Source organism: Pseudopodoces humilis, chromosome 6 (genome assembly GCF_049639895.1).
Source record: "Pseudopodoces humilis isolate 2021_Gansu_Grassland_sample_001 chromosome 6, ASM4963989v1, whole genome shotgun sequence".
NCBI classification, from domain to species: domain Eukaryota; kingdom Metazoa; phylum Chordata; class Aves; order Passeriformes; family Paridae; genus Pseudopodoces; species Pseudopodoces humilis.
In genome coordinates, this window is record NC_142205.1 from 53,915,413 (window position 1) to 55,068,845 (window position 1,153,433).

At 41.0% G+C, this 1,153,433-nt stretch overlaps 1 protein-coding gene and 3 long non-coding RNA genes across 21 annotated transcripts; all 4 read right to left on the reverse strand.

Annotated features, from left to right (window-relative positions):
* Positions 1 to 32,333: 32,333 nt before the first annotated feature.
* On the reverse strand, positions 32,334 to 41,483 carry LOC148184186 (uncharacterized). Its single transcript, XR_015772634.1, has 4 exons — positions 41,407 to 41,483; positions 41,230 to 41,290; positions 32,593 to 32,659; positions 32,334 to 32,428 (listed from the first exon to the last, which is right to left on the reverse strand). It is a non-coding gene; the product is annotated as an uncharacterized LOC148184186 (long non-coding RNA).
* A 182,918-nt stretch (positions 41,484 to 224,401) lies between these two features.
* Positions 224,402 to 263,154, reverse strand: LOC148184187 (uncharacterized). Of its 2 annotated transcripts, XR_015772755.1 has the most exons (6): positions 263,030 to 263,143; positions 236,742 to 236,911; positions 235,707 to 235,896; positions 231,332 to 231,448; positions 230,263 to 230,374; positions 224,402 to 225,989 (listed from the first exon to the last, which is right to left on the reverse strand). It is a non-coding gene; the product is annotated as an uncharacterized LOC148184187 (long non-coding RNA). The 2 variants fall into 2 exon arrangements; XR_015772756.1 differs by lacking the exon at positions 236,742 to 236,911 and having other exon boundaries at positions 263,030 to 263,154.
* A 20,817-nt stretch (positions 263,155 to 283,971) lies between these two features.
* LOC148184188 (uncharacterized) lies at positions 283,972 to 311,142 on the reverse strand. 2 transcript variants are annotated; one of them, XR_015772787.1, is made up of 5 exons: positions 311,013 to 311,142; positions 302,359 to 302,528; positions 300,019 to 300,427; positions 298,561 to 298,710; positions 283,972 to 284,163 (listed from the first exon to the last, which is right to left on the reverse strand). It is a non-coding gene; the product is annotated as an uncharacterized LOC148184188 (long non-coding RNA). The 2 variants fall into 2 exon arrangements; XR_015772786.1 differs by lacking the exon at positions 283,972 to 284,163 and adding an exon at positions 296,240 to 296,845.
* A 4,558-nt stretch (positions 311,143 to 315,700) lies between these two features.
* ADGRL3 (adhesion G protein-coupled receptor L3) lies at positions 315,701 to 802,349 on the reverse strand. Of its 16 annotated transcripts, none has more exons than XM_088056046.1 (26): positions 802,296 to 802,342; positions 714,173 to 714,239; positions 671,749 to 671,888; positions 627,759 to 628,007; positions 574,464 to 574,677; positions 521,262 to 521,371; positions 484,830 to 485,630; positions 454,854 to 454,934; positions 417,346 to 417,651; positions 415,548 to 415,651; positions 406,569 to 406,754; positions 403,813 to 403,851; positions 391,153 to 391,336; positions 390,210 to 390,332; positions 387,854 to 388,062; positions 386,999 to 387,175; positions 377,516 to 377,725; positions 376,945 to 377,165; positions 370,109 to 370,175; positions 368,613 to 368,704; positions 355,740 to 355,766; positions 352,217 to 352,385; positions 349,324 to 349,449; positions 346,595 to 346,691; positions 330,792 to 330,920; positions 322,452 to 325,254 (listed from the first exon to the last, which is right to left on the reverse strand). In XM_088056046.1, the coding sequence occupies exons 4-26, from the start codon at positions 627,811 to 627,813 to the stop codon at positions 324,449 to 324,451; spliced, it is 4,533 nt and encodes a 1,510-aa protein (XP_087912172.1). In that variant the 5' UTR covers positions 627,814 to 628,007; positions 671,749 to 671,888; positions 714,173 to 714,239; positions 802,296 to 802,342; the 3' UTR covers positions 322,452 to 324,448. The 16 variants fall into 16 exon arrangements, with proteins under 16 accessions (XP_087912183.1, XP_087912172.1, XP_087912174.1 ...); XM_088056048.1 differs by lacking the exon at positions 802,296 to 802,342 and adding an exon at positions 801,903 to 802,037 and having other exon boundaries at positions 627,759 to 627,912; positions 671,785 to 671,888; XM_088056044.1 differs by lacking the exon at positions 802,296 to 802,342 and adding an exon at positions 801,903 to 802,037.
* Between the last annotated feature and the right edge of the window lie 351,084 nt (positions 802,350 to 1,153,433).

Genomic DNA, 1,153,433 nt, shown 5'->3' on the forward strand with positions numbered 1-1,153,433 from the left:
CTAGTCAATCATGTCAATTCCCTGAAAGATGTACCTCGAGTAAAATAGTAAAATCCAGAGAGAGGATGAGAAGTTGATTTATCTCAAGGACTTTGCACCTTAAATAGTCAGTAAAATATTAAACATCCCTATCAATAACAAGTGGACTGTATTATAAGCTTCCTCATAACTGGAGTTCTTAGGAACAAATTGACATCTTCCTGAAAAGGTGTCAAGAATTTCATTTAATCCTTTTTATAGCGGTGACCATCAATCTATCTTAATGTTTATTGGAGAGAAAATAATTGTCTTTTCTTTTTGGCAATGGTATTTCATTACAGGCACTAGGATAAATAACTACAATTCAAAGCAAAATAAGATGAAAATGTCCCTGTATTTTTTTTCCCGTTGGTTTCTTTTCTTCTTCTTGTTTAATTTAATGATGAAAAAAATTATAATTAAATTAAGCTTGATTCTTATTTAAATGCGCATCTTAAAGTGAAAGCAGAGAAATTACTTTCTTTTTCAAAGTTGTTATATCCCAATTGATCTTCCACACATTGGCATTATTATCTGATTGTGAAGATATATGCATTTATCAAAAGCTAGAGCCATCTGTCTCAATTCTATGTAATTTCATTACATATTCATCATTTATCTAGTCTGAGTATGTGACATGAGACCCTACTGACTAGCAATTCTATACTTATTATCATTTCATACTGTGTTTGGATGGACACAAGGCTGTCAACTTCCATTAATCTACTTTTGATGTAAAAATCATCATCTTGGGATAAGCCTCAGAGCTCCTGCATAATCAGGCCTCACTACTTCCTAAGTGTAGAGGCACTAACATTTCTATAAAAAAGCCTGCAGCATTTATTCCTGCTCGTCTTTCACAACATGCAGACGTCGCCCTGCAGACGCGTCGGGGGAATGGAAGCACAAACCCCAGATGACCAGCACACCTGAGTGTGCAGGCACACACTGCCCAAAGATGACTGTCACTCTGCCAAGCGTGAACGTGGAGCTGGGCAGGAGCTAATGGATGCAAGGAGAGATTTTCTAACTTCAGTCACAGCTGCTGGAAGGTCCAGCATAATTAGAAAATAGGGGCCGATCCAACCCATTGAAAAGCCAAAGGTGCTGAGCTTCAGCCCATCACAGTAACGCCAAACTGCTTGGTCATTTTGGAATGCACTTTGCAGGACCTGTTGTCTGTGCAACAGTATTTTGGAAGCTTGACAATGTAACCAGTCATCTTCTTAACCTTTCTAGTCACACAATGCAGCCATTCCTATTGCTCCGTGTGTCTGTCAAAGTGGAGAGACGTGCTGCAGCCAGTTTCTCCCTGGGCACAAACAGCTGGCACCAGCCACAGGCCTCCCTGCTCATCTGCTACACTGAAACAAAGAGATGACAGAGATAACAAAAGCAGCTCATTATTCACGTGGACCTGAACTTGGACTTTGAAAATTAGGTAAATTGATTGCAACCACAGCGCAGGCAATTATTTGTCTGCTCCACATGAATTTACTTTGACTGTGTTCAATTCCAGGTTGCCAGTTATTTCTGTGAATGCTGTAGTGAGCAAACTACCAGGCACGAATGTGTACTTAAACCCACAGATATTGCAGAACACTAAGGTGGAATTTGATTTTGTGAACATGAATATTCTCTGGAAATCTCATTTTAGAAAGAATCAGGCTCATCCTATCTGGAAACACAAAGATAGGCTTTGATTTGTCTGTCAAAAGGATATATATCAAAACATATCTCAAACTGCACATTAGGCTCACTTGAAATTTATGAAGCATCCGCAGGGATGGTAAGAGACAAGATTTTATTCCCAATGGCTAACTCTCAGCTCTGCTGCTTCTCAGAAATTGGTTTTCATTGCTGTTTTCCCATCAGTTAAATGGGGATGAGAGCACTCACCTTCATCTGCAAATTGCTCTAATCTCTACCAGACAAAAAAGTTCTGTATCACAAATCAACAGCAGAAGCAGCCAGCTCAGTTACACGAGTGACAAAGACTGATTAACTCATGAGCAGGAAAAAAGGGCTGCAGTTGACAAATGTACCTTGTCACTAACCAGAGGTCTGCTTGAGCGGTTCAGTGCACTGAGAAGGAGCCTAAGCTCCCAGGACAGCTGTTGAACCCACTGGTCAAATATTCATGCTGGATGCAGGGAATTGCACATGGAAAGAGAGTGCACAAGTTCACATGTGGTAAATTCATATCCCAGTTGATGTAGCTTCACCCTCTTCATGCACAGACCTCATGCTGCCAGCTTCTCACCCAAGGAAGCAGAAAATTTGGGACCCACCAGGACCGTCTAAGTCAAACTCCCGGCCCTGCACACATCAGTGCCCAAAAACCACACCATGTGTTTTGGGGCATTATCCAAGTACTGCTTGTTGAACTCTGTCAGGCTGGTGCTGTGACCACTTTCCTGGGAACCCTGTTCCAGAGCTCAGACACCCTCTGGGTGAAGAACCTTCTCCTAATATCCAGCCTAAACCTCCCCTGACACAACTTATGGCCATTCCCTCAGGTCCTGTCACTGCTCACCAGAGAAATCAGTCCCTTCTGCTTCCTCTCCTTCCAAGGCAGCACAACACATTTTAATACGTGGAAACCAGGACCAGGAAAATCTAAGTGATGCTGAAAAGAGTGATGGAGCCTGCTCCTAAACCACAATGTGGGAAGTCACATTTTGGCCCCCTTGAAAGCGTTAGGTCAGCAGAGAAAGCAAAATCCCATCACCACCTATACTAGACAGGTCCAAAAACTAGGACTTGAGTCCCATGGAGAAGCATTACCTGATCATGGACAAGTTGGCTGCATGTGGTGCCATGTGATCTGACTTGATATAAACCATTATGAGGTGTCTGATCCCAGAGGTCAGTCAGAGAAGACAGAGCTACAGGGTGAAAACCAGCCCCATGCCCAAAGCAAATGGATTATTCCTATGGGAAGTAGTGCAGGGCTGCATACAGTCCTCAAGGTCTGAGTCTGCTAATACATCTTCACATGTCAAGGGTCTCAGGGCTCTCTAGATCTATAGCAGCACTGCCAAGAGACCTCAGCTTTGCATTCAGCTCTGACAGCAGAGCAGATGACGCCAGCTTGGGGCTCCTCAACACCACAATGCACTGTGCAGCCTACAAATGCTGTAAATCACTTGGATGCTTTGGATGGGTAAGAGTTTTCTCACCCACAATCTTTCTAAAACCAACTTCCTGACCACTGGAAGCTATTAAACACTCCATTACATCTCAAATTAACTGTAACAGAGTGTTCAAGTGCTAGTTTGGATAACTAAAGTACTTTTCCTCTCCTTACTGTATAGGGAGTTTCTTTCTGTGATTTCTCAGTCGGATGTAGGTATACTGAATGGCCCTATTCTTCCAAATAATGGTTGCCTTTACCCCAGCTCTTTAGGTAAATTTTCATGACTGAGCAATTTCTCCTCTGCTCAGGAAGGGCTCTGCTATCTTTGCAAAGTACTTCACTGTTCTGAGTGTGAATAAAGCATATTCTAACATTTAAATTATTTAACTCAATGATCTGGTTCACTTCAGTTTATCCCACTTATGCTTGTGAATACACACTGCATATAAAATGTCCTTCCTGTACCAAAGTCAGAGATTCTGGCAATGAACCCTTCTGTAACTGTGAGGTTTTGTCACATGTCGGTCAGAAGCAGGAAGGGAATGTGTGCCAAGCATCATCAGAAAGTTGGTAATTTGTGACTGCAACTGCTACCTCTTATCTTCAATTTAATTGCAACCCAAAGATTTGTTTTTCCCCTTTGCCAAGTGTCCCTGTTAGTTCTGATAATTATAGTGAATAGTTCCTAAAAATTAAGCCACCTACACAAATCTGTCCCCAAAATAAGTGCTGGAAGCACATTATGACATCTCCCTGTCACTTTATGGGCATCTGTATCATCACTAGATTTATGTTCTAATGCTACATTATTACCTATTACCATAGTTGTTAAAACCTTACTTTTCATGCTAATGAAAATGATGAAAGACAGGGGGTTTGACATAAATACTGTAATAAGAACCATATTAATGTGACAGACGATTGCTCCTCTGTGACAGACTATGAAATCCTGTGCAAGAGTTACAGAAGGTTCATTTACATGTCTGCTCATCTATCTCTCCCTACAGGGAAGCAAGGGACTCATGCTCAACACTGAAACAGAATGAGAATCAGAAGATGGCAAAAAGGCACAAATGGTCATCCCTAAAAGAAATGCATCCCAAGGCATATTCTTCCTTTCTCAGGCAACCATAAGCACAAAATGTAAATTGCAGGACCTAAGGTCAGACATCTAAGACCTCTTTTCAGGCATGAAATTACACTCCTCCAGGCAAAATTTCCAAAATTTAGGACAGAGGCAGAACTAATAGCAAAATGGGATTTGTGCTCCTAATTCTGTTTTGAAGTTGCAGCATTTTTCTTTCATTAATTTGACCCAAGTGCAACCATCTCCCAGTCGTGCCACCACCCCAATTCTTTCCACAGCTTCACAGGTTGCAGGTGTGTTCTCCTCTGAGGTGTGTGTGTTTACTGTCCTCAGAGAGAGAGCTGGGTAACTGGCAGAAAGGGAGCCAAGGTAGTCTTGTATTCCCAAGCAGAGATGATCAGGAGAAGGGCACTAGAAGGCAAAGTGCAATAGTCCCAGAACACACACAAAGATCATCACATCATATGCCAGTGACTCCCTTTTTGCTGATCACACTCAAGTTTTTTGTCAGTTGTGTCCCCACACTGGTTTTGGATTAGAAGACTACAGTTTTATTCCAACTCACAGTGCTCCCAGATCTGCTAATGCCACAGTATCTGTGACAACGGTGCAAAATTCACATTACTCCATCATGAGACAACAATTCTCTCTGTCCACTCAAAAAACCCCTAAATAATCTCCACAAAAATCCAACACCCCATAAATTAAAGGCAATAATAAATCCAGACTTGTTTCTATTTGCTGTCCACTAGTGAAAGGTTTTAGTCATAGAAATACTTCTTTTCATTTTAGAGCCTCTCTCCTTGCAAAGGGAAAAAAAATAGCAATCACATAGATAATTTATTATTAAAACCCTCATTTACTGATAACATGCAGACAAAGATTGCTTTCCCCATTTTTAACAAAGTAAACACAATATCTGTTAGAGGGACTCTCTGAAGGCTCCTTGTCTTTTCACATCTTTGCTGTCTCTCTATTCCCTCTTGCTTAATTTAGATTACCTTTCCCCAAACTTGGCCATATTAGCATCCTTTTCTACACTTCAAATGTTCTTTTGCCCTCCTTGAGCAAGTGGCTAGGACTGATTTCTAATTCATCTTGAAAGGTGAATTTATTATATTCCTCAGTGAGGAGAGTAACCAGAAAAAAAAAAAAAAAAAAATGGTTTTCTTTCATCTGTTTCTTATCCTTGAAAAAACGAATGAAGTGAAATTTCTAAGGCTGATTGTGGCATCACCTTTCACTCTACAGTTTAGCACATTTTGCTTTAGCAGCAGTTCAAAAGATCACTATCCTACATCTGATGCCTTCTGCTCGCTACAAATGTCTGCAGTACAGCAAGAAGTCAAAAAAAATTAAAATGTTGCAGCACACAGGAACCCCCAGACCCCATAAAATCTGCACTAGCATGCTTAAGCTGAAACAGCATCACAGAAAATTCCCACATTCCATTTTCAGTGAGTATGTGGGAATTTAACGTGATCAGTTAAAGCTGAAATTTAAGCTTTTCTGGTTTTCATCTAGTTTCACCAAATGCATCTGTATTTTAAAGCTTTCCTCTGCAGGGTGCCAGGTCTGAAATTTCAATGTTTGTGAAAAGGGGAGAAGGCAAAATATTTAGCAATAAACTAAAGCATCCTCTGAGGTTCTAGCAAAACCCTCAAAAATATCACTGGAGTTATGAGATGCCATACATAGGTAAACACAGAGACAGAAATTGGCCCCAAAGCTATCAGAAAAAGACAGTTTTTCCAGTATGGCTTACTAGCACAATCTGCATGAAATCAGACAGGTAGGAAAGCCTAATATCAAGGGGCCTGCTCTTTACTCCAAGTATGCAGCACCTCTGTCATGAAGCAAGAATGGAAACTGAGCTATGATTACAGGAATCTGCTTGCTCAAGGTCACAGAGAACATCCTCACATTTTGGTCACCCGGCTCATTCTGCAGCGCTTAACCCATCAGGTCACGTGCCCTGCAAAAGGAGTCGCGTTGCCCGCGTTAAATTCTCTATTTGTGTGGCACCTTGGTTTCCAGTCTGTTCTGAGTACAGAAGATCCTGCCTTTCATGTCATGAGCTTCCCTTCTCTGTGGGGTGCTGTGAAGTCAGCAAGCCTTGATAAAGCTGTGAAGTAAGGACCTCTGCATGACTGCAGGGTTAGTTTGGGACTCCTGACTCGTGTGCACTGGGGAACGGAGCCCTGACAATGATTTATTTGTCAGTGCACTACACTGACAGCCAAATCAGCCAGGGAGCAAGTAAGAAATAAAAGGGTAGAGGGAAAATATTTGGGTTTGAAATTGTTCTGAAAATTCCTCATAAAAAAATCAATTACAACCAAAAAAAAAATGTTGTGTAGTGGCTAAGGCTATGTACACTGGCCTACAGCAAGGAGCAAAGTCATTTATCTTCAAGGCAGTGATCGCAGACAAAAATACAAGTGCACTTTCTTTTCCCCCACTTGAAAATCATAAGCAAATTGAGTTGCTAATTTGATTTCACAACTTTCAAGAAAACACTTCAATTATGGGCCCTATAAGTTTCTGATACCAATTTTCAAGTAGCTTCCAAGGCTCCCTTCCCAGACAAATTCTGAGTCATGAGTTTTAAATTGCAACTCAAAAAAACCAAAACAATACCAAACAGAAAAACAAAAACAAGAACCAAGCAAATAAAAACCCAACCCCCTCATAAAAAAACCCCAACTGAAAAATAACTTTATAAAATAGCAGGGAGGAAATCTGAGGGCACAGCAGACTAAGGCTCAGCTCTCTGAAATATTTAACAAAGCACTTTCTCAATTTTCAACCAATCTGTGAGCCAACAACCCTTTCTGGGGAGGTATATATATATATATATATATATATATATGTATATATATACATATATATACTCTTTGAGACACAGCTCTGACTCTCTGCTCATGCAGGTGGGGGAACAATGGCTGCTAGCACCCTCTGGAAAATCAGCAAGAATAAAAAATACTTGTCTTTGTGGGGGGAGCAACCCAGGCAATGCGGCTGGTTGCAGACTTCATCTCTAAATGTCTTTTCAGTGTTTTCAGCCTTGCTGCTGAACCAAGCATGTGAAGGATGTTTCTGCTCCAGTCAGCACAATGCACATCTCTGCCAAACCCCTTAACCCCTGCTAGCTCCCTGTGTATGGTCTGAAGCTCTTTAGAAGAAACAGAACTCTGAGTAATGATTTTCTCATTTTTAGAGCGAAATATGAGTTCTCAAAAATGAATAATACTTACTAGGAGCTTTACACCATTTTACTTCTACAAAAAGTTGTCTTCTTAATGTTCAATCAAAAGACTTGTAATGCGTAACTCAATGCAGCACTTACATTTCTCATTAACAGTTCTTCTTAAGCTAAAAGTTCAAACACCAAGAGGCATGACCCTGTCTTTATCCCTCCAAAGCGCAGAAGCTTAAAGCAGGAGTGACCCATGCAAGAACCTTAAATGAGGATTTGCCCTGAAAAATAGTAACATAAAATCAGGATCTTCTTATTCAACAGATTGGCTCACCTCTTGCATTCAGACACACCTGCTCATTTCCTTATGAAAAACTGACTTTTTATCAGTATACTCTGACAGCTATTGGCACAACTCCCTGGGAATGAGCCACATACTCATTCCTGGAATCACACTAATCCTCTGTATTTTTCTATCCATCCCTGTGCTGCTGACTGTAAGTATTCTAAAATTACAAGTTAGGCTGTTAAATTAGGAAACTTGCTTCACAAAATAAACCCCCCAAAAAACAATGAAACAAAAACCACACAACAACAACCCCAACAAAAAATAAATAAACAAACAAATATACTCCAAATTTTAAATGCGCTGAGAAAAGAAAGAAGCAAAGAAGTAAAGCCATTTTTTTTCCTTTTTTTTAATCTTTATGTTAAATATGAGGTGATTTCCATGCAACTCTTTGGGGGCTACTGACTTTATTGATGCGATTCAGAAAGACAAGATAATGGATAATAAATCCTATGGATAATAAATCTTGTGGAATTTATGGTGGAAGAACCATGATAAACCCATAAGAGATGGGAACACCGTGCTCAGAGCAGTGGATCCCAAAAGAGGCCTGGTCTGCTGATCCTGAAGGTATATGTGAGCATGGCACTGAACAAGTAATTTTCAAAGGAAACCTGCTCCTGTGATGTGGCCTATGAAAACTTCTGAGCTAAGGTAACTTTTTGAGGTAAAGGACTTGGTCTGGCATCTCCCACCTACAAAATTTCCAGCCTTAAATGATGCTACAGGGACAATCAGATCTGAGCTCAGCATTCTACTGAAATATAGTGCCTAAAATGGTACTCCAGGCATTATACACCCAGCAGACCATGGAGAAGAAACAGCATCTCCACAGGGTCAACTGGCTTTCAAGTGGCATCTGAATACTTTCCTTCCTGCTGTGAACAGCAGACCTGGAGAGAAAGCAAGGTGGGATGGCTCCAAAGCCTCATTGCTCTATAAATGCAATTTGTTGTAAATTCTACTGAAATAAACACAGCCAGGAGCTTACCTTTTACAGCAGACTTTTCTGTGCATGGAAGTACTGTAAAATAAACCTTTTTTGATGTGGAAACTATTTATATAAAAGGTAAAATTACTATGTTTATATCCATGTCATGACAGAATAATATATTTGACTAAAATAGTTACAGTAAATTTTTATACCATAAAATGTTCTGCATATCAGACAGAATTGCAAGTTTCTTTCCTTTCATATTTGTGAATGCCAGTGTGGAAGCTAAAAAGCAAGCAATCTGAACAGATGTGGTGCTGATGGGACTCTCCTCGTTCTACAATTTCACACTATATTATCTGTAAATCAGCTGAGAGCCTAAAGAAACAGCCTTAAAGCTGAAATTCCTTCAGCATGCTGGTGTGTGGCATGTGGGATGTACAGTTCTTGTGTCACATTTCTTCTCTTTTTTTCTCTAAATAGCAAAGTATTTGTAGTACATACACACACAAAGTCCAAAGAAATGCAAAGCTTTGAAGAGCAATATGAAATAATTTCTTTCCAAAGGATCAATGAGCAATTTCAGTCACCCTCACATAAAAACAGGAAAAAAGTATAATCCCCTTGAGTAGCAATATGGAAGTATCTCTATTACTGATGAAATAACAGGAACAGTACTCTTTCCAGGCAGCAACAGAGCTTTCACAGGACACTTCAGAATTTTAATAAAGATAAGCACAGCTAACCTGCAGAACTATTTACATTACCTAAACTTTCCAACAGACAGTCTGATTGCCCAGTGCTGTCACAACAAAAATATGGGACATGAACTCTCTACACTCTGATTAATGTGGCTGCAAAACTGAAAAATCTGGAAAATTGAAATTTGAAATCTGAAATCCAGAAAAGTGATTACTTGTCAGGATTCTTAGGCAGGCACTGCACTGATGGGAGTTTACAACTACTAGACAAGCAGAGATGGTGTAGACGTGGTCCTCACCTCAGTTCTAATCATTAGGGCATTTTGGTGACCTGTCTCATTTGCTTCCAATGAGCTGGAGGGAGATAAATAGGAACAGACTTCACAAAACCCCAGAATGTTAAAATCACTGTTAAATTATTCACTGTATCAAAGGAGATGAAGTCGCATAATAAAATCTGTGAAAACCGTACTTTGCTTTGTAAAGCCCTATTATTGTAGGGTTAAGGAGGAATTCTCCATCTTAACATTTAATTAAACTTAATGGGAAATGTTTAATTAAATTAAGAAACGTGAGAAAATCCCCTTAGGCAACAAGATCTGTGATTACAGTGTTGCAGTAAGACTAAACAAGGTTTAACATACTGTAGGGCATGCAGGGCCAAAGCCCCTGGACTATTTTTAACATGTTGCAGAACATTGGTAATTACAAATAGGAAGTGTTAAATATACTCATGCCAGGTTCACATGGGGAATCTCATCAGATAAAAACTGAACAGCTTCCGCTACTACAGGGTGATGCTCACTCAGTTTTAGGAAAACACCAGCCTACATCATCAGCATCTGGATTCAGACTTTGGGGGACTGGATTTTCTGGATAGTAAGACCGAGGGAGCAGGCCTGCCATTATTATGAATAAAACAGATCCAAAGAGAGAGTCCACTCTCTTCCCAACACTCAGGTCCATCTCTTACAATTATGAAGGTTCTATATTTCAGCTTCATGATTTCCTACAGTGAAGACTATATGTGCATTAGAGGGAAAAATGCCTAATAACTGTGAGATGGAAAGGAAATTGTGAGATGTTTATGAAGCAGTTTAAGATCCAAAATCTAAAGCAGTTATTAAAGTACCCATTAAAAAAAAAACCCTAAGCAAGCATATTATAGAAAGATGAATATACAGGAAAATCAACAGAAAACAGAAAAATTACAGATAAAAAGGTCTGACCAAAAATTCCTCGTGTTCCCCTTGGGTCAAGTAGGCAAGTTTTCCCTGATATAAGCTGATACAGCCCCACTAGCAGTACAGCTTTCTCTCAAGTCCTGTGGATTCCACACAGACCCAATGCCATCTGTTCTTTTCACCATGGTACATGCTGAATTCAGCTGGGAGCCACAAATTTATGTGATGACCAAAACCACCATGAATTCACCACAATGAAGTAAAAAACCCAACCCAACCAAACATATACCTGAAGCGAAAATAAAACTTTTACCTGGGTAAATACACATTTAGCACAGATCTGATCAAAGATTTGTATCACACTGAAACACTGTACAAACGTGTGCTCTACAAAATAGGAAAGCACTGCCAAGCAAAGCTATAGCTATGAATCCCTTGGTCCATTAAGGGCAATCATTAATCTCTCACTAGAATTCTGCCTTCTCTGCCATTTCACAAATACTCATAAATCACCATAGCATCAAACAAAACCCCTAGTTTACTAAATTCAAAGATAATAAAAGGAAGACCATTTTAATGAGACCCATAATTATGCTGTAGTGTGAAATTCCTAAAAATTCTTTAGATTTTTTTTTTTTTTCATTTGCTCATCTTCCTTCTGTGATCTGCTTGGGGTTTGGATTTGCTGTTGTTGCCTGCTTCCCCAGTCTGCTGGAAGGACCTCCCAACTCTGGGAACTACCTTTTTTTGATACAGGAACCTATACAGCATCACTTCCTCAGCATGAAGTGCTAAGGGAAGCTAGTAGTGCATGAAGGCACCTAACTCAAATGGAAAAATCTACAGTGATGAGCTCCTGTCAGTTCCTTTTGGATGGATAAATAGAGGTGAAGCATGTGGAATATCTGAAGACAGAAAAAATTGTTAAAGTGTTTTTGATTATCTAGGCTTGTTTTCTTTTTTCACCTTCTTCTCTGGTTTTCTACCTAATTGGTTTTTTTCTCTTCAGTGCAATATGTAAATGAAATAGATGTTAAAGCAGTAAGGATACATTCAGATTTCAAAAGTACTTAATTTAAAAAGCAGTAGATTGTTTTTGCAGGGGGGAAAATATCTGTCATCTTTAAACAAGAGATTGCAATCATCATCTCTGGTTACAACCTTACACTGAAGAGTTACTTGAATGTACAATAAGCATGCACAGTTCTTTTGTAACAATAAGAAGAGGGAGAATTAAATTTAACGCCTGCCTCCAGCAAAAAGATCCTAAAGTAGCACAATTTTCAGCAGTATTACAGCAGTTGCAGCACAAACTGTGCTACTCAAAAGAACAGATATGCTTTTTTTTAGTTTTTAAATAAAAACAATCATTTGTGTTTTTCACCTGGACAGAGTCTGTACTCTTCATTCTTTTGTCCTCACCCTCGACCACACTCAAATAGGAGGAAAAGAATAAATGCCTCTTGAACTTGGGAAAAGAGGGTATCAAGATCACAGAATGCTGGGTTTGAGTGTGCAGTAATACTTGAATGACAAACTCGCTTCACCCTCAAAAACTCCCTTTTAGCTGTGAAGTTCCAGGAGAAAAAAAATTTAAAAATAAAAAAATTAGCCAGCCCATCAAGTGTATTAAGGATGTTTGGTATCTCCAAGTCCTTTGGGTTTGTAGGATCTCATCAAAACATACTGCACAAGCTGGCCTTGTGAAATCATCACTTACCTGAAGTCAGACACTGTTAAAACATTATAGTTTAAGCCCCCCAAAGCTCTGCAGTCTCCTGTCCACATCAGAAGTACTGTGTGTATTTTCAGGGTGCAGTCAGACCCCCAGACACAGTGCAGGGTTACATGACAGGTAAAGCAGAACAAGTTTTGCACAGGTTTCCATGGTACAAACCTGAGTCACATTTTGTGACTTGCAACATATCCTCCCACCAAAACATAATCAGTCAGGGGCACAAAAATTGTGTGTAATAAATTTTCAGCCTCCATGTCCTTCCTGCCTTTTGTACCTACATGCCCTAGCTAAATGTTGGGTTTGAGATACTGTGCCAAAACTTATGGAACTGATAAATTATTCTATGAAACAGCATAAGAAAACCTTAATGGTTCAGGATACCTTTGGGGCATTGTGCTGGCTGGAAAATCATGACCCAGTCTCAGCTTTTAACTCATTTCACATCATCTCCCCTGCATTAGCAAGTTTAAAATGTACTTATTGTTCAGCTATAACAAAGGAGAATTGCTGCTTCTTCTTGTCACACTAAAGTCTAAGTCATGGCAGAGTCTAGTCCAAACACGCCCTCATAAAAAATGCTATTATTTCTATAACCTTTAATAGGGATCAGATTTATGGAAGGGTAGGGTTTTGTCTCATGGCAATGTGGGGCTTCTGAAAAGACAGCAGAAAGCAGAAGCACCTTTGAAAGAGGAGAGGTCTTTGCCTCGCCTCATAAAACCTTGGGCTTCTAAAGATTTAACTTTCTTTGACAGTATATTTCCGGTTTGTGCAGCTTTAAGCTTAACTGTCTGTCAGAAAATTATATAAATCTGATTGCCCCTGTCACAGACAGATCTACTTTAGCTTTCAAGACTTCCCATAAATGATGCTACTTATCCTTTAGAGATGGAAGTGCACTGGCAGTACAGCCAGCATCTCATTACAGAGCCTGCTGCTGCTCCTGCCAGCCTTGCACGGCACAGCATTCACACAATAACAACTCAAGAGGCAGCAAGAGGCACCCAGCACTCAGGGGAGTGGACCTGTGTGTGGTCAGGAACCATGGAAGGCAGGAGGGAGAGATTTCTGAAAGGCCCAATTTGGCCAGACAACTGTCATTGCAAACCCAGAACAGCTCCATCTGCTCAAAAGGGGAAAATTCTTTGAGAGGGATCAGCTGGACCAAAGCACATTCCCATGGTGGCCATGACACAAACCATGGCCTTTCCAGCTGCTAGGCCTGGAGAACATGCCTCCACATGTTGGCTTGCACAATTTCTGCACTGCAGCAGGGCCAGACTGATGGAATATTTGTCTTTCCAGGTAAAGTCAAGGCATGCTTGAGCATACATCACACTAAGAGCATGCCTCCCTCCTTTTTATTATGTTCTGTTCTGTATTGGCTGCTCTTGGATACAGGAACCACTCAGTACCTGGCCCTTCACTTCCTTCCCATCCTCTTCTCAAAAAAAGAGCAGGAAGAGCTCCAGGAAGGTCCAGTTAGCTCTACTGCCTCTGAGCCAAATGTTAACATATCCTCTCAAAGAAAAGGTCTCCAGCAGGGAACAGCCTTGTTCGTATTATAAAGACTGAGTCAGGAAGGGGAAAATAGCAAGACAAGATCTAGAGCAGATTCATGCAGAATTTTCCATTTGTTTCACCGAAACATAAAATAAATGTTTCAGTTCATGTTCAAATTACTTCTTTTTTCCCCAATGAGATCTTACTTAGGTCCTGTTGCACATATACATTTTGACAGCCTCTAACAAAAGAACCAGATGTTACACTTCTACAAGGTCTCAAATATTACCTTATGTAGACCCCAAAAATTTAAAAAAAACCTTGATAAAAACCTGGTTGAGTGACCTACATAACCAGAATGATTACACGCAAGACATTTTGACTGATGTATCTGTTTGAATTTGTTTTGAGGTTTGCCTCGTCAGAGGGGATATCACATATGAGAAGAGTCCTTTAAACAAACCAGTAAGTGATGAGAATTGCAACACTGATAACTGTTCTATTAAAGTTTCTTTCTAGAAATAAAAATAATGTTAGTTTTTATCACATGCTGTGTTTTTTTAGCATAATTTTCCATGTTTGAGCAATGACTTGGGTATAAAATAAAACTGCTAATTTGCTACACTCCAATTTTTACTCTCACAAACTGCTCTGCTTTAAGCCATATCTGCTGAAACCTGTATTTTGTATATGCCTCAAAAGTACTGCAAGGTATTACTGTACTGCTTCTGAGGGCTCAAAAATGGTTAAGGTCCCCCAGTGATAGGCAATACCACATGAATTCTCCACATGCTGGCAGAGCATCTGCTAAAACCAATTAGGTCATTACTCAATTTCTCAATTTTTTTTTTTAAGATGAGGGAAAAAATATAAAATTTAAAAGTTTCTTATATTATTCCAATATAGCCAATTCTTTTAGCATATAAACCCAGTGAAATTATTGGAATGATGCCTGTCAACAAAACTTTTACATTAAAAGAAGGATAAATAACAACAAGATGGCATGCAGTTGAGAGAACACTTCATCTCAAGACTACTCAATTTGAAAAGGTTCTTGGACACATTTTAGGCTGTATTTAATCCTGTAAGTCCTAGTGCATTTGAGTGTAATAACACTGAAACCTTGATTGTTATCTGCATCTCATTTCCCCACCTTAATTTAGGTCTAAAAATAACATTTTAAAGCCCTAACAGCTCAAATATTTCCCCATTAGCAAAAAGCTAATTCCTGAGCTCATTCCAGGGGCAATTAAGCTGGAAAAGCAATTAAGGTTTCAGAAATCCCTGACAGTAGGAAAGGTTCAGCCTAATATCCACAAGCACATGAAAACAAAACATATTTCAGGGTTATTAGAAGAACATGGCCTTAGACTGTGGCCAAGAGCTCACAAAAGTAGATTTATTAATAGCCTTGCTGTGGGAAGCACCATTTCCACCTCAGGTGTCATGTAGGTCCTGGAAAGCAAACTGTCAGCTCAGTGCAGAGTTAGCCCAGCCACAAGGTCAGCTGAGGAAATTTCTCGCTCGAGAGCAGCCCTCTAAAAGACCTGTGCACTGCCCAGACCATCCATCGAGATCAAGTTGTGCAAACTGCCCAAGAGCTCCTCTCCTTTTGCAACGCCACCCTACAGAGGTTCCCTTCTTCAAAAGGCCTTGCTGATGGCTGAAGCTTTTGGTCCTCAGACCCATCATCATCATCAGCTAAGCTACATCATGTGAAAAATCTGGGGTTTTACCAGTTCTTCCCATTCTTCCTTACTCACATGCTCCTTCTCCCTGAGTAGGATGAAATAGGAGGGCCTGGGAAGAGGACTGGAGCAGAAATATTTGAGTAGGGTTTATGTCAGAAAAGTCAGTCGTGCCCCAGTAATTATCTGAATGATCTAAGAGGTGGGGAGCAGAAATATGAGGTTCACAGGAAAGTCTTTGGGCACCTCACAAAAAAAACCTATTTTTTCCCCCTTGAATTTTCCAACACCTACACACAAGGTAATTGACCTTCAACCTTGTGTAAACTTCCTCACCAGTCTGACTGAAGTAAATTTGAAGTCAGTTAAACCCTGCTTCCTTGAACCTTGCAGCCAGCCTGAACTTTAAAGGTAAACTGAGATGGCCACATGAGCTTTCTTGAAAGAGTGCCAGTATTTCGCATTAGCAGTCAAACTGAGAACCCAGTGACATATGCTCCACTCACCACTTCTGCCCTTCTGTAGTAGGTTCCAGCCAGCCTCAAACAACAACAAATCAAAACCGGAAAGAGGATAGCAGTTTTGGACTTCAACTGCAAGTGGTGGAACAGTGACAAAGAACAGGCTACAGAGGTGTGTAGGATCAAGAACTCCTCTTAATGAATGCTTGACATGTCACAAAAACAGAGAGAGGAAGTGTATCCCAACTCAAATTTCTCAGCAGTTCAGAAAAACCAAGTGTGTGTGTAAGAAGAGAAGAATTCTTGCAAGGAGGGTGGTTGATTTTGGTAGCTTGTTTCTCTGGGTTTCTTAATCAATAGAAAAACCCCAAATCCCAAAACCCTTGCTTGTTGGTGTCAGTACTTGCTGGTGTTTCTATCTGAGCAGAACTTGACCAAAGCTGACCAGTATTTTTCCTGGATGCCAAGCTGCAGCAATTTTCACATTGCTGATGCCATAGTTCCCTTATTAGCTCCAAGACTGCTAAAGGCCCCTCCAGAACTAGGCAGTTATCATCTAAAAATAATCATCCCCAGCACGCACCCATGAATCGAGCCATGTTAGCACACTGCAGAGAAGAGATGCCATCTGTGAACCCAAGCCAGTTTATGCCAGCTGAACCTCCAATACAACCTCCAACCTCCCTGTCCCAAAACATGACTCTTGGCACCGTGTACTCTAGGGTTTCCTTTGCAGCACTCATTATAAGCAGTATTTAAAAACAGGAGAGAAAATCTTATAGCCTAGATGATAGCATAGAACAAATTAGTTGTGCTTTTAATCTTCTTGTTATATCTTTTCTAATTCAAGAATCTTTGCTCCTGGCACTGTTGCACACAGATTTAAAACATTCAAACACATGCACGTACCATCTCTCCTCATCTTGTTTTCAGCTAAACTGCAGCTTTCCCATACCTATTAGCCTCAGAAATACAATCAGCAGGAAGGCACCTCCATGCTCTCCTCACAGGAATAAAGACATTTGAACAGCTCCTGGGTATGCATGGGTGACCAAGATTGTGTTGTCACTTCTTTCTCCAGTCAAGTCCCATAGAAATGACTTGAATGAAGATGCCAGCCTGATTGGCAAGGATAATAAAATTGATGAATAATGATACATCTTCTGTGATAGCAATTTCATTCACTGAACAGATTTGACAGTACAGTGAGGTTATTATGCATTATTTTTAGTACTAGAAATCAATAGCACTATTGTCCTTTTCAGTTAAATTTGATTTAGATGAAGCTCAGTGTGCAGAGAATAATGAGGAACACTGTCTCACATTAAATGGAAACAGAAATCATGTTCTTAGCAGGGTGTGTTTTATGATAAGGTGATTGTTCTGTGAACAGCTTCTTATTTCAATATTTTGGATGTTTAAATAAAGCATGTGCTCAAGACAGATGGAAATCTTCTAGGAAATATATTTCCCCTGCACAAAGATGACAAATTTTCCTGTGAGGAGAGCTACTGTTAATATGGCTTTCAAGGGCTTCCTGCAGAGAAGATGGACACTGAACTTATAAGGGAGGAAGACTCCACTGGAGAAAAATTGTGTGATGTGGGCATCTTTCCTAGCTTGAGTTTGAGTTCCTTGTTCTAACAATGGCTTGAGCCTGGGGCTTCCGTCATGGCAGTGGGTACCCCAGTCTATCCTAGTGCCTCATTCTCCGTGAAGAACTTTGCAAAGCTGTCATTTTATTTTACTGAAGAATGGATTTTTTTCATATACTCTTTTCAAACATTTTTGCAAGGCAGAAAAACCACTTTCTCCTAATCAAGGGAACCAGCAGGACAAACTTTCCTTAGAGAGCTCTGTCAGAGGCCTTCAGTTTTCACGTGTTGATGCAAACAGTTATAAAGGTCACGGTTCCACCCTCCCCAAAAATCTGCAAGTTGCCTCCTTTTCTCTCCTGAAGAAAATAGTGTCTTTGTACTGTAATGCTGAATGACAAATTGCCAACGATGCCTGGCTTTTCCCAAGTCCTAGAAGATCTACTTGCTTCCTACTCAGGGCTTGGTCCCACCCTCTTTTGAAACTGTACTTGTGCTGCACAAAAATTTGCTCTGCATGAAAAATAGATGAATGAGAAGCCTCCTGGTGATGATTATCCTGATATGGCTCCTATTCCATTAAATATATTTATTAAATTAATTAAAGGACAGTAATAGTCCTCTGCCCTGCTGTGCATTCCTTTAGAGCTGCAAATGATTTCCCAGATTCTCTACATGAGTTTATAAAGACCCAAGGGAGCCTGCTGGCATCTGAGGACATGTGGAAGAGTGGCAGGACACGCAATGCTTCTGTCAGAGGCTAGCTGAATGTGTACACCCTTCTGTGAGATACCATGCCAGTTGAACAGGGTCACTCAACAGTATGCATTGACCTGCACTGTCCATGCAGCTCAGTCAGGCAGCAAGAGGTGGTTCCAGTCCATGAGCTCTGCCAAAGAGAGCATGAGGGGATTTCCACAGTCATTGAAAAAGCTGGAATAGGAATAAAAGTAGTGACCAGAGTTAAAACCAGGCTAGCACCTTGCATTCAGGGCTCACCTGGAAGTGAGACAGCATGAGCTGCAGCACTCATTTCTAGCGTTAAGCAAGCAGACAATAAAGACCTTTGTGCCAGTAGATGGCACTCAGTTAATGACCTTCACACACTTATGAGCCAATTCTGCAGTATTCTGCACAATTTCTGCAATAAATACAGAGCCTGCAGCTCCTTCTGTCTGCTCTGTGGAAGAGGCAGTATTTTGTTGATAGAAGACCCTCAGCTCCATCCCTAGACCCTTTGCTTCACACACGGGTGAAGTTCAGCTCCTCTCTGTACTGTCCTAACCTGCGCTGGTTGATGCTCATCCCACCCATATGCAAACCACTCCTAGGCACAGACAGAAGGATAATTCCCTGCTAACCATCCACGCTCCTCCTCACATATTCATCTGCAGCATGCAACTGATGTGGGACCATTTTGTCTCCCAGACAAACAGAAGGGTGGGTAGGCTGGACTTGAGGAAGAAGTTGCACAATTACTGTTCAAAGGAGAAGGTAGCAACTTGCAGAATAACGCTCTCCTAGACACAAAACACATCTGAAGAAGATCTTGCTTCCAAGAGCAAAGCAAGGTGCTGTAAGTTTTGAGTTACACATGGCCATCACTCAACACCAGCACACCCAGAAACCTCCATCTCCCCTTGGCAAGAACCCAGGCCCCACACACCAGGAGTGCAGTATCTTGGCAAGGCACTTTCTTACTGGACCAAGCATGATCTACAATAAGATTTCAGTTCTGTCACACAGATTCAGAACAAAACAGCTGATCCTTTTGAAAACATGACGTGAAGCCATAGTTCTTCACAAAAAAAAAAAAAAAAGCTTTGCAACAGATGTTCTCTTCAATAGAATTGTCAGTTCTCTCAAGGCTTTTCTCAGACACTGCTGAAGGACAACTTCATGGCAATTTTAATTCACAGGGACATTATACCTGCAACATTATATTCTTGCTGGCATCACTGTAATTAAGAAATTAAGACCACTTCTTCCCTGCTAAGAGGCAGCCTTGACTGTGGGCACCACTGGACGCCTTCAAACAGAAGGCATTTCCTCAGGAAGCAACATTCCTGTGTCATAGAACAGCAGACATCTCACTTGTTTGCTTACAACACTTTTCTCCTTTGGATTAGAGAGTAGGAAGGGATCCTCCTTCACTTTGATCCCATTTTGCTATAGTATCTTGCTTTATTTTTGTGCTAAGTATATAGGACAGAAGAAAAAAAAAATTAAAAAAGGAAGAATGAAAGAAGGCTCTTGGAATATAGGACACCATGAGTGTCTCTACTGGAGTGAATATAAACTAAACACCCAGAGGCAAGAGGGGGTGACAGTTTCCACATGCTCATGCTTTTTTTTTTTGTGTATCCCAATAAACAGCCTCACTTTGATGTCCTTCCCAAGCTGAGGTGCCCAATAACAGACTGCAAGCTGCATCCCATCAATTATGACAGCTAAGTTCTCTTTTAAGGGATATTGTTCACAGAACACAACTCAGGGCACACAGAGCTGACATTCCAGGTCTGTCATAAAAGGATGATACAATTTATTGATTTCTCAGTTTGGAAAAAACCAGCCTCCAACCAGAAAGCTGATTTTTCTCCATCAGAAACTGAAATCACTTACTTCTGGTAGCTATAAAGCTTTCAAGTAATGAGGCTTCAGGCTGCATTACCAATCAAAATCCGTTAAATGGTATACTAAATACAGCATAAAAAAATACATAGGCATTCAAATGAAGTTTAACAAAAATCTAACCCACTCGGAGTAACTGAAATTCTGCTAAAGCTTTAATAGAGCTTGCATTTACTCAATCCAAGTCAGTGAAAAGCTACAAACAATGTTGTTTAGAGCAGGAATGAAAAACTTTTTCCATTAGACAGCAGGTGCCTATTCGAATTTTCCACTCCTGTGAATATATGATTTATGGTTGGAGTGACAGATTCAAAATCTGGCCTGGAGAGTGACTGCACAAGAATTCCACTTTGGGGAAGTAACTTCAAATTCTAAGTACTGGCAAAGGCTCTCCCCCTCCCTCAGTCTGCCTTCTGTGCATGTGTAAAATGCCCTCTAATGAGCACAGATTAGATCACAAGCTGAGCATGTCAACAGCAAAATTGTTGTGAAAAGAAAAATGTCTAAGACAGAAAAAGGAGGCAAGTCTCTGTGGTGCAAAACCTTATCCTCCTTCCCTGCTCTGCATTCCTTTTAGCACTGTGTCTACTTTTAGGAGCCATAATGCAAAAAAGCTTGTCAACAATATCAGGCAATCCAAAATAAGTTACTTAAAAAGAGTTAGAAAACATGCATAGAAATATGCATCTCTGCAGGTATTTTAGTACAAAGCTATTTTTCCACATGCATTTTTCCATAAGCATGAGCATAAAAAGTGATAAGCCAAAAATTCAGACATTTTTACACAAAAATGTGAGCTCATTTAAAGAAAATACATATATTTAAAACCTCTGCAGCTGCCCATAAGAACACAAGTGCTTGAGCATGCAGGAAAAGACAAATATTAATGGAACATCACTATGAAATACTGCAGTGGACCGTGTTGCTGTTAAAAAAACAAAGAGCTGGCAAATATAAAGAGAACTGCTTCTGGTGTCCAGAACTTTGGATTTCAGTGCCCATTTCTGGATAAATTATTTCTTTCTCCTGCGTGGCTTTGTCTTTGTGGTACATGAGGGCAGGGTCTTTGCAAACACAAGAGAGCACAAACCCCAGGTGTTTTCACAATTGCTTCTGCAGCTGTGCAAGATGCACGCAAGTGGTTGGTCAAACCTCGAATTCTGGAGCAGTTTCAACCTTATTTTCTCTAAGAGTTGCTTTTCACCTCTTACTTGCTATTGATTTTGAGTGACCTTAGTGTCCATTTGTGAAGGACCAATGATGCCTCTCATCCCACACCCATTTGAAATGGCTGATATCAGCAGGCTTTATACAACTGCAGATACACGGCTATGCACTTTTATTTGTGGATTTGTGCAGTCAACCAAGTGGCTTTTCATGGCTTCATAATGCCCCTCTCAAAAATTCTCTGGGACTGTTTGGCTGTACGGACACATGCTGAAAAGCAGAGTAATTTGTATAGACCTTTGGGCAGTGTCAGAGGGATTAACATTGCTTGGGCGCAGCACACAGCTGTTACTGAGAAAATGGACCTTGCTGGTGAGGCTGACTGCATCCTGGTTTGGGGAACCCCTTAGCCACCCCTGAGGTATAACTGAGATAAAGGTACCCTTATCATTTCAGTAGCACTGTCTTTGGCCTTCCACTGCCATGCAGTATGCTCTTTCCCCAGCTTCCCTCCATTTTCCAAGCAGCAGCATGCTGAGAAGGGCAGTTCTTCCCCCCACAGCTGGCCCATCGACCCTGCTGAGGCAGCAGCAGTGCTGCTTTAGCCAAGCAGCTCCAGCAGAAGGAATCTGGGGCTTGTAGTGGCTTAACACCAGCTGGCAACAAAGGACCATGCAGCTGCTTGCTCACTCTCCCCTCTCATGCACCGGTGGGGAGAGAATCAGAAAGAAAAGGTAAATCTTATGGGGTGAGAAAAAAGAGAATTCACCAGGACTCCAGGCAATGTCTCTCATATATTCTCCCCTGACACTGTGCCCATAATAGAAGAAACATGTAGGAGGGATACCCTCTTTAAGTGGCTTGTAGGAGCACAATAAACTAGGGTTTGGTTTACTAAGCCTTTTAAATTATTCCCTGCCTTCACTGGCTGTAGGACAGAGCCCTAAATCCATACAAGTTACCCCACATGGGCAGTTCTGAAAATGTTCTGTTTGCTGAATCTCTCTAACAAATGGCTTATTTCCCTTGTCCCACTACACAGTTTCTGGTACAGATTTGCTTTTTCTCTTAGTAGGTAAGGCCAAAAGACTTGGATAGTAAGTTTGTCTCAGAAACCAGACTTGAAATCTTTGCTGAAGGTTATTTGTACCCACTGAATGCAATGTCCCCGCTGCAAAATTTGACAGATGAAACCTGTTATGTTGACTTTTTAAAATGAGTTTTCTAGAAGAGGTTGAGCAAGCAAAGAGGCACTTAAATTAGCACTCCACTGAGCTAATATACTACAGTTTTACTGAGGTAATTAAAGACAGAACAATCTGATGATCACATTAAGGTCATGAGTAAAATCAAATCAATACATCAAGAAGCTCAAGTGATGAAATCGTCAACAGATCACGATGTAAAATCTAACAACACGTACTGCAGTAAATGCTAACTTTTTTGTTCAAACCCTCCTTTGGAAGAGGGCAGTAAAACAAATTTCTTCCTGGTTTGAAGCCTCAACCCCACTTTCAGCATACAGTGCACTGACCTGACTGAGGAAAGCACAGATGGATGGATGCTTATGTCCTACAACATGACTTCAGCATTAGTTCTGGTCTAATGTTCTTGCAAGCAGCTTTAAGCAAGCACCATGTCTTAGACACTATTCTGCCTCCTCTCATCCCCTGACCTGATTTCAGGAAGTGTTTCGGAATGCTGTATCCTCATGGATGCAGTCTTTTGTAATCCTCGCCAAGCCAAGAGAAATGCCTTGCTCCACTAAACTCATCTAACCAGTTGCAAGGAACACCAGTGGTAAAAGAATAGCCATAGTCTAACTTCTGCTATGTTTATCTCAGAACAATTTCTCTCTACCTTAACAACTGATTTCTTGTCCTGCCCTTATACCTGACCTGCCAGATGTATGTCCATGAATAATTTATGCTTTGGTGAGTATCTAGGAGGAGCTCTCTTAAATACACCCCTCTCTGTTGGGAGTTCTGTAACCCCCTACCCAATCTCTCCTCTCTTCTTCCCTAAGGGATCAGGATAGCTTTAGGGATACAGGCTACATTAATTTTATCTTCTGATGCACTGGCTAGACTGTCCATTCTTTTCAATAAAAGTGAAGGATAATTATTTTCTTCTTCCATACCACAACAAAGGATTTTAAACCACACACAGAAAGAGTTTCCAAGCAAAGGGTATGATAGGTTATGAGTTACCACAGAAGTAAAAGTAAAACCTTGCTAGCAATGGAAATAGCAATAGAAAGCTTTCATTTATTAATTTTACTCCTCACTTACCTGTGCATCACTGACATGATGAGGTACAAAGGTACATGACTGACATAAATGAGGTATGAAGCTGTTTGAAAGTAGTTTACAGAAGAAACAATAGATTAGGTGCCCTTGCGTCTCATAATGACTATTCACAAAATACTCAGAGGAAAGTGAAGAAATATTGCTGCAGACAAGTTTGGCTAAACTTATATTCTGTAAAAACCCTCCTTTTTATCCCAAGTTATTTGTTTAACCTTGAAGTGCAAGGTCAAGTAAGTCTCTCATGATTCTTCATAATTCTGCACTGCTCATAAACTTTTCATTTTTAGGACTCTAAAAATCTTCTCCTTTTCCAGCACTTTTTTTTTATTCTACAACAGCTTAAATCTGGCGCAGATCAGAATGTACTCCTTATTCCTAAGCTAACTCACCCATTATTTGTGGTAAGTCTCTGCATTCACAGTGGAAGCCACTATATCTCAGAATACTTATATTCTTAAGTCACTTTTTGAGTAGGCTGCTGTTTCCTGAATGCATTAGTACATACAGAACTGGTAGTTGACTTATATTGTCTGTCATGCAGACGTTGCTGTCTGCCACAAATATGCTGCAAATTATCAACATTCCTGACTTCTTGATAAAAAATGAGAAATTAATCTGATGAATGCCAAGTTTGGTTCATGTCACGATGCTCTTGGTGTTATGATCCATCATATGTAAGTTTAAACAGAGGTATGCTATGAATCAGATTCATTTCAGTCAGTGATCATGATGCAAATCCTTCCACTGAATAACTGACTTCTGCCTGGGCTACAGTGGCTTTCTGTGTTTGGATCTACTTGTTCTGGTCACGGTTGCATGTCCTGCTTCTGGTCATCACATCACAACTAGCTGTGTAGCTACCAGACAAAGCAAATACCATGCACCTCCCATTGACTACAGAAATAACCATGCCTTTCAGCAAATCAAACACAGGGCTACAGATATTAACCCTGCAAGTATCCAGCAGAAATATTTTTTAATCTAAGGTGGGACAGGATCATAAATAATTTACAAGGAGTTATGACTTTATATTATCTGAGTAATATATCTGGGGGAAAGACCAGAATCAGTGGTGTGGGTTATTCCCCTCTGAGATCTGCAGTAAATTTCTTACATTATAATCTGTTGTGAAAAATATTCTGGTTGTCACGCTCCATACACTGGAGGCATTCTAAGTGGCCTGCCACTGGCTCCCCATTGGATGATAACACTGTCCATATTTCTCATCATTTCACACTTTCACTCCATAGCTGTGTGCTTGTTACAGCCTGCTGCTATAAAAGTGATTTTTAATGGAAAAGATCTGACAGAAACTTTATGCTTTCTTGACAAAATTTTTATTGGGCTGAATACTGGAACATTACTGACGTAGCTTTGGACAGGCAGCTATGAACTGGGGAATTGCTCTGGGAAGAAGGTGTGGAGAAAGCTTTTATTACTATCCTTATATCCCTGAAATGAAATGTCCTCAGAGCTGAGGAAGGAACTTGAATGCTGCTGTCAGAGGATGGTATGATCCCCTGGGGCTTGTCACCACTTGCATTATCAGGAAGAAGAAAAATCACATATTTTTTTCCAGAAGTTTAACATCCCCCAGAATCTCATGACCCTTTATCACCATAATACATAAATGCCTCCCAGTCTTGTAGTCACCCCAGCTGACACTTTCAAACTGGGAAATGGGCAGAGACTAAAGAGTCCTGAACACACGGGCACACTCCTTGCCCTCTCCCTAATGAATGTGGGATTCAGGCCCTGTTGCACCCCCTTGCCCTCAGCCACCTGGGGCTCCAGTGCAGAGCTAAATCTCATGCTGTAGCAATGCAAAGTGAAGCCAAGTGTGAAGCTGGGCAGCACAAACCATCCAAATCACTGACAACCAAAATCCCCTCCACATCTTTGTCCACTCTCCCCATGCCCTTGCGCAGCTCTTTGTTCTGACAATTGTTTCAGAACACCAAAGGAGATAAAAGACAAAAAGGGGGGAAAAAACAACCCAGAAGCCATTTTTATTCAGCAGTAGGGTTGTAGCAGTCATTGGTTAACTTGCTCAGCTGCAATGAAATGCCCTAAACAGCAGCACCTCAAAGCAAACAAGTTTAATTGCACTCAAACTAAGTAACAAACCTCAAGTAACCAACCTCAGAGAGTAAAGCTTATTTGTAATCATAGTCTGACCTTCAGAAGTTTTGACTAACTCCTGCTGACTTCTGAGAAGTAGGACATTCATTTAGTTTCACCAGGAAAATTTTAACGTGGAAGTCAAACATTCAGATGCAGCCCAAAGATGTTAGGTCTGGATTTATGGAAGTATTTAACAGCTTAAAGATGCAGATTCAGACAGCAGCAGAATTCTGAAAAATGCCTAAGTACCACATATTATGAAAATCCTCTGAAAATCACACTAGCTAGATATCTCTATCTTGAAGCTTCTAATGCTGAAATGACCAAAGTTCAGAGTCCCTCAACACTCTCTTACAAATACTGCTGAAAATCTGGCCTTAAGTAGCCCAGGGCTTTTTAAAATACTTAGAGAGTTTGATTCAGACGCTGAGAAGGATTTAAATGGCTACAGGACATGTAGGTACTTTCCTGTCTTAATTCTGGCCCTTGGTGTACATATTACTCTTTTCCTGTTTTTTAATAGTTGTGCTTTTTGGTAGCTGCAAGTGGTATGCAAATACCAACAATACTTTTGCTGGCATCTGTAAGCTGAAAAAAAAGATAAACACTCAAAAGAGCTTTCTGATAAAGCCAGATAGACAGTAATTGAAATTATGTGCTTAATCAAAAGTACTGCATAAAGCAGCAGACTGTATAGGGGCCTCTCACTGTTCACTAAGTATATGTTGACCTAGTAGAAATCAGTATCTATTGAAATAAAGATTAATTAAAATTTATAAGCAGAATTTACAACAGTGAGCTGTCCCTCAAGGGGCTACCCACTTATATGAAAAGTATCTTTCACCAATAGAAATATTTCAGAAATTTCAACTAAGAAATGAAGAGCATGGAGGTCCATCCCTTAATTCAGAATCTGAACTTTTGGTCTAAAGACTTCTAACATGTCTCCGGAGACTGCCATGGGACTCACACTCCTTGCAACACCATTGGCTCAGCTTTGTAGGGTAAAGATGAGCCATGGCCATTTGATTCCCTCCATGCAGCTCAAATAGCAAGAGGACAGTCATTTATCTACACATTTACTTGAGGAATCTTAACACAGCTTCCAGAAAAACAAACAAACAAAAAACAACAAAAACAAAAAAACAGCCCAAACACCCACTTGCTAAAAACCATTATTTCCCTCTTATGAGCACTGGCACAAGGCTGTTTACCTCACATTGCTTGCCACACTGTGGGTTACAGCAACACAGAATTGCTGGCAGCTACTAGAGGCACTTCTTTGTCAGTAGTCAAGCTACTGATATACTTCATTCAGTACCTGCAAGTAAACAGGGCTGCATTGCTGCATTAAAGGACATTTAAAAGGAAATTCTCAACTGTACACTGCCCACTGAAAGAATACACTTAAGGCTGGCTCTTGCTGCTCGTAGTAGCCCTAAAAGCTGTGACAGCAGCACACCATTTGACTTGTCCAGAGTAAAGCCCTGCTCACTGGAGCAGCAGAGGAAATCAAGAAGAGATGTAGCAGCATCTGATCATATCTGAAAAGCTTTCACTCTGTGGTAGTCTTGTTACAGTACTCCCTGGGTGTCAGGCCTCTTAGCTGTGAGTTAGTGGTGTGAGGTTTTATGGATACAAGCAGACCAGTCAGGCAGCAGCCACTTGGACACCTGTCACCAGAAGCCCAAAGTGGTGAAAGCCCAAGGCCCAGATTTATTTTCCTGACAAGCTGTGTCACAATAGTTGCTTCATGCTGCCAGCATTTATATGTCACAGGCAGGTCTGTCCGTAAAACAAAAACTGTATTTCATCACAAACACTCAGGCTCTGACATTTGGTTCTGTTGCACAAACAAGAGGATACGAAGAAATCTCGTGGAAAAAATCTGAAGCAACCTGCAAACTAAACATGCTTTTCCAGAATAGCCATAACAATTTCCTGGGATACAAAAGACAAAGAAGAAAAACACACAGCACTACGCTGCAGCTGAAAGCAGTCCTGGTGAACGTCCACAAGCTGTTGAGTCAATCACTTTGTCCCCATCAGTGTTTAAATGTCCATTGTGTCCACAAAGAAGAAACCCATCAAGACAGACTGCAATAAAGTTTAAAAAAAATTCAAGTCCCTGTTCCAAATAACGGTAAGCAGATCTTTATACCTGGCAGCTGTGGGCAAGAACACCAACAAACTATCTGTGCAGAGAAATCTCTTTTCTCTTACTGTCTCTGGCCTGATGTATCATATTGGATCTGGTCTTGAAAAAAATCTGATTCAGAGTCTCATCAACTCCTTGGATTTGAGAGAGGATTTTCTCCTCTCCTAAACACCAACTGGAACCATTAAGAAATGTCACTTAATAGACTCAAAAGCAGTCAGGAAGAGAAACCAAGGCCAGCAAAAATCGCAGCAGTGATATAAAAAGCAAAAGAACAGCAATTCAAGGGAATTTATGTTTTCATTTATTATCATAGTACCTTTCTCTACTCAGAGGGAGATTGAAAATAAATGACATGCTCAAGTGAAATACAGAATGGATCATGTTTTTGTGTTGTGAATATAAAATTATGTCTGCTTTAAAGTACTCTGGGAGAACTAAAGCTTCAGATGAAATTCTGTGTTTTCATTTTCACATGAAGTTCCTGCTAGAATGGCAAGAGGATATGCACTTTGGAGATCAGAGAAGACAGTTCTAGGGTGATTTACTTTAAAACAGTTGACTCATCCCTCACCAATCAGCCTACAGTCAGTCTACTGGCTGAGAAGTTAGGTCCATTAGAGAGTTCTGTACTGACAGTCTTAAGCTACAAAACACCAAGCTGTAGAACCCCTGTCTTAATTCACAGATGGATCAAAAACTGCCTAACAGCATGGAACACATATTTAGACCAAACATTCTATTCAGAATCCCACCTCTGACAACAGCCAGTATGGATGATTAAGAATGTAGATGTGGGCTTAAACACCTACTGTGTTTAAGAGAGTTTTATCTTAATAACGGCCATGTACAGTTTAAAAATCTTCAAATTAGGAGGTTAAGTGAGAAATATGTTGTTTATTGGTCATATTGACACAAATTTCTCTAATGCCAACTCCATAGCATCCTGAGGCACCAAGATGCATGAAGCATAATTATAACCTGGTGTAGAGACAGCCTTCCTCTTATTTGATTTCGTCATTTGTCTTCCCAGCCAGTGAGTCACAGTTGAGTCAGTCTCTTCTGAAGGCATTCAGCATTGCATGGAGCCTTTTACCACCTGGTCAGCCAGGTTAATACACTAATTCAGGTTATTTGTGCATGTTTCACAGGCTAAAGTGAATTCACCTAAATACCAGTCTGGCTGTCAAAGTGTGAAAGGGATGAATGGTGTGGAGGGACAACCTCTGCACACCTTTAGCTATGGGCCAGATCTTTTGTGACTAAGGAAGAAGCCTGAGACAGCAGGGCGTGGTGTGGAGGGACAAAAGGTCTCACACTGATTTCCTACTGCTTTACAGCTTCTGTATTTTGGCCCACACTCTGGAAAATGTGATCACTCTCCTCCTCCTCTACTGGCTGGCTGAGGCACTCATTACCCTGTTTCTGCCCCAGAATAACAAGCTTTGCCCTTTCATGGCTCACAAATGCCCTGAAAGCCCTCCTGCTGTTGAACCAAGAGAGGTGAGTCAGAAAATCTGTCTAAAACAGGTTGAATTGGATGGCCCTTCAGTCCCCCTGCAAGAGCCATGTGCTGGGAAGGTTGACAGGTTTTCAGAGATAATGGTGATTAATGCAATGACAATTTATGTGTGTGGAGCTGAGTCACCAGCCAGCCATTTTCATTTGCTGCTGCTGAACAACCACTTTCTAGAGGTGCTGAGTGTATTATATTGTTGGAAGGTTTAGTACATGTCATTATGCCATGAACTCCTGGGTCAGCTGTGTGCTGCAATAAGAAAAGGAGGAGCTCAGAAACAATCAACACAGGCCAACAAATTCAGTCTGTAATGCACCCAGGAGAAATTAGCCCATACTGAGCTCTGGACTGCTGTGACATGACACCTACTGAGATTCCCAAAAGACACCATTTTGGGGGATCTCTTCCCCTCTGCCATGACCTTCTATGTGTGAAATACACAGGAAGGATTAACAATCCCTAAAACATCAACCATTAGAAAACAAAAATATAGATTGCTTGACTTGTGTATAATAACCCTTAAAACCATGCTTAAAGGGATGGACATCCAAGACACACTGTGCTCCTTAAATCCCTGCAATTTCCAGGGCACATCTTGCCCCAGCACATACAACATACCACTAAGATTTTAACTTAATCTTCCCAGGTAACTTCATCCACTTCCTTTCTCCAACTCTCCTCCACAGCCCATTCCTCTCCTCACCCAAAACAAGCTCTTTAAAAGTTTATTTTCTTAATACAAATGACTACTCTTTAAACACATCACAGTTTTAAGCGCACAGCCTCACGGAGTGGTTTAAATAGAGGTAGGTGGAAGAGGTAGAGCAGGTAGAGCAAGCTGGGGAGGTAGGCTTGCAGTAGGCTGGCAACCCCCATACACCACCCCTGAGCCATACAGAATTTACTGACTTTGGAATAAAAATTTGGTTACTTTACCATGATACATAGCCAGATGTGACCACTTCCAGGGCACAGGAATACAGGACCTATCCTTAGGACTGAAAACTGTTATTCAGAACCACTTTATTAATAAACCCAGAACACCCAGGAAGGGTCAATGGTCTTTTTACTCCTATTCAAAATTTGGGTTCTATTTCACAGGAGAAAGAAGCAGAAAACAGAGTGTGAGAGCACAAATTAACTTTCACTTACCCCACCTTGCAGCAAAGGTTACTTTCCTCAATTTCCATTTCAGAAGGCACCCACAGGACCAACTGACCAACTTACTGCCTCGTTGTGACCCTGAGATTCTGTGGCTGATTTAACAAAATGGAAATGATGTGTCTGTGTGCAGCAGATCAATAGCAGAACCGAGAGCCCAGACCACTGCCTCCCAATCCCAGAAAAAAAACCCCACTGGCATTCTCACTGGCTTTTCCTCCTTCATGTTCTTGCAGAGTTGAAAAGTCCTTACACTGATTCACATCCGTCTGTATTTAGGTATTATTTTGCCAGTGACATCTATTTGTGTTCCAAACCACAATGTTTTGCACTGATGTTGCATCTGGATTTTTTTATATAATGAATCAAAATCCACCCTTGTACCTCTACCAGGTAACACTGACTGGAAAGCAAACCTGGTATTTTGATATGCTTGATGTGTTTTTATAAAGCCCACACAGATATACATGGTAAATGACAAAGAGAAACTATTTTCCCCCTGTTTTCTGCCAGGTAAGCAAGGCTCCCCTCTTCCTTAGTAAACAAGTTGTTTTATAATCAGTATGGGAAATGCATATATGAGTTTTATAGCTTTGATGATTTACTTCCAAATCTTTTGTTATTACATTAAAGTATTCACTGAAAGATAGAATGGTTAATATTTGTGTTTGATAGGCTTGCTTTGTCTAAATTAAAGAACAGTTTGTTGATTGCAATTTCAAACAAGTGAAACTTCACACTCTTGCAAATACATCTCCAGTTGTTACAAAAATATGTGTGTTTCACACACTATACACAAAATAACCAGACATTCTGTAGCAAAAAAATCAGACAGGTCACAACTGAGAGCACAGTCCAAAGTAAGACTGAATTACTCATATAGTTAAATACACTTACCAATTACATTTAAACTTACTGAATCCACATGTGCACGAGCCATTCTTGAAATTAGAGTAATTTTAGAAGTATTCTAAATGAAGTTGCTTTAAGGGGGCAAGGCAAGTCACTGCCAGCTGGAAATAGTAGCCAGAACTGCATTCCACTGGGTAGAAATCCAAAAGCAGCAGATCCTACAGGGCAGATCCTACCCTCTGCTGTCCAGAAGAAAAGGTCTACCTCATGCCCTTGTCTTGTCACAACACCCTACACAGAAGATCTATCTCCTGGCAGATGTCGAAAGAAATTTCATCCCCGTCCTCAGGCTCTGACCCTACAATGAACTTTCCTTACCTGTATCAAGTCCTCCATCACCGGATGCTGGCTGGGAATGAGATTTTAATGAGGTCTGAGCCCCTCTGTATGACAAACTGTCTTTCAAACTGTTACATGATAAATGTCATTGTCAGTGCTCTGGATTACATTCCTTAAATTACATGACAAAACCAGGCAGCATGGAAGGAAGATGGTCATATCTGTCAATATGTGTGTACAATTGATTCAATCCTACTGCTTTTTAAAATTTTTTATTCTGATGGGAAGGACAGGAACCTGAAACTATAAACATTTGTTTGTCTTGCATGACTATGAATATGGGGAATAAAAAACAAGAGATATCAGAACCAATTCATATTTGGGTGGCTGGATAATATACATAAAAAGGCTCTATTTTAAATCTTTTCATTTCATGGATGACATCCATTGTTTAGACTGTAATTAGGAGCACCTCCTGCTCCCTTGACTATTCACTGACCAACATTTGCTGTGGTTGCATTCACATTCATTTTCTACTCCCTCTCTATGGATACTTCTGGCAAGTGAATTTCCTGGAAAGGATATTATGGAAGCAGAAAGTTTTAATTTAACATCAGAGAAACACAGACAGAAAGTGTATTTTAAACTCATAAACACTAACTATGCATAGCAGAAACTTGCTTTAAAGAGCTACTCTCATTATACTCTGGACTCAGTAAAGTGCTGAGGAACATACCTGTAAGCATTTTATGAAGTCCCTTTGAGTTCTCTGTTTTAATATTTTCCTGAACTGGAACCTCCATCTGGGGAGAGAAACAATACCTTGCTGTAAGTGATGTTCCTAATAAAAATGAATCAGCACAGCTTGCATTGTGATTACCAATTACTTGCAATCAACTGCTTAGAAAAACTCATGGATCAGGAAAATGCTTAGAAGTATTCATTAAAAATATTTGTGAACAATTTCAGGTTTATACCAGAAAGAATATCTATAAATAAGTTCAATTGAATATAGGAAATAAAACGTAAAATTGTTGCCAAATCAGCCATGAGGTGAGAATTCAGGTACTTTATTAGTTTCTATTCCATCAGTGATTTATTTAGCTCTTATTTTAAGGCTATACAAGCTGAGAGTTCACCTTGCTGTTTGAATCTCTAACACTGCAATTAATACCACTGGCTAGTTTTGGAATATGTTACAATAAAATGTTTTATTTGAATGCATCTATATTCACCATCAAAAAACTTCATTAAGTCTCAGTTACAACTGCTACTCAGAATTGAAGCTAGGCAGAATGTATCATAAATACCGAAGGAAAAATTAAGCCTATAAAAAGCATGGCAAGTAATAGAAAGGGAAGCAAGATAAATATTCAAAGCCATTTCCATTTCATGCACACTTCTGAATAACTATGAGAGTGGAAAGTACCAAAAATGCTAAAACAGCCATTAAAAAATAACTCTGACCCTTAAATCTGGCCCTCAATCAAACTGAAAGAACATGCTTACTCAGCATCTTTGTTATGAGAGGATATTTAAAAGGTTCAAAGACAGAAACATTCAAGTTACAGTGAAAGATGAGAAGCTTTGCAAACCTAATTCTCATTTGGGTCCTAAAAATCTTCCCCTGTTTCTTGAGAAGCTGGATAAAAGATTAAGCACAAAATTAAAAGTTAAATTGCCCAGTTCTTCCAGACACTTCTTTTTCAAAAAGTGCTTTTGAAGAAATTAAAGCTTGTAAGGGAAAATTTCCTATTTCGTAAGAATTGTTTCAATTCTTTCAATGAAGGATAAGAGGAAATGGAACATCTTCATGGGCTTTCTAAAGTCTGAAAAATAGGGGCTTTTTCTTTCATGGAAAATGAAAAGAATCACTCTGCTCAGGGATACTGGATGATCTATTAAAAACACTGTCTAAACAAACAGCTGCTAGAAGTGTGTTTAGTTCAGTGGTCTTTCCATGTGAAAGTCACCCCATCGGCTAAACTGGCAACCTGGGCTTCCCATCTGCTGTTGCTGATTGAGCAACACTTGTGAAACCACCTCACTTACTTCCAGATGTGAAAATTTTAGCTGACCTTAAGGGCATTTCTCCTTTCTCTCAAAGTTACTAACAGATCAGCCCACCACCTATTCTCCATAGATGGACAGAGAGGAATAATTTGGTAAATGTAGGTGTGGGAGCTGTGTCACTGATTTGGGAAGGATTTATCCAGTGGATACATTTGAGGGGCTATGTTCAGTCACAGAGTAGAGGTGAGCAGAGAGATCAACAAAAAGGTTTTATTGCTGACTCAATCTTGCAATTGTCTGCTAAATGGAGCAGGCCATAGCACATTACTGTTTCTTGTCATACCAAAACCACGGTCAAATTCAAGGCATATTTTACCATGAAAGTAAAAAAAAATCTTTCGCTGCTGCTCCTAGTGACTTCCTAATTGTTGTCTTACAGTTTTTGGCACTATTTATTCTTCTATTATTTCTTTCCTAAGAGCAAAATATAATTTGTATTAAGTAGGTGACAAAAATGTTAACTTCTTTTAAGGAGGAGAATGAAATTAGGAAGAAGGCGAATTGGATAATGGCTGTATTATCCATGGGAACGCATACCTAATTTATGTAGTGCTGCTAGTATGCCACCTAAATTTGCTGTAACTCCAATAAAGCCCATTTCAGTAATGAAAAGAAATGCTCTACTGTGTCTGGTTATTAATTTCATGGTGTGTTTTACATTTCAGAAAGTAAAACCATATTCCTAACTGGTATGATCGTTTTATAACAATTACTAGCAAAACTTTCCAAGGTGCAAAAGTCTTCCCAAACAATATTATTTCTGGATCCTATGATCAGATTTCTAAGTACTGGACAGAAGCCTTGGACAAAAATATCACAGATAAATTAAATCTGCATGAGAGTATTTAGCTGTCTGTCTGGAGGAGATGGAATTTTTAGCCATGTTAACTAACCCCCAAGACACAGAACTTTCTGCAAAAAATCAAGTCTGTAAGTGTCCCTATAATGGAAATCCATAAAATCAGATAACAACTTTAAAAAACTTGGACATCTGAAACCCTTTTAAAATACAGAATAAGTAAAAAATCACTTCAAGTTTTTCTAACAGGATTTTAAATGAGGTTAAACAATCTCAGTTCAAGATAATACCAAATCAAATACCACTCATACTTGGAACCAGTTCTGGATAAGGGATAACCTGTGTGGTTTTGAAAGACAGTATAAGGAGAGTAAAAAACCATTAAATTATATATAAAACTAATGTTTGTTTCTGCATTTTAACCAGCTGAAAGAAGGCAACTCCCACACTTACCACCACGATGAAGTGGCATAAGACTGCAAGATGGGGTCCAATCTCATCAAGGACACGGACTGAAAAAAGAACTGCAGATGGAGTGATAAGGAAATCTACAAGCAACTCTCCATGAAACTAAAGGCTCCAACCATGTAGGAACTCAAGCAGCTGTTATTTGTATTAGTAGTATTGTCACACTCCAGTGTTTGCAACTCTATTTTCAATCCATTAATCCTTTGCTAAGTCTTACACAATTATTTATTTTACTTTCTCAGCTTCTTATCCCTAGAACTACCTTTAGCAGGCATTTCTCCTCTTCCTAGCTACCAACAGATAAAGTAAATCTATTGAGAACAGTTAACCATAACATTTTGGAAAGCTTGAAACTTTCTCCACCGAATATATCACAGCACTAAATGTTACATCCAGCAAGCAGGGGACAACAGAAGCTAAAGATAGGATTGATGCAGTGAGAGCTAGTTATGCAAAGAGTTGGGATCTTAGCACCTGCATGTCTTGTCTGTTTGCCTCTGCTTAGACAGCCCAAGTCTTTCCAAGGGGAGCACAGGAAAGGGAGGTGATTTGAGGGTCAGTGCTGACACACTGCTTGCCCTTGCATTCCTCAGGGAAATGAAATCATCAAAACTAGAGGGGCATAGGTATATATATATTCCTCATTGCTTAAGACTTGATACTCCTGGGTCAGTACTTTTCACTGGTGGTAGAATAATTTCCAGACACTGAAATTTTTAAGCAGCAAGTAAGAGCAACTTTCTTTGAGTTTTGGTGGCTCAGAAGATGACCTTGGTGCTTCAGATTTTGTTATCAAAAAGAAATTAGGCAGGCCAAGGAAGGGAAAAAATACTCAAACATACCTGATAGTATTAGAAGACTGTACAGATCCACATCTATATATGGAAACTGGGGAGCCAAGAGGGCAAAAATGATATATGCCGTATTTTTTCTAGATCTTCTAGTGCATAGAAAGGCTCAAGTTGTCAGGTCAGCTTTCAGTCATACCCACTGTCCTCAGAAAAGTGTGTCCTCACAAAAGGCACAGATATGTTTTTGGCTTTTTGATTAAGATCCCTTTCCTTTACCTCAAGCCCTCTCTGTCATAAATCATTTAGCTTAATTTTTCCTCTTGTCCCCTTCAATTAATGCTTGTGTATGCATGCAATGCTCTTATTACTTAGGTAGGGAATTATGAAAAAGGAGCTTTTAAAAATCAGAGCCAGTGTTCTCAGGCATAATCTTCCACTGGTCAGGTCCCACAGCCTTCAGTCTGTTTTTATTGGAGCAAGGGCCACCTCCAAATTATTGCAGTTTGGCTGGGCCTAGAGGGGGGATTGCTCTAGCCCTCCTTTCAGACACCCAAATTGGCAGGCTGATACAGGCAGCAACATCAGGCGTGCCCCTCCAAAGAGGGTTTCACAGAAAAAAAAAAATCCAGCTCTTCCTCCACCATGTTCCTCACCCTGCCCACACAGTGCTGCCCAGTAGGTCAGGAAATACAGCACCTGGTAATAGACCATGGGCTTTGTATCGAGGTTGCCACGCCCCAGGACAGAGGCATCTCTGGCTTGGCTTTTTTGGAATCAATATTCACTTTTTTATCCAGAGGGGCTTGACAGAATAATAATTTTTATGAAAATTAGAGGACAGCAGAGCCAGCTAAGAGGAGGATGGGATGACAAATACAGATACAGCCCATCAAGAGTCTGCTCATCTCAGAACAAGGTCACATGCACAGATCTCCCAGTTTCTGAGAAGCTGGGACACAGCAGCTAAGAGGGACAATCACAGCCAATACATGAGAATAAGACCAAAAATAACTGAAATTTTAATGCCTGGTGCCACAACCATGTGCCAAGAATCTAAACCCCACTCTTTGTTCACCTAACATATTTAACCTCTGCTGCCCTTCTACGAGGCTCCAGGCCTGCCAGCAGCATAGCAATGACTGAGACTGCTTCCGTCATCAGCTCTGGGCTAAGTCACTGTTAGCAAAAGTGCCACAGCGGGACAGATGAGAATACAAGCTGAAAAATGTAGAAATGTAGTGCTGCAGTCAAGTGGTCACTGCAATTGCAGCTGCCAGAGCAAGCAATTTTAAAACAACAGTGTCACTACCATATGGCCATCAGATGGCTTATTTTGTGTGCATAGGCATCAAAAACTGCACTGGGTACCTTAAAGAATGAATTAACAAAACTCTGCCCACACTGCCGTGCCTCCAAGCATCCCCAGTCATTCCCCAGATATTGCTAGCCAAGAGAAATGAAAGGTAGGGATGACTAAAATGTAGAGAGGAAAAAAAAATCCTAGTTATATATTAAATACTGATTAAAACTCACACTCTAGTAGTACAGGAGTGAAAGTTAAGGTCACTCAAGCTCTTAAGAAATGTGATTATCTCACATTTGTGCCAAGAAAACTTTAAACTAAGCAACACTACTTTGTGAATTATTAAAGAGAGGTCGAGAATCGTATACACATGTTCATCACAAGATGAATGGATTATAAATAGACTTTTAAGATAGCAATAAAATCATTCATTATACTTTTAAAATGAAAAGATGGAGTGAAAAAAGCAACCAATGTAATAATTGCTATGAATATCCACAGCTGGCAAGCAGCTGGATTTCAAATGGGCTTTCTTTCCCAAATGCCAAGAGCACTTAATTCATTGCTGTGACTGCCTTTGTGAATTATAACTTCTGCAAACACTGTCTATTAGGGTGATATACACAGCCCCTGCACATTCTGTGTGCAGCACACTTTATTAATCTGTAGAATAGCAAAACAGAGGGGATGGCTATGACCTACATCATCAGAGCCATCTCTACAAGCACAACACTGACAAAACATTTCATCAAAGATAAGCCCACTTCTGGAACTGTTCTTCTGGAAACAGAAGTTGTTTGAAGCAAAAGGTGACCTCTAGTAAAATTAAAACCTCACACCCATGTGTTGGGAAAAAATACCTCATTCGTGAAGCCTGTGATTCTTCTGCATACAAGAGTCATGCACACAAACCCAAATTCCCACTTGACCAAAGAGAACAGGATTAACTCAAACCAGCAAAGCCTCAATGATTTACAGTGGTGTTTTCTCTCCTTGCATTAAATGGCTTTCTACACTTACTGCTGTAAGTATTAATCAGCGTCTGTAAATGTGAGCGGTACCCAAGATATATCATCTTCCTTCCTGAATAGCAGGAAATAAGCTCCATGTATCTGCTGGCAAAGGTCAATGTTGCAGCAGCAGGTACAATATCCCCAGGAGCCAAGTTCCACTGAGTGTTCTGGATAAGCAACAGAACAGATTGCTTTGGGCATCTCCAGACCTAAGGGGTCTTCAGAGTCATCTGCCACAAATAACATCACAATAGTGCTGCTGTGGCTGCAGTGCTCTAAGAGTACGGGGGCATGATAAAGTTTGCAATTACAGATTTCAAGATCTATTTTCCAATAAAGCTCCCCTATTCTTTCTCTGCTGTGAAGGATAATAGGTTTAGCTGGCCTTGCACTGCATCAGTGCAAAGATTAGAGGAGCTCTTGCCGTTCCTTCCAGTCCTAATTTCTGTGGATCTTTGAAACCACAGCACAGAATATACAGCCTTAACGTTCCAAGATGAGCAGTGTTTAATAAGGCGTAGGATTCAGAGGTTCTAAGGAAAAAGCAGCACAGATCAAAGAATTTCACCCTACTGCTACACAAAGTCCCTGTGGGCTGATGCAGGAAAGTTACCGTGGCTGCTGAGACGATAACTGAAGTGCAGGGCAGGCACAGGCTGTGCCTGTATTATTTCACCAGCCACAGCGGGACTTGGGCATCTGTGTTCCACTGCAAACACCAGTGAGAGCAGCAGCTGCCTTAAAAGCTCTATTTAAAAATAGAGCATGCAGACGCATTTGTAGCGTGGCAGCATAGTATGTTCAGGAAAGATGCCAAATATAAAGCTATCTTTGAGGAATAAAATGTCCCTAAAATAAAAAGGAGTAAAGTGAGTGAGGCATCTTCTGAAACCAGAGTCTGAGTTCACATTTATTCAAGACACCAAAAAAAATCCTTTTGTTTTTATTTCTACAAGCTGTCCTAAACCAAATAATTTGGGGCTTCTCAGAGGTGTCTTCTAACTAGTATAACAGTCCACCTGGCTAAATAATATTAACTTATCATCACTATACTCAAATGGCAATTTTTGACTCAAACCTACCGAGTGAAATTACTATCATTTCAATAAAGAATTCCATCCCTGCAGGTATTGAGCACACAGAGATACACTCAGATAGAAGCAGACAGTGTACTCTTCATTGCAGAGACAGAAGAGCCTTGTAGCATTGCCTGTTACTGCCTGTGGTACTTACATATTCATTAGCACTGTACTAGGGCACCCTGTGGTCTTCTGCTTTTTCCTTGCAGGACTCACATCCCCACGCTGGGGATTGACAACACAGGCAGCTGACTTGCTCACAATCACATGAGAGCACTGTCTGAGCATGAAGCTAAACCTGCATCTCCAAACTACAGACAAGCCTGCTAATGCTGGCTAGCTTCCTTCCTTGATTACATGGCTGTGTAAAACTTTGACACTGAGCTGGTGTGGTGATGGGAATTTCTGCAGTGTTTACATAAACCTTGGGCTTTAACAGTTTCCCTGTCTGGCCATCAATCCATTCTCCTGGATAAGAAATAGTTTAATATCTGTTCTGCGGCAGAGATAAAAGCTCTCAAATAATCAGAATGGAAATGTTTCTGTGAGCATAAGCACTACTCTGAGAAGAAGGAAACACCTTCTGTAGAATGCAAGCCTCAAAGGCTGAGCATTGAAAGTAAAAGAGGAAAGACAAGTGAATTTAAATTTATTTGGCATCTCAGAGCTAAGGGAAAGAGGCAACAGGTTCCCAGACAGCCTCTCCCATTGGAGGCCAGTTGGAAAGCACTAACACCACACTGTTATAGTAATTTCTGGATGTATTGCTGTCCCTCAAGGTTAACTTGGATATGGCTCACTCTCTTCTCAAGCCACCTTCCCCAGAAGGTACTCTCAGTCTCACGAGATTCAGACTTCTTGAGTCAGAGGTGCATATACCAGCCCCATAAATTCCTCCAGTTTCCTTTAAAATCACATAAACTTTCAGCATTTTGGTTGAGACAAGAGTCCCATGGGAACCTGGGTAAAATAGTCCATATGATATATGAGAATCATGGCAAGGGGAGGGAGTTTTATTTTTATGTAACCTAATTTATAGCCTCTATGTTGCAAACAAAGCCTTAAAGATGTTACTACAAAGCCAAATTCATGAGCTTTAAAAGAACTCATACCTTCTCTATGGTAAAATAGTATCCTTAGCTGATTTTTATTACTTTTCTTTATTTTTTTTTTTTAGTTTTAGCCCCAAAGTACTCCAACTTTCCAGTTTCTATCATGATACCAGGATAACAGAAAGCCTTGGTTCCCAATACTGCTTCTTAATTCTGCTCAACCAGGTTTATACCTTGTGGTATGTGGTAGTAAGAATAGAGAAACCAATTCAAAGCTGAAAATATAGGATATAGCCACAGGATAGAAACAAATCAACAGAGTCCAGCAAATTGCATTTCTACTGTCAGAATTTTCTTCTATCTTAACTTTATTTGGAAATCTTACTGAAACCTAGGTATGAAAACCAGTCTGAAACTCTCTAAGACAGATCTGTATTTCATAATAACTTTTTTCCCATTAGTCACTAAATTCTTTATAATCACATAATTATTACTGCATTCCTTTTTTTTTTTTTTAGCCTCAAAAGATGACCTTAAAAGTGACAAAAACACCAGCTCCAGCACTTAAATGAAACAAATTTAGGTATTTTCTCTTAATGAATTCAGCACCAAAACAGTTCCCTCTGCTTACATACTACATGTCAACAAACAGAGAACTAGAAGAAAAACACATATATTTTTATGCCCCTTTTATATCCTTTCCACAACTGAATTTCTTAGAGGCTAGGAAATCTAGGAGCCAAGCAAATCAATGTTATGACACAGACCTTTCAACAAAAGACAGTTTGAACTTACCCTTCAGGCTCAGACACATTTTTTCATTTCCCCACTGAAGAAAAGTCAAGACTGACCATTCCTATGTTTGAAAAGACAGACTGTGATCTTCTGATGTACTTTAAGCTGACAGTGCCCATGCATGCAGCAAGGTGTGAGGTACAGGTAAGCAGCTGAGACAGCTGTCTGGTTGCTTACTTGGGTTTGGGTTTTCTTGTAAAGATAAAAAATGCTCTATAAGCACAGTTTTAGTCTCAGGGTCTTGCAACAGCAGCAGCCCAAGCTAGGTTGTTTTTTGCTTGTTTGTTTCTTTAATGAAAACAAGCTCATTAGAACAGCTGATGAAAATTAGCATCATGGCAAGTTCACAGTGGAAAGTGCAAGTCGGTAAAGCAAATTCAGCCTGACAAGGGAATCAACAAATGATACAGGGAAAGGTATTTTCTCAGCTACAAGAAGAAATGCAATGGAGCATTGTTTGCAATTGAAATGCAATGCTGTTTGGAGCATTGGTAGCACATATTTTGCTGGTTAATGAGAGAGATGAAGTGTGGTGAAGCTTTTGCTAGGCTTTTTTTGCTAGGAAGTTTTTAATTTCTTGCTTTCCTCCTGATTCACTACCCATCAACACCATCCTCTGCATGGAACCTAAACTGTCAAAATGCCATGGAGATGGCTGGCTTATTTGGACAAGCCTCAAACAAGGGAACTCTGGCTGGCTGTAGACTGACTGTGGTCCTTCTAGAAACCCTTATCCATTCTGTTACTTTAGAAAGAGCAAAAATGTCCTAAAAAACACCCTGTGTGTAAAATTCTCCTCAAGGAAAGGATAAGCTGTGAGTGAGAGATATTAGATCTGTTGCTTAATACAGCATTGCAGAATGTTAATGCAAAGGAGCTGGTAAGGAACATGTACAGAATACAAAGAGAAGCACACAACTGTTCAGAACACCTTAGCATAAATTTAAGGGCACTTTAGCACTGCATAAATTGTGGAGGCTCTCTTCACCTGAGCCTCCCACTAATAGATTATTCTAGGCCAGAAGGAAGGGCGACACACTAAGAGCACTGCCAAACATACCACACCAAAATCAGCATATTTAGAGATTTAGACTCCCTGGGCTTCCTACACAGTCAATGAAGAGAGATTTCTGCAAAAAACAAAACAGAGTGCTTGCCAAAGTTCCCTTTACAGTCAGAAGAGAAAAAATAACCTAATTTGTGTGCAAGGAAACAAAACTGGTTGCATTAAACCAAGAGGTATGAATCTCCCTCTGCAGTACAACACACAAGCAGCTGTTTCAGCATACACATCTGGGAAGACAAGGAATGAGCTCAAATATTTCCAAACAGCAGGACAGAACATGGCCCAAGGTAGACATATCAAAATATAATGGTACCAGGACTTCCAACTTTTGCCTGCCTTTTTTATATCCCCTCTCTACCTTTCTAGGTGGGATAAAGAAGGAAAAAATGTACAGCTTTGTTCATTTCCAGCTGAAGCACCCAATCCTCTTCTCTGTATCAGTGTCCAGCTCTAATGTCTGGTGTACAATAAGTAATTGCTAGCCAAGGTTGTACTTCCAGGAGAAAATCCATAGTGCCTCCAAGAAAGCTAAACAGGGCGAAATAATGTGCACATCCTTTAAGATTTATGAGGATTGCCTCTAACACATGGTGTGAAGATAAAAGTAGAGACGACTGCAGAGACAACATTTGTCTTCTCTGTTGCAATTCTGAATATTAAATATGGATAGCTGAGCTCAGCTTTTATTGAGCACCATGCAGGACATCTGCCTAGTGTTTTTAGCATATTTAACTTTCCTTAATACTGCAGATTTGGAAAGGCAAATCATGTTATTACTATGCTCAATTACATTCATGTCCTTTCAGAATCAAGATTCAACTATCTTCAACACATACTCAGTTGCTCCACTTGGCTGTATCAGTTAGATTTCATCAACTCACACTTTCAAATGTCTTTAGGCAGAGACTTTAATCCTCAACATGGACACAATGGTACCCAAATGGGACACGGAGCCCCTCATTTTAAGGGAAATTAATCACCAAATGAAAACAGAAGTGGTTTCCAGACTCAAAAGGCAGTCCATAATTTGTTGGGGAATTGTTCTCAGTGGTGCATAAATAAATTAAAAATACATCACTTTTAAAGGAGAAAGGTTAAATTTAAACCTTTAGCCCTCCACAGGACTCCTGGAAAGAGACAGGTATTGACATCTAGCAAGTCACACCAGAGCACCGCCACTCTGAGGAGTACTATGTAAGATGTAGAGCAGATAAGAAGATCAAGTTCCTGGCCACATCAATCAGCTGTTTTGTAGGACCCAAACAGAGCATAGAACAAAATCTCCCAAGTCAACAAGCAAAACAAAAGCAAATAAAACTTTGGAGGTAAAAAAAAAGTCAAAATGCCACCTTAAACCTTCTCATAGTTACAATCTGAAGCCAGTTTTCCAATATTGAATTTGATTTGGATTGAAATTACATAGAAACAGTAGGTAGACCTTGGATTTAACTAAGAAAGAAATTAAAGCAAAGACTGGTCTGGAAAAAGTGCATTGCACTGAGGAGGTCTCAGCAATTATCAGAACTTCACTAATAGCAGATACGTGATCTCCCCTCATCCATTTTCTTTTCTGTTTTTTGTCTTCTTCAGCTGATTAGTTATTAGTTGATTTTGTTCTCCAAGACTGGGCTTGGTTGTTTGGTTTTTTTTCTAAATAAACAAAGCAATTTGCACTAGGGTGCTCTGTTTCCTTGCAGACTACAGACCCTTCCCTAACTGATTATATATTCATATTAATGAGAATCTGTTTTATCTGCCTGTAATCGGTGCACTGTGGGCCATGGCCCATTCTTAATGTCACCTACGCTGAATTAATAAAGCAGATATACTCAGCTTTCAAAGTAAGAACTTCAAAGGTGAGAAAGTAAAAGAATGATTTTTTTAATGTAATCAGGAAACTGCACTGGAAACAAGGGAAACAAATTATGTAAATTAGTGACTGTTTATTCTGCATTATTGAATGAGAAACTGCAGACTGTAGAGGTTTCTGGAATCAGCTGGACTGTTACTCAACTGAATATAAGCAGAACAAAGTCCCAGCAGCTTAAGAAGCTGTGTTTTAGGAATCAAAAGAGAATTTCAGAATCAAAGGAGAGGAAAATCCTTCCTGCAGTTGGTTTACCTTATTTTTTTCTGCTTAAAAAAAAAAAAAAAATATGAACAAACAGCACTAATTGATAATGACTGACACGTGAAATTTAAAAAAAAATAAAACAACACAACAGAACAGGAACACTCTGAACTGCCTGTGTATTGTTGATGGGTTGAATAGGGGCATTTCAAGAGATGAGATCCCTGACCAGAGGAGAGGGTTGATGAAGATCAGGATTACCTGAAAAACCCAATTCTGCATCATAAATATAAATGAGACTATTTTCTGCAAAGAATTTGACCATGAAGAGTTGTTGCTTTATATGTAAGAAAATCTTGTCTCCTTCTCAGGAGTTAAAAACCTACTTGCAATAGACACACACTCATTTCAGTTTTCCAGCTGAAGTAAGAAATCAACATTTGCCTTATTTTTGGTAACCACTCAAACTTCAAACATTGCACTTCTCCAGGTGTAAGTGTAGCAGCCAAACTGTACCTCAATTTTTAAGGAAGCCAGAGGAAGTTTAGCAGTCCTACTCTGTCTGTGATTCAGTACTGCAGTTGCAGAGACTTCTTTCCTCAGATGAATCTTTCTTCACTGCTTTCTTGATGCCTGCAGGGTGCTTCTTCCAACAATCTTCTGACATTCGTTACTCCTCAAAAGATATTCATCCAAACACAAAGCCTTCAGTTTTCAGCAATTCCTGACAAAGGGACATACAAGATTCTCTGAGCATCATGTGGGTGACCAGCAGCCTGTGGCCTTTGGTTCATGCATTGGAATTTTGGGGTGTGGTCTCTCCTTTTTGGTGCTTTGCCTGGAAGCCACTGAAGCCATTGCAATCTCCTGGGGAGGGAGATCTGGGATATCTAACAACACTTCTCGAGCACTGGCTTTACTACCAGACAGAAACACGCCCTCTTGGTTTCACAGAAACCTGCTAGTTTTGCTTCATTGCCCACTCTTGCTTGCACATTCAAGGCTGAGCACCTTGCAAAGTATGTGGTTTCTCAGAACAGAAAATAATTTTGACTTTTCCTATTCTGTAGCTTGTGGCATTTTCCATTGTCCGCATTACATACGTGTTTTTGAACCAAGGAAGATCCACAGGGATAGAGGTTTCTGGCAGTGCTCACACATTTTCTTATCATTTTATAGTGATACATGGGTTTTGGCAGGGCCAGAAGGTACTTGAACTTTTTCAAATGTCGTGTCTAAAGGCACCATATTTGAGAATATGATTTATATGCAAGTGTCCTAATAGGAATCCACAATGTGGGCAGCTTCTGTCATTCTGTCCTTTCTCTTAACACCTGCCAATTTTTCAAATGCATTCAGAAAATAGAAATAAACCACATTGCACACAAAAATCCACACAAAAAATTACAGCCTCCTCCTGCTTGTGAGAGTGTGATAAACTTAGCAGAATTCAATTAAAGTTTATAGTGCACTTTACCAGGAGGGCAATTTTGATGTAATCATAGACAAAATCAGATAGGAAGGTTGTCATAATGGCATCAAAGTATACAGAGACAACACAGCTAAAGGAGGATCTTTGCTGTGCATTCCAGATCTAAAATACATTTCAAACTACCCCTGAAGGCCTCTGCTTTGACCTATTACCCAGATAAAGCCAACCTCAACAGCAGGAGGAAATATTCTACCCAGACACTGGAGTTTCAGATGCTTTGTCATAAACAAAAAGAAATCAAAGACAGAATTTTGTTTTAGATTTTCTCATAAGATTCTCTGAATGAACATCATGATTCTGATGTTAAAGATTTAAATTAAAGTACTATAAATTAAAATCGAACAATTCCCTACCATCTGCGCTAGATCTCATTAAAAATATAAGGCTGCCCTTTGTCCTCCCTACCACCTCCTGGATTCTGCCTTCCTACAGTCACTGCCAGAAGAGATAAGAAGTATCCCTGGACATTTTTTTTCCTCTGCATCAACATGTAAAATATTTATTCAGGTCTTTTCAGGGACTTTTGCAGATTCAGGGATAGCAAGATCACAGACACATACAAATGATATACACAATTAAGCACAACCTTCAAAGAGAAGCTAAAACACCATGGTGATTTACTGATTATTTTCAAAAGCAAAAGGTCAGAGGTAGATGGGATATTTTTTCCCAAAAACACAAGGGGAAAACACAGATGGGTTTCAAAGAATGCCAGTTGCTAGTAATGTTGCATCCCCTGATAATCTTGCCTCAGCACATGAGGAGTGTTTGGGACTGAAGGTCCAAGGATAAAACACCTACGTGCATATAAAGATGTGTAAGAGCTGTGCACCTGCAGAATGATTTCCCACAGGATTTTTACCTGTGCCTTAGCTTGATTTCAGCTTCCCAGTGTGACAGAAATGTTACCAAGGTCCCCTGCACAAGGAGGAGATCAAACACATGCCTGTTAGAGAGAAGATAGCCGGAGACACACCCAGAGTACCCCAAATGAGCAAGAGGAGCACTGTGGGCTCATGCCCCAGTCTGTGTGCTGTTGGCTATGAGAGCTCTTGGCCAGTTTATCTATCTGTTATTTCAGCAGAGCAGAGTTCAATTTTTTTCTAGAAACCTTTAAACAATTCAAATATCTTTTGGGGAGAACAACAGAGGGACCATGAAGGTGATTTTTTTTTTTTCATGAAATCATGAAATGTTTTGGGTTGGAAAGGGACCTTTAAAGCTGCTCTAGTCCAATCCACCCACAGTAAGCAGGGACATTTTCAACCAGATCAGTTTCTTCAGAGACCTATCCAGCTCAACCTCGAATGCTTCCAGGGATGAGCATCTACAATCTCTCTGAGCAACCTGTTCCTGTGTTTTATCACACATATCATAAAAAATTATTTCCTTATATCTAATCTAAATCTACCTTCTTCTTGTCTACAATGTTAACCCATGTCTTATTGCAACAGGCCCTACTAAAAAGTTTGTCTCCATTTTTCTTACAAGCCCCCTTTAGGTACTGGAAGGCTTCTATGAGGTGTCCCCAGAGCCTGCTCTTCTCCAGGCCAAACAACCTTAACTCCCAGTCTGTCTGCAGAGGAGAGGCGCTCCAGCTCTCTGACCAGTTTTGTGGCCCTGGTCCAAGAGGCCAAATCCTTCTTGTACTGAGTACCCCAGAGTCAGATGCAGTATTCCAGGTGGGGTAGAGGGGCAGAATCCCCTCCCTCACCCTGCTGGCCATGCTGCTTTTTGTGCAACCCAGGATATGCCATCCACTGAATAGTATATACATCAAATCTCTCCAATTTAGAGAGAAGGCTGATAATATTCTATTTCTTGCCCTCAGTTTCTGGAGCAGCAAGAATTTATGAGCATTTGTTTATAAGTGCCAGAGACACTATGCAGCCCATCTGTTTAGAAGATAGACATAAGACAGTGGGTAAGGCCAAAGGTCTGTCTGAGCCAGTATCCTCGCACTGACCACTACCAAAAGCAGATGTCAAGGTAAAAAGGTAAGAAGGGATCAGTGATATTTGGTACTTCCTCCTGCTGAGAAAATTCCCCAGGACTCTGGGGAACCACTTGTCTCCTGCATGAATTCTTCCAATCTTCCAGAGAAACCATGACATTTTTAGTATTCATAGCATCTTTTTACAAAGGCTTTTAAGGCATAATTAAACCTCACATGAAAACTATATTTGTGTCTTTAGAATCTGGACTGCAGGTTCTGTCATCTTTCCCATACCACTCAGTGTTGTTCCCCCCCATCATATGCCCAACAATGCCCCATCAGGCCCTGACCATTCTCTGAAACTTTTCCAAGTTGCATCATGTTCTTTTTGAGATGAAGGGACCAGAACCACACAGCTTTCAAAATGCAAGCCACAGCTTTGTACAGTACCATGATTTTGTTTTCCTTTCTATTCTACTTTTAATAATGCCAGTACTGCTGGGCTTTTTGACTTCTGAGCTGATGTGTTCAGGAAATTCTGCTCTAAGCTCAGATCTGCCTCCCAGGAACTTAATGGCCAGTCCAGAGCCCATCATATAATATGTGAAACTAGGATTGTTTCTCCTCCATGCATCACTTAACATTTATCTATGTTTAATTTGATCTGCCCATCTACTGCCCAGCCACTGAGTCTCATAAGGTCCTTCCATAAATTTCAGTCAGCCTTCATCTTTACTATTGTGAATAATGTTTATTGATAGCACTAAATCATATCCTTAATAACAGTTCTCCCCTTTTCCATTTCATTTATGAATATATTGAGAATGAATAGATGAATATGAACGAGGATCTGCACTGATCCCAGCACAAACCCTTTGGAACTCCACTGGAAATTTTTTTACTACTGTGAAAAAAGACCACAGAGCCTTATTTCCTTTTTATACCTTTTAAAAGTTCCCTTTGTGTTGCTAAATCAATGGCCATGTATGTAAGCCTCACATGCCATGAGTGCTCTGTTTTCTTACAAGATTCCAGTTTTGAGATCTTTTTGAAAGGACTGAAAACATCATTTCACACCACCTTCAAGTGGGGAGAATTTCAGTTATGAATTTTAGTTTAGTTGTGCAGCTGGACTGAGGCTTTTTAGGTTGTTTTCTGAAACAAATCAATTAGATCTAAGAAAATAAAGCTTTGCTAAAGCTTACTTTAACAAGGAGCTTTTTTAAAAATAGATCAAATCCACAAAGACATGAACTGACATCTTGGTCTACACCCAAAATTAAACAAAGTAAGACTGAGGCTGTCTGCAACTTCAGCAAAGCCTTGTCTTTTGTCTTATATGCACAAAACTGTTCCTTGCTTACTGTACTGTGCTTCAAGGTATTTCAAAGCGCAGCACTGAGTTGGATGTTGCACATTAAAAAAAAGTCAGGCTCAATAGAAGCATTTATTTCAGGAGTTGAAAGAAGATTCCCATGTATGAAAACATTTCAGCAAGGCAAAAATTTACATTGACCAAGGCACAAAAGACCAATAATCAGTCTGATACTCCTCTCCCACATCAAGATCAATGCCAACAGAGCTAGAGTAGATAGAGCTCCAGCTGTGTAAATGTCTAGGGTTAGGGAGATTTTCCTCACAATCCAGGATTTACAGTCATTATGCTCGACCTCCTCCTGCTACCTAATTGTTGTGTTCAGTTCACACAGAAAACACATTATCTTCCATGCTCACATGACAGCATTCATCTCTACGTGACACCAAACAGCTAAACAGAGTGGGAAGGCTGATATTCCCCTTCCTCTCCCATGTGTCTGGAGCCATCTCAAACAAATGTGTCAGCCGCAGCACTCAAATTGGTTGGGGTTGGAGAGGGGTTTATGCAATCTGGTCTAGTGGAAGGTGTCCCTACCCATGGCAGTAGGGTTGGAACTACATGATCTTTAATGTCCCTCCATCCCTAACCATTCTTTGATTCTATGAGATGATAACGTGAACTTATTCAATATACAATTTGAAGGAAACCCTTAAGGATCTCTGTGAGCAGCAGCAGCAAAACAGATAGCTGCAATTAAAACAATATGCCTGGGTGGCAGTGATAGCAGTCCAGTGCGGTGCAGTGTGGTTGTAGCCGGCAGCACCACTGAGAGAGAAGCCAGAGAATGATCAGGATGATTTTATGGAAGGTGGATGCCAGGAACGGTCCTACACTCATGAGCAAGATCACAAATTCCCCTGTAACTTCTGTCCTACCAACACAAGACTGTGAGTTTGGGGTCTGCATTGCTACGTTGTGTTTCTGGATGTGCCAACCACATCCCATCCCAAAGGAATGTGTATCAAGTTAGAGTCAGTAGAGAAGTGTGCAAACATTGTATTTTACCAATTTCAACACAAAACATCTTTCCTTTTTACTGTCCTTTATCACAAAGTCAAAAAGAAACACAAGTAAGTTAAAAAAAGTTATGTTTGATATGGGTATGTGCTGCTTCAATTTCATAACCAAAATCTGAAAAAAATGCTGATTGAAATTCCCCTGCACTTGCTTACTCTGAGGAAATTTGGTTTGATTGTCCTCTCACTGACACTACTCTGAAGTGTCAAGTAACTCTATTAAAGTCAATGGAGCTGTACTTAAATATATCCTCTGGGAACAAATTAGATCTGTGATTTTCATAGCGTGCAAATTTCCAATCTACTTCTACATGGTTGATCATATTTTTAACATCTGTGGATAATTTTTTCTTCCCAAACTAAGCATCATTGCACTGGCCATTGCTACCCTTTCACAAACACCTTTTAGACAAGTTTCACACCTACAGCGCATCAACGTGGGAGGTGAGATATCACAGGCTCCATGAAATCGAAGTTCCTGAATCTTTAAACTCTAAAGATTTTACCCTGAAAAAAAAGCATATATTAAATTAATGAAAAGTAACAGCAGTTCTTCTAAGGTTCTTTCCCAACCTGTCACTGTCAGATTTTTAATATATTAGAAGGAAAACCAGAAAATTTCAAGGCAAACATCAAAACTGTAATTAAGAGGAAATGTTTGGGTTATTTATAGCTGGCTATTCCCACTTAGTAGCCTATACTAATTTACTTTTTATTACATCAATCTCTTTTTTGTTAGGAAAGAAATGAGAAAGTTAATCTTGGTATTAATGCTATCAGATACTGGGGAGGAGAATAGTTATAATATCTTCATCTCTGAATATGGAAATAATATTCAACACAGCCATGCAAATTAAAGATTACTGGCTACCTTCAGCATGGCAAGTGCCTATATTTAAATTGTCATTATGTACTTATGTTGTGCAATCTTGGTAAAGCATTGAAGAAAGCTTTGTTTTGATTAGAAAACCACTCTTTTAAATTCTGCATAATCTAGCACTATAGATTGCACCAGTCCCTTGAAAAAATTTCAAACACAAGCCAAAAAATTCCATTTTTTTTTCTTTTTCCCTAAAAGAAATAATTACACTGTAATTCCTTCCCTCTCAATTTATATTCTTTCTCCCATAAAACACCTAATAGCCACATCTGTCCTTTAGGAAAAAAAAAAAAAAAAAGCAGAAGACTGTCACAGAGTATCTTCACACACCTTTTCCCTCTCTCTCCAAAGGCAGCAGAAGAAAAAGAAATATGCCTGAGATTAATTCTTATCACCAACCCTGCAGGGCTGTCATTTTAGGAGTTCCCGAAGCTATTTCTTCTGGCTCTTCCACCTGCAGACTCTGGAGGTGGCAATAAGGAAGAAGAAAAAAAGCCAAAGGCTTATTCACCAAACAGCAATTAAATATGAAGTGGCAGTGCCTGCTTTTACTTGCAGCACCTGGCAGCAAAAGCCGAGACTGCAGCAGGACAGAGGTTTGCTTTCCAGCTTCTAGTTGCTCTCTATAAGCCTTTCAGAGAGTGACAGAAGACTGAACAGTAGCTGGTACCTTAACCCCTTCTTTCTAGCTGTATATGTCCTCCTCTTGGCTTTCTCCTCCATCTCCCCTCCTCTGGCTCTTGCTGTCCGCAGCTTTCCCTGTTCATGCAGCAAATCCCCTCCTGCAGCCAGGCTAGAGGAGGCACTGATGCCCTTCCATGGACTGCCAGGCTGGACATGGAAGGGCATCAGTGCCTGCTCTGGCACTGGGATCATCACATGTGCTTGGGGAACCTCAGCAGGAGGCTGCAGATCCTTCTGCTGAAGGCAAAGCCCAGCATGACACATCTGTCACAGCGATGCTTTTCATAGCTGCCCTAATCCTTCAGCACTAGAGCCTGTCTGTAGGCCTGTGTTTCTTTCCTATGCTAAGGAGGCAAGGGGAGATGCATTTTGCACACCTTTTCCCAAGCATCAGGATATGCAGCTCTGACACTTTTAAAAATTGCTCAGAAACTGTTAAATCCCTTATTAACACTGTTTGACTTCAAGAGCAAAAACCAATAAGAAAATCCGTAAGTCAGAGCCAAAGGAAGTCAGGCAGGGTTCAACAGAGATCCTGTGAAGGGACATTATTTCACTCAGTCCCAGACAATGCCCCTCCAAACTCCCAATACCACAGGTGCCCAGCACTACTGGGCACGGAACAATCTCCCTACTGGCTGCTGCTCTGAGCCTACATGGGCTCAATGCTCTGCAGTGTAGTAGTGGTGTGAGGAGGAGCAAGAGGTTCCCATTTCACTCTTGAAGCAGACTGAAGGGGTCTGAGGCTTCATTTCAAACATCAGCAAACTCCTGAGAGTTATATGCTGCAGGGGACAAATAAATGAAATGGGTAATTTTGGGATAAATCAAAAAAAATAAATCCAAAGGAATGGAGTCTATCTGTGCTGGGCACCTCTGTTGAGAAGGGAAGATGGGGGTGAGGGAGGGCAGAGGGGAAAGAGGGGACAACACAGGTGTCATTCAATAGCATCTGTGCCTTCTCCACCTGTCTAGTAAGCAGGACTGCCTGCTATTCCTTGGGAATATTCTGAAAGCCACCTTGAATGCATCCAAGAGGACGAATGCAGTAGAGGAAGGCAGGGCTCAACGCAAGAGTTGGGCATGGGAACAAGACTAAACCACAATGGAGAAGCTTCAATGGAAATTTTCCTGCAAACAGATCCAGATGTCAGCCCTCCTCAGGTACCAAAACATCAGGTTAGGGTCAAATACATAAATAACAGCCACTCTCCTGAGGTTTTTCTTAGCAGCAAGATGGATTTCCAGTTGCTGTCATTAGTTTGCTGCTGCATCTGAAGAGGACAGCCAGGTTTTAAACCAACTCTGGCTCCTAATCAGAGGAAAGAAATCTGCCACATGAAGCAATTATATTTCAGTTTTAGAGTGTGTAATTTGTTCAGCATTACCAGAACTGGAAAATCAAGATTGAAAGTTATTATAAATAAAGTCTATGCCAAAGTATTTTTTTATTTTCTGTAGCTTCAAAAACATATGGGTAGCTCACATGCCACTTTGGAAAGGTTAAATGAATAGGAGAGTTTGAAACACCTCAAATTTCTTCCATTTCATCTCATCTCCTTTATCATCATTTCTGCAATGACTCAAAAATCCCCATGACATTTAGAAAGTGCTCAAAAGGGCAAGAAATGTTTTAAGACATCACTCCTTGAAAATCAATTGAAACCAAGTGAACAAATGCCTTGTTTTAGTTTGGACAGTTGCTCAGAAATTTTCCTGGCCACAACTCTACTTACAGATTTATAATTCAGTGCATTCCCAAGAACGAGCATAAGCAGCTGCTGAAATGAGATTAGTCAGGCTCACATCTCTGCTTCTCATTCCAGTGGTATCACTTGGCCATGACCCCTAGGATGGATGTGGCAGCCCACATTCAGTCAAGCAATCCAGGCCTGCAGATGATCTGAAGGACCAGATCCTCTGAAATTCATTAGCCAGAAGACGCTATCTCTATACCATCTTTTTCCCATGCAATTTCTGACAACGCTTGTGCTATCTCAGATACTTCAGACAAGCAGAATACTCCAATATCTCCTTTTTGAGACAGTTAAATACAATTCAGCTTTTAAATAAAATCTCCCATGTCACTCAGTAGAGATAAATGTGGTGAAGACAAAGGAGGAAACAAAAAAAAAAGGAAGAAAAAGCCACACAAAACCCACCACAGCAAAAGAATGACAACAGAGATGTGGTCACTTTTAGAAAGGCACAAGCAGTAAAACATATGCAACCATTCCAGATTGCAAAACATGTGTTCATGTTTCACAGATTTAAAACTAAAAGTTAAAACATAAAGACTGAATGCAGCTTATGGAGTTTAACAATTTGAGGTAACAGCTAAACTAAGAATCACATGCATCCATCATCAATTCATTAAAATAAGCTATTACAGCCAAGCATTTCCTAATCAGATAATTAGTAGCCTCTAATGCAATTAAGTTTACACAGCCAACTATCATAATTAAAAGACACCACTGAAACAGAACCATTATCACAGAATAAGTATCTTTTGTCTGATTTTTATTTTTCTTTTGAAAGCTCTAGCCAAAATTGAATGTCCGAGGGAAGCATGTAGATTTCATTTAAATGCTAGATGCATTTCCATGGAAGATCAGAGGTTATTCTCAGAGTGGAAAATGAAAAAAATCATCCAAGTGATACAGAAATATTTTAAAAGTTTATTATAATTATGCTGTTCCACAGTTTTGCTGGGGATGTAGGCTGAATTTGCCATCTAACAGTCTGCTCTCCACAGAGTTGGCATCTGGTCTTAGGCCCCACATCAGGGAAAGGCTTACAGTGCTAGGAGGCAGCCAGGGACAGCTTGCGGAGCAGCTCCTTGAGGTGTGGGACCTGCGAACACAGGAGCTGTGTGTGGAGCTAGAGAGCAGACGACACGAGCATTGCATTGAGGGCTAAAATTTAGCAGCAAAAATCTCCCCACAGTAACAGCATACAGGAGAAAGCAAGCAGCTTTTGCCACTTGGACTCGTGGAAAACCCCTTTACTCAATTCCTGAACTGAGGAGCTCTGCTGGGATCTACAATAAAGACAGAATTCTGCACACAGCCTTTGGGCTGATCAAAGTTTTAGGTCCCACAATTTTGTGTTCCTGGCTCTCTCACATTCCTACTGCTTCCACTCTAGCGGATCCTTGCAAATACGGTCCACTGCTTTTCACTGCCCCCCTCAGCCTGGGCTGCAGTGAGATTCACAAGCACAGTTGGCTCTTGTTTTAGTGATTAATTCTGGATTATACTTCTCTTTCTGTACAGGGAGAGCATCTGTATTTTAAGACTTGTGTCACACTCAGAGCTTGTTTTCTGGTGCATCAGGACAACCCACTTACTTCTGACTGACTAAATGAGAAGAAAAACCCTCAAAAAAGCAAATGTGAAAGACTGCATATTCTACAGAAAGTTTTCTTTGAAAGTCAAATCCTGCAAAGTTCCCAGGCAAATTGAATATTTGTATCCAAGTCTACAATGGCAGGTAATGAAATGGCCTCAACCTCTTTCACAAAGTAGAATATATTTTTTGTTTTTTTAAAGAAGGGTCTATTCCTGAACCTAAACTAATTTGCCTACACCTAGACAGCTAGTAAACCAAATATTTGGGGAGAGGGATCTCATCCTACCTACTAATGTTGTCAGAACTGACCCATCTTTGAAGCCTTCTGCCCAGAATCTCTCTGGAGATGGGCCTGTAAAGTGCAGTAATCTCTGCTGAACATGGAAGCCAAGATACCTAGCCTAGAACAGATGCCACACTTGCTGGCATGGCTCATAGGTGACTTGCACACTCTGCTTCAGTACAGGAGGATGTGAAGACTGAATTAGGGCAGGTGGACAGAAGCACCCTTGCTGTAGAACATCCATGAACTTGTACAGGTATCTTTGCACTGTGACAAAGAAGCATTATTTTCCTAATGACTATTTGTGAAAAACATTAACATAATTTTTACACTGTAGAGCTGTTGAGGTTTATTTGTATCCCCCTAGAGCTGAATCAGGCCCAGCTGCCACCCTTGATAGTGCAATTTGAAGCTGTGGGATGCTGTGCAATGCAAAAGGAAGTGAAACGAACCTTGGTAAAAATGCAGAGCTCAAAAGGAACCACAACAGCCATGAATGTCACTGGAACAAGGGCAACCTGTGAATAATCCCATTTTTAGCATTTTTAAGTCACACAGATGAGGCAGAGCTGGGCTGGACTTATGGAAAATACCACATTTTGTGTCTGTTTTGTCACCCATGTAGCCAAAGCAGTAAAAAGAAAAGATTTCTACCAAGCAAACATTTGCACTGGATTCACAGCAAGAGACAGGACCAGAGCTAAAGTGACATCAACATCTACAATGATTTAAATTTAGACCAAAATTAAAGAAATTAAGCCACAGAAGGTGGTATTTAATAGCTTTCACATAGCTTTTCTTGTGGGACAGTTGAAAAGCTGAAGGATCAAAAGAGCAAGATAGATCTTGTGAACTCTGCACATACAAAGACCTTATCCAAAAGGCTGCCTAGATGGAGGAGTTCTCAAGAGTCACTAAACTTGGCTGTCTTTCCTTCCCTGTAAAAATCTAGCTAGACTTGGGAAACCTCAATGGCAACAGGACAATCCTGTTTTTCACTGGAAGAAAATACGAGCACTACTTACTTTTTATTTTTGGTATAATTCAGAGGCCTTATGAATGGTGGGAAATGAGCATGAGGATGTAAAGCAGCCACCCAAATCTTTTTCCATATCATGTTTCCTATGATTAATACAGGAGAGATACAAATCAAGAGCAAAGTTCCTCTGATTAGCAGCAAGGACAGCATGCTCTTGTCAGCTCTTCTGTAACTTACCACATGTTCTGGTGCTGAGGGTGGAGAAAAGAATCACTCCCCTTACAGCACTGTTCTTGCTAGAAAGGGCTCATTTAGGATCCAGCCTCGGAGGCTTTCTGAATTTCCATTGGTGGGGCTGGTACACTACTGAAAAAAACACCAACCAACAAAAACAAAACAAACAAACAAACAAAACAAAACCAACCCAAAACTAAAAAAAACCCGGAGCTAGCATAACTACTGGGTTAGTTAAAAGCAGCAGGACCCTAATGAGATTTAATTTCATTCACTTTGTTCTGGCTTCATCAGCAAGTGTTTAGAAGGATGGCAAAAAGCCAACAACTCTTCAAGCTGTGTACCTGTCTGTAAATCTTCTTCTTCTCTCCAGGAGCAGGCCTCCACTCCTAAGACAACTTTCTGTCCTTGTGCTCCATTAGGACTGATTTGTTGGACAACAGGAGCTGCAGGGAGCCTTATCCAGCCTGCTTTGCAGCCTCCTAGCTCTTTTGGAGATTAGCACAACAGGGAGCCAATAGACCCAGACAAGCAGATCTCTTGCTGACATCCCTTCTACGTGCTTTGTCAGACTAGAGAATCCCCTCACCACCACCTCTCCAGCCAACTTGATTTTAACTCTTCAAACTGTCTATTTAGGATCTGTCTTGGGGTGTGGAAGGGACAAAACACCACTGCTGTCTTCCTTTATTCCTGGTGTATGTCAGCTCCATCTTCCCTGAAAGCAACAGAATCATGATTAAGGTGGGCATTCCTCTGTTGGAAGAAAATTGCAGTTGTCAGAATGTACAAGTCTCAGGAAGCCAACAGTGCTCGTTAAAATGAGCAGGGGCCACAATCTGTGTTATTTCTTTATCTGGGGAGTTTTTTTCCTAGGCTTCTTCACCCAAAACTGTGATAGTTTGAAAAATTGTGCATGTCACATTTGGTCCAGTGAGTAATAGAGATCTTCTGTGCCTTTACAAAACCCTCAGCTCTCCAAGAGTTGATGCACATCTTATGAAAAAGGGCCAACCTCTATTCAGAGATTGCATTAAAAGATTCCAGAGGGAAAAAAAGCAGCTAAGAAGGAGAGGAGGAAAAGCTGTCCCCTACCCAAGGGGTTCCCCTTGCTTTCTTCCTGTTTCCTCCTACCTGCAAAGGGAATGCATGAGATCTTTAATCTGCTTTTCTCCTTTCACCTGTCTTTCCATTGACCTCCTCCGGACCAACGAGAGGGCGGAGCAGCCCTTCCATTATCCCTTAACACAGTGATTTTCTGAACCATTATTTCCCAGATGGGTTTCCTCATTTTGCAGCTTGATGCACATGGAAATGGTGTTTTACACTTTTCCATGCTGTTGGAGCAGTGGCATTTACTTCTGCCTTCCAATTACCTCTTTCTGTTAAGCAGCGTTCTCCAAGCCTTAAACAGTATAACCTTCACCAAATGAAGAGCAATTTGAAGTCCAGCTCCTGATTTCTCACAAGCATAAAACAACTAATGTTGCTAGTAGAGTTCTGATATTGATCTTCTCCCTCTAGCTAAATTTGGGAATAAGAGATTGCAAAGTCAAGATTTTATTGGGTGGAAATAATTCCTCTGCATTTTTGTACTTGCTTTCATATCTTTTCTCTCATCTAGCAAAGCATCTGACAAGGAATTTTTTTAAGTATTTCTTGCTTCATCTCAGCATGTGGCAAACTTCGAAGAAACAGCTGAAGTTTCATGTGAGAAAATGTAAGCAATGTTTCAAACACATATTGTGTCAACACCTTCCTCTGTCTCAGTAAACCTGGGCTAAGGCGCTCAATGCAAATCATCCCTCAAGCTGCTGAAGGAACTTTAATATGTTGACTGCAGTGCAGGCTTCCTCAGATTTGTAAATACAGATTTGTTATGCTTTGTTTTACTGCGTGCTTCAGAGAGAGCGTGCCCACACGCCTGCCAAATAAATACTACTGCTCCCTCTCGTACAAACATTGAGAGATTAAAATTAATTTTGTTTCACCCAAAAGGATCACAGAAGCCTGCATGATTAATTAGCCTCTGCACATTCAAATCCTTTTTATATTTATATTCAAATAAAAATAAATTAAATAGCTCTAAAACCTCATGAAAGCAGGATCTGTTACCTATAGGGAGATTTTGCTGCCCTATCTCTCCCCATCAGGCTGGGGATCATAAAATTCCCGACCATAAGTAGCTCTTTTGCTCTGACAAGACAGCTTGGAAAAACCAGTCATGTTCACAGAGTGTGTGTGACCCACACCACTCATAGGGAACAGGTCTCAGGTCAGAGACAGGGAAAAGCTGCAAGAGCAAGAAGGCAAGGTTAAGAGAAAAACAGAGACTCAGCTTTGCTGTGTGTTTTAAAGTAGAACTGGACTCAGCAAAGAGTTAAATTTGATTTCTAAGCCACATCCAGGCTTCCCTTACAGCAGACTGGAAGAATGTGCTGCATTATAAACAAACTTCGGCAGCAAGCCCTAAGCCCCTGCAGGCTGCCCTCCTAATAACAAGTAGTCTGTGAACTTCCCAGCCTGCTTTCTTGCAGCGTGCTCCCATCCACATCCTCCAGTGCCTAATTAAAGTATCTGGGCTCCTGCTGCCCTCTTTTCCACTGTGGAGACTTCAATTTGGATGTCATTCTCCTCCACCACATCACGAGCTCTCAGTTATGTTTCAGGGGCATTTCATTTTCCAATCCCTGCCCTTCAGCTAATTTTGGTTCTAAGTGGCAAGCAAATTCAAACACTGCTGGGGGGGCAGGGAGTCAAACAGCCTGTCCAGCCACATGAGTCTCATATCTTTGGGAAACTGCTCTCAAGTGTGGCTCAGGGACCTGCTGCCATTCGGAAGGGAGACTTGCCATCCCTCACCCTGCCTGCACCCTTGGACAGCCTTGTCACCCTCTGATTTCACAGCAGTCTGTGGCCCTGCTGTGTTTCCAGTATTTTTTCAGGTTTGCTGAAAGGCAGGGAGCAGCCAGGCTCTGAATGAATCATTTTAGCAAGGATGGTCTTGTATGGTACGGGACTTACAGGAGCAGACAGACATTGCCACATGGTCAGCAGCTGGGAACGTATCATGGCTTGCTTCAAGAAACATTTGGGGTCTTTTTGCAACCAATCTAGTCTGTTTTAGAGCCTTTAGTCTGAGTTGGAGAAGCCAGTCAGTGTCACCACGTCCCCTCCACCTCCTGGAGGACAGTACCACTGGCCAGTTCCTGAGGGCTGGATCTGACAGTGACAACAAAATGCTACCAATGCTTTCGGGAAATGGTGTGGCTCTTAACTTTCAGAAGGGAATAGACTTCTTTTGTTATCTATGGCTTTCTGCATGAAACTTCATGTGCAGAAGTCATCTTAAGTCATCAGCCACTTTTTCATAGATATGCTCCTTCTGGACCCACAATTTAAGGTTTGCAATTTCCAAAAGAGATCTTAAACACTATTTTTCAAGTTTTTCCCTGTGTGGCAAATTCTCCTGTCCTCACTAAGCCTGAAAATTTACGTACAGGTATTTGAATAATCAGAGGAATGAAACTTACTGCACATACTCAGGTTGAAATCTCACTTCTGGATGGGGAAATATAGCTGCAAGCCTCAGAGTAGATTCCTCTGGCAGTTTTTGGATCAGAGTTATTAAATTATGACTTAGGGTCTCAACTTAATGAACTGTTGTGATATATTTAAAAGGATATTTTGCAATGGCATAACTTCAAATCCCCAAACATGCCAATAAACAGAAAACTGCTATGCCACAGCAGAGAGTGACAGAAGATTATCAACTTGACTTGCTTTGTTCTCTCCCCTGGTGGGGGGGATTTCACAGAGCCCCATCTGGTATCCATTCAATAAATAAACAAACAGGAGCACAAAGGGGTTTGATTGAGCTACCTGTAATTGGAAGGATGTGCCTCTAACCCTGTGGTTCAGTGCTGTCTAGCTGCTTTAATTGCAGCCAGCAGAAAAGCTCCCTTTGATTTTAATGGGAACTAGCATGACACTGATGCTGTACAAATCTCTTCCTAGATCTTGTAATATGGTGACTGCAAATCATCTAAAGTCTGCAGATGCAGTATGAGAGAAACTGCACTACATAAGGCAGCCTTTTATTACATATGTTTACAATACCAAATACAAAGTATTAGTATTATGTTTCCAGTCCAGGAGTTTCTGTTAACCTAAGTTATATGACACAAAATCATTATTTAGAAATCACACAGCAATTTGACACGGGTAGGAGGGGGCTCAGTGTCCGCCTAATGGTCTCAAACAGCATGAACAAGAATTGATGAATAGGAGTCGTTAGCTTATTATTTACACAGCATTTCTCAAAAGACCAAGGAACTCTACCAACTAAATGAAGACAGCAAACTATAACACGAGGAAAGGGAAAATAATGAGTTTTAAAAAGAAATTTAAATTATTCACAGAAATCTCAATAATCCTGCTGCCTGCAGAGAACACCAACTACTACTGGTTTGCATGCACACAACACACACATTCCTGTCCTGAAACAAAACATGTCTCCTTCAGACTCTGCCATCTTCCACAGTTAATGCCTTATTCTTTACCACACAGTATGTTCAAAATTATGAGCACAGTGAATTGCATTACTGCATAGGAATTCAGGCTCCAAAAGAGAGATTTGCCTCATACAATGATCTAAAAGCTCTTGAGGAAGAAACATTCAGAAGAAGCAAGCCATGACAATGACTTTTAGTAAAAATTTAAATAAATAAAAATCTCTTTTAGCATTATACAGCTCTCCTCTACTCCCCCCCCCCCCCCCCAGTGAAACAGAGATATCTGATATCAAAAAGAGGCACAACCTTATCTCCGTTTTGGACTACAGTGTACAGGTTTATAACCCTGGATTGCAGGAAAAATGTTTCCAGCTGAATTCAGGAGTTTGAGTTTTGCTTTAAAACTGAAAAACAAAATGAAGAAAAGCCAGCCTATGCACCAGGCTGGCAGGGACTGTCACAGCAGGGAGAAATGCCATTGTCCCAACTCCATTATAAGCAGCACAAGGACATCCAACCCACCAGAGCTCAGCTTCTGGACTGGATATCTGTTCTCAGGTTCTTGCTACCCAGCCCTCCACAGGCAGAGAGGCAAGGTCTACTTGGGTCACCTGTCCCAAAACAGCTGCAGTGGCACCTTGCAAATAGGGCACGTAGGGCACGTGGGTGACTTATGCTTGAAGGTTTCGTGGCAGGAGAGGTGAATGCACAGCCCCAGAGCTGTATGTCAGAGGGAGCAATGGGGAGAAGAAAGCCCGATAAGCAATTCAGCAGATGCAGAAGGATGGTCTCCCTGCCAGAAAGAGGAAATACCCAGCAGTGCCTCCCACAACAGGTACCTGGCCCTGAGGTGGAAGCCAGAATCTGAGCAAGAGAAAGAAACAAGCAAAGCTGTGAAAGCTGCCCTCACCTCAACTAGATTTCCTCCTAGCAAGGGCTCAGCTAGTAATTGATTTTTTTTGGTTGAATAACTGGACTGGAAACCTCTGAAAATGTTGGTATGTGCAAGCATGTGCAGAAAGATGCTGATCCTAAAAAAAAACGCATTAGTTTTGCACTAAAAATATTTCTCCTTGAGAGCTAATGTAAAAAGTAGGAAAACATTGTGCTTTTTCCCAAACTTGCCTTTAAATTAAAAACTAAACAAACGAAACCTTAACCTGAAATCAAAATATTTTGAAACCTAATGGCACAATCCTTTGTTCTGAAAATATTCAAATCACATGGGGATTTTTTTTTCCATTTATGTTTGCATTTCTGTTTCTGAGAGTGCAGAAATGCCATGATTTTCAAAAATTAAATTGCCTAAAACATTCATTTCATAGTTTTAGTTTGCTTAATGCAGCATCAAGTACAACAGGTAGGTTGTGTGAGACACCCCAAAGAGCCTGAGGGATGAATGTACATGGTCAGAAGCCCTCCAGGCTCTCTCATGCCGAGACACCTCTCCAGTGCCAAAACTCCCAGTGCCTTCTCTAATGCAGATTGCAGTAATGGCATCACTAAGGCAACAAATGGTCAGTACAAGGGAGAATTTTCATTTCAGGCAAAGCTTGGAGCATCTAAATAGAGCTCAGCATGTTCTTTGTGTTTGCAGTCTTAGCACAACTGCCATTCTGATTTCTCATAAATAGTCTAAGCGCTTGCTTTCTCAGAAATGCATCAAAGGCTGTAAAAGAAGGGGCTAGAACACTTAACTGCCAGGGCCCAGGCAAACCAGTATCATTGCAGTGTATATAAAAGTCTCCTGGGGGATAGGTTGGACATAAAAATTCAGTTGGATCATTAGGAGTCGATGATTTAACTGAGAAAGCAGTGTAAGTCTCAAAGTTGGCAACAGAAAGACATAAACTGAGTTGGAGGAATTATTTAATGACTGGTAGACCAATAAGGGAGGTATTTCATTGCACTGTAAGATACTCCACATGATAAGAAAACTGCAGTTTATCAAATATGAATTGTTAGGGTTTTTCTACTCTGCAGCTAATTCTGGTCACGTCAGTGGCCTAAAAATCTCAAGACAAACAAGCATGAACTGAAGTCAGAGGAGGCCAAAAGCCCTGTTGAGCCTCGCTGGTACCAGTCAGAACAGAAGAGTTTGGGGCCTGTGTAAGTTCTCTGTAATTCTGCACATCTCTTTGCACCTATACAGGCTGAGGCGGAAGAGGGTACCAGGGTCAGGTACCAGAAGGCTGCATTCAAGTCCCCAGAGTCACTGGGATGAAATCTTGTGCCTTGACTCACCCAGGGTCCTGTAGGTCACTGATCTGCATCCCAGATATCTGCTCCAATTTCTTACCTGAGTTGTTCTGCATACACACCACAGCACCTGACTTGGTGTCATGCAGACGTGCAGCCTGTGCTGCCACTGACATCTCTTCCCCAGGGCTTCAGGAGATAGGAAGTCCCTGAGTCCCTGCACTTCTCTTCCTCAACCTCCCCATCCTCATGCACAGAGAAAACTGTCACTGCTGCAGAGCACTAATGGGAAACGTGAATGAGGCTATACCTAGTGCATCACACTTAGCACATTTAATTAAGACAAAATAATAAAAGCTGCCTTTTTCTTAGACAGCTGCAGAAAATATGTGCTCAGTCAGCTCCCAGTGGCTTTGAAGGTGAATATAAGCCCAAATGTCGTTTTAAGCCTTAGAGAATGCCACCCCAGAAAAAAGCAGGTATCCATGTGATGTACACACACACACAAAGGGTAAATAAATAAACAAACACCAAGCCCTCATTTTTTCCCCCCCACTATCTATGTACCAAAGATTGGCAGGACATGGATTTTCAGATCCTGTCCTTTTCCTCTCTGATTCAGATTAGCAAAGAAAAGGACACAGTCCCAGTGGCAAGAGCTCCTGGGTGGTAAGACAGTGAGGAATTCCCTTGCTTCTCACACCACGGAATGGAAGAAGGGTGCCACAAGAAATGGGAGAATGTTTGGACATGAGAGCCAAGTAGCCCAATTGGGCTGCAGAAGAATCATACTGGAGTCCTTGGTTTTGGAGTGATTTCTTACTGTCTGTGATGCTGTTAGGCTTTTCCACAGCCCTTTTTGAGCCAGGTCACTCTCTACATGTATATTCTTGACTCACAGCAAAAGGAGTCACATTGGGGTAGCTTAATGTCATCCAGTGGTGTGAGGAGGAAGTTTTAAAAACGGCCAGCATTTGTGCACTGAGTCCTCTTGAATTTCAGAATCAACTTTTAAGAGAGATGAGTGAATGCAAAATAGGAAAATGGTACTCTTGGAAGAAACCTCAGACACAAGATTGTCAGACTGAAAAGAAGTAGAATACAGTTACTTCTGAGCTATTACATTTTTTCCTCTGTCCTCATCAGAGAGGATTCTTGGAAGAGAATAAATTGTTCCTAAGAATGTTTATGGGAAAAAACCCAAACAATTCTCTTTGCAAAACATGTTTGGTTCATACTCTTTCAGCCATGCAGACTTTTAATGAGTTCTGTGAAGTCTTCATTCCTGGCATTTTGAGGATACCAGATGCAGTCTTGGTAATTGAACCATGACTTAGATTCCCAGAAATCCATATTAATATGGGAGGCATGTGAGCACTAGAGAGACCAGTAATGTGAATAAGCATACAGAGCACAAAATTTTCAAAATACTACCAGCAATATGCATGTGACAAATAGAGATCTTGGAAGATTAGGTAGGTGTATCTCTATTGCTCATAAGAGCATTGATGATGATAAGTCTAAATGGAAAGGCTCATTTTCTACATGGTCCTCTATGCTAAATGTGTGTGTTTTGCTGTTTGGTCAGTACTTGCTCTTCCTAGAACTAAACTTTTTGATTTGGGAGCTCAAAACATCATTACCGACTGTATGGTTTTAATTCTCTGTAGACTGAGACTCTGCTTGCTGCCATTCAAAACACAAATGAGCTAAAGTCAGAAAAAAATTGTGGGCATTTGATTTTACAGTAACAATGAAGATCTTGCTATGTGCCTATGTGATAAAACATGTTCTTCTGGGATGGACTGCCTGCATGTTTATAGCTTCAAAGGTGGGCTTGCTTCTATCCATCATTGATTCATAGGTGCGTTTTGCCAGGGAATTTTCCTGTTTGTTGCAATGGAAATTGTTACTAAGCAAAGATTTCCAGTTAAAATAAAGTATTGAAGAGTTTTCTTTTTAATATAGTTAAAGAAGGATAAGAGAAAAAGAAGTTTCTGAAAGAAAAAAGTTTTCTGTGAAACATTTAGAGAGTAACACTTCATTCAAAACAGACTAAAATGCAAACATTGTTTTAGAGTAAATGCTTAAATTCAGTGTTATGACTTTGTTCACTGAAGCTGAAATGTCTTGTACTTCACAGGAATAACTTATTAACATTTGGAACAATAATTCATTGTCTTCCTTAAAGATCTCAAAAAAAAATCTATCAAGCAAACATTAGGGTTTTTAAGTGCATACAATGACAGTAAAACTCCATCTTCTGCTGGAAAATATATTTAAGAAATGAAATGCACCTGTTCCTTTAGACTGTCATTTGATCTCCATTTGGAAAATTAAAATGTCACTGCTGCTTCAGAAAGGCATGTATTACTATTATCACACATTAGGATTGAGTTAGTATCCCAAAACTCCCAGCCAGGACCAGGCCATACTGGAGAAGATTGTGTTAAAACACAAAATTGTACATAATTCAAGTACAAATTTTATGGTGATTTACTGCTATTTTTTTCCCTGCACTGCAATGTCCACAGATTTGTTACTTTTGTTAGGTTTGCGTGACCAAGGGAAACAGTAAATTAATTCAGTACCTAACTGGAATAAAAATCTCGCAGCTCAGCAGTTGTTTCCTGTGTACCTGAGCTACTATATTGTGCTGCAATTTTTTGTTAAAACAACATTAAAAAGGACTTGCTAGGTGTTTTCTAAATAATCTAATGGAAATGGGTTCTGGTTTTGGCTGAGTTAATTTTTTCACAGTAGTTGTTAAGGGGCTGTGTTTGGGATTTGTGCTGGAAACCATGTCACTAATTCAGGGGAATTTTGGTCACTGCTGAGCAGCTCTTGCACAGCGTCAAGGGCTCTTCTCCCTCTCACCCCATCCCACCAGTGAGGAGGCTGTGGGTGCACAAGGAGCTGGGAGGGGAGCACAGCCAGGACAGCTGATCCCAGCTGACCCAAGGGATATTTCATCCCAGATGGCATCATGCTCAGCACATAAACTGATGGAAGGAGGAAAGGACACTTGGAGTCATGATGTTTTCCTTCCCACATACCCGTTACACATGATACAACCATACTTTCCTGAAGATGGCTGAACACCTCCCTGCCCACTGGAAGAGGTGAATGAATTCCTTGCTTTGTGTGTGCAGCTTTTGCATTACCTATTAAACTGCCTTTATCTCAACCCACAGGTTTTCTCACTTTTCTGATTCTCTCCCTCACCCCACTGAAGTAGGAGGCAGTATGCAAGCAGATGTGAGGAGTTTGGTTACCAGCAAGGTTTAAACCACAACAACAGGTCTTCAAAATGATATGAAATCTCACAGCTAAAGGACACTTTGGTTGTTAGTTATTATGATGACACTGCAGAATCTGGAGCATCAGAGGAAACAGTTAATGATTTAGTTTTTCCTTATCATGGTCTGACTCTGTTCTTATGGTCTAGTTTTACAATTAATTAGTAAATGTGTTTGAATGAATGTAAAAGCACTTTCTCTTCCATGTCTGCTGGATGCAGCCAACAAGCAGATGGATGTTCCAGATTTTGAAATATTTTTTTACCTTATAACAAAGGCATTGATTTAATTTGGGTTGGATTTTCACAAATATATAACTACAGCTAGATTGAGAGGTGCCTTGTATAAAATTCCTCCAGCTACTCCAGACAGAGGACATTGCTGCCTGGGCAGGCTGTGGCACAAGAATAAGCTCCATCCCTCTGGCACAGAGTGCCTGGCGTAATCCCTCTCTGGATGACCTCAAACAAGTTAGTCTCAGGAAAGGTTTTGTTGCCTTCCTGCTTTTCTATGGTATATCTTTTAGCAATGATGGGAAACTTTCACCATTCTCCTTTGGTGTTTGTCAGAGTTTCCTAACAAATAATCTTTTCTGTCTCTGTTTGCCCTAGACTTTTCTTTTCCTCTTTCCTTTTCTTTCTTTCTTTTTCTTTTTCTTTTTTTTTTCATTTTGGACTGAAGGGAGAGTGGGGTGTGTGTCTGTACTGCTTGGTATTATTTTCTTTTGCTTTGGAAAAACTGAGCAGAAAGAACAAAACATTATTACAGTAGTCAATTCCTTCAGTGTAGCTATTACAGCTATCAAATATTTGCAGTTCTGATAGCAAATTCATTGCTTTTGCTGCAAGGAAAGATCAGGCCTTGCTGGCGTGAGATTGTTGTTGTTCCTGCTGCTATGTATTGGTACAGTGGGATTTTTATTTAGTGATTTTTATTAACAAGGGAAAAAAATGGGCTTGAAGCTTTTCAATGACCAGACTGGAAGAAGCACAAGCTGAAATATGTTTTGGTGCAATAGTATCAGCCTGACTCAGTGTTGCTTACCTACATTGTGTTAATATACCTGCAGCAGGTGAACTTGAAATGGAAACACATACATCTCTCCTTCCTGTTAAACTTTTCATACTTTCCACCACAATTTTAACCCAAGATAACCACTTTACAACCAAGGAGCAAACCAACCTAATAAAAAAACCCCACATGAATACCCAACATATCCAGAGTATAAATACTTAGGGCCTCTGTGTTCTGTGTCGACTCTTGCCACACTCTCTGCCTTCCTCTACCAACAGCAGACATCTCTGACCAAATCCAACAGGATGCACACCTTCCCTAGCTCCCTGCCATCTGTAAGGACTTCACAGCTGCCTGTCTCAAGCACTGTTGGGAACACAGAAGGGTTTTGCTGCGAGATGAGCACAGAATGGAGGGCAGGGTGGCCTGGTTTGAGGCCTGGCTCCATCTGGCTGGCACATCCTGGGCAATGATTCCAGACAAGGGTTCCCATTGTGGCAAACTGTGTGCAGGGGCCTCTGCCCACGCCCGTATCACCAGTCAAACAGAGCACCCAAATTATGGGACAGATGGCATCATTGTCCTGGTGTGGGGAAAATTTTGGGAGGAAACCTCCAAAAGAGGTCCCTCTAGAAAAAGCAGATTCAAGAGGCCCCTGCCACAACTGGTTCAGGAAAACATTTCCTTGGAGAGAAGTGGAAAAAAATGTTTATTTAACAAGCAATGTATTCACAAGCATAAAAAAATGAATATTATTGAACAATAAAACCTCTTGCAGTTCTGATGAGAGGTGAAACTTGGAAAGTCCTTTTTGTGGGGTGTAGCTCGGCGCAGTCTCTTATCAGTCCCTCTGGTGCTGGAATGCAGAATCCTGGGCCCTGATGGGCCACAGGTGTGAGCTCCCGGTGATTTTCTGCATTTTCAGTCCAGAGCAGGTTCAAACAGTTCCAAGAAAAAGAAAAGCCACAGTCCAGGGAACTTTTCTGCCTCAGCTAGCTAAAACCTAACTAAAAGACAAGGAGAGCTCTGTCCCACTGTCTGTGCTGCAGACAACACAGTCCAGGAGCAGAATGTGGAGGAGCAAGTGCAGTTTCTGCAAACAAACTGTGCCTTCTTTGCCCCCCTTCACTCTTGGAACCAGTCTTAGAGGTGTAAAACCTAATATCCTGAATAAACAGAACAGGCAATTGGGGATACAAGCATCATAAAATCACCCCAGGAAAATCATCCACCACCAAAACTCCCCACCTTCCTCCTCTGAATATGGGTGTTATCTTAGGCCTAGGGGGAGAAGAATGAATCACTGCAAAGAACCCACAAGAAAAGTCATCTCAGCTACCGTGCTGAGCTCAGCTCCAACAGGGTGGAAGGCAATTCCAGCAGTGGAAGATTGCTCACAACCCACCAACTCAAACAAACTCAAAAGAAGAGAAAGACTAAGCATGGGACTATTTGGCATTAGGAGCAAGAGAATAATTTAACTAATAAAATAGGAGAAGCATTATCATTAATCATTAACTCCTTTGTTTGCTAAAAGGTATGAATAATGAAAAGTTCTTAGTGACCTTGGGACCCCTAGCACTGAGGAGCCCAGGGGGAAGAAGGACCAACAGGTTGCTACTGGATCTATGGGCAGTGAATACCTTCTGCTTTATCTCTTTGTCTCTGTTTCTCTCTCTCCCTCACATTTTCTATTTCTTTATCTCATATTTTATTGCTAAATAAAATCTGTAGTACTGATTTTGGTATATGTTCTCATTTGCACCTTAATTCGGGTAGAGACATCTCTCAACAATCAAATCACTTTACTCTCAAGTCCAGATATCCCTCTCCATACGCTTGCAGAAATCATAATCCATTTGCCCTGCTGAAATTTAAACACACAATCCTGGCAGAATTAAGACAGAAAAATACCTCAAGCTGTGTGACAGAAAGCAGCATAAGCACAACTGAAGTGCAAAGAGACTATCTCATGTTCTCACATTTAAATGTGCCACAAGTTGCTCATGCCTGTCAATCTTGTTTTTATTAGAACAGCTTCCAGGGCAGTCCCCAAAGCATTGGTAAATGACTCCTTCAAACAAACAAATATCTCACTGATGCCAGTAGTCCAGTTAAGTCCATTTCTCCTCTGTAGAAATCTCTGTAAGCTCTGAAACAACCAAAAGTCCTGGAAACTCAGACAAGAAACACATGAAATATCTTTTTCAAGCTGTTTTGGGACTGATCAAAGGATGAGATAGACAATAACCTTTTAGACAATTAATGGAAAAACAGAATAGGAAGTGCCTGATCAGGAAAGATAAATTGGGTTATATCCAGATTATGCATCTAATTGCTGGGGAGAAATGAATTGTGCTGACACGTGTGCTGGGAACATTCCTCCTGCCCTTCCTTGAGCAACCAGACATAGACAAATCAAAAATATTTCTGCAGGTTTCTACAGAGTTGAATCTGCAGGTCTGAGTACAAGGAGGGTGCTGTAAAGAATATTTAAGCTTCATGAAATTTTGTTCTGGAGTAGACCATAAAAATAGAAACAGTGAGGGTGTGGTCCTTGACAGTTTAGAGATGATCACAACATATGAGAAGCAGAAGATTTGAGACTTCACCTGGAACTATATCAAAGATAGAACTTTGACACCATGAAAAGGGACTCAGCACAATTACCTAATTCTGTAACTTAATTTAAAATAAAATGAAGTACTTGACTGAGGCCTAGTTCAGGAGATGCCTCAGGTTGGTTGCTGCCTACCCCTTCTGCCCAAACTCTTTCCCTGGCAGATGAAGCTGTGCTGTTGCAGACTCTCAGACAGCACAGGGAGGCACAGGATTAGGTTCACCATCCCAAGATAATCGCTTGTGCACCAGATCATCATATAAATGGCAAAAACCATACCAGCAAGTTGCTTCTCTTCAGGAAACTGAGGAGCCTTGCTCTTGGTTCTGAAATCCACTCAAAATGCCAGGCAGATTTTTAAGGCATTTATGCTCCTCACTGGACATCACTCCTGATGCATATTCAGGCCTGATCTTGAAATACAAGCTAAAGCTTATAACAGTTGAGAGCCTAGATATTTGGAAATTCAGACTGGAAGTTCTGAAACCACAAGATAAACTGGAAAAAATGTCCCATTCCAAAGTCTTCTACATACTCTATCTTTGCTACTAGACATTTCATAAATATATTAGAGAGTAGAGTCATATGCATGCAGCTTGTAAACTATAGAGGAAAGAAAGCACTACAGAAAGACACATCCTGGATCTCTGATTCAGTTCACCACTCACTGGGTTATTTTTGTCCTTAAGAAACTTTGAAAACTCCAGCCTTGGTCTCTACCACAAGGTCACAATTTCCAAGTAACCTGCAAAAACAGCACACAGAAAGAACAATGGGATATAAACAGTGACAGGACATGAAAAGCATGTGGCACACAAACCTAAGAAAGGATGGTCTGTTCTGATACATTATTTTTCCCTGTAAAAACTAAATAGTAAATTAAGCATGTGTGTTAAGCAACTAAGAAACCATATACTAACAAAGAGGTCAGCAACATGGCAGAAATTTAGGCTGCCTAGGGAGGAATGCATTGCACTTGACATGTTTTAGAGGGTGCAATTAGCTTTCAGATCAGCTGAAAACTTACTTTGCTGGAGGTTGAGAAAACACATGTATCAAGTTATCCCCAAAATGCAGAATTTGCATGTTTATGTGGTATCTTGACTAGAATGGGTAAATTATCGAAAATTGTATATATCAGTTAGGAGAAAAAAGGCCTGTTTGATACACAGAAATTCTGAACACCCTCAAGTTTGCAACCCAAAGTATGCCACTGATGCAGACATAGCAAACACGTATGTAGCAACAAAACAATCTGTGGGGATATTGTGAAGGAAATCTGAAAATGTCAAGTTTTTTTTATTATCATTATTATTATTATTCAGTTTCCTAAGGCTCCAAGTTACTGACAAAATTTAATCCCCTAATTAAATTAGATTGGGTGTTACAACCAAATTGGAGAATGCAATCATATTAGTCTGTCAGAAGCATGGGGTTTATTGCTGGCCAGAGGACTCACAGTGAGGGAACCTTGTTTTGCTGGAATTACACAGGGTTGCAAAGTGCCAATAGAGACTGTATTTCAGACTTCAGCACATCAGAAAAGAACACAGACCCATTACCATGTCCAGGGCAAGTCTCTCATCCCACCGTGGGATCTGCTAGTATAACTTCAACTGGTCAAAAATCATGGTTGCTAATTCTCTGGAAATTCTATTTTCCACAAAATACTGTTTCAATTTCATTGACTCAAAGCCTAAAACTCAAGAAAATTTGAGTGAAGTTGAAGCTCCCTAGGAACTTGAAATTGATTAGCAAAATGGATTTTCCAGTTCCCTCTAATTCCAATCACAAAACAAACACCAGGATTTCTATTAAGCAACCAAAATAATATTGGACAGGGAGGAAGGTGTCCACAAATTCTTCCTGGTATTGATTATTGTCCAGAAAAATATTCTTTGTCAAAGGCCCCAAATCCTCAATGAATTCATGTTGATTCACCAACATTTCAGCCACTGCCAGACACCTTAAACTTAAGAAATCAACACTTTGCAGTAAAACTTCATTTTTTTTCTGTGGAGATTCTGACTCCCCAGAATTAGAGAGGTTTTTGTGAGAAAATGTTATAAAATGGCTCTTTGATGCTGATCAAAGAAAATCGATTGGTGGATATTTCTTACTGAGACCACTAACAGAAACACTATCAAAATCCATTCCAACAGCTTCAGCCACAGCAGAGAGACCAACAGCTCAATAGGCCACAAGATTTCCCATTTTCCTTTTGCAGATTGCTGCGTGGCACAGCAGCTGTCTTGTCCTCCCTTGCACAGTCCTCTTTGCTCTGCTGTTTGTACGAAAGCAGGGTGTGAACCTGCAGGTCTGTCGTTCCAGTTTTCTCTGGGAGGAGGAAATTGTTGGTCAGCTCCATGGAGTCTACAGGTTGCAGCCATGTATTAATTCTGTGTATGCCATCTACACTCCACTCCTCTCAGTTAAAACAATGACTGACATTGATAATCAAAATATGTAGGTAACATGGCTCAACCAATGACCTCAGAGCCTTGGAAAGAGGTACTTCATATGCACGACAGACTAAAGGGGTAGAAAAAATAATGACATAAACCTCCAAGTTGTCCCTTTTAAGCTCCATTCCAAAATAGCACACTGACGTGCCTCAGAGATGTAGTGATTATATTATCACTAGAGAATATGGTATTAGTTTGGGGAGTTGTGCAGACATTATTATTTCTTTTATGACAGCAGTTAAGGAGTTCAAATCATGCAGTGTGAGACTTGAAATGGTGATTATACAGAAAGTGGGAAGAAGAAAAATCCCCACCCAGGGAGTTTATATTCTAAATGATTCTCAGATACACTAATTATTAGGTTGCCTGACATTTAATCAATCACTGAATAATTTGAATGCTTGACAGAAATGAAATATCTGTCTTTGATTTAAGTGTGAGCCGGTTTCTAGCAGGAAAAACTTAAAACTGAATAAACCAATTATTATTCCCATTACCTCATCCTGAGTGACTCTCTGGGATGATAAAGCCATCTTATTGGACTTATAGCTGAGAAATAGACTTCTAAGGCATAAAGTTCTCCAGATGGATGCTTTTGGGGAATTAGTTGAATAAGAGAGATTTAATCCATCGAAAAGTCAGTATACTTAAATACATGATGAACATAAAAAACTCTCTGCTAATCCAAAGTGACAGGTACTAATAGGGTACTTAGTAGATTAATAGCTAGCAGGCTGTGTTTGGGACCATGCTGTTTATTTCTATCATGTGCTTGAATTGATGCAGAAAATAAACCCAGTCCCTTAGGCACATTTAATTCAAGTGGACAAAAATGCATGATTGTACATCTAAGCAGGCAATTGAACCTGTAAGTTTATCTTTAAGATGCCATATTCCTTCCAGCTTTTGGGAAAAAAAAGTCATAAACCAACCCTGGAAGAACTTTCTAATCACTGCATGTGGGGGTTTGCTGGTTTTCACTACTCTACCTTTTGTCAAAGGGAATTTTTCAGCTTTAGGGCACTGTCTTTTCAGGTCTTAATTAATACCGTGCACAGGTGCCATGCAGGATAATCACAGTAAATCACACAAAGGGTTATGAGTCCCTGAAGGACTTAAAGACAGTCACATCACAAAGCAAGAGGCTAGAATGATGAAACTGTCACAGCCCCTTTTTGGTTAGGGTTTTTCATGTCTTCAATCTTTCCTTCTACAGAAAGAATCAAAATTTATTTAACCAGAGGCACAATCCTTTAAAAAAATGGGGAGATGGACAAAAATGCCTGAAAAGACTCTGTCTCACTAACAGTCTTCTATAATGTACGCTGCAAAGAGTGCACTTGATGAACAGAAGATATTCCTCATATCCCTCATATTCCTACTGTATTTTTGCAATTACAGTTTGGATGAAGATAATGTCAGAGTCCAAACATCAGCCTGAAATCTCCCAGGTTGGCACCAGAAGTTGCAAGGGACTAGTGAGTAAAATGTAAAGGCAATGGTACTCTCTCTGGTTAAGAAAGAACCACCCCTCCTTTTCTCTGACTGTGTATTACACAGGGTTCCAAATCTAAGAACCTTCACAATTGGTAGTCCATGCTTTCATATGGTCACACACTACAGAAAATATTCAGTATGGCAATTTCTTCAAAACTGACAGGCTGCTACCTGCTAGCACTGCAGCTTGACAGACTCCTCCAAAAAGGAGCCAGATATTGCAAGATCTTTCATATTTAAAGAACAAAATCAGACTTCTCCTGTTGTTGGAAGATTTAGTAGAAGGATGCTCAGTGCCTCTCAGTGTGCTCTTGGGAAACTACAAGGATTGTTCTCTCTAGGCTGCTCTGCTCCCTGGCAGGCTGCTCGGAACAGCTCTACAAATCCTTGGGGGAAAAAAGCAACAAACATCTTTAATTTTCTCTAGGTACCATTTCAGGTCTTCTGTTCTCAAAGGATATTTTTCCTTCTGCTAAGAAACTTTGTCCTTGAAATCAAGCTAACAGATTTTCCATGCAGTGGGAATTCCAGTTTCAGCACACTCTAAGCAGTACTAATGCAGTAGCACCAGAAGATGCACAGAAGACTGAAACAAAGAAATGCCAATGATGATAATAACAACCACCAAAATATTCCACCCTCAAAATCTGTCACTGTAAGCAGAAGCAACATTTGTAGCAACACACCAAAAGTTTAACTACCCCAGTTTTCTGTATCCAGAAATGGCGAGCAGAAGATGTATAAAAAGGAAAATGCATGAATTTGTTAATAACTTAAAATGTTTTAATTTGCACTGAAGAAACTGAAATGTAAGTAGTAAAGGCCTTATCTACATTTTGACTGCTTCCACTTCTATGGTTCTCTAACACTTGTGCAACCACTGCATGCTGCCAAGGGTACATTTTAGAGTCATAGAATCATTTAGGTTGGAATGGCCTATAAGATCACTGAGTCCAAATAAATATGCCAAGGTGGAGATCACAAATTTACAAAAAATATGTATGCAAGATGCTTCCTAAAAATAGAAAAGGCATAATTGGTTTGCCAAGGGTCATGTTGGAGATTTAGGATAGATAGAGCATTTTTTTCTTAAGTACTATTATGCTGCATTGGCTGCCAAATCATGTCTCCTTTTCACCCATAAAGGGAAAGTGAGGTACAGAACCATAAACAAGAGCAAGTGGAATGTGATCACACTGTCATGAAAAGGAGCATGAGGATTAAAACCTCTTGACTTCTGTCAACAGAAGCAAAAGAACAGTAAACTAACAAGAAAGAAAGGAAACATTGACAAGTCAGGTATGCCACGCTTTCCTGGGCTTGGGTTTTTCAGGTGTTCATAACCTAGGCACTACATAAACTATAAAAAACCCAGCAAAACAAAACAAAAACAAAACTGAAGAATTGCCTCTGAATATCTGCCAGATTCATGATATGGAAACAAATAATTGTCTTTGCTTACACTGAGAAAATAGAGGAGGTAAGTAAATAGGCAGAAAAGGTTTTAAGACAGTGTCATCAGAGTTCAGACATGAGCAAGAGGAAAGCAAGCTCAGTTCCTAGATCAGAAAAACAAAATTCTCATTGTACAGAGTCACAGTGGTGTAAAAGTATAATAAAACAAAACACAGCTGAGTTTTCATCAGCTAATACTAGCATACCAAAAAAGAAAGAAAAGCTTCTCAGGAATTTTTTTCTATTTGCTGGCCATGCAGCTGAAAGAAAGTAGTAAGAATTGCTAATTAAAGTAAAAGCAAACTGTCAAAAACCTTAAAGACAAAAAAAAATAAATAAAAGAAAACAAACAGATCATCTGTGACTGTGAGGAAAAGCTCTACGATTTCCTTTTTTCCGTAGTACCATATTTTAGTCATCATTTCAGGAGAACCCCAAACTTTGGCAATTTGTATACTTAGTTCATGGAGCAGAAGTAAAGACACATATACTGTTAAGGAGGTTTTAGCAGAACTACACCCAGGCATTTATAATCCACAGACTCAGGACTCTGGAAACAAACTCTGTCACTGAAGTGGAAGATGCAGAATTCCATCTCTGCAACAGATTTCAATCTCCATGTGTCTCAAATATTTCTCCCTGAAATGAAGACCATGATCATTTAATCTGGTGCTCAGTGTCTAAAAGCTGTTGTTGAAAGGCATTTTTTCTCAGCTTGAAAGGTTAGATGTTTTTCAGAAGTTTCTGCATTTTCATCAGTGAACAAGAGCCCTCCAAACAAAAATTTACTGGCAGAATGTATTAACAGGGAATTTCCAGGTAAAACTATAACAGATTCCAATCACACACTTAAAAATGTATCATTTTCTGCTGCCCCATGATCAAGTATGTGCCACTATTCAAACACAAAAACCTGCTTTTGCAATTTCTGGCTAATAAACCAGCCCATCATATTTTAGCAATCTACTTCTTGTGCAGGTGGGAAAATGGGGTGGGGTTGCTGATGTGCCCAGGACAGCCTGACAAACAGAAAGCTTTCTATAAACAGGTGTTTGCTGGTTTGGTTTTTTTTTTTCATGATACATAAAAGGAGGGAAAATTTTGTCAAAATTAAGGCAGCCTGTTTTGTCAACCACATCTTCAAGAGTCCAAAGTGCCAACAGGCCTACTCCACGTAGAGGCACATTCATCACAAAAGGTTTGTTGCAACTGAGAGACGCATCTATATTTGCAGATCTGATCTTAGTGCAGATGTTTTGCAAGACTTTTCCCACTTTTTACTCTTGCTTCCTAAATGATCTCACGGCAGAAGAGACTTCCCTTTGCCTGCCTCATAGATACACCATGTTTTATTTATCTAAACACATAGGAAACAGGACACCACCTTTGCTACGAGATCAAACTCATCCCCTCCCTCCCAAAAAGCTATTTGGTGAAGTGACAAAGTATCAGTTGTACCATTGCAAGCCCTCAGAGGCAATCAGCAAGTACAGCTCTTCCTCAATGATAATCTACTCATCCAAAGACTACACAGTAATTAGGAAGAACTAAATATGTTCTAAAGAAACTTGGTCCAAACTGCCAATTAAATGTAACCTGAGCTTATTATGATTTTCACAAAACTAGGAAAAAATGATTTCATCAGCTTTATTCACCTTCACAGTCCTTTTTCTGGTTTGAGTTCTGGCCAGAGATGAAAAACAAAAGCAGCAAAAATGCCTTAAAAGGGGCAAAATACTGTTCTTGCTGAATTTATAATACACAAAGGGTTCATTATCTCAATCACTCTCATTCTCTGAATGACCATTCTCTACCAGGCCATACCAACCTTCTCTCTAATTCTAATTTCTCTTAATTTAGGGAAAGCTCTGGGATAAATCATCAAGCTATAGCTCCAGGGCTCCCTCTAAGAGGTTTTAAATGAGGGAAGACAAAGAAGAAAATTGTTCTAGTACTTCCTGATTGCTTTTTAAAGCAATTTAAAAGCATTGAATGGTCTCTATTAACAATTCCCACAGAGAAGAGTAAAGCAGTGGAGCTACAGCTCTACTTTCCTCTCTTTGGACAAAGGAGAAGATGTTAAAAAAGTGATTGGGTATCCCTCACCCTAGGGGCACTAGGGAATGCTAACACCTCTCCTATGGAAATTAGTGTAGCAGCAGTCACCTCAGAGAGCTGACAGACCAAACACATCTTTGTGTTTTAAGTCTATAGAGATCAGGAACTCATAAGATCTGCCACCCTGAGTAACAGAATTTCACCCACTGAACTAAGAAATGCTGTAGCAAAAGAAGAAAACAAACAAAAAAAAACAACACTACACCTTGATTTGAGATGTTTTTCCCATGAAGAATCTTTTCTTATCCTTCCACAAATCCTTCTGTTGCTGAACATCCTCACTCCTCAAACTTGCTCCCTTTACCAAAGGGGATTTCCCCAATATGAACTTCTAGTCTCTCCCTGCATAGTGTCAGACCTGTGCCTTGACAGAATTTTTCTGTTTCATCTCCACAACACACTTCCAGCTGGCAGAGCTTTCAACTAGCCACAATCACAGCTCTGCCAGCTCAGCATGACACTGTTTTCTCCTCTGTCTGGAAAAGCTAGTAATGGACCAGAAACTGGATTGATGCAAAATAGAACCAAAAAAAATAGCAAACATTAATTAGATCAGAACAGCTTAAATGTTCTTTTTACCAGACTGTAAATTTGTTCATCATTTGATGTATTACAATTTGTTGAGGAAAAATTCAATTGCTTTGTGTTCAATCAACCTTGGATGGTCAATTGTTATTATCTCATATTTCCCTTCATTGTTGTCTGTTATGCTACTTGAATTGTCTTCACAATTAAACACATTTAATAAATGTCTACTTGTCAAAAAAAAAGGAAAAAAAAATAAAAAAGCCATCCAAACTCAAATACCAATAAAAAAGTATAACAAACAACCCAAACAGTTTCAGGTTGAAACAGCCTGGGAATCAGAGTTGCATGAATCCCATAATGGTTGATATCATCATTCTATATATGTGGTAAATTATTGATGTCACAAATACATTTCCTAAAAGTTTTTGCCATTCTTCAATGCTTAATTTGTGAGGATTTGTCACAAAATGAAACACTTATAAATCTCTGATGAGTTCTAGGTTCATCCCCAGAAAATTGGAAATGTCCCACTGGCTAAAACCCAGGACTTTTTTGTTTCACAAAACATTTTACATTTCTAAAACCAATCTTATGCAAACTCTCTGCAAGCCAAAAAGCAACACTGTGAATTTAAATAGCCCTGGAAGTGATTATTTCTTTTTTAATTGCTGCTCCACAGCTGGAAATCTTACAAGGTCACCCTGTTAAAATTATACAAGTGACTGACAAGAAAAACAGAAAGAGCTAACTACAATAACTCAGAAAAAAAACTCCACCCTGAGTAATCTCAATTAAGTATCTCAATCTACTGGAGATGCTTAACCTAGCAACAGGCTTCAGGATCTCGGAAGACAGAAAAACAACACAGTCTGAGGGGAGAGACTCAACACAATAGAAACTGGCAGGTGATACCAGCTTCATTAGAGAAACAGCTAATTTGGATTCAAGTGTCATAGTAATGAAACTATCCTCCAATACTTCAGTCAGTAACTCCAGTTAAGGTTTGTACAGAACTTTCTAGCCTGGAAATTTTGCAGTTTGACTCATTTCAAAGCTCTACATCGACTTTCTAATGATTTCCTTCTGTAAGGACATGCCATACAGAGACAAAAGCAGAAAAAAGATACAATGCAGAATTTAAGTGAACTTTTTTTACTGCACTGTGACTGCATTCCCTTGGAGTACTGGCAGCACAATGCTTCCCAGTACAAAAGAGATTTAAATGTACTACTGAAAATTAACATGTTATATACACTGAAATATAACTTAATTTTTCTCATAAACCATATACAAAACAGCACTGTTCATTAAAAGCAATTCCTTAAAAGCTGAAGGCTTGAAAGACATGGAGTGCAAATGTTATGTGGCCTAAGCACAGCTATTGAGTGGCAGGTCTGAAGCTGCCAAACATGCACACAGTAAGTCAGCATTTTTGTTTCAGTGACAAGACCCATGACTGGGGCTCTGAATAATCCTGAAACTCACAACAGGGTTGTTTCACACACACTGGATGCATATTGCTCTCCCCTTAAGCATCCCCCTGAAGTCAGTGCAGGTCTTTGCTCTTAACTCAGTGAGACAGTGGCTAAGGCTCTGGGGCTCATCTATTTGTGAACAGCTCTAGGACTCTGGTAATAAGAACAGAACTTGAAAGCTCATTGTGGATGGCTAAAAACATTTTAGGCATTTGATAGTACAAACACTACCCCAGAATTCTATGCTGTGTCTCTCCTTCCACTGGGGTTATCATATGATAATTATTATTAGGAAAATAAAGTACCATCTCTGAAACAGAATGATGTCCAAACAGGCTGTTTTGATGAACTTTCCATTGCAAAAAGAATCAGAAAAAAGAATCATTTCTTGGAACTCACATGCTATGTACCAGAGAGGAACATATGAAAAATACATGTATCATTGCTGTGAAGAACCCTTTGCTGTGTGCCATGGTTTAAAAAAAATCTAGTTTCATCCTACCTAACTTCTTGTTTTCCATTCAGTTTCATCACTTACTTGAGCACAATTCAAGTAAGGCCTATGCTTATTTTTGAATTCAGAGCAAAGACTGCTCTGTCTTGAGCTCCTACTGTTCCAGCACAAGTGTGCCTTGCTCACAACACGTATATTCAGTTCATGTATCTTATTTATTCATTTGTTATTCTCTGCTGTTTTGACCCTCATTGCTCTCTGGGGGCACTGAATGTACTTGCAAGAGAAAATAAGTTTCCACAAGAAAAGCAGCAGCAGTTCTGGGTTTCTAGGTCCCTGACAAAGAATTTAAACCTACCTGAATCAGATGTCTAGTGAATTTTGTACCAAATGGAGTGTAACTGTTTGTGTTCATTCCTGCTGAAATACAGGTCTAATTTAAAAATAGGACCAGCCTGATCTTTGGATCATCAGGGTTGTCTAGAAGAAGCCTCCCTTACACTTCTTACTGCAAATCAAGCACTGATTTCCCTCCTTCTCTAATTTTTTTGTGTCTTTCTGAAAGTTACTTACAATCAAAACAATAAACAAGTAAAACTCCATTACTCTGGTCTCACTCAAAAAATCAGAGGGAAGAAAGGCAATGGGAAACCCAAGTCTTTGGTGAGACTGAAATTTCTCAACAATTTCCCAACTTCTCAACAGTAACTGACAGCTAAGAACAAGTATTCAGTGACATTTGGAAAATAACCTCAGCTTCACAAACCAACTTGCTTTGCAGCCTACCATTTAAAGCCTGTTGAAGCCAGTGAGATCTAGTTGGATTAATGGAAGACATTTAAATCTCACATGAGATTAACTTTTCTTATTTTGCAGTTCCATAAACACTCAGACAGCAACTTCTCTGATCTAAGGCATTCAACAGGCATGCCTTATACAGGGGTGTTGGTCTCTTTTCCCAATTAAAAAGTAGCAGGATGAGAGGAAATGGTCTCAAGTTGAACCAGGGAAAGTTTCATTTAGCTATTGGGAGAAATTTCTTCAGAACCACCATTCCTGGAGTTATTTAAAAGATGTAGATGTGATATATCAGGGGTGTGGTTTAGTGATGGACTTGACATTGTTAGGTTTATAGTTGGACTCAGGGACCTAAAGGGTCTTTCCCAACCTGAATGATTCCATGGTAACAGATTGAGCCAACTGCCTGACACCCCTTTTAGACTATTTTTCAAAGAGGACTTTCACAGGTCTCCCTGCCCTCTGAAGGGGCTCTTTTCACTGATGGGGAGCACCCTGAGAATGACATGGCTCATCATGCTATTCACAGACACAGCCAGCATGCCATGTCAGGTTGATTTTGCTCTGTGAAGCTCAACTCCAGCCTCCTAAGGCCTACTGGGGAGTGCTTTGCTTCAGGATTTGGCACTGCCTCAGCTCTGGAAGCCAGGACTCAGCAGCAGTATCTATGCCACCAAAGGAAACAAAGAGAGCCCTAGCACAGACACAGAACCATCTAAACAGCGCAGCTATTGCAATGGTTTGGGCATGGATTTGGCCAGGTCAGTTAGAATTGTGCCAGATAGTTTCAGGACACAAGCATTGTCAGGACTTGTTGGTGGATTTGATGAGGCTGCCCAATATGGTGACAGAGGAAGATTTAGCAAACTGTGAACTGAGCCATGCCCCTCAGCTTTACTTTTATGCCTAAGGAGTACACCCCAGCCTAGTTTACTTAAAAACAGGGACAGAAAATTGGCATAGTCAGCTGTTGCAAATTTTGACCCGAATACTCTAGGTCTGAGCAAAAGCTCAGGAAAGCGGTCTGAAGTCATCACTGCTACAGCTGCTGTTCATAATTTTGCACCAGTAGAGTGCAGAACCCCTTGCTGGGATGGACCTAGCCACCCACAAATGTTGCCATATAAGTGGGGTTTGTGTCATTTCTCCACGGTCTGCTGACTGCAGTCACCCAGCTTCCTCACACACTGGATCTCTGTGCAGATCTGGGCAGCAGTCTGGGGGAAATTGTGTTCTGCCCTCACTGTCATATGGTAGGGAGTGGCCAGCTGCAACCCAGAAGCCTCCCAGTCCTGGTGGAGCCAAGGTCTCAGGCATTTCCTAAGGCAACTGGGAGGTCCATGAAACACACAGAGAGATTTTGCTGCCTGCCCACAGCCCTGAACGCTGACATCACAGCTCTGCAGCCAGCTCTAACTCATCTCTTCATCTTACAGATCCTCCCAACCAGCGCACTCTGCTGCAGCAATAGCAGGGCCCATGAGCATTTCTGACCACTGTTCATTTTTCTTCAGAAAGATGCTGGAGCATAAACATCATTCAATGTGAGCAGCCTTTTCTTTCCTTTCCACAAAGAGGCATTTAGCTAGGCTTGGCAGAGGGAGGTAAGCCTCCGGGAAGACATTATCCTGACAGCAAACACTGGTGACTGGCTTTGTGTGTATGTATGTGTGTGTTTGGCAGACTCTGGATGCTAAATAAATATGGGTTATTAATAAAGCGCTAGCTGGAGATGGAAAATAAGATTGAATGCTTCATCTTCCAAGAGCTGTTTCAGGATCTTAGGGGGGAAATAAAGAACTAAGACAATGGAAAATGGAGAGCCACAGGGGAAGGAATGGGGTGGAGAAGGGAATTCAATAAAGAAGAAAATAGCAACAAGGAGAAGGCAGTAAATTTGGTTGGTTGTAAAAGAGGCTCAAGCAAAAAAAAAAGGGGTAAGAAAATAGCACTGGTATAAACAAAATGTCAACCACTTCTTGCCCTGCTGTGATTCAAAGCAAGATATGAAAACACACTACATTGGCCAAGAACACTTGTGAGAAACTGGAGAAGGAGCAAGAGACAAGCAAGTAGTCTGAAGGGGAAAAAAGAAAATGCAAGAAAGTCAGGCAAAATGTGCCCAGAGAAGGAGCTGCCATAACACAGAGGGGCTTTAAAGTGCTGCAGGACTCCACAGAAATGACATGAGCCCCAGAAGGGCTCTGCTCCTGCCTTCACCCCATTGACATCCTACTTAGCACAACCACAGGTTTCACCACCTCATCTGTGCCACAAGTCAGTGCCTGTGCTTGGGAGAAAAGTGCTGGCAGGTTTTCCTTTTACCTTGCCATGTTTATGACCTAGTCCAACTCACATACTGCACATACCTTGGAACCACATCATCCCTCCTAGGAGCCAACCCCAGCATGGTTACTTCTGTGGCAGTGCTGAACTGTCATACAGTGACACTACAATAACCTAACTTCACAAATTTCTAATAAAAGTAGTTAGTACTACAACAATCCTTAAACTTAGACTGCGTGGATTTTAGCCTAACAAGTCTTTACATTTTATACTTCTTAATTAACAGCAGGGCTACTTTTCTGGATCATCGCATGACAAAACTGCTATATCTATCTTTCCATAGGTGTAATTCATTTATTTTTGCCAAGCAACAAAGCATTTCATTAATTAGATCTCTTGGGCCTAGTTCTCTTCTACTTGTGCTACAATAATCCTAAAGCTGCCATACAATTAACAGGCTAGAGCTCAGAGTTACTGTCATATTGTTGACCACAGCTATAGAGAGCTGCTTAGACTTAATGGTCCCAGTGAACAGTCTTGATTTCAGAGACAGCATCTACAACTCTCCTGGTTTAGTGGCAGGCTTGCAGACATAAGTTATACAGAAACTGGATCATTTACATTCTTTATATGCGGGAGTGGAGACCCTTACCTCCTTGGGCTCCTGAAGCCTAACCTGCAACTATTTCTTTAATTCTCACAACCGTAACTCACCAAAAACCCCTTTTTTTGAAAAGCACATTGTCATTAAGTTTTGACTTAACTCATGCATGAAACAATCTTTCAAGACAATGGCATCAGAAAATGACCACAGAAAATGACCACATTGTAAAATAAACTTATTAATTCCACGCATCCTTTTTCACACACAACTCAATGCACTCGTTACATAGGTGGGCTCACTGCCTCATTTTGCAGAAATCCACACATGCTGCCTCATAGAACACTGATCCAATGGGCCACGAATATCTCGTCTGCACATTTATGTGGAGGCCAGGACGTTTGGGATGCCATGTCCTTGCTTCACAAACCTAGGTCAGCTGTGACTGTGTGTCAGGGACATGCCAGAAACCTGTGTCAACCATCAAAATTCCAACTACTCACTGCCACCCAGCAAAGATGTAGGGTATAAAAACCTAAAAGGTAGGGCAGTAGGAATCCTTCCTAATGCCAGCCTTACTCTGGAGCACTCTTACCAGCAGGGACTTATTGAAAAACTGTTCACATTCCAACAAGTGCTGATCAAACAGAGAAAATGTATTATGCCTTTGCCTTCCCCCTCACAGCAGGAATGCATGATACCCCTGTAAGGACAACACAAAATGGGGCCCTTCTTAAATGGCTCTCAGCCTTAGTTCTCATTTAAGCACTCGTTTCTACCCCCATTATTGATGTTTTCTTCTTCTCAGGTGTAGGACCTTTGCATGAAAACACTATGATTTAATTTTTCAAGCACTGTATGATGTAGCATGTACTTCATAGCTCCTAATTTAAAACATATTAGTGGGTGCTTATAGTTGTTTTGTGAAGAAATATGAGCTGATTTTATAGAATTATATGAATTTGTATATATTTTGATAAATACACGAGCTGAAACAAAATATACTAATATGGCAAGCATTCATTATCCCTTGCCAGCTAATTAGGTGGTCATTTGTATTTTCAACTAGTTGTGTGTACGATTTAGCACTCAAAAATCAGTCTTATGCATAACAATTCTGTTTGAAATGACATCAAAAGCCTGAAATCACAGCATTGCTGCACACAGTGTGAAGGCAACAATGACAATTCTGTTTTGTTTTATTATTCAAAGAAAGAATTTCCAAGAAAGATGCCACTGGAGGCTAAAACTCTATTAGAGATGTCTAGCATACAAAAAGCTCAATTCTGTGAAGGCTAAACAAGGGGCTATGCAAAAATAGCTATTAGCTGCAGAACTGATTTCAATCTTTCAGGCAAAACACTTGAAATACCTTTTCCACAAAAAACCAAAACTCATTGACAAAGGATCTCTTCTGCAGGATTTACTTTCAGTTCTGTCCTTTATCCAGCACAAAGATAATTTCTCTCTTCAACAGACAAGGAAAGAATAGCTCAAAGCCCATGAAACTGAAAAAAATAAAAAATCTTCCCCTCTTCTCAATTAGATATCAGTGTACTTCAGCATCACTACATATAAATATTTTTGAGCCCACCTTGTAAGCAGCATGAAGGATTGCAGCTAGTGTTTTTGCAACAGCTTTCTCTTCCCTAGGGTCATCTGTATTTCCTAATGGGTGAAGGAAGTGACCATTGCAGCTCAGAGAGCCACATCAGCAGCACTTACCATGCTACTACAGGTAGTTTTCCTTGGTGTCCTGCCCTTGTTTTTTAGGGCAACAGGAAGAGGACAACACCTCCTGTTTTTCTCTACTTCTGCTGGTTTGCCCTCCAGGAAGGGAAAGAAAGCTTTCATGTGTATTTCTCCAGCCCAGCACAGGCAGCAGAGCCCTGCTATCCTGCAAAGTCCAGGCCACAGCAGTCTGGGGCATCAAGGGTGAGTGTGGAGCTCCCTAACCCATCACCCTGCTGAGCTACTCGCACTCCTGAATGGAGCTAAGGGCAAACATACCAAGTGAAGGGCCTGAGCCAGGCAGGCAGCCACTCCTGCTGGCAGGAAAAACTCTGCTGCAGCTAAGGGACTATTCACATGGGTACAGACTACTCCTGTGACACAGAGCTTGTGGAGGGAAGAGCTGTGTGAGAGCGCTGTGCACGTCACATGCAGACATTCTCAATTACCCTCACACCTGAGGACATGCTGCTGCCATCACCAAAATCTATTTTCACTTCAGGCATTTAATGTTACACTTCTGCTGCCAAACAGTTCCTGCAGCCTAGGGATGAGATCCACTTTCTTCTTTTCTCTTCTGGTTTTTTCTGGGTTTTTTTGGGGGGTTTGGTTTTTTGGGTTTTTTCTTTGTTTGTTTGTTTTGTTTGTTTTTGTTTTTTTTTTTTAATTAATCTGGTTACTAGCAAAGGCATGCATATTCCACAGAGTAACATGCAAGGAAAAAAATTAAAAAGATTGCCAATGAATCCCAAGACACAATTCTTCCAGGTATTACACCTCCAATTCATCAACTTTGTAGCAGATGCTGCCTGCAGTGGAGAGCAAATCTTCAGATGATTCATGGCTGGGGATTTCTAGCTGCCACTGCTTGTCACCACATTGCTCAGAGGAGCTTATAAGCTTGCTGAAGGCCATAAATAGCTTCCTAAACCCTGCTCATTCATATAGTTTCTACTTTGGTAGCATGAAAGAGTAGAATCTACAGCCAACACAATGCAAACAGAACAAAATTTTCTCTACACTTTAGCAAAAGATTTTTCACTTCTGGAATTCAAAATGTATACCAAAGGTGAAAAAGCTTGGTAGTTGCTCAGAAGGATTCCCTGTCTGGGAATGGATAGGGTTGGATTTGTTTCTCAAATCCATGCTGCCTAACCACACTGTTCTTACCCAGCAGTGTTGTTTCCTTGTAACATATCTTGAGTTTAAAAATCTCTATGCCAGTGAAGGGAGCATGGCTTGACAGAGAAAAGCTGGTGACAGGCTCATGGAAGAGGAGTCCTGCATGGCACGTAAACCTCAACCCAGCTAAATGCTAGGTCCAGGCTCCCCAAAGCACACCTGTCCACAAGGTTAACTCATGCAGAAAACACACAGGAGACAGGAATCAAGGGCAGTGGCAGAAACACAGTCATGCTGAGTGATCCCCTTGCTGGAGGGGAGACCCTGTGGGAACAATCCTTTGAAACAGCAAAAAGCCCCTGGCCCAAAACAACTATCAAATTCATCACTTTGCATATCTCAGGAATCTGATCCAAAGTAACTGGTCGAGCCGAGTAAACCAGCTGCCTTTGAAAACAGGAATTACTTTCAACTCCTTGGGGAAAAATATGTTCATGCCCTTAATACTGATCTCAGTAGGCAACTGCAAGTGTAACTGGTTCTGCTTATTCCTCCCCATTCCTACGGATATATTGAAGCCTTTCACAAGCAAGTGGGTTCTCTCTGTTGATGGGAATATTCACATTACGAAACATATCTCACAAAAGAAGGTTGAACATGAGAAGCAGAGGAATAGCAGCACCTCAAAACATTATTCCTGGGAAGAGCAGAGGCTGTACATAGGCTCTGCATGAAGCTGTATCTCAGAGTGCAGAATATCTTGGGAATACAAAGACCATCTGTTTAAACCCAGCCAGAAGTTAGAGCAGACACAAAGGCCAGGCTTTCCTACCAGCACTATAAAAACTTCAGTCTGTGCTCAGGACTCTTTCAAATGCAAAATGTTAGCTAAAACATGATAGCAACATTGATCTTCTCTACCTGCAGTCAGCTAACAGAGTTTAATTCTTTTACCCTCAGTCTTCTCTGTACCAAAATGACAGCCTCACTTCCCCAATTCTGGATACTGATACCCTTAAACAATCTCTGAGCACATCACAAACGTCCCACAACCACATTCTCTCTCCATATTCTCTTCTCTGCTGCACTGCTGGGTGACCTACAAGTTCCCAAGCTCTCTGACCCTGGGCCACAGAGGCTTATCAGGGCTAGCCCTTTGTACTCCTAAACACAACAATGCAGTTTGCTGAAGTCTGTATCTGTGTGCCACCTATCCTTCTGCTCTGACCAAGGAATCGGCTTCTCTAAACCTCTGCCCGGGCTTCTGACAGCAAACATCTCACAAAACCAGGTCACTGGATCTCTGCCATTGCAGCTTTCCATGAGAACCTGCACCAAAAATGTTGGGTGCAAAGTAACACTATGTGACCTCTGAGGCGATGCCTGTGCAGTATTATCAGAAGGATGGTACCACTGCTTACTGTGCCAACAAATATGTCATTCAACAAAGACTCAGCAGAAGAGTCTGCCAAGTACACCCACTCTCAGAGCAACACCACCAGTACTTTTTACAAGAGATTAGATAAATTGAAAAGAGTGCATTTACTTCATGTGCTTCCTATCTCAGTCTCTGGGCTTATATCTGCATTATCTGATTAAGTGACTGTTAAATAACCCAAGCTGCCAATATAGGCTCAGGAAAACTCTTTATCTTGATCTGGAAGTGTTGAAGTAATCTCCTAATATGAATTTCAACAATGAAGAGCATTATTCAAGGCATAAATGAAGCTCTGTGCTAAATCAAATCTAGTTACAGCTGATAATGTAAAAAGGGAAAAATACTTCAAAGAAAGATGCAGCAAACTCTCTTGCATATTGTCTCTTCAGTACTCAGATCAGGTAATAAAACTCAGCTCAGTCCATGCTACCAATGAGGAAAAAATTATAAGGAAAGGGAAAAGGTTTGTAAGCAGGAAGAGGAACTAGATTCCCTCAATCACCTCCAATCAGTTGTTTTCTCCACCTAGGGAGGGCAAGTCTCTAAATATCACATCTTCTTCCAACACAGGCAGGGAGAGGAAATATCCCCAAACCCTCCTTAAGAATACGAAGAATATCTTCAGAACATAAGTTAAAATATTCTTATTACCCATACAAATGCAATTCCCTTTGAAAGAGCATGAAATGATAAAACAGTATTAAAATATTAATGGGGCACTAATCTGGTAAACAGCTTCATTAGGAGAAAACAGCATTCATGGGAAAAAAGGCACTTCTTCTTATTGCTCATTCTGAAAGGAATTGGAAGCACAGCTGAATAACTGGTTTTGAAAACATTTGCTACACACCTAGCCCTAAATCTCTGCCTGCAAAGACATGGGAAAGCATTTGTTCTGTTTGTGAAATGAGAGTGAGGCTTTTATCCACACATTTTGGCAATGGTTTCTGGTTATATAATGATTTCCATATGCTTATCACATCTGAACAAGAGCAAAACAGCACAGTACCAACTGGTTCTGTTTACTTTATGATTTGGGGTTATATTTGGGGTTTTTTGTTGGGGATGTTTGTCAGGGGCGAGTGAATTCTTTTCAAAGTACCTTCCACTCTCTGACACCAATATCAAAGCCATTGCCAATGAGAAAGGGAAAAATCTGGGTTCATTAATGAAAAAAAAAGGTCAGAACAGCGTGAACAGAATGCTGGATAATATAGAAGGAACTGGCAGTAACACCAATGTTTACAGTGGTCTGACATATCTCATGTTAAGTCTTTGTTTTCAGTTAATTACAACATTGCCAGCAAATAACTGGTTGACCAGCAATTTCCTTTGCTAGGTGTCTACCCCAGGCTGGGAATTTTTTGTTTTGTTTTTCTTGGGAATGGGGCTTCAGAGGAAAGAAAACCTGTTCCATTGTTTCTGAAAGTTGGAAACATTTTATTACAAACCCCACATTTGTTTCTTTTGCAAATAAGCAAATCAGATTTGAACAACTTTCTGACTGAGCAGCAAGGTTGTAGAACTGGACCTCACAATTTTGTGGTTGTAGTTCTGAAGATAAGAAGTTTTAATTGACGTCAGAGGAAAAAAAGATCCTGTGAAGTAACATATTTGGTTGAGTCTTACAGAAATTCAGCAACATCTTGTGCTGTTCACCGAGCATTCATTACTGGACTATGGAATTTTTGTATTTTATAGTGCTATAAATAGTCATAATAAACAAAGCTAAGGAAATGACATGTGAACATACCTTTGAGTGAAGCACTCAAAATCTAAACAGCGCAACTTTAAGCTTCTTAATGTAATCTTGATAAGGCCCTTTTGTGACACTGCCGTTGCTGCACAAGGTACTATTACAGCTAATTTCTATTCTCTAGGACTTCTGAGAGCACCACAGGCAATGTTTGCCACTGTGGCAAGCACTGAGGACTTCAGTTAATCCATAAGCCAGGCTTTAGGAAACAGCAGGAGCTTTAAGGACTACAGCTCAGTGCCTCCACAATAACTCAGGCCCAGAAATACATTCTTTTCAAACTACACCATAACAAATTCTTTCCTTTGATTTTTCCCCTAAAATTATAACCTAAAAGGTGCCATCTCAGCAAGAAAAGACTGATTCTCAGCAGAAATAAGAACAGAATTGTGATTATCCAGACACTGAAGAGCTGAGTGTAAAAGTAAAAGCATAGGAGGAGAGCAACGAAGGAGCAGAGAAGGATTCCTGCAGTACATAGCTTGGATCTGGCTGGTGACCACAGAGGAAATGCTCAGATAATTTGGCTGTGTCAAAGCAGGCAGAGGACAAAAAGCAGTGCCTCAGTTACTGCAAACATTGGCATTGCCACTTCACTCAGAAGAGTCCTCAAAACATCCTTTTTATATAAATCTAAATTATATCACCCAGCCATCACCCTAGATTAACTTGAGATGCCCAACAAAACAGATCACAATCCACAAAAATGATAAAATATTTTTTTATGCAGAGCTGGTGACACTGAACATAGGAATAATTTCCTAGGACCAGGCAACATCAGTAGACTTCTGACATGGAACTGCCCAGTTGATCCTTAATCAGCTCAGTCTCACAGAAGCTTCAAGGAACACTTGAAAGGCTGAATCAGCTCTAACATGTGAAGAAGTTCAAAGCACTGCCATGTTTTCTCCAGCTCCCCTCGAGCTGGGACAGCCACAGCAGCAAGAAATACTTTCCCCAGACTGAGCACACCTGGATGTGGAAATAAGTAGCAGCAATCAGACACAGCCACAAGTGAATTCCCTTCCTGTGCTCTGCTAACATCACTAGCAAAAAATTTTGGAAGGGATTAGAAGTGTATGCAAAATATTTTATACCTAATGGCATGTATCTCCTGCAGCAGTCTTTACAGGAGGAAACAAACATACAACCAAAATCTTCTTCACCAGTCTCTCTGAGAAAGAATTTTTCCAGTCTGAAAAGGGAAGATCATGTTGTCACTGCAAGTGAAACACATTTTCTGTTTTAATGCACTCCTAAGACAGTTCTCAGCACTGCACATAAAGGAACAGGCTGAATCCAGCATTGCTGGTGCTGTGAACTAAGCAAACATTTTGGGGATTTTCATTTCTACCAAGCAAAACCACTTAATTATGGCAGCAGAGGTAATGAAGAAAAGAAAGGCCATTATCAGAAGGCTGAAATTTACTCAACTGGAGTCCACACCTGCACTGGAAAAATTCCAAAGATCTGCAAACTGTGAGGGTTGTAAAGTCAATACTAGGAAAAAAGCACAGGTGTAGGAAAAAAAGAGACAAGCCTCACAGAAGTTACTCACTTAAATGAGAGGACAGCCCTGTTCCAGAAAGCTGACGAGCCAAACAAACCTGGTGATAGAGAGAAGAAGTACTGAAGGTAAGATCTCCAGCCAGTGGCAGAAGAACGACCCTGGGGCTTTTAGTTCCCAAATCAGTGATGCTTCCATCAAATCATGTCCAGAGAAAAGGACTAGAGCAATGGTTTGCACACTGCCTTTTTGCATAATCAACTGGAAAAGGCCTTGTACATTATACATGACTGAAATGTATGCACATACAGAAAGTATTGTATGAGAGCTACACCGGCAGGCCCAGGGCACTCTGGGGAGCCCTGCTGCTTACTGGGGCTCATATCAGGGACGTCACCAAGAAACTGGAGGATTACACAGCAGTGGTGAGGGACTCTGGATCACATCTAGGGCTTTTTTATCAATCCTCCCAATCAGAGGGAAGGGGCTTGAAAGGGCCAGTCAAATCTAGCAAGCAACAAATGGATATGGGACAGATGCCACAGCAGCCAGCAATTCAGCCATGGGACTTGCTTGGAGAAACCTGGCGTGTTAGGGGCTGATGAGGTCCCCATCTGTCAGAGAAGAGAAAGAGCAAATTTGTTCATTGGCCTGCCCAGATGGTGAGGAGGATTTTAAGTTACAGTTGCTGAGGAAGCTGAACTTCAATCCATCCCACTCCTACAAGTGTGATGCCTGTGACAGTGGAAGATGCCCAGAGTGTGGAGATGGATCACGGGTCAGCAGGAGAGCACCTGAAGCCCAGCACAAAGGAATTTCAGCAGCTCCAGCCAGTAAGTCAGCCTCATCCAAGTCCCAGCTTAAATGCCTCTATGCAAACACATTTAGTATGGGAGATAAACATGAAGGGTTAGAGATGTGTGCACACCTGCAGCAAAGCAGTAAAGCCTGAGTCACCTGCAGGACTGTGGTCTCACTGACATCATGGAGAAAACTGGGATGCCTCCTATGATTGAAGTGTCGGAATAAAAGGTTATGGGCTCTTTAGGAAGGACAGGAAGAGGGGGCAAGGAGGGTGTGTAGTCCTCTGTGCCAATGAGCAGCTGAAGTGCATGGAATTCCACTTGGGGGTGGATTAGGAGCTGATTGAGATCTTGTGGGTCAGGACTAAAGGAGGGCAGGGACAGGTGACATTATAGTCAGGAGCTGCTAAAGGCCACCCACTCAGGAAGACTGAGCAGATGAATCCTCTACAGACAGATAGGTGCAGCCTCACCTTCACCAGCCCTGGTCCTCCTGGGGTACTCTAACCACCTGGACATCTGCTGGAGGTACAATGCAGAGGGCATAAGCAATCCATGAGGTTCCTGGATGCACTGAAGTTCCCTGTCCAAGTGACAGAGAAACTCACAAAGTGCAAAGCTTGCAAACAATCATGGTCACAAGTATACAAGGTTTCAATAAGAACCAAAACAGCTCAACCAAAGCAGCACGAGTAAACATGGATGGAAGGAATTCAGTGAGAGCTGTGTCCTGTCTGACAATGATTTCCCATACACATCGATGCACGTGTTGAATGTTTAGTTTTGGAAGAAATCTGCCTGCAGAGAGAGGAAGAAAACCAAAAAGTAGTGACACTCAACAGGTTCAGAACTTCCTTCCTGACCTTGGTACCACAAGCCAAGATAGATTTGGGAGCCAAGCAACAGAGACCAGAACCTCTCACACATAGTTTTATAACAGGATGAACTGATGCATCCTTAACATCTCAGAATGCTTAAAAATCTGGCCCTTCAAATAAATACAGCAATGAAACTGCACACAAAAAATTAAAATTAAACACATGCAATACTTCAGGGAAACGAGGGTGCTGGAAGAGGTTAATACACATCCTTCAGTAGTCAGAGTGTTGTGACTTCTTAGCTGCAAAAGCAGATGGCAGATACCTGCCTCTTGTACAGTCAGCCAAAGTATGTTCAGTGTACCTGAAAAGACTCAAGTTCCTACACGATAAGCCAGGCACAGGTCAAGCCCAGCATGATTAATGAATAGAAAATCTGCACCTTTCCCCTGTTTATACATCAGTCTTCAAAGCCCTGTGCTTTCTACCACTTTGTTGGATCCATTAAATAACCAAAATGAGACAATGCAGATGTGAAAAGCTAAATAGCACCATTCCAGGTAAAAAAAAATACACAGATTTGGTGGAAGCAGTAAAGCCTGAGTCACAAGTCCTCAACCACTACTGCTGCACCCTTATAAAGGAGTAAAAACAGCACCATTCATTTTGTAGTAGGTGATGGAGATAGACCTCAAATCCCAGAAGTTTATTGGGAACTGGAAGAAACCGCATTCATGTCTGTGTATCCTGGAAAGGTCGGGAGCTCTGGCAGGGCCTTGTGGTGCCTCTGAAGTCCCTTCCAATGTGCTGCTTTTTTTGATTGTACTTTAAACAGTGCTTATTTAGACATTGGCTGACAATGGCATGGGAAGGATCAGCTGGGCCTGCTTTGTTTTAGTACAGAGGAACACTATGGTCTCCCATGAAGATATTTGAGGGGCTTTCCCCTCATATGTACTATTCCTTATTCCTACACTTCCAAATTATCCTGTCTCAAATGTGCCAGGCTCTTAAATTAAACCTTTTTAAGGAGATTATGGAGACAGGAACTACATTCAAACCCTTGCCCTCTTTCAGAAACCTAATCAAATGGATGAAACTTCCTTCCTTCTCATCTGTGATGGCAATAGCAGGGAATTCTACATGATTAGTTCAACATTTCAAAACCTTTTGGAACCTTTTCTTTTTCTCTTTTTTTTTTTTTTTTCCAAGGCAGACATTATCACAAAATCATACTCTAAAACATCAATGCATTTTTCTACCATGGTTGAGGAGAGGTAATTTTTAATAAAAATGTGAATTACAAAAAAAAAAATAAAAATCTCTGAGTTTTTCATACACCGAAAACTTCACATCAAGGGGGGAAAGATGAAAAATAATTTCTGCCAGAGCATGGAAACAATGTTAAGGCTTCCCTCCTTAACACAGGTGCATGTGAAAATAGACCCAAAGAGCAGAGCCTTCCTGACCAATTTGAACTGTATAAATGCCCTTATTTTCTATTATGGAAACAAGTTTCTGTCCTCCCAAGTGTTTGGAGAACTTACATGGAAGATTTATTATTAAATGGTTTTATAAACAATATTCAACATTTTTAGGGATTCATATAAGAAATAGTTCCAAGACTTAACATCCCACAGAGACTCCTCTACTTTGAAATTATCCATTATTTTTAGTTTCATTTAATTAATGTTTCTTCATTTCAAGTCAGTTACTAATATGAAAGGTAATTTGTGAAATTAGGCAACCCATTAAAAGGACTGTTTTTTCTTATTTCTCCCAGGATATCAATACTAAATTCACAGTCAAACGTTCTTTCCTTTGTACTTTGGTAAAAGACTCTATTCACCCTCATAGATTATTTTGGAAGAACTGTGTAGGAGCAGTTCAGTTCAATGCTACTTTTTTCTCTAAATATTCAGCTCTCCTAAACAAACTTTCAGAAATAAATAGAGATTGAAAAAAACCCTCAGTTAAGCACACAATAGAGGATCACTTAAATGATACTCGAACAAAGACAATTACACCAAAAAAATATATAATTCAGGGGTTTTCCATCACAGTGAAAAATAAGTATTTTCAATAAAGCATTCCTTTTGTTACTTGCAGGTTTCATTGGTGTGGAGTGCCTGAGTGATAAGGAGAATACTGCAGAGCTCCAGAGAAACAAATCAATAGTCCCATCCCCAGCAGATATAGTTTCCATGTGCCCCAGGTAGGGATGCTGAATTCTCCAAATTAGGACAGAGCTGCAATTTTCTGCAAGAGCTTCATGGGCTTAAAGCACCAGGGCTCTCCATAGTGTTCCTGAAGCAGAACACTCTTGTATAAAATGACAGCTGAAATAAAAATTTCAGCTTCTTCCCAGCCAGGATAAGTCTTTGCATAATGATTTCCATTTTTCTCCTTTATAGATGAAATTGTGAACAGTATCTTAGCATGCTGGGAAAAAATGCATTTTTCAAGTAAAGCATTTGACCTTCAGTTACTCATTTTCTTTCAGTAATTTTTAGGTTTACAGAATATAAATACTCTTTAAACTCATATCAGCATATTGGGGGAGGATATAAAGACTGTATTCTGAACCCCGCTCTCTGTCTGTCCCTGGAGGGACTTTAATTCTTTGGCACCTAATATCACCAAAACCTGCTAGTTTTCTGTGTAGTCCTTATAAACTGACCAGACCAGGCACAAGAAACAGCACTTGCTGACACATAATGACTAATTCTTACACTTGGTAATTTACAAGCACATTCTTCACCAAAGATTTAAGCAGATTGATGGGTGACTCTATTGGTTGCAATAAGGTGTATTATAGGAATTTCAAGAAAATTCAGTAAATAAGTTTGCATCCAATATTCATCTCCTTTTTTCGTTTTGAAGTATTGCATATTGGATCAGCCCTGGCACTAATGGCAAAGCTACCTTTATAAAACCTGACAAGACACACAAATTATTCAGGAAAGTAGATTCCATTTTCAGGTATGACTTCAAATGACCTTTCAAGGTAAATTTAAGCACAATGTGAGTGAACAGCTAATAAGATGGGGTTTTCAAGGATGCAAGGAGTTAAAATATTGGAAACTTTTCAAGCCTCCGATAAATGTTTAGACACCCCTGAAATGCTCAAAAACAGCTGTTCAGAGTCCAGATTTCTCTACAGAAAACTGCTCTAAGTCCTTCAATGTTATTTTCCACCCAAACTCTCAGACTATCAAGAAGACTCCCAGGAAAGTCTTTCCTATTCCTGCATCATGCTATGACTGACAACCTAGGCAACAGAATACAAAGAACTATTCTGAAATCCTGCAAAATTTAAAAGAAAATCATTATCAGTAATATAAGACTCCCAACTAGCTCTAAATAAGTCAAAATACAGGAACAGATAAGGCAAATGCTACTCCAGGGGATGTAAAGAGAGACTACCCAAACAGGTGGGAAGCTCCTGACCTCAGCAGCTGCAAGGCCACAGCAAAAACACTCAGCACAGTTTAGAAAGGATATGGACACAGCAGGAGAAGGCATGAGGAGGAAAATAAAAATTAGGTATGAAATAGGTAAAGAAAGACTGCAAGGATATACATGTCTAGGCCACTGCTGAGAAGTTGCTAAATACACAAAAGGTTGCTGCAAAGGAAATGATCTATTCACCACAACCAAGGGAGAAAGGTCAAGAAACCACTGCAGAGATACATCAAGCCCTAGGGAAAATACAGCATTGGTAAGTAAATTAAAACCCTTCAATAGCCAGACTTTCAGCTGGGGGAGTTTAGAAGGCTGGTTCAGACATTCATATGTGCACAATGGCAGAAGGAGTGCTGAAGGGAGTGAGAACAGGGGAGAGCATGCGTGTGAGAAGAGAGACCCAAAGGGCCATCAAATCAGGGCCAGACTCCTGTTCTATAACATTTTCTGCATGTAAAAAGAACAGCTTAAACAAGAAAGTTTCACTGGACTGTGGAAACGAATCCACTCAGAAGTCAAACAATAAAAACATATCTAACCCCTTTTTTTCACAGCACTTTCCCCACATTAATACAATTGAGATTTACAGTCCTACCGAGCATCCCTCATTATTACAAAGGGTTTTCCATTTGTAACCACAGCCTCAGTTTGTTCTGTTAAATATTTAACCTTTGAAACATTTAAACTGCAGGAGCCTTTTGAGTTTCTCAAGTTCAGAGTGAAACTGAATTGTTCTGGTGGAACACAAATAATCAGCTCAGGAGAAGATATCACAGAGAATTCACAACAATCCTGTTTACTATGCCTTCTTTGAATAGCCACATAATTTAATAACATCTTATTTGGCATTTCCTAGTTATTAGTGCTGTGCATACTGTCAAATGCAACATTTCAGTACTGGTCACTCCATCATTAGGCATGGCCCTGTGGCCTTCCTGCTTGCCTGGTTTATTGCAGTTCCCTATAAGGAAAGGCTGAGACAATTGGGATTGTTCAGCTTAGAAAAGAGAAGGCTTCAGAATTACGTGTTTGCAGTCTTCCAGTACCCGGAGGAAATCTACAAGAAAGACGGAGAGTGACCACTTACCAGGGCATATAGTGACAGGACAAGGGAGAATGGCTTCAAACAGAAAGTATGGGTTTAGATTAGGTATTAAACTCTTTACTGTGAGGATGATGAGGCAAAAGAACAGGTTGCCCAGGAAAGTTGTGGATTTCCCATTACTGGATGCATTGAAAGCATGGGGCTATGAACAACCTGGTTTAACAAAAGGTGTCCCTGTCCACAGCAGAGGAGTTGGAACTAGTATATTTAAAGATAATATTTATTTTCCTTGCCTGCCCTTAAAATAAATCTTTCACTGAATTAAGAACTACAGTTATAAGCCGGATGTATTTTCTTCATTAACATTTTTTTTTCCCATTGAGAGATATACTAATAAACATGGGGCTTTACTTTCAGTTGGTGTTTTTTTCTTACACAAAATCATGCCTGGAGAAACAATTCAATCACTGCATCATTGTATAGGGGTGTTATTTTATTTAGAGATTTCTCGGAAGTCTGGTAACATTTATTGTTTAAGGGTCATTCCTTTACATGCAAAGTGTATTAATCACCTCCTCCAACTTCATCATGTTCAGAAAAATCACAGCTGGGTAAAATCCTCAGCTGCTAAAGCTCTTTTATAACAAGATGTTAATTACTTTATTTTGTTGTGGGGTGAAAGATTAATTATTATGGATTTGTAAGCCCCTGTTGGGCACTTTGGAACAGAATTTGTAGTATTCTTTCTATCATCAGGGAGTCAGTCTATGCCATACACTAGGGAGTAGCATAAAACAAAGGCAGAATCCTTGTCTAAGGCGTTTAGAAGTGAAAAAGTCATACAGAAACATCGTGGTCTCCAGTACCCCTTTCCTGCCTTTCACGAAACCCCTATAGAATCTGGATGCACGTTTTGGATTACACTGTCCATGAACATAAGTAGCTTGTTTTTACTGACTTAAGAGAGTAGTGGCAATTTCTATCCACTCCATGTCTGAGCCAAATAAGAGTACTGAATGCTACCTGTATTTACCCATTCTACAATGTTCTCCCTTCACCTATTCAAACATCCTCTATGCAAACACAACAGGAAACTACCTTATTCCCAAGAAGCCACTCCTATACTCCTTTTCTACTTCTCTTGACAGATCCATTGGTGATCAAGCTGGAGGGTCTCAATGGGATAGTGTTCTTTGTGATCATTCCATATATAAATCCTGACAAATGAACTCTGGATGAAGCCATGGCTACTTTCTTGCTGGATTTACTATAATCCTTAGGCTGTCTTCTTCAAGTGTTTAGTGTAAAACTCACCTTTCAACATAAGGACATTAGAGATATAGGGAAGGAAAAAGAAATCTTAAAAATTAGCACAGTGCATAATATTGCTGCTTGGATTTCAAGTGAAGAATTTACATGCAAGTCACACATTACTGAACAATAAAAAAAAATCACCAGCAGCCATACTGTTTGCATTTTTGCTTCATTTTTTTGCTGCACACCCTTAACAATCTGCTACCCAACTGACCACAAGACTTAAGATTTGGCCAACAGGGTGAATACTGCTGCCTCAGAGACCTATGAAAGGTACAGTGTCACATCACAGGCTACAAAGGCAGCCTGGCAATGCTAAAAATACTTAGTATCACTTTTGACACCTGTTAACTGTGTCTGCACAATCTGTAAACATTTTTGTAATCTTCAATGCTAAACTGCCTACGTGTAATCTTACCCTTATTAGCTGTTTTATTGTCTCCAAGGGGTTCTGTCCCTCCACGTGGGAAAGATATATTATACTTTCAAATCAAGACCAGGGACAGAATACAGATGCCACCCCATGCAGAGAGGGTAGCATTATTTCCTGTTATCTGGAGCTGCGCCATTTCAACCCCCAAAAAGTCCTTGGTATGAAGAGTAGGCAGGAAGCTTTTTCTTTACAAACTGAATTAACTCCAGCAAAAGGGGCCAAATGATATAAAATCAGGACTGACTGAATATCTTCTTCATTTTTAGCCGAAAGGATTTAACATATGCTCCTATCATTCCCTGGAGAGACTAATGAACCTCATTGTTAGGAAATCTTACTTGACATTTTCTTTAATTCTCTTTCAGCCTCTTTCTATGAGTTACTTTGCCTGAGAACAGCCCAAAAAGCAATTCTTGACCTTTCCTCCACATTAAACTCTTTTAATTTCATTTTAGAAACACTTTTTCAGAGGCAAGTTGACCTCTGGCAAACATACACAGAATCAAACCTAAAATCCGAACACAAATCATTTCAGTTGAAAGCACGGTCTGTGCCTGACTGTAGGTTCAGCCCATCAGGCCTCCATCCTCACCAACAACCTCAGCAGAGGTTCTTTGAGGAACCATGACCCTCTCTCACCTGGCAGTGCTCTGGGGGGTGTGTGTGGGGGGATTTGCAGAAGGAAACAGGAGGGTGAGTCACCTGCACAGCAACATTCATTTCAATGGATGTGTGAATTATTTGTTCAGGACTGCAATAAGGATGCACACACAAATCCTTTGAAAAACAAGATATTTAACCATACCAAATACTTTTTGTTTGAGAAAGCAGTCAGATGGAAGAACTCCAAACTGCTATAATGAGCATTGTAGCTTGTAGCTCAGAACTATGCATCTGGGTTATTTAGCTAAAAGGCAGCTGTGTGGAGTCACAAATGAACAGACCTGATCAAAATAGCTGTGTCATCCCAAATAGCAGAGAAAGAATTAACATCTGCAAAATGAGAGCTGGTACCTTTCTTTTTATGGGTTCCTTTTCCTCAAGTCTTTTGTCCTTTCCTTGCAAGAGACAATTTATCAGGTTTGTTTCATGCCAAATAGAGCATTATGAGCTATATCATGAGACAGCAAGTGCAGCATAATAACCACTCTGAACATGACCTTTCTCATACAGGTACAATTTATAATGTATACACAATTTAACAAAGTTTTCTGTAACTCATACTTCAGAAAGCAAAGGTGAAAAATCTAACCATGGATAGCCACTCTTCTATTTTTAAAAAATACATTTTATGTGATAGATCTATTCTACCTTAACTGAACTCTGTGCAAGCTCCAGTTTTACTAAATCCCTGTATTCATTTCATTAAAAAAGTTTTATTTAAAAATATTCTTCTTTCCCTAGCATTCTCCCCTCAAACCATCAATATTTCAACATGAAAACTATATTTTTGTTGTATAATTAGATATAGTGCCTCCTAAAAGGCATCCTTGTCACACATCTCCTTTACAGTACAAAAAGACCAAGCAGTGAAGAGCCTCTTAGCTTTACATTTGGTGCTATTCCTCAGTCCCCTACCTAGACAAAGCACCTGTTTTGACACATTCTCTGAAAACTCCTTTTTAATGAGCCTTCTCATTTCTACTTAAAAGCTAAACACTAGATTGTTGATTTATTTTTCCCTGTGTTAATTTGAATGTGTGTGTGGGGGAGTTTCTGTGGAAAAATGGCCACTGAATAATTCTGCCTCCAAATACTGGAACTTTATAATTTGAAGTAGAATGCATGCTTTACTTATCAAGAATAATCTTGATTATTCAAGGGGCTATATCAAGAATTTTCTCCCTTAACACTCAGCAGAGTTGCTTCCCATACTTATTAACCGGGACAAAAAATGGTGTCTTGCTATCATTCCCTGTGTATTCCACATAGGTTCCCATTATCGTGGCATTTCTTCCCCCACAGGCTTTTTGACCTATGTACCTCACAAATACTCTGACTAGCTGATACAATGGCTTTGCAGGGGTTTCTTCCCATTTTCAGGAGAAATTTAATCCATAAAGATACTTCTTGATAGCTTGCTTCCTTCGTTGCAAGCTTTCCTTAACATGCAACTTCACTTCCAAAGGATTACCTGCTCTATCATTTCTATAGACCTTATACCTAAAGATAGCAGTGTCCCATTTTTTTAAATATTCCACTAGCTTTCTAAAAAAGCTGTTATATAAGTTTCTTTAATTATAACAGATACTTCCCAGTCTTCTCAGGAAGGACACACATATTTGAGGTCCTGTTGGTTGAGTATCCATGTCCTGATAAATTGAGACTTCACTTTTTCAAACTTTTTGTTATTTTTTCCCTTATTCTTACCAACTTGTGTCCTAGTTTTTTTCCAGAATTATACTTTCTTAACTTCTCCTTGAAAAGATGTTTCTCCCCTCAACAAGTCTATGTTTCTTAGCTTTTCTTTGCCTTTGGTTTTAAAACTCTCTTAGAATTTTTTTTAAATTTCCATTTCAAGTACTGCCTGGCTGGTTCTGCATTGGTTCTCTCTCCCCATATGGCCCATATCCATTCCAATTTTCCCTATTTTTCTCATGGGTATGGTATCCTTCCCCTATACTATTTTGCTTTGAGCCATGACCTGAGATTCCCCAGCTCCATCTGTCCCTGCACATGACACAGGCAGCATGTCAGAGAATGCTGTCTCATAGACTCCTATTTCAAATCTACTACCTAAAATCATATTATTATATGCAATAATTCATCATTATTTCCTTCCATATGATGGGAACACACAGGAAGCACAAATCGTAGCTCCACTGCAATGTGACCCAAACTCTGTGCCTGCTGTGTTCACACACATATCAAGTTAGTCCTTGCACAGTTCACAGTGGCATTAAACACCCTGATACATGCATCCCTCATAGAGTCCCAGTTGAGTAACTTATCTCCTTTGAACAGCTGAGATATGTCCCTGGGTGTGTGTCCATATTACATGATAATGTCAGACCATCACCCTGAGCTGGGGTTACTAGGCAGTCTTTCCCCCGCTTCACCTGGCTGCCTTCTTTTCTGGAGAGTTTATTCATTGCCACCAACACAAGACCTGAAAGTCATGTCACGTGAAGGTTGGACTGCTCCATGATGTCTTCAGGTCTCCTTCACATGTTTATCAAATTCTCTGAATTTCTCTTGTTCATCTTGGCTAAATCAGAAATACTCTGAAGGCCATGAGCTGCTGAGCACTGACTTGATGTAAATCCCATCTACCGACAAGACAGGTTCCATTTAGGATTGCAGGAGTCACCCAATGCCCTGAATGAGCCAAACTCATTGGTATTTCTTTATAAAGCAGCTTTACTGCAACTAGGCAGATGGAAAAGCTTGATTCATCCACTTCATTTTTCATTAGGTGTCCTTGTCAGGTGTTACCTCTAATCTCTTTAATTGAGAAGATGTTGCTTCTCCGTGTGCCATCGACCCTGTTCCCTGCTCACAGGTTTTTGTACTTGTAAGGGTGCAGCTGCCCTTTCTGAGACTGTCACTTTGAGGGGATGTCACATGGCCTTAAAAACAGGAATGAAGTGAGAATTTCTGAGACACATACATTTGTGGTCTCCACAGCAACAGAGTAATCAAATCAGTGTCCCATGTGATATTTCAAAAGGACACAAATATTGCTGGAATAATATGAGGCTGTAGAAGCATCCACTACACATCCATTTGGTTTGAAATCAATGGTCCCTTAGCCTCCTTTCTTCAAGATAATTACTCTTACCAATGATAATACCAAAAATTAGCCTCCTTCTTTTGCCTCTGGTTTAACTGCTCTATTCAGACTCTCAGGTATGAATGGAGTTCTTCTATAAATCATAACATGCACAAACCCCTTGTAAATTGGTCAGAATTCTCCAAAGAAGAGAGAGCTTTTGAGGTCTGGCTCATTTCTGCTAATATTTTCAAACACACAAAAACAGTAGCATTAGAAGTTATATCAGAAATCACATAATGAGTAAGGTTAAATTAAAAAAGAAACTTTTGAGGGAAGAGTGGGCTGGGATTCTTGTGACAGACAAATGTCAGTGTTCACCAGAGAGCTGTTTAATGAATTTTTTACTTTATCTGCTAAACACATTAAATTAACTGTTCTGCAGCAGACTAAGCATAAAAAAATATACATTATTATTAAACCTGAGATATTAGCTAAAGTGATAGATGGAATCAAAACATAGGGGTCTTAAAAAGGAACTATTTTTTTCCATATTTGAACGTAACTTAGATGGATAAATGCAATTGATATAATTTACCTAAAAGGGGAACTCAGCTTTCAGAAATTTGGAATTATTGCCATTAAGATGTCTCAGGTTGGCCAATTAAAAAAAAAACCCAACAAAACAACAACAACAAAAAAATAAACAAAAAAAAGGAACTCAAAAGTCAATAGTCCTATCAATGCTGATTTTAAACACAAAAGCCATAGCAAGAGATCAGGCGTAGTGTGCAAGTAAGCTGGTATATTTAAAAGTTAATAGACACCAAAAGTCTTTGCCTTCAAGGAGAAACACTTCTAAAATTACCCCTTTCAGGCATCAATATCACTACTGCAGGGTCTTGCTAATCTCTCCTTCCCAAAATCACAGTCACCTACTTTAGATCACTGCAATTAGCACCAGATGTTCATTTACACCTTCAGAGATCCAGGTTTGTAAACTGAATACTTCTGTGCTACGATAATGTCATTTTAACACCCTTAGCAGGCTTCTGGTTTCCTTCACCTCCCTATTTTAACATCTGCTGATAATTTTAATCCAAAAGTATTACACCCAAAGCTCTAGAATAAACTTCAGTCTTTAGTGTTAATTGTTGATGAGACCCAGGTTCTTTAAGGAAGGTGATCATCATCACAACACATCCTAGGTACTAAAGAATATCTACTCACAGCTGACAAATATAACAGATGTGGGAGACCTGTCCCTTTCTGGATAACAAAACCTATTCGGTGAAACAAATGCTCTCTCTGCTACATATGTCAAATGCTTCTCTGAAATCCTGGACAACCATAAGGCTGAATCATATTAATTTTTCAAGATACAAGAAGCTGAAACCTCAGTACTATGCCAGGGGCCCATTTTTTTTTTTGGGCAGAAGACACGAATGTTTCAATTTCCATATTTCCTACAGGCTGAAACCTGGTATGCTCCAGCACTTCTGAGCATTTTAGGATATTTCTTTCTGTAGGTTTCTAGGCTGAGTGTTTCAGACAACCTTTAGTGGAAACTGAAGATGGTGTCTCACACTGCCTCAGAAGGTGTTTTCACATGATTTATGAAACTAATTAAGACACTTCTCAGTTGCTTTGTTGGGGATTTTTCAAATTTAGTTTTTACCCTTCATGTTTTAAAAGTCTCTTCCAAAAGCTCGTTTCCCCTACTTCTTCAGATATTCCGTGAACAGAATGCCCCCAGCTACTCAGAGCTCTCTCATGGGTTAACTCTGCAGAAGTTAATGCTGGGCAGTACAGAACAGACACAAGACCCTTTTAGGTCCCTGTCAAGTCTAAGATTATTGGCAAAAGCCAAGGTCCCTTAGTGGGGGTCATGAGAAACAGTTCAAAACATACATTTCCCAATTCAACATATAAAATGACAGGCATTTTGATTAAAGCCTTGGGATATAAGAAGCAACCTTATTGGTCTTACAAAATCAGCAACTTCAAGTTTCACACCATATTCCAAGTTTGTGGCATGGATAGGAAACAAAGCATTCCCCCCCAAAAAAAAGCAAGCTGAAGGAGCTCTCTAAAGAGCCCCAAGAATTATCAGCCTGGGGAGTCAGTCACCAAATAAACTATTTGTAGAACTGAGCACTTACACCTGAAAAAGGAGACACAAAACATAAAAGAAGGAGCACTCAGCATTCTTTCAGAGGTATGAAACCACATAGCTAAAGAGTAATATGAAGGATTTCACTACAAGTAATGGGATGTGCTACAGTAGTGAAAATGTAGGCTTAACATCAGTTGAAAACAAATGCTATGCAATAATTTCATAAAGCAAACAAGAAACAAGTTTCTGGACTGGCACACCTAAAATTAGACTAGATCAAACTTTACAAAGGATCATCTCCTCAAAGAAGCTCAGCACCCAAGAGTTCCCAGCCAATCTTCTAGAAAGCCAGAAAAGCCAAGTCAGAAAATGCTGAGATTGTTTAATTACTCCCAGCAGGGATTGCAGTGTGCAAGCTGGCCCCAAACATAACTATGCAGCCCACACAAAACTGACTTCTCCAGCCAGTGTTTTACCCCTAAAAAGAAAAACTAAACACTCAGTGAATTGTGTGATGGCACTGCTTCTTTTTCCCATCAAGATGTTGTCGAGGTTTGATTAAAATAAATCAAATTGTATGTGACAGAGAAAAAACAGTTTCTACAGTTTTAGACTGACTTTGCAAAAACCTGTTCAGTTTGAACATGATAATGATGAATTAGATAATTACATTGCACTGAAAGCATTATGATTACTGAAATAACCTCTCTAGAGCAGCCAGCCCTGTGAGTAGGTATGCCTGCCATTTTAAGGTTTAAACCAGTGGTGACCACAAAGATGCACCGCCTCAACAAGTTGTTCAGTTGCATCAATCATTGCCTTTGTGGCTCTGCAAACAAAGGCAAAGGAACAGAAGATAGAATATAATTGTAGCAAACTGTCTCAAAGATTTGGTAAAAATATCAGGAGAGGGTTAAACCATGAGTACTGAGTCCCATGCCCAACCTCTCGCAGCAGCTAATGCCAGGCATCTCAGAACAAAATTCAAGGAAATCTTTCAAATGAACATAAAGGATGGCATCCTCCCAACTTTGAATAGACAGATGACAGAACTTGCTGTAGAAGCTCTTTCCCTCTTCCAAAAGCCTTGTTTACTATTTTCTCTTACCAGTACACAGCATAGTTACCCCTGCAAAATCCCAGTTTGTCTTTAATTCTGTTAAAAATGTCACCTATCAGCTTTTTGACAAAATGGGTTTCATAAATGAAATAAAAATAAATTACTGCCTTTATATAGGGTTCTGCCATGTTTGTTACAATGGCTTCCTGTGTCAAAAATTCTGCTGACCTATCCACAGCTTTATAACAGAGAAGAAAAGTAATTCCTGGAACAGGCAAATCCTCTCTGGGGAGATCCTGGAGGCTTTTCAGTGGTCAGATCTTAGCCTGCACATATCATCTTCCTGGCACAAGCCTGTGACAAGAAAAAATCTGTCTGTGATACTCATTTTGGGGGCCTTTTAATCTTGGAAAGCAAAAGGCTTAGACTGAGCAGTTTCTGAATTTACCAGGCTTTTTTAGGTAGGTATTCCCAATGTGAGAAAGCAAGGTGTGTTCATGCAGAACAACCCTATGATGCTGGACCACAGAAAGGTTGTAACAACCTGCTACTTTGCATTTATTAGGGGCACTTCTATCACACACACACTAATGAAAAAAAGGCAGGAAGGCCAGGCACTCTCCAGATAAATAGCTAGTAATTTCAAATAACAAACCAAAGAAACAATTAAAAGGCTTTGGCAATAAAAGCTTAACAGATGATGCACCAACAAACCACTACAATTACAAAGCATATTTTCAGCTAATGTGGTTAGCATAATGTACTTTGCAAGCATTAATGTAATACCAAGGTGGCTGTAAATCACTTTATCAATTATTGAACCACAATAAAATATTTATAAATGGTCTCTTATTATCAAATGCAACTGTGATACTTTTAAACTGTGGCAAATGTAAGGGAATATTCTTATCTTTTTCTTAACAGAAACTTGTGGGGTGTTAATAAATGGCTTTTCTTTAAATCATGCTTTGCTTGCTTTGCATCTCCAGTAGTTCTGCATTAGTGGAATAATACAATTGAACACTGACTCCATTTTTCCACAGTCTGTGCAATAAAACAACCCATTTATTGATGTGAATTAGAGCCATCATGTATAAAGAGTCTAACTGGTTTAAGATGTCTCTTCCATGAAGTCAACTGGGACTCAGTACATTACATGAAATTGTTGAATGATCTTCTATGAACTCTCTTTTTTTCATGTTACAGTAAGAAATGGCTTTAAATTGCACATTTTTATTTAATTTTTGGGCAATCATCGGAACGAAAGGAACATTTTTAATTAAATGTGTGTCTGAAGCTAAAATCAAGTTTTCAGAGAAGCCAAATAAATGTTTGGCAAATAGCACGCTGAAAAGCCTTAAGGGGTGCAGGGTGCTTCCCTCAGCCTGCCTGACCACCACCTGACAAAAATATTCCAAAAGAATACAAAATACACAGGGTAAAACTGGACCTTCATTCCAAAAAGGAAACTTTGGCCAGAATATGTATCCCAAAAAAGGCTTTTCAAAGGCTCTACTTAAACTCCAATGAAAAAGAAAATAATTTTTGAAGCCTTGAGAGTCAGAACCACCATCCAGCCACAGTAAAAATGATTATCAAGAGAAAAGGATAAGAGTAACAGTTAATCAGGTGTCTCCTGCGACCCTGAATGGAAATCACATACTTGCTTTTTAATGTTACAAGGTTAAAATTTTGAGGATATTCTTTTATAGCATAAGATGAAGAAAGCAGACAGGCTGATATTACATTGCCCTTGATGCTGCCAATAGCAGGACAAAAGTGAACTACATTACCAAGTTGTCATCTTCCAAGCAAGAATTACTTTGGATTTCAGAAGCAATCTGCTGGTGTTTTCAGCACAGGGGGTGTGAAAGGGCTTTACTTATCCTGCTCTCAGGCCAAGGAAACCATATTTTGGTTCATAAAGAGGGTATGCAGGGAAAGAGGGCTCAGGTGTCCCGTGTTGCAGCAGGTAAGGAGCCAACATAGAGATGCAGGTCTGAGAAATATCCACAGTCACTGCCAGACTACCAAGGCACACAGCCACACAATTTCTTCCTGTGAGGCCTTTAGCCAAGGTTCAAATATTAATTACAAGATGGCACTGTCAGAAAAAGTGTTGCTGAGAACTACCTTTGCTGCTGCCACTACAGCCTCAAAATTGCAGCTGTCAGAGCGCTTCTGAACTGTAAACCACCTAATCACACTCTGATTGCACAGTCTAAACATCATCTAGAAACACTGAAGTGCTGCAGACAGCATTGTTATACTTCATAGAACAAATTGCTAAATATCGGTCTACTTGATAGGGCCAAATCACTACAGTAGAAAAGCCTGTGTTACACTCCTCCTGCCCTCCCAAATGCCAGATGAAAAGCACAGTCCTGTCTCACAGGGCAGGCTCAGGAGGCTCTCTGAAACGTGGGGCAGACATTGTCTCTAATTTATGCCCATTTGGCTTATCAGAAAAGAGAGCAGTAATTTTACTGAGTGCTGGTCATTTTTTTTCAACGTTTCCTTCAAAGCATAAAACCTTGGAAAACCACAGCTGATACAAAAATACATATCTGAGGCTCTCTGTTGTGGAGAAATGCTGCTTTTGCACTACTGCCAACGAGGTTCCTACAACGCTGCATCGGCATCCACGTCCCAGCGCCTGCCAGCCGAGCGCAGAGAGGGTCACAACAGGGGACAGAGCAGGAAAGCTGCCTCTGGAAAAGAACAGGAGGCTGTCAGCAGCCTCTGAGCCAGCCAGCACACGGGGTTACAGATCTGCCTTCCTCCCACAGCTCCCCATTCAGCCCAGGGACGGCTGGGAGCCTCTCTCAGTACAGGTCTGTCAGGAGAGTCCTTCCTGAAGGCCTTCCCTGGTTCAGCTTGCCGCGACCAACCCGAGAGAAGGCCTCGGGCTGGGGGAGATGAGATGGCAGCACTCTCTGTCCCTGGAAACTCTTCCCTGCCGGGGAGAGCAGCAGCATATCGCAAAGCCTGCAGGAGAAAAGCTCTTGGATGAAGGGAAGCCTGTTCAAGCACAAGCAGAGCAGCCCAGCCCTGGCAGGATCACCTGGCCCGCTTTGCCTGCCAGCTCCTGGAAGGGTGTCACATCTGCTGGGTAACATCTTACATTTGGAAGTACACAGACCTTACGAGCAAAATACCTCCTGGCTTTTGCCCTTTGGAAAGGCTTCCCTTAATGTCTTCCATTTCAATCTCCAGCCAAAGAATCGCATTTTTAATGGAGATAAGCAAGGCAACATAGAAAATACGTTTGTGGCCACTTCATTGCATCTCTTAAACACTGGGCCTAACTCAATAATCCTTCATTTTTGTAGCTAGATAACAACATGCTTTTCAGAACACCCCTCATCCTGATAAAATCATAAGGATGATAGCAAACTAACCATGTTCTTAAGGTAAGTTTTTCCAATAGTTAGGACCCTTTGCATTGTAAAATTTCTACATTTCTACAGCTTTGGTGTCCAGCCACTGAACTGTCACATTTAGACAGCACTTTCAAACACTTTGTTTCCACTGAAATTCATCCTGAGGCAGTAAGATCACACATCTATCTCAATTTCTCCTTCTCCCAGTCCGTACTCACATCTGGGATTGCTCTGACCCAGGTGCAGCACTACTCAGTGGCTCTCTTGAGGTTCTTCTGGGCACACTTCTTGAGGTCAGGTCCCTCTGAATGGCATCCCTTCCCTCTGTTGTGTCAACAGTCATGGTAAAACAAATCAGTAATGATCTGACTTCATGCACTAAATGGTAAAATCCAAGCTTTTCAGGTAATTTCACAAGAGCTGCAGCTTCTGTGCAGCAACACAGCAACCTCAGGGTGGGAGGCATAATAGCCAGGGACAGCAAAACAAGTGTAATACCTGCACATTACAAGTGCAGATGTGCCCTGCCATTCTGCATAACAACTTTCACTCAAGCAACCTGACAGCTGAGCAGTTCCCAAAACAGTCCAAATCACCAGTGTACAGTGCCTGCCCAGTTACTGGCAGAGTAAATGGGCTGGAGACATTGAAATGTTAGTGTCATTCTGCATACAGAGGGTCTGCAGGTGAAACAGATGCTTCCAAGACATGTTTTCAGTTACTGCCATCTCCCTTGTCATTGTTTGTCCTTGCCAGCACAGGGTGTTTGGGAGAAGGGCTGATACCTGTCAGAGAATGTCATGCTGCTCATAAGCCCCAGTAAGAGGTTGACCCAGCCCAAAATCTTTTGATAACTCACTTGCTGCTGCAGTGTCTTCAGGCTTGTTGTGGAAAAAACAGAATGGGCAGAGAGCATACTGCCTACCACTCCAAGGCCAACATCCACACAGCTTTTATCTTGCAACAAGGAGGAGATTCCCTTTAGAACTTGAAGACTTAGAAAATTACTACCATTGCAGTTCATCTTCTTTTTATTAGGTTTGCTTGTTTGTTTAATTAAACCTCTGGTCTGAAATCCAATTTTTTTTTTCTAATACAGTATTATTGTTTCAGAAACATCACAAAAAAACCTGTCTGCAATTTTCTAAGTGGAACAGAGTCCTTTTATTTTCCTTCAACCACTTCTGCAACCTTTGTTAAAGAACTCATTACAAAAACACTTCTGAATGAATGACAGGACCTAATAACGTTCTTCATCTACCAGCAATACATGAGTGGGACTAATATTACTTAATTTTTCTACAATGGTAGAGCACCCCTGCCACAAAGTTATGCTAACTCAGCCTGGTCTTCTCTTCCCTAGTTATTACAGTGACACTTTAAATGCAGATCTTAAATAAACCTAGCAATTATCTACTGTTTACCTAACAATGGCTACATGATAGGCATGTAACACAGTAAAGATTATGCATACTTTTCATTGCAGAACAGCCTCTGCTTCACTAGACAACTATTAAGTTAGAAAAGGGGCCCTGTGTACTTAATGAAAGTACGAGAGGGAAAAAACTGATCAAGCTTAGTATTAAAATGATCCCAGCCTACTGGTTTTTCATTTTCTACTTTTACTTTTTTTTTTCCTAGTAGCTAAAATCAGAATTTTTTTCTTTATTGAAAACATTTTTGAAAGTTAAAAAGAGTTATTGCTTTGCCTCAAATGCCTAAAGTTTAGAGGAAAACACCAACAAAAAACATAAGTTTAAAAATAAATCCTTTGGAAACCACTGGTGCTTCAAACAAGCTTTAACTCACAATCTTGGAAGGTAGGGCCCTGGTCACATTTCATTCTCTGTAAGATCTATGTAAAAATGTTCTGGCATGGACAGCTCCTGATGAGGGAGGCATGTGACAGTGCAAGGGTTCTGCTGCACCCAAACTGATTCTACACAGTGATGCTTAAATCCAATGTTTTAGCTAAAAAAATTAACATGCCCTTGAAAATAAATCATTCCACTTCCTAAACAATATAAATTTCTAAGAGAGAAAAGATGCATTATACTTTCCATGCTTCAAATATCTCAGTAATGTTTTAAGTACATAAATAAAGCTTTTTAGAATTCCAGCATTGAAGACACATTCTCCTTGCTCAGAGTAATCCCATTTCCTGTCTGCTAATGTTGTGATAAGTCTAAACTGCTCTAACTTAGAAACTCACTGTGCCATATTTATAAGCCTTGGGTTGGAAAGTCTATAATAACCCTTTGAAAAATAAATTCCATAATACTTACAAGTTACTACATAATGTGAAAGAAGCTTTGATTTCCCAAGTTTTTTCCAACCTTTCCCAGAAAACTGTTATCTCCTCATTAACAAGTTTTTATCCAATTCACCTTACCTTCTACCCTTGACACATTGCTCCTGTTTCATTAGATATCTGCTACCTTCATGTTTTATAAGATAAGGACACAAAACAACACTTTACAGAGAGACAGAAAAAATACTTCCATGAATAAAGAAACCAAAATAACATCTATAGCAACCCAATGTCCCATACAAATAACAAGAGGCTGACACTTTGAATGTTAACCAAGCTAAATCTGTCCACCCCCAAGTGGCCCCCCTTTTTTTTTATTCTCTCACTTATCTATAGGTGGGTATGACAGGATGTTCATTAAAAACACAGAAAGACTGATTTTCAGCTACTGATATGGCACAGTCAGATCAAACATTCAGATATTCAGAGTTTGCGACAGAACACTGTTAAGGAAACTTTGATGCATACATTAAAGACCACATTCAAAATATTCACTGTTTCTTGTGGATCACAGTCACGGATATTATCCATGTCCAAGCTCTCCTACTGTCACTAAGCTGACTGATCCTTAGACCCTTCCATCCAGGTCTCACTGAATCTCTGAAATGCCAAGCAAGTACTTTTATAAACCTGGCTTTATGCCTTGAACTATCATCAGCACCTGGAAATCAGGAAAGCTATAACATAAGTAAATCTACACTAAAACTCTTATTATATTCAAATGCTTTATTCATAAAGCTTCACAGTGCATTCCAAAACTTTCAGATCACATAAAAAGACTGTTCAGAGTCCCTCAAGGTGTCCTTCAGCCATGCTGCCACTCTGAAGGGTTAGATGTGTTTCAAATATACAATGTGTAATTGTCAACAATCAAAATAGTTATTAAATTGGTTTATGAAGAAAGGACCCTTGAGACCATGTAGCTTTGGTGTAGTGTTAAAACCAGGTCTTTATGAATACAGAATTCTTCACAGAAAACGGCACATTACTGGAAAGGAAACAAACAGCTAACACACCATAAAAAAATCATACTCCTTTGTCCCTGCTTGGATTGTGCCTCACAGCTGGAGAGCAGTATTATGAAGTAAAGGTAATTGTCCACCAGCAAAGAAATAAGATACATACAGTCAGCATCCATTAGCCCTAGATATCTAACTGTTGGTTTCCCTTTCTCTCATCATGAAAACCAGAATCTAATTTGTCAATTCACTTCTGTATTCGAAAATGGTGACAAAGGAGAGAAAGTGGGACTGGATAGGAAGTCATGAACATATTAAGTGGGTATTAACCTTTGAAAACTCGAGCTACTTTTGTTTTTAAAAACCTGTGGATTCTGAACATGAGTTATTGGAAGTAAAGCGGTGCCAGATCAAGGAGGCATCTCTACACAGTGGTCATTTCAGAGCCATTTTCTCACAAACTAAAACAGTCTGTTTCCTCAGCTGTTAAACCAGAACCTGCCTGTTAAGGGAACCTTCCTGTCTGAGCAGTCAGGATCCACTCTGCCTGTCACCTTCCCATCACCAGAAACTGTCACTGCTGGGACTGAGGCTCCTTCACCATGGGAAGCTCTCGGTGGGTGCCCTGCTTGACTCCCCACACTCCTCACACACACACACAGAGTCAGACAGGTTTCTTTACTCTTTGTCAAATGGGTCAGTGACAGGTCACAGCCCCTTGCCATGGCCTCCAGTCACTTCCTGACATCCTCAGGACAACCTGCAGCTTGCACTCCAGCTGCACACTGAGCTACCTGCACGATGTGTATTCCACAGCAATGCCCTGTCTAAGGAACTGTGCCACTCAGGAATGTGTAGCCCTGGATACATGCAGGTCAGCTTGGGACAGTGGGGACAGAGGACTCTGTGCATCTTAGGGCTGTGATGCTATTAGAGGTTACAAAAGGTGAGTCCAAGAAAAGATGTCCTACAAGAGAAAGCAGGAAAACATGACATGTAAGAGCAAAAAAATCTTCCCTCGAAAAAGCCACATAGATTATATTTAAATATTTCAGTAATTCCTCACTGCAGTATGGGCATTGTCACTGTCTTTGTTCTTAACATTTATCCTGTTCCAATCAGGAGTATAAATACAGATAACTGAGAAGGAAGTTAAACATCTGGTCTCCCTTTAAGACATTAACACTCAGGATGCTTAGCAATTTCTAATGCTGCAAGACCTTTGTGATCTGAGCTTTAAAGCACTGTTTAGCTTTTCTAGCCACATGCTCCTCATCACCAGAGAACCTGAGCACTCTACAACACTAAAGCAGATATAGTCCCAATATTATTTTGAAGCAGAGAGGCTTCTAAATATCCTTCTAGAGTAACTGCCACATTGTACATTTCATTGTGGCACCACCCCGCTCGAGATTACCTTCAGAGAAATCTGCCTTGCTGACAGTATGAATAACACCTATGCTTTGCAAAATACCTCAGTGCTGCTGTTCCCAGGCCTGTATAAATCTCTAGATCTTGTTTCTAGAGATTCAGATTTTACACCACATACCAGGGCCTGATGGTTGTAGATTTGTACTGGCTCCTTCCAACTTCCTTTCCAAGAAGGGTCTGAAATGCAAATGAAATGCAACCCTCAAGGTCCTCCACCTTGACTGCTGCAGCAGTACTTCAGAATCACTTTTAAATCTATTTAGCATAAATGACTGGTAAAATGGTACAATATCTCCTGCTTTATGGGGAGATGCAGCATGGAATGCACACTTAAGAGACATCCTGAGCTCCCATGAAAAAAAAACAAAACAAACCCAGGCAGTCATTTGATCTACACCAAGGCACCTAGTGTGACACATTGCCCTAAATCTCCTGTCCAAAATCACATAGACAGATGCACTAGCCACAAGCACGTCTCCAGACCTTCCCAAGATGCCACTCCTATTCAGACATGCTAAAGCATCTCATGGAAGCATTCCCTCAAGGAATCATCCTTCTCTATCGTACAGCTTTCATCTCTCTGACAGCTGAGTGTCTCTGTAACACAGATAAAACTGACAAGGTCACCCAGGCCTTGATGTGAATCCTGTAATGAGCAACAAGGATGCCAGTATGTTTTCTTAAGGCTATTTAAGAAATGGAGACTCTAATCAATTATCATCAGCTCTGGAAATGAGGCTGATACAGAAGATGAAAGAAAACTGCTAGAGAAGCACAAAGATCCCCACTGCACTGTTTTTCAAAATTCTTGGAAATAGTTTCATTAGAAATTTTTTTCTCTCTTTTGACTCCCATAATAACACTGAAATTCCAAAGACTATTTCTTTAAAGACAAGACATCAGCTTTGATAGGAGATTAGTTTGGACGTTTGGAAGTAAGGATACTTGCAACAACCAAAACCAAACCAGCCACTTTCCACAGCAAGACAAGAATAAATGAAAGGGCTGCAGGCAACTGGGAATTGCTTAGATGTAAAGGAAATTTACTGCCATGTTTTTAAGATATGCACCAAACAAAAAAAAGAAAGCAGTGAAAAAATCCCAAGAGAAATCTGCTTTAAATTCTTTTGACATGTATACAAAAAAAATCTTAATCAAGGAAGTAAAAATGCCAGGGGCGATTCCACTATGACTAAATCCCAGGTACTCATCCTCTTTGTGGTACATCCCTTTATTGTTGTGATGGGTAAGTGAAAACAGAGCTCAATTTAAAAAAAATTTAAAAAAAGCTTTACAGAAATTTTATTTGCAAGGCTTTCTTTAAGTTGGCCTGTGATCTCACAGTAGGTTTATTTTAATGCATATTCAAAATGCAGAACTTGTGATGATGCAAAAGTATTAATTTCAGACTATTTTCCAATACTGCTTAGCAGTGAAAACAAATAAGAAACAAGAAAAAAAAATATTGTATGGTTTTGCAACAATCCAAGAGCTGGATTCTTTCTTAAGATAAGCGGGCACAAATTTAGCAAGGCAGTGGAGCTGAACCCATTTACACTGTCTGAAACTCAGTTCCACCTCAGCCAGCGCAATTGCAAATGAATGTTTCAAAGTAGCACTAAAAAGGAAGCACAGTTCTGTGGTAAAGCCAGCCTGAACAAGGCAGTAGAATTTCTGCTTAACACTCCTTTGAAAGAGGTGATGAGGATTCCCAGACCTAGGATAGAAGGTAACATTTACAAATTAGGCCAATCTTTTTCCCAAAACATAAACATTTCAGGACATCAAGGAACTCACAGCATTAGGAAGGGGAGTTTTAAAGTTCCAAAATTCACAGACTATCAAAGAGAAACATTTTTCCCATATAATTCCTTTTGCAAAGACAGAAAACTGAGCATTCAGATCCACCAAACTGCTGTGTACAAACTGAACTGGGGAACTATATCAGGACAATAGGTTGTAGGAAGTGCAAGATAAAATACAGCTTCATTCTCCTTGATGATAAAGGCTTCACTTTGCCATGGTCTAAGCACATAAGTGTTACAGCCCAATGAGGAGTCTGAATTTTTAATTGTTGAGCCAATCGGCTGCAGATTGGGGCAAGTTTTTCACAGAATATTTTGGTAAGAAGCAGACTGACTAAGCAGCTCTGGTCACTCTGCTGTCAAACAAAGCCTCCTGTGATGGTCCTCTCAGATGCTCTCCATTTTGAGCCCATTTTGGAGGGGAAACCAGTGCTTATTTTTATCTGTAGTGTCAACATGTCTGTCTTGGACTGAGCAGTCCAAACTCAGCACTCTGGACAATAAAGTCTCAGGATGATCAGCAAGCAGAAAGTCAGTCAGGTGTGCCATTTTTAATGAAAAGACAAATCACAAACAAAAAGTTTTTGAAAATTCTTCATCACAGGTATCCTATTTTAACTGCTCTCCAATGGCCCTCAGGCATTTAATTCCCTTTGGTTCCTTGAAAAATTCCAGCAGACATTGCGCAAACCAGATCAATTGGCATATATGACCATAATGCTGCAGCTCTGCTGGAATCCTCATCCTACTCTTTCACTCCTTCAGAATGCAATAAGCTCCATGACTGATTGCAGCTGGGAAAAATACAGACCTGCAGGAAGTGACAACTCCTCCCTGATGCAACAAAACTGTGTGAACTGAAAGGTCTTCCACAAACTGCAAAACCTATTGGGAACTGCGAGTGAGTTTGTGCGTGCTTAGCCCAGACTGACCTCTCGTTCCTATTTGGCTGATTGAACACAACTGGACCCTTCACAGCTACTTCAGCTTCACAGGGCAGAGTGAATAAAACCTGGACAGTCACTTTGTTTTGATGCATAAGGTTTTGAGAACAAAACTATAAGCACAGCACAGAGTTCCTTTATTTTGGGGTGCCCTAACAAGCAAACAAAACTTCCTTTTACAAAGCCTTTGCAGGGGAAGAAGAAAGTTACAGTACATCAGTTAAACTGACAAAGGAGCATTCCTTGTTTACTGTAGGAAGAAACAGGATTAGTGTGTTCTAACTCATGATGTCAAAAGGGAAAAATGATAATTCATAAATTCTCATAAAAAATTATCATCCCATGATAGCTGTTAGCTTACAGATGAGAAGTCTTATTGCTCAAAACCCTCCTGAAATAAGACATTAAGTTGATATTTAGATCCAAATCTGCCCTGTTTTGCATGCACTGTTTTATACATTAAATAACTCGTTTTGCTGCCAATCTTCTCCCAAGGATGGTCTTTGCTGTTCACAGAACGTCACACCTTTCTTTTCATATAAATACCATGTAATCTTTATTTATTTCTGTTTTCACAGACATTCTTTTCTCTATTAGAGCTGCTATGCAATATATACTCAAGCCTTTTTTGTTAGATCAATCAATATTTTATTTACAAGAAAAATGCCTTATTTAGAATGTGCCAGAAGCAAGATGTTTGCTGAAACACTGGCACATAAATAAACTGCTGAAGAAGCCACCTGAATAGGAAATTTTTTTCTCTATAGAATGCTGTTCCATGAGGAGTGCAACTGGTGTTGTAACCAAATTCACTGGATGAGCATGACTTCACATTGCTGCATCTGCCTTAGGGGCCTCACAGCCTGTATCGTAAGCAGTGAAAATCCATCTGTTCCAACTAAAACCATACAACAACCAGCATGAAGAACTACCTTGGCATTTTCCCTACAGCTCTGCAGGAAATAATCTCCCTGCCCTGGGACCCTCTTGAATTTAGGTACCTTCTGTCCTGTATCTGGGCAGCATGGATGTTTCTGAAAGGGTCTTTTATGTTTTGAGAACAGTTGTTTTTGTGAGAAGGTGTTAATGATGGAGGGGGGGAAGGTCAATATAGAAAAAAAGGAGGAGAAAATAAAAGACTAAAAGAAAAGGGTCAAGAGGTACTTCCCAGACCTGCAGGTAGCTTAGCTGATGACATTCCCTTTCATAAGGCAGTAGGAAAACTCCTATGAATTATGTGCTATGACAGCATGTAACTTTCCTTTCCGTATCCCGTACAATTAGCTTATTTCTTTTGGCACTCCAGAAGACTCGTTAGTTTGGGCTTGAAACACTCTTTGGAGCTTGAGAAACTTCTCGTCAAAAGAATTTTCAAAGCCAGTACCTTCCAGGTGTAAATTCAAAACCATCTCATCAGAAATTTTCCAGTCAGTTTTAATTCTACTACCTTATAGTGCCAGGAAGACATGATGTAGACATTACTGAAATCAATTATGTAAGATTAAAGAGTCCACTTAGTGCCTAGTTTCTTCTTCCCATAAAGGTCCTTTGGTGTAAATCAGGTTACCTCCAACTCGTTTTTGTAAGCTGGAGAGATGGAGTTCTTTAAAACTCTCACCACCAGAACTTTTCTCTAGCATTCAGCCCATTTTTTGGGGGGGGTTCTTTCCTGCATTTTCTCCAATTTTTCGCCAATTTTCATGGTACATATTTAAGTTCTTAAATGAGAACTTTAAAGGGATCTCTTATTAGGGAAATTTGACAAGGTTTATCTTTAGGTAATTGTAATTAGTGAAGAATCTTGCATTATGTGTGGCTTGACTTAAGCCTTCCAAAATGCACTGCAGTGCATTTCTCACCCTACAGGTACCTCCACCTTTTCCCATGTTTACTCACTGTGTTTTATAAGCTAGCCCAGAAGCTCTTGACACTTCTTTAGACACAACTTTGAATAACATGAGTAGTTTATATTCAACAATCTACTGCCTCCAGATTTTAATCTGTTTGGTTTTTAAATCCTGTTCTATTTTTTCCAAACGTAGCATAACATAGAATATTTGTGTTCAGACCTAAATACTTGGAGTCCTGTTTCAAGTATTTATCATAAGCTGTGACATAGAAAAAACTATGCTCTGTTTCTTAAACCAGTGTCTGCCTATTCCATAGTCCTAGTTTTCCCATTAGGACCAGACTTTCTAGAGCACACACACTCTTCCTGGTTGTTGGGTTCTGTTTGCTAGTAGCTGGATGGACAGGATTACAATGAAATAATTAAGGAACCATAAAAGTGCTGATGAGTAGTGCCATTCCCTCCCCCAGAACTACTACAGGCAAACACGGTTTTTGGATGCACAGGTTCCCCTGCTGGTGGAGGGTGGCAGCAGATCAGGAGAAGGAACAAGGATGCTTTTCTTATACTTAGGGAAGAAAGCTCCTAAAAAAGTTCCCTGGATCCTCTGGTTGTTATGTGTAATGGCATAAAAATCCAACATTGCTTTACAATGTCTCAGCTCTCTTAGAAGGGAGCAATTTAACAAGGAGTGATGTTACTGTCTCCTTCATAAAACATTTTCTGATATCAAGGGGCTAGACACAATTGAATAATGAACTGTATTACATAGGATGTGGCACCTGTGCAATTCTGCAGCCTGGTCTCAAGAACTCAGCTCTCTTCTGTTTGAGAAAGTAGCAAAAATGAACAAGCAGGAATGAGTGGAAGATGAATTTATTGATGATATTCTGCAGCAAATGGAGTTAGCACATCTGAAAGTACCAACAGTGAATCCCACGGCCTCTGCTCCCCAGATTCCAGCCAAAACAGTAAGAGGAGCTTGTGGAGGTAACCTCATTTCACTTGCTTAAAATGTTTGCAAAAATACTGCCCGAAATTTTTCAGGGTTTTTGGTTCCTAATTCTGCTTCTCTACTGCAAGCAATATGTTTCCCTTCTTGGTGATTTGATACACGGCTCTAATCCTGGTGGGAGTTTCAAATTTACCAATGGAATGGAATAATCACACATTCAGTTCTGTTATTATTGTTGGCTGCCCTGTCTATGCTATTCTGTGAATACTGTGTGAGATCTTGGGAACTGATCTTACAGCAGCTTGTCTTTGGAAGCAGCAATAATATTAAAATTTTTTGATCATTAGGGTGCCAAATGGTTTTTAGGCAATTTTGGATGATTCCTGTGCCAATAGGTAAAAGCAGCACTGCTCAGCAGAACATTCAGCTAGGAATATAAGCCTGAGTAACAACAGAATGTCCAGGACTTGGGAGGGGATGGGGCTCTACAGGATGGTGCACAGAGGGCAGCCACAGTGCAAGCAACCTGTGTAGAGGTCACCTGAAACATGAGGACACTGGGACCTGGACTCGCTCCATAAAACTTCAGGTGATTAGTTAAAACCACTTAAATGAGAATCAATGCAGATCAAGAGCAAAAATGGTGTGCTGAATTACCCACTGAAATGGCTAGAAAGAAACAGGACATGAAAAGCAGTTCAGGTTTCTCTCTGTTAATGGAAGGACGAGCAGAGCAATGCAGAAGTGCTCCCACTTCTAGCTAAAGCGCTCCCAGTGAAGTATGCAGCAAGGAATGAGATAAGCCTCAGCTCACTGCCCAGTCCTCCAGGGACACCTTGGTGAGAGATAATGCACTGCTGCAGCCCTGTTACCTCAAGGCATCTACGTCATATTTACCACACAGGCGCAGAGGACTTAAGCAGCAGGGTCTATATAACTCAAAAGCATCAGCCTCAGACCCTCAGGGGAAAAATAAAGGATCAAGATATTCATGGAAAGACTTATATTCTTAGACTAACCTCAGTATATGATGAAGGTTCAATATATTTTTCTTTTCCACAACTCAGGAACTGAGACTCTGGGAAGGATTCCATTAGACAATCCCTTCTCATTTTCTCCACTGCTGCAGTAAATGGCTGTGAGAAAATTAAGCTCAAATGGCAAGTTCCTCTTCAGGGCTAAACTCTGTGGAAGGCCATATCTTCTTATGAAAAGGAAGCCTCTCTTTGACATCCACAGCCAGAAGTGTTAGCATCTTTTTCCCTCATTCACAAGATAAAGAGCCCTACATCCTCTAAATGCATTGCAAATGGACTTCACTGTTTACGCCTTATCTTTATGCCTGGAGGAGAATGCAGGCCGCAGCATCTTGGTGAAATGACCTTTAAAATCATCTTATGCTGCAGTGGAAAGAGACAAGATGCCCCAAGGCAAGCTGAGAATCCTCTGGCTCAACCTCTAAAAGTTCACCGTGGCAGAGGGAATAGAGGGCAAGAAAGAATGCAGAAATTCACAGGGAAGATGGGCCAAATCAACTGACCTGCCAGGTTATTTGAGATGGGCTCCCCCCTACAATATAAAATGGGGGAAATATTTTGAGTGGGCTTGGGTTGAGAATATAACTTTCTTCACAGAAGACGAAGAAACTTCAGACAGAATTGTTTGTTCACCAAAACATTTTTTAGAGAGCCAAACACAGGGATTTAAATCCTCCTGAAAATGAAAAAGGACCAGGTATGTCTCCCAGCAGCCTAGCAAGTGCTGTGCACATGAAACCCTGAGGGAAGCTGGGAAGGATCTAAGAGCACTAAGTGTGAAGCAAGGACAGTCTTTTGAACTGGGTCAGTCCTGGACATGAGAGTCACAGCTATATTTCCCCGAAGTCCTTAGGGAAAAAGAAAGCCAGTACTTCAAGAGGCAACATCTTTGGTGCTTGCGTTCAGCCGGCAGCTTTTTGTAATGACGTTTTTGGGCTCTGATCCCTGAATTACTGTGAAGTTTTGCCTTCAGCACCTAAAAGTATTAAGAGGCTGTTTCCATAACACAAGGCAGCTCAAGACTCCATGAAGGACATCAGGACTTCAGAGTGCTTGGTGCAGAGATCTTTTCAAAATAGGACAGAGACTTCTATAAATAGCCCTGGGCAATCAGAAAGCTTTGGCCATTACATATGTTCTCTATACTAAGTCATCAGCAAAGGTTTCAATCAGCATAAACCAAGGTTCAATAAAGGGTTGAATCAAAGGCCTAGCCCTATAAACAGTCAATTTTGTGCCATGAAAGATGACATTTATTGAACTCCTATTTCTGTCCAAGCAATCCTATGGTGCTTGAATTTTAATCCATTCCTCAACGGATGATTGGAGCAAGCATAAAATAAAATGTCTGAATAAAACAGAAATATCAGTCATCAAATCTGCTGTCAAGGTTTCTTGCGGCCAGTGCAACCACAATAAAGCTGAGGGTTATGTCAAAGTACACTGGAAATTTGCTGCAGCCAAGCCATTTGTAAGCAGCGTTCTCTAATAATGCCTCAGGTTTCTTTTTCACCTTACAGAGGACAGTTTCAGAGCATCATTGCAGTGGCATAGACTTTGTTCCCTTTGTCACTGTAAAGCTCCATTTGTAACAGGCAAGCTTAAAGTCTCTCAGACCATTTTCTACTGAGAGTTGTCTGGCATTTTCAATTTCTTATCGAGATGTGATCAAACCAACAGAAGTTGCCTATAGCATCTATTTCTCCAGCTGGCTCTGGGAGGGCTGCAAAAAATATGCAATACATAGCAATCATAGCACAAAAAGATCAATGACTGAAATATTTGCAGCTCTGCTGCAGCATTCAACAGCCTCTCAATTACAGTGTATCTGCATTATCTGTCGTGCAGAAAGAAGCATTGCACACCCGTTGCATATGTCCTTTATACTGTACTTTACCCAGCTTTAGGGTCAGTTCATGGATTATTCGTGCAGCCCCACCAAAAGCACAGACCTATCAAGTCTGTGGAAAATCCTGCTCCAACTGCTGCGACTCTGTAGCTGCTAGGAATTAGCACTTGTGAGCAGGGGTCTGTTTGCAATGGAGGAGGCCAGAAGCAGTCAAAAGATGGGCCCAAATATTGCATCTTGCTTTCTCACCCTGAGCCAAAGAAAGACTGTCTTCAGGATGCTCATTGTAGTCTACTGTAATGGTACATACAAATCAAACTCAGGTGATCCATGCCTCTCTCTTGAAACCTACTCCAGACACTCTGAGGTTTCTGAAAAGCATGAGTGCATCTGATGTGCCTAACAGTGCCAGCTAAACCATGCCCAGGCACACATTCAGGGAGAGCTGTCAGAGAAACTCTTTGCTAGATCATTCTCATGTGCTATTTCAGTGCCCAGCGAAGAGTCCTGGAGAGAGCAGAGCCTGCACAAAAGACTCTGGTATAAAAAAGGATGCCATAGGCCTCCCTCCCCTTCCCCTAAAACAGAAAGGAAACACACCCAGCAGCATCTACTGGTCTGGACAAGCCCAGTAGCTTGTCCAGAAGTAGGAAGTAGCTGTTTGAACAACATATTAAATGGCACTGACCAATCTTTCTCAGCTGTGCAGCAGGGTAAGAAAGTAATGATCCCAGTTCAGGAATACCAACAGCAATTATGCATTTGACATCAGTGACATATCAGACCCTTGAGCTTAAAAGGCAGCACCAATTGCAGACCCCTTCTGTGTATCATTAACAACCTGCAAGTTATTAATCTACTTAATTGCAAGCGTAGCTTGGTGTCTGAGGACAGCACTTTGATCATTAATATTTGACAAGCACAGACTTGTCCATTATTATGTTTTGGCGTCAAATGGAAGTGTTGAAAATTGATGGGCAACTCTTAGGCCGTCTCTTGCATTGCCTAAGGGAGATCTTTTTTATTCTCCAATCTTAATGTCCTATCTCCTAGCTCTTATCCTGGAACAGCATCCCTGTATTAATCTAGTGCAAGATCAATGTTCCAGCATTCATTCTCAGAAATATTCTTGTTTATCACCTGACCCTTCACCCCAGAAAAAGCCAAAAACAGCCAACTAATCAACCCAAAAGAGAAAACTCCAAACCACCCACAACAAACCAACAATGGTCAGTTGAACTCTGCTATCAAAAAAAGAAAAACGCCTAGGATAAACAATTCAATTTTTAAGTTCCAGCAGGTATAAAAAATTCAGCATTGATATGAACTGAGATTGAAATTCAGTACCACATAAATTTGTATTAATGAAGAATCAGTTAACAGGAAAATAGCAAATCAATCAATTGGGAGTGTGTCTTTATGGGCTCAGTCTTATATAAACCCTGTGGAAAAGGTTACAACAGACCAGCAATGAGTACCCTGTGGCCTGTGATGTTCATTCAGAAATCTGAAGCAGCAAAGAAGAACCATAGGCAAGGAAAATCTACATGTGAACTTTTGAACTCTCCACGTAGGCAATGTTTTCAGGGGAAGAACAAGTTAGGGTTTGATTTTCTGAGAAACAACCAATTTTCATATGGAATTGGAAAAGTATTCATTTCAAATTAGAGAAACAAAATTGAATTCTGAAACTGTATTACAAAAGCCAGAGGTAGAACTAGGACCCAAATATTAAGACAATATTAACAGAAGCCCTCCCTTTTTAAAAGCCATCAAAAGGTGGTACAAATATGACTTTTATCTTCTTTCTTTTTAACGTAATAGCCACCTGACTTCCCAGCTGCTTGAAAGAACTGTTACTTCCTGCATTTTTTATCCTTTTATTATTTTACTGCACCACATGGCTGCACACATAATTAAGGATTTAAATAATGAATAGATATTAGCATTATGTAAATCATCATCATTTTCCATTAATAGGAACTGGTGGTAACTGCCTGTGAATCACAAGCATTAGAAGTCACACAGATTTATACATTTTAAAATTTGAGACTATATGCCTATTATAAATTACAATCAAAGCAGCTCTTTTGACTACCCTTAGACTGTTCCCAACTCATTCTGTTGCACATCTGTTAGCTAAACTTTACGTCCAAGGCCCTTAAGAAAATATGGAATATATTAATATCTTGAACTGGGAGAGCACAGAGTGCTCAAACTGTGATTATCCTAACTAAAATTAAAACCTCCAAGTTAACATTATGCATGTCTATTCAAATTACACTTAGCTAAGGTCAGTTGTGAAAAACAATTGCCATCTCACCACTTACTGCTTTCATCTGTCCTTTTTAATAAACTCATTACCGAGTTATAATTGGAGCAGTTCACTTAGGCCAGGTCTGGAAAGCATTGCTTTTCTTAATTCTTCTTGCTCTGCCTATTTCCACTGTGTCTTGGGGCTTAATCCACTGACACTCCAAATAATGAATTCAACAAACAGGCAAGACAGTGCACAGTTTTCTTGTTTTATATAGACATGTTTTAATACCAGCGTCAATAAAATATATAAATCAGCAGCAAAGGCTAATAGGACAGCCTTGTACGTCACCCTGGAGCACTCAAGAGTCAGCCATGAGGTTCACTGCACAGCCATCCACATGTCTACGATATTAATGACGAATGTTCTTAAGCTACATTTCCTGTAACATAATTTCTTTCCACAGTTTATGCAAAGAGACCAGAAAATCCAGTGCTAAAAAGATTGGACTGTTGATTAACAGGATCTGGAGGACACAGTCTAGAACTGGAAGCTAAGAACCTCATCTGCTCTGTCTCTTCAACTTCTCCCAGCATAACAGTGCTTCTGTTCTGTAGGATAAGGCTGCCAGTGGTGAAGTCTATTGGGAGAAGTTCCATGTTTCAGCCATACATGTACACAGACCCTCAGTGGACACTTTAATATTACTCTGCTTAGAGCTCCTTCATGTCCTTCAGAATTTCTTTTCCCTGCTACACTTCCTTTAACCATCCTCCCTATTATTATGTCTATTTTTTAAACATCAAAACCCAAGATCTGAATATTTCCAAAAATACCAATTTCCTGAATATCAGATTATGAAATTAAGTTATTGTTAAAAAAAAATATATTGGTCAACAAGTAGACAAGTAGAAAAAGACTTGCCTAGCCTGTGTTTTATTGAGAAATGAGAGAGAAAGTAAATATTCATTTGTAGTGCTAAGGCAGGGGTAACTTGGCTGTATTGTCCATGATACATAATGCCTGGCTGAAGACTGATATGAAAAGAGAATTAAGATAATATTAGCTGTTCAATGGCATATATGATATATGTCAGTTCCTCAAATCTTATCTCAGATCTGCTTTGGTATAGCAGGACAGCATTTTGAAATCAGAGCCATGAGAACCATTAAAACAGCACTGAACTGTATGAGTTGCTGAAACAAACTCCTTGCCCATCAGCTCAGCAACCCAGTACTAGTACTGGTAGTACTACGGGTTGGCTTTACACCCGTGGCAGATGGACTTGTCTACATGACATCAGAAAAAGAAATAACACCCAGAGAAATTAACAGGTTGAGCTAATGAAAAGCAGACATTAGATGCTGGTTCCTAATTTAGGCTGCTGCTTCTCCTGACACAGCCCCCATACCTGATGCACAACAAAACACCAAAGGGAAGTTATGCAATCATGCTCCAAATGTTACACAGGGTTGACTGCCAATAATATGCTAATTCTAATTGGGAATATCAAAACAAACATTTGCAAAATGTCATTCAATGAGCCAGTGTTCCATAAGCCCCTACTGCCAGTTAGGATCTAGACAGTTAAGCCTTTCCAGCTCAGTTTAGTTTGTCCTGCTTAGGTGTAATTGCCACATTAGTGACTTTCAGCACAAAACAAAAGCAGACAGATGGTGATTGATAACTCTAGACTTAAAAAACCTCCAAATGGAGAATTTACTGGTTTGTTCAAAACATATGTAAGCCACTTGAATTATTTAAACCCAAAAGATATGACTGAAGGACAATCTATAGTGTAGTCTGTCACATTTCCAGATTCCACATAAAGAGGCTTATCTCCTTTCTCCCTTTTGTAAGCCCTTCAGGTTCTTGTCCATAAGGATGGTGAGACTGAGCTCTGTGTTTAATGTTTCCTTTACCCAGCACATATATGCTCAGTACTGATGGTAGAATGTATCTGCTCTGTATTGACCACTCCATAAAGAACACTCACAATAACTTCCACCAGTCCAGAACAAGACCCTCTAGGGATGGGACACCCTTGCCCATTTTATTTCAAAAATTAACTGTTTTTTTTTCTGAACAGAAATTCTGCTAAGAGAACAACTGCAGTTCTCACTTGTCTGCAAACTTGTGGAGTGAGAAAGAAAAAGAGCTCTTTGGCTTTCAAAAGATGCAAGTATCTTAAATGTCACTGAATCTATGCCAGAACACAGCTCCAAGGTGGTCTTTGACTGCAAGAGGAGCAAGATCAGTAAGTGGCCAGTTCTTTCAGAACAGTCTTTTTGGGATAGGCCATTGCCCTTGACACGGGTGCCAAATGAAAAAGAGAATCAGCCCTCTCCAAAACGTATCCTAAGGCTGCTTCAGCTCCAGAGAAAATCTCATTATCAGACACATGCAGGCAGTATGGAAAGTTCCACTTCTCCTGCAAAAGGAGCTAATGGATCTGCCCTGAAGGTCTCCTGAGGGAAGAGCTGTTATGACAACTGGTAATAGTCACAGCCACGTCACCTCATTCAGAGGGTTCCAGTACTTCTGTTTCTGGACCTGGAATTAACCCAGGACAGCAGAAATGGAAAAATGAGTGTTAATAAACCTGTCATCAATATGAGATGCATGACTGAGTCCAGGGAGGCCCACACCAGCAGCAAGGGCCATCCTCCCCAGCATCATACAACTAAATTGTGACCTTTCCACACATACAAGTTAGGCCTCAAAAACTACAGCACACAGCAGAAAGAGAGCAAAAGAGGTCAAAACTACCCACTGATGTTAAGAACTCTGAATTGGCAGGGGAGTTGTTAAATGAAAATGCTTGAGCAATCTTGGCAAGCAGACTCAGATACCACTATAGAGAGGAAAGAAAGCAAGTTTGGACTGGCATTCAGCTGAGACATTCCCAGTATTGCATGGGACTAATAATTTTCTGTACGAATTTTTATTATTCCCTCAGAGTCACAGAAAGAATAAATATGAGGTTTCATTTCACTTTAATGATTTTCAGAATGAGGCTCTGAAGAGAAAGTCAGAAAGCAAAAATTAGTGTTTAGTTATCTCTTGTAGTCTGCTCGGTGATACTGCCTCTAATCCCCAGTTCTGGGCAAGGAGTTCTGTGAGCTAAGTCATCAGCTTGGAGATGGAAAGGGGCTGCCCAACCTGTAATCTGTTAGGTAGGCAATGGACAGGCAACAAACCCCAAGGGAACAAACTTGTCAGCAACATTTGGTGGATTGAGCACACCATGGGGAATATTACATTGCCTTAAAGTGTTTCATTAAGAGCCCTGGATAAGTAGAATGGGAAAGACAATGTATTTAGGTGCTTTCAGAGCAATAAAATCAGGATATAGCTAAACCAGATTTTTCTTTACACTGCCCAGGCACTGCAAAACTACTAAGATCAGCTGAAATCCAGGTTGCAAACATAATATAAAGGTCGTGGTTTTAAATACTCCTATCGTGACTATTGACGAGATCAGAAAATGCTTAGTGATGGATGAATACTTATCAGTGCATCCTTGGACAGTACACAGTCAGGCAAATAACTACCTTCAGTCCTGCCTGATAAATGTGTACCACTGGTAAGTGAAGAATTCATGGAAACAAACTTAAGTCCCTTAACTGCAGTGAGAAAAACCTCAGCTGGTAACAGAGAGCATCACTCAATGCCAAGCACAGTCTTTTACATTTAGGCCAGCTCAAACTCAAGGCCTTTGAAGATGAACAAATAGATTTATTCAAAAATTAGTTCATTTCACAAAGAATGACTAGGATTATTTTTCCTCTAATGCCACCAAGTCCAAAGTATGAGTCATTCCCCATAGTCCAGGAATCCCTGGGAAAATTCTCAGTCTCTGAAAGATCACAGAGATTGGAGGATATGGCAGACTAGGAAGGAGGTGAGAAACAAGAACACCCCTCTTCCCATTTCAGTGCTTTCCTCTCCCCTGCCATTCCCTCTGGCAGGGACATGAAAACAATGAGTGTGGCACGTGTAGCACTCAAGGAAATCTCAGTGCACTAATGGCTGCCTTTTCCACAAGCCAGCCACACAGAATTTGATCTGAAGGATGCAACACATCAATGGAGGGTTTGGGGTTTTTTGGCTGAGTTGACAGAAACAAATGAGCAGGTCATGTATTCAATCTCTGAGACAGCATAAGAATGCTTCATTTGGCATAAAAGTCAAAAACAGTGACCTGGTTAAAGGCTAAGTGTTTTTCTAAAGGTGAAACACTGACAAAAGCAAAACATCATCTATTTTTAATTAACTACCAGGATGGTATTTAATTCTTCTCTAAGCACAGCACAAGCACACTATTATTCCTGCACCTGCTTATCTCTAGCAGAAAGGTATCTCTGCCTTTGAGTAGAAATCTAGTGATCTGGAAAGTGTTCTGCAGGCAATAGGCAGAGCAACGCCGCAGAGTCACCACTGATGGAGGAGCCCATTGTCACCTTCCCAACCATCTCAATTCCCCAGGGTGAGCTAGGCACAAGAGTGGCAACAAAAAGCATTCTGTGTGTTTAACTAAGAGCTTTTCCAGCTTTGCTCCAAGGCCATGTCTGTGGCAGCTGTATGAGAGATGGGGCCAAGTGGCTAAGAGCCCTGTTCCCATAATGGGGAAGGGGCTGCCAGGTTCTCACATCCCAGCTGTGTGGATGCTCTAGCACTAAATACAGGGACAGGACCCATAAGCCAGCAATTTTCATTTGTCCAAGATGAATCAACTCTGACAAGAGATGCTAAAAGATCCATATTTAAAATAACCAGCTTCCCAAATCTGTACGAACACTTGCACGATGGGTACATCCCCCGCTCAATCTCTTGTTAGGACTGGTTCAGAGTTTGGGGCTCCCTAACCTCAAGCCAGTGCATCAAGGTGTTTGACATTCAACATCTGGCTTAATTCTGACAGCCCTAAATTTCAGAAACACATATCCCTTAAAAACTTAGCCAAAGTAGATAAACTAATGAAACAATTGGCAAATCAATATTTTCTATTTCACTAAAAGTATCCCAGACTGCTCAAATTGTGAGACTGTCTTCAAATGCTGCTGATATCTCCTTGGGAGAAATATCTTTTAGTATTCTTCTCATGAGGCACCAGACTGTGACTTAGACCTGCAGCAGGGCTGAAAAACACAGGTATTTAATATGGATGCATAGGCATATGTGCAAAGTTCTACCTGAAATTCAGACTCAACCAGGTGATGCTCAAAATTACTTTTTATAAGTTCAAGTATTAGAAAATTAAAGAGATATTTCACTGCACTCTATATTGGCCACAATGCTGATAAAAAATCACAATGCCTTTTAAAAGGGGCCATTTTCCTTCTGGTCTCAGAATTCTTACAAAGAAAATCTTATATGCAGATTTTGATCTATATACCACCTAAAACCAGATGTAGCTTGCTAGCCCTTCTTATTAAGAAAACACTGTTCTGAAACTTGACATTCTTAAAACAGAACATAATTTTTTTGAGAAATGCAATGTCTTGAAATCTCACAGAACCTTCCCATCCATGAGCAGGAAGCAGGGGACATTTCATGTCCCAGGACGTGCAGCAGAACAGTCTTATCTGAATAGCTACTATTTTTGTGAGAATTTGCTTGCATTCAGACAAGATTATTTCCCTGATCTTGTCAGGCCACATGAATACATGAAATAAACAAAGACAGACAACAGCTCACATAAATATTGCAGCCACAACCTGTGATTAAAGGTGTCCCAGACACATCTTTGTCACTGGCAGCATTCAATTTTAAGTATTTTCCCCCTAAACAAACCTTGTCTCTTCTTCTCTGTCCTCTTATTTAATTAAAGCTTGTCTTTAAGATAACCTTCAGATGCACCAAGGAGTGCTCCTCTCTGGTATTTTATTGTCAAGTAATGAACTACTCTTGGTGGTTTCCCAGATCTCTTGCCAATGTAACCATGGAGACCTTGCCAGCTGCTGCAACATCTTGAGGAATTTTGTTTCTCTTACTAGCTTCCCCCATGGCAAAATCATTATCCAAAACTGGCTGCAGGACTTTTTTTTTTCATTTTTGAAACACTCACTAACTTACCTGCTCATTATTCCAACAGTTGGATATATTGCTCATTACTGAATAGCAGCATTTGCTATTTATGTAATAATAGCATGCAGAGGAAATGTACAGATGTTATCAGGGAAATGCCTATATTCTAATGTGTCCAATGGGTAAGACTCCACGACACCCCATTTTCATAAAATAGTACCTAAAAATAAAAATGCTCCATTAGCTGAAACAAAAAGCTGTCTACATGCACTTTCAGATGATGTCAGAGCACAGCTACTGAACGAGAAGAGCACGGACTCTCGAGTCAGAGGATACAGAAGCATTGCTAGACTTGCACTTAACTGGTGCATGTACAACCATAGAAACAGGTCCTGATTACTACCACTTCTTTGCAGCATTCTTCATCTGGTGAAGGTCAGAAGGAAAATTCAAGCAGGATGTCAAGAGGGAAATAAAGGTGAGGAAAGGAGAAAGAGCACCATTCATTCTCTTAGACCTTAAATCTCATGCTTTTCCTCTTTTTCTGTTACAGAATGTCTCACTGAGAGTCTGATCACATTACAAGGCAAAGAAAGGGAAGAAATGAAGGGGGAGAGCGAAAGGACTAGACAAGAAGATGTTTCTTACTGCTCACCTTGTTCCACAGTAAGAGCATGGCCTCCCCAAACCAGGAGGAATCTTTTGCAACACTTCTATAAACCAATAGCTGAAAGTACAGGGAAGAACAAAACAAAAATCCCAGCAGAAGCTAGTCTGGTCTTTGTTTGGATGATGGACAAGTTCTGCCCATTTCTCTGATGCTGAAGTTACCGGTTGCAGCCAACACCAGGTGCAGAAACCAAATTTGTTAATTTTGTTGCTGTTATCTTAGCCCCTCAAGAGACATTTATTTCTAATTCCTTTCAAGGAAATATGATCATACTTCAAGAACAAGAATTCCTGCAGTGTTAGCCCATCTCACCCACTTTATGCTCTTTTTCAATTTTTAATTTGAACAAAGGTGTCTAAAGCATCCTTCCTCTAAACCAGTCCTAAGAAAAAATAAAACAAGAAAGTAAAATTGACTGATTATACCTTATTTGACTCTTTACATTCCAAGCACTGCAATTACTTTTTTTTTCTTTTTCTATTGCACTTACAGATTAAAAGTAACAAATATTTCTAACAGGCATTGAAAAAGAACAGAAAAATACCCTGTGAGGGTATCTTAGTGTTTGGAAAAGCTGAAGACCATTCCACCTAAGTGAGACCAAAACCAAGCAGTTTTCCACCAGCACTTCCAGTCAGATATGTCACAGAATCTGCTGGAATTGCAAAACACTACTGCTAGTCCAAGACACTCCAGCTTTTACATATTGTTTCTTGCTAGATATTCCTCCATTCCCACGTGGTTTTAGGGAGACTATAAGTGCACAGCTTCTGGGGCCTTTATAGCAAAGAAGAGCTTCTCCTATACTGTGCTGTCCAGCAACTGGCACTGTCACTCAACAGCCCTAAAACATAGTGCTGGATATCTTTTACAGGTAGTGGAACATTTGCTGGAGCCCTAGTTTTACTTTCAGAGTACATGAAGATACCTAGTTGCTACCAGTTTTATGTGATAAGTTTAGAATGTATTCTAATGCAAGATATAGAGTGTGCACGCTGTACTAACATGCTGCAGTGATGTAGAGCTGTCCAACTTAAAGCAACCCTTGTTCTACTTCAAAGCTCTCAAAGAAAGCTGAAGTACACCTGTTAAGTGCACAGGAGCTTGCTGAGCATGGGCAATATTGGCTGAAGGAGTTCTCTGCCTGCATTTTATAAAGGTATACATGTCAGTCAAGAAGGAAGAAGGGGGATGTTACACCTATTTTTAAAGCTCACAAGGAGAATGTGCTAAATAACAACACCTCTGAACTTTCTCTACCAGTCTAGCCTATGATCAATTTATTACTGAAGAAGTTTGACAGTGGTGCTGTGAGCAGGTCCCTTGTGCCTACTGAATAGTGAACTACAGCAGTAGCCTCAGATTTTGATTTGGTTCCTCCCTCCCTCAAACCCTCCCCATTCTAGCCTAAGAGCTGTCAGGGTCTGGTCAGAAACAAAAGCCAGGAATGATCCTCACCTACCATAAACATTATACCAAATGAAATTGTTTAATTACTTTGATGAGCATCTCTAAGTTTAGGGTAGGGAAATACTTTGTACATATGGCTTTACAAGTGGAAGACAGCAGGCAAACACCTTTCAACATTTCAGTCATGTCTTGGATGCATGTGTATCAGGGCAACTAGGTCACCCTTTCAGGGAGAGGAAAATAAAGTAGAAGAGAAGGGAGGGAGAAGTCAAAAGTGTATGCTGAGAAAGAATCAATAATCTGGAGCAAAGGATAAGAAATTGAACAAACCCCTCTGAGCATATTTTCCTGCTCTAGCCAAGCATCTGTACCGCAGAGAAGATAGAGCATGCAGTAGGAGCAAGCTTCCTGCCCTGCATAGCTTGGCATGAGCTCCAAGTTTGCCAAGTGGATACAGGGAGAGCCAGAGGCTTACCACAAGCACCTTTCAAAGGTTATCTTGAAGTGAAGGAGTGAGCATCATTTACACTGGCTTTGTCCTTTTTGCATCTCATTAATATACACACATTTACTTTAGATTTTAGCTTGGCCTGAGCTAAAAGTTCTGTGAAGGAAAGTGCATTCATCTGTGTTTGGTGACCTTTCACAGCAGATATTCAAAGGAGAAGCAACTTATGGTAAGGTGCATTAGCCATGAAAGCTCTCTGACAGGGCGTGGGGTATCAAATAGAAAACCTAAAAACTGAGACTCCTAGGAGAGTACATAACCCCTTAAAATCAATGATGTGTTTTTAGGGTAAAGGGCAAAAGCCATACTTCCACTGTAAAAGCAAAGAAAGACATACACATGAAAAAAGTAAACATAAACCAACAAAAACCAAACAGGTCCTCTAAACACCCTCAGCCTGGGAGAGTTAATTTTCTACTACAACAACTTATTTTTAGAAGGAGAGTAAAGCAAGCCACAATTTTCACATTTCAGTGAAGGTAAACTCTTCATTTTAACTGACCCTGCTAACTCACGAGGAGATTAAAAACTTCTCTGGCATTGCTAAGATTTTTAGTGAAGTTCACTAGGCTTAAATTAAGGACATCCTATCTTCTCCAGAGAACCACCCCCCTACCCCACGCACTCGTGTCAGCAATGGGAAGAAGCCATTCTACTTTGAGAGCTGTTGAAAATGGGCTTCTCACAGTGCTCATCAGCAGCCTGCCAGGGCTGCTAATCCCAGCAACTTCAGTGAGCACAAAGCAAGAGCAAAGCTGACTGCTTCTGAAAACCCTGCCTTGTCCAGGTACCTGCAAAACTCTCACACTGCCCTTGTCTCCTAGGAGTGGCCCCTACCAGTCACAAGTGTAGTACAACCTAGAAACTTTTTCTCATCAGTTCATATAATCCACATAGCACAACTTAAGCTCAAATAATTAAACCAGAGTTAAATTAACATGTTAAATGTGGTGGGTTTTTTCATTGTGAAAATATCAATTGGGCAATGTCAAAATGTTTAGAAATGTGTTTGAGCAAAAGATAAAAAAAAAATTCAGAGAAATTTGAGAGAAATAACTTACATTTTCAATGACTTTTTATTTCAATCCTCCTTTCATTTAAATTTTAAATATAAAAAGGTAATTTAATTTTAGGTTGTCCTAAGACAAAATGCAGTTTGTCCTGAAAACAATAGCCCCCTTCTATTCAATTCAGTTTCTTTTTAAATGGGTGCAGATATGGCAACAAAAGAAACTGTCTGGTTTTTTCCCCCCCAGCATCAATAAGAAGAGAACATGTCAAGTATGCCACGGCCATCTGAGCTTCCTTTAGTTAAAGGGTAGCTATGTAAAACATATTCCCAACATATAATATTTTTATTTGCAACAGATGATAAAGTACTAATCAGACTTACTGTCTTTCAGGAAGCAAATGCAGAGCTAAGCTCCAGATCAAAATCTATCCTGAAAGAATTTGCACACTCTCCTCCAGCAAACTACTGATTTTGCATCCCTTTGGACCACATATTCTCCAGCTGTTTATCGCTGAATTCACAGCAAATGAACCCCTCATGCGTTCTGTCCAACTTCCAATCTTATTTTCTACCTGCAAGCTTTCCCCCAGTGATCACTAGCTCTAAACACTACAGCGCTTGAGTTTAATGGCACTCCAGCTTAACAAAACTCTTCATGGTCATTAAGACAAAATGACTGAATTAATTCAGAAACTCAAGAGCATTCAGCTGAACTGATATTAAACCTCAAAAATACATGAGCCAAAGTCCATTTAGGAAAAAAAGAAGGCAAAAACGAGTAATAAGAAGTAGGCACAATTCAGTTTTAATCTAACTAAAGCAGCTTAAGAAGAAAACACTCTAATGAAGCACTTAATGACTAGCTAAAATTATTTTAACAACTGATGAGTTCAGAGAGAATTTAAAAGATAATTTCCCATCAAAAGCCTTATGTAAAGTCCCACCTCTACCTATTAAGTCCAAGAGTTTGGGTTAAGTTACGCTGCAAAGCCACATCATAGAAAAAGGACAAGCAAGCAGTCTAGGGAAAGACAGCATTCTGCATTGTGTGTTTATGCACACACAGTATGCAAACAGAATTACTTTCACAGGGGCATGAAATCATCAGACCAGATACCAAACCCAGCTCTTCCCAGGAATCTCCACAAGACTTACCAGGTTGAGCATGGCCCAGCGTAGAAATTAGTGCAAACTCCCCCTCCTTCCCACCCAAATCTCACAAGCCAGAAAATTTCTCCAAACATAGTATATAAAAATTTTAAGTATATAAAATTTTTAAGTAGAATAAGTGACATAGAATTAAAAAGGATCAAGAATCATTAAAATCCTTGTAATATCACAGACTTTGTCAGATGGAAATACTAAAATAATTCAAGAAATGAACCAGGATTCACATTACAGAAAAATCTTGCAACCAATTTCAATTTGAACTTAGGGCACCCTGGGGCTTTTTGCGCATGCATAACATAAATAGGTTGTCTACTCCCACCTGTTTTCCAGGTGATACCAATATGTAAATCTTTCCAGGAAGGAGGTGGGGTGGGGGAACGCCTGCACGTTAATGTTACATGCATTTTTGTGATACGTGTGGTTGCAGCATGCTCAGAATAATCAGACAATTTCTTCACGTAAACTCACACCCTTTCATTCTGGTTTGAGCCCTGAGCAAAATATTGTATTGACTACCTCCTCTTGTACACATTTTGTTCGCTCCTGTTCCTCCAGTAGCTTGAAAAAGTAAAATGAAGAGAGGTCAGAGGTCTACCCACACCTGCTTGGTGCACTGGGTTAGCAAGCGCAATACCTGTTTCCATAGTAATGGAGAAATCTGACCAGCACTACAGCTCATCCTCCATCCCCTACTCCCAATGCCTTGCTTCTCTTTCACAGCCAGAGGAGCTGCAGGTGGTTTTCAGCAGGAGCAGAAGTCACTCACCAGAGATTCTCAGCATAGGGTTCTGCCCCACCAGAGCCACTGAGAATGCAAGTCCCACATGGTGGCTCCAGATTTATTCCCGTCAGCCTAAAAGAAGGAGAACTTGCTCCTTGGGCCAAACATTTAAATTTTTTGCATATTGCATGGTAACCCATTCTCTTTTGTGTTTCTCCTAAAAGGCAGTTCCTCCAATCCTCAAGTACAACCCTCCTCCCTCTAACTCTGGTCATATTACAAAGAGTGTAAGTCTTCTTCCTAATAACCACAGGGCCTGGAGTTTTGCTGCATGTGGTTAGCTCAGCTCTGCTTAGGCAAGCATCCAAGAATCTGGACTCTAGGTACCATAAATTTGGCCCTGAGCTCATGTGTTTGCATTAGAAATATGTTATATTACTTCACAGTATGAGAAACGCTGCTCAGCAATTCAGCTTTTCATCTAAGCTGGCCGTACTAAAGCGGCAGCTCTGATACCTGATTCTCAGCAAGATAATTCCTTTACAGATGTTTTCATGGCAAACTGATTTCCCTCGTGTTTCACTCCAGTTACAGTCAGCATTGTTAATTTATTTTTCCTTCTACAAGGCAATAAACTGTTGCACATTTTCCCTGGAAAGGAGAGATACTACTGATTTATTTTGCATAACAGGAAACTGATACCAACCATTGATACAGATGAGCAAAACCACTGCAGAATCTTGGAGGAATCCACATGGCAAATTGCAGAATATCACTAGTTTAACACATGACAACAGCATCCTCTGCCTTAACTTATATATTTGGTATCTTCAGAGCAATTTATTTGCACTACGTAAGAATGTAAGCTGTATCTTTAGAGAGACCATGATGTTTAATGTTTCGTGATTGCCAGCTGTATGGAATTCAGATTGAAAATATCCAAGTTACAGCAGCTATTCATAGCACAGTTCCATGAGAAGCTGGATTTGCCATGCTTGCAGCATACAGGTGCCAAGGACATGTAAAGCACTGGCACAGAAGAAATCCTCTCCCAAGCATCACTACAGAAAGACCAGCCTTCCCAGGGTCTTCAAAGAAAACAGGAAAAATGGCTTTCCAGAGGACCTTTCACATCAGACAGGGCAAACTACATAGAGGAAAAGCACTCTTCACTGACTGACCAGAAATTCTCTAGTTAAAGTTCAGACATTTCTGGTATCCCACAGAATAGTAAACCTCTGCATCCCCTTCAAAACCCCCATGTTTACTCCAGGCACTGAACAAATGAGGTAATAGGAAGAACTGAGGAGGAGGAACTGATTTAGATTGTGATTGCTGCTAAGACAGGGTCCCTTCTCAACTGTAGTCAGGTCCTTTAATTATTTATAATTATGTGGAATTGCTGTTCTAGAACAGCACACAGAACTAAAGATGTGGGACCAGTCCATATGCTCCGTGGGAGGGAGTCACTTGAAATATTTGTAATGTGATGACACAGGGTTAATTCTTTGGATTCACAGCATCATCCTAAGCCTGCTAGAAAGCAGCCTGGAAGGAAATACAACAGCTGCAGATAAAATATTTCCTGGTAAGTGCATGGTGAAGGGCTTCTCTCCTGTATGCCTGCACCCAGAGGACAGGCACACAGCACAGACAGCCTGCTGTGCCCTGGTTTTCAGATTACAAAAACACAGGGAGCCTTTCATTACTAGACCAGTTAAAAATGTCTAAAGTACTTCCTTGAAAATTAGTCAGAAATAAGAGAGAGACAGAGAGGGAGGTTTCTGCTGCTGGAATATAATAAAAGCAAGACTATTTCTTCCAGACTTTTCCCTTCTGATTATTTGCAATAAGTAAAGGAAATAACAACAGCAAGAAAAGCGAGAGCAGAGACCACAGATGACTGAATCCAAATCATTAATCTGACAGCATTTACATTTTTGTCAAACTATTTAGTTTAAAAAAATGTAACAAAAAATTCCAATGCTTCACAAATTTTATTTCCCAGAAAAATGGTTTTTCAAATAGAGTGCCTCACCACTAAACCGAAACATTGCATTCTGCAGAAGGTGGCAAAGCTGAAATTACTGATCTGCTCAAACAGAGATTGTAGAGTTACAGTGTGGAATTCAGTGCCTGAAAACATTAAGATGTCTGAATTCATCAGGAAAAATCATAGCAAAGTCTGATGATCTTTAGAGCGTCTATTTGAGAAGTCATGTAGGCTTCATTGGAGCAATTCACCCAAGAGTTCTGACACTCAATCTACCTCTTATTCCCATAATGCCAGAGTCACAGTCTCCTGTGTATGCTTCCTGGAGCTTCAACAAAATTAAAAAAAAGTTGTAAAATGTGTGCCTCTTGGAAATTAAAGTCACTAACATCAGCACGTCACATAAATGAAGCAGACAAATAACAAAACTGGCCTTTTTTAGTTCTCCAGTTTTATAAAACAAATCCCTCAAAAATATTTTTGTAAAAGTACTGTTACAAAGATGCTGCGTTCTGTTTATACACAGTGAGCCAAAGAAGTTGATTGATCTCATTATAATGTATTATTTTCTTGCTCTGTGTCCTAAGGAATAGAAAAATATACAATCACTGCCTGTCCCTACCAGCCTAAGTAAGTTCTCAGCCTATATTAAACAACACCTGAGAGAGGTTTCAGAGAGACACAGACCTGCTGGAGGGCAGGAAGACACTGAAGAGGGATCTGCATAGACTGGATCAATGGGACAAGACCAACAAGGTACAAGGTTCAACAAGGTCAGGTACTGGATCCTCCACTTGGGTCACAGTTTCATTCAATGCTAAGGGCTGGGACATGTGGCTGGAAAGGTCCCAAGAAGAAAAGGACCAGGAGCTGCTGAACATGGGCCAGTGTGTGCCCAGGTGGACAAGAAGGCTGATGTAATCCTGGCCTGTGTCAGCAATAGTGTGGCCAGCAGGAGCAGGGATTGTCCCCCTGTACTCAGCACTGGTGAGGCCACACCTCAGATCCTGTGTCCAGTTCAGGGACCCTGACCACAAGTAGGACGTTGAGGTGCTGGAATGAGTCCAGAGAAGGGCAACAGAGCTGGGGAAGTGTCTGGAGCACAAGGCTTAAGAGAAGTGGCTGAGGGATCTGGGGGTGTTTAGCCTGGAAAAAAGGAGGCTCAGGAGTGACCTTATCACCCTCTACAACTGCCTGAGAGGAGGGTGTAGGGAGGTGGGAGTGGGTCACTTCCCCAAGTAACACATGACAGGACAAGAGGAAAGGGCCTCCAGTTGCTCATGGGAAGGTTTAGATTGGATATTGGGAAAAATTTCTTCACTGAAAGGGTAATCATGCACTGGAACAGGCTGCCCAGGGAAGTGGTACATTGACCATCCCCTGAGGTATTTAAAAAGCTGTGTAGACTTAGGGACACCACTTACTGGTGGACTGAGCAGTTAATGATTGGACTTGATGATCTTAGAGGTCATTTTCAACCCAATCAGTACTATGGTTCTATGATTATAGGGTTTGAAGGCTTGAATTATTTAAGCAATCTGCATGAACCTCTCAAATATGCAACCTCCAGCTTCCATTTATGATACCTAGAAGACAGATGGCATCCTTTGAAGCTGAGTTCTACCCCAAACCAAGGGTACTATGAACATAAAATTCTGTCCCACAGTGTCCCCAGACAGATTAAGGATTCTGTGCTATCAGCACTTCACAAAACAGTACTGAAGGAGAGAAGTAACATCTAGGTCTATAAATTTCCCTGGTTAAAGAGGGTAATGAGAGTAGAAAAGAGCAAGGTAAGTGAGCAAGCTTAGTGATTTAGCAGTGGAAAAAGGCAGAACTGCTGCCTCAGAGATTTACCACAAAGATCATGGTGCATGATCTGCAATGTACCAGAGCCATCATCTCTATGAAAACTGAGCTTATCCTCAGAGAATCTTGGAGAAGCAACATTTTGTGCAAAAGAAGTAGACCAGGTGTTCCAGATGCCCATGAACTGCATTTAAGGTGACCTTTCACTGCAATTCCCAGGTAATTTCTTTGCACTGTGGGAATTATGATAACTCAGAGTTCACTGAACTTTTATGATGCCACATGAGAGGAAGATTTATAAGCAGTGGGAACACATTCAAGCAGTCATTAGCTGTCTGGGAGAAAACTTGATGAAAAAGAAGATAAGATATTAGGAGGATTCCCTCTGTTCTGTCCCACTGCTCCTTGTTCACTTGATCCACCACCATTTTACATTGCTGCTTCCCCAGCAGTGCTGTTGCTACTTGTTCAAATATAGTGTTTAAGCAACATCTAACCATTTTATGTGTTTTCTAGAAGTGCCCTGTAAAAGTAAACCAAAACCAAGACTACAATCCTTTGCTATCACAGGCTCTGATGAAATCAGAATCAGCTCTCATAAAATCTGTAAAAGGCAACCAGCAGGCTCAATAACTCAAAAGCAAATAAAATAAAAAGGACACTTTCCAGCAAGTTTTTGCATTGTTTCCCTTCTAGTAATATTTTTTTTCCTGGGAAAAGAAAAAGGGCATGGGCAGGGAGCCTGAGAACAGAGTGTGCCTCCTTTTAATTAATGAATGCTTGTCAAACTGTGTGGTATCCTAGTAAACCCTACTGTGCTTTGTGTACCCAAGGCTTGCAGAATAATCTCAGATGGAACATTCAATATATGAAATATCAACATCTTCTCCATTGGAGACTGGTGTGTTCCACATGTATCTGGAGCATTCTAGAAGAACCAAGTTTATTATTTCTACATTCAACTCATTGTGACCGCCTCAAAAACTGCAGCTCTTCCCTCTTCCTCTTAAAAGCTTTTTCTTATGAGCACAGCCTGTATAAAAGTTTAAAGCATTACTTCAGGTTTCTCATAAAGTATTCCCACAAAATTCAGTGCAGCTTAGTGGTCTCATAGCCTGGGCAAAATGGCCTGTACTAATGAAGAGAACAATGTCCATAGCAAGCTCTGAAGCCAAGACCTCCAAAAAGCCTCCTCCTCCTGCTTTGCTTACCATAATACATTTTAGAAACAAATAAACACAAACCAACAGCAGCAATAAAACCACAAATAAACCCACAAAAGAACCCCCCACACCACTGAACTCTCGTCTTGCACACATTCAGTTGCACAGCACAGTCCCTGAGGAGCTGCTAACTCAATAGCTTGCTCAATACTGCCTTAAAAGCATGGCATGGAGCCAAAGAACATAAACTCTGCCTCCAGGTTTAGTGCTATGCTGACATGGTTGTACTGCCTCCAGACTTGGTGATAGGTCTGTCAAATCTAACTCCTTATTTTCTGCTTTGCAACTTGTGCACAGAGAAAGTGTGTCCAGCATCTGCCAACACACACTCAGTCGTACCAGTTTGATTTTACTTCTGATGAAATATTTCATTGTTCAATCAAGTGGGTACAAAAAAGAAAGTGTGCGTTGAAGTGCAGCTCACAAATCAGCTCAAGTGCATGTCTTCCAAGCTGGAATGAACCAATTTTGACCAAAATTCATAGGCAGGCACTCTCCTCTGAGACATAACTACATTAAAGAGATATGTAGATCCCAGGACTCCTGCATCTCAGCTCTCTCCCCCTTTCCTTTTGCTCCAGTGAGGTTATTATTTTCTGATGGCTTATAGCAGAAACAAATCTCCCCACTGGGTAACTAGAAAAGTACAGTCACCATTAAAAGACCCCATTAATCTTCTTTGCCCACCCTATGCACTTCTCAGCAGAGCCCTGCATAATTTGCACAGCTCATGCAGAATCACAGAATCAACAAGGTTGGAAGAGACTCTCAAGATCATCTAGTCAAGCCATCAACCTAGAACCATCATAATCACCCCCGAAACATATCCCAGAGTGCCACATCCAGGCACCTCCTGAACACTTCCAGAGGCAGTGACTCCACCAGTTCCCCAGGAAATTTATTCTAGTGCCTAAACACTCTTCCAGGCATTTTTATTTTATTTTATTTTCATAAATTCTAATCCAAACATTTCCTGGCAGAACACAAATACAGAAGTGAATTTCTCACCCTGTAATCCAGTTCACAGTGCAGCTCTGGCTGACTTGATGCTCTTAATGCCAAAGTTTATCAACACTGTTGTGAATCCCAAATAATAGAGCAGAGATCAAAAGGCAGCATAGTCTCTTGCTACTACTGAACACAAAGACCCTCCTTAATTGCAGGGCAGAATATTTTGCTCTCGTCTCAACTCTACATTCAGCTATGTGCTGAAAGAAAGGGCTGAATGCTGGCCCTGCCCTGACTGTGCACCCACAACACAACAGCTTCTTCAGCCAGCACCACTTTTGAGTCTCACACAAAGGATAGGAAGGAATGAAGACCTGTAGCTGTGTCACTTACGTGTCAGTTCATACCTGCATTCGCTTCATTGGTAATCTCAACTACACCTGCTCCTTGGAGCTGAGAGCCTCTCTGCCATACACAGACAATTTAACCTGCAGCATTCCTCATTTCCACAATAACCTGGGGAAACTGCAGTTCAAATAACATGGGAAAGGCACTCCACAGAAACATGGGGAGTCTTGTGATCTTTAGTATTTCCACTGAAGACCAAGCTCCTGGAATTCAGTTCCATGGGAATCTGAGCTTTTCCAAAAATGAAACTGCTAGTCTACCTAATTGCAGGGAAATTTTGAAGACACATTCTGAAGCTTAAATGGTCAGAGAAATGATAAATAAATAAATGGTCTGAGTGGGATCAGTTTTCAGCAGGTTATTTTATGTCTGTCATCTTCTTTGGGTTCTGTGAGAGCAGAGAAGGAAGCAATAAGGTGTTTGATTAGACAGTGGGAAGCTCTGACTAAACAGGTGTATTAGAAACAAGGAGTGCCTCCAGAAATGTGACATAAGGTGACATGCAGCCTTGCCACAGCCTGTATGCTCCAGCAAAGCACAGGAGCTGGTCTGGGAGCATTGCCACTTTGGCACCGTGTAACAGATGAGTGCTATGCACCAGGGCTCAGAAGGCAAAGACAGTGAGATTGGGTATTATTAATACAAAGATAAACAGCCTTCTTTGAAAAATGTGCCTCCCCCCTACTCAGTAATCAAGGCATGGGTGTGGAATGTGTCTATTGGATTACTTGGTTTGTTGTTTTTTTCTTTTTTGGGGGGGACTTTTTTGGCAGGGGGTGCTTTGGATTTGGAGTTTTGGCATTTTTGGTTTTGGGATTTTGGGTGGGATTGGGTTTTTTTTAGAGAGATGGTGAACTGCAATTCAAGATCCAATTACCCTTTTGCAAAAATCTGACTACATTATTGCTACTTTCTTTGCTTCAGTATTCCTTTGACTGTGGAAAAATGTCTTGGCAACTCAGTGAGCTGGACTTCATGATTTATTAGCCATGCTTGGGACTTATGGGATCCATCCCCAGTTGAAGTGCTTCAGCTCATTTCTAGAGACAACAGGTGCCAGCAGCTGGAATTTCAGAGCCATATGAGCAATGAGAGTCCACCCATATTTAGTCTAGCAGTTAAAAGAGGTTCATTCTTCTGAGTTCATTCACCAAACTGATAAAAGCCATCCTGAATTTTCAGAAATACCTAGCTCATGAATTTCACTGAAGCATAGATTAAGCTGCTAAAAATGAATTAATTTCTCAGTCTGAATGAAGGTGGTTTTCCCCCATTAGAAATTAAATATATATGTATATAATTTATTTTACTGCCCCAAGGTGATGTTTTTAAAGCACAGAAAACCAAGAAAAGCAGGATTTTACTGAAAATTAATTCTGTCTGAATCAATTTTCCTTTTTAAGAAGTTCTGGTTTTGATGCAGAACTGACTTTGAGCTAAAACCTGCTCAAAAGAACATAGTGTTATATCATCTCCATTCTTCTGTGTCAAAGAAACTGAAAGTTGTTATTGAAAAGGACAATGAAGAGTTAAAAATATGCACCATTTCCTGAGAAAAAGTGTAGAGTTTCCATAGAGAATAAAGTATAATTGCCAGGCATTGATAAATTGTGTAAGAAATACTATTGATGATTCATACCAGTAGAACTTGCTGCTAAATAAACTCTGACCTTGATACTCAAGAGACCCACTTAGAACATCCTGCAAGACAATGATATATTTCTCCACACTAACCTTTGTTAGTAGTCTGCCTCTTCAGCTCCTTGAAACAAGCTAGTTCCAATTAAGGAGGAGAAGTGGAACTGTTTCATACATTTGTTTTAGTGACAGGACACACAGGGGTTATGATGTCATAGTGCCAAGAATATTGGGCAAGAAAAGCTGGGTTTGGGTTTTCTTTAAATTTCAGATATATATTATTGCAACACTGCAGAAAGTATTTCCTTCTTTATGGAAAAAAAAAAAAAAAATAAAGTAGAGCTGTTAAAAGGAGAGAGAGAAAACGGCATTAGAAGCCAAAGCTTAGAGCTGAAAGGAGGCAGTTGTGGCCACTTTCCCAATCAGCTCTCACCATGCAGAAACAGGGACATTATTTCTGTTCCCACAATTCAGTTTCTGAACTAAAATGTGGAGAAAATACAAAATTTCTTCGAATTCCAGCTTGTTAGGTCTTACCATCTGCATGGGGAATTCACCTACAACTCAGTTTGGATCTATCCCATCCAAAGGGCAGCTCCCAGTAAAGGAAGAATCACCAGAGAAGACCACCACGAGATGGCAGAGTCTTCAAGGACAACTCAAAAACTGAAGTCCCTCCTGAGGACGGCAAGACAGACACTGGGGAAAATGAGAACAGAAAAAGACCAGGAGGTTTAGGATGCTGACCTGAACTCTGAAGTGGAGCGAGTCAAAATTTAAAGGAACATCTACAGCACATTGGGGAAAAGACTCCACGCAGCTCCTCAGCTAGCTTTTCTTAGTGGCATTATTTTCCCACACAATATTAAAGATTCATGTCCAAACAGCCCCAGCAGTAGAAGTAGAAATCATTATTTGCCAGTCTGGGGACTGAGGAATGAACAATTTCATTGACTCCTCCATGTCATTCTGTTGAAAACACTGTTCACCACAGGAAACACCCAGCAAGTGCTTGAGAACAGAACATGACACATGTCACAGAACACTTGACAGCACCAAAAGCAAACCAAAGCCTTCCCAGAAGTCTTTGTACAGACCTTTCATACAAAACACCAAAAGTCACACCACTGACAACAGAACAGGAGAGGTGCAGCATCACACCTATAGCCTGTGTCACTTTTCCTTTGCAACTGGAAAATGAATCCATAAAAGTCTTATTAGATATATTTAAGGTCCTCCATTCCTTCTTTCTTAGACAATCACAGAAGAGAGACAAGACTTACAGTGGGGGAAAAAAATGAAGACTTTTATCTACATTTCTTAATCCCTGAAGCAGGAAGAAAAGTGGGGTATTGAATCTGCACTGTGACACGTAAACTTCATCTCTGATGAACAGAGACTCTCATCCTTTGAGGAGGAAGCAAGCTGTGAAACACGGTCTTTTATCCTAGAGCTTCAGGCAATTTAGTAGCAGGATACAAAGAACAGCCAGGATGGACCTGTTTAGTGTTGAGCAGGAAGCCCACACAGCAAGTAGAGGACAGAGGCAATGCACTCATGGAAGTGAACAGCTAGGAAAATATGCCATGGTACGGTTTGCCAAAGGAGATGGAACACAGAGGGAGGCAGGAACAAGGGAAGAAGAAGCAGTGATGGAAGCAGATGGAATATAGGGGATGCTTCATGAGAGAGACATTAACATGTTTAAAAGCAAAGGGAAAAGACAATGGCTGGTGCAGAGAGGCAGTGAAGGGATGTAGGAAACAGCATGGCTGGCGAGGAGAGGGAACAAGCAGAGTCTAGGGATTTGCTTTCATCCTCACATACGCTGAAAGGAAGTCTCAAAACATTTAGTTTTTCCTCTGAGGGGAACTTTGTTCTCCAATCACATCCAAAAGGGAAAGCAAGCCTGGTGAGGAGTCAGTTCTGAACTTCCCTAGTGTGCAAGGCAATTTGCTTCAGGCTGACTTCCCTTTGTTTTTAAAGCCTGAGCAGCATCCTGCTACGCCTGTGACTATCAAATAATGATGACAGAATCAAACCAAAAATGAAAGAATGAAAAAATCCCCTGTGTCATGGCATTTCCTTTATGAGTAATTGGTGCCTGCAAATGAGGACTACTTGTCGTACTCCCAATACACAGGCAGTCATTAGCATTTCTGGTTCTTGCCTCAGTTGCAGTCAAACTGAAACAGGAAAAAGAATCAGCTATGGGAAGAGGTGATGAAGTTAACTGACAACTGTTCTTGTTACCTTGCTATTTATTTTTTAGGATCAGTTCTGCTTGCTATTAAAAATGAATTTCAGATATTCAGGATGGATTCCGCAGTAACTCTATTTGTTTAAGTGAAATAAATGAAACTCTCTTTCTCCTGCAAACATTCAGTGACGAAAAAGGCTAAAAAACATTGATTGCTTGTTTTACATATAGAGGTATAGCATGCATAAACAATAATGAGCAGTAAATAAATTTCTTCCTGGCTGCATAGAAAGAGTAATTTTAGCCAGCTGAATACTAAATCTCTTTCCTCCACCTCACAAGTTTTGTTCTTATTAAGGGCACTGCAGGAAGTTTCATTATGAAATGAAGTTGGTAAATGAAACTTCAGCTACTAGTTTCTGTAGAGAAACGGACCCACTGACCTCTTTGAACCCAAAGGCCCATATTACAGACACTAATTGTTACTCTTTCCTACTTTCCAGCTCTACTGTGCCATTCTCAGAAATTAATTCACCTCATTTGTCACTAGCCCTTCTCAGAACAGACTTTAATACATTGTTGATGGTTCAAAAACTGTTGCAGTAGGTTTCCACAGTGACTTTTATGTTTTTAAAAGAAAAAGTGCACTTGAGGAGTACATATAATGCAAAGAAACCTACTATTAAGCACAGGCTTTTGGGTAATCTTCCATATATTTTAAGGGATTGTGCATTTTCCATTTCACTTTATCACAGTCTTCAAATCTTACAAGCTCATGGGTTTTGCACTGGTATTATTAAAGAGAATAGACTTCCTTATTTTTCAAGTCTAGAAACAAGACAAAGACCAAAGACATCTCTAGCTATTAGGAAATCATGTCCTGTTGAAACTCCATGTTCACTTTAAGATGCAATATTACAAGATGCCCCATTTTTCAACAGTATGTACAATATATTTCTCTTTCCACAATATTGTTACTTCAAGTATATAACATTCTGTATAATTTGGTCCATGAAAGTTTCCTGAAAAACTGTTGGTAGTAGTCCAAATAAGTGTGGGAGGAAGGCTGAAAATGCATGATCTTTTGAAGAATTTGAACCTTTAACCTAAGAATACAGGAGGACTTTCAAAACCATAGGCTTGACCTGTAATAAAACCAAAACATCTCACCAGTTACATCACCTTGGTAGTGGTAAAGACAAACACCACCACACATATACAAATATGGTTCAAATAAAATAAATAGAAAAAAATAGTACAGTTTGTTCTGGACTTCATCACTAACTCCACCCCCAAATTAAAGAATTCTGTAGGCCACAGACTGTGAGACATGAACTGCATTAATTTTTTCGGAAAGGTGCCACAGTAACAGCACACAGCTACATCCAGACCAGCAAGTTCCAAAGCTTCCCAAGTACCTGCTTTATATCCCCAAAGCAGTCTGCAGTTTCCTTGGCTAAAGTACAACATCCCTACAGCAACTTAAACTTATTCCCACATTACTCTAAGCACCTCAGCTGCCTATTGTCAGAAATTAGTTTTAAATAAGTGTTGGACATTTTCATACAATATAAAGTCAGAGAAAGGTAATCATTTCAGTGTCAAAATATGGAGCCAAAACTATCTTTCATGTCACATCCTTGCATGTACATATGGCAAGCAAGTTTGCTAGCACAAACCCAGCAGACTGCAGAAATAAAAATTATTTCAGATAAACAGTAAGATAAAAAGGAACTTCTACTTTGACAACAACGTAATTACAATATCCTGCCCAAAAGGTCTGCACAAAACAGCAGATGCAGGAGCCATTATGATCCCAAGGAAACACTTTAAAGGGGAGATTTTTCACATATTAGTCTATAACTTCACAATAAAAATGTGACACCTTTGAGGCAGCATAAATCTTAGTACCTTCTATTTTGGGGGAATATTAAGAGAGTGCTGGACCTCTTGGAGAGTTAATTTAATACAACATAAAAAATTATTCTCACAACAAGAAGAATCTATGGAGATGAAATAATGAGACAGGATGCAGTGAATTACAGACATAATATTAATAGTGTTGACATTATTGGTGGTAATACTGTAACATGCATTTCACAACATCATGCCCTAGTTTATTACAACGGAGAAGTGAATCTAATAAAAGCAAATCAGCTCTCACTGGGTCTGAAAATATTTTTCATTCCCCAAAGGAGCATTTCAATCCTTCAAGTCTTCTCTTTAAGGCTAGATCAAAATTGCTGTTAGGAATGCTGGCCAAAACAGCGTTGACAGCTGAGGAAATGTTAGGGGCTGGAGCTGGAAAGCAGAGATACCTGGTGGGTTTCTATTTCTCTTTAAACTGTGTTTAAGGCTGAGTTGAACACAACTTTCTCCCTCAGAAGAAAATAAGACATCCATATGAGCTCCAGTTCCATGCACACACACAGGCAGGGCAGAGAATTTGTGCCTTTTACTGAGGTCTTCTGCCATCTCTCAAAGCTGCTTGCCCTTCACCAGGGGACCCCAAAAGTCCTGGAAAAAAACCTAAACAGCTCGAGAGAAGCAGGGTAATTTCTTTTCTACATCTACTTTCAGCCTAAGCCATAAAACACAGAGAAGGCAGCATGGCCAGTAACAACAAACAAGAACATTTGTCTGCAATCTCAGAGAGTTTTGAAGTGGCTTTGTAGAAAAAGGTCAGCCCCTAATGATAGTGGTTTTACATCCCTACTAAGGAGGCCATACATATGAATTTGGTAACGCTTATCCCAGAAGGACGAGCCAGACTCTCATGGGGACTAGGTTTCACTGCAGCTGGAGCTTTTACTACCAGAGACAAGGGAGTACTCAAGTAGATAAATGCCCTTCTATTATAAATCTCTTTCCTTTTTGGACACAGTCTCAAAAAGAGCGACATGAAAGATTTAATCCATATGTAGCTATGGAAACAGTGGTATATTGTTTCTTTCCATAGCAAGAAACAGCACAAGGACAGAGGGGAAGACAATAACCTGGCTGTGAGCAAACCTACATTTGGAGGGAAGACAGGGTATGGTCCCCCCCAGTTGCCCTGCTCCTCTGGAGACATGGTACAAGGCCAACAAGGCAATAGAGTGCAATGCATCTACTCTCCTTGTGTCTCTGACTAGAATAGAGATGGGGGGAGGGGGAAAAAGAAGGAAAAAATACATCTGGAAAGAGAAAATGAAGTTAGAAACAGATGCAGCATAGCCTGGTGGACTTCCTTTGTTAAGCATGCTTGCTTGTGTTTTCTGACTAAGTCAATTTATTTTTATTCATTGCAAAAAGAACAGAGAAGACTCTACAATTATTCACTAGATACAGACAGAATAAATTGATCTTTCAAAATCATATCACTTCAGACTTAAAATACAGAGAGACATGTGATTAAATCAATATTCTCAAAGTAGACAACACTCTCTAATAGCTGGCTTTAATAATCATAATTTTGCAACCCACTGTGCTTTGAACATAGGAATGAATTAGCCACGTCAGAGCCAAGAAATTGCAGGAAGAAGGTAGGCATTGGTAGATCATAGTCTTTTCTCAGCTGTGGAAACTGAGGCCAAGGGTTTACTGGCAGCATTTAAGAAGGAGGCACTTAAATACCACGATGCTCCTCACTTTCAGTTTACTCTTACAAGAATAAACGTCTTCTGAAACAAAAGGGTTTAGAAAACAAAGCCTAATAACCCAATATCTGTAAGGATGATTGAAATCACTCAAGATACAGGGAGTCATCTGAAAGGTAACAACTTCTTTAGCTGTCTAGTACTACCAGGTACACTATTAGCATCTCTATTACCTTTAACAACACACCTGACTCTAGAGACCAGGTTTGACCATACTTTTAAAAACATTACTTTTTCTCTGTCTCATCTGCAAGACACCTTGCCAGGCAACCCTGGACACACAGTTTAGATATCTGGTGGAAGTTCCTGTTGGTGAGGCTCCCTAGTGCCAATGTAAGGAGATATGTACAGCCTGAAAGCTCAGTTCCTTTCTTCCACACGGGTTCTTGTCCCTCAGTCTTTACTCTAATGACATCTTAGGTGTGTAAACCAAACAGCTAAAAGAAATACATCTACTCCACACCCAGCAATAGGGACAAATCCCAGCTGTGTGCATGTGCAAGGTTTGAGAGAGAAGGAGAAAAGGAAGATGTCATGCTGGAGGTTAAAGAGCAAACTCAGTATAACAGGGGACTGTAACTTTCAGGTGATGGTCTCTACCGCAGCACACCACACTTCCCAAACATCTGCAGAGCAGGAATGACTGCATATTCCCCTCCTCCAACAGTGTCTTGCCCTGTAGTGCTCAGGGACCTTGTTATTCTAATGGTAATATCTACATGACATACAAGCACTTCTTTTGCCCTGAATATTTTGTGGGGGAAACGCACACTGTCTAAGCAGCAACCAGATCCTGGAGGTCTGTGGTTGCCAAGGAGGAACATGCCAGAGATGCCTGTCCTCACTGTGACTAGGCAAGGTGTCATACTACTAAACATACAGCAGTTGCAGAGAGAAGTCTTGCTATGCACCTTTCTTGATTAACCAAAAAATTCGCTCCTAGAGGCATCTGAAGTAAGAGCACTGCCTGTGAACTGAAACTGGATTTATCTGTGTTTCATTTTTTTGCCCCTTATCTCTGCTTGAATTATGCATTCCAGTCTGGAGATGTACTCACAGAGGCTAATCTCCCACTGGTTCCTTTGCTAGGCAGCTCAGACCCCATCTCTAGTTTTAATAACTATCAGCATGTGACATTTGTGGATCAGGATGTAAATAAATTTAATGAAAGTGACACCAGAGCATGTAGATTCCAGGACAGAAACAGCATTACCAGAAAATTTATCTGAAACTTTCTGTAGAGACAACAAAAAGAACAATAAAAGTCAGAAAAACCTGAAAATATTCTAAAACTGAGCATCTTGACTACACACCACAGTGTAAAAAAACCTGCACTATCTTCCATATGGAAATGTATTAATAAGAAACAGTTACATCTAGGAAGATCTTAACTGTAATGCAGGAAAGCAAACACTTTTTTGTTCTTGCTTTGTCCTTTAATCCTGAGCTCAGGTCTCCATTTTTTGCAATGCAGTTTACTTGGGACAATTTTGGGTTGAGATAAACAGGACCCCAATTCTCTCTCTGCTTTGGTCCCAGCGTGATGCTTGCCTTGTTTTTAAACACTTTCTTGGTCTCTTGCTTTTCTAGTATGGCCTTTATCTTTTAATAAGCACCACAATAAAGGCTTTAAGGCTTTAAGACAGCTTGTTTTGTAAATGCTGATGTTAGGATGATCCTGCTGAGACATGCTGAAATTACAATAAGGAAGACATGGCAGCCTGTTCAGAATTCAGGCACAAATACCAGTGACAGTACTATGAGGTAATAATACAATTGTATTGTTCAGTAGTTAACCCCAGCTTACTGGTTTCAGAGATTCTTGGAAAGTGTGCCTGTCTCCCCTAGATATGAGCATGTGGAGAATTAGAAGAGAGGCAGGGGCCAGCTGTGCCAAAAAGTGGGGAAGCCATGGGGAATATCTTCAGGGAATATCTGCCCTGTGCAATTGGCAACAATTTACCACATGAGAAGAGGTTGGTGTTTGCAAGCAATAAGAGGCAGAAAAGAGCAAGCAACAGAATCACATTTTCAAAATGAAATATCAATCATAAAACATAATCTCCAGATTACCTATATTGTAAATCCAGTTTGATCCTGTATGTGTTCAATTTTTAATAGTGAAGATAAGCTTCCAATACATCCAAAAACTCTATATGTATTCCCTGACTTTACAGCTAAAATTGTTTGAGATGTTCTGGTAGTAAATGAAAGCAGCAAATGTTCTGTAATCTCTGCAGCCATAAAAGATCTCACTGAAGGAACCCGCTGCTATGTCATGGACATTTGCAATAATCACATTTAGGAAGGGAATGTGACACCACTTGTTCAGTGTGATTGAGCTATTGCAGAGGCTCGTGCTAGCTAATTAATCACCAGGACTGCTGAAGGGGAAGAATCTTTTCCAGACAGATTTAAAAGCATAGCTGGAATGAGGCTGAGAACCTTTTGTGCTTTTCCAGTGTGTGTGCAGAAAGCAGCCAACTGTGAGGCTGGCATTGGTCCTTGGTGATCAGCTGTGGGCTAACAGTGAGGCACTATTCTTCTGGAGCTGGAAACCCCACCCCAACACTGAATAAACAATACTCTGCTGTGAATTTCCTCTGCAAAAAGAAAAACCAAGATGGAAAAATTACAGTAAATATCACACTCTGAAGCATAGTGACAGGTAATCTGTGCAGTATTTAAAATATTTTAAAATTCACTGCTCTTTTTAAAGATCCTGAGTTTTTTTTTTTTGTTCTCCTTAAGAAATACATGGATTGACAGCTTCCTGTCATTAGTTTAGATAAGGTCTCCTTTTGTTATCATTAACAATTAGGTGTGATGAGTACATTCCAAAAATCTTCCAAAACACTTTTCAGTTCTTAAGGGCCTGATCCTATAAAGCTTTTATTCACATGCACGTGAAGCTTACAAACAGTGCTTCTCTGTGCAGCAGAAACAGCAGTAATCCAGTTTTCAATACATTCCTATAGGGTAAAAATACTCTTCTTCTCAGATGACTGAAATTCTGGTTGGTAGGGGTTTTGAACTGCATAAACTGAGTGTGCTTTCATCAATGCAGTAATAACAAACCAGGGAAAGCATTGTATCAAAGAGGAAAAGAGAAAAAAATGCTTTCTAGAAAGGATAAACACCCAAGCAATGAGTCTGACGCCAGCCCCTATCTTTGCTCAGCAAGCTGTGTACACACCTACAGCTCTTAAAAGGCTGCACTGGTTGGAACTTGTTCCATCATCTTGCAAATTCAGAAGTTCTCCTATTAAATTAAGTGGACAGCAGATTAGATTTAACACTTAGCTGACTACTTATTCCATACTTCATGAGACACCTGGTACATTGAGCCACTAAAATCAAAACAATCTGCCAAATCAAGTAAATATCAATAGAGATGCAAAGAAGTAGACCAAAGCTTTGGGACTCTGATGGAAATGTCTTTATTGTAATCCCAGGGAGACTTTCCTGTTTAGTTCAGGTGTACACACATGTTCTCAGCCTCTCAGTCCTCCTTCCTGCTGGCTGTGGCTGCATTCATGGACTTCTTCTGAACTTCTCTTCAGTTCTACCTTCAGACTGCAGAATTTTTGATTTTTTTTTTCTTAGATCAAAATTTCCTATGACATCCCAAAGTGGAACTTTTATTTTTCCAGATGACCACTGCTGCTTCAAACCAGACTGTACAAATTTCAATTATGGAAACAATATGTCTGATTTTCAAGAAACGTGACAGCATTTTCTCATAGAAGTTGATCTTTTCTTAAGGCAAAGAAATTGTAATTTTTTTTTATTAAACCACACAATAAGTATCTCAGGGTTTATATTCTCTTTTGGATTTAAAATACTCTGCCAAATTGGAAATGGGAAGAAGGGGGGCCCCTAGTCTACTTCTCTTTCCTCTTTCCCTTTCCTCACCTAACACACACTATTCTGTACCATTCTCCAAGTGAGGACCACCAACACCTGCTTGCTCCTGAAGGCTCCAGGTAGAAATTAACACACCAAAAGATATATTACCTGAAGGCTAACTCCAAGGAAACATTCTGTCTGAGGGAAGCAGTCAATAGCATGCCTTTTCCAAAAGACATCATTACATGCTTCAGTAACTTTCTTACAATGAGGTTTGAAGGATATCATCTCGAAAAAATTCTCATGCCCATATCTAAGTCATTTTCCTAACAGGCAAAAGATATTTGCTGTTTCAGTATGTACTGCAGTCCATAGCAGGTTAAGCTGGATTCTTTCTGAAGAATTCTTTCTTTTCCCCAAAGAAGCACAGATTTCCTTTATCCAGGCACACTGATATGGCCACTCAAGTGGAAAGACATTACTCAAGTTATTGATCTAACTCAGATGAAGCAGGATCTCCTAATCCCACATGAATCAATCCCTTCATCAGCTACCAGAGATTGCGGGGTGGGGGACGGGAGACACTTCTTGATTTCATTCACAGACTCCTCTCTAGGGATCATCTTGCACCAGAGTTAGGTGCAATGGGAGATAACCACATAGCATTCAACTCTCCAGCCATCTGTATGAAAGAAGTCAATGCACAGGAAGAGTTTGTGTTCTAGCTCCTTAACCCTATTCCAGCAAAAGACAACTATTTTAAGCGTACTCCACCTTTTGGGAGGAAGAGGAGGATTATCTGTGTTGCAATGCACAAACAAGGAGACTGAAGTAATGGAACATTCTACAGTTTTTTGGTTTCCACCTAAAAAACTGTAGCATAAGAAAGCACCTCTCCCCAAGAGCAATCTGTGAAAAGTATTTAAGATGCATTGAGAATGGTTACAATCACATTTCTGAGCCTCCTACTGGTGGCAGCTATCAGGATGAAATAGCATCAGTGACACGAACAGCATGACAGCATTATGTAAGAGATTATGAAGCCCTTTCAAACCTGCTTTGATACGGCATTAACAATCAGCGGGAAAAACTTTGTTTAATATTTCAACAACATGTTTAAAAGTTAAACACTTTCATTCCTCTGATGGTGCAAAAGCCTGAGCAGTACAGAGACAAGAAAAGAAGGAGGCATTTCAAGTCTTTTGCCTACAGTGTAGGACTATGACGTAAGTCTTGTAAAAAAACGTCCTTGCATCCCAATGGGACAGCCAGCATCAGCAGGAGACCTGATTTGCACCCATTTCCAATGCATTTCCTTATGGCCATACATTTCATTTTTTTTTTCCTTTTCATTCTCATGATTGAAAATAACGTTTAGGTCTAGGCAAAGAGAAGAAATTTTATAGACCCTAAATAGGGACAGGGAACCTGTCACTAGGTTCTGATATCTCCTGGGTCTGGGGCCCAACCACAGACAAAAATTATTTCCTTTAGAACCTGTAGCTCTTATATGAGAAGGACTTACCCTTCCACCTCAGGAAAATCTGCAGGACAGTAAGAGGGCAAGGCATAATATTAAACCCTGGGGAAGATGGGACAAGGAAATGTACCCCTTGAAACATATTGGAGACAAATCAGTCAGCTCACTGCTTAGAGACTGTGAAACCATAAATCAGTCTAGGTGAAAGTGAGAGGACCATCATTCCTTTTAATGATTCCCTTTCTCCACAGACACACTGGTAATTCAGGGCAAATATCTAATTCCCTTATGATGTTAGAAATTCTTCCAGATATCCTCTGCATTCCTCTTAACTCAAGGCATGCTTCCTGTCCCAAACAACTCCTTTTCTTTTCCAGCTGTTCTGTGCTTTCAAAATGAAAGCACAGAAATACTCTGAAAATGCAGACAGAATTTTAGAGGAGTAATGATGGAAGTAATGAGGCTTAGATGGAAGCTATGAGTCATGGCAGCGCTCCACATAATTTCCTACAAATGCCAGATATGATGAGAACAGTTAATTCTGGCCGTCATATCCGCAGCCTCATCCAATGTGTGAGTGATGGTGAAGAGTATCCTCATGGTATCTTTCATTCAACAGGTTTTTTTTGCCCCATCATCTCTTTGGACTGATCCCCTCATTCTAGATGGTAAGTACATATTCTCTCAGTATTTTAACCATATGAAAGGCAATATCTATTTCAAAATGGTGTCAGGCATTTTTAAGCACCCTGATAAACTGTATCACATTCTGAAGCCATTAGAACTGATTTCCTATCCAGAATTTCCTAGCAAAATGAGAGTAACCTACAGATTAATATGTGGGATTTTTCTGCTACTGTGGGTGAGTAATGAAACAATGAGCCTACTTCATCAGTAAAGTTTACCAATTTATCATCTTGGGATTCGAAGGATATTTCAGGTCCGTTCAAAAATCTAACATGTCTGAAAAACTGTTTCTCTCCTCGGCATAAATCTGGTAAAGTAAATTCATGCTGTGAGCATGAAGTGCACTGAATTTGTTTCATTGCTGTTACCACTGGAATTGTGATTACTAGAGCAGAGATCTACCTACTATAGAAAAGGTCACAGGTCTGAAGTCTAGATCCTGGTGGGGATTAAGGAACACCACTGCAAATATTTCCCTGTCATTTACTCATGGAAACACAGCTTCATCTTTTCAAATGTAGTTGTCATACTTTATTCTTGCACTCTATTAATCAAAATCATCAGTCACAAAACCATGATCACATTGTTGTACAATTAACCGAGTTTAGATAATTTGGGTAATGACTGCTGTATTATTTGGGTATTGTTACTGCAAGGAGATATGTGAACAGTCAATTTCCTACTGAATGTTTAATACATTTCTAATAGGCAGTTTATGCAGTTTTTGATGGCACACTAAATCATCCAGTATTTATCTGTGGCACAAAGATTGATTCAGCTTTGCAGTGGGAGTAGAACAACAGACTACAAGCAAGAACTGAAAAATGTGTAAGTTAAGATATAAGGCTGCCATGCTAGACCTTAAAAGAATACGGAATATTTTCCTATATAACTAAGATCTGGTAGGGTAAAACCACTTTCTGGGTCTAGATGATGAGTCATGGCCAGGATCTTGACATGCTCCTGTTTTCTTTCCTTCTCTCCCCTCCCAGTCTGTCCATTTTGGGATATATTTATTTTCCACAAACTGAGCTTCTTTTGACAACGTGACAAGTAAGGCACAGGTAACTGGTAAAATATTATTTAAAAAAAAAATAAAAATACAAATGTCAGTTCTGCGTTATTTGGCACTCCCCACAAATCATGGCAGTGCTTTTAGCTACCTCTGTCTCAGCTGTGTAGTTGGAGGCAGCAAAGGTGGCACCAGGTCTATGCTCTTCCACCAGGACAATGCCTACGTGGCACTTCACAAAAAGGAAGTGTACAGCAAGGGCATCACTCGGATACAGTCTCACCCTGCCCCAGCCTGGCTGGCACACAGGGTATCCCAGCACGATGCTTTACCTTGGGCTCAGCTCACAGTAATTGCAGTCACACAGGTTCTACTCAGCCCCAGGTAAAACTTGAGCAGAAATCAATTATGCCTTTCTCATGCCATATCAACCAGCAAAATGAGTGCTTTCAATCTCCCTCACTGCCTTGCTGGTCAAGAATGTTTTGTTGCTTTCCACCATCCATGTCTCCCTACACCTTGGCTTGCTCACCATGTGATATCCCCAGACAGGAGCCTCAGCCCGGCCACTCAGCTAGAAGCCTCCAACTTCATCCATCTTTCCATCCTGATTGTATTAGGAGCTCAGTGCCCCAAAGATTTCCAAAAAAATTTTTGTTTTCCCCTACTTCACAAGAGCACATAGTGACAGGAAGAGGGGTAATGGCTTCAAAGTGAAAGACAGTAGGTTTAGATTAGATACTAGGAGGAAGTTCTGCACCATGAGGCTGGTGAGGCACTGGAACAGATTGCCCAGAGAAGTTGTGTTTGCCCCATCACTGGAAGTGTTCAAGACCAGGTTGGATAGAACTCTAAACAACCTGGTCTAGTGAGAGCTGTCCCTGCCCATGAACTAGATGATCTTTAAGGTCCCTTCCAATCCAAACCTTTCTAAGATTCTATGATCCTAATGAGGAAAGTGCAAGCCCTCAATCAGAATTAATGAAATCCTGATGCAGCAGTGCATGCCACAATTTTTCTGTACTGCAGAAAAAACATCACAATTCACTTGTACAAGGACCACATAGTGAGAGATATTTAGATACCAAACTTTTGCCTATTTATCAAGTACCTAAATATCTGGAAAAAGATACCTACCCCTAACTGTCAGGGCATAGTTATTAAACAGTACAGCTAGAATTCCTACTGATTTCACTGGGAGCTCTGTACAGTGAAGCCTTCCCTCCTCCACTGGCACATTTTATATTTCTCTCCTAGGGAGCTCAATTGAAAATGTCAGTCATCCCCCACTACAGAAAAACTTTGACACTCTAGGTTTAGAGGATGCACAGAGAGAGTCGGTAATTATTTATTCATTTATGTATCTTTTATTTTTCATCCTTTGATTTCTGAGAATCACCAACTAGATTTCCTGGCACAATAATTATAAATACTTCATGATAGTGTATGGATGTAAAAATTCTATTTGAAGTTTTGATGAGAGTCTGTGATGAAATGTTGGCTCATTGTTTTTACTCATCTAGGGACTTCGATGCTACAGTAATTTTCAGAGCATAAAACTTCTGCATTTATACATAACTTCCCTCATTACTTATCATTCACTTTTTCAGCTTGGAGTGTCATCTCCCAGCAGATAATTCCACCGATGTTTTTAATGTAGCACATACTCTTAAAAACTAGAAGGAATAGAGCCAGACACAGGAACATATACTTGGCAAGAATGCACACATATGAAAGCCTATTGCAGCACTAGAAACATCAAGCAAATGACAAGCTGAAAGTTACCTGTACCCCTGATAAGCAGAGGATGTTGTGCAGTGCAGGAGGGAAATGTAGCCTGCTTTGTACACAGCTCCACAGAGGAAAAGAAAAGCAGTTTCCAAGACTAAACTGCTGTTTAGCCCTGAAAGTCACCACAAAGGTCTATACTTTTGTTTCCTACATTTCCCCCTCTAGTTTCTAGAGGCTGGATGACAGGGTTCTTAAATATGTGACACCAAAAATCAGAAAAAAGCACTTTAAATTGCAGCTTCTGAAATAGGACTATAAAGTTACGAGCAATGCAAGGCTGGTTTTTAGTTCTGAAATACAAGTCAGAGAAGCTCAGGCTATGGCTGGAACTGGAGCCTGTCATCTCCCCTGCACAGCTCTTGTAAAAGGCATGCAAGAATATTGAGAAGAAAACTCTTCCTAAAAGAGACTTGGACTAGAAAAATACGGCAAAACAGTGGAAACCCAACAGCCTGGCAAATGCAATATGGAGCAAGCTACAGAACATGAGAGGGAAAAGCATAAACAGAATATGAACTCCTAAGTTTTTGTCACTGAAAAATGCACACAGCAATTAACTCTATGCTGAAAAACATATTCAAAGATAAAAAAGACTCAGGTTTTAGTCATGAGCCCACTGACACAGCTGATAAACACATCAGAGACAAGACAGAGCAAGATAGAGCTTAGCAGATGCAGCACAGGAAGAAAGCTGCAGAGATCCGATGGGCAAGGACAGTAGGGTCAGAAAGTGAGCCAAATCTGGCCCTACTGCTCTGCAAGTACAGCTTCAGCTGAACCAGAACCAGAGGTGACTTCCCTATAAGAGGGAAACCATTTACACAGTTGCCCATCTTGTTTCAGAAGCAGCCTTTGGAAAAGATGCTGCTGAAGCCTGAGGTGAAGTGAAAAGCTCAAATGAAGCCCCTACATGCCTTTTTTTTCCCATTCCATATAAACACCCATTCATCAGGCCACTAAAAACGTGCAGATCACACAAGCAAATGGCTTGAAATAGGGATGTAGGAGGATCAGGAGCATGGGCATCTGAAGTAGTTATAGCAAAAACATTGGATGCAATGACGTGCAGTAAAAGGAAACATTATCTTAAACAAGGGCAATGACAACATGGATTTCAGGAAAGGAAAAAAACCTGCTGTCCTGGGGTCCCAAATTTGCCCTAAACCAGGACACCTGGTTTGCTTCATCCCTTCAAAAGCCACATCAGCAATTCTGAGGCAGAGACCAAAGTGTATGTGTAACTAACTTTATCTTTCTTCCCACAGTTAGAGATTTTATTACAATTGTCACCTAAACTTAGTAGTTAATTTTTACATTTTACTCAGTGTTTGTGATTTGTTTACAATGCTGGCACTTTCAGTCCTATTTACACAAAATATGAAAACAGAAAGAAAGAGATAGTGTACAACCAATACAGAAACTTCCAATCAGTCCATGTAAGCTCTTCGAAAAGGTACCTAAATTTGTCAGAGTTCAGAAAGAAAGATGGCAAGAAACAGCTTTTCCCACTTCACAAATTATTATCTCTTTCTGTTTCTTCCCTGAGCTGATCTACCTCAAATGCGCTTTTTAGGCTTGACTCAAGAAAACATTTCTGTCATTTTTAAATTAAAATAATAAAAACAGTTCCTCCTTTGAAGTCTTCATTAGCATGCATTATATCAATTTCCAGCACAGTAGTGACACTGACACTTTTAGATTTTCATTATGAATGTCATGCTCAGAAAGAACTAAAAACCACAATGAGTTGTTTCCATTTGAAAACAGTCTTTAAAAATAAAAGACAGAGAAAATCTGATGAGAATGGTGAAAAAACAGCCAAATCTTCATGGGAGAAAGTGTTATGCAGAATGGAAAACCTTATTAAAAGACTGTTAAAATCATACAGGCAGTTGCAATTCAGTTGCTTTCTGTCTGAGTCATGAAAATTAAATGTTCAATCCCATATGCATCAAGGATGGAAAAATCAGAGGCACTTTTCCTTATAAAGCACTCGATTCACTGGACCTTTACATAATTCACTGAAAGTACAGGGGATATCTAGAGAAGTGTCACTCAAGGCATTTTCCATTGCCCCACCTGTAAAAAAGCCCTTACATGGGATTATGTAAAGTATGTGAATATGAACACACTCTTATGTATGAACACAAACCTGTGCCATTTCTGAGGCACATGTACTCTCTCACATTTTTTATTTCATGAAGAACACAAAAACACCACTGCCAAGTTTTCAAGTTATCAACACTACAAATGAGCTTTTTCCATTTGATCATTAATAAAAAAAATATAAATGGTAATGGAGTATATTCTACTTTCAGCCCATTTAAAAATACCTTTAACTTGATGCATTATGTTTTCATATATCCCAGTCAAATTAAGCAGAGGCTGGCAACTGCATATGGCAATCTGATTAATGCCATAATATGATTTATGTGCTTCATTTTAGTACATTGGGTCATTCTGATTTTTTAAACATATTCCTACAGATGTGAATGAGTACCACATTAAATTCTGTCTCAGACAAAAGTCTCCCATTGAGATTGAAATGGCTGAACATTTTCATTTAACGGGGATTGCTTAAGGGACCTGAGTCAGATATTTTTTTAAAGGCAGCCCAAGTGCCATCTAAAGGAACTTTCAGAAAAGGCAATACTAGCATATATCAGACATTTTAAAGACACTAAATAGCCATTAAACTGTGCATGTAGGCACATGAAACCTGCAGAGGATCCAGATATTTTCAGACTTGTCAGTCTTCTGGGGCTTCACCAATTTGTTCCAAAGTCCACTGACATCAGTTTATCCCAGCTGAGATTTTGATACAGGCCCCAGTGCATTTTCACATTTGCATGAGCAACAGAACCAAAGACCATGCAATCCAGACAAAGATGAGATTCCAAATCACTCTGCACTGGGATCAGCTAGCAAAGGCATCGAGGCAGAACCACAGTCTCAATGTATTTCTTCCCCCTTACAGCAGGTACTAATGGCCCAAGATGAATCTGCTGGATGAAGCATCCCTCCTCATCCCTCAACCATTTTCAGTTACCGCTTGTACTACACAGGTGTAGGAACCTGTCAGGATCAAATGAAATGCCTCTTCATACTGCTGAGTTCTTGGAATGTTAAGAGAAGTAATAACTTGGAGTAATGTGACTTTTTTTTTGCTATGAGATTCTGTCTGGAATATTTATTTAATGTTAATTTTTATTTTTAACAATTCCACAAAACTGAATGAGAAAGAAAAGTTTTCTAGTCCTTACCTTGGAGTTTTCTGCTGGCCCTAACACTGCTTCTTCTCATGCTGAATGGAAAACAGAATTAAGCCATTCTTGAGAGCTTTGGAAACCCAGCTTACTGGTAACTACTTGAATCATCCAAACACCTTCCCATTACAATAGCTTCAGAAATAACAATGGAAAGTGAGCTAAAAAGAGAGTAGGAATGGATAATCAAAATATTTCTTAGAATTCTGAAAATTTTCAAGCCTTTATAACCAGGGGATGGAGGGAGACAACCGGCTAAAATACAACAAGACCATTCTGTTGACATTTTTTATTTTATAAATAAAATTTAAAAAAAGCGTGTTCTGTTCTATTTCAGATATTTGTGTTTTAAAGAAAGAGCATGTCACATTATCTTTACACTATCCCTGCAAAGGCTTCCTGTTTTATTTCTTCTCCTTGTAGTTTTATAAATGTTTAGGCCTATCTGATACTAAAGACAGCTCAATTCATTAACCTTAATTATAAGGGATTGGAGTCAGGAATTAGTTTATTGCTTAAGTGTACACAGTAATTATTACTGATGTTAAAAAGGATATTTAATCACTAAGAGGCTCCTATTGAATTATTGCTGGCAGCATTGGCACCAGATTACCAAAACTGTGTCTTCAAGGTTCATCAGGATCACACAGACATATGGGATTTTTTCATCTCTTTATTTTTACATTTTTCACTTTCCCTGGTTTTGTGAGCCAACAGAAATTTTGGCTCCTTGTTGCTGAGATGCCACTGCCAACCATCAGCAAAACCATCCCTCACTCCTTTAACTTTTAAAATTATATCTGAACTGTTATCCCAATTGATTCCCTATCATTAATAAAATTATTTATTATTCCTGTTTTGCTTTCCAATGCTTTCTCCTCTAGGAAACTCAACACATAAAGTAGTCAAAGCAATACAATCTTCTCTGCAGTACATGTTATCTTGGTCTGACTGGTAAAATTTGTAATCTCTTGCTTATTAGACATATCTGGGTTAATTAAAGGACCAAGAGACTGTATCAGGAGGGACAACAGAAAGTTACTACAGCTGCTGAAAGCAACATGTGCAATGTCTCAGCAAGACCAAATTTTGAACTGTTGAGCAAGCAAGAGATTACTCTGATACTTTGCAGTGAGAATCATCCATCAGGAATCTACAGTTCACCCTTATTCCCTTGCCTCTGTCATAACAGGAAGTAGCAGCTCGAAATAAGTGAATAATTTCTTCCATGCCCTGGAACTTTCAAAGTGTTTATAACAAGACCATTATGATAGTGCCTTTTTTTGTTTTATGAGAGTGATGTAATATATATATATCCATTTCAAAGGGCATACATGAACAGAACCTCACATATCCAGTTCTATCTTGTCTAATTTGAAGTTGGTGGAGATTTCTACCTAATAGAGATTCAGAGCTGTATAGTTAGGTTCAAGAAAGTAATCTTTTTGTAAGCTCTTAGTCTAAAAAGAAAACTCTTTTTTCAATCCTGAAATCAGGATGTGTGTTAATATTCTAATGCAAAACTGAAAGTGCATCATTCTTATGTACTGTAGAATTAAGGGTGAGGTTATTTAGGGAGTGTGTTCTGACAGCAGGTAGTGTTCCAATTTGCTATTCCTCTATTAAATTACAGAAGTAGTTAAAAACCAAAAATTATTCTTTTACTCATCTGTAATTAGTAAAAGAATCATAAATTCACTTGGCTGTCAGCAAGCTGGAATATGTTATACCAAGTGATGGTAAGCCACTTTATAGACAAAAGCATTATACAGAATTTACAGATTGTTTTCCCTATGAATGAGAGGTTGCTTAGTTGCTTCATTAAAAAAAAAATCCAAAAAATATAAAAGAAAAGTAATTCTCAAAAAAATAGTTTTTAATATTTATGAAAGATCAAAAAAGTAGTCTTTTTGATTTGTATATATAAGGAGTTCAATGCTAAACTAAATCTTGCTGTTGCTATTATTCTTTAACTGCTTCTAAAAGCTCTGTTCTATTGAGATAATTTTTAAACGAAAAAAAAAAATCCTGATTAATGCAAGCAACTAAGATATTTCTAAACTCTTTCCTTCATTTTATTTTTATTAGCTTAGCCCTCTAGCCAGTTCAGAACATATTCCTCCATTCCCTTTTGGGGAAGTGGGAATATTAGACTGTTGCATTTAGAACTAGAAGATCTAGGAGAAAAGCCCTAAAAACATCTAGATTCTCAGTCTCATTTTCCTTTCCCTAGAGACTGATCACTTGCATGTTTTATCTGGTTTTCCTGCAGATACATCACACAGTTTCTCAGAGGCCATGAAATGGCTCAAGGCATGTCTGTGCCAGGCACAGGAGGAGACTGGTCAGTTCCTAGGGGAGTAAAACCAAGTGGAAGCCAAGTCAGCTATTCCTGCTTCTGGTATCAGAAACATCGTTTGTAGAGGCTACAGCTGCTCTCTTCTCCCCCTCAAAACCAGACCCAGTTTGCTTCCACTCCATCCTGGCTTTGTCATGGGCCAGTAGCATGATTTTCCCAAAACCTAGAATAGGCAAGGAAGGGAGTGCAAAAGTTGTGGCAATTCTCTGGCCAGAGCCAGCCCTTCCTCTCTGCACTTTTGCTGAACTTGAACCAATATCAAGCTTAAGTGCCTGGCTATGAACATGATATGTCTTTGGCAGACATGTTATTTTTCTTTAGTCTTCTGGAAATTAAGCAGATCTTTTTTATTTAGCTTAATAAAGATATGCCAAATCAGAAACAAAAATATTACTCTGGGGCAAATAAAAAACCCTAATTGCTCATAAAATGGCTCCTTGCAAATAGATAAAAAAAAAAAATTAAAAAGAGAAAAATGAAAACAAATATTTTAAACAGTGGATTCCTTCTTTCTATGTTTTATGGGAAACTAGACAAGTCAGTATATCTCAAGCAAGTCAGTAATAAGAATCAGAAATCACACTTCTTAGTAAGAAACTCTCTACTGCAGGGAATTCCTCACAAAACCTTCCAAGCTTAGGAACCAGCATGTGTATGGTATTCCAGTATTTGCCAATATGCCTCAAAGTCTGCAGAGGTACATGACAAAACTGTGCTTCTCTATATCTGTGTTTTCTACCACAGCCACAACTAATAGAACTATTAATAAACAAAAGATATGAGCTCACCACCAGTCTACTATTATTCCACAATTCTCGTAACTGGTTGTTATCAAGGTGTGTTATTTCCTACACACTACACAGCCAGCCTGTCATTTTTGAGAATGCTTTTTTGGGAAAACACAGACTTGGCAAAGCAGCCCTACTACATCACCTCCCAGAGGGCTTTTTTCTATGGGTCTATGCTCACTCCTAGTCAAAGGCTCAGTGTGTGCTAACTTGTGTCTGAAGGCAAACAGTTGACATTGCTTTGAGAACTCCCTTCATCAGACGCGAATTTCACCCATAATAAAATTCAGCAGAACAGAAAGATGCCTTAAAGCTTCACAATGGCACCCATGGAAAATAGGAGTTGCATCCCATTAAGTGTGGCTTCTGTCACAATGTGTTGACAGGAGAGCCACATGACTTTCAAGAGCACGTTGAAAAACTCAGGGACATAAAAAATCAGGGAATGCATAAAAAAATGGGAACACTGTCTGAGATTAGGAAGCCAGAAGAAAGAAGGTGATCACCATCTCCTTCATTTGATCTTTCTTCATGCCACCAACCATGGCCCCCACCTCCTAACTACCAGAAAAGCTCATGATGTCTGTCAGATCCTCAGCAGTTATTTTAGGAAGTTTAGAGACCATCCACATGACAGTTATGTTTTGCTGGTGCTCAGTTACATTCCCTGCCAAAACAATGTCTGCCTTATTCCTAGCTTCTAGCTAGTTTGTGTTCTGCAGAAACATGTAAACTCCAAATTAGTTTTTTCTGTTGTTGCCAAGTTTACTTGCCTGTGAATGAATAAAATGCATCCATTTAAGTTGCAAAATGGTTCCTATTGGGATAATAAAATCTCTGTATCAGCTGACACGGTGACCTGTAATTCCAGTGCTGAATTGGACATCCTGGATGAGGACAATGCTCAAAAGAAAAGAAGCAGCCAAGTGGTGGGGAGGGGAAAAAAAAATTAACAAAGTGATTTGATAACAACTGCAAGTGATATAATTTTTGCACAGGTCCTAGTGACTTGGAAATAAGTTTGATTAATTATCTTCACCTGCCAATACTTTTGAAGAAAGTGCAAAGTATGTGCATGAAGTGTGCAGATTTTATATAAATGCACATACTTGGCTATATAAATGCTGTCTTTGTCCCCCACTTAAGAATGAAGGCGATAGCATCATCCAATCAAAGGAAGAAGCAAGAACAGTTCAAGGGGAGAATTATTTTTATTGTAAATTTCCAGAGGGAATTAACCAATTTTCTGTATTATGATAGAATCAGCATATTGTAGATTGAACCTGTAGATAATGTCAAAGCAGAAGAGACGCTTTCAGCTTTGTGTGCCTGCTGAATCTCAAACACAAAGAGCTGCCGTACTTCTGTTTGCTCTGCAGTTTTCTCATCAATGTGCACATTATTGGACCTTACTGTGGTTGCAATGAACACTTCAGCCTGGCTGATGAAAGAAGTGAAAATACCCCTTGGATCTCATGCGATTCAGAACTTGGCAATGACTGTCCCTCACTTCAGTGCATGTGTGATGGTGAAAGAACAGGAAGGAAATGAGATCATGGTCATATTCAAAGAATTTTTTGAGCATGGATATATGCCATGCTGTTTAAAATATTCAGAAAGTCTTTTATTATTATGATTATTATTGCTATCCTGCAATCTAATGCTGAATATGATTACTTCATACAGAAAAGAAGTTGGCAGGGAACTGACATGAAAATAAGGGAAATACTGAATAGCTAGGCAAAGCAAGAGAGAGCTCATAACCTTCAAATCCTGCTTCCCTACATTCAATTAGCATATACATTTTAATATGTCTCCTGCAATGCTCAGGAAAATGACACAGTGCCCTTCTGGATATATTTTATTGAAATTGGTGGCTTCAGTCCTAGATGTAATGAAATAAGCATTAGAGATGATATTTTACTCTTCGGGTTTGAATGAATTTTGAGACAAGCAGGTGTGAATGAATAGCAAAGAGGGTGGTACTGGGCTACTCACATAGCAATCACCTAAATCTGGTATACAGGTAAATTTGGTTTCACTGCAGAAAGGGGATGCCTCATAGTTTCCTACTGGTTCTCCATATTTCTAGCTGTTATCCTGGTTTCTTAAGAAGCAGATATGGCAGACCACCGCAGCTTCTAATCTTGAGGGCACTGAGATAGGTCCAGTTTGTAGGGCTGGAAATAGCATGTTGGATGTTGCATCCAGGTGGCTCAAAAAATAAGGAAGGAAAATAAAATTGAGAAGCTCCAGCCTTGGGGGTTACTTGTTAAGTACTGCCCCCAAGACTCAGGTGTTACAGCCTTACTAGAACCAATTCTACCTTCTAATTTCAAGTCTGGTGCAACGCACACTAGCAAAACTTCCTTATCTAATCTTCAGTGTGGAGTGAATCTGTAATTACCCTTGCATATTTCAGTGATTAATTATCTTGATCATTCAAAATGAAGCAGAGCTTTCAACTTTTCATTACTGTATGTTGTTGTTCCTTCGCTTGAAGGCTGGACACCTGTTACTGTATTTCTCAGACGTTCAAAGATGCATTGCTAGACCATGATCTGATTGATCCAGGCTTTCCTTGAGGAAATATAATTCATAGCCAAGTATGCTTTTAAATAATAACTTGGTTTTCAGGTCCTCAATTATCTTCCTCACAGTTCTCCTCAATTTTCTCACAGATTCTTTAGCTATTAACATGAAAATCAAAGATGTATTCCAGCAGCTGTCCCAACAGCAACAAAGCATAAACAGTATAAACCTTGTACCCCTATGGTACAATTCATCTTTATACATTTAGAATTCATTTAAGTATCTTGACTCATAAGCACTGTGGGGCATCCATCATTCAATATCCCATTCATCAACCATCAGAGTCCCTAGCTTCTTTCTGGAGACCTGATGTCCTAGGACACAGCCCCCACCCATGCAAGTACAGGGAGCATTCTGCACCTTTTCACAAGATCCTGTTGGAACGCACAGTGTTTGCAGATTTGGAATCAGCTGCATGCAGACTGCTATGATTTCCATTTATTTTTTATTTGCTATTCCTTTAGCCTTAATGTCATCTGTAGATTTTATCAGTAAGGATTTTAGCTTTGTTTGATGAAAATGTCATACAGGCAGAGCCAAGGACTAACTCATCCAAGCCCCTACCCAACAATCTTAGATTTACGCTTTCATTATAAGTTGTTTAATATAGACCATATTGATATCACTTATTTCTGCTTCTTAAGTAAAATGTCATGCAATACCATGTCTGTACTACATCTTTTCTGCAAACTAGATATGGAAACACTTTTCTGCTTTTCAGAGATATGAGAGTCTGTACTGAAGCACTTTGATACTGTGACATTAACAGGCAACAAAGAAACGCAGATACTTGCTTTTAAACTGCAGCCATTCAACTTTCTCACAGGAAAGTACATGTTGAAAAGCATTTACTGCCTTAGCACAAGACTTTTTGGGTGGGAAAGCAGAGTGAAGAGATCAGTATTTCTGAAAAGTCAGCCCCAAGAGTTTGTGTAAAGGAAGAGTCCTGAAATGAGAGAGACCAAGAACTGAAGGTAGGATTCACTGGTAAAAAAGCAGGCAAGGACCTTGTCATGTCAGAGTGCAAATACTGAGGGAGAAATATACATATGTGGAAGGCTGGGGCTTAAAAATAGGTGTGAACGCAGCAGGCCTATACTAAGCAGCAGCGGTAATTTTTCAGGCTGGAAACAAAATAGTTCTTCAGGTCCTGGATTCTTGGAGTCATGCTTTCCTGTATGCCCTAGTTTGCCCAACTGAGGAAAAATAAGCATCAATTCAAATCCCTTGGTGTTATTGCCTGCTGAAACCAAGCCTTTCTACTGTAACCTTCAGAGAGAATCCTTAACAAAATGCACAGTCTAAAGCTGTATGGATCAAGTTTCAAAACTGCTCTGCACCTCACGAGTCCCTTTGTTCACGATGGGGGAGCTCTCCTCCCTTGTTCTAAGGGAGAGCAGCTATGAGCACTTCCAAAAGACTAGTCCATAATCTCAAAATTCCTTCAATCTGCAGGATCAAAAATAATTACTGCAATGCATAACTTTACAGTGAAAGGGTTGAAATTCACACCAAAGCTGGTAAATAATTAATTCATTTATCTATTTTGTGTTATCTCTTAAGCAAAGTAACAAGGCAGTTTCAGTACCCAGAAATAAATTGCAATAAATAAAAGTAATACAGTAGACACTTCAATAATAGCAATAACTAAAAAAAAAAATTAAAACAATTTCTTTTTTCTGAAATATAGTGCATAAGCTTGTAGAATTGCTTCAAACATAGAAGCTGTTTACCGAAAGAAGTGATTTCCATAAAAAGACAGGGGCATTTCTAACATTTGAGAGATTGTGCAGTAAGCTGTCCTTGTAACAAAGACACACAAGAAGATTCTTGCAGTCTCCCTGATCAGCAGCACCAAGAAGTCATGCATCAGGCTAGCAATAAAACTGGAAAGAAAACAGGTCCCTGTATGCACCCATTAGTGCTCTGTCCACTACTGAATCAATAATTCTGAGAGGGCATCATCTCCTTGAGGGCACAGAAAGGCAGAGACACAGGAGAGGAAAGCACCTTAGAAGAATGCCTAGAGTTCTCTTTATCCTCTGCAAAAGCATGTCCAGGCTTTTCCTGCAGTATCTCTGCTACTTGAGACTCTGCATCGTACCCAGGCAGCACAAGCTCTTACCAGTCTTATGGTGTTTCACCTAACACATCTTGTCTAAATCATCCTTTCTGAAGTTCAGCCTTATCCCTGCTTGTCCTATCAGTGCAACAGCCTTTCATAAACCTGCAAACAGTGACAGCTCTCCTTCATTTTCCCTTCCCAGGGAAATCCTTTCCAATCACCAATGGTAGAGCATTACTTCTTCACAGTGAAACAGAAGAGCCTATGAAGTGAAAAGGCAGAAGATGCAGTAGGTAGGGCAAGGGTCTTGTTCCTCTAGGACCTGTGATGAATGTGCTTTCTTTGTGTACAGAACCCAGTACTCAGGTTCTAGCACTCAGCTAGTGCTTCTAGATGTCATTTTAGCAAAGAAACCCCAAACTGTAGGCTGGTGTTTCATTCTTGCTGGAGAATTGTGACCGGCCTCAACCAGCTGAAAATACTGTTTAGATTGTGATGTATGCAGGTCCCACTCTCACAGAGCACCTACAAAAAGTCAGGCAGAGTCAATATTTACTTAAGAAACTGTTTTTGTTTCTGCTTTGTTTCCTCCACAAATTCCAATATCGCCAGCTTCTATCTAAAATTTTCAAGCTAGAAACATTCTACAACAATAAAATTGGGAGGTGGGGGACATGGTGCAGGTGGAAAGGAGACAATTCGCTCAAGAATCCACTGTATAATGTGCAAGGTATGTGAATAAGCATGCTAATCCTTTCCTGGATTTCTTTTGTAGGAACTCAGCACCAGCCTATGCAAATGCACTGCAATTATTCTTGTAGTCTACAAAGAGCTCAGGTGTCAGTATCTGGTAGAAAACCCACAGAGCAGGTAGCTGTGATTTTTCTCATTTGACACGTTCCTTTTTGCTGAGGATATTTTTTTTTAATTGGAAATTTCTCTGGTGTGGGAAAAAGGTTTTAATCAGGCATCAGTCTTCAACTTAAAGATGTAAAGTAGAAAAAAATGAATTGTGAAACTGAAGTACTTCAACGTGATAAATTTCCAAATAGGACCATTCAGGGAGAATTTATGAGGAAAGATTTATATATTTAACTACCTTTTTTAAAAATTAAATAATATGTCTTCTGAACATCTTGCTTTTTCTTTTCACCTAGCAAAATATACTATGGCATATTGTCTGAACATTGTCTCTTATCTTGCTATGTGGGTAAGGAGAGCTATGATTTTAAAGACAGTTTTTAGGTGAATTCCAAAAAAAAAAAAAAAAGGAAAAAAAAAGAAGATATCAGTTACCCTCATAATCAGGTCTGTAAAAGACAGGTACATAGATTACACCATATTGCATGAGACAATCTTGCTCTGGGCAAGAAATCATGCTTGACATTCACAGCTCCTCTTCTATATCCAGCCTGTTTTATGAAATCACTTTGCAAATGGGATTTTCCAGACTAATTTATGGCAAGAGGCTCACAGTCAACTCTGGATGCTTTGGAAAATTCCTCCAGCACCACCCATATCTTCATCAATCATAAAATGGCTTTCAGAATCTGCTGTTCTCCTTACTTATTCTGCAGTGTCTCTGCCATGACCAACAAATTTAGGTTTTCCTGTGGCTGCCAAGATATAAGTTCACCTTTCCCCACAATAGCTGGGTTCAAGGAAATCCTTTCACCAACATGTGTAAAGAATGGAGGCCAGACAGAGGAAGAGGAAAAAACATGTAATTTTGTTTTCCACCTTAGATGCAGCCCGAATGTTTGTTTGACACATGGAATGGTTAGAATACTGAATATCCTCCAATAATATTTTGGATTCTGGGATGAAAGAATCTGATTACCATAAAAACAAAGGGGCTGTGGAGCTCCTCAGGCTGTAATCCTGATAAGAGAGCTGCTGCTCTAAGGAAGCCAGACTACTGTCATAAACTGGATTTCATAAATTCAATTTTTTTTAGAAATAATTTGATTTTTCTTTTTCATACAAGATGAGATCATGGGAGTGACCTGAAGCCGAATAACAATGATAAAAGTACAGTCAGTTGTTTACAGAAGCTCAATATAGCTGAGAAAAATATAGAAGTGCCAAGAACCAGGGCTGCTATCCCCCTTTTCATGCTGTTCTAGTGCCATTACACATCTCCCACAGCAGATGACAGAAACTGGAGCTATTCCAAAGAAGCACCACCCAGGCCAATGGACGTGACCTTCACATCCCTGGTTCAACTAAAATAAGGAGGAACAAAGTCTATGAAACCATATTCCTGGACTGGTCCTTCCAAGTGCTGCTGCCTCTCTGTCCCTACCTTTTATCCCTTTAGACCTCTCATTCAGCATCAAGCTCAAGAAGCAGCCTAAGCATGGCTGGAGTGTGCGAGCACACTGTGACATTTGGAATAACACGAGTACAGAAAGCTAGAAGGAGCAACTGAGGGCTGGCAGAAGGAAAGGCACCTCAGGTGAAGAGCTCCCCTGTTACACATCAGAATGGCACAAGCCAACCTGGGGTTGCATGCAGCTCAGGGCTAACACAGGGAATACACAGTGATCTTCAGAAGGAAATTGTCAGTTTAGAAGACACCACAACATTCTATTTGTATAGCAAATCCATGAATTTAAACAGCAAATCTGGAGATGAAATACCAAAGCACACCTCTGTCTCTTTGGAGTTCACTTCCACAGTCTGCCTTTGAAGTTCTAAAGCCAGACTTCAAAGATATATGAATGCACAAATCCTATTCCTACTTGGGCAATTTTTAGCATCTTACCTTGTGACAATTAAATGAAATCTAGGTTTTGTGATTCTCTGGAGCCCCTTTCTAGAGGCAGTATTTCCAAAGCATTTAAGTAATTTAAGAACTTGGGTAACTTAAGGTAAATAGCTTTTGGCAGAACTAGGAGGCTTACAAAGCTTAGATTCCATTTGAAAAACCCACCATCTTCACATGCGATCTATTTTGATCACTATCAACAATTTTCTATTGTTGAATTGTCTTGTCAAAAGCAGCAAACTAACTAGCTTTGCAGACAAGGCACTGCACATATCAATCATTTCAAATTGCTGTGCTAATGTTTCTGCTTCAACCTGTGTAACTCATCTCAGCATAAAAGTCTCTCTGTTGGTAAGGACAGGGTAACCAGTGCCAGGAAATCGTAAATGTTTGTGAAGAAAGATACACAGATACCCAGGGGTTGAAGTTAATCCTGATGAGATTTGACACATTGACACAGCAGAGAGCTGAGAATATTTTTCCTAACATTTGTCTATTTGTTCATAAGAAATACAGCAGCAGCTCTGTTTGCAGATGTGCTTAATTTATTTAGATTTCTTCACCTGTGATAGAGACTTACAGAAAGTTCTTATTTGGAATAATGAGCCGATGAAATAAGTCAGCATGGAATAAAGCTGTAAATAGTGCTCAATTCTCAGATAACATGTAAATGCAAAAGGAGAGAGTGATCAAGTTCTTATGAAGCTAAGCAAATGCATTATTCAGTTATCTGTTATTTAATTCACCCTCCATTTTCCTCACCTCTTCCCAGCAACTGCTGGAGCCAACAGTTAATTTTGATACATATCTCTTCCAGACACAGGACCACCTGACTGCTGTCAGATAGAACTATCCTGTCTGGAACATTTAAAAGCTCCCCATTAGGAACCAAGGAGATGTCACCAAAAGCCAGCTAAGTTCATCCACTTTAGATGTGTTTTGCACTAAGAGAAAACTCCATCAGTGACAGAATGGGCATTGAGTGTTAGCTTAGGTGATGTGACCAATATTGGGAGAGATCAGTTTGACTCTTGGTGACTGAACGTGCTCCCTGGCTCCTGCAGTATCAGCTGGGACCATCTGCTGTCACCATAGCAGAAAACTGATGGGTCATTTCCTAGGGCAAGGAAGAAAGGAGCAGGTATTTTCCTGTATTACAGCTCTTTTCCAGCTGTTCTTCAACATGTATCAATGTGAGTCTGGAATGTACACAGGGAGAAAATGACCTCTGCAGTGCTCCACTTATCCTCAAAGTTGTTAAAACTCCCTACTGCTTTGACTGCATCTAAAATCAGTGTATCACTTGCATTATTAATGTTTCTTTTTCGTGTGCTTTCACAGTAGAAGTATCACCCCACATCAAGAACAACACTTTAGTTCTGTCAGTCTTGTTACAGTGCCATTGCCAATTTTCCAATGCATCAGAATATCATCATCAAAACTAATGACTTAATCTTCTTTGCAATCTAACACTAAACCATGACACGTTTCAGAAAACTCAGCCCTTCCTCAGTAATTTTTCCCTGTGCCACAAGCCCGGGGTGCATCTCTGCAAGGCAGTAAAGATGCATGCTTCTAACCACTCCATGCACCCTTCTCCTCCCATCCCTAATCAAAATAAGGGAAGAGGACCTTTACAGACCATCTCCTGGAAAATAAAGACACACTTCAATAAGTATACCTGTGATGAATGAGGTCTTGGGGGACTGCCACATCCTATTAAAACTTCTGTAGTTTATAAGGAAAAAAATATATATAAAGGGAAAACACATATATGACACAAAATGATAGAAGCTATTTAGGCAGGTTTCCATACATCTGGGTTAATACTACACATTAATGATTTTTAGCATTATTGCCCATTTCAAGTTGCAACACAATACTTACATTGTAATCACTTGCCTGTAAAATACGCTATGGGACAAATCACCACATTTGACCAAGATCAGCTGTGCTGTGTTTCAGAGAACAACACGTAACTACAAAGAAAGGCATCAAGGACTCTAAAATTGTCAGATTGATTTTACAATGGGCACAGGCAGCTGGCCATATCAACAATGCAGGCCTTACACACAAGGCAAGACAGATGGAACTGAGACACAAAAATATCCTCCTCAAATCCTAATGGAAATTTTTCTGGATCAAGTCAACTCTCCCAGAAATTTGAATGTGACAGCAGAATCAAAGCCCAATTTTAGTCCTTCCTTTGGCTGTTTTAATGCAGATAATTCCTAACAGTAGGACACAGAGGCATGTGCTGCCACTCTGGACACGGCAGAAGGGCTGGAGAAGCTGGTTTCAAGGAAAAGAAGATAGGAGGTAATTGCATCAGCTTCAGCTGGACCAAGATTTCCATCCAGTACTGAAGGAGTTGCACTCAGAATTCAAGCCTTGTTACAAACACCTGCTACTCAGGTTTGGGTACTTCAGAAACACTCCACTCGACCCAGAATATCTAAAATTAGTAGGAATAAATACAGAATGACTATAAGGTTACTATATAGTGAAGTAATATAAAGCAGGCATGCTTAAGCAACAGTTTAGGAAGATTGGCTTGCTGCTCACTGTTTTACAGTGAAAAACACATAACTTGCTTCGTCGATAAAGTGAGCCAACAAAACTCCAAATTTTGAACTACTACACGGTCAAACAAAACCATGGTGAAAAAAGCTGCAAGAAACATGTCACTGACCCACACAAAATGAAATTAACTCCATGTTGATGCAAAGAGAATTGTCTATAAAAACAGCACATTCCAAGTAGTGCAGTCATTTGTGTCCCATGTGAATGTCCTACTGATAAATCTAGAGCCTCAAATGTTTCAACTTTTCTTGCTGGCCTAGTAACATTTACCCAAAGCTTAGCGATTTTATTTTATTTTTTTTTTTAATAGGTCAGTCAGCTGAGAAAGTCAAATAGCACAATCTTGATTTTCAAGAGTAACCAGAAACATCTTTAAGATAAGCTACAGAGAAAAATAATTTTCTATGTACCTAGAGACCTGTGCCTTGTCACTGGATTCTCCCTGCCAGTGGCACCAAGAGAAAGTGAGGATACTTGTGTATGCCACAATGCAAAAATCACTATGAAAGGCTTTCAAAACATATGGAAATACTGGAGCAATTAAACTTTGTAATACCCACTGTTAAAATGTTAAACAAGTACCTGCTGTTAAAATGAGTAAGAGATTGGCAGCAGGAATTTTGGGCTTTGTTGTCAGTCAGGAATCCACAACTTCATTAGGAGTAAACTTGAAAGAAAAATTAATATTTTCACCTTCTCTGCTAATATAAATACTCCCTTCCACATTTGATTATGTACAGCTACAAGTGGATTTCTTTCCTAATTATCCTTACAAAACACTTTTGCAGGATGCTTCCTTTAAGAATTGTTTGATATTTGAATAGCACTTTTCAATTTTTCTTCTTCTGTTCAGTCTATATTATTAGATTAGATGAGCATCTTTATGGAGTGTTCTCCAAAGCTGTTTCTTCATCTCTGGCTTTTATCAGCACCTTTAAGTACAATCTATAACAAAGTAAAGGGTAAGGGAGCTATTGATTAGAGCACTATAACCACTGATAGCATCTCCATAAAGAAGAGATGTTAACAAACTGACCAGTGGTCAAAATTTACAGGAGGAGCTCTGTCATGCCAAAGCATCCCCATGCATGCAAGGGCTCGGGGGCACACAGTGTACACCTGCAGATCTACCAGTTATGTGTGCTGCTATGGAAATTAACATAAAATCCCAGACAGCAGCCTAAGAAAGCAGAAAGGGATAAAATTGAGGCAGAATGAATAAACTAAAATATCTGGAGTGTTTGCGCTAGGTACCCACATCATTTTGTTCTTTCTTTCTTGGATCCTGCTTCAGGAAGCTGAATGTGCAATGCCATTATCCATCTGAAAATATTCTTCCCTAAAACCTGAAGTTCTATGGATATCTTGGGAGAAGCAGGAAGAAGGAAGTCCAGAAAGGACATGCTGCTTGATTTTACTCCTCAGAGCACATAAGGTTATGCAGCCCTTGGTGCACCGAAAGCGCTGCTCCTTTCACATCAGCTGTAAAAACTGCTGACCACTCAGCACTATAATCCAGGCAACGAGACACACTGAATTGACAAAAACCTGCTGGAAAATGTTACTTTACAGCTTTTTATTTACTGGGCTAAATCCAAATGCATGCAAACCTTTGTAGCATCATGCCCTAAACCCAGCAGCGGTACATCAGCCAGCCGCTCCTTTTTATGAGACCAGCAGTATTTCCAGCTAATAAATGTGGAGTCCTGGTAGCAGACGAGGTTAGTGCTTGCACAGCAGAGAGCTCAGGGTGCAGAGGCTGTTTCTGTGTCAGGGGTGTGCTGACCTCCTCACTGGTGGAATTAACTCCGCAGCGTTTGAACCTACCAAGAGGTGGCACTGGAAGGACACTTTATGGAAAGAGCCATAAGGCGAAGCTCTGCTCCACGGAAGGGTGCTGAGGATCAGCCGGCACCCACAGAACCTCAGGAGCAGCCCATCTTCCAACAGGTAGCTGAAGGCAGCCTTTCCACCTCCTTCTGCAATTTCATCACACTAAGCCTACTGGCACAGAACAATACACACACACACACCCCAAAAAATATTATCGGGTCTGTTTTCCTGTTTTTAAATGCTGCTGATAATGAACTGAAAAGAATAAAGCCACTGCCAAAATGTTCACAAGTAATTCAAAGCTGCTATCAACTTTATGACTCTGCAAATCTGTGACGATTGCAAAACCCACCAGGAAGAGCAGACTTGTTTTCAGAGACCTTAAATCTACCTCACAAGGGGATCCACATCTCCCATGGAGAAATGCTAGCAATCTACAAATAACAGAAGAAAGAATAAAAAATTGCAGATCATGGTACTAGAAGAGGACCTGTAATATTACATATGGTATGACACTCATGCTTGTAGAGTGTATTTTCACACATATCTATGCACAAATCTATAAATACATTATGTAAATTCAATTTTAGACACTTTCCCAGTGAAACACTTTAATACTGCCCATAATAATATGGGTAGTAGTCCTGATTTAATATACTGGATATTTGTATTCTGTGGGAAGTTTCAGAGTCAAGTTTTTCTTATCAGCAGGTAAAGAACAGCTCTCATTTTACTCTCCATACTCCCTCTCTATACTTCCTCAGATTCTCCACCAAAGAGAAAAAAACAGCTTCTGGGTAGCCTAGTTTTGTTTGTTTTTACCCACTCTAACAAACGAATTTATCACAACATATTTAAGGCCCAGTGCTGAGTGGATTTACGCACACACTTTAGTTCATTGTTAGGTAACAACCTGCTGCAGTTAATGTACTCATAAGTAAATCTAGGTGTGTACATTTACATGACTGGAGTCTAAAATTAGATTACTCAAGGCAAAAATGTGGCTAGGTACAACCTAATTGCTTAAAATATCTTCTGCATATAAAGCATTTTAATTTATTTTTTTTTAATAGTTTATTTCTGAATAAAGGTTTGTGTGTGACTTGAATGCTGTGGCCCAGTCACTCCCCAGACCTAAGATGGAGGTAAAAAATACTTATTTTAAATGATGTTTCACATAAGCTTGGTCATTCTGTTTCACTGGAAAAAGCTGTAACAGCATTTACAGATGTTTACTGAATATTGTACAGCTCTGGAGCCTTTAGGTTCCTGCAGAGGTTTACAATTCATCACAGCCAAGAATTACTAGGTATCTTATTTGTGAACACTACCATATAATAATTTCAATGGCACAGTTTTGAGGTGACATAAGTTCATTAAAATCTACATCTAAGTTGCTAAAGTGCACTTAATTCTGGTTTACTGTCACTGGGCAGCAACAGCTCTGTTGCTGGATTTATTAGCTGGGGAAATTGAGGTTTGTTTGTTTGGCTTTTTCCTTCCAATAGACATCACAGTGAAAAGAAAAATTAAGACCCAGTGCAAAAAGATTAAATTCCTCATAAGTATCGGTATGTCAAGAAGCTGAAAAACTCTCATTTCTTTTGCGTTTATGAAGGCAAAAAAATATAACTGAGAAAAAAGTTGAACTCACAGATTTCTTCCAACAAAATGTTATCAGAGTTTGTCACATTTCAATTACCTGTGTAATCAAATCATAAATGAAAATCACACAGCATTCAAAATACCTCTAATGCTCCAAGTCAAAATATATTCTTTATAGAGAGAGGCAACTCACATCGTTATGCTTCAAATTGATTACCACAAACTGTACCTATAATTAGATGTAACTAATGCAATTTAAGGAAGAGAAAACTAATATTTGGAGCTAAACACTGAAAGTAATCTTGTTGCCTTCCAGTCAGTTACCAATCAGAAAATGCACTGTCTCGCTAATTTATTATTATTAGAAACATCAGACTCTTAATCTATTCTAAGGACTTAGCTACATATTTAAGGTAGTATTTCCCAGCTGTATTTCAAAACAACCAGCTTGCTTGATTTTTGCTGAAATAAAAAGGACAGAACTCCTCCACTATCACAATAAATGGATGAACCAGAAGAGTTGGAGTAGGAGCCAGCTACAGTATAAATAACCAGTAGGAACTCATTTTAGCCATCTGCATAGAAACAAACAAAAAAAAGGGATTAAATAAAAAAAAGTATAACCTTTGTGAAGTGATGTGTTATAGAACCAAAGCAACATTTGGCACAATTTCACCTAACACATCTTAGAATCCCTAACTAATTGTTGCACTATGCAAACGATGGGACACATAAATGCGCAGGCAATATTCCATGACAGTGTGTCCCTCCAAGTCTTTGGGATTCTTCTCTAGGATTCTCAGATAGTCTTTTACACAATTAGGCCTTTACCCACCCAAAATTTTACTTCCTACAGCAGGCACTACAGGTCCCATTACCTTCTTGCTGATCTAATCTTATGTTTTTATCCACCCAAAAGGCTTCTATAGATACCAGTACCACATGAAGACTCATACCACAGCTTCATTCCCTCCAAATAACTGCAGGGTGAGCACATGCTTTATGGTCCCCCTGGCTGAAATATCAAGCACAGATATTTGCCAGTAACCTCTCAGGTAGGAGGATGGGCAGAAGTTCCCCACCACTAGGACAACAGGAACAGCATCTACTAAGTGTGAAGGTTTTCTCCTCCCCTTAGCCACCTCCCAAACCCTGCAGAATCCTCTCCTTGCTCTCTCTCAGCCATGCCAGGAGTAATAGCTGAACAAGGAATTGCACTGTTCTCCTCTGAGCAGCAGCTGCTGTTGCTACTCCCTGCTGCCTCCCAAGGGCTTTTCTATCTGGTAACAAAACACAACACATAACCCAAGGCCACAAGGCACATAGAGCTACCTTAAACTGCAGTTCTCTGGAGCAGCAGTACATGAAATTTCAGCATAGCTTCAAGAAGTGAGTGTGCTTGCCCCAACACACAATTTAGATTCAATCACACAGAAGAGCCTTACTGATGCTTTGTACACATTAGCAACATGGTATTTATCTCACTTATTGCTGGATGATGGCATGTCCCTTCCCACACTCTAGGAATCATCATCCCTGTCTAGTTGCCCAGCGACAGAGAAAAGTAACATAAATATCATGTACCACTGGTTACCATGACAAAAGGAGCCTAAGAGGGAGGCAGAAGGACGTCAGTCCAGTTCTTCAGATTTATCCTGGGAAACCTTAAAAAGGTCCAGAACTTAGTCGGACTAGATCCAGAAGACTGAAAAAACACAGTACTCTGTTATCAATGCACAGCAAGAGGGTTTTATCATGCTAGCACCATAAGTGGTCTGTTCTCTAGAGCTAAGTTTCTCTAGCTCAGGAACACTGGAAGCCTCCCCTACAATCTCCCAGATGACTCTCTGTGCTGTTACACTCATTGCTGGCTGGTAGGCCTGAGGAACTGTGGTTTCCAAGGTGATTTGTGGGCTGAGGGCCTTGCACATACAAGCAGGAATACCAGTCAATTAAACTTGCCTTATTGGTCTCAATTTCCAAGTCTTGAAATACAAGCCCACGATGCAACAGCACTTCATACTGAGCATGAGTCACACACCTGTGAGGAAATGGTCCAAGATCACTTCTACAGAGGCCATTAAACAGCATCTTCCAGAATGTAACTCACCAGCATGACTAATTGAAACCCTTGACATCACACTTGATGCTGAGTTTTGTCACTGCTTATAATAGCAACAACATTCTGAATAGTATGTTCACAATCTTTATTTAATGATCAGTATGGCACGCAGAGCCCTCTTCCCACACAGTGAGAAGTGGAAGACAAAATCTTATTACAAAGAGGACTGTCATATGAACAGTATTGAGCTCTTGTAAAGACACAGATCTCACTTTAAAAAGCGGTTCTACATCAGCAAGAGAAAAAACAATGTTTTTCCACATTTTCCATACCCCACATTCTGTAAAATTTAACAGGGAAGATTACTACTGTGCTGATGTTTAATTTCTTCCTTTATGCAAAGTGCCCAAAAGAAGAAGAATTGCCTTAAAGATGCAATCTGGATTTGGTAGTAGGGCAAACAATTCAGTTATAAATCCTTCCTATTGCACCCTCATGGACTGATCCAACATCCCGGCTATGGGATTTTCTGGAGGTGCGTAGTGTTCCCTTTTACACTCTGCAAGAGTAAACACCTGACAATCCAAGGAAAATAGCTGTGGTGGCAGCAGCAATTCTGCAACCTTTACTGTAATCTGAGCTTCAGCAATTTTTGTCAACTGACCCACAATTTCACATAGTGCCATCAGCAGCTCTGAGTAAACACCGCTGCCTGCTGCCCAAATCTAAAGTCTGCCAAGTCACAGAGTCACAGAAGCATTTGGGTTGGAGATGACCTCCAAGACCATCCAGTCCAACCTTTGACCAATCACCACCTTGTCACCAGACTATTGAACTGAGTGCTACATCCACACATTCCTTGAACACCTCCACCGCCTCCACGGGCAGTCCGTTCCAACGCTTAGCACCCCTTCCGCGAAGGAATTCTTCCTGAATTCAAGTGTAAGCCTGTGTCATGCAGTTTTAAGAGCAGAGAAGCTGACAAACAAGAGCATGCACATTTGTGTTCACATGTGCATGCATGCAAATGTTTGAGAGCCGCAGATGTCGAGATGTACAGAGAGATGTTGAGATTCACCCTCTGTGCCGCACCCTCAGAGCTGGCCTTGGGCAAAGCGCATATGAAAGTCACGCATGTGAAAATCTGTTAGGAAGCTCAAAAAGATATCTTTAGTCCTCTCCTGTTTAAAGGCATCTAAAGGTTGCATATTTAGTGTAAGTTCTTGTTTCTACAAGTGTACTGAGAATATTCAGAAGAGGAGAATACAAGGACACCTTGTTGACTGAAACTGGGAGCGCGTAAGGACCAAGGTACAACATTAACCTTCTCAATACCTCAGTTCCACTGTTTCCCTGCCTCCTTGTGGCAGGAGGTCACTCAGATCTAAGCATGTACTGAGGAAATCAACTCAGCATCCACCAACAGCTTTTCTGCTGGACTGGGTTCAATCCCATAGACAGCAAGATAAGAAATACAAGAAGGTTCAACAACATAGGTTCAACCCCAAGCTGAAAATCCCATTCGTCTTTTACCAGAGAGGAAACCAAACAACACAAAAACACAAAGCAGCACTATGCATGTACATATAATTTAAGAGATGACCACAGTAATATGATAAAAATTAGGCATCACACACTGATATGAGGAATATAACCAGAACACTGTTCAATAAGAAAATATAATTTTCTTTTATATAAATAGGGTGAAGAGGAACAGCCATGGAAATGTCCTTTGGGAAAAAATAAAAATAAACTGGCATGGAAGACGAAGAAGCTACTGAGGATTATTATTGCTCCAATACTTCATTTGGATACCATTGAAGCTCTTAGGAACTGCAACTCGTCAAACTTTAACACACTTTGTCAATCTTTTGAGCAAATCAACCTTAATCTAACTGAAGGTCGCCACTCAAAAAAACACCTAAAACCAGAGATTGCAATTAGGGACTATATGCAAAGAAGAAAAGGCAGATGTGGAGAAAATAGTGTGCTTTTATAGCTCCCATGTTGATACTCAACAGCTGATGTTGAGTTTTAGTGGACACACCATTGATTTGTTAACAGAAGCAGTCATAAAAGCCCTAATGAAGCCCCATGAGCACCCTGACCACACAAAATCTTGTATTCTTGTGTCAGCACCTTGGAAAAATCACATCTTTCCTCCATGATCTGCCTTTTAATTATTATTTTGCTGTGGGGGTTGGGTTCCTACGTTGTTTTCTTCTTCCTGTCACTACCCTTCACTTCCAGTATTCTGACATCTTGAACTGTCAAGAGTCAATGTGTAAAAGCTCTCAGACTTGATTGTCAAAATACTGAAACAATTTTCTTGTGTTTATCTTCTTTGCTCTCTGAGTGTTTGCAATAAGCCTGCTTCCAGATTCAATGTTTGTGTTTAAGAGGATGTAGTATTAGCTAGAAAGGTTCAGAGTGCACTCCTAGTGGTATTACAAACTATGAAGCAAGCACAAAAAAAGTCCAGAGCTTTCTACAGTCAATTTTTACCATATAACCTAGTGACAAACACTTTTTTTTCCTCTCACTCTCTCTTGGAGACAGTTCATTAAAAAAGCATCAGAAATTGCTTGCTTTTTTTGTGACGGATTTTATGCTCATGAGAAGAGATGATCATGATACCAGATAATGCTGGTAGGTCTCTGGGATGTTAGCCTGCCCAAGAAGCCATCCCAATTCCCAGTTCAACCGGCAGGTTTATACACTGGACAGTGGCAAACCTTGTTAAATGGAAGCAGTCTCAACACAGGACAGACTAGTCCACAGTCATGATGGCTGGGTAACATCCACACGCTGTATGATTTATGTTAATTGTAGCAAAGCCTCAGTGGTGTCAGGCCCTAAACCACAGCATGGGGCTGCAAAATGCACTTAAGATATTCCTGCCTCCTGAAGAAATCTAATAATTAAATCAGTTTGTGTTTATATGTTAGTGTGGAGGTAGAATAGTGTTTGCATTGACCTTCTCAGCTGGCTCATCAAATCCATCCTTCTGCCACTGTAAACATAGTGGCATTAAGTGATTTATCTCCATTTAGAAGTGGTTTAGCAAGCCTGTTGTCCCCTTTACACACACATACTCACTGGGAAGTTGTTTTAGAAGCTCATTCCCCTCCCTCTGCTATATCAAAATTTCTACCAGTTTCCAGTCCAAGCTAAATTTTTAGACATTTATGGGCTTTTCTCCCACTACAAAATGCTGTCATAGGACATGAATGTCCTATGCACACATAACAATTAACCACATGAGTGTTTAATTTCTTTCCCCAGCATTTAACACCTGCTATTTAATGTTTTGTTTTTTTTTTTTGTCTCCATATCATAATATTGTTGGTTAGAAAGTCACTTTTTCTAGTTCCCTAAAATGAGGAAGTTTTTTCTTTCCAGCCTCCTTGTCCTTGTTCTGAAATCCACCTTCCTTGATCAAGAGACCAGAATAGTGCAGGTGCACACACTCCCCACATCACCCCTTTCTCCTGTGGTTCTTCTGTAGTTAATTACATCATTTATTGAAGAACAAAATGGTACACTGTGGGAAAAGAAATAGTCTTCAATGGTGGAACATGCCATGCAATAGTGATCACTAGGATCTTTCTCTCAACCAACCCTTCCCATACATAACTAGTATAAAGAACCTTGGGCTTAAAATTTTGGGACAAAAAGTGTCTTGGTTAAGGCTTTTGGATTAGAAGTGAGGAAAGGGCTGGGAGTGAATTCCTGAAAGAAAGCAAAAGAAGATTTGCATTTTTAAAAAGAAAAAAAGAAGCATCTTGAAAAATCTCCTTTGAAACCATTTGCTCATGGAATCTCACACTGAATCTTGTTGCAGAGCTGTCTCTGCACAAACAAGGCAGTGTACACATGAACACAGCAGTACAAATGTGCCTTTTGTTTGCATAGCAGAACTAAATTCAAGTAATGGGTAAGCACAGATAGGTTGGGTTTGAACCAGGAAGATAAATCAGAGCATAGATATAATCTAAGTTGTCTAAGTTCCATAATTAGTGATCACTTTATTAGAAAACTATTGTTATCAGCAGTCAACTTCTTTGGAACCTAGGCCGCCAGCACAGGATACAAATGTTAGCTGCTTCAACCCATACCAGAGAAATCCACATAAGAAGGTTTGACTGCTTTTTTTTTTTTTTTTGCTTTTTTTTTTTCATCTATCAAAATTAAAGTGGATGTGTGAAATGCTCTTTTTTCTCCATACGAGCACTTTAACTCTAGAATGCAGGAACCCTTAAGGTACTCCTCATTTATCCACTGACACCACAGCAAAATTTTGAACTGGTGTCTCACAGAGACTAGAAACTGAATACTATTTACACTGCAGAGGCACAGGTTCACGAGCCCTGCACTTTGTCTTTAAAGCAAGCCCCCCATTTATCCAGAACTGTGGAGTGTGCAGTTTCACACATCTATCAGCCAGAGTACAGCCTGCAGTGAAGTGCTGCGTTTTCTGAGATAGGAACATTCTGATGAACAGTGTGTGTGGCCAGTGGGATCACCTGTGTGTCCAAACAAGATGTACAGCACTCCGACTCGCATCTCATCCAACTCACATCTCATCCATAAGGGGAATCACAGAGCATGAAGGGAGCTCAACAAGTCACTGCTCCCACCTCCCACGTGGCAAACAGTTCAAGTGCTTAATACACTTGCTAATGTTTTATTGCATAGGTGAACACAATGAAGAGTTTTTGCCTATTTTGAGAACTCTCCCTTGCATCTAATTTACTTTTTTAGAAGAGAATTTCCTTCTCTAAGGGTGACTGAGATGCTCTGCAGAAAGGATGATGAGACACCAAATAATGAAGAGGAGAGAAAGTCTGACTGTGGCATGCAGTACAAGTTCATGTAAGTCCTTAAAGATATCAGCACACCATTCTGTCTTAGCAAAACAAAGCCATAAGGACCAGAAGTCTTCATTTATTATTAATTACTATTAATTACTATTAATTATTATATATTATTTTAAAAAGCCAATCAAATAAACAGAGAAGTGCAGGATATGACCAACCTAGAGACAGGATAAAATAGGGTGGGCTCTGTCCCTCTTTGTGTGCAGTGTATTCAATTCTTCTGCCTGAGCATGTGGGCAACATACTTTCAGTGCTTAAGGTGAGGAAGTTTTTCCTAATATCAAGCTAACATCTCTATTGCTTCCAATTAGATTAATTACTTCTTGGCTTAACCTCAAAGACAGGTTAATTTTTCATTGTATGTTGCCCTTCTCTTGTGAGTTCTCGATACACAGGAAGGTTTTTATTTTATTTTTTTTTTTTTTTAGATTAGACAAGCAGCTTTCTCTTCTTAAAGGTAACATTTACAGCTTCTAGTTCTTGGTAAAAATTATAAGGCATCACCATGGGACTTTAAAGATGAATCTCCATTCTCTCAGGAATACCTGAGTTAGGAATACCTGAGTAGAAACCAGTAACACATCCAGGTTCACACTTATGTCAAGCAGAGAAGAATAACTACAATTACCTCTCGCACCTGATATTTTTCACTCTTATTAACACATTCCAGAATATTAACAACTGAATTTCCTGCAGTGGCATCACCTTGCTGCCTCTAGTGTGCATGCAAATGCAACAAAGAGATGGTTCTCTCTCCTCACTCCATATCCCAAAGAGTTTTGAGATTCCAAGGGATTATGTGTCTGAACAGAAAACAAATGTCTGAGTGCCTTTAAGTTCAGACCTTCTCTGTGGCTTCAGGTAATTGTTTTGTACCACTCATCAATTTGCAAAGGCAAAAAGCAAAATGAGAGCTTTTTCTTATCCAAGGAGATCTAGAGAAAACATGGCAAAAACTGATGGTGTGGCTGCACTTAAATGCAGTTTTTAGCAAGGGGTGCTGTAACAATTCCTCCAAAATCACTCAAAGCTGACCACTTCTTAATACTTGTCAGACAAGATTCAGAGCTGGCAGATAAGTTCACCTGGCCATTTCTTACATCTACTACGTGTCCACAGAATTCATGCAAGCAGATGTCAGGAAAAATATCTTCACTAATACCTAAATGAGTTCTCTAAACCAAATTCACTCACCTGTCTGAGGTCAAAATAAGGCTTCACAACCTCCATGTTTGAAAACTAATTAGCTCCCTGGAACTTCAGTCCTTTCTTCTATTGTTGCAATGATTTCTCTGTGGGCTCCATTTAGAGAGCATCAAGGTAGCTGTGTGAAATAGCCAGCAGTCATACTAGAGAAAAGCTACTTCCATTTATTCTGCTGAGAACAAGTAAATTGGCTGGGAAGGTGTCAAGCATTGAAAAATCGTCCACAGGAGTTTGTCCTTACTTTGAAGAATGCATTAGTCATTTGATCTAGGTTTTTAAAAACAATGAGATTTTTCAAAATATCAGAAATATACACATTCTTCATTTAGACACAAGACATATAATCCAAGTATTTGAATGAAATGTTATGTGTTTTCAGTGACAAACTAGATCCAGGAATCTGAAAGCCTCTGTCACCCTTTAGAGCACCCTGGAAAACACCCCCACCCTGATTATAGTCCAAATTTGAATTACTCCACTCACAATTTAGCAACTGGGGCTGCCTCAGAGCAGGGACCATTGTGCTCTGAGTTTTACTGCAGTTCAAAAGGCAGGATGTTCTGGCAGCAGGAGCTGTTAGACACTGGAAGATGATCTTTTCCCCATCATAACCTTTCCAAATTCCCACCTCAACAGCAGAAGCATGAGAAGAAAGCTGAAACCCAACTATACAGCAAACCATGGCCCTGGGTTCTGAGAGGCTGAGCAACACCCCCATGCAAGCCTACTCTCATTTGTTGTAGCAGAGAAGAGACAACATTCAATCCCCACAAGTGGCAGCTTTTCAAACCTCTGCCCTTGTGACACTTCTGTGAAACAGCTGAGAACTGCTATCCCTTTTTCATATGGGGCAAATGACACAAAAAACAAACTTGTCCACATGTTAGGATCAAGAAGATACAGAAACTTAATAGCTTAATGACTAGTACATTTAAAAGCCTATGTGGAACATAAAAAGCAAAGGTTCTCATATGCTGTAGCTTTTCTGCAAGATAATTAACACAGTTGCTCACTCCTTAGCTACTCACACATCACTCACTGGCAATTTCCCACACAGAGTCCAAGTAAAGCACCTGCAATCCATACGAAATCTGTGCCAAAGCAAGGGCAAATGCCAATATCCCAAGGAAAGGCCATCAGTACCGTGCCATTTTTCAGTGCAGCTCAAGTGTATTCCAACAGTATGTGGTAGGTTCCTGGCTTGGAAATCTATTTGTAGATCAGTTCCAAGAACAAGGTTCTCTCTTGACCAGGATAGTCTGTGTGCTGCTCCAGACAGGTGAATATAGCTCATATGACAGCAGTTTCACCTCCTGAAGCCTCCTATTTTCACTGCAAATAAAATTCAGAGATAAAAGGCTTGTAGTTACAGCTTGATTTACGAGGCTTGATTTATATTGATGGCACTAGAAAAATCAGACTGCAGGTGTTGTGCAAACTCCTCAAAAGGGAAAGGTAAATTGAGGCTTAAATTTGAGGTGCTAGCTGTAGAGCAGATTTGGACACATTTTCGCTTTTTAACTGAAGATTGTTAATGTCAAAAGTTAAGCAGCTCATCATTAAAATCAGAATTTTAATCTTGCCTCCTAACCACCACTGATATAATAAAAAAAGATGGGCAAGAAACTCTAAAATGCACTTTGACTCCTCAATGTTATAATGCAGAGCAGTTAAAGGCTAATTTGTCTCAAAGCACCACAAAGTTAGGACCCCATCATTAACAAAGCAAGGGATGCTCAGGTGGAGGATCCATCTGATATGTCCAGAGGAGCAGAAGAGGGAACACAGCCATAATATCCGACACTTTAGGAAAATTTACTGTGGACTTCAGCCTGCTCATACTCTACCCCAAGCAGATGGAAGACCATTTCTGTGTGGATTAGACATGTGAGATGAGCAAATGATGATCAAGTTCAACATATGGGCTCCACAGTCTATACCTTGGTAATGAGTTGAGCTGTAGAAAGGCTAGAGAACTGGGTCTGAAGGACTAGACACAAGAGTCCCCATGGCTGTTTCTAATCCATTAATATGCTCATACTTAATGTGAGGTTGTGCCTAAGCACCAAACAGCCTCCTGCAGGACATCCCAGTGTCAGATGGACTGCATGCAGACCCATCTCCATGTAGGCCAGATATCATTTCCACTGTGGGATCTGAAAGGAGGGAAGTTGGTATTTTCAATGCTGTCTCAGATCAGCAGACACTGGAACAAGAGTCCAGTTAATTTTACAGCCTTTACACCACTGAAAAGCATTGAGCTAAGAGTGATTTCTTGGATCTCTTCAGCTGTGGTTTGGTTTTAACTAAATTAGCACTGAACGGAAAGTATTTCAAGTACAGAAATTCACTGTCCAATGCCATTGCCAAGCAGAAGAGAAACTTATCCAGGGAAAAGATAATTATCATCACAACAAGCCCTACAGAAGATTTCCTGAGGCATTACCACAGGGTAATAAGGTTATAATCACCAACAGTGATAATTACAGCTAACACAGGACTCCAAATGCAAGCTTGCCTTCATCTATCCAGCACCAGCAATCTCAGGTCATTGCTATGGACAGGACATGATAATCTGGAAGAATTAAGACATTTCAACAGTGCTTCATCACAACCTGCTTGAATTATTTAGATCAAAACAGTTGCAGCATGTCAATCATTTACCATAAGTCTTCTAACAGAAGGGATTTTATTATTGTTCGCTAATAAATGTGGCAGTCTCCAAGGCTGGAGCGTAGCAAATTGCATCTGTATCTGAGCCATTTCAGCCCTTGTTTAGCATGTTTTCTTTAAGCTCTAAATTTCTAAAAGTGTGACAACAGAAAGAAGCAACATTTTCCAGTTCTCAGAGAAGGAACGCTGAGGTGTGTGTAGGCAAGAGGCCGGGGAGAGGAGGGGTTCATCCTACCTGAGAGAATGCAGTCTTAAACATCAACAAGTCTTCAATCAGAGTCATTTGTAACCCATCATTCCTGATCACTGATTGCTCCCAAGTTACATGGTACACAGAGCACTTGATAACAAATTATCCCCTTCATCTCTGTGCCAGAAGAAGGATGCCACTAAGTCAGTACACAGTACATTTACTACAGAAAATACATTTGGTCCCTTAAAAATGAAGCCTCCTTACCCAAGTTTGGACAAGATCTGAAAAAAAATCTGCCATTCACCTAGCTCAGTTTTTAAAAAAAAAAAAAAGGAAAAAAAAAAAAGAAGTATATATTGCAATAGTAAAACATTAAAATTTTATGTTGAAAAATGTCGCTCTATTAGGAACGGCGAGAAGAACAACACAGACTCTCTAGGGAGTCGATCAGGAGAATTTCTCCTAGTTTATTGCTTTAGATCTTTTTTATAGACCGATACGTGAAAAGTACAGAAAATAAACTCTTATTGGCTAGTAAACTAACACATCACCATCATTGGTCAGTGGGGTACACCACCCCTCGACCTCCACTTGCAAGAAAACAAGGAACAGACAAACAGCACCTGCAAGGCTGTCTTCTGTCTCTGAGGATTGTTTTAATTCCTCCCCATGATTTCCCAGGCCATTTTCTCAGGGAAGACTGAGAAAGCTATGCGGCCTGCAATTTCTACAGGCACCGTGCTCTCTGTTTCACAGTTAGCATCCATAATTCCCCCTTTTTGTTTTAAAATAAAAGAGCAGTGTTTGTAATCTCCTGCTGGGCCCTTGCAGGAAAGAGAACAAACACAGCACAAGAGGTCTCCTTCAACAGAACCTTGAATGGATACTGATTTAGAATGTTTTGGCTTATGTTCTTGATGTCTAAGGATTTTGTTCTTTGCAAGGACTTGATGGTTGACTCTAATACAACTAGTTCAGTGAACTAACACACACAGCAAATAAAACATCGTTAGTCTGCTCAAACTGACAGTCTAACTTGTCAACAGGGAAGTTTAAAAGAATACCAAAGTGACAAGTTCACCTTAAGAACACTCATATCTAGACCTAGTGAAACTCTACTCAATTCTACTATGCAAAATCTATAAATTTTTTACAGATCAGTTACCAATGCAATTCACAATGCTTTGATCCCCCTTTTTTTTTTTTACCATTGGATTTTCTCCTCAAATATGATTGAGGGACTTATAGAGTTCACATGGCAGTGGTTAAAAGTTTCCCAACTCTCTGCAATCAGTGAAGTAACCAGGGAAGCTATCTGTGGTGTAGAGATGGTTGCTTCATCAGGATCATGTTGTTGTTCGTCAGGTTCTGCAGCTGTGTTGCTGAGCAGTTTGAAGTTTGCATGTTCTGTAGTTCTGTAAAGTTGACTCCATTGTAAAGTTGTCGGTGCTGTTGCTCGCTGAAGCTCTTGCTCAGCTGCTGCTGTTTCCAGCGGTGGTTGCCCTGGCAACAAAGTTGCAGTGGCCAGCACGGGCAGCAGCTTTGCTTGTGGACCCATTTGCCCCCCCCGCGCCGGGCTGGGCACAGAGGGGAGAGTCCATGCCCACCTCTGCTGTGGTGGGCAGCGCCGCTGCCGTCAGGGGGCTGCGCAGAGGCGGTGCGGAGGCCGGAGGGGACACCTCTGATGAGGGTAGCAGCGATGGGTGTCCCGGTGAGGTTCGTGCATGCGCGGGCCCCGCAGCTGGACGCAGGGGGGCTGAAAGCTGATCTCCCCCCGCCGCACCGGTGGGTCCCGCAGAGGGATGCGGGGGGGCCACTCCTCTCCCCGCGCCAGCAGGCTGCAGCGGGGGCGTCCGTGCTGTCCCTTGCGGCACAGGAGAAAGAAACGCAGAGGGCGCAGGGGGGCTGAAGAACACCATTGGCAGTGAAGGGCCCCCCGTGGCCGCTTGCAGTGGTGCTTGCGGCGCTGGTGAAGACGCCGCAGACGGAGACGCAGGCGGGGACAGGCGGTCTCCGTTCCCCCGCCACCTCTCTGTTGGCGAAGTTTGCGCACCCAGCTCCACGGGTGAAGAGTTCACGGTCTCACCCCCCAGTCTCTCTTGGTGTACAAAAGAGGCACCCCTGGCATCTGAATCTTCCATTCCGGCATCACTGTCCCCAGACTGGCACTTTAAAGCTCCAGCGCTTTAAAGAGCACGCCCCAGGTGGCTGCCAAGCTGCACACGCCGGTATCTCCTGCAGCTAACTCAGACCACAGGCGGTCTCCCACTGACAGCCAAATCTCGAGGTTAAAGGTATCATCAAGAGTCACAGTAAAACCTTGCGCTTTTACCCACTGGAACAAAGCGCGCATTGCATCTTCAGAAATACCGAGTCCCATGCGCAGCAAAGCGTCCTGCCATGCAGAGAAGACGAGCTGATCATTAGTTGAATTGCAGTTCCCCATTGTGAGAACTGTCTATCTTGACGGCCCGCGAATGCAATGATGCAGACACAGTGGCTTAACCCGGGACTTTAAGCTCTAGCTTCACCAAGATAAGCCATTCCAAGCCCACTCACTGGCAGGGCTCCACTATCCCGTTGGTTTAAAAACCAGCTCCCTCCAGGAGAGCTTGGGAGATTCTCACTTACCCCTCCTGTGGGGGGAAGCGGCTGGTTCGTTGTCCGCTGGTTGCACCGAACCTCGGGGGTCACTAGATGCACATCACATCGGGGTCACCAGATGTCGCTCTATTAGGAATGGCGAGAAGAACAACACAGACTCTCTAGGGAGTCGATCAGGAGAATTTCTCCTAGTTTATTGCTTCAGGTCTTTTTTATAGACTGATACGTGAAAAGTACAGAAAAGAAACTCTTATTGGTTAATAAACTAACACATCATCATCATTGGTCAGTGGGGCTCACCACCCCTCGACCTTCTCTTGCAAGAAAACAAGGAACAGACAAACAGCACCTGCAAGGCTGTCTTCTGAGGATTGTTTTAATTCCTCCCCATGATTTTCCAGGCCATTTTCTTAGGCAAGACTGAGAAAGCTATGTGGCCTGCAATTTCTACAGGCACCGTGCTCTCTGTTTCACAGTTAGCATCCATAGAAAAACTTATGTGGCTACTGCAGATATAGGATCAGATTCTAATAACTCATACCTGATGCATGGATTGAGTAGAATACACTCCCAAAGAACACATGTCAAAATACTGAAGAGATGAGAATGAAGAAGCAAAACAAGCCTGTCATTCCCATTCCTATTCCTGTCATTACCACTCCTGGTAATCTGATCCTATATCTCCAGTAGCTACATAAGTTTTTCTATGGATGCTAACTGTGAAACAGAGAGCACGGTGCCTGTAGAAATTGCAGGCCACATAGCTTTCTCAGTCTTGCCTAAGAAAATGGCCTGGAAAATCATGGGGAGGAATTAAAACAATCCTCAGAGACAAATGCCCAGAATTTGGTCTCAAGAACTGGGCAGGGGCCAAGAAAAGACTTGCCTTTCTTTCCATTTCCATTGCTTTAGAAATCCCCCTTTTGTTCCTCAGAACCAAGATCACCCCCTGGGAGAGTCACTGAGCTATGGGAAATGAAAATTTTAGTCCTGCTGCAGGCTGGACTCGAGGGCATACTCCGGCAGTGACAAAGGTACCTCTAAGACAATCAGTGGGGGGAGAGGGTCTGCCAGTTCTTTGCAAATGTCCCATTTAGTACTTCAGACTTGTTGACTTGGTCTGTTTGCACTCAGAGAATCCAGAAAATTCAGAAGGAATGTATCAACTTCTAGAAAATATTATGGTGACTCATGACCTAATGGAGCAGACTGTATTGAACACCTTTTTATTGCAGAGGAAAAGAGGTTGATATCAAAGAATGCAAAAGGATAGGCAGAGGTTCTGGGGTCCAAAAGGCCTCCCCCACCTTGAGCCTGAATCAATGAGCTCTTTGTAGGCAGTGAGGGTCAATTAGAGGATGTTAACATAACGATGCTAGAGGATTCTGATGAATGAAGGAGACTGGGGGAAAGTATCAAAGCATACCCAGCAGATGCTGTACTTCCAATAAATCTGGGGAACAAAGCAATAGAGCTTTTAATAGACAGCAGAGCCTCATACTCAATAATAATGAGCAGAGAGGGCCTGTAAGTAGTGTCACAATAGTGATGGTTGGAGCAATGGGAAAAAGAACTTTGCAGCCATTCTGGCAACCTACAAAATGTACAATGGAGATATTAAACTGCCTCATAAGTATATATATATTTTTTTTCCAGAATGTCCTTTCCATTGTCAGGATGCATATTAAATGCTCAAAAAACTTTTTTTAAGGAAGTCTGTACAAGTTATACATCCCACAGGAAACAGCACAGAAGGTTTAAATATGTTTACTAATGGACCAGATCTCAGATGAGCCTGAGACTGACATCCCAGATCCAGTACTGAATGTGGTAATCCTTCTGGGGGATGGGCTTCAGAGAAACCAGGCAAAGCAGGGAACGTGAACTCCACTTCAAGTAGAGCTCAAGCCAGGAGCACAACCAGGGAGGGTAAATCAATACCCTATTAGACTGGAACGTGTAAAGGATTGGAGCCCTTGATAAATACTGCCATGCAGTATGGACTGCTTGGGGAGTATCAGTCTGAATTAAATACTTTTATTTTACCAGTAAAGAAGCCTCATTGTCAGGAATATGGATTGGCACAGAAGTTAAATGCCATAAACCAAATAACTATGAATATATATATGTATACACATACCCCACCATATTACTCCTTACACCTTGATAGCCTCGGTTCCAGAAACAAATGCTTATTTTACTGGTTCTGGATATAAAATATGCTCTTTTTTTTTTTTATCTTATTTGACAACAAAGAAAAACTATTTTTGCCTTCAAATCAGAGAATCCCATAATGGGAAGAGAGATGCAGCTGTGCTGTACTGTGCTCCCTTATGAATTGAAAACAGCTCCACTCTGTTTGGTAACACATTAGCAAAAATATATTGCCTCTGGAACAATGGCAAGGTTACAATAACAATGTAATTTTGTTGGAATACGTTGATGAAAGAAGAAAGATCAATGGGCAGAAATACCAAAATGTTAAAAAACAAACAAACAAATAAAAATCAGAAGAATGATGGAGAACTCCAAATCAACACATTGCCAGAACTGCTGAAATTATGAGATCCTTCTCAAGAAGCTACATGAAAAAATCCAGATGGGAACAGATGTCCAAGAAGTATCAAAGTTCCTGCAATTTAGTGGGATTTACCCTCTGTAGGCCCCAGTCTAGCTAAAAGGTGAAGAATATGATTGAAAACAAACAAAAAAAAAATTCAAAGTTTTTCCTGGCAATCCAAATCAAATGTGTAGAAGCCTTTCTGACTGTCTTCATGAAACTCACTTAACGAGTCAGTGAAAGAGTGAGTCCTTTTGAAGTATTGTAGGGGAAGTCATATCCAGCTAAAACATTGAGCAATTGAAGCAATCAAATGCATGTTAAAGGGAAAGGAATGATAAAGGCTTATTTGCTGTCTATTTTGCACATTTTATCATCTTTATGTAGTTACTTCAGTCAGCAAGCACCTTTTCTCCTGGACAGCACACAACTTTCAAGATGGAAACTTTATATCCACACTTGGAGAGATGGGCCACAGAAAGAAAAGTGAAAAGGACCATACACTGTTCTGGTGGTTACACATACAGCTATAAGGCCCGTAAAGAATATACTGATGCACCAAAATCTATCACAAAATCTAAAACTATATGTTTATTGTGTTCTTTCTAGTTACAGGATTAACTGTGTTTTTTTTCAAACACAGGGTGTGACTTATAAGAAATGTTCTGCAGATAACTCTCAAAGGGGAGAATTTTATGTCAGTTGAGGTTAAAAATCCACAAAGAAGTTCACAGTAACTCTGGGTTGGTTTTGAAACCATGACAACAGTGTACCAGAGCAATGGAAGAGTGAAGTGTCCCCAGGAACAGAATATTATAAATCCTTATTTCACTGACAATTAATTGTTCAAATAGACTCAAGCAGAAACTGTAATTGAGTATATGATTAAATAATAACTTGGTCTTAGCTGATAGGATGAAAATATAACCTCAAGTTACCCCAGGTGATTGTAATGCTAAAAACATACATCCAGGGAAATTTATATATGCAGGTGATAACACAAAGAACCAGACCAAGACCACCACACATACATAAAGAATTTTGTTATATAATTGTGAGTGAACAGATATCGCTTTCTGTATTATTCATTCTTTATTCCCTTTTTGGATAAAAGACTGCCTGCTTCCTAGAAGGTGTGCTGGCAGCATTTGATGCCTGGCACCTTATTCTGCAGAATGGTAATTAAATCAAATATCTCAACCTCTTTTGTAGATTGGCTCTTGAACACGGGGTGAAAGAACCCTGCTTCAGGGACAGCAGTATTAACTGTTGCCCTATTCAGTGGCTCCATCAAAGCAAACATCACAGTTGGATGCCTCACTTTGGTTCCAAATCAAAGAAATGCGCTGAGGAAAGCACCAGTGGCCAGATCAGGCTGGCCACACTAAAACAGGAGGTCAGAAATAGAGAGGTTTATTTTGCAGAAAGCATTGTGTGATGCTCTTGTTCAACAGGAGCCAAAGATGCTATTTTTTGACTGCTACTAGGAGCACAGTATGTTTATTTCCATTTCCAGAAAAATTTGGAGGGTGCACATTTCCTGTGTCAAACCCTGCAGTTCTGGGTACCCTACCAGCAACTACTGCTGCAAGAGCTCAGCATATGAAGGACAGGAAAGAGATAGGTGTCAAGCTTAGCCCTAGTCCTCCTGTGGTCATTTCACAGTTAAAAATACAAACCAGACACCAACAATTTTTTTGTTTTTGTTTTGCTTCCATAAAAAGACCAAAAAAAATCCCAACAAACCCAAAACTGCTAAATCAATAAATTACCTCTGATTCTGGTTTTATACTGAGCTGTTACAAATGCTAAATAGTTATCATGAAGCTTTTGATTTTTCTTGAAATATACAGACACACTGTCATATAATGTCCAAACAGCTTGTAATTCCCAAATCACTTTCCTCCCACCTATTTCAAAGTTTATTATGTTATAGGCTTTATACCAAGGTCATCAGTTCGCACACAATGTAGATGTTAGGCTATGTTATTGGCGTTTCTGAATGGAAATGTCTCATGACTATTGATTTGCAAACTTTTGCAAAATCTACTTTCTTTAGCAGCTGAAAAATTGAGACGATACAGTTGACACTAACACTTTATGATGCCAGGTACACACAACTATTATTGTGGAGAACTGTGTTTTAGTGGCTTTCAGTCTGGACTTCGTTCAGCACAAATCCTCTTGTCTATGTCTTTCTTGTGTTTAGCATCCCCTGAAACCGTCTACTTAACTGCCTATAGAAATGTAAACAAAGACATGAAATACCTCAACGGTTACTGTACCTGACCTTTGGAAAACTATTCTCCTAAATTAAAGTACACTTGAATGAGGACATCTTGTGGAAAAACATGCAGTAGGGATTAAAAAATGTCTAGAGATTCTACCAAAGTCTTTGGTAAACCATGCTGTGTCCCCTTACCCTGTAGTAGGGTTCTCCTTCGGTTTCTCTATTAAATGTCTCACAGAATCCTACAAACAGTGTCATCCTACAAACAGCTTTCCATTCCAGTTTGCCGTAAGTCATGCAGCTTGAATGTGACTGTGCTTCAGCAAAGGGGTATTTGAAATGAGCTTTTGAAACGTGTGTAAAACGTTCTAACTCTCCATGTGAGTCTCAGAGCAACTGAACGCTCAGCTCTCGTACCTGGTGAGGAACAAAGAATACCAGGACACTCCTCAAAAATTGCATATTCATCAAGACAAAGAGACCCTTAAGTGAAACATGGCACTTCCCAAATACAGCTGGCAATTCTAGAAGATAAGGGATGATTATAGACTGCTGACCCAGGAGAATAGCCTGACTTATTACCTTCATTTTTCGAGGCAACTCCTCCATCTCTTTTTTACACTCCAGCCTTCCTTTGCCCTTTTCTTTCTTTCCTCTCCCTTGAAGAAATTTACCTATCCACTCTGTAATCTTGCTTTTTGTGCAGACAATTTGTGCTTCACAATTTATTTTCCTCTGTGGAATATGCTACTAAGTAGCTAAGGCTAGGGACAAGAACAACAAATAAAAGCTCTCGGAAAAAAAATTATTGCACTGAGAGCAAAGTAGAAAACAACTTCCATTCTAGTCCAGAAATCTCTTATTACTACAGAGCTGAAAGGGTAGCTAGGGAAATTAATAATAATAATAATAATAATAATAATAATAATAATAATAATAATCCCATTCATTTAAATAAATGGAAACACAAGTGAATGCAATGCCACCTTTAACACTAATGTCAAAATAAATGTTTAAAAAGCAACCCTGCTGAGAAGTCAGAAAAACACAAGGATCCTTGTGAATACGTGATCCTCTATGACATCCACAGAAATAAGTAGAACAAATCCCTGGATCTAGCTGCAGGGCACTTCTTAGCTGAACAACCTTTCCAAACAGAAAGGGACTCAGTTACCACTCGGGTTCTGCTGTGAAACACCCATCTCTATCTACAAACTGTCAGAGGCAGAGAACTTCAGTCTCAGGAAACATCCTGATATTTTGGTTGATGCCAGCACCTCAGCTAAACCAGCATGGTAAATAGCAAGGAGTTATGCAAGGAGAAAGGAAAACGTACATCTTGAAAGAGCATGTGAGCCTAGGACCTGCAAGTCAGCCAGCACAGCACCTCCACTGAAGCCTCAACACACTGAGTGTTACAGATCGACTACCATTGCTCTGTGGCAGGGGAATGGATTTAAGCACATGCATTAAACATTTTGTTAAGCTTCAGCCTGACCTGCTGAGATGTATAAACAGACAGCTTCCACTCTGTTTAATCCATTTAAAACATGTCTGACACCTTCAATGCTCTTAACTCTGGTCTTCAGTTGCATCACTCAGCTCCAGTGGCTGAGCCAGCATTCAGGGTCCTACACACATGTAATTATCTCTGCTGAGAAACAGTAAGCACAGGAAAGCCCTGCTGGCCTTGGGAGTGGAGCTGGGGGGAAGTCTGGGGGCCTAGAAACCAACCTTTTTCCTATTGCTGTGTGCACACAATTCCACCACCGCCCGTCTGATTACTACACAAAAACCTTCTATAATGGGTTTACTTTATATCCTTCTCTTTTCCCGAGTATTCTTGTTAAGGAATCTCAATGCTCCTGTAAAACCAGAGCACAATCTGGTTTCTGTCAAAGAAATCACAGTGCAGAGATGGATTTGTTTTCTATTTTGTCTATGTTACCTCTTAGACTACGCTTTTTATTCCTTCAGATACTTTAATTGGGCTTATAATTAAACCCTGCCTCCCTACCTTTGTGCACCTTTTCCCAGCTTCCTTTTCTAAGTGCGAGATCCTAACAATATTAACATTCTCCTCTGGAACCTCTTGAGATCTTAGCAGTAATTTCATGCACCAATAATGTTTTACTGAAAATAAACAGACCTAAAACATGGGTAACCTGGGAATAATCAAGAAGTCACACGTGTCCTGATATAGAGCCAGGCTGCCTGGTGACCTCTGTAATTACGTCACTCATTACCATATCCCCAGCCAGCCACTTTCCCTCTGGGTGATGGAGTGAATACCTGTCCAGCTAAGCAGACTGAAAAGGTGTGACCGACAAATCAATGAAACCTAATGGGATAGAACCCAGGTGCCACAAAGGTTTAGGCTCACTGGAGTGGTTTTGTTGTAGGAGCTGACGATCAGATTCCGGGTCCTGCAGCAGGAAACTGATTTTTACTCTGGCACAGCTCTAGCATTATGTTTCAAATGATTCTTGCATTCCTACCAATCACAGGTGAACCTCCATAATACCATTGTGGACACAGGCATGTGAGCCTCCACTACTGCCTGAAATAAGGCAACTATTCCCCTTAAAAGCACAGATGCTTCCATATCCAAATATCTGTCCACAGGCAGCAAAGAAACCTTGGTCATGTGCCAAGGAATGTGAAAATGTCAAAATAATGTATTTAAGACACAACCAAAATGAAACACCACACACATACACACCACAACACACCATGCACCTGAATTTTAATCCTCCAAACACCGAGACACATGAAGAATGAGACAGTGTTCTGTTTTGGTACATACAGTAAATCTCTTTGCAATAACAAAGCACTTCCAGGAATCCTTTACAGCATCGATGCCTGGTGGTTCTACAAATTACAAAACTTGGCACAAGTGCACACAAAAATAGCACAAGTTAGCTTTTTGCTTTTAAAACCATCTTCCTAATTGCAACTGGAACTTCAAGGGGCCAGAGACCACCGAAACAAGGAAACCGATTACACTGTGGTATTTGGAATCTTGGATGCTGGCAGGTTTTTAAGAAGTTTTCATACAAATGTGCACCAAAAAAGCCTCATAAATATATCCTCTCTCAGATAGGAGGAAATGACTACCTGATCATTGAGATTCATCCCTGAACAATTTTTTCAGGATTCCACGCAGTTTCAAGGATAGAAAATAAATTAAAAACCTAGATGTGCAATATTTATTTTCCCAGAAATTATTCCTTGTTTTCCTAAAGCTCAAATATAAGACATTTCAGTCCTAAGCATTCATGTACTGAGGATTAACGTTCTACTCCAAGGTGGTCTAAGAGAGAAAGAAAATCTATGCCAGAGTTCAGTTCATTCATGGCCTCCTAAGACACACAGGTTGAATCATCCTCTGGGACTGATCTCTCCTGTTCACTGGCTTACACCAAAATCTAACTGCAAGCACAAAGGATCTCTGCTGGTCTAAGTCAACAGGAAACTGGAAAAGGTTTGTAATGCTAAAAGGCAGAGAACAATACTTTACATCTTCAAGCAAATTACCTTATTCATAAAATATTTTAATTCAATTCTGTTTCTTCGGTCTTGAACACAATGAAGCCACTTGTCTTGATTTCAGTGAGCAGCTATATTTCTGAATGTGCCATTAAACTAAAACAGAGAGAGTGAATTTGTGGTTTTCAAAGTTTCTTTTTCCCTTGTTTTTAATGGCTTGTTGAAATCCACAGAAGAACAATCATTTGCTCTCATTATGTTTCAGTGTTCAATTATAGCATGACAGAGGAGCAATCTTATTTCAGAATTACTTTTTTAATGGAAATAATTCAATCTCATAATTTATTGAATTCTCAAATTTCAGCTACAATGGCAAACACTGTACATAAGTTAAATCAAGATAACAAATTACAGTAAGCAATATAAAAACAGAAGTGTAATTAGAGAGTTTCAACAGTTTTTCTTGTTAGGGCAATGGAAAGCATGCGGATGAATCTGAAATTTATACTGAATTTTGTTGAGTTCAGTCTAAGAAACACCCCATGTGAGAGTCAGAGACCTCTGGTCCATGCCTTGGGGTCAAGCTTTGACAAACAACAAGTGCTCCAGGAAAAGCTGTTAAAACAGCCCTCACATCCAAGCCTCCGTGGATTCATTCCCACTGGCACAAAATGGATTTTATTTCTCCTCCTAGACTTCTTAGCTCTATTACATACCACTTTGGGTATTCAAACAAACCTGCAATCTGTCATTAAAAAGATGACAACTTCACCAGAGACTTTGCTATAACCCCAAGCAAACTGTTTCATCTTCTTGCTTCTATCTTTATCACAGCAACTAAGTTTGCAGCTTCTTTAGGAAAGAACTCCATCTTAGCAGACAGAGTAAGAGACCCTCAACTTAATTTGATCCTCTAGGCACCACTGTAATTATAAAACAACAATAATCAGGGGAAATTATCAAATAATTAATGTGAAAAAAACAGAGATGCATCTTATAAATTATTCAAGTAACTGCAGTTATTAAAAACTTCCTAGATTATTGAAACTAAGACAACAACAAAAATTGAATTTATTTTTGCTACCACTTCCTTCTGTTACCATCACCCTGTAAGACTGAAAACTACAAAGGCACATTTAACCTAAGTGAGGAAACCACGACTGCCAAGTGCTGCCTCTGGACAGAAAACCATGCAGGGGAGCTTTTCCATTGCAAAGATTTGCAAACTCATAATAATATTTCTATGTCCATATTAAATTTTATAGAAGCCATTTTTTTATTACCAAATGTAAATTTGGGGCCTCTATTACCTGCCATGCTGTCTTGAAATAGTTCCAAGGTTATTTTGTCATCGCATAACTCTAGAAATTTGTAACCCTAAATCAAGCATGGGAAATATAACACAGAATGTACAGCAAAAGAAACAATGTAGCACCAAGCACAATTTTCTCCTGCAATAAGCTGGGGAGTGTCTGAGCAGAAAATTCATCTTGCATATTGTACACGTCAGCAGCCCATAAGTGAAGATCGCGCTTCTATCAAATGCTCAAATGCTAATGGCTCTTGTGGAGCCGCTGCTGAAGTGTCAGAAGACAAAAGCAATAGTTTTCTGAAGTCCTGAAGCTAATTGTTTGGCTATCTGGAAACGAATGTAACAGAGAAACCCGCTTCTGCTCTCATTCACTGTGTTCTCAGTGGACCCAGTCTCAGCTCCAGGTCCTCTACCCTCAGCTTGATTTGTGAGACCAAAGACAAAGCAGCACTCCTAAAAAATGCAACTTTCAATCCAGTGCAGAATAACAGGAGAAAGCAGCGATGAAGCTATAAAGTTCCTTGGTTGCCAGATATTAAAGAGAGCAGGGAACTTTTTTGGGCTTTGCGTACCAAGACTGCTAAAAGGTCAGGAACTCCATGGAAAACACTCCACAGACACATTGTCTGGCAAGCAGCTTGTTAAAGCTCGAGTTTTGCCAAGCAGGACAGACCTTGTACTAAGCTTTCACAGCCCCACAGTTCCGGTTACCGTACAACAGAGGGGACCAAGGACTCGAGGCTTCTGTCGTACAGCAGCCCACCACACACAGATGAAAAGCACCGCTCATGAAGAATCCTCACCACTGTATCACACAGAAATATAGCTTCACTTAGTGGTGAGACAGCAAGACACACCAGAGAACCTGCTGGCAAGCACGGGGTTCAGCCAGTAACTCATAAACAGGGCTGCAAAGGTCTAAATAGACTCCCATACAGCAACAGCTTTACTGGATATGCTGACCTACGGATGCTACACGTTTTTGCATGGTGAAACAGCGTGATCTGTGTCATGTTAAGAGCTGTCTCTGTGCACAAATCTGAAAGACAGGGCCCTTATGTACATATTTCTCCAAGACAGAAACAATTTAAAATGCTAAAAAGAAAACCAAGTGAAAATGTCTGATAACGCTCTGTTTTACTGAGTCAAAATTGTTGGCTGCTACAGTGGGGATAGTTCCAGTCCTCTTAGCAGCCTAGGTTTCATAACTGTGCATAAAACATGCTCAAAATTCACCTAAGAACAGCATCTCTGCCTCCATCCCAAGACAGTAAAAGTGCTATTAAGTTGTTTTTCATTATCATGCTGGAGCTCTAACTGCTGGAGTAGAAGGGCCAAACCCTGACCACCCACAAAAATACAAGAAAATCTCAATAAACAGAACAGAGGAAATGAAGCAAGGGAAAAAAGCTCTGCTCAACAAGACAGCTCAGCAGAACCTAATCATAGTAGTAAGAGAACCTGCAGTCTTACAACAGAAAGGGCACTCTTTCATGAGTTGTACATGAGGACAAGGCTCTGTGCTAACACCACTTTTTCCTACAGCATCAAACACCTAACAGAAGGTAACTAACAATGAAAAGAACCCATCAAGTGAACACTGGGAAGAGACTTGTCAGCAAGTCTGACATCAGATGTACTGAAAAATAATAGCACAATTTTATTCCCCCTGCTTTGCTTCAGTCTGTGAATTTGCTTTAATGTGTTGGCTAGGAACATCCACCCAAAAAATGGCACACATGGTGACATCACTGTTGTGGTTTTAAACCAGTAACTAAAAATTACTTATTTCTTGCTGTGAGATATGGATTAGAACAAGAGCAAAACAGGCTTAAAACTTAAAAAGGAATAAAGAAAGTTTATTAACAAACTACAAGAATAAGAACACCAGAATAAACTTCCAGGAAACCTTTTCATCTCCCACTACTTGACCATTTCTTTGTACACATGACAACATAGAGACAAAAAAAACTTTAGAACTTTGGTGGTTAAAAACAGTCACAATTCTTGCTACAGTCTTTTCATCAGTCTTTGTAGAGAAACAGAAGTCTCTTTCTGCTAATCCATGGAGTTTCTCACAAGAAAACTATTTTTGTTATCGTTTTCCATTCTTCTGATGTCAGCTGCCCGGAAATCTGTCATCAGATTTTCTCCTCCCATTTCACATCACTCTGAGGTGTGTATGGGCCATGAGTCTAGGGATGTCATTTTAAGGATGAGTTATTCAAAGGCAAAAGTCTTCATCTGTCTCTGTGAGCTTTCCTGGAAAACAGTTTTCTCATTGTCCCCAAGGCTTCAAATTTTCGCTCCACTCTGTTCCAGCACTTCACTGTATCACAATTACTCTCTCTTTTGCTCAAAATCCACACTTTGAACACTCCATTCCTCCCAATATATTTTGTCATGAATTAAAGGAGTCTTTTTAAACTACTATTGTCCATCTCCATAGCTTTAACAGAAAGATATTTCAGCTGTAAAGCATCTCCTTATTCTCTCTTCCCCATTTAAAACTTAACTCTTTTCTTCACTGTTTTAGTGGTTTTATGATGTCTCTTATGTTGATTGTTTCTCTCTCTCTCTGGGAAAAAGGAGTAATCTGTACGTTTTATCCAGGTAATAAAAGAATTAAAAGCTTTAGAAAAGCTGCAAGAGTTCATGGTGTCAGGTTTCAGTCCAGCAGCAGAAACTGAAAACTAAACCAGGTTGGCCGGCTCTGCTTTCTTTTCCTGCCCCCCCCACCCCGTCTTCTGCGGCCTTGTCCGGCCTAGGGGGGCGGAAGGAGGAGGCCGAGACAGAGCCTTGTTACCTTGTCAAAAGCCGAAAACTAAAGAAATCAAGAGAGCTCTGACTTTACATCTTAAGGTAGGGTTCACAAGTTGATCTCCCTTTTCAATGGTCAAAACTGCTGTCAATTCTTAGAAATGACTGATAATTGGTCAGGAGGAAAGACTCCCATCAGCCACCAGCAACTTCAACTTCCTTAGCTCCCAAAACCACCTTAAAGGTAAAGTCACCCCATGACAATCACCCTTTTCCACAGAGCTGCTTTTCAGCACTGCAAGGAAAATAAAACACATTAGCATCCATGTTAGCTCTTTCATTTTTGTCCAGTAGGACCTTAGTGGCATGAAATAAAGAGCATGAAGGCCATGACTTGGGACACCACATTTTTATATTTATAATGTTTGGCAACCATAAAGTTTTGCATGATCTTTAACAGAGTAAACCTCATTTTCTAAACACTCAGGTTGAACCACTTTGTCAAAGAGCAGCAAGTAACTCAAACTTGTGCGTTGCCTAGAGACTGCTGTTTGACACCACAGCAGAAAATAAGAATTTGCACTATCAAACAACTGAGTTAAAACAATAAATTTACATTTTTACTTATTTTAGCTTGTCTGTCTCTCTGACTATCTCAGGCAGGATGAAGATGATAACAGTGAGTTGCACTCACTGATAATTCACTTAACCAATTACTCAGTATTACTGTAGGAAGCAACACTGGAAGTATCTTTTGGAAAATAAAGATGCCTTGCTTTCAGAGTAAGATGAAGTGTGAAGTAGAGAATGTACAGGAACTGATTTTGAACATGAAGAACAACCAACAGTAAGCTTCTACCAGTTCTGCAAGCACTGCCCAGGCTGAGACGGATTCTACAGGAAAAACACTAAAGCTAGATCATTCAGCTAAAGCTCCATGAGAAAAATATACACAGAAAAAGACAAAAGATCAACATGAACCCATGCAGAATCAGAGAGTTTTATAATTAATTAGCATTTGATTTGGTAATTCATCCACTTTTCCCTTTTTTTCCTTCCTAAATAGGTCCTCAGTTTATTAAGCATATAGCTTACTCTCTGTGTAGGGAGACAAAAATCACACATATCCAACGAGAAGCAACAGCTGTCAGGAAGATAAGTCCATAGAGTATGGAACTATCATGCACCCACAAGGATGGGAAGGACTTCCAGGAGTTACAGGGCAAACTTCCATCTCAATACAAGCTCAGTTTTGCCCACGTCATTTCTGATCAATGTCTCTGCCTGTCTGGCAATTAAAGACCAGCCACAGAGACTTCAGATCCTGAGCAGAAAGTCTAATCCCCTGCCCTTTTCTGTTGGAATGCTTGTTCTTAATCTTTTCTTCCAGAAATGTAAACAAATTCCCATGTTATCCACTACAAAACGGGGGGATAATGGATGAGTTTCCTCCTTTCTTTAAAAGGAAAATTATTTCAGATATGCTTATATTCTGATAATTATCAGTACCCTTAAAGTGGAGAATTATACCTAGAAATTGTAATACATCTCCCTAGAATATCAGTGTAAGATTAAGCAGGCAACAAAATAATAATTTATGTGGAATGTCCACCTTATTTAAAACTACAATATTTTCACTATTGTTAAAAAAGAAATATGTACATCAGGGTTTTGCCTCTTATGGTTAATGCCACTTATTTTCTGGTCAGCACAAGATCAGTTACGAAATCTATTTCCATAAGACAAAGATACATTTATACTAAGAATAAAACAGAGCCATTTCATGTTACAAACATAATGTGGCCAGAAGTTTCTGTTCTGCTTTTATCAACGAATGCCCCCAAAAGACTAAACATCTTTAGCTATTTGAAGAGGTCTTTAAATCTCAGAAGACAAATTTTCATCAGAAATAAGCAGGACTAGCCAACTTTCTCATTTGAAGTAATAAAAAAAAATAATGAAAAAAATCTGAAGAGAAGCAGGTCATAAATAATCCCCCTGTTTACTTTGCTTTCACTGCATTTCTCAAGGGGCTTCAACCAAACCTCCAAGGCTCTCTGCAAATTCTGTGTGAGCCTTGGGGTCCCTACAATGTGTCCACCTGTCACAGCAGAGGCCAAATTGTGCATTTCCTCCCTGAACTCTGCAGACCCTGTGGTGCCCTTCCCTCTTCTCAGCAGCTTGAAGCCTTCTAGCTTCCTCTCCAAGGAAGATGAGCATCAACTCTTCTTCAGGGACTAATTCATGCATGCAAGAAAAGGTAAATTTCTGTGCACATTTGTATAAGCAAGCTCTGGGTGAGGGAAACGAAGAGGGGGATTTTCTGGGAGGCTTACTGCAGATCTGAACAGAAACAGAGCTAAGCCAGTGATCTCTACATCACAAAATCCACCAGTGTTAATTGTAAAACATAGCACCAGTAAAGCCAGGAAAGCTCAGTGAAGATTAAAGGAGAGCATTTTTTAAGAAAAGCTATCCATGCTGTCAGTTCTCCAAAGGATCTAATAAACTTCAAGGCAAACAAGCAGTCCAAATTCTGTCCCTCTGGAAAAGTTAGAGCAGCAGATTCTGGGAATTTTGTCACATATGTTGTAAAAAGGCTAGCAGCATGTTTCAGACTTGACTTATGTCTACACAGAAATGGCAACAGGCCTTGTTAAGGCAGATCTTTTGTTCTTGAATCATCATCAAAACTCTCCAATTCCAACTGAGTCGTCTAGAGCCAGGAGTATTCATTGCTTAGATGAGGTCTTTTCCCTCAAAAGCATATGCCTGGCTTGTTTAGCCAGACCCCATTCCTCTGGGGAACGGAACAAAAGTATCCTTGTACAACAGCAAGAAAGAAAGGCAAGCATTTCCATCCTGAAGTAGCTCTGCTCAGAAATACATTTGCATGTGAGGATGAGCTACACACATAGCACATACATAACTGTCCTCCATAAGCAAGAATTCAAGAAGCCTGCTTTTGCAAAACAAATGTGGAATAGCACAATCCAGCATCAAGGACAGCTGTGGCACTGCTGGCCCAGGGCCACAAGGGACAGACCCAGCTCTCCAGTTCCACCTCCCCAGTGGTCTGAGTCTGGACACCCATTGTATCCACTGCATCTAGAGCAAACCTCACTGGGACAAGAGCACTTATCTGAGACAATACAAGGCCTTTAACAGCTTTAGTAACAATACTTCCACATTTCAGGAGGACAGAACAACATTCCAACAGTGCCCAACATGGAAACTGCGAGCTCTTGTAAAATTCTGCATTTGGAGCAGTGGCGGTCCCCAAAGAGCCAGGCCCAGTCAGCTACTAGGGAAGGGAGCATTCACACAAGAAAATGCCCTTCCTTCTGAATGGAAGGGCTTTAACAATTTAGTGGCACAAGAAATGCAATTCTTAAGTCGAGGGTACTTATTTATAGCCTATTTGATTTAGAGATCATAGAAGACAGAAACTTATTTTTCTATCCTAATATAACCCTTGACCAATCTCCCAACTGCATTTTAAATTTGATAGAGCCCTTCTTTCAATTTGACACCAAAATGAGGCTGTGGTAATTCAAGATTAGCTTACATTAAGATTAGTTTACATTAAGTGGAAATTCCAGATTAGCTTTCAGTCAAAAATACCGTGGGACTGTGGTTCACAGTTCTACACTCAGCTTGCAAACATACTCTGGAAATATAAGACCCTAAACAACAGATGATATGGCAAAGCTAGTGGATGCCACATGGTGAGATGCAAAGCCGTCAAGGAAAGAAGATGTCTCATAAAAAAACTAAATAAAAATGTAGTACCAAAAATTGACTATATTTATTTCATACTCCATAGGATTTGGTTCCATTCCCAAATGTTGCTATACCAATAAATCCTCCTTCCCTAGGAAGTTGCAGCAACACAAAGGATAGAGGAAATGACACATAAACAATCTGTGTGTTGACAAGAAGGCAATTTTATAATATGTTGTTATTTATGGCCAACACTTAAGCAGATGGAAGATGCATCAGAATGAGAGTTTCATTTAGAACATGCAGGCCAGGAGGGAGAAGTCTCTGCAGGAGATGTGCACCATGGGAAAACACGAGGCACTTCACAGCTACAACTGCTTTACAATGTAGAACTGTTTTACAGCATTTGTGGTGACTTGCTGCAGACCAGGTAAAGATGCAACAGAGAGAGTCTCGCAAATAGGTGGCAAAAGGAGAAGTAAGGAGTGAAACCTTATTCAAAAGTGCACATACCCTGAGCAGCCCCCTCTTGCTTCCTGAAGGAAGTGGCATATCCCATGATCTGTCCCGCTGGAAGTCTGCCCTTTTTTTATTCCTTCCCCTAGGGCTGGTGACATCCCTCACTTTGGGCCCCCAGGGCTGGTGACATCCCTCACTTTGGGCCCCCAGGGCTGGTGACATCCCTCACTTTGGGCCCCCAGGGCTGGTGACATCCCTCACTTTGGGCTCAGGTGCTGAAACACAGTCATGATGGAGAAAACAGCTGAACAGCCTGGCCCTTGCTCTATGTGCTGACCAGACTTGCATTTGTCACCACATTCCTTACCCTTCCCAGGGGCCTTCTGCTGGGAGCACATGGTGATACAGTGCAGGAAAGGAATGGGCTGGCCAGTGAGTGATTTCCAGCCATAACTCACAGCACAGCATGCAGATCCCAACAAATGCACTTATTTTAGCTGTATTGCTTTCTATCGCATTAGCTCATGCACAAAAGGGGAAAATAAGTTAACAAGGGAAAAAATAATTATGCCTCCTCTTCTCCCTTCCCACTATTTCATTTCATTCTAAATCAGTTTGGAAGCCCTGCTGGCATCAGAGCCCTGAAGTACTGACAGCCTCAGGGAGCTTTCACTGTCTGAGAGCCCAACTCTCTGTTTTCCTCTCCACTGGCAAGGCCCCTTAATCATACCATGGGACACAAGAGGGAGCAAAGCAGTTTTAGAAAAGCAGTCTTTTTTTAATAACTGATTTCACTTCCCAGTCAAAGCTGAGGTTTAGGAGTTTCCCACCCACTGAGGCATCCCCATGTTATGTTAGGGTAATAACCCCCTCAACTCCCTCCCACGCCCTCTGGCAATTCAACTCCTCATGCCACATGACTATGTTCTCCAAGGATTAAGTTTGTGGTTTGGCTTCCAAACCAGTTAAATGCTCTGTATGTGCCTTTTTGCCTCCCTCTGCTGACTCTGAGCTCATTAGCCAATTTCCCTTGCCTTTGGCAGGGAGGAAGCTCCCTCAGAAACATTCATGTTTTTTTTCAGGAATTAGCAGGAGAGCAAGTGAAAATAGTGTTTAAGACCCTGACTGGGAGAAGACTGTACCATGAACGCTCCCTCTGACCAAACCCCAGCAAACCTATGTGGAGTTGCTCCTCAAAATACAAACACATAGGAGGTTAGGATTCATTAGCTCTGCTTCTCTCTGAGCTTTTCCATTTTTGTTTTTTTTCTAGGCTTCCTGCAGCTTCATCCAAACTCCATGAGGCTCACCACAAATTCTGCCTGCAATATTTATCAATATTCTCTCTGCCTGGCAAAGTAGTGAGGTGTCCTCCTTTCCCAGCACCCCACTGCCACTTATATGTGGATATAGGCACGGTGTTCCTGCAAAGATGCACATAACAGGAAGAAGATTCAACACAAGTGTCACATGGACAAAACAAGGACAACAGGTAGAGGTTGCACCAAGAGAGGTTCCATCTTGATGCAGGAAGTTTCTTACAGTGAAACAATCAGGCAGACTCTGGAACAACCTCCCCAGGGATGCAGTAGTGTGTCTGTCACTGGAGGTTTTCAAGGTGCAATCGGACAGCATGCTGGATGGTCTCATCTAGGCTCCCCTTCCCTCAAAGGGATGGACCAGATGATCTTTCAAGGTCCTTTCCAAACTTTTGTAATTCTCTAACGCCAAAAGAAAGGCTCTGTCCGTTGCAACAATACCCGGTCCCTCACACACCCCCAACCACAACTCATGCTGGAACAGAAACACCATAAAGAGGTTGGGGGAAAAGCCAGGACTAGGGAGGGACTTGTTTTCTTTTGGTGATGGAAGGTGGCTCAAATACACAGCAAATTTCAGTTTCAGAGGTTATTTCTGGAGGTCATACCTCAGCTCTGTTATGCTAATAATTGCTAGACAACAGTCTTCATGTGAATATAAAATCAACTACTAAGGAAAAGAAGTCTAAAATATTGCTCTGGTTTATCTAGAAATACCTGAAAATTCAAATTAAATTTAGCTGACAGGTATGTTCAGGTAAAAGTAGAAATTAAAGTGTTCAAACAAACCACTTTCAAAATTAAGCATTTTGATATTTCTTGCCACAATGTTTCTCTCTCCTCTGAGAAGTGATTTCTTTTTGGTTTTGGTAAAGTGCACAATTTTCCCGTTTTTTCCACTGGGAGAAACAATATTTCTAATACTTTTTCCAGGTTTTGATAGGCAAAAAAGCTGCATTTCCTGCTTTACAAAAAATGCAAGAATAAAAATTTCTCCATTCAGATCAATGAGTGGCTTAGGCTTTTCTTTAGGAGAAATTTGAAATTCTGTGAAAGTTTCTGTTTCTCTCCATACATCTCTTCACAACTTTGCATAATTAAACTGCAAATTAGGCTTGGAAAAGTTACGACTTCTACTTTGTAAAAATGCAAGCAGGACATTTTTAGGTCTGAAGCCTCAGCAGACTTAGCTTCACTTTAACTGGAGTTAGGGCACTGTCAGTATTGAGACTGCAAGGATAGAGATAGAGCCAAATGCCCGAGCTACAATAATTGAGCTGAAATGAAAAACTTACAGTGTTATGTTAACAGCTAGAGTGGAAAATACAGACATCACAGCTTGTTAAAAAAGATTAGTTAAAAAGGTTAGTTGAAAAGCTTGCCAGAGTTGTTTTGGCAGTGAACACACTGATAAGCACCCTCAAGGTGAATTACAGCAATGCTGCAGATGTCAGGGGGACATTTTGCAGAGAGCACAGCCTGATGGCAGGGCAGGGCACCTCACCTAGGCTGCTTGGAAGAGACAGCAGTAAAATGTGCCTTAGCAGTTAGCATAGAATAGATGAAGCAAAATTAAGGTTGTTGCTTGTTGTTGGGTTATTGTTTGGGTTTTTTGTTTTGTTTTTTTTTTTTAAAGTCCCCTTTTCTCTGGGGATGATGATTGAAAGTCTTATTTTGCTAATTATAAAGGTTAACCTAATTTCAAACCCATGGAAATTAATAGGAATTAAATTTTGTAAGCTACCGTGTCTTGTTATCCTACACATCTTGATGGCATTGACTGCTCTGGGTTTTGCCAGGATCAGGAACCCAATCACCACCATGCCAGTGCTCTGGTTTCAGCCAGCCCACACAACCATCTTCGACCTCGGTTTTCCTGCAGCAACCCCAGAGGCACCTGCTTGGAGGAAACAGGGAAAACCCAGGGGGTGCCTGCCCCTCTTTGGAGGAGGAGTGCCACCCTCAATCTGTGTCTGTGTGCAGGAACAGTGGCAGCTGGTGGCCCACTCAGCCAGGGTCCCTAGGTGGTAGGTGCACAGAGCAGAGCAGCCACAGGGACCTCAGGAAGTTTTCCAAAGCTACAGGGGTCAGAAAGCCTCATTCCCACTCCCTCAAAGCAGAATAAATAAATAACTAAATCCTCACACATGTCCTACCTGCAAATATTCTTTTTACACAACTTCTCACCAACTCTGTACAACCATCTCCATGATTTTTCATGGCTGCATTTCTCTACCCTGGGAAATCTTAAGCATTCAGATGTGGATGGGGAAAACCACAACAGCCAAAAAAGGCTCTAAATCATGGCAGAACCCAAACCAGTGGCTGAGTTACTCACATTGAACCTTCAGGCAGTGTAGCAGCTTCCATGTGTGTAAAGCAGAACAAGGGGATACTCATCTACATGTTTAAAAGAAATAAAAATACTTCTGCCAGCTAAACAGCCAGAGAAGCAGACAAACCAATACATTTTAATGCAAACAGGAATTTAGCTGTTTTAGCTATTTTCACCTCAAGGATTTATAACATACCCTTCCTCCCAACTGCATTTCCTTCTCCAGTGTAACTGTTAGAATATATGAAAAGGTTTACCAAAGTTTTTCAGATGAAAAATCAGAGAGGGGAGAAGGTCATGTGCTGCCCATGTACCCAACATCTCACATCAGGCAGCAAGCCAGATTGCTTCCTCCCATCCTGTCTCTTTTGTTCATCATTCCTGCTGTCCCAATTTTTCACATTTAAAATGCACAAAGCAATTTTTGGAGGCTGAAACCAAGGGCCAGAATGTAGAGAAAGCAAGCTGGTGTAAATCCAGAGGTGTCATGGAGCCATGGTGATTTACACGAGCTGTGCCAAAGGCTCGCTTTGCCTCCTCCAAAGCGCAGCACTACTCGTGTGACCACAAAACAATAAATAACAATAATAAAAATGCTCTGCACGTATTATAACTTGAATAATTGCTTTCTGTCTCTTTCCATTCCCCTCAAAGTGGCAACAGGACACAGCTACTCCCATTACTTGCTTTGTTAACCCAAAGAAAACCAAGCTCTTAAAGTCATACATCCCGAGAAACATTAGGAATGTATTTACACAACAGAGCAGAGGCACCTTGGCAGCAAATGCCAACATCTTTGTGCCTTGAAAGATCCAACAGGGATGCAACAGCAGCAAAGTAGGTTTTGGCACATCAGCCAAGTATGAATTTCTGAGGGAAACCAGGAAGGCTTTCAGGACTTGCTGTAAATCTCCACCTCTTTCTCCTCAACTTCTAGCGCAGAACCAGTTTGTTGTCTCAGACACCAGTAAGTGCCTTACCGGCTGGTCACACCAAACTTGCCTCCTTAGTCACCAAAACAGATATCCAGCTCACTGGAAGCATTTGTACCTCGGCTGGAGGCATCTTGCTGGTACATCTTCAGTGGTTGTCTTACCTACATCAGTGAAGTACACTACACATTGGCTTGGGCTTGCTGTGATCACACTTATTTTGTTACAAAGAGCCCAAACAAAATTGCCTAAAGGGTCCAGACAGAGAAATCACTGGCAGCCCTGTCACAGAAAAAGTGCCTCATTACACGATGACAAATGGTGACAGAGGACTGTGCTGGTTCACTGACCTCCAGCTGTTGCTCAAACCTATCCAGGATCAGGAGGACAGAATTGGTATCTACAGCTCTAGAGGTCTAACTTTGGCCTAGGACATTCACAGCTCCTCTAATCCTTTCCCTTCTTCTGGCAAACCTGTGCTTCCTGACCTGACCTCTCCTCTCCTGTAAGTGCAGACATGAACACAATGAAAGGAAAAATTCAGTAAAGACCCCTGGGAAGCAGAAGAGGAAAGAAAGTCTAAGGGCCAGAGATTCATGAATGTAAATATTGCAGAGAAAAAATAGATTGGTAAGAAATGGTGCAAGGAGGGGAAGAAACCCCCTTGAAATCCATGCAGATTTATACTGGAATGCAGCTGAGAGATGCAAAGTGGACTGCCAGAAGCTCTGTGCACTGGTCTGGCCCTTCTGTTTATCTCTGTGATAGTGCTCTTACCAACATCAACCCTTAGGTTAGTGGTAAAGAGCTCAGGAGCTCCTTGCAGGGAATGTGCCACAGAGATTAAAATGAGAGTAAAGAACTGGAGGAAGAGGGGCTGGAGAAAAGATAAGAGGAAGAACAGAATCCTGCTGCTTCAACAGGCATGTGTCCCTGCATTATTTTACCTGCTCAGTGACATACTGTTAAATTTCCTCTCTGTCCTCCAGAATGGAAAAGTCCATACCTATGCAACCATGACAACAGCATACAAATACAATTATCTGCACAGTAAAACATGAACCTTAGGAGACTGATGAAGGCATAAAATCCTCTACAAGGTTTGCAGCATGAGTCTCTTCAGCCATTGGATCACCAGTATGAAGTCAACCACCACTGTATGTTTGGAAAAATTTTAGAGGCTCATTCAATATTGTTGGGAACAGCTGAACCTTTTTTGATATGTCTAAAAGAAACAAGTAAACAGAAAAAAACTCACAGTAATACTAAGCTATCACTTCTCTCTAAACCTGGAAATATACTGATATTTTTCGGTATTGTCATTATAGCTTCAGACTGGTACAAGTCTTAACATCTGGAATAACAGCATTTATCCATTCACCATCACCTGCTGCCAGAAAGAGTTACAAAAAATACACTAACGGCACTTAGCTTTGTTGGAATACTGTAGGAAAAACAAAAGCCACCGTCCCCAAGGTGGGAAACACCACAACAACTCAGACTGCAGTTTTCCCTCTGGCTACAGGAGGACATCTGGCAGTCGTGGTTTTAAGGACCTGAGGTGATTTACTGACTGCTCAAACCTGCCAGAAGCCAGTGTGAAAGTACAGCTCTGCATTAGGCAGAAGTATGTGAAGCCAGTCAAATACACCTCAGAGACGACCCTTCTAGGACTCTTTGTGGGAACAGCTTTGCTAGGCTGTCTGTAATGAGTTATTCTTGCTAACCTTTATATTGCTTTAGCAATCTAGAAGCTCTGAGCAAGATCGGGGCCCCAGTAAATTTCTGCACAGTATTCTCAGGCAGAATCCCTGCTGCAAGCCTCTCTGGCTGAAAGCCTGGCACATTTCAGTGGAGCCAAGATACAGCTCTGACCCAAGCAGAGAGCAGAAAGCCACACAACACTGCAAGCCTCTAGAGGAGCTTGACATAGAGCACAGGATGCCAGGTTTTGCACCTTGATGCACTGCCTGGCAGACCACCTTCCTTCACAAGACCCACATGGTGGGTCAATAGAGCGACCCCTGTAATAGCAGCTTTGCAGAAGGGCAGCACTGGGCAATACAGGTAATTCTCATGAGCACAGAGACATGAATTCAGGTACAAAACACCGTCCACCCCTGACAACTTTCACATCATAAGTGCTTCCCAGCGGGGCAGCTCCAATGCCAACACACACCTTTTGCATTATCTCACCACAGGGTGCTTTACATTTTAGCGTCTCTGAACAGTAAGAGTTACCATGGCTTCCAAGATCCTATATTGCTGTTTTTAAATATCACCATGTCAACTAAAACTCTAGAAGGGGTTGCTGTGTTTCTCAAGGGGATTGGAAGTCCATGCTTTATGGCACTAATTATGTCTTTTTTCCTGCCATTGGTACACAGTGAAATGCAAATCAGAAATGGCACCATGCACAAAATTGCACATTTGGGCTTTCAAGTCACTGCGATTATTTTTCATGCCTTGTCATCTTTCCAGATAAACCATGTCACATCCTCCTCCATAAAGTTTAGCTAGCATATACTGATAATTTTTTACTACACAAAGGAAAGGTTGTTGTTCCTATGACAATAGAGTGAAAAAACTGAAGGGTGACTTCCAAGTCCATGTAAACCCTTCTCATTCATCCCCATATCACTTCACATTTGAGGCACAAGCTTACTAAGAAGGTGCACTTCTTTTAAAGCCAGAGAGGGACTGAAGGAATGTACAGGCTTTACTTGCAGGACCAGGAGATTAAAGCTTGGGAACTCAAGGAGGGATTTTCAGAACAGCTCAGCTCAGCTTTGGAATTACTCTGCTTTTAACACAGCAGTGATAAGACTCCCATTGTCTACAAAGTGGGACGTGCTACTATTTCACTTGGAGAAAGAGGATCAGCAGCATGCAATTTAAAAATGCCCAGCAGTTTTGAAGTCCTTGGTACCAGGAAAACATGTTTTACCACTTCTTACACAGCCAGCAGGTTGGGAAATGTGGATTTGGGGGGACTGCCTTGTTTTAAACATGAAAGCTCAGAGGCTCACTGAAACACCTGCCTTAAGAATGTGGAATACTGAGCTGCCCTTCAACTACTGAGACATCATAAAACCCAGAAAGTCAGCAACCATAACAGTGCAGAACAGTGGCAGTTCATAGCAACTTGTCCTCTTCCTTTTCTCAGTCTTCTCTAAGCTAATTCCAATTGGTATGCTCCAGGAATAAAAAAACAACAAACCTCTATATGAGAACACTGTGACATTATATTTTGCCCTTGACCTTATCTTGGGTAGAGACAAACTAAATGAAAAGACTGGAAAAAAATGTCTTTAACTTCTGTGTCTTTATGGGATAAAGTCTTTCCTCTACTTTTCTAGCCCAACAACTTCTTGGGCTGAACCAATTCTATCAGTTGCTGAGTGCCAAAAAAACACCAAAGTCAACCTTGCAGATAAATTGAGAAAGAGCAGCAGAGCACTGTTAGCAGCAAGCTATTTTATCCTGTAGCCAACTGCAGGGGTGGGGAAAATCTTTCAATGGCAGCGTGGTGAAGAGGAGATCAAACAGAAATTGGTAGGAACAATCTCCTTCTATTCCCAGCTCTGTGTCCTATTACACAAAGATGGCAAACCTTGATCAGCATAAAAGAAGGTAATAAATGGAGGAGCTTCTGCTCCTGCACAAGTTCCAGGTTAGCTGACTAGGGAGAAAGATAATAAAAAGGAGCCTATTTGTTTTGATATGTTAATTCATCTATCCAATTTCTGTCAAAGATCAAAGACAAAATTCTGATCCAGAAAGACTAGTGGACAAGAAGGCTTATCAGAGCACAAGAACTGTAAGACAGAAACAATTCTTTTAAACCACAAACCTGGGGAGTCTGATGGGGGAGCAGATCAAAGCATGAGACCAATTTGCATCTCGTGCAGGTGCACTTTTTGCACAGAGACTACCACAGAGTGTGGTCCATAACTTGGGTCAAATAATATCCATGTCCTGTTGTGGCCACAGAAGTGACTTCTGGGTACCTCAGATTCCCGAATGAAAGGTTTGCTTTCTTCCCTGTGTTGTTTTCCCCTGCCATATCCTTGCAGTTTTTTATTTATTTGCTTAAAAGGAAATGAGCCTAAGGCTGTGCTTGGTTTCTGCTTATTGTATTTGATCATGCTGCACTTCAAGTATTACATCCCTTCAGTGACATCAGGCCTCAGCAGCTCTGCTGGAGCTCTCTCACACAGAGAGGACAGATTCACTGCCTCCTGGATTTTCAAAGGAATTTTTTCCTCTCCTTTCACTGAGAATTATGCAGGAAGCTCAGCAGAACCTTCATATATTCTGCAGAGACCTTTAATTATAAGTTTCTAGTAGGTTTCCAGCTACTATATTGTATCACCCAATGACAAAGTAAGAGAACTTGGTGTCCCTTTGCCCTCCTGCTTATACAAAATCACTTTGAGTACTTAAATTAACATTGCATGCTTGCCCTGAAAGGAGTGTTCCATCTACAACCTCAAGGTACGTACATCCCCAGTCTTGTCTGTGCAAGCCTCTTGTTCTCACCCTAAATGCAGCTCTACTTAGCTTTCCCCATTAAATTAACTTGGCATTTTCCACGTGTGATACAGGACTCTTTTAGCTTGTCCCCAACACAAATAAAGAGAAGCCTACTGTACCTCACGTTACGTGGATTTAGAGATTAAAATTTTGCTTTGATCCATTTCCATGTGAAATCATGGAATTAGAGACTGAATTTTTGCCTTGATCCATTACCACTGGAGATCAAGACCATTCCAGAACAAGGTCAGTGTGAATTCATTGCTAAGGTTAAATCTTGATCTTGCCTTTTTTCCCCTCCTTTTTTCTGTCAGACTAGGTTCTTTTAGATAGTCCACACATGGCAGGTTAAATATTTAATTTCAAATGTATTTGCTTGAATATAGTTGGTGTCACATGGGATTTCTGATTTAGTGGAGTAATAGAAAATGTACAGAAAGTATAATACAAATGTACATTATGCTTAGTAAATGATAGCATTTCCAATACACAGTCCAGTCACAATTCCAATGTGATTCCCACTGCTGATCACTGTAATATGCCAACTGGCATAACAACAGGCATCCCTGATCACCAGGAAGGAGAAGGTGGGCTGAAGCCATCTCGAACCCATTGCACTCCTCAAAATTATTTTTTCTGGTTGTCTAGTTTATTTATCGTATGTTGGGCTGGCCTACAGATCCACTCCTCCCCCCACCCCTGCAGGAGATGGTCCCCTGCAGAGAGAAAAATCTCTTTTAATGAGGTCAGGAAGAAATTCTGGCAAAATGGACACACAATACCTGCAGCTTTCAAGCAAGCTGATAAGGAAGTCAAAATACAGTAAAAAATAAGCAGACGTGAAGAGTAGCTTTGGAGAAGAGAGAGGTCCAGGGACAAAGGGAAGCAAACACAAAACCTGTCTCTTTTCCAATTTCCAGCCGCAGCAAGAAGCTGCCTCTGCCTTGAAGGCAGAAACAGCCACTCTAACAGCAAACAGCAGAGCACTTAATACTAAGGAACTCCAAGTTAAAACAAACTTCCAGGAGTTCTTTGCAAGAGCATGCAGCTACAATTGCACTGTGGCACGCATGCATTAATTTGAGATCTTCAGATTATTTGTGTGGGCTAGAGACAAGTTTAAGGGAGACCAAAGAGCAAAAAATTATTGTAGAGACCTAAAAAAAAAAATCACACTGCACGATACAGAAGTTACATTAAAATCCAAATTATTATTATGAGAAATAAAACTTAGAGCACTGATGCCAAACTGACTTTTAAAGCAAGCTTGATTCATATGCTACATTCAGATTTATTGGGTCAATTTAGACATATCCTCCTTTGCATCAAACAGAAATCTATTCCCACCTTTTGCCTTGGCGGTGCCAGACAAGGAGCAAAGATTAGTCCAATCCTCTGGAAGTCCACAGGAAACACAAAGCTGGTCAGGATGTAGAGTTACATGTTCCAGAGACCTTTGTTCTCAGCATTAGCACTGACCTCACACCCTGTTATACACTTGAGTGAGAGCTGTTCAGGGTTTTCTTCTGCCATGGGGTCCCCAGCTGATCACCATCAGGTTCAGGTGAAAGCAATCCACAGGGGCAATGCCCTTGCTGAATGCTTGAGAGGTCTGGAAGGAACCTAGTTTAACTTATTTAAAATGCAGGGCAGCCTGAGAGGAGGTAAAAAAAAACAGGAAATAAGATTTCATCAGTTTAGCTTCTCATAGGTTCTCACACATCCACAAATAAGAATTTCACTGGAAGATCTGATGAGCCTCGTTATCTGTATAACTTTAGGCAAAAGAGCTCTGCTAGAAGTAACCAAATCCTTAAGGGCTCTCCTTGTCTGTTTTTGAGTTGAAATGACCTGAAATTAATTTCATTTTTACATTATTGAAAAAGTTAATTCTGTATTCAAAGAGGAAATACTGCTGGTTTGGGAATATCTTCCAGGCATAACAATAGGATGAGCTATTTCCTTTGGGAATTGAGCACACCTGTAAAAGCAGCATTCCCAGCCTCCATGTCCATCCCCACCCACTTTTGCTTGCAGCTCCACGGGGAAGTTTCAGACGTGCTCAAAAGCTCAGATAAGAGGTGGTTTACTCCCACCTTCCACTTTTAACAGATTAAGTTCATTTGATTAATTTTGTTTCATGTTGTTTAATCATTTCATTCCTGCTACTCCTCATTGGGTGAATTTCTTCCAAAAGTTATGCATTAGCAGTGTTTCTTTAGGAAAAGGAAATTAGATCTATGAGCTGCAGAGTCTACTGCTCAAAACCAAACAGTAATATTTTTACTAACAAAACCACTGTTCAATTGAAAAATTGGCCATTCCATTAAGAAAAATTAAAACATGATTTTGGTATAACTAGAACAAAACTGTAGCTGAAAAGCTTATCTCTATAAAGAGCGGTAATATTATGGAATTATATTGTTGCCATCACAGAGTTGAATTTCACACTATGTTGGCTGCTGCATCCAGAGATTAACAATTTTCTCTTTTCATGTATTTTGCAGAGACTCAAGCTACACCTCTTAGGGGTTTTACAAAGAAAAAGAAAAAACTTTTATTTCCAGTTTATTAGGAAATATGAGTAAGTCTAGTTTTAACAATAAATGCTAGTAGAAATAATATCAGTTGTTGAGAACAACTAAAACTGGACTCAAATTCTTGATCAAGAACTAGAACTGAAATTCTTTACTGGCTATTGAGAGACGGGGACATCTGAGTTGAGATCAGAAGCCAATTTTATTGAGTATACAAGGTGTTAATATAGGGTTTTACTTGTATGGCACTTACAAGGGTTCTATTTTTGGTAACAATTTCCCACTGGTTATATGTTCTTCATGGCATCAGTTACCTGGTAATCATTACAAAGTTTCACAACATATTTCTTGGTTACTTCTATCCCAGGGAGTAGTTATCTGTATATAGGCTCCTTTATCAGTTCCATTGTGCTCGCTGTTTTATTCCCCATGCTTCTTGATACCTGAGCTAGGCCTGAACTGCAGAATGTGAAAAGAGCAGGTAAAACCATGTGGAGGAAAGAAAAGTGAGAATGGGATGAAAGGGAGGATAAAAATGGCATCCTAGTAGCAGATGACAGTCATGTAAAACACATCACCCTCTTTTTTCCTTCAAGCTGTCCCAAAAATACACACAGAAATGACTACAACAGAAACTCAGGATTAGAAACATACATACCATTGCCTTTGTCGCTTTGAACACTGCAGTGTGCAGATAGCACAACATAAATGTTTTCTCCTGCTCTCTTGCTACAGAGCCTGCATTGAAGTGTTTTCTGTGGGCTCAGCACACGGCGTTGCTGCATCAATCAGCGTGACACCCTGTGGGTTAATGCACAGAAACTCCCAGGTTAAGCCCTCCCTGTCTCAGTTCCTGATGTCAATATACAACAGAGCCATCTCATTGCATCTAAACTTGAGTTGCTCCACGGGTGGATGAACAGCATAAAGCCCTGTGCCAGGTCTGAACTCAGCCTCACACTTTTGAAATTCTCTGGGGCTTCCAAAACTCTCTGATGGATTTTGATCTCCAGCTTTCCTGAATGGTTTCAATAATAGCCATCCAGAGACTGAAGTCCAATTCTAAGGCAGCCTATGTTTTGTGAGGGCAAACATATATATATATATAGATTGTAGATTTTAATACCAAAAATTTGCATTACACCTACATGCATTTGCCAGTTCTACTTAAGTGGACATGGCTCAGAGATGATGTGTTAAAACATCGTCAGTGGGGGCAAATAATTATGACTTATCTTTTCATTGATTGAATGATTTCATTGATTGAATGATTTTGACTTCAGAGATAAAAATACAGCCATAATAGAAAATCTGTCTCTAAATGCTGCAATGTGACTACAATCTGTGAGGTCAAGTTGACCCTTCCCAAAATAATTAACTTCCACTCTCATCTGGAGGGAAAAGTAATTGACTTACAGCACAAGATAAAGAGGGCTCCAGCATATATGCTATTTTATATTGTGAGCACTTAGCAAACCTATATGGCAACTTTGTGCTTAGCAGCATAACTATCTCTGTACAGCCATGTAAAATAACACAATTATCTTTGGAGGTAAAGGCAAACTGTCAGCTAAACCAAGGGAGCTGTTATTAACTTTTGTGATAAAAGAAGCCCTTCTCTCCACCAACATATTTGATTTTTCAATTCAAATTGGAAATTCCTCTTCAGAAACCACTGCTGTCAGTAATCCTTTTAATTTATGGTATCCAGAATACAATAATTTCTATATTCTGTACCTTAAATCAACTGAACTTTTACATATTGCATTTCTTTCACGACTTTAACTTTCTGGTCAGGTGCTTCAAAAGAATTTAAAGATGAGGAGCACTACCCAAAGAAAAGCAACAAATAATGCTTCAAGGTCAATCTTCAAGCCACAGTGTGGAATGAATTTGGCATTGACTGGATGTCAATGGAGGTCTGCATTTTATCTGTATGCAGGAGATGGATGTGTGTTATTTTAAAACTAGATCTCATTACTGATTTTATTAGGATAATTTTGCAGGTTTTAGTGGGGATGGCTCTTTTCCCAGTATTATTATTCAGTGCCTTTTGGTAGCTGATAGAGGGAGCTGTTATCACAAAATGTCAAATGCCAGTAATGCAGAGACAGCGTCCATTATCTCTCTCACTGCCAGTCCAGGACAGAGGTAGCTTCAATAAGTTTGGTGCTCAGTCAGGGCTGGGAAGTGCAGGAAATACTGAAGGTAGTTGCAGGGATGGCAGCAGTGAGACTGGCACGAAGAGAGAAAGGTTTTGTAGTGAAGTGGAACATGCTGAACTGATGCTTGGAAACCATGAGAAGTATCATGTTTAATTAGTGTGGCTGTGCAAATGATGTAATGAGGCATTTGAGAATGAATTTGAATAGCAGTTGGATAAAAGATTAGTAATCAGGATGCCTGCCATCCATCAGAGGCTCAAGAGCGGGGTGCACAAGACACGTTGCCATATGCATCAGAAATGTCTAGATATAGAAATACACACTGACACAGGATGCTGCAAAGAGATGGTGGAGCAGCCAGCTGTAAGGAAAATCTGGGCAGCTGCAAAGTGGAAAGCTGAGAATGGGGCAGGACCCCATAGCACCTTAAAATCCAGTAGTCCCTGATACACCAGTAGTTACCAGTGTGACAGAGCGCAACTGTGGACAGAAACTTATGGTAAAATTCAAGATTTCACAGAGTGTCTTACAGCAAATGAACAGTTCAAGGAAGTGAGGGATAAAAGATGAGATTTCCACGGAGGTAGCTCAATGAGGATATTGCAAATTTCTGCTCTGAAGAAATTTCAAAGTGGTAAATGTGTCATTATTCATTCACTAGCCAAAAGCAATGGCCAAAAGCTGGCAGACAGCACCATCCCAATGCTCTGCAAGGTCTGCAAGTCAAAACAGATAGTGAGTTATTTGGTGAGGGAGGGAATATCTTTATTAATATTAAATAAATTACACCACACCTCTGTTAGAATTCAGCTGATGGGCAATGACCAGGCCTAGCAACAGTGATTAAAAGACCTCATTCATATCTAATGATCACACAGAGTAATAATCTCATTGTAAAAGGCAATCAGACACTTGTTCACTCTTCTTATCTCTGCTCCACATTTGTAGTTACTAAGAAAGGATCTGCCTTTGATCATCTTTTCCTGTGCTGCTCTTTAAGCCATTTCATTAAAGGGCCAGAGTTTCCTGGATTAATGGCCATTTGTCATTTCCCAAATCAATCTTGCATGGAGTCTGTTGAGACCTTACAAACATTCCCTCAAATGTTTTTTTCAGAATTACAGTAGTTACTAATGCTGTGCTCAGATGAGGTGGTTTTGTTTGAAAAGGCAACAGAAACAAAAACAAACAAACAAACACAAAACAAAACGACCCTGCCAGAGCAGCTTCTGTTTTTTATTTAATTTTATTATTTTATTTATTTAATTAATTTTTATTTATTTTTTATTTATTTTATTATATTATTTTTATTTATTTACATTTACATATATGTATGGGGATCTTAACTGAAATTTTATTTAAAAAAAGAAATAACTATATTGATTGAGTCCAGTTTTGCCTGCATACCTAAAGTCTTAATTCTTTCAACTTTTCAATCTGATTATTTTTTTGAGTTGCCTTCAGAGCCTGGGCTCAGCCCATCTGTCACTGTTGAGCTCTTTACTATTTCTATTTCATTTATATCTACCACATCTGCTTTTTAGACTCAAGCCTGGCTGGTAAACTTTTTTTAAAGAGCCAAGTATTTTGATAAAATCAGTGTCATGCTAAAACCTCTTTTTTTGAAGGCTCCCCTTCAAAGACTACTACCTCCCCTGTCTCAGGGAAGCATAGCCATTCTGGTTGCTCATAAAGGAAATTCAGTCCTTCATACCAGTGGAGGGCTGGAGTTCAGTGGCACAGCTTTTCTTCAGGATTCAGATTTACCAGGGGACTGGTACTACTGCCATCCTACGGTTGAGGGGGAATTTTAGTATTTATCTGGGATGTGAATTTTGATTTGGGGTTTGTGGCTTTTTCCTCTACAGACAGAAACAACTTTCCAGTTCTTCAGTGGCACAAGACCGTGAAGTGCCATTGGTCATCCCCATCCTATGCCAAGATTGCTTCCCATACAATTCTAACATGCTAAGAGGCACAACAAATTTAATACAAACTACACAGAGACCTCTTACCCTTTTCAATCAGTCCATGCATTCCTATCCAGCAGGTGTAAATCACTCCACTTTTACAGTGGTGGCATAGAGATGACAAGACACTAAACATTCAATGACTGTGTCTCAGCTCTTGGAAACTAACACAAGACACATGCCACTAGATTATCACAGTGCTCTTTAGGCAGGTAATTCCTTTGCACATGGATTTTCAGAACTGCTAATGTGTTAGTCATTAGGGTGACACCAGAGACCTAACTGAGGCTCTCAAAATGTGAATTCCAGAGCTGCTAGGCTGTGACTCGTATCAGCTATTAGCAGACCTTTTTCCCTAAGCAAGGAGATCCAGGCAGAAACATACTGGGCCATTCACCATCCAGCTGAAGCTCCTGCAGATGACAAGCATTTCTCACCTCTCCAGATCAAGTGCTTGCTGTGTAGTTTGGAAAGAGAGGGGTGATAAAGGTGTAGCCTTGGTTTGAGGTTCCAGGTCATGAGACACTATTCCTGTCCTTAAATGGGGTAAAAGCACAAATGCTGCTGCTAGCAAGCAATAATGGGACATCACAATTTGACTTCCTCCAGGCAGCCCTCTTTGGCAAGCTTGTGCCACAGGGGCACCCACACATTCACCACATTCAGTGTGAATTGGCCCTGCTGAAAAGCAGACCCCTCAGTTTGCTCCTGCACAGCCTCAGCACTGTGCAAGCCACAGCACTACACCCTGGATGTCTAATTAGGTACCTCCACCAAATGCAGCTTCAGTTTGTAAATGTGATTGCATTGCTTTGATTTTTACTGTTTTAACATTAATTCACCTAAGTGACTCCCATTCAATGGAGAGGTGTACACAGGTCACGCTTCACTCAGCTGGGGTGGTTCAGTTCGATCAGCATTCAATTCTTGCAATGAAACCTTCCACAGTTAGGCTGACCAAGACCTGCAAGATGAAATTGTGATAACAAATGACATTCTTTCTGAAAGAGGCTTGAAATGCCTGACTGGCAAGACAGAAGGCAGCAGAGAGCTGAGGAATCAAACCTCACAACAGCCCCTGTTAAACCTACGGTGATGTAGCTACCATGCATCTTACTGAAACAATAAAAGTTGTTTTATATGGACCCAAAAAAACAAGGGATTCAAGGAAATGTTTCTCACAGCTGAGTGGGTATTTCCCAGGATTTGTTGGTTTTATTACCTCATCTGTGCCCTTAGCTATGAGCAAAGTAGTGCTGAAAGCTCCCCATTTAAAGCAGGCCACAGCAAACAGAGATTTACCAACTCTCTAAAGCATGTTTAAATTTACTGTGGGCACAAGCTCAACAAAAGCTTATAAAAGAGGTACCTGTGGCTTCCAAATTAAGCCCATTTTCTCTAATTAGCTTCCTTCTTTGCAATTTTCCTTTTTCCTCTACTCTTAAAACAGAAAAAAAAAAAAAAAAAAAAGCAACAGCAATATTGTGAAGGCCATAAAATCCATGTGCTTTCACTGAGTGGGGGCTTGACATGCTGGAATTCTTCTGGAAGAGAAGTACAAACTTCATCTGCAAAATGGACAAGGGAAATTAAGCGTTCTGGTTCACTTGGTTGTGAGAAACCTTATCCATTTGCCTAACATTAATTTCCACCTGGTTATATTCTGAAGGAGTTTGTCCTCTCCTTGGAAGTTGATTCCCAGCATAACTGTTCATTGTTTACAAGCCAGCTTCTTTTAACTCCTCCTGCTGACAGAGCAAAACCTCATTTCATACTGTAATCTGATGAAAGTCTGACTGAAAGCAACCAGCACAGAAGTAGTTTATGGCAAGTGCTGTCCTTGCTGTCAGGTTATCGTTGCAAAGAGCAGGAGCAGGTAATTTGTTTGTTAAGGTGAAGAAAAAGCAAATAAAAGACTTCTTCTAGGACCATGCTATAACAGAGGAGCTCTAAGCTAATAATTTTAATAAGTAGACTATGAGGAGTGAGTGGCTCTAATAATTAGGAATGGTTGCAGAGCAAAGAACTCGGTTCATATACCCTGTGCTGGGCTCAGAATTAAATCTGGACTCTCCACAAGCCCAGTTCATCTAGCCCTGCTTTAAGCTCTCTCTACAGCACAGGGAGATTGTGTCCAGAGAGTGCAAGATAAAAATCTTCAGTTATCTTTGGATCCCTGTTTGGATTCTTCAGGACTAAGAGCATCTCATCTTTCCCAGCTCTGTCACACAGGCAAAGGACTTCTGCTTCCACTTCCCTAGGGACCATGAAGCATAAATTGGGTAACCCACAGCCTGTGCCAAGCAGCAGAACTATTCCATCCTTTATTTTCAGCCACTTAAAATTTTAACCAGTTCTCCTGGAAAGCAGTGATATTTAGGGATCAGAGAGATAGTGGGTGGGGGGAAGCAATTCCCTCTAAGACATGGACATTCAAAGCCAAGGAGGTGTAGTTTCTAAATCCAGATTAAAGGGCCTAATAAAAAATGCTTCAGATCTCGACAATGGCCCAAGCACTGCACTAGGAGTTATTACTGTGTTTTATTTAGCTGAGCAAGAGACATGCTTCTCTGGAGAAGTACACCAATGCCTCAGATAGATCCTGCTCCTAGGTAAGTATCTCAGAGAGAAAGTTTCTCTTCATCCTCTTGGCCGGTAGATTTATGCACGCTTATATAAAAAATTCCTTTGTGTTGGGTGTGCACAGTTGTTTGCCTCAAAAGAAGGGTGAGCATGGCCATGGCACCTGGACCATCAGCTCTTGGCAGCAGTTCTGGAGAGGTTGGAGCCCTTCACTGCCTCCTTCTCCTCACTGCAGCTAAGCACAGTGAGTAGCCACCCTTTGCTGACCATATTGCTGCTGGCTGGAGCAGGGTGGATGGTACAGTGATGTCCAGGCAGGAGAGGTGTTAAACAGGGCAGACTGGCATCTCTGTGTGCAGCACCTGCAGCCCTGGGGGCTGACCCAAACACAGTCAGTCAGCCAACAGCCATTTGTCTCCACAAAGCAATGGAAAAGCATTGTGCTTTCAAACAGTCCTCTGTCAGGACTTAATTGCAGGAGGAGAAAAATAAGTTCTACCAGAAGGACAGATAGCTGAATCACTCACAACTTACAGCCTGCAGGGATGAGCCTGGATAACCAGGGAGGCTCTTTCTGCTTCTAAGTACACATTGATCTATTCACTGCATGCTGAAAAACTTCAGGCTTTTATTCTGTACCAACAAACAGTGCTGTCATTTAGGTTGTAGCAGGTATTTACCCCCTTCCTGCCTTTCCTCAGAGGCATGAATAGTGTTATGAACGCAAAGAAAATATCTGTGAAAAATAAAAGGCCTCACAATCAGTGGAGCCCAAGCTGAACTAAATTTAACAGAGCAGGCCTGGAAAATCTTCAGTTCTCCATAAAGACATCATACAGAGGCAACAGATATATAACACCTGATGGCTTTTTTGTTTTAGCAAAAAGAGTTATTATCAAATTACTTAGAAATGCTTACACTACATGTGAGGTTTTTCTCTATTTGTTGTTTGCAAAATATGGTCATCTTTTATCTCCACACAGAGGTCTTGATTTTCACCTTTATTCAAAGTTAACAAAGCTAACCCAAAAATTAATTCAATGAAGGTTCTTAACAGGACAATAGCTATAAATTCCTTCGAAATAGCTGGAGAAATTAAGGACTATTAAGACATGGAAATGATGGATCAAATACAGTTTAAGTGATCATCTAGTAGTTGCTAAGCCTAATTTAAATACAGGAAGAATATCACGTTTCATCAGCTTCCATCTTCAGATTTAAGAGCTTCTCAAGTCCTCATTTATACCTGAAGTGTCACTGGCACATACATTAAAGCCGACAAAATCCATTTACTGCAGCAAGCTGTTCGAGTTCATCTCCTTATTTTCTCCAATCATGTTAATTTTCCTTTAGTGTTCTTTGTTTATAAAAAAATAAATAAACAAGCACTTTGTGTTTACTACTCTGAAGTTCTTCCACAAACATTTATGTGCATTTAGGAGCTGCACTTGTGAGCATTGCTGTCATTCAGTCCAATTGTTCTTTAAAATCCCCAACATCTCTGATCCTCTTGACACTGCTCCTCCCTAACTCGCAAAAAACCCAAACAAACCCCCATCCTTATAAAGCAACCTGCCCCCAAATGAACACATTTCTTTAAAGGATGCTCAAAGTCTTATGAAGCCTGCAGCCATCTGATGCATAAACAGAAAATTAAATGAGAGCTTTATCTGAGGCTCCTAGGCATTACTGTTCAAGGAAAGTCATGCATCCTTTCTCATCCTCCCTTAGCCATGGGAAGAAACTCTGGAGAAGACAACCCACACCTTCTCCATCGTCCTCATTAGAATCCTAAGTTTTTTCCCTAAGAAAAGTGGAACTTTTTCTGCTCCTATCTGGGAAGCAGAGACAGCAGCAACCTTATGACTTGATTCTTTGGTATCTAGCAGAGCACATGCTCCAAAGAAAGCTCAGCACTGGTCTCCTGCCCCTGCTTGGGCCCCAGGTCCCATGAAACCAATATCCTAACACATCTGCCACCTCACATACCTGTGTGTGAGTCTGACCAGTTTGGAAATATATTCTTGGGGAAGGACAGGAGGGAGTCAGATATAGAAAGAAATGTCATAGCAGCCTCATATCCTCAACACATTGATTAAAAAAAAAAAAAAAGGTCTTTTTCAGGGTCTTTGGGTATTTCTCATTAGGGAAAGATTATTTTCCCCCAACATAGGCAAAGCCCTCCAAACCCATTTACTTTTCAGAGAATCAGCCAGAGGGGTCAGACCAGCCCATCCCAACAGATATATGTAGAAAAACAAGGAAACTTTTTAAATAGTGTCAATTCACCACTGCATCTAAACTCCCTTGCTAGAAAAACAGCACCTCACAACAGCTGAAACACTGGGCTGTGTCCCTCGCTGTTGTTAATTAGCTGCCCTCTGTTGATTTATGCTGGCTGTCATCTGCTCCATCCAGCCATATTTTCAGTGCTGTTAAGAACACACTCCTGGTAAAAAACTTCAGAAATTCCCTGTGGTAACATGACCATCTCTCATCTGGGTATCCTATCTGCAGGTATAAATCCCACTGTCTCTGCACCAGCACCCCACAGCCATCCCTGGCACCCCAGTACCCACCCCCAGTCACTTTGCAAGACTGTTTTCTTCCTTTTGTTCCTTTTTCCTTGTAGTCTTACCTTTGCCCAAACCCACCTATCTCTTGAAGGGAGTCCTGCTCCTCTCTCCTCTGTCTTCGCATCTTCTTTCTTGGGAAGTCAGCAATCAGGTGAACTTGAAAATGCTGGAATTTTTCACCCTCAAAGATCTGTAAAGTAGGTTAAATCTTTTCTTTTAATTTACCTCCTGGTGGTTGTACTTTGTGAATGAAAGCCTACAAGAGACCTGAGCAGTGGGCATCTCTACCAGCTGTACCTCACGCCATGCATTGCCTTGAGCAGAGACCAAACTCTAAAGCCTTATACTGCATCCCATGTCTCATTATTTGTGCCTGTGGCTATGGCTTAAAGCGGTGGTGCATTCCCACCTTCTCTATCACCTCTACATGTTGTCTACATAAAAATCTCAGTTCTCCAAAACATTCATTTCTGTCTCAAGCCTGAGCTTGCCCCTTCCTCTCACACGACAAGCCTTGCTGGGATCTCTCTTCAGACTACATGTGTGGGAACACATTTTGCTTGCATAAACAATGCTGCTAGGGGACAGTTCATCTCACTCACAAGGGGAAAGAAATGTGAAACAAAATCTAAACAAAACCCACCAAATAGAGGGATCTTTTTGACCCTTAACTATTTCCTTTTTTTCCAACAGCTTCCTCTTTCCTTTCCTTTCTTTTCCCCCCCACCCCTGTATTTATTCACTGCTCTTCTCTTCCTGCTATCTCCAAAAGCTGTTATGCTCAGATCACATGTAGATCTATCTACATGTCTGAAGATAAGCACCAACAGAAGTGCTCATAAAATCAGCACCCTGACAAGATGAGATCATTTCACACACACTGTTTGTTTCCTGTTATACTGGGGAATTTACAGTGGCTGCTGGCCACTATAAATACTGAACCATCAAGACAGCTTTTTCATATATTTCACTGCAATAGTCATTGCTGCATTTTTGTCCTAAGAGTAATTTGATTTGTTGTAATTGATTTGGGTGGGTTTTCATTCTTAATTAACTGCTGTTATGATGCAATGATGCAATCCTTGTTCACAAACCAGAAATTAAATTCAGAGCAGGGTAATGGCAAGAGGATGGAGGAGATCCTTACCTGCCAGGAAGGTGAAGCAGTGGACTGAGAAGCCAATTAGCCACGGTGTTGATTGGTATGCTCTCATTAGTGGTGTGAGGGGACAAGCTCAATCTTCTCAGGCTTGTGGCCAGCACCCTGCAAAATTCATTTCTTTGTAAGTCTCAGTAAGAAGGACATATATCAATAAGAACTCTCTAGTGCTGTTTTGGCAGAGCCTGCCTTTTGCTGGCAGTTGGGCAAATCTGCCCATCACTAGGTCATGCAGTGGAAGGCTGAGGCCATGGAATTTTACAAGCACACATTCACTGCCACCTCAGCAAAATCCTCACTCGCAGTCAGAGCCCCCAACTGCTCATGGACACATGGATGCAGGGCAGAAGCACCTCCCACCATCAGTCTGTCAGTCAGGCCAATGCGCTTACCTTTGTTACCTGGAATTTATGCTGTTAAATCTCTGCTCTTTTTCTGTTTTTGTTTGTTTGTTTTCATCAGATTATTAAGATTGCTTAAAATTTCTTAGCTGGAGCCCTTTTCAGTTGCTAACCTTGGTTTTGGGAGTGGACCGAAACCAGGAGTCACACAAATTCTTCCGGAATACATTAACTCTGAGTGTTATTTCAGAGATTCCTTTTGAAAAGATTGTTGTACAAGTCAGAAGGTTCTGTAAGCTCAGACTTGAGATGAAAGGACTTTATTGGCAGCACTCTAAAATTCTCCACTGCTTTTGCAATGCTGTTGCAGCTGCTGCTGTATTGATACAAGGCGTGTTCTGTTAATCTTTTCCTGGTATTTCTACTTCGATCAGATAAAAGTAAATGCAAAAGCACTTGTGTATATCACTTGAGGAACTAAACTAGGTATTATTGATCACAAACAGCACCTAGTTCTCCCTTTTTTTAACCCCATGGAGAAACCAGTCATTGAAAACTAGGTGTCTTAATCAAACCAGAAAAGGTGTGCACTTGGCAATGATGTTTGCATAGTTTTTGACGCCCTATGGTTCCAATGCTGTGGGTTCTCATTCCTTTGTGCAGAGAAAGCCCTAAGCTAGTTTATATGATGCACCATGGTGAGGATGTTCATGATGCCACTGCCCTCTCTCCCTGCTCAGGAGTCAAGAGTGGCTACACAGATAAAGCCAAGTAATTTGTGTATCTGATCTTTCCTGTTTAGCCCAGAATTGCAGCTTCCATAAAGAAAAAGAGAAGTATTTATAAATTAATTTCTTTGTGGATTTAAGCCACAATATTTCTGTTTCCCACTAGAACATTCTAATACACCATTTTCCACAGGGGAAAAAAATAATCTTGCTGAAAAAAAACCCACAATACTTTTGTAATCTTTCCTAATAACTAGCTCTGGGCACAATTGTCCTTTGCCTAGAATGAACGACATTATGGAAGTTATTTTTCCTCTAGTTTCAAACAGATAAGCTAAGCTGAGCTAAGATAATGGTAAGTTTTCCACAAATCACAGCCTCCAGAAAATGATCCATTTTTAACTTCCATGGGGTTGTCCAGGTGAAGAGTAGACAATTGTCCTCATTTGAAACATTAATGGACTTAAAAGAAAGAAGTAGTAACATTAACAAACTATTTAAGCCGTGTGTCGTAAGGAGCACAAATGATGCTTTCCTCTTGGAAAAAATATCCCTTCTGATCTTGGTTTTCAAATTGTGGTGTGTTTGTGAAGGAGTCACAGAATAAATAAATGCAGATACTCCTGCTCTGTTTCAAACCTGAAAAAAATGCTGCTTAAGTAAGAGGAAACCTTTGCATCTCCAATGAGAAGCTGATCATCTCTTCTTATTTCCTTTTGCTCCTCCAATTCCTTAATACCAGATGGCCACACAGGTGTTAATAATATTCCCAGCATGCCCAATGGCCATACTGAGGAGATCTATATGCTGCTATTTACATTAATTGGCAACATTGCCCCAATGGACAAGCTATTATCTTCCTGAGCTTTAGTTGTCTCTGTCTGAATACTTATCTTTATCCAACCGGTAAAGTCAAGGTCCCACTCTATTGTTTTCTACCACAGAGGCTGATTTATTTGATAATGTGGTTTCAAACACAATCTCTTCCTAAATTATCCTATCCATTCCATTATTTCTTTTCTATTATCCTGAAAGTCCAAAAGACTAGGTAAAAAAATTAGGTGCCAAATTCACTGTAAGTTTAGGAACTCGGACTGACACCTCTAAATCCCTTTGATGAGATTTTGTGATGTCATTCTGTCTTTCCAATTAACTTGGAGTGGTGTACTGGTGATAAAAAGATTTGGTCAGTATTTGTCTTCCAGATATTGAGTAAATACAAATCTGTCTACTTCATCTACACTTAGTCTTTGTTGCAGAAGCAATGAATATTTTTTATTTGATAAAGGTCATGCTTACTTTCTTTCCATGCCACAAAGACACATTCTGTATGTGTGGAAAGTGTCATAACTGAAGAAAAAATAAAATAGTCTGGAACAGGGACTAGTCAAAAATGCTCTTGGGGAAAGCAGTTACATTTATATTATCAGGACAGGCAAGTCTTTTAATGCTGTGATACTGTCATAGCAATTCAAAGCTAAGCCACTTTATAAATATTAAATTCCTAAGGAAATAGAAATTCATGGTGTACTAGTTTCAGAATGTTACTTCCACCTGTCACTTAGATCCTGAACGTACGGTGTCTGAACAGCAAAGGACTTTCCAATATTAAGATGTAGGTGTCAGGTATTTCCTTGTAGCTATGTTTAAGAAGATAATTTTTTTTTTGTGTTGCTCTGCTTTTCTCCTGAAGGACATGTAAACTGCTTTCCTCTCAGCATCATCCTCTGCTCACAAGGTGTGATCTGTGGCCCTGTTCTGCTGTTGCGTATCTCAATTAACATCTAACACTCAAGTATTAGCAATAAATGGTAAAAAAACCTCTCCTGGTTATTCAAGGAACATTTATTTGAGACTAACACTTTTTGTTGACCAGTGCTCAAGGCCAAAAAGCAAATCCACTTTGTCTGTTTAGCATAATAGCGGCCAGGCTGGAGCGTGGATCCTGCAACTCTGCACCCTTGGCCCCGTTCACTAGACTTTGCTCAAGACAAGCCATTACAGAACAGGCAGAAAGGCTGGCAAAATTACAGCTTGAAATCTCTGCAAAAATAACTATGGCACCATCCCAGAAACAGAGTGGTACAGAAACATCCTTTATTTGTCATATGTGTAGAGGTACTTGTAAGGGGACCTCTGACTTGCCTGAGCAGCACGTGAGCACCTGCCCAAAGAACAGCTCTTAAAAGCCTCATCCAACTTGTGTCTTTCACAAACACAGCCCCCAGGTGCACTTAGTTTGTCCCTTTCACATATTCACCCTGAAGGACTCAGTCTATTTGTCTGTGTTGTGCTGAGTGGAACCCTTTGTTACTGCCTTGAAAGCTGTGAAATAATGCCTTACTACTTCTTGTCTGGGGTGAGAGCCTTTCTCAACTTTCAGGCAACATATTGCAGACAAGCAAGGAGAGAGATCTGTGTGCTCAACATCTTGTAATAACTTGAAATCTTTGCCTCGAACCCACAGCTTTCTCAAGAGCAGGGTCACTGTACTGAAACAGAAGAGAGCAAAGCCCCAAGCTATCAAGCAGAGTACAAGCAGATTAGGAAGAAATGAAATTCATCAATACAGTGCCCTCTTGGTCAAAAGTTCACTAAGAGAGAAGGGAGCTGTACAATGCACCCATCTCCTTTTAATTGGCTTGAAGCTGCTTCCTACCATGCTCAAGCAGATGTGGTGTCAGTGGAAGCCATGCTAAGGCAGAAACTTTTAATTATTTTAAAATAGCCTGCTTCATCTTGAGGAGCTGTGGTTAGGACTTCACAGGGAGAGAGAGAAAACAAAAAAAAAAAACAAAAAAAAAAAAAAGAAAGTGAGAATAGGCTAAAATTCTCTGCAGTAAATCTCTCTGGAATTTACTTCCAAAACTCTTGTGCCCAGAGTTTATTAATGCAAAGGTAAGTTGTTCAGTAGCACATGAGAAGAAATAAAAAATGCTGTCAACATTTTTGAAACCACACATATTTGTGGCTGAATCATTGTGTGATTACGTGGGATTTATTTATATCCTTAACAAAAAATTGCATCTGTCAGGAGGGAAGAAAACAGGAAACATAGAGCCTATAACAAACCACAAAACAACTGGCTGTGGATTGGATATTTGAACCATTAGTTATAACGCAGAAGTTAGACTGAAATACTATCACATATAGATGACAACTATTATTCTTGAGCAGACATAATCTCTCCTAGATAACTGATGGACAAACAAACAGTAGCTAAGTCAATTAAACCTGTTACTCACCATGAGTAGGTCTGCAGCGGATAACATGGGCTAAAATAATTTTCATTACCTTCAATCTTCCAAAGTATTATGTGGGGAAGCAGAGGGAGACATGCACTTTTGCTGAGGTGCAGTAGCTGTTCTCTGAGCCTCTCCTTCCTTCTGAGATGGGCTGTGTGTGATCAGAGAGGGGGTGCTACCACAAGGCAAAGATGTGTTGGAGCTCTGAGTCCTGGGTGGCAGGGAGAGTCCAGAAGAAACTAAAGTAATTGAAATGTGAAAAAAAAAAGACACAGAAAAGAACTTTGTGGCTCTTTTTGCAGTCAGGAGGCAACAAAAAGCTGCTGGTCAGAAAGAAAACCCTCTGCAACAACATCTTATACAGGGCAGAAATATTTTTATAAACTTTTTGTTGACTAAATTTTCTCTTTTAAAGTGCAATAGTTGTAGTTCCACATCTAAGAAAGCCTAAAAGCTGAAAATAAAAGTCCCAGGATGTGCCTGGGATGTGTTCTTTTAAACCTACAGTTCTGGAAGACCCATCTTAGAGATGAGACCATTGTGGAATGGATCACAGGCCCATGGTATGTTCATGTGGCAAGTATGAAACTTTGCTACTGGTGCCCCATGTAATGATGAATAGCTGTAGGTCTTACCATGGACTATAATGTGTGACAAATGTAGAGTTAATAAATGTTAAAAGGCAAAACCAACTTTCACTCTACTATGCTGTCAAGTTTTCACATATTGATTTGGCATTTCTCTCAAACATTTTATCAACCCAACCTTCTTGGCGCTGTGAAATTAAGCCACAGCTGATACCCTTTGGTAAAACTCCAAGTCCTACTTTGTTCTGGTACCTATAAGCAATAGACTGTAAAAAATGTGTTTACTGTTGGAATAACTTACCTCCCACTGGTGCTACAGGGCTTTATGTCCTTGAGTTCAAAAAGAGATTGAGACTAGCCCAGTGAACTTTGATAGATCCCAGCCTACCTTTGTTGTCAGTTTTATGAAGCAAGAGTGAGATCAGAGGAAATACTTATTGTTAATCAAATATTGATGTATTACAATAAAAAAAAAAAATCCGGCCAATTATGATGACCTGTTTGTCGTGTTTTTGCAGGGCTCCTCTTGGTAGCTGTGCCTGCTGGGATTCAGTTTAGCACATCAAAGTGTCTGTCAGGATCAGCATTTCTTCATAATGCTAACAGCATCAGTTGAACACTAACTCTCCTTCAGTGCACATGTGTGGAGCATCCTAGAAAAACATTTCTAAAAAAAAAAAGACAAATTTGTACTGGAAGGGGAAATAAGACAGAAAAAAACCAGGAAAAATCCCTGATGGCTAGAACCTAACTAACCTGACAAAATTAATGAGCACTTGCTACAAAGTCTCCATAGATTCTTTCCCATGACAAATACTCTCCTTTTAAAGCCCAGAAGTTCCCTGTAATGTTCTGCTTTTTGGCAGCATGATGTAGCTCTGTACCCTCTCAGACAAGTATCTGCAAATGTCCCCATAACAGACGCCTTCAGGCACGCCCTTCTGCACTCTGCAGACCATCTTGTCTATCCAGATGGAGGAGAAGGTGCTCTCCTCCCCATGGGCTGGCCATCCTGACACCACATGAAGTTGCCAGCTGTGCTGAGGCACCCAGATGGGTCTTGGATTGTCTCGAGGTACATGCAGTGATGCCTGAGCCCGGACTCGTAGCTCACACATCTGTTCTGAGCACAAATGTCCTTTCAAAGATGGCCCTGGTGGCATGGGGGGACTGGGCCAAGAGCAGCCCTTGCCTAATGTGTCAAGTGCAGGACATCCTTAAGAACTTAGAGAATTAGGGCGCTGCTTGCCACTAGACACGCTCATAACCATCCTGAAAGCTTAGCTGCTCGATGCTATAAATAACTGGTTTCCCTTTTCCCCTGTGACTGTTACTGCATTTCTTTAAGCTTCTCAGTTTAAAATAAGCACAGACAAAAACAATGTGCTCAAAGGTGCCAAACTGTACATAAGGGAAAGGCATGTGCAAGAGTGCAAGCTATTCCTGAAAGTCTGACAGACTCACGCAATGTTTCCCTTAGTTTAATAATAAATAATCATAACACTCAAAGCACACGTATTACATTAACAAGCACTGGATGACACAAAAAAAAAAAAAGATGCTCCTTTTTTTTTGGCTGCTGAGACTTAGTTACACAAACGACTTGCCAGAACTGACAGCCAGAAAGAAGATGGGATGCATCTTCCTGGATGCTGTGGGCCTTTCATCTAATTTCTGACTACTGCAGGTGCCTCTCATTTCTCTGCTCTCTTCTTTTGACCCATTTAGGTTGATATGGCTTCTGGAGTTATGTGATAAGGATCACTAGGATAGATGGAGAGACTGCAGCTGAGTGAGGACCTTCTAACCCAGAGGAGAATCCAATACATTGACCAAGGTGCAGCTGAGGCCAGAAGTCTGAGCAGTAAGGATGGCCGGAGGTCATCCAGTGGTCAGGAATGGTCAGAGACCTTCAAAAGTCGTCAAGAAAGGAGCAAGGCAAGCACACACTCTTGGTAAAGGGAAACCATGGAGAATACAGTATAACTAAGTCAAAAGTAACACAGATAAACCAGGTATGAGGAAGGACAAGCCTTCGGCAGCAGAAAGCAACAATAAAGACAGATCTGCAGAAATGCAGCTATAACCAAGTAGTGGATTGAGCAGCCCAGAGGAATTGCTCTTGCCAGGGGAAGTTTTGTCAGACTTAATGGACAAGAGACACAGCATTTTAGGCTCCCAGGTTCTTTGTTCTCTCAAGTTGTGGAGCTTTATAGATCAGTACATAAGCAGATGGCTCCTGGCCCCTTTGGACAGAACATCTGTTATCCATGACAGCAAAATTACTGACTGGTCTGTGACTAGGTTGTGTCACTGGTTGAATTTCAATCCACAGAGCTGTGTTGCTGTTACTCTGAATATTCACTGAAGGCAAAGACATCACAATGCACTCTCGTTCTTGTCCCACATCTTCTCACGTTCTTTATGGTCTCAGAGATCCTGGGAACATGCAGCAGTTGCTGCTCCCAACTCACCTTCCAGTTCTTTTCCTTCTGACTTTTCTTCCACCTCTAGAAATCGGTGTGGCCATCTTCTTTTGCTCCACACATATGGCTTTGCATTTTGTTAGGCAGAAAAGCCTGCTGGCATTAATGTTGAGTTTCTTTTATTCAGCTGTTTTCCACTCCCATACGTACAAAAGCTGCTTTCAATTCTCACCTCTCATTCTGATGCTTATATATGCCTCTGCTTTTCTGAGTTATACTTGCTTTATGACCTTCTGCTCAGTCAAAAAGTTGGCAGGTATTTGCTGTGTTCCTGTGAGGAATATTCCTCTTATCTTCAGCAAAACTGCCCTGGAGATTTTTATCTGGATTGCAGGAGATTTTTATCTGGATTATACCTATGAACATGTTGTCCCTGTGAAAGATTTGGGAGAATTTTCACTAGTGATGGACTGCTTTCTGGGTCTGGATTTCTCAGTCCGTTTCAGTAGTTCATGAATAATGAAGACTTGCCTCAAACAACAGAGACCATCAGGTGTGGAGGAGAACACTTCAGAGAGGGAGTGAGGGAAGCAGGAATAGTTTTGCCTTCAGAAATGAATGCTGAGAGTAATATCATACTCTGACACTTTACTGGCCACAGCTGGAAAACATTCTCCTGCTTTTTAAATATGAAAGTCATTGTATAGTTATATTTCATAATCATGCACGCCTTACATTTTTAACATTGCCGGGAAGACTGTTTAAATGTCTTAGCGCAGAGGGAGTGTTTGCCATAATAATGTCTCCTGAAGAGACATAGCCCACAAAGCTCAGGATGGTCTTTGCTGCCAGCTGTCCTTTTAGCAAATGAATTCCCATCTGTGTGGGGTGAGGGCTGTGCTGGAAGAATTTCATAGAAGGATCAGAAGATATTTCTCCACCAGAATTACAGTTAAATAAAATTTGGTGTAAACTCAGTCTGTCTAACTTAAACACCAGCTCCTCAGATTTGCTAACTAGTTTGTCATAGTTATCATAGTTACACACACACACATGGTGCTTTATATAATTCTTTAAAACCTTTTAAATTACTGAGAACAAAAATAGTACATTGAAATTCAGATTTTGCAATCAGAGCTTCTAACTGTACTGCTTCCCTGCTGATTTTATACCATTTATGCTCAGTTGTACCTTCCTGCTTTTATATAAGAAAGCATGAGCACTATTGTACACTAGATTTAGATAATGCTTTGAATATAAACCTGACCAGACAGGAAGCTTGTACACATTTCATGGTGGGTCTGAAGGTCTTGAGCCATAGTGTGGAGCATGACCGGACCCCACTGGGTAATTTTTGTAAAAATGGAATCCCATCGTTTTGGGTTCCCTCACCTTTGTACTAAACAAAATTTAAGCTTTTCCTGCATGCAGCCTTATGGCTACAGCATTCTTCTAAGTCTTCTTTATATTCTTTAGTCTGAATCAGGGCAATTTTTCTCTTTGGATGACTGCAACTCAGAGGGGAAGGGAAGGGTTTGAACCTGCTTTTTTTTTTTCATCCAAAGCTGGTGTGCTAAACCCCATGAGTTTAAGAAAACATAAATATGTGGAAACATGACTAAAAGAAATACATAGCTCAAAAAAGTTATGATGTGGCATGACATCATATTCTCACAGCAACTAATTCAGTCAGAAATGTTCCTATTGGTCCCTATATGGTTTGGCTGAGGGCACCTCCTGCAAGCATCAAAGGTGGTTATTGAATTGCAGACCATGAAATCATTTCTTTGGTACAGCACAGGTGCAACTGCAGCAAATCAGGATATCTCCATGCAATTTCTAATCTAACCCAAGGTGTCCCCCTGTTTCTGTTACTTATTAAGCTGAAGGGTGAAATGCAGATATTTTGAGGATGGGGTGTGTACTATATTGAGTAGCCCACAAATGCTTGCTTGCATCCCTTGGGTATTCACCCAATGGCAGATCTGTAGTTTCTATTTGTATCTGACCCACCTCTGAGAAATTTGCCTGGCCATGACTCTCAGCTGGGTTCCCCATTTCAGTCAAAAGCAGCTACACTCTAAAAGCCATCCAAATTTGTTGGGAAAAAGACTCCACGTTCTGCCTTAAATAAGTTACACAGAGGGAAAAACGCAGCCCAGGTCTTTTATCATTTGTTCACGTTGTACAGACAGGAGTCCTTAGCATGCTGGAGCAGAGATTGGAGTACCAGGATTTTACAAAGTCAGAGTAAATTAGAAAGAAAATGGATAAAATCCCCTCGTAGTTCACTGTTAAAGAATAATCATACAGCATCTGCCTTCATGTCTATAGCTGCATTACAATGAAGGACACAATCAGTCTCTCAAACATACATTGCTAGTTTGGCTTATCATCTCCTACCTCTCAAACTGATCCTTCTGCCTCTATTAAGTAGTTTTCCATTGGCATTTTCTGTTCTTTTTCAATACACTAGGAGCTTTTGATGACATTGGCTGTTACAGGACTTTCAAAACTCCATCTTTTTTAATATGAGGACAATCTGACTTTCTGATATCTTTTCTTCTGCCTTTATCCTTACACAGTGCAAATTTTTTAAAAGGACCAGATTTCTCTTAAAGGATTTCTTTGGAGTTCCAGTCTGCTTCTGTAAAGCCCAGAAAGCATAGGATGGGAGGAAGAAGAGGGTATTGCTGAATATGAGCCTTTTTTGAAATTTGCCCTCTCTTAGGGTGGGGAAGTGAGGTGAGCTGATATGCTGAAGTATTTTTAAAACCTCAGGGACACAAAACTTTGCATTGAATGACATTTTTTAATGGGATCTTCTGCCTGTGAAGTACCTGTAACCTCTCCTTCTAATTTAACCCTCATTTTACCTCATGTATTTATTTACTTATTTTATCTAGCTGGTTTCTCTTTAACATTACCTATTATGAGGAAGGTTGCTAACCTGTTATAGATCAGTTGAGTCATTATACCCACCCTTACCTGCCCTTAATAATATTGCAACTCTGAAACTGGGAGTTTGTCATTCTAGACTTCATTTCCCAGATATTTTCTTGTCACAATGCTGTTACAAAACTGCCCAGCTGCTTTCAAGCAGTCAAGGTTTACATGTTGGATCACAAAAAACAAAAGGCAGAGTCTCCATAAGATTGCCACCCCATTCTTCTTTAGGTTCACAATGGCACTAAAAGGAAAACACACAGGATTTTCCAAGGCTGTAGCTCTTCCTCCTCATGTGCACTGCTGAGAAGAACAGAGTCCCTTGCCCTTGTTGAGCTGAAGTGCTGTTGGAAGCTAGGGTCAGCTGGCACTGGGGAAGGACAAGCGTGGCCTGCAGCTTGCACACCGTGCTCCTCTGAAGGGCTGTGGCACTAAAACCCCCAGGTCGTGGCATTTGCTGCAATCCAAAATGCAGTCCTCCACATACTGCTTTAAGGTCACAATCAGCAGAAATCAAGAATCACAACTCCTTTAGCCAGCAATGATTCTCTCTCCGTGCTCAGTCTAGCTTGGTAATAAACCTTCATCCTGAGTTGTGACGTGTATCTGTGATTTAAGGCCACTCTTTACTTTGCTAATTGTCAGCACTTGGCATAGGTCTTGTGTTTGTGCAGCATTACCAACATCTATTTGGATGGTGTTACAGAATAGGGTACAGCATGGTCAGTAACACTGCAAAGACCTTTTCCTCTTAGCCATCATAAAAACACTGGTGGATTGAGAACTGCCTGAACGGCAGATCCCAGGGCTGTGATCAGTGGCACAGGTTCCACTTGGAGCCCTGTCACTACAGGACAATACCAAGCCCAGTTTTGTTTAACTTGTTTACCCATGACTTGGATGAAGGGGCAGAGGCCCCCCTCAGCAAGCTCACTGATAACACAAGGCTGGGAGGAGTGGCCAATTCACCAGGGGGATGTGCAGCCCTTCAGCAGGATCACTACAGGATGGAGAGATGGGCAGAGAGGAACTGTCAGAAATTCAGTGAAGGTAAGTGCAGGGTCCTGGTCCTGGTAAATAACCCCAGGCACCAGCACAGGCTGGGGATAGCCTGCTGGAAAGCAACTCTATAAAAGGACCTGGGGGTGCTGGTGGACAACAAGGCACCCATGAGCCAGCAGTGCCCTGGTGGCCAAGAAGGTATCCTGGGGTGCACTAGGAAGAGCGCTGACAGCAGGTTGAGGGAGGTGATCCTGCCTCTCTGCTCATCCCTGGTGAGGTGCATCTGGAACGTTGTGTCCAGTTCTGGGCTCCTCAGGGCAAGAGAGACACGGAACTCCTGGAGCAAGTCCAGTGGAGAGTGACAAGGATAATGAAGGGACTGGAAAACCTCTCTTAGAAGAAAAGACTGATGCAGCTGAGCCAGTTTAGCCTGGATCAGAGAAGATTGAGAGGGACCTTATCAATGTATGTGATTAACTGGAGGGACCATATCAAAAGGATGGAAGCAGACTCTTCTCAGTGGTGCCAAGCAATAAGACAAGAGGCAGTGAGCAGAAACTGATGCACAGGAAGTTTCACCTGAACAAAAGTGAGTTACAAAGCACTGGGGCAGGCTGCCCAGGGAGGTTTGGAGTCTCCCTCACAGGTGATATTCAAGAGCAATCTGGACACAATCCAGAGCACAGTGCTCTAGTGAAACCTGCTTGAGCAAGGAGGTTGGACCAGATGTCTTCCAGTGGCCCCTTCCACCCTTAAATCACAGGACCTCAGAATCAGTAAAGTGTTGACAAGTAGGGATCAAAAGATTTTGATTCAGAAATGTGGGACAACGAGTAAGGACATGCCTAAATATACATATATGTTTAAATACCCTCCTGAAGCTGAGCCCAAACATTTGCAGATAGAATCTGAGCTGATTAGTACCCATGTTAGATTTTTACTGAGCCCATAATAAGCTCCTCCTTAATGCTGTGGCAAGGGACTAGCATACATTCACTTACTTAGGAAATTATTTTGATTCCAGAGCTAATTAACTGGACTATATCTTAATCATCCTACTAGTATCATACAGACGTAAGCAAACTATCACATGATTCCCTACCAGCCTGATATATTTTCAATTTCAACATAACTAAATAATTGCAGTACCAATTAGTTAAAATGTAAGTAGGAAAAAACATTGGATGGAGACATCTTAATTTAAATATAATCCATTAAGTAAAAACTGCTATTCTAATTAGTGATAATGTAGCACAATTAGGAAATAAAATTTGATTGGTACATTGGAATTTAAACTTAATTAGTAACTGCTATCCTCATTAGTAAATGCAATACGGTTCGAGCAGTGTTTTGCTGGGGAGAAGTGCACGTACAGTAGAGACGATGGTGAGGAAAGAGGCACTGGGAGAGCTGAGGTGGGGAGTGTGGGGTCCAGGAGTTCAGCCAGAGTCAAGCCCAAAGTCCTGCTTCTGAACCAACACTGACCTCAGAGCAGAGGAGTTTGATCTCGATCAAAAAATTTGATGTGAAGGATGGTTTGCTGTCACCTTTGGGCAATCTCTCCCTGCAGTTAATTACTTCCACTGACCAGATGGAGTGTTTCACTTTGACTTCTACAGTTTTCTGTTTCCAAATCTGGACTGGTAAATTTTGATAAACTAGGAAAAATATATGTGGTAGTCAACTAAATTGAAGAGCTCAGCATTTTGAATTAGGAAAATACAAAGTTGTCCTAGACATAAAGGCACAACAATACCATGGGTCTGCACTCTTACAGCAGGGAGGATATTGGAGGAAGGAGCTTGAGACCTAGCAGGATCTACAGCCTTCTTAGAAAGATATTATAACATTTCTTTCAGTGGGAGAGAGGAGGTGTAAAAAGAGTTTTGGCTGTTGTTTCCATTGAACTTACCATAATTTCAACCTCTTTTTCCTGGAAAATATTTCACCTAAGCCTCTTATTATGTACACATACTTAACACCATTCTCCATTGTATTATATTACATTTATTGACACCAAATTCTGTCTGCTGTTTTATCAGCCAGTTACTTAATGTCTTCAACATTTCAATGGCAAGTTTAGATCTGCGTTTCTGGGCTAGCATGAAAATACCAGGAAATTTTATTGCTTCCTAATCGCTCTTTTTGCAATCACCTGTGACTACACAGAACATACCAGGTCCTGAGAGCATTGTATAGACAGTCATTACCTCTTCGCTTCATTACTTATTTTTTGAGAGAGAAAAAGAAATGTATTTGGAATAAACGAATTACAAACAATTAATACATAGGAACAAGATATAAAAATTACCTAACCTTTTCTTTCATTCCCTGATACCTTTAAAAGACTAGTCAGAGAATCCCTGTCAAAAGATTTTTAAAATCTGGTGCTTTGTATTGATTGGATTCTTGTTATTAATACACACATTGTAGACAGTTTCAATAGATTCGTATGGTAATGTTTTCTTTTTATAAAAACTTCATAGTTTTTGGGTTTTTTTCCTTACTGGATCAATTTATCCAAGTGCCTACTCATTCCATTCTTAATTACAGTTTACACCAGATGCTCCAAGACTTTACTTCAAAAATATTTGTTATATTTACCACTTTCCATCCCTGTGGTACCAAGAGCTATTTAAAGAGTTCTTGAAAAGAACAGAGCTGGTAGGTCAACACTTTCATACTTATATTCCATGACACTTCTTGTGTGAATATTAGTTAGCTTTTGCAGTTGGTTACTACTCTTCCTGCTAATTTACTTGGAAACCTTTTCTATCAGTAATTTAATTAGAGTTAGACTGTCAGAAAAGCACCCCAGAAAGAGATGTTGCAATATGAGAAAGATCCCTTACTTTGCTCAAAGTGAATGTTTTTAATGCCTTTTTATTACATTGTCTGATCCTCTCTGGGTGCCCCTGACTGTGCCTCAATCATTTATTATCCCTACAGTACTGACAGCAACATCCCTTTTTCTGATGTATGTAGGAGGTGGAAAGTGCATTTAGCAGGCTCAGCTCCACACCCACCCCCTTCTCCCCCCCTTTTTCCCCCCATGGCTCTTCTTCTCAGGGTTTAGCAATTTCCAGAATTTAGGCACGTCTTTTTGTGTGTGTACATGAGTGTTGAAACATAATTTCTAGCTTTCATTTGTGGCTTTTTTTACTGCACTGACTGTAATCTCTTTATTTTTTATTTTTTTCTCATGGGTAACACAGTTAGTCTGAGCTTCTACTTAAAGCATTTTTGCTATAATCCAAGAATTTGACCCTTTTGACTGTTCCTTTTATGTATTTATTCCTGTCTGGTTTGCCTAGATGGCTAGAGAGTAAGCTTTTTCAGTCTTCCACATTCTCTTTTAATTCTCCCCTTTGAAGTTGAAAATGAAGCAGCACATTTTCTGCTTCTGAATGCGAAGGTGGAGAAGCAAAACACCAGCATGCACCTGCCAAGTACAGTGTGGATGTTTTCTCTGCTCAATGTCTTCATAAATGGGTTACACAAATATCAATCAGGAATTTTATCAGGATGACTGGATTGGCTTTGAAGTGAGGGTAAGGACTACTTAACCATGAATGTTCCCCTGCAACTCTGTTTTTCTGCAATTTTACAAAATATATGAGGGCAATAAACACCAGGGGAGAAAGAAAAGCTTCTCATTCTGAGCGTTAAGACTTGTACAAGAGCAAATATATTCACCTAAGTCATGAATAAATTAAGACTGGCAATTTAGAAGGTGGTTTATGTCTGTCAATAACAGATTTCCAACCAGAAGAGTAGGTTAGGAAAACGATAACTAGTTTTCATAGGGGGATTCCTAAATCCTTGGGTAAGATCACAAGACTCCTTTTCTGTGACAGCAAGGGCTTAATTTGCTAACTGAAAAAGATCTTTTCTTGGTGGTTCAGGACATTTTTGTGCCCTTGTCTGTTAGAGGATCCTCCCCTCTGAAAACTTCAGTTCTTGCTCCCCAGCTTGGAAAACAATTCAAGATCTGATTCCATTTTGGCAATGACTTTGACAACATCATTTACCCCTGTCAGAAAAAATCCAAAGGTTTCTTGTAGTTTGTACCATGTCTGCTACTCTATAATCCCATTTGATGTTCTGGACTCCTGAGCTGTAAGACCAACCAACTTCTCCCTCTCCACCAAACTCCTATAATTTTCCCATTCATCTTCACCCCAGACACCTTATTTTTTTACCCACACCAAGCAGCCTTGGACCATTTAATCACCCCTTTGAGAAAGCTGTTCTGTACTACTGATAATCCTTTTTGCCTTGCTTTGGAGGTTGCCCAGATCTGCTAGATCACTTTTCAGCTAAACAAACAAATTTCATGCAGCATTCAAGATGTAAAAACACCATGTATTTAAACAGCAGCCTGGGGGCATTTTCTATTCACTTTTCCTAATAATTTTTAACATAACTACTAACAAGGACTGAGCAGATGTTGAGGGTCTAAAACCTCTTTTCTTACTGGCAGCAGTGACTTTAGAGCTCACAACTACATGTGTAAAGTTTTGAAGTTTTTTTTACCCCATGCTGTTGTTTCCAATGTGTTTTTCCGCATCCTGAGAAAAAAAGGCTTTGAGTCACCCCAACTGGCAAATTGTCATCTGCAGCATATCAGTCCCTCCCTGATACAGACCAGAAACCATTCACAGACAGACAGCTGCACTCACCCAGTGCTCCAGACTGCTTATCCACCCAGATTTGGGATATTTTCCTATTGCAGTACCCTCTCAGATTTCCATTCAAGAAAGGCACACAAGCATCTGTTTAATACCACTCTAGTTAGCTAAATCTTTAAGCACAAAGCTACCATTACACACCTAACAAATCCTTTTCTATTTAGCAGGAATTCTGCTTTTGCTTGAATTTAAGTATAAACTTTGGCATTTTGCTGAGTGGAGATGCCTTCTTGAACAAAGCTTTTATTGAATGAATTAACCAAACAAACCAAGGACATTTCCTAAATCCTAGGCTTTCACCTACTGGAAATGGGTTGAGTGTGTGCACAGCTTAAGAAATAAACAGATGTGGGAGTTGTCCATCAGAATTATTTTCTGCCAGCAAACACAAACACTGCCTTGTTTGTCTTATATGTGAATTGAATTGTATTATTTGTGCCTCACCTGAGTCAAGCTTCACTGAGCAAGAGATGCAGAGCAAGGGGAGGTGTGAAAGAGAAAGGCAGGAGCAGCAGCCCACTAGGCACACACATTGCCATTACCAAATTTGAATTGAGATAAAACATCTTGAGAACGCCTCTCTGACCTTGGCTTAGTGCCACAGGAGTCCCTTGAGGTGCATGCACATCCCAGGAATTGCACCTAGGGTTTTTAAAAATTGTAATTACTGAGCTTTAGATTTCCTCTGATAAGTCAGTATTGAAGCCCAAATGCTGCCCTGAAGTTCTGCCTGCCCTTTGGATGGGAGAAGCAAGAGACATTTAATCTGCCAGTTTGTGTTTTAACAGGGAAATGTTTCCTTCTGGTCTTATTGTACTGCCCAGGACATGGGAAACTGCACTCTGCTGTGGGACCTACTCTGGTTTGGAGCAGGGACAGAGGGTCTTCCTGCAGGATTTCTAGTGCTGGCACCACAGTACAATAGCAGCAGGCACAGAAAACACAAAAATCTTACCAAAGAGGAAGGTGTTGCTGTGACTGGCAGCTGGAAGCCTGCATTGGGTTACGCATGTGTCTATTTGAATAAGCTTCGATTGTTTTACCAGTTTTGCACATTACTGTTATTTCCAAAATCCTCTGCAAACTCCTTTTTTACTGTGTGTTTTTATAGCCTCTAGTACAACAGGGTTTGAGCCCCTGACCTCAGCTCTTAGGTAAAAACCAGGATTCAAATACCTAATGTGCAGCCAACAGGTCCCTGCCAAACTGGTGATGCCTTTCTGCAGAGTGCCTGGGAGAGCAGGGGCACAGGTAAGTGGGAGTAGGGATCTTGCTTAGAGTCCCATCATGAACTAATGCTCGAGGGAAGAACATTACCTGCCTGCTCTGGGCTGTACAAATTGCATTTCTACTCCATCTGTGCGAGCAGAAATTAGAGTTTGCCTCATACAATGGATCTGAAATAAGCAGAGTGCTCACAGCGAAGGGTTTGTACCATTAGGCCCTAGTGGATAAGTAGTATTTGTTCCTAGAAAATTATGGTCATGCCCTCTAAATGCCCTTTACTGTAACACATTTTGATTAAGCATTCTGATGAATCCCCTGATGAAGAGTCAGCCTGCCCTCATGCCACACTAAACACTGTGGAACAGCTCAGCTAATTTCAGCTGTCAGAAAATTAACTACCTAGACACAGCAGTCACTGGGGTACGCTGTGCTCAGGCGAGATTCAGGGCTCAGGCAGGCTTCATTTCCCTCAGAGCTACCTGCCTCACCACAGGAGAGGGTGATTCATCCTATCCTAAAATAAGTATGTAAACCAGGGATTTGCATCATGCTCTGGTAATGCTCTTCTCTCCTCCTCAGCTCCTGATGACTCTCCCAGGATCCCAGATATTCAGCACTGACCAGCCCTGGGGCCAGCTGGCTGAAATAATTTAAGATAAGTGCCAAGCAATAAGCTTTTCCCCACCCCAAGTAGCCAACTATCTAAATTAGCAAGAAGATTTTCAGAAGAGAGGTTTGTGGCTGTCAGGTCTGCTCCTCAGTGCAAGACAAGTGCCATCCTTCCTTACAGGCAGGGCTTGCAAGCAATTGCATTTCAGACAAGATTTTCTATCCTCATCTCTGCCGAGCCACAGGGGGATGTTCTCATTTCAACATACAACCGAGTGTGGCTTTGGCATGTTCTGTGCAGAGTGTATTTGACATTTTAATTGATGCCATTTGTTAATTAAGAAGGATAAATGATGACAGGGAGAGAGGAGGAGATCTTATAAAGAATGAATAATAACCTTGTTCAAAAGCAGGTAATGAGAGACTGGGTTAAAATTATGTAAGCACTTGCAAAAATGTCTAAATGTTTTTCAGAAATTAGGTGCTGCCCATCTTTTCCTTATCTCAGACATGTCAGGGAGTGAAATTCATCAGCTACTTACAACATGTGTGCTCTTTACTGAAGGATTTTCTAGCAGAAAAATTTGTGCATCCCTGAGTTAGTAACAGCTGGTCTCCTGCCACGGCGTGGACTGGAGCTCACCCTTCCCTTTGTCTCTGCTTGCCATTACTGCAGCTACCACCAAGGCAGAGGACGAGGTCACACCACTGCCAGGCTCAGTCTGTCCAGACTGGGCTGGCCCCCAATTTAGCACAGAAAGACTCCAGGCAGCAGCAACTCCCCTCAGCAGTGATGAAGAAAACAGTGGAGTTGGTAGCATGATGCTCAACACTGATCCCCTTTTCAGATGCACCAGCAGCTGTGTTTGGGGCTTGTTTTCCCTAAAAGCTGTCTGTGTGTTATGCAAAGCCCTTTAATAGAGGAGAACAGAGCAGAGTCTGTTAGCCAGGAGAGCAGCTCTGCAGAAAAGCAGATCCAAAAAAGCCCTGGGTCTGGCTCCTTTCTGTGCAGATGCACATTTAAAACAGAGACAAAAGGAAAGACCAAGCAGAGGCTGGAGACGCAGGAAAAGCAATTTTCATCAGCTGATGTAGGGAGTAGAGAGAAAGGCTGTCACATCCAAATTTCCAGTGTCAATCCCTGGAAACAGGAAACTCCCAAGCTTGGTGTTTCGGACTGAGAAGGGCTTTTGACATCTAGCAAGAGACAGATTTAATCTAGACTTTCCTGTCCAGTTTGAAGTGGCCTTTCTGTCTCCTGCTCCTCTGCCCACCTCAGCAGAAGCACTGACACCTATGTCAGCATCTGTACAGAGCTGTGCATAAGTCCCTAATTCTGATAAACACCAGGAAAACTATACAGGTATGGGAGCTATTTACTATGGTCTATAACAAGTATATTGTGTGTGTCTCCTAGGATGAAACATGGGAGAGTTTACAGAGGGTTTCCATGTCCAGGAGCTCAGCAGCCAAGCCACAGTTTTGGAGGAGCCACCAGAGCACCCAAAAGATGCTGAGTCCCTATTCTGACTCTCCTACAGAATCTGGGTTACATCTTGAGCATCTCTTCTGCCATCCCAGCTCTCAGTTTGCTTTAGGGGGGTGAGAAGGCAGCAGTGAGTGTTACAGCAGCCTTGTCTGGATTCTGAGATGAGCACCAGCACTGGGGCAGTGGCAGGGATTTCCACACAAAGGTATACTGCAAAATTCCTAGAAAAGTTAATTTTCAACTTCCATTTTTAAAAATAAAAAAAAAAAATCTGTGAAAAGTTTGGGGAGGTGATTAATGCCAGCTCCAGACTGGTGCAGGCTGATTGTTTGTGGGTTTTTTCCTATTTGTTTTAGGTTGTTTACTCAAAGTATTCATTTGTTTACCTTGTTGTTTTCCACTCCTTGCATCTGTTCATTTGTTTAAGTGTGAGCCTCTGTGTTTTCCACTTCTGTTTCCTCTCATTACAGCAGAGCATCTGCTTAGCACTTAAAAAAATAAATCAAAAATAATCTTATACCATGGAGAAGAAAGTTTTGTGAACTATGAGTGAAGAATGATTATTGTCTGCATAATCCCTTTTATTATTACCATTCATTTAGACTTCGGTCTGACAATCTCAATGACCTTGACAAACATTTTTTGGGGAAGAAAGATAGGAATCACAGCCTAAGAGAACATCTGAGATAATCAGCCCTCCCTGAAAATCAAGGAAATAAGACTATTGTCTTTTCCTCCCTCTGTCAGTCATTTTAAATCCAGTCTTGAGATGGGGATAGCCTGCAAAAGTTTACATTTCCCCCTTCTAGCCAGAAATCCCAAGAGAAGATGAACCTGGCTAGATGTGACCTGGCTGCAAAACCTCTACAGCAAGCTCAGATGGGCGCATTTGTGCAGTGTGTCACAAGAAATGCAGCATCACTGTCACCTTCACCAGCCCCCCCACAAACCTGGACAAAATTCTCCTTTCTTCCTTTACCAGCAGCTGCTGAGGGCTCTCAGAGTCCTGTGCAGTCTTCCCTCCCTACAGGAGGAGAGCTGGGGAAAGCATCCCCACGCTCCTTTGCCTCTCTGCCTGCACAGGCAACCTCAGCCCTCCCTGGTTCCTCACCATGAGGAATGTCATTTGACCGAGTGACATTTGGAGGAAATTGTCTTGCTGATTAAAGGAAACACGCAGTATCTGTGGAAAAGACATCAAGAGCACATAAGGGGGTGACATGAGGCTGAGTGTCCTCTTGCTGACTAACAGCTGCAGGCAAGAGTTATTCATTAATGTAATCAAGTCACACAAAATTCCATGACAACGTTGCCGAGTTTCGTGCGAGTGATTAAACCAAACAGCAGGTAGATGAGCCTCTGTTGGGTTTTCCAGCAGCTGCCTGAATTGCCTCCAGGTTCAATTTTAGGTCTAAGAGGTGATCCTGTTACCAGCGATCCGTCACAAGTGACTCTGAGTTCCCTTTCCCCATCTCCCCCTGGTGTTACAGCCATCCAATAAACCTTTAAGAAAGCAAGCAAACAAACTAAAAACAACCCCAAAAAAACCTCCCACACAGCAACACTGTTTGGACATCATCACATTAGGAAACCCCAGCACCTATGATGAAATATTCAAATAAAAAGCACCTGGGTTGAGGGTGGACCAAAACTTTGTGAATCAAAATAAATTCTGTGTGTGCTCCTGCCTGTTTATGCAAACATTTATTTCTCCCCTCACCAGACACAAGAAAAGGAAGAGTTTCTACATAACAAGATAATACTTGCTGCATAAAAGTACTGTTTTTCTAATTAGCAGAGATATTCATTGCAGTGAGTGGAAGAAAGCTTTTTCCCTTGCCCTATTCTGCTGTAAAGATGTGCTATCATTTAGAACATCACTTAATTAAATACTAGAAACGAGGACACTTTGGAATTGAATAATTCTTTTCTCCAACAATTTTTTCTAGTGTTCAAATATTGGTCAGAAAAAAACCCTAGCCTTGTCACAGTCATCTGGTACTTAATTGGTTTTTTATTTAGTTCAGTAATAAAGCATGAACTTTGAGGAAAAAATTAATTCATTGCTCTCTAGTGTGGACAACAGGCAATGAGTGATTGTGTGGGAAGAAAGAAAACAACTCCAAGCCTTTTTAAAGCCCAAGATCTGATCTTGATATCATCTCTCATCTTTTACAAAACTCTAGCTGACACAGGAAGTACATATTTTCTCTGTTAGTGTTAAAAAGTAAACTGAAGGTAGGATTTTTCAAAGGCACTTCTTGCTGCTCTCTTGATTTCCATTGAATGGCAAAATTCTTTACTCCCTGCCCAGAGACCAGGGCATGCCAAGCACATCTGAGCACCCCCACACACACAAAAATCAATAAACGCTTGTTTGTATCATCTAGATTGTGTTAGGTCCATGATGTGGAGACCCAAAGGTCATTTTGACCAGCCAAATCCACTGGGGGGACTCCTCCCTTCGAGTTGCCTCTTTATCCCCACCTCACAGCCCTTCTCATGGTGCTCTTTTTTTGAGAAGCAGGAGAGCTCCTGCTGGTCCGGCCTTCTCCTTTCAGCTTTGCTGCAGTGTAGACAGCTATGGGAGAGGAGTGTCAGGATTCCCCATGGCAGGAGAAGGGAATGGTGGGATTACTTTGGCCTGTCAGTGCACAGGGCAATGCCAACCTCCATGCCAGGGCTGGGCAGAGCTACTTGGTGCCAAACTGGGAATCAATTGCAGAAGCTGGCAGGGTATTTGGGGGCTGGCCTGAGGGGCCATCATTGCACTGCTTTTAGACAGCAGGCACAGGCACAAGCCAGATCCACTGGAAAGTGATAACAAGACTTGTATTGACACCAGGAACAGAGGGCTTAATACAGGGGATAAAGGACAAAGACCATCACAGGCATCCAGGGAAGCTTGATTTTGCAGAGCAGCTGCTGTCCCCATCCTCCCCTCACAACTGTCTTACACAGATCTGTCACAGAGATGCTGGTCCCCACCCCTGCTCCTGCATCAGTGATGTCTTGCCAGGCAAGGGTGACTGAAGGGAAGTCACATGTGTGAGACTATTAACCGGAAAAAACCCTGACAGCACATGCCTCTACCAATGTGCTCCTAAGAGAAAGGCAGCTTGATGGGGATTTCGACCCAGTGCTGAAACCAGGCTAGCAAAAACAAGGTGAGTCACAATTTCTGCACAATTGTGGGTCACTGTGATCATTAAAAACTACAGACCACCTTGTTTTATTTGGCTGGTTATTATGCAGTAGCTAGAATGGACTAGGGACAGCACTCTTCCTGGAAAGAGGGAGTAAAGGAGGGAACAGGGATCAAAAAGACGCTGCAGAATCAGTGGAGAGTTAACACACAAGGAGACTGCAGTCTCTTCATTATCACCAAATAAGAGCAGTTTTGAAACACATGAAACACTTTGCTGCACCATCTGTTTTGTCCAGCTAAATTCTCACATTAATCATCTTTCTTCCTTGTGAGTAATTCCCTTATGGGAAATCTACTGAGCATGTTTAAATTTATTAAAACTATCACAATTTATTAAGAGTCCATACCCAGTGTCTTCTGCCTTACACACCTGATGAAGGGGAGAGAAAAGCAGCTGTAATCACAAAATGGTTTCTCATCTCTGTACCTCTCAGTGTAATTCATGGCAGCAGTGTGTATTGGTTGCTGTGACATTTCTTGCATGCCCACTGCAGTGTGCCAAGCACCATGTTTCCCCTGAAACCATGTGCCAAAACTTTTAGAAGAGGTGCAGATGTGGTTACATCTGGTTTAAAGAGGAAAGCTCTCACCTGGAGAGAGCTCTTCTCCAAGGTAAAGTACATAAGCCCGTTCCTAATTTTTAACACAGACAGATTTACCAGCTAGCCTAGGTAGGCATCAGCCACTTGATCAACTCTGGATCACATCTCCCAAGACAGCAAAAAGACTTTTTGTCTTCATTACTCTGTGCAAGTACCCAAAGGGAGGCAAAGAACAAGGCTGGCATCATGAGGACCAGGGGACATTTGATATATGGCAGGACTTTGCATAGAGGTCTTCAAGATGTTCATCTCTGATAGGACAAGGAAATGCTGAAATGGTTTCCACTAAGTTTGTGTTTTGATGCAGCTGCATCAAAAAGCAGGGAATTTTTAACGACAGAAGAGTGACTCATTTTTCTGGTGTGAATCATCACACTATCTCAGTTTCCTCATAATAGGAATACCAAAACATTTTTTTCTTGTAACAGAAATTACTTAATGTTTGTCAACGGCTGTCAAGCCATGGCCAGGGACTGAGCAAGACTGAAAAGTCCAAGCCTGAGGCCCCTTCTCTTAAGCCTGTCAAACCCACAAGTGCTGTCAGAGGAGGAGCTGTGCTATCCCATCACTCACACTGGCAACACAAATCCATCTCCCACGGACAATAACTGCTTCACCACTCCCTTGGCTGGAGCAAGGGCACTGCAGGGGCATGGCTCTTTCTGCCCACTTTGCACCAACACCAGTAACCTCTGTGAGCTGCCATGTCCCAGGTGTCCAGCTTTTGTCCTCCCTAAACCACAGCCCAGAGCTGCCTCACGCACACTTTAGTAAAGCTATCTCAGCTTGGCTTGCATGGCACAGAGAAATAGGAAACTTGAGCACAGCCAGTTTTTTCCAGCCAAAAGCAAACACAGAGGCAATTATCCCTGCAAAACACCCTTTGCAAGCTTAACACACTCCATCCAGGCAACCTCTTTAATCTGTGCTGGCTAGTGACTCCCTGCTGAATAAGCTTACTTCTCCTTGAGGGGGTTGCCAGCCTAACTCAACTCATGTGCCTAAACTGGCAAAACCTACTGAAGTGTAAACAGTCCATCCAGAGACCCATTTCTGTGTAATTGGCTTCCATAATGATGCATACGCACACAAACACAAAACACGGCAAAGCTTCCCCTCAGGTTTGCTCAGAGTACAGCTTTTCACCTGTGATGAATAATAAAGAGCTTGTCCTTTCATTCCCCTGCCCATGAATTAATCAGGTAAGGAAAAAGGGGGCTCTGGATGAGTGCCATGGGCTAAAGGATAAAAATCCCATGCACACTCACACGGAGCAGGGACATGCAGAAGTGCCATATGGAGGGTAAACAAGCTGTAGTGACCTTCTCGGGCTTTATCGAGTATTCATGAGAAGCAGGCTCATGGGGATACAAAACTAATAATAATGAACCCACCAGCATCCTGGCATGTTCTGGTTCTCCCTTCTGGCAGCGTTGCCTCCCCGTTTGCCTGCCAGCCCAGCCTGCCTGGTGGCCTTCAGCCCTTTGCTATTACTTGGAGCTAAAGCAAAGGAGGCTGCAGCCACGCAGAGGATTTATTTGTATTCAAGCCTTTTTAAATAGAAAAGAGCAGACAATGTCAGACCTTCAGGGAGACCTGGTAATCCATGGACTCCACTAATTTAAAAGGTGAAGACTAGCACCTTGCAACGCCAGTGTCAAATTTTATGCTCTTGTGCCTTCAACACAGACCTTGAGGTTTTTTTCCAGCGTCTGAGGACCATGGTCATTAGGCACTTTCTGGAGATCAGGGATGGCATATGTTACCAAGTTAGTGACCTCAGACGTGAAAGGAGTCATTTTATTAGAAGCTGGCCATTCGACCATATCAAATTACTTTTCTTGAAGGATTTCAGCCTTGAATTTTCATTTCACAATATATTTCAGAGGAAAAATGGGATCTCCTAAACAGATAGCTGGAAGAATGAACTATGCAAGATGGGGTGATTTTTCTAAAGGACAATGATCGACTTAAAAGCAAAACAAATACACTGAGTGGAAACAATCCAAGTTATGTTGATGTGACTACTTAAGAAAGCCAAATGCAGGCAAAGTCTTTACATCATCAGTGCTTTCAGTTTTAATCGCTCAGAAGTAAAGAGAAAAAATGTCATTTCTTGAAAGACAGTGGCAGTATCTTGATTTTGGTATTCTTTGCTTCTCTTTGAACTGTTTTTTCCTCTCCTACATACTTTAAATCTCAAAAAAGTTATTTTAAAATAACAGATGTAATTGCCTAGAGGTGAGAGAAAGGAGACAAAGAAACCTGTATAAAGACTGAGGGCAAGAATGGCTGGACAGCCTCTATAAAAACAACCTGGTCACCAATAAAAACAGAATTGGAAGTTTCTGAGGCCTTATATGCTGCAGAAAGCAACTTAGGTCAATTGCAGTAACTACCTGAAGGTGAGCATTAAGCCATTTCAAAGAGGTTTTGTGAGCTCAGAAAGCATTTATGGCTATGTAGGGGTAGAGCCAAAGCCTTCTGGAGCTGCCATCCCCCCAGCCTTGCCCCGCTGGGCAGCAGGGGTTTTCCAGGGTGAACAAACCACTCTAGCACAGAGCTGCTGCTTTGATTTCCCCTCTATACTCTCGAATGACTCTTGTGTCTCACTTTGTCAGGCTATAAAGTGTCTCTGTGATAAGTTAAACAGTGGAGCTGTTCAGCACTGAGATCTATACCTTGTGCTTGGGTGGCTGGGGGTAGGGTGAATATGTGTCATGGGATAAACTGCATTTCTCCTGTACTTTTTACCACCTCCCTCATGCTTAGCCCATTAATCCAATATATATGGACAGACTTCTTATATTCCAGGCACCTGAACAGGTCCTGCTGCTAATAAAAAAACCCAAACAAAATAAAGAAATGGGGATAAAAGCAGATTTTTTTTTTTTTCTTGGCCCTCATGTGAAATTGCTTCAACAAAACCACATTCGTTTGTGTTTTATGGGTGAATAAATTGGTATTACAGTGCTGGGAAATGCTGAGTGAAGAAGGCCAAAGAGGAGGCAAAACAAAACTCAGCCCTTTAACTACCTGGGGGGGGAAAAGCTCGAGTAGAGAGGCAAAAAGAAGATGGTAGGAATGGATGGACATCTATGAGGTTCTAGGGATGAATGGGAAGACAAGGTCAAGGAGGCAGCAGTACACAAGAGAGAGTGCAATAACACATTACTGATTATGATTTTAACTCTTGAGGTGTTTGCTCTTACTCATTACACACAGGAATTTTTCCTCATGAGCAGGCACAGGCACTCAGGCACACATCTACATCCCGACTCAAGACCAGCATCCACCACCTTACCAGAAGCAGTCTCTGCCTTTGGACTGGCACAGCAGCACTCATGTGATAACAACATCATGTCATAATTCCTTGTTTTGTTCAAACCAGCTCCCCCTTCCCTGCACCAGGGGCTCCTAAGCACAGAGTTGTATCCCATCTGACCCATGGGAACACTACGCGCTTCGGTTTTAATTCAATCCAACCCTTCCGCTTGCTTTGGTGTTCTTTGCTCAATGTCACAGCAAGAGCAGCTTCCCGATTACCTTGCTACATGTTTATAATTAATTTCTCTCAGGAGGATTACAGCCAATATTATTACCAAATGCATTTCCTAAGTATTGAAGCAGGATTGGTTCCAAAAAATACATGTGATTTATTTTCTCCCTAGGGAGCAGACATTTGTAAGTAGCAGATTACTGACATGCCACAACCAGAAAGCAAAACATAATAGCAATTAATACAGCATTGTGAAGGAAAGCCTGCCTGCTGCAGAGACCTCTCAACAACAGCAAGCTGACAGCACCCGTGTCACAAAATCTGTCACAGGACTCAAAATACCAAGAAAGATTAAGAAAAGGAGTGTGGCATTTAAACTCCTTGCAGCAGAGACTATCCTTTTATTCTGCTTTTGAGCAGCACTGGGCAGGAAGAGGTTCTGCCCCACAATGGGCAGCATCAGCACTAGGAACGAGGGGTAACACACACCCGTATTAAAGCTCCGTGGGTATTTCAGAGAAACTGAGGCCTTTTGGTGGAATAGGCTTTCAGAATAAATTTCAATTTTTTTTCCTATTTTAAGCCTACATTTTTTTCAGAGAGAAACCGAAGAGAGATGTTTATCTTTTTTTTTCTTGAAAATTCATGATGTCCCCCCTCTTCCCCTGCTTTCCATACTCATTTGCTTAAAATTCCCTCAAATGTGTGACATAGTAACTTCAGCTGAGATTGTCCTTGGGCAAAAGTAGCTTTTCCTAGGAATATTGGCTTCTGGAGAATATACCTTTGACCAGCCCTGAAGTAATAAAACAAGTGGCCATGGCATGATTCAAAATCACTAGTCTCTTAACACAAATCATAGGAAAACGTGTCATAGCCTCACCCACTTCAATAGCCTTTCAGCCCTATGCTTCCCTGATGAGCCACTCCGTGAAAGGAGTAGAGGGGTCTTTCTTAGTCAAAAAAACACACACTGCCTTGCCAACCCAAGCCACAGGAGCTTGCCAGAGGCATCTCTGCACGCACAGAGAGGAGCCACAGCATCACAGCAAAGCTTCAGCCTCACAGCCAGGTGTCCCCTTCAGCACAGCTCCAGGTCACATCCCAGGCCCTTTTGTGAGGTTCCTCCAGGAACCAGTTTGTGCGTGGCTCCTCTTCTCCCCCAGGGCTGCCTTTGTGCACAGGCACTGCAGGCTGAAAAGGGCCCTGCAAGGTGCCTCTGGCTGACTTGGTGAACCTGAGCCCTCTAACTCTCCAGCCTCTCTCCCTCATTATTTCCAAAGACAACACAAGGATGGTGACAGAGCATGGGCGCAAACCAGCTACCCTGAAACCCAGAACTGCAAAAAGCCACCTTAATGAGGGCTGGCAAGCTGCTGCTTGTGGATGATTTGAAAATCAATTTCTAATTGCCCCTGCAGGTATGACCTCAATTGTTTCCCAGACAAAATACTTGAGATCTTGCGCAAGAAAACTGCTTTCACTGAAAAATTACCAGTGAAGATTTTCAGCTCTTCCCAGCAACACATGGCCAGGTGGACTGAAAAGGAATAAAGAGGATCTGCCAGAGGATGGGAAGATCCTTCCATGTTTCTCGAATTTATTCACCCACCTGTAAAAAGAACCACTTAGAACTTTACTATGTGAAGAGGGTAGTTTGCAAATATGTTGGTATAACATTTTGCAAGCCACAGAAAAGAGAGAGAATCAAATTTTTAAAGTGATTTTTCCCTATTCCATTGTAGCTTTTACAATTGTTTCTATGGACAAGCATGGGGCCGATGATAATTGGGGTTGTAGAAATTCTAGACATTGCTGAGATCTTTTCACAGATATCCCAGTTATTGCAGCATGAAAACTTTCACTTAAAGAAAGTGTTTCTGCCTGTGAAAATAACTTTCTGAATCTTAATGGAAATTTTCCACCTCTGCTTTCCAGCATAATGACCTAAAAGGCTTTTAGAACCAAATTAATAATGTTAAAGTGTCAACAGCCTTAACCTTTTCAGTACCTGATTCAGAATATCCCACCCGGTGCTGGCAGCCTGGGGTTGCCACAGTTGCCTTTGATGAGCCATGCATTTGAAAGGATGGCATGCTACAATTAACTCTGCGGATCTGGACTATGAAAAAAGTGCTGGGATGGCAGGAAAAAGTGAACTCTTCACCTCCAAATTACACTAGCGGTACTGATTATGATAATGCCAATTTAAAAATATAACAGCAGGCTTGCTCTTCCCCTTTCCTGACTCAAAAGTCCACTTTGCTTCACAGTGTCTTTATTTTGAGAGCAATGAACTTAGAGCCTGGCTCTCAGCCAGGTTTGTGAGCTTGTCCTACCTTTTCTCTTTTTTTAAAGTAAACTTCATTCAGTAATGAAAGTAGATCCATAATATACCCATGACAACCCAGCTTTTTTTATATCACTGACTACCATCGAATTATGTCAAATTGTGGCTATTTAACCTGGAGATCCTTTGGCTTTTGGTCTTAAGAGTTAAGAGTACTAGCTGGGAAGACACCACTGTATTCAAGTCTGGTTCTTTATCATCTTCTCCCATTTCCTTTTAAATTGGGATAGTGGGTCAGGTGGACCTATTGTCTCACCCTGTAGGGCTATTCTTCCACTTTTCAAGACAGGACAAAAGTCACTGGACTTTTGATTTGGGTTAAAACATTTTTCCAAATGCCTCAAGGTTTGCCTGATCTTTTCCTTAGTTTAACTAACTGAGAAGATTTTCTAGTTTGTGATGTCTTGGATTATGGCATAGGCATGCGCTCATTTTGTACTACATGGCAGGGGCTACAGCTTACCCAAGGTGTACAAATGTAAATGCTTCCCTCTGTAACCTGTAAAATAGGGGGAACTTGAAATCCTTTAGGACAATTAAAAAAGAAACAGATTTGTTAATAACTCCACTGCTTGCTTGGAAGCCTTAGATGAATTTCTCTGCTGTTTGTGAAGCCAGAGTAGGAGGGTTTTGCTTGCTTCCTCAGCACTGTAACCCTGAACATCTCCCAGCAGCAACAGCACAGTTTTGTATTGAAATCTGGACTCATGAATACCTTATTTTTAAAACAGCAAGTTGATCCTCCTGGAATCAGGAAAACAGGGCAAAGTTTCAAAAATAACACATTTTGGGTTGTCTGAATTATCGGTCTTTGACATCAACATTTTGGAATCATATCAGTTTCCTTCCTACAGTGTAAAAGCAGCCCCTGGCTAGCAAGACCCCTAAGCTTTGGGTCTTCCCACCTCCTGTCTGCACTTGTAGCATTCCTAAAAGACTGCAGAAACATGTGGGAATCCTTAAGGGGGAGGTAGGTTTTTAAAGGATGCCTCTGGTGGATAGGAGTGCAGGTCTCTGCCCTTCAAGTGGTAAAGCTACTTTTGCATGGTGCTTCTCTGACTTAGGTTCATAGCTCCTGTGGTTTGTTTTAGTTTGTGTTTTTTTTGGGTTTTCTTTCACCCCCTGGCAAATAGTTACAAGGACAGGAGAATGATGCATGTTCTGTGGGTATCTCTGAGAGACACGTGCATTCTTTTTGTCATAGGCTGACCTCATTAATGCTTGTAACACCCAGGTTTTTCCCTCATTTATACGTGAAGGCTCACCTCCCCATCAGTTTTCTAGAGATAAATATTATTTTATTAATTTCTAGTCAATTTTATGTACTGGTACCTAAGACTTATTCTAATTAGTCTCAGCTTAAATAAGGAAATGAGTGAAAATTCAGCATGTTAAGACAAATGAAGCTGGATCAGTTGCAATCTATATCAATGTATGTACATTACCCCATATAGACCCATCTCATAACCATAAGTGGCTAATCTAATTGCTTGAGTCCAATTATTTTAAATACTCCTGGCAATCAATAGAGATTCATCCCTATAAACCTATCTGACCCCTTTCCTCAGCGAGGCAGGATTACACACATAACAGTCCTCTATTAACCTTTGACAGAGGCAGGAATTAGTGATCAAGTCCGACATACAAGTGGTGGAAAGTTGCCAAGCAGTCTCAAAAACATCCATCTTCAGAATGGACCCAACACTGTGGCCTTCTAAGAGAATAGAAATTCACCTCACAAGGTGGATACTAAAAGATAAGAGAGGCTTCGTTGATCTTTCATTTCTCCCTACTGTACCACTGTTAATTGCAACTGATAAGAGGAAGAGCATTCAAAGTAAGCAAAGCTTTTCAATATTAACCTCAATAAGTGAATTAAGCAGCAATACTTTGCATAAAATTAGAGACCACTAATGGGTCAAGAAATGCAATTCATTCTTGCTCTGGGCAATCAGGACTCTCTGATGATAGACCTTTGCAACTTACTGTGAGCCTGGTAATTGCTGCCCATTACTGCAATAATCAGAGCCTGACCTCAGGGAAGAGCCATACCAAAATCTTGGGTTGAGCCACACCAAAATCCTGCTGGATTATGGCATCAGGGCAACAGCCTCCACCAGCAGTCCCATGCTTTGAAACATCCCAGCCAACAATTCATCCTATGCTCTTGAATAAGACTAAGTCATTTAAACTGTTTCCAGAAGAGCAAGGGGTTAAATCCATCCCGAGGCTATCCTGTTGAAATAATGGTAAATCTGGAGCAGTGTTAATTAACAACTGTGAGAGATTCTTTTCCTATTAGCAGTAAAAAAACCCATGACTATTCACAGGCAGCTGTATTTCAGCAGTAAAGGTGTAATTGATATTGAAAATTTCCAGTTAGCTTCTGAATCTCTTAGGCATTGCAGAGCTCAAGGGAGAGAGTAATTCTCTTTCTACAGGGGAAAGCATCAAGAGCAGCTGTGCAGAGGTCAATGAAATAAAACTAGTGGAGAAAGAGATGCAAAGCCTAGAGTAGTAAATATAATCTTATTCCCTATCCCACTGCAACTTGGTTTTGCATCATGGGGAATTTGTCATACCTGATTCAAAGGTCCAGTGATACCAGTAAAACAACCTTAACAGAAGCCAATGTCTCATGCTTTGGAAAAAAACCAGAAACACCCAGTACCTGTTAAAGTACTCAAAAGACCCCCCACCATTCTCTAATTCCTGAGAAAAAGAGAAAGAACATACCTGCAAAAGTATATTGCAATGTAGGAAAATTCCACCACAGTCACTGTTCACCACCACGTTCACTGTGGTGAGCACTGACTCAGCCAGGTTCCGAGGGCTGCTTCAGAGCCCAGGCCTGGGCACAGGGTGAAGGGACTGGAGCATTCCTGGCCTCAGCAAGAAGGGAAGCTCTAATCAATGGGTATTGAAAACAACTGGAGCTGCCAAAGCAGTGCTTGTAACAGCTGAAGGCTTCTGCTGGTGCTTCTTCTCTATATGGCCATGAGGGAGGCAAAGGAAGACTGGAAGTTTTTTTCTAATTAGATTGGTGATGACTATGTAGAAAGTGTAGAAGGACTTCAGTGACACACATGGGGCAAGTCTGCATTGATTTTGTGCTTGGTTTGGCTGTCAGAGGTGAAAAGCAGCTGCAATGTACATTTTCATGAGTTTTACATGTTGATGGTACCTATAAGCTGGCATGTTATGGCACTGAGCCAGTAAGGTCAGTTCTGTGAGGAGAAACCATAGGAGAAATATTAATCTCTGAGGTAAAAATAAGAAATAGATTAAATTAACAGCATCCACCTCACATTTGAGTGCATACTTTAGTATTTGGGTTGAGCTGTGAACAGCAGATGAGGAGTAACTTGATCCAAATTATTTTCCTCATCTTTCACAGATTAGATCCTTACAGTTCTGCCCTAAAACCAGCTTGATAGCTCACATACTTGTTGATGTGCAGTGAGCTTGCTCTCTCCTTTCCAGTGCCCTAACCAAGCCTGACAGCTTTTGATATTTATCCTCACATCACCCTGTAAAGTAAAAGAAAAGCTATTACTCCTCCCTTGTGCAGGTGAGAAATTCATACACAAAAAAAGACCAAGCCCAAAAAAAAGAGATAAAAGGATAGGCCATCAAGTATTTTTAAATTGATGAGAGTTAGACACCTAAATAACTGGGTGAATTTGGACATTAAGGAGTCATCTACTGTCAGGCAGTAATTTCTATTAATTTACAGATTTGAAGGTCTACCTTCCCACTTGCTCTACTTTTTTTTTTTTTTTTTTTTTTTTAATCCTGCAGTCCTGGATTTGATTTGTGCCTTAGATTTGTGTCCTAAGAGCCATATTATGGGCCCTTCAGCCCACAGCCAAAACCCCCACCTCTCTGTGCTGCTTGAAGAACTGACAAAGGGTACACTGCTGTGTTTGAATGATGTTGAAGTCCTGGAGCAATTGTCTGGGACCATGGGAGTTCTGGGATAACCTGGAATACTTCCTGTCATTTACAAGCCATCCAGGAGAAAGAACCATAATAACTCCCTGCAGACTAGGGAAAGGCTTGACTTTTTTTTCTGTGCAAACACAAGGGATGTAGAGGTGCTTCATTTCACTTTTTAATTCTGTGGATATTTTTCTTCCTTGAAGCTGTTGTTTAAAACATGCAACACTGTGCTTTAAGTATGCACACTCATGTTGTGCTTGCAGACCCTTGCAATAAAACTGATGGTGCCCTCAAAAAAACTCATCTAAAATTTTCTTTCCAGCAGTACTTTAAAAAGAAAATAGCCAGGTAACAATTCTAGAATTCTGCTGTGAAATAATTACATGTTTTATATCTTTTATCTTCCTCTGACACTGATCTTTTGGGCTTTAGCATAGTGGGGTTCTCTACAGCTGAGAGGCATGAATATTCATGTATCATTTCTCTCCAGCTATCTATGACCCACAAGACAGTGTCCACTTACATTTGAGGTGGTCACAGAGGCAGGTACCCTTGCTGATGTTCAGAGAATGTGTTGTTCACTACAGCAAGCTCTGCAGGAAATCAAAGAGCTGTTTTACATCCACCTGTCTAGCACTGTTTTGTGTATATGACTAAATCCCCTATTAACTTCTTATCTCCAGTGTCCCAGTTTCATCTCCCCCTATTAAATTGTCTCCCTGCCAGTCAGTTATGATTTCAGAAAAGTCTTTCAAAATGGTATTTTTTTTCTTTGGAAATCAATCCTCTCACAACGGATCAACTGGGGAAAGCAGGCACAGGATGGTGGGAAGTCTCAAGGGAAAAAGAACTGAAAGAACATGTTAAAAAGAAGTTGCTTATGAAATTCATTCATTTCATACCTGACTGCTTCTCTTCCAATAAATAATTGCACTATGCCAGAGACAGGAAAAGTTCTCGTTAGATCTCTTGGCTCTTCAAAATTTAATACCTGCATAGCACAGACATGGTTCATAAAGGGCTTTAAGACAACACAAACACACAGGCACGATGGGATGCTCAGCAACATGGATTGAAGCACGTGTAGAAATCATGACAAAAGCACATAATGAAAGCCTCTCAGAACTGTGTGTGTTCCCACCTTCAAAGTGGATAATAAATCCCTTCTGCAAGATCTCTGTTCCTCCCTCCCTGTTTGCACTCTCTCCCACACTGCCTCTCTTGGAAAGGACAGCAATTTGTTGTGTGTGGGCAATGCCAAAGGTGCCTCAAGAAACTGCTCTTTCACACACACTTGTGGTGTTTTATCTCTCCCAGTCCTGCTCATTTGGTTGCATTTTTCAGCTTCCAAGAACTTCAGAGACAAAGGCCCTCATCCTTCTAAATAACGCAGAAATTTTTCTTAAGGTATTTTGCTTTCAAACTGCTTTTCTTTTTCCATGTGTTGTGTCCCTCATCCTACCACTAAACTGGTAAACTCTTTTCCAGCTCTTACATGTAGTCAGATTCAAGTACTGGACAGCAGCGTCCTAGGAAGTCCCAGGATGTACACTCATTATTCCATGTTTTGTGCGGCCTGTGGCACTCTGCAGCTGCAAATAGGGTGACACAAGTTGTCTAGGGCATTTCACTACAATTAATCTCCCCATCCATCCTTAAGGACTTTCCTCCTCCTCTTAGCCTTTATTGTATGTGCCTATACATGGGCAATGACTGATAGGGGTCATTCCTGATTTGCATTGGTGTAAAGGAAAATAAAATCAGGGTCAAAATCCAGTAGGTGCTTTGGGTTCTTCTGACAGGTACTAAGGGCACTGTCAGTGTAGCAAGCAATTTTATTAGTGAGTCAGTCACACACTTCTAACCAGCTTTCCACTAAGTGGTTGTTTTAGTATGTTTTGACCCACGAAAAAATGTCATATAATTAGGAAAATGATCAACTGAAGTGCAGGCACAGGTGTCTCTGCTTGTTATTCACCCATGCGGAATGATATTTAGATGGGAAGCAGCAGATGTGTGTGTGGTGCAGCCTGCAGCAGCCCCAGCATCACCACGGATGAAAATGCTCCTCTCAGGAACACACAGAGGTGGGTGGTGGGTCCCACCCCACCCTCTGCAGAGTCTTTTCTTCTCTCTTAGGGATCCAAAGCCCCAAGGAAGGCCCCTTCACATCTCTCCTTGCATTTCACATTGGAGATCAATCAGACCAGACTAATCTCTCCTGCACATTGAAAAACAAAAGTGTCTTGGGTCCTTTCTAGCGTGTGCCCATGACATGTCAGGGATTGCAGCAGAGCAATGGGCTGTGGCATGCTTACATCATCCTGCCCATGCAGGAATCCATCCTGCAGTTACACAAGGCTGCTGCCTTGCCCACCTCGCTTGGGAATAACTGATCACTCTGCTCATAGGACTGGAGAAATGCTTCTGGAGCTCCTCCTGCACCCAGAAGGATGGGTTCTCAGAGCTGGGAACAATCCTCTATGATAACTAGTGTAACAAAAAAAAAAAAAAACAAACACATTTTAATCAAACTCTATTCACTACACTAGGGAGCTGCTTGGAGCATATGGCTTCTGGCCCACATAGTCTCACCAGTCCCTTCCTGCTTCCTTCTCAATTTCTTACACCACAGAATTAATTCCTTTGGAAAGAGGAGAGAATTGCCCTTTATACTGTCTTTTAAAGATGATCCTGTGATTAAAAAGCAGATCTTATTTACTTTCAGATCCCAGCAGGACAGAAAGCTATACAATTTCCTGTGCCTTGTCCCTGATTAAGTACCCAAAGAGATTCTATTTAATCTTGTAAAAAAGTACTAAATAATGGCTCAAGGCCTCTGACACAAGGATGTGAAATGATGTCACTTTTCAGACCTGCTTCTAGGAGGGGAAATGAAGATACAAAAGCAAGATTCAGCAGCAGCTCCAGGCTGTCCCTGACATGGTCAGTGTAACTTCTCCCAGTTCAAGGATTCCCCATTCACTTCAGGATGAGAGCAGCACTTCCAAGTAGCCTTCTCTGAAGAGAAGGCATTTATTTCAGAGCTGCTTTTGTCTCCTGCCTGCACAGAGTAGAGAGGCAGTGCTCTCTTAGAGGCCACTAAATACAAAGAGGAGGGATGGCTGCAGCTTGAACAAAAGACACAAACCAGGGGGTGGCAGACACACCAGCTTCCCTTCCTGGACTGTGTCCTTCTAACTGTAGCATCTGTTGTCAGCGGGCATCATCAGAAGCTGGGAGGAGAAGTAACATGGAAGAGACTTCATTTCTACCCACTGTCACATATTTGAAAGGAAAATTTGGTCTGTTTCTCTCATCTCCACTACCAGCAGGATTTCTGTTGAGCTGGCTACGAATTCCAGACTGTTTGTTTGACATGTTCCTTGCCAGCATCTAGGAGTCCCTTGGTCTCTCCCTTAGCTTCATCTTCTGCTTAGCTCTTTGAAAAAGAAAAAATCAATCATTCACATGCAGCAGCTCCTACTTTGGACCCAGCCTACTTGGTTGATATCCTGGGGCCATAAAGGGTGACACAGTGATCAGACAACAGCAAAGCTGAGGATCAGGTCTGAGATCCATCTTCAGCCATACAAATCACCTTTGATGTCCCACAAAGGTTCTCCCCAGAGGCAACTTTTTTCTCCAGAGCACTTCCAAGTTGCTTCACCAGCTTCCCTAGAGCCTGCAGTGCTCAGCCCCTTTGGGAAATTGCTCTCTGTCAATGTTATTCCTCTTCCCTTATTCATTCCTATTCAGAAGCTGGTTAAAAGGAAAGAAAGACTGAATTTGGGAGCAGGGAGCTGGAAGATCTGGTTTCCTGGTCTCAAGTCCTGCAGTGTCTGGACATAAAAGGAAATGACAAAGGGAAGAAGGGCAGGCCAAGCTTTATGCTTGCCTCCTGAGCAGCAGCAGCTCCCACGCACTCTCCTCCAATTTACCTCACTCACCGCCAGCCTTGATTTCTCCATGACTTCTTTCCAAACTCTCTTCACATCAGTGTGTTATTCACCAAGCCACTTTAAATGAGCAACTCAGCAGCTTATACCTGCAGAAATCTCTAAAGAAAGCTTTGATCCAAATTTAAAGGTCATTTGCTTAGTATAAATGCAGAAAACTTTCAAAGTAGCACCTGGAATCTTCAGTAATGGTGTATAACATTTCTAGTGAGGACTACATTGGATCCGCACAGGTTACACTTCACTGCAGTCCAAAACACCTCTGTGAAAAAGATGACAATCTCAGAAACAAGCTGTTGAGTGGACTTCAGGGAGAACACTTGTTCAGGAAAGAACAGACCAAACCTTTAAAACCCGGACCCTGATGCTTCCTTGTTGGAATTGCAAATGTGACTGTAATTGGAAGCTGTCAGCTCCCAGGTAACAGTGGCAAATTAAGGTGATGAACCAAGGTAAGAAAGTGAGGTTATAAATGGAGACACGCTTTGCTGTCGGCAGGCTGACACAGTCATATGTGAAGGCTGCATTGCAGAGCACTATTTATAACAACACTCATTTGGAATAGTGCTTAACACTATGCCAGGTAGATTTAGGTTTAAGGAAAAAAAAAAAGAAAAATAAAATGGGAGAGGGTGTATTTTTTTCATTGAGTTTCCTTCAAGTCTCTTTTCCTTCCTTCCACCCCCAATGTGGAATTTTCCCTGTACCTCTGCTGTGTCTTGTTCCATGGTGTTGGACAGGCGCCTTCACACCTGATTTCAGTCTTTGCCCTCCATCCCCTGTTTGTGCAGGGCATAACACAGGTCCCACATTTTTTCTTTGCAGAGGCCACAAGAATTGAAAATGGAATAATGGCTCATTTTCCTCCAAAAATCTGTTTTAAATACATATTCACACACTCTAGAGGCTTGTGGTTTAAGCTAGAGTATATCTTACCAAGATCCCGGTTTTCTGAAGGAGGATCAAGGGGTTTTCATGAGGCACAGATAGGGGGAAAAATATAAATTCCTTCTCATGCTGCTTTAAGCATTTTTTCTCAGCACTTGGCCCAGAATGAGTCTATCCATTGTATGAAAACTGCTATGGATAGAAAGCCTCTGAATGCTGTTGTAGATGAAGAACATCAGTAAACAAGGAAAGAGGGACTTGAGTTACAGTCACAGTAACACTGTGGGTAACACAGTTTGGTGGTGCTACCACCCAAAGAAAGCCATCTATGTCCAAGCCCAAATTGTGCCCCTATGGATACACACCACACCTTTGGCTGCTCTTAGAGGTGCCTTGAACTATGCATCAATCACATGGGGAGCCTAAAGGCCCATGGGGTACAGTACTATTAGATGGCTGATATTAGGTTAGATGGCTCCCACTGTTTTAGCCAGGTCCAAAGGCTCCTGAATTTAAATGAAGTATTTTCTCTGGCAGTCTGGGCTCACACACCATTAATGTGGTACAGTCCTACCAGTTTAGTACCAACCTGGCATTGCAGCAAGTGTTTATGTGAGGAATGAAGCACTGGAGATGGACTTTAATAGGGGAACTTATTGTGGGGAATAGAACCTTCCTCCTTCTAGGGTGGGACCACTGTCATGTTCAGCCTCCTTGTTTATGGCTGGAAAATGTCTCAACATGGTAAGGCTATAATATTTACAGAGAAAAGCTATTCAAAAATTTATTAACACAGTAAAGCACCCATTTCAGAGTGCATTTTATTAGTAACAGTAATTACTAATCAGTTAACTTGCTATTTCATACTACAAGACCTGCATTTACCATCCACTGTCATCTGCTCCCTAAGGCTGGCATAGGTCAGGGATGCAACTCTCATTTTACATGGCAGTGCACACTTCTCCCAGTTTCCATTGATTAAGACTAATTAAAATTTATCTCATAGAAATACCAGAAAAAATACACTTAAAAGCCATTCTAAAGCTTATGCCAGCAGTAAAATATTTTAAATTAAAACTGAAGAGTATTTCCTGCAATATATTACTATACTGGTTATGCTTTTGGGCTTCCCCTGCTTTAAAGAAATTTATTAAGCTGGAAAATGTCCAGCTTTGAGTCATTTTTATCCCAGATTAGTTATATGTAGATAATTATGTAGCCAGAAGGGCTTGCAGATGCACATCCCCATGGAGTGGCTAAGTCTCTTTACGGGGTGACACAGCAGTAGAAAGCTTTATGGAGGGGAGAAAACTCTCAGAAAGGAAGAGGAAAGTTTTTATCTTGCCCTGCAAGCATGTGCAACTTTTACATCCCAACAGGCCACAGTAAACTGCTCCCAGTAAATCCAGTAAACATTGGGATTTCTTCTTAGGAGCCAGCAGAAGACCCAGTGTGCATTTCTGTCCCCTGCATACTTTATTTCATTCCTCTCCTGTTCTGTGTTAATACCTCAGCCAAAGATTTAAGTGAGCTGAGAATGTCCCACCAATTTCTGTGAAAGGAATAACACAGCTGTGGTTTCAGGGGATTCAGCAGGCAGGTGCTCTGGGAAGCTCACTCCATCTGGCATTGAGTGTCGCCCATGGAGAGGAGCTCGTTGCACTGCTGCTTTGATTTTAACACTGCTTTTACTGGTGGAGGTGATGGCCCTGGGGCTGTGGCTTTGGCTCTCTGTGCACTTTTACATCTCAGCCTCAGGCTATCGTTCTCTTCAGGTGGGACCTGAGCTACTTAAATCCATCAATGGTTTCTAGAAACCATAAGGTATACTCAACACCAAGGTCCCCACAAGCTCTGACGGGTTGAAGATCAGACTGTGAATGGAGTGTGAGGGTCTCTTAGAGCCTTAAATACTCCTCTTGTGCCTGTATTTTTCCCTTACTTAAAGGGAAAGGCCTCTTTTTCTAATTTGGTGATTTCATGTCTCTTTCTCTCTGGGCTGGGCACATGACATGAATGTTTCAACAAGAAACGCTGCTCACATGTTGCATGTACACAGTCCCACAGGTTGAAGGTATCTCATAATAAACATTACTGTTTGTTATCAGTATATGCCAATTTCCTGTTTAATTTAAAATATCTCTTCCTTCCATATTGCATAAAACTGCAATAACCTCTACCATTACTGTTTTGAACATCAAAAGTTACATCAATTTTTAACAGCTTTCCTTGGTTTAGTGACAATATTTAAATAGTGCATATTCTATAGCACTTGCTGTTACTGAGCTGAGTTTCAAAGTGTTCAGCCCCCCCCAAAACATTTGCCTTCTTGAGCACAGTGCTAGAGGAGAGCACACCATACGGGATCTTGGGCTGTGGCTGCATTTTCCACCACAGCTCTCCGCAGGTCCATGATCCATCATACAGCCAAGGGTAAGCACAGATTGAAAAATAACTCGACCAATCTCTGATCAGGGTCACTCACAGTGATTTCACTTTTTTTTTTTCTGGGCTGACACAAAGCAGGAAAGCATTTATTTGCTTTACACCACGGAACTTGGCGTCCCAGGCAAAAACGCAATTTATTGGATCTTCCTATAGCTCTCACCCCATGAATGTCCTGTACTCAGGAGTTCTGTTGTGCAGATTTTGTGAATGGCTGTACCCTATGCTATTTTTCCTTTCAATTTTTTTTTTTTGTTTGTTTGTTTGTATTTCTGCTGAAGACATTTTTTTAAGCATCTTTTTCTTAAAAGGCTAAAAAATATTCAGGCTATATGTATTGGTGTGTGTATACAGATAGACTGGAATGCAGCCACAGTATCATCCAGGAAACACTTAATGATCATATTCTTTCCAGTTCCCCCAAATGTCCAGTCTATAACACCAGAAAATGTGTTAACAGTAGCCTCCACAAAAGAGGCATTTTGTGCCTTGCACCACCATTGTGAAACTGAAAACTACGGCCCTACAGCACAGTCCTGAAGGATATTTTTCTAGCAGACTCCATAATATTACTAATTAGAATTGCTAATTGTTATCATATGGAAGACACTCAGAAGCCATGGATAGGCGTATAATACCAAAAAATTAAAATTAAAATTTAAACTCAAAATGGTTTTGAGTTCAAACCCATCCATTTTCTGATGCATTGCAAAACTCATTCTCCTTCAGAAAGGCTTCCTCCCCAGGAGACTCCTGCCACCAGTGCTATAGCAGAGGAGGTCAGACTGGTAGGAGCAGCATGAAGCAGGCAGGAAAAGGTGCAAGAATCCATGTCTGTGTCTATTCACAATGAAAAAAGAGACAAATTTTTCTGAACATAATTACAAGACATGCTGGAGCCTGCACATCCTGACATGGGTGAACGTACCTTTGCAAAAGCAGCTGAGAGCCTTGCCAGCTATTGGGCGTTTCTCACAGAATAAAAAAGATTTCTCTGGCCCTCCTGTGCCACCTCCTTGGAGCATCCTGCTGGGAAATATCATTAATGCAGCAGCCCCACTGAGAGAAAAACCGATGTGGACTCACCACACAGGGCCACTGCCTCGGTGCCAGGCACCTCTATCTTGGACTGCAAACATCCCCCTCCAGTCTTCTTTTTCCCTGAAAGGAATCATTGTGAGATCTCACTGTGCATAGTCTTGCCTGTCCACCCAAGGGTCGCTTTTTAAACTCTCTGGCAATTTTTAGCTATGTACAACAGACAGATCTCTTACACACACTTAGCTCCTACACGTGTGCAACAGAGTTGGATTGTAGGTAGGGAAAAATTCTGCTCTCCTTAGCCCCTGGGGAAATTTCTAATGAGTTTTATTAAGCATCAGCATATCTGCACAGGAAAAAGGCAGTGGAAACCAGGCTTCATAACTGTCAGCATGTGCAAGGAAATCTGGCTCAACATACCTATTTCCAAAGGCCTGTCTGGGCAGCCCAATCCTGGAGGGACTGCAGTGAGAGTGGATTAAGTGTGCATCAGAGGTCCTGTGGATTATAAAGATGCTCAGCCTCAGTGGATGGAGATCCTTACTTCTGCACACCTCCTCTGGCTTTCTCAACATACAGCTGTGAGGCTGGGGTTTGCAGTGTGATCTCAACTAACATCTTTCTAAGAAATCCCCAACGTAATGCACAGCTTGTGTTTATTTTGCCTGATCTAGCAAAGGGCTTTACCTGGATAAAAGGCTGATTGGTTCTGATGAACTGTCTGCACATACCTAAATAGAAACAGGGGTCCAAGGTTGTTATTCTGAACACAAGAAGTTTCTGTGCACTTTAGAAACCCTCATGTTTCTTTTATGTTGTTTGTAGCAGCAACATATCTGTGACTCTGGAAAAAAAGATGACTAGTCATACACAAAATATCCAAATACTGGAATATGAAGATGACTGGAACGTTAAGACAGGGTTTATCAAAAGTCTACTGCAAACAGATGCTGTGTGGTTTTCAGCAAATACTTTGCATTTTGGTTCTTTTCAAATGCAGCTCTGTAAACAGTGAATAGTCCCACTGTTAATGACTGGCTTGCTGTATTTATAGAAAGCCAGATGTTATTCAGCTATGGTGGGATTTAACAAGCAGTCTAATAACTGGGGGCTTTTTTTTTTTTTTTTTAATTCCCAGCAACTAAATCAGTAAAGCTTTGTTGCACCAACAACCTCAAATGAGAGGGCATCTACTCAAGGTTCAGCAATACCAGCATGACATAAGACAGGGAGGTGGTGCTTTTTCTAGAATAAGTTATGCAATTTGGAGAAAGGAGACACAAGTGTAAATAGAAACAAATGTTCTAATCCTGCAGTGATTTATTGTAAGATAATTCATCCCCTCTCTGACTCTTTCCTGCTTTCTCTGAATACAGGCAGTGTTCCCTCAACAGATACACAGGAGCATCAGGCACATTGGGGCTCTACTATTGATAACATCATTTGACATTTCTAGGATACTGATAATAATCACTTACCTCTTTCCACCAATCCATCTGGGTGTGGTTACTCCCAATTTATTTGCTTTGAAAAGGATTTGAGGCCCCAGCATCTCTAGGCAGCTGTTCATTTCATACACTCTTCTTCCAAACAGGTAGTGCCAAGACTCATGACAGAGATAAGGAACAGATAAGGGGGTAGGAAAGAGTAAACAAATGAACAGCAAAGGAGAAGAGGTCCTCCACATTGCAAGAGAAAAGGAGCAAACAAAAACAAAGGTCTGCTGGCTCTGGTCTGGACTGGTGAGATATTATTTTGATAATGCTCTAAATCTTAAACCCTCCAGGACCCTTCACCTTTGCCATCCTCAGGAGAGGTGGCAGCCTCCATGCTGCAGGAGCTGCAGCTGCCTATGGCACCCCAGCAGCATTTTCTTCATGATGTTCCTGCCTTCCTAACACAGCACCACTGAGCTAGCTCTCCTGAGGCCAGGGCTAACTCAGGCAGCTTTCTAAAATGCCACTTCAACCTGCTACACTTATCTGACAGGCAGCATCTCTTCCTTTGATAGGGGGAAGAACATTAGCTCTTGCTGTCCTTCTCCCACCCACAAGGAGGAAGACGTTGGGGTCTCATCACTTTTACTTTTCAGAATTCACTGACAGAGCACTTCCTCCACCCCCTTCAAGGCCACAGTAAATTTGCCTTTTTGAGTGCACACCTCAGGCTTTTGTTGATCTCAATGAGGTGAAGCAGAGGAGTCCTGCTCTGGTTGAGAAAGGGTTTTTATTTTCAAAGAGCTAAACTTTTTAAAGCAAGGCTCTATTGCCATTTACTGGCATTTGCAGGGCTCTTTATACCAGCTTGAGCTCCTTCATTTGGTGGGTTTTCTTTTGTCTCTCTAGAAAGTCTTGCTCAAATATATTCATGGTGTTTTGTCCCAGCCCTGAGCCTTACAAACTGAAAATATTGCTGCTTCTTCTCAGTCAGCTTCTGGCTGGGTATGTACAGAAATAGAGCCCCCCCTTTCACAACCTGAAGCTGATTCCTTTCCTTCACACAAGAAACATCCCAGCAGATATTAGCACAAGGCTGCCTTTCTCTCTGGGTTTACTCTGAACAAAGCAGAAATCCATACCTCAAATCTGTGATATATGTGGCTCACACTATCAATGTGTTAGCCTGGATTTAAAGAAAATACTTGATCACAGCTCCCAGGGGGTCTTGAAGCACAAGCTAGGAATGATAGGCCATCTGTCCCCAGATCAGGGGAGAAACCTGATGACAGGAGCTGTGTTTGCCCTGCTGCCTTCAGTGTCTCATTTTGCATCCTGTCTTTCATTCCACTCCTTTCCTCTGTTTCTTCAGACTCTAGCACTCAGGCTTTTTGTTCACTCCTTGGCAGGTAGGGTACACTGGTGCCCCTCAGCACAGCACCACTACCCCATGGGAGAAGGATGTCAAACAGCAGCCAGTCTCGCTGGGTTCAGAAGGTGCTGTACTCCATTAAATAAATTATGTGCTCAGTCTACAGGGGAAGGCACTGAAAAACAGTTCAGAAACTAAAAGGAAGCAAAGCAAGGAAATGTAAATGTGGAACTGAAGAGCCTGCTGCCCTGTTCCGCAGAACAGGACTTTCCTTGTCAGGCAGCAAGTCATCTACCAACAGTTTCATAACAGCAGCTATTAGCTGGATTGTGCTCCTTTTTCTTAGTCTTCTACCCCTTTAAGCTCAGCTGATTTTGCTGCTCAGTGCAGGGGAGTCACAGGCAGATGAACCTGTTGTTAAGAGCCCGGCTTCCAATCTTGAAACCCTCTGTTCATGCACCTACATCTGCACTTAGACCTAAAATTGGCACTTGACACCCACTGTAAGAAGTAAGTGCTGACAGGCTTTCTGAATAATCAGTGTGCAGGTGTTTAATTGCTGGATTAAAAACCTGATTTTGAAAATTGAGCTCTAAGTATCTGTGTTTCTGTAACCAACTCTACTATCAGCTTCAGACATGCAGCATGGGAAAATAGTCTGGCTATGAGGGGCTCACTTTTTGAGCACTTAGCCTCATTTTAGTGCCTCTCCCATTGCATTTTCCACTCCCTTTTCTGCCTGCTCAGTCCCGGGGTCGAGAACAACAAAGGGAATAACCAAAAGCAACTTAAAACTCTCATCACTTCTGCTTCTGAAAGTCTTCCCATGGATTCCTGTCCTTCCCAGCCTACGTGAAAACTTGGGGGAAGCAGGTTGAACCAGGGTTCATACCTCAGTTACCATTTCAGTGTTGCTTTTCAGCTGCTCTGAATGGCCTCTTTTTTGTTGAAAGACTGCAAATGGCATATGAGAAACCATTTTTTTTTTCTTATTCCAAAGACAAAGCATTAAGAATACTCATGACTAAAATCAAAGCTGGAGGAGGTCAACTAAGACTGAAGTACAAGATTTCTAATGGCAAGAACCAGTAAGCACCAGACATGCCAGAAAACACTGTGACTTTTCTCCTTTTGAATTCATACAGTCAGGACTACTGATCTTCATGGAAATTATGTTTTAGGTAAAGAAGCTTTGCCAGGTTTACTGACAGGAATAGCAGAGTGTTTTCTGCCCCGTGTTTTGAAGGGGATCAGCAGATGATACTGGCTCTATTCTGGCTCATTTTAGCACTCTAAAGAAAAAGTTGTTCTGGCCCAAAAAATGTTTAAAAATAAACAAAGCCCATTTCACCATTAAACAACACAAGATTTCTAACACTTCTCTGGAAGAAAACTTCATGATCTGCCTATGAATGTTGGTTTGTCCGAAGATGAACTGTCTGGAGACACTTGTTATTAAGAGAAAAACATGAGATTCATGTTACCCAAGAGCCAGTATAAATAAAGCAGGGGAAAGGAAGGAAGATTTTAGAAAGGAAGATAGTGATGTAGGTAAGAGTGTGCTACAACAAAATCAAAACCATCTGTACAGCTGAATGTGATCTCAGTACAGAGAAAAAACATTTTTTTTAAAATATCTTTTTGAAGCAAAGGAACCAAAACAGTTCTGCTGGCATTGGGTAGGCACATTTGGGAAAAACTAAACTCCAAGTGCTAGAGATGTGAGTACATAAATTCCTGAATCTTTGCTGAACATTCCTACATCAGACTCATACTTGGGATGCTGATTGGTATGATAAGTCTGTTTTTGAAGTTGTGTAGTTGTGAGTGTTTTGGAATTATTTTTAACTAAATACTGGCATAACATTGGCCATTGCTGGCCCATAACTCCAATCAGCTGCTGAAAAACAATATTCTCCTGTTTCAGTGTTTGCCCCTCCACCCACACACATGCACCTAAGTTTAACAGCAACTATGTCAGTATATGCCAAGACTTCAAAGGCTGTAGATAATAAACATTCTTAGATTCATGACACACTGAAAACAAATGGCTTAATTTACATACTTAGCTTTACACATGCACTTAAATATACCTGAGTGGAGCAAGACCTCGTTTCGTATTCCAAGGCTCCTGCAGATGGCTTAAGATCAGGGCAGTACTAGCCAGTTGCCAGGAACATTTCCTCTTGTTGCCATATCAAACTGTCTCTCCTTGTCCCATCCACCATACAGAGCAGCTCATCTCCTGTCTCTTCACAGCAGCCTTCATACCTGGCCACACAGCACATCTTAAGGCTTGAGAACAAAACATGGCTCCAAACTCTGACCTCAGTCACCTGCTTTAGCAGCATAACTACTACCTAACACAAGCACTGCTTCTTACAGTGGGGAGCCTTCCTCCATCAGACCATTGTGTGAGAGTGACCACATTTGACTCTGTATTTTATATTGTTCTCTTCTGACCGTCTCTTTTTTTTTTAAACAAGGAATTTTTTTTCTTTTTAAGAAATGCCCTTCCAGTGCCTCTGTATCATGCTTTATTATTTTACACAATTGCCTTTGTAAAATAAAATAAAACGCACACTGCTGTTACAGATATTCCTTCCCATCCTGCATAGCTACTACTCAAGGTCCCAAAGGATTTCCTCAGCCCCACATCTTGGCTAGTCCTTTCAGCAAACCACAACTCCCTCCTTTACTCTTTTCCTCTTATTTTTGAGCCTTATTTTGAGTCTGAAATGACTCCCCACAGTCTCCAAAACAGAAAAATTTTGAATTGGTTCACCAGGAAGAGGCAGATGTGTTTGAAGGAGAAACCAAAACAATGCATGGCATGGGCCTAAAGATTTGTACTGGTCTTCCTTGACTTCTGAACAACCCTTGTGACAGAACCCTAATTTCAACTGCTAAGGCCAAGATTTTGCACCTTCTCCCACAGAATGGACTAGATGTAATTATACAGACATCATGGCATCTGACACTACTTGTGCCTTCACAGAGGACATGCAGGGAGCTGCCCCAGAAAGTGAAAGCAGAGCCCTGCCCAACCCACTGCTCATTGTCACTGTTGTAATGCCAATGGCATGGGACCAAAGTCAGCTCATTTATCTCTGATTTAGACTGCTCACTGAGGTGGGAGGGACATGTGCAGCCTCCTGAAAATAGATAACTCTCATCCTTGGTGATGAGGTACACCTCTCCTACCTGAACAATGAGGTCAATCCAGTCTTGTACACAATGTTTTTTAACTTTGAGTTCTAAAGGCTAAATTCAGAGTCTCCTTTTTTTTCCCCTTTCTAAACAAACTGTTACCCTCTTTCTCCCAAGCACTACCTTCAGGTTTTCTCACTGCTGCATCCTCCTGGCAGTATCCTAGCTCCCTGAGACAGACTTAAAGTGTTTGTCCCTTAGGGCTGAGAAGGTAACTAATGATTGCAATAAGCAGTGTGTTTTTACAGTGCCTTGTTGCTCCTCCCTCCATTTCTAAAGTTATTTTAATACAAATAGCAAACATATTTCCTTTAGTAACACAATGCATCCCATTTTGATGAAATATGTACTAAAATTATTCCAATTTATTCAAGATCTTTGTTGCTGCTTACTTTCTAGTAATTTTTCTACAAGGAATAAGAGCCCACTTTATTGTGTATAGCTCACTCTGCATAGTACTTGTTTAAATTTAGCTTAGTCGTTCTTTATATCCATTTAACTTTTCTGAAAGTTTCAGAGCAGAGATATCACTTATTCCCTTTGTTCCTTACACAGATAGATGTCTCTAAGTGAAGACTCAGACAGTGGCTAATTCAATCTTCTGGGTCCTCTGGAGCTTTGATGTGTTGTCAGAGCAATAGGAAAGCCATGGCTAATCTGAATTTGGTAAGGGATTTAATATCAAGCTTAGATGAAATAAATCAGATGGAAAAAATATGGCATCAAACACACATGGTGGGGAGATCATGGGGGTTAATTGGCAACCTTTCCCTTTGATCGTGATCCAAGCATCATTGAGACTAAAAAACAGATGTTTGGTTTGCTACCTTAGGAAGAGGCATGGGGTATGTATAGTCATAAAAAAAAAAAATAAAAGTTATGATTTTTTAAATACTAACTACAATGCAAGAACTTTTAAAACTTTCTTTGTACAAGTCCTGTCAAAGACCTTTGAAATCAAGCAGGCCACAGATGAGGTGAATTTAATTGATGGTTTGGGTTGTGTGCAACTTTTCTACATCAAAGTTCTCTTTGGATAATAAAACATTGACTACTTTCATTCCCTTAGGTTCATATTTTTTTAATTTTAAAACTTTGCTATTCTTGTCAGTAAGAAACTTTTTCAGGCGCACATGTGGGATCACACACCTAATTATATTCTGAGGACAAATGCAGGAAGAAATTCTGCATCGTGGCCCAGCAGCAGTTCTTGTATGCCACACTCCACACACTGGTGGGATTTCCTTTCAATGTCTCTCATGCTGATCAGTTCTGGTTCTCATGCCTTCCTACAGCTGACAGTTCAGCCATTAACACAGTGACTTGCTTTGCTCTATAGGAAGAATAGACATTTGTGGTTGTAGGATGGGACAAAAAACACTGCTGTACTGTGTTGGTTTGGAAGACAGGTGTCTGCTAGGGAGGGCAGGAGCCTCCCTTGGAATGAAAAATGTAAATCCCCTCCCTCCGAATTATTATAATTTTGAAATCAAGGGGCTTTCAGGCAGAGATCTGGGGATAGGAATAACAGTTCTTTGCTAGTATAACCAGGCAAACAAACAAACAATAACCACAGCATTAACAAGAAAACAGAACCAGGGACCCCGTGACAGCTTTCTCGGCTGAGAGGGATGGAGGAGAGGTTTTGTTTTCACAAACCCCTCGGGCAGTCAGTCCCGGTGCTCCTGCAGGGCTCCGAGGAACGGTCGGCTGGAAACAGCAGGGATGAGCTGAGATCCTGGGCTGGTGGATGAGGTGTATCAGCAGAGGAATGAGATGAGATCCTGGGCTGGTGGATGAGGTGTATCAGCAGGGATGAGCTGAGATCCTGGGCTGGTGGATGAGGTGTATCAGCAGGGATGAGCTGAGATCCTGGGCTGGTGGATGAGGTGTATCAGCAGAGGAATGAGCTGAGATCCTGGGCTGGTGGATGAGGTGGATCAGCAGGGATGAGCTGAGATCCTGGGCTGGTGGATGAGGTGTATCGGCAGGGATGAGCTGAGATCCTGGGCTGGTGGATGAGGTGTATCAGGAGCTCCGCGGCGGTGCCTGGCACTGCCACATGTCCCAGCAGAACAGGGGGTGCGAGGCCACCCACAAAGAGGGGAGAAGGAGAAGAAGCAGGAGAAGCACAAGAAGCAGAAGCAGCAGCAGCAGAAGAAAAGATAAAGCAGCAGCTCCATCTGGGTTATGGTGAACTCCTTTCCCCAAGCAAGACCAGCTCCGAGTGCGTGGAGCTGTGAAGATGAAGAAGCCAGCCCCACTGCAGCTGCCCCCATCCTCCCTTTTACCTGTCCCCCTTCCCCCTGGGCCCAGCCAAACTCTTTGCCTTCTCAAGCACCCAATAAATACCAGCAGTTGGGTTTCCCCGAAAGTCAGGGGGAAAATGCTATAGGTGAGAAGGAACAAAAGGAAGGACATCAAACCCCCAACATGTACATATCAAAAATTGGCAGAATGGATTGGGTTCAAAGAGACTGTAAAGATAATCTAGTTTCAACATAGGGGAAACTACTAGCAGCTTCTCAGAGAAACCACCCCTGTAGCCCCTTTGCTACCGAAACCTTGTAACACAAACTTAATCCAGTGGGTTTCTCTTCCAACAAGGCAAGCTCAATAATTATAATTCCATAAAATACATGGACTAGTTCTACCTCTAGAAACAGGAGAATGGAAATGTTGCCTTAGATGGCAAATTGTACCTGCAGCCTCACTGCTGACCTCCTTCCCTTTATTTATGCCTGCTCCAGGGACCATGCTTATAAGAGTTGTCTTAAAAATGCACAAGTTGAGACTAATAACCTATTACAAGAAGATCCATGCAGTGTATCTCTAAAACAGAACAACTGTAAGACTTTTGGTGAGATATTTGCAAAACAGGTCATAGTAGATACAAGAGAAATGTTCACTCTCCATAAAAATGTCTCCTAGAACATTTTAGAGGTCTGAACACATGACACACAGGGTGGAAGCCCCAGCCTTTTCCTGGGATGCATCAAAACACTGGTTATAAGATCCCCTCAGACAACTCCTAGACAATCTGATAACAATCTGAGCTTCTGGTGCTCATCTGAACTGAAGCACCCCAACCCTTTGATGTTTTCTCATCATTAATTAATTCAGCATCAATGTTAATTGCCTACACAACACACAGAACTGACAGTACATCGAGGACTCAGCCTGCCTGTTTTGTAGCTGGCTAACTGGGGGATGCAAGTGCTTTGCCGCTCTCATTATTATTCTTGTCAGGCCAGACATGAAATAAAAGCAGTGACACTTTTCCCCCCACAAACACAGTCTGTTGTGGGTGCAAGTCAGATCTGATAGCTACCAACAAGAGAAAATGGACTCAACTGGCATCACGACAGAAATACACAGACAGTATTTTTTCCCTTTTAATTATTAGCTTCAAAAGATAAACATTGACATTAAGGCAGGCTTAGAAGATGCAGCACAAAACCTTTGTACAGACTCTCACTGTGGGGACCAATTTGCAAAAATTAATACAAACTGGAGACAAAATAATAATATTTGACAGATGTAAAGCAAAACCATCCTGAAACAAAGAAAGGACAAAAGGCTTCTTTCCTTCACTGCAAAGAAAGTGCATCATTAACACCATGAATCACACCAAAGTTAGCCCAGGCTCAAACAGCTCCAGCAGCTCAGCAGCCAGCACAGTGACCCAGTGTGCCTCACATCTCTAATTACAGGCTCCACAGCTCCAGATGTGCAGCTTTCTGTGCTCTGCTCAGCGAGGTGAAGCCATTCTAAGCCACAAGGTTCGTATCCCACGGGTCATGGCCCTCCTGTGTCTCCCCCATGCTGAATTGCTGGAGCATCTGACTCCACAGTAGCTCCCCTTCAAAACTCCTCTTTGGCAGCTCAGACTGCAGGGGGGCTCTGCTCCTGTCCAGACCTGGCTGATGTTGGATAACCCCACAGGCAACTTGGCCTCGAGCTCCTTTGCCTTCTCCAGCAGTCTCAAATCATCCTTCCCCAAACCATTTCAGGGCTGTGCCATCAGAGACTGACCAGGTAAATAGGTTTGTCTTGATCTGTATGTTTTACTAAGCCTGACTGGGTACAATTACACTGTGGTTGGTAGTTGCCTTGGCTGCATGAAAAAAATGAATGCCTGGCAGCAAGAGGTGAAGAGAGGGGAGGGAGCCCAGGATGGGGGAGTGAATGGCTTCATCCATAAAGCTGCAGCTGGAGCAGGATGTGTGAGCACAGCCTGGATCCTGTTTTGCAAGCCCTGTGCTCAGCCATTCCTAACTCAGCATGGCAGATGAATAAAGCAAGCAATACTGAAGCTATTTCCTTCTGCAGAGATTGCAAAAGGTTGGCAGCCAGATTCTCTTCAAATAACCAAGTCAATCTTTTGCCCTGGGAAGCAAGGTTTCAATCTTTCTGGAATCTAGGAGTCTGAAATCCCTCTAATGTTTGTGTGCCCGGTGGCAGGGGAATGCAAGCTTCAGAGGAGGCTCTGATATCTTTTATACTCCTTTTAGACTCCGAGGAGAATAGCAGAGATACTTTATGGTATAATCGACTTTCCACTGTGAGAAGGGCATGGAGGGACAGGTCCAAGATGCCCAGAGATCATCAGTAAAGCTGGTTTCAAGAGCTAGACAAGCCAGCAAACTGTACTTCTGGACTCTGCTTGAATATACTCTAAATGCCACAGCAGTTAGTACAGGAACTACTCAAAGGCCTCATTTTCCTGCAGAAAGGCAGTGTTTCACACTGTCACCTGGTAAGCCAGCAACATTTCTCCCTATTCCAGAGAACTTGAAGACAGGTTTTCTGCCTTCACTCACAGCACAGAGCAGATCTACACAGCTACCTGAGTGCCACTTCTGTCCCTGTTTGCCTTTGGGTTTTTCTAAGGCTTCATTGCAGAATCTCCCTGTTTCTGCCCTCGTGTCTTCCTTAATGCACAGCTGAGAAGCAAACACACACTCATTGCTGTGCTACCTTCTTCCAACACCTAATTTTTGTGAACCAGATGTGGGTGTGCGGGACCATCCTTCTTACCACGCCAAATGCATGGGGAAGGATCTGAGGGGCCACAAGAATTTAACTAGGCATGGTTCACACACCTTGGCACAATCTTGTTACAGATTAAATCACTGTAACACTGGGCTGACTGCTGTAAACTTTGGGTTTGTGACTCTTTTCACCACACCTTTCCTGCTGTTATTAAATCAAGTTTCTAGACCATTGTGTCAGCTTCTGTTTAGATGCTTGGAAGGCCTTGAAGTTCTAGATCTTTTAATCTATCCCAAATTTGGGGGGGTTCATCTCATCTACTGTGGCTCAATAGCAACCCAGTAAACCTTGCAGCCCTGAAGCCAGTTACTATGACATCCCACTTATGGTGTCTGTGGGTGTTCAGCAAGTAGCCAATAACTAACTGCATTCATTTTCCCCAGCCTAGGAGAAATCCCAGCTCCAGATCTCAGGGATTGTTAGCAGAGGTTGTCCTTTTGTCTTGGAGACCTTTTGTCTTGCTTTGGTTTCAGGCTTTTATCATCACAGTGCTACTTTGGTCAGCTAGCTTGTATCTTCCTCCTGTAAACAAAGGAGGTGATAATTTGCAATGTTTGCACATAATTCATCATCTGTAATTGTTTGTGTCACCTGAAGCCTGTGGCACAGCATGGCATCAGTTTCTCCACTCTTGGCACATATGAACAACACATACACTGGAAGAAATACCTGTGAGCATTCCATTTGGTGGCACAGTGTACTTTCCTAAGTGCACTCTGAGCAGGATATAGGTGGTCCTTAACCTTTTCTTGCAGCAGTTGCAAAGCCAACATGTGCCAGAGCAGATGACAGAGCTCTGCCCCAGACAATACAACAGCCCAGGTAAATATTGAGTGTTGAGACAGAAACTTTGTCTGAGTGCTAACTTCCTCTCTTTCCTACATAAGAGCATCCACTGAGGAGTCACTTCATCCTTCCAACTCCCTTGTGCCCCATTCCTACACATCTAAGCCAGCCATGGACAGACCAGCACTCAAGCTTCCTGTGCAAGGAATGAGCAATTAGAGCTACAGCACTAGGCTGCAAGCCCTCAGAGTTCCAGCTCTAGAAAATAAGCTGCATCCATAGGCAGGATGGACAACCTGCACATTTGGACAGAGAGAGTCCCTGGCTTGAGGACCAGAGGACAGAAAGCCATTCTGGCAGGCAGACTGAAGGGACTCTGGAAAATTGCCTCCAGGCAGAGTGGGTACAAAAAGGGAGGACTTGAGTAAGGTCACAGTAAAGTCACATATAAAATATACCATTTTTGAGTCCTAAGCAAACAAAGATCCTGTTCACCCACTTTGTTTAGGAGCAGGAAATCTGCATCAGCATCTGTTCTGGGTAATACCTGAGTGTCAGACATGTAGCTCCACAAGAAGGGAAACCTTCATTTACGGCTCAGTCAAAATGGCATTAAGCCAAAATCATGCTGGTCCATGCTCACAGAACCAAAACAACCTTCCCCCAAAAAGACATACAAATCCACAGAGGTCAGCTCCAACAGGTACTGTCTGTCCTCTTAAAATAAACAAAAAAGTGATATCATGCTCCCCAGCTGATTTAAGGGAATTCTAACCTCATGTATGGCAAGGAGCTCCTACAGGACACAGGTTTGGTACAAATGAGTGAAGTCACCATCATACTTACCTGCCAAGACTTGCTGTAGTCACAGAAATGGATGATTTGGATTTGCAGGAGGATGCACCTGCTTCCCTTTTTTGATTAAATATCTCATATATTACATGCCTAAAGTCTGCGTGCCATGATTATCCCCTTTTGGGAGTTACAGTCCCTGACAAATAGGTATCACCATTTGAAAAAAAAAACTTGAAAAGCCAAGGTAAAGTGGCACAGAAAGGTTAAATGCTCTCTCCAAAAGCATCCAAGAAACTGGTAACTGTGCCAAGTTATTGCCTGTCTTCTTTTTCTGCCTCATGCTGCCTTTCAGCATGAATTAGCCATCTGGCCTTCCCTTTCCTTGTGCTTTGCTATGCCAGCAGAGCTCGGCTCCACCATGTGCGCAGAGTTATATTTAGAGAGAAATTACTTCAGCCCTGTCCAGCCAAACGGGCAGGAACAGGGGGTTTTGATGCCTTGCTCCTGAACAATGAGACAGGGACAGCAGAGCTGGCCCCAACACTGGGAATGCTCCACTTCTGTGACCTCCAGCCCTGAGCAGTCAGGAGGTGGAAAACAGTGTGCTACCTGATGTAAAAGCAGATAAAAAATAGGGGGGAAATGGCAAGAAAGGGCAGTGGCTGTCATGTGCTTTTTCAGAGAGCTCTGGGGAAGAGGCATCTGGTTATCCTCTCATTGCAGCCCTCAGGGTCTAACAAGCAGACCCTCCCACTGCTCTCTGCAGCTCCACACATTCAAACTCTCTCTTAACAGTAGCTACCTGCTGGGACTGTCTCATGGTGTCACTACACACCCCCCTCTGCCCTGGGAGGGCTTTTCCTTTCCCTTAAATCCTGCTCTTGGGCCCTGTCACTCTCCATCTTAACCTATGCAGTATGAGCACTTATGCTTGCAGCCTCTCTCAGCTTGTTTTCCTTCCCCTGTCCAAAGCTCTGCGCCCCTTGCACTTCACTCTTAACGGGGTTTGCAGCTTTGCTTTGAAGCAGGAGGGACGGGGAAGGATAACAGAGCAGGTTCCTGCCAAGCCAAGCACAGTGAACACAAAAGAAAGCATAGAGATGGCAGAGTGCATTTGCAAGCCTGAGAGACTTCACAATAAAATGCCTTTTCTTCTTTCTTGTTTTGTCTTGTTACAGGGAAAGAGCAACTGGAAAGGATTCTCCTGCAAGTTTTGTGTGCTGTGTTTGCTGACAGATGGATGATGTCTTGATTTTGAAACCCAAAGACCACAAACAACATCTGAAAGGCCTTTTTCTCCCATTATATGCAGCAATCTCTTGACTTTGAAAAACACATGCAATCAGAGAGGCAGTTGTCAGCAAACACCAGTTCAGGTGCTGAATTACAGCCAGTGGCCCATATCCTTGCAAGCACCTGCCCTTCCTGCTGGTGGAGGGACCTTGGCACGCCCTTGGTACACTGCCAAGGCCTTGAGTGTGTCTGCAGAGAATGAATTTCTAGTTTAATGGTTCAACTAGACTTGCAACAAGGGTAATTTCATGGCCAGGGAAGGACCAGTGTGGTATTATAGGCATGGTGACAATTATCCCTGCTTGGGATCCACAAAACTCCCTCATTTGGATTTGGGGCCAGTAGTGACTTCTACTGGGAATCTACTCTCCATATGCTGCCTCTTCTTCCTTATTCCTCCTGTCTCTGAAGTGGATTGTGAATGCTCTGGGGCTGGGTATTCTCTGCATCCTCTGCCCAGAGAAGCTGATAGAGAGCCATTTAAATGCAAGATGTGCCCCTCAGTGCAAGCAGCACCTGGCCCCTTCCTGGCAGCAAGCAGGAAACGCCATGCTTCAACATAACTAACAAGAAAATTTAAAAAACTATCCCTGGTTCTCACTTTTTGTGAGCTCTGACCATCACACCATACTAATGTAAAGTGTGTTAGCTCTGAAAGTCACAGCAGCCCAGGCTATGCAGATGGGTCTCACTGCACTAATTCAGGCTCAGCTCGTATCTGCCAAAGATTTGTCAAGTCTCCTTTCCCTTAATGCTTTAAAAACCTACAAAATGAAGGAAGTAAAATGCAAAACCACAGCAAAGTAATGAGTACAAAGGAGGATTTATCCTTTTCTTAAGCATATGCACCATCCTTTTCTCTTTCCTTTTAATCTCTCAAGCTCATCTGACTGCAAAACTTAAAAGGCTGCATTAGCCTAACTTGTTCTGTTGTTTCCCTTCCTCTCCTCAATCAGCAGACATAACTTTCCTCTGGAGCAGTGAACCTTTACAAGCTTTTGAAAAGTAATTCCTAATAAGGATAAATGAACAGGCTGCCTTCTCTTTCTCCTCAGGCAGCTCCCAGGGTATCTCCAGAGGATCTTCTGTGGGTCTGAACTCAACACAACACCACACCCTTGGCAATAACCCCTCCGAGGAGCCTGACACAGCCCAGGTGTGAGCAGAGACCACAGGAGATCCCAAGGCCTCAGGTCTCACCACTAACCCATAAGGACCCAAAGCCATCAGTCCCCCTCAAATCTTGTTTCATGAGTTTATCTCCTGCAAACAGGGCATTTGGCTCCTGGGGACTTCCTTCCCAAAACTCTTGCCTGTGAACAGACAATATAAATTTTTTATCGCTTTGTCCCAAGCTGATTTTTTTCTAAAAGCTCAGAGAACCTCCTTACTTAATTAAAGGATATGCACCAACATTCAGGACTTAAAAGACACCATCCAACTCATTTGGGGTTTTTCTTTTGCAGGTGTCAGGCAATATGAAAACACATTTTTCTTGAAAACCCAGGTGAAGATGAGTTTAATGGAATGCACCAAGCCCTTTGCCTGGTGAAGACTGGGCTGGCTCTAAAGCCTTTTCTCCACCATCCCTTGGAGTTTCTGCTGGGGGGGTGATGCTTACACACCATTCTTGAGATGTGTTGCCTACTCTCAAATGAGGGTACAAGGACCATCACATAACTGATATTAACCAGATGTTCAAAGCAAGATGCAGCACCCTGGCTCATGTCTCCTCTGCTTCCTCAGAGACAACACAGCTCATCTGAGGAGATGGGCAGCAGATCCTGAGTAACCAGCAGGCAAGGCAACTGCCTTGAAACACCATTCCTGAAGATGCCTGAGACTGAAAGCTGACAGAGCATTAATTTAACTTTTTAATCAAAATGAAAGCAGCTTATAGGATTTTTTTTTTTCCTACTCAATTATGCAGGCAAAGTAATTTCTTAAAAAAAAAGGATATTAGGTTGCTATTTTTTTTTTATTTTAAAAAACATATCTACCTGATATCACAGACCATCATTGCAGAAAGCATATCTGCAGGGTCAAATGGCATTTGAAATCTAAGTAACAAAAGCCCACTTTGACAGTTGTTTTCACTGAGCTGCAAATTGATTGACAAATTATTCATTGCACACTCAGACATGTCTATCTTTCAGAAAAGAGAAGCAAGTGTAGTCTCTGCTGATTTTTATCCCTAAACCATTTTCCTCCCCAAAAGTGTATTGCATTCAAAGAACTCCACAAAAAGAAAAGTAATAAAATACCACTTCTGCTGACTTGTATAAAAAACCTTTTAAAAAGTTCAAATTGTGATTATAGAACTGAAATATTGCTAGCCCACAAGCAGTTGGGAAAAATACATATAAATTGCAGTTCAGTGTTTTACAACAATTATATTTTAGCTCTTAAACTGACTTGCAATCCCGACAGATTTACTGCACATTCAAATTAACATACCATAGCTGAATCTTACTATTGCCATAACTTTTATTCAAACAGTCATATTTCTAATGGCAGCAACTATGCTTTTACTGTTGGATAATTTTTGCTAAGTAAAATAAATACCCTGTTAGACTCAGGCTTTTCCCAATAACTCAGCTGGTAACAGTGCCACTCAGCACCAAAAGCTAAATTGCTCTTACAAAGAAGTTGTGGCATCATGTATTTCTGCTCCTTGGGAGCTGGAGGTAGTAGTAATTTAAGAGTGGAAGGAGGTCTGGGAGTTAAAACCAATGCACTGTTCTGGCCTGGGGGCCATTGTCTACTAACATAAAAATGAGTGATGTTTCTGGATCACCTCCATGGGACCCCACAGGTTTTTGATCAGCTCAGGATAGTGCCACCAATTTTCCTTTTTGGACAAATTTTGGGTGTAGGCACAATGTGGAATACAGTGGGTTATGGCAATACACCACATTACAATCAGCCAGATCCAACCCTATAACCAGCCATGCCCACAGCTGCACTTAACCCCAGTGGTAAAGTGCAGGGCATTGTGCCTGGGGAGGGGAAAAAGCACAAGTGTGGAGAGTGACTTCTATCAGAGACCAACCACTGCTGTGAGTTTATCACATTTGAACACGTGCCCATTTAGTTTTCCTCTGAGCTTTTACATAGCTGATGTAAGCCCTGATCACTGTTAACCTTTTGCTCTATCCCTGCTCATGACAAGCAACTTTGGCTTAAGGATTTGGCTGCTCTCAGTCTACAGGCCAGTATTTTTAATTTGAGATAATTCTTCCTATAAAGACCCACTTTAAAAGGTATTGAGGTGCAGTTTCATGGTAATGCCAATTTATTTTTAAAAGACAACAAAGCCCACAAAACTTTGAAAAGTTTTTGTCATACTCATGACAAGCTGAAACCTTCTAAGGACCCAGCCACAGGGTTAAAAACTAATATTTACAGTTCACCTGGCCAGAGCTACAACAGAGTGATACACATCACACAAAGATTAGTGGTTTGACATTTCACACTGAAGTCATGGCTCAAAGACAAGGCAAAGTCTGCTCTCCTCTCCATGAACCAGCTCAGCCATACTTTGTAATACTTACACTTCAATGAAATGAAGCTCAAGGCCAGTATCTGAAAGGAGATATAAAGATCTCATTTGTCTCTACATAACACACAGACTTGAAGTTAGCAAATCTAAAATGCAGGTGACTTTCAAATCTTACTGTTTAGGCACTCAAGAACTAAAATACTCAGAATCATCAGTTGTTTAACATGATTGATATGTTCTAAATGAAAAGAGATAGCTTTGGGGTTTTGGGTCAGGTACAAATGCATCCAGCCTCTCTATAAAAATAAAATAGTACTACCGTGATTTGACAGACGCTATTTCCATACTTGCAATGAAAATGGGCACTTCCTCAGCTACAAAGCCTTTCTTTGTCTTCACTGCTAAGAAGCACCACTTCATTACCTTGGACCAATGCTGAGAAAGGGAAATTTATTATTAAATTCAAAAGATGACTTCATTATAACCTTGCTGGTGTGTTGATAGTTCACATATAAGCTACCATACACATACATCAGCCGATCTTTACCATTTGTCAATTCGGATGTCCCATATATCAGTACAGATGGGAGAAAAAAGTTATTATGTCCAATGTCCCTTGCTTACACAAAAGTTCATACTGAATTTGATGTTTCAAATCACACACTTGACAATTTTATTGTTGTCAGTGATAAAGGAAAAAGCTCAAATGAAACCAGTGTCCTTTGCTGTCAAACACAAGGGTATCTCATGTCTTGAATGCCATCACAGGCAGGAAATTGCCTGCCCTGGTTTCAAAGAGAGATTTCTGGAAGAAGAAGGGAATGACTTCTTGACAAACCACACTCTTTTTGAAAATTGTCTGTCAGTCAAGGAAACCAAATCTCTGATTAGATGTTAACTCTTTCAAGTTCTCCTAATGTTGTCCACACAGCATATTTAGGTGCTTTCTTTAGGACAATGATATCTGTCAGACAGTATCTTAGTCTCCAAAAACTTTGTTACCAAAATTTTTCAGCCAATGCCTTCAATTTACCAAAAAAATTTCCTGTTTTAATCACCATTTATTTATTATCTCTCATGCCAAAAGTGTTAATTCCCTCAATGCAACCCTTTGATCTGATTCAGAAGCCCGTGAAGAGGCCACAACAGCATTCACAGCTCACACCAGACTTATGGAAACACCAAGTGCAGGAGCCAACTGGCAAAGGCAAAACTTGATAACACAAGCCTGGACAACAGGAATGCTCAGCAGAGAGGCTGTGCTATAGAATGTTATCTTAGAAAAACCCCCAAACCATACAAAGAAAGAGGATCCCAGCACAGGGAAATCAGATGATGCATGTTTGCTTTGTGATTGCAAGAGTACACGTCTCTCATAGGCAGCAGCTGGATCAGTCTTAGCAAAGCCCTTCTCTGAAAACCTATCCCTTCTGTTTAGGAACCCCACAGCTCCTGTTCCCAAAGACATGGGGTTTATTATTTGTGTTTGTACAGTAGCTAGAGGAACAGCACTAAGACTTTAACCAGGAACATCTCTGGGCACGACTTCAAAATAAATTTAAAAGCTGAAGATAGAAGCTGTGGAGTTACAGAGGAGAAATCAGGGAAGTTCACAGCAGCCCTTCCCTCTTCTCTCCGGGAGATCAATTAGGACTGAATAAACTATGTGCCAGGGAAAGTAGAAGGGAGGTTATTTTTCCAAAATCACACAAGATATTATTGAGAAATTGTAAACTTGAAGGCAGTGCTAAAAAGAGCAGCATGTCATACAGCGAAAAGAGTTTGGATGTTGCCTACAGTAAGATGCTAAAAAAGTCAAAACAAAATCAGGGATCAGACACTTGTGCTGTACTTCAAAGCTACAACAACAAATACTAACAGGGTTATATAACCTTCTGCTTCAGGATTTAAAGTAATCTGTATGATAAAATTAATATAAAGGTCAGATTAACCAGTTTCTGCCCACTCTACTCTCTCCTAAGGCAACTGGGTAAAGCATTCAGAAGACTTTCAAACTGCTGGGAGGTAACTCACTAAATCTTTTCACAGCATCCTCTGGGTCTGATTGGAAGTGGAATTTCAGCCCATGCATCTTTTAGCTGCTTTTGCAATTTTTATCTGAGTTGCTCTCCACTCTGAGACCACATCTGGCAATATCTACAAATTCTCCCTGCTCATGAAAATGTGATGAATACCAGGGTTTGCCAAGGAGATTCATATTAAATCTAACAGCTTTATAATAGTCAATAACCTACCTGTCAGGTCCAAGTATTTTATTAAAGACCATACTAATGGCTTTTCTCTAATATTACAATATTGAATTCTGTAGGTGGGCCACACTGTGGAAATAGAGAATGTCACCTTTTCTGTTTCTGTAGCTAAATAAATACGTATATCCGCAGGGGAAATCTACATTAGTTCACCACACGCTTTTGAAACATCACGTCTCTCCCGACACACACAGTGGCATTTATTCTCCTCCATGCACTGATTTCTGGGCTGCCTCTCTACATTTCCCTCTCTGCTGAATCTGATCTGGGCCAATCTACTGAAATTGCTCTGTTTCACTCACTGTCAAAAATATTTCCCCTGCTTCCTTTCCAATAGGGTGGGATTACTCTTGACTAACACCAGCTGCTGACTGCACGCTCCTTTGAAGCGTCTTCAAGTGTGGTGATAGTCAGTGAGACAAGCGTGGGATGGGTGCAGTTGGACTCTGATTCAGTTGGGCTATTTATTATAGGCACAAAAGGTCAAATGCCGTAATTTAGGCAGCAACACCTTCCTCTGCCTCCTAACCTAGTCTCTCTAAACTCACACCATGGCCCAACAGACTTAATTCCTCCCATCTCTGACCCTTCTTGGTAAAAAACATCTTGTCCTCCCTTGAGATTGCATTGCATACTTCAGCTTCCCCAAAGGGCTCAGATTTCTCCCCAACAGGCATCCCAGAGAAGGAGCAACTGCTTTCAAATGACACTTGGGTCACAAACACCACAATACATCACATCATGCTCATAAACAGAGCAACTGCTCCCTACAAACCAGGACAAAGAAGTCCCTACCTTAATCTCTGCTTGTTTTTCAGGCAGCAGACCACAGGCTCAGCCACTGGACTGTCAGCATTGACTTGCACTCTCTCACACCACCAGAAGCAAGAGGAAATGCAGCTGCTCTTGAACTCCCCTGACTGCGATTAAAGGCTCACTCAGCCTGCATAATTCCTGGAGGAGACAAGTACGTACCTCCACCAACTCATTTTGCTCCATAAGTTATTCCTCAGCACATGATGCTTCCCAACACCCTCAGCCATGCCTAGGGCCAGGGCTCAGGTGGGTGCTATGGGTGGACCCTGCAGGTGGAGAGCCAGGCGAAGCTGGACTAGGCAATTAGGGTTTATTAATGTCATGGTGCCCTGATAATTTTCTACTCATGGTGCACAAGCTTGGTACAGCTCGGACATTTTATTTTAAAGCCTAAATATGGCAGGAGATGCTGCAGAAGTCAAAGTTTCAGGCTGGAGCAGAAAAATAGCAGCGGAGGTCTAGGAGACCACCTTTGCTGTGGTGGTGGGTGGGTCCTTCCAGTGTTCCAAAGCAAATTCCTTGCCACAGACTGGCACCTAGGGCAATATGTGTGGGCCCTCCTGTCAAAACCATCCTTTTTCCATGTATTACAATCATTACTTCCAGTTTATTTGCTGATGGCCACAGAGCTCTTGCCCATTTCCACCAGACACAGAGAGCAGGAAGGAACAGCAACAGCATCTACATCAATTAGTCATACATGGAATATGAATAGTAAAAGGAAAAAAAATTAATTCCATGGGCATTTTTTGATGCTACAAAGGTGTCAGTCCTACCAGCCCCTTCTTCTTTTCTGCCTGTGGAGTCAAATCCTTCCACATGCTTTGCAGAAATAGTGTGTTTTCAGCAGAATAAGGTGGGAGAAAGAGATGTCTTTTATTGCAAGCTGCAGCTGAGTCCTGCTAAATACCGCAGGCTGTGGTCCCAAATTGTCTCCCTGACTGACCCCAATGTGAATAGCTTGCCTGACACAGGGCTCATTTGGAAATGCAGGCGTTGAAACCAGGCAGAAACACCAAAGGTTGTGGTTCCCAAGCCAACAATAGAAAGTGCCACTTGACACAGCCTCTCAGGATGCTACCCAAAAGTTGGCAGAAGGAAGCCTGCATGCTTTTCTGTAGGTACACGTGCATGCATGTAGGTGAGTGTATGCATGTAGGTGAGTGTGTGCACACATGATCCTCTTGTGTTACCAGGAACAGCATGAGGCACACCAAGCCTTTGAGCCAACAGCAAAACGGAGACCCCTCCACAGGGAGGCTTCAAACAGAAGCAGAGAATACATGGACTAAATACAGGCTAACACTCCTTTTCCACTCCTCCCCCTAAATGCAACAACATAAGGTTTAACTGAGGGCAACCCTCCTCCTTATGCTGCAGTCCTGACCCCAGAAGCAGCTGTGTCTGGATGAAAGGCAGATGTTTGCTTCATCTAGCTGGGGTCAGTGATTCAAAACAGCTGCCCACTGCCAGCAGAGCCCATGGGAGTGAGCAGAGCAAACCTCCACAACAAAAAACTAGCAAAAATGTCCAATCAGTAGATTTCCCAGGCCTCCCAGCAAGCCTTGTTACTGTACTGGGTCTGCCCTGCTTTTGGTGGAGCAGCACACTGGGTCCTGCTTCCATCTTTAAGAGGTGGAAGGGGTCTGAGTTGATTTTCTCATTTGTATTCCCACTCAGGAGCAAAAAGGAGATCTGTTCTTCTGCATTCACATCAGGTATCCAGCCAAACCACTGTGTGCCCTTTAGATGGATTAATCTACCTGCTCCCAGCATCGCTCTCCAATTCCCTCTCTGCCCGAGCTATGTGGTATTCCTCATCCTGCCACAGGAGTTGTATTCCCACTTCTCTTGTCTGAACACTCTCACTGGACTGCAGGACACAAGGCAACAAAAGCAAAGAGCTGTGCTGGAGGCCTTTTTCCTGATGTAGCCAGCAAGATTTGTTGGCAGCATGCTCCCAGGCCACCCAGCCCTGAGCTGATCAGCATGGCGTGCTCCTTCCTTCTCCACTTCCAAAAGCTGATGCCAAATGAGCCATCAAAACTTACAGGGAAATTTTGAATTAGTTTTGCAGCAACTGAATTTCTCCTTGTTACAACACTATAGAGAATAATTATTTCTGAAAGGCCTTTTCACATTCCATGGATTATTAAATAGGCAACACTGGATTCCCCTTACTTGAAATTGCTTCCTCTGTCAAGGTAAACCCTATGCTCAGCCCCCTCCAATCTCATCTTCATTTTGCTGGCTTTTGCAGGCTGCTTCTCCCTAAATGACTGAATATGACCACTGTAACTAAATCAATCATCCATCTAGAGGTGGATGCCTGCATTTATTTATCTGGATCAGAAATACTGTAGATAATGGGTCATTAAAAATTACACTTTTCAAGCCACAGGTATCGTGAGCCTGACTGGGAAAGAATGAGCCTTTAGATAAGGAAGAAGGCTTAGGAGGGTCAATTAGGTTAAATTGGCTTGGATCACCATCCTCTGATACACAGGCTTTATTAAAGCCTGTAGTTGGAGACAATAGCTTATCTTCACTTCAGCGCAATTATTTTTAAAACGTGGCTGCACAATTTGGGGATTGCCAACACACGATATCCACTACCAACAAATCTGAGATTATCAAACATTTGAGCCCATCTGATTACAAAGGCAAAGGTAATTTGGTAGAAAAGATAGGGAGGACGAAACCACTGTTCTTCTGTCAAGCTACGCTCAAGTCTCCGCAGAGCCTGACTGGCTTGTGAAATAAAACACTGCAGGTCTGAAAGGAACCAGTCAGCCGTGAGTTACCTGAGCCCTGCAGCTGAGCCCTTCCTCTCAGCACTCAGATGGGGTATCCCTAGCCTGAAAATGTTTCCGTGGCTCCAGCAATATCACAGTGCAATCTCCTGTTATGAGCATTTGCTCTGGGGAAGGAGAGAGAAAGCCCTCTTAAGTCTTTCTCAAATAGATTTTCTCTTCTGTCTTTCTAGACATCTGTTTCTAAGTAAAAGGGAAAAATATGCTTGCAATGAAACTGGCCATTGAGCCCAAAGCCAAGGAGTTGCTCATATGGTTCTCTGTTCCCCAGTGCAGTCCCACAGCCCTGTCTTTGACAAGACCTGCAGGAGTAGGGTTCCTCCTTGTTTTCCTACTGTCCATCATCTGGTTTTGCTGGAGGGTGCCTGGCTGCCCCTCCTCTTCCCTGCTGAGCCACACATCCCTGCTCTGTGGGATCTGGCAAGTGCATTGCTGATGATTTGCTGTACCTCTTCATTTCCAAACACCTGAGGCCAACCCTTAGGTATTTCAGACAAGAAGGAAGCCAGATTGCTTGAAGGGAAGCATCCAGAATACCATCAGAATGAGTACACGGCACCTGGTGATCATCAGCAGCATTTTTCTTGTTGTGCTATTGCTCTCACACCTCATCTTTGTGTGACAGGATTTGTAAGAGAGGCATGGGAACTGGGAGCTCTTGAATCCCAGCCTCATTTCTGCTCCCTGCTTGCCATTTGGCTTGGAGCATGATATTCATAACCTTATACATCCGCTCCTGAAGGTATCACGAGGACTCATCAGACATCCACATTTATAAATAACAGCTTCTACACGCAGCGTTATGTGGTTTGCAGTCAGCACAGCAGTGAGCTTGGGAAGGGCAACACAGCCCTTCTGATACATCCAAGGAATCCTGAGGGCCACTGCAAAGATGCCTTCCAAATAAATCTTGCCCTTGGAAGGAGACTCTAGGATGGATATGAGAGCTTCTAGTGTTTTTGTTTTATTCATGACACTCCCTCCCCTGCCCCATTTCTTACATGCTCTTTTAATATTGGGGAAAAAAAAAGATTGCAAAAATATATAAGTATTTTTGTCACTAGAAAGTGCAAAAATTTGTTGAGATCCTCTCCCTGTTTAATTTATCCTAAATATACATGCATGATATAAAGATCAGAGTGTGAGAAAAACATCCCTTCTTTATAGAGGAAGCATGCATTCAAAAAACAATTTTTCTGTAATAAATGTCTGCCTTCGTACAATATATTTTATAATCTGTCAGATACATCTTACATGTATGTGCAATAGGCACACATTTAAAAAGAGAGAAAATGCATGCATTTTTTACCCACATTTAGCCTGAAGTGGCTTCATTATTTATTACTTCAGTTTGCTGCTGCTGTGATTGAGAGCTGGAGAAAGGGAAGCCTCCAAGCAGGGATCATGGGAATATAAAGGGAACTGGCACTCACAAGTTGCTGAGAAAGTCTTGGGCTTGTGGCCCCATTTTGACTCCTATCAATGCCAAGTGTAAAATAATAGTCTGATTCAGAGCTAAATGCCATCTAGATTTCCCACTGAGTCCATTAATTCTCTTCTTTTATTGTGGCAGAAAGCATTAAATACCTCAGATTAGAATCAGGGTTTCATGCAGGATCTGTATTCCAATTACACAGCATCCTTTCCCAATGCAAGACATTGTATTGATTTGTTAGGGGGTAGGGGGATTATTTTTTTTTTCCCTGCCAACTTAAAAAACTAATTTATTCTTTCTTTCTTTCTTTCTAGATCAAATTGCAGATGTTTTTGTCAAGCTGCTTCCTATCAGAACTGCTGCATGAGCAAGGAGAGTGGTTGTTCATGAAGGAATGTGTGAGTAGTGGACCTGATTTCTCTGGTCAAATCACCTCTCTGCAGTCTTTGAGGATTATCATCACCAAGGAGTTCCAAAGTGACACCTGCTAGGCACTGTCTAGCTAATTATTTGAAGCTCTTCTGTTTCTGCTGAAGTTTTGGCAGCCAGCCTGTGAAGTATTGCTCTGAGCTGTGTTTCTACAATATAATGCTTCTAGGAATGAGACAAACTGCTTTTTCTAGCCAGTGCAAGAGACATTTGCCTCTCTACCACCATGAAAACAATATTAAGCAGCTGCTCAGTACTGCTTTCTGAAGGCATTTCTGTCACTGATCAGCAGAATTTAATAACATCCAGATTTAATCCCTCAGACTCGAGCTGGGCTCCCAGCAGAGGCACAGGGAGTATCAAGGGGGTATTTTGAAATTCAAGTTCTCTCACAGGCAAGTGAGCAGCTGGAGCTATTCTAGGTTGAAATATTTAGCCAGGGCCAAATGAACAGATTTGACAGGACAGTGGCAAATTCTGCTTTCAAGTTTACTTTTTTTCACTTGGTGCTTCACTCTTGTAAGAAGCCCGGTTCCCTCATCAATCTTTTTTTTTTTCCTCCTTCCATTTGGCAAACCCAAGGTCTCATATGAGAAATGCAAGGAAATGACTAGTTTGGCTGGAAAGATGAGCAGTCTAGAATGATGCTCAGAATGTCAAGAAAAAGCATCTTTGGGGTGTACATCACCAATTTCTGTGAGGGGGCATCATTCTGTAGCATCAATGAATTTCAGGGCAGAATGGGAAATTGCTCTGAATTGTGTAAAACAGCAGACTCACCCTTCCAGGCTTTGTGGTCTCTGCTAGGAGGTGGACACCTCTGAAGATGGTCAATGCACTCAGTGTTGTCCCAGGCTCCTAAGCTGGGCGCTTCCAGTGATGGTGAGAATCCTCCATGCCTCCTGTTCCACCTCATCCTTCTCTGCCCAGCTACAAAATAAATAAATAAAAAAATACTGACACCAAAGTTATTAAAAAAGACAAATGGCTGTTAGCTACTCCTCAGAAAATTGTTTCTGACTTGTGATGGAGAATGCTTGCTAAGGTGGGTTGGAAGAAATATACAGTCATGCAGAATTATTCATAGAGATTTGTATAAAGCCCAATATACGTGTTACCAAAAGTTGATCTTGTAGGACAGATGGTATCCCTGCTCCTGCTTTATTTTTTGCCTTGTCATTTTGACCCACAGCATGCTCTCTCCAGCCTTCATCTTGCAGTCTATGCTCTACTCACTGCTTCCACAGCTAGCTATATTTGCTCTCTTCTCAGTTTGTTCTCTCTTCAACCCTTCCAAATACTGACCACTCCTCAGCATTTGCTGTCAGCTCCCTGCTGAACCTCTTCACCCAGATCTCTGTTTCTCCAGCCTTTCAGGTGACCCTGTTTTAGGTCATGGTCTTGTTCCTACAGCCGTCTTATTGCTCAATACACCTCGACTAAAACTAAAAGGGGCGTGTGCCAGGTTGGATGGGACTTCCCCTCACCTGCAGCATACTGTGAAGAGAACTCTGGAGAAGCATCTCTCTTCACCTCAATGAATACATTAACAAATTCCAGAGTGGTGCTTTTTCAAAGTTTATTTTAACAGTGAAATAGCTTGCACAACTGACACCCTCAGCCAAGCAATGGTTGTTCCTTTTTGCTCCTTACCCTGTAATAAATGCCCTGCTGGAAGGAACCCTCAGTCTCAGGTACAGTGCAGAGTTGTGTACCCTTTTCCCCCAAAGCTGAAGATCCTTGGCAGAGCAGAGCAGAGCCAGATGTCCTTTTTGGATTGAAAACAGGCTTCCTGGGGGAGGTAGCCCGGTCCACAGGCTATTTTTATGGGAAGGAGATGTGTAACTAGAGAAGAGTAAGACATGAACACCTCCAAGGTACCACATGAGGAAGATAATTTTTTCATATATTTTTTAAATAGATCTGATTTTTTTTTAAATAAACCCACTATTTTTGTATTTTTTCCTTATTTTTGGGAATCTTAAAGCCTACCTGAGACACCTCTTCCCTTGCTAGAAGTAGTTTGGTAAAGTCATGCCAGAACTTCAACACCCATGAAAACTTACACTAGAGATGCCAAGAACCTACCTCAGCTGTCCCTCACTCGCCATATTACTTAATCATTATTCTGAGAAGAGTGAAGTGACTTCTCATCACTCAGAAATAAGCAAGGCTGTAGGTTTGGTTGGCAGAAGTAATTTATCCTTGTTTCCAAAACAAATAAGCAAATCTGCATACCTTTTTCTTAACAGTTCTGAGCCAGAAGTTCAGCTGATAGCTGGTATAACTCCCTGGTTTTCACTGGAGCTGAGACAACTCCCACTGGCTGAATAATGAATTGTCATGAGTGAATGAGGAGTGATCAAAGAAAGATTTGGTTTCAGTAATGTAAGATTACAAATGATGGATCCTAGTCTAGGATTTTTTTTTTTTTCCTTTCGGTGTCAGCCATGTATGGGTAGAGAGACTTTAGCCAGCTTGCTGGGCTTGTGCAGACATTTATTTTTTCCCTCTGAGCTTGTGTTCCACCTGCAGATGCTGGTCCCTGCAGATCCTCATCCCATGCATGAGAATTCTCCCCCAAAGAAATAATAAATTCAGCATTCAAACTTATCTCAGCAGTAGATGGCACTGCGGGGACTGAAACCTGAAAAGGAAAAACCAAGACTCAAATTTTGCTCTCGGAAAGGACTGTCAGGATTATAATTGCTATAAAATATCCCATACATGCAGGTTACCCTAATAAGCACATATTGATTATAAATTGTTTCCATAATTGCAATTTTAATGCGTGGAGGTTCTAAGGGCTTTGCACATGCTCTCCTGTGGAAGGAAAAGGTTGCATGACTGTGAGCAAATGGGGAGCCTACTAGCAATTAAATTTTGACTTGTGTATTATTTATCACAACACATACCTTATAGCTAAGCTTTTTTTGAGTGTTTATCTGGCTTAAAAGGTAATGAAGGAGCTTTCTATTGTGGGAAGCATTTGATTTATCGCCTGCAAAATATTCTTGCTCTTACATAACAGGATTACACTGAGTTCTTTTCTAGGCCTAATCTCTTTTAGGCATTGTTATAAAATGCTGTTATACTTTCTTTAAGGCATGAACATGTGTAAAAGTCAGATGGACAGTTAATTGAATGCGCTGTATCTCTTTGAGAAAAGCTGGGAGAAAGAAGGGTTCCCATGATCTAATCCCACAGAAAACAAGGTGGCTTCCCATTATAAAGGTGGGCTCATCCCCACCCTCACAAGAGACCTCCATTTGATTTCAGATTCAAGTGATTCACCATCAACTCGAAAGCAAGCCATTCTCACAGCTCAGCTCCAAACTTGCAAGGTGCATTTCCATCAGTGTGGGTAATTTTGGGGTGATCCCAGCCATACTGATGTGTTTCCTGGTGCACTGGCAAACCAGTTTCTCTATCCCATGAGAGCATTTCCTGATTGGGTACTTCAGCAGGGCATCTAGAAACCAGGGGCCAGAATGTACATCAGGGAGGGGATGTGCTTGCTGCCAGCAAGTCTCTGAAGGGCAAGAGCCAAATTTGGAGCCTGGTGGTGGAGTTAGAGAGCCCATCACAGCTCAGGGCTCACTCCATGTGAGTGCAGCTCCTCTGTCAGGAGCAAATACTACAACGTTTGTGGTGGGGTCTCATAGACATCCCAGATCAGCACCTCTGTCTCCTGCATCTTCCATCTCAGTACAGAAGATAATGGCTTTCCAGGGAGATTTCAAACCACAATTTGCCAAAACTGTGAAGTCCCAGGGTGGAACTGGCAGATGTTTATAGCTGAGGAAGCTTGGAACCTGCAGCTGCCATTAAGGCAATTGCTCTAGCACATCCTACTTTACCTTTGTCTTCCTTGTTGCTTATAAATAATAATCATTATCCCAAATTTTCATCTGAGATGCTCTTCCATTCTTCTGATTTCCCTGGGATTTTAGGCTTTGGGGCAGGCAATTAACACATCTATTTTGTCCTAAAAACCTCAAGTCCAAGGAGCAGCATATGCCTCCTTTGCAAAACCATACACAAAAGCAGAAAGAAGGATAAATGTACTTCTCTCTGTGTCATAATTGTCAGTGTAAGGATCAGGCTGTGATAGTTCTTGGTAAGCAAGCATTGGCTTAGAAGAGATGGAGTAAAACAATAAAAAGCTGGGAGAAAGTACTTCCTCATATATAAAGATAATAAAATAAAAAAACAAACATTGAGCAAGACTTCCTTCTTTGGTACAAGAATTCCTTCTGTGGTACAACCCTGCCTGCATTTGCAGCTGCAACGTGTGTGAAAACAAAAAGCACCACTTAGGGCAAGCTTTTCCAAAATAAGATAATCTTATAAAATAGGCACTCAGACAAAAGGAAATAAAAGCAGTGTGCTCACTAATGATGTGAAAGCCAGCAGCTCTCTCTTCTAGGTGCTGCTTGCAGAAATCACTGGAAAATAAACAGGAAGCACTGTTGCAGGGATTAATCCTGCACTGACCAGGGGTTTAGCTGGGCATCCCACATGTGCTCGCCAGGACCACTAGGCTGAATACCAGTTTTGGGGCTGCTCATCTCATACCTGTTCCAATGTTATCCATCCCTTTTCCATCACTTTGCTGCTCATCTTTATTTGTGAGGGATGAAGGGCTGCTCAAGGAGACAGGACATTTTGAACCAGCTAGGACATCCAAAGTGGACATTTTATTCTTTCTTCTTCTATTTTTTCTTTGCTTTTCAGTCTGTGAGCTTCTGAAATTGGGAAAGAAGCATTCTTATGTTACAAACATTGCTGTTATTTAACAAAAACAAACAAACAAAAAAAAAAGGGGCAAAGCAAATCACCAAACATCATTCAGAGCACACACTGGTAACTTTTGTCACCATGCCAGCACACGATTAAAATAAAACCTGACAGAAATTACCTTTGAAAATAACTTACCATTTCCTCTTCAATCTTTTCATCTCCTTTCACTTTGTTTTGGTTGAAAAGCAACAATAGAATGTCAGAGGTGGGAGGAAAGACATTTTTGTGACAGAATTGTGGAATATGCAATGGCTTGGGGAAAAACACTTCTTGCCAGTGTCATTTCTATTCAATAACTCAGTAGGCTTTCCTATTTTTATGTACACATATACGTGTACAAATGTGCAGGTGGTGCCAGGATAATTTTATCTGCTTTTACAGAGCATTTCCTATTTTGCCTTTGTCATCCTTGTTGTTTATAAGTAATAATCGTTATCCCAAATTTTCATTTGAGAAGTAGATCATGCCAGGAATGTAAAGATGATGGCAGCTCGTTTACCTGTGATCTTAAAAGAAAAACTGAAATGTTCTGCCCTTGCATTGTGTTGCAAGAAGAAAAAGAGCGTAGTGTTGTTGACTTGTTTCTGTTTTGGATTTCCCCTGCTTCCAAAGGAATAAAGGGACTGAAGCATTAAAGGCAGCTGGGTAGCATGCAGTTGTTGTTCCCAAAGAACAAAGCCTTTCTTTTAAAAGATTTTAATGTGTTTTACCTGCATCCATCCATCTCCCACTCTCTTGTTCCTCTGTCTGCCCTAAAATTTCACAGCAATATCTTACACAGAGGGAGCTTCACTAAATATCATTTCAGACTGGATTAACTCAGCCAAGGTCTGGAGCAACACATGGGTTTTCCAGGTGTAGAGATTCAATCACTTCTTTTGCACCCATTTATTGGACCAAAACCTAACCAGGGCACTCAGATGGCTGCCAAAACATTAACTTGGAAGTCTTCATATATATATGTAAATATATATTATAGTTATCTTTACATATTATATATAATACAATATTTTTATATAATATATTATTTTTAATATCTATTATACTTTTGGTTTTGGTTTTTTTAATACAGAACACAGTTTTAAGGTTAGTAGCAATCTAAACCCAAATATTTTAATTTCATGGTGCCCTGGACAGAAGAAAACGAGCGTGAAACCTTTCCTTTTTCATTTACAAAATTCTACCCTGGAGAATTCTTTTTGATTTTAGTGAGGTTATTCCTGATTTACAGGAGGAGAGGGAGGTAGAGGAATGTTCAGGGTGAGTGTCTCTGGTGGGGTTTTCCTTATTGTCCCTGGCACATCCTCCCCATGGAGCAGTGGGATGATGGATGGGACCTATTGACTGTATGGGTAAACAAATGTAGCTAATGGCTTTGAATTTGCTGGCAGATATTTCTGGTGAACTTGTTTTCACTTCTGGTGATCTCCTTTACACAATTTTATCCGTGACTGTTCACATTCATCCACTCCTTCCCACTGGTAATTGTGATTCAAGGTGACTTCAGCACAAATCAAATCCACTTCCAGCAGCACGGTCTGGCGAGTTTAGCAGTGATGGGCCAGATGTTGGTGTAGGTATGACACTAACTGCTGTGAGACCCCCAAATCTACCAGAACACCTGGAAAAAGTATTGCACCCTCAGCATGAGTGCTGGCAAACACAGACCAAGAGATGTTCTCATAACCCACCACTACTCTGTCCCCATGACTTATCTTATTGCCCCTTTGATGGGAACTGTTTGAGAGGAGCCAAGACAAATGAAGAGGATCTAATTCCTCGAGACAAAACTAGAGTCATGTGCTAAGCAGTGCTTAAACACTTAAAAACACTTTTCCTACGTCCCCAGCTATGAAAAAAGCAAGAGTTCAACCCAGCCATAGGTGCAGTACTGAAAAAGCCCAAACATTGGGACTGGCAGACTCAAAAGTAACTGCATATGGCACCTGAGCCCACAGGTTCACACATGCTGGGCATCCCTGCACTGCCGAGTCCAGTTCTGGTGCAGACAGTCAGCGTGTAGCCCTCACACTGATAAGGAGCTGGATACCAGCCGGAACAGTCCACCCCAGATCTGGAAAGCTTTCAGAAAGTTTTGCCTGAAAGGCAACATCTTTAATGTATTTTATCCATATAAATACAATAGATAACAATAATAAATATGATAAATGTATCAATTTAGGAATTAGCAGCAATTCAAGGTGAAGATACGAGCAAAGCAGGCAGTCAGATTTCTCTGTGCTCAACTAATAATCCTTTTCCACAGACTATATATATATATTATAAGAGCAGATGGGACTCTCTTCTGCCTTGAATGAATTCAGCTTTTGCTGACAGTGAGTGGTGATTTTATCACTGATAGCAAACAGGAATATAGCTACATCAGTTTTAATTAATCTTGCTCATGATGGACTCAAGTGCAAGTGCTCTCCATCTTATTCCCACAAGCACTGAAAGGTACTCAGTAGAGCCTGAAGGTCAGGGCTCTTCTAGCACTGACCAGCTATTACAGAGCCTAACCACCCTACTCACAGACAACTGCAGAGCCAGTTTTACATAAGACAAATAGCAAAACGCTGAGCCTTTGGCTTATCACTTTACCTCGTTTCCTCATGTCCCTGCATCTGTAACAAAGCAGGGGATAATACACCTTTCCTGCATCCATCACCTGCTGGCTCTCGTGGCTCTTGCCCAACCCATCTAACAATCCTGGCACCTGGCCTCCCCTTCGCTACGGTGGCCTCTTTTGTCACTTGTCAACTAATTAGACCTCGCAGGCACATTACCAGCGTGGGCAGACAGCAAGGCCTAGAACAATTACAGTTTCTATTTTTCAAAAAAAGCTACCAGATGTTTACTGAGTCTTATCCAAAGGGATTTAATGGCAGCCTCAGCATGCTCCCAACAGAACAGCATCTGCAAGTCTCCAAACAGTGTGATTTCATTAATTCCTCAACAGGCTTAGGTTTCTACCTGGGGCCCAGATTTTTCTTGTTTTTCCTTCAAACACTGTGACAGATATAAAGAGAGGGGGATTGCCACTCATGCCACATTGCAGCATCCTTGACAGCTAGAACATTTTGCAAAGTTTTAGTGAGTCACTGCTCCCCAGCATCAGAACCCTAGTGAAGGATGCCATTGAATTTTGGGACTGGCAAGATATCAAATTTTTTATGAGTGTTGAATTGCACCTGCAGGATGAGACACTAATTGGAATTATCCATTTAAAAAATAAAAAGGCTAGAAACTAATATGGAAAAGGTTACAATCACTAAAGGATGTGGTGGTGAAGGAGGGAAAGGTCACAAGGCATATGGCAAGGTTATGATCTGTACAAATCCTTCAGTCTAGTTCATTAGCAAGGCAGCTCATCTCCACTAATGGTGCATTATTACCCATTATTGTGAAGCGAGATTAATCAAGAAGTGATCAAAAAAGAAAGAAAAATAGAAGCATCTGTCTGTAAAGTTTTACCACTGTACACCAGTCATATGCCAGATCTGTGATCCCAGGGCTCCTGACCATTCCCAGTCTCCAGGAATTTAATGTTCTCCATGCTTGACCTGTAAGCTTGGACTTCCCAGTGCTGGCTACTGCCAACATAGCACGGATGATTTATGAAGTTAAACTGGCTCAGGAAGCCCCTGTTTGTCCACAACAGTATTCACACCTCTGTTTCAGGCCAGGGGAGACCGAGACCAGACTCATTCCGGCAATATCTGCTACAGCAGGGCCCGGAAAGCTGGTACTGCTCGTAAATCACTGCGTCAAGGGGGAGGCCTTTATCAAGGCAACCCTCTTGTCTCTTCTGTATCTGATAGCCATGATTCTGCAATAAAGGCAGAAATAGTGTTGACTTCCACAGTAATTTACTACAGGGAAAAATCAGGTAGTAGGTTCAATACAAACTTGACAGTTATAACTAGCACTCAGCTGTGTGCTGAGGAAGATTGACCTTCTTACTCCACAGGAAAGGAAGACAGGGTGGCTTGTGGTGTTTTCCTCCTATTCCTCATCTGTCACTGCCCTCCTCATTGCCTCCCAAGTTCTCTTAGATTTTACATATATAGCTTTTGGCACTTCTCTTTTCAACAGACTTTTGTCCAAGAGAAGGAACTAAAAAAACACCTCCCAAAGGAAGAATTGCCAGACAGCTTGCCAGAGACAGAGATCTGTGATTTCTGGGACTGGCACGAGACAGAAAAAGAGTGGTGGCATCCTTAATGTGAAATGTGCATACAGAACAGGAATTCAGGGGACCAAGAGAACACAGCTAAGTTCAGGCATACCTTCCCAGTGGAGGACTGCTGAATACTTTACTGAAATTTTTAATTAACTTATTACAAGCTCGTGGTGATTAAAAAAAACCTGTTCAGCAGCTGAAACTAAATTAAAGCTTACCTGCACACATCTTTTACCTGATGCAGTCTGATAACAGTGGGATACCTAGAGTAGAGATAAATGCTCTCCTCTCCCTTGATAGTGCCCCATAATTTCCTTCATCTCAGCACCTTCTCTCTGCTTGCCTCTGCTCCCTTAAAGTTTTTTCCATGTGGTGCCTCTGGCAGCACAGAAAAACTGGAAAAGTAGTATCTGTAGCCAGAATACATTCCATACCCTGCTGACTACTGCAAAGAATATTTTTCCAACACATCTGTAAGACACAGTTTGCAGTATTAAAGAGAGGGAGGTCCTCTACAGTCAGAACATTGTGATGGGAATTACACATTTTGATCCACTGGTGCTCCACAGACTTATGTGTCTCCATGCAGACTTGGAAAAAGACAGGCAAAAGCTAAAACATGAGCCACTTTCAGGCAGTCTGTAGGCAGAACAAATGAATCACCTCTTTTACAAGATGATTCAGAGGTAAAAGTGGATGGACACGCCTCCTTGGATGGGGGAGGGTCAGCACAGCAGGACATGGTGCATTTGATGCGTTGTGTTCCAGAGCAGGAGAGAGAGGATGCCCTGGGCTCCTGGAGTGCCCTACTACCCGATGTAAAACAGCCCCACACGGTGAAAAAGCCAAAACTGTGTCGGCCCCATGCCAGGGACCGACCTTGGCACATTAGGAAAAGTGATGACCCAGCTGTGCTTGGCTTCCAGCCCAGGACCCTGGACAGTCTTTGGCCTGGCAAAAAGGCTTTACAGCAGACTCAAAGCAGTGCCAGTTTTTTTCTCCTGTAAATGTTTAGCTGTTGTTTGGGGACCAGCTTTTGGTATCCCATTTCATTTGGAAGTAAAGAGACACTGAAATGCTGCAGGCTCAAGCTCTCTTCTTCTGAAGAGGTTGTGATGGGAACAGCAGCTTTCAGTGTCTGAAACTGTCTAGGAAAGGAAATACAAAGTCATCCTTTCCCTCAATCTGTGGTTTGACATCTTTCCTTTTCCTTTCTTTTCTTCAGAGGCTGAACCCTGGACTCTTTTGCCACACTTGAAAAGAAGGGATCTTCAGAAGATCATCACAACCCCTACAACTCTCCTCAGCTCCCAATGTGATTTCTTCAGCTGATGAATTCAGGGAACATTGCAAACAGTATCGCAATGGCTGCTAACGCTGTACCTACCTCCTTGAAGACACTGAGGTGCTTAAGGAGCCCCTCTTCATCTCTTCCACTACTAAAAAGAGCTTGTGTGACAGCTTGCAAGGAGAGCAGAGTGCAAGGAACCAGCAGGTTGGCACTAGCAGTTCATATCCATCACACAAGCTTTACAATGAGAAGTTAACGGTGGGGAAGCAGAGAACTGAAAATACTCTTTGAGAGCTAAATCCCTCTCAGCTCAATGCTGGCAAATATATGTCTCTGAATTGTGACAAAGGGCCATCTATCCTCCTCTTCCTCTTCCACGCCAGCACAACAGAGGGCTGGAGGCATTTGAGCCGATCTGGTTTCAGACACCTAAGAGCACAGGTGCCCAAGGATCTACAATCAGTGGAGAGAAGGGGCACTCTCAGTGGAAACTGAGCCCAGCTGGCTTTGGACCCATCTCAGGACAGCGTTGTAACCCTCAGGAGGGACTGGTCTCACCACTGGGTGGGTCCCCTCACATGCTCCCTAATGCAGTAGGAGCTCTGCAGCCCTTGTAAGGTCTTGACACTTCATCCACCTGCCAAAGCAAGCCAGCTGAAAGCCTTGCTCTTCAGAGTAAATCAAGAAAAAATGAATGTAGAATTGACACCAATAGCAATTTCAGAGGAATGGTGTATTACTAGCAGTGTTATTGCTTCCACTGCCTTTATTAGAGTGTATACACAGTGTGCAATAATGTAATTAGATTTCACAATGTGTAATAATGATTTTTATGCAATGCAACAACTGAGCATTAGAGAGGGGAATTGGTTCCCATTACAGAGCCAGCACGAATCTTGGGCCAATACTTCATACCTGACAGTGCATCTGTTGGGTCTCAGGTCTGGGCTATAATCCAGTAAAAGCTGGAGGACAGCCTAGTGCAGGGTTTTTTCCACAGTGACTCCAGAAATGCCTCTGTGCTTCCTCTTGCCCCATGCCTTCCTGTATGGGCAGCATTGCCAGAATCCAAGGAAACCCACTGCACAGCTCCTTCATGACTGGAATGCTCACAGGAGAAGACAACCCCTTTTAGTAGAGTAGAGGTTTTAGAGGCTTAAAGTATCTTTCTCTACCTTGGAGAAAACTATTTAGGAGCTGAGGTGCACCCACAACACAGGAGCCTACCAAGGTGGGAAGAAAATCAGTAGCACAGCCTGAGAGGAATGAGGGAAGATGAACAACCACGGGCCTGGGGACTACATAGGGCCCATTACAGGGATAATAAGGACACAAAAGGTAGAGGGATATTAAAAGTGCTCCTGATCCACAGATATTCACTGCACCCAAGTGTAGCTGCTGACGTGTGACTGGACCGACAATGAGCCTGGCACAATTTACCCCTTAGCACAGATGGGGCCAAGTAATTTCCAGCATCGTGTCTCCCACTTCAGCCCCTGGTGACTGGGCTGGAACACTTGTGGCATGTGCTAGAAAGGGCACAGCAGTGGCCACCCAGCATGTCCTGCAATGCAGCAGAGAGCAACAGCAGAAACACAGCCCTCGACTCCAGCACATCCCGAGCTTGGCTTAACCCTGCCTGGACAACGGCACCCCAAAGCATTGTGACTTGCTCTTGAAATCCAATTGTGACAACAAACATTTGATGCCTTCAGAATAAATAATTTTCACTTTCCCTTTGAGTGGATTTGTTTTAAATGCCACTTACTCTGTCTCTGCCATTAATGAGCACAAGTTGACCCACTTATTCTCTGCTGCATTTTCCACAGCAAATCGTGACTTTATTGCAAAGGTACAGAATATTAGAGACACAATTTCATTGGCAAGATTTTTTCACTTGTGAACCCATTACTATTTTCCCTGTACATTTTTTTTCTCCCTCATCTTGCTAGAATAGAGAATTGCTCTTTTGCAGGTCTATTCTCACTGCTATTCCCCTGGCTTGAGTGAAATATATATGAGATGACTCAGAGTTTGAACTTTCAGTATATGTTTCTAATACAAAGTCTCCGTGTGTCTGGGGACTTAAGACAGATATTTAATTTTAGATAAGAAATACTGGTGACATCATGCCTTTGATTTCTTTGCTGGATATCTGTGCAGCCTGCACATGGGGAAGCTGTTCAGCCATAACAGCTTCATTGCTTTTAGGAAGCTGCTTAATATTCAGCAGAGGTGCAGAGCAGCAGGCAGCCACTGGCCCTCACGGGTGGGGCTTAGGGAGAGCACACCATGCAATAATACATATGCTATGGTAAATAAAGGATATTGCAAAGAAAACTGGGGTCTCCAAGTCTCATTTTTGTGCAGCTGCTGCATCCCCAGGACAGCAAAGCTCTAAGCAGGGCACATCAGCTTGAGGGTCAGCTACCCTTACCCCAAGGCCACCTTGCAGATGTTGGTTTATGCCCCCTCAACACACACACTGGAGAGGTTTAATTTAGCTTCGCCATCAGTGACTTTAGCTTCCCACAGCAGCAGATGCTGGCAAGTGCATCCAAGCAGAAGGAAGCATGCACATAACAGCTTCATTTTTAGCTTTACAGATGAAAAAAAAAAATTAAAAAAGAATAAGAAAACCAGCACGTCTTCATTTTATTTTGAAACATGACTAAAAGCTCGTATGCATGGAGGGAAGCTTGAGAAAAAAATCAGACTCCTGCAGCAACACCTTTTAGTCAAGACCATTTTGATGACATTACGGTGACAAATATTCAGCCCTTCCTACAATTTTATACCTTCCTACACAGCAGGTGTTATCCAAGAAGATCTAGGAGAGCTATTAGCATGGATAAACAGGGTGTAAGACAGGAAATAAAATTTAATTGCTGAGACACGAGTCAAACCACCGTACTTGCACATCAACAGAAACACTTAGCATGTGGGGTGTCTTACCAAGGGGTCCAACAGAGCCATTATTCTTCAGAACTCCAGTCACTCTTGAAACATCTTCCTAAAGTTTAATCTCTGGTTCAGCCAGGAGTTATAAAATCACTGCAAACAATATCAGCTTTATCACTTTGGCCTGCAGGAAGGAAATCCTCCTCAGCACATCCCCTTGAGCTTGTTAAGGGGCCTCTGAGCAACTTCCACAGGTGTTGCTGTTACTTCTCCAGTTAGGGACCCACGTTACATCCAGGTGGGCACAGAGATTATTAAAGCAGCTCCTAGCCCAACTTATGTTGTGTTTACTTTTTTTTTTTTTTGTCCCTAGCCTTTGCCAGGTGCTTCTCCTGATTGCCCTAAAAGAATAGTGAACAGACCTGTAGATTGAGAGAATTTGGTCAGTTTGGGCTGTAAAAGGGAAAGCTTAGGAGTGATGTAATTGGAGCCTTCTAGTACCTGAGGGAGCCAAAAAGAAACATGGAGAGGGACTATTTGCTGACACCAGTTGTGCAGCGATGGGTTCAATGGTTGTGAGGCACAGTTACCCCTCAGCATCACTATCTTGTGATCCCATGATCTTGAAGATACAGCCCAGCGTGCTGTCATGCAAAGTTTACTCCCCTTTTCGAACTGCCAGCTGGCAAGTAATTTTCCACGCCTACCTAATACTATTGTAATTTTTTATGTTAATAAAATATGGTTGGGAAAAAAAAAAAAATCACAAGTGTGAAGTATGGCTGAAGACTCAGCAGGGGTGTTTCCGCAGTTCTTCAGGGAGCCAGCAATTCCTTCTGACCCTGAAACAAGAGACTGTAGGTGACAGGCTTTTCTTGTTTTTCCTTTTTTTTTTTTTTTCCTTTCTTTCTTTGAGCTGGGAAACAGCATAATGTCTTACTAAAGCTCACTGTACATCACCTTTCTGGTGTATTGGGTCAGGGAGTCCGTGGGTTAATCCTGTGATGGGTAATGAAACATTACTTATAACTACATTTAAGACTTCACCTCTTCATTGCCCTACATAGTGCCACTTGCTGTATTACCTATGGTGAACTGCAGCACTCAATTCACCTTCTCTGGACACTACTTATTATTTTATAGGTCTCTAGCATGTCACTTCTTCTGTGCCTTTGCACTAAAAATATTTCTAAATGGCTCCTAACAGGAAAGTCTCTGCTTTCATTTAATAAATCCTTTATGTCTCCTTATTCCTCGGTCCCCAGGAGAAGCAGTATGGTCCAAAGAAAACACGTGCCATCGATTGGGAACCTGGGATTAAGCCTCCTTGGAATGTTATACCCTTAAACACGCATTGTAGCCCAGCCATTTTCCCAGCTGCAATGCACAGATGTTTTCCTTGCCCCCTTTGAGCAGGCTTTCCGCAAGGGGATATGGCCCCTGTGACTGAGACACAATTTACCTGGAACTGGGATTTTCTTGTAAAACAAGGCAGCAGAAATCACCACTCATGTCCATGAGCTCCTGCCTCTGCACTGGCTGGTGGCTCCTTGTTGCTTTGTTAAACCTCCAGCAGTGTTTGTAAAGGTTGGGATATTTATGTTGACGTGGACACACTACCACTCAGATCTCCCGTATTAGGGTTGCATTGTTTTTTATGTGAAATGTTGCAGCAGCTAATTGCAATTACCAGAAAGCATATACAAGAGAGCTTGTTGATTGCCAGTAGACAAAGACACTTTGGAAATCTTGGATTTTGCTATAGATGAAAGCCTATAAATTTTAAAATATAAACCACGTTATCGTTTACAATTTCCATTTGCGAACAAACTCTGCTAAACAAAATTGGCGGCTGATTAAGTAAACATTTATACATAAATAAAACAGTGAAGATCTCTTCAGTTGTTGAGATGCAGCCAGTTCAGTCTCTCGTAAATAATACAGTGATGAATTCTGGCGTTACAGTGCATGATAAAGCTACCTGGCCTCAAAGTCTTAGGCAAACTAATCCATACGCATGAATCAATCAGTTCATTTTAGTCATACCAGCGTTATATAAATGTCACCAAAATCAATGCCTCTAAGATATAACAGATTAATAAGTCCTCATGCGGTACATCTAACTGGGATGCAAACCTACAGCAGATAACTTCACGCTGAACACAGCTATACAAGTAGTTTGAATAAGTCATTTTAATAGAAAACTGAAGGGCAGGCCTGTAATGAGCAGGCGTGGATGAGAAAAAATTGGTGCATTATTAATTTCAGACAATGCCGAGTTCTTTTCCATAATGTACATTTTATTAATGCTTTTTGTGATAGCTTTTCATACCGGTTCACCACCAGGAGTACAGTAATTACAATGTATTAAGATTCATTCCATGCCTGAGGAGTAAGGAAGTCCAGTTACGATATGGAAAGCAAGTGAAATGTCAATCGGTATTGACTCAGGGCTGGATTAAATCAAAACTCTGACGGGTGGGTTTGGTAACAGCACCTCCCACACACAATTTTCAGTGATTATCTGCCTCCCCCTCCTCACTGCTCATCTCCACGTGTGACCTGTGTGCCATCGATATGGATGCAGTGGATGGGATTCATCATTTTTATTAGGACTTGAGGTTGGTCTGGCTCATCTTTACAACTGTCAGTTGTGGGGTGTCAGCCTCTTTAGGGCTGGAGAGAGAGAGAAACATTGAAGGTTGTTCTAAACGCCTCCAAGAATAACTCTTCTGGACATAAAGGCAAGGGCTTAAGGTATGGGATGATGGGATTGTCTGGGGAGAGGAACTAACAGTGAGTGCTCCAATGAAAAAAAAACCCCAAGACTCAACCTAACCCAGGGGAGTTCTGCTTTTCTGCAATCTAGTAAAACCAGGGAGTATCTTCCTTCCTGTAATTACTGCCCCTATATTTTCCCCATGCTGTACCTCAAATCTCCCCAGAGTTAAGAAGCTTTGGGTTCAGGATTTAGCATTGCCCTTTGGGGCCCTAGAAACCATAAGAATGGTCTCCTCATGTCTGTGAAAGATCATGAACTTTCAAACATTTGGGAGTTATTTATTTTGCTTAATACACTGGCTGACTTTCAGCACATTTCCAGGACAAAGTCAGAGTGTGTTGCTCATCTTTCACTATTTTTCTCCCTGGAAAAAAGGCTACCAGCCATCACTGGGGAGGAAACCACAGCCTCTCCAAGATGACAGTCACCTTGCCTGGGGGCATTATACAAGGCTGGAGAAGTGGGCAAAGGAAGAGGTGTCCACATGTGGCAGATGAAAGCACAGTGCCTCCCATGCACTGGTTTAATACATAAATAAATGGCCTGATAAATATATAAATCACTTGGCACTGGCAGTTGTTAGGTGTTAATGGGAACACACACAGCTGGATGACAGGAGGTATTCAAGTATTCAAGTGGAAAAGATTATCCCTGCAGCTCACCTTGGACCACTGCAAGCAAATTACCACCCTAGATGCCCACACCCCTCAGGAATCTGAGGCAGCTTCCAATTTCTGCTGATTGCCTGCCCAGTGCCCATTCCTTGCAAAGGTAAAGGGGCTTTGGCCCCAATGCTGTGCTAAATAGTGCAAGTTGTTTCTGCTATCTGGCTTCTTCATGGGGAAGACACTTGACCTTGGCACTGCATTCCTGCAAAATGCCAAGCTGAAAAGAGACTTCCGTGTCCAGAGAAAGTTATTGGGGGTAAATTTCAAAAATACTTGTTTTCTACTCATGTATGGGCTTTTTTTTCTACTTTCAATTTCTAATTTCATTCTCTTTTCCTAATTTCCCTGCACTGCGTGAATCCGAACAGTTGGACTCAGAGTAAATAAGGCATAAGTAAGCTTTGGGTGATGAAGGATGAAAAGGAAACCCCAAAGCTCCCGTCCAAATTCCAGGAGGTGCTATCCTGCCAGTGCCCGTGCTCGAGTGCAGCCCTGTTGTGCTGGTGGTGTTTGCAGATGAGCACTGCTGTGCCACGGCAGGGTGGCACAGAGGATGACAACTCAATGCAGAGCAGAGATTTATCAGCTCTCACTCAGCTAACACCATCCCCCTGCCTGCCCAGCCTCATTCCCTGCAGAGGTGTGGACACCACTCCGCACTGATGCTACTAAAGCTGGACCTAGCAGCGTCACTGATGACTCCTCGGATGTGTTTGGGCACGTAAAGGGCAGTACAACACACACATCCATTTTCTCTCCTCTCTCACGGACACAGCTACACGGACACGGGGACCTGCAGCAGCCCCCGAACCACACACGTGTTTGCACAGACAGAGAACTGCACAGACAGGCACTGGCTGACATGAACACAGAACATGCCTAGGCATGCCTCCATTTACCCAGCCAAACAGTTGGCCCAACACCATTAATAAGCCTTCAGGGTTTGTTTTTTTCCTTTTCTTCTTTTTTTTTTTTTACTAATGCTAAAAGCCTGGGGATCACCACGCTGATGGGGTTTGCATCCCGCTGATGATTTCTGCCCATCCCACCCTCCCCTGTCCCACAACTGCACTGAGCAGTCCAAGTCCTCTGTGGGCTGTAGCTGAGTATTTACACCAGCGGAGACCATGGGACCAGTGAGTTCACCCTGTTTCCAGGGACTAGGGAGAGATGTCTGCCGAGTCCTCTGCTGGACAGTTCCATCCTCCTTCAGGTGCCTGCTGCACCTGCGGCGACGGCACAGCTTGGCTGCCAGAGGCCATGCCAGCCTCCAGCAGGCAGACCCCGTGGGTTCCCATGTATCCATCCCCAGCTGGGCTGATTGAGAAACGCTATCTTCAAGATACTAAGGCTCATTTTTTTTCTCAAAAAAATATTTCTATTTACACAAGACAATAAAATCAGAGCAGCTTTCACCCAAGAAGCTTTGGCCAAGTGGAGCTGCTGCTGGACACATGCGCTGGTCCCTGTTTACAAGCAACAGCTTCACTTGACCGTACTCTGCTGGCACGTTCAGCTTCTTCTGGTGTAAGGACTACTTCTCTGTCCCTCTGGTCCTTCCCTTGTTGGCTCTTCGCACTGACAGGTCTGTATTTACAGCAGCAACCTGGATCTGGCAGGTTCCCCTTTATACAGCCCAGCTTGAGAGCATGGAGAGAGGCTCGGGATGGTGGATTAAACACACTCAGCCATCTTTTAAGTGTTACTGAGTTGCAAAGTTTGGGGCAGGTGAAACTAATTTCTTATTACAGAAGACATTTTTCACCTGTTCTGCTCATCTTCAAAAAAGAGACGAGCGACCAGACGGCGAGGGCGCTTCCCAGGGTGCTGCCATGCACAGGGCAGTGGGGATCTCCGCCGGGCCGTTCTCTCCTTGGGGATGCAAGGGTTTGCTGAGGCTTTGGGCGAGGCCAGTTCCTCCAGCCTCTCCTGTTGTGCGATCCCAAGAGAGGGACGGGTGAGCTGAGGCACAGAGGAGCTGAGGTGGTGCACTGGCACGGGCTGGCCGGGGCAGGCTGGTGGGGCCCCCAGGCGCTAGATGACACTGTCCTCCATGGTGACTCGCCTGAAGACCGGCTCCTGCTTGGGTGTCCTTCCGCCCTCTGTGAAAAACAAGCGGAGAGCAGGTAAATCCCTGGAGCAGGACCCCCCTGCAAACACCACTGGCTATTTTCAAGACCATTTCCATCCCCAAACAAAAGGAAGGCTTGCTCAGGGAAGGTGAATGTATTTATGAGTGAGCATCCCATTGGGAGTCTCCTCCCACCCTTTTTGCTGAATTTGGTGCTACAGTTTTGCCTGGCTTTGGTCCCACATGAGCCAGTAGTTTGCAACTGGCCACTGCTGCCCACTTCTCTGCAGAAGAGTGACACTGAGGTGCCTCTGCTCCTCTGTGTTTAGCACATCACTGAACTGCAGCCACCAGTTTGTATCAGCACAACAGGGCTTGTTTGAGCAAACTGCGTTTTCTGTTGTGTCCCCCCCGCCCCTTAATAACAAATATTCAGTATAAATCACTGCAGAGTAAACAGATTTGTTTTGATATCAGACATTATCTGAAGGGCACTTTACATCCTGAGTGCTCTGCTTTACAGCTGCCTTTATAATCACTGCAGCCCCAGGAAGGAAAGCGCCTCCTTTCACAAGCTCGTGTCGGGAGGACACAGCCATACGCACTTTGTGGTGACCACATGCAGGCTTTTTTATATTTCAGGAAAATCTTAAGATAGATTAAGAAGAAGAATCAAGAGTCATTCTGCAGCCACTTTCTAAGCATAAATTGTTTCACTCTGTTTCTCACCCTCCCAAATATGTGTTGCTCTCTACGGTGAAAAAGGGAAAGTGGTGGGGGCAGAATTGGCAACTTTTCAGGTGTCTTCCAGTTTAGACATTTTGGCTGAACTTTTGGGGTTTTTCTGAGGAGGAGGGACTTTCAGCATTTCCTTATTGCTCATCTCTTTTTTTCTTTTTCTTTTTTTCTTCTTTTCTTTTTTTCCTAAGTAGTGGGATGCATTTTCTCCTTTCATTTCCACTGCTGTTACCTCAGTGGGCTGCTTTGCATTGCAGTACAAACTGCCAGCAGTGCAAAATGCCTGGGTGCACAATGTGTAAAGAATAAAGAAAGTCAAAAATCCCACCCATTTAATATGTAGCACTCTTCCTGGCTGATATCAACAGCAGCTTAAGCAATGGGGCCTTTTATCTCTAAGTTTGAATAAGCAAGCAAGGAAGTGAGGGGAAGGTGACCAAAGGGCAGAGCTGAGGTGCTTGCACTGAACAAGAAATCCTCTTCCATTTATTAGGAAGGGATCCTCTCAAAGAAAACACAAACCAAAAGGCTGCTTTGTGGAAAACCACTAAAACTTATCTTTTTTATTTTTTAGGTGAGGAAACCAGGGGCTAGCCAGAGCAGGCACCCGATTGCCGCAGCAAAGCTTTTGCTTGCCTCAAACATGCCTCCCATCACACACGGTTCTAATTCCCCATGACCTTGCACTTCTCTCCAGCTGCCTACAGAAAGCACCCGAGAAACCTTTTTTGGAGTATTTCAGCCAGAGGACAAAGCCTTGCCAGAAATTAGGGGCTTTTTATTTTCATTCCCTCCCACCCAAAGTCCATTTTTCCCACAGCCCCTTTGCAGCTTTTGTGCAACCAAGTCCTCAGAGATGCTTGGGGCAGCGCTTCTGCTTCCCAAATGGAATACCCAGACATCCTCCACCCAGTTTGTCGACTGCTTGGTTTTCAGTGTTCATCCTCCAAAGCCATTTTTCAGTGGATATTACCACAGACTTGTGCCCATTGAAAGGCGAAGCCTTTGCTGCTGGTAGGACACAAAGGCTGCAGGGCTCATGTCTGGAGTGAGGTTTTCTGCCACAGGGACCCAAATTTAATTCTCTCTCAGATGCCTCCAAGAGAAGTAGGAGAAGACAGGCTGAAAACAGTTTTATTACTGCCGTGATTTACCCATCAAGCACCCCTCTGCTGGAAATTTTTCCAAAGCTGCAACACAAGATGCAGTCCATCTTGACCAGATGACCAGATAAGTCTGAAATATCTGGTCATCTGTACAAATATTGCCATCACACCAGCTGAGGAGGTTGTGCAGCAGCTATGTTTGTGTCTTCAAAGTTGCTGTTTGGGGTTTTAAGCAGCACTGCTAAAATACCAAGCATTTGTTTCCAACACATAATAATTGCTCTGTATACCAATATTTTTTATTTATTCAGGTTTTAGCTTGGGTTTTTACATGTGTACAGTGTATTTAAGGAGTAGAAATATAAGAAAAGAAAATATGTGGTGGGTAAAGAAATGAAAAGACAGAAAATACTTAGGGTGTTTTGTTGTTTTTTGTTTTTTTTTGTTCTTGGCATTTTCCTGAAGGAGACTATCACCATCTGTCTGGCGTACCGAATACAATAAACAGTAAGCACCTGTAAAATGCTATTTTGATGTGAAAAAGGAAGATTTCCAAGCAATCCTGGCTAGTCTCAATATTTCAGCTTTAAACAGACTGCCTCTTGTGAGTGGGGACGATAAATGATCTGGTGTATGATCAATGCATCCCCAGGGCTTGCCAAAGCCTTTGGAAAACTGGCCCTAAGCCAGCTACCTGTGCTGAACGAAATGTCCCCGAGTCCAGAAAGGGGAGTGCTGCTGCCTCCCAGGGGGACTGCAGGGCCCCCCCTGACTGCACTGCTAACACCCCCCCTCTGAGGACAGCCACTGAGCAATCCAGGGCTGCCCTCCATGGGAGCACTAATCATGGATTTTATCTGGCTCCAGCTTCACACTGCAGGATGTTCACACTGTTACCAGAGAGCCTGCAACAACATGACATTTATATAATGTTCATGAGCCCAGACTATTTAGACCCTAAAATATTCATTAAATAAAATTTGCATAGAGTGTAGCTGAATGCAGCAGATAGCTAAAAATAAAGCACTTTTCTTTCTAAAGGTAAGCAGGAGATCAGGGTGTGACAGATGACCAAGCCTGTGCTCTTAGGCTTTCCTGAGACAGGTTTTTAATAAGATGAGCTATCCTTCTATCCCTGTTGACGAGGCAATTCTGCAGGGTATTACATTCTTCATAACCTAGTGAGATCAAGGGCACATGGGGGTGTGAAAGAGAGGCCAGCTGGTCAGGGAATGGGGATGCAGGCAACAGGGACACACACAGACACACAGAAGGATTCCCCAGGATTCCTCCCCCCCATCACCAGTTTCCCCTGGTCCTCTGAGGTATCTCACTGCTTACTACCTGGGGCAAGGGAGGAAGGAAAAAGATTGGTAAACAACCACAGATGTCAAGGAATTAAAAGGAATCAACAGGCAGAAAGGAACAGGACCATGGCAAGCAATATTGCCTACACCGTGCCTCTAAAGGCATGTGTACCCGAAAATGAACACCTGCCATTCCCAGCAGCCCTCCAGCCTACATGGCACGACTTTTGCCTTGTATTTCTCCTTCATGTTTCAGGGAGATCTTAGACTCTCTTCTGGCTCTTGCAGAAAATGGGTGGGAATTGCCTGCTATAGTCAAAGTGTCCTTAAGCAGAAAGCTGATGTGTCAGCTCTTTATGGGGTGGTCTGCAATGGGACGACACAGGAAAAATAACCCAGTCCTGCACAAATTAGGAGTGAGTGAAAAAAGGGATTCATGACTTGTAAAGCATCCTAAGATGATTTTCAGGAAAATGCAAAGCATGGAGCCTTGCACTTCTCCATTCCCCCTCTTCCCACCTGCAAGAAAGGCTTTCTGAAGGGACAACTCAATCAGTGGATCAACATTAACAATTCTCACTCCAAACATGCCTGGCAGCTCATGCTTCCCAAAGGTTGCCCTGTGTTTCAGAAAATGGTCTGTGTATCAGCTGATGGTCTCATGAGATCAAGCACTACCTGTTTGCCTCTATTTTGTCTGTTTTCAGCTGAAACTGGGATGCTTGTTGCAGCTGAATGATGAAGCTTTAATCTTCTCCCTGTAAGGCAAATCTGGTTTGGTTTTCTTTGTTTTGTTTTGTTAAATGGAACTCTAGAAAAGAACCCTCGAGTACAGGGCTGATTATACCCTTCAACCCAGCCTACACAGTTATGTGCCCCAAGCATGAGTATGGATTTCACACCATGATCACTACTGCATTTTCATAAAGCTTTTTCTCATATTCTTGTCTTGGCTCAGCATTAAGAAATGCCTTGGAAGTCTTGCAGCTCTCCCTCATACCCCAGGAGCATTGTAGGCACCGAGGACTTAAGAGCGAGTTGATTTTCACATGCTGCAGTCTGCACAGAGGACACTGTCGCCAGTCACACTGAGCTACTTATCAACAAGCACCAACTTTCACCATGCCCATAATCAACTATCTGACAGAACAAAATCTGTTCTCAAAGGGAAGAAAATGTCAAAAATAATCAGTGTCCTGCGCCCCTTCATAAAACACCCCCACTATATTACAGTCTTAAAACATTTTTGGCTTAATAACATGCTTAATAAAATTAGTAATATATATTTTCCCTCTATTTTGTGATTCAGCTGTTTCCTAAGCCATAAGAATCACCAACAGTGAATCTTGTGAAGTCAAAACAGCCCAGGGACAGAAATAATCAGCTTGAAAATAAACAGCATTTTTTTCAATAGAAGTGCTAATAGGCATGGGTAGGCTGGCAAAGAGAAGGGATGGAGGAGAGGGGGAAAAACAGCATCCACAATGATAAACCTGAAATATGTAAAAGGGCTGGGGAAGAATGACCATTCAAAGTAAAATAAGTTGAAGATTTTTCAGCAGGACAAAACCATCCATCCCATAGCAAATCCACCACTGGTTTTGTTCTTGCAGAGTTTCAGAAAAACTGGTAAACACCATGTTCATCACCTGCCTCCCAATTTACCATGATGACATTTGCTAGGGCATATCTCACCCTCTGCATGAACTCAATTCCACCATACCCCTGAAAAACTATTTTTTGAGTCTAATACAGTAAAAGAGTTTTTACTGTCCCCAAAATAAGATGTACCTCATTTATTTAAAGCCTCAGCAGCCTCTCTTGGGCTGCTACATGGATTGCTGTGACCACACGAGTGTGAATCACCTGCTGTACCTGCAAGAGTGGATCCACCATGCACTATCCACTTCCTTTGCTGCTGGCATGGAAAATAGAATGAAACAGGGAGGCAGCATCAAGAGAAAGAGCACAGCCTGGCTGGCCAGCGGCTGCTCTGCTGTGAAATCAGGCGATTCCCCAATATTCCAATAGGAAATGCTCCCTTGCCGAAACCTAGACCCAGCAAGAGACACTGCTGTGATCAGTGCTTGGTCCTGCATGGAGCTTCTTCCCCAAGATGTTTTGGCCAGAGTGGCTGCAGGAAGGACTCAAGTGACTCGAACCAGACTCTTCTGTAGGCCATGGATACCACCAAATCCCACCACCCCTGGTTCTCTTGCCCAACAAGACTCTGGTGAGAAGCACCAAGCAGCACTGCCCCAACGTGAGGACAACCCCAGGATGGAGTGGAACTGCTCCACTGATCTGCTGCTGCTGCGTTTTTCCTCCAGCACTGAGAATACCTTGTTTAACATGCACCTCACCCACCTGCTCCAAGTCTTCTGGCTTTTGCCCAGCATGACAGGACTTGGATAGGCACAGTTTAGATGGAGGCAACACCAAGCCCTTAAGCCCAGGCCATTTTTACAAAAAATAACAGAAAATTCATTACCGATCATATTCAGGTGGTTATTTTCCCTGTCAAGCTTTCCAGTCTATTTTGTGGCTTTCTGTATTCCTGATTGCACTCAAGGGATGTGAAGGGGGAGGCTGGAGGAGAGCAGCAAAGTGCCAGTGGGCCACTGGCAGAGGTGGGGCGGGAAGGATGTGGCCAAGGATGGCGAGGGCGCTTGGCGTATGCCCGGAGCAAGAAAATAAAGAGACAGCAAACAATGACCGAGAAGGCCTAACGGGGACTTGTTTTACTCTTTGACATGCTACCAGCAGTTTTTAATCTCAGAAAACCCAAATTAAAAAAAAAAAGAAAAAAAAAAGAAAAAATAAGAAAATTAAGAAAAGGAAATAATTACAATGATTAAAAGATAAGACACGTGAAACACTATACTCAAATCATCCGCGTGTCATTGGCTACTTTATACAGTAGGCACAAAACAGACCTAGAATCACCTGCAACAAATGTCAACCAGTGTTGCTCTTGCCCCTAAACAAGTACCACCAGCCTGATATTTCTAGTCAGCCACAGCTGCATAGCCTTTGTGCTTAAATTTCTCAGCTTAGGCCTCCTTTCTTCGGCATTGCTCACCGATGCCGTAAAGGAGTGGAGACTCATAATGAAGACATTAATGGAGAGAGGAACAACAACGACAAAAAAAGAGAGATTAATTGTACAGTACATACATACAGTATCTTCTAAATCGTGATCAGTTGTTTATTGGTTGGCAAACAAGCTTCACTTTTACAACAAATATTAGTAATGAGGTCATTCAACTGTTGAGACCATACAAAATGGATCATAAATTAAAAAAAAAAAGAAAAGAAAAAGAAAAAGAAGAAGAATTCATACTCCGTGCTGCTAATTTACCTCCAGAAAGCCTATGTTACTTAAAAATCCGGTCAAATAAATAAATTTCCTGTTAGGAAAAGTAATGAACAGAGGACTTTTTTTGTTTTTTTGTTTTTTTTTTAATTAAAAATCACTGCAAAGTACTTTTTAGCTCACTACGCATCAATCTATTCTCTTCTTAACCACTGCAGTACAAGTGCCTAAACGGGGGACCAGACTGAGCCGAGAAGGCCCTTTGCTCCTCCAGGGAAATGGCCGTCTCCTGTAGAACTCCCACTAGGATTACAAAGCCCCCTCTCAGCCCCTGGATGTGACCTGAGGGCCTGGATGAGGGGCTGCTCGCCAGAGATGCTTCACAGGATTATCGTCACGATCGGTTGTGCACTGACAATGAGGAAGTTTGCCCTGCTCTAGTCTGCCAAAAGGTCTGCTGGCAACATGCCGGCTGAAAAAGGTTATACAGCGAGGAAATTAAAAGACTGCCTTGGCTGAAAAGAAATGGTGATGGTGTTACTAAAAATGGTCCTTAGAAAGTGATGTTTGGGAATTTTTTTTTTGCCCAGTGAGTTTTTTTACTGGGGTGGGAAGGGGACAGAGGGAAGGAGCAGTGGAAGAGGCAAAACAAAATTTAAAAAAAAAAAAAAAAAAGGAAGAGTTATGAAAAACCTTGCTCCTACTGGTAGACAAACTTACAAGACCAGCACAACAGAAAAAAGTTCTTATTTTTTTTTTCCACTACATTAACAGGGACGCAAGTTCTGGAGGAACAGAAAGCAGACTATATGTGCAATGCTAGTATCTGTACATTACATAGAAATTGTTCGCTTCTCTTTTTCTGCCATTAGTTTTTATCATCCGTTAATACAGCAAAATGTAAAATATGCCTTTAGCACAGGATTCTAGGATTCCCTTCCGTCTCATTAAATTTGTTTACGTTTTGTTTGCTCCCACAGCAAAGGGCGCTGCAATGAAACCAAGCTGTGAGTGACCATAACCCATGATGTGATCTGGATTGGTAAGAAAGAGTTTTGCTAGCTTGTGTTACACAGCGCTCCCACCTAGATGTGTCATCGCTACTAGTTTCAAATGCACATTTTTGGCCTTTTATTATTTTTTTTTCCCTCTTAAATCAGGTCCTCGGTATTAAGAGCAACACAGCATCAAGGATTGTTTAAACAAACACGGCATAACTTGAGAAGGCCACGAAGTGTGCCGTTATCTATCTCTTTCATTAACATAATGAAGTCTGTCTGGAGGGAAGAAGGATGGGAAGATAAGGGGGGGCACAGCAGTTACTGTCCTCTCCGGGCCGGCCTAAAAATTCCAGTAAAAAAAGTCTGAGAATTTCCTTTTGAACAGCATGAAGATTTAGGAGTACACACAATATTACCACTGTTTGGATTAACTCAGAACAGTAAACCGAACGTTACGGAGAGGCTTTAAGTTGTCTCTTTGCTTAATTTTTGCTGAATCTTCTATAGACTAGTGACCAAGTGAGCGGGTCCTTTTGCATTGCCGTCCGGGGAGGTTCCCTCTTTGTTTGGTGGGACTATAAAACCGTCGCTGCTGCCTCGACCTAGCTGGTAGTAAGTGTGTAGCTGATGGACGTGGTTCCTGGAGCCAAGATTGGGCATGCTTTTGTAGTAAACATCGTCGGCATCGCCACCGCCGCTTTTCGCTGGTGGAGGGTCGGTCTGGGTGCTGGCGGTGACGCTTTCCGTCATGGGCATGCCAGCCAGCGCGGGCATACTGGTGTAGAGAGAATCCCTGTTGGGCGACTGCAGGTCGTCCGTGTGCTCGTTGGTCAGCAAAGGGAAAAAGCTCTCGCTGTTGTCTTGCGGGATGCGACGCCGACTGTAGAGGTGGGGCTGGTGGTTGTCCGCCGAGTACACCCGGGGAGGCAGCAGTGGGGCGTCCGACTCCTCGTGGATGAGCTCCAGGCCCAGGCTCTCCTCGTGGGTGAAGGAGGTGGCGTCATCCAGCACGATGGCATCGTCTTCGCTCCCGCCGCCCACGCTGTTGACGAGTTTGTTCATCAAGTTGCGGCTCTGCTCGCTGGAGCGCTCGTGGTTGTTCAGGTAGGAAGGGATGTAGTTGGAGGTGAGTTCCTTCAGGATCTTTTTCTCGAGGGCGTTCTCCGTGTGGTTGTACCCGCGGTCAAGGATTTGCACGCAGTTGCTGAGGTACTCGCCGCTGGCGATGCTGTAGCTGTTGCCGTGATTACCATTCAGTGGTAGAGTATCCGTGACACTTGTATCCCTGGCATTGTTCAGAAGCCCCTCTGAAAAACATTACACAAGAGAGGGTGACTTGTACAAACAGGACACTCATGCAGGATGTGCACACTCAAACCCCCTTCCTAGGCTGCCACGGCTGCTGGGGTTGGGCAGCAAGGAGAGCGTCGCGGCCAAAATGGGAGGGCGCAGCTCCATCTAAACCACCTGGTGGTCAAGGGCTTCCCACCAAAAAAAAATGGAAAGCACTGTCAAGTGTGTGACTTGATGAGGCAACATCCAGCCGGAAGGATAACCTCTCCTGGCCAGCATTCTCCTACAGCTCTTGTGCTCTATGTATTCTTGGGGGAGCTGAAAAATTCATGACCCTGGGCTGGTCCCAACTGCCCTGGCTCTAGGAGCTTTGGAAGAAGGGGGAAATTCCTCTCAGCTGAGGGAAAAGTATTTGCAGCCCAGGATAAATCACTACCAAAACTTTGTTTGGGAGTGTATCCTTCCTAAAAGAAAAAAAGTTTGCTCTCCCCTTTCACTGGGCAGGCTGTCAGGAAAAGTAAAGACATAAGGACTGAATGGCAGGATTCAAGGAGTAGCACGGGGGAGGCACAAAGTGCTTCCTGGCCCAGGATTTTCTGGAACAAGGCTAAATGCCCTACCTCCTCTGACTTAAGGGCACAAACAAAATTATTTACTCCACACTGGCCAGGTGGGGATTTTCTAATACAATTGATGTTGGAGGCAGCTGTTCCAGGGGCTTGTGAAGCCTTTAAAAATAGCTCCTATTCCACCTGCAAATTTAAAGCAGTGGGTTCAGCAGAGGGTACAGCAAGTACCATCCCTGCCACGGTATGGTGGGCTCATGGGAAGCTGAGAGGAGTAGCAGGGTGTCAGAGTGTCCCTGCTCCCACTGCCTATTGCATCTCCACAGGTGACTCAATGCTGACAAGGCAAGGCTGGAGCTCAGCTCTTTCCCAAAGCACTACGGGAGATGGCAGGGAAGTGCTTTGAGAGCAATGCCAGCATGAGTGGGCAAGGGAGAAGAAAATCAGGCCCAGCAGTTAAGCCACCATGCTTTCTTTTTTTGGGATCACTGGTCTCCTTGGAAGGAGAGCAGACATGGGGATGCATGAAATAACTTATTGACCTCTCAGCTAAGGGCTTCAGGCATTGCCAAAAACTGGCAAGCAACTCCCAGCAAGGCACAGTGGATCAGAGAAGCCATTAAACTGACAATTTCAGATGAACAGTTGCTCATACCATGCTTAGTACATGGCATGTGTACCTTCTGAAAATACAGGATTCAGTCTATATCTGCGATGGAGTAGTTGCTGTATGTCAAGGGCTGGAAAGCGCTACTGAAGGCTTCTTCTTGCTTTTGAGTGAAATGCCCCAAATGCGTCGGTCACTTTTTAGGTTTCTGAAGCTTAGAGGGTGCTGCTGTATCCTGGGTTTCCCAGCAAATGAGGGAGCTATGCCAAAAAATCAACTAGCCATCACAGACATAGAGCAAAGCCGTTGATTTTCACGGTGAAAGCTCTCCAACCGAGTCACGATGCTTGGGGAGAAATGAAAAGTGAGCATTTTTGGGGGAGGGCCGTATGTAATGGGTGACAGGTAAAACAGTGTCTGTTTGATGGTTGTGTTGAGTAACGTATGCATTGAGGCACTGAGCACTGCACTCCTGCTGCCAATGCATAGATCTGGGGTTTGGTGCAGAAATAAAATGGGAGGCATTGCAGGTGAGAACAGAGTGGGGGCTGCAATGAAACGAGCTGTATAAAAATGCCGTGACCTCGCAAATAAAAACATGAATTTGGGAAAAAAAAAAAAAAAAAAGCATACACAACTAAATGAGAAACTATGCTGGGTAAATGCTGCCACAAAAATGAGAAATAAACAAAGAAAGCATCATCTAATTTCATCTATATATATATGTACACATACATATATATACACATACATACATACACACGCATACACATATATATACATATGTCTATTAATAGTCTTTCGATTTCAAAACTGTGAGATTAATTTCCTTTATTAGCTACATCATCTATATGTGATGCAATAAAAGTGAACTAAAAAAAATTACATTTGATATGCAATGTTTAGCTTTACTCCCATACTTGTCTCTCTGTAGGGCTCTAAACGACAGCATGAAGAAAAGGAAAGAAAAAACAACAAGTAAGCTTACAGCGACAGTAGGAGAAACATGAGTAAAAAGCAAATTGATGATATGCAGAAAAGAGAGTTAACGGAAATAATTTCCACTGCCCAGAATACATGAATTTGTTACAAGGTTTATTTCAGGTTAAAAATATTGACATTTTAGACAGAAAAAAAAAATATTTTACGCGCAATATTCAATAGTCTACATTTTCATTAAAAAAATTATCACATTTAAACTGTTTTCCAATGCCATTATAAAATGTTCAGCGTGCAACACAAATGAAGAAATAATGCCAGGAAATTTAAGAAAAGTCTAAAGCTGATAACGGTCATGCTTGAAAAGACAGGCACTGTCATCGTCACTTCCAAAGTCTTAAAATTAATAGCTTTACTTATTGTTAGGTAAAATAACCCCTGGCAGTTGAAACTGAAATATGTTTCCTTGCTAAAAATGTTTTGCCGTCCATCTTTTGCAACAGTGCTTTGTAAGAGTATGACTTTGCTCATCATGGGGCTGCTGGCATTTTACAAACTTTGGTAGATCTGATTTTTACTTTAACCAAACACATGGCAAACTATATGGACTTGGCAAAAAAAGAAACAAAAAAAAAGAGCAATAGTAGTTTGACTAATGGCATTGCTAAATGAAACTTCTAAGAAAGGCTTAAAACAGGAAAAGTCAGAGAGTAAGATGAAGAGGCAGTGATAACGCTCAGCTTCCCACTCTTCAGTGGTCTGTGGCATGTTGGATTTTAAGCAGAGCTTGTTAATGGTCATTAATGCTTGTGAATGCCTTCTCTCAAAATTAGTTCTGACAAAAGGTGTTGGGATTTTTTCCTGCTTTGGAGAGACTGAGTCAGTGTATGTCACTCAGCTTCCAGTGACAGTGAGCACTCAGCCCCTCACCTACCACCTCCTTCCTCTACATGCTGTGTCCTATCAAGGAATCACTTATGCCACTGGAACGTGGGATTTTGGCCTTTTAGGGTCTGATTCCGCACCTCTTTCCAAGGGTAATTTTTAGGACATCCTGCCCCTGGTGATTGTCTACCTCAGATATGGCAGCAATGATCTTTTAAAAGACGTAACTGAGAGATGAAAATAAACAGGTGGATCAGATCAGTCCTTCTTTCCTTAGGTGTCCTGCCCCATCCACGGCCAGCACCAGAAGTGGTACATGAAGGTGCAAAAAAAATGACAGCCTTAGTGATGTGGAATGAGTTAGCTGGATGATGTTAGCTAACAATGCCTCACTGCATGCCAACCACAGCCAAGGCACACCCAGAGATGATGACAGCATCTACTTTTACAATGCACTCTCCTGGCTTTAGCATTCCTGCTTGGTGCAGCATCTATAAACCCCAAAGGGCCACCAAGACCACTAGGCCTGGTTGGTTTTGCTACCCTTCATTTCTGACATGGGATCTCCTAATATTCACAGTTAGTAATTATCCAGGGACCTAACCAGTTTGAAAACTAAGAGCTATACCAGTTCTGTGGTCATTAATTAACTTGCAGCCTCCTGAAAATAATGGGTTGGGTTCTGCTCCCTCTGAAGTCATTTGCAAAGCTCCAGGAGCTTAAATGGGACCAGTACTGGTCCCGTTCTCTTTTTTCACCTCCCAGAGAGGAAGCCTCTATAGGTTTCTCTGTTACTTATCTACCTGTGTTGAACAGAATAGCACTTGCAAAAAAAATTATGCTATTTTTGCGGAGAAACATTCTGTTAGCTGTACCAGATTCTAGTATTAAAAATCTGAAGAACACAAAATTATTAAAATACATGTAACAACACATTTCTGCCCAAATCACCTGGGTTCAGTTGAAGCACCCAGACCTGAACATCAGGACTCCTCTTAAGGCAAATGCTGACCCAGGATTACCTGTTGCCATTTGATTTAAAAGACTCCCACACCTCAAGGTTATCATGCAAGAAACTAGTCAGGACATCAAAGCTCATTTCAACATTTGCAGTACACTGAAATTCTTAAAATTCAGAGCATTTAATGTTTAACAGTAGCCCTTTTTAAGAAAAGCATTCTTGGAAGCAAATTTATCGCACAAAGTTAGCATAGTTTAGGAAATTAATAAACAGCAAAAAGGTTAAACACGTGTGCTCTCCTTGTGCTTTGAATGCAAATACCCTCCTGACACAGTTCAACATTTATTTCTGTCATAAACAACATGCTGCCATAGAGTACAAAGGGAGCTTTCCTGCTTGCATTATAACCATCATTATTTTCCCTCTCTTGGATATCCTTTACTGGGAAGTGATGCCTTCATTGAGAGTGGACAGCTGACAGAGTGCTGGCACACTTGCACTGGAATGCAGTGCATTCTGCATTGATTCTGCAGTGATTCAGCCACCTTACAAATAAGAACAAAAAAAAAAAAAATTCCCATGGAAGGGGCAGAGCAGGATGGAGCCAAGAGACAGGAACTTTCAGAGCTCCACACTCCCCATCTCATCCTCAGGCCCTGCTTAAACACATCTGTCTCACAGAAGCACCAGGACATCAGCTTACAAACAGTGTCCCTTCCCACAGAAGCCAGAGCAGAGACAAACATGTAGGTGACAAGAGAGTGATTTCCATAGCAGAAACCTCCATTAGGTACAACTGACTCTGCCTGTCTCTTACCTGTTGCCAAAAGGAGGATATCAAAGATTATCTAGATTTACTACACCTTTTTTCTACTGTTTTTTTCCCCCTAGTTGCACAGATAAAATGTATAAATGCAAACGGCAAAACATTTCTTATCTCAGCTCTGCTCTTTGAAGCTAGCCTACGCTTCTTGCTTCAACTGTCATTTTTCTTGGAGATCAAGGGCAGTTTTGTTTTATTTTGCATTTTACTCCCCGTGCAAACCAGTGCACTGCTGACCACATTTCTCTAGGCCATTTCAAATGAGAGCAGCTTTGGTAGCAAAGGCCAGTTTAGCTTCACTTACCTTCAGCGGTGTTCCTGTTTCTGAAATGAATGGTTTAACAAGGAAATGAGCTGACAACAAAGAGAGGAATGGATGTGGCCGACAAAACATGCGCGCACACACACACACACACACACACACACACACACACAAGTCCAAAGCAATACAAAAGCAAGGAGACTGAATTAAAAAAAAAAAACAACAAAATCAAAACACTATGAATGCTTTGAGTAAAACTAACAAGAGTCTTTCAAAGTGAATTGGATCGCTCATGGAAAAATAGCATCTGGAAGATGGAAAGATGCACTGAAATGAAAGGAAGGGGAGGGGATCTTTTTTTCGTGCCCAGTTCCAAAAAAAAAAAAAAAGTGTGTGTGCGTGGGGAGAGAAAAAAGAAAAAGGAAGAAAAAAAAGAAAGAAATGGGCCAAAATAAGCCACAGAAAATGGAATTCTCACTAGAAAAATTAGAGAGAAACTCCAGCACACCTTGTGCGTTGTACATGCTGACAGAAGGGTTGTTATAGACCGCCGATTCCCCGAGCAATGTATTATAAGGGTTGTTAGTGCCATGAGGACGAAGCAGAGCATTGGTTATAAGATGATTAGCCATGGCTCCTGGAGCAGCCCGATAGAAAGACAGAGAAAAAAAACAACAAAAAAGGTCAATCAGGCAAATGTGGTATTAAAAAAAAGGGAAAAAGAACATTCAGAATGACAACAGTTGAAATAGTCCTGATTACAAGCAGCCAGCTAATTAGACTCGGAAAACTGTATGCCACTAAAGCAGAACAGATGTTACTGACGATGCACAAATCCAAACCAACGCAAAAGAAAATGTATCAGAAAGCGGATAAGCTACATTTATGGTGGTTCCCCAGTTGCTCGGAGTGTAAGCAAGGCTGCGCCCACATGCTTGCTACAAAGAAAGAAAGGAAGATGGCAGCCTACACAATGTGGGGGGAAAAACTCTCCGGAAAGTGCCAAATGAATAAAAAAAAAATAAATATATATATATATATATATAATGACTAACAGACAATAGCACATTCAACTCCCACTATGTGCTAGGATCTCTTTTACCGGTCCTTCACAACACATTTAAATCAAAAAAGCATAATTCAAGAGAAAGGATGGAGAATGCAGCCTCTCCAAAGGCTCTCAGCAGTTCTCAGACAGCTGTTTCTTATGTCTAAGAGGGCAAGTTTCACTTCAGCTACTTCTCTGATGCCACCATCAAGAACATCCACAACCACCTGAATCCATCCTGGAAGGTGAGAGCACTACATCTCCGTCAGGCATTTCTATCAGGAATGAGAGTGGCCACGAAGTGCGTGTCTAAAGGCTCTCTGTGTGCCCCACAAACACCTTGTTTCCCCATTCCCACACCTCTTTGCTGCTGTTTCCAAGCACTCAGCCAGCAGTTGTCCTTTTCTCTTTGGTTTATTCCTTGGAGACGCAGCCTCTGGACATGTGCTCTTTGGGATCATCACGGCTTGGCAGGTGCCTGCCAAGACCTACCTCAATTCCTATTGCAGGCATCAACCCAGGAAGCAAAGTCTCTCCCTACCCTTTAGCTGACCTACAGAATGAAAAACCCTTAAGCCCTGGCTCTGAACCTCTTCTAATCTCCAGAGACATGACCAAATAAAGACTTGCCCTTCAGGGCCATTTTGGTCATCCATCAGGAGGGATGACCATGGCTTTTAAGGCCAGGACTAAACTGTAAAGACAAAACCTTTCTACCAGGAAAGTAAGTCACTGCTGGGGCAGCTAGAGCTAGTTAGGACAGCACTGTCAGAGGGCTCAGGTGACCTGGCTGTCACCAACATCTGACAGCCTCAACCTGAAGAAGTGACTGAAAAGCCAGTTCTCAAAACCAGTAACCCTTTCAGAAATGTTTTTACCGGTGTCTGAGGCATGGAGAACCCATTTGCCTCTTTTAGGTGAGGTGGCCCCGTGCTGAGGTGAAGGCTATCTTTGTATGTAGGGCACTGGGTACAGTCTCTTTGGATGGAGTTGCTGAGGATATATAAGCCCTGAGGGCCTCTGGCTAGTACAAATCCCCTTAGCAGCCAAGTCCTCAGAAAGCTCACACCTACTAGTTATTTACAGAAAGGCAAAAACTGGCCAAACCTCAGGCTAGGTGGAGGCTGCCTCTTGCCGTGCTTGTATGCGGGCCTGGGATGGTATTTCCCCGTTTTTTTGCAGGTAGAGGAGAGAGCAGGCTGTTTCTTGCCTCTCCCCCATCATCCCCCAGCAGCTCCCAGCCCCAGGCGTATGGCATTAGCGGATCATTTAATCGGTCTTTTGAGCACAGGACAAAGTAGAAGGCAGAGTTGTATGGGGGCTGCATGCCAGGGAGGCTCCTCGACACATGCAGCTGGAAAAAAAAGACTTGTTTTCTCTCACCTGATATTTTTGTCTATGCTGATGGAAAGCAAGATGAGCTGCTGTGTTTGAAAATAAGGAAACAAAGCTGTCTCCTGTAAGAAAACATTACATGAACGCTTAACTAAGTAACCTTGAATGTAACTAATAGGTAAATGAGTCAATTCTTTCTTTGTGGTAATGTGTTTTCTCTCAATCTCACATGCATCTGGGATGAGGGACTGTAGGAACCATTTCTCTTCTTGCACTAGTTTTATACCAGTGAGCACTAAGGCCATTAAAATTGTTTCTGCTTTCATCCCACTTTTAATCAAGTCAGGCCATAAAAGATTCAAAAAGGGACTCACTTTTATACAAGTAATGAGAATGTCCAGAGTTAATGCCAACCATAAACTCAGAAGTGATATAATCCTCCCATTTGAGATTTAACCCAATGTCCTACTCAGTTCCTATGAGAATTGATATGAAATATATACCCACGGTGGGCTTTTGAGCACTTTAGCTTGCGGCATCTTTAAATGCCAGCTGCCATAAAGAGCATCTCACTCAATATATCCGCAGCCTGATCTTGTCTAGTGAACCCCAGCAGGCAGGAACAAGATGATCCCACCATGGCTGGGCAGGAAAAGCTGTTTTGCATGAGGGATGCTCTCAGACTGTGACAAGAAAGAAGGGATCAACCTGTGTAAGCACTTAAATGTAGGTTTTGCTCGCCTACATTTGCCAGCTTGGTGGGCTCTGGGATGAGCTGAATTCACAAAAATATGGTGCTCTCAGACAACTTTTAATACAGATCTGTGATTCTGACTACAGACTTGGCAAAAAAGGTTGAAAACACAGAATAAGTAGCTAATTTCTGCTCTTGGGTGTGTAAAAGACAGGGCTTGGTACTACAGCCACCCATTCCTGTATGCAGCAACTGAGCAAAAATACTCCATTTTCTACTTTCCTCTCCCTTGATTTCATCAGGATTTTTTTAATTTACTCTTCAAAATGCCACTTTCAATGGCAGTGCTGAGTAAGTCCTGGTGGAAATCCAAAACAAACCCTCTACTAACATGTTCAGATATCTTTCAATGCTTTCAGGGACCCAACTGGGCCCTAAGCACTCTGAAGTAGGTTTCTGTCATGGTGAGCCGGCAAACTTCATACTCTCTGCATGACACATTACATGTAACTTTGGCATCTTAAATACAAAATTATATGTACCCTGTATTCATAAATTTGGTCTCTTGTTTCTTACTAACTCCTCTTGAGTTGCAAAATTCCCAGCCTAAAAGGGTGCTGAGAGATTGCATCCAGGGTCCAAAAAGCCCACAGTTAAAGCTTTTGATAAAACAGTAATACACAAACAAACCCCAAAATAAATAAAAAAAACCCCAACAAATCCCTCATTATTTGGCTTCTTTTTCCCAGGAGAAAGAAAGAAAAATGTGATACCAGCCATACATTTAAGTATCATCCTGGCTTTTTCATACCACTTTATCATTGCTATAGCAACCAACAGGACTATTAGGAAGAGCAGATTAGGTCTGCAGATGAGGCAGGAGCAGAAGGAAAAGGTAGACTACGGAACTATGACCTCATTTGCAGGAAAATGGCCTTGGTAACAAAGCCAACAAAACCCCAATAAAGTAAGCATGAGATCACAGCAGCATGCTCTCCCAAAACACCATGGGAGACAGCAAGGAGGGTTATTCTGCAGTCCTGTGTGTGGGTGTGCATCACTGGGGCTGCAATTACAAAGGTCAGTGCATGTCCAGGGGCCCAAAAACCAGAAAGATCAGGGCTGCAAGTGCCTGTCGACCACCTGGAATCTCCTCCCTGTGGGAGCACTCTTGAGACAGGACCCTTGGCAGCTGTCTGGCCTGGCATTGGCATTGTGCCTAATACCCTCAGCAGGCAGCAGTTATCATCACTTACTTTTATTTATTCACTTACTGCTGGATCCTTGGCTCTCAGCATCTGTGGTGCAACACAGATTTCTCCCAGCAAACGCCACAGCTGTGTGTCAACCTTGCTTTCCTACATTCCCGCAATAGCAGCCCCTACACAAATCCCTCCTCTGCCATCTGCTAAACTACCTAAGCCCAGCACACAGCCACCATTCTTCAGTTAGTTAGGGGAACTGCCTTCTATCCAGCTGTGCTGAATCACCTTCAGTTCCTTCAGTTCTGCTACTCAAAGGCACCCTACTGAAAGGAAATGCATTCTGTTTCCAAACCCCTATCGTGTACGTGTGGGAGCATGAATTTGGGGTTGGAAAAAAGATGGGTTCAAACCCACAGGTTCACCTTTTACAGCATGATGATATCATCACAAGCAGCAAACGTTTAAGAGCAGAACTCAAACCTCTACAAAAATACTCCCTGCAACCATACTGGTACAACAACAGTCCCATGTCTCCTTGTTTCCACTGGTATTCAACCTAAGTTCAGAGCAAAACACAGCTACCAGGTCAGCTCTAATATCCAAAATTACATTCAAATTTGGGTTTCTGGAAAAGCCAGTGCCCAGGTCAAGGCTTCCTGATACTAGATTTCCTCAAGTGAAGGATTTGCAGGGTGTGATCACAAGGAGAAAGAAATAATGGTCTTTCAGAAGGCAAACATTCACTGGGTAACATGCAGATGCTCCTGCCCCTCTCACAGCTTCAGTGATCCTCCTTATGATTCAAGCACCACAGATCCAGCCATACTGGATTCAAAAGGCCAGGAGAAACCGTGGCCTGTGCTCAGGGTGCAGGGGGACATCTGGAGGGTTGCACTTTTGACTTGCAATCTGGGAGAAACTGTTAGGAAAACCAAACAGAAAAAAGAAGACGAAAATCCCCAAATTTTTAACGTCACTGTAACCAGACACAAAGGAATCAGACAGCTACACTTAGCTGATTTCTGTGAGGTATTATTTTAATGACCGTATGCAACCAAATGGAGCCTTTTTCTTTCCTTTCTAAGGTAGAAATTGATGTCCTTGATGCATACAGCACTGAATGTAGCGGTAATTTTTTGGAAGATTTGTGTAATGACTGTATGGGAAAACTGCACCTTGTTAAACACAAGTATGGTTTCTTCACCCACTGAAAGCAAAGTATGAAAATTATGATGACAAGCACATGTTGCTAGACTCTAGACTGCATCATTCAGGAATAAAATTCAAAAATAATTTCTCGTGGGCAGCTGGCTGACAAAGGCACACAAGTTACCTTGAATCATCTCCATGGTCTACCCAGCTGGAAAGGAAATGGATTCAACTGCTCCTCCAGATTTTCTGAATAATACTGTCACTCCCCATGGCTCTGCCTGGCTGAAAGAGCTTGAGCAGCACTGCTTTAACTGGGATCATCTGTCTGCACAGGCAACACCACCACCATGTATCTTCTTTGACTTCTGGTCTTCTCAATTGCATACCAAAATATTTTTGGTATGTGTATTTTAGCAATGGATTGGAGAGATTCCCCCACTGCCCAGCAGATGTGACAGAAGAGCAGTTTTGCTGAGACAGGAGAATGGACCAGCTTACAAATTTAATTGGATGAACCATTCAATATTTTAAAAATGTACATACAAAATCAGTATTTTCCAAATTAAATGTTTTCACTTTTTGTTCCAGAAGAGTGGCTGGTATGAAAGCTGATTTGACTTTTTCATATTATTTTAACTTTTTATTAGAGTAGAAACAGAAATAGTTTAGAAAAAGCACATCTGAGTCATAACAAAATGTTTCACTGCCTCTGACCCAGCAATTCCAAAATGTAGATTTTCTTGGGCTTTCTTTGTTTGTTTCAGAAGAAAATATGCTATGTTTTCAATAAATTTCAATCCTGTTTCCTCCCTATTTTGCCAGCAATGCAGCTCCCTTTCTGCAAGGTAAGGGCGCAGTGCTGTACTCCTGCCTGCTCTGATTCCTTAAGCACCCAACTTATCTTGTGGTTCATATTCACCATGAAGCAGGTCCCTCAGCTTCTTGCATGTCATGTGCTTGACTTCAGACTACTCTGCAGGGACAAGTGACAGCCAGGAAGAACACAGACCATTCCCCAAAGGTAGAACAGTTCCTGAGCTATCAGGGAACATGGTTTAGCTTGGACATGAATGATGTGATAAGAGCTCCATTTTCCTCTAAGTGTCCATTAAAACAATGCCATAACACACGCTGCCTTACCCTAAGTGTCGTAAATAGCTCAGACTTGAATGTCACTGAATAGCCCCTCTGTACTGATTTCAGTTTGTAAATTCTGGCTGCTTTTATACTTCACTCAGTATTAACTTGCTTCATTTTGCTCCCAGGGAACCAAAAGTAGGTTTTTAGGAGTCAAGGCCCTAGTTTTCTTTGAGACTTTTCTTACCAGCATTCCATAGTGTTTCTTTCTACAGGTAGAGCTTTCAAGTATTAAATGAATCCTGGTCTTCCATGTGTTCACAATTTGTTCTAACAATAAATGCAACTATGACAAGCAAAATCACACATACTTGCTGGAGGACAACAGGTATTTTCAGCATTTTTCCAAGTTCTTCCAACGAATGCTCTGACATTTAGATTTATCGAGCTCTGTTGTTATAATAGCCAACAGGATTCAGTTAATAAACTTCAATAAGCTTCCCTATTAAATTTCTCTCAAGTAGGTTTGTTGTCACTTGCAGCATCTAATCTATTCATTGTGAAGCTATTAATACTGACTGCAGTGAAATGGAGTTTCAGCAAATGAGGTTGTTAAGCTCTGGGCCATATTCTGCCACATGAAACATCATTTGCTCTTATGCAGAGACAGGGGAGTGAAAGTATTTCTTTGCCCCTTTTTTTCCCCCTTTCTTTCTTTGGCAATGATTTCAGATGACAAACCTCTGCTGGATTACAATCTGCAGGCCATGTTCAAAACACACAGCTAGGCCACATTGATCTATAAGTATTTACTCACTCATTAATTACTTTTTCACTGTCTGGAGCAGAAACATTCTCCTAGGGTGCGACATTTCTTTATACCACCACTACCCCTTAAAAGGGTTTATACCACATTGTATCCCAACTATATGAACATGCACTATCCCTAATTGTTCCTGTTTATGATTATTTCTTAGTAAACCTGAGGCTTTACCCAAGATGCACAGAGAGCCCTGCCTGTGGTGAAAATTGGACCATGCTTACAGGAATCTATAAAAGCAGCTTTGCTTTCTTCCTTCTTCCTTCACAGTCATATTAAGACTGCTCTGCAGCAATACTCTGCCAGATCTAATATGCCCCAAAGCCTGCTCTGATTTCAGAAATTGCCTTGCCCTCACTTTTCTTCTTTAAAGCTGATCCACCTAATGACTGAACTTCCAATTATATGGCTGTCAATCCTAAAATCAAAGCCAGTTCATAATATCTCCCAAAGGAAGAATGCCATGTCACTCACTGAAATCGCTGCAACAAATCTCAGCTAACTCAGTCCCAGGCAGCAGAGAGGCAAAATAAACTAGGAGAATATCAACAATGGGATTAATTTTGCACATAGGCAGAAATAAGAGTTAAACTCCCTAAGTTCTGATCCTTGATGCAGAAAATCACAATTTTTCTAGCATAAAATGTACAGCTGATTGAAAAAGAAGGAAAAAAACCAAAAAGATAAAAACCACCAGAAGAAATCTGCTAGTTCAAAAGGCTGATGACTTTCCCTTACAAAGAGAAAATATTCCTCTGCTGTCACCTACCTGGAACTTCTCTTTACTTCATATGTGATTATTGTGATGGGTCATTTTTGAGGCCAGTTGCTGACATTTAGCCAAACCAACAGTTTCTTAATGGGGTTGCAGAGATTTCTAGCTTACAAACAGCAATCCCTCGTGATAGAACTGATGCAATGGCATGTGGATTACTCCCTCCAAATACACCCACCATCTGGGCAATGGGCCCCAGGAAGGGGTACCCATGGGGTCTGGGGAGAGTAAGTGTGTCTGTAAGAGTTACAAGAGGGAACAGAAGAAGCAGAAGGGCGGGGTGGGGATGAAACCAAAGAACGTCATTAGGAAAATGCAATGGTGGTGAGATGGGAGGTAAAGGAACAGCCTCCTGAAGTGGGTAAAATGAAAGTTTTGAAGTCCTGTTATAAATTGACTATGCTATTTCTTTTGCAGGCTGTCCCTGCAATTTTGAGCATTAATATAAGCACCCAGGGTACTGGGACATTGGACAGCAATCTGCCCAGTGAAGAGCAGGAGCTGCAGCATGAAAGCAACTGTGGCTGGATGAGATGCTAGAAAACAGGCCACAGGCTGCCTCTGGATTAGCAGCAAAGTGCTGTCAGGGATTCTACTCTGCTTCCTACCCCTTGATTTCCACCAAAAAACCAGGGAGCACTTAAGCACCTCAAAACCCTCCCCTTCTCAAGTAGCAGCCTTGACTTAAAAATAATAGAAACTGAACATCTAATCATATTCCAGAGAGAGAAGAGACTGGCACTGCTGCCACATTTAGCTGTTTGTGGTTAAACCAGAGGCCTCCAAGCTCCAGGACAGATGGACCCCTTTGAAACACAGAGTAAATTTCCCAGGACTAAGGGCTTTGGGATGTGAAGGATGATGCTCAAGAGCAAGGACTGCTGCATCCCTTGGGTTCATGCAGCACCTTGCCCCTGCCAACTCAGCAATGGTCAGCACAGACAACACTGGGTGCTGACACCTCTCAGCACTCTGCACAAAGGGACAGGTTCAGGGGGAGAGTGCTGTGTTTTAGATGTGAAGCAATGACGATGAAGAAGTGAGATTTGCACGTTGACAGATGATGGTCTCTGAATGGTCACTGAGGCTGCTGGCCCTGCCAAGGGCCATCCCAGGTTCAGCTTTGACAATTCCTCTGCATTTACATCCATCAAGCCCTGAGCATGACTGAAAACAGAGCTCAAAGCTTTTAAAGCATCTCCAGGGGGTGTTCAGTGTTAAACAGACACGGCTCTTGCTCCGCACCACATACCCAGCTGTGCAGTGATGGTACTCACAAGACCAAAGTGTCTGCTGAAGACAGACACTTTTCTTTAGTCCAATTTTCTTTGAGCTGTTAAGTGCTCAGAAACCAAGAATAATGTGTATTTTTATATCCGTGAATATTTTGGTGAGTTCCCTTTAGGCACCTAGAGATACATTCATGAACAAGGAGAGCAACTGCAGGCACTGGGACATCCTGTGAGCTCTCTGCACTGAACCTGCTTACCCTAGAACCACAGGAGGAACAAGAAATAATGGGAGAAAATGTGACCATTACCAGTGCTGCCAACAAGCATGTTCATATTAGCCACAACTCACTAATTTAAAATGAGTGAGTCCCTGCACCCTAAAGTGATCTCTCTGAAAGACACAACGTGAAAGCTGACTGACTTTAACAGGAGAAACTGGGGCGCTGTTTGCTGCTGACTGTAAAAAGACAACAAATGGAAAGAAAACAGAGGAAGTACTTATTCTCTAGTATCTTTAAGCCACGAGAAAAGTCATACGTGTTACTCAGTGTAGGCAAGAAGTGTGTAGACAGAATGTTAAGAACATTTGGTGGTGTCCTCTGAGTATCCTATCAAGATGAGCAGAGGCACTTCCACCTCTCCTAGAATTTGGCTGCTTGCTATTTGTTTTATATGCAACATAAATTTAGCAGAAATCTCTCTGTCACACTGGTAACATTAATCCATCGAGGAGCAAACAAGCATCTTGAGAAAGGCTGATGCATGACAACAGTAGCACTTCCACTGTCCAAATTTCCACCTGTTCTCTGCTTTATCTAGGCAGCAAAGGGTCAGCATTGGCAAATGGGTTATAATAAGCAGCAACTGCACTTTGAAATGTACCAGGGATGGGGTTTGAGATCCCTGAGGAATCCAGTTCTGCTCCTTTATTTTTAATTTTTTTTCTCTCCTCCCCTGTTTGCCTGTGCTTTTTACCACACCGAATTCCACCCTGTTTTTACTGCTGTATTGGCCAGTTATGTCCACACCATGGCACCCACCACCCCTGCAGACACCTAAACTGAAACTTCTTGATCTTGCAACATTGAGACACATCCAGCAGCCCTCATCTCTCAGCAGAAAGGGCAGATTTGGTGACCAAAACCTGACTCATTGCACTGTCTCAGTGCTAACCTATACCTCCTGTCTTCCAGAGTGAAAATCTCCTACTAAAGGAATAATTTAACCTTCTACTGTTGTTTTCTAAATAACTGCTTCTGAAAAATGCAGGAAAATATATCCACCTGAAAATAATTCTGCAACACACACAGTTGTCCCTGCTGAATTCGCAGTGCAGATACGATTTCAACCTGGAAATCACAGCTTAATTATATTTTTGGGTGGGTGGAAGGAATTTGATGGGAGATTTCATTTAGGAAACAATCAGGTCTCGGTTGGGTTAGAAATCAGGATATTAATGTTCTTCATTTTAATTTTCCTCTCTGACTCAGATTCCCACTGTTTGAATTTGAGCTCAATTTGTTCTGTTCATTATGAAGAAATCCACATGAATTTGACATTAAACTGATTACCTCTGAAAACAGTAGCAATAATTTCCCTTTTTCCTGTGTGTGTTTCAGATTAAGTCTTTGTGGTTGATACAAAAACACAGAAGAGAAATAATAAAGCAAAGGGAAATCAAGTATTTATTCTGGAACGCTACCCAGAAGAGGAAACATGCAACAGCACTTATGCATTTGGGAAGAAAAATCAAGGGGGAGGGACAAACAATACCCTCATTTCCATTTCCCATTTCAGCCTATTTGCATGGCAGCAAACAGGGAATGAACACAGCTTTCCTAGTCAGGATAATACCTGTTGTGCCCAGACTGGAGATCTGAGGGCTTTGCGATGACTCTGATGGGGTTTGCTGGCAAGGGCCTGCTCCCTCACAATGGACCCTTAGGGCCACATGGATAAATTGAAGTATTTAAGTATGTAAGACTTACCCTCCTTCAATAAGAGCTGCCAGGGGTCCTGGGCTCCAATCTGCAACAGCTCTTGAGGTCCTTATGACCCCCACAGGCCTCAGTGATCTCCATGAGACCCACCAGGAAGGCACAGCCCTGCTTGGCTCTGGGCACCCCATCCTTGCCTTGTGTCCGTCTCCTGGCTGGATCTTGGACCTGGGTTGTAGCTCAGCTGCCAGCCCTGTCTCTGCCAGTATCTCCTGGTGGTCTGGGCTGGACCCTGGACCAGGTTCATCCCCACACCTCATCCCGGGCACTGCCTCCTGGCTTAATCCCCTGTGGCACAATGAACCATCACTGAAGGTTTGGATTGTGCTTGAGTCCTCCTCAGCTTCAGTCCTCCTCAGCTCCCATCATGAAACATGAAACAGCTCTGCTCTTACAGCTCCCTGCTGTTTCTTTTCTTTCAGACAAGTGGAGCGGCAATGGGGACCACCAAGAAGTTCCTCCAGGAGACCTCCATGGATGAGGGCGGTGGGGAAGGAGAGCAGTACTTTGGGGGTGGATGGCCATAAAGCATATATATATAGCCAAAAGACAAGAGGTGTACAAACTCCTGTTTCTGTAGCAGGACTGCTATTGGGATAAACTATAAAATTTGCTGTCTAGTTTATAAGCTAAGAGTCAGAGCACTGCAGCATGAGAACAGCACTTGACCCAACACAACACACTTCTGGAGCAGTTTCTATTCTCTGTGAAGTCTGGTGGCTTTACCCACAGCCCAATTATTTCCCTGAAGAGGGAAAAACTACTATGTGCTAACTTGAATTGATATACACAACTCCATCTGAGCACTTTCCTTTAACAAAGCACTGCTTTGTACCAGTGACAAAATCCTTTGTCTCTGCTGCTCTTAAGCCTTACCAAAACAAGGAACAGTCTTTTCTTTAACAGATGACTTCCACTTTTCCTTTGAAAAAAAAATAAAAAATATCACACACATCATACCACCACCTCCCTTCCCCCAGCTTGAAAACCTGAAGGGTAACAAACTACCACATAGTTCATGGTTTTTCTTCCCTCCCAGTTGTCTCATATCCAAAGAGAGACAGTAATTACTGTATCGCCTCTCACCTAAGACATGGATAAAATAGGCTGGTGTCACATTGCTGTTTTGTGCTATGGCTGCTTTTGTTTGTGAGGCTGGCTGAGCTTTTTGACATTAACACTCCAAAGGTGCAAACAGACCCATCCCTCATGATCCTGAGGTGGCTGACTGGATGTACCCCAGCTCAGGCAAGCTCTGTTGCTTTTCCTTCATACATTCCACTTTTCAGCCTTCAAAGTACTGGAGTCCAGCAAACAGTCCAACCTACATGCATTGCTTTTGTACTACTTTTTCAGTACTGCATCCAAGTGCCTGTATTGAGATCAGACACCAAACACCCTGCAGGCAAAGGGAAACTTCTTTTTCCTACTTACGAGGTAATCAGCTTGGTTCAGCTTTTACACCTCTGAAGTTTTCAGCACTAGGAAAAGAAATGTAGAGCACAGGCTGGATGTGAAAGACAAGGCAGAAGTATGCAGCCAGACCCAGGGTGTGAAAAACTGGACAGAGTTGCAGAGTGTGAGTGCAAGGAGCAGGAATCCCCCTGGATTGTGAAACTGAGACCACGTTCATGGGGTGGACAGGCATGCTCTTCATTCGACAGTAAAAAGGAAATACACAGCCAGTTTCTCTTCCCTTCCTCCTGATTTCAGCGGTACAGCAACCCCAAATCCACATCACTATTAAGCCATGATGAGCAGCAAGGGGAAACAGCCAGACATACTTTTTATTAATCAGTAATTAGACTCTAACTTCAGGAAATATCTGAAGTAGTCTTGTATGCCTTAGGACAGAGTCAAGTTTTCATTACAGAACACATTACAGAACACATTACATCAGGCAAGTTTGGGGTTATGCCTGAAATTCCTGGTGTGATAAATAAGAAAAGTAACATTATGGTCAATTACTTTGGCAGGGAGAGAGGGGAACAGTAGATAAACGAGAGTATGAAGCTGAGAAGAGCCATAAGCAGTGTATTATCTGCTAAATCACAGAAAGACATAGCTGTATGTCAAAAGGAGGGATGCACTAACACAGACACCATATTCCAGACTGATGCCTAGGAGGTTCATGAAGGAAGAAGGGATGAGATGTCATGCAGAAATGCCAGTCATCATACAGGAAATATGGATAGCTAGAGCAGTCTTGCCTGGGTTGCTATCATGTGGCAGGAGGCTGTGAATATGATGAATAATATCAGGGGAAAAAGGTTTCAGTAAAATAGTACTCCAGTCAGAGGATGTCTCACTGCTTTCTGTTCCCTGAGCAGAAACATGAAAACTCAGTGCTGGCCCAGGACATGGAGACCTGGAGTTAAGCTCCAGGACCTGGATGCTAGGCAATTGTGGGAACAAAGGATCACTTTCTTTCTGTTTTAGAACACAGACTGCTCTCTGAAGGCTCTGGAGATAATGCAAGCACACAAATAATGTTTAGCTTGGGATAATACAGATAATTTTGTGCAAAAGGTGTCTAGGCTGGGAGGGCTGGAGTGGGAGTTTTGGACAGGAACGGGAGGGACGCTGTTGTATCAACCTCAGGCAGGGAAAGCCACTGACCATACAGTTCAAGGTTCACATTTGAATCCTCTGAGCCTTAACAGCATGCTTGTAAATAAAACATTAATGAAACAGCTCCTTCAAAGATGAATATATATGTAAATATTAAGGGTAAGACAAGAACTCTGAAAAACACATTGCCTCACTGCTCTGTTCAGGCTGCAGTTCTCTGGAGAGTTTTCTCTGTGGAAAGCCCTAAGACCACGAATGTTGCTCTTCAGATGAAATAAACAGGATAAAGGGAGAAATACCTGGAGTACCATGCAGCTGGGATTACTGTTGATGTCAGGTGTATTTCCATTTGGAACTGACCACCTGCTGCTTGGATGGGAGATGCCATCTCTCATAGAAATGTTTTTAACCTCCACTTTGCAAATACTTCTGTTTACCAGGAAAAAAACCCCAAAACCCAACAACAACAAATATTGTGCCTGCTTGTGTGAAAATGAGGGAGGATGCCTGTAGAACTGTAAAACTTACTCAAGTCACTTCAGTGTTCCACCTAAAAGGCTTCCCTTCTAAGACACTAGTCAGGCTGCTTCTGTAGTCAACAGAGAGATTCAAGCCCTTCAGGTGATTCACCTCATCCAGTGTTACACAAGGAAAATAGCTGGATGAAACCTGCTTTGAAGGTGCTTCTCCTGGCAGTTCATTTCCCAAATGACCTTTAAATCAGAGGCACATCTAGTAGCAGGTTCTCACCACACTGGGATGAAGATTGCCCACTTGAAGCCTCTTCACTTGTCCCAGCTGACAGTCATACTTCCCTCTTTGTACAGGAAAAAAAATACACAACGGAAAAAGAACACCTTTCTTTTGCTAAGAAACCTGGAAGATCCTGTTTGCTAAAACACATCCCTTGGTAACCTCAGCTGCATCAGGGAACAAGTTCAACTTCTGTGCTAACTAAAGGAGCAAACATTTCATGCGTAACACATTTTGGTTTGCCACTGAGATGGAGCAGTGAGATGGCTGAGGGAAACAGTGGCTCTTGCTGGAACCTCTGTGTGACAACCAACTTCCCCCCTACATTAGACCCAGAGAAGCCTGGCTGCTGCTCTGCAGTCTTTAATGCAGAGACAGAGAGAGATTTGAGGGCAATGTATGTGGATAAATCAGGCATTTGCAGTAATGGAATCTTATAGTCAACTTTATTAATGAGTCTTCAGTGCAAAGGGAAAATATCCTGGCACAAAAAAGACCAGTGAGTTGAAGAACAGTACAGCTCCATGTAATACTGCCTTCCCCTCTGCACAGATTTGGGCAGTGTGTATCATGTTCAGAGAACAGAATCATATACCCCTAGTTCCCCCAGAACTCAGCAGTCAATATTACTCAGCATAGACAAAATCCTTCAAGCCTATCCTCAGGCAAAACTCACCCTAAAATCAGTGGAAATTCTGTGAGAATAAAGACTGAATAGGAACCAAAGCCCTAACTCAATTCTCAGTTGAGCTTTGCAGACCAACCATCAGGACTGGAAGTATGCTTGATTTTCATCATCATCATGAGACAACACCTAGGCCCAGTAATCTCAATCCCACCCTTTCTTAATTTCAGCATCAGCTGGACAGGTAACACAAAACAGTTTGGCATCTGGTTGCTCAAGTAGCTGTATTGGAAGAGAAAGGAAACAATCTCTGAGGCTCTTTTTCTGGTATTCTGTTACCACTGCTTTCCTACACTTCCCTGAAAAACACTTGGTGTAAAAAAGCTGTTCATATTTCCTCTTGTGCCAGACACCACATTTTATTTGGCATATACATTTCTGATAGCCTTTCCTCCACAGATGTCTATAAAGTTCACATCAGTCAGTTCTTCAAACTAGGTATATTAACACCAACACAGACAATTTTGATCCAAGCACAGTTATTCCTTACGTCTACGTTCTGCTGTTCACTTTTGCTTCTGTAAAGACGAAAGTATTGCTACATATCAGGACAATCAGGACAATCAGGATTCCTGTGATGCTTAACACAGGCTTTACAGTGCTGGAATGTCCCATTTTCACTGTCAGCAACAAGGCCTGACACATCAGCAGCTTCTGGCACTAGCAGTTTTCTGAGGGAAAGGGCAGATTTCAACTTAATTTCATTTCTCTCTTTCACTTTTCCTAGCTTCCTTCCAGAAACAACAATTTTTGAAAATGCACGTGTAGAAATAAAGAAAAGAAAAAGAAGGCAACAACCACCATAAAACCTCCTCCCATTTATCACTGTAACATTTCTTGGGTGGTAGAACAGGGTACAGTGACGCTTGGGGTGAGGAGGAAAAGGCAGGGGGCAAAGAGGCAACACATGTCAGACTCCTTAAAGCCATCAGAAGAGTTAGTGAGATGAAAAATAGTTTATAATTACCTCTGTTGAGTGAAGCTGAACTGTTTATATCTCCAGTGATAAAGGAAGACTCGGACTGCTTTCGAACCGTGTCATTCCACATCCTACGAATCCGGCTCTGAAGAGGGATTGAAGCACAGCAGGCAATGAATTTTTAGCAGCTGTAGAGGGGTTTCTTTCTGCCTCACTAAAGATGGCTACTGGCATGTCTAGCTCAGATGAGACTTGTTTCTAGCCAGCTGTAAGCAAGCAGTTGCTGTTTTTTTGTAACCTGCCTCATGCATGCCAGACCCTGCCAGACTTCCTTTGAAACACAAATGCCTAGCTCAAAGAAAAAGTGTATAATTGAATGCCTTACATCTTAAATAAAAGAAAAAAAAAATCATGCATGAGAGAAACCCAGACCCCATGCCAGCTACAGGTTTACCAATACAGAACCAAATAATGGAAAAATAACCCCCACACAGAAGCACATGGGCTTCTCATACTCAGACAACTTGTTTCTTATTTTTTGTGAAGTGTAACAGAAGACTTGATTTGTATCTTGCTGTCCCTTCACCAACAGAAGTTTTCTATAGCTATTTTCCATCTTGGGGATTTTAGGGGGGCAAAAAAAATTCCCACAAATTAATGACTTCTGTTCCCATACTGAAAAATCTGTGATGGGTTTGCCATCTGTGGTATAGCTTCTGCTACTGGCAAAAATGTCCTGAATGTGTTGGCCTTCTGTTTTGTTCCTCAAATATGCTGTGAAGTATCCGCCTCTGTGGCATTTACATCACTGTCTCACTCCTCCCCAACTAGACCTTGCAAAATACCAAAAAATCAGCCAAAATTCATCTTGTGAGCAGTTCAATCCCAATCCCTGCTTGACTGGACTGGAGAACCCAGGTGTCCCAGGGAAACTCTCCCTCACCTCACGTCTGTGACTCTAGTGGACGTTTTCCCTGGCTGTGTGAAAGTGATGCTAGGTGGTCTGGGAGTCTGGGAAGCCTTTTTCCCACTGTGACACACCACAGTGGGAAAAAGGTTAAGTGCCAAAAATCCAGTGGTTCCCATAGTGGGATTTTAGCTGTGAGAGATCTACCAAGGCTTAATCATACGGTCCCAGGCTGGAAAGTCCTAGATTACTCACTGACCATGGAATAACAGCATCTCTTAATCATGCACTAGCCTCTATAAATGAAAGTACCATGTGGCATGAGGCCCATGCCCTTTTACAGTAATTATTTTTCACCTGGACATTTAATTTATTGTATTTCTCTGGTATGATCCGTTGTAGTTTAATTATTCTGTTTCCTATGTGCTTCCCAGAGAATAAAGGGATCTTAGAAGCTTTCCTCCTCATGGTCTTCTCTATTTAGCGTTAGGAGCCATATGTTTTCAGCAGCTCAGATTGATCTCCATCTACTCTCCATCACCTCTATGAGGTTTCTCCTGGCTACAATAGGCCTTAGGAACTTCCATCCTTCAAAGGACACCCTTCTGCAGTCAAAATAATCTTCCTTGGTGCCTCAAACCTCACCTGCCACAAGAGGACTTCTGCCAGAAGACTCAGCTCACCTTCAAAAGGGCTTGTTCTCTTATGCTGGGACTGGTGGGGGCAGGGGACCACTGAAGTCAACTCTTTCTGGAGAGGAGGGCACCAGCACAGCAGCAAAGTTATGTATAACCAGAGGCTTTCAAGTCAGCCACCTAAATGCTGCTGGATATTGTGAGTTTTGGACATTATTGGGATTCGATGGCCTACTGGAGAGAGATTCTACATTCTATTGCTTTTATTTGCTCTGCATAGCTACCAGAGCTATGAAAACACCAAAGTGGAGCTTTTGGATGACATCTTGGAAACCACTGCAAATAAATAATTATTTGCTCCAAGACATAAATTGCAAATTAGGTTTTCCTGGAAAGTTATAAGCTGTTACTCACTGCATGTTTTTTAAAATTTAATAGTGGAACTGTCATGAATAATTACTTCCATTACTAATACTGAATAAATTTGTGTTTGGTTTCTATTGATTAAGAAATAAGCTTCTTCATTCTATACGAACTTTTCATCCATAAATCTGCATGCATCTCTACACACAAGTTATCTTCAAAGTGCGCAAACAACACAAATCCTGAATTTTCAGGTGACCAAAGGCAACAAATCTAGTACCTTAGCAAGACAGCCTGACCCCAATGGCTTGCTCTAAGCGGTCTATAAGCTAAGACAAATTGTGCGAGGCACAGAACAGACCAAACCACTGAATGTCAGGTAGCAAGCTCTTTCACTGGGAAGGCTGCTACAAGACACTTGCAGCCTTTAATTTTCTTTTACAAGAAAAACACTTGGTGCTTATAGCATCAGTCTTGCACATGTTAATAGTTGATAGTGACAACCTTCATCTCACGATTAAAGGTGTATACTGGAATGTAGCACAGCTGACAAATGCTCCCACCTCCTGCTTCCCATGGAGAGCAGGCAGGACACCTCAGGTGATAACCACACCTTGCCTCTGGAAGGCAAATTTGGACTTTCTATTCCCAACAGAACTATTTAGAAGGTTCTTGGAAAGGCTTTTAATTGCCATCATATCTCAGGGGAAGCCACTGTGTTGAGTTCAGGTGTGGAAGTGAGGGGAATCTCTGCAGGTGCACTGGGGAGAGGCCTAAGGCAGCTCCTTTGGTGCTGAGAGGAGCTTTCCTCCTGAAACAGCTGAGAAGGGTCTTGGCATGGCACTGGGACACAAACAAAGAGCATGGGTTACCTGTGAGCCTGTGGAGTATCTTCCAGGTGTCCTTGACCCCGAGGTTTTTCCTGAGCCGATAGAACTCTCTGTACTTTTCCCACTACAGCAATGTGTGCGCAGGCATTTTCCGTACTCCTTACGTACCTAGTCAAGGAAAGAGAGCTGGTGGTTAGCAGGCAGCTCCTCCTCCAGCTCACTGCCTTCTGATTTTCAACACAGCCCCTGGTTTTTCCTCAGTGCTTCGTTAAAACAGAATCTGCTGCAGTGTGTGCAGTCCAGTACCCCTTGCAGCTGAGCTGGTGGCTCAGGATGTCACAAGAGACTGCTCCCCTGAGGCAAAGCTGCTGGTTGGCACCAGCCAGTTATGGCATCCTCTGAGGCACATCAAAGGAGCGTGGCAGAAAGTGCAGGTACACTATTTATGACTGAAAATTAATATCGTTGTAGATTTGATATAAACTAGCATATTGGCTCATCAAGGTACTAGAAGTTATTGCTTCTGGCAGGGGACTAAGGAAAAAGAATTCCAAGAGAAATGTATGAAAGCTATTGATTTTTTTATAAAAAAAATGTTTCTTGCAGTCAAATTGAAATTTGAGGAAACAGCAGAACCAGCAGCATTAGAGATTATATTCCCAATGCTCAGGGGATGGCTGGAGCCTGCTTTTCCACAGCACTGTGCAAGCCAGTCATGTTTTAAATGGGCATTGAAGTCAAACCCGTGCCAACTCCTTTGCTTCAGAGGAACTACGCTGGCTAATGCCAGAACAGGACGTAACCTTCCACCAAGCTACAGGTGTGACTTTTTATGGGCAGCAATACCCAGAAACCAGATGGGACAGGGCTGAAGGTGAGCAGGCTGTACTGAAGAGCCAAAAGAGGGTCATGTTACCCGCTGACACAAAAAAGCCCCCAAACCATCATGCATGTCCAGAACACCAGTTGAAATCCCTTGAAGCACATGGTTAGCTTTAAAATTTTGCCAAACCCTCCGTGAGCATTTCACAACTCTGTGAAACAACTATTTAAATAGAAAATTACAGCTTTTTCATTAGGCTCTTCCTTAAGCGCTTGAGACAAACACATACCACAAGTGCCCAGTATGCCCGAGTGCCTAATCAATCCTTTGCTGAGAGAAAATAATTCAATTGCTTTAATTAGCCACCCACTGCTTGCCTCTCTGCAGCGTTCTGCCGATTTTCTAGGCCATGATAGATAGGAAAGGAAAGAATTTTTTTTCTCCTTTTAAATAATACCTCCCTCAGCTCTTAGGTCAGAGAGATCCATCCACCCCACAGCAAGGTACTTTGCAGTGGTAAATCCGTGGTAAATCAGTAAATCAGGAACAATTCCACAGTCATCAGTGGTGGTTTAAGGGTGTAAATTGGCTTAGGACAGAAAAGAGAATGGTTCTGTCATGCTGACTGAGAACCCCAGGAGCCAAGGAGGCTGTGGAGCGGTGCAGGGATGCTGGGTGAGGGACTGACCCTTTGCAGGGTGCCCTGGGGGTGAGAGGATGTACCAGTCAGAATGGTGCAGAAATTCAAACTCCTCACAGAGAGGCACCTGCAGATTTAATAAGCAATGGTGATGCTTCCTACACTCTTACTATCATCTTTCCTGGAAACTCTCTTGCTGAAAGGCTTGGGATCATCAGCAGGAGGTTGCATCTAGATAAAGCTTTTAAGCTTCTTTTGATGGACAAATTTGAGATGCAACAACAAGGACAAAACTCTTAACCCCAAAAGTCTTCTTTTGGTTTCAAGAATGACATTTACTCACAGCTCTGCAGATCCTTCCAGAGGCACCACTTGCAGAGCACATTTTTTATGATGAATTTTGATTATGTTTTCATGGGCCAGATCTCCCTTGCCTGTATAGGAAAATGTGAGTAACAGAGGAGCAAGCCTGTGGCTCTCAGATGGAGGACTGATCTCAAGATGGACCTGACATTACCCAAGAAGCCATTTCACCACAAGATACTGGTTACCCTGAGAAACTGGGACCAGTGTATCTACATAAACTCTTCCCTATGTTTATATTGGTTCAGTAAACTGCCCTTTGAAACTAAAACGGACATAGCAAATCATCAGCATGCACAGAACTGGAGGGCTCTGTACTACTGAATTTAAGCAGAGAACAAAAATGTTCTTAAAAATACTTATTACTGATTGTCAGAGGCTGTAAATTTGATCTACATAAACATAGAATTTTTATTCTGTTGGGGATTTTTTTTTTCCCTCTCAAGAGTTTATCTAAGTTACTCCACTGTTATCCTGCAAATGTTAACTGGGACATACTTCAATTTCCACCAAGAAGCACTTGCTGTGCTTGCTTTGAGGAAGATTTCCAAAACACTGTATCAAACCCAAGCAATACAAAGGCTAATGAACCGCTGCAGAGCACAGGTCTTTCAGTTCTTAAAAAAGCAGGGGAAGCAGCCCCTATTACATCCCATCAACCCACATATGCTGCCACCCGAAGGGGCGATTACCTGCAGGGACTGCAAATGAGGATGTAAAGCTCCACTTTGCTGTGAGCACTCAGCCACGGGAGCACTTTCTGGATGCTTGTGGATTCTCTCCCATCTCACACTGGCGTACAAGGAAGGAGAATCTGGCTGACAGCAGGCAAAGCCCTGTTACAGGGCCCTGAAAACTGACAACTGCTTTTTCCCTTGCCTCTGACACATCTGGCAGGGCTGCTGAAATGCCACTGCCTCATGTCCTTGTTAGAACCTCATTCCCCAGCATCTCGCTGGTTTCCAGTCTAAATACCAGCCTTATTAGGTGCACAGAGATAAATCTGTGTGATACGGGTTCAGGGCACACAGATGATGCTACGATGGGGTTGTTAGGCAACAAAACACCTCGTTACCACCTCTCTTGCTGCTGGGAACTGTCCGTCTTACCTTTTTCTGGAGGACACAATGGAAAATGAATATAAACATTCCCTGCAGAGAATTGAATATGGTGAAGAGGTACGCCATGATGACTGTGCTTTCATTAATATACATGAGTCCGAATGCCCAGGTCAGTCCTAATAGGCAGAGTAGGGCTATTGCACCTATAACCCAGGACCTGTTAGGAGAAACAAAAAAAAAAAAAAAAGAAAAAAAACAAAAAGAAAGAAAAGAAAAAAAGAAGAAAAGAACAAGATTGGTTTTTCATCTACACAAAAGAAGGCATGTGTCTACAGGCAGGAAGATTTTTTTTTTTGCCCCTGGTTTTAGCAAGAAAAGAAAATAGCACATCAAAATAAATCATAGGGAGCTTTTGTCTTCAAGCTGAATGCAGTTTACAAATCTTCAAGCTTGAGGAAATACAAGGAAATGGAAGTGTTATGAGCATAGAAATTTATCATAACCAAAGCAACATTTGTAACCACAATGTCTCTTTTCTTTTTTAAATACATAAAAGCAGTGTGCATGTAAATGACATGTAGATGTTATTTCTACAAATGGAGGAAAAGAAAATAAACCAAATGAAATGACAACTCTGATTGTCACTTTTTTAAGTGTCCGCTGGTTTCACAGGACTGCCAGCTGGATTAGCTTCTTTATTTACACTTAACACCAAGACACATGTATTGCTGCATTTTAGCTAGTCTCCCATATGTGTGTAAGCCAGATAAACAGCTACAGGCAGGTGGGCAAGCCTTCCCTGCTTGCCAGATCCACTCCACACAAGGATCTTCCTTGCAGTGCTGCTTCACACTTCTTCCACCCTGCGACGAAGGGAACTGTGTATACTCGTACAGGCACTCACACACTACATTTGCTAAAGCGGTAGCTGTTGCCACACTTCTGCCAGGAGAAAAGAAGGGGCAATCCTTCTTCACATGGGCTGCAAAACTAAGATTATCACTTGCTCTACCTCAGGAGGGCAGTGGGAGTAGAGGTGTAGCCACTTCTTGATTTCTAATGCTGTTCCAAGAAATAGGGAGAGCAGGTTTTTGCCTGCTTTCTCCCACTGACTTTCTGCCCGGAAAACAGATCTCGGGACATGGGGTGACTGCTGCATGTTAGGTTTTTTGGGTGTTTCAGGAAAGCTGGAAGCTCTGCTGGGATGGCAAGAGGAGTATTCCATGTTTTCCTGCTAAATAACATTTAGTCATCTCCTAAATTACCTTCTCAAAGACTGATCTTCAAATACGAGGACAAGAGATGAAATATGAGAAGCAGCACAGGAATTCTGTACTGCTCCTAGCCTAGTCTTCACATGATGTACTCCCTACAACTTTAAAGGAATTGCTGCTGCACAGGGGAGGGAGCAAACTTCCAGCTGGGAAGCAAGAAGCACCTTGAATATCTGTTTGTCCTTTACCTAAAGGCTTTGGTTTTCTTCTGCTGTCCCCTGTTATCATTAGGTGTAACATCATAAAAATGAATGCATTGATATCCAACCTTTGCACCCCTTCCTCACTGTTTAGCCCTTCTGTATCCCAAATCAGACAAGACTGCAGTGAGCCCGCACCTCTGTTCCCTTGTCTGCCCCAAGGCCCCCTGAGGTGCTGCAGAAGGGCTCACAGGAACAAAGACCTGCCTACGTTTCCAAGCCCTTTCAGCCCTGTGGGAATGTGGCCTGGGTTTGGGCTTCCATCTGCTAAGCAGAGCATGGGGCAAGGGGGAGAAAGATGAAGCAGCAGCAACTTGGGGGGACAAAGCAGTCCTGCAGAGGTCAGACAGACAATCTCTGCTATGGAGATGCCATGGCAGCTACAGCCTTAGAATAATTTTCCTTTTAGCAGGCCTTGTCACAAACAAAAGCATATCAATGTTGTATTCAAGTCTTTTGTTGTTTATTTTTTTTTTCTTCAGGTATTAGAATGAAAATGCAGCATTAAGTCTTCCACTGAAGTTTATAAAATATGTATTATTTAACCACGTGACCAGAAGAGCTCCCTAAGGTAACCACTTATCAAGACAGTTCTTTAAAAATCACTATTATGTACCTAGCAGACCAGAACAGCTCCTTTGAAGCATTTCCAGTCAATCCTACTAATAAATATTTAGCGTGTTGAAAACTGAAAATACACTCTCACAATCCTTCAGAAAGATAGCCACTAGATAAAGTTTACAGCTTAGTCACTTGGAATACTTTTCTCCCCAAGATTCCACCATCAGTGAGAGCATGCTATTGTCCCAGTTGCATAGCAATTAATAAAACACAAATAATTTTCTTTTTCACAAAAAAAAAGAAGAGCAAATTAAGTGGACCTCCCCCCCCCTTTTTTTTTTTTTCTCTTTCCTCTTTTCTCATCCCCAGATAAAAGCTTCCTGCACTTCCAGAGTATTTTAAAAATTATTCCCTGGATATCAGAAAAATATTCTGCTCTGAAGCACAGCCCATTCTTGAATCTGACTGAAGAGCCTTTGGCTGCAGAGCTGTGCAGGAATGAAACAGTTATGTAGTGAAGAAATGCTACCTTCAGTGATGGAAAGGAATCTGTGGGTTAGAAGACCTCCACCAGTGCAAACTGCACGCATTAACAGTGTCCCAGGAAACAAGAGGCGGCGATAAGGAGGACGTGGAGGTTACTGTGAATAGCTCCATCCCACATCCACAGAAAAAAACAGAACCAAGCGATGGAAGAGAACATGGGAATGGTGCTGAAGGAACAAACACACAAAGGACTCTTCACCAGAAGAACAAACTGAAAGTCTACTGCAAAGTCGATTTGCTTCTATTTTGTGCTACTGCACATTAATTTTTATGGTTGCAGGAGAAAGAGTGTGGATGCCCTAAGGTATGCAATTTCTAGGCATTTTTGGCTTTCTTTACAGGTTTGGGTTGGTTTTTGTTTTTTGGTGCAGCTTGAGGTTTTTATCTTACTCCTTGTACAGACTTGCTACTGCTTTTCCTTGGCTTTTCTTTCCTGTTGTGGAATTTTATTGCAATTAAACAAAAATATCCGATTTTTGGTACATCTGAAAATCAGTGGTTTACAATTAGGAACAATTAGGAGGTACTTCAATGAGTAAGGAGTCTCCAATGCACACAGATTTGCTTGCACTGCTCCCATTAACTAGAAAGGGAATCATGGGGTACAGCAGCCATGCACCTTTTCAAAAATTTGCTTCTGTATTTATACTACCATAAAGCAATCCCAGACAGAGCACAGTGGACCAGAGGCTGCAGCTGGTAAAACAAGTCTGTACCACACAGGATTAACTTTGGAACTTACACCTTGAATTCAAGTAACATCCAATTAAGGAATACAAAGCAAATAAGGTGACAATTGGTTGGCAATACACATGCAGCACATTTACTCTGCACCTTAGCTGTATGCCTGACCATTTTCTTGCACAGTTTGCTCTTCTGCCTCAAAAGCGAATGACAGAAGCTTTAATGATTTTTCAATATTGATCTGACAGCTGGTTCATGAGACCACACTGATAAATGAAATTTATCAGCCATTCAGGTCATTCTTACTTGATGAAGGGTCTGTTATCCTCATAGCTAAAGAATGCATAGACATAAAGACAAGAACACCAACATTAGAAATATAATGACATAGAGAATAGAGTTTACTGCTAGCTCCCCTCCCTTCTCCCACCAGCCATCACTAAAACCAAAGGTGGAACGGCACCAGGTGCACCTGGAACACACCAGCCAGCCTGGCTGGCTTCCCCAGGGAACTGAAACATGAGTGGAAATGCTGGCTTAATGCACAGAAGCAGGCATCGCTAGCTCTGTGCTGCAGCTACCCATCCTGGCTACCATCCCACAGCTGTCAACTGGCTTTGAAGTATCTTCCAAATGTCATGGCTGTCCTCGGAGAAGACGAGTTTTGAAACCCCAGCATAGCCACCACAGGCAGCTTTCATATATTCATGTGGCAAAACTTCACCATGCCTCCAGAACTGCCTGCCTGTGGGGCTGGAGCGTGTTACAGGAGCATGTTTATTGCCACTGACTTTTCCAAAGTGGAACTTCCAAGTTGCCACATTATGAGTCAGACTGCAGCATTCTTGAGGTAATGACATCAGATCTTCTGAAGCCCTGGGTGACATGGCATGAACCTATCTACTACCATTTCATGGGGAAGGGCAAAGAAAGGCCTCTGTCAGGCGAGGGTGAAAAGCAGCTCACTGCAGTGATGAAGAAACCAAGCTGGATCACTCAGCTCCTGTCACCGTCACTGCCATTTTCCTCGGGGAGTCTCCCTGACCTTCTGGGACACGCTGTGTGCCTAACCCTGCCTGTGTGACAGGTGATGTGCAACAACTCCCAGGCCTCTTCTCCCTGCTGACACGGAGCTTTCAAACCCGCCATCCCTCACAGAAACCCCTATGGGTGCCAGAGATGGAGGATGGCTCAACATGCTCATCTCATTACCCCTGTCAACCAGGGCCAGTCCATCCTGCTGAGACCTCCTCTGGTCAATACTGGCAACCTGCAGCTCCCCTACCATGCAATTAAATGAAATGAAGTTACGAGACAATCTGGAGCTGTCAGCCCAGCAACGCGGGCAGGAGCAGGGCCTGAGTTTCTATTACTGAGTTCACAAGCATGCAGGTTCTATGGTAAAGACTTTATACCGAAAAGCAATCAGCACTAGATTATAAAAGTACAGAATTATAATTTTTTTTCTTGTTGCTCTTACTATCCAGACCCTTACAAAGTTTTTCAGCAACCCATAATAGCGTTTCTTCAGGGCAGCTGAAGGTTCCATTTCATCTTTTTACAGACAAAATGCAAAACTGGTAAACTCAGTTTCTCTTTGAACTTGAGGGTAACACTTCAAAGCAGCTAAGAAGAAAACCACCAAAAAGACCTTAGCAGTTTTTACCCTGTTTCCAACATGGGTGTGTCTAGGGCCCACTGCCCAAAGCAAACAGGTGCCTAAAGAAGTGAGATTTTCAAAGATGTCTAACTCCCGTTTTAATTCTCTACACACAGGGGCCATCAAATTTAGTCTCTTATGTCTCTCATGAAATACAATCCTTTTCATTTCACCAACTCAAGTATTGTAAGAAGCTTAACTCTTGTGTTAGTAACAATTTCTGACAAAAATTACTTCAGAATGTTTTGGGGTTTTTTTACCCCTGGTGAAGTCTGTGAAACCTATCAGTGCAGCAGTAATACTGTGTCATTATCTGCAATACATAAAACCCATCACTTAGACAAGAGAAAAGCCTTGGAAGAGCCTCGGTTCCCAGAAGAATAGAGGTGCTGACTGGAAAACTGAGATTATATTCACTAGGAGTAAAGGCAAGTAATAATTGAAGCAGAAATTGTTGGAAAAATCTAGCCTAGCACAGCCTAGCATCTAAAGTGCTATCTGCAGATTTGGTTCAATTCATGCAGTACCTGACAGTAAGGGATATAGCCCATTGCATTTACATTATGTGACTCTGCTCCCCCCACAGTTAATGTCAGACTGGTACCCCCAAAGAGGAATTTATCCCTTAAAAGAACAGGTATTTAAGGTAGACGGGGCTTTGCCATTCCCCGAAGAAAAGCATTTCTCTACTGACTGCAGAGGAAACCTGAATGATGGCTTAGGTGGAGGCTTCACTTTCAAATACCTGAAGGTAAAAAGCTGATCTTTAGTGGCTGCATTATTCATTGAACCTGTGAAATCTTACCTCACCTCCCTTGTGTTTCTTTGCAGCCCAGATGATGGATAGCGGATGGTCTACCAATCTGTATAAATACCTAATTCATTTTCTAATCTTAAAAAAGCCCTGACTTTACCTTGGGGCAAAGACTTCTTAAGGTTAATTACACATCATGTAAAACTCTTTCAAAATCTTATTTAAGTTAGATGTCTTTCAATTTCCCAGAGTACCTTCTCCTTCAGTGATGAGAAAGGATTGCTCACATTACCTTCTATATTCCTGTGGTATTTCCAGAGCAATACTTTTTTTTTTAAAAGTTGTTAAAATTAGCTACTTTTATCCTTGTTTAGATGCTTAAGGAATTTCAAAACCAATTCATCCTAAGCTCAGGAACACCTTTTGTACAGCCTATCCTTTTAAAATCCCAATAAACACCATTTTGACTCAAGGAGACTGAATTGCTGGGATACACATGGACAGCCCAAAACAGTTACAGACATACTGCAACATTCATTACATGAAGCAAATGACTTTCATGTACCTGGATTAGCAATATCGTGAAATATTAAAGCTTTCACCTTTTTTGCAGCAGGAAAAGTCAAGAATTTACCTTCACATGAAGATTGGTTCTAAAATGCTGCTGAACAGGGAAAGTCTGTTATCAGAAAGCAGCTATTCAGCTCTCCTTTAAAAAGAATAACGGCTGGCCTTCTTATACTTTGAAAAGAGCTTTTTTTTCTTTTTCTTAGTTTAACAAAGTATAGTTTTGAGCCACATTTACAGTAAACCTAAGCCTTTAATAAAACCCTACATAACTAATTGACTTTACATATTATAATTCCATAGAATTCTTTATGGTTTAACTTTACTTAACTTTAATTTATCACTCTTTTGACAGTTCCAAGTATTTCCCCATCTCTATGATAGCAGGAAAAGGCTCAGTAAGCACATGAACTGATGCCTTGGGCCCCAAAATAACTGTTTGGATAGCAAGGAAAAACACCAAAATGAATATATAGGACCTTTAGTAGCTGTTAGGGGTGATGAAACCCAAATAAAAACAGATGGATGATGTGGCCCCTCAAAAGCATTCAGAAAGACCCATGAAATTAATTTTAACATGGTGCAAATAAAGCAGAGAGGCAGATGTTTCCTGCAGGCAAGCAGGAGGGAAACACAAAATAAAGTGCTTTTGTGTCTCCCCACTGCCTGCTGATATAAAGTAATAGGGATGTTTTGCTTTTTTTTGTTTGGTTTTTTTTTTTTTTTAATTTCAAGGATTAGAAAGGATTGATTTATTGAAGGAGTTGGAAAGTCCAGTACTCCCCTCCTAAAGCAAACGGGTTCATCGTTAATTAGTGAAGGAGCATCTTCATGGCGAGAAAAATCAATAGCAAGCAATAAAAGAGTGCTTAAAGGATTTTGCCTTTGCATTTCATGACAAAGTTACCACCTTGATGGCATGAAGCCAAATGGCTTCCTATTCTCCTTCCTTAGGCTGTTGGTGCTCATCACACCACCTTCCAAGTCATCATTTACCAATCTCATCTTCTGGCTCCCACACCATCTTCGACAGTAGGTGGCCGGTCCCCGCAACATCAGTAACCATCCTGGGGGTCACTGAGCCTGCCACGGCTTCATTTGCAGGAGAAACTCCTGCCTTTATATGCCTTGGAGATCTGTAAAGGTTGGGGCCTTACCACCTGGAATTTTTTATATATTGAAATATATATTGAAAGCCACAGTCACTTTTGATTTCCATCAGTAGATCTGCAAAGATTATTCAGACAAATGAGGCCAAACATTCCTTGGCCCTATGTGATGCCTAAGCCTATGATTTGGGGCAACCAGCAGCTGGACTTTGCTGCTGAAGGCAAAGCATCATCCCTTTCCCTGCAACTCACCCAGGGAAGTCATGTCCTGTTTTCTCAGACTTGTCCTTAATTATTGCAACTGGAAAGAGCAATTCTGTTAAGTTCATCTCATTTTCCGTAAGTAATTAATTACCCTCAGAATTGCTTACCCTGTTTATTTCCTTCCTCCTAACTTTGCAAAGGCATGGCACAATTATTCAAGCCACACTGATGTGTAACCACATATCTAATTGTTTCCACACTATATGGATTCAGCAAAGCCTTTAGACACATTTGTATTATCCAAATAGCACCAGCAGGGCTTGCTGACAGAGTGCTTAAAATGTATGGCCTTTTAAAACAATAATCATGATTTATGAGTTCACAGAAAGATTGTAGGTATTTAATATCTTCCAGGACACTCTCAAATCAATAACCACTGATTGATTTTTTTTTTTCTTTTTTTTTAGATTCAGAAAGGACGACACCTGTCAGTGGGAAGATTAGTGCTTTACAATCACCATTCAACATTAATACAACCATCACAAAAACATAGGTAAACAACCAAAACCCCAAACCAAAACAATCAGATATCAACCAGACCCTCCTGTGAAAAACTCAAACAGCAGCAGAGTGCAACAAATGAAATCAGATGCTGCCATCAACATCTCTGGGGGGAGAAAAGGCATGCAGACAAAAGTGCAGTCTCAGATGTTTTTCCAGCTCTGGCAGGGCTTCTGCCTCTCAGGTGCTCACAAGCTCGGCTCTCGGGCAAAATATAAATGGGCCATACCTTATCTTGGTAGGAAGCTTGTAAATAATTCATTTTGTGCCAACTCCAAGTGCTTTTCTGGGTTTGGTTTAGGCTGCCTGTTCAAGTGTGCTCATGCAGAGATGCAGATGAAGGCTATATAGGAGCAGCACTGAGTTAACCAGGGGACTAAAGAGCATGGTGCTTTCTTACTCAGGATCCAGGGAGAGTCGAGACAACTCTTGGATTGCTCAGCCTGATAAAGAGGAGGATGAGGGGAGACCTTGCAACTGCAGTTGCAGCTTCCTCATGAGGGGAAGAGGAAAGGTAGACACTGATCTCTTCTCTGTGGTCACCAGTGACAGGACCCGAGGGAATGGTCTGAAGTTGTGTCAGGAGACATTTAGACTCGATGTCAGAAAAAGGTTCTTCATCCAGAGGGTGTTTGGGCACTGGAACAGGCTCCCCAGGGAAGTGGTCACAGCTCAAGAAGCCTTGGAAAATGCCTTTTGGGTGTTCTCCCATGTTGTACCAGGAGCTGGACTTCAAAGATCCTGAAGATATTCTATAAATCTATGACTCCATGACCATCAGGCTGTGAAGACACGGTACTCTCTCTAAAGGCCATATCCAACACAGAGATTTTGGCCTGAGCTCTGGGACAGTGAAATTGAGGGAAGAAGTTTCTAATGCCCAGCTCAGTACTTCATGGCTAATATCTAAACTTTGTGGAGGGGAGGTTTTCCAAAGGAGGAAAAAGCTATTCCTCATTTTCCAAAGTGCCCAGATAATTTGCTTATCCTTGCAAAACACTCCTGTTAAGATTTTGGTGACAGAGAATGTGCTGTCTGCATGTCCCAGGCACTGTTTAAACACACTTCCAGTTTATCCAGACCCAAACACTGTCTCAGGAGCCCTTTGGCTTCCCTAGTATCAGTCCTCTTCTGGAACAGGAATCCACGGACGACTCCTATCCAGAAGCCATCCCTGGAGCTGCTGTGCTCTGAGCCTGCTGTCCCCAAATGTCAGAGGAGTCCAAAAATGCTGCATATAGCACAGCTGGGTGGGAAGAAGAAATTTTTCTACGCCCTCTTCCTGAACAGCCCACTCAGTTAATCCTTCTAATTTTGTTAGTAGGGCTGTATGACAATCTTTAAAGAGAGCTCATTCTGTACAGGCACTGTTGTTTTCTTTAAGTTATGGGTAATGTCCAGTCAGGAGACGGGTGCATGAAAACCTCCTCTCCATGCCTGCTGCTCCTAATAGGTAGTGCTCATGTTGCCAGACTCTCAGCCCTTACTCCACAAATCTGAGAACCCTGAAGATAAAGGAATGGACCTTTTGCACCTAGATGCTGTGCTGGGCAAGCTCCCAAGAGCTGGACCCCCTCATTGTACCGTGTCCTCCCTCTGCACTCCCAAGCAAGAACAAACACAGAGGTAATGAAGGATTAAAGTGATGCTCTTCTGCAAGTCCAGTCATCTAGGTGAACCCCATGTAATACTCAGTTACAGACCCTTTGTCATCACAAACTCTTTCTAAGTTGTAGCATTTTATGATTAAGCAAGGAAGATCTGGAAACCAACAGAGGATCTTAAATCTCCATAGAAAAAGTGGAAATAATCCTTATTGTCTCCTATTTTGTTTCTAAAATGGCTAGAACAAAGCACAAATTAATCTTCCATTAGTAAAAGCATACCTGCTACAAATTATTGTTCTTCATTGGTAATGTAAGCTCTTCCTATCAAAGGAGAAAAAAAAAATCTTGCATTTTCAAAAGTCTAACTCATTCCCCACTGCACCAAACCCAGGATGTTTACTTTTTTCTGCATTTCAATCAGCTGAGTAAATAAAACTAGACTGGTAAACCTCTGTTCCTGCCAGCACAGTACCGCTGTGTTGAATCAAGGATTTAATTTAAACATTTCTGCAGATGATTTTTGGAAGTTCTATTTAACCTTTGTTTTCAATTTTCTACCTAACTCAGGATTTTTTTTATGACTTAAGCAAACCCACAGGACTGAAACAACAAGCTAATCTGGGGGCTGGGATTAGTCATGTCTCTTTAAATAAAATACATATGTTGAAGCATGAAAATGAGCAGATAATCACACCCATACAACATATGGGGAGAGCGGGCTATGGCAACGGTTTTAAAAGAGGCAAATCTTCAAAAGGGGCTTCTCAGTTTTGTGCCTGGTGCTCCCCATCCTTCACCTCCCACAACCTGGGCCAGACTCCCTGAAAGAGCCCAGACTGGGCTTTCCAAGGTTTTATATAGTAATAATCAAGGTTAAATCTTTACATTTGGCTCCTACTTTTGGCTGTTAAGCTGTGTATTCTTAGATTTAATTCTTGCAAGCCTTTGAGCAAGAGACTTCTATGGAAAAAAAATAGAAAATAGGCAAGTACGGTGTGAGTTTTGTTTCCACTCAGAAACCTGAGAGAACATATACATTTTTGTTTAGTCATTACATCAGGGCTGCGTGCCTTTAGCTGTGGACCATTTGAAACTTCCATGGCAGCCAGCAAGCTGAGGAGGGCTCATTCTGGTCATCTGAGGATCGGTTTCTGGAGACTGCAATGCAGGACATTACTGCTTCATCCCTGTTAATGGGATTTCAGCATGTGTTCTTTGGAATCCAGTCACAATGCCTGAAAACATTATCTCCTGTGTGCTCAGAATAAATACATGTTTTTCTAGGGAATTTCATGTTTTTGATATAGTGCTTATTCTTTCATTATGGAAGATGGGATGGGAGCAGGCTTCCACAAAAGGAAGAAAACAGCAGAACTACAGTGATTAATGCCAGGATTAAACTATCTCAAGGTCCCTAATTAACACTGCCTCTTTAGCAACAAAAGGTGCTCCCAGCTAAGACCCTGGGCCTCCCTGTCTGAAGGAAAGAAAATTAAATTTTCAGGATGACTTTCAGGTGAGTCTCTACTGCACTAAATGAGTTTTTCCAACAAACCCAGGACTACAGCCTCACATGCTCCTGTTTGAAGGGGTCCCTACATGTTGTGCTTTCTAAAGAGCATCCAGGTGGCCGGCCTATGGCACAGCTGAAGCTACACCCTGACTAAAACAGTAACACAATAAAATGGGACAAAAAGGGAAACAAACTGGCAAAGCCCTTTGCCTCTTGCCGTCTTTCTCGTGGGTCTGCAACTGCTCTTGGCAGCTACAGCTGACGTCTTACTCTTCCAAAGTAAACAAAATAAAATCTCGTTGCCACATACTACAGTACAGAAGAATGTCAGGAAGTCTGGTCTGGCCTGGGGAAACACTAACAGACTCAACCACAACCAGGCAGCACCAGGGAGAGAAGGGATGGATGCCCATGGGAACTTCAAAGGAAAGGTTATGTGTGTAAGAAAATGATGGCTTCTTGTCTCTGCTGAGAGAGATCCTCTCCCCTCCAGCCATTTGGAAAAGTCCACTGCAACTTCGGGTGCAGCAGCTGCTGGGTCCCCACTGATGAACCAATCCTCTTAATCTGTTTGTAGAACTTGCCTTTTTTTAGATAAATGACTGCACTCCCCTCCCAATCTTCCAGCAGTTTTCCATGCTGTTAACTAATGAGCCCCACACAGTGCCCAGTGAGAGCTTGAAGCAAAGACAAGAGCTCAGATTGCACTAGGTATCCTCAAGAGCACATCTGGATTACCATCAGTGTAGCCCCTCTTTTTTTCCCCTCACTATAACCACGATGACTTGAATGAGCAGTATTTAAACGGCCGCAGAACAAGCACTGCCACGCCGTGCAAAGCCACTTTAGGAGAGGCTTCATCTGAAACCCTGTTTTGCACAGAGAATGGTGGTTAAGCATCTGGAAACGTGGATGGTTTGTTGTGCTGCAGCATCTGGCATGGGTTGGATGGAAACCTGGTGTGCAAGCTGCCACAGTACAGGCCTGACCACCTGGAAAGGACCTGACGGACGGAAAATGGAAGAACTGTTAAAGAACCGAATGTATAACATTTTCTGTTGTCTCATAAGGCTTCCTACAGGAATGTGAATATGAAAAGGATTCAGAGTAGTCTTGTCTGCAACAGTCTGAGACATTTTGCACATCTAACATCTTCCCTGCACAATGGAAAAGCACGAAGGAGAGACTCTGAGCTGCTCAGCTCCAGAAATCACTCCACACAGCAGCAACCTCCGGGAAAACAGCCTCACAGCTGCTCTAAAGAATTCCAGCTGGTAACACATCCTCATGAGGAGCCATCTGCTAGCAAGAGTGCATCAATACTGTGCTGATATGCCTACAGACTCCACCTCACAGGCTACAGGTGCAAACAGCACAGCAGGCTTTTGCCATTCAAAAAGCTTACGTAGTCTCTGGCTTAAAAGATGTGCCTTCCCTGAAAGCTCCTAAGGGCTGGGGGAATAAATCTTCCAAAACAACATCTTCCTGGCTACATTTAGTGACAGTAAATTAGTTTGTGCTCAAGAGCCCTTTTGTGCACCCTTTACATCCCACTTTTAGCCTGAGATGGGCCAGGAGTGAGATACGTGTGAAGTGGGCAGAGCTGCCGAGGACTAAACAACGCTCCTCTCTGCACATCTCTGCTCACCTGTGTTTGCCAACAAGCCACACACAGATGAAAGAGCAATGGCCACAGTGGACTTCAAGCACTCAGAAAAAGCCATTGTAAAAGGCTGTGAAGGAAAATGCCCTCCCAGCCTGTGTTTGGGGAAGCACGGTGAGAAGCTACACACACCACCCAAGAGGCAGCTGTTTGGGCATTCTTGTCTGTGTCACTAAAGAGATCTTTAAAGGGCAGAAGAGATCCCCACTCTGGATGAAGCCTTAAAATTTCTGCGTAAATATACTGAAGGAAGACATCAAACAGAACTTTCTTCATAAGTGCCTAGGTAAAAGCATGCTACTTTTGGGGATGGTACCTCTTATGAAATGGAAGCCAATGTCCTCCTGGCATCAGTGGCAGGCACAGAAACTCTTGCAGCTCTGAACATATTCCACACACATAGGCTCACATCTTTTCCTGGCTACATGCCCCAAAAGCAGGACCAGAGCACGAATCTTGCTGTCTCATTGGGTACAACCCACTGAGTCGGCTCAGTACCAACCTGTCATATAGGAAGGATGCCACTGGCACAGGTGGAAGGACCCACATATGTGGTTACTGGTTTCTGTTGTTGAATTCTGTTGGTATCCTACTTCCCTCTTGAAAGTGCTGGGCTAAGCCAGAAAAGTTAACGATGACAAAAATAAACCAGCTCTGTAGTCATCAAATCTCTTGCTAGGTAACCCCTGGGTAACCAGTGCCCCACAGCAGGAATGTCAGAATTTCCCATGCTGGCACAATAATCCGGGGACTGTTCCTGAAGGTTAGGGAAGTTTATTTTTACAACTTTGCACAGTGCCTACAAATCTATCAGCTGCACAACATCTGGTTCAGGCACTGCCCTTTGAATGGCTTTTCTGTTGGTGCAGTAATTAAAGGTATCCCAGGTGACACCTGATCCCTTATCAAGTTCATTAATTTAAGTGGAGTTATTTGGCTCTCTATTTTCTATACTTCATAATGTATTTCTAACCTTTAAAGTGACATAGGCAAGGACCAGATTGCAGGGGCACTTATTAACAGCCTATTAAAATATTTTATGGCCTTTAGTTTTACGTTGCCATAGGGAATCAAGTATTTTGCTGTTGTTAAACAGGCTCAGGATTTATGTTGCGAGAGCTTCACCACAGCCTAACTCAGAGTAATGCTAGGAAATGAGCTGGGAGAACAAACTCTCATTCAGCTCTCCATGTGCTGTAAAGCTGTCACATGCAGATGGCAGCAAGGGGCCCTCCAATGCAGGCCCTTGGTTCAGTTTGTTTTATTAAATAGAAACTGATACAACAAGATGCAAAGCTCTGGGACCTGGGTGCCTTTTCACTAACCCCATAGACCCACGGAGGGAAGCCTATAAAGGATCCAAGTGGTCTCCTCTGAAATAACATGTTCTGTGGCTTTTTATTCCAGAGCTGCTGTAACACATCCACATTGTACAACTGACTTAGTGCCAATGGCTGCACAGGAAGACCACAATCTCCCCTGCAACAAAACGATGATCATATCTACAAGACAACTGTGATCTTATTGAAAAATTTTCTAGAGATTGCAAGCCCCTTGCTTCCCTAGGAAACTTCCCTCCAAGGTGAATTCCCCTCTCTGTTACCAGCTGCACTTCCTCCTAATTCAAGCACATCCAGCACTGAGACAACACATGTCTTGAATTTAGAGACTTAATGATGTCCTGCTTAGGTATTCAGATTACAATCAAGTCTGTTCTGAAATGCTTGGTTTGATAAACTTCCTAGGGTGAGTCTGGCATCTTCTCAAGTTTATGTTATGTTGCTCTTATTTTCTCAAGCATAAAAAGTAATTTGTAATGAAGCAACACATTTGGAAGAGTATCAGCAACATACTTAAAAGTATTTTAATTGCTTGTGTTTTCGAAACATTTTAATGAAGTCAAATCAGGAATAGACACTCATCTGCCAAAGAACCTATAAAATATTTTACAATGACATTATAATTGATGCAACTGGTTGTATAAATTCCTGGCATTTTAAACAAAGATACTAGATATTAGCTCAAGAAAATTATTCAGTAGGCATTTATTATTTCTGCTTTAATTATAAGGGTTTTGTTGGTTTTTTTTTCTTTCTAGTTTGTAATTTAAATGTCATACTGTAAGATGACTTTTGTGTGGGTAACCTTAAAGAGACTGTTCTCAGTGAGCAATCCCAAAGCACAAATGCATGACAAGTAGCCATATTAACAAATGTTATTAAATCTACCATGCCTTTAATGCCTCATCCAAGACCAAATGACAGACTATCTTTCTGGGATCAATCCTGGACATCCAGGAGGGACTGCAGCTCTAATTTCATTTTATAGCAGAGTGATGGCAGGAGAAATTGAGGCTCTCTGCAGAGCAGACTCCCCACGACCCAGGCAAACGAGGGCTCTGAGGATTTCTGAGCTCACTGGGGTCTCCTGCATTTGGGCATAGTCCAGTTCCCCTTCCTCCCAACCCTCAGGGGAGAAGCTGCACCGAGGAAACGAAAACTTCACCCAAAGGACCATGCCAGGTCATGGCACACCAATGGCACTGAAAGCCTTGCTGGCTAAGAATGTTTTCAGGGGGGGCCTGACCTGGTTTAAATTAAAGCTGTATCTGCAAGAGCAGCTCAGCAGTAAGCTCAGCCTTGCAACTGTGCATATCAGACATCTTCTAACGAGCTCCCCTTACGCCTCTTTTCCCTTTCCCACCACAAAAGAGAGAGGAGAACCCACTTCAAGCCACGTTGCACCACACTCTCCTCTCCTGGATGAGCAGTAAAGCGCTGACTCCCAACAATTTCCTCCTCCTGAAGCTCGTTAGATGGTTTTATTAATTAGCAGGCTCCTAATCTTATCATGCACTGCACCTGAAATCTCACTTGTGTTTTTGAAGAGAGTAATTAAAGCCAGAGGTAGTTGAATAAACAGGCACTGACAGAGACTAATACTCTATCAATATAATGAAGCAGCTTGCTAGACATTAAGATGCCCAGGCTCAGATGTTAACCCAGTGCAAGGGCAAAACATGCTTGGGCTGGCAAGCACATCCACCTGCTGATGTGGGCACCCCCAGGTAAATCCTCGATAACTTTGCTGAAAGCAATCAGACTCTGGGGGAGAATTTGGGTCACGGAATCTGTCAGGGGCCAAAAGAAACAGAAAACGAGCAAGGCAGCTGCCCTCAGAGCACACAGAAGTAGTTTCAACACCTTCCCCGTAGAGACTGCGATAATTAGCTGGCAATTATTGGGCACAAATTTCTTTACATAGACTAGAAGGTTACCTGCTTCAAGGACAGAAAATGTAACTTTTCCTCCTTCATGCAAAACTGAATGGAAAATGCCAACAATGCAGCCAAATCCCAGTATAGTGCTTCATCATCAGCCACTTGGTATCTTTTAGAAACCACTCTGCAGTGCCATAGCCCAAGGTATTATCATCCCTGGTTAGCACTGCTGCTGGCAGAGCTGGTTTCCCTGTTTCGCTCCTCAGAGGAATGAGAGAATAAACAGCAAAAGACAGAAACAGGCAGAGAAAAACCACTTACTTGATATTGTCAAGACATCCAGATTCGGGTTTCAGTATGGCAGTATGATGAAACATTTTATAGAGAGCAATCCCAAGGAAGATGACATTAAGCTGCAATGGAGAGGGAAGTAAAAAAAAAAAATAGGATTATGTGACACAGCACAACATGATGGGGAAAAAGTCAGCTCCTTCTCTGTAACAGATGGGTTACTGTAAGAAATTAGCTCACAATACAGCTTTATAGTTACTGAATCACAGAAAATTTCTAAGCATTTTATAAGGTGACCTGGCCTGTAGATTACAGGACTGGTCTAAACCTTACCAGAGCTGTGGCACTGCTGATACAAGGCCAATTCTAACCTCAACTGTAGTGCTTCAAACAGCATTATGGAAAATTAAAAATACTTGCTGTAAGGGCTTTTCTGTGTCTGAGAGGTATACAGTCATGAAAAGTCACTCCAAGCATCTTACTTTGCCAGCCCCACTGTAATGGAGCAAAAAAAGCATCTTCTTCTGTGAATACACCTTTTAAACACATTGTAATGGGGCAGACAGGCAGGGAAATCACAACTGATGCTTAGCACAATGCAAAGTTGAAAAACAAAAAGAAAAAAGGGTTTGATTTGTTCTGTAAAAGATGGGATGGTGTTTCCATGCCTCAGTGCTCACAAGGCAGCCAATTCCTGGAAAGGAGTTTCCCAAAAGCCCAGTCTAGGATTTGAGACATAATCAAAAAGGGAAGATACCTTTTTATGAATGAATTGCTTAAGGGAAAAAAAAAACCCCAAGAGTTGTAGTTGGTGGCATGGCCCCCTTCCTGATGTGGAAGTCTGCTGAAATGGCTCCCAAGTTGCAGGAGAAGCAGAAGAAGCAGAGACAATGTCTGCATTGAAGTGAGAGTGCCTGGTTTTCTGTGCTAGCCAAACTGTAGTCTAGTCAAAACAAAGGATGGTTTATTTAAGCCATATTGTAGCGATTAAAGTATAAGAAAACTCCAGCTGTCTCTAAAGTTGGGTTCTCTACCTTGTTGCTGTGTTAGCCGATATGCTGGCAATGTGCTAAACATGAAGTCACACAAGTTTCAGCTTCTGCTGGTTAGGAAAAACCCTCATCAAACTTCTTTTCCAGTTTGGACTTTTTTTCATTCCCCCCTCCCAGATTTCCTTTTTTTTTTTTTTTTTTTCCCCTGGTTTCATTATCGATGCAAAACTCTGGAAATCAAAAAGGGTATGAGCAGTGAGTGGCATCAAAACAGTTTGGCACTTCTAAATGTCCAGTGGTAGAAACCAAACTCTGCAAGTGCCCATTCTGAAGCTCCCTGGTCCATTTTGATCAAGTATTTTGCAATGCCAAGAGCCTCTCATAATGAGGGTCTAATTGCTATGCCAGGTGGGGTCAAAGAAGAACATGCCTTCCTCAAATTAATCTGTGTAAATTAAAGATAAAGAGAAAAGGGACAGCAAAAAGTTTTATTTCTTGACCTGAGAGATGGAATAGTTAATTAGGAGTTCTTACCATAATTATCAAGGTCGCCGGTCCTATAAAGCTCCAAATGAAGTAGGTGTCAAGTCGGAGCCAACATCTGTAATGAAACACAGGGGAAAGAAGGCATTCAAGGACTGCACCCAGGACATACATCAAGAGTGAGCGACTGACAGAGAAGAATGTGAGCTGCAAAACACGCCGGTGGGAGACAGGAAATATTACATTGCTTGTTCATTTAAATGCTGAATTATGTGCCCAATTTCTGACAGCGCTATTGATGGAGTAAGATAATTACCTCTAGAGGAAGCAGGGAGAAAATGGCACAAGGCCTATTTGCTAAGGCTTTCTGCATCTGTTGGGAAAACTCCTTAAACCATGGGTGTTTTTAAGGAAAGGGTCTGATGAACATCCACAGAGCTGCTTCTTTGCTTTGTGCTCCTCTTTGCTCTCCAGCTCTGATGCCATGCAAGCTGTCTGTCAGCTGTCAAGCGAGATGACATTTCTCCAGCAAGTACATCAGAGAAACTTTGGTGCAAACAGGAAGCATGAATTGGATAACAGAAGGCTGAGGTTTAATTAGGTTCAGCAACTTCCCCTTTAAAGTGTTTTATTTCCCTGAACCTCCCGCGTGTTTTGTTTCCACCAATGTTTCCAGGGTTGCATATGGTCTGCGCTATCACAAGTTGATTCATGGCCTAAAACTAAATAATTAATCGCTTAATTTCAACCGCATTTAATACTCCCCACATTTTTTAAAGCCCCTGGGAAATTACATTTCCATTCCTAGTTCATTCCAGGCGACAGGAAGATAAAATGGAAGTGACTCGTTACAAGACAGACGAATGTAAATTCCAAGAAAGTTTCACACGATGTTTAAAATAATAATATCTTGTCGTCTTTGCAATGCTGCAAATCACAGCTCCGTTTATACACAAAGGACTGAGAGAGCATAAAACCACTCTTATACTAAACATCCGATGGAATTTCATGATTAGGCAAGTGACTGGAACTGCATATATGAATTTATCATGGTGGTGGAGACAGCAGTCCTCACAAATGGCAGCTCTAGTGTATGTGCCTAATATTTTTTCCCTTCCAATGGGCTTTGCAACAGGCAGAAAGGTCTGTGCCAGCAGCGGCCCCATGGAGAGATGATCAGCAGGAGATGCCTGATGAGAGAATAAAATATGTCCTCAACCTCTGTGACTGGGAGAAGCCAAAATATGAATAAATTAAAATATGCAGAGAAAACTTCTCATTTCCCTCCCTGACCACATAAATTTCAGGTCTCATCAGTGCTGGAGAGGTATTGATATATATACACACACACTCATAATGCTATTTGTCACAACTTAAAATACTGTCTCTTCCATGACTATCATTCCTGAACTGCCTCTGCAGCTGCTCATCCAGAATCTCCGTGTGATAGCATCAAAATCTCAATGCAAGGGGCAAACAGAGGCCTTCAGAGTGATTGCTGGTAAATCTTGTTTCCTCCATGGCTGCTGAACTTTAAGGTAATTTAGATGCAGCTGGTAATGGAACAATATGAGTGACTCAAAACTACTTGGGTCTGATTCCCTATAGGAGAAGGCTTATGCAATCATGACATCTGCGTATCACCCATAAAAACATCTGAAATGTCGCCCAATTGCAACTAGATTTGACAAAGGAATAGAGGTTTCAAGGATAATGAAGTCCCTGTAAAAAGTGCTCCCCCATTCCTAAGCAAGGATGTCCGCACAGCAGCAGCTCACATTTTTACGTGGCATTTCAGGCTTTATACCTACCCCATCCCCCTCAGGAAAAATGAGTAACTAGTGCTTATGCCTCAGCTGCTGCATATAAATCACAGAATACGCAGCCCCATCACTTTTCTCTACTGATAATGAGTGCTGGTGTGTGGGAGAGGACTCAGAGGGTTGTGGGGGTTTGATTTATTTTTTTAATGAAAATATTTTGAACCTTTTTTTTTTTGGACAGTTTAACATTCTAAACAACCCCCAGCCCCTGCTACCCAGGAGTTGGGAACACTGTATTTTAGTCATCATCAACTTGGTTTTCCTTCAGCATAAAGAGTGACCTGGCTCTTGGAAAGTCTGGGGAAGAGGAAATATTCTCTTTACTTTCTGAAGCATGGTGACCGCCCTACAGTCACATCTGGTGCAGCTGGTTTTGAATGCATATAGATTGGGACATGGGGAAAAACAGGGAAAGCTGAAATACAAAATGAGCAAAAAAGCTGTGCCAGGCTCAGCAAAGAAGAGCAAAGCAACTGGTTCCTTTTCAAGACAGCAAAAAGAACAAAATTTTCCACTCCCCTAAAATATCTTCTCTTCAGTTGTAGAAAACAACTGAGTGACAAGAGATGGATGCTGCGGATGAGAAACTGCAGAGGAACCAGGTCCTGTCATCAGGGTAAGTGGGGGCCAGGCATGGAGCAAAAGGAGCCCTAGGAGAAATGGGTTCACCTAAGCTGGAGCACAGCTTGTGAAAAACAGGAGGTTTTTTTTAGGCCTCTCTGCACACTTCAAAGAATGCAATGTCATTTTTTATTTGTTTGAATAGAAAATTCGCCTTTCTATGAAACCGTGTATGATACTCAGCCTTGGGGGACTTAAAAAAAAGCTGAGGTTTTTGGTGGTCATCAGGAAGAGATGAAACTTTGAACCTGCTTAAGTCATACCTCATTAAAAATGCAAATCAAGACAAAAACATCAAAACACAGGCATCCCGCCAATTGCGTTGTGGAACTGTAAATTGCTAATCAGACAAGTACCACACTGAGCTTTTCTTGCCTTAGAAGACAAAAACCCACACGCACAATGAGCTGCATAAATGAGCTCCTCAAAACAAGGAAGCAATCAGGCAACTCACTTCCCAGAGTTGCTAATCTTGGGCTGCTGAGTTACTTGTGACCCTCCACGCGCAGCTGCGCTGTGAGCACGGACTTGCCACGTTAGGAGTTAAGGCTGCGCTGCCATTAAGCAAACGAGCTCCTTCAGGGCTCAGTGCAAGGCAAAGGATTATCAGGAAATGTGTGTATGTAGAGAATACTGCTCAAAACCCCATTGCTTCTTCTAGGAGTCACCCCAATGCATTCAGTTCTCGTGACAAGCTCCGTGGCGCTGCTCTCCTTTACTTTTTAATTTCCTCCTTTTCCACAGTGGCGACTCGCAATATTCACCTAAAGCTTTGCCCAAGTAATAAAGACTACAAAGAGTTTACTCTATTTTCTGCATGAAGAGAAATCAAATACTAAACTATCCCTGGTGTGCATTAAATATAACCAATAAACAATCATTAGCTGCCATTGGACCATAAAATTTGAAGAGCCCTAAACATATCATGTTGTTCATGGGAGCTCAGCGGTTTGTTTCATGTGGCTGTACAGCCTCCTTGTCAGGGTGCAGTAATGGCATATGTATGCACCAGACATGCCTTTCAAGGGTGCAATATAGGTTCTGCTTAATGGAGTTCAGCATCCACATAGCTCACGCTTCCTCCTCCAAATACTGGCAGCAGCACTGCAAATAAAACAAGTTCGGTGGAGCCACCCAAGACAGACCACATTGTTAGAAGCTATTTTCTGAGCAGCATTTACATGCATGAAATGTCGGCGCCTGGCTGATGGATTCGGAGGCTGTGTACATACACAGGGCTTTCATTTTGCTTTCTGACAGCTGGATTGCTTACCGTGTATATCCTGCTTTATAGCATTCCAAAAGGGGGGAAGAAGGGGGGGAGAAACAAAAGAGAGATCCCTGCCATGATGGATTTGATCACCAGTGGATGAATATACCTACAAGTGCGCTTTCTAAAATATATTGAACCACTCAAAGCGTAGCTGCTTTCCTCTGCAATTTGTAAGAGGCTTTGATATGAAACCCAGGAAAGTATGGAAATATGGAATAGCTTCTTGCTGCTGATTTGGGATGGCCCGCTCCTAGCATGAATCCTCTTAAAGGCTAAAGCCATAATTGAGCTTTTGCTGAATTTTAGATGCAAGTTATTTTCAAACACTAACTACAAACGCAAATACTGTTTTCTATACTATTTTATTTTCATTTTGCAGCATTGTCCACCATGACCCCTGACATCATATCCATCAAAGAGATGGATGGATTGGACTAACACACAGGATAAGGCAATCATTATTTTTAATTTATTTTTTTTAGTACAATGCCAGTATCTTCTTTTTTGCAGCAAAACTTCAGCTGTGGCCATTTAAGACCCAGCAGCTGAAGATATGGCCTGCAAGAAATGGTCACCTAGAAGTTCATGAAAGCATTGCCAGAATCTCTTTGGGAATGTGAGGGAACCACACTGTCTGCAGTGGGGCTTCCTGCTTTTCATCTTTACTTTAGAGGTTACAGTCAGAATAAGGTGAGATGCAACATTTCTAATTTATCTGACGGAAAGGACCAAACACAGTTGAGTTAGCCTGAATGGGATGATCTTTTAAGGGAATCACTATGCTGCTACTTAGTCATAAAACCAAATTAGTCTCCTAATGTAAGGGGTTTGAACTATTCTAAAGCAAACAAAAAAGAAAGTAGGAAAAGGATCAATCCCCATCCTTGAAATAATTAAGTGTACAAGAATATCTTTATGGAGCAGCTACTCCAAAATGCCAGTATGAATACTAGGACATGGGACACTTCAGAAAATCACAAGCACTAAATGATGAGTAAAGCAACAGAGGGAGGAATAACTGCATGTTCCTGGCTATGTAACCTAGGCATGTGTTACAGGAGGGTTGGATTTAGAAAGTAAAATGAAATCAAGAAACCCTACACTGCGTGTTTAAGCAAATCATTCTGAGACGTATGAATGGTGGCACCAACTGCCAGGCAAAAAACAAATAACACTAACAGCTCCATAAGTCCTGCTTAAGCAAATGCAGTAAATAATGGAGGGAGGCAAGTAATATATTCCAGAGGATGTTTTACAAAACCTGGCAAAACCAAGCAATTTCTTGCAATCAAATTATGTATGCCTGGCATATAGTTCACTACAAATTCTAATCAGTTCTACCCTTCTAATAACATTATACTGAAAAATACATCATCATCCATCAACCAGATGGAGCATGATAGTTATACAAAACATATTGTATGGTTTTTATTTTCCTCTATGAGAACGTGATAAAATTGTGCATTCTGGAATTAAAAATTATAAATAAATATTTTAGATTTGCAAATCTCTGTAAATATTTATTTGCAAAATATTATATATACATGTTTAATCATTAAAAATATCACTTCATGCTGTGGGGAGGGAGACATATTTTATTGGCACACACACAGGACTGCTGCCTCTTCAATGCCAAGATAGTGAAGTGTTCGTCTTCAGTGAATTTCAGCCGAACTTTCTGCCTGTACCTTCCATGCCGGGGAAACATTTGGGTGCCCAAGGTCTATTTGCAAAAGCCAAAGGATGAACAGTGTGGAAAGTGGCCCCAAAATACTACACTGAAAACTGGACAGGTTAGGACATGGCTCCAGCATGGAGCAGATGTGAAGGACTGACTTTCCAGACAGCTGGAGTATCTCTGAGTGCCTGATGTAGGCCACTGTGAAGAGATATGTCCTCCATAGAAACACCACAGTTAAGAATAAATTTGTCTAAAGGGAGAAGACGAGCTGTTTCCATACCTGATTCAATAGGTGCTTATATAATGCTCAAGAGGGGGAGTAAATACAAGAGCCTGTTGGGGCAGAAAGCAGGTGGCAACTGATGGGAAATCTTCAAAAATGGCAATCAGCTGTTGTGTTACTTATTCTTTGCCCTCTAGGCCTGTAAAAGTCAGTCAAACTACTTTGGATAAATTGGTAGAGATCCTTAAAAACTTACACCCTCCTACCCTTATCTGTGTGGGCCATTTCCTTTCCTTTCCACAACGCGTGACATTTATACAAATTCAGGTCGCGGCTCTCCTACTCATGGGAGGAACACAACACAAATATCCATCTGGGATCCAAGCCCGCCTGCTGGCATGGTAATGGATCATGAGCAGCTCCACTGCTCCACAGATCTGTTTTTTCAAGAAATAGAGGTTCATATATCCTAGTAAGGTTTCAGGCAAAAAATCTGCAGTTGAACCTAACGTAAGATCAAATGCTGCCGTGGTCTCACCCGATCTATGCTAAAAAAGAGTTTCAGAACCACCACTGGCTCATTGCTATATATGCTTTCATATTGAGCCCTTAACTCAGTTAAAGTGAGACTGGAAAGGCAGACTTGCAAGGGAAGGAAAAAAAAAGGTCAATGAAAACATTGTTAATCCTATTGTAGCAAAGATGGCAAAGAGAATCAAAGGCTCAATTTTCCCCTTGTTTTCCATTAGACGGTGTTGCATGATAATCTAACTTGTGCTTTCATACCAGCTTCAGCAATGTTGGAAACACTTAAGAATATTCATAATGATAAATGATATAGCTGTTCTGATTTGCAAAGAGCCTAATGTACTCCACAGTCACCACCCATTTTGCCTGCAGGCTCTGTTAGTTTGATAGAACACTTTAAAAGAGAGGAAGAAAGCAGTATCTTCATCCAAATAAGAAATAACTCTTTGCTTCAAGGAGGATATTGCTGCTATAGTACCAAACTGAGACTCGGGACAGTCACCTCTGCTGATCTTATGCAATGATGTGACAAAATTTTCCTTGACTGGCTTCCCTAGAAAATACCTTTGCAAATCATTTCATAGTGAGGAATTTGTCCTGCAAGGAACGCAGAGATAAAGCAAGGCATGCCTCCTGGCTGAGCTCCGCCTGAACAAACCCTCTGGGCTCCTCACATCCATTTGCTGCCCCCGCTCCCATCTCTCCTGAGCAGGTCCAAGCCATTCCAAGGTCACTCACACTTTGTCTGTGCCGTAGCTCCGGTAGTCCACCGCTGCCGACACGGCCACAATCAGCGCAGGCATGCCGTACCCCACCAAATAGAAATACTTCCTCCGGGAGTGCTCGCTCTCAAAAACCTCCACCAGCATGATGTAGAGCTGCACCCCCTCCAGGAACATCCAGGTGAAAGCTGCCAGGAAGAAGAAGTGCAGGAGGGCAGCAAAGACGGCACAGGCAATCTGTGTGAGGATTGAAAAGAGCAAGGGAAGCTGTTTGTACCATGATTAATTAATGCACCAGTCAGGAGTACTCTTACTTGGAGGCTTAATAAAAATGAGGGTGTTCTTATCTTCCCTCTCCAAAGGAAGACCTTTTTTTTCACTTGGAAAACGTGTGAATTTTTTTAAAATAGACACATATTTGCATATATAAATGATATTAAAGTATACAAAGGTAGGCACATACACAATCAGGCAAATAAACACATGAAGATGTACATGGTATAAGCTCATTTTTACAGCTTGCTTATTAAACACACACATTATTGACAAGAGCCTGTGACAGAAGCAGAAAGTGCTTTGCCTCTTACCGGCTGGTCAGTCCGGTTGATGCCAATGAGGAAGAGGAGCTCTGCCACGAAGAGGCTGATGCACAAGTTCTTGTGAATCGTGTTGCGGTCACTCTGCAGCCCACGGAAGAAGCAGAAGGTGAAGATGCAGATCAGGAGGCAGACCAGTGAAAGCAGGATGCCAACCCACGTGATGAAGTCGAGGAGCAGGTCGTGGACTGCATCAGTGTGCTGAAGGTAAAACAAAAAAAATCTCATCAGCTGCATAATGCGTGACTTCTAATGCATCCCAGACACAGAGTAAGGGTGCCTGTGGCACAAGGCACCAGTATCAAAAAGATTAAATGGACCTAAACTTGAACCCTGCAGCAAGAAAGCTGCAACCTGAAACACAGACTCCAGGGCATCTTGCAAGGTGCAGGTGCCCTGAACAGACTCATAGCCCAAAACCCTGCAGAAACATAATGCTGTTGATGAAAATACTGAGATATCAGGGCTAGTCTTGCGTGCGGCTCAATCTTGCACAAGCATGGCAAAGGAGTGCCTGGACACACGGTATAAAGAACCATTGAACAGAATGATTCGAGTGTGAAAAAGCATTTCATGCTAACAACATCATGTCCAACAATTGCAAGTCCATTACAACCATTTGCCAGCAGTGAAAAAAGACTCTCTTTAAATGTTCAGAGATGTATGAGCATGGAGGCTTTGGAAAGAAAGAGATTGCTTACTTTTTTTTTTTTTTTTTTTCTTTTTCCACAGGGGAAGGAGAAAGGAAGTTTGATTTTTCTTTTTCAAACCCTGGAGTTATATTTTAGAACTCCAGGGAAGTCAGATTGATTCCGAGAACATTACCCAGAAAAAAAAAAAGACAGAACTTTTAACACAAATTTGCTTTTAAACTGAAACAAAACAGTGATTTTAAGACAGCCTGGAAAGTGACTGATTCCCTGTGATGAACTTTTAACACGGATGTACTTCAAAGCCATGCAGAAAAAGCCAGTGCAAAGCTAGGCAACAAAGTTTTGTGAGAGGCAGGATAGGTGAGACTTGGCTCTGCTGCCAAAACACTGCTGTACTGCTCCTGAGTTTACACTGCATGCCCCTCCTGCAAAGAGGAGGCACATGATGAGACCCTCCTGGTGAGAGCATCCCACCACCTTCTTCCTTATTCAGGCTGTAAAACTCACCCATGACTCCCCAAGCTTCCACCAGATGCAGTGAAACTATAGATATCGTTACCTAGCAAAATGTAACTAACACACGAGAAACACACGGCGAGTCACGAGATGACTGCTTGGGTGTAAGTGGTTAGAGTCAATGAGCTGGGAAAAAGACTGGCTGGAAATCTCTGGGGGCATTTCACCAAGACCAGAGCAGCTTGAAGCCCAGCTTTGCGGTGCACCAGGTTGCGTTATAAATGATAATCACATTCTCCACCATTTCTGGCATTTCGATGACTTGGGCATTATGTAGGCTGGCAAATACAATAATGTCACACTTCAAAAAGCCAGGGCAAAGTGGAAACATTTTTCTCTCCGTGGGATAAAAGCTTATGACAGATGGAAAAGGTGATTAATTTATCCATTTTCTTTGCCTGCTTGCCAATGATAAAGCTACATCAAATGTCAGGCCTTTCCCGATACACTCTGCTATGTCGGCACCCACAAAAAACATCTCAAGCCTTTCAGGTCTTTGGCTTTACCAGCATGAGTGGCAGGCATCACAATGTAATGAAAAATTGGGAGTGATTCTCTGCTCCATCCCTTCCATGCTGGAAGTTTTGTCTCCAGCAAGACTTAGAGGTGGAGAGATGGAGGGCTTCTTTGCCCAAACCCCCTTGCATCTCTTCCCAACTATTTCCAGTACCTAAGGAACTAGAGGTCACAAGTCCAACACGGAGACAAGAAATCACTGTGTGCTTTCTGTGGCTCATGACAGAAATGCCTATTCCAGCCAGCTCATCCAGCAGCGCCCAGAAACCTGACAAGATGAAGCACATCATTTCCCTGGCAGCTGCGCATTGCTTTATCTCAGTGTCATTCCAGCTCATCCATCCCTCTTAACTCTGCGGAAAAATGTTAATGCAAACCTTGCACCTTGCAAATCATTCTTTCTTTTGTCTGAGGCTGCAGGGGAATGTCAGGAGAACATCCCCCTGAACAAACTGGTTAGATTGGCTTGCCAGTATGAATGGACCAAGAGCTCTTGGGCTGGGCAACAGGACTAGGCCTCTGATGCAGGTGGATGCAGGGCAAAAGAAACCAGGCAGACTGTGGCCCATGCACCCCACCCGGATGTGGCCATATTCATCCATACCAACACAAATTTAGCATAGTGCAGGGAAAATTCTCCAAGGGCTTCTTCCCCTAGGTGAGATAAGTCTCACAGCTCACAGCTCTTGCACCTCTTATCACAATACCAGAGTTCTGCTGAATTTAAGATATGATGCAGGAATTACAGGTGTTTTTGCACTTGGAGAGGGATCCTACCATCTAGGTTCTTTATCTTCTTCAGGGAAGGGCTGCTCACCCAAGAAACTCACCATGCTTAGCAAGAAACATGCTTCATTGATGTATTATTATTATTATCACTCTTATTGCTTTTCTTTTTAATATTAATCGTAAAGATAATACTGATTTTATGTACATAACACTCATCCCCGGAGCGCTGGGAAACAACCATAAAAACAACTTCTCCATAATTACAAACTCCCTCCCCAACCTCAACAAACTCACAGAAGAACAAACAGAAAGGAATAATAACAATAAACTGGGAACAAGAGCAATTTAAAAAAACCTCAGGGGAAAAAAAAAAATATGAATTTGTAGCTTTTCTAGTAAAGTCCGAGAGAAGAAGTGAGCTGAATTTTAAAGGCTGGGTACACTCCAGCCTGTTTGGGATGCCCAATTTCAGGTGCTACTGCAGAGCTAGTGGATCAGGGAAGACTTGCTAAGCGCTGGCATCCTTCCCACGGCAGTGCCAACTGCTCCCTCAGGGCAGGCACATCCAGAGCTTGTACACCAGCAAGTACAACAAAAGGCAACTTGCCTTTTGCTGGAGACTGAAACTTGTAAATTACTGCACTTTACAGCAATCAGAATAATATGGGAAAATGAACAATAGTGGTAACCTCTCCCAATGCCATGAGCTTTTCCTTGCCATCACCTGATCGCTGTGTGACAAACAAGGAGCAGCATAACCTGGTTTACACAGCTGCTATATGCAGTTCCAGGGTTATATACAATAAAGGGCACACCAAGATTTTGCATGTAGGTCTCAGCCTTCAAGCTGGTTTCTTAGCCACAGAAAAATGCAAGAAGAGCAAATCTTCTCTTTACCCTGTCCGGCACTGTTCAAAACTCCTCGACTGAGGATAAAACGGCTTGGATGTACACACTAACCACTGAATCACAGCATGGTGAAGGCTGGAAGGGACCACCAGTGGGGTTGACTGGACCACCCTGCTCAGGTCCAGCTGGACTCTGTGCCACTGATCACGACCCTCTGGGATCTGCTGTTCCCAGATGATCCCTAGGGATATCTTTCCAGCACAATGAAAGCCCTAGGGTCTTTAAAGCATGCAACATATATCTGAGACCACCAGTGTATCAACAGTCATCTCTTGCTTCTCAGTGATCTTCCCAAATACTTGGGCAACCAGAAGAGCCCATGAGAAATACCAGATGTCAGTCCAAGAGACAATTTCCCACCAGCATCAACCAAACAACTCCTTGCCCAAATGCACCATGGCTCTCCAGACGGGTGCTACATGGCACAGCATGCAGGACACAGAGTTTTGTTACCACTGAGCTACACTCACTTCGCAGAATAAGCTGACACACAGATTATTTTTACTACAGGAACAACTTACTGAGTAATTAAAAAAAAAAGCCAACCAAAAAATAATACACTTCAGGGACAGGGTTTCTATAGAAAGTATGTTTTACATTTATGATTTAGGTATGAACCCAACCCAAAGCCCAGTGAAAGGAGATGTCTCTGGCTTTGGAATAAAGACCTGGTTTTGTTCCAGTGGAACCAAGAGGAGTAGGAGAGTGCTGACAGGGATTTGCAAAGGAGGAGCTACAGGAGCATTGGTAGCAACCACAGCAGGATGCGCAGGCAGCCCCGATATTATCCAGGCTGGGAAAATCAATGAGCAGCTCTGGCAGTGCCTGTACACCAGAGCTGAGCTAATAAAAACAAATCCCAGGGAATGTCAGCTTACGACAGAATGGCTCTCCCTGAGATGAACAGCCATTTCCTCCCTTATTAAAAACATCAGCAGAAGAAAACAGCAGCCAAACCAAGCTGCCAGAAGCAAAGGACACATTCTTTTGCCTAATCTGTCCCTCCAGGAATGGAAGAAGTAATATCTTTGGGGGTGGAAGAATAAGCAAGCAGTAAATAAAAACACAGTGTCATCAACTAGCTCAAATATGATCGCTTGGTGCCTGGTGGGAGCTGGCAGAGTGCTGGGCTGGGCAGAGACCCAAGTGGGACAGGTTTGAACTTCTGTGCATTGCTGATGCTGCTTCTTGGATTTGTAGCTCTTTAGGGCCGTGTGGGGTCTCTCTACCCTTTTTCCCCCTGTCTCTGGTGGTGAGAGAGGATTTACTGCTATGACCTGGCTGTAATACTTTGTGGCTACGTGCAAAGGGCTACTGAAGAGGCAGATGGTTTTGTAGATGTGTCAAAAGCACCAGCTGGGTTACACAGACTGGGAGGAAACCCCAAGGATTCCTGAAGTGCATGCAAGCTGGCTGAAGGCATCACTGGCTGTGGCTATGAAGGCATGAGAGTCTTTAAGGGAGCTTTTCCCTTCCTGTGGCCAAGAAGAATATGAGCTGGGGGATCCCTCTGCTTTAGCATCCATCCTCTCCATCTTTCCTAAGGATGCACCAAGAGAGGCAGGCAGCTGTGCTCCACAGTGAACACCCATGGACCTGGTACGCATCTGCTCTGGGCTCTGCGAATCACTGCCGTCATTGGCACCATCAGGTCCTAACCCATAAAGAGAGCAAAATTCCCACCTGAGGCCCATGTACAACATTACTGTCTTCTACCTTTGGCCATTCACAATAAGGCTGAGAACCCTGAGCATTCCTACAAGGTGGTTTAGTCACCTTTTCTCTCCTTGCCTTAGTCCACCAAGCTGCCTTCATATTCTGCATGGGCAACACAGACCATCTTCCTCTACTTCTCCCTTGCCCAGCAAGATGAAGGCCTCCTAGCAGAACTCTCCCTTAAACTTGTCACCAAAATGCAACAGCCCTCTAGCAACTGCCAGAAGCAGCAGCCATTCTAAGTCCTGGAAACCCCTGTGGCCAGAATAAAGCTGTATGGGGGCAGGTGTGCACAGAGAAATGGGCACAGACCTCACCATGTGTCACAGACACTACTGCACATACAGCACGTGCCAAGAGCCCACTGTTTCCACTGTACTCACCAACCCCTCTGCAACTGAGAGGCAGCTGAGGTGAGATTTGTGGAGAGGAGGTGAGTCTTAGGAATAATAATTGCATCCATCATCATGCTCTCTCATGCTGGCTAGATTTTGGAAGCTCTGATTGCTCACATGGCATCTCCAACCCAAGAAATGAGCTACGGCAGCTGTGTGAAACTCACTGTAGCCATCCACCCAGCCAAGCTGGCAGAAATGTGAGTTTCTGAGAAAACTTTCTTGCCAGTGTGAGCTATGACTTGCATATGAAGTTTAGAACACAGGATCAGCCTGCAGGAACTCCAGTTTACTCCTTTACTGCTTTAGGCAATGGACTGCTACATTCCACTTAGACTTCATATATTGTTATTCCTTTCTCTCCTTAGCTTGCCTTATGCTTCCACTCCCCAAATAATTAGCACAGTTAGCACCAATGTTTGTGGTAAAGAAAAACACCTGAAACTTTCCTATTAATTGCAACAGTCAAAACACCTTTCTTTTTTACCTCCTTTCTATTAGTATTTAAAAAAACAAGAGTAAGATCTGGCACTCACTACATACTGATAAGCAACATTTTTCTACCCTGGGGGTACCTTTGCTTATTCTGGTTTGGGTGGGTTTTTTAATTGCATTTTCCCACCAGCTCTGAACTTGTTTTCTGGCTGCATAATTTTCCCATGATACATTTAAGGTGCATCTGCTATAATTAGTATAACGCAAAGCACAAGCTTATGAAAAACAACTTGTAAATGTTGAATATTTCTACAGCAATTACATAGGTAGGATGGTTTATTTAACAATGGGCTTTGTTCCACAGCATGGGAGTCACCACATCTTTATAGACAGTGGCTGGAGGGAGACCTGCAGGTGAGGGTCCACTGCTCTTCCCAGAAGTTATGCATCCTGCACAGCCAAGTCTTGGTTTTGGACAATGTTATTTTACCCCAGTGTGTGAGTAAGAAACTCTGAACCCAGCTTATTTTAACGGGAAGAAAGCATCTTCAAATTAAATTCTCCTCTTAATCAGGTACTGTCCTAGTCAGACCAGAACTGATCGCAGCGACTTCTACTCTTCAAGCACACCGATAAATCCCTGCTGCCATGGTCAGCTGGTGGCATTTTCTGTCCCTTTGGACAAAGATATATTGCTTTTTCATGCTGGAGAGCCAGATGGCCATCAATCACCTCTCCTCAGTGGCACTACCTTCCAGCTCCACCTTGCCATGCACACTCTGCTAATAATTAATCTGTAGCCTGGAACTCACAGAGCAGCCACCGAGATCCCCTCTGGAGAACATGCTCTTGTGCCATGTTACCAGGCAGGAAGATCATTCATGAGCAGATGTGACACTTGTCAAATTGCTCCTGGTTTTTGATTAAGGAGCAGGACTATAATGTCTGCTCCCCATGTTGCCCAGTTTTCAGTCTTATTATGCAGGGTGCTGTGGATTCGCCTTACACCAAAGGTTGTTCCCCATGGATCCAAAAATTCAAACAACTGACGTCAGGAAACTACAAATCTCAATCACAGAAGGAAACTGTTTCTGTTGCCGAGCTCCCAGAATATTGTTAATTATTGTGTGTGCAACATTACTTTCTAGACATCCTGATCATTGCCAGAACACTGGTCTAAGAAGTCTTGCAGAAGCACACAACATCATCTCCCCAAGGATCATTCCACCTCCGAGAACACTAACGGGTCATGGAATGACAGAGGAATGCCTTTTTGAACCAGCCACGAGATAAGAAAATTATTCAAAAGCATATCCATAAGCAGTGAGCATGAGTCAATGAATGACAAAAACCCCCATTTGTTTCTAAACCTCCCCTTTTCCAAAGCAGCAGGTATTGTGCTGCCAAGTCTTTAAAATCAACTCATTACAATAGCATAAGGAATGTCATATTCCTTCTATGCCAAGAGCCACATGGTCAGCTCCACCATGGAGTGAGAGAGCACCACCAGGAAGAGCAAGGTGACAAGCAGCTGGCAGAACAAGTTGCAAACATTTGCATATTTATATCTGAAATATGTGTCTGTTATGTGGGAGGGAACCCTGCCCTGCCTCTGCCCTCAGGCCAGGATGATCACTGAAGTGGACATGCCAGGAAACTGTCCAGTTGTATCAGAGTCAACAAAGTGGAGCCAATTTGGCTCTCACAGCCATGGTACTTTGGCTGCAGCCAAATGATAAAACATGACCTGAAAGTCTTGAGGGCACTTGTTAACACCCAGAAACAGCCACTAGCTAATAGCACACTGGCTTTGCACTTGGGAAGCTCCCAGCTGCAGCTCTTTCCAACCTGCTGGATGAACATGGGCGGGGAAGGGGCCCACATACTTTTCCTGCAAGCTGAGATAATAGCAGGTCTACTTGTCTCACGAGGTTTGGATGGAAAGTGCAGGCAAGGCTGACCCGTTTGCAGTTTGAGAAGAGGCCTGTTGAGCTGTATCTGCACCAGGCAGTAGGGATCACCCCCATTCACACCAGTGCAGTGGATCACTATCTGCATTTCCCAGCTGCCACCTCTGACTTCAATGACTCAGGCGTATCTGTTAATTCCAGGTGGGTGATAATGAAACAAACACACATTTCTTATGAAAATTCAAGCAGTTGTAGGCAACTGGCAAAACCAGACCTGGACTGCAGAATGCCATTAACCTGTAAATATGTGCTTTGAATAGGCCTTTTCTTCAGGCATCTCCCAGGACAATACCACAAACATTTAATGGCATGTTTCCTGAACTAGGACAGACTCCTGCAGAATAAAGTGATTACTGCAACTTGCAGGAGCAACAGATATATCCTGCCCCTCTCAGGTGGACCCAACTGTTGAGGGAAATGTGCTCCTACGCTCCCATTTATTTTTTTGCAGAGCTTTTGTCATGCATGATACTTATTTAATATGTATTTTATTGCAGCTCTTTACATTCCTCTTCAGATTATTAAGTGAAACAAAAATACACAAAGCAGTGACACTGGAAGACTATGTGAGAAAAAGTAGTTTTAAAACCGTAATAGCTTTTGTGGTTACGCTTGTCATGGAAGTGATTCTGAAAAGTTCTGCCTGCATGGAAGATGCCAGTTCCATACCTAGCTCAGAACTGTGGATTTTGCTGCTGTGCCAGGCACATGAAACAGAGACAGCACAATGAAGAAAATGACTAGGCCAAAATATTTTGGGCATCAGGGCCTTCTCTTCTTTCTCCGGCAGTTTAGACTGTTCTCAACCAAAGACAACCGAGGCAGCTCAGGAAATGGAGGACCATCTCAACCTGCTCTTGAGTAAAATCCCAAATGTGTGCTTCACTCCCAAAACCACTTGGGAGTTGTGGTGGGGAACCACTGTTCCACCCTGAGGAACATCTACCTTCAGACTAACTTCTTCAGCTCCAGTGGGGTTAGTCACGTGGAAAGCCAGAATTTACATCACAGACATAAATGCAGGCAAGGGAACCAGCTGGTTGTGTACGGGCCTCAAGCAGATGCCAGTCTATACAGAATGGTCTCAGAAGCTTCCCTCTCATGTGTCATACTCTGCATCTCTCTGTCACACAGTGAGATGCACACATAGTATTTCTCTCCATAGCTGGAATGAGGAGAACAGTTGGCTCCACACGTGCACCTCACACAAACACCTGTGGCAGTGTATCTGCAGCTGCTGCTAGCAGGACACCCAACCTGCACCCCACAAGGCAGACTGCACGCTTCTGTCCTTCCACCTCACAGCTCCCTGGTGGCACAGGGAGGACCCTGTCAGAAAGAACCCAGCCAGGAGATGCTCTGCACCAGTTAGCAAAGGATATGGCAACTGCTAATCCTGCTCACTCACCATCCCCACCTCAGAACTGCCCATGCTAAGAGCCTAAGACAGGCTTTGCATTGGTTGTGACTATTTTCTGTTTCACCATAGAGCAGAAAGAAGACTTTTACCAGATGGTTTCTACTTTCAGAGTTAGTGTCACACACTAACTTTTGTTAGTGGTAACAAAATAGTGCCACACATTGACCACACTTCTGGCCCAGTGCATTGGCAGCCTGGGAAGCTGGAATGCCTACCTTAACTTCCACATGTGCCATCAGGACTGCAAAGTTGGTGAGGTGGTTGCAGGAGCAGGTGGTGTGTGTCTTGTTAGTTGTCAGGAGGCGGCAGCCCTGGGTGGACCAATAGCCTGTCATGGTACGCTTCGTGTAGCTCCAGAATGAACAGTTTGGGTTAAAATTTTCTTCTGACTGCTGTAGGGAAGAAATTAATAAATGCAGTAACAATGATAGGCTCTCAGAGATTTCAAAAGGCACCACTGAGGCTCTTTGCAACTCTCACCCTTTAATTTTAGATAAATAATAAGCAGTGGTTTATACATCAAGTATTACTTGCCAATACCAGAGAAAGTTAGATTGTTGCTGCACTCTTTGCTAATGCAAACTTAGTTCTCTGTTCTTGATTAATTTCAGACATTGACTAAATCCAGCTCTTCAAAACCAGACTGCTTCATTTGCATTGCAGAGCAGAGAAATTAATTGCTTTAAGCAATCAACTTTTGCAACTACTGAGCTTGGCTAACAGGAAGACTAGCTGTCCTCTTTCACTGTAATTCCACTTTCCTCTAACATCTCCTGCCACCATGATAAAGTAATATTATGGTCTATTCGAATTTATTGGTAGTTGTTAATTACAGAATGATACCTGTCAGCAGCCGAGCAATAGGCATCAGCTCAAAGGAGACACTTTCTTTACTTCTATTAATGCAGTGTAAAAGAGATCTTCTCCATAAATAACACAAAGTGCAAAGGAACAAAAGTATAATTCAAAATCTAATCAAGGACTGCTGGGGGCCTCGAAGCAGCCAACTTTTACATCATTTCATTTCAGAAACTGAAAAAAAAAGAGAAGTGCTTTTTGAGCTCACACACCTTGATGTGCTTGACAGTAAACACCACAGGATCAGCCAGGTAAACCTTATTGCTGAACTCTTTATTTATTGCTGCCGTGATGACAGGGGAGTTGACAATGACGGAGTGATTGGTCGACATCGCTTCTGTTCCCAGCTTCATGCTGGCATTCTCCGTGGAGAGATAGGTGCCCAGATTGTTGTACAGCACAAAAGCCACCCTGATCTCACCTAGAGGAGAGGTAAGAGGTTAGATAGCTGGGTTGAAAAAGCCACTGTGGTGGCTTTTTGCTTTTTAGATTTTCAAATCTTTTCTCTTAACCAACTTCAAAACTGCTCTGAGAAAATGTGAAAGGACCAGGATGTGGCATATGAAAACCCACCTCTTGCCAATTACAGTGAGCAGCACCAAGAGGTGCAACAAGCAGTCCTTGGATAAGAAGGGAAGAGCTGCTTCTTCCAAAAGAAACTTTTATAAGCAAACAGCTGAGCAGAAGACAGACTGGGAAGGTGGGCTTATTTTTGGCATCAGTAGCTGTAACTGGCTTCAGAAAAAAAGAGGCCAGGTGGTCCATTTCCCACCTGACATCACTTTATTCTCCTGGATGTACCTGGGAACCATGTTTCAAGCTGACATGTTGCACAGATGCAGTATAAAACTATAATTTAGTCTGGTAATAAATTAAGACTATCTCAGAAAAGTGTAGGGACAAATCTGGGAGAAGAAATCAAAACCTTTCCAACACAATTCCAGTCTCACATGGCAGGTAAAACAAAATTTCAGAAATTTAATTTAAAAATATACTTATTCTCTTAATTTGCCAATCAGATAATCAGAAAAACACCATTAGAGAGCCTGCAGAAAACCAAGTCTACCAGCCAACTGTTTTTATCCAGCTTGCCTTCTGTTTTGCACATTATTTCACAGCCTATAAGTAAGAATGGAATGTGATTAGTTCGCTTTTATATGTGTTAGCTGTGGAGAGATACATTTTTGTTTCTATATGAATCACCACAGCATCTGAGGAAGGTGAGGCACTGATGACTCCAAAGGTTCCTCCCAACCTAAATCCTTTTATGATAATTTTATTTGTAGCTCTTTGGTGACCTCTGGGCATGTGTCAAGCTGGTGCAAATTGATGGGGCTCTGCTTTGAACAGAACTCCAGTGATACTGTGTTTAGAAAAATGAAACTTCCCTTTCATTGCTGCCAACAGATAGAGTAAAAGTCTTACCCTGTTGGGGTTCTGCTACACATCTTGAGTTTTAAACTGTCTCTAAAAGAAATACTTCTCCTCAAATCCTATGTGCAACCAAGCCAATAGCAAGACTTTCTTTCTGAACCACCGGACCAAAAGTCTAAAATTTTTGGAAATTTTAACACATCTGGTCTGGTTGTAATGCTGCCCTATCACTCCATGTTCTGTATTCTTTACACAGAGGAGGGTGGAGCACTGGCATGGGCTGCCCAGAGAAGCCAGGGATACCCCATCCCTGGAAGTGTTCAAGGAAGGCCAGGCTGGACAGGGCTTGAGCAACTTAATCTAGCGGAACGTGTCCCTTCTCATGGCAAGCGGGTTGGAACCAGATGATCTTAAAAGTCTCTTCCAACCCAAGCCATTCTATGATCCTGTGTTTTACCTGCAGTGACCAAAGCCCATATGTGAATGTGGTCCCCTGCACACAGATCAAATTTTAAAGGAACTCGGAAAAAGGAGCATGTTGGGCCCACCAGTAGAAGCCTGAGTTTAAAGTTGGTCTACAGTGAGGCCGTAGAGATCAACAAATGTGTCCGCTCAAACTCCTGATCTGGAAATAAATGGCTTAGCAGGATGAAGACAAATCACATACAACATCATCTAAAATTTATGCTGTATCAGGAGGTTCGTAAAATACAGAAAGGCACTAAAGATTTAGACTCCTAACAGTTAATCAGCCTTTTCTGCTCATGTTGGCTTATTAATATTTGCTACTATTGTTTCCTCCCTTGACTTTTTCAGATGTTTGCACGGTGCCCTGCTGTGAAGCGGTTTACTCAAACGAGCCTCTTATCCCATCTGAAGCCTCCTAGTGCAGACATCAAAAGTTAAAAGCACTTCTCTGGATTCAGCACTGGGCCCCAGAAGCCCCACAATTTAAGGATCTGATGCATTTTTACCATCACAAAATACTTTTGAAGGCTGTGAATCACTTAGCAATATAATACATTCCCAGTCAGCCAACGTAGCATGCAGTCAAGGGCATGAGCAAATGACGCTACCCGTTAATTTAAATATTAACATAGCAATTCCTACTTTACTTCTAATGGTTAAACACAAAACAGTGCCTAAGGCATGACTGCCTCATGAGGATGCTGTGGCCTGAGGTGCCAGACCTACCATTTCGACCATTCTGCTTCAAGGTATTTGCTGACAGCTGAATGGCGCTCCCATGGCCCATGTTCTGGGGAAACTTCAGATCTTCCAGATTCCCATCTGTGCTTAGTCTCGCAACTTCCAGCTCTGTGTGCAAGAGAGACAGACACTAAGTAAGAAATCTCTGCTGAAATAATCTTCAACACGGTATTTCAAAGCTACAAAATGGTGTTCCAGACCAGCTCAGAGGAGGGGAATCAACTTACAGTGCTGCATGCTAGAATGTGTTTGGGCTCCTATTTCTTTTTAAATCTTTGCCCTGAAGAAGCTTTAAATTTAATTAAAAAAAAAAAAAGTGCAAATAAATTCTGCTCTCTGTGGAAGACAAAAGACAACCAGTTCTTGTAAACATGAACCTCAGGATATTAAGGACAACGGTTAAAATGAAAATCTGAGAATACTAGTTCTTTGCCACTGGCGATTGGTACTTTCTGTAAATGTTATCAGTTCTCAGGATCTTCTATTCATGGAAATAGAAAGAAGAGTTGTTCTCATTTTACATATGCACAGTGGGAGTGCTGGTGCTTTCCATCATGCTTGTTTTTTAATTAAAATCAACAATCAGTTGAATAAAGACACAAATTTGTATGAAATGAAACACAATTGCTTTACGATGAACAATCCCCCTGTGAAGCAGTGCTCTCATTGCTCTAGCACAGATTATACCCTCAAAGCTGGGAATAATAAAGGCAGGTCAGGAGCTCATTTTCCATGGGATTTCAAGGGTAGAGAGTTGCCTTATTCCTTTAGGCTCTTTTGGAAAGACTTTGAAGTCCTTCAGACAAAGGCCCAAGACATATCTAGCAAATTGCTCTCCAATTAATCTAGGGATCAAGACCAAAGCCGGGCTTCACAGCCTTTACTCTTCCACTGGCTGCTCTCGGTACTTGTGGGATTTGCCCCTTACGGATGTTGTCAGTGTTCTCCCGGACGATGTCTGTCTTCAGCAGGTTGTCAGCCAGCACGAAGGCACTGTCCTCCACCGTGTCCAGCAACTTGGTGGCCGCGCGCTGCTGCTCGCTCGCGTTCAGGTCCCTCCACGCGTTCAGAGCCTGAGGTTGCAGGAGGTTGTTCACCGTCTCCACCATGGCCTGCAAGGCAGAGGGATGGAGTGAGAAAAGGCTCCAGCAAACCTAAAGCATCAGAGACCTCTGACATATGCTTAGTCCCATCCTCCAAGCACATCAGTTTACAGGGGGATGACAGCATCTCCTTCCCCCACCCATCAGGGCAGCCTGCAATGGTGCAGGACAACTTTTATACCATCAGATGGGACAGGGAGGAAATACTGATTTTATTATAAATGCAGGCTGGGAATGGTGCTTTTCTGCTTCCATAATCATCAGCTCTGGGCTTGGAAAAAGAAGGAATTAGGGCAGGTGGGGAAGGAGGGGTAGGAGGAAGATGATGGTTAAGGAAACATGCAGGAAAAACCCATCTGCAGCACCAGAGCTCAAGAGTAGGGCTGGGGCACTCGAGGAAGGTATTTGTACCTGCAAAGGCTATGCTTCCTAAACCATTTCCCACCACATAACCCTCTGGCAGGCAGCCATGAAGACACAGAGATAGCTGAGTTACACCACTTCATCCAGAGCAGCAGCAGGTGCCCACAGAGATTTAGATAAGACACTACATTTCAAATCACTGCACTGAGGAAGGAGTCAGCTCTGCGGAAAGTCCCTCCTACAGTGCACCTTCTGCCCTGGGCTGCCACGCACAAAGAGCTCTCCCATGGATAACTTCCCACAGGTTAATCTGGATGCACACACAGGACCACACGAAACTGTACTGGTCTCATGACTGCAAAATTACTGCAGTAGAATTTAGCCAAACTGAAGGCTTTTCTCAACCTAAACCCTCTGCTTCGTTACTAACCAGAGCTGACTCAACCGCTTTTCAGCTAAGATTTTTTAATGAGACCAGCTGTACCAGTTGATAGAACTGATTGTGCAGAGGAAAAGGATAAAAAATAAGCTACTTTGATCATGCTTTCTTCAGCTGGTTAGGGTCTAGTCACCAGGTCTAGTCACAGAGAAACACCTCCACTGCCAGCTAATGCTGCCTGCAGAAACAACCTCCCCTTCAAGATGAAATTGCTGTTCATAATAATTTCCTTTATGCTGAGCACACAAGCATCAAACCCACACCTCTGCTCTGTGAGCTGACGACAGTCCCAGGGGACTTCAACATTTCCCAAGCCTGAAGTGTGCCCCATGGGCTCACTGTTGAGGGAATACTTCAGTATTTACTCCTGATACTGTTGCTAAACCCATGGGTGGAGAGGAGCTGTGGCACAGCCCATTCTCCAGCACAGCCCTCAGGAGGAGTGCTACAATGGCAATGGGCGGCACAGAGAGCACAGAGCATCCTGCCTCACTCACCAGTCATGGTCAGCTGCCAATGAGTAATGGAAGGATGCGATCACATCAAACTAGAATTTATTGCTACATCCACGTGACCTTAACAAATATATCAATTACAGCAAGGTTTGAGGAGAAGCAAAGACAGCTAGAACTGCCACCGCTGGTGCTTTTAATGCCAGCAACTTCCTTGAGTTTGCAAGGTTTCTCACATCATCATATTTCCTGTTGGGAGACTGCACCATAATTGGGCTCCTCTGACAGCACTAAGCTCCTACTTTCACAGTTACATTTATTCATGGTCAATTAACTCGTTTGTTCTTATGCCAGGCCTCTCCTATACCATAAACAGAATGCCTCACTCATTTGGTCTTAAGTGGAACTTGATAACCATAAATCAATTTTTTAAACTGATTATTAAACTGATTTTCCTGAATAGTCTAAAAATTATCTTAACACATTTGCTGCTGGTTATAATTAGTAGTCAAGCAGAAATGGAAAAAGCCATAGCATTTAAATCTGATATTCTTCTGTGTTTTAGAATTTGGAAGCCCGATCCCTGCCATTCTTAATAAAATTCTGTAGTATACTTTGGGAGTTTATCTCTTCACAGGCAAAAAAACAGGTGGTATTCTTTTCCAGTGGCCAAAAAGCTTGATTATTTTGTGGTGCAGCTTCTACACAACATGGTGTTTTGTTGTAAAGACCTTTTATGCCTGGAAAGCAGAAAATGAGGATTTTTATCCTCTTTCAATGTTATCACACAATGTGCCTTTACTCCATTTAGCTCAGCTCCTACCGATTCTTAAATTCTCTGCTAAAACAACATCCTCCATACTTTTATCAATATCTGAATGGTGATTCGAATATGTCTTTGCAGCAGATCCAGCTCCTGGCTCAGGACAGAAAGGTAATGTCTGTTCATCAGAATATGAAACAGATGCTGAAATATTTGTGTTAGAGTGAAACATCTGCTGCAAAGACTTTCCCCCCAGAAAAAATATTTTATCTGATCCGTTCTTTCTTTTGTTTTAAATGTACACATATGTGTGCATGCAAGTTTGAGAGAGAAAACCAATTGAGCCTAACATACTGCTTCCTGCACCACGTGCAGTCCACACCCAGTGCTGAGCATCCATCCTCTTGAAGTGACTACCTGAAACCAGCCACTTCACATCACTTTGAGCCTGGGGTCAAACACAAAGGCTCCAGGAAGATTTCCAAGGACTCTGGGTCACGTCCTTATCACGTATCTGAACAAAGCTGGTAGACTGTCTTTGCTGGCATTACATCTGAGATTAATTTAGTCCCTAGCTTTTCCCAGAGGGTCATTCCCCTCACCTGTCTCAGTGCATTAATCAAGTGATCCCCATGTTATATTTCTGAGTGCAGCACTTCATTATGGCCGAGTGCTGTGGGCTGAAGCCAAGGAGATGAGGTGCTAATGAAATGTTTGCATTTTGGACAGGAGCTGAGGTAGGTGTTTAAATGAAACAAAACAGCTGTTATAGCAACAGTGCCTTGTGAGACAGAGATGCCAACTGGGAAAAGTTGGGCAGGGGAGTGGGAGTTGTGGGAAAGCAGGCACACATGACAAGGATAGACCTGTGTCTTTACATTTAAGCTGAGCCTTTGTGATTTACGTGGGTTTGGCAGCTGGTCCAATGACTTTGTGGTCTGACGAAGACCCAGCTTAGAAGAAACAGCTGTGCCAAACCTCCAGGAAAGCCTCTCAGTGACCAGCTGGAGGAGGGTTAGCCCTGAGAGAGAACCTTCAAAATGCAGAAGGCGTGGGACAGGTGTGCTTGGGAGCTGATGGCTTGATAGGTTTTATCTGAGAACCCTGGGGATAAAGGTGGGGACTTTCAGAGGGAGATAGGAAAGTTCTGACATAGTTTCATCCCACCCCACTTCTAGCCTTTAACATGCAGCCAAGTAGGGAGCCCAGATACTCTCTAGTTTCTCTGTCCACTAGAAATAGAAGAAACTACCCCAAGCATTATCCCCATTTTGCCCCAGATCACATGACATTGTACCTATCCACAAAGAACTGAACATCTATTAAAGAATGCTGCATGACCTCACCTGAAGACCCTGTCCTTGCTTCCAAAGCTAAAGAACTACTTCTCTTGTGGTCTTCTTTTCTTTCTCTGTCTGATCCTTCTTCCAAATGCAGCTCAGCTGAGCTTCTTGCAAGATAAAAATGTGGGGCTTGGAGCCGAAGCATACCTCAACACCACGCACAGCACAGCACCAAACCAATGCTGTGGTGACTTGGACTTAATGACTAGACTGCACAAGCACACATGCACCAGGAGAAGGACAAAAGTAACTCAAATTAGATCAAGAGAAAGCTTTCATAAAGCAGAGCTTGCTTGTTTGTAGGCTAAGATCAAATGAAGGAAGAAGGGCATGACAGAAGGGAGCCAAGAAGGCAGACTTCCAATTTTTCTGTGCTGAGACACATAGCACAGCTTTATGCTCTCTGTGATATCAGGGTATCTATACATGCAAAGCCAAACCCTCTAATTACCAGCCTGTAAAGAGCAACCATTCTGGAGGTCACAGAATATTAGGCACAGTGGACCTTTCATGTCCCCAGCAATGACTACAATTGGACATCGAGAGAAGAGCAAGACCCTGCCGAGCACAAAAGACAAATGCCATGATGGCGATGCCTTTCATTATGTGGTTGTATAGAACCACAGATTGTATGTTCAATGCAAATAAATGTTAATAAATTGCAGAGGGAGGGTTCTCCCAAATAAGAGCATGTGCTCATGGTTTCTTGGTTCTATCCTGAGGTTACAAAAAGGAAACAAAATGTAAACCCTTGTTCTTAGACACTTACAAATTGGTATTAAAAGATGCATTGTAAAAAGGAAACTAATTAGAAGCCTTACAGTAATTACGCATTACTAAAAGGCCAGTTGTACATATCCCATTGATTTCCTTTGTGGCAGCTGCTACATTTCATTAAACTGAATTTTGCTTGTTAATTTATTTTTCTCTTCTCCCCCTCTAGAAATGTCTGTTCAGAGTACCTGGCTATGTGGCACAGAGTTTCAAACCTAGGAGTTTTGAACTTTGTATATATACAGTGATACCATATCACCACATGTGATATCTATTTATTTTTCTCTCACTATACAAACATCCAAGACACCACTCTTTGACAGAAACAGTTTTTGCAATGTATAATCTCTCTTTAACTGGGACTCAACACAGAAAATCACTAGGAGATGTTACAGGTACTCAGCTCATTGCCAAATCTGGCACCAGACAACAGAGTGCTATGGTGTTTAAGGACAGCAACCCTAACCTTAGAAAACCAGCGGCTCCCCTAAACTGAGGACCTCTTTAAACCTTTATTGTTCATTTTGGCCCCTTGTTGAGCAGCTGATGGAAGATCAAAAATCTCAACAGACCTACAGCTGGAGAAAATACTGCCTTATGGCAAGTGAATACCAGCAGGTCCTACAGGGAATATTGGTTGAATCCTTCAGTTGAGTAATTTTCAAATATGCAGTTTGTCTTTCCTTACAAAGGAGCATCTCAGGAAGAGACTGAACACACTGTACACTTTATTTAGCATGAAACTTACATCAAGGACTTACCTCCTATAGCACCTTTGGGAGGGTGAGGACAGTGGCACAGGGCAATCAAGTACCACTTCTCCAATGGCATCTCTAATTAAAACATCTGAATTTTGTACTTCTAAAGCCCTGTCTCATACTGCTAACGCTTCCTTGATCTCACAGGACTCTCATGCAATGCACTTTCAAAAATTAGGATACAAGGAGCTACAGCCACGAAGCTTTGCATAGGTTGGCTAAAATCATGGTGCACGTAGAAAGCAGTGCTTTGGTACCCCTGTGCCAAAGGTGTTTTCCAGCACAGACTCATCCAAAGAGGTTTGCTCACTCTTTCTGAGGACAGCCTGCAAAGTGCAATTACACAGGCAGAGCCTCAGGCTGTGCTTATGGCCTGAGCTTCTGGTCCTGCCTGAGGTCTCCCCATACTACTCCAAAACAAATGCCTTGTCATTATTTGAAAAATGCAAACACGTAACTAGCCCACTTTATGTAACAGCTTGAGGTTTTATGGCAAATCAACAGAGAAAAAAAGCACAATATCCCTTTCAGGTCCACATTTCACAGTGCAAATGAAAAGCCCGTAAGAGAGCAGATGCACTGACATGTTGATATGGTACAATGATCACAATGTTATTCTCTTTTTTCCCCTTTTCCAACTGGAAAACAGAGGTACTTGAAAAAACCTTGCTTGTCTCCTTGCTCAAGAATAGCTGGTTTTGCTCTGTATTCATATTAAACACCCAGTGCTAAAACAAACGCTTTCCTCAGGCTATCAATATTTGCAAGCCTCCAAACTAATTGAGTTAAAGGCACAATCAATGCCATTGACGACAAGTTCTGCTGGCAAGTTCTGCTGGAAGTTGTTTGATTCTTGCCTCTGGCCAGAAAAAGCACCAGTACAAGAGAAACTCCCATTAACTCTGAATGTACCTGGTACAGTCAGAATGAGCCCTTTGGAGGAGAGGGCCAGCATGAAAGTATGGATGTGAGCACATAAATGCTTCTGGAAAGGTTACTGCATTGAAAGGGACCAGCTCAGGAAATGACATGTCTTTTTAGAACGGCAAATGAGCAGCACCTCGATCCTATGACACAAGGGTCATTGATCAAATGATTGCACTCATCTGCTGCGTGGGACTTCAGGACAAAGAGAGATGCACATGCCATTTCTTCAGCTTCCTGAACAAGGAAAATGTCATTTGGCTACATGATGGCATTAAATCCTACTTCTTAGCTGAGAAGTGCCCTCAAATCTGTCTGACAAGGCTCTTCACTCTTGGATGATTTTTTTGCCTTGCCATTTATTCTTTTGATTCAAAATCAAAATTTGTCCCTGGTCAAAGCATCAGTAAGCACAATGGAGACAATTTCTTACAGGGAAGCCCAGCCACTGTCTAATGTTTTTTAAAAAGCAACACGGTCATCATGAAACTGTTGTAGCATTCAATGGAATGGACAAACATATTTAGACTGAAAGGAGCTGAGCCACAGGGAGTGCTTGAAAATAAATAAATAATTAGAATACCTACTGCTAATCTTTGCTTCAGCCTTCAAAACTAAGCCCAGAAGCACTAGCTTACATCTGGTACCAGAGTGGTGATTGTCAACAGATGGTATCAGTTTTGGTGAACTGCGACAAAGCCCTCTACTCACAGCAAAGGCAAGAAGAGAACTTCCCACAATCATGCAGAAGAATTTCTAAAATTGCTCCAAACATTGAGAGCAAAGGCTCCCAAGAGGGAGCATGCAACCCTCTCTCTTCAACTACACAGCAAATGTTTATGCTGTGGTTACAGGAACTGTAGTGTCTCAGAAATGGCCTGAATTCCAGCAGTGCTGAGAACTCACTGTAGTGAGAAGAAAGGCACTGACCTTTATTAAAATTAGGCCATCTACAAAATGCTTAACTATGGAATTAATGGTCTTTTACTAGGTATGCAAGGTTTGCAATCTTGGCCTTGAACTTCCAATAATCTCCTAATGGGAGCATGCAAAAAATAATAGGCAATATGAGAAACAGAACAAGGTTACAAATTACAGGTTATGGTTTTGCTTTACTTACTATACGAGGAAGAATATTTTAAGGTCAGAAGGCATCCGTAGGACTGAAATGAAAGGAACTGATTGGGAAGAAGGAAATAACATACGATCTATTTCATCTAATGAGATCTTCCCCACAGAATAAGCTGAGAACTGCATTTATGAATCATCTGTATTTGCTGCCCTACTGTTTGGGATTTGAAACCATACAAGCAACTGCTAGAGTAATTACACTGGGCAAGTGAGCAAGGCTGTAGCAAGAAAGGAAAATGGGCCACACATCAGAAATGTCTCTTTGACAGAATATCCACAGCCTTCAAGGAAACTCCTGGGGAGTCTGAGACTCATCCTTTCCTCCAGCGGTTCAAATCAAAGCGACACCTCCCGCTGCCCCCTATGGCAATTTATATTCAGACTTCTTACCAGTGACACCAGATACCAGGACTGACTCAGACTCAAGCAGAGAGTACACAGAGCAACACAGAAAACACTAGATTTTTTTTTTCTCAGTTTTGCCATGTGAGAACCTAACCATAGGTGTAGCTGAATTGTAGGTGGATGAACATGGGGTCACCTTCCTTTTCAACATTTATGCGATGAATTTTGGAGTCTGATTACAAACCCAAGGCTGCTGCTTTGATCCTCCTCTCCCCTAACAACAGGCTCACTGCAGTAGAAACGTGCAGGGTGAGGATTTCTAGTTTCACTCTTGCTGACACAAATCAAGTGCAGGTTTCTCAAGCTGTGAAGTATATTAAGTTCACAGAGTTTTAACAAAGGACTACCAAACCACAGAACCTCACTGCGAGTCACACTTCTTTCAGATGTCCTTTTAATTATATTAAATGAAAGTTTTAGGCACTTTGATACTGATGGGCAAACATCTTGGTGTCTTGAAAAAGCAGCTAAAAGTACTCCCTGTAGCTACAGTTAATATACAACATTGTATGCTTACTGCTAGCCAATTTATTCCAGCCACTTTAACAACGATACCTCGCCTGACAGGCTGTGCAGAATAGCATCAGGAGTCAAGCAATGCACAAATCATCAGAGAACTCTCAGAGTTGTTTGACACACACTGCAGAGCTCTTTGTCATACAGCCAATTAAGTGACCAAACAAGGAACTTGAAAACCTTCATTAATTTGCCTCTTTTTTATATAAATGGAGGTTAGAGTCTTTCTTGTCAGAGGGGCAACAATAACACAAGCAAACACAGCATAATTCAATTTGTGCTCCTTCTTAGTGCTGCAAGTTTCTTTCGTTTAGTCTTCATGGAAGTTGCGACCAATCATGCAAGCAAGAGAGAAGTAGGACAAACAGAATTAATCCACTTTAAATAGTACTGGCTAAGTCCCAGATGCACCTTTTATCTGATGAGAACGACTAGGTTAGCAAAGAAAAAAATAAAAATAAAGTCTCTTCTGCTCAGGTTTAATGCCTTGAATCCTCTGAGGAAAGCCTTTCATTTTTTGCTTAGAGCAGCAATTCAAACAGCCTCTGTTTCAAACAAGAAGCGTTCAGAAAACTTCCAGCAGAACCAGGAGAACTCTGCAACCGCCTGTCTGCTACCAGGAGCCTGCCATCATCTCAGCACCAGCTCTGTGCGTGGCTCTGATGACACCTGCACCCAGAAACTCTTTTAATTACCAAGGAGCAGGTGGCACTTCCATAATCTTTGCCATATGCTGTCCAGACCAGCGCAGAATTTCAAAATAGTGCAAGCTGATTTACAGGGCAGCTCAGAGGATGGCAGGAACCAAGAGCAGCACACTCCATTAGACGAGGAAGATGCTGCAAAAGCAACCCTCTGCTGCCTCCTTCTACCCTTCCCACAAAGCTGCCATTCACACTATCTGTCATATTCACCAGCCACCAGCTTTCATACCACTCAGGCTGACGTTATAAAATTAACCAAAAGAATGGGAACCCTGTGAAATTTTAGTTTTCCAAGATCCTCATCGCAAATGCAGCATGTAATTTCACACAGGAAGAGGCTTCTGGTTTGGCACTGCAGGGAAATTCATTGGCTTCCTGATGCCCCAAAGCTGCAGCCCACAAATCCACATGAAGCAAGCAGGTGAGCTCAGACTTTGCAGTCAGATGCATGTACATGATAAAAAGACTGCAAGCATGGGTGTGGTATGAACCTTCAATCAAACCTAGTGTTTCCAGCTACTAAATCAGCAAAATTCTCTAATTTTTTCCCCATGTTTAAGTTTTCTGTTTTAATACAGCCTCACTTACTACATTATGTGAGTACTTAGCCTTTATTTTTTCCCTTTACTTCCCCACCTCCATTCCTAGACGAGAGGAGAATTGCATCCTTGGCATTTTAAGTTGGGGAGCTGAGAAATATCAAGCACATGACACTTGCTGAGGGGCATGGAAGAAATCTGTGACACCAAACCCAGTTAAACAGTCCCCAAAGGCAAGTTTTGGTGACTGTGTAGAAAATCTCTGTTTTCTACATCTCCACTGCTTCAGTTTAAGGACAGCAACTTTGGCAAAATGAACAAATATAAATTTTGAAAAAATTAAGAAAATTCATACCATACTTACATCAGAGACCAGCCACCAAACCAAGCTATGCTAATCAAATGTGTCTCATTTGTGACTCATTCTCCCACATGATGACTTTCCCATCCCTTTCCCAAAATGGAGTGCAAGAACTTCAGAAAGTAGGCATAGGTGTAGATCCCTGCTCTCTAAAAGGCCACCCTCTTTTCTAACAGAGCACCTTGATGAGACCACTCTGTCACCTTTATATACACCTTAGTCAGCTCAGTCTCAGCTGACTGTTAATTAGTATCACAAATTAAAACCCACTTAGCAGTCTCTTAATTATCACCATGACTGAAAATTCTTCCAGCAACTGTCCAGTCATTATATTAATATGTATTCATTGTGCCACCTGCTGGGTTGGTTCTTGCTGGATTTTTGAGACAAAGAAAGATCATTTACCACATTTGAAACTAAAGAAGCAGCATTTGTAACCTCTATCTTAGTAAATAAAATCCCTAAGCTTTTAGCTCAACAAATATTGTGAAAGTGAAAAAATTAAATCCATGTTTGTTTTAAAGGTACCCAAAGAGATGAGGTGATAATCTGATAATGCATTCCCAGTTCTATGTTTGAATAACGTGCAAAAAAATTTCTCCATCCACTTTGTATATTTATTTATAATAGTTTATTTTGGGCTTAAGAGGACTTTATACAGCAATCGCTACTGGGGCTCTGTCATGGCTACTTAGATTGGTTAGCTCTAAGAAAACAGTAAGGCTCACTTCAGCAATTATTATCTTCTCAGGTCACCCTCCTCCTTCCAAAAAAACACCTTTCCTCAACAGCACTTTTGATATTCACTATGAACATCTCTTGCATAAACTTCACACTGCGCCTCCCTTTGTCTAGGGAACACAGAATTAAAGATACACTTCCAGCCCTCTGAGCCAAATTGAGCCAGGGATGCTCTCCACAATAATGGGATCAGCATGAGGAGACCATGTCAGCAAAGTTGAACACTCTATTTCTCTGCCAACAAGGCCATATGTCCCAGTGACTTCCCATGTTCCATTGACTTTACCAAACCCAGGGTGCCACCACTCAAGATCTGTTGAAAAATCCCTGCTTAATTCCCTCAGCCAGCCCAGACATTTCACTTCCTGGTAAAGGATGAGTAGCCTGCAACAGGACTATCTGCAGCCACATCTAATTGCTATTACAGACAACCTCTCCCTGACTAGATTTTTTGATGACTTTAGCCACACAATTTTCCAAATGGAAGCATACTGTATGAAAATGTGTCGAGACGCATTACTTTACCTCCACACAGTACAAAGCAGAGCTGGAAAGGTTCAATTAGGTCATCTAATTCATTCTTCAAGCCCTCTTTTACAGGACTGTCCTCTTCAATATATGTACCAGATTTGTCCATATCCATACTTAACAGCTCAAGCAATGAGCTTTCATCAGTTTTCATCTACTAAAGAAGTAGGTGTGTGATTAATGTTTAAACACGCAAGCAACCTTTCCAAGTGAAAGGAAAGGAGTCCTTGAAATTAAGGGTAAGCTTAAGTTTTTGCAGAGTATTCAGACTTTATTCTATCAAGGCCAAGCTCTCTGTAGGGTATATTAAACTCACCAATCACTACTGTTTGAAAAAAGACAGAAGAGCAGGAGCATGCATAGGCTCTGTGGAGAATGTCTGTGCAGCCAGTGGAAAGCACAACTATGGATCAGGTAGCACCCAGTGTCCCCAGCAGGACTGTGCAGCCCAGAGTCAAAGCAGTTTCACCACGTTTCCAGTGGTAGCAGTACACAAGGTAGCTAGCTTGGGAGTGAGCACCACAGCGTAAACTTTCCTAAATTCCTTCAAATGCCTGCTGGCTGCTTTCTCTGGGATCCCAGACAAGGGATGTGTAACTCCTAACTCATCTTTACCCATCATTAATGTATATGGAAGGGAAAAGGTGACTTTCTCTAGTGACATTTTCCAGAGGGAAGGCAGCCTACCAGCACAGAGGGGTACTGTTTTATTTCTAACGCCCTAGAAGTCCAGACCATCTAATCCCATTTGCTGAATTAAATATGTGTTCACAAAGTAAGTCAGCACTGACTGTAGGAAGTGGAATTTTGCAGGAAAATGCAGGTACAGACAGCCCCCTCCAGAAACATAGAGTTCATTTATGCATTACACATATACATATAAATAATGAACAACCACCCATAAGAACAATATCGACATTCACAAGCACAAAACAGAGATTAGAAGGTAAAACATTCACATTTCTTAAACCTACAGTATACAAAACAGATTTATATAAAAAAAAAAAAACCCAAACAAATACTGGAGCAAATGCTATAAGGCAAGGTGACAGGATTAGTAAAATAACCTGAGGTCCCACTCCTGAAAAGCCCACGAGTGTGATCTTTCCAGAATGCTGGAGCTTGACTTTGTTCACATCAAACACAACATAAGCCTGTGAAAGTCAGGCCAGACCTGGGTAATTTCACGGGATGTTATGTTCATTACTCTATGTATTGTTTGCAGCACTCTCCTCCTTCCAACATCTGTGAGACACTCGGCATTTCATTACAATCCTACCTCCTCCCTCATGACCAGTGTTGCCATTTTGAATTGTTTCTAAATTTGAAAGTGTAGAAGGGGAAGAAGGAAAACTAAGGAAATGCAGGTGGCAGTAACGTGAGTGACATGCTGTAAGTAAAATCTTGTTGGTCTGGAGACACCTCTGTGAGCAGCAGTTTTGCATTCTTTACTTGAACATCTCCATACTGTTCTGCTCATTCAGATGGCTGGATGAATCTTGTCAGATCTCTCTTGTGTTTTTTTCTACTCTTTGGTTCTGAGATTTTGTCCCAAATTTTTTTCAAGTCTGAGAGAAATGGGATAGGTTGGTGAGATAAAAAATGACATTATTATCCTGTAACCTTAACCTTAGAACTTGCTGCCACAAAGGTGGTAATAACCAGATTATTCACAGAGACAAGACCCACTTCACAGTCATTCAGTCAAACAACTGGACACGTGTATTAAAAACACAAGAAATACCTGGACATAGGCCCTGCAAGAGCGCTCCCTTTTCTGAAGCTGAGTCCATAAAGAGAGCAGATTAAAGACGGAATAGAAAAAACAAGTTAGTGACAGAACAAGGGGGAAAAAAAAAAAATGAAGAAAATGCCTGTGAAAAAACCCTCATTTCTCTCTTAAACAGCTCCTGGAAAACCAACCAAACTGAAGGAGTGAGCGTGAGTTAGACAGCAGTGGAAAACTGGAAGGACTGGCTCCAGAAATGTGGGTTAGTCCTTTTTCAGTGAAGTCCGGCACAGACTGGCAACTTTGCAAGAGCAGCTGTTACATGGTAGAAGACACTGAAGTCTAGTAGAGATACTCTAGAGATGATGTTTTCCTTACAGCTTGGAGATCACACATGACATTTCCATGTCAAACACGGCTGAAAAGGATGAGGCTGATGGTTATTTGTGTAAGAGGAGCATGGGCTCTGCAGCCAGACAGTGTTGATGCCACAGTAAAGTATAATCAAACTTCAGATAAGCAGGACCAACCCCAAAAAGACGTGTGCAGGACCGCATCCTGATAGAGCCTGGACCTGTATGGACCCATCCTGACAGACCTGGGGCTTGGCAGGCAATCTGCAGCAGTGAGCTGGAATTGGTGAGCTCTGCATCACTGCAACAAAAGCTCACAAAACCAGGCTGCTCAGAGCCCTGGCTTGGCTGGGTTTGTTTTTGCTGATGTGCCTGGTTGGAAATTGCACATCAACGGAGATTCAGGGCAACTTGTGCTCTCAACACACAGCAGTGCAATCCCATTAGTACAGCTGAGAGCCAAATTTGTCCTCAAGAGTTTTGAGGCTCTGAAATAAACAAAATACACCCAGGTATCATGCAATGCCTAATTTCAATTTCTAATTCATCAATTTGTAACGGTAGAAATCTTCCTCTGGGTAAATCTGGCCAGTACGAAGACTTTACAGAAACAAATGGAGATCAAAGAAAGCCTTGCTGAAAATTACAGAGCTATCCACTCGGGGGTCTTCCCAGTCTGAAATGGAACAATTATCACCTTAATTAAGCTTGATCCAGTGGAAAGCATAAAGCTTTTAGTGACAGAAAAGTGGTTTCTGAAAGATGATGGCTTTTAAAAATTCTGATTATGCCAGTTTATTTCAATTCATTGTACATCAGCTTGTAAAAAAAAAACCCAGTACAAAACAGCACAGGTGATTACTTTCAGATCCCCAGCACATTTCCTTTAATGATTAAAAGAATATTTAATGGCTATGGCTAGTGCTTACTTTATTTCTTCTTTCTGACTAAAGAGCACTAAACAAAACTCTTTGCAAATTACTTTTTTCTCTTTTCTTTTTTTATTTTTTTTAAATACTCTTGATCAGTGAAGGGGAAAATGGAGCAGTAACTCTGCTGCCTTTTGTTTGCCCAATACTACTTCCAAGTTGAATTCATGCATTCTTAAATGAACACAGAACAGTTGCTCTTCTAAAGAATTAAGTGGGGAATGAGAGCAAGTAAATTACTGAGCCTGTCATTTGGATCACTGACTCGCATCACTGTTTTGCAGGACTTCACATGGTTCAGAATTTTAATGTGGAATACAATTGATTTGTATGAGTTGCTTGTGCAAAGCTGATGGCAGGGGAAAGAAACCTGCAGTGGGGACTCCAGGAGTGACAGCTGAGCCGAGCAGCTCTGCCTTGTCCAGTCTTCCCTTCCCCTCAGTAACTCATTCCTGCCCCCATGATACAACCCCATTTCATGTAATTGAACCAAATATCATAAGGTGAGATAAAAACAAAGATGAAAAGTACGTGCTTGCAAAGCTGAATTGACAAAATGTTGGGTGTGGCTGGGACGCATCCAGAAGAGCAAGCAGACTACAACCATGAAACCCGTTAGTAGGTGACATTAATTGCTGGCTTTACCTAATATTGTCAGACATCACTATCATTTCAAGAACTGTGGTATGATTATAACAAATAATGTTATGTTGATGTAACAGTTAATATAATTATTACCTACATTGTTATAAAATGGCTGGAAGCAGCTCTAATTAAAAGCATCAGGATAACCCAATTCACAGCACATGCAAAGCACATGAGATGCAGAAGTTCAGCTCCCATGCGACTGAAATCTCAAGCAATCCCAAAGCTCATAGCATTTAAAACAGCATCAGTGTACAATTATAACTTGCAAGAAAAGGGACCAAATTACTTCTCTGAAAAGCATTTCTCTTCATAAACATCGAAGAAGATACAGGTTTAGCTGGGATCACTTATTCCCCATATAATCTTGGGACCAAGTTCTGTTCATGCTTACATGAATGCCAGAACTGTCAGAGTCTGCTATGCATCTGAGAACAAAATTCTGCGTCGTATTTTAACAGGGTGGCCAATATAACCATGTGCTCATAGTCACCAGGGTCCAGCTGCTCTTTGTCCTGACAACCAGGCCCCCACAATTCACCATCAGAATTCCTAGGTAGGTCCTATCCCATGTGTTTACATGAGATTCAGTGAGGGCCTCTCACTAAGGAAAGCTTCACCTTTAAATGCATTCTTACAGAGTCCACAGCTCATATTTTCTCCCACAGCTGGCAACTCCTAGCACCTTTAGCGCTACTTAGCAATTCCTCTCGCTTCCGGAAATGACAAAAGGACTAATAATTCTTCTTGAACAGTGGGCACAGAAGCCACACTGTTGCGATGCAGTTAAGGTGCTTTTGGGCTAAGCAGCAGGCTACGGCCGGCAGGGCCCCGTGGCTCTCACCTTGTTCAAGCTGCGCGCGGCGCTGTCCTTCCCGCCGGGAGTCAGGTTGCGGAGCTGCACGTCCAGCAGGTTGACGAGCTGGACCATGGCGGACACGGAGTAGGCGATGTCACCGGCGTACAGGTGGCTCCTGGTGTGCTCCGCCAGCTCCCGCGCGATGTTGGCGGCCATCTCCCCCGACCTCATCTGCGGGTGAGAAAGCAGAGGGAAAGGCTGTCCCTGGCTGCCAGTGAGATGTCACTCCAGTGCCTTCCCACCCCACGGCGTTAACCAGGTCAACTCCCCTCAAGAAGAAGAAGAAAAGGGATGAAGAAGAGAAGGAAGGAGGAATAGAAGCATTTCCCAAGAAGTCAACTACGAGAGTATTTGTGGTTTGATCGTGAATAGTTTTTTGAGTATGGTTTTTCCAGTCAACTATGGTGGCTTCAACAATTTCTTCTCACTGGGCACTGTTTTCCATGGGATTTCCATGCTAGGGAGGGCATTAATTAGCTTGTCCCCTTGGCTTGCTGTGCCACTTGAAAAAAAAAACCAAACCATGTAAGTAGCCTCTCCTGTCAAGAAAAAGCAGCTTCTGATTCCAGAAGTTTATGTGATAGCGAAGAGATGATTTTTATTACAACTTCTGCACAGCTCTTGTAAAAGGAGCAACAATAGGTGACATAACCCAGAAAAAACAGAGAAAAAAGTTCACAATTTCCATCTTATTCATTTAATAATCAGGTGCTAATTTATCACTTAGTATCACTTGCCACACTAGCCACTGAAAATGACGCCAGTGACCCTGAGCACATGTAAAAACATCCATCTAGAGCAAAAGGCTCAAGCAGAGGCCCCCCAACAGCAAAAAGCCAGCACATCGGTTGGCTGAATCTTCTACTAAAAGACTTGTATCATCTAGTTGAGTCACAACACTCACAAATAACCTGCAGGGAAATTCACTGTATAATTATTTGGGAAACTGTCACTTTTTCCCTGTGGCTTTTTTCCCCGGTTCTTGCTCTGTTTTTGTTCTCCCTGGTACTCCTTTCCTCTCCTGTGCCATGGGGATTTGGGAGAGGGCAGCTGCCCCATCTCCTTTTCCTGAGCAGCCCACTACAAAAATACCACTGCAGGTTGCTGGTCTTTTATTCATTATCTACCAGTCTGTGATCTGGAATGCAAATCCATGTGGAATATGCCTGGGACAAGGAGAAATTATACAGGATGACACATAAATGAATGTCCCACTTCTCTGTCAGGCTCAATGGCAAACTCTGCAGGGTTCTTCATATGAATTTTCAATTGTCTTATCTACCAACAGCTAGAAATCAGATATTTCTCTTGTTCCCTCACTTTCTGGTGCTTATTATAAAAGCAAGATTCTAGGGAAAGATTATAGGCTGAGCTTCTACCTCTCTGTAAATCAATTAGCCGAGTTAAAAATGAATAACTTACTTCCATCAATTTGACAGCAAAAGCCAATCTGATTTAATGAAATCTAACTCAAGATGTTCATATGCTCGTCTTCAGAGAATTAACGCATATGATGATACAGAGAAGATAAATAAAGGAGATAATATGTTGTTCTTCCCATTAGAGCAATGATAAGATATATTCAAAAACTGAATTATTTCTTGTTACACAGAAGACTAATGCCATAGAAACCAGATCCTACTCTTACAGCTGTCTGCTCTCCTAAGCAGCTGAAGGAAGCCACGCATCAGCACAGAGGCTGTATTTTGACCTCTGCTGTTGGCTCTCAGAACTTGAAAGAATGACTGCATCAAATCCCTTTACATAAAGAAATAAATTTCAACATTTTCCTGCAGCTCATTGCTGGAGCTTAGCATGGATCACAACACATTGCGTTTGTGTAAGCTCTGCAGAAAACTGCGGGAATTCAAGATATTTTTTACAGATACCTCAGAGAAAAACCAAAAACCCTGCTACCCAATATTTGATGCTCACACTTTCCCTTGGACCACACACCTATGCAAACTGTCACACTCAGAGAAAATTGCTCAGCTGCTCCAAAGGCAAACACAAGAATTTGCTGTCCCTGCAGGCTGCTGCCGTTCCTATCTCTGTGTAAAAGTGATGCAGGCAGGTCACTAATTAAACCTTTTCCTTTTCTTTTGGACTGACCCTAAAAACTGCAAATCTGAGGAATTATACTGTGGCCACATAAACAACACAAAAAATAGGCAGCAATGGAAGAAATGCCTGAGAAAAAAAAGGCAAACTAAAGCTCAGGCTCTGTGAACTCCTGGGACAGAGAAGTATTTACCCAAAGTTATCTCACACACCCAGGTTTCCTGAAAACACAGATGTGCCATTCTTCTGGGAAAATGTTTTTGGCTGGCAGGTAATGAAACTACGTCCTAGCACTGACAATTCCACACCTACACACGGTCACACAGAATGTGCAGCTACAAGTCACTACAGCAGTGCTGAGACACTCTTTCCACTCTGGCCCCATACATGAGAGGGGTGTCCAGAATGATGGCTGTGAGACACGCTAATGCAGATTTCCCTGGTTCTTTTCAGCTTTTTCCACTGAAATTGAAGTGTCTCCTATGCAGTGCTGTCAAACCCAACTTCTCTTATGAGTCCCAAATGCTGCCTGGATATTCCAGGGCTAAGATAACAACAGGACTGACCCTTTTTTTTTTTTTTTCTTAAATCTACATAATGCTCAGCAAAGCTTATTGCTGCCCAAGAGAATGCATCACTAACTTGCTTCCTTTCTATAAATTACTTCTCCACATCTTTCTCTTCATTATTGCTGCATGAAAGATGAGCTCTTTCTGTTATTTCTTCCAAAACATGTAATACTCTTTAACCTAAATACTGACATAGTTACATAGGAATACAGGAACAACCCCTGGAGGTTCTCCATGGCTAAATCTGATATTAAGAGGCAAGTAAGAACTAGGGAAAAAATGTGTAAGAAACTGACCTTTCTACTGGGAGGCTTGAGAACAATAAAGGGAATTAAAAGTAATGTATCTCTCCCTGATATAAGATTACTTTTTCACATTTTCTACCTTGATTATGAAAAAATTAAATTTGAAAACTAAATAGGATTCTGGGATAAAAGAAAACATTCTGTTCAAATCAAATTTGAAACCAAATTTTTGGTTTCTGCTGTTTTTTGGCCTGTTGTTTTTTTACCTTTTACAAACTGATTAAAACCAGTCTCAGAACGCTAATTTGAAGGAGTGAAAACATGTTTCTTGCCAACAATGCCAACACATAAAACACAGTTTGATAGGTCTGCCAAAAAATTTTCTCCCCTCTTCCATTTGGGACGACAGGATTCAGGCCAGATTTACAAATGATCATTGGCACACCTGAAATCCCTTTGTGGAACACTCTGTTAACATTTAAGTTTGTGCCACTATCTTGCACCTTCTTATGATTGAAAAGACTGTGAAATAATAGTTTTTGGAGTATTCTCTGTATTCTCTCATATATGCCAACAAACTGAAGCAGGGAGTTTTGTCTGGAAAGACAAAGAAAGACCCTCTCGCAGCAGTGCTCACTATTTCAGCCCTACCTTTCACAGAGGAAACCCAACTGCAGAAGAGGACAGCAGAATAAAAGTGAGAGAAATTAAAAAAAAAAAAAAAAAAAAGTATTTAGGGAGGAAAATTCAGAAGAAATAAGAAATATGCTGAGAAAGGAGCAAATAAACTAAAACACCAGTAGGCATAAAGGCAAAAGTATTCTCCTGCAGCTTTCTGAAGAGGCAAACTGATATAAAAAATAAAAAGATGGCATGACAGACTGAACTAGAATTTTTAAAAACAGTAATGAACAGATGGACTGGTCAGCTGGAAAGACCATGAAGTTGATGCTATTTTTTGGAGGAACAAACACCTGACAGGTTTCACCAGGCACCATTAGCTGCCAGCATTCAGGTAGCAAGGCTGTAAGAGGGGCTGTGGCCTAACTTCTGACACTGCAAAGCCTTCATGGCATTTTTTCTTCCCTGGCAGGAATTTCAATATATATGTGTGCATTCACACAAGAGTCAGCATATCTATCATCCCTTCCTTTTTTTTTTTTTTTTCTTCTTTTTGTCTGAATCACAGAATCATTTAGGTTGGAAAAAACCTCTAAGATTATGAAGTCCAACCTATGACCAAACACCAAAATGTCAGCTAGACCAAGGCATTGAGTACCACATCCAGCCTTTCCTGAAACACTTCCAGACACAGTGACTCCACCACCTCCCTGGGCAGCCCAATCCAGTGCCCAATTACCCTTTCTATGAAGAAATGCCTCCTGATGCAAAAAGCTAAACCTCCCCTGGCACAGCTTGTGTCCTCTTGTCCTTTTGCCAGCTGCCTGGGAGAAGAGACAATGCTCTCCATAGAACACAGCTGACCTAAAGAACACTGAAAAAGTGGCTTTGAAACATGGTATTCAACCAAGTTAAACTGCATTAAATGATCCTTTAATAAGCCATCCTCTGTGTCATCTGCTCCATCCAATTCATGATGGTGCTCTGAAAACAGCCCAAAGCAATTTGGATGGAGGATTTCATCATATTCTCATCAGGACTGCACCTGCACCCTCACACCTGGACACGATGATGTGAGGATGTCCTCCACAAAACCACACTCTCCCTGAAACACACACCCAAGCAGATCTACAAGAGCTCAGGAAGGTGCTACGAATCCCAAGGTTCACCTGCTCTTTAGGAGTTTGTGGTCCAGGCCACTCAGAAGGGCATGGGTGGCATGTGCTTTATATTTACAGATTGAGGCTTTTTGTGCATTTGTGAAGGGCATAAATTTTTCTGTTCTGCTACAAAAGACGCTTCCTCTCTTCCAGAGGCTTGAAGCTTAGCATAGCAGTGCCTGTCCTCCCAGACAGCATCCACAGCTGAAAGCTGCAGCAAGGAAGACCTGTCTTCAGGCAAGTCACACGCTGAGCTAAGGATGGCACTGATGAAAGCAAGAGGCAAAACAAACAGGCTGAGACTGATCGTGTGACCTCATGATCAGGATGATGCAATGTATCCAAAGCTGACCTTTTTGCTTCCTGTTACTGCTTGACTCTAGAAATAACCCAGGTAGCAGTGCATAATTCAATCTCACTGGCAAGTTTATTCTCCCAGTCCGTTACGAGGGCATGGTAGGCACCAACAATAAAGTTAAAGTAAATGTCAGGAGGCCAGTGAATTACTGAGGAGAACATTTGTTCTGATCTTCCATCAAGCACAATAACTCTAATGGAAGCTAGGAAACGGCTGTAAAACCTAATACCGTGATGCAAGCAGGCAAACACCCAATCTACAGTCTGAGCACAGCAGGAGAAAGAGAAGAAGTAAGTAATCATTCTTACTTCACTACACAGATATGAAAGTGAGCACAGCATTTCCCTACCATCTTTTCTGGCTTGGCTGAAATCTCTCCAGGGGACCCATCACCATTCTTCATGAGCAGCTTGGATCCAGCAGATGACAGATTTTTGGGAGACAAAGCAGATTAGGAACGGAGACACGCTGAGCAGGTATGAATGCTGGCTGACAAGGAAGTATTTTTACCCATTTTGTCAGCTGTGTTGCAGCTGCAGTGGGCTGAGTGACCAGGAGAGCTAGGGATGCAGGAGAGCTGAGCTGCAGGGTGTAACCAGCCCAGCCCTCACAGCACAGCTGCACAGCTGGCATGCTGCTCCCTCTAGCTGTCCCCACAGCAGCAAGACGAGAAGCGGGTTTGATTTAGAGGAGGAAGGCTCCTTTTTCATCTTCAGAGAGGTGCTGGAGCAAATCTGCAAGCTTTGGGAAGCATCCCATCCACAGCAGGGATGTTAGAAACCAGTGGTTGATTTATGGATGAATCAGTCTCCATCTTTAAGTGCAGTGATTGATGATTTTCAAGCCTCTTGCTTGAGCAGGGAAACCAAATGCCTACTGGTTATTTCATAAGTAATTTAAAACTGTATTTACTGTAAGGAGCCTACTGAATCTTAAAGGTAGGACATACCCATATGCCAAAAGATGAGCTGGTGGGGAATAAGACTGACCTGGCTGAACAGAGAGCTTTGGCTGGAGTAAGAAAAAAATTAAAATAATCAGGAGAGCTTATGGCCTCTGGAAAAAGGGCAGGTAACTCAGAAGGGCATGTTGTGAGGTTATACAGGGAGAAAATTAGCAGGACTAAAGCTCAACTAGAACTTTACCTATCAGCTGCCAAAAAAAAGACAATAAAAAATGTTTCTCTAGATACACTTATGACAAAAGGCGAGCTATGGAGAATCTCCATTGGATATGGGGGGAAATACAGTGACGAAGAATAAGGAAACAGTTGAGGTGGTAGTTAATGCCTTCTTTGGCTCAGTCTTTTACAGCAAGACCCATTGTCCTCAGGGTACCCAGCACCCTGGAAGACAGGGATGAGAAGCAGAAGAAAACCCCCACAACCCAGGAAAAAAAAGGGTCAGTGACCTGATAGATCATTTACACATCCACAGGTCTATAGGTCTGGATGAGATCCACCCAAACGCACTGATGGAACTGGCAGAAGAGCTTGCTGAGCCACTTTCCATCACTTATCAGTAGTCCTGGCTAACTAGGGGTGTCCTAGTGGGCTGGATGTGGAAAATGTGATGCAATATCATGGAGCAAATCATACTGAGTGCCCCCTCACGTGGCATGTGCAGGATCTGGACAGGCTGGATCGGTGGGCCAAGGCCAATGGTACGAGGTTCAGTAAGGCCAAGTGCAGGTCCTGCCCTTGGCTCACAACAATCCCATGTAGCACTGCAGGTTGGGGAAGGGTAACAGAAAAGCTGCCCAGCATAAAACATGAGCCAGCTGTGCCAGGTGGCCAAGAAGGCCAATGGCATCCTGGCCTGGATCAGCAACAGTGTGGCCAGCAGGAGCAGGGCAGGGATTGTCCCTCTGTACTCAGCACTGGCACCTGGAGTGCTGTGTCCAGTTCTGGGCCCCTCACTAAAGAAGGACATTGAGGTGCTGGAGTGAGTCCAGAGAAGGGCAACCTTACCCCTCTTTACAACTTGAAAGGAGGTTGTAGTAAGGTGGGTGTCATTCTCTTCTCTTGGTAATAAAAGATAGGACAAAAAGAAATCACCTGAGGTTGCACCAGAGAAGGTTTATATTGGGTATTAGGAAAAGTGGTCAAGTATTGGAACGGACTGCCCAGGGAAGTGGCTGAGTCACTATTCCTGGAGGGATTTAAAAGACATGTAGACATGGCATTTAGGGACATGGATTAGTGGTGGATGTGGCAGTGCTGGGTGAATGGTTGGACCCAATGATCTTAGAGGTCTTTTTCAATATAAATGTTTCAATGACTGCAACCCCCAACACAAACCCCTAGGCGAGCCCTGCAAGCCTTCCCCCTCAAAAGTCACTCCTGAAGAGTCTTGATGTTTTGTAACAGCTGTCATTGAGGTTGGGTCACATAGGAAGATCCTAATGAATTCCCACTCAGGCAAAAAGCTTAGATCCAGGGCCATCTCATAGCTTCCCCAAGTCCTTCTAGCGACTGGTAGAAGGCACTCAATGCTGAACATAACTAAATTCCTTCAGGAAAAAAAAAAAATCAATCTAGTCCCAGTTGTAACCTGCTGGGCATTTCTAAAAACTTGCCTGTTCAATTTTAGCCTGCTTTGAAAGCACGTAACAAATTAAATGGGGTTCATTTGTTACGCAAATGATAGCTAGGGTTTCAAATAAAAAAAGCCTAACCTTGATGGAGATTTCATCAGTGCAGGCTATTATTTCCCTCTGCTAATGGCTAACGGCCTAGTCATCTTCACTGAGCAGCAAGAGGTCTCCCAGCTGCCTGAGTGAATTATGGCTGGAGTAAGTAATATTAACCCCTCCAGGGTAAGTACGTAGGTCATAAAACAAGAGCTGCACACAGCTGCTAATGCCAGCAAAGGCAGCCTGTACTCATCAGCTCGCTGGGTGTACGGCAGCAGAGGGACAGAAGGACCACGGGCTTTGCAGTGGCTGTGCTGTATCACAGCAGCCCCACATTTTCCTTTGTGGAGGGATGGGTATAAGCACGGATATAAGGTTGTTAGGCCTCTGTTTAGACGGGGGTAGAGGGGAAAATGTCCAAGAGTCTTGTCTGTGGGGTGACCCCATCCCACTGACCAGTGAGCAGCGGCTCTTTGGGAGCTCTGTCTCACTGCTGTGCGGCAGCAAGCTCAGCTGCAACGCCAGGACCCGCTCACTCTGGCTGAAGGAGTGAATAAATCCCCACAAATTGCTATAATAAAGATTCAGCCCACAGACTCCGTGGCGTAAACACACATCTGGTCTCTGTTTGTAATGAAATCAGCTGAAAGCACCATTGTGCATTAATAACAAAAATGCTCAACATATTGCTACCAAATAAGCTCTGCTTGTCTTGAACTTCTATTGTCACATGTTAATGCACTTTTAACACTGATAAATGATGAAGTGCTAGAAAACATTCATCAAGGGACTTAAGAGTCAAAAGATAAGCATTACTGCAGCATTGTTTTCCATCAGTTCTTTTATAATTTGGGCAGAAGTTAAAAACAGAAAGTCAGAGGCACAAACCAAACATTTCACATTGAGCCTGCCTTTCTTTGGTAAAAATTTCTTAACTGTGGGGTTTATCCTGCGCTTGCATGACATGAAAAAACGCTTGAGGATGCATGAAAGGGTGTTTACTTTTTTCAACAACTCAGTACTTTCCATATGTCCACCCACGTCCTCCTCCCTCTTCTTCCTTTTCTTGCCACAAACAAGAAATGTCATTCACTCTAGCTCAATTCCACTCTCCAGTCCCTCTCCTTTGCCTTCCCTTACCCTCTTTGCCTTAATTTCTGTGAGACACTTGCTTTTTCCTTGCAATTCCTGGCTACTGTGCACAGCTCATGCTTTAGGTGTGACTGTTGATCCTTTTGGGTTCCTTGTGTGAAAACCAGGAGGCTGATCAAGGTCACTGTGAAGACTCAGAGTGCTCAGCATGGGAGAGGCTTTACCTTTTGAGTGATGTGGTTGATCCAGGGTGAAGAGCAGTTGCTAAGATCAGGTCCTTGGGGTTCCCAGATACCATCAGGTGCAAGACACCGGAAAGTTGCAACACCTGTAACAGGAAAGTCGCTGTGTTCAGCATGACTGGTTGCATTTTGTCCCCAGCAGCCCGTGTCAAAGGCTTCTGGGAGCTTGTTAGTGCAAAGATCTTGATTAGGACGCTTCTGAGTCATCTCAGTGTCCTAATCTCCCATCTCGGTCCTTCAAGGGCCCTAAGACATAAAAGACCTAAGCTGGTGTGCAGGAATATTATTTCCAATTTGGCAAACAGCACTTACAGGCAGAGGACTTGCAGGAAAGCTGCCGGGTACTAAGAAACCAGAAGTAGATCTCAAACACTGAACCAGCACCTTGAGCGCTCTGCCCCACCACTGGTGATCTGGGATCAGACCCTGTGCCTCATCTTCTGTACTGCTTATTTTATGGCTCTGAATCATCATTACAACATTTAGCTGGAAACACACAAAAGTCTGAACTCTACAAAAGCCAAGATATAATGCTGGGGTTTACTGTCAGCCCCCAGCTGTCAAGAGGGACTTTAGAGGAGAGTTTTGTTTGGGAAGAGCTGCCTGATCCCTGCTGGAAAAGACAAAAAAATGCCTCAGACCTTTTCAGACAAAGAGAAATGCACCACTGTTAATATATCACAGCTTTTAGCAAGTTGCATGAATCACTGAAATTATAGATGGGAAAGGCTTGTGGCCATCCCCTATCCATAAGTTAAACTATTATCTATTCCTTAGTTATTTTCATCCAGTCCTCAGCTCTAGTGCTTAGGAAAGAACTCCCTGCATCCAGCCTTCGTTTTCCTTTTTCATCTTCTTTTCCTTTTTACAGCTTTGGTTCAGAATATCCTTTCCCCTCTCTGGGAATCACATCATACTTTTTGCATTAATTTTACCAAGGAGGGCTAGGAAAGACAGCAAAAATGTTCTTTACCTATTCTTACCCCTGATAACTTTCCATTCTCCTCATACTTTAACATGTATTTTATCAGTCTGTCCTCACCAAGTTCCAGAGTGAGCCAGTACTCTATAATATACACAGGTGAATGGCTCTCCAGGAGTGGAGAATTAACAGAGTCTCTCCCCTGCAAGTCAGATCCCTTCAGCCCTCATTTTCAGGCAATTTCCTCCACTTTTAAGATTTCTGCTTTGAAAGTGAGCTTTTGGGGCTGGACACCAAGACAAGCATGAAAAATAACTATTTTTAGAAAACTGCATTTGTTAAAGCACGGCAAACTGAAGCATATGCCAAAACCCATTCTTAACGCGATTATGTTTCAAATTGAACAGAAAATTTCCAAAAGCAACATTTTTCAAGAAAACAATTGCGGGAAGAGCAGAAGAAAAGGAGCAAAATCCAATAAGCAATAAACCATTTTGAAAGATTTGGCTTTATTCTCCCCCACCCCCCTCCACATTTTCCCAGCTGATCACCCTGGATGCTGGCTGCAGTTTAAAAAAAAAATCACTCACACTGGTTCAGGAGCTTCAAAGCAAAAGTTTGGTTGATTTCCTCCCCTGTCCTCTCTCTTAGCAAAACAAGCAAAGAATTAGCCACCGACACATCAGTCAGTGAGCTCAATGGCGACAAAGACAGGCAAAACCAGGTAAGACGCTCTGGAAGCAGAGGCTCTTCCAGCATCAAGCACAGCCCCACAAGTTTTTGAGTACAGGCTGCACACTGACAAGGTGTCACAGGAAGTGGAGACAGCCTGCTGTGCCCTCTCAGCCCTTGACTCACCTATGGAGCCCAAGGGACACGGCTGCTTCGCCACCTGGCCCTGCCGGGTCCGGGACCACATAATGTCGCGGGCTTCCATGGGGTCGCAGCTCTCGGCTCCGGCCGGCGGCAGCTGGGAGGAGGCGGGCGGCAGGTGCGTGGTCATCTCCTCGGGGACATCGGCCATGGGGGACGGGGTGCTGGTGCTCCTGTTCCTCCTGCCCGAGCCCGATGTGGTGGTGGTGCGGCCGGTGGTGCTGGTGGCCAGGCGCGGCGTGGTGCTGGCAGTGGTGCTCCCCGGGCCCAGAGCGCCCGATGTCGATACTCCTGCAACAAAGGCAGAGCTGGTTAGAGAGAGGAAGGGAACAGGACTCAAGCCTAGGTCCTGAGGATGTCCCCTCTGATGACTCCAGTGCCCTGCAGGGTGTGACTGGAGCTACGACTGAGGCAAGGCTTTTTGCACAGCCGCCATGCAGAGAGAAGCTGGAGCAAACAGTGAGAGAAGCACACAGGGGGGCAATGACCACTGGAGAACAACTGCTTTTCCAAAAACACTACCATCTGATGAAAATAAAGCAGCGTTTTATGCCCTCACCATTTTCATTCCTGGTATTTTAATGTAAAAATCTAATTTTCCATCTTTTAGGGAATACCTAGCACAGAAGTGCTTTTAATTGTTAAGCGTTGCTGAAGACCCAGACAGGGTCAGGTTTGGACAGAAAAATGTCTTCCATAGCGTAATAAAAAAACCCCAAAACAACAAAACCAAACCACAAATCTATTCCCAAAATCAAAAGTGCACAGAGGGATGAACACAAGGCTGCACTATAGAGCAAGCCATCAATTTTCTCTGAGGTTGGTACTCTGCTGCTCCATCCCAAGAGCAATGCCTGCCCCCTTGATCTGCAGGCCACATGACACAAGCAAAAGTGCACATCAGCCCAGCCAGATCCTCAAGACTTTAATACTCAGATTTTTCACTGAAAACCTGCAATGAGCACTCAAGCAGCAAGAGGTGGGGGACATGCTTTACAAGTGCATTAACCCACTGCATCCATGCATCCAATAGCTGCACCAAGTACCGAGTGTGCGGGGAATATTGAGGGATGCCCACCTTACAATTGCCTTATTTAACCTCCTATTTAGACCAAGGTGCTTGCACAGACTGGAGCTTCATAGGGATTTAGCTATGGCTTGACCTGAAGTATCAGGTGGGGAAGCTGAAGTAGGCTGCCCCCAGCTGCTCCCCCATCACCCCTGTCTTGCCACGTCACACGCAGCTCGTGAAAAAGCTTGCTTCTCGCATCTCCTCTACCTCTCTCAAAGATAAACACCCTCCAGCTTCTCTCAGCATAAGACTTTTACTCCAGTTAAATGCCAGATATTCACAACTGCCCCCTCAATCCCTGCCTGAGAAAAGGTTGAGGCTGAGGAAGCAATATGAAAAGGCTTGTCTGATCCATTCGCACTTTAATTTTCATGCTGTAACATCTCACTACCATCCCACCTCTTCCAGCATCCAAAAAGCCTACAGTCACTGTTGCTCCATGTCCAGCAACAGGAAATGGAGCTTCTACACTAGCTCACCCAAGCACCAGGACACTAATCTGAAAACAGGTCTCCAGCACTCAGTGATCAGATTTTCCAGCCTTCTCCTGCCACCTTCCTTTCACCATGAACCCTGAGTTTAAATCAACTCTGAAAAATACAATGCAAAAACATGCAGACCCTGACAGATTTCTTCCAGTTTCTGCTCAAAGCTGCACTAGGTCACCAAGCATTGATTTCCCCCTGATGGTAACAGGGAGGACTAAAATTTGTAGAGAACTTCAGCAAATATTACATTTTTACTGCAGCAGGACTTGCCACAAGTATGTTTTATTTCTTCATAATATAGATTAGATTGGTAGATGGCAACCTATAAAATTTTTTCCATTTACTCTTGCAATAACAAGTTATTTCCCTTCTGCAAAATTGCCTATGCCATGTGCAAAGGAGCTGAGGAGATACAGTGGATTCAGTTTCAAAGTCAGAGCTAGCAAAACCCTGTTTAAAATAATTCTTATAGTCATGTGTGAGAGTATAGAAACATATACTGAGCACCCTGGAGCTCTCCTTGATCTACACACAGGAGATCTGCATTTTTAAGCCTAGTTTTCATTGAAAATCATTGAATATCCTACGGCATGCTGCTTTTGGAATAGCTCTGGCAAGTTTACTGCAGCAGTTAGGCACAAGGGATTTAATGGCATTTTCCTTTAGCCATAAAAAAATGAGCTGCTTTATCTTTCATAAACCCCCTGGCACCAGTGTCAAAATCTCTTTGAGGGCTTGTTCTTCCAACTTTTTTCTTGTTCCACCGGGCTTTCTTGCTGCTTTTGAAAATAAACACATCCACCATTTACATAGGACAAGTTGTAAGACGACATGAAAGAGCTTCCTGGAAGTTGCCTAACGGAGTGAGACAGGATGGGATACCACTGCACTGAGTTCAAAGGTTTGATTATTCAAAGAGTCAATTTGGTAATGAGCTCCAGCAATCATGATCACCATGCTAACACCACCCAGTTTTTCACCAGGAAGCACCACTTGCCAATTTTGCTCACACAACTGTGTGCTTCAAAAACCAAGTTAATTGGTAAGGAGGAAAAGAACAGGGGATCAGGATCATTTACATATAAATGATTCTCAGATCCAAGCAAAACCACGAAGAGACTGCAACCTGTGCGAAAGCACCTAAATCCTACAGCACAGAACAGAGATCAAACCTCCAGATTATCTCAGGCTACCAATAAGCTGTGAATTTTTAACTTTGGGGAAAGCAGCACTGCAGCACTGCTTCAACAGACAGATTCTTCAGATAATGTTTCACAAGACAATCTTTGCTCCAAGACAAGCACCTTTAAAAAACACCAACACTACCACAACTAGAAATGTATAAACTTAATTATTTTATTTTTACTGTTCGTTTTTACCATGAATTGCCATATCAAGACCTTAAAGGTTTTAGGTAAGACTCAGTTTTTACTCCTTATGAATCCAAGACTTTGCTGACTTTGATTCCACAAAGCACAGCACTGGAATAGGAATTTTCAGTGCTCCCAAGAAAGCAATTTATGGCTGTGGAAACATTTCTTCCCCAGAAACACCCCAAAGTGATACTTCACTTTTTTCTTCCCTGCTCTATCTAGAAAGCTGGCAGTAATAGCAGAAGACTAAGTTTTGCCATCATTGAGATTAGAGCTGCAATCATATAAAAAACAAACCCCAAAACATTTCCAGCGTCCACAAGGGAGCAATTGCAACTCCCAGAGGAGCCTCTCTCTACTCAGGGCACATTTAACTAGCAAGAAAATAGAAATGTTTAGGTTTTTCCCTTCTCTTTTATTTCCCAACCTCCACACAGAGCTCAGGCTTGTGGAGGCAGATTTTGGCTTGGTGGAAGGAAAATCATGGTAGGGATTTGCTCATAGGAAAAAAATCTCACATAAATAATGGATTGTCTTTTCCCCCATTTCTCTCTGTTCCCCTTTCCTGAAGTAGTGACATGACAAGTGACCAGCACTTTTTATTTGCCACGAGGAAAATGCACCACATGTCATACAACCACAACGTGGTTAGATGGGCTGCTCACCTCTGCCTGGTGCTCCCAAATGACTCTGACTAGTGTTTTCCTATAACAAAAGCAGCTTTGATTGCAAGAAGGGATATTTGCTACCTTATCTCTCATTTTTTTTTTTAAATTTTGGTACCTAAGTCTCCAGCCAATGACCCGGTGTACTCAACAATACTTTGCAAGAGACATCATGCACTTTCTGTCCCACGAATGAAGATAACTAGGTGCCCCTGGAGCAGAAATTGCAGAGAGGATTTCCTGGGTGAGGCTCACTGGCTTTGGCAAGGTAAGGGATGACAGAAGACATCCATCAAGCTGTCCCCCCGGGGTCACAATCCAAAGGTTCAGCCTGCCGGCTGCGTGCTACGAGCCAGCACTTGCTCACGTAATCGCAAGGAGAGGCTGCACTCCAAGTTCCACGCTCAATGTCCAAGCAAACCACGATGACTTCACTTTCTGGTGAGTTCTACATTCCTGAGCCTGACCCTCAAGGAGATGGGATGGGGTGCTGGCAGGCAGGAGGCCCTGTCTGCTCCCTGTGCTGCACCTAAAGCAGGGTTGGCCAAGTGAGGTACAACTAATCCAGCAGCTCAACAGCAGCAATGCTGGCGTTCTCTTGAGCACGTCCAGATTCCGTGCAGGATTATTTACACATGTTGCTGCTGCATGAAGGCAAAAGGAGCACTGCAGGAGTTGGGAAGGCTGTGAGAAGCACAAAACCTGGAGCTCCCTCCCTTTCCTCCCTGCCTGTAGTTTTGCCCTTTTCACATTTGGCAACCGCATCCTTTGCTTACAGCATCTCTTTTATCATTTCTTCTTCTACTGAAAGATGGTGCAAGTTGTATTTACATAGCAAATAAGAAGGTTTAGGCATGCCTTGTGAAAGGAGCAGCACAAAACCCCACAAACCTAATACAATTGGAGGATTGTATCACAGCTGTTTTTCTCTTCCCTGTCACATAAATGCATCTCACGGGAATTAATTTTCTACAGGCATTTTCAAATGCATTTCAGAACATCTTCTGGAACTCCCTAGAAAAATAGTAATATTTGAAAGTAAATATATTCCCACTTTCTTTTGCCTTTTTTTCCTGCTTTTTTGTGTTTTTTTTCAAAGAACTCCATGTGAGGTGACAGAAAAGGATGATGAAAAGAAGCACCCACACAGATAGCACCAACTCATTAATACACTGTTGGATTGCAAAGTTACACTGAGCCTATGTTAAAGACATCACCCTACAAAACCTTCTCATGGTAAATGTCTGCTGGAAGACCAAAAGCCACATGCTGGTGCCACTCAAGAGCTGCTGGCCAGGGAATTGACAAGGTGAGATTAGCCCCTAAATTATGTACAGCTCCTTCCACGTGTTTGAGAGCAACTATGATTTATTTTTACTGCAGGCGAAGGCCAAGTCGGCCTCACATCAAACATCTGAACAGTTCTCCCCTCTGCTCACACATGCCATTATTTTGGGAAGCTGAGCCAGAATCCTGTGTGTGAACATAAGTTCACACACTGTTTTTGGGGTGGTTGGGATTGTGGAGCTTTGTTTACTGACACTGACAAAAGGCTTGCAAAACCCATTGATGGAAAGATTTCATATGCAGTGGCCCCACTGTGCTCAACGTGGCACATTGTCTTCAACAACCCAACTGCACACAGCCCTGTGCCCTGGAAAAGGCACGTGAAGTATGATACACAGATCTTCCTTTTCCTCCCTCTTAACTAACACAAGGTAACGAGGAAAAGCAGAGGAGGAGGATCCTGCACCCGAGAGGAGGAAGATCCATTCCCTTGTGGACAGCTGACAAATGGAAAAACACTTTCTGCATTTGCTTTTTTCCTACCTCTTCTAGCAGGGGATCAGTTTTTGTGCCTGAGGCTACTGTGCCCACACATGGCTGCTCTGCTGGGCTTGGGCAGATGCTGCAATGGATATGGGCTGTAGTTGAGTTTCTCTACTAAGAGGAAACCTACAGCAGCGGTCCAGGACATGGTGCAGACTCAGCTGTTTCAAGGCACTTCAAGCTGGAATCACTTAACACACTGGGACTTTCCTCTGGGTCTCAGTCTCAGCATTTAACATTAAACAGCAAAGAATGAAAGCCAAAGTGGGTGAAATCATCACAACAGGATCAAGTTCACTCACACTGCCCCAGCTCATCCTTTTCACTGCAGAATAACTCTCAGCAAGACAGGTAATGCATTCAAAGAGCCACTGAATGCACTGACTTTCAGCAGGCAAGAAGTATGCCTACCAGAGCCCTTTTGACTCAAAACTCTGCATTTCTGACAATGATCAACAGTTCATTACACGTGCTGGATTGCTACAGAAAGGTTGTTCTTTCAAAATAATTTTTGCTATTATTACACATTTTTAGGTTCTGCCTGAAAAAGTAAGAACCCAAACAGCAGGCTGACTGCATTTTCGTGAAATATCAACTTTTATGCTTCTGTGGGACTTTTGTGGGGGTGTGCATGTGTCAGCACTTAATACTTTCTCTGTCTCCAAACAGCTCTTAATGTCAGGTTCCCAATTTAGTTGTCATGTGAATAAAAGAAGATACTTCTTTATTTTCTTCTTTTTTTTTTCTCTCTCTGACCTATTCTTCTCCAAGAAACTACTTGATCCTGCTTAAAAGATGTAACTTCAGAGACATCAGACAATATTTTAACTGTTATTTTACAGCACCTACCTAGCAACACCAGGAAATTAATGGGTACAGCACAGGAACATCAGCTGTTGCCTTCACCATGGTCCTCTTCTATCAGAAGATTAGAAGGACCTCTGTCAAATCCACCTTTGTGAACCTCTTGTACCCTCTGGAAACCATCCACCGAGGGTATTAATTCCCTATTGCTTGTTCCAGACTTTGCAACTGATTCTGAATGCAGAATGTAGAAATTTAACTGGACCATTGTGCACAAGACACAAAAAATTTGAGCATTTCTTTCAACATCATGCTCTAATGCTTTTAGAAATGCAGATGAACTATGCCCACAGGAAAAGATTACAGAAGAGATGATCTAATAGACAGTAGATCAGGATTTATTATAAATGGACAAATCTAATTGTTTTTAGAGTTCAGTTCAAGGGATATTTTTAGGCACTCTAGCTTCAATTCACTCTCGTTCTCAAAAATACTGTCAGATGTGGTTGAAGTTATTTTGAATTTCTGGATTTGGATGCATAAAATCTGATTTTTTTTCATTTTTATTTTTTTTCAATCCACATGTGGTTTCACACAGGGGAAAAAAGAAGCCTACAATCTTTTTTTTAAAGGACATACCAGCTGCATATTATTAGTGAATGTATGGAGTGAACTTCTAACCTCCTAAACAATCACTGTCCCTTGGCATGATTCACATCTATCAGAGCCAGTGGTGCAGATCTTATGCACTGTCTTCCAACCTGAATCCTTCAAACTCTATTAAAGAGAAGCCTGGAAGGAATTCCCCAGCATCCCATTGTTAGAGAAATCACTTTTGATTTCAGTAACAGGTGCTGTCAGTTTTTCATTCAGACCACATTAGAGTGCAGACACGTGAGCACTACACACTTACAGCTTTAAGAAATTTACTGGAGGCTGGGATTGACAGCTCTTGGGGTTTTTTTATCTTTAAATTAACTAAACCATGTATGCTCTATCCACGCAAGCTGAAACATACCTTTTAGTTCCCAGGTAGAACAAGCACATGTGTGTTGGGTAAGAGGGAAACCTAATTTTTTTCCATCTGTATGGCAGCAGATGTAGCTTCATGTAATGTGTGTTTCCTTCTTTTTGCCTGCACTTCTGCATCTTTAATCGAACAAGTTGCGTGCACTGTGCAGAGGCAGTGCCAGATGGAGCCAGTCTCTCTCCAGCAGTTCTCCACCTCTGCATTTACAAAGAAGGGAATCGAGTGCAGGAATCATAAAGTGACTGTTCACGCCCCAGCATTTTCTCATCTACCCAATCAATGTGATGAGCCCTATACAGAGCCACAGGCAGTCAGCTTATACCACTATGCAAAACATTTCTTCAGTTGCAAGCTACAAACACAACTTAATAAGAGAAAACCATCATCTTCAAATAGTCTCTGTTCAACTGTGTGTGTAATATCTCCCATCTAGATGTTAGTCAGCAAGATGGCCAATTGCATTCAGATAAATGCCTTGGACTTTCTTAAACATATCATAATCGGCCTGTGAAATGGCTGGTTAGTTGCTTTCCAATTTGTGAAATGGTTCAAATGCTGTAAATAAAAAAGAAATTGGACAGCTTTCAAAAAGGACAGATTAGACTTTTCAATTCTCAGTATTCTGTGCTTCCAAGCTACACTCCTGTGATCTCCGTATTAATATTTAAAACCTGATTGTGTTATGCTGTTATCTTGAGGAAGAGGGCAGAGTACAGTCGAACCCAAGGAGACAATCCACTGGAACCAGAAGAAATCAGCTCCCTGGCCCTACAGCACATGTGTGTGCAAGGGGTGTCAGGGAGAGATGGATGAAAATTGCCTGGTCCCACTTCCTCCTGTCCAGCTTGGCAGATTAATATCGCAAAGGCTGCTTTTTGCATTACAATTTCCCTCTTTGCATCACAGTCCCTTGATACCAGATTCTCTGAGGCTTGGGATTTGAGGTGCCTCCTGCATTCATGTACTGGGCTTCCAAATCAGCCCTGATGCCAAGTGTTTTAAGTGTAAACACACTCTGAGGGTGGATCAGCTGAAACCAAATTGAGGAAAAGGAATAAACCATAAAATATCAAAGGTTGCTCACACCCTTCTTCCTCTAACCCATGTTAGGATTGACTTCATTAGCATGCAGATCATATTGCATTCCCAGACATGAACTGGAGACCTGAGAGAAGGTCCTGCCATCTGTACATGTACATGTTACATCTGTAGTCTAGAGCAACAGGAATTATAAACCTGACAGCAGAACTTCACCTTTTGTCTTTCACCAAACCCATCTATTTTCTCCTCTTGCTACCCACTAGCTATTTCAAACTTGTTTTAAAATCCAAAATCCTTCTCCAAAGCCACCAGAAGCGCTTCCTCTCTACAGGATATTTGCTCCACTCAGTCTCTGACTGCATTGGCTTCTATTTCACTTATTTGTTCTGTTTACTCTTGTTCCTATGAGGAAACCAGCCTGAACTGTGGAGAGAACTGACCACTGAAACCACCAGAAATACAGAAAAGGTGAGAAAGGCTGCCTTTTCTCATCCTTTGAGCACGTCCTGGTGCACCTTGGTATTGAAGTGCTGTCAAGACCCCTCCTGAAAATCAGAGGGCAGGCATGGCTTCAGCCTCTTGGTGATATCTTGGTTTGGAGCTCAGATTAGTTCAATCCTCTCCCCAAACTTAACAGTGGCTTGCTTTCTACCCCTGGAGACACAGATGGAAAGGAGGGAAAGAAGAAAGAAGCCTATGCTAAAAAAATATTTCACGTAAACCAATCCTAAGAAGCTGACAAAACTCCCTTGTAAGAATATCAATATTCAGCTCTCAGAAGTAAAGCAGTTTCCCTGAAAAAACCATAAAATGCTGCTCAGCTCCCTTTCTAAACTCTTTATTACTTATGTAGAAATGTCAATATATTGTAAAGCTCAATTCTAATAGCTGTATTCATGTTGGCTCAGGGATCTGCCTAAACAATGCTTAACTACATCACTGGCATCTAAATTTGTTTTATAGATATCTGACTTCTGCAGAGGGCTCCAACAATGATAACACCATTAATATTATGAAAAACACATTTACTTCAGCAAAGCAGATTTATAACAAATAAACAAACTGTGCAATATACAGGGTGTTTTAAGGTGAAATGAACTGGGTAGCACTTTTTTCCTAGCAGACTTGAGTACTGGACACAGGCAGCTTGGTGCACTATCAAGTCCATGCTGATCTCCTAAAAAGCATGGCATGCAAGCAGCTCTCACCCATGTCCAAGAGGCTGATTTTTCATTTGAGGAAGGCCACTGGGGTGCTAGTAGCAGTGGTGAATATTCATTCATATGCTCAGCAGCTCAGATCTCCACCCTGAAGGCTCCAGGGCTGGAGGCATTGCCATGGCCAGTCATCTCAGTTGAAAAGTCACTGCAGAAACCCAAGAGGCAGGAAGGAACAGCCTCCAAAACATCAGAAAATGAGGTTTTACCTAATAATTTTTCCTCTGAACCATTAAGGGCTACCAGTTCTCATGAAGCCAGCTTTGGCCAAGATGTAGCTTCAGACTTTTACCCGAGGGGTTGATGACAAGATAACAAAACATAATCCCAGGGTGGAAAAAATTCCAACACTGATTTGTAGCTCTACATCTGTCAGCTTTAGATTATTCTCGTTAATGGATTGCTCAGACCAGTACACTGAAAGGTGAGCACGTTTTCTTGTGTGAAGCCAAAGAATATACCCATTGACCTTTTAAGACTCAGAATTGAGCCCACAAAAGTGAAAAGACATTAAAAACTTACAAGAAAGTGAATAGGAGTACTGAAAAGCAAGTATTTTAGGTCAAAGTTATATGCCTCCTTCCCCACGTTTGGCATGTGGTTTTACATGCAGTCAGGTGCTAAAGTTCACATGCCATGGGGAATTACTGGTCCAAACCAGAGGCACCAAACGCACAGAAGAATGTTCAGGTGCTGTTGTGCCTAGGGATTTTCCATAATGTACTCTTGGCCTGGAAGCCTAAACTGCACCTGATCCACTTGAGTTGCCAACAAAAGCATTCCAGATCCTCACAAGCAACAGCAGACTCTCAGGAAGTTGGGAACTGGTAGAGGAAAAAAAAAATCAAATAGATGACACAGAAATGAAAAAAACCTAATTGTATCCTTTAGAGATTTTTAAGCTGCGTCATCTCCTTGTCTTTTTATAATATATACATCCATAAAAAGAAATACCTGATGTCACTGCAAAGCATAATTTTTATACTTTGAACAAAACAATCATGTGTCTCCTAAGCAGGGAAAAAAAAAAAAAAAAAAAAAAGATACACTTATTCAACATGTGAAAAAAGAGGAGAGAGAGGAGAGACAAAGAAAATCTGACCTGGTCCAATGCACATGTCTTGAAAACATAACTGTGAAATAGCTGCATTTGTTTTATAGACAAACAGAGACATACAGACTTAACTAAATGTGAATGCATTTCCATAGGGCAGCATGATCCAAAAGCATAAGAGAAAAACAGGAGGGAAAAAAAACAAGTCAAGCAGTATGTATCCAATTCTGAAATACAGCAGAGATGCATATATACTTACAGATGTTTTCTTACTTTCAATCTAGGATAAAACTACTGCTACAGAGCATAGCTAAAGAGCTGCTATATGCTTCCAGCTCACAGCCTAAACCTCATTTTACAGCTCTCACAGGTAACATAAAATAAATGCACCAGTCTACAGTGATTATTAGTTTTACCTCTCTTCGGTATCAAGTATGTTCAAATGTTTTTGTTTTGTAAATTTTTTACAGCAGACCACTCAGTACACGTGTTGAGACCTGTAATGTTGCTAGCCCTGAGCCTTTCACATTCCATGCATGCATCAAGAAGTTTCATCAATTTGCAGGGAAGAAGTATATTAGTTTTTCTAGTCATTGCAGTGCTTCACAGCTACTAAAAAGCTCAAAAGCCCTAATATTTTACATTATCCAGCCAGAACTCTCATTTTATAATAATACTAACCAAAAATCTAGCTCACTTATTTCATCAAAAGCAACTCTTCTCCCATTATCTTAAATATAAATGAGAAAAAGCATGCAGCTGAAGCAGACAGAATAATTTATAATGAGAGGAGATCTGTCATGCCAATAATACTAAAAAAAATAGAGCATAACCCTGAGCTCATTTGGAATTGAAGGAAAAACCAGACTTTCTCGTGTGGCCGTCAGGCTCAAGATGAAAAGGGAGGAAGAAGGTCACCTGTGATAGACCTTCATGGTCAGCACTAAGCAAGTCAAGAAATGCTTAAACCTTCAAATAAATATTAGACACATTTTGTTGCTTTTTTTTCTTTAGAGGCTGGAGCCTAGCTGAGCACAGATCAGAGACATGGCATTCATTGGCACGGCATTCAGCCTGGAGATGGCTCAGCAAAACACAAATTCCAAGTGTAGGCACTGCAGTGGCAAGCAGCTCATTCACTAGGTTTGGCTGCCACAGAGATTGTTCTGAGGCAGAGAGAAATGTGGTTTTGCTTGAAGAAAAAGGGAGAGATTTGATTTAGGAATCTGAGTCAGCCAGTTTACAGACAATAAAAAGTAGCATCAAAAGCCATTCAATTTGTCCAAGACCCCAGGTGCTCTCTGGAGGTGCAGGAGCCTACACTGGTGCAATGCCATTGCCTTCACTGTATCAACATCTCCACGCCTGAGCCTCGGCTGAAACCTGCGCCATCCATCAGCAAGCAACTTCTGACTCTGTGCCCTGAAAAGCTCTGTTACAGCAAATCTCTGGGTTACAAAAGAAACTGCAAGCATCTCAACTGTTTGCTTGCCTGTCCTTGAGGTGTTTAGTTGGTGCTGGGGAAGGCTTAAGCCTTTCCACGGATAACCAGAAAATCCGGAACTACGGCACAGATGCTAAGAACAGAGTAGTGGGGAGAGGCAGGGGAAAACTCCACCTCAAGCAGGCAACCTTATTTCCTTCTCCTCCTGCAGAGGACATCATTCATCACAGTCCACAACACACTCCTGGGAACAGCTGAGACGTGCCAAGGATTACAGTAAAACAAGAGGTGGACAGGGAAGGCTTTGATCCTCCCGTGTTATTGTATGAGGAAATTATTCGCTAATGCACAAGAACGAGCGCTTCTTTCGATCCAGGTTATTCCATGAGGAATCTCTTCCTGCAAAGCCTGAAGCTCAGACAAGGTATTGGGCTTGAGGGACCACTCTTCACATCTTCTGCGCCAAGCTCAGCATGTCCACGGTACAATTCTGAGTGCAACATGCAACTCCCTAATCCTCTTGGCAGCAGTCATTCCTACAAGGTCAGTCCCCCTGGCCTACAAGATGCCATTCCAAATTAAGCTGCTATTTTCCCTTATTAAACATCATATTTGAGCTAAAACAGCATCACTGATTCACTTAAACCCTCGCTGTCTGTAGCTCTTGTTCAGAGCAGAGCACACAGAAATCTCATAGAGACCGAGATGCCTGGTCAAACAGACTCCAGTGAGTTTTAAGTAAGGGAGATGCAACTTTATTTTAGCAGCATGAATCATTTCAGGTCCAGGGACAGCAACATTAATCCTGCTTCCTGGCTGAGCTTTTGTCTTCAGTAAATAGCAATGTGCATCCTGCACTGAAGACTCAAGAGCATCTCCAAGAGTGGTCAATAGACACTGCTACCTACCAGGGAACCCTGACCTGACACTTACTTGCCACAGATGGCTTTTGTCCACTGGCAGCTGCTGGTTTATGTGAGGCTAGGGATGTTTAGCTCCAAGAGGAGGTACTATCCACTGCCATTGACCACTTCTGAGGGAAATGGGTAGAAATAAGGAGAACAGTCAGCTCTAGATGAAGCCATGTTTTAAACAAGAGCAAGCAGTCACTGGATTTCAAATCTCACTAAGCAACAGGGTATGTTTTAATAGAAAGAAAATTTTAAGTGTGTGCAAAGAAAACCAAATAAAACACATAAGGAAGGGACTGAATCTAAAAGCAGATATTAGATTTCTTTTCTCTCTTGCACGCAAAGCAAACATTGTTCAAGGATGTTTAACAATCTGTTTGGCAGCTGAGGCGTGCAGGACTCCACCAGTAACAATAAGAGAATATTATCTGTCCATTTCTGTCAAGCTGAGGCAAGTTCACACTGTGGTGTCTGCCTAAATGAAAAACAAACCCATGACAGAACTCACCCAGGCCAGCCTGAGAGTATGCTGGATGAGATGGAACAGAGATGAAAAAAAAGGGAAAGCAGGTGCAAAGGGTGTAAAATGACAAAAAAGCCAAATGCAGGGACCAAGCTGACTTAAAAATTCCTTCTCCCACAATTAACTGTTGGGCCTTTCTAAGTTGCTTTTTCCTTTTTGACAGTATCTAAATCTTAAAACCAGCCTGACTGGATGAAAGCAGTACGAGTTAAGTCAGTGTTACAGAATATTTTTCCTTTGGAGACAATTTCTTTGCAGGGATCCTCCAAGTGGTGAATGCAGTGTTATATTTCCTTCATCAGCCAACAGAAACATTGCACTGGTGAGGCCAAGCCCTTGCAGGTGATAGGATCCCTGCTAGAAATTCAGGCTAACATTCAGAAACCCCAATCTCCCTCTTATCCAGATTTCTCTCCCTGTGCATCTAATAAAATCTCATTCATGAGGAACCTGAATTACAGCTCTCTGGGCACAGTGCTGGCTTACCTCCACTAAAAGGGATCCTAAATCTCTATTTTTAGCTCTTTTTCTCACCCTGGGTCAGTTCCAAAACTAACCCCGGCCTGTCTCACTTGTCATTGCCTACAAACCACTTCTACATCTGTCCCCTGGGTAATGAGCTGCTCCTTCCAGTTTTATTTCTCCATTGTCTTCCATTTGCTTTCCTTTCCCAGAAAAGGAAAGTGAACACATCCTCACATGGAGTTTTCCTCAGCCTCACACCCGCTGCTCAGCTCTCTGTTCCCTTAACTCCAAAATGAAGGATTCTCTCAAGGTAAACAATTTTGGGTATCTCCTTTACTTGACATCTGATGCTACCCAGTCCAGTGGGCACGACTTGCAGTGTGGGGTGGCATCTTTCTGGCTGCTGTGCTACATCCCAGTGGTAATATTTGCTGAATTACCATTTTCTCCACCTATGGAAAACCATAACCAGCAGGGAAGTATTAAAGTCTTTTGATTGCAGAGTGGAAATTTCATTCATTTCCCCACACCCAGAACTGCCAGATGAAGAACTACTTGTGTTTGTGTGGACGTGTTTGTATATAATCTTCCTCCTCCTCCACAAAACAAATTACAATTAGAGTTAGCTGCATCTGATCAAACAGCACATGAAAAAGGATGTGAGAGTAGATTTGCACTCAAAACACCTATCTCATTATAACTGGCATTCTTTTGAAGGTTTTCTTTTTTTTCAAATAGACAAATTGAACCAAAATTGATACCCATAAAAACATTTGTGCTTTGACCTTCTACAAGTCACCTGTGCTCAATCAAAAGTGCAGGCAGAGACCTGCTTTTTCCAATGATAAGCAAGCATACTAGAAAAAAAAAGAAGTATATTATGAGACACATAGTTCTCTAATAACCCAGCTTGAAGTCAAGGGCATCCTTCCTAGGCCAGAATACATTTTATTGAACAAAACTTTCTAATTAATTGCTGACAATATAACAGCTGTGTCAGCAAAATTTTCCACACTGCCTGTCTCTCCTTGCCACTCTGCCATGCAGCAAGATGGGAGCACAACAAAGCCCTGATTAAACCTTCCTTGTTGCAGGGCATCTCCAGTTTTCTCAGTGAAATATGTGTTCAGTCCCCACTGTCCTTGGTGGCTGAGCTTAGGCCATCTGCAGCAGGCGTGCAGCTGGCACGTGGAAATGGCATGAATGATGATAGGTAATGATTTAGCCAACATGACCCATCATTTGGGCAGGCAGTCAGAGACACAGATAATGATTAGTCTTACTGCATTCATGCACAGAAGCTTTAGGGTGCAGCAGGAGCAGCTGGATATTCATTCCAGGCCTACAGTGTTGGAGGTATAGCACGAGGTGTTGGGGAAGAAAAGGCCACCACACACCTGGCAATATCACAGCACCCTCCAAGAGCTCTCAGGTAAAGAAAGGCTCAATTTATTACCAGGCTTGTAGGCCAAGGATGGAAAGAGCTACAGAGACATGAATATTATTTGACCCTTGAAAAATGAGATAGCTACCCAAATACTGTCCTGAGAACACCAGTAAGTTGAGACAGAGACGTGCCAAGGGAGAGAAAGTCAAGTGTGTGCCCCCTGTGGAGTTCCTGTTCCATGGGTCAGTAAAGGAGCTTGTGAAGCAGACACAAGTTTAGCTACTTTTGTTGTTTGCAATTAGTCCCTTTAACATGTTACAGTCCCAACCAAATAAAGAAAATCACTTGGGCACTGAATATTTAGGAAATCACTGTCCTACTGCAAGCAAAATGACAGGGAGGTGCAAGGGGAATGGGCTGTGCTCCGTACAGATTGAGTCCTGTGCAGCCTGTGCCATTATGAGTGGGTCAGGCAGGACTTGCAGACTTCCCTTTCTCTTAATTTTTGCACTTCATTATTTTCCCCATAGGAAAAAACAATGCAAACACAGTGGGTAAGACATTTAGGTCAAGACTTTTATTAACAGGATCCCAATGTTAGTCTCTGAACAAGTGACCTGATTTTTAAAAACACTAAGAAAGCAGTATCTCCCAGTGCCTTAAACAAACACTGGCCTTTTGAGTATCAGGTTATTTAGGGGTCTCAGCCTTACTTTCAAATCAAGTTTCATCTTCTCATATCACAGGCTCAGTACTGACTCAAGAGTCCTATCTAATGAAGCTGCACATGGGAGATCAGAGCTAAGATGAACCTTAAAAAATAAGGCTCCCAATTCCCTCAAGCCAGCTGGGAAATCCTGACTGCACATTACCAAGCAGTGACTGATGTATTTACATCACACCTCAAATACCTATAATTTCCAGTAAACCACAACATCCCTCTTCATACACCTACAGGAATGCTCAATTTTGCAAGGTGCTTTTCCTAATCTCTGTCTGAAGGTGTTCCCCTTCCTTGGTAGCAGAGGCAGCGCAGTGGATGGTTTAGCCCATCAAATTTTAAATAGCTCAAGATGGCTTAAATCCCTCCCACGGCTTGCTACCTCTGTATACGTCTCTTTGCATTTGCTGGACAGAATTAGAAGCAGGAATAGCCTTTATTACGGTCAGGTTAGATTAGTGCTCATGGTTAGAACAGTGTCTCAGGGCTAAGGAACATCTGCTCCAGATTTGCTTTGAAACACCCAAAGAGAGCCTGTGCTGCCCTATTTCCCCCCACTCTCTGGCAGAGAGCCCTGCACCAGCCTACGTGTACCTTCTGCCTCCCACGTCACTGTTTGAGTTCCAAACGGACTGTCTTTGGTGCTTGGGAAAAATAAAAAATCATCTCCTTTCTTATCAGCTTTTGAACAAGCTTCACTGCTGGAAAAATAATTTCTAGCCGTGTATTTCCTGAATATAGAAGATGTACTCTATAAATCTTTAAAAAATACAATGTGAAATGGAGCATTGATGGGTTTTGCATCTGAACTGAGATTGACACTCTGAAGTATTTTGCTTTGCCTTTGTACAATAAAATCTGTGTTAATTATTAGTAATAATACAACACATAACTGAGGGACATGGACTACCACACACTAAACTTGTTAACCTGGTAGTGCAGAGCACGGCAGTACACAGCCCTCAGTTCAGTACAGCTTTTATATCTACACTTACACTTAAGAGCCTAGCATGGATTTAACTCATTTCACAGCCAACACAAACTTCTAAATCCTCATTTGCTCAACTCCCCAGGAGACCAAAAAAATAAAATAAAATAAAATAAAATAAAATAAAATAAAATAAAATAAAATAAAATAAAATAAAATAAAATAAAAAATAAAAAAGCCGCATGAACACCAAAAAATGAGGCAGGACTAACAAACAGAGGGATCCAGCATCTCTCCCAAGCAGTGCTTACCTAACAACAGAGATCTATCAAGCCCAGGCCACATTACAGAGGACAAGAGCATGTGAAATGCATTTTTCTATACACTAGAGAACAAATGAAATAGAATATTAGGGATCAAATGCTGCAATAGCACAAGACTGATCCTCTGTGCCCCCCATCAGCTCAGCCCCAACAAGGGATGAATCTGACTTAATCTTTCACACAAACACCACCAAACATTGTTTCAATTGAAAAAGGCTTAAGGTGAGATTTACTTTTTTCCATACAAGTTCCTGACACAACCACTGTCAAGACTCTTGTACACCCTAAAACATGACAGATACTAAATTATGAAGTGTGCTATATTTCTTTTCAAATGCAACTAACTAGTTTCTTTCAAAAAGACTCGCATCATTCTAAATTTTAATTCAGTTCCTGTTCGTCTAAAACAGGCATCTTGTTCCTCTGCTGTCTCACTGTGCTGTAGTTGCTGAGGTTTTCCTAATACTACACACAGACAAGTTGATATTTTTATATACTTATGAAAAATAGATCAAGCTTTCGCAAACCTTTTCAGTGTTTGTCCCCTCCTTGCATCAGGAGCACATCCTGGTGACAAAAAGCTAAGCAGAGCTGAAGGTACAATGCTACAGACAAAGAGCAATAGGAAGGAAATATGAAACAGAAATAAATTAGTCTCTTAATGAGCAAGGACCCTGTTTCTGAATAAATGTCCTCAAGAGGAAGGAAAATCTGCAATGAAAACATAGGTTTTATAAAGCATAGTTAATTTGCTAAATTGCCTCAGAACAGACTGGTGGGTTTTTTTTTCATGAAGATTTCCATGGTGATACCAATGTTCCTCACATAAAGCACTCCAAAAACCAATAATATAATATCTGCTGCTTTTACACCTCACTGAGACACCTGGCAGACAGCACTTCATGACCTGTGCTTGTCTTCCAGGTGCTGGAGGTGATGATCCAACTTTTTGGCTGTTTGATGAGAAGAGATCCGTGTCCAGTTCTTGCTATTTCCAGTTTTGTGATTTTTCTTTCAGCTGCCAACAAATTTTCAAACATATGATATGCCACAGATCTTGTGGTTTGGACTTCCTCCAGCACTTCACTAACATCTGCCAAATTCCTGTTAAATCCAACACTGGTTGATGAGCACTTTCCAATGGTGTGAAACTTAATGCAAGTAACTAGTGGAAGCTTGGGAGCAATTAAATTTTAATCAGAGGTAAGTTCAGTTTTCAGCATTGTGAGTGATCTCTAGTGTCTAAATAGCTAATATCTGTAATAACCCCCTTCTCCTCTTGCGATCAGCAGCACAGAGACACAGAAAGGGAGAAAAATAACAGCTTAAGAAGTGCCCTCCTCAAGAAAGCCACTTGCCATATTAATAACCTATGCAGTCTTTCTCTCTGACACGCCATCTGTATCCCAAATTACTCAGCCATGTTTTCCAGGCAGGTCCAAGCGTCTGCCCCTCTCCTGGCTGCCCCTCCTCAGCCTCCTGCCCAAGATGGGCTCTCATGCCTGGCTCTGTTAGCAGGGCTCTTCTGCTCTTCAGTGTGTGTCAGGCCAAAGAGGCAGGGCTAAGATTTCCTTTGGAAATCCCAGACAGCTTCCTTTCACCCTTCTTCCAGCACGTACCAGGTCCCTGACTGCGAGCTGGCTTTTGCCTGGTTTCTTGGCCTCTCCCTCCAGCTGTGCCTGGAGCAGTGGGACACCCCCAACACTGCTCCAAATCCCTTCTCCCGGTGGGCTGAGAATTCACAGATCTCCTGCCAAAGTGTGCCTAATCCACAGCCTTCCCCATCCTTGCAAACATGCAGGACAGCAGGATGGCTTCTCATAAAATAAATCAAGCCTTTCTACTGCTCGGTAAGTGACACAGGCAAGTTACAGTCCTTTTACTATGCTGCCACAGTAGGCTCAAAGCTTTCCCACTGCTCTTCCAAGTTCAAAAATCCCCTGTTGCCAACCTAGAGCTATTTCTTTATGCATTCCAGCAGGACCAACATAGCAAGCAGAGCTCAGCACCTCCCAGGCTGTTCTTAATGGAAAACGTAAGGCCCAAAACAGAGGCTGGGGGCTGAGGTATGGGGAGCATTCAGAGAAGTAGAAGGATCCCTACAAAAGCCACTCTTTGGTATGAAATCTTTGTTAGAAGGTGGCCATACCACGAGAGACAAGCTTTAGGGAAGCACAAAACACAGCAGTGGGCTCCCTGGCCTCAGAAGGCTCCCATAGAAAGCAGAAGAGATAACAGAAGCTGGTGAATTTTTTTTATTTCTTTGTAAGGGAAAATATCCTAAACACCCTCAGCATGTGCAGCCTGGGGAAGTTAGATGAACAGCTGCCTGGAACTGAGCACTAATTCATCCATTTTGCTCTCTGTTAATGAATACAGACAATGGAAAATCAGTAGATGCAAAAACCCCACAATTTTTATAGATTTACAGACTGATTTTCTGTACCTCATCTAGTCATTTTTATGCCTGTGCAAAGTGATGGCACAGTTGGTGTAAAGTACTACCAAATTATCATAGGGATATTTTTACCCTTGGTTTCCACTGGTATGGCAAATGGCTACAGGTGTCAAAAGCAAAAGAAAATGTGTCTTTTAGCAGAGAAACGTATTATTAAGAAGAACAAAAAATGAAATGGATTTGCTATTCCCCACTGCTGTCCCCAGATAACGTGTGTGGATATGTACTGCTTTGTCTACAGAAAACCGTATTTACCCCTCCACCTCTGACTCAAATTTTTCACGTTTAAAGTGGTGTGTGACCACCAGGACCTATTTAGAGAAAGGCAGGAGGAGCATCAGTCCCAGCTGCAATCCTGTGTTGGAACAGCCTCTTCCATGTTTCTCACCTGGTAGGAACATGCACCCTGCTGTGCAATTCTCTTCCTACATTACAGCCTGCAGCTCAAATCCAGCTGGATTAGTGACGAACTGCACTGGGCTCAAGGGGGGATTGAGCACAGAGTGAACAAACCATGTTCTGACTTGCACAGCCTCTCCTGGATTCCAGTTATAAATTTTTTAACCAAAAATACACTGTGTAGTGTAAGAGAAACATCTTCATAAAGTCCGTGTGCAGCTATGAGACAATCTTCTTTTTCCAGTTCACGGCCAATTTTGAGGCCACGGTTATTATGACAAGACAAATATTCCCATGTGCAAATGCAAAATCCCTTTGAAGCCAAATACATACACCAAATCCCAAGTACCGCTAGGAAGAGGAAAGGGGAAATGTCATTTCCCACCAAGCCGGCGAGGATAATGCAGCCCAGCACAAAGCCGTTACAGTATGCACTGTTGAATAAACCATCCCTCTTCAAGAAATACACACAGAAACTCCTTGCACTGGTTTGCAGACTTTTAAAGCAAGAAGGCACCGGGAATCATCTGCTCTGACCTCTGTGGGAGTCAACTGGTACTGTTTCAGCCCCTGTGCCAAAAGCTCAGGCTCTGGGGCTTGCATCACTGTCAGATCGGTCCAAGTGCTGAATCTGCCTGCTGAGAAAGCAGTGACTCTCAGCCAGAATTTGGCTTGCCACCCTTTATCTTCGATACGGGCATTCAGTGCACTGAGTTACTACCCACCTACGCCAGCTAAACCTCAGCATTATTAAGCAGAGCCCAACAGACTCACCATCGATCTTATTTGGTGACATTTCTGCACACACACACACAAAATCCATAGACAAACAAGCAGCCCCACAGAAACTGTAGGTCAAGAACAAACAGACAGAATCTTCCCTTTTAAAAAGAAGAGAAAATCCCACCACTCTTCCAGGTGAAATTAGCTATGTCTATATTCGATATCTAGAATGCAGTGAATACCACTGTCTCCAAAAACCATGGCAACCTGAAAATGTGAGCAATTTTTTTTTCCTTCTTTTTTTTTTTAATTTAAATACTTCTTCACACTGCAGAAATTCCTGTGTTGTTTTTTTAAGATAACAGTGTGGTGCCTCAGAGGCTCCAACCTGGAACGTGGCTGTTGGATGAGCCATTAATAATTTCAGGGCTTTGGGAGATTTTGCACCATGTTTCTTTGTGTTTTTTTCACTCAACTGCACTTAATCAGAGACTGCAGCTATTCCTCACTCACAGCCAGTATATCCATCTGTGTGCATTCACCTTTGGAAGTTTTTTCTATCTGAGAAATAGTAACATCCAGCACTATGAGGTGTTTGGAAAGCCCTGGTTTATTTTTATTTTTTTTTCCCCTAGTGCTATGTAACTTTCTTTTCCCGATATTTTTTTTTTACCTTTGTCCACTTAAAGGTGAAATACCATCAAACAAAAGCCAAACAACAACCTGCATTAGGGCAAGAACTAGGAGAGAGTAGCAATTTACAGCTCTCTGCCTGAAGCAAGGGTAGAGATTACTACCATTTAAACCCACTTCCACCTTGCAATTTCCACCATTTCCTGCTACTTTGGATCCTGGTGTATTAAAAACCAAGACACCAGAGCCGAGGTATGATTTGAAGAGAAGCCCATCTCATTCTGCTTGGGAATTACATCATATTTCAAGGCAATGTACATCTTGCTGTGGACCAAATTAAGTCCAATAAAACCAATTTCCGCTCTGACATTATTTAAACATGGCCACAATCAAATAGAGTAGAAAGCCAAATGAAAAACCCAAACATTAAAGTGATTTCATAGATGAGGGCTGAAAAGCTCCACTGATTTGAACCCCTCCTACTAAAGATGGATGTCCTGCAGTATATTATGGTCTGTGCACTGTACAATTCTGTGACTTTTTAGCTACACTCTTCATTTTAAGTGGATCATGTACTCTACACTCCCTTCTGCAACAGCTTAAATCCCACCATGCGATTATCTTTTCCTGTAATACCACACTTTTCAGAATAGCAGCACACCAGCATTGTGAATAAACCCCAACAAAAGAAATTTAAGGACAAAAGAAGCATTGAGGGATGCAGCCTCTATAACTACGCTGCGGTTCATTCTTGCTTGCGGCCGTTGCTGTAACTGTGTGAAGTACCTCTGCCTTTTGAAAAGTGCTCCATGAAAAACTCTCAGTTATCCAGTCAGTAATAGCAGCTTCTTTAAAGATTTCTGAGAAACTGCATTGGTCTTTAATTGGACACGGAGGAAAAAAAAATAATCTTAATATCTTTGGACCGTGTAAAAGTTGCCTATATATTTGTTTCTTTATTCTTCACTCATGTAGCTGCCCACAGAAGTCCCGCCCCATCCCCTGAGGTTGCAATAGAGTGGCAGAATAAATTTTTGCTAAATCCTTGCTGATCTGACAGTGAGTTGCAGTCCCCATTTCCAAACCCTCTCATCTAGCACGGTATCAAACCCGCCCCCTTTGCTACTCATCCCGGCAGCCCTGACAGAGCTTAAGGGAAACAAAGCTCACGAGTAGATGCATCTGTGTCATTCAAATACATGGATATAGGTCTGACAAACCTCTAAACAGCAAGTTAAATGTTAGGATGTGCTTCCTCCTCCCTGCCAGCCGGGCAAGGCAGTGCATGGGGAAGCAGCTGCACTACCACCCTGAGGACACAAAGGGCAGAGCCAAGGCTGCATCTCAGCCCTGCCTGCAGATTGCAGGGAGTGTGTCCAATCCTATTCCTTTTTTTGTTTTTCCTCTTCTATTTCTGCCTCCCTCCCTTTTTTTTGGGGGGGTGTGTGAACAAATGATAGCTCTGCGAAAATCAGAGAACAAAGGGAAGATCAAAGAAGCAGGTAGCTAGATCATTATGTATCCCAGCTGGGACAAGAGTTTAAGCCTCCAGAGCTCACTTGCCAAGTTATTTTAGAGTTATGCCAAGAGAGCTGTGCCCTCTGATGCTTTCTGGCATAGGAAGTGTTGTGAGGCAAAGCAATGAGGTTTCCAGTGCTGCAGGAGGGATGTCAGGCTGCAGGAGCCATCAACTACACAGGCATCTAGTTAATTCAAGTGCAATTACGGTCAATAAAGGTTGTTCGTTACTTACATTTCTTTGGCACCCGAGTCCAAGAGATGCAGGTTTATGTACTGAGGGCCTCTGTGTGTGTGTTTGTGTGTGTGTGTGAGGATTTTGGGGCACAAACTGGGTTTGCAAAAGATCCAGCAAACAACTCTGAGGTGCTCACAGAGTACTCGCTCCCTGTGCTGCATCACTCCAGGGACAGTCAGTGCCCCTGGGAAGAGGCTGTACATGGACAATATGTTGGAGATTAGGCTGGAAATGTGGGTCGAGAAAACACCCCAGAAATACCACCACATCCCTGATGGGATCTGGCTATGGAAAAACCCCAGGACTGTAAGTGTAGCTTGTTCTTCACTAGGGGCCCCTTCTGCTCTGCTTTTTCTACCTCTGTGTTTGGAAATGCTCAAAGGCAAGGTTTTGGTGGATGGGAGAACCTGCCTTGCTCAGCACGCACCTCTGCTCCTCTCCTCACTGCTCAAATACCATGCTCTGTATTTTCCCAGCACCTCTTGCACAACTGAATGCAATCTATTCTAATTAAGCTGTTCACACAGCCCTTTGTTTTGTCCTGTGTTGCTTTTCCACCCACTTTTCCACCCATTTTTCTTCTTTTCCCCCTCTATTAATTTTTTTTTTTTTTTTTTAATTTTTTAAGGCTTGTAGCTTTGAGCCACCTACAAATGAGGGTGAAGTGCTCTGTGCTAAGATGTTTTCCCTCCTTCCCATGCCAGTGTTCTCTTAAAACCCACGCCAGTGGGGACATGTTTTCAGGATCTAATTTGTAATTGTCTGTGCAAAGAGAACAGAAAGAAGATGTTAATTTCACTAGCTACTGATTGCAAAAGTCAATACTCCTTGAGCCATTTGTGCCATTTTTCATCTTGACAATTCTTCTGGAAAAAAATAAAATGTCAGAAAGTGCAAATTATTTTAACCATGTGTGCAGATTATCAACAATGGTGACTAGCGAGAACGACAAACAAAAAGCATTTTAAAGTATAAACCCAATTCTTTTCTGCATAAAAAGGATGGGACATGTATTTCTGTCATTAGCTGCTGATTTTGTAAATACCTGTACACTAATTACACTGTGCCAGCAATAATTGACCAGCTGTACAATTGCCTTTTCTCTTTCCCTTCAAACCTAGAGGCTCTACAGAACCAAAAAGATCATTTCCTATTACTCAGAATAGTACATGAAATAAACAGCCACGAGAGGGTTAGAGGGTGCCACAGTTAAAAACTCACTTTCTACAGAAACTAGATATATGTGTGAGTGCATGGAATGACCAATCACACAACCAGCACAAGGAAACGTAAAAATAAAATCTGCTCTCCTGACAGCAAGCGATGGCTCCTAGGCCATGCCCAGCTTTCCCCACTGTTTGGAAGGAGCAGCCCTTTATTAAAACCATGTCAGAGGAAAGTGAAGGGCTGTGTGGACAGAGCAATGCCTGGAGCTGAGGCTGGCCACATTGCTCCTAGCAGGTCTATCCAAGTAAGAGGGATCCTGCTTTAACTATTGGGGCATTCTGTCGTTCCTTTAGGAATCGAAGACTTCCTTTATTCCTCTAAAAGCTGTTTTAGCTCTTGCTCTTGTTCTCACTTCCATTTGCCTGGGCAAGCACGACAAGCAAGAGAGACAGACTGACAGCCCTGTGGTGGGCTGGCCCCTACTCCATCACTGCTGCCCGCTCCCCAGCACTTCAGCTCAGCAGCAAAATTCAGCGTCGCTCCCCCAGATTCTTGCAATATAAACATTTTTACATGATTAATGTGCGCTCTGCACGTTCTGCAAACACTACAGGAAACCCAGAAGTTTCAGGTACTCTGACCACTGTGATGCCAGCAAGCAGGAGAGCCTATCCTGAGCAATGAGGACAAGCTGTGACTGTGCGTGCAGGAACTCACTGCTACACAGGGACTCAAGAAGATGGCATCGGATCTCATTAAATGTTTAGGATCTTAATTTTTTAGTGATTTCAATGAGCAGGTAAGCATCAGAAAGAGATCAGTGGTCATTATATGAAAGTCAGGTAAGAGTTTGAGGGTCTGCCTCAGCACAAAGGTCTCTAATTAATTGCATTAAGCGAGCAGACAGGACAGCACAGCCCTGGTGCTGCAGCAGAACCTTCATCTTCCCCCAGGAACCATTTCATGGGAAGCAGCAAGAAGGAGGAGAATTGACACAGGAGCCCTGCATCTGAGAGCAGGGCCTTGAGATTTCACTGTGAGCAAAAAAAATCTCTTCCTACTAAACGAGGCTCATCACCTGCCACTCTCCTGTCTCCAGCCTTTGTTCGCTCCAGTAATGAACACCTTTGTACAAATAGCTGTAGATTAGAAAAGGAATTAACCTCCAAACAAAAGAGAAGCTTAATTAAGCATTGCACTAAAAGAAAACAGAGGGGAAGTACAGGTTAATAAAAAAAAAGAAAAAAAAAGACAAGACAGCTGCACAGACTTAATTCCATTTTTTCCTCTTGTAGGTCATTTTACTCAATGTAATTTCCTTTCTGTATTTGCACGATTTTGTTGCTGAGGCACTGCCCATTAACAGAAGGGTTTTTTTCTTGCTTTTCATTCACTTGTACCTTTTTTTAATACTTTGCATTACAAGCCCTCCATCAAAAAAAATAATAAAAAAAGGAAAACAGATTTAAATTAGACTTTGGGAGTATGCCATTTCATATACTTCTCCCCAGAGAGCTTCAGCTAATTAAACAAATGATTGCAAAATACTCACAATGTCAACCCTGTCAGCTTATATGCAAAATATCTACACCAAGCCGTGGTTATTTAACCAAACACAATGCGAGGAGCAATGTCCTCTGAAGATAAGCACAAACCTTAGGCTGCAAGGGGACACTTTTTAAAACCATGGGTGGATTACGAGGAGACAACAGACTTTGAATATCCCAGCCCATGGCCTCAGGAGCCAGCAGGCACAGCCACACCAATCTGAAAGGGACAGGAGCTGAAGAGCTGGGTGACCAGGATGAGGAGATTCCAACACATTCCAAAAATGGAGGAGCACACAGAGCTGCTCTTGACATTTAGGCTGAGCTCTATATTATTGCTAGGAGGACAGGGTAGGAGTAGTTAATGATGATGAAGGAAATATCTGGATTTTTGCTGTTAAATTGCAGCAGCTCAGAGCAAAAGCTGGAAAGAAGCAAGCAGACAGAAATAGGTGCCTGGAGTAGGAAAGCAGGAATATAAATGTTACGTGATTAGTCTGTGCATAGCTGCTGGAGGCAGTGAAAGTCTCAATTGTCTAAAGGTAAAGGATTTTAAATTTCTCTACACATTATATAAAAAGCTTCTTAAAATACCACCCCCCCCCCCCAATTCTTTCCATCCCATCTTGCCTTCCTCTACTCTAAGCCATGCAGCTTGCCCAACAAGCTGTGTCCATCCTCTCTGCCCAGACCCTGCTGCCTGCTTCTACCCTCTGCAACTCTTTATTCCTCCCATTTTCTTCTTTACAATACACACCTCCAGCCTGAAGCTTGCACTGACTGTCGGGACTGAGCACTCCTCTCCCTCTCACCCCTCTATCCTGCTCTTGTCTCAGACTATGTTTAATTTGCCCAAGAAAGAGACACTTCCCAGGCCAGGCACCTTAGCTTCCAGAAGGATTTTATGGTCAGGGGCATGCAGCAAGGTCTAACATAAATTATTACAGCCTCAGCTAGGAAAAGGCAGTATTAACTTTCCTAAAGCCTTGTTAAGGGTCTGAACCCCACTGCACAAGGTTTGAGCACAAAGGACGGTGAGGAGGGAAGGCAGAGGATAAGGGAGGAAAGGTTGTTGTGCTCATCATGGCAGGGTCGGGGGCTGAAGCTGATGTTAAAAAGCACTAACAGAGTTAGGATGCTGGCAAGCCTCTGACAGGCTTCCCAGCCCTACTTGAGGACTGCTGCTTGCTGTGGCTCTGGCAAACAGGACTGATCTCAGCTGGCTGGACCTGCTTGCTCAGCACCCCTCCATTTAGGAGATAAGATTAGCAGGGGAAAAGCCTCACCCACCTGGATCCGGGTGCAAACCCAGCTCTGTTGCACTCAATGTCTGAAAGTGTGAGACAGCAGTACAAGGCAAATATTATCTACTGTCAGGTGCCATGACCACGATAACCCTGAGGATGCTCCTGAAGACATTGTCCTGGCTGAATCAGCGAGGTGCAAGGCACAGCAGAATTGAGGCAAGCTCCTACCCATCCAGTCCTCCTCTGTGGTTGCTTCATGCCTTGGCAGCAGTATTAATGAGAAAACAGTTTTGAAAGGGGAAACTCAGTTCAGAACATTCCTTTAGGAGAAATGCCAAGATTCTTCCTTGTTTATTTTCCTTGTTGTGTAAACATTTTCATAATGCTTATCAATACAGTCTGTAGAGTGTATTTGTTAAAATAACCAGCATGGACATTGGTATCTTGCTCCGGACTCTGGCCTTTTCTCTGACTCCATACACTGGAGCTAATGCATTATTTGCCATTTTACTGTGTATGGTGCTACCCACACTGCAGGCTCTTAGTGAATCAAGCTAAATGAATGAGAAAGAACCAAAATCACATAATAGACACCAGCACTGGAAATGGTCAGGAAGTAGGAATTAAGGATGAATGCTCTGTTTACATGATCCAAACACATTAAGGCGTGAGGAAGCTGTGAAATTCTTCACTGTATGTGTTTGGTAAAAGCATTCAGCTTGCTTCTGCCAGATTCCCTCTTAGCAGTACTGGTTCCAGATTCCAAGTGCTGAGCAATTTTAAAGTTCAGTGAACAAATTGTTTCAATTGTTTGTTTTTTCTCCCATTTTCTGTGTGAATTATTCTCAAATTCAAGCTTAGTTTTTGTTTCTAAATGTGAGCAACAATCTGAGGAGGCTCTAATCAAAATGGTACATTAACTTCTCCCCCCACCTCAACTTCTTCAATGTACATAGCCCAGCCTGCACAGTTATGGCCACAAAATATTAACATAATGTAGTTCTTCCTTAGCAACAGCTATAGTGTCAGGGGAATGCAGCCCATAATAATACAGCTTGATCTAGAAGCACAATAAAATATAAATAAGCTTGTTACACTTCAGTGGCACACAGGATTCCACTGTGAAGGGGCTTCATGAATTTAGAAACCTCATCTTCTTTTTACTCTCCAATGCAGATTATTTAGAAGAAGATTTATGGGCACACTATTCCCTTTTATTCCTGAAAATGAAATGTAATTGTTTACTCAGTAACACTGTTATTCTGCTGCATGTCTACTACTAAATTTGTGGGCATAATATAGTCACACACACACTCATCTGTGGAAAGCAGTGCTCATAATGAGATAAACATGAAACCAGGACTTTGAGAAAATCTAAAGGGGAGACTGCCATGAGAGCATCCACAGTCGTGGTCATTTTCTAATGAAGAAAGCCCAAGCAATTTTCTGTAAAAAATCCAGCTGCAGTAAATTACTGCTGATTAGCATGATTAATCTATAAGCCTTTCCCTGTACCTATCTGCAAGAACCCCAGCATCACTGTCTAGGTAAGGGCAAAGTCGTCTTCTTCCAGCATTTTTCTCCATCCCTCAAAGCCCTTTGGCCAGTAGCCCCATGGCTGCTGCCCTCTCTAACCCTTATAATTACAGCTAATCAACCTTAGTATCTGTTCTTACAGGCAGTAAGATCTTTCAAATACTGCTTTTTGTGATTTTTCAAGGAGAACAAACTACATCAAGCCAGTTCGAAGGCAGCAACAAACCTTTTGGAGCTAGCAGATAGCAGTCCTTCTCTTCTGAGCAAACACTGTGGTTTTCAAGCCAAATTTACTTGGCTGAAAGTCATAAAATATGAGGACTGTTACAAGGGAGCCAAGTTACGATCTTAGCATGGTGTTCCATAATCAGTAAATCAGTATTTAGTATGCATTTATTAAGGCTGGGATTTCCAAAAGCACTTTTTACAATTCACAGGTATAACTTTCCCTCTGAACGATTATATCACATCACTAGGATTCCTTGTAACAAACAAGACACAAAGAAAAGAATCAAAATTCAACAATCTACTTTGAGGAAATTTGGGGGCCAAAACAGGGTTGAAATCCAGACATTCTATAAAGCATCAAATCACTGTCTCTGGTGGAAACCTCTCATTTCCAACAATATCTGATTCAGCCAAAGATTATTCCAGAAGCCAAGTGCTGTAAAAAAAAACTTGCTTACCTACAGAAAATCCCACTTCACAGCTGAAGAGCCATCAAGTAAACACGAAACTCTTTGACTCAGTGCTGTCAAAAGTAGTATGTCTGAGCCTAACATGATTTGCTTGTATGGGAAATCATCTGCTTGCCTTTCTACAGCACTGATGATAAACTTCTACAAGAACATGGTAAACTATATTTCTACATTTTACTGCAAGACAGACAGACTACACCACTGGACAGCCCAGATCTTTAGAAGTTGCTGTACCTAACTTGCCATTAACTAGAACATTTTTTACATTTTTAACATTTCTTTTGTAAGGGTGATTTGCTTTCTGTGAATAAATCATACACATAGTGAAAAATAACAGCAACAGAAAATCACACAGTCATAGAATAGTCTGGGTTGGAAGGGACCTTAAGGACCACCTGGTTCCAACCCTCCTGCCATGGGCAGGGACACCTTCCACTAGACCAGGCTGCTGAGAGCCCCAGCCAGCCTGGCCTTGAAGTGTTCCAGGGATGGGGCATTCACAGCTTCTCTGGGCAGCCTGGGCCAGGGCCTCACCGCACTCACAAGTAAAGAATTTGTTTCTAGTATCTCTTTCAGTTTAAAGCCATTATCCCTAGTCCTACTGCAACAAGACCTGCTAAAATGTTTGTCCTTATGTTTCTTGTAGACTCCCTGAAGGTGCTTGGAAGATCTCCTGGGGGCCTTCTCTTCTCAGTGCTGAACACCACCAACTCTCGGCCTTGCTTTCATAGGAGAGGTGCTTCAGACCCCTGATAATTATACACTATAACACATTACAACAGTATTACATATTATAACTTTAATAATAAAAATGTATAAAAGGCAGTTTTGCCAATCTGATCCTTTGAATTTGTACCTATTTGTGAATGTACACAAGCCCTCCACTGAACAACTGGGATCCTATGTCCCACACCAACACACCCATATGTTTGCAGAGGAATCCTCTAGAAAAACAGGATTTTCATATCCTCCATGCTTCCAGGTGATGATGACACACTTCATTTATGTCATGGAGCCCCTCTCTAGACAGGCCCCAGGTGACAGTGTGAGAGATGACACAACACACAGCAAAGGATGCCAGCAGCACAGCTGCAGTGGCAAATCCTGGCTTTCCAGGGGCTAAGCTCCTCGTGGCAGAGGGCTCCCACAGGAAGTGCTACCTCACATCATCAGCCTTTCTAACATCTCTGGATGTGTAAAATGAAGGCCACTTATGCCTCTCAATCAAAGCACTGCAGACCAATCCTAGTCTCTTTCACACAGGCATATGGCTTAGGAAATCAGCGAACCTGAAATTTGATCTCTCATATGATTTATTTGCCATCTTCTCCCATTACACAAATATAAATATAACAGGCATTTTTCTGCAGCCCTGAAATGATTCAGAATTAATACCAGATGACAAAATGGACCACGTACCAGGAGGGGGAAAGTTACAGTAAAAGCTCCTTCCCATTAATGGGGCCATTCATTCATATGCCCACTGTTCCACAGGGGAGCTGGACATAAATTATATATTTGACATCTAGTTACAGACGATTATATCTGACATAATGAAGTTATAATGGAAGGAGTTTGCACATTGTTTGGTTATTAAGTGCCCATTTCTTGTCCCTGCACCAGGTGCAATGGTGATAGGCCATACAAATCATCCAGAAGAAATGCCAAAATGGGCTCCCTTACTGATAAAGCACCACACATGTTTATTAATTTAACAGCTTGTCTTATGTCTCCCCCATCTGCTCATTTAAAACAGCTATTTGCCCTATAAATATTTCAGGAAGAGAAGTGTAGCCAAAAATTAGTCTGGCAGAAAAGGAAAAAAAAAAGTTTGAGAAAGGGTCTGATGCTGTATGCAGCACTACAGTCTTTTTTTCACATTGAACTGGTTCAACAGCTTTTTTTCCAAGCTGGTAATAGGACATTCACTTTAGATTAGTGATGCTTGAGGGTGCACCACCATAGCTGACTCTACTTTCCAGCTGTTGCCACTGTCAGGTGGGTGAAAACTTCCACCACTGATGGCAAGTGGCAAAACTCAGTGCAGTGGAAAATGAAAGCCACTGTCAAAAGAATCTCCTGGGTGCATGTCCATGTCCATTTTGAGCTTATCAGGTCATACGGTGGCTTCAAACGGCCTACAAGGAGCAGCATTTCAAGGCATCTTTAAATCACAGTTCAGGCTGATCTCCATAGCAAAACTCCTTTACAAGGCAGTAGCTAGCTGGTAAAAAAAAAGCTTCTTAAAAAGTGCCCTTTTAAAACTTTTTTTCAGATGACTAAGAATAATGGAAAAAGTGTTAAATATCGCTCAGACTGTTCTTCCTCCCTTCCCCAAAATCCTTAAATATTTTCAAGTGTAAACACTTTGAACAGTTTCCACCAGCACACAGGAGTTGGCACTCTTCCTTGAGAGACATTGTTAGCTCCAGCTTTCTGCTAGAGCAAACGCTGTTATCTTATAAATAAACAGCAATGCCCCAAGGTGCTCCTCTGCGGTGAAAACACACATTCTGGAGAAATCAGAGCAACAGTTCAGCACCACAGTGAAAACCAAAACGGTGAGCAGCGTGCAATTAACTCTTTCTGACTGGGGAGAGCTACATGCTTACAGGATGTAAAGCAGGACCTCACTGATGTCAGCAAGCACACAGGACTACAGGCTGGCTGCAAGATTTCCAGGAGCTCTGCCTGCTCTGACTGTGACACTCGTTAGCCCCACCCCTGATACCTAATGAGAAATTAATAAATACGGAGCATGGCCCATGTTCAAAGCAGCTGCCTGCCCTAGGAACATCACTGTAGTCCAGAAAGGTGGACATTTCAGTACAGACCAGAGCCACAATTGGATATTTTCTGAGACCTCTGCACAAAACTGAGAAAAGTATTCCATCAGAGCTCATCCATCCCTCCACCATTTTCAGGACCCAAACAAGCTCTGTACCTGGCAATAGATTCCTGCATCCACATCTACCACCCCGCCAAAACCCACCCCCTTGCAACGTTGGCCTGTTTGAACATGGATATCCAGCCTCGAATGAGGCCTGTCACAAGGGGAAAAAAACAAGCAACAAAACAGAACTCAAATGAAAAACAAACAAACAGCAAAGGAACACAGCAAACGAATCTCTGTAGACAGATTCAAGAAGAGAGTTTGAAACAAGGCAGCTGCAAATTCACAGTACACACGAGGCTTGTAGTCATTTCCAAAACTTTCCACTGCTGGTGCAGGTGTGGTGACAGTCACCTCCCTTCCACACAGCTGGGGCAACACCAGTTACCTGCATGCCTCTTACACACTGCTTTCCTAAAAGCCATGTGGGATAACAGAATGGTGCTGGCTTGCTGCAATGAGCACTCACCCCATGCTGGAGTGAGGGGGATGCTCTAGTGGCCTTAGGGCAGCCACAAAGGGGAAGCCCTGAGAGATGTCATCCTTGAAAAAAGGCTGAGCAAAACCGAAGTACATGACCAAGAAAGAGCAGGTCGCAGCACGGCATCTCAGAATTGCATAGGGAAAACGGAATGAGGGTCCTGAGCATAGCAGACTCCAAACAGCATTCACTGCATGATTCCTTCTTGGCTTAAAGGCATCAACTTAGCCTCTCCCCTGGACTCTTCCACCTGAATAATGTGAGGAAAATAATATTGCCTTAAGAAGCTGTAAATATATAGGTAACTCAGAAGGAGGAGGTTCAGTAGAAGCAGGACCTCTGAGAGCAGCAGAGGGACACTGTAAAGGACCCCTGAGCTGAGAGAATGCCTTCCCCAGGGGGACTCCAGCAGAAAATGAAAAAGCCTGGAAACAGAAGGTGCCTGGCCACCACTGGCTTGCAGCAGGGAGTCCTGAACAGCACCTCTCTCATAGTGCTGGACCTAGGGAGGGAGAGGCAGGCAAGCTGGTGTCTCAGGGCCTGGTGAGCATGGGATACGTGACCCCACGTGTCAGCTTGAATTAAGGCAAGGAGTGCCACTGGGCCTCGCTGCCCAGCACTCCCCTTTCTCTGGACCTGGGAAGGAGAACTGGGGCTGTGCAATAAGCCCAGCTGTCAGATCCTCCTACATCATCTGCAAAGCCATCGACCCTCTCGGGACCTTTGGGAGGGAAAAAATAAATAAGACCCAGAATGCATACTTACAAAAAGCCTACTCTATTTTTTTGTTATAAGATTTCACTGTGTTCTGCTGTTCAGGAAAAGTTCTCCCACAGAGAGTGCAGATGCAAAGGAGGGGAAAAGAATGGCAGAATGATCCAGGTTTTGAAGAAAAAAAGCACAAAGGGTCGTCTTCCACTAAGATGGAAAAGAAAGGTGCAAAGCCAGCAAAACCTCTGTCTCCCTGATGTGCTAAGGACTAGGGCCAGATTCTGTGTTGATGGAATATGAATCTGATAACTGAGGTTTACAGGAAAACCTCCCACAGTGCCTTAACATGGTGCCATAACAACCTCCCTGGCTAGAGAAATCTGCACAGAAGGGTAAGCACTTCCTGTGCCTCCTTTATTTGCTATTTATTTCTAGAACTGCGGACCAGTACAGAGTTTAGCTTATCAGTTAATCATTAGGAAATGTACTGACTTCAAGCATATCAGTCTCCAAGATGACTACCCTCTGGACTTCAACTTAGAAGGAGACCTTTACAAAACATCAGCTCAACAGGGCAGGAGAGTTTCTCAGGCTGTCTAGCTTTAAATGCCAGGCATACATTTTTTCCTATGAGGGTGGCAAAGCACTGGTGCAGATTGCCCAGAGAGATTGTGGAGTTTAATATGATTCCACATATACGATAAAATCTGCTTCTACACAGCTTTATAAATAGTTTTAGTGCACATATTTGGTGTGTTTAATTCACTTCTTTACTGTGTTTTAGTACCTGGCAGAATTTGAATATAAACATTTAATTTCATTTATTGCTATATATGATAATTCTATAAAATCCCTTTCTAAGCCAGAGTATCAGTGTCACTCTCATCTGTGAAACTCCTTGCTATTGTCAGTGACCCATTTTTAAACACAGGTTTAACCTTCAGTCTATGATCTCACAACCTCAGCTATGCCTAGACTTATTCTGTACAAAGAAGGTGTAAACACTTGCATAAAAATAATGTAGTCACATCCAAATTGTTGGATTGAAATGAGGTGTAAAAACAGTAGTTAACAGTGCTTCATATATGGAACTAATTTTACAACAGCCTCAAATTAAAAAGCGGGTGGGGACTGAGAAGTGTCTTGATGAAAAATGCTGATTCAAGGCTTCATTTCTATTCAGTGATGTACAGTGTCATTACTGGGTGGCTGCACAGAGCAGTGGCTCAGAGTAATTACCCTGTAATGCACACTGACACTAATGCACTAGTAAACTACTGCAGTTTATACTCTATTCACCACCAGCGTCAGGACTCTGAAAGGCAGGTAAAAATCCCCTGCATGCATAAACAATGTGTGTAAATGTCACCAGTGATAAAATTTTTAAAAAGGAGAAGGAAGAGGCAGTTACAAATAAATCTGTCAGCTGAGAATTGCAACTGCTTAGACCCACAGGAGCACTAAAGCTGTATCTTTTCTTGATAACACAGGAAGGAAATACGTTTCTCTTAAAGCATCCTACCCCAGTTCTGTTTCCATTTATTACAATTAAAACTGTATGGTGGCTGCTTCTTTTTGCCACTCTGAGTGCAAGGCTGGCCTGCACCTGGTGTTCAGCTTAATGCAAGGGGAAGCATGAGGGGAAATGAAGAGCATCGAAGGAATAGCCAGAAGCATTAGTGGTTTACACTGACTGTCATAATGCTGCTCTGGTTTTAGAGATCCAGCTACAGGAAACGTGGAGGAACACAAGCTTAAGGACAGGTGCTTTTGACTCCTTTAATACAGCTCTTGTGGTTATGGGATGAAGCTTGGAACATGACCCAAGCATGTCCTAAGGTGTCAGAAAAAGCAGACAAACAAAAAGGAATCTTAAGCCTAATATACTTAAGGGGAAAAAAAATAAATTACAGTACTCTAATGGATTTTGGATGCTGAGACTGGGAGTGACAGAGCTACATACCCCACATCCCAAGGCCAGAGGAAAGCCTTGCTCTTCCCCAGGAGACAGTATCAATTACTACATTTTTAACAGTCCCTAGTCACCAGCTAATAGATTGATGCCTCCAGAGCTGGCTTTCTCTCTGTCCCTCTCCTATTAAGTTACACAAGAGTATTCAAGTCCTTTTACCAGTACACAGCAGCAGAAGTATGAGTCCTTCCACCATGAGCAGCTTCTTCTTTAAGATCGCTCAACTAGGAGGGTGGAGGCCCTGGTGAAAGCTGTCAGTGTAGCAGTTCACGTTGGATAAACTCTATTTTACCCTCTCTGCAATCACTGCAACTGTTCTGCCTGACCCACTTTGCCCTGCTCTGGTGGCACTGCCATTTATCTTGCTGAGGTGGCTCTGCCCTCGTGAACGGCAGATCACTGAAGAGTTTTTGTTAGTCTTTAGCTCTTTCAGCTTGGAGAAAGCAAGACACAGGTTCTCTCTCTGCTGCTTCCAGCATCCTTCAATCTTCTACAGTCTGTTCAGATGCCAAGGCAAGGATTTACACTGACCTATTCTAAGTAAGCTCTGATTCATCACCACAATGACAGAAGGTCCTGCAAGTCATAACCATCTCTGCCTCACTGGAGTGCTCTGCTATAAAAGCCAGGTAGTAAATTTTACCACAGAACTGGAAGTTTTCAAATGACTTAGAAGAAGCTGACGATCTCAAATGCACATGCCAAATCCCAGGGTAGTTCACTTAAAGCTGAATGGAGGATGTGGACTGGCAGGAGATTGTACACAACCAGCCTGACTCATGGCAAGACCAGATTAGGAGAGAGGACTGTGAATCTGGCATCCTCACACCACCCAGCACATGGTTCCACTTTGCATTTTTCAATTAAGAATAGTTAGAGAAACATGTACAGGCACAAACACACAGCAAGAGCCTTACAGTGTTGTGGCAGAATGGCGATCATCACCACACAGGTCAATTTGGTACTCTTTCTGCCACTGTAGCACTTTTGAAGAGTGGGAAAATGGGGAAAAAAACCCAAACCTAAGGTATAGAGTATCTCCATGCACACTTTGGCTGTTCTCTTCCTCCCCTTCTCTTATCCCACAACATTCCCTGGGTTTGATGTTCATATACACTTGCAGAGTTGACCAAGAAATACCAAGAAATATCCCTTCATATTCCTGTATGATTTTTGCTTTGCTATTATATATTCCAAGAAGAACAAGCTATTTACTTCAATGTCATACCTGAATATTGACCAGCCTAACCAAAAGGGGCAAAGAGAGGTGTAAGAAGTCTGTACCACCACATATGCCTGCTCATTTCCCCAGACATCAGAGGCAAACACTGGGGGATCAGCGTGATCCTCCAAGTGGGGCAGAGAAATCAAGGACTCACATTTATATTGCTGTATTTGCACCATTCAAGACAGGCACCTGTCTTAGCAGGGCTATTCTGAACTTATTCTGTACATACTGACTACTAGCATCGCTCCCAAGGGCAATCAGCCCACCTAAAATTTGAATCATCCTCTATGATGAACATCTCCTCACCAAGTCTAGAAAAAAACCCCTCAAGCAACAGCAGTGAGGACTGAATCCAGGCTTGAACCACTGTACAACCCATTCTGTAACCTTTACCCACCGGAGGGGCAGCTGAAATCTGCCCTTTTGCATTCTGCCATCAGCTCCCTGTGCCTTTGCACTGCCATTAGGAAAGAAAGGTGCAAGGCAGAGAGCAGGACCTAAGGTGTACCTGTCCCTGCAGGAGTAAACTAGTGGGGAGAGCAAACCACCCTGTGAAGTGATGGGATCTTCAAAGCTATGTAATGGGACACGTGGGACACGGGCATCTCACGCACGTCTCTCCTGCTGGAATTAATTTGCTCCCCAGACTGTCCTTGGATGGAGGGTGACAACTTGGCCATGGAGGCTCAGTGAACAAGTGAGTGATGTCCACCCAAGCCTGTGGCTGGTTTGGAATGCAAGTGAATGGAGACTGTCCCACGGACTCACCCTTGGATGGCGGTCTCTCCAGATCCGAATCCAGGTGGATCGGTGGGGCAATGTAGGAAACCTGCCCATGGTGAGCCTGCCCTGTGGACAAATAAGTGATTTAGTTCCGCTGTTTCCTAGAGATCTATCAGGGCTATAGTCAAATACACAGCATTTGGATTAAAAACAGGTTCACAAGTATTTGTTCTGTGTGTTTTTCACAATGCACTTCCATTTTGTGGAGGCACCTGGCAACAAGCTGAAACCACTGCCATCTCTCACTTTTTCCTTGCAGACACAAGTACTGTGGTGAACTTTAGTTACACCTGCTTTACCACTACTGTGTATACTTTACACCATGTTCTCTTGAAACCTGTTCACTCTCTGTATGCATGCTATAGAAGAGAACCCAATTTCACACAAACCCATTCAATCTGTCAATCTCACTTTAAGAGGGAAAAAAGCATTCCTATGTCACAGCCATTTTTGAAGGAAGCATGGTATGAAGCACAATCCCACCTGTTTATCCCACCTGCAGGAGACACACATCATTTTTCAGAGCTCAGTATTGCTTTCACATGAGTGAGAGATTTTTTGGTTCCCAACACCATCATGCAGTTTCTCAGTTGCTAAAGACTCAATCCTTCTCCAGCAATTTGGAGGTAACTATATCAAGAAACTTCTATTTATAATAAAACCATTTTTTTTTATAATTCATCTATTTACTGTACCAATTTACAGGGTTGTTAATCTCTTCTTCTAAACATGGAAAGTTAATGACACACAGATTATGATAACAGTTAGAGTAACCTTCCCATTTCAAGTAATATTCGTTCTGCAATAAAAGCAGTTGATTCCTCTTAAGAGACACATTCCAAATAATTAATACAGCTCCCTGTTGATGCTTGCTGTTGTTGCTCCAAGCTATTTCCAACCTAGCGTCACAGGCAGAGGAGCAGCAGTACAGTCTTCAGGCTTCTTTGTAATGACATCCAGGAACACCACAAGCACAGTATGCTGGTGCACATAATATGTTGAAAACATCTCTTCAGGGAGATAAAGTATTAATGAGAAAGGGGAGAGGAAAAGAAAAAAAAAAAAAAGGAAGTGTATCTGAATGTGCAGGTTATATTTACTGCTTTACACTGAGGATGACTCAGATAATTTGCATTATTAGCCATTACAACAACTGGACGTAATTCAGGTTTAAAATCTACCGACACATCATAAATTCTGTATTTGCTTTTAAGTGCTTTAACATGGGAAATCTGCTTCAGGCGAACCCATAGCAAATAACAAGTGACTCTGCTTTCCTCTTTTCATTTACATGTTAAAAATCCATTTGATGTCATTAGTGAGCAAAAGCCATCATTTAATAGCTGCTCAGTTCTGCAGCAGAAACAAGCAGACGGTCTGCTCTCACTCCGAGCTGCTCAGTGTGCAGGATGATCAGTGCCCTTATAACCACAGAACAGTCTCCCCATTTGCTGCATCAAAGATACCACTGAAATGTAAAATAGCTGAGCTTGGCAGGAAACTCTGGAAATCACCTAACCCAGCTCAAGGGCAGCAAGAGCCCACAGCAAGTGTCCAGTCTGATTTCCAATATCTCTAAGAATGGAGACTCCACAATCTCTCTGGGCAATCTGCACCAGTGCTTTGCCACCCTCATAGGAAAAAAAAAAAAATAAAATATAAAAGCTTTTCCACTATCTGCCTGTAAGAAAAGCCTGGCTCCATCTTCTTTATTCCCTGTCATCATGTACTTAGACACATCAGTAAGATCCCTTGGATGATCTGGTCCAGGCTGGATACTCACAGCTTTTCAGCCCATCTCCACAAAGAGATGCTTCAATCCCTTTATGATATTATGGCTCATTGCTGGACTTGCTCTGGGCACACTGTTGACACAGGGATTTTTTTTGTTTGTTTGTTTTTGTTTGGTTTTTTGTGGGGTTTTTTTTTGGTTATTTTTTTTAATCACCTGGACTTCCTGGGAGCAAACCAAAAAAAGAATGATTCTGGAGGCTTAAAGGGCTAGGCTGGAGTAAAGAAGATACACCCACATTATATGAAAGACTAAAAAACATCTGTGAGTTTGTTTAGACATTCATTACAATTCAGTAATAACTATGGAAGCTTATTATTGCTTTATTAAGGCTTTTACTTTGTATGGAGGAAGCAGTAGCATCAAATGCTCTCTAGTGATAAATGAAACAAGTTGCAGAAAGCTTTTATCTATTTGCCGCTGAAGCTAAACATAGTACTTCCAAAAAGAAAAAAAAAACCAAACTTCTGTTACTACTACTACTACTACTACTGACTGCTATGTACTACTAATAAAAAAGCAGACTTCTGTTAGGCTGCACACTTCTCACAGTGCTAATAAATCAAACTTTGCATTTTAATATTCCTTCTCCAAAAAACGCCATGCAAACAATTCTTGTGATTCATTTCCTGTGCATGAATGCCAGCTCACTTGTTCTTCAGACTCATCAGAGTGTTCACACTGGAGAAAAAGAAGGGTCTTCACTGTTACCTTATAAATCTTTTTAATCAATAGAATCATATTTCTGCTTTGGTTTTACTATTATTACCAGTGGTGACCTTTGAGTTAGTTGAGGGAAGAGAGGCAAGGGGAGGTGTCTGAAGCAATGGAACTGGTACACAAGCACGTGTTTTTTTTGGCTTTAACAGCATTAAAAGTGCTGCTACTCACTCAGTTAAAAACCAAAATTTTACCCAATGGACTTCTGAAAGGTTTTGAGACTGGTATCACAGGTACAGCTCAAGCTGATCTCAAAGACTGATAGAACGGGTTTTCCCAAGTGAGGCCAACTCCCAGTCTCTGTGGAGTGAGTTTTGCAGTTTCAGATGCTTACTGCAAGCCCCAGCCCTAGGAATGAGGGACTCCTATCTCCCTCTCTTCAGTTCCAGCTACTGTAGAAAAGCACTTTAAAAGATGGACATGAGAGCCTTAAAAGAAAAAAAATAAAAGGCAGAAACATTCCAACACTCCACACCTGTCTCTCCAATCCTTCAGCTGTTTTCTCTGCACATTGAGACTGAGCTGACAGTGGTAAAGGAAAAAGAAAGAAGACTTCTGACAAAATAGCAAAGGTCAAGATGTCTCTGTTGCTGACGGGGATATGTGCCTTGTATCGAAACAGATTGCATGGCCTTCTCCCAGTCCCACCCTGCCTATACCCATCTGCTCTTTCTGCAGCCAGCTCCCCGGTAAAAAAGTAAACAGCAATCAAATGTAATCATCAAAGTAATGTTTGATGAAGTTGCCAATTCTGTACCCACCAGCTCAGGTTGTGTTCCATTTCCTTTATCCCTCTTGCCTGGAGAGGCCTGTGCCTATGGCTCCCTGTGAGGGCTGATGCTGGAAGACAGCTGTGGATCATCCCTGACCTGCTTTTCTTACATCACAACACAGGGATGCAGGTCTGGCCAGCACTGCCTGAATATCAACACCTTATCAGGTGAGACAGGGCAAAGAGCAGATGTGGCCACAAACTAGCAGTCTTCATAGCAGCCAGGCCACCTTCATGGGCTGTGACAATGTGAAAAAAACAAACCCCATGTTTGGTAAAAACAATTTTGGGAGCAACAATATGGATATGACCTTGAAAGTCTATCTGGTGACATGCCTTCCTCAAGTAGAGGAAATGAGAAAGATGTTTGCGAATTAGAAAAAGTGCTTGACTGGCCATTATTTCCAGGTCTGACATATGAGTGATACAATGAATTTTAAAAAGCCAATAATTTAGAAGAACAAAGATAATGTTTTGTGAAGACTGAAGGAAACATAATAGCTTGGCCTAAGGGATTTTTTTTTACTTTTTTTTTTTTTAAAAAAAAAGGGGATGCTCATAGACAGAAAATAAACATCCACACATCTTCAAAAATCTGCCCCTAAGTGATTTTATCATCTACAGATGCAATGATATAAAACTACAGAAAAAAATCTGCAAATGCATGGACTAACCAAGAAAAGTAGCAACAAAGAAGTCTCATCTGTGTATCTATTTAAAACCACTTCCTCCTGATCATTTTTGGAAGCATACCTACTGTTTGCAGCACCCTAGAGGGCAGGCCTTCCTCCTGATCCTAGGCCAAATTTCCAGTTCTGGTGATATTTGATTTTTCTACAGCACAATGCTTATCGTCATATGTGCACATGGGAAATTTTTCTGTCTTGCCCCTGTTCATTTTCTACCCGAGATTTTCCAGTGCACTATGGAGAAAGCCTGAATAAAAAACACAAGACTGAAAGATTCAAGCCCCCAAAAGCAAAGGAAAAAAACCACCAAGATTTACCAGGCTAAAAATAAGGCTTTTTAGAACATTTGATGACTTGTCTCCTGAAGTCCTGGTGATGCCATGAAGATAACCACAGTGACCTGAATGGATGGCTCTCCCTTTTCCCTGCTGCTCCTTTGCTCAGTGCCCATGGTGGGTATGGACAGTCCTGCACCTGAATTGCGGTTCTGCCTCACACCTAACTCAGATCCAGCAGCAGCAGTGAGAAGCCACCAGGAGATACATTTTTTTTAAACAAACATGCTTCAGACTCTTTGTTCTCAAGGGATGAGAGTCTCCTTTCTTTGCTGTCCTTATCCAGAGGCAATCACTGCAATGCATTTTTTTTTTTTTGGCTGTCATGTCAGATTACTCAGATTTCCACCCATTTTTCCAGCCTCTTTTAGCATTCTTTTGTCTTCCACAGGTTCACCAGCTCCCAAGATCCTTTTTAGACAACCTAGTCAGCATTTCATGCAGAGGATTTAATTTAATTTCGTGCTGGTATCTCTGATGATCCGCATTCCCAGGTACTCTCCTACACCTCTTCTTGTCTACACCTCTGAATGCAGGCACCTCCATGGATTTAATCCCTCATCTGTTAGTCCATTTGCTTGGATCATTAATTAGTGAATACTCATGAAACCACACATCCATTCCTGAGCCTTTGATTTCAGTTCTTTAAATATTTTTACTTTTTTCTTTTTATTAACAGTAGGATGGACACATACTAGGTATGCAAAATACATATTCTGAGGAAAGGTCTTGGAAAACATAATGACTATTTTACTAATATCTCTACAGATAAAATATTCTTTACATGCTGTGGCTTCTTTTTTTTTTCCCATGTAACTGAAAAAAAAAAAAATTTTAAAAGCAGCCCAGTTTGTCTGTGATGATCTGCTCTATAAAATACAACATTACTTTTTGGGCACATTTATGTAATTCTGTAAATGTTAACAGGATTTTTTAAAAAATCCAATTTATTTTCTAGCAAAAGACCACATTCACTTTGTCGGAGTGCAGCTTCTAGGATCATCACTTTCATCCTCTTTAATTTTCAAAACCAGTTAATTTTTTTTCTTGTCCTTTTTTCTCCCCTCGTGAGTATTTTTGAATCCCGTACTATGTAGGCATATATAAAAACATAAGAAAAGAGAAATTAAAAAGCTGGTGGGCTTGTTAACAAACTCTTTTGACATGCCATTAAACAAATTTAATTCAGACCTATTACTCTGCATATATTCAGAATTCTCCTGGCAGCCTTTTTTTCTGCCTTTCATCAATGACTATCTTTACAAAACACCATTCCCTCACTGCCCACCCTTTTCCATTTTGCATTAAAAGCTTTCTTTTTAAATAAAGCTTTTATAAAGCCATTCTCTTCCTCGGTGTTAGCACAGATTCTGTCCACTGCTTCATTTATTCACGGCCTTTTATGGAGTCTCTCTCTTTCATCTGTACATCTCTCTTTCATCTCTCAGTGCCCTTTTAACTCCTCAGGGTAGCAGCAACTCACGAGCTCCCTCTTCTTCTCTAGCTCCCACGGTCATTTCCCTGTCCTTCCCTCCAAGCTGTGGATGCTTCTGAATACAAGAAAACCCTCTTTTCCAAGAGGAACTCTCTGACTACATTACCTCTGCTCCCTTGCCGTTTTGCCTCTTGTATTTCATACCAGGGACTAGCACAAGCCCTGCAGCAGGAAAAAGCAGGGTACCCGCAGTGTGGCTTCCAGGAGGGACAGCCGGCTCCTGTCACGTCTGCCTGCTGAAAACAGAGGGTACCAACACCAGCAGCCCCAATGGGCTACAGCCGAGTTCCCCAGTCCTAAAGCAAACCTCAGGCTCAGTCGAGGCAGCTGCCAAATGCAAGGAAGGAAGTTCAGTGAAGGATGCGGGGAGAGAGGTGAACTGGGGAAATGTTTGGCTAAGTCCCTGCCACACATGCATCTCGTGTTTTAGAGTAAATGCAAATCCAAAAGCAGCATCTGGCAGCGCGCCTGTGCGAGCAGAGGTTGGCCTAGACTTTTCTGAGGAAGAACAATTCCTGTTTTTAAATTGTCACAACAAACAGCCCTAACCATGAGGGGGAAGGAAATCAAAATGACCCTTTTTGATGACCAAGCTGTCCCTCATGTGACAGCCAACACCTGAGAGGACCAAGGAGAAATATTTTCTCCTGAGGTACAGGAGAAAATAAGGCCAAAAATAAAGCCAAGGGAATGGGTTAAAAACTGAGTACTATAGCAGGTAAAACAACTGGAAGCTTTTCACTAGTGGCAGATGTGTATTTTCCAACGAGTATTTAGAACTCAGAAATTCATGTTCCAGCTGAAGTCAGAGGTGAATGAGCTTCTTCAAGTCACACCAAGATTCCACGTTTTGATGTGTGATCATCGTAATTTGTATTTTTAGATGAACCTCATCTTTCTGTTAAGGATTTAAAACATTTGATTTAGCAGCACCTTGGCTCCAGTGATGCTCTGCATCCTGCAGTGCACATCCCAAAATCTACATACACTGTGGTACAAGAGCCTGGTATAAAGGCTGGGAAGGAAGAACAACTAAAAAACCTGAGAAATATTTCACATATGCCATGATAATTAAACCATATGGCAGCACATGCAGGAAGGCTGCATCCAGGCCTGGCTTTCCCCAGTGCCCAAAGCAGGGATCTGACCTCCAGGGCTGCACATTTTTTGGGCTTGTCTCCCCAAAGGCTTGCCCAGCAGGCTAAAGAAACACGACACGCTGAATTTTTCCTTCCCTCCCGCATGTGCTTGCTGTGCTATGAAATATGATTTATCAGTCACTTGTACTGAAAAACATGGGAGAGGAGGAGAAGGATTTTGGTGCAGAGGAAACAGGGATTTGGAGCAATGCAATCCTCAGAGCCCTGGAGCAGATGACAAATATTGATCACAAACCAGGCAGAGTGGGTTTAGCAATGGTGAATACAGCAAAACCCAGAGATATTTTTGGCCACCTATCAGAGACTGAATATGATACAAAGAGCTCTGTGCCAGCTCCTGCTGTCCTCATTCTGCTCTTGTCCCAGAAGTCAAACCAGATGTTTTCAACCTCCTTAGAGGGTCAAGCCCACCCTGTTCTGCCTTAGGTGTGCCTCAAAAGACTTGGGATAGAGAAGTTTGGGGAAAACCCAGTAAAAGCCATGCAGTTTATCTCCTGCAGAGGTGAAATTCCTTATATTGCTTTGAAATGTATCTCCTTGGGGCTGTCCACCTCACACTATCAGCTGCTGAACAGCAGGTCTCATCATCAGAAAGTTTTAGTTTAGTTTTCTCTTTCTTTGGGGGTAAGGAATACTGCTGAGTATTTCTTTTCTCCCCCATCTATTTTAGCTGGATGCAGGTCTTAACCAAGGCTGCAGCCTCGTGTTAGAGCTGAACCATTTCACGGCAGTCTCCTCTCCCCTGTGACATGGCCAGGCATTCCCATCCCCTCTCTTGGAGCAGATCTGGCAATTAATGAAAGCACAGGGCTGATCTGATGGAAAATGCCCCACTGAAAACAATAATTACTCGTTTTCCACTGGCTCAATCAGCAGAACCAATTCAGGCTGCTGCAGCAGCAGTACCAGATCTGAAGCAAAAGGGCAATAATAAAAGAGCCAGGGGTGGGATGGGGACAGCTATCAGTTTAACCTTAGCATAAAGCCACACCTGGGAACAGTAGTGGCATTGTATCTGGACAACCCCTCCACCCCCGCACCAGACTCTCTCCTTGCCCCAGGGAGACTCCCACCAATTGCAGCCTTCCTTCACTGCCTTTCAGACAGCTTTAAATTCACCTGCCACCATAATTTAGAGAGCAACTCCAGGTCAAGGGGTTTAATGAAAGCCAAATGCGTTACAGCACACAACTCACAGGCAGAGCTTGGGACACAGCCCCGTCATTCTTTTACTTATGCCACTCTTGTTCATGCAGAAAGGGGAGCAGTGGGGGAGAAGAAGAAATCAGGCAGTAGCTCTTGCCATGCTGAGCTTAAATTTCAGTGGCAAAGCATCCGGGGGGGGTTGTCAGAGAAATCAGCCGAGATGCCGGATTATGAGGTAGGAGACACGTCCAGAGCAGACAGGTAGATCTGTGAGTCACCAGCCTGGAGACAGTAATTGAAGCGTCTCCTGGTTTCAGATACTGTGTGATGTGGTCCAAGAATTTGTCACTCTCGCCTGCCTCCATTTGTGATAGCCTATAGCAGATGTCCCCTCCAATTTTGTCTTTATTTTCCAACCTTTTTATCTCTGCATGTGTAGCACGATCTCCATTCCCACACTGTACCTCTCCGGTATCGCCTGCACTTCTGCTGTGAGCCCCATCTCATCACAGGCCTGATTCTCTGCCTCCCAACCTGCATCCTCCTGTCCAGCTTAATCAGCTCCATCTTCCATTGCTATCTGGCCACCCTGCAAACCTTAAATCTTATCTCCCATGGGTTTCTGTGACTATTCCCGACTGCGACTGCATCCCAGAAAGGGCTGTCAGACAATAAAGCATTGAAGCATCTTCTTCATTACAGGTATTTTTATCAACTGCTTTCATTAAGGTAGTGCAAAGAGATGAGCAATCTGTTTTCTGAGTGGGTCAGTGCACCCTAACTGCATTAATCACTTCTTCTGATCTGCATCAGGAGCCCTGAGAGAGGCAGTGCTGCCTGCCTGGCTCTGCACTCCTGCCAAGCCTCAGCTGGGCTGCAGTGGGACACTGCAAGAGGGGACAGACTCCATCTCAAAGTGAGTGATCAAGCAGCAAACCAGATTGACACGACATGATTTGATGAAGAAATGAAACAAGAGTGGGTATTTTCTCCGTGACCTGAAAGAACAGGAATCTAAGCCATCTTGTATTTTCCTTTTTTTTTTCTTTGCTTCTTTCTTATCTTTTGAGATAATATAAGGTATTTCTCAGCATGAAGGACATGACTGCCTGTAGAGAGATTTTGACAACTCCCCTCTGAGTGCTAAAATGCTGTCAGCTGAAAAACTGAGCTGTTTGGGCAAATTGATCCAACTCTGACAGACTTCCTCTCTGTTTTCATGTTTTCTCTCTCAATCAAAAGGCTCCTAAAGAATCCATGTTTTCAGTTCAATGTCAGGGAAAGGGGGAGAAGAGGGGAGATCATCTATTTTTGCTGCACTGTTCATCATTAACCTACCTGGAAGGAGAAACCTGGTAGAGGAAGGGGAAGGTCTCAGAAGTCTCTTGCATCTCCCCATGGCACACAGATACAGGATCTGAACACAACAGTTTCCCTAATTCACATATAGTAACTGCATATAGACTTTCTGACAGAGTCAATACAGTTTGGGTGCAGACACGAAGAGCATAGGAAGCTGAGCTTATAGGTCTGAGTTTATCTCCAGTGCCAATAGCAGGCAAACTGCTGGATCAGCCATCCGAAGAAAGCCTTACTGGATTTTTTTTTTTTTAAATAATCATTAGGAATCATCTTCCCCTTCCTCAGCCCAAAGAAAATGAAATCAAAGCATTTTTAAACCTTGTCCCTAGCTGTGCATATATCTGTAACCTTTTTGCATCAGTGACGATTCTGAATACCATTTCTGACGGCCAAATCCTGGGAGCACTCTTACCACTTTATAGCAAAGATTAAGCATGCTCCTGTCACAGTCAGTGAAAGAGCATCTCTTTCTATCACCTCAGTTGGGAACTCCAGAAATCTCCAGTCCTCTAAAGTGAAGCAATGCCAAGCAGCCCAAAAGTGCTTTACAAAGGCAGTTTGGTGCTTTGTTGTTTTTGCACTTTTTTCACCTTTTCATATAACACAGTTCAATAACTTGGTGAATGCTGTTGTGCTTACAGGGTCTTTCTCCAGTTTTTCGAGCTAAGTAACAAAACATTTTGATGTTTATTCTTCCTCTGTACCAACCTGAGGAAGCCCATACTCAATGTGTCGAATTTTATATATATTTATATATATTTTTAAGACCTGTGAAGCAGAATTGCTGGTTTATAGATTCAAGGAGATTTGAAGTCTGTAGCTTATAAATTTTACTTCTGCTGAAGCCAGCTATGGACTTTATAAACTTCATTGTGTCCCTTTTGATTGCTTCACAAAGTCAAGAATGACATAGAAGATTTTTCTGTCTGTTCCCTTCATGCTGCCGTTCTACACTTAATTATTTCCTCATGGCCAGGGAATGAGAAGTTTGCAATGGGTCAGAAACTGCAACAGCTTACAGACTTCTGAATAACTGTGCCCAGAACACAGGTTCACACAGCAAACATCTACAGACCAGATGTTTCATACAAGGTTGAATATAATTTTTTAGCATCAGATATACTGTATTTGGGACTTACATTCCTTAAGGCCCTTCAAGCATGTCTCAGGATTATTCTTATCTTAGTTCCCATAATGTTACTGTAGGCCTTTGGATGACAGTTTTGATTATAAGTTTGCACACTGCCTAGAACAATAGGACCCTGATTGCTACTCCTTGAATAATACAAATTAATTCTCGCCTGAGCCTCCTTCACCCTGTATGAATCATGCTGGATGTCTGCCCTCTGCAAGGGCAGCAGACAGGTCTGCTGGGCCATGGCTCTGTCTGCCAGCACTGGGGGACAAGGGTCCTGAGGCACTGCCAAATTTCCTGATCCCAAGGATCTAGCTGCATACGTGCATGAGAAGAGGCTGCTACACTCCATCGCTTCTGATGAGTCTGTCAGATCCCCCAGAAGACTACAGGAAACACACAGCATGACTGAAAATGAGACCAAAGAGTCTGAAAAGTACACCCAAAAGGTTGTGTGTTTCAGCCCGGCTGAAAACTCTTTCAGCTTGTTCTGCTTCAGGCTTCTGCTCTTTGCAGTAAAATACACTGCTATAAACTTAACAGATAGCTTTAGTTTATCGTACTTTACAACAGCCAATATTCAAACTGTCCTTAGTCATACATTCCATCACCTCTGAAACACAACCACCCAATATCTCAATGCAAGAGAAATATTTTCTTCCCTTTAGACTACAATCCTTTAGTTGTTTTAACGCATGTACAAATTTACATATTCATATATACTGGTCCTGAACACCACTTCAAGCTGAACTTCCTCTAACGGGCTAACCCTTAACTTTGCATTTAGGTTTCTTAGAAGATCTCTTGACTGAAAACTGACAAATTCAAACTTCATTATCTGGACAACCTGGCCTCTATCACATGAAGCTCTTTCTTCACCCTCTTGTGACCTAAACAAGAAAGGAAGACACACATTTCTGATTCGGTATCTGACCTATGTGGGATTCTGACTTCTACAGAATTAGCTTCACACTGAGCCCCAGTAATAACCACCTCACTATTTAGGAGCCCAGGATGGATACATGTTTTTTTTTTACCTGGATCAGAGAAAGGATAGAGCAACTCTGTTTAATTCTTCTTTTGTAGGGTTATATCTAACAGCATGCAGTGGCTTTGGGAACAGAGGCAGGTATGATTTCTGGGTTGGCACCCTGGGATTGAATGCAGTCTCAGCAATATCAGCCATCCCAGCTCTGACTGACATGATAGTTTCAAATAAATGAATGCTGAATGGCTCAGTGACCACTACAGCAAGAATTGTGTGTAAACAAGCATCTGATAAAAGAATATTTTGCTTTCAGTAACTTGCATTACAAACAAGCCCACTTGCTGCAGAGGGATTCTTATACAGCATAATCTGCTTAAAGAAAAGAAACAGAAGAAGAAATAAATAGCAGAAATAAAACCACAAAATTTCCAGTGTGGAAGTACCTGTGACCTCACCATGGCAGTGACACTTTCAGAACAGTATAAATTCAGCTTTCTAAATCTAGCCGTAAGTCCTCAAGCAAGCCAGCTGAATACTGGGAAGCCTCAGCCAAAAGTTCACCTCCCTTCCACAGCCCTGTGGATGGAGGGAAACACCACAGAGGAAGGTGGCTGTGCTGCTCCCTGTGGCAGTCTGCCATTTCAAAATGTGTTAGAGCTCCTTGGCACAGGTGACTTCTTTGTGCAGGAGTTCAAGCTCTCATTGTGCTCTCCCTCCAGGGATGTCCTAATTAGAGATGGGGTTTCCTTCTCAAGTTACTGCATTTGAGGAATCACGCTGTTGTTATTTCCAGGCAAATCAAACAGGAGCAAAGATGGACAGAGGGAAGGAATAGAGGTGGGAAAAAAGCCCTGGGGGGTGTGAAGGGAGCCATACCCTGATGAATCCACAAAAAGAACACCTTCACAGCAGGCTGGAGACCTTGGCATCCAATCCTGTATCCCTATGGTCAGGGAGTATCCTCTGAAAGCTTTCTTTTGACACCAGACAAAAATCTCCAATTAGTTTCATAAAGATGAGAAGCCAGATTGGAAGCTGCCTGTTATTTGACACAAAGGTGGCTTTCTACTCAGGATAAGCAGAGGTTTAGAAAACACTGAAAGATTTTCATTAAGGTGTGGGAACAAAAGAAGAAAGAAAATGTGAGAGCAACAAAGTATCTGAGCTGTGAATTGAGGGCAAATACCTACACTTTCTGCTTTATAAGATGGATGAGCAGGGCTGCAGGTTGTCTCCAGGTACCCCAGTCAAGCTGATTACAAAGGTTACAAATGACTGGAACAAGTTCAGAGCACCCAGGACAGCTAAGAAATAAAGAACCTGTGAAAAAGCCTCATTTTTCAGGTGTTTGGAATGACATTCCTCAAAAGTCAGTGCTGGGAAGACATTTCATGTTCAATCTCAAGCAATCCTGTACAAGTCAGGAGCAGCACCCCTAAATTCTGAGATTACATGCTAGGACTTTTAAACCAAAGGAAAATAAAACCCACAAGAAATAATAAATATGACAGATTTAGGCTTTTCTTCGCTGTACCTCAAAGTCTTCAGGACTTATACTTTAAAGCCTCTCTTTCCACTTAAAAATGCAAAGTGAGTTTTATAATTTTCAATGGAATTGAAAATGCTGTGATCACAGAGACTCTGGAAATCGATCCCTGAGCTCAACAACGCAGTCACTAGCGCTGAAGTTACCTGGTAGACTTGTATTTGTGAAAATTTGTATATTCTGGAGGGTATTTAGAAAATGAAAGCAGAACACGGTTCCAGAAGCCCAAACTCCTGGAGATCTGGTGACAAAGGCTTGGCACTGGAGCAGATGAGCGCTCGTGTGCTCTGTCCTACCAGCTATGCTGGGATAACCTCTTGAGGAGGGTGGGATGGGGACTTCACTGCACAGCCACAGCACCTGGGCAGCCACAGCGTGCTCGGATTCACGGCACCCTGAACCAGAGCCATATGTTTTAGCTGCTCCTGGCGTCCACAGGACACACACACAGAGCTGCTGAGACAGCTTGAGGTGTTCAGTGGGAGAAATCGTGTTTGAAACAGCGAGTCAGGTTTTGATTAAACTGGCAATTAAGCAAGCAAGGAGCAGCGTGCCCTGCGGCTGCAGAGATGACAAGACAAAAGACCGGTTCCTTTGGTGGTGCAAATGGCTTCAACTTTGCTGCCTTCAGCAGTGCTGCACTTTTCCATGTGAGCCAGCCCTCTCCAGCCTCAGACAGGACTGTGATATAAATAGCAGAGAACTGCATTCAGCTGGGAAGAAGCCATGGCGCAGGGAGGCAAAAACTGACATTAACAGGGATTTGCAACACAGCAATGGGCCACCAGCGGCACCCATCTCCTGTGCTGGCTTCCTCTCTCAAGCTGCTGGTGGACTCTTTTACTAGGGGCAGAAGGGGAAAAAGGTGGCCAAGCAGATACCTGGTGCGACCCTCTGCCCACCAGAAGCTGACAAACCTGTTTATAAAATTTTGCCCATTTGTGATAAGAAGCTTTTCTGAATTAATATGATACTTTTCAGTGAACTGATGCAACTTACATTTTCAATGGACACAGGACAAAGGAGAACTTAGCAACTCTGTTATAATCTCCCCAAGTCGATGATCATCTACCAAAATTTCATTGACTAGGAGGTCTCCAAGAAGAAGAACTTAGGGTCACTTTAGGTCAGCAGTCCTGCTGCTCAAATTTTAGCTAAGAAAGTTGTCGGAGACAAATTGATGCATTGGAAACATCAGAACTGATCAGTATGTTTAACCAAAGGGGATAGGCTGCTGACAGTGATTGTGTAGACAAACTTTGCTATCAGCAAAACCTTTGTGCTCTGGTCTGCATCAAGTTTCAGAACAAAGGTCCATAATTCAATTTAAAATACTATGAATGAAGCAGTAACATTCACAGAGAAAAGTAGGTGATAACCTTACTGTGGGGTGCAATGAAAAGAGAAAATGCCATGACTGTCTGAAGATGACTTAGATGACTGGATAACAGAGAGCATCCAAGCACTCAGGTGAGACTGTGATTGGAGAAGGACCCCACAATATGAAGTGGAAAAGCAAGCTGTTAGAATGGCAGAAAATTCAGAAAAAAATTCAGCCCAGCACAAGAAGATGCAGGACCTGGATCCATTCCTTTCTCTTACTCAGAGAGATACCCTGGAAAGGCACCAAAGGTGATTTTTAACTGAAGTCCTCTGTGCTTAGCTTGCACATAAAAAGCCGTACTAACAGCTAACTCCACTGGTCACCTCTCTGCCATCCCTCTACTCCTGGCATGTGACATTTTCCTGCGTGTTTCAGCTCCCTTCGCTGGTTTGTTCCCAGCGCGGTGCACCCGACCGTCAGAAAACCTGGCACCCTGCTAAATGCCAACCCCTCTGTTCCAGCCAGGAGCTGAATCTCAGCCCGTGCATCTAGCAACACAGATGAAACACAGAGCTTCATCCCAGCATATAAATAAACACTGGGCAATCCTAGTTAACTCTGGATATCAAACACAGCCGGGGTGAAGCACAGAGGTCTGCTCCCTATGCACAGCTAAGGCGCTGATTTTTATATAGACAAATATATCACCACTGGGCACAGTTACAAAATGTATCCTAACATGAGATTTATGAAGATAAAGACTCCCAGAATTGCAAATAAGTAAATCACCCAGTAATTTGCTTGGCACACTTGCTCCTTTTTCTCCCAAGGCAAAATGCAGGATGTGAGATTCATCTTATTACCCAGCGGTAAGCTCACACTCCTTGGTCAGCTCAGCAAGCACTGCCCAGTCTTGCCAAAATTTCCCACTTGCAGATCAAAGTTATGAGCTATGGGAAAGGGCAGAGTATGAAACAGACATGATATAGCTATAGAGATAGCTAGAAAAGCAGGGAATATTCCTTTCTACATCCCCTCTAGGTAGATAATCCACATTTTCCCTGCTGTGTCTAAAAATGCAATGAGTCGAGGATACAAGGCTCAAATTAACAACACATTCTTCTGGAAAGGCTGAAGCACCACAATGTCAGTCCATACCAGAAAAAAAAAACAGGTCAGAAAAACCTGTTCACCAAAGGAAATTACAATGTGCAAGGATCTATTATTATTATGACCTGGAAGAAAAGACTGAAATTTATAAAGGATTGTGACTTTCAAACAATATTGACTCAAGGGCCATCAAAGCTTTCATTTCCATTTGCTTTTTTTTTTTTTTTTTTTCCTTTTTTTCCTTGGGTAATACTAAAATGTTCTATGTTTAAATGTACAGTTTCCTAGACCTAAACCCCAGGGTGGTATAAAAAAACCTTCAACCTTAATAGAGAAGGAGGTGGCTGAGAGCAGCAATGCCACAACTATTTGCCACCTGGCCGACTCCTCTCCAGCCTGTGAAAATCTGTCTGAATTTCCACCAGGCTGATGCTCTTTCCTCTTCAAAGTCATGGGCTGTACTCAGAAATGTCAGAGGCTGCAAACTACTACCTGACAAATCCAGATTAACTGTGTTAAAGTTAAAACTGAGTCTTTGCTTCACTAAAAACTATAGGAATTTTGTCTATTTCTGGAACCTCTCCATTCCCTCATAATCTTGCTGCCCCACTTTGGTCTGGTCTAGGCCTTTTTCCTCTCCTGCTAAGCTTGGTATTGGCCAGTTGATGCTGTCTGACAGAGCCAAAGACCTTCACTGCTCTGCCAAAGAACAAGTAGTCTTGCCTAGAAAAGAGGATCCTATCAGACAGAAAATAGATAAAGGGATAGAAATATATCAATTCCCTATACTGCATTTGGAGTGATGTGCAAAATCAAATTAATTAGGCCTGCATAATATCTTGATATCTCGAGTCAGGGAAGCCTATCAAATATTTGTATCTATCAGAACATATGAATTGCTCGGGACAGCTTCATACAAGGAGAAAAAACTCTTCTCTCTCCCTGGCTTCTGTGAGAACAAATGTGTATTTAGCATGAAAACCTGCTTTTTCAAATATATCTCATCAACACACAAGTATCTATCTATCTATACATCTAAAGTGTGCACAGCACTATTGTCAATAGTGCTCCTGCAGCAGGAGCTTCAGACAAGTCTGCACTCCGTGTTTGATTTCAGATAGAAGAAGAAGAACAGCAAATAGGCCTAAATGAACATCTCAGAGACACAGGCATGGATTTTAGCAGCTGCCTCAAAGGCCTTCCAGATACCTGAGAACCTCTCCTAAAAGTGAGGCAAGGTTTTTCTGGGGAAGAGTTGCGTCCTGGGGACATGCCCACTGACTTCATTGGGCTTTTAACCTGCTAAAATTCAGAAACAGGGCTAACCTTGACCTTGAAGCCCATGCAAAAAGCACCAGTGTTTTTCAACAGGTGATGAAACCAGGTATATAAAAATCCAGGTAAACAAAACAAATTTTTTCTTTAATCCTCTGGAATTGCCTAAAATATTTTCGTTTTTATTAATGGGATCCAGTTTTCAGGTGCTCAGTACAACAATTTTTATGTTGTTAAAAAACACATTTGTCTAATGAATATCTCTTGGTAAGGTTGCCTGTAATTCAGGAAACCCAAGTGTAGCCAAGATAAAAAATATGCACATACTAAAAGCTCAAATTGTAGAGAAAAAGAAATCAATTCAAAGTTTAATTACCCATCTTAAATTTCAGTATAAAGGCTACTAGAAATACTGAGCTCTTGAACTTCAATTAATCTCTAGCAATTAAGCCAGAAGGGAAAAAGATTCTTCAGAGTATCGTGAAGAGGAAAAAAAACCAGAAAAAAACCTTGAAAAAATAAAAACAAAAAACAAAAGCAAAAACAAAAAACAACCAACAAAACAAAACCAAACCAAAAAAAAAAAACCAAACAAAAACCAAAAAAAAAGAAGGGGGGAAAAAAAAAAGCTGCAAGGAGCTCATATCAGCTTTGGTAGGAACATCACCATTGCTTAAACTCTCATTCATGGCTCTGTTGGGCTGATTAACTCACGCTTGTCTTAGACTCCTCTGGGTTTCTTTTTTCCAGGCATCCATGTGTGACTGCCTGCTTGCGTGTGGCATACATTTTCCAGCTTCACTTCTCAGGGATTAATTGGCAGAAGTGCTTGTCATGGTTAAATAATTTTATTTAATTTGCACTGTGTGAAGATATTTGGGCAAAAGGGAAAAATAATCATAATTTAATTACTTTTCCCCCCCTTTATAATGAGAAACAGTTGCATTCCTTGGAGAGTCATCTAGGAATAGAACATTACTTAGTTTTATTGTTAAACATGCAATATTAAGAAAAAACAATAATTTTAAAAAATCAATAATCAGTCTCTTGCAGTAGGAGAGTGACAAGCCCAGCACAAGTATAACAGATTTCTATAACCAACAACTAAAGTTTACAAATATACTGAGGGGACAAGATAACATTGACACCATGTCAGGAAACATCCAAAACACTTTGTTACAGGTTTCAAAACAAAAACTTTTAGTAAATGCCTCAAAGATGTCACTTCAATCAGTCATCCCAGCTAAGGGAAGTATCACCTTTAATGAGAGGCCAGAGTCTTTGCCTTGCAAGTTAAAGGATTTCCTAAAACTTGACCATCTCTCCTTTCTTCTAATTTCAGGCAAAAATATTAGTTTGTTTTCTGTGGATTCCAAGTGGAAAGAAAGGCTGCCATAGCTCTCTTCTTCCCTCAATGTCATCTTTCCTTACATATTACCTTTATCAGAAAAAGGTCCAAAGTTTTCCAGGGAAGATGAATTAGAGAGATGCACTGATGCATGTCATATTTTTTATGATTATTCCTTTGGCATATTAAAATCAGCTCTCAAATTGCAGTAGGAAGAGGAGAGCCAGGTCACTGTAACAAGAGCTTCATCTGAAGAGGAGCTGCTTTTACAGCTCTGGCTTTACTCACTAAAGAAAAGACATTCCTCACTGCTAAGTGCTAACCAACTGTAGAAGGAGACTTTTCACATCACTTCCCCCACCCCAGAAGACATCACAAGGAGGAGATTTAATGAAACACGTAGGGGCCATGGTTCAGCAAGGTGATGCTTGCCACGTTCAACGCACAAATCAGGTTGCCTGGAAACCCAAAACTCTCACTGGCACTGCCTTATACCAGCTAGCCCCAAAGAGATTTTGGAGTAATTTGGGCTAATTCCAGTAATTTTTCTTTGGTTGCAGAGGATGTTTACTCTGCCAAGAACATTGTGGCAATGACTTCCAAACATGCACAGGACCATTTTGGTGACAATTCTGCTGTGAAGGAGAAGAGAGGACTTCCCTATCCTTCCTTGATATGTGCCCATTTTAAGGGAACTTCCCTCCAATGAAAAGAGGGGAGATACATGCCTATCCTCACACTGCTCAATCTAATGAAGCCACAGCCTTGATAAAGCCTCTCTCAGATGGTTTCTAACCATAAAGAAATGCCTGACAGTGAAGTTTATCCAAAATACTGCAAAACGTGGTGTTTGAAGAAAATAACTTATTTCAATTTGAATTAAGACACTTATGAGTGCAGGAAATTTATGTTTGCATATTAAGAAGATCACAGTCTATTGCCACAAGAATTTGCCAGTATATTTTGCCATGAAAAAACTAGTGTTAACAAGACTCTTAACACAATTAATTAATTACCCAATTACTTCTTGTATCTTCTACAGTTCATTTCCTTGCATCATCAACATCCTATTTTTTTACCCAGTATACTCCTTTAAAAAGAGTATAGGAAACAAAAGGTGGGGGGGGGGGAAAGACAAGCCAACAATCAGAACACCCAATTGGAATTAAATATTTCAATACCTTATGCAAAAAGTGCTGGAACAAGTTTTTGCCCTTCCCCATGGACAGATGTTCTCATCAAGAGGAAAATTAGAACTTGATGACAAACTCCAAGGTTTAAATGTCACTCCCTAGCACTCTGGTTCAAATAAAAATGGAAGTGGCATTAAGAGAGCAGTATGCAAGCTCTGCAGACTGGTAATTTCTTTTACTTAGAGTTTACACACACATTTTTGTGGCACTCATCATAAAGCACACATCTGAAAGTAAAGGCTTTCTTGATTTTAGTGCCCAGAAAGCTATTTTCTCATTGCTAGTGAATTATTTGCTTTCTTGGTCTACTCAGGAATTTCCCACTGCAGTAACAAGTTTCTAAGATCTTAAAAAAAAAGTAAAATAAAAAAATCAGACCTACCATTAACTCACACAGAAGGCGACCTCCAGAGCACTATCTGAGCAAAGTCCAAAGAGTACGACTTGAGAAACACATTTTTACCTTTTTATGGATGATGCAAATAGGCACAATCAAAACATTTATAATAAGAATGTTATTTTACCTCTTAACTGAGGGAGAGAATATCCAACCAGGAAAAGCACTCAGTGAAGTGAGGCACTGATTGTCTGGGTGCCTTTCTGGAAGGTACACTTCAGTTAAAGTCAAGTCATTAGGCTCAGCAGAAGAGGAAGCAGATGAAATCCAATCGAATGCATTACAGAGGTCAGACTAAATGAGGTAATGGTCCCTTCTGGTCTTAAAAATCTATTAATCTAATTTAATTCTCTGTTCTACTCCTCATACCAGAGTCAATTTGAACTCATTTATATGAAAAAAAACCAAAAAAACAACATTACAGCAGCCTTACACAACACTGTGTTCTGACCATGCAGTTTTAGGCTACCCAAAAACTTCATTTACTCCCCACCGAGCTCAGGAGGAGGCTTGATTTACCCATAAAGAGAGCTTACATTTACAAGCAAGGCACCAGACACAGGCACCTCTCCCAACAGAATGTTGGGTGAATGTTCACCTTAAACTTTACAAATCAACCAGAAACTTGCCAGAGCACTCTCCACCTTGGCTTGTTTTTTTGGGTGATGGAATCCTTCACTCAGCCTGATACTCGCCATGGAGAAGAGTACAACGCTTTCATCACTAAAATCTGTTCCAGTCATTCCAAGGATGTTTCCTGTGAATAACTTGTAACACACTCAATATTGCACCAAGAAAATACTTGGCAGTTACTGTCCAGTGAGAAAAGCAAGAACTTAGGAGGAGAAGGCCAGAAATATTCACTGCTGTTAATGCCACCAAGGTACTCAATATGCTCCTATCAAGCAAATATATTTTATTATCCCTACTTCTAAAAAAAAAACCAAAAAAACCACCAAAAAAACCAAGGGAAAAAAAAAAAAAGAGGAAAAATTTCCCTTGTTTTTTTCATTTTCATGCAGTTTTCCCTCAGTATTTCCCTTCAGCTGGAGCCTCGGTGTTCACATTAACATCACCAGTCATTTGTTTAATTTGGCATTACAAGAGTGCAAAGCATCACATGAATCCAGGCTGATGGACCTTAGTCAGCCACAGCATCCTCCAAGCATGCCTTGGATAGAGGGAATAATTTCACACAGAGGAGCAACTAAAGGCCAGTACATGAAGACTCACAAAAGCTTTTCTTCACATGGTAGGTTGGAAGGATCTTAGGAGTGGGGTAGGGACTTCATCTCTGCTGGCATGTCTATACCTGATGTTGTCTTTACTTTTTCTCTCTGCCTGCAGCTTGGACAGCCCTCCCCCTGTTTCTGTCCCAAACATCAACTGATGAAAAAGAACTGCAGAGCTGCCTAATGCCTCATCTCTCCAGTGGTTGTGTTAATTTATTCCAGCTATTTGAGGGAAGCATGAATGGCACCCCAGTAAGCCAGCTCAAACTGGTATAAAGGCAGCTGATTTTCCCATCTTCTGTCATGACCAGTGTGTAACTTCTATACTTTCCAGCTCTGATGTTTCTTTGCTCCCCCCTGCACCCTTTTGAGTCTCAAGCAGGTGGTACTTCGTGAAAACAGCCCTGAGGAGCTATGTAACATGAAACAGCCAGTTTGCCTCTTCAGTGCCAGTCTTTTCAAACTGAATCCCATATTTCAGTGAAACTTGCCTTAAGTCCTGTTTCCTCTCAGCACATTTTAATCAAGCAAAAATCCTATTTACAGTGAAGAAATCCCGTTACAGTGAACAATCATGACATTGTTTCCTTGGACACATCTCATTCACCTAAGCCTTTATTGTTTGCTTTGCCCTCCAGTCATGAGCACACATTTAAAAAACAACCTTTTCAACATAAAAATGTAAGGCATATATTGCAGCTCAAATTCATATGGATATTCACTATTTGTTCCAGCTTACAATTCATATATTCTGTTTGGATGCTTCAGACACAAATCAGGAGGTCAAAAAGCCTCTCAATGGCAAAATGCAATTCTCTCCAGGGCAAACAGCAATCCACTGCAGACTCACTCCTGAAGCCTCTAGCCCAAACTCCCACCAGCTTCAGAGGATTTCTCTGAATAAAAGCTGAAATGAAACTCTTCTGGTAGTTTGTCCCAGAAAGTATTTCATTTTATCAACCCTTACTTTTGCACACCTGGTGGACTCACCTGAAAGAAATCAACGCTTCTATTCTTGATTTTTTCACAACTCAGCTTTCTTGATTTAGTGTAGTTACTAATTACAAAATGCACTTTGAGAAAGAGTGCTTTGAAGCGCTTACTACTTCTTTCTTTCCAGAATCTGTGCTCCCCTTTCAGGGGCATTTCACAACCCTTCATGGCTGGTCCCATTTCTCCCTGAACATGGAGATCTTCAAACTAGCTACCAAGATTCTTTTTGTCCCTTCAACCTAAATTCCCTTCCTATCAGTAATCGATCCAATCCAGCCCTAACATGAGAGTTCAGCTGGATTTATGAGGATAACGCTGACCCTTCCATTCCTCATACATGCCTTGGGGTACTTTTTATCAGCACTGATATACTTCTGGAAAGTTGACTTGCTGCAGGATCTGAAGGATGGGGACCTGCTAAGGACATCACACAACTGCCTGAAGTCAAACTCTTCAAAGCCTCCCCTTAAAGGTCCAGTAATTTTGTAGCTGACTCCTAAAGAGCTCCTTATTCTTCCTTAATTGGAGTATGAAGGCAGAAAGAAGGGCATCCAATGCCTCTCCTGCTTGCTTTGACTCTAAAGCAGAATATGGCAGGGTATCGGTATCTTCCTTCTCAGTTAAAAAAAAAAAACAAACAAAAAACAAACAAACAAAACAATCAAACAACAAAAAACACAAAACAAAATAAAACAAAAAAAACCCACCCTGGCAAAGCAACACTGCAGAGTGCTGGTGGCATCGAAGAAGTTAATTAGCAACATTGAACTAGACTTTAGGAGACGAGTCTTAATAAGTGTTGCTAAAAATATGACACTAGTCATTTCCAGAACAAACACAATCAGTGGCAGACGAGGGGGGAGAACAATCCAGACCCGTGAGCTACCGTGCTGGAGGTATTTTCAGTGGGGAACAGGAATAAAGGCTGCTCATTCCAAAAACGCAGTAGCAAATAACCAAATCCAGGATAACCATGTCCCAAGCCAAGCTAGTGGCTCTGCAGCCAGGCCACAGCAGAAGCAGAAGGTGTTTGCACCACAAAGGGCCTGGAGGTGCACAAATATAACCTACATTGAGAAGGTAATGCCTTGAGAAAATGCCTGGCAGATTATAATCTTGGTTTGGGCTGGAAGGAAAGGAGCTGGCAGAGGCAAGAGCTCAAAAAATGGAACATCCATGAGTCTCTTCTTGGGCTAAATCCCCAATCCCATGCAGACCCCATCAATGCACACAAGCCAGCTAAATCTGCTGGCCAAGGGACAAATGACTAATCACTAAAATCACATTTAGAAACCCAACACTCAAAGGCTGTCTCTAGCACACAATGCAGTCCCTTTCTCCTACAAAAAGCAGCCTTGGACATTTGCTATGTGTCACCTCTTGCTCCCTGCTGCTGGCAAACAGCTCTAACCCAAAGTGCTGGCACATTCACAGCTGGGCTTGGTGCAAAGTACTTGCACAGGACTGATAAGCCATGGTTGATGTCAGCATGACTCGATGGTCTCGAACTCAATGAAATAACAATTAATCACTACTCAGGCTGGTTCCTCACGTTGAGGAGCTCACTGCAGAAGAGGCAAAGCCACTATCCTTCATTGGCAGTTAATGCTTTTTTCCCTAAGCAATCACACCCCTATCTGCATCCTATGCTTGCTGCCAGAAACAGCTGTCTCAGCTTTTCAGACACGTTCTTGGCAAGGTCCTTTCCCCCTCACGGTGTTCGACAGGATTATGAAGTGCCAAAGCCTCCTTTTGTTTTGAAGCTTGAAAGTGAAGTTTAACTTAATCATTTTGTCTCTTGCTGCCCTTCTCCTGCATCAACCATCCTGGCTGCCCACCAGCTCAGTCCCCAGGCACTCCCATGGGAACAGAACCCCAACCCATGGATATAGGCAAAGGCAACAACTGACCTCTTATGAGGATACAGCAGCATCCCAGTTTAGCCCGTGGATGGGTTAGGTCTCCTGTACCATCTGCTCAGGGAGGTTTAAATAGGTGCCTCAGAGCAGGAGCAGTAAACTGAGAAAGGCTGCTCCAACTCTGGTGAAGTTATCTGCTTTTCCATGGTAACTTTATTTAGGAAAAAGGAGCAACCACGTATTTATTCGTACTGGAGAGACACTGAAGTTCCTCCCGCTGTGCTAACCAAACAGTATTAATATTTATGACATGCTCTGCAAAGGGAGAATTTTGAAGCTGAGGAATATTGCATTTTTTAAGGGTTTTTTGTGAGAAGGTAGACAAAAGAGCTCAAACTCCAGCTTTCCAGACACAAAGCAGAAACCCCTAATTTCAGAAGTCTCATGTGTTAAGGTGCTTTTTTATCATTTTTTACTCAAACACTGCTTTACAAAGAGGGTAAATATAAAACAGAATAAGAATTAAGAGACAGACCAGGCCTCAAAATGGAGTAGGAATGCAATACTGTCCTCCTGTACCTCTGAGTGTAAGGTACTGTCTGCCCAACAAACATAGGCTGAAAAGGCCTGCTTTGTTGTAAAAGATGTTCTGCTTTTTTCACCTCCAGACTTAGACATCCCTCATTGTTTTAGATAGCAAAAAGGGACTGAAATATTCATTGACTAAAGGGAACATGAATATGTGGGCAAATATTGGATAAAACCCAGGGCTCCAGTAACACGACACGTTTAGGAGAAGCTCCTGAAAGCAATAGCTTATCTCTCTGAAAGCCTCCAGCAACACTGTGCAACCAGCAGCTGTCACTGTAAGCAATGAGGAGAATCGGGAGTGAGAATCAGGGATGCTCCTAGGTGGGAGGAAAGCAACTGGAAAGTAAAAACACGGGAGAAGCAGCAATTAAACACTCAGCAGCTCCCTAGAAAATGGCCTTTGTCCACCAGCAGAAGCTGCTCATCAGAACGGCCCAGCTGGCCTTTTAAAATGCAGCATGGATTCAACCCCAGAGATAGCAAACGTGGCTTTATCACAACGGGTCCTTGAAGCGATTGCAGTTCATATCCTGTGCACAAGTGGGATTTAAGATTCCACAGCCCTTTTGGTGCGTTCCTGGGCAAGGAAGCTGGGCGTCGAAGGCGAGTAGCGCAGGAAGCAGCTCCCAGCTACGTGTGAGCATGTGACAGCTTCGGAGCATTCAAGTTCCTCTGCCCACTGCCCACATTGCTCAGCTGTCCAAGGTAAGGCCTCAGATTTATGATGTGAAAATTACATTTTAACGAGGTGTCATATGTGTTTAAAGTCCTTATTCATCACCATACTGCCACATCTTTTACCCAAGACACAAACACACTTAATTAGCATATTGTAAGGACAGACGGTTCACCTTATCTGCATTGTGAAACTGCTTTAGGAAGAAAAAACTCAAAACCACCCAAACATTCTGGCTGAATAAAATACTTGTAATCACATCAAGAGAGCATCCCACAGTATTTGACAAAATGAGGAAGATAAAAGCTTGATGTGCACCCTCTGAGGTTCTTAAAATATCATCGATATCCATGTAATTCTGTATCACATGGGATTACCAGAATGGCTGTCCACAGTGTTAATATGAAATGTGTGGAAGCCACTTAAGCACATCTAGGCTGCATGAGAAGTCCTACATATCATATCAGCATCTCCCTTATGTACTGGGCATATTTATTTATTAACTTCACACATCCATGGAACAGCCCATATGGTAATGCTTGGGTCTCCTGGTCATAATTTAGAACACCTTCTTGAAAACAGGAGGTCTGTGTTTCCCATGTCACTGGGAATGGCTGCCGGCACATCCAAGGCCAAAATATGTACAAAGGGATCCTTCACTTGGTTCAAGTTCTTCCCTGCACTTCTCTACTGCGGGACAGGCTCCAATCCCCACCTAAGCACCCAAATACTCAGCGTATCCCGAGCCCTGGCAAGAGCTGCCAGCACTGGGGCACCTCATACAAATGTGTTTTAAACAAAAGACAGAACTGGAGGTCTCTGTGATACCCAGGAACCCCTGGCTGGTGTCCAGGCAGGAGCTGTGCCTGCTCAGGGAGATTCTGAGGTACAGAACCAGGAGATGTGCGTTTGTATGCAGCACAGTGCCGGTAAGCAGGATGGGAGCACTTCACCTTTTTGGAGAGGAAGGTTTGTTGATGTTTTCTTGAGTTTATTTGCACAGAACGTATCATAAGTGAGTGGTGATTAAAACAGGTAACTCTAGTGAATATCAACTGATTGGGTTGCAGAAAATTTTCATCCCGTCATTACAATCTTCTGTTTCCCTCTCTGCATATGTCTAGTAGAACATATAAAAAAAAAAAGTAACCTGAATACTGTTCTGTGTTTAACTTCTTGAAGAATGAGAAGAGATGCAGAGCTATCCTTACTAACACTTCAAATTCAAAAACTCAATAGAAGCTACAAAGAAATAACCCAAAAACTCAGGAGCATTTATGAAGAAGCATCCTCCAAAAAACTCATTTTAAGGCCAAACAGCTCAAAGAAAATACACTTCAAAGGCTTTTGGTGTCTTCAAGTTCACTTCTTGAGGGCAGACATTAATGATAGATTTCTTGGGACTTGCAGGCACTGAGGAGTGTTGGCTTTCAAAATCACTTTTGGGATAAATGAAAAACAATCCCAGACAAAGGGAAAAAAAAAAAAAAAAGGAGTGGGGTAAAACCTTAAAATGCAGCTTTTCTCATTTCTGAGAAAAACGAACAGTTGGGTTTAATTCCATCAAGAGCCTTGAATTGCTTCTAGATCGGCTAAACACAGCTTTTAGCACTTCAAAGTATTTTGTTTTCCGTGGTAATTTCAACTGCTGCAGAAGCTGAGCACAGAAACACCAGGATTTGATACTCACTCTCTCCAAGGAGTAAAAGCCCAGTTTTTGAAACAGTAGGTGAGAGCAACAGCAACAATCTCAAATATGTTCCAAACCTACATGCACAGATTTTTAATTAAAAATCACAGAAAATGCTCAGACATTGTGAACAGCAAGAGGATGTGAGTCCTGCCTTTCCTATAAATTAAGCAACTCCTGCCAACTCCCAGTTTTTCTGGACAGTTTGGGAAAAGACTGAATAATGCTTGATTCTAGGTGAACTGCAATCCCCAGAACCTGCATTTTATTTTAGATATCCCTGAAATGCATGATGCAAGAGATTTTAAATATGTTCCTGGCTATTCAAGTAGTTAAATATTTCACTTTTCTTGTTATGATCAATTTTTGGTTTTAAGAGCTCTTCTGAAACGTCACCCTTAATTGTTTTTTAACAACCCATATGTTCAACCCGTCAATTTTACAATCCTTCTTTTATTTTCTAATTAAGCTGATACTGTTTACAAATTTTGCTACTCAAATTGTAACACCATGGAAAATGCCTGCATTGAACATGGCTCTGATACAGAAAAACACTGGTGATTTTTGGAGAGAAGCACATATCCACAATCCATTCTGGGGAAAAAAAAAAAAATCAAAAAATCCTGGTTCTTCACTGCTTTCCCAGGGTTGTATCCACTTCTGTTCCTGCCCTTGGGTGGAGGAGCTGGGTTTAAGCCAACCAGATATTTAGTGTTACATGTAAAGCAATGCAGCATGAAATTTGGTGCTAACCTGAAAATGGGTTGCACTGAACTTGGAAGAGAAAGCATCATGCAGATCTGGTCTCCTGGCTCCTCTCTGCAAAAAAGCCTGATGTCAAGCAACTACTTGCTCACCTGTTCAACTCAAAATCAGTGCTTCTGTTTCACTGCCTCATCAAAAATTGTTCCAACTAATCAGGCTGTGTGGGTAATGGAGCAGTAAACCCCCTTAGTGAAGTTTTTTCTTTTCTCTTTGAAATATCTTGACCCATTCATGTTTTCTCTTTAAAAAGTTCAGCTGCTGTCAAAGCAGACCTCTCAAAAGTCCTCTAAACTTGTAAAATAGTGAGGTAATGGGATCCTTATGCAATTTTGCCAGAAAGGAAATCCCAATAATTTTCAAAGAAAACCATGGGTAAAATGCAGCCTTTTGTCCATATTACAAATCTTTATACAAAATTTGCACACAGGGAATGTCAGAGAAGGCTCACCAGATTCCCTGACACCAGATTAACTCTCTCATGCCCACCATTCAAAACTAAGAACTGCTTCAGCTTCCTATCTGAGGCACCGGGGGATTCTAATTCTAAATCCTCATCCAAACCAAAGTGAAACTAAAGGGGCTTCAAACCAGAGTGACACAAAGATAAATCAAATCTTTACACCTCACAGACTTTCAGCCCCCTGCAAGGTTTTCAGCTGCTCTCCCATTTCGCTATCTTCCACTGAGAAAAAAGGAGAACAATTTCCTTTTTTAATAGGATTTTTTCCCTTTTTTAGGTTTTTCACTGATTAAAGCTTTTTTTTTTTTTTTTTTTTTTGTATTAAAGATGCTATTACTGGCAACAGTCACCACATGAAAAAGCGCCAGCAAAGAGTCCGTTACAATACCTGGAAATAATTCACTAAAAAGGAGAGAAACACTTTGAAATGGAAGGGATGCAATTGATTTCCACTCCTTGGGGATACCCAATAGCTCACAAATTGCTCTGCTTCACTCCACCACCCAGAAAGTACATGCTCGTCATTAAGTTAGGAGAATGAGAAGTATTACTTAATTTTTTACTCATCTGAGATCTTACAGAGGTCAACATCATTGAAAATATCTCTACTCCTTAACAGTCACTCAGTTCTTGTACATCTCCTTCTTCAAGATTTTCTTCTCCCCTTCCTTACATCTTTGTAAAAAACCCACAATTTCACTGCCAGTTTACTACTTTTATTCCAGCCCTCCTCAGATTTTTATACCCACAATTTCTTTCAGCATTTCTTGATGCATTTTCATTATATATGGGTAACAGGCTGCACGTAGGAAAAGAAAATCTCAGCAAAAGAAACCTTTTCACTTCTCTTTTACAATCTAAAACCCTGAATCCACTCGCCCACTTTCAAGTTTCTTACTTACAAAAAGAAATGTTTCAGAAAAAGCCATGTCATGAGTTGAACACTTTACTATCCAATTACATTAATTCTGCCTTTTTTCTTACTTTTTCAGCCTTTCAATGTACACAGTCCACCACAAGAACTACCTGATACTGTGACTACATCAGTGCAGTAAAAAACATTTAAAATGACTGAGCAAATCCTGTTTGGAAATTCTTGCAACATCATTCAAGCTTGACCACAGCGTAGGCTAAGTCTTGTTACTAGTGAAGTGGCAACTTTATATTTGCAAAATGATGATGGAGTTGATAAAGGTAAGGGAAAATATACCTAAGTAACTACCAGCACAATTTGTAACAGGAAGAAAGACGGAAAATCTAGGAAACCTCTGGGGGCCAGATGATCCTCTAAGATAAAGTATACTAAGTCATAGTAAGTCATGAAATGCTTTAAAACGGAAAGAAAAACTTTATAGAAAATAAAGCAAGAATTTAGAAGATTTTGTTGATTCTCCTTCTGACTCCAGACACACATTTGTGCGTGCATGATCACATATTCAATTAGTCTCAGCTTCTCTAAAAACACAAAACTCCCCCAGCTTAATGAAACAAAGTAATTTAAACTGGCAGGCAGTTTTCCTCCAGCTGTTTGTAACAACATCATCTTCCATGCTTTGTTTTGTCACAATTTCTGCAGAAGGGAAAATGATCTGGCGATGTATGAAAGAAATTCGATTCAGGAGAAAAGACTGCTACCCCTGTGAATAAAAGCATGGGCATTTGGAAACTGTTTCAGGCCACTTTTGTGTAGATACACCTTTGTCCACTTCATTTCAACTAAGACAAAAAAAAGAAAATTCTGTACATATTCATGTCTTAATAACCATTACAGGTCTATGGTGGGGCTTTATTTGCAGAAACTCAGCCAGCTCATTAAGACAGGAGTGTACTTCAAATATTCACAAAAAATAGATGTTTAAGGACAAAAAAAAAAAAAAAATTTTTTTGGTTTGGTAGTAAACCCCTTACCTGCTCTGCTGTCCAGCGGGCCAAAATCCAAAGAGTATTTTACAACATGATAGTTGTTCCATACATACAGGAGGTTGTCCCGGGGATTATAATCCACAGCAGCAATGTACTGGTAGGAGTTTGGAAAGGGCACATCCACCATGCTATCCTTGCTTTGGTCAGTGTTATATATGTAGTCTATTTTATTCCCTGTGGCTTCGTTGTCGTCATCTTCGTACACAGACTTTACCACGTATAAAATCCCACAGATCATGAAGGCATTGGAAGCTGACCTCTTGTCGTAGGCAGTATCCCACGTCCCTTCGATCCTTAGCGTGTAAGGGTTCAACTGGCTAATGACTATTTTGCCATTGTTCTGTTCTGTTGCATAGATTACCCAGAGCCCGTTCTCGTCCACGGCCAGGTCTATGTCGGACTTGCCTCCCCAGCGGTAGGGCGAGGTGTCGTGGTAGTTGGCGTTAGCTATGATTGCCTCCCCGCTCTTTATCCTCGTCCGCAAGTCAAACTTGACGATGTTCCTGGTCCGCTCCTTGTTGAAGAACAAGGCCCCGTCGTACACCACAAACCCCGTGCCATCCACCCGGTGCGGGAGTTTGTAGGTCGTGGTGGGCCTGCCGGCGATGAAGTCGTCCTTGGAGGAGTATTCTGTCAGTGTGTCTGTCCGGTACGGCGTCCAGGGCATGTAGTAGATCTTGTCAGAGGCCTGCAGAGGGTCCTTGCACCAGGCGCCCGACTGGTGGTCAGACTCGAATAAGTGTTCGCTCTGGTAAACTCCTTTCAGCAGTCCAGGGCAAAGAAAAACTGTTGTAGGGAAAAGAATTTAGAAGAAAAAAAAAAAGTTAATGACAGTTCAGGGTTGGTTGGCCCAAGCATCTCAACAGCTTCTAGTCCCAGAGCAGAGGACACTTGAGATGAGAAGAAACCCAAGAGCAATGCCTTGTAGCTGTAGACTATCCTTCCTGCCCACCACATCTCTGGAACAAGATCTGCTCCACCAAACTGGGTTTTCTTCCCCCCCCTGCTTTTTCTATAAGCTGTGACTCCTTTTCTTATTGCTTTTCAAATCTGTTTCTACAGGTATACTTACTTGGACCACTCGCTTTTGTAAACTCTGAAATGAATATGTGCCCCCAAAGGATTTCTGGGTTTGTATTTCCAAATTATATTCTGCAGTGAATCTGTACCTACTAGGTGAAGGGCTAAACTCCGAGGGAATTGATCCACATGTTTATTTGAACAGCCCACAGAAGAGTGGCCTAGAAATGGAAATAAGAGAAAGAAATTCCCATCCTTACAGCCCAAGTGATATTAAATATTTAAGGGATACCAATAGCAAAGCAGAGGCGAATCCCTTAGCAACTCAGAAGAGCGTTTAAAGCAAAGGGAGTGGAGGGGGGGAACACCCATCTGGAGCATAACTAGAAATGAGACTTTCCAAGCTGCTACAGGACACATGAAACATGCAGTCCACACAATTAAAAACGAATGACATATGGATGCTGAAAGGAAAAGACAAGGAAGAAAGGAAAGAAGGAAGGAAAAGAATAAAGTTTGCTGGAGAGGAACCCAATGTCTAGATTTTAATCAGTTAAAAAATGTCCTGTTAAATATAGTAGTAATTCAAACTTAAAAACATACACCTTCTGTTGTTACATGAGAGGAGCACAGAGGAGCAGTTTGACTAACTGGGATGCTTTGCTGCTCAGACTTCGGGGGGGGGGGCTGACAGGGGCACACCCAAGACCTGGGAAAAGGCTCAGCTGCTGCCCAGCTGACCTCAGCCCCACGGGAACACCACCACCAAGGGGCCAGCCAGCTGCATGGATGGACAGACGGATGGACGGATGGGTGGGGAGGCAAGAGGAGGGATGCTGCGGAGCAAATCTGGCCCTCGCCATCCCCATCAGCACCCTCCTGGCGCGGAGGCGCTGCACGCGCTTCGGGGGGAGAATATTGGTTGGTTATTTGGAACGCTGATCTCCGCAATCCGCGAGAGTCACAGTAACCGTGACGATGGGATGGGCGGCAGGGAGGCATGAAGAAGTATCCCACCGCACGCTTCTGGCAGCACAGGGCTGGCAAGATGGGATCCCACATTCACACTTCCTGCTCGGAGCATAATTGATTATTTTTTGTAAATGCAGAAATTGGTAATGTTGTCTGGAGAGCAAGACAGGAGGAAAATCAGATTTAATAACCAGTATAAAATCATATAGATCCATTGGAGTCTAAGTAACCAGAGTTGCTGAAAAAGGGGTGCCATTTCCAAGAGGCTTTTATGCCATCATTAGATATATTTATGCACATACATATGTATGCACACCTTCCAAATTCTTTGGGGCAGGAAAATTAGTTATCTAAGCCTTTGAATAGAAATTTAATTAAAAAAAAATAAATTAAAGGTGGCACTGGTAAAAACTTTTCAGCAAATATGAGTTATCTGGTGAAGTTGAGCAGCAGAGATACTAAATAAACTTTAACAAAAAGGTAGTGAGAATTAATGACAAAGTATTTCAACTAAAACGTTAAACTGTTAAATAACTTAGCCTATACATAAGTAATATATATATATAATTTGAAAGGTATTTAATTACCTTTTTGTTCCACTTCTATTGTAGAGAGAGAGGTAAAGAGAGAAAGGAGAAAAGAGAATAGATTAATGGTACTGTATTGGCCAGGTACTTTTCTTTACCTCTTTCATAAGAAAAGGAAGATTTATTAATTTACTTTGGTATGTGAACATTTATATATATATATATATAAACCTTTCCTCTGATATATACACTGGATATTATGCAGACAAGCTGAACAAAATACAGATAAATTTTAACTTTAGAAAAATCTGTCAGAAATGAAAAAAAAAGCCCAACACATGGGACATAATGAGCCCCCTGGACTCTACCTTGTGAGCAGCAACCTTGGACTAGTTTCATAGAGCAAAATGAAATACACATTAAGTGAAATATAACTTATACAGCTTTAAGTATAGAAAAAAAAAATCCAGGGAGAAACTTTATATAATACACATCTTCATATATTTTGCCCAAATCCTGTAAAACAGAGATCCCTACTTAAAACAGGAGAATATTAACTTATGATGTGAAAAGAAAACTTAGGAGAGTCAAATGAAGCATGTCCGTGGATGGCCGTAGAGTCCTGTCCTTTGTCTTGGAGAAACACACTTTAGTAAGAGTTGGAAAAAAACACTGGAAACACTGTAGCACTTATAAATAAGATTCCAAAGATTCACAGTGTTAACGAGACAAAAATATGTAAGCACGACTTTAAAAGCCCAACCCCAGAACTTGCTGGATATTTTAATGTGAATTATTCACCGTGCATCATAATGCTGCTCAAGAGATTGTGTCCCTTTGGACAAACCCCCTTTCAGGTGGAACAAATAAATGAAGTGCACCTATTAATTCCTAAATACTCAGTACTAGTTTCTATATCTAACAACCCCCTGCAAGAAAACCTCCAAAAACCTCCTCCAGTTGTGGCACAGACCCTGATTTCTTCCAGCATGGTGGGAACCCAGCAGCCTCTGTGGTTTGCTGGTTCCATGGGGCCTCTTCCCTGAAGGTGTGAGAGAAGACAGGCCTCATGAAATATCAGAGGGAGAAGTGAGAACTTGCCAGCAAACCAGGACGGCTTTGACAGCTGAGAGATCTCTGGGGAAGTGAGACAGGATGCGAAGGTGCGCACACCTGCTTTGGTTTTGCTGGCCAGAGTTCACTCCAGCCCATTCCAGACAGAGACACTTGTTGAGTGTCCTCCGGTGCTGGCATTGCAAAACTCTTTTCAAAAGTCTTGTTCATGTGGATGGGAAACTGCAGGCTCAGAGGAAGAACAATTTCAGGCTAGGGCTGCAAATGCTCTGGCTAGACATGAGGATCTACACATCCCTGTCCAGAGAGGCATACAGCTAGAGCCAACTGCAGCTCCTGTAACGAGTGTTTCCAAACTCCAACAGACTTTTTTACCTGGGCTTTGATTCAGGCGCCTTTCTACCTCATAACAGGTTAAGGTTAAAGGCAAATGTTTTCAACATGTGGCTGTCAGGGCTCTAGAGACCAGAGACAATGCATTTGAGTGCAATCTGGTTTTGTAAGGGAAGGAGCCAGCAAGATTAAAAGGCTCCAGACTTAGCAATCGGAGAAACCCACACACCACTTGTTCTCCCCATCCTTCCCCAACTGTGGCTTCAGAAAAGCATTTAATGTCCCTGGCAAAAGCAAGAAGGCAACATGACAGATCCCCAAAAGTATGGCTTCATGCTGATTCCCCTGGCTGATGGTATACAGTACCTCTGGCAGCAGAGAAGGTAGTAATTTACATTTCCAAATGCACAAAAGCTTTTGTAATGCATTCAGACAACAGTGTGATATTGTAAAGCAGGGAGAGAAAAGCTTCTAGAGGAGATAATATATTTGTGACCAGATGAACTGAGCGACCTGAAGCGTTGATTACCCTTATCCTAAATAGCTCATATGTGTTCTTAAAAATCAGTGCCATATCCAGCTCTCTTATAATTCCAAACACGGATGTGTTTTGGTGACCTTCTGAATGGTGCTTTCATTGTATGTACTGAAAATACATATTTTCCCTCTGCTAATTAAAGACATAATGCTTTTGAATTTCAGTAATTACCCAGCTTATACTGGGGCACCATATTCTTCAGACAGGTTCCATGAGAAGCTTGGAGGATTTAGCTCATTGAACAATATTAAAAGAAAGGCTCTAATTAGAGCCTGATTACCCCTTCAGTTACACAACATACCACTGCAGAACTGTCTTCGTAAAGTACTGGTAGAATTTTTTGTAATTTTGCACAGTTACAGACAGTTTTACATCTCTGCAATGCCTGTGCCAGCCTACAGAATTTAAGTACTGATGACAGCACAGGGTGCACCTTACTTTCCTACACAGATCTACGGAAAAAAAACCCAGGCATACACAGCATTTCCTCTTATAGTGAGGTCTCCTATTTCTGCTGTCACTGCATGGGAGGAGAACAAGAGTATTTCACCTTGGTTCCCTACAGTGGTTGCCAGCGCCATTGACTTCAGCAGAGCTGGAGGCCAGAAGGAAATCAAGGACCACTTGCTGTGTCTGAGGGGAGTTACTAACCAGACTTTCCACATGCACTGATTTCCTCACTGTTCTTCAGATGGAAGGAAAGCTGAGGACATCGTGCAATCACGAGCCACTACAGCCTGTCCCCAGGCAGACTCCTGCCACCCGTTCAGAGAAATCACACAAAAGCATTAATTAAATGTTCTTAGTATTGCTGTGTCGAGGCCCTGAAAACACACTCTTGTACAATTAACACTTGAACAACATTAACTGCTCATTTTCTTACCACCACATTGAATTGCACTCAACTATTTAAGGCACAAGCAGACAGTGGCAGAGCCATACAGAGAGCTGTCTCCCTGGCACTGCTTCAAACCCACACAACAGCAGCATAAAATTCCTGGAAAAAAAAAATCTGAGTAGGGGAATGCTAAAAGGCAATTGCAAAAGTAGTGCAAAAATTTGTGCCCTGTACTTTGCTAGTAGTTTATTTTTATTTTTTTTCAGGGCAGATGTTTAATAGTGGAATGAGTGGCATCCACTCCCTGCCCCATCCTTCACAGATCTGATTGATTTAATAGACTCAGACTAATAATTAATACACTCAGAGCTAAACACATAGTTAATGACAAAGCAGAAGGACTAAAAAGCTCGGTTTTTGAGGCTGACCTTAGTAGCACAAGCTGCAGCTTCTCAGCCATGCTGAGAGTGTTTTCCATGCCAGACATGGCTGCTGCATCCCGTACCCACAACCAACTTGACCACATGCATAGGCGGGTGAAGCTGAAAAGCCATTTATGTGTTTCTCCCTAACACACAGCCCCATCTGTGCGTCCTAGGTTGAACATGAATGTCTGAGAAGCTGCAAATCTACCAAGGCACCCCAAAGCATGCTCATGTAGAGCCTGCTCACAGGTGAAGGTGCTCTTTTCTGAAGGCATGTTTGAGTCCTGGAGTGACAGTGAAAAAACTAAGAGACACGTTCAAAATTCAGGGCAGCAGCAGATCTGAAATAAATATGCATAAACCCATGGAATGAAAATCACAGAATCACAAAATGGTTTTGGTTGGAAGGAACCTTAAAGATCAGCCAGTTCCAACCACCCAGCAATGGGCAGGGACACATTCCGCCGTGCCAGGTTGCTCAAAGGCTCATTAAAATGTGAAAATATTTAAAAAAAATATAAAAAATTGTATTTCAAACCCACTCAACCCCCATATATGGTTTACCACAAGAAAAGCTAAGAGACTTAGCTCGGCATTTTTATGACACGTTCTGGCAACCTGAAGTTCAACATGCTGCAGAAGTACCCATCTCTGCTTCTTTTTCTTCTCCCCACACATAATTAAAGTGACAAAAGAGACCACACAGCCAAGTTCAGCGCTCGCTCTGTGCAGCACAGACACAAAACAAAGTCCATGGCACTGTTTCTCTCATCCAACCACTCCTTCTAGGAAAGCCTGGGGTCCCATTGCAGTGCAGGTGGGCGCTCACCAGACCCCAAACTCCTTGATAATGGGAACACAGCCACATCCACTGCTGCAAGCTGTAGCCAGCAGAAAAAGACAGATGATATTTTGCCTCTAGACAAAGGAAACCAAACAGCAATACATGTCTTTGGCTTCTCTCCTTCCATTGCAACTATCCTCTCTATGGAAGACACAGTGACCAGCCTTTGTCCCCAACCTCCACATCAAGCTGTCCCCAAGTCACAACTAAACTCCAGTCCTGTCAGTCCCAGTGAAACACACATTTTCTGAGCTTTTAATGTGAAAAGTTTGAACTTGCCACAGGGGAAAACCTCTTGAGTCTTGGCTCAGGAGCAAACACAAAGAATGGAAGAATTAGGTTTTCTAAGACTGTTTTACAAATACATACTACTATTGCTATTTTTCCATTTTTTGCCGCCAAGTCTTCCTTTACTTTGATTTTTTCTTTTTTTTCCTCAACATGACAGGTTTTCTAGAACGCATTTAAATGGAGAACAGACCCCATTAACATTACTGGAATTTTCAGTCCAAGAGCAACCTGACACTTGAATGTAAAGCACTCAGACTTTCATTCTCCAGCCAGAGGAATGAAGAAATTATTCTTATCAATTATATCACTGTGAATTATCTTTCCTGTGGCTGACAATTTCTCTTATGAAAGAACACTCAACCTCAAGCCTCATTGATGGAGTTCTCCACCAGACAAAAATTATTCTACAAGCTAAGCTTTTAAAGTTTGCTTGGGTTTAAACTATTTCAGTGGTGGGAGTAACTTAGTTTGTAACATTATTTTAAGGTCTCAGTAAACAGAGTGCTTCCTTCTTCTTGGCTGTATGTAGCTATGTGCGCATATTAGACCCCCTCCTATAAAGCTGGGGAAAAAAATGGATTGCACAGGAGATAGGCCTGCATTTTACAGCAAATGAAGAGTTAATCCTTTATTTAATAAAATGGAGGAATCATCTCACTTGCTTAACTTCCAGATTACATTTTTCATATAATATCCAAGCACCAGTAAACAGAGGTGCTCTACGAGTACTTTGCACTACAATGGCTTCATGTAACACATTCCTGAAATTATCACCTCCTAATTAATTCTGCTGTGAAGTACAGAGACTGGAAATGTCAATAATCAATGCTTTCATGAGCCACAACCTAAATTAGATCCTTAAATATGGTATCTATAGATCTGCAGAAATCAAAAGCTGTCATTTCTCATAAGTGGATTTTTTTTCCTCCTTAGATTTCCATTCATCTGATAAATTTGTGAAACCTTTCAAACCATTAATTTGGGCTTCCTTAAAATGTCAGTGCTTTCAGTCTGCTTTTTAATACATAATAACTAAATTTAATAGATGTTCACTAAAATAAAACTAAGGATTATTAATGTTAAAATACCTGTCTGTGTAACTTAAAGTCATCAGGACCCAGGAAACCACTAATATACATTAAGTCTTGTCCACCAGAGGTTTCTGTGAGATGAAAGAAGTTATGGCTTCCTACAAAATTGCCTTGTGTATTATAGATCAAACTTCAGGCTATTTTGGGAGAAAGCCATCATTTTGTTAAGACATTCTTATAACAGATGACAGGCATCAGAGACGCAAGCTCTCACACGGACTCTCCCACAAAACCCAAGTAATAACAAATGCTTTTCCATGGCACTGTCCCCTTGAGGCAAATTTTCTAGGAGCTTAAATGTTATTGCCTCATTTCCTAATTTTAGGTACCAAAGCACACACAAAAAAAATACGCCTTAAAATATTTTGTAAAGGGAAAACCAAAAATCTCTCCTGCAGAAAGCAAATGAAGCTCAAGGATTCTGAGTTTTGGGATTAAACAGATCCATGCTGTGTGCCTGGCCCTGTGCAAGAGGAGCAAACAGCAAGCTGGTTGTCAACGACTTTGCAAACATTTGGATTTCCCAATATTCTGTGAATAATTTCTATTCTTTCTTTGCCTCTCTCCTCTCATTATTATTCCAGGTGGCAGTCACAGTGACTGGCTTCTCTGAAGAAGCAGACATTTAATCAGCTTCAGCAGATAGTGAATGTGATTGTGCTGCACTTCTAAATGTATTATTCCAAGAGATAAATATTTTTTTCTCAAGTAAAGATAATTCACTTAAGATATAATGAGTCCTGAAATATACTGCACTGGAAAGAAAAGAAGCTGCAGGAATTGTTATATTCAAAGTTCATCTTCAGAAGGAATGTCTGATTTTTTAATGTGTATAAATCTCTTTTGTAAATGAGATTTTTATGTTTAGAGCATAAAGATAAAGCGACCTGAAAAACGAATTCATCTCTGAATATGGGAAACAAAAAAGTTGTTTATGCTAGTCAAAGTGTTTGTCAGAGCACTGGCCACCGCTCACCACCTCACAAATAGAAAAGTTGCTCTCAACTTGTTATGCACCAGAATTTTCCTTTTAAATTTGCCATTTAAAAAAAAAAACAGCAAGATGAGTGAGCATGAGAGGGGGAGAAAAAAAAAAGGGACTGTACAAGAACTGTGTAAAATTCAATTAAGGCTACAGGTCATTCAGCCAAACTTTCCCTGGCAGTTGGCCTCGTATTGTTTCCAGCACAACAGCAGATGAGTGAGCTGCCATTAAATCACAGCAGAATCAGCCACCTGGACATCATTCTCCCATAACAGAAAATGATAAAAGAAGTGAAAGCACAGCTCCAGAAAGGGAGGTAAGCACTGCAGGGCTGACCCTCTGCAGCACTTGTTCTGTGGCTGGCTCCTGCTGCCAATGAACAGCCTGATGCTGAGCACCCACCAGCCTTTTGCAACACAGACCTGCAGCGAAGGACAAACAAGATGTGGAGATCCTGTCTCCCCAACAGAGACACAAGTTAAACCTCATCCAGGCTGGAAGGTTCTTAATAAAATGGGAGAGAGGCATTACTGTGCATCTGTGCATTATTTACAGCTTCAAGCAAAAAAAAAAAAAAAAAAAAAAAAATAGCTGAGCTTTTCCCCAGAACATTTATTTAATAGTGCCCTTCTGAAAAGGGTCTGGGGGAAAACTGAGTACCAAGATGATGCTCCCCTCCATCAAGAAAGGCTTCTGTGCACATAGAGGTGGACCAAGAGGTGCTAGCAGCAGGGTTTGATGCTCCAGGGCTGCTAAGTGTGGCTTTTGAGGGCAGGAACACACATCTAATTCCCAGTGCTGCCAGCTCAGCCCAGGAGTGCTCAGAGACTACCTCTCTGAGGGTTTGGAGAGACAAACTGACAGAATGGTTAAAGACCCACAACAAACCAGCTGTTTTAGAAACAAATAACCTTGTCAGGTAAAATCTAACCCCAGAGAGCTCTTGTAATCAAGTTTGAGTGTAGGTCTTACTCCCTTTGCCCATTCAGCCATTGTAACTGTGTCAGGTAAATAGACCTGGATAAACACCCCAAACACCCCACTTGTTCCTCCTTTTGGGATTTCAAATGCACAGGAATATCACATGGCATATCTAGGCAAATGTAGCTAATTAGGAATAATTCTTATTTGCATGGGATTTTTTAAATATATTTCTTGCCTCCTTACCTGACTTTAAAATGAAAGAAATCCTGAAGTCTCCTAAAGATTTGCCCTCATCCAGGACAGAGCTAAATCTGGGATGTCAAAAGCCTGCCAGAGCCATCGAGGCAATCATTAGATGTCTTGCCTTAAGCAATAGGTTGGAAAGGAAAAATATCTTAGGTGGGGGAGCACTGAATTAAAGCTCCGTGTCTTTCAGTCCGATCTCTCTCCAAAGAGGAATAAACTGTTTGTCATCCTGCCAGCTATGAGACTAGCTATAAAATAATAGATTCCACAGGCCCAAATGAGGCTAATCATGATTGCCAAGGCATGTCTGAGCTGTGAGAAGTGAGTGAAATCTGATGCTCTTCAGAGAAAACATTTATTGAAAAGCTCTTTGCTCTGCAATAAGCCTTGGCAGTTCTCTCACGTCTTAGAGTATCTACCATATTTCTCATTTGATTGCAAGGCATATTGCTGACAGCAGCTGCTATGGCTGAGTTTCCTTTAATAACGCTTTGGTAGGTAAAGCACCGCTTCTTTTTACCTATTGAGAGAACGGTCAGGAAGGCTTTTGTATCAATTGCCTCTGTCAATAGTACTTATTCTTAAGTGTCTCCAACTGGATGCTTTAGTAAAATGACCATCAAAATCAGAAAAGGATTTCCACAAAGACAAACAAAGTGACACGTTTGTTTTCCCCCCTACGAATTGGCGAAACCCCCACAAAGTAACTGGAGAGGTGGGATTTTACTGCAACCGCTTTGGAGAGAGAGTGAAGAGCAGGGGAAGGAGATGTTAAGACTTCAGGCTGGTCCTTTGGAACAGATTTTACAATCTGGTGTAAATTTTAACAACATCTGCTATTCAGAAAGAGAAGATGAAAAAAGGAACCAAGGCGTGCCTTCTAGCACTTTTAGGGTAAAGTAATTAACACAAGTGTGCTGTGTGTGTGTGTGTGTGTGTGTGTGCACATATGCAGAGGAGTGGCTTCCAACATTTCAGGATTTAAATAATTAACCCAGGCGTGTGTCACACGCACATACGCTCACATGTGCAATGCAAAGATACTGGCACAGCTCACACTTCGAGGCACATTCCTAAAACACTCTAAAAGAAATGATTCTGATCCCATCTACAGACTGCTAAAGCAAGTATTGCAGAAAACTGCTTGGGAGCCTTCACTTCATCTTCCCTTTTGCTTCAGCCCTCTGTACTCAGAGTGAACCGAAGCTCAGCTGAGAGGCAGATGTTTCAGAGGAGATGATGTGCTGGTGAATTGCTGAAGGCTCCCACGCTCCAGATGTGCTGGGGGATGGGAGGGATGGTGTGCACGCCTTTGCAGTGCAGGACAGATCGGCACCACCACCTCCACCAGAGGTATGGAGCAGCAGGTAACACCGAATGTAACACTGAATTTAACACCTAATGTAATACTGAATGTAACACCGAATGTAACACCGAACGTCCCGGGACAGGCTGGCCCTGGGGGTACTGAGTGAAGGAAGCACGCAGGTACCATTAGCCCATTATAAAGAACCCATTAAGGGAGCACCTTGCCGCTAATGTGCGCTCTGAGCCCAAGTGCGAACAGAGAACCCTTTATGGGTTTCAGGGTTTGGCTCCCCGCTGCCTGAATACAGAACTAAGAAGGATGACATTGTATTTTATGCTTATTTTTAATGAATAAAGTACTGATATAAAGCAGGAGCCCAGCTGGAATGAACTGTCACTTTAAAGGAATACATCTGAGACCTTTAACTTGCACAGGTATATTCAGTGAAGTAAAAATATTATTCTGCTTGGGAGAACCACAAATTACAGCAATAAAATATATGCAGTGAATATGTAGAAATTTCGTACTATTTGCAATGAACTGAATATTAGGCACTGCTAAGACCTATTATTTCGCAAGAAAAGAGACTACTTTATTTCTAATTTAAAGCATAAGAATTTATGAAGGTTGAGGGAAATCTTTTGTGTGCTTTTGCAACAGTTTAACTTCTACTTCAAAACTTAGGATCCTTGAGGCTCTTGCACATTATTTACTGTGAACATTATTGGAGCGGTCAATGTGTGGTGCCCTCTCTATTTCATAGCCAATGCAGCTATTTCCCCATGGCATCAATAGATATAAAAAAAGTAAAAAAATCTTGCTAAATAAAAAAAAAAAAGAAGCAACAATGAAACACTCATTTTGGTATGAGATAATTCAATAAATATATCTACTTTGCTAAGGCACAGTTTTTACGTAAAACACTTACTTATCTTGCTAGATCAAAATGGAAAAATAATTAAGGGTGAGGTTCAGTTTTCAGTCCAGCTTTTAGTAATCTGAAAATAGGGAAGTGTTAAAAGGAACCCTTAAGAGACCTAGGGGGCAGAGCCAGATGCCGAGGCTATGCCTGTTTCACATAAAAATGCCCTTTCTCTCTTGAAATCTCTTTTGGGTAATTTAGATGACACAAAGCCTCAAAAATCAAATTATCACATTGCCAGAAGTTCCCAGAGGGGCATCAAAGGGCCCAGCTGGTATGGTGACACACAGGACTTGGTCCTTTCACCAGATCCTGTTCTCTTCTGCATTCAGGAGGACCCATCTAACAGATCTGATGGGACTGTGCCATGGCCTGAAACCACAAACAGCACCAAGCACAGCTTACAGCATCTCCTGGGAGAGGAGATTGAGCTTCCCATCAAATTCCTAAATAACTTTGGGGGTAGGGCTTTTGAGAAGTGTTGGACGATACAGATACACAATAAGAAAGGCTGGTGAAAAGGGACTAAAATTTGAAGTGAAAGAGCTTAAGGAGCATCACCATTAAAACAGTATGGAAACACAACCTAGAGAGCATCTGCTGACACCCATCTCCACTCTCAGCCACCACAGTTCATTGCTAACCTGGTCTGTTTTTTCCATGTTCAACTCCCAGAGAGAGGACACCAGCATGATAACAACCCACATTCCTGGCAGTGAGAACACATCACAAATTCAGATCATACTCAGGCACAACCCAACAAAGGTTTAATCAACTGTTTGACCTCAGCAGGCTTGTGAAAGCCTGGGATGTTGTGCATCTCCGTCACAACCTGAGGGCAAGAGCAGTGCCTTCGGTGAGGAGCTCTGGGCAGCCTACCCCACTGCCAGGAGCTCATGTGGAATCTTTCACAAATGCATACTTCTATAAAAATTTAAACAACTTTCAGTGCATTGCTATGTTCCCTTTGAGTTAATGCACAAAAAAATAGAAGAAATAAGAAGAAAGTCCCCGTGGCGGCTCCACCTGGGTTGACTGAGGTAGAAGACCTCATCTTTAGCTCCACAGATGTTAATCTAAATTAGCAGAAGACCAGCCCATTTTTTAAAAAGGGCTCTGATATAAAGAAGCAGGTACTCAAAGAGCAGTTCCACAAAAATTGTGGCTCATATCTTGGTTCAACACGGATGTTTGTGACAATGGCAGACTGTGTGTGTGACCTGAGACACAGAGACAGGACAGAAGTTTGCGCGTTGCTTTGTCTGAGACTGCCCTTCTCTGAAAGCTGAAGGGGGAATTGCTGGGGGCTCTTGGCAGCTGGTGCTGTCTCTTCTGGTGCCACACTCAAACAGAGAAAGGGAAAAAGATGGATGGGACAGCTCTGGTGCTGCATGGGTTTTCAAGCCATGGGGAACCTCCTGGGCAAGGCTACAGTGTTGGTCTTGTCGTGGCCAACAGGCAAGAATGAAAGCAGGAAGCAGCCAGCTTTGCTGGCCCCTGGATCCTTTAGAGGACCTGCCAGTTTCAAACATACACCTTTGACTGATGGCTTCTGGACTCCCTGTTCAATGGAAAGAGTAGGTGTTACGCAGCTCCTCCCTTCAAACCACACTCGAGCGAGTAGTATTTCCATTTCAGAAATAAGGAAGCCAACACAAATGCCAAAACCTTGAAACTCTGACAGAGCAAGAAGCAATGGCCTGGGATAGCGAGCCAAGAGTTTAATTCACTGCCCATTAGCTTACAGAAATTCTTAGTTCACAAACTCTCTAGGAATATTATCACTCCAGTTTTCAGGATGACAAAAGGGGGAAAAAACAGGGATTTTTGCAGTTTTCTCCAAGTCATGCCACAAAGCCAGAGGAAAGCTGGACCAGGTGCTTGTGGCACAATTTGTAGTGATTCAAGCAAAAAGAAACTGTGCTTGACATATGCACAGCTGTGTGTGAACACAAGGACAGGAGAAATAAGTTCAATGGAAAACTAAGATGACAAGTCTGGTACATCAGAGCTCTTCAGAGATCTGCATGTCCCACAGTAAACCTCCATTTGCTAAACACATCTCGTTTCTTCCTGAAGCTCAAGTGGAGCCAGAAGAAAACATCCAAAGTAAGACAGCAAGAGCACATTAAAATCTCTTTCTGTTCTCTCTGCGTTTTGGGGGAGAGGGCAGGGGTGTAACTAAGTGTAAGTGAAAAACAAACCAAAACCAAACAAACAACCCAACAAAACAGAAAAAAAAAGCAAACAAAAAAAACCCAAACCAAAACCCACCAAAAAAAAAAAAAAAGCGCAGAAAACAAAACAAACAAAAAAAAAACCCATATAAAATGCTATCTAAATAGGTGTTTTAAAAGCATCTATTATTTCCATCCAAAGCTGCGTGCCCCTTTGGATCAGAACTGTAATTCTGTCTCAGACAACGTATCTCACTGCTTACAATTCTGGTCATCTCTGACTGCATCACAACCAAATATAGAGGGAAAATAACAGCCAAAAGGAACAGGCCTCGTTTTCCTAAAGAAATGCATGAAACAATCACTTCATTACTTACATTCATTGGAAAAAAACCTGCTAATTTAAAAACTCCATACATATTCTCAGCTTGTCATGCTGATTCCTTTAAGCAAAGGCCTTGAGAAATAAAAAGCATTTTGTTCATACTTGCCTAAAGTTAGAAAACTAATGAAGAGACTAGATGTAATGTAAAAAAATACAGAAACATTGGGGAAGAAAGCTGGCTTTTTCATGGATATACCTTGTGTTTTGTTCCTCTTAATCCAATTTTAAACACAAGCAACACAGACACTGGCAAACTGCTTATCTGAACGCTCCTGTTTTGCATGCTAGGATTCATAATTTAGTTCAAATTGTGGATCAACATGCCAGTGATAGTATTTCCACTGTGGTTGACACTACCACGATGGCAAAGATACCAGATGAGGAAATGTCCTGTTATTTTTGATGGCTCTTATCCTGTAGCAATATCCCAGGGCCAGAGCAGAAACAGGCAGCAGTCCACTACTAAGTGAGAAAAGACTGCTGTCCCAATAGCTTGCAAGCTAAACAAACGACATAGTCAAGGTTAATTAAAGATTGATTAATATTTCCATTTGGGAACAGTGGCAGGAAAATATTACCTACTTTGTCCAAGGAAGCTGTGACAGAGCCGGGAAATGGTGCCAAAACTGGTTTCCTGTGCTTTAACCATAGTCCAAAATCAAATGTGAAAACCTGCAAGCATAAGGAGCAAGCACGGATGCTTTCCTCAAGGGATGATGACTGCAAATACAGCTGTCAGCATCCTTCCAGTGTGCTGTGTGCAGCCTGGCAAGATCACCTTGCCCAGGTCTTTTTAAGGATGGTTGGCAGAATACAGCATGGTGGCCTCCCTTTAGACAGACAGCAAACAGGGATAAGAGAAAATTTTTCTTTTCCTCTAGTCCCACAGGATCAATGTTGTGAACTCCTGTGGATCACTTTTGCTCAGGAGAGAGGATGCAGGCTTTGAACACTGATGCCTTGTCAATGAACTCGGAGCCATCTTCTCAGCGGTGCTACCTATCTGGGTGCCTGTCTGCCATCAGCAGAGTCTGCTGGAGAATGTCTGGTCACAGGGAGATCTGCTCTAAGGAACTGAGAAGGTTTGTTACTTTACAGCATTGTTTTCAGGTGCTGGCTTGCAAACTGGCCAAGCCTTTCCTGGTGACAGCCTCCCCATGGATCTGACTCGATGCCTGAATTCATCAAGCAGCAGGAGGGAGAAAAGTGTGTAAGAAATGCTCCTCTGTGTCCCTCAGAGGAAGCAACATCAAAAGCTGTTTCTCTTCCTTTGAGAGCTGTGCCTGGCCTCAGTTTTTCCAAGGTTAAACTCCCAGAACAGGCTGCGCTTTGGAAAGCCATCTCTTTAAAGCTGGTGCACAACACAGCTGCTCCTCTTTTACACAGGTCAGGTCCCAGGAGGAATGTCTACAGCACAGACCATGGCCTAAGGGTCTTCTGGTCACACTTCAATCCCCCATGATGCTGGCAAAGGCTCAGAAGCTGCTCACCCCAGCACCCTGTGGCCAGGGCAGCTGTCTTTGCATGAACCTGCTGGTGGTGCCCATCCACGATCAGGGATAGCCAAGGAGGTGACAGCTTCATCTCCACTAGCATTGCTACCACTAGTGGACCACTGCCAATGAGGTCTGAGGCAGCTGGACACGGAAACAGGGATGCTGCTCAACGGGCACCAAATACAGGGAAATAGCTGGGGGTCGGAGCCACAGCCCCTCTAGAAATGGCCCACGGCTCTCACCATCCCTTCTGTCTCTAACGAAGGAGCACCACGTCATTTGGTGTTCTTACTGATGATCTTTCTACCCCATTTCTGATGTCTGCACAGCAGAAGTCTCTTAAGTTGCAAGGTGAAACAGAACTGGAAGCAGACTCGCAGGTACACACTAGCTGTAGAGCTACACCAGACTGGCGGATGCCCTACTAGGAGAGGAAGCATGCCTCATATCCACCACCAGAGCTGCACCAGCTTGCAGTGACTCTGAATAAAGGCCTTATTGCTTCCTTTCCTAGCAATGCCAGCAGAGGCCAAGGATCTCAAAGATGCCACCTTTTAAAACACACAGACCAGAACCACAAGAAAGAGGAAAATACAACAGCAAGAGCTGGAGCTCAGGATCGCTGAGAGATCACACTGGGGTGGCATTCACTGCAGGGAAGAGCAAAATGAGATGTTTAGGTGCTTAAGGAAAATAAATGCCAAGATAGACAGGCACCAGTGGGGCACAGCCAGTTAAGGCTCTTTGTTATGTTCTCAGCTTGCCCTGACCATTACTGCAAGGGTAGCCAGCCTAATGCGGTGAGGCATGTGACAAGCGCACAATGGCTTCAGAGTCACAAGACCCTCCACTCTGGATTTTCCTACTTATAACAGCAGAAATCTACCCATTAGATTATACAAAAAGTAATGTAGTGCAAGCATGCTGTGGGGAATGAGATAAAAGTAAACACCAAACTGCCCCCCATCCTCCTCGCTGTGCCCCCCTTCTCCCAAGAGACAGTGAGATGCAGTTCCTTCCAGGAAAGGGTTAAGCAGCTCTGCAAAGCACATCTTGCCTCCCCTGTTTGTACTCGGTGTGCAGAGAGGACTCCAGCTCTCAGCAGTGCAGTCCTTGGGGAGGAGCCCCAGGAGTGGCTCAGCACACCAGTTTCTGTTGCTTTTTTTGTTAAAAAACGTAAAGGGGACTTTGGGCTTTGTGCGCAGCGTGGGCTTTATAGAGCAGGTCAGGGAATGCTCCTGCTCACAAAGCCGATGGTGGGAAATGGCACTGCCACACACAACATCATCACACCTGGGACCTGAGCGTGGAGAATGATGAGCTTGTTGACTGTAATGGCAATCTCTGCTTTGTTTTCCAACCTTTAGCCACAAAAAAGCTGTGTTTCACAAAAGGAAAACTGAGACGGAAAAGAGAGGCCATCGGGTTAGGGCATAACTGGGCTTCCTCCTGGACCATCAGGATTCATCCAGGTCACACCCAGTCAACACAGAGTTTGCAATCATGACCTTCTCTGGAAATTACAGCTTTGCTTGCCTGTTAAAATGCTTTATCCAGCAATGATTTTGCAGCTCCATGAAGCATTCCTGATTAGATTTTCAACACTGTTACACAGGAGGTCTTTTGTACAGAACGGTATCCACACAGAAAATGTGAGGATAGCCATTCAGCAGTTTTCACTGCACATTTCAAAGGAAAATTGAAAGAGAAAAATCATATTTATATGTAAAAAAATAATTCTGAAATGCTTGGAAACTCTTTAAAAATGCTCTTACACTCTTTTTTCACAAGTGCATTTAAGCAAACACATGTACAAATGAAGCTTTTTTAAGAATAAAAAGTATCTCCTAGTACCACACACACTCAGGAACTGTAAGCCAAAATTAAAATCATCCATAGGACCATCATAGGGTACTGCACTGCAGTTTTAGGGCAAAGAAAGAAGGAAAAGAAAGTTTTCAACAGGTCCAAGATTAGAATTGAAGATGGGAAAGATGCAAAACAAAAATTAGCTCATGTCAGGGGAAGTCCTCTACTGGACATTTTAAAGACAGCAGGGGAAAATAGGAGGAAAGAGATACATTATGACCAAACTAATCTAAGCAGGAACAATGTGGAGTCTATTAGCTTTTCTAAAAGTAATATCCATCAGATAGAGGAATGTAGAGTGAGATCTCGTACCTGGGGAATAGAAATGCAGTCTAGAGCACCAACATCACACGGTAAAGTCAAGACAATGTTTCCTTCCAAAAATCCAACACAAGGGAATCAGGTCATCAGCAAGAGGAAAATAGGACTGATGAACAACCCCAAAGGTCTCGCCTTCCTCTCCCTACACCTTATATTGCAACACTCCCAAACTAAGAATGAAACATCTACATGTAGCTGGTTCATATGGCCCGCAGAATCACAGAGAGCTTGCCTTTCCTTAGAATGATGTATGGCAAGTGACAACACCCCTTCAAGTACTCCTCATCAGTATCAATGAGTTCTATTTTTTTGCAGGGAGGATTAGGATCAAGGATTAGCTCTTCTGGATAAAAAGAGAAAGTGTGTTCAAAAATTCTAAGTAATTACAACTGAACCCTAAACTGAAGATTTTCTTTTCTTTTTTTTCTTTTTTTTTTTTTTATAGTCTTATTAGTTCCTTTGCAAGGGGGAACTAATGCCAAGTTTGATATTTTTCTCACTCATCTTTTTGAAATTATGCAGTTGCCTGAGCAGCCAGGAACAGTGCAGGCAGTAGGCAATGTCCACTGCAAAGCACCTCTAGCAGGATAAGCATCAAACATGGCTGCATTAATCAACTCCTGCAGACTAAGCCTTAGAGAGACATGACCGGGTTTTTAAAATCACTTCACTCCTTCTGTGTGCCAAGCCTCAAACATTCCCAGCTTTTAGATCTACTGCATGTCGCAGGGACACACAACGGAGTGTGGGTATTGTCAGCAATTCCTGGGTATCAATTTTTAAGTCCAGGTCAGTTAGGTTTGGGGTCTGGCTGACGATGATGTTGGAAAAGCTCTGCCATTGGGTATTGGGCTGCTAAGAAAACTTTGTCTCTGAACAATCTGACTGGGCAATTCCCTGAGAAACTGAGCCAAATTTTGTTTGGATTTAAGCTAAAAGTATGGCTACAGGAAGTGCTGTAATTCTGTTTTCTGCTCCACCCCCACTTCAAAAATCTGCCCAAATGGCCCAGTGGGAGCATCCATTGTTCCAAAATTCAGGTCCACATAATGGATTATTTCTCAACTAGAAAAACCAGTGAGTAAAGCCAGAGGTTTCTCTGCGTGATGTCCAGAGCATCACCCAGTTAACCATACTTTTTTAGAGCTGCCATACATCACCACAGAACTGTCTCCACTGCAGCACTGGGTGAAGAGAGACACCAGACTGCTGCTACTTTTAATTAATTCATGAACGCATTTATGTTTTTTTTTTCTAAAATAAAGTATGTTTTAGAACAAGAGATATTTGCATTTTTCATTTCTTTAAATGGAACTAACAAGGCACATACATAATAGAACCTAAAATCAAAGGGAAAAAAACCAAACCTGTAACATTCATTTTCTCATCTTCTCAACATTATTGTAGCACATTGTCTTTGGACCTTTAATGCCTACACTTTTACAGACCAAACCAAATCACTCCTATTTTGCTTGAAAGAAAACATGCAGGCTGTGAAAAGAAGGCTCTAATAGACTTACTTTGTTTTATGAAAATCTGTGTCCCCAAATTCTTTGCGCAGTAAATTGAATTTTCAAACTGATGTTTATCGTATGCACAACTGTTTCCACGAATGAATTTTTTAAACAATGATACTGGACAGACCACTCAGGCAGAGAGCTTGCCTGATGTTTTTAGAACGAATGGTTGCAGTAAAAATGTCAGTCTGAAGAGGAAGCAACAATTTTGTCTTCTCCTGCTAATTACATAGGTTTCAGAATTGTGTTAGGACATTCATTTATGGCCAGCGTTAATCAGGAGTCATATAGCTGTAGGTCAGAGCAATTAATGTGCATTTAGAATCCATCATTTCTGCCTATGATTTTTCTTTGTTAGTTAAGAACAATTTTGCAGTGAATATATACTGTTAGTCTCCAATAAAAGCATGTTTCTCCTTATTTTTAGATCCATTACACACACACAGTTCATTCTGGGAATGTCTGAAATTCAGCGTGGCGGGCTGTATTTAGAAACAGAAGTTGTTCTCAGTTTGATGCTTTCTTACTGATCATTAACTACCACACAGCTGGCAATGAAATCAAGCCCCCAGTTGTCTTTTAAATGCAATAAACACATAACTGGGTCAAATTATTGCTGTGAATCATCTTTAGCCACTTTTGCATCATGTAATTTAATATGCATTTGTCGAAGAGCTGACACTGCCACTCTCTTCTCGTTCTATATTGGAAAATTTAATTGGCTACCTATTTGACTTCAGGCAAACACTGACATAAACCAGACAAACTCTCGCCTCTTGACCCTATTGACTGACCAAAGACAAACACACCATTGGTACCACAAAAACCATGTGAGCACTAAGTTAGGCTACTTCTGCACTCCTGAGAGGGGTCACATTTTGGGACTCTCTACTGGTGTGATGAGAAAAAGGTATAAAATAAAGTAGAAGTAAAAAAATGAAAAAAAGAAAGAAGTTCAAGTGGACTGATTAATAGTAAATCCAATGCTTGACAAGCCAATATCCTCCTGCATGTTCCAGGAGAGCCTCTGCTCCTGAAAGGTGAGGTCGCCTGCATTTGGGTTTAAGAGGCTGAAGCTTGTAAAGCTACAGTCACAGCTGTGCAGGTATATTTATGATAGAGTAAACGGGAATGCGAGAAATGAAGTGGAAAGAATAAAAGGGGAGATGAGAGGTGAATTTTCAATAAAACCTCCCTGAATTCAGGCAGAGGGAAAGAAAAGTGATAAATAATCTCTCTGGAGATAGCAGTCATCTTGACACTACTTAATGGTAGCCATACCCCTAATTTCCATGGACTGTGGTATCATGAGAAAGACTGCAAACCTTGGGTACCTGGGGCTCCTTCCTACACATCCTGAGTTCCAATGAGACTGTCATCCTGCTCAGATTTATGCAGCCCACAAACTGCATGGCAAAGAGAGCCAGCACCACATTAAATGCAGTAACTCAGCGCTGGGTCAAAAGGACCACAGGAAGGATGATCACAACTTGAAGCAAAGAAGGAGAAGGGTGCATCTCTTCTGTATCTTTAAGCAGCACAACTTGGGTAGCAAGAGGTGCAGCTCTGGCCAAGGTGGCTCTCAGTGCCTAAGTCTGCCTTTTCTTATCCTGAGCTCCAGAGCAAAGTAAAAAATCCTGTAGGGCTTGCATAACTGTCACCACACTCCCACACAGGACCTGTAAGGCATCAAATTCTACTTCAAAAACAACAACCAAAAAATGGCTTTTGCATCGGAAACTTTTTAAATACAGATCTGGGCACAATACAAGGAGTTTGTCCCACTGTCAGCAAAGAGCACTGCAGAATTCCTCTAGTTAAGTCTGATAAAAGTGACAAAGTTGATTTCTTCCCATTAAAATAAATATCAAGAGTACTGCTTAAAGAAATTTCTTGGTTAACTTCAGAGCTTTGTTTTGATTTATTTATTTTCTTTGCCTGAAGAGAAGGTTGTGCAAATCCTGCACTGTTAAGGGAAAGAAGTTCAAACTTTACATAAGGGCTTTTTGCCCAGTGTCTCTTGGCATGCTTCCTTGAGTTTGAGATTGCTTTGTATGGTGAAGTATTACAGAATAAGATAACACTGTGTTATCAAGGCACTAAGGAAGGGCTTTGCACTAAAGAAATTGAGCCAAAATTCCTTTTCAAGGAGAGCAGAGAGCGCATTTGAATAAGCACTAAATTCAGCAGGGAATAACTAATATGATTGGTTTTAAAGACATAGAAATGAGTATTTTGCTGTGTTATGAATGTTAAGCAAGAATTTTAAAACACTAGAGGAAGAAAATGCACGCTTTCTACCCACAGTTTCAGCCAAGATGCTGTAGCAATTTTATAAATCAGAAAATAAACAAATTATTGGGATTCTATTTTTGAATGGCTACTATCACAAAATACCTTTGGCTCATTTGTTCTGGCAATCTAGATGTATTCTGCATCATAAACAGCAAATGTTTTTGTAGCAGATTTTGTAAGAGCAATGAAGATTTTAAAATGGACTTTTCTTCACCAAATTAGGCACCAATCCTGCAGATGCTTACACAGTTTATTTGTATCCAGATAAGGCACGTACATAGAATTTTATATCTATAGCAAAAATAGGCACAAGCGTCAGGGAATATAGTTTCCAAGACTTCTGGTCCAGTTTCTGTGGACTGCTACAGTTCTTCTGGATTGCTCTTCAAGAGCCAGGCTTTTAGCCCCAGAAAACTTTCACCTGCTGTATTTGCAGCAATTACTTCAGTTTTTAAAGAAAGCAATGCAACAAATGGGGATTGAAAGAAAACCTAAGGAATACGCTCTGTTTTCTGCAAAGCCAGGTATTTGACAAAGCACTCATCGACACCATCATGATACACCTTGATCTCAGGTTACAGCCAGCTCCTTGCAGCAACACTGCACAAACTTCTTGAAACTTCAAGTAAGCAGTTTTGCAGAAATTCCCTGTCCCAAGGGCCCTTGGAAAAGGCTGATCAATAGTTGTGCTGCAAACACAAATTTCACCCTTGCCCAGACAGGTGCAGCTCCCAGCAAGCTGAGAAAGAGCAGGATCCTCTTACACTGGAACTGATGTTTGCACACAGTTTTCCGTCGTGCAGTATTTCATGGTCTTCATTTTTTGGTTATTAAAATAGGATGTTATCCAACAAGTGGAGGGGAAGACAAGGTCAGGGATTTGGTTCCCATCTCAGAAGTGGCAGCTAAAGCTGCTGAGCAGCATGTGTTTCTTGTTTGAAACGTATCACTTATTCTTAAAAACAATAATATATACCATCTGTTGCAGCCATTCATAATTGATAAGATTTGGGCTGTGTTTGACTGCAAAAACCCATTTCTACATGAATGTAGATGTTCAGATGAAGAAGTGTTGCAAAGCAATTTGTCTGAGCTTTCTTAAGACACATTACACCAACAATGTGCAACTGTCTCTGGGCACTCACACAGGGCTCTGGAAACCCCACTTTATCATTTCACTGGGAAGCATCAGCATCCTCCTGTGGCAAAAATGGTTTATTTTCAGGTGGAATGAACACCTAGAGTCCAACTGTTCAACCACTTCAGGGCTGACCAAAAACCAAAGCATAATATTAAGGGTATTGTCCAAATGCTTCTCAAAGATTGACAGGCTTGGGGTATCAAACACCACTCCAGGAAGCCTCCTCCAGTGCTCGACCTTCTCGGTGAAGAAATGCTTCCTAATGCTAAGACTAAGCTTCCTCAGGCACAGTTTGAACAGTTCCAGTGTGCCCTATCACTGGATCCCAAGGAGCAGAGTTCAGCACCTCCCTCTAACACATCCTTTCCTCAGCCATCTGTAGAGAGCAACAAGGCTGCCCCTCGAACTTGTTTTCTCCAAACTTGACAAATCCAGAGTTTTCACAGGACATGTCTTCCATCCCTTTCACTGGCTTTTTGCCCTCCTTTGGATGCATTAGAGTACTTCAACATCCTTTTTATATTGTGGGGTCCAGAACTGCACACAGGACTCAAGGTGGAGGCGGCACAAACGCTTAGTACAGTGGGATAATCACTCCTTTGTTTGGCTGGTTATGCTGTGTTTGATGCACACCAGGATGGGGACTGTCCTCTGGGCTGCCAGAGCACTCTCTGCTGGCTCACACTGAGCTATTGTCAACCATCATCCCCAGATCCCCTTCTGCAGAGCTGCCACTTCCCCACACCACATAAAGAATCCAGCAATTGTTCTTACTAAATTCTGTCCTGTTAATCATTGCCTGATGCTCCAATCTATCTGCAATGCCTCTCATCCCTCAAGAGAGCTAAAAGCAACTCCTAGTCTGGGACCATCAGCAAACTTGCTAATAGTGCATTCACATCCTGTATCCAGATCTTTGATCTGCTAGGCAAATGGCCTTGTCATAGAAGAATACCGAATTATTTAAACAGGGATCTCTGCCTGTGTGAACCCAGGCTGACTGTGCCTGACAACTGGACTGTTCTTTAAATGCCTGTCAATAGAACCCCACTATGATCTCCTTTATAGTTTTCCAGGAACTGAGGTTAGACTAACAGTCCTTCTTATCAACTGGAATAACACTGGCTACCTTCACGTCAGCAGGGACCTCCCCAGACTCACAAAATATTTGGTAGATGATCAAGAGGGGTCTTGCCATAACATCTGCTAGTTCCATCAGTACTCCGGGATGAATTCCACCATGGACTTGTCAGCATCTGGCTGATGCAGCTGGTCCCTTACAATTTCACAAAAGGAAAGTCACTGCTCCCACACACTTACGGTCCCTTGAACTGAAAGGAGCAGGCAGCTCAAGGCCTACTAGGATTAATAAAGACTCAGTATAAAAACCAAATAACACTGAATGCCTCCACTTTTTCTTTATCTCCATTAGAGGGGTGATCACCTTTAACAAGTATCACATCCAGCATTTTCTTTAGACCTCCTCTTGCTATTAATGTACTTTTTAAAAAGCTTTTTGTTATCTGCCACAACACTGGCCAGTTTCAACTGTAATTGAGATCTAGCTAATTGTGATTTGGCCTTAGCTGTCTTCTCCCTGCATACCCAAAACACAGCTCGGTGCCTTTTATCAAGGCAAATTGTGAATGATTATTTTTGTGTACTCTATAACTGGTTTGAGACTTTGTTAGCCACTTAATTTCATTTCTGAGACGAGATGGCAGAAGGGACCAGTCCTCTTTGAGAAAGAAATGCTTTTCCTTTTCACTGGAAATCTCTCCATATTATCATCACTGCACCACAAATGTCTCCCAAATGTGAAGGCTCAGACTCATGCTGTTTAATAAGCAAGGCTGTACTGATTTAAATACTGTCCAATTTCACTCTCTGCATCCAAATTCCCTCCAACTCAACAAGAAAACTCCCAAGTGTTTCAATGGGCTCTCATCAAAGGCATGTGTTGAAAGACAACTACTGTACCTCTATTAAGACTGTTAAAAAAAAAACCAAAAAAACCCAGAAAAAAACATCCGTAACTTAGGACATTATTTTAACTTTAACATGACAATTGAATCAGGTAATATTTTTAATAGATTCTATTAGAAACACTGACTTTTTGTTCTCAAAGTACCAGCCACAGAATGTAGATTTGTCACTTTACGGTAATTACTAATATCCTCCCCCACCAGAGTCATCTGGAACATATTTAATTATTGACTTCACTGGAAATGTACATGGCACATGCTCACTCTTCTGAGCAAGTCTTTAAATGGACAAAGGCCTGTTTGTTCCTTTTCTGAAACCCCAGCCTGAGCACACAGAGGACCCCCCAAATTAGGCTTCTTTTAGTTACATACACCACATGTAAGATGCAAACACGCAAGCTGACATCCGTCAAACCTTTAAGCACGTGCCTGGCTGGGAGTGTCCCGGTGGTGCCAACGGGAAAGGCCCCAGTGAAACCAGGGGTACAACTGTGCCTTGTACCAACATCCACGGGGTAAATTTATCCCTGCCTCTGCATCAGAGCTGGCTCAGGTGTGCCTGTGGGGTAGGACCATCTTTTCCCTGCTACATTTTAGTAGCTGGTGCCTCACACCTTCAGCTCTATGATGATTACTGACTGAAACAGCTCTTCCTGTCCCAGGCACTGCCAAACCTGAGTGTAAATACCCAGAGCAGCAGCAGGATACAAATGTGATTATATCGAAGCAGGACCAATTTCAGCCTGTGATAAGGAAAAGACCACAAGTAGAGATACAGTGTAATTTCATACCAAAGAGAGTCACTAGCCACTTCATTCTGCTCTTCCCACACCAGGCTAGACTATGAAACTCATTTATCTTACAATTTCAGTGTTTTGAGACACGTCTTACTAATAAAAAAATATCTCCAACACCATCTATATATTGTTTCCTGATTTTTTCTTCTCCTTGGAGTATTCAAACTCAAGTCTGCATTTACTCCACAGACTTTACATTTCTTCCACCCCTTCTGTTTTGCTGCAGAAACGTGGAACCATCTTTTAGGGCTGCATTGAGAAGAGCACTTAAATGTAAAATTTGCTGCTTTAAATAGTAACATAGGTGGAATGACGCCAGAGTGTTTCCTATACAGACATTAAAGGTAGATTTCCAGGGAAGCTCAGCTTTCATTAGGGCACCTAAATATAATAGACTCATTTTCAAAATCCCAAGAGCACAGTAGTTCCTGCTCTGTTTAGCAGAACCATTATTTTGCAGATCTGAACATCTGAAGTTTTGGAAGCTTTCAGGTGCGTGAGTGTGCATCTGTGTGGTCCTGCAAGCCATTGTAAGGGATGAAATGGAAAAATGTGAGATTATTAATTTTTAAAGCAAAAAGCAAAAAAAAAAAAAAGGACAAGGCCCCGACGCTGCCTCTCCTGGGATAGAAAGAAAGGACTCAGCTGGATTACATGGTGATATGCCAGCCCCAGCCCCTGCTGCACCAGCATAAGCACTCCAGCAAAGGACAAGACAATAGTTTCACTCACAGACACCGTTTAACACACACAAGAGAGAAGGAAAAAAAAAAAGAAACCCAATAAAACAACAAACCAGAGTTAATGAGGTGCAGCTGAATAATACCTTCATAAAAGCAGAGAGAGAAACCAGGTAGACGTCATCTGCAAGGTAAATTAAAATTATACATCTCTGAGGATTATCAGTGAAAATTGAGATCTGGAAGGGAATTTGCTTTTGATATTGGAAGGGATAAATACCCACTGTAAATCTTTTTATGTGGGCCTGTAGAGCGGAACAGAGAAATTAAAGATAAATGAGATTAAGGCATTTTTTAAAACTACATTAGACATTTTAAAGTTACCCATGGAGGGAAAAGGACTTTGGAGGAGGAGATTAGTTTAGACCCTCAGCAATACATTCATCTGTGAAATCGACTGGAATAAATCTTTTCTAATCTTAATTGGTCATCATTACACTCCCCACCCCCTCCCAAAAAACAAAACAAAAAAAAGCAAACAAGCAGACACACCTCAAAAAAAACCCTTAAGAATATTTCTGCATAGTCTGGCAATCAGCCCAGGTAAATGACATGCCATGACTATTTTTAGGTAAGAAACCTCTAGAAATAAGTTGCAGGATTTTGTTTGGTGTTTTGTTTGTTTTTCAAAAGGATACCCTGGGGAAGGCCCCTTTGCCTTAGTCTTCCACAATTCCTCCCATTTTACTCCTCCTGGAAACAGAAGCTAACAAAAATCAAATACTGTGCAGTCTATGTTTGTCTCCTTTGCCAGAGCTTGAGGTGCATACAACTACTGTGGTTTCATGCAGGCCTATATTGTCAAAAGTTGACTGGAAATGTTGTTAGGAAGAAAAGTGGAGGAAATGAGGGAAAGAAGTAATACATTCAGATTTATTTGGCTCTCTTCCTGGGAGCCCTTTTAATATAAAGAAACTCAACAAAATTGTATTTTTAGATCTGGAAAGATGTGTTTTCGTATTTCACACACTAAAGGGATTTGCCTTAATATACTCAAATTTCCCCCCTCCCTCCTCCTCCCTCATGTGCTAGAAGAAATGAACTTCAATCCTCAACTTAGCCACTGGATACAGATATTCTGTTCTCCCTATTGGCCAGAATAAAACCCAATAAATTTATTTCATTTCTTTTGTGGATTTATAATAGCACCTGGCAAGAATGGTCTTAATCTCCTTACAGTGCTTCCACCAATGAAAGAAACCTTTGCAATACCTCTTGTAAGAGAAATTAAAGGAAAATAAGAATAAAGTCTGGAAATATAAATATTATTTCCATGAAGATCTGTTATAAAACATATGAAATCCGTATCAGTGTCTCCAGAGAGTGCTAGGCATAATAGCACAATTTAGGCAACAGGTTATTAAAGATGGGAAGAGATGTATATTTCCCTTAACGATGACAGAATGGTTCAGAGACAATTGGGAAGTGTGGGGTCATGTTTAGACAGCAAATTGTTGGCAAATATCTCAAAGTGTCATGTCAGAAAGAGTTGAAAAACACGGCTTGGTACAGATAACCGAAAGCCAGTGGAGTTCTTCCTGTTGGTGCTCAAAAAAAGCGTTTGCAGGGGTCAGGCTGCTGTGTTTTGTCAGCATCTCTATTAATGCAGCACAAGTCTATTTCAGATACTACAAAGATTTCTCACTGTTTAGATGTGGAACCATCAGCTGCCAAGGTGGGAGGACTGCAGCTTTATTGCTTTATTGAAGAATATCCCATTTTCTCATTCTTCTTTCATTCTTTCATTCTATGTGGTATCGGCTAAAAATCCCTTTTTGGGTGAGACAATATCAATTATTTACTATGCTAGAAATGGGTGTGACAAAGATGAGTTTTGATGCTTTGAAAAAAAGTGAATTAACTCAGACAGCCTCAGGTTACCAGGAACCTGTCCCAAAGCTTGCCACTGAAAGAAAGTTTCCATGCAATTTAAGGACCTTTGATCCAGACTCAAAGACCAAAGGCAGCTGGGCAACAGACTGAAAGACTTTAAGCATCTTTTATTTTAAATGAGTAGACTCAAATCAAACCCATACACTTTCTCACTAAAAGTTCAGCAGCTATGGGTCAGGACTAAAAAGGAATAAATAGTGCATAGAAGTCACACAAGGACCTAAGTTACCCCCTTATATTCATAATCTTCATAAAATAACTTACATGACGCATCACAGTTTTCCACCTTCAACTTCCATAATAAACAAATTATAGAGGCCCTCAGGAGAACTGACAGGGCTCTTTATCATGAAAAACAGCCTATGTGAGAAACATGTAACAGACCTACACTAAATTCTTCGACATATTTAAAGTCTGAGTCTCCACGCTGCAAATTTTCTGAGAATGAGGTGATGGTGAGGCGAGATGTGAATTTTGCCTCTTGTGTTCTACCACAGAAACCTTTTCATTTTCTTAAAAAAAAACAACAAAACAAAACACAAAAAACCTCAAAACAAACAAAAAACCAAAACCATTTCTCCCAGCTGTATGAGCTTAAAAATATAGTAAAAATATCAAAAAAATGTGCAGTCAAGCACATGATCATCTGAGAAGTTCATAGGTTGCCCAGGCTGTAAAACACTCCAACTCTCATCCACTGCAGCATCTCAGACCCAATGGAGTTGAGCACAGCACTGTGGTGACTTTTGTGATAAAGACAGCTTGTGCAATTCCAAGACATATGGGAGCAAAACCTGCTGTTTATGAAGATTTCCAGAACCAATGCCTGTTTTAAAGACAGAATGCATCAGTGCATGGAGGCATTTCAATACTTTAAGCCTGGGACTAGGGAGTGGTGAGCTGGTTCAGGAGGCAGTCAGCTAAACATTCAGAATACAGCAAGAGAAAAAAATTACTTTTCACACAAAGGCTCGTATTGGCATTGGTGGAAGATGTGAGCAAGTGTCCCACTACCTAGAGGAAAGGACAGAGATAATATGAGCCAGCAGGAGCTGGCTTCACATGGAAGCATGCTGGAACTTAGAGATGCACCAGGTAGTGATGGCCTTTCTACTCTGGGGATTGCCTAACATGTATCTAACTTCTCCCCAAGGAAATCCATGCTGTTCCTGCTGACAGCAGACCTTCAAACCAGTATTCATTACAGACACACTGGAAACCAGCTAACTTCCTTGTTTTAATACAAACTCATCTCATATTCAAAAATTAACCATGTTGCCATTTATTTCACCATTTGTGCCTTACAAAAATGTTCATTTCCCTTCGTATCAGGCTATTTCAAGTTTACAAATACCTTTATTTCCCTAGCCCTTAGCTGTCCTCCCCTTGTTGAACATTATGCACACAGCTATGCAGACAGGTCAGCCTGCAGGTTTGCAAAGGCCCGTAATATCAGGTTATTTTAACTAAGAGTGTTTTCCAGTAGTCACAAACACACAGTAAAAGACTGATAAGGGAAGCTATACATTCTTTATTTCTACCTCTGTGGATTAAAAAAAGAAAAAAAATTTAAAAAAACCCAAACAAACCTAGCAAGCAAAGCTGGGAATTCCAGTGAATACAAAAAAGAGGCCTGGGCAATGCCCAGGAAATTGTATGCATTGGAAGAAAGGCAATTTGTCAGCAGGAGACAAAGATTCTTTGCTCAGAAATAATCATAATGAATAGTTAGGTCTGCTGTTGGGTTTTTGGTTTGAGGGTTTTTTTTGTTTTTTTCTTTGGTTTTACATACTCTTCTCAGCTCATGAACAAAAATAATCTATTTAACAAGTAAAACAAAGGAGACCTGGCTTCAGGAGGGAATTCGCTCATTACTGGCCAAAATGCCAACAGTCAAGCTTAATCCCTTGGGAACGTTTGCCATTTTCCCTGCTGGGCCTGGAGGGACCAAATTCTCTGGGGAGAAAACAAAAACAAAGCAAACATAAAAACCCAGGGCAAAAGAAAAGCAGAGAAGCCGCAAGTCCATTTGTTTAACTAAACACAGCACTGCTCTCAGTGGGCAAACACTGCTTCTCAACCGATGGAGAATTCAGCAAGAAAACACAGAGGGAAAGCCTAGAGGCCACATAATGGCCTTAGAACACTCCAGAAATAATTAAGAACTGTATTCTTGGGAAAAGTGGTCTCATTAAACTGTTTTCAGATTGCAATTTCGCCCCATCTTCCCCCTCTCTTTCCCTTTCTACCAGCAATGTTAGAGCAATGAAAATACCAGTTTGCTTTCTAGTGCTTGTATTCTCTTAAAAATGTCATTATTCAATTATCTGTCTATTCACTGGCCCTAAGGTCCAGCAGAGCAGATATTGTGCGCCTTCATTTAATGTTTTTAAATGCACTTCAGTCCACTTGTGATACAATAAAACTTTATTGAATTCTGTTCCCACATCACACTTACCATCCCTCACTTTTATTGATATGTGAGCCCATCTACTCTTCTATCAGCAATAAAAGGAATATTTCTAGCAAGGCTATGACCTTTTCCTCCGTCACTACAGCAGTTGGGAAATGTGATTTCAGATTCCATGTTTAAAAAGAAAAAAAGTACTAAGAAAAGAAAGGATGAAATATGCTCATTTGCTGGGGTTTTTTTCCCTTCCTCTTGTCAGTATTAGAGAAGAAGGAAATTCTCTGCAAGCACCAGAGATGTGTGGTGCCTTCACGTTAGCCCGTTTACCCAGAACATGAAGAAAGAACAATTCATCCTTCCCTGGAAGCCATGAGCATTTTTCTGTTGCAAGAAACATCCTCTTGAACAGATCTCCCCAATATTAAAAGCTGATGGAAGACTTGTGGCCTGGGTGTGAGGCAGGTTATCATCACAGTGGGATATGCCATGCCCGAGGCTCCTCCTGCTGCTGCCATCCTTTCCATCAGTGCAGCAATGGGCTTGTCCTCATTGAGTCACCACCCTTTTGCCACTTTTCCCTATCCCAGAGCTTGAATTTTCCAATTCCCTATTTAAAAAACAGACTGCTTCTGAAGCACAACAGAGCACAAGTTACTCTGTGACCTCCAAAACCTAGAACCTAAGGGAACTGTGAGCTCAGGAAAAACTGAAGGTAAATCTGACTCAGATATCCAAATCCTCTTTTGAACACTGTGCTCTATCTTTGGGAGTCTGTAAGGTTGTCTCTATAGGGAAATGAACAGAAGAAAGCATTCCAAAATACCTCTGATACATTCAACTCGTACCATTTTCAAAACCCAAATAAGAACTAAATGCAGACCAATCCCTAAAATTTCATTCTAAGTCAGCGGGCAATAGCTGTTTTCATGTTGGAATTTCCCCCTCTTCTGATCTGGAGTGCCACCCATGAAGGGCAGTGCCACTGCCACATGTGCTTGAGAGAGAAAAGGGAGCCTCAACTGGATTGTCCACTCTATTCCTCCTTCTCAGAAATACCTGCAGAACTACCCAAAGATGGACAGTTTGAGCTGTGCAATGTCACGTACATACAGAGGCAGTATTTGCAAAACCAAAGGGTGGCTTTGGGTTTATCCTGTTGTTGACAGAAAATCTGTCTGATTACAATGACAACTAGCTCAGCAGCTCTCCCAACACCGCTGCTCCTGCAAAACTGGGCTCTCCTGCTGGCCACTGGTCTCATGCACAGCTTTGGATAAATCACTTGTCTGTTTTCTGTGCTGGATCATGAGTAAAATTGGAAGGCCTTTAGCACATTACAAAGGTGAAATAAGAAAAATTACACTCCTAGATGTACTGGCACCATGACAACAGGATTGTACAAGCACCAGAAGATGATAGTCAAGTGTTTCTGCAATGAGAGTGTTGACCTAGCTTTACAAAACCATCTCCACCACCACTGTTCCCATTACCCATTTAACTCTGCTCTGAAAAGGGAGAAGGGGACAGGGAAGAAATGCAGTAGGAGACAATAGAGTATTGGGTCAAAGGGACCCTCACCATGTCAGGTTTCTCATCCTAATACACAGCACAAAACTGCTCAAATGCAGTTTTAGTCACCTATCCACAATGAAACATGTCCACAGCTTTGGCAATGGCAGACTACAGGTTTGCAGTAGTACATATCAGTCAAAAACCATGGAAAATCTCTCTTGGTCAATAATTATTAAAAGCAGATTCAATTTAGGAAAACTGGAGTAGTAACTTAAGTATTTCAGAAGGAAAGGGGCAGTATGCAAAGCAGGCATTAGAGGAATGCATGCCACATGCCACAAGCCTGCTTTGGAAAAGAATTATTTTGACAATTTTTTCTGACACCAGAAAAACAGGCCACTGAAGCCTGACAAATTAGGCCTGCTATCTTTTCACCTGCTGATATCACCTGCTTTTTACTTGCTTTTCTCTGTCAGAGGGCAACCTAGAAAGTCCAGATGTCCTGGAATGACTATCCATTCTAGTAGAAGGCTGCTGCTACCAGATAAAGCAACTACAGGATCAAGAATATGAGGAGAGGACTGGGCTATCTGCACAATCAGCTCTCATCTTGTCCACATGCTGAGACTAACTGTGGCCTCATAAAACTCTCCTTGTCAGGGGTATCTCTGGTGATCAGACAGGAATGTGGTGTGTGGGGTAATGTAAAGGACATTTTACAATATATGAGCTACTGAAGTTAAGAGAATGTTTGGATTTCCCTCATCTGAGAGGAAAGGGTGATGCTTTCCTCTAGAAAATGATATGAGCTAGTTGGTGAAAGAGTTAATAATTAAATAATAAAATCTCAAGAGAAGCAGACTAATGAATGGAGTTTTAAATCTTCTATATTTTTTCTTTGGGGGAGCACATACACTAGCACTACACTGAGCAGAAGTGCCTAAGGTCAATCCTAAGAACATCTGTTAAAGATTACTCCCAAACCATCTTTTCTTGAGATGCACACACCCTCCCTTCTGCTGCACAACCACCACTTGGGTAAACCCACTCTCTGTCCATAAAGAATAATTTCAAACTGTGAGGAATAACCCATCCAACCAGACAAAGGCAAGCTGGAATTGCACACAAGTACAACTGCCTGCTGAAATATTAATTCCTTTATTATGCAACTGAGGTGTTCCTTTAGGAGATGGCCATATGGCAGACCCCACCACGCACCAAAGGCTGGCTGCACAGGGGCTGAGGCATGTGGGTTCAGTGACAAGAACTGACCTCTGACAATAACAGGGCATAAAACGAGGAGCAGATTTCATCCACTAAGTGTGCCTTTGGTTCAGCCATGCCTTTGCTGACCTACTTGCCCAGAGCTGATACCTTCCCCATCACTTGGATGGCATTCACTTATGGGACGCTCACTCGAGGGCCCAGGCAAGGAACACCGACAAAGTTAATCTGATCATTCCGAGGGAAGAAATAGAGGCAGTAACAAAGCCAGGCAGAGGCTGAGGCAGGAGAAGGATAAAACAGAGTTTCCCACTAGGTTCCCCACTCCATGTCAGCACATGAAGGGACACAGTTTGCCTAAATACAACCTATTTCACTGGTGTTCCACTGAGTAACCACACATGAATACATGAGCCAAAATTTCCTAGGTAACACACAACAACCTCAGAAAACCGGCTCCTATTTCATCCTGTGCTCACCCTTTGTCTTCCCCCTCTAACTCTACTTGCAGAGGCACTATATTTGATTCATAGGGAATGGAGGAAACAGCCATCAAAGCTCCTACCTTAATTGCAAAGGCAGCGTGTCAGTTGTCATCCTTTTCCTCCCTAAATTCAGATCATTAAAAAATACTCAATACCTACTGTACATTTGCTACTGAGCAACCACTCACAGGAGTTATTCTACATCTTGTACACAGGGCCAATTAACACCTCAGGGTGTAATACTGACATATTGCCTTTCTCACAAGGCACCACTATTCCTCTTTGTTTTATGTGCAACAAAGGCTGTGGAGGGGTACCAGGTAATGACTGTTGCTTTACCAGACCAGTCTCTGGAGGGAACAGCATACCCTCATGCAAATCATAAATCACAAGGAAATACAACCTGCTGTGATAAGTTGAAACACCAATCTTCCCTAACCATTTCCATGCACAGTATTGCTTCTGAAATGAAAAGCCTCATTTAGAGCGGAATAACTTTAAACTATAATTTGGATTGTATTCTGCTTGATAGGGCAGACCCTGAGCCCTGATGTCAATCTTTCTGTGGGTTTAATAGCTCACCCCATAAAAAGTATTCCATAGTTGCATTTAGAAGCTTCACAGTTTTGTTCAGAAAATCAAAGCCCCCTGCCAGCAGAGTATCCAAGTCCCTCAACAGAGAGGTCCCCATTACTCAGAGAGGTGATCTTGGAATTTCACAGAAGCCAAACAGCACACAGTCTTTCCAGGCTGTGGCAGCAGGCAGGTGGCCACCTCCTACCTGAGGGATGGAGAACACCCCAGGGGCTGTGAGCTCTTGCTTCCCCTCTGGACAGGGTGCCTGTCATTGCTCAGCCACGTCTGGCTCTCCTGCAGCCCATGCTTGAAGCAACAAAGATGTCCTCGAGCCAAACTCTGGGATTCAGCAAATCGATGTCTCCTGCTGCTCTCTCAATATAACACTGTGAGTTGAAAGCATACATTCCCATACCTGCTTTATTATTTTGAGAGGTGTGCTATAATAAGGTTTGGCCTGCTCAAACAGAAAACCTGAAAGTGATGTTGTTATTCAGCACTCAGCTCTCTACAACTGCTAATAAAAAGTGCACTTCTCGTGTTATCATTGCTATTTCCTTTGTCAGTTATGCCCTTTTTGGCAGTAGGGCCCTAACTCTATGTAACAAATTTGGTTTCTACAGAAAGCAAATTCTGAGGTACACAACTTTTTGTAGCTCTGAATTTCCCACTGGCACACACTGCTGTCCTCTCAGGTGACTGGCTTTCTCCCCTCAAAAATTCAGTCTAAAATGGCTTGCCTGTACTTTGCCTTCGTAACTTTGGAGGCTTATAAATTAGTATTTTTCTACCATCAAACATCAAATCACCCAAAACAATAGGTTCCTACACCTCCCTGGTGATACAATACTGTATTTAAGACACTTATCAAATGCCACCAATTACATGGACATAGGTCAGTCGAAGCACACTGCTGTATGATTAACAGCATCAACTTCTGTAAAGAGAAGCTGTAAGCTAGCAATAGTGCTTCACTCCTCCAGTCTGCTTTCTCTAATGGGGTTTCCCAAGTGTTTTCCAAAAGATGATATGTCACTGTTGTGCTGTACAACACAGAACATTATTAGGATATTTTTAACCTAAGCACAAACCTGACAGAGAGAACCATTTTTCACATCTTATCAGCTCAGTCTCATATGATGCACGTGGTCTGCTTTACTTGCCCTTGAGCAACAAGAGACAAGCTCAAGGCTGGCCCAATCTCCACAATAAATCTTTACAGTAAAAGCAAGTGCAAATATATCAAGATACATACTGTAAGGGACACACTCGTACTGCACTTCCAGGTACTTGTACGTGCCAGGGCACGGGTCTGGAAACACATCAGGGCCGGCAACAACCGCACACTGGGTCCGATTACTGCATCTGGAAAGCAACAAAGATGAGAGTCAGAAAACAGAGCAGACAGAAGGACAGGTCAAGAAGCTGAGTGGCCACTCCAGTGTCAAAAAGATGCAGGAGCCAGGACTTCTGCATCAGCTGGGGAAGCTCAGCAGGGAGCACATAGAGGCTGATGAAAAACATCAACATCTTCATCAGCTTCTTACCACAAGAGAAGAGGCATGGTGGCACAACCCTTCCCCTCCAGGAGGTATTTCTTTAATACCAGCATCCTCACCAAACAAAATGCAAGGACTAAACCAGAAATGCTGGCAAAAAAATAATCATTCCAAGTTTTACAGCAGACATAGAAATATGTTTTGCAATATTTTTATAAAGTGTTCCCACAAAACTAGTTATCTTTGGCTTCTTAAGCCAAAGCAAAGATGAGAAACAGCAACACTTGAGTAGGAGGAAAAAAAATCACTAAATAAGCTGTCTAAAAACCAAAATAATGCTTTTCATGCAAGGCCTGTTAGGAAAACTTCTCAGTCTAGTCATTCCCAAGGCAACACCCTTGCATTAGGCTCAAATGGCTAAGTTATATTCCATCATTTTGTCCATCACGGATGCAACTCCTGAAATGAAGTACTTTTTCCAAAAAGCTTGTTCTGCATGAAGAATACACACATAAGGAAGTGATCCTGCCTGCTGCAGTGAGCATCTTTCAGCTTAAGAGCACACACAGAGAGGTTGGGTTCTGCAGGATGCTCTTCCTGAGGCCAGGGTCCATGGGTGAGTGATTTGTGCATGTGTAGAAACACACATTTGCCTCTGATTTCATGGGACAAACACCTCTAATGTACAATTACTGATGTAAAAATATTTAGCAAACAGTGATTCTATAGAGAAAAATCTTCTGTTTATTTGTTTTGTTTTTTTTTTTAAAGAGAAATATTATTTGTCTTTGATTTTTCTGCTTTTGCATGCCAGAAGGAGACCTCCTAAAGGCTAGACCACTGCATTTATTTTCTTTAGGATTCTGCCTCCTCTGACGTGAAATGGGACCCTGACCCTCCTGCTCTCCTGGCAGAAGCTGTGACATCCAGCACAGAATTCATTTAGGTCTGCAGTGGAAATGCTTCGTGTTTACCTGAGGCTACAGTTTGTCAGACTTAATGCGGATTTTATTTGAGCCTATAAATTAAAATTGATTCATTAGTGACTGCCTTAAGCTCCATAATTTCTTTAATTTTATGGAAAGAATAATAAGAGCTGATACGCTTGCTCATCAGGCTGTTTTGCTGGATACCAGATAATCCAGAGGCCTGGGACATTCTCGTGTTTTCCAGCTTGTCACAGCTTGTCACAGCTTGCTGTGACTGGTTTTATTATACAGACAGAAAAATAATTTTCTTAACAAAAAACATAACTGTCCTCACCCATGCTGGGATATCACAGGTAGCTCGGACCATGCAAGTGGGCAGTTTTCCAGGAGTGGCTTTGAACATCATCCAAAATTTCACTTTCAACAAAAATCCTTTACTGGGCCCAATGGGCCTTTCAAAAAGCAATTTCACTGGTCTAATCAATAGTGTTCCTGGCTGAAGGGCCAGCACTGGCCACATTACACAGAATAACAGCAATGGATCAAAGACACCTTTCCAAATCATGAGTAAAGATCAAGAATTATGAGGAACTGGAGGTGGGGGAAGGAACAAATACATTTAGGGTTCTTCTGCATTGTGTTTTCTTTCTGTTTGCAAGGAAGCATTTGCTTTGAATGGTCAAGCATTTCCTTATGGCCCTATTTTTTTTTTTTAATGCAAGAACTAGGACACATAAAACAGAAGTGAAAACACACAACCTAGAAAGCTGTCTGTGAACACCACAGTTTTAACTTCCTCAAATGCATACCACCTTCTGCAACATCACCAAAGACACTAAAAGCTTCATGATACAAGGGGTTGAATGGGGAATGCAGGATGCACAGAAATGCAAAAGCTTTTTCCCCCAACTCTAGGACATCCTGAAGCCCCCCTATACATTCCTGGAATGGGGAATGGCAAAGCCTACCAAGCACAGGAACTTTCAAAGAAGGTGAGATGAAATTATCAGTGCCACCTTGGGGAGGAAACACAGAAAACCAAATGAAAAAGTCTCAAATACTACGTGGTGTCAGTACCTCACAAAATTAACTAAAAAAAGGGTTCATATTAAATTTAAAAAAAACCAACACAACAAATCCAACAAACAAACAAAAAACAAACCAACATGAAAACCAGAAGAATTCAACCTACTGTCTTTTTCACACTCCTTTCCTGTGGGCAGCAAAACTGTATCTGACACTTGGCATTTTGAGCTTCCTTGTATCATGCCAGTGTGAAACACACAGGTTTTCTCATTCCAGCACACTTAAGGGATGATGGCAATTTACACTAAAAACCATAGGAAAAAACCTAATGCCTGTTCAATGGACTATTACTGTCAGACATCAGGATATTGAAATTTTAAGGGGAGAAAGAGGTAAAAAACACTCATCATTAAAGCTCTGGTTGCTCTGCTTTTGCTCATGCATTTTATCCCTTTTACAACAGCTTCTTGGTCCCTTCAGCTTTGTCATATTTCTTTCCAGACAGATTAAGGGCCCAGGTGACTCTAAGTGACATGCAAAAAGTGACACAGGAAAGGAGATGTGTAAAAGATGATGAATCGGTAGCCTTGAAAATGACAGGGAGTAAAACCGTAATGTATTCATGCCATACTCCATTTCCAGCAAGCCAGGCCATGAGCTCTTGCTTGTAAATCACAGGATTTTACATGGAATCTTGGGATTTCTTGGCACCTGTGTCTTGACAATACTTTCTCCAAACTCCTGCAAGTTGTGAGGCTCAGTGCTGGGTACTGACCTTTCTAGTAAATGCAGCAAGGATTGTTTTTTATTATTATTCTTGGGTTTTTTTCTATCATGTCCTGTCTTCCACTGCACATCCCACTCCACTCCCTTCTTTCTTTATTCTTTTAATTTTTCTCCCTTTTCTTGAAGGAAGATCTTTGCCAGCTACTGGAGGTACAGTTTGCAGTGAGAACAAGCAATGCACCAGAGCTGGTATGAAGCTGGTAATGAATCTGTCTCCTCTACTGGGCAATCACAGAAACACCACCCAGCTTATACCCTTAGCTATGCAGTAGGAACAGCAGCACTGCATCAGGCTGGATTCCTCTCCAACAGTGCAGCAACTGCTTGCATTGCTGGCTTTAGCATATCAACTTCAGCATAACTGCAGAAAACTACAGTCACCTTTTTCACACCCATATCTGTATCTCTTATTACTTTACACAAGAACCTCTTATTTCTAGCACTGATTTATCATCAGCTCCTTCAAAGCAAACCACTCTTCCTTCCCCATCACTGCCCTCATGTGCCCATCAATGCCCTCAACTTTTCCAAGCAATCCCTGGCCTCTTGGGGTATTTCTTCATTCTCCACATGTTCTGATGCCAGGAAAACAAGAGAACTGTCAGAGGACTCTGGGAATTTAGGGGACCATATAGACAATTTTATGCTATTAAAAAAACAGCTTCCATTTTATTTGTTTGTCCAGCATTTTAAAGGCAAATGTTCTGGAGACACAGGTGAATTAAAGTAGTCCCTCAAGTGGCTTTAGTTCACCTTGTTGTTGTTTATTATGAAATCTTGACAAGATATTTATAGCTATCTTTTTGTGTGTGTGTTGGTTTGGTTTATTTTGCAGTCCTTATTTCTATCTGCCATCATTCCCCTTTCCCTGTTATGCCCTGAAGGTCAAAGTGAGCCTATGAGTAAAAACACTGCTTCTCAAAGACCCTCTCCATGTCTTGGCCGCCTCCATAATTGCTGCTGAGATTTGTGGACACGTTCCCTGAACCAAGTGTGTCCACACAGCTCAGCAAGACCAACCAAGAGACCAGAAACCAAACCAAAACCCAAGATCAGCATTTTCAGCCCAACTTGATACACTTATTCCTGTCTGTTCCTGTATGTTCAAGAAAAGAGAATACTCCAAAATCTCTTATAAGTCAGTCCGAGGTACTTGGCAGCCTTTAAACATCCATCATCTCATAACCATAAGTTCATGTTATTCACATCTATGTTTTGGAGAGGAAAAAATCACCCTACTGGGAAAACTGTAAATTGTTGCATTTGGAAGGTTATGAAAAAAAAAAAAAAAAGACAAAAAACAGAAAGAAAGAAAAAAAAAGGGGGTGTCCCTATGCATTCTTTCCAACTGCATTTATCCCTACTTGTTAAGACCCCCATTTTGTCTTTCTACCTGGATATACAGAAAAGTATTTAACCTAGAAGCAAGGTGTCAATCCAGTGCAACAAATACAGTGTAACAGGAAACACAGATTATTTTTGCAGAATTTCTCCCAGTTCCAGTGGAAAACAGTTTTCAGGAGTTTTAATGTGAAACAGGAATAGTATTTCATATGTCATTTGTATTGCATTTATAGCAGTGGGACTGAAGGAAACATTTGAGTTCAGGACCAGCTGCAGGGCTCAACTCTGCTTACAACTCTCTGTTCAGACTAACTAAAAACAACACCAAAACTTCATTCCCCTTCAGCAAACTTCCATTTCCTCTCCCTGGAAATATTTTTATGATTTTTAAGTGACAAGGTCGTCTTGTGATAGCAAAGCGGAAACACTTTAGACATAAACAGCTGCTTATTCCTGCTGTGATATCTATATATTTTTTTTCAATGCTGACATTGTTAATATACTTAGCAAGAGACAAAGAAAGGGAAAAAATGTAATAGTTTGGCAGTTTATTTTCAGGCTTTCCAGAAACTTTTAGAGCAGAGACATGTCAACAACATCAGGCTAGACATGTCTGGGGCAGTATGTTTGCCAGAACAAAAATGCAAAGGCAGCATAAAATAAAAGATCAATCCCAAACAAAAGCCTTTCAGCATTAATCATTGCAGGTGCAATACCAGCAAGTCCTCCAACTCCCCATCTAGGAGGGGACCAGACAATAAAAACAGGTGCCTAAACCACAGGAGCTAGGAACAGCAGGAGAAGAGCACCCAGAATCCATGCACAGCTCCACCACAAGCCTAGAGACTGAAACATTGATTTCATCCCAACACACTCTCCTTCTCCTTATCCTCCAGAGACAAGCCCTTCAGAGATGATACAACAATTTCTGCAACACCAGAAGCTCCTGTGAACATGGCACAATGGAAACTACAGGGGAAGCCACCTGCCTCCTCTGAATCCACAGATTGTCAGAGTCCAAGCTAGGGTGTTAAATACCCTGAAGATCGGAAAACTTCACCTCCATGAACTTAGATTTGTACAGCACGTACTGAGCTGCCATATCCAGCCCATGCTCTGCTAACACACCCTGCTCATAGCTGGTGCTACCCTCCACATACAGCAGCTTCCAACAAGGGATCCCTAATGCCCAAGTGTACCAGCCAAACCACACCCCTGTGTTTCATGAGCACTGGCTGCCAAAAAAACAGGGCACTCTTTCCCTCTGCCCTCAGCCGAAACACCTACTTTACACAGACTTTTTTCTGCAAAGACAAGACAGCCATCATGTGCCCAGGCACGCTAATATAGCCAAGGCATCAATATCTAAGACTCTTTCTCAAGGTCTATTATGCTTTTCTAATGGTTTTACAGTAACAGACAGACTTAATTCATTATCCTTCATGGCAATGCTGCAAGACATCCTTTTCCTTCCCTGCAACACAAAAATCACCTCTCTGGATGAGTGCTTTAAGAAAGAGGCTGTCACAGCAAATAAGTCAGCCAGGAGTGTGTTCTCCCCTGTCAATATACAGTATTTCCAAATTATCCCTTTAGGAAGAAACAAGCAGAAAAAAAAAAAAGTAAACAGGAAGCAAAGAGAAGTATCACTAAAAAGTGGAGCTTACATGATGGGCTGGAAATAAGGGGGAAAGGAATAAAAAAAAAAAGGCAAGCAGAGAAGGGAGACCATGGAGAAGGGAGAACAGAACTGTAAGCCTCAAGAAAAGACTTGGGTTCAGCACAATTGCTTTCAGTAATGTGCTGCACAAAAGCAAAGCTAAATCCTCCACCTGTTTAGCTTCCAGAAACAAAGAATTCCTCAACAGAATCTTTTTCTGCCTCTGCAAAAGCTTAAAAGCAAAGCATCTAATGACAGGGAGATGAAAATCCAGTTTCTCTAGCATTTTTTTCATTATGAATGGGCCTTTTTATTGATCTTTCAGAGCACTGAGAGGCTGGCTTTCCAACCTCTGCTGCGATATAATTATCTGCGGTGTTTAATGCTAGCACAGACGAGTCCCACTACACAGTGCATTTTGTTGTTTTATTGACGGGTTTTAATTATCCAGGTGCTAGAGCTGTCAGATAGACTGCTTCTTATGTGATCAAACTAATACAGGATGAGGCAGAGCACTCTAATTGCAGCCTCACCGAGTGCCTCTGTGCAGATATGCCAACGAGATACATCTAAACTGCTATGATTATTGTAAAATCTTACAATCTTACAAGTTTGATGGGAAAAGGAGTCCTCTTTCTATAGCTCCAACCTACTTCATTCCCCTTGTTATTATTTTATATTGAACAAAGGAAAATTGAAGGAAAACAAGCCTCCAAAAGCACCTCAAAACCCCAGCCAGCAAAACACCAGCAAAATCTCGCAGAGTCAAACCAAATATGAGCTGCAAAGGTCACCAAAGGGACTACCTTGATATGTTATGGAGAGCCTGGGAGCAAGAAGAAAAACAGGTCCTGGAAATAAATTAAATACCAGTTTTACACAGTAAAAAACAAAAAAAAAATAATTGCACTATTTCAACTCATTGATAAGGCCCTTAAAATTTAATGAGAGGCATTTAATAGCAAATTCACAGGATTGAAGAGTTTTCAATAAAAATTTGGGGCGCCCCTGAACATGGTGTATCTGCTCAGCTGCCAGGGCTTCCCCAGGCCAGTAATCTGAGGTCTAGGGTAGGACTTGCCAGCGAGGATGACGTGATTCATTATCAACCTCCAAAAGAGAGTTCCCCCAAGCAACAAAAGCTTTTTCCCCTGGGCTTCGTCACGTAATGTCTCTTACATTTCATAGTTTCCTTGGATTTCTTTTGCCCAATCTCCTTGCAATTAGCACAGTGAGGAGAGGAGGTGTAATCCCCAAAGGCAACAGGTGAGCCTGCCATGTGCCCGGTGCCGGTGTGCCAGGGTGCAGCATCCCTGCAGCTATGGGAAACCTGAACGTAAGCCTGGTGAAAGAGACTCTCATCCTTAAAAAAAGGAACAACAAAACAACGATCTGCCCAAGCCGTTGGCTGTATTCGGACAAAATGTTTGGGTCAGCATGGAAAACAGGTCAGCACTGAGCACATCTCAAGCAGGCAAGCAGTGGTGTTGCTCCAGCTGCAAGGAGATGAGGAGACAAGCAAGGCTGGGTTTGCAATGGAGGCTAACATTACTGGATGGTCCTCAGGGATAAACACCACACCAGCCAGGCCTTAAGACTGTGAAGCTCATCTTTTAAAGAACTACATCTGCCCTTTTACAGGTACTCTAGCTTTTCCAACTCCATAAACTTCTGCAGCAGCCTAATAAAAAACCACTACAAAACACTGTCAGGGTATCTGGAGAGGAGAGCAAACACCTAAAACAAACCAATCAATAAAAGGCTCATCAGTTTAGCCAGACTTAACACTAGTTAAAATAACTGTGAACAGAAAACAATCTGGTTTTTAATTTGGGCTAGGAGGTCAAATTAAAGGCTAAGGGAGATCTGGGCTGAATTTCAGCTGGCACTCCACATTACTTTGTCTTCATTGCCATTTTAATGTAAGTCAGTGTGAGTTAAAAACCATTTTTTCTTCTGTAGTGCAGCTACCTAGAGCTGGGATAGCCAGAGCAAGTTGGAATGGGTTATTTTCTCTACAGCAGCCCTGAAGTGTGTTCAGACCCTTAGTCTACCATTACCTGCCAGTCCACTGAGCCTGCAGCACAGAGAGCGATGCTCTGCCTGATACCGAGGTGCTGCAGCCCTGTAGCACTGAGAGGTACAAACCTCCTGCTCAGCAGTGGCTGAGCAGAAAGAAAATTTGAACATGAACACTTAGAAACATTTTAAAGATAGCAACAAAAACCCATAAATAAATATTCCACCCTGTTTTCAAAGGAAAATCAGGTATTACTTTCACCGCATCCCTCTTTGCTACTTGTCACGTTACTGCTGCCATTTACTGCCCCCATCCCAGCCATTCAACAGTTCCTGCAAAAGATAAAACTGCAATCAGAGAATATTGTCTCTAAAGGGGCTGAAGTAATCTGTATGCATGGGCTGGTAGGTTTAACATATTAGCCTTTCACCTCTGCAAATAGGGTTAAAGAAAGGTTTGGGGCCAAAATAATTTGTACTGCACTCCATCTCAAATTTGACATAATAACTGAATGAAACAAAAATGAACACGTCCAAATAGCACAGAAGGTCAAGACTGGGCAACTCCCTGATGAACTAAAGAGTGAACCAAAGGCACACAGGCAGTTCTGCTTCTACAAGCCAGAGCAACATCTCTCTTCACTGCTCTTGCAAATAGCAGGATACTGAGGTGATTTTTAAGAAAAGGTCCATAGATTTTAGTTAAGGTGGCAATTGGCCCTCAGCCTTGTGGAGGAAGGGGAGGGAGGCAGCAGGCTATAGTAAGCTTCCCTTGAAACACAGGATCAACACACAACAGGTTGTGAATTTAGCACCATGGCTAAAACAGTTCAGACAAAAAGGTAATATTAGTGAGTTAAAAACCAGCCTCCAACAGCCTGCCACATCGTGTGCTATTAACACAGAATCTGTTCGTGGTCCCTGATTTTGTACAGCACCTCCTGAAAAGGAGACTTGGCCCTCTCTGTGTCTCAGGCATTAATGCAAGACAAAAAATCAGAAACAAAACAAATTTTCTGAAAAAACTAATCCTGAAATGAACCAAATATGTTATTCAATATTCAAAAGTGATTTCTTTTTTTATTTTATTCCAACACAACCAATGCTGCCTCTTTGATCTTCAGCCCAAAGCTTGAATAAAGGCAGTCTGCACTTTGATTCTAAGCTCCAGAGAAATCACAGTGTCACAAAACCTTCATATGCTTCCCAGCTCCGCATTGCCCAAGCAAAGCACATTCAGAAGCAAACAGTAAGGGGGAAAAAAAAAATCCAAATATCAAATGTATTGAAACCACCATTGTGAAGTTGTTCAAAATGTCTAAACATAGCACTGAACACTTTGTGGCTGCATGCAGCAACATAAGAAGGGATGGAAGGAAGCATTTTTAAAAACATATGTCCAGCAGCCCCAGAGAGGGTTTCTTACACTGTGCTCAGCACGAAGCTGGGGGAAGTCTGATCACACACCTCTACCCTCTCACCCCACCATTCCTTCCACACTTGTCCTTCCCCAGGGCAGTTTTCAGCACATCCATCCATCTATGTATGTATGTGTATGTGTATGTGTGTATGCATCCATCTATCTATCTATCTGTCTGTCTGCCTGTATGTCTGTCTGTCTGTATGTCTGTCTACCCTATCTATCTTCCTATCTTCATCTATATACATACACCCACCAGCTCTTCTCCTTCCTCACCCTCTGGTCACCATCCTGAAAGAGACACTACTCGTTCATTACATACCTTCTCTGACTTTAAAACACGTTTGAAAAACAGAGATTTGGCTAAAAAACTCCTTTAAGAAAAAGTCTGATAGGAAAAGGGCCTCTGAACATCTGCAGGACAACAGCTGGTAGGAACAGAGGAACAGGGCTTCTGCAAAACCTCAAGTCTTTGTTGTGACAACATGGAAAATACTTTTTTAGTAGAGGATTCACTATTTCATAATACGGAGCCCGCCTGAGAATAAAAGAATTAAACTTGCTGAACGTAAGACAGCTTCCTTTGAGGAAGCTAAACTCAAAGGCCAAGTTTTCCAGAATGCCTCTGCCTCCCACCAGGGCTGGATTCTTCCAAAGAGCTCGGTTCTTCCTAGAGGAGCTACAAAAAGGCACAGCTGTTCGAGTATGGCCTGGGACTCCTCAGTTCTCATGGGGAGCAGATGAAGCTGACAGCTATTAAGCGTTTTTCAGGCAGCAGGCTGTGTCACAGAGTGCCTATTTTGGTAATCCAACCCAGAGAGTTCCATGGGGGGGGGAAAAAAAAAAAAAAAAAAATTTAGCCTGCACAGGATTGTATGGGAGCCTTAGGTGGGGCAAGAACTGCGAAATCCACATTCCAGAGCATAGAGCATGTCTCTGGCAAATCAGCTTTAAAATATGTGACTGATGCTGCTCAAACATACTAGCTGAAGTCCAGGGAGACAGATGAAAGGGTAAAGATGCAGGATAAATTCATCAGATGTCTCCATAAATCAGTTCTATAGTTAACATTTGTTCTCTGCTTTTCATTACTTACATTTCTAAAGCCACTGGGTGCCTTGCTGCAGTGGATCTAATAAAAAGGAAGATAAATTTTAACATCCCTTTTTGAAACATGTTAAAATGATCTAACTTTCTTTTGAATGTTAATGGCAAGCATTACAAGAAACACAATGTCTCAAAACAATTCACTGGGGCTAGAAGAGGAAGCAGAGTCTCACTGTAGCCTGGAAATTCACAGTCCTGGTCACCACCCCAACTGGTTTAAAAGATTTTATTTCTGGCCCTAATGTTTTGGGCAGCTTTGTCACCGAAACCTGACATTGCTTTGCACAGACTCTCTGACTCAGGGGCGAAATTCCATACTTGAGAAGAGAAGGAAATATTTTTGGAGACTGGCAGTTTGGAAAAGAATCTGAGCTGCCTGACAGCTGTTCGGAGACATGGGATGCCAGAGGGGTCCCAGCAGAGCATACAGGATTACACACACACACACGCACAGAAAATCATTAAAGTTTCTGTCTCTAGAATTTCACATTTAATGAAAGAAAGCGAGGGATAAATCTGGAGAATTCTTGGGTTATATTGATGATCCTCCCTTTGCCGAGAGCACACCCTGGGAAACTCACTGGCAGTGATGGGGGGACCCACAAAAATGCCAGTGTGTCCAGGCGGTGTGGAGAGGGGGAGCAGGGAGCGATGTCCCTCCAGTTCTCCCTACTCCATCCCCAGGGGTGTTGGGAATCAAGTGGATGTGTGGCATGGCTGGAGTTGTTCTACAACAGAAGCAAGGACCTTTATAACTGAGTTTAATCCGTTGCAGGTTAAACAAAACAAATGACTGCACAAGTGAGCAATTAAAGAGCATTCCACAGCCAGCCCTGGAAGAGCCTCGCCATTGATTAATTAGGTTCAAAGGGCCAAGGCTAACCTCACAGTCCCCTGAGAAAGAGACCACTTAGCCCCTTCTAAAACAGAAAAAAAAAAAGGAAATAAAATATCAGCATTCCTATTTAACACAGAAGCATTAGTTAAACAGCTGCTAAAGCAGTGAAACAATTACTTGGGACTGATCTACATTCAGCTGTATTGTTTTATTACATTCAGGAGAAACTTAATTAAGCTGCTGTTACTTAATAAAAGCACTGTTTCTACCATGCAAAGCCCTCAAATTCATCAATGGGGTTTCCCAAGAGAGCACAGCTCCCACTGTTACATTCCTCCTGCCTACATTTGAAGGATAAGAAGATGGAGAATATGTCCATGCACTAATGCTCCTTGGGGTGCTCTAGCTCTGTCTGCCAGCTGTCACCAGGATGGAGAGGACCACAGCCTCTGATACTCTGATACCTGCCCTGTTATCTTAGGAGACCTGCTGGACACCTGAGCAACATGGTCTGCTCCCAAGCACATCATGGGCTAGGTCATGATTGCTTCAGCACTGCCAGGAGGAAGGCACCATCTATCCACTTTACTGCAACATGCAAAAAAGCAACCCGTTCCTGGAAAAAAAAAACAAACAAGCAAACAAACCCAAACATGCTGCTGGCCTTATAGCTGCCCACAGGCATGATCCATGTCCTAGGAAATTCAGAGGGTAAACAGTCTTTCACAGGTACCAAATACCATTAACAGGGTCTGAGCTGGGTAGCAGGAGTGCACAATCAAGGGTACTCCTGTACTAAGAAAATACGTGAAGGGTTTCACCACCTCATGCTACCAGAAAGACTCCCCCAAACCATCCACCCAAAGTCTGCCTGGAATATTAAGGTTTTAAAAGATTGCAAAAGATTTGTAGGAAGAACCGTGCCATACATGTGACCCACACCCATCGACTGTAACTCTGCCCAACTTCTCTACAGGATTATCAGCCACATGCTGCATCATCCTAACCACCCTCTCCCTAAGATGCTTGCTTGTCTTGCCCTTCTCCTGCCCTCACACAAACAGCTCCTCTGCTCTGACTTACCAAAAGATCCAGTTTTGAGGAGAAAAATCTGTCCCCGGCTTTGTACAAGTAATGAAAGCAAGCACTTGAACTGCAAAGAGCCAGACAAAAACACTCACCAGCTGCCCAGACTCTCTGGACTTTCACTGAACTGACTGTGGATGCTCAGACAAACTTTGGTGAGGTAATGGGAAAATTTCTCCCTAGTGAGGCATAAAACCCAAAAAGTGTCCCTTGCTGAGCAGAGGCCATGGCTCGAGCAGCTTTTCAGCACTGGCACCCTGACCAGAAAATGATTTCTGAACACACCGACTCATGCTGTGTTTCCCAGCCAAGGGTAACTTGCCAACTGGCTTTTGGCCCTCCTGAACTCTGTGCTGGGTGCTTGTGACCCTGAAGTTGCTACTGGATGTTCTGACACATCCAATTCCACATGTGCCCTATTGACATTTGTATTTCTAAAGCTCTCTTTTCTTTCCAGGAGACAAAGGCCTGGGTGCAGAGGTGACAGCCACGCACCAGAAGCAATTCCCCCAGCCACATGACACTGGGGCCCCTGCATCGGCTCAGCAACTCACAGCAAGCAGCTGGTAACAATGCCATGACACCTCCCAGACTCTAAAATCACAAAAAGCTCTGAAGTCTGCACGCAGTCAGGACCATTAGTGGCAAGCACACTGGTCTGATGATGCTTGCAGCTACTTTGTCTCTGCTCTCTGAAGTAATTCACTGCCACAGATTCCATCCTGTGGATCTGAAAGAACTGGATTTAAATCCACGGACGGCTGTGAAGACTTAGCTCCCAGCCTGTAGCAGAGCACCCTTATGTTGGTGAAGTCCAAACCTCTTCTCCTTTCAGGGGGCTCTGCTTTTTCTGAATGGTGACTTAAAATCCTGCAGTACTTAGGCAGTTCATACTGCAGCCTGGCTGTAACAAGGGGCAGCGGGGAACAGACCTCAGGTGCTCAGGTACAGTCAGGGGTGAGGACATCTCAACTCACCTTTGGGGTCAACAGAGCTCTCCATATATTCACTACTGCTAACCCTGATTGCAGTAAAATAACAGGTGAGTGACTGCATTTTATTCTCTTTGTTAGTGTAAACAAGAATTGCTTGTTAAGACACAAGTGGCATCCAAATTGTTCCTTCTTTTTCTCAGTGCATCTATCAAAAGTTAATTCTCTTCCAAATGTTGAGAAGATGAGGCTTTTCCTCATCTGTGCTTTTGGCAGACTTTATCTTACTCCAGGCTTTTTGAAGTGTCATGTATAAATAGCCAATGCCCCTCATTGTACTGAAATAGCCAGTACAGACATATGGACAGGGCTGAGAAAGTTCAGTGTGAACAGACTGACAGACAAACCCTAAAACATTGACTAACTAGGAAATTTCTTCTGTCCCAAGCAGTCTCATCCTACGTGTCACTCCCTGCAACCATGCAGCCTGGGAAAAAAGACGCTTTGGTTTTCCACCTAATGGCTACCCACCTGCTACTGCCAGGGGCTGGGGCTTGATCCTCCGCCTTTACAAATGCTCTGACAACTCTCTCAAAACACCAGTGAGCCTCATCTCACTCACTTCGACACGACTGAGCAAATAAATAATGCTATTTATGCACTGCGCACCATTTGTCAACCCATTTGTCATTTCTGATCTTTCATTGCTCATGCAGTAAAACTATGTGGGATTTTATTCAAACCTCCCTTGCAGGTGTGATGAATGCTTTATTTATACAGCAGCACTTCATCTCGTGGAACTGTGGCTATGCATATACAAGCCTTTAAGTCCCTGTGTGGTGTAAGTAGAAGGTGTAAAGACAGATGACAAGAGGCAGCGCCATAATTAAAGCCACAGGGGGAATCATGGATGGCTCAGCTAAAACTGGGCCATGCGTGCCAGAGAAAACACAACACTTCAGCTGAAGCATTCACTCTCCATCATCAGGCAAGGGGAAAAACATGCACTAGTTCTCAAAGACCTTCTTAAAGGTCAGCATGACAATGTCTATCAAGGCCCAGCTTATCAGAGCACCCGCAACATCAGCAACTGCTCTGCCTAGGGAGCAAATCAACTCCCATTGACTCCCCCTGCCAGAGTTCCCATCCAGGACCAAAAAACCTGGAAGGAAACACTCCTACAAATAACCAGTTATCAGCCTTGAATAAATTCCCTTGGGTGGTGTCTTCTAGTGGCCAAAAGCTCAGAGAGGAAGTGGCGAAGGAGCCCCTTCTGATATTTTTGTTGTGAGGCACAGCGACCTAATGGGGGACAGACATCTCTGTTCTTCCGCACCTCTGGAAGCGTGACACTGACCTCCCTGCAAAATCTTTTAAGAGCCACAGAAGAAAAAACTTTTATATATACACACACATACTACTTTTATAACTATTTACTGGCCCGGGAAATCTGCTGCCCAAGCCTCCTGAGATGTACAGGGTCTCTTCTGGAAGTAAAGCTCTGTTACAATGAAGGGCATCAGAACCTCTGCCTGGTTTCTGCTTTGCATCAAAGTCACCACAGTACGGCTTGACTTGCGCTCACTCATGCCATGGAGCACACCAAATGCTCCCCTGGCTCACAGGAGGCCCTTCCTAAACATTTGACACAAGTAGGGCTGCAGTAAAAAGAGTAAAGGGTCAGCCATGAACTGATGTCTTTGTTTTGTGGGAGGAACTTCCTTGGCAATTTTTACCGTGCAAGCAGAATCTAATCAGCTCCAGAATCATCTTCCTGGCAGCTCCTGGTTGCTTCAGATAAAGCTGCAACATCTATCATCAATTCTCATATTTTTGTGGGTGTGGGGTAAAGAAAAGGTGAAAGAAACAGCTATGGACCAATTTCAGGTACCTTGATATCAAACCACTCCTTCCTCCACTTTCTTTTTAAATTTCAAGGGGCGGGTGGGATTCATACAAAACTGTTTAAATAGGCATCAGACTCATGTTTATTGCCTAAGCAATAGAAGATTAGAATTGACAAATGGAGAGGTTTTTGGAGACACAGATGCTACAATCATTTTAATATAATTTGGATTTCCAAATCAGTAATTACTCTATCACATATTTATAATTTTGTAGATGCTACTAGAAATGCTGATGTCTTTTTCTATGCATAGTAATGAGCAACAACAAGGGCTGTTAATATAAAGCCTGTAATGTTTGTATTCATATGTAAATAGGTTATGTAAACGTTTTAGACATTTTTCACTAAAACACTGAGTTCTAATCTAAGTGGCTCCATTCCTAAACTAGAAAATCGCACTCTGCATAGAAATTGTTTACTAGTCTGTCAGCAAAGCCGCCAAAGCAGTGAGCTGAATTTATAGGGGGATTTTCATCTCCCCATTAGACACAACATCAGAGTAATTGACAACCTATAAATGCCCAGACAGATATGCAGGTTGTTATTCAGAAATTTGCTTGCACGTGATGTCATACATATTCAGCACACATGCGTGCACCTTCGGCATGACACACACACAAGCACACTGTTTTTGAGCACTGAGGAATGCAGTAGTGTTTGATTTAATTAAACTAATTTAGTGAAGCTGATACAAACCCTGGTTAAGAGCAATAGAATCAGTTTAGTTTCTACCTGCTCCTAATTGACTTATGATCAAACTAAGGTACATTAAAACACCAATGAGTGCCTCCAAGCAAGAGTAAATTATGCAAATTTAAACCCACAACCTTAGTTAATTCCAAGTGATGCTAGGGATGGAAGAGAAAAAGAAAAAAAAATAAGAAATAAGTGGACTAAAACACTCCAGGGGAAACACAGGATTGTTACCATTTTCCCCCCCCTGCTTTCCCTCAATTTGTCCCAGCTGCATTTGTGCCAGCTGGTGGGTGGGGAACTTGGAGGAGTAGCCCTTGGGGTGTACACAGGTCATTTGTAACTCAGCTGGAGCACGGATACACCACCACAATACTGTCCTTTAAAGGACCTGCTGTGCCTACCAAAGCAAACCCCTGGGCCTCTCTCCTCTTTGAACACCATACTGCTAATTTGCATTAACTTCAGTGATACCTGCTCTCAACTCCATAATGCAGAGGGGATCACACCTTGAGCCTTTTTCCTTGGTGTCTCTAACAAACCATATCCAGCCTCATCCTTTTCTCCTCTTGATTGTATATACCTGCAAAGATGACTTAGTGCCAGTAAAGGCTTTGGAAAGACAGTTCAGAGATTCCCAAGGCTCCAGTACAGCACATGAGTAACTCCTGTTTGTAGGGGAGACAATAGATGTCTTCTTTTCATCAGCAAAAATGAAATGGAAATGACAGCTAGGATGCAAACATCCTGCTGTTGCTGCAGCAATTCTCAGCATCTTCTACCATCTAGGGATAGTATTTTCAAGATCAGTTTAGTCCTTTGCTTTTGATGAGGCTGTGACACTGCCAGGGGCAGCTGCTGGTGTTTTGACCTTGCTCTCTTCTGCCTTCCCTGCTCCTCCTTCATCCCCACGTTCCCTTTGTTCCACTTTGAAGCACTCTTACAGCACTCGTGGAATGGTATTAACAATGAACTAGCCAAAGTATATTTACATCTCGTGCAATCACAGCTTTGCTCATCCTGCCCTCTTAACCACTGCCTTCAAGCAAGGCAAAGTAACATCAGTCATGCCACAAAACAACAGGGAGAGAAAAGCTCAGCATCCATACCCAAGCACTTGAATTATTGTCATTTCCCTGGTGAGCCACAGTGGTGTGGGATGACCTGTGACAAACAAGGCAGTTTCCAGTGGAAATTGGGGGCGGAGGAAGGCAGATGGCTCTACAGGAAAAGCATAATAATTTCTCCAGGCTACAGGCGTAGACTCTATTACGCCCCTGACAAGAACAGTTACTCACATGAGTAAAATTAAGAGGACTACAGACTAGGTGAGTAAATCCATGCCTGCTTTGTTTCCAAGGACAGAATTTCATCCTGGTAAGACTCTGTTTGTACAGTGGAGTAGCAATATCGATTTCAGCAGTTACTGCAGTCCCCCAGCGCAGGAACACTGAAGTAAATCAAACCCTCTGTGGTTTTGCCCCTGTGATCACCTTTGTGCTAAGGGGTATTGGGATGCCCAGTGCTAAGAAACTGGGTCATAGGCTGCTTTAGATTTTTGTTCCCATTCCTCTTGGAGGTGATAAATGGTCAGCACCTTCTAGTGATGATGTAAGTGCTAAAACATGGCTGCACTTAAGGAAAACATGGAAGAGAAAGTAATTTTGCCTCCCCACCTGGAACTTGTTACATCAAGTGAAATAGCAGACGAACAAAGCAAAATGAGAGCTCTTTGTTCCTGTTGGGGAACCTTCATCTATAAATTTTAGGAGGAAAAAGTAAAAAATGGGCCACATGGCACATTTGCTCAGCAGCACTGGTGGTCTGACATCACTGTGTCACTTAAATATAGCTGTACACCGATCAAATCTGATCAGATTTCTCATTACATAACCTGTTCCAACAAGGACAACTATTTTTACTAAATCAGTCCAGTGATCCCACTGGGGGGTCAAACTTCCCCCTTGGTTTTAAAACACCATCCCCAACCTTCTGAGTTCACAGTCTAGCTTGCAGACTCTGCAATAGCCTTGATGCTCAAAATGATGCTCTGAAATCAGGAAAGCATCCAGGACCTTTGTGCCATTTTGTGCCTTGCTGAAGGAGTCAATCTCTGTCCAAGGTCTGCACAGGGAACAAAGGCAGAAAATCATTTTAACTCTGTTAGAAACATCACAAACGATGATGAATCTGGTTTATTATTCGTGTTTAATAAAAACAATCCTTGCCTCATCAAAACCTCTTTTTGGCATAGCCATATTCAAACTAAACCTATGCAACAACCTTGTGAAGTACATGAGGCTGGTAAGAGAGGACTTGTTGCTGGCAGAGCTTTCTTCATCCTCTCTGTAAACCCAGGCAAAACAAATTATTTACCAATAGTTCTGTGCTGAAATTAGGAGTCCTAGTGGTATGGTACAACTTCTTCCTACGCTGTTAGCCAACTGTGTTGGCAAAACATCTAGTACAGACCAGCCTGCAGATCTGAGTCCACTGGTGTTTTCAAAGGATTCTGCCTCATGTCAGGAAAATCCTATTCAGACTTAGATCCCTGTGGTGCCAATATATCCTTAAACATCTGCTCCTAAGACTCTCCCTCCGCATTACTTCACAGCATAATTACAAAGGCACAAAGCTGGAGTATCCCTCACCACCCCACTCCAAATCCTCTCTCACACTGCCTGTCTCTTCCCATATTTCTCTCCATTTCAGGCAAATCCCGATTACAGCAACACAAAGGGAATTGGACAACTTTGTTCAGATGCAGCCTGAACAGACTGAGCATTTGTATTCATCAAGGCCTCTGCTTTACTTTTTAAATTTTGTTTTTTATGTTAAACAAGGAACTAGGAAGTTTGTAAATATTTCACCAATTAAAAAAAAAGAAATTACAGTGCACAAGATACTAAGAAACTCCATTCTCTCCCTTTTACAGATATTGCTGCTACGCTTTCTTGCATAAGTGGTTCTGCTCTAATATATGTTTAGGTCCCTGCTGAGTGATCCTAAATCCACCTGGCTGTGGGTGGAAGAAAAAACGAACAAAAACTGAACAAGGAAAAGGTTCCTAATTTCATAACATGATTCAGAGGGCTGCAAGGAACATTTGTCTTGTCAACTCATCTGTTTAATCAAAGAATTTTAATCAAACTGTAGTTCCAGAAACCACAGGTTAATGTGGACAAAAGATAAGAATAATTAAAGCACTCAAATAATCTGTAGCTCGTCTGTCATCAGCTCCTATGTACGTTGGAGGTTTGAGATACTTTCATCTCGCATATTTAGTGAGCTGGATCCTTAGCAGGACTCAGTAAATAAAGGTCCCATGGAACAATTGCTGATCCCTGATGAATGCAGAGCTATTACCTCCAAAGACTGAGCTATTCCACTCTCCATGTTTCTTCAGACACACATGCATCCACAGGAACAACCACTGTATTGTTCCTTATCAATGCGGTTAAACACAAAGAGTTGTCACAGCCAAATATTTTTGAGGCACTGTTTTTCCTTGGAAAATGATGAACTGTAGAATCAAAACGCTGTGTGGGAACATGTTGATTCACATTGCCATTTAGGAAAAAACCCTCCAGTTTAAAAAGTGTTTTATGTGCTCTTATTAAAATTAATTACATAGCTTTGAAAAGAAAAATATTCTGATTCAACAAACATTTCTTTCAGTAGAAAGTCAGTCTTCTGGACAATTTACAAATGTTTGATCTTGTGTTGATTCAGAATTGTTTTACACAGTCACTGCAATGGCAGAAATTCCTGTAGCAGTTCTCAGCAAAAGCCAAGTAATGTATTCCTCTTTCACCATCTTCCAGGCTATCTCAAATTGATGTGAGATCACAATATCATTCTTCAGAATCTGTGTCTGAATGTTTTTAAGAGTTACTACACAGCCACTGATCTTCACCAACTCACTGGCCAGCCAGAGCCCTTCCTCAGGTCTGGACACTTACAGAATTTCAGAAGACTGGCTGAGTAGATACATGGGCATTAAAATGCAAAAACAAATGCACATGAGACACTGATTGAACTGCAGCCTAGGAGGAAAAAAGCCAGAGACAACCCAAACCTTTTGCAAGCAGCAGGCTCATGAGAAAAGAAAGGAGTTTCAGGCTGGTCCAACTGCATTGTAATGCCTTCTAAGATTAGCAGTTTGCACACTGTTTCTGAGGTGTACCCTGCTCCTGCTGCTGCCTGTCGGCATTGCTGACCTCCATTCGGCTGCTTTTTGAGGGAAGCCTCTGACTGGGGCACAGCACTTGAATTCCACAGGGCTGAGGGGAATTAAATATTTGTCTGACAGCAGAGGGGGAAGAAGAAGGAAAAAAAAAAAAAAAAAAAAAAAAAAGTGAGCCAAAGGAGCTCCTTCCTACTCTGCAAAGAACTTATAGATGCTTACCAGGATGAGGGAGGATAGAGAGATTCAGGACATTGTTTATGGTGTAAGAGAGGCTCCTTGTGAAGGAGCCTGCAGGAAAATCTATGAGGAATGGTAAAACAGAGTTGGTGAGCATGAAATTGTAGATGATGTCTCTACAAACAAAATGAAAGTCTAAGTGTTGGTACCCAAGAGGTATTTCCCCAAGACTGTTAAAGAAGGTTTGGAAAACGGAGAAGTGGCCACTGGAAAGGTGAGAAAATTATCAAGGCCAGTTTTCCTACAGTGTTAAAAGCAATAATTGTACTGGCAGAAGATCGAAGTCTACACGTCTCAGTAATTCAGGAGTCCAGGAGGACCAAAAAAAGCAAATCAACGAGGTACCTCCTTAGGGATGTTGGAAGGCTGCAGCAGGCCCAGGAAAATAAGGAAATCTTCATTAATCTGCCCAAAACTGCACTCATAATCAAGAGGACAGACATTTTAGCTTATGCCTCCAAACATGAAAACTATGAATCAGTCGTGAAAGCAAAGCGTAAGTATAGACAGACTGCAGACTTTTTAAGAATAAGGGTTACAACTGTTTGGTTACAAAGGTAGTAATTCTACATTTTTGTCTGTAGTTTATCCTTCAGTCATTCTTGTGAAATGGAAATGTGCTGCCAGGACCAATTTATTATCTAACACATTACAACAGCTACTGCTGTTCATTAGGAGATGCTACAGCAGTGTTTACTCAAACATTCAATAAGAGCAATTTCACTTCCCACCTTAGAGTGTTTGTTCAGGTACACACTGATATTGATGCTAGCAGGCATCAAGTTAAAAATCACACATTAGAAATGTAAGCTTCCACCTGTTTTACCCTTGTGTTTTATCACTGCAGATCAGATAAATCAAAGCAGTGATTTTTTTTTTTTTTCCTTTCTTCTGCTTTTAAGCATATTCTACTGTACGTTGTTTTTACTTGGGTCAGGAGATGGCTATATAATACAGTAGACATTTGCTTTTGCAGACTTGGGAAGGAATTTAATCAGTACATGAATAAGGCTTAAAGAAACAGAAAGCTTCCTAATGCAAATGCAGCTGTGACTGATAAGAAGGACAATGGACAGAAATCCTTGACTTGATTAACTTAGTGACCTAGAAAGAGGGATGTGTCTCATTCCAGCAGGGCAGAACAGAGAAACACTCATTAACTGTTCCTTTTGGCTGAAAGGATCCGCAGCACTCACTTCCGCACCCAAAGGAGCCATTCACCAGAAACTTGGACACACTAGGGAAGCCTTTCTTTCAGTTTCTGGCTGTACAAAGTCGAACAGGGGTACAGACTTCACATAAATAAGTGTCTTTCTCTCTCCCCCTCTCCCTCTCTCGCTCCCTGCTTTGGCTTTTCAGATGGTTCAGCTGGTCCTAAACCACATACAGTAAGAAAGATTATTTCAAAAGGACTTGATTCACTTTGATGTGTTGTTTTGTTTTAATGGGATGACTTTTCTAAAGACAGGCAAAAACTCCTGAATATTTCATATCTGCACACACACTGTGTACATCTGCCTGGTAATTGTATAGAAAAGAGGAGAACTCAATGAGGCTAATCTTCCTAAGACCTTTAATAATACTCCAGATATATCTTACACCTTTCAAAACCCTGTGGACAGCAGCTAATTAAATCTCTCAACACTGTTCTGGTACAGATGGGTTAAGAGTAGTTATCTCTGTTTTGCAGGTGGAAGGAGAGAAACAACATGACAGGCTACAGAATTTAGAAGCTACAGTCATTTCCTCCTCCTGCGCATGGCTCTAGGTGCACACCCCAAAACCCCACAGAGCATCCCAGCTGCACGAGAAAAAGGGGTCACAGACAGCCCTGGGGGAGTTTAGGCACTGAAGGAGAGAGAGAGAGGACATGAACCCAGAACCTGCCTCCTGACCCCAAGGACTCCTGCCACAGAGCAACAATGCTGAACAGCACTGACATTTTTAGGCAGAACAGAAATGGAGCACAGAGGTCTCATAAAGAATCAATTAGATATTGCAACAGAATGCAAAATAAAGGTGGGGGACACTCAGAGAATATCAAATGGAGAGGAGAAAGGCAGGAGCATGTTCTCCTAGGGCTGGCTCACATCCCCACTCCAGCTATCGCTGGCCTGATTGTCATGCAGGAGAATGGGTATCCAGAAGTGTAACAGAGCTGGAAAGGAAGCCAGGTCTTCCTTATCTTGCCACGGTGGTCCCATTCCTCCAAATAACAGAGGTTTGGAAAATTAATTAACATGCTGAAAGAAAGTCTGACCACAAGAGCAGATTTCTAATTAGCTACTGATAGTGCTGACAGGCTGCTTCAGAGTCAAGGCTGACTCTACTGGCCCCACACAGGGTGTGGGCCCTGAGTAAAAAGCAAACAAACCTGGACACTACTTACTCCAGTGATTCGTGGAGATGAGGGCAAAAAGAGCACATTAACGCTGGCTTATGACATGAGGGACTCGCAGCATATGACCAAGGCTCCAAACAGCGCTTCCTAATTAAAACATTCATGCCTTACTGCCTGTATCACCCTATACATCTTTCCTTCACTCATCTCTAAACAACAATGTTCAAAATCGGCACACGGAGTCCTGAGAGCTCACCTAAGCCTCAGCCCTGCTTGGATAATATCACTAAGCAGAGCTCACGCTTGACTAAGGATTGAAGGCAGATGTATTGGGGAAGGCAGTGGCAATGCCAGGACTCTTCAATGGATGGAGCTCTTCCACAACCCTGGACTGGCAGTATGAGAGTTAAATATTTCTGATGATGAAAAGGGCAACAGAGATCTTCAGAAGTGTCACTGCTGTGTCTGATCCCAGAGAGCTAGCTTAGATTTCCACAGCAATTTTAACCTCGCCGCTCCCACCAGCATTGCCTCCCTCTTCCCTCCAAATGTTTCTCCTCATAATGGAAGTCTTCTATTTTGGGGAGTCCAAATTCAGGGTGTCCCCTGAAGCTTAAACATATTTTTTCCAACCATATCCGAATCAGAACAAGATTCGTAAGAAGTGAGGGCACAGCAGCGATTTAACTCGAGCGGGAAACAACAGGAGCCAGGCAACAAAAGGCGACAGGCACTGAGCAGCAGAGAAGCTGGAGACCACCGAACACGGCTCCATGCAGTCTGCACGGCAGGAACATCTCAGCTGCCGGGCACGGCCCCGCACCCAGGGCAGGACAAGGTGTGCGAGGAGCAGCTCTGCAGGGCACAAAGCACACAAAAAGGAGCCAGGAGCCCTTCCGGCACGAATGGGGGGCCAAAAGTGGGATCCTCGGCTGCAGGGGGAAGCGAGAGGTGCCAGCTGCTCCTGCCAGACTCTGAGGCTGGCACACGGTGATTGATGGGGGACATGCGAGGTGCATAAAGGAAAGGAACTGGGAGGAGAAGAACCAGCTAATTTAGCCACAAGCAACTAACAGAGCCAAAATCGTGCTAGGGTCAGGAGCCAGACAAAAATTAGGAGCTTTGACTTGAAAGGAAGATGCTCGGCAAAGAGAAAGACAACCTAGTTTCTTCACAAAAAGTCTGTGGAAATGGAGGCTGCTAGGAAGAACAAAAGGAGCATTTTTTTAGGGGAGGAAGAAAAAAATCTAATCCACAAGGTGTAAGAAGAAAGTAAGCAATGGAGGAAGAAAAAAATCCAATCCACAAGGTGTAAGAAGAAAGTAAGCAATGAAGGAAACCTGATCTAGGAAGGGAGCAGGGAGTAGAGTGCCTGACACGAAGCTGGAAGGATGCATTAGTGGCAAAAGAAAGAGCCAGGAGAGATTTATGAGTTTGGAACAGATCACTTAATTACAGATGGAACAAATAAAGCTTTCACCTAAAATCTACTTTTTAATGCATCTCCCAGATAGTTTGGTGTGTGCCCTGCTGATAAGGAGCTAGTTTAAAAGAAAAGCACAAATCTCTGAGTACCTAAAACCAGCAGTTTGTGGGTCTTATCCTGCTGGGCAGACTCATGTGGCTACAGTCAGCATCTCCAAACCATCAGTGTTTAGGAGGCAGGAGAGGCAGATCAGAGCCTGGGAGGAGCAGAGCTCTAATTCCAGGGAAGCAGCTGGCAAGGGCACATGGAGGAAAACACCCAAACACACTACCAGAAACAGAAGCTACAAAAAGTAGTCTCGACATAGTCACAATTAGGGGCACAGGACAGACCTTATTAGAGGGGGGGGATGTGGAAATAAAGCCCACAAATATAGTCTGAAAGTAAGGGCTGGGGGGGGAGGAAAGCATTAGTGCCCCAAGGAGCACTCAAATTACATTTAATTCAAAGCAAATGACTGCAAAATTGCAGGAACCTCTCTAATCCCATCACTGACACCTTATTTTTCAGCCACTTTATCTATACTTTTTTTAATTTCTTTTTTAGCAGGAAGAGAAAAAAGATTTTTTTTAATTGAATTAATAAAATCCCTTGTTGACTCCAGTCCATGCTGGGTGATAACAAATCCTTTCCAGATGGATTGTAATTTCCATTTAATCTTTTATTCCTCTACCGACCAGCAACCCACAGGGCAGGAGAACTCATTTCTAGACATCCCTGGCTCGGTGCTGTACCACCAGGGCTAACTAACAGCCCTTTAAGTGGCTTCACTCCATTTTGAGACCACATTCAACGTCAGCTTCCTTTAGTACTCACACATAAAGAGTGAATCCTGCCCCAGCCTTCAGTCCTTCATTAAAACCTCTCTTCCCACAAAAGATAATTCAAAAAGATATGAAGAATCTGCTTACTTATAAAGTCTGATTCAAAAGCTGAAAACTTAGATATGAAGAAGCACTGTGTGTTGTACTGTGTTGTATTTACCAACACAAATCATGCTTTTGGTGACATTCAGCATAGTCATGAATGTGTATCTGCATGCCTAAACACTGATTGTGGCTGCTTTCTCCCATATTTTAGAAAACTGTGTTAATAGCATGATCAGAACTTGCAGGAAACGAGTGAGAAGTGCTATCCTTCTAATCATTAAAAAAGACTGGACAATCAAGAGCAGAAAATCCCATTTCAGTGCTGTAGCTCTGTGTGTGCAGTTCATTAATTAATCTCTTTATACATCACAGGATTCCACCGAGCCATTAAGCAGGCTCCAAAATTACGACAGCAGCTCTCTTCCCTCTTTTCTCTCTCTCCCTTGCCCCACACAAGGCAGACACAATGAAGACCTCCATGGGCAGAGTGAGTGAAGGCTCCTCCTAAGCCCATCATGAATAAGGAAGGTGGAAAGAGCAATACAGACAGCAGCTTTTCTCAGCTGTTTTAAACAATATATCCTTTTATCACCACTAATGCTTTCCTGCATCAACTTGAAAGAACAAACTCCTCCCCTGTTCAGTGATAGTTAAGGGATTAAAACAGAATTCCCTCACTGTAAGTGACAATCACACACAATACAAATTCCTCAATCTGAAGTAAACCCAAAGAAAACATTTCTTTAGAAAGAAAGGATGGATGGGAGTTGGAGACACTGAAAATCTCTGTCAAAAAGGAATGTTAAATCCATTCAGCTGTTGAAAACAAAGTAATAACAGTTTATTAATTTACAGGAGAGAACATGAATTTAAACTTTAGCCTATTTTTCCAAGAGCTGCAAAGGGTCTTGGGAGTCCTGAAAGCATAGCCTGGAGACATGACCCCACATCAGTGCAAGGGTTTTCCCAGGCTGCTCATTTTAGGCTCCCCAACACCCCCAAAGGGGAATATTCAGCAAGATGACAGTGAGGGGGCGGGTCTCAAAGGCTGGTGCAAGTAGTTGGGAAAGAGGCATGAAGGCTGTCTTAACCTTTCATTTTGAACAAACTGGCACTTTTCGGTACCTTTTGCTGTTGGGTCAGTACCTCTCAGGGGGCTGCAAAATGGAAAGGAACATCCTGAACCACAAAGCCCACATCAAGGTGCACTTCATTAGGTCTAGTTTTCCATGCAAAAAGAGAAAAAAAACTTCCGTTCAGGCAAGTCCAGAAAAGAAGACATCTCTTTCCACTTGGCATAACCATTCCAGAACAACTCCAGTTCCATTAATTTGCCTATGTTTAACTGCTGTGTGCACGTAAAAGCAAGTAACGGCAGCGCTGAAAGCCACAATGAACTGCTATGGTAAATGACTTTTGACTCCTCTCTTTAGTGGTCACCCAACCCTGCAGTGAGCCAATTAAAATATGTTTATTTTAAGGACTAATAAAGCATAGCCTTGATAAGATAAATCAGATTTATATTCCCTAATTATTTTTCTCCTTTCCTCAGATGGCTTACCTCTGCTTATTAAAACACCATTCCCAAGTACCTACAGCTAGACAGCTAATGATTTTAATGGGAAAAATGTATCAACCACTATTGTCCAAATGTTGATCATGTCTGTATAAAATCGCATTCCTAATAATAGAATTTGATTTTACTGAGCAACATGTACAGTGATATGCTAACACTAAGTTCCTGGCTTCAAGAATAACTTTACTTATCCTGTAGGCATATGTATATAAATGCAGACATCTTTTTCAAAAAACACTTAAAAAATACACACACAAAAAGACAGATAATACAGAAACACACAGGTGAAGCTTCACAGTACAGGCACGAAGGATCCAGTAATTTACACAAATGCTGGGTTTAAGGTGCAGGCAATGAGGCAGCTCCCTTTGACAGAGCATCCAGCTGATTTTCTGAGCAGGAAAGAAATGAGCAGACAGTCATGGACATGAAGCTGGAAGCTGCCTACATTTTCACTGATTCAAAGATGTTTTGGATGGACAGAGATACCTTAGTATTCAAGGTAAGGAAATTGTCAGCTACATGGACTGACATTTGTCTTCTTTTTCATTCAACCACAAAAATAGCTCTTGGAAACAAAACTCAATACACCAATTTTTTTTTAGAAAAATAAAATTAAGAAGATTCAATGGCTATACTCAGTTAAATTAGAATCAAACATAATACTAGGACATTTCTGATGCTAGACATCTGAAAAGAGTGCACCCCAACCAAAACCTACCACAGAGTTCTTAACTGTGGAAAAAAATTCAACACACTCCCTATACTGTATGTTCTTTGCAAAGTAGCTCTCAATTCCCTCTCCTCTTTTGGCTGTCAAAATGAAGAACTGGGAAGCATTTACCCAAAGACTGGCAGAATCTGTCAAAGATTTAGTGGTGTAATTGATAGGAAATCTAGTGTGTTTAGACAGCAGTGACTGACATCAGCCTCTACAACATAGCATGCCAAAATTCTTATGCCATTACAAAACATGTCCAACAAAAAAGGAGTCCAAGTTCTGGCAGCTTGTAATGGCAGCTTGCTTGGATACAACCAAAAGTGGCTTCATCCAAAAGATACAGAACATGGATCTATTCTGTGAAATATTAAAAAAGAGTGTGTGGCCAGTAATATCTAAAAGACACTGAAACAGAGACTGGTAAACAGTGGAGCTATAATGGGAGAGTGGCATCACTGTCACAAAAAGGAAATGGAAAGTATCATGTTCTCCAGATGGAAAAAACCCCGAGGAGCTGGATTTAATAACAGTATAACTACCTACAAAGCTTTCCAACTCCAATGACTGCCAGATCATTAGTATTCTTGACTCAGACTGATAGTGAAGAGAAAACTGGAAGCTGTGAGCAGAGCAACAAGAAATAGAATGAGATCAGGCTCAAACCACAAGGTGAATTTCAATATGCAGTTCTCGCCCAATGGGAGCTTAGTCAAGAAACACAAAATACAGCTGAAATATTTAACAAAGTGTAACTCTCCATAGAGGCAACTGCACACTGCTGTCTTCCACAAGGTACTGACAACTGGAATCACTCAAAGTCTGGTTACTAACTCTACTGACAAGTCCTCGGTGTTCACCAGCTCAAACTAACTAGATAAAGCAGTTTTCTTACAAATATGAAGTAATTTCATCAACCAAATGGCTGGAAGGCTTCAAAATAAAGACTGTATTTGCTTACAAATAGGTATAGGCAATATATCAAATATAGTATCAAAAAATGCTTGCAATTTAACTGTCTAAAAATTTTTAGATTCAACTTCCATCAAGACTCATTTCCTGTGATACAGGTACAGTTCTAGCACAAATGTTCAGCTTTTACATGCAAAGCATGTTGCATTTTTGCTGGTTATTTGCTTTATGATTTTTTTTTTAATGTCTGTAGGCAGACAAAAGGTTTACAACTCTGCTCCCCAGAAGGCATCTGAGAATATCTATTGGGAAACAGGTTTTCAAAGATCAAAGAAAAGAAACTTCATATCCCACAACCCAAAAATAATAACGTTCAACTGAATTATCCCTCTCATTTTTTGTCTGGCGTACTTAAAAAATGCAGTTGTAACCAAATTCCTCTCTCCCTCTGCCAACGTGTCATCCAGAAATTCAGTAATGCCAATGCAAGTTTGTAGTAGTAATGATATAATAAACTTTAATGGTGTTAATGATGTGTACAAATTCAGGCAAACTCTTTTACTACATTTATTGAGCAACTGTTTGATGTAACTTCTCAACAGGCTGAGAGTTGGGGCTGTTGATGCTGGAGAAGGCTCCAGGGAGACCACCTAGCCACCTTCCAGAACCTAAAGGGGGCTGCAAGAGACCGGAAGGGGGACTTATTACAGTGGCTTGTAGGGGTATGAAAAGGGGGAATGGCTTTAAGATGAGGATTATTAGATTTAGGTTACATATTTGACAAAAAATTCTTTAGTGTGAAAGTGCTGAGGCACTGGCAGTTTGCTCAGAGAAGCTGTGGATGCCCCATCCCTGGATGTGTCAAATACACAGGAGCACACACTTATTAAGATTAGTACTGTGATGATAAAGAAGCTCAAATTAATTATCAATGAAAATTAGGACTCATTCTTACTAAAATCTGTCATACCTAATAGGAGGGTTTTACAAAAAAAACCGAAAACAAAGCAAAATAAACACCAAACTCTGCATTAAAATCCAAGCTTTTTAAATAGCCAGTGTAAACATATTATTGCAAAAATCAAAATGGTCAAATCCTATATGCCTTCATCAGCTAGAGATTATGGAGAAGAAAATGGCCAGTTTGATAAAGGTGGAAACAAAATCACCAACTGGAAGCTTCAAAAAGCTGCTCCAGGGTTCCTCTCCTCTCTGCAAAACTAGGATATCATTAAAGCTGGTACAGAGCAGGTGCCCTCACAGGAGCAAACGATGGCCCTGATCCTGCAAATAGCTTGCGAGTGCTTCCAGGACTAGAGTGGATAAATTGATATAACTTACTTTTTTTCTGGCTTGTGACTGCAGGATCATCTATATTCTTCACAGAAGACAATCCATTGCAGGCAGGCAAACAAATTAGATATTCTTGGGGTTTGCAAGCTGAGGGCTATTATTTATCAGTAACAACTGCAGTAAATGTGCTGCAAATGGCCACCTGTTTAAATTACCCAGGTATTTGTGTTCTGGGCAGACTACTGGGAAATCTGGGCACATGGAGTTTTAAAGGGAGGAAGTCCATAGCTCAGTAATTGAGTTTGATCTTATTAAACAGAGAGGAATCCTTGTGAAGAAAACAAACACATGCAGATTGAGGGGGAACCAAGCACACAAACTGCTTACAAAGAGTGGACACATCCTATGTACTCCTCTGTGGAACAACAACTTGACTAAGTGGTGTAACTGCTGATTTTTCCTTCTGCTTCGCATCCCTGTTTGCTCCCCTCTGTGCCCAGCACATTTGCCTTAACTCACAGCTGCTCCTTGATGTGTTCTGGCTTCCTGGCCTAAATTTAAGTTATACCATTTTGTTCCACATTTCCTTGTCGCAACGCATTCAGGATTTACCGTCCCACTACTGCTCCCAAAAAGATGCTGTCAGATTCTGTGCAGAAGAAATCTGCACACAAGTTATTTAGACCACGTCTCAGATCTGCCCTAAGAGCAGCCTTTTGGGACAGGATTCTAGGAAGACCTTCTAGGAAGTGATTCAAAAGGATTTCAATGCACGCTTGTTGAATAGCTACTTCAGGAACCTCAACAAAAGCCAGTGGATACAGAAATTAGGTTAGTAATTTATGCTAAAAAACACATTTAACATCTTAGGAGTGCTCACATTCTTCCAAAGGGTGAAGCAGGGGGATTCCTAGTGCACTGACAGGTGATAATGGAAACACGTGGCATTTTCGCTTAGGTTTAAGGGCTGGTGGATTTTTTAGGATCAGTGTAGCTTGATGATTATACTTCGTATGTTATCATCAAAACACTGTGGAGATTTCAAAGGCTTCCTGTGCTAGTCCATTTGACAGTGTTGGCAGCCTGCAGTGTTGTGGTTGTTAAATGAACTACATTACATTTATTACATAGCTCAGAGAAATAGGAAAACAAACTGACTTACAAAAAGAGAGGCACGGAGAGCTTTTTGCTCAAATGGCAACCTGATAGGGCATCAGTTGAGGATGGAGCCTTAAATAAATAGTTAAGAACGCCAAATAAGATGTGACTTCCTTAATGTATTAACAACTTCCATTTTCTTGAGACAATGCTGTGATGCCCCCCAAGAGGTTCTTGGATATGGAAGTGCTAAGCTTTTGCTCTTATTATTACTAGCCAGTTTTCTTAGACAAAAGCTTCAGGGCAAACTACTTTCCACTGCTGGAACATACCCACACTTTACTCAAAGGGTTAGTGATGATGTATTTGTCGCCAGCTCTCTGTCAATTTACTTCCCAACTAATTTAATACATCTTGACTCTGAGGTGCTTTTTATTTTCTCCCCTGCTGATATCACAATGTCAGAGATCAAAAGCTCATTCCCATCTTCCAGCTCACGCTACATTCAAGTAAATTACCAGATATATTACAGAAAACTTGCAGCACTCATCCAAACACCGTCACAAGCAGCCCAACAAAGCTCTGAACGCTCTGCAGAGTTGGGGGCACTGACAAGCTGGGGCTGGAAAGCCAAGCTAACAAACCATGAAAATGTGTCTCCTGTACCTAGCAGGCACTTACAGATGTGTGGGCTGGAAAGAAAAAACAAAATCCTATGGGGCAAGAGGGAGGAGGGCTGGGGGATGGAGGGCGGTGTTAAAGGAATAAAAGGGAAAAAAAGATACAGAGGTTTTCTTTTAGCTTGGTTTAATAAAGCTAGTAAAGAGATTTGTAAAGCTTTGGCAGGTCTACATGGTTTTTAACCTGTTCTTGCCCACACATGTGAGGAAGGCCTTTCAGAATGCTCAAAAGAAAATAATGAGCAAATGTCTAGTAAAGACTAGGTCAAGCATTTCTGGCTCACCTCTCTAACCCTTTCAGCACAAGCTAATCCTCCTTTGGCACCGAAATAAAGAAATACAAACAGAAATCCCTTCTGCGTTGGCTGCCTGCCTAAACTATAGTGTCTGTAAACTTTCATTGAAAACCCTGTTGGAGTGAAAATTAATTCAGTGAAGACAATTCATTGCTCCAATAAGTGACTCTCTCATAACAAGACATACCTGACAGCTCAGCTTGATGACCTATGTCAGAGGAAAAGACACATGTATATACAACACGTGGAAATAGAAAATGGGGTATGCTGGGGTCCTGACTTGAAGTTTGCAAGGATACTTCAAAGTAAGAGACCTATGAGATAATTTACTTCAATTCCATCTTAAGTGTTCTCCAGGGCACACCAAAACCACCCCTCTCTCCAGCATTCTAGCACAATTATGTCCATGCCTCTGGGTAATTAGCTCTGATATCCAGAAAACAGTGAGAGAGAAGTTAGCTGTGTGAAGGGATTAAAAGCCAGCATCGTGGGCTGGATCAGAGTCTGGATCCCAGGATATTTTGAAGAGAGCACCACGGCAAGTTAAACAACAATTAGCAAGAAATACCTAAAAACTCTGACACAAAGAAACTTTAATGCAGAATGTACATGCAGCCTGTTGTGATGATCAGAAAACAAGACAGGGTGAAAGCACCAATTGAAAAATCATCAATATCTGTTTATTTTAACTTAAAACATTACAGAAATGAAAAGGTTGCTAGTTTAAGATTGCTGTCATTTTAAGACATCTGGAAGACTATTCAGGGTATCTAGGCTTCCCTGACACCAGGATGAATGCAATTAGTATCTCAAAATTTTAGAAACACTTTTGAATAAACCAAAACTCGCTAACTAGAAGGAAATCAAATGCTCCAAAATCACCATGACAAACCCAAATGGACTGAAGCAAAAAATCCCAGCTGGCAAACCATCAAATGCAATTTCTGACCATTTCCCAATAATTTCCATGCCATACATCTTCAAGCTATTGAACTGTATTACCTACCAGATGAAATGTCTGGATGGATGGGAAGTGATTAGTGTCAGTGGAGTTTCTCTTTAGGGGCTGAACTACCCGGAGCATTTAAGAGAGAAAAAAGTAGGACAAAAATAGAGTCAATCATATAACGGTGATGGATAATTTATTTCAAGGAGTTTCTCCTGCTTTTCTGGGAGGGCTGCAGTATCAAGCACCCAGGATGAGAGAAATAACTCAAGAGGCAGATCTTGACTATTACTGGGACTACAAGGACAACAGTTTCCACAGAGTGAAAGCTGTCAGGCTACAGCAGGCAAGCAAGGGATAACCAAAGGTATTTAAATTAGACAGTGAAAAACGTATTTTTTCATTCATCTTCTTACTTTCCTCCTCTTTTACTGCCATAAGTGTGTTGACATCAGGTACCATCTCACCCTCTCCCGTTGTGCACTACAGTGGCAGTACAGGAGGTAGACCTGACACTGAAATGGTGACCAGCAGACAGACACTTTAAATTAAGTTTATATGCTTTTTTTTTCCCCCCCCATCCTCTTCCCAATAAACAGCAATTGCGTACATATTGCTTGTGTAAATCTGAAATAGTCAGCACCAGATTATGAATAAGGACTATTGTGTTTCCTGGGCCAAGTTCCCCAAAGGGCTCAGATCCTGTTCAGAGCTGTTATGTGAACCACCCCATCTTTAAAGGGTCTGGCAAAATAATCAAGTCTCACTGCTATTCCCCAATAAAGCTGCTTTTGAAAATGACATGCCACCTTCTCTTCAGTTGTCAAAATAGAACTCAAACCAATGCCACCATTCTTCATCTAGGATGGAGGTTGTACAAACTGTAATTGCCAAATCCCTCAAAATGCTGGAGTCAAATGTTTTGTCACTATAAGCACACAGCAAAAAAAGGTTGGGTTTAGTTGGGTTATTCATCAGCCTCATTTAAGAAAGAACAACATCAAAAAAGCCTTAGAGACACCTTTGAACACACAGTAAAATTATGTGTGGGTCCATTTCACAGCTAACTGCATCCTTAACTACTCCTGTATTTTCCTAAATCTGCTTAACCCATTTCTGAGTCTCCATAAACAGGGGACTAATACCAGGTGTATTATGCAATAGAAAATAGTTAGAATTAATCTGAAAAGCATGAACAAAATATAGCAAGTAGTAATGGTGAGAGCAGCCTGACCACAAAGAGCCAGACAACTCAGGCTACAAAATCCACCCTCGGATTCTGCCCTCAGTAAAGCAGGAGGTTATTTGAACTCGTGTTGATGCTGCCTGACCAGTTTTAATTGCCTGTTTTCTTTCATCTATCAACTCCCTTGATATTCCTTATTCTTTTAAATCCACACACAGTCCTTCTACATCTCCCAGGTCAGGTATTTCAAAGCCTCCTCCCTGAGCAGTTTACCATGTGCCAGAGCCAAGGCTGTGCGTTTCGGCAGTGAACGCTGATGCAATGAGAAAGGTTATTTTACCCACGGCTCCTTGAGCATGTGAGGGAGCTTTCTTTTACTGGGAATGCTCTGTTGTCAACCTTGGCTGCAATCCTCCGTTAACGTGACATGGGAGACAGTGATGAGCTACAGCTCTCACTTCTTGAGCTTTTCTTCAGAGAATTAGGAGCTCCGCATCTTGATAAAATGACACAGAATACGTTGCCCAAGAACAAAAGCGATTTTCTAGACTTTGATTGCTGAAAGCATGCTTGATAAATTGAATGGGAAGGCATAAAAAAAAAAATGGGGAGGTGGCTGAGAACAAGAGATGTTAACAATGAAGTTGTTATGCGAGGAGGATTCAGGTCATCAATTTTCCTTCAGTATGAATCAAATGCTGTTAGCAACATGGAAGCGACTCCACGATAAGACGCGCAGACACACTTGAGAAATTTAATGCTTTGCCCCTCGTTGCAGAATTTACAGCATTTAATTGACCAAATGGAAATGCAGAGGCTCTTATCAACTGGAAAGCGAGAGGTGTGACAGGAGAGCAGGCTGGGATAACGAATGCACAGTGAAGTCATAGGGATGCTTGCGAAGCCACTCCAGTGTCTCGGCGATGCTGAGGTTCGGAGTTAATTAAATTACAGCTCCCTCATGGGCACAATCTAATTTGGGATGTGATGGAAGTAAGGGACAGCCTCCATTTTGTTCCATGCCCCAGAGGACACAGAGTATCACTGAGCTATGTGCCTGATGATCCACATTGAGGTTTGCATCCTCACCAGTGAGCGCTTCTGCTTTCACCCACAAGATTTCCTCCTCTTCTTACTCAGATCACCTCTCCAAGCTCCTTTCTAAAATACTTTCCTAGAAATCTCTCTCAGCCATGCTGTGGCCTTCTGTCCTTGTTGTCCCCCACTTTTACAGTGACCAAACCTGTCTGCTTCCAAGCTGTGCCTGCTACATGCCTTGGTTCTCTCATCATTCTCTAAATTCAGTTTGCTAGTACACAACACATAGTAGGTAGCTCTTGCAGCAATCCCCTCACTTCCAAAAAAACCTTCCCAAAAAAACCCCAAAAAACCCCTCAAAAAAACCCCAACAAAACAAAACAAACAAACAAGAAAAAACAAAACAAAAAAAACCCCATGTATTATTGTGCAAGATGATCCAGTTGTTCATCAGGCTTTCATGCACATTTCTTCCCTCTCAAAGGTGCTTGCAGTATTCTTCTTTGAATCAAAATTTTTCTAAGAGGCAAAAGTACTCGTCAGACCAAAGAGCTATGTTAACACAGATGCAAGCCTTTATGTACAGAAAAAACACAACAATTAATTAAAATTAAGAGTCTGCTAATATAGACACTGTCATTCTTCCCCATTACCCTCTAAATGGTGATAAAAAGAATACCATGTGAATTTTGCAGATTATCCAATATGTTTCTTTGGCATCTATTGATGTAACCATGCATTTTAATACACAAGAATGTCACAAACATCCAATTTTCTAGTATTTCTTTGGAAACAGAATTTTATTTACTGTTCACAAGTAACCTCTCCCATATAAATTAATGCTAAAATAAATCTATAGCACCCATTTCCACATCAAGCAATATCTCAGCAGAAAATAGAGCAGAAAAATAAGTTATTGGCAGTAATAGTTTCAAACAGCTATCCAGGGGACTCCTCCCTGCTCACAACACTGATCTAAACACTGATTCAGCACACAAAAGGCATCTTCAGAAATCGGAACAGAACCTGCTAGTACATTTCTTATTATTATGTTCATTGAGTCACACTGTCTTTTGGCTTCTGGAGAGCCAAGAGGCAAATTTATTCCCCTAGTATCTATGGTGTCAGTCCTCCCAACACATTCTTCCCAAAATTTCTGCATTGACAAGCATTTCATTCTTTCTATTGATCCAAAGCACACATTAAAATAGCTTGCAGAGGAGGAATTGCCCCGTCCTTACTTTATTCAATACCTGCCATATTATAAGGGCAAAAGCCTTGTGTCTGGAAATAATAGAGAAAAGGGATGAGTTACAGCTTCAGTGAAGCAGATTGCTGTCACACCCGGCCTTCCTTGGGCTTGGTCCCAGTAACCCTCCTTCCATGAGGATGCCCAAACTCTCCTGCTGCCCTGATTAAGCCACTGGCCCCAGCTAAGGGTCTCCAGTGCAAGGGAGAGATTCTCCTAGCGCTGTGCTACTCATGAGCAGCTGCTGTCAATGCCACTGATGCCCCACTTTGTGATCACTTGGTACAAAGTCATCATCACTGGCATGGGAAAGATCCATGATTCTCCCAAATGGACTCATTGACTTGTGGAAAAAGGGCACTGGGGGACAAAACCTCTGCCAGCAGTTTCTGCATTTCATGACTAGAAACCCAGTTCTTCCCTTGAGCCCTGGGGGAATTGCCCACAGGGCTGTGATCTCAAGGTGGCATTTATCTCCTGACAAGCTGAAAGAACAGTTTTCATCGAGGAATAACATAATCAGGAAAACAATGATTAAAGAATAATTCTCACACTCTATTCGCACGTCAATCAGTCCTCTAAAGCAAGGTATAGAACCAGACACACAAAGAGGTAATCAACTTTTTAATCATCGGAACGGCTTTTTGAATGGCATTGCTTCTTGTTTCAGAAAACAGAATCTACTGCACAACTCAACTGAGAGAAAATCTGTTTTTTTCAGGTTGTTTCTGAGAAGGCACGCAAGAAAAAATTGTAGGAACATAAGAAATGCCAGAGGCTTTGACCATACAATTCTGCTCCTGCTGCCCTGCTGAAATTCTCATTTGTTCTGTCACCCAGTGCAGGCAACCGAGGTACCCAAGTACATAACAATGAATTACCCCTACTGCAACTTAATTCTTGACCTGAGTAGGTCTCTAGTTTTCATTTTAGGGCAACAAAGAATGAGCATTATTCAGTGACACACACATTGCATGTTTCTGGGTGGAAGGAGGAGAGGAGGCTGTGGGAAGCTGCCCTCGCTCCTCTGTTGAGTCTGCAAATGGTGTGTTTGCATGGGAGAGGGAATCAGAGCTTTTGGCCATGCCACCGTCCCTCACACCTGCTGCCTGTGTGCCACCCAAACTTCAAACTAGCTCCACCATGCAAGAGCAACTTCAGAGGCAATTCTGGGAGTCTACAGAAAAAATAGAAAAGAAGGAGGCTCAATTTTGAGTTCTCCGTAAGTGCCACAAAACACCTGTGTGCAAACTGCATACTGTATGATTTTCAAGACCAAAGTGACAAATTCCTGACCATATTCTGGGAGTGTCATAGAGGCAATTAAGCAGTCATCCAGAGATACAGATTATCAGAGAATCCTGCTGTCAGCAGCACTCAAAGGCATCAACTATATCTGCAACAAACGGGAACAGCAGAAGCAGAAAGATCAGTGACATCAATTGATTCCAAACAACCTAGAGGAAAAGCAAATGCCATGGACAGGCAGAAAGAGATCTTTCTACACTTAGCAGATATATAAACCTTAAAAACCCCAGGTGGCGTTCATGCTGAGAAAAGCAAATGCACAGACCTGGCAAGGCTGCTGGTTAGGAGAAGAGAAACCTCTGCTACTTTCCCCAGGGGTGCCCAAAAGCTCTAAGACAATATATGGGAAAATTAAAAAAGATAAAAACATATATAATTTTATATATGGTAAAACAGGACAGCAATAATCAGAGGAGAGGAGGCAAGAATTTCCTCTGAACTTAAGTTTTACGATAATTGCCTACTTCAGGACTACTGAGTCCTAAGCACTCCTTCAGCTTAATCTCCATAAAATAAATATAGCCTGCAGAACACTCAGAATTTTGAAGAAAAAAGGTCTTGACAAAAATTAGAATTTATAGTAATAGCATATATTTACATATAGCATAAATGAAAAAATCATGAGCAAATAGTAAATGAGTTCCTCTGTGACACGGTCTAACAAATTCAGAGATAACTCCTCCCATCCCTCCATAAATCCTTGGTCAGCAGTGTTACTGGACACATCAGTAAAGCATTCTACCATCCTAACCAGAGGATCAGTTCTACGCCAGCCAACCATCTGAAAGCTTTTCTGGAGGGGAAACAGCCTTTTTTTCCCCTAGCCTTATATCCACATGCACTCACACCCCAATTGTAACACAATTAAGTACTTCTTTGTAGATGCTTCAACTTCACAGATAAAGTTCCTGCAGCTTAGAGTAGAAAGCCTTCCCACACCTACAGCTTCATCCTTCTTAGAGGTATGAGCAATGAAACATAATCTGAGAAACAGTCATTCAGGACAAATTCTCTTTTGGAAAAGATGAAAAATTCATTCTCTCCCCAGAGCCAAGCTGAGGCAGTCAGGAGTATTCATGTCTTTTTGCTATCAACTCAATTAAGCACGCAGTAAGGATTGCTGGGTAAAATGTAGCATGTATTTGCATGCATGTAAAATGCAGACTCAAGGAGTCTTAAAATGCCCTTATAAATACAACAAAAATAGACCAATAAAAAATTTTGTAATGACTATTTATGTTTGTATAACAACTCATTATTTCAATTCTCCGCATCAGGGATTTCTTGTTTCTTTCCTCTACCCCTTAAATAAATCTAAATAAATTATACATTTAAAAAAAGGCTATGCATCTATAACAACAGAAACAAATTTCATTTAACATCCAGCTGTCAAAGCCAGCCCTTCTGTCACTCTTTATTCAAGTCTGTTCTACATAATTCATGTCATCTTAATTATTTCCTTCTCTTTCTGGGTAGGATAGCACTTAAGGACGAGCCACTTACAGCACAGTCATTTCCTTTGGAGATGATATGACTGTGTACCATGATCACCCACAAAAGAAAAAAAAAAATACACTGATATTTTAAGGTCTCCAGGTGGGGAATGATGTATATGCAGATGCTATCATAATGGACCTCACCTGATCCACATACTACAGCAATAAAAATAGCAGTATATATGCATAATACTGTGTTTAACACAGATACACTGTGCTATTAATAACTTCCCTTTCTGCTCCTTTAACTCCTGTATGAACAGATGCTGACAGAGTTCATGCGAAGCAGAAGATGACAGACGCAGAGAGCATTAGCTCAAACCAGATTGGTATTTTTTTTTCTTTATTTTTTTTTTAATTAAATCCTCAAAATTAAAAATTATTAAGTCTCAGCCAAGGCCCTTCCTTTTCTCTACCACTCTGTGCCAATAGTCAATTAGCAGAATTTACCAACAGACCTTTAATCACAAGTATACTAAAATACGTCTAAGGCAGTACAGGCATCACTCTAGAAATATCCTATCCCATTTGCACAGAATAAATAATTAAATTGTTTTAAGCAGTCTAATCTGTTAATGCCTGAGAGGCCTTAATTTTGGCTACAAAATTTCAAGAAGCTACTTTTGTCAATTCAATATAGTTAATAGCCATAAATCAACTTCCTCACTCTACATGACTAATGAATTTCCTACATGAGAGAGAAAGCCAATTCCTCGAATTAAGGTTTCACTATAAAATGTTCCTCATCCTCCCTATAGCCAGCACATTCCTCTTCCTTCTCTGCCCTTTCTGTGGCCTCCTGAAAACTGCAGCAGGGGACTTGCAAAAGTGATAGCCTGGATCCCACGAACATTTGCTTGCAAAGATGACCACCATGATTCAGGAAATGTTCTCAATTGAACTGAGCTACTAAATCTCAATACTGCTTTGCATTACCCCAGACCCTCCAGAATCAGGTCCTTCACACTCCAAAACACTGAAGAAGTACCACTGATCACACCCAGGCTCCAAACAAATCTGGGGTTGCTTCCTGTGCATGCAGTCCTGTACTTTTCACCCTGCTCTGCTGCTCACATTGCCTTGCACCATCTCAGGTTACTCAGAGCCTCAGCAAAACATGACACTTACTCAAAGCTGAGCCGAAATGGCAGCAAAAGTCTCCGCGCTCAGGGTTGTTGCCATCTCAGAGCACAGCTCAAGGCCAGGAATACAAACACAGATTGATCTGCTAGAGCTGGCAGAGCCACATGCACAGACCAGCAAAAGCCAGGGGACTCACCTCATTAGGATCTGGGAAGATTGAAGGGGCTGGACACAGTCACAGAACAAAAGCACTGTAAAATATTAACTTAATTCCATACCAGCTGACTGTGCAACTTCAAAGAATTCCCAGCTACATGACGTTCCCCAGCAAAATACAGATTGCCTCTTCAGTGCCAAAAGAGGACAAGCAAAGAGCTTGTTACCTACCCACCTGCTTCCCCACATGATGTTGGCAGTAGGAAGACACTGCAAATAGGAACTGCCCTCCCAGGGCACACTATCCCCAAGGGAGGCACTTGCTGGTGCAGCCGCACAAAGGCTGCTTGGAACACAGCAGATCCTGAGCACCTCCAAATCAGGGCACTCTGACTTCACTCCAGGGCAGTACAGGACCTACACCTCCACACAGCCTAGTAAGAGTCCCTGTAATCACATTTTAAAGAAAGGACACAAGCATTACTTAGAAATAACTAACAATAGCATAGTTTACTCAGAGAAAACAGACTGATCACCTAGGAGCAAAAGGACGCTGAGAAGTGCCTAGGAAGAAGGAAGAGGTCCAGCAGAAAGTAAAACCAGGAGAAAATGTAAAGTATTAAAGCAAGAGTTACAGCTATCTCTGATGCCTAATAATGAGATGAGGAGAAGATGATAATAAGATGATAACCAAATGCTAAGCTTGGGTAAGAAGGAAAAATTTAAGCAGCTGGAAGTCAAAAGCTAGATTCTTGGGTATGTTACGAAGCCAGCTCCCTTGGACCCCATTTGCTTACTGTGGTCTTACAAGCAGTGGGCACAGGTGGGATATACAGTCACAGTGTGAGCTCATTGATTAGCTGTCATAAAAGTTTGGAGGTGCCAAGCTGAAAGTCATGATGCCTGTGTGGGATATTAAGACCACAATTTTTCAGCATTATATATGGTATTGAAGCATGGGCTTAACAGATATCCAGGGCAGCATAACTTTCTTGCCTTCTTTGCAGTTTTGAAGAAAACCAAATGACCAACATCTACACAGTAATACAATTTAGATTTGCTAGTCTTCTGCAATAGCTTTGGGATCTTGTGGATGCTGCTACTGGTATCAGCTCTCAAGAGACTGTGTGTTGCTTCTGCTCCTTCTTGATATTAAATCAGTTCTGTTCTTCATGCAAGCGCAAGGCAAGAATTGTGCTATTTTCTCTTTAAAAAAGGCTGTAGTTTGCTGGTTTTCTGTGCACATGTTGCTGTGCTTTCTCATACGTACATCCCCCTCTACATATATGCAGTCACTCTAAATGTATATACAAACATGCCAAGTGTTGCACATTAAAGAAATGCCTGCACTTAAAACATCATACTGTATCCTGTCTATTTTGCCAATAGCCATCTGGGAGAGGGAAGGAAGCATAGCAAGAAGAGAAATACTTCATGTAACCAAACTAGATTTTGTACACTTCTCCAGAAAGGAAATGTTCCGTCTACTCTTTCTTTTGCAAGCTAACCTTTACTGCAATAGCTTTACCCAGATAAAAACGACCAAGCTATGCCATATGGCAACCAACTCCAGCAGGCCACCACCTTTATTTTCAATGTATTTTTAAATGCCACAGAAGACAGGACAGACATGCTTTCATCACCTTTACAAAAGACATACCCCTGCAAATCTCAGTGTCTCAATTTTTTTTATTCTCCTGGGTGGTCCACACATTTTTGTATGATTTTGTTACAGTTCAGCCCTCCCATGGACCACCAACAACTGATGATGGCTCCTCTCGCAGCACAGGGATTTCAAAATTACCCAGTGTTTACTTCAGGGCCTCATAGTCACAGCTAAGCCCTTCAGCCATTCCTGTAGTCAATGCTAAACACAACTTTAAATTAGCACCACAGGCACTGCAGCTTTGTTTCTCTTCTTGCTGAGCAACACTGGACTGTGACCAATCTGTCCTATAGATTTCCTCCTTCCTGTAAGGCCCCTAATAAAATCTGTGATATTCAAAAAGTGATATGCTCTTGATTTCACATTCCTCTTTCACAGCTGCATTATTCCTGCTGAAACAGTGGAATGAAATTATGCATGGAAACTCTGCTGAGAGTTTTCCTCTTCATGGAAGAAGAAAAAATGCTCAACATGCTCAGAATTTAAATCAGAACCAGAAGGGCCCAGATTCCATATACGTGTTATCAATATGGTGCACATTTGGAAATTGAACAGTATGTGGCAAACTTGAGGGTGTCCCCCTGGGAGGAAGGGGATTAATATGTAACCTTGGGTTAAAAGAGGATACACAATCAGGATTTCCCGTACCAACACTGAGGAAATTAAATGCATGGTGGAGATACTCTGCTGCTGAAATTCAAGGAAACACTGCAAGAAGCTAACATGATTAAAATGCATGAATTAATTATTTTTTGCAGAAGAGCCCCAAAACACAGATTTGGCAGGTATACACTTAAACTCACTTATTTATTCATTCATTTTAGTAGCCCTGCTGTACTTTGTGAATTATTCTCCATAATTCGAGCAGACATGTAAGAGAGTCCCCACATATTTTAATACATATTCTGGAGTCTCAAAAGTAAAATAAAAAAATTGAACTATGTATACATTTCTATGGGTGCAGATTTGTGTACATCTCTAAAGATGACAGCTGAAAAAGGGAATATTGGGTTTTAATCTCTTAATTATGCTTTTTCCCCCTCCCCTCTTAGTGCATTAATTTGGCAGTAAAGGTTTCTGCTCTCAGCGAAGGCTGAGACAACAAAGCCTCTTGGAGCCCTGATTTTTGGCACCACCTCACTCCTACTTTATGCTTGAGGCTACTTCCCCTCTGACTGAGTCTTAATTTGAATAAGCTTTCACTGAAGACTGTATCAGAACTGCAGCAAGTTAATCTTATTAAACCATATGAGTTTAAAAACTCATAGCTTGATGTCAGGCAGGCTGTTTCCAAATTGGTATACTTAAGATCCAAATTAGATCATGAGCAAAATATTAAAAGGCACTAGAGCCATTTAAGAGTGAACTTCCATTTTGAAAAGAAATTTCTGGACATTGAGACCTCAGGACTCATGCCAGTTCAGTGGGAGTCAGGCTCCTGGCTGTAATGGGTGCTTCTAAGTGTTTTTAGACCTTTAAAATTTAAGATATGGAGAAAGGAATAAAGTTAAAAAATAAAATAGTAAAAAGTAAAAAATAAAATTATATAATCTATTGTCAGTACTAGCACTAATACATGGGTTATTCCAAAGGATTACTTTATGTATAGGAGGTTTCTACTCCAAACCAAAGTTTCCTGATAAAAAAACATCTTTGGGGCACACTGTGTCAGCTGGCATGGAATCTGCTAGCTGATGCAACAAAGTGCCTTTTAAGCACTATACAACAAAACCTCCATCCTCTTTCCCTTTATCGTATATAGTACTTTTGGTTTTTAAATAATTGCCAAGCGTTTACAACTTCAGTTTCCCTTCAGCCACCTCTGGGCATAGATGACTTCCCCCCACAATCAATAGACACGGGGGAAGCAGTGATTGTGATGCTTGGCTCACCAGCCCATGTGGTGGTGGTGGGTGTGTTACCATTAGGTACCCTTGACTCCCAGTGATTTGGTGAGGTGAACCACTGGGTGCTTTTATCACCTGGATGCCATCCAGGCCACAAAAATGAGGAGAGACCTCTCTCCCTGTGGAGATTTCCTGGAAGGCTTCTACCTCCATGCTGACTTCAGACAGCTCTTGTCACATGCACAGCTACACAGGCACCAAAGCTCTCTGGATTGCAGCCCATCACAACAGGCACTGCTCTGCATTCTCTGGTGCCTGGCTTTAGCTTTCCATCTAGCTACAAGTGCAGCTAATCAAACAAAATTTGTTTTCCAGAGCTCTGATTAATCCGCTGCATTGAAGGTGACCTATATTCTTTGTGTATATGTATCATTAAGGGGTTTGGGGTTTTTTTTTTTAAGGTGTCTTGGATATTACATGCCTGTCTTCAGCTGTCAGCAACCTTGCCAAAAATTAAAAAGGGTGTCAGTGTGCACTTCTGACACTGGAAGGCTTGGGGTTTTTACAGATATCTTCTTTGCTCCCTGAAATGTCAATGATGACAATGACTCATCTGCATTTGTACATGAAATTTTCCATGACCCATAGGAAGACCACTTGAGATCCCAACCTGAGCACACTTCCAGTCCACCAACATCTGTGACAAGGTTACAGTGCCCCACTATGTGTGACTAAGAAGCTGGACACCTGTAACAAGTACTATACTTTTCCCAGAACTAACCTTGCCCCCTCCAACCTAATGGACACTGATATTTTACTCCACACATTTGCTAGTATCAAGGACCAGATTTTCCATCAGTACTAGCTGGCACCACTGTAATAATTTAAGTGGAACAATCTGTTCCAAGCAACCAAGAGAAGTAATAATTTATCAGGAGCAGAGCAGGCCTTTTGGGGAAGGACACAATTGTATTTGTGTGAGTGTATTTTTGAGTCAAAAGGGACATTCTGTGTAATTCAAAGTCACTTGGGAAAAGGAAGAGCAGACACAGGCTTTATGGAGAGAAACGACCGCAAATTCTCAAATTTATCACAATTTTTTTTTCTCCCTCTTCTGTCCTTTTGGGTTTGCTTAAAAATGAAGGGTATTCAGGGAGAACAACAAGAACCTTCACACACTTGTAGCAAAAATCCATACCATGTCCCATTAGAAGAAATATTTGTAAGATCATCTCCCTTGGAAAACAGAAAGGTTAGAAGCCATATGTCAAATTAATACAAGCTAAGGAACAGAAATGGCAAAGGTATCTTGGATGCCTCTGTCTCCACAGTGAGGAAGGATGGCAATGAAATTAAGAACTAACATTATTTTTTGACACAGTAAGCTATTATCCTGATGGACTTAGAGCACCTAAAAGTCACCATGACCAGGGACTTAATGAGACTCAGAAAGGATTTGACCATTTATACAGACAGCAAAAATATACAATTACAATTATGGCTGAAAATCTAGAAAGGGTATTAAAAATCTTGGGTGTTGGTGTGAAAGGCCATCTCTAACTATGAGGGATCAAGAACTAAAAAAGGTATGGCAGTGGCAGAGCTAGTCCCTTGCCCACTATGTATGATGCCACATCCAGCCCCAAGGGAGGCAGGACTGGGCACAGGGGCAAACCAGTGACTGTGTGGGGAAACTGTATTCCCATCCTGGCATCTTTCCTTCTGGCAAACTCAAAATTCTCCCTTCTTCTCTTGCATTAATTTTATAGTTCTCTGTTGTTGTCCTGCCCTTAACTCAAGTCTTCCATTTCTCACAGTGTCTCTGTGATGAAGTTTTTCCCTTCCTTGTCACCAGCCCTACTCTGGGTAAAAGCATGTAATATACTGCCTGCTACCAACTGCAACTCTCGGTAACAGACTGAATGCTGAGGCCATAATTCAGTCTGGAGACTCCACTGCTGCCCATAAACCACTCCCTGTCTCCCAGTTTACGATGTCAGCAGGACTCAAGCTGAGTTAAGGCTTCTACTCAATATAACTGACACCAATGTATTATCTTATACATAATGCATAGAAGATGGCTCTAATCAAATTCCATACCCTGCCCTTTCTTTTCATCACAAATGTGGCCTGGCATTTCTTATGCACTCCACTTACTGATGGATAAAATCCTTCTCCTGAATTACAATGGATAGCAGAACCTGCTCTTGGGTCACCGCTTTCGGTAACTGTCATTCAGCCCCTCTTCTTCCCAAAGAGGTTGAAATAAACTTCAGTTTATCCCTCTAACAAAATGCACACTTAAATTTAGGACCACACTGAACTGATCATCCAGGAACATTGCCTGCATCAGTCCATATTTTTGATGCTGGCAAGCAAATGGTTTGTGTCTAATGGACATCTTTTGCCTGCTTGCATTTGTTATCAGCAGAGTGATCACACAAAATGCAAAGCCACACTGCGGATGCCAAATGGCAAGCGTGCAAAGGTGAGGGAGGTCTGCAGGGAGTGCTTCCAGCCCTGCAGAGAGGCACAGAAATCCCAGGCATACACACACAGAGGGTGTGGTATAAGCCAGTTTCACATGTCTTGGAATGGAATATGGAGTTCAAGCTCCAAAGATTCCACAAACGATGCAGTCAAAAATGTGCTGAATGAAAGCTTTGAAATGTCCTGGAGAATAGACAATCCCCTGTGTATAAACCCAATTTTGACCTCAGGCACAGACTAACTGAGCTCTTTTGTACATGAAGAAAGAAAGAAGCAAAAGAAAGTGATATAGATGCACTACTTCAAAGCCATCTTACCTCACAGCCCTTCAGACATTATTCCTAACCAGAAAACCAACCAGAGAAGGAGTGTGCACACATCTTTCTAATCAAAATTTTTGCTTTGTTACCTTAAGATAGTATAAGTCCACTTATCCTGAACAAACCTTATAGAGTATCTTGCAATGCTTTGCATAGATTTAAGCCTCGTGACAAGATCTGTAGGCCAATTCCTCCAACAGCTTCCTATGACTGCCACATTCAGGTGGATGGAAGATGCAGGAAGACTGAGCAAAAGTATGTTTGATGTTTATCACTTCAGCTATTTAGGCAATGGACAGGAGGTGCCATGGGAAGCATGCAGATGCCTGGTTTTAAACTTTGCTTTTTGGGCATTTTGGATAACACTTGCATGGTACAAAACCTGTTTCAGCAAAAGCAGAAAACACCACCCAAGAGCCCAAAGCTGCATCTTCCCTGAGCACCCTTCTTATGGTTCCAGGACTCTGCTGCCAGCAACACATCCAGCCTTGCTCTACCCTTCCTCCCACGTTAACAATTGAGCTGCTGCTCTCAACAAGCCTCAAACACACAGAAGAAAAACAGATGACAGGAGTGTGTTTCACATAGGTCTTCTCCCTCTGGCAAAAGCTATGTGTGGAAAGGCTGCCAAGGGCTGGCGAGTTCCTTCCCTCTGACAGGCTGGAGGTGGCCACTTTCACACTAGTAAAGTAATGGATGCAGTAATAAACCTGGATTCTTCCTGCATGGTTTTCAGCACATCATGTGTTCAGAGATTCTGAGGCCACTTCGAGATACAATTTACCCAAGAGATTATCCTGTCTTCTTCTTTGTCAGTTAAGGTCGGGGGGGAACTGGAAAAATACCTGGAAAAACTGAAACTTAGAGAACAGTAAAGATGAATTCCTCCAGCATGCCCACATCAAGGAGGCCTTTCCCTTTGGCCACAGGGGCTGGCTGCACATTGCTTTCTCAGCTCAAGTCTGGATTTTCCCAAATGGCAATTCACTGGAGTCACATGCTAACATCAAACAAAACCCAACAGCCACAGCACAACACAAACATCTATTCATTTATTTATTTATTTTAAGTGTGCTGTTTTATAGCCGGTCACAGCTACCAATTGGTACCCAGGGAGGCCTAAACCACTATTTTTGATCTACAGAGCTCTCCACGGTTTGGAACCTAATTACCTTCAGAAGCTACTGCCTCCTCCTCATCTGTTACCATGGCAGCTGTAATCATATGAGATGTTTGAGCTGGCAAACCCCGATTTCCTAGGGTACCAGGGTAATTCCAAGGGGCTGTCATTTTAAGAATTTACTCTGACATCATTTTCAGGAAAGGAAGAGGTAGGATAAATTAAGACTGTGTAGGCTGGGAAGTAGCAACCTATTTTAGAGTGATTAATCAGCCCAGTGCACAAAACCCCACCAGGACTCACTGTTGTTGTTTAGTTATTTTTTATTTTTTTCCCCTGTTTTAGTGATATAGCATATGTGCCCTTGTCCCAGGTTCAAGGTTCAGGTGAGATTAACAGAATTCCATTCATTTTAAAATCTTTCCACATGGTGAGAAAATAGATGGCTTTACCAAGTGGTGAGGCTTCTTTTCTAACCTTTAAAATCAGCATCCAGTGAACGTGAGTTTCAGTATTCCCCATTGATTTCTACTGGTTACAAAAACTGTTTAACTGAAACATTAGTATTTTTCCATATTGATGCTTTTCACGTGGAGATCTCAAAGCGCCAGACTTAGGCTTCCCAGAAAGCCTAGCTTCCCATTGCAGCATCTCAGTCCTTCAGAAATGTACTTCTCATGCCATCTGTGTGGTAACAAATTTAGAAAAATGAGTAGTATCTTGGCAGTCTTAGCAAAATGTGCTCAGGATGCAGAGGAGGGTGGTGGGGGGTTCCTACCAAATAGGGCATTCAGTATCTGAGTCAGAGGCAATGACAGCATCTAAGCAGGGGGCTGTTTTCTAAGAAATATGCCATTAATTTTGTGGAGCCTGACACAACTGTGCTGCATTTCAGCTGAAGCCATCCCCTTCAGTCCTGCTGATGGCCTTGTCGGTACAGAGCCTCCAGGTCTGCCGCTCTCCTTGTCCTCTGCACCTTCCCAGATGCACTGCAACAAGCTACTTAACAGAAAAGACTCTACAAGAACATCCCAAAACCTGTCTGTTTAAAACTAGTGGCCATTTTATGAATGACCAATGTGAATTATCCCATCTCTAAAATACAGGTAATCCTGTCTCTTTATTTCCCAATGCAAGTGCAGATCACGGACATTTGAGAAGTGTCTTGAAAATTGCAGGAGATGATAACATCAATAACAGCACACCATGAGATGCAATATTATTACAATAATAATGGCTCTCATTTCAGACTCCTGCATTTTTCAGGTCATCAACCAAAATCATTAGCAAAACAGCCCTTCAGGAGATGAAAAATCTTTGCAGTGTAATGCAAGCTGCTTCATTCAATTTATTTATTCTCCCCTATGCTGTGCAAAGTGCCTGCCACCATCCCTCTAACTACCAAAAGAATTGAGAGTGCCCCTTCTCACATAAAAAGATTAGGCCCTCTGATGAAACTAAAGGGAAATCTGAGAGCAGCTGGTCACAGCCTTACATTCCTGCAGTCTTGCACTTTTTCTACATTTTTTCTCCTTTAAGTCCTGTAATCTTCATCAGTGATGTCAACACTGAAACCACAGGGACAAACCATGCAGATCAGACTCAAACCTAAAGGAAATTAGCTCAGCTAAGCTACTGCAGGCACAGCAGGGCATCTAGTACCTCCCAGCTGTGCCTCCCTTCAGGGGGGAAGAGAGGAGATAGCTGAGCAGCTTTCAGCAGCCCTCATCCCCAAGCCAGAAGTGGTAAGAGCAGCATACAAGAGCTGTGCATGGTTCTGCTGTGGTAAAAGGCAAATGCTGCCTACTCTGCAAACTGAGCTCTCTGTGTTGTTGAGAGATGAGAGTTCCCCAGCAAGAGCCTTCCACATCTTCTAGGGCAGGAAGAATTTTGCTTTGATCTTGAGAACAACTGCTGAGGCCTGTGAACATTTCTCCCATCTCTTCTGCTCTACCTGCTGGTTTTGTCATTTTGCCTCATTATTCCATCCCTCCTTTCCTTCCTCCAGATTAAGAGTAGCAGACAACGGTTGGGTAGACAAGGATCCAAAAAGCAAAAGAAAAGCCTTGCTCTTGCTTTAGGGCAAAATATAAGAAGTTCTCTGTGTATGTGTACCTACATGTCAGGTACTTCCTACTGCTCCTACTTGGACTTCACCCCCACCCCACCCTTTTTAACATTGGAGGTTCAAGTCTACAGAAAAGAATGTTCCAAACTTCAAAGTTAAATGCAAAGGTGGTATTGACAGCACAAAGTTCTGTGAACATGCATGCAAAAACCTGATCCCCTCTTCTTCCTTCCCTTGCTTTCAACCCAGGATGCTTCCTTGGTGAGAAGCATCAACAGGAAGTTCAAAAGAGCACACCAAAAACTATTTTTTATCCTTTTTCTCTTTAGGGTGCTTTTATTATATTAAACTATGTTAACACTACAAAAACAAAGGCAACTCTTGTGGGAACAGGAGGCTGCTTTTCCCTATTGTTCACAGAGAACCCTGGCTGTTGGAATGGATGATATGTTAATTTTGTGGCACAGGCACTCAAGGGAGGACATAGCAAAGTCTCCCATGGTACAGTGCACACAATTTACAATGGGCATGGGTAGGGTTTAATTGTTTGTTACAGGCCTTGCAAAGATGCTTCTCCAAAGCAAAAATGCTACGAAATACATTTTTTTCTAATCACATCAGAAAATCTTCAGTTCATAAAGCACAATTTCTGAACTGTTACGGTCAACAGCTGCTCGGATGTTTGAAGGAGGAGCTGGCAAAATAAAAAAATGAAAAACCAAAAAAACTAAAATAGGCCTCAGAGATTTCATGTCCTATAAAATAGCTCCCTACAATCTGTTTAAATGTCCTTTACTTCAAGCAATATTCCCAAGGCTGTAGACCGTTCCAGGGCAATACTTGCAGCAAGAACTCCTTGTGTTCCTTCTGCTTAGGGGGCTCCACAAACACACCGTAAGATTTATGCCTTTCCCTTTCAAAACAACCTCATGCAGTTGTCTGCAAAAATTAATTTATAAAAGCATACAGAAGAAAGGAACATGTTAGCTCAGGCTGTTGAGTTATTGGGGGTTTTTTTCAGGTTTTTTTTGGTGGGGGTGGGCTGGGGGAGCAATCACTAATGTCTACCATAAATCTCTCACTCATAGCCTCAGCTCACACGCTAGCACACACACTTTCCTTCCCCTCCTTCCCTCTCTCCCTCCCCACAGCCATGCCGGAATGCGTCCGAGTTGGCTGTGCAGTGTTGCTGATTAAAATCTGCCAGTAGTGAGACAACTTAGTATTGAGCCTACAAGGAGACTGTGTATTTATGAATGCAATAATTAATCAATGCATAATAAGCAGACACTGCACATACCACTTTTCTCTCCATACACAGACAACTTCAATTACCATGCAGGTTTCAGTGTCATGACAATCTTCAGTTCCCACTAGCTGCTCCCCCACCTTGCAGCATTAGCAAAGACAAGCTCACTGTGTTAGAGCCTACATGAATCTGCAAACCCACCCAAATACTGCTAAATTTATTAATTTTGCAGGTAGAGGTTTTCAGAAGAAAATGCCATAGTTAGTGCCACAACGACTAGGCTGTCACAATTTTCCTTTTACTTTTTTCAGAGGCTCAGCTGCAAAGTGTACTCAGAGATGTGAGCTGACAGACTGGTTTGCATCTTAAGAACATATTTCATTTTAATGGCTTTATTTTTAAATTGTTTCAACTCTTTGAATTAATGGAGACTTAAAAAAAGAAATGAGACTGACAAAAATGTAAAGTAGAATATTTTCCCCTTTTTTTACCTTTTAACATCAGGCTATATTTATTTTCAAGAAACTCAATAATACCCAGTAACAGGACTGCACACCTTTTCCCCCCTTCAGTGTCCATCCTCTCCAGCACCACTTTCTGCCCAAATGGAAGAACAGAGATACTCTGCCCCAGAGATGAGCTTCCCTGCTAACCCTCTGCTAAGCCATTTGAGCCTGCCCTGATGATACCTGGAGGTGAGTAATCACCCTAAGTTTTAATTGCAGTGCCATGGGCACAGCAGATGATTATGTGCCCTCCCTGAGCCAAGGGCCAGTGTTTATTGCAGACTTGCTGCATGTAGGGACTGACCAGAAGGTTGCAGAGATCTGCACTTGGCTCCGGAGCTGCTGCCTGGAGGACACTAATACATATATATATATATATAAAAATATTAATACTTTGTAACAGGCCACAAAGGGGATGACATGGCTTTATTCTGCCAATATGCAGAGGATTAAGGGTTTCTGCTTGAAGCCACTAACAACCTGAACAGGAGAATTACAGTAATTCCACTAAAACCACACCAAATCCAAGGGACTGGCTGATGGCACGTTGTTACTCTTCCCACTTCTGTCAAAAATGTAGCTGGCACAACCCTGTGTACAAGACTTCAACCAGCTACTCAAGGAGCTCCAACTTAAAGAATGGTCTTAGAGGAGCCACACACAGCAGTGGGGACATGTCCCAGGAGACTTCTCAACATTTTGAGACCTAAATACTCAACATACATCGGTTTCTAAAGGGAAGTCAAAAATAGCAGTTAGCATGTGAAACACAGCTGAAACTCATGTCACTTACACCAGTCCATTTTAGTGCACAGCATTTCACAGCAGACAACAGCAAGATACTCCATGAAAACCCTGCACTGCTTTAAGCCATGAGGTCACTGTTAGGACCCAAACACTGTTGTCATGACATCAAATAGCAACACTTTGCCTGTGCCAATGCCATTATTAATACCTTGAAATACTAATCTCTATTACTAATTAACAGTCAAATGCACTAAATAATTATTCATGTATTAGGAATGTATTACTGAATTCAATTACACTTTGAGAGCCGAGACTTATGAATCCTTCCCACAACACTACTTGTGCCAGAAAATATCCTTAAAAATTCAGCAACATTTAAAAGGCTTCTCATAACCAAGATACCTGTAGGTTGGAATAAACTGTTAGGCCCTGGCTCTGCAAGCCAGACAAGAGTCTGTCTACATGTCTGACTGTATCTCACCGTTTCCAAATGCAGCAGCCACACTTAACAGCTACAGTTACTCTACAGAAATTTAGCAGTTCATCAATGAGAATACCAATGCTTGACTGGAAATTCAGATCCTCCCTAAAACTAAGCCTGGCAACACAAGGAAGGATGCAGATGCCTCTATGTGTTTTGAAAACTAAATGTTATTCTGAACACAAAATATTGATTGTTTCAAGGAGATTACTGGCCTTCTGTTTGAACACAGCACAAAAACTAGTGAATATGCATTTTGAGAAAGATTTCACTTCTACATTCATTTAGAGCCTTGATATTTAGGTATTTTGGATGGAAAATTGGGATGCAGTGAGAATCTAGATGACTGATGAGCAGTACATACAGGAAATGTTATTTATATTGTGTGATGCTAAACCAAGTCGGTTAAACCCACAGTTTAGCAATGATAGCTGTAATTTTGTGCACATACATCCAGACTAAGTACCTGCATTTTCTCATGCAAACACACACACAAACTGGTGTGTACACTCCGGATTAAAAAAACAGCAGTCGGCAAACAAAGAATATTAAATACTATACCTTTGAGTCATAATCTTATAGGCATCTGGCAGATAACAGCGGATATTCTCCATCTGAGCAGGATCAGAGTCACAGATTTTATCATCAGTCCTGCCGTAGTTGGCACTTTCGATCATGATAACATCTGTTCCCGGGCAGCGCAGCTCGATGGGGTAACTCTCGCAGGACAGCTCCCTTCGGACCACAGCCATGGGCACTGGGGCACGGCTGAAAGCTGCAAGGATTAACACAGAGACACAGTCAACACTGACTTCCCACACTGAGGCTAAAGTTAAAAGCAGAATCACGTTCAGCAGCAGGTTTTGCCCGTATGCTGTGCTGAGATAGATTCGGTACCACTCAGATAAGAGCTGCAGAAACGGGGTCCGGTCGCTGGCTTGCTGGCTGCCCAGAGAAATCACTTCTCCACTCAGTGACTTGATTCTCTCATTTTAAAAACAAGCTACAGATCCCTTGTATACAGGGCTTTAGAAATCCCTTATTGAAAGAGGTAAATAGCAACTATGGCATTGTTATTATTTCTACTTACCAGGTGAAAAATTAGTTGGCTCTGATATATAAAATTACAGTCCTGCCTTGTACTTGAACAAGCAAAGAAAATTTTATGACAACAAGCAATCCAAGCACCGGGATCCCACCTGCTCAGCAAGATTGCACCTGTCCTACAGCAGATGTAATAACATCTGTATTGCTCCTGGTCCTTTTCTTAGTCCTTAGAAAAAGTGATCCTAATGGCTTTTGCTGTAGCCTGCAGCATGCCAGGGGATGGCCTGCAGGTTCTGGCAACCATCCCAAAGTCTGGGCCCTGTAGTGGTACTTTCCATGGAAATGCCAGTTTATGGGACACCAGATGATTGACATTCAGTCTTAGCTTTGCATTGGATCTGCCTAGATGGTCAAATAGCTGGCAAATACTTGTGAAATTAAAGAGCTCTCAGAAATCTTACCTGTTTTAAAAGAAATCCAGGCTACAGTTTGCAAAAGAAAAAAAAGAAACACACTTTGAGATGCCTTGAAAACAAAGCCCTAAAGTATTAGTAAACAATGTCACTTGACAACAAGCAATTGTATTTCCCATCTTTACAGCCTCTTTGATCCAAAGATCTTAAACAGCTTGACGAATGTGAATATATTAATCCCCAAATATCCACATGAAGTAGCTACGCATTGTCTTTCTCAACTCAGCCACAGAAGGGTTTTGCAGCTTCCAGAAGATCTCATGGGATATCCATGGTGATGCTAGGAACCAAATACTTGTTTCCCAGCCCAGCACACGAGTCACAAGCTGAAATAAAAGCCAACTCTTTTCCTCCTTTATTCCACAAGAATGAAAACTCACCTGCACCAAAAAGGTCTCCAGATGTAGGGAAGATGTGCTACATTTGTACATTTCCAACACAAAACCCAACATACAACTCAAGCCTGTCTCCATGTGATGGCGACAGAGGTTTAAGCCTCCAGTAGACTCATGGCCCATCTGATACCAGGCATCTTTCAGAAACTCCCTTTCCTCCTGGCCCCATTATAAAAACACCAAAATACCCTCTGCCTAAACCAAAAACCCATCCAATGTTCTGCTGGTTTGTTCCAGAAAACTTCCCCATGGTACATGCATACCAAGTTTGCTTATGGAAAAGAGTATATTGATGTTTATCAAAATACCATTTTGACCATATCAAAGCTGCCTGTCTGTCAGGCAGCAATCCAACACACTGACTTCCATGAATCCTTCTATTATTATCAGTTCTTTCATTATATGTATCACTGGACAGATTCTCAGATTCTGATTTCTGTAAATCTGCAGGGATTACTTAGATATCAGACCCTCCCTGATGTGCCAGAGGTGTGGACTAATTGCCAAACTCCCAAGAGAGACGTGTGCTTATTCTTGAATAATAGCTTGCACAATTAGCACAGCTTTAGGGTTTGGATCACTTGAGATGTTCTCCTTCCCTGAGATCAGAGAAACGGTTTTGCCCTGGGCTCATACTGCACCATGTATTTGTGTAACACAATAAATTCTCACTGCCACCAACTTCTCCCGTTACAAGAGGAGGAAAATGAGGAGGACAAGCATGAACCTCTAAGGTGCACTGCCTCATTCTTACCCTTGGCTTGATACCACCAGTCAACAAGGTGAGTGGAGGAAGGATGGGACAATGTCATAGACAACATTTGACAGAAGAGATAAGCCAGAAAGGCAGAGCCAGCAGAGCCCAGCAATTTTTGCCTACCCTACTAACAGCTTCAAGAGGCATTAAGTTAGCTTACAGGGATTTGTCCATAGAAACCTGCACCAAGCCCTTCTCTGTCAAACACTGGACTCCATGGCAAAAGGCCAGTGCTGACCAAAAAACTTCTCATGACAGGATTCTGATTTTGGAAAAGAGCTGTGGTGAGCTCTCCTCCCAAGCCTGTTCTTGCTAAACCTGAGCAGATTGGTGACATGGGAGGCAGAAGGTTTCTAGCAGCTTTTGGCAGAATGTTGAGGCCAAGGGCCCTCCCTCCTCCTGCCATGTGCTTAGATGACTCCTGTTAACTGCCAAAAAAATGACAAAACGAGGTTTACAGGCAATATTAGCTGTTTGGAGCTATGGTTTGGCCCAGTTCTTGGGCAATTTAGATCTTTTTCTCTGGAAGGTTAATGGAGGCTATACAAAGGGCAAAGAGAGCTGCTAATACTACTTTACTTTTTACAGTTCCCAGTACAGAATACAAAACTTCTGAGCCACATGGTTCAGAAAGTAAATTTTTGCTCTTAATTCCTATTTTTTGGGTTTTTTTTTCAGTAACTATTCTACAGCAAAGAAAGACATTGAACATGTGAGAGCTGAGGCAAGCCCTGCTTGAAATCACAAAAATTAAATGCCTGAGAATTCAACCATACAAACCTGGTGCATTTGTCCAACAGCAATACTGTACAAATGCAGCTAACAACTCTTGCGTTATGCTGGAAATAAGACATTAAGCATTACTAAAAGCAAGTTACAAAACCATTAAAGATATTTCTCTACCTCAAATGAGAACAAATTTCTAGCATCATGGGTGTGTCTCCTCCTGTACATGAGACTTTACAGAATTGATCTACTAAAATTGCAAGCATATCAGTTCCAAGGATGCCCCAAAACACCCCAAACCAAAGCTGAACACCCCTTCCCCAAAATAACAGCTCATTTTCTAGCCTCCAGTAAAGAATCTCTGGACAGATGCAAACATTTCTAGATTCGGCTTTAAACTTCCTGGAATTCACCTTTTTGCCTTTCACATAATCACTCGACCGCTTGCTGTAAGAAGGACAGCTTTCACTAACAGACACTTCCCTGTGCTATCATGGAGTCAACATTCACATTTATTTTCTGGATAAAAAGCATAAAAAATTTAACACCCTGGAAAAACCAGAAGCAGCTGAATACTGTAATACAGCATGATTTCTTATCATGCTTTCTCCTAAAGCAATAAGCACATGTTTTCCATCCTGCCATTGTCCACCAAATCACTTGCTCTCCATGGCTTTTCTTCCTACTCCAGTATCTGCAATAAATACTCCAAAGGGAGATTAAAGCCTGGTTGTTTATCTCCTTGTGAACACGTTTTTTGTTGTTGTGTCCCTATATGATAATCTTACTTAATCATTTTTACTGGTTTTCCTGTAAGGAGCAAAGATGTTTTGCTTTTTTGCTGTGAAACAAGATACATCAAAGCCCATCTGTGAAATAGACAGCACGACTGTATTAATTCATTAATTCACTTCTCTCTTCTTTGAGCAGCTCCCTATCTTTGCAGTCTCTCATTGAGCTCCTTATTTAATCTCCTAAATAAGTGACCTAATTGTTGGCTAGAAGTCAAGAGGAGCTGATGGCTGGTCACTAGTTTGAAAAACAGGTGTCTTTTTCCAGGATCCTATGTGCAGTCAGCCACCTAAATACAGAACTTAAAAAGAGTGTTTTTCAAATTCTTTAACGTTTAAATGTGTGCCAACTTGAGTTTTTTAAGTGCAGCCATTTGGTGGAAAATAATCCTCCTGAGCTTCTGCAGGGCAAAGTGAGAGTAGAGGGTGAAAAGGCAACAGATAATGACAGGATTTTATCTGGGCGATTTAGAACTCCTTTGTCTCTGCTAATTTCAGGAGCTGGAAAATTAAGTAAGTCATCAAAATCTTGTGCTTTTTCTCCCCCTCGCTTTTGACCTCAGAACATAATTGCCTCTTGTCATGCCTGCAGGGCACGGGCTTGTAGTTATCACTGTGTGCTTAATCAAATGCTGAAACAGCCTTTAAATTATGTGTCTCCTTGGCTGCTAGAGACTTGTTGAGCTCTGTTACATTTAGAGGCATGATGGTAGTAGATGTACTTTTAAAAGAAAAGTGTGGGTTGATGCTTTTAATTAGGTTTTATATGCAATTTTCCCAGCAAAGTCATGTTCTGGCTCAGAATTTTCAGAACGAAATTTCAGTGCATATTTAAGGGCCGTGAAACAAAAGCTGGAATTGTAGAGATAATTATTTTCACAAGCTCTGTCTATGGTTTGGTCTGCCCAGCTAAGTATCTGACTTACTGTTCCCAAGTGCAAACAGATCAGGCTGAGTGAAGAGGTTTCCTAGTAATTTGGAAGAATGCTTCTGTGTTTGTAATTTTGTGGTATTCAATACTCCCACAGTTCACCTTGGCTCTGTGGGGAAAAAAATCATAAAGTAATAATAAAAAAAGTCACCCTCCCCTTATTCTCAAGCCTACTCAGGTGTGGGTAGGAGCGGAAATCCTTTCAGTCAATGAGCTTTGTAGGGCTCTCTCCATTTTCTGAAGTGCTTTTCTAAACCAGGGCCCTGCTTCTCCCTATTAGGATATAAATGCTCCTTAGTACATTTTTGCAGCATGCAGACATTGCTCAGTATTTCTTCTCTCTCTTTTCCTTCATCCAAATTATGTCTGGCCTCTGATCTCAAGAACAATATTAATAGCAAGCAAAAGCTTGAGTTAAAGATGATGACAATAAACATTTCTCAAGCATCCAGTACTCCCAATTTCCCAGCATTTTATATCAACAAAGTTCTGACCAGCTTAAAAAAGCTTGGTTGGTCCAAAGTTCTCTGAAATCTTATGATTAATATAAAAATATGGAACTATCATTCTTTCTCCCCCACTTTCTCTACAGATGCTGACAAAAAAAAATCACAAAAAAACCCCAAAAAACAAAAAACACAACAACAAAAAAACCCACACACAACCACAAAACAAACAACTTTGTCTCTTCTTGATGGACAGGGTGGAAAAGCCTTTCTTCTACTCTCAGCCTGCAGTGGGGTTAAAGAAAGGTGCATCCTACAGACAAAGGCTGGTGCCAAGACATTGCAGCAAGAACTTGCAACATTCATATCCAGCTCCCCAGGGAAGAAATGAAGACTGAAGCCATCAGCAGTGCTGGACTGTTCTGGTCCCCACTCCCAGCTCTCCCCTGTGTGCCTCAGCTGATTGCTGTCTCATCTATCAACTGGGAACATTATCTTCTCTCCCCCATTAAGCACTCTAAAATCTGCCACAGAAAGGAAGAAGAGAATTAGATGTATCCTCAGAAAGTGAAGCATGTGGCTTCAGCTTTGATTTCCCCACATGAATCAAATACCCACATCCTCCTAGATCATCTTGGGCTTTCCTATTTTATAGACGATATCAAAAGTAATTTGCAACTTTCCTTTGGTCACCTTCACCTTGATCCCCTTTACCCAGCAAACAGCTAGCTATAAACAGACTTCAACACTGAAAGAGCATCTTTGTACATGGTGGGATGGAGTATACAAAAAAAGAAGAGAAACAGAAGGCTGTTCAACACCCCAGCCAAAGCAACCAAAGAAATAAAAGCTAAAAACCAGAAAATGCTCATACACTTTCCTGTGCTGTTTGTGTGGAGGTTGAGGTCAACTATCTTATGGTTCCATAAATTGCTTACTCTATCTCCATTATAACACACAAGGGGCACCTGCTAGGGATTTGCTCCCAGCTTCTGTGAGTGAAAACAGAATAGATATTCATCTCTAAGTTTATATCTGATGCCCTCCCTCACAATTAGAAGGATACACAGAAGGTTGTAGCAAACAGAGAGGATTTTCTGTGGGGACTGCCAAAATTCACACACAATCAGTGAATTTTCCAAGGTGACAGAATCATGGATACAAACACAATCACAAAAAACTCCAAAACCTAGCCAAGTCCTAAACCGAACATCTCTGAAGCAAGCATCTGTCTCCATGCAGAAGCCTCATGAAAAGCACCTTTTATTGGTGCAGATCTCCTCCCACATTTCTAGTCACCCAAGGTCTCAAAACAATGATGGACCAACAACTGGCCCTTTCCACCACCCTCTGGATGCCCAGTAAGGCCAGAGGATCAAGCACCAGACAGCTACATCCTGGGGTAATTCTACTGCTCACTCTTCATAACACCAACACTCCTCATCTCTTTGCCACAGTCGGCTGATAAATAGCCTTATTCTTCCCCCTTACATTCCCAAAGTATGGAGAAGCTTTCCTTATGAGTAAGAAGCAGTGAATTCTCTTAGAATCTCTCAGTATCTTCCTAGGGAAGAGAAAAGAAATTCACTGACAGTGGGCAAAGTATACTGTGGAAGACCACCAGAAAAAGCCAGAAACAGTGAAGTGGATGCATTTGCACCCAGGGACGACTGTTCACAAGGGAAATCTGTCATTGCAAGGCCCTGGGAGAGAAGAGAACAAAGTGATAAAAGAACAAAACCACAGAGTGGTAGCTCTGAATGGAGGAGTTTGACAGGAGGAGGTGACTGATGAAGATGGCCTGAGCCAGGGAGACCCAAATCGGGGCTGTGGGAGGAGGAAGCAGTGCGACAGCAATACGGCGCTTCCCGTCTCATTCTCCATCCCCACCTTCTGGGGCTCATGGGCTGCTGCCTCACCAGTGAGGGACGGGAAACTCAGAACTGCAACAACTTGCCTTTCAACAAGGCCTCATCCTCACCTATTTCCCCCTTGTGGAGGGGTGAATACCTCTGAAGCTGATCTCTACACAAGGTGTCACCAAGGGCCACCACCCTCCAAGCTGCTGAAGAGGCAGTGGTCTGGGGTAAGTCCACCTGCAGGAGAGTGCTGTTGAAAGGAAAAGGGTTCCTGCTTCCTTCCCAAGACAAACTCTCCTACCTCCAGCCACGGATCCACTGCTGGACGTGCATCCAGTTCTGTGCTTGCTGCACCCTTCATGAGGCAGGTAGCACAATAATTCACCAAGAAACCAGCGGGGGGAGAAAGGAAGTGGGGAGATTTCTGCTGTGCTGATAGAGTTGAATCAGCTCAGAAAAGATTAGTTCAGGTCATAGGAAGAAAGGAAAACATTTTTACAAGGAAGGGAGGCTGAATTTAGAGTGCTTTTCAAAAATACATGACAACCTACCTTCAAATCTGAGGTCAGAAGCACAGTCTCACCCTGAGCTAAATGTCACTTCAATTAATTTAATTAAAACAGAAGCAACAAGTTGAGAACAACAGACAAACAAAACATGGCCTTCAAGGGAATGTTGAATACAAGTATATTAATATTTAGGCCCCATCACACGAAAAAAGTTATTCCCGACTATCTTTTCCTTCGCAGTGGATCATCTAATTTGTAATGAAAGGCACATATTAGATACTTATGGTACAAATGTTCTTTAAATTTACAGGCTTCCTTCACGTGAATTACCTTTCATCAAGTGTAGGAAAGCTGTGAACAGACAGGAAAAGCACTTGAGTTTAAAGCCCTGCACTGCAGTGCTTAATTTCTATAAGCAACCCTTATGATAAACTTGCCCTCCAGCCTAACAGTGACATTATTAAAATGTCTGGCTTTTATATCCTGGTCCGTAACACTGAGACATTTGTATTCTCAGTAAAGGAAGCATTAGGTTCTGAGCCACAAAGGGACCTGTGGCTGTAAAAAAGGACCAGACTTTTTTACAAATCCACACACCACAAATTTCGCTGGGGTCCTTAGTAAGGAAAAACATGCCACTTATTTCTTACCCAACTCAAAGTTATTGTTGTCACAATAGGCACTCAACTGCCTCCAAAAAAAACCAAAAACCAAAAAACAAAAAACCAAAAAAAACACAAACCTAAAAAAAAACCCCAAAAACCTCAAATTCAGAGAAGCTTTGACTTTGACATTGCTGAACAACCTTGGTATCTCAAATTTAATACAGCACAAATTAATGTAGTGAAGCAAGTAGGACTTGAGTAATAACAGAATTTGCCCCATTTCAAATTACTCCAGTGTAGGTTTAAATTGTAGCCATTATTAAGGTTAATTTTTTAATCTAATATAAAAACGTTTTTTAAACCACCATAACAGGTATGATCATAGAAGCAGATAAATGAGCACCAAGGGTTCAGCCTAAGAACATTAAGTAAAAAGAATCTGTTCGTAAGTTTCACATTTCATTTCATAAGCTCATTTAAAATTATATTTTGTTTTTGTTCCCGTTTAAAACACTGGCTTAAATTCCCACTCTTTCTAAAAGAATGCAAAGATAGAATAGCTTTCCTGTTACCAGCAGAGCTATTTTAGGTTTGCCATTAGAATGCTCTTCAGTAGGATTTAGTGGTGGCCTAGATGGATATTTCCCAAGTACTCCTCTGCATCTTGTACCACTGTGAACTGGGAGGTGGCAGCCCTGGGCTAAGGAAGCAGGACGAGGATAACTGGAGGAGGCCAAGACACAAATGCATTCTCAAAAGTTGGAGATAGTCTACTACTGAAGATGAAACAGAGCCCAGATTTGACTTTTAACTGAAGATGAAACAGAGCCCAGATTTGACTTTTATCTCACCATGAGAAAAAAATGTGGGGGGCAGGAGAAATCCCAAACATAAAACCCACACCAAAGTAACTAACCAAAACACAAAAAAGTAAGGAAGAGACCCAGTGAACTCAGTAGGTTCAGAAATTCTTTTAAAGGCTGTGGAAAATTAGACAGGTTGGATATATTTGGAGCTTTGCTGAAGAGCTGCAAATAATAGATTCCTACCAAGTAATACCTTCGCAAAGTTAAAGTTTAATTTTGATTTACAGTTCCCTGAAAAGCCTCTGAAGGGGAACATTAAAGCTCTTGTAGAAATATCTGCATTATTACAGAAATGATGAACAGCAGAGTGAAGATTACTTTGTGCTGTTTACAGACTTGTTTATCAGAGCAGTAAATCTATTTTTAAGCTTGTACTGCCTGGAAAGGAGAACCATGTGAAATCTGGAAAACTGTCCAGAGAAAAAAGACAGGCAGACAAAAAAGAATTTCTACCAAAGTGTTAGAGCCTGTCACTCAAATATCTGTAGAAAAGTCTGGGGCCCCAAATATTTAAATTAAATATTAAATATTTAAATATTTAATTTAAACCAATTGCTTTACATCAAAGGCCAAAAATGACACCTTTAGTGTTCATTTTACAAGAAGTTACCCAGACCTCAAAGACTAGTGTAACCATGTCAAGGAAGTAATATGGCTAAATCATAGATCATTAATAACTGATTTTTCTTTGTGTTTTAGCCTTCACAGCTCCTTTGAGTCTCTGCCATAAACAGCAACACAGAATTTTTTCTTTCCACTAGCCATAACTGTGAAAGTTTTATAAAGAAGTCTGAGACTACCTTAAGATCTTGACTTCTCAGAATTGCATTCCATTATACTTTTTATATGTACGCACTTCTTAAACTTCTAAAAAAGCATGATGCACATGAAACAGGCAAAATGGCAAGCAAGCAAGTAGTTTACTACATGGCAAAATGACATTTGGGGTCACCTACTGAACACACCTTAAAGGTCACTGAATTTAGAAACCAATGGGTGCTTCTTACTTTAGATTACCTGTGAATAATTTACAAAGATAACCCAGTCCCCAGCTGCTGGATGAGGTTTTCCATAGCATGCCACATATGAGCTCCATCCCAGGAACACTGGCATGAGATCCAAGATCCCTTTTTGCTGATACACTAGCAAGAATTACAAGTAGGCTGTGCCAAGCCGTTCTTTCCACTCCTCTGAATGACGACTCCCCAAACTCTATGACATTTACTCCCCCTCCTCCTTTGACCTCAAAATATCAATGATTTCACCTTGAAGTTACTAGCAGCTTCAAAGAGCTTTTCAGAAGCATTTACATGCATCTGAACAGTAGCCAACTTTATTCACTTCCCCTCGATCTTAAAGAACAGTAGGAGAATTTAATTTGGGGAATGAACTGAAACATGTACACTTGCTCCAGGTGGAAATATACCTGAAGTAAAAGCAGATTTTCAAGGAATTCACGTATTTTTGCTTGTAGTACCCCTTTCTCCTCAGTAGAAAATAGCAAAACATTAAAACTAATGAATTACCTTTCAGAAAATGCTTCACCTTCTAGGAAACACAACTATAATCTTGAGTGATGAAGTTTCCTATTGTGCCCACCTGCTCACAGCAAGCACTGTGCTTAATTATTTTCCCACCTAATATAACCCATGCAAATATTGCTCCAGAAACACCTGTATAGGTAGATTCGGGTGTGTGTGGATGTAATACATGCACACAATACTGCACCCATCTCAAGGTGAGTCACAAAAAGATAATTAAAGAAAAAAAAAAAAAAAATCAGAAATATTACTCAGCTGTAGGCTCCCAGAAATGCCCTGGACATATCAACTGCTCCCAGAAAAGTCATGTGAACAGCTGAGAGCTTCTGGGCTTTGTAGCAGGGAGGGGATGCTACCCTGTGGTACCACCAGGACTGCCACTGCAGATCTGGGGCAGCCAGGGCACAACAGTGTGCCCAAACTCACCTTACTCCATTTTTATCTGCAATAAACACTCTGAATCCTGCTCTCCCACACCTCACCAGCTGTGGAGGTGTCCCAGGATACAAGTTTCTATTCATTTTCCACTCCAGCCCTCAAGTGGTTAACAATAGCTTAAAAAAGCATTTTAAAATCAGCAATAACAAGTGTGAGTAGTCACAGAGACATTGTGCTAAGTAAAGAAACAACAACAACAACAACAAAAAAACAAAACAAAACAAAAAAAACCCAACAGAAAAACAACCCCAAACAAAGCCACAACCTCGTACTGGTTAAAAGGAAGCCTTGCTCTATGGAAGTCCCTGCAGCACTGGATATCATAATTAATTACTCTAGGGCTCCTTCGCAGACACCCATGTGCACAACTGAATAAAATGAGGGTCTGTGACCCAAAGGACGCTTTAAAGAGAAGAGGAAATACGTGCAGGTTAGGAACAGGAGCTACAGTGGCACACAAAAGGAGAGTCATGCAGCATGAGTAACAAACAAACAGGTGCAGATGCTACACTTGAGGGCACAATGCTCACCAGTTCAATGAAAATATGGCTGAAAAAAAATTATCTAAGTTGCTTCAGGAGAAAACCACTGCAAACAACTGTGATGGATGGAAGACTCTATTTTATCCTTCTCTTTTTTTTTTTTTATTTTTTTTTTTTTATAAACACAATCACTAGATTTGTTTCAAATTGTCCTCCTTCAAGAGGTAGATGAAAGAAGTAAATCTTTTGCTGATCTCTCTGGCAGCAAAAACCAGGATATATTATATATTTGCCCAGCCTAATCAGAGAGAGATAGTGGGCCCAAAGGCAAAGAAATATTTTCAACAAAATAACCTGATGAAAGAGTCCATCCCTCCCTCAACTATAAATAGGGTGTCAGAGAGAGCAGGACTTTTTTCAAGCCCCAGCACTGCTGTGACACCAGAAGATGCTCAGGCAGAAGGGCACAGAAAGTGCTCTTGGAAAACCAAGCACTTGCTTGGCACTTGGCAAATCCCCTGTGCTGTTTGCCCCTAAAGGGTTTTGAAAGATTCTTTCAAGCTGGGAAAAAAAAATGCACCAGGGAAAGGTTTCCAGAAAACTTTCTGGGAGATTATTAATTAAATTTCTAATGCAATTATGTTGCAGTGCATTTAAGTGCATTTTCTAAATAGAAACTGACTTGTATCTAACAAAGGATCCATTTCAAGCACTTCTTCTTCTATCTGTGATATCCATTTCCTTTTGTACCTGTTTCAAGCATTGTTCTTCTAAAGTTATTTATACTTCACATTTAGAATTTTCTGCTTTTTCTAAGAATAGAATTGTTACATATTTCCATCATCTTGGGCTCCCTTTTCATATTTGAGGAAAAATCCTGCTGCCACTGTCCCTCCAAGGGAATTTTTGGAGCGCAAGAAAAAACCTTCATAAATCAATAAGATTTTTCTACTTACAGTTCTTCTAATGCCCCCCATTGTTGTGTAATAAAGCTCCTCAAATTGTGTAGGGTTAAAAAAGGAAAAAAAGGGGTAACAACCTGGGCAAAATACAAAAGGTCACTGAGCAAGTTTATTGTTGAGCCAGTCTTTTTGATGCACTGTAATATTTGCCCTTATTGATTGTGTTGATCACAGACAAAAAAATATCCAAATAAACAAAAACCACAAACCAAAAAATTCCTCCCCAAAAAACAACAACGAACAAAACCACCACCATCAACAAACACACAAATATCTATGAGCAAATAATCACAAACCAACTTTATTTGGTAAGTAAAAAAAAGACCACAGTCTTGACTGCTAAGACAAATATTTGAGGGTTTTAGCCAGGATAGCTCCTCATAGGTTAAAATATTTAACACAAAATTAAACAGAAATAAAGATCTAAGATTAAAAATGCAGACAGTAAACTGAGAAGTCTGTTTCCAGATAACAAAATCTCCAACTCTGCAATCATGAGAAACGGCTTCTTTTGTTAAATAGTCTACCCCCATTTAAAAAAATAAATTTTAAAAAATTTGTGGCACTGTAGTTAACAAGTACAAGTTACAGTTTGGAAACACACAGCGCTAAAAGCTCAAAATACAAATGAAATAACTGTGGTCTATCAAACTAAGAAAAAATATGCTTGCAGAATTTTTAAAGAAGCATCACTATTTTTAAACTAGTAAGGTTTGTGGGTCAAAGACAACCAGCTATCAACCATAAACTGAACTCCCTACAAATACTCAGCAACTCTCCAATCTGTATTTACAAAGAGGCAAACAAAATTATTCACCATTCACAGTGATAAAGAGATGCTTTCTGTTCTAGCATATATTTGGAAAGATATTAATAGCAAAACACTCAATATTTTTCAATCTGAAGAATTTGAGTTTGTTAGAAACCCAAAACCCTCTCAGGAACTCCCTTGCTGTGTTTTAGCTTGATTTTGGGCACTGACACATTGCTACTAGAAAGGTTTTTAAAAAAACGAAAAAAAGCTAAAAAACATAAAACAGAACATAAGTCCACTCACACACAGGAAAAATGCATTAGCTGTTGCTTCTCAAAACCTAACATAAATGTGGAACTGTCATCTCAACCAGAGCATTTCTGGAAGTTCAGCAAGAACCTCATCAGTCCAAAATCATTCAACACGCTTCACGATGATCTGAGAGAAAATAAACTCCGAGCTTGCCAAATTTGCAGTCAGCGCAAAAACTGATGAAATGTTAAATAATGACACAGACCTTGTCTGTTTTTCAGATTGATCTACACACTGTCTGAGCAGACCACGCTTGAACAAGACAAATACAAGTCCATGTAAGAATAGAAGTGCTCGTTACATGTGAGACCACAGCCCTGCAAGCAGTCACTCTGAAACAAGACTCTTTCCATAACTGATAACAATTTGAACCACACGCAGTAGCTCAAAGGGCAAACATGATCTCTTGCAAGTATGAGGTGAATAATAAGTAGAAGTGGGGAGATGAAATTGCCCTGCATACGGTGTTAATGAGACCATTCCTGGAATATGTACACATTGTGGTGCCTACACTTCAGAGGGTTTGTCAGAAACTTTGAAAGGGTTTGCAAAAGAACTTAACAAATAAAGAAAAAAAAAAAAATCAAGTAGAGCCTGGAAAGCCACCAAAAGTACTTAGTCTGTTTAACTCATTTAAAAGATTATTGTAGTCTGCAGGTAACTACCAAGGGAAAATATCTCTCTTTAATCTAGTAGAAAAAGGCAAGCAAGATTCAAGATCTGGAAGCTGAAGTCTGATACAAGGAGATAGAAATAAGGTAAGTATTTTTAACCATGTGAGCAAGTGCCCATGGAACAGTTATATATATATACATACATATATATATGATTTGTTCCTTATCAGCTGTAGTCCCTAAACAATGACTGAGGATTTTTCTGGAACACACTGATGCCTGATTCACGAATTACTGGGTGAGATCTCTACTGTGCAAACAGTCTGGCTTGTTGATCATAGGACTTTCTTTCTGTTCTAAGGATCAATGTAGATTTGGAAGAAAGAGAACAGGAAGAGGAAGGGGGATTTAGCTGAATGGAACCCACTAAATTTATTAACTTATAGTTAAAAAGACAAACAAATAAACAAAAACTAACAAAACAAAACAAAGACCCCTTGCTAAAAAATTTAACAACACCAGAACAAAAAAAAACCCCAACAAAACAAAATAAAAAACAACAACAAAACAAACAAACAAACAAACTACACCACAAAATCTCCAGCAAGCTTTTATGCAGAGCTGCTAAGCTTATCCACAAAGACAAGGTTTGTATACTGCCTTTAGTGGCTGTAAATAGAAAAAAGTTTCAGGACAGCTTCTTTAAATGCCCAGGAATAAAAAATGGCAAGGAGGATGAAGGGAATTGCTTGATGCAAACCAACAGATGAGATTTTTCAGTCAGTCTTGCTTTGTTTTCGTAACGAACCATAATCTGTGTAATCTAAAACAGTTTTTATTTGCTGCAGTGAGGCACAAAGACTGCAGCTATGGCATGTGAATTGTTCTCTCCCCACCCTTCATCATTACAGAAGGTAACAATGCAGATGCACTGGAGCTGGACTAATCAGCCAGAGCAAGTGTAGAAGGATGGATGAAAGTGTAGGTATGACACTATGTGTTTAGCAGGTTTGTCTGTCTTGGGTGTTTTTGGTTTTAATTCAGCCTTCCACTATGGCTATCTCATAAATTCATGTAATTCTGTAAAGGACAGGAACCGGCCTCTCGGTGTTGTTAGCGATTGTACACCCTACAACATTAACATCAGAGACACGTAGGGGCCTGGTGTGGTGTCACTGGGATGGGTTGGGGGCTCTACTCCCTAAATGCCACTACCCAGGCAGGGTGCTGCAGGTGCTCCCAGCCCTGGCACTGTCCCAGGAGTGCTCTCTGGCTGCACAGCCCCTCGTGCCAGCTGTGGGAGCTGCAGAGAGCCAGCAGCACTGAGAGAAGCAAGGTCTGTGTTCCGCTGGCAGCTCTGTACCCCAGCTCCATCCCTGCCAGTCCGGCAAAGCAGGGCCTATGCACAGTATCCCTACATTGCAGCAGGTTACATTATACACTCTACTGCAAAATCCACAGGTAAGCAATTCAATGTTAAGGCACAAAGCCAAGAAAAACTTAAGCTACCTGGAAGCCTGGAGCTGCAAACAGTGGCTACATCTATTGCTTGTTATTTTGTTGAAATCCAAGATTTAGGTTTCAGAAACATCAGGCATCTACTTCTGGCTTCTCAGCACACTTATATTCCCATAACATTTTGCAATATAAAATACAGACTCCTATTCATACATATTTCCCCATGTTATCAAGTCCATCTTCATATTAAAAATAAATGAATTTAAAATGTAGGCAGCTACATATATAAGCACTCTGCTTCAAAGACATACTTCATCTTTAAATAGCAGCAATCAATACATACACTATATAACCTAAACAAATTTCTATTATGAATTCCTAATGGATGCATGCTTTGGTCATTTTTATTACTAATATATTATTGATTTACAGAATACATTACCACCTTAGGCATTGGGATTTGCTAAAGTCCTTACATTGTGTTTGTAGTTTTAGTCAAAATAGGAGCCAAAAGTCAATACCCCATTTACCACCAGCATTGCCCCTCTACAGAGTTAGATATTTAATTATGGTCTGACTCCCACAGTGGAATCATAGGTCTTACACTGGCACATATAAGTCACAGTTATTAATGTAAAATTATCCATTAGGCCTGCGTGCTTGTCCTTCACTCTATTGCCAAAACACTTTGGGAGTCACAATTTGGATAAAATTCGCAAAAACACTGGCAGTCTAACCTTGCAGATCCCTTGCGGGGCAGAGTTTCTTTGAAATCAAAGCACCCACTTGGGCTCTTTTGCTCTGAATCAATGAACAGTTTCTCTTTGTTGCCATTCTCATCAGGGAGCAGTGATTGACTCCTGCAGTTGCCCAGGAGAAAGGGAACCAAACAGCTTTCTTTGATATGAATACTAATACCAGCAGACAGGCAGAAGACAGCATGCCAATCAGCCCCCCCAGTACCTCCACACACAGGCTGCAGATAACACAGCCACTGCTACTCCGCGAGGCTTCGGAAGAAGCCTGTAATAAGATGGGCACATTATCATAATATTGTTACATAAATCAAATCCAAAGTGTTTGTTTACTGCTACGGGCAGAAATGAAGAGGAAAAAAAGGATCTGGGGTTATGGTTACTTTGGTGAAACAAAGCCACGCTGTTGGCTTGCAGATCTACGTCACACAGGTGCAACGACCCACGCGTGTGTCTTGCCTGAATATTAACACACCTTGGGCAAGTCAGGCTTTCTGTCAAAAGCCAAGCACACAAGTGGCGGAGATTCGGTATCACAAGCATCACTGGCTTTTCAGCTGCTCAATGACACAACTCTCCTGTAACTTCTAAGTAAGTTACTTCCAGGGAAAATCCAAAGTAACATATTCCTTTTTTGGTTTTAATGTCCTTTAAGAGATGGATGAGGATCCATCCCTTGAGGAGAGCAGCCTACAAGGAGGGGAACTCTGCTCCTCTCCATTTCCTCTTATGTCCTTGTTTTGTTTTGTTTTCAAACTGATGCAGGTGAGGACAAAGGAATAAAATACATACAGAGTATAAGTGCTTTGCAGCCTTTTTGTGGAAGAACAAACAACTGCAACAGAGACAACAGTAATCAAAAACACGCCTGAGAAAATAACAGCCGCAAAAAGCAAAAGTCATATCAATTGCTTAGGCCTCTCTGCACACAGAAGTTAAGCGAGGTGAAGCGAAAAAGTTTAATTCACTGAGCTGACTAGAATTAAACAAATAAGCCATCTAAAAAGTGGAAGATCAGCTCCTAAAAACCTGCCTGCAATGCACCCCGTCACACTGACTTTAAATTGTGTTTTCACCCACTGTCCCATTCCTTACCTCAAGGCAAGGTGCTCAGCCCCTCCTCTTTCATTTCTTTCCCACACAGGGATTCTAGCACATGCCTTGCAGGGGACGCCCAACATGAGCCAAATTTAGAAACCAGCTCAGTCTTGATCACCAACACCAAAGGGGACAGGAAGGCTTCAGCAGTGTGTTGAGAGGTCCCTGAACACAACACATCCATGAGGGGAAAACACCACATCAATTTTCCCTGCCTTGTCACCACCCAAGCGTATCTGTGTCTGCAGTGATAACTTTGAAGACCAGCCACAGACCCACGCAAGAGGCTGTCCTAGCAGGCACAAAGCCTGACAGATTCAGGACACACCCAGCAGAGGCTCTTCCACACTGGGGTAGGACTCCCGAGAGATGGGACATTGTGCAAAAAAAGCCCCACCTTTAGAGCAGTCCAGGAAAAAGCTTCCAAAGGCTCAGCTGACAGACATGAGCCATTTTATGAGCAGCCTTTTCTGTTTCCATCATTTTTCACCAGTGGCAACAAGAAAACACAATCAAATATAAAATTATTCTGACTGATGCCTGTTGATGAGTCTGTCACACATGGAGACAGTCCTGGAAATTATCCTTGCTTCACCTCCTTCTAGCATGGCTTGTGTCCAGGACCCCTAGGTTATAGAGCAGTTCCCATTTTTGTGAATGTTTCCTGCATCACCATCCCTGTTCAACACATGTACGCAAAGCACGGTGAAGCTGGTAAATACTGAGTTTATTTTATTTCCGTGTATCTTGTGCCAGGTAAGGACATGACAAAACACCATGTTCCTAAAATTAAACCGTATTTATTAGCAGAATTCAACAAGGAGGTGCCGCAATTTTACTGAACTTCAAAGCCACAGGCAGGAGTTTGTGGCAGTTGTTTCAATCAAATGTGTTATTTATCCAGATTCACACTGAACAAAGCAATATGTAAGGCACACCAGAACTGGAAACCAACATCCAAACAACAGTCTCCCCTTCTCATTTTTAAAAAACACATCCAACACTGTCCCATTGAAATGGCTTCCAAACAAAACAAATTCCTTACAAAGATGATTTTTTTTCTTTATATTTCTTTAAATGCAATTTAAAACAGATATGCAAAATACATAAACAAAGAGAACCTACAGGAAATCTTTCATTCCAGCCCAACAAAAAAGCTTAGTTGAGTCCCACACAGTGGTTTGGAGGGAGGGCTTTTGGGTTTTGTTTCCTTTCCCCCTCCTTAATTGTTTCAGGAGGGGCACCAGAGCAGAGAGACAGCAAGCAGGAAATGAGGAGGCTGAAGGCTATCAGCGGTGGAGAGCTTGGCTCTGTTGGGTAAGCCTGCATTGTCCCACCTCTAGGCACGCACAGACCTTGGTACTGCACTCCCCAGTGATCATTTCTGGCAGCATCTTTGTGCTCCAGCTGTATGAATGCCATCACCTGAAAGCCCTTCCACCGTACGTGAGGACATTCAGATACACCACAATACTTCCTGAAGTCAGGAAGCTGAGGGACTCATCCAGGTCAGCCTGACATAACCCAGAGCCATGGCTGCTTTTGTCACAAGTTAAACAGCTGTATTTCCTCCTTGGCAACAACAACAGCTTCTTTTCTGCATCCTCCTTAATGGCCTTGGACTGGATCAACTCCTCAGTTTGCTAAAAGGCTCTCTTAATGTGGCTGTCAGCCACACACCAAGGATGGGGCTGACCAAGGAAGGGAAGGGATGATTTCTCCACCAGCACCAGCAGTACTTTATCCTTCCGAAGCCACACAGGCATTGCATGGATGGAGGGAGAAGGAGACAAGGCTGAGACAAGAGGTTTCTTTTTATTTTTATCCTTACATTGCCCTGTAGACACTCCTATCCTTCAGCTGCATTCTCACGTTACGTTCAAATACTGGGCAGGGCCCAGATATCTGCTGTGCCCCCCTGCTCCAGGGTTGTCCTAGGATTACACCCATACCATACAAGTGGTACTGCTGTGTGTCAGCTGCATGAACCTCCAGGCAAAAACCTCTCCACTTGCATGGGGTTGGTATCACAACACGCTTGCATTTGCCTGCAAGGCACAGATTGCACTGTATCTCACCAAGGCTTGGTCATATTTCCCTAGGCTTGTATTTTCCACTTATCAGCGTGCCTGGGATTATACAGCAGCTGGCCTGGCAATCCAGAGCAAACTGAGCAGGCTGTTGACTCACAGCATAGCTGTAAAATATGGCAGTGAAATGTTTGGCAACCTCCTCTAGCACCGCACACACAGGGAAAACAGGTCCCTACCTCCTGCGCTCTGGGTTCCTGCAGCCCAAGTCTGCTTCTGCATGAGGTTTTCAGCCCTTCACTGGGTGTTTCAGTCAGCTTTCTCTCCACCCTGCCTCCTGCTAACCTGCATGCATCATGGGGATTCAGTGCTAGGGCGCCATTGATGTCCCCAGAAATTATATGTGGTAGTCAGAATTTTCACCTCTCTAAAGGAGTCAATGCTGCCTTCTCACAAACTTTGGCCCTGGGCAAGGACACTCCCAAACCCCAGGCAGCTTTGGGCACTGTTTCCAGCAAAAGCTTTTCCCAGTCCTACCTTCAGTGTCACTGTTCGTTGTCACTGTTCTCCCAAGAGCTGGGAAGTAAATTTTCCACTTGGTTTTCTTATCTTTATCCCCTAGATTGGTCTGTACACAAACTCACATCCTCCTTTCTCTATGACCCTGATCATGTAAGGGAATTTTGTTCAAAATTAAAGGGTTTTTGGGCTTTTGAGATCTTGCATACAGCTCTTCAATTTAGTTTGATGGTGAGAGTGGTGTTCTTTTTCCTCTCATTTCAATCACACTCTCATCTGATGTACAACAGTTCTGCTTTGAGCAGGAAGTTGGACTAGAGATTCCAGAGGTCTCCTCAAACCAGCACGGATGTAATTCTTGCCCCTTGTGGATCTTCCTGGCACCACCACACCTTATGCTTCTTTTTCTCAAAAACAGCCCAAACTGAACAGTTACTTCAGGAAGAAAATTGGTAAAGGTAAATCTACAACTCCAGCACACATCCTGGCCATTTTTACAGGCTGCCTCTCTTGCTTCTCCTAGCCGGGCTTCTTTCCTCCTCCTAGCAGGGAGGTTGCTATGGAGATTTCTTGAGAAACAAAGAGAAAAAGGAATACAAGAAACACAAAGCATGGAGAAGGGCATGGAAGAGAAAACAAATGTATCTTTTGTGTTAATAAATCCATTTTCCCCAAATCTTTACCTGGAAAGCCACTGGTGAAGAGACCAGACCCTCAAACACTCGTGGCTCTGCAGCACATTCCCCATCATCACATGGCATAGGGACTTTACAGTGGTGGCAGGATGCTGAAGCAGTTATACTCATGTGTGTCACAAAACAAAGCAGCTACAACAGCCAGTAAGAAAGGACCTCAAAACCTTTTTCCTCCCTCTTAGAGTTGTTGAGAATTCCTTAAGTGATCAATACAGGCTTTCAGCACTTTCTCCAAGATGCCCACATGGCTCTCAAACCAAAAGAGACGGGTAGGCAAGACAGAGGAAAGCAGACAAGTCAAAGAAAGAGAAGAAATAATGCAGAAAGAAGAAAAAAAAGAAAGAAAAAACCTAGAAAATACAGTGGCAAATTGCATCAGCTCCATTCATAGCAGCACTCAGGATTGTTCAGACATCCTGCTGTCATTTATCACCAACACCCTAATAGGACGGAGAGAAGCAAGGCCTGAAAGAGATTAAAACGTAGATACTTGTAACTATACTGATCGCTTCGGTTTTTCCAGATTATGCCTTGTCTTAGTTTCCTCGAAAGAAATGCCAGAGCCTGGTTGTTGTTTGGTGTTTTCACTTTCTCTGGATATTGACTTTGTTATCTTGACATATGCTGATAGGGCTCTGTAAGGACTTTACCTACAGCCGGAAGATAAATGCAGTCCCTGGTCAGGGCTATTTTACACACCTATGCAGGCTCAGTTCCCACAGTGTCAGGGCACATCTCAGGTTGTTCTGCCTGCCATGCTATGAAAGACAGATCCATGCTCCTGTCCTCACTCTATAAACCACCATCTGAAGAGATTATGGGCCAGGTCCACAAGGAGTAGTCAGAAGAACCAGCATGACCCTTTGGTTCAAGGACTGATGTGGGACCTCAGCCAAAAGCCAATGCTCGCTCTGGTGCTGCATCTTCCTTACAAGCCTCAGTTTGGAAATGCTGTCAGCACCTCTGGTTTCTTCACTGCTGCTACAGCAGCATGCAAGCACCTTGTTCTCACTAGCCTGCCATCTCAGAGGGCTTCCTGACACATGGAAATGAGCCCAAGCATCCCATCAACGGTCTTCAGGCATGTCAGTGCAAAAGCAGGATCCCCAGCTTAGCTCTTTCTTTTTCCAGCTGAGAGAGCTGGAAAAGTTGGGGGAGAGAAAAGTGACTGTTGTGCCTCTCCCCTTGTCTCCATCCATGACAGCCTGCAGGACTGGTCAGAGTGCACAGAGGCAGCATCCTGCTACAAGGCATGCAGGTTAAGGAGCCCACAGGCACAAAGCCCCATTATTAAGCAGCAAGTTCAGCTTGGAAAAGACACAACAGAGAGAGAGAAGTCTGGCATACCTAGCATTGGTAATGGTATGAGGAAGGAAATAGGAAATAATTGTTCAGTACTCCTCCTAATACCACAAGTGAGGGAAGTCAATAAAATAGTTTCAGAGACAAGGTTCAAAAACAAGCCTAGTGATGCACACAGCTTACAGTGCTTTGGGAATTTGCTCTAGCAGGATGGTGTAGAAGCCAGAGACATTCAAAAAGAGCTAGACAAATTCCCACAGCACAAGGTCCATCAGTGGCTTTAACCAGACAGTCCAGATGTTATCTCCAGATTAGAAACTCTTTACATCAGAAGATTGCAGATGTGCCATTGTTCTCATGCTACTTTTCCCTTCACCCCATCTGTTGCTAATTACTGCTGGAGACAAGACACTGGGTCAGCAAGTCTTCAACCTGATCCAGTAATAATTTCCCTAGGGATGTTCTCACTGCTTGGAACACAAGAAAGATAAGGAGTCTCCTATCTTCCCCTGAACAAAAATGAATGATTGTGAGAAAGAAGGGAAAATTAGAGCTAATTAACCTAAGCTGACTTCTACCCATTTATTGTGCAGAAAAGAAATTGAGAAGTACATGCACTGTTGTCTTCTCCCCATCAAACTATTGCTCTATTAACTAAGATTAGTTAATACTAGTTAACACATTACATCAGTGTAAAAAGGTATTTCCTAAAAAACAGATTTGTAAAGATTCCACTGGCCTACCACACTTTTCCTGAACTCTGTGTTAAGACTCCCATTGAGTTCAATGCTAGCCATGAAGGGAGGTACTAATGACAGCAGAGGAGAACATACCTCACATGCCAATCCTCCAACTAAAGCTAAAAATCACTAAGGGAAACATTCAACAGGAACTCCACACACATTTCCTGCCTCTATCACTAATACGTAACAATTCAACCAGAACAAAGCTTTTTAATACCAACATGCCAAAGCCAAGTGCAATCACAGGGGAAGAGCCTGGCTTGTCATCCACCCAAAATCAGAACAGGAACAGGCTAAAAACCTCAGCTCCAGAATATCTTCAGACTCTACTGTGGCATAGCTAGTCTTGCTGCATACAGGAGCATGACTTATATATGAGTACAATATTGTTATGTACAGGTCTGTGTTTCTGCATCTCACAAGTCACTGCCCCTCAAGTCAAGGAAAAGAGACTTTGCTAATGATTAACTTCCTATCTGTTTGATAAGAATAACAGGACAAAAGAGAAATCCTATCAGCACAGAAGAAGCTGCAGTTTCAGTTCAGCCCAGACTAGACACCACAGGAATCCAGTATACTCAGTATATTACACTTTGCTAAGGTACCATCTTCCAGCTCCCACAGGTGGGTGCATATGGCAGTGAGCAATGCCCAGTTAATCCAAAGTCTGTATTCAGACCTCAGGGTATCCCACCACAACAGAAGAGCCAATCTCCATGAAAGTGAGCTCCTGCTCTGCTTCCAAGTCACCAAAATATCTTTCCCAGTCTGCACCCTGCTTCCAAGCCTGCAGTAACCAGCAACCTGTAAACCCCTTCATCCTGTATGTGGACCAGCACTGTAGGGGTTAATTATAAAATAAATATTGATAAAATCCCATCTATCCCACACCCAGCCAGATGGTGCAGCTGTCAAGCAGCTCTGTCACTGCATAAGAAGAATTAATTGTGCTACAGGCCTTACCGTAAGCTCCCAGCGAAGTTACACTGTAACAGTCAAATTAATTTTCAGACTTCATTTTCTTCTTGCCATTTCAAATTACCATTAAAAAAAAAAAGATACAATATTTCTGGAATATAATAAAACACCTTCCCATGATCTTTAGCACGGTTCTATTAATACACATCACTTAGCATTTACAGCTTCTCCCAGCAATCCTCATCTGAGATCCACACAATGATTCAGGAAAGGTTTGCTCTCGCTTCCTCATACGTACCACAGGCACTTTTCCACCACATTTTAATCTAATCTGTAGGTTGCATAAAACTAACAAGACATTACATTACACTGCCATTCAAGGATTGTCTACTAGAAGAGGGGAGAGAAGCTTACAAAGCGGCACAGATGTGTAATCCCATTCTATAAGTGTTTCAAATATTTATAAATATATATATATATACATTGAAAATAAAGACCTGTAGTGAAATACAAGGGCAGACTAGACAGTCACAATAACAATCAATTTCAGAAAGTAGCTAAAAAAGTCCTCAAATAACGAAGTCAATTCAGAACCATCAGAGGAAGAAAATAACTGAAACAAGTATTTTCACTCACAATAAACAAGCCAAAGAAACCTCAGAAGAGTCACTTTGCTTAGCAGAAGTTGCTGAAATCAAGTGATGTATATATCAGCATCCAGCTGAAAATAATATTTAGGCCTAAATAACTGGTTACTTCATTACTCTTTCTTCCTATATCCTATCATAGGGAATTACAGGTTTCAGGCTGCTTGAAGTTTCTGTATAATTGTATTTTAGAGCACTGAAAAATACGTGCTTTCTAAAAAATAACAAACATTATCTCTGAAATTTAGTGGTGGAAATACTGATATTAAAAAAATCACAAAAGACAAAACAAAAAGCAAGAGAACTGCTATCTCCCAGCCTGGTCCAGGACAGCATTTCCTAGTCCAGGCACCCCAAATTAGCAGCTCCCTTCTGCCCGTATCTCCATTCAGGCAATGAAGTTTACATTCTCTGCTTATGAAAGTTTAGCTTTCTGCTTGTCTGCAGAACAAGCACTCAGAAGCTGTGTGAGGGTGAGGACAAAGTGACTCAGGGGCTAAAATTTTATCCAAGAAGAAGCCAACCAAAGCTTTAGCAGTTATCCCACAGACGTTTCAGGCCACTGAACAGCTGATCCACTGCTGAGACCAACAAGATTTAGAGGGTGCTCAGTACCTTGTGGAACAAAACTGCAAATTTACAGAACAGGGTTATTGTGTGCCGAGGCAAAGAGAAGTGACAAGTGTTTGAGAAAACCAGAGGTTTCTTCCTTCTGTTACAGTATGCTCACCATTTTACATTTTACAGTGAGATTTAAAAGATGCAGAAAAGATGATAAAAGCCTGTCACATTTCTACTGAAGTGAGAAGAGAACATCTGTACATGTGGGGCTGCTCCCCAGGCCCGGTGGCACACAGGGGTAGCTCCAAGGCTGACAAGAAATCACAGGTGGCTGTCAGAGATCACCTTGAACAGCTGGAGAGCCCAGCATGAGCTGAAAGCCAGCTGCAGGAGCACTTTTAGGATAGCCACTGCTGCCTGGCTTTGAAGTCCCCACCCAGAAGAGGACCCAGTGACCAAGGGCTGGGGGAAACCAGCCTTCCATTATATTTTTAACCTGCAAATGAGAGACTGTGGCTGAGGCCAAGCCCTGGTTCCAGGAGCCAACCAGAGACCCGTGGGTTTCTGCAACTGGATGTATTTCTGCTATCCTCACCTGTAAGAGCTCTAGACCCACCTAACAAGTGGTGTTGTCTTTGTAATGTGTTATACCTCCTTCTGGATTGGGAGGTGAAAAAAAAGGCAGGAAAAAAAGCAGCTTTTCTAAAAGAAACACGAGTGTGCATCCTCCAAGGTTTCCCATGTGCACAAATACTTCCCCCACAAAACAATTTATTAATTATGCATAGAGCATGTGCCTTCCATGCCAGACAACACAATATACTCACAAAAAAAAAATAATTTCTACTGGCTAGCCAGATTTCATAATTTGTCTTGCTCCAAAGAAAAGCACCAAAAAAAAATACCTGTTTTTCCATTTAGTTTAAACCCAAAGCTCTGTGGTTCAAGTCGGACTGTTACTTGGTAATACCAAAAAACTATAAAACCCCCATAGATTCTACAATTTTCTTCTAGCATAACATGCACCTGTTTTTATGCTTTACTTGACACACACGTGGATTAAGAAATTATGCCTGTCAGGTTGGTGGTGTTCACTATGTACAGCCCCCAGAAGCACTGGCTGAGAATGTTCAGAAAAAACTTGTTCTTTCTGCAGAAAATGGTGATCTGTCAAAACTAAATCTGTTCATGAGAAGAAGGGAAATTCTGAGAAGTCTTTTTGGAAAAAGAAAAGTGCATGCAAAACAAAAACTTCAGATTGTCAGAATCCCTGATTTAAACATCTTTTAAATAAAGAGATTAAACTAATCCTGAATGATTTTTCATTTTCAAGAGCTTATTTCCTTATCAACATAGTAAAAAAATTAGTATTAAAATACAGTGCTTCCAAATACTAGAAATCCAGTATCTTCATTGAGGAGTTCTCATGCCCTTTTCTCCACTCCAAAATCATACACTGATTATATTGAAAACACTAACATTCCAGCCAGGATGGGAAAATTTTCCTCTGTTTTCCCCTCAAAATTACTTCGGCATGATCAAAAAAGCCTCTGGCTTTTCTTAGCAGATAGGGAATCTGCACTGTCACAGTGATACACACAGCCACACTCTACTGAGTTCCTTTAGGATTAGGATTTTATGGAACAAACCATCTCTAATGAATGTTAAAGATGAGAAATAGGATGTGGTGTAAGAAAAACAGCCATGTTTGTCATAAATTTCAATTTCTTAGAGAACATCAGGAGAAAAAAAAATCCCACTGCCTACAGCAAAATCTTGCCACAAATCATACATTTTAGAATTCAGCTGAGGCATAGGAAGACAGAATTCAATTTCTGTTTCTGGTAAGCGTAACCTCTGACAACAATTGCAACAAAACAAAAATCTGGTCTTAGGTGAAGCCATTACAGCTACAAAACCTTTTTCCTCTAAGCTAAAATTACCACTGCCATTTTTACCCCATGCTCTTGACGTTCAAGACATCTAAAAAAAAAAAAAAAACTTCCTTTCCAGGTCCTGTCAAACACTGACTCAAAAGGGAAAAGCTGCAAGCATCTACCTGGTTGCTCTCCATCAGAACCATATGGAGAAAAGACAGCATTACCAGAACATCTTGCAAAATTTGTATTTATTCTTTTACCTGAATGTGTTTTTTTCTTCCATGTCAAATAGATTATTTATTATTTTGGGGCCTCATCTAGTTGGGGAGTTGTCAGATAGGGTACACCATAAAAATCACCATTCAAAAGGCTGCCAATTTGGGGAGCACGAATTATGAGAACTCTGTGATCATCACACCCTTCAAAGCCTGGCAAGGGCTGGATTTGTGACAGCCACATTAACAACTTGCTGTCATTTTCAAAACAAGAAGGTGAGACGTGGCAAAAGCAGAGCTGACAATGAGTACCTGAAGACCAGCTTCTGCAGGTGACCTTTGGGGTCACAGTGGGCTGTGACATGGGAGTTAACCCCTGAGAGTGACAGCAGTGGGCAACTCCAGTAGGTCACAGCTGCTGAGCACCCAATTGTGCCTTGAGAACCTGAGTCCTGGGTTATTATTGTTACTGCTGATAAACTCTCCCCACAGCCATTATTGCTTTCATGATAGCTTTGAAGATAGAGTCAGTGCTGCTCATGTGACGAGCATCATGTAAAAGATGTTTTTAATAAATGCATGGCTTGATATTCCTGCTGGTTACCTCCTTTTTGGCTCAGCCAAATCCCCTCCAGCTCTGAGACTACTGTGAATCTCCAACACCAGCTGTGCTAAAGCATTCAGTTTGAGCTGACTTCCCTGCAGAGTCCCCCACCTTCCACAGGGAGAAAGTTTCAATCTCATCTGGGAAATGAGATCACCCACTACTGCAAGCTTTGCCTCATACTTTTGCAATGCCCTCACTGCTTTGCACTTGGCCTGGGGCTAAGTCCAGACTGTCAGCAGAGCATAGTGCAGAACAACCAAAAACCCCTGTTTTTATTAACAGCAACCTGCTAACTAATCAACACCATGAAATAAAAAAGCAAAAGGATTTCAAACTTTATTCAAGACTACTTGGCATGCAAAATTACCTGAAGCACAAATGTTAGTTAAAATGAGTATATCCTGGCTGCCACTTGTGGAAAAAGGCAGATAAGCCATAAAAGTCCCCCTAATGTCATTATCTCCAAAACCTGCATGTCTCCAGAGCCAGCTGCAATTTCAATTCTTTAACCAATTTCATGCAATGGCTGCAGCAGAAGCCTGCAGGTGTGATTCAACTCTGACAAGCAGCTTGGGTTTGTTTGTTTAAAAATAAATAAATAAAAACAAAAGGCATGGCAGGGCTCCTATTTTATTGTCTCTGTTATTTCCTTATTAAATGTGCATGGCATAAATACACAAAGACTGCAGGTTTCCAGGGTCCTTTCACAAAATGAAAACAGAAAACAATGCCTCACTGCGAGTCCCCCCCCACCAAAAATGAGTAATGTGAAGATCAGCCCAGAAAACTTTTTTTTTTTTTTTTTTGCATGTTATTGTAAGTAATAGTTCTTTGGGAAAATAAAGCACAGTTGTTGCTGTGCTATTTGATGGCATTTACTTGAGCTGCACAAGTGAAACTAATTATCCACGTACAAAAAAATTTACTAAGCCATGTTTTCTCCAATGTAGAAGATAAATAACCACCTTTTTTAGGTCTCATTTACTAACAGGATTTTTGAAGTATAATAATATAGCAATATTTTTGTCACCAGGAAGGTAATGTTACAGCAGGTAAACCATCAAAAGGAGCATTTCTGTTCCACAGATTTCTGAGCAACCAAATTCTGCAGTCCTCTTAAAGCTGGGCAATGGATGCAAAGGATGCATTTTCTTCCTTGCTACCTCTGGAGGCAGAGCCCCTGCCTCTGTCACTGATTAACTACTGAGCTTGAAGAAAACATCTGCATGATAGCTGAAATCACAGCTAAGGCCAAACCCATACACAGTTTAGCGACAGTATTTTTTAAAGTTCATGCTCTGTTGATCAACAAACACAGATACCCACAAAACTACCAAAGTTCTAACATCTTACTTCCTGTCTTCCCACAGATTTCAGTGTCAGCTGAAGTGCCTAATTACTTTTGTGGATCTAGCTGTAGCTCCCTAAAAACGCCCACCTGGGCAGGACTTGTGTGCCTGATCAGTAGGCAGCACATATTGCCTGTGTACAGCTTCCCTTGTGCTAAGGGACTGCAGCTGAAAAAACCTGATATATGCAGAGTCTACCTCCTTCCAGGCGATGTGCCCAGCATCCCTAAACGCCCTCTCCAGCAGTGCAAGCTCCACAGACAGAGCAATGCTGGCACTCACATGAACATACCCAGCAGTAAATATCCGAGCCCAGGAAGTTTTTAACGCTACCCCCTTCTGTTGCCCCAAGCACACCTATGAAATGCTGCATCCCCAAGCTGAGCCCAAATGCCTACCCAATTAATGGAGCTGTCATTTATCTCAATGCTTTTGACATTAGTATGGCACTCCAGCATCCTGCCAATGATATAATGCCAATAGGATCAGATCTTGTTAGGCAGGGATGCAAGGAACACCGTTTCATGAATTTTTTTTAATGACCTTCAGTATCTGCCCTAATCCCAGCTGTTTCATCAAAACTATAAAAAAAAAAAAGACAGTTTCAGCTAGGGCAAAGCTGTTCTTTTCACATTACTATCACTACAGCTGCATTGCCATAAACATCCATGGCACCTTCTCAAGCAAATAAAGGTGACACAGATGAATGTCCCAGAGAAGTTAATTCTTGACATATCTTGAGACAAAGAGTCACAGTTCAAGCATTCGAGGGCAAGGGGTCACCATGGAGACAAGAAAAGAAACTGACAGAAAAGGTAGAGAGAAAAAAAGAAGCCATCCAGGGTTTTTTTTGCACAAAAGGCAGCTGGAAAGAGGAGGGGAGTAGATAATGAAGAAGGAGGAAATGTTTCAGTGACATATAAAGCAAGAAGAAATAAGAATGTCTACCAAAATGCAGGAAGAAAGAGGAAGTCAGTGCAGAGACTGAGGAGAAGAAGCAACTGTTGTGAACGTGGAGAGCATCCTCATGTGTCTTGCTGAAAATGTCAAGACAATCTCAGTGCATCCATGGCACATTTAACTGCTGGCACAGAGGGTTTGTGGTGACCTTAAGTGGGGAGATCTGCTTAAAGTATCGTGAGCTTCTGCTGTTTAGAAAAGTCTTTTGGAAACAAGATACAGCCCAAGTCCACTGCATTCCCCTTCTGGTTGTTAACTCCAAGCCTTATTCCTGCAGCTCTTTCTTTACCGAATTATTTACGAAGTGCATTAACATAAATGGAACCGGAAGATTTATTTTTAATTAAAAAAAGAGGGAAAGAGACCTAAGCACACTGTTGATATTACCAGTGCTTCTCATGACTCCATTAAAAAATAAATTTTAAGATTCACCTTTACTAGCTATTGTAATAGAGCCATTTTTCATCGACTCGCTGAAATTCCTTACACATTCCTTTTACTAGGAAAATTAAACGTAAAAGCACATCTATTTTTTTCTCAAGCAGATACTTCCTCCAATAAGGAAGCAAAACAACTAAATTACTTCTCTGCCATGTATAGGAAGAGTGAAAAGAAAATTAAATCATTAGCTTTCTTCAAAACAGGAAAAGAAAGAAATCACTCATGCAATAGTTGCTTCTTCAGATATGAACATTGCACTAATTGTAGTCCAAAGTACATAGCAAGTTTTAAGGAGAATGGGAGGCATTTTCTGAGCTTTTGGAATTGAACTTCTCTGTCTCCCAGGTCTTCTTGGGCTGCTCAAGACCTCCCAACAACTAACATCTCTCCAACTCTTGGAGAGCATCAAATCTCCAGGATCCCTAGTCCTGAGGGATGAGGTCAGAGACAAACTACTGGTGAGTTACCCCCAGGGATCTGACCCAGGTATTAAAGTTTATGCTTTAATAAGCATAAACTTATCCACACAGCATGTTAAGGAAGCTAAGCCAGAGAGTACCAAAGAGATGCATTTTAACTCTTCCATTATCTCCATTCCTTGTGACAGTCAGGAGAGGAGCAGCCAAGGTGGATGCACCACAAAGCTAAAATAAACCGCAAGTTTCTGAAGCTGCTTCCCAGTAATCCAGGCTTCCCAACATTCCCCATGCATATATAAACTGCTATTTACACCTATTCAGAGTGCCTCCATGTCCCAAAGTGCCAAACAATGAAGGCAATTGCTTTGAGCTAATCCAACACTTGCTGTACAAAGGGGTACTAAACTGTAAGCAACTGCAAAAACCTAGGCAGAATAAACACCTATTTTCCCCCTGGAGGAAGACCTGAGTAGCAGAAACAAAAGGCTATTACACTTTCAGATAAATGTACAAGGGATTACATTTTTCTTATGAAACAGAGTGAAAACATAACTTGTTTCAAGAACAATAATTCAAATAAACAAATTTAGAAATTCTGTTTCATTTGATACCCACGTCTTCATTTCATTGCAACCTATTAAGCTTAGAGGACTAAAGCCTTCTTTTTCAAGGAAGTGAACTGTGAAAACATTCAGGTTACATCTCTTAAAAGAACTCTCACATTAGTGCCTTCATTCGCTTTTTGCTACCACCTACTCTGTCCTCCTCACAGAACAGCACCAGCAATTCAAACAATGACCCAAGACCTTTGAAGAGCCCATCAGCAGGTGTGCCAACACAGAAGGCAGCAGGAGCTGTGCCCCATAGAGAGAGAGAGACAGGATTTTGCCGGCAAAGCCCAGGTCCCCCCCCAGTCAGACAGAGTCCCTTGGCTGGAGGGCTGCCAGCCCAGCCCCAGAGACCCGACCCAGGCCCCCAGTTGCTCTCCAGATCATCTCTCCTGATCTCCTTCGGGGGTTTTGGTTCAGTGCCACTCGATGTAGTGTCAATTGTCACACCGAGGTGTCAGAGCAGCTGTCAATCAGCAGCTGCAGAGCACAGCACGGCAGGGCTGCTCCGGATAGCACAGCTCCGGCACGGGGCTGGAGAAAACCCAACTATCTCCAGCCCTGAAATTAGTTCCACCAATAAACTGAACAAGGCCGGGACTCTGCCACAAAGACTAGCATGTGATCATCCACGTACAAACTGATATCCTCATGTGGGTTTCAGCAACAACCTCCTGGAACACCTGGGCAAGGCAAAGGGCTTGGGACAAACCGAGGAGCGCACCCTGTAAGCTGTAAGCCTGCTTTGGAGGGTTACCTTCCTAAGAACAGCCTGGCCACACCATCCCTCTGAGAGCTAGAGAGAGTACTAGTACAACCCAACAGGAGTAAGGGCTCCTGTTATCACAGTTCATTTCCTGAGCAAAGCATCCATCTGACTCCCATGGTGGTCCCTGAAACATTGCCAAGCTTTTGCACACTACCATGGGCAAAGGCAACATAAGACCCAAAAGTACAGAGGATTTTGCTGTTCTCAGAATAGGGGCAATCTGATCACTCCTACCCAAGAGTGAAAAAGCAATTTGTACAAGTAGAGGATATATGAAGCTGAAGACAGTTCTCAGAGCAGGCAGACAAGCTAAAGCAGCCTTAAAGACTGTACCAGCCATGTACTCAGAGCATTTATATTCTGTTTATACAAGGGAACTATTTTCAGCAGGACTCATTACTTAAAATCCTTCACACACCCCCATGCAATGCAGCAAGAAAGGTTAAGGTTTCATTCCCCTGCTGAATTCTCAACGTAATTTGACAAGGGTAAAGCACTGCTCTTGTTCATCAGGTTAAATACAGACCCTGTCACATCACTGGAGGTGCTGTGGACACCAGGCTCTCCTGCAGCCCACCACACATTTTGACATTATGTCTCTGTGTGCTCATGTTTCTTGCAAGTGATGGCCTGCAACAGGTTTTTTAAAGTGGCAACAGAGCTAATATTTTTCTTGGCTTCCCCCAAGCACAAACTATACCCACTTCCCTCATCTCATGTAGATAATGCGACCCAGAGCAATATCTTGAAAATTTGGAATAATGGCTGTAATCCTCAGAGTTTGAGGAGGACTGTGAGACTTGAGGTGCCCAGAGCTCCCATAAAAGTAATCTAGCAATAAGGCTACTCTGCTTCTGGCAAAAGATGCTTTATAGCACCTCAAAGGACTGAGGTGTACATGGTTTCTTTTATCCATAAGCCATGTGATCTGTCTTGTCTAAATCAGTGAGCAAAATCAAATCAGATCAAATCATGCACTGTAACAGCCAAACAGAATCTTCCACCTCACATAATAGAGCAGTGCATAAAAAGCAGGAGTGCTAGTGCAGCATTTTAAAATACATTTTCACTCTGTACAGAAGCCACAGGTTGGGAGGGCTCATTTCTCACCAAGAGCTCATTTCTCACCAAGAGCTCATTTCTGCAGATTTCTGTAGCATGCCATGATACCAACAAGGAAGAAAGTATGTATGATGGGCTACTTGCTTCCTGCCACCCTAAAGCACATAGGTCCATGGGTGCCACACATGTGGTAAGCCTCTTGTGCAGCTCCAAGACGTGCTGGAAAAATGCCAACAAGGAGATCAAAGACCAGCACACAGTCAGATCCCTTCATCCTGAAGGGATCATTCAGCTTCTCCTGACTGTCCTCTGCTCTTCTGAGTAGTCTGGTTACACAGCAAAACCCTTGTGAGTGTGCAGAAGAGGACTTGAGCCCTGCTCACGCAGGGTAAACCCCTCAAAGTGGGAGCAGCAGAAACAGCAAATGCAGACAGACGGAAGGAAGGCTGCATCATCATACAGCAGCAGCAAATTTGAGATGTCCAAAATGAGAGAAGATGGAAAATAATTCTCATCAAGAATACATCAAGACCCAAATCAGTGTGTAAAGGCAGCTTGAGTCTGGAAATTACCCTGGAAGAGCACAATGTCCAGCCACCAAAACCACAAGATGTCACATCAGATGTCTGCTGTCACAGTTCCTTTGTTCCCATCCCTAGCTGACTCTACAGAGATAAAGCTCAGTGGGGCCCTTCTGCACACACAGTGACTGCACCTCCCCAAACCTGCAAGAACACAATCAGGTCTGATGAAATCCTAGAAAAACACAGAGACAGTGAAACAAGAGCTGCCACCCTGTTACCTGGTATTGGGAGATGCAAGCCATGTGTGTTTCTGGACAGTCATTCATGTGTGATTTTAGTAACTGTGTATGACCTTCCACAATAATAACCACAGTCAGTGGTGGTGTTGATGTTAATTACTTAAGTTTAAATACAAAACATAATGAGATGCTGTAATTCTATTTTCAGACAGTTTTAGCCTGAACATTAAACATTATTCAGCTTATTAAAAAAAAATCAGTTTAGCACAGTCATCTTAAGGGACTTGCATGTTTTAATCATCAGTTTTAATTAGGCTAAAAAGTAAAGTATAAATCAAGGTCCTTTTTGAGGCACTCTCAAAAAGCACCAAAAAGGTTCCATTCTTCATTTGACTGAAGTGCACATTATGTTAAAGTGTTAATGAGAACAAACAAGAGTAACTGAAATCAGTCTCCTGCTAATTTTCATAATTTGTAGTAGAACACTTTCCTAATTAATAATAGACTTCTAGAGACATCTATGTTGACAAATACGCACAGGCTGCACTCCTTTACCTTTCTGACATCTTTCCTTTGATGCTGATATACAAGGTGCTTCCATACCTTTTTTTCCCCAACAAGCTGGTTAGCATTAAAAACCTGCATTTTCCCATGAGTCTTCTGACAGAATCCCACTGTCCCCCACTGTTTGTGAGCTACAATAAATACTGATATTTCAAGACAGAGGAAGTTAATAGCACCAACACAATTCTACATTCAGATGCACCTGAAACAAATACATGTTGCAGCCAGCTGTACACAGAATCTGGGGGAAAATAATACATTAAAAGGAAAAGGATAGTATTATTAATCAGATTTGAATTTTTTGCTGTCTCTTAAGTCTACAGGTTAGATGTGCTGCTGTCACTTGACACAACAGTCCGAGTCACCCAAAGTTACACCTACTGTATCATGTGAAAGAATGAATTTGGTGCCCAGGGAGAGTGGAGAGTATTGATCATACACTGCAGACCATGAAAGCCTTCAGGGCCTTCTCCTGACACCATCCATTCTTCTGGCTAAGTCACTCTGGCCAATTTGGTCTCAGAATAGGTGTAAAAGAACATTTAGAAGTGAAGGGCAAATCACCTCAGAAAATGTGAAACCCATGAAGATGAGGGGTCTGCAAGCTTGCTGCCTCTTTGCAAGACACAAGCTGTTCTTATGCTTGAAAAACCTGTCCTCCTGCACACAGCAGCCTAAGCAGTCAAGACTGAAAAATAATCTGCCTAGTAACCAAAAAATAAACCCCAAACATTCCCATCTGCTCCTCAGGTACATTTGATTCTAGCTACTGCCCAGTTATAATCTATTTATTGTCTTCTAGTGTGTAACTAGAGCTGATGAAAGAGTTGCCCTACAATCACTACATTGTTATGTTCTGCTTGCCTTTGCTCTAGCTCCCCAAAACCTGCTATACACTGACAACAACAACTGGCATCACACACTAGTGGATGGAGGTGTTCAATTACTAAACTAGCCCCTTGATGTCAAATCAACTGAATGTATTCCTCGGGTGCTGCCCAAAACAGCACAGGCCTAAATTTGAAAGAGTTTGTCTCACCCTCCTGAGACAAGCAATTTTATGTAATTTTAATTACTTTCCAAATCTTGTAATCTCCAATCTCCTTCAAAGCTCATCACTTTTTCCTGGTTGTTTCAGCCCCTTGACCCCACTCACGTTTCTGCCAGCAGCCCTTCAAGGAGCAGCAAGAGTGACAAGCCAGCAAGAGGGAGAGGGGCTCACTGAAGAAGAGTAAGAAGACAGCAATGCAGGAAAAAGCAAGGAGCATGAAAAGTGACTGAAGGCTCAAGAATTTTGCACACAAGAGCCCAGTCAAACCAGCTGTGTAAGGAAGATTTTCCTACTACTTAACTGCATTCACTACCAACCTCACTTGTCCTTTATAGCCTAAATGATTACTCAATATAACTCTGGTTAAGAAAGATGCAGGCAGTGCCTCCAAGGAAGTCTCTCTCCTGGGACCATAACCCTTTCCATGTACCTCTCATTGTTATTCACTTAATGAGTAGCATGAACCTCACAAGAGGCAAGAAGGAAACCAGAGAACTTCACAGAATACATGTTTGTAGTCATCAAAGTCAAATTCTTACTTGTTTTAGAGAGGCAGTAATTTTAAATCACATTATCAAAAGGCTCCCTGCACTAAATTTGATGGAAACACAGATTTTTTTATTTTTAAACAGAAGTTGATAGTCTAAGGTACTCACTTATTTCTACACAGTGGGTCTTTTAAGAAAACCACTACATATCACAAGGCATTCCACAAAATATCTCAAGATAAAACTCAATGATGCCAAATTCAGTGATGCAGGAGATTATCTTTTTCTGCCTAACACAGTAAATTATTTTTTTTCATTTAAATACTTTAGTCCTAAAGCAGTCCTAAAGTCATTAAATACCTTCTGAAAGCTTATTTTTAAATAATTCAGAAGAAAATTAGGCTAAAACATTATTAAAAAAAATCAAAAACAAACAAACCCCTAAAAAGTAAAAATGAAACGTTTCATTCATTTCATTTGGATTTACAATGAAATACAATTTAATCCAAGCTGGTTAGAAGTGTCCCATTAGCTAGAAAATTGATTTCCCATCCCAAAATTACTAAAATCACATTTTCTTCTTATTTTGCTAAAAATCTGGCCTGGCCATCAAACACTGATACTCCATTTTCTCATGTGCATTTAATTTTTTCCATCCACTGATGGCATATGAAAGGTAAGAGGTTTCCAGGAGCCCTCCCAATGACAAAGAGTTTTCTTAACAAGCACATATTGAATGTCTCCATCAAAACTCAGACAACAGCTGGTTCTGATGGGAAAAATCATGCTGCAGTAAGAAAAATGTCAAACCTCAAAACAGAGGATTTTTAATTACTTTTTTTTTTAACATTAAAATCATGAATAAAGTGAATTATTCCTTGTGTGGAAGGTTCCAGTGTTTTCACGGTGTCTCTAACATCAAGAGCTGCAGTAACTATTTGCATCTTAACAGGGATCTGTGAGTGTACACTGCTGCTGACAGCAACACTGCCAACTACTAAATGAGCTAATCCAAAACCAGGGAAATACTTAATAAAAGCCCTTAAGAGAAGGATTTACTTAAATATTTTTTCCTGGATTATTTTCTTGGATATACCCAAAGAACATTCTCCACAGAGGTAGAAAAAGAGCAAGGAATAGCTTAGACCTCAGCCAGCATTAGGATGCTGTGAACAAGGTCAAGTTCAGCAGATTTTATCTCAGTTCCTTGGGAAAGGGTGTCTCCTGTACCATATGCCTCTCCCATCTCTAGTGATGCACACAGAGACCAGCTGTTGCTCCTATTTAGACACCACTCTATTCACCAGGCAAAAAAGTATCACCTAGAGCAAGGAATGACGCCAGTAGAATGTTATTTTGAAAATGACTGCCTCCTCAATTTATCATCATCCTAGACCAGCCAGAACAAGCAGGCAGTCTATTTTGAAAATAAATGGATTAATCAACGAAAAAATAAATCCTCTGAGGGCAGGTGAAAAGGGAGAGAAATTGCCAGGGCATAAGAGTTTTATAGTTGCTGTTCTTTGCCTTCTCCCCTACCTGAAGACTGACCCAGAAGAAAGCACCTGGTGCCAAGGAGGGTCCCACATGAAACACACCCCGATGTGCTCAGAAATCAATCCTCATCCAGCAGACAGGGCAGTGCCCATTCCTGCTGATGCTACACAGCATCCCCAGGGGTAGACTTACAGCAGTGCTGTGACAAGTGTTTCCCTCCTGCAGCTAAGTAACCTTTGGGAGACTCTGCAGCTGTAACCACAATTCTGAAAGTTGATCATAACACCACCACAAAGCAAATGGAACAGCAACACCTGACTGATAGGAATAGACATTGGCATTAGGAAGATGAAATGAAATGAAAAATGAAGCATACTAGAAACTATCAAGCCTACCAAGATGTTGTGCTAGATATTCCACAATTATCCAGCAAGCTGTTTCTGGTTCTTAAGGCTTTAGAGTACAACTGTGATAAAGTTAGAGCACCTCAGCACTGTGGGATGTGTAGTCAGATGCACCATGCCAAAGACTCTTGGATTTTAATATTTCCCATTTTCTTTGTTATAGCTTTTGCAGATTTAACATTGTACTAGCAGCAGAATCAAAGGTGGAAGAAAATAAAAATAGCACAGGATACAAACACCAATAGTACCTTGCATATCCATAGGGTACACAGCAGACCACATGTCTGCATTGTAAATCAGCACTGATACATTCTACATATGTGAAATTTAAGGCACTTATGATCCAAAAGAATACAAAGGAAGTCAAAAAGAAAACCACAAGAACCATAGTATCAGCTTACTGCTAATTCACTGTGCTGCAAACTCCTGCCTAAATGCAAATAAACTCTGTGTCCTTTAGGTCAGGTAGATGAAAAGTGTTCTACCAATAAAAGGCATCTGTCAAATTTGCAGTGTAGAGATTAAAAGCATTTGAAAGGTAAATGTGAAACCCCAGACTGAAACAACACTGTGCTTTCATTTAAAGACATTACTGTGCCTGGTTACTCTAAAGCTCTTCATTCACAGTGTAATTTAAGGACCCTTTGGATATTCTGTTTGGAAAAAAGGTGTCAAATTAAGGAAAGCGGTGTTAAGTCCAGAAACTTTGTGAAAATGAAGCCACATCTGTAATAGCGCCCTGTAGGGTTTTATTTCAACAGCATTATTACATAATTGTAATGGTGCCATAGCATTTGCCTCAGAGACCTCGCCTGTGTGAAAAGACCCCCACAGCATCCCTGTTCTTCTCAGCCACAAATGCTAGTGACAGACTACATGCCATCACCAGCTAATACTGCAACACAGCTCATGCAATGCTCACATGAAGCACACGGCTGTACCAGGTCTCCAGACAGAACCTGCCTGCTTGCACAGACAGCCCACATTTCCCTCACTGCTGGCTTCAGATATTCAAGGCCCTATAGTTCTCCTCAACCTTGCTAATGCAGGGGAAGCTGGGCCAGCAGATGCCATCCAGACAAGGAAGCAGCAGGCAGTGACAAACCAACTGGGTACCAGAAGGGATGATTTTTGTTTGTTTTGTTCTCCAAGGGTATTGGAGCTAATATGAGATCACGTAGATCAATCTTGTCCATCGTGTCTGCTGCACAGTATCCTCCTAACCACATTTAGCCTGTTGTTCCATTTGGAATCCCATCTGGCAAAAAAGGAAAAAGAGCATAAATAATTCAACTTCTGCAAGTTTCATGAAAGTGAAGAGCCTTCTAGTGGAGGAGACGCCCCACGCTACCTTCTACAATGAAGGAAAGAATCCAATATACGAATCTGTTTTCCCTTACTTCTTTTGCCCATGAAACAAGCTGTCTTTTCAGAATGAAAAAGTTTATTTGACTAGCAACTTACTCAAAGACCACAACAGAAATCTACTATTTTTTCCAAGTACAGGGACTGATAAATTTTTTGACTTATCAGATCTTTCTGCGTTGGACATAGGTACGCCAGATATCCTGATGTCAATGTGTGATGTGCACTGAAGTTGCAGGAAAAGAGTTAAGATTCTTTCCTATGTCCCCTACTTCCTGCTAAAGGGACAGATTAAAAGCGCCACACCAATGACCCCAAGCCATCACATAACCTCCAAGTCAAGTAATAAATCATTTACCACAGTCCCCCACTGGAAAGGGAGTCAATTAGTTAACTGGCCATCAATTAATACTCAGCAAGGAACAAAACGAAGGAGGAACTGGTCTGAACAGCACAGCTCTTGAAACAAAGAGTGCTTTCAAACCAGATACCTCTGTATTCAAGCCAGTATCTTGCTTCACTGCACATCTATTTCAATACATAAGCGCCTACATTTGCTAGCAAGACATCCTGTTGACACCTATTCAGTCCTGCCCTACTTTGGCATGACAGTCCTATGCGTTCTGCAGGGTTCAAGTGAGTGCTCAGATACATTCAAAGGATTATAATGTGATGTATTTGAGGGCATGAGGCAAAAGCTTTGTTTCCCAGAAGAACATCTGAAGGGCAGCATCCCCTCGAGGATGCTGCAAACAAAGTTACCCTGGAGACAGTCTCTGAGGAACAGTGACAATTCTCCCCAGACAAGATGATCTGTTGGGTTGGTATTTTAAGTGGAGGGATGGGGTAGTGAGTTCTTCACTCCTTGTTTGGTAAGCAGGAAGGGAAATCAAGGTGAGGGAAGGAAAAAATAATGTTAGGAACTTATTCCAGGATCTTTATAATAAGAAAAGCCCATCATTCCCTCTGCAATACAATAGCATCATTTTACTATCAGGAAGTAAATAGCTTTCTCAGTTTTCTGGCATGATTTTCTCTTAAGACTGCTTTCAGCCCTGCAATCCAATAAAAGCCGAGCTCAGTCAACCTCTCTGCTCAAGAATTGAGCAGACCCTGCATTTATGGTCCTCATTTTGCCAAGCCTGGCACCTCCACTCTTCAGACAAGGAGCCCAACCAGGAGAAAACACCACAAACACGAAGCCATGAGAACTCACCAGAGGCATCACAGCAAACTGTGCCAAAATAGATTTTTATATTTTTTTTTAATATTGTTAAAGCCAGGTATTCTGCTTTATAAACAAACATTCACTCAGGCTTCCCCAGGAAAAATACCTTTCATTACTATTATTTTTCAGCTCTCCTTCGCTCTTTCCCACAGCTTTAGCTGCTATTTCTATTGCTTTCTAGGTAGTATATCTGGTTACTAACCATTTCATATGTGTATTTGGCTTCACACATAATGCTCTAGAGGTGCATTATTACTACATAACCATCAGTAAAGGTATCCATAAAAACTAGGGAACATTTGACAGCTCTGCAGCTACAACATCCCCAAGATACTCAGACTGCCGTATCCCAATGCAAACCAGCAAAAAGGAAAATTATAAATAAATAAAACAAGAATAAAAATCACACACTGCAGTGAAACAAAATAGACTTGGCCCCTATAGTGGTTGTGAGTCTAACTCTCGGAGAGGTTCATACCCAACAGCTCCCTTTGACTTCTGTGTTTATCCTTTTTAACTCGCTGCATTTTCGTGAGTGCTAGAGAGACTGATCTCATCTCCTTGTATCAACTTTTCTGTGCCCTAAGCTTCTCACCATAATAGCGTTCCAGAGTGATACTGGATACACCAGCTCTCCTCAGAAGTTATTCTTGATTGCATTTTGCCAACTGGCCAACAAGGGATAATGAAATTCAACATGTAAGCACTCCCCCAAGAGCTGGAGAATTTCACATCTGTCATATATTTACTATCCAAAAAAGAAAGGCACTGTATCTGTGCAAGAGCTACGGCTCTGAGAAACAGGGCTGTCACCAGATGTTCCACAGCTGAGAGTCTGCCTAGCCTCAAGACGTGAGGCTAATCAGTGCAGGCCCTAAATAATTAAGTTACTATGCTTTGCAAGAACTGCTGGCTGTTTAGAGGAGAAAGACCACAATTCAACATCCTACTGAGAGAAGCCAGGAAGAGCTCATGTATTATATAGGTGAATGGGGGACAGCCAGCATCACCAGGGCAGAACACACAGGAAAAAGTGGGAATCCTCATCAAGCCAGGCATCAAAATAGAGCAGTCCCACCTTCTGGGGCCCGCTAGGAAGATTTTGGCACCAGTGCCACAAATCACAGCAGAGAGAAAATAGTATAAGCCATTTGGATTTCTACTAAACAGCATTCTCGATGCTGTTTTTAATTAAGAACCCCAAGGACGCTGCACAGAGACTATAGGTTCATCCATTTTGTGCCTCATCTCCTCCATCTTACTGTCTTCCAGCTCTTTAATCGTTGGCTCCTGTGAATTCAGGTATGCAACCTGAAACAAGGACTGCAGCTGTCAGAATGCGAGGATGTGCTTGCACTGCCTTGCGACAACTGCTCTGTGTCTGGAGAGGCGGCACTGCTAAAGACACACCAAAACAGCCTCTTACAAATAAGAGCTCCCCAAGTTTAGGCCCAGACTCGTTTTGTTATAAAGGTAAGCAAGCTGGAGTTTTTTTTAACTTGTCTTTTTATGGCTGTCTGATACTGTAACACATGACTTTCAAGCACTTTGGTGACCAGGGCTCACAAACTCTAAGGTTGCTGCTGGTGATAGGAATTCATTATGTATTTGGCATTTGGCCAAGACACCATTTTCCCCCCCCCAAATCAAATTAAGGAAAACAACTAAATACTATTAGATTTTTTTAGCCCTCAGAATTCCCCCAGAGCAATATCTAATAGTAAGATTTTTAATTGCACATGCCTATAAGATTACAAATTCTGATGACAGGTTGGATTTCAAGTCATGACAAAAACATGAAGGCATGTCAAATGTTCCTTGCATTATTCCAAGTTTAGACAGACCAGGGTTTATTTATATATACAGTACAAAAATTACATTTAAAGCACATATATATCCTCATATGTATATCAACACACACAGAAAAATAAAATAAAGTGATCTGGATTTTCCTACAACTCTTACAAGCAGGCATTCTTCCTTGAAAACATTACAATTGTTTTCCTTCCTTGAAAACACGTACACATTACACGTACACAGAATTGAGCAGCGATGCTGGCAAAACACAGTTGGAGGTGATAAATAGGACTTGGCCATGAGTCTGTCTTTCAGAGTGGAGGAATAAAGGGGATGTGTGTTCCCAGGACCACCAGCCAGCCCCGGTGCCGGCTGCCCTGCTCCAGCAGAGGAGCGGACACAGAGGGAGGAAGAGGATGCCTCGGGAGAAAACGCACAGCTAGCAGCAGCTGGCAGGGTTCAGTAGCAGCCCCCGTGGAGCTGGTGTGGAGCACCACCACAGTTTTTCTCTGCCTGCAGAGACACTGCCACAGGGGTTTGCTCATGCACACCCTTGGCTGGAAGGGCGCTAAGCTTCCAGCTCCAGCCCGACACAGCCAGCCACAGTGCCTTGCTCATACGCCAACAGGCACATCTCCCCCTCCACCCCACTGCACGAGACTGACATACCAATGCCAGTTTCCTTTTTGTCATCTGCTCCCCTGATACTAAATAAGCCCTTACTGTAGCCTCCAGCATTTCAGTAATAGAAACAAGACACTGTGAATTAAAAGTTGGAGACAGATCTTCCACAGCAAGAGTGGGGTGGGAACTAAAACAAATTCTCATTTAAATCAGCAGCACTGATGGACTTCTAATTGTTCCTAGAAGAGCTGGAAAGGGATCCGTCTACCAAGAGAATAAGGACCAAGCACAGTGCTGTAACTCTCAGGGCAGGGGAGCAGCCCACAGTCTAGGGAACTCACCGCAAGCACTAAGATTTGAGAGATTAGCCCAGAGTACACTCTCCTGTATGTTACTCTAGGTTTTCCCAAAGTAACCCCCTGGGCTGAGCAAACAGGATTCACACTGCATTTACATGGAATCACCAACTTGCCATGGGATTTGGATAAGACCCCAAAAACACTTTGAGCACGGGGTGAACTTTAGGGCATGGGTTGGACTCAATGATCTTGGAAGGTCTCTTCCGACCGAGTGATTCTGTGATTAAATGAACTCAGTATTAAAATGCTATATTTAGTTATGGCTCCACATTCTGGAGACTTAAGAACAGGCGACAATTTGACTGAGCTTCTAAAATCCATCAGGCATCTCAATTTCCACAGATTATGTTATAGGAGGGAGTGACAGTTAACAAAACTCCGTATTTCTAGTCCCTAGCTCTTCCTGTGCCCATTCTAACCCACAGACTCTCTTGGGAAGGATTTTTAGCACCTGTGAGTCTTACAGGAAACAAACTTACGCCTCAGGATGTGTAACAAGGCACCCACCACTATCAAGCACTGCAGAAAGCAGCCCAACACAGCAAAGCACAAGGGAATATATAGAAGTATATGCTGCTGTGATCATAATTCCTTGAGTTTCTGGACTGCACTGTAACCAAAAATGCACCAGCCCAGGCCCACACTTGCTACAATGGGCAGATTGCAGCATCTGTGTGATGCTGCCTAAAAACCCATTGCACATCCCACAGCTTGGAGCAGAACTATGACAGAACAAGGATCATCCTGCCAGGCACTGGGAGGGATATTCCAAGGAGGCTGCCCAGCATAAAACTGTTTGATAAAATCAGGGAAATTCCAAATGAGGAAAATCTACTGAAGTCTCTGACATGCTTTTAATTTTTTCCCATACCACAGCATCTTTCCCAGATGAGTTGCTCATTAAGAAGCAGGAAATGTCTTCCAAATTCAAATAAAACCACATCACCAAACATATCCAATTCAAAAAAATCATGATCAATAAAGGAAGCAACTGAAGAACAGTGAATATGCCATGGGGTAATAAACATCATATGGTTCCAAGATTCATTCAACATGAGTGCAGTTGATAAAATGGATATTAGAGACATCTTCTGGGGAATCAGCAGTTTCATTTGCAAAAAAGAGCTTTTTCTTATAGTTTTTGCTGGGCAAAGGGTGCTCTCCCTAACAGGGAAACAGCAGGTCTGCCCAGATCTCGTGGGAGCAGGTTAGCAGCAACTGAGGAGGAGGTGCAAGAATGCAGGTGGCCATAATTCATTGCCTGTCATTCTTTTCTCATTTTAGCTTAGAGTACTTCAACATGCCCAGCTTAAACGTATGAGAAAACTAGGGCCAAAAAACTCCCAGAAGTATTTTTTTTTTTTCTATCCAACTCCAACTGTTTAAGCTTAGCTGAAGTTATTAGAGAAAGAAAAGAGAAATGACAACCCATTTGTGGGCAATCCCACAAATTTTCACATCCAGAAAAGAGGTGTTCCTGCTGCATGGAAAGGATGGGCGCCGCAAGCTTTTGCATTTAGAAAACCTGGCCATGGCTTCCACCCTCACTGCTGGAAAGGATGTCTCTGTCCTGCTTTGTCTGTAAGGATGTCCTTTGGCCCTGCACCTCTCCATTCACTGGGGGAATGGATGCACAGCCTCACCCACCAAACCCCTTTAATTAGCCCAGAATGTCAGGATCTCTCCAAGGCCTGGCAGCTTCCTGGCGCTTTCAGAAGAAAGAGTTTTATCTGGAAGCTTAGCATGAACAAAGTAGACAGGAATCAGCAATTAGCCAAATTAAGGTAACAATGCAATAGGTGAAAACAAATGGGGAATGGGTGGGCAGTTATCTCCCCTATTCATGAGGATAAGGAAAGGGAAGCCAGCCACTTCTGCTGCTCGCTCTTTACTGCACCAGCTTCATTACTGCACCAGCTTCATTCGACCTCAGCCTGTCCCAAAACCCAGTCCTTCTGGACTATCTTGCATGTCCAGGAAGACAAAGGACAAGGTGTCTTCTCTTGTAGAGGTGTCCTTCTGTAGAAAAGCTGAAGATGTGAAAATGTTCCTGGTGCTCCATGGTCCCTCTAGGTGTTGGCTAAGGGATGCCTGTACCTACATCAGTCAGCCTTGATCCACTACATTTTTCAGTCCTGGTTGCTTAGGATTATTAACTCCAAAAGGATGTATAGAGAGATCATTCCCATGTTTAACTGGAAAAGGCAAGACTTTTGCTTGCTTTTTCATTTTCATTTGGCTTTTTGGTTTGGTCTGGTTTTTTGAAGTATTTACATCTAATGCCAAACCACAGTAATTGCATCACTTACATGGAAAATTACTGTGGTTTTCCACTGGGATGCTATTCTTAATACCCATATATCCATCAGAAGTGAAACAGCTTTGGCCCCATTAATATCCTGATGAGCTGTAAGTTGCTGAGAACCTGAGTAAAACTTATTCATAGAGTAACTTCCTTGAAAGTATCCCCTTTTATTAGCAATCCCTTATTTATTCTGTGCTTAGCTTTGACAAGGTCTAGTGAGGAACAGGACCATCTAACAGTACTTGCTAGCCAAGAACTACTACAAAAGAAGTGGACCTGGATCAGCATGGTTGGATAATTTCAATATCCTCCTGAATCCCAACAGAAAGCCAGGCAATACCCCAGAGATCCTGTCATTTCAAGCACATAGCTGCTCTTAATTCTTTAAAAACTATTCATTGGGAAGAAGGGTTTTGCCTGGTAACCTTTAAGCCCTCTTAACTGCATGAGCTTTGACTATTCAATTAAAAAAACAAAACCAAAACAAAAAAAAACCCTAAAGGTTTGTAGAAAGACAAAGGAAAATGAAAACTAAGAAAGACTTTTAAGGCATTCATGGCCCTTTTATTTTACATCTCCAGTACCACTCACCCAAGCTGTTTTCAGGTTGGTTTATTTTTTCCCCCAACCTATCAGCCTGATCCTTTCTGATGCTCCTCCAAACTGCTGTCACCAAACCACCTTGTCTTTTTGCTCAGCACTAGCTTGGACCAAATCCGAATGCAGCAGACATTACATTGGTATAGCCTGAACTGGGAGAAGATTGGAAGGCTCAAGAGACTGGCTGCAAGCTAAGGTTTCCAGATCAAATCAAGCCTAGGTCAGAAACAAAGAAACCTAATCATCCTATTTAGCAACTGCCCGGCAGCTGATACAAAATGAATACTTAGAGTTAGGTCAGCTTTTTAGACAGCAGATGTCTGCACCCTGACACCTATTCATTACCTAGGGTTATTAACTACACAAACACAATTTTTCAGGATTTAACGAAATTCCTTATTGCATAAAGCTATTTACACCTCTTTGTGAGAAGTTCAGCATTGCACTTTTCAATTCTGTTTTTTAGAAAGTGACTTTTTCGTAAAGAAGTTCACTAATAAAAACATTTTTACAATCACAGTAAAATATAATAGGAATTAAATTATGGCACAATAATTCACACTTGACTGCACAGAGGCCATTTGGCCTTCATCTTTGTGTCTGAATGTGCTGGGTGGGAATTACTACACTGTAATTCACATGCTGTCACATCTTATGGCTTGGCTAACACTTGAAAAAATCAGAGCTCAAAGTTGGTCACTAGAGAACAGAAATCAGTCTTGTCGGGAAATTGTTACAAATGACAGAAGTATCAGATATTGCAGACCAGAAAGGTAACACAGCTTACCCCCTCCTGCTGCTGTGAGGGCAAGCATGTTTTCTGTCACTGCAGTTCAGAAAGAAACCCACACACCCTGCTGCCATACCCCATGCATGTTAAAAAGATGCATGGTGTATCAAACCATAATGTAATACGGTTTAATAATGCAATAATGTAAAAAAAAAAAAAAACACATAATGTAATCAAACGTTTAGAGTGGGAAGGGACTAAAGATCACCCAGTTCTAACCCCCCTGCCAGGGGCAGGGACACCTCCCACTAGACCAGGCTGCTCAGAGTCCCACCCAACCTGGTCTTGAACACTTCAAGGATAGGATATGCAGCTTCTCTGGGCAACCTGTTCCAGTGCCTCATCATCCTCACAGTGAAGACTTTCTTTGGCTTTGTGGAACATCATCACCTTCCCGTGGCCGCTTCTCTCGGGTTCGCTCAGATCCCTTGGGACGTCATTCCATCCTTAAGGCATGTCAACGCATCACACAGCTTGGTGTCAACAAAAAACTTGCTGAGGATGCACTTGATCCCTTTGTCTGTGCCACTGATGAAGATATTAAATAGCCCTAGTCCTGATATGGACACCTGGGGGTAAAACGTCTTGTTTCCTCCCTACAGCAGGAAGATTCTGTGAGCAGACACAGTTACCAAAAACTGAAGAAAAAAACCCCATATTATGAGAAAACCCGTTTAAAATCTCCCTCTTTATTTAGTGTGAAATTTAGACATGAAAGAAGTGGGTCCACACACAGACCTCTGCACTGCATAATGGCTTAAACAAGAATTAAATAGTGGATAGTCTTAAAAAGGTTGAATTTCACCCTCTATCAGTTTATAGATTGATCTGTCATCAAATGGGGAACTTAATACTCTCAATTTTAGCGTAATGCTGCTAATGAAAGGGCTGTAGTTTATACAGAGAACAGCCAACTCCTTTTATCAGGAAAAGCCTTCCTCGATCACTTGTTCCACTATGGAAAAGGTGGCACGGCTGCAGGTAATACAAATTGCCAAGAATAGCAAACATTATAAATATTTCAAGGATGATTAATCTTTAAAACACTGAAGTTAGGCAGAAGCCTGGAAGTCAACTTGGCTATTTCACAACTAATAAAACATGTATCTTGTATTTCATTGTGACTGTATAAAGAGTATTGTAGTAAAAGGCAATTATCCACCATTCACTAGCTAACATAACACTTGTACAAGTATAAAAGAAACACAGTATGTATTTTAAGCAGTGACAGTATTTTCACTGTATTAAAATAGTAGTGAGGCAAATGTTCAGCTCACATTAAACAGCACTCTGTCACCAAAGACCAGCCTGCTAGCATCATATATTCCCCCAAGATAGATAATGCTGCTTGCTTTAACAGAATCATTGTCACCAGGCAACTACCAGTGCTGCTCAGTAATAAATATTTCCACTGTTCCCACAGAAACTGGCTCGGCATCTGGACCTGCTAATGCCTAGAGAGATCAGCCTGACCTTGGAGTGCCATCTTTTCACAGGGATGCAGCCCTCGCCACGGCTGTCTCCCAGAAGCATTGCAGAGATGGAGCAGAAGCTCAGAGGGCAGGAACAGGACAGCAGACAAGACTCTCTTCCTTGCAGCTGCAATGACTTGAAAGGACTTCAAATTTCATTTCCTACTCTGGGAATGATAAATTAGTTCAGCCCCATCTCCAGCTAATTCTCATATGGAGAGACAAAATGGCATCTGTCCCTAAATGCAGGAAGGTCACTTTACAGCTACGCCACAAGACTGCATAAACAAATTCTTGGAGGCAACCAGTTTTTTTAAGTTTAGAACTGGGCCAGCAGCATCTGCAGTCCTGCCAGTTTGGTGCTGCCAAGTATCAGTACTAGGCCTAAAGCTTCATAACAATACCAGGCTCCAGGACTTGACAGGCTTTGTCTGAACTACAACCTATTTTAGCTTAAACTTAGCTCTGATCTCCAAAGTTATTTGAGAAACTTTGCTGCACTAGCAACTTCCCCTGGGATCAGATAACTTTTGCCTAGTCTGTCATAGCTGCCATGTCAGACTGTCCTGGTTTTAGCTAGGATAGAGTTCATTTTTTGTTAGCAGTTGGTACAGTGCTGTGTTTTGGATTCAGTATGAAAATACAGAATCACATTTACATATGAGGCTGGAGGGAAGCAAACAAGCATCTGTGGGGTGCTTAGCGGCTAGGTGGGCTTAAACCATGGCACAGATACCTATTGTTTGCCCTGTAATTTCAGCCAGGCTTTGGTTACATTATTGTATAACTTGTTCTGACTTCAGTTTTGCTTCATTTTGGCCAAGTATGTGGCTCTAACCCAAAAATCACATTGTATATCAAGGAAAATATTAAGGAATTTAAGCAATCACAGCAATGACTAACACACCCCATGGATCATCTGGAGAGAACAGAGTGCAACCCATTAATAAATTCAGGGTTAAAATATATAGAAAACAACTCCAAAGCAACTGCAAGACCAGGAGGAACCAAACCCCAGAACTTGGCCCACGAAGGATCCAGGATGCTGACAGCTCACTCTCATGTCACAAGGGCAAAGGCAAAAGCTTTGCAGCAGAAGAAACAGATAGATAGCCACACCTGTTGATTTTATTGCATTTGTAACAGTCTCCAACAGAAACTAGGCAATTTAGATTACTACCTAATTGGAAAAGTAAGTGTTTTTCCCTTTTTGGATTATTAAAAGAAGCAGATTAACAACAACTCATTCTTTGTTGCCCAGCATATAATTAGATATGCAGTACAATCCTTAAAAAATAATTTGTAAGTAAATAATAATAAATTAATCCGATGGGATTATAAAGATCTTTGCATGCAACAGGCCTTCAGCTCTCTTCCAGACCCTAATATAAGTTACTTGTTTGGAGACATGCAAAACTTCACCCCACAGCAATGGCTGCAGTATCCTTCCTGATCTGCTCCTAACAGCATGCAGGCTCTGAATCCCTTTAATTTCTATTATTATTTTTGTCCAGCAGTCTGGAAGTCTTAAATCTCAGCTCTGAGCCACACACGAGCACGACAGCAATGTGACAGAGCAGGTGTACATCTCTCCAGGCTTGCAAACTGAGCTGCTGCCTGTCATGTCTATCTCATTTCAAGTGAACTTTTGACAGCGTTCATTTCTGGGTGAAGAGAAATCTGCTTTGTTTGGGGTCAAGGGGAGGAAGCCTGAGGAAGAGAACAGCTGCTCATTCCAGAAAACGCCTCTTGGAAATCCACCTGCTACAGGGAAAGAGGATCAGTTTGCTCAGGTGTACGTGGGGGGAAACACAAACCAAGGAGCACTTAACCCAGGGTCCAGACCTTCAGATGCTTTGGGAAAAGCTTCCAAAGAGGGGCAAAAAGAAGGCAGGGGTGCAAAAGTCCTGTCCCCTTAACAGAGCCCTTGCAAAGGATGAAAAAGGCTTTGCTTTTATTGTTATTGCTGATGGTTTTATTTTATTCCTTGGTATTATTTCAGTCTATCTTGTGTAATTCTCTGATTTTGTATAATAGGTTTAGTTTTAGGCAACAAATGGATTTACAGGCTTTGCTGTAGCTTAGAGAGGGGATAGCTTTTGGGGGGCTTCTACACTGCTCCAGGTTGTGCCGTAAGTTGTAAGCTATTTTCCGTTCAAGTCAAGGGTAACAGTAGAGAAAACACCCACTACACAAATCTATTATTATCTTAACTATTTCACATGGCTTAATTTTTCAGTGAGCTATGACTCAAAGCAGTCTGAGCAGAACTAGACAGTGCTGTGCCTGTGCATTTTGGATACAGCAAATGAACATTATCACTGAGGAAATGCAAGGGCTCATGACCTTTTCCCCTTTTATGATTTCTACAGCTTATCAACAAGATGACATTGTACCATGGCAGTATTCTGGAAGATTACTTTTCATCTTGCAGATCACTGAAGTATACACCCTTTGACTCTATACCTGTCATCATAGCCCAAGACACACAATATACTCCAAGAAATCAAATAGCTGAAGCAAAAAAAATAAACCAAAGACCCCTCAAAAAAATTTGCAAAACATCAAAACACTACCACCACCTCTTCACTTTATTGACCAGATTACTGATCTAAGATGTCTGTAATGCAGCTACCACTACAGATGAAGAGGCTGTGTAGGGGAACTCAAAAAGGGAATGAGATTTAGCATGGTCAGTCTGAAAAAGCAGTTCATATCATTACCAGCAATCATTACAGGAGTCATTCCAGATCATGAAAGAGGAACTCAAATGCCTGATTCCTGTAATGCATAATTTCTGAATGTTTTCTGCATGCAGTGAAAAGGGATTACTAAAAGGGAAAACTTAAAAAAAAAAAAAAAAAAAGCAGCTTAACTAGGCTGTTTTTATAAGGAAGGTGAGGTTGTGGCATGTGTTTAAACAGCATGCCACAGTTCTGAGATGGAAGCTGCATCCTGACCACTCAGAGATCAGAACAAGGAAAACCAGACTAAGTTCTTTGGCTCAGACCAAGGCTGTTCTCTCTCCCTTGCTCAAAGACAGCTATCACACCTTCACTAGGAACTGATCAGGTAATGTGGGTGTTGGGTAGATGTGTGATGGTCAAATTTACCACCACTGACTGCCACAACCACCACAGCAAACACCCTGTACTTTTAGTCTAGAGAGCAGCATAAAGGGTAGAAGTATTTCCAGACATAGTTCCTGCACCTCTGGCATTTGCTCATATGTAGTATAATATGACTTCCAAGATACTTGTGACATTTTCATTTATTGGGACTATGAGGCAGGACTTTCCAGCTACAGTGGCACTGAGAATCTTAAACAAAACTGCCACAGGCATATATAACTAAAAACTGCTTTAGCTGTTAATACTGCTTAATTTTAAAGATTTACAAAACATTTAGCATTTAACTTTCCTGAAAAAGATTAGAAAGCACCTTTCTGAATAGCTCTTTCATTCCACCCTAATTGGTCAACTCAGTCATTCTAATTTTCAAGTCAGTGAGGAGGAGTCTTCCTTGAAGAACAGTAGTACAGATAGACTTTGTCCCCAAAGGTGTTATAGAAGACAGGTTGTGCTCTATAGGTATGTTCAGCCAATTTTTATTTTTTTTTTTATTTTTCATCACCTTCTTTTCTGTAAGATTTTGCTCCAGTGTCTTAGCACATACACAAAGGATCAGTTGTAAAGCTCAAGAAGCCTAACGAGTATTTTAAAAGCAGAGGCTCACAGCTTACATACAGGGGGTCATGTACATACAGACAGGCTTCCACTGGCCTTTAATTAAAATGAAATCCTTGGTAGAGTTCACGTTCCATTTAAGCATCAGAAAAATCAGGCAGCCAGATTTTCCAAAGCCTCGCTCTGAGCACAGTAACCATCACTGCTAATAGGAGCTCCTGAACCCTTCAGCACTTGTGAAACCTGGCAGCTTACTTCTAGAGCATACACTTGGGTTTCTCATATCAAAAGAACCCAACAGGCCTCAAAATCTTACTTCAAAGAATTCCATGTGTCACATTTCACTTAAGATTTTCCCGGCTAATAAAAGATGAAATTTTTCTGCTACAGCTCTGTACTGGATTTGCACAGCCAGGTCTTGGGGAGGGGGAGGCTGGTTACAGGGGTGGCTTCTGTGAGAAGCTGCTTGAAGCTTTCCCTATGTCTGACAGAGCCAATGCCAGCTGGCTCCAGGACACACCCATCACTAGCCAAGACTGAGCCCACCAGGGACCGCAGCAGAGCCTCTGGGATAGCATCTCCAAGAGAGGGGACAAAGCTGCTGCTTTGTGAGAGAAACAGCTCTGGGGACAAGGTCCATGAAGGAAGAGGAGCAGGAGGTGCCCCACATAGCAGAGCTGACTTATATTTCCCTGCAGCCCTTGGAGGTGAAGCAGCTGTGCCCCTGCAGCCTTGCTGTGGCTCTGTGCAGAGAGAAGCCCACACTGGAGCAGGTTTTGCTGGCAGGATGTGTGACCCCTTGGGAGGAACCCACGCTGGAGCAGGGGAAGAATGTGAGGGCTCCTCCCTCTGAGGAGGAAGGAGCAGTAGAAACAAGATGTGATGAACTGAACACAACTCCCATTCCCTGTGTCCCTGTACTGCTGCAGGGGAGGAGGTAGAGACAATTGGAAGTTCACTTCAATTCACTTCCAGGAAGAGGGGAGGTGGGAGAGAAAGTGTTTTGATGATTTCCCTTTATTTCTCATTACCCTACTCTGATTTGATTGGTAATAAATCCATTTTTCCCCAAGAAAAAGGAATAAAATGTCTGTCTAATGTAGCAGCTAAGCTCAGAAAAAGAAACCTTCATGTGTCACCAGAGTTCTTTGTTTTAGTTAACTCATAATGTAACCTGGGAATTTCAAAGACCTGAGGTGCAAGCAGGGAGAGACATCATCATCCTGTAAAAAAACCCACACCATTAGGAAAAGACAGACAAAATCCTTGCTATTTTATCTTCCCTTCCCACAGGCACATTTACACCATCTCTCACTCACCATGGGCAAACGGTGTTAAGAGCATTGTGAAGAACAGCAGCTGTGATGACCACATGACTGTGAAGGAGAGCTTGAAAGTATCCCAGCAAACAAGGTTTCAAATAAAAAGGTGAGTCCTCCTGCACTTGATTCCAGCACTTCAGCTGTTGTTGGCCTTCAATTCACATCCAAAAAGGAAGGAAAAAAACCCAATCAAAAATAGTAATAACAATAAAAAATATCCCACAGCCAGTATCCAGAGTCTGAGACCTACAAATGAGAAAGGAAAAAAAACTGCAGTTAGTAAAACAGTAAGATAGGTGTTTGCAATCAAGTCTTGCTGCGTTTCTTTGCTGCCAGCAGCTGTAAAGGCAAATGTGTCCTTCCCACTCCCTGGCCCTTCAGATGCGTGCACACTCCTACATAAAATAGGAATTAAAACTTATGCCTGTGCCGAGAACCAGTTACCAGTTGGTGGATAACCAATGCTCTGCTTCCTCTCTCAAAAGAGGGCCCCAGACAGCAGTTTTGAACAAAAAAGCTAAGACCTTTCCCTCCCTTTTGCATTTCTGTCATGCCTCCGACGTGGATGCTAAGGGCAAGATACCAGGCCAGGCAGTGGGATTAGTAACATAGCTTGGGAGTATTTCCACTGATGATATGCCAAAAAGCCTCTCTTTGTTTGAAGCAACCTGTATGGCTTTTAATCACTGAATCTGGACCAGGCTTTGAACCCAAACAGAGCCCAAAGTCACCCTTATCCTATAACCAACTACTTTCTAGTCACTGCCAGCTACTCACTGCTAGCTGAGCTCTGCAGTTATTTATTGTGGAATTAAAAATAATGGTCTTGTCCATCCCACACGCTTACAGGAAAGCGCGGGGAAATCTGAATCCGTGCTCGAATAGAAACATTCGCTCATTTAAGCGGAGAACGTATTCCAGCTTTCCATCATTTTAATCTCTCCAGAAGGGGCTAACTGGCCACGGTGACTAAAACCTGGCAGGAAAAAAACAACTATACAGAGTTAAACTGCGGCAGCAGTTAGAAACTTAGCTCCCCACTGGCTTTGAAATTATGAGGAAATATGAGGAATTGAAAAGTACTTTACATATCTGTTTTGAACTCCTTAGACTCTGCAGTCTTCACAGTACTGGTCTAATTAAAAATCTCTCCAAAAATCTCTGATCAACAGAAGTTATTCTTCTCTGAGCACAGAAGCTGTTTTTGCCAACTTTTGTTCTTACCCAAAACCAAGTCTGAGCCAAAAAGCTGTATGAAAAAACTGTGCTGCATGCCATTGTGATGTGGGTATATTTCTGAAAGTCTGGCATGACAAAGTGGCCTTTGTTTTGCTTCCTGTCTTTACTGATCAACTAAATAAAACCCCATATTGTTCAGAACCAAAGCCTATAAAGAAGCTGCATTTTTTTAATAAATATATCTTGCACTGCCAAGATTTTATTCTCTCACTTGACCCTCCTCCCCAGTCTATCCCTGCAATTTGTTCACTGAAATGTAGCATTTAGTTTCCATAGTTTTTTTTTCTCATCTCTATGTGAGGTTACTAAGAAATCCAAGGTCAATCTGCAGTCAAGTGGCTTCTTTACGGACATCCTTGAAATTAAAACTTTGCTTGAGCTGGGACTAATCAAAAAGGTCATTGATAATATTAAAAGTCTGGTTTTTAAATAGGGATGAGCCTCATGAATATTTTGAATTGTACGTTCTAAATAGTGATCAAGTTTTCCATTTATATTTTAGTAGGCTACCAGTACACATCAAACTGCAGCATTGCCATTATTTATGCATGCTTTTTTTATAGCATCCTCTGTTAAGTTTCAAAAGTGAGAAGCTTTTTGTGCTACAAAATTTGAAAAGGCATACAGAGATGGGTAGAAGCTATCCAAGCACAGGTACACTTCCCTGAAGCAAAAGCTCAGTCAGGCAGTAAAGGAGCAAAGGTTTGTTTTTGAATTTTATTTGTTTAAACTGAATCAGTTCTGAATAATCTAAGCCTGTTAGAAAGAGATAACATTATGGTGCAGTAAAAGGGTTTTGGGTATAACTGAAGGAGCCACAAATTAATTAGGCTCTCTATCCCAGAGAAGGGATAATTGTCACCAAAATACTTACACAGAGCCCTATAATTTTTTTTTTTTCTAGCTATACATTCCTGCATGATAGGATGCTAGGATTTTTATTTTTTTTTCCCTATCGCATGGGCTGAGGCAGAATGAGCAAATGAATGAGTATTCACACGCTCTCTGCAAAGTCCAAACACTAATTTTTGAGAACTAATGCCTTGGAACCACCACAGCCACAAATAAACATTTTATCCTCCTGGAAAGTACATTATTGAGTCACAAAGCTCCTGTGCAAAAGAGACAACAGGACTAGCTCATCATGATGCACCATTTACTCCAGTTGTAAATCTGACCAAATATTCTCTGCCCTACTGTCCTTCCTGCCGGAGGAGAACACGCCAGAGCCGTGGCCTGTCAAGTGGTGTCTGCACATCCTGGCTGGCACAACCTTGCCCTTAGAACTTGCTTCTGCAAAGCCTTCAACTCCTTCAGCTTAAGCTCACACACAAATATTACCCAATATACAATGCGTCTGGAGGCGTGCCAGCCGTGTTTAACAGCACAGGGCACCACTAGATCAACCAAATGCGTTGGAATTCTGCAAAATTCTGGGTGGGCTTGTATTTCGCGTAATCAAATAATCACAGTGTGTTTGTGAACTGGATATCTGCAGGGAAACAGCTACATAGGAAATGAGCAGAACAACCCTTTTTCTTAATGGTCACTCAACCCCCGCAAGCAGCATTGTAAGACACAGAAGGAGGCCAGCAAAACAAAATTCACTTCATGGTTGGATTACCTCCAGGTAAAGTACAGCCAAAGAGAGAAACTAGAGAAAACGGTTCACTGTCTGTGAACTATTTGGTGCAGAGTGTTACATTTATTGATGCAAGAAAGGGATACGCTATCACAGTGAAAAATTTAAGGGCTTGACTTAAGGGGTTTGGACTTCAACCACAAAGATGATGCAGCTTGCATTGATTTTAGAAAAAGTTCTTCTGCTCACCGACCTTTATATGCCCAAAGGGCTGCCCCTGACACCTTTACCGTCTGATCTGCTGCATCACCCAAACCAGAATTGCATGCTGGCAGTTCCCAAAAATCCAGCTCAAAGTGCTACTGACAGAATAGGAGAAAGCTAAATAAAGGAAACTAAAACTTCATAGCGAAGAGATGAGCAGTGAAGTATTCATCAAGGCGTTGTTCATAAAAGAGCATTATAGATACACTGACAAACTCAACATCCACCCAAGTCTGTTCTTCAGCAGCTGATGTCAAGCAGCACATGGAGCATTTTCTGAGCTCATCTGTCGACAGTCTACAGGGAGGGTGAAAAAGAAAAGGAAACCAGTTCATGTGGTGAGTGAACAGATAGGCTGAATTCAAAGCTGAATTCAGAGCAGCAAGCCAAACCTATCAGAACTCCATTTAATTACTGTCTTCTTCCAAACACAAGCATTTGCACTGGCACAAAGCTGTATACTACCTTTTTCACACGGCCAAAGCTGCTTCAGGTATCCAGCATTTTCTAGGAAACCAGGGGAGGGGAGACAGTGTCTCACAAAGGGGCCCATTACCAAGAGTCAGAAATACTGGGGTTTTCTTATCTAGTTTTACTTGCAGCAATTTCCTCCCCACCCCTGAAAATGTGCATAGCAAAACTAGCTTAAACAAATCAAAGATACAAAGGTTGCTTTATATTTCTTCATAGAAAAGACTCCAGCACTTATTCCCCTCCTTTGGCAAAAGTCACCGACTAATTAGGAAACAAGTGTAATGTCTCAAACAAATATTGATTAAATTCACTATTTACGAGGGAAAAAGTTTGGAAGTAATTAAACTCCTTGAAGCTGATGGTCCAAGCTGGAACCATGGGTGTAATTCCCCGTTCTCAGCATCTGCTACTTGAGATAACTTATTTCAGGCAACATTTTCAGAATTTTGCTAAAAGAGGGAAGAGAAATAACCCAGCAAGAAAAAATAAAACATGCAATCTCTGCAAAATTAAATTAACTGCAATTTAATGTTAGAAAATTTCCTTAAGTAAGAGAATGAGCAACATTTCCACTCCCATTATGAATGGCTGGATAAAATAATTTCTGCAATACATATGGCCGTAAGTTGTTTGCAAAAAACTTTTGTTTATTTTTTTGCAACATTACTAAACAGGAAAGGTTTCACTCCCCCGGTCTCTTTCCAACTTTATCCTACTTCAAATAATTTTCCCTTCCAGGTACTGAGGATATGGCTGCCTGGTCACTTTGTGGTGGCAGCAACACAACCTGCCACGCAAAAGGTCACGCAGGCATTACCAAGCTGCACACCTGGCATTTCCACATGCACTTTCACTCATAGCCACTCACTGAAGTCACTGCTGCGTGGTCATGGAAGGACATATTTTTCTATCTGCATTTTTAGGAAGTTAGGAACATGTTTCTGAGACAAACAGAATTGTCTGTAAACTTTTATCTCTGTCTATGTTCAACCCAAGAGAAGGTTCATCCTATACCACAAATACTTGGGAAGCCAGAGTTCCGAGTTCAGAAAAAGACACTTTTGTTTCTCAAAATAATGAGAGTTGTCCATGGCTTTTAGCTCTTCAAGTTTTAAGTTTGGCAGATGTGAGGGAGCACTGTGAGAGAGCCAATGAGCTTTCCTAGAGTGACAGGACTCACCAGCTTATGGTTCAAACTGCTCACATCTACGTCCTCTTTCTGTACTGCAGACCCTGCTTCTGCTCTCATACCTCTGCTGAGGCTGTGAACTCTGAAGGGAACCCCTCAACCCTCTCACTCAGTATGTGCAAAACAACACAGTATTTCTAAGTCACTTCTTCCAAGAAAGATTTAAAATGAGCACTTGCACCTCCATTGCACTTAACTGCCATTCCTGTACATTAATATTTATTTCATCCATGTTGTTTGAAAATTCAAGACCATTCTGCTTGTTATTTCCTCCCTTATACCTGATGCAACGCTCTGGAAAGAAATTTTAAAAACCTTAAAAATAGGCAACAATGGCAAGGTCTAATAAGTTTATCCTGGATTGTCAGGTATCACTGCAGTGCTACTTAGGCTTCCCTGAGGGGAGCAGCCAGGGCAGCAAGGAGCCACTCTCAGCTCAAACCAGGCTCATCAACCACCTGTTTAGGCTATAATTCACAGTGACAAAGAGCTCTTCAGATGTTCTCTGGGATTTGCTGCAAAATAACTCTCAAGTGTTAACTGAGTTAATTCATTTCAGATTAATCAAGCCTTTGATGAAATCATACCCAAATACAGTCCAGCTGAATATAGTAGGTTTTGGGTTTGTTTTTTTTTTTTTTTTCTTTTCCTATGTAGGTGAAATAGAGGCTTTTGTGCTGTTCCAGAGGTCAAAAGGGGAATTTGAGCTATCAGCTGCTTTTTTGGTTTTCTCATTCAATCCAGAATCAAAGCAATTCCAGCAGAAAATGATAATTATACTAATAGTGAAGCCATTCACACATCTTGTGACTACACATGGAAGGATGGGAGGAAGTAACAGAGAGAGAAAAGTTAAGAGTCTTGAAAATATAGTCTAGAAGCTTAGAAAGAATGTACTGAATTGTACATTTGAATATCACAGCTACTGAATGTTCCAGACTTTCTTTAAGTGCCTGCTGGTTATCCTTGGCAATATACTTCATCACAGATTTAAGAGGAAAGTACACCATTCACAAGGTCCCTGTGTGTGTGCAAATATATGATAACACATGCAAAATTTCAAAAGGTGCAGAGTATCATGTGAGGATGTGGTAAAATATGCAAATGTTTGTATTGCATTACCACCCCAGATCAACGAGCTTTCTGAAGACTGATTACAAAAAACTTGGTACTCTCACTGGTTAAGCACCACCTGCTAAAGCAGATCACAGCTGGCAAGAAGCATGTCAGTCCCTCCATTCCAAACCCATCAGGGCAAAAAAAACCCTCTGAGTATTGGGAAAAGCTATGCAGCTCCTCACACAAGCTGCACAGCGCCATAAAACTTCTGATCACCTGGAACAGTCCTGTGTCATCACTGTATACAGCAATCGTTGCAACAATGTTCTGAAAAATTTCAGGGAGGTGTTAAGATCTTTCTCAAAAATTTATGATACCTACATAATACACCCATCTTCCTCAAATGTTTTAGTTGATAGCACATCTTTATGGAGGGAAAATAATGCATAGGCAAGCTCTCTTCACAGTATTGCCAACAGTTATGATTTCATTGCAAAACTCAATATGTGGCAGCTCCTTGCAATAATAAAAATTTCAGTTTTCTTTTCAAGTAAATTTCTCCTTACAGAGAGAAGCTTAAAAATAGGACCCAAATACAGCTCAGAGGCTCAGTAAACCAGTGGTAAATAAACATAACATATTTGATTTGAAATTCACATGATTTTAATCAAATCTCGTGGTTGTTTTTTTTTTCTTTCCTGTGAATGATTCAGGATGTTGAAAGTCTGGGTTTGACAATACTCTCACAATGCTTATTTGCATTCCACGGAGCCTTCAGCAACTCTTCTGTGACAAATAAAACATGTGTGGTGTGTGCACTGAAAACACAGACAAGCTTATCACCAGGGTCAGCACAATTTTAATTTCCCTTTGCTACCATAAACTCAATTTGTATTTTGAGGCATCACCTCTCCCACACATCCTGGTCCCATTTCTTCAAGAGCCTTACCGTGGCTGTAATTGTGACAGCACAGATCCTGCACCGGGTCTTGCTTTAATGTGAGGAAGTGACAGCCTCCAAGGAGAAAATTTCCCAAAGGAAGTGACAGAAAATTCCATGAGAGTTCTAATAGAGGAAGTGAAGTCTGATATCGGGACCAGAGGAGGGCTACTCCTAAATGCTGACTTTAAAATACTTTACAGTATTCGTTTATCCTCCCTATCTCTCCCTTCCTGCTCTGTCTCCTTCACACCACCTTTAATTTTCCTCCTTTCCTCTTCCTGGCAGGAAAGGACCTCTTCGACTTGCATTGCTCCAGACTGACCAGCAGCTGTAGATATGTATAGAGAGTTTAGTGACATTTACCTTCACTACAAGGATGGGATTTCTTGCTGAGGTATACAGGGGAATGTAGGGAGAAGCCATTTCTCTTTTGCCTGAACCATCAGGAGGTAGCCCAAAGCTCCTGTCAGTGGCCTCCTTCCCTCTATGCATCAGCCAGGAACAGCTATTTGCTCCCCTTAAAGTAGCATTATGTCAGGGAAGTTTCTTACTTACGAAGATGACAGAGGACCACTTTTTGTGAGCCCTGCAATTCAGAAAAGGAGGAAAGGGCTGACTTGTGTCCACCCTGGGGCACTCTCCTTCTCAGCCCAGTTGGCCCCACAGCTCTTTGGCTGTGAAGGTTAAAGAGCACAGTTCAAGACATGAACAGCTAGAGAGACTTGAGCACTGCCGAGCTGAAGCACAAAGCCTGCCCCCTGCTTTGATGGCTCGTTTCATGCGACCTGACAGATAGCGACACATGAACCAAAAATACCAGGATCACCAGTGCATTTCTTGTAGGAAGCAGTATTTTTGATAGTGCTGGGTTTCCTCAGCCTTTGACTCGCTCCAGCTCCAGTCACTACTTGCAAATATAACTGTATGCAGAAATAAAACAGGGAAAAGGCACGATTTGACTGAGGAATTGCAATGGAAACAGCAAGAAAGCTCTAATCTATTTCCAATGTGTAAAATGTGCATCCAGTGCATTTTTTATCCTGCTCTTGTGCTTAGTGTTTTCTTCTTAAATGGATGGAGCAGATATTACTTGTTTCGCTTTAAGAAAGTGTAAATTTCCTTCACTTTTTGTGCTGATTAGGGAGTTAACAGGCAGTATAAGGAGGGTTAATAACTTTTCCCATTGAAAATGTACTGCTCCTGAAAGACTTAGAGTAACAACAAGAAACCACCTTACACATAACTCTATGCATACATGCACAACTTGAAGTGGAACAAAAATCACTAGTAAATGAGATTAATGGCAAAAGCCAGGTGAATAACACATTTTTAAAGGAGAGTTATCTAGGAAAAAGTTTAATTGTCTTTCAGATCTGTTATGATGTAATAAATGTCTATTAATGTTTAGCAGCAAATTGGCTTTTAATGATCATTGCTATTTTTAGCTGGTGGGTGACATGTAGTTTAAATATAAACTAGATTTATGTCTTGCACACCAGGATGACTTCCTCAGATGACTCTCCTTGATTTAACCTCTTCACACCCCACAAGACATTTAATATAATTTTATTTCTAATACACTATGAGCCAATAGGATTGTATTTGCTACTACTGATGTTTTCAATGAGAAATAAAATCAATGAGGTTTATGCTGAAGATAAGTGTAAGTGATTAGTTAAGTGTAAGTGGCCTGGAAAATATTAGGAGGGCTACATTATTCAAGCAAATTATGCAAATTAAAAAAAGACTCTGGACTGAAGTAAAATCTATGAAAAACTCCTGACCTTGCTGTGTTGGAAAAATTCTTAGTAGAATTTGTTCTTTTGGGACTACCATAAAAATGAGCATTAGTAGGTGAGAAATTTTGTCATATTTTTCAGTACAAGCAGTCAACCTTAAATATTCATACCTAGAAGGAAAAAAAAAAAAAAACAATCTTTTTAGACCTAGAGACAAAGAGCAGCCCAGTAGGTTGCTAGGAGAAAAATAAACAGCATTTGATGTGGTATAAAAAGAGCGGGCAAGCGAAGCAAAGCCCTGCACACACTGCCTGGGAAAGCAAGACAGGAACACAGAAGCAGCACTCTGCATCATATTAAAAAAAAAAAAAAAAAAAAAGAGCTATGCCTACAGAAGAATAAAGATTGCATCTAAATTTCTAGGTGTGGTATTCTCAAGTGAGTTGTATACACAGAAACAATAGGAAAAGCAATAGGCCAAATTACTGAACAAAAAGTATTTACAGCTCCCTAAAGCAAATGTCTGTGTAGTAATAACCAATAGCCTGTTTTTCCACATTTTACCATGTTAATGAATTCTGCTGCGCATTAATTAGGAGTCAAACCTCTTTGATCTTCCGAGGGGAAAATAAAAAGAAAGAGATTTAATTATTGCACTCATTTGCTGCACAGATACTTTTGTTATTACTTATATTCTACTAACAGAGGTCACCATCTCACCCAAAGCCTAGTTATGAAAGGTCTTGGGCATTCTCACAGTAAAAAACAGCTTTCTTGCTCCTTACCCCTTCCTCCCTCATATTATCCAATCAACAAAAAATGGGAGGAAAACACTCCTTTGCAGAGAACAGAGCTGTAGAGAGAGAGGGGCTGGGGATTTCTGTGTGCCCTTCAACTCAGAAATCAAGCGTAGGCCAGTAAGTGAACCATTTCCAGCCGACTTTGATAACCAGCCATAAATACTCAACATCTCCTTAACCCCTGCAGAAGCACCCAGTCCAATCCCTAAGGAAAATACCCCTCAAACACAAGCTGAAAAACTGCAACTTCTTTTTGATCTCCTTCCTAATGAGGAGCATCACATCACTACGCACAACAGCGACTTCAAATCTGAAAGGGCCACTGCGTTACAGCTGAGAGTCAACACTTCTCTTGGTACTACAAAGAAAACATTTTATATGAGAAGCTCTGCATGGATAAAATATTTATATAATACAGATCACACACACTCTCCTTCCCTTCTGAAGTGAAACAAAGGGCAGATATTTCCAGCTGAAACTACAAGAGGGATCTTAACTAAACAGAACATTGAAACCTGGATGGAATTTTACCAGGAGCTTCCAGCTCAAGCCTCTGCTCTCACATCCCAACTTGGCATCATCACAATGTGATATGGTAACCAGCTCTTCTCCAAAGAGACTAGCACCTTAACTCCTGCAAGAAGTATTTTTAAGAGCCAAATACTTGCTTTTTGCAAAAGAAAAGCAAGTTTTGCAGAAGAAAAATCCTACTCCAGTACGCATGTGTGCTTTTTTAATGGGTACTATCAAGTTTTCAAACAGTAAAATACTTGGATGAGTGAAAGGCTAAAATTAATTCCTTGAGTGCTTTGTACCAGAAATTAATAGTGAGGACAATCAGGACAAACGTGCTTTTTAAGAGAATTATCTTGGGCGCTGAGTAAGGACTACACGAGATACTTGTCCTCTTTTCATGCCTCATAGCTGAGGATCAGTAGCAACCACCTAAAGAGAAAATCCAGCTGTTGTGAAATTTGCCAATATAACATGTGTCTGCCTCTGTAAGCCTCAAACTACTTTTTAATGACCTATTACATAGTAGCAGCCACTGAGAGGTCCACCAGAAAAATGAAAGCAGACTTTACACCACAGAAGGTTAAGTCCCAGAAAATGATGCGTTGTCATGTAAAGAATAGTAAGGGGAAGCCCTAAATTAAATCCAGAAAATTCTTCAATACCTTTTCCCCCCCACAGTTAGACCTGGGGGGAAACCTGGGAGTCCTACTTGACTCCCTCTAAAAATCATGGGATTGCAACTTATCTTGTAGCTGAATTACTGCAGGATCAGAGTGACTGCATTGAATAAAAATGCTCTCATTTGTAGTTTGTCCAACTGAAGCAAAAAAATTTCTATAACATTTTACATTTTAAAGTATGCATTGAATTTAGAATAATCAAAAAAGGATTGTAAACATTTAACTCAGTCACAGCTATCTGGCAAAATCGAATACCACCTAAACAGTCAGACTGGCTGTCCCACTAGAAACTCTGCATTGAACTTAATTATTTGGCTTCCATTATTTATAAAGAAGCAGCAAATAACCTTTCCTTAACCTGAGTGTAACAGCTGTAAAATTTGCAGTAACACCCTTTATTTGTGGTGTATGCAAATCCACTTCTGAATTTGCTTGCAATGCCTTGCTTCTACCTAAGTAAAAAGTGAGATGTCTCAGTAGACAAGGAGTAACATTTAATTGCAGGAGTCACATTCAATTCCAAAGAAGAAATTAAGCACCTCTGGCAACTAGAAGGCAAGATAATTAATCTGATCTATGGGCCTGTCTCCTGTGATATTTTGCAGGGGACTCTACAAATACCAAAATGTAGCTATGTTTGATAGGCAACATGAATCTGGGGGGAAGAGGGAGAATTTTGGTAACTCCTGAAACATTCCCTGTGAAAGAAAGACCCCATTTCTCCTTCCTCTGCAGAAGGTTTCAAAGGCACTGCTACTCTGACGCTAGCTCATCTGAGGTCACTGGCAAAATCCTGCTGATTGTTGAAGGAAGATGCACAGTCAAGAGAAAGCTTTTGAAAACATCACCCTAAGCCTAGTAAGCAGCAAGTAAAACCTTTGTTATTTAAGGTCATAGCTGGAAGTGAAACTGCAATGAAGTACTTCATTTGATTATCTGAAAGGCAATTCACTGTAAACAACAAACAGCAACTCTTTACTACATCTTTACTTCGACTTATTTTACTGTAAGTGGACTAAGCACTGTAGTTTGTAAAACAAGGGGATAAATGACAGAGAGACATCAACCCTAAATATTTTGCTAAAGAAATCACTCTTCTGTTCGTTTTGTTCTCCCTATAAGGGAGATTCACAAGACTAAAGCAGAAACACTAGGCTTCAAAAGTAACCAAAATTGGCAAATTGTGCAGAAAGATAGATAGTGTCATTGTTTAGCACTTGGCATCAGTGTGGATCTGAGCAAGCAAGAACACAGATTGCCTGTGATGGGAAAATCTATCAAATGTAAGAGAGCCAACTGATGCCTAAAATTCTAACATTAAGATCCTTTCATTCATTGCTTACCTTACATTTGCATCAGTTTAATTTCCAAAGCACAGGGACCCCAATTCTGTTTCTGACTTGAAAGAGAACTGTATTTCAGCTACGACCAAGTCCTTCTTACCAAGATCCAAACTTACCATCAAGCAAAAAGCTCAGTATCTGAAATTACTTTTCCCCAAAGTAACATTTTTCCATTTGAGCTTTGCCTATCCTGTTTACAGAAATACGGAGAGAGCAATTAAATTTGTTTTCTGAGAGCAGGAAGAGGTAGGCTGCTCCCTGGAATCAGTGTCCCTTCTGACCACACAATCCAACCCTGTCTTTGCTCAAAGCTCACTTGCAGTGCAAGCACAGCCAGCAGTGCATCATACACAAGCCCACAGACCGAGGTCCCAGCCAGGGCTGTCTCATTATGGAAGGAAACAGAAACAGCATTCCTAAATTGGATGCGATCACCAAGAACAATTTAGCATCAAATGCTTCAGAATCTGCATGCAAAAAGCCAAAGCATTGCACGCCAGTAGATTTCAGGCTGTAGATAGCCTTAGGGTGAGAGAGCAGGCGAGTCCAAACAGGACAGTTTGTATCAGAAATTTATCAGGGCTCATGCATTATTTCTTCCTTCTCCATTAGGAATTAAACCCACTGGTGTGGGGCTCAGATTGGCAGAGTGAAGGGGGGGGACAAATGACCCAAACAAGCACACCTTTTCACAGCTTCAGTCACAGCTAGAGGGAGAAAGCAATGTTTGGCAAAGAGCTCCACTAATGTCAGAGGTTGAATCTTCAACCATGAGGGTGTTCTTGTCACAGTCACATACTGACAGCAGGAAACAAAAAGGCCTTTTCACCTTAATTAGATGGGAAACTTCTGGGAGTTTACTCCCCCTTCTACAAGTGCCCTTGTTTTTAAAAGCTCCAATATTGAGACTAACACGGTCTACTCCAAACTCAAGAAAATCAGGTGGTTTTACAAGCCTGAGGGTTTACAAGTCCCATCAGCTGAAGAGGAAGGAGTTAATAAACTCAGTGACAGGGAACTCATGCTAGATTATCCAGATGCAGAACTGAATTTCACTCCGAGGCACCAGAGGTCCCTGGCTCACACGACTGGGTATGTCAGGACTTCTCAACCAACCTGCAAGTATCAGGGAAATCCTGACAAAGTCACCTGCATCTCTTCCTTGAGAATTAAAATTATGTAAGCTCTCCCTTCAGAACACAAAAGAGAGAGATTTGCTCTTACCTGAGCATTTCTGATCCACATGACTTTTTCTGAATTTTACATTTTCCTGAAGATAATTATCAATTTTAATTTTTTTTAAATTAGGTTTCCCTGTTATTCAGTTAGAAATTACATATTCTGATGTTTCAATCCATGGCACTTCATTTTAAGAAACTAAGATGCTCTTAAAAGAAGATTTCAGTTTTGTTGAAGCATTCTGCTTGATACATGATTTTAAGAAAGTCAATTTGCTGAAGAAAATAGTATCCCTGGAATTTTCTCCCCTCCTCAAAATCGCCAATAACTTAAAGCAATTTTCCCTCTAGTTGGAGAAGAAGATATGTGCAATATGATGACTCAGATCACTGTTGCATAATAAGGTCAGACCACTGGGCAGCCTTCTATGAGCTGAGAGGAGAACCAGGAGGAACCACCATGCTGCTGAGAATGAAGGCTGCTGCTGGAAAGCTCTCCATTGTCCCTAATTCTCCCACCATTTCTGCAGTGCTTCCCTCAGCAAAAGGCCAAGTCCCTTCTCCCAGTCCCCTTCCAGTGCAAAATCCACATACATTTTCAGGTCATTTTTTTTGCTGCTACCAAATGTACTTCAGCCTGCATATGCTCCACCTTTTAATTACCCAGAACCTCCACACCACAGGGCTCAGCCCCAAACCCACTGACTTCTCCCTCAGAAGCACTGCCATGAGTTCAAGCCTTTCATTACTGTAAGGCAAGACTGAGAGGAGCTAATAGGTGGAGAATAGCTGAGGACACACACCTCCCTAGAATTCTCTTTAAAATTAATTAGAAGTTAGCCACAATTAAACCAGAACATTTAGTCACACAGTGGGGCTGCTCCCTGGTGGCAAACTCACAGGTACCATCAGTAAGGATAAATGCACCATCCTCTCTGGTCTTCCCCACCAACTTGAACAATTCCTGGTGCAAAAAGGCACCAGGGAAGAGTGGAACACGTTCCAGCATTGCCATCCTCCAGCGCCACACAATTAGCTTGAGCACTTTTCTCTGCAAGACTCTCTTGCATTCCGGCTCCCTCTACACACTTTAGTTTCCTACCTGCCTTGAAACATATTCACCAGCGTTTAGCTTTCAGACAAGTGAGGTGTCAGACTGCAGTGTTCTTTCACTGATCTTTCTCTGACCTAATCTGGGCCTTGCTATTCTCATCCACAAATTACTGATACTAGAGAGGCAGCATCAGAGTCCTCCCTACCACGCGTGGCACCACTGGCCAAGCAAACACTATAGCTACAAAGCTCATGTCAGGAATAATTGGGAGTAAAGCTCAGGGCTGTCTTTCAGGAAAAAAAAAAAAAAAAAAAAGTGAATCCTGAAATGGTTAGCATAGTACTTTTGATCCACAGGACTTCCTTGTGCCTTCCTCTCCACAGCATTATGCTACCTTTCCTTGCAAAAACAGCCAGTACCTTTGATTCATTTCTGAATACTAATCTTCCAGTCAGCAGCAGGGTTTTATCCAGTTTAAGTGAAAATGTCAGTCAGGCTGGTTCACCCTACCTAATGAAACCATTGTCACATACATAGTTTCAGAGAATACCTGCAGACCACACTTAAGACTAAATCAGGACTTAGAAGTCCTCATAGCCCTTCAGTGTCTCTACATTTTCTCACTGTAATTTAAATCAGCAAAGTTCTTGTGAAATGTAGCAAGCCGCAGCCCTTAAAACCCATTCCTTTATCTTCTTAACCACAGAGTGTCTGAAAGGTTTTCCCATATTAAGAAGAGGGAAAAGAGGAATGCTCAGGAACACCACCACATGGTTATCCGAGGCAGGACAGAAACAATCGCAGGAATAAGCAGCAAAGCCAGAGCTCATCTTCACAAAGCCAATAATTGTGTCCGTAAGGCCAGCGATTTCAAAGGCAGCCTGCATGAAAATCACTATGAAATTAAAACATGAAACTCGTGTCTCTGTGGTGTAAAGCAAAGCTATGCTGTATCCACAGTGAGAAAATTACATCAATACTGTTCAGGGGCAATATTGGGAAGCCACTAACCAAATGAGCAGCAATGTGAACCTATTGATTTCTGTACAGCTATACTTCCATGCTTCTTTCTTCACCTTCTGAACTATTTCCATCACCTTGCATAATGCAAAACAGAGGACTGTAACTCCTAATTAATACTTCCCAAAAACATGAAGTCAAAAATCAGACAATTACAAGGACCCTTGGTAGCATTAAATGTTTGTCAAAACACAATAAAAAATATTTTTAAAATTATTCTGGCTTTTTTTATATTATCAGGCTGAATGCTTAGGACAACCTCAGGCAACTCAGGTAAGGCTACCTGGATGGGTTTATGACACGCACTGCCTGACTGAAAGCTCTCCTGCTGAGGCACACAGGAGGAGTGCAGACAAAGCACAGCGCTAAGTGGGGACAAAACCAGGCAAAATTAATGCCTGTGCTTATTTTATTGTGCATCCAGAGATGGATAAGCTTGTCAGCCACTGGAGACTCATATGTCCCTGTCCTTCCCAGCCAGGTGAAAGGCTTCTGGGGACACACCTTCCTCTCCCTCCCCCCACTGCTCCTCAGGACTCAGGGTGAAAACCAGGGCAGGATTAGAAAAGAACTGGGGGATAAACACATCGGTAAAACAATAAATACCAGCTAGACAGCTTGGAGGGTCGGGAGATGTTTAGGAAGATTACAAGTTCAAAGACCACAGCAGCAGCAAGTACTGACAGATAAAATGCACTGCTCCTTCTGAAAAGTATATGCAAGTTGCACACATATGTTGTGCATAGATACTGTTTTTCATACAAAACTTTAAATTTTAACTTTTTTTTTTTTTCTTTTTTTAAAGTCCTGGAACACAAAAGCACCTTACTACTGCTTTTCCTATGGTAGAGTTCATCCCCACAGAGTGCTGATGAGGAGACCTGGTGTCAGAGGCCTCCAAAGGGATTTCCCTTGGCAAGTCAGAGATTCTGGGGTTTTGGCAGAAGCAGTGGGGGTAGCAAGGGGCTGCACAGGGGTCCCCCTTCCAGCTTCCCAGCAGCATCTCAGGGAAAGCCCTGTGTGGTCCCCTGTCCTGGTGGAGGGTGGCAGCACCTCTGGACACCAGGACCTTCTCTTTGGGGCTGCACACCATCCCCAGGTGGTATGGGTCCTACCCCACAGCCTCCACCACCAGGGTCCCTTGCCCCTGCAGCCACTCCTGACCCCAAGGCTTTCCTCTGACGAGCCTCAAGGAGCCATTCTCCTCTCCCCACACCTTGCTGCTCAGCCCCCATGGTGACCCCAGTGCTGAGGCTCTCACAGACCCAGCAGAGGAGACACAGGCCCCTAATGTTGCCTTCAGACCCCAGTCCAGGGCCTATTACCTTGACCGAGAGACCATTAAATTGCTATCACAGCTTTTAGTCCAGGCAGACAGGAATAATGGTTCACAGAAGATCCTTTATCTGAGACTGAGTGCCTTGAGGCTATATCACAGAGCCCCAAAGTGCCCCAGAGGGCCAAAAGGTGTGGAGAAAACAGGGCTGCTGTCCTTCAGCAGGTGAAGAGGACAGACTGTATTTAAATCGTCAAGCAGCACCTACAGAGGTACTCTAAAAACAACATAGCCTCAGCAAAAGGTCTACAATGCTTCCCCCTCTCCTCCAGAATAATCAGATTTTAAACATACCCTTCAGAGAAATGGTCCAGTCATTAACAGTAACTGTTTCTTATGTGCATCAGTAAAAGATGTAGTGCTACAGAGACTAAATGGGACTTACAGAAAAGAAGCCATAAATCTTTGTCAGCCTCTCAGAAATGAACACTTAATACAACTAGCTTGGAGTACTTCACTTCTCACTCAGCCGAGGTACCAATTATGGCACCACTATGATATATTTTAATCACTGTTGTGTTAATGGCTCCCACGATTTATTTTATCCCCTCTCTGCACTAATGACCTGTGCTCAAAGTCTCATGATTCAAATACTTCCCCCTTCCAGCTGAATAAAGCAATCTTTTGGATTTCAACCTATGATACTGCTGACCTATTCAAAGAAGTCTGAAAGGACTTCCGACACTTGGACCTACAGAAAGTTTGGGTCAAAATACAGTTACAATGCAGCCAGCAGTCATTTGTTTCACTTTCCTTGCCCCTAATTCAAACCCTGTGTTTCTTTGCTTTTCCTCCACCCCACCACCCAGAGCTTTAACTTCTTTATCAGCATTTCAATCCTTTCTTTCCATGTTGTAAAAGTCAGCGTAAAACCAACACACTGCTTAGGGCCACAAATAGAAAGCTGCCCACTAAATCTCCCCCAGCACCCCTCAAGTTACTAGTTGGGATTGATTTAACAAGCAGTTTTACCATCTCAAAAAGGGACACACATTGTTCCATGGTAGCAAGAAGCCTCCTTGCTTCTAGAAAACTTGGCTCACCAAAACCAGACCAACTAGAGATATCCTGCATCCCTACATCCTGCGTGTGACAGAAACACATCACTTGGATAACTCTCCTAAAGAAAGGGATCAGGTACAGTGTGCAAAGTGATTTGGGTAGCCTGGGTTCCTCCAGATGGGATCCAGGGTCACCCAGCAGTGTTAAAAAGCAGTATATCAAAACATCTTTAAGAAATGTCCCCTGTCCTACCTAAGCCAGGGAACTTGCTGCCACAAGAGGGTGATGAAGCCAATTCACAAAAGCAGCAGATGTTTATATCCCAGTCCCTAATCCTCAGGAGCTCACAATATCCCTCTGACCAGGTTCTCCCAGAACTATTTATCAGACAATCTGGCAATCTCTTTGCTGCTCAGGATCTAAGGAAATGAGAGAAGAAGGTCACACACACAAGAACTCTCACATTTGCTTCAAGTTGGCAACATGGAAGCAAATGGATTCTAACTAGTGTTTGCCTTCATCCCCTGAGAAACTCATGACAGAAGTCATCCAAGCAAGAGCACATCAGGGACAACTTCTATATTAACAACTAAAAATAAACAAACAAGCTTTTATTTATCTCTTCTCCCTCAATTTCCATCCCATCACCTACCTACATTATTTCTGAATCAGTTCTAGATTTTTTAAAAACACCCTACTTGCTATCTAAAGCAAAAACTACTTTCAAAACCTTTTTTCTTCACGAAGATGCAGTGGGTTCAAGGCACAGCAGATCCCATATCAGTTTCTGCAGCACCTGGCCACACTCAAAAGCTTCAAGGAAAATTCCTTAATAAACATCCCCAGTGCCCCTCTGCGTGAGAGCAGGTGTCTTCTAGTGTCATGGTTTAATCCCAGGCAACAACCAAGCCGCAAACAGCTGCTCATTCACTTTCTCCCAAGTGGGAAGGGGGAGAGAATTGGAAGGGTAAAAAGTGAGAAAACTTGTGGGTTGAAATAAAGACACTTTAATAGGCAAAACAAAAGCTGTGCACATAAACAAAGCAAAACAAGGAATTAATTCCCTGCTTCCCATGGGCAGACAATTGTTCATACATACCCAGGTAATCAGGACACCGTCATGCACAAAAGTTACCTGGGAAGGCAAACACTCACTCAAAAAGGGTCTCCCCCCTTCCTTCTCCCTCCAGCTCCATATGCTGGGCAAGATGCCATATGGGATGAAATACCCTTTGGAGTCAGCTGTGCTGGCTGTGTCCCCTCTCCATGCCACCCACAGCCTCCTCATTGGGTGGGGTGAGATGCAGAAGAGGCCTTGGTGCTGTGCAAGTGCTGCTCAGCTGTAACCAAAACAGCCACACTGTCTCCAGCACAAATCCATACCAGTTACTGTGAAGAAAACTAGCTCTACCCCAGCCAAAACCAGCACACCCACCCAAAAGACCCTAGCTGGCCTCCACGAGTGGCAAAATCTCCCTCAGAACCAGTTTCATCCTTTGCAGAGCATTCGACACTACGGCAATAGCAGGTACCTCCTGGACTCTGAAGCCCTGCAGAGCTTTGTTTATGAAGCACCACCATATTCTACATGAACAGGGGCCAGTTTCAGGGCTGGATCATGGGAATGGTCCCATGAAACACAGCAATACATTTCATGGGGCACTGCTTTTTTATTCTCTGCCTACAAACTCTGTGCCATATGGAGAGGTGGCAAAAGGGAGAGGACAGATGTCTGGAGACATTATAGGTACTATGTTAACTGCCTGTGAGTTTGTTCATCAGAAGGTGATCACCCTTTGTTCTGGTAAGAATTTCACTTTCTTTGCAGCTTTGAGAGGTTGAGAACAAATTACTATTACACAGTTCGTAAGAAGTATCAGGTAATTTGCAGCCTTGATTAAAACACATGGTTCTTGACCTGAAATACCAAAAATCAGGCAAAACCTACAAAAGCAGAAGAACTAAGAGGTTACAGCAGCAGTAAAGGAGATTAATTGAAGGCCCTCTCAGCAGCCATGCAGGCTCTGTGCATGTTTGCACACTCAGGTAGAACACTGGACCAAGCTGGATGTTACAATGGTGCACAGCTATATGAGCAAAAAAGTGCTGCTACACCAAGAGAAGCTTCTTTTTCTGCATTCAAACAAAGGGGAAGTTTGGAGCACTTGGACACCACAAAAACACACCCTCTTTTTAAAACAGGGATTTGAACGTGCTCTCTATAATAATAAAACAAAAAACCCACCAGAGAAACTATTTACTTTTCATCAGTGCTTCACAGAGACTGAGATCCCATGAGATGTCCTTTGAGTCAACCTGGAGTTCATTTCCTGTGGACTAGGAAAAGCATTAAATGCCCATGTGTTCTTGGAAGTAAGAGAACAAAATAATTTAGAAAATCCTTTCCAACATTAAATCTGCTTCTGGAGTTTGCATCCTGTAAGCAACACTCCCTGTGAAGGAGTAGCCATTGGCAGTACAAATCTGCAGTCTCACAAGCTGAAGATGGGAGTTCAAGTGAGAATTCAGATCACAGATGGGCACAAAGCCTAAAACTTATCACACTGTTTGGAGGCACGTGGAAAAAATGAAGTCACCTTCATCCAACATGAAGCTGAGGGGAAGCTACCCCAGCACCATCTTCACCTGAGCACTGGATAGACTGCATAGTGAAATCATGGACATTTGGTCTATGGGAGGAGGGAGAAGTCAACTAGTCCTTTTTCCTTCAATAGCACTTAACAACAGAGGAATCTCAGAAAATAGATGATCGAGTAGGTGGCAAAAGGGGAGGGAGCTGGTAGCATTTCCCTCAGATTGGCTACAATTTAGACAAGCTGAATTGATGGGACAAGGCCAGCTGTATGGTTTTCAACAAGAGCAAGTGCCAGGTACTGCACTTGAGTCACAACAACCCATTGCAGCGCTACAGGCTGGGAGGAGAGGCTGGAAAGCTGCCCAGTGGAAAGGGACCCACAGGCTACTGGTCCACAGCAGCTGAACATGAGCCAGCTGTTCCCACATGGCCAAGAAGGACAACAGCATCCTGGCCTGGATCAGCAACAGTGCCGCCAGCAGCATCAGGGCAAGGATTGTCCCTCTGTACTGGTCACTGGGGAGGCCTCACCTCGAATCCTGTGTTCAGTTCTGGGCCCCTCACTGCAAGAAACATTGAGGTGCTGGAGTGCGTCCAGAGAAGGGCAACAAAGCTGATGAGGGGTCTAGAGGGTACGTCCTATGAGGAGCAGCTGAGGGAGCTGGGGTTGTTTAGGGGAAAAGGAGGCTGAGGAGAGACCCTACTACTCTCTACAACTCCCTGAAAGGAAGCTGTAGCCAGCTGGGGGTTGGTCTCTCCTCTCAGGTGAGAAATGACAGGATGATAGGAAATGGCCTCAAGTTGCATCAGGGGAGTTTTACACTGGATATTTGGAAAAATTTCTTCACTGATATGGTTGTCGAGCATTAGAACAGACTGCCCAGGGAAGTGAAGGAGCCACCATTCCTTGAGGAGTTTAAAAAGATGTGAAGGTGTGGCTCTTTGGGACATAGTTTAGTGGTGGACTTCAAAGTCCTAAGGCTTATGGCTGAACTCCGTCTTAGATGTATTTCCCAGCCTGATTCCATGACTTCATGCAAAGATGCTTCTCTTCAGCACAGGACACCTACTCACTACTTTTCCCCAGCTGCTGTTAAGGAGTTATCAACTTTTACCCAAGTCCATGGCTGTAGAAGACAGTGCAACAAAAAGGCTGCCTCTGTAGAAACAGCCTGCAGTAAGTCAGACAGGTAGGAGGATGCCAAAAAAAGATATGCCAGACAGGTAGGAAGACGTACACATACAAAAAAAGAAAAAAAGATGAAACAGTCATTCTTCATGCAAGTACCAATGTGTCCTGGCACTTAGTACAATGTAGAAATGATTGCTCCTCTTCTTGGAAGAGTTTATCATTTACAGTGGAAGGGGAAAACAACTTTAAACCACGTTCAGGGAAATGAGAGCTGTACAGTTTAAAAGATAAACATCATTTGCCAGTCTATCATCTATTTCTTCTACAGCTTGATGAAATCTCACCTGGCTGTTTGTTCGGGCTTTTTTACCAAAATTCAGGTCACTGTCCCTTATTCACAGTCCCACAGCCATTCTGAACATACACATCAAAGCACCAGCTGAAGAAATAAGCTGCCAGACACCCCTGCAAAGCAGGTCAGGCACACAAACCTTTTTTTTTTTTTTGCCTGTGTAAAGGGCCATGCCTATTCCTCCCAGAACACAAATCCCAGCCACCTGCGAGGTGGCAGAGAGAGCAGGCAACCAAAAGGTGCCATCCCATGGTGTCACCAGAGCTGTTCCCGACAGGGAGGCGGGGAACAACAGGTCACCTCCCGCAGGAGCTCTCTTCAACAGGTGGCAAGGATGGCACACACACCATGCTCTCCCCTCCCGACTGCCAGCCCACACAGCCCAAAACACGCCTGATCTTCCCAAGGCCCTTCACACAAGAGGTTCATTAAATAGGTGATTCTCTGAAGGAAAGAACTTGGGAGCAAAACAGAGACTATGATAATGAACTCACTGTTCACAAGGGCTTTATCTCCGCAGGGGAGGGATTTGTTGGTTTTAAATTCTCAGCCAGTAGATGATGAAACACCTCTCCTGAGGGTTTGCTGACCAGAAGTAAACAGCATGCATGTACGCCTGCATCTCTTTTACTTTAAGTTCCTCTTGCTTTAATACAGGTTTAAAGGAAGCCAGCATAGACTGCCTTTAATGCAGAAACGCCAGGGTAACAAATGCAAGGCTAAACTTCATGACTTTTCTTGCTGCAATGCCTCCACTCACCTGCTTATAATATATGGACAGAAAAGCATGAACATGGGACAGGAACACAAAAAAATCTGCAGTATCAGAAGGCAGGTTTCCAAGACCTAGAACCTCCATGCTTGACATTGAGCCAAAATAAAAAATTAAAAAATAGAAGTAGGGCAAATGCTGTCTCTGTTACCTTAATTCTATGTGCTCTCTCCACAGTGCTGTCATCCTCTAATGCACTTGAATTGCTTCTGTTTTGCAGACCATTGCTCTATAATATTACTGTTCTTTGCCAGAAAAATTGGGATTTATTTTTTTTTTTAAGGGAGTAAAAACACACCCCTTAAGGATCGACTGGATTATTTTTTTATCCTTTAAGGTTTTCAAGTGTGGAAAAGGGGAGATGACTCCTCTTACCACAAAGCTGATTTTTTTTTTTCCCCCTCATTAAACTGTGCTTAAGGCCAAAACAGTCAGCACACCCAAGTACAAAACTGCCTTAGACAGACAAGGATTTAGCCTTAGCAGACATTCTTTCATCATTTTCAAGTGCTGTGGTATGGTCTCATCCAAACAGCACTCAGCCACAACCACAATGAGAGAAGTACTCATGGATATTAATAAATGAGGAACTGAGCTGCAAACACAAAACATTATCTTGGACATCATAGGTTTCCTTAATTAGGATAATAAATTTTAACATAAAAAGCCCTACTTGCAGAGACCAAATTGCTTCCACTGTGATTGAAGGAAAATTGTGGAAATCAGGCCAAAACAGAAATGGTCTGTAAGCAGAAGAGCAGTGTTGCCTGTGACAGCAACTTGCTCATAAAGGCAGCATTAGAGCTTCACCTGTCCCAGATATCCTGTTCTGAAACAAGACATTATATTCCTTGGTGAATCTGTACACACACCTAATTCCATAGTAAGCAGGACCTCATTTGTTTCCTTGTGAGATCTATCTCAATCTGCTCCTGCAGGACAACAGCAAACGTGTGCCACAAACCACAGTGTACCAGCACAGGCTCTCACACTAATCTGCCCATGAATGAGGCACCTATCTAGCTGCAGGTACAGCCTTTGTGAGAAAACACACCTTCAATTTCTGAATCAAGGACTGCAATCAGCAAGGGTGGTGCAAAATCCTGAACCAGTCCCCTTCCCTGCAACTCTGCTTCCTTCCCTAGCTTATTGAAGTTACCTAAAAGAGAGGCAGACAGCTCTTGTTTATCTGGCCATCAGTCAGTTTCAGTCTATGTATATTACTACTAACAAAAGTGCTTTGTAAAAATATTATCATGTCACAAGCATAAAAAGCCCCACAGATCTAAATAACAACAATACAACTTTATTCTTTGAAAATAAAAATAAATAAATCTAAAAAAAACCCACAACCCAGTACAATATTGCATTTCAAAGTCGTTTGGGAGAGGCGATGATTCAAAGCAGGCACACACTGCTGGCCCTACATCCCGTGCATCCAAAAGGTTTGCATTTTGCTTCAAGTAACCACAGGACCAAAAGCAGACCTGGACAACCAGGGGACAAAGCATCTTCATTACAGCAGTTTCAACACCAGAGATGAATGGAGGAAAAAAAAACCAAAACAACAAACCCAAAGAAACAAGCAGCCGACCAACAAACCTCCAGAAAATACAAGATTATCTGTAGGAAGTACAAGGGTAAGAGCCAGAGAAGCAAGACCCCAGAACTGGCCATCCTCAGACATGCTCCTGGCACAGGGACTGTTGTAAGCCTAATGATAATGGGAGAACAAGGAAAGTATTCCTTGGCAGGGTTCTGTCCAAATACATGTAAGAGTTATAACAATATATTCTTGAGTACAAGGAAGGGTAGGAATAACAGCAATGCCTACGGATTGCCTATAGCCCAGGCTACAGGAATCCAGAGAGAAGAAGCTTGGAAAAATAAAAGAATTCTGACATGCTAGAGAGTAAAACAAAAAAAATAGTCTCTCTCAGCTGTAAATACCAGTAATAGCCAAATCCAAAGTGCTGGGCAAATAATTCTCCATTGCTTGCATATTATAAAACAAGGCACACAATGGTTTTGAAGGTGGAAACACAGAAAAAGTTAAGGGACTGGTGGCAAACAACAGAGGAAATCACTGGCTATCAACTAATCCACTAGATTACAGCTTGTCTTACTCCACAGATATCTTGCTTTGAGTTTATTCCTTGTTCAGATTACTTTCCAATATTTCTGCTCCATTTTTAAGCCACTCACAACACACACACTGCCAAAAGCCTATCGATTTCAACAAAATGGTATGTAGAGCAAGAGGGGAAAGTCAGTGCTGCCAGAGCCTCAGATTTGGGAACCTTCCAGGTGGAAGCACAACTATAACCAAATTTCTTCTTGGTTGTGCTGGTCAGATTGTTAAAAGCACTGTGTTTGTACTGTGCTTTAAGGCCCCTCAGAGGGGGAAAGACAGCTCAACAGGATTGTCTAATGTGGACTCAACAGCTAGAGAAGAGAGCAGCCCTGCTAGAAATGGGCCATCATTGGGAGCTGAGTTACGGTCACCATTATTCCAGTCCCCAGAGCGCTCGGTAGGCCAGAATACAAATTAAAAGATTAAAAATAGCACCAAGCAAGAGGTTTTGTTACCATGTCTGAGGCAGCACTGTGCTGACCTGCATTTAGGTTTCACCACAGATCTGAAATTCAGCTCAAGCCCCCAAGAAAAGTTCAGGAAGTGTCAGCACCACCCCAAAGATGGGCACAATTTAAAATAATCTGGTTGCTTTTCTCTCAGGGTGTTAGAGTATTTACAATTTCAACTTGAAGCCAGATGTAAGTGGATGATTTTGTACGCTCTTAACTCAAGTCTTGATGTTCACAGAAAGCATTCAGAGCAGCAAATCAGAGTTCTCCAGGGGAAGTGAGGTCACAAAATCCCAAATCCATAAGGATGTTCAAGCTCTCTTTCTCCAAGTTAAGCTTCACATCCAAGTGCTTGACAGATGCCACCAAAGTCGAGCTTTCTTCCTACTCTTCTTGGTGATGAGAAGTTGCATGGAATGGGAAGGGCAAGGCAAGGAGCTGGGCTTTGGGAGCCTCTGGCCTGCTTACGCCTCTGCAACCCATCTGTGGTATGTCCTTGTCCAGCCTGCCTGACCTACTTGTGCTAAAACTTTGGTTTAATGTCATTTTCCTAAGGAGAGTACGTTCTAGTTTACTTATATGCCTCAAATTGACTTCCTGATCCTTCAGAAAAGTACTTGAGACCATCAAGAGAGACACTATTGACCATGACTGAAAGTACTTACTTTTATTTTTGGGTTTTCCAGTTGCAAACCAAAATGTTCTCCCTGGAATAATTTTAGCTGAATGAAGATTTCAACCCTGGCTCTGCGCCCCACTGCCCTAGGTGGTAGAACATCAAGTAGCCAGAATATTCAACCTCAAAGAGCTCACAATTTCCATATAAAACAGCTGATGGCAGGACACCAAATAAACTCCAGTGACTAATCCCGCCTTCACACAAGCACAGGTCATCAGAATAATGGATCATTTTTATGACTGGACTCTTCACAGTCCTGACTTATTTCAAGTATGACAAGCATGAGTATAGCAGCTTTGAATTCGTGGCCATGAACCCACCAGTTTCCAGCAAGAGCAAGATGTCTAAAGCCTTATCAGTTTTAAGGTAAGACAAATGCTAAAAACAGACCTCTAAATGCCGTGCTTTCCAGATCAGAGTGGAAAGTTTCTGCTTTTGATATTCGCCTCCAGAGTTTTTTTCAGAGGATCTGTGAAAAGTGACTGGTCTGAACAAAAGAATCCTTCACAATTATCTAGAAGCCTTTAGAAAAGGCTGATGTTAAATGTCACATTTTATGCTGCTATCTCACAGGCCTCAAGGAAGAACAGAGCTTATGTCAGTCAGTATTTGTTTTTCCTTCTGCAGAGATGCACGCTTCAGTGGGAAAGCTTCTCCCAGAAAGATACATTTCTTAGGCGAGATAGCAACATGAAAAGCAGGATGCTTTGAAGATCCCTCTCCCACTTTTAATTACAGAGTTTCAATATATCCCTTGGGGTAATAAAACCAGATTATTCTACCAATATTCAAGCTGATCTGGGTCTAGCACTCAATAGCTCTCCCCAAAACCCACAGGATTCAGAAAATCAAGCTGCTGAATGCAAGCTAAGGCTGCAGAATCTGGCTCAAAGTGAATCTGCAGAAATAGCAGCCTCTCACCTCTACAGAAATCATTTGGTAACACCACCATCACTGTCCTGCTCAAAATGACCAATCTCTGCTTAATGATACCGATGCTCTGGGAGACACCTCTACTGAGAAGGATTCAAAACTTCTCTGGTGCTGCCACCTCTCCTTCCCCACCACCTCCAAGGAATCTGCATTACTCCACACACCTGGCTCTGGACCTGCCCTCTCCTACTGCTGCCTTTCCACCTGGGCTGCTGATGTCTGTCTAACCTTGCTGACAGGACACGTGACTAATCTACTGGTTTGCAAACACAACCAGACTTGCAGCTCTTCCCACAGGCATTTACCAGCGTATTTTAGGAAATGGTTTGCACAGATGGCAGCAGGTTGCTGGAAAACCATTTAATCCTCCTCCATGTGCTTTGGAGACAGCATTATTCTTAGAGCTGGCAGCGCTGCCTTGATCTGTTGTACCAAACTACAGATGTATCTGCCTCGGTATTATTAGACAGTGGCAGTTTGCTCCAAGGGGAAAAATTCCCCCAAAACCAAAAGCCCTACAACAAAACAATGCCAAGGCACTTTTACTAAGCATTGGTCAGTACGAGCATGCACCTCCCAGCAGGAATGCCAGAAAAGCCCTGGGAAGAGCAGAGCTGGGATTACACCACAGTGGCAAGGGTTGGTGTGCCATGATTCCCTCCAGACACACTTCCATAGACAGCAAGGAACAGAAATGATGCTTGAGGAACAGCAGTCGTAAGACTGCTTCTGCAGCAAACTGTTAACTGCTCATCTAGGGACAAACCCCCTTCTGCCATCACCCCAGCTGGCTTGGGGACAAGGTAAACTCCCAAACCACCCAAAATCCACATGAAGGCCATCAGCTGGACATCTGTGAGGGCCTGGACCCCACCCTGCAGCACAAGCATGCACAGATTTCAAACTTCCAATTATTTTCTTTGGCTCAGACAACATGCCACAACATGGCTTGTGATATTTTTCCTCCCAAGGGATGTGTCTCAGCACTCCAAACCAGCAGGAGCTAATAGCAAAGTACAGATGCCCATTCAAAACCATACTGTAGCTCTTTTTCCCCTGGGGATTCACTACCATTGTCCAAATCTACAAAATGCCCCATAACCAAACCAAAAAAAACCAATAAATCCTCCTTCCAAGGAGGCCGTTCACCTGCAAAGCCTTCCTCAACATCCTGAATTCAGAGACACAGAGCAAGTTGTTGGCGATATTTCAAATTCACTTAACCCACTTTTAAGAAGTACAGCCTGTTCAACACTGCAAAAAACATTTCTTTCAAGAGGATCCTCAAGTCATCTGTCTGAGATGCTACACCTGGGCCAAGCCACCTGCAGCAGTGTGCCTTGAAAAGATGAGAGGATCAGAAAGCAACAGCATAAGGAAGCAGTTATGACAGAACAAAATGTCATGGCACAAACCCTGGACACGTCTTAATTGCGATCTGGAAACAGCTTTTTTTTTAAAAAAAAAAAAAAAAAAAATTTTAACAAAACAGCCCTAAAAGCCTGAGGTCCCAGCCTAGACAAAGACATGCACTGGGCACACAGATTCCTTACACCCTCTAGCTAGAGAAGTACGTGTGTATGAGAGCAAACCTGGCTGAGCTTCTTTCTTAAGGATTGTGGCCAAAAAAATTTTGCAAATTTCAATTAAATTACAGAATAAAAATATTTCCAACAAAGAGAAGGGGGGTGGGGGGGAAATGCAGTAAAGTCTACATTCAAACCATATTAGAAGACAGGCTTTTTGTCTTCAGTCAGACCTGTCCTATTCACTACTCATATCTGGTGGAGCATGATGGCAGAGGATTTAGAACAGGGCCTATATGTTGTAGTAATTTTGTCAGCTTTTAAAGTGAAAAAAAAAAAAAAGTACATTACTTGTTTCAATTTCTAGGCTTTAAATCGGATAAACCCCATACTTCCAAAAATGCAGGAGCCTCAAGGCACAGACATATTTCTGTCAGAGGTGCAACTAACACATGTCTGCATACCTGCAGGATGCTTAATCAACCTGACTCAAGTGCCAGAAATTGTGACAAGGGTGTCTTGTCCTGCCACAGCTTCACTGCTATTGCTGCCATGATAGACTTGATGAAAAGTAGGTCTCACACTACAATTGTAAGTGCAATTCACAGTATTAGTATGTTTGTACTTCAGAGACCTTTAATATGCTTTAAACTGATACAGAATAAATCTTCCTAACTAATCCCACCTTTAAAGGTGTTTAAGTGATGGAAAAACCTAATTTTCAACTACTTTTAGTGGAGCTACCAGTCCTGACAGACATGCAGCCACAAACTAAAGGTGTGAGGGGCTTTGTCTGCTCTGAAGGCAAAGACATCAGATTCCCTCCTGAAGTGCCTGCAGCCATTTTCTGCTCAGAGCTCACCTTCATGCATTGGTCCAAGAGCTACAATGCCCCTGGGACTGGCTTGCTGGCAGAGCTGGAAACCCCAGCCAGTGCCACCAAAGAGATAAAAAGAGAGATGATCTTTATAACCCATATATAACTTAAACCCACAAAAATTCATCTTAAAAAAAGAGAAGAAATAAAAAAACCTCAGGCTGGTTTCTAGATTACCTTGGCAGCATCCAGCAAGCTACTTCAGGTACCTCAGTGATACATCATTGGGAGCTCATTATCTTCTGCAATTTCCTGCCTTCTTAGTGTCAAAAAGCATTCCACTTTGGGCTAAAAATGTGACATTGTACTGTAGATGTCAATCTCTTTGCTGTATAGTTAGTGGTGACAAATCTTTCAGTACAACCGTGTACCCCTGCTCTCACACAGTACCTCAGGCTCACTTCTTCTGCTGCACCACCTACTTTTTAAGGGAAGATTCTTGCATTTTTCTGTTCTCAGTATTTGATACACAGCCAAATCACAAAGATGAATCTGATAATTTGATTTTCATTATTATCTCCTGATAAACAGCTTTTTCCTCCACCTCTCGTGAGAGAAGTTATTGCCCATCCCTGCCCTTAATTCGTCACATCAAATTTGATCTTTTTTGTCAAACTTTGACAAGTTGAGAGTTCAGTCAGAAATGAGCACTACCTTGCTGCACATCAGCTAAGCTTAGGGACAGGAGAGATGGAGAACTGACAGTCTGTCTTAAAATTAGCTCCAGTCAGCCCACGGCCACAGAAGGACATCTCGTGCTATAAGGAGAGAAGCTCACAATAGGTGGCTGTCCTGAGTCCCTTCCCACGGCACTGGTGAAAGGGTGATCAGAAGAAACAAATGCAACCACCTGCTTTCTAAGAAGAGAAAGTCCTCTTTCCAGCCCTCTGCTTCAGAGCCTAAAGGGATGCTGCTCCCAACACAACCTTGCTGTGCCTTCGAAGTGCCACTGAACCCTTGCTCCAGTGACAAAAGAAGAAGTTGCCAGCAGGGATTAGAGTGCAGACAGCAGTGCCCACAAACAACCTAATTTTCCCCAGAGGCTGGCTGTGTATGCTATTTGTTGTTCAGAGCCATCTGCAAGAAACTGGATATTTGCAAATAAAAGGAGATTAGGACAAGACATTAATCCAGCATCTGCTGCTCATTCATGCTGTCCCCTGAAAGGGAGCCCAGATACAACATTTAAGTCATAACACTCAGTTCTGAGCTGCTGGTAAAGACAAATAAAATAAACAAAACAACAACAAAGTAGACAGAAATTAATAGGCACACAAAGTTGTGGTATTACTTTGTATACCAACTAAGCCCCTAGGAGGGCAGAAACACCTGAAGCTGTTAAGAAAAAGTGGGATTCCCTCTGGGGAAGGACAGTTTTCCCTTGGCTGTGCCCACCCGTGCACCAAGCCTGAGCAGAGAAGACCATCGTCCTGGAACAGGGTGGAAGCAGAAATGGCAACAGCTTGCCTAGAAACCTCTGTTCTTAGAAAGGCCTTATTTCTTGAAGCCTACCAGAACAGCACAACAGGGTTATTGTTCCCAGAGCTGGATGGCAAAGTCTTGTGCCAAACACCTTCGGGAATTGTTTCTGCTGTTGGATGGAAGGGTGCAGCAGAAAACCATCCACAGCCTTTACAAAAAGCTCTGCTCTGTGCACCACTACACAAGAGACCAAGGGCATCAACCCAGCAAGCTTACTTCTACTTTTTATTTCTTTTCTTCATATTCACAGTAACTATGTGACTGTCAGTGCTGCTTTTCTGAGAGAGAAAAAGGGAAAAAAAAACCAAACAAAAAAGACAAAAATAATTTAAGCTTGGGGGAAAATATCCAGTTCAGAAACACAGATGAAAAGCATTTCATCTCTGCATATTGTCTGTTTTTCTACCAGCAGCCACTTTTCACAGAGGATTTTGCCTGACAGAGCTGATAACCACTCACCGCTGCTCAGATTTTGGGTTTGATACCTTTCAGATGTAGCTGGCGCATTTGGCGTTCAAAGGCATCGCACACGTGGCACCACCTGCATCTTATGCCTTGGGAATCAAGAGCACATTTCACATTACAAACACCGACTGTCTACCACTGCCATCTGATGCCTTCTATTCAGCGCTTTTTTTCAGCTTAATTTCATTTACTTTAAGATGGAAAAGAGATGGTTCATTAGAGGCACTTCCCATAGCCTACTTAAAAGCACTGATGAGCTGACACACATTTTCATAGGTTCAGGTTTCATCGCTTTACCTCAAGTTGCAGCTTTCTAGCAGATAGCAAAAAGCCAGCCCAGTAAGAGCTGCCTTACAATGGCTATCCCTATCCACAGCACCTCTGCAACCTGCAGTATTTCTACGCCTTACTAGTTCAGGAGCATCCTGTGCTCACAGCAAGCCAAACCTTCCTGACACACACATTCATTTCAGTTACGTCTGGAAAAAAAAAAAATCAATTTTGTTTTCAAGAGAAAAGTTTGGGTCAAATTTCAAGCAAGTGACCTGAACAGTTAGGAAAGACAGGCGGTACCCTCAGAGGAAACACTCCTTAGCAATTTCTGGAAGAGATTTGACAGGGTTCTAAGAACATGAGTTTTAAATACACAGAAGAGCTGATAGCTGGCATTATTAGTCAGTGCCACCACTGCACACCAGTTAGGGGAAGGGCACAGAGACACAGCCTAATGAGTTGGCCAGCTGGTGACACACAGTGGGGAGACATGCAGGATAGTCATGGGAGCAGCTTGGGAGCAGGAGGTAGCTTACTCCAGCCTCACATGGCCGTCTCCTCCGAGATGATCACTAAGTGAGTTGGCTGCAATTCCTGGAAGAACTGCCCTCCAGGACACACAATCATTTCCCATCTCCCTCTTCCAGCTCTGTGAAACTAGCCTAAGCATCACTCCCCACCCAAGCAACCTTTTGGCATCCAAGTGGCACTAAAGCCACCCTTGAGTTGTCATGCCATTAGTTTAAATCAGTGTTACAGCCAGCTCCCCAATCAATGAAATGCAGAAACACGACTGCAGGAAGGAATTAGCAGCTGTAATCCCATGATTACATAAATCCCTTTGGTCAATCAGTTATTAATGGCTGTTATATTTATTGGGGTTTATAGCAGACCTACAAACCTGAGCCATTAGAAGTAGACACCAAAAAGGACACTAAAAAAGCTGTTTGATTACTGACTCCTCACAGCAAGTGCTGACAGAATACAAATTTGGCTCGCTCTCCCTCCTGTTAGTGAGCCTGCTAATGAGCTTGCCAATTAAGAGCCAATCTGAAGACCTTGGAGGGGAAGCTGTCAGGAACATGAACTCCCATGCCTCTGAGGAGCAGCTGCAGGACTCGTGTCCAGGGCCACCTTCAGCGCTTCTTGCTGATGCCTTTATCTCCCACAACTCATCCCCCTCAACCAGAAAATACAAACACTTGTCACACATGCATATTACAGCTTCTAAGGCGTGGACATTGAAAACAAACACATGCTAAAGAGTAAAAAAAAATCCTCCCTCACTCCTGATTATTGCAGAGGTTTTACTAGGTCAAATGCTAGAACTACTGTGAAAGTACAAAAGCTTCAAAATAATAATAATAATGAAAAGTGTCACTAATTACACATCATAATGTCTAATTATATTGGGATGCATTTTGCATTTTTGCACATGTGTATTTCTATTTAAAGAATCAAGGACAGCTTGAGCAAGAGAATTTGGGATCTTAGCTCCCTTTGGATATTTCTGTGTATGTTCCTCCCCTCATAAGCAATTAACTTGATACAATTAATGAAAGGGGAGGCAAAAGCATACATCCTACACCAGTCCAAAATCTCTGGAAAAAAACTTTATGACTTTCAGTGGCAGGGACACATATGATCCACCTCAGTCACAGCAACACAACGAGACAGGGTGCGAGCATGCAAGGGCTGCAAGCATCTCACACGTCAGTCAAATCTTTATTGCCAGTACACTCATTTGACTACCTTGGTCTGCCATTTAAGCAGAAAATCTCATTTCAGAACCACTCAGTGCTGCATTTCTTTGTAGTTTCCTTCCTGCCCAGTCCTTGAGTGGGTAACTAACAGTGGCATTTCCAACAGAGCGCTACAACCGGCACATTCCCTCCCCGAACTAACCCCTGTGACTGCTCACAGAGGGTAAATTTTACTGCAATGTTCATGTTCAAGGGACTGTCAGGAAGTAAACAGGAGCAGGAGACTCCTGGCCCAGGTTTTCTTCTGGATTTTTCCATCCCTCATTTTATTCATCACACCACATGATGAGGAACACTCTGGAAATAACCTTTAGCCGAAAGCTCTGTTACCTAAATAAAGAAATGCCATAGTTTCTCTGAAACTATATCATTCTGCTGAAACTAATTATGAGAAAGCTGGTGCTTAATGAAAGTTTGCTTTAATATGACTTATACTACTCATAAGTTTGCTTTGGACAGCATCCAGGTTTTTTAAATTAAATATTAGCAGTCTGTTAGCCTATCAAACAAACCTATGCATGTCAAGTTAGTATTTTAATAGTGTTTTTACTTCCCCTTCCAGCCTAGGTTTGGCTTCCTAATTGACTTGCTGCTTTAAAGTCAGTAAACTCACAAGTCTGAGAAGAAGATGTCACACTTTAATGGCTTAGGAGTGCACGCTTTGTCTGGGTGATTGATGGATCAAATGTGTGCTGAGGAATGCCATGATATTTCTTTCATCATTTCTGATTCTCATGAGGCTGAGAACTGGACTATCACTAAACTTCTTTTCTGTTAGAAACAACAATAAAATTCTCATTCATTACAGAAGTAAAATCCACCTTGGCATCCTGAAGGGCTGTTATTGAGCTGACATTACTGTGTGAGCACCGACCAAGGCGTATGTGAGAATTTATCACCTAGGATGCAGCTGAATCTACGCACCAGGCATGCTGGGCTCTCTCTGGCTCATTACACTCCTTACCTGGTTATTGCCAGCCCCAGCCTGTTAGGTGAATGAGATGTGGAAGAGCTGCACAGACACAGCAGCAAAAGGTCCATCAGAAACACAGGTGATAAATGGGGCAACATTCACAGGTGACTGGTAAAGAAAGACCAAGGCTTTAATCGAGAGTTGCGCATCTGACAAAAGGCACAAATGTAGATGGAGAGCTCTTATTAAAGCAATATTAAGTAATTTTCAGAGTGCTTTTTAACTGCAATCATTTACTTTCAGTCCTGCCTAATCAAGTAAAGGACTACAACATTTCTGATCTCAAGATGAGGGCTGAAAGGTAGAAAAGGCTTCCAAATAATGCGTGTGCTCTCCAAAGTGACTAATACAGACTACACACATTTTCACACACCTCCATTGAATTTTCTAGTGCAAGAGCAAGTATTTCTGACTGCAATGCCTGCCAGTGGGATGTGAAAGGCAGGCTCTCTAAAGCGCTGGCATCACACTTATTAAACATTTTACATATAAAGCTTAGTTAACAAATCCGCTGACAATGCAGAAGCCGGAATAAAACCCTGCTCCCTTCTCCAGAGCAGGGCAGCTCTCTCACATTAAAGGAGAGCAGAAAAGTATTGAAACTCACTGAGGTCAGGTAAGGAGGCTGGTACAAATGTGGGTACCATTAGAGCAAATCTGCCCAGTGTCCCAGAAAGAGAGGACTGTAAGAAATCTCTCAGGATGCAGAGTCCAGTGCGCTCAAGCATAAGCAGTCAGAGGAAGAATGGGGCAGGAGGGATCAAGAGAAGTGCCAATACCCTCAAGCCCTGAAATAGTAGAGGATTTGTTAAATCCCAGAGAGCAACCCTGGCTGTATTTGGCAGAGGAGGATAAAGCAAAGCCCTGGCAGTGCTGGCAAGTCTGGAGAGGGTTGTAGTCCCCTTCCTCTCCCCACATTTGGGGAATGCAAGTCGAGGTGACAAGCAGGGCTGAGCAGTCATGTACCCCAATATTTTTGTGCTTGCTCAAGGAGCCACAGGCCTACCCACAGCTGAAGCACTGGAGGTCTCAGCAGGACCCAAATTTCACTTCAGTCCCTGCACAGCCTCTGTTTCTCAGGTTGGCTGGGCATTTGTCTTCACTCCTCATCCGCACAGCTCCTCCAAAGCCCCTTGCAAACTTAAATGGGGTTGCTGGGTACTTCATCCAATAAAATCCTTCCTGCCTTGCCTCAAACCTGTTTCATTGCAGTAGCTGTATCCCTTTCCCTTTTTTTTCCCCTCCCCATACTATCCACAAAAAAAGAAAAAGGTGCTGTGCTTTACCCAGTCTTGTGCTGACTGCATTAAATACCAGCAGCAAGGTGGACTTAGAGGCACCAGCTGTAATTTCTCCTCTGCTCTCCACACTTCTAACTTGCACCAACACTCTTGTGTATCTTTGCATTTCAGGCATATCTCTGAGACTGCTCATTTATCTAGACATCATCCTCACCGCAATGACAAGCCAGGAATGCCATTTTTCCTCCCTTGCTCTACAGAGAGGCAGAGAAAATGAGGCAGTGGTAACACTGAATAGGCAGGGACACGCCTCAACTCATCCTCAGGAAGAGTCAAGGCTGAGGCCACCCAAAAGCACAGTCCTTCCTCTCATTTGGGGGCTGTGGAGATCAACCTCACCTGTGCCCACACTGCAGCACTGCTGGCATTTCACTCAACCACCTGCAAGTCCAGCAGGGATTTGGACACATCCAGGGAGAGCTTTGCTGCCTGGCCACGCTCAGGGCCATTTGCAGGACAGCTGCGCTTTCCTTTGTTCCCCATCTCTTTTCTTCAAACCTTCCTGGCTTTGCCTTCCTTCCCCTTTCCATGCTCTGGCAGGGACGCTGAATGCTGATGAGACAATACTTGATACATCTTCAAGCACTTATTTTCAGGCAATTAACTTGGCATCATAGAAGCACTTAAGAAACCTGGCTTTCCGGAGTGGGAGACAACTGCCTAAAAAGCTAAGCAAAGTAGTAAATTATTGTCAAATGACTAAAAAAGAACAGGGAAGGCAGTCGAGGGGGGGTAAGAAAGCAATGCTTTGATAGAAAATCCTTGCTTGCTTGCTGTCAGGCCAAATCTGAGATTTGACAAAAAAAGTCAATCTAATGGATTCAGCAACCATTAGTGTGAGTCCAATACTGGTCACTATCAATTGTGTCTAAAACAATTGAGTTTTGCCATTCAAGGCTGGTTGCTTTCTTTTCTGACATCTCCTGATTGTATGTCATCAATTCATCCTTGGAAAAATTAGCCCAGAAAAAGCATCTATCTACTTAGATAGAGCACATTACTCTAATGTTCCAAAGGCTTACCAATCACCACATGGTCCTTCATCACTAACTGTGCCTGCTATAATCATTCATTTTTACATTCAGAAGCAATAACTTACCTATTATCAACATTTTACTTATTTACCTGGTCTCAAATTCAATTTGGGGAGGGGGGGCAGAACCACAAACCATTAATTCAGTTTTCCATAAACTAGAAATTTCCAGCTTTTCCTTTGTGGTGTTATTTTCCTGTCCCCAAAATGACACTTCAAAGATGCATTTGCCTTTCATCCCTTAGATGCCAACATCAGGAATGGGGCATGAAAAAAGCCAGTCTGCCTGAGCAGTCCTTCTCTGGGCACCTGAATGTTCCCCCACATTCCCTACTTGGTTTTGGGAACAGTGGGGATTTTTTGTAGATCAGAAGCATGTTGATTTTGCAGACACAGCTTCAGGTTTAAAGTGAATAAATAAATACGAGTCTTCCCATGCATAGTTTACAGCTACCTTCTACATTTTTCAATGGATCTCACTGCAGACCCCTGCAGCTAAAAGAAACCTACAGACACCTGCATAATACATTGTCCTTTAAGGAAAAAAATAAAAATTAAAATAAAAAAAAAAAATTGCACTTGTCATTTATCCTAGTGGCTATTCCTGCTACCTCCCCACCCTGTATGTGTAGTGCTGCTGCCAGTGAGCAATATCCTGGAGCTGGAACTCCAGTGGAACACACTGCTCTGCAGGCACAAGGGGCTGGGGCTGCTTTCATGAACTAATGGGAAGAACACAGGGACAGGCAAATAGGGCAGTAAATTCCCTTATTCCCCATGCTTTCAAAATCCAAATTAAAAATGTTTTCTTTTGCCTCATTAAATTGACATAATGATGTAAAACACCAGCATATGAAAATCCACAAGTTGCATACAGAAAAACCTGACCTGGCACCTTTACATCTGCCAACTCACACAAAGAAGCAGAGATCTCAGACACCCAGACTTATACCCATTAAATATTCAGTGTTATAAATCAAGCCCTCCCACCTTATATAAACACATCACAGCTATTGCACAATAACATCCTGCTTGCATACATTTACATTATTCCCTCAAAAGAAAAAAAAAAAAAAAAATCCATGAAACATTATTTGTGCAATCCTCTTAAAAGAGTTTAAAGGAAAAAGAATCTAACATGAAGGCAGACAATATCCTTAAGAGGAAATATCTTTAAGGAAGGTAGTTCAGGTGGCACTTCCAGGGCTCAGGCGCAAACTTGAAGTCACAACCCTCTATGTAATCTACAACAAACCTTAAATCAGGACACACAAGAGATGGAGAGCAAGCCAAACAAACAGCTCTTCTTTCCCTTGTTTCTTTCTACAGATAAACACTCTACTACCTCCTGGTATGAGCTGGTGACACTGCAGAGACACCAATGGGGGGGGGGGGGGAAGAAAAAAAAAAAGGAAAGTACCTGGCTTGCTGTTTTCATCAAGAAATTAATTTTATGGGCAAACATGAACACTTAGATCAAGGCTGCATTATCAGCTGCACACTAAGCAGATGAAGAGCATTCAGGAGGCACTATCACACTCTTCACCTTCCTCTTGCAGCTCCAGCCCTATCTTATACAACACCTGAGTGCACTGGGCTTCAAGAGCACCAAAGCCTGACAACATGGGCCACTGCAGTCCTTCTTCCTGGGCTATCCAACACCAATTCTGCTGCTGTGAAATGCTTTGCAGCTACACCAGGTTGGTTAGGTTTTATCCATCCGTTTTAAATGCTGCAAAATAAAAATTACTTGCTCTCCTGGACTTCCCTCACACTTATGGGCACGTTCTCATCTTTTTGTTTAACTGGGAAGACGACACATTTCAGCCCCAACAGCATGCAGGGGAAACCACAAGCTACTTTTAGGCATCTATTATCTCTTGATTCACATAGCCATCCTAGGCCTGAGATGCCATTGTCTTCAAACACCACATACAGTGGATGCCTAGCCCAGAGCACTAGGATGGGACAATCATTTAGCCATAGCCCTCCACATGCTTTCCCACACTCGGGCAATCCAGGGACTTGAAATTAAGCAACACAGAGTTCTCCATGGAGGTCTTTCCAAAGCTAACTGTCTTCATTAGCACCAATCCAGCTGCAAAAATATTAGTCAAGGCTGCATTAATGCCAAATGGGCCCTGCAAGCATACAGGTTTCGTTAAGAGAACCCGAGATGCTTGAAAGGTAGGGTGGGCTTTTCCCTCTGCTGTTCTGGTTTTCTTGGCCTTTCCATCCTCCCCTCTAAGTTCAAAAGCTGGCAGCAATTTACAACAAATTACTGCGTAGAAGGTATGCACATACACACGTGTGTGTGTGCACGCACATAAGCCGGACAACTCAGTAAGTTCCTCTTAGGGAAAGAATCCCACTGCAAGGGGCTGGAGGACTCAGTCCTTGATGGTCAAAATGGGGCACTTGCTAATGAGGCAAAAGACTACATTCAGGCAGATGTTTCTCCAGAAAGAACACAGGAACCATTATATTCCTAAAGAGAATCAAGTTTGGAGCTGCTGTGATCTCACTGTCCTGGTGGCCCAGGTAGCACTGGAGCCCTTCCATGTGAAAGTGCTACTTTGTCATTGCCCCAGGCAGGGGAAGAGGGATTTTAGACCTGGTCTTTAGCACTTCAGGACTTGAAAACAAGCACCCTCCAGGAAAGGTTCGAAAGAGAGCTTCCCATTTGATATTTACATCACTCAGGTATGCAATCACCCTACAAACTGCCCTGCCTACCACGTGCCAAACAGAACAGCGCCCTCAACTTTTCATCATGAGTTTGCCACAGGACTAAGCAAGCAAATAATTCTTTACTGCCTTTCTTCAAGTCCCACAGACAATACTAAGCCACACATTTCTCTCTTCTCTGCTCACACGTATGCCATGAAGCTGGATGAACCAGCAGCATGGTCTGCACTGACACATGTGATGCTCAAACTTGTTACACAGATAAGAGATACACTCCATCTCATTAATTCAGGGTTTCTACCTGCTCAGAGGGATGCATTTTGTCAAAGCCCAAGCTTAAGTCACTCAATCTACAGTACAAAAGACTACTGAGAAAAAAAAAAATACTCTTTGCTGGCAAAACCAAATGAAATGGAGCAGAGAAGGACATAAATCCACAGAGCCTCAGAGCAGGATTAAAAACACCACTTGCCATCCCCACAGGCTTTGTAACCCTCACAAGCCTGAGAGGGATGGATTTCAGCATGTTAACATCCTAAGAGAATACTGCAAGAAATGGCATGCTGTGGGTGGTTATATGATCTTCTGGTTTACCAGAGAACTTTGCAAACTTCCCCAAGCCTTTCATGGCAGATCAGTGAAGATTACTGTGGACATCCACACTGTACTGGGGATTTTCAACCAGCAAAGACAAGCTCATGGGCTTTACAAGCACTGCTGAGTGGCCTGTACACCTGCTATATTTCATGAACCCTGAAATGAACAAATAACTCATGGAGAACATAAAACATAATTTTGTTAGAGCAGTTTGTCAGCTCAGAAAACTCAGCACATGAAGGACTCAAGGTGTATTTTAATTTCCACTGGAGGTGTCACCCATGGGGCTTACAAGGTTCATCAACCAACCCAGACCCACACACACCCTATAGTATCAAATTTGCTCAGGTTAGGAAGGCCCCACCATAATCAGAACAGAGGTTCCAACCTGCAAAAACTTACATCAGCAACATGAAAAAACAGAAAAACTATTATATGTATTTCTTCTGTTATGTCAGGGAACCTCAGACTCACTGAAGTACATCCTGACAGAATCCAGAGCCAAAAGATAAGGCTTTTGACTTCTCCTTAGATGCTCATGCAGAAAGAGAAAAAATTGCAACCCAGCACTTCACAAACTGGCACCCAACCCTGAAAGAAGCCTCCATGTACTCCAGCTCAATGAGAAAAACAGCAGCAGATTGGTGTACATTCAAACATGGCCTTTGTGAATATTAAAAGGCCTTTAATATAGCCAAGTGCCTTTTTTGAAAATGCTTCAAGCCCTTCATATGCACAGAATTCTCCTTTTCCCAAACTGTTTCTTGGTCAAGAGAGAAACATGTCATACCTCCAAAGGGAAAAAAGTCCTCTAATCCCCACCTCCTTCCTCCAGGAATTGGTCTGGAGAGGGAAAAAAACAAAAAGAAATAATTCATATTCCAATTGCTTCATGGTTTTCCTGCAAAGTTTTAATAACTTCCTCCAGCTGTCCACTCAGTATGTCTAATTCAGAGTATCCAAATGAAATTTCCAAAAGTTCAGCAGGACTTCTTACTGCATCACTAAAGACAGTTCCCTGTCAAGGCACCATGCCAAAAGCAGGTTAGAGTCTTTCAGATGAAGGATATTTCATGGGTAGATAGAGATTCAGACAGAAAAAGCCAAAGCAAGAGAGCACACAGAACTTTTATATACTCTGGCTACTCAGTGTCTATTAAATAAACACTTGGGTGCAATACAGGGCATAGTTTTTAATATCCTCGCTTGTCTTGCTTCTCAGAGGCATTCAAAACATTGCTCATTATCCATCTTTATGGAACAGGCAGACTGGGGTTCTTCACATCTTTGTGAACATTTCAACAGACCACGAGTCTGCACAGCACAGAGGTGTCAAACGAAGAAAGAAATAGACTGCCTCCCAATGAAGTTCAAATAAGGAAAGCATTTAATTATGCATACTTCTCCAATGCTTTGGAAACTGCTTTTAAAGGAGAAAAAGTGTCATAACTCAAAGGTATTTACTCTAATGAAAAAACTACGACTGTTCAGGCTGTTTCCAATATAGTCAAATAAAAGAAGATGGGTTGAGATTTTTTTTTCCCCCTTCAAGAAGAACACTCAGGAAATTGCATCTCATCCAACCCTTCCCCCTCATCTTTTTGTCAGCAAATCCTATAAACCCACAAAATGCCCGGAATTAAACGCTAAGGTTGGCAATCTGTCATTGACATATGTTCCTGCCTTTTTTTTTCCCCACCAAGTCATGAGATAAAGCTGCATTTTCAGCCTTAGCATGGAAATTCTTAGCACCAGTTAGTATTTGGTGGCTTCAGTTCTCCCCTTCTCCTCTTCTCATCAGTGTGATTTACTTTGCCATCCCACAAGCCAATTTCTCAAGAGTCACCACCCGGCTTCCAGATACTTGGAGGCACTCTGCACAAGGAACAGCCTGCTCCAAAGCAACACCATCGGCTTGCAAGCACGACACCGGACAGCCCCACGATACACTGCCACGGCAAAATAATTCCTTCCCTTTGGGAAGCCCTCAGCACAAGCTGTCCAAACATTATTTACGATTTCAAGTGTTGCCTTATTTATGGCTGAAATTCTCCCTGTTCAGAAGAGAGAAGGACTGAGTAACTTACTAGGAATGTTCCTAGGGAATGGGGGCAAGGGGGAAATGAGATCAGTCATAGCTTCAGAAACATTTACAGCTTTTATGCAAAATTTAAAACTGGAGCATTAACAAAAAAAAACAAAAAAACAAAAACCACAAAAAAAAACAACCAACCAACCAAAAAACACCAAAAAACCCACACTAACCCAACCCAATCGACCTTAATCTGGTAGTTTGCCAAGCTACAGGTGGGTTTTGTAAGGAAGAAGAGGATTCCAGCTTTCTTGTTTGGAGAAGAAAGGCAAGCATAACTTCTGGGAAGATTAAATACTTGAAGTGGATATATTTACACAATATGTGGGAAGTGTGAACAGATGCTACATAGGAGGCCTTTCTCATGACAGCATCTCCAGAACACAAGACAGTTTTTCATTTGGATTCTGTTTGTGTGGTATGGTGGTTTCTTTGCAAGATACAAAAATAATTTTTTACAGAGTGTTTTGCAATTGGAAATACTGGCTTCTATGGCTTTTCAAGTGAATCTATTAATAGCTTTTCTGGTAGTTAATAGAAAAAAATATTTTTGCTGTCCTACCTGTAGATTCTATTACAGACTGGCTGTGTGAAGACACTTGTCATTTTCCACACTGGTAAATACAGCAGTTTCTACTAACATCTCTCATGTCAGATGCTCCACACAGCCGAAAACTCAGCCCAGACCCTCACCTTCCCAAAACCCTGGCCCGCAATTTTGCTTGCAGCAGACATTTTCAAATCAATATGAGGGAGATTGTTTCTGGCAAAGATGCCTTGGAATAGGAAAGGCATAACAAAGCTCACCTGAGACCAGATGGGGAAAGAAATCAATGGGCAAATTAGGAAGAGCAAACAGGACACACACCACCAGAACTTTTGTGTTTAGTTGGTGTTTATAAAGCAGGGGACACATCAGTAATGACAGAAGAATGATATCATGATTTGTTAGGCTACAGCTACAGACAGCATCACTTTGTGAAGAGCTGGCAGCTCCCAAATAGCTGACTTCCAGAGAGTTCAGTTAAATATAACCCTACTGCCCGAGCCACAAATAAAATCTATTCAATTTAATGTGATTTCAGCTAAATCTGTAGAGCTAACAGCCAAAGAGCTACATATTGATTATGCCACTTCCATTCTGAACGACTTTGAAACAGCACCCAGAATCCAATATTTTCCTTAATTCCATTAAGTTCCGCCACCAAAGGCTTTCTATTTATTTTCATTATAAAGTACCCTATTCACAGGTATTTCTTCAGGTTCCCAGGTCAACCCAGGCATTTACTGGCTCGTACAACAAATACATACAAACATATCCCCATGCACATATACATTTATTCTTGCACATATGCTCCCCTTTCAATAAGGGTACCCCTTTCAAAGGGTAGAAGAAATGTGAAGGAGGAGACTGAATTTGTTTCAGTGGCTCAAACCCACAAGGAAATTGTGCCTGCTGTGTTGTTTTCAGGCTGTTACCTAGACAAGTTAATCAAGGCTGCTGATGGGAGCATAGTCATTCATGCTGCTTTAGAAGAAAACAGAGAAATGAAAAAGAAAGAAGTGATATGCACATGCATGAATACCATTTACACCAGAGAAAATGCCTAGTTAGATAACCTCTTCTACTTTTAATACTTCACAGTGATTTAGCTCTCTACACTGAGAGTTCATAGGTAGATAGACAGGCAGTTTTAACACTCTCCCCTAGCTCATTAAAAATCTCAATCGGGGGGTCTCTCTTCTGAAGCTGACTGGAACATGATCCACATTTAAGAAATCAAAACCGCTTCCCACTGAGGTCCACGTGGTGCCTGTCCTTGTGCACAGTTGTAACTAACTCTTAAAACTGGAAAGATATTTTCTTCCATCTGTCACTGCAGAAAAGCTGAGACGGGGAGGGGATATCCCAAGATGGTCATAAATCAGACTGTGTTATTTGCTGTACTTATATATTTATCTAATTTTATTAAAAAAAAAAACAAACTCTTGTAAGCTGTTTTTCTGGATACCATAAACTGACTATGGGTATCATAGTCACATGTATAAAAGGTTGAGCTATGGAAAGGGTAAAGAGAAACACTGAAGAAAACCACACAGCAAATTGACAAGTGAGGTCCATGGTTTAACTTCTCGGCTGTAGTAGCAGATTTTGATAAGTGATTATTTTCTTGTACTTGATAGGGCTTCTTAGTGTAAAATGAAAAAAATCAAAGAAACCTTTTATTATGCTCATGAAAACAGCTAAGGGGTAATGGCTCGTAAATACAGTCCTGCCCACTTCTTTCATCAAATTGTCGGCCAGGAGATGCCCTGAATGTTTGCACACTGTTTGCTCCGTCAGTGGAATTCAGCTCCACCAAACTCAGACCGAGAACCACACTCGTGACAAAATAATATAACTACAAGAAAACACAATCCACACCTCCCCTTAGGCATGAGACAGTACCTAGACAGCTGCAGATGAGAAAGCCAAGGATCCCACCTCCGTACGAAGACGAACAACCTTCTCCCTGAAGACAGCTTGAGCCCAAGAGACAGCTAAAACCTCCTCTGGTTCTGCATGTGTTCTCTGCACTGCCTGATCATCTTCCAAAGACAAAAGGAAAAAGAAAAGTGTGGTAACATACATTACCTTTTTAATCCAGTTTCAGTATCAAGAGAAATCCAACTGCGACATAACTCTTCACAATCACCTTTGCCAGGAGAACACCACTTCTTTTGAGGAGATGCAGAACTTCTCATGCAAATTTTAGTAGCATATTCTAAATTTCTCAGATTTCCTCCTATAGAAAGCTACTTGCTCCAGTGAAAACACAAAGCAAATTTGCATTTTCTGTTCACTTGGCTGTGCTTTCCAGTCCTCCTACCACATTTGGAGGATGGGCATAAGTGGAAGGGAGAAGCTGTGCAGTGCCATCATTTATGACTGGTTCATCAGCTTGACTGCAACTTGCACAAGTAGAGTTGCCTAAAATGGTGGCATTTAGTTAAAAAAAGAAGTCATGATTTAGTGCCAAATTAGTATGTGAGCAGCTAAGCATGACTAATGCCGGGCTCAAGCATAATACTCCTGTCTTCGTGAACCCAAGAGCTGCCTTAACCTTTCTATACAAAGAACTGTCAGGAGAACCACCATCAACACAAAGCAAGTGTGTAAATCCTGCAAATCACACGAGAGGGGAAAAATGAGCTGCAAGAAAAACAATGTATAGATGTATCATATGTTAACCATTCAAAGTAGGAACAAAACCCCAAAAATTATGTGTTAGCTAGAAAGGCTAGCTCAATATGGACCTAATCACCAGCAAGAGCTTCACTGGGGCCAGATGTCTCAGAATTATGCCTGCCCCCACCATCCTCTCTCTTTCTTTGCGTAAAAAGTTGAGGTCTTGGATATATAAAAATAGAAGCATAGCCCTCTTCCACACCCAGCATCTTCCTCCTCTGCTCCACATGGAAAAGTCTTCCCCTTCCATCTTCTACCACCTATCACATAAAAAAAAATTCAAAACAAATTTTCCTTCATTTCCTGATTTTTCTCTGTACAAGCCACAGACATGGAACAGCACCTACCTGCAGTTGAGAACTAAAATGTTTAATGCAACATTCAAAGCTACCCCAGACAGAGTCCCAAGCAAAACTCTGAAAAAGCCAGGGGGAAGAACTGCTATGAGAAAAATCCCTCCTCCTTTTAGTCTGCCCCAATAAAGCAGAGCAGCACTACTTCCTCCAGAAATATCCCTCAATTCAGCACTTCAAGACATCAATATTTTGGCCAAATTTTCAGCACTCTGCTACGCATACTGCGCTCCCTATAATCCAAGGCCTCAGGTGTACAGCTTCAGTAAAAGCTGAGGGTACAAATAGCTGTGCAAGAGCAACAAGCAATCAATCACTGAATGCAGCTTATTCTTTAACAAGTGTTTTCTTTAAAAAAAAAAAAAAAAAGTCCTGAAACCCACATGGCTTTTAACTTTGGTTTGGCACACAGACAGCAGCTTAGTTTCTGGTCACTTAAGCAATGTGTTCCTAAGATCCAGGCTTGCTCCCAACATCACGTTGTCTCTGTTTCTCAGTTCACACGACTTCAACTCAATAAGCAGCTCCAACCCTCAGCAAACAGATGCCACAGGCTGGGATTGATCTCAGCTTGTGTCCAACGCCAGGGTCCTCTCTGGGGAAATGCCACAAGGAAAGCCGAGTGTGTGTGAGGGAATGGCATACCTGAGTTACCAGGATCAACATCTGGCTCATAATTCTGCACCACACTTTTGCTTCTTAATGCTTTGATTTTAAAAGTGCCTACTTAGGGATCCTTAAGGATTTTAAAGCATGAGAGGAGGGGAGAGATGGGATGAAACACTACTTGTAGCATTTTAAGAACTAGCATGTTTCCTCCATAATCATTCTCTCAACTTCAACAGGACCAGGCTTTAAAGATAAACACAGGTTCCTTATAATTCACTGGGAAAGTCCCTAAGGGAAACAATATTAAAGATACACGTTAACTCAGAAATAAAACATTAACCTGTTCATGGGCAGACCAGACATGAACTGCAGGAGAGGGTCCAGTAAGAAGGTGGCACCTTCAGTGGCCACAGTTCAGTGAAGATAAATGAAGACAAGGAACAGCATAAGCTATACAGAACTGTACAGGACAATGTCTGTCCTGTGCTGCATTAGGCTTCCCCTGGCCTTTAAAACAACAGATCGTTCATTTTGTGAATTAACATTACCACTGTTAGAGCTCCTGCCCACAGCCATAAACCAGATTTTGTCTGACCTCAGAAACCGAGCTGACCTAGGTCTGGCTCCTGCTTGGGCAGAAGAATAGACTGGGATCCTGAGCACCAAAGACAAACTGTTGTTGGTCAGCTGATGTGTGTTCAACTGTGAAAAGGGTGAGCAGAAGCAAACAGGGAGCTTTCAGCAGCAGACAAAGACTGGATGAGAAATGGTATTGCAAACACCATTAGTCTCCAGGTCTTTATTACAGCAGTATCACTCCTTAAGTGCCTGATGTCATTAGAGTTATGCCAGCACCAAACCACCACAAAAAAGAAAAGAGACAGGCTAATAAACTTTGAGTTTCATCTGTGAATTTCTGAATTTTAGAGCTTCTGAGTTTGTCTCACCATGAAGCTGCCATTTGAGAGAGATAATGCCACAATGCATGAATGCTGGGCACCAGCTCAACTCCAAGCATGACTTCAGAGTCCCTAAGCCAGTCCCTTGTTAAATAAATCACACACAGACTCATGCTGAGTTGCCTCCCTGCTTCAGAGCCTAAAACAAGATACCAATTTGCTTAATGTGCAAAAATTAAGCCACTCTGAAATTAATTATAAACGTTTGCCTTACTTAGCTGAAATTTATTTGATACAGCAGTCAGGAGTCAGATTAAAACTCCAGCCTGTCCAGCTAAATTTCTCTGACTTAAGAAGTTAATACCTTGTCATATTACAGGTGACATACTTGCCTCATTCTGTTTTGCATAGTATTAACTACTGGTTCTTTTCAGTGCTTTGGTTGGAAACAAAATTCCCTACATACACGTTTGAAGAAGAAGAAACCAAACCCAAACATCCTCATATAGAAGAGATGCAATAACACTTTTCTTGTTTTAATATATATATATAGATAGATAGATAGATATGTGTGTGTGTTTATGAATATATACACACATACAGAAGAGTCTGCTGGCAGAACGATTCATTTCATTTTTGGAAATACTTGGCCTGGCCTCTTATGTACCAGGAACATAAGCTACAAAAATGTTCTTGGAGCTTTCCCTTAGAGAAATGAGCTAAGTTTCACTCCTAAATTCCACTGTGTTTCTCCAAATGGGATTACACTGTAGACTCGTAAGTCTACAAAACTAGGGAACTTTGTTTTGCCTTTCTGCCTCAGTAGACCTGTCAAATAAAGATAATTCTTTTCTCTCACCTTTTGTGCATCTTCTCTACCTACAGCTGTATATTTTTCAAGATAGAAACTGTTTATAACCAAGGTGCTCTCACCTTCAACCTCACAGGTAAATAAGCACTAGGAGCTCTGCTTACATTTTAAACTACAAAAAAAAACAAACAAACAAACAAAAAAAAACCAAAAAAACCAAAAAAACACCAGAACTTTTTATTAAAATTTATAAATAATTAAAATATTCCATTACAGGCAGTATTGCATGATGGGTTTGGGGAAAGGAAAGGGGGAGTTCATTGAGGGCTCATCTATACTCAAAAATAACGTCGTGTTAGAACATGATGCTTAATGAGTGCCATTAACAGCTGGTGTCATCTGTTCCTATAAGTTTTTTTTCCCCAATAATATTTGCATAGATTTGCACCAGGCACAAGCCTCCTTCTCAGTCTATAAGGGACTAAATATTTTAGGATAGTTCAAACAGAACTGACCTAAACATGTTCCCTCAGAATAAAACGCCGTGAATTATTTTCAAAATGCTTTTCCGGACCTAAAGTTTAGCCAAGCTAAAGCAACACCAAGCTAGGAATAACCTATCCTATGCCTGCAGAAGCACTGGATTTTCAAAAGAAAAGCACTACAGAAAAAAAACATCAAGCCAACACAGGATTTTCAGGGGCTTATACACACAGAGTATGCAGGGTGGCAGCACTTGAAGAGTGACCCATTCTGCCACGTGCTGGCTTTGGGTACAGGATTTCTGTCTGGTTTGGGTACAGGATTTCTGTCTGTTTGCAGCAGACACAGCCATGTGTGTCTCATCCTACCTCGTTCCCAACACACCTCCAGTTCAAGATAGAGCAAGTGTGGGGAGAGCAGCACAGCACAGCCCCCACCTTTGCAACTCTTGTAACATTAAATGAAATGTTGTTCTAGTGCTATTCTGTGAGAAGTTGTTGAAGACAAATGAAAACAGCACAATGTTTCTTGGTTTGGTTGACCCCTCCCCCCAGATTTTGTCTCTAATAAAATTAGATAAGGAGCTTGAATGCAAGCAGTTTGGTTGGAGAAGAAAAAATTGTCAGTATTCTTATTTTCAAAAACATGTTTATCAACTCCTAACAAGTGGTGCAGACTGGTCATGACATAAAATTTAAGCTTGGGGCCCAAAATAAAAAAAGGTCAGGGAAGGTCTGATACATGCTGTTCACAAGCACAAGAGATACAGGAGGATTTTCCTCCTCCTCCACTGAAACCCTGCCTACATTTTCCCATACCTTGTGAGTCAAAATCACTTTCTCCACATAACTGAAAAAAATTCTCCCTGAGCAAGGAAAGCCCTGCTACGTGCAGAAGAACAGCCACCATGGATGTTTAGGTTACTTAAGACAGGCATGTTTTTCTTTTCCCTGTGGCAAAATTGTTTAAATGCGTATGAAACAGTAGATTGATTGTCATAGGGAAAAAATGACTGCTCCTTTTTCTTTCCTTGCACTAACTTACAAGTCATAAAAAATAATAAATTCAGACTTATGTCCTGATAAACAAAACCGCAGTGGAGCATGGCATAATTTCTCCTCTTTTGCTGCTGCCTAACTCAGCTTTCTTAATTCAGGCCATATTTAATCTACGTGTAGGAAATCCACATTTGTTTCTAATAAGAGAAGGAAAGTAATGAGATGTCAAGGAACAGTTTCCTTAGGCCAGAGAGACTTCAAAGGTGAGTCTGGCAGCTTGTCCTGCATTTATTGTTTGCGTCAAGCTTAAGATTTTCTAAAGAGCAACTGCCCACTTAAAATAATTATAAGCTGCAACTTAAACCCGAACAGCACGTGAACGTATGATAAAACACTTACACCATCGTCCAAATTTCGACATCAGCCCTATATCAGGGAACACATAGCTCCAGATGCTGGATTAAAACAATAAGTGCAAGCTGAAAACGAGCATATAATTCTTTCAGCTAATGCAGAAGGGTCATGCTGCTTTAATGCAAAAGCAGCATTAAATGAAACTATGGACTACATTGCCTCAACATATGAGCTGCAACCACAGACACTTTCGGGTGTGCCTATCAGCTGTGTCTGTCTTGAAGCAAGAGGCAGAGCCCCCAGTAAAAAAGTATTTCTACTAAGGGATTTTTTTTTTTCCCCTCCTGACTATTACTTTCGCCAAACTTCTGAGTTATAGCAGAGCTGAGAAAAACCAGGAACATACAACAAAAAAGAAAAAAAGACATTCTGTTTATTGCTTATGCCACAGAACTGTACTGCTCATTCATGCTGAGTCTTGCTGCTCCAGAAGCCAGGGCAGAGAATTGTCCAGGAAGGGGAAGCCCTTAAAATGAGGGCAATAGAAGCACAGAGTAAGCATTAAGATACAAGTTTAATACTAAAAATCAAAATTAAAAGGGCTTACCTCTACACCAATAAATGGAAAACAAAAAAACCCTGCAAGGTCCAAAATACACAAGCATTGAGGCAGGCAGAATTATAAAATAGGCAGCCAATCTGTGTATCACAGGCAGCACTGCTAAACACCACGCATACCTTCTAATTGATTCCATTTTCTAATGTGTGTCTGTGTGCATGTATTTATGAACACATACACACTTTATTGTTTATCATCTCTCAGCACACACTCTGAGTCAGCAGATAGAAGGAAATATGTTTGAGCGGTGTTTAAAATGACACCCTTTACAAATGAAACCATCTAAATCCGGTGTTAGAGAATTAATGAGCTTCTCATGTAAATCACACATAATTTACAGTGGAATTTGTTCTTGTGCCAACAGCCACTTGCACTGCATAATAATAAAGGCAGGGCTTCAGAGACACACAGAGCTCCCCACAGCCTATTGGTGTCCTGCCTCTGCTTTTCTCTGAGCAACCACAACACCATAAACCCTTTCAAAGTGCAATAATGTGAGGCTTCAAATAACACAGTCTTCATCTTTCACTTCTCCTTTTCACTTCTGGCTGACAAATGTTGCCACCACCGGGAACATTAGTTTTAAGAGCTATTAATTCACGTTTAAAAACATTTTAAGTTTGAGCATAGCCTCATTTTGGGTTGAGCACCTGAGACAAACACTAAGCCTTTGTGACACTGTGTAAGGCATTACCTGTGTTTTAGGCAAAAGAAGAAGCGGTAACAGCCTCAAGGAGTGGAGAGGATCAGAGAGAACCACTGCACACCACTCAAGAGATGCAGCTAGTGGACATGGGCTCACTGCCTTATTGCAAACACATCAATTTAATTTGACCTAAATTCCATTTCTGTTGATTGAGAAAGCCTCAAAGAACTCACAAAACCAGACCTGAAAAAGCCCATTCCTCTTTTTGCTGATAAGAATTATCAATCACTAAACCCCTGACTCACCATCACCCCCAGCAGCCTTCTCAAGCAGGAGCAGGAGCACTCCAATAAGCTGTTACACAACAGGATCCCCTCCAGCACCCAACATGGGAGGCACCTGAGAGGAGAAGAGGAAAATACCTCCTCCCCAGGCACAGCTGAGAGCCATAATGCCTCAGTCCTGACTAACAAGGCAGGGCTGGGAGCCCAGATTCAGCACTGATGAGTAGTGAAACTTTCCCACTGTCTCCCTGAACCTGTCGCACCAAAGCAAAACAACTTCTTGGTCACTGTAATTTTCTTTTTTTTTTTTTTGAGGATTTACATGCCATGTGGGTTCGAGGGGCGCTTGGAGACCCAGCAAGGCTCCCAGGATGCAGGAATGAAAGCAGCAGCGAGGGGCATGCATGGAAATACCTAATTGTCCTTCCCTCCCAAAGCTACAGAGATAAACCTGCATCTGTATCACCTCCACAGCCTCTTCTAAATGTATTTGCAAGGGCTCCCCTGTCTGTTCCCTTCTGTTATTACAAAGCATTCATATCTTGATGCCTGGGCAATACAAAAGGACATGCCCCTATTCTTTCCTTCTCCTTTGCCCAGGAGCCACACAGAAGAGCTCATTAATAACACCACTCTCCCCCTAAGCCCTGGAAAAGGGAGCCCATATTATAAAACCTGGAGGGATCACGCTGTCACATTGCGTGAGGCTGTGCAGGATGAAGCAATAAAAGCAGGATTTTTAATTTCTTGTTTCCAAAACAAAGGACACATTCTGCTTGAGGATGCTGAAGGCTCCCAGTGGCAGCAACCATTGCTGTCAACAGAAGTAAAACAGCAGCAGGTCAGGAAATATGCCTGGTAGTACAACTTCTGTATCTGGGGTGTCAACAGTCCAGTTCCAGCAGCCAGAAGAGCATTCTCAGGTGCTGCATATTCCCCCTCACTTGTGTTTTTGCTGCTGAAGGTCCCACCCACAAGGGCTGGTTGGGGCATTTCTTACTGTTGGAACAAGGCAACTGGTTTTAGTGGCATCATATGTGGAGTTCTCTATACTCTTCTGCCCACACTACTAATGCCATTGTCTGTCCAATCCCGTTCAGTTGTCCTCATTCTTTTGAGATTTCTCTGCCTCCTTTGCTCATTCCAAGCCTTCTCTGCCATCCTGATTGGTCAATAAATTTTATTAGTACCAGTCATTAAACATCCAGCTTTGAGACATGACCAGGTGCCCAGTGAAACCAATAAAACTCAATGTAGGGAGTACAATATACATCTTAGAGGCACAAAAATTATGAAGTAGTCCCACCTTCAAGTGGAGCCAAGATCTTACCTTAAGTCCCTGCTTCCCATCTTAATTGTTGAAATAAAAGAGCATTTCTTACTTCACTATTGGTCTGAAAATCTGATGCTCAACAGACACAAGAGTACACCTCTTTTGTCACCACTTTATCTATTTTATGTTTTTCTCACTGAGTTGGGCTGCAAAACCAGGTTAACTGGTGATGGACTCCACTCTGTGAGAGTGCATACATGATGTTCTGTGGCTCATTCTGCACAGCAAATTTGGCACAAGAAGTACACCTGAAATTTCACTTCCGTTGACCTGAAGTGCATCAACATCGAAGCTTGTGCCAAGTCCTCCAGGAAATCCCTCCAGCCTACTCCAGCTGAGCAGCAACTGAACAAACTTCATCCAGCCACCACATAGATCTGGGATTTTCTTCCAGTTATGCGATTTCATAAAGGTATCACACAGGCTGGAAGCAAAATGTCCAGGCAGCCCCCCTGGCAGACTGTGGTGTGAGTCCCATACTCATCTGAAATACTCATTAAATAAAACTACACTAATATTGGCCTCTTTGTCTGTGGGTGGTCATGAAATAATGAGTTAAAGCTCTAAATAGCCCTGACTTCTCATTTGCTTATCTCAGTGGTCATTAATTGGTCATTACTGGTGGAGACAGAGATCCCTAATGCATCCCAGGGATGCAACATTGGCTGCACATTTCCACATTGTCCTATCCTTACGAGGGATTCATGGCAGACAATAAAAGTGTAATCTCACACTATATATTCACAGATATCCCCCCCATAAAATAAAAACAAATAGGAAGGTAATCCCTGTGAAATGGCACTTCATGAACAGAGCTGGTAAAGGGGGAACAAGCATTCCTTTCCCTCCTTCCCTCTGCAGTCTTTCCTCAGGACTCATCCACTCTTCATTACACATAAGTAAAATTAATTCCTGCTCTTGTATTCCTACTAATGAAGCTTCTCAGAGCAGCCCAGAATTACAAACATTTACATAATGGCTTAATTTTTAGAATCAATTAGGAATTTTTAAGGAGTCTTTCCACCGCCAAAGCTCTGTACCAAGCCAGGTGCTTCGCACGCCTCCCTCACAACTGCAAGCAAGCTTCCTTTGACTTGCAGAAGGCAGGCAGCATTCCTTTGACTTTAAAATCCATCATACAAATATAATGACTGCATAAGTAAATTCATTGCCCTGAAGGTTCAGCAGAAGTTTCACCAGATTTAAATCAAATTTGGGGGAGAAAATAAACCAGCCGTCCTAAAAGAAAACCCACAAAAACCAGCCCACCCAACAGCACACTGTGAAGTTTGTTTAAAATAAAAAGCACTTTTTCTCTAGCTCCCCCAGATTCTGGAGTGCAACCTTTTTTTGCATGTTTCCTAAGGAACTGAGACCACTCTTTTTTGGGTCTCTTTTAATTGTCTTCACTCCCTCTCCTGTGCCTCTGAATCCAGGGGCTCTTTTCAATCATATTTGAAAGAAGGGTAGAAAGATAAATTGGGTTTTTTTATGATTTGTGGACACTGGCAGCCGGACAGAAGAATAGGTGCCAATCAAAATGCTGCCTAGGGAAAGCCATGTAAAATTCAGCTGTTGGACACAACTTGAAAGTGGATGGGTGACTAATTAGTAGAAGCAAGTAAAAAAACTATTAAAAGCTATTGTTTACCAGAAAACAAAAACAACAGGATTAAATAGAACAGGAACTATGACATACTGCACACAAAGTCTCATGTTAAAATCAGCTTGAGTGTCACAACCCAATTCAGAAAACCAGGCTCCCTGCAGCTCCAAGTGATGCTGTTCTATGCTGGGAAGCCTGGCCATGCAGCTCTCCCTCCTTCCAGGAAGGGTTTATTACAAAAACATTTATCACTATGCAAGAAGCAGCTAAGGCGACATTTTCTTCCCCTCCCTGCTTCTTCCTGCTCCCATTTTATCTTCCCCCTTCTACTCCCCAGGGACACTGCTGGCCTCCTCACTGTGGTCCTGCTTACACTCTGCTGTGATTCTGCTTTAAGCATGGTCCCAGCAGGTTATTTAAGCTCACCAAAAGCCAGGGTGCACCCGGATTCCTAAGGCTGTGCTTTACATACACACATTTTCCCTGCTGTACCCAAGAAGGGGTTCAGCTCCACAGAATGTTTTATCCCTTCCTTGCAAGGACTCGTGTTTTGGTTACTGCAACATCCTCTCCTGCGATGTTGCAGAAAATCATCCTGACACATTTGTTTTCTTTCTAAATGCTGCCATGAAGATCCTTTCTGCACCTTCTTGCTTTGACCACATCCCACTTCCATGTTTTTCTTTTGTGGTTACCTCTGTTTCACACATCCAGAATAAACGCCGTGCTTTTAGCTCCAGGTTTTCTTTCATGGCTTACCTCCAACGTGAACATCACCTCTACTGCTACCAAGTTGTACCTCTACTCTGCCATGGCACCTGTTCCCCTGAACTTGTATATTTGAAAACCAAACAACCGTGTTTTCTCTTACACTGGCATGCAGAGAAGAGACACTCTCATTGCTGGAAAACTCTCTCTGGTCCTTCCCTAAGCCCTTCCCCTTGCTGCAGTACCAAAGATAGACCCCCACATCTGTTTTGAGAGGGTCAAAAAGCCCACTCCTGGCCTTGTGTCACTGAAGTCAACACATGCATCTCCACTTGCATTTATTTGGCGGATTTTTAAACAGACTCTGCTTTTGGCATGCTGAAGCTGACGTGTAGATCACTGATATAGATCCCTGGCCCACAGCCTCCCTACACCCCATCTGTGGTGCCTCACAACGAGGAGGCTCTGGGGCAGGTGTCCCCCTCTGCTCTGCAGTCATGAGGCACAGAGCACATCTGGTTCCGATCCATGTCTGGGCTTTCCAGATGTTACAGGAACCGGATAATATTTGAATAATAACAATAACATGCCCTGCTGTTTGTTTTACAGCACCTTTGCGGTCGTCAGCATGCCTTATGTGTTACTTCAATTTGTTCCTTGCTATCTCTACATAACAGTCTTGCAAGAGTCCTAGAAAGCCTGATTTCCCTTGAAATCACTCAGAATCCAGGGGAAAAAATTTGAGGAGAGTTGGTTGGCATTCCAATCAGCTGCAACACAGTTTTATATCCTTGCTCTCTCCCAGCTGGCTCACCTCCTGCCCTGTTTATTTTCAGCAGAAGGCAGGAGGAGCCCAAATTAATAAAAAACAGGGATATTTCTGGCTTTCATCAAAATCCACAGACCAGCATGGACAGAAGAAACCATTTGACAAGGAGTTTGCAGGACAGCAAAGCAAAGTCACAGGAATGAGCCCAGGAGACCGAAGTGCTGCTTCAGCAAGGGCAGCACCCCTGCATGCTCAGGGGAGCAGGCATCCCAGGGACAGGAAAACTGGTTTTATGTACTTCTGAGGTCCTCAGGCTCCTTTGGAAGCAATGTAAGGAAGTAATTTTGGGAAAGAAAGAAAAAAAAACCAAAAAAAAACCAACAAAAAACCTCACAGTCAGACATTAAGATTATTTTCTCTCTGCACACTGTATATCTTGATGAGCTATTTGGCATTGCAAGCCTTGTGTCTGCAAAGAGAATAAAGGAAGACAAAACGTTCTGCAAATGCAAATATACAACTCTACATTAGGCTGAGTATCTCCTGATATCTCTATATAAAATGAAAGCAGTGCTTAAATTCTAGTTCTGGAGTACCTGAACTACACAGAGGAAAAGCAGTTCTTAAAAAGATCTATTATTGAGCAGTCTGCAGGATGACACATCTGCTTATTAATATACAGCAGGCTGGGAAGGCTGTGGCTGTGACTGATAGATTCTGAAGTACTGCCTGTGTACATCAAATCAGATCGCTTTTTGTCAAAGGAAAAACACAGGTCTGGGAAACTGAGAGAGGGAGAGAGAAGTTTTCGCAACAAAAATATAAGAGTAATAATTATTAGCTTCCACTGTTTCTGCAGACAAAAGGGCAATCACTTTAATTCTGCATCTTGGCAAGCGTCTTATTTCTTAACAATTGCGTACCAAATTAATGTGAACCAGGATGCAATTACTGAAGAGTCAGAGAGGGGAGGGGAAGACAGGGGCAGAATGACTGCATGCTCAAATTATTTCACTTTAAGGAACATCTCAGTGAAACCAGCTCAGGCACACTCTTAATGGACGTAAAACACCATGGAAGAGAAATGTGAACCTAGTCCCTCCACTCCCTCTTCTGTATGTGCTGTGTCTGAAAGAGAACTATTCCTACATCCCTGCCATGGATTTTATGTTTCCCACTGCATTGTTGATAGGTGATAAAAAACAAACCGATAAAAAAAAAGCATTTCTTCCTTGTTTCCAGCTAAAGTCCATTTAAGATGTAGATACATCTTGTGTCACCAGCATGCTCAAATCTTAACAACAGGTTTCCACAGCTTTTCTTTTTTAAATCAAAAATTAGACATGTGTGAGTTCTATATTATCTTGCATCCGAGTAAGCTTCCAACCATGAGAAAACTACCATTTTCACTAGAATAAGTAAGTTCTGCTAGCAGGTTAATAATCCTATAATTTTAAAAATGTTTCACAGGAGGGAAAATAAAATCTAAAATCAATTTTCATAAATTAAGATGAAATCCATATACTTAGTGTTTTGGTTTCCAACTACCTTTTCCCCATATTAATGTTTCCCATACAAACTTGTACAAGTGGATCCTGTTAGCCTCTGAAGGGGAGGGATGGTGGCAGGACATTCACAGCAGCACAGGGAAGTCAGAAAAAGAGGACAACCTGGAAGGAGGGAGGACTTCAGGAGGAATACTTTTGGGACTCTGTACATACATAGGTAACATGATGATTTTTAACCTTTTTCAGCCTGCAAAAAATTAAAAATAAAATGTTCCAGTCAAGCTCTAAATATACTTTGCTGTTACTGAAGAGACCCTCAGTGCCCTTGTGGCCATGGAGATCACCCAGGTCAGAGCAGTGGGGGTGTGTAAATTTGCAGCTGGGCCAGGTTAGTTCACAGAGTGGGCAGGGGTTTGCTGGCCGCTGCTCAGGGCGGACAAACCTTTGGCCTGGGGTGTAAGGGTAATTTTGCACTTACTTCCCTTTTCTAGAATAGCACATACATATACATTACCCACATAAGCATGTGCATGGTTATGTAAACCTTCACAAGCAAAACACTCGACTCCACATCCGTCTTTCCCTGGGGAGCAGATGAAAGAGCATGTACAGATGTGCACCGCTGGAAGCTATTTGGAAACCACAGCAATAAGGGTGATACCAAGAAACAACTGAGGAGAGAAAAACAAAACCACATGAAACCAAGGCCAAGCGGTGCATCCACCTGAACCAGTCAGATTGATCAAACAAATTAGTTTTTAATTGAAAATGACCTTAACTGGAGTGCTATCAGTTCATATATAGGGACACATAATACACATTTTTTTATAGTGAAAACACGGTAAGGAAGAAAAACCATGAGAGAGTTCCTCCAGAAACCCTAACTGTGAACTTCCCGGCACAGCAGCAGCTAAGCCCATGCCTTAATCATGCATGTGTTTTGCATTATTTTTTATTGACTTTTCAAACTCATAAAATGAGAAAATAAAAGAAAATCTTGGTGACTAGCCACGCAACCAATCTTTCTGGTCCTATAATCCCACAGACCTCTACAACATAGTTTTATTTTAAACACCTGGGTAATCCTATTGAAGTCAGGGAGATTACTCATGGATGTGGAGTCAAAGACGTGACTCACCGGGTGTCCCTACTGACAGACAGCGCACAATTCCCACGGAGACCCTCTTGAAACACACAGCCATAATGACAATTTTTTTTTTTCCACACTTTTTTAAGGGAAAAGCTAAAATAAGAAGCAATTGCAAGCATGAGACACATCGGCTGCTCATCTCAAGTCTGTGGAAAATCAGAAATATCTCAAAAGCGACTGGGGAGCCGGGGATGGGATGAAATGTTAATGCAACCCTTGCCTTGACCCACAGTCACAGTGTAGCAGCTAAAGCCATAGTGGATTCTAACAGAAATGAATATAACCTGCAGCATCTTTACAGAGACTGTGAAAAACAGGAAGGTCACCGACTAAGTAAACATCAAACTAAGGATTATCTTAATTTATAAAGAAGCGGGACCAGGAGGAAACCAGGCCAGGCAATTTCCATCTCCACTGTGGTAGGAGGATATCTACCTGTTTGAGCTGAAGGGAATTGACTCCTTCAATAATAATTCCACTTAAGGTCAGTAAATATCAGTCTGATGCCCTGGAAGAGACACATATTTCAGAGATACCTTTTTTCTTTTTCCTATTGCTGATCTACAATTCAAGTGTGGACTTCTTCCAGCCGTGATTATTGTTTAAAGTCACACAAACCCAAGTCTAATATTTCAAGCATCAAGGTTTGGGTTCTTTAATTGCAACTTTCTCTGACTTCATGATTTATTCATCTCAGGATGCACTCAAAAGTCTAGCGTATCGCTGACATCCCCACGCAGCATACTGTTAGCTTTAAAATTTCATAAACCACCATGTACTTGACAAGTTGAAAAGTTAACAAGGGTTATAAGGCAAGGGAAAAAAAGCATGCTGAGCTCTGATCAACTCAGCCCCCAGAACTCCAGGCTTTTCAGAAGTGCAGCACACAGCTTGGTATTAAAAAGGGAGGCTATACTACAATATTGTCTTTATGGCCCAGGTTTCCCCATCCCTCAGCTGAGCTAAAATACATGTCTCCTCTTTAATGAAAGCCATACTTACTTCATACACACTGGCTGTAAACTATCAAACAGGGTCTCTGTCTAATGCATAAATTAAGTCTTGCTCACAGATTTTTTGAAAGAACTTTGAAAAGAAAATGGCTTGTGAGGCCACTCTACATGGCCACGTGAGCGGCTAGGAGACGCCAAAACCTGCCCTTCACCCCCACATAAATCATGGCCACCTAAACACTGGGTTCAGAGTGCTCTAGGGAAAGAGAGGAGAAATCCTGCACATTTGAAAATAAGGGCTCTCATAGTCCAAATGACTATGCAAGGGGTCTTGTTTAAAAGAAGCCCCTTTGCAGAAAAGAAGTTCCAGCAAGTTCTTCCTGAGAAGGTTTTTAAGAGGGTTTCTGTAAGTTCTCAGCCTTCAATCAGTAGAAAAACATTACAGGCAGACACAGACAACATCAGGTAGAACAAAAATAAATGCCTAAATATGATTTATACCTTAATATATAATACCTTACCAACATCACAGGCATCAAGTTGTACCCTGTATGGACCCAGAGACTTGTTTTTCAAGTCTATGGAATTATTCCACCATTTTTTGTGTGCTCCCTCTGATGCCTGGAACCCTTGCTATTCACAAAGCAGGTCTGCTCTGATGAGCAGGCAGTAAAATGACACACAAAGTAAATGTCTTTTCATCTCACCAGTGATGGTGCAGCTCTCTCACACTTGCCTGGGCTCAGCGTCAGCTACCACAGGTCTCCCTCCGAGATGAAGGGGCTTTGGCCATACACATGAACCACCATGAAGGTTTAGAGGGTGACAAAACTGCCTTTCAACCGGTTTTCAAGTCTATAAACAGCATTTTCAGAGCCACTTACATTTCTCTTGTCCTGTGAATGGATTTCTTCAATGGGAAAGCAACAACAGTCATTCACTTTCATCCCAAACAAAACAAAAGGACCACAGCTAAACCAGAAACCGTGTGTGTACGGCACCAGAATATTTGATTACCACTTCTGAAAATATACCTGCATAGCATGAAAAATCTCCCAGTGGACTACGCTGTGCTGTGTTTTTATTTTACAAATGCAAATTGAATTTAAGCAGCTTTTGCAAAGCCTGTTTTGTTAAGAAAATCAGCCAGCAATGTGATGTAGCCCTGCCTCTGTTTTGCCTACATTAGCAAGGACAGGCTCCAATCTGCAGGATGGGGCAGGGGGCAACAAACAGGCAGAACAGGCAGGCAGTGATTTGGTTTCTGCACCAAAGTCAGAAACTAGGCAGGCCAGGGAGAAAGTTCAAGCTCACTTAGTGAACACTAAGCTTATAAGAAAGCACATATTATTGCAAAAGGGGCTGCAGTGGGCTCTCCTTGAAAAGCGATGCTGCAAACTCAAACAGAAGTGTAATTTAATAAAATACAGCAGCAAGATTCAACCGAATAATAAAACCTGCTGTGATGAGTAGACTAAATGAAATTGCTTCTTCTTGTCCATTATACCTTTATTTTTGATTAGGGAAACAAAAGCTGGGAATCCAATGTCAGGCTTTTTCATCCCCAGTGGGTTCCTATGGATACTGAAAAGGGAGAAAGTGCCTTGATTCTGGCAAAGATAATCAGCATAACTTCAGAGTGAAAAACAGGTATCAGCAGTCACACAGCTCACACACGGATGCAGATTTCTGCAAACACCCTTTCACAAAAAGGCAAATATTATCCTTAACGATTTCTAAAATGAGTACATAAAAACACATTCATTTCATGCACTTTCCACGACACTTCATTACTTCCCACAAAATTATATGCATTGGCTGTCTTTTCTTCCATGCTAAAATATACACCGCACCCCACACTGGCTCTTGGTTCTTGCACACTGCATTTTGAAATATGGAGTAGAAACCTCCTCGGGCAGAGAGGGTGAAGGAAATGTATGACTCAATAAGCTAACTGGCATTACATGCAAAACTCTCCTTGTGCTACGCTCCCCAAACTCTTACCCTCTTTCTGCTGAGGAAATTAAAGCTGTTAAGTTGGGTTTCTTGTAATTTTTGTCCCCATGCTTCTCAACCAAGAAAGAAAAGGCTGATTGAAAATCTCTGATCCTTCCTGAAACAATACTCACTTGCATCTGCCCAAGTGTCTCAGCAGCAAGCCTACTGTCATTAGCACTCTCTCCATAAATCTGTCATCCCTGGTCCACTCCCTCCAAGCGCCATTTGCATGGAGACATAAAGCCACGTCACTGGATTACTCTTTTAATTGCTCTTATTTGGATGTCAGTGACAGCCAGAAGGCCAAAACCCCAGCTTTGTCAAGCATCTCCTCAGTCATCCCCATGTGAAGCTCACTGAAGTGGGATAGCCTGTTTTCTCCTCTCTCACACCAAAAGGTGACTGCGTTGGTGGCGGTGCTGTTTAAGGACAAAACACGCCATTAGATCACTCTCTAAACTGTCAATACAACTGTCTTTCACTAGGACTACCACAGCCAATATGGATAAGATGATTAATCACTTCAGCTCTACCAGCCATTATTTCTAATTAAAAACCAACCCATAAATACCTATTTTATCGCTAGGTCTGTGTGGTAAATAAATTCAAGTGGTCAGTAAAACACTCACAAAGGAAATTACATTTAAAAAATGACTTTTTATTTCCAAGTGTATCTTCCTAATTAAAATGGCTGTTTCCCATACATATCCCAGCAGCACAGTCTGCATTAATTTAAAGAGTCTTTGAAAGCACAATTCTCAACAAACCCATTAAAATAACTTCTTGCCATCATCTGTTCAATGGAAACCAGAGCATTTTAATATTATACCACACTTCTCAATGTTGACACTTTACTGCTTCTCTGTCTCCTAGCCAGGCACTGAAGAATTAAAGCACGAGCAAAAGGAGAAACACGCAAAAATGTGCAACTTCCTAAACAGGCAACTTCATATATTCAGATTAATTACCCTCCAGTGCTGATGACAAGACGAAAACCTGTATGGGTAATTATATCAAACCCTCTTTCCAGGAACATCTCAAACCTAAGAGGTTCTTGGGGCTTTCCTGGTAAGGAAGAAAAACCCTTTTTGTTTGACAGTGCAAAGAAGCTGCTTAGAAGGAAGCCCCCAGGGTGGGACTGCCGGGCCAAGACACCGTGTGTGGTCGGCACGAAAACGCAGATGTTAATGCCCTTCTAATCATCACTCCACATCTAGCACAGTCACAACTCACTCTATATACACGGAGCTGTTACGCAAACTCCTCTGCCTTAGGAGCCCCAAAAGGACCCGCTCCACAGAAAGCAGAGCAAAGTCCTCCATTTCTTAAGGAGCTTGTGGCGAAGAAATGCAGCCCTGCTCCTGGATACAGCTCCAGCGACCAGGGCAGAAAATGGGAGCCAGGATCCAAGGGGTGTTTTTCACATTTGAGTTTCCAGAGGGAGAAGCAGAAGGACCGTGCTGGGCACGGGCAGTGTTTACATTGCAAAGGAAGGAAGGAAGAACGGTTCAACTGAGACATGAAAAAAGGCAAATGCTGCAAGCAAAGCACAAGCTGAACTACCATCTATAAATATTTGAATTATTCTATGCAATATTTCAGAACATAACAAACAGCACTGGGATTTATATTAAAATGATCCCTCTGTGTTGTTCCTGTATGTGTATATGAATCATACATATTCTTCTTTAGATGCACTACATATAAAATAATAGATCATATAAAGAGCTAAGGACCAGAGTTTCAAAAGCGCTCAGCACACATTTAGATACTCACTGTCAGCAGAGACTGCAGGAGAAATCAGCTGACTTTTTTTTGAGGACAGCAAGGATGGCAGAAACCACCACCATACTCTTGAATTTTGCTGATACACAGCCTGGAGGTGAAGACTTTCCCAAAACAAGGCCACCGTATTCATGCTCTTAAGTGTGCTAAATGCACTTGAGAAAACCTGACCCTAAATGGCCAATTTTACCAATGCTGATTCTGCTAAAAACCACAACAAAGCCATAACTTAACATCTAGGCCAACTACAGCACACTTGAAACACTTATAATGTGCCATATGTATTACTAGTTATTTATTCTTTAATATAAACACTTAAAAAATTAATTACACGCTCTGTCAGAGCTGTCTAATACATAGGCAATCTCGGCTCTAAAACACCGCTGTGCTCTTTTCTGTAATCACCCCCACCTTTTGAAATTACCTTCAGATGTTTGTTAAGGGACATTAATGTCTCTGAAATCTTGCAAGAGGTAAAATGTTGCACTCAGCTCAGTGCCGTGTATATAATTCCTGCATCATTAACTGGCAGCCACTAATTTTATCCTTAAACGACAACACAATTTTATGGGACTTTTCCAGAGACCCATTATTGTAACTCTTACTACTTTGGGAGGACACAAAAAACCCTCAACTGCATCAAACCAGTCTATCCTGAACTGCAATTCTTCAGCTCACATGGTTTTATTAGGCTTTAAGTGCGCTGCTGTGGGGGTTTACAGCATGATTCTCCAGCTGCCTGGACGGACACACAGCAAGAACAACTCTGGCAAACTTGCCTTCAGCACCTTTTCTACTCAGATGCAAAGATCTCCTTGGGACTAACAAGCAGCCAAATGCTGGAGTGTACTGCACAAAGCTGCACTGGACAACAGGGCATAGAAAAGCTGGCTTGGATATATAGTTATGTGCACTGAAAAAGGAAGATATGAATGTGATTTTAAGTAAAACTTAACAGATGACCTTTCTGGCTTGGCATCTGTTGAAAATTATCTCTACACCTTGGAAATTATGCAGGAGGAAATGAAGACAATGAATTTAGCAAGAGGTGTTTTCCCTATTGCATTAACTGCAGGGTGATTACCAATCAGTTGTGAAAGTTATTAAAGCAATTTGTAACTTTAGGCATCTAATGGCATTTATGCAGGAGGGAACTGGCAATCAACTACCTAATTCAGCTTGAGGTGTTTCTGTTTTTTAATATATCATAAGCAAATTATGGCTGTGCCTCTAACAATATGCCACATTTGAATCTGGCTTTTAGTTTGCACTGTTAATTTCCACATTTTCATTTGAACCAACAACCAAGGATGGCATAAGACTATTTCTCATCCTCCTTGCCCCCTCCCTTTTAACATATAGCTAAGAAACTGCTCAACACCCTGTTTTTCTCTAGAATAAATACAATTCCTCCTGAATATGTGAAATGCTTTCTAAAGAAATAGAGACCTGTTAACTAAAATCATTTGCTCCTACTCCAGTGGGACTCCTTAATTCCTTCACTTGGGAACTAAGATGCAATAGAAACAAACCTGGATCAAAGCCAGGGGAGGGGCTGCTGTACCAACACACGTGCTGCATTCCACAACCAAGTTGATGAGACTGCATCACCCAGGTCTTCCTCCACCTATGTTTTACCCTGTCCAGACAGACTCTTCCTCATCATCAACCCGGTAAGTTATTGAAGTCCATTGAAAATTAAAGCACAACCAGCCAAACAGTCACCTTTTACAAAATCCCCACAAATTAATGTACCAAACACAAAATGCTTATGGTAATCAGTTACACATTCACGGGCTTTCCTATTGTTGTTTTTAAAATGTGGAACAATTCGGAAAAAAAAACAAATAAAATGGACACCACATAGCTCTGCCTATTTGGTTAATAGTTGTGCATTACAGGTTATTTCCACCTACAAGACTATGTGCTGGTATGTTCTCAATTGGAGCCTTTTTGCTAAGAAATAACTGAAATCTCAACTGTCTGACATTTAAATATAATATTGACTTTTGAATTGCTATTTTAATGGCATGTCTAAGCAGCATGAATACAAATGTGCTGTGCAGAAATAGATATATTTCCACCACTGAAAAAAACCCAAAGAACTCAACAAAAAACCCCACTCCATAGGACTATTTTGACCGCAGTAATCCTATAATTGTCTTGTCCACTTTCTAAGAATTATTTTTTTTTCCTTCCAGGTGTGACAGTAAATCTGTCTTTCCCTCTTCATTCTTACAGACTCCAGCCTATGGGCATTTGCTGAGGTATGTGTCTTAATTTCTGTCACCAAGTACTGCTGCATTTTTGAAGAAGGCTTTGGGAAAGTGTCAAGCAGTTCTACATGTCTCTGCATCCACACAGATGTAACTGATAATGAAAACATTATAATTTTTTTTTTTGCTTGTTTTATTGACTTGCCACCAAGTAGCTCTTGACACAAATGAGGAGATCTGCTGGCTCCTGATGGCTCTGCAAAAAGGTATCCCCTTTGGAGAGTGCTTTCCATGATTTAGAAACTGAGACGTTCAACTCTTCCCTCTTTACAGTCAGCAGGTTTAGGTGTTCAATCTAAAAGCGAGGTGCAATTAGTGCCTGCAAGATGTTGGCTAGGGGTGGGGCTCACAGGAGCATTTCTTCATGTAGGAGAGACTGAAAAGTCATCCTTGTGTTCTGGCCTTTTCCAGGCTCTGACACACCTCTCCATGCTGAGGAAGGATGAGCACGATTTTTCCCTTTAAGGGTTTTCATTCTACATTCACCAAAAAAGTGCAGTTTTACTGCAGGAGCAGGAGAGGAAGGTATGGTGAGGCAGATAGTAAGTTGATTTGAAAATGACTGAGAAAGGCTTTTTTTCCCCTACTTATAACTCAAGACTTACTGAAGTTTAAAATTTGGAATGTTCAGGTTGGCTAATCCCCTCTGGGGCTTTGCATCACTACTAAAAGTTATGACAGCAAAAAGACCTGGATTAAAAGTGGTTACAAACTTCAGCTTTCTGGGAGATAAAATGGATGGGACAACACACAGGGGAAAGAAGTTTCAGAAAAATTCCAGTTTTAATACCATGACACAGGTATTACTGCAAATCCACTCTGCTGTTTTGACTTCTTTTTTTTTTTTTGGGGGGGGGGAGTTACATCTGCACTTCAATGCATACCTTAAACAGTGAATGAGTAAGAAATAGGTATATAGGTACATTTTTTACATAGGTGAAAAATACCCCCAGGGTAGCATAGTCCTGTGGGTGAGCACAGAAGGGAGTTATATTGGGATTTTAAAGAAAATCAGTGTCTGTCCCTGTTGCAGGCATGAAGGAACACTGCACTGCAGGAGAGAGAATATGGGAAGCATCCTTCCAGCTGTAACTCCAATGAATCAAGATAAGACTGAAGGGGAAAAAAAATGTTTAGGGTTCTTCAGCTGTTGTGACACACATCAATCCTGATCTGTAACCCAACAATCCACACAGCCTCTCTCTTCCCTGCAATTGCATTGCATCATGAAAACCACTGAACCAAGTTCACAACCCAACATGGGCAGTTCCAGTTATCTAGCAATCCTGTTCCAAGGAAGGGAAGAAAAGAAAAATATTAAGAGAATAAAGAAAAAAAGAAACCAGAAAAAAAAAAACCAGAACAAAACAAAAAAAAACAAGAAGGAGAGAAAAGCCAAACAAAACCAGGAAAGACAGGTGAAAAAATACTGGGAAAAACCCCAAGAAATAATTAGTCTATTTTCAAATAATTGTGCATATAGCATTTATGTATGTATTCTGGGGGGAGGAAAAAAAGAGGCAGCAGTTGTAGGACATTCATTCTGGGCATTTTATAAAGTGCCTCCTTATACAGAAGTAGTTTTATTTGTATATTGTGTTGATTTACTACCCTCTCTTCTAAAAACAAAAAGAAAAAAAAAAAACAAACAAAAAACAACCCTGCCTGTTCTCTGCAAGAAGGGTTAAGTGTTTAAACCTGTCATTTCTTCAGAAAAATTATAAATTGGTCTATGAAGCCAGCAAGAAATAAAAAGAGAGGGGAAAAAAAAGAAGTCTTAAATGGGTAAGTCATTTCAACAAGCTCTCTACTATCTCTTTTTTACATTACATGATAAATCTAATTAAATGCTTCAACGGGGAAAGGCAAAGTAGTTCTCAGTCTGACTATATTTGACCTTTCTTCCTTCAAGGTGACAAACAAACAAACAGGATACTAATTATTGCCTCAGCTTGAATTTGCACTTGGGAAAAAAAAAAAAAGTCAAGTTTTGCTTAGCTAAGACTATAGGGAAAGCTGTAAACTCTCAGGAACTTTATAGTTCATCTTGACTTTGTTATGGCTTTTGATGTTCTAAAAAGCATTCACTCGGGACACCTTCCCCAAACTTATAGTTAGAGCAGAGCTGTGAGCACAAGCATCCAGCTCCTGCCAGCTCTACTATGACCACTGGAATATATTGAAGAACAGTGATGCCAAACATGCATCGGATCAGAGGGGAACACACTGGACTTGCCTCATCCCCAAGGGAATGGAATTATTCAGTCTGGGTTTTGGAAGAGCCCATCAGAAGACCTGCCTTTTGGTGTGGCAGTGCTCCCACTGTTCAGCCTTTGACGCAAACCACAGACTGTGGCACCTGAATGACTGCTAACACCACGCTCTCTGGTTAGAAACGCCCTCCGAGGCTGCCCCAGCCACATCTACTACACAGCCATTTGGGCAGCAGAAGTGAGAGCTGAAGGCTGCTTTTGTATAAGAAAAAGGACACTTTCTTTCTCTCTCTGACCTTGAACTCTGTCAAGGCACACATCCCCTTGAATCCTCTTCAGGGAAATCTTCAGCTTGCTGAAGACGATGACAAACCTCCCGTCATCACCTTGAGAGTGGGCCAAGACAGTACCCTTGAAACTTTCAGAAAATTAAAGCCACAACAGGGAACTCTGAAAACCTGCAGGAATGAGAAGCCCAGGTCCCAGGCTCTTCCCCTGTATAGGTGTGCTTCCAACACTTCACATAGTCAATCCAATAGATACATTTATCAATAAAATGTTATTAAAATTTGGGAGTTGCTAAGATGTTCTACTTGCAAAGCTTTTGGATTGTGACTATCCTGATTTTCACACAAGAGCCAGCTCCCTACCACACAGACAGGTGAGTTTTTTGGTGCAAAGTAGCACAAATACTTGCTGTGACAGGAAACTCAAGGCAATGAAAGGAAAATGTTCCTTTAATAGCTCTTGATGTCTACACGGTAGAGGTATTTGGTCACTGTCATGAAAATTTTCTAATTTCAGCTGCAGCACCAGGAGATTTGTTTAATACAAACACCATGGATGTATCCACCTGTTCACCCTTCAGCTGAGATGGATATGCAGCTTCTAGGAGCCATGTCATAGGTTTTGAAGAACACCCCACTGGAAAGTGAGTAAGTCCCTCTCAGGAAAACACTTGCACAACATGACCCAAGCCTGGGCTACTTGAGTATTGAATGAAAAATGAATCAAAAGCAACAGGTCAAGGCACAGTGAGAAACATGTGGAAGGAAATACAAACAAAAAGCCTTTAAAAGAAATCAGTGCCACAAACAGTGGTGAAATTACCAATGCTTCTCCCAGTGCCACTGCTTGTTTGCTCACTGCTTGTTTGCTCATGAGCCGTATTTTGCCCAGGAAGGCAGGGTTCAGCAGTGAGTTTGAAAAAAGTCAAGTCAAGGGTCAGGAAATAGCCCCTCAAAATATAATCTGTTAAATGCTTTTAGAGACATAAAAAAATGAGTTATGAACCAGGTTCTTTACAACATGTTGGGAAAGAACTTTTGTTTGGTGAGACTGCAGCAATATTTCTTTTCCTCTTTGCTCTGTGCACTGGCACTTAAGCTACAATGAAAAACAGTATCACACACCTTTAAATATTTCATTGTTCGAATCAAAATGGCTCTACTATACCTAAAATGGACAGGGGTTTGTTTTTATCAGGAGATACTGCAGCAAATCTTTTGGAAATTTTTTTATCAGTGTTCCACTTTGCAACATCCCTGCTGTAAATTTTACCGTGAGGAATTCATTACATAATTGGATGTGGCTCTACCCAATTTATTTTTGCTTCCTGAGAATCCAAACATAATTCATGATTCATGTATAAATTATATCAGGAGCAAGTAATCTGAGTGCAAACTGCATATTGCATTAAAGAAAACTGAGCTGCTCAACTTCAAGGTGTCGTATTTTCATTTAAAAATGGAGAACAGGTATGGGAAAGACTTTTGAGCTTCCCTCAGTATGTCAGAGAGTGAAACACAGCAAGCCCAGAGGGTGAAGTCTCTGTCAAGTCAAGACAATGGAAAATAAAAATGTACATTAGTAAGCATGCAATTTAAATGCAAACTTCAGTTATACCCATCCAGAAAATATTAATCAAGACAACTAGCCAGCAGGAGCTGGCACTGCAGAGACTTATATATTGGGGTGTTGATGAAGATATTTTCTAATTTTTTTTCCCCCCTCTCTCAGCAGGTTAATGTATTATCCAAGATAGCATGAATAACAGGAGTTTCTGAATGCTCAGCTCTTATGAAAAGGCCTTACACCCTTAAATCTCGCTAGAAATCATGCTTCCCATCTTCAAAAAAGTAAGATGAACTGACTTGACTTTTCTATCTACCTTGTTCTTTTTCCAGAAGGGCAAAACTGAGCTATCTGGAAAAGATCCATTCATTTTGACATTTCATCAGAACTCCAGGAAGATAAAGCATTACGTAAAAAAAGAAAGATTTCCCCAGCAAATCTAAATTATTTCGAAGACAGTGAAAACAAGTCAAAGCTATCTTGGAAACAGTTTTCCTTCAGTTGGTCCACTACAGTCCTTCTGAAAGGACTGAAAGGTTCTGTTTTCTCCTCTAGTCCATTTTCCCTTGATAAAAAACCTCTTCGCTCATCTACCAGTGGAAGTCACACAGCTGGAAAGCACCCAGACGAAGCAGCCAGGCAGGGAGCTCAGCTGGCTGTGGAAAACTCATGCAGCACTTGGGAGCACCTAGCTCAGGATGAGTGAGCCGAACTTGCAGGTTTTAACAGTGTTAGACTCTTCTGCACGATCTGCACTAGAAGTGGCCTTCCTTTTTTGATTCTTCTCATTCTCCCTTGAAAATAAGTTGGCATTTTCTGCAGCAGCAAAATGCTCTTCCCTTTCTACCTTTCCACTACTGGAAAACCAATTCAGCTCGCACATATTACAGCATCTCCCACAGGACAGGGCTGGAGCTGTGGCAGAAATGGGTGTCTCCCACCAGAGATATCTCACCCCATCACCAGTGAGCACCTCCTGTACTGGGGCCAGGGAATCTTCCCACTGGAACATGGGGCCTACAGCCTCCTGGGGTGGCACAGTGCCCTCAGGCACAGCTGAAATGGACTCAGACTAAAAAGACCGAGAAAGTCAGAAGATTATAATGACCACATATTTGCTGAAACACTGAAAAACACCTAAGAAGGCTTTAAAAGAGGCAAGCGATAATCAGCAACACTTTTACTCAAATTGAACCTTCATTTTTTCACAGAGCTGCCATCACTTTCACCTAGAACCAAGGAGGAGACATTTGAAGAGAAGGAAGCTACAGATAGGAGATGAGAAGAGAGGAGATAGTGACCTAAATATCCCTGCTGATGGAAAACAAGAAACTGGGAATACAGGCAAGTCCCACTACAAGGAAGTCCACAGAGGATACAAAGAATTAATGCTCTATCCATCTGTTGCTGATGAAAAATAGGTTTAAGTATTTTAGGAATTCACTCCTAAGCATTCTTTGAGGGCCTGATTCAGCATGGGCTGCACTTGATTTAGCCATGTTAGTGCAAAACCCACAATAGAAAAGGCTTAGTAAGGCTGAAAGAAAGCATCAGGCTTCTTTTACCTACAGGAAATTCAACCTAGCCTACCTAGAGAAACGCACCAACAAAAATATTGACCAATCTTTGAAGAAGAAGACATTTTATCTACTTACACTCCTGGCCTATTCAGTTCCCAGCATTCAGCACTAAGACACAGCAAGGTTTTGACAGTCAGGAAACCACATAAAGCTACTCAGCACCTCTTCATAGCAAATTATTTCCAATATGGATGTGAAAAGATCTTCATCATGTTGTTCTCTAGACTCATCTGAAGCAGAACTGAGCTTGCAGCATCATTAAAATGCCAATGACCTGCCATTAAAATGCCAAAATGCCACTATAGCTAACAAGGACATAACTTACTGTTATTCTGAATACAGAAGTGCTTTGAAAAAGCAGTTGGAGGCTACTGAAATACTGAAGTCTAGTAATGAGAAGAAAAACATCCACACCATTATGGCCATGGGCTGACTGCAAGGTCCTCTGCTTACTGCAAATTCAGAAATGTGCTGCAATAAAGGAGAAGAACAGATCTCACATCTCATGTTTCAGAGTGACTCCTGGAAAGCAATGGCTGTTGCTACGAGCCACGACTTCCTACCTCGTGAGTGGAAAATTATCCATTTACACACACACACACACACACACACACACACACACAAGAAATATTCCAGTTTCTTATTTACAAACAGTGGGAATAATTTCTATTCTAAATTAGACCTTTGTAAATAAATGTAGAATTACAGAGGCCTGCTAGGAACACCAGCGAACAGCTTGACTTACAGTGTTTCAGATAAACCAAATCACAGCACTCAGATCATATGAAAGCAATTTTTCTGTGGAAAATTGGTTTTGCAATTCTTAGGCTCTGCTGTAATAAAATCCCCTATAGTGTATTTGTGTGTCCACTGATTCCAGGGACTGATTTGTGCTATATGTTTGCAATTATTTGGTAAGGATATACCAGTGACATAACTCTTATGACTGTACAGGATAAACTCACCTCTTAAAGAACAATGCTTGGAAGTGTTTTGTGGGGTTTTTTTCCCATATTAATCCTCCACGTAGTTAAAGTAATTTATGGTTACTTAAAGTTTTACAATTCGAAAAATTCTTTGTAGACTAAACCAGATGTTAATCTTGATTTCTAAAAAGCGTTCTTGAACCCAACAGAGAAACAGCACCATTGATTAATAACCAAATTTTCTGTCATGTCATCTTTGAAGGATAGTTAAGGAAAACTCCCTTGTGAAAAGTAATTTTGAAACATTAGTGATGTCTGGATTTCTTTGATTTTCCTCGCTCTTCTTTCACTACTTTCACTCCACAGAAGTTTCTTTGCATCCTTCAGAAATTGTCTTATTAAAAAAAAAAAAAAATTAAATGAAGTTTTAAATAAGTCTGGCCCTTTAAATAAAATTACAGCTAGAAAGCTATGGGACTGAAATCTGTCCCCCAAGGCAGATGCACAAACCCAACAAAGTAAACTGGTCTAGCTATTGTTGATCTCAAAAGCACCGGAGTTTGGCCCACTGTTAACTTTACAAGAATTATTGAAGACCAAGTCACTAGACACCCATCCAGAAATCAAGCAAGCTATTCAAGATTTACTCTTGCTATATCTTTTAAATAATGTAAGAACCAACCTTAGCTACCTTTAGATTGGGAATTTTTATTACCTCAGTAGTATCACCTAATATAAAGCAAAACATGTGATGGCCAGATATTAATGAAAGAGTGTTAAATATTTGGATAGCTTTGCTGGCTTTTAAAATAAGCCAAAATCACAGCATTCCACAACAGCAGGATATTATTTTAAAAATGGCTATAAGCAGCAGCAACCCCTACAGCTGGGATACAGGCAAGTACTTGTATTGTGTTTGGTGGGAGACCTAGGAGTGTTGGCCACTGACATACAAATTTACATTCCGGAATCTGACACCCCCTCTTGAATCACTCAACTGTTTACCCTTCTCTTTGTCATCTTCCCTAAATCCTGGCAGACACAAAGCATCTGTCAGGAGGTCATGCTGAAATCAGCAGGCAGGTACCACGGAGGAGCGGCTCTGATCTGTGATGGCTCCAACCACACAATGGAACTGGCACCTTCCTCAGCTTGCTTGGTGCTCGGCAGCCAAACAGGAAAATGCAGTCTGATTAGAGGCTGCTTTTTCAGCGAGTGCCAAAATGAAACTTTCGCCTTCCAGAGGGACACAGATTATTTATTAGCAATTATTTCTCTCGAAAACCCTCTTTTCCAGGAAATCCTCTTTTCTCTCTTCACTTCAGAAAGTTTACACACAGCTTTCCAGGATGTCACTAAAGCGCTAGCAAACTATTTACATTCCTGCCATATGTCTATTGATACCCTGCAGCTGTCTATCTCATTTACAATTAGATACCAAACTCCTGCTTGTGTAACCATTTGCATGCTTCCCCATTACACGTTTTTAACACAGCTAACTAGATGTCATTTTTAAATTTTTTTAAATCTAGCTTATTTTTACGTACCTTAAATTTGTTCATGTCTACACGTTTCTCCCAGTCAAAGAGGAGAAGGATTTAAAAATGAACTTTCAATGCCCTGGGAATTGGCAGTTCATAAGATCTCTATCCTATCTCCAGCCTTGGAGGTTTTTAAGATAACAGCTGTACAAAGTCACCATCAAGCTGGTCTCATGCAGACAACTGTCCTGCCCTGAATGAGAGACTGGACACACAGCTCCACAGATCCCATCCCATGAGCTCTCATACAACTTCTAGATCCTGCCTTCCTGGCACAGGGAAGGAAAGAGCATACCCTACTTCTTTCTGAACAAAGAGGTAAGACCCAACCCACACACCAAGAAACACAGCCCTCCTCCCTAGGAAACCAAGCCTAGTTGTGCTTCTAGAGCTCTGCAGACACTATAGGCATTAAAACTCAAATTCTGTGTGCATCCATATGCCTGCTTTTAAATTCAAGCATGTACTGTGACTGACTTTGTGAGCTGAGCAACTAAATGCAGCAGCAACACTCCTTAGTTAGAGCCACACATGAAGTAACCCACCCCATGGGAACAAGGCCTGCACTACCACTGCCTCCACTGTATTCCTTGAGTGTAGATTCAATATTCAACCTCCAAATGACCCCCAAAAACACCTTTTGCAGCTCAAAGGGAAGATGCAACTGAGACAATATGTAAATTCCACGTGCAGGCTGAAAGCTGGAGCATAGAAAAACCTCTTGGGAAACTGTGGATGAGCACTGGTCTTGTGTGTCTGTGTGTGCACATGGCTCCTATAAAGGATGAGCTAGTTTGGTATCCTCACTCATTTGGTATCCCCAGCATCTCTTCATAATTGTCATGCAAAAGAGGATGCAACCTCAGCATGGCCTGGGGAAAACCTCAGCATATTTGTCTCTGCAATGAAAGGCTGACAGGTATTTTTCCAGGGCTCCAGGGGGAAGCAGGGAAAAAGATTAATTTCCTAATCCAAATAAAAGACTTGGAGATTTTAATTCTTTGTTCCATACCTGAACTAGTATTAAAATTACATACACATATCAGAAAAAAGCTAATCAAGTTTTCCTTTCTGGTGAAACAGCATTCTAGACAGAAAGTTATTTTAGGTTAATTAAAATAAGTTCCATTTCATGAAAATAAAAAGTATCACTTTCCTCTTTTCCTACAAAAACAGAGTAAGAGTTACAACTCTAAATGCAAGACATTGAACACAAAATAATATTATCAATTCTGCAACTATCAAGAAGACGTTCTGACATCTTCCAAATTATTTTTGTCTTACTTCCGCTCAAAAGAAAACCCCATTAAAATTAACGAGCTTTAACAAGCAATTTTGTTTTGAAGAAATAGCTTTTTCTAAAAGAAAATTGTTCCAATGATTTTTTTTTTTTCTTTTCTGTTTTGATCACTAACTAATTATTTGAAGACACTGGAGTTCTCTGATCCTGGACATATGACATGGATTATAGGGAAACCAGCTGGAGATTAAATTTCTAACTCACATATGGAGCTCATGACCCTCTTTATGAATCATCACACCGTTTGTTTAATATTTAATGCAACTCTTAGTTACTCTGAAGAAAACGTTGAACAACAGGGGCCCATAAAATTAAAATCATACAGCAAAATCACAGCTTCTTGCAAGCCCTCTCTCTTCTTTGGGACTTCATCACAAATCTGTCTGATCTAGGTTCATTAAGTTTATTTTTTCACTCCCAAGACGGTGAGATATGATGGAACACTAAAATTTCATATAAACATCTTTGATTATAGCTTTCAAGCCTCAAGACATCCAGCCTTGCCTTTTATGCAAACCTAGGCATGGTAATATCTTGAGATTAAAAAGAAATATTTCTGAGCATGCTAATCTATTGCAATCTTAGGAAAAGCGGGAAATTAAAACTGTGCAGTTCTAGATACAATTTTACTATCTTAAATGCATAGACCACATACACTGGGAAAGCAGCTGTCTCAGTCATGGTGATCTCTCTTTCCTCGGCTCCTAAACAGCATGGACAATAAATTCAGAAAACTATCAGTAGGATCTCAGAGAATACAAACCTGTCATCAGGAACATTTTATCTACCTATTTTGGCAAAACTAGAAGAAATACATTTTTTCTAAGTATATTTGCACAGCTTCTGAAAATTGCCATGGCAATAAGTGCTATTAAATGGGTTGTGCAAGTTTAAAGCTTCACCACCACCTGCTCATCTGACCAAGGTCAGCAAAGCCAAACTGAAACCCAGTTCCCCACCTATCAACCTAAATCTGTCTTTTGCTCAAAGACCTGTTTCCACTCAATATGAAGACACCTCTTGCCTTCAGCTTTCAGACCAAAGCCCAGATTCACATCCAATCCCCTACAGACATCCAACGAGCAAAATCTCCTTACAGGCATGTTTTTTTCTGGCATCAAGCATCCCTCTGCTTTCCCTTTCTGTTCCATCGTTGATCCCACTCTGACTTACACCCATCATACCAAAAAATTACACACCTTATCATACCTAGATGCCTGCTGGATTGATACAGCATTAATCAAGTCACATAAGGCTCATGTGGTTCTCTGCTATTAATTCGGCATCAGTAGGCATGATCTTTTAAAAGCTCCTTTTAATATAATGCCTGGTTGAGTGGATTTGGTGTCTGGAGTTGTGTTTTCACTCAGAAGCGGTGCTCCAGGCAAGTCTCAAAGCACAGGAGGTGTTGACTGCCTCGTGCCAGAGCGTGTTAGGTGTGCAGCTGGGAGATGCTGGTGATTGTGCCAGCTTTAAATGCTGCTGCTGCTCCATAGCTGTGCCTGTGCAGAGCCAGCGGCAGGGGATGGGCGAGCACTCCTCATCCTCTCCAGGGCAGGTTACTGCAGCCCACGCCAAAGACTGCTGATGCTGCCCTTAAAAGAAGATGGAAGGCATTCCCACAGTCATTTCTGCAGCTCTGCTGAGCTGCTTCACTCCTGCCCAAGACAACATCCGCATGGGCAAAATGGTTTTTCACATGCAAAGAGCCACCAGTGTAGAGCAGAGCACTGTGCACCTCCAAATCTGCACATGCTGCAAGTGGTTTATTCATTTTCAGTGAAAAGCATGCCATTGCAGCCCTGACTTCTGCACAGCCTCCACGGCTCAGCACTGAGCATCCACAGAGCATCTGCCCAGCTGCTCAGTGTTACTGTCTCTGCAAGCTTCAACCCATCTGCAGGGGTAGATGTGGAAACAGAAATCCCAGGCTGCCCATCTAGCCAAGCAGAGCAGCAGCAACGTTCTTCCAGTGAAAACACCAAGCACACACTCAATGGAAAAAACAGATACCTAAAAGCGATTTTTCTGCCATGAAAGCACCTGTTGTGTTGTGCTCTGCTGAATTATGTATGTAAGCATAGACCTCCCAAGCCCAGCAAAACTGTCCTTGCCATCTCTTGTGGCTCTGCAGTTTGCATAACTATTCCAGCAGCACCTTCTTCTACGCTCCCCAGCAGAATTAATTAATGTTTGCACAGTACTTTGAAGATGAAAGTACTAAGTGACTGCTAAATATCAGGCCAGATTCTCAGCTGGTTTAAAAAATAGCATTTGCAGTGCAGCATCTGGGCCAACAACCACGCTGGCTCGTTAGAGAGACTCTCACAAATGTGGAGAAAAGGAAGAATTGAAAAAAAAAGAAAAGAAAAACAAAGTAGAAAAAGAAGAATATATGCAGAAAACCAGGACTGAAGTAATACCCTTCATGCCTTTCACAAAGTCCCTCTTTCTGCAGGAGAAAAGTACAAATCTGCAGAGCCACGACACTGTTCTCCTTCAAACCTCCTTAAAACTCACCTCTGCTGATATGCCTACAAATCATTCAGCACTGATTAGCCAGCTGATGTACTGTGACTTCTGCACATTACACTTACCATAACCATCCTGCTCTTAATGTTGGCCCACCCCATCTGTTTACTCAACCTGCTGCCTCTTTCCTATCCTCTGCCTTGAGCATTTGCAGGTTTTTCTTTCTCTTATTTGGTGTCAGCCCTAGCCCAGGGATGCACCGACACTGACAAAATGTCTTTCCAGTCTTTTGCAGGCTCCACATATTAAGGATATGCAAAAGTCAGTCTCAAAGGGTTAGCCTCAATAGGTTTAGACCCACCTTCTCACTCTGTTCCTGTATAAAAGGGTAGATCATGGAAAGCAACCCATGACATTTAAGTCACACACATTATAATAAAGCAGCTGTGCGCTCTTACAAAAGGCAGTGTGCTGCTATGGTTCAAAGGCTAAACTTCCTGTTTATGCCGTATTATTTTTTTTATTTTAATAGCAGAAATTACTCTTAAAATTGTAGATTATGTGGTTCAAGAAAAAAGAGAAAGAGAGCAGGTGAGATGCCTGCAGACTGCACTCATCTGATGTCGGGACACCATGGCTGATGGGAGAAGCACCTCCATCAGCTGGACATGTGCAGGATGAAGCACTAGCAATGAGTAATATCTGAGGATGAGGTACCAGAGTGAGTCATCTCATCAATCACAAAGGGACTGATACTGCATGACTTGGATCTGGTCAAATCTCTCATCATACCCACATGATCTAAGGGCCAAACTCAGGCCCACTTCAAAAAACACAACTCCACTTATTTCAGGGGGAATTCATGCATTCAAGGCTGTAGATATTCCTTCTGTGGCCTCAGTAGACCTTATATTTTTGACTCGTTCACTAAATCAGTCACATGCACCATTCACAGAGCTATGAGACAGCCCTCAAGCTTCTTCCCACCTGCAACAGCGAGACTCTGCTCACTCAAATGCCTAAAAGAGCACTTAACTTTTAGGTATTTAAATTAAAATATTACACTGAAAATAAGCCTCCATGCTGTGAGATTCCAGCAAGTGCTACAAATCCCAAGGACACTACCTTTGTAAGAATGTAGAGGTTTTTTTTTTAGAAAAGGTAAAACCAAAGAGAAAACTGGGGACAGCAGTCTAAAGTTTTTCATCTTGGTGCAGCAGTACTGATCAAAACATGAGAGGAGAGGATGCCCCTACCCACCTGAAAACAGGAAGAGTGCCCATATACACACTTTGCCAGTAGCAGAGACTCACAGATGCATCCACATGGGTTAACTTCCAAGCCTTGTGCCTTGGGCAAAGCTGGATATTATTCCATCTGGTTGCAGATCTTTCTTACCCGAGTCTGCTTCATGCTTCTGCTGTCCAAATGAAACCTCTCTCCATTGAGAAACATTCCCTCTGCCTCTTCAGCATGACTTAGGCTGAGACTCTGTGCTCATAGCCCTAATCTCTGGAAAGCTGGGATGAGATTTTCAAAAGCACTTAGTGTTGACCTACCTCTGCTCCAAATCAGTCTGATCATATTAGGTTAACTATATTTAAGTTTGGCCATGTATATTTTGTCATAATAAACTTACCCCAAAGAAATGCTGCTGCTTTAACACAAGATTACAAGACCTGCAACTATATCCATAAGGAATTTGATTTTCATGTTTCGGGTCTGTGGAATTATTTTGGAGCACGCTGAATATTTAATACTGGCAGAACAGAGGTCAATGCAATTATGTCCCCTCTAAATTGAGTGCTAAAGAAGCACTGCACTGGAGACCTTAAGGCTCAGAACTCCAAAACTAATGCTTAAAATTAATAAAGATCTCAAGCCAGCCAGAACACACTTTTTTTTTTAGCATACATGAGTGGCTCTGCACAATCACAATGAAGACCTAAATAACAATATAGGACTTTATCTTTCACCTCCTCTTTTTTTTTTTTCCTCCCAAAGAACTGCTAGGCAGTGAGTGTTTCTAAATGGTACAAGAAGTGACTGTCAGCTGCCACCAGCTTTTTTCCAACACACAAACACTGAAGAGCCATTTTTCAACTTAGTCCATATGGCACCTTCAGAAAGACCAGACTAACAGTTGAGGAGTTTTGGCCATGAAGCTCATAAATTGTAGGACTAAATGTACTCTTACAGATGAGTTGGTTGTTTTTTCAAAAAAAACTTATTATGTTGAACCTTCATCTGCTGCATTTTCTCTTTTAGTGTGTATATATATATATATAAAAAACCAAATCCATAATTGGTCTATCTAAATGATTGACAGCAAAGGTGAAGGAACAGTCTGTTGGTCTTGACTGCAGGAGTAATGAATAGAGAAACTGACATGTTAAATTTCTTCACCTCCAATTGGAATTATAAATTATAGACTTCTTTTACATTATCATAATACCAAGTTCATCTTAAAAATAGAATGATTCCTTGGGGGTGTATTTATAGTGAAAAAATACATATCTAATGCTGTACTTAGCATATCTTAATATTTTAATAAAATTGGATTGATTGTTCCAATTTTGTTCTTATTTTTGGAAATCAAAAAGCAGAATCAGATCATCTTACATTTTTTTTTACAAGGTTCATCGTTTTGCTCCTGCAGGACATTCTAAAATTTTCAAAAGCTCTCTGTAATTTAACATATCCTCCTGCTCTCCCTACAGCTACTTGGCACATTGCATCTTCCCAGTCTGGCCGAGGGCCACTTTATCTGAGTCTGTACAAACTTTGCAGGGAGTGGAACTGAGATCTGAAGAAGTCTGTGGAAATAAAGTTTCTACCCCATAAAACCCCCTTAACTCAGACTTCATCCCTAAGCAAACAACTTCTGCGAAACAAATCATTGTGTCCAAATGAATCAGTTTGTGTGAAAGCAAACACAGCCCATCAATAAAAGCAAAGCAACAAACCACAGGGAAATGTCTCCAAGACAGATGCAGTGCATTTAGACTCCCCAGTGTACTTTGCATGAGAGAGAGGGGAGAGAGCTCTTTAAACTTCTGTCTAAATTAGACTAAAGTTCAAATTGTGCTGGTACAAAACCTCAATGCCCAACTCCTAATGCTTTAACTGCCTGTTGAAAGCAGAGAAGACAAAGATGATCTGCTTTGTGGGATGCCAAGAGGAGGGGATGGGGTAGATGCAGTCACCCAGGCCCCAAGTCCTGTCCTCCACCCCAAATCAGGCCCAGGCAAAAAAACTCTCGACCTGCCCCAGAATCTTGACAGCATCTGTGGTAGAGCCAAAGTCACATCACAGCAGAGGCAAAGGGAGACACCTTGGCCACACTTTTTTCTGTTCACCTGAGTTTTCTACACCTTTAATGTACGTAAGCCCTGCTGGCAATGCTGCTTCCTACTGACTTTTTTTTCCCTTCCAGAGGAAAAAATCAACCTCAAGTCATCTGCACGATGAATTCCCCTTCAGCTCTCCTAAGTGCTGCCTGCCTTCAATTTCAGTGGTGCCTTGAATTTATAAAATATTTCCAATTTGCAGAATGGTTTTGACATGGGGAGAGAGGAAGGGACAGCGAAGAAAACTACGTTTCAAATAAAATTTGGCACCATTCAGGATTTCTTCCTCCTCAGAAAAAAAATCCTTTAAGACACAAATAAATGTATTTTATTAAGTTAGCAGGATGTATTCTACTAATAGTGCAATTAGCTTTCATAGGAGATAGGCCCATGTACTGTCTTGAGAATAGACTCTCAGGCATATATAAGCATGTAGTATCAGGCACACTTTTCTCAAATTAAGGGAAGCATTTGTCATTTCCAGTGCTGACACTGAAAAAGCACTGTTTTAAATGCTGTATTAGCACAGACTCCCAAGGGATCTCCTGAGCAGTGCCTTTCAAGGAGCAAACCCCAGCACTGACTCCTGCATTTCCCTTTTCGCTGCCTGAAGGAGAAGCGCTGCCACCAGCATCCTTTGCACGTGAGGAAGCAGCAAGACCCAAAACACTGCAATGAGCTTGTTAACAAGCCACAGCCAAGACATCTGAAAGACTTGGAGGATTTACCTCTTGCAACCACGTAAGGAGCCTCTGCAGCAGTCCTATCTCATCCTGAACTCTCACAGATGTCCAGAGCTCACAACCTCGCTCTGTTGCTGTGCTCCATACAACACACACAGACATGCCTCTGCATCACCTACCACTCTGCACATTAGGCAAAAGCAACTTTGTTTGACTTCAATTACTGCAGGCTGGGTAAATTGTAGCCCTTATCCATCAATGGGATGGCTTTCATTAGTCTGTTCCCCATCATTTAATGTGGGTATAAACCATCGCCAAACAGATTACAACAACTATTTCATTAATATCCTGTATTGGGCAAATGGGGAAGAAAAGGTTATTCTGGTAACTGTTTCACATTTGCCACCAGATACATGACAGAAAGGTGTTCAGGAAATACTTGCCCAGTATCAGCCATGGGTAAGTGGGTAAGACATTCTTCAGTTGCCAGGAAGTCACTAGAAAAAACTGCAGGGAAAGCAAAGCCACCACAAGGACTAAAAAAAAAAGAAAAAAAGCTAAGAGATACTGCCACACCATATCCAAGCATGCAGTGCAATGTTCTATTGCATGCTTACAATTAGTATGAAGCTGTTTTGCTGGTATCAGCACAGGCTCCAAATGCCTGATCCTTCCAACTCCACAAAGCCTACACAGTGACAAAACCTGCTCTAATATCTGGATGGCAGCAGTTATGTTTCCCATTGGCCATTTCTGTAACCCAAAGAGAAGCAGCACGTCCATGGCATGATTTGCATTGCAGATAGGAAAAATCACCTTCTGAGGAGGTTCATGTTTGTCAAGCAACCAGGACAAGGCTCTTCATGCAGTTATCCTGGCAGAGATACATCCTCACCCAGCTGGAGAGCCCATCGGTGATTCCCCTGGGCTAGGCTCCAGGTGGGGGACAGGAGGACAGCAGTAACAGCACTCAGCAGTGCAGTTTCCAGCTTCTCTTCAGCCTACACTGCTTAATATCTGGAGCATCCAATACTTAATATTAATTGCACTTAACTGCAAACTGAAAAATAAATGTGAGGAATGCACAAATAAACTCTGACACACCTGCAGCTTAGCCCCTGCTCTTCACTTGGGTTCAGCTTTACCATGCAAAGTTTGAAACATCTGTTACATGCGTACTACAACCAAGCTTTGCAAAATCCGTCAACCTGCAAGCCTTGGCAACGAAACCAGCCCAAGAGATGTAAGCGGCAATCTGAGAAGATACTCCCCAGGAATTAGATTTTGTAAACAAACATTTCAGCTAATTGCATTCTTGTTCTCAGTGCAATGAAGGCCCCATTTAGCCAAAGCATTTGTCTACAAAGTTTATTTTCTTCCATCTAATGAACGTTGATCCTGTCTTAGCCTCGGCTGGTATATCATCAGGATCAACATGAAATTCTAATGGAGAGAGATGCTTAATATCATTTCAAGTGTTTAAGTTACAACTGCAGCTATTAAGGCAAATCCATTTTACCTGTTCCTCCTCAGGCTCCCCAGTGAGACAGATTTAAAAGTTTCCACGGGGCGAAGTGATTCATAATGGCTACGCAGATGAGAGAAAAAGCCTTTCACCATTAATTACAGCCAGCGTCTTCCAAATCCAAGCTGGTCATTTCGCCGGCACAACACGTAATTAGCAAGGCTCATTTTATTTCATTCTCTTCACAAATCAGTTCACTTTTTAAAAAGCAAGGTGGCTGCCTCCAGCAGCAGGGATAACCGTGCCAACCAGACAGAAAAATAAGGCTTTGTCATCCACTTGTAGTCCATGGCAGAAAAATCTAATGGGTCCCCCAGTTTTCACTCCCCTTACTGGTTCAGTGCAGGAATCAGTGTTGCTCCCTGTGGCATCCCCAACATGAGACTCTGAGGTGTACCCATTTAAGACAATCATGGCCAGTCCTGTGAATGTAGCTCTTGGCAGTGAGAGAAGCTTCTCTATTCCAAACTTTCCAACTGCTCAAAGTGCAGGACCTGCAATAGTCAGAGCAGTGAGGAAGAGAAGGATGCTTCCTGCTCCTCCACCTGTAGAGGAACTGCACTGGCTCCAGCCCCAGAGGCATCCAAGAGATGCCTCTCTTCACGGAGTGTGCTTTGGAGACATCACAGTAATAGAAGCAGGGGATGATGCATTATAAGAGATGCTGGACTCACTCGCCCAGAGAGAACACTCTCAGACACCACCTGCATTTTAAAGTAGGACTGTTTCTTTCTTCGCGTGGCTCAAGCTGCCCCTTAACCTCTTTGAGGAGCAACTTCTCTAGAGCAGAGGCTTCTGGGGGATGCACCTGCCAAGATCCCAGTTTTTGAACCAAATAGCTCAATGGCACCCAAAACAGTGGTTGGAGCCCCCGGTGCCCGCTAGACAGAGCATGCTGCTGGAGGCTATTGTTGAAAATACTAAAGTTATCCTCATGCAGATTTTAAAAGGCCACTATTTATGCATGTAAATTATGAAGGGCATTAGCAGCATCACTGACACACGCTGACAGCCAGCCCAGCTTTGGGAAGGGAATAAGCAGCAGCGACTGCCTGAATAATTGATGTGCTTTTACTCTGCCCCATGGCCCAGTTATTACATTGCTCACTCTCTTCAACTGCCTGTGGTTTCTAAATTAATTAGAAATCTTAATGTCATGGCCAGCCAGTAAAAAAAAAGACGCCGAGAACAAAAGAAGAGAGCGCTTCTCATGCCCTTGAGCCTTGGGCTTTCTTCCTTCGGTCTGGCCATGCAGGAAGTAAAAGCACAGTCTCAATTTCTGCAGCTTTGGACCCCACTCAACAATGCTACCAGCAGCACAGCATGAAATCCACTCCATCTGCAAAAAGCCCCCATTGCACAGGGGTGAACATCCCCATCAAGGTCACTGGCTCCGTAAGATGGGGCAAAGCCTTTCCTAGGGGCTGGCTCATGCACGGAGCAGCTACTGTGTCTTCTGCAATGAAATGCATCTGATACGTCCCAAGCCCAGCCACTGCAACCAAGTGCCATGCAGCACCAAATGAAAAGACACCTCTGCAGTCTGGAGGAATAAAAGAGCTCAGGGTTGTTCTGCTCATGCAGCTGACAGAGCTAAATGACTCTGTGGGATCCTGCCTATGGGATGAAAAAAATTTGCATGTCACCGACTACCTGACCTCCCAGGAGATCAAATACAACAACATGACTGGCTATTTTTTTGCTGCCTATATACCCTGTCCATAGCAGGACAACCCTTACCTACTTACAATATTGCTTATGTGAGACTTTAAAACAACACCTATAGCTTTCAAGAAACCCAGTGGGAATAATTCCCATGTTTGAGCCACACTGCAATAGCACGGGTATCTGTATTTCAAGGCCTTAGAAAGCACGTAGCCTTGATGAATGTGGGCATGTTTTTAATCTCTTACTCACAAAATGAAACACTACTTTTTTCAAAAATCTGTTTACAACTGTCCCAAAAGCATAAATAAACATAAATGACTGAACTTGTAGAGATAATTTTAAATTGTACAGATAACTTAGACTAATATTTCACCTTATAAAAGAGCAGTGAAATACCAGTGAAACTCAACAGCAAGGCACAGTCTTCCTCTTTGACAACACATCATGGCATACTGTAATCTGCACCATTAATCCCCTTGGAAAACTCATTATTTTAAAGAAATCTGATTTTTCAACCTTTCTTTTTGACATGGATAAACAGAGCATTGAACTGTCTGACTCCCAGTAAAGTTATCCTGTATCTCCCATACTTGTCAAGTGCCCGAGCTGGACAGTCCCAAAGCAGAGAAATGAGCTGGTGATGGTGACAGAAAACATTACAGAGTTTTAAATGGCGCCATAAATCCAAATGGAAGCATCCAACAAAATGAATCCCATTTGCTAGCACGTGGAAGGTAGTTCAAAACAATTTGACCCCAAACACAGGACAATACAGTTCTCTGAAAGTTTAACACATTTTTACCAAGCGTTTTTTTTGCTCCAAGAGTTCCTTCTTCTGTCTGCTGCTTTTTCTCTGCTGTCATAGTTTTGCACTTAATTGATGCATGCAGAGACCACCACAAGAAAAACACACAAGGTTCCACACAAGTTGCAAATTTAGGCCCTTGAAGTGTTTTTCAACATGCTTCTTGGGACAACACTTCCATTTGTAGGGCTGAAAGATGGACTTTCAGAAAATGCTTATGCTGATATATGGAGAAATCAGAATTGTTCCACCCTATGATTTGTCTGTATTTGTCATCCTGGCTCAGACTGCCTCTAAAATGCACGTGCTAATTATCAGCAGGATGGCACTGCAGATGTAGTGAACATAAGATGTCACTCACATGCATTTTTCAAACCCAAGCAACGAAATGAAGCATCTCGTAGAAACACGTCACATGTTCATACACAAAGTTTCCTGACCCCAGCAACATCTGCTGTGTCTCTCTCTTCGCATTCATATTTTTAAGTCTCACTAGGCTTCGTTTGCTGTACTCAGATTTACAGACCTTCACATTATACATTTGTTTTGTTCTTCATACTGGTATCTACCAATACATTTTCTACTTTAATGTCATTATATTAATTACTACAAGAACTTGCTGAAAGGCTCAGCTCATGTAGATTCCTCACCTTAAGCCCAGTAATAAACATGCCCGACAGATTTTAAGGCAGAGGTGAGTTCCTGGTCCCTCTTCTGCATCACCATACACCATGTACCAGTTGAAGCAGGACCACCACTCTTCAACGTGGCCATGCCTGTCCCACTTTTCCTCCAGGGAGGAAAGAGTGCAAAACCACTCAAGGCCCTGTAGGGGTGCTCACCTCTCAGCCTCGGAAAGAAGGTAGAATACAGGAGATGGCAGCAGTACAGAGCAGCACAGCTCTGCTCACTGCTTTTTGGAGCCTACTCTTTCAAGATGCAGCCTCTGGCAAAGTGTCTCATGAAAGTTTGATGAACAGCATTTTGTTTAACACCAGCAACTGAGCCACAGCCCTGCCGAGCTGCCTTTCCACAACAAAATGTCACGACCCAGGAGGATCAAGAGACTGGATTGCAAGGGTTGCAGGCAGCACATGAGCTCACAGCCTCTGGAGCTGGGTGCACCACCCCACGAGCGACTCGGTCACCTAAACATGAGGAGGCTGCTGGAACGCTGATGATCACTGAGCCTCCTCTGACACTTACCCAGCAGGCTGCAAGGCTCCACCAGGCAGCCTTGCAAACACAGTGAAGTCTGCAGCCCTTTTCCCATTGGCACATATAAGCCTCTGTGTTTTGGGTTTTTTTTTTCCCCTCTTTTACCCTTTTCACTTCTACATGTACTGAAAATATTCACAGTATGCTCTTCCCTACCATTTGCTTCAGCATTTTCATGCTCTGCTGCTTTTGTTCCCCTGTTCCCTTTACATAAAGGAATATTCTCAAGAAACAACTGCGCCTGCATAACTGAAAATACACAAAACCCATATGCAGACACAGTGCTGGAGGCTCATGCAACGTGATCAGGTCTAAATATTTTAGCACAGCAAACAAATGAGGCTCGACTGTATGGTCCGGTAATTACCTTTTCTTGTTCTTCAGGTGCAAGAAATCCACACGCTATTTTTTGCAGAGTACTGTGTTCAACATTTCTGGAAACAAAGAGAAAAATAAAACAATTAGAAAACGTTTACTCTTGCCTCTGAGGACTTATCAAGCACTCATGAACTTTCTGCTTTGCATTTACCAGAGGACAGAGCAATAAACAACACATTTTGTCAACAGAATTGATTTCTGGAAAGTAAAAATTTTTAATGTCTATGAAGTAAATCTCTGCATGGAAAGACAGTAGTAACACATACAAAACAATGGTCAGAGGAAAAATCCTTAGAGATTCAAGTAGATATCAAACACACAGGTATGTGAGTATCTCTTCCCACAACAGGTTCCAATGTGATCTGGAGAAACTATTGGTAAACCAGACAATTTATCAGAGGTTTTAAGAGGCCACTGTACCAGAATAAAAAGCATCTAGTTTGAAAATAAGTTAAAATAAATTATGATTGCAAGGACAGTAATTTCTTTTCCTCGGCAGCTACAACTTAAAATTTCACTGTCCCTTTACATCTTCAGTATTTTCTTCAAATTACAGTGTTAGATGCTAAATATAACACTAATTGACAAAACAATTAAATGGATGGATACAGATCAGCCTCCTCATTGTGTTGGTTTTATCGGGATTAATTACAGATGAAAAATTGCTCCTCACAGTTGGGATTGCTATAGATGAAACTTCAGTGAGAATGAGTCTTGTCAGAGTCAAGCTGGACAGCACAGGACCCCAGGACCTCATCCCATCCCAGTGAAACAATTAGAAAATATAATTAAAAACCCATGCAAGGGAAACAGTAATGAGTCCTCCTGCCGGAATTTTGCTTCAAATATCAACTACAAACCCAGCTCATTTTCTGCAACCTGTAGGGAAGAACACAGGTCATGCTATTTGGAAGAAGTGTATTGAAATGAAAAAAACTTTAAAAGGCTGATTTAAAAAAGGATCCACTGTTAAACTGGGGCCAATTGTTCCAGTTACAACAGTGAGTCCCCAAGCCTTTCCCAACCAGAGCTGTAGCACAGCTTTCACTCAGCTGCCATGGATCCACACCCTGGACCACCCTACACCTTCAAAAATTTCAGTCCAAAAAAAAAATGGTCCTGGGGCTCCAGTTTCACATCTGAGCTAATCCAGAACAGTCTTACTTTAATTTTCAATAACAAAAAAAAAAAAAAAAAAAATATTGCACCCCAGCTCTAAGCACTCCTCAGCAGATCCTCCCCTGAGAGCAGGAGAAGAACAAGGCCAAGGCATTGGTCCCTAACACGTAATTCATCTTATTTATGTACTGAAGAAGCAATTGCTTGCATTCAGTAACCTTGGAAGTCAGACAAGTAAATTAAAACTTAAAACAAGGCTTGAGAGTCCAGCATGCATGCTGCTTTTTGAGTGATTTCTCTATAATAGGCAAGTATGGATGATCTAGAAGAAAAAGAGAGCTATTCCAGCTTGCCTGTCAGCAAAATTGCCTCTGTAAGCAATAAACAGGCTTTGGATCATCTAAGAAATTTACAGGCAAACTCGCGGTAAGGCCAGTTATTATTCCTCACTGTACAAATGAAAAAAAAGTCCCTAGATGTACAGATTATACCCATTTTCAGCCCTGGACTTTGACCAAATATATACAGTTTCATTATGAAAAAACACTTTTACAAGTGTAGAGCAGACCAGGCAACACCTCGTAAGGGCATCCATATACTTTATTTCTAGGAAAAATGCCATTTGTTTAGACTACTCTACTTGTGCTTTATAGCAAAACCTTTACCTAGTTACAAGAAGCTTTTGGAGAATAATTCTCATTTGATGGGAGCACTACAGAGCAGAGTTTGCCTGGTTTGAAGAAGTCAATGTTTGTTACCCCCATTGCCTTGCAATGGCTTTTAAAATAAAATTAAAACAAGATCTTTGGTTTCATTTATGATACCCCACATTTTACTTCTGCTTGAAGCATAAAGGACTAGAGATAGCACAACACACTGTGGTTTATGGCTCTTCTGTGTCGTTTTAGGATTCAGCACATGCTCTTCTCCCAGCTCACCTTTATTTTATCCTAATGTGAGTGTACTGACTGGTAAATTTTTCTTGCCTTCCCAAATGCCAAATGTGTAACCTTGAGTTGGCCTCTGCCATATGCTATTTCTATGCAGATTTCAAATGCAGATTGGGGAATTCTTGTTCTTATTAAAATAGGAAGGGAACCATACAGGGATTCTTGCAAGAGCAAAGATCTTGCAAAATACTTGTTAGAGTCAATGCTCACTGGCAGGGGTGCGCTGCAGGAACCACAGGGATTTGGCATTAGCCCTAAAACACAGAATAAACACACTAAAGAAAGAGGCATTGCTTTACCTCTGACTCCTAATACTCAGAGCAGTGGAGGTCCTGCCCTTTATGCAAGAGAGCCTTGTTTTGATCCTCTTTGACTGCTCTCCACCTCACTTGACTAACCTGCTTGCCCTCAAACCTACAGTGCTTCTCAGAAAGCATTTGCTGCTTCTTCCCCAATGCTTCCCTGGTCATACTCTGCCTGGACAATTAGGAAAGGGGTCTCACTCAGGATGCTAAGGAGAGGGGGCTCTACCTCCTAAATTTACTCTTAAATGAATAACGGAGACACTTCAACATAGCCCACTTTTACCAACATGGCTGCTGGCGTTCATGTGGCTAAATATTTCTGAATCTTTCGCTATGGTGAGTAATGCATCCACTCAAAGAGGACAAGGGCGCATTGCTCTGCATCACAAGAAGGGTAATTAATCTGCAAACTGGCATGCTGTTGCACCTCCATCCCAAACTGGAAGCTGCTAATAAGGAGAGCAATGATAAACACTTTATTTTGACAACAGCAAAGGCTAGGAGGAGACCCCATCAAGATGGGATGGCTCACCCTCAAGGATATGTCTTCACTGCAAAAAGCCAAGGAACCCAATTTCTGTTGCAAATGCTCACACCAGAGGGACCCACAAAAAAAGAGCAAGAAGTTTTAGGCAACCAGTAGGAGGCTTCTGAAAAAGCTTTGTTTGCTAAAACGTACCAAGCACCTCGCTTCTGGCTCTGCAGAAGCAGAGCAGTGAGCACCCAGCGTCAGCGTCCTGGTTTTGGGGATGAAAACCCATATGGAGCAGCACCGACTTGCTCCCAGGCATCAGCATCTCTGCATCAGCCCAAGGAAATCCAATCAGCAACTTTCACCCACGGTGACTTAATTAACAGGCACCCTACAGATTTCTCCAAATCCTCCACACTGACACCCTCCATTACCAAGCTCTTTTGATGAAAGTGATTAAAGCTAACAATTATAATTTCTTTTAGAGATGCCCCTAGAGGCCTCGGCGAGGCTCAGACTTCATTGTTCACAGAACACAATGCAAAGAAATCTCTCTCCTGAAGAGCTCATCCTCCACAAAGACAAGGCAATCAAGGAATAGCAGAAAGAAAGGCAAAGAGACAAAAATTTTTTGCTCAAGGTCAAAAAGCAGGCCCCTGACAGAGCTAGAACAAAACCCACCTCCTCTGGAGTACTCATGAGTAGCCATGCTGACTCTTCAATACTAAGCTGATCAACTAATACTCTTTATTTATCAAGTGTCAAGAGCAGGAGAAGTAGTTCGGTGTTACCTGCTGATCTCATTTTGATCATGGCTTTTTGTGATGGCTCTCCAAGCAAAGCTAACCATGACAGTGAAAGGGTTACCTCTCCTTCACGTTCCAAAGAAATGCTCCCCATACTTTTTCATGCAGATTACTGACAAATCAATCTCCCTCAATTTTTTTATTCTTCCATCAATGCTCTCAACAAAGAGTGATTGCTCAAGCACCCTTCTCAACCTTGCACTTCCAATTTTTTAAAGAATGGTCAATCTCAATATGCATAATTATAATTGCAAATGGGTCGTTTCATCTTGCACTCTTCTGTTTTAATGGGATTATGTACCGTCAAATCTCTACAGTAACATTTAAAGTAAAAATGTCCTACGTCATTCTTGTGTGGTTTAGATATTTAAAACATTAATATGCAACCTGTGATATTACGAAAGGTTAGATTTCTAAATACTTGGCTCAGTTATGACACCATAAATCCAACGTATTCTTCAGTGATCAGTAGAAAAATCTTTCCAATGCAGTATAACTCTAATTTGATAGAACTTCTTGACATATAATTCATCAGCAAGAGAGTGGTTCTGTTGTGTTTTGTACAGGGACAGAACAAAGCACAAGTGTGCAAAGTGAGTGAAGCTTTTAGTCTTTACAAACAACTTCAGTGCATAAAATATTAAAAGCAATGCTAAACTAATGTCTGGCAAGAAGTGCAGGCAATTCACTACAACTCGTATTACAAATGCCTTTGGTTTATCATTTAAAAAACATTAGAGTCTACCATTATGATTGTGTATCACAGTGCTGTACATTAACCTCTGTAATTTTCCAGCATGTTATATTGCAGTAATACAAAAAAGGCTATCTGGCAAAAAAAACTTAAAAAGACGCAATATTTAAGGAGAGCAGACAGGAAAGCTCCTTGCTCCTTCCTGCCAAAGACAGCAGGAGAAAGTCCAGTCCTCTTTTCCTCAAAGCAAATGGTAAAATCCCATTAATTTCCCCTGGAACCGACAGATCCGCAGCATCTGGTAAAGGATTCAGTCTAAATACATCGCAGACATAACAGATGAATGATTTGGGGGAAAGGGGTCGCCTGCTCTCATTTTAACACTTCTGTGTAACAGGAACGGAGCAGGTCATTTCTGTAAGCTTAGAAATGCTTTGTGAGCTTTCAGAAGGATTTTCCCTTCAGCGTTTTTTGCCTTCTGTCTCCATTTTCTTCTTGCTCATGCACTTAGTGGCTTTCAAATCTGTTGAGCGTACAAGATGCTTAAAGCCTACACTTGGTATTTACTGTTATAGCACCCACATGGATGAAATATTGTTCTCCTACAATTAACAGGAAAACATTCACATTTCACGTATTTTGGAACAATTATGTCCTCTCCACTAACAAAAGAAACTGTAAGCTAAATTTTCATTTGCACATAATACGAAGTTTTCATAGCAAGATATTTCAGGTACTGAAAAACAATCATAATAAAATGCTCTTCGTGTTTGCAAATTATTCAAATTTCCATGATGAAATTTATCCACTCCAAAATACGTCTAATATCTAAACCAGAAAGATTTCATTGGTTTTGTAACCGTTTTCAAAGATTCTTTTTTATTTTTTTTTCTTGGTAGGATAAGAGACTTCGAAAAATATGAAAAAAAACCTAAGAAATAAGAAGGAGAAAGAGAACACAGCCCAACACCAAGACAGCAACACAGAGCCAGGGCATGTTGGAGTCTTGCTTCTTCTTTGCTGGATGCAGAACACACACTCAAACCTTGCTGCTTCCCCTACGAGGCCACCGACTTTCTGCTCTCCTTCCTATAGAACTACCTGGCTCCTTTCCCTCACTCTCCACTTCTAATGTATCTGAAGCTCCATCCAAACCCTAATGCTTCTGTTAAACATATTGAGTTTGAGGAGAAAAAGGTCAGCTTCATTTTGTCTCAGCAGGCTCTAGCTCCCAGCTGTCAGGACCAATGGGTGCTGGGGTTAAGCAAGACTTTTCTAGCCAGTCTTTGAAGCAGAGAGCAGCCATTATTTCAAGCTGGCATCCCAGAGATATTTTTTTCCAAGCAATGTACTGCTTCCAAGTGGTTTTTGAAGCAAGCAACCAGGCAGCTATGTGAAACCCAGGATCTGGTATGGGAAGATCCAGAGAGCTCCCTGCAACAGCAAGGCATTTAACAAGAGAGGAGAGGGAAGCCTGGAGCCCTGCCAAATCTAATCCTGGTTATACGTGCCACAGCTGGATTTCTTCAAGTAGGGGCTATTACAGTGGCACACTGCTGACCAAAATCTTCTGTTTCGTGTAAATTCTCTGCAAAGACCTTAGGAGATAAAACTGATTAATCCTAATTAAAATGAAAATCAAGGAAATGACACAGTCTGTTGAATCTACTTGATGAATCAAAAGCTTCCCTCATTTCTATGTTAATTGTCTTTTTACAAATGTGCAGCACTCTCATATGCACAGAATAATGTTTTCATATTTTTCTTCACTTGGAACATTTCAGGACAGATGTTACAAAGCAACCAGAGAGCCCTTCTGCATTATCAGGCCCCTGCAGAAGTGCCTAGCTGGGTGCCGACTCCTTTCTCAGACTTCTCATGGCTTTAATTAAAAAAAAAAAAATCCCAGCCTGCAGCAGTGCAGCAGCCCAGACACTGAAGGTAGGAAAGGACTGGCACCAGGCAGGACACAGCACCTTCCAGGATGCTGAAAGATGTGCAAGAATGCCCCCTTAGCATTGAGCAGGGAATATACCATAAGTGAAATTCAACCAACACAAACACACAAAATCCCTGCTCTCCATTTGCATGAATCCCATAACACTTCCATGAAATGTTGCCACCCGAGTTTTTATCAAAAGCCTACTTGCACATAACACTGTATCACAGAGAGGACATTTGGGAAAGCAATCAACCTGCAAAGACATTCCTAAAGTGCAGAAATGCAGAACAGACCCTTTCAAGGACAGTTCAACTTAGGATGGGAGTGACCTAAAGAAGAATGAAGCAGCACACAGTTAACACCAGCCAATTAAGAGGTGGCATGCTCAGAAAGGTCTTTATTGATATGTATGTAACACATTAAAGAGATCCACATTCTGTTTGTATACAGTCAAAAAAAATTGCATCTTGCCTAAACTTGTAGGGGTGCAAAACTAACCTAAGTGGTAAAGGCACGCTGGACAAAATCCAGAATCTGCTGCATTACTTGCTTAGACACCATTTATTGTGGTTACATTTTATTATACAGTAGTAAAAAATTACAAGGCAACATCCTGTGTTATTTCCCGCTGGGATAAATGATACAGATGTACTATTAAACCTCAAAACCAGCACCAGTCTGCCAGGCTACATTCCATTTGTGTCTTTATAATGTGTCAATAGGCTGACATTTATGCCTTCTGATGGTAAAGCGAATTATGTTATAGACATTTAAATATGCCATAAAATGCCTAGCACTGCACAAATTTAGAACTCTTTCAATCTTTACCAAAACAATACACACAAATCAAAAATCTCACCAGACACCAGCATCCAAACTTAGGACATATTGGTTTCCTTTTTTTCCATGCTAAATTGATTTTTGTATTGCTGTCCGCCCCCCCTGACACTGGGAAGGCACTCATAAAGGTCTGCCACAATTGGCAGCCCAAGGGCATCCTAAACCATAGAAATGCACCAGAAAGGGATGGTCCAATAGTGATCTCACTGCAGGTCACACACTGGATGTGAACTAAGACATGATCTAAGCATGGTGCTGAGGGTTTGAGGGACATCAAGTTCAAAAATTCTGATTTAAAATGAGCTCTCTCTGCTTAGTCACCGCCTCCTTTGAAAAAGCCAGCCTGGCAAGAAATCAAGACAAAACACTCATAGATTTTAGGCTATTAAATGTCCTCCTTGTGAGAAATGTCAAGACAAAAACATGAACACCAGAATGTAATGGACATTTTAGACCCTTCATAGTCTTGCATTAATGCCATTCACCGAAGTTTGTTAACTTGAAACAGGGCTCTAAGATATGCAGGTGGCAAAACCAGACTGAGGAACAAAGAAATTTATCCTTGGGGCTAGATGGTCAAAATTAAAAAGTCCATCCACGGCTGAATTACAGGACTGGACTAACTGGAAGTGATGAATGGGGATGCATAAACAGCAAAACATGATGGGTTTGTCTAAAATCAAAGAAGCCCCAAGGCTGTGGTGGAAGCATTTTTTGCACACACCAAACTCCTTAATAATATAAAGGATAGGCAGGCAAAAGCAAAAGAGGAGTTCAGAAATATGCAGCCTGGAAAGGCATACTCCAGTTACTATCCCTTCAGCAACTGGCATGTGAGGATGAGGAAAAGCTGCAAACATACCAGCTCCATAGTACTCTGCAGGGATCACATCTTGAAATGATTGTAATTGGAATACAGGGTACTGATGCTTCAGGGACTTGTTAAAAAAAAGGTCCTTAAAAGAAAATTATCATAGAAAACAAGTCTGAGGCATTTTGCCTCTGAGAACATTTAGAACTTAATGCATCAGAAATGCAGCTGCATCAGATGCTGCACTAGGATTGTCCATGATCAAGCTGCAGGCAGGAAAATGCCAGGCTGAGCCACTTCATTACAGTGCTTCCCATCAAAATGAGACAGAAAGTGGCTGCTTCTCCACTCTGACAAGTTTTTAATTGCATCTAGAAATTACCTTCTACTTTAAATTTCATTCCAAAATTGTGTCTAATAGAGGCTTCTCAAGATGAGTTTGTCATACTTCTAAATAATTATTATTAATGTGACAGTAACATCTTTCCCTGGAGTTTACATCACCTCAAGTGTCTTTGAAAAAAATGTCCATATCATTAAACTTAGCACTAAATGTGATTGAAATGCAGAATTATCCTGACCTTTTTTAATTCCAAGTGGCTTAGCAGCCAGTCCTCCTCCAAAAGGAGTCCCATCACCTTTTCTGTTTTGGTGATACGAGTGAACCTCTTTTGAAGGACAGAAGAATACCTTCTCATATCAGAGCACGATGAACACACAGGCACAAGCTTAGATGACATACATAACCAAGACTAAAGATTATTAACAGGCCGCACTGTTTCAAGACAACACAGTCCAATCTAATAGTCCCAAACCAGATTTTCAAGGGCTCCTTCTACAAGCTCATTCTATGAGCTTTGCATCCTGTCAGGGAAAGTATCACAGGTGAACAAAACAGTGAAGATCACCAACTTTGCAGCATTGGCAAGGATAGGCCTTGGAAATTCTGCACCACCAGGACCTGAAGCCACCAGAAAAGCAGAGTGTCCCAAAGCAGACACCCTCATGAAATCAACTATCCAACAATCTGCTGCACAAATCCTATGAGAAACCTTCCAGCGCACGACGAAGATTTTAAAAAGGAAGGAAATAAAGGCTCCTGCTCCTTCTAAAGAAGAAAATGAAATTTTCCCAAAAAGAGGGGCTCCAAGGAAACTACACAGTCATGCCATTAAAAAGCTTTCTTTTGATTTTCTACAAGGCAGACCATCCCACAAGTTTTAAAGACCTGTAAATGTAGCTAATCCGGACATTAAAGAATCTCTGTAAAGGTAAAATAAATAAATGAAATGTAGCATGAAGAAATTCATGACAGGAAAAATCTTAATCAGTGTCTCCTCACACAGTTATTATGCAGTATTAGGATTCAATCATCTTTTTCCTCAAACATGAAAGATATATAAAGACTGGCATATAAAGACATCTCTGGCTAGAGTTGCTTTGGAACTGACTTCAACCATCTTTGTTTTATTACCTCAGATAGCATGATGTCATCAAAAGCCTTTTAATGTCTTTTAAGACCTTTTCCAGTTTTCTTAAATTATTAGGTGTGAATATGTGCATGTGTGTGGCATTTCTTTATTCCTGCAACCATGTGATAAACTGCAGTGCCACAAGATAAATTGAATTCAGTTTACAAATCTGACCTCCTCACTTGAACTCTGCCTGCTAATCCATTTCAGCTGGGACTACTTCTAATATACCATACTTCCGAACAGCTTTCAAACAGCTGTAGGGGCTTTTTTTTTTAAAAAAAAAAAAAAAAGTGTGTTTTAAAATGGATTCCACATTAGAAGTATTTTCTTCTTTGCACCAGAAAGTGGAACAGATTACAAGCAGACGGACCCTGGCTCCTGGCAGCTCCAGGACTGAGTGTCAGATACATCCCAAGCCAAAGGGGAGTAAGAGCTGCTCTAGGTGTACAGGAAACTTCTCCGGCATGGGGTGCTCATACCTTTAATGGCGTGCCTCCAACAATATCTGCCACACACCTGCAATCCCTTTAAATTCCTCAGGAGTTCTCTTCCTGCATCACCCTGCAACAGTTTTAATGAAGGTTTAGACACTCAAGCCTGGCTTTCACAAATATGTCACCCCATGCCATGCAGGTGAAGCAGCACCCACCATACGGGGCCATCAGTTAAACCAGGTGCTGGGCTGCTACCTGCTCAACTCCAGGCAAGCAATTTGAGTAATCCTCCACTTCCACAAAAACTTCTGGAATTCAGAACAAATGCTTCAAGTTATGTGCTGTGATACAAAAGGGATAACTAATAATCAATCCAATTTTGGGTTTCCCTTTGGAACAGGTGAATGTATTTTAACTGTTGTTAGTCTTCCACAGGTAGCAGAGAACCAGCTCGCACTCACACACATTTTCTTTGTATGTTTGAGAAGTTCACTGCTTTTCAACAGCTTAATTTTTTTTTTTTTTTCTTACTTTCTAAATTTTCTTGCTTGGTTCTGTCCTAATTTTTTTTTTAAAGGTAAACAATAAAGTTTTGTTTGCACTTAGCCAGCATAAACAAATCATCTCTCAACTTCTCACCAATTTTTCACAGAAAGGACAAGAATAAGTTTTTTAATAACTTGCTTAAATATCCGTGACAGAAGAGTCCTACTGCTGCCAAGCTGCCACTTGTGTTTGCCATGCCTGACCAAACAGCAAAACTGCCGCTTTCCTGGCCTCTCCTTGGATCTCAGACAAGATGGATGCTCAGAATAGCACTTCTCATTCAGCTGATGGGTGCATTTTACTAAGCAAAGCAAACAAATGCACGGTTTAAAAGTATGAGCTTAATTCTATGCATGCTCTGAGATACCAGGACCCACCAGCTCATGCTGCCACACCATCCCTAATACAGGTGTAAACCTTAGCATTACTCCTGCACAAGGGAAATGAGCCAGCTCCCTTCCCAGCTGCAAGTAACTGACAATTCCTAGCAGCCTCCGTAAGAACAGTGTGGATGAAAGTTAAGCATGGGGTTAAGGGCCCTTGCTAAACTGGGGGGTCTTGCTGTATTTTTCCAAAAGAAGTTAGATGGCATCAGATATATAAACATGACTGGCTTAAGCAATTAGACCTGCATTTGCTATAAACTATGCAATCAAATATTCATTTCATTTTGCAATGTCATCAGTAGTCTGACACAAGTAAAAGCAAATTAAAAATGCAGGAAAGTATTCCAGGTAATCATATGCTTTTTTAAGGAGCTAAATTACTTATTTAAATTAGAGAGACATACTGAATGGGATGGCTGTGAAAAAAACCTATTGCAGGAACTGGCAGAGACACTGGTTTCGAGTAAATCAAAACTACTGTGTGATGATACTTGATAACAAAAGCACCAATTAACAGGGTGGGTTTTTTTTTCCATTCCAAGCCCACATTATAGATACTTTCTACTTCTAGAAAACTGCACTCGGTTGAAGCCAAAAGTAAAAACTTGACTACCTTCCAGGCATGTCGGTTTTGGCCGATATGTTTTCCACAAGCCACATAAATTATTAATCCTTTCTGAAATTAAAAGAAAAAATTAAGGCAGGAAGAAAAAGTGCACTTTTACTGGGTGATCCTTTAAGGGCGTGCACATGGAGGTCTCAAAGGATACCACTGTTTTTATTCACAGTTGGCTTGTGAAAATGTAGAAATATGAAAGGAATAATCAACTCTTAATATGATGAGCACTGCTCAGGATTTCCTTAACATGGAAGAGAAGATCTTACTAGTGGTTTGACCTGAAATGAAGAAGGTAGATCTCTAGCAATTAGAACAAAAAAGTGCTTTAAATTTCCCTTATTTTTGCATATACCATTACAGAGGTCATTTGGTCAAAAAGCACCAGCAGCTGAACGCCACAGAGAAATGTGTCTTCTGAACCTGCTCTCTGCTGAACCTCACTGAGAAATCCTGCTGGTGTTTCCTCATTGATATGGACAAGTATAAACAGAGACACAGTACCCAAAACATTTTACCAGAGCAAGAACACTGGTTGAAAAAACATCAGGTGAATGACAACAGGAGACTAGAATTGTTTAAATAATATGAAGAACGAAAATAAATGCTAGTCAGTTAGCAGAATATTGAGAGGCAGTATACTTTCATCCAGTATTAGATTTATCAGTAAAAACCCTGGACAGAAAAATTAAAAAACATTTGGTAGAGTTAGGATTGAATATACCATTCTCTTGAGTGACTGGAAGTGCTGGTGAGACACTAATGATCTAAAAGGAAAGAAGGATGGACAAACCCCTGGCAGCTCCCAGGTGTCAATGGCTGCTTCACACCAGATGGTTGGGGGGGACCATGACAGCTGAGGTGATAACCACCCTGAAAGGCAGTCTGTACACACACCTGACCAGCATCACAACTCATGTTCAACATCCTCAAATTGCAATTTATTAGCTGGCTGGGATCTCCTTGAACACTTATCAGAGACATTCACACCTACTCCTACATCTGGAACAAGTGTCTCCACTAAAGCACATCACACTAGGGCAATAAAAATGATAGCAACTGGTCCAGGCTGGGATACCAGCAACCCCTGACATCTGATGTACATTTTCCATGTTCATTCTGAACTGCCCTAAGAGGTCCCAGTGCCCACAGTGCTAAGCAAACCCTAAGCAGTGGATGGTCCCTCAGGATAAATGTGAGAAGCTGCCTGCAGAAGCCCATTTCAAGCCCTTGCTCACTGCCAGCAGCGCCAAGGACTTCCTTGTAAGACCTATCTTCACAACTTCTGGACTGTACTTTCATCATTCACATGGCACCAGCAGAGAAAGCTTAGCAAAAAATCTGGGCTTGCAGCGTTGAACAAAATGTAGTATATAAAGGAAGCTGACAGGAAGGTGCATTTTTGCTGAGCAGTATCCGATAAATAAATTATAAAGAACTGTAACTGCTAACTATTAAGAGACAGATTTATATGATAGCTAAAGCTTTCATAGTTGAGGAAGGAATGTCCAATAAAACAGCATAGCTGTGATTTAGTATGGTGTTTAAATTCATCGTTACATATATTTTGTATTTCCGACTGGTCTTCGCTACCAAGTCATATATCGGCTTTGCCTGATATACGTACCCTTTTTTGCATATGTAATGAGCTTATCAGCTTCCAGTAGGAAAGGCAATTTTAGAGCTATCTTCTCCCAAGGTTTGCACTTCAATATGCCGGATGACTCATCTGCTGTACTAATAGACACAGTGAATCCAACAAGGTGAAAAATGTTAAAGGCTGAGATTCTGCACAGCACAGTAGGAGGATGAAGAGCACAGACATTAAACTGAGAGGGACTGTCTTACCCAGCAAGGCTTACTGGGAGTGGGGAAAAAAAATCCAACAAACTTCCTTACATATTTTTATCATTTCCTAGGACCTTATAGGTCCTTGCACCTCAGGCCTTGATCATCCCAGAAATACAGGCTGAGGTTCCCCAAATTGGTCCTAAAGCCTTCAGTCACCTGGATAAAGTGGCTGAGACTCGCAAGACAGCTTTCAACATCCAGGAGCCAACAGGGTTTTAGCACGTCTGTTTTAAAGCCTGTTGTTTTGGGCAGCATTCCCTGGAATCCTGGCCCAGCTTCTCCCATTTCCAGGCTGAAGGGGACTTATGGCTCAGCTGCTCTGGGTTTCTGTGTAACGCCAGCCAAAGGATTCCAGCTCACTGCTCCAGCCACAGTGAGTGCAGTCATTGCTGGTCAGTCTGTGCCCTGCTCCAGAAAGAACGAAATTAGTGATAACTCCTGTTGCAAGATTTGAAGGGTCAGGGGAGGGCTACATCTAACTTTGATTGCCCTTCTCAGTGTCATCATACACATTTTACTGTAGCCACAAAAGCAAAGGAATCTGCAGGATTTGGTGTTGCAGTTACACCACAGAACTACATATGAAGATATCTCAGTTGAATACCACAAGATTTGGTTCATAATGAAATATTTTCCCCATACTTTTCATAAATATTTAAATGAACAAAACCAGAAAACCACCACAAAAACTCTCTGTCCAGTTGCAATGTTTTGAAAATAATATCTAAACCATGTTTCTATTGGATTTAATTCATGCTGAAGCCCAAGTGAACATTTAGGCAGCATTTTATCATCTTCAGGGCACTGTGCAAACGCAAGTTAATGCATGATTTGTGATCCTGCTCAGCAGGTCTGTGGCCCTCTAATTCCTGGGTATCTACATCCTTCAGCTTGACTTGAGTCCTGCACCTTGAGCCAACAGCCACCCACCACCTGAGCACTGGCAGGCTGCAAGTGCTTCAGATCAGCAGCAGCTCTGAACATTACACAGTAAAATCCTGCTGTTGTTCAGCTCTGTTTCATAGCAGTCCCTACCTTGGAGTCACATCTCAGCTACGATTTAGTTAACAGCTCAGAAAATACTATTCTATCCATCTAAATAGCAAAGAAAAGGGGGTATATAAAGGCAAATAAATAAAACATTTTTCAGAGATCTTTTAGAGAGTTTTAGAAGGTCCTCTTTTTCTCTCCAAATAACAGAGGACTTATCCTGGAAGATACTTACCAGTCAGCTTCCTCATTTAATCACAGCACTTTGCAGAGTAAATAATCATAATTGTCTCGTACTACATCGCTGACTACACCAAGAGGAATACAGCAAGGGATACGGCCCAGAAAGGAGCTGGTACATCTCACATCATCAGGAATGAGTACAACAGAGGCTATGTTAAAAGGAAAGGTAGAGAATTTAGTATCACTGCAACATGTGAAACACAGTCTCTGACATCTGCCAAATATCTGTCTATATATGTAGCTTATAAACCTATGTCCAAGTGGGTTCCCAGTCCAGGGGGTTAAGATATGAGGCTGGATCACAAAATCAACCACTTGTTACTGCTGAAAAGACAACTGTATTCCCTTGAACTCTGACTAGCCAAAGGACATTCCTGCCTTTCTGAAAGCACTAATGCTGCTGGTATTTCCCATGGGACTTCAACTAGTGACTGGATGGAGGGCAGGTGAGGCACAGCCCCCATTTCCAGAAAAAGAGCAAAATTAATCAAAGAGTTAGAGAAACTATTTGATAGTCTTGTACTGCAATCAGAGCCATACTGCTCTGAAGTTGTCTTTGGGTTATTTGTTACACAGAATACAGCAACAGCAGAAAAGTCTGAAAGTGCTTCAAGGCTTCCAGGTCTTTGAGGGCAACCAAGAGGTCTGGCACTTTTGACAGCAGGCAGGAAACCTCCTGAGTAATGCCTTGTGTTCATTAAAGTTGCCACAGTAGGACTTCACATGTTTCCTGTAAGAATCAACCCTCTGCAAGGAGTAGCAGCACAGACAGCTTCCCAGGAACTCCAAGTATCAACAGGCAATTGTGAGGCACAAGGGACAATGCTGCTGGGTGTGCCTGGTGCTCCTCCTGCAGCTGCGTCCCTTCTGGCTACCATAGTGGTTTCATCTTTATATTTTGTTGGGAACAGAAGCTGAAGACAGGCAATTTGGCTGAACCCTCAAAAAGGAAAACAGAATTGATTTGCAGGTATTACATAGCAATGCTCCTTTTTCTCCTACTTCCTCTCCTGGCCTAAACCACACCTGTGCATTCTCCCCTAGCAATGTTGCTCAGGATCCTCTGAAGACAAGAGCAGAGTTCCTCACGTGAAAGCCAAGTCTAGGATGAGGATCTGTATCTGTCAGTCAGCACTTTTCCTACTATCAAAACTAAAGAAAACCCAGAACGTATGTACAGACAAGCAGTGAGGAGAAAAATGCCATCTCTCACCACTACAAGAAATGGGCATTTAACACTTTGCTTCAGAAGGACATGTGGAGGCAGGACTCTACATTGATCATTTCCCTGGCAGAGTAACTTCCTAGGATGTTGCAGTGCCTTGAACAGAAGCAGCTGACACAGGGCCCGGAATAATGGAAGGTGAGGCATCTGCAGCAGGTTCATACTCAAAGCAGCAGGGATTGCTGGCCCCACTCTGGCACTTTCAACATAAGGATAACTAGCTTCAGCTTATCATCTGTTTCCCTTGCTTAAGGCCAAAAATATGCTACACTGCATGGTGAGCCCAAGGAGGAGGCTTTGATAGCTACATTATGCCTTAGCCTGGAAATGAGACAACACTGGGAACACGTATTTAAGAGGGAGGACTGAGCAGACTTTCCAAATCCTTCACAAAGAAAAAATCTCCATAAATACCAGTAAGGCATAAAAGAGAGAAAGCAATGGGACCCCAAAACACAGGCTTGCTTCCAGAGTCCGCACAAACTTTTTATACGTTTTAGCTATTTCATTTCCCAGGGAGGAAGAACTGGCACCGGGAGGCAGCAGCACTGCACTCCTCTGTGGGGAAATTGGACTCACATAACTTCTCAACTCGACTGGGAGGCAGCAACAGAGCCCCAGCAAGCTGTGTGGAGCCAGTCTGCATCTGGAACTAAAACTGCCTTCCTTCCCCAAGAGAGTCACCATGGCAAGGTCACCAGGCACTGCCCAGCCAGGCTATTCTTCCTTTCTCTGCTGGGGGTGGAAGTCGGCCAAAGGCAGCTTAAGGCTTTGGAGAAATCAAGAACCCCAAGTGCCAGTTACTTTTTTTTCACAGGTAAACAAGAGCAAAGTGCCCAGAGGAGATGCTTGGCTACTGAAGTGTGTGGAGTCATAGCACAGGGCTGCTCTGTTTACTCCAGCCAGGGAGTCCCTGCAGAAGGTTGGATGCTATTTTTGAATCCTGCAGGCTGACGAGCAAATTCCTGAGGCAGGGAGCCTCACAAGGGACTCCACTGCAGGAAAATGAACGCAGCTGTGCAAGTAAAAAGCATGTTCAGCAGAATATGGCAGGGCTGGGAGGCACTCAGAGCCCAGCAGGCAGAGCTGGCAGCACCCAGCAAGATGAGAGCGGGCAAGTGCTGGGAGGCACTGGACACTCAGCAGCACTTCAAAGAACCACAGCATCATGGAATATTCTGAGTAGGAAGAGACCCATAAGGATCATCAAAGTCCAACTCCTAGCCCTGCACAGGACTGCTTATAAATTTCTCTGTTGCAGCCCCTGGCAAAGGGAATTGATTCGTGACTCTGCCTTTCCTAAACTGGATGCCCCCATACGATTGATGCTGGCGATTTCTCGTGCTGCCAGATTCCTTGTCTCCTTCCTCCTGAATGGCCTTCTGCATTGCTCCTTTCTACTCAATGCACACATTTCCAAGAGCTTTCTATGAAGACCTGAGTTGTCTTGAGGCAGAAGGTGCTCAAAGCATTCATGCCTTCCCAGTCACCAGCAGCATCCTTTTCTCTTCTGAGAAGCATCCAACAGAGGTAAATCTGAGAAGCTGAAGTAAGAGTTGAACTTCAGAAAGATAAAGAAAAGCTGAAGTGAGAACCAAGGATTTCCACAGCAAAAGTTTAGTGCACATAAACCCAGAACTGAAGTCAGGGGAGGTCATGATTCAGATAAACAGAGCACAACACACACTCTCTATGAGGGCAAGTCTGACCCCAAACCTGAAGCCAGTAGGTAGAGCTCTCCAACCTTGACTTCCCTCTCTGCAGCCACCCAAGTAAATACACAGGTAGATAGACAGACAGATATTCTGCAATAATCAGGAGAAAATAGATTCATCAGTGCTTCTGAAGCAGAGCAATACATCTGAAGCAAACAGCACAAAGGAGTCAAAATTATGTTAACAACTGTGTCTTCAGCATTTCAATACTTTGCAGATATTAAATATAAGGCCCACAGCCAAGCGAATAGAAAATACTGTGAAGGGGCTCACTATATATCCACTGTCCCTTCTTACAGCAGTGGGATGGGGTTCAGGATGTGAAGTGACACAGCAATTTGGAATTACTAGGGGACAGGGCTGAGGTGCCCACAGCCCACTGATTTCAGGCTTTCTTCAAGTATTTGAGCACTTGGCTCTCAGAAGTGTTTCAGAACGAATTTACCCCCTGCTACCGAGCAGGTTAACCTTGCTGAGAGGGAATGGTTCCAGGGAAGACTAGACACGATTACTTACCCCATTTATTTAAATTTACTAAATAGACATACATATACACAGACATTTAGACATATATATATATGTATATATGTACATGTATATATGTACATGCATGTATATACAGAACAATTGGCATGCAATGATCTTAGGACGAGGAAACATAATGCTTTCTTAAGAGGATGAATTGTTGACCTGCCAGGTACCATTCTACAAAATTAAATCAGAAAATATTTTAAATATTCTACTGCCAAATCTCAAATTTGATGCTGAGATTTTCATACCCCTGAGAAAATTATTTGGTTTGGGGGTTTTTCTTTGCTTGCAGGAGGAAAACACAAAGCCACTAACAGCAAATCTTTGAAGCACAAAGGGGAAACACAAAGAGAGCAATGTAAAAGCAGATACCAACCCTTCCAGTCCACATTTAGGTGGTATTTCCAACTATAGCTAGTTGGGGGAAAATAATAATTAGGCAATCAGGTCACTGTTAGGATAAAGCATGGCCCTTTGACTACACACAAACCCTCCTTCCAACAGACATTTAACATATCTTTGAAGGCTGCAGAGAGCTGACTAAAGAGAAACACAGCATTTCACCATTCACTCCAAATTATGTTTGACTGTTTACTAGATTATTTTCAAGGGCTGCAATAAAGGCACAGACTGCCTAAAGGTTTACACTGGATTTCTTTGCCATCTTGCTGCATTTAAGGCCATAACAAAATGAAGAGGGTTTTTTTCTTTCTTTTTTTCCTTTTCATGTTTGGTACAACTCCACTCCGACATCCAACAGCATGTTGTATTGCCTCAGGCAAGGATACATTCTAGTAGGTTAGGAGAAATAAACTGCACAGTAACATCTTATAACCATCTAAGTTGTTTTTTGTATTCAGATCTTAATAAAAAGAAGTTACGGTAAGAATTGTGATCAGGACAGTGATGTTCATCTGCTACAGCAGATGATCCCAGACAATTTTCCACCTAGGGTGGAAATTCCCCTTTTTTCCTACAGGATTTCTAACAGACCTGGAAGAGGTCTGGCTATCTCACGTCCTTGCCCAAGAAGGGACACCACAAAATGATCAGCAGCTTGCTAGAAGCATCCTCCATGCACTGTAGAGTGCTTACAGAACCCTCTCTGCTCCTGTCCTTGGAAGGCTACAGTTTCTTCCTGTAGCCAGAAAATGAAGTGACATCAGGATCAGTAAATTTGAGCCTCCAAAATTCTGGCATGTGGGCATTAGAGTAAGATTCAAAACATTAATATCGTTGTTGAAGGATAATTTGACCTGCATAACCATAGATTTTCTCATACATTTATAATCGTTTCCATGAGGCAGGGTGAAAAGAGGAAAGAAAGCATGAATTGGACCCATTTTAAAAATTAATGTGATTTTTTTCTTATGTGAATTACCTTGATCATTAATGACAAAGACATTTTTAATTCCAGGAGAAGGTGGAATAGGAACTTCTACTTTAAAAATAAAATTAAGGAAGATATGTGGTTAAGAACCATTCAAAGTATGAACCATGAAGATTTTAAGCTTAAGCTCACAGTTATCTTACAGTTACACTTATCCTTCACAGGCATATAACATGGATTTTCAAATTATTTACAAGGGGTTAAAGAAAAATTTGTGATTCAAAATAGGGAGTGGGGGGAGACACCAAATTTGCTTGATGTTTGGAGAGGATCATGTTTACTACCCTTCTTTCCACCCACAACAAACACACGTTTTAGCAACCAACAGTTGGAGAAGCAGAAGCTGCCAGTGAAAGTCAAACATGACATGCAGAAGGCATCTTATTTTTTTTTTTCTTTTATGCTAATTCAGAAAAGAAAAGCTTCATCCTTTAGACCCTGGGATTAAGTAGGTATCTCTGAGTCCCTCGTTATCAGACAAACTGCCACCCAAGGAAACCACAAAAGATAAGGATACCATTTTTGGCTTTCTCTTGAAAGGGACAATGACCCCTCCTCCTGTCTTGAGAGTCCTGAGTCCTGTCCTGATGCCCCAGGCAATACCCAGCCACAACCTGCTCTTGCCTCACCACCAAAGTCATGAAGAGAAGAGCTGAGGAAGTTGCCAAAGTGGCAAGAAGGGGCAATGTGCTGCCTCCACAATGCACAGCAGCACCTCTGGCCACTGGAAACATGTACATCCCTGTTACTGCCAACTTCCCACAAAGCAAGCATGTATTTTAGCTATTCCACCAGATGATGAAACTCTGCTTAATTAATCTCCCATCACTTTTACAAATGATACATTCCTGAGAGTCACTGGAGCCCTACTGGTCATGGCAATTGGCAATTTTAGAGAAAGCAATTCTGAGAACCAGATGAATTTGCTTTTAAGAAGATTATTTAAGAGCCACTCTGTCTAATATATTCTATAACCATTCCCCAGCAAGTCTAATTGCAGACTTTCAAGCAAACATTTTGACATTTTGTTCCAGTATATCTGTTCAAGCCAAGATGCAACAAAGTTTGTGGAAGCTTCAACAATGACTCCTGATGGTGGAATAACACCTTGAACTTCTCCAGGGCATGTCAGGCTAGGTTTTTTGCTACTCCATTAAACATTTAACATAGCTTCAGCACATAGTGAGTTTACAGACTCGGACTGTTCCCAAATCAAGCCACCTGCAGCTAGTAATGATTTAAAAATGAAAAATGCCCGTTGGTGGAGTAAGTTACACATCACCCATCAATCGCTGCAGAGACTGACAGTCATGGGAGACTATTTCAAAGCCAATATGGGCACTTTATAGGCAGGAAAGGGTCAGGATGGCAATAGTGATGAAGTGGGAGGAAAGCAGCACGTGAGCTATCATTCATTATTTTACTACTACCAGAGTACCCAAAAATCCCAGTGGAGTCCTAAGCTCCAGCCTGCTAAGTACTGCACACACGTAAAGTAAAACCCCTTCTGCCCTGAACAATATATATTCAATAAGTCTGAGGACAAAGACCATGAAAGAGGCAGTGACACTGTCCCTGTGGTGCAGATGGCCAACCAGGGCAGGCAGAGGTTATGCCCCTTGTGCAAGGTCAGATGAAAAATCAATGGTGTGCAAGCACAGGTCACCTGAATTGCAGTCTGGAGTCCACTGCAAGGCCAGCCCTCCCCAGTCTGATATCTGGGCCAGCACTGCTAAACACTGTGCTTAGGTACTCTGTGCATCCTCCTGGAATGCCACTCTGCTACCACGAACCGGGAATTCAGCGGGGAAATCCCTCTGACCACCCTGTGAAAAACCGACTGTTTCAGAGCTGTGCTCTGAGCCTCTCAGGATCTTCAGACCCAACTGATACCTGACGTAGTGAAACAGATACCATGTGTGGAGGAATCCCTTGAGGGATGCAACTCTTCTGACAACCTCACTAATCAAGATCTCTCCAATTACAAAACTCTGTGCCGCACTTAGGACTCACTCATTTGTAGCAAGATTATCCAAAAGCAGGAAGGGCCCCGTTTGCAGAGAAAACTGTGGCACAAGCCATAGGCACAAGTCCACAGTGACCCACAACAGAAGGAGAAAGAAACTCAACACTGAAGTACTCCCTGGAGAAGCTCATCCTGGCTCATCAGCATGGCTCACTAGGGGAAGAGCAGAATTAACCCCAGCAGCATTGTTACCCCTGGCCCCTAAATGCAAGAGCATGCTATGTTCTCTATCCCCATTAACTTGCACAACTATTAATAACCCATTCCTCTTGGAAACAGTGGAGGATGATGAGTCCTCGTATTTCAGGGATTTGAAAATCGACCCAAAATCAGTTAATTTAAAGCCTTACCAGCTGCAAACACGCTCTACTGTAAACTGCAGGATTTAAGTGGCACCACTGTAGCAGTTCCTGCACTAACTGTAGATCAACTGGGTGTTTTATACACTTCGGTGGAAGGGTTTTTCCTTTTTTCTTACAATCATCATAAGCAAAGAGAATACACCTCATCATTTTCCTTCTCTGTCAATCCCAGCTATTTATCACAGAGGCTAAGAGTTGACCCATTAATGGGATAAGGATTCCTAATCTATCAAGAATATATGCCAACAACTAATCATTAGATCCTCTGTAAGCCTATACATTATTTACTTTTGACATAACACATCATACAGCTTTTTCTTCAACACAAAATCATTTCTAGACTCACATTGCTCTTGAACGGAAGAAGATGGCTACAGAGGGAAAGCTGTTTAACACCAGAAGAACCAGAGGGCCTGTATCAGCTACTCAGACAACTTAAATCAACATAGGCAGTGACCTGATTTTGGTGGCACTAAGCTAATTTGCATCAGCTGAACACCAGGCCCATTATCAATCGATTTGGAAACGAGCAAGCAGATGCAAAAAACTCACTTGGCGTTGCAAGAGTGGCTGTAAGAGGCTCTCAGGAAGGTTTCTTACTTAAGTTTGTTTTTTATGGCCCCACTAGTGAGTACCTAGCTTCCCCACAGGTTCTGTGTATCAAGTGCTTGTGGATACTATGGCACAGGGCTCTTCTTCACAGTTACCAGTATGGAAACGGTTTGTCACATAGATGATTTTTGTGCACAACCCAAGCAACCAAGCTGGTTGGGAGGAGGACAGAAAGGGGTTAAAGCAATAATGTACTCCTCCCCCTTCACTCATGCTACCCATTCTTCACCCCAACACCCTTCCTGTAGAGTTTCAGCTCAGAAAGAAGCTTGGTCATCCAGAATTGTTTGTTTTTATAGTTCTGGAGGAGATGATAATCCAAACTCAAAGAAGAAGATAACTTCCATATTTAAACAGCTACACATATTCTCAGCCTATTTCAGGAGCACAGGGAAGATAACACAGAGCTCCACTTTCCAGGCTTACCATGCTAAGAGGATAAAAAGAGAACTCTTGTTAATACTTGTGCCTAGACAGTAGAGCATTATGGCTTGGATTCACAAAGGGATTTAGAACTCTAAGTCCCACTGAAATCAGGAAATGAATGGGACTTAGGGTCCTAAGGGCCTCTGAGAGTCCCAGTCTAAGTGCCTCCTCCTTTTGAAGCCAATGGGAACAATGCCACGGCATTAAACAAGGGCAGAGCCTGCCCACGAAGCTTTAACTCTATTAAAAGACACAGGGTTATCTGGTGACAAACAGGCACAACACTCCTGGTGAAGAGACTTTGGCCTGAATGCTTTTAAAGCTTCCACTGCGCTCCATCAAACGGAGCTGAAGCAAAGTCCATACACGTCAATGAGAGCTTTGCAGCAAGATTAAGATTTCAGTCCAGGTCCTTGAGTCAGAGGCAGAGGAGTTGTCACTGGGAAGACAAACTGTGCTATTAGCAAGCCTGGACCATGCACTGTTACTGCATAAAGCTCTTTGAGTAGGCAGGCAACAGTGAGCAGCGATGTAGTTTCACCCCTTGGTTTTCCATGATTAAAATTTGGCATGCCCTAATCCATACTAGCTTTAAAAACATTCCGTGAAGTAAATGCAGTCATGGTATTTGCACTTCATTCCTTATTGCTATTTTGAATGCATTTTTAGTAAAGATCAGTGGCATGTGCTCCTGTAGAATGAAAGGGGGTCCCCCAATAAAGGTCACACCAGCACTACTGAAATTTTCTACACTACAAAGGGCAGAAAAAAATCCAACACACTTTCTGTACCTTCTGTACTCCTGAACACAGCATAGGAGAAATAAACAGCATTATCTATTATCTAAGCAATTAAATATTATTAGCTGCTACTAAGCTCTTCATTGTGCCGGTACAGTATGTCCCTTTTGCTTATACAGCACCAGAAAGCTTCATAGTGTAAGACAAGGGTACACCAAGAAATGACCCAATGGAAATCACTTTGCACAGTGAATCCCTTTAACCAGGCACTTACTTGAAGGCTGCAGTTCCTCTTTCCTGTTCCAGTAGATCAAGAATTTCTGTATTGAGTCTGATACACAAACCGGTAAGTATTCAGCCTCATCTGTGGCACTTTTTTGTTCTACTTCATCCACAGCATATAGCCAGGCTGTTTTACACTACATGGCATTTTTTACAAAAACCTTTTCCTTAAAAAGCATCCCTGAAATCTTCCAGTGTGTACTGTAGACAATGTGACATGGGGTAAAAAAAGATGCATCATCACTGCAGCAATGCTATTGCAACACCTAGAACATGTAGCTAGAGCTGTCTCTGCTCTACCTAGCCAGAAGTGAAAGAAAAAAAGAAAAAAGTTGTTACTTTTTTATTTTTTTAAAGGGAAATCAATGAACACCAGCACTTCATCTCTGCTCAATTTAGCCCTTTCTGGAAGCACAGATAACTCCTGATGGCAGTTGTCCAAAGTGTCCAAATTCAGACAGTCTGATAGCCCTTTCAGTAGGGTTAGTCTTGGTGGAGACAATAATCAGGCCTCCCACGACGAACTTCATTCAACGAGCGGTGCTGATTACGGGAGTGGTTCGAATCATCACACAGTATTGACCAGAGATCAATTTTCAGCTTGAGGTATTGTGGAGAACATATAGTACACAGCTAAGCTAAAGGCTGGGAGTAAGAATTCAATAGCCTACCCAACCATGTCAAATAAAAGCCTGAACAGATAGATGCTACAATCTCTGCCCCCTGAAGCCCATGATTTTAAAGGTACAGGCTATGATGAAATGGAGCCTGAGGAACTATATTTCATCATCAACATTTTGCTGCTTCATTAAAATTACCATTTTCTTTCTCCACCCCAAATTTATTTCAGTCAATGTGATTTCACATTAAAAAAACAAAAAGACAACTTGCTCAAACAGCTCTTCCTTTGATCCCATCTTTCCTTAATCAAAGTTCTCTGAGCCAGGTAATGACAGCCCTTCCTGCTGCAGGTGCCTCAGCCCCCAGCAGTACAATGTTTTCCACCTCTAGCCATGCCAGGAATCACAACTTTCAGCTCTGACCCCACACCACCATCACCTTTGTAAACAGGGAACAGCTAGTGATGCTATGTTCCCTGAAAACCCCATGCTGCCAAGCATTGCTGGACGCTTCTGGCCCTTCACACCTTTAAGAAGAAAAAAACAACCAAGGAAGTAAGGAAATACAATATATCCTAAAAACAGTCAAAGAAAGAAAGAGGATTCCTTCCCCAGTTATGTCCATTGTCATGTATATTACAGGATCATCAATTCTGTAGAGCAGTCTAAGAGGAACCAGGGCTTGATCCAGCTCTGTGGCAAAGAAAGGAAGGTCAGTCTCCATTTTAGGACACACAGTTTCATAGGCCTCTCTGCCAAGTACCAGCCCTCTGAAAAACAGCTTTCACTTAGGGAAAACCCGCACCAAAAGTAGTTTTCTCCCTTGCTTCTCCAGCCCCCAGCATTTAGTTGCCTTCCTCAGCACACAGGAGGGATTCAGCATCACTGACACGGAAAAGGGAGAGAGGGAGTGGGGCAAAACCAGCCTTGCACAGGTGCTCCCAAATCTCCACAGGAACCTTCTGGATGGGAGAACTTGCAATGTCTGTGCAAATGCAGAACCTGACTAGACAGTTTGGAAGCAGGGACTCTGAGCTGGACAAAACATGTGTTTTACTTGCAGGGGGAGGAACTGAGAATCAGGAAACAAGTGTGGGACTTGGTCTGTTTGCACCAAAAAGCCATGGTATCTTAGGGTGGTTTTTTTTTCAAGTGCACAAGGGTAGGGAGCTTAATCTTGTAGAGATCAGGAATTCTTGACTTTTTTTGACAGAGGTTTTTTTTTTTACTCATCTATTATTTATGGAACCTATTTTACAATTTCCACAGGGCTCAAAGAACAGTAATACAGTGTGTCTTTTAAAAAGGAAGAGAAATTTGAAAATGGGTAATCTAAAAATCACATTGAATCACAGGAAAAGTGAATTCAGCAACCACAAAACTGCTTACAAAGCCATTTAAAACCACTGTGTTGTAAAATGCTGTGGTGTACCAAGGAAGGACAAATTCCCAAACTTCTCCACCAGTCTATACTCAAGCCTAACACAGAAAATAAAAAAACAAGAGGAACTCACAGCTAGAGCAGGTTAAATTCCAATCCTTCACAAGTCAGAAGTTCTACTGAGTTGACTTCCCACATCCACACAGAAAAAGCAGGAGCTTATATACACATGGAGCATTTCAGTGCTCTGCATAAGATCCTACTGCTTTTCTCCTTACTCTCTCACATTATGTTTTCTTCTTATGTTCTTTAAGCCAATTAAATCCTCCTATCTGCAAAACTTTTTCTTCTTTTTTTTTCCCCACGTTTAACAGTTCTGGGGTCCTTTTTCTTGTTTTCTACAGCCTTATTCCCCTTAGTCTTAGTAAATTAAACATAAAATCAAACCTAATTTGGTCATGAATGGGTAAAGAAATGTAACAGTGGTCTAGGGAAAACCGTATTCAATGATCCCATGCAAGGCTAGCTATAAGACAAGAACTACCAACAGGAGCTAAAAATAGGGAGATGTCAGAGGATGGTTTTGGGTGTTTTCTCCTTTTGCCTATTCTTCAATCTGTCAAAAAGCAAATATAAAACAAGGACCAAAATAAAGTAACTATGGTAAAATACAGTGCTGAATGTTTGAAACAAGACAGTGAGTTCAGTTTTAAGAGACTCAGCTTACAGATCCCTCATCTACATAAGCCCTCAAACGATGTGTTCTAACAGGGTGAAGTGCTAAAATGCATCTGAGCAGCAAACAGGGGATTGGTATCCTGCAGTGACAGAAAATTACTGCTGGATGACAGGGCCTGCAAAGTTAAATTGCATTGCTTTAAAGGAGAAGAAGATAAGAGTACTGCTAGGAAATGCAGGCTGCTATACAGTAGAGTATAATGTGCACACACCAGGATCAGAGGTCTCTCTTATTATTCTGCTGTTGTAGTGGCCAAGGCATGCCAAATGAATTAAGGAATTTCACAGTGACTTAGGAGAAAAAATAATTTCAATTTAATAAATATATATATTTATAAACATGGCCTAGGGCTTTACAAATCACAGAATTCATTAAAATAATAAATGAGAAATTTACCTACTATTTTTACAAGTTGCCCTCTGCCCTCACAAATAACAGAGGATGTATTTGTACTTTTCTAACCTCAGCCAACTACACCAGCTTTTTCTGAAGATATTCTTGTGCCTTTATTTTCAACTCCTCCATTCTGCAGTGCTTTGTGTTATGGTGTAGCACTTTTCTCAGAGCTTCCCCCTTGTATTGTAATGGACCAAATACTTAGATTATTCTACTTCTCTTTACTATAACAAGTATCTTTAGTCACTTACCTGATTATTTCAAAAATAACTCTTTTCAGTGTGCACAACAATTTGCCATCAGATTATATTTTTAAATACTGCACACTTGCCCTTTAAAAATAAAATCTTATATTAAAAAAAAATAGAAATAAGTTGGACATCTAACAAGTGTGACCCACAAGATCTCCAGTCTTCTGGAAAATCACAGCCATGACACTCAACTTTAATTGTTTCTTATCTTCTGAAAAGTTCATCCACAGCTGGCCATTTTAGCTCTCCTGCAAGATATTTTAAAAATAAGAATTTTCACTTCTGCAACATGAAAGCCTCTGTTAATTGAACAAATTCAATCAGCAATCCTACAGACTGGCCAAAGCTTGCATGAAAATGAAATGGACTGAGATAAGACAAACAATCCAACGCAACTCCTGTTTCTACATGAAAAATTTACTGCCAGTCAAAATGTCAGCACTCGGGGGCACATGGAGATTGCGAAAAAGCTGTGATTGCTCCACACACATAATTTAAGCAGATTCTTCTTCTTGCTGCTACCTCTGCACCTTCCCCATGACATGATTTACAGCTAGCCTGATGAAGCTCAACCAGCTATGGCTGAGCTACAGAAACAATCTGGTCTATCGCTGAGAAGCACTGAGCGCCTCCAAAACCTGTTCTGCGTTAACCTCTGTGCCTACTGATGGATTTCAGTGCCCCGGGCTTCAACTGATCAAGGGTCTGTCAATACTTCCCTGGAAACAGCCTCCCGTCCTGCAGCACAAGGGTTCATTTGAAAGACCTTGTGTTGATTGCTAACACGTGTCCTCACTTACAATATTTTATTTCACGGTGAAATTCAGATGCAGTTATGATTTTAAAACACTGTAGCGGTGGATTTGAATGGATAAGCAGAGTAAGCACAGCTAAAAGTCCCACTGGGAAGTCTTAAAAAGACTAATTTTTGAATATGCAAACACTTTCATGTCACTCAATCCTGATAAACTCCAGTTGCAGGAGCCCACAAGATGAAGATAATCTGATAATAAACAAAGCCACAAACTGCAAGAATAGTAACTTAGAAAGGATTTATACTGAGGAATTTATCTTGTGCAGGTTTCCTTTCAAACACACTGCTGCTTGGGCACTCCTTCTTTTCCAAAGACCTCGTATATTGTTCTTTTGTGACCACTTTACTCCTCCATAGTAGTTTTTGACATCTGCATTAAACTACCCTATGTATTCCCATCTTTTCTGCACTAAGTGGCGTAAGCAGAAGAAAACTCTATTTCTCCTGACATACACAAAGTCACACAAATAAAAATACTGTTACAGCTGAAAGGAAAGAATTTGCTGCTTGCATTTAGAAAGCTTATCACAACTAAAAATACACCTTGCCTGGTAATACTAAAGACGTGTTAGTGGCAATGCACAGGATTTGCAAAATTATTTCACTCTAGCTTAATGCTGTAATGAGAAGTAAAAGGACCATCAGTAGCTTGAAAGGGTAGGGGGAGATTCCAGACATAGCCTTCACTAGGAATGCAGGCCAACAGGGAGCATTTAGAGCAGCCACCCCTCAGAGAGAGGTATTATTAAAGTCAGGACACAAAACCAGTTTGGTTATTGACAGCCAGGGTGTGTGTCCTACATACTGCTGTGCACAGTGGGGGATGTCACATCCTGACCCAGCTGCGCACTTGGATCGAGCGGCTCTTCCAGTGCTCTCATCCTTGCCCTTGCTGTCACATTATTCTGAGTATTATGGATGATAAACCAGGGGCTGCTAAGCTCTGACTGAGCCTTCCACTAGCATTAAACTGAATTCAGTGAGATCAGGGGAGGAAAAAAAATCAGTCAATGTGGCAAGAGGCTGGGGAGGGCACAGATATGGCAAAACATGGCAGTTTCTCCTCGGCCCAAGAGATGCCAGAAAGGCCCACAACCCAAGCAGCCAGCAGGAGAGGGGATGTGCCTCCAGCACCTGTCCAGGGCAGGAGACAGGACTGATTGCAAAGCTTAAGATCACAGAGTCCCTGTCAGTACATCTGTCCCTGGATGTCAGCAGATTAAATAAATATGGCCACATAGGTCTGCAGGTTAAATGGAAAGATGTTAAGTGCTCCAGACTGCGAGGGTGGGGTGGTTTTGCTCCTTTGAAATCTATATGTTTGAATTTTACTTCCTCTCTCGTTAGCCTGATTTGAGACCACCACTGCAGTGCTATTTTCTTATTTGGCCAAATTCACATAGACCATTTTCAGAAATGGCTTTTGTCCTTGAGAACAGACACACAGCATCTTTTCATGGTACCTGCAGCTCACAGAAATCACACACAGCTTTGGAAGCAACTCAAACCAACATGTGGAGAGCAGTCTAAGGAGCCAGGTCTCAGCAAAGGGTCATCCAGTACTGACTGACAACATTCTGAGCTCACTGGTGGTGATAAACAAATCAGCAGGAATGTGGTCAAACCAAGAGTACTGACAAAACTAAAATCTCCATTATTGTGTTCCATTGAGGAAAACTGAGACCAAAAGTTGAACTAAAATGCCTTCCTGGTGATTTACGGCCAAAGCTTATACACTCTGGTCAAAGGAAAACAGCCTACTCAAGGTTTTAGCTCAGTTTTGTCCTTTGCTTAAAAAAATAAACAAGTGCTTGAATGCAAATAGTTCACAGTGAAAGAAGGCTGATCTCTTCAAGCTCTCGAACTTGCACAGGAGTCCAACAGAGCTACAGGATGCAAAATTGTTTTTTAGTGTTTAAAATACATTAACCCAAACAGTGACTCGTTTTCTCCTTAATTACTGAAATACGATTATGCACATTTAAAGCATTTTGTGAATCTGCAAGAATAAAAGACTATGGTGACATTTTAGAGAATGTGAAACAATTATCCCTCCCCCCAAACTTCTTATTTAAAAAATAAGGACTTCTTCTCCAGAAAATTACTTCCTCTCTGAAAAAAAAAAAAAACTTCCACCTGGAAAGACAACCTTATGATCAGCAGAAGGATGTGTGAAGGATACTGGAGCGAGGACCAGCACCTGTAAAAATACTGATAAAAAGAGTGAGCTCAGGTACTTGAACGTGAACATAGCAAAGTAGGGGGTTGCCACCTGAAAGCACAACTCCTGCCAGGCAGTTCTAGATCATGGTACAGAAGGTGCCATCTCAAAATAGTGCCCAGTCAAAAGAAAATTATACTCAAGATGCCTGATAAGCAAGGACACTAGTAGAGGGGTGGCTTTCCTTCCTGAATGAAACAAGTTCACAAAGACCACCAGTAACGCTAAGAAAAAGGACTTTCTAAGAGCAAAGAAGCAGAAATACGGGAAACCTCAAGCCACACCTACACTATGGTGAAGTTTCTCGGCTGTGGCTGAGGCACAGAAGGCACATATAAATCCAGTGTAAAAGCAGATGTAGGAAAGCAAAAAGAGGATCAAAGTTCACATGAACAAGCTGCAAAAGCGGAAAAGTCAATCCGGTATTTCTTAACTTTGTTGATATCTAGATGCAAGGCAGGTAACAGGGAAAATAAGTATTGATTTGGGCAAGTAAAGTGCAAAATGCAAGACTGAAAGGAATTTTCCTGAATAATATGAAAACTCACAGCCTGAAATAACCAAAATGCATCAGATACCAGAGATCTGGAAATCTCAGAGTTTGAGTTTGGAGGGGCTGTTCAGGGGAAGAGAGGAGGATACCTGGTTTCATGGATCACCCAGCACACTACAGGCAAATTAATCTGGATACACTGCACAGAGGCTTCCAAAAATAAGAGCAAGGTACTAAGCTCTTACCTCCTCAAAAAGAGAAGAAGGTAAAAACGCCTCTCTGACATGCAAGAAGTCCTCTGAGAGCTGGAAGAGGCAGGCACCATATGAGGAGATATCAGTGAGACTCAGAGCTGAGGGAAATCATAGAGGAAAATAACCATTTAAGAGCAGCTGCTTCTAAGACAGAGTGTCAGCTCCTCCCTTCCTGGAGGACTTTGCCACATCTGTGTACAGCAGCAACAGCTGCTGCCTTTGTCAGGGAAAAGGGATGCTGGAGTGCAGGAAACCCAGAGAATGTGCTACCAATAGCTCCTCGCCACCCTGCCCCATGTTCAACCATTTCTCCAGCAGCTCTCAGCTTGCTGGAATTGAAAGCATAGCTGTTGCATCACACTGTAACTGAACAGATATGGATTTTTACACAGTCTTCTTTATATATCTTTTAAGAGTGTATTTCTGGAATGCTTATGGCATATCCATTCTAGTAATGAGACTGGAAGATAAGCTGTTTGCTCCCTCACTCATAGTAAGTTCAATTCATGGGAAAGTTGTTGCAAATTGATACATTGCCAGTCTTAGACAATACGTCTTTGTAGCTCCAGACCCCAACAAGGACCAAGAGCTGCTCAGAACGTCACAGCAGGGACCCTTATAGGGTGAAGGGCAAATCCTGTTTAGCTGACCTGCAGGCACAGCCCTGATGGACAGGCAGGTTTGCCGAAGGGAAACCAAACTTTGGGGTACAGGCTTCAGGAGGAGCTTCCCGTTGGGCACAGTTAAATGCTGAAGGGATGGGAGAGGCTGCAGCCCCCATGCCTACCTGCCTCTCCCCCTCCTGGGGTGGCACAGCTGCAGGGGTTCCTGGCATTCAGATCATCATTTCCCAGCACTTTCCAGGCTAATGAGTCTTAAACAAAAGATTCAGCTTCCCAAAGGCTAGTGGATAAAATGGAGCCATCAGCAGCCTAAATACTCACCAGGCTCCTTTTACAATCAGCAGAGATTGAGTAAATATAGTCAGGGGAATTCAGGGAGTGATTCATCTTGACCCAGACAGAAGTGTCCAAAAGCATGTACAAAAAGCAAAGTGCGTGCCAGGAGGGCAGGCCAGCAGAAATTATGCTCGTCCTCACAGCCTCTGCGTAACTTGTGTAGCTATTGCATAAATATGTAATTATGTTTCTTCTCAGACTTCTGTTTAATTTTGCAAGGAGGGCCCCAGCAGCTAAACTGAGTGAAACAGATAAAGGGGATCACACCTCACCCCTTCACGTCCAGGCTGCATTCCTGACTTTGAAAAGGGAGATGGAACACACCTCAGCATGCAGACTCTGCAGACAGTGTACACACAAGGCTCTGCCCTGCTGACAGAGCTCTGAAAGTGCACCAGGGTACTGGGTAAGGTCTAGGAAGCTATGGCACAGACAGGCATCACTTCAGTTTTTTAGGAAGTTCATAGTAACCTATGAAAAAAAAAAGAGTGGGAAATCATAGAATCATTAAGGATGGAAAAGTTCTGTAAAATGCATAGAATACAACCATTAACCCAGAACCACCACTAAACCACATCCCTAAGTGCCACACAGTTTTTAAACTCTTTACAATGATGTAGATTCCACTGCTTCACTGGGCAGCCCATTCCAATGACTGACCACCCTTGCAGCAAACAAATTTTTCCTAATGTGCAATCTAAACCTCCTCTGGCCGTTTCCTCTTGTCCTGTCACATTTTACCTGAGAGAAAAGACAGACCCCTACCTTTATACAATCGCCTTTCAGGTAATTTTAGAGAGCAATAAGATCCCCCTTGGTCTCCTCCAGACTAAACACTCCCAGTTCCCTCAGCTGCTCCTCATTAGACTCATGCTCCAGACCCTTTCCCAGTTCCAACACCATTCTCTGAACATGCTCCAGCACCTCAGTGTCTTTCTTATAGGGAAGGGTCAGAACTGGACACAGCACTCAAGCTGCAGCCTCACCAGTGCCGAGTACAGAGGGACCATCCCTGCCCTGCTCCTGCTGGCCACACTTCTGCTACCCAGGCCAGGATGCCATTGGCCTTCTTGGCCACCTGGGCACAGCTGGCTCATGGTCAGCTGCTGCCTCCCAGCATCCCAGGTTCTTTTCTCCCAGGCAGCTTTCCAGCCACTCAAATTATGTAAAGGAACTTTCCCCATCAGAATCTATTGTCTCTTTCCTCATCAGAATCTATTGTCTTTATTTATTTTTTTTTATTTATTATCTTTCCTTATTGAGCATATCTAGCTCTAGTGCAAGACACATTTAGATCACATGAAGACTGTAGCCCATCTCACTTTACAATGTGCCTTGGGTATTCTGGGGGACACAAGGGGGGATTTTTTTATGTAGGTTCACAAATGCTGCCTGCTAGAAGAGCCCTTTGCCTCTCTCCACTGGTGAAGCCCAGCATCGGCTTCACCCAAGAAGAGCCATCACTCACACCACCTCTCCAACTCTTCTCCAGGTAAGTATCACGGGAAAAAAGGGGTTTTTCAAGCCTCACTGTATGAACACACAGAGAGCAGCAAAACACTCTAAAAGTTAATATAGGGCAGAGAAATGAGTAAGTGGTGGAGCAGCCAGGGAGTGACTAAGAACTACTTTACAAATAATCAGGCTGAAGCTGCTGGACAGGGAGGCTGGGGCCCAGGCCACCTGAAAGTCATCAAAACCTTGCCCTTTTGAGATGCTTCAGCTATGCAAAGGCGTAGGCTGAGCATCCTCTGCAGAGATTGAAGCAGGGAGGTGTAGAAACAGAAGGAATAAGGCTGGGAGCCAAACTGGGGTGTAGGGGGTGTGGAAGGAGGGAGGTTAAGGCACTTTGCTACATGTCAAGTTAGGAATGTACCTCACAAGGCCTGTTGTCTGAATTCAGAGTTGCACAAGAGGTTATGAAGCTCAGATCAACACCATCTCCAAAAAAAGGCCAACAAAACATGCAATATTTAAGTAAATGCCAGTTGTGTTGTCACAGAATGCCCTGCTAGCAGCTTTTCAAGGAGAAAAGAAAACACAGTCACTTCAACAAAGGTGAGGAAGTTGAGGACAAAACACCCAAACTGAAAACCACCAAAGAAACAGGAAAAAAGTAAAGAAAAAGAAATAGACAAAAAAGTACTTGACCATAAATATGGAGTGGCCACAGCACGGTTGAGGTGAGCAAAGTGGGGATTGTGCAGATCAAAGCTCAGCTTCAAGTTGGAAAAGCAATGCCCCCATCTCCAAGGGATGGAGGAGATGGCAGGGTACAAGGAGCTCCTGTTGCTGGACTTATATTTGAAAACAAATTATGCTATTTGAAAATACAAGCTCTGTATGCTTCACCAAGAACAACACCAGCTACAAATACAATTTAAATGCTTTTCTTCTCCCTATTTTTTATTACCCAGTGTATGCAGGAAAAGGAATGAGGCCAGTTGGACAGGACAAGAAACCTATGCCCAGACAGTGTATTCATGCTCACAGAGAAAATCCTCAGCAAACCTTTCCAGACCCTGTCTTACAATCAGCTAACACCAGTCTTTGGTAACATTTGGTCACTTCCACATAGTTCTCATGCTCACTTAAAAAAACCAAAAAAACCAAACAAAACAAAAAAGGCAATAAAGTTGAATTAATTTTTTTCTACCCATCTCCCATAAACATCCAAATTACTTATTCTAACAGACAGAACTGCTTCCACACAACCAATAGTGGATTCCAGTTGCATGTGGTACTATTTGTGTAGGCGAGAAGAGCTCAGCAAAAGGTGGCAACGTCATGCACAGCCTGTCTGATGCATGGAAAGCTATACATCCCTGAAAAGCCGTAAGGCGGCTTCCCTTTGGCTCAACTGAATCAGCATGCAAATTTCACTTAGATGAACGAGGCAACGGCACAGGCAGGGTGTATCACTTCAGATTTCAGGACAGAATGACATCTGGATAAAGCCATCCTGGATTAGTCCGCTACCGGGCAGATTGCAGCACGGATACCTTGCACGATGGGATGCTGATATTTGCATACTGCACGGCAAGCCAGCTAGCGCCCTGTTTGCACAGGAGATGGAAGGAGTAATCCTGCCTCACTCTGAAAATTACATTCCTTATCCTAACTAAAGAGAAAGAATGTAGCCTCACACTAATATTATTATTAGGTTCTTGGACACACAGACTTGAAAAAAAACTTGCACTAAAAGATACACATTCACTGTGCTGATCACTCATTTGCAATCCTGCTTCCATACCAGGAATAACCACTTTGTGCTTGCTGGGCTGTGTTATCTCCACAGCTATACACATATGTGCTAATACACCTGCAAAGGCACGGCAGGTGAGCATCAGAAATCCCCCTATCAGATTAATGGAACAGGAAAGAGGTATCTGAGAAACAAAACATATTTTAAAAAAAGCACCAAAAACTGGGTAGAACTGAAATGCCTGGTCATATCAAAAACCTAACTTCCCAAATGGCCAGGTTCATTCCAAAACAGACACTGAGCAAAACCAATCACTGACTTCGGCACAGGGATGTGTCAAAAAGCAAGAGACAGCTACATTGTTCTTCACATGCAAGAAGCTCTATTTATTATTTTATTATTATTTTAATGCAGAAACAGTTGTCCCAGTGCTTATTATTTGGCTGAATGAGCTGAAGTGAGACTCCCCAGGCAGCTGCTGACATAATGAATGATTGTGCGGTGAAGCCCAGAATGTGAATGATGAAGAATTTTGAAAGGCTCTGGAATTTGTGAATAACAAAAGTAGCTACAGTCCCCAAAATCTCACCATTTGTTCTCAGCAACAAAGGAGGACTCAAAGGCCTTTGTTTAACAAAATGATTCAAAAACAGGATACGAAAGGAATTAGGGGTTATCTCTACTGGCATAATACAGCAAGCAAATTGTGTCCCCAAGTAGGAAGAGTTATGAATACGTTCTGTCGAACATATTGTTAACTGAATTACTACGGTACTGTTTCTTTTATCCCTTTTCCAGTACTGTTACCGTGTTTCCTGTGTCAGTAATTCTCAAGGTCTTAGGGCCTTTCAACCCAGACTCTGTAAAAGGGGAGCTGCTTGTTCCACAGGAGACTTTGGTCCTCCAATGTTAAAAGGGGAAGCATCTGACCATACAACCCCTTTCCTCTCAGGGTTTGCATCATGATGCCTTGGCATATCTCTTCACTGGTATTAAAAATACTGTACTTCATCAGTATCAAAAATAAGCACAGTTACAATTATCTTAAATAAATATTCAATTTGAATTAAAAAAAAAAAAGAAAAAAAAACAAGCATCACACCCTTATTATTGGTCTCTAGTACGGGACAAGAGCTTCATGGTGCAAAGCACTGAATGGGCATTGGAAAAAGACAGCCATGCTCCAAAGCAGGTTCTTTTTCCCTCAAGGGGGAACAAGCATTCCAGTTTTGGAACACTTACTGTGGGGATTACATATGAGCTCGGTGAAAGACAATTGAACCTGATGAAGATTCATGCCACACTGACAAGTGCTATCCAAACAAATATAAATTCAATTAAAAGACTCTGTTGTGTGAGCAATAAACTGAGAAGTGTTCTGGATCAAGGAGTGGAAAGCCAGCTCACCCGTGAAGGTTGTCAGGCATGAGAAATTAAGACAGCAGACACGAGCAATGATGATGCTGAAACCAAAGGCGGGCACCATAAATCAAAAATACTGCACTCCTGGGCAAGGGGAGGAGGGACCAACACCCACTGAGGGACAGATCCAGCTCTGCTCCCTCCTCCTCATGTTTGGAATCATCAGCTGAGGGGCTGGCAAGGGTTTAACCTCCTGCAGGCTCCACTGCCTGCTGGATGAGCTCTGCAAAAACCCTGGCCATGACACACACTTACAGGGACAACATCAAGGACTCCTGCACAGGATGATTTCACTGGTTAACTTTCCTTGCATTTAGGCACTCATTTTATCAAACCATGCACTTCCTACTGCAGCAGCAGAAGACAATAGTACCTGTGGTGTCTCCTTTGGCAATCGCTATAATGTTGTAGCTGCAAGCAGCGCAATAAAACCTGCTTGTGCTACCCTGACTGCCTCCAGTCGATGTGAATTTGGCAATCCTTTCAAAGGAACCAGCCTTTCACCTTGGGATGCTACTCAGACCTGGAAGAAAAAGTCGCCCTGACATTAATTTTTACAGGTGCCTCATCAGCTCATCCTGTCTCTCCAAGGAAACACTGATTAAACAACAATAAAAATGCAGCAGAAACCTATGGCTAAAGAGCATCTTCTGTTCCTGGCCTCCTTCAGTCCCCTGGGCAGTACTCGGTGAACAAGACAGATTCATCAGCATATCTTTCTAAAGACTCTAGTGCACCTTTGCTGACACTGGGTGCTAAGTATTATTGCTGAAAATTATTTTTTTTTTAATGAATGGCCAAATCAGTACTAAATATTCCAATTCCAGGAGCTGCATTTAAAAAAAAAAACAACTTAAACCACGTGATTCATGGTAAAAAAGATAACAAGATATGACAGCCACATTGAGAAGTTGCCTAGAGAACATAAGGTGAAGAAAATCCGCTATCAAATTGTCATGCCCAACATGAAATAAAGCCTCTACAAAACAATGCAGGGCTGAAGAGGCTGGAGATGTATGTTTTCTGGGTAGTGACGTCTCCTGAAATATGGTTTAACACCTGTTATTAATCCTGCTGCCTTGGCACATTTACACCATTACTTCTTCCGTCTCAGCTACAAATTCAAAGGATCACACCTGAGCCTGACATTAACCCATGGAAGCACCACAGTCAGACTTAACCCACCCTGCGTGCTCCAAGGGAAGCCTGCTACCTAATTCCATTCTGTTTAAGAAAACTCCTAATTCCAGTCCCAGACCTATCATCCCTCCACTTTAGCATTTTGCCTTCACCAATGGTAATTTATGGACAAAGATATATGGCGCAGCAGTGACAGTATTTTAGCTGCTCATTTCCGTTCTCTCAATGTATTCAGCCTCCAAAATGGCAGTGGAGAAACAAAGTTTTCACTATTCGCTTTCTAAAATTGCCAGAATAGTAAATAAGCACACCAGAAATACTGAAAATACAAGAAACTGACAGAAAGTAAACCACTAAAACATGGGAGAAGATGCCCCCAAACAGAGCTGGTCCTCCCAGCTCAAAATTCTGATTTTTTGCACTGGGCATCACTTGCTCCATACTACCCGCTTAAGCCCTTGCCATCTACCAAAATTCTGCAGAGATTCCAACGTGCTGAACCCGAAACACCTCTCCACTTGGTTCTGCCACATTGAAAACAGAGACCCTAACAGGTTATCCAACAAGAGTGTCACAACCTTCAAACCATGACTATCTTCAAGTCCTGACATCCTCCAAAGAAATATAGGAAGAAAGCAGTGGACCCGCACGCTCTTGGGAAGTGTGTCTGTTCTGACCATGTCAGCACCTTCAGCATCTCATCTTGCACAGTGACACCAACAACACCTGTCCCAAAGAGCATCCCACCAACCAGACACAGAGGAAGGTAACAGAGCCAGCAGCCGCTTGCGGAAAAATCAAGCAGAGCTGGCTGCTGGTGACAGAAGTGCATCCTTGGGCAGGAATGCTCATGTGTCTCTTTTCCCAGCGTCACCCTGCCAACATCCAAAAACTGGGTTTAGCCCCCGAATTTTTCAGCTGCTTCTGATCTCAGTGAACATTAATGTGTGCACAATAGGCTTAGCCCCTATGTCCCCACTGCTGTGCCCTGTGAATGACCTTTAATTGGCAAAGGACACAATGGGAGACAAGGCCCAATTCAAAGCCGCTCCTGCCGACCATGTCACTTCTTATTTACTCCTGCCAAAGCACAAGCACCACTTGTCTGGGGACACAAAAAAGGAAAAAAAAAAAACTCAAAAAACTTAGGAGTTTACTTTGTTGGAGCTCCATAGGAAGATGTGAAAGATTTGGGCAAAATGAAGCTCCAGTTGATCTTGGTACTGCAGTGCACAAGCAGTACCCACAGGGTAGAGGGGGAAAGAGATGCTCAGCATGAAGGAATACCTTGGCATATGATTTTACTTCTCCAAGATATCTAAGGATCATATTTTTACCTTATGCAATAGAAGTCTATTAAATTTTGTGTTATAAATTTGAACTCTCCCAGTAGTCTTCAGGGGTACTAAAAAAGGAAAATTTCACTATTTTCTACTCTCTCTTCTCAAATTTTACAACAAAATAAAAAACAACAAAATGAGCTCTGCTTCCTGATGGAAACAGTAGTCTCTACCACACTTCTTTGTGTTGCAAGTCCTATTCCCCAAGCCCCTTGGTCCTTTCTAGCTCTATTCCCCTGGCATCTCTAGCCACTTTCCCTCTCTTCCATCCATATTTCATCTAGAAGATATTCCACTCAATTTAATAAAGATGGAGAGTCGCCTAAGTGGGGGCTGTGCATAATTCAACTTCAGTACTCTGTGACTGCATCTCCTTTAGAACAGCCACAGGCTAAATGAGTAAGAAGGAGAAATTTTCCCTCTGGGAGACACAGCACCTCTCCCATGGCCCAATCACCATTTTATTACGCCGGTTGCACAACGCATTTTGAAGTTTGGAGCATGCTCTGAAAAACTGCAACATTTGTTCACACATAAAACTTTCGCAGAAGTAATACAATACTAAACGAGCTATTATTTCTTCAAGTGGGCTGTTTTTCTTTTCTGCTGATGATTTTTATGCTCATGGTGCACATTAAAGGTAGCCTCACCAGACAGGTATAGTGCATTAGAATGGAAATGTCAATATGGTGAAACAGTACGTGTCACGTTAAACAACATTACTGTGTGTATTTATACTCCAGGAGGCAATGACCACAAGATGCAATGCAAGAGCAACTTTATCTGCCCATTAATAAAAACTTGTACTTCTAGCAAGTCAGGTGTCATGGCAATGCACTGCATAAGACCTATTACTGGCAACAGGAATGGTCATTTATAAAAATGTTATATTTAGAACTATGTGTTATAGTTACACAGCAGGTCAAGAAGATAAATTCTGGAAATAATTTTGCCTTAAAAAGTGAATGTTTAAAGTTGCTCATTTTGTACAAATACATTGCTTAGTGCTTCTTAACATTTTCAAGATTCTTATCATAATGACACCTCAGCTATGCACATTTGGGAGTCTAGAACTTCAAAATGATCAAGTGAACATTCCTTCCCTGCATGTCATCTTAAGCACCCACCAAAGAGGTCAGCCTGGAGCCCACAGGGGTGTCAGCCCATGCATAGCTCCAAGGCAAAAAGCATTTAGATAAATTGCCCAGCACAGCACAATCATTATTTCACTTGTATCTCGCCTAAATATCTGCATTTCTAGACTATTTTCTCTCTGTATACAAAATACTCAAGATATTAAATACTTAAGATATTAAAAAGCAGACTTCTATAACTCAGCCTTAGTTATCTGAGCTTAAAATTTAGGGAATTACAATTATGTTCAACAGACAAAAACTTCCTTCAAACCATAGGCTAGAGTAATCAAGTTTAAATGAGAAAAGGGTTTATTTAAGCCACTACCAGTACCCACAAGCTCTACCACCACTAGGACGGGAAAACAATTCAGTGCTATTTCCCAGGTGGCCCTGAAAACAGAAGTCCTTGCTCAGTGCCAAGGCCATCGCTTGGAGGTGGTACAGCAGCAATGACTTTAAAATCTTGTTCCTTTGATCCTCCTTTACCAAGAGTGCTCATCCACTCAGCACCATGAACCAGCTATTAAGGCTGACTGGCCCAAGGAACAAGTTTTCTCTGCCCTTCACCTCCTCCCTACCCTCCTGGATTCTGTGAGAGAGTTTTGTGCATGCCCTAAATATCAGCAAAGCTGTTTTCCCAGCAAAGGGAGGAGGTTATGAAGAAGCTTCTCTGGGAGGTTCAGCTCAACAGTTCAGCGTGATTCAGATCATAGCATTTCCCTCCAATACCTCCGTAATTTCATCCTTTTCTCAGGGACTCTGAGGGCTGCTGAAATCTTAATGACCTATTCATCTTGTCCACACATAGGAACAGAAATATCTAAAGGAAAAGATAAAATCATTTTACTGCAAGGCTGCGTGAAGAGATCCAAATACGATCTCTATTCTACAAGGAGACTTGAGTCCTGCTTAAGTGGCCTTTCACTTACTTTCATGAGCAATGCAAACAAAAAAACCCATCCTGCTACTAGGAAACCCCCATCTTACATTTTATTTTTGTATTAGTAAATGAATGTAATTTTAAAAAAAGAATCAAAATCATCAGATCCACCAGGCAGAACATTTAACTAGGAGATAAAATTCTCCAAGAACTTTTTCACACACAGACAGCTATGACTAGGTGTCTTGAAGGGGAGAGGCTCAGGGATACGAGCATCACTTTCAGGCACCAGCAAAAAGCTTCCTAGAGAGCCAAGGGGACTGAGCCATTGACAAGAAGGTGACAGCATTATTAAGGGTTTTATTAGCCCTTGAGGAAGGGCAGACCAAGAGACTCTTTTACCTTCATGATTTTCTCATGATACCCCAAGCCTTGGGAGGGGAACAAGCCCTCAATTTCTGCTCACCCAGCTCAAGTAATTATCCTGTAAATTGTGGATGGCTCGTCTATCACTTAGCAAGCATACTTTGCCCCACCAGCACCACGTTACACTGATGTTACAGCCACAGAGACAATTTCCATGGCTCAGGGAGAGCACAGCCAAATGGGAAGGGAGCCAGGGCACCTACATGACTCCAGATATCACCTTGCCCCAGCTCCACACGTGTAAGACAACAGAATGGGAAGAATTCCCTGTCAAAAATTCGTCAGGTGATCAGCTGTGACAGCAGAGAGGGTCAAAATATACAAGCAGACAACAAAAGGCTCCTCCTATATCCAGGGATGCTCAAATTTCTATTTCAGAGTAATAGTACTTTCTCATCACTTGCAAGTTATTCTGTTGACACTTCATGAGCAATGTCAGGCCATTTAGAAACATGAATTAGACAGGGGAGAAAAATTAATAAATAATTATTATTACAAATTATAAATAATCAGACATTTTGACAGCTTTCATACAACTGCTACTAAATGAGAACAAACCCATTCCTAAAAATTAGCCAAGACACAGACAAGCAATGAGCAGCTGTTCATGTTTCCATTTTGAGCAATGAACAAGTTTTAACAGGGTTTGCCTGACAGAACCATCATCATCTACTATGTGCAAGTGAAGCAGCTTCAAACCTGATACATGCCAAAATTCAGATGCCCAGCTCTCTTCACAGTAAACTAGACAGTAATTAGAATAGCACCAACTGATCCTCAAATTCCTCACAAAAGAGGACTGTATTTAAAATTAAGAGTTGTATTACTTCTTAGTAAGGAAAACTACAAGTTGAATTGCATTGCTTATGCACCAAGAGAGCTGGATAAATGCAAAATATATGAAAATATTGCACTTCATTTGATAGTAGAGACAAATAAGAAATGCTTACCTGCACAGGAAGCATCTTTTTACAGATTGCTTTAGCACCATCCTGATGATGCATAAGTTTAGAAAACTACAGACCTAAGCAAAGATTTACTGTATCAGCACTTGGGGAGTAGAGTGCCATGAGAGTTGAACAGCAGAAATGAAAAGCCACTTTGGTGCTCACATCTCTGTCTCCAAACAGAGCAGGAAGCACAACTGGAGATCTGCCAAGGCCGCCAACTCCTCCGTGCACCCAGACAAATGACAACCAGAAGAATGTTTGGAAAGGTCAAAAGCAACCTCACCCAGTAAAGCTCTTGCTTTACTACAGGCAAGGTACCAGTACATCAAAACTATCAGATTGATTCAAAATTCTCCAAATTCTCCCTGCTTTAGAAAGCTGGCCGATACTTTCTCTAACAAGATACTGAGCTCAGCTAAAACCACACCTATCCCAGCTCAGGAAAAATCTTGGGTCCATGCTCAGATGGAGAGCTTTACAGTAGGAAAATAAGAATTGAAGCCAGCTCCCGAGGGACATGTTATCCTTGGTTCCCAGGGCAAAAGAGATGACATGAATTCATCACCCACCTTAGCAATAAACACAATAAACACCCTCGGGAATTCACACCAGCTTGGGATCAATTCACGCTGGAACAGGCATCCACTCTGTTTTCTAAATCCTGCATGTAATTTAGCCTCTGCCAATATGGCTTCATTTTCATATTAAACTCAACGGCATTTTGCTACTTAAAACCACATTTATACTATCAATTGATATTTCATAGAAAATCAAGATTGATACCACCAGACAGTCTGGAATATAAACCACAAGCGCTATAAAAACCACTCATCGAACAATTACTTGAGACTTAGGAACAGTTAGGAGAGAAATCAGGAATCTCAGCGCAGCAGCAAACAGCCTCTTTGCAGAGATGTTTGCAGCATCCCACAGCGAAACATCAAGCCAGCAAATCCTTCCTAAACTAATCATGGTTGTTTCCAACTTCAGAGCCCCCTTCTTTGGGCCTGGCAAGACTTCTTCCCCAAACTTCAAAGCTGCAAGACCTCAAAGATGCTTTATTGAGTTTATACTGGCCCACAGACCTGATGTATGGGGTTGATACTGGCCAGCAGCCCATGGATTCTCACACCTGGCCAACAGACTCTTGCAAAAGCTAGGCTTTGCTCCAGAAGCTGCAATCTTTACAACCATTTCAAAGTAAGTATTTAAGTCTCTGAAAGTTTTCCCCTTTGAAGAAACCTCGTGCAGGGGCTTGGAGATGTCTGGAGGATCTCTGTAAATAAAGCTGGTGAGAGGGGGGATAAGCGTGTATGTTTGTTTAGGAGGGTTATGTTACATCTTCTACACCACCCTGTATTTTAAGGCAGGAAAATCTGCTCAGAAATGCTTTCAGAAAGAAGCAAAAAAAAAGATTTTTGAGTGGAGAAGAGCTAAATTTAGCGGGTGAATCCCTCAGCTTTTCTACAGCATCCCAAAGCATGCTAGCTGGCAGCAGTATTCCAAAAACAAACCCTTAATTCCAACAGTTAAGGTCTAACGATTGTTTAAATACTCCTAGAACCAAAAGAGGCTCCCTAGGTTGAATTTTTTTCATTTTTTATTTCAGCTTGTTCCAGCATTTATTATTATAGATTACTTTTAATCGCAAACCACCAGGAAACTTCAGACCCCTCTGGATACACCACATGAAGCCAAGAGCAGCATCTCATCTATACACCTCTATCCCAGGAAAGCAATGCTGCAGAAATATTTTTACAGGCACTCAGAACCTAGTAAGTTTTAAATTGTTGCCACACTGAAGCTGTGATTCCAGGTACAAATCCAAGGTAGGAACATGCCTAGGTTTAACCCTGGCTTAAGCTAGCCCAATGAACTCCAATGGAAGATTAATGGAAATGGAAAATGGTGGTCATGCTCTGTACCACTACTTACTTACACCAAGTACTCAGCCGTATTTTTTTGACTGCTCTAACATTAGAGGCAGATTCTCAAAAGACACATCTCCCATCCAGCCTATCTTTAATGGTTTTTCTGGCTGGATCCCATCAGCAGCAATGGAAGCTGGCAGAAAGCAGACAGCAAAGGACAGATGAGGATTGTTTTAGGGAAGAGTTATTTTCACCCAGTGTAACTCTTCAGCAGACAACATTCCTGCCATGAGGCACTGTCCTGCCTTTTGAAAGTTCATCCAGCATTTCTCCAAGAAAACCTTTCTAAAACCCATTGCTATGAAATTTACTGCTGCTTCTGCCCCAAATGTATGGGTTTTTGTAAACAAAAGATTTAAAAAAGAATAAAAAACACCCAACCAAACAAACAAAAAACAAAACCACATCACAAACCAAAAATATCTTTAAAATAGGATGGAAAAAAATGCATGTCAAGATTGCAGCTTCACCTGAAACTGAAATTAAAGATTTTTCTGCATGCAAGGCTTTACAGACATGTACCTTGACATGGACAGTCAGCAGTAGCCAAGCTGGAGGCGGGTTTAGCCCTTCCCAGCAAGCAGGATGCAACCAGCCCCACAGAAGAGCCTTGGATCCCTCCGAGTGTGAATTTATTTTGAAAGTCAGATAAGAATTGATCTGCTTACTTGCCTATGGAGTGATAATACGTACTGTATTAACTGCAGAATGCTTTTCTTCTCCTCAGTCTTTGTAATTAAGATTTCTACATCACTTTAGGGAATAACAGCTTCTTTTGTGTTGCCTTACTTTCAGAAACATTAAGGGCCTCCATGGTTTCTTCTATGAAACAGAAAAGGCAGTGAAAAATGATCCTGGGCCAAAGGAAGTGGACTTTAAATTGTACATAGGAAACCTGCAATCATTTCAGATTATCAGCAGCGCCTAAGCAACTTAGAAAAACAAATTCCCACAGCTTCCACTGGTGGGTCTGCTGCTAAAATTGCTAAATATGATTTTCATAAGTCCTTCATTGATATAAGCACACAAATCCCACTGACTTATAAAGTGCCCTAAGTGCTACCAGAAAGAATTTTAAAAGGTGTTTAGGCTCCTGTTTCATCCTGAAATCAACAAGAATTAGCCACAGACCTTCAAAAATACTCCCCAAGGGCAATGAAGAATTAAACTTTTATGTTATTTAAGTAAGATTTTTTTTAACTTCATGAATTACTGGTCATTTCAGTTCCTATTCTGTAATGGGTGAGAAAGGAAAAAAGAAAAGGAGAGATGAAAAAATAATAATAACACAAAAAAAACCCAAACAGGAAAACCCCACATTTTCTCTTTTTCTGGCAATGCTTTTCTTTGCATTAATGATTTTGAGAAACCAAATGGAAGTGCAAAACTCAGAAGCAGAAAGTAAAAGGAAATCAGTAGAACAGTTTAAAAAGCTCACTAAGACAACTGAGGAAAATATCTAAATTTCTAATTTCTGATAACTTTTTCACAGCATATTCTGGGGTTTCCTCACTCAACACAGGAACCAGCAACTCAAGTACTCCCATTGAAACATCTTTCATAGAAGGAAATACTGATTTCAGAAGAGGTTGGGTTTTTTTTTAAGATACAAAGAAAGATACCTATACAAGAATTTGCCATAACAGGTAGTGTTTTAAATGGGGGCTATTGTCTTTGACTAAGAGGATTTAAATACCTGGCTGGGCAGGTATTTATGGCAACCTAAGTGGTTCAGTTTGTGATTCTACAGGGCGGGCTGGAAATCTGCATATGGCATCTATGGAGTGTTTCCCAACTTTCAGGACTGTCTGCAAACCCTGCTCAACAAGTGGCTGCAGCAACAAATGAGTATCTCAATAACTCCTAAGATAAAGTCTCTCAACTCCTGGAGAACTGGTTGGGTGATTGTGATGCAAATCATTACCGACTGCAGCAGTAAATAGGGTGGGGAAGGGGTAGGCAGTGAGGGATTTGTCTGTCTCTAAAACAGGACACATTCCTGGCTAAATGTTTGTGCCCTGTGGATATGCAGGGAGATGAATGCAGGGAGATGAATGAAGTCAACAGCCCAGAAAAGCTCAGCTGGCTCAGACCGGCACCCAGGAGCATCACCCTTGAGTAAACCTGGGAATGGCATAGCCAGATTTGTGCGCATCCTCCTTAGGCTCAGTGCAATGGGGAAGATGGAAAACTACCTCCTCCAAGGAATGACTATAGATTTTCAAGTCTAACGTTTAGAAATGCAGTGATATCAGTAGCGAAAGCATGAAATAGTTTACTGAACCAGTTATAAACTTCTCTCCACAGAAAGCATAAAATAGGCAGATTTTCCATAAATATTCTGTGTAAAAAAAAACAACCACCGAAGCTATTTTGGAGAAAATGAAAACTGTGTTTTACTGCCAACATTTCTGATTAAACAATTTACTCAAAAAGCCTATTTTATGATGAAACAAAACTTAAAAACACTGACATTATTGCAAAACATATGTCTTCTGCAAAGATATTAAAAGCTAGGTAGTAAACTTGTGCTCCGTTTTATTCCTTTTAAGGTTAAACAACCTTTTTCTTTTAAGAGTAAATTGAGACTCCAAGTCCAAAATTACTACTTTTAGAATGCAAGAGTAGAGTAGTTTCAGATCACAGTCCCTGTACCAATTTGTTCAGAATATTCCTTTTGATTCTAAACACACTGCTTTCAAAAATACCAACACAGAATATTTTTATGTATTTATGCTCCATACTCTGCAAGATCAGGACTCATGCAGGAGGACCAATTTGGGAAGAGAGAAAAGGCTTTGTGTTTTGATGTGTTAAAGTGAAAAGGAAGAGGAGAATTTGCCTCAGTCAGGATTTGTTGCAAGAGCCCCGATCCCAGTTAGCAAGGGATATTGCTTTATTTCTTGCTTCCCTTCCACCACATGAAGCTGATTTTTAAGAGGGTGTGTACTGATAGGCTAAGGGAGAGTGGCTTGAAGCTGAAAGAAGGTAGATTTAGATTAGATATTAGGAAAAGATTCTTCACTGTGAGTGTAGGAGGCACTGGCACAGGTTACCTAGAGAAGTGGTAGATGTCCATCCCTGGAGGTGTTCAAGACCAGGCTGGATGGGGCTCTGGTTAACCTGTTCTACTGGAAGCTGTCTCTGCCCTCTGCCCATGGCAGAGAGAGTGGAACTAGATGATCTTTATTGTCCCTTCTAAGCCAAACCATTCTATGATTCTGTGCTATTCAACTTTTCTTGCTTCTTGTGTGTACAAACTCTTGGTATATTCTTTTCTTTATAAAGACAAGTGACTTTCTCCCTATTTCCTCTCTGCTTTAAGACATTTTCCTGAATGAAAACAGTAAACTTCAAACAGCTGGACCACCACCCAAAAGACCCTGTGGATTATTTACAAGATGGCAACCAAGACATCCATTTGCCAACATTTATATGCAAAACACCCAACTGCGAGGTGTACAAAAGTTTGGGGCCAAGAGCTCCACATCAGCTTCTCTGCTGGTCCATGCAAAGCACTGCTGGTGTACAGAATGCAATGACTTTCCACCACGCAACAAGTGAGCCTCTGGGCAGGTAAATATGGCTAGTCCAAGTGGCTTAATGGTTAATGCCTGACTTTTCACCCAGGACCACGTAAACACAGGGAAAGCCCTGTTCTGTGCTTGTAAGCTGGGAGGGAACAGGAAGGATGAGTACGTTTTTGGCAAGGCAAGGAGGGATCAGCACCACAACTGTTCGAGGAGGTCTCCGAGGCACTGCCCCCACTGCAGGCCAGTGAAAGCACATTTAGAGAGCCAATGCCCTACTAAAGCCACCTGCAGTGCCAGCCTGGCTGCAGGACACCAGGTATTCCTCCCTGCAGAGGAACTCTCCATCTGTGCATCCCTGCTCCTGTGCACACTCTCTGGAAAGGCAACCCCAGCTCCTGGCCACACCAGCAAGCTGGCAACTCAGCAGCACTCACCTCTCACAAACAAAGAAATCTGATCATCCTCAGTAATTTCCTTAGGATAGATTGCAGCAGAAGCCTAGAGCAAAATTAACTGGATGTTCTGTCAAAGCCATTAGACCAGGACTGAACTTAAAGAAAATTATGTTCACTGATGCCTTCATATTTACTTTCGAATGTAGTCATTTTGACGGGTTCATGAGGTAGAAGATCTCATTTTATGAAGGTCTTAAGGGACAAAAGGACCAGAAATATAACATGCTGCTGTCTCAGTCAGCAAAATGATCACAAAATTACTTTACAACTGACTTTCAAAACTACAAATCCAGTTATTCTGAGTAATTTCAGCCTTTTATAAAAGATACATGGTGCTTCAGGTTGACCAAAAAAGCAACAAACTCAATAAGTATGATTGGGACAATTTTCCTTCCTTGTAAAATGATGTTTCTGCACATAACCACCTTCATCTCCTTCAGTTCAAGAGCAACTTAAGGAGCACAGCCTACCAACCAGACAACAGATCACAGACTTCATTTGCAATCAAGCTATCAATTACCCCAAAACCCTGTTAAGATTCACTGGGTACCAACCTAGGGTCTCCTTCACCTCTTTATTAATAGTTTCTATCCAGAATGAGCAAAACACTTTCATTTCCAAAACTTTTAATTCTTTGTGTGTAGTTACTTGCCTGCTTGGTATCAAAGGTGTGCACCAGCCTCTTTTCTATGGCAATATCCGGACCAGTGAGCAGCAAAAGTGATTTTCTGTGCTCATTTGTCAAAGAACCCTGCCAGCAATGCCAGGATGGAGCTTTGGAAAGGTTCCTCCTCCCCGTGGCACCAATGCTACCCCAAAAGGTGGCCAAACACACAAACAGGGGTTTACAGAAAGCTCGTAGGAGGAACTGCCTTGGATATCACCTCTCCTCTGCAAGTTCAGTACAGTATGATTAGAAAATAATTTCCTGGCTGCAATTACTTCATTCCCCAGCCCTGAAATTACCACAGAGCTCCAAGTCTTGTTTGTATGCAGGAGGTGTGCTTGGGGAACAACAAAAACAGTGCTGCCTCGTGTTGAGACTTTCCACGCTGACTTTACTCCTGCAGAAGAACTTGCTGTGAGCACAGCTGGGTGCATCCAGCAGCAATGGTAAAAAGGACAGGGTTAGGTTTTTTTTTAAAATACTCTTTTCCTATTTCAACTCACAATATTTAAAAGGCGATGCCCTTAAAATAATAATAACTGAAAAAAAACAGAAGTCCACTTTTTTCCTTCATTTAAATTAATTTCTTAATTTCTGCCTCCATCACATTTTAATTTCATTTTCTACTCTGCTTTTTGTGCAGCCATTTCAAATAAATCCTTTGCTCTAATTTAAAATACAAACAATAAATACTAAATAAATAAATAAATACAACAACAAAGCCCCAGGAAATTAAAGAAAGGGAAATTGAGGAATTTAAATAATTTTATCCCCACTGTGCTAGCTAGAATAAGGAAAACCCAGCTAATGCAATAAAAGCAACACAGCCCAACTGCTGACTGCAATTAATGCATAACATCTCTAAGAGACACTTTTTTGGTCTGTCCACAATATTTTTCCTTCCTGAAGCCCTTTCAAGGGAAATCCTCCAACATTACAAGCTGAAGATTCACCTCAGGAGCGTAAGGAGAGGGCTGGAGTGGCATTGCCTGGGGTCACCAGTGGCTTTCAGGGAAAGCCAAAGCCTTCACACAACCAAGGCCAGGAAGAACTAAGGTGGTGGAGAAGCCAAAGATCCCTGACCTGGCTGGGGCACAGACAGCAGAGATGCTGCTGGTTGATGTCTGAGGCAAGAAGGAGCTACTTGTACAAGCCCCAGCAAGCCCAGGAATTTAAATCCCTTCCTGGGAATCCATGTCACATGTGCCTGGTGCTGCCATGACATCAAGGACAACCTGATGTCAACAGGGATTAAATAAGTAGGCAAAACACATCTTGTAAAATTATCAAAGTACATCTGACATCTGAAGCACAATGTTACAGTAACTGCAACATCTGTATAACCTGTCAAAAAGCAATAGAAATAAATGAATGTTGCTATTATTAATGCTGAAGTTGTCTTTCAACCCATTAAAATCACCATAGCCTCAGACCCAGGGAGGAGAAAGCTGGTGTATGACATCTGTGCTGATTACATGAGGAATCTGGTCAAGATGGTAGATACAGCCTTTCAAGCAGGCAGAGAGCTGTGAAAAAGCTATTATATCTGGACAAAAGACAGGGGGAGGAATGGATAGGATAGGATATAGGACAGGATAGGATAAAGGACAGGATAGGATACTGGACAGGATAGGATACTGGACAGGATAGGATACAGGACAGGACAGGACAGAGAGGAAGGTATTATTGATTCTGCATTTCTACTTTGAGCAAAACTAAATTGCTCCCCCTCACATAAAAAAACCAACTCAGAAATCAGTTTTTTTAAAAAAAAATAAGTATGAATGTGACTCACTAGAAAGCCATGATCTAGCAAAAAATAAATAATAAAAAGGAAACTCAAAGCAAAATCTTGTGGTCAGATCAGAATACTTAGCTCTGTTGTAATTAAGATTTATTTTAATGGATAAATGTTGGTTTTGGCATCCTGTCTCCTGCCTTGAAGCATACACTTCAAATTTATGACTAATATTTGCATTTGAAATTGCCCAGAAAGTGATACCATCTTAAGTTAGTGCCCTGGGACCTGTAAAGCAAATAGCTAAACCTGGGGTTCCTACAGGAAGGACTGTGTCCCTGGAAGAGATAACTGTGTACTGCTCTTATTGTTTTTGCAAACATGTAGGTAATGTACCTACCCAGGTATGTAAAGAGTAACTTTATCACTCCAAGCTGAGGAAGTGTAAGGTATGCATACCCTTGAGTATGTGTGTGTATATATATGTATGTGTACATGAGTATAGGAGTACACACATGAGTACATAACACTCATATATACATATATATATATATATATTGGCCAGGAGAAAACTCCCATCAGCCTCCAGCAGTTTTAACTTCTTTAGTTCTCAGAGTCAGTCTTAAAGGTGCAGAACTTAATATATAACATAAACCAGACGTTTGGGGATACCAGTATCATAAAGTCACCCCAGGACAATCCTCCCATGCTGAGCCACTGGGACACTGCTGCTCTTCCCCGTTGAAGAGAGCACTGCAAGAAGCTCCTGCAGAGCACAGCAAATCCATTCTCCAGGCACCATATTTTGATGAATGCCAAACAACAGGGGGAAGAAGGTGGCCAGCCAGGAGCGCAGGGCAGGCAGAAGGACCATTTCAATAGCCTCCCTGTCCTGCCTTGAAGCCAAACTCCCACTCACACACCCCACACTGGGATCTCAGGTGACTCTCCAGTGCTGCAAAGCATTAAAAGCTGCTAATCACAAAACTTTCCCCTCCATCAGAAAAGTCGAACACAGGTAATTTGTCTCGCCAGTAAAAGCACACAGAAATAAATCTTAGGACTGGCTGCAGCCCCATGAGACTGCCAGAGCTGCACCTGTCTATAAAGCAGACACACCCAGAGCTCTCTGTAGGATACACCCAAAGCTCTATATAGGACACACCTAAAGCTGAGCTCCTGCATGGCTGTTTATAAAACTGTGAAGGGCAAAAAAAGCCCAGCAGACCAGGTGCGAACCAAGAGGTGTGCTTTCATTACAGTGAATCTTCCCTCCTCCATAGGCAGGAGTCTTGTTTGATAGAAATTAAAATAGGGAGGGAGAGGATGGGACAGAAGAAGCTCTGTAGCACCAAAAGCAACCCAAGTAACCCAGGTAACACAAGTAACCCAGCTTTGACTTGCAAAAATGTGATTTTTTTCAAGGTTCTGCGCTTCACAGCAAGAAGGAGCACTGCTCCTTTTGCAGCCAGCAGTAGGCAGTTTGCTCACCAGCTCTCTCAAGCAAATTGGTTTGCTCCTAGGGGCAAAAGCAAGTTCTCTTCTGAAGAAATCCCCAGGACTCAGCTTTTAAGGATTATTTTCTGTACTGAAACTGTTTATTATCTAAATAATTTCAGGTGGCTACACATCCATCCTCCCTCTGATGACCTAACTAAATTTCTACCTGCAGCTAAGACAGTTTGGGGTGCACGTGTGGCAGACAAGCTTGACAAAAACAAGTCATCATCCAGCATTTTACAGTTAGCACTCCCGAATGTAGCTTGTGCCACTGCCAAGCTCTCCTTTTTAATAATGTATCTACCGTTTGATGCTGCGAAGATCTTCCGGAATGTAATTAAGTCCAGGGAAGTCCTGCAGGCAGCAGCAGGATGAAACCGATACAGTGCTGTGTAAAGTCTAGCATGTAGGTTATACAGCTGGTGGGTACATACAAATATATATATGCATACAACATCCTCATTCCTTTACACACCCATGCCTTCTCAACATATTATTAATAGCAGCAGAGCTTGGAGCGCTGCATACGTAGGAACACTGTTGATGTAACATTTTGCATGTTTATTCTCAGTGGATATTTGTGATTAACTCTGCAGGGCATTTCTTTTGTATCTCTGTTGAGAAAATATTATTAAATGGTAATAGCCCCCCTTCTCACAGGTGGCCTGCAGATTTTGTGTGCTGTTAAAAGATTAGTTACAAATCAATCTGGAAAACAGCATAAGAAGGATAAGGTTTAGTAATTTAATGAGAGCTCTGATACAGCACAGTCCTCCTTTTGAAGTTCTCCTCTTTTGTAAGGAGCTTGGTGACATCAGAGGCCAGAGACTGCAAAATCACTCATAAAAATCTCACTGAATTCTGTGAGGTCAGTCACTCACCTGTCTATAACCTGGGTGGCAAAAGTATTTGATTCCTGTCAATTGCAGCCATGACCCTGGGTACATGTGAATGTTTCTCTGTATAACTCTTGATAAGAATTCTTGAGAAATTATTTTACTGTGCCAAAATTTAATGTTCAAAATTTCATGCTATGAAGAATAATATCACAATCCTCATTACCACTCAAGGAGACCAGTGAAGTTGATTTACCGGTGTTTATATAAAGTTGAGCTTCTGATTAAACTAGCTTCTGATTAAAACTAAAATGATAACAAATGATAAGAAATGTCAGCCACCATCCCACAGCTCATCTACAGCATCATAGATTAGAATTTTAAAATGGGATATAAAGAAATATCTGCCTGCACACAGCATGAATATGGAAGGCATTCAGATACCAAATCAGTGTTCCCAGCTCTTCCTCCAAAATTCTGTAGCTTTTTCATTAGCAAGTAAATAAATATGTGCAAGAGCCACACTGTGCTCCAGCAATGAATAAATGACCCACAGCAACACAGATAAACAAATCTACATGCACATCTTTTCCTCCCTCCCCAAGACAGTTATTATACCCTCTTTCACTGACTCAACGAGAATAAATTCAAACTCCCACAACTTACTGAAGGTAAACCATCCCAGGGCTAGAAATGCCGGGTTTTGGCTGTGTGACATGATCCAGAGTGCCCAGCCCTGTCCAATGGGTACCTACACTTAGCACAGCCACCCCCCTTCTCTTCCCCAAAGTTTAGCCGAGACAAGACAAAGTCATGTTCCTTCCAAAGACAGCAAGCCAGTCTCAGAGGTTCTAAAAAGCACTTGCAATGAAGGTTCGAGTTTTTCAGCCAAAATCTGTTTCTCATATATTTTTATTTATTTTTGGTATTCACCATTTCCTGGAAGTTTAATGGTCCCAGTACTGGGCTGCATTTGCTTCCCCTCTAAAGCCAGTGGTAGCACATTTAATGATTTACTGTAATTTGAACTAAGCATTGCTCAGCCATGAACAAACCATGCTGTAAATTTAATCCCTATTTCACCTAAGAGACAAAATAAAGTTTGAAAGAAATTGCTCAGAACAAGGCAGACCTTTAAGCAGCTCTGCAGTTCACTGAATTTGGTTACTAAAAGAAGATTAAAGTGAGAACGAAGGGGATAAATAACTAAGTTAATACTTATGAGCTTTCTGTGCACTCAGCCCTGACTTCCTGTCACCCCAATGGCATTTCAGGTGTTCAGTGCTTGGAAGTCACAAAGCAGCCCCCAGAAAGACCAGGTGAATGATTCACAAAGTAATAAATGCCTAAAGACAAGAAGTTTGGGAGTCTTTCCACTGGTGTTTGGGTGCCATCATTTATAAGATCCGTAATTAAAAGTTTCCCAGGCAGTTACAAGGTGAAACAGCCAATGTGATGAGATTCCCTTGGGACAACACAAATCTAAGTGATAGAACTGATGAGAAAGAATGAAAACTGGGAGATATATGATAAAAATGATGATAAATTGGAAACAAGGGTTCCATAGTATGAAATTTGCAATTTCCTTCATTCAAATTCTATCCCAGAACAGCACATAATCAAAGCATAAAGAGAGGGTGTAAAACAGGCTTCCTCAGTATTCCACAGACCTCCTTTCTCATGGTGGGTCTGTAAAGAATCAACATTAATAGGGTCCCAAGTGGAGTTCAGAATCTGGGAATTAACACACTACCAATAAATAATAAAAGCCAGCACGAGAGAAGGAGAAATTTATGGCTTTGTCACTGCATGGAAGGAACAAAAAAAAAAATTTAGAAGAAAATCTGATACGGCTTGCAGTACTATCTTTAAGAATAAAAGCATTCCTGCTGATAGAGCTGAGATCTGCTGGCTTGGAGACAAAGATGGGGACACTCACTCTTTTATTCGTATCATTGCTCCTTGCACCAAGATACTCAGAGCACTGGGCAAGGTTTTGGTCAGCATTGTTACATGTTCTAAATGAACACAGAGTGCAATAAATCTCCACCCACAGCACTATCAGCACTTAGGCTGGATGGCCAGACCTCAGCTACGCTGCACCACACACTGGCAAACCCTGGCTGCTCAGAAAGGCAGTGCCCACCACTCACCACTCACTTCAACCTGCTCTGCTCTCAGTGATGCAGGCGTGACTCAGAGCCCGGCGTTGCCAAACTGGGACACCTCCTGGGAAACTGCTGCTTTCCGTACATTATTTTTAGCTTTCTAATTATACAGTTACCAAACATACCAGGAAGGCTGAGTGGGTCCCTCCTTAAGCAGGAGAGAAAAAAAAAAAAAAAAAAAAAAAAGTGGCAGCAATATGAACTAATTGGGATGGCTTCAGTAAAGCAAAAAAAAAAGGTGACTACCAGCATAGGAGGTGGTAACACACCAAAACCCACAAGTCTGACAGAACAAAGAGATCTGCAAGAGCACTGTTCAGGTAACAGGCTAAACAACACTAAAAAACACAGACTGGATGAAAGACTCCTGGGGCCAACTCCATGCTGCTCTCCACACACAGAAAGCACGGACGACCTGAAAATTAATCCATAACCTCTCCATATATCCTGGGGCAGGGGCCAACATTTCCAAGCACCTGGTGAGCTGTCAGCAGCCAGAAGGAATTGGTATAATAGACTGTCTATCAGCACTTAAGTTGCATCATAAGCTAGTAATAATATCCTATGATTGTGCCTTTTAATTTCTTTTTAGTGCTGTAACACCCAACAGCCCAGGAAGAATACATTTCCAAATGGGTCTGCTGGCTCACAACCTCATCGCATTTCTTCTCTAAAAGGGTTATAGGCTGCTGGCTTCAGGGTAAGGAGAATTGAATATTTACAGCATGGCAATTGCTGGGGATAGCCTGAGCCTCCTATCTCTCCAACAGTGGATCCACCCTTTGACATCACAATATGAATTGTGATTGCTCTTTTCTTGAAAAGTTTAGCCACAAATTTTAAAAATATGGATATAATGCAGTTCAGATGCCACATGTGAAGTGAAATCTAAGAGAAGGTTGATGTCTGACTTTCAGATTTCCACTGCAATGACTTATTTCAACTTCTACATGGCAAGGCATGACTCCACAAAGCCTAACAAACAAACTGCTTGGATTAATCGCTGCAGTTTGCAACATATTCCCTTCTCCACTGCTGCATGAGTTCACAGACCATGACAACATCAAGTTCACACTACATAAAGTCATTTTTACATCATTCAAAATCACAGAAAATCATTAAGTGTCATCCAGTTTTTTAACTCAAAGCTCTATCATATGAGTGAATTAAAAACCCACACACAGTGCTGCTAGTGCCCCTCTCTCTCAGGAGACTCATTCCAAAAACGTGCTTTTTTTTGAAAACAAAAACAAATTTAAAAAAGGCAGCGCAAGCTGCCTCTGCTCTAAGCTCCCTCCTTTCCCCACCAAAGCCCCATAGCCTCTTTTCTCACCTGGCTGTGATGTCCAAGCAGCCCCTTTCTGTCAGCTTTAAGGCAGCTGGATTCACACATACTTATTTCCTCCCCAAGATTTTGTCAACAGGAAAGAATTTAAAAAAAAAAAAAAGAAAGAGGCAGTTGTAGAAGGACTTGTCTTTAGAGCACAGGGCTGAAATGCACAGCACATCACAGCATCTAGACAACACAGCAGTTCCTCCACATGAGCTCTCATCTTGCTCACCTGAAGCCCTTATTTCTTTTCTTTTTTCCCCCTCTCCACTTGAAGGTTACTATTTCTGCAGGCCATTGATGTGCAGTCAGAGAAAAGGACTTTACAACACCAAAAGAGAAAACCAGAGCTGGAAAAAGGTCACACTATTACATGTCAGGAAGCTTGTATAGTCCAGTTAGATCCTTTTCTGACTGCAAGTGGTCATTTTACCTTTCCAGACAGCAGTTTACCTTAAAATAAAATAAAATGTAGCAGATGTCACCAAAAATTGCAAACTGTCAGAGTTCCCATTCACACAGCCTCTGAAAGTAAAGGCTTATTGCACCACATGGCTGCCTGAATTTCCTGATGCAACAACATCACTGGCAGCGTCCCTAACTAAAATGCCAGCTTGCATCCCACTTTCACACTGAAGCTATGGGCCATCTATTTCCAATGGCCAATTCAATGAAGTAAGAACAATCTCTAGAGTAAACATGCATTTTAGTTCCAAATTTAACCACATTTACTACTAGCTGGCTTCAAATGGGATAAAAAAGACATGGTTGCCATTCCTAAAAGCCATAAACCAGTTGGACTGGGGCCACTGGGAAGCTGGTAGGATTTCATCCTTCTACCTACTTTGCTGGACCAACACACTAACAACCATTTTGTGCCAGCTCTGCTCTTTCAGGATCAGCACAGGTATTAGAACTGTAATAGGAATCAAAGTATCACCAGACTTCATCTCCATCCACATCTTCCATAGGCCCATGTCTTCTCCCAAGGAGTCAATGCTCAAAGACACCATCAGTCAGCACTTGGCCCCCATCACCACCATCTGGGCAAAGGAGGCCAAAACACTATTAACAGGTTAGCAGAGATGAGCAGGATAGGAAAGCTGGCAGGAACTCTCAGGGAAAATACAGAACTACTGAATGCACTTTAATGGCAATAAGAAGCATCTCAAGAGGACTGGCACAGGAAATCTGCTAAGCTTCTCTGTAGAGAGACTTCATCTTATTTCTCGAGGAGTCTATTTTAAGACAATTTCAGTGACCTTACTTAACAGAGATTATGCTGTGTTTCAATTAATTTTTACAGCATTATAATTAATATTTTGGTGTCTGCTGGAAAGCACGCTGAGCTGTGTAAAATCCACATGTGCGGCGAGATGACAAGTGCTGTTATCGAGGCGGAAGGAAGGAGATAAGAGCCCTCCAGCCCTGCCTGGCAGGGCAGAGCAGCAGCACCCCTCCAGCTGACTGCTCCTGCCAGGGCCCAGCTCATGGAAAGGCAGCAAAGGGCAGCGCTCCTCCTCAAATAACCCAGCCACTACCGCTAGGGTGGGCATATTTTCTCAAGCTAATCAATTTCCACATGCACCCACACCACAAGCAGAGCTTCTCCTCGCCACCTGCTCAAATAACTGAGCCCCAGAAGGTGAAAGCAGCCAAATCAGCACAGCTTATACACATGCAGTTTATGTAAGAGCAGCCTTTTTCTTCCACTCAGAGAGCCAAAACTTAGCTCATCTGGTCAGATAGACTAATTCTGTATGCTGATTACCTCTCAGGTAAGCCATTCTCACACCACTACACAGGCTCCTTACTGCAGGGCTCATTTCTGCTCCTGTTTTATCCCTGGGTTTGCAGGAGGACAGATGATACTGCATGATACCACTCCTCCAGATCTCTGCTCCTGACACACTGCACCTCCAAACCAACAGTTTCACCACCCTCATTCACTCAAGGAAAATTGACTTCTATACACCCACATTAATAAACAAGACGAAGTCGATGGGACACTGAAATAACTCAGATTTTCTGGGTGTGGTGTTGCTTCCCAGGGAGCAGTGTTTCCCCTCATTGCAACCTCAAATGCTCCATTTCTTGTGTTACTGTTTCAATGAGCCCCAGATGTTGATGCTTTTACCAAGCACGATCATGGCACATCTGTGCAAAAAGATTCACAGGCAAATCAGCTCCACTTTTGAAAATCTCAAACTCAAAACAAAAAAACCTTCCTAAAAACTCGGAACGATGTGAAAACAACTGAAGTGTGCTTCATGAAATTCAGCAACTGTGCAACATTTGAGCACAGCCATGAACGTGGCTAATTCAACCTATCTAAATCTTTGCAAGAGATAGAATGCTGCAGGGGTGAAATACCACCAGCAGTGTTTCTAGGGGCAAGGCTGTTCCAAACGTTCCTCCTGAATTTGTAACAAATCAGGAGTGAGGGGAAGACACACAGTGAAAAATTCCAATTGTGACAACTCAGCAGTGGTGATTTGTGACTGAGAAATGATCTGGCACACAGGGCAAGAAGTCCAACTACAAGAAGGTGTTAAACTCTCTGGAAGCAGGGATGTCAGGGGCAGAAGAACTTCTTACAAGGGAGAGACATTTTCCTGGCTGTTAAGAGACAGTCTCAGCACTGGTTTTGTAGCTATCCTGGAACTGAAGCCTCAGGAGCTGAGCTCAGGGACATCTTTCGGCAGCAGAGCTGGGCTGTGGGTGGCCCATGCAAATACTCTTGGGACTGGTGCTAGAGCCAGTGTATAAAAACAATTTGCTTGTGGTGCATCTTCGAAGACTCCCTGTGGAACCAGGTATTTCAGTAGGACTCTACACATGTATTTAAAGAAAATGTGTGCTTATTTTGCCTCAACAGGTACCACAAAAATTTCCTAATTTTTTTAACAGTTCTCAAGTGAAAAAAAAGAAAAAGAAGATGCAGCAACCTTTAATACCATATAACAAATTAGAAATTCTGGCCTTAACAAAAATTATTATTATCTATTAAATAAAAATTTAATAATTACTTAATAATTTATTATTAATAGTATAAATAAATAAAATATAAATGAATATTCACTGTAAATATTAAAAAATTACTTATTTATAGTAAATAAATAATTATCTATTAAAGAACCAACTCAAGCTTACTCTCCTAACTGCAGGTTTACCTGCATTTGTGGCCAGATGAGTTACAAATATTGACTCAAAGGGCTTGAACCCCTTCAAATCACCAGCCAAGATCCATTTCCGGGACAACCCTTTATCTCATTGCTGGAGTTCTTCACCTCCAAACCACTACCAGTACAACCTGACCTATGCAGAGCAAAGAAAGTAGGTAAGCAAGCAGCTTTGTGGGTACAGGTGGGGAACCATCAACCCAAACAATGACAGGTAAAAGAAAATTAGGTGTAGCCTAATGAACAACAGGAGCAGGTACAGACACTGTCCATTTCTCTAACACACAACCTTCCTTTTAATTGGAACGGTGTAACACATTGAAGTATTCAGGACATTGCAAGCAGGAATAACTTTCATTGTGAGCTCCAGCTTTACTTTTTTCCTCACTCTGAAATAAATTAGATGTGCTGCTCATAGAGGAAACTGGTTTGCATCTCTATGAACATGCCAAGCAGGAAAAGCTACATTTAGTGAAATGCAAGGACTCCAACTAGAAAGTTTTTGTCACATGCTTTCAGCTATCAATGACTTCCTTGCCATCACATTTAGAACCAACATGGAATATGTATTATATCTTGGGCTCAGAGTGACAAAGCAGTGTCAGACAAAGCAAGGATCTGAGGTCAGCTCAGCAGGTTGCATACAGCTGTCTTTATCCTACCACACAAGGTTTTGTAAAACACTTGCCACAAAGCAGGGAGATGTTCTTTGTAAGCACAGAACAAGCATTGTAGTTTGAGCAAGTAGGCACAAAAGGAGCGTAAACAAGTCGATATTTTTTGCAAAAGTTACATATAAAATGAAAAGAGTTGAACACAGCTCTTAAAATCCAGGGGGAAGAAAAGAATCTTACAAATTTTTTGTAAGACTCTCTTGCTGCCATAGGAAAAGAAGTGATAGTGCACAGTTGATAGCTATTCTGACCGTGAAGCCAGAGACAACTAACAAACTGGAACACTTACTGCAAGACCTAAATTCTCAAAGTATTAACCATTGTGAGACCTCTTAAAAGTAGATTTAAAACAGGAAGGAACAGAAGAAGGGAACAGGAAGGAAAAAGAAGAGTAATGTTGGCCTTAAGACTGAAGTATTGATCCTGTCACAAACAAGAAGCAAATGCCAATCCTATATATTTCCATCTCCCCTCCCATGAAATCATCTATGCTCTTGCATCCTTATGCTTCAGTGACCTCTTAGAATCAGAGAATTATTTAGGACAGAAAAGATCTCTGCAATCAAATTCAACCCAGCACTCGTAAGTCCAGTACCAAACCATGTTCCTAAGCAAAACTACACATCTTTTAAATACTTCCAGGGATGGTGACTCCACTACCTCTCAGGGCCGCATGTTCCACTGCTTGATAATCCTTTCGTTGAAGATTTTTTCCCTAATACCCACCGAAACCTCCACTGGTTGCAACTTGAAGCCATTTCCTCTCGTCCTGTCACTTGTTACTCGTGAGAAAAGACCTGAACCCCACCTGGCTACACCCTCCTGTCAGGTAGTTGAAGAGAGTGATAAGGTCTCCTCTGAGCCTCCTTTTGTCCAGATTAAACAATCCCAGCTCCTCCAGACACTGCTGTTGAAACTTGTGCTCCAGATCCTTCTCCACTGCTCCTCTTTGGAAACAGCAGAAAGATCCATGAACAAATAGCCTTGAAAGCCAGTGTCTGCAAAAGGCTTCCCTGCAATACTGCTTAAAAAAGGGTGACATTGCTTTACAATTCACTAAACAACATATTTACTCACAGGCTGACTACATATGTTGTACTTAGATGTCACAGCAGATTACTCACTAATTACACTAGGAAAAACCCAAGTAATTACTGCAGACTCTTTCCTCTGGTGCAGAAGAGGTCGGAGCCATACATTTACATGACAAATGATCACGCCTACAACTAGCGGTGGCTGCTTCCAGCACAGAAGGACCCCTCCTCTGAACAAGTGCCATTAAATAATCCTTCTTTCTTTTTTTTATTACACTAAAAGCTCAGTATGTATCAGAGATGCAGAGACAAAAAAAAAAAAATGAGAGCTCTCACTGTTAAGGAGTCAGTTTGTTTAGGCCAATGGTGCAAAAATAAAATTGTTTCTTAACATTCTATCAGATCTTTCAGGCTGATAAAAACTTCTGCTACTGAATGAAGGAAATCATATTACCAGGGCTGATATTCATCAGAAATATTTTGAACTGAATATCTGAGCTGCTCTTAACTGAGTTTAAATCGATAACACCACTACTGTGGTTAGTTTTATTGAATTGTACATTGGAATAATATAATTTCAATTATGTTATGATGACAGTATTACCCTCCGCTATGAGCTGTATTTATTCAGCAGGAAGGTGAGATGTGCCACCTCTTCATTTGACAAATCAGACACACTACTGCTCTTAATGCTACTTTATAGGATGATCATTGCAGGCTTATGCTGCTAAACATACACCAGGTTCTTCCCTCAAAAGGTCAACACCTTGAAAAACCTTCATTTTTGGTGGCATTTCTTTTTCCTTTCAGAAAAAAAGCACTGGAGGGAAGTTCAAATGCAACCATACAAAACTATATAAATCAGCATATGTTAAGTGCCTAGGATTGTTCATGGCTGTTTCCAGAGATCCAAGCAGGGGTTTGGAAGCAAGAGAAGGTTTGTTTGTGGGGGGTGGTTATGCTTATAAGCATTATTTATACATGCAAGATGACAGCTAAATCCTTCTGGTTTCTCCCTGGTGGAAATGCAAGAGGGGAGCAGCCTGTCATCTGCTTTAAGCATTTGAATTTTCTGTTACCTGTAAATATTTAGCTGTAAAGTGGGAGAGAAAAAAACACTGATATGGATTCAAGGCTCATTTCTATGTTTCCTCTCAGAAGATTTTAATTTTTAAAGCATCATTTCATAGCTTAAGTTGCATAACATTTGTCTTTTTTCTTTGTCTTGTTTAACTTCAGTAGAGTTTAAAGCCACAAGGAAGTGGCAAGCAGAAATAACTCATCATCCTAAAACAGCACTTGTCAGAGGTGAATTTCAGAGCACCTTTACAAAGGTCGTCAGAATCATTAACTGCATTTTACTGCGGTTTACATGCAATAAGGAGACCAAAACCAGAAAGAATGACGCACTCACACGAGGCAGGAATAGAATCCTGCTCTCCTACCTGACCATGGGAACACTGCAAACTCATTCTATATCATAACATTATGACCATTATCACAGATGTGCTGCACAGAAGGCTCCTTTTCTCCCCCCAAGCACCACTGACCTGCAAACTCTCAACCTCCATTCCTGTAATACCTATAATTAAGTAGCTTTTACTTTCCTTTGGTGTACCAAAAAGCATACTACTACTGAGTTTTGACTAACAGTCACAGAAATCACCATTGTCTTCAATTACCTTAGCAGGATTAAAAAGGATTATTTTTTTCCTTTGCATGGATAAAATGCTACTGGATAGATTTCCCCACAATAATCAACAGCCAGCTTTTAAGTCCCATATTAGCCTGTGATGTTCTCTTTCCACTAACTTGGAGTCATGCTTGCTTTTCACCAGCAGGAAGGGAAAGGTCTCGTTCCTAGGCGACATCCAGATTTCGGTACTTCCTGTACCTGGGTCCTTCTGACCTGTGACAAACGCACTGTGTCTTGCTTCCTGCTATATTCCCATACAACTTCTCCACATAAACCCTTACTTCTGCAAACAGGGGCATAAAGTCAATGCACCTCTGTTCTTCACATTAATCCAAAGTGGGACTGTAAGATTCCCAAATGGCACCTGCTTCGTTTAGGTCTCTTCTACTCCAAATACCATTTCCAGAGACGTCCATGTCCACGCACACTGCTGCTGCTGCTGCAGTCTAGCCAAGAAACTACTAGCACTTTGCAGCCTTCAATTTAAGAGCATCAGTGTGTAACAGATACATTAAATTCTGTTAGGCCAACAAAAGTTATGATTTAGCTAACAGAACAATACCAATGATTTATATGGTTGTTTGTTGTTGTGTTTTGGGGTTTTTTTATCAGCAATTAATCTGCTAGACTTCACGCTTTGATTATGATACTTGTGGGTTTCACTTTTCCAAAAAAACCCATTACAGATATGCAGGCAAGTGCCAAGTTACACCATTACCTATAATTTCATTCTCCTTGCTGCCAAACTGAGCCTGGGTCTTTTACTATGCATACAAATGCTAATTACAGTTCAACATTAATGCTAATCCTGACATCTGCTAATTAAAAGATCACATCTTCTGCAGAGTCAGCAGTGCTATTCAAATGAAAGCATTAATCAGTTTAAAATTAAAAAAAAAAATCAATCAACAAAGGAATTTTAGTCCTTGGTTCAATTAATATCAAAGTGCAAACTGGGAGTACTCAAGAGCAAGTGTCAGTACATTCTTTGGGAATATCTAATGTTCGGTGAAAAGGAAAACTTTCAGCACTGTGTGATTTCTCTGCTCTCAGTAGCTGTCCACTTTCTCTCTTACACCTTCTTTAATCCTCCTTTCTCTGCAATCAGAGCACCTGAGAAACCCAAGACCAGCCCATACGAACATCCCACAGTCAAACCAAGGCAAGCACAAATATCTACATGCATACATTCAAGTATCCAAGAAGTGCCACTTAAGCTCCATGGGACCACCCTCCTCTACAGCTCCTTGGACCTCCAGGATCAGGGCTGTCATGGACAACTACAACTCATTAACACACTCATGAACAACGTCTTGGACAGGACAGTGCAGATTTGCTTCCCATTTCAGCACACACAGTAGGCAGGGAGAAAGGATGAAAAGCAGGATGCATCCACCCCATGAAATAAACATTGTGATCATAAAACCCCACCAAAGTCTACACATGCCTGGACCTAACACACAGGGCTCCTCAATTCACCCATTCCTAGCTCAAACCTTGCTGCCTTACATCTTGTCCCCAGTCCTTGTTTATTCTTTAAGGGATGTCCATCCATTCCTCTTGGAAGAGCCCTCCTGCACGGCAGCTTCACTGTCTCCATGAACTGAGCTGCCACTTTCCAGACCCTGTTTGCTTCGTTGATTAATTTCTTCAGTGCTTAGAAACCATGGTACAAGTGCTCCACAGACAAAGTTGCTCTGCTCAGAGTTAGGATTATCAGAACCAGTCAAACTACTCCGATTTCCAAGGAAATCAGAAGAAAATGGAGGTTTTCAAGAGATGGAGAGAAGGTGCAACCCAACAACATCCAACAACAGCAGCCTCCTACAGAGCAATCTTTTAAAAACTATGTTTACGAAGTGCCAGAAGGATGCCTATTGGTACAGAGGAATGGGAAGTCACCTCAAAACAAACAAAAAATTACCTTGTCTTAGTGGGGCAGTATTCCTGCAACCCTCCAAAATAAAGAAACAATTCCAGTAAAGGAGAAAGCCGCAAGCAGCTTCCAAACTGGGCAAGCAACAAAATAAGATTTTTCACTCATTTAGCATGCTACTACTCAAAATTTATTTAAAATAGGCAGCATTTATTTTGCTGGAGCTCAGTAGGAAAAAAAAAAAAGAGCTCTTCGAATTTTTTATACCAGTTAATATTTTTATTTATAAGGAAACCACAAATCAAGTTTACCACTTTTTTAACAATGTTAATATGAAAATGCTCTTTTGATATAAGATGCCAAGGTCTCCTCCCTTCTTTCACCTTCTCAGCTACATTCCCTGAAATTGTCATCTTATCTGCACTTTAAAATTTCCACTCTGGTGAAGTCTTACACTGTAATATATCCTTAGCTAATAATACACTGCAGCCAGTTATAAATTAATCACGTTGATAAAAGGTCTAACAAAGTTACCAGTATCATTCTGTAATGCACAAGCAATATTACTAAGTCTTATTTGAATAGAATAGGCAACTCAATCAAGAAAAAATGTGACAGAGACTTCCAAATGCAAAAGAATCTTAAATCATTAATGAAACTAAAAATTTAATGTATGCAAATTAAATTATATATGCATATTTCAATGGGCTAAAAGTTTATGTGCATACTTTACTTGGGAATCTGCCTTGTGATATGATTAGTAAGAAATGGTGACAATTCAGATTTTTTACTACTTGGGACTGTAAAATGTTCATGTAATTTATGTTCACCTAAAAAGGTACAAAACCCCATCAATTAAAGCCAGGCTGCAGATGGTATAAATAGACTGCAGCCCCACTGAAGGTGCTTATAAACACTGTCTCAATACATCATTTGAGGTTCAGGTCTCACTAGTTTCCACTTGTAAAAAGCAAACAAAACCTGAGGTTATGAAAAACCGGGCACCAGCCTGCACAGAATTCAAAGAAAATAATTTGAGACCTCTCCTCCTCTGGTAATCAAATTCAGCAGCAGGCTCAAAAGTTACCAGGGCATGGCATAGAGGACACTGACCTGTACAACCATTAAATAAGCTTTCTCTCCTGGCAAATCGCTTTTTAAAGGCAGGAAGGGAATATGTGATAAAATATTAATCTTATTGATTGTGCTTTAAGGAAAAAAAGGTTAGAATCTGATTGTAGAGGATGTGACAGCTTGCGGCTACTAAACATCTCTTCAAAATTACTATGTTGGATTTCTCCCTTTTTTAGTAAAGCAGGCCAAAAAAACATTCCTCTAATTAAATGTCAAATTTTTTTGACTTCTGAAATCAACCCAGTATTTCCTGCTATAAGCCATTTACTAGGAAGACATAAAAATCCAGGCAGGCAATGGGCCCTTCAGTTAACATTTTTACCCCCAAGCACAGAAAATTATATTGATAAAAATACACACATTTATGTTACCACAGTGAAAAGCATCCACTGAAGCCCAAGGCAGCAAACAAGAAGATGTCATTTTCCAGTTTGAGGTAAATTTACTAATTTAATACTTACTCCTTTTTTTATCTTGCTTTTTCTTTTTTCCTTTTTTTTTTTTTTTCTCCCAACAGATAAATAATACTCCCAAAGAAGAAATCACAGCAGAGGAGAAGTTCTGAGGTAGATGTTCCCAATGTGTGGCACCACACCCAGCAAACACAGAAATGGTAGCCACAGAGCCAAAACTGAGCAACTTCATCAGGTGCACCAGCAACTTCTGCCAAGGTGATGGACCCTCTTCATCTGGTTTGGTCCAAATCTGGTTTGAGGCTCAAACCCAGCAAAGCCAATGCTCAGCTACAAGGGAAGATTTAAGCCCTATTAATGCATCTGTGTAAGCGCTTTGCTGAATTAAGTCTCTGCCCGTTTACACCTCTTCCTGTTATCATTTCTCCCTGGGCTATCACTAAATCACATAGCATCTAATGACCTAATTAAAACATTTCTTAACACTCACAGCATTTTTGATGCCAGCTTTCAACACAACTAATGGCAAATGAAGGTTAATAACTGGTAATTATCATAACCCTTTTAAGATTTTTTTTAAACAAAGGAGTGAAAATATAAAAATAAATTACTGCAAGAAAAGAGCAAGCAAACATGCCATTCCTGAACACTGTTAAACACTATTCACAATAACAGTAGTTGTAGCTATAAAAGGCAAATATTAAAAATATTCAAGGCATTCAAGCAGGATGAATCTTAGACACTGAACATTCTCAGAATTTCAGCTTTTAAAAAGCCACCTGTAGAAAAAGCTATCTAAATAGCTTACTGACATAGAAATCAAAACTGCTATCTTGCCAAGATACAACTATTGAAGTGCAGCTACTGAAGTTACTGCTTCCTGTAACTTTTCATTGTTCTGTAAACAAACTGCTTCTTTGCTACACCATCTTTCATATACATTATTCCAACCAATCCCCATGGCCCATTTTTCCTAACAGAGCTTCAAATTTACATGCTTTAAAAAACAAACAAACAAAATACAATCTTTAAAGACACAATAATAAAAACCTCCCCCATCTAACATGACACTACAGGAGCCTGAGCAGCTTCATGAACAGTTTATATTAACAGCTGCTGTAAAACCAGTGGGAACGCAAGCCCACATTAAAATAATACTTGAGGTTTTCACAACAAGAGATGAGAAGATTTGCAGAAATACAAAATAGTATTCAGAAAAAAGCCAGTGCTTGGACTTGTCTATTCAAGTGTGTCCTTCAGTAGGAAAGCCTGCTCATAATGCAACACCTCAATGCCATTCAGGCTCAATCAATTCTTAGAGAGGCAGATGCTAAGTTTCACTGAGCAGAGCCTCTAGTGTATAACAAACTCTAACCAGAAACACAGCTTTCTCCAGTAAAAAGATTTGTTCAGAGTTCAGATTCAATATTAGGAAAATCACTAAAAATAAGATTCAACTAAAATTTACTTAAGTATCATGTTGAAATCCATTGAACCCTGGCTCTGTCAGCAAGTGTTGGGAGAGTAACAGAGATTTTGAAATCAGACTTAAGAACTTTACAGACCTATACCCTTCAAACAGCTCCAATATTTTTTTTTAAATGATAATTAATTTTATTCAAGATGAATGCACGTGTCTTTGTGACCTCAAGAAAATTTTGAGGTTTGTGCACTTCGCTTGGCCACTGGAGTTCGGGTACAATGCTGACAAAGATCTGATGCACTGATAAAACCCCAGCAACTGAAGCAAAATAACAGGACTATGCTGTAAACAGATACAAACACTTCATAAAAAACTAATGAAACATACACATAGATTCAGAAGACTATGGAAGGCATGAATGTACTTCATAATCAGTGACTTCAGGCAAAAGGACCAAGATCATGGGCTACGAAGTAACCTTGAACAGAAGTTCCCAATCCCTTGAATCAGAATTGTTCATTTCCAGCTAAAGTGGCTAAAACTTTTAAGCAATACTATCCTTTCAGAAACTTTTTTCCTTTTTTTGAGGTAATGAGTCATACAAAATCATTCATTGAACCTAACTCCATATTGCTTTCCTCCTATTTTTTAATTAGATCTGACAATTATTACCATAAAGCACAAATTATTTTTAAGCTACGCTGAAGTAAACACTCGGCAACATCTGCTTTGTTTTCACTGTTCATTAAAACTTATTCAGAAGACCACAAGTTTTAAACGCTCCATCACTAGTTGTCATTCTGTACTTAAATAGTTCGATCAGCTCTCCTCTGTTTAGAAAAAACAACATACACCATTTTCCATCAAGACTGAAGAATGAAGAAATCTTCCCTTAGTCCTCTAAAGAGGGCAAAATCATCCAATGGCACCACAGAAATTTACCAGCTGCTAAAAAACAAAAATACAAAAAGATCAGCCGCCAGTGTGAGACTGCTACAGTACACTCCTAAAATCCCCATCCTCATCCAGTTCAAAAGTCAGGGCTACTTAAGGATTCAGTCACCTGCTTAAAAAATTAAAACCAACAGTGTGGAGACGAAACCAGCACCAAGTAATTAGGAACAGGGTGAGTGAATTTAGCGCTACGAATCTGCAATATTGATGGATTCAGCCATGCACCATGCATATATAACTTTGCTTTGGAGATGCAAAATGCAGTTTGCTCTCACACCTCTCATTCTCCAAAGTTCTGCACAAATTTTAAAATGAATTTGCATGATGCTGAGGTTTTATTCTGTTAGTTTTCACTGGAGTATTTTAGAAACAGCAGGAAGAAAGACAACAGAACACACCTTGCTAGGCAAGTTACCATACATAAACACACACATATCTAGAGAATCACAGTCACCAAAGCTGGAAAAGACCTTTAAGATTAAGTTCAACCATCTACCCAGCACTGCCACTGTAACTCCTAAACCACTCAATCATCACCCAGCACCAGATCCAGACACCTCCTGAACACCTGACAGTGGATCCCATCAGGGCCCACAGACTTGTGAGTACCTAATAGGCACAGCAGGCCACTAATCATTTCTCATGGATTATGGGGACTTCACTCTTCTCCCCAACACCAACTTCCAGCTCTGAGAGCTGGGTATCCTGAGGACAGCTGGCCCTGATATTCAAGATTAGGGCAAAGAAGGTATTAAATACACATGCATGTGCATGTATGTACACATTCCTACTCACAAATACACATATATGTGTAATACACATATATGCAATGCTCAGTGCTCCCTAGGGCAGGAGACTTAACCAACACACTGGGGACTGACCTTCAGATCACCCAAGACTGGAAATAGGAAGGTTGAGAGAGACTCCAACCCCACAGAGCAAATATCCTACACATTTTGAGCAGCTCTGCACTGTCCCACAGCTTGTGCTACTCCTATGAAGCCACAAAAAATTAGCTGTGAACCAGCCAGGAAGCTGATCCCAGGTGAAAACAGCTTAGCAAGATTACAAATTCAACAGAGATTTTAAAATTAGAGCTTCATTTCCCAGCTTGGTTGCCCATACCGCCACAGAAGCAGATGGGAAATGAAGAGGGTTGATTTGGGGGTGGAGGGGAAGCAGTCAAAACTTGCACTGGAACATCTGTCTAAACTGCAGTTCTCAGGGAATCAAGAAAGGATAGAAAAAAAAATTTATTTTTTTTTTTTCTTGAGTCCTGAAGAGACTAGCAGGATCTACGAACACCTTATTCATTGGACAGAGCTTTGTTAAATAAATCATTAATTTGCCTGGAACCAGGAGCTTAGGGCTGCATTCTGGGAAGCTCCTCTCCCACCAACTGGCTCAGCATCCCAGGGCACCTGGGCCTTCCCACATGAGTCAAGGCAGACACATCTCCCAGCATCTGCCTTTTCACCACCTTCACAGACTTTTATGTTTGCAGTCCTTGAAAGAAAAAGGAAGAGTAAAGGCATAATTGCTCAGGTCTGCAGGTTACTCCCTGTTCTTGAGGAGAAATAGTCATGGAGGTACCAAAGCCCAGGCTGGGAGCGCCACTCATAACATACAGGACTGCACAGGAACCAAAAGGAGGAATCATTCATATGACACCAGGCTTGCATTTACTTTTGTGATATTTAAGGTACATGTCTTACACCAACTGAAGTGAGAGCTCCTCCTGGGCACAAGCTCTGTGAAGATCAGGGGCCATTTCAATTCCTCTCCATGCACTTCCTGATGGATCAGCTTTGCTGTGCCAGGTACCAGCTTATCACGCAGGTTCACATTTGAATTGGAAATGCACTGCAAGCCAAGGAGAGTAATTTCCTGGGGTGGGATTCACCTCCTCCATCTTAAGGTATCTGCAATGTAAATGTCTCTATCTGAGTTTGGCACCTTAGGCTCCCTTTACAGTCAGCGAAGAGAAATAATCTTTTTAGGATGCAATTCATCTGACATATTTTAAAGGTCTACATGAGAAGGAAAGGAATCATGTCTCCAAAGTGCCTGCCTCTTTCCATTAGACAGAGGGTCAGTTTAAATGATTAGCTTGCATACAGAGATCACAGTTGGACCAGATAAACAAAACCTACCTCATCTTTCTGCTTTTAAAAAACAAAACTAAACCAAGAAAATAAATTCACAAAAACCAATGAAAAATCCCAAACAAACAAAAACAAACCCACACAAAAGCCACCCCCAAAAAAAAACCCAAAATCAAAACAAAAGACCACAAAAGCCAGACACACTAATCCCATGGCAAAAGTGGGATGCAGAATAAAACAAAATTATAAAAATACCAATTAGCTATTCAAACAAGAGGGAACAATGCCCGCTCACTGTCCACCACACTTCAGCACTGCACTAAAAGCTCGCTAATGAGCCAGTTAACCACACCAGACTTATTCACTGCCTACAGCAGTGACCAGCTGACCAACCACCAAACCTGTACCAGTGGATGCTCCCCTGCTGCAGTTCAGCCCAAATCAGTGTCTGGACAGATACCATGAGAGCAAGGCAGGCTGCTCACTGGGATGTTTTCTAGATACTTGACCAGCTCAAATAATTTTATTCAATAAGAGAAAAAGGCAAAGTTGCAAGAGTGCCATACTTATCCAAAAGCAGACAGCAAGAAATTTAGGGCCAAGGTTAGTTGTAAGGAAAAGCTAAGCACTGGTCATTATAAAAATACACACAGGCAGGATCCAAGCACCAACCACTATTTCTGCATAAAGTAGTAATAAAATAAAAAAAAAAAAGAAAAATAAGAAAAAAGTTTTGTATCTTTATTCCTTTTATATCCTAAGTATAACAGGTATTATTTCTGGAACAGCAGCAACTTCTAAGGTATCTCCAAAATTCACAGGCTTTGGTACATTGTGATTTTGGTGAAGTTGCTGTATATATGCAACTTCCCACTGGAGTGTTCAAATACCATATTTGATCAGTGACACACAGCTGTCCAAAGAGAAAAGACAAGAAACTACAGAGGTCAGCATAGGGACTGAAGGAAGTTCAGCAGATGAATCCCAGGGCACGAGGTGATTACACTCTGTCACACCTGTACCACTGAACTCAGTATTTCTGCAGTCTGGTCCTGCAGGCAACAGTCCTACCAATCATAATGTTATAATATGCATACAGTACATAACAGGTGCGTAACAACCTCTAAGTTGTCAGGTATCAGTCAAATAAAGTGACGAGACATTGTACTTTTAAAAGGAACTTTAATTTCCCCCATATTTTAGCAATATTGTGAGTCACCACTAGATTACTTTTCAAATGTGTCTCCCCATTGAATGAAGCAGATATTTACAAGCCTCTTCAAGCTGATTCACCCTTTACTTTTCCAGGCAACCTCTTACATGACTAATGTGCAGGAAAATTCAAGTCCACAACATTCAGCTCTCAATTAGAGGCTATTTTTAATTAGCTACAAACACTATATCCAGCCTGTATGAGCAGCAACTGGCCTGAATCAACATAGAGTTTTTGAAGAAAACAAACAAAGCAAGCCCACACAAGAAAATCTCATCTGGCCTTCATCCAAGCATGCAAACTAAGGGACATTTCCATATCACTCTGAAGATTTCAGTGTATTGGCCAAAGCCAAATTACTATGGGAAAGACAGCTTCTTTTCAGTTCAAAAACTGAAACTGTTTCTTTGTCATACCCATACCTGACAAGGACAGAATAGAAACAAGAACAACAAAATCATACCAATAGGAAAAACCAGGAAATACGTTTTTTATTGGTCTGATATCCTAAAATGTAAAAATGAACTCTGATCAGCAAGGTGGTGGGAGAAATTAAAAAGGAAGGAGTAAAAAGAAAGGCCCCATCCATCCCTTCATAATCTCTTCACTGCACCCAGAAAACAGAGGCAACCACAACGCTGTCTGCTCATCCTCCTCCATCAGCACAAAAATGCCGATACCATTTTTGCCACGATGTGACACCAGCACCTAGAGCTGAACACCAAAGGACAAACATTGCAAGGCTACATCAAGATTTCACAACATGATTTATTTGTGGCTCCCAGCAGGTCTTCCCAGATGATGAAGTGTCTTGCCAACAGCTGAAATCTCGATACTGAGACCACAGACCTGCATTAAACAAAGCATTGCGCCTGCTATTATTTTATCTATCCTGTTCATGCACAATGTCCTCTTGATTAATTTAAATAATTGCTCCATGTTATAATAGCACCAGCAGATACACATTGATCATCTTTACATACTCTGGATGCCTGACATAATGAGTATGGAAATGAAAGTGGAGAAACTAAAGAAAATGGAGTCGGCATCCAGCTAGGAAAATGCTGGAACAGCCAGGAATCAGCCCCTGCTTAGCTGGAAGGGAAGACACTTGTTAGGACACAAAAGGATCCTCCTTTCGTCCTCAATCAACAGAAAATTAGCAAGGAGGCTGGAAACTTAACATAATTACACACAGTGACCTTTGAACCTTATTACTGCATACACACAGGTTTAACTGTATGGCTGTCATTAGTCCCTTACTCCCAAACACAAATTAGCCATGTTAGGCAAAATTAGGCAAAAATTCAACAGGAGTAGAAAGCAAGAAATGTCACCAAGTGCAATAATTAGCATGCACTGCAGCTGGACCCCTTGTGCTGCTTCCAACATGGGCACTATCCCCTTCTCATAGGCTTTGTAACATCTGGCAAAGGGGGTTCCCTTGAGCTCTAAGGAGGAACTTTCCCTTCCTTGTGGCATTTGCCTAGCATTGTTTTTTGCCACTGAGAGTGCCAGCACATCTGGGACCTTCAGCCTCAAAGTCCACATAACTGTACGATGTCCTCAGATTCTGCACAGGTGACTTCCAGACAGGTAGAAGGGACTATAAAATACCTCCTGCTCCCATGCACCTTTGCCAAGGGCCACCATATCTCTCTGGATGGAAGCATCACTGGTGCTTTCACAATGTGCACCTACCCAACTAGCACACCCAGCACATGTGGCAAGCAACTTTTACTTTCATTTTAAAAAACAGCTTAGCTTTAGGAACAACAAAATGCTAGTAAAGAATGCCACCTCCCTTTTTTAAACAGCCACACAAGAAATTTATCAGGGGTGGATTTTTTTGACTCATTTTCAAGTCCCACTGAAAGTTCAAAATTAGGGGAAATGCTATAGCTCTGCAGCACTTACATTAAAAACAGAACAAAAATTTTAGGCATTACAACAAGATGTCATTCCCAAGTCAGAAACAAATTATCTGACTCAGCAAGGAAGTCTATCAGGAACAAATACATATGGACTTACTTGGAGTTACTTGAACCAAGTCAGTTCCATGGAAAAGCAGATGTCAGGTAAGACTTCAGTCCAGTGAATTTTCCACCTTCCTTTTCCTGTCTGACTTCTAGCATTAGGAGAACATAATGGGACCATTACTTTTCCAGCAGGCTCTGCTTTCATACATAGATTTCATCTCCATAGAGGAACATTTTTGAATGTTTGGGTTTTTTTTAAGGCTGGATTGTAACCTAGCTTCCATGTAGGGACCCAGATGAAACAAGGCCTGTCTGAGCACCTGACTGAATTCCAACCAGAGCCAACAGAACCTGTCATCCCTTTGTGCAACCAGTAAAATAGTTATAAACCCAGCTCTCCTTGCCCTTACCTTTCCTCTTTGTCCACCACCATCCCAGGACGATGATTTCATGGCAGGCAATTTCACCACCCTCAGCACCAAGCCAGCCCTGGGGACACCATCTAGGATGCTCAAAAAGGATCATGTTTGCTGCCCTTTGACCCATGGCTCTGGGCTTGCAGTCTCTGCTAAAAAGACAACTCATATCCAGCTGATCAGATGTATGAAAGAGCCCCTTAAAATATGATGGTCAGCTACATCCTTACGTGCCATAGTCCTCCTCAGTGTACCATATACACAATTCACCTGGCAAGGAGAAATTTTCCCTGAAGCTCAGGAAAACATCATGGCTAAATATGTGGGGCTAAGGCACACATGACTTTCTGTACTTCACACACAGCCTCACAAATCTGCATTTGGCATCCAGTGGGATTAGCACAATTATAAATTAGTAGAAAGTCCTGAGAGCTATCAGGACAGGAAAAACAATGCCCTTAAATAAAGACCAGGGAAGGTGAGCAGCTGGACCATCAAACACTGGATGCCTCCTGTGAGTTGGCACCTCAAGATATCATTAAGGCATGGAGCTCACATCTTCTCTCAACTCCTGTAAGAAAAGGTTTTGGATTTACCTCTAGAAGGAGGAATCACTTAAACACCATCTAATCTGATATAAAGACAGCTGCTGTACAATGCAGGGAAGCAGGGGGGCAGATGGGGATTGATCAAAACACAGTTTTGCAGCAGAGGAAATCTGGGGCTCCTTTCCTTTAAAACTGGAATTCCCCCTTCTTTTGCAGGGAAAGACTAAGTCACGCAGAAAACTCACACATCTAGCCTTCAAAGACCACCACAGCCCACTACTGAAAAAGAAAGTTTAAAATAATATACTTCCAGGTACTCATGTTCTCAGCTTCATATTGCGTAAAGCAAGTCCTGTAGTTTTGTGTCAGCACTTGAAAAACCTGTGCAGTTCACATATTCAATGAAGTTTTGTCCCTGTGACTTGTACAGAAAACCATAATGCTGGAAAAACAGATACATACCACTGTATGTCCAATAATGTTTCAAAACTGAAAGCGCCTGTGGAATGTTTTTTCCCTGGTAAAGGGCTCCACAGTAGCTGTGCCAAATAAAACAGCACTGTTTTGGTTTAACCTGTCATGGTTTTGGTTAAACTGTCATGGTTTAACCCCAGCTGGCAACCAAGTCCCACACAGCTGCTTGCTCACTCCCCACAACAGAACAGGGGAGAGAATCACACTAAAAATGAGAACACTCATGGGCTGAGGTCAGGGCAGTTTAATAGGTAAAGCAAAAGCTGTGCAGGGAAGCAAAGCAAAACAAGGAATTTATTCACCACTTCCCATGGGCAGACAGGTGTTCAGCCATATCCCAGGTAAGCAGGGCTCCATCACATACAGTAGTTACTTGGGAAGACAAAAAGCCACCACCCCAAATGTCTTCCACTTCCTTCACCTTCCCCCAGCTCTAAATGCTGAGCATGATGCCATCTGGGATGAAATATCCCTTGGGTCAGCTGGGATCAGCTGTCCTGGCTGTGCTCCCCTCCCAGCTCCTTGTGCACCCACAGCCTCCTCACTGGTGGGATGGGGTGAGAGGGAGAAGAGGCCTTGATGCTCTGCAAGAGCTGCTCAGCAGTGACCAAAATTCCCCTGAATTAGTGACATGGTTTCCAGCACAAATCCCAAACACAGCCCCTTAACAACTACTGTGAAAAAATTAACTCAGCCAAAACCAGCGCACTGATGATAAAAGCAAGTAAGACAAGAATATTTACCCACATTCCACATTTTCTCCTTGTTGGGCACAATACAAGAGGTTGAACATCCTCTGGTGAAGCCTCTGTTCATCTCACTAATAAGGAACTATCATAAAACATAGGATTGCTTAAAGGCATCAGCACTGATAACAGGAGTCAACTATCATCAACTACATTAGCACTGACCACAGGAGTAAAATCCCTGTTTGGGGACTTGTGCTTGTGGGTTTTGATTGTTTTTTCCCTCTACAAAATTTAAGCATCTAAAAGCTCTAGCTAAAGGATAAGATTATTGATACAGAGCTAGATATATATGTGCATCACTTGATATGCCAAACCATATGCCAACAGGGAAGCCCTGAAGCGTGTAAATCTTGATCTGAAAATAATTCTCGGCTGAATCTGCAACATATGATAATTTCCCTACATCCTATTCTCACACCTGTGCTCTTGTGTTATCTTCTCCCCCCAATCACATTGCAAAACCCTACACCAAAAAAATAAGAAGCCCAACCCCCAGAACACATTGCACAGCTGTCTCACTGTCACATCTATTATTCAAGAAAGGTCTCATTGAATAAATGTCTGTTCAGAGGCTCTAAACAAATTTCATTTCTGAACACCACTGTCTGCAGCCCAGCAGGCCATTTCACCAAGATAAGATCACACATTTAATCAAACGCTTCAAAAAAGAAATACACACCGAGTTTGCTTAATAACGTCAAATAATAAAAGTGCAGCACTGGCAGCATACTAATTTTTAGTGCTCTTTCTTCTTTGAGGGTTGTCTCAATAGTCAAGGTCAACCGTACATGGGATTTCTTCTAATTAGGGCTTCTGGTAATGGCTAGACCTGCTTACTCTCACCACTTAGCCACAGTTTTCCCTAAAATGAAGACATCTCTCTTTCATTTTAAATTAAATCACTGCAGCATCCCACCCAAGTGCAATAGACAAAACTGCATAACTCTGCTAATTCAATAAAGGACATAAATGAAAGAAACAAAAACCACATCTTTGTGGTCAACAAGCAGTCATCCACACAAACGTCTATGGTATAAAAGGGAAAGTGATTTACAGAAAAAAAAACAACAAAATGTGATTATCTGCTTGATATTTAACTATAGCTCCTACTGCTGCACAGCACAGACCTATTTTGAGATAGAAATTGGGAGTGGACTTGGCAACCCTAGACCAAAATACACTTTTCCTTTACTACTATTTATTGTAGTAGTAAGAGGGACCAGCTCAAAAAATCCAGCATTATGTTATTACTACTGCAAAATACATCTCTGTGACTACAGATCAGACTTGAATGGTATTCTTCACTAACTTGTCTATTACTCTGTTTATTAATAATTACTTATTTATGCATTTAAGTAATCAACTTTACCACAATGATGACTGCTGAAATAGGCTTTGCCCCCAAATTGCATGAGCTGGGGATAACCGTGGACTCTTGCTGTGCTCAAGCCTGCAAGCTTGAAAAGGGTCAAACAAAAGCTGGCATCCTCACCCTTGCAGCCTGGCTCATAGGTTATGCTGGGCTGCCCTTTGCTTGCTTGGGATGAGGGAGCAACCAAGCATAAAGGCATTGGAGAAGACAACCTCCCATCTGCTGCTGCCAAATCTTAAGACAAACAGTGAGGCAGCTCTGAGATATATTCCACACCATACCCCATTTTCCCTGTCAAAAACATCCCTGCAGACACTGTGGAGGTCCAGATTCTCCCCTTGAACAGGAAAACTGCAGCTTAGTTTATGCTGGCATAAACAACTGCTTGAGTCTATTGGCAAACATCTTCCTACATGTTTCAAACACGTTGAATTTCACCCAAGGTCTCAGCGTCACTGCAATCTCAGGGCTGCTCAGTTGGGAATATTGACACATGCTCAGTGATGTGTGCCTGTATTTCTCACCGAAACAAGGATACTTACATAGGTATCATTTTCTTGTTGCAGTGGATATTGTCTACCTTGACTTCAGCAAGGCTTTAGACACCATCTCTCTCATCATCCTCACAGACAACCTCAGCAAATGTGGAAAGGAGGAGGGGACAGTGAGGTGGATTGAGAACTGGCTGCAGCGCAGGTCTCAGAGGGTCATAATCACTACACAGGGTTCATTTGGAGGCCTGTCACTGGGCTGTCCCCCACGGTTCAATAGCAGGCCAGGTTAATCAGTGACAAAGGCACAGAGGCCTCCTCAGCAAGTTCACTGATGACACAAGGCTGGGAGGAGCAGCCAGTTCCCCAGAGAGATGCACAGCCCTTCAGCAAAAATCATCTGAAATTCAGCAAAGGCAAATGCTGGGTCCTGCACCTGCGGAAGAACAACCCCAGGCACCAGCATAGATGGGGGACTGACCTGCTGCAGAGCAACTCTGTGGAGAAGGACCTGGAGATCCTGGTGGACAACAAGCCATCCATGAGCCTGCTGTGTCCAAGGAAGGCTGCTGGTGTTGCAGGGTGCCCTAGGAAGAGCACTGACCGGTCAAGAGAGGTGATCCTGCCCCTCTACTCAGCCTTTGTAAGGCCTCACCTGGAACGCTGTGTCCAGTTCTGGGCTCCTCAGGACTAGAGGCATGGAGCTCCTGGATTGAGTCCAGTGGAGACCAAGAAAGATGATGAGGGGCCTAGAGCATTAAGGGACTGGAGCAATCATGGAAGAAATTCTTTACTGAATGGTGGTGAGATACAGGTTGCCCAGAGAGCCTGTGGATGCCCAGGCAAGGAGTGTTCAAAGCCAGACTGGATGAGGCATTGACCAGCTGGGTGCAGTTGGGAGCCATCCCTGCCTACGGCAGGGGTTTGGAACAATCTTTAACGGCCCTTCAAACCCAAACCATTCTATGATTCCATGATTCTGTTTCTCCTACTGAGATATAAGTAACAGGCTAAGATTGCTGGGCTTGTTCAGTCTTAAAGAGATGACTGAGAAGGGATCTCATCAGTGTCTGTGGGTATCTGAAGGGAGGTGTCAAGAGGATGGAGCCAGGCTGTTCTCAGCAGTGACAAGCAGAAGGACAAGGGGCAATGGGCAGAAACTGAGGCACAGGAAGTTCCACCTGAACATGAGGAAGAACTATTTTTACTGTGTGGGTGACCAAGCACTGGAACAGACTGCCCAAAAAGGATTGTGAGTCTCCCTGACTGGAGCACTTCAAGGACAGTCTGAATGCACACCTGTGCAATGTGCTCTATCTAGGATGATCCCGTATCAGTAGGGAAGCTGGATCAGATGACCCAGTGTGGTCACTTCCAACCTCATCCATCCTGTGATTCCGTGATTTCAGCGTCCCTTTCGAATATCAGTGATGCTGTACAGAACAAGGCTCCCCACTCCTGCAACTGAAAGGCCTTGCAGCACAGACTTTAGAAAGACTCATTGCAAATTGGTGACCTACTTAAGGAGATCTATAAAGTGCATTGCAATTGTAATTGTGGATCCCTTGTCAGAAGGTCACAAGTTATCCTTCTATGCAGTGTAATTGCTATATTTCAAATACCTATCGGGAAGAATTTTACTCAAGGAGGTATATGTCATTTTGGAGCTACACCAAATAAAGCAGTGATTGTAACATTACTGTCCTCTAAAAAAAAAAAACAAAAAAAACCCCAAAAAACACAGACATTCCACACACCTGCATCCATTAAAGATAATCCAAAATGACATTTTCTTGAAGAAGTCTGTGCTGTGGGAATTGCAAGTGCAGTAGTCACATCATAATTTCCCTCGGAAGGAAGTGGGATATATACATAAAATTTTCAAACTATTACAGCCTGTGATTGCAATATCCAAAATCCAAAGGAATGACATTTTAGATTACACACACAGTTTCAACAAGCCTTAGCTGAGACACAATGTTGAATATAGAAATCTGAGTTGTGGAAACAAGAACGGCTATTCTCTGGATACTCCAGCTAAGCCATCTCCTACAGGATTACAGGCCAGTACTGTGTACCTCCAGACAGATGTCACATAAAAAAATCATTCAAATGTATAAATGTCAAATTACAAATGTAATTCATAATTTTTTTGTAAATGCAGGGAAAAAAAGGAGTGAGACAAAAAAAAACCCAAACAAACCCAAACCAAAAATGCAAAAGAACGCAGCAACAGAAGTGGTAAGTAAGGATTCACATTACACAGCACATATGGGTAAAAAAACCACAACATACATCTTGCTGAAACAAAAACATCCAAACAACAAAAACCTGTGCCCTTTGAAGTGAGTGGTGGGGATCTGCACCATTTCGAAATCACAATGTTTCAGTCAGTAACACATGCATGCAAAGGCAAAGCAAAAGAAAGGGAGTTAACATGATCCCTGAAATTCTCAACTGTCTCCATAAGTGAAATGTATTCAAAAAGACAGTTACAAAGGGTGCTGTATTTTTTTCTTTCCTCCAGCAGTCTTTGTAACAGAAAAAAATAAAAATAAAATAAAATAAAAATAAATAAAATAAAATAAAATAAAATTGGGAGGAGAGAGGGGAGGGAAAAAAAAAGATAAAAAAATCCAGAGAGCTATTGAAAATCTCCTTACAGGGTCAGCTGTCACTGGAATGCATTTGAGTATTCAAGGTAGCCACCCATGCAGAACATCAAAAACTGGGCTTGGGTCCCTCCCCTATTCTCATGGGCTTAAGCCAAGGCTTGGTTTGGGACACTGAAGAGCAAGGCAGGGCAGTGCCTCTGCAGGGCTTGTAAACAGGGACCCATTGATCAAACAGAACAGGGACGCTGCTTCTGCTTAGGGATTCCCTTGTCTCCTGGTGCCCTCCAACACAACACACAGGCTTTACCACTAAAGAAACAGTTAATAGCTCAGCAGCTCCCAGTGTTGGGCTCTTTGAGCTAAACTCCCCATCTAACCTAGGCCTGCCCAAAGTCAGGCAGCATACTTGTAACTAGCTTACTCCTTTCTTGAAGGAAAATGTTGACATCCCCAAGTACGCTGCAAACAGCACTTCTGCAACACCGTGAAGCTTCTCTTTCTCACTGTGAGGGCAATGAAAAAAAAAATCTCATTAAGGCAGGCTTGGGATCAGCAACTTCAGAATGGAAAAAGCCTGCTACAACAAATAAGCAAGGACCAGCACTGACTCTGATAAAACATGTGGTTGCTCAACACATCTGAAAATGTGGCTGTTCTATTTTGGTGCTGGACTATTAACCAAGCAACTCAGGTAAAATTTTAAAACTGCAGGCCCATGCACAAGTTATTGTCCATTACTGCACCTACCAAAAAACAACCAGAAAATAAATAGGGAGAGTCTTTCCTGCCAAACAACCAAACAACTCTATGCATCGGCACCATCACTTCACAAACAAAACCTATATATGCACACACACAGAATACACATGTGGGTACGGTATGTTTTGGGTATAGGTGCAATTCTAAACCTAAAGCCAAAATTCTTTTTCACTTCCCTGAGTTTTGACAAAAAAAAAAAAATCAGAACTCTGTCTGTTCTCCAAATCATGGTATTTATATGTCTATATATGTGCCTGCACATAATAAACAGATGCTCTAAGACTGCATTAGTCAGAATGTTCCTATTCCCTGAACTTTTAAACAGTGTTCATTGATGCAGTGCCCTCACCTCTGTAAGTAGATTCTTGGTTCTTGAGAAGTGGGTAAGGGACTTACCTCATATCTATTGTACACAGTGACTCTTACAAACTAATTACTTGTCACTGATGTAACACCACCAAGAGTCTTATCCAAAGGGGCCAGATTTAGACTAGACCTCCTTTCAGAACAGTGCTGTGCAACGCTGGCACCTTTGAGCACGACTTTGCAGTAGGGCAATTCATGGCTAAATTTTAAGCACCACTTCTACAAAAGCACCAAGAGTCCTATTTCACTTCATTTTGACTTTGCATTGCTGTAAGTAAACACTCATGTTAGTCCTTTGTATTTATGACACTTTGCTCTAAGTTTTAGAAACGCATAGCTCCATTCCAAAGTTCAAAATCAATGACCTTACCTGATATAAATCAATGCAACTGCAATCAAATCAGTAGAGCTCTTACAATTAATAGTAGCAAAGCTATAATCCAAACTACTCAAAACACTGTGCATAATATTTCAAAGCTGTTCCCTGACAGGTACCCACCGTAATGAATCGGAGTTGTGCTACAGGCCTCTGAAGCATCAGGTTTGTAGCCACTGAAATAATTCCTGTGTATTTACTCACATGTTGACTAACATGCTTTAAAAAAATAATTTTCAAAAATCCTGGCAGTGTGAGCACCAATGGAACCTGTAAAGGTTTATTACTCTAAGGCATTTAAACAAAATCTACAACTTCATATTGCCTAACTGGGACAGCTGCCAAGCTCCTCTTTGCTTTCTTCAGAATGGTGTCTATTTCATGACCCTTGAAACTGAAAGCTGTCAAGCCTCAAATAAAAGTGTCTTGATTTTAATTCTGGACTGTTTTCACAAACACATTTTAGAAGTGTACACAGATTTCTACTCTTCCTCTGTGTTCACTGCTTTGTTCGGCCTGAAATGCCACCTCTGGCAAAGATGTTACAAAACAATTACTAGAAACTTGATGCTAAAGCAGGAAATACCTTTTTTTAAAACATACCACATCTGAGATTCTGGAGCTTCTTTTCAGAAGATACCACATGTGAGATTCTTGAGCATCTTCCCCTCACAGGGAAGCCAACAGAAGTGCCCCACTGACTACAGAGGGAGCTCCCATCACAGATGCAGCAGTACCTCCCTCGGATGGGAGTGGGCCTGAAGAAGTAGAGATGAATAGTTCAAAAAAGGGGAGGGGAAAAAAAAACACTCAGCCAGAGGAAAACAGAGGTTTCAGGCAGGCTGAAAAAACCCCGCACTGACCACCACTTAGTAAGTAAAACTGTGGTCCAGAACACTATTAAAATGAAGATTTCATTGCCTGAAAAGGCTACCTTGCTACAGTTACAGATGCTTAGTGCAATGACTGGTAACAACATCTGCCTTACAGGCAAAATCAGAAGGCTGTCTGAAAAGACTGCTGAAGTGAAAGCTGTAGCGTCAAGGTGTCCTTAGAGAAGTTGTCTTAAAAATGAACACTTAGCTTGCAGCCAGGAATTTCAGACTGCACTGTAGAGATTATCTAGTGAGGAACGTAAAGCAAGCATTACACTGCAAACCTGGAGGCCAAAACCAGGCAATGAGATAACGTCCTAGATAGAATCACATCACAGATTTGAGTAGGAGGTGGTTTCCTTGCCATTAAAGTAGGCAAGAATTAAAAAGTAGATGCTTAAAAGCAAAGTTCTTCTACTTCATCAGCCTGCTCTGGGAGCTTCCACTGCCAGCAGGCACTAGGATGAGAGCAGGGAGCGCTGGTGCATCTCAACACCTACAGAAACAGGACATATTCAGATGCATCCCAGGCAGGGATTAAGGAGCCCAACATTAAGTGCTGGTGGGGATCATGACAAAAATTTAGCAAGGCAGGCATGTCCCCAGGGGATGAGGCAGTCAGAGGCCAGCATGTCACACTGCCTTACTGGGACAGGAAGCACAGCCTAAAGACATAGCAGAGACTGAAGTGCAGATGTACACTCAGAATTTGGCATCATGGTGCATTTTTCATATTCCCATCCCAGCAGGACAGCACCTATTTATTGAATGAAAGAAGGATCAGCAGGGAAGAAATGGGTATCCATAAACATCTCCCCAGAATGTCGATGCTCACCAGTACATCCTACCCCAGTAAGTACCCCATCACAAGGGGCAGACAAAACCTTCTTTATTTTTCAGGGCTGTCCTGATATTCCAGTATTGTCCTCAGCAGCCCTTCAATATTGTGATATCTATCTCTCAGATGATCACCACTCCAAAAAAAATTAATTTTTGAGTTGTTCTTACAAACCTCTTGTGATGTGCCAGAAATCTCCAGGGAACAAAAATTTTTATCAAAATCACTCCAACTGCAGCATTTGGCTGTTTCCACAACCACCAAGTAACATAATTACAACAGAAAAAAAAAAGGAACTTATTTAAAGCATAGAAATCCTTGTGCCTGACCTCCATGCTTTAGCTTTTCCTTGATCCATTCTTGCTCCCTGAATTCCATCCCTTTCATCAATCTTTAACCCATCCTTTATACAGTGTCACACATTAAATTGCTTCCAAGTCAATCTACACCAGTCCCAACACTATTAGTATTAAAATTATTAATAAATCACCCATTCCTAGGACTTCTCCATTTACAAAGGCTTCCCTCCCCCGTGTGCATGAATAAATGTGTTGATGATGCATCCACTCATGCTCTGAATGTGAAAACCCTGATGGCAGCATCAGGCCCTCCAGCTGAGCGCTGCCAAAAAGCTAAAGGTCATGTATATTCCTGTTCAGTCCTGGCTGATAATTCGCTCTACCTGCCTCTAGATATTTATTTATTTATTTATTTATTTTTCTAACAGCCCTGCAATGCTGGGCTGAGATGCCCAGCTCATCAGTCAGCTGCCTGGATGTGCACGCCTGTATTTTCACCTACAAACCTGCTTGCTTCCCTCCCAGCCAGCAAAGACCACCGGCTTCATATTTGCACCAGCAGGCACAGGGCAATTTGCTTTCTGTTTCAGGAGGAAAAAAGCCTTTTCTGCAATTAATGCTTGGATAGGCAAGCTGAGCACCTCTGCCACATCATCCCCTACTGGGAGGAAGGACGCGATCCCCATGGCATCTCAACCTGTGGGATGCACAGCCAAGCAAACAAAGGAGGGGGGTGGAGGGATGGACCCAGCAGGGCTCAGGGACAAATTCAAATATCCTAGGCTGAGACATAAACTACTTCGTCTCTGGAGGGCACCAAGAAACTGACACACCAGCTCCCGCTTTTGTCACAAAAAAACACCACCGTGAGGACTCAGTAGCCTCAACTTAATAAATATCATTAAAATCTCACTGCCTCACAAAGCAGCACTCGATGTTTTCACTATCATCAATCTACACTGTCATTTATCTTGTCCTGGAATTCAATGAGAAACTAAACATACCTTCTCCTAACCACCCCAAGCAGAAAAAGGGAAAAATACATTAATTCAGTAATAGAAATTATATGGAACTCACAAGTCAAGACTAGCTTTATAAAAAGCTCAGTCCTTTTGGAAAGAAACACACCAAAGATATATATCCACTTTATTTTTTGCTAGCAGGTAACAAGACAACAGTCACTTTATAGTAAATTGAGGCTAAATAAGGAAAAAGTACCCTGAAAGTACTCTTAAAGAGCAGGAACAGGAGCAGCCTCAACCATAACAAGGGGGATTGACTCCTGTTCTCTCAGAGCAGTTTAATCTTTAGGAAAAAAATACAGCTTTACCATAGAGCCCTAACCTGAACTTTGTCACCCAACATTGGCATGGATCTAAATTGACGACTGCAGACTTTTTGACAGCAGACCATTTTAACCTGTAACACCTGGTTTACTCCCATGAAAAACTCCATGGAAGAATTTTTCCTAATGAATGCACAGTAGAAGCCTGTTCGTATTGCAAGCCCCTGGAAATGATGATAAATGAGCTCTACAAAGCACATGCTACTACTCAGTACCAAGCAGGCAGCATTGGCTGCGCTCTTAAGAGGAAGCATTCCACAATGAAAATGGAATTCATTTCTTTTAAACTCCATGGAAGATTTCTTTTTGGTTAGCTTCGAAAATTTTGATCCTACACTCTGGAATAATCAGTGCTATAATACAGAGAGAAACTGCAGCCGGCAGGCTACCTCTCTGCCTTATATCAAGAAACAGATGGCATTTCTGCCCTTTCCCTTGCATCTCAGGCTCCCTCTGAGCAGCTGGCTGCCTGGAACCAGAACTGTAAGAGTGGAAACAGCAGTAACTCCTAAGGAGTGATCTAAACAGGAAAGTAAATACAATAGACATGGGTTGCTTTGGCTAAAACGATAATGAACTCTACAGTTGACAAGCCGAAACAATGCATTGCTGTTGGCCAAAATACGAGTTGTTTTAACTACAGCAGAGAAGAATCTCATGCCTATCAGTAAAGGGAGAGAAGAAGAGGCTCCTTTCCTACCTCATGCAGAACTACACATCTGCCTGTCCATAGGGGAAAGGGTAAGGAAAAAAACTCAACTAAATGTATTGGAGATCAGCTTTACTTCCCTGGACAACTCTGGATGCAAGGCTGCTGATCAAACTCAGCCCTTGAAGGCAATCCCCCAAACACCCAGGGCACATGTCTGGGGTAGTGTAGCTACATCTTCATTAGCACTACCGGGCACCAGCTGGAGGTAGGCTCCTTAAACTGGGAAACAGGGTTGCTCTCTGGCTGATGGCAGCGAGGAGCCATCATACTTATAACTGTACTTGCAAGTTATGCGGTCAAAAGACGATCGCATGCAAGGGGAACACAAATAAATAATTAAGGGAGCAAATAAACAAAGGGTTAAAAAGAAAGAGGCATTAAAAATGCAATTTTCGTCGTTCAGCTGTGCACATCGGCCCTTGCTCAAAACAAACGCCGGTCCTATACAGATAAGAGCCAGCAAACGCAGGCTCACAGGCAGGAGGTGGGGAGCTCTGCACATCCCTACCTACACCGTGCGTTTCGCTCTCCGGCTGCACGGGAAGGCGAAGCTCCTCGCGTCTACCTGTAACGCGGGGCTGCTGGATTCAGACCTCTGCCCTACCCCCTCACATCCACGCACAGGCAGCCCCCAACACACACCCCCAATTCGGCAACATACCCCTGACTCATACCCCCTGATATCCACGAAAGCAATTGCTTCTCGAGGCACCCTTCAGCGATTAAACAGCAACGCAGACCCACGAAGGAATGGGCATGAAGACGGGGGAAGGGGGGGAGAAGGAGGGATATTGAGGGAACAGAATGAAACTCACGAATTCCTCAGTGTTAACACCAGCAAACCCCCCGGTCCAACGTGGTGCCTTTCATAAAAAAACAAAAACCAAGAGAGAGCAAGAACAAAACCTACCAGGTCCCCTCCATCTCCTGACTGCCTTTGCCACCCTAGCAGCCCATAGCCAAACCAGTCTGGAGCTTACAAGGTATTTCCAAACAAGATGCACACCCCCTGTGCCTCCACTGCCGCCCAGCATGCGGACCCGGAGGGATGCTCCCCGGTTACCTGGAGGATCCAGCCCCACAGAAGACAAGCTACCCTTATTACAGCATCATTCAGCCCAAGCGTGCGCCCAGGGCGGCCAGCACCCTTCAGCCCAACGCGAGCGGGCAAGGGAGCAACTGAGGGGCCGGCAAGGGCTGGTGAGCATCCATCGGCTGCTTACTTACCTTTAGTCACCTCCGGCTCCTGAGATGCGAGTCCCCATCAGATCCTCAACAACCTGCAGCAGGGAGCTGCTGCCACAATCCAGCCATTAAAACCAGGGGTGGGAGTAGGAAACAGACCTGGCCACAGTACCAAAGCCCCCAGCCAGGAGGAAAAGGGGGGCGGACAAGAAGCACGAAACGTCCCTCAAGCAAGGAAAAATTAAAAAAAAAAAAAAAAAAAAAAAAAAAGGAAAAAATAGAAAGAAGTAAAAGTCTTTCCTCTTCTGCCGTGTTCTTCAGCTACACAAGCTTCCTCCCGGAGGACGAGGGTGTGTGGGGATGGGGGAGGCGATTGCTCCCTCCTCTTCCCCGCCGTCGCCGACCCCTCTGGACGAAAGCCCCGCTCGGATTTACCTCCTCCAGGTGGGCAACTTCAGAGCAAGGTGATGTCTCCGGAGCCGGCACCACCGGCCAGGCGATTCGGATGCGGCAGAGTCATTGCCTGTGCTGCTGGTGCTGCTGCCGCTGCCGCTGCTGCCGCCGCTGCTGCTGCTGCTGGGGAAGAACAGCCGCTGCCGAAGAGACCACCAAAAAAAAAAAAAAATAAAAAAGGAGAGAAATCTTCCACCATCCCCCTTTCTCTCTTTCCCCTCCAGCACCAGCCGCTCTTCGCATCCGCTCCCCTGCCCGCGGCCCCTCGCTCCGCCGGGGCTGGGGGACACAAAGGCGCCCGCGCAGAGGGAGGCGGGTGGTCCTCAGCCCCCCGCGCTCCGCAGACACCCTGGATCCTTCCCGCTCTTCCTCCTGCTCCCGCTGCGGAGACCGCCAGCCCCGGCGCGGCGCGGGCGGGCGGGCGGGCGGGCGGAGGGGGCGGGTCCGCGGGCGCGGAGGGGGCGGCTGTGCGGGCGCGCCCCGCGCGGTGCTCAGCGGGCGGGGGGGGCCCGCGTGCCCGCCCCGCCGGCTCGGCTCGGCTCGGCGCAGCGCACACGCTCCGCACACGGGCAGCGCGCTCCCGGGCGGCGGGACCCGCGGCACCCGCGTCCACCGCAGGGCCGTCCGGGAGCGGGGAACGGGGCCCGAGGAGGAGGCGGCGGCGGGCGGCGCGGCGCTGCTGCCCTGCCCGGCGGCGGCCGCACGGAGCCGGGCGGGCGGCGAGCCGAGGGGCGGGGGAGCTCCGAGGGCCCGGATCTGGGTTGCGCGGACGCGGGCTCCACCTAGCAGCCGGCCGGCACCGCACCGCACCGCCACCGCCGCGCCCGCGCTGCCCCGCAGCCGCCCCTTACCCCGCACCCTCTGCCACCACCTGTCCGCAGCCCCCTCCCGAAGGGATCCCGCACCGCCCGCTTGGACACTCTGCCCGTGGCTCCCCTGCCAGCTAGCCAATCGCAGCCGCCATACAGGGCACGGACCTACTCCACACTGGATCTCCCACGTCCCGATTGGTCGCCTGGAATTTTGTCCCCATCCAAGCAGCCAATTGCAGCCTGCCTTTGCGGCACCGATCCATCGCCTGCGTGGTTCTGTCACCCCCGATTGGGTGCTCTGTCCACCGCTGCCCTCCTAGAAAGCCAATTGCAGCCTGTATTTCCAGCACAGACCCGTTCCTCACTAGACTCCCCAGCTCACGATTGGCCTCTCAGCCTTGGTTGTCCACCACCAAGCAGCCCATCAGACCCCACCTCCTGGTCAGGGGTGGTCTCCCTGCTGCCCCGCACACGGGATGGGGCTCAGGGCAGCCTGGCATCAGCTGGGGCCAGCATGACGCACTGTGTCCTTGCCCTGGCACCCCCAGGAGGTGGGAAACATGAATACTCTCGTCTCCTGAGTGTCAGGAACCTCCAGGAAAGAGGACAAGAAGCCTGCTTTTGTGTTAACGTTTGTAATCTTAAATTCTTACTTGGGACTTCCAGAAATAATGGTGCTTGTCTGGAACATGCTAAACACTTTCCTTACAAACCAAACTGTTTGTTTGCTTTTAGTGTTTGAGAGAAGGACCTAAACAAATGAAGCTCCTTTTACAATAAAACAAACAAAAGAGTAGTTTTCAGTAAGTCATAGTTTTCTAATTGCCTGAGTGCTGACACATGCAACATGCCACACTTTAGCCCAGTGACCAGACCTACTTGGGGAGTTGCTGCTGCACTCCCAGCTTCGATTGTAGCTAAGAGAGCTGGAAGGGCCCAAATGAGGCCTCCTAATCCAACCCAATGGAAGATCCACTCAGTTTATTATCCTGCTCAGCTTTTTACTTAACAAGCTCTTAAGTATCCTTGATGATGGAGACCTTGCAAGGCCATCCTTTTAAATGGGATAAAAGAATTAAGTAACCTTGTTTGTTAACTCAGGCCATGAGTCGGGAAGATGCTCACACATGTTCCTAGATGAATTGCTAGTAAGACAGGCACAGAAATGTGTACTTAAAGTTAAGAACTGCTATTCTGGATGCATCGATGTGCAATGGAAAATTAGTACCAATAAACATAAGTGCTGTTTTCCCAATAATAAAATCAGGGACCATTCACTGACACTGCAAAAATAAAGGAAGAATATTGACTGTGGTCAGGGAAGGGAAATCTACAATTTTTAACACATCTGTCTCGGCCATTTCCATTTCCAGTATATCTCTGCAAAGTCATGTTAGAGAACACCTGTCCTTTTCCTACATGGCTGCAGAATAGCCCCACATGTCCAAGTGAATAATGCACAGCCTTCCACAATCATTTGATTTAAGAAAAAGTAGATTTCAAAGCAATTAAAAAGTCGTTGTTCTTTGAACCTTGCTTCTGGTTCACTAAAATTATTATCCCCAGTGGAAAAAGCCCTTGGAGAATCTACTGCTCCATCTTTCAGAAAGTCCTTTTTGTAACAGCCTTTCTTCCAGGGTCTGTGTGGAGGGGAAAAACAAAAAATGAAACAAACAAGCAGAACAACAACCAAAAGTACTCCACAAAATCAACCAACCAAACAACCCCACCCCTCAAAAAACCTCACACCAAACTAGCAAAACAACCAAATCTTTAATACTGCTTCTGCTGGGATGCTTAGAAATATGAGATATAAGATTCTTCAAGATACAATTACCTCTCAGATGATATTCACCATTCACCACACATGTTCTGGGAATGAAACAAAGCCCTACAAGTTGAAATTAGATTTCCTCTATATCTTTAAGCTCTGTTTTAATGCAGAGATGAGAATGAAATCAATGTTTAGTCAGCGAGTAAAGAAAAGAAAAAAACCACTAAGCTAAAAGTGTGGTGGTGTGGTTTTTATTCCCCACTCATAGCATTGCATATAATGAAGATGGAAAAAGCCTGATAAATTGTGGGGGAAGGCAAAGAAGAACTTTGAAATGCCACCAGCCTGTTGCGCTGTTGGTGCTTTTTAAAATCATGTCTCAGGCTTAATGCTGTGAGTCAGCCCAGAAAAACTCAAGACACAGAATAGTTGCAGTAGGTTGTGCAGTTGTCTCCAGAGGCAACAGCAAGATTATTCCCCAAAGGATATTTTCCCAGTACTTTGTCCAGCAAAACTTGAAATGTGTCCAGGGATAAGGTTTCCACCAATTCCCTTGAGTGATTACTCCCCAGTCTCATATATCTCACTGTTTGGAAGATTTTCCTAGTGTTCAGCCTACATTTTTGCATTTCTTAATTTCATACTATTACTTGCAGTTATGGCCCAAATTAATCAAAGTACTTCAATGAATGCCTAAATTTAGGTATGTGCTCAAGCTCTACTGAAATCATGTACATTGGTGTTTTGCAGGGCTGATGGATCTGCACACGTGTTTTAACACTGTGCTGAATCGGTACCATGGTTCATGCAAAATAATTATCCTTCTCTTACATATTTTCAAGCCATTATCCTTCCCTTGCTTAATTATCGATTAGATAAGCTATATATTTAAGCTACTTAATCTCTCCTTGTGTATCACTCTTTCCAAGAGTCTGATAATTTTTCTTTTTCGGATCTGAATTCCCTGAAACTCTTCCATGTTTTGTGAGGATGGGTAATGAGGTATTGCAATTTAATGACATATCCCAGGTGTGATTACATAAAGAGCCGTTATTCTGTGCAGTCGGAGGATATAACTTACCTTCACCAGCAGCCCCAAAGCGCATTGATTTGTTGTGCTGCTCTATCATTTTGTAAGACTCTATAATCTACTCCTATTCTTTTCCATATCCATCACCCCAGCATTCAGATATTTTTTACTTGCAGAGGCAGACAGCCTTTAGGCCTTGAAATTCAGTGTAGTGTTTTACACTGGGAAACCTGTGACAGAACCAAATTGCAACCTTAGAGTATGGAACACTTCCTTCCGAAAAAAAATCTCCATTTCAAGTTGTATTATTTGAATCTGTTCACCCAGGATTTTTAGTTCCCAATCAATTTATTTCAGGAGGACTTGTCACACATACCACCCTGGCACCATGATGTCTGCATCATTTGTTGCTCATTATTCCTTTATCCCCCAGGTGGATGTGGAGCTTTAATGATAATTTCATTATTTTGCGATGGTTTAAAAGTGGGTTTACTGTATTGTAATTGACTGTGATTCTGATTCTTTATTCCTTTTTTTTTTCCTTCTTTTTCTGAAGATATGTCCTATTTGCTTTCTGTCTTCCTCTCATATTTCCATTAACTTCCATAAACAACTGTCACTGAGCCATTACATTCTGTAATGAATTACCTTATTCTCAAAGATGCATGTCATCTGGACCAGTTCATGGTTACACATTTCTCTTCTCAGGACGGTTACCAGCTGCCCTACACAAAACATACAGTGTTTTCTTTACTTCATCATCAAGTATTATGGTTGGTTTTCACCTTTATATTCCCAGTCTGAAGTATTGTCATGACAGAACTCCATGAATTTTTAAAAACAAATGCTGTGGAGTGATTCAAATAAACATCACTGACTTCCTGCTATAGATCCAGCAAAACTCAGCTTATCTCTCATAAACCCACATTTCCATCATAAAATCCCAACAATTCAAATAGGTAGGTAGGTAGGTAGGTAGGTAGGTAGGTAGGTAGGTAGGTAGGTACGTAGCTGGGTGGGTAGATAGATAGATAGATAGATAGATAGATGATAGATAGATAGATGATAGACAGATAGATAGATAGATAGATAGATAGATAGATAGATAGATAGATGATAGACAGATAGATAGATAGATAGATAGATGATAGACAGATAGATAGATAGATAGATAGATAGATAGATAGATAGATAGATAGATATATAGTAACACTGAATTAGATCTCAGCAGACTCCACATTCTGTGTTTTCTTTTCCCCCATCACCATTTCCTCTGTGGTCCTGGTTTAGGAAAGCACCATAAGATCCCTCCCTGCCAGAGAAGCACCTCATATTTTTCATGCTGAATTTTCCCACACTCATTTTTAGGCACAAACTTCAGTGGGAATGCTTGCACTGGGCTCAAGCAAAATTCCAAAATAAGGAGTAATTCAAAAGCAGAAATCAGCAACAAGGCTCACACTTAATCTGGCTTTTTTAGTCTCTTCCTCCTAATATGTACCTTCATTTTTATACCATTTTTCTAGGTGCAAGAATAACCTCAAAAATAACAAAAGATCCCCTCCCATATTACATAGAAAATGCAGCTAATAATGATTTAGTTTTGAAAATATGGGCTGTCAAAAAAATGTTTTCCACTTAAGGGATAGTTTAAGCCATAGCACTGTGGCCAGCCATAGCAGATTTGCATTACCAACAAAATAGCCTGAAGAAGAGAAAGTGCCATGGGACATCTGGTCCCTAACTTTTAGCTAACATATTTACTTGCAGCCTGTTGATGTCCAATGCCTTGTGCAGCAGAAGATGGGTTCTCAGTCTCTCAGTAACAGCGTGCTGGTTTCAGCTGGGGTAGAGTTAATTTTGTGCACAGAGGCTATTATTGGGCTGTGTTTTGGATTTGTGCTGAACACAGCGATGATAATCTAAAGATGTTTTTTGTTATCGCTGAGCAGGGCTTGCACAGAGCCAAGGCCTCTTCTGTTGTTTGTACTGCCACGCTGGCAGGGAGGTTGGGGATACACAGGAGGTTGGGAGGAGACATAGCCAGGCTAGGTGACCCAAAGTGACCAAATGGATATTCCAGACCATGTGGCATCATGCTCAGTGTTGAAAGCAGGGAGAAGAAGTAGGAAGGGGGGACATTTGGAGTGATGGTGGTTTTTTTCCCAAGTTAGGTGTGCTGGGGGGCCCTGCTCACTTGGAGATCACTGAACACATTCCTACCCATGGGAAACACTGAATTAATTCCTTGTTTTGCTTTGCCTGAGTGTGCTGCTTTTGCTTTTCCTATTAAACTGTCTTTATCTCAACCCACGGGTTTTCTAGCTTTTGCTGTTCCAATTCTCTCACCAATCATACTGGTGGGGGAGTGAGTGAGCTTTTGCATGGGGCTTTGTTGATGGCTGAGGTAAACCATGACAAACAGAGATATGCCTGAATTTCTTTTGGTATTCCTACTCTTCCAGTGGGCGTCAGTGCTGTTTCAGTGCTTCCTCATGCGGAGGCAGCAGGGACATGGAAAGACTTCCTGGCATAGATGATCAAGATAGGGTGTTGCCCTGAAAAATGTAATATTTAGTTCAACTGGGAAGGCTGTGCAAACCCACTGTGGAAGACTAGTGGTGACTTGTTGACTGGTGGCTTAGACATGGATTGCAAAATGGCCATGTATAAAAGCTATTTGAACTGTTGACTTGAATCTGTCTGTAGTCAAGATAATAAGGCAATTAGACACAAAAATCATTAATAATTTAGCTTAATTGAAGCCTAGCAATACAGACTTCCTCTACGATTCCAAGTTATTTCAATTGTTTGGAAAGCGTGACCTGTCTCGGTTGTTCTAGTACATATAGGGAAATGTGGGAGAAAATAAAAATTGTACCTAGAATTTCACTTTAAAGAACTTGTGTTGCCTTTTTTTTTCTCATTAATTTAAACCCGTGAATTCTCAGAGCTAGCTCTGATTCTATTTTCAAATAAAGGCTCTTTTTGTGTGTGGATAAATTAGGATGTAAGATGTAATTGGCTGTTGTAGAGCGGGGGTGGGACTTAGATGTAGAAGTCATGTTAAAGCAGATGGGTGTGCTGAGCATGCTTCAGCCAGGCTAAATGGGAAAAGCAATTAAATGCTCTTCCACACAGTTATTGCTGAAACAACAGGAAGCAGAAATAGCAGAGTAAATAAGCTGTGCCATCAGAGAGGCTTCCCTGGAGCTGACAGCAAATTTGGAAGCAAAGGGGTTTGTTGGTTGCAGCTGCTGGTGAAAGTCAGAAAAGTTCAGGGAAACCAGGAAAAACCCCAAAAAACAGCAAAAGCAATGGCTTGGTTGAGAAGGAGAAAAAGCAGAATGATTTTTAGGACTAAAAAAAGTGGACAGTAATTCCTGGGCTGCTTGTTCATTTACTCTTGTAGCATTCAGGAAAAATCAGATCTTCTTTGAAACAAACAACCCAACAACAAACAGATATTTGGTGCCCATACTCCTTAGGAAACCAATGGACTGACCTAAATCTATCTAAAGGGCACTTGAAGACATATGTTGAATGCTGCAACTCAGCATAACTCCACCAGCCAGGATCATGGAGCCTTTGGACACTAAAAGAAACCAACGTGTCCCACCCATGAGGAAGAGCGGAAAATCTGCCACTGGGATCCCTCATAGTGTTACCATGAAGGAAGAATTATACTCATGTCCACAAGGTAAGGTTCCAGTGCACATTGCTTGTCAGGCTGGAGAAAAATTTGAGCTACTGGGAGAAATGTATTGGCCCTGGGGACTGCTGGGCATGGTGCTTTTGCAGTACTATTAAGCATCTATCCTGTAATGCTGATATCATCTGTAAACACTTATCTCACCTATCTCCTGGCAAGCAGGATTAGAGAGAAAAATAAAAAGGGAAAATACCACTCTTGTTGCAACACTGTGGGAGGATTTAAAGCCATCTGGGAAACAAAAGTAGGAAATGATCACAGCTGAGAAGCTGGTGTTTTAAAGGTACTCTCAGAGGACTTTGACTGCCATAGTATAAATTTAGTATTCATGGTATTAATGGAAAAATTCTAAACTGAATAGGAAATTAACTTTCTTACTTGAGGTTATGCTGCAGTGGTAAAGTGATCCTAATTATTTTTAAGACTAAATGCTATTGCTAGGGGTAAATCAGGTTTCAGAAAGAAAGAAATCAATAATACACAGATTTTGAAGGTTTCAAATAATAAAACTAGGTAGAGTGGTTTGTATCAAATACAACAAAAATCCCTTCAGTGAAACATGCATAAGGTTAAGTCTTGAGCGGATACCTCATGCATACAATTTAATGAATAAAAAACATAAATCAAATAAGACTGGGTCAAAACATAGACAAAGGGATTATACCAAAAATCAGAGCTTTAAGAAATGGGTGGTTGTGCAGAGACATGTAATTGATCTTTCTGGTCTTCTACATGACCTTTTTGCCTCCTGGACTCTGTTTCAGAAATCAGTAGAATGATTTTTTATTAAGTTCAGTTTTCTTTTAACGCATAGCAGCAGTCACTGAAATAATGGCTTTTTTTACCCCCTACTGTACAGTTGATTGGCACATCCTTGTTTCACACATTCATTTTATAAATCTTTTAATGCTTCCTCTGATTGAGTCACAGGAAAATGATCCAAGACAAATGTGCAATCTAATCTTCAGATAGTTAGCACAGTACCTGGCAGCTGAAGAGAAAGCAAACAAAACACCAAAATGCACCAGCAGAGGCACCCAACAGGAAGAGGTGACTGAAATGCAGAAAGGGCCAGTGGACTCGCACCTGAGGACTGTGAGAAATGCTGAGTAGTCCATTACCAAGGTACTGATACCATAACAGTGCAAAAAGGGTGATAGTGCCAGGTAGTCTTGAATGTTCCTAAGTATGGCTGCAGATGTACCCAATTAGTTTTGTGCTTATTAGGGCTGTAGAGGAAAGGTCTTGCTGAGACAAATTCTGAAAGAGGAGCAAGCAAGATGTACCTAATGTCTTTCATGAAGGATAACAGGATGGACTATAAAATGTTATCAACCAGCGCACAAGAAAAGGGGGTCAGGGACCTTACCTATTCAGCCAAATGGAAATTGGACAGCAGTCAATATCTGGAGCAGATTTCAAAAGAGGTTTTCAGGTGCATAATCTCAGCAGAGACCAATGGGAATTGTGTCCTAAAATCCCTTACACACTAATCCCTACTTTTGCATGGCTATAAAGAAAAATAACAAATATATGGCGAGGACTGTAGGTAGCCTGATATTAGCACGTGGAAAATGTGTAGTGGTGGCATCTCTTTAAGCTTGAACTCATCACTAGGTAGCTTTGGCTGAGCAGGAGTGTATTATTCATAACTGTAAAATCCACCCTATCTCATTTCATTGTCTAAGCTGTAAAATCAATAATTCAAGTATGAATTTTAAGACGATTTTCAAATTAAGCCAGACACCCTAATGTATAGGACATACCACACCAATTAGTATACACAACAGCTTTTCGGTGAGCCAAGATGAGAGCAGCATAGTGATTTGGAAAATATGAATATCATTATGCTGAAGAGATGCTTAGAGCAGTAGGTAGGGAATAAGGTTCAAGCATTGGAATTGCTTTTCAGATGTGACCCTTAATATATTTTGGAGATTTGTATCCAGTGCTAGGCCCCTGTAAATTGACTGGCAAATTGATGTGTCCTGGATCACTAGGCTCTTTCATGAAACACAGCTAAACCCCTAAATACCATCAACATTATTAGAATTCGAGAGCTCCCAGTTACCTGTGTTATCCAGTACACCCTTTTCCTAAGGTACATCTTACTCATTTTCAGCTTGTTCAAATGATCTGTGCAAGGAGGGAACTGCAGTACAGCTGGTTTTTGCAGTGTTGCTTACTTGGTGCCACACGCTTGTTTGTGACATTTTCTGGGCACTGGATGTCCTGGATGTGGCAGTGGAGAACATCATCAAATATAATACAAACAGCAAAATTCTTGCTTCGTGGTGGTCAATCCATGATGCTCATCATAAATCTAAATCTAGGTAACAGGTTACCTGCCTTCTGCTTTTTGGAGCAGTGACATAGTATTTTTTAACAGGGCCCATAAAACTCCTTGTAGTTTACGTGTACTTACATGTTGAAGACTGCAAGCTTTTGTGTGCAAAGAAGGGAGGAATCATCTCTCCCTGTGAAATTTGTGATCAGTCTAAGGGCAGTGTAACTTCACTGGCCCCACATTGCTCTCTTTCAAGTCAAAACAAGACAGTACTGTGATGAATGCATTTTATGTTATTTTGTTTTTTGCTGATTTTTGTTTTTTTCATTATTTTATTTTGTAGGGTTTATTGTTTGGTTTTGTTTGGGTTCATCCTGGTTTTTCTTTTATTTATGTATTTTTATTTACTTCTAATTAATTCCACTCATTGCCTTGTTGGCTTTGTTAAATACTAGCTGTCCACACTCATGTTTTTCAGTATTTAAGGTCTTGGAGTAAGGATTCCTGCTAGGACTGCTGACCTTATTGATGAGCTAGGTGCGGTGTAATTTTTTTTCTTTAATGTGGCTGTCCTCTAGCTTGGAGGGCTCAAGACAGTGGGATTGCATGCTCCTTGGTGTCCTTCCAAGGACTGACATACAGGTGGAGACTCTGTTGCTTGGCTCTGTGACCAAACACCTGCAGACTGCTGGCTTTTCTTTTGCTGACCTTGAGCATCCCCCTCTTACAAATTCCTGGGTGTCATTTACACCTTTGGAGGCAAGCATATTTACTTTAACACATGTGTTGAAAGGGAGGGGTCATCCCTAAAGAAATAAAGCTGTTGTTTTATTCAGGAAGGGCAGTAAGATATAGCCCTTCCAGTGGGGATCCATTGGCCAATTGCCTCTTTGGCTGTGTACTGCAGTCCCTGGGCTAAACAGAGGCTGAAGCAGAATAGTCCATTCAGGCTGCAAAGCTGATCCTGTACATAAAAGCTGAAGGGAATGGAATGGCCAAGGCAGAAACCTGCATTTCACTTCTTCCGGCCATATCTGTACCTAGCTGACCTTCATGCATAGTTTTTCTTCATGCATAGTACAAGGAGTATTGGGCAAGGAGAGACAGCCCACTCCATCAAGCTGGATCTCACTATGTGGCAGACACCAACACCTCAAAGCCAGCCAGGTTTTTGGTGTTTTGCTGTAGTATATAAATGCTAATCAGGAATATATATTTCTATAGATGTGTTAGCAGTATCTAGAGGGCACTGTTACTGCTGCAGTTGTTTCTTTTTTTCTGTCATACCATCCAGGTTTTCAGTGGATCCAATTCAAATCCAGCTATCAAGGAGTTTCGGATGCTATTATCATGTTTTATATTTGGTTTTGAGAAGGTGCATAGTTTATGTTTGTGGTGTGCACAATATTGGTTTGTATTTGGTTTATATTTATTTTTATTTATTTATTTTTATTATATTTATATTGGTTTTCCCAATAATTTTTTTAGTAATTATAATTATGCTTTCTGTGTCATTTCTAGTCGTGTGTTTGTAATATGCTGCATTCTTAGTCTGGCATTTTCAAGAAGTGGACAAGCAGTGTCCACGATGATGCAGTATCCTTCCTTCCTTTCTAAGCCCACCACACTGGATCTCCTAGTGTTGCCTTCTTCCCAGCCTGGAAATGAAATTCAAAATACTTTTAGTAATGAGGTCATATAAAAGGAGATCTTTATTTGGAGACCTCCAGGAGTAGTTATGGAAAGATGTCCACAAAAGCCTACCCCTCCCCCCAGGGGTAAGTAAATTTTTATAGGTTTTAGAAAATTAGCATAATTGATAGGAAGCATCAGTGAGGAAGACAAATGGTGATGTAATTCCTCCCCAGGTCAAGCCCCTTCTCTGGAGCCCCCTCAGCATTAGCTGTACTCTGTTCATGGAATGTATCTCAAAGAGCTGTTCTCAGCTTTGGTTCCCCGGAAGAACCAAGATAGCACGGAGCCTTGTACCCCCTGGGGCTTGGAGCTTGGAATTTGTTTTGTCTTTCTGCTTAGGGAAAGGCCATGGAAAAGTACTGGGAAAACTAGCTACTAATACAATAGGTGACAGAGCTACAAATATATGTGTGAAGAATACAGAGAGCATAGAAAAAAAAAGGCAAAACCTAAATGGCATCACTAGCATATGCCTTATGGCCATTAGCAGCCAAAAAAAAAAGTCTCAAGGGGATTTTTATGCATCAGTATTTCTTATTTGGATTAATATTGCAACAAATCCCTTATTACTCTCCTACTGTGATGAAGCTACTTGTATTTTGTGGTTCTTGCTGAATAGCCTGGTGCCCAATTTGATGGCCTTTTAGGTTGCACCTTTAAAAAATCTCTAGCTGTATTGTTATGATCATAAACTGAACTGCTAATAGTCTCCAAAAGCTGACTGTAATTCTTATGCTCTGCACTTTCTTCCTTCTATCTTCATTTTATCATCGCCTGTACAAAGAGCCCATTCCTTTGGAGCCGTAATTAAGCTCTCAGTTTCTCTTTCCAGTCCTTCTCTGACAGCGATTATCATGTCTTATTTTTTGTAGTTGCTGAAGCTGTCAATCCACAGTGCTTCCCAAGAGCCATGTTCAGGTTCACAGAAGCAGGAAGCAAGCACAGAAGGAAGTCCCAGAAGTCGGTCATCATTTTAAAGATAAGGTCTGATCAGGGAGACACGGCTGCTTAGTTGGGGAAGATTTAAAAGCAGCATATGGTTCATGTTCAGGATATAAACAGCTTACACACACACCCTGCCACCACACACGTGCTCCAGCTGTCCCCTCTAAGCACACATTGCAGCAACAGCACAAGCACTTGTGGTATTTTCCCCCAAGTACTCTTTCACCCATTTTAATTTCAGGAACTTTCTCAATTCCACATGGAGGTTTGTTTTTTTTTTTCACAGCTATTAATGCTTTCTGGCTTTCTGGATTTCTGATGCTGTTTCTCCCTTGAGGCCATCTAGATGTGGGGCACCCATAAAAACAGCCCTGGTAACGCCAGGTGAGCGTGCAGCCCACCACTCCATGGGTTTCTTCTGTGAATGGCTCCATCTAGCTCTGTGGCTCTGACTCCCAGAAACTACCATCTCTTCTCAAGTCAAGTCTGACCATAGCAAGAGTCCTAAAACACTTGCTCATTTATCAAGGGGAAGCTGCCCCATAGCTTTCATCACCTTTGTTATTCTCCTCTGAATTTTTCATCATATTTTGTTTGCAGGTGAAGGAGCCAGAGTAGCACAGTGTTCAAAATAGGGATGAACTTTGGAGTTGTATTGGGGTTTAACAGTATTTTCTGTTTTCTGTCTGTTCTGTTAAACCTCCTGTGATTTTACCCAGCATTTTCTAGGATTAGGCTGGTGTTTTCATGGTCTTGCTCTTGAAAGTTAAAGCCAGCTTAGAGCTCATGTTGTTTCCTTGAGTCTTGGATTGCTTTTTCCAAGGTGCATCACCTTAAATCTGTTTCCAGTGGGTTTCACCTGCCTTTCCACCTTCAAAAATAACTTGGTAAATCTTTGGTCAGCCCTTGTTTTCACTAGCTTGACCAACTATTTTGTTTTATTGGGATCTTTTAATTTTAGCAATTGGTCTTTTTCACATTTCTTATAAACATGGGAAACAGCACAGCTCCTAGCACAGTTTTTAGGCACTCCATCAGTGAGCTCCATCTACATCAAGAACACCCATTAACTCCTACAGTTTGCATTCTGTCTTCAACTATTAACCTATTCAGGCAGTTCCCCTTACTGGAGCAAGTTTTTTCCAGTTAAATTGATCCATCATTCCCATTTGTCCCCAAGCTACTTCTAAAGAATCAGAGCAGGTGTTGTTCCCTCTATGTTAGCCCTAATAGGACATGTAAGACACCAAAAGGTAGAAATACCAAAACCAACAGTGTGATATGAATTTTGTATTCAAAATAAACACAACACATTGTCACATAAATGATTGCCTTGCTATCAAGAAATATTCCCCTGTTCTCCAAGAACAATTAACTACACCAGGTTTACAGTACTGAAAGGCACTCACTTACAGACAATGTAGAACAATTTGCAGACAAGGTTGATTGTGCTGGCAGGGTTTAACTGAAAAATATAACAGAGATACGCATTGATTGAAGCTATCTAAATAAAACATGAATGGCTTCTAATGAAAACAGCAGGCAAAACAGCACTCTGAGGCCTCAGCAATAACATTTTTCTTAGTACAGGCTGTGAGGTAGCCAGAGTAAATAAGGTTCCTTGAATCATTTACTAATGTACCACCTTAAGATACATATTTTCAAGTTTATGGACTTATGAAATTACCTTCGGTATTATCCAACCCCTCATCTCTAAACATTTTGAGTAATAAGTTTGAAGATTTTAAAAAAATACTGATAGCATAATCAATGGGGTGCTGTAGGTTATGTCAGAAGAGCTGCTACCTCTCTATAACACAAATAATGCACTTCACCATGCAGGACCAAAAGTCACCTTTTGTTCTCTCTGCCACTCTCCCCAAGTAGCGGCCCATCAGCTGGGGAAAACAGGTCCATGCTTCCTTCAATCTTCACTGGTGTTTCCACTGATTTTTGTGGAACTACTGTGATTGTCTGGCTAGCACTGCCTGGTGATGGATGGAAAATTAATCTGGGACATGCCTGTGGTTCTTCTCAAGTATGAATAGAATATTTTTTATTCATTTGATGTAGTGGGTTTTTATTTGACACCCAGGCATTTCACTTCCTCTGTAGTATTCCACTTTCTTTGACACGGGCATGCAGTTCCTTCCAGCTACCAACAGATTTCATTATGTTTCTGTTTACTTACACTTTACTATCATTAATGAGGATGTTGACTAAGTCAAGACCTACCAGTAATCTCTGTGTTATGTTTCCTGACAGTGCCTCTCAGTTTTATGTGCAGTTATTTAGCACTAGCCTGAGCCATGGACATCTTGCCAGCTCTCAATACACTTGAGAGAAAAGCTGGTGAATAATTTATTAACAAATTTGTGTCTTATGTTTCTGCATGAAATACCTATCAAAGGCTGATTGTTACTGATTTGTTTCTTACTTGAAAAATTCAAGAAACACTTAATGCAAACATGTTTTTATGTGTGAGTTGCTGGCAAAGTTCATTAATACAATCTAGACTAATACTTTGTTTGATAGGATTCTATTTGTATATATATATATATATATATATAGTGTGTATGGAGATTTATTCTTTATGAGATATGCCAGATGTGCCAGAGATGCCACATTTCTTTTACCTTTATGTGTTCAGAGGTAACTCTGTTGGTACTGGTTCTTTCATTTTTTTTTAAGGATTTATTTCTCTGTGAAGAAGTCCCATCTCTTACTTTTATTTTCCTTCTGAAAATGAATCCCATATTCACTTTTCACTAATATATTTTTCAGTCCCTGGTTGTTTTTCAGTTTTTGGTAGTAATTGCTGTAGTAGAAAATCAGACTGAATTTTTTCTTGAAACACCTGTCATTGGCAAACTGACATTTTATTATTCTTTTTTAAAGAAACTATCTATTCAGTCATTAACTGCTTTGTCCTTGTTAGAAAGCTGCTTTAGTTTATCAAACAAAATATATTTTTCAAGGATTCTTCAGAAAAAAATTACAATGTTAGCTATTTTTTCCCCTCTTGTATTACTTGGGTGGGAAAGTGGGAGGCAAATCACCATAATACCTTGAGATCATCCAGAAAGGGTGATTTGCATATGTATGTATGTTATTCTAATATTATTAGTTCCCAGGACTATGCCTTAAAATGTTTTTCCCCCTTCCTGTTCCTATTAGTAAATTCATGCCGTACTATAAAAAGCAAAAATTTGCCGAAACCTCTATAATACAAAGTGATGCAATGCACACAGGGAAAAATACATCTCAGTTTGAACTGTACTGCACTCAGCCCATTTGGACTTGCCCTGCACTTTCAGGTTGATATAATGTTTTATCACCTTAGAGTCACGAGCTCCTAAGCAGTGGGTCTGTCACGGCACAGAAAGAGCTGCCTCTCACAGGTAGGTGGAACAATTCCTATGCACCAGCCAGTAACCACAACTCAGCCTTCTGCTGAGAAAAAACATTTTATTTCAAGTGCCTGAGAGCAGCAATGCCAGTGGAAAAGGTTGCTATAAAGTGACAGGTGCTTCACCACTAGATAGCTCAAACAAGATGAAAAATAGCAGGGGAAAAAAAAAACAAACCAAGAAAACACCAAGAAAGAAATCCCAACAACAATAAACATAAAACCAAACAAAACCCAGATTTGAAGCACAATGTTGCACTACTTCAGTGTATGTTCTATTTTCAGAATGCTCTAAAGAAGCTGAAGCACAATAGGCAATGATTTTTACATTATTCACAACAAAAAGTATTTGTGGAATAATGCAAATACACAGTGGCAGCCTGCGGGCTGTTGTTGGAGGGTAAATGTTTACAGGAACGCTGGGTGTGAGGCTGAATTGGGTTTGCATGGCACAGTTCCCATAGCGGAGGGGGTACAGGGGTGGTTTCTCTGAGATGCTGCCAGAAACTTCCTCTTTGTCTTGCAGGAGGGCGTGGGGGGGGGGGGAAGGTGTTTTTAAGATTTCATAGAATCATTGAATAAGAGAATAACCCAAATTGGAAAGGACTTATGAAGATCACCAAAATCCAGCTCCTGGCCCTGCACAGCACATCCCAAATATTGTCCAAATATTTCTTGAACTCTGTCAGGCTTGGTGTTGTGACCAGTCCCCTAGGGTGCCTATTCCAGTGTCCAATCATTCTCTGGCTGAAAAACCTTCTCCTAATATCCAGCTTAAACCTCCCCGGCCATGTCATTCCCTCTGGTCTTGTCATCAGTGTCTGCCCCTCCACTTCCCCCGTGAGGGATTCATTTTACTTCTCATTTTCCTCTTCTGATTTTGATTGGTGAATGCCAAATTCTTGGTATTTGATCATGCCCTTGAAGAAACTGGAAGGCAGCTGTGCTTTGAGAAACATATTGGGACATTGGAACAGAAAATCCAAAAGAACAGTTTTTTGTGACTAGGGAAAAATTTTTCCAAGACAATCCTATTTTCCATTGATAACCTACTTGCTTAAACATAGGGTCCAAACCTGACACTTAGAAAAACCAGCTAAAGCAGCTGTAATGGTGGAAAAATGACAAAAAATACCTAGCTCTGTAGGGGTTCCTATTCCAGTCACCAGTTACCCACACAGGAGCCTTAGGAAAGGCTAGTGGAAAGGGGCACGTGCTAATGTACACAAGTTTGTTTTTAACCTCACTGCCATACCCAGCTGGTAACAAATTGTCAGAGCACTAATCTTGCTATTGCTCCAATACGTTAAATTATTTATTGAAATTTAAACTGTCTTTAAAATACATGTATTATGAGATATACATATATTTTAATTATAATGAAGTTAAAAAAGGAAAAAAAAAAAAAAGTGAGGTGATTTTGTTTCTTTGATAGTCTTTTAACTGCCAAACTCTTCCCATCCACCCCACAACAGCATGGGATAGTCAACCTTCCCACTTACAAAAAGCAGTGATTTTTTTTTTCCTTTGAGCTTTTTACAAGCTAAAGCAAAGCTTTCCCTGGTATGGGGTAGATGTCCAGGAAAAGAGAGGCTGCCTCACATTTGCTTTCAGGCTCTTTGAGAACTTATAAATACTTTGTGACTGCTCTTAGAAAAATATGAATTTAGCAACCACCTTCTTTGAGGATGGATCCTTGGCTTGTGCAAACTGTCAGAGCTGAGTTGAAATCAGTTATGCAGTGTGGCATTTTGCTTCAGCTCCTTGCTATAAGTCATTAAATCCCAAACTGAGAATGGCTGTGGCAAAACCCTTGAACCACCTGCTCAGCTAGAAAAGCAGCAAAGTCTAAGGATTTAGCTATATTAGATGCACACATGAAGATAATTCTGGGAAATTAAAATCCTGCTTGGGTGAATTTGTGCATTTTGATTCTGGGAGGAAAAGAGGGCAAATAAACTATTTGTGTGCAAGACCCATTGCCTTTCAGTTCAGCTGGGATCACCACATATCATCCTTAGCTGTGAAAATCCTTCCCAGCTGCCATAAACAGCTCTGTATGTACAGATCTTATAGTGTAGCTGCAAGTAACAAAAAGCATCCTAGCAAGGGGTGTATTTTTATTTTTCTGGTGTGCCTTTGGACCACAAAGTCACCAGAAGGCATGGACAGCAGGAAGAGGGATTGATGTTCCCTGTCTCTTCCAATCTGAGAACTAGAAGGCATCAAATGAAACCAGGCAAGGCAAGTTTTGAAACAGAGAAAGGAAATCCTTTTTCATGGCACTTGGCATTAGAATGGGGGATGCAGGGCCACGGAACAGTGGAGCTGCTGATGACTTATGCATATGTGAAAAAGGGGTGGGGCACATTCAAAGACAAGAACTGCTTTAAGAGCTGTCAAATGCCAAACCTCCCACAGCAGGTGTAGCAATGCACCCTGCAGCACCTGTGAGAGCCCTCTGGTGAAGCACCACTCTGTGCTTGCCCTACCCATGTTTCATTGGAGAGGATACTGGAGTGATCAGCAGATCCACTACCCATTTTCTTATATTCTGGTTGTTCTATGCCGTAGTCCTGCAATATGACTCTTACATTGTTGCCTGTTGGCAATTTGTTTGTATGGTGATGGACAAAATGACTGGATTCTCTTGAGAACTGAACTACTACTTAACCATCTTCTTGTTCCTTAGATTGCATTTGACTTTTGCCTCTGCATTTAGTTGTCTCTGTTCTTGGAATATACGCAGACTCATGAGTAGCCTTGTGTTAATGGAATCCTCAGTTTTCTGTGGATAAATTATTTAGGGGAGGAAGAATGGAAGCTCCTTCAGACTGTTCTAAAATGAGGAGTAGGACATTTAAAAAATAAATTAAAAAGAAAAATAAATCAAGAATTAGCCTATCAACAAAAGATTCATTCATCAAAATAAACACACCTAAAGGAACAACACACAGTAAAAACATCCATTAGCATACCTATATATTAGCAAACTTGAGACAGTACATTTCTGTGGGAGGCTAATGTAAAGAAGTACATTTCTGTTATGAAAAATAATCTGTGATAATATCTGCTTGTTTTACCATTTTGCAATCAATCACTTTTTAAAATGTTTCATTCCCTATCTATATGGTTTATTCAGGTTGAGCTGTGTATGTTGCCCTAATTCTTGCTCCATTCCCATGGCAGTCAGAAAATCACTATCTGATTATAGCCTAAGTTGGGAATTCAGGTTTCAGCTTGTTTTATTGTCTGAGGGATTCCTTTTGTTTTTCTTCTTTTTTTCCCTTTAAAGAGATCTTCTTGTTGCACAGGTATGCAACAGAGATGATTCATTCTGGATGGGAGAAATCAGCTGTGTCATGATGGCAAGGGGAAGAGCTTACATTAGTATAGGAATTATGTCTTGAAGGATTTATATTTTTATTATATATTTGTGTATTACATTTGTATATGCTTTTATTCTATCCTATCCTATGTAAGTTTATTATGTACTTATGTAATCCAGCAGGAATTAGATTATTCTAATTTTGCTGATGGTTACTGGATCTCCCCAGATACTACAGAGCAGAACTTCACCTGCTGTGGGGAGCCATTGCATAGGTAGTAGCAGAGACTTTGAGAAGTTCTGTTTCAGCCTCAAAGATTTGAAGATTCTCTGGCTTGTTTTATGCAGCACAACTTCTGCTTGTAGGTATTACAACATTTTTCCTTAGTGCAAATAGATTCTTATCCCCAGGTAATCCTGTAAATTTTCCCACTCATCTGAACTTGCCCAGAAGTGGCACAGCATTTAGAAGGAGCCACAATTTCTCAGTAAGGGGAATTAATTATCCATGCCACCCATTCCTGAGCTTTCCAAAATGAAAGAGATTAAACTACGGTTGTATTCTGTAATGTCAATACCTGCACTCCAAGAACTAGAGAGATTGCAAGTTATTTGGCTTAGCCCACCAATGGAAATGATGTTTGATTGCCACAGAGAAAATACATGCTGCCATTAGTAATTCATAGTCCTGATCATGCAAACCTATTCCTTTGAGTTGTGGTGAAGAAGCCTGGGAAACCAGACATGGGAGTCATAAAATGGGCCTGGCAAAAAAAAAAAAGTGGCCAAGTTGGAGTCAAATCATATTTAGTTTGTGCTCTTCAAAATGAAGCAAGCATTTACCTGGTAGGAGTGATCAGTCTGACATGACTGTAAGAATGCTAAATAGAAAAATTAATAAGCTATTAGCACTATGACCTCCAATTTGTAAGAATTATAAGGGGGCACCTATGTTACACCAACTTTTGGCCTGTTTCCCTTTCTCAGGGCAGGCTGAACTGGCTAAAAATGGGAATTGAGAAAATCTGACTCTGAGTATTTTTCAAAAACCTGAAGAATACACACAAGCACAATTTCATAGCAATTTCATATTAAAGCACAGTAATGTTATTTTGTAATACTGCTCTACAACTAAAGCAATGCATTTCCTCATGCCAAGCTCCCCTCTTGAGGCAACCTTTGGAAAGTGATTGAACCCAGCAGATTAAAATCTCAAAAATACAGGGAAGAACGAGATGTGAACTAGATGTTCTTTATGGTCCCTTCCAACCCAAATCATTCTGTGATTCTACATTTTTTGCAGATATGCTTTGCAACATATCTGAAGCCTGTGATCTTTCTTGCTCTTCAGACTGTTCCTTAAAATGAACATCAAGGGATTTTTGAGGTCTTACCACTGGGATTCAGAGCCCCATGTGTCTCACAGCCTATCTTAACCCTTTCTCTATTCTGTTCTATTCTATTCTATTCTATTCTAGTCTAGTCTAGTCTAGTCTATTCGACTTGGTTCCGTTTATTTTTTATTTGATAAATCTAATTAAATATATATTTATTCTATTTCTTTATTCTTTATTCTTTATTCTTTATTCTTTATTCTTTATTCTTTATTCTTTATTCTTTATTCTTTATTCTTTATTCTACTACAACATGGCTTTCTAACATCTACATCATCTACTACACAAGAACAGTGGTTTTTGCCTAATGTCCTGAGTTTTATAATCCCCTCTGTTCAACTGGCCAAAAGACACATATTTTATTTAGAGTGAAAGTTTTCCTGTTCCTGTTCTTGCCTTCAGCTAATACTTAGACTAACGCCACTTCCCAGTGACCATGGTGAGCCTGTATTATGGTCCATGTATTTTTTAAGAGGCTGACAAGGAACATCTGTCCAGGCAGGAAAAAAGCTGTGGAAAAAGTTACGGGGATTAAGTTTTCTGCATTTTACATTATAATGACATTTCCAATCACTTGCGAACCGCATGATTGCCTTTCATAGCTCCTGGGAATCTTGACTCAGTGAGTGAGAAATGTACTTTTAAATAATGGCACTCGTTCTAGACTTTCTCCTTAAGAATGCATTGGACCTTAATGAATCAGCTTCTTCATGCAATCCCAATCACTGTGTAAGGCTGCCTTTTGACACTACCTGCGTGCAAATCCTTAATGCATTATTCCCAGCAAACTGAACTCTTTTGATGAAAAGTCTACAGGTTGCTGTCATTGTCAGTAGCTCTCCTGGCAGGCAAGTTCACTGCCATTTTGGCTGGGCTTTTTATTTTGTTTATTTTTCCTGTTTATTCTGGGTTTTTGGCTTTCTGATACTATATCATTCCTAACCAACAGCAATCATATTCCTCCCAACATTGAGAAAAACAGCTCTTGAAACTGGAGCAAGGAGAGGAAACATGGCACTGGTCATTCAATCTGTCTTTTGTCTTGTACTTTAAAAGCATTAATTTACATTAACATGTGAAATTCCACAGGCAGCTCTGAGCCTTATTAGCCTTATGAATCTTATGGCTGACCATGGCTCTTTCTAGAGTTTGGGCTATGCAGCTGAAACACAAAGGTGAGCCTGACTTTGTATGATATCTGGAACAAAAGGACTCCTTCCTTTCCTTCCTGTCAGGGGGAACTGCCAGGAATAAGCTACTTTGAAAATTTGGTTGTCTAGAGGCTGAAACAGGGAGATAGCATTTTTGGATAATCTAACTCCAGTTGTTACATCATGCTGGTACAAGAGGGGAGCAAAAAGCAAAACAACTAATTAGCATTTAAACCAGCTATAAAATCACAGAAATGCAAGGTATAGTCTTTGAAGTTTAACAATAAAAAACAACCAATTCCTACTTTTATTTCCTGTTCTTATACAGGAAATGCAAGTTGTATTGTTAATCTTGTTATACAAGACTGAAGTTTTATATGAGATTGTTTATATGAGATTGTTTCCCCATTGCACATTGCTGCTCCTGCACATTTCCCATCTCCCCAAGTAGTACTGGTGCCTCTGCGCTGCTAAACCCATCAGACTACTGAGAACGTGGGTCTGGAACAAAGAATGATCTACTCTAATTACTTTTAGAAGCAATTGTACTTAAGAAGCATATGTATTTATTATGAATTGTTATGTTTCCCTTTATCCATACATAATGAATTTATTACAGTTGGGCAATTTAGTACACTCTTGTTTTCAATTTAATTGGATTCCTTTTAATGCCCGTATTTAACCTTCAAGCTGAAAGGTTTGATATTCCTTTGAGAGTTGTATTTTTCTTTTTCCGTATTGCACATTTTATGTCTCTGTTGTGAAAGTCTTGAATGCTCCAGGTGGTTATGAGGCTGAAAACCAACTAATTTATGCATGCAATAAGATAACTTATTATAAAAGCTTGTCAAAACATAGAACTAGAGTCAATGTATTTTTGAACTTTGAAAGCTACTTTCATGTGGAAAAGAGTTTTTAAATTTTAGCTGAATACAAAGCAATTTTTTTAAAAAAAGTCTGTTTTAAAGATGGGACATTCTACTAATTCTTTTTTCTAAAAATAAGTTGTTGATATTGACTTTCTAAAGACAAGACTACAGCAGTTTGAGATAAAGCCAGAAATGTTTAGACCAAAAAATTAAGGGGAAGCAGAATTCTTAACAAAACTGAACTATTTTTTTTTAAAAAATAATTACAATCAGGTATCAAATTATGATTATTTATTATTAAAATTACTATTTTTTCTTTCAGCTAAATATTTTTTAATCTCTTGAAATTTAGAATTTCTAGATTTAAAAGACACTGAATGGAAGAATAAATTATTCCATTGTTTCAATGCCTCCATAGAGGCCTGAATATATGTCTATATTGACAGTTCCAGGAACTTATTCCCAAATCCTCAACCAACTATGCTGTTGCTGCTCAAGTCATTGGGAGCTGGTTTACCAAAGTACCTTGGCAAATGTGCTTCTTGGTGCTCTTGTTAGTGCAAGACTACATTGGATATTTCTGACATCTTCCTTCAGATTTGTCTACATAATTTGGTTGATGCATTAAAAAATCACAAACACTTAAAGAATCTGGGATAAAAATTATGTTCATCTCATCTCTTTGGTGATTCTGTCATACATATTTCTATAGTTATGTTTCAATATGAATATTAAATAATTTGGCTTTATTTAAGTTTTGTTAGCCTCTAGATACAAGGGGCATGATATATTAAGACAATGGTCATAAAACTGTGTCAAAAGATTAATGAGATCTTGTTGATGCTGAGTTTCTTCTCTTTTCATGATCAACAGTAGAGCATTTCAGTCAGGCAATCTACCAGCTGTTTTCATATTTTCAGCAAGAGGTTTTCACAGAGCTGAAACTTTTAAGGGTTTAGGAGGCGGCAGGCCTATTCAGCTTTGCTGATATGTCATTAAATGCAAATGTCTACATTAGTACAGCATTAAAGTTCAAAATTCAAACACATAATTCATGAAAACTGAAAGCTAAAGTTCCCACACTGATGTTAAATCAATCGTACTGCTCAGATTATGTACGTTCAATTGTATATTGAATTGCAGAAACCAGGCAGTTGAATTAATATCTGCACACTCTGGCCAACTTCAGCACAGAGCCTTAGCAGCTGAATTAACCAGCCCTAACTCTTTGAAAAGTGAGCCTGGACCAAGGGGACAAGACACGCGGAAGAAGAATGCACAGATGTGTGAGAATACAGTTCACATCTGACTTTGAGGTTCTATCTTCTCTGAAAACTCAAAGAAATGTTCCTAATACATTTCTCCACATCTTTGTCAAAAGGTTTGTCCTCCCTTCTGCTTAGACACAAAGCAGTTCAGACAAACAAACAAATAAACAAGTTTGTAGCAACAACAAAGTGCCCGAGAGATGTGTTTTCAAACAGGAATTTTATTTCCTTGGTGTAGAGCCGGCAACCTGAGCCTGTCTAAGCATTTCAGTACATGACCTGTGCTAGGGCCTGAGGCCACTGGCCATGCTCCTTCAATCTAAAGGACAAACTGACTTCTGCTGCTAACTCAAATCACAACAGAAAACAGCTAAAGAGTTAGGATCCTGTCATCATAGGGAGCAATGCTATTTTGAGTAGCCCAGTTTCCCACCTTTCATGTCTATTTATTATTTCTGCTTTCTTTGTCTTCCAGTTCTGGAGCCTACTCCAAAATTCACACACTGAGTTCTAGACATAAACAAGAAAAAAATACAATACTTTATTTCACTACCAGAAATTGGCACTTTTGGTGGGAAGGCTAATAAAACTTGAGTCAACCAGAAGATTCAGTCTTTTGCTTAAATACTGTGCAAAAGTCTTCTAGGCTTTTGATTTGTACTGAGGATTTACTAGTGAGCCTATTATACACCACACACACTCGCCCTTCCCCACCCACTTACAGCCTCAAAGAATTGAGCTCCACATCAGCAAGGATATTCACAAAGCATTTAGTACTTGCAGGACTTGAGCTGTATAGGATAAGGAGGAAAAAAAAGCAACAACCCAACCAAAAACAACAAAAAACCAAACCAGACAAACCTGCAGTGTAATATTACCCAAGAGATGGTGATGTCAGCCTGTTTAGCTTCTTGCACAATTTTATAAGTGAACATTTTTGTTCTTGTAAAATGGAGTGAATTGTTTTCTGGATTGCATATGGCCCATTCATTTCTTATAAAGTCAGGATTTCATTTTTTGGTCTGATTTCTGATTATTCGGGCTTTGCTTTAAGCTGCATAAATCCAAGTACTGTTCTGGTTTGACAAATTCCTATTTCACTTCACCTTCACTGGATGGAGCCTTTCTGGAAAAGTATTTTACATTATGGAACATTAAACAAATGTCAAAGTGATAACTGATACACATATCACATATTATCAAAATGAAATATCAATTTTTTTATACACCGAAGTAGCTCTAGATTTTGTTTTGCAAACTGTTTCTTATTTTTAGGTGAAATCGTTCCCCCCAAATTCAAAATGCCATAAATTCCTGCAGAAAAGACATGTAGCAACTCTATGTTTTTCAACTGATTGACTTAAAATAGGTTAAAACAATGAATTGTGTGAATAAGGCTGCTAGTTGACAATTTAAATGTAATATATTTAACTTGCAATTTTCCACTGAAGTTTTTAAATTTTCTGTTTGGTTACCCAAGCAAATTTAAGTATGCTACACTACTGCTATCAAAATTGTGGCCAGAGTTCATATTTCCAGTGTCAAATGAGGCCCAGTGTAGGCTGTAGCTTTCTTCTCTTGAATGTTTTGGGATTTTTAACTTAAAAGCAAATTTGTTTTGCTTTTGGCCTGTTTAGAGTTTGCTTTTCACTAATTCAAAGCCCCTTGGAAAAGCACATACGTTTGCATGGGTGTAAATATAATTTTGCACTTTCACGTGCATTTTCCAAAGCCAGTATCTGTATATTTGCCCCAGAATTGGGATAATACTCTGTAATTCGGCTGCTAAGCTATGGTGAGGACAGTCCTTCCAGTCCCGAGTGTCCAAGGGGGAGCTGCAAGAGGTGTGACACCCTCAGTGTTGCTGGAGGCTGGTGAGGGTGGCGACCTGAAAAATGACCACAACCCCATCTCAAGATACAGGAGAGTTCACTAATGTCATAAAACCATAATGACAAGGAGGATAAAATTATAAAGCAATTATAATGCCCTGCGCAGCTTGGATTGAACTGTGCAGGATGTCTTGTTACTCTCTCCTTGCCCCATTCTTCTTCAAGCCATAGTGAAGGATGCAATGGGAAGTCAAAGTACTTAATTTCATAGAGCAGCGCACTCCTTCCTACCTCCAGCTCAAGCTCCAGAGTTTCAAAGAGTCAGAAAAACAGGTAAATCAAACATCTTAAAAGAAATCACATGCTTGTTGAGTGGCCGTCCTACACAGCCTGTTTACATGTGAAACCCCAGCAAGAAGAAACTGATATTGTTACAGAGGATGGCAAACAAAAAAATAAAACCAAAAACAACCCAAAAATAAAACCAAAATAGAACCAAAAATACCCAGCCAACTAAACAGTAAAACCCCAACCAAGACAAACCCAGAGCTCAGGATTTGGAAAATACTTGAAAATTTTCTGCCTGAGGGCATGAATCTGTGCCTAATTAATGAGGAAATTTTTCCTAGGTACAAATTATCCTCTAACACTTTTGCTCTGCATTTTCTTCTATTGTCATCATTTCCATCCTATTCTGGATGCCCCCTGGGACAAGCAAACAGTCTAATCTAAAGTGGTAGATTACAGCATTATTTCCGCTAAAATCCTTTCAGTTTCCTAAATAATCTGTATGTTTTTCTGCACCTTGATGCATCCAAGATGGCAATTTTCATGCACAGGTTTCTGCATGTCCCTGTCTCATGGAGGCCCATACAACCTCAGAGTTCTCAGGGTTATATAAAAATAGCAGCCTCACACAGATGTGGGGTATACATTTCAGGAGGTCACTTTCTGAAGACAGACAATGAATGTTGAATGAGGAATAAACAAATACTTGAGCAAAGCAGCACATTTAGGACTTCACAAAAATACGGACAGTAAAACCCCCTAAGCTCCTCCAGGAGGTATTTATAGACAATTTAGGCAGGAACACTCTTCTGGTTTGCATTCAAGTTCAACAGCAGCATTCCATAAATAGGCTATACAGACAAAAGAAAAGCATAGCTGAAGCCTAAAGATAGAAAGCTGTTCTTTCAGAGTTGCAGATTTATCATTAGCTCAGTTACAGTAAACCTTATTTGGGTGACTTGCAGTGGCAGAGCGGTGACAAAAGCAAACTCCTCGGTGTTCAGTGTCTTCAGAGCACTCATATAGGTAACACACTTCAATTCTGTACTTTCTGCCTTGTTTATTGGATTTTTAAAAACTAGATGCTGTTAAAGATAAATTTACTTCTTTTGCTAGAAAATATCATAAAAAGAAGTGCTCTGCATTAAGACACAAACCAGCTCCGCATTAAGACACAAATCACACAAGCTCAACAGGGCATATCCTCCTTTCAGTTCTAGCAGCATTAATGTGGCATACAAGAGTTAATTCAATTAACTTCATCTTTGCAAATAAAAGAACATGTGTTGGCCCAGATACCCACAGAACCTCTGCAGAGTAATGTCAGTGGTCTCATCAAGGCAGGTTGCATAATTATGTTGTGGTGGGTTGACCTTGGGTGGCTGCCAGGTGTCCACCAAGCTGCTCCATCACTCAACTTCCTCAGTTAGACAGAGGGGACAAAATATGACAAAAATCTTGTGGGTTGAATTAAGGATGGGGAGACCACCTGGCAATCTCTGTCATGGGCACAACGGATTCTGACAAAATGAATTTCTCCAAGCTCACCGATGAGCTCTGATTTGGGGCCAGCACTGGGGCCTTCTTGGAGGTATCTGGAATTTTCTGACATGGGGACAGCTCCTGATATCTTCTCACAGAAACCACCCCTGCAGCTCCCCTGCTACCAAAATCTTGCCATGTAAACCTAATAAATACATGAAGATCCAGCAGGTCCCAGCTGAAAACAAATCTCCAACTTACATCAGAAATAATAATCTGAATTTCTTATGCTACCTGGATAAATGGCTAGTATGTTTAGTGGGGAGGGTTAGGGGGACCCCAGGCATTGAGTTGTGCATTTTTCAGAAGACGTCCTGGACACAGGCTTAGTGAGTGTCAGGCAGGGCCTGGAAAGGAGCAGATTGAATTGTCAGATGGGTCTGGTGCTGCAGGTAGTTCTCTGGTGTGTGAAGGACTTGGACTTATGTCCTTAATCTTCCACAAGCAGTCCAGTGTGACCTTAGGCAAGCCTTAGTTGTCCATCTGGAATATAGGATGCATGATGCTTCTCTGCTTGATGATGGTGCACTGAGAATTGTTGCATTAAAGGTCAGGCACGTGGCACTAAGGTAAAAGGAAACCTAAATATAGAAGACTGAAAATACTGAAAGAGTTTGCCTGTAGTGTATTTCCTCACAAATGCATGAGTTAGAGCAAGATTTGATCTAAGATCTATTCTAGAAGATAGTACATAGCAATGGGGATGATTTGTGTTTCAGAAGTGGTGCAGCAGATGGTGACGTGAGACAAAAAGGTGTTATTATATCAGTGATTTTTCTTCAGGTTCAAACTCTTTTAAAAAAAACTTTATGCATATATCAGAGTATTAGAAAAGAAATACAAAAGAATGGAGAATACTGCAAAACAAATGCATTTAACCAGATGATACCAAATAGTGAATAGAATATAGGATAACCATATGTGTGTTTTATTAAAGTAGATTGCCAACTGAAAAATAGCCTTCATTAATAAGATATTGTCAAAAGGTCAATAAAATGTCTCCTGCTTGGGAATCCTGAGTGTGCACACTGAAACCAGTGTATATTTGTACAAAAATCAGTGCTGAAAAATACATTAAAATCTGAGACGCATGGAAAAGTGCCTAAACTTTAGTCCATGACATTCCTTATAGCACCTAGGTCCATTTCTCTCCATCATACTCCCTAGAGCTGTAAAACAGCTACTGCGCATGTGTCTCACAAGAAAGGTTGAGAGAAGTCAAATAGCCATGGACTTTGTGGGGAAAGGCACTTTGTTCATACCAGAATACATCTTCTTTTAGAGCCCTCCTAATTTAAGGCTGCCTACTCTTTTTTCCTGAAGGTGAAAGCTTGCCTTTCTTGGAATCAATGGGAGTCTTGCGATGAATTTTAGTGACATCGGGATTTTGGCTTCCATGTATCTGCATTATTATTATTCGTTGCTCATTCAGATAACACTGAGCACAAACCTGGGTATCATAAGCTCCAGAAATGAAAATCAAATTTAAAAACCCAACAGATACTGTAACCCAATCATACAGATCAGCCACTAGCCCTTGGATGGGCTGAGGGAAAACCAGATGCAAGTATCAGCAGCTGCCCCTGAGCTGCCCTTACTTAGGTGGGCTGGAAGGCTGAGCTGCAAACATCCTGACTCTTACTCACAGCTGCCTTCAATCCTGATACTCCCCCTTCTGCTGCAGTCTTGATCTAATTAAACTGTCATCACACAGTTAAAGTAATGCTTCCTGGGCATTTTATGGAGCTTGGATGAAGTGGAAAAGGGGAAAATGAAGGATTCATTGAGTCCATGACACAAGGAATCAACACAAGATGCGTTGGTATCTAATCCCCCCATAAAGTTAAAATAGATTTAGAATGAGATAAGGGAAGGAGGGGAAAAAAAGGGATGTTTTTCATGATGAGTTAATTGCCTGACCTGTTTTCACAGGGGGTCATGGTCAAGCTTGAAATCATGGCTTTGAACATTTTTGTGCTTAACAAGGAAGAACTGTACCAGCTCACAGAGAGAAGAACTGTGAGCTTTGGTCCCAGCAGTGCCACAGGGGCTATTTACCTTGTGGGGCACTAGGAGTGAGAGGTTTCCTTTGGAAAAGATGAGTGCACAGAGGAGCCATGGCAATGCTCTCTTCCCAGGCTCTCCTGTACCTCTGCCACTACAAAGGATATACAATAAGACAGCTTGCTTCCATGATTCCAGAAGGAATCCATAAGGAAACTGAGATTTTACATCTTTTCCCCTTGACTGCATTGCTTTCCCCCCAGCTACCTGTAACTGCCTTAATTTTTTTCTGACCTTGTGCAAGGAATTTGTGTGCAAACACCTCAGAGTCAGCCAAAACCTAAACTACATGATTTCCTTTTTTCCTATCCCAGTGGCTTCTTTTATGTTTTTTAGAGTTTTTGTTTGCTTGTTTGTTTGGTTTTTGATTTGCTCGGTGTGTGTGTGGGTAGTGGTTTTTTGGATGTTGTTTTTTGGTTTGGGGTTTTTTTACAATTTCAAGGATTCAAGCTGTTTCCAGTGCTTAGTATGTAGGTTCCAAGAGCCAGTTCTCAGCACTCAGTAACTCCACATCTTTTATTTTCAATTGTGGCCTCCAGTTCATTTCAGCACACCACGCAGTATTTGTACTATGTGTTAGTACAGTAGGAAGGACACAGCAGTCACATGGCAATAAAACAAGCCTTGAAACCACATTTTCACAAAGCTTTTTTCAGGACCCCGAGGGTTTTCTAATTGTGCAGGTAGCAAATATCTGCTATTACACTCCATGCTACAGGGCTTATTTCTGCTAAAGGCCCAACATCTCCTGAAGGAAGTGGGGAGCTGATGGTGCTTAATTAAGCCTCTAGCTTGTGTTTTGTGTGTAGCAAAACTCCCTGTTGCAAAACTGGCTTTCCTCTGCTGCATCTATGGTACCAGACATAACCGGAACCCTGTGGCAGCAAAACATGCGCAGCACAGGAGAAATGGATAAGGATAGGGCTTCACTGTGCATGTAACGTGATGTGCCCTGAATAATACCTTGTGCATATGCCATGGATGAAGAGAAGTTTCTGAAGGATCATCACACATCATCAGACCCTCTGTTGAACTAATGGCTTCTGCTTTGATTACTGTCGTGATACTGTTTTTTTTTTTACATCTCAGAGTGTTATTAATAACTGTTTATTTTCTAGGTGGTGGCTCCATGGAGGTTTTAAACATGCAAAACACCATAGCTCAAGGGTGCTCCCACAAGTGTCTCACCCAATACCACACTTGTGACGACTCAGGCTTTAAATGGCTGCAAATAAAAGCACCGGGAGAGAAGGAAAACGGAAAAGCAGGCCCTCTCCCATTCATGGGAACAAAGGTATTTTCTGCCAGATACTTTTGTAAGAGCCGAAGCGATCCCTTGCGGATCAAACAGAATACATCTTTAGGGAATTCTAAATGCACTCGTGTATTCGCTTTCAGCCTTGGCGTGATGGTGGCAGCCGAGCCATCACAATAAGCTACCCATTGTTAGCCACCACTCAATCATCAGAGCCACCTGAGGTGTCTGTGTGTAGCCTTTTACTTCTCACTGCTGCGATGCCTTGTTACTTAAAAGAAAGCCACTGAAGGGAATATGACTGCTAGAAGAATAGCACACTCTTGCTTCTATTCCAATTACCACAGCACACACAAAAAAATAACATTGTATTAAGAAAAGCAAGAATTAAAAACCTAATAACATGAAGAACAAGCTGGAACATATCCAACAAAACATTTCTCTGTCAGAAGATAAGGCTTAGCTAAAACTAGAACACACTTTGGAAACGTGTCAATCCTGATAACATTTTTCTCAGAGGATGGTTAACTCTGTGATAATTGTTGGAATTGAAATAGCATGGATTTTTTTCTATGCTCTGTTCCTATTGATTTTGAAAGTTGATTCAGCCTGTGTAACTTGTTTTATAAGCATGCCTCTCATATGAAATGCTCCTGGATTACTGTTGTTGGACATAAATACAAACATAGCCTAGCTTCCCCATGTGCTCTTCCATTAATTATTCTGGTCCACTGCTTTGCACCTTGTATACGTATTTAGGCTGAAATAAATCAGTAACAAACAGATCACTCTGAAATTAGGGAGGAGCAAATCAAAGCAGAGCCTGCTCCCTGGAAACCGATCCAAAGATACCTTAACCTAATGGTAAGTTTTAAACTTTTGTTCTGTATTTGTTATGGGTGTGATTTTTAATTGCACCTTTTTTCTTTTTCTGTCACTCAGAGAAACAGGAGCTGTTCGAAAAACTTGAAAAAGTATTCCTTCCTTGCTGCTTCAAATAAATGAAAGTCTAAACTTGGCATGGATATTCTTTATGGCAATCTTTTTTAAAAATTAAAGCTATGAAAATGATGCAGGGACAAAAAATATTTGGCTCATTCAATGTCTTTGAGTAAGATGTATAATTTTTCAGTTCACTCTGACATACACATTTTGTGGAGAAGTATGGTCTTTATTCAGCCAAAAGTCTCAAAAAAAAACCAAAAAAAAACCAAGCAAGCATGAAAAAGTCATGTTTAAGTCAGAAATTTACCTAAATAGAAGAGCACTAATGGTTTTGGTATTACTGTAACAGGAGGGATTTGTGTTGATGCAGCGAGATTGCTCTACAGGAAAATCTGATCCTATCTTTAATGTTCCTATTTAGTAAGCACATGAAGTAATATTCTGAATATGCATCTAATGGCTTTTATTACCTTTTAGAAACTAATTAGAAAATAAGCACTACATGGAATTAGGCAGTCATAACTAAGCTGGTGAAAGGCAGGTATGCACTAATTGCAACCAGAAAATTGATGCTCTGTCTTCCAACACTGAGATTTTTCCTTCTGTTGCACTCTGGGCTTGTCTATTTTAGCCTGAGCAGTGCCATCTATCAGCACCAATCCTACCTTGAGTGAGGAGGCCCAACCTCCAAGCAGAAAAGCTTCCAGTTTCCAAGCCACCCTGCGGCCTTGGTGCAGCACATCGCTGGGCCGATTCACAGGACTAAACACAAGAGAGTGGAAATGGTCCTTAGCAGCAGAATTAAGCATGTCCTAGCTGCTCAGGAAGCCTTGCACACTGCTTGATATTGAGAGAAAATTGCATGCCGTCCATGGGAATCACCCCCAAATTCGTCAAAGGGTAATTATTACTAAATCCTATTTATATTAATGATTATATTAATAATTGCACATTATTAATGCCTACACACTAATTGCCTGATAATTAATCGAAATAATAGATGTGAATTGTTCTATATTATTTAAATAAATTATTATATAGGATTTAAAGAAGCAAATATTGAGAAACCATTTTAAAGCCCTGGACACCAGCAGCCGATGCTGCTCTCTGTCTGGCTTCAGTGGCAGGAGCTGGCTGTCCAAAGGCCTTTTTGTTGCTGGGGATTGCTGTGCATGGCTCAGTGGCACACTAACCCACGCTGCCCCACCGGTGGCACTGCGGAGAGGCACTCAGGGATCGCCCGTGCTGGGGAAGCCTTTCTGCGAGCCTCTGCCAGTGTGTCCACAGTGCTCCCTTTGCTCCCTCTACTGGACAATGCCTTGGAGCGCCTGGAAATCGGCACCGAGTCCAAACTTGGCCTCGCTGCCAAAAAAAGGGCACACGTTAAAACACCTGCCTTTAAATTGAAAGGGAAGTTTGCCGAAACATTGCTGGTGAGGAGAGAGAAATTTGCCCGCTACCAGCAGACACACGGGTAAAGGAAACTCTTCTCGAGTTCTCAACTAGCAGGAAAGGGAGAGCTGCCAGGAACAGCTGCTGCTCAGATTCTGTTTGCACGGCTCTGGGGGTAGCTTTAAACATTCCTGCTATCTTCATTAGCAGGAGTATGCAAAATACAGCCTACTCCTTCTTTGCAGGGGATGTAAAGGGGATGAGTTTAGGCAGAAAAGCTACCTGGGAAACTCGGAAAAAAGAGGATGGATGGGGAAGTGGAGAAGGGTCCCTCTCCTCCCTGTCAAATTCCTTCCCAAGCTGTAACTGACAACAGGACCCAGAAATTTGCTTTTGAAAAGCAGAGCTGTAACCTGCCTGCTAACATTAGTGACAAGGGTATGATGATAAAGGTGACCTAACTTAAAAGTGAATGCAGGTGTAAGACGGTAGGTAGGGAGCCACTGAAACTCTTCCCAGGTTGTTATGATAGAAACAGTGCTACTTAGAGTAAAAATAATGCTTTAAAATGTCTCATAATCTGGTGTATAGTTAATCTTTGCAGCATCCCTGCTAGATGGAAAGCTGTTACCAGTCCAGGTCTACAGAAGAGAAAACTGAGGCAGGAATATTGAGAGGCTAGTGCCGTGATTTGTGATTTCAGACATCCTCATCTGCTGCGACCTTTCAATAAAACCAGGTGATGGCTCATTGTGCCTCTGTTTACGAGGGCTACAGTGTTTTCCAAAATGCTAAGACCACATGGTAGTGAGTGCCCTTTGTCCAGCAGTTTAGGACATGGCATTATTACAAAGACTCACTGCCCTTTAAAACAAGGTAGCACTAAAACAATGCCAACAGTTTTAAGTGGAAGTCAAAGCCTCACAGCCTCCCTGTAACCCATGTCCCTGCTCAAGCATTGCAGCCCATCTGTTCCATCAACCACATGTTAATGGGAGAAACCAGGACACATTAAGGACAAGCTGACATTTCCAATTCAGAATTTCCTCTCTGGTATTTAAGATGTCTTTGGTGCCCTGGTAATCTTGAAATTAGACAGGAACTATCGCAAATTCTTTCCTCATTTTCCAATCCAATTTAGCCATAAATATTACAGTGTTTCATTTTGGGTCTGTGAGGTGTGGTGTGTACAAAACTTAAACTGAGTGATTTTTGAGTCAAAAGCTCATCCTCAAATAGTTTCTGTGGGACAGCAGACCAGAAGACTCACAGTAATCTGTATATTCAAACCTCACTTTCAGAGGGACACAGAACCATGGGCTCACGGGGGGGCACTGAAACTTCCACGAGACCCAGTTCTGGCCCTGCAGCTGTGCTCCTTCACATCCACCCTGCTGTCTTTATAAAGTCAGAGTCAGTCCCAGATCCTATTTTAATAGTTATAGACAGAAAATACACAGAGGCTATTATTGTCTCTACTACAGCCACAAAGGAGACTCAAATAATGAAATCAAAACCACAGCCTAAAATGAAACAGACACACTGAAGAGGAGAACCTTCAGTGTGTAGGGGCAGAAGGGTGGGTGGAAATGGGAACAGCAAAAAAAATGCTGTGAGTCTCCACAGGAAAATGAGAGTATCACTGGGTGGCAGTGGCTGCAATGGCTGATAGGTGCAAGGGGATGGAGAGAGGTGTGTTCTCCTGGAGCCTGACACCCGGGCACATTCTCCATCCCCCTGTAGGGTGCAGCCACTGCCCCTCCCAGAGCCACCATCAGATTCATCCCTCATCACCTCGTGGCTGTGCCTAGTCTGTCTGGCGGGTTTTGCAGTCTTGCTGCAGGCTTTTTTACAGGACAAAATCTGCTTCAAAAGCAGGACCCAGTCCTAAACTCTCTCAGAAAGGGTGTGGGAGGCAGATGCCCACTCTCCCTCATCACTTAAAAATGTTGCTCCTTGGGTCCCCAGGGGCACTCAAGAGGAGGCTTCCTCTAAAGGCCTCTCCCTGGAATTGATCATGATATAGAACTGTGCTCCTTCATTGCTCTTCTCCCATTTAACTGAACTTCCCTAATCTGGCCACACAAGGGAAAAAAAAAGTAATCTCTTTAATCATTGTGATGGTTGTGGCACAGTGTGATTATAAGGCAGGATATGGATGTCACAGATATTGTAGGAGACCCACATATATCTTGTGAACAAGATGACACCAATAAAATTTATAAGCATGAAAATCCTGTCTCTGAAAGCCTCACTCTCACCTTCCAATAATTCAGTGGAACTCCAGGCTGTGTGTGTAGTAGCGGTTATGGAGTAAAGGCTTTGTACCACAGAAGTGGATGAAGACAGAAGTTGTACAGGCAGTTAAATGTGCCTGGACAATCTCCTTGAGAGATCCAGTTTGTGATTTACTTGATTTACAAGAAACTGGAGACAGCCCACAGTAGTGATTTACAAGATTTTTGGAACATTGATAAAGCTACAGTATTCTGGGCTATTGAACACAGCAGCAGTTTTTGTCCCAGACAGAGGATTACAAGTAGGTTTTAATGAGTTGTTTAAACATTTCAGTATTTTATTCTTTTTATGCACATAATCAAATGAGGAAATAAAAGACAAATACAAAGCGATCTTAAAAATAAAGAAACAATATGAAAGGGAAAGTAAATTATAGAGAAAGAAATTATACAGCAAAAAATAATGGCTAGAACAAAGTGATTCCCATACAACAGATAAATTATCTAGTGTATTTCATCTCTTTGTACTTGCAGACTATCTGTGAGTAGATCATGACTTCTTCAGAGCTAATAACACTTAGAGCTCCACTAATGAATTACTGATCACTTTCTAAGCCGCATAACTTGACCTCTTTTTTTTTTCCCTCCTTTTTTTTTTTCTCTGTGCATGGAAAGTATTTGCTCTTTCAGCTGTAATCCAAGAGATCCCAAAACTCACTGCAACATGGTTTTCTGCATCTTGTAAGCATCTGTTGTAATGTCTGTGGGCATGAAGTTGCCAAAGCCTTGTCTAATGCTTCTGCATCTGAGAGCACTCTGGCTTTGGTAGCCAAATAAACATGAGTTGTAACTGGGGCTTTTCACACATCCAGGTTGTTTTTGGTGGCTCCCTCCTGAGCCGTGGCTGTGCTGACTGACAGTGTCAGCTCATCCCCAAATCACCTTTTAAAAGACATTTCCAGTGACACCAGCTACCTCTTTCCACAGGCCCTGTAGAAAATGAAAATTCTGCCACCTGCCAGATTTGCTTAAGAGCAGTCAAGAAGGTCCAGAAATTTTGGAGAGAAAGAGAACACAGATGAATTGCATGACTGCCTAGCCTTTCTTTTTACAGGAAAGTATAATCATAAAGAAATGATCAAATTATCATTATCATTAACCATTTGCAAAGGAATACTTAAAAGGAAGCAGCTGAAACACAGGCATTGCATGAAAATGTTCTCTTCTATTTGGCATGATAATCAAATAAAGCTTCCCATAACTTCAGTGGAAGTGAGTTGGCAAGGCAGGCTGAATGTGTCCCTTGGTACAGCACAAGATGCAATTACAGTATGCAGTAAAACTGGTAGAGATGAAAACCAAATATTTTCCTCACCCCAATATTAACTTGAGTACAAAAAAGCTGTGGTGTATTTTTGTTCTCTAGATATAATAATTTAAGAAACTACTGCAAAACAATGTCAAAAAGACTTTTTTTTCCCCCCAGCTGATCTACTACAATATTGTAGAACTCTTATTTGGTGCCTTTCTGTAATGCCATGTGGATTCAGTGATTTATCTCTGTTACCTAAGAAGACAATGCTTTAGCTCCCACTATCATAGCAGTCTTGAGCTGTCTTTTTGCCTAATTGGCCACTGATCTTATAACCATGCTTTCTGCCAATCGTGCTCTGCTCCACTGATTTCAATACAGCTCTGCTAGGGCACAGAAGTATGGGTTAATAGCCCCAGCTGCAGGATTAGAGTTTATAGGGCTCTCATATGGAGGCCGTTGAAAAACACCAATTATTTTTCATAGGAATGTTTTTCATCTTAAAAAACACCAGTGAAAACAGCCTTCTTTGTTACGAATGAAAAATGAAACTGAAAACAGAAAAGACTGACCAAAGCAATAAAAAAGTGCATTCTCCCCTATCTTGTTTTTCTGTGAGATGTTTCCAAAAAACAGGGAAACAAAAATGATACCTTTCCAGTGAAAGCCCATTTCACACAGAAAGTCTTGTTTTGAGTGAAAAGTTGCCAGTTAACTTCTCTAAAGAAGGCCACAGGACAGCTGTAGGGCACAAAGGATCTGGACCATAGTTACATTCAGCAGTGCAACCAGTAATCCCTTTAGCTCTGCACTTACTAAACCACACTGCAGTGCTACAACTATGGAAAGCCCTTGAGGAAAGCAATAGCTCCTAAAATACCTCTCATGTCATGTGAATCTTTTTTTGGCAGCCTCTCATTAAGACCTGCTCAGGCCCTTTCTTGCTTGGGTTGCAGGTTTGGGAGAGATCATAGTCAATACTTGCTCCAATTTGATTGGAAGACTATCAGGCTCAAAGTAATTCTTCCAGTGACACTCTCAAACCTTTGAGATCAAAGGTGCTGACTGAAGTTGGTTTTCACATCGAGATTACAACATTATTTGATTTCATAGCAGTGTAGTCCCCAGAGAAGACATGAGTTGATTATGCAGTAGTTCCAGGAGTGCCTCAAATCTCCCAGGGAGAGATGAATTCCATAAAACCAATTTTAAAGAAAGGACAATTGACCCTGGTGGCATTTTTTTGTTGGTGGTGTGTTGTTTTCTTTTTTAGGAAAACTGCAAGTCCTATTAAGAAGCTGTGCAAATAATTGAGCCTGACAGCCCGTGGTTCAATAAGCTCTCTGCTGGGGGTGGTGGGAAGTCTAAAAGTCAGCTGAGGGCAAGACTGTGGATCACAGACCCCAGATTCTCATTTGAAAGGTACAATGCTAAAACAGAGGCAGCTTATGAGACTCCAGGGAATGCCCTACAGAATATTGCTGCAGGTCTACAGACAAGTTCATGCCTCTTCATACAGTGTGGGGTAGAGGTGCAAATTTATGAATGGAAGCAGCAAAGAATGGGACTCGGAGTTGTTTAATCACAGCTTAGAAAGCCGTGTACAGACAGTGTCAGGACAAGTTAAAGACCAGCAAAGGATGTAGTCTAGCAATGAAGGTTTCCAACTGCTGTGTGGCAAAAATTACTGATACATACTTCCTACTGTAAGATTTTCCTTACCAGAGGAATGAAAATAACATTTCCCCAGCCTATTGTCGTGCCATCCTGTGGGCACAACTTTCTCTGCAGAAAAAGGTGGGTAAGACAGAAAGACCATCTAGCCCACACTAGAACTTGTTTATGAGTCTATAGATCTCTTGGGCAGGCAGTCATACTTCACATTAACAGAGGCATTGCTGTTTAGAAATCTTTATTCTATTGTATTTAGAAATCCTTGTTTAAAAGCAAATATGTAATAAATTTCTGCATTATTTCTGCAATGGCTTTGATCATATATTGTTTTCAGAACATGAAGACAGATAGACATCTGTCCTGGAGGAGTAAAATGGCAGAAACAACTTCTTGAAGTTTAAAAGTCTGGTAAAATATATAAAGAGGAAAAAGTACCAAATGCATTGGTTATTGTTATTCAAGGGATAAGTGTTGTGTAACTATTCACAGTAATTGATGTTAAAAAAAAAAGGAACAACTTAAAATCTTTCTTAGTTGCTGGGTCTAAAATTAAGTCATCAGCAAAGACTGCATGGCAGAATCCCAGGTCATTTGGGTTGTGTGTGCAAAGAAATGACCAACTTTCCCATTCCAGCTTATAAACAGGAAAGAGATCCGTTTTCTCAAAGGATGGCCATCAAAATGCTTCTTTCCCCAGGCAACAACTGAGAGACCTAACATCTGAATATTAGAAAAGAAGCTAACTGAATGCTCCTCAGAACATCCACATATCCAACATCTCAGGCTTTTGTAGAAATAATTACAAAATGTGAGTTTGTGAATCACACAAATTACGCATTATACTATCTTTAAATTATTTTTTAGAAACAAATGCATTGAAAGAAAGGAAGTGAAGCCTCTGAAGGAGTATGAAAAGCATCAGGTGCTTTTGCACTTTAATGTGCTAAAAGCTTATCAAGTCTCTTTTCCAAAGAACAAGATCACTTTGAGAACCTGGTCAGTGAATTATTAAAACCAAAAGGAGTTTGAGGAGCCCAGTGACCAAGGTGGCATCACTCTCAGGTACAGGAAGCCAATATTCAGCTGGACTCAGACACCTTCATTGTACCATCCAATTCTTCAGAATTAATTGTGAACATAAAAACTGGAAAATAACTATTTTTTTCTCCAAAGACAAAATACAAAACAGATTTGAACTTTTTCTTTGGTAGCAGTTGCCAAAATATGTTGCCAACAGGACAATCCTATATGTGAGACCCAAGGCAGAAGAAGATAGCAGACAGACAGTTTCTTTGGAAAACAAGACAGTAATGAAGCAGCAGAAGAAATAGAAAGTATTTTCTTACTTTATATTGCTGAAAAGTCTGTCTTTCGCACATAGCTTTAGAAAATTTAACAATTCCCTAAAGAGAATGTACTTAAACTAGGTAAGCCTACAGACATGTGAAATCACCACTAAAGACACTGTCCCCACCATATCATTAAAGGAAAGATGTGGTCTCCAACAAACACTTTGGCTAAAGCAGAACTGGCTACATAACATTTTGGAGAAAGTACTGAGTGATGAGTCTGGGAGCACAGAGCCAAAACACAGTTGCATTTATGGCAGTCTCACAAACCACCCTTTTCATATCCAAAAGGGAATTTTTTTTGTCCATTTATTTGTTTTTAAAAACAATTGAACCCTCTTCTGTTATTACCCAGTGTGTGGCATGTGAAACAATCATTAAATAGAGTATTTAAAAATAAGCATTTTGAACAATACATGTACTTTATTAAGCCAAAAGTGGCACTCTGTCATTGTGTTGAATGTAGTTTTAAGTCAGCAATGGGCAGCACCAAAGCACTCAGGATGTGTCTTCAGAAGCAACTAGACCAAAAAGAATAAAGGTTTCTAGTGGTTATTTTACTTTTGCCCCACAGCCTACCACTGCTTATATTTACTGCTTATATTTACTGTCTTCAATCTTTAGATTAATTCCCTGTTTACTCTCCCTACGCCAAGGCCTGCCTTTCTCCTCAAAAATAATTAAAAACCATGGACACATTATTTTCTAGGAAATTTTTTTGCCGTGCTGCAGAAATCTATTGGGTTGAATATTAAGAAATTCTGATTTCCTTTGAGAAAAAAGGATAAAATCTGACCTTGTCTGATTAAATTGTCTTCTGGTATCTCACCTCTTCCTAACCTTGTTTCTCCCTGACTGCCCACCTTCATGTGGCTATTCCCTGGAGATGGTATTGTGGAACCAAAGCTCGGGATAGTTCACTACCTCAGAAATTTCTGCAGCCAAGTTTTGAGAAAGGCTGGTTTGGTGACATATACAGTGGAATGAGAATCACATATTACTGATGAGGATCTTTTTTTTTTTTACCTGGTGGCACCAGGAGATGTTTGCAGAGACTGACAGTGTCTGAATACTTATCTTTTACTGCAGGTATGCCTTGAAAAGTCTTGATTTTGTGTCAGCTTTGATTAAGCATGGCTTGCCTCTCTTACATGAGACTTTGTGACAGGTTTTCTGTCTTCCCAGCATGCTTGTTGTAGGTGTTCTCAAAAGTTGGTGACTCTGATCATCTCTTCCTTTATTCTTACTGGTAGCGTGGATGAAAACACCCCTCTTTTATTTGTAAGGTGCTAAGGAAAACATTCATATTCTGCTTAATGATTACAGGTGGAAACATCTTATTATATCCTACAGAGAAGAAATCTCAGTTCCTTGCTTCCAACATGTTTTCTTGCTATGTTCCCATATCACTCTTTTCTCCTGTCCAGGAAAGAGAAATGCTCAGGACAAGATGTCCAATCAGCTTGTTTATAACAGTGCCCACAAAGTTAAGCTCATCAAAGCAATTTCCCAGAAAAGTGCTAACAAAATGGAATGATGACCTACACGTGGGATTCTGATAGCAACAGTCACAATTCAGTAGTTTACTGTACATTAATGTTTTCATATTTGCCTTTCCCTTCAATAAAACTTTAGGAAAGAGCATGAGCAGAAGAAGACCAGTCTAGTTTAGTGTCAAAGAAGCTGTATAATTCTGATAACCCTCTGTGACAATCTCAGCAAGGAGATGCAACCCTAATGATGCCTGACAGCTTGGGCAAAGGTAATGTTATGTTGTCTCTTCAGTAATGCCTTCCTGAGCAGCAGCTTTTCCCAGCTCCACAACACCAGAGCATGGTGGCTTGAACAAATGTGCTCTGCTTGGATCCCATGCCTTCACTCTGGCTTGCCCAGATATCATGAAGAATGCTTGCAAGGGCGACCTCTTGGCTGCCTAGGAGGAGGCCAGCGTGTGCATGAACTACAGATGTCCTGTGCTCCAACACCCAGGAGGGAAATACTTGCTGGAGCTGCACACACAGTGAGCAAGAGCACTGCTCCAGCAGCTGGTCAGCTTCATCTGGCACCCTTGTTTCTCCCCATTTTTGGCAGACACTTTCCCTCCTTTCCGGGAAGTACCGGAAGGATGGTAAGTAGCCTACCCTCCAAGAATTCAAACAGCTGCCAGAACTGGTCTCCAGTGATGCTTTAGAGATGTGAATTGAGCAAGGATGCAAGACCAAGAAATCCAGCCCTCCTTTCCTATATTCCAACTTCAGCTTTTTCACAGTTTAAGGAGAAGGCATCAACAGCAATCTGCTTTGCTTTACTGACTGCATTGGAGGTCAGGTACAGACCCAGGATTTAGCCCTGGCTTTTCCATCACTGCATCAGCTGATTCAGAATACTGACTTTAGTAGCTGAAGAACAGATTCATACATGTCTGTCTCCCCACTACAAATCAAAAGAGTAAACTGCTTTTGCACCCTGCAAAAACACAGCCTTCTCCTGATGAAGCCAATGCACAGAAAACACTGCATCAAATACATTAAGGAGGCTGACAAAAAACATTTTGTGCAGATGAAATATGAGTCTAGTGGTCTGTCTTTGATTTTAACTCAAAGCATGCATTTAAACTGAAAAATCACGTTTTCCTTTGAGCTTACACCTTAATATTTCCTGCCTTACAAAAAATGAATGGAATTAATAAACATGGCAATAGGGGGAATTCAGATTTTGATGCTTTTCTCTGCAAGAAATATAGACATGTGACGAGCAAATAGAGGCACAAGTCAAACCTTGGAGAGGTGATACCAGCCTGCTTCCTGCTTCTGATAACTGGGATGCAGGAAGGAACTCCTCCTAACTCAGGCTGCACTGTTCAGGGACTTTCAGCCTGGACTCTGGTTGCTTGCTGGGAATAGACTTGCCAGCATTTTGCATCACTTTGTAGTGGATGTAGACTGATGACTTTCAGGACATGATGCAAAATGCACTTGCTATTTCCTCAGGCTACTAGAGATCAGGAAAGATAGAGTGATGACTGTTGTTGGATGTGATTAGACATCTCCTGTTAATCTTTCTGGCTACTTTTTTATCTGATTATGAAGATAGCAGAAAAATTGTTAATTTAAATGTGGATCTGGAGCAGCTAGAGGCAAGGGCTTTCCCTAGTGGTATGTCAATACAGGTAAAGAAATGAAAAATATCAGGAATATGATGCATGCAGCACACAAAAATAAAAAAACATTTGATATCCTTCAGTTCTGATCATTCAATCCATACTTTCAGCTTTACGTACAGACACCTTTATTTGTCTGTTTAAGTCACCATTCCAGAAATTAAATGGGTGAGAGGGCTGATAATATACTTTAACTCTCTTCCTCCATGAGCTGCCCAGAGTGGCCTGGTAGCCAAATTGCTTGTAAGCTTGTGTACTTGTGAGAGCTGTCCCAGTAGGTTGCAAGACTTTAATTTAATCTCAGTCCTGGCCAGATAACTAATGGGAAGTGATCAACCAGTTAAAGGTGTTTAATCATATGGAATACCATGAGGTTATTTACAGCTATGTGGCACTGAGCGTCCTGCCCTGGCATTTAGCTCTCAAAACATGTTCACTGTCCAAATCACCTGACTGCAGCAGATGGGTAAAACTGCCCAGTGCCCACCAATGACTCTGAAAAGCAACCTAGTCAAAGCCATCTGCTTTTGATCATTTTGGTTTGGGCTGCATTACTTAAGTCCTCTTGCTCCACTGCCCAGTTTCAGAATTATGTGAGGCAGAATATCTGTGTGGTGGCACTTACTCCATAATAAAAAAAATTCTGCTCTAACCCTCAAAACACCTCCAGGGGTGCAAGCAAGTGTACTTGCATATACAAATACATTATATGGAACTGCTCTGCAAGTTGATCTATGGCAGTCTGCCTCTTCCTCTTTCCTCTGCCTTCATCTTGGTAGATATTTAGCTGCTGACCATTACCTTGAGACTTTGCTTCTGAAACAGAAACACCTTCTCTCTAATATTGCTGTTCCAGTCCCCATCCAGCATGAAACAACAGATGAAACAGATGAAACAACATGAAACAGTTACAGCAGTTCTTTAAAATATTGCTCCCTACCTCCCTAAAAGATGGATAGGTTTCTTTTGTTCAGAGGCACTACTAATTTTTCCTTGTATCACACAACATAAGCCCTACACCAAATCTGCACAATGGTGGACACAATTTTAATAGTCTGTTTTTTCACATGCTGTCAGTCAGCTGTTCAGCAGCAGAGATGTGCACCAGGCTCAGATGTGTTGGCTCACCCCAGTATAATTGTGGTGACTTGGCATCCTTTTCTGCTTTCTCCAAATCAATTCCTCAGAAAACACACAGATGACTCAATGAGAACACCAAACCACATCCTGAGACTATTTGACCTGGTAATTAGCAAGCACCTCTGTAAGGAATGATGGAAATACTTGTTTTCAAGAGCAAGGGATAAACCTCCACATTGGTTAATGAATAAAAAGGAAGTTGACAAATAAGATACTATTAAGAAAAGGTTAAGGTAAGCTCGTCCTTTGGAGAGTTGAGCTAGGAGCAAGCTTGAGATTTGAACGAAAACTGATGTGAGAAAAGAGAAAGTAATCTACAGAGAAAATTTATTTTAGTTTTAATATTTTAAATTCCTTCCAGGTGTGGAAAAAGGTGGACACTTCTTCCCAAGGGGAAAAAGGCTACATCCAGTAACAATCTATGTGGAGCAACAGAAAAATGCCTGAGGAATTTTCAGTGTAAATGTATAAAAGGCCAAATCAAAAGGAAAAACCAAACTTGTCCATGTGAGGTCCTTATGAATTTTAAAATGCAAGATTGCAGAAAACATTTCATTGTAACTTAGGGAATCTTATCTTCATCTTCAAATGCCCTCCTTCCCCATCCACAAATTTCACAAAAAACATGCCTGCATTTTTTGCTAAACCCTTTTAAAATGTACAGCACAGCCTCTTCCAAGTCCCACAGAAAAATTCCAAATGTTATACAGCAGCTGAATGCAGAGTTTCTATTTAAGTCTGCATTGTGGACTCCTCATCCCCCATGGGGAGTTTAATATATGGTTTCAATTCCAAACCAGCATCACTTTAGGGACATCTGCCTTTATTAATGCAGCCCAAGAGATGATACCCCTATCTATTGAAAGCAGCTTTAATAAAAAAGAGAGTATTTTCAATACAAAATGAAACAATTAACTGGACACTTTTGAGAACAGGTATATTGTAGCCTCATCATAGGGTGGTGGCCCCTTGATTTTGAAACTGATAAATAGGGTGTTCTTGTATACTTTAACCATCCTCCAGGGAAAGCAGTTTGTAAAGTGTAAAATTGCTCAGGCACAAATATTTATCACAGATCCAATAAGATTTTATGTGCTTTGTAACTACAATATTACATGTTTTATGCTCCTTCAATCTTTGCTTTAGACTACATCCAGTTTCTTCAGTAGAGATAATTTCACAACCAGTGGAGATCTGTAAACAATATTTTGTTACAGCCCCATGAATACTAGCTGCCATTATTTCCCCTGTAGCTTCAGTGAATCTTTATTCTTCCTGAACACACATTGCTCATGTTCAAAAAATGCCTGATACAGAAGGCATAATTACCTTCACTTTATGGGATTTGTCAGGTTTACACAGTTTTCAGTCCATTCGAATTTTAGCCGCCATTATAATTTTAAGTACCTGGCTAGTTCATATCGTTCAGTAGGTGCTGCTTTGTAGAACAGAACATCTTGTCCTTTAAAAATATAGCACAGTGTCACAAAACCAAGGCACACATAAAGATAGGCTCCATCCTGCCCCTTTGATATAAAGGCAGTTAATGGAGGTGTTAAATATTGCAGCTTTAGGTGTACAGCTGATTTACTCCATGTAAATCAGTGCAAATCACTCATTGTCTGGGAACCATGGCTCAAGTACTTCTGTAGCTGTTGGAGTTAGGATTCACAGATCCAGGCTCCAGTCCTGGCTGGGGCAGAGGAGTTTTATATTCACCATGCTGAGCCTATGGGCATCTGAAAAGAGCAGTGTGGCACTAGCAACCACTTCTGGAGCACTCCTTTCTCTCTGTGGTGTCAGCATGAAGAAGGAGCTGGAAATAGGAATTAATTTGATTGCAAAATGAAGCCAGTGCACTCAGGGCAGTGGGGTAGGGGCATGAAGCAAGTCCTGAAGTAGCTGTGCTTCTGGCTGTTCAGCATGGACTAACATGGACACATTCATTACTCCAGCAGGGAAACTGCTACATCTCTTCCTGCACAGTGGGTAGGGAAATGGTTGTCTGTGTTGGTGCATGAGAGAGGGCTGATGCTTGACACTGCCCAATTACCACTTTCTTCCATGCTTTTTCCTTTGTCAAGGCTGCATTTCTCCTTTTGAATCCTTGGACCTACTATCTCTTTCTCTCATCTTACATATCATTTAGCTCATAGACTTTATCATATCTTAAAGGCAATTAGTGAAACCAGGCAAGGTCACACAGCTGCGCTGCTCCACATGGAGCCTTGGATAAGCCAGCTGAAACCTAGACTGAGGGTTGGAGAGGCTGCTTGTTTTATCCATGCAAACTCAGTCAACATCATCTGTGCTCTGGCAATAGCTGTGTTAGCTTCCAGCTTCTGCTCCCTTCCCCACTCCCATGGCTCCTGTGCTGCTTCAGCAGCCAGCTAGACAGAACTCTCCCCCACTCTGGTTAGGAACAGAGGTATTTTCAGTTCAAACGACCTTTGTTTTATAACAAGGCAATAACAAGTAGCATTTGCTTAGGTGAAGGTATCTTAACTGCCTCTGACAGGCTGTGCTGAGCAGATCGTAAATAGGCCTGCCACAGCCTGTAGGCAAAGGCACCATCTCTGACAAAGAGGCAGGGCACAAACCAAGCCAAGGCTGAGGCAGATGAGGTATTACCCCGCTGCTGATGGAAACAAAGCACGAGCAGGGCCTTGATGGGTGTACAGAGCTTGCTACAGAGCTGCAAAGCATCCCTGCTCTGGTAATGCACACGGCAGCTCCGGGGTCCTGCTCCCAGCCCCATAGCAAGAGATTTTTCCTTAATGTGTGTTTGACTTTCTGAGGAGCAACTGTGGCTTTGGAACAGCTGTCAGTATGTCTGGGTAGCAGGGTGCCCTGACACAGCAATCTGCAACTTATTTAAACATCCTACAGAGACGTTCTGCACTATTATTTAAAAAGATGGCATATTCAGGGTATTTCTAAAATAATTTGGAGACATTAATTCCCTTGCAGAGCATCCATTAACTGCAGGCTATTATAATAAATAAGTGGCGTAATTATCAGACTAATTGTCCAAAAAGCTAAACCAGTCATTTTAATGAATGTTTCTGCTGCTGTCTTTAGCTGTCACACTCTGTCTGGAAGCCTAGCAGTGCCACAACTCCCTGGCAGAGGAGACCCCCACAGTTCCTTTTGCTTTGGGGTTTTTCCCCAGGCCTACCTTCTCAGCACACCTTTCCACCTTTCTCCATGTCTGTCCTACGTGCTTCAACAGCGCTTGTCCATCGTCAATAACTCAGCAGCAACAGCAGCTGCAGCAAGTGCATTTTTTCCCATGGCCTTCTGCTTCCCACATGCCACAGTCTGTTCTCCCTGGCTCTGTCTTCCTCAGCAGAAGGAAAAGGCAGGCATTTCAAGCCAAAGAAAGCTCATGGTGTGGCTGTCCTGCAATCTGAGATGGGTAGAAAAGAACAAGCAGTATTTCTCACCTTCTTTTTATGGCCATAGTCACCAGTCACCAGCACCTTTAGTTGCTATCTTGGTGTATGTTACTCAAAGAACACGTATTGAATGACTCAGGGGATAATGATTTTTATCGTAGAGTGATTCAGCACTACGACAAACAAAGCACTTCCATCTTCTGTGGTATTTGATTATTGGCTTCTTCCAAGTGTGCCCAACAGGGCCATATTAACTTGTAAAGGAGGGAAGAGTTGGTAAGACTTTCAAATTTACAGGGAGTTGGACAACTCAGTGGGAGGGGAAGGGAACAGAGAGAAAAACAAAATGTAGAAGTGTCCTGCTGAAAGGCTTGGCAACCTGCCATAGCCAGAGGAAAGTAGAGGAGATGAGGAAGAGGAACAGGCTTTAAATTGGAAGGGTCACAAAGCTGCAGCTATCCTGGATTTTTCAGAAGATGCTGTCACTTGGTAAAGAAGATTGATGTTCCTAAGGTTCTTAGACAAATGTAGTTTGAGGAGAAAGTGAGAGGTTAGACTGGATAACCTCAAGAGGTCCCTTCCACTCAGCACTTCTGTGGTTTAACAAGCTGGATCACAAAGACCTTTAGTCATACACAGGTATTTGAGTGAAGGATGAAGACAGAAGTGAGATGAGCACAGGATGGAGAACAAACAAGAAAGTGGTGGATAGTTTTTCCAAGCAAAAAATAAGGAAAAACAGAGCAGCCATGGAAACTTTTTGCAACTTTCCTATTTCCTCCTGCTTTTAGAGGAAAATCTGGAGGCGACCTTTTATGTTATTTATTTAAAGATAGCAAAATACTCTTGAATTGTCAGCAGATGAGCAATTGTGGAGGTATTCAGCTTCCTGTCTGTTGTCAGGTGGCAAGGATTGCTCACCTTCCCCCTCCCTACTAAAATTAGTCATGAAGCTCCTGGTGACTTCATTGAAAGGTAGTCTCAGCTTTCAATCATTTGAAAGTCTCCATCCTTCAATACACTGGTAAACTTAAAGCATAAGGAGGCCAAAAAATTACAGAAAGGAACTTCTTGAGTTTAGAAAGTGTGAGGTGTTTTTCAAAGGACATACAACCAAAATAAAGATTATTTCTTTCCTATAGGGAAAAAAGAAAATCTTAAAACTCCATCTGTCCATCCACTGTTTTTTTTTCTTGTCTTAAAAGCAGCATTCCCTACCATCCGCACATACATAGAATGAGCACTTTATCTGAATATTGTCTCAGGATCCAAAGGATAAATCCACTTGAAAATAGCAGTGTTCTGTTGGATAGGTTCTGCGGGAAATCTCGGTATTTTCCCCTTTAGTGAGAGAGGAAGAGAACACCAAAAGACTGCCCCAGCAGCCCCTTCATCTATGCCACCTACAGAGGTGACACCACAGTTGACAGGTCAGGGACATTTTAGCTCATTGATGCTTCTACTGGGGCAAAAGCAAATGGGACTGGAAAAGCAGATGAGATTACTGATCCATCAAATTCAATTCCCTGTAAATCTGAGGAGCTGAGCCTTGACAGCTCCTGTGTAGGACACCTTCTTCAGACCTGAAGTAGGCTAGATACACCCTACACAGACTGACTGGCATAACAGCAAATGGAGATCATATTATGGCACTAGCTTTGAAGGGAAGGAAAAATGCAGTGTTGATTTCCATTTCTCTTCATCTCTGATGTTCCAGAACATACACATTCATATAGCCAAGTCCTCCAGTGTATCACTGGGCAAAAAAACAAGACTGAGAGGTTTTGAAAAGCCTGTTTTCACAATTATGTTCCTCCCTCAACACAGACATGAAGATGGCTAAATTGAAACTGAAGACTTCAGAGGTATTCCCAGGTCTAAAGAGTAGAATATAGGTATTAAAACAAAACCCCATCATGAGTATTATTCAAATAGGCCTCCTCAAAGAAAAAAAAAACAACCTCAAATCATATTAACCCTTAAAACAATTTGTTTCTGTTACTCAAATAGAAGGAACATATTTGTACATTTTCTACTAAAAAAAAAAGCTTTCTAAAATACAGTATAAAACTTAGGTAACACATTGAGTGTTGTCACTGGAGGTATCTGCAGCTTGGTATAGAAATCCTCACTCTGTGTTGTCTCACTAAGGTTTCTTAACATTTCCCAATATAATAATTTGATTTCTTTAGAACCTGTTCTCCTCTACAGGACTGGATTCTGTTTATTTTTTTGAAAAAAACATATTTTCAATGAGATAAAGGGTTTCAGCAGTGTCTTAGCAGCAACAGAGGCACTGAACTAGCGGGCAAGATCACTGCCTGCCCTGCTTGTATTTTTAGCAGGTTAGATTTGGTCTGACAGCACATAATGTTGTTGTTCCCAGCTCCTTGGCTGATTGCTTGACCTGGTTTCTAACCCAAGTAACCTTCCTGTGTCTCCCTCAAGCTGAACAGCAAGGACAGTATGCTCTGTGCCATCTATGCACACTGTGTGATCCATTTTGTCAGGCTAATAAATAAATATTTAGTGCAGAGATTTAACAAGGGACTGCTTATATTTTTTCCATATTGACCGGTCTCAAGACTACTTACTCAGAGATGTTATGAATACCACATCCATAATTTTTTGTGCCATTGGGGATAAACTATCTGCTGTCACTTTTGCTAGAGGTTTGTGATACTGGTTGATTACACTGGTGATTCATCAAGTGGTATTTGGCTGCATTTGCCAGCCATTTTGCATTGAATTTTTCATCATCTTTGTTCTTCAGAGGCAGAGACTTAAATCAATGTTCTTCCTGGATTAGACGCGTGAGCATCTTTGAACGGCACAGCCTGTACATAAGACCCTAAGCAACCTCCTGTCTCTGCATGTGGGGAGCACAGGGAACTCTAATATTTTCCCCAGACTCTGGGGATTTTCTAGCCTGGTTTTGGTATTTTTTTCTCCTTTTACCCTTCCCCCATTTTTCTGGAAGTCAGGATATTGTGGGAAAGGCTGGGGATGGAGACTGAAGCCAGGAGGACAAATAGCAGTGAGTTGGGGTAGATGAGAGGAGTGACTGGCAAGGCAGAAGATTGCTGTATCTTTCATAGATAAGGAAAATGGAAGCAGCATCAAAACTGTTAAGCTGCACATTATTCATTTTTATATGCTGCTAGTAGTTACTTTGAGCCCTTCTCATCACCTTACATATTTTTAATACCTTCTGGTAATGTGATAGCTCCTGATCACTCCCTTAACCTCTGCAGACTAGAAAAAACAATATTCAGAATATGAAACTGTTGCACAATTTTCAAAAGGCATTGATAAAATAAGGTGCTTACAAAAAAAAAAAAAAGAAAGAAAGGACATTAAAATGTTTCTGTCATTTCTTCCAAAGAAAGCAGGAGTCCTTTAACAGGAGGAAGAATTTCCATTTTATAAACTGAGCCTGCAAGAACTTCACTGCAACATTACGTATTGTAAGCTCAGATCTCTCAGCCTAAACAAATAAATGGCAATATTGAATAGACCCCCTCAAAGAATCATAGCTCTCAGGGAAATATCCAGTGTCCCAAATAACGAATCACAGGGAAAATATTAAAAATAAATAAGGAAAATATTGAACCTTTGCTCTTCTGCTTCCTTGCTATCCCAAGAAAATGGGGACGAAGTTATCCCTCATGCAGTTCTGAAAATTAATTTGAGGCAGAAATGGCACCCATAGTTTAATCAGCCACGTACTCCACGGAGCATTGCAGAAGTGAATGCTATAAACCCCAAGTTTTTGCTGAGATGATTCACTGCTGCATTACTGCATTTTTATCCTGTGTATCCAACTGATTTCAGCATAAAACTGGAATATTTCAAGGATGACTCAGACCCGCTACTTTAGTTTCAGGGGAGATGGCATGGAGACATCTAGGAACAGCATAAATTCACAATTTAAACTCCTCCTGTCCTTGGAGCAAACCATTGATTAAAAAATAAGGCTCTTTCTGAAGAGTTCTGATTAGAGAGTAGAGGTTAATGGCTAAAAACCATACCTTTAGAAAGCAGATTAAATGCAGCCTTTAGAAGGAAGTGTGCCATCTCATCCAGACGTGGTAGCAGGGCACAAACATAGCAAGATGACGGCAGGAACCTGACATTTTAAGTGTCGAAATAGGGGTGATTTTGAAGCTGAAGCTGGCATTAAGAGGCTCTGAAGTTTCAGCATTTTGTGATCTCCAAGAAGATGCTGAAAGGGGATTTGAGAACGTGTTTCACTTCACTCCTGCCCTTCATTACATTGCATTAATTCATTCCACTAGACATTTTCAGAAATATCAAGAAAAAGATATTTTCTATGTTGCGCGTAGAAAATAATTCTTCCCTGAGAATAGGTCAGAAAAGCCCATTTCTTACCCCCATCCCTCTCTAGTGCTGTAGTTCACAGGGCAGCAGAGCAACTTCCCTTAATTCTTCCCATCTCATGAACCTGAAGAACAAATGATCTCTTGTCTTTTCTCATAAGAATTGTTTTGAATTAAGAGTAACTAAAGGTCTTATATTTCTTAGAGGGTTTTGCCCTGTGTGGAATGAGCTATTGCAGACTGCCTGAAACAAACACTAATGTATAAATCCTAAAAACACAGGCATCAAACTGCATGAAAGCACAGGCAGCAAGAAACTGCTTTGAAGCTCCAGCAGCTTGACAGCAGAAAAAAAGTTTTTGAAGTGACATGCCTGTTCCCTGGTGTGGCTTGCAGAGAAGAGGCATTGAAGAATTCTTGGCATTAGCACCACCTGTGTGGTCTTACTGATATGAAGAGTTTTATCCTGATTCAGGGAAGGAAGAATTAGAATAGAGCAGCACCCAGCAGGAGTAGATGCCTTTCAGTCTTGGTTGAAAAGTCAGCATAGATGTTTCAGCAGAATTGTGACCTGCCTGTTTCACTGAACACCATTTTGCCATGTTTGCTAAAAATATATCACTTTGTCAACAGGAGATAAAAAGGGGAAGAGGAGGAATCAGCTACAGCAGGAGTCATATCAACAGCTGGCTCATGGTATCTTCATAAGCTGCATCCTCTGGGTCGTGTGGCTGAACCCCAAAACAGAAAACACACAATGAGCTCTGCTGGGAAGCTGCACACCTCTGCAAGAGCATGGTGAAATTAAGCAGGATGGTTATGCCCATGGAATCACTTGAGGTTTGTTGCAAAACCAGTTTATTCTCCCGACTATCCCCAGCCAGTTTCTCACAGAGGAAAAAGCATTTAAGGAACATATTTTATGCATCAGAGCCATTACCAAGTTGCAAAGGATGCAGGATACCCTCCATAAAAATCCTGGACAGTTTGTCAAAAGCCTGAACTGGGGAGCCAGCCTCTATTTCCTTGAAGAAGGACAAAGCAGCCTTTTGTCCCCACAGTTCCCAAAGTAATGTAATCAAAACCCTAGGGAAGAAATGAACTCTCATTTGCCAGTGACCTAAGACACCAGAAATTATAAACAACTCAAATCCCTCAGATAATTGTTTCTCTAACAGCAACCAACAAGTGATGAGAAACTGGTAATAAATGCATACATTTTCACTTCTACTTGGAAAATAGCTCAGCAGAGAAAGACTAACACCAACTGCCTATGTGAAATGTATGCTCTGAGCATGGCAGTAACCTGTGAGGGTGGAGGATGGTTGGAAAAGGAATAAATATCACAGTAAGTCCTTCCCATCACTGTATCTCCTTATCAGACCTGCTGGGGTAATTTAGGGGTCTGTCTGACTTTCTGTAGAGGCCTCATGGCAGACTTCTCTGAGCTGACAGCTTAGTCTATGCATAGGCTGTGCTGAAGGAAATCAATTGCTGAGCAAATGATTATTGGAAGGAACAAATATGAGCTAATGTCTTATCTGTGTGTGCTTCTGATTTCTTACTGGCTCATACACCAAATATTTTAGGCCTAGGGAAAAGTTGTTAGAAACATCTTGATAGAGCTGAGTTTGATTTTGCTATATGCAGTGCCCTCCATGCTGGACATGTTCATTTGGAAAGGTCAAGACATCCCATAGTTAGGGTTTAACATACAATGTGTACTCATCTCTAGGATGCCCTGATCAGACAGAGCAAACACAGGACACTGCACACCTGCTCTTTAAAGTAATTGATGCCTTTATATTGTAACTCAATATGTGTAGCTCTGTCCTCTGGTGATTGACCAGCTTGAGACATTCCCTTCAGAGGTAAACAGCCTGAAGGCTTGGTAAAGGTCTTATGGTCCCAAGATGTGGTCTAAAACAAGTCAGAAAATGTTTCAGCCAGCTACCAACATAACTGACATAAAACAGAGTTTGCTTTAGGGTACCAAAAATTAAACTTTAGTCTTTAATTATCCATCAGTACTATTCCTTGCCCTCTTTTCCTGTAGCTCTGAAACAAATACTATTTAACTTTATTAATACTGGAATGATGGAAATTTACTACATTTACACCTACCTCCACTGCAAATAAAGGAGGACAGAGATTTAAAAGCATTCCTGTCAGATCAGTTGTGGGATCTCTTGTCCCTGTTGCAACTCATAAATTTTAAAGGGGACAGTTCTCATCTCAGAAAGCCCCACAGTTAAAAAAAAAAAAAAGAAAAAGAAAAAATTCCAGTACTCTGAAGATGCAATTAAGAATGCAGCAACACAATTGTGTTATGTAGTTATTGCTCCAAAGTGTACACTGCTTGGATTTTGACCTTTTAAAACTCCATTAAGCTATGTAAATACAGTAACAAGGAATGTGCACTGCTCACAAGCAGTCTGTAGTGTGGCTTGGATGCCATACTGCCAGTGGGCTGACACTGATGAAGCCTCTTTATTGATCTGCACAGAACAGACCCACCGTGGAAATTGTGTTATGGCCCCCCCTCCCCCTTTATTGTCATATGTCTTTGACTTCATCCTGTGGGTCAGCCACACAACAGTGCAAAACCTCTTCCCAAACAGCTAACTTAGAAACTGAATTAACACATTTGCTATTAAGGCTTAGCTTGTTCCCACAGCCAGGAGAAGGACAAAGGAACAAAGGGATGCTTATGTACATCTCCCATGACATCGCAGCTTTTCCATGTTTAAATTAGCTGCCTTCTGCTCTACTGTAGCAGCTCTTTATTTTGTTTCTTCACATAAGCATTTATCTGATGCATTAGGAAGAATGAATAGTTTGGCAATCAAAGGACCAGATGTAGAAGTGGTTTTACGAAGCAGCTGAATTATTTCCTGCAGATAAATCACCTGGGCCATGACCTTTTCTACCCTCATTCACCCACCTAACTTCTATTGAAAATGCTCACTGTTCCCAAATATTTACCAGATAATTGATGACAAGGAAATAAACCAACACTTCTCCCAGATTACCATCATACCCCTGACACAACACAACAGTCTCAGAGTAATCAATTTATGTGTGCAGATTTTTAAAAGAGGAACAAAAAAATTCTCTTCAAACTTAGCAATACAGAAACACAGTCAGGAAGCCAAAGGGCCCAGGCTACACAGATTTCTTCACTCACCATATGCTACAATTGGTTTCTTCACTGGTCTTTTCGATAGTATTTTAAGTTTCATCATCCTTCCTGGGACAATAAACAAGTGAGTAATCTAAGCATCAAATATAAAAAATTTTATTTCAAATCCAATAGTTCTATGGCAAAACTGGACCCAGAGGACTAAAAAATGAATCTTTAATTAAGGAAAAAAATAGAAACCAAAACCAACCCTCTCTGAAAGTCTCACAAACATAATGAGGCTGACAAGTTTTTTTTAACAATAAATTTTGAGCAACATTTTTTTCTGTTTTTTAGGCAACATGCTTGGATGAAGCCAGAGGGGATATGAATCATATTTAGGCAGACCCCTGTAGAAATACATTTAGTGTGCAATGGATGCACAGCTGGACAAACCAAAGCTCCAACAAGAATACCCTAGCACACAGAGTGAACTCAGCCTTTTTTCAACCTGTACCTGAGAATCCAGAACTAAGACATGTGAGAGCTGAACTGCTTTCTGTGGCCTTACATTCAACTCAGAGCTGAACTCTGAGTGTAGGTGAAGCCTAAACAATGCTGAATAGATGCTATCAGGCCCTATCTGGCTAGGAGGAGATTGGTAAGGACACAATCTACATTCATCCAGGTTAATATATAAAGTGTGATTTTGGCTGATCTCTTTAGGGTAGCAAGCACGGTATGCAGCCTTTGCACCTGTAACAGACCCAAGAGACCCCCAGCACAACACCCCCCCCACAATCTCTTTCTCTCTCTGACAGGTAGAAAAACATTGGCAGTATCATCCTAGGGGGAACCTCTGTTGGAGCAATAAGGGAGTGGAAGAAATAAAAGCCAAATACACACAGAAAGCAGTGGCCAAAACAAGGTGGCATCAAAAACTTGTGCATGTCAGGAATAGCACAACCTGCCTGCAGTGAACACAGCTGGGAGGACACGTGAGTAGAAGGAGAGGGAAGCATTTCCAGTTTGGACGTGCCCCTAGGATTTTGAGTCATGACACATGCAGCTTGCCAAAAGTACTCCTGCAAAGGCTAAAGAAGGGGAAGGTGAATCATTTTAGACATTTTCTCACATTATTTAAGCTCACAGCTGGTTCAAGCTCTTGTGTCTGAGAGGTAGAAGCCACACTGCTGCTGCTGTAGCCATAAAAATCACAGAGCCCACCCAAGGTCTGTCCAAACCCAGCTCAGTCATGTGGGGGCATTTACACAAGGCTTTGCTTTCCAACACTGCCAAAATACAACCCAAGCTACATCAGAGAGGCAAGAGCTGAGAAGGGCTTTTATACAACCGTTTCTCACCTACACCACTCAACTCTGTTAAAGCATTTTTATCAGTATTTTCCCCGTGATAGGGGCCTTGCAGAGCTCTTTGCTGACTACAAGAACCAATGTAGTCTTAGCGTGTCTTTAACACATTTCACTGTCACCCTAAACCAACAGAAGCACTTCATCCAGTCCATACAAAGCGCCCATAGCAAAGAGCTATCAGCTCTTCCTCACTCTCCCACTAGGACTGAGATGCAGCACACACCTTTACTACAGCAGAGCAGATGCCACCTAATTTTTCTAGGTATCCTTCTTCCAGCTGCACAGTCCTGTAGAGTCCACACCAGAAAGCTATCCTTGATTTAAGGACTACGTTTCTTCATCTTGCTAAAACCACTGCTTCACCTATGGTAATTTCCTGCTGCACCTCCCTAGTAATCTTTCTGGGCAAGATTTTTCACTGATGCAAACCAGTGGAGCCACATTGATTTCAGCAGGGCTCTGCTGGTTTTGTCAACTGAAGACATATTTCCTCTGGCTACACATTGCTCAGTGGCTTTCCCCTTTTCTACTGGCAAGTTACAAAGCACTGTTTGCAATTATGCATTTCTATCACAATGTACAGATAGGAAATTAGTCTTCTGAGGCTTTCCCTCAGTCCCCCTGCACTCCCTGCTCAGTCCTTGAAAAGGCCATTTGAGCATGCAATATTAATCATCTGCTGTGCAATAATCTTGGAAAATGTAATATATTCTGGCAAATCACAGGGCCTCAGAGGAACTGCCTGTCTCTGAACAAGCAGCTCTCATCCATTATCAGGGAGTGACGAACGCAGCTCCCCACTTATTTGCCCCATCAGCATGCAAACAGCGACTCAATTCAATTGTGAGAAATGGGAGGAAATAATCTGTGTTAATAAATGGTGAGAGCATGAGATCGTCCGATTTCAGAAAATAAGATCAAAACCACTGAACTCCCTTCGTTGTCTCATTTGATACCTTCCCCTTGCTGTTAATGCAGCACTGGGAGTAATTAAGCTTCTGGAAGAAGTTTCATAATGAAATCACATCACTCAAAACAATTAAGACAAGCATTTTGTGCACATTGTCATCTGCCTTCACTAGTGTTTAAAGGTCAAAGAAACATTTAATTAGGAAAAAAAAGAGAAGATAAAAAAATAAGTAAACTGCAGTACGCTCTGTGGCCATGTCTGAGACCAATGAGTGCAAAGGCTAAGGGTTCAAGCAAACGAGCATGCAGAATCCCATCCATCTAGATGGCAAATGTGATGGAAATTACTAACCATGTTCTGATTGTGTCTGGAAACCTTAGTCAGAGGGTAGAGCCTTCATATCCTACATGCTATAGGGCAATGAGAAGATGTGCTGCCCTGGTCCCAAACTGCTTATGGTCTGATCACACCTGTAGACAATAAAAAGAGAGGTCAAAGAAGATTTCAGGAGTAGTAACCAGATGAGGATTACCAAGAAATGAACCCAGATAGCCCCTAATGTAAACCACTGTTACTGAAATGACAAAGCTCTTTAAGTAGGAAAAAAGTCACCAAAATGTAAATTTCAATTGCACAAAAAATGCACCTAAAATTCTGCCAACTTCTCTGGTCGTCCCTCTCATTACATTTCTTGCTGGGAAGAGTGGTAAATATGCAATCATGTGAAACTTGTTCTCACCAGATTTTGTTTATTTGGTGACTGGTTTCAGCATGGATAAAAGAACCAGTGGTGGAATCAAGCTTTAAAGCACTTCCTCATCTGCTTTTATCAGCATACTTTAAAAGAATGTAATTAGACTTCAGCAATAATACCCTCTTAATTATAGCTACAAGCCCCCTCAGATGGGGAGGAAAGCACATTCATCTTTACTGTTCCTGAAGTGCACTAAGTGATAGGAAATAAGTGAATTTATGGAGCTCTTACAAATAGCTGTCAGATACACTCCTACTTATTTTTATTCAGTTGAATTTGTTTCTCTAGATGAAATTGCCAGAAATTTACTCTCAGGAGGAGCAAAGTAACTTTGTCTCTCAGACAGTCAGCCTGGATGTTTGATTAGATATAGTGATCGCCTGGTTTTAATGAGCCAAGGGGAGGGGGAAATCAGGCTGGTATAGGACATGGCTGGGGAAGACTATTTTCAGGTGTGTAGCAGGCTGAACAAGCATCACATAAAAACATACATGTCTTTAGCGCTTTTTCTTAGGGTGCAAGGTGCTTTCAAGTCAGGAAACAGAAAACAACCTTTCCATAGCTTGGGAGTAACATGTTTCGGAGTGGATGTGATTCTGCTCACTAGTGCCAGGTAGTTTCAGAGCAGTTAAAATGCTATCACCTGCAGTCATTTTAATTTACCATTGGATTATGCTCAGATACCTTCTTGTGCTATTTGCAAAGGGTCTGCTGGGTGCACAGCCTGACCAGTCCAGATGTACCATTTTAAGAGTCACCTCTCACAAGGACATCACTACCATCTCAGCCTGCATCCCCACATTGGAGAGGAGAGGTTGGGAACAAGCCATCACCCTCAGGACTGATCTCCATTTTCAAAGACAGTGTAATCAATGCTTGTATCTGGCAATGAGAGCAGGCAGACATTTTTTTGCAGAACGCTTTTTCCTCAGCAGAGAATAACAGTTTTTAAAATCAAAACATTTCACGGGAGGATGTCAGTTTTAGGAGGGTTTTTTTTGTTTTTCCTTGTGTTTTTTGACAGGAAGATGTTTAAATGAACCATTTATATTTTCTTGTTTGGTTTTGAAAAGGCATGAATGTTTCATTTCAATGTGAGTGCATTTTGTTTCTACTTTTCTAGTTCTGTTTGTTTCAGCTTGCATGGCATAATAAAATATGTACGATAATATTGAGTTTACACACCTCCTTCATTACACGTATCCAGCATATAATTTTTTTAATGAATTATATAGTTCATCTATTATCAAAATGAAATATTTTTTTTATTATTGAATGACATGCTTCCATGCTAATTGGGGGAACAGAGTAGAACAGATCTAGATGAATAATTTCTGAAAGTTCAGAATTCATTTTTACCAGCATTTTTGATTTGTGACCTTTCTTTGACTAGCAACCTATGGAAGCCACTACTTCTGCCAGTGGAAGGTGGACTGTCTCTCTCAGGCCTGTGTGAACCCAATAGAATGTACCACTGGCTGGATTTTTCCTGTCATGGATTAATTCCTAGGACTCCCTCAGCAGAGGATATGCCTTCCCGTCCTCAGTGTGTAAATATGATCTATGAGATGCCAGCTGAAATTTAGAGTACATGAGCACAAACACAGAAAAGGGGTTGAACAATAATCCATCCTGTATGTTGGTGCTCCTCCTGCTGTGTTCCTGCAAATCAGAGCTGCTCTGAGGTACCTATTAAGTGGATCTTTTGTAACATGGGAAACCATCCAGTTTGGGGGCATTGATTGTTCAAAATTAATAAAGTGAAGACAAATACACTCATCAGCTGACTGTTCAGTACAAAATGTGATGAAACACAATTTCTCTCCTCTCTACTAAAATGAAATCAGAAAAATATTTAAGATAGCATAAAATTCCACAGCTATATTAGCAGAAATGTACACAGAAGGAGAAGCGGTATAGAGCTCATGGTGTTCTGAATAAATTCTCTTAACTTTGTTAACTTCCAATTAAGGGAACATATAAACCCATGCTTTGGAAAAGATGCTTAGTTTTACTGTTTCCAGTCTTCTTCACTAACTACTGCAAAAATAAAAGATAATTTCTCAGTGATATCCTGACCCTTTTTTTATAACTGCATTTTGATTATGCACAATATTGTCCTGTAAAATTGCATTTCCTAATCAATAAGAATGACTAAAATAATTTCAAAGCACCATTTAAATCCAGCCCTAATTTGATTTCACCCAGCATCTGCTTAAGCATGCCACTTAGCATGCAATTTCATTCCAAAAATTGGATCTGTCAAAATAGCATTCTGGAGGACTATGTTTACTGTATCTTAGTAATCCTGCGTCACGAGTGCTCCCTTTAGAAGTGAAAGGATTCCTTTCCCTCAGCTGCTTCCCTTGATAGCAGTCTGGTCCCGGTGAATAATTTGTTTGTTCCTTTTCACACATCAACATGAGTAATGAATTTCCAACAAGTCTCACAGACTGCTTCTAATTGCCTCGTGAATGCAATCACTGGCATGTTCTAGGATGCTGGTTTCCTCCACATAAGATCAGGAATAGTCTGTGCTTTCCTCCACAATCCTCCTTTTAACTTCCTTGATCTGATTTCCAGAGTTGGAAAGGGAGGCTGTTGCCATCCACATATCACTAGGGATGGCAGCAGCTGGTCCTATGGTTAAAGTCTGGCCTTCCATGCCATTGTCAGCAAATCTCCACTGAGGTACCGGCCATGAGTTTAATAAATCTGCTGGTGATCTGTGACTCCTGGTGTCTCAGTTGACAGGACAGGATCAGAAGTCTCCACGGTCAAAATTAGAAGTGCTCCAGCTGTTTTGCAGTGTTCTCAATCAGTAACCAGAGTATATACCAGAAGCACACACTGCTTTGTTCATGCTCTGGAGCTAATGGGAGCAGCAAAACTTATGTCAAGGTCCGAAATAAGCCCCTGGTTTTATATAGTTTTGCACCAAGGACAGATAACCTAAGCCAGATTCTCTTTCCTTGGTGTTTCAGGGGAAGCTAATGATTCTGAGTACTTCAATTTTTGGACATCAGACTTGATGCCATCCTCAAAGTGGGTGGAACAGAGAAAGAGCAGAGCACACATCTCCAAACATTAGACATCTTTGAGGCATTTTGTTTTGTGTTTCAACCACCACTTCTCACTTTCAAAAGACTCAGATGTTTTTTGACAAAGTCATTTTTCAGTGTAGCACTACATTAAAAAAGCAAAAGAAAAATATGAATATCTAGGATGTTCAGAAATCTTTTATCATGTCTAATAATAAACCAAGGATTAGCTTTCTTGTCATTCAGCTAAATATTTTGAATTGCAAAAGTTTCTAGCCGAGTTTGTTTTCATGTAGCTTTAAAAGCACAACCCAGACACTTCTTTAGAATGCACAGGTGAGCAACTGACATTTTCTAACCTGATTGCAATTATTTTGGCACACATTTTATGCTGTAATTAATTATAGCACGGGTCAAAAACCAGAGACTCTAGAGAACCATCACTCCTCTAAATTCTCCACTATGCAAATGTAATTATTTTGCATTTCACTTTTTTTTGGTTGGTTTGGTTGCTCTCTTATTTAATTAAGCAACTTGGAAGAATGGCTGAACGCAAAAAAAGTGTTTAAAAGGGATATATTATTTTCAAATCTACAGAAAACCCTGTGCAGGTGAGGTGCACAGTTTGATATATGACAGTAATCTCATTAAAGAGGATTAGGAGTTAAGAAGCCCTCTCTTACTTTCTTGTAGGTGCAGTATCAGTGTGGGCGCTCCTCATTTGCTTATGTGCAAAGTAAAACAGGTTAGCTTTTTTTAGCTTTGCTGCTGTACTACCTCTTCCTGAGGTGCCCCGTTTAAAAAATGGATCCTTACATGACCCGACTTTCAGTGTTGTAATTCTTAACCCTGCTTCCCATCACCTGCTGCATCAGCTTGCTCTGGGCATTCAACAGCAGTCACATCCAAGAGTCACCTCCAGAACTTTGTGTATGGGCTATTGCTGCCTTTGTCTTTGCCAGAGGGGGTAAAAATCAATGAACCACAAACTCACACTCACCAGGAATTCTGCACCATCCTAGGGCTATATTCCCTGCCTCGTTGTGGCATAATCTTTCTTCTCTGGGCAACCTGGTCCAGTGCTTCACTGTTTTTGATTAGTACCTTTCTTCTTGAAAAGCCTGCAGAAATTGGATACAATTTCCCCCTGCTTTGGTTGGTCTTTTTTTGAACCATTTGGTCTCCTGGACTGCTTCTTGAGCATTTGGTTCATAATCTTTCAGTGTCATGGTGAAAATACAACAAATTCTTTATCCCTTGATGCACTTCTGCCATGACCAGATATCTTTTTTAAAGAGTATCTTTGCACAGCTGGAAGATGTGAGCTTTGGGCAGAATTGGGTAATCTGAGCTACATGGGATAAAGGTGAGCCTAGAAGAATATGAGTAGCACCTTTCTTCATGGGAAAATTTACTATCAAAAAACCCCCAAATGCTGTGCAAATAAGCTCATTTCACACATGTTCTCTGAGAGGCAAAAAACTCCTCATAATTGTACATTATATAAATTTAATGTTGTCAAAGCCAAATGCCAGTTTTCATTCTGAAAATCATTTCATGTTACATTCTATAATACTATCTTTATTTTTTAATAATCTTGGAGAAGCAGAAAAAAATTACACTATTTTTGGGTTTTTTTGGGTTTTTTGTTGGTTTTTTTTTTGGTCCATTTTCTTGAGCTCAGACAAGCCTTTTAAGCATTTTCTCTCATGGAGAATTTTCAAATAGTCAGCTTTAGGTCTTAACTAAAAAAAGGTGGATGTCAAAAATCACAACCAGTAGTGCTCTCAATAAATAAGCACCAAAAAAAAAAATAAAGTTCATTCAAGATCTGAAAATATTTAATTTCACTTCTTGGTACATTGCAAGTCTGCAGCTCTCATCTGTCAGATACTGCAAGCTTGTCATACCACAGCAAAGTATTGGTCATGAACACTTAAAATATTTGTGCAAACCAGCTGGTTTGCATATGGGAAGTTATGTTATTATTCATCAACACTGCAATTTTACAGTTCCTGGGAAGACAGCAGTGTGCTTAAACATTTCTGGTTGCACTGGTGGCGTTTCAGATCACTTAACTGTTGGTATAATCTTTACGTAGCTTCACATAATCTGTTAGAACTAAATTATGCCATGTCTTCCTGCTCATATTATTTTACTTCTAGTAATATGTCATTCCCATTCATTTAGAATCCCTAGAGTCTGCAGCTGAGAGCTCTAATTAGGTGTGTCTACAACTCTGGAAATTAGGTCTTCCATCTTATTTTCATGTTTGGATTCAATTTACTATGTTGAAACAATTGCTTTGCTCTGGGATCTATCAATATTTTCTCTTTCAGGGTAAGAGTAGAACTTGGATTGGTCACAAAAAGTAAATGACTGTGAGCATCTTACATGAGACCTACAGTTTGCTTGGTGATTCTTGTGTTTTTTCACATGAGCTCACACAGAGCAATGCCATCACACATCTTTTATGGGCCTATTTTTAGACATGGTTTTGTTCAGGATGTGAAATATTTTGTGCAGGAATTTAAAAGCTCCTGCAGCACACACTCTGTAATTTCAAGGCCACCTAGGATTTCTTTTTTATCTCTCTTTTTGGCAAAATGCAGACATATGTTTAGATATCATCCTGCCTGTGCTAATATGAACTAGTAACATTAAGAATTTCACTGGGTTTTTTTTTTTGTTGTTTTTTTCTGGAAAAACAATACAGCAATACAGTGCTTTTTGTGGACACTTGGTTAATTTCCTTTTAGTTTCCCTGCCCTGTCCCCATCATGTCTGGACAGGTGAAAGCAGAGGTGAGCCTGAGGCAGCTCAAGGTTTAGAGCTCGATAAACCATCCCCAGCAGTGCTGAATATGGCAGGCTGGTACTTCCCTGCACCCCAGAGTAACTTTAAATGTGGCAGTCAGGTTCATTTTTTTTTTTTTTTCTGTACTGTCTGTGGTCAGTGTCAGGGAGAGCTGTTTGTTATGGATGTGTCCAAATGAAGGATGACTCCTGCCAGGCCTTTGACAGAGGCGAAAAAAGCCTCATTTCCTGGCTAACCAGGAAAGACAGAAGTTCTGAATACATTTATTGTTAAAGCATGCTGTTACTTGGGTTTCGAGCTCATTTGTGCATGAGCTGTCATTTGGTTTTGTAACTGTGCAGTGACTACGGAACTGACCTAAGAATGGGTTTTCATTGAAGGTGGTACAACATGAAAACAAATAGTAATAACAGCCACTAATGCTTTGGACTGCACATTCAGTCTCCGAGTGCCCCAGAATTACACTCTTAGCCAAATGGAGATAATGCTTGCACATCTATGGAGAGTTCTTGGAAATGTATGAAAGTCTGTTTCCACAAGCAGCTTGCTTGGTCAGGAAGTGTGTGAAAGCCTAGGGTAAGTTCTGAAAATAACTTCCAAATATATTGATTCTCCATCCCTTTCTGAGCCCTAGCACTGCCAGGTTGGAAATGCTAGAAAGCAGATGGGGTCAATTCCTTTATCTTTCTGGCCTTTGCTGTTATAAGAAAAGGATGCAGCACTGAAAATGTAAATATAATCTAATCAGCGTTGTTGGTGCCCAGAGCATCGTGAGGAACAACAAAATCCCAACAGCCTGAAGTGGTCACACACAGAGCATTCAGCACCTACAACAACCTCCTTCCCCGAGCACCTCCCTTGGGAAGCATCCCTCCCTTCCTATTTCCCCACACAGATGTCATCTGCAGCTTGGACACTGAAAACCAATCAGCTGCAAAAAAATGCCTTGGACACTTCAAACTGGGCCCCAAAAATGGAAATATCACCTTTTGTTTATTGCCTTCAGCTGATGCAAAATAGGCGCATGCATTGGGAATCTGGCTGCTAAACTCTGATGTGACAATCTGTACTGAGCACCTGCTTTTCCTTAAGTAGTACATCTTGACAAATTACATAATCAAGAGCATAGTGATCCAGAATGAATCTCACAAAGATTAAGTAATGTTCTAGCACATCCAGCACAGAAGTGGGGAAAAAAGAAAGTCTTTTAGGCACAAAGACTATGGCAAGCTGAAGTCCTGTACACTTGGCAATCTCAGTAACCCACAAGGAGAAGTTAAATAATGACAGAGTATACACTTGAATCCTGCAGTTTGTGGTCTTGAGGCCACATGTTGGCAATTCCTGGTATTTTCTGCTTTTAAAGAGGATGAAGATTCTCACCTCCTGCTGTCTTAATACGGCGTGACTGCAGGCCTGCACTTAGCAGATCCAGAGAGAAAGCAGCAGGGCCTTCTGAGATTTCTGGGCCTGTAACAACCTCTAAATCATCACAGTGCTCCCCCAGACTTGCTTAGCCACATTTTTCAATCATTGCAGGCGTCCAGGTGGAGCGCTTTATGTGCATTGGATTAAGCAGTGAATAAAGGAAGAATATGGCTGGCTCAGTACGTACCTCAGAAGGTGTGAATGCTCGGCCGGCCTGCCAGTTAGCTGCTTGTGCATGCAGAGAGCAGCTTATATTCACTCTGAATGCTTTTGTTAGATAATATGAAAAAACCACATTGCCACACATGTGGAAAATGCTGTTTTCAAAGACTCGTCACTTGGTCAAATCTGAACTCATTTTCACCAGGATCCCCACAGGGCTATCTCAGGGAGGCCTGCCTCCCCTGCCAAACTAGTTCTGCTGGCAACTGGCTCTTGTGAACTTCCTATAAAACCTCTTACAAACTGAAGATTATTCTAAACACCAGGAGAAGTGCATTCTTTCCTCCTCTAACACTGCATGTATTCACGTTTGCAGTATGAATTATATTTGCTCCATGTTTGCTCTAGCTCTGCAGAAGAGTTCCAATTCAGGCAGAAATAACAAAAGTGCTAATATGAAATGTATCATTGAAACATGCTGCTGATCTTCACTCTGGGTGCCAGCACATTTAAACTGTGATTTAATACAATACATTAATTAATACAGTTGCATCTTCCTCTATCCCTTGCATAAAATTGTCAAGGCAAGTGATCCAGCCAATTTGCAGTGATTAATATATCTCTCAAGCATGTTTCCCTGTCCTGAATCACAAGGATAGTACAAAACCATGCTGCTAGTGCTGCATACCTTTTACAATAACAGCTTAATTCCCCACCCTCCATGGGCCTAGGGCACTGGGATGCAGATATCCCTCCACCATCTCAAACTGGGGCCATGGCACATGGTACCACAATTCTTCTGCTCGAGGGAGGCAGCCAGATTCCATGAGAGGATACTTCACCTCACCAACTTCACGTGAAAGATGATGCATAGTCAGGTAAGCACTCACATGCTCTCTTTGTCCAGGTTTTAGAAGAGCTGTTTCCATGGAAATAGGTTGTTTCTGTTTATTGATGCCTGTATTCTGCTGGAAACCCTTGTTTCAACATCGTTTTTTTGCTGGACGTGGATGCAGTGAACATCTTGAGGGGTCCTTGTCCTTAACTTCTAATTTTCCTCCTAATTTTATATACAAAAAGTTTAGAAGATCAACCACTGATCAACAGAAACGATTTGCGATACATGCATGGGTTTAAAGAAAAATAGTACTAAAATATAATATAGCATTGAAAATAATAATATAGCATTAAAATATAAAGCAGCATTAAAAACATGCTGCTGATTTTAATAGTAACACATCAGCAAAGCAGATTAAACATTTTTTTCTGTTTCTTCAGATTGTCTGTTCATTTTAAAAGTCCTCCTCAGAGAAAATAATTTTTAAGAAAAAAATAACAAGTTAATAGGAAAAAAAGCACTTTGTCAGAAATAATTCAGGAATGTCTTAACATCCTCTCAAAAAGCTAACCATTTCTCTTGGAAAAAAAAAAAAAAAAAAAGAAAAAGGGAAGGATTTGTTTTTTCTGTTTTATTTCCCCCCAGGGGAACAATAGCAATCTTTAGCAAGTTGACACAAGAGAGAGGGAAGAAATTCCATTGAAAACTATAGCAAGAAACAAGGTATTTTCAACCACATCTCTTCACTAGTAACGTAACATGTCACAGGACTGTAGCAGCAGGTCCAGGAGAGACAGAGCAGCAGAGACAGGACCAGTTATAGAACATATATCAAAGAAAAGACAGACACCAAAGAAAAGTGTATGGCTTTTTCCTTACTATTTTGCTGTCTTATGACTGCATGCAATGTCTTGATAGTGGTGAAGAAATAATAATAATAATAATAGTAATAATAATAATAATAATAGTAATGACAACAAAGTTTTCTACTATAATCTGGGGAATCTCAGAGGAAACTAGTGGGCTGGGTCTAATAATGCCTTTGAGAAAAAGACTAGTATTGTTTTCATTTTACGCATTATGAAAATGGTAGATGACTTGTTTAAATGATGCAAAGGGGAAAATAAGTTTCCCTCTTCACTGCAGAGGTTTGGCATCAAATATCTCAAATAAGGTAGTTTTGTAATACATGAGGGAGCTGCATTTGGGGAAGAAGTATTATGTCCTTGCAGGACGGCCCCCATAATTCTCTCTGGACCAGTTAAGTTAACAAACTAACTAAATTCTTGAGTTTGGCTGCACAGAGGCACAGATATGGAATGGATCCCAAGATAAACACTGTGCTACAAACACAGGTATCCAAAACTGCAGCTCCTTGACAGGGGAGATGGCGTGCAGGTTTTGTCATGAAACAAAGGGATTTGGGGATCTAAGTGCTTCTATTCAAATAAATGTATTTGTTCCAGAGGAGCAGAGGTGGTGTGATGATACATTGTAGCAAAAAAAGTACATTGCAATTACATTGTGATGCTCCCATCACAGTCATTAAGTACTCAGATTAGCTTCTCTGTCTCTCTCAATTGCATCAATTAGAGCTCTACATTCAATTTTCTGGGGTAATTTTGTCAGTGTGGCATGATGAAATGGTGCTTTTACCTTCTATATGCTAATTTGCTTACTTGTATTTATACTGTTCCTTTTATTAGCTATAGTCCTCATTACTGTTGTCCAGACCTTGTCCATGTTATAGCCATATTCATTTGCCTCCTTCCACTGTGCAATGAGCAAGCCCTTGATATCTGATGCAGCTGAAAAATCAAGCACAATTCAGCTATGATTTCTCTTTAATCTGTACTTCCTGGCCCCATCTTTTCTTTCACTTTGTGGAGATTTCTTCAGCCACATCTGAACATCACCAGAATAAAAGTGGAAATGTTTTGCTGAAAGCAGCTTTTGAATACATGCTGTGAATTTATCAGCTCTCCTGTGCCAAACCTCTTGAGGTAAAACTGATCCTGCATGTGCAGGATAAACATTCCCTGTTGACATGGTAAGTTAGCAAGCCTGCTGAGTTATCCTGAGTTATTATCTTCTCTAGCACTGGAGGTGGAGACCTGAGGTAGACGCATAGCACCATATCATTAGTATTCACAAATTTGCCATTGGTCTGTGAAATATTCTGTTATTAAAACATGAAAAGCAAAAGAAAAAATGTCTCAGAAAATCTATGTGGACAACTGTGTTTGGAGAACAGAGAATGTGAAGTTTTGCATTTTTCTGTGGCAAGTAGGCAAACAGTTTTCTACCTTTATAAATCAAAACAGCAATATTTGTAGCATCTGCTTGACTCTTTTAGCCATCATTATAACAAATGACCATTCAATCAATACTAAAGAGGAAGATTTGTCAGCTTGGCTGCAGAACCTCTTTCTATACCACAGATTAAAATGATTTTCTTTTCAATGACTCCTTTGTACTAAGGATTTGAGCTCTGCTAGGGAAGTTGATTGGGGTGTGGGGTTGCTGCAGAGCAGATGCTGGGAAGCTGAGCCCCAGTTCTGCTTTTAATTATGTGGGGACAGACTTTAGAGGTTACACAGCTCCTCCTGTCCTGGGTTGCTGCAGCTTGGCAGCATCCAGGATACAGGACCTGTCCTTGCCACTGCTGTAATGAAGCCACCCATCTGATATCTGTGACATCTCTTTATGGGAACTTGAGTCCAGTGTAGTTATGAAAATGCAGCATAGACACTCCCTGTGCTTAACCCTGTTGGCCACTGGATCCAAAAGGAAAAGGGAGAAAGGGGACACATTCTGAGACATGCAGCCTTTTAAAATGCTGCCATTTTCAGAATTCCATCTGTCCTTACTGCATTTTCTGTTTGTGCTCTGATGAACTTCAAGCATGTTGAAGGCAGAAAAATATTCAGCAAACTGGCTTTGTTATAGGTGGCACCGATTTCCCTGTGGGAAGCTGTCTGCAGATCATTACTTGAAGTTAATGTTATGTACCTGAACTGCAACTTGTACTTCCAAACCTTAATGAAAACACACTGCCTTCTTTCTAAAATGTGTTTCTATTTTATTCATTCATTAATATTCTCAACAACTTTTAAAGTAAGAATATAAAAGGAAAAAATGAAAAGATTCTTTCACACTTCTTTGTGGTTTTTTTTCATTGTGATATTCAGATTTAGTCAACAATAGAAGATTAAAGGTGTGAATGCTGTAAAAGAACAACTTTGTGAAGATGCTTGACAGGATTTGGAAAGCAAGAGCCCTTTTTTGCCTTTCTCTGCTCTCTGATTTATCTTCAGCATTGATATGTCAAAGTTGCCCAAGTCACCTTTTTTTTTTCATTTTTTGTAGGGCAGACTGAGAGAAGGCTGTGTTCATTTTATTCTCTCCCTTAGATTAAAACCAAAGACCTACTAAGTGTTTATGGTAGTTAAGGAACATCTTGCCCTTGGTTTCAGTGAATTAATGTATCAGTGTTAGATAATCCTGCTCCTAGATGTCAGTGGTGTAGGGGAGATCAGCCACTGGTCTGGTCCCTTCCTTCCATGGGCCTGTCCAGCTTGTGAAGAGATAAAGAGGGATATCCTGAACCAGAAGACCTGCTTAGCCTTTGCAGACACTGGGTCAGGTTCTTGCCAGCCCCCAACATCCCATTTGCAGTTATTCTTTCAGCTTTCCTACATGGTCACCCAGGACAAAGCAGAGTTTGTGTCTGATGCTTGGGATGACTTACTATGGGCTTCTCAGCAATCTGAACAAACTAAAAATGGACCACGTAAAATGTTTCTCTTAGCAGATATAATTTACAGCCAGACTGACAAGATGAATCCAAAGTATAAATCAAACTTTGGAGCACAAATCTCGTTAGTTGCCATGTTAGTAAATCAGCTCACCTAAATAATCTTGAGCTTTTGACAATGATGCAGCCTTCTGGATTGAAAATTCAGCTCCTGCTTGTGCAGTGAACTTGATCTGCTGACATTTCAAAGGATTGAGATCCTATTTCTGATGGTTCAGTTTATTTTCAACTATAAACTATTTTGAGCAGCAGTGAGCTGAATACAAACAGTTGATGTTCAGGTCTGCCTCCTCTGACTAAGTAGAGTAGGTTAGGGAAACTGCATAATTTGTACATGTTTTCCAGAAGAAAACAAGAAGTAAACATGGTAATGTGGGGAGACAACACAGCACATATAAAGAGTGTTCCAGGGAACTGCTTTTTGTTTGTTTTAACTTTTCCATTTGGAAGGAAAATCTGATGTTTTCAATCAATACCTCCAAGCTTATTCCCAGAATAAAAAGCCTGTATTAGAGAGATGTGATTTCTGCTTTTCACTGAAGGTCTGGTATTGTTTGACAATAAATTGTGTTCTATACAGCTTCAATTACTAACCCACTCAGATCTGACAGCCCCTAATTATCCGAGACATGATCTACTAAAATCTACATCTGGAAACCATGTCAATTTTTGCATTTGGCATTGGAAAGTCTGACTTAATGTTAAACACATACTCTTAAATGCAAAGCTTTGGGAGAAATTAGTACAGCTGAATACAGTTCTGCAGATTAAATGTTAAAATAGATTGCAAAGGCCTTTCATTTAATAGTTAAAATGTTTCACCACATTTCCATGTGCTGTATTTTCTCCATATATCTATTGGCTGATTTTGCATCTCCCATAGATCGGATGCTTGCTCTTATGGGGTCCTGTCAGCACAGCTGTAACAGAGAAATACTCTCCAGGACTCAGAGCCTGCCTGTTTTGTCACTTCTGACTAGGCAGACTTGAGTTTCTGATAGATTTGCCTCTTTTCCGAAGCTTGTCGAGTTGCTTACTCTTCAAGTAGCCGTAGGGGGAAGAAAAAAATATGTACTTTATGAATATAGCCAGGGATGTTGCAAAACTAGCACCCATTTGGTTTAGTGAATTAAGACTTGACCTCAGCAAACCCTAAGGTGCTAGCTAAACCATCAGTTAATAGATTTGCTCATCAATACATTGAAATATCTCAAAGGTGTGTGCCAAGAGGATGGTGCCAGACTCTTTCCAGTGGTGCCCAGTGACAGAACAAGGAGTATTGGCAATAAATTAAAACACAACAAGTTCCACCTCAACATGAGAATGAATTGCTTTATATTGAGGGTGACAGAGCACTGGAATGGCTGCCCGGGGAGGTCGTGGAGTCTTCCTCTCTGGAGACATTAAAACCTACCTGGATATGTTCCTGTGTCACCTGCTTTTTTCCAGTCTGTGTGCATTCTGAGTATTTTTTACTGTAAAGAGATGCTAAAATACATTCTTGGACTACTCACCAATGTCCTGGTTGGCCAAATAGGCAACTGCAGGATGTGACTTCAGACTGAAGGGGTTCATACTTAAACTGGTAAAGAATTCCAACAATTTTGGAAAATAAAATTTTCCTCAGCTTAATTAGACTAACATTTTTAACAGCTCCTCAGTTTATTTTGATAATTATAATGATAACCATGATGATGATGATAATCATACTAATAATTGTAATAATAATAACAAAACCAAGAGCAATTATAATGATAATAGCTTGTTACTTTTTTACGGGCACACTTGCCATGCTGATTTAGACCATTTACTGATAAAGATAAGTTCAACCCTGAGTGGCCAATAGTATCTGGCACTTGGTGCAGATACTACTGCAGTAGTAGGTCGCTGGAGAACAGCAATCATACAAATGGAAACCGTCAAAGCCTGGCACTGGATGTTCTGTTCAGCCTGTTGAAACCCAGTGAGCTTTACAGCTGAAATCCTTGCAACACTGGTTAGAAAACAATGCAGAAGAGGGAAAGGACAAGGCTCTGCGTGTGATGTAGTTACAGCAGACAACTTGTTTCTTGCTCACCACATTCTTACTGAAACTCCTAAAAGCGGTTAAATATTTAAACAGGAGCAGAAGAGTTGAGAAAATATTTTTCTCAGGGACCTACTTATGGCAACAAGGCGTTTCTGAAGGTATATCTCTACAGTCCCTTCCATCGCTATGAAGATGTTGAAGGATATCATGGGAGCTGTAGGAACATCAGTATTGAAAAAGTGAACATTCATAGTGTTTTTCTAGCTCCACAACAAATCTGCTGTGAAACAATGATTTGTTTCACTCCAATATTCCTTAAAGTTCACAGGGAAAGTTCCTCAGCCTGGCCTAATTCCTGGGTAAAAGTGCTGTTTTGGTGGGATGTAGCTCTACACCACCCTGTTCCTGACCATTCTGTGGTCCATCAGAGCAGACATTGTACTGCTTACTGCTCCACATGTCTTCCCAAATGCCTGCTCAAATGCTTTTTTTTCTTCTTTTTGATTTATACATCTAGTTTTACACATCACATAAACTCACCAAGGTTAGAGAAGTCGCACAGAAGGACAGAACCAAGCCACAAGGTTTTCCACCACAATTAAAGCAACTTGATTGAAATGTCAGTATCTTTGGTGACTGAAAGAACACAGAGCCATGTTATTTGTAGTGTTCAAATTCTATTTTGCATTAATTCATACAGGCAGTTTTGCTAGTAACACACAAAAAAGACAGAAGTCAGTCCTGCTGAAAATGTGATTTAACTAAAAGGCAACTGAGATATTTAAAAAAAAATAATTAAATATTGTATCATCCTTATTTTCTATCAGGGAGTACTTGGCTCATGTTCTCAAACTGGTCCTCATAGATGCATTTTAAGTGAAATATGTGATAATAATATAAAGCCACATGTTGGCAAGAACTAAATTTTAAGGTAAAATCTCACATATTGCAATGCAAAAGCAAAAAAATGTCGTCAGTGTGTCTGAGAAAATATCTACCTAAGATCCAATATGTAAAGCACATTTCTTTTGTAGCACTCAAGCACAAGTTTGATGATATTCATGTTACCCCTCAAAAAGACAAAACAGGGCTGTGTCATGCTTCATGGCAGTTAATGCATTTTAGAGGGGCCTCAAGATTTAAATATCCAAGCGTCTTCAATTAACAGTGATAGTGTTATCTTCTATTGTTTCATATACTTGTTCATGAAGGACATGATTTCAAGTAAGATTTGGCATTTCCACAGACTTTCTTGCCTTTTGTTTTTGTAGCAACAATTTGATATCCTCATTGTGGATTTGTGACTTCGTTGCAGTCTCCAGCTGAAAGGAGAGTTGGTTGTTAAAGACCAGGTTTCTGAAACAACAGCAGACAAACAGTTGAGGGAAAAAGACCTGAACTTCGTTTGGACACAAAAATCTCTATTCTTCTGAAGCTTATTTTGATGAGATATGATAATTTACTTATTAGAGAAACAAAATAGTTAATTTGTATCTCATTAATAAAGAGCAAAATCAGCTAATGATTTCAGTTGAAAACATCTGTGAACCTTTTTGGGTCTGTATTTTCATGGTTCCTCCCTTGTTAACATCTTAAAACAGTAGAGGTTAGATTAATTTCTCTCTAGTCCCTAGCTAGCATCAATGAAAATATTGAAAATGTCCTATTTTGTCAGATCCTGAAGCTATCTGGAGTTTTTTTTGACTGATCTAATTCCTTTCTGATTTTTCCAGTACCTTCCTGACTTGCTAGTTATTTTTCTCCTCCCCTGGTTACATGCAACAAAATTATTCCTGCTTCCCCCCAACTCCCTGGTGAGCATAGATGTAAGGAAGTCACTGAGATTTCTGGTTCTGTATGCTTGCCCTGTCTTTCAAAGCCTACAGTGTTCACTCAGCAAGATTACTGCTTTATATGACTGCAGAAACTTTTATTTGTCTTTCATTTTCACTGGTGGTTTGCTGAGGCTGGACCTTGTGATCCCTGACTGACACGAGGTTAGTGTTTCATCTACAAGGTTATTGTCTTCATACCCACTTCTTTTCTCCAGCAATCCCTGCCTTTCCCTGATCACCTGTGTTTGTTGTTTACTATTGATAGTAAAAGCTTTTCCTTAATGTTTTTGGTTTTTTTTTTGCTGTGCTGGACACTTGAAAAGCTGCTTCTGAGGGCTCAGCTCTCCTTTCCTCTGCCTTATCCCTCTTTTCTCTAGAAGCTGGTTTTTACCAGTACAAACTTTTCTGCTTTTCTGCCAGTGGTTGAACTGGACACTGACTTTCCATTTTAGAGATTATCCTGCTCTTTGTTTCTGGCAAGCACAGACTGACATGTGAAAACCCCATGGAGTTATGTAAGTGTTCAGTTCTACTGGTGCCCGATCTGTAAAATATTATTCTGATTCCCTATTGCTCTTAGCTGTGTATCCATATTGAATTAAGTGGTTTCTGCAGACAAAAGTGAACAAAATATGGTGATGATTAAATAGAGAAGGCAGAGAGCTGTTTCCTGTCCTCCTGCCAGCTCTTTCCTCCCAGCCAATGGCATTTCATGCTCAAAAGTGCCAGAGGCATTGCGAAGTCCAGCAGCCATCCTGGGGTTAATCACCACAGTGAGTGGACAGGACTTCCCCTGTGTGTTTTGATATAGTTCAGCTTGAACCATGTGAGATGATCTACAAGGTGTCCTGGCTGTTGCACACAACCACGAAGGAAAGTCAAGGCTTGGCTGGGGCTATGCAGCACAGATAAGGAATGCTTATACCATCAAATACCAAACACTGTAGAGAGGGGATTGACAGGAAAACACTTTTTTATCAGGTGCATTTGCAAAGGTAGAAAGAAAGAAAACGATCCCATGCTTAGGATAAGATACTGGCCCCAGCCTTTTTCCTTCAAAAGCTGGACATTTAGTTCATCATTTCTGTGACAGTGTAGAGGTTAGAGCTGTCGACAGAGATACACAGCAGAGAGTGGAGGAGAGCTCTTCCTCTGCAAACTTCCCTAATCACTTGGCAAGAGGCAGTTTGAGCTGGAGTAGCTGAGCTGCTGAATATTTCCTTCTAGCAGAAGGGAATTCAAGTCCCCGGGACTGGCTGTAGCAGGAGAGGAAGTAGATAGGGTGGCACAGCAGGCAGAGCACTCAGATGGCAAAGGTGCAAGTATTGTCTGTCCTCATGGAAATAATTCTAAGTTTTATATGAAAGAGTTTCTGAAACAAATCCAGGACACTGTTTCCAAAAATTAATTCTTAACAGCAAAGTTGTAAAGCTTTTCTTCTGCTTTCAGTTTTATACCTTTCTTCCTGCACTATTTAGGCAGCCTAAGTATAGCTGCCTGGGAACCCAAATTCTTCCTGGGATGAATAGGGAAAGCCATCAGAAAACAAGATCCACCTTTGCATCTGGATTTCATTCTTTGTGTTCACACATAAAAAAATCCATTACACAAGAAGAGTGAAAGATGATTGAATACTTGTGATCAGCTTAGAGGTTAAAGGACTCTTTGTTGCAGATTGTCCCTTTTTTACCCCCCTAGAAAGTATGGCAATATTTCCAATGCCTTCATCTGTAAAAACAACAAGAAAAAATCAGCCATAGGAACTTGTAAGTTGGGAGTACAGCAAATGTCCACATCCAGCTCACTCCTTATGTGACGGCTCATTTCCACAGCTTTGCCAAATACCCACTTTTGGCTGGAAAGAGTGTTTAAAATGGTGACTCCAATTTGCAGCTGTAGGTATAAGCAAGCCATACACTAACTCTGTGTGAATAATCTGACCTAGCAACTAGAATCTTCTTTAAATTAGATGGACTCAATGTTTAGCTTCTGGGCAGTTCATTTTTGATTTACTCTGAATCCACAAATTGATCTGTGAACAGCCGTTGCTTTCACAGAGGGATTTGATTTGTGGAATTATGGGCTAGATTCATCATCCTGATGACAGATAGATTTTCATACTTTGGATTTTATTAATGGCATGTTCTTTGCTTGTTAACATTCAAAGCAGATCAATCACAAGGTATTCGGCTGCTATTGAGTTTCTATGGAAAAAGGACACCATATGTTGAGGCAGGAGTAGAGGTCAGTGTGTATCAGTCTCAGAGAAATACAATACCTTACTAACAGGAAATAATTGGAAATGGGTCCAAATTTCAGTCAATTCAAGAACATCACTGTTCTCTCAGAAAAATCTATGTGGACTGAAATGCATTACTCGCAATGCTTTTTTGTTCACAATGCCTTTATTGTCTCCCACCCCCATCTAAGAGAAAAATTGTAAAATTTGTGCAAATATACCTTTACCAAGCACTCCTGGTGACCAGTCCTGTGCTCAGGTTACTAACCCCCAGTGCTTTTCTCCAATTATGGACCTACACAAGTGAACTATCCAGTCTTAAAAGCCTAGTATCCTACTTATTCTCTGGAAAATTCAGCTGCCACTTCTTTGAGCATGCATCATTTAACTCATTGAACCTGTGCCACAGTAATCAGTATTATGTGGGGAAATCGTATTACCTTTCAGTAAACTTTTTATACAGCCCATTATATGCATTTTCGGTATTTCTGGAATTCAATACTGTGGTTTAAAAAGTTACGTTCTCTGTAAAAATAAGTGATTGAATGACCTGCATGGAGCTCTGTTCAGCTACAGATGAGCAAAGAAGGCTGAAGTTCAGCTGGACCATTTAGTGTAAGATCCCTGAAATAACTACAGAGTATTTTTCAATACTGTTCACTTTGGGTGAACTCCCTATTACGAGACACCAAAGCTTCTCTTCATTGACCCAGCCAGCCCTGTTTTTGGGAGCTTGTGATGAAGTGAAATGTTTACTTTGCTGTTTGCAAACTCTTCAGAGCATGGAATCAGTTTATTAACTTCAACCTCCAGCCAATTCACAAGAGCACAGAAGGCTCAGGACACTGGGAGGTTGTTTTAACAAATGCAGGAGGCTGATTAATACATTGTCCTGGCTTTAATGTTAGCAAGTTTCTTAGCAACAGAATTGCTTCAGATGATCACATCCCTCATTTGGGAAGACTGGAGTATTTAGCTGTCCAAAGGACACTTAAAATAGATTATTGGGTTTTTTTCTGGAAGGTTGGGGGGAACAAGATGGCAAAAAATAAGTTGTCAAAGACTGGTCTAGTTCCTCTGCACAGTGTTCTTTTAACTGTGCCACTGATTTCCCTTTTGGCCTTTTTGAGAAACAGAGCCATCATTTTTTCCCATCAGACCTTTTGCTCCTATTGAGACCGATGTCTTTTCCTTGCTCATCGATTCCCATTGAGCCAACAGTTTGCTGTCACGTTATTTGGGAATTGCATGCATAATTTTGAAGGGAAACCTGGAAGCAAAGAATAGTCTGGCACACAGAGAAAGTGGAAATATGTAATAGGTATTTTGTGCTTGATCAGAAGCAAAGGAACAGATTTTACTCCTCAAAAGTTTTTCTGTACCTCAAAATATATACTGTAATAAATGTTATTGGATGTTATATTCTTAGACAGAGACTTGAACTACCTTAGCATGCCATGAAAAAATGACTGAATCTTTGTTTTCAAAGACGTTAGGCTGTCAATTTGAAGGCATTAGTTATGGAAAATAGAAGGGCATTGGGCCCTGTTTGAGAGTCACCTTTCCTGGAATCAGGAAAAAGCCTTGAGCTCCTTGAGCAAGGACCCTGAAAAGCTGTCTTGATGGGATTTAGCTGTGCAGACACATACAAATGAGTGTTTGACTTTGTAAGCCTGACCATCTATCAATTGAATATCCAGACAAATAGAAATTTGAAATATTATTTAATTTAGACATATTGTATTTTAGAATGTTTCTTTCTCTTTTTGGAAAATGCAAGTCAGGCTTTTCTAATGGTAAATTCCTGATCATTTTACAAAGGCTGTGAAACAACATGTAGAACAAAAAATATAGGTAATTATTTTGTAAAGACATGATTGCAAACAGCAGGACAGTGTTTTCAAAACCCTCCAGTGCAGAGGCAGCTCTGATCCTTTCCAAAAATCTGATGTAAGAATTCTATTTGCCTCAGCAGGATCAGACCAGACCCTTGCTGGCTGTTTTCAAAATCTTAGCCTGGGAGCCTCTATTTCCTTTTCTCTACAGGAAAGAAAATATAAAGATGCAACAAGAAGCCAGTCACGCTTTCCACAGAAAACACAATTTTTCATGGATATATAGTAACTGTAAAGAATGCACCTTCCAGGGGTCAGGGGTTAAACTTAGAGTGCTACAACATTTCAGGCTCAGTGAACTTCCCTGAACTACCATTTATATGGTGGCATCCATAATTTCTCCAACCTTTTTTGTGCTAAACAATACCTTTACTGTTCATATTTCTCCTTAGAGATGTCCATTTTTATTAAAATATGAACCTGATTTAACATATGGTTTCCATAGAAGGTGCTATGTGTATTATTCTTATCTACTACTATTGACACAAAATAAATTTACACTAGCAAAGACTTCATTTGATTGGAGCCATGTGTCTGCAACCTCAGGAGCGCATCAGGTGGCAATGAAAATGCAGATCATAACAATTCAGTTTGAGGCCATCTCCCAGGCTCGTATCAGCCTCTGCAATCTGTAGTTCTGTGGGTGTATTGCAGGATTTGGGATGTGCTGAATATGACACGTACCTTACCTCGTAAGTTCTCATTTGGCGTTTGGCCAAATGATACTGTAAGTGGAAAACACTCAATTAGATGAAGATACATCTTAATGAACTGCCTGCTGCACATCACCACTTGGAAAATCGTATGCTAGACACTTGTTAAAAAATACAGCTTCACATATGGCAAGTTAAAAGACGGTCTTTTTTGCTCTGTAGCAAGGAAGGGCTGGGTTCTTACAGGCACTTGCTTTCTCGAGCATTAGCACATTGCAAAGGATACGTGTAAACAATCTGAGGATGGGATAAATCCTTGGCAGTTTCCCAGGTTAGCCCTTGCCCTTCCTGTTGGTGCAGATCAGGAAAAGTGCACACCAGGCTGTGGCAGACATATTCTTTTGCTCCCAGCCCCAAGAGGTGCAAGGAGGGGAGAGTCTCATGATGCTCCCAACCCCTTCAAAGTTCCTGAGCCCTTCCTGGAATCTGCAGAGGTGGATTGCATCATCCACCTCTCTGTAAATAGCAGTTCCTCTGCCAGTATAGTCTGCAAGCACAGTGGGGTAAACAAATGTTTTATCTTTTTATCAAGTGTCCTCTAAGTTCAAATTACGTCAGCATGTGATTCATACAAAAGCAGACAGAAGAGAGAAATCCAGTAATAGAAATCCATCCCTCCTCCTCTGCTAAGGCACAGTGACCTTTATGAATATCATGTTGTACTACCTTTATTATGTGGGAGAAAGCTGAAGTCTTTCATATCTTATTTTGGAAATGCTTAAGGAAAAGGAAGATTAAGGATAAGAAGCAGCCTCTAGAATTCACAGATCACAGGTCAGCTGTCTTCTTCCTCCTCAACAGAGATCGTGAGGACTATTGTTTTCATTTCTTGAATAGATTTGCATTCTTATTTGTTCCCTTCATTTCAAGGGATTCATTCTCCCACTGCTATCTTGGACCTTCTGCACAAAACTTCTCGTTACAGTTCAGAGGCTGCCTTGTCTGTTCCTGATCTCAAATATCCCTCTCTGGAGGGAAAGACAGGTCTGATCCTCCTGCAAGTAAGAGAAGGAAGAAGAGTGAGGAAGAGGAAGGCACTGAAGTTTTCAAGTGAGACTACCAATAGCTCTTTCAGTGTTTTTGACATTGCTCAACTATAGCAGCAGTTGAGTCACAGCAGAGCCTGTGCCAGGTCTGCCAGGGCAGCATATTCCTGATTTGTGACATCCAAAAATCTCTGTGTCAATTGTGCCCTTCATGTTTAAATGTTATCCCCCATCCATGTTTTCTCAGAAAAAAAATAGACTTTGGGCATTTGGTTTTTTTTTTTCCTCCAGCAGACTGAGCTGTGCATATGTTTGTTAGGTTAACTGGTACAGGCCATCAATTTTCCTCTCCAAAAGGAGGTATTAGAGTGGAGACCATTAAATAAGAGAGTTACAGTGATTGTCAGTGATTATCATCTAAGCTTCTTTAAGTGCTTTAGTTGGTTGCTCTCTTATGCTTCTGAGCACATTTTAATTCCAGTTTCTACCATTAGATTGAAAAATTCTTGCTTTAAATCTGAAGGGATCTTGGATCTGTTTTTAGGACTTGCAACTAAGACACAGGCTCCTTTAATTTTCACTGTTTATTGGGTTTGCTTGATAAGTTTTTTGCAGCGGTGGAGCAGGGCTACAGGGATATGTTCTCTGGGAAGCTGCCAGCAGCTTTCCCCCAAGTCCAACAGATCTTCTTTTCCTGACACATGAGCTTTTTTAAAATTTCTCTTCCCCCATCTATTTGAAGAGAGAGTGAAAGAGTAGCTTTGGTGGGCATCTAACATCCAGCCAGGGTGAAACCACCACTCAGCTCTAAAAGGGACAAATCAAAATTAAACTTGTTTGTTCAATTTTACATAACTTAAGTGTCTCAACGCTTGATTTTGTGTATTGGTCCTACTGCCCAGATCCAGAAGAGTCTTTGTGCCAACCTATTTCTTCTGGGGACAGAAGAATCCACAGCAGCAATGGATTGACAATGCCCTTATCTTGTACTGTTACAACCCACAGCTAAGCTTCCCTTTAGCACTGCCAAACTTCTGCAGATGTGAGCAGAAAATGCAGGCACACATGGGAATACGTAGATATAATATTAAGTGTCTGAATTGTAGATTATTCAAATAATTAACTCAACCAGCTACTTGGTGATCTACCTTGAATTATTAAATCTCTGGAGATGCATGCAGAATCAGATTTAAAATGACAGGTACGCCTAATTACAATAATCGCCAGCAGACCATTTTATTACAGATTTTTGTGGACTATTAAATGACTGGTTTAAGTGCTAGACTAGTTAATCAGCAGAAAAATCCTTTTGTGAAGTTGTGTGAATGGCACTAGACTGGAAATGCTTTATGGTTTGAAGCCTGTGGCTTTGCCATTGGGACTTTCTGAGGGTATTGATGAAATTTACTCTATATAATGTAAAAGGTAATTGAAAGCAAGGCAGAAAGGGGTTCTCTATGTATTCATGAGCCATTGGTTGCAGTGATATTCAGAGGTTCTGACAGCTGATATCTCTGAACATCTGCACAAGTAAGTTTTTGCCTATAAAGTTGCTATTCAAACAAGATGCATAAAAGAGTAAGCCTGCTTATTCTTATTGCCATGTGGCTGTTGAGACTCAAGAGACTGCTTGTGTGGTGAAGTAGAGGAGGTGTGGTAAATTTGGAGCTTAGGAATTTCCAGAATTGCAGTTGTGGTAGAATCTTTGAGGATCTTCTGTAAAGTGCCTCACTGAAACCCCTTTCTATGGTCTGGGTGTCCAATAGATGCTCCTGGAAATCTGAGTCATGTCAGACAATGAAAGCATTGGAATTAATGTGTGCCACTAGATAAGTAACACAACATAAGCATCAATTCATTACAGAAAAAAAAAAAAGTATGTCAATGATAAGGGAAAGAAGTGCACTTGCATCAGGAATGTAAGTACTTTCCACGGCATTGCTTCCTATGCATGACATTGATCCTGCACAGATTTTCTCATTAAACCACAAATTAGGAGAGTTGTATGAAAGGCCTGAAGGACCTGGGAAGAGATACTAGGCTTTCTTATTGTCTGGCACATCTCCCTCTTATCCATATGCAGATTATTTAGTAGGATTTAATAAGCTCAGTGTATTTTAGTTCCCAGATTTAAATAATAGAAATAAGTATACCCTAGAACACAACAGAGATTGTAAGGGATTTCACACCCTTAACCTTGTAATCCTTGATGATTATAATGTGGATAATAAATTGGCTAATTTTGTCTACAATATGGTTTGTCAACATCTGCAGTAATAATACATTTTGAATTAGAACATTCCAATTAATTTATTCTTCATTTTTTTATTCTCTTTTTCTTTTTCTACAGAGTTGTAAAATATATTTATTTAAAGATTATTTTAATTATTTCATTAAGCTCTCAGATATCCCCATGTGATTTTTTTCTTGTTTGGAAGGGAAAAAAAAAGGTATTTCCTACATCAGAGCTACAATGATAGGTCAAAGAGAATTCTCGTACATAACGAAACCAATGGCATGCAGAACTAGTCTGAAATGAGATAAATAATCTAGATTTTGAAGGTCAAGAGCATGCCTGTGGGAGAGAGAAATGTATGCAAGGAGTACCGTTCAAGTACCATGGCTGTTCTGGAAGGTCTGGTTACGGATGTTATTCTCCAGTGAATTCCCAGAACAGGGAGCAGTGATGAGTTGTGCCTCTGCAGATGACTCTAATTAATAACTCAGTTGTGACTACAGAAGCAAGTCCAGTAGGTGGGCAGAGAGTGACAAATGCAACCTTACAGGAACATGGCCACTGCAGGCAGACAGGAGCTGTGATATGAGCTGGGAGGAAAGGGACAGAGAAGAAATCAGTGCAAGGAATGTCTCTAGACTGCTTGTGCAAGATAATATTGCTGAGTAAAATCCCCTAAAAAAAGCTCATGGTCTAAGCCTGGCTGTGGGGATTCATCAGCCTTTTTTTCCTCCGTCAAAGAAATTGCTGTATTTTATTCCTGCTTGCAAACATCTTAAAACTATTAATGTTAGCATTAGCATGTTTGACTTTCATATGTGACTTGATGGGCTTTGAAGCTCTACTATATCCTGGTTGCAACATGAAGATGGTGGAAATGAATGAAAAAAGAGAACAGAGAGGGAAATAATGTGGTTGTGGTGGTGGTGATGAAATAAAAAAGAAAGAGTTGGTTTGGGAAGATAGAAAACAAACTTTTATTAAACCAAAAATCCAAAAGGGAAGAAAAGAGTGTATTCATAACATGCTGGCAAGCTTTGAAGTAAATGAGTTCTCCTAGGTCTTCAGATTGTTGATTTTTTTTTTCCCATTTTGAATTATATACAGCACTCCCAAGTAAAAAGTGGAAAACTCTACTTTAGAAAACATTGAAGTACTTTGATGTTACAGCCTACAATCTTTTCCTCAAAACATTTTGTCAACTTCAGCCCAAAAATTCATGAAATAACATTTTTGAGTTTTTTATCTTCTGAAAAGAATTTTCCCAGCTGTATTTTCAGACTTTGGTGATGAAGAATACATCTACATCCTTCAAGTCTCAATGCATGTTTGCAGAATTGATATCCTAAACATTATTAATGCACTGCAGTTGCAGCAAGTTTCAGGCATCCACCACACTGTTGTATTCCAGAAAGCCCTTCTGGCTATAACAGCTTTTGGGGACAGCAATTCTCAAAGAGGCTCATCTAGAACTGGTTTTCCTCTATCTCTGAGTTCCATTACATCATTTCCAGTGGAGATGTGGGTCACTGTTATATAAATTTATTTTACTGAAAACCAGCTTGTTTTGAACTGCCTTCTGCAAGAATGACAAAGAGACCACAGATTCCCCTATGGCTGCAGTACAGAAGACAACTGGGCTAAGCAGAACAAGTCTGTGCTCCGCTTTGACCAGCAGGGCTAAGTTGCAATTATATTTAAGCACAACATGTAGGAACTATTGGAATGGAGACATCACCTGTAACATAAGGAGAGAAGATCAATGTTTGCATTCCCAGCTTTACCATGCCTGGTGAGTGTGACCATGCAATTGCAAGCTATACACAGTGTTGAGGTAGCAGCAAACACGCAGCCACTTTGATGGACAAGACTGTTGAAACCTGACCGTGCTCCTGAAGCTGGCTGGAGCAGATTTAGATAGAATCAGAAAAACACTGCAGAGAATCCCACCTACTGTGTTCCATCACTGAAACAAGAGCAGTGTATCTCCATTTTGCACATCTTCATAGGAATTTGCAAAATGAGGTGGGTGCCAACACATTTTACTTATGAACAATTGTCTTGCTGTGATTTAAAAAAAAAAAAAAACATACCAAAATGCTCTTTTCTTTGCCTGTTAATTTCTTCTGGACCTGTTCATACCCTTTCATTATCCCCAAAAACACCTTTATTTGCAAAATTTTAGAATGCATGAAATGATATACACTTGATTTCTGCTATATACTCTATACCTGTATTTTATCTGCCAATTACAGCAATAGAAAATCTAGACAAGCATGAATGCAATATGATAATGTCTTTCAGCAGTAACTAATTAAACCATAAAACAAAACATGTTCTATTTAAGGGATAATGTTCATGGCACTTGAACACATCAAGCAATAAGCTGTGTTTGTAGTTGATTAAATGTCAGAGTGAATCTGAAACATCTGATAATTGCAAAAATAATTTCCTGCAATATACTAATAAGATGAAAAGATACAGTTTCACATTTTGTGAGACACAGATGAAAACACCCCAGACTTACAAAAAGAAGGAAATGTTTGCTCCATAGGTCTGTTGGTGAGCTGTGTGGATGAGAACAAGCATCAGCTGAGCAAGGGGTGTTATATATACACCTGTGACAGCATTCTTCTATTCCTGTACTGTGCCAGGGCTTTCACAGGGCAAAAAGCCATACTAATTTCAGCACGGGTGGCTTTGGTTTTGAGAAATAAGAGATTATATTAAACACTTCTGTCAGTTACTGAAGCAAGGGCATAAAGCACATTATGACAGTGTATGGACAGGTCAAGCTAATAGCTCTCTGCATCTTAAATTTCTTCTCATGATTATAGTCTGATAAATTAGTCTTTGAGTCTTCCCCTGTCTCAGTCTCAAGTGCTGCTGAGAAGGTTCACCACAGAAAGCTGAATTTTAATCCCAGCATAAAACAGAAAAGTCCTTATTGCATGGCATTAGTTTACAAAGGCTTGTAGGATGTTCATTCTTAAGTATAATTATTGTCAAAGATCGTGCGTAGAAAGGAGACATTTAATTTACTTTTCTTTTGCAGAGCTATAAACAGAGTAGTGATTTATTATAAACTTGCTGTCCTTGCTTGAGTCACAGATCTCAAGTTTCCGTGTATAAATATTAATGGCAGCAATCTGTTTGGTGTAACTTGTAAGCTGTTTGATCACACAGGCCCATATTTTCTGGGCCCCATCTCATTTGCTCACACTTGAGATTCCGCACCCTGTTGCATTGCCGATACGTGTCAGACTCCTTTTAGAGGGAATGCTGCGCACTCTGGGGCTCACGATTGGCTCTCATCCTTCTCCTGTCATCACGCAACTCTATAAAGCGTCTTGAAATGGGAGAAATCTGGCTAACAACATCTCAATGCCAGATAATTATCAGATGGTAACTACCCACGTTGATTACCACTCAAATTAGAGAGGGAATTTAAAGATGTCTTTGTGTGTTTACATGGGGGTTGAGCTTGTGGATCGGATCATCTCTGCCCAGACTCTTTAGCAGTAGGAAGTGCAGGTATTATATTTCCTTTTATCAGGAATGCTAACTGAGAATTCCTAGCTGGAGCACGGAAAAAGAAAATGGGCCTCAGTCCAAACTGTTTTAAGAGGAAGGAAAAAAACCCCAACGTGTTTCCTAACTTGGCTTTGGTTCATGTTTAACATCAAGGGAAGCTATTGCTGCTGGAGGTTCTGTACTGAAAGTTGTTGCATTCATGCAAGTTGCATTGTGTCCTTCTTGGCCAAGTGGAGCTTCATTTCTGGGCTTGTAGCTTTTCAATATACATTAGTGGAGGGAAGGTCAGGTCACACAACCCAGCCTGGTGCTTTTTTGCTCGTTTAATGGGTAAATGCTCTGACTACAGACTGGAGGAAAGAAATGGGAGATACAGTCAGAGAGTCAGGTAGGAAAAAACCCAGACAAGCCACCATTTAGCCCTTTAAGGATTTCCAGCTGCTCAGTGCTTTACTTTATAGAAGAAACATCAAAGACCATTGACTGTCTTTGTAGTTTAACTCCTCACAAGTATGGATGACTATATTTTTAAGTTATCCATCTGATATAGGGCACAAATTTTTAGCTGAGACTTCTACTGATGTTTTACCAACCTACTGCATCTATAAAGGGAAATCAGAATATTACGAGGAAAGGTTAATTCTACACCTCAGATTTTTAACTAGATGAGCCTGTATTCAAGCTGGATTCTTCCAATCAAAGCAACAAGGGGATCTGTGGACAGATGCAGAAGATAAGTGCCACCACGGTACATTGGCCCTATTACGAGGGATTTATTTCACAGCTTCTACTATTACAAGATCATCCAAGCCTCATTCCAAAACAGACCTGCAGTAGATGTTTTCAGGCCTCAGAGGTGTTGTGGGTCCCAAGGTCATTGGAAACATCACAATTTTTTTATTAGCAAACAGAGGAATTAATCCTCATTGGCTACACAACTCTCTTTTTCTATTGTTTAAATGATTCCCTTGCTTCTAATGTTAGTTAATCCTGTGCTCAGTCTTTCTCTTCTTTTGAGTTGGTGGGTTTCTTGTGTTGAGTTGATGAGTTGTGGTCTCCTGCTGGAATTAGGTTATTTCAGCACAGTTGCTGAGATGTCTTCCCTTGAGAATCCTTTGTATCAATTAGTAGTGTACCCCCAGCTTTGTTTACCTCCTCCTAGGTCTGAGATAACACTCAGACAATAGTACCACCTTTATCTTATCTCTTATCTCAAACTCCCATCAGATGGCCTAACTTACAGAAAGAGTTCCAAGGAATGCCTCCAAGGAGGCATATTTGGGTCAGGAGAAGGGAGGGGGAACAAGGGAGGCAGCTTTGGTGGTCTCAGATATCTATCACATCTGTCCCACAACTCGGGGTGATCTTTGCCTGATGCAATTTGCCACAGTGGGAATTTCTGATTTTAAGAGTGTTTGAGACAGGCAATTGTGATCTCCTTACACTGGGGAGAGTGGAAAAAAGCACAAAAAAATAGTTTTATGGTGGATCAAGATGGCTGTCTAAATAATCACAATGTTAACCATCATTTTAGTTGCAAATATGAGACTGGGGTCTCTTAGGCCTAATTTGCCTCAGTGTAGTTGAAACAAGGATGCAGTATATGTCACTGTTCTAGTGATGTCTATGTCAATATTAAAGAAATCCAGCTGACACTGTGCAATTAAATACCATGATGGCAAAACTGGATCAGGACCATTTTTATTACCTTTACATGCAGTTATCTGCTTGTTAAGATAGTTAAAACCATTACATCTAATTTCAAGGTGTATGATGGTCAACATACCGGTCAGGTTTCTCAGCTGACTTCAGATGACATTCCCATCTCTGCTAATTATAAGCTTACAACATTTCCCCTTACATAGCAGTCAAAAACTTGGAGTATTCCTTCAGTTTATGAATTTAAGATTTTTAAATTTATTTTATTAGGAACTTCTGCTGGCATAACTTAGTTTATAGTCCTATTAGCTTGGGTTGCTAAAGTGTTATACAAAATGACAGTAGCATTCAGACAGATTTCTGAGGTGCAGAGCCATAAATTTTGACAGCATTTTATTTGATGAAAGTAAATAGTGTCATTTTCCACTTTATGAACTCCATTTGACATACACTCTGATCTTAAAAAATTTATTGCATTTGAGAATGGAAAAGATGGGCTGCTCAAATTCTCCATGACCAATAATTTATCAAATCTGTCTCCCATTTTTTCTACACATACAAAAGCCTGTTCTGCAAATGTCCTCCAGTGTTTTAAGTTAATGGGCTATATTTGGGGTATTCTATTATCTAAGATATGTGATAAATATTAAGAATTAAAGATGTCTCCTGAAAGGGCAACAGGATTTATTATTAATCAAAAGAATAAATCAGTTTTTCCTCTGCTATGTCAATCCTCATCTATTTAAAGAGGTTGCCAATGTTGCAGTTCTCTCATCTTATTGTTTGTGGAGTTCCAGATGTTTCTGCTCCTGAGGACTTTTAGAGAGTTTCAGCACTTCTACATCTAGCTCCCTAGAAAAGGGCCAGATGCTTTCTCTGGTTCAGAACTCAATGCTCCATGTTGATAACATAATAATGCTAACTTAGAACACAGCCTCATCTGCAGTTCCCACTGCTCCATGAACTAATTTTCTCCTTTTAACGTGATAGCATGCAGATTCCTCTGTACCCATTGTAAGCAAAGGCAGCCCTAATTCCACAAATTCACTGTCTCTTGATGGGCAGAACATGAGGCTCACTAGTTACGAGGTGGGTCTTTCTTGCAAATCACACCAAAAAACTTTCAGGAGTAAGAATGATGTGGTCTGTATAAATGTGACTGCTGGGAAATACTACTGGAGGCAGTGAAAGATTTCCAGCTGGAAAGACTTAGTGCCTGTTGTTTCTGGAAAACAAACTGAAAATACAACTTTTCCACACAATGTGCCTCTCCCTAAGCATCTAGGTAGAGGATGCAAGACCTGATGAACCTTTTTATAGAGGCAACACCTTTGTGAAGAAACACTGCTGTGTGTTGATGATACTTTTGAAAATAAACAGATGAGGGGGAGAGCTGTGAAAGTCAGATTTCTAGCTTTTTTTTTTCTAGTACTTTTTCTTTTGTTTTTCTTTTTTTTTCTTTCCCAAAATATGACTGTGCTCGGTGTTCCCAGCTGGCTTTTCTCCCTCAGGGGAGAAGAAGACCCTCACACTGCAACATGCTCCCCCAGCCAGGCTTAAGCTGAATTCCTCAAATAGGACAAAAACAAATTTCTCTCTTTAACACTGGTCTGTTCACAGATCAGCATTCAAAGAGATACTGTCCCATCATCCACCTTCAACACCCAGCTGAAGAAGATGCCTACTTCTTTGACACCTGAAATTCTCACCTGAGTAGATTTAGATATTCTGCTCTAGTTGAAGTCACTCATGTCATACAGGGATTTCAAGCAATCCTCATTGCTACCCATGGTTTGAAGTCTATTTACATGTGTATTGCCAAACAATAGCATGAGGAAGGGTAGAAAATAATAATAAGAAAACAATGAGAATATCTTAAATATAGCCTCAAGTCTGATGCAAAGACCTCACTGTGGAGATAAAACACTTTTGTTATTTTGCTGTGTATTTTAGGAGAGAATAATGTCTTAATTCTGGGCCTGTAAACACTTGCCTTCGAGATGTTTAGAAGCCTTGGTCTCTGCCACAACATAATTATACAGCACAGAATAATTATTTTACAGTCAATTAAGTACACTAAATGTGCATATTTAGGAAACCTGATTTAAACGTCCTCTCTACCATGCCGCATCTCTACCATACCACAGTTCTTCCATCTGAACCAGAGACCAATTACTCTGTTAATTAAGCTCAGGGGTTCAGCCGACTTCTGAGGGAGTGCTTGAAACTTTTGTTTTGTCATGGAGATGATGCCAGCCACCATAACAGGGCTTGGCTCTTGGTTTCTGCTGATTCCATAAAGCCAAAGAGGAAATTCTTCTGTAAAGTTCTCTTTTATTAGCACTACAGCTCAAACTCCAAATAGAAATCCTGATCCCTAAAGTTTTCTTGTGCAAAGAATTACATTTTTCAGTCTATCAGTCAATAAAACCCAACATTTTTGCAGCAGACCAAATTCATGGCACGCACAGGTATTCAGTTTTTGATAATGGCTGAATGATGGTTTATGAAAGCTCTTATTAAGAAAAATAACATATTCATTTAGAAGTCATCCAGTGTTATGGGAATTTCTCCAAATGTTATTATAATATTAGAAGGATGATTAATATTATGGCACACATAAAATTCTTTCATCTTTTCTGGGACACAAGTTCTTTTCAGTCTATGACTGACTGTGAAGAGGAAAAAGATATCACTGCAGGAAGGAGAGTGGGTTTTGCTGATTTTCCTCCAAGCATTTTGACTGCACTACTTATATAGAGAATGCCTGATTTGGTGTTAGACTAAGAAAGGGATACAACTGACTTCAAACCAAAGCAGAACAAGAACAAACCAAAAGACTGAAATACTATTAGTACCATGACTACTACTACTACTAGTAGTAAAAAAAAAAAAGCAAAAAAAAAATTAGGCTGAATCTTTTCAATAAATGTCAGACATTAGTTGAACCAAATCCCAAACTGTCTTGTCACATGGAGATCTAGTTCTTCAGCACTTCCTTTAAAAATATTTAATTTTAAAAAAAATCTTTTAATGAAACACCCTCCCCCCAGCCCTCCCTCCTCCCTTAACATTATACACTTAATATTTACTAGGTTTTTATCCTTATCACTTGCAGTAGGCAAACACAGATGTGAACAATGCAATACAAAAGGCCATCAACCACTTGGGGCTGTTATATTTAGCAAGGCAGATGCTCCCTTAGTAGCACTTGGCTCCACTTAACATTGAAAATACAGCTGTATTATGGGAAAGGAGTAGGAAAATTTGTAATAATACAAGTCTCTTACCCTGTTCTGTGATCAATCCCAGTAAATCTCTCTCTGAAAATCTCTGTCACATTAGATGTTTGTGAAAATACAGGTATCATTTTTCAGGCATATCAACAACAGACGACAAGGATCTTTTTTGTTTTCACTGGGATGCACTAGGTAACCAAAGACTGGTAACTCCTTTCTAAGTATCTGGAATGTTCCCTCACTTGTTAGCTCCTCAAACAAAACACCCTTTTCTTCATTCAAGTAACAAATGGATTTAAGACATTTTCCTGAAGCAACCTGGGCTGTGCCTGTTTTTCATCAGGAGCTTAGCAGCACAGTAGAATGAGTATTCAGTGTGATGAATTGGGTGTGGGGTGAAGGAAAAAGATGAATGAGCACAGACATTGTCAAGGCTTCTCTGGTAGAAAATGTTAACGATGTGCTTGGAGTTTCCTGATAAGTCTGTCATATGGCCCATTACTGGAAAAAATCTTCCCTTCTGACACCATGCTGATGTGATTGTGGAGGCAGAAATGGGAAGTAGTGGCACTTGTGAACTACAAATTACAGGTGGTTTTTCTGTCTCAGGTTCAGATAAAGCATTGAAACAAAAGTTTCTCCACTTTCACTCAGAAATGCAGCCACTGTACCTAGGCACCAACAAGGTGGATGGGATTGTGTGGTGATTCAGACTGATTTGCAGGAGCACAAAATCAGAAAGCTGTGCTCCTGCCTGTACAAATAGAGCTTTATTAAGCTACTGTATGAGGGAAATGACATCAGGAGCCAACTCACTGGACTTGCTGAAAACGCTTTATAATTACTCGCACATTTTTCAATATAAGTTAAATATTAAGAGAAGCTTTGAATCCAGTTGCTCAGGGCAAACATTTCCCGAAGCTGAGCAAAAAAATCAAGAAAGGGGCCAACCCCATTTGCTGATTTAGGTGTGAAATTATTTCTACATTCTTTTAATTTTAGGCAAAAGATTAGCAATATCTGTCTCAGATTGCTGAAGACTCTCCATTAACTCCAGAGGCCAAAGCACTTTTGCTTTGAGTGGATATGCTATTCCTGCTCTGTAACATTAATTCTCTACTCAAAAGCAATAAAATTCCTCTAGTTAACCTTGAAATAAAACCAGATTGATTGTTTCTGACATGTGGTATTGAAATCAACACCCTGCTGTGGAAGAGGTGTTGAAGAAGGGCCTCTACCTTAAATGAAATATTGTTTCCCTTGTGTAAGGAAGAGATTAAAATCCCAGAAATGCAAACTCTGGCAATTTGATAATCAAGAATAAGAGATAGCAGGGGCTTGACCTTTCAGCCAAGCACAACATCTTTTCTAGCAGTTGTATCTGTTAAAATGTTGCCAATTACTAAAGACTGGCCTTTGCTTTCATCCAGCTGCCTGCCTGCCATCATTCAGCAGAGGCAGTGTAAATACGGGCTGGAGAGGGAGGAGCTGAAGTGAAGATGGATGACTGCTCCAACCCCCAGTCCACGCTAGAGGAGAATTCTTCCTGGTGTGGAGGAACCCTTTTGCCTTTGCATGAATGCAGCTCAGCTCCAGCTCTTGGGTGGAGCCAGTTTCCAGGCAGAAGTCTTGTGGCACTGATGTTACAGGATGAAAACAGGTGCTGTCCACTCAGATAAAGGAATGCAGCATTCCCATTCCAGCTCAAGAGCAAGTAACAGAAGAAGAAAACCCCAGACACTCTCCTGTGTAAGTGTAGGAGCAGATCTGGAGGCCTTAGGAACTCCAGAGCATGCTATAATTTTCTCTTTCAAAGTTGTTTTGGTAGCGTATGAAAATCTTTGCAACTGTGACTACATAATATTCCCTATAAAAGACTATGTCCTGGGAAAGGAGTCAGAATAGTCTACAGATAAGCTGTTCACAGGGCATTTTTAAAGTGTAAGGCCTTAATATCAGTGTATGTTCTGTAGAGTCACTTCATCTGTTCCAACTACTAGAGCACGGCCCAAACTGCAGCAAAATGATGATGTTTCTCATGGGCACGTAAAAGAAACTGTCAAAGAAGGACTTTGCATGTAAACATCCCAATTCCAAATCTGAGCAGTTGATATTCACCCAGAAACTCACTGGATAAAACTTTGCAAAGCAAGTTACAGAAAATCAAAACTGAAATAAAACTTGGTGAGTATTTGGCAATTACAATTTCACACAGACACAAAACATGTAAAAGATTGAGAAGTTTTCAGAATCGAGAAAAGGGAGCTGAGAAATGCTAGAAACACGAGGATCTATGGAATTTATTTTGCTTTCCAGTAAGTATGATTTTTAACAAAACAGTTATATACTGTGGTGTTTTTTTCCCCACAGAACACCAGAGTCCTCCAAAGCACAGGAGGGATAATGTCTGAGGATGGATCAGGCTTGTGGAGTGAAGGAATCTGTTGTTTGTGGGTTTGCCTTCTTTGATTTGATTAAAACCTTGCCAAAAAAATTCTGGCATCTCTGTACTTTTTAAAAATTGCTCCACCAGATGGTTATTATTCAGCTTGTGGGGGAGGCACTGGGGGAGTTGTTTAGGAATCCAGAACTTTTATGTGCACATGTCACCAAATTAATAAGGACTGCTTCTCTCAAAGAAGAGCTTGATTGGTACAGTGTACAGGCTGGAAATAGCAGTGTAGCGCCGGTGTCTGCTGCAGTTACCTTGTTCTGGCTGTGTTCCATCAGGAGTGTGGGATGTGCCACACAGGCATCTGGGAAGAGGCGAGGATGTGGGACACAGAAACTGCACTAAGGATGTAGGACATAAAACCCGCACCAGTGATTCAGCTAGACCAGAACACCTGTAGGTGTTGACTGGGGACTCTTGCAGGGATCCCTGAGAGTCCCTCACTTCTTGACAATCCCCTGCTACTGGATGAAAGTGAAAATGGAAATATTTCTGAACTAGCAGTGACAAAATGAGAGCTCAAACACGTTTCTGGAGTTGGGCCAAAGGTCCAACTGTTCCACCAGAGCTCAATAAGGAACATGAAAGTGCAAGTGTGTTATCCTGCAGATGGGGGATATAGCCAGGAACTGGCTTCTCTAAGCTTAGATTTTCATGGCCAGCCTTTCTGTTGAGAAATTCCCCAGTGTCAAATTTTGTATTTCTTTCTTTTTCTTTTATAACACACTCAGACATCCATTTTAGCATATTTCTTACTCAGAATTTTTATTTTTTTAAATTAGAGTAGGACAGGGAGAAGAAGTTAAAGATTAGAATTTTCATACTAATGTTTGAAAAGACTGAGCATCTCTGCACATAGGGGACAATTTGCAGGTATTCTCTTGCTCTGAGACTGTTATTTAGGTGGAGTTTCTAATGAATGAGTTTCTAAAGAGCCAGACTAGTTTCTTTTAGAAGTTCAAATATTGCACGGTCTGTATGTGATCTCTAATGAAGAAAATTTTCTTAGCTAAAATAAAAGGAAAATTAATCAAGAAATAAAACCATTCTAATACAAGTGGTGAATGATATCTTGGGAATATGCAGACTATTATTTTTAATGGCTTGTGATGATAGCAGAGTTGTTTCTTCATATTCCTGTGACAAAGACGTGATAATTCTGTACCTCTGCACACAAAAACAGTGACCAAAGAGTCATATAGATACAGAGCCACGTGCTTACATCTTTATTCATTTCCTCAGGTAGTTGCACCAGAGCCCTGTTTTAGCTTGGCTCAGTGAACAGGAGCCAGCAGGTGTTGAGTTTGACAGATTTGTTTCCAGCCAGGCTTTGTCTGTTTTGGAGTCACGCACTGTCTTTTTTCTGGGTCCAACTCTGAGCCACTGAAGCCAGGAGTCATACCTTGTCTTTAATCATGGCTCAGGCAGAATCTGTAGGATGTGGCATCAGAAAGGGATCTAGGTACTCCAGTAAACATTAACAATTATTATTAAAGTTAGTTGATTTCTGTAGACAAGGACTATATTCTGCAAAGAAGCTGGTCCCAATTGTGGGTGCTGAGTGCTTCTGCACTTGCACCTTCAGTTTAACCTTGCACAATAAATTTGAATAAATATGTGTGTGTGTGACCTTTCAAAGTGCTCATCACTGTCATGAGTCTGCTGGCACTGATGTCAGGAACAGACTCCCTCTGGAATTCAAATAGCTGATACAGGCCAATGCTAAGTGCTTCTGAAAATCCCAGCCTTACAACCTATTTATTTGCATGAATCCACTTCCTCAGAAAATGGAAAACTAAACAGGAATTTTAAAGCCATAATGCTACTGTCATCACAAATCTTGCACACTCACCTAACATCTTTCAGCCTAAAGAGTATAAATGTAGTCAGGCTATACATGGAGTGCTTGGATATCCTGATTAACAAGTGAATGCATCAGGGCATTCTGCTTGGCAGAAATGTGTTGGCATCTCTGACATGCATCAGTTGCTGAGTTACTGGACAGTGTCTGCAGCTGAGCCTTTGAGCAAGAACATTAAGATGAACCCCCATTCTTTGCTATTATCTCATGAGAAGTTTAATATTCACGCAAAGAAGCTAGGGTGTCACTTTTTGAACTCTTATCTGGCAGATCCCAAATCACTGTTTACCTAATTTTGCAGAATAAAGGCATAAAGTGAGCCTGCCAGGATAGGTAGGACGGGTAGTTATGGATTTTAGACACTGGTAAGCATTCATCCCCAAATCTCATAGGGTGCACATTTTACTCTCTGAACAGTGGAAGAGAATTGAGATTTTATAAGCATGGAAGGATAGAGAACTGTTATCATTATGCCCTCATAAACTTTTATTCTACAGCAGTAGATAATTGACCAATGCAGACAGGAGTGAAACCACACGCTAAAGGAGGAAGAACCACGGGAGCACTGACTCTGTAAAAACATGTGATTCCTCCATATTATGTGGCACAGACATTGCCCTTTATCTGTTGTACAGTGCATTGCATAGGCTCCTGAACTGAAGCTGCACCTGGGGAAAAAAGGCTGTCAAATAAGAGTTATCCATCAGTGGAAAAGGAGAGAAGGTTGCCAGTGGATAGCTAAAGGTGTTTATCTAAAACTGGAGGAGGAGCAGAAGGAAAAAATAAGGAAAGGAAAGGAGAGAGATTCATATGCTGTGACCTACCAGAGTAGAGGGGAAAGCAAAAAGTTACCTAAAATGTGGAAAGGGGAAATACATTTGGTGAGTGGAAAATAGCTGCCAGCTGCAGACTTTCAGAGCAAGTTTTAAATATTGCTGAGAGTACATTGCTCAGAAGTTAACTGAATCTTCTGGGCATAAAATTTCATTTAGTACATTGCATTAAAGTGCTGCAGCTTTCTGCAAGAGTGGCAAAGTTTCTTATGCAGGCTTGTGTGTTACATCCCTTGTGATATCTGGCAAATTTGTACATAAAGGAATCTGACATGCATCTCCCAGGTTATTCCTCCTTCCAGTGAGACAACCACATGTGCATAATCCATGGCTAAACTTTATATTCTCTTGGCTTTTATTTCTTTTTTACTTTCCTTATTAGATCAGGAGCAAATTTAGAAATAGCTAGGAAGTAATGTTTTTCCTCTGCAAAAGTCTCAACCAAAAGCAATTTATTTTATTTTCATAGCCAATTGCAACTGATATATATGAGTCTTTTGCCATAAACCTGATGTGCTTTGATTAAAAATAAAATTAGTGCAAGTTTCCATTTAATTTAAAAGCTATTTTAAATAGGAAAAAGTTTTCTCACACAATTTCTTGTCCAAATTGAACAAAAAATAGGTTCTTACTATAATACAGGTTTGCAACAGCACTTGTCACCCTGATGGACTGCAGAATTAGAAGTCAGATCTTACTGGGAAGTAGCTTGGAAAATATTTGACAGCATACCAAAGGCAATGGATGGGTTCAGGTCATAAATATAATCTTTCAAGTGATATAAAAGAAGATATTTAAATATAAGGATATTACTTTCATTGGAACCTCAGCCTTGGCACAGGCCCATATCTTACCTGAAGGTGGTTTCTAATTGTTTAACATGCCACAATTCTTTTTCTGAGTAGTCAGCAAGTAGGTGCAAAGACAAGCATTATACAAGGGCTATTTCCCTGCCATTCAGAAACATTCCAAGTCTTGTTAACTTTCCCTTTAAATATATGTCAAAGAGTTAAATATCCATGAAATGTCTTTCAGAAAGTCAGAATGGATAAAAAACCAAGACCTGTTTGGATCTGAATTTTAAATGCATGATAAAGCACTGATGGATGCTTTATTAGGCTTTTGGAGATTTTTTTTCTTTTTTTTTTTTTTTATGTAACTGAGAAAATCTGACAAGAATTTTAGCTGGGAAGTTTTCAGAGGCCTGTTAATTTACTGCTCTGTTTATCCGTGCCTTCTGTGTGCAGCTGCAGAGCATTATTGTGTAAAATGTATTAAAATGAGGCACTGATTCAGTTAGAGAAACTCTGCAGGAACTGATGAAAGCAATCTCTTGAAAAACCATGGAAATATGCTTCTCCAGAGCTCTTAAAAGGGACATTTTGACAATGCATCAAACAATTTGGAAACGCAAATGAAAACCCACAAAGCTGCTGGTTGGTACTGCCTAGGTTGTTATACCTCTGTAATGTCATAACATCATAACTCAATACTCTCGTCTCATTCAGAATCCATTCACAAGTTTTTAACCTGAGGTCTGAGTTTAGGGCTTGCTGATTTCACTGAGAGTTAAATCCACACCAAAGTTCACAGCAATATGAGAAATACAAACACTAATTTAAGACGCAGCAGATATGGAAATGGGTGTATGCAGTGAGTATGCCTATTGAGCTTGACAATATTATCCTTGCACCATAGGAAACCTGGCACCTTTGATCCTAACAGTGTCACTGGGAATTGGACATTCAAATAACTCCTGAGAACCAAAACAACACAGTGCTAAGGTATTTAGGCAGCTAATGGTGCAATCCACACTGCCTGGTAGGATTTCTAAGCTTGGAAATGTAGTTAGTTTCAGCTGGTTTAAAAAAATACCCAAACACTGCAATTCAGTAAGTCACATACCTTCTAGCAGCAATAACATTGTTTCCTTATGAACGCTTCCTTATTAAAAGTGTCCAGTTTAAATAAGTATCATATGATTTGTGTAGTAACATGTTGCACATCTGCTCATTGCAGGTTCATTTGGATTAAGGGAATATGAGACGCTGTGCAATACTTTCAGTATATTTTCTCATTGTTTTGTGATCTGAAAAAGCTGCAAAACATTTGAAAAGATGATAATCTAGGTGTCTAGTCTTCATAGTGTGTATAGTAGTGTAATAGCTACTACAGTAGCACTGTAGTAGTGCTTTAGCTTTAGCTTTAGCTTTAGCTGAGCACACATGATCATTCCTGAGGAAGGAGCAGGGAGGGACAGCACTGCAGCGAGCAGCTGTCCACCTTTTGCAAGCAAGCACCCCATGTCCAGTGCATTTTGGTGCATGTGTATTAAATATTGTTGGATGTTTGGTGTTTTAGGGAGAACTCATGTGGATCTTACGTGTTATCCTGACCACAATCAAAATCTGAACAAATGCCAGAGTGCTGTCTTCTCTCCTCTTCCTTCCTCACCAAATACCATAAATGTGATGGTTGCCTGAACAGGCACTCTGCCATCTCTGAAGTTCCAAGGAAAGAGAATTCCCCTTGGCTTCATGTATCCTGATGCCTCTCTTCAAGCCCGTACGCAAAGCTTCCTACTCTCTGAAGGGTTAAAGTCCCTTACACTTTTGACTTCACATAGGCACAAAAGTTTTACTTGTCAATATAAATAACTCAACCCTCTTAAAATCCTGTTAAATTCTTTTCCTCAATAATTTCCTGTGACATTGAATTCCATGGACTGATAATGTGCTACTTTAAAACACTTTCCCTTCTGTTCATTTCACATTTACTGCCTGTCAATTTAATCAAGTTGTCTCCTGTAATTGAATTACGGAGCTGCGACTGGCTGTGGAGGAGTACCAAATCTCTTCCCCCTAAACTATTCATTCTTTTGTGTGGTCATTCTTATGCTCATCTTTTCTAAACTAAATAGCCTTGGTTGTTTTAATTGTTCTCAATATTTAATCTCTCACTCTCTTATCCCTTATACACACAAAACTTTACCATCTGTGGCACACAGGAGTTTGGATTTGAGACAGACTATCCTGTGCACAGTATTAAGGGGGGAGGGAAGTATCACCAAATCATAAAATCCTAGCATGTTCCAATAATTTCTTTTAGCAATCCTTGCAATTTGTATAATTTTGCCCAATCACTTCCTTGTTCTGAAATCTCAGCAGCACGCCAGCCTGCTAACGATAAGTGCTAGATCTGTTCCTGAAATACTCTAGGTAATTTAGATCTCTAGGTAATTTAGATCCCAGCAGTGTGTGAAAAATAATTAGGCTTTTTCTTGTACTCCATATCACTTCACATTTATCTAATTTAAATTGTAGCTGCTATCCAACCGCATTGCTAATAGATTTATTCAGTCCTGTTTGAGTTTAGATACCAGCTATCCTAGTTGCTCTTGTTATGTTAACACTGAATTAACAGGGCCTTTATTTAGTCCCCAGAGGCAGGGCTAAAGGGATGATGGGGTTAGGTTCAGATACTAAAAGGTGAGGTGTTAGATAATTATTTGACCTGTAATTTGCCTCATATAGAACATCTGAGATATGTGCAATCCTTACTTGTCACACAAGTGTTACTATCAATGTACCCAGGGAAGAATGTGTAAAGTTTTATTGTTTGTTTGGGTTTTTTTTCAACTTTTCCAATTTATTTATTATCTTTTGCTAGAAGAACAGCAACAGGACAGTTCTTAGGCCTCCATGAACTCTTTAACCTAATTTTGGAATCATGTCTTCTTTCACACTCACTTATCAAAACTTCTAGTGAGATTTCTTTGAAGCTATAAAAAAGTTGTGTTTGGGTTAGAGGAAAAGGGGATGAGAGTGACATAGAGATAATGCAGAGACAGGCAGTGTATGCTTAAATATGTATTAACTGAGTGAAACGTGGATATTTTAACAGAGCTTATTTTCAGATTTTGAATTCATTGGAGTTTTAATCTAAAACATCCACTGATAGGTGCATATGAATTTAAAGTAAATGTAATGGTCAAAATGAAGTAAAGGCTGTAAAACTACCTCAGTGTTTTTTACATTGTTACCATAGCATCTGACAAATTATGGCATAGCAGCACTGGCAGCTGGAGCTAGCTTTGAGAATACTTCTAAATTCTTTAACAAGAAACGTCTGGATTTTATATTAACAGGCTTTCAAGCCATTCTTATTAGCACCTACCTACCTTTTTTGCTTGTGTTCAGCAGATTTTTGCATGGACCTGACAGGATTTTGTAGTTAAAAAAAAAGAGAAGCACCAAAGATATAGCCAATTTTCAATACAGGGTCATTGGCACTGCTGCATGGACTGCATGAAATACATATTCACCAGACTGTCCAAAGCGCAGCAAGAACCCTAATACAATGCAGTGCTTGGTTTAATTGCCTGAGGTACTTATTAATATCTTATTCACTGTTAATGAATTAAAGTGCCTTCCAATGTTAACAGTTTGATTACTGATATAGTAAGACAAACTGGCATTTTTTTTTTGTGGTTAGCAGTATTTAGTAGAGCATTTGATGCAGATTAGGTTGAATGAGGTTACTTTGACATTGTTACCTTCAGAGCATCTCAGGTTTTTAAAGAAATGGTCATTGGAAAGAAATGATCTGCTGAGATGGATTGATATGAACTGTAGGTCCTTGAGAAGCCTTGCAGTTCCTAAAGTTACATGTCTTTCTTCAATTCACCTTCCCTTGAAAGCAAAACAGTAGGGTTTTTGTCTTATTTTATCCAGAAAATCTAAACCATGTAGTTTAGGCATATTATATACTGTCTGAACCTGCAGAAAATCTGAAATGGCCAAAATGGGCTGCTGGCCAATGCTTCAGTCAGTCAGATTGTACAGACAGGACAACAGGGCAGAGCTAGACAGCGTGTGGTGCCAGTATTTTTCAGGAATAAGACTGCCATAATCTGTCATGGATAACAGTGTGGTGATTGAGCTGCTTGTGCTTAGCTGCCCATTCCTTTTGCTCTGTCCCAAGAGACCATCAGAAGAGGAAGCTCTTGGCTGGGAAGCTGCTGAAACAGGAATAGTTGAGCCAAGGCTGCAAGAACAGGAATAAAGAGGCTGGATGTAAAAATGAGCAGGAAACTTTTATTGTCCTATTTTGACTCTAGCTGCTGTAAACTAAGAGAAATTCAACAGTCCTGGTCCAGTGATTAAAGCAAGACCATCTGGATAGAGACTGACTCCCAAACACCAGTGCCAGCTCACACATCTTTAGTAAATATTTGTGAATAGATTGCCCAACTCATCCAAGATCTGTATTGGAAACATTCACTCTTCTGGAACTATAGGAACTGCTGAGCTGAAGGAATTTACTCCTGAATTTTTTTGTGTTAATTTTTCCCCCAATCCTCCTTCTGGTGGACTTTTAAGAGTTGAGTGCTTTTGCTTTTTTTTTTTTTTTTTTAGATCAGAAATTACTGAAGAATTGCCTTTTCTCATGAAATTCCTTGGAACTTGTAGGAACACCACCATTAAACATTTTCATGCCAACGGGTAGGAAAAAGAAACCTGTAAACCTCACCCTGTGAAGGAACAACAGTTCATTTATTTTGTGAAGAACCTGACTGGAAAGAGAATGCTTGATAAGAAAACTGTATTAACTACAAAAAAACCTATTAACTACAGGCAGCTAGGGGAGTTCCATGGATATCTTCAAACGGTACTTCCCACCTGCCTTACACAAAATGGCATAGTCTGCCTCTGCAGGGAAATGTCTCCATAGTCTAAAGATGTAGCCTAGTTGACAAAATCCCGTGTGGGGCTGCTAGAATAACTATTTTAGGATGAGAATGACCACTGAAATATTCAGTATAAAAATGTGGTATCACAGCCTCTTTCTGAAAACCACCCTTAGCAGTGCTTAAAACACAGTCCTTACATTGTGATTAAGGCAACAGACAAAGATCTATAATGTCTTAATCCACAAAGACTACATTGAACAGGGTGATGGAACTTGAAGGAGATACTGAATCTCCTGTCTGCAGGACAGAGAAGACTTCCTTCATAAACCACACATCCTAAGCCAGGTTCACCAGGACCAGCCTAGTTTTGACATATGTTACCTGTTTACATACCAACACCACACATCAGGGAGGCCTCCAAGACTAACCTGAAGTATGTACAACATGGAGAGTAATCCTCAGAAATCCAAACCAGTCAACTTCTTTTCATTTTCACACATAACTTCACTTTCCATATCTGAGAGTGAGGGCACAGCTGCCTCACACAGAGGATTTTGCAGTATGTTAGTCTTGCAATGAGACACCTTGAAAAATATATTTTAAGCATCTATTTCAATATGCTCCTGCTTATGCTGTACACCTTTATCACCTGGAGTCTTTCCCTGAAGTCCACCACAAATGCAATATGAGTTCTGATCTCCTTCAACAACCCTCCAGCCCCCAGTGAGGATCTTTACTAAACACTACAGCAGCACTCTGATGGACAAACACATATAAACAGATTCATAACACATGGACATCATGTGTAAACACTGCCCACACATCTCCACTCTTACAATGCCTTGTCCTCCACTGGATCATTACAAGACACGGAGCTTACATATCCCATATGAAATATACTTTAGCAAGCACATCAAACATCCACAAGGAAATTGTGTGTGTGAAACCAATCAATCAACAAACACCAGAATGAGTGAATAATTGATGGAAAACAGGCACACTTAAAGATCTAGGAAAGAATATTTCTTACAAACCCTTAATTTAATTTTTTCCTATTCAGTTCTTATCTTCAAGGGAAGCCTGAGAAATGCTTCAAATGAGTACCTGGGAACTAAAACTCATAATACTATTGGAAATAAAGATTTTTTAGAGAAACACTACTTTTATAACATGTTTCATAGCACTTCTTGTTTCTGTGACTGCTAATTCTTGCAAGTTTAATTGATGATCAATAACCTCTCTCCTTTTCTCACAGGAGATACGTATCATTTGTTTTGCTGAAGGTGTTTCTGAGGTACCTGCTACATGCTCAAATGATCTAACTGATTAAATTCAAAGTGGCTGTTCTCAGCCCCCATGAAACTCCAAAGACCTCTGCTTTTCTTTCAAGCTTGAGGAAGAGCCTGTATACTTGAAAGCTTGTCTGTTTTGACTATACCAGTAATTAAAAAAAAAACAAAACACCAGAAAACAAACCGCCTTCTGGTTCAAATCTTGCATGGCTTAGGAATAGTCTTTTAGAGTCAATTATACAAGATGCAATTTAACACGTGCAAGTTACAGAATCACAGAATACTTAAGGTTGTAAGGGACCTCTGAAGATAATCTAATCCAAACCCCCATCTTTTAAATGCTCAAATGTATGCAAAAAGTATTGTGCAAACGTTACACGGTGTTTATCTGTCACACGATTCAAACATATTTTAATCATCAGAAATTAGACTTATTTCCTTTGCAAATATTTCTGAACATGAAAGCAATTCATTAAATTGGATAAAGCTGCCTGCAGCCCATGCTTTTAAATAGAGTGAAAAAATACATTGTTTTTCCAGTGGTTGCACTTATTTTCTTGGTTCTGATCCATCTTTCTCTTTCTTTTCTGTGGTTTGTTTAGTGACAGAGAAAAAGGCCAAAATGGTCCACTTGATGTTGTTGTAGGGCGTTGGGTAAATTGTATTTTGATTTTTCATGTATTCACTGGCAGATGTGCTCAACATTTATCTGAAGCAGCTGTGGGTACAAAGGTGGGTCTATCTGTTAGTTACTGTTTGCTTGAGGATATTGGTGGTGGCCTTGGTGGTAGCACTGGTTCCGGGCTTTGAGATTTGGGGCTTGGCAGACAAGTGTCTTCTTGTCTCTGGGGAATAGAGAAAGTGTGGGAATAGGCTCCATAGTGGGAATGCCCTGTCTTGTGCCTTCATAAAAATGCTTTTCCTGTCTGTGTTTCCCTCTGTAGAGCTATTTGTTCGAATGATTTGTTGGTACTTAAAGAGCAGGCCAGTGTATAATGCTGTCTAATGTCATCAATTTTCTACATTTCAAACACACTTGGATAAACCTTTCAGGGAATAAATATAACACCAAAGCCCAGCAGTTGCAGCTTAAATCACTTGTACACAATATAGTCTATTTTTTTCTTAATGTATCTGCACTTGCTGTGGGGGAATTGGGCTAAATTTGCAACAGAGAAAGTACGCTGCACTACATTCACAGGTTTCACAGCCTTGGGCATAGGAGAATTGGAATTGAAGTACTTTTCCCCCTTCCCATCTCCTGCATGGACTGGTCGTCTGAAAGAAAAAAGAATATCATTAATTCAGACAGTGATGAGTGCTGTTAGTTGGCACATCCAAATCCAGAATATCAAAAAGATGAGCAACATATAAATCCTCCCGCCCTTAAATATGGTAAAACTTAAAACATCCCTGAACTGTGCACTGTACCAGCTGATGGCTGGGATGAATCAGAGCAACCATATGGCAGGGAGGGAGTTGAATGATGAAGCAGGAGGCTTAATTTTCTTCTTAATTTAAGATGGAATGTCAAATAGTCACCAAAATATATAAATAAATAAATAGACAAATTGATACTGGAAACTGTCTGAGTTCAAGAGAACAGTGTTTTGAGTTGGCTACATACACAGGCATATCACACAAACACACCCAGTGTTTTTTGAATGCTGTGCTCATCTGCTCTTTTGAGCAGCCTGTCGAACACATTGGGTATATAAATATCCTGCTCTGTGAAACAGTCTGTCTGCTGCTTATGATTCCAGCAACGATAACACGTGCTGGTTTGTTGTGGCAGGGTCACCTCAGGTACAGTGGTAAAGTGAGGGGATTTTGTGGCACATTTGGGATTTTTGTGCACAGGGAGGAATTGCTGATGTTACTTCGCTGAGACACTAGAGTAGAATGTTATTGTGCCCCTTTGTTTAGACACAGCCCTTCTTAATTTAAGATTACAGTGTCCCTTTCAGATATAGCAATTTCTGGGCTGCTCTGTGGTCAGATATATATTAAAAATGTTAAGTACGGCCTGTGACATTTTGTTGGCAAATAAGAGACAGACATTTCCAGCATGTGAGAGTAAGCAGGAAGAAGAGATTACTCTTTTGAGGGTTTAGAGCTACCTGATTTGAACTTTAAAAGAGTCCTGCCCATTCAATATCTGTTTCAAGAAACAGCACTGGATTTATCTATAATTTCATGAGGATCTCTAGTCCTTCCTTTTAGCTATTTCACTTTATAGAAAAAGCGTAGATGTACCTCTTTGCAATTTCTCTGAGTCCTTTTAATATACCTTGTGCAGCACTGAATCAATCACACTGATGCTGCTGAGAGTGGGGTGGCTTATTTCACTTATTTCCACAATCAGGGAACATACTCCCTGAGCCTGCAGAACATCTCCAGATGCAGAACACTCCTCTTCCTTCTAGTCTCACAAGACATGATGAGGGAGAGCACACTTCACACTTTCTCATTGAAACTAAGAAGACCATGTTTGTGTGATGTAAAAATATTTCCAGACATCCATAACATTGTAATCTCAGATAATTACTTCTTCTTTCAAACCAAAAGCAAAATCATAGTGTTTGGGGTTTTTTTTTTTCCCAAAAGCTGTTGTATGAGCCAAAAATCCTGTACTAGAAGTATACTTAAAGAAAACTAGATTTCTGATATGTTTTAATTGTCAAAATGTCCCCTGTTAACATGTGTGTATGTATACTATGGACCACTTGAGCTGCAGGAAACAATATATGTGAATTAATTTGGGGGCTTTGTGGCATTTTGAGAAACTCCTGTGATCCAAAGACTCATCTTTTAATTTCTGCACAGCATGTGCATGGCGTCTGCTACCATAAAGAGGTCAAATTAAGTCAGTAACTGTGTGGGGGAGACTTGCTGACAACAGCAGTCACGAAACAACTTCCCCTGTTCTTGGTCCATTGCCCTCACAGAACTAGCCCGTACAAAGAAGAGGCAGACTGGTTTGTTCTTCTCTCAGAGAGCCATTGAACATGAAACGAACTCCTAGTGCCATGCAAAAGTCACAGACAGCACAACTGTTATTAGAGGATAATGGTCTTTTTGTAGTCAGCAATGGGCTCAGCGCTGTTTCTGCTGACTGCGAGCCCCGCAGTGGAAGGCATGGTAAGCCTATAGCGCTATCCGTAGCCTGCAAACAGAGGAATGAACCTCTGACCCTCCCTCCCTTTGCTGCTGCAGAAAAGCCACCTTTCTCATGGAAATGTGCTTCTTTTGTTTCCTGGTGTCAGCAGCAATGATGTCATATATTCAACCATCTCTTATTTTCCAAAGTGTATAAAGCGCTCGTGAATGAAAGATTTGGAAAGAAAATCACGACAGCCGGTCAGAATTAGAGTCCAGAATTACTAAATATCGTGTGTCTTGCTCACACCATCTTCAAATACATCCCTTCGGGTAACTGTTAAAATGTGTGAAGGTAGAAAAATTGTCACCTCCAGAGCATTGGGATCTTGAAAATTATTTTTTTTTTTATCTTTCATTTTTTGGGTGTGTGATTCGATATTAACTAAATTTTCTCAACCAAGATATAATGTACTGCTTGTCAATATCAGTTAAAATCATGTGGTTTCAATAGGAGAGGCTCATTGCAAGTGTTTTCTTTTGGCACCTGGCTATATTTTTTGATTTATTGAGACAGGATTGCTTGCCAGTTGCCACTGTAAGACCATATTAAAAAAAATTAAAAAAGAATGAAAAAATTACAAGAACCTGGAAAGCAAAACCTGTGGTGTTCAACTAAATAACCTTTCTTTCTTTTAAAGGAAAAAATAATCCGGGAAATTCAGGAAATATACAAAAGTATTTTGGAAAGCAATTTAGTCTTATATTGAAGCTGAATGGCTAATTAACCATTGGTTAAAATTCTACTGTGGTAGGTTGACTTTGTTGTCTTGCTCTTCAAGAGGGAATAAGAATCTGAAAGTTGAGCAAGAAGAAGAAAATGGTAACATTTCTGTAACATTTCTGTTATACAACAGGGGATTTTACAAAGCATTCCCTTGTTCTATATGCCAGAATCCAGCCAGAATTAGCATGTTCTAAAAATAATAAGAAAATCTGTTAATTATTTATGTCTGATTACTTGACTATTCATTAGAATGTGTTTCTTGTCACTGCAAAGACAAAACTCAAAAAATCACTGCTACCAAACCTGTTCAGGTATTTTAGTTTGTTACAGCAAAAAATGGACCAGAGTAGGCACAAGCTGTAGGGGAACATCTTTTTCAGCACGCAGAGGAGAGTATGGAAAACAAATAGAGGGCAGCCAAAGATGTAATAAACAGAATTTATGAACCAATACATGTACATCAGTTGTATTTGTTAGGGCTCTGAGCCTTCAAAGATTTATACCAGGGGACTACTTGGAGTACATAAAGTCTTTTAGTATCACTGCCTGTGTTATCTCTGGGTGTTGAATTTGGATGTTTAGGTGTCAGTTGTAGAAATGAAAGAACTTATCAGTGTTCCGATAGGTATCAAACAATTTTATTATTTTTTTGTTAAAAGAGTGCCTCCTGTCAACTTCTTAAAGGTAGGTCAGGTCCTCAGCTGGCACAAAGCAGTACAGCTCAACTGAGGTCAATGAGTCTTTCAGTGTATACAGAGTGAGTTTTTACTCCTCAATGAAGGTCTTCAAGGCAATGGAGAATACAGCAACTGAAATTCCTGTGCCAGGAAATACCAGTCTCCATGGGGAAAAAGTAAGAAACTCAGTAATCTGGAGAGGACTAAACCAGAAGGGAATAATAATATGTGGAAAGTGAAGACGAGTTTGTTCGAATAGGTCACCTACCTTGTCACAACTAAACCTGGTCATGAAATAGTACTTATCTGTGTGAGTTCCCCAAAGATCCACACAAAGAAGTATACCAGGTAGCCCCCTAAAACATGAGAGAATCAGATGCCTGTGAAGTGTGTACAGGATCCCACAGAGTGCAGAAGATGCAGATGAATATTAAACTTTTATTGCCCAACAGAGCTGTACACCCATCAGACTGTCTGCTTTTCAGAAAAGTGCTGCTCTACATTAAAGGACATTTTCTATTTCTTTTTTTTTGTTGTTGTTGTTCTGGTTTTGTTTTGGGGTTTTTTTCACTTTATGCAGGAAAGCCTATAAGTCTCCTTTGACCAGATAAAAGAAACTGAAAACAGATGTGACCTTCTCTTTTAATGGCTGGGGCAGTTGTTCTGGGTAGCTAATGCTGAGTGATGTACAGCAGTTGGGCAATGGGCGCAGGCTTTCTGAGCAGGGATGTTCTCTTTTTCACATTAAACAATCACTGCATAATACCATGAAAATGAAAGTTTAAGAGCTTATGAAGTGCACTAGCTTGCATGATTTCATGTAATGATTCATTCAGGAAGTGGAGCAGTATGTAAAGTGTAATGTTTAATCTGTTGATTACTAGAAAATATTCAGTTAGATTACAGAAAATATTAATGAATTAATGCTCTTTTAAAAATCTTGCTTAATGTTTACTCTTCAAGCAGTGACACTTTGAATGTTTTACATGATGCTGAGCTTTAGACTTTGGGTTATGTTGCTCAACTGCATTTTTTCATCTACTCCAATGGACCCACTTGGAGAATAGGGTCTTAATGGCGGGCAAGTGGCAGTTTGAGCTCTAGATCCAATTTAAGTTCACCTAGTTGTTGAAAATAACAATTAAAAACCAAAAACAAAGCAAATCCCACCTCATACAACATGCTTTTTCTTTCCAATCTGACTATCCATTTGTCACCATTTCTGATGATCGGTATCCAAAAAAATCATGGTAGAAAACAATCAATAGACACCCTTGCAGATGCTGAAATACTCACCTGAAAATGAAATCCGTTCCATTTATCCAGCCGTGATCACTGGTGACAAAAGAAATGGTGTCCTCTTAGATCTTAACTTTCTGATAAAGATATATTCTGGGGATGACCATGTGTTACGATAAGGCGTTTGCCACTGGAAGGAGTGAATTCAAAAACTTCTGGTGTCTTCTGACCATATGGACAATGCCTGTTTTATATTATTGTGACTGTGCTCATTGATGTCAGAAATCCTTTAATTATCATATTCAGTGTAAAATGAAAGACTGAGCAATAACTACAGCTCAGAACCCAGAGGTTGGAAATCAGAGTAGATGGAGGAAAGGCTGTCAGCAGGATCTCTAAAATGCTAAGTTTTAAGGGCTGAATGCTGCAAAGTCTCCTGTCGATAAGACTAGACCTGCAAAGTTAGATCTCAGTAAGGTCCAGTACCAAAATAAGCAAACAGCATCTGCCCTTTGTCTTGTAGTTCACTAGAATGTATTTTTCCTCATTTTTGTGTTGTAATTTTAATTCAATTGTATGTAGTTGTCTCAAAACCATGTATATTTTGTTACATATCCTCTGTTATCTAAAGCTATAGCATAGGGGAAACAAAGGGAAAATAAATGACACCTTGCAGCTTCCCGAGAAAACAGTCGGTGTTTTTACAAGAAGGAAAGGGAAGACAGAATCATAAAACAGAAAAAAAGATTTTTATGATGGGCTTTAAAATAAGAATCATAAAAGTGATGATGGTAGCAAAGAAGTCAAAAAAGTTGAACCTGAAAGAGAAAACAATATTTAGGAATGACAACAGAGAAGAAAATATGCCAAGGTCATATGAAAAGGATAAACAGAGAAAGACAAGGAGACAAGAAGAGTTTGTTTGAGCACAGGAATTTCTATCACAATTCAGGCAGATATGCAAAGAATAAGGAAGAAATGCAAGAACAAAACAAATAAATACAGTAACTAGAAAAGCACAGATGTGCACAGTTGTTTTATCTCTGCTGAAACTACAAAGCAAAAAGAGGGCTTTTGAAGAAAAGCTTTTTTTAAAAAGAGCAACAGAAACCTGCCTGGTTTTTCATCTGACTTGCAGAAAGTTTAAAAAGGGTAGTAAAATAAACTGTGAATGTGTTTCTGACCGATCTTGGTCTCTGGCAAAAATGTATGCTGGCTTTTGCTTGAAAATGTTGTCTGGTTAAATCCTTATGCAATAATAATTTTCTGTACATGAGCATGGAAGACTGAAAATCCTGATATACAAATGAAAGCTTGGTATTGTTTATCAGTTGCTTTGGCAAACCAGAAATATATCATGTTATACTCAATACAATCAAGGATGCTACATAAATCTCTATGTACTTCTAGAGTAAAGGAATTAGGTTCCAAAACTTCAGGGATATGCTGCCATGTATTTGGAGCTTGTGATCACATTATAAGGATGCAATTTCCAGCTACTTCTTATATTATGACACAAAGACCAAGCTTTTCTCTTTTCTTTAAGAGTGCAATTTACGCCAATCCCCCAAATAACTTTGAACAATTGCCTTTGAATAATCTCTAATGTAGTACCTAGCACAATGCTGACTTTACATCTATTGGAATAACACAAGGAATACATAATAGGCTTTCTAAGTGAAATGATAGCTTCAGTCATCTGGAAATTGTTCTAAGGTTTATATTTGCACTTTTGATTTTCCTAAAGTATTCCTATCAAACATTCAGTGCAAAACTTCAGAGTACAAGAATAACCTTGTACACTTGCTTGTCTGTGTGACATGTCCAGAAACTTGTACTTTTTTGTTTGTTTATTTTATTTTGTTTTGTTTTGTTTGTGGAGTGGTTTTTGTTTTGTTTTGTTTCTTTTTTCCAAAGGGAAAACATTTCGAGTCCTGTACCAGTGACAGCATCTCTGTTACTGCACAGCCCATCTCTTTAGCACTTCATATGAAAAGTTTCATCCAAGTCTCTGGGTGCTGTGTCATATCCTAAAACATCACTCAGCAGCCACTGCTTCTATCTGAACAATTTCCTAGAGTTGTTGCAGCAAAGACTTTCTCTTCAGATATTGAGTTCCCATTTAAATAATGCATAATGCTTATTTCTGTTTCAGCAGGATCATTTCAATTTGGGCAAAAACCAAATGGTTTGGGCAAAACCCTATGCATGGACCTTAAATTATTATCTTCTGTTCAAGTAGTACAGATCTTCCCTCTTCAAAAACTATTGGCGACATCATTGTTTTCTCCTGAACAGTCTAAAGTCCATGTAGACAGGCATGACAGGCCCCCATCCCAGGCAGGAGTAGAAAACAGCAGTAGTTTCCTGGGTAGAGCCATGATGGTTGTGTTTATTGAACAAAGCAATCTGTGGCTGAGAATTTTTCAAAATTCCAAAATTTCATTGTTTCTCAGCTTAGTGGCAAAGTTCACACTGATGTTTCTTCTACTGGACTGTTGTCCCTTGAGAATGCTTCTGGAGTGCTGAACTTATGACTGTCTGCTTCAGTCTTCAGTTAACCTGATTAATACACCCACACCTATTTTAAAAAAGGTTATTTTGTAAAGGATGGGTAGGCAATGGCAACCTAGCCTCAGACATGCAATCCATGTGCTTCTGTTGTCAGGACAGTTGTTTATTCCCCTTTGAACACACCTCCCTGGAAGTCAGATGTGGATCACATTTGCTGGGCTACCCTGTACAGTATCGAATATGAATTTCCTGTACCCTTTCTCTTTGAATCAGCAATCCTAACAATGAAGTTACCCAGAGCACCCAAGGGGACAGGCAGGGATAAAAAGCCTCATTGAGAAGGAGCTATCAATTAGCAGACACACATTTACTATTCAAGCTGCATTATAAAGTAATTAAATGTAAGCAGTCCTTCATTCAAAGCCTCAGGAGCAAGTAAATAAACTTACTGGAAGCCATGGCATGGGCAGTCAACAGCAGCAAAAGACTTACAGAAAATAAGCTCTTTCATATCAGGCTTGGGGAGAGGGCATTGCAGTGGACTCTGAGTGCAGAAACTTTGCTCTAGACTTTGGAGGCTCTTGCTCATGGCATCGTACAGTTGAGTTTTGTTCTTAACAAAGAGCTGGGGTTATAAAACCACACTGAAACCTCTGCAAGCTGACAAGACTTATTCTCTGGGCACAGGGTGAATTTTTCAAGGCATTACAAGTAAATTATTAGTTTACATGTTCCAATGAATTAAACTAGACTACTTAAAAGACGGGGAAGTTTCATGGTGTGGGCATGCATAATTAGAGCAGCCATGCAAGATAATTTCTCTTTGCTGATGCCAGTGGAAGACAGGGAAATAAACCATGGTGTCTTTACCAAAGTGATTTGGTTTCATCTGGGCCAAAGGTATTCAAGTGCTCTTGTTGAAATGACAGTGGTATTACATTATATTCCAAAGGGACAAGTTAAAATTTCATTTGTGCTAAGAGAATGCACTGCCAAGTCTTGGTGTGTTTGAGCTTTCTCACATTTAACACTGAATTTGCGGGGCTTGTTCATTGTGCATGACAAATAAGGAGCCTCATGTGTTGCTTCACTTATTCTAGAGCACATTATACAAGTTGGAGCTCTAACAACTACTGTCTCAAATCAGAATCTTTCAAGCCCTTAATGCAGGAATTATTTTACACTTACCCCTTGCAGTGAAAGCTAGTGCAAAAATATTTTTCATGCAATAATCACTCTTGGGTATATCTAAAGAAACTTGTGGAGTTCAGTCTTATACTGCTCTGGTCAGAAACCTCTGCCAATGCTGTTTGATACTTTGTCTCCCCACATGAGATTTGAACCTTCAAAACTCTTCATGGAATTGATCCCAGATTATTTTTCTTATCTTCATATTATATACACAACCTGAGATGTCCTCTAGGCTTCCTTTGTTGTCAAGGAAGTTTAGTAGGTGCCTCTCTTCTGAGATTAATTTATGCATTTCTCTAGGTCTGACTGTGAGTGAATCCATTTTGTTTCAGCCTGGACAACTTATTTTTGAGCAAGCAGAGACTGGGTTAGAGGAAACACACCCATATTCTCCATCTGCCTTGTGCACTGTATTGGAAGAAGCTGAAGGCCTTTCTCATTCTTCCTGAAGTATTTCCCTTCTTCAGAGTCCTGCTTCTATAAAGAAGGCAAATCTTCAGGAGAAGCACCTGTATTCACACTTAGGTTTCACTCCAGCTGCTGGGAGAACATTGGAGGATCCTTATGCAACATAAACACATCTGACAATTTTGAGTCATGGGTCCTATATTCTCTTCAGCACAGTTATATGTACATAATCTTATTGTGTTCTTTATTCTCCCTTTTCTCCTGATTCCAGAAGTTTATTCATGCTGAAAATATTTGGTTTAGGATCTTTCCCTATGGCATTTGCATACATACTGGAAAACTGCCATATCATTAAAATTTTCAGATTTACAATTAGTTTAGCTTTTGTCTGATTTTTTTTTAATGTAGATTCCTGTCCTTCTACAGTACATTTTATTTATATGAAGTCTGATTTCATGCATATTTTCACCCTCCTCCATATTCTACAGAAGCAACAACCTTAGCTTTTTTCAAGATGTATTTTCAGCTCTGTCTCAAGATTGGATGATACTTTTCTTTGTGATCAATGCAGGAAATAAAAAATCTCTCATGCTCTTTACTTTTTACTCAGGACTGGCTGAATTTTTAAGGCTTCTCTTGCCCTCTCAGTTTTGCTTTCAACATGTGATTTGTGATCTGCTAATCTACTGAGCACTGAGCTTTGTTTCCAACATGCTGAGACAGACCTATCTCTTTCTGCAGACTGATACCCCTTTACTTTTTTCTTCTAAGTTTCATGGACATCTAGGATGTCTAGTAATATTTTCTATATGTCTCCTCAGAAGTCCTTGGGAAACTAATGTTAAATTATGAGTGCTGCAAACTCTCCCTCTATATAGTAACATGCCTTGTGTAAATGTAAAGTCTCTGGACTTTCATAAAGGCTTTGGTTTCCTGTACAAAACTTGTCTCTCAAGGCTGGTATACTTTCTGGCCATGCAGGAAATTTTGGGACCCACATCTGATAAACAGAATTGTTCTTTCTTACCTTAGCTAGGCTGTTGAACAACCAGTGTAACTATCTTAATAATGCTAAAATATAAAAATCCTCTTTTCTCTCAAACATCAATTAATTTTCATACCCGAACAACCACTGGATTTCTACAGCTGCACAGGAGCTTCTCCTCACCTCCTTCTCCCTGGTGGTTCTCATTCTCATGATTAGGCAGTGTTTTGTGGCAAGCTTTAGGGTTTCATCACACAATAAAAATGAGTCTTCATCAGAGCAGCAAATTCACTAATATAAAAACCAACCAAAAAGAAATGTAAAGGGTAAGAATGTGACTCTGTCTCCTAGTTACTCTAATTAAATCTGGTGGTGTTGTTAGTAGATTCTGAGAATAAATTTCCTGGCAAGAAGAAAGAGGAAGATATTGTGGGAGGCCTATCCATATAACTTACTAGCACACCACAAGGCCTTTGACCGCCATACATGAATTTGGGTTAAAAACCTCTAGGTGGTTCTGCTTTCCAGAGCCCCATTGTACAGCAGCCCCCAGCACTGTGTCCAGCAGCCACATGGCATTACAACAAAATCAGGGAGCTCACAAAGCTAAAGCAAAGAAAATCCTACTTCAGTGTCACTTGGTAGAGCTGATTACTGGAAGTTACTGATACTTTTTGGCTCAATCCTTCTGCTGTCATCAATGTCCATAGGAAAAAAATAGTAAAAAAAAATTCCAAAGCCCACAATGTTAAGTCCGGCATTCCAAAACAATGAAATTGAAAAGCTGATGGCAATAACAATCTTAACATTGCAGCTATAACTGTGCACACACCTCTACCTTAAACAGAAATCACAGGCATTATTAAAGCTCAGGTATAAATATAAAACTCCCTGTGGTTTTTATAACATTTTTTTAGGATTCAAACAATTGTTTCTTTTAATCTGAAATCCTCCAGGTCTGTGATGCCTTAAAATGCTTAATATATTTGACATGATACATTATTCTATGTCACTCTCTGTTGCACAGGCTGCTTCTTCAACTGGTATGACAAATTGTCACAGGAGGAGAAGCATCAAGAGGAAAGGAAATATGCATTTTAATTTCACCAGGGTAGTCAGGATGTGAAGGAAAGGCAGGTGCATTGTATGTGTGACAGTCTGCAAAAGTAAAGTCCTTTTGCTAGATAGGGAAATGGACAATTTGGGGGTGGTTTTTCCACCGTCTGTTACATCTGGGTTTTAACTATACAGGACCAGAATATCTAAAATTAATATTCTCCCCAATAAGGTCCCAAGTTTTTAGGTCCGCTTAGTGCAGATAAGTAGAAAATTTTAAGAGGCAAACTCCCTGAAAATGTAGACATGCAGAATGCCTTTGAAAGTAGAGTGTCTTTTCTTTTTGTTTGGTTTTTTTTTAATTTTTCTTTTTTTTTCAATCAAAATCATGCATACATAGTAGGACAAAGCAGGTAGGTGGGGTGACAGGGGTGCCTTGTAACAAAGTATAAATCAGGAGTCCAGTGTGTCTGGATGGGCTGTGGTATCTCTTTCATGAAATCACTGTCAACAGGGTGGCATATAGGGAGTGCGAAACAGGAAAGCAGGTTTTATTCTGTGATTTGCCTCAGCAATACCATGACAATATTGGCTGCATTCCCCCAGGGCACAAATAAAGCAGCAATTCGGGAAGCCAGATGTTAGTTCACAGAAATCTGATGATACCCACCGAATTTCCCACTGCTGTGATAATACAGCTCCAGCCAACTGCTGAATTTCATTCTTGTAAGTCCTTTCCAAAGTATAGGGGAAAAAAGTTCACAGTGAGCAAAGTCCAAACCAGACCAGTCTCTTCCGTTCTTCAACCTGTAAGGTATCCATCTGGGCTGTGGAGGTGAGACTGAAGAAATTATGATTTGTCCTAAGTTTAGTATTCCCTTATCTACCACTTTTAAACACCTTTTGTGATTCTATGCTTCCAAGAGCTTTCAGAGGCAGGCATAGACTGGAGCAAGGGTGGTGCTGCCTCTATTAGAGAGAGCATTTGGATAAGTTCTGCCATATCAGTCAGCAGTACACCTCATACCTCTTGCCAGGAGTTTGGGGGAAACTTAGGAAGAAATCAGATAGTTATTTCCTGCTTAAGTACTTCTAGCCCCACACTTTGACCATGTGTATTCATAGGCACTATGAACATATGACTATGACCTACAACTGAGTGGGTTAAGATTGAGATATGTAAGTGATAAAGATGAAAAGGAGCACTCTTATGTAGTCTGAATAGAACTGGATTTATCTTTCTGATCTCTGGACAAGTTGGTACATTTTTTCTCCCTTTTTTAAATCCATTTTTTTTTTCATCACTTTACCTTATATATTTTCATGATTGACTCAAAGCTTTCAAGAATGATGGTGACTTAGAAGAAAAGTTCTTAAATAATACAAACTCATGAATTTTGGATATGGAACTTTTAGATATTTCTAAATTACATAGCTAGGTTTTATTTCCAGCTGCAATTTTTGGTCATTTGGAAGGAGAAATGTAGGCACATGGGCTAGTATTGCTGGCATCCCATCAACCTGCCAGATCAGCAGAGCTCTGGCTTGACTCTGGTCATGCAGAAATGTCAGTCAAATGGTAACTGCATTATGATCCATAAATCTGACTTTTGGGATTTACTGTGAAGGTAGTGCTCTCGCACAGCAAATCAGATATTTCACAAAGCGCTGAACTCGAAAGGATAAAACACAAGAACATATTTCTAGCCAGAAAACACTGGAAGAATATGTGTGTCTGATCTACAACTTCACTAAATTCTAGGATCACTAACAGTGTGCACTGCAAATGCAGCAATTCTGTTATCTTTGTAAATGCAAAGGAATATCCCAGGAAGTTACTGAAAGAGAGGGATTATGAAATTGTTGTGCTTTTTAGCAGGTCTGAGTGCAGGACTGTATTTGCAGATGGCAGGATCACTGTTCAGAGTGGGCTGTTACCAACCATATGTCTAAAAAGAACCCTAAATCCCTTATCAGGCATTACATTATTCACTAATTCTGCTTTAAAATTTATATTTTCTCTTTGTGAAGAACATATACTCAATATATGCACATTTGTTACCTTTTCTCACTGTCATAGCAAAGTAATATCCAGCTTTGTAAAAACAATGATTTATGAAAAGTAATGAATGCTACTTCAGCTGTAAAGTAAAATTATTGCAGCAAGAATGATATTTTTTCAAGCTTGTTCTTAAAATCTGGGATAAAACCCCCTATTCTCACTTGAAATGGGTATGCAAAATTCCCAGGCAAAATGAAAACAATCAGAAGTCAAAAGAAATGGGCTATTTTTGAATGATGGAACTAAAACCAGAACAAGTATGCCAGTGTCAGACTTCATTGTGATAAATAGAAAATATAATTTGACAAGGGAGTGGCCCATCATATTGCTTTATTAGTTATTTTTGTGTTTGTTTTTTTTTTTAATTTGGAAAGCTAGCTTTCCATTTTTAACATTCAGAAAGCTATTTCTGAGAGAGCACAGTAATATCATAAAGATTGTTTTGTAGGCCTACTCTCACCAAAATGTATAGCCAGAAAGAGCTACTTCATACTGCTGGGTCAAACACTGTTTGCAAAATTCTCTCCATCTGTCAAATGAAAACAGCCCAGAATGAAATAGATTAGAAATGTAAATAGTTTTAAATATGCACATGCATACATTCTTCCATAATCCTGTAACTGTGCTGATTATCCAGAAGAAACCTTGTGTTGTAAAATTATTTTTTTATGAACTTAATATCTCATGTTTTCCAGGTGGGGGATTTTGAGATGGACTTTGAATTAATTATAGAATGACAGATGTGCAGGAGACAGTCCCTAGATTAGATGGGGAGACCAAGAGTTGATTGTGTTTCAAATCAACTTAGATTGTCATGTGACAATAGTGCACCCTGTCTTGACAAACTTAAAAACAAAGTGGTTATCGTACATACAGCTGGGCATTTTGCCCTGAAGTCATTAGCAACTCACTCAAAAGACCCCAAACTAATCCAATTGATCTCCTTAATTTAAATATAAACACTGTATTCTGAATACAGCCACTTCATCTGAAGTGAAAATGTGAAAATGTGAAGTAACTGAAATTAAAATGTGAAGTAACTGAAGTTAAAATGTGAAGTAACTGAAGTTAAAATGTGAAGTAACAGATGGTTAAAATCCAGGAAAATTTATTACCATAAATCCAGAATAATCCTAAATATCCTTTCTCATACTTTGCACAAGTGTCCTTATTCATTTTCAGCATGATTGGTACAATTTTCAGTCTAAGAGTTTCCAATACAAATGGAAGAAAATTATTGGGTAAAGTTAAAATAGGCTTTAATGACCATGAAAGCAGCCTACAACTGCACTGTGGAAGAACAATTTGCTATTTCTTCAAAATACATACCAGTCTGTCTATCTGTCAACTGCCTTAACACAGAGTATATATAAATTTGTGTATTAAAAAGAAGTACCTAAGAGTTTGCTTCTGACAGGTGCTGAATGCCTGACAGAAGAAGCTCAGAAACTGTCAGGATCTTACTCAAAATAGATGATTTTCACAGACAGCAGAATAACTGTGAAAGAACATTCCTAACCTCAAATAAATACCAGTTTACCAACTTCACTCTCTGATCTGAATTGAAACAACACAGCATTGTTTATACATAAGAGATGTCCTATAGTTTTTCTAATTTTTTTGTATTTAATCTCTGAATTTATGGACAAAATGGTTAAAGGTTAAGCAAAATGGTTGTTTGTTTGTTTGCTTGTATGTGCTGCTTCCTATAAAAATGAAAGCAAGGGAACTGAAATATTCTCATGAAGTGCTTATTAATTTGCATCTTATCCCAGACTTAGGATTTGACTGAGTTGCAATGAGAGCATTTCTTTTTACATCAAAGTGGTTCAGAGGAAGTCTCTGGCTAACCAGGTAGGGAAGTATCTCCAAACTTCTGCTGACCCTTTGTAGTCTGAACTAGAAACAGACATTAAGTTGTGAAACAGATATTAAGATATTAAACATTACGGATACCAATACAGACCCCTGAAGGACAGCCTTCATTACTGATCTACTGATCTCTGGACACTGAGGTGTTGACTGCTATCCAGATGCAAACATCAATCCAATTCCTTATCCATCACAGAGCCCACCCATCAAAACCATATATCTACAATTTAGAAAGGAGGATGTCATGGAGGACAGTATCAAAGGCCTTGCAGAAGTCCAGAGGGATGACATCCATAATTCTTCCCTTGTCCACAGATGGAGTCACGCCATCACAGAAGACCATGGGGTTGGTCAGGCAGGACTTGCCCTTGGTGAAGCCATGCTGGGTGTCTCAAATCCCCTCCCCATCCTCCATGTACCTTAGCACAGCTTCCAGGAGGATCTGTTCTGTTTAATTTTTTTTAAAGTTGCCTTTGCAGTCATTTCACAAGTTTACCAAGTCAGTTCTGAAATTCAAAATAGTTTGGTGTGTGCATGTATACTTGTTTTTTGTTTGACTATTTTTGCAAACTGTTGGAAATAAACTTTAGATTGCACTGACACATCATACAATTTATGCAGAGGAAAGTATTCAAACATTCCTTCTTTTCTTCAGATGAGATATGTGTTTATTACAAAATCTTGAACTGTCTGAGTGTGAGACAAGGCAAAAAAGAAAATTCACGTAGCTTAACGCATTCTCCACTAGATCTTAGTGCTTAAATTTATGGAGATTAGGATATAAACACAGATAAATGTACCAAGACACATCATTGCTGAAGGCTACCAGCATTTCTGCATACATGAGAAAATTAACTTGCACCACAATAACTTTGTTGGGGAGCTACGCCCAAGTAACTCCCTGCATATTTGATTCTGAAATAAAAGTGACTTTATTCTAGAATGATTATTCCCTCCTGGAAGCAGAGTAATTATTCTGGAATAAAATTGCTTTTATTCTGGAGCTGAATGTCTTCACTGGGGAGTTATTCCAGAATAGCTAAATTATACCAAAATAGCAATAATGGAAGTTATTACAGAACAGCTCTGCTGGTTAATTTCCCCCGTGTAGAGCAGACCAAAGGTTGAGTAACACCAGAATGTATTGTACATAATTATGTGAGTGATTGCTGTAGAGTAAGACAGATTTTAAAGGGAATTACTCTCTTTTAAGACAGCTCCTCATATTCTTCCTCCATCTCCCTCTTCCCCCCTGCCCCAAATAAAATCCCAGTTAATTAAGCCCTGCAGCTAAGAAAGTTCCAAATAAAAAAAATAAAAAAAATAAAAAAAAAAGAAAAATAAATAAATAATAATAAAAAAAGAGTAAGTTCCAGGGCAGGACAGTAAATATTTTTAGCCAACCCCATCCAAACTAAAAGAAACATCTACGGTAGGCACTGTGCTATTTACTGTCTCATACGTGTGTCATTCATACTGGGTTGTCCTCCTTTCCATTCACAGTGACAGCTACCATCATCCAGAAACAAAACCCTGTTGTTTTCACTAAGCTGTGGCTGTTTCAATGGATTTCACTTTGTGTCCTGGAAAGTGCCAAACCCCAGAGTACACAGTGTGAATCTGCCTTTCTGAAGCGAATCTTGCACTTGGTGCCTCAATCTTAGCTAATGAGAAATGGGGGAGGGAGGAAAGATGGAGCTTCTAGCACTTAAGAACAGGTACTTCAATGTAATATAGTCGAATAAACTTGTGGGTTTTATCAAGCCTCTACCTCCAGTCAAGCTTTTCTTTGTCTTTTATTCCTGGGACTGGATAGTTGGGTGAAGTCCAGGATTTGGACTTCATTAAAACCAAGGCTGTTCCACACAATTAGGGCTGTGCACTGGTTCTTAAAGTAAGACACATCCACTTACACTCTGTTCTGCTGTGGTGTACACCGGATGTAGATCAGGCCCCCCTGACTCCTTAGAGGTGTTATATGAGAAGCACTGTCAGGGGCACAGTCCTGCTCTGTGGAGGTCTGGCATGGCCCGAAAAGTTTATATTATCTACAAAAAGCCTCTGAAAAGTTTATATTATCTACACAGAAAAACAAGTCAGAGTAAAGGTCTATGAGGGGAGAGGTGAAGGGGAGCTTGGTGGTGTCTGAGCATATCACAGTGTGAAAAGAATCCTGCTGCAGCAGGCTGCTCCTGGGTCTAAGTGTTTTGACTGGTGTGTCTAAGTGTCTCCCCTGCTCGTATTCTGAAATGGAAGCTCCACTTCCCATGCCAAGTAGTCTAATGCTTGCAGACTACCCGGCCTTAAGCCTTTATTTTATGTGCTGGCAACCTGCTTGCAGTATGTTAATGTTTTGTTGACACCAAGTCTTTGCTGGCTCTCATTATTTTTAGCAGGATGAAATCTCACTTGTGAGAGATAGACAGTGCATAACCACAAACACCATGCATGTTTTATTTGAGAAGCCACATTCTCATCTGATCCCAGCTGTTTTTCAAATGATTGGCTTAATCCTGCAAGACTTAAGACTCCAGGACTTTCGTGATGTCCCCACTCAGTTGTACGTTTAAAATATGGACCCTGGAAAGAGCTTTGCAGCTTGAAGGCCTCTGATTTTCCGTGGTGAATTGAGTGCCCCTGTGTGCTGCATTCTAAACTTCAGAATAGCTAAGAAACAGAGTAGAAAAAGCTAGTTATGTTCATCAACTACAGTTCTCAAGACCTTGTTTTGCCCTGTAAAGGGGTTATATGGCTTTCTAGCTTTCAGATGCCCGACTTCAACTCTGTAGCCTGTCAGCCTGTGAAAACAAGACTTGGGTGATCGTGCTGTCAGTCTGTATCTATTTGTCTGTTGTCCTCTGATAGCTTTTGTACATGTTGATTGATGTCAGTGAAGTGTGACTGAGGAAGCCAAAGTCTTACAAATGCACAGCAGCACCCAGGATGGGTTGGTCTGTCAATTTACGGTGCCATTAAAAAAAAGCATGCTAAGTTTTACTTGCTGTATTCAGGAAATTTTCAAAGGCTTCCGATCAAATGAGTCAAGTGAGACCTTCAAGAAAGGAATCACATTATTTGACGCAAAGGGAAGTGGTTCAATTATTCTAAATGGGAGGCCATTGATCCCTTTGGAAGTCCTGCCCATTTAGAAACCTGATAAATGCACAAATCTGCTCCACAGTTTATGCTGAATTTCACTTGAAGTATTGTCCTCTTAATATTTGTCACAACAGCTCTCAGTTTAAAATGTTGTATGTGCGCATTCCTTTCCCGATTCCTCCTCTCAGAAAATCAGGCAAATTGCACATGGGTGTTACCAGCAATGTTCTAACATAACATTTATCAAAAATAGATTACCTGTGTTACAACTTTTTCTATTATTTCTCACATAATTGCTCATCAGTGTGCTGGAAACAGAGGGTACTACTGTCAAAAATGCCCACTGTTTGGCTCTCCCAGTAATCTGAGCCCAGGAAATTTCAAGATACCTTTATTTTCTGGACAAAGACTGTATTTCATCATCAGAATACTGATTCTTCATTTTTGACACGACTGTATTCCTAGTCTTGTCTTAAGAGGTTGTAAATTTAGGGTGGTAACAGCTTGTATTTGTCTTAGTTTAGGGTAAATTTGTGAGAGAACCTCTAAATGGGGTTCCCTCAGAAACATAAAATTCAAACAGCCCCTCCCCACAACTGGTCCTGGAAAATGAGGTCTTTTTGGAGAGAAGTGGAAAAAACTGTTTATTTAACAGAAATTGAATAATATTAAACAATAAAACCTCTCGCTGTTCGATGGGATGGCAAGTCTAGGAAGAAAAGTCCTTTTCATGTGGTGTAGCTTGGCTCACTCAGGTTCTTATCAGTCCCTCCGGTGCTGGAAAGGGCCGAGGCCCAGTCAAGGGCCCAACCCTGGTGGGCTACAGGTCTGAGCTCCTGGGGTTTGGCTGGGTGGTTTTAGTCTAGAGCAGGTTTGAACAGATCCAATAAAAAAGGAAAAAAAAAAGTCCAGGGAACTCCTCTGCCTCAGCTAGCTAAAACTAACTAAAAGCCAGAGAGAAGCTCTGTCCTGCTGTCTGTCCGTGCTGCAGACACCACAGTCCAGGAGCGGGATGTGTGGGAGTGATGTTTTCTTTCAACAGAAACTGCGTACTTCTTCCTCCCTTTTGCTCTCAGAGCCAGTCCTAAAGGTGCAGAACTTAGTATGTAACATAAACCAGGTGACTGGGGATACCAGTATCATAAAGTCACCACAGGACAAAACTACTTCAGCTTATTAAGTGTCCTTGCTATATATACGCAATACTTTTGGGTGGTGAGGCAGAGGTAATAGGTAGGATCTCATACCACTGCAATCATACATTAAGTGATCACCAGATTAAAAGCTGACCCACTAGGAAGTCATAACAGAGTAACAAGCCAGCTGAAATGTCTCCCAGCTCATGACCTTGCTTAAGCAGCCTTTGCAAGAGAAAGGGGATTCCTGGAACTCTCGCAGTTGGTTCTTCAGCCTCTACTCCTCACTGCCCTTGTGGTGTCAGACACTTTTTCTATTGCATTTTTTTGCTTTTAAATTACAAACTTTTTAATTCTTAAGAAACACTGGTTTATAATTTATTATTAAATTTTAAATCAATTAAATAATAGATATACTGTCTGCATTTCGACTCCTTGTTGCTGGAAAACTCAGGTGAACATTTTCTGTTTCATTTATAGTGTCTCTTCTGAGAAACTCTGAGTCTGTGATGCCCTAGCCTTTCTTTGACAAAATGTCATGCATGCCTTTGTTTAACATGGTCTTGCATCTCTAGTTTTACCTTATACCATTCTCAGTGATTGAAGGTCTGAACAGCCACTTCTCTGTACTGTCACAGAAGGGGTAACAAAGAGAAAATTCTGAATGTGATCTGCTGGTTTAAGCTAAGTGATGTCTATGTACAAAGTATAGTCTACTGGTAGTATAGCCAGGCTGAAAAAAATTGTTTCACTAGCTGGCACCTAGTTTTGGGTTCCTTTAAGCTCTGGGGTAACACTGAAGTTTCTTTACCCTTTCATACTTATGTAACGTGCTGATACCAAATCAAGATAACTTGAATTATCATCGTACACCTAAATATCCCATTGACAATTGACCCAGAATTCTCAAAAGACTCAAAAGACTCTCAAGACTCTCAAATACTTAGACAACTCAGTCTGCTATGACCTTTTACTAGCAAAACAGACCATATTGTTCATACTTTTACTGACTGGACTATGCCTTTGCAAAAAACACGCAATAGTCAGGAAAGCAAGGCAAAAGGCTTCCCGCTAGGCATTCTTCTCCAACTATTACCCTCCTATCCATAAGCCACAGGTCTGAGGAATTTTGGGCTCTGCCCTTTAATAGCTTCTGAGTTAACAAAAACAGATTTAAGTAGGACACCTCTCTTCGCAGGACAGATTTTTGACGGATACTTGCACATTAAACGTCAAACAGAAGAGAAATTTTCTTGCTGGGGTCATTTGATATTGTACTGTATTGTGCAATGCAACTGCTTATCTCGGGTTGCAGAGGTTATTTGCTGCAGGGAAGGCTGAGAATGTCATTAGAGCACCGTGCCCTGAGATAACCTGCAGCATATCATTAAACCATCTAATGACTCTATGGCCCATTGACCTCCATCATTCATTTGCTAACAATGTTTGTTATTTACAGGCACTTGGGAAATTACTGTTGAGTTATTACTCAACCTTCCCTTGCTGCTGCCATCACAATACCTGGTGATATCCAACAGGAAAATGTATAAAGGCACTAAATTTGCTTTAAAGATATGATCTGGTGTGCATATGAATTAAGTCTGTAGATGGATTTATTGAGTCCCCCCTGTTGTCATCACCCCCATCCTACCAAATCTGGTATATCAGTCTTATCACTAAAATAATATTTTCACTAAACCATGCCTTGCCATCCAGCTTTGGGTTCCACTGGCTGAAATTTTCTCTTAAAAGCATGTTATGCAACAATCTGGAATGCAGATAAATCCAGTGATGGAAGAAGCTGAATACATAGATAATTGGTACTTGTACTGAAAATGTCACTTAGCCCCCAGATTCTTAAAGTAAAGCAATTGGGACTCTTAAATTACTATCTTTTTCTGCAGATGTGAAGTATTTGTAACCCCTCATATTACAACATTTCTTCCATTAGGCAGGGTATTTTCAAAGGCACTTAAGGCTATTAAACAGCTAAACCTTACTGGAACTGAAAGGTACTGCCTTGGATTTTTGTTTGGTTGTGAGATTTTAGAAGATAAATGAAGATAAGGTAGTTGTTTATTTAAACTATTTCGCAGTTAATATGTAATAAACAAAACTGGTGGTGTTTTCAGAAAATATTAAGTTTCCTGAGTGGTTAAAAGTCTATTCAGCAAGTTAAATTAACCTGCTGTTTTTCCCAAGTATGAGCAATTGAACTTTCTTTTGCAGTAAATGAGGGCTAATGAAGAATGTAAAATACAGATGGAATAATATTCCAATCACGTGCTTGCTTGCAACCTCACAGAGAGGGGTATAGCTTTCATGGCCTTCAGTGAATTATGACAGTACAGAACAAGGCATTGTGTACTGCTAGAATTAATTAGCATTACTGGCTCCATTTGAGGGTGACCAGATGTCCACAGCCAAAGCAGGACACCTATCTCTGGTTGCCAGGGTTTCAAAAGGACAACAACGTGCAAATCAAGCCAAATTATGTTTGTACTGCAAAAATTACTTCAGCTTTTGGGATTTTCCTTTGCAAAAGGGAGTAATAACATTAACAAGTGGTGTTTGTGCTTGAGAGAGTCAGATTCTGTTATCATACCTACTGCAGTTTTCCTTTTTAAAGTAGGAGTGAGTTTGCAGGGTTCTTCAAAGTCTCACTCATTATCGCTTCTTCAATTTCACTTTTTCACTGTCTGTATAATAGGGTTAATAAATAATAATATTGTAAGTGTAACAGTGTGAAATACAAAGGAATATATCTGGGCTACAGATCCAGCAAGAATAAATAATCAGACCAGCTAAGGATATTCAGGGCATCAGCTCAAATCAGTCTATAGGGTACCACAGTTTAAGGAGAGTATTACCGAGGCATGGTATTAAGTAACCAAATAGCATATTACAAAGCTGAATAAAGGTGCAACCAAAGAGAAGGTCAGTTTTTGCCATCTAATAATACAAAACTGATCATAATCCAGGGTACACCAGCAGCTGGGAAAAGCTTAGCATGATGATAGACAAATGAATTACCACAGCTTAATGACATCAGCAGAGCTACAGGAGCTGACTGGAGCAGTGTTCTTTGCCACCAGCAAATGCTATCTAAAATGCATTAAACTAATGCATTAATCTAAACGACAATGAACTTGTTACACTGCAGTAATTCCATTCAATTTTGTGTCACAACCCCTCCAACTTTTCTCTAGGTTTTATTTAAGCCAATGCAGATTTAGTCACTGACTTCAAAACTCCAGATCCCCACCACTGGGTTTCAGTGGAGACACACAATTCAATGTTGCCTTTGTCAGATTCCAGAATGAAGTCCATCACATTCAAACCCATCTTGAGGAAATACTAACCCAACACCAGTCTGTTCACGCTCTTTCATTCTGGTCAGTCATTTAGTAGAAAAGCTCTCTGTGGGTGTCTCCATTTTACTGATTATCTTCTTCAGATGTACCATGATGTGCAATTACCAAGTTCCTTTGAAATACTTTTTGCAGTGAAACTTCCCCCATAGCCCTCCATAAAGTAAAGGTACCTTTCTTAAGTTATGAAATATTCTGATAATCAGTCCCTACTAGTTTTGAGTACTAGCCTGAGAAGAGGACCCAACAGAGATATTTTAGGACTTGCAAGTTTATCAGGAAGATTTCAAAAGGCACAGAATCATGGTCCCTGCTAGGTCATTTAAAGGGTTAAGTTTTTTCCCTGTATAAAATGTTCCTTTTAATCTGGGACAATCTTGCTTCATCTCTCAGCTACAGGAGTTCATTAAGACTCCTCCTGATCTGTTAATAAGCCACCTATTCAGATCTCTTTATGCTTCCAAGTGTGAAACTGCAAACTCATTTTGAATGGAACACTGGCTACTTTCTCTGTTATCTTTTACATCTGCGGTCAGTGAAATCCTATCAAGAGTGGACATGTAATTAACATGAAGAATAATGGAGTAAATGACTTTCATCCAAGCAGAAGCTTCGTGAAGCAGTGAGATGGCAATGGCACAGACCTTCCCTGCAAGGGGCCAGCACTAGAATTTCTTTGTAAACAGGTGCTTGGTGTAGCACCTTAAAAATAAAAAGGAAAAGATGTGATAAGGGACCGTCTTCTGGGAAGGAAAGTGAGGCATACTCTTGTTGCAAGTGGATCTAACTCAGCTAGTGAGCAAGACAGGAAGGGGGCTTCTTGGGAAGAAGAGCTCATATGGTACAAAAAAGGAGCTATGTCAAAGCCAATGATCCTAGGCTCCTTCTGTCTTCAGAAAGTGGACAGGCATGATGAAGAAACAGCACTAGGGAAATAGGACAGCACAGTATAGATGTTACAGATGGATTTCAGATCAACCACATATAGAAACACTTCTGTGGGCTCTGTGCCTGTTTGTTTTTAACTATCAGATGTCCTTTGAGGGTCAATTTATAAATCTGTATAAATCTGCAAGATATGGGAGGTGAAAAAGGTGTGCTTAAATTACTAGACCAACAGGGCGGGATAGCCCTAGACCTTACTTGTGGTTCAATACTGCAATATAATCTTATCTCTACCGGGAAATTATTGGGTGGAGTGGTCATAAAGGATGTGGAAGGAAAAGATTGCACTCTGGTGTTCTCAAATCAAAGCAAGGCATGGGACTGGCTTCCCAGAATTTGAACATATCAGCCTGGTAAGCTTGTAGGTAGGAAAGACTTACCGAAAACTTTATGTCAGAAATCTCCTATTTAATAACTATCTGCAGACTGTGTCAAAAGTACTTATTGTCTCAGCTTAGCCAAGGAGGCTAAGTGGGAGGCTGACCAGTCAGGAGCGCAGGGAGGGGTCCAAATCAAAACCACAGTAACATGACAACAAATAATCATCTTTTAGCTGGGATTTTATCTGTCTTGGATGTCAGCTCCTCTGGATCCCATCATTAAATGCACAACAATCTGCTTTTCAACAGTAGACTTAATAATCGGAGGGTGCTGATATTAGCTGTGCTGGATACCAGACTTGTCTTCAGTTTCTTTCAGTACTTTACTGTTTTCTTGGTAGTCCACAGAGGTGATAATTGTGTGTAGAGTGGGTTTGCTGAGGGTTTTATTTTAAAAAAATTTAGTAGTTATTGCCTATTTCTGTCACAGCTTTTATGGTGTTTCAGTAATCTTGACAATTTTTATTTTCAAATTGACAGTTCTGATAATGATGCACTACTTAGGAAATCTGTAAATCTTCTGCTGAATAAATCCTCTGTATACTTTTGTTTAATGTATTTGGCAGCATTTTAATGGCTTTAAAATTACATTTGTTGTTCGTGATATTGTGTGACAAGGGGTAGATTTCAACCACTCCTTTCCCAGGAAACATAGCCTTATTACTTGATGCAGAAATACTGCTTTTACATATAGGCTACTTATCACAATTTGAACTTGCCCTCTGACAGTGATTCACATAAACCTTGTGTGCTCTGTGGCCAAACTGGGAAGCTCAGCAAGCACTGAGTATTATCAGATTCTCATGTTTCAAAGGAAAATATATGGATTATTATTAAATTAAAGCTGCTGTTCCTGTTTCCTGCTGTATCACCTTAATATTGCCCAGCACAAGAGCATCTCCCACTGTGACCCCAATGGAGCCTCTCTGTCTGACCATATCTACTGTTCACATGCATCTGACTGCAACAGGGGAGGAGGGAAATGGGAGGAGAAGGACAGGACACACAGCATCTCTCTGCTCTTAGGCATGCCAAGGCAAGATTTTTTTGATGATTCCTAATCATTCTGATTTGTTATTCAGATGTGGTTTTGTGTCTGAAAGCATATCCTAACCTGCTCAAGCAGGCTCACTAAGCAAGCCAACATCACAGGCATATGTCATGGGAAAGGTGACAATATTGCCAGCCATAGGGTTGCTCAGGAGCCCATTCCATCAAATTCTCATTCAGGTCCCTTAAAAATCATTCTCCATCTTTATGTAATACCCTTCTTCATACTGAGAGACTGCTGTGAGAGGCTTTGAAGACAGTAGGGGTCCAGGGATTGCCCACAGGATTTTTGATTAGCTTCCATAAGTTAATCATGAATCATGATTGCTTCAACCCACACTTACCTATTCCTGTCAGAGCTACTCTTAGCAGCAGTTTTGTGCTTTTCTAGCTTCCCACAGAACTGAACTGTCATCAGGGAGACATACAGTCCTTAACAGACCCTCCTATCAAGTGAGTGACCCTAATTTCGGTACCAAAGCATATGCATTCACTACACAGTTTCTTTGTAAGTTGTGTTCCATTGGAATGCTGGCCTGTTGGGTAATTAACCAGCATGGACCAGTCAACATATATTAAATGGACTTCCATTCATCTGTCTCTCTTCTCCCTCCTCGCTGCCTGTACATCCAAGGGGTGCTGCCTATGTATAACTGTGGATGCTACTAACGTGTGGTGGCACATCACACACAGGGCACAACTTCCTCTCTCCTCTCTACCTATGGTTGCCCCATCACTCCCCAATGGCCTCAGGCCACCAAGGGAAGGATGTTCCATCCAGATTCCTGTCATTTTTGTTCACCGCAAAAAAAACCCAACAAAAACCCAACCCAAACCAAAAAACCTCACCAAAAGCCCAGAACAAGTAAATGAAACATTTTAATTCCAAAGTGTTCCAGAAAGGGCACGGGAAGTGGCAACGCTGCAATTCAGTCAGAAGGTTTTATTTTACCTTTGATGCTGTTCTCTTATGATTTAGAACTGTCTGTCCTAGGTATTCCTTTATTTAGTGTGGTGCAAGGGCAAGGACCCAGACAAAATCCATTTTTCTCTCCTTCTTTTATTCCTCCTGGTGAAACTTGCAGAACCATTCTTGTTTTGTTTCTTTTTTTCAAAAAGAGAAAAATAATGAAAGTGGCAAAAAGCCCTTCACCCTCTAATTTGAGAAAAACAGGTGTTGGCCTGTTTTTACTTCAGTGAGGTAAAGTGCTGTTACTGCTGAACAGAGTGGCTTTTTCTCTAAAATAGAACTCTCTGATGTGGACATTATACCAGCATAACTAAAATAGAATCAGATTTGTTTTCTCCTCTCTTGCAGTAGCTACAACTGCCAACTTTTCTGTGCAAACAAGCCATCTTAGTGTCATACCTGGATTGTGGTTTTGCAGAACCCTTTGAGACAGCTGTCCTTGCCCATTAGTTTCAAAGCATTTCTGTGGTTGCCTAGATAAACATACAGTGGGGTGACAAATGTAGTCTAATCTGGCTATAATGCCCCACTGCCACTAAAGACAGGAAGTTACACAGTGTGGAAAACCTCTGGCTTGCAAATACTCTACCAGAGACCCTAGTGAATGTGAAGTTATGTGGTTAATTTTAATTAATGGCTAGAGATATTTCTGTTTATAGTGCCAGAAAAGCTTATGGAAGTATTGGCCTGGATGTTCCCATTTTTGTCTGTTCTTTCAGAGCATTATTTGCTCTTTTTTCTAGGTCAAGTGATAATAACTTCCCAGGGAGCTGTTAATGCGAAATAAGGTATTGTACCATAGAAGCATAGAATCGTCATAGAATGATCATAGAATTATTGTAGAATCATCATAGAATCATCTTAGATTCACAGAATGGCTTAGGTTGGAAGGGGCCTTAAAGATCATTTTGTTTCAACCCCACTGTTGTAGCAGGGACACCTTTCACTAGACCATTTCACTATATCATATTTTCACTAGATATGCATCCCCACTCTTCTTTTTCCAAGGACTGGGGCTTGTCATGAGCTGCCTAGTTTCAGTGTATTTTTGGTCCCTTTTTTTTTTTTTTTGTCTAAAGCTCATTTAGTCTTTTTTTTTTTAAAAAAAACAACCTGTTAATATTTCAGAATTCACACTATCAATCCCAGTTTCCCAGACAAAAGTTGGCAGAGGATATAGTATAAACCATATCAAATCTCAAATAGAAGCATCATGCATGGTAAGATTTGCTAGAATACAATCATCATTAAATCATCCATGAAAATATACTGATTTTTTTAAAGAAATGATAACTTTGATGTTATTAATTTTGACTTGAGAGACACTAATTAGAGTTTGTTCTCTTTGTCAGTATGACTGATACTCTATCATCTTGGCTGAAAATCTTCTGTTGGAAACAGTACAAAATATTTTGAAGAAATAATAATAATAAGTGAAATAGGGGGTGAGTAATATCAACTGTGCTAAGTTTAGTGATATAATTTATCTCTCCTATCAACAGCTACTCATACAAGTCATGTCTAAGGAGGTTATAATCATGTGATCTGTTCCACTGAACACAAATCTTTGACTTTCTGCTGCTACCTGTGAATTCCTTCGCCCTGTATTTAGAATAGTGCTGTGAGCACTTGTTCTTTTCTAGAGCAGATTGTGAGGGTTGAAGAGATCCATATTTCTTGTAAACAGCTACCCATTGTTGGAGGTTAGTTTAATTCCTCATATCCTGCTATGGATGGAAAGAGAAGTTTATTCTTGGCAGGACTCTGCACATATTCTAATTTTTCCACTTTCCCAAGACAGGCTTTTGTCTCTGTGTCTAGAAATGAGAATAGTCCCAGAATTGACACAGGCCATTATGTAATGAGATCAGAAGGAAACTCTTTCCCCTGTGCTTGTAAGCTTCAATTCTGTCTCTCACAAGTTATTTTTAAGGTGTGTATCCTCATGGCCCAAGGCAATCCATAAATTGTACATTACTAAAAGCCTTGAAATGGCTTGAGATAACAGACTTTCCTGTAACAAGAACAGACTGAAAAATGATTTCCAAGAACTTTTATAAGTTCCTGTATTATTATTTAATTATTCCATTTCATCTATAATGGCACAACCATAAGACAGGAGTTCAATTGTAACTGTTTGGCACCTTCAAGCAGGCCTTTCCATCTGTATGGAGAACTGTGTTCTTTTTGCTTAACATGATTTTTCTAAAATGTTAGACCTTATCCAAACTATTCCTTTCTCCTGTTCATTTTGTAACCTGTGGACAAAGCAACTCACCATACCTCAGCAGGCTGAATTACCTCTGTAATTTTCAAAATTCCTTGCACAAGTGTCCAAAGAGTATCTAGCTGAGGCAAAACACCAGTTTTCAGATGTTAAAACTTAGACAACATGAGACCTATCCTAAAGGAATACAAATTGCATTAAGTAGCTCTCAAAGTATTTTTATACTCTTATTATTAAATGGTATTATTTACTTTTGTAAAGTAAGCTTCCTTGTCAGTGTTTAAGAAAAGTCTGGATTTATATGAAGAGTGTCTTCAAACATATGAGGTATTTTTCTAAAACTGGTGGGATCTTTGAAAAAGCTCTTGTTTGCCTTCTTAATTCTCCCTTTGCTGCTATATGAGTGGTGAAAAATGTGCTCACTCTAACTTGGACAGAGATAGTCCAAACTAATTCTATGCTTTCTTTCCAAGCAGTCTGATCCAAAAATCCATTGAGGTCATTGATGTTTAAATTGGTTTTGGCCTCCAATGGAAACATATAAGAGCTCATTTTGTAGCTTCAGGCCTTGTGCTAGTACCAGGCATAAGTGCTATTTATCCTTTCCATGCATAGAAATCCAGCTAAAAGAGGCAGCCAATTATTTTGGTCCAATTTTTCATGGTCTTCATGAAAATGAAAGAAGGGAACAAAATCCACTTATTAAAACTGGCCCATCTCCATTTTATTCAAATGGGTCACAGTTCATTTCATACATTCCTAAAAAAGAAAAAAAAATACACTTCTGTTGGGAGAATAAGCAGGAATAAGATTTATCATTATCTACAATGATGAACTTGTGGATGGACACCAGTTTTCAATACATTTTTAGGATATTTTTCTTCTAAAATGGCTAATTAATATAAGTATGTTAAAATTGAACTTGTTCTGTTTTATCCTCTTCCTGGACTACCACAGCACATTCAAGATGACTAAACCATTCCTAATTCACACATCCAACCGGAATATTAGGTGACAAAACATAAAATAAGTTGAAAGATTAAAAAATTGCACTTCCTCCTCCTCTAAGATTAGCCATTTGAGAAAAGGCTTATTAAATAAAAACCAATTAGTGACACAGTAAAACATTCCAAATAAAATCCCTAACTGTTACCAAGCTGAATGTTCAGACCTTGTTACAGATGAGTAGACATACTGCTTTGGCATGGGTTTCAAAATGTAATTATAGATGTCAATCAGGGAGTCTTTATGTTTAATACTTAAATTTTTCACTGTCTCACTCTATCTCTCTCTCTATATATATTATTTTTTTAAATCTCCAGTGATCTTATTAAGTAATGGGTTTAAGTTTTTGAACCCATCACTGATCATAATGGCCTCTGCTTTTCATCCAAGCAGACCTCTTGCAACCTCTACCTAGATGCTGAAGAAACTGATGCCTCTTTACACTGACTTTTCTATGGTTCTTGCATAGCTGAGTGTCTTGACTTACTTTACCTTTTGCCCTAAACCCTCCATTTCTCCTTTCTAGTGAGAGCTGTATGTTGTTTATTCCATAAAATAAATATCAGATGTCTGAAATGCAAAACTTTTTAAAACCTTATTTAAAAACTATGGCCTTGTAAGTACATTTGTAAATGCCTTTAGCTAGTGTCGTGGTTTTAAACCAATAACTAAGAAAATTACTTATTTCTTGCTGTGAGATATGGATTAGAACAAGAGCAAAACAGGCATAAAACTTAAAAGGAAAAAAAAAGAAAGTTTATTGACAAACTACAATAAGAACACCAGAATAAACTTCCAGAAAAACCTTTTCATCCCTGTCTACCCACTATTTCCTTGTTCACATGACAAAAGAGACAAAACCTTTGGAACTTTGATGGTTAAAACAGTCCCAATTCTTGCTACAGTCTTTTCACCAGTCTTTATAGAGAAACAGAAGTTTCTTCCTGTTAATTTATGGAGTTTCTCACAAGAAAAACTATTTTTTGTTATAGTTTTCCATTGCCCTAATGTTAGCTGCCCAGAACTGCTGTTATTAGAGCCCACTCCTCCCATTTTCACATCACTCTGAAGTGTGTATGGGCCATGAGTCTAGGGATGGCATTTTTAAGGATAAGTTATTCAAAGGCAAAAAGTCTTCTTCATCTGTTTCTGTGAGCTTCACTAGAAAACAGTTTTCTCATTGCCTCTCAAGGCTTCAAATCTTCCAGCACTTCACTGTACCATAATTACTCTACTTTTTTACTCAAAATTTACACTTTGAACACTCTATTCCTCCCTATTTACTGTCATGAATTAAAGGAGCGTTTTCAAGACCTTATTGTCCATTTCCATAGTTTTAACAGAAAGATATTTCAGCTTAATTAAAGCATCTTCTTAATTCTCTACCTTTTCTGAAGCTTCTTTTCTTTCCTGTCACTGGTAGTTTATAAAGTCTCTTTTCATGTTGATCACTCTCTTTTTCTCTCTCTGGATAAAAAGATTAATCCGCAAGTCTCATCTGGGTAATGAAAGAGTTAAAATCTTGCCCAGGCTGTTGTAGGTAGTTCTGTGGCCTCGGCCGGTGCAGGAGCTGGAGCCGTCTGCGATGGAGAGTTCCTCATGGCTGCCCTGGAGAGTGTAGGCGCCGCGCCCAGCCCGCTGCAGGCCCAGAGCCCTCTCTCCTTCTTCACTCAGCAGTTTCTTTTCTGAATTTAGTTACAGCAAAAAACCTGCTGCCGAGCCAGAGATCGGCTCGGCCCGGCCTGGCCGGAGCCCGGAGAAAACCCCCTCCACAGGGCCCGCATCCCCCGGCCGGGAGACGCTGGGCCCAGCCCAGTCCCCGCCCGGCCGCATGGCCTGGGCAGGGAACGGGAGGCCTGGAGCTCTGCCACCCTTCACAGCCAGGAAACAAAGAGAACCAAGAGAGCTCTGGTTTTACACTTTAAGGTAGGGTTCACAAGTTGATCCCACTTTTCAATGGCCTAAACTGCTGTCAATTCTCAGCAATGACCGATAATTGGTCAGGAGAAAAGACTCCAGGCAGTTCCCAGCAACTTAAACTTTCTTAAAGGTAAAGTAATTCCATGACAGCTAGTGTGCTGCCATACCTTTGAGACAAATTCTTTTCTTTCTTGTATCTGATTTTAAGCTGAATTTGTTTTACAAGAAAAACTGACAATAAGAACTACATTTTTGTGGCAGTGTTGGGGGTTTCCAGTGCAAGGTGCTGCACTTAGGTCAGGGCAACCCCTGGTTTCAGCGCAGGCTGGGGGATGAACAAATGGAGAGCAGCCCAGAAGGGCTTGGGGCTGCTGGTGGATGAGAAGCTGGACATGAGCTGGCAATGGTCATTCACAGACCAGAAAGACAAACATATGCAAAGCACCATGGTCAGCAGGGCAAGGGAAGGGATTCTGTCCCTCTGCTCTGCTCTGATGAGACCCCATCTGCAGGGCTGCATCAGCTCTGGGGTCCCAGCACAGGAAGGACATGGAGCTGTGGGAGTGAGTCCAGAGGAGAGACACCAAGATGACCAGAGGAATAGAGCACCTCTTCTATGAGGAAAGGCTAAGAACTGTGATTGTTCAGGATGGAGAAGAGATGGTGTCTGGGTGATCTAACCATGGCCTTCCAGCACCTGAAGGGAGCCTACAAGAAAGATGAGGAGCGACTCTGAGGGCATGCAGTGACAGGACAAGGGGAAATGGCTTTAAACTGAAAGAGAGTAAGTTTAGACTAGATGTTGGGAAGAAATTCCTTTCCAGGCAAAGAAATAGATTGCCCAGCTAAATTGTGGATGTCCCATCCCTGGAAATGTTCAATGACAATTTGGATGAGGCTCTGAGCAACCTAGACTGTTGAAAGTTGTATCTGCCCATGGCAGAGCTGCTGGAACTAGATGATCTTTAAGGTCCCTTCCAAGCCAAACCATTCTATGATTCTATGAAATTTTTCCTTGTTCTTAATTAGAACAAACAGTTAAAGACCGAGTCCAAAGGTGTGTGGTAATGAGGAAATTCACCAGTTTGCACCATATTCAGATCTTATACTTTGAATATAGGATGCAAAACTTTCTATCAAGAAGAGAAATTAAAGTGGGACATATTTGAAGGTAGCACAATAGTAGGAGCAAAATTTTCCCTGAAGTATTATCTTCTTAGCACTTTTCTGTAAATCATCACAATTTATATGTGAGAGATGGAACTGTGACTTTCATAAAGCTTTGAAAAGTGCTTCAAGTGCTCTCTTACAAATATTTTTGTTTATTTTTAATTTCACTTCATAAATAGACAACATTTTCTAGAACTGTCAAAAACCATTTAGGCAGGATATTATTTTAGTGTTCTGTTTCTAAACTCAGCTATATGTCAGAGACTGTTCAGACCTTCGCAATGCTGACTGTAATTGCCATGATGACATTTGTGGCTATGTCCCTTGAAATAGGGTGGCTTCCAAAAGAGGAGCAATGATTCTCTCCTGACACAGGAAGCCACAAGCAAATATTGCCATGATATACACCCATTATTGCTGACTATTTGTGTCAGTGTTCTCTCCCTCCATGACACTGCTATCTGTACAACAAATTTCCCTCCTTCAATCACAAAAATATGCTCCTGTGAAATGTTATAGCTGGATATTTGTCTAGAATTGTCAGAGTTTAAATCTGCTTAGATTTAACATGGTTAGAGCCACAACAGCAACCTCAAAATATCAAAATAGATATCTTATATGGGCTGCATTTTTGTTACTCTTGGACACAGCTGCAAGGATCTTGGTGAAGGGCTACAACTAGATTGGGTTGTTCAGGTGCCTTTCAGCCCCCTGCTCATCTGTCAGTAGTAAGATAGAAAACTGGTAAGCTGGTAAACATGTCCACAGCATTAAGGAACTGAAAATTAATTCATACATGTTCTCATTCAACCATTGAATTGAAATGAAACCTTTCAATGCTTTCCATCTAGGCCCCAGTAAAAGACGCATGCCCACTTCTCTCTCCTCTGAGACTAGAAGATTAGATTTGCTATCTTTTTTTCTTCTGGTGAAAAGTATCTGGTTTTGCAGCTCAATTCTGTCCTCCATCTAAAATATCTATTTGGGATCTTTTGGTTTTTTAAATGATAACAGTTTGTCCAGAACTTGTTGTTAGGTTAGTTTTATTTTTAGTTTTTGTTGGGTTTTTTTTATACATGTGTGTGATTAATCCTAGTTTTGGTGTGCCACGGAGGCAGGCTGCCTTCTCTTGCCTTAGGTGATAATACACAGCCTACTTCTTTTCTTATGTTCTCTCCACACACAAATACCAACAGAGCTAAGCCATTGTAAACAAGAGTGTAGGAGCAGGAGCCTTGAATAACCGCTGAAGAGGAAAGATTTACTGCTGAATAGATGTGCTGGCTGCCAGCACTGAGACTCATTTTTCAGCTGTTCTTCAGGCTGTTAAATTATCAACAGGTGTTCCTAATAGGGGAAGTGGTACGTTGTTGATGCCGCAGTGCTGATTCATTCTCACCCTGGGTGCACCAACACATGTTCAGAGGGAGGTATTGTGGCAGCAAGGTTGTGGCAGGCAACCTGCAATGTCTCTTCTTCCAGACACCATAGCTGTACTCTCTGAATTTGCTTCTCTCAGAGGTCCCACTTTCACGGTTCTGTGCATGTACTGGCATCAAAGTAAGGTACTGGTAGAAGCCCATCACTGAGAGGCTGGTTAGTTGTCCTGGAGTTAGTCTAAAAATTTCAGGGGAAGGAAAGGAGGCCAACTTCTTGAGGATTAGACATACAGATTGGCATAACTCCAAGCTTAAGTTAAGACTTAAGTCTCAGTTAATAGTCTTACTCTTAGTTATCAGTCTAGTCTTAGTTATCACTTAAAGCAGGGAACTGAACCTAGGTTTCCAGTTTTACAGAGAAGTGTCTATTTTTAAGGTCATTAAGTTTCTTTCACATATAACATTGAAGGCTCTATTAAATGTCTGATGAGACAAGCAAACTCCAAATGTGGATGTCATAGAATCATCGAACAGTTTTGGTTGAAAGGGACCTTAAAAATCATCCAGTTCAATTTGCTTGATGTGGGCAGGTACACCTCCCACAAGACCAGGTTGCTTAATCCCCCATCTCCTTGAACATTGACAGAGATGAGGTATCCACAGCTTCTCTGGGCAACCCATTCCAGTGTCTCACCACCCTAACAGTAAAGAATTTCTTCCATATATCTAACCTGTATTTCCCTTCTTTCAATTTGAAATATGCTTTGTTAAGCGAAATTATTACTTTCAGGATAGCCCTGGGCCATACACAGATCAAAGAAAAAGAAACTGTCCAAACGTGCTTGTTGCTAACACAAGCCAGTATCCAAATATGCTAAACTCTTTTGTGAACATGTGAAACAGTTCTCTGAATCAAAAAAGGCAATTGGACTACAAAACAGGCTCCTACTGATGCTATCTTTCTATGTAATAAATCAAATAACACTACATTGTCTAATGGTCCCTTCTTGCTTTAAGAAACAGATCTGTGATTGTGTTGCACTTTAGGAAAACCATGGCATCACCCCATTATACTTGTGCTTTAGATGACAGAAGATTATAGATTGGCTGCCTGCATGTCCAAAATCCAAGATATCAATATGAGAAATTAGTCTCATGTAGGGTACATGTGAATGTGTGAAAGGTGAGAAGGTTACTGTGCTTCAAAAACATGTTTTTTAAGAAAGGCCACTGATGGCAGGGAAGAAGTGGCAGTGTGGGCACTGTCTTGTAGAGCTGATTCTGATGATCAGTCCATTCAGGCCTGTATGTGCCCTCAGCAAAACCAGCAGCTTTTACTTAATATTTCACAGAGAGATAAGGCTAATGAACAGATAGTCAGACCTATATCCCTTCTCAAACACTTTGTTGTTGATATGGTATAAAACCCTGAGCATTTCCCATATCCATATCTTTGCTTCTGAATTACTGATTCTAACAACACGTTGTAGCAAGGAGTTTCATAAAGGAATGTGTAGGATGGGAAAGCTTTTCTCATGATCAGCTTTCAATTTTCCATATTTAGATTTCAAATCTTGTTTGCGAAGATTTTCCTCCCTTTACAGCCCATTTGGACACTGTGGGTACCTTTTCCATGGCAGATTCTGCATTTTTATTTTCTAAAATTAATAACGTGAAGTTTGACTCTTCTTAAAGAGACATTTCTTTACACTTAGTTACTTCCCAGGGGCAATTTCTACCTTTGGCATATAGTTCTTTGTGAAGAGCCACCTCTGGAGTAACATTTTTAGTGCAGGTTTTCTTAATTATCTTTAAATTTTTGTAGCTGATCTTGGGCTGGGGGAACAGTCTAGCTATTTTTTTTTTTTCTTTAATTAAATAGTAGATTTAAAGCCTGGTAAAAATAATAATTATTACTACCACATATCTTATTTGTCAACATTGAATTTCCCTTCCCATTGCAGTTCATTGTTTTTCAGTTTGTTTATGTGTCTTGAAAACTTTGATAAGGTCTGATATAGGCAAGGGTAGGTGAACCTTTTTTCATGTGATGGTTTATTCCCGTTTTCAAATTTTACAAAAGTTTTAGTTCTTCTCTAAGGTGAGATGAATTTGTATTGTTATCAGTAGTTTGGTCTCTTCACTAATGAGGAAGACTATATCTTGCTTCTTTGGAATTACAGCAAAGATCGGGCAAAGAATGAATTTTACATGAAATTCTAAACAAATGCATGAACATGTTTATATGATGAAGCTAATATAAAATTGGATGTAGCATTCTAGATGTAGCATTAAGCATCAATATCTTTTTAGCCAGAAAAAAAAATAAATATTGTTTTGCATCTTCTTCAAATGTTCTTTGTATTCAACTACATTGAAAGCTCTAATGTCAAAATGGGGTGAAATGATAATTTTATTTTAATCTAATGTATCACTTACAGTAACTGTATTCAGATCTCAGAAGTCACAGTATCTATTATACATTAATTATCACCACATGCCTATGGCATAGTTTCAGTAAAAGCAGTTTCTATGCTGTTGGTGAGGACATTTCCACAACTCAGCTTACTTATTCTAAATTAAAACTTACTTATTAATTTCCTGGATTTATATTGTGCAAGTTGAAATAATTACAGAAAATCTCTGCTGTTTGGTTGGTCTCTTCCTTATATTGTGTCAATACACTTTTAACCTTCCTGTCACTTTCAGGAATTTTAGCTGTAAAAAATGCATTTTCAGGGGTCAGATGTCTACTTCAGTGACAATCCATATGTTTTCAAGGTGGTTGCACAGCTGATGTAAGGAGGATTGTCGCTTTCTGGACATTTTTTAACAGCCTTCCACTTTCAATAACGTATTTGTTCCATGGGAGCTGTTGTTGAGAGATTTCAGGACTGAAAAGGCTTCAGGTGCCTACATGGCCATTGCACAGCACTTTCAGAATCACTGCTACTCTGTGAGGCCTCCACAACCTGAGATTGTGGTGGGCATGCAGCAAGCAGTTCTTTAAAATGCCTGTGATGTACAGAACACTGTATGGCAGTGGTCCCATAAAACGACACAGCAATTACAGCTGCCAATACTCAGCTGTGTGTGACTTTGCCACATTTTAATGCCTCCAGCCAACATTTTTGACAGCAGTTTGTCTCAACCTGATGTTTTTATTACATTTGCCTTATATTTAAGTCACAGCTTAAATGATTAATTAAATTAGGGAGGAATTAATTCTGTGGCACATTTTTATTTTATTTTATTTTTTTGAAAGTCTTAGCTGTTCCCAGAAAAACTGCAGTTTTTGCCTCTGAAGGGAACTTTCATCATGGGTGGCTGGTCTCAGAGAGATGCGTTTCAGGCAAATTTTGTGTCCAAGTTTAAAGTGTCTGACAAATCTGCCTTGGAGTGAGCTTAATAGAGGTTTCCTTGTGTGCTGCACTGTAATCACCCAAGGACTCTTTCTGTTCTGGGCACTCACAGGGGCAGTGCTCCAGGAACAGCCAAAGGAGGGGGGGGCATATGAATTCTGCATCTGCCCTCCAAGTGGCCCAAAAGAGGCACTTTGACATGCAGGGTTGAACAAAGCTGTCACAGCTACTCCTCCACAGGGCTGCCAGAGAATGCTGTGGCAACTGACATGGAAACCAGAGAGATTTTAATCTGTACTTTGCTGATTTGATTGTGGAGAGGGACAACTGGGAGATGCAGAAATAGAGTAATAGGTTGTATCCCTCTCTTTTAATGGCTGCAGTGATGAGCTGCAAGGCTAGATGAAGAATTGCATAATTGCATTGAACATTTCTAATTAAAATTTACCCAGACTATTTCCCTCCCAGTAACTTCAACTGCAGTTTCTTTCTAATCCCTTTTCTCTCCCTCCAAAGCTTACTGAGGCCCAGGACAGGCAAAATCTGCTCCTCGCCTAGTAACAGAACAAAAGTCCAAAATCCTAAAGGCAGGGATTTCTGACAGGTGGTGGAAGTGCACACCATACACCAGTACACTGCTGACCCTGTCAGCATCAAAGATACTGCTTTTGGTATGTTCACACCATTGCCTATTAGCAAGGTGTCAAAAAGTCAGAGATGTTTAAAACATGCTGGACACATATTTTTGCCTGGCTGCTGTATCTGAACTGATAGTATCAAAGGCACTTGATGATTAGGCAGAGGGACACATAATGGCTATAACTACTTGAAATTCTTTAAAATAGATGAACTGTAAATAGACAGCATATGCAGGACTCATAATGAGACTTATGTAGAATAAGGAATCTGTGTATGTGTGTTTGGAATGTTATGGCCACTTTGCTGGTGTCTGCCACGTGGGAGTAGCATATGAATTCAAGATTTTCTATCTCACCACTTCATCACATATTTTCTCAGTGAGTTTCTATGTGTAAGTACATTTATGCATCTGTATCTCTCCCTGTGTATTTCTATCTGCAATGAACATCTGAATAAAAGAAACATTCCTATTTTTCTAGGTTTTGAGGGAACTGTCCCAGCTATCCTGCCTATCAGGAAAGAGTGAAATGATAATATACAAAACATGCCTCTATCAGCTGCATTCTATTTAGATGCTGTGAATAAATCCATCCACATTCCCCCTCTCCCCTGTCTACCAGGCTATCAGTTAGCTGATGACTAGTTAAACATTTGTCACTTTGGCTAGTTTAATTTAGAAATAATTTCCCCTTAAACCTCGCACGATATCTATGATTCCAACCCCGAAGATTCCTGTATTCTGTCACTACCAATCAAGCTCACTGAGCAAATCATAGTTTTATTGCTTCCAAAACTGACAGTAAGATCTATGTGCACCAAAGAGAAAGGTTAAACAGTTTTCCATTTTATTATTCTTTTCAGATAAAATGAAGCATCATGAAAAATCCTCAGTGCTGTCATGCTAAATTAACATATATTTTTTAAGGAAAAGCAGAAGATATTTGAGTAATATCTAACACAGTATTTTCATTTTGTCCTTAATTGTAACAGACAGTTGCTACTTTTTTTTTCACTTTTCAGGAATCTGTTATCTTTGGTTTGGGGATGCACTGGAAGTATAATGTTGCCAGGTCTGGAAAAGAAAAGGAATGAAGAACCTTGCAGTCTGGGAATTCACCTGTCCAGTTCAAAACACTTTTTTTAAATTTCTTGCATAAAATAAGTAGAGGTTATCAAAAGAAATGGAACTTTCTTTCAGCTATTAGTATGAGAAGGTAGGCACGAACTGTATTAACACAGTGTACAGAAATACTTTATTTAAATTCAATAATTACTCATAGATGTTTAATACCTTGTTTTAAATTCTAAGAAGTCAATAGGTTGCTTATAATTGTGTGTAACATTTCCCACTGACATTTTCGTAAACATATATTTCACATGCTGCTCTTGTTGGTAGCATACCCTAAAATATCTGCTAACCAACTATTAACCCTTCAAAATAATTTATGATTTTCTTTGGAACATGTAGTGAAAGCAAAAACAGTACAGTTGCCATGTGAAAATATATATCAGCTAAAAATTCCAGTGACCTGTGGTGGTAGGTATTTAGTGTCAGTTCTTTCATCCATTTTGAACATGTTCTTTTGTCTCTGTTTTCAGTACTAAAGAGTCTAAAAGCAACCTGTGTCAAGTACTGTCCTGCTTAAAGATACAAAGGAGGACATTTTCTGAGAACATTACTGTTTTTTCTGTAAAACGAAAGTTATTAACTGATTCATTGTTGTAAAACAGAGTCACTGAATGGTTGGGGCTGAAAGGAACCACCGGAGGTCATCTTGGTCCGGCCCTCCTGCCTAAGCAGGTTACTCAGGATCTTTTCTAGACAGGAACATCTCTAAAGAGGGACACTCCAGAGGGCTTCTCTGGGATACCTGTGCCATTGCTGTCACAACCACAGTGAAAAGAGTTTTCTTTTGTTCAGAGGATAAAAAACTTCCCTGTTTCAGTTTGTGTCTACTGCTTCTGGTCCTGTCACTGAGTACCACTGAAAAGACCCTGGTTCCATCTTACTTGCGCCATTCCTTCAGATATTTGTGCATATTGTTATTCATTAGGTTGCCATGAAAATAAAACACAGTATTTTGGCTTTTTAGTGGTGATTTCAACTTGAAACAGATAAATTTAAAAAGATGCCTATCAGTGGCCTTTGTCAGTAGCATGGCCTTCAGCAATGACATCTGAATGCCCAGCCTGACTTAACTTTTACAGAGAATTTATTTATCTCTTTATGCCTTCTATTTTCTTTTATTCTAGCTGCTGCCATTTGTTACTTCTGTAGAATCTGGCCTACGGCTTTTATCTCTCTTTCTGCCCTCAGCCTGGTGGCACATTGGATGTTCTTTTGTTTGAAACTTTTCCCTGTAGTACAGCTTCTCTATTATCCTCATTTTAGTCTAACCCATCCTACACTTAGCTGTGTTTCTCACAACATCCTGATTTTCTTGCCCACTGAAGTTTGCAGGATCAATCTGGGACTCCTGTCTGAACTACTCAGGGAGCAGCACTCAGCACCCAGCTAAGGCAAGACCTAAGTTTGTTTTAGATTTTGTTTCAGCCTTTTAGAGAATGAGTCTGTGATATACTAAACATTTCTGCTACTGGTCTCTTCACAAACTGAGCCCGTGTCCTCGTTACGGTTGGCTGAGCCTGTGAAGGGTGAGAGAGTTTCACCCTGGCAGCACCAGTGATGAATTTTACAAGGAAAAATTACCTGTTCTGCTGTTTCTTCTTCCTCTGCTTTCCATTAAAAGGTTTAATCTCTTTTGTCCTTGTTTCTGAAGCTTCTGCTTCAGTTTGTCCTGTCCTCTGAATTGCTTCTCTCATTTAACTATAATTTGTGGGGCAGACTCAGATGCCACAAATCCACTCCATACCTTTGGTTCTATCTCTGTGCTACTTTGGTAAGGACAGAGTACTGCAAAATAATAAGAACAAGGTTTAAAACTCACTAACATTCCAATTATTCTTCCAAAAGTTTTTTGGGTTTTTTATTTGGTTGGTTTTTTTTATATTTTTTCCTATTCCAACAATCAATTGCTTGTTACTTTAGGGTGTTCCCTTTGTGTTTTGGCTGCATTATATGAAGCCCCAAGCTAAGGATCTCTAATACTTGTTTGGAACTGTGAGTTCTATTATAATATGTAAATATTTAAACATTGAGATATTTTGCATAGCTCTGAGAAAATATTTTAATATTCAGCATGTCCTAATTTCTCCAAAGTAGGAAAAGTATATTTTGTTGCTTTTCCAGATGTATATTCCTTAGTGGGTGTAAGTGACCTCAGAAAAAGGCAGATGTATAGCCAGTGCATTATTCCTTTTAGGCCCTGGGTAGACAGTGCAGACTGTGTGGAAAGTGATGGATGATGGAAAAGGAGTGCTGATTCATAGGAAGGGTGGGAAACCATAGCAATTCAACTAAAGCCAAATGATGTTGGGAAAAACAGTTTTCTAATCGGGTCTGGACATGCTTATTGTAAAGAGGCATTTTTGAGTGGAAAAACAGTTAACTCTGCTGTTAACTCAGGAAGTGGAGAAAAGAAAAAATGAAAAAAAAAGAAGATTTTCATTTTATCTTACCCTGTAACGTATTTGTCTTTGGTCCATTCATTTCTTGGTTTTTGTTTTGGGGTTTTTTAAAGTTTATAACATGATTTTCATTCTTCTCATATTTATTCCCCTCAGCCCAACAGAGTTAATGGAGATTCTTAGTATTTCCAGTTTCATTTCAATGGGTAGGCTCAGTGGAACAAAGGATTATTCAAAATAATCAGGATGGACAGATTCTGCCCTGGCACTTTTCAAAGGATTCTTTCTCAGGATTAAAGAAAGAGAAATATTTTGGCTCTCTGTCTTCTTTAACTTCTGCCTACTTTGTATTCTTTGATATTTGGGAATTACCCAAATGCTGTCCAGTTCTCTAAGGGGCTGCCTGAATAGGAAATGTCTCCTACATAAAGCAGTGTGGCTTGATGGGAAGAATTGCTGCTTGGTGTGTTGATGTGCCTTCTGCTGATGTAGTGGGGTTCAATACTTTACAACTGTCACTTTGAAAATTTTCTGTGGACTACTAATAAAAATGGGGATTAGGGAATACTGCTGATCCCACTCCAAAACAAATATTCCTACAGGGAGAACTAACATGAAGTTTGTTTGTATCTGCTTGGAATTTAAAGAAGGTGCACTGCAAATAAAATGGCAGTGGATTTGCTACTAGAGGGTATTTTCAATTCTGTTTTGCCTCAGCCCTACAGGTAGTGGTACAAGATTTGCAGTTGTTCCAAATCTTTCAAATTCTGATGCTAACTAGACTGACCTCCTTGACATGCAGTGAGAATGCTTTTCATCACACAAGCCAGAGTAATTTCCATTTCTGCATTTTAATTCTTCCCTTTTCACTTTGAAATTCTCTCCCTTCTATCAGAAGTAAATATTAGTTCTATAGGGTTAAGATAGTCAAATACATGCATATAAATGGGTTGGCTTCTATGAAATTTTATGAATCTCTTCCAGTTCTGTACATTTTGTTCAAAAATATTGATAAAATTAGGCTCAGAGTTTACTGGCAGTCATTGCTTCTGTAGCCAAAGATGTGGAAGAGTTAAATTTGCATGCATAATTTCTTTATCCAAGATACAGTGGGTAAGACCTGTAGGTGCATGCCAACCTCAAAAATTAGGACTTACCACTGACTTTCTAAATGAATTTACTGTCCAGCATCTCAGACACAAACAGTTAGACCTGGGTTTTCAAAGGGTTTCAATAGTATTTCAGAGTAGTCCAGTAAACTAACATTGGCATTTCTGAGACTGCTTGTACAGAAAAGTGTGTTTTTTAAAAAAGTGTGTTTTTTAAAATCTAATTGCCACATAATTTTTGCAGGAACATTAGATTTATTCTCCTTTTTTCTTTTTCCTCCCATACATAGTAACATACTTGCATTTATATATTAATATATTTGCTGTTGCTCCTGAGCCAGGGAAGTTTTGTTGTGTGCTGCTTTTAAAAAATATTGTTGCTTCGAGATCTATAATATGACTTTCAATCTGGCTTACTTGCTGTACATCCAAGTAAGAAAGAGTTCTTTATATTCCCTTGGGAAACTGCTTAATTGGGATGTATTAGAAAATGTATTGTGTAATAATAGCTGTTTACAGAATATGAAATACTCAGAAGGATTAACCAAACCTACCACAGTCCCAATAGAAATAATATCAAATATCTTCAGCTCAAGGACATATGTCAGGCTAGGGGTTTCTGGTTTGTCTTTTGTTTTTTTTAAATAGCGAGGATGTTCTTCTTTTGTTGTGTTTTTTGTTTGTTTGTTTGTTTGTTTGTTTTATTTTGAAGGAATAATCTTCTTCCTTTCTACTGTATAAAACGTCCTCCAGATAGGCAGAACTGTACATAAATTATTCTTTCAGGTAACCGAAAGGGTATCTCGGAAATTGCACTGTCATCTGAAATGTTCAGGGAGTAATGGGTAGCCATTTTCTCAGAGAAAAAGGTCATAAAGAGATGAACAAATGACAATTAATAACAATTACTGTGTCAGACCTCTCTTGGGGTTTTTAACATTATGATCAAGGGCTAAAAGGAGGTGCTAGGAAGGAAAGATTTGTGGTTGGAGTCCATAAACCCCACAGGTATTGCTTCCAAGAGGGTGGATTTCATTCCCTTCTGAGGCCCAAAGCATTCGACATTGTTTTACATTGTCAGTAATGAAATATTTACCAACTATTTAGATACCCCATGTGCAAAGCTATTTTCTGATTTAGACATCTCCCTTCAGTCTTCCTTGGTCAAACGCACTAAACATGGTAAAGAGTAGCTTTCCAACACAGCTTTTGAAACACAGGCATTTAAATATCACCTCTGCTGGCCTTGTGAGTGAGCTTTCATTTTAAGGAGGGAGATTTCCATGTGCATCCTTCTGAGCTCCATTTGCCCTTCCTAGAAAGCAGGAAAGAAGCCTCCAGAGTTCTGCTGATCAAGACAGAGGGAAGGGGAGCTGGGTAGCGTGGAGATGATGGGAAGAGTGGGGAAGAAAAGGTGCCCTGGCAGAGGAAGAAGCACAGATCCATTGTGTTTAGTGCTTCCTGGCACCTGGTACCTGCCCAGACTGGTGCTGTGGCTGCAGAGGAAGAGTGGAAGTGTGGGCAGCTGGGACAGAGAAGACAGCGAGGTCAGTGGACAACTGTGGTGGAAATCTTGCTGCATTCTGTTCCCACCCTGTCTGATAATGAATGCCGAGCATGTGTGTTAACATTGCTGAGCTAATTATCTCTTGGCACTATGATAGCAACAGTTTCCAACCTCATGCTGAACTGTGAGGGCTTGCCACAGCCATGAAATTGTATCAGACAAAGAGAAATTCAAATTTCCAGGAAAATCAAGTGTGCATACAAAAGTAAATCCCAGCAGGGCTGAGCAAAGCACTGGGCTTCTCTACAGCTAGCCAGGGGTACAAAACTGTGTACATCACTTTGATTTATTCAAATCTAAAATGCACAACAGAAAGCAGAACAATGTTGGAAGTTATAGTTGAAGAATATCCATGCCTGGAGAAGCTGCATAAATTGAATATTCTGTCTGGTGTTCCTCTTCAAAGTACTCGAGCGCCATGAGACAAGAATTCACATTCCTGGAAAACTGTGAGATGGGAGAAAGCCCTTGATGTTGAAGTGCAGCCACTGCACAGTAATATCTGCCAAGCTCTTGGTGAAGAAGACTTCTTTATCTTTTCAGAAAACAGCATTCTTGTGTATCATCCCTTGAGAAAGCACTAGATGGACTTAAATTTTGAAAATTACCTGACCTTAACGCAGCCATTTCCTGAAAGAGGAGCAAACTCAAGAAGAGAAATTCTCTTTCCAGCAGCATGTTAGTTCAGCAAGTCTTTGGAAATGTACAGTAAACATGGAGAACCTTTCACTTATAAGAGCTTCCCACTGGGTATTATGGATTTCAGTCTAAAGCTAACAGCTTTTGAAGATCCTCCTCCTACACTCTGTTCTTGTTTGGCAGCCTCTGCTCTAGTCATATGGAACAAGGGATGGTATTTCAAAATGTTGTGGTTAGCTTGTACAACTCTATTGTCCATCTTCTGCACGAATGTTGCAGCAACATTACATATGGCTGCTGTCTAGGGGGCTTTTAGGAATTCAGAGTCAAAAAGATTCTGCCTTAGGCTATGAGGTAAAGTTAGAATAATGAAATCTTGAAACAATTTAACCAAAGAATTTTTGGCAGATCCATACAGTCTTTTGCTTGATCTGCAGCTTTGGTAAGAGAAGACAAAAAAAAATAGGAGGATACAGGAGGATAAATAATAATTTAGAAGCAATTGTAAATGCCATTATTTATATTAGTAGCTCTACTTTTCTTCAAAAGTTATGTTCAGTTCTAAGTACTTAATCATAAAAAGGATAATGCAGAATTAATTGAGGTTCAACAAGAATGAATAGGGGTATGGGAAAATGCTCGTTCAAAGGGTGGTTGAATAAATTTAAACTTACAGAGAAGGTGTGTGACTGGTGCAATTCAAAATAATGCTGAAACTGCCATTGATCTTAATTGAACAAAATTAATGACCAAACCAATCAAACGTGACACAATAAAATCATAGAAAATAAGAAAAGGATATCATAAAGGGGGATCCTGCAACTGCTGTGCAGAGGAGCAACTAGGAACTCTAGATAGGAGCAAATAAGCTTGAACCCTCTGATGAAATGAATGTTTCTGCATAACATGCACATTAGGTTATGCTTCTCACAACTCTCAGAAGCTTGAAGGTCTTCAGCCTTTTCAGGAACTAGGAGAAGAATGGCCTCCTTATTAAAAAGCAAAGAACCTGATCTGCAGTGGCACTTCCAATGCAGCATCAGACTGTAGAGACTTCAGGCCTCTTCCAAACACTCAGACCCTGAGGTATTTGACATCTTCTTCCTGGCAGATGATGATAAACCTTAAAAATGTTCAAATTGTATCTTTTTCTTTGTGGCTTCTTACATGCAAGGTGACAGTCCCCCTCAGAGGAACAGGGGTTTGTGCTGGATGTTTTGGATCTGCCAGGAAGCTCTTGAGCTTCTGCAGACTGGCAGAGGAAAACTCCCCTGTCCCATTCTGCAACTCTTTGCAGGGTTGATTGGTGTTTTTGCTCTTTGTGCAGTCACATGGTGCCATTCTCAAAAGCTCCCTGTTAAAACCAAACAACACAAGCTCCCATTTGTGTTTCCAATTACACATGTGCTTTAAATCACCACTGGCAGTCAGAGAGCTGACCCCTGTCTGCACCTTTCAGATACGGGTGAGGCATTGTTTGATGTCAGCTTTGCAGGCTCCTGCTCAGTAATGCACAGGGGCTCCCACTGCCCACAGCCATGATTGGAGACAAATGCCTATTTCCTACCCAGTGATCCTAAGACAACCTACAGTAGCAGGTATGTTTTAACCAGATTGTTTTCCAGGGGGTTTGGTGCTTTTTTGACTCTTGTGTTGGCACAAATGCAATTTTTAATTGTGAAATTTTTGCCTTTAACGAGTAGGATGTGGAAAAGGAGACAGAAACAGTCAAAATGAGGATGGAGTTAAAATTAGGGAAAAGATGATTGTTTTGAAAGCATTATCTGGAAGAAAAGGAACTGTGAGGAATAAAGAATATTACTCAATCTGCATAACATTGTGTCCCATGTCAGGTTGGGCAGCTTCCAGAAATCCCTCCAAAACTAACTTTTTAGTTGAAATTGTGTTCCATCATATCATCTAGTTGTTGCATGGGCTTTATGGCAGCATGGATAAGCATGGATTGCACCTAGACAAGAGGACAAGGATTTCTTTTGCACAGTGTCTTTACATTCCCCCTAATTTAACAAATTCAAATTTTTTTCAACTTAACCTTACTCATGAATTCTGTGAGTCTTCCCAGAATTACATGAGCAGTATCATATTATTGACATGAAGGAGCTCCAGTTTTGTGCTGAATGTCTGTTGCCCCATTTTCAGCATTTCTGAAAATAAATTATATCAATAATTTTTGAGGAGCTAAGGCTTGGTATCAAATGTGGTAAGTTATAATCACTCAGCATATTTTGATCATAATGAGAAAATTCAGTGTTCCTCCTGTCATTGCTGCAAAGGATCAATTGTTCTGACAGATGTACACACTTAGAAAGTAGGAGGAATGAAAATGTTACTAACATTAATTAGTGATGACTGCATTTCACCATAGGTGGATCTAAAACAAGCAGATTCCTGATTTGCTTATGCTGGACTGTCTTTTGCCTTAAAAAAAAAAAAATAAAAAAATTCTTTTTTAGCCTCATGAAACACAGGATGATGCATTTGATTTATTATAGCAGGGCCTTTAGTTTGTGACTGCTACTTGTAAGCAGAAACGTTGTTTTGCTTTGGTTTTCTTTTTTAAACAATATTCTGTATTAGGATCAGGTGATTGATGTGATTCCAGTTTAGTTTAACTTGTCAGATTGTGTAATGTAACCATAGGATCAGTGTAGGAGATGCATGACTGGCTCTGGCTGACTCAGAAACTGATTGTGCCAAGGGAATTTTATAATTGTCTACTAGAAGAAAGTGAATTTTCAAAAACATTACCCAAATTTTAGCTTGGCTCTTAAGCACACACGTTTTACCTCTAAGTCAGTTACATGAATACACTCATTTCTTTCCACATCTACTATAATTGTTTAGGGACATCCACAAAGATACCAAATCTGTTTTGCTGTTATTTCACACTAAAAATACCAAGTCTTCTGACAGTGAATTTCAAAGGTTAGGAAAAAAAATGTATAGCATTTCTTTCAGCATTTTCTACCCCTAGTCTGGGGTATGTGAGCAATAAGGCCTTTTGATTTTATCATTTATAGAGTTGGCTCAGTCCTCTATGTAACTTCCGAGTTCATCTCTAAATTAAACACTTGCAGTCTTTTCCCTCACAATGATCTATTGAGCATCTCTCACTTTGTCGATGGTTTTCTTCTTTATTTTTTTTTCCCTGCACTGTGGCAGGATGTGTCCCGTTTCTTTCCCCCGCTGCAGTCTGCTTTGTCTGCAGTCAATGGAGTGAAGTGTAGGGTTTTTCTGCCACCATTAGGGTGGGAGGCGTACCTGCAGCCGCTCAGAAGCAAGGCTGGAGGGGGACTTGAAAAGGCAGAAGGATAGGGACTGAAGAAGCATTGTCTTTTGACTGAATAGCTTTCAAAATTTTGGTGCCAAAATAAAAGATGCTACAGCCCTTTGCTCTTGCCCTGCAGTGCAGGACCAGGACAAAAAGGCATCGTTGCAGGTGAAATAGCTGTGAGAGAAAATTAAGATATCCGCTTAAAATGAGTGAAAAAAATTACAAAGAGCACTGTTTGCTCCTATCTGAAACCAGAAGGTAGCACGAGGGCAGATTATCAGCTGAAATTCCTGATAAAGAAAACACTTTGCTGGTACTATTTAGGAAGCACAGTGCAGCTAATGTAAGTGTAATATCATGTCTAATCCCTGAACACAAGCTGAGTTTCCCATCCTTGTAAATTACCTGCCAGAAATGGCCTGTATTGCTCTCAGATGTCCGAGTTCACGGTTGGTTCTAACATGTCAGTAAGGCTTGCTGGAAACTGAGTGACTTTTTTTCCTTTTCACACCCAAAACCTGTGACATAGTGAAACCATGAGACATATTTCCAGGGTTATGTCTTCACCACAGATCAAATCAGCACTCTTCAGAGTAAACCAACGCCTTCACAGCTAGCCTTAATTTTTATTATTTTGAGAGGATTAAAAAAAAATTTACCTTTTCTTTTATAGAGATTTTAACTAAACATAGGGAGAAATGTCACCCTGTTGGAATTGATTTTTTAACTCTGTGTTATATTTGTTTTCATTGCAATGAGGAATTTGTTTTGATTTTTTTCCTCTCAGACTTTAAATGCTACAAGCATTTTCCCAGAAATAGGTATAGATGGATCTCAAGATTCTGAGATTTGTGGTTATTAAATATGAAGTAGTCAAACACTGTCAAATTTAAACTTCAAGGAAGGTATGCCTAAGAACACAGCCCAAGAGAAGCTTGAGATGAAGTGTCCTCTCAGCCCTGTGTCCTGTTTTTTTTCCAAGAGCAAGAAGAAATAGTCCATGAAAGAACACTGAAGTAAAGAATTAGAATTAGTGTTGAGACATGTCAGGCATATTTCTCCCACTGCTACTCTTGAAGAGGACTTGTAGCTCTCCTATAATCTTCCTCCCTGGTGGTAGAAGATCAGGCAGAGAAACCTGTGTCCTACTCAGCTGCTTTTTGACTCTTGACAAGTCACCTAACAGCTCTGCCATTGTTTCTGCACCTGGAAAATGGCAGTGATGATGTTTTACCTTTGAAAAAAACATTCTAGGGTCTGCAGTTAAAGGAAAAAAGCTATGGTTACTTATGGCTGGAGCATTTTCCTTTGTTTCACTGGCCACCTCTAAGAGTTTCTTGTCTTCATACTTCTACATATATGTCTTTGTCCAGAAGTGCTAAGATTTTATGACAGGAATAATTTTGGAAAATGTTACTTTGTAAGAGTTGTTTCCTTGCCCAACTTTAACAGCTACTACAACCACTGTGATGACTACCCTTCATAGAAAATATATAGTGAAACTAGACCTACATGAAAACATAAAGATTATGGAAAATGTCTTTAAGATAATGGCAGGAAGCTGATTCCAGTGAGGAATTTCTATAGTACTGCTTTATTCACTGAAATGAATCAAAATCTCAGAATAGTGACCCTTTCAGCAAAAAGCAAAATAGCAGACATGATCAATTCCCTGTTGTGTTTTGGTTTGGTTTTGATTGATTTTGTGCATGTTTGAGGTTCTTTTTGCTTGGTTTATGTGTTTGTTTTTCTTTTCATTTTTGGTACTGAATTGTAAGGACAATATGGGAATACAGGCAAATCCTTATAATTTCCAGTAGTATTGCACCTGCCAGCTGAACTGTATAGTCCCTTCCAACCCAACGCATTCTTTGGTTGCCAAATTTGGCACCTGAAGCAATGCATGTAAAGAGGACATGGATCCTCAGGAGGCCTAGCTGTTTTCAGGAGGTTTCCCAGAGTGTATAAAGGAAGCCGTGTAAGTTTTCGTGTAAAGATTTGTCATTGATTCAGAAGACAACTCTTCCTTTTCTTCAATGGGATGACAAGGCAAGAGCACTTTGAAGCATGTAGAATTATTGGACTAGAAGTGGTTTAAAACTGCACAGTGAAAACATTTCCTTGAAACAGTTATGAGTTTGGGTTGTTCTCGTTCTGATGCTGAAGCTCTATCAACTTATTGGGTGTTAGTAAAATTACAGGTAGTATTAATATGGAAGTGAGATGAACTGACAAGAACTAATATTTAATGATGATTTTATATCAGTGCAATAAATACTGCTATATATATATATATGTATATAGTGTTACACATATGACAATATAGTGTTTTAATTTCATATGAAGCTGAAAATGTACCAGAGAGTGTCTCTGAGGGGATATAACCATTTTCAAAAATGATACCTTTAAAATGTGTGTATATTCTCTGCCATGGACAGGATGCTGTGAATAAAGAAGGGATAACAAGCTGTTAGACTAGCTCTGTGAAACTGGGTCTTTGATCCCAGTAATAAAGGACACCAATTTTATCTCTTCATCCTCTTCTCGTCACCCTTTGATTTTTTTAATAGTTTTTATAGGGCTAGTCAGAAACATTTAAAAAAATAATCCTTGTGAAAGAAGATGGTTAACAGTTAGTGTTACAGGCTGCTTGTCTGCCACACTAGTCAGGAGAGATGCTCTGTTTTTGTAGCTCTCTCTTATGCCTACTTCTGCTGTGTCCACAACAGGTTACAGCTGTAACATGGAGAACCTTATATGGTGATCAGAACCCTGAAGTAGAAGATTTAATGAATTGAAGATTTTTAAGAAACTCTTTTCCTCTAGAAGGACAGTTTTTATTAAAAACCCTATTCTAGCTCTGTCCACCAGGTAAGTAGCGTAACAGAGAAGCTGTTATTGACAAGGATAAAAAAGAGCTGTCTCATCATAATTACTTCCCCAGAAAACAGTAATAGACTACAGTATATAGAGTCTGCTTTCAGTTTTCTTTCTTAGAGATATTATTAGAATATTATATATTCTGCTGTAGTAGCTATCCAGGTTTTAGGAATTGTTTCCCTAAGAGGGAAGCATTGGGTTTGGGACAGAATTTACCTTGTATGAAACTTACCTTAAGACTTTGTGTTGCAGCTGTATTAAAAATTGCTTAGAGTATACATGAATATCAGGATTTGAAAAATGCCAGTAAAATATTTCTTCTTGTGACTAAATGAATAAATTCAGGATTGGTTTATTACTGAAGGAGAAACTCCACCATGAATGCGGGGTGGAGCCTCAATTCAAGAAACGAAATTTGAGATATTTCAAAATAAAATCTGATTTCTCTGATTCAGAGGAAGCCGTCCAATCAAAAACTCATTTACTTTACCTCATGTGAACTAGATGACTCCAGATGGATTGATGAATCCAGATAGATTCTTGTCCTTTTGAGCTAGCAATGTCAGTAGCACATCGCAATGAACTTTAGGATCACACTGTCACAGCTTCAAATTTTGCATGAAACATGTATGGAGTGAAAAAGCAAATGGAAAAGTGATAAAATGGGAATGCTTTTTTTTGTTTTTGATTTTTTACATCCTCATGGATTTGCAGTTTTGAGCAACTATTCAAAAATCATCAGGCAATATCATGAGCATTGCTTTGCCTCTCAAGTAACTACGAAGTCTATCATCAAGCACGTATGCAGAGTTTGGGCTGAATATTGTGAATAACATAACTTTATGTAATTTCTGATTCTGTAAACACTCACTGCATGGAGGGACTTGTCTAGTTTTTGGGTTTAAAGGGAGATAGCCTACCAAACTACATAGATCACACTCTCTAGACCACATTACAAGTTTATTTATGTCATTCATAAACTGCAGCCATCTATCTGAAAGAATAATGGATTCCTAAGGGCCAAATTCAATACTGCAGAAACTCTGGGGTAGTAATGGCATTACATCAAAGTGAATTTTTCCACATTTATCTAAATATAGCTAATTGAAAAAGTTGTGTATGGAGGCAGGTAAAGCTTTGGTTGATTAACAGGGAGGAGGAGGGCATTAGGTTTGTTTTCCCCTATCAATATCTGAGGTGTTCAGAAAGTGAAAAATTACTTCCAGGGAAAAATTGCATCACAAAATGCATCTCAAATTTGCATGAAAAACAAATGCATATTTAAATTGAAGAAAGTTTTCAAACAATTTCTGTTTACATCTTACTATCTTTTCACTCTTCAACAGAAAATAAAAATCCATGGGCAAATTCCAGGAGACTGAATGTTGACCCTCATGGCCTTCTTTGCCTTTTTCCACCTTCTCCTGGAAACTGTGAAGAAAGATAGAGCATGATGCACAGACTTTCCAGGAGTCTGTCTGTAGATAAGAAAACAGAAACAATCAAGCTTGCAGATAGCAACCTGCTGGTTTCCAATACCCTTGGGAAAAAAAAACAAACAACTTTTTCCAGCACAACTGCAGTTTTCCAGTGAGAACATTTTAGGCTTGTTAGGTGGGAACTTTTAATTTTGAACTGCACATAAAAAGAAACATCAGAGGAACTGTAATTTCTATCCTCAACAACCAGGGAAATTTAAGGAAAAAAACCTAGCCCAAGACAAAACAGAAAAAAACTTACAGAAAGAAAACCCAAAATGGAGAAAGCCTCCCAAACAAAAGTCCCAACTACTAAAGAGGATTTTGCTTCCCTAAATGTTCTTCCCACATTCTTGCAGCCGCATCCACTTACATAAGGCACCGTTTTTCATTGTAAGTTCCAAATTGTTCAAGGAGAGGAATCTCAGTAGGTAAGGGCAGAGGAAAAGAGAAGCAACTGCCTGTATTCTCCTTCCCTTATAAATATACAAACTCTCACAGTATTGCTAAACAATAGCTCACTATAGGTGGCCTAATTCTACTCTCTTAAACGTCATGTGAATTTTGGAAAATGCAGTTTTTGTGGTGTTACTTTGGCTTTGGAACTGGTGGCAAAGCTTTTTTCCCTAAGTAGTTGCATGTCAAAAAGTCTCAGAATAAAAAATATATAAGAGATTTTAATGGAGGACTTTTTTTTTAAAAAAAGGAATGCCTATTTTGCAGAACCAGTTTCAGAGATGATGAATCTATTCTGTACAAACCACTAAATAATGGAGCAGAAGACCTGCCTTTTGTAAAGAAATTAGAGAGAGAGCCTAAAGGTGAGGTAGCAGGAAGCTCAATATATTGTGTTTCATTTTCTCACTGTGCTGTTTCAAATTTCCATTGCAGTAGGTGCAGCTGAAGTGGAAAACTAAGTTAGAAGAAAAGAAGAGAAAATAAATGTCATCCATTTTGAGGAGATGCATCATAAACTCCAGGAGAAAAATGGAAATAACCAAAAGCAAGTACTTGACTATGTTCACAATAGAGAGATGATTTTTTATATAGAGTGTATGATAAAAATCAGCAATGCTTTAAACCATGAGAAAACAATCATGCTCTTCTCAGTATAACTAGTTTACCTACCATAAATCTGGATAAAATAACACTTGATTGAATAAATATGGAAAATATTGAGATAAGAACTATTCAGAGCAGAAGAATAGACAAAAATTGGAAAAGGACTTCCAATGGTGCTGCTTAGGTGAAGAAGTTTGCTTTTTTCAAAGCCACACTTTTCCTTCTAATTGCAGTGAGCAATGCATGTGACTTGCTGGGATCATGCTTGCCAGCCTTCTACAGGAGATATTCCTACTGAACTCCTATTTGAACTCGTAATTTGAAAGGAGTAGAAAAGGGAAAGACAAGTGACCATGGCTACTTATGAAGCACCTTTCAAGATTCCCAAATTCTCTGTGGAGGTTAAACACTATTGAATTTATGTCCTTCTGCAGTCAGTGATCCCAGGCAAGAAATTTTAACTATTTGTGCCACCTGAAATGAAGTCACCATGATGCCTTCAAAGGCTCTTTGTAACCTGATTTCTGTTGGCCAGTATAAACTTTGTAGGACAAAAGATTAACAGAGATGTTTGGTTCCCTAATTTTTTAGTCTCATTATTTGCTGCTTAAGGTGTACATTTATTGTCTTAAAGGGTTCTGTAAACCACTAAGTAGATAACATTAGGAGTATTTTTCTGTGATGAAAAAATTCTGGATGAACATCCAGAACATCTGGCATCTGGAACACAGAATGGGTGGATTAACCTGTGTTCAGAAGAGTGGTAAGTATGGGGTAATCATCTCATCCTTTGTGTAATCAACACTAAAGACAGAGGTTGATTCATTCCCTCTCAACAGGGATGGGATGAATCACCATCTGGAGGGTTAAGGTCTTATTCTGTCTGTAAAGAGAGTCTAAAGTTAAGGTTCAGGGAGGTAAATCACAGCCTATCCAGATTATTTTAAATAACATAATAAATCTCTTTTATTTGTTCCTCAAAACATAGATTGAAATGACCTCGGTACTGTGGTAAAAAGTAAACCTCAACATTTTGGTGAGCACTCTTTTGTAACTTTCACAGTCTGTGCAGGAGACCTTCCCCAACACGTGTACATTCATTGCCTCCACAGGAGTTTCATCTGTTAAGCTTTGGAATGACTGTAGGTGCCAGCGGTCCCAGTCTGCTGATGATTCAGAGTCTTTCTGGCAACAATTGCCCAGCCACAGCTTGTTAGACAGAGCATCACTGCTCAATGACTTGCATGCCACATGTGTGGTATGTGCTAGAATCCGCAGCAACGTTTGCAAGGTGGAAGCTGCTCAGAGCCAAGCTCCTCATCCTTGCTTGCAGAATTGATAATGTCATTCAGTGGCACCAGCTGGTGTTCTGGAATGGGATTACAGATTGCAAGTGAATTCCTGCAAGGTGAGAAAGAGTTCCTGTAAGAGCTCCCATTCTTTTCCCAGTTTGGTCTAGATCTGTTAAGTGTGATTTCTTTTCATGAGTTCTAGAGATGCTACCTTTCTGTTGTCTTTAAAGCTGGCACTTTGTATCCCAAAAAGTTATGGTGGTTTTATAGCATGCATGTTTTATACATTTATCCTGAAGAGAGGAGCTATTCAGGAATTTTAGTGAACCTTATCCAGGTACTATGATCATGTTGGGTAAATACAATCCAGTTGAAGCCATAACAGAAACAAGGGTAGTTGTGCCTTCTCTAGTGATTATGACTTTTCTGTAGCCATTATAGAAGTATGGAAGGCAAACCCAGTAAAATGTCCTTTTCATGAGATAATTTAGGAAGATAAGTTTCCTCACAGTGGTCCTGATGAAACATCAGTCAGGGAATTTGAATGTGACCAAATGTCTTCTCAAAAGCATTCATTATTTGGACTAGAGTCATTAATCAGTAATACAGAACATGTGTCTCAGTATGGTAAAATTCCATCTTACACTTTACCTAAAACTTCAATGTTTGAGTTTTCTTATAACACTTTATCTGATGGTGCCATACACTATGAATGTGGCTGTGAGGTTGGGTGGGTCTTCTCTGGTCTCCAGCTTTCTGCTTTAAGCAATAGTTAGTATATTTCCAAGTAACTTCTCATATTCTATGAAAACAAATTCTTTGGTATTATATTTACAATGTCTTCCTTTCTGAGAAGAAAAACACACAAAAGATAAAAAGATATTTCCATTTAGTCATCTGAACATGAAATTTCCAGTGAAGAGTCTAACCATCAGAACCACATTATGTAAACCCTGTACATATACTTACCCCCCTATTCTCTCTGCACTAAAGTATAAATAGCAATAACCGATCGATCCAGCTGCCCACCTATTCTACAGCATTTCCAATAAAGCTGCAGTGTCTCCTCAGTCTTTAACATTAAGAATCTTCATGACTTTAAGTTGTATGGCTTCACAGTATTGCTCTTATCTCAGAGGAGTGCTCTGTTACTTAGGTTAGATGGTTCCTCATAATTCCCTGTTTGAAATGCTTCCAAAGGAGCTTGAAGGCTCAAGGTGGGAATTATTTCCAAGCTTCTCTAAGAAAACTCTTCATATATGACATTACAATTGGATTATAATGAATTGTGCTTCAGAACTGCAGTTTGATTGCAAATCTGAGATACACTCGGAGATATATTCTATACATTAATATCCCAAGATTAGATTGGCCTTAGATTATTTCAAAATTGCATGAATTATATTTTTTGGGGTTGCTTATTTGGCAGTGTGCTTCTCAGCTTTTCTCCTGCTGCTTAATGCCAGGGATGGTATACTTATGCTTCGAACTCTCAACAGAATTGCAGATATCATGAAAATCACAGAACTTTCAAAGAACTGTGCATGTGAGAATAGAAATTCACCTAGTACTCCATTACTAGTTTTTACTTTGGCAAGCCCCTTGGAGCAACTCCTTCAGCAAAAAGTTTGTTGACTATAAAAGAGGACCAACAACCTAAAGACTAAGTGGACCTGATTCAAATCTTGACTCAGATGACTGTCTTTTCTCACAGACAAGTGAGTGTTCATCGAGTTAAATGGAGATACAACAACTGAAAATGTTAAAAGAACGAAATAATCTGGGACGCATTGTTTCATTTCTTCATATGTTGTTCTTTCTTGTCTGGATACGTAAGTCTGCCTGGGTTAGTCACTTTTTGGATTACTGTTTTTTCTTTAGAATCATGGTTGAGATAATTTACCCCAAGATCTTCATGATCCCATGTGTTTTAATTGATCCTGAGTTGTTTCTGTCAAGATCCAATAATGAGACACAAATACTATCTTATGCTTGTAGACAGGAAAAAAACCATTTAGATGAAACATAGTGGTTTGGTTTTGGAAATGCTTTGTGGTGAATATGTGCATTGCAAGTCATCACCTACAGTCAGCAAATTAAGAATTTGCTTGGGCAAATTTACTAAATTGATCAGTAACTCTACAGTTTATCTTCCTGTGACTTCATGAACTCTTGCTTCCTTTCAGGAATTTTGTAAATGAATGCTTTTATTTCTTTTATACTAATATGACTTGAGGTAAGCATTATGTCAATATGATTGTTTACCCTTTAAGGCACCCCAGGATTATAAATGTAAGTTTAACAGTGCAGTTAAGCGAACTAAGCAGAACACGGAATTTACTGGATCAAAATAATTTTAACTGGAGTGCTCCAAAATAAAAAAAATCAGCTTCCTCTCCACGGAATTTTTACCATCTCTGTCTTCTTGGCACTGCTAACAGCCTTTTAGTTGATCAGATGTTCACCTCTGTTTTGTTTGAGCAAGTAATTAGTTAACTGTGCATTCCTTAAGGCAGATAGGCTTTCTCATCTTCAGCACAAGCTGGCTTGAAGATAAATGAGAACAGCTTTACTGTTGATAGGGGTAAGCCAGGCAAGTTCCCAGCATGTAGGATGTTAGTGGGCTAAGTGCCTCAAAACCCAGGATCTCCCAGAATTTTCTATACTTTACTGCTCTAATATTTCAGCAGCCAACTCTGTGGAGCAGCACACCTTTAGTGGATCTGGATTCTGCATCTTAGACTGCCTGTCCTGTTATTTTCACAAGAGTTTCTGTTGCTCAAGGGCAAATGATTCAATGTTCCATTCACTTCTGCTGATACCCTGAGGATTTTAGCAAAGCAGGAGTGGAAAAAGTTTTGAGTTGCAAAAAGATGTAAAAAATACCAGAGAAACCAATGTTTCTAAGCAATCCATTCCAGGAACACATAAAGCAGTTTGTCTAGTGTCCTAGATAGATATTGTATCTTTAAATAATGAATAAAGCAGTACTTAAGTTCCAGTTTCCAGAGTGAATAGAGAACTTTCCTTGATAATTCCTTGAATTCCTTGATAAAGATGCTTTTGAGGAAGAGGCATCTGAAAAGACAGTTCAGAAAACCAATGACCATTTTCCCTACAGAGAAGAATAATATGTGGAGGGTCTTATTTTTTTTTCTTTTTTCTTTTCCTTTACCATTTTAATGAATGTCAAAGAGTAGATCTTAAAATGCCCAGAAGATGGGATCAGTGCTTTACAACCTGCCACATTCACTTATCAATGGCTGAGTGTTTTAGAAATCCATTTGCTCAGGACACAGGGTTAAAGAGGTTTCTGCACTATTCTCATTTTTGTGCTGGGAAGAATTAGCAGTTGAGTGACTATAGACATCTTGTCACTTTTCAGTGCACTCACAATATGCCCATTAATACTAATGGGAATCTCCCCCATGCATAAGAGATGGAAGGTCTTCTCTATATCTTCAAACAAGCAGTTCCTTGGTCATTCACTATCCTGTTCCACTGCAACAGGAAGTTTCTATTCATATATTCATATGCATTCATACAGTAAATGCATACCTCAGTGATAGTTTTGGAAGGATTTATCTGATAACTGGAAAGGGTGATGTGGAAGAAAAAACAAAAAAGAAGGGAGAAAGATATATTGGCAAAGAAGGAAAGGGGCAAATAAAACCAAGATGCACTTTTTTTTTTTTATCAAACTATTTCTTATGACCCACTATTCTTACCATTTTCCACTAAACTCAGAAAGTTTACAGCAACCAACCTTCTCACAACAGTTTTATCAAAAAGAGAAAGCATGCTTCCAACTGTAATGTCTGATGGACAGCAGCATCCCCCAAACAGCTCAGCCTTACATTTTGTTTGGGAAGAGTAAAAGGAAGACAGGGAGTTAAATTGGAATTTTATTTCACAGCAGTGTTTCTCCAAATCCATACAGCTATAGCTTATGCACTCAGTAAAACACCTCTTAAAATAGAAATGCATCTACAATAATGGTTTGAAATTTACTCCTGCTGGAAATGTTCAATTTATGGTCAATATTTTTCCCTAAACCTGGAAAGTGGTAGCATAATTTAGATGAATCTGGGGAAAACCTCAGCAGCAAAAGGGTCCACTTACTCACTCAGCAGACTTTTGGGACTTTGCCTCTACATGCTGAAGGCCCACATTTTCTCCTCACCAGGACTTGGAGTGCTTTAGAGCCCAATGACTAGGCTAGGTAGAGACAGCCTTTTCAAGAGCAGACCTGTCCATCTCTTTAGGGCCTGATGTGATCAGTCTGTCTCTGCATCTTATGCCATGGCACTGAAGATACCCTGTCTGGGGCAGATAATTTCATAGCCCTGCTGCTCAGTGCTGTCTCTGGTGACCATCACCAGTCTGGCCAGATAAGGCTGGGACTCTGTGGTTGTTTCTGATTCCCTGTGACTAGTATTTATTTATGCTTAAATATATGCCATTATTCCTTCGTGGTACTTTATCTGTGCTTTGCATAATGACATATCACAAGATGTGAGATGTCTGCAAGATGTGAGACTAAGGAAGTCTATATGTGCTCCTCTTTAACAGATCCCTTAGTTTCACATGGGAAGACTCAAGGGGGAGTTTGAAAATGTGGTCTTTGAGTAGTATTTCTGAGCTTCCTGTGGTCATAGAACTACAGAAAATGATTTGTGTGATATCCTGCTGGGTATCATGGTAGAAATGCCAGAAACCAAGGAATGGTGCCCAACCTGCCATTCCTCTCCCCAGAAACCTGTGTATTGCTCAGGAAAAGGGCTTTCTGCTTCACCATGTTGTCAGATCCAACCTTCTCCATGTCCTGACAGTGGGGAGGCAAGAGTGACCATCTTCATCCTCCACTGTGTTGAAAAACAGTAGTGGAGACAAGGCTCAGTGCCTAGAAATTAATAATGTCCTATAAGAAAAAGTGGATAGCAGCTTGGGCAGGTGGAATAGGATCTTGCTGTATCTCAGACTTCTCTCTCCAAATGCTGAGCATTTGGATAATGGGAAGAGAGACCTGAGAGACCTCATTAGATGAAACCAAACCAAAAATTCCCATGGAGAATTTTTCTCATAGTATATTCCTCAGGAGGACATGATGGGTGGCAGGTTAAAGCCAGGGAGGAAATGGCAGACCCACCTAAAAGCTCAGAGGGGACAAACCTCCCTGGAGGTGTTGAACTGCTGGACTGCTGACTGCTGTAGGATGGGTTTTTTCCTGTCTCCCTGTTGCAGCTGTGCCCTATTCCATAAGTAATTAATAATAATTTAGACAAGAGAGGCACAGTGATTAGAATGCCTGGTATATTCATCTGGGTGAAGGACAGTGTCAACTTTTACCTCTGCCTGATTCATTACAGGGATCTCAGTGTGGATTTCCTACATTCCTAGATAGTTATTTTTCTACTCATTTTGCTTGATAGTTTTGAACAAAAGTAACTGCTTTCTTCCTTGGCATAAAATCTGGAAGTCTTGCTTCCCCAGCAGATATTCATGCTCATGAAAAAAATGGAGAATGTGATGTTAAGTATTATTGCTCAAAATCCAGTTTATACTATCTATAAAAATATAAAGTTTCTCATACAATGTCTGAACTTACAAGCTTAAAGGGGATTTTTAACTTCATTTTTATCTGCTAGCACATAACTTGAAAGATAAATATTACAAATGAAAAGTTGTATTAAATTAAATTGGATGGTCAAATTAAACAGAAGAAAGTTTTCTCAAAAAATGAGTTCTGGTCTAGAAGAAAATACTAGATAAACACTAAGAACAGTGATCCAAACCCTCTGACACAAAAGCGAAAGCTGGTGTGTATAAATGTTTTATGGAAGGGTCTGAGTGTGTGTTTTCTCAGAGATGATCAGTTCCTTGGAACAGTAGGTAGTGTTTGGTAAAATGCTTATGGAGCTGGAATCTGAGCAGCTCCCTAATAATCCTGCTGCAGAGGACATCTTTATCTATACTTATGTGGGACTCAAGGGACACTGGTATTGCTCTACTTTTGTGATGTTTATGAGCATTTTATTAATATTTTAGTTGCAGTTAATGGATGTACCACCAATTTTCCTCACATGTTAATAAGCATTTGCTAAATTTTTAATTTCCGTGCAAACTGATAAATTGTTTCTAATAAAACCCTTCAAAACCATCCATTTTTATCTTTCACAAGCTTCAAATATATTTTTAGACACAGTAAGGGAAAAGAACTTTGCAAAATTTCTGTATTTTACCAGTGGAGTATTTTCATGTTGTACATCTTTTACAGCTCTCCTTTTAGGGGTGAAGTAATAACTTTTGTTTATAGAACTCCCATAGGATTTTTTTTGCTGGCTTAGATTGATGGTCCATGTAGCCCAGAGATGATCTTTAAAGTGGACACTTGAGCCTGGCTGCTATTGATGTGGGCGCAAGTAAATTCACTTTCACAGATGAGGTTTTCTGGAGACATTTCATCTTTCAGACTCAGCACTTTCTGTTCTCCTTGTCTGCCTTTCTCTGCCATACCAGATGCTCCACTGGTGGCTGCACACCCCCATGTATTAGCTGATTTTATGTTGTAAACTCTGTAAGTTGAAAGGAAAGAAGGAAGGATCGCACTGTCATCCAATTTAGAGAGCTCAGAAATGTTTTCTGGAAGTCTCCTCAGAGCACCTTGAGGAATACTTACCAGGAAATTCAGACTTGGGAAGTTGCCCATGATTGATGCCTTCATTGTCTAAAACACATGGTAAACTTTCTGCTGATCTAAGAGAATTCACTTTAGGAGTGGAAACTTTTACTTCCTTTGCAAGAACAAATCTAGGAGAAAATGTCCACAATGTTCTGTGAAGGGCTGACAAAGAAGAAAAAACTGTGGATTGTTTGCTAAACTAATTTTTTTTTATCATATTGCTCTGAGATGAGGTGAATAAAGGTCAGTGTACAGTTGGCTTTAATTTTGCTCTTGTCTTGAGTTAGTCTAGAAAAGATTCTGTGAAGTGTTAGGAGAAAAACCTCTAAGGCTAGTATACTGCTGAAAGATACTGCTGTTCTTATTGGTCGAATGTGTTTCAAATTACTTTTGTTTCAAAGTATTGATGCTTGTATATTTAATGCTACTTAAAAATATCTATGCTTTGTCTGTGCCAGACAAACTAGACTTTTTCTGTTCATACTGAATTTGAAAGTCATAATGTAAAATTGATAGTGATTACTCACATATGGGACCACAGCAGAAAGTCTATAGTAGAAATAGTTTTAACTTTAACTTAGCTGCATTGATAAAATTTATGACTGATGAAAAAAATCTGTCTGAGAATTAAATTACATCCAATAATTTCACTGTGGTTATTTTTACCTGTTCAACTTTCTACTCCTCATCTCTCCATTTTCAATGCTAATGTTCCATTCACAAGCAGGCTGAAGATAACCTAAAAGAAGAATCTTGCGACTGAACCACTTGTGCATTTTACTGTGGCCTTACTCTCTATATGGCAAAGAGCCCTTCCACACAATTGTATAGAATCCAGCAATTCTGAAGAGATTTGTAAAATACTTGCTGTGATTTTAAAAAGTTTTAATGGCTGAAGGGGCTTTGTTCTGCTTTGGCTATATACTACTACTTAAGGAAGGAAAAGAGTCCAAAACCACACAGGGTAATGTTTTCCTCCAGGAATTTCAACTCAGTGCTAATAGTAGCTTCTCAGGAGTAACTCAGCCTTGAGCATTAACTAGTCAGACCCTGGAGAAAAATCCACTGTTAGTGTTGCCCCGCTCTTCTAAATGTTTTGTCTGAACTCAAAAATTCAATGTAGCAATCCTGCTGAAAAATCAAAACTTGACTGCATGCTACAAATTGGAAGTTTTTTGTAATATTTGCCGCTGATAGCTCCTGTAACAACCACAAATGGAAATCTCCCATATAAATAAAGGCATTTAAATATATTCAGTGAGTGCTAACTGGCTAGATAACCTGTATTTGAAGTATGTGGGACAAACATGCCTCAAATGTCTGTGCATATGCACAAACCTGTGTGCACACACAGTTAATGGGTTTTCTTTTATTTCCTGGACCAAAGCTCTTTCAGCACATTGAGTTCCCTCTGTCAAAGTGAATTTTCAAGTACTAGTGGTTTAGATAGCACTGACCATATCAAATAATGTTGTTTGATCCTGTCCATTCTGAAATCTTTAACATCTAACACCAAAGTCGGCTTTGTTTCTTCTGTGTGCATCCTCTCTATGTGTCCACCCTTGTAATGAACTTTGGCTGAGCTTCAGCACTTCAAATCAAATTTAATAAAAAGAAAACAAAAAGCGTGCAAAGACAGGCAACAAATCTAGTGAAGGATCTGGAGAGCAATCTTTTGAGGAGCAGAAAAGGGAGATGGGATTGTTTAGCCTGGAAGAAAGGAGGTTCAGAGGAGACCTTATCACTCTCTGTGACTACCTGAAAGAAGGTTGTAGCAAGGTCAGGACTGGTCCCTTCTCCTGGGTAACAAGCAATATGACAAGAGGAAAAGCCTCAAGTTGTATCAGGGGAGGCTTAAATTGGATATCAAGGAAAATTTCTTCACCAAAAAAGTTAGGAAGCATTAGAATGGACTGTCCCGAAAAGTGGTTGGGTCACCACCCTAAAGAGGTGTGGCACTTAGGGACACAGTTTTGTGGTGAGCTTGGCAGTGTTAGGTTGGACTCTGTGATCTTGAAGGTCTTTTCCAACCTAAATGATTCTGTGATGCTGTGATTATTTTCAAACCACAAATGAGTGGTTTAAGAGACAAAGCTACATCAGATCTGAGCTACAAAAGATTCAGTTCCTCACTTTTACATCAAGCTGCCTTTGTCTTCATCCCTTGTTCCATTGTCTCGCAGGCATGGCAGAAGGCCATACTAATTTTGCTCCTGTAGCATCCAGTAGTTATAAACCCTTACTTCTGCTGAGACTCTTGGGTTTGACCCAGCTGAGCCAAACTCAGTTTGGGAGGACTCAAACTGGTAAATTTGCAACAGAGATTGTTTGGAATAATATTAATGGAACTGTTAATATAACTCAGAAGTTTCAACTTTTACATGAAAAATAGAGCATAGAGGTGGAATACTTTCATGATCTCCATGGAATTTTTCCTCAGGAACTGCAGTGGGTGGTTTCTGATATTGCTGTTGCTGAAGGCATACACTACACATAACTGAAGGTAACAAGACAAGCTTTTGAATGTGAGTCTCCTTTACAGACCTTCAAGTTGCTCTTTGGAAGAGCCAAGCTGCATATCATATCTCTTGCTGCTGTTGCACATGATCCCTACTATGGCATAAGTACCACTATAGAGGCCAAAATATTCAGGCAGTCCAAATGCAGAAGCCCAGCTTCCCATAAGGTTAGCTGCTGATCACTGCTAGGGAACAAAATCAGGTGACTAAAAATCACGTCCCAAATGAAAATTGTTTTGTTCATAGAACACAAAGACACCCAGTGCCTGCACTACTAGTTCCTGTGGCCCTTTGGTCATGACAAGACTGCATGAATAATTTACTCAAATTTTAATGGGGCCAGCACTTAGAGCAGTATCTGGTAGATTCCTATTTTATCTATTTTTCTATCTTTTTAACCTGCTGATATTTCAATCAGATGGTCAGACATGGGAGAAAAATGGATTCCCTTCCCGATGAAGACACACTGCTTTAAATAATCTAGTAGTTTATAGTAGCATCTTTTCCATGTGCTAGAGATGCTTATTAATTTGTTTCAGTTGGGCTCCTTCCTCTGTTCCTGCTTCCTTCTTACCCATGGGAAAAGTGACTATCTTCTTGTCACTTCTGCAATATTAATGTTTGCATTACTTGAAGAAAAAGAAATCAATGCTTTCCTGGTCTTCCTTCTCTGCTGGAAATAAAAAAAAAAAATCTTATTTCTTTTTATTTTGTCCCTTATATTTCTTTTCATGGCATATTTCAAGAACATATTTTTCATTCGAGAAATGGATATGTTTGAAATCCAGCGGTGAAACTCTGTCATAGCCTAACAAGTTGATTCTGGTATCACTTTGAAATCTATAAACACAAATGTGTAAAAGTCAAGCTCCTTTCATAGGAATCCTAATTTGTATTTTAACATATTCTGTGACACATTAATAGCTCAGATTGTACTTGCCAGGTAATAGAGCATCTTTTAGTGAATTCTTAATTTCATTACCTATATGAAAAAATATATTGTTCTGTATTTATATTAAATTTATTTTGCAGTTAAATGTTTTTTCCAAAAGATTTATTTGATCTGTAGGCTATATTCTGCCTTTCTGTCATGTACCCTGCAAAATGATAAATAGCATTTAAGATTCAGGCAGAACCTCATGAGTGGAAGAATAAATGTTTTTATTGAAACATATGGGCAAACAGGATCTCCTTGAGTGTGTAGCAGCAACAGTTTGGTTTTCTGGTACCTCAATACCCATGCTGGGAGACAAATTCTGTTGTCTGAGCTATCTCTGCTATGAATCTATTTTCCTTGGTTTTGACCCAAGGAAGGATATTTGGGAATCTGATAAAAAAAATAAAAGGAAAAGTGAAAGGAACTTGCAGAAAAAAAGTGTGCGATTTTGTATGATGGGATTTGGTTTTATTCTGGATTTGCTTTACCAAAAGGACTGAAAACATCAAGGGGTTTTCTCCCTGCAAGAAAGTACGGCCCAAATTCTCACAAAAGCTTTGAACTGGTGTCCACATAAGGATCTGTTCCAATATAAAGTCTGAATTTTCAGCTAGTAAAGATTGAGAGCAGCCAACTATTGTACTACTCTTTAATGACCTGCATCTTAAGAAGAGCACGGGGTAAATATGAGCAAATTGTGATGATGGCCTGCTTTCTTCTGAGCACTGTCTGCTGAGCTGCTCACCCACCTTGTGAAGATTAGTCTATGACTTTCTGCTAAGCTCTGAAAGTACACAACAGGCCTTAAATCTAGGGTGAACTAGAGGTCCTCTCTCTCCCCTCTGACACACACAGGCTATGAGAGAACATTTGACAATCTAGTTTCACCAGAGCTAATCACTTCTCTCTGCAGGGAAAGTCAGGCAAGTTTCTGTAGCTGTAAGTCAGCGTCGACACCAGCCATCTGGCTCCTCAATCTTTTCTAGTTTAATGGCACTTGCCTTCCATTAATTGTTCCAAGGCCGTTTCTATTTTCCATTAGCCCCTGCTCTTAAGCAGATGGCTTGAAACAAATATGTTCAACAATATAAGTAAATTTACAGGCAAGCAAGGGCTGTAGAGATGGCTGAAACTACCAAAGAAGATGGTTGACTTCATTCTGATGTGGACATTTATACGTGGATATGTGGATATTTATATCTTCCTTTGGACAGGACAGTTTTTCTTGATCTCCTTAGGCTCCCTGTGGCTGTGCTATACCTCCCTGTCATGAGGTCTCCACTTGTGTGCTAGTCTGAATTCTGCCCTTGTTTTTGAATATTATCAGAATCAAATTAATTCCTTACTCAGTGCCTGAACTTGCTTAATTTTTACAGAAAACTCAAGTACTCCTTTCCAAGTAATGACGTCTATATAAGTAGCGATAATAGGAAGTGTTCACCTTTAAATGTATTATAATTTTCAGAGAGCAGACAACAGGGAAATGTTTTCATTTGTATTTTTTGTTTCCTGCTACAATTGTCACTTTTTTTACCAGCTTTATAAACAACTAGTGCTTTTGCTACAGTGCTCCTTCATAAACCAAAATGCAGATCAGCAGAAAACATGACATGGTTAAACTGAAGGCAACAAAATTCTTGATGCAGTAGCAGATGGCTAATCAGGCAATATCACTGCAGGAGCAAATTATGTGCCACTGGCATCAGCACCTGTAGCTTTGTACCCAGGCTTTGGATAAGAAATGCCACGCAGTATGGCTTTAAGTTTATGTTCTGACTGTAATCACAAGACAGACATCTGCAAATACAGGTTCTGCTTTGAAAGTACAATTCAGTACTCAGGTAAAAAGGTTTGGGTGCAAATTTTGCCAGTATAGGTGTGATTTCTTTTTTCTTTTATTTTTGGAAGCAGAAGTTGGACTGTAGGACTGGTATGGGGAAGGGAGCAAGAAGATTTTTGTGAATATGTCTATTATGGTGGTTCATGATTCAAAGAGAACTGTACTTGTCTGCAATGACTCGGAGAGTATCTATATGGCCATGACTCTACACCTAGGGATGAACATGGACTTTCTAAATATGAGAGTGGCTCACAATAGAAGGCCCATTTAGGCCAGTGTTCGCCTCTTCATCCTGGGTGCTGCTGATCAGCAGCAGATATTTACACTGGAATATGAAAAGTAAGAGGAAAAGAGATATTCTTGCAGGGGTCAGAGGAAAATCTACTCTACTTCTGTTGTTTACTTGCACTGCACTTTCCTGTGTTGCATGAATATAATAGTTATTTTTGCTCATTACTATTTCCATTTCTTTGTCTTCCAAGTTTTTCTTGTATGGTGTTTAACACAACAGGAAATACACATCAGGATACGATGAAAATATAATTGTCTTTTGGAAGAGCTCTGTATCCTATTTCTTCATCTAGGTGTGCTGTTGTTTCTTTCTCCTCTGTTGCTAGTTCATCTGGGATACAGGAATACTCATTGACTTATTTTCAACAGAGAAGAGACAAATTAATTTTCTGCTACAGAAATCCAAATTATTGATGCAGAAAAGTCATTTAAATACTGTCCCCATCTCAACTGTGGGGGAGGATTGGTTACTGCAAACACAAATATGTCAATTTTACTCTCCTCATTAAAAATCCTGCTCTTTAGAATACATGTGGGTAAACAGAAGATAGGAGTTTTCCCAAAGGAAAGAAATCAAAATGTGGGCCAGATCAAACTTGTGCATATAGAATCATAAAATGGGTTGGAATAGAAGTAACACTGGAATATCATCTATTTCTGAACCCCCTGCCAGGAACACATTCCACAACACCAGCTTGTAGCCCTATCCACCCTGGCCTTGCACTTGGCCTTGTTGAACTTCATGAGGTTTACATGGGCCCAACTCAAGCCTTTTAAAGTCCCTCTGAATGCCCCTTGCCTGTATTGGGTCAACTCCACCACAGCTTGTCACCTGCAAACTTGCCAAGGACATCCTCGGTCTCGTTTTCCGTGTTGGAGATGACCATATTGAACAGCACTGGTCCCAGTATGGACCCTTGAGGAGCACTGCCTATATCTGGTTTCTACCACTACATTGAGCACTTGACTTTAGCTCCTGGGGTGCAGCGTTCCAGCTAAGTTCTTATCCATCTAACAGTCCATCCATCAAACCATATCTCTCCAATTTAGAGGTAAGATTGTTGTGGATTGCCATGTCAAAGGCCTTACAGAAGTCCAGGTAGATGGCATTCATAGCTCCTCCCCTGCCCACTGATGCTGTCATTCCATCGTCAGGCACAATTTGCCCTTTGTGAGGCCTTGTTGACTTTCTCTAATCATCTTCCTGTCTTCTGTGTTTCAACTCATGTACCAGGAGGACCTGTTCCATGGTCTTACTAAGTGCAGAGGGGAGGTTGACAGGGTGGTAGTTCTTTTTTACTTTTTTTTAAAAAATAAGTGTGAGGTTTTTTGCTTCTCCATTCACCAGGGACTTTGACTGACTGCTGTGACTTTTCAAAAATGAGGGAGAGTGTTTTGGCAGCTATATAATCCCATTCCCTCAGGGCCCTGGTACCCAGGATCCCATGAACTTCAGGTTCCTCAGGTGGCCTCAAACTGATATTCTCCTATGAGAGGAGACAATGGGGTCAACCTTTCCTCTTCACAGCCAGGGTGAAAGAGAAAAATTATATTACTTGGACAAGCAGTATTTAATTTTGATACTCTCTGCAAGGTCCTTTTCTGCTCATTACATGCAAATCAGAGCATCCCTTTTTTATCCTATTCCTGGGAGACTCACTTTCTGTGTGTCTTGCAAGGCTGTACTGTAAAAACTGCAGAGCATGATGATACAAAGATACAATCATGATGAATTAAGAAGGACTTGAAGAGGCAAGATTGAAAATTTGTGGGTCAAGATGAGAAACCTGAAGTTATTTTCAATTTTAATTTCAATGGGACACAGAAAACTCTTCTTGGAGTCATTTTCATGCCTATTTAGAGGACCATTTGTAGCTATTGCTCAGTTTATCCAAAACTGGGTTGGAAAACACCCTTGAGTTAGATGGGTCTGAGAATACAAAAATAAAAAAAAGGGTACTTATATATTCTGCATGTATGTATGTACCCACCCACAGACAAGGTTGTTATGGATGTGGTCTCATCTTCATGTGTCATTGCATTGAAGTTTCATCATCAGAATCTCAGAAAACCACCAGTCAACCAAGGCAGTGCCCACTCCAGCTCTGATCTGCTATAACTACTGATACCCACAGTGATTTTTTGCATGTACTTGAAATCTTGCGGTACGTGTGACATAGTCAGTGTTGGTGGGCACTCTGCTGCTGATCTGCCTAGTCTGCCTAGGGACTAGTGAACTGGCCTTATAATGAACATATTTCTTCCTTCAGGAAGGATGAAGATGTCTGTGGTGGCCAACCTGTATTTCTGCAGTGCCTGAGATGCATCTCATTAAACCATTCTGAGGGATGAGAGATTGCTCATCTTAAAAGGAAGTGATTCATGATGCTTTAGAAGCAACTTCTACTCAAATTCCATGCAGAAAACTGACACCCTCCTCATCACATAGAGGTGTGAAAGTATGGGTGCATGCTGCTCTCACAGCTCCTTCAAGAGCAAGAGCAACAGGTGATTGCTCATCCTCTTTGAAGGATCTCCATCCTTGTTCTATTAGCAGGACACACCTGGTGCTTCCACAAAGGGTTTTCATATAGAAAGTATTCTCAATAAATCTTCCATTCCTCTTGGTAACAGCAAGGTCCTAGTTTAAATGCTGCTCTAGGTTCAGGCTTTGCTGTTTCAAAAATGGACAGGATGTGACAGAGGATGATAGGTGCATAAATACCTGATGGAGAAGGCTAAGAAAGATTGAGCAAGAGACTTCTTAGAGGTATCCAGTGACAGGGCAATAGGCAATGGGCACAAACTGAAATACAGAGAATTCCGTGTAAAGAAAAAAATCTGTTATCCTAAGGACGACTGAACATCTGTGTAGAGAGATAGTGAGGTCTCCATCCTCAGAGATCTTAGAAAAGGTAGTGGATGGAATCTTAGGCAACTTTCTTTAGCTGATCCTGCTTTGTGTAGGGGAGGTTGACCTCAGAGGTCCCTTCCCACCTCAGTTATACTTTGACTCTGCAAATCACTACTTTTTGCAAATGCAGATGTTATGGGCATCTTACTTTTCTCTGCCTGTCCTATATATATTTCTGTTTTTATTAGATTTGAGTGACCATGCAGGTATGGCAGATGGATATGTCTGTTCTGTGAATTTTCCAATTCTTTGTACCAATGAGTTACTTATGATGGTCCTTTCTTGTGACCATAAAAGTGTTGTTTGAGATTCTGAAGTACATAACATTAAATGAGTGCATTTAGTTGCCTATTTCATCACAAGGCCATTGTAAAGTAGGAAAAAATATCTTGTGTTTGGTAAATTAGAAATTGTTAAAAGGGTGAACAGGGTAGCCATGCCCTGTGCTTGCTCTTTCTTTGTGGGAAATGCTGATTGAAAGTTATAAATGGAATATGTAGCTGGAGGAAACTCTTTGTGAGTACTGACATTTCTCTCTTCCATGAATCAGTGTGCACTGTCCTCGTGCTCAGCAGGAACAAATATCAGCCTCCACAGTCTCAAATGAAATGTAATTCCAGGTTGGCTGCTTGTAATAACTCCCCTCCAGATGACAGCCCTTAGGACAGAAAATAACATCAATACACTGAAGAACGGAAACTTTTGTCATCTTCAGATCTGAAGGTGTTGTATCAGTTGGTGTCAGTCCAGCCAGATGACCAGAATGGTGTATGTTCATCAGAGATGGTTTCCAGCCTCAGCTGGTGCTACAGGAACAGTGTGGAAACAGTGTTTACCTGTCATTTGCATTTCAGGTTAAGAAAGCACCATGCTGGCTGGAAGCCAGCACACTTGTGAGGTTCTAAGGGCATGAGAAAGGAGGGCTCCAGTTAATTCCAGGATGGAACTGGAACATGTGAGGAACATGGGATAACTATATTTCCACTCCTCTCCTTTGCTCTATTTAATGAGTTTGCTGGGCTCAGCATTATTTTACAAGTACTGCTAAGGGTGCCTTTTATCTGACGTCGTCTTTAACATGGGAGTGGGGGTAAACTGAGGTCTGTGCCATTTGATCTGTATGACACTGCTCACTGCCAGAGACAACTACCTTTCAAAGAGAGTCTGTGAAGTACTTACATCTCTTTCTTGACTTGCATCTTCTGTTATAAATACCTTGTACTCATGGTTTCATGAAAAATGATACATAAATCCTTTAACAAATGCAAACTGAAATTGTTAGCTCACAGTTTCCCCATTAGATAAATTAATCTATAATATCAGATTGATAGTAAGTGAAATTAATTTGTTGGATGTGTAAACTCAGACCAAAAGTCCATTTAGATCAATTGAAAGATTTCTATTGATTTCAGTACACTTTGGTTCACACCCTTTAAAGTGTAGCACACTGATCTAAACATCAGGGCATTCAGGTGTTTATCTAGTGGAAGTCAAAGAAGACAGACCACGTAGTGTCATTATACACACAGTTAGCTGCTGCTGATCTTAAAAAGAACTGATCTGCATTTGCTCAAGATTTTATGTGTAAGAGAGAAAATACATCCCCCAGAAACTGCTGGCCTGAAAAATGTTAATGAAAAATTATATCCTCTAATGAATGAAAAATAATGAAAATGTAATGAAGATTACATATATACTGCATGGTAAACAACCTCCTCCAAATTATTTTGGAGGGCCTTGTGGATGCTAACTCTGTAACAGAGAGCTTGTGAAACTGCAAGCCAGTCTTGCCTGAGAAGCTGGCCTGAGAAATTCATGGGAGGATTCAAAACAATCCTCAAAGACAGGGAACAGCCTTGCAGGTGTTGTTGTCTGTCTCTTGTTTTCTCTGTAGGAGAAAGTCAGGGGGTAGTGTACCCCACTGACCAATGATGGTAATGTAGCAGTTTACAAACCAATGAGAGTTTCCTTTCTGTACTTTCCACGGATCAGTCTATAAAACAGAGCTGAAGTAATAAACTACGAGACATTCTCCTGATCAACTCCCTAGAGAGTCTGTGCCATTCGTTCTCGCCGTTCCTAATAGAGCGACAGGGCCTAACTGCATAAAAAGAGGAAGTCAGATGTTCTTGCTAGCACCCACATCTTCATACGCAAAAGACAAAAGAGAGATAAGGTGGAAGACTGTGAATCCTGTACTTTAATTTAGAAGAAGGGAAGGAAAGGACAAGACGTTATGCATCACAAAGGTCTCAAACAAAGGTGGACTCACTGTGATATATAAAATTCTTAAAACTCAGTCATGATACACAGGAGTTTGAGCAGGTCCAGAGAAACCAATTTCAAAATCTTTATCATAGGCAATAAGATTAATAGGGGAAATGACTTCTATGAATTGCAAAAGTTTGTTTTCCTCTGAAATTATCAGCAGTTGGATTTTTCTGGCTAAGCATCATATTTGGCACCCATTGAAAACTCATTAATAGAAATATGGTTTGAAGAAGATAAACCTTTTCACAAATCCAAGTGAAACCTGCAGGAAAAAGAGCCTAAATACTGAGTAAATATTTTACTGGATATTTAAAAATATTCCTGTTTTCAGAAAATTAATTTTTTATTTCCAAAATATTTGAATTTGACACTCTTGAAGTGCAACTTTTCAAACTTTTGCTTTTAAAATATTATTCTTTATTAAAAAGTATCCTTGTATCAAAACCAAAAAAAGTCCAGATAATAAGTAACCCATAAACATAGAAAATAACACCCAGGGTGAGGGTGAAGGGGAGAGAGACGGCACAAATTTTACCATATCAGATATTATCAAGTACAAAAGCCCTGCAAAGAAAATACTCTGGGCTAATAGAAAGTCCTTTGAAGTCAGTGGGAGTCTTTTCATTTACTTCAAAGGGCTTTAGATCAGTCCTTATTACAACAGTATAAATAATGCAGTATGAGCACAGAGAATTGGGACTTTGCACATGGGTGTTATGAAATCTGGAATATTGACTCATTCTACATAAAATTGGTCATAATAACAATGGTTTAGAAAAAAGAAATCAGATACAATTAATCTAAGTAACAAAATTATTAAAGCTGTTAACTTTAGTGCTAATAATCTTGATTAGGCTGTTAACTTTGCTGGTAGTAGTTTAGTAGACAAAGAAAAGATTTCCTTTTTGACTACCCATAGTTTCCATTCTACTGCACATATTCTTGGAGAAAAAATATAAAAAAAGAAAAAAATTGGCAGTTTAGGCCAGATTTTTAAATGCTTATTTTTTTTGTGCATTCTACTTGTAGATTAGTTTAGCCCTGACTCTCAGATTATGTAATGGGACATTTATACAAAAAATTGATCCTTTACGTAGGAATGAATTGTAGTGTCATACCATAGAACTGAGTACTTTGTCTATTCTTTTACACTGGTCTTTTTGATGAAATCTTTCTAATATCTTTGTTTTCAATCATTACTTCATATTTCTCTTCTGTCCTTCTCCTACATTTAATAGTAACTTTGCTTTTGGCTTTGTTTTCACTGTTACATTTCAGTGCTGTGCTATTTTGCCTTCGTATCAACACAAATTCCATCACCTCACAAAGGAGCTGTGATTAAATAATAACTGAGAGTCTCATGAAGTATTCATTAGTTCTGTGTATGTCAGAGTCACACTGTGGTACTCCCACAGATGATAATTTGAGAGGTATGGAAGGGGTATAACCTGCACATCGCTATCAAATTTAGCAAGTGCAGAGAGAGCAGAATTACAGTTCCTTGATACCTAAACTGTGCCCTGATTCAGCAAAGCATTTGAACCCATGTTTAATCTTGTATGTACACCTTGATTCTCTTGAACCACTGCACAATGCAGATTTAAATTCTCTGATGAATATGGAATAAATATATGCTTTAAAACAAAGCATGCTTCTTAAGTTCATTTATTAAAACAGTTTTCCATGGTGAGCTTGGAAAAGCCTTTCTCCAATTTTCTTCCTAGAAGCCCCCTTTTTGAGTTGCATTTTTTTGGGTTTTGAGGGGTTTTTGTTTATTTGTCCATTTGTGTGTTTAGCATTCTTACTTTTAATATCAGAATATAAATTATAATAGAGATTAATGCTGTCAAGTCAATTTGTACATGTCTCAAGTGTTTGGTAAAGAAAACCTGACCTTTATTCTAAATTATGCAGGGAGAGTGTCTCAGCTTAGACTGCAATAAAGTTTTCAACCCCTTATGACTCCTTTTATTACCTTTCAAACTCCTTTAGGAATCAAGTCCAGGTGTTTCACAAACCTTTCCTCACTCCAGATGCCTCACTGGAAATCAGTTTGACTCTCTGCTGAGAATGTTTTTGACCAGTGTCCCTTAGCATATCCCACTTTGTCTGGATGGACTTTGATTTCCCCTGAATTTACACATTTCCCAGGGGAAGCGTATCCTCCCTTGCAGTGAGCTTCAGCACATTTCCATGGCCACTGGCCTGAGACAGATGGTGAGAACCAGCAGCCACACTTGCCAGTGGTACTTCATGAGCCAATGCTGACTTGCTAGAGAGAGGACACAAAGTAACACATATTTTACATCCCAGTTGACAATTCTGATGCTGCTCCGTCAAATAAGTAACTGGATCCACATTTATCAATGGGTAATTTAATTTCACTGGGCACATTACTGCTTGAAATGCCAGAGCTGGGTTGTGTTGGAAAGCACCTGGATGGATACAGCCCTAATTTAGAGCCCCACTGAACATAGACATGTGAATTTGCCTTAGATTTGTTTTGCATATTTGTTATTAAAGATAATTAATTTATCTTTACCTTTTTGCTCTGAGAAAGACCAAGCTTATTTGAAGCTTATTTCTATTATGAAATAGATGTGATTGAATAACTTGTATACTCCTACTTTAAAAAATACTCACTTTACAGAAGAAAATCCTTTCCAGAAGAAAATGGCCCCTACCCTCCTCCAAATAAAACCAGAAAACTCCTGATTTCCCACTGTAAATAAATTATAATTTCAGTGAATTCTGAGAAATTGTAAATTTAAAGAAATAATGCTCATCTAAATGCCTCTTCTGTTTTTCTGATTGCCTTTTCCTAATTCTCTTTTTTTTTCTTCATCTGATTGTTTTTATTATTTTCCCTCTGGTCTTGTATCTTTTTGAACAAACACACTCTGTCCTCCTTCTTTCTCTTTTCCTACTCGTCCCCTCCTTTCTTTAACTTCCCTGATTTTACTGCTCTTTCCTTCCACCTCATCTCCTCTAACTCCACAATCTCATTTCAGTAATGGCTGGTATTGCTGCTTTCACTCTCTGCCCACGTATCAGAATGGAATCAATTCATCAGGTTTCCTGATTGAAGACTCTTCCATCTCTACAAAAACTTTGGCTTGAAAGTGATACTATGCTGTATCAGCTGTAGTTGTCAAATCCTGGCACCATGACAACTGGTGGCACATTGGTTTTATTCTTAATTTCTGTTCACAGAAAGGAATCTTCATTGAAAATACTATGTGTAGGTTTCAGGAAAAAAAAACTCTCTGTAATTGTTCCTGCAAAAACCTTAAGTGCAGCTTATCATTCACGTGATATGTTCAGGAAATAATAGATTAAGTACTTCAATATGTAAGCATATATAAATATGGGGGGCATTTTACAGAAGATGACTCCCATGCTTCCTGTTTTTGGATAATAATGCCCAGGAATTCAAATACTCTATGCCAATTTTCACCATGTAGTGGGTTTTTATGGTGGCAGTGGGTTTGTTTTTTTTTTTTTAATCCTGTCACCGGATTACAAAACAAACTCTATTGATTACAAAAGAAATCTTCTGCTAGTCACATGAATCCAGGAGTTCAGGGTAAATAGTCAAGGATAAACACCTTGATAAAATGAGGTGTTATCATGACTGCTAATTTTTTTCCCAGAATGAATTCTGAAGCTGTGAGTGGCAAATTAAGAAATAACAAAGAAACTATAAAGCAACACATTTAAAGATTTCACGCTTTTGTCAGTAGAGCTTAACAGCATTAATACTTATGTCAGCAAAGGTCTGTGTCCTACAGCAGTTTAGTCACATCTGTCACAGTGAAAATCTCATCTTGTGTTTCACGTGTGATTTCTGTGTTCCACAAGATGATTGCATAGATCAGTCAAACTTCCCATAAAAACCAAGATCCTGCTACTCCTTTCAGCTGATCCACTGCTCCTTTTCTGTTCATCAGAGAATGAACAGGAGAATACATATTGATTGGGTCCCATTACCATTAACCTCTGTAGCCTCTTTACACCTGGTAACCACTACATTTTGGAAGAGGGAGGGGTTTTCTGTGCAACACATGGTTTAGAGCTCTTTCTTTCCATGTTGTTTTTTTTCCCGATATCTCCTGCTTTAACAAGGGTAACTCAGTTTTGAGCAAGAAACCTGTGTCTGACAGTACTGACACAGGTGCTATTTTAAACTCCCTTTATTCTTCAAAACATGTAGAGGTTAATTAGCCTTTACAGCTGAATAAAACTGGATATGTTAGGAGAGGGCCATGATCAAAAAGCTTGTGAAAAAATTTATGACTGACGGGACAATATTCCATGACAACATTTATTTTTACACATCTAGTTGGCCTCCTGACACCATGTTTAGAACTCAGGTTAAACATTGCATATCTCATTAGGAACTGGATGCTGGGCATGCTCTGCAAGAACATTGAAGTTTAGGATCTAATAACATCCATCTACTCCATTTTCCCTCACTTTTACTTCAACAAAAGATTCTCCCATTTTGCTCTTGCACCAACTCAAGATTCTAGATCTGCAAAAACTGTACTACTGTAGAGTTCTACTATCTGTGCTTTGTTAGCCTGGCAAAATGTGACAGAAATAAGTCTCTGAAAAGTGCTTGAGGTAAAATCTGAGCATATTTGATGATGACAATAATAATAATAATAGATTAGTATTATATAACTTTTATTCATCCCATCCTCTAGTGAGAAAAAAAATAAATTTGATTGCTTTATATCTTCTCAGACAGGGTATTCTCCCCCTCTACATCAGTGGAAGGGAACAATCTCCAAAGAACAAAGTGCTTAGGGGATCAATATCCTAAATAAAAATAATGTAATTATTCTATAAGGGTTATTATAGAGTTAATATGTGTTCTGGAGGTCTTAGGATACAAGAATCTCCTTCCTGTGGCATGCTTTCTGAGAGGGTAAGTAAGAACACTGTGGCAAAACAGCTTAAATTGAAACCTGAGAAATATTATTGCCTGTAGCTTTTTTGAGGGAGGCGATCTTTGAGCTCTCCAAAATGATGGCGTGTAACTGTATGGACAGAAATATATACAGGGATATGGGACATAGAAAGCATTCATAAACACAGCTGTAGTAGTTGTGATCACAGGTCCAATCTAGTGCCATTTTCTGTCATCAGTAAAGCATATATGACACTTTCCAGCTCTTGGACCACATGCACAGCAGGTATTTTACTGACATAGTTTATCTGTTTGTCTAGAAAGGTCTTCATGGTTCTTTCTTCCAAGCCTTTCATTCCATCTATCCCTGAACTCCTGACAACCTCCTCCAGAAACAATGTCCTTTGGAAGGATGTTGAGCAAGTTATTCTACCACCCATTGCCTGAAGAACCACTTCCTTTAATTTGTGGCTTTGCTGTCCTCATTTGGTACTCTTAATGCCTACACTGGAACAGAGTGAATAATCAATCCCTCTCTATCCTCTGTATGCTATTCAGAGTTTTGTATCCAACATATCTTCAGCTGTCTCTTGCCCAGGGTGGAGAAATTCAGTCTACTCAGTTGGTCATTCCTTGCTTGAGAGCTGATCCAGAGTTTCAATATCCCTTGCTACCTTTCTTAGGCTTTGTCCAATTTCCAAATTTTTATTAAAAGGGTGTGAGAACTGTGGATACGTATGGTGACATAATTATCTTTCCTGGTTCAGTAAACAATTGTCAAGAGGACTATCGTAATTTAAGTATTTCTGAAAAATCACAGAATTTTCACTTCAGAGAAAACTCCCAGTTCTTCCACAAAGAACATCAGATGTCTGGCATTGTGTCTATTGTGACCCATTTAGATGAAAGTTGTAATCAAAGCTCCATCCTTGGAAGAAGTCTGGGAGATGCGTGTTGATGGCAATGAAAAATGGAACGATAAATGTCCTGAGAGAACAGTCCATTTTAGATGCTGCTGCATCATAAAGCAGTCTTGTACTTATAACTCACTCTAGAAGTATTTCTTTAATATCTGTGTGATCTGAACCTGTTTGGAGCAGCCATGTAGTTCCTAACTGACTTCCAGTTCAATTTTTCATCTCTTTTCTTCAGATCTCCAAAGCAAGTGTATTAATTAATAACTCCTAGGAAATAAACTGGAGACTACAATGTCCATGAACATTACTAACCTGACATTATCTTTCAGTGGCAGCTGATCATGGACCAAATTTGTATCCATATCCTAACAGAAAAGGATTTTGTAAGCTATTAATATTTCTCTCTCTCTCCAATTATCTTTCCAATCCACCTTTCCCTAGAGCATAAATTTTTGCCAGGTCATTGTTACTGTTCTGCAGAGACTAGTACAGAAAAAAAGATTGTACTTTGTATGCTGGTAATTGGATAGCACAAGAATTCACAGTGATTTGTGTCATAATCTTTCTAATTTACACCTCCTACCAGCCTCTGATTGCTTGTAAAATCTCCAGTCATATTTTTCAGCCACTTTAAATAACTTTAATTTCAGCCTGCAGACACAAAGGTGGCATATCTATAATAGAAGTTCCAGACTTTTAATGAAAATGCTTTTTGACATAAAGACAATGTGTTATTTTGGGTAAGTAGCAGGCATATGAAGATCAAAAATTTTGGATAGGGTCAGAAATGCACAAAGCATATATGTGTAATGTAATTTTTCCTAACTTAGACTTCAATCAGTTTATTTGCATATTAAGTGCCTTGAAGATGAAACACCTTTGGACTTTGATTTGCTGTTGGGTTGAAAGATGCAGTCACACTTTGTTACCATGTAGAAACTCATTATATGGTGGAAGATACTTAAAAAACTAGAACCCCAAAATGAAAAAGTGGATATGGAAGTCAAGCTGATTTTTTTCTAATTTTTTTTTGTAAGTAGAAATGGTACTTTTAGTTTAAGGAGTTAAATTTCTTCTTAGTAGCTGTGTGGGGCTATGTTTGGGGTTTGTGCTGAAAATTGAGCCCTGGTCTCCTAGGGATGGCTAAGCATTTGGGAAATACTGAAGAACTTTGTTATATGTTGCTTGCATGCACAGCTTTTGCTTTACCTATAAAAGTATCTTTATCTCAATCCACAAGTTTTCTCAGTTTTGCCCTTCTGATCCTTTCCCCCACCACAAGTGGTAAGGAATGAAGTAACAGCTGGGTGGTGATTAGCTGCCAGATGACACCTTCTTATTCCTTACCTTTTTGAAGAGGGAAAGGAGTTAGCACTTTCTTTACATTTTGATTCTTATTAGGAGTATTTTATTAATCCATCTATTTTTAGCCACCAGTCCAACAAAGTATGATGCAGTCGTTCCCCAGTGATAGGAATTTTCTGCATTTTTTCTGCACTTCAGCAGTAAAGTGAACTTGACACAAATGTTCCTTCCCTTAATGCTTGATTTTCCTCATAAGAGAACTGGAAGATGATCCTTGTGACCTTTCTGAACAGAAGAAACATTAAATAACATCAAGTGGCTATTTGCAGGCTGACAATTTTATTAACGTTATCCTCTCTGTCTCCTGCAATCTTCAAATCAAATTGGCCTCTATGGGGCACTGCTAGAATTTCTATTTGAAATCAGAGTTTGGAAGAGGTCAGGCAGACATCTACCAAGACATAAAGCAGACAGAAAGATAGAAACAAGTAACCTAAAGCAATTCACATTATTGAGATGGTTTGACTTTTGGTCACATCTGAATAGTTCTGTTGGCAAGGGAAATTGTTCCCATGAAATATTTTTCAATGGAGGGGAAATAATTACTTATTTTATTTTGATGAAACAATGTTTTTAAGAAAATTGTGGGACTGTGACTTGTGACTAGAGACTTGGGCTTGGCCCTTCCCTCAGCCTTTAACTGGCCCTAGATAAGTTTGTCCTATGAAGCTCAGTTTTTCCCCCTGTAGAAATAATTTCTTACCTTCAAATGCATCTTGAGGATTGGTATTTTCATATGTGAAATATTATTGGGTCCTCTGTAACGGTGACTGTATATTCAAATGTCCCTCCTGCCAGCCTTGGCACTTTCAAAGCACAAAGGGGTTCCAAGATTGTCTGTTCTGGTGTGCTGGAACTCAGTGACTCGGAGGAAAATTTCCCTACTCCACAAGAGTACAAGGATGACTTTACAGTGCCCTCCTCAGAAACTCACCCTGAGATAAATCTGATTGTTTACTCATGAGGAAAAATATTTTGCTCTCTTCCTTATATTAGTGGTCCTACAAAAACATTTCATCTGAGAGGCCAGGCGTTAACATTTAAATGACTGTGAAGCAATGGAATATGGTTTTGCAGAGCAGGTGGGTTTGCTAAGCCTCCTCTCCATGCAGCACATCTCAGCACATCTGGTACAGTTGTCCAAGGAAGCAGGCTAGGTTGACTCCAGAGCTGATAATGCAGTGACTGAAAATCTCCCTGACAGCCTCCCTGACAAAATTTGTCCTGCAGTGGTGTAGTGGGCCAGTCTGGAGCCATTGGACCCGGTGTGGATGCTAGTGGAGGTGTTTTTCCTGCCCCAAGCTGTCATGGGGATGAGGAGACATGAAACTCCAGAAGGATGCTCTAAGCTACTGAAACAGATGAGAAGGGGATGAATGAGGGAAGTTTCTTCTGTCTGAGTTCCTTGGGCTTATCTTTAACAGACTGAATTACTTTTACTGTCATTGTATGGAGTGGCAATACATGAAAACAAACCAAGAAATGGTTATCAGCTTCCTCTAGTCCCATAGCTCATGTGTGTTTTTATGTGCTAGGAATGTGCTTATATGTGTTATTTGTTTTCTGTCATGCTGGAACATTACAATTACCTGAAATGTGATAGTTTCCCAAATATAGAGGAATGACACCAAATAAAACAATTAAGTTGCAACTTATGAAAGCAGTTGTGCTGGTAATTGCTGATTTAACTACTCAAATTTGCCTAATTATACAATGATTTGCAAGAAATTCCTTAATAATGTAATTAAAATGTGCCAGATTAATGAAGATGAGCTTTATAACCTGGAGATATTTGCTTGTAGAAAACTATTTCGCTGTTGTTTCTCTTATCTCTGACCATTTCTTTCCAACATGAATGATATCAAGGTGAAATCTGCCATACATTGTGTATCTGAGTTTGATTTTTTTTGCAATAAATTTATCTGCAGTTCACTTAGCAGAAACAACAGATCCTTTCCTGGGTATTAAACAGATTCTTATTCAGGAATAAGTTTAGCCTAGCAGTTATCCACATTCCATGTTGTGCTAAGGAGATAAATGGGAAGGCAGAACTGGTGAAAACTGGTATGTAGAAGACTGAGGTTCTTTGCCCCAGTCTTAACTGGCAGCCAGGTTTCCCACATCTCTGAGTCCTTGAGCTCCTGGGTAGGGGCTGGGGGACAGAAGTGTCTCCCACTGTAAGCAAAAAGCAGGTTTGAGGCCATCTGATGAACCTGAAAAGTCTACAGGGTCTGATGGACACACCTGACAACTGGGCCAGTGAGAACCTAATGAAATTCAACTAGTCCAAATGTGCAACACCTGGGCTTTTATCTTCTAACTGCTATCTTGTTAGAGGGTTTTTAATTTTTTTTTTTCTTTTCCCCCTAGATGGGCTTCTATTGTCCTGGAGAATTTGGTCTGTAAAATGCCAAGCTGTATGCATTTAACTTATTTTCTTGGTTTAAGTTGAGGGAACTCCAAACCTGTGATAACCCAGCAGACAAAAATCTGGCTCTTTATATCCTCTTTATTTCTGCAGAGTTCTGCCAGAGATACATGCCTTGAAACATTTGCAATAAAGAAGTACAAGGTGAGAAAGGGCTATCACACTTTGCTGAACAAAGATGATTTCCTGAGTATATGTCACAGTGGTTTGAAAGCATGAGACTCTAAAGCAGTTCCTTTGATAGCTCAATCAGCAAGAGTCACATTTTTTGCCTAGGGAAGCTGAGATGCAGCAACCATGACTCCAAATCTTACGACAAGTAATCCTGAAACACATTACTCAGGGAACCCTGGAAATGAAGGGAGACTGTATTGACATCAGTATTTACTTATCCAGAAACAACTCATGCCCATCCTTTAGTGGTATTGACACTGTAGCTGGATTTTAGGATAGGTAGTACCCTTTTCTAGTCACAGCTTCAGGTACAGTAGCTTTACTGCAGATTCATGTGTCTGGAGATGGTCTGGAAGGTAAAACAATAGGAAACTTATAACTGATACAAGGTGTGCTGACAAAAATCGTCTTAGAGGCTCTGTACCTTCTTTCATTAGGCAAATGTTGTCCTCCAAAACCTAGTGTGGCCTTAGTAAACTGCTAGGCCCATTTAGCACCTTTTTTGAAGGAGTTTAAACAATTTTTAGCCTCTAACAGAGGTGCCTTTGTCCTAGTGCTTCTTCTCACAGTCACATAGCATTGCGTTTTGGACAAAAAAAGCTGCTACAGAATATTCTATTTACTTTTCTATTCCTACTTCTTTTCCATTTCCAGCAAAGTCTCTTTGTGTGTAATTTACTTTTAAAACAGCTTACAGCACACCTGCTCTGTGGAGTTATTCCCATCCCTTGCTGTGAAGGGCATTGAGTTGCCTGAAGCCAGAGCACAGACCATGAGCTCAGCAAAGACAAAGAAAAATAGAAAAAAAGGACAAATTATAACCAGTGACTAATGCTTCTCTCCTTTTCCCCCTGCATTTTACCCATTATCTACGAGCTCTGTTTTCTCTTAATTTGTTTTCTTCATGCAGTTTTCTCAGTTGTGCATCTGCCTGGTTCACTTTTGCTGAGGTTGCATTCACAAAATCTCATGCTGCAGTTTTCTTCTTCCGTGCACTAGTTCTGTTTCTCTGAGCGTCTTTGGCAGACTTCTGCTACCATTACAAAATACTTATTTGTTTTTCCTTTAATGTCTATGGGCCTATCTGCTGTGTTAGGTGAATGATTGGCGTCCGTTTTGCATGGACCATCTCTTGCCTTTTGCTTTCTGAGACTGGCAGTAAGCAGCTGTTAACACACAAACAGCTAACCAGGGCAGTGAGACAGAGGACGAGGTACTCTGGACAGCCAGGGGCCAAAGCTGCACTCAGCTCTGACAGACAGCAATAGCTTATGCAGCCTGGGTGTGAGAGACTGAAACCCAAGTTCTGAATGGGCAGCCCCAATGCTATTTGTTGCCTTTTCAGCATTCTCACCACCCTCAACGGGCTCTAAACCACCACAGCATGGCACACACTGAGAAGGGTTTACAGGGGAAATCTCTATCACCCACATCAGCCGCCAGGCTCCTTAAGGAGACTTGAATTAATGCATTTGATATCTGCACTGTTTAACTTAAATAGATAAGAGACCAAGAGCTTTGGACCTTTAGAGGAAAAAGGACAACTATTTCCTTTGGATTACATTAAAAAGAGACGGGGACACTATTTTTTCTCTCTCTTTTTTTTTTTTTTTTTCCTTTCAAAAGGGATATAACATTTCAGGAAATTCAGTCATAAAAGACAAAAATGAACTCACAGAAGAGCTATGTCTGGAATTTGTAAAGTACAAAGGAAAAGGCAATTAGCTACCCAAATCCTATTGAAAGTCAATAGCCTCAAGCCACTTTGAAAATCCCAGCACATAAAACTCACTAAAAGCACACTCTGCAGTAAATGTGAGTGAAGTAAGGGAGCAAAGAAAAGAACAGAAGATATCTATTAGGCAAAAATAGGTGTGGAAGTACATGCTGTAGATACAGCTGTGATGGAAGCTGCACATGCACTCAGGTTTTTCTTCACTGTCTCATAACACGTATTGCTCCCATTGCAAATGAATTTATCACTCTTCTTTCTTCTGTAAGTAGCCTGTAAGTCTGCTCCAGTCACTAGGGGTGTGTGTCTATGGGCAGCTTGCAAACTATTCCAATGATTGTTAGAGGAAACACTGGAAGAAACCCTTTTTGTAAGGAAACAACACTCCTGAAAAGGAGTGGTTGTGCAGCTGGACTGTAACAAAGCACAGAAATTTGTCTTCATTATGGTTCTTCCCAGAAATATGCGTGTTCCAGCACCCAGATGGTGGTTTTGGGTTTTGTTGTCTTTTTTAATGGAGTCTATCCCCTCCAGTGCTTTTAAATGTAGCAGTGTCTGCCACTACTTTTATCCATCCATGATGCCAGAAGAGTTCCCTTGTTCCCTCAGTTGAAAATAGTGGATTTTGCTGTGGTAGATGGCAGCTGATATGATTTTGAGGAATGCAGGTTTTGACAGCAGAGCCTAAAGCCTCCATAATCCCTACTAGAAACACACGTGACTTTCAGTGGAGCTGAGCACACAGGCTTTATTGTTGAATGATGTGCAACCCTCTATTAATTAAATAAGCAAACATCCACAATCACTTGCCAACACATCGTGTTATCACGAGGGGTGTAGGATGTCACTTTTGTGCAGACCATCTGGAAATGTGAGCCGCTGCTTCAGCAGTTATCAAAATCTTTTCTCATGAATTTTAATTTTACTAATAAGTGTTACTGAGTAATCACTAAGAAAGGTTTTGGTGTGATTTGTCGGCTGATTCCTTCAGAGTGGGACACAATCATTTCCTAATAGGATGCCTTTCCACTAAATAAATAGCAGTTCAGTCATAAATCAGCGGAATAGCAGTGCAGAAAATGCTTGAATTAAGATACAGTCATAAAACCAAATCCCAGTATAAAAATGAGTGGTTGTTTCAGACTTTTAAAAGGTACATTCACCTGATATTTGAGGGGAGGGGAGTTTTATTATGGGTCACAGCGAAAAGTGTGCATCTAAATCTTTTTTCACTGACTTCGGTGATCTGCCTCCTGCCTTTCCTCTTTAGTTGATTCCTTCCATGGCTGTTCAGTGAAGACACATTGCATTTCAACTAATCTGCTTTCTATAAGACTAGGTAGATATGATTTTGTAATTAACCAGAATGTAATAAAATCTGACTTATCATTCGTCATGATTAGTTTAATATTCTATTAAATGAACTTTAAAATGCTGCCAGAAAGCAGAATGCACATCCAATGAATAGCAGAGATGCCTGTGAAACCCAGTTAGTAAGATCTGGAATTATAACTTTGCCTGGTGTTGATGGACCATTTTGGATGCTATTATACTCCACATGTGGCATCCAGGAACCATTTCACTGACCTTAGCACTTGCTCTTTATTCATGCACCCTGTCTCAGCACTACAGCAATGGCTGTTTCCTTCCTTAATCTTAATGGAAGGCCTTATCCAAGACTTGCTGAGGCCAATGAAAAGGCTCTCATTTATATTCCTGCGTTTTGGACCAGGTCCACAACTTACAGCCGGCAAGATAACAAGCATTCCTAGATTACTGAACCATCATTTTGACAATTATGATAACGTTTTTGTTATTTTCAAAGCAAGTGACTTTCATGAATTATGACAGTGATTACAGTATTCAGCTCCTAGCTGGGAAATTCTTCTTGCAATGGAAAAATGTTTGAGCATATCTGATAAGCAACAAAAGAGCATCCTGATACACAGCCGGTTTGGTTTTCACAGATCTGTTGAGGAGCTTTGTCACCTGTAGGAGTGTTTAAAGATGTGGTCCTAATTCTTAGCAGTGGTAAACACCTGCAGGATGGTGCTTCCCCCATCACTAAAGAATCCACTGAGCTGTGCAATCTAATTGAATCATGTCATGGTTAGGGTTGGAAGAGACTTTAAAGATCATCTAGCTCCAATCCATTATCAAGGGCAGAGACATGAGTAGTAATAATGGGTCATGGACAGAGGACCCTTGGTTTGGAACTGAAGCATGACTGTCAACTGCTTGATATCAGTGTTACCATTTTTGGTGGCTTTGCAAACAATAATACCATGTTTACTCATCATTTCTTGCAGGAAGAACAAAGAAATATGAGGCTGTGTCCTGAGAGGACACAAACCTTACTGTCGCTGTTGGACATGACGTAGAAGTGTGGATTCACAGCACACACTAGAATGAGTTGCTAGGAAAAGGGTCTTTATTCTTTGAACTTTTTAGCTTTTATAGGGTCTTATGCTACAGGTTTAATGTGATTGGTCAAGGGAACACCACTTCTTGTCCCATTGGTGGGACAAGAGAAAAACACACTATACTCAGCTGTACAGAATTGCTTTGAGAAAGTAAAATGGTTTACAAATGCTGTCCTTGAGCAAGAGATCTCCCAAGAAACTTTCTCCTGGGAACAGATCAGCCACTGACAGGCTGCAACTTTCTCAGCCTCAGAGAAAATCAAGTCCACACCTTACAGTTCACCACACATTATTTTTCTCAATCCATATTACCATCCCATGGTATTTTGAAGGAGTAGAGGTCCTTTCCTCAACTTTGGGCTCCCAGATACTTAAAGACCAAAGTATTATCACAGTGTAGAGGAAAGTTTCATATTAAAAAGGATTTGGGGACTCTGGGCATTTATCCCATGTATAGTGATGAAGCTTTGCTTTTCAGTATGATCTGAGACATTCTAAGTCATTAGGAATTAACATTTTGTAGTTTTCACTGATTTTAACAGCGGCATTTCCATTTTATTATTTTTGATACTTGAGATAGATTTATACTATACATATAATAATATAAATTATGATAAAATTATAACATTAATAAATTAATTTATGCATTTATACTGTAGTAATACATGGCATCCTGTTGTACTAAATACTGGACTGACACCATTAAGAAGATTGGCTTCTTCCTGAGGTCTCCACTCTTCAGATAAGCTAGTTGATGTCAGAACCTCAGCAATTCTGTGCCATGCTCATCAGAAAGGACACTAAGGTTTTCTTGTTTCTCTAAATCTTATATTTTTTGTATTTATAAAAAAATAATTCCCAGTTAGCTAGATTGGTATTTCATTCAAAATGTTAACCTGGCAAGAACCATTTTTCCTTGAATATTTCACAATATATTCTGGGCTTCTTCTGGCCTAACAGATACTGAGATATGAACAATATAATTTGTTGGAAAAATGAAAATTGATATTCAAAAATGGTATTTGAGTTTGATTTTATGGCTGTGAGGAAGAGATTTGTTTCCTTATTTTCCCATAGCTCGGTTTCATGACATCAAAGGTCATGTTAGAGAAAGTGTCTAGAAATAGATGGGCAGTAATGGTTCAAATGTTTAAGGAGAGAAATGAATCCTGACAATGAATGCTTCATGTCAGATATGAAGGACCTTGTGTTCACAAGAGTCAAAGTGAGGAGTATTAGAATTAGTTTTCAAAATTTTATTAAGCTTAACTTGCTCAAATTTCAGCTTATGAAGACAATTTTTTCCTGCAGTGGCTTTGTGTTTCCAAAATGGCTTATTTTTAGCTGAAGCAATCAACACTTGTGGCTCTGCTGACACATTTTGTGATGAGGAACAGAGGTTTGTTGACAGAAAAATCTTGCAGCACGGTTGTCTCCACAAACTCTGAAAATATGGAGATTTCTGGAATGAGAGAGTCAGACAGGGCCATCTTGGAGCTGCAGGTTGTGGAGCATGTGGAGCTTCCTAGGAAGGAAGCCATCCAGTCTCCTGCTTAGCTGTTTCTTACAAGGAATGTCACCCAACATTCCCAGCTGCAAGCTCTGTCTCACAGATGGTGCCACCCCCATACCACAGAGTGTCCCAGGAGTGTGACGATAACTCTGCTACTTTGGCTGCTGTGGATCACCTGGTGCTGCCACTTTGCTCAGTATCGGAGCTACCTTCCATATGGCGCCATGGAATAATCCCTTACCTAACAAATACCAAGTCCAGCCTGAATGGACCAGAATAAGATCTACCTGGGTCACTTTCACACAACTTACTGCTACACAATTTTCCATGCACCACTTATTCTCTGAATTTCCTCATGGAGCAGGCAGAATAGCATGACAGCGATCAGGGTGAAGCTGAAGCCATAGTTGTTGAACATCTCTCAAAACTTCCAGCCTGGATGGACCCATTTCACCAGCCCCTTGTTTTGGCTAGCTGTACAGTAGCCAGGGTTATCCAACATTCCCACTGTCTGGTCACTTGAAGCTCTGCACTTGACAGAGAAGTAAACAGGGCAGTGTTTGCTCAAAATTACAAGAACAACTGTATTTTCCGCAGACCAAATTATAATGGCAGTTGTGCTGGGAGATTGCACTATTAGCATCCTGTCAGTCAAAGTAAAACACCTTTTTATCAGGCTTCACAGACTGAAAGAGAATTGTGGCCTCACCTCTCCCAACTGGCAAATGTAAAACTGAAGCAGCCTTGGCATGTTACATATGTGGGAGATTGAACCATGATAAAGGAGGAGGACAGTTTCCAGCTTGGCAAACCCTGGAGGCATGCATCTGTTCTCAGCCTGAGCCATCCAGTACCATCTCAAGCTCTGAATACTCCTTCTCCCCTGGCACCACAGGAGAAGCTCATTATGCAGTACTATCCCTTTTCTCAACATGTCCCCCAAGGTATGGAATGAAATGGCCAAGTTACTTTCATTGCAGAGGTAATTATCTGCATTTCATCCAGCAATGAGGCTTTAAAAGAAATACAAATGGAGCAGATTTGGTCTATTGAGCAGAAAAGGAAAAATGATGAAATGTAACAGCTCAATTTTTTTTGATACCCTGCTTCTGTTCCTCCATCTCAGTTTAATTCCAGACTCAGTATTTCAATATAAACAGCTCTGTGGCTTTTGCTACAAACCAAGCCCTTACTGGGGTACTCAGCAGCCTGGAGCTAAGGGGTCTGAGACTTTTCTAAGACCCTACGGCTGATGTAGGTCATGGCATAAGGGTTGTTACATAACTTCACAAGTGCTGGCCCTCATTAACACAATTATTGTTGCACTCAAGTCTGCAGCAAAGGCATAATTAGAGTCTAGATTTTAGGTATGGATTCATAACTGTCATTGCTGATTGCTCTGTGTGCATATTCTGCCTCTTGTGCTCTGCCTTCTCCATGCATCACTCTTCAGTGGGAAATGTTTCCAGTTGCATGAGCAACTGACATTCAGGCAAAGCTACATCACTTCCTGGGGATAATTTTAAGTCTGTTGTAAAGACCAGCCTTAATCTCTGTGCAAACTCTAGTTCTCCAGGTGTAGATGGCAGGTGGAACTGGAAATATATTTTGCATTTTTCACCCTGGTTTAGCACTGGTCAGGCCCAGAGATGCCTCCAGTACAGACTGGGAGAACATCAAGTGGACAGGGCTTTTGGAACCTGTCAACCACAGGAGACACACTACAGACAGAGTTTCCTTCACAACAGCCATGTACCAAGAAGATACAGACAACCCTCTTCCATTTCCCATCCACAGAGTCATGCTTTTTAAGCAGAATAACTAGAAGATTGTATAATTTTTATGCCCTGTATTTATTTTAAAACTATTTTTCTTTATCAGAGCAGGTGAAAAAACGCCAGTTCAGAAAGCTGTCTTTGTAGCCATAAATCGTTCCTTTGAGCATTTAAGGAAAGATCTGCTTATCAAAGTTGAAATAAAAGTTTAGTAGCAAGTGACATTTAACTTTAAAATTATATTTTATAATTAAATTTTATTTTGGCTCTGCTGCGTGCCAGAAAGCATGAAGGAATGTTTCTTATGCTCTCAGCAGAGCTTCCCTGGGGATGATTGTTCTGTGCTGGTGGGAGTGAGGGTGAGAGAGACACAAACAATGCAATCTCAAACAGGCTGGGCAATGGGTGATTGACAGCAGCCGTGTGGAGAAGGACTTAGGGATATTGGTGGCTAAAAAAAAAATTAGGACGTGCTGGCACTGTGCACTCACAGCCCCGAAAGCCAAATGTTTTCTGTGACCAACAGGTCGACAGAGGTGATTCCCTCCCTTGACTCTGCTCTCCTGGGACCCCAGCTGGAGTACTGTGAACAGCTCCAGGGTTCCAGCACAGGAAAGTCATGGACCTATTAGAGCAGGTCCCAAGGAGGCCATTATCATGATCAGGGGCCTGCAGCACCTCACCCATGAGGACACTCTGAGGGTTAGGATTGTTTAGCCTGGAGAAGAAAAGGCTCTGTGAAGCCTTACATCAGCTTTTCTGTACCTACTGGGGGGCTACAAGAAAAGTGGGGAGGATTTCCTAGGGGTTGTAGCAATAGGATGAGGGGTAACACTTTAAACCAAAATAGCATAGGTTTAGGTTAGACATAAGGAAAAAAAATTCTTCAGTATGAAACTAGTGAGACACTGGAACACACCTTCTCCACAGCAGAGAAGTTGTGGAAGACCCATTCCTGGCAGTCTTCATGGTCTTGTTGGATGGGTCTTTGAGAAATCCTCTCTAATGTCCCTGTCCATGACCATGAGTGTATGAACCAGGTGTTCTTTGAAGGTGCCTTCTAACCCAAAACACTCACTGTGATGGTTCGATGATGATGATGATGATGATGATGATGATGATGATGATAATGATTCTTCTTGGATCTCAGTAAGAAAGGGCCAAGAGCAGTTGGCTTATTAAAATAGCTGTTTTAATAAAATAGGTAGATAGATAGATAGATAGATAGATAGATAGATAGATAGATAGATAGATGAGTGTATATAACAAGAAAACTTTACAACCTTTCAAATGCTGGGAATTCTGCTTTTGTACAACATTGGGCAGACCCTGAATGGATTTTTCCACATTGCAATTGCAGAGCAGATCTTTTTGGTTCCTAGAGAGCGTGGGTTTTTCTTTGTTGTCCATCAAGGAGTTGTATAAAAATTCTTACAAGAAAACAACTTTATTTCTAAAGGATGTTCAAATGAGAGCTTCTTGCTATGCTTTGAAATAAAGAACTACTCAAATTAGGAGGATTAGTAGCAAGTGTATAACTCCCTCAAAGAACCAGGTGATCAGAAATATAGCACTGAAGAAATTTTCCTGATGGAGGAGTCTTAACACTTTAGTATTGAGCTAGAGTGCTGAAGTTTTGCTCAGCTGCAGTACTTCTTTGTGCCCTGTTTTCCTGACTGCTTTCCAGTGTAGATTCATGTTTCATTGAGTAAAGAATGAAGTACACTCCTCAAATCATTATCCAGCCAGGCTACCCAGTGTCAGATATGCACAAAACTACATGCTAAAAATTATCACCTTAAAGCTAATCTGTACAGATATCTGTGCATATATATTGCCCTGAATAAGGACACAAAGGACAAATCCATCTCTGAGTGGTGATGCTGGAAATTGTCAGTGACCACAGTGGGAAACAAGAGCCGTTGGTCAACACAAAGGAATAAGGAATAAGTAAATCTGAGGGAATAAGCCAAAAAATTATAGAAAAGTTTAAAACTTATTGGGGAGAAAAAGGATAAACACCAAGCCCCCCATCAGTAATAATTAGTGAAATTTTGACATTTTAATAGAGCCACTATAGGTAAAATATTTAATGCATTTAAATGTATTTTACACTGAGCAAAGTTTTAATTTGATCTGTTGTTCTTATTTGTACTCCTTTTTCCTACATAATATTTCACAAACAAAATTCAGTTTGTCTTTCAAACTGAGTATACTTCTCCTTTTGGAAAGAAAGAGAAGAAATCAGGTCAGATGGCTTGGTACTCCAGTTACTAGAGTTCAACCTTTTTTTTTTCAGAGATGTGGGAAACCACACACACAAACAACAGGAGGAGAGAAAGACTAAAGAGTGCTCTTCCCATGCAAGTCTTATTTGCAAAATCATAGTGAGTTATCTGACAGACACAAGTATAAAATCTAGGGGCCATTGGTGTTAAAAAGGCACTAAATAAGCAAATTATTTAATCTGCACACCTTTTCTAATATATCTTTCTGAAAATATGCTTTCGGAATTTATAATCACAGCTATGAAGACAGAAAGTGCTAAAGAAAATGTAACTCTCACTGACACATGTCACAGGGCTGGCTGTGATAATTTTAAACCACAACAGTGTAGGATGTAGTCATGGAATAAAAATACAAATCTGCTTAGATGCATGCAACAGCTTTGTCTACTTGATATCCAGTCTGAGAAATTAGTGTTCATTCAGCAAACTGGTTTTGTTCCAGCAGTGGGAGTTTTCAATTATTAGAGCTAGATCAGATCCAGGGATAATTTAGTATCAGCACATTTCTGATTGAAGGCTTTGTGCCACAAAGCATCTGACAAGGCTAAGACATTCTTTTCTTACGCTGTTTCCTCACAATTGATTTCACTCCCTGCTTTGCATTTTCACATAATTAATATTTTATCTTTGCTAATTTAATGCCATTCTTTCTTCTGCTTATGTGTAATTTCTTTCCTCTTGGAGAAAATAAAAAAAAAATCCTCACTGGTATAATTCACATACAAGAAGACTGATATTGAAAAGGAGGATGGCAGAAAGAGCGAATCTTTTCTTACGATTTATGATTCTTCTCAAACAACTCACATTTCAATAACATCTATTTTAAGTGTCACCAATCTTCCTAATCCTCTGACTGTAGTTCAAATCTTCATGAGTTCAAAGACACAAACAAAGTATCTAAGCCAGCAAAAGAAAGGTATTCACAACTAAGATCAGTTAATATTTCTTATATTTCCACTTCTCTGTCAGAGTGTGGAGTTGTAATTACCGAGCCTTATTGGCAGCACAGACCGAGTGAAAGTGATGTGCTCCTTAACAAGAGATGCACCAGAACTGAGCCTCCAAACTCATAGTTTGGTCCCTGATAGTTTGGTCCCTGATAGTTGCTCAAAGAACTGTGATCCTTTTAAAAGGCTTGTGCTGTTGCTTCCAGTCCTACTGACTGACAAGAAGACATCCTGCCCAAACTTGCCAAGTGCATTTACTAAAGAAGCAAAAATAATGACAAGAGAAGCAAGGAACATGCCAATCAATCATCAACCCAATTTTGGTAGTTGCCTGTTTTCACACTGTTAGATTAGGGCAGCATTTAGCAAGGGGCTTGTTCATAGGAGACGTGGAAATGCAGACTTGCCCTGTGCTCTGGGCTGCTCCCCATTATCCTACATAGCCAGTGCAAGGACAAGCTGGACCGTGGCTGGGGCCTGTGTTTGCCCACCTTTGACCACACTTGATTTTCCAGCTGCTCTCCTGGCAGCACAGCCCAATCTGCTGTGGAGCTCTGCAGCAAGAGCAACTATCAAACAGCCTTTAGAAACAGAAACATTTTACTATGCTGCCAACCTCTACCAGGATTATAACTCTGCCACAGAGAGATAGTGGAGGTTAATGGCTAATTGCAGAAAATTTTTAATATAAATGTGTGCACATGTGTACACACATATTTTCTAGCAGTTTTCTAGCTGCTGTTCTCTTTTCTATTTCCCCTTAACCCCTTTCATGCAGAAACAACTATGAAGGAGAGGGGCTGAGAGCTAGGTGTTTAACCTTGGGAGCACCTGAGAGGAAGGAGGTGAATGCTGAAGGGAAGAATGTAATGGAGAATGCACAGAAGGAAGTAAGATACTTAGGCAAGCAAATGATTCAATCAGTGACTGGAACAACCAGGTCTCTGCTGGAGATTAATATGAATGAGATGCTATGCTTCATTGACTATTTACCTAATTTCTTTAAACATCAGTCTTGCTTTTATGTTGCACTTGCCTAACTTAGCTGCAACTTGTTATTTAAACTATAAAGTCATTATTAGCTGAATGGTGATTGAAAAGCAGCAGGAAGATACTCTGATTATGCCTTAATTATTGCCCTGCACCTGATCTTCACAGAGAACATGTATAGTCCCACCCTCCCCTGTTGCTCTCAGCATCTCGTATCTGAGTCATAACTAATGTTATTGCATGTGTCTAAGAAAAGAGCTAAATGTGTTTCCACTGATTTCCAGAATAAGCTGTAAGCCTATAAAGCTTTGTTTGCCTTCCCCTCCTTTCTGGTCCTAGGCATCAAAAGGAGGTATTTGGTTAATGGCTAATTAAACACTTCCATTGAGTAAGCCAGAGCTTTGTAAATCCACATCTTCTTCCCTGCATACTGGTTGGAATCAGCTGAACGTTTTGAATTTGCATTTTGCCAAGTTGCCAAGTTTGCATTTACACAACTGGAAACTTTGAAGTAAACTGAGATAAAGCAAGCCAGCAGCTTCTTAAACCAAGGGATATGAAACAGAAAAAATCCTCAACTATCCTTTCAGGTAGAGACTTGAAGATACATCTTTGATAATGAGGTGCCATGCTGGTTTATTAGCTCATATAAAATTTAAAATGTAAATCCTAATGAAGGCAGAAAGAGCTACAGAAAGTAGAAGGTGTCAGTTTTTTTTATTAAATGAATATGCCATCTGCCTTTCTTATCTCCCAATGAATTTAACATTACCATCTTTGTAATTAGCACTGACAAATAGCACAGTACCAGGAAACCAGACAGCAAGACATAGTGGATTAGTTTTGTCACCCTTGCTGAGCTAGCATGGGGCCACAACTTGGGCCATGTGGCTTTCTGGCAGGGTTATTTTTAACCAGTTTCAGTTCCTACCCATGAAAACACACAAATATGGAGACCACAGTCATAGAATCATAGAATCATTAAGGCTGAAAAAGACCTCTAAGGTCACTGAGTCCAACTGTTAAGCCAACACTGCATTGCTGTCCTGGTTTCAGCCAGGGTAGAGGAAATTTCTTCTCAGGAGCTGTTGCAGTGCTGTGTTTTAGATTCAGAATGAGAATGGTGTTGATGACACACTGATGGCTTGGGTTTTTGCTAAGTCATGTTTATCCTGAGTCAAGGACTTTTTTTCCCCCTTGTCCCATGCTCTGCCAGTGAAAAGGTTTGTAAAAGAAACTGGGATGGAGCACAGTTGGGACTGGTGACCCAAACTGACCAAAGGGATATTCCACACCATGGAATGTCATACCCAGTACATAAACTGGAGGAGTTACCCAGGAGAGTGGCTGATCTAAGCTGGGGAAGGGCGGTCTGGCATCAGTCAGTGGGTGGTGGGCAATTGCACTGTGCATCTCTTGTTTTCCCCTTTTACCATCATTATTATTTACCATTATTATCATCCTTTACTTTATTTTCAACTATTAATTGTTCTTATCTCAGCCTACAAGTTTTACTTTGATTCTGCTCCCAATTCCACTAGAACAGGAGCAGAAAGAGTGCCGGCAGTGCTTAATTTCCAGCTGAGCTTAAACACGGCACCACTCATGTCTCCAAGTGCCCCATTTACGTGTCTTTTAAATACTTCCAGTGATAGTGACTCAGCCATTTCCCCAAGCAGACTATTTCAGTGCTTGATAACCTTTTTTGTGAAGAAATTTTTCATTATACCCAGTCTAAACATCCCTTGCTGCAACTTGGGCCCATTTCTTCCTTCCTATCACGTGTTTCCAGGGAAAAGAGAATGACGTCCAGCTCTTCAGAACCTCCTTTTAGATAGCTCTAGAGAGCAATAAGGTCTCCCCTGAGCCCACTACCCTTTTGACTAATCCACCCCAGTTCTTTCATCTGCTTTTTTAATACTTGTGCTCCAGACACTTCACCTGCTTTGTTCCTCTTCTTTGAACATGGTCCACTCCTCAATGTCTTCCTTGTAATCCCTGTCACCCAGGTGTATGCACATTACCACAAAAACCTGGGAACATCTTCCTCAACCTGTAGTTACACCACACTCATGCCAACATTTAAATCCCTGGCAGGGGAAATCTGCGACTGTATAGGGAGTGGGACCTTTTCCAGCTCCTTTATTTCTTTCCTACACTCTCAGCAAGGAGCAGAACAGATGAAGAGTAAATGCCCCTTTCATGAGACCCTCATAAATGTAATGATACCTCATAAACAGTCATGATTCCCTTGTAAAAATTCACCAGTGGGAAATATTTGGCCTGAAAATTGGAAGGGGGAGATAGTTGTCTTTTAAAAGACAAGCTTGTCTACTTTGTTGAGAGTTCTCATCAACTCTTCCTTTGCAAAGGAAAATGCTGGAAGATTAATTGTTAATTTCAGCCCCTTCTACAGTGAGCCATTAGAGAGGCACTGATATGTTAAGAGTGGACAATTTTTTGTGTTTGCAGACTGGAACAAATGGAATTAGCATTGTATCTCTGCTTCTTAAAGAAGAGAGGAAATGCCAAGCTATTTCTCTACGTTAAAGAGAAATTCACCGTGCTGCAGTTTTGCTGATCTGCCCAGGAGGGAGACACAATTTACCTCTGGAGGCAGTCAACAAAGCTTCCCTTGTTGCTTTCATCCCTAGGAGATACCACTTGGGCTACTTGCAAATATTTAGAGATTCTGTGGTGGAAAAAGAAAACCCACAAAACTGCCCAGAAAATTGCAGAATACATGTTTATACATAGATACATAGATACATATATATATGTATGAAATTATTTCTATTTGGTAGCTTCAGTCCTGCTGCTCCATACAGATTTCAAACTTATGACAGGTACACATTAAAAACTGTAGGGCAGTTCGACTTTCTGAAAAATCTATTTCTAAATCAGATAAATACTGAAAACATGATTTTTCCTTATTTAACCTATAAGAAAAGAGAAAGATATTGATATGTGCTCACTGAGTCAAAAAAAAAAAAAAAAAAAAAGATAGTTAAAAAGGGCAATTAAATTTCATATAGAAAATTAATAGTTCAAAGATGATTTGCAATTTTGGAAGTTTTTAGTTTATAAAAGGTTATTTAAAAATGGCTCATTTTGTTTTAATGGGCAAAACCCACTCCCCCTTTTTATTTTTAAATACCTTTCTTTTGTTAGTCTGTCTTTCTCCGGGAAAAGGAATGAAAAGCTGAGATAAAATGAGCTATTCCAATTTATTTTTTAAGCAAAAACATTCAAAAAGGGCAAAAGATGATTGTTGAAATGATTTCATTTTGAATGCTGTGGCAAATCAATGGCATTCAAAGAACACTAGTTCTTTTGCAAAGAAGGTAATTGGAAGAAATATCATTGTCATGGGCCTCTTTTCTCTTTTAGATCAAAATTCCCCAAAAAACAAACCACACAAATTTCCACCTGCTCTACTAAGATATTTTTCGACTTCATTCAAGGGTCAGTGGCCTGTCATAGCGGCAGAATAAGACTGACACAGTTTTATCTATCAACTTAGCTTCTTGTGTGACCCAACTGATCAGTTTACTTGATTACCTGGCAACCATGTCACCTCACTGGAACAGACTAAGTTTCATTACTAAGAGCCTCAGCCAAAAGCAGGCTTGTCAATGGCTATGCCAAGCTTTGACACAATTCTCTGTGCAGAAAAGGAGCATCTTCCCAACAGTTAATTTAAAAAACTTCCAGTCAAGCACTTGAACACTTGCAAAGAACATAGATTAGAAAAGAAAAGAAAATCAAACAAACACTTCAAGTCTGGCTATGAGAGGAGCTTTTACTAAGTCAGTGTAAGCTTGGAAAGAGTCATAAAGCAAGAGCATTGTAAAGCATGGACAGATATGACTAGGTGAGTTTAAGATTAAAGGATGCTACAGAGCTGGTCTAGCCTTTCCAAAAGATCTCCTGAATCTTTTCCTGAGGGGTCAACCACTTTTCATTGTTTGCTTTTTATTTTTTCTGCACAGATAAACAGATAATTAGGTCAGTAGGGGAATCTTATCTGCAGAGCTCTGTGCTGGCATAAAAGGGACAGGCAAGGTTTAACTCGTAATCATTTTCTGTTCCCTGCTGTGAAAAGGAGACAAAATCCTTTTGCTGTCTAAAACCTGGACCCTCAGAGTCCAAGGAGAAAACATAATTTTCTGCTCTGCCTGGCTAGGTGTTTCTATACAAGCATGGGTCTCTTCTCTCTCAAAAATACAGCCACGTTTAAGTCCAGCTGTTTTTCCTCAAAGTTAACTGCTTTCTTTGTCTCTCACTGATGAAATGAAGGAACTCACACCTTTAATACCTTGCTAGATCATTTCATTCTGGGGAAAATCAATGAAGTAGCACTTCTTAGAGGTATTAGGATTTCTTAGAAGTTAAGGAAGTTCTGATTTATCCAAAGATGGAGAAAGAATCAGTGTGTTCTCCTGACCCTTTCCTCACTATCTGTCACAACAGGAGATCTGGCTTGCTCCACAATCATCAGCTGGAATTTAGGAACCATCTCAGAAATGACCCTCAAAACAAGTGGGACTTCCAGCGGTTCCATTGGACACGATTTAGACTTGCAAATGAGTTTATCTGCAACAAAATTTGCTGTTTCAGAATTGCAAATGCACTAGGATATTCATCAAAGATGGAGACAGGATATTTCACAGTTTGCTTCAAAAATCCTCAGTGTTCCACAAATTTTATCCACACAGAGGAATATGCCATATGATAGGGGCATCCAGTCAAAATTGTTTTATTTTCTGAAATCTGTGATTTGAAAGGAAGTGTTTATGAATATGTTAAAGACTAAGGTTTATTTGCAGACATTATTCAGTGAATAATTTTGAGTACCTTTGAGAAAATTGTCTTCATGTTGTGAACACTTCACTAATGGAAGACAGCCAACATTTATAAATTAATTATAAATTATTTACTCAGCTTTAGTCACAGTCTTCCTGTGGAGGAAGAGGAAAATACTCTTTGAAGTACTGTTTGATTTCTCATCTTTTACAGTATTAGTGTTTTATTGCAGAGGTGGTTGTGCAATGATCATGGGACTGCTTAAGTTCTATTTCTTTGGAGGATTCTTTTGGATAGCCTTTGGGCAAACCAGTTAAGATCAATCCCATGCAAGACCTCCTACCAAAATATTGGCTGGGCTGTATGAACCCCCTTCTTCTCCCAGCACTGAATTAGGGTTTCTGAATGGAGGACCTAAGATCCCTGCTCCATGCACATTTTTTTTGAAGAAAATGAGGTATTTCCTGAAGGGTGCTTCATTATTAAAACAGACATATATATGCTGAGGAAAAAAAAAAACAACAACAAAACCAGCAAAACTAATTAACCTGTTTCGTGGCAGGATAGGAATGTTCATATTTATGCAGGGAACATAACTGTACATGGCTACCTACTCATTAGAGGATATGAAACTTCCATTAACAGAAAGATTGTAATTATGGTATAACCACCTTTGGCCTGGAAACAATTTTCTGCTGTGGGCAGGGAAGCAGCTTACTGTTTTTTTGCCTTCTTCTGGGAATGTTATTAAAAACATTAAAATTTAAAAAAAAAAAATCAGAAAAAAGTTTTGCAAAGACGTGCGTTAGTTTTTGCATATGCTAAGAAGGAAGAAGATACTCCATTTTTTCCTCTACCTACATGTCATGTCATAGCTATGCAAAAGGGATGATAAAGTGCCTGATCCCCCAGCCTCAGTAACAAACCACCAGCCACAGGAGTGAAGGTACAGTCTCAGGGGCTCTGGATTAGTGCCACAATTTACCTGGTAAAAAGTGAGTGTCCTGAAGAGTACAGAAGAGGATGAGTTTCTAAGAGGTTTTCCCTTCAGCTGAAGGCAGAATTTTTCTGCCTTGACTCTCTGCTCTGTAGAGCATCCTGCCTAATACCTTTCAAGCTGTGTGCCAACTCTCTGGCCTTTTGATTCAATGTCAGTCCCAAGGGGTGCAAATGCTTTTGTAAAGTGCCTTTCAACTCACGGGAAGCTGAGCGGATGATGTGAGCTTTTGAAAAAGTCTGGAGGTCTGGCCATGCATACTTATGTCTGTCTAATTTAGGGAACTCAGTGCACCAGATTTTGTAGGTAAGCTGATTTGTTTCCTGTCTAGAAACAGGTGCTTGGTTAGAACAAAACCACTGACATAAAATGACTCATTTTTTAGTACTGTGAGCACTGTGACAACACCACTTGCCTGTGTGCTACTAATATAGATTGAAAATCAATAGGAATAAAAGCCTAAATTCAACTAAATCTAGATGTGGTGCCTTGAAGCATTAGGGGAGAGTGTGAGCTTCTCAGCTCTTATTCTTAAACCTTAAATACAAATCAGAATGTTTCAAGCTTATTTTTCTCCCAGTGTATATTTACATATTTATAAGTGTTTCCACACTCTTGTATAGTACAACATTCTGCAGCAGTAATTTCCTCTGTGACATTACTAAACACAGAAAGGCTGAGCAACCACGTATATGGATACAAAGACACACATATATATATAAAAAACACAGAAGTATTACAGTACCCAAAGATTTAGAGTGTCAGCCAGATATTTACTTAAGTAACTGAAATTACCACAAAAAAACAGGTAGCAGGAATGTAGTCTGCCCCAGAGGAGTTCAAAACTGCTTTGCTGCTCTTGAGAGCTTGGAACTTCTCATTTTCAGTGGTGCTGTGGTGTTTTGACATATCACACGAGGCCAATCCTCCAGCCAGGACAAGGGGGGACAATTCCCTGTGACCCTACCCATTTCCTAATGTCCCTAGTCCCAAGAACAATTCGCTAATTCCTGGCCAACTGTGTGGAAAGCTAAGAGCCCTTCTGCACCCTGTACCTAACAAGAAATTCAGAAAGGTGAGGTTTAGGTGGAGTGGTTCTAGGTCATGTCCTCAGCTCACACACGTGATTTTGGAATGTGTTGTTATGAACACACAGAAGAAGGAATAACAAGGAAAATGGGAGATACCATTTGGGACAATGTAAATCACTGATGCTTGTGCCTTAGTCTAGTGAAACATCATAGAGCAATGTTCCACTAGCAAATACATGGGATTCAAATATCTCTTATGTTTAATTTTGCATCTTCTGGGGTGAAGGGCACACTAATCTGCATGAAGCATTCTTCACCTGATTAATTTCATAGATTGCATCAGGTAAATGTAGATTTATTTTCCAATTTATATGCAAATTTTAAAGAAAGTTGTGTTGTTTATGAGCTTGGAGACACGGGGTACCATTTTGTCAGTATCTGTAAGTCACTGCCTTGTTTTTCATACTTCAGTAAAGCGTTCTGGCATAGCTTCTACATTGTTCCCTTGCATTGTTCTACAGTTCCCTTACAACTGAACAGGGAAATGTTTAAAGAAATATAGAATGTTGGTAAACTCAATGCAAAAAAAGCAGAGATTTCAGATTTGCTTATTTCTCAGTGAAAACATATCTCATTTTTACATTTTGGTTTTGACATGTAGGGCAACATAAAAGCCTTTGGAAACTCAGAGTTCAAAGGAAAAATAAAAAACAAAACAAAAGCAAAATGTTTTTAAGTCATCTAAACACTTTTCGAGCACTATTAAATCCCACAGGTTGAGGTAAGATAAATAACTAAGAACCACCTTTATAGTAGTGACCTGCAATGTTACTTAGGGGCTTGTGAGTGGAAGGAACTTGTCTTTTTCTCTCATATTACAGCTATTTGATGCTACAAAGCACTGAAAATGATAGCAAGCTCTTCAGATACCAAAAGAAGAATGCAAAAGCCCTGTGTTACTTTTTCCTTAGAACTATAAACGAATTATTCTTTTTACTAGACCTACCAAGTTCAAAAGCACAGCTCTGAATGCTTTATTACTTTCTATCAACTGCTGTTTACATACAAAATGTAGAGTAAGAAATCCCATGGTTCCCAAAACCAGTGATTTGTCATGCTCCCACACTATCCTTTGGCAATTTTGCACATCGAAAATGCTTAGTGGGAGGTCCACAATGCTTTATGACATAGGTTTATATGTTTAACTCTTTTTGTCTAAGCTGCCCATCCCTAAAATTTCCTTGTTGTTGTGTCCCTCTTCTCTCTTTGTTTTTATAACATTCTAATTTTTTTTTCCCTCCCCCTCAGTTAGTCTTGAATGGTATGGTATGTTTCATTATTATTGCATTTAAGCTCAAAAAGTTTATAAATGTACGCAGGAACAAAACTGACTAAGAAAAATGTAGTTACTATGGGAACATACATTATAATTTAATTTGCTGTAACATCTAAAAAACCTCTAGGAAATGCAAGGAGACATCCTTTAATGTCAGAATTGCTTGAGTTGGTCTTTACTTCTCTTTTTGGGGTCAGATTCTGAATCAGCACTTCTCCCAGTTTCACCAAGAATACTCAATGAGGACCTTGGTAAAATTTGTCACAAGTGGTTTGGTTTGGGTGGGGGTATGTTGTTTTTCCTGATCCACACCATCTCACATTTTTTGCAAATCAGAAGTTAAGTGAAGAACTTTTTAGGTTTGGATTTGAATTGGACTAATTCTGGCATTCTTTCTCTGGTTAGAAAATCAGAAGTAACTAAAAAAATTCAGAAGCTCATTGAAAAATGATAGTCAGGAGAATCAGTGCAATTCAAGAAAAATACCTCACTAGAACACTAATTCATAATAGATACTCTCCACCACAGGAAGACAGAGATCTGCAAAATACATTAAAGCAACCAGTAAGAAGGACTCCCCAGTTCACAAGAAGTGGAATCCAGATCTGGGTGTGGGTTTTTTCTGTTTCTTTGGTTATTTTTTTTTTCCTGAACTGCTTAGCTACTTCTGATCAATCTCTTTCTTAGATACATCTTGAAAGTTCACTGTCACCTAAATTTACCAGATTAAGTTTCTCTCTTCACCCTTATGCCTGAAAGAGGCCATGGAAGAAAAAAGAGGGATTATAATTTAGGATAAGGGGATTATTTTACACAGATCTAGGCTCTCTAAATTCACTGAGGTGTAATTTTAACAAAGGGTGGGTACATTCAAAAGCCACCAAGACTTTGAAATATAAATACTTGTTCAGTGTTACAAACAGAGCCATAAGTATAACTTCTTTTAAAGGGACTTTTCTTTGCTAAAAAAACAAAGGGAAAACAACCCACACTCCTCACATATCTTGTATTGCTGAAGTTTGCAATCTTTCAAAGAGAAAAAAGATACTTGATTGCTTTTGAAATTCCTTAACCAACATTCCTTCAGATTTCTTTCTTCACAAAAAAGAGAAGAAATTTTCTTTCCAATTTGAGATAAAAATTAGAGATTAATTATGATAATTAATTATGATTAATTGATTAATGAGAAGACTTAATTGCAAAGGATTTGCAAATTGACTTGTCAGAATATTTGAAATATCTAAATTTCTATCCCCTTTTAGGCATAAGGATGATTCTACTTCATAGAAGAAGATTTGATTCATTGTGGCTTTTAATTTTTTTGTTTTATACTCTGAAAAGCAATGACCATTTAAGAATTAAAAAATATTTACATAAAATACTAACTCTATAATTACAATCACTGGAAGAAGTATTTGACTTTCCGAGATTATTAGGAGAGCCACATTCTCAAGGTTTTGAAAACTGATTTAATTCCTGAATGATACATGTCTACTTTTTCTTACCGTCTTGGTTTCATGAAGTAAATATAGTCACAGTTTGGCTGCTGAAACCAGCATTAACTGCAGTTTCAAAAGAAATTAATGGTCATGAAGATTTTCCTTTGCTCCACAGAGTCCTTTTCCAGTAAAGTGTTCTGTATGTACATGGTCTTTGTCTTTATATAGCTAAATCTTGAAATGCAGACTGTCAGCAAAAGATAAATGTGTGCAGGTCCTCTGGCAGTCTGGAGGGAAGAATTCAAAATCCCACCACTAGGGTGTATCCCAGATGGCCTTTTTCTCTCTTCAGAGCTCAGTCCTAGCTAAACACAACACAATTTTGTCCCTTGAACAGCGTGCTCCTGGGATCGGTCTGTCTGCTAGGGCCCTTGGAGCTGTCTTCAGTCTGCTGCAACCCCACTTCAGCGATTTAATTTTGTCAGCCCAAAATTTCTTGCTGAACTGAGGTTTTCTTCTGCTTCCATTTCCTAAACGCTTCACAAGGTGCTTGTTCTTAGAGAGTGAGGAAACATAGTTTTGGGAGAAAATCAAGGAGGAAAAGACTGCTTCCAGCACTGACTGCTCATCAGAGGAGGCCTGCCTTTCCCAGCAGCCAGGTCCTGCCACAAGGAGGAAAGTCTCCAGCATGCTTGGACTTACATAATAGGGAAAACAGCTCCAAGTCATTTCCCCCTCTGCCTTCCCAGCTACTGCTGTATGACTGATCCATTGTCTCGACCACCTCCCTAAGCACTGGCCCAGGCTCCCAGTGGCATTTCCATGTGCAGACTACATCTATTCTCTGTTACTGGTAGGTTTAGACACGCACATTAACTTACAGACTCCAGACAGGATGAATATCAATGTGTATGTGAGTGGCAATTTTCATCTGCAGGATATTTAGAGCATTCCTGATCTGCCCAAGCAGGAAGATGGTCTGGCTTTCCTCTCCAATTACCAGATTAACAAATATAATAATAAAAAGAGAAAAAGCCTTGAAAACATGTTCTTAATTATTTTCCTGTGGATGCCACTAGAAACTCATGGAAGTTTTTGTATAGCTGCACAGTTATACAATACCTGATCACAGTAACAGAAAACACATTGTTTTGGGCAAAATACAATGAAATTGCAGCACCAGAAAGAAAATATTCCCCAAATTTTTGTTAGTACCTTTCTCCATTTCAGCTGTAATGTATATAATCTAAAAAAAGCTGTCATCTGTTGACCTACGGGAAATATATGCATGTCTTACATCATCTTTTGGATCAAATCACACTTTTCTTCTCTTACTCCTCCAGGCCTTCATTTTTAGAAGGACTGAAGGACAAAGAGGTTAAGATAACATCTCTACTCCTGTGATGTTACTCGTCCCTAACCTTGACTGTTCATCAGTGAAGGCAAGATAAAAACTTCATAGCACGAAAGGAGTAAGGAGAAATCTGCTACCCCTTTGCACAGACTGAAATACAAAAATTCAGCTGTGGCACAGACATGCTGAGTGTGCTATATCCAGGACAAATAACAGTACGCCATCATATATTTCCTGAATTTTCACTATAAAATTGTGTGGCTGCAAATTTATGGGAGGCAAGGTTTCTTAATCCCTCCAGCAGGAGCTGATGGAACATGCATGGAACCTGAATTGTGACTGTCATAGCTCAGTCTGGTCTCAAACTCTACCTGCAGTGTCTGCACAGCATTCTTGGATTTCACATAAACCAGGCAGTAGATATGGCAGCAGCCATGGACTTTAATATAGATAACCTTAGTTACTTCTGTGTTATTCCTAAGGTTCCTCTGGATTTATGAGGCTGATTGTCTACCCTTCCCAGAGAAAAACAATAATTAATCTCTTCTCATATTCTCCTTGCACTGATTTACTCAAATCAGGCTTGGAATATCATCAAAAGATAAGCCAAAATGAAACAATGAGCAAAAAACCAAAGAAGTTAATATATAGAAACTGTTATTTTGCAAACTGTTGGGGTTCTGTAAGGCTGTAAGGTTGTAAGGTTCTGTAAGGTGACTAAATCAATGACAGAAGAGGTCAGCTTTCTCTCTAACTTATTTCAAGTTTGCTAGTAAGCTCAATAGTAAGCAGTCACAAACAGAAGGTTAGGAAATACTTTCATCTTTAGACAGAGAATAATTCAGTCATCACAGACTTCAACTCAATTAATTCTAAATCTCTCATACATCTACTCTCTTCTGCTTGTGCCCTTTGGTGTAATGCAACTCTTCTATGCCTTGCTTGAGCAATTAATTGAAGGACCCAAGCCTCAACCTCTGCTCATTTCTCCCATCACCCCATTTAGGACATGGACTTTCCTGGGTTTGTGCCCTCAGTATGGGCATGCTTTCCTTTAATGTTTGAGCTTAATAAAAATTGTGACGGTCCTTCAAAGCAATACCCTGGGTATTTTTAGAAGAAAGCTTTTTGTCCCAACAGTGGTCTGGGACCCAAAATTACCAACTGAACAAATGTGATCAAGTCTTCTCATTTTCAATTTCATTGTTGCCTCAGTTTTCTCATTTTGAAAAGGCTTTGAAACAAGAAAATGGTGCCACAAAATATTTAAGTGTATGAAGTGACATGTTATCATACATTAATTTAAAAGCAGGCTGTGTATTTTTATCTCCATTTAGTTTAATATACTGTGTTATTTTCTGCACACAATACTAATTCCCTGTCTTGTAGAAGTTCTGTGTAGCTCAGCATAAGCTGGTGAGCTTCTGTCCCTTGCTAAGGTGGTATTGATGACTCTTGACAATCCTTTGACATTATTTCAGCCTATCTAGATACTATATGAGTTATTCCAGTCTTCTTATTCTCTATCAGCATGAAGAGAATTTTCATTCACTATCTGGGCTGCTTCCCCTCACAGACCTATGAAAGCAATCCTTACTCAATACACCATTAAGATGTGCTGCATATGTAAAAAAAGACAACCAAATCCCTCCTTGTCCCACCCCCCCTCCAAACCTACAGCCATTTCTAATGTTTGTCTCAATAATCTTTCACTGCTACATTTTTACAGAAGAGTATAGAATGTTTATTCTTATCAAGACTGTAAGAGCTGGTATCTGTTTGTGTCTGGAGAAGCATTTTTTCTGGGCCTGTGCCAAGATATCTTCAACAGCAGTGGAAAATATTACCATCACACTTGCGTGATTGTGGTCCATTATAATGGAATTAACATAAGCCATGTAGAAAAGCATTGCAAAGCACTACATTTTTGTACAATAATCTGATTTGGAGCTATCACTAGCTGAGGAAAGACTACATGAGGATTAACATGACACCCTGTGTTAATACACACTCTTATGGTCTGACAGGGAACAGTTAGATAAATGCATTTGTCTCAACCAATTCCTACAGATCTGAGGGAAGCCAAGAAAGCAAGACTTAGCTCAGGGGAGCACAGTGCTTTGTGACTGAAGTCAGCAAAAGTTAATCTGTTATCTTATATCTGATGACAATTTGATGAAATGGTATAGAATATTGTTTTGAGGATGAGGTCATGAGATGTTTCAAGGAACCACGTTTGTTGCAAGTTTTCAGTCTTCGTGGTTTCTTTCATGCTAGATTTGGATTTCACAGCCTGTTAGAATGTAAAATATAATTTTCCCTGTCTTCTTTAGCTCATTCATGTACCACATCTAGAGTGTATAAAGGCAATCTGATACAGAGTCTACAAACCCCATGCTCAGCATGACAACTAACAACTTCAGAGCATGCAGGAAGCCAGGGCACAACATGGTCTACCTACATAAAACAGCACAGAGACACTTTCTACAGTATAGAAAATATGCCCAAGAATCACAGCCCAGGAAAATCAAAATAATTGGGAGATAGTAAGAAGGTCAAGATTTAAAAAAAAACAGGAACAATACTTCTATAACTACTGATTTGTTTGCCTCTAATACTCACCAACTCCCTCCATACATCACCTAGTGACCGGAAACAAAATCCAGACTTCTCTGTAGCTGTCAGTAGTTGTCCCTTCATCCACCTCGTGCTTGGTCCTCTTGGGTTCTGTCTGCATGCAGAATTTAGGCCTCCCACAGGGTTATGCTGCACTGGAGAATATAATCTGGACCAGACCTGGAGCCATACTAAAAGAGACCCTGAAATTAAAGAGGGTAGGATCCTACCTGTTCTGCATTTGATTCAAAGTCTTTTATTTAAATTGCAAAAAAAAATTCCTGGAACAAGGACTGAATCTAGGCTTCATCCCTCCTAGGTTAACATTCTTACCTGGTGTTCCTGCTTGCTTATCTTTTCTCATCTATTCATCAAAATTATAGCCATGCAGGAAAAATATTTCTCAAAAGTAAAAATGGTATTTGGGCCATTGTGGTTGACAGCTACTTTCAAGGCAAGGAACTTCCCTCCAAAAACTTTTTGTGGCCCAGAAAACACTCATATGGTAAGACCAGCAGAACTGGAATCTTTTCATTGATATATTGTGGTGTAACACCTGCCATGTCAATGGGTGGCAAGACCAATCATTTTTCAGACACTCAATGAAGAGAGCACCGAAGTGACAGACTTCAACACACTCCTGATTTAATGCAAACTGGTTCCCTGTTCCTGGCTGTCATCAATGCTTGTGGGAACAGGCTGGTGTTATAGACATAGCACATAAAATCACATGACTTGCCACAGTGACTAGAAAGATAACACATCATCAGCATATCAGAGAAATTCATCAACTCACAGGATCGAAGGCACATTGTTTACATTCAGGGTAACTCAGTACTGAGTCACCGTGAGTGTGGTGAATGAGGGTGAAGATGAGCAGCACCAGGAGTTGATGGATTTTTCTCAACAGGCAAAATATCTGTTGCACATTGACAATGAGGAGAAATGAGATAATGAGCAGAGATGCAATTTAAATTGAAAATAAATTTTTTATCAAGCCTAAGAAGTCTTGGTAAGAATTATACTCGTGATTTCAAAATAGCAAATAGTTAATTTAGTATTCTTTTGCTGTGTACAAGTAGCTCTGATACTGGCTGAATGGTTAGTTCTTCCTTTTAGAGCTGAAGGAGAGATTTTAAAAAGAATACTTTTACATGTGCCTTAGAAAACAGACAAATGTAAAAAAGTCTTTGTCAGCTACACCTGGAAGAAACTGCTTTGAAAAAAAATTGACCTGTGATATTTTTCAGGACTTTTCTATGTCCTACCAGATGACAGGGTGACATGCTCTTGTATGTTTATATCATCATGGGAAAAAAAGCTGCAAAAATGTCACTTTGGGGCAGCCTCAGAGTTAGCCAGGCTTGCCTTCTTCCTTATTTGGGGAGAGCTGCCTCCTGATGCTCCGAGTAGGACATTCCACTAGACTTTTTTCCTCTTATTCTCTCAGACAAAATTCTTCTAAACAGAAAAATAAGCACCCTATACTTTAAAATGACAAAACAGACATTGGTTAAAACATTTTTTCTACTTTATTTTTACAGGAACAATTCAGCAAAACAGAAAATTTTTGGAAATTTTTCAGTATTGCCAAGTAGATCTTTGGGGTTTTTAAAAAAATAATTTAAAAAAATAAAACAAGCTTCAGCTGCAAAACCAAATGCAGACCTAGTGTTTAAGTGTCCTGCTGAATGGAAGTCAAGAAGGTGTAATGCTGAAAGTCATACACCAAGGGGCAATACTGTAGCTGGGTAAGGAACCAGACACTTCCTTGTTGTCTGAAAGTATGAACTTGCATAAAAACTTGCCTAAAACACACTCTTTTGTCAAGTGCCCCAGCAGTCAGAGGGACAGTCAGGCTACATTGTGGTTGTAAAGAAAGCCTGGACACAGCAGTCATCAAGACAGCAAGAAGCCAGAAGACAGCAAGGATGCCCACAGCAAGGGAACAGAGACAAAAACCAGCACTCATATTCCTTTTCAGTTTTTACCTTGAGCTCTTCACAGAAATTCCTGCTTCAGAGCTTAATTGCTGCCAGGACAGTTGGATTAGGGATATAAGTAACTGGGGCAGTATGGAGCACATAGCAGTGGCTCCTCAGGGTGCAGCTGGTACCCTGCACTCCAGGGGCTGTGTGGTGCTCAGTGAGGAAAAATTTCAGGCTGGCTGCACCAGGAGGAAATAAATGTAGTCACACACATTCACATGTAGAAACCTGGACATCTATTTTCACCAGTCTGGCAATTAGGCAACGAGGTGGATGCTCTGGGTATCTTGCTGGTGTTATCAAGGATAAGTCAGGTGATGTCCCACAGTTTGATATATTCAGAATTCTTTAAGCTTTGGAAGTTGAACCCAGATATGTCTCTTCTCTTTGGAGTGCTCTGTTCCAGTTCTTGTTTTCATCAGCTGTGCATCAACTACCTCTTCCTTTGCAATTTTATTAGATGCTAGCATCTATATTCAGATAGCCCTAGGACATGAAGTGTTTATGCATTTTTAACTGGGGAGAGCTTCCCAATTTAGTGTCTAATGTAGACAGGATGGGAAGTAGGGTTAGAGGAAATGTGGCTTCTTGGAGTCTCCCAGAGCTGCCACGGTGATGCAGAGGGTACCTACCCTCCTTGGTGCTGGCTTAAGACAGTGACAGTGGCTCACATTTCCCCAGGAGCTGTCACCACTAGAGCTGCAGCTAAAGTTTAGGAGTTAGCACACAAAACGTGGAGCTAGTCTGCTTGTGATAGAGACCGGGACAGAAACCAGAGTAAGACAACCTTGTAGAACTCTCATGCAACTGATGAGAATTACTTATTTTTTTCTGCTGTACTTAGTGGCTGCAGCTACACTGAAAAGAAGTTGATGGTTTGCAAGGCAAACATACCTAGTGTCCATGTAATCTTTGCATGCAGTCTTGAGTCAGTTCAAGCTGAGGGTGTTCTGGCAAGTGGCACTTGGTTCCTTTCAGAGCTTCCCAGCTGCTCAGATGTTGGGATATTCATCGTTGCTGGACTAAACATAGAGCCCCAGTATTAAGCAAAAAGGAGGCAAATGAGGTTTTGAAAACACACACAGCTTCCCCCCTCAGTAACACCAACTCCATTTTTGGACAGGGTGTTTGAATCCTGACCTGTCTCCCAGGACTGTGCAGTACAGGGCAGAGAAGTCAGTTCTGATCCAAGCTCTCATCCTGACTTCAAAGCAGCTCTGCTGCTCTCTGCTACCTGGCATGTGCACCTGAATGAGCAGATTTTCAGATTCAGTAACCTGTGTACATGGTTCAGTATATAACCATTTCCATATAACCAGGTACACAGTTTTGGTAGGAATCTGACCATTCAGCTGGTCAAGTGAGCAAGAGGATGGACTACAGTAAGAGAGAGAAAAAAGGGGGAAAGTTTGCTCACAGTAAAACACAGGTGGGGATATGTTTGGGAATTGGATGTTTTATCTCCTCCCTGGATAAGGCTACCGTTCTCTCCTGGAACACGCAATGATTTTTGTTGTCAAACAGTCTTCAACAAGTGATCATGGAGTTGGTAAGTTCTATTAATAGTTCTCACATTTTTATTTCCAAAAACTGCAGTTTCAAAAAAATGATTGTTTCTTTCAGGTGCCAGAGTACATCAAATCCCACCCCTAGGATCATTAGCTTACATTGGCAGGACGGAGAGATTGGCATAAGGCATGATTAGAAATTATGTTTAAGATTTTTGGCATGCTATTCCTTCACATTCCACTTGCAATTAATTATGTCCAAGGCTACCCAATGTGACGTTGAGGACACTTTAGAAGGGTAGCATCAGCTTTTCTCTTGACATATTTGCATTAAATTCCCTTTTTAAAACAGGAAGAGAGAGGATTGTATGGGCCAAAAATGTTGCAAATTGTCTTTTTCAGAATGTAATGCTCCCAAGTGTGTAGTCAAACAGAGAACAGTTACCATGGTAACACAGTTCAGCTTCTGTTTCCCCAACTGGATGATGCAATACTGATTAGTTATGCTCATGTTGGGATGGTTTATTTGATGGATTTATGTAGAAACCAGCTTTTCATGGACACCTGTATAGGCTTGGTCTATTACTAAGTACATCAAAATGCACTTGAATAAGGTCAGAGCAAAATTTTGTTGTCAGTTTTTGAAAATACTCCCAGTATTTTTCTATATTAATTCATCAGTAGCAATTGATCCCAAAATAGAAGCTTCAATTGAGATTCTTAAAATTATTTCCTACCGTTACTCAACATCTTACACATTAATGTAATTTTTTTTTTTTTTACTTTTTATTTTTTAACTTCAATCAGAATTTGGGCCATTCCTAAAAGCATGCCAGAATGATCCAGGGAAACACCTCTGTAGGTGGTGAAAGTTTGCTCTGGACTCATCCCTAGGACCACTTTTAGTTGTGTGTGACCTCATGCTGGGGAACCAAAGTCAGCAATCTTGAGTTTACCTCTACACTTCAAGTTACGCTATACCAGTACCTGAGTCTAAGAGCAAGGCAGATTCCAGCAGTCCCCACATGACCAATGAGTCCCAAATACATTTAAAGACATTTGAAGAGGGGTGTCTTTGCACGAATCCCAACAAAAGACATCTAAGCACTTCAGAAAATCCCACCTGGCACATACTGCTTAGTTTCAGGAACCCAAAGGGGATAATTACAGATATCTCCTGCTCTTCTCAATAATGAAGTCTATGGCCATCAATCCACCACCTTCACAGCAACTCATCCTCCATTTCACTCGCTACTACTGCATTATCTTACATTCCTTTACTTGGTTCTCCCTTACTTGCTTGATGTCAACATCTGAATCACCTAATAACTCAGCTTGGAAAGGGCTCTCTGGAGACCTTGGGTTCAAATTTTGTCAAAGCACAGCTCCATAAAATGAAATTTTGCAGAGTCTAACTGTCTCTGGAAGAGATTAGTTTCAAAATTATCCAAGGATGGGGACTCCACAGCTTGCTCCAGTTCTCAGCTGCTCCGGCTGCAAGGTCCCTTTTTTGTTGCATCCATTATTTATTAGCCTGTGCTGCAGTCTGTAAAACACTGTTTCTTATCCTTGTGCTCCATACCTCCAAAAAGTGTTTGGCTTCAAATTCTGTGTAAAGTGAAAAAGGAATGTTCATCTGACCAGACCTTTCCTCCCACGTATCTTCACTATGATGCTTTTGCAGACATTTTGAAAATTAAGGTGATTACATGGTATTTTTAACATTCAAGGTATTGGTGACACTTCAGAAAGACAGTTTTCTGCCTTAGCAGCAAATCTAAACATGAGGTTTAACCACTTTTATCACATGGAGAACTTTTATTTCTTTATGGGATCACAATTTACTTAAAAGAACATCTTGAAGTTTTCTGTTCCACAGTAAATATATTCTTAAATGTAAATATATGCATAGTATAACCATTCATGCTGACACAAGTGGGTTTTTCAAGGTATCCTATTAAATCTAAGCATGTGTTTAACTTTTATCTAACTAGAAGCAGCCTGAATTTCGATTTTTTTTCTTGGCTAATTACTACTTGCAATTCAGTTCATAACTATCAAATGGAAATCTTTCAGAAGTGTTCTGATTTTGCCTAGGTAGAATATCCTGCACCACACACTGCCTCTCTGCCTTTCTGAAAAACTTGTGTCATAAATGTGTATGAACAAGAAAGCACAACTAAGGCTTATGGCCTTATACTTCATGTTTTTGTGCTTTTCCTCTTCCTAATGCTTAAAGCAATTTAAAAATAGTCTTCAGTATGACCTTGGTGTTGGGAAAGGAGGAATAGTCGCATGAGTTTAAGAGTGAAGTTTTCATCAAATACCCTCAGCAAAATTGCTAATTTGAAATGTGCTTATGATGATGAGAAAATTGTTTTTTTTTTTTCACTCCTTGTGTTTTCTAGGAAGCTGTTTGCATACTGAACGTACAGTGAGGTCAGGCATGGCAGCTGTGAATGACAGGCTTTAGAGGTGCAGCACAAAATGTGTCAAGGCAAAGGTGAGTGATCTCGGGATCAGCCTGTGCTTTGAAAATTCAGCAAACAGCTAAACTTCACATTCTGAGGGGCCTCCTACTTTATTCCCCTCTGCTAACAGTGGCCATCTGGAGAGATTACATGTAAAGCCCACTGGGAAAAGAGTCTTTCACACTGCAATCATCAGAACAAGTTATTTTTTCATCTGCTATTGGAAAGTGGATGAAAAGGTACTGCAGAACTGGCTCTTTCAATTTACACATAGGGAAAATAATCTAGCTCACATCAAAGCGGTTATCAATATGAAATTTGTGGGCCATTGAATCTGTCTGTGTTTCCACTCACACAATTTCATATGTGAGTCTCTCTGTAGGGATTGCACTAGACCTGAACTTCATCTGGAATGAGCTGGGATAACCAGACTGAAGGACTTGTGATGTGCAGACAGCTGAAAGTCTGGCGTATTCTGCATAGATGTAAGGAAAGATAGATCCTCTTTCCAAATGGGAAATCCAGCAAAGTAAGGTGTAACCACCAGGCTGACTAAAATAATAAGTCTTAGAAAAATACAAGAAATTTAGAGTCCCAAATCCAGTAAAAAGTTTCTCTCTGTCTGAAAACATAATTTCCCTTTAAAAAAAAGTTTCCCTTAGTGTACAAAGAAGCTTCTTTTTGTTTCCTGGTGGGGTGGTATTCAAGGTTTTAAGTTAAAACATTTTCAATCCTGACCTCTAATGCTACCCAGGCTCCTTTGGGAAGTGCTTGTCTTTTCTTTTAGAGTCTATATACTGTTCTTAAACTAAAAAGTTGTGGATATAGTCACAGTGTTGTCTGGTCCAATTTGGTTCTCAGTTTTTTCTGAGTGGAAGCTCCAATGAAACAAGGCAAGGTCCCTGTCCTGCATAGGCACTCTCATTTTGCCCCAGTGTGTTTTGGGTTGGATTAGAAAACTTTTTATTGACATCACATCTGTGCAGGATCTGTGCACTGAGAATAGTCCCAGAAACTGCACCAACTGCTCCTCTTTCTCCTAAGTGTCCGTGGCAGCACAGATTTGTCAGTGCCTTATCTGAAGTGCTGTGATCAAGGCATCAATTAATGTAATCACTTAGAGCTACAACACCATTACCTTATCTTTGGAAGATGCATATTCCCATGAGAATCCCTTGTTTTGTACTGTTAATTATTGTTAACAGTGATCTGCAGATGACTCCCCCCTTACACAATTTCTCTCTTTGTATCCCTTTTTTTGGAAGCTGCCAGAAGTGTTTGGTTTAGGATTGATACATACTCCAATAGTGATCAAACACAGCTTTGATTTTCTTTTGTTTCCTTCTTCTCTCTATCACTGGTTCAGTTACATTTCAGGAATGATGAAAAAGGCCGGCTGGGAACTAATTATAAAAAAGCAAGTTGGAAGAAATACAATTTGTACCATTGTCCTTTATCTTTCAAGCAGCTAAAATGATCACTAATATTTCATAAATGAAAGGGAAAAATTAAGATGCAACTGTTAGAATTGGGCTATATTATAAATAATGGTTACTAGGGAGATTTCAAGAGAGCTTAATTTGGGAGCATGAGAGTGTTTGAGAGGAACTGATCTGTGTACTCCTAAATCCCCCCATGATAAATATTGAATAATATTCCCTTAAGTCATTAGATGACTTTAAAAAGCACAGTAGAGGTCAGTATCTTGCTGAACCACAGATCTGACCTGCTTCCCAAGTGACCAGGGCTTGCAAACTCTGGCCTTTCCATTTTAGCACAATGCAACAGGCTATAGATTCATCTGCCTCTTCTCTTATACAGTTACTTTCCCAGGATATATTCTGGAGACTTTTCTGTTTATCTGTAAATTTCTAGGCAGTTGCTCTTCTTGCTTCCTTTTCTTCCACCCCAGGTCCTGCCACTGCTTCCTAACTTTCCCTCATCCCTTCAGGGCTGCCTTAGTGCCCTCCTCACATTCTGTTTTGGTCCTGATTCTTGTTCCAGCTGTACCAGCAGGTAGTCTTACATAAGAGGTACAGAAAAATTAATTCATTTGAGACTTGCTTTGAGGTCTTTTCCCCCAGTGCTGGAGTGGTTCAAATGGTGAGACACTATTTCAGCTAAGAACCAGTCCCATTACAAAACAGAGTTCCTACAGATTTTGGCTCTTATGAGGCATCATTATTGATTTCTCTGTTGCTTCATGTTGATTCATCTCAACTGAAATGTGTATTTTTGATATGAAATAATTCACTGGTGCCTCCATTTTAGATCTGTAATTTGAGAAAATGGCCTGAAGTAATGAAAGGCACTTTTGAAAACTGAGGCTGCTTTCAGTCTAAGGCTTGGAGAATATTTCTTTGTCACATGGCAGTCACTGTCAGTTCATCACAGGGAAAACTTTCTTCCCCCTGATGATAGCAAAGCTATACCACAGTCCATGCCTTCAGCATCCCACCCCATGTCTCTAGTCTGTGCTAGTGCTGATCAAAGACCTCTGAGTCCTGAGAGTGACCAGAAGAGATATTCTAGGGAGGAATATCAGAAGTCAAACACGCAGCAACATTTCTGTCATGTGCTTCCCAGCCTCCATCTTCCTGAGATGGATGTTGTTTTCACATCTAAGAAAGCTTCACAATGTAGCTCTCTTCACTAACTTTTCCCATGTCCACTTGAATCCCCTAAGCTATTTACAGCCAAGCTTTGGCCAGGAGTGCCATACACAAGAACTACATCTTGTTTTCAATCCATCTCCTGCTATTTTCACCTGACAGTCCTCATTTCTCTCATAAGAGAATGAGAGAAATGAGAATGCTCATAAGAGCAGTCATTTCCCTCTCCGCTCACACCAGGCGCACTTAAGGAACATCCAGGAACACAAAGCACAAACTTTTTAATGAGTCATAAGTTAAGAAAAGTTAGAATACTTTCAAACAAGAAAACGAAGTTTTCTCACAGTTCCACACACATTTTAAATGAGCAGTAGTGATGAGGAAGGAACAGTCTCTTGTGCTGAAGAGGAGTCATTATCCTGCACATCTAGGAGATGGCTGCACTTAGCCTTGAATGAGGCTCTCTGGAAGGAGCTATGGATGGTGAACATTACCAAAGCCCCTGCATACTGTTTGTGAGTTTGCATGTACATTAAAAAGTGATAAGCTGGCCACCTACTGTTCATATTTTCGTATCAGATGGTTTTGTCTCACATCAAGAGAAACTAAATGGTTTTAGTTTAAAACAGATGGCAAACTGTTGGCAGGAGCTTTCAGAGGCATCAACAATTGTAAAGTAAAGTAGGACTCATAGGACAGATGAGAAATTAAATACCCAGTGCTAGAAAGTGACCTGAAATTAAATCCAAGGTATAGGCCATCACACAGCAGGATGTTGAAAACTTTCCTACAGATCTGCGTTCTGCAACTAGCTCCTGTCTCTTTCAAGGACAGAGCAAAAGCTCCAGTTTGAAAGAAGATTGCCTTTTGGAGAAATGAAAATTCACATCCAAGCCTGGGTGAGGTTATTTGCATGTTTGTCACAGACTGTTTCAAACAGAGTTCCCATCTCTCCTGAGTCAGGTGAGAAAAACTTCCTTGTATGACAGCACAGCTGGAACAAAACACCATAAAAGCAATTTGTAGTAACAAGGAATGGTCTGCCAGCCTACCAAACAGGAGGGTAGGAAAGATGCTTCTGAAAAACACACACATCTAGGTTATGACCTGCAGGTTACCCACCTGAAATCCTGAGTTAACATCTGGCTTAGGAATCTGCTGTTGGAATGCACTGGCAGGTCAGTCGGAATAAACATGCTGAGGGGTTACCACCATTGGCAAGATTGAAAGTCTTGCATTTCACCTTGCCTCAGTGCAGTGTCCTGAGCATGGGGGCTGTTCTCCCTCTGGTGCAGGAGCTGCTGCTGGGATGAAGAGCATTCCCCCATGACAGTGAGCCTGCCTACAGGCTACCCCTGCTGCAGGAGATGAATCTGAAAGCTGCCACATAAATATTCCATTAGAAATGGAAGCACAGGCCAAGGGATGCTTAATTCAGTCTTGAGCCAGTCAGCCAGACATGCAGAGTGACAGCTGTTATGTAGCTCCCAGTTGAGGCTGGCCCCACAAGCTTTTGTCACAGCACAGAGCACTCTTTCTGTGTGCCAGCTAAGACATCCCCTACCATTATTTTCACTGCCAATAAACCACCATCCCTAAAAACCTTTGTAGCATCCCTATTCATCCCTTCAGGACACTGAACTTTTGATCATCCTGACCTCTGGTTCTCATCCTTTTCAGAGTTCTGAATAGCTGCAAGACTATACTAATTTTGAGGAAATCCAAAATAAGTCCTTTATTCTGTCTATAGGCACTGACAAGTTAAAAATTGCTTTGTGTCACATAAAGGTTGTTTAACACTTTCAAGAAGTCCCAGAACTTCAAGGCTTCTCTTATTCAGGGAGATAGAAGTTTTCTTCTGCATAGATGTATTTTAATTATCACCTAGCTAGTAAAAGAGAGAAGGAAAAAGACAGTCTTTCCTGAAAAGGGTAGATGTGCATTCAGTTTCTCCCACGATCAGTCAGTCTCTTTTCCTCACACTTTCTCATAACTCTCTTGTGAGCCAAAAGTCTTCTGCAGATGAGCTTAAGCTGAACCAAATGCTTTTCAACCAGGCATGTTTTTCTTAAGCTGTTTGTCTCTCCACACAGAGCTCTGTTCACAGCCCTCCTGGACTCCTTTTATGGTATCCAGAACTCCCAGTTTCTCCAAAGAGCCATGGTTAAGTGGAATCAGCAGCTGGGTTCCCATTTTCCTGTGAATGGTTGTGCGCCAGTGGTTTAACTGATTTGGCTGGTTTTTTCTGCATCATAGGGATGAAATTCTATTACGACTCAACAAAGTTGTACTTAAAACAATGTTGAAGTATTATTTTGATTTTTCACATTCTTTTGTGCACCCTCAGAGAGTTTGTTGACAATACCAAACAGAGAGGTAAAGATGACACATTTAAAGGAAGGGATGCCATTGTAATTTTCTTGGTTTTTTATATCTGAGCTGATGTCATATCGTATGAAGTATTCATTTTTTTTTCAATTTGCATCATCTGTCCTAGTCCTAAAACTTTGTGCCTTTATGTTCTTGTTCTCCCTTTTCTTATGAAATCATGTCCAAAATACAACCCTGCTTATATCTGCATCTCCAGTGTGTTACTGCTGGAAGCAATTTTATGTAGTAAAAATTATCTTTATTTTACCTTGTACAGAAATGTTGATATTTGCTCTCACAGTGCACACACAATGAAGTATCTTGATCAGGCCTGGGCTATGAATGTACTTCAAACAGTTCCCAAAGTCTCTCTGAACAGCAAAACTCAAAGCAAACCCTCTAATCCAACATCAGGCTGATGCTTCACAAGGATGTGGATCCTGCACTGTTTCCAAATCAACATAGCTTAAGCCCAAGACTCCTTAAAGCACTTTGGAACTTCAGTGATTTTGACCTGAACCTCCAAGACACAAAAGAAACTGAGGGCAAATCCAGGATAACTTTTGATGTGATAATAACTTTGCCAAATTCTGCTCATCACATTCAGCGTGCAACCTGGCTTGCAAACACTTTCCTTGAGTGCCTGACCTGGGGACAAAGCCAGCTTAGGATAAATCACAGTGAAATAGAAGAGAGGACTTTGGAGCAGAGGAATACCAGTAGGATTAGTACACTGTCCCTGCAATGAAAAGCAGCCATCCTCCTCCAGAATACATGACCAGCTTGTCTGGGCACTAGCTCATCCTTCAGAAGGGTGGTCACCCCCCTCTTTCCAGAAGGAGCACTGGCATCAGGAGCATGGATCAGGTCCATACAGCAGGCACCTGATTCAGAGGGGTGTAAACAGTACAAAGTCTCACAAAAAGTCAGAAAAAGATCAGTTTTCTTTCTGAAGTTATATGGCACTCCCATCACAACACCCTCAAACATGCTGCAAGTACATAGCAAAAAACTATCTTCTTTAACAACTGTCTTTCCTTTTACTTTTGATTCATTATCTGTGGGATTCTGGTGTATGGATTGCCTCTACACAAGTGAGTTTAGATTTAACTGAATTTTGTGTTTTTCCCTAAATACCTGGAGGCAACCTGGCATGCACACCCTCTGGTATGAATTAATATCTATTACCTCTATCTATTTAATTCAGCTAGCAGAACATCTAAGTAAAAAGGCTTCTTTGGGACTTTAAGCCTGTCTAAATGCCTCAGGTGTTTTAATTTTTATTTTTCTTTATTCTCCATAAAAAATGCATCCCCAAATGATAAATCATTGTGAAAAGTGAACAAACAGCAGATCTAGCTTTGTTCATTAACAAACAGTGTTGTCTGTGAACACAGGACCTGTCAGGCTGCATTTACCTAGCTCATCCCTTTTTTTAATAGCAGTCAGCGTCAGATGCTTCAGACAGAGGTGGGAAGAACCAGTGCAGGGCAAATTTGCTCACCCATTGATCCTGTTCTGATCCCACAGATCTACTATGGTGCCTCATGGTGTGGGGGCTGGACACCATACCCTGGCCTATGAATTGGGAACAATAGGATGGGAAGCATGGCACAAAGGCAAGAACCGTAGATTCAAAGCATCATTAGGGTTACAAAAGGTCTCCAAGACCATTGAATCCAACCTTTGACCAAACACCACCACATCAACTAAACCACAGCACTAAGTGCCTCATCAAATCATTACTTAAATAATTCCAGGGATTGTAACTCCACCACTTCCCTGAGCAGCCCTTCCAAATCTTGATACTGTTTTCGATGAAGAAATTCTTCCTGGTGTCTAACCTGATCCTCCACTGGTGCAGCTTGAGGCTGTGTCCTCTTGTTCTGGGAGAAGAGGCCAGCCCCCACCTGGCTACAATCTCCTTTCAGGATGTTGTAGAGAGTGAAGAGGTCTCCCTGGAGTAGTCCCAGGCAGGAGGACAAGACATTCCATGAGGGAAGAGGGAACACAGCATATTAAACCTGCAAGCCAATCTGCCAAAGACCTGCCAAAGATCTGCCAAAGAGTGTGGTGATTAGATTTCAGCAACTGGAACAACTTTGTCTTCTGCTGCAGGATGATTTAGAGAGCTCCTTAACTGAAGTCATATTGTTCTACTCCTGAGCCAGGGTGAGCTGAGCACCATCTTGTAAAGCACACTATTTCTGCTTCAGCAAAAGAGACAAAAGGTCTGTGTGGCTTCATTGCTGGCAGAAAGAGCAGGAATGATTTGTAGTGAAACTTTTCAGGTCTTGGTGATCAGTACTGAAGCTTATGTGTTCACCACATATTAAAGTAGTAGTTCCACACAAGAATATTTATGGCATGAAGAAAATTACTAGATGGAGGAGAGAGAGACCAAAAGCCAGGCTATCACAAATCCTGAGGTTGCTGAGAAATGAGGCCATCTCGAATTAGGAAAAAAAATAAATTAAAAGGACAAAGGAATCCCCCAAGATCTTGCTTTATATCCTGGTTTTAGAGGTTCAGGTTGTCAAGTTGTTTGGAATCATACTTAAACATTACAGCTTTCCAAATTACCTCTTTATTCAGAAATTCAATCATAAGACAGAAAGGCTATGAGCATCACATTTCTGGAAAAAATAACGCAGAGCAAAAATTTTTCTCTTTGATGAGGGAAAAATATTCTGAAAATTTGTTCATTGCAACATTGATTTTTCAATCTGAAGAAGACTCTCATTTGAGTTCCTTGCCATCTTTGAGATGATTGCTTCACTGTATGTTTTACTAGAGTAAAACAGTAAAGAAAGATGCAACGAAGAGCAACAGCAGGATACACTCTTTCCTCTGTGTGGTTCACACTTTGCTGGAGAAGAGAGCACATCTCATGTCAGGAAAGGGTAAGCAATCAGCTCCAACAGCACTTAAGAAGCCAGGGCACAGAAGTAGCTGGGGGTCTAACAGCCTGTAGGCATCAGACCGAGTGTCAGCATTTATTATCCATAAAGAAGATGTGATAATGTAAGAGACTGTACTGTGCAAACCACCTATATTTTCTTGATTATAGTATTTGTTAAAATACTTGGTTAGAAAGAAGAGCAATGGAAGCTGAACTTGAACTCTGAAAAGATTATTCAGCCCTCTTATTTTTTTGGAAACAAAATTTAAAAAAAAACTATAAGACACAGAAAGCTGTAATTTATCTTGAGCTCATCAACTGAACAACAATTGCTTAAGAGCACATTACAAATACTTTTATAAGTGAGGGTATAATGCTGGAACACGAACTTTACTGCAAAAAAATTTACTTATCTATATGATGTGCCAAAGAGACAATATTAGTCAAGTGCTCAAAACTGCAGGTTTTACTTGATTGCACAGTTAGAGAAAATTCACATAAATCCCCTGTGGTGAAAAAGCATATTAATGGGAAATTGTCAGCAACTGTTATTTACTTGGTCTTGAGTTTTCTATGGTGTGTATGAGCTCACCTTCCCCATTTAGCTGTTCTCACAGGGCAATGCCCTCAAGACCTGATGATTTGGCAAAGCCAAGGATGTGAAAAAAGCAGCTGATATAAAGCAAAACCTTTTCATGGCTGGGAAAAATCACTTTTGAATGGTTTCAGAAAAATCAGAATCGAATAAATATGAGCAGAAACATTCTACAGCATACCTGAATATTTCTCTTTTTCCTTTTTTTAAAGTGATTTCTATACTTATTTTACATTTACAATAATGTCTGAACCATGCAGCCAGATTTGGAATCGCAGCCTTATTCCTGACACAAAGTCCTCGGAATAAGGGCAGGATCTTGTTGGCACCACACTGCTCCCCCTCAGCTGATGGGACCTGATCTGACATTACAGCTGTGCTTTCAGGGCTAAACTATTTGAACTGGATTAGTGCATTTTTGTCATGTGTTTCTGTCATGTATCTGCTGCATTTCTGGCTCTGTACTTTCTGGCTTGTATTTTAGTCCTTAGCTAAACCTTCAGACATGAGTAGCTCAAGGAAGTACCCTGCTCACAAGGCACAGCTGAAGCTGAAACATCATGTTTGCCCACAGCAATAAGCCTTGGCAAAACACGAGCATAAGGGATAAGATCATCAACCACTGTGGACAAGCTGTTGAGGATCTTCTCCTGTCTTCACAGAGAGCTGGGAGCCAGGCAGTCCCTTGTGGACACTTCAGCTGCTTAACACAGCACTGCTGCACCAATTAAATTCCCTGTCACAGATGCTAAAACCACCAGAGTTGCTTAAAAACTCTAATCAGCACCACAGTAGTGATATCAAAATGGTAATGGTGGGGTGTGTGTTTGACAGAATGAGTCCCTCGAGAGCCAGAGTCACTTCTGCCCTCTGAGACCCAAAACATTCCGCATGTAACAGGGGGTAGTTTCTTTCCCTTTGCTGAGCGGCTTGAAAGGCACAAACTGAACCTGCAAAAGCCTTGGCAGAGCAAATATTATAGGATATCATATTCTCAGAGCACTACAGCAACTGCTCAGTAGCTATGCCAGTGGCTAATGGTGCATTAGCTGAGCGCCTTCAAGGAGGTGCGCACTACACCTCTAAGTGGTCTGAAAGTAGGAATATATTTTGCAGGATCTGGTGTGCCAAGTACAGAGTAAACCAAAAATGGCTGGAATCCAACCTCCCCCCCCACCCCCCCAAAACTGCAGGCCTTCTTTTAGTGAGACCAAGTGTAAAAGAGAGTCATTCAACACTGGAAACTGCTGGATTTTCAGGGATTGGTTTTTCTGTTTAGAGTTTGGCAAAAATATTCTCAAGGGAGCACATCTGGTCTCTGCCATGGTTTGGAACTGAAAATATGTCCACTTTACTATAAAATGGTTCAAAAATCCAGCAACAATTAGTGAAAAATTTTAACAATCTTTTCATACGACTATGAGCTGTTTCAAAGCAGCAAAAAATCTGTCTAAATGCAAGCCAAGCAAAGCATTGCAAGTCTGGAAGTTTGCTATTAAGTTATTTAGATAACAACTAAACTAAACATTGCCAGCTATGTTATTTTTCTGATCCTTTGTTCATACAGTAAACATTACTCTTTAGAATTCTGTTTCCAGAACAGAGGCGCCAATTTTGCTCCCTCTGTTTGGGGGTTTCTGGGTCCGTCATAAACAAATTTTCAGGTGAAAATTTGGTCAGATCTTGATGCTCTGGGCTTGCACTCCACATGCCTAAACTTGTCAGTTTTCATGGGAAGAAAGGGGGTCTGTGGCATCCAACTCAAACCCACCAGATTAAGGACAACAAAAAAAAGGATTTGCATCCACCTGTCTAAAATAAAGCTGCAAAGGTTAAGAGACCTGACTTACACCAAAAGCACTACCCTGTCTATTTTGGGAATCCCTGGGAACCACAGCAGAGAACCTGAATTTCAGATGAACATGGTGTTCTTCACTTCCTGTCCTGGTGATGTGGCTTTATGTGCCACTAAATTAATCCCATTTCACGTTACAGAACTGTTGTGGAGCTGAACATACCTTCCAGAATATTTGTTCATGACCCATTTCAAAATCAAAATACGTTTTAAATACTTTATAGACCTATTACTTTTTATTATGAACTGCTGCTCATACAGATAGCACTGAGTTTTATGACAGCACATCATTTGATGGAAACACTCTTTTGCTGTTCTTTCAACTCCTTGGATAAGAACTACTCTGCTGCACTACACAACACCACTCCACTGCAAACAGTTTTGTACCCACAGTTAAATTGTTGCCAAGAAGATCAGGCTTTCTATTATGGTCTTCTCAATCATTATAAAAAACCCCATGATATTCACTTAAAAATATTTCTCCCCTTTTCCTTTTTTTTTCTTCAATTAACAGTTTTTATTTTTTACATTTTTACATGGAAGAGAAGAAATGCAAATTGACAAAAAGCACCAAGAATGAGTAACAGGCAAACATGAAAGCAGAAAATACTGAGCAAAATTGACATTTTGTCACAAATTCTGTTTACTTGGTCTTCATGAGACAAGGTTGGAGATGGGAGTATTCCTATGAGAGAAAATAGTCAGAAAGCCTGGTTCAGAGAAGAGGAGAGGCTGGCAGTGGTAGCTGTGCAGCTCATTTGAAATGCTCAAGCAGAGCTGTCCTTTCTAGGTTAGCTCCAACCAGCAGGAAACCTAACTCTGTCATTGCCAAAACACCATTTTCAGTATTCTAACATCTGCTATCCCTGCCTTTTAACAAGCACTGAGGCACTTGTTCACAGAACAGAAATCCTGTTATCCCAGTCAGCCCCTGCCTCTGCCTTCTCTGATGGTTTCACTGTAAGGACACATATTTTCTGAGTCAACATTTATATGCAAGAACCCTTTACAAGCTCCTTGTGTTTCCTGCCTATGCAAACACACAGGCAGCAATGCTATGACATTTCTCAGCAGTTTAATTATCTTTTTTCTGTCATGTTGGGCTAAGACAGGAAGGCTTAATCTTACTGAATGTTTCTATTAGTGTAGAGACTTTGAAGAATATTTCTACTAAAATGTTAATTTCTTCTGTTTTTCAAGGATGAGGCAAATTTTATTGCCCTATGTTCACTTGCTTGTTTTATTTTCATACAAAATATGCACCAAATGAAAGAAAGGGGATTTCATCTGGTACATTTTTTTCAAGTATAAACCACACATTCTTCAACAGACATATGCAAAACTAACAAATAATTAACAAATAATTTTGAGCCAGCATTACGGAAAACAAAAATTTTTATCATCTTACTGCACAATTATACAAAGAGAAAACAGAAGCAGAGCAAAACTTCCAACGTCCCTTTGAAATCTTTCCATATTTATTCATCTCAGTAGAGCAGTTGGATTTTTCAGACAAACACAGCACACAGCAGCCAAGGTCCAAAACCCAAAGAGCACTTAAGGAAACAGAACAGGTGTCAGTTACATTTCAGGTGTGCACTTCTCCACTGGAGTGTTATATTTCTTCTGTGGGGGTTTGTTACAACTAACACATTTTTCTCTGTTCACCTCTTTATTCAGGAGAAGAAATATGGTTCCATGATCAACATGATCTGATTCTTTCTGTGGTGTATTCACAACTTCAAGCAGAGAAAATAATAATTGCAAACACATTACCAGAAGAAAATTAATTCTCATTTATTGAGATTAATAAATGGGCCACACAAATGTGAGCTTCTCCCCTGCCAGTAACAACTGAATGAAGAGCGAAAAACTTACTGGATTAAGCAATTATATGAAGCTGAGTAACTTTTAAAACTGCAAAAAATTCCAAACTGGTAAAAAGAAAATTGGTTAGGAAAGGTTCAACAAGATGCCTTCAAGAAAAAGTAGATAAAGAAGAAGCACTACTGTGTAAGACCTGTGGGAAAGCAATTAAGATATTTGTGTTGATAGCCACAATGCCCAGATGCCTGCAAATTATCTAAATCGACAGTCTACTTTAAAGAAATTGTACTTGTACCTCATTGTGTTTATCTTGCTTTCTTGCTCTGTCATTGCCTTATTGCCAATCTTTCTTTCTTATTTTTTCTCTTCCTTTTTTTTTTTTTTTTTGTAGAGCTGGGAAGTGTAACTTTAGACTCCAATCACAAACACTAATATAGATGCAGTTATTTACTCTATTTCTCCCCACAACCCCCCCATAGCCTCGCTTCCCCTCCATCTTATTCCCTATGCAAGCAAGTATGCTTCCTCTTCATTTAAATTCCCTCAACATTATGTTCCTGGCTGACAGCAGTCTAAAAAGAAACCCCCACAAACAGTATAACAATACTATTTTTGAAGTAAAAAACTCTTATCACTTGAAGTTTCCATTAAGTTGGCCTGAAATCATAGCTTGATAACAGCAGCAGAAATATTAAATCTGTAGACATTTAGAATTTTATTTCTCATAAAGCTGCTCAGTGTATTTACCAGCTGCTGAGAAGGTAAACACCCATAAAAGTCTTCCTGGCCATAGACAGCTACAAGCTTAGAAAAATTGCTTTTGTTTTGGCCATAAAGCATGTTTTCATTCAACTTTCTCTTCCTCTCCCCCAAGAAGGAGACTATTCTTTTCAGAGGAACCGTGAGCTTTTTGCAAAAGCTGTTTTTCCTTGGGGAGAATACCTAAATATCTCAGGGGAAAGCTTTCAGGTTTATTTCAAATGAATTTAAACTCTCCTGGTGACTGATGCTGGTAAACCTGAGCTCTGAGATGTCCCAGGGAGATGACGAGCACACATCACCACTGCGCTGTGGTTCTTAACCCTCCGGCACATTCAGAACTTTTTGTGTATTGGGATTAGGATTGGGTGAGCTGTCTGGCCTGTAGATCTTGACCACAGCCTCTGAGCTTTTAAAATTGGTAGATATTTCCCCACTGAAGGGTTTGCAACAATCTCTCAGGACACTGGTAACTTGACAACCTTACTCCACTTTTCTCTTGCTGCATCTTGTTTATGCACACACTTCCAGCATGTTTTCATTCAAAGTATCAATGATAAAGAAAATGGTATCAAAATGGAAAACTTCCACTGCTTTTCAGAAAAATTTGTCTCCCAAGCTCCTAAAAGCACTGTCAAATAGCCAGCCTCCATCTTGATGTTCTCTTTTCATTCTTCTTCTTAGCTTTATTCTTCCCTCTGTTTTTTTCCCTTTTTCTCCCATCACTTGCTTCCTTCCTTTACTACTTGTTATGTTCGACAGATGACTTGGATGATCAGACTCACAAGTTTGATAATTTCAAAACTCACATGTTTGCTAAATTATAATAAATCAAAGTTATTCTTTGCACACAGTTTTCTCTGAAATGGTAACACAGCCATTCAGGCCAAGAGAACAGGAAAAACAGCATCACTTTCTGCTAAAAATGCATTGGGTAGAGTGGCAAAATCTGACAATCCTGCCCAGGTAAGAGAGTCCACCCACTCCACAACAGGGCAATTGATACCTTGCAGATAGCTTATCTCCTTCATCAGCTTCCACAAAACTTTTCTTCCTTTCCTCCCTCTTTCAGGAGAATTAATACTTTGCAGAGAGATTATTTCTTGCTCCCCTTCTCATTTATTGAAAGCATAGCCATATGTAAATTTCCATTTACTGTCTTAATTCTCCTCTTGGTTGTGACATCACAGGTGGGAGGTCTGAGCATTCCCTTTATTCCCTGTCCTGATATCTGCAATGACTCCTTTCCCATTCTTCCTGGTCAAGACTAAAACTAGAGGGCAATGTAATTTCTTACAATAATATTGATGTTTTCTCTGCTTTTTTATCCCTAAGGAAGCTTCTGTTTTAAAGTTAGTATAATTGCTTCAAATCAGCATCAGAGAGGCAAATGAGTGAAAGAGAATGTCATGTTCTGAGACATTAGTATCCTACAACCTCTAACTGTTAGATACTAAAAAAAATATTTAGTAAATTCTCCCACATCAATTATGTACTTCCTTTTTTTGCGAGATGCTGAATTTTTTTAAACTTAGTTTAAGTCCCCTCTGCATATTTTGTTGGGTTGTTGGACCAAATGGGAACAGAAGGTGTTGGGGAGTCTGTGCCTATGCTCAGTGCTGCTACTCTCTTTTTGATAACTGTATTTGAAAGTCTCCACTTTCAAAACAAGGATGACAGCAACTGCCTGAACTGCTATGTAGAATGTGACCAAGAAAGGAAAAAAATGGTGAAAGTGAGGTCAAGCATTAGGAAAAAAAACCCCTGAACATGCAAGGCATTAAAGCCATCATGAATCAGAAGATAAGCCCTTTCCCAGCTTTTAGAGAGTACAATGAAATATTAATGACTGGCCGTGCCAAAATACTAGACTTGTTGGATTTGAGAGACGACCCGTGAAAACCACACTGACACTCTTGAGTCAAGCAAAGTGTTTGGCTGGTCTTGATGGATTTTGTTTGTCAAATCTCCTATAAGATTTATGTTATTTACTGGTACTGAAAAAGCTATTTTTAAATTATTAAAAGTTTTAAATACCATTTTTCTTCTGACTTAATAACAGTTCAGCAGGGTCAGGTAAATTGAATGCTGGAAAACGTCAAAAGGATTAATAATAACAAGCAGTGTCAGAGTTGGGAGGGGTCTTGGACTAGTCTTGAAGTAAGATATTTCTGTCTAATAAATTTCAAGTGAAAAATAAAATTTGCATCTCTGTTCTATGTTTAATGGAACTTTCCTTTGGCAATGGATAGATGGCCATATGCTGTGCTAGACTGTGTTAGACTAGGTACATCTCGATTAAATTGGGCTGGGCACCCACTCTGTCTCCAGAGATACTGAGAATTAAAGACCCCAGCAAGGTCCATGTCAGAACTTCCTGTGGTGTCAGTGGGGCCAAGAAAAAATTCCCAGAAATTCATTTTTAGAAAACTCAGGTCCATGTTTCAGTATTTTTTCATCTTCTTCTTCTTCCCTGGTAATGTAAGATAGGGCTTCTTTGAGGTCCACTAAAGCCTACAGACAACAACCACCACTTTCAAGACAGAAGGAGTTTAGTATGTGGAAGTTGTGTTGCTTCGTGTGATATGATTTTGATCTAGATATATTAGTTGTCAGTGAGGAAGAACACTCACTTTTAGCCTTTCATTCATCTAGGCTATTTCAAATGTCTTGCTTCTACTAAGTTTATTTAATGGGCTTGCTGGCTTAGCCAGCAACAAAGCCCCATAGCCACTGTCTCACTGCCCTGACCCCAGCAGGATGGGGGAGAGAATTGGGAAAGTGAGAAAACTCATGGGTTGAGATAAAGAGAGTTTAATGGGATGGAAAAGGAAGAAGATTATAATACTGCTAATAATAGCGGTGAAAGAAGTAGAATATGCAAAACAAGTGATGAACCATGCAATTGCTCACAGCCCACAGACCAATGCCCAAGCAGTTCCCAGCCAGTGGTCCCCAGCCAGTTTCCCCCAGGGATGTCATATGGCAGGGAATATCCCTTTGACCAGTCTGAGTCAGCTGTCCTGGCTGTGTCCCCTCCCAACTTCTTGTGCCCCTCCAGCCTCCTCACTGGCAAGGCATGAGAAGCTGAGAAGTCCTTGAATCTGGTAGAAACACAGCTTAGCAACAATGAAAAACATCTGTGTGTCATCAACATTATTCTTATACTAAATACAAACCACACTATTTTATCATCCACTAGGAAGAAAATTAACTATATTCCAGCCAGAACCAGTATAGAGTGAGAAGCACCTTTCTCCAGTTCAAAGTCTGGGTAATCAGCTCATACCCACAAATCTCCATCCAGTCAAATGAGACAAATTCTCTGTCCTATCAGAGAGTGCTACTCCTTTAAATGAATATCCATAGTACTTTCTAACAATATGCCCTTCTCTAGTGTCCTTCGAACACGGCAGGAGAGATGGGATGGATACAGAGAAGTTTGGGAAGAAAGTTGTCTTTATTTGGGTTTCCTTCTCTTGAAGCTAGTAAAATTCTTAAGCAATAGAGAGGCTGCTACTAGACTTAATTATTGATTGTCAAGTATCCTTGAGACCTTCCTAGGGAGGCCACATGATGAGTACAAACTAATGTTCATCATTATTGTCACTGAAAGATTTACAAGATGAACATTTTCTACATGCATCAATTACTAACCCAGCTCTTGCACTTAGAGCTTTCAACCAAATTTAACATCTCCAAAAAACAGTAACGCTCCTACTGGCATTATTTATCAGTTAAATCTAAAACCTGCATCTCACAGCTCAGAAAGGAAAATATTTACTTCAGGTATCTAATTTTATTCTTTTCACCAATGGCTTAGAAGCATATTTTTGCAGAACTTATTGCAGTTGGCATTACTGTGAAGCCACTTGCTGTAGAAGAACCACCCTTCCAGAACCAACTTTATTCATAAAGCTGACACTGAGTTAAATATCCACGTGTATTTATAAAATTTTCCCTCACTATATATTGATGTTTCTTTTGCCAGATGCAGATTGTGACATGGAGACTGCTCTTCCAGAAAACCACAGATCCAGCCAAGAGAAAGAGATGTTGTTTCATTGGTAAGGCTCAGGTCTGCAATAATGGGAAAATGAAGATGCCATCCACTTCTTTTCTGCAGGAGTTATTATTTTCTGTTGAGTTTTCTGACAATTTTTTTAAGTTTTCTGCCCCTCCTATCCAAAGCAGTGATTGGAGGTGTTTTTTGGCCAGAAGCACATATAAAGCCAGACACAGACATCTCTTGTTTAGTTGAAGACACCAAATTGAACATCAACTATTGCTGACACTGGCTGTGATTCTTTGTTGGCATAGAATACATTTAGTTTTGCAGCATACACTCACTCATTTCCATATAACCAAATGTTTACACTCCAGCATAAACAGAAATTTTTATGTCCTGTTTTGAAGAATCACAGGACCCTTTTCTGCCTCTGTATGTAATAATGAAGTTTGTGCTTCAAACCAGACCGATTTATTCCAGATGAGAAAGCAGCCTGATACATGTGAAAACCCCTACATGCAACTAAGAAAGAAATCTCCCAAGTTTTTGTTAGGAATGCCCTATATGGGTTAGAAAGGATAGAAAAGATGAACTGTCCATTTCTAATAGCAGAATTTATTTTGCCTTCATGTTGTTTTTGCAATATTGATAATGGAGGATGCTTAGGGCCAGCTGGCTTTTGTAAGCTGTCATCAGATTTAGCCATGTAAAACCAGAACTGAGTTTATTTAGCTTTGTACCAAATTGTGAGGTCTCAGGACAAGTGAAATGTGAGTTCAGATCTACTGACAGCTCTGTGGGCAACCCCTTTGCTTTGTTCTTCTAAACCAATGTTGTTTTTACCATCTTCCTGAAGTAGATTTAGATCAGGATATCTAGCTCTAAACTCTGAACTGGCTCATATTTAAGGGTTAGATGGTGGGCTTTCATAACATGGCCTTTTTGTGGCAAAAAATGTCATGTATCAGACAGAATATGTGCTAAGGAAATTGGATCTTGTACCAGCAAAAATTAAAAAGCCCAATCAGTGCTATTAACTATTGCAGTTAGTTGCAGGCCTAGCAACATTTATAGTTTTTCTGAACACTCTAAAAGGCTCTCAGACAGCCTTTCAGATTTCTTCATTTGTCAGGCTTCTTTATTTATTTCAAATGCTTATTTTTAGCCTTCTTGCCAATAGGAATCCTTAGTGTTGACACAGAAGACATGTAAAAGTACAACACAATGCCAGAAGACCTTTCACTAGCTAAAAGTGACGTTTTTTATCCAGTGTCATGTGTTCAAATGTGTTGCTGTTCTTGGATCAAGGATATAGCATGAAATTATATGGTACTAGGGAAACAACCTGTCAGAAATTTTTCATCAGATTCATTAGAAATTGTTTTTACTCACTGAAAAGGAAGTCAGATTTTGGGGAGATAGGATTACATCAACCAAAATGAATTTCAGAGCATTTTGACAAGTTTTCACTAAAGCTTAAGTCCTAATTTTGGAATTAATTTTTTATATCACTTTCAACTCCCTTGTTTCTTCACCTCTTTGTTATGGGCACTTATTTCTTAAGCCAGACTATTTTACCGGTATGAAATAAATTGAAACTCTAGAAAATGCCTTCCTTACCACTGGATATGCATAAGGAAGCTGCAAGCTGACAGCACACTTGTAGTTTTTAAGCTATCAATTGCAGCCTTCCTCGAGTACTGTGCTCACAGGTGTGACAGGAATCTAGATAAGACACTATATGATATACTTGATGCAGCCATCCATCCTACATTTAGTCTCAAGTGAGTTTCTCCACTAATCTGTTATTTCTCTGTATATCTCATGTCAGCACACCACAGATTAACTCCCTAAATTCAGAATCTGTCACCCTTTGTCTGGAGATAGATTACTTTGCTTTGTATTGTCCCATTGAAAGCCACAAGTCACAGCACACCTCAGTTTAAGAGTGCTTACCCTGTGCACTGCCCCTGCAGTGTCAGCCACAAAGAGGTGCTCAGAACTAAGTACAAAAAAATAAGGGAATGCATGATTCCCCTACCTGTGTTTACACTGAGGGGCAGCCAGCTCCAAAGGGTGGTGAGGAAATAGCAAAATTAGAGTCAGAATTGGGTTGTATTTCGCTGGTGTTGTCACAATCTGCCTCAAGGTCCTCCATGGGGGACCTTCAACTCTTGAGAGCTGCAGGTATGAGCAGTGGAAGAGAAGTGTGTGATGTGAGATAGTGAACACCTGAACACCCCATACAATCATTGAAACTTTAGTGCTTCCTATACATTCTGAATATAGCAACTTCTATTTCCCTGGTCTTTGTGTTCTCCTTTCCTTTCACAATGAGCTTTCATCACAGTCTTTAGAGAGAACAAAGGCAATTGACCAATGCTTGGTCTGCCTCTCATAATTAAACTACCCTCTCAGAATAGCCACTGCACTTGTTATCATTGTTATATTTTATCAGAAAGAAGAGCACTTTTTGACCTGGGACAAGTCTTCCCTTAGCCCAAAACCTTCTGATGCAAAGTTATGATCTCACAGAGAAAGATTCAGCTCTACTGTAAATATCCCAAATGTGTTTTTTTCACTGACACAGCATTTTGGGATAAAGATACAAATTATCTCCATTTTCAGTGCTCTATCATTCAGTGCTCCATCCTCATGGGCACAATGATCCATGAAATCTTGGGAGATGCTTTGCATAGCAGCTTCTTAAGTAGTCCACTGCAATAAGGATAATACATTTAACAGTCAGAAAGTCTGTATTTAACATTTTGTGGCACACAGCATAGCTGCAAGGTGATGTGGGTCTTGTGACACGTCTGTGCTGAGAAAAATGTGGTCCTTGGCTTTTATTCACCTTTAACAGGGATGTGAGCCATGTCACTGGAGCATTTCAAATATGTGAAATGTGAAAAACCCCAAATTTCAAATTTCTGTTAGAGGCCACCTTCTCTTGACCCAGTTGCAGCCAGTATTGTGGGTAAGAAGGGAATGGTAGTGATGCAATATTGGAAATAGTTGTCAGTACTCAGAATTGCTAGCAGAAACTTCTGTGCATCTGTCATACCAACCAACTAAACCTCCTAATCTCATAAAAAATTTGTGTACTTAATAGTCCCCATGTTCTGAGAAAATGTTTCTGTGGTGTTGGGGGAAGCTTGTAATTGTTCCCCTGTACTGGGCACTGGTGAGGCCACACCTGGAGTGCTGTGTCCAGTTCTGGCCCCTCAGTTTGGGAAGGACATTGAGACACTTGAGCACATCCAGAGGAGGCAAGGAGGCTGGTGAGGGGCTGGGAACACAAACCCTGTGGGGAATGGCTGAGGGAGCTGGGGTTGCTCAGCCTGGAGAAAAGGAGACTCAGAGGTGACCTTGTCACTCTCTACAACTCCATGAAAGGTGGTTGTGGGCAGGTGGGGTCGGTCTCTTTCACCAGACAGCAACTGACAGAATGAGAGGACACGGTCTTGAGCTGTGCCAAGGGAAACATAGGTTAGACGTTAGGAAAAAGTTCTTCACAGAAAGAGTGACAAAATACTGGAATGGTCTGCCTGGGGAGGTGGTGGAGTCACCATCCCTGGATGTGTTTAAAAAAAGACCGGATATGGAACTTGATGCCGTGGTCTAGTTGAGGTATTAGGACATTGATGGACTAGATGATCTTGAAGGTCTTTTCCAACCTAATCATTCTGTGATTCTGTGAAGAGAGCAGCAGCTCCTGCTTTCCCTCAGCCAATACCTCCTAGATGGTAAAAGGATCCTTACTCATTCCAGCTTTTCAATGGGAGCAGCCAGACTCATCCTAATCCTCTGTTTCTCATGGGGAGGGCTTGTGAAGCACACAGCAGCAAACATGCTCTGTTTTGTCTGGGGCTGGTCCTCCATGGTTACCTGTGAAAGATCACCCTCATTTCAGCATAACAGGCCAGGAGACCAAATGGACTCAGCCTCCTGAGGGGTTTGGCTGTGTGACAGTCACATGCTTTAAGGCACAGAACCTTGAGTGCAAGCTCAGTGCTGGGCTCTGAACCCTTTATGCAGCAAATCCAAGGCTGTAGGGCAGGACAAGGGAGAACTGTCTGCGCACTTAGTGTGGACTCTGTCATAGAAGCAATCCACCCAAGCTTATGCTTACAGACCAGCAGAATATTTTGTTGTTAAGGTACTTGAAATAAATCCAGCCTATGCTTCCTTCTAGCAGAACCTGGGGCTTTGTATCCCAGAGCTGCTCAGGGGAAGAAAGGACAGGAGCAAATATTATGTAGATGAGTCCACCTTTACCCAAACCCCAAAATAAGTAGTGTAGTAATTTCTGGGAGAGAGAGAGCAACCTGGAGCAAATCCAACTGGATGATGCACTCTAAATCCCCCTGGAGTGCCAATTACCACACAAATAAAGCTAAGAGAGTTTTAAGGCTGAGACTAACTTAAGGGTAAAAAAAAACATTACTGAGACATTATGTATTTCCTAAAACCTATCATTACACAGTCAAGAAATTATCATCAATAATTTCACTTAATTGTGGGCTAATTTCCTCTTTAAATATAACTTACACACACACTTTAAATTATTTTTAATGGTTTGAATAGCTTGAAGAAATTTGGTTGCTCTCTAAGAGAACTAAGAACCTTCAGGACAAAAAATCCCAGTAGCACAGTTGCTAAATTTCTTAACAGACATAATTTAAAATTAATTTTCAGTCCTAAAATAATTAATGGCTTACTTGTTAATTCTAAAAGAAGTTCATTCCACCCTGAGAAGATAAGTGCTGTAAATGGAGGAAGGTGCATGTTTTTCCAGTGTAATGTGAAAGGTCAAGCTTAATTTTAAATGTAAAATAAAATTTGGACTGTCCTAAATGGAGTGAGGGAAATGATATCTCTTAATAGGGAAAAAGAAAAATCTGTATGATTTAAGCTGTGCCTTAATGTTTGAATCTTTGTCCTTTCTTCCTGCCACTACCCTACTTGGATCATAGGTAAATTGCTCAGCCTGTTTCTTCCAAACTGTACAGCAATTAATTATCACACTCCAGATTCATAAAAATTAAGAAAATGACTCAATTTAGAGATGCCTGGACTCAAAGCCCAAGCAGACACAGAAGTATTCAGAACAAAGTGCCTCATTAGGTGCAGCAATCATTGACATTTAACAGTACCTATAGCTACTTCTAGCAGAGCTTTCTTTTGTATGTTTATGAGCTACATTGTGTGGCAGAGTTTAGTGTCTGTAGGCAGGGCAGGCACCTCTATTCATACTTAGAACTCCTTACAGTGAATCAGATTCTTCTGGGCCCAAAAAGTTGTTTTCCTGGTTCATGCCATGATGTCTGGTCTACAGAGCCCAGAGCTCTCAGTGGGCACATTTCTAACTCCTAAAATTCACCTTTAATGTGTCTACTTTCACATATACCACAGAAGAGCACCTGGACAGATGTTAGCCAAAAAAATCAGGAGAGAAAGAACCTGTCCACAAAACCTGAGTGTTCATGATAACATAGGAAAGGGATTTTATTTAATCATACAGTACGGAGTTGTGAAGCATGACCAAAGGCATGGCAAAGTTCAGGTGTGTATGATGATCATGCCCATGTAGCATGAAAAATAAAAAATAGTCATTGAATTCCTAATATGACATCATGAACAGCAGCAGAGATCCCACCTCATGTATTTAGGATTCATGGTTAAGTTTCAAGAGCAGTTTAGACGCCTGCTGAAGGGAAATACACTTGAATGCCAGAACGCCTCCTTTATCACCTTCACCAATAAAAGAGTGTCTACAAAAGAAAATGGAATATAATATTTTAATTTTCTGTTGAATACATATATTGGGTAGAGGGCACCCCTAGTGTTCCTTCCCATATTTTGCACCTGAAAATCCTGGTATATTATAATTGTACAGCTTTATAGTTTTAGCAAAGAATAGGTTGCATTGATTTAGACACACAGACTCTAATAATTGTATGATAGTATTGTTATCCCATTCTATCCCTATGGTTACAATAAACTATTAGTTTACATTAAATAATGTAACTAGATTCACTGTCACTCTAAGAATTAAATTGCAGGTCTACCTAGATTAATTTCCAGCAGTTACAATGATTTCCCCAATGAAAATATTCATTTCAGCATCCATCTAAATTGATTTCTTTGGGGAAAGAAGATAGGAAGAGATACGCATGTGCTAAAACTTTCCTTGGCATAAAGTGATGCAGTCAGTTGGATGTTGTCTATAGGCTAGCAGAATATATGAAAGCACTTATATGAAAACTCTATACAGCTTGTCTCCTTCAGTGAATGTCCATATCTGAATGCACAATCCTTATAGCAATGCAAAAAAGTTCTTATCATGTAAAGGTTCTTTTTCTGTTATATTTATGTTAATGCAAAGCTCCTCTGTAGTCAGAACCATGTTTACAGATTTGAGGACAGGTGGCACATCCTAAGCAATCTGTAAAACTAAAAATTTGGTGGCAACTTTATGACTCAGAGGCTTCTCTACAAGTTTATGTGTAAGGCAGGAAATAAGTTGTCAGCTTACACATGTGATTCTTGTGGCTCTTTTTTTGTTTGTTTGTTTTATACAGCAGTGGATATCTGTATAAAATGTGAGCCTTGGCACTCACATCTCAACTGCAAGATTTTAAAGGAATCTTCATGACATCGTTCCTCCATTTTAAAGACAGTGCCCAAAATAATATAAAATTACTTTATAGAAATATAAAAAGAAAAAAAAACAATAGAAATGTCCATCTTCAGTCTGAGAAAACACAAGAGTAGCTTAACTGTTGAAATCAAAGATTAATCCAAGCCAGTGTTGTGTCTTTAAATTAAGCATAGCTGATCCTTCCTCACTTGTGCAATCCCATGTCCTAAAAACAGCTTATATTGTCATCCTGAGATAAAGGCTCAGGTCATCATGCTCATGGACACTGGATATAGTCTACATCACTCTGAACCAATTTATTTTTAAGCTCTTCTTTAAGGAGTTCTACAGGTTAACTCTATATTTATTGTGCAGGGAAAGCTGTTCCCTTTCCCTCATCTTAAACTTACCATGTGTTGCAATTTCCTAGAAGACTTTTAGCCTTCCTTTTTTTTTTGAAAGAATTAACAACTTTTCCCAATCTTCTGTCTCCCCACCATAGAATCATGGAATGGCTTGGGTTGGAAGGGACCTTTAATACCGTCTAAGTCCAGCCTCTTTTTCATAAATTTCCATTCCTTGGTACTGGAAAACCACAAAGAGGTCCCACAGAGCCTTCTCTTCTCTGTGCTGAACAACCCCAACTCTCAGCCTGTCTTTGTAGAAGGTGTTCTGATTATCTCCAAGGCCTCTTCTGGACCTGCTCCAACAGAACCCCACCTTTCCCATGCTGGAGGCTCCAGAGCTGGACACAGTACTCCAGGTGGGATCTCACAAGGGCAGAGTATCACCTCCCTCAGTCTGCTGGCCACAGCCTTTGTGGCCTCACATCAGCTGTCATGTCATACAGTAACATCAGCTCACCTCTTCTGAAAGGAAAATTACCACCAAAAGACTGTATAGAAATGTTATTGTTTATCATAGCCATGTCATATCACAGAAACAGATGGGAGCAGTATATTCAGATTAGTCACCAGAAAAAGTTGTGATGAATTCTAGAAGCAGCTGGCAAAATTAGGTGGAGGTGGAAAGAACTGGCAGAACAGTTCAATAAAGGACTGTTGAAGGGAGAAGAGACTAAAAGGAATAAACACAGTGAGGGCATATTTTTCAAAATATAATCTCACTCTATATCTCAAGACTGTGAAACAGAAATGGTACAGAAAATTATAATGAAATTATTTAAGGCATTGAGGTAATATGAAGATTGGATTCTCAGGGGGAATCCCATTCAATTCTGGTTATCTACAGGGAAGAAAGAAAAGAAGGAAGAGACAGGGATGGAAGAGGTTCTGGAAAGAGGGTTTAAATCAGCTGGAGAACCACCAAAGGTGGTATGGGGACTCTTTCACATGAGAGAACTAAAGTAACAAGAGAAGAGAGGTAGAAGCATAAAAAGTTGTTGTTGCCCATGAATGTTTTAGAGAAAGTGAATTGTACTTCTCTTAACTCTTCATTTAGGGGATATATTAAGTGAACTAGAAATGTAGCAAACAATGTAATGAAGGAGCAGATCTTTTTATTAAAAAAAAAAAAGGGAATTTCTTGTATTTCTTCAAAAACTATATTCTATGAACACAAAATTACCATGAATGCATTGTTCTATGATTGCTGCTATAAGTCTTCTATGTGCCAAGAAAAGGCCATCCTCACCAAACACTAACTGCCCTTGGAAGAACTAATCCTGACAGGAAACTTTGCACTTGTGTGAGGCTGATTGTGGCAAGTTCTTCAAACATTTGTGTAACACTGATTCCAAATTACTTCATTCAATAAATGACACTCTCAATTAACTCAGTCAGGTACCATTGAAGATCAGTTTTCAGCCCTGCTGTGGAAGACTCTATGACTCTATCTAAAATCTCAAGTGCAACATATCTTCTTAAGCAGACATAAAAGAATAAGTAAAATAAATAAAATAAAATAAAAAAGGGAGCTCACTTTTTCAAATTTGCTTACGCAAGAGCAATTTTTAGTCTGTCTGTAGAAAGAACAATTTGTTTAGTATTTATCCAGCTTGAGTTCAGACTATGAATTTATTAAGCCTTTCAGTAGGGAGGCTTTCTCAAGTCATAATGTTGTACTTCTCTGCAGAAACACAAACTGCTTGTGACCACTTGAATTGAATTCAAAATATTTCTCTGGATCAAATTATACAGTAACAGAGGGTTTTAACTACACTTTATCTGTATGGCAATTTTCATGTTATTGATGCTTGTTTTTATATATATTTCTACAGGCAAGAAATACACACAGGGACCTAGAGACTAACCTGGAAAATGGGCTTTTTTTATTTCCACCCTCAGGTCCTAATAACAATAACTATTAGGATTTCTTTCCAGCTGTGGTGTTAGGATTTCATTCAAATTGCTGTGTGCCATGCCCCATTGTATTACAGTTGTGCACACTTCTGAACAAGCACATTTTAAGTTCTTCCCTCTTTATATTGGTGCACAATGAGACAAACTTCTAGAATACAAAACTGAAGCATTTTATTTTTGAAAATGGACAAAACTTTCCTATTCAGGTAGTACTTCAATAGACTTAAAGTTCTTAAACTGAAATGTTTGATTGTAAGGAAACAAAAGCTGGTAAATAAATTGTCTCAGAGGGGCTTCTGTCCCATATATTCAAGAGGCACAAGCAAAGTAGTGAGAAAAGCACCTACACCTTTCCCATATGGCATTTAGAGTACAGAAAATGAAGTGTATCAGGTAGGAAAATGGTAGAAACATGGGCAATAAGGTGCAGCTGTACACAGCTCTACTGTTGAAAAGTCTGTAGAAATTATCTCAGCATCACGATTTTGCAACTGAACTAGCTGATATCTGGGAGTAGGTGGACACAAAATTATACTGAGATTGCCTCATGGCCCATCACTAATTAGGATTTCTGAGCATGGTATTGCCTTATGACAGTGGGAGGAAAACACTTTCTCCTAAAGAACATCTAGTGTCTATAAAGAACCCATGTATCAGTTTTAGTTATTCAGTGACCTTTTTTTTCGCCAAGCATCATGCACATCAGAAAATTAAAATTAAATACCACTGTTTCTTTGTGGTAGTCTAAATTCTGTTTGTGGTTTTGCATCCATGTACTGGATGCTTGCATTGAAATGTGAGATTTACACTGGGTTTTGTGAGTGTTGCTTTAATTAGTTCTGTTTCTGTGAGACCTTAAGTATCATGAGATGCAATCAATGGACAAGGAAAATATTCATAAAACAAGTGAGGTCGTTTCTGTAAATGTTTTCACAGCTTTTCCAGTATAGGAACTGACACTGTCAGATGGCTCATGCTGAAGATGTGTTGGCTCAAACCCTTTCAAGAAAAAAGGTATAACCCTCTTCCATTCACTTCTACCTGATGGTAATTCACTGGGTCTGGAAGGAGAAAATAAGGAGAACCATACAGGTATTTTTATCTTTGCTCCTCTATATGCCAGAAGGAAAAGCAGGTCTGTGGTCTTGCACCAAAATAAACACCAAAACAGACAAGTATAGTCATGATAAGGGTAAAGAATCCTGGAGGCCTGGTGAGATATGAGGGCTGGAGGCAAACACGGACAGCTACTTCTTCATCAGGTTAAAAGAACTCATAAAGTGCTAAGAGGCAGAGGGAAATAAAAGGCTTATTAAATGTATCCCCTCACCACGACACTCCCTGCCATCAGGCAGGAGAACTGCAGAGATTGCAGGTGGCCAAAAGGCAGGGGGAGTGATGAGATTTTACAAACCCACTTTAGCACAGCAGTCCTTGAGGGGAGTAGGAGGATGTGTAGGCAAGAAATATAAGGGCCACACATGCACAAACCAACCAAATGTCACATGAAGGTACAAAAATACAAGCTGAACTCATTACCACCTGATCTTAGATAAACTAAACTCTCTTAATAGAGGCTCAAAAATGATAATGTTTCGGTGGAGTTTTGTTTATTGACACCATCTGATGTCCTATGATATTGCTATGGTAACCGGAAAAAATACCCTGCTACTGGCATTTCGTGTTAAATGACTGCAGTTAATGAGGAGCCTGTGTTAAAGGTCACATTCTCAGGGAAAAAAAAAGCCTTTGAAAAATGCCTGCTAATACTCTCACTTAGAAATAAGTCTGGTTCAGCCAGACTGCCACAAACTGTTATGGACATCTGAAAGGAGAAAGGAGAAAGAAAAAAAAAAAAAACAAAAAACCCAAAAAAAGGAAGGGGGGTGTCTCACAGTAAGAACTAATGGGTTCTCTAAGAATTATAGCTGTCACAATCCAAATTACTTGTACAGCTTTCATGCCACTAAAACCATTTGGAAAAAATAATAATTGCTTCTCCATGTACAGAACAGAAATCTCTTCTTTCCAGTGAGAGTTTGAACCTCCAATTAGTTTGAAAATTGAAGCAGTCGTTTCAGAAAGCTGCCACATGGCATCTGATGAACCAAGATGGCTTGAGTGTCATTTGCTGTTGACTTTTGCAGGCAGAATTCCAGTCATAGCAACAGGACATTTGCATCAAAGACAGGCACAAAAAAAATGATCTCATGAAGAAATCTGAATCAGGAGAAAAAAGATGGGGAACATAGAATTATAGTTCCCAGGAAACATATTACATTTGGGTCACATACTTATTTTCTTGGGCAGACAATGTAAATATACTGTAAAACATTCACAAAACCTCCCAAAATTACAATTCATCTCAGAAATAATTTTTAAAAGTGCAAACAATTTTACATTAGCTTACACCTCCTCCCCCCTGCCCCCCCCTCCCCCCCAGTATTTTAAGTGAAAACTGTTTTGCAAAATGTGGAAAGTTTTCAGACAAACATGATCCAGTGCCTTGACCAACCAAAGGACATATATTTGATATCAGCTGTTTGTCCCCTTCTTTCATATAATATATGAAAATACATGTCCCCTTCTGTCCATATAAAATAATCCCCACCAAGTTGTATCACCCTTCCTGTATATTGGGTCTTCCAAGGATGCTGAGACGAAAAGGCAGCTGGACATCATAGGAATGTTCACCAGACAAAAGCCTAAATGAATACTAGAAAAAGAAAGTAAGGGTATCTAACTGCAGCCTGAGCTGTTGAGAGTGATTTAAATAATCCATGAGAAAACTGTTGTATCTTGAGCCATTTGCAGTGCTTTCAGTGTATTTTTGATGACATTTCCTGCTGTCATCCAAGGAACTTTTCACCACAGACGGGCAGTGAGTGAGTTGACAGCGAAGTAAATCCTGTGGAGGGGGTGTGGAGCAGCACAGAGCGGGAATAGTAATCCCAGGAAGGACTGAACAGGAAGACGCTGTGAGGTGGCAAGGACCACAGAGCCAGGTTTTCAAAGCGTGGGTGCTACATCCTGTGCTGCTCTCAGGTAGGAGACCTGGAGACACAAAGTCAGTCACATGTCAAACCCCAGGAGAGACTCATCCTAAGTGCACTTGTGCCTCCTGCAGCCGTGATCTTCAGCCTTTTGCAATTCACAGGATTTCTCCAGTGGAGATGTAAATCACTGCAGGACCTATCTGCCAACAGTGGTCTTGCTTTACTGAATTACCTTTCAAATATGCCTGTGCAGCACTGCTTATGCCCCCAGCACTTTCCAGATCAAAACTGACACAGTTATGGTACAGTAACATCCATCCATGTTCACCACTTATGTCTTCTTCATTATTCGTATGATTTGAAGCACTAACAGACACACTCGTCTTCTAACAGAGCTCCTTTCTGACAGGCAAGCTGTACATGTTACCTATTTTTGACATTTTTTTTAATAAATTCCCATATCAGATGAGTTTAAATGCCATAGTTTCTTTGCTGTCCATCTCTAGTGCAACCAGTAGACTCAGTAAAACCTGAGCTGAGCGTACAGAACACATGCAGTCATCGCTCAGCACACCTCAAACATGTTTAAATCTGCCCCTGCAGGACTTCACCTCTCTGGAGAAAACACACACAACCCACTACAGGTGAAAGAGCCTTTCATCCTAGGTCAGTCTGTGCATAACACCACCACAGCAGGAGATCAAGACCACTGTCCCCTCCCCAGCAGGAAGATGAATGGCCATTTCCCTCTCCCTGCCCTGGCTCTGCAGGTGGGAAGCACATTAACAAGCAATGCAGGTACTTACCCAAAGCCTAACACAGAAAGAAAAACCTGATCTTCCCAGCCTCCCAAGGCACTCTGTATATCTTCATGGGCCAGATGGTAAATGCCTTTTACTATCCCCAATGGAGCCACATTTCCAGCAACACTCAATACCTGTTAAGATACGTGAAAAATAAACCTATTTCTGATCTGCTTTGTACCCAGGCACCCCATTATTTTATCACTATACACTTAAACATCTGGCTTTAAAATATTAATATTCAGCTTTAATCAAATGTTAGATTAATTGTCAAAGTTTTCAGACACATAAGCTGCAATTTATCACTTTCTCTGAAACAGGGGCCTGTATAATTACATTATTGGATTAGCAGTAGTAAGACATCACTCTGTGGAATTGTGTGACAATTTTTCAAATTGTGCGACAGATATCTACCATGGTATGCTAGGAAAAAAAAAATAAATACTTTTAGGCTTTGATTTAGTTGTGCCAGGTTACAGCCATTTGGGAGAGGCATGGGTCTTTGCAGATGAGATCTTTAATTCCTGATTCAAAAGTGTAAGAATTTTCTTTCTTAACCAAAAGGAAAATCAGATAAAATGCCAATTTTCTTTAGTAATGCCAAATAAAACCTTCCTGCAATATCAAGACAATAAATAAAGTTGCTGCTACGCTAGAAGAATTATCACCAAACGCATTTGCAGGTCCTTTATGAGGGTATTTGGACATTTCCATAGAAAGCCCTGGATCTGGGCCCTTGTCAAAGCAGTGACTGTATTAGCAGTCAGCTGTAAAATACATTCTGAAGAGACCCAGAGCTCAGCCTGAAAGGTTTGGCAGTAGCAATATCCAGTAGACTAGCAGTCATTAGTTCCAGATGATCTACTCTTCTGGACACAGCAGAGGTTCATTTCAAACTATTTTAATTCAAGAGGTCTCCTCATAATGAAAATGAAAAGCCTGAGGTGAGAGCCATATATTTTATGACTTAATTCTTCAGTTTTTATGGTGTCACAGCCATGTCAACATCACAACTCTGTTAATGCATTATGTTTCATTGAAGAATTATTGTGGAAGACCCTTCTAGGCTGCAGGTGGCTGCCACCTATAGACACTTTGCCACATCTTGCATTCACAGAAGTGGAAATGTCTCTTCAACATCCTCAGAGGATACCCAGAACTCTAGTGCATAAGGCTTTGGATCTTTCTAAACAAATAGAAAACAAAGGGCATGCTTCAAAGCTCTGATGAAGGCCTAATACTGCCTACACAGAATTTAAGTAACTTGTTAAAATTACCAAATTATTTATATTATAGAATACAACACTTAGAAAAATGCAACACTTGTCCAGGGTGTCAGGAGGACAATTGTTAATTTGCCATGGGCATTAAATAATATAAGCAGAATACCTTTGAGTCCCTCTAAATTCTTATAATTTTTACATTACATTTTCTTTAATTTAGAAGTGTTTGTCAGACTCTAAGGAACTAAATTCAAGCCCAGCAAATAGACTCAGTTTTGCCAGTTAGCATAACAATGTTGTGTTGTTAGCTCAATTTTCATCCCTATTTGCATCGCATAAAGTGAAAATGCACCCTGCTAACTCTGCAAATCCTGCCATACTGGAACCCAAGTTCTGTAAACAAGCAACACAACTGATTACTAATAGCACAGGAGAATTAATTAATAAGTAGGTCTTTTTGAAAACATCTTACATTGCCCTTTTGAAACCAACATGGCATATTTGTGCACAATCTCCTATTTGAAGGTGTTTATTAGAGAGACTACATATTTTAATGAAATCCTTTAAAGAATTAGAAGATAAACACAAATTCCCAATCACCTGTTTAATTTAAAAGAGTACTTTATACAGTAAATTACTAGCATCACCCAAAATAACCAACTACACTGAAGGATAGTGTAAATTTAGACATGGGCTAATCCTGTAATTGTCTAAAAAGTTGGTATACAGAGAAACTATTTATTGTAAAACTGTTGCACAATGCAAAGATATTTGCATCATCTGACAGCTAGGAGAGAAAATGAACTGTGTTGTTATTATTTATTCTCCAGAAGTCACAATGTTATTAACCTTCTTGAACATATGAATATAGGTCTGTTTCAAGTAAAAGCATGTGTGACAAGTTTTCTTAGTGAAAATGTTGCAGTGAAAATATCAACTGAGCAAATTGGTTCAAAGAAACAACATTTTTAGTGTAGACTCTGTATTTCTGCTGCAAAGTGAATTGAGTTGAAATAGAAGCACCTGCTACACATCTGTGAATCCAGGTATCTATAAAATCCTAGTTTCCTTAGCACACAAGAGTGTGTACCTGTTTCCTAACCTATATATTATTCTGACTGCCAGTAAAGACCTTACTTAAGAACTAAAACTCTGAAAATCAAGGAGGCCAAAAGTAGTTTCAGGTAGTTTCAGATAGACTCACTGGGAAAAAATGTTGTTTTTTTCCAAAACCTTATTTTCTTTCTACATGCCTCAGCAAAGGAGGAGGATTTTGGTGATATTAGACCCTTTTATTTAATTTAAGATGTGCTGGTATCCTCCTCTAATGATTCAAATGTAAATGTTTTAGTATGTGGACCACAGAGAAATAAGCATCCCCTCAATTAATACATGAAAATGGACTGTGACTCTTTTTCCCCACTTAGCCAATACAGAAAGATACCTGATCTCACTTGGAGTCTGGGTGATGACAGGAACAGAAAAATAAAGTTTTCCATTTTCCTTTCCCTCAGAAGACCCTTCCAACCACAAAATGAGGACTAAATGAAGGATAAAAACTCCTACTTAAATGAATTCAAGAGAACCCACTAAAATATTGAAATGCCTTTAGGAATTAAGCTCAAAATATTCCAGAAATCAATGTAGTATCTTCATATATTAGTGTGAGTAAGTTAGTGCTGAATTATTTTAAAGTGTATTTATCTTCTCTTGTTTCATCAACAAAAGTAATTAAATTTTAATGAGTAAAAATGTTACAATAAAACTAATGAAGTCAGTTTTACCAGGAAAATGCAAAAAGGGTACCTTTTGTTTTAAAAGAAATATTTGTTCAGTACAGTTTGTTTTATAATTTAATAAAAGAAAGAGTTTTGGTTTTCTTATTTTTTGGCAAAAGCTTCCAGTTTAAAATGAGATCTACTTGTAGAACAACATTTTAAAAAAAAGAATGTTGTTGGGGACCCTGTCAAAGACTTTACAGAAGTCCAAATAAAAGACATCTGTAGCCCCTGCCCTGTCTGCTGATGGAATCACTTTATCACAGAAGGCCACTGGGTTGGCCAGGCAGGACTTGTATCACCTCCCTCCCTCTCCTCCATGTGCCTTAGGAGGATCTGTTCCATGACTTTCCCAGGCACAGGCTGACAGGTCAGTAGTTCCCAGAGTCCTAATTTCAAACCTTTTTAAAAACGGGTACAAAGTTTCCCTTTCTCCATTCACCTAGGACTTCACCTGACTGCCATGCTTTTAAAATATCATGGAGTGTGGCAACTGCATCAGCCAATTCCCTCAGCACTCTGGCTTGACTCATGTACGTTCAGGTTCCTCAGGTGGTCACGAACCTGATCTTTGCTTATTGTAGGAATCACCTTGTTACCCCAGTCCCCATCCTGCCATCCATCATCTCTCAGAAAGAAAACAAACCACAAATCAATGACAAAATAGCTGGCAGGACATTAAGCCATCTGTGGTGTAGAAATGGGCTATCCCCCTCTAAATTATGGCAGCCTTGGAATCAGAGTGAATGACAATCTGCAGCAAAAAACTCATAAGTATGGCACTTAACATCAAATGGCACCATAGCCTTATAGACCCCCTTGGTATCCCCTTGGTAGCTGTTGTATAAAGGAAACAGAAATGTTGTGCTAATTTTCTGGCAGCCCTCCTAGGCTGGTATGTTTTATCTTAGAAGGATCCTATAGAATAACATCATTAAACATTCCAGAAACATTCCTATGCAGGGATGTTTATTTCTCCTTTGGACCACACCAGGTTCTTCCGAAGCTGTTCTCATTAGCTAATTCAGGCTGTCAGCATAGAGCTGCCAACTACCTGCACTGCCCTGGGCTGGCCTTCTCATGCACACCTTGGCTGGTTTTGGCCAGATTCAGAGCAGGGACTCATGTTTAGACTTCACTTACCCTTTGCCAAGGATGTCCCAGAATGTTTTGACACCTGCTACAGAACAGCTGACAAGAGCCGCTTATGCACAGGGGTTGTACAAAACTTGGCTGTGCTCTCATCAGTGTTAGGAATCTTCTGCCTTTAAGTTATGAATGTGACATGAAATGTAAGACATGACCAAATTATCTTCTCTTTGGACAACTGCTTAGAATGTTAGAATCTAAATGGTTCATGATGAAAGCCAGCAGGGCTTCTGTATAATTTATCTTCCTTTCCCCTGTCAGAGGGTTATACTCTGCACCTAAAGGTCAAGCTGCCCAAAGCAAGCATTGTTGCAGAAAAAGCTGAACAAGTGATTGGGTATTGTGGCAATTATCTTGCTCAGTGAGTGAGATTATTCTAGAACTACTTTTATAAAACCAAGCAGAGGGTGTGGATCCAGGTATGTGTGTATTCATAGACATATATGTGAAATACAGTACATATGAATGCAAAGGTATGCTACAAACCTCTGTTTTTTAAGTCAGTTACTCTTTAGAGAGGTAAACTAAATTCTGCTGTGCAGTTACAGCTGACATTCCAGTAAAAGAGCAGGATAAGAGAAGTACAGCACAGACCATAATTTTATTCTGGGGACCAATATGTAATGAAAATCTCCTGATTTCTGTCGTTTTCCTTTCTCCACATCTTGAAAATAAGCACAATTGTATAGCAAACTTGAAAGTGCACAGTGGATTTTCCTTCTCTTAGAAATTCTTTCTCAAGCATTTCAGCTTTTAGAGGCAATTGTCAAAAGTTGAAGGCGTCAATACTTTTTAAAGACACAATGTACATCAATGTAGAAGTACTACTATTATGCCCAGGTCCACTTGTCAGGTTAAGGGAAGGTTGCTAGATTTACTGTGGGCTGAGTGCAGAAGAAACAACAAAATTCTCAGGAGCTTTGATAAACATTTGCTTGCACACAGGAGCATTAAGGTCAAATAAGGCACTTGGAAAATTTGAAAATGTAGTCATTTTGGTTATGAATGCAACAGGATAAAAGCATAAAAAATAACACCGAAGAAAAGGTATAAGAGAAAAGAAAGAGAAACAAAGGATAAGAGTAGAAAGATATGCAGTGACCTCCTGTGTATCCCCTGACAAGACTTGTTTGTTGCAATTTTGATGTCTATTGGTCAAACTGATGGTCACAACCTTGATCCCTCAGGGATGAGGGAAGCCCACAAAACACTGAGTTCAATGGGTTAATACACTCTCAGGTTCAGGTGCGAATGCCCAGGTACCTCCGCTGGGACAGGGAATTTTACACTGTATGGAAACTCCCTTTGGCTCTTTACAAACTCCCTCTAGCACCCTACAGATTTTCCTCCAGTCCCTCACTGAAGTTTGGGTTTTGATCATGTAAATGCAAAGAGATTATCAGCACAGACACAGATAATATACATACACATTTACATAAACAGCATGACTCATCTAGACACTGAAATTTCACAGAAACATATTAATTAAACTCATATCTATCACATCTATGGAAAGATAAAATACCCGTTCCACATGTGTAATGCATATTTAATTACAGGATTCTAATTATCTTCTTTTTAACACACAATAGCCAGTAATTCTATAGTAATTCTATAGATTAGTTATAAGCCAGCTTCTTATCCATCTGTGCATTTCCCCAATAAACTCTTACATTTTCCTTCCCTACCCCCACTCCCTCGCCTGCACCCTTTTAGTCTTAGACCTCAATCGTCCTCCTGAGACTGTAACAACAAATGGCCTTGTCAAGACTCCCACAGTTTACCAGTTTTGTCCTGCTTTGCCAGAATTACTGACACTCTCTCTCAACTGGAGATTTGCACGAACACAGTAATCAAGTGTGCACACAACTGTGAAAAAGCTGAAAATATACCCAAAGGATTTGGAACAACTCGGGCTGCAACAGCATTGAAACAGCTCTACAGCCACAGCTCTGTGCACACCACTGCTTTTCTCCTCCCTCTGCAAAAAACCTTCAGTGTTTAAACTGCATGTGTAAGTGATGTGTTCCCTTGCAGTGTATCAGCAATTAATTTTGCTATGATTCAGTTTTGTTGTTAGCTAAAGAGCGCTGCACAATTGGATAAAAGTACAAGAAGAAGTACCCAAGAGCAATCCTGGCTGTAAAGGTCGGTCTGCCACGTTTCCCTTTTCCCCGAGATGCAGGCTGGCTGCTTTGTGAAAGAAAGAATTCAGACATAAAGCAAATGGAGACAGTAGGAGGAGCAAAACCAGGACTGCAACAGTGACCTGAATATTACAGCTCCCAGCACACAGACAGAAACTCGTCCATACATTTGGCCATCATGCGTGCTTCTCTTCTGTATCCTATTGTCCACTTCTGTACTTTCCGCCTCCAGTAACACCATCTTCACATCTTAATAGTCCTCATTTCTCTTCTGGTACATAATTTGGTCATCCCCTTTCTCATCTTACGAGTGTATATCCAAATGCTACCTCTGCATATGCCATGTTATTACCACTTCCTCAAGAGAAGGAAAAACATCTTTGATGGGGCCAACAGTGAATGACTGGAATAGCTTAAGAACAAGGAAAGTCTGTAGGAATTCTTTCTCAATGTATACCACCCATTTTGAGAAACTTGCAGACAAGAGATTTCCTTGCCTTTCCCTCTTCCCCTCACCCCATATCTGTTCAGACTTCATTTCTCTTATACCACGACCTCTCTACACCAGTTGCTCACAGTCATTTGCTATGCAGACCTTTCATAGCCTCCTCATGCATAATTCCCTCCTTGCAATTTGGTCTTCAGGCCTCATCACCTTTCCATGGCAGGGTCCTGATCTGATTTTCTCTTCCTTTTACTTTACTAGGCTCTCTCTGTGCCCTCTCAGCTCTTTTTTTCCTTATCATTCCTTGCCTATTCTGGATGAGCTGATACAAATTTGGGATTAAGTCTTTCACTTTTCCCTTCAAGACACATAACAACACATGCTGTCCAAATTCAGCATGGGGACTCTCAGTAGGGATATGGATGTGTGCACTCAATGATACCCTCATCTACCTGAGGGTATCTTCATGTGGCACTTCAGAGAATGTCTCAAACTGTGTCCTGTGGTAGGGCAAGTAAAGTCTCATGGGATGGTTTTCCTTGAGAGAGCTCCAAAAAAAAACATGTTGAGTTAGGAAGTTTGCGGCCAAACAAAACTTAACCTGAAGTAAATCCCATAGGATATGTGTAATGGGGATGTGAAAACCTTCAGGGTTTGTTGCTTCAGTACCTGAGGATCTGGCCCTGAGATCACACCTGTGACAGGTTAGTACAGGAAGATACCTTGGTCCTACTCCCTGTTCCCTACCCCAGAGCAGTCATTCACTATGGCCAAATGGATCAGTGGCAAGCTCAGCTGCAGCAGGAGAAGCAAAAAGCTTGCACAGAGAGAGCCAAGAATAAGGTTGCTGAAAGTCAAAAGGTCTGAGTGAAACTATGTGGGATTCCCATCAGGTAACCTTCATGGTATTGTCTGAAAAGTCACCCCTGTAGCAAGGAAAAATGTCAGAGATACACAGGTCAGATGTGTCTCCCCATCCCACAGTACATCACAGGCCTGATATGCAGAAGCTGAATTTCTTTCCTCCTTGCCTTTTCACAGAAATAGAAATTCAATTTTTTTCAGCAAAATAAACTTTGTTATTAGGGCTATGTCTGCAAGTGAAGTAGTGACAGCCTGACCAGTTTTACAGGAATGAGAGGTGCCAGAAGTTAGCAGAGGGATATAGAGCAAGGCCAGTGCAGGGGGCTGAGCTGCACAAAACAGGGCAATGAACTAAGGCACTGACAGTCCCCACAGCAACCTTATGGGTGGACCCATATGGGACCAGGAAAATACAAAAACACAGAGCACTCTCAACTTTCTTTTGCCAATTATCCTTCTAACTCCTTCTGTGAATGACATGCAAAAGCCCCCAAGACAATATCTTGGTTCAAACCAATTTTATATATTTTATCCCCCCTCAAGGCCAAGAATATTGGTTCAGGAGCGTTTTTTCCTGCTCCACTTTTCCATTGGTTTGTGTCCAGCAAGCTATCTTGCAAAGAAGGTTATTTATTTAGGAACTTAACTTCAAGACAGTGTCTATTAGATGCACCCTAGCCTTTTCTCCAACTCTGTGAACAGAATCGTCTGTGAATAGATAATCTCACAGCCTACCCTGTTTGTGGCACTCTCATCACACCCCACTTCCAGCTGACTGTATCTCAGCTGGAAATATCTGGAAAAGAGACAGGTGGATGTGGAAAGCAGAACACACAAGAAATGCTCATGCTGTGTTTATATCCTTCCAGCCCTGCCTCTCTATAAATGGCAGTATGAGATACTTAAATCTTTGTGCAGCAAACAAATCACCTTAATTGAACACAGTTTTCATTTCAAAACAAGCTGTAGAGCTTAAGGCTGGAGTCCCTGAGAGAAAATGGCCCTCTGATTTATATCAGTGCTGTAAGAACTAGAAGCTATTTACAAGGTTGTACATGGATAATGCATGGTGAGAGGAACACAGTTGGAAGTCATCGAAAGAAAGTAAATGAAGTCCCCTTAACTATGGTACATATACAGGAAAGCGTTTTAATTTGTTACCAGTACTGGTACTACGGCAGAACCACCTCAAAATCAGCAAGTACATCAAGTCCTGGGACAGCTTTGATGCGACCAATTCCATAAAAAAGCTTGCCTCTCCCAAAAAGGTGTTAAAACCTATGAATATTCAAGGCAACGTGGTAGCACATGGAATGGTGTTTAAACTGTACCATGCAGTGTGAAGCTTACTGAGCTGTATCTCAGACACAAAGTGTAATCCAGTTTGAAGGACACCAGCAGATATAGCCTTATGGGAACCTACTTAAAAACCCAGTCAAACAGCAACACAGCCAGGGAGAATTTCCTGTAGCACCACAAAAGGACTCCTGATTCAAGCATAGTTGCAGCATTACTGTGTTGGACTACATTTTTCAATAGACAACAAATTCACCCTGAAAAAAACCTCAAGTGTCAGATATTTTGAATGGAAGTATGAACACTAGAGCAAAATTAATTGTGTGGACTAGATAGACCTGTGAACTGTAATAAACAATGAAAGCTTTCATCTTTGGATGTTGAAATTCAGATAGGGTTATTAGTGAGGGGAAGATGTAAAAAGCAAACCTGCAGACCTAGCTGGGTGGTATAGACAGGTAACTCAACTCAGCTGAAGGATCCCGTCCCCAATATCTTCATCTACCTCCAGGCAGACAGTTAATCCACAAGAGTGGATGGTGCATCCATTCCTGAAAAGAGATCTGCACAGAATATATCCCAAATGCTGAAAAGGTGTCTCCCTCAGGCAGATCAGCCTGAGGAGTGCAGTGCAGGTCTGGGGCTGCTCCAGCTTACATCAATATCAGTGCTGGTACAAGGAGTAACTCCTGACAGTGGGAGAAACAAAAAGCAAGTGACACCTTGCTGAAGCATTCCATATCTTAAAACCTGCTTGTCGTGGTTCAGCCACCCCAGAAGGCAGCTAAGCCCCACAGAGCTGCTTGCTCCCTTCCTGCATGTGCCAGGATACGGATTTGACTCCAGGCCAAGGTTTCCTGTGGGATGGGCAAGAGCAGCAGATTTTCAAAATGGATTCATTGATCTAACAGGCACTGACTGCCCCCTGCAATGCTACATAAATTATGGACAGCTCCCTTTGAGGGGTCAGACTACTGCTACACTGGGATTCTGTTTGGAAACGTTCATTTTTTCAAAACGAAAAATCACAAGGCAACATTCGAAACTGATTTCAGACCACTTACACAGCCGAGTTGCTTCACTTCAGTGACATCTTTTTCTGACCTAATAAAACTAATACAAATCTGTATTTACTGAGTACAAATCGGTGACCATTTACTCTTTCCAGAGCAGTTATACATGAAAGTCTGATGAAAATATTTTTGTTTGCTCTTTGACTAATTGGAAGAACTCATTTCTTGTGCTCCTTTGGAAAAAAACCCTCCAAACACCAAAACCCCCAAAAGCTCACTATAAAGCCCAAATTTTATTGGCTAGAATAAGAGCTCTGAATCATCATTGTTTTGTTCACATTTTACAGCTGTGTAGCTTACATTAAATCAGCGGTGATGTGTCACTCTTCTTCTTCAGCCAAGGTGAATGAAATGTCAACTCAAATCTAGGAAATCTATTAAAAACATTACCAGGCCTCCCAGTAACCCACTGGGATGATTTTGCCTGTCCTGTAACTTGCAAACTAATGTGAACACAGTGTATTCACATGATGCTGACAATCTAGCTGATTATCTACAGCTTCCTCCTCAAGTCATTTAGAAGGAGTTATTAGAAAAAAATTGTTGGGTTTTTTGGTTTGGCTTTTGTGTGCATGTGTGCATTGTGTTTTTTTAATCCACAAAGCTGAGGGGTACTTTTCGGATATACAGTCACAAATAAGTTATTTTAAATCAAAACACTTTTGTATAGTTATGCTGGTGCCTATAGTACAAGATCCAAAGCTATCTTTCCTTTAGGGAAAGGATTAGGTTTGCATAAAATTACACTTGTACTTTTCATGCGTTTTATACATTTTGCCCAACCACTCTACATGAGCACTGAGCCAGTCACACTCATACACATCTACCTTATGCAGGGTTTCCAAATTGCAAATCTTCTTGCTTATCAAGAGGTGCCAGGAGTGAGCAAAAACTACCAAGCTTGCCAATTGCTCCAGCTGTGCTGGAAACTATTTAGCAGGGCTGTTGACTCGGTAAGCAAAACATTCCCTGTCTCTAAGGAGTAGGGAAGGTACTTCTTGCTGAGCTATAGGTTTTGTCATGGATTGGAGAAGGTGACCACAGAAATCAAACATCTTTTCTCAGGCAAACAAGTGAGGCCACTTAAGTAATCTTATGAACTATTAATATGATACCTTATGATATCAATGTCATTTGATATTACAACATTACAAGGCCAGATGGTCTGGCACAGACCATCACAGCCTGATCTGATGATTACAGAGAAGAAGAACAGTGAAAGCGACCCTGATACACAGGTATTGCTTTAGCACAAAAATGTGTGCTTGGGAGAAGAACTAAACACTTTTGCTCTCCTTTGCTCCCAATAGACCATGGCTGACAAGTAAATTGTGGAGAATGAGATGATTCTCACCATCATCAAACACTGTTATAGATATTTAAAAAACTGATCACTGCTTTTGCCAGAACTAGAAATTTCATGCAGTCATTCCAGTGAAGGAATAGAGGCCATTCTACTGTTCACATAGAATATATTTATATTTATATTTATATTTATATTTATATTTATATTTATATTTATATTTATATTTATATTATATATATAAGCAAGGTAGCTGGGATGAAATAGTGCTCATATTCCATCACAGATTACCAGACATAGCAAACTGGGGCATTTTTCTTTCAATTTCCACCAGCTGAAGATGCATTGGAAAGGGTCTGGTTTTTTTTTTAATTCTTATAGTCCCTACGCAGAAAGGAATGTCAAGCACCTCCCACACTGCCTTTTCATGCAGTTGTCTATTGAAATCTGCTTAGAGAAATAGAAGGTCATAGTTTGTGAAGTCAGCTCTGGACAGATGAGTGGAGTGGAAGAGGAGACAACAGCAAGAACACCAGAGAATCCTAAAACAACTCTATTTTTTTTCCCCTCTTTCTTCAGGTATTGTTTTATTGTCTAACTGTGGCCCAGTGAGACATCCCAGTCAGTTCCACACCCCACTGATCATTTGCAGATTATAAAGTTTAACAGGAGGCAGTCCCTGCACCTGGAACTACTCAAGCAGTCTGAACATTTGCTTGAACCTGTCATAGAGCAGTCAGAGTTAGATCCAAATTTGTCCTCCTTGGGGAGACTGCAGGAGTGCAGGCAGGGTAGATATCAAAGGGAACAGGAAAAATCAGTCTCCAGAAGCATTAGTTACTGTCTGTTGGCAAGCAGAAGGGGACAGCAAAAGCTGTGAGTCCTCCTCAGTGAAAAGCTTCCAGTTTGCACTGGAAATAGCAAGCATTACAATACCTGTGCCAAGAAAGGTAAAAGGAAACTATAGCTAATTTTGATCCTGTGCCATTTGGATGAAGAGTGAATGAAGACTGAGCTCAGATTGTCCCAAGCCCATTAAGTCCTCAAACACTTCGGAATATCTGCATCTCAAAGATAGCACTGAGGACACAGAGGAAGTTTGGGTCAAACCTAGAAAGTTAGACTGATTCCTCAGACTCCTCCCTCAGTGCTGGAGCCACTGGATGCAGTTTGCAGGGGTTTCTTGAAACAATCAACACAGAAACACGCCTGGCCATCAGTACTGCAGAGCTGCTCTGCATCTGAGGCACAGCCACAAGTATCACCGTGTTTGGGATCCTCCCCTCGTGGGTCCATTAGTTGTTCCTGCAGTACGAGGTGCAGCAAACTCCCACATCAGGGTGGTGACATGGTTGTCTTAACTCCCTGCCTCTCCCACAGCGAGTGTAGGAGGATACAGCCCATTTCCCATATCTCAGATGGGGACATGGACCCCTGGAGCGGATGCTGTCAAGTGAAACACATGGGCTCAGCTGACGTGATGGGGACACTTAAACATGTCATATGGTGACAAACAGGAAGGAGGGATCTGGAAACACATTTTGTGCCCATGTTTTGCATGAGAACTTTTTATCCTGTAGCATTGCTCAGCAGCAGTTCTCATGCACCTTTTGTTTTGCTCTCTTCTGTAGGCTGACAGCTTGCAAAGCAGCACACATCTTACTGAAGTTAAGCACCATCTCCACTCCCATTTAATGGTCCATGTGCTAGGTGCAGTTGGTTTACAGGTCACTTAGCATCAGAGAATCCTCCAAATACTATTGCTTCATAATCAGAAAACTGCTTTGAATAACACTAGTGATGGACAGCTGTTCCATTAAAAAATTTTGCATCAAAGCTAATTATCACTTACACATTGCGTAGTTTTCTGGGAAAAAATATGCAAAAAGTTCCCATTTGAATGACACATTTACGGTCATTTCCTGTGTGCCAGTGGAGCAATAAAGATTCCAAATCACTTTCACATCAATTGGTGTTCTATGCTGCCTTAAAACAACAGACTTTGAAGTAGGCAGGCAAGGAAAAGAAACAGAATCAGTGTATCATGGCATCGCAGCCAGGTAACAGTAGCTGGTTGTTGAATATGTAATAGCTGCACTTTCAAGGACTACATATCCAGAAATGTGATCTCCCAAACAGAATTTCTCATACACTGAGTGGAATTTCTTTTGACAAGATATAGTTGACTGCAGACCGACTTCTAAAGCCATTATCCACAAGCACAGTTCAGTTAATAGGTTAGGAAGTGGAGGGGAGGAAAATTAAACCCTGATTAGCTGGAATGACACAGCCTCTCTAATGGTTATGCCCTCTGAGATTTTCTCTAGGTTTCCTTAAAGACCTATCTGAGTTTGCCTGGGGCTATGCTAATTAGCAAAGACGACAAATTTGGAAATGCAAATTCATTTTACTTCATACTCAGATCTCTTAGATGTTAGGTTAGGTACAGCCTGTACGTGCCCAAAAATACCCAAATGCATGCGTTCCTAAAGGCTGGAGTCAGCTGTAGATTAAAGTAAAACCTTCTTTAATTGATCCCTTAGAGCAGCAGTGAATGGAGCAAGCATGGGATTTAACCCCAAACACAAGAGTGTTCCCAGACTATCTGTATGGTTCATTTAGCAGTGCAGGTAGGTAGAATCCAGCCCTTAAAAATTTGGAGAATTCAGTGTCAAAGTTGCAAGTATAAAGAAGTGTTTTCTAAAGAGATAACAGTAATGAGTAAAGCAATTTTTAATACCCATTAGAAAACTATTCGATATAGGAAGGTATCTAAATTCCTTCCCTAGTTCCTCCCAGGAACAGTGTGAGATGACATTATCCAGCCCACTGAGAAGAGCCTTCCCCAGAGGCCAGGGCTCATTTTGGCTGGATTTTGGGTGGATTTTATTCAAGTTGTTGTTTCAGAAACAATCTGCCAAACACTACAGCCTGAGCTTCAGGACTCATTCAAACACAATATAGGGACAAAGCAAAAACCAGACAAAATCTACAATTTACTGGATGATTTTACTCTCAAAATTAACTTTAACCCCAAGTTATTCAGCAAGACAGTATTTGATTGTAGTCAGCCATGGTACCAACCTAACGTTTTACAATTCAGTCAGCAATATTCCTAGAAACAACTCAATGACAAAAGAAATCCTTCAGGAGTATACTTGAATGCAGCAAGGAAAAATATTTATCATGTTGTCTTCAGGCAGCTCAGAAACAACATAAGTCAAGACTGTAAATCACAGCAGTGAAGTTAAGCTTTTAAATCTGTACACAGTAGAGTAACTTCAAAAGTTTTCTGTCAAAAATAAGGCACATCCAACCTGGCCTTGAACGTTGCTAGGAATGGGCATCTGGGCAAGCTGTGTCTCATCACCCACACTGTAAATTTCTTCCTAATATCTAAATGAAATCTCTATTCTCAGTTTAAATCCATCACCCTTTGTCCTATCACTGCATACCCTTGTACCAAGTCCCTGTCCTGCTTTCTTGCAGGCCCCCTTTAGGTACCAGAACGTTGCTTTAGGGTGTCCCCGGAGCCTTCTCATCTCCAGCCCCAAATCTCTCAGCCTGTCTTCGTAGGAGAGGTGCTCCAGCCCTCTGATCATCTTCATGGTCCTACTCTGGACTCATTCTAACAGGTTCACATGTCAGGGAATAGCAGAATTTTACACAAAAATCAGTCCAGACTCATTTAGGACTTGCAGACAGTTTAACAACTTATTCTTATTTGCTCAATGAATGAATAATAACTTTAGAGGTGAGCTCTTACCATGACCCAACAATCAACAAATACAGGCATTTCCTATGGGAAATAAACCCTTAAATTCCAGAACTGAGACTTTTCACTACTGCCACTTTCCAAGTAAATCTACATAAATCTACATATGCTGAGAGTGTCATGGTTAAACACAGTGAACATTTTCCTTTCCTAGTTTATGCCAGAATCATAGCCAAAATAAAGACAAAAAAAAAAAAAAAAACCACTGAAAAACTCTATTCTCTTGACACTTGCAGAGCAGGTAAATCCTGGTGTTGATTTGGCATCTAGCTATTTCACACACCACAATCAGCACTACTATTTATCTTGCAGCAGTGCTCTGGAGACTGAGTCTCCTCCTGCTGTACTGCAGCAATTAGCAGCTGCTGATGCATTTAAAGCTAACAGCCCTCAGGCTCACAAGAGCAAGGCCTGACTTGAGAGATACTTCAATGAGACTGTTCTCACTTTGGGATCTTGCTGCTCTCCTAAAGAAAATATCCTTCAAACCTGACCTCAGAACAGGTCTAAAAGTTAGTATTTATTTCTTCTGGAGTTTGAAAAGGGTAAGGGGGTAAGAACCAGTGCTGGAATGCATGTACAAGTTCTAGTATGAGTATCCCTGCTTGTGAGCCTCTTTCAAGATGATAATTTTGCTGCTACTACCATATAATGGAAGTATACTTGCTACTCCAGTTGTCAGCTGGCTTATATTTTACCCTCTAAATGATAATATGTGCTAAAGCATCTTTACCAACCATTGTGTGTGACCGCGGTCAAATCACTGCCGGCAAGCAGTTCTCATCTCATTTATAGGAGTATGACTCGTCAATGGCTGGGACCTCTCACATTTACATCAGGGATATGTTGCTATCTGTGTTCCAAAGGCATTTTAGACCTTTCTCAGCTTTTTGAATGGTTCACGAAATGCTTAGCTTCACCATAATAAAATTGAAACACGCACATTGTTAAAATCCCTATAGAAATTACATTATCACTGGAAAAAAAAAATCACCCAAATCATTTAAAGCATAATGAAAGCTTCACCTGTACATCAACACAAGTGTAGTAGAGATGTTCACTTCATTCACAAGTGGCCCTTGCCTACAGGGCTGGAGCACAGGCATTCTTCCTTCTTTACTCTATGCAGCCATTGCACATCAGCCTCCCAAGTTGCTCTCCTCAGTATTTTCATCCAGGCTGTCATTTCCCAGCCTCTCACCCTTCCATAAGACTCCTTCTTCCTCTCTCAAGCTCCATACAGAAGCAACAATTATTACATGAGGTAAAAGAATATTACTTTACCATCTTCCTCACACAGTCCTTCCATTTATCTTTCTACCTTTGCATGTACTTCTGACAATCATTTTGCAGCTATTCCAAATAAAATTTATTCACCCTATTTGCCTAGGCAAAAGCTCCACAAGCTGGGGTTAAGTTTCTTACAGTGATTTTTTTTTTTCTTCTCTCTTTTCTTCTTTTTTTTTTTTTTTCTTTTAACAGTGAGAACTATGGCAATATTTGCTTTCAGCAGGCCCAAGGGAGCAGTCTTGTGCCTTAGATGAAGTTAAAATTACACTGCTGGGAAAAATTATACTTTAGTAATATAGAACCTACTAAATTGCCTTTAACATAGTTATTGAAGTTATTTGGGAGAAACTTCAGTGCTGGTTTGTGATGATAAAAAGAGCTACAAGAAAAAGAAGATCCAGAACCCTTGTATGCAAGACCCACATGTCTCTTGACAAAGACATTTAAAGAAATCGATTCTAATTTCTTTCTGAAGCTAGTAGTTCAGCAAAGGAGCACAAAGCCACAGATTCAGTTTTATTCTTTGTATTACAGTATCATATATACTATCCCTGATGCACTTGTTTATTTTGGTTTGAAAAGAGGACAGAGGATAGAATAGATTCTGATAGCCCAAGAGACAAATGTTTCCCAGGGATATACACATGCACAGTTCCTACTGAAATCTTCTGAACTGCTGCTCTTTTATTGAAGTCACCAATAGGCATCAAATACCAGCATAGTTTGGCATCCAATCCATAAGACCTGGTATGCAGACAACTGTACTGAGAGCACACATGGACATACATTCTCAATTCTTCATCTTTCATTATACAGCACTGTGTAAAAATAATATTTTGTATGCTTGTAAGTGACTGCTGAACTTGGAAAAACAATCTCTAGTGACACACATATGTAAACTCCCACAAAAGCAAAGATCTTACTTCCCCTATATTTAGATACACTCAGATTTTTACCTGTATTTCACTAGAACTTGGTCTTCACCCTTCTTCCCCTCCCAGAGGGGAAAGAGAAAAAAGATAAGACTTGTCCATTTTCTTCTTTAGATTTAGTGTTGCTGTCTGTTGCAGACAGAACCTAAGTAAGGGGACATGGTAGGATTTTGATTCTTCAAAACATAGAGGTACCTTGAATTCTGTTCTGTTGCAAGACTTTCATGTTAGGATGGAATAAACTCCAGAGTAACAACTGACACAAGTGGAGGATTGCACTACAGTCAGGTAAAGGAGGCAGTGTCAAGCAAAGATACAAATGGGGATGCTGCAAACATCATTGGGAATGTCTGCTGTAGTTCTCTAGAATCCCTTCTACTCAGCAGAGATAACCTGGTACTTTCAGAGCTGGAGTCAGATCATTTATTTCAGATGGATACCTCAGCATGAGGTGCTTGTGCTTGCCCTCTCAGTGGCTTGTGCAGTGGCTCCATTTGAGCATTATTTTCCCTTTTTATGCCACAGGAACAATCCAAGAGGTTCTGCCTTGGATTCATATATAGGAGCAGCCTCACATTCACCTGCATGCAACACACAATATTGGGAAGAGACTTTAATTCTAGAGGTGTTCAAAGGCTTTGTAGAAAGAGGCTGCCTCTGGCAATTTTCTTGGTGGGACAACTGAAGCACAGAAGATGAGGTACATAGGGACTCAGTAGGACAGTAGTATGGCCACAAATTTATCAAAATTCTGAAATCCAGTTATCCTTCTATTAGTTTTCATGACTCTTCAGGCATGAAACTCTTAAGTTACTCGAGTCTTGAGCTCAAAAGAAGTCACCAGCCTCTCATACCAATACCAAGGGGAGTTTAAGGACGCAGAACCAGATGGTATTCCCATGATTACCAGAAATACCTGGTTAACAAGTAAACACTTCAAAACAAACGTAAAGCACAATTCCACACACTTGGCAACATCTGTGCTTACCTTTAGTCTACCAAAGAAACTCCCTCCACCACACAAATTACACTGTGCCACAAGGTCTTTCAGTCCAATTGAGTTGTGCAACTATCTACAACTGACTTTGCACTCAAGAAAATATGTGCCTTCAGCTATCTACACCCAATGAATAGTCCTTGGAGCTTCAGCAGCAAATGTCACAACTTGGGGCATTTTGCCCTCCTACAAGTCACCTAAGCCCAAGCACATTCTCCATTATTACCTCTTGCTCTCCCTCACACCAAGAAGAATCAAGTTGCAGATAAATTGACCTTCAGGGCAAAAAAATTAGATTAAAAAAACTCCACAAAGTAAAACCAATCTTTCGTTATCATTCTGTTCTTCAGAAATTCCCAGCCTTTTAAAAACCTGTGAGATCATTATCTCCAAAAGGATTCTCTCTACTGGGTATAAGCTAGAAAAATATTAGACATGGTATTTCAATACCTAGCCTCTTTGAGATAATCTGCCATTTGATAACATCTCTTCATTCATTCAATGCAGTCATTTATACTCTTCATATCCATCCTTAATCTGGCTTTCTAGATTGGCTTAGAGAGACCACAGTGTGTTATCAGGCCTTTCACAGGCAATTCATGATCTGTCATACCCATATTTTCTTGGATGCAACACTCATCTAAATATTCTTATTGAACACTCTGAAATCTTCATTTAAACTCTTTTTGTGCAAATATCATATAATCTATTATATAATCTTAAATCATATATTATATTATATTATATTATATTATATTATATTATATTATATTATATTATATTATATTATATTAATCTTTAAAGTGTTAGCACACTTCAGGACTGATAAATGCCTGTAGCATGGATTCTTCTGTTAATTTTCTGTGTGTACCTATCTATGGAGATGTTTCTACAAATATACATCCACATGCACTCAGATATGCAAGTTTTCCTGTCTTCCAGGCTATATGTTGCAAAATAAAACTTACCTCATGCATCTGAGTTTCATAGGGTAATCTACACAAAAATTGCCTCTGGCAATGCCCATGTAACATCAGCCTCACTCACAAGAGCTGCTGATTCCTGGTGGGTCTCTCATCCTGTCCACAATCCATGCACTTGTGCTGTCTTTGCATAGAGATCAGAGCTAATCAAAATAGTTAATCAGATGGCTTATAATGGACAGACATGCAGAGGGGTAAGAAGCTTTAAAAAAATCTGACACTTGAACCTGGAGATCCTATCATAAAGGAGAATATCCCAGGTTTTGTCCACACTAAGGCACCAGGCATGGCCACAGACTTGACATCTTTCCAGTTGTACCCCACAGAAACCCCAGATTCTAGAGAAAAAAACACTGAGTAACACTTAAAATTTCTTTAATCTCTCTGGAGAACCAGCCATGTAGACGCATTGCTCCTACAAAATTTGCAGTGTACACTCCTCTGCCTTTTGAAAAAAAATCCAAGGCCTTGTCTGTGTGTTCATCTGCACTCTTTTACTGTGCTTTTCCAGGATGGACAAGAAATGAATTTGCTGTGAGTTAATTAAAACCATAAATTCTACATTATTGCATGGGAGAGAGCACCAAGTGGAAAGGAGATAGCTGACTGTGCTGCACTGGCATTTCCAAACCCGCTCTGCAGCAGCTGTATAAACCTGAAGAGCAGCACACGCACAGTAAAACAGTCTCCAAGCAAAGTCCAGACTGGCCTGTGCCCAAGGTCCACTTGGGACAGCACCCAAAGATGTACCTTCCATGGAGAAAAACATGCTGCTGTCCAAAAATCTGCCGCTGTGAAAGGAGGAATGATTCATCTTAACAAAGCTGAAGGAAAGTTAGCTGAATTCTGGCCCATTCAGTGACAGAAAAGTGCTGGGGAACATGTATGTACAGTACTCCTAAAGTTTACGTTTGAGTTAAGAGCAATGTTAAGTGTGCTCCAGATTACTGAGAGATAAAATAGTTTATTGTACTCTGGTGTTCGTGAGGGGTTTTTACAGAAATAAGACCAAACCAATTTATCCACTTTTTATTGAAAATCCCCAACACTTTGAGGGGAAACCCACTTATCAACTTTCTTTTCTTTCTCAGCAGATATTATTGAAGAATTTACATGTGGTGTTCATTATACAAATTTTCCAAGTTGCATGTTAGTGAAAAATTGCAGGAAAGCAGCAAATGAGTGCTTTAGAATTATGGAGTTACCACTATCTACATTTTCATTATGCATACAGTGATATTCAGGTACAAGACTATTCAATAATTCCTTTGTAATATTATTTTCTGCAAGGAAAAACAAAAAACCAGTTACATAAGGGACTTGCTTCATGCTACAGAGTTCAAATGTTTAACTGGCATGCAGTTTTGGCTCAAAAGTAGCATCACCCTCCTCAACAACTCAGAAGTTGCACATTTTTTATCAATAGTTTAGCTAAACTTGGAAAAAGTGATTACAAGGTGTCTGTTACTAGAAATTGGCAATCAGCAATCACCATTCATGTTGACCTCTTTGTCCAAAGAACTTTCCTCCTTCAAAAGACTACCAATAGCACTACACAGATGAAGTTAAATACCAAACCAACTCCTGTAACAAAGGACTGAAACAACCAGATGAGCAGGGACAGAAGCATTCACCATTCCTCAATTTTCAACATTATGTCAAGGATTTTCTCCCAGACAGGTAAATCCACTAAGCTGGTGTCTCTGAACTTTCACTCTGTGAAAGGATTTAGGTGTCACATGTCTCTGTTTGCTGATATCTAAGAAGCAGACTCAAACTCCAAGCTTGGCATCTCTTCCAAACTGCTCTGCTTTTAGCTGTGACAATTTGTGACATGTACAGAAAGATCCAGTTCCTTTCGCAGTTTCCAGATCTTATGCTAATGAACGAATGTCATCCAATTTACTTGCTTCCAGGAAGGGCAAATTAGTGGCCAAATGCTGGATTCAGATTACTAAACCTGTCCTCACATGGATAATCCCATCTGCCAGGGATCAACATACTTGTCTCTCCTTCAAGCATACCTAGGTTGAAAGGACAGGTGGGAGGAAAGCCCTCTAATCATCCTCAGCCTCACACACGAGGGAATTATTAGTTCCCCTCCCCTCACCAAAATGGTGAAAGATACAGAGATGGTATGGATTTCACCTGCATTTCTATCGTGACAGCTCCATGCAGGTTATTGCCTGTTGCCCTTTGGTTTAGAATCTCACACACAACACTCTTTTCCTGGTGCTTTTTGCAGCTGGCTGTCATTAGCTACAAGGAAAGGAGCTGGTTACAGTGCACAGAGTGTTGCTGCACACAGGGTGTTCCTTTCAGCCCTGCTATATCCAACTCCTTCTGGGGAAGGATTTCAGCCAGCTGCTGGGTGTGGTACAGGATGAGTTAAGCATCAAGCAACACACATCATTCAAAGCTCGTACAGGTCACTGTTGTGGCTATGCCCTTTAGTGGGGTGCACATCACAGCACACAAGACTGCATAAAACATGTAGCCAGACCTCGGATATGGAATAGCCATTACTTACATTAAAAATAGAAATATGTGAAAGTCCCTCAGCCTTTGCCTGTGTCTCCACAGATGACTCCTTGCCTAAGCCACTTATTTTTCAGCAGTAAAGACAAGGTATGAAGCAGAGGAAAGCCTCAGAAGTAAAACAGTCTTAATCTGTAATCCTTCTTTCTTTTATCCCTTCATTTCTCTCCTTCACAATTTCCCTCCCATTCTTTAGATTCACAGCAAAAATTACACTGCTTGCTTTAATGCCATATATATGTTCCCTTGAAAATTTCCAGCCTAAATGTAGGCTTCCCAAAATATGAATTAATCCCTTAGACTGTCAAAAAACCTCAGTCTCTTAGCTGTCCATTATCCTGCTTCTAACATCAGCTTCTCTTGTCTAAATCCTCAGTGTGTTTTCAAAATAAATTTTCCCTCTTCCACTGTGCAGAAGTGTGTTACAGGCTATGTCTTCTGTCTGCTTTGTTGATTTAAACCTAACTGCTAATCCAGCCTGGATTACAAAAATTAGCTAGTTCTTATTCATTCTCTTTAGCTAAGCACAATCTTTGGAGCTTTCTGGATGGTTTTTTGGTCTTGGATATCTGAAGTGGCTAAAAGGAAATAAAACAGCCAGATACATTAATTACATTGTTTTTACAACATAAATTGCAATTAATTACATTAATTACATTGTTTTACCTTTATTCTTGGGACTGTTGGGAAAGCAGATATTTCAAAGTAGTATGTTTTCTCCTGTGCGATTTTTTGATAGTCCTTAGTACTAGCACCAGACTCCTGGCACACCTGACCCGTGTTGGCTGAGGATGTGTAAATCAGAGAATGGGGATTAGAAGCACAGACATTCTCATCTCTTTATATGCAGCAGTTCCTGCTGTCTGGTGGTATAAAATCAGTTCTAAGTAATAACAAGTATGTGGATAGTGCCATGATTGATGTTTGACCAAAGTGGAGCGTTTGCAGGGTATGCAAAATGTCCTCCTCAGATCTTCTCTGTTGTTACCCCATCAGGAGCACTAGCTCAGGAGTTATCCCAAGAAGTTCTCCCACTTTTCTGAGACAGCCAGCTCACCTTCACTAAGGGCAAATTCCTTCTATGATGGAGGGATGGTAACAACTGACAAGGGAAGAGCACCACATCACGCATTTCGAGTTCTGTAAGGCCTTCAACAGGGTCTCACTCTACATCCTTTTCTGATTGGAGAGGCATGGAACTGAGGGTGGGCTGTTCAGAGAGTAAGGATGGAGGGTGTGTTCAATGGCTCAATGTTCAGCTGGAGATCAGTGATGAGTGGTGTCCCTCAGGGCTCAGTTGTGTAACCAGTGCTCTCTAATGTCTTCATCAATGACATAAAGATCCAGGGCACCCTCAGCAAGTTTGCTGATGACATGAGACTGAGCAGTGCTGTTGACACACCAGAAGGATGGGATGGTATCCAGAGGGTCATGGACAAACTTGAGTAGGGAGTCCATGAGAACTGAATAAAGTTCAAAAAGGAAAAGTACAAGATGCTGTATCCATGCACAAAAAGAAGAGACTAAATAGTTCCCATGTATCTTAATCCTTCTTTCATGATGCAGAAACTTACAACTAGAGACATGGATACTCTTAATTTCCTTATACAGAGAAGGTTCTAGGGTAGGCAAGAAAATAAATAGGAGAAAATAGAGAGTGTATGAAGGAGGCGGAGAAGTGGCAACACGAACGAAATACAGATGTAAAATATCACAGTTCAGAAGAAATAAATTGATAAAATAGAGGTGCATGACGATTAGACATAACAACCCTCAGTACTTACTGTCTGTGATTTGTTGGAGATCTCTAACATGAGCTCTTGTGTATAAATAATTCAGAGTAGATTAAAGTGAGATTCAGCAGTGGAATTAAATACTTACTGACCAGATGAGCTCATAACAGAATAAGCTTCATTGCCTAGCTGTTAGTAATGCAGATTTCTACATTAGTAGGGTGAAAGGCAGTCCTGAGGAAGTCCATATCTGATTGAGAGACCTCTCATAGATGGATACTGTAGGGTCAAAGAGCAAGGCTAGCACCAGATTAAAACCAACGAGCAAAAAAATCTCATGCTGAACCCCACCAATATATTCCAAGGCAAGAAAGAATTTATGAAGAGGGCATCAGTGGTATCCCTGAAACTCGGGCCCGTGGAGAGCTGCCATGGGGAGGAGCTTCTCCATAGCTTGGTGGATGCTGTGAAGTTTCACATTTGAACCTGTGGTGCTGCAGCTCTGCTCATCCTCTACACAGGCTCCATATTTAAAACCCCATTATAAAGGAATGAAGCCCAACTTGTAACAGGAAGCACCTTGGTTTTCAAAACTCACACCTGGAGAAAAAGTTGCCAGTGGTGAAAAATGATATATTGTGCTAGCTCTATAAATATGTTTTAGAACAATCAGTTACTTATCTTGCATTGAAAGGGCTGAGCACTGGGGCCAGTTTTCTTTGATATTTTTATCAATAATTTGGATGAGGTGATTGAATGCACCCTCAGTGATTTTGCAAATGACACCAAGCTGGGTTGGTCTGTCGGTCTGCTGGAGGGTAGGAAGGTCCTGCAGAGGGAACTGAACAGGCCAGATTGATGGGCCAAGATCAACTGTATGAGGTATGACCAACCTCAGTAAGGTTGTAAAGCAGTTATTGGTTTAGTAGTTGTTTTCATGGACAACAGATTAGGTTCCGTTTTTACTGGTCTCTCTAAAAGCTCACAGAGAGCCTCTGCCCCACCATTTACCATGGCCACACAACAGCCAATTTGAAATTCAGTACAACTGTGGGAACATAAACCTCAGTGGAAGATTAGAGAGATTAATACCTTGGCTTTTGGCAAGTCAGTTACACTGTGCACTCATGAAGCACAATTAGCAGGCCCAGATGGTAATACAGCATGTTAAAGGGAAGCAGACTGCAGATGAAGCACGTGGAAATGGATAATTCAGCTCTCATGACTCCCTGTCTTTGAAGCTGCAACTACTGTAGCCTTAAGTATCTTTAATGGGAAGTTTTGCATCTGGTAAAGATTTATGCACAAGGCAGTTTTCCTAGAGCTGCTTAAATGTGTCTGTATTTCTTCCACAGAATGCTTACTGGAGATTTCAGTTATGCCTTTCAATCTGAGCTGGATGCTTGGAAGCTGGGATATTTGATGGTAAAAACCCAGAATTACTGTTTTTCATGAGGATGAATGAAACTACAGTGAAATAAAACAGATGAAAATTGGCAGAAAAGTAATGTCTGCAGATGATCCTGTTGTCCCTAAAAGTGGGAGTCGTCAACTGTGTGCAGTCAACCAATCATACAGAGGGAACTGATGCAACTCTTTAGATGTTCTTCTATTATAAGTTAAGGGGAAAATGAACCAGCTTTGAGAAAAAAAGGTAGCAACCTAGTCTGTTTTTACAGGACAGCCTCTCATACAACAAAGTGCAGAGGGGCTAGTAACCATTCAGTTTTTTGTCTAAATGTTTATCTGAAAGCTGCAAAATGTGCACATCTTCACCACTATTCTTGGATGTTGTAAAACTGACAGTTTCACTCCGCAAATCACCTGTTGGCCAGGTCTTGGCTGCTTGGGAACACCTGAGTGCCTCCACAGAGAAGAAATGATTCACAGAAGTGCATCAAAACTCACCTCTTCATCCTTACTGCTTTGCCACATCCCACTGCTTGCTCAGCCCACAATCCAGGTGCAAAATGGACCTGAAGCAGGATGAAGGTGAACATCCCTGAATTTAAAGGTCATTAGAATGGCTAACTTCAAGCAGAGTACAAGTTAATCCTACACTAACTGTTACTGAGAAACAACACCCATCAAAAAATAGGATTTCTCCCCAATGCCTTCACATGTTCACTTGTGCCTCAAAAATTTAGAGAGATTTAATAAAGGATTGATACCCTCACACTCAATAATACCTACTTTTTATCTGTCTCAACATGATAACACCTAGCGATTTTAGGATCTGCTTTATGCTAGTTTATATGAAAACATATTCTACATATACATACATAATCCACTGTCCCTTTCAAATTTATGGGGTTTATTCAATTTAAAGCCAAAATATTTTTCTGAAAAAATGAACAGATAAACACATAATTATACCTCTTTATGGATGAAAGCCTAATTTAAACCACAAGCATTCAGGTCTGGCAAAGTGTCTGCACCTTAATCCCATTTTCATCTGTTCCAAGAGCTCAGCTTTTTGTTGTGCTGAATTTTCTCCAGTCACAAAAACATCAGTATATCAGACCTTCCCCTGTCATTTCTCTTCCTTCCAGTTCAAGCTGGGAAGCACAGAACATTTGAGATTTCTAACCTCATTTGTGTACCAGCTCACCAGCTACTTTATCTTCATTCATAGCTCCTTATAATAAAGTGAAAGAAGAGACTTCAGCCTAAATTGTGATTTAAGCCTACAAACATAATTTCAGTAAAGGAATAAAACAAATGAGCAAACACACACTAACATAGAAACACTCCCAAAACCCCACCTTGAAACCAAGGAGTAAATTGATACCAAGGTCAAGATATCCCTGCTTTATGAATTGTCCAAACAATTCTTAGATGTTTTTTTCCTTGCCATCCTTTTTTTTTTTTTCTCCTCATCATAGATTTACTACATTAACTATGCTCTTGAGCTAAGACAGCAGAAGTTCAATGCTTTCCTACTTCCTGTCAAGAAGCACAGAAAGACCATTTGGAACCCTCTGGGAGTGGGGAGGATTGCTGTGCTGAGAGAAACTTGTGCACCTTCTTGGGAGGCAGAAGAGGTTGATACATTCACAGGGCTTTGCAGGTACACAGGGGTCCACAGCAACCCCAAGGATGAGTCAGAATCCAAAAGGAAGAAAGCCTCACTGCAGCAGCTGGGGCACAGGGCTCACTGCCTGCAAATATTCCCAACTGCTACTGATGCTATGGCAATTCCTTGGAAAAGGCTAAAGCAAGGCAAGAGGAAACAACAGATGCTTCAAAGCTTCTGTCAAGATGGAGTTCCAATAAAGGGAAGGGGAAAAAAGAAGAGTTCAGTCTTCACCCCGCAGAGAGGAAATGTTATTATGTGAGCCTTTGGAAAGAAGTAGCTTCTATGCTTATAATTGTCAAAGAAAACTTGAGTTTACCAGATTTGCCCACCAAGAGGACCTCACCTATATCTTTGCTAGGACTAGACACTGTTTTGCTGTGGTTTTCACAGATCATTAGAAGGAAGATGATTTCCCAAGATCAATTTTTTTTTAAAATTAATTTTTCAGCTTTTTCCAAAGCTCCTTCTGCTTCCCATTGCATTGGCAACCAAATATATACTGCCTAAGGTGCTCAGCATACAGCAAAATGGAGAAACAATAAAGCCGGGTTTTTACTCTGGCATTCAGGAAAAAGGACAAGGAGCAGCATGGTGGAGAAAACTCTGTTTGAAATCTCCATAAAGTCACACCTTTCCAGGGGAAAAAATGTCCTCAATTGTGCATATGAGGAGTGCTCTACCATTTGCTCTTTCCCCCTGTTGTGCACTCAACCTTCAAAACTCAGCTGCCAGTTGGTGCTTTTAATTTAAAGCATGTTCATAAGTAAAGAAGTCTCCCTCCAGGTTCATTAGAGTCACAGGGTATTTGGCAAGCCCTGCAGCAAGAATTAAATGACAAATATGCCTTTGCATCTGAACTCTCAAGCCACAAATAAATCAAACTAAACAGGCTTCCAGAATTCAAAAATCACCTCAAGTAAATACTGGGCTTTTAACAGTGATGAGAAAGTAAAAAGTGCTTTCTTTTCATGTACATGGTAGCTGCGGGTTACTTAGCTTTCTTTTAAATGGTCCTTTCATTTCCTAGCAGCTGTATCACCTGCCATTACCTCCTGATAGTGAGGGACAGAAGGAAGCTAAAATAACCCCAATACACTTTGTGTAAATGGCTGCATTTTTGTACATCACCTTTACTGACATTAAAATATATCTGGTCACTTTTCTGGTTTTAAGCTGGTAATAATAGTAATAGTAATAGTAATAGTAATAGTAATAGTAATAGTAATAGTAATAGTAATAGTAATAGTAATAGTAATAGTAATAGCAATAGTCCTTAATGCTTTAGAGGGAAGTGCATTTAACAAACTGTTTATTGCTGAGGGAATATGACATCTTCAACTTTCAGTTGATCAATCAACATTTAAGATTTCTAGGTTTTTCTTCTCTCATCTGGCAAAACTGCTCTCAGTCGCTTGAGCATTTTGTAGAGACTCTGCTGAATTTACTCAAAGCAGGGTTATTAAAAATAAACAAACAAACCAACCCCACAAACAGCACACCCCACACCCACTCAGATGCTTTCCTCACACCGCTTCACTGAGATCAATTTCCCGAGTCTGGTTTTTCATACAGGTGCACGAACAGCTGTGCTGGTATAATCAAGAGAACACAGGATAAAGTGTTAAACAGTGAAGGGGCTGGGAAGGAGCAGAAGGAGATCTCCTGCCTTCAGTGCAGCACACAGTAATTCAGGAGTATGCAGGCAATTGTGTGTGTTATTCTAATTTCCTTCACCAACCTGCAGATCAGCAAGTTCTGGAGCTTAGTACTCTGGAAATGTTACAAAACAAAACTACTTCACCCAGCCTGAGGCAGTCCCTTGACAGAATGGGACTAATTCAAGGACTTGTAAGTTGTGCATTTAGTAACTCCCCTAGGGCCTGGCATAAACCCATCGTCAGACATCTCTGAGTCATTTCATCACCTGCTTATTTGATTTAAAAAAAGATTGATATTGCCAATGAGCAATTTTATCCTTTCCATTCCCAGGCTGTCCCTTTGTAATTGTGACCCTCCAGCATATTTCCGATATGCATTTGATTTAGATCTGATATATACAACACAAGAGTGACATTAGCTAGACAAACTAGTAATTCAAAGTTTATATAAAGTTTACTCTAGCTGAAAGATAAGACAGAATCCAATTCAGGATAAGTAAGGTTGTGTGGAAAGGCAATATTGTATTTGACTTAATACAGCAACAGCAAATTAACCTTTTACCATTTTCAGAGCAGCAAGTTTATCAAAGTCAGTGATGGGCATTTTTGTCAAAGTTCTGTGAGTCTTAACTCAGATTCAGCATGACCTCAGTTTTACCCAGAATGGTGATTTTGTTAAGGGTTATTCTCCTGCCTCTACCTCAATCTTTAGTATTGATAAGGAAAGAAATAGAGAGAAAAACAATCACTGTATCAGCATAGCTCTTATGCCAAGCACAGTGTGTCTAATACAGGAGAAGAACATTTCCAAAAGTTTCATTTTGAAAATCCCATTTAGGATGCTATTGAAAGAAAACACATCCATGCATTTTAAGATTTTATTCTGTATTGCCAGGAAAACCAGATGTCTCAAAGTGCGTGTTACATTTCAGGAGAGGACTATAAATCTATTTCTTTCTCATTATTATAGCTTTTCACACATCTAATACTTGAATATTTTCATGGAGGATATATTTGATGAAGGTCTGCTCTACTGCTGTCTGTCTCATTGGGCAATTAGCAGCTCCAGCAACTGGAGCTGGAAAAAATAACACTGCTTGCAGGGGTACCTAATCACATTCTGAAACATTCATATGGGCACTATCACTTTTTTTTTTTAAGCATAGCCCCCTTGAAATCAAATTCCTTATGTAAATGAGTAAAAGTGTGCTGAAACCTGGGGCTGCAAATGGTCATCTTGGTGTCTGTTATTTTAAGGAAGTGGTCTCTTTCCTATGATATTTTCTGATTGCAAGATGAAAGCGTGACAGAAGTTAAACACGCCATACTGAGGGAGTAGCAGTAAAGTGCCAAAAAGAGTTCATTTAAAAAATAAATTGCTTATTTGTAAGCAAACAAGGCAAATTCACAGTTTAAGCAACTGCTTCAGAATACAAACTAAAGTAAACTCATAAAGTTGTCAGCACCCTGTAAAATAGAGCTCCATAACACTGCTGGACTGTGAGTATAAACCATGTAGGAGCTTCAGCCCTGGAATGTATTACACATGCATATTAGTATCTGCCCCAAGGTAAAGCAGGAGTTTAGTATAGGGTTGAGTAGACAGCTGTATATATATTTTTTTTGGAGAAAAAACATGTAAGGTCAAAATGTAACATAATTGGAGTTAGGATGGGAGGAGAATGGGGAAGTCACAGAAGCAGAAGACAGTCTGAGAATGTGAGGAACATGGCAGCTGAATGTAGATCACTCAATGGTTTATGAACCCCAAATTATATATTTCTAAACTCAAAACAAGTGTAAATCTACATCTGTTGGAAAGACACCCACTGGGCAGCAAGGCCAGTAGTAGTCCAGGTGCACAAAGGATTTGAAACATGACAGCTGGCTTCTGTTACAATCTCCAGCCTTCCTAGTCCTGGGACACATATAAGGAAACTGGTTTGCTTTGCATTATTGCCATCCTGCTATTTATTTGCTTAAGGGGAAAAAGGAAAAGGGCAAATGCAAGGTTTCATACCAAACACTGGTTTCTAACTTGATCTAGAAATATGCAAGACTGCCATTTAGTGCTCTTGAACAGTTTAATCTCCTTTCAGAAAATAAAATAGGGAGGTCTAAGGGAGGACTCCTTTCTTTTGGTAGTATGAAGTATCTGGCTTGCCACAACAAGGGGTACAAGCGAGTTTAAACACAAGAATTTAAGATCACAAATCTTTTATGTGTGCAACTAACACTTGGGTTCATAGTAGGAATAGCATCCCTTGCCTGGTTTTCTGTGTCACTTTGTGAAGAGTACTTCAGTTCAGAAACAAATTCTGCTGAGAGAACAACGTGATGTAATGCAAAACTCTTTAATCTTGGACAACTCTTTAATCTTGGACTCCAAAAAAGACATTATCTGAAGCCACATTGCACTTGAGAGCAGTGTTAGAGATAAGTCTGAACAGTGTGCTAATCACCATCAAAACTGGCTCTGGAGAGGAGAATTTCAGCTCTTCTACCTGCAGAATTAGTAAGGCAGGAGCAGAGACTGACAAGGCTTCCTGGAACTTTAAGTCTTGGCTCCTAACAGCCGGGGCCTGTGGAGACCATATCTAACTTGTTCTATTACATTTATTACATCCCTTGGTGCTATCCCTAGGCCTTCCCTCCCATCCCAAAACACAAATTATTGGAGACACCCCTTCAGGAGGTCATCCAGTCAGTCTCCTGAAGAAAACAGTTCCAATCAGTGCAGATAGATCAAAAATTGTCCAGATTTGATATCTTGAATGATTCCCTCAGAGATTCTTTTTAGATGAAATGTAAAGCTTGACTTTGAAACTGAACCTTCCAAAATGCCACATTCTGAAACTCTGCTTGGTGGCAACAGGACTATGATACATTTTCCGATGCCCAGAGCTTAACCACATTTTCTTAAACAGGTCATTAGTGTTTGCAATTAGACTCTTAATCCTTACTTCTCAAATTAAAGCTGTTAAATTAAAGTTCCTTCAAAAGGAAAATTGAAACCAATACAGCAAAACTTGAAACTTTCCTGTCTTCAAGGCAAGCTACTAGATCTTCAGAGAGGAACCCTGCCTCCTCTTCTGTAACTGCTCATCCAGATGCCTCTGAAGTAATGTAAAAATCTCCTGACTCTGTTCTTGTTCTTAACACATTTAAGAAAGTTTAATACAATTTGGTGACTTGCTCTTCATATTTTACTTTGCCCTTTCTGCTTCCATTCTAAAGTATTATTATATTAGACACCCTGAGAGGTCTTCACCACAGGACAAGGTAAGAACAGGAAGATAAAACACTGAGCATTAAAGCAAATACCAGCTGGTTCTGAAAAGAACCTGGATGATTTATTTTTTACTTTTCAATGAACTTTTAATTTTTTTTTTACAAAAGCTCCACTGCTCAGACTGTAAGGGTATTTTCCTCAGGTCTACTCTCTTAAAGAGTCTTCTTTTTACACCAGACAGCACCAAAGCAAAGGAAACACTAACCTAACTTCTGGAGAGGGAGAGGATTGGCAAGATGAGATTTACCATGATGTCTTCAAGTAGAAGAAGTAGAAAAAAGAAATTGCTACAACTTTTTCTCATTTGCCATCTCTTTTGACTATCACAGACCAGGGTCACGGCAGGTTTCACTGACAGCCTATGGATTGCAATGACCACAAAAACAACACTCCTCTGCAGGATATCTGAACAAGTTCATTTCATGCAGATAGAAGACTTTCTCATTTGAGGCCTTGTTGTTGTCTCCACTAATGGATTCCCTAACAAAAACTGAATTCTATTGTATAAAAAGTATCTTCATCCAGGACAGACAAACAGGAGCCCTACTGATGCCTTTGGAAACAATAATTACCCTGAAATACCCTCTCCCATTACTCACCAGCTTGTTAATAAAGCAAGCTATTTCCATCTCTTACTGGCATTCAGAGTCTTACCCAGGACCTCACAAGTAGCAGACTCCATTAAATGTCTTGCATTCCCATAATTATGTGGAAACCTTTCAGTGTAGCTGACTCCAAATAGTGCAGTGGAGCCACAGCTGTGCAACATCACATCAGCATCTACTAGGTGCTGTTATATTTGCTGGCAACAGCTCCAAGTTTTCTACCAAAACTCTTCCTCCCTAAGCTGCCAACCCCACAAGCAAATAACCTGCATTGGATGTTTTTTTTGCAATAATGTAAGTTAAGATATTTTGCATTTTCTGGCATCTGCTTTGGTGGTGAGGTGCTGGTGATATCATTTTAGTTATTAAGTTGTTCTGCTAGTCCTTAATTGCACACAATTGTGCCAGTTATTCCAAGATCACGTATTTTCCATGAAGCATGGGACAAACTTTTGGTAGTAGATGAAAGGTGACAAAACAAAAAGAAAAAAATCAGCCACACCTGTCTTTGGTCACCCACATTGATCAAACCCTCTTGTGACTGCTGACAGGACTTGGCTAGCACACCAGGAGAAGGTTGATATACAGAGATCACCAGTAACTGGGTGGTAGTTTGTGGCATTTGATTAGGGAGGACACGCACAGGAAGAAAACAAATTCAGGGTGGCACATATCTCACTGCTTGAGCATGAGGGAAAAGCAGGTGTCAAGGAAAGACAGGTGAGGTGAAGAATGCTTTAAGTTTTGTGTAATCAAAAAGTGGATGTTCATGCAGGGTGTGATTTAGCATCCCATAAGCATCCTCAGTGGTATTCTTACAGTTCTCTGCAGTTCAGCAGACCCTTCTTTCCATCCTGCTCTGCTCAATTACTGTCACATAAAACACATCCTCAGGATACATGTAGGTATCCATATTCACAAAAGGGAGGATATAATAATCTACATTCAGTCTGCATTTATCTCAAAAAACAACGATGGCATTAGGGCTAACACTATTTTTCCCTAGAATTGGAGCTAAGTCAGAATAATCACACAGCTGGTTACCAGGGTTTAGTCACAGACAGCACTTATAAAGTCACTATAACTCAATTATGTTCAGTTAAGAACTCATAGCCTTACTTTCAGGAAAGAGGTTGTAAAGGAGATGAAAAGGAATATTTGTAAGGAATAAGCCAACCTTACCAGCCAGAGATCAAAGCTAGCAGTGAATCAGCATTCATTTCATCAGGCCCCTGAAGCAGACTTCTCTCTACTCTGCTTACAGCATGTCAAAATCCCTACAGCTTTCCATGAAAGCTGGAGCCATTTTGTCTTTAACCAACTTGATTAATAATCCAGAAAGGAATAAAAATGAACCGGATTTTATTTAGTGTGGAGGGAAATTCAAAGATTATTAAGATATAGGAAAAATTTAATTCAACCTCTTAACAATGGCTACTTGGGGTATTATAAAAATCATTGAAACAAGGAAGTTTCAATAGTGCACAAGAAACAATGACGATTAAAATATGTAATACAGATTCAGGTACAAATTTTCACATCTGAAGTAGAAGACCAGCAGCATTTCTCATATGAATGCTGCAGCTAAGGACACTCCCTTTTTCTGTGATGTGAACAATTAATTTATCTGTTAAAACAAAGAGTCTACTAGCTCCTATCAAAACCTGTCACTAAAACACACAGCTGGTGTTTGACAGGTTGGCTTCAAAAAGTTAATACAGTATATTGAGTTCAGAATTAAATCTGAGCACAATTCATAATTCATATGCTCCTAAACAGACACTTCAGTTTAGAAATAAAGGCCATTAATTGAGCTTGCTCTTCAACAGTTTATTGTTTCTTAGACTGTGATCACTGAAATGATAATTCCTTTGAGGAGAAAGGTACACCTGGCACAAAAGCCATCTTAAGAGATTTATTCATAATACAAATACAGACCCTTAGCTTTAATTGCCTTTCAAATGGCTTCTCATCACAGATGTGCAGTGGTTTAACAGGTAATATGAAACCCATTCCAAAGCATGGGAAGATATTTTCTTGCCATCTCCAAATGGGATTAAGAAGTCCCTTTTTCTTTTTTAAAGGATAAAGACTAGATGGTCACATGTAATTAGGTGGAAAGGCAGTCAATAAGTACTCTTCAGCAAAGTGTAAGTGTTGTGATATTGATCTCCATTGCCTCTGCTTCTACACAAATTAAACACTACCAAGTATAATATGATAAGCAAAAGAAGATTAAATCAATGACCTTCTGAGAAAAGGAAAAGGAAAAGGAAAAGGAAAAGGAAAAGGAAAAGGAAAAGGAAAAGGAAAAGGAAAAGGAAAAGGAAAAGGAAAAGGAAAAGGAAAAGGAAAAGGAAAAGGAAAAGGAAAAGGAAAAGGAAAAGGAAAAGGAAAAGGAAAAGGAAAAGGAAAAGGAAAAGGAAAAGGAAAAGGAAAAGGAAAAGGAAAAGGAAAAGGAAAAGGAAAGAAATCTACACAAATATACAATGACAACAAGTTTTGCACAAGATCTGAACTTTGAAGGTATCAGGTTTTTTCTATGCATATAGAAACTATAATTCAGAGGCCTTATGTCTCGAGTCTTTGCTCCCTCTTCTGCTTTAGGAATAATTCCAAAAATGAAGCCCAGTTTTGGGGGAAATATATGTACCCTGAGACATGAGGCTGATCTCAGACCTCAGACTCCAGAGGAAGAAAGGTCACCTTAAACTTTGTTTTGTGGAGTTACAGACGCAGAAGAGCACAAGGAAAGCCAAAGCTGGCACAAATATGTCGTTCTGCCTCTGGCAGAGGCACGGGAGGTATCAAACAATGGTAGGAATACTGATTGTCTAAAGTGAAGGGAAAGGGAGGACAAAGGGAGGAGACAAAGAAAAAGGAGGACAAAAGAACAACATGGAATAGGAGAGAGATGACAAACTATGAAGCAGATGCATGTGCATTAACCTTGGCAGATGCAGGGCAGAACTCAGTGAGTCCAATTCTTCTTGCATTTATTTTCCTTCACCCCAACACAGCAGCACAAGAATCAAGCACAGGACATCCTTTAGCTGAAATACTCAAAAACAAACCAAATAAAAATGCTGTCAAATATCAGAGATCTGTAACCCCCTTGGCTGATGCTTCACTGTTGTTTTCTTTTCCTCAACATTTTAATTATTTGCTAATTCCTCCTGGGAAACTTGTGTCCTAGTTTTCTCAGGAAACACAGGGCTTCACAATTACATAAACCCCTGACTACTTCACAGTTAAAGGAGCAAAACTCACAAAAACCCCTGTGAAGTTTAAAATGTTAAACAGGTATAAGCTAAAGGCATAAAGATTTAAAGGAAGCATTTACTATGCAGAGCATTAATAAAAATGAACACAAAATAGATTGTAAAATCCTTTACATCAGTTTAGGTCCACTATAAGTTCTGCTGATTTAGAAGGATGATTTACCATTCAGATTGAGGGACAGAGCACTTCTCCACATATACTACTGTGCATTTTCATTTAAGTTACATCATGCTTTATATACTCTTCTCTATGAGCAGGGTTTTTATAAGCAAAACCAAAGTGATGCAAAAGTGGGAAAACTGCTTTAAAATACAGACAGCTGATATTCATTACACAGTGTTTCTTTTCAATTGGCCAGAGCAAGGTCAAAGCAACATCATAACACATGGCAGGCTGTTCCCTTGCCGAACAAATGCTCTAATCTGGCCTCTTTTTTCCTCTTAGCTTCAGCAAGGGCAAGTAGAGGGAGGACCACATGAGTTATGTCCCTGTTTCACTCCCACATTTTTTTTATTTTGTGGGCATTCTTCAGTCACTGTTCAGGTTTGCTCCACATTTCTTTCTGTTGCCCAACACCAGTAGTTTTAGCATGGAAAAGGACCTTCAATTTTGATAGCACCTTGAAGTGGCAGACTTGTGGTAAGACTTTAGTTTTTTAATAAACATTTATAAAAATTAGAAACACAGATAGTCAAAAAAGTGGTTAAAAAATTAGTCTACTTCCTGAGCAAGACAGAAGTACTTCTTCAGAGATCAGTCACAGCTCTTCTGAAATATAAGAAATCTTCTCCTGAGGTGTCATTCACTTTACAAGCAAGAACTACTCAATACTTTATTTTTTTTTAAAGTTTGTTTGTTTATTTTTTTGTTTGGGATTTTAGTTTGCTTTGGTATTTTTTTTTGGCATTGCAAAATAGGCATTCACTTCCTGGCACTGTAAAATGGACACCTCAGAAGGGAGAGGACAGAGACTGTCCCAGCTGTACTTGCAGGGAAAAATCAGAGGAAGCCCTGTTAGATGTTGATCCAACTTAGTTAAATTAAACCATGAATCAGAACCATTATCTAGTAAAAAAATCTTTCAGAGAGGCTGCAGCTGAGCTCTCAGTGAAACAATTCTCAATACTAGATAAGGGACAGCCACTTTGATAGCTATAATGGGAGTTTCCAACTGAGCCAGGGTGATAACTCTGCCACCTCTTACAGCCACTTGGACACCACAGGGACTACCAGGGGCATCCATGGTCCACTTCTGGTGTGGTCAGAAGCTCAGGGAGGGACACAGATCTCTTGCTCACCTTCCTCTGGTGACCAGGTGCCACTTCTCTCATTCTATCTCAGGCTTCCTCAGGAGCTCCTAAACTCTTCCTGCCCCTAAATAAGAAACACCAGCCTATGGTGGGAGGACATGTTTAAGGATGGACAAGACTAAAGGCCAGCAATATTGAAGGTAGCTCTCTTTGACTATTAGATAGATTAAACCTGTCACATCACTGCAAATAGCTTGTTCCTACGCCAGTTCATGACAACAAAATCTGTCTTTTCTCCATTTATGGATGAAAACCTCCCCTCTGTCAAGCCTTAACCTTTGTGTTCCCATGACAGGTTGGCATGTAATATGTCTATATTCTGCCTAGGAGTGTGTGTGTGCATGTGTGTGTGTGTGTACATGGCAGGATGAGAATGTAGGTTTGAGGGGGATTTGTTTTTTGTTTGTGTGCTAATTGGAATTTACTGTTCAATGTATTGCTCATAAAGGAAAAAAATTATCATTTTTTTTCTGAAATTATGTTATTCCCTCCAGTTCTCCCCTTCATCCACGATAGTCCACAAGAGGCTGGTACAAGAAATTGTGACTAATGAAGAATATTTTCAGTCTTGTGTAGTGAAACACCATGCTTCAAGGTCCATCCTAGAGAAAATAATGTTTAAATCCACAAAGTAATATAAATCTAGGGACTTGTAGAGCAAAGAATGCTAATTTGGAGTTTGTAGCACATGTGTTTATGCTCTGGTACAGTTATGTGTTAACAAAGAGGCAAGGAGCTTGAATTCTCAATCTTACAGGACAAGAACACAAAATTCAGAGTATATTGCTGACCAATGACCCCAGGGCCAGGATTTCCAGTCTGTATGAACAAAATCCCTTTCCTCTTCTCCCTCAACCCCTGAATTCCATAGCCCTTCCATGGCATCTCTGAAGAGCAGGCAGTTTTTAAGCCTGCATGTACACAACAACCTCTAGTGATCAAAGAGGTAACTACAGACAACACAGGCAGCAGGAACTTTTCTTCGTTTCCAGAGAGCAAAACCTCATTCTCAGAGTGGAAAATAGCAGGATCACACCTGTGACAAAAATCCTGAGCATTTTTAGCATCTAGGAAGGATAAAAGGTGCTGACAGCACCCACAATAAAAGTCTTGTATTTTCAGAGTTAAAAATAAACAAGTATTCAATAAAAGAGCCCTGTGGACCTAGCTATTCATGAAGAAATGAAAACCTGAAAACTTTCTGTCCCCATCGAGGAGATATTTTTTTCCCAGCAGGGCAAGACAGAAGAGACAGAAAAGCTGTAGGTCAGCAAGCACTTTATTACTTATCAGGAAGCAGAATAAGATGAGAATATTTCTAAAGAAATCCTTGCTGGGTGCAGAGATTGAGCAGCAATCACTTAATTCAAGTGCTTTGGTGGGAAGTATACTTTCCAGAGAGCATGGCCCCAAACACCTCATCAAAGATGATGCCAAAAATTTGTGACAGGACTGGTAATAAGAGGTTGATTGTCAATTTTACAGAAAGATTTTATTCACTATAACACAGCTTCTGTACAAATTGCTTCTAGGCTCTCTGCATATGTAGACTGGTAAAAAAAATACAGAGCACAGATTTTTAAAAGTGCTTTTAGCTTTATAGGTAAGAAAGGACCATTTAAGTGAAAAGCATGCTCCTAAACAGATTTTTCGTATACTATCCTGCTTTGCAGAAGTGCTCTCCAAGTTAGTGGCATAAGCTTCCTGTCCCTGAACTTCTCCTTTTAGACTTCCTTCATTTACTAAAAAGCAAGTTTCTTGGCATGGTCAGAAGGAATTGCACTCTGGACAGAACTTGTTCTAATTTGTCAGCTGCAGAGGGAGTCTAAAACAGCCAAACTTCAGGTGGGGTAAATCTCAGCTATGGGAGTAAGAGAGTCCCATCTCTGATTTAGTTTACACTCTGGCCAACCACTTTATGCCCTTCTTAACAGTACTCCGTGGGTTTACAAAGACCAGGTTTGGTTATCAGTTTAACCAAAGCCTTTTACAGTCCTCTCAACCACAGTGCCATTCACACCATTTCACTAAAACTACATTTTCATTCATTTATACATAAAAAGCCAAGAGAGAGAAAAGTACTGATAAAAAATCCCCCAACAACAGAGAAGCAGAAATCTTGGCAAATTTAAATAGCTAGAAGTCACCAAATAAAAGCAGCGTCTCAATCCTACTGCTTAATTTGCAACCCTTACATACTTGAAATACTCATAAATTTCCCAAGAGCATACACATCATTCTAGAGCAAAGCATTCACTTCACAGAAGCATTAGCACAGATTTAAAATAAACCTTTCACATCCACAAGTAATTTTAAAATACAAAGGTGCCAGGGAATAGTTTGGATACATGTTCCAAACAGCTTTTGGAAATCCCTAGAGATGCCTCTGGGCCTAGCAGACATCTTTACATTATGCCCTAACGCAAAAAGCAGCATTTTTTCCAAACTTTCTGTCCTTGGGAGGAAGGAACAGACCACAACACCCCACTCACCAGGCCATAACCACCTGGTGAAAAGAATGCACAACCCTTCCTAAAAAGGAGCAAGTAAAACCTCCTGCAGCCCCTGACAAAAGAGAGGGACAGAAGATCCTCCAGGAGACAATGGAAGAACATTTCATTTCTTGAGTCTGGCTTCCCTACGTGCCCCAACACCCACTGCATCTGTGCCATCTGCAGATGTGCAATTTTGTCTTAAACTGCTCAGTGCAAGCTCCAGGGAAATAAATCTTCTCTCTGTTATTTGAGACACAGCTCATATCTAATGCAAACATAGGAGAATAAGATCTCTCCCTCCTCCCTCCCCATGGGTGCACAACAAACACTGAGCCCTTTAAGCAGCTTCCCTTCCCCCTTACTGATGTCTTGAGGAAATTTTTTCAAGTTTTGCTAACTGCCTTTTGGCTGGACATTGAAGAACCGATCATTTGACTTCTTCCATTTCAGGAAATGGGTCTTTATTGGCCAAGCTTCACTTTACTTGTGACAGCTTATGTGAAAGTATATTATTACAGCCATAATAATTTCCCATTTTAGGGTATAAATCAGATGCATTCCCATTGCAGAGATTGTTTTTCTCAACCTCTTTTCATTCATGCTTGAATATCATTAGAAAGCAAGGAAAGCCTGTGTGTGGCTTTTAGGCAGCGAGTAAATATTAATGTATTGTGCTTTAACATGTAAGCTTGTCAAGGTGCTGCAATGGTAAAGTGATTTACAAAATGAAAAATCAATAGGAATAAACTCCAGTGAATACACACCATGGATTTATCTGTAGCAAGGGGCAATGAGGGACCACCTTTTTGCTGTCTCCTACAGCTATAGAATATAGTTCTTCTAATAGGAAAACATGTTTTCCATCACAGCCCATCTAATGTCACTGAGATCTGGCATCCCATCAACTCAGAGAATTAAACAGTGCCCTTATTTGCAGATTCACTCCTGCTGTGATTTCACTACAATCAGTACTATTGCAGAATAAACATCATGCTGACAAATTGTATTGGGTCATTTAACACTCAAATGTAGGTGTTAATTCTCTGAAGGACAGACTTCAATCAGATGGCATATTTATATGTTATTTCATTCAAAATCACCTTGAAGGTTGACATATACACTGAAAAATGGAAGGCTCATCTACTAGAAGAATATTGAGATACTAAATATCCACAGTATAGAGGAAGTGGCTGGATCTGTGATTTAGCTTTGGTCTGCTTCTGGTTAGAAAGCCATTGCTCTGAAACAGCAGGAAAATAACTGGCCTGCAATAAAATCAAGTAGTCTTGGATAATACATTTCAAAGAGCACAAGGACAGAAATTAATGATGCAAAATAGATAACCCCCACTAAATCAACCAAACTGACAAACAAGCCAATCAAAGTCAAACAAGAAGGGAAAAAAACCCCACTTTTTAAATGGATACAAAACAGTCCTAGAAATTTTCCATTTAAAAAAATTAATTTCATCTCTCTTTTCTGTCTCTGCACATTACCTTATTGTACTGGAAAGAAGACCGAAAATTCTTGGAATGGAAGATACACTACCGTGACGGCTCCTAATTTCAGCTTTTGTCAACACAAACTACAGTCTGCATTATGACTGAATTTATAACAAGGTAGCAAAGTAGCCTCAGGTTTGTTACTATAAAAGCTGAGCTGAAACACTTATCTCTTTAACAGGAACACACCTAATGAAACTCTGTCAGAGTCTGAACTATGTATCCTTGCATTCACCTTACTTCATAGTGCCTTAATCCTGCTTAGTGACCAAGCCCATTTCTTTCAACTCCCTGTTTCAGGCACCTATTCTTTGTTTCAAGCCACACAGCTTTTTCCTTCAAATATGTCTGGAATAAGAGTGTTACTGTGAGCAGAGAGAAACAATGTGGGAGAAGAAGAGGAGGAAAATAATCTTTGCCATAATCTTTGATTAGTTCACAGAAGAATCTTAGCATGCGATTTCCTCACCTGATTTGCAGAGTGCCTGTCACAACTCTCCAGGAGAATTAAGCAAATTGGAAATACAAACGTTGCAATAACAAGAATAAATCTTTATAACCCACAACCCTTAAGCAGAGTAAGATAACCTTTCCTCATCTACCAGAAAAAATGACTCCTGAAAGTTAGAAGGCCTGACAGACACTCAGGAAACAGTTTTCAGAGTTCTCCGAGGAAAACACTGCATTTTCTTCAGTGTTCCTGGTAGAACAGAAGTTATTGGTATGTTTCACAGTTAGTCCAAGTAGCTGCAGAAGAATGTGGCTGTGGAGATAATGATATGGATATGGTATAGCAGAGCCAGCTGATCAACAGCTTCAACAATACATCTCCTGCACTCCATGTATCAACAACAAGCTCTAATCCCAGCTGGGGCATGTAGATGCTCTTCTAAGATAAATAAACAGCCTATACAAGCAACATCAAAGGCGGCTGCAAATCCAAAATTGAATCCATAGCCTAGGAAATTATTAATTGCTGTGCCCTACCTATTCTTCACTCTGACAGTGGGACTGTCCTTTCACTCACCTGCATTCAGGTCTGATTCCCTTGACAGTGAAGTTCCCATACCAGGAAATTCAATCACACAGGACAAAGAGTAAGGGATCCCTAAAGCTGGGAGTTTGGGAAGCAGGAGGATCCAAGGGAATTAAATATTTTCAACACTACCCTGTCATTAGGTCTGGTTTCCACAACTGACTGCACTGCACAAGGATTGCAGTCAGCTGTGGAAGCTGGAGTCCTCATGAAGATGAGCTGGAGTCCTGATGAAGCTGAGCTTTTTAGCAGTGTGTAACCTGCTACCCCTGTGAGTGATGCACTCTCTGCCCCACCAAAGGCAAAGAAGTGACAATATTAAAAAAAAAATTGTTTCCTCATTATCTATATTTAGAAATATTTGAAAGTGATATAAATGTTCCAACTTTAGCCTTTCTGTGATTCTGCGAATGCTCTGGTAGGGCTGTTTTAAACTAATCCACCCTAATGAATTGGGGTGATTCTAGCAGTACTTGTCACTGATGTTCATTGGTTGGTTTCTAAGAATAGAATTGTATTGTTACTACACCCAATACAATTTAAAGCAGAAGCCTTTTCTGAGCCCAGGTATGCTTCCACTCATCCTGAGAGGGAGGTATCCTTGTCTTTCTGGGGAGTAGATAGTCTGGGATGATTAGTTTTATGGTAGCTGCACTTCCCTGACAAAGTACTGCTCTGAATGAATTAATGGCGTAATGAACAAATGAGTCATTTTCTGACATGCTAAATTAAAACAAGGACTGGATTTATGAGCTGTGCAGTGGCACTCAGGGTGACATGCTCTTTTAAAAAACAATTTCTGTTTCTTTTTAGTGGGAAATCACAAAAATGACATAAGCTACCAAGACTGGAGAATTTTATATCTATTTGTTTGATACGCTATGACTTAAAAGGACCTAATGGAATTGCAACTAATTTCCTTATGTTGCTTTGAAAGTATTTGAAAGTATTAAGAGGAAACATTTTACTGAACATTTTTGCTGAAAAGAACAAGGGAATTGAACGAAGGCAAATAAGCATGTATTTATTACCTTTCTACTCTGATTTCAGAGCAGGCAATAAATTCCATTTACATACTGTGAGCTGAGGAAACCAAAAGTTACCAATAAATATGATCATGGACAAATTTTGTTTTCCATTATTTTATCTATTAATTATCATCACAACATTCAAAGATGCTTGAATGTCTTTGGAGTTTGGATTGTAAAGCAGTTTTTGAAATTATTCAGGTGTTTAATCACTTCCAAATAGTCAATTGATTAATCACTTCTGCTGTGGGGGTTCATACAAAATTCCTTAATTATGTGGCTTATGTGAGTAATGAACATGATATAAATGGAAATTTCACAAACCCAACGTCAAAAAATACTTTTGTTGGTGAATATTTAAGCATAGCAACATCAATTTTTTTATATATACCAATAATATATTTAACTCAGTAAAATTTCAATCTTGCAGATATTCATATTTACAGAACATGATCAACAAGAAACCTTTCATTATTGATATAACTAAGAATTTGTGGAAAAATGCACCCCCTATTAAATTACATCCTTGCATGCTTCTCATTTATAAAGACTGCAGAAATGACTGAAAATTGAATGTTGTCATAAATATGTTTTCTCTTGAAGAGAAAATAATGGAGAGGGAAGCAGTGTACATCTGCAAGAAAAGAGAATCAGGTGAGTCACTTGTCTTTTTCTGTTATATACACAAAGTTGCTTTGTTTCATAACACTTTTTATACGGAAATCAAGGCAATTATGACCCAGGTCAGCTTCCCAAATTCATCATCCTCAAAGCACTCAATTCAGTTCAGAATAGGACCCATGTAAAAATACACTTGCACAAGATGCAGTTTTGTGACAGTGATCCAGTTATTTTTACCCAAAATTGAAAGAGAAGGGGAGAATGAAACAATCTATTTATTTATCACCAGAATGGTTGCAAAGTTGAAAAGCTAATAAATGTTAGAATTTAAGGCACTCTAAAGTGCTGGAATTCTGCTATCCTGTAGCTTCATTTTCTGAATGTTTTGCTTCTGAATGTTTTTAGACACACTTTTGTCCAATCCTTTTTATACAGGTTTTGGCATTTCTATAACTACCATTTCCCTTTACAAAGTCAACATGAATGTCTGCAGGAAAGGACCTTTCAACCACTCCCTCTGAGAAAATCAAGTGTTTGTTAGAGGTGAAACATCCATGTTCCTCAGGATAGCATGAGCAAGTACAAAGTATCTGTGGGGCCCAGTGAGACCATTCCCATTCCATTTCCTTTGTGTCTGTCCATAATTTGAGCCCCCTGTAATGTCAACTCTGAGGAATGTGCTGCTATTAGTGAGTTATGTTACAATATTAGTGTTTTTCTTCTTACACAATCTGGTATCTTCAGATGATTTATAACCTAGAAAGTCAAAAAAAGCCCCATAGTTTAAGGAGAGGATGGAGCACATCCCTTTTCCTGCCATCTCCTAGAAAATGAAAGCTAAGCAAATATAAAACTGCTGGAACTTCATAAACCAGGCCATGCAGGTGTGTCCTCAATGAACCCTTTATAGTGGATAAGTGATGCAGCTTGTTTTTCTACTTTTATAGCCATTGATGAGCATGAAGGCACATGTCCAACTGTCCAAGAAAATGTATTGTTCTCACTCATCCCCACCCTTAATGTTGGATCCTGTGGCCTTCAGAAGTATTACAATAATGTTTAGAAGAACTGCTTGATACTTGGTAATTATGTGGAGTTATAAAAAGCAAAACTTCCAGTGAAGTCTCAATAGGTGGACAACAGAGGTACTTTGAAAAATACAGTTCTGCTTCTGTACAAAAACAAAAGAGAAGAAAATAAAAAATCCCAATGGAAGCATTAAAGTCCCATGAAAATATAATTTTGTTGAAAATATAAAAATGTAATCCTCATCAAGAAATGTGTTTGTGTTTCTCAAATGGACTAAAAATGCCTTTTAAAAATACTGCTAAAATTTCAATTGCAACTGAATCTCCCTCTCAGAAAATTGAGTGGCCTCCTCTAGAGCTCAGGGCAGGTCACCATCTGAATGAGAAACAAAGAAAAAGTTCTCTGAACTAGACTTACAAGCTAAAATGTGCAACTCTCACTCATTCTGGTGTTCCTGTGACTGAAATTTACCCAGATGATGTCAATGGTACAATTTATTAATAAAAATGTCACTTCAGCTTCTTGCAGATCCCTAATAAAAATCCTGTGAACACTGGGATTCCATCTTATTTGCTGCCTGGATCAATCCATGCATTCATTATGCAACTTCCATGTTGCAGGTGACAAAATGATGGACAGACTTAAAATTATCAATTTGTTTCATGTTGATTTTGTGACACTGAAGAGGTAAATGACAAAGATGAGTTTCCCATTATGATAAGAGTAGCTGAGCTGGGCAAAAAAAGTGACTCCTAACCACATGTACCAGCTGGTGAAATGGCTCTGTGATCTAATAGAGTTTTTCCTCCGCTGGACACAGGCTCATATAACTCTAGATATATCTGATGTGGCTCTGACACTTCATTTCATCACACTGCTGTGTTGTGCCATGTAATACACTGCAGCAGAAGGATGTACTGGCATGACAAGCTGCCAGCTCTAATAAAAGTGTATAGAAATAGATGTGCTTTCAGCTGAGGAGGCAAACTCCTAGTTCATCCAGAGGTGTGCAAGCAGAAGACAGTGCTGCAGATAAATGGCAGACAAACCTGCTTCATCCTCCCTCTTCTGAGCTGCTTTTCTTCCACTCCACCCCAAATCAGTCACTTTGCTTATGGGTGCCACAACTCCATGTGGTCAGATTGCTGCTGTTCTCAATGTGTCCCTAGGGAAGGATAGCTTCTCTCTCCTGTTGGTTCTGACTTGAAGCTGAAAACATTGAAAATGGGCCCTCTTTTATCTCAGGCTGCATTAGTTCAGCAAAGATGCTCAGGAAAGACTAACAGAAAAGGGAGGCAGCAGGGAGATAGATACACTTCATGAGGTGAAAAGAGAAGAATGCAAGGCATAGGAAATAGTAAAGCAGTACAGAAGTTTCAGAGACCGACATGTTTAGATGGCAGAGCAAATGGTAACTGGACTGGGATGGTCAAAACTTAAGTGTGTAAAGAAAATTTGCCGGTTCTTTGCCTTTTAATGTATCCCCAAAAGATATATATATAAAGGAAGACAGGGAGAGTTAAAGGTTCTTTTCAAACAAGCAGCAAGCCTTGTTTGAAAGAGTGATTCTCTGAGATCTGGCAAGATATTTTGAAATATTTAATAAGAAATAACCTCAGGTTCCCCACTGCCAAAGACATTGGTAGTAAACTGAGTCATATTGAGTTAAAAGTTTTGAGCTATGACTGCCCTTTTCAGAATCCCTTTTCAATGGATATTTTTTTTAATGAAACTTAGATGGGAGGATGATGCATAATATGGCATTTTTGATATTTTCCCCTTTGGTAAAGGGCCTGTGGTTGTGCTGAATGGTGAAAATTTAAAATATCAGTGTTAAAAATTTAAAAAAATCAGTGGACTTTCCCCAAGTGGTGGCTCAGGAACTTGAATACTCTGATCTCAACCTTCTCTGCCTGCGTAGTCATCACCTGGATTCTTTCCAAACACAACAGTCAGATTTAGAACTGAACACTTGGCATTCTGCAAATAGACACAGACATCTTCTTTGATTTCCAAATGGTGACAGCTCATGAAAAGTTCACAAAAGATTACTGGCTATACCACCTAAGGAGCTGTCCAACAGCTATCCTTTTCCTTGAATTTCTGATCACAGGAATTTCTCCACACGGGTCTGGAAAACATTGTTGACCTGTCAACCAGACAAATAAATTTTTTTGAAGGTGTCTGTCCAAAATTAATTTTCTTTGCATAAACTAATTTCTCAGGCAGAAGAATTTTGAAAAACTCAAGCTTTTACATTTATCTCTCAGGCAATATCTATTAAAATAATACCAATAATACCTTTGTTTTCCAAGTGAAACATTTGTACTCTGTTTTATATATGGAGACTGAACTGCTTGGAACTTTCTGGCTTGAAGGGGCTATTGAAAAATCCAGAAATTCTGGAACAGAAAAGGTAGACATTCCACTGGATTAGCTGCATTTGGTGACTGCAGTTCAGTCCAAACTGGAGATGGAGAACTGTCCCCTTTAGGCCTTTCCAGAAGTTATAAATTATCTCTTATTCAGGTTTTTGTGGGGTTTTTTTCCCTTTAATTTAGTTATGATGTCCCATACACAATATTTTGCAGGACCTAGCAGCAGGAAAGCCAAATAGAAACATTTATTTTTAAGCTTGAGAGACAGGGTTTTAAAAAAATCTGTTTTTTTTTTTTTTAATGATATTTCAGTAGCTAATTCCTCCAGGTATTTTTCATTGTCCCACCCAAATATGTGTGGTATTTATGATAAATGAAATTGCAAATTCCACTAATCTTTCAGTTACAAAAGGTGGTGTTCTTGGCACCAGAGATTATATTTAAAGATTTTCCAGTGTTGCTATTCTTGTCTCTCTTTTTCTCCTTTGAGTTCTCTGACCCTTACTATATTTAACTGGAGCTCCCCTTTCCTCCCAAGCATAAAAGCAATATCAAATGATTATCAAAGTATCTAATAGCCACAACAAATAACAAGTTAAAGCCAAGTTGTTAAATTCATAGGAAAGTGAGCAAGATAATTTGAGCTAGGAAAAATATATAAAGCCATGAAAGAATTTTGTCTGACATGCTGAAGTGCAATATTAATTTCAATTTTCAAACCTCTTTGTTTTAATGATTATATGGTCCTTTGAGGACAGCTCACTTGAAAATCCTATACAGAATTAGCATGCTGTCCCTTCTTTAGCTTGTTAAAATGCTGATGTTTGCATTTTAAAGTATTCCTGATTTGTATATGGAGTACAGACGGCTTGTTGCTGTAGAATTATTGATACTAAAACCAAAGAAATTAAGGAGGAGAAAAGACATATTCAGAGACAGAAACTGTTAAATAACCAGAGTTGTCTTTCCACCCAGTTTAGAATATTTGAAATAAAAACTTGTGTCCACTGACCTTCCTTTCTCCTCCAGCTTAGAAGATAGTGAGTATGATTAGAGAAGTATGATTAACCAGAGCCTCCAACCAAAAGTTGGGGTTTATTGTACAAACTGAATGCTAAAGTAAAGGGAGCAAACAGGACTTCTGAAAGTTTCTGTCAGAGAAGTGCACTTGGCAGCTGTGTTGCACTGCTTCAGACACAGAGAGAATTCATGTGCCCTTATGTCCAGAAGCTACCTCAGCTGGCTGAGGTCGCTGGGCAGCTGCCTCAGGCTGCCTCTCTGGCAAATGAAGAGAATCCCAACTGATCCAAAACAAAAAATTTCCTCAGTCCTGCCACTTCCTGAGGTGATTCTGTCTCTGCAGGAACTGGAGAGGCTTTCTGAGGGAAAGCAGTCAGATGAACCTGGGCACTGTCATTATCCTCCAGTACATAATTAAAATAAAATAAGTTCTGATGTTTTTGCCTTGTAACAGCCTGATACTGCAAGCCTAATGCTGTTTAAGAACAATTCTTTTTGGTGTTGTTTGTTCAATCGCTTCATGCAAAGCTAAATCAAAAGGGCAGTAACTATGTAAGACTTTTTACATTCTAAATAGACATTACAACCAGAGAGAGAGCATATTAAATTAAGATTATAGTAATCTTTAGCTTTCAGGAGGGAGCAAATCCTGCCCAGGGAATCCTTAATGGATGCCATTACAAAAGGCATAATGTGAGCATCGGTTTAACTTCAAATTTCCTGCTGAATGCTTGTTAGAACTCTGTCAACATATCTTTCATGTTTCCTTGCCTATTTGTTCTGATCCTTCTTTTAATAATATCTCAGGAACTTGAAAATGAAACGTGTTTTATTATTGGAATCGATTTCACCTCAGCTTTTTTTAAGCATTGTCTTGCTGTTTCAGTATTCAAGAGTGCTGAGCTTCTGTCTACAGTTAGGCTAGGGATTTTCAAGGGGCAGGGGAAGTTAAGAAAAACATCTTGGAAAAAATATAAGGAAATACAGCATATTTATTACAATGCCTAGGTCAACCTTAAGACATAAAATAAGAGGGTGCTACTCTGACAAGGTTACAGAGAGGAACCCTAATCCTATGATAGGTTTTATCAAAGTTGAATTCAGTTCTGCAGCTAAGACAGTCTTGAGAAAAACTAGTGAAGTAAACATCTGCACACGAAATTCATCTTCCTTTTCAGATCCCTTCAGGTACTGGAAGGCTGCAGTCAGGTCAGGTCTCTTTTTCTAGCCTGAACAACCCCAATTCCCTCAGCCTTTCCTCATAGGGGAGGTGCTCCATCCCTCTGATCATGTTGGTGACCCTCTTTAGGACCCGATCCATCAGGTCCATGTCCTTCCTGTGCTGGGACCCCAGAGCTGGTGCAGCCCTGCAAGTGGGGTCCCAGCAGAGCAGAGCAGAGCAGAGCAGAGCAGAGGGGCAGAATCCCCTCCCTCCCCTGCTGCCCACATTGCTCTGGATGCAGCCCAGGACACATTTGGCTTTCTGGGCTGTGAGCACACATTGATGACTCATGTCCAGCCTCTGATTTCTGGTGCTGAGTCTGGAATGCTGAATCTGTGCCTTGCTGTTAAGGGAAAATGAGGGGATGCATCACCTGACAGAGTTCACGCAACATTATCATTTATAAAGACTTCACAGTTCACTGGAGGTGAAAGGACATGAAGGTAGTGATAGGTGCCCTGGAACTTGATACTTAGCAATTACCAATCATTTGAATGTGCCTGTTCCTGGACATTATAGCCAGGTTTTTGGCTTTATGCTCCAGACAGACAGAACATACCTCTCACTGAGATATTTCTGAGATATAAAAAGATACCACCTCACCTGAGCAGCTGCTGTGAGACAAGACATTCCATTTAATTCGTATCAGTAAGCAGTGAGATGGGGTACTCTGAGAGTTTATCCCGGTATTCCAGTTGAAGAGGCCTGTATGTTTTTTTGGGAAAAACCCTCCTAAAATACTAGTCCCATACAAACATCATTTCCCATTAGAGAGAATATTTTGCAAGGCCTTTCTCTGTGGTAGTGGCCTGAGTAGGGGGGAGTTGAAGGAGCTGTTCTGGTTGTTAGATGATTTTTTGTGTTACACCTGGAATGAGCTGTCTCCACTGTGACCCCTGAGCAATATACAGATGATGAGTGGAAAGCCTGTCATTAGCATCAGAGAGCTAGGGCGGGAAAGGGAATTGCTCCAACAATCACCAAGGGACTGCAGAGTTGCAAGATATATAGGAGAGTCATCCAACAGCTCATACAACATAATGGAGAACAAATTAAGATCTCCTCACTCCCAGCCAATAGGTTTGGGCCTACACAGCATGGTGCTGTGCATCTTCCCACCATTAAAATATTCCTCCTTGACTTACTTCTCTCCATCATGGCACATTGTGTAATTTCTTTACTACAACAGATTTTCAAAGTAATGATAATTTACCAGTCTTGCTCAGGCAAAAAGATTGTTTTGAGATACAAGCTTCTAAGCACTTCATAAATACACATTCCTCAAATTCCTTCCATATACCTCTTTCCCAGGACAGCAAAGCAGGGGGTTGTGCGCTAACAGGGTTGGGAACATAGAAAACGTATCCTGTGAGTTGTAACCATTGTGTGCGCTGCTGCGATGTAATTAAATATCCCAGATCCCCAGGGCTTTGGTACTCAAGTGTGTGAATAAAACATAACTCTTAGCAAAGTAATGCCTTTGTGAAATGGAGAGAGTATAAAGATAAATTGTGGTCCCAGGCCAATTACTTCATTCATATTATTTCACTCAATTGTGAAGCCCATTGCGTTTTCCAAATTAATTGAATATTTGCATCCTTAATTAGAGTCACTATTAGGGAGATTAAATGGCTCTGTTTTTCACAAAGGACAATAGCATTGTAAACCTGCCTTTGAAACTACCTCTTATTCTTGACCTTGGGGAAAAAGACAAACACATATACCATTCACATACTGCGGCTGACCCACAGCCCGTGCAGGAGACAGGATGCTGCGGTAAATGTTCTGGGGCCATGGAGGGAAGCTGGAAGTTCAGAATTCAGAGACAAGCTCAGTGAAGAGTGGGTTTTTTTCTTCATTTTCTTTCTGGTTTGGTGGCCAAATTTAAAAAAAAAAAAAGGAGCTTGTTTGCAAAACTGTGTTTTGCAGTTTAAAGTTCTGTGATTGTGGATAGTCTCTTGCAAATAAGAGAATCTCTTCCTTCCTTGACCTAGTGATGCATCCTAAGAAGCTTTGGCAATTTGGATGTGTTTCAATCAAAAATATTATTTCTCCCTGCCATACCACCTTAAAGTCCAGAACCAGGGTATCAGGTGATTTCTTGAAAGTGGTATTTTTATTTGGCTATTTTATTTGGTTATTTTTATTTGATTTTTGATTCAAACATAATTTTAAATTTATTGTGAAGAAAAAACTTTTAAAGCTTATTCTAAATGCAGCCTGAATTCAAAAAACTCTGAAAGAAATTATAAAGAAAACTTTTTTTTTTTTAATGTGAAAACAAATAGGTGATTTGTTAACGTCTTATTTTGTAGAATGTGTGGATGCTGGAAAGTCAAAAGCTGGAGAATATAAAAGCTTTTGTTTTGTTCTGGATGCTCATTAGTAGAGGCATAAATTGATGGGAATTATATGGAATCACTCTTTGGAATGTTTATCCATACCATGGAATTAATTACCCATGGGAATGTTTATCCATGCCATGGAATTACCCATGGGAATGTTTATCCATACCACCGTTCAGACGTTCTTTCTAATTGCCATTTCAGTTACAAAACTGAACCACTGCAATCCTCTGTGAAGTGAAGATCAGTAAAGACAGGCTAGTTCTGCCATAATTTCACTGTGAGCACTGGGACCTAATAAAAACTCCTAGAGAAACTTACCCTGAAATATGGTTTCTCTGCTGGAAAATATTTTCATCTTATTTTTCATGGAATATGCTATATCTTATATCCATCTTCAACAAATGGCATTAGATCAGGAAGAGTGGCCAAGGGAAAATACACCAACACAGTGATACAAGCAAATGGTATCTTATGGAAATGCTTTACTTTCTCTGTGGCTTAGCTGCAAACTGAACAAAAGTAACCCTGTCAGAAGTGCTTGTTTCTGAAGTTTGCTGCCATGGGTCAGGTTAAGCTGGAAAACAGGAATTTCAGTTTACTCCCTGCTTGGCTGTACTCTTTGAGGAATAAAGCATGCACCTTTATTCAGGTGTTGCATGATCCACTGACAAGTACAGATTTGGGGTCAGAATCAAATGTCTGGAAATTTACTGAATGACCTCAAGGAGGGAAGGAGGGAAGATGATGGCTGGGAAGAGACCTATGCAAAGAGTATATTTTGAAGCACTGCTACTGATAAAGAGAGGAGGTGCCACAAATCTCATCACCATGCAGAAATTCAGTGGCTAAATAGTTCGGTTTTGAAAAATTATCAGTACCAAAAGTATTGTTTCCTTCAGCTGTGCCTGTCAAGCCAAAAATGGCAGCTCTGCAATGCCAATGAGTTTGAGACAATCATCGGAACCAATTCCCCTGTGTCAGCACAATTTACACTCTTCTGATCCCTGAGGCTGTCGATATGGACACACAAAACCACCAGAGCTGGATGTCCTCACTCCCTGCTGTGCTCTTTGTCTCTTTTTTTTTTCAAGTGAATTTGGATATCAGTCTTGCAGATACCAGCAATAAAAATTTGACATGGGCCACTTTTATTCTCCTGACATCAAAAACACAGGGCAGATTTACATGAGTGTAAAGGTTGGCTTGCAGGAGTTGGCACTGCAAGTTAATGTCTTGGGAAAAGGATGTGCTTCAGCTTCTCAAAAAAAATATTTTTAAGGAGCAAGATGTTTTTCTTTCAGCATGGATCTCAGGAAGGAGTGTGATGAAAAAAAAGTTCTTTTCACTGGGAATAAAAGCAACACCTCTCTTGCAATTGTTAAAAGGAAAATAAATTTTTAAAAAATAGTTCCTTGGTTTTAAATAGAAACTTGAAAAGAATCTCTCCTTTTTATCCAATTTAGGCATTAAAAAGCTCAGAAATTATATTTCACTTCCCCTGTACAATATGATTTTTACTTTCCCCGGTTTTAAGGCCACACCAGAAGTACTGTGGCCAGTTCTGGGATGCCCAGTGTGACAGAGACAAGGATATTCTGGAGACAGTCCAATGAAGCTGTGCAGAGATTGTGAAGGGACTGAAGCACCCCTTATATGATGAAAGACTGAGAGACCTGGGACAGCTCAGCTTGGAGAAGAGAATACTTTGGAAGGGATTTTATCAGTGTGTGAAAACACATGACAGGAGGGTGTAAAGACTGTGAAAATGGGCTTTTTTCAGTGGTGGCCAGAAGCAATAGCACAAAATTAAACACAGGGGGTTTCTTCTGAGTGCCAGGAAACACCTTTTCACTGTGAGGGTGACCAAGGACTGGCACAGGTTGACCAGAGAGGCTGTGAAATCTCCATCCTCCATGATATCCAAAGGCATCTGGTCACAATCCTGGCTAACTGGCCCTACCTGAGCAGTGATGTTGGACCAGATGTTCCTGCCATCCTGGATCACTCTGGGATAATATGGGTACAATTTTTGCCACCCTGTATCTTTCACCATTTGTCAATTCTTTCTCTCAAAGTAGTAACAATCCAACACTATTAAATGAGGACTGAGATGGCAAAATAAGTGAGTTTCTGACTACTAATTATCACAGATGTCACAAGGCCAGTGACACTTGTTATATCTTGGGGATGTCAGCCTATTTCAATTTAACCCATTTGTACTGTGATTCATACATGTGAGAAGATCTAAGGTAATTATAGCCAGTTCTGGGTTTGGAAGGCTATGTTCAGTCAGGGCTGGGACACAGGTTATATCCACCTGCAGCAAAAATATATTCTTCAAATATTTCAGAAGAAACAAAATGCTTAAAACTTATTTCTTTTCCTTTAAAATTGTAACAGAGCACGAAGAAAAGTAATTTCCTACCTGTGTGAAATCTGAAGAGGGAATCAGATCATCAGAGTGACACATTTCAACAAATATATTCAAATTTAGCTTAAAAATAACTTTAAGCACTTCTTTCAAAGGCAATTAGGCTTCCTTGTTTTTCAAAGTACTAAGTGTAGAAAAAGAAGCACAGCCATTTATTGCAATGGAAACACCTCCTGCCTCCCCACACACACCCCTTCTCCACCTGCTTTGGCTGCAATTAAATGTCAGGGATGGGGACATGTAGTGATTTTCTAGGATAAAGAGAAAAAGGAGATGTATCTTTCTGGATAAAGAGCTTTTATCTTAAAGTGCCCCTCTTAGACACTAGGTGATGATTTGTTTGAAAAGCTTCAAAGGTCAGAGTCTAAAATTATCCATATCTAAAGCAGAAGTCTTTTGGAGGGAGTTTTGATGTACAGATTCATAAGCAACTGGTTGTTAGGACGAAACTTGGATAGCAGTCATATAAAGATAACAACCTCTTGGAAATTAGGAATGAGCTAACTAGCTTTTCCTTCTCTCTAATTCCTAATGATAAGAAATTATCTTTCTCCAGATCATACACTGAAAACACATGGATTAGACACGTACAAAAATGCTGGTGAAGTTTTTTAATTTTTGTTTTAAGTTTTGGGGGTTATCTTTCTTCCACTTATACATGTTGAAGAATAGAAGAGGAAAACGAAAGTTTTATTTTACAGGTTTGCTCTTCCAAAGTTTAGTGCAAAGAGTATATTTAAGCCATAATAAAGCTTAAAATGATTGTCTTCTATAAATGGTACTTTTTAATGGATCCTGAAAGAGCTGAATGAGTTTTTTTAAAAAGCTTTGGTTTTGTGCAAGTTGTAAGCTGAAGTAAAACACTATATTGCATTTACAGTTTTAGATTTAAATATTGAATAACTGTATGTGTACAAGGATTATTAATAGTAAGGATGATTAAGAAATATATTGCAAGCTTAAAGGGAAACTGCTACAATGTTTGTAATGTGCTGAGGCCCATTGATTTTCTATAAAAGAAATGTAGACAAGGAAAATTAATATGAGTTGCAGATAAGAAACAAAAATATTTTTAAAATCTCCAAGTAGATCCAGAGATTTTTTTGGAAAATGTTTGATGTCCAGATGTTCCCACATTAGTGGGTAGGTATGTAGATGTGGAAACTGCTTTAATATTTTTTTTTAATATCTGTGGATAAACTTACACCCAGGAAAGCAAGTGAAGACATTAACCTTTCTGTGGTTCACTTATGCACAACGCCAGCTCCTTGCTACTCCTGATTCTTTTGCCTCTGGTCCAGGATTTGCCACAGCCCAGTGCACTCCATCTCTTTGTATGTGAACCAGTGTGCCTCTGTCACACAAGTCACCTCAGGGGATGGCTGTGCCTCTGAGCTTGTAACCTCTCTGGAATAAGGTGTGGTTTCCACACTCTTTGCACATGTCCACACTCACCTGACTCAGTTCCATCTTTAAGATGAGAAATGCAGCCCTTTGCAGAAAGAAAGTGGCCATGTTTTTCAATAACTCCTCTACTGACACATCATGCACTAGCTAAATCAAATGCTCACTTACTTCCCTTTCTCCTTCTCTTTTACCCAGAAAAGCTCAGCACTCTTATCTGTGAGGAAGAGTGTTTGACTTTTCTGATATCCATGCGATGCACCCAGAAAATGTGCACAAAAACTCTTGATGTGCCTCTGTCTGGCAGAATCCTATCTTACATCTTTGTCTGTCCTACACAAATTGCTATTTGGAAATTAGAATTCAGCTAGCAGGAGGAAATGAAATGTTCTCACTACAGGAAGAGGCCCCTAAAGGTGGAAAAGCTGATCTGATAGGGGAGTGATAGCATGACAGTAAACAGCAGGATTGGAATAGCTAGATATCCCTGACTTGGTCAGAACTGCCTTCCTATGTTACAGACAGAAATTGAGGTTACAGCACTAATCCCAATCCTAATCCTATTTAACAAAACAGTCACCGGATTTGTTTGGACTGGAATTTTATTCTGATTCTTTTCACAGTGGAAAATTGGACCAAGAGGGCTCTTTTTATGCAAGCTCTCTGACTATTTCATGGCTAAATGTATTTGTTGTTATCTTTGTGTTAGAGAGAAACATTTCATCCTAAATAATAGACTGTGGTTATGAATTATGTACTCTATTGTCTAAGCTTCTGCTATTCGCTTCCATGATAACACAGACTCTCATTATTTTCCCTTTCCCTGAATTCCAGAAGGTAAAACACTTCAAAAAAAATCTCAGATAAATTCCTACTTGTCTGCCCCAAAAAGCAAACTGTCCAGACTGATAATTATTTAAAGTAAAATCCTTGTTGAATATGAATGAGAATTGCATTATTCATTATATTTGAATGGCATTATTTAATAATTATACAAGAAATTAGAAATTTGTTCAATGTAAATTTGCCCAGAGTAATGTTTCACAAATTTCTGGCAAATATGGTTACTGTTTAATTTCTGTTACTATGACAATGTAAAACAGCTTTCTGCTCCTGTGGTTTTTTGCCGGTTTTCTCGTGTTTTTGACTTCATTAAAAAAATAAAAGGTGTACTCCATTGTAGTAAAAACACTGTGAAGGCCAGTGACATGGCTACAAAAAGCATGACACAGACCAACATCTTGAATACAGGCAGCTGTTGCTTGCATTTTGTGGTCCAACAGACCATGAGGCTTTCCTTCTCCTTTCATTATTTTTTTTAAGAATTATGTTTTCTCATTTTTTAAGCTTTGTATTGTTATTTGAAATATGAGCAAATTTTCATGCCAGTTCTGAACAGAATGACAATTTTGCAGACAGTGATTTCTGAATTCTCAGCTTAAGATGCTATAAAGGAGGTTGCTTTTTCTCAATACTTGTTTACTACAGCTCTAAATACAAGACACCTTTGAATATACCAAGATACTAGTATTGCTGTTTTTGCTGTTGTTGCTGTATAATTCTTTGGTCTTCAGGTTTGCCACCCTCCATAGCACACTGTTCTCAAATGGACATTGCACACAAATATATATTTCCATTCAAGATGAGGACAGAGAATATTACATGTCATCTGTGTTACAGGATTATGCATATGCTGAGATTTTTGTGATTTTTGTCAGTGATGCCCTTTAAAAAACAGGATGCTTAATTTTCCAAGTATTGCTCCTAGCTTGAGAAGCAAGCTGATGTTGTCCCTGCTGTGTAAGTTTTTCAAGTGTGTCAACTCTTGTGTCAGATTTTGGCAGAGGTGGTGTCTTACTCACAGATCCAAGAGAAGCTTTCCCATGTGCATTTCTCTTCATAGTTTGTATGAGACTGGAGGAACAATTGTTTCATAAAAGTTAGAGAAGGATGAACATTAAAAAAAAAATAAACACTAATATACCTGAGTATGTAAAATCTTGTTGGAATTTTTCTCCTTTCATGAACAGCTGAAGGAACTATGATTTCATTGCTCTGTGACAGCCACTCTGAAACCACCTGTTGTGCGTAGACTGTCAGTTCACAGAAGCACTTTCTAGCTCCAAAAACTGACACACTTACAGAAGATGGACAACTAATTGTGAGACACAAAATGAACTGTTTTGCACTGGTAAATTCATTATTAAATAGCCATCAGCTTTTACCTTTAGAATGATGAAGTACTTGGTGAAATCTCCTGATGCTACAACATGTTTTTTGTCTATCCATTAAAAGATTGTGGTGTCCATGTCTTCAGCTAAGTTTCCCAATTTTGAAATGCCTTTTCTTCAGCTGCAGAACAAAAGTTTTTAATGCAAATATTCTGTTAACTGAAAAGTCTATCAAGTAATGTATGTAGTGTTGAACAGTCAATATATTTAATTTCAAATTTTAGGCTTTTCTTCATATTGTTTTATGAATATGAAGTCAAGAAACTACTGAAATTAGTTATTTCAAAATAGATTAAAAGGTTTCATTCCACAAAGATCAAAATAAAATGTTGCTACCTATCTAAACAATTTTTTTAATTTTTGTTTCAGGAAACAATTTAAGAAAACATTTTACTTTTGATGAACGGTCTTTTTTAATATTTTTTTTTAATAAAGTATATTGCAGGAAGAAAAATCTGACTAAACATATGTATCAAGAGGAAGAAATAAAATTTTCACTGTTGTCAACATAAGGACTGACACAAATGTTTAAAGGTTAGAAGAATTAAAACTAAAATTGTGTGGAAGGACCATTTATATATCTCAGAAGTCACATGTACAGAGAGAGGTGCAGGCATGAGTGAGGAGAGAGAGGCCTTTCTACAGTGACCATTTGTAGGAGCACTATAAATTTTAACTTTTGTTTGAGGAAAACAAAACCCAACGCTCACTCACAAAACAGTAATAACAAACCGTCCCACATGCTTTTCTCTTTATAGTAATAATTTTGATAGCACAGTCGATACAAGCTGACTAATGGTTGCAGAAACTTAAATTTAACAGCTCAGAAATGAGACAGACTTTGCAGCCTGGTGCATTTTCAGACTGCCCAGAACTAAGCACTTCTCACAGTGTGACCAGCTGAAGGCTCAAAACACCCAGTGCAACAGGGCAAGAGCTCCTCAGTCCGTTCTAGCTGAAAACATCTGGGCTAGTCAAGACTACTGTTTTAGAGTGCAAATCCTGCTTTATGCCAAAACACATTCAGGAGCCAGATCTTAATGAATTTCATAGACTGTGTTCCTCCAAATGGAGCACTGATCTTTCTCATTTCACTGTCTCTGGGAAAGGATGTGTGAATAAGTGTGGGGAGAGCTGTGGTTCCCTCACTATTCCACTCACACACAAGGCATCAGAAGTGTTGATTCATTAGCTGAGCAGCTCAGTAACCAAAGCCTAGGGATCTGTGGAGATATTAGCACAGAGAGCTAACAGCCAGCCTCCTGGATTTCTGGTATCTGTGGAAGTAAGAAGGTTATGAAGTAAATTTCCATCATTCTCAAACTTCATTAACTTCACTAGATTCTGCCAGATTTTTCTTCTAGGTCATTAATAATACTTCAGTTATTTTGGTATATAACACTTTTCCTCTGTTTGCTAATCCAACAATTAATTTTTATTTTCTTTATAGACACTGTTAAGGAACATATATTTCTTTTTGTAATGTGCTCATGATACAGGAAACCTTTGCTTATTAGTCCATAAATATTTATTGTGCGCATTTGTTTACTGATGCATGCTTTGTCTGTTTTTCCAGGGATTGTTTTTTGGATTAGAAAATTCCATTCTGCCCTTTCCTAGAATGTCAGAGAACTTCTACTGATGCTCAGCATGTTTTGGATTTCTGGACTATACCCGAGGCCTGGACTTAGGTAGGACACCACTGAGATATTCAGGATCTCAGATCCTGATATCTGCAATGCTACAGGAGTCACCACATCCCAGCACCAGCCTGGCAGCCTGCCTTTGCCATCTCCACAGGGAAATGGGATGAGCTCCTGACTGCTCTTGGTCTCAGTGGCCTGGCAGATATTTGCCCTTGGCTGGAGACAGGCAGCAAGGACATGCTAAAAACCAGACTTGTTCATGTCTCCAATGTGGCCAGTTTGTGCAGAGGTCCAGTTGCCAAAAGATGTGTGGCTGCTTTCTGCTCCTCTCTCCAGCCTCTTCGTAGTGTGGCTGGATTGGAATAAGCAATTTCAAGCTGTTTGCAGTGGCTGGTATAAAACTGGTGAGTACAGTGTGCTGCCAGTATGCTAGTTGCCAGCTTTTTGTCTGAGGCATCTGTGGAAATATTTGGGCTGGTACAAGAACTTGAAGAAATGTGCTGTTTAGAAAAAAAAATAAAAATCCAAAACCCCCCACAATACTTAAACCCTAAACCTGAAGACTCATTAGATCTACTAACCACCTAAAGTAAATAAAATTGAGCCTTCTTGTACTGGCATGATTAAAGGGATGAAGTTTAGCATGCAGGACAAAGCAAGGCCAGGCAGAAGTGTAAATGGGGGGAGGAGTGGCTGGAGAGCAGCCCTGCAGAAAGGGATTTGGGAATTCTGGTTGGCAGCAGCTCAGTGTGAGCCAGCAGTGTGTGCACCAGCAGCCAAAAAGGCAAACCCCATCCTGGAGAGCATCAAACACAGCACAAGGAGCCCGTCAAAAGGGTGATTATCCCACTACACTCAGTGTTGAGACAGCCCCACCCTGAGTGCATTTCTGGGCCCCACAGGGTGGGGTGTGAAGCACCCTGAATGCATCCAGAGGACAGCAAAGCCAGTGAGAGGGGTAGAAAGCAGAGCAATGAAGAGAAAATATCAAGGGTTTCACCAGACCTTCTCTTTGCCTTCTGCCTTTATACATATTTACATACATACAGACACATATTTGTAGTGAATTGTAGCTGAATAACATCAAGAAATGATGCATGGACAATTTCTAATAGTAAAACCAAGACACAAAAAGCTGTTTAGAAGCAATTCTCTGAAGAAGCATGTCTTCTTGGGTTCCATTTCCTGTCTGCAAGCCAACACACCTTGGATTAAGTGTCTTGCACAAGTAGAGAATCTGATTTCTGCCTTTGGCCCAGCATACAACAGCAAACACATTTCTGACAATATAAATATTCTAAGATGCTACTTTACCCTTGTCACACACAGGTCAGAAACCACAAGTCTTCATATTAGAGAGATCCTTAGATAGGCAACTTCATTAATACTTTTAGATTCATTCCTTAAATTAGTGTTCATTAGGTCTCTTCCCTAAAGTATAAATCTTTAATTTAGTTGTGGATTTCTTCATGTTGCTACAGGTCTTGGTTATGAAAGGAAAGTGTGTTCATATAAGCAAATTTTCTTTGTAAAGAAGAGGGCATGGGAAAGGAATACTGACAGAAATGGGGAAGACAAACACAGATGAATGTCAACTATTTTTTTTCTCTGACAGGAATTATTTCATTGACAACTTTAAATAAATGTGTTAAATCCACGTCTTCTGAGGATGCCTGTAATCCCAGAGGAAAATATCATAATTGTATCCTGACACCATTGCTTGAATCATGGACTATTATTCCTTGTGGAAATTAAGCAAATTATGAAAACTCATGAAAAAGTTTCCATCATTTTTCAGACAACCAGAGGCAGACAATGACATTAGCTTTTTGTCCACCAGGACCCCCAGGTCCTTCTCCACAGAGCTGCTTTCCAGTAGCTCAGTTCCAGCCTGCCCTGGTGCCTGGGGTTACTCTTCCCCAGGAATAGCACCTTGCACTTACCTTTGCTGAGTTTCAGACTGTTCTTTGTCCATTTCTCCATCCTGCCAAGGTCCTGCTGAAGGGCTGCACATCCCTCTGGGGAATCAGCCCCTCCTCCTAGCTTTACATCATCAGTGAGCTTGCTGAGGAGGAATCTTCCCCTTTATCCAAGTATTTGATTAATAAATTAAACAATACTGTGTCCACTATTGAGCTGTGGGGGCACCACTACTGACAGGCCTCCAACTAGATATTTTTTTAGTAAAAAAGTAGTTGAAAAGCTGGTCTTAAAAAATAATTTGGTAAGGAAAGTATCAGTGTGACAAAAAATGCACTAGAGACACACCCACAGTGAAAGTTTCAGCCATCTACTGCAATTTACAATTTGAGATAACAAGAAGCAAAGAAACATGAGAATACAAAATAAACTGGAAATGGATGACTTTGTGGCAAACCCCTAAGGGCAGCTCTAGTTCAGAGCTCTAATCCTCTTTAAGTTACATCCAAATCTGAGGTCCAGAGTAATGTGTTGGAACACCTACCCTGCCTTTTCCAAACTTAACCAGTATTCTCTCAGCAAATTCAATGCTTATGAAAGGTCACAAAAAAGGAGTAGAAGAAATGAAAGCAAAAAAAAAGATCTCAGATCATTCAATCCTCCTAGGGAGCACCATATCCAAAACTCTGAGAAGCAAAACAACTCAGCTGCGCTTGTAAGCCTGACACAGATGAAAGCTCCCGACTCCATCTAGAGGTACACAGCTTGTATTTAAGGAATGCAGGCTGCAATCAACATCCATTTCTGATAAGTACAGCCAGTAAACTGCAAATCTAATTATATATTGAGGGATGGATGAGTGGGGGAATGCCACTGAGTGTCAGGGCACTGAAATTGCAGATAGCATTCAGTGTAAAGGGAAACAAGAAAAAACAATCCTGATACAAGTGTATAAAGGCAGCTTCTGAGCTGACTGTTACCACTTGGGAAGGAGTCATAAGGTAAAAAACAGTTACCTGCATGAAAATGTAAGTTCTGTGTTCAGCAATAGTCAGTAAGCAAAAAAGAAGTTCAGAATTGTTAGGAAAGGAGCAAAGAGTAGGTTATGGTATTAAATGTGGGCAGCATCTGAATCTGCAGCACCTCACAGAGTTCTAATCTTTTCTGGGAAGACGCAAGCAAGGTAAGGAGGGGACAAGATGGTGACAAGATGAGTAAAGCAGGAGCAGCTTCAGAATGAGATTCATCAGCCTGGAAAAGGAGTGCAGCAAGCCACATGTGCAATTTCTTTAGAGGACTTTCAATTCTTCCGTACCATCAATGAGAATACATATCAGAAAGAAGAAAGGATACAGTTGTTTCAGACTTTGTAATTTTGAGAATAACAATAGCTTGGAACTTAGAGGTAGGATGTGGAAATTTTGGGTTCTAAGGCTCTTTGAAGATATAGAAGTCTTTGAGACTTAAATTCTATATTCTGGATCAGATCAGAAGTAGTGTGAACACAATAATATTTTTAAATTGAAAAATTGAAGACTTATTGTGTGCAAATTAATCTTCAAGGTTTTCTTCTTAAAAACCTAACTTTTCATGTGCTTAAGCATCATGCCTGCATACTCTGCTATATCAATGTCTAAAAAATAATGCTTACAATTAGCCAGTTACATTTCTTTTTACTATGCACGCAATGCTTTCAGACCCTCAAGCTTCAAATACTTGTAAATGTTTTAATAGGATACTTGGGGCTTTTTAAAATATGCTTCTCCCATTTTTTGCTTTCAAAGAGCATCTGCAGCAAAATCCAAACAGCTGTCTGGGAGGCACAGATATTCTCTCAAAATAGGCACTAAGATTGGACTTTCATATGACTGCCAAGCATATGAAATCCTTTCCTTCCCAGAGAGGCTGGGGGTGTGGCATGCTCAAGTGCATTGCTTTGATTTGGCTTGGAGTTTCTCAGAGCCTATTTTGCTGTGCTTACATGAAAAACCATCAGGCTTGGGGGAAGAGAAGGGGGAGAGGAACTTCTGCTACTAAAGTCAGCAGCACTAAAAACTTTGTTAAGAAGAAGGCAAAAATCTTCAGTTTACAGACAGTCTTTGTCCAGATTACATACTGACACCAAACACCAGGCTTGCCCCAGATATTTTCTCTTCTTTCCATAAGAATTCTTTTAAAAATACTGATTACAGTAACTTAAAAAAAAATAAATTAGAATTTATATATATATATAAATTGCGAAATTACAACTATATTGCAGCAAGTAAAGCAAAATATGTCAGCACTTCTTACCAGGCACAATATGTATGAAAGATATTTACCAATTAAGTTATGTGAATTGAATCTATGCACTACATAATCATTCTCGTGTCTTTGTAACAATGGTTGCATTTAAGTCTTTGAAAAAAAAATACTAAGTGATCATTTAGCACAAGCTTTTTGAAATTTTGAGTTCAATTTCCTCATGCTTTATGGTAAAATTCAAAATACAGGCATTAGTGCAAATACACAAATAGTATTTAATTGTGTGAAGCCTTTCTCTTTTCCCAGATCACAGGGCACATTTTATTTAAAGCTCTCAGTCTCTGGAATACAATGTCTGTAGAGGAAACTTGTCTGGTTTTCTTCTTTTCTCCCATCTCCAGTTCCTGACTGTGACAGCACGGAAGGTGTCACCACCAATGATTATTCAGAATCATAGGCATTGTTACTTAGCTAGAAAAGACATCTATGGATCTTAAAACATTCTGGAGTTTTCAAATAAACTACATAAAGTGTGACGCTTCCAGGCTTAAATGGAACAGAATATGCCATCAGATACTGTCTTTGTGTAATTTATTTGCCAGCATCAGATTCTTTTAAGACTTTGTTTACCACAAGGGCAATACTTGGCTGGAAGTTCATAAATATGGACCCGTAAAGCTGATTTGTAGGAGAGACCTTTCATGCCTCCTGTTTAAGGCACCATGAATCCTCACACTGACTTGCTCAGGCTTTGGTGGTAGAAGTCATTTTAAAGAGGGGTCCCATCTCAAAGGACTGCTCAGCCTCCACGACAGCATCCCAAGATAACAATACAGCTTTTGCTTCGTAATTCTAAAATGTATTGACCAAGATTTTGGAAGGTGACTGGATTTAATTGCAGTCTTGGTGGTAATGCCTCAGTTGACATTAACTCTGAGACAAGTGCATTTCAAGAAATACACTGCAACTGTGAAACAGCATGCACAGTAACTTCAGAGTATAACTGCAGCCCCAGCCTGTCCTTCACATATATTTTTGGGTTTTTTTAATGAAGAATAATCATAATAAGGGCATATCCTAATCTCAGAGCAGATATTCAAAGACTAGAAGCCATAGGAAAGTGTATTTAAAGGTAATAAAGATTAAAAAAAAAGAACAAAATTCATAAAAAATTTAGATTTTAACATACAATCTTAAACCAATCTCTTTATCGGACCCTGCTTATCACCAAATGGCTCCTGCTGTACACAGAAGAGATCAAAAATTTCTTTTTGTATTTGCAATGTAAATGATCATGCAATCTACTTCCTTGCTGGCTCCGAGGAGCTTATGAACAATGCAGGATATACACTGAAAAAATCCCAAAGCCCTTGGGTAAATTTTAAAGTAACCTCTAACAGTAGTCAGGCAAATTACAATCTTGGTATCACATTTGCATGTATGCCTCTTTTTGAAATCCTACAGAAATCAAGACACACATTTGAAGGGTGTTTGCAAGCCACATTCACAGCCCCTCACGTGAATGAAACAAAATTAGGCAAAGGGTACTGCTGGGAGCTGAGGCATGAAAGATTTCAGAGAGTCTGTGTAAAACAAGCTAATCTGTACATTAATGTATGGAAGGAAGGCTCACATTTGTAGAGCAGAGGAAGGAGAGGAAGGAACCACAGTGTCTATACTGTATCAGTACTGAAATTTTGAGTTAAGTAATAAAATCCTGATGTTTTTCATGGATAAGGAGTTTTAAGTATTAGTCAAAGAGCTGTCTTTGTCTGATAACAAGACAAGACACAATTAAGGTAGCTCTTCATGATTCACATACTTAATGATATGCTTTAGCTATTTATAAATTTGCAGTAGTTATAATTAGTAATGCTATTAGTGATACCTCATCATAAGATCAGCTATAGCACTTTTACTCCACAGAAATTGCGACATTAACTTTGGTAATAAATCTGTTTTTCTTGTCATCCTGTAAACTTAATAGGGAATGCTTCTCACTGAGAAAAACAGATTGATTAAAAAGGTGTCCTGCACTGACACAGAGCAGGTAGTCAGGCTCAGTGGAAGTGTTGAGTTAAATATTCAGCTTCCTCGAAGAGCAGAAGCAGAGCATCACCTTGACAGGTTTGAGCATTACAAAACCCAGCAGGAACAAGGCACAGAGGAGGTGTGCTTGCTGGGACTGTGAGGATGGAACAGATGCTGTGCCCTTACACCCATCATTAGCAGTACCTAAGTAATTCCCAGTAGCTCCAGATCTCTTTAAAACCTCAACCAACCAAGCCACTTTAGTGAAGCTTTCTTTTCCTTGGCTTATTTTCATAACACTTCCCCTAACTTGTTTACAGAGCTGTCTGGGCCTCAACTAAGTACAGAATAATCCATTGACAAGACATCTCTTGCTTTTATTTCAGAGCTTATCTAAGGAATTCATGCTGAGGTGTAAAAAGAAGAAAGGAGAAGCTTGGTCACCTTTGCATATGCATCACTCTACAGCCTTTAGCACACTGTAGTCTGTAGCACTGATCAGAATAAAATGCAGACCAGGCAACATTAAGTTACTTGAAATGACAATACATAAATTCACATGTATGTACTCATACATTCATACACAAGTATACAAGGGATATAATCATACAACCACAGTCCTATCAGACGTTTTCATCTCAAATCCATTGCTTTGCTGAAGGAGGCAACGTTTCCAAAGAATAAAAGATGGAGAGGGATAGATACAGAAAATGCTTTTGTAAGGCTTTTAGAAGCTTGTGACAGAAAAAGGCAGGCATCTCACTTCATGCTGTGGCAACATGCCATGCCATGTTATCATGCTAACTAAGAGAGCAACAGGAGGGACCTGGTCTGACCTTCTGCAACTAAAAATTTCACATTCTGTGTCTCACTGATGTGAACTGAGAAGGCTGGAGGCCACAGCAGAGCCATGTTTTTATTTTTAGTCTCAGGTATCTTCACTTCTGTCAGAGCAAATCCAACAAATGCAATGAGACTCTACGACATTGCCAGTCAGCATATTGTGTCAATCAAGGCTAGGCTTGCCATTTGACTCTGTGACTGCTCCCAAAGAAGACTCAAAGATATCAAAGTAACACTGCAATCTCAGATTTACTGTGATTACTTTGTCTTAATTGCACAGAAATGTGAAAAACTGCAATGAGGACCAGCTAGGGATGTTTCTTTTCTTACAGCAGTACTTTTAAACGTGTTCTTCTAGACAGAAAACTAAAAGCTGACACAACTGATGCCCAACTTTTATTCCCCACAAATTCAAATGGCAGCTCAAACAACTACTTTTGTGATCACCTGATCATTTCCTTTCCGGAGGAATAAAACCAAATACAAAACATCCAACCACCAAACATTTTCAAGTGACATCATCCATTTTGACTCCTGCAGTATTCATTTTCCAGCCAGTGGTGTATACAGTGCTACCAACAACAAAAGAGATCCTGGAATGAGAGCATAGCCCCTTATTGTCTTAGCAGTCCATAAAGAACAGGAGAGCATATTGGGGATTATTTTTCTGTAATGCTTTTAGCTGTAGTAATTGTAGTAATTACTAGGTTAAAAACTTCTTGTCAGTTGAAGAAAGGACATGTATTTGAAGAAGAAACATTTCAAAAATTCTAGAACCTACACCTTCAAAAGTAAATCCAAAACTCTTCAGGTGTCAGACTTCCAAAGTTGCATTTAGTCATCTAGAATCACTGGGATCACTGACAAAATAACCATTCAGATATTTAAACCCAGGAGCATGCTAAAATATCCTGCAAAACTATTTTACTCATTTTATCTCAGTGTGGGATATTGTTGGTTCTATGATGTTATGAATAAAAGAATAAGAAAAGAAGTGTGTATAGATTCAGCTGAGCCAGTGTATAAGAATACATTTTTTTTATAAATATATCCAACATTTTCTTCCTGTCTCTCCTAACAGTAATTTTAACAGTGATCCCCAAAGCTTTTCTGCTCTGACCCAAATGTAGGTTACCACAAAATCTCAGAGTGATTGATGTTGGAACAGACCTCTGGAGGTCCTCTGGTCCAACCCCCTGCTCAAGCAGGACCATATAGAGCCACTTGTTCAGGGCTCTGTCCAGATGGCTTGGAACTCCATCCAAGGATGTAGACTCCAAAGCCATTTGCTTTGGCAATTCTAGTTCTCTTTGCACTCCTAGGCACGAGAAGGTTTAATTTCTCAGAGCTCCCTAACAGAAGGAGTAAAGGTCTGATATCAAGTGATGGCATTCACGTGCTTTCATAAATCAAAGTACCAGAGTTTTACTTGATGAAAGCAGCAGCTGCCTCTCTGCAGGATATGCACTAACTGAAGTCATTGCACAAGCATTGATATAAAGGTGGGGCCAAGGGGGGAAGACTGGAGAAAAGAAAAAAAAAAAGAAAAACAAACAACAAAAAAATTCCTGTAACGTCTCTAATGCCCCAGCTGCTTCACAGCATTGGCTGAGCAAAACAGAGAACTGCAATGGAAAACAGAAGCAAATATAAAAAGTCTCAGCTGTGAAACTTATTACTCAAATACTCCTCCATATTGTGTAGGTCCTGAGTAAATCTGTACACCAAGTTTATCCCCATCTTGGAAAATAACTTCATTCCTCAAGACAACAGCCACAATCAACATCCAGAGTCATTCTACAGAGAAATATAATGAGATGTTTTCAGCAAAGAGTCTTAAAATGTGAAACTTCTTGTGCAAATGAAGTGTACAGTTGCTGTTCTCACTGATGAAAGACATGAGTCAACACACCCGTTCAGAGATAGTTGTTTTGCTCACAGATATATGGATACTCCCACAGCAATAAGCACTGGCTTGTAAAATGGGCTTTGATCCCTGTTTTCTTCCCCTTTTTAATGAATAGACACAGTGGGCAGCACACAGCACAAACAACTACCTGAGCCGAATGGAACTGAGTATCAAGTTTACTTAGCTTCATTTGTTAACTGACTTTTTACTAATGAAGAAGCCTGTAAACCTTTTTGTTGCAACCCATCAACAAGGACTATTATCAGGGTCTCATAATGTCAGCTAGATTTATTGTTGTCTACTAGACATTCAACCAAATTAATAGCTCTGTGCACAATTTCACTGTAGCTATAATTTTGTACATAAGTCATATGCTGCATAAACATTTCTCAAGGAAAAAGGTCAGGTTATGCTCTGAAGGACAGTCTCTGTAACAACTTGCAAAACTCATGCGAAAGCCATAACATTTTTCCATGCCAAGGGTCAGATTCTGATTTCAGCTACTTTAATATCACGTCCCTTGATTTACACCAACGAGATACAGGTTGTTTTTCAAGGTTATTTTGGGAATGTGGAGTTGAGACAGTCCTAAAGAAAATGTCCTTATTTCTTGCACAAATTATCACATGTCATCTGTAAGAGAAAAAATGTACTTTGGTCTGCAAGAGACTGGGGAGATATGGCAACCGAGGTTCAGGAGAAGCTCCAATGCCCACATTGCTTCCAGTGCTTAGTATGACACTTTGCTATGTGGCAGTCACACAGAAACTCAGATATGAATATTGAGTTAAAATCTCATCACAGCTCCACCCAAGGCGTGAACTCCAACCCGAACCCCTGACACCTGACATAATTGATAACTAATGCCACAATTTCTAATAAAAACACATTTTAATCCTCTAAGCAGCTGCCATAAGGGAAACAACATAGGCAGTAATTATGTGAGGCTCAGGCAAGCAAATACTTCATCTTTTATTCATTCTACGCATTAACAATTGAGGAAAGGACCTCAGTTTCCATTCCTTCCATGTATTGTGAGGAGATTTTTACCTTTGAAAAAGAAGGATGCGTTAGATCTTCCTCTTGGAGAAAAGAAAAACAACAAACTACAAAGCAAGGGACCTAAATATTGAACAATGAATTGCTGAACAATTCAGACACAGACTGAATGTTGAAGGGTTCAATATTGAAGCATTATTTGCTAATTTTGGAGTAAATGTTTGACTACCAGAGTAAGATTTGAAAGCTTCTGAAAAGGTTGATGATTCTGTAATAGATTGTATTATTTTGCTGTGATATTTTTAAATGTCCTTTCTTCTTCTTCAGAAGTGTAAAGTACTTGAGAATTCAAAAAGTTACTTCAAAGGATTGCTCATTCTTTGTGGAGACACATCTCTTTAAAGTAGGAAGGGAGATAGAGCAAAAGCCATCTCTAAATTTTAGTTCAATCTCACATGCAAATTCTAGGGCAAACTCAGGCACGAGGTCATCATGGCTACTATGTGCATCCAGAAATGCATGGTATATTTTTTATTTATCTGCAATGTAACTGTGTCAGTGCACACAGCCTGAGTTGCCAGCATGCCTCCAAAGCCTGCAGTGACACAAGTCCTGAATCAGGGAAGTGGAGGTAAGTGAATGCCACCGCACTCATCCTATGATATGTGAATGTAAAAAAGGAAGAGCTAGCAAGTAACTGCAAACAGGCCCAAATAATACAAGTGAGAAATAATGAAAATAAATACTACCTATTGGATAGAAAAATCCAATAAAATTTGGATTTCTCTTCTTTCTCATTGTAGACACAAAAGTATGGTCTAAACCCATTAACATACAGTGCTTGTCTTTTAGCTCTTTAGTTGGAAAACCTTTTTCCTTAAAGGAAAACCTTATCCAACCTAAACCTCCCTGAACTCAGCTTCATGCCATTTACACAGTACTTCTCTTTTGTGGTAGTTGACATTCTCACATTTTGGATGTGCTAGACACTGCAGGGAAGCTGGTCTGGTTTCAAGAAAGAGATGAATTTAATCATCCCTCACTGAGCTTTATTTTACGTGTTGTATTTGATTAGGCATGAATATAGGAAATGCCTCTCATGGATGGTATCTACAGGGAGTTAATAAAATCATACATGGCTCTGCTGTTTTCCAAGTTTAAGAAGCAGACAACTGAAAGTGAAATGGCCTGAGATTCTTTTTGCTCTTGAACCTTTGCTGCGTACATTTCACAGTAAAGGGAGGGTGTGAGATGGAATCTGTATTTCATTTTACTAACAGAGAGCTATTATACTGTGCATAAGTATCTGCAAATACAATTTCATGCTCTCTAACAAGACATGACAAAGATCATAATTTCCAGATTCAGAGAAAAGAATGGCATTAGATCAGAGGACTTCTAGCTGACATGAAACCATAATGGTATGCACAGCTTTATCCCTGTAATACAAACCACTGTGCAAGTATAAACCTCTCCAATACTGTTGGGACAGTCCTTTCAGCTGTCCTGCTCTGAAAATCGTCCCAGATGAAAGTAGACAAACTTGTGGGCAAAGAAAAGGATGAAATCCATCTCCAGAAGGTCAGTGGGTTTGCATTTCCAAGGTCAGCATGAGTAGTGAGAACCTTGTTTTTTCCTCTGTGCCTTTTGCAGTTATTTTTTACATGTCAGCAATGGTATCTCTTATAAAACAACCACTTTTCAAAAGCTTGCAACATCCCAGTGACACTGTGCTGGGGATCCTTGCTGCATTTACCAGTACTTTTGAATCCTCTCAGTGTCTCTAAGATTCAAATTCTAAGTCTCAAACCAGTACCCAGTGAATTGACAACCTGAAACTACATGCATTTCTAGTTTTGTATGTCTGCACTTCCTAAAGCAGTTAACCAGGCAGATCTGTGTTGAGTCCTTTGATAGCAGAAGCTCTATCATTCTTTTCTCAATTACTTAATCCTCTAAGATCCACCTTGTTATTTAAATCCCTGAGACTGTAAGGCCAGACACCAATTATCCTCTCTGCACAGTGGTCATGGTTGCATTATATCATCAGGAAGATCAGCATGGCCATATTGACCATTACTCATTGACCCCGCCAGTAGGTTCTTGATTGACAACCTCATGTTTTAACAAGCAGGTTTACAGCCCAGTTGCCAAAGTGAGTTCCTTAGTAAATGCAGTTTAATATAAATCCCCTCCCTAAAGCTATTAGTTCACTTAAACAGAACAGAGCTATGAATGGATTCAAAAGGAGCAAAAGAGGAGATAAGGTTGCTTGGTGTTTCACCCCTTGAAAAATAAAGCAAACAAACAAACAAACAAAAGAAGAGGGGGAAAAAGAAAGGAAAAACCAAGGTTTGAAAGCTAGTTTCTGCCACCTCTGGTCTTTTTCCACCTGACAAGCCTGTCAAAACATGGTTTGAAATCAAGTCTCCTACAAGGCAAGGGGGTAACCATGCTAATCTCTGAGCTTCTGACACTCCAGGGAGAGATCTTTCACAGTGTTTTGGCAGTTTCTGGTTCCCTCCTGCAGACACTCACTCCAGGTGGGAAAGCCATTTCCTACCTCACTTCACTCCAGGTTTGATCAAAACCTCTTCCTCACATGATTTATAATAAACCCCTTAAGTTTCAGTGTAACATTTACTTTAGAACTTGAAATAATATGCTGTAAAATCACTGCTCACAATAAATTTACATAGACTAATAAGAAGTTTGCATTATATTGTAGGCTATTTTTTCCAATAGCACAGCATAAATTTCTTGATTGCCTCAATATACCTTTCCACAATTTGTAATAATGTGGCATTTAATTGAAAATATTGATAACATTTCTGTCAGGAAACCGTGATACTTCTGTAGAGGGGTAACAAGTTTCATTTCCATTTTGTCAGTAAGGGAAAACAGGTCTTATATCACCACTGTCTGTAAGGAGTCACCTCTTGAAAGAATTGGATGACAATTCTGCAGGGTATCTAGAATGGACATTTACAGCAATTAAACCATAAATTGTTGAAATGCTTCAAAGGAGTCAGTTTAACATTCTCTGCCACACAGTACCTGGCCATTCCCAGAAAAACAATGGAGTAAATATATGCAACATTTATTTAAATAAATGTATTATGTTATAATATATGTTACATATATTTAAATATATGTAATTGCTGCCAGCCTCAATGAACACCACAGTATCTGTGGGTTAATAAGTCCTTAATCTCCTTCAAGCAAAATGTACCAGCCATCTCTGGCTCCAGTCCCATGAGCTCATCTCCCACCAGATTTTCTTGTCACCCCAGTTTGTTACTATCCCAAGGTGGATCCCCCAATCTTCCCATCCCTGCCAGGAGGCAATAATCAACACATGTTGTTCCTTCACTGCATTAAGGATTCAGACTAGCAATTCATAAACTGTAGTCAGAGAGAGTGGGAAAACTTCTCAAAAACTAGCCTCAGAACTTGTCTATGGTTTGAAGCTCAGTGGTGCTCTGAGGAGGCAAGACATTTGGGAAGCAATATTTATAGGACTTTCAGTAGGACAACCCATCTCAAGCACTGATTGTTTTAGCCATGTATGAGAATCACTGCAAGCTACTTCCTATGGGAAAATCTGCCACCCAACAAGGGTTCTGTGCTTCTTAGCCTCAACAAAGCAGACCATGGACACAGAACTCTCTGCCATGACAGCTTGCCTGTAGGATGCAACACTTAAGTTAATTTACCCTTTACAGGAAAAAAAAGCCAAACTCAAAGCTGATGTTTTATACTGAGATCATGTCAAAAAGTTTGAATAAACGACTTGTTCAAGCTGCCTTTGAATGTGGCTTTACCACAGAACACAACCAAACCTTGGAAAAATGATTGGTCTCATTTGCTTCATGCTTAGAACTTGCAAATAACTTTCTGGTGTTTCTCAGGGTGTTTTTGCTGCTAGCTTTCAATTACACAGCATCATTTTAACAGAGGCTTTTAGCATCCTGTGATACTTGGTGTGTCTTTCACTCAAACAAGGACTTCATGCAACAGCTCAAATGCCAGCTCATAAGTACAGACAAAGCTGTCCTCTGAAGACAGTGACTAGAAGTATGTTATGACACTTTCAGAGAGACTTTAATTAAGTAAGTTTCAGGATATGGTTGCCACCATAATAAGACAAATAATTTATCTATTCTAGATTGCAGAGGCTAATGATTGGAAATGATGACTGGAAAATTACTGAAATACCATCCAAATCAGCAGTGGATTTTAGCTTTCTTAAGTAAAAGACATCCAGAAACTGTTTCTTTTTCTGGATTTCATTATAAAGGGGACCTCTAAGGCTTCAGGCAGCAGAGCATTGGAAAAGTATTCTCTACAATTTAAGTAGTTTTTACCCTCTAGTTTAAAAGTAGCTAAGTTACCAATTTTTGCCACCTGCCCCCATCACCCTTTCTTATAACTTACATTATCAATGTCTAACAGCATTCAAAGCCTTTCTCTATTGTCTGCTTCAGAAGAGGATGGACCTCCCCCCCAGTAAATCCATTTTCCCTGAGCAGTCAGACATTTTGAATCCTATTTCTCCCAAAAATGAGCTATTTCCTTGCATGCCAAGTGGCTTCAGGCAGAAATTCTGTTTTTGTTAGACCACTGTATCTGTTTTCACCTCCAGTTGTTTTGTTAAACACAACAAAAGAATGAAACTAGCACAGATGAATTCCAAATAACATGGTTAATTAAATACAGCTGGACATGCCATTCCTACTGATGCCTCTCAACATTTCATAGGATACATTAACTCACACTACCCGGTTTAAACTATTTAAAAGAATACTGCCCTATTCCAGCACATTTCCATTGACTACTGAGAGATATCAGTTTTCTTAAATAAATAAATCAGTTTTCTTAAATAAGTTTTACTTAAATAAGTATGTTTAAATAGAATGAGTTGCACTTAGTTACAATACCGTGTGATTTAATATGTTATTTGCTTTACTTTAATTGATTACCACAACTAGCTGGATCTGCTGAAGCTTCAGGCTGCAAGTGGGAGCTTTCACCTAGATAGCTTCTCAGCCAGAGTGGAATTGGTTTTCTTAGTGTTTTCCCTGCTAGTTGCTACAGTGCCGTGTTTTGTCTTTGCTATGAGAAGAATACTGATAACACAGTAATGCTTGGGTTAGGGTTAGGGTTAGGGATGCTTGGATTGTTGTTAAGTGATGTTTATTCTGAGTGTAGGGCTTTTTTAGTTTGCCATGCTCTGCTGTCAAGCAGGTGCACCACAAGCTCAAACCAGGAGGAGGAAATAACTATCAGCAGAAGCTGCAGCTTGACAAGGTTAGGACAGTGAATGGCCTGCCTGCATGGACACAGAGGCACAGGACTAGAGGAGGACTGGGAGATGAGGTGATGCAAGATAATGAAACCAGTAAATCCAGTGCAAGTGACAGGAGCTGGCTGAAAAATAAGCTTAAATCATGGCATATCAAATATGTCAGATCAGAGGATCAGTGCATAAAAAATTAACATATGAGAGTGCTGTTTATCTGGGACAGCTGGAAAAGCTGCAGATTTTGTACTTATTCTCAGTCCAATAGCCTGAAAATTCATTATGATGGAAGCATACAGTTCTGTAAATTCTCATGCATTTACTTTATTTCATTAACTTCTTGCACTCTTAATGATATCTGTGATCAATTGCACTTACAGGTGATCCTCTCCACGAACAAGGACTTCTTTCATTACTTTTTGAGACACCAAAAATATAGTTTATCTTATCATTGAGTTTGATCTATGTTGTTTATACAGTTACAAAAATCTTCAACAGATAACCAAATCATTTACCCATAAGTAATGAAAATGCTCACATTTTTATTTAATCTCATATTTAACATTTGGTCCTCTATGTGCAATAAATGACTTTTGTTGCCTGCAGTAATTAATTTCTATTAACAGATATTTATGTATGAAATTAAATATTTCATATATTCATTTTATAATTTTAGAAGCCACTCTGAGGTGCACTAATCAGATTTTCCATTTTGTGTGAAACATAATTTTTAACAGGCAGTAATAATTTTCTCTGCCTAATAAGTTACAAAAGGTGTTCTGAATCCTGATCTCTGTCTTGAATATAAAGCCATTTCCATCAACTTCAACAATATTGCCTTGCATATTCACTGAAACAGATTCATCCCCTTCAACATGCTACCCGTACTTCAATCTTTACCTAGATTAATCAGACCCTAAAATGTTTTTGTCCTAATAAGTTTCTTGTGTTTATTATGCATTCATCACAAGGTGCACGTGTGCATCCCCATGGAAGAGGCAAGTTTCTGAGCAGCAGCTGTAGGTGCCTTTCTGTGGGGACAAGAAGAGTGTTGTAGCCTGAAGCATGAGACATCCAGTCAGCAGGTTATGAGGCTAAAGGTGCTTACACCCTTATTCCTACCTACCTACAAATCCGTGTTGGTAGCACAGGAATTCTGTCTATTTTCCTCTTCCAGATGTAAAATACTGAATAGACTAACATGCCTTTTCTTTCAAACTTTATTGGTCAAACTTTCTGAAATAGAATGATTAAAAATTAGGGTTTTCCCTATCCCATAATGCAAAGTAGGCTGTTGTACTACAGAAATATGTAGAAAAAAAATATTTTTTGTGACATTCCAGTATTTAGAAATACCAAGCTTTGTAGAAACAAAAAAAAACCCAAAAAAAAACCAAGCCAAAACACTAGACTTAGCACTTGAGTAGAAAGATGCATGGGTCCAAAAATGGAAGAGTTGCATTTGTGTGAAGCTAAAAAAAATCTGGTGAACCTGGCTGTACCATGGCTAATTACATTGGCTCCTCAATCACACAGCATCATATTTTTCAAACAGCAAAGGCGTCAGAAAGGAGAGATTGCTCACTCAAATAAATTAAAAGTGGCTGTCATAGGGGGAAATGTATTCCAGATAGCCACAGCCTGCTTGCCAGAATGATAAGCAAACAAACAAACAAGCAAACAAACAAATAAAACAATAAATATTGACACTGCAATGTCATTCACCCTCAACAGTAAATTAAGGATGAGATGAGGCACCTGAAGAAAGCCAGAAGAAGACTTTTCATGAAACTGCGAAGGTATTTTATAGCTGTTTTCCCTCTCACTACAAGAAAGCATCAGTCTTAGAGATGTTTCAGTACATGAGCCATGGGAAGGCAACAGACATAGGTGTATAGACAGCTTGGGACATCTCTCCTCCCAGAAAGCAGTAGCAGGAGAGCAAAGTGGCTTAATGCAGTCCCAGCACTCTGGTCTTCCAGCCTTCTGAATTTCAGGTTTTAAGCGTGGAGGTGACGTGCTTTGAAATCAATTCCCAGCTCCTGGGAAGCTCAAGGAGTATAGCAATATTGCTGTAGTGTCAGAGGTGGTGTGTGAGATAGTGCCTGTGTTTTGAGATAGTTCCCTCTGCTTCACCAGGCAGGAAGCTTCATTAATCATGTACCTTTCCATTTTCCCACTGTAGTTTTTGGATGGAGTTTCTTTTGCTGACTCACCAATAAAAAATACACCAAATCCCACTTAGATGGAACTCCCACTTCTACAATAAACCAACATGAAGCCCTTTAAAATCTCCAGCTTTCAGTGTGTCTGAGGTTGGCTCCCCAGTTTGAATATGGATGCCTCTCATAACCTGGAAAACATAAAAAACTGACCCAATTTTCAATGTTTTACTGTTCTCAAAGATTTCATTTACTTATTGGTGTTTCTTGTGTGAAAATGGGTGAATAAAAGTATTTCTCAATAATTAATAAAACATTACAGCTTGAGAAAGAAAAAAGTATTTATTACAAACAGATACATCTGTACTTTTAGTTTAAAATATTGCTTGGAAGTTCTGCCTGGGAGGAAGGTCTCCAAAAGAATTGTCACATCTTTTGGTGGCCTAGATAACAGAAATGTCATCTTCTGGGGAAGAGAACTAGTATTACTGCCAAGATACTGAGTTCAAAGATGTCTGTTGCCATTCTGCACTCTGACTGCCTTTTACCTCGTTAGCAACCCAGGAAAAATAACCCAAATGACAGATGCCAATTACAATTCTTCATTTCTCAATTCCTTTAAAAGCCCTGCTCAGATCTGGGTCCAAGGTCCACTCTTCTGATCATATCTTTGCATTAAATATATCAAATAGCCCAGCAGTGTATGTTTAGCTTGTGCACTACACTGGCAATCAAGTAAAATGCAGCAATCTCATGTAAAGCGCAGAACTAAAAAAAGAACTTTTGCAGCTCTGCAAACCTAATGGTGAAGTGAAGAGTTCATTGTGCTTCTTGGGCTGTTCTTACTACTCATCCAAGACAAGCATCCTGCATGAGCAGGTTGCTCCACCAGGAACCAGTTGTTATATATCTGTGAGTTTCCATCTCAGCAAGCCTCTCTAACCACAAATTCACTCAATGGAGGTTACTAGATATACCAAAAAAAAAAATATAATAAAATAATTATATGTATATATATATGTATACATGCACATATATATGGGACAGACCACAGATTTTTTTTCTGGGCTTTTGGAAACTGCACACCTTGAAGTGTCATGGTTAGGCCAAGTTCTGACTGATTATGAGTCCTTAGGCAAGATTCATTAGCAGGTGGCAACTCCCATGGGAAACAAAAAACACTGCAAATATAACCTGCTTTTGAAACCTGAACAACCCAACATAGACACCAAATAGGAAGACACAAGCAACCATAAAAATTACAAACTCTTTCTTCACCCAGGGAAGCAGTGTGGGCTGAAGAAAATCTGTTGCCTTATACTACCTATAAAGCTTTAAGGAACAGATGAACATTTTCTGACAAAACAAACAAACAAACAAACCAATCTGGACATAAATATGATTCCTAAATAAGGCATCTGTGTCTAGAGGAAATTGATCAGCAGGATAATTGTTCATGAGGGCAAGTTTGCTTCCGTTATCTATGTCCAAAGGCATTTTTTTGCCATGTACTCTCCACATGGATTGCTTAAGCTATTTGCAACTTGCTTGCAGTCACACTGTGCAGTCAACTTAGGTGCTTGAAATTTCTTCCATAAAAGCAGGCAACCAACAGGACACTTAAACAGGAAAAACATTCCCATTGCAAAGTTTGACTTGTTCTCTTCTGAATTGAAGAGAGCTGATTCTGAGCTGAATTTTTATTTCATATCATGCTTATCATAAGGACAATATGGCTCAGATCTTCTACTCTAAAAGTGAAATATATGTCAGAATAAGTCAAAATACAGAAGGAAAGTTATTTATTTCTCAACCTGATATGCCCTTCTTAACTCCATTCAGTTTCCTTCCTCATCCTCTACATTCTTTTTCCCTTTTTCTGGTTTTCCTAATGTTCAGGTTTTTCACCTTTGGCATTCAAACTCAAAGGCAATGAGGCACTTTATCCTAATTTTTTTTTCCAAGCAAAAATTCAGTCAAAATAGGTGTCTTACCAACAAGAAATTGCTTTACATAAAGTGTCTAAATTTTATACAGAAAACTAGTTTTCACAGAAAAATGTTTTTGAGATTTTTTGGCTATGAATTTTGTTTGTTTATCAATAAAGTGAATGTTTCTAACCAAAACTTAAGAAACAGCTTACTTATCCCCAAAAATAAACATATTGCTACGAGAACTGAATCATCTCAATCTGGTTCTTTTGGCCCTGCATCTCTTGGCTGAATTTTCTGGTAAGCTTTTCCTGTATTTAAAATATTCATTACATCTCTGCCTGTCTGAAATCCGATGGCATCTATAAAAAATGAGTTCACTCTGCAATGTCTCCCTCACAGCACTAATAGGATTTTTCCCCTTTTCCAGTCAATGGGAGCTTCATCAGACTGACATGTCTTCTCAAGTGTGATGGATAGTGGCTTAGCCACTTCCTTGACCAATTCTCTCAGGGTTCACAGATGTATTTTAGGAAGTCCTGTGGACTTGTGCGCCTTCAGGTTCCCTCAATGGTCTTCAGCCATGAGGGACTGGTTCCTGTGTGAGGGACCTCACTCAGAAGCAGAGGAACAGCATGGAGAAAAAAGAACAACAAAGTGTTGTGAGAAGACCATAACACCCATTCCTCATCCTGCTGTGCTGCCTGCTGGGTCAGGAGTGAAACTGAGCCTGGCAAGAAGAGGGAGTGGTGGAAATGCATGTTTGGTTTTGGTTTTATTTCTTGCTATTCTCCTGCTTTTATTGATTGGCAGTAAATTAAATTGATTGGGTTTTTTTTCTATTGGTTGGTAGTAAATTATATTTATTTCCCCAAATAGTTCTTTGTGTCACTTATTTTCCTCCAGTGCACTAGGAAACCCAAAACCACACAAACACCTAAGAAACACAAAAGTGTAAGGTCTTCCATCTTCCCTGCAGTTTCTTTTCAGTACCAAGTGTCAGGAAGTTCACCCTGAACATCCCAAAGGATCAATATATCTGGGAAAGCAGAGATCAAACATGCCTTATAATATCAATTTCCTAAGTGAGAGACTTTGAGCTAACATCTCTCTTTAGTTATTTGGAAAGGCAAATCTACAAGAGCTTGATGAAGAGGCCAGACCCCTCCCTTGTACTGAAGTCCCAGGAGATGAGGTGAGAATGCCTGAAGCATGTGAGATGACAGAGACCAGCTCCATAGACAGCTACTTTTATGCCTGCTGGTTCCCATTACCACCCTAAAAAAACCCCAAACCAAATCCATGGACACACGCTCTCAAAAGAAAATGAGAAGCATCTTCACAACACAGACTCAGCACACCTGTGCTTTGCCTCACTTGGCCTCTTGGGCTCTGGGAAACAGCAAGCAACCCACCAGAAACCCCAATGAGCTATGAACTGGGGAAGCTCCTCCAGACACAGCAGAAGAACAAGAAAATGTTGAGGTTTTTTCAGCTCATCCGTGATATTTTTTTTTTCCATTGTAGCCACAAAATACCAAGTTTATCTCTTTTCTCCATCCACTAAGTGGCTGAGAAAAGGCTGACACAGTAAACAGCTGTGTGATTCACGGCACCACTTCCCAATGCTTGCACTATGTACACATATGCCTCAGTCACAAATTCATAGCAAATTTGGGTCGAGAGTCAAAAAGTTTATGCACAAAACTCAATAATCCAAGTCTGTTTCTGCATCGCTAGTTTAAACGACACTTCACACTGGCAAGTATATGAGCCAAAAGAAGATATAATAATTGCTTAGGCATGCCTAAAGCAATGCAACAGCCAAAATTATCTAAATTAGCTATGTCAGAGCATTTACAGCCATTGGCATGTCCAAATTAATTGACCTGCATCCTGCCTGAGCTGTATCACCCATATAAACCAAGACTTTAAATTGCTATTGTCGAAGTTAAGCATTATATTAATTAGTTGCTGAGTTTACTGGAGTCTGACTGCTAATAAACAGGTTGTCTGGCCAATATTTGTAAATTAAATGTGCTTAACAGTGTTGGTGATAAGTTTGAGAATTGCTTTATTCAAAACTTGAGAAGAAAAACAGCGTAACAAGTCAGAAATCACATAAGAGCGAGCCTAATGCACTTTCTCCTTGAGATTATGGTTGAAGCAATAAAGCTAAAACAACACTTGGCCCATGTACTTCTAATAGTGGTTTGCTGCTGGAAGTGCCTCAACTGCTGACATAAATATCCTCCCTTGGGATATCCCACATCAGTTTTTCAAGAATTTCAAGCTATGGTTTATACCTGCTGTCGCCTGATGATGACCTGTGTTGTTACGATGTGTTACAGACATAAACAGCAGTAACAGAGGTGTGACAGGATGGAAAGCACACAGATCTGATATCCTGTCAGTCCACACAGACCCAGTGTGTTACCTGGTGTATGCTAGCCAGTCAAAGAACAGCTTTAAGTTTGTATTTCTACATCTCTGAAGAACTGTTGCTCTTAAAACCAGCACTACTGTTTCTTGATGGTTAAGAAATAGCATTTTAAACTATTGCAGAGACCTGTTCAGCTGGGTCAAGCTTCACTCCACATGGAGATAAACCAGCATGAGGTTTAGGAATGAGCCATTCAGGGATTTGCTCCCCAGCGGGCAAGCATATACACTGCACATCCATTGCAGCTTGTATACCATCCTCAGAATCCCATGCTTTTCAGGAAAGGAATGATTATTCTGAGCCTAAAGGGATGTTTGTGTTTCACTAGAAGGGCCCTGAGACGTAAGTGGGCTGTGTTACTCTGTTCTTTTTGTTTGAAATTACTTCTGAGCAAGAAACTTCTGCCAAAACAGCTTTGCCAATTAGTTGTTCTTGGCTAACAGGAGGAAATACGAGCATGCTGCACGATCATGTATAACATCTTAACACCTCTCTCCTGTCATCTACATGAAAGTGCATCCCATTACAACAAAAACAGACTCCAAGAAAGGAAAAGTTTCAGCCTGTATATAAGCAGAGGGAATGAACAGCTTATTCTGACAGCAAAAACAATTTTGGCTGTTCTGCTAAACACCAATAAATTAAAGCTTATTCTTCCTCCCTTGCTGTATACTTGTGTTTTGAGTATAGAGCTCTGAGACACAATCAGATGGTATTTAGATTATTTACCCTTAGAATTAATCAGTGCTTAAGATGGAGGTATATCTTACATCCAAATGCATAATAGCAAAAGAATTCAACATGATTAATATTTTTGCAATCAATACCACATGAAGTGCAGGTAATTTGCCACTTGTTTTAAAGTATTTAGATTATCCCTCAGTGGTATTTTGATCACACATATATATATACCACTACTTTCTGCAACATCAGCATAAATGGAGTAATAAAATCCAAGGAGCAAGAATGAGCAAAAAGGCAGACACATTAATCAGAACCACTGAGGCCTCCCTTCTTTTTTTCAAGAAGTACATCCATAAAAGTTGATTTTTCCAGTAATTTTCTTAATATCTTGTATTAATAAGTCCAGATGAGCATTGGCTAGCAAACCATTACTACTATACTGTCTACACATGCTTGACTGGCGCCTTTTACTCAGCCTTTATGCCCAAACATTCCTTGATCTGAGCTGGACAAGGATTTACAAGCAAACTTGTTTATGGTACCAGTGACTTGCTCACAAGATATGCCATTATACAGTAATTCCACAGACCTTCTTACCCAGCAGACAAACACTTTTACTGCCTACAGCCTGGACCTGACCTCAAAAACAAATTATGAATTCATAAACCCTATTATTTAGCAATGTGAATTTAAAGCAACTGACAATTTTCCCTGCGAAATTAAATCCTAACACTAAATCCTAACTGAACCCTGATCACAACTCAAACACAGACGCAGACCCTAACCCAGATTCTGACCTTAACACTGATCCTGGCATTGAACCTAACCCTAACCCTACCCCTAACTCCCAATCCTAACACTTACTCAACCCTAACTCTAAACCTAATCCCTAATCCTAATATTTATCCTAACACTAACTAACCCTGGCCCTAACCCCTACCACTAACCCCTAGCCCTAATCCCAGGAAGGCAAATTCAGGATACAAACACATCCAAATTCCACAGGGTATCAGTGCCAGACATTCATGACCCCTAAGATGTTGTTCCATTCAAGATAGGTCCTGCCTCAGTATAAATGTCTTGAAGAGTGGCTGAATTTCCTTTTCTTTTTTTTTTTTTTCAGTCCATGTGGAAGGTACACAGGGAGAAACATGTCAGAATCAGAAGTATGAGAAATATGACCTCTGAGCGAGAGCAATAAACTGAGGTTCAATGGACAAAATATCTCACACTTAATTTAAGGAGTCTTTTGGGGGAGGAGAAGAACACATACAGGCAAATCTTCAAAGCTAAACCCAAGACAGACAAGTAGCTAAAGCAGAAAGAAGAAAGCTAAAAGAGATAGGAGATCACTAGCTTATCAGACTTGGTTCTGATTTGTAGAAATGAGAGATGGCAATGAGATGGTGGCATTTAAAGTAGCATTGTCAAGAAGTAGCAGGAATCCAGCAGGACCCATTGATCCATCACCCTCAATTTTAGGACATATATCTATGTAGGATTCTAAAAATTATGGGAAGGTTTTGCTCTTTACATCTTTGTGGGATGAACCACTATTCTGACAGTTTATTGCAAGGAGGACAAGTTGAAATATTACAGTGTCCAAGAACAGTATTAAGAATTATAGCAGAGGAAAACATCCTTTCTGGAACAGACCAGATAAAAAACTTTGTTACATTATTCAAGGAATTTGTTAACATGAATAGTCAAGGAAAAGGAGAAAAGGAAATGAGTGAAATAATATGGGAATATTTGGATAAAAAAATCACCCTAATCAACAGTCAAAACCAGTAAGAGATGTTGCAGCTGTACAAACCACCAAACGCTTCAGAAACTCATCAGTGTTTTTGTATCTTCACTACAAGATTAAAAAATGTTTTAAGGGAGCTGATTGCTGCCAGCACAAACACTGTTATCTTGTCCAGCTGTATGGCCTGGCTCACATTATAGCATAGACTTGCAGTTCTTTGTATCTGCCTTTCTGCACAGCAGGAACCAGATTCCTGAAAGGGCACAGCTCCCAAGTGGGAAGCCAAAAGGAAGCAGGCAAACAGCATCACCAGATGCTTCCTTTAGTCTTCAGAAGATGGATTCCAACACCTTCCAATGCTTTACCAGGAAGAGTTTGAGCTTAGGTAAGTTTCTTTCAGCCCTGCCACAAAAGCATCTTGCCAGTGACGCTCCAAGCCACGGTTATGGGCTGCAAGGAGAAATTGAATCAAACTGCTGAACCCTGAAGAGACCAAACAGACAACTGAGTAACCAAATTGCAATGAACACATATTTTAGATTTTTAAGCAGAGGAAAGGACAGTCTTGAGATATTTCCATGGTATTAATATGGGATTTGAATCATCTGAATATACTTCAATGCCACAGATTCTGTTATATAGACCAAAGGCAAGATCATTGCTCATCGTTTGGCTCCCTATTGCTGTAAAAAAGACAATTTAAATGAGGAACTAGGTATGAAGAGTACTATTTAGAGATGAGTAATATAATTAAAAGATGTTTATTATCTTTTCCATGATTCCTATAAAAAAGTGCAGGCACATGCATGTGGAAAATCACCTTGTGGATTTACAGTATGATTTTTCCAAGTCCTGGACAGCCTAAGTCTCAGAGGTCATCAATGATATCACCTGATATCACACAATTCCCTACTGAGAGGTTTTGGGAACAGTGCTCTGAAACACTGTCAGAGTCAGACAGAGGGGCAGAGCAGGTTTGGCATTTTCTGTGCTCCCAATAGTCACAAAGATACACAAAATGGATTCTTCAAGGATGGTGGAGCAATCCCATGCATCCCTGCAATCACAACAAATAGCTATTTCAGTCATTTTAAACATAATGATTTGATAACCCCTCAGCACAGGTGTGTTCTGCATTTTACACAATTGCCAATAAAATTGTAATGATTTCAGAACCTATGAGCAATAAATTTCAACAGCTATATTTAATGTTAAGTCTTTCTGTAAACAAAAATATTTTTAAAAATCCTTGCCACCGGCAAAGCATTAAAAAAGGAAACCAAGTGGTCTTTTCACCTACTTATTAAAATTAACTTTGATATTAATAATTGACATCATATATTATTCAGACCTTTATATACAGAATTAAGTAGGCTGTAAAGCAAAGGTTATTTAAAGGAAAGCAATAGATATGAAAAACTGCTGTCATTCAAGAGTAGAAACGAAGTTGCAAATACATTGAACTTTATATAGCCCTGCTCTTGGAGGGAAGCCAGCTTTCCTGCTGTTTCATGCTCCCTTTGTTGAAGACTTGACTAGAAAAAGAAAATCCTAGCTCCCACACATTGAAAACTAATTTATCTATAGGAAATTATTTACTTATTTAAATCCTTTCAATAGTCGCATGACACAGAGCTACTACTCTTTTTTTCTTACATCAGAGACGACTCACAGAGAGCATCAAGAAGGGAGGATTCTCACAGCCCCTGAGGCAGAGGGTGGACCAGTCTCTCAAGTCATTCAGAACTCATCTGAATGGAATCATCAAATCATAACCCTCTTGAAAAAAACAGTCAAATTCAATCTCAGTGTTTCCTGAGTTTCTTACTTTCCATCTCTCACAATTGGAGGACAACCCAGAGCCTCTTATCTGACATTCTGTACTCCTGATGCTTGTGCTAGGCTTTGGGATCAAGTTCCTGATCTCAAGTTCCTGTATTGATGGTGAAATACAACCCTTCGGCTCAGTGTCCAGGTTTCCTGGAGAACCATCCTTGTGAAACCAGCCAGGTCATAAGCCAAACGAGTCACTCCAAAAAATGTGGGAGTCTGGATCAATCATTCAAGAACAATCACTAAATTACACATTTTAACAGATATAGATTTCGTCTCCTGCATGTCAAGGAAGGTTCTCCAGTCAGAAAATTACCCTCAGGATTATTCTTTGTACTCGTGCAATTATTTATTCTGGAGACAACTGCTTGAATGACAAGAACCTGTGGCTTAGATATCTGGATATTTCACAGTCCCAAAGAAATTTATGTGATTGAAACAAATATGTTTGTCTATTTGCCTCAGATTTGACCGAGTGGACTTGGTGGAGTTTGCTCTGCTCAGGAAGCTGCTGTGCTGGCCTTGAACTGTGTTTCTGTAAGGAACTTTGGGTTGGTATATTTATCTCACACTACATGTCTGAATTTTCCTTATTTCTTATCCAGTAAGACAATTTTAGGAATTTAAAGTCCTTTCCATGCACCCTCTTTATGGAATAGGTGAATGTAATCCAGCCAGTTCTGGGTCCCAGATGGCATCTGCTTTCCATTTCCTGGGTCATGTCCACTTTGCTTTAACTTCTTAAATTTCCAGTTTCCTAAATCACACTTAGCCATTCTCCTCCTCCTCAAGGAAGATTGAAGACCTGTTTTCTTCCATGCCCAAGCTGCTCCCCTGGTGTCTCATCTGTTAGTAGGAGTTCGATCAGTACCGTGGACATCTGTCTTTCCTCTCTCAACTCAGGGCCCTGTTAGCAAGTTGCAGGTCTTCCTTTGTACAGATACATTCAGAAAGAACAGGAATGTTGTGCTCCCAACAGGTTGCAATCAGCTGCAGCAAGATGCAGTGTGTGGATTCTGGTTGAACAAGGGGCGTGCACCTCCTCTTGTCAAGAGAAAGAGGGGGAAGAGGATTTGCTGGGCAGCATGGTAGGTACCCAAAAAGGGATCATGAGAGGATGATACAAGATTTGGGAGCAAGACACAAGAATTGTCATAATCCCACTACCTATGCAGATGTAGGACTCATTGGCCAAAGGCTGTGTCACTGCACAAGAGGCAATTTTCCGGTGTGACACCCTTGCCTAGCCAGGCTGCAGAGCAGGTGTCATTAGCAAATGACAGCAAAGAGAAGTGCTGAACAGTAAGCAGCACACAGTGACAGTGGCACAGAAAGGACAGAATTCAACTTTCACCTGGAACTCTGTGGCTCCTGGCTATGTCATTTATCCTCCTTTCCTTCAGCAAAATAAGGAACTGTCTGTGCTTCCCTGCTTTCCTTTCACTGCCCCTTTGTCTCATGTCTTTGTTCTCCTCAGGCTACAGACGTGGCTCAGAATCCTAATGAAGGACAGGAAGACTCTTCCCTGGGTAGAGAGATTTAAGTAATTAGATTGGCTGCTCCACAACTCCCTTTTATTTGCTGGGCACTGAGTATATCATGTTTTCTGTAGGTATTACCTAGTTGCTGAGATCTAATAAGAATTAAATTAATGATCTAGTGTGAAGTATTTCTTATCTGATTTTGACACTAAATTATCACTCTAAATAGGTGAGGTGAAGGAAGTTAGAATAAGTAGTGTCTATTTTTTAGAGAAATTCTTTGTGTTTCTCAGGACTGAGAAAGTCTAGGACATAGCAATAATTTTATTTACTGGTTACCGTAACTTTCATTATATTGATCTATTATAAGTCCCTGAAAGGTTAATCCTGAAATGCCACTTGCCTTTCTTCTTGCTCTCTTTTGAAAGATTAATTTTCCCTCTAAGCAGATTCAAACTCTCTTGCTGTCAATTGACCACAAAATCAATTGTCATGATCACAGATCTGGCTTGAACTATGAGAAAGCATTTACTTTGCTTCCACTATAACCATTTCTCACACCTTTTGCTTAACCAAATATATTGCAACTAGGAAAAAGAAAAAGGACCATTTGCAGCTATAGCTAACATATCAGAGTACACTGACAATTGTGCTGTTTTTTCAAGCCATGTGATGAACATGTTCCTCCCAGGTGACAAAAACCAGTACAGCAATGATCTCCAGGGAAGGTCTAGATCAGATATAAGGAAAAATATCTTTACTGAAAGCATGGTCAGGCCTCCGAACAGGCTGCCCATGGAAGCAGTGGAATCACCAACCCTGGAACTGTTCAAAAACCTAGTGTCACTTGGGATGTGATTCACTGGTGAACAAGGTGGAGCTAGCTTAATTCGATGACCTTAGAGGTCTTTTCCAACCTTAATGAACTTATGATTCTATGAAAACTAAGGAAAACTTTACCACCAGATCCTCTAGGCAACTTCAGACAGACAACAAATGGAGTATTTTAGGCAAGAGGCAGAAAAGGAGGTAAGTTAAACAGAGCTGCTTTGTGCTGGCTTCCACAGTAATCAGGGGCAAAAGGACTGTCAGCAATTTACAGAAAATTAAAAAAATAAATAAAATAATAAACAGGGGGAAAAAAAATCAGGATCTGCCTTTCCTTAATTCATGCTGACTGCCTCTGTTTCCCTGGTTATCCCTTCCCCATGATGACACTCAAGGTGAACTGCTCTGTGACCTTCCCTGGCACCAAGCTCAGGCTGACAGTCCTCAGTTCCCAAGATCTCCTTCTAATCCTTCTTGTAGGTGGGCATTACATTTGTTAACTTTCAGCCAACTGGGACACCTCCATCTAACCAGGACTGCTGGTAGGCAGGAGTTAGGATGTAACCTTAGCAGATCAAAACCTAGTTTTGAAATGTCTAGCCTATTAATTCACACAACATGCCTCAGCTTCCAATTCTTGCCAAGTTGTCTGGATTTATAGAACTTACGGACCCCAACTAAAATCAGATATCAAGTCTTGGAAAAAATACCAACAAAAGAAAATTAATTTCATAGTTTTTAAATCAGCCCAGAAGGTCTTCAATGTTCTGCATTGGTGCACTGATTAGGTTATATCCAGAAGTTCCAAGACCAGTTGATAAAGCTGCCCAACCATCCCACAGCTCTGCTTGGTTAGGCTTGCTTCTCTGTCTAGCCATAGGAAGACAAAGGAAATGCCAAGAGGTATGTTCCAACAGTCTGTGCTTAGACACTGAAATAAGTGTTCCAATTTGAAAAGAAACATTAATCCTCCAGCAGCTCCTGGGGCAAGCCTTGTCTTTTTCTTTTTTTTTTCTTTTTTTGGTCTTTTATGGAACTTTTTTTCATTTAGCTTGTAAATATCTTCGCTTCTTTTACAGGAAAAATATTTTCTCCCCGCTGGAGAACAAGAGGTACAAGATTCTCCCAGGAAGTCTTTGAAAAGGTTTTCATCCCATTCACTGTGACTTAGTAACAGTCAAAGTATAGCTGAATGGGAGTTCTGCTTTGTTTAAGTTGAAAGTTCCCAATTCTTTTCTCTATTACATAATTCAAGGGGCATCAGAAAATAATAGAGCTATTCAAGGCCAGAAATAGCAGGGAATAATAAGAAAGAATTTTGCTATTCATTAATTAAGTCCTGTCTCCTTTGTGATCTTAGCATTATAGCTCAGACAAGCTGGAGTTTTCCTTTCAGTCTCAACAACAATCTTCCTTTGCTTTCCTTTCCTTCCAACTGAAAAATAACTAGCATTTCCATAACCATCTCTTCTTCTCATCTTCATGCTGGTCCCCCCAACACCCTCACCAAATGAAATGAAAAATGTAGATACTATTCAGTTCTGAAACTAGTTTGAGCACTCCCATGATGAGGTCTATTTAATATTTAATCCAATGGTTCATCACATCCACATATATCCACATTAATCCCCATCATCTATGGCTATCAAATATTTGTTCAAGAAGAAAACACTACATAGGTAAGGAAAGCATGAGCTAAGCACCTCTGAATATATTTTAAATGCAAATATTTTTACCCTATGTCCAGTCCTGCTGTTAGGTCATTTGCAAATCGGGTTTTAGTGACAGGGATTTTTTTGCTAGATTATAGAAAGCCACTGACCCTGGGTAATGAATATTCTCTATGTAATCATGAATACATCTTTATATAAATATATATTCTGCTGTGTAACTGTACCTGAACTGATTCTGAAACTCGGGTTGTGGTACACACTGCCTTCTATAGCTCAACGACCTAATGATCTGTGTTTCCCATAAGGTCCTACTTCCCAGGTTTTTGCTGGGACAGATGGTGGGTGCCTAACATAAGGATAAAGAGATTAAAGATATCTTAACAGCAGGAGGAAGCAATTTTTTGTATCACAGGTCCAGTTATATTAATACTGGAGATTTTATGGGCAAAGGGATCCAAGGTTTTATACACTTTCTTCCAAAGAGGAAGCTACTTCTGACTTAAATAAAAGGCCTAAATTGATGAGAAGAGACTATAGGAAGCTAAAGACGTTCTAGCACAACACCAAATCTTAGTCTTCCTAGAGATTCCTCTAGGGATCAGGGGAACATTTCTGGTTTAAGCAAACCTAGAAGCATTGAATTATGGAATGGTTTGGGTTGGAATGGACCTTAATGACCATCTAGACCAACCCCCCTGGACATGGGCAGGGACACCTTCTACTAGACCAGGTTGCTCAGCCCTGTCCAAGATGACTCAAACACATATCCAGGGACAGGGTATCATAACTTCTCTGGGCAACCTGTTTTAGTGACACATCACCCTGATGAGAAAAATATCTAAATTAAACCCACACCCTTTAAGTTTAAAGCCATTATCCTGTGTCATATCCCTCCATGCCCTTGTACAAAGATTTCAGTTTTCTTAAAGTTCCTTTAAGGTAATAAAGTCTTCTAGAAAGCCTACCCAGAGGTTTTCCTTCTCCAGGAAAAACAAATCCAACTCTTCCAGCCTTTCCTCATAGCAGAAGCTCCATCCCTCTGATCATCTTTGTAGCCTTCCTTTGAACCCATTCTGCCAAGTCCATCAACTCCTGCTGGGGGCCCTGGAGCTGAACTCCAGACAGGGTCTTATGAGAGCAGAGGCATTTCATCACCTCCCTTAACCTGTTGGTCTTTTGATGCAGTCCAGGTGTCCTGGTTTAAGCCAGGGTAGAGGTAATTTCTTCTCAGGAGCTGTTGCAGTGCTGTGTTTTAGATTCAGAATGAGAATGGTGTTGATGACACACTGATGGCTTGGGTTTTTGCTAAGTCATGTTTATCCTGAGTTAAGGATGGTTTTTTCCCCCCTTGTCTCATGCTCTGACAGTGAAAAGGTTTGCAAAAGAAACTGGGATGGAGCACAGTTGGGACTGGTGACCCAAACTGACCAAAGGGATATTCCACACCATGGAATGTCATGCCCAGTACATAAACTTGGGGGAACTACCCAGAAGGAAGGGCTGATGTGGGTTCAGGAAGTGGGGTCTGATATCAGTCAGTGGGTGGTGAACAATTGCATTGTGCATCACTTGTTTTACCCTTTTTATTACCATTAATAATAATGATATTTACCATTATTAGTGTATTTTACCTTTTTTTCAACTATGTAGGTTGTTATCTCAACCTACAAGTTTTACTTTGATTCTCCTCCCCTTTCCACTGGGGTGGAGGGAGCAAGTGTCTGTGCTGGTTAATTTCCTTCTGGGCTTAAACCACAACACCAGGACACAGCTGGATTTCTGAACTGCAAGAACGCAGTCCTGGTTCATGTTGAGCTTCTCAAGTCAGTAGGGAGTATTGCTGCAAAAAGAGAGTCACTTCACCATGCATAAATCTAAAGAGCACTTCCAGTTCACCTGAAGTAGGGGGAAAGTTAAAGGTAGAAGTATTTTACTCCAGTCAAATTTTGGGGTCACAAGTATACATGAAAAATGCTGACTTTTTCATGGGTTTTTTTCTGGTTGGGATTTTTTTTTTTTTTCAGTTTGTTTGCAGGTATTTTGCAAGTTTTCCAAATAACACAGGGAAAAAAACCTCTTTGCTGTTTCACTAGTGGACAGGGAATAGACCCTATTTCTTTTGACTTTCTCACCAGCTGTATTTTCCAGCTGTGTAGATTTCATACTGGCCTTAATTCAAGGCTGAGGAATAGAACCATATTTGAATTCTACCCATCTCTAATCACTGCTGAAAAACATTATTCTGAAGCCTTTCAACTATCTTTTCACTTTGAGCACTGTTTAATTGCAAGAAAATCAGCAATGTCTCCTAGTCAACGCTGGGGGAAAAAAATAGTAAGGAATCAATACAGGTAAAAAATACAGTCATCAACTTGCTGCAATACAAATCCAGATATGGCACACATGTTGAAGAGGTTTCATTTACCTTAATCCTTGGTAAACAAACTAGTTTCTGATTTTTAATAGTGTTTTTAACATATTTCTGATTCGAGATAGTAGGAATGATTTAATGAAAACCTCAGCCTCAGTGGGGCATATTTTTGTAGTAAATTCTCCCTGTTCTGGTATCGTCAGAATCCTAAAATATTTAAGGCAACTATTTATTCTTTTCTCTGTATCTAGTGAAGTGAGGTCTTGCTCTTTCTAGCCCAAATTATTTCTACTACCTGTTATTACTAATGGCAAGAAAATACCACGAGAAGGACCAAAAGTGCATGACAGCTAAGTGATCATCAGAGATCCTTTTGTGTTGCCTAATTTGTATGATTGTGTATGACTGCTAATCAGAACATCACAGCTGCATAAAATCCCTGTCATACATTTTAAAAAGCACACACTTGAAATAATTTTGACAGTTTTCCTGCACTTTCTGTGTGCAAGAATGCCCAAATGCCCAACACACTGATGTACTTCTGTTTGAAGTTGGGCTTATCTCCTGAAGTTTCACTTCTGAGAAAGAGCTCTTACTGGCAGCAAAGACTCAGCAGCCAGGCTGTGTTCAAACCAAAATGCCTGCTGACTGAGGCACACAGTTAAGAGCTGGAAACTGTAAAAGTGGGAACACACAGAAAATAAAAAAGTTTAGCAGAGAAGATATTTCCTCGCAGAAGAGAAAAACAAGTCAGTAAATGCTAAGAATTCATGCTCACAAAGTAATCATGCACATTCACCTTTTTTTAAAAAAGAAAAAAAAAAAAAAGTAATAGCTCCTAGAGAGCTTTGGAGAGTCTGGAGAACCCCTCTGCTTACAATTATTTGCATGTTCCATATTCTGCAAATCTTACACTGTGAGATTTGTGATATGACAATGTCAGTATTTGCATGCAAGCAGTATATTTTTGAGTTGCAATTTTGTCTGCTCCTGCTGTTCATTCCTCACCTGGAGCCATAATGTACTCTCCTTAACATCATAATCACACAGCAACCCTTGTTGGTGCCACAAAAAAAGGGCTGTGACTTCAGCTGAGTGATTGGTAGGAACAGAAGGGTTTACATAAAGAGAGATGCTGTCTGCATGCAAATGTGTCCATTTAAGAGGGAAAAAAAGAGCAAGTGAGAGCCATTAATTAGAAAGCGCTATGTTAGCTGAATTGCATTCTCATGGAATATTTTTCAGGCTCTACGAAGCATTCAGCACATCTTAAAAGAAATAAAAAAGTACAATCTGGCTCCAAATCTCTGTTGTTATCATTTGGCACAGATCACTGGATTCTGGCCCACCTGCAATCTGCAGCGAGTTGTGATTTGCCTTTTGCTCACTCTGTGAGGATGCTGTTGATTCACTGTATCTGTTTTCATCAGCCAGTCCCAGTTTCAGTTCTTTTCTTTATAGCAAACTCTCTGTGCTCAAAGTCTGAGTATACTAGGGAGGTGCCCCAGAGTTTGGCATCAGCTGTTATCAAATAAAATAGCTGAACAGCAGATGGACATTAGAGACTTTGGTTGCTCACACAGCAGGTGCCAGCTGAACCTTAATACCACTAAACAAGCAAAAAATGTGCAGTGAAGTTGGTAGTCAGGCTTTAATCCTTACTGTTTTCTCCCAAAGGCAGGGACCATGAAAGCATATCTACTCACCAAGGGATGTGACCCTGCTTCCTCCGCCAGGAGAGCTCCTTGCCTTTTCTCCATGCTCTCAGGTTATGCTTTAAGGCTGCTTGGACAGTCATAAAACAAATATGTGGAAGCCAAAATTAATGGCAACACTGAGATAAGGAGTGGACTGTTTTAAACCTTTCCCTACACTCCCTAGAATAGCAAATGGATTGGACTGTGCCTGGAAGGTTTTTACAGGATCATCTTCACCTAACCTGAAACAGAAAGAGCATTTATTCACCCTCCAGCTTGTTCACTGAAACCCTAGCCCAGCAAAAACCAGAGGCTGATAACAGAAGCAAGTAAATGTAATAGGAATTGGGTATTCATATGAAGGATCTCTTGAAAAATCTAGTCCAAAACCAAGGTGGTGTCCACAGACTAGACATATCTGATGTAGCCTTAGGGGGCTCATAAAAAATACTTGTCCTCAGCTCCCTACAAGCTGAGTCAAGAGAGTCTGGCATGTACAGAGGGAAAATGAAAATGAATGTGTGAATTTTCTGTATGTGTCCATCTCTTTGCACTGATGGAATCAGCCTCAAATGACTGGTCCTCTGCTTTCAATATCTCAACTTGGTGCATAAACCAGTGGATGAATTCAAGCCTAATACTAGCTGCAATTTTGGGCAGTGAAAGTGGGGCTTTTTACATGAATAATTATGTAGAAATCTGATAAGTCAGTGTCCTTTAAAGAGAACTGAAAGATAAACTCTGTCTTGTGTACATATTCCAAAATAATTGTTTTAGAGTGTGATATCAGTTTTTTATATAAACTTTTCTGCTCTCATCTTTAAAATTTCACACCATATAGATAGCTTTTACCCTGATTTTCTCTTCTGAAACAGGACTGAAACATACAGTTCTTCAAAACTGAAAAATTGTAGTATTAAAGAATACTTTAAGTCCTACTTAAGGAATGAGAACTGTTAGCTATAAAATTACTTGATTTTGCTATCAACATTTTACTGAAAATGACAACATGGAATAAACTTCAATGGAAAATGTACTAAGATCTGAGTTTGAATAAATATACTTTTCTTAGTATTAGATATGAGCTGTTTAATTGCCAAATTATCTTCCCTGCTGCATAACTTTTGACAGCCTAATTAGAGTCTGCATTACCGCTTCAGATCTTTTGGTCTCGATCTCAGAGATTATTTGAAAAAGTTTGCCAGCTGATGAGCTGCTGAGAATCTGGTAAACCCCAAATTAAGACTGCTTAGACTGACAAGATTTTTACATCTTTCCATTTTGAAAAAAACTCTTAACTCATTAATAATGGTGCTAAAAACGTTAGCTCTGATAGGCAATGGAGCTGGTCATAAAACTTCCCAATGGAAAACTTTCCAATGAAAAGATGAGAATACTCCAAAACCTCAGCCCTAGTGAGAAACTAAAAGAAATAATTAAAGGTGTTAATATTGCTCCTTGTTCCATCACACAAGGCAATAAAAAAATTAGTTTAGATGGACTCCATTGCTGCCACGACAGCCTCTGGAAAACCCTTGGGAGCTGCAATGTCACCAGAAATTTTCTTCTGATAACAAACATATAACATGACATATCTTTTAGTTTTATGCCAAAACTTGTAGACAACAAACCAGGCAGACACACAGCCCTTTAGTGAGAGTAATATTTGACACAAGATGGCTTTTCTCCTTAAGTCACCTAAGCTCTTACACCTTCTAACTTACTTGGAACAGCAGAGCTGTGCTTCATGCCATCTTCTCAGGATTCTCCTATACTATGACATTAACCCTGTACTTTTTAGTCCTCCAGACAAAGTGAGGGATGAAATACTTTCCCCAAATTATTTTTTTTTTACAAATACCAAAATTGGCAGTTCTTAACCCACTCTGTTCTTTGCTAGTAGGAAATATGTGTAGTACAACTTTCAGTGATGAATTCACTCTGCCAGATACATTACTCTAGACAGTTTTTATGTATTCCAGTCCTCACATAATTGTTCTGTCTACAGTTATGTAGAGTTGTGGGGATTTTTTTAATCTGTAATATGCTTTTTGGTGTCCACAGGAGCAGCTGGGAGAAAAGTTGTTACTCTGTAGAAAATGTTTTGGCTTTGAGCTTTCACAGCTGCAACCAAAATATAGTAATATCCTGAGATACCTTGTGTCAAAGAACAGACTTTATTTTAAGTGAATCAGGAGAGATTTAGCAGCAGAACAAGATGTTCTACCCCAGGCTAGGGGAACATGATGGAGCAGAAAGCAGCACAGCTCTGTGGAAAGAGGGAGTTCCCATTTCTGGGAAAAAATCCTGTTCTAGGCATATTGCCTCAAGTCAAGCCAAAGCATTCATATCTCAAAGTTTCCACATAGACAGTTATTTCTTGGAATTCCATGCCCATGATGGCTGGGTGGCCAGCTGCATCTGTGCTACTATCTCTGGCTTATGTCAGTCTTTGTTTAAAATGATGTAAATATGAACAAATCATCACTTTCCTTAGGTAAATATTAACACTTATATCCCTCTCTCAGCCAACCAGATTAATGGATTATGGATACAAAGACAGCATCATGTGGTGAAAGGGAACATCAGCCCAAACATAGGGAGGTTTTTGTGCTGCAATTCACTTTTTCAGCTTCTTTACTTTAGGATTGCAAGTTCTTTTGTTCTCAAGTCCTGAAAACCATTTCTAGCACAGTACAACAGGCCTGATATTTCACCATTTCATCACAGGTTGCATTTAGTTGTGCTTTCACCTATCCTGCCAGTAAATTCTTGCAAAAACTGACTTACAGTGTTGGAAAAAAAAAATGTATTGAAAAAAGCAGGACATTACACCCGGAAGAAAGCTTTCTAAAAAAAAAAACCAAAAAAACCCTGATGCATACATGAGCAAAGGCCAAACAGCAGTATTTAGTAGTAAGACAGTGGAGAGGAAAAAGGAGATGCACTATAAAGCTGTAGTCTAAATGAAACACATTAAGAGGGATAGTAAACACTGATCTATGTAATGGACACCACAGATTCACTGCCCATAAAAGTAAGTAATAAGGAAATGCTGTGTGAATGGAAGAAAGTTTAAACACAAGGGATGCTGTTAAAAATTTTATGTATCTCAGGGCTGATATACAGCATGCAAGGGATATGCCTTCAAGGGCATAAAGGGTTTCCCCAGTGGTAGATTATCTGGAAACCGTTTGTAAAGTAGAAGCACATTATTCAAACCACCACAGGAGAACAGTTTTTTAAGGGTATGTATTTTCATACTTTCTAGAAGCAATAAAGGAGCTGTCGCTCTGGGTGATTTTCAGTCCGTTTAAGAGACGTTGCTTAGAGAGGAAGGAGGTCTTGTCACGGCTTGCACTAAGGCAAGAATCCTGGAGAACTGAGACACTGGTATCATTCCTCAGAAGAGAGAGGCAATGGGAAACTTCTGAAGGACTTCAGTGCTAGCTGTCTCCACTCCGAACGGCTGCACAGAGCATTGTAGTCTGTACTCAGCTCTGTGAAAATGTTACACTTGAACTAAACGAAAGGAAACAGAATTTTCCAACTATAGCACACTTCCAGAAAGTGAATTGGCTTAAAATGTCTAGTGGCTGCCTTGCCAATTTTTATTAAAAAGCAAAGCAATGTGATAACAGTCCAACTTTAGTCCTATTTTTGATTTCACATTCATCGTTTTACAAAATTCCTCAGAAAATGTAGAAACTAAAGGCTAAAATGCACTGTTCAAGAAGGCAGTTCATATCCACAGTGCTTTCATTGATTAAGAGGAGTTTAAGATGATGGCTTTGGAGATAAATTTTATTTCCTCTTGGCAACAGAAAAAAAAATGCACAAGGCAAAATCCTTTTCTGCAAAAATTATAATAATGGGATGTTGGAGGAGGGCGGAAACATAGTTTGCTATTCTGAAGAAGATGAAACTAAAGAAAAATAAAAAAACTAAATAACTCTGAGAACAATAAAACTGTATGTGTGGTAACTAAATCTAGATACATAAATTGAAGCACAGATGCAAAACAGAGTTAAGCCAAGGGATCTGAGTCAAGCAGCACACAAGCATTGGTCAATGAGCATCTCTGCTTCCTCAATGATCTGTGATGCCACTGGGGGCCACAACAGTGAGTAATCATAGAATGGATTATGGAATGAATTTCAGAGTGAATTGGGCTGGAAGGGACCTTAAAGATCACCTAGTTCCCTAGGCAGAGACACCTTCCACTAGACCAGGTTGCCCTAAGCCTCATCCAACCTGGCCTTGCGTGCTTCCCAAGGATGGGTCAGCCACAGCTTCTTGGGGCAGCATGTTCCACCACCTCATGCTCACAGTAAAAAATTTCTCCCTAATATCTAGTCTGAACTTATTCTCTTTCAGTTTGAAGCCATTTTCCCTTGTTCTGACACTGCCTCCTCTGGTAAATAGTATTAATCTTGTGAGCAATAGTGATCTCCAGCATAAGGCAGGCAAAGACATTAGCTTTGGCTGACATGGTATTTCTTCATGTTGTGCTTGTGTCACTGAACTAACTGTCCTGATGGATGCATTACAGTAAATTACACCAAATAGAAAACATCCCAGAAAGTTAATGAATCACTTTTCATAGTGATTAATAACATAATAATATAGAGGGTAAATATTTAAGTGCTTGCAGAAGCACTTTTGTTTTTCCAGAAAGACCTAGCAACTCTTTCCCCAAGGTATTCAGTGGAGCTCAGGAATAATGAAAATTAAATGTTTAGAGAGGCCTGTGCCTGAAGTTTTAAATGCCTAATTTTACCACAAGATTTCTGGCTGCAGGAAGAATGAAGTCCAGTTTCTAGTGAAGCCTCGTGTCTCCAGTGGGCCTCCTCTCTGGAGTTTTCTCTAGTATCTTAAAACAGAAAAGGAAAGGTACTGCTGTGTTTCCATCCTGCAGGTTTTAGGGAGCTCTTTCTTGAGTGCCTAAGCCCATTATTTTGTGGAAGCTGCCAAATAAAACAGTTTTACATCATCTATTCTGTAAATTTTGATTGAACCATTATGGTTTGAAAGTGGGTTTGGGACATAGAGATGTAAATACACACAGCTACACTCCATGATTTTGTTTATTATGATTTTTAAGTCAGACAAAAAATCTGTTCAGTGGGTGCTGAGACACAAATTTTCAGAGGTACATAGACAATACTCAGAGCTTGCAAGTGATTTAATTGGCTGCATCTGAATTTTAGGACTCTGACTAAAGCAAACATTTTGTTGAATAATTTCTGTTGTTATTAAGAGGATTTTGTACTTCAGTAATAGAGAGGATCTGTGTAGAAGAGAAGCCCAGACAATACTGAAACAAAACAGAACTCAAGCTTAATTGTCACTCACTTAATACTCACAAACCCCAGTGCTGAGAGCCACAGTCCTACAGACTTTCAGCAAGGCTAGGTTTCCAGATTTTGGAGCTTCTGGCTCAAGATTAAACTAAAATCCACCTTTAAGTTTCATTCTGAGTCAGCTCACATATGGAAGCAGTATTTCTCTTGCATCATTTTAGGAATGGGAATTCGACATTCCCTTTTTGTGTCACCTGTCTATGCTAAACAGCAATTTCAAGAGTAACAATGCAAGGTGTTTCTTCACGACTTGCACACAAGAGATTTTCCTGAGGCTTTTAGGAGAGAGATGGGAAGAAAAGCTCTTGACTAGTTCTTCATCTGACATAAGCTGATGGAAATGTGGTGAAAATGGGGAATCTTGTGGATTTACATGAGACTCCAGGCTTTACATTAATGAAGAAGTGCCATTAAGCAGTTACATGTGCTCTCACCTGTATGAGCATTATTGCAGATGAAGGCAGGAAAGCTCATCTATAAAAGCCAGAGTGGATGGCAAATCAAGTTAAGTGAAGAACAGGATCATCAGACAAGCAGGAGAATGACAGCACAAGCATGACTGATTTAATGGGAGGGGATACATTTAATTCAAAGTGACAGTGAGACAGGAAACCAAGCCAGGGGGCTGAATACAGAGACATATGGACAAAAAGACCAAGGGAACAAAATTATGCTAGCCAGATCAGATTACCTGAAAGATGAATAAGTTTAGACACTTACAGCTTTCCAAAGACAAGTTGTCAGTGTCTTGAGACCTCAAATGCTATCAACTCATTACTTTGGGTAGAGACACACGGGAGCATTATGGAGCAGCTCAGGATGCGGAGGTGAGCAGGTAGCACTGGGAGTGATTTCAGCAGTGAACCAGCTGATATACAGACAACAGTACCTTCTCTATGATTTTCTAATGCCTTCTTTTTAATCCAAGTTTAATGCTTTCCTGCACATGTAATTCATCAGAAAGAAAGCAAGAAAGAAAGGGATTCCTGCAGGTTAGCTGTAACAGGAAAGTAAAGTCTAGCCCTGGCCTGAAATGCATCCCATTTGTCTAAAAAAGTCTGACAGCATGAGGTGCCTCAGAGGCACAGAGAGGTGAAATGACTTGCCTAAGTTCTCTTCCAGCATTTCAGAAAATAGTCTAGTGCATTAAATATGTCTAAACAGTCTAATTTCAGATTCATCCCCACAGGCAACCAAGAATATTCTTCAAGCATATGTGGCATAGTAAGATGCATGTCTTTACTACCACCACTCCTCCCATGTGGCTGCACTTATCCCAGGAAGAGGAAGCAGGCAGGATGGAATTACCTCAATACAGATTCAGAATTCAGTCTCTTTGAAGGCTACAGTGCCTTTGGATTCATTCAGTCTCAGGGGAGGAAAGGATTCCTGTTTATTGGGAATTGGAGGTCTTACACTGACGTACTGTTTTAGCTTTCTAACAGCAAGCTAACTGGAAGAAAAAAGAACAAAGAGAGCAAGAATACTCTGAGACAAACTTCAGAAGACAAATGCGATACCCATCAAATCTACTTGCTCCTAGGTTTAGTAGTTCAGCAAGATTAATCCAGTAAGGGGTAAGACCATGCTTCTAAATGAACAAGGACCATGCTTGATTATTAGGTCCTTGGACACCCTTAGGCACAAAATGGCTATTCCTTGCGATTCCTCATGACCCTTGAGATATTTGGGTGGAAGGCAGACAGAAACAGAGCGAACGGGTGGCAAAATTCAACACTGCGCCCAAGGGCATTCAGCATGGGACCTCGAGGCACTTCAGTGTCCAGAACCATCTTTCTCCTTCACTGATTTCTGTCCATCCTGTGAAGCTGGTTCCAGTCCTTCCCCAACAGACTGAGGACGCTCCACCTCCAAAATCTTTGAGGCAAAAAGGGTGTCACGTAGAAAACCATCACAGTGGGGAAAATGAATGTTTTCTAATCACACGTTAATACCTGCCTAAAAAACCCCAAAGCTAATATAGAAATATAAAAGGTAGAGGAACATAAATCTGCTAGGTTGAACTCTGCTACGGAAGCATACTGTGGAAGTATGGAAGAATACTAGGTGTTATTACTTACCTCATTGAAAGTGTGAAATTGACCCTCCAGACCTTCATCAAGAAATGGTAATTGAGTCAAAACCAGAATGTGAGACCAGTGAATTTCTATGAAGGGAAAATTTTCTTTTCTTTCTTAGCTGACATTTCATCTAGGACTTGATAGTGTTGGGTAATCTGAGCATTCTTGTTAACAAGCAGAAATCCCACATAACAAAATGCTATATATTTTATCAGAACATGGTTAGTATGACAGGAGATAATTTTTCTCAAGTTTTTCCCATAACCATCTCAATGTTGCTTTTTTTTAAAATTTTCTTTCCACACACATGCACTTTCCACTCATTATCTCCATTTACTATGGCAAGGAGGGCTGACCTCCTGTGCTTTTGATATCCTGAGAAAAGTGGATAAAACTGCAGCATTCTTATTCCCCTCCCCACATATCTTCCAAAATTCTTAAATACAATTAAGCTATAATAGGTAGGTTGCAGAGCTCTCTGGCTTACAGCATCAAATTTCCAGGACAAACCAAGTATCTTTATGCCAGACTATATTGAACCTTGCTTCAAAACCATATTTCAGCTTTAACTGCAGACAGGAACTTGCTCCTTGTGTTGGCTATAAACATACAAAAGAGTTACTGTTGGTTTAGAGATGTGGGAAAAAGGAGATTCTTCTAATGGGCTGAACAACTTAATCTCAGGGACATTAGGGAAAGATCTTTTTAAAAAGACACCCACAGAATCAGAGTCACCACAACACAGATGGATTTGGAAGGAATCTCTGGACATCATCTGGCACAACCCTCCTGCTAAGGCCAGTTCACCTAGAGAAAGTTGCACAGGATCACCTCCAGGCAGGTTTTGGATATCTCGAGAGAAGGAAACTCCACAACCTCTATGGGTGACCTGCTCCAAAGCTCAGTTACCCTTTTCACTTGTCCTTTATGTACGTAAGGGTTGAGGCAAAGATTGTGGTCTAGGAATTCTAAGACCTCTTTTCCGCTGAGGAATAACAGAAAGCTGCTCTATTCAGGATCTCCCAGCTGTGTAACCAGTTGCTCAAAACAGGAAAGGGATCTACCTGAACCCCAGATGTTGAGGAAGGAATTGCACAGCTTTGAGAAGTACATCTGACACAAGGAGCAACAATGAGAGAAAGCATGAACACATTTCAAGAGGATGCCCTAATTACAAGCTTAAGGTTGTGAACAAAGGAATTATCTTCCAGGACTTGACGTCTTCCATCCAAATAGAAGCACAATGCTACATTTGAAACTTACTTTCAGCTTCTAAGAAATAAAGATGTAAAGAACCAAACTTTTTCTCATGATTTGGGTGAAATAAGAGTTTGTTGTATTTAGCACCTGCAATTCTTTAGTTAATAAGTTGTCTGATCTCTATGTTCTTGCAGACCTGGCTTCAGGTGTTTTAAGTTCTGGGCTCACATTGTTCACAAAATAGGAATGTTAGAGATCTCTTATGCTGGGCACCCAGCATCACCTCAACCAGGGGTTTCAGTTAAGAATTTCAGTGCTGCAGACTTGAGAAAACCAAACCCAAGGAGCTCTGATCTCTTGGCCACTATCTCATAGATGTATTGCTTCCCAGAAAAAAAAAGTAAGCGTAGGAAGAGCATGTACATGTCTAATCTCTCTGAGACAATAAAGCGTGGGTCAGACACAAGAAACAAAGAACAGACAAGCCCTTTGCAGAAAAAAAATTCAGATTATTTACACTGGAAGCCAGGTTAGTCCTAGGCCTGATTTTAAATGCACCTTAAGGAAAGTATTTTTTAAGGAAAGTATTTTTTAAAATACTATGAAGTAATAATTAAAATATCTTTACATAAACATCAGTAATTACCATTGCTATGTATTCTTTTGTGAGATCAGATGCCACTACTACTGTAGTAGTTCAAACTTTCAGCTGTAAAAAGGTCACAGTAAATTTCAGTTTCACACACCTGGCAGTATATTTTAGAGGATAATCTTCACATTTCTTACATATTGCAGATGTTGTGAATAACTGTCTCAGAATTATTTTTTCCTAGTAGGTGGCAGATTGCTTCCTATGTATTCTATATTCAAATATGGGAAATAAAATCACTGTGGTAAAATAAACTGCTGTTTATCCATTCCAGATCAGTAGGACTGTAAGCATTTGACCAGAGCGATGGGCACAAATACAACAGCAATTAAAGGGTGGGATTCTTATCCACCTGAATTCCCTACACCTATCCACCAATATAAATACTTTAAAAAGATCTTTCTAACATAAGAACTGTTGTAAGTTTTTTTGGCAGGTTTGACACATTTTGTTTAGACTTCAGAACAAGACTGATGTATTTTAGATAAGATGGGTTGCTGATACTTTGATAGAACCACTTCTGCACAGCAACTATGGTATGACTATGGTGATACAGCTTAAAGAAAGGAAGACTCTTGTTAAATCATGCTCCAAAGATCTGGGATAAGAAAAAGATTATTTCTTTTTCTTCCAGAGAGAGCTAAAGAATTTGTTTGGGTGAGATGATAAGCAGATAGGCGATCTATAATTCCAGCTACTTGGGACTGCCTTGGGCAAGCAGGGATTTACACGTGCACTTTAAATGATCTCACAAAGGGCTCATTGAGTCTGGCTGGAGTTAAGGTACAGTAGCTCAAAGTCTGCTCGTATTTGTGATCTAGTTCTGGTTCCAATCAGAGTATTTTTAAGCACTTCCAACTCTTTATGCCTCTAATGTGCCCACATTTTGGTCTAATGCAGAGCAGAAAAATACCATACATCACACTGGAAAGAGCACACATATTGCATGTGTATTTGTATTCATTCTTCAAACTATTTATATTTCCTTTCATCCTGTGAAGGCCTAATGGTTTCATGATGAATACTTGTCCATTCATATGTAGATGTAGGATGCAGATAAAATATGACAGAAATTTCCACAAAGAAGAGATTGTATTTTATGCTGTGACATTTCTATTCTTTTCTTCCCTGAATGTTAGATGCTTTTTCAGTGTAGAATGGATACATTTAATATGGAAGCTTTTGTTTCAGAGGGGAAAGGTGGCTGGTTTTCTAAAGTAATGGGAAAATATTACAATAACAAAGAAAATAAATAAGAATACTTAGCATTTATAAACTGGCTTTCCTCCAAGTGTCTCAAAAGCATATTACAAAAAAGTAGCTAGGATTGAATCTCTACCCTAAAAAAAAAGGGTACCATTTTTTCCTCTAAAAACCAAATTCTGGAAGTAAACATGAAATAGGTGGAAGGGCACAGTAATTACCCAAGTTGTATACTTACAAAATGCTACAAAATGTCTTTCTGTTTTCTGTGTATATCCTTAAAAATGTCTGATGGATAACGCTTGTCTGGAAATTAAAGCTGGTATATTTCCCAGCTTGCTTGTAGCTATATGCCCTTATCATTAATAGATATGGAATTGTAATGTGCCTAATTACAGCTCCATTACTGAGACAAAATGTATTTTATCCTATTGTCTTTCTGAACATTTAATATTTTATGGGATAGCTACCAGATTATTCCCACTTGGCAAAGGGTTCAATTAGCTGGTCAATGACAATAGAGCTAATGAATGACAATGCAAACCCACCTATTATAACACTGAGGAGGGAGTTCCATGCTAGAGAGCAGAACTTCAATTGATCTGGTTTATTAGGGCAGTAGTTCTCTGCAGGTTTGATGAGATTAAGTTCCATTAGAAGAAGCTTTACTTAATTTTAAGGAACCATGTAATGAGTTTCTAATCCATCACACAGATGGCTTGTTACTGGCAATATGGTGGGATAATTTTTGACATCCTATTCTGTTACTGACCTATGCAATGGTGCAGAAGGAACTGTGGATGGCTAAAGATGCTGGAGAACTTAAAATTGTACTTAAATGCATCATTCTAGATGGCACAGGAAGTAAGAATGCTGGTAGAACAAGTCCAGTAAACAGTTGACATCAGTAAATATTGATGTCATATTTCTTGGAAAATGATATGACATTTAAGTTTTGTGCATCCACAAGAAAATAAAGTGAAATAGAATAGTCACACTGAAAATAAAACTTTGAGAACTGAACTCATCTGCTCAGAAAGACATATTTTCTGAGCACCCACTGCAAAACATCTTTGCTTCTGACTACTGAATATTCAGTGCTTGGGGATGATTTAAAATAAAGTCAGAATTATCCATAAAAACTATTTACTGAATTATGCTTAATACCAAATACAGCTAAGAGAACTGCAGCTTGGTTGTTGACAATACACTTACCAGAAAAAGTTAGATTTTTGGTGATGATGAATTTCTCGATTTATTCCAAAAGTTGTAGTTCTCAGTCCAACTAGGTCAGGATGGACTGTCCATGAAGAATTCACAGCTTCCAACAACACCCAAATCCAAAGCGAGCTGGATCACCCCAAAGACCATGCAAATCAGAAGGAATATTTTGAGGGGAGGGTCATAGTTTGAAATTCACCTCACTAAACATTTTCCATTAACCTCTTCTGGAGTAAGAAGGGAGGTAAT

Bases quoted from the DNA above. Each gene is read 5' to 3' on its own strand.
- ADGRL3 (XM_088056043.1), bottom strand. From the start codon at position 627,813: ATGTGGTCATCACAGCTGCTGTTCTTCACAATGCTCTTAACACCGTTT. The intron at 370,176-376,944 runs GTGAGTGACCTT...GTTTCATTACAG, and splicing joins AGCTACGGCACAGACAAAGT to ATGTTGGCTCCGACTTGACA. The intron at 355,767-368,612 runs GTAAGTGGTTTT...TGCATTCTTTAG, and splicing joins GGATGTCTTGACAATATCAA to CTATGAGGATAACAGACCCT.